This window comes from Lepidochelys kempii, chromosome 8 (assembly GCF_965140285.1).
Source record: "Lepidochelys kempii isolate rLepKem1 chromosome 8, rLepKem1.hap1, whole genome shotgun sequence".
NCBI lineage: Eukaryota > Metazoa > Chordata > Testudines > Cheloniidae > Lepidochelys > Lepidochelys kempii.
In genome coordinates this window covers 48,660,247-49,727,667 of record NC_136387.1, presented here as the reverse complement: position 1 = coordinate 49,727,667, position 1,067,421 = coordinate 48,660,247, and the positions used below count along the sequence as shown (strand labels likewise).

Genomic DNA, 1,067,421 nt, shown 5'->3' with positions numbered 1-1,067,421 from the left:
TCAAACTACCTCTTGCCTACTCTGAGTTGAACCTGGTTTTATTTCTCTGGCGCTTGGTGGAAATTCCCTTCTCTCCATCCTCCCACTTCCCTTGTAGCCGAGAGGCTCAGCAAGAGCTCCCACCTGGAGTAAGTTGCTGAGGAAGCTTTGCTTCTTCCTTCCTCTTCTTCACCATCTCAGCCACTCTACATGCTGTCTACCTGTGTAGATTCCCAGCGCTGGCCTTCATGCTAATCAGAGACCACCTTCCCTCAGGACCACTGCTGCTGCCCCCGCCCCCCATCACCCTCAGTCTCTGAGACTATTAGACCCCTCAAAGGAGAGGTGCCTATAAAGTTACATTTCTGGTGCCTTGGGGGTATCCTGGGAACACCGAGGCAACCAATCAACAATGAATATCTGGCAAAATCTGGCCATTTTCCTTCATGAAGACTTGCCCGTGAACAGGCTGCAATTAAAGGTTTAGCTAGTGGTTATGTGCAAACTGTGTTTGGCACTGGTGCTATGGGATTAGCCACCCGATTAAACATGGCCTCTTTTCTTGCTCCCTCATTGGATGACCTTTTATATAAACTACTTCTCTGGCCAAAACAAATGTGGTTTTCTCACCCAATTAGTTCTGCTTCGTAACTGAACTAATCTTGGCTTGAAAATACACATGAAACAAAACTTGGCTCCTACAAGCATTCATAAGAAACTAATACAAGAGGGAGCAAACTCAACTGAAGGTAAATTCTATACAGAAGTTGCTGAGATGGTCATGGCTTATTGTCTCCCTATTTATCCAGCTCTCGTCCTGAGGAGATCACTGAGCTCTAGGCTGGACCTCTCTCTAGGCCTGGTTCCCCCCGCACTGAAGTCAACAAAAAGACTCACTGATTTCAGTGAGCTCTGGCTCAAGCCTTTAACTCACAGAGAGCCAGAGGCCTCCATGAAGTCAAGAGGAGGTGTTCCACGCACAGGGCTTGCAAGATCAGACTCAGGATTTGATTTGAAATGAATTTGAAGTAATGGTCCAGACTGAGTGATGTGCAAAAGAAAAACTCTCAGCATCAGTAGTGAGAAGGGAATTTGGGGTTTGCCCTGGAAAGGGCTGAGCATGCCTTATGGCTATTGACTCGAATAGGAGCAGAAGTCCCTTGCGTGGCAGGATTTTAATATTTTTTCCCGAGGTGTGTCAAGGTTCCTCCCCCACTCTGAACGCTAGGGTACAGATGTGGGGACCTGCATGAAAACCTCCTAAGCTTATCTTTACCAGCTTAGGTCAAAACTTCCCCAAGGTACAAAATATTCTACCCTTTGTCCTTGGATTGGCCGCTACCACCACCAAACAAATACTGGTTACTGGGGAAGAGCTGTTTGGAAATGTCTTTCCCCCCAAATACTTCCCAAAACCTTGCACCCCACTTCCTGGACAAGGTTTGGTAAAAAGCCTCACCAATTTGCCTAGGTGACTACAGACCCAGACCCTTAGATCTTAAGAACAATGAACAATCCTCCCAACACTTGCACCCGCCCTTTCCTGGGAAATGTTGGATAAAAAGCCTCACCAATTTGCATAGGTGACCACAGACCCAAACCCTTGGATCTGAGAACAATGAAAAAGCATTCAGTTTTCTTACAAGAAGACTTTTAATAGAAATAGGAGTAAATAGAAGTAAAGAAATCCTCTCTGTAAAATCAGGATGGTAGACACCTTACAGGGTAATTAGATTCAAAACATAGAGAATCCCTCTAGGCAAAACCTTAAGTTACAAAAAAGATACACAGACAGAAATAGTTATTCTATTCAGCACAATTCTTTTCTCAGCCATTTAAAGAAATCATAATCTAACACATACCTAGCTAGATTACTTACTAAAAGTTCTAAGACTCCATTCCTGGTCTATCCCCGACAAAAACAGCATATAGACAGACAGAGACGCTTTGTTTCTCTCCCTTCTCCCAGCTTTTGAAAGTATTTTGTCTCCTCATTGGTTATTTTGGTCAGGTGCCAGCGAGGTTACCTTTAGCTTCTTAACCCTTTACAGGTGAGAGGAGTTTTCCTCTGGCCAGGAGGGATTTTAAAGGGGTTTACCCTTCCCTTTATATTTATGACAAGGTGCTATAAGTAAGATAGGGAGGAAATGTTCTTTGTATAACACGTTCCTTTAAGCCAGGGCACTAGAGTCCCTCCTGCCCTTGAGAAGAAGGCTAAACTCTCACTGAACTCTCTCATTGTGGAAGAGATGCCTGTACTTACAACAAAGTACCTGGCAGCTGTTAGACAATGAGCCCTGTTCAGTAGTGCTAGCAAGGATATGAGGAGAGAGCGGAAAGGCTTTCTGAGGGGATAGACTTCCTTTGCTCTGGCTGCTTTAGTGACTGAAGAAGTGGAAGTAGAGCTTAGCAGCTGTATCTTTTCTGGTAGCGGATGAACCTCCATAAGGACTGGGTTAGGTTTGGCTAAGAGTGCTTTGAAGGCCAGATGTTTCCCCAAACCACGAGCCAGCAAAAATCAAGCTGGAAATCTCTTGAGAACAGGCTGTCTTGGGGCATCCTGCTCCTAACCAGGCCAGAAATTATATTATTCCTATGTGCGTCATGCCTAAAGGCCACAACCATGATCGGGGCCCCAACGGTTCAAGAACTTGCCTGGGGGTATTTCAGCATTTCTGTTTCTGGTCCCATCTGCAACTGCAGAGAGGCCTGAATATTAAACATATGGGGCCGTGAGAGGACTTTTTCTTACAAAGGTTCTGTTTGGGTTTGGGTCAGCTTTAAGGGAAAGCTCAGCTCCATTCCTATTTCATCTCAGCCAGTTCACCCGCCCTCACTCTGTTATTCATTCTGCAGTGGTTTAAGAAGTGCCTGAAAAAATCAGGAGCTAGTGAAGGGAGAGCTGCCTTTCCTGGCTTTGCTAAAAGCACATAAACATGAGGAATCCGGTGATAAAACGAGGCCCAGTCCTCTCCCGCAGGCAAGAAAATATTCATAGGATGAGCTCTGATAGTTTGTCAGAGTTAATTGCTACCCAAGGAGTTTCAAGAAACCTTTGCCTTCGTGCCAGTTTACAACAGCAATACCCTGAGGGTCTCAAATCACATCACAAACATAAATGAACTAAGCCTTCTCCCTCCAGCATTATTTGTCCCCAATTCAGAGCAGAGAGAACTGAGTCCCAGGAGACAAGGGGTGGGTGGGGGATGAGGCGGCTGAAGTGACTTGCTGAAGGTCACACAAGGAGTCAGATCCTCACCTACTGGAAACTGGCACATCTCCAACTTCTCTGGAACTAGGCAGTGTAACAACAGCTGAGGGCATGGCCTAGCAGGTCTGGTTTGTACTGGCTTTATATCACCAGGTATTTATGTGATAAATCCGACCTTCACCAATCTGGGAAGTCCACGTCTAAAGAGGTCTTTTCCTCTGAAGGTGTCCACAGCCCTGCGTGGGTAAATGCCACACTACAGGGCAGCCTGTGGAACATACTGTACAGGTCAGAGGTCAAGATACCCCTCAATGCACATAGCCAAATGAGTGACGTCTATCAGTCCTTGGTTCCCTATGGATGGCTCAGATGTCACATCTTCACAACAGCAGTACCAGGACTGAAACGCTGGTTGCTAAGGTGTGCATCAGGTCCAGACGACTGGGAATTAAAATGTCAAGGAGCAGAAACTGCAACTGAGCTCACCGAAGGGTGAGGCCATCTTCTCGAGCTATCCGTGGAGACACACGAGGAAGGAATGTTTTTGTCATTTCCTTTGGCATCTCAGGTTCACTTCCTCTCACCCTGTCATGGAACAATTAGCAGTGACAAATACCAGCCAGAAAATAACAATGCCAACAAACCAGTTATATAGCCCCTGAGGCTAGAGAAACACAACTAGCTCAGGTGAGCAAAGCACAGAGTATGAGTGGCCCCTGTGGGGAGATAGGAGAAGTGCAATTTATTAAATCCCAGTGGGAGCTCTTGTCCTTCCCCTCTTGCCTCATCCTTCCTTCCTATAGGTCAGGTAAAGTCAAGGTTTGGTTCAGTCTTCACCCCCTCCCTCCTGACAATTTTCTAGCGCACTAAAGGTGCATGGGACAGCAGCAGGAGGATGGGGGCAGGTCTATTGGCCTCACTGCTTAATACATTTTCCTGGGCGTGTATTTACACTATACATGAAGATATACATATATACACATATTAATACAAGCAAACAAGCTCACCAGCCTAAGTGTAGTGCAATATGTCAGTAACTGACTCCAGACACTGCCAAAAAAGTGCTCATCTGTTCAGATCCCCTTCCCCGGTCCCCCTAGGAAATTTGCTCAGAGGCATTCATTCTCTGCAAGAGAGAGAGGATCACATTCCACACACCAGGATGGTCTCCTTTCCCAGCTGAAGGCAGCACCCCGGGAAATTCCCCCAGCTGCCCAGCATGATCTCTATGTTCCTACAAATAAGGCAGATGCCATGGGTCAGTACTGTAATAAACATTTCCCCCAGTTTATTATGGGCCTGCCTGACAGCGCTTACTTCTTGTCCTGCCTAGGAACTAGATAAGCGCTTGATGGAATTTTGGTACCCTTTAACTCCACATAATTTGCTACACCGTGCTATGGAATATGGCTATGGCACTGCTGTTTCAAAGAAAGGGGAGGGGCCAGCATCTTTCAGTGAGAATCCACAGGAACAGACCCTCCTCACTCTCCACCTGGGGAGACAAACTCTGAACCCTCCAGACTTCGGCCGCTGGCACTTTTTCAGGGGGTGGCAAAAAACAAACAAACAAAAAAAAAAAAACCCTGGCCCCCACCGCCTTTGTACATACATTACTCTGGAATTGTGTTTATTATTTAAAATAGGAAGAAAGGAGGCAGAAAGCTCCCGCACACGAACTGAACTAAATCTACACAACTGAAGCGGGGAGAGAAAACTTAACTGCCCTCCCAACGCTTGTTGGCCATTCTTAACTAGTATTTTTAGTCCTGACTGCTCTTAGCCTATGTATAGTTCCTTTTTTTAAATGCATTTTCTATTACATTAATAAAAGATTCCAAAGGAGCAATTTGTGTGTCTGGTCAGTGAATGAGGAGAATCGCGAGGACAGAGGCTGACAACTCCTTTCCATTCAGCCCTAACCCGAGCTCCTGATCTCTCCCCCTTTACCCTATCCTCTGGGTCTGGCAAAGAGATTTTCTGTTGTGCCTTCTCTCACTCTCCTTGATTCACCTCTCTTTCTGACACTTACTCCTTCTGTTTCCCAGGAGACACTCTTTCTGAGGCCCCGTCTCTGCGCACACGCGCACGCAGCTCCAATCTAACTATACTGGCTTGTTACCAAATTGACCTTAGCCGCCCAAACCCATTTAAGAAGCATCCACGCAAGGGACTTGCAGTGATTTAGCTCAATCGATTGAAAACCCTTTTTAGTACAGTCCGTACAACTTCTGTGCAGACCAGCCCTAAGTCGCTCCCTCTCTGCCCCAGATGAATGGCAGCTGGATCAAGCAGGCAGTGAGTAGGAGCCAAATGGATCCTGTATTTAACAAAATGAAACAGCTCCACCAATTGAATGTCCAGTCTTCTCCTGATTCCTAAACTCCCTCCAGTGTTCTCTAGAAAGAATTGCACTCACTCCTGGTCTGCTCAGCCGGCACTGGATGCAGCTTCCCCTTTCTCTCCCTGCTTTTTCTTCTCTCTGCTTTTTTGTCCCCACTCTCTGGCATCCTCTGTCTAACTTGCTCTTTCTTTCTTCCTTCATTTGCCTCCCTCTCACCATCTCATTCTGTGCCTTTAACTCCCTCCCCCTACCCCACCTTGTTTACACAGATGTGTTTTGTTTCAAAGTGTGCCCAATTCTCCCCTACCCCCACCCCCACCCCAGCCACGTGTGAAGCCCTTGGCACTGCTCAGTGCCAGACTTTGTTCCTGCAGACTGTGCAGCATGAATCACCACATCGGGCCCTCTGAGGCCAACTCCCAAACCAATGGCATCCTCAGCTAGCACAGGCCCCCATCCCAGTCTGCACCACTGCCCATGCTGTGCCTCACAAGGTGGGGGCACCCAGGTCTGAGCAGCTGCCAAACAAATGCAAAGCTGGCATAGGGGCAAGGGGAGGGGAAATATCAAGGAATCCAAGAGAGAGCGCACACATACAAAGCTCCATTGCAGTGCGTGTCAGAGCGCACCAACTTGAACGCAGCTGAGTGCGGGCTAAAAATCAGACAGCTGTTACCAGTCTCCAGGGCAGGGACGGAACAGGGCAGCTCTTCTGAACCAACTTGCAAAGGGAACAGACTCCCCGCAAGGCTGTTTGTTTGTTTGTTTAAAAAATCAGCACCACAGGTGAAATCCCATGGTTACCATGAAGAGATTTCTGCGAGAGGAGGACAGTATCTGGCCTGCTAAACAGCCACAGCGGCTTGATACTGCTTTGTAAATGATCTAGGAACGTTAGGCAGCGTATGGGCAGGTGTGCACAGCTCCACACAGCCCTCTGTGGCAAGGAGTGCACACACAATCCTCCCCCCAAACTGATCATCCGAGGATGGGGCACTCCCTATTGCTGGTGGCTCCCAAGCCTGGGGCAACGTGGCAGTGTGTCGTCTGATGGCGACACAATACACTGTGCTGATGAGACTGGGGACAAGAAAAGAAACATCACTCACAGGCGTCTACCAGTCCCCCAGCTGCTGCTGTCATGGGACTCTGGGGTTCCTGCCTCCCCACCTCAACACCCCAAGTCCTGGCCTGGCAGCTCCCTGGAAGCCTAGCTCCCAAACCACCTTCTGTGCCTGGATCGAGGCACTTTTCCCACCACCATGGCTGGCACCGTGACTGGCACCTGGTGCTCCTCTTGCCTCTTCCTTGCAGCACCAGTATTTAGCCTCAGCTGGGAAGGAGAATCCACACCAATGCAAAAACAGCAACAAAGGCTGAAGGTCTGGGGCCTCCCCGGAGGTGTCTGGAGTACCCCCCAAGCTTCCCTGAACTTTGGGAGACTTCAGAAGAGCTCATAAAATACTGTGCAAAAAAGTGAAACTGCTCCTAATGTTCCCCGGCACTCTGGGGCAGTGTTGTGCTAGGCACTGTACAGACACGCCAGGAACACTAGCCCTGCCCCAAGGAGCTGTATTTCACTGAAGCTTGACAGGCGAAGTCACATTCTATTACAATATCTGCCGATGTGCCCCAGGGCCACCAGGCCTGGAGTCCCACAAGAGCAGCCAGTGCTACTGTCCTTGACAGCAATTAAAGCAGTGTCTTCCCAGCACTCCTTGTGTCAGCCCCTTATAACCAGCCCCACCATTCAACCCCAGAGCATGATCTCCTGTCTCCTTACACAAAGGATACCGGGCTTCTAGGGGAGTCTCTTTTCTAAAGCCAACTCTCACAATAGCCTTCGTCCTATGCAGCCATGCCACCTTGTACAGAGACTGGACAGCCAAGGGAGTGCAGTACTGTAGCATCAAGCTTCCCTTGCTGTCTCTCCCAAGTTCTCTCTTCTTCCTTTCCCTGTGTCTCTCCAGGTTGTTCCCTTCCTTTCTGAATGCCTCTTCTCCCCTTTGTTTTTCAGTTTTCCCTGTAAATAAGCCCCACCTACATCTCTGCTCTTGCCTTCCTCCCTCCATTCTTCCTTACCCATCAGGCCCTGTCTCACCACCACTCCCCCATACCATGTGTGATATCTTCAGGGCAAGCAAACAGAGGAGTTAGATTAAAACATAGAATACTCCTTTTGGGAAGGCTGCAATGTAACACTATTTTATTTCTTAAAATCCAGGATCTTAACACACAAGAACTAAAAGCACAGAGACACAAAACAGGCTGCTCCCTAAGGCAGACACACAATTCACCCCAGCTTGCCATAGGCTGGCTCTTTGCAGACTGACTGCTGAAAGACCCAGACTGAATATATCCTACAGAGCGCCATAGCCTGCAAGCAGGAGCAGGAACTCCTGAGAATTTAAGTGATAAGTTTATCATTTTAAACACAGTTTTCAATATGCCACAGCCAGGAGGGAGGAAGGAGCTCATAGGGTCATTCTCTTGTCCCTGAGATCTTTCTCCACTGAGCTTTCTGGGTGGGTGTCTCACCATCTGTTCTCCCCTCTCCTCTACAGCTTCCTACCTCAGATTCCCCTTCTGGGAGAGTCTATGCATCACCAGCCAGAAGGGAGCCAGCAGGGAAGCCCTGGGGGAGCTGCAGCCTTCAAGCCAAGGCATGGGTCCTCTCCCTCTGCTTTTAGCTTTGCTCCCCTTGGCTTTAACACTGACAGTTAAATCAGCCACCTCTGGAGACTCAGTTAAAGTCTGTCACTGAGGTCGGGACTTTCCTGCCTCCTAGCTGGTCCCCTACAGCAAGCAATGCATAGGCACTTGCACCCTCAAGTCCCCATTGCACAGCTTACCTTTCTTCCCATGCTCCCCTCCACCACCCTCCCAGGCTGGAAGTCCGCCCCCTTCACCCTCCCTGCCCACTCCTGCTGTTCCACATTGTCACTCTTCTCCCACCTACTGTTCCACTGCCCTTTCATCCTCTCCCCATGCCACTGCCTCATACCCCATGCTCCTGCACCCCCTTCCCTTCTCCTCCTCCTCATGCTACTGCCCACCTCCAGTAAACGCGTTACTCATATGCACAGGTTCAGCCCAGGCAGAACCCGTGCAAGGTTCTCCCCACAGTACACCCCAGGTTTGACCTGTATAAGGAGATGATGGAACTGGACTGAGACCAACAATGACAATATCAACTCAATCACAATACTGTCTCATTGTTTCCTTGTCTTTCCCGTCTGTCTGTTTGCAACCAGCCATTGTCTCTTGTCTTATTCTTAGATTGGTAGCTCTTTGGGGCAGAGATCTTTGTTTTTACAGCGCCTAACACAATGGTGTTTCATGTACCAAGTGCTGAATAACCATGAGGACTCCACGTTTCACTACAACTTAGCTGGCTCTTTATTAAGTGAACTGTTAACACAGGTGCTCCAGCTGGAGCTGGCGTTCCAGCCACATGCACAAAGACTGACTTCCCAGTGCCACCTCCAAATTCTTCCCCCTGCAGCCTGTGCTCCACCCTCCAAGTCCCATGCAGGTTGCTACAAATGGGGTCCAGGTCCATGACTGGGGCCTAATACAAATAATAAAAAGGTAATCACTCATTTCCAGCCAGCGCAACCCAATACAGCTCTGCCCCACCTTTGCCCCTTCAGAACTACTATATAAATAACTTAAAACATAAATTACAGACTAAGCAGGGATGAACTCACCAAGTATAGTATGAAAGTAACCAAGCATAGCATCTCAACATGCACTTAGCACACTGCACACTACACAAACTATAACACCCTTCTACAGGCAGCGCCCCGTCCTTCCCCCTAACCCCAGCTTTCATTCATCTTCCCTTCTTATGTTGCTAGGTCTAATTTGATTGCTGATTTAAAGGGGCAGCACCTTGTGTTATTTACTTACACGTAAAGTGCCATGCCTGGGTGACATATGAATAGAAAAACTGGACAGAAATTTTCCATTGGAATGATTTCCCGGCAGAAAATGCCATTTCCACAAAATCAAAATTTTTATTTTGCTGAAAACTTGATTTTCTGTCAGAGTAAATTGAAATTAAGTATTTCATTTCAGGTCAGTTTGATCCACATGGGAATATTTTGGGGGTGTTTTTTTTAACTGATCTTAAATGTTTTGTTTTGAATCAGTTCAACAAAATATTAAAATGCATTTCTCTATCAGCTAACTGCTGGATGGGAGTTGTAATTCAAGCCCCCATTCTCTCCTGAGTTGATCTTCCTGGAGGACTACATCTCCCATAATGCAATGTGGATAGCCAAATGACTCAGCTGCATGGTGCATTATGAAAGATGTAGTCTGGCCAGGGCTCATAGGAGAAAATGTGGGGGAGGGGCATCAGACTCCTGAATGACAACTCCCATAAGGCAATGTGTTGCAGTGGGAAAATGCAGTTTAGCATTGAACTGACACAAAATTCTGTGTGTTGGATCAGTTGAATAAACCAGAAACATTTCAGTTTGGGGAACGTCAAAATGTTTGGTTTCTATCAGAGATGTTGAAATGAAATGTTCTGATACTTCCCCATGGAAACGTTTCAGAATTTCCATTCTGTGAAAAATTTCAAGTTTTTGCCCCACTTTGGAATGAAAAACGTTGAACATTTCAGAACATGTCTGATGGAAAAAACAAATCTCACTCAGCTCTGATAAACAGTAATTTCACATTGGCCATGCAGATGTCCCACGGCCTAGGTGGGAACAGTGACTGAAGGTGAAAGTCTCTACTCTCTGCCTAACGCCTAAGAGATCTAGCCCCACACTTGAGTAGAAAAAATAATCGATAAACAAACTCCCCTTCCCAGTGCCCACACAGCACATGCCGCACAATCAGCGATCAGGCTGTCCTTCTAGGCAAGACCTCACCACATCTCAATCAAAGCCAATCTCCTTTCCCTTCAAAGCCTGCTGGGCCAGTAAAAAGTCCTTTGCAGTTGAAGACAAAGTGCCCTGAGCCTGCAAGTAGCGTGTGGTTGAAACGTACGAATGCTGCAGCTGCTGCATTTCTGGTGTACAGGGCCTCACCCTTCACTTCCTGCCCAGCTACGAAGTGTTTAGTTTAGTTTAGTTTGTCTCAAAACCACATCTCCAAAGGGGACCTGAACAGTGATGACACATGGGGCACAGCCTGAGCTGTTTTAGTCCATTTATTACTAAACATGTCCTTGACAAGAGGGGCCTGCAGCTCAGGTTAACCACTCCCCAGGTGAACTTACTCTTTTAGTCCTCCTAGCAAAGAGAAGGGAGGGAGAAGTTGACAGTCCTGAAAACAACTATCTATGGAGAGGAAGGGTGTTGATAATTTATTTTGGCTTTCTAGTTCCCCTTGAAAAGAGCCCAGCCATGCAGAAACGGCTTGCAGCATCAGCCGCAAAGGAGAGAAAGAACTTAGCTTCTCCCAGAGGACCTTCCTCCTCCCACCAATGCACAGCCCCCCTCCTTCCCTCCCACAGGGGAGAAGAGGTCTGCTGCTCAGCTGTGCAGTGTCCACATTCCCAGAGGCAGTGGTTGCTCTCAGGAGATGATGGGGGTCAGAGCTGCAAGACATGAGCAGCCGGAGAGGTGGATTTCAGGGCAGGGTCTTTAAAGTGTTATGGGCTAGTTACCTCCCTGGGAACTGCCACCAGAACATTGAGCTTCTTCACCTAAGGGTCTAAGTGGCTTTTGTTTTCTCTCCCGGAAGGTTTTCCCACATCTATAATGCACCCCCAGACCTCGTGACCGAACAAGAAGTGGGATCCTTGACAGTCCCATATAAAGGGAAGGAAGTGGGCCCTAATGAGATTGGTATAGAGTGCAGAGGAGCTAAATTAAGCAGGAACACCACAAGATGATGTCACCTGTCTCCTCTGTGGCATATACAGAAACAGGAGGAGTATTCCCTCAGAAATACTCTCCCCCACCATGACTCATGCCATGCTGGAGCCTACAAAGTTATTTCTACTCCACATGGCACATGCTGCTGTTAGAGTCAACATCAGCATGGCCACTGAGTTCGCCAGCAGCGGGATCTAGCCTGTGGCACACAGTCACTGTGCACCTGCTCTGAACATGTCAGTAAAGCAGTGGGTAAAGCAGAGCTGGTTGGCATAATTATTTAAGACTTCCAAAAGGCCTTTGGTTCTGCACAAGAGGCTACGAAAAAAGCTCACAACCTCCTGTGCGAGAGGCTAAACATTCTCATGGACCCAAACTTGGCTAAGAGACAGGAAACAAAGAGTAGGAATGAATGGCTGATTTTCATCATGGAAAAAGGTTAATGGAGGGTGCCTCAAAGTTCCATACTTGGTCCCATGGTGTTTAACGTATTTATTCCTGATCTGCAGTGGGTGGGGGAGTTGAGAGGAAGCAAAATTTGCAGATGACAATTTAGGTTGATCAGGGCCAGAGAGAATTGTGAGGAACGAAAGAGACATCAACTGGTTAGATGAATGGGAAACATGATGGCAGATGAATTTCAGCGTGGATAAATGCAAAGTAGTTCAGATTGGCCCTTCCCTGGAGACTGCGCTGTGATGTGGTGGGAAGGCATGTGTGCACCAAGGGACCTGGGAGCTATACAACGGGCAGTTTTAATTCCTGGAAGGGCCACCCAAGCTAGACAGGTTGAAGGGAAGGGACCAGCTGAAAAGCACTCCAGGTTGCAGGTTCAGTGATTGACCAACAACCTTGTAAAAAACCTGAGTTCTAGAAACACAACAAGGTAGCCATTCCGGCAAACAGCGTGATAGACAGGGATGGCGGAGCCTTGTTCACACCTTAAACTATGTCAGGTAGGACAGTAAAGATTCAGAAAGCAGATTAGAGGGGGGGAAATTAAACTATTCATACACCTGACAGGGTTCTAAATTACTGTATCAGCTCAGAAAAGGGGATTGGGTGTCCCTGTAGACAGCTCAATGAAGACTGAGTTCAATGTGCAGCTGTGGTCAAAAAAGCACACAAGATGTTAGGAGGCATGAGGAATGCCTGGTGAATAATACAAAGCATATTATAAAGTCTTTTATATAAAAGCAATGGTGTGGCCTCATCTGGATACTATGTGCCATTCTGGCCAGCCCATCTCTAAAAGGATATTGCAGAACTAAAGGGGGGGTCAGCGAAGAAGGATGTTCAAGGACATGGAAAAACTCCCATGTGAACAGAAATGAAAAAGACGGGGACTGTTTACCTTGGCAAAGAAACAAATAAGAGAGGATGTCACGAAACTCTATAAAATAATAAATGGGCCAGAAAAGGGAGCTACCTTCTGTTCTCCGTGTCTCCTAACCCAAGAGCACAGGGACATTCAATGAAAGGAAAAGATGGAAAATTCAAAACTGACCAAAAGAAATGCCTTTTCACACCACTTGTTTTTATTCTTGCGCTAACCACAGACATTGCGGGTAGTGAAATTAGCCGTACAAGGCAGTGGCAGCCCCACCTTTCATGGCCGAGAGCTTCCAGATGGAAGATGACACCAGAACCAAACTCCCTTTCTGCCAGGTCAACCCAGGCCTCTCCTGTTCTGCTCAGAACTTTCCCCTCCCCCGCTCATTTGCAGGAGAACTAGGTGGAGATGTGATCTGGGTATATTGCCTTGTGCTCTGGGCCTCTCCCATAAATGAAGAGAGAACTTGGTATTTAGAGAAGTTAAAAAGTGAAGGGCCAGACTGTCCCTGTTGACATTTAACCCTTTCACACAAACAGTACAGCATCCTCCCAGCCACCACGCTAGCACTTTACAAGAATTCCTACTGGGAAAGGCTGGGACTATTGACATCAGACGCTTCCCTGCAGGGATAGACCAGGACTAGCTACCTCCCAGCTAGCACTCCTCCAGCATTTGCTATATTCCTTCCTGCTGGAAGAGGCTGAGTTGGAGAAGGGGACAGCACACTCTTTTCAGTCAGTGCTTCTCCAGCGTTTCATACAGTGCCTGCTACTGGGTTAGGTGGGGTGGGGCTTTCATAACCATGTACTTTGCCCACTGGTGAAATTTGTGTATAGCATCCTGAAATAGTAGTAGCAGGGGCACATGTCTCCCTAACCATCTACACCTAAATGCTGGGGCCAGGTATGGAAATGCCATGGTATGAGCCTGAACACCAACACCGCTAGACAATCCCTGCCAGTAATCCAGCAATGCCAAACTGGATCACGCACAGGCCATCTCACCCAATATCCTATCTCCAATAGTGCCCAGTACCGACTGCTTCACAGGAAGGTGCAAGAAACCCTGCAGTGGACAATTTTGGAAAAACCTTCCCAGCAGAATATTTCTTCTCCGGACCCTTCAGTTAGTGGCTGGTTTATGCCTTGAAGCATGAGAGTTTATAACACATCTATTTATTTCACTTTTATTCTTCTAGAACCATAAATGGTTTCATTACCCATATAAAAATCTCATCCTATTTTGAATTTACCAAGTTTTTGGTCCCATGGCAGTGAGCTCTTTAGCATAATTATGCATTGTGTGAATCTGTATTTCCATTTTGCTTTTAAGTTTCATCAAAGTAGCCCGTTGCTTATATTATGAGAATGGGTCAAAGGGAGTACCTGATTTCCCTTCTCTGTGCCATTCTTTACCTTACATAACTCTAGCATGTATCATTTTAGTCTTCCCCTCACTAAACCCAGAAGTCCTAGTCTTGTCAATTTCTCTCCAGACAGAGCTACAGTAACTCCTCACTTAAAGTCGTCCCGGTTAACGTTGTTATGTTGCTGATCAATTAGGGAACATGCTCATTTAAAGTTGTGCAATGCTCCCTTATAACGTTGTTTAGCAGCCACCTGCTTTGGCCACGGCTTGCAGGAAGAGCAGCCTGTTGCAGCTAGCTGGTGAGGGCTTGGAAACAGTGTGTACCTTCAGCCTCCTTATCAGCTCCCCACTCCCCTAAGTTCCCTCTGTTGCAGCCACCAAGCAGGCTATCAATTGCCAGCAGTTCAGCTGTCCCTCCCCCCACTGCCATGTGCTGCTCCTGCACTCTGCCTTGGAGCTGCTCCCGGAAGCCTCCTTCTTGCTGTGCAGGTGGGGAGAAGAGGGGGGCTAATATCAGGGTGTCCCCCCTTCCCCCTGCTCCTGCCCCTCGCTTACCCCATCTCCACAGAGCAGGGGGGGAATGGACACGACAGGGCTCAGGATGGAGGGAGCTTGCTGGCAGCAGCTGCTGTCTCAACTTGCTGATCTACTTAAAAAGGCAATGTACTTAAAGTGGGGTCAGTGTACTTAAAGGGACAATGCACATCTCTCTCTCACACTCACACACACACACAGTGTGTGTCTCTGTCTGCCATACTGTCTCCCCTCCCTCCATTTGTGCTGCCTTGCAGAGTGTGAGGCTACATTAACAACAATGGGTTAACCCTTGAGGGTTCAGCCGAGTGCTAGTTCATCATTTAGCAGTAAGGCATTCCCTGGGAAATATCCCACCCTCTTTCACCCTCTGACTTCACCACCTCAACCAAGCTTCACAATCATCATTGCTGTGTACAGTATTAAATTGTTTGTTTAAAGCTTATACTGTGTGTATATATATACACACACACACACGCATATATAATATAGTCTTTTGTCTGGTGAAAAACATTTCCCTGGAACCTAAACCCCCATTTACATTAATCTTATGGGGAAATTGGATTCACTTAACACCGTTTTGCTTAAAGTTGCATTTTTCAGGAACATAACTACAACGTTAAGCGAGGAGTTACTAAAAGAAAAGGAGTACTTGTGGCACCTTAGAGACTTAACAAATTTATTTGAGCATAAGCTTTCATGAGCTACAGCTCATTTCATAGGCTGCATTCAGTGGAAAATACAGTAGGGAGATTTATATACATAGAGAACATGAAACAATGGGTGTTACCTTAAGTGATCACTCTCATTACAGTGTGTATGGTGAGCTATTACCAGCAGGAGAGTGGGGGAGGGGGGGGAGAGAGGGAACCTTTTGTAGTGATAATCAAGGTGGGCCATTTCCAGCAGTTGACAAGAACGTGTGAGGATCATTGGGGGGTGGGTGGGGGAATAAACATGGGGAAATAGTTTTACTTTGTGTAATGACCCATCCACTCCCTGTCTCTATTCAAGCCTAAGTTAATTGTATCCAGTTTGCGTGTATTTTCATGCCTCTCATCATTTTCAGCACCTGTCTCTGGGACCCTTTTGCTATTTATTTTTGAGGTCGAGTGACCAGAACTGAACACAATGTTCCAGGTGAGTCCATCCCATTGATACATAGCATGGCATTCTAATAAACTCAGTATAATTTTCTATCCCATTCGTTACACACCTTCACATTGTAATTGATTTTTTGCTATCATCAAGCAGATGCTTTCATTAACCCACCCACAATGACACTCGGGGCTTTCTCCTCAGTGGTTACTCTTCATCGAATACTCAGCAATCGACTGCAGCAGTTATTCCTACCAACCAGAATTCAATTCCATAGGCCATCCTAGAATCATAGGACTTGAAGGGACCTTGAGAGGTCATCTACTCCAGTCCCCTGCACTCATGGCAGTACTACATATTTTCTAGACCATCCCTGACAGGTGTTTGTCTAACCTGCTCTTAAAAATCTCCAATGACAGAGATTCCACAACCTCCCTTGGCAATTTATTCCAGTGCTTAACCATCCTGACAGGAAGTTTTTCCTAATGTCCAACCTAAACCTCCCTTGCTGCAATTTAAGCGCCTTGCTTCTGGTCCTTTCCTCAGAGGTTAAGACAACAATTTACCTCCCAGCTCTTTATAAACAACCTTTTATGTACTTGTAAACAGTTATGTCCCCTCTCAGTCTTCTCTTCTCCAGACTAAACAAACCCAACTTTTTCAAACTTCCCTCATAGGTCATTTTCTAGACCTTTGATCATTTTTGTTGCTCTTCTCTGGACTTTCTCCAATTTGTCCACATCTTTTCTGAAATGTGGCGCCCATAACTGGACACAATACTCCAGTTGATGCCTAATCAGAGCGGAGTAAAGTCTGCTGCAGTTTCCACGATATGCATCTGATGAAGTGAGCTGTAGCTCACGAAAGCTTATGCTCTAATAAATTGGTTAGTCTCTAAGGTGCCACAAGTACTCCTTTTCTTTTTCCTAGAGCAGATGAATTACTTCTCGTGTCTTACTTACAACACTCCTGCTGATATATCCCAGAATGTTTGCTTTTTTTTTTTTTTTTTTTGCAAAAGTGTTACACTGTTCACTCATATTTCACTTGTGATCCACTATGACCCCAGACTCTCCTTTCCGTACTACTCCTTCCCAGGCATGTGTGTATGCAACAGATTGTTCCTTCCTAAATGGAGTACTTTGCATTTGTCCTTTTTGAATTTCATCCTATTTACTTCAGACCATTTCTCCATATCATTTTGAATTTTAATCCTATCCTCCAAAGCACTTGCAACCACTCCCAGCTTGGTATCGTCCGCAAATTTTATAAGTGTACTCTCTATGCCATTATCTAAATCGTTGATAAAGATATTGAACAGAACCAGAACTTATCCCTGAGGGACCCCACTCATTATGCCCTTCCAGCATGACTGTGAACCACTGATAACTACTCTCTGGGAACAGTTTTCCAACAGTTTTGCATCCACCTTACAGTAGCTCCATCTAGGTTGTATTTCCCTAGTTTGTTTATGAGGAGGTCTTGCAAGACAGTATCAGAAGCCTTATCAAGATATACCATGTCTACCACTTCCCCCGCAGCCACAAGGCTTGTTACCCTGTCACATCTCCCTGTAGCAGAGTTCACTTGGGGCCAGCAGGCCTTGTGAGCAGCTCAACAGTCTCCAAAGTCTTGGGGGCCTTGTCAAGCAATCTGGGGGCCTGGAGGCCAACTCACAGTCTGTTATTCTCCCCGTTCCCCTCCCTTCCCCCGGTTGGACTAAGGGCCGAGGGAAGAATAAGGCGACCCAACCCCACCTTGTCCACTGGGTCCTGACCCAGGGTTCAGGGGGGGGGGGGAGGATGGGATTGTTTTCATCCCCTCTAGCTGATACCCCAGACCATCCTCCCCTAGGCCACTTCCTACCTGACTACCCCTCAAGTGCTCTCTTCAGTTTGGGCATGGTCACAGCCCTCAGCTTCCCTCCTTGCAGAGGGTTGCTCTGCCTCAGTGATTCAGACAGTCCATCATGGCTTCCCAGCTCCCTTCACAGCATTCAGGGATTTCCCCCTTGTTAGGAAGAAGGGGAGAGAAAAAGGGGTCAGGACCCTGGCTTCCCAGCTGGACCTTACCCACAGTCCAGGGCCATTCCTGGAGTCCTCTGGTCCCAGAAGTTACTAACTGGCTTCCCTCCTATAGACAGCCCCGCCACCAGCTTGACTGCCAGAGCCCCATTCGAAGCAGGCTCAACAATTGCTGAGGGACGGGGCCGCCTTGGCTCCATCTCCCATTTTGTCTTAGTGAGGAGTCTGGAAGCCCCACCACACACCCATTTACCTAGCTCTTTATTATTCATTATTATCTGTATTGCAATAACACCCAGAAGCCCCAGTCATGGACCAGAACAAAAAGACAGTCCCTATCCCAAAGAGCTTACAAGCGAAATAAAAGAGCCAACGAGACAGACAGACAGGAGCACTAGGACACAACGAGGCAACATTGGACAGCACTATAGTCTCAGCACACCTGCTGCCCAACTACCTGTTGGCTAGTTTTGTGCCAAATACCAGGCCTAGGATAGAATCATGGGAGCACCCACTGTCACCCGTCAGCCACACTGGGAACTGAACACCTGTCAGTCTGTTTACTGTCTCTTGCTCGGTTGCTCATCCGTGATCCAACTCCACCTCTCACCCCCTGACTTCCTAGTTTCCTTAACAGCCTCTTGAGCGGGACCTTGGTCAACAGCTTTTTGAAAGTCCGAATGAAGTATACCAAGCAGTTCTCCTCCAGCGAGCTGACAGACCCACCACAAAAGACCCTTTCGCTTCCCCTCCCCTGAGTTCTGTGTTTCTTTCTTTCAACAGACTCAATTTGCGTTTCACTTTCCTTCCCACTGTGGGTGGGTTCCCCTGACAGCTGTAATGATTTGCAGAAGTGACTTTAGTGCAACACACCCTGCCTGAGCCTCGGAACCACAGCTGCATCCTCCCCAAGAGAATTTCGGGGGGGACCCGTTAACAAATGAGCTGGAGAGGAGGGAAGCTAAGCAGCGCATTTCACCTGTGAAGACCAAAGGTTAAACAGTCACTAGTACATGAGAAGCTTGGAGATCTCAGCCTGGTTCCTACTAGGAGACCCGCCACCAGAGTCTGCATCACCAACTCACTACCTAATATTGCCCTCGTTAGCAGCAACTGCTCTGGATGGCACCAGGACTGAGAGGGGGCAGCCTCACGCCAGGAGTCTGCTGCATTGGTCAAGGGGTAGAAGGATAAGATCCAGGGCTGGGGTAGCAGGGGGTGCAGCAGATCAGGACTGAGGTGCATTAGCAGAGCGACAGTACGTGAGGAAGTTTGATATTTTATTAGCAAAACTCCTCAATTTCACAAACCACCTCCTTTAAAAATACTATTCAGCATTCTCCCTCCAACTACTAGGCCAAAAGTGCAACACAAACTATCTGTGCAGTGCAGAACAAGACAAAAGCAGGGGCTCAGATGCATTCGCAACAGTTCACGTCTCCTTTCCCCAAACGCTCCATGCTCACCCCCAAGAATTAATAAAAACCAGTGTCAGAGAGAGTTAAAGGCTGAGCAAAAAGGGTGGGAGCCCAGCCAGAAGAGTTGTGGATCCTGGACAAAGAGTAACTCCTGTTTATACTGAAAAGCAGTGTCAAGAGCTCTCAGTGAGACTCTAATGCAGAAACCAGGTGTTCAGAGCAGCAAAAGGAAATAAACAAAACCTAATGCAGGGGAAGAGTGCATTAACCCCTAGGGAGCTGGAGCAAAGTGCATAGACTGAAGCCGGGGGATTGCAGAGCTGCTAGTAACCAGGGATGGAGTATGCCAGATCTGATAAAATGGCCTTTATGGACAAGTCCCCTACCACAAGCTCTCAAACCATTTCAGAGCACAGGCCAGCGGCCAGATCAGCCTCCCCTCTTAGCCATGTTCTGGCTTACAATCCCACCACTTCCCTCTAGCAGCTATGCAGACATGTCTTACACTGGCAGAGAACAATGGGGGTGAGGGACTCATCTCTGCAGAGAGCCACATCTCATTGTCCAGCTGCGCAGGGGTCTAAGGTTCAGCCCCACTAGAGTGGGTGCTGCAGTCTCTGAGCCTGCTTCTGGGGAGATGCCATCCTCATCACCTTCCTTCTCGTCCCTGGCCAGAGGCTGTGTCCGACCTTTACAGACTTATTGCAGATGTGCTGCCTCTCTTGCTGTGCAGCTGGGCTGCAGTGGGAGTGCCTTAGAGATGGGCTGCAGCAGAGGCATGAAGGTTGGATCATGCCATTTATTTCTCCATATTTGGAGGCTGGTTACAGTGTCACCACCGGTATGAATGTGAAACGATGGGCCGAGCAGTCTGCAACTTCATTTTAAGTTCACAGGCATGGCCAGTAATGTCTGCAAAACACACGGAGAGCCCCAGAGAGCAGGGGCTGTATACATGCAAATGTAAGCGGGGGAATAGTCCCGCTATTGTGGGGAACTTTCCTGGCTTCTGCACTACCCCGGTGAAGTGGGCTAGCGAAAGGATCCGAGTCCTCACTCCCACTTCCTTTACGCAGTGGCCTCCCTGCCCTTGAGGACTCCCCTTCCACTCTCCTGTCTGGCAGAGTCCTCGTAACCCCAACAAGGCTGGGCCCAGGATTCCTGGGGGCTCGACCCCCAACCCTGCTGTGGTCACCTAGGACAGGGGCGAGGGTGTCCCCACTCCGGGGTACTCTCTCTGCACTAGGCACTTCTCTGACCCACTGACCATTACATACAATTTAAAGCAAATGCAAGTTATTTAATCAACAATTAATTTTAAAAAGAATAAGGAAAAATGGGAACCGTTAAAGGAAACACATCAACCCGCTCTGTGGCAGGGAACATCACAAACAGTGTCTCTGGAATGTCAGGGCAGTTCACAGTCTGTTCCTTGTAAGTCCCAGGCCTTCTTCTCAGGCCCCGGCTGTGCTGCAGGGATGCTGTGGGTTGGACATTTGCCCTGGTAGTGGCCACATGCTCTGAGGCTCTAAGTGGTAGGACCCTTCTGTCCCAGTGTCGCCCCCGCCCTGTAGGGGTTACGATCCAAGCTTGGCCTGCAGAGCCTCTTGGCTGAGGCATCTCCCTGTGCTGGGCCTGCTGCCCAGGGTCCCCCTCGCTCTCCCCAGCTGCTCACCGCACCCAGCGCCGGACTGCTCCAGCCCCACCTCCACTACGCTGTCTCAGCACGGCTGCTGCTGCTCTGCCTCCAGCTCCCTGGGCTGCTTCTTTGGCCCCTCTGCCTCTGGTTGCTACAGCTCTGCTCCCAGAACAGGTCTGCTCTGCAGGCTGCTTCTGTGACTCTGCTCCCAGCACTGACCTGCTTCGTGGGCTGCTTTTCTGGCCCCTCTGGCTCTGGTTGCTGCAGCTCTGCTCCCAGGGCAAGTCTGCTCTCTCTGGGCTGTGCCTCTGGCTTTGGGGCTGCAGCTCTGCTCCCAGGACAGGGTCTGCTCTCTCTGGGCTGCTTTTCTGGTCCCTCTGGATCTGGCACAGCTCTGCTCCCCAGCTTAGCTTGGGCCCCTGCTTTCTCCTTAGCTCGGCCCCACTCTGTCTGACCCATGCAAATCCAGCTCACACGGGGGACAGGACCTCCCTGGCCTCCTAACTCCCTGATTAGCCTGCCCGCCCTGTCGTTCAGGCTGACCTAGAGCATTGGCCTCTCCCCATTGTTCCAGGGGTCTATCAGTCTCAGGGTCCTGATTTCCCATAGACCCTTCCCCTTTTAGTACTGGGAGCTAGCCAACCAAAACACCCCAACTGAATGTTAGTAAGGGGCCAACAGTCCCCTTACACAAAGTACTCATATTATCTGTCCCATCAGATATACTTCCACCCCCCTCTTATCATGGAGCGTGGGGGGAGAGAGAGAGAGAGAGATTGCTTTCTAACACCTTCACTGCTCCTGATACAAATGCCCATTCAAGTAAATGAAGCATCAGAACATGCTGCCCCCCCCCCACACACACACACACACACACACTCGGGTTCCACTGGGAAGTGGGTGCCCCAGCCATTAACCGAGCTGGTTTCATCCTTCAGCATTAATGAGGCTGATCGTTAGGCAATTCCTAAATTAAATACATGAAATCATCCTGCCTGGGCTTGCTCACCCCCTCAAGTTGCCACCCCTCTTTGCCCCACCTCTCTTGGCTTCTTCAGCCTGCCCCCTCAACCCCTCCCTCTGCTCCCACAGAGGGCTTTGCTCTTAGGATTTCCTCAGGAAGGAATTCCTGTTCATAGCCAAAAAAACAGCAAAATAAATGGGTCTGGTCAGAAAACAAACAAACAATCAACCACCACCATTGCCATCTTTCCAAGTGCTGCAGCACCCACAGCAGTGACTTGGAGACATTCCTAAGGACAGTTCTGTCCACTCCCAACCCTGGAGATTACAAGCCTCTGTTTCCCTAGATCCCTAAAGCATCAAATTTCTCTGACAGCACTAAAGAAGAACTGCTTTCTTTGGACCCTCAGGCTCTGGCCCTGAAACAGACCATGCTATCTAAGAATTTGCTACTGCATTTTAATGGAGCGTGTATCATCCAGCATAGGTATGGCCCCCATCTCCTTAGTATCTGAGCACCTCACAGTCTTTGAGGTATTTAGCCTCAAGACACCCCTGGGAGACAGGTCAGTGATATTATCCCATTGGACAGATGAGGAACAGAGGCACAGAGAGAGTAAAGACCAGATTTTTAAAAGGTATTTAGGTGCCTAGCAGAATTTTCAAAAGCATTTAAACATCTACCCCACATTGAAATCAATGGGTGCCTAGATCCCTTTAGGAATCTGACCCTAAGCAACTTGCCCCAGGTCAGGCAGGAAGTTGGAGGAAAGTTGAACCTGGATTCCCCAAACACCAGGCTAGAGTGCTAACCACCACATTCTAGCCCCCGCTCTGCCAGTGCCTTGCTGTATATCTATGGGAAAGTCACACGGCCCCTCTAACATGGGGAGATCGCTCGCCCCGCAAGGCTGTTGAGGCCTAGTACTGGCAATGTGCTCTGAGAATTTTGGCTGAATGGCAACTGGAGCCCTTTGAAAAACAGAGACTTTGTCTCAAACATTTTCCTGAAAAACGTGTCCGTGGCTTCCCTTGAAAAACGTGAAATCTGGGTGTTTTCCTACCAGCTCTAAAGATGATCTCTGCAGTGGGCTAGCCTCCTTCGCTCTGCACCTCGCGTCGTCACTCCCACCACCAACGCCACTCTGACACGGCAGCGTACGCACCCGCTGTGCGTTGGTGGCAGCGCCAAGAGAGAAGCAGGCCCAGTCAGTGCAAAGTATTGTTATTAACATAGGCAGAGCCCAAGAGCAGTGTAAAGAAGCCTAAAGTGACTGGAAATGCATATTAAGGTCCCTGTATACTGCCAGAACGATGCAAAAGGGCCTGAGCATAAATGAGAATTAGGCCCAGTATGTATCACTTGCTATTACCGTAGGGATAAATCCTGCATTGCCCTGGCAGGCACAGAAGGGCCAGGAGACAGGAGAACAGCTACCGTTCCATACAGAGGTGTGGATTTACAGCTACAGAGCTGCCTGGGGACAAGTTGCCTTCCCACCCGCCAACCCCAATACTCCGGCCAGTTGCAGGATTTGGCCTCTACATTTTGCCACTGTCAAGCATCTCAGCTAGTCCATATGCCTCTACAGCTCGCATATAAGCTAGAGCTCAGGAGAGACAGTTAGAGAAGCTGGCTTGGTTCAGGACAGGAAAAAAAAAACCCCAAGAGAAGACAGGAGGTAGAATGGCTGACTTGGAGCCTGTCAGTCCTGGGCTGCATGGATCTCAGCCAAGATAGAGCTCTCTGTTTATTCTTTCAGAGGCTGAACTGCTCTCCGAGGGGGTCATACATCCCACCCAGCTCCCAACTTTGGAGTTTTGCTCCAGAGCAGCAGCAGGAAAGGCCTTTGCTGATGCAATAAATAAATAACTGATAGGTCTATTTTTAGCTGGCCTACAGCTGGGTGAGTTTTATTTTTAGTGTTTAACATGAAGCCCTGGAGGTGAGGGGCAGAGAAGAAGAGAAGGAGGCAGCGCCCTGGAAAAACGAGAGGCATGCAGCTCCGGGAGCCAAATTTTCCATTGCTTACTTTAACCCCAGCCAGTATGTGCAAAGAGAACTCATAACTATCCAGACAGCCCACAGAGCTGCAGGCCAGGCAAACAAGGTATGTTCCTGCCTGGAGTTTAACCTGAGGTTGGGCCACATTTCCTCCACTCTGGCTTCTAGCCAGATGTTAAAATAAAAAGTGTATTATATTTGCCCATAGGTTTTTAACACTGTTTTATGTGCTGGAAGGATAAGGGGCAAAATTCTCAGCTGGTAGAAATGAAGGAAACTCCCCTGGATTAAATGGAGATGAATCTATTTATCCCAGCAGTGGCTTTGGCCCATGGACATTGTGACCCTATTTATGCTCTCATATTGGTGTAAATCAGGAGCAGCTCCCTCCCATGTAAAACTGGGGGAAGAGAGGGGATTCAGACCTTGTATAAGATACTAGGTGGTAAAAACGTTACTGTAGTGAGAGATGCAAGGAGTCCTGGAGAAGAGTCTGAAAAAAACCACAAAGTTTGGGCCTACATCTCAATATTCCCAATGGACGGGAAAGAGGGGCTGGATCTGGGATTTTGCATATCCCCATCCCAATAATGGGTCACTCACTTGTATATGAAACAGAACGCAAAGTCTGAGGATTTTCAGACCTGTGGTTCTGTGAGCAGATCCAGGGCTCATCTCTACTATTAACTAACTTCCTATACCTCACAATTAGAGCCACTGCAAACATTTTGTTCCAAAATCCCAAACCATGCCAAACGCAGACCAAAACCAAGACGTGTCAGCCTCTTGAGCGAACTTGGGCAGAGGGAAGACAGAAGAGCAGAAAAAACATCTTGAAATCCACTACAAAGATTTATCTGGGAAACATTTAGATATTACACTGATGGGTGCCACAGAAAACCCTAAAATGTAATATCTAAACGAAGATTAACACATTCTTGCTGGGAGGGGCAGATTAAAGGGGAGAATTGCAGCGGATGATGCAGTATAACAAAGTTATAACCTTCAGACCTGCCTGTCCCCACCCCTCATACTGTTTGGGACAGGGAGAGAGAGATTCTCTCTCTTCCCAAGAGCCAGACAACAGTTACGTAGAGGTCAGAATGCTCGTGTGAGGTACAAGGGCCCAACTCTTGCTCTTCCTTCAGGGTTATAAAGGAGTGACTTGGTGATGCTCCAGGGATTGGCTCACTCATTTGGCCCCTCTGTCTTTGCACAGCACCTTACTGCCTGCCCCCAGTCTGCACAGGATAACTCCTATTCCCTCGCCCTGAACTAGGCTTGCACAATAGTGAGAACACTCCAGCAGTACTCTGAACCCGGGGTGCACCCAGTATATATCACCTGCACTAGGCTTCCTGAGAGCCCCTCTGCTCAATAGTTTCCACTCAGCCCAAGGAAAATGGAGAGAACACTTTGCAGAAGAACTTGGGTCTAGAAAGGGAGTGGGGTTCTGACCCTCGGTCTGATAGGCCAAAAGGAAATGATGATGGCTATGGGTTATGAGGCTTCACCCCCTTCCGCACCCTGTCTGGCTAAGGTACTTACATGGCCCCCATTACTGTAGTGTCTGAGCGCCTCACAATCTTTAGCATATTTACCTCACAACACCTCTGCAAGGCAGGGCAGGGCTGTTATCCTCATTGTGCAGATGAGGAACTGAGGCACAGGGAGACCAGACTCGCCTGGTCACACTGAAAAGCTGGGGTGGATCAAGGAATGGAAGCCAGGCCCCAGGCTAGCACCTATCCTGCTCATAACCCCTCCTCCCACTCCCTTCATCTCCTGACTGCCAGGAACTGTTCGTTAGCGCCAGCTGCTCTGCATTCTGTACTGAGCATGGCCCCTCACCTGCCACAGCGGGGTGAGGTACTGAATGGCTTTCCTCTCCTAGGAGCTCCTACAAACCACTAACTAGGCCAGAACGACTTCCCTATCCAGAAAGGACCCTAGTTGACCTAGGAATAATTCCCTGCAACGGCTGAAGAGCAGACAGGGTGCACACCCACCCGAGGGGAATTCGGCTACATGACCTCAGAAGCGGACACCAGACAATGCCTCAGGGGGCACGAAGGGGCCACACAGAGTTGTGCTCCTCCCTAACCACCAGCTCATGCTTCAAAAGAGGAAAACCCTGGGTTTCATTCCCCCCCCCCTTGCCAATTTAAGGATTGACATTAACACCATAAGGCACAGTCAGGAGCAACGTTCCAAAAATAGAAAAGGAGTCCTTGTGGCACCTTAGAGACTAAGCAATTTATTTGAGCATGAGTTTTCGTGAGCTACAGCTCACTTCATCGGATGCATACTGTGGAAACTGCAGCAGACTTTATATATACACAGAGAATATGAAACAATACCTCCTCCCACCCCACTGTCCTGCTGGTAATAGCTTATCTAAAGTGATCATCAGGTGGGCCATTTCCAGCACAAATCCAGGTTTTCTCACCCTCCACCCCCCCACACACAAATTCACTCTCCTGCTGGTGATAGCCCATCCAAAGTGACAACTCCTTTACACAATGTGCATGACAATCAAGTTGGGCTATTTCCTGCACAAATCCAGGTTTTCTCACATCCCCCCCACCCCCATACACACACAAACTCACTCTCCTGCTGGTAACAGCTCATCCAAACTGACCACTCTCCAAGTTTAAATCCAAGTTAAACCAGAACATCTGGGGGGGGGTAGGAAAAAACAAGAGGAAAGAGGCTACCTTGCATAATGACTTAGCCACTCCCAGTCTCTATTTAAGCCTAAATTAATAGTATCCAATTTGCAAATGAATTCCAATTCAGCAGTTTCTCGCTGGAGTCTGGATTTGAAGTTTTTTTGTTTTAAGATAGCGACCTTCATGTCTGTGATTGCGTGACCAGAGAGATTGAAGTGTTCTCCGACTGGTTTATGAATGTTATAATTCTTGACATCTGATTTGTGTCCATTTATTCTTTTACGTAGAGACTGTCCAGTTTGACCAATGTACATGGCAGAGGGGCATTGCTGGCACATGATGGCATATATCACATTGGTGGATGTGCAGGTGAACGAGCCTCTGATAGTGTGGCTGATGTTATTAGGCCCTGTGATGGTGTCCCCTGAATAGATATGTGGGCACAATTGGCAACGGGCTTTGTTGCAAGGATAAGTTCCTGGGTTAGTGGTTCTGTTGTGTGGTATGTGGTTGTTGGTGAGTATTTGCTTCAGGTTGCGGGGCTGTCTGTAGGCAAGGACTGGCCTGTCTCCCAAGATTTGTGAGAGTGTTGGGTCATCCTTTAGGATAGGTTGTAGATCCTTAATAATGCGTTGGAGGGGTTTTAGTTGGGGGCTGAAGGTGACGGCTAGTGGCTTTCTGTTATTTTCTTTGTTAGGCCTGTCCTGTAGTAGGTAACTTCTGGGAACTCTTCTGGCTCTATCAATCTGTTTCTTTACTTCTGCAGGTGGGTATTGTAGTTGTAAGAAAGCTTGACAGAGATCTTGTAGGTGTTTGTCTCTGTCTGAGGGGTTGGAGCAAATGCGGTTGTATCGCAGAGCTTGGCTGGAGACGATGGATCGTGTGGTGTGGTCAGGGTGAAAGCTGGAGGCATGCAGGTAGGAATAGCGGTCAGTAGGTTTCCGGTATAGGGTGGTGTTTATGTGACCATTGTTTATTAGCACTGTAGTGTCCAGGAAGTGGATCTCTTGTGTGGACTGGACCAGGCTGAGTTTGGTGGTGGGATGGAAATTGTTGAAATCATGGTGGAATTCCTCAAGGGCTTCTTTTCCATGGGTCCAGATGATGAAGATGTCATCAATATAGCGCAAGTAGAGTAGGGGCTTTAGGGGACGAGAGCTGAGGAAGCGTTGTTCTAAATCAGCCATAAAAATGTTGGCATATTGTGGGGCCATGCGGGTACCCATAGCAGTGCCACTGCTATGACATCTGACATATAACCTCTGCTATGAAATCTGGACACAAATCAGATGTCAAGAATTATAACATTCATAAACCAGTCGGAGAACACTTCAATCTCTCTGGTCACGCAATCACAGACATGAAGGTCGCTATCTTAAAACAAAAAAACTTCAAATCCAGACTCCAGCGAGAAACTGCTGAATTGGAATTCATTTGCAAATTGGATACTATTAATTTAGGCTTAAATAGAGACTGGGAGTGGCTAAGTCATTATGCAAGGTAGCCTCTTTCCTCTTGTTTTTTCCTACCCCCCCCCAGATGTTCTGGTTTAACTTGGATTTAAACTTGGAGAGTGGTCAGTTTGGATGAGCTATTACCAGCAGGAGAATGAGTTTGTGTGTGTATGGGGTAGGGGGGGATGTGAGAAAACCTGGATTTGTGCAGGAAATAGCCCAACTTGATTATCATGCACATTGTGTAAAGAGTTGTCACTTTGGATGGGCTATCACCAGCAGGAGAGTGAATTTGTGTGTGGGGGGGTGGAGGGTGAGAAAACCTGGATTTGTGCTGGAAATGGCCCACCTGATGATCACTTTAGATAAGCTATTACCAGCAGGACAGTGGGGTGGGAGGAGGTATTGTTTCATATTCTCTGTGTATATATAAAGTCTGCTGCAGTTTCCACGGTATGCATCCGATGAAGTGAGCTGTAGCTCACGAAAGCTCATGCTCAAATAAATTGCTTAGTCTCTAAGGTGCCACAAGTACTCCTTTTCTTTTTGCGAATACAGACTAACACGGCTGTTACTCTGAGACCTGTTCCAAAAATAGCCATTTGTTTTCAGGTGCCCAAGTTGAGATGCCTTGGGCCTGATTTTCAGAAGGGCTGAGCACCCACAGCTCCTACTGAGTTCATCTGGTGTTCTGGGTGCTCGGCAATCAATCAGCATTTTACAGACAGGGAAACTGAGGCACAGAGAGTTTAAGGGACTTGCCCAAGGTCACACAGTGAGTCAGTGGGCAGAGGCAGGAAGGAGAGCCAGGTCTCCAGACTCCCAGTCTTGTGTTTAAATCGCAAGGTTACTCTGCTATCCCTTTAGTTTCGCCTTTATTCTACCTCCACCGCAGATATTCCACTGGATAGGCCCATACATCTGGCCAAGCAGAAGTGTGTGCAGCTTCCTCCAGAATCATGCAGTGCTGTGCCAGGCCCATCCAGAAGGGGGTGCTACACAGCAACATCAGGCGCTTTTTGCTTATTCCTAGGACCTATGCGTGCTCATTTCTCAGCATTCCCTGGCAGAGACTGCACTGCAATTTGCAGACCCAATTATTTTCGTCCCAGAGGACAAACAAAAATAGATGAGACATTTGTTCTCAGGCCTGAGATCAAAGCCCCACAATTCTGGGATGCGATTCAGATCGCTGCACTGCTTCTAGACTAGATCCAGAACTGTCCTAAAGTCCTTGTCCTAAAGTCTCAGACATGTGGGTTAGAGCAGATGCTATGGTTGGGGCCCATCTCCAATTTATAAAGCCTTAATATTTACCAAGTACAAGAATTCTAATGAGGACCTATGGTTCAAGGACATAAAATCCATGGTGGAGTTTGGTAACGTTACAAGTTGAAGGCTCAGTTCAGCGAAGGACTTAAGCAAGTGCTAATGTCCAACTGAAGACAGCAGACTTGAGTGCCTTATTGAATGGGGAGGGACTTACACTCATGCTTAAATGCTGTGCTGAACAGGGATCCAAGAGAGGCACTGCATACAATGGGAGCGTCGCAGGCCAGTTTCTCCTCCCTCGGAGAGACGTGAGCCAAGAACCTGAGACCCTGAAACATACACAGTTTACACAGAGAACAGAGCGCATGTCTGAATCCCTGTGAAGAGCCTGAACTGCGGAGCTGCCCTGCTTAACGCCTGCCATTAGTGGAGCAGCATAAACAGTTATGAAAAGGAGAACTGTGAGCCGGACGTTACCCCACCATAATAAACGAGAGGCAGGGAAACCGGCAGGCACCTTTATTGGCTGAAATCAATGGAAGCTTTGCCTGAGTAGAGCAGCATCAAACCCCACTGGACAGATTTTTAAAAGAGTTTAGCTCTGAGCTAAGCACCTAAATGAAGTGGCCCAAATCTACAGACATGAGCCATACCCAGCAACTCCCACTGAAAACAAAGGAGAATTCACCTGCTGTTGAGAATCAGGGGGGGATTCCACGAGGTGGCTAAATGGGAGCTGAGCTCTCTTGAAAATACCTGGCCCTAGCTATATTCTGGCTGCTTTCACTGGTGGTGAACAAGCCTCCATTTCTCACAGGCCACTGAACATCCCCTTGCCAACTTCCCCCTTGCTTCACATACAGCCACTTACCTGCTCAAGAATCTCTAAAGCTACCGATTTTAAGGTGATCATATTTTAGTCATTAAAAACTGGGCCACACCAACTAATAAGGGAGGGACCTAGAGACTGCCCAACCTTCCCCATTAGCTGCCAGGTTCCCATTAGCTCAGATGCCGGGAAAGATAATCAGAACAATTTTTCCCCTCTCACCTCTGATGCCCTGTAAGAAATTAAACTGTGGTTTCAAAAGTTATTCATTTTAAAGAGCTCTCAAGAGGAGCAAGTGGAGGAGGGAGAGGGGATTGGAGATTAAAGAGACAGACTACTTAGCATTGCTGGAAAGAAGCCAAGCTAGAAGAGCCAGGGCAGAGGTTCCTGATAGATGAGCTCAGTGGTATGCTCAGCTGGAGGCTTCTTCCCAGCCCTTCCATAACACCAAACCAACAGGAAACAAAATGGAATCAACAGGCAGCAAATTTAAAGTGGGTAAGAAGAAGAATTTATTTGTGGAGCATGTGAACTCCCTGCCACAGGATATTATTGAGACAATGAGATTGGGCTCTAATCTAGGGACTCTTTTTAGCTGTGTCTGGTGCAGCACCGAGCACAACACCAGGTCTTAGCAACTGATAACAGGTCAGCAGGATTCAAAAAAGAGACTAGTATGAATAAAAAAACAGCATCTGCTTGTGACATAGCTAGGATAGCAATGACTGAGGCTAACAGTCCACATGCTTCAGGGCATAAATGAGTCCCCAGCTGAGGGGTGAGGAAGATAATTCCTGACCCCACCACGATGGTATAAATTGCACACTTAGGTGTCTTATGGCCAGGTTACTCCTCCCACTAAAGCATCCTGCACTGACCATCACTGGGAGAAAACCCTAGATGGACCATTGGGTGTTTGCAACGTAGCATGGGCCATATTCCTAAATGCAGTACCAGCACAGACCCTCCCTTCACCCTTGAGTCCCCAGTGTTTTCTTTTATGCTTGTCTCGATTATCCTTGGCATAAGCTTTTGTGGATAAAACACCACTTCTTCAGACGCCTGGAGTGAAAATTGTTTTACCCACGAAAGCTTATGCCCAAATAAATCTGTTAGTCTTTAAGGTGCCACCAGACTCCTTGTTGTTTTTGTGAATACAGAATAACACGGCTACCCCGATACTTTATTATCCTTTTCCTTCCTTTGTCCTCATTCCCATGCTCCCACCTTATTGTCTGCTCCTCTGCCCGCCGCCTCTGGTTTTCATCTATTTTCTCCTTAACTGTGCTCCTAGTGCTGCCCTGGGATGTTCATGAGGCACATGTGCACTGGCTTCCCACCCTGACTCTGACAGTCACTCCTGTAACTGCAGCTCTGGTACAGAGCAGCACAAGGTGTCTCTGTAACCAGCACTGCGTGTGGTGTGCAGCTGCAAGGAGTGATCCAGCAGTGCAGGAGGTGGGGACAGGCAATGGGCACAGGTGCTTTTCTGAACCAGCAAGAAAGAGATGATTTACATTACTATAGCACCGGGAGGCCCCAGCCAAGATTGGAGCCCCACAGTGCTATGCACTGAACAGATACATGGTCTAAACGGACAAGACAGACAAAGGATGGGAGAAAGATTATCCCCATTTTGCAGATGGGCAACTGAAGCAACCGAGAGACCTGCCCAAAGCCATATAGGCGGTCTTGGCACTGGGAATTGAACCCAGATCTCCTCATTCCCAGACCAATGTCTCTTTCAAGGTATTCCCAGAAAAAATTAGCCATATGATCAACCTGGCCAGAGTCAATCATGCTCCATGTGTCCATCACCAGCAAAGGCATCGCTGATACTACATGGCAAGGGCCTCAAAGAGCACAATTCTTACAGAAGACAGACAATTCTCACACAATTTCAGCTGCCTCCAAACCCAAGCTGAATTCTCAGCAGACTGACAACTGGAGGGGTAGGCTCATACGTTCCCAGTCCAGAAAGAACTATTATAATTATTTGCATTGCAGTAGCACATAAGACCCCCAGTCCTGGACCAGGACCCCATTGTGCTAGGTGCTGTACAAACAGAACAAAGACGATAATTTAGTCTGACCTCCTGCATAACACAGGCCATAGAATTTCACCCAGTGATTTCTGCATCCAGTCCTATCACTTGCAGTTGAACTATAGCATCTCTTTTAAAGACACATTCAGTCTTTCAGGGATTCAAGTGGTGGGGGCATGAATGCACTCAGACTGTGACAGAGGTTACTTGACTTCTACCAAGTCACAAGATCTCCATTACCACACCGTGCTGTAGTGCTGCTCAGGCCTGACACCCATGGGGCTTAAAGCCTTTTGCAATGCTGCCATGAAATACGATCTCTACATGCAAGCAGTTGGGAGGATTTAACACTACAGGAGATCATTGAGACAAATAGCTTGGGAATTTTCAAAAGCTATAAATCAGGACAGTGTCTCCCAGCAGGGGCTCTCGGTATAAAGAGACAGAGCCACTCCTCTCCATAAGGGGCACCTCACCTTTGGAATTCACCTTCCTCCTCTCTCCCTGGCTCTCAAATAGGCCAAATCTGAATGTCAGGGCAAGCTGCTAGGCCCCTCTCTTATGGAGGGAGGGATGATCAGGGTGTGACTTTCCTTGGGTATTGTCCATTTCATATTTTGGGGGGTGGTCAATTGCTGGCTCAGGGAAGTGGCTATTTTTTTTTTTATGTTAAAGACACCTAGGGCCCAGGATAGAGGCTTTTTGCTGGTTATAAATCTAAAAACATCAGTCAATCTGCACTGGGACTCACTGGGGCAAAAAAGTCACAGCAGCTGTCAATCCTTTGGAGCGGAAGCCGAGCCAGAGGCACATCATTGGGCTGGAAGAAACACTCACACTAGCGCAGGATTGAAAAACTGGGTGCATTACATGGGAGGAGGGAACCTCTAGAATCGGCCACTGTCAGAGGCAGTGCACCAAGATGCACCATACATCTGTTCCAATGCGCCACTCCTGAAGTTCTGGTTACTACCCACAACCCAGTAGCTGCTATTAAACTTCATTTAGAGAGTTCGCTGATAACTGAACAGCTTCCTCATCAGTATAGACATCAGCATGATTCATTCCGCTTATTCCACAAGTATCTGGCACCTATTTTAAGAGTGGCATGACTGCACCCTAGAATAATATACATTTATGGGCTCTGAGCTAGCATCACACCATTTGGTCACAATCAATTCACACCCTCTGCAAACCAGCTGTAATAAAACTTTTATTCCAGGTGACCCACAGGGGCAAGCCACTGATTTCTCCGGCTGGAAGGCGGACCCACACTGCTTTTTCAGCAGCAGTTTCTTTCCTCTCACTCAAGGCTGGTTCAAGTTATCATGTCCGAGTCAGCAGCTAAGACATGCACATTCCAGCTCACAGGGCACTACACTCCCTCCAGCCAGAGACAGCAGCACCCATTGTAATGCGCCCCTAGCTTGCCAGATGCCTACATGGATTGGGTCAGGCATGTGATGACCAGATTCAGTGAATGAAGACTGAGTCCTCTGTCTCTCACCTAGATGTGTGGTTATCCTCCCTGGGATACACTATCCTACGTACTCTATAACTGTCTTTGTGTACCTCAGCTGGTGCTCAGTTTTCACCCTGTAGCCTATCGGTTGTGAGTCTTGGTCACTGTTATTAAATGGCCTCTGTATGTCATTCATCTGCTTGGGCAGGCAGAAGTTAAAGGTCCCAAGCCAGGTTCTCAAACACCAGCCTCCACATTAGGACCTGCAAACTCTGGATGTAAATAATTGCCAGTGCAATTTTGCACCAGCAATGACTTGCAGCCACAGTTCATGTCATTCAGACACTTCAGCCCCGACTGCACCCACAAACCAGTGGTGGACCTAAAGCTCTTAAACTGTGGGACAAAATTCCACCTGTGTTTATTAGTACCCACAATATTGCAGGTGCAAAAACAAAGTCTTGATAAAGGCCAGACTGAAAAATACAACCCCCGGGGTACTTTCCAGCCACCCTGATCTTCTGACCAGCGTTTCTCCTCTCTCTCAAACTAGCACCACTCTCAAGAGCCAGCGACAGGCGGGGGCTATTTGTACCTGCTGCCAAATTTCCTAACACACAGCCACTCTCATTGCTGGACAGTTTGAGCTCAAATGCTCTGAGAGTAGGCAAAGGAGGCCTGAACCACACAGGTCTCTCTGCCATGTGGTTTGAAATGCTTGCATAATATCCCTGAGCCAGCTGATAAGGCTGGCCACACACAGGTCAGTCCCATTCTTCCCTATCAGCGATCTGATTCCTTCGCCCCTACGGTGTTTTGTTACCGGGCTTGTTCTGTTAATAATACAGTACCTTAGTCAGGGAAGCAGCTACCAGATCTCTCTCCACGTTAGGGTGTGTGTATCTTTGTGAGGAGGGATCTGTATGTGTGCGCGCTGGTGTGTCTCTCTTCCTGTAGCATGTGTCTATGGATAGCACATTTGTGTATGTGTGCTGTGTATGCTGTGTGTATAGCGCATGGCTCTGCGTGTGATGGTGTGTCTCTCTGCCTGTAGCATGTATCTGTGTATGCGTGTTGTGTATGCTGTGTGTACAGTGCATGGATCGGTGTGCGGTGCGTGTCTCTGCTTGAAGCACGTGTGTCTGTGGCTAGTATGTCTGTGTATTATGTATGCCTGTGTGTATAGCATGTAGCTCTGTGCATGGTCGTGTGTCTCTCTGCCTGCAGCATGTGTGTGTTGTGTATACCTGTGTGTACAGCGCATGGCTCTGTGTGTAGGGCTGTGTATTTGTGTGTGTGACTCTGCATACCTGCGAGTGTGGGTTTCTGTCTTCCCGGTTGCATGTGCACCTGTGGCTAGGACCTGCCTGTTGCCTTGCGAGATAGCATGTGCCTGTGTGTTGTGGGGTGCGTCTGTGTGAGGCGGTGGGTTTTTTTATGTGCCTCTGTGCAGCTGGCCTCAGGTCTCTCTTCCCGCAGCATGTGCAGACAGGTCGCCCACGGGCCAGCGCCTGCACAGCGTGTCCCGTGGCGTGGGTGCGAGGGCGGCGAACGTGGCCGGAGGGCGAGGTGTCCCCCCAGTGGCCTGGGCCCTGCGTGGGTCAGAAGGGCCGGGGGCGGGTCACGCGTGGAAAGCCGCCGTGCCGCGGAGAGGGAGCCAGCGCGAGCAGAGCTGAGCGGGAAAGCTCAAACAGGCCAGGGCGTGAGCCCCGGGGCCGGCCTGAGCCGGCAGTCGCCCCAAGTACGGCGGGGAGAGCGGGCAGGGCGAGGGGCGGAGCGCTGGGAGGCCGCTGGCAGCAAACATCCCGAGCCGTCAGCTCACCACTTCCTCTGGCTGCTGCGAAACTTCTCAGGCGGCGGCGGCGGCGCGGGACCGTGGCCGGGGCAGCGCCCCGGGGAGCGGCAGGTAAATTGCTGGCGGCCGTGCCAGGGCGCGTGGACGTAGCCGCGGGGCGCCCTCCCCGGTCCCAGCGCGGGGTGCTCCCGGGAAGCGACTCCCCGTCGGAGCGCTGGGTCACCGCGCCCTGTGCACACAGACGGCGGGCTGGCGGAGCGAGCAGCCTGCTTAGCCCGGTTGCTCTGGGACCCCTATTATCCAAGGCGCGCTCCCGGGGCCGGGCGGACATCACCGGGAGCTAGCTAAAGTACTGTCCTCCGTTGGCTAAAGGGAAACTGAGGCACGGCAGCGGCGCTCAGGGGTTTCCCTGAGGTCCCCAGCGCCGGAACCCAGCATGTAGCCTGAGCGCCCTGTCTCGGATCTGTAAACAACACTGAACTTATGCCGCGGGCGCCAGCACTGTGGTCCAGCCCACAGGCCACTCGATTGGGAGGCAGGAGAGCTGGATCTGCCATTAGTCTTGGCGAGTGACCTTAGGCACATTACTTCCCCGCTCTGTGCCTCAGTTTCCCCATTCCATTTGCTGGTCCGCTCTATTCCACTATAAAATCTTTGGGCCAGGGATTGTGTAGGGTGCCCAGCATGATGGGGCCTGGAGCTTCATTAGAGCCTCTGGCTGCTACTGGAATCCAAGTAAATAATAAGCTGCTGCTGGTGCTGTGGATTCTGCGCTGTTATTTAGCTGTGAGTTTGGAGAGAGCCCAGCACAGGAGAGTCAGAAAGTGAGAGCTGCCTTTCCTGAGCACGGTAGTGGGAGGGTGGGGGGTAGGTTAGCTTCATTGTTAAAGTGGCACATGCTGAACCTCTCAGCACAATTGCCCTCGTGTATAATGAACAGCTCCGGGGTTCCTGACTTGGTATTGCTCTGGGGCTGTCTCCACTATGAGCAGTTCAGACAGCAGGGGATGCACCCTCTCCCCTCTGTGAGCTGGCCAAAGGGTCTCCTCCTAATTCCAGCAGGAGTGACACAGTATCCCCCATATCCGCCTGGGCCCTTCTCCCATTCCAGTAGCTGGAGCTGAGAGAGGTATGGAAACTGACATGAGCTGTGAAGTAGAGTTTCTTTCTAAATAAAATTTCTTGAGTTTTAAAAGGCAAGGGAGATCTCTCCCAGACCTCAGATGCCTTTGCTGGGACCTGAGCCTGGTGTAACAGGAATCTTTGACCCACAGTTGTTACAAATGTTCTTCTGCATTGGCTGTGCCAGTCAGAGGACCTATCTGGCCTAACCTATATAAAGGATACCAGCATGCTGTCCTGCAGGGATCCTAGTTCAACACTCAACTCATACTCAGGTTCTTTGATCTTATATCTTGACTTTGAGTAAGGCTTTTGATACTATCTTGCATGACCTTCTCATAAAACAAACTAGGGGAAATGCAACCTAGATGGAGCTACTATAAGCTGGGTGCGTAATTGATTGGAAAACAGAGAGTAGCTTTCAGTGGTTCACACTCAAGCTGGAAGGGCATATTGCAAGGCGTCTCACAGGGATCAGTTCTGCGTCCGGTTTTGTTCAATATCTTCATCAGTCATGTAGATAGTGGCATAGAGAGTACACTTATAAAGTTTATGGACGACACCAAGCTGGGAGGGGTTGCAAGTGCATTGGAGGATAGGATTAAAATTCAAAAATGATCTGGACAAACTGGAGAAATGGTCTGAAGTAAATAGGATGAACTTCAATAAGGACAAATGCAAAGTACTCCACCTAGGAAGGAACAATCTGTTGCACACATCCAAAATGGGAAATGACTGCCTGGGAAGGAGAACTGTGGAAAGGGATGGGGGGGGGGCGGGTTATAGTGGATCACAAGAGAAATATGAGTCAACAGTGTAACACTGTTGCAAAAAAAAAAAAAAAAAAGCAAACAAACATTCTGGGATGTATTAGCATGAATGTTGTAAGCCAGGGGTTCTCAACCAGGGCATATGTACCCCTGGGGGGCGGTACACAGAGGTCTTCCAGAAGGTACAATAACTCCTAGATATTTGCCTACTTTTACAGTAGGCTATATAAAAAGCACTACCAAAGTCAGTACAAACTAAAATTTCATACGACTTGTTTGCTCTATATACTGTACACTGAAATATAAATACAATATTTATATTCCAACTGATTTATTTTATAATTATATTGTAAAAAGGAGAAAGTAAGCAATTTTTCACTAATAGTGTGCTGTGACACTTTTGTATTTTTATGTCTGATTTTGTAAGCAAGTAGTTTAAGTGAGGTGAAACTTGGGTAGGCAAGACAAGTCAGACTCCTGAAAGGGGTACAGTAGTCTGGAAAGGTTGAGAGCCACTGTTGTAAGCAAGACACAAGCAGTAATTCTTCTGCTTTACTCTGTGCTGGTTAGGCCTCAACTGGAGTATTGTGTCCAGTTCTGGGCACCACATTTCAGGAAAAATGTGGACAAATTGAAGAAAGTCCAGAGAAGGGGTAACAAAAGTGATTTAAAGGTTTAGAAAACATGACCTGTGAAGGACGACTGAAAAAATTGGATTTGTTTAGTCTGGAGAAGAGAAGACTGCGGGGATGGGGGTTGTGGGGGGGAGAAGACATGATAACACTTTTCAAGTACATAAAAGGTTGTTTACAAGGAGGTGGGAGGTAAATTGTTGTCCTTAACCTCTGAGGATAGGACAAGAAGCAATGGGCTTAAATTGCAGCAAGGGAGGTTTAGGTTGGACATTAGGAAAAACTTCCTGTCAGGATGGTTAAGAACTGGAATAAATTGCCAAGGGACGTTGTGGAATCTCCGTCATTGGAGATTTTTAAGAGCAGGTTAGACAAACACCTGTCAAGGATGCTCTAAAAAATACTTAGTCCTGCCATGAGTGCCGGGGACTGGACTAGATGACCTCTCAAGGTCCCTCCCAGTCCTATGATTCTATGCTTCCTGGAATGATAGGGGCTGGTCACACTGTGAAGGCAACGTGTGTAGGCCCTGCCCAAGGGGGAAGAGGATGGGGATGGGGATGTCTGGCTTCCATTTCTGAGTCCCCCCGCACTACAAAATTTCATTCCCAGTTTGCAGCACTGGTGTTCAGGGCAGAGTTTTGTGACATAGTGCTGGACGTGCCAGAGCCCAGGCTGCACTGGTGCTTGCATTTATGGCTAACAGCAGTGCTGCAGAACAGATACAAAACATTGTGTTGACCAGGCCTCTGGGGCTGATCCGGGAGTAGCTTGGTGCACTGGAGAGGTGCAGCCATCTCTAAGCCAGGTCATTCATCAAGCAGAGGCAGGGCACCTCAGGCTCCCAAAAGGAGGCTGGAGAGAGACTCGAGAGTTGGGAATAGCAGGAGCAGGGCTGCCGAGCCTTCAGCCAATCTGAGTGGCTAAACACTCTTCAGTGCTTTAGGGTTTTGTTGATGAAAATCTGCCTTTTCCCCCAGGGTAGTGGAACATGGGTCAGAACAAGAGCTTTGCTGAGCATGAGGATTTCAGTTCACAGGGAGTCACAAGATCTAGAGATGGGGTTGAGCCATACATTTTAGCTCCAATGTTGGGGGTGGGTGCAAATCCCAAGGCTGCTGGTTCCAGCCAGTCTCTAGTTAGAACTTTTATTATCAGTTTCACACAGACAATTCTCAGTAAGGAGTGATGCCCCACAGCTCCAAGCAATATTCAGCCAAAGCCTCCAAGATTCACAGGGCTGCCACCTCAAATCTTCAAGCAGCCCAGGCTGCCTGGAGAATCTTCCCAAAGGGCTTGCAAGCTTTGGTAAAGAATACAGCAAGCCCAGTCTGAGTTTCAGATCAGTCAAAAAGAAAAATGTAAGCAGAGGAGTTGTGCCAGGTTGATTATACAGCTTTTACAGAGATCTAGCCAGAGCTCATGAGAGCCATCAATTAAATATAGCCTGTGTAGAAACATGGAACCTATTCAAATCACCAGAAAAGCTCTCAGACTATAGGAAGGAATCATCCCTGTACAGAGATCAGCTGGTATCAAATAGGATCATCAATGCTTATTAGGACCCCGCTCCTTCAATAAGCTCCATGCAGGTGAATCTCTGCTGGATTGGAGCCTCCAGGCTACGAACAGTAGATACTAGATACACATGGGGATGGTATTTTATAGCATATTGTGAAGGATAGACCATTTACTAAATCTCATTTTAGAAGTAGTTTTGGACAAAGTTCATTAATAACATTATGAGCATACAAAGTCAGATGGGAACAGTATCATTCTATTGTTGTTTGAATGATTATAAAAAGGGTCAAATTGATCAGTGTTCTTTAATTTTATTGCACTATCAGTATCTGCATACATAGATTTTGTCTGGGCCTGTGCATGCTTCTATGGTTAAATTTTCAAATAGTTTCACTTTTAATCTCATGTTTTTAAATATTCATAACTTGCCAAATCATTCACCTTTGGGGAGAAAATTATCTACGCTTGGCTTCTGTCTGATATTTTCAGAGGGGCAGGGAAGGGAAATTTGATCAAAATCCCTTGAGCCGTTTGTGAGCTCTGGAAGAGTGAAGGGAATATACTATTCACCATTTCAAAAACATCCTAACCAGGCTTTCTTAGGTAATGTTACAAGGAAACCAGCTGAATGTGAAACTTGCACTGACCATGAGTAATGAAACATTTCCTTAAGTCTGCAGGTATGCACTGAAAAATAGCCCCAGTACATAGGTGTGGCAAGTTAAGTCCATGTTGGTCCAATCAAAGAACTTGCAAGTGTAACATCGACAGACCCTGGTTGTTGTCGGGCAGGATCGAACCAGGGACATCTGGAGCTTAGTGCATGAGCCTCTACAGCATAAACTAAAAGCCAACTGGCTATTACTTAAGGCTGTAGAGCAGACTCATTTTCCCTCTCTCTCTTAAGTGGTCTTGGTGCCACTAGATGGGACAGAACACCACACCCAGAAGATGTGGGTGTTATCCAAGCTCTTCTGGTGAAGTCAGCAGAGCCATGTACCATGTTTAGTTATTTAGACCCCTGCAGAGGGGAAGGAAGGGAATACCACCAGCTCAGAATGCTAGCACTTTGCAGCAGTGTAACGGTGCATTGCAGGGCAATAGAGGTTAGGCCTTGTCTACGTTAAGAAAACGTGCGTCAGTGCAAGTGCACTGATCTGGCCTGGTCTATATAGAGACTTAGTAGGTGGCAAGCCAGGGTGTAAATCTACAGTGCTCTAGCCCACTACATACTAACTGACCACATGAAATCTGCTACCATGCCCCAAATGTTCTGTAGTGCGCTTTGACCTTTTAGTACACAGTAATAGGGCCCACATGGTCAATGCACAACAAGCTAGTTTATGTAGATTTACACCCTGGCTTGCCATGGACTAAGTCTCTGTGTAAACAAGCCCTTACACTGGTGCAAATTCCAAATGCAGGCAGGTTGTTCTAGCACAAAGTGGGACACATAGTGTAGCTTTTTGATAAATTACCCAATTAGAGTATGTAAGTCCCACTTTGGGGCAGTACAGCCCCCCACATCTCCATCGTGGGTTTGCAGTGGTGTTAACTACATCCATGCAGTTACACCAGGGCAAAATTTTTCTTAAATGTAGGCAGGCTCTTATATGTATATATTTCAGAGAGTCACAGATTCCAAGGCCAGAAGAGACCATTGTGAATATCTAGACTGGCCTCCTGTATACCACAGGCCAGAGAACTTCTCCTGCTCCCTCCCCCCCCACAATTATTTCTAGAGCAGAGCTTTTAGAAAAACAGCCCATCTTGATCTAAAAATTGTCAGTGATGGAGAAGAATTCATGATGACCCTTGGTGAATTGTTCCAGTGCAGGGCATGGAATTGCTCAAGCTATTACCCTCCAGATTTTAAGTTTTCTATTTTCTTCCAATTCCCCTCCCTTAAAAACAGCTACCCACCTCTAGGGCATTAAATATACAAAGTGTCAGCATTGTGAGAACAAGCACTCAAAAGTCACCATATTCCACAAGTTAAAGCCTCAGTTCTGCAAAGGAATCCAGACAAGTCTGCGAAGAGTCCTGGTGAAATGAGACATAAGAGCATGTCTGAATGGATCAATTTGTAGGATCAGAGCTTGAGGTTGCTGCAGTCCTATGAACTTGGCCACATTACACAGATGTAGTGCTTTCCAGTCCTTTTCCCATTGTTCAGTGTAAATCTTAAACTTTTTTTTTAAAATATTTGGTTACTACAAAATACACAGGATGTGACCAACTCATGTTGCCGGAACAACTCTTATAATTTTAAATTTCCTGACACTTTTAGTGCTTGACCTTGCAACCTTTGCATAGTATCAATGCTAATTATTTGGGTTTTGTAGGTCCAAGTTGTCAAATGAAGATCTCTAAAATTAGATGCCTAAATCCACATTGAAGTACCTAAATAAGTGACTTGATTTTCAAAGGTTCTGGGCACCTGTCGCTAACATTAACTTTAATAGGAGCTGCAAGTGCTCAGCACCTGGGGGGGGGGGGGAAAGAGTGTCACATCCTTTATTTAGGAGCATAACTTTAGACAACTAAGTTTGACAATTTATATACAAGAGACAAAAACACAAACATGTCCTATTGATACATCAAGTAGATGCCTAAAGCTCTGGTTGCAGCAAATTCTTCAAGTTACAACAAACTTTTCTCTGACTCATTCCTATTACATGCTTAGTGCCGGGAAAGGGTCATTATAATGTACTCATTTCTCTCTTCCATAACTGCTTTACAAGTGAACTAAGTGGCTCTCCTAAAATCAGGACTCTGATTGCATTTGCACAGTACCTGCTTGTACCATCCTCAGCTCTAATCAGTTCTGACACCCTCCCAAAAAAACTCTGACTATCCAAATGAATCAGTCCGTAGTGCCTCCTCCTAGTCCAGCCCTGAGCACTCAAGAGACAGCTCCTCAGTCCCAACTTGCAGCACCTTCTGCTCCTCCAGACGTGGGCCTGGAGCACCAGAAGAAAGTCAGTCACATCAAACTTCCCTGCTAGTTTGAAAGGTGCATACGCTGGGATCTGTGCAACAAACCCCTTCTGGCTGAATGGGGGTGTAGACTAGTGAGGCACACCCTTCAGCAGCCTTACTGACAAGGCTGTTTGTGATCTGAGTGTTGCCAGCTCTAAACTGAAATTTCATAGTTAGGGATGCCAAAAAATTTTCAGTGAGCCCCCCCCCAATTATTGCACTAACAATCTTCATCTACAGAGCAAAAGGCAACAGAGGCCCTAAATAATCATTTAAAGTTAGTTGTGTATCAGATTTAACTGAGGGTCAGATTGGGACCCTGGCAACAAGGCCTTACAGGTGTGGAAAGCCCCCCTACTGCCCTGGACCAACTACCTGTGTTCCTAATAGCTGTGTGAGGACAGAACTTCCGCCTCCACCTCCCACAATGCATCACTAGCACAACTGAGCAGGCACAGAGGGTGGAATTTATTTACACCTCACCAGATCCAGGTCTGATGCATGTTACTTCCCCTTCGAGTAAGAGTGAGAACCACAATGTGGCTTGTGGTCTGCTCCTCGGGCTGCACAGCTGTACACTGCCCCTTACTCAGGGCTTGAGGCAAGAAATTAGGGTCCATTTGGGCTAGACATTTTACACATACGTTAAGAGTCACGTTCAATTTATTCAGCTATGTTTTAAAGGGGAAAGACAGCCATGGCAACATTATAAACAGCTCTGCTTTTCTGTAACCAAGTAATTACAATTTAAAAAAGAAAATTGCAACCTCTGTGACAGGGTCAGGCCAGATAGCTACAGGAGAGTGATAGAAGGTAGATATTAGCCCCAGATTAAGCAGATCCCTTTTCCCTGAGTAAGATAATGGGCGGTTCCAGAACAATCCGGAAGTTGCTGGAACCAATTAAGGCAAGCTAATTAGGACATCTGGAGCCAATTAAGAAGCTACCAGAATCAATTAGGACAGGCAGGCTAATCAGGGCATCTGGTTTTAAAAAGGACCTCACTTCAGTTAGTGAGGTGTATGCGAGGAGCTAGGAGCTAGAGGTGCACAAGAAGCTGAGAGTGAGTAGGTGTGCTGCTGGAGGACTGTGAAGTACAAGCGTTATCAGACATCAGGATGAAGGTCCTCTTAGGGATGGCGGAGAACCCAGGCCTGCCATCTACTCTGGGTTCCAGCCCAGGGCCCTATGGATTGCTGCTGTCTATAGTGTCTCCTGTGACAGCTACAAAGCCCTGGGCTACTTCCATGTGGCCTCCTCCCAACACCTTCTTTGTCCTCACCGCCGGACCTTCCACCATCTGGCCTGACCCTGTCACACCCCCTTAAAACTTTCAAGACAGTAAATATAAAGCATCTTGCTGCAGGAATTAAAATATACATCCTGTTTTGTCTAAAATTACTTTTCTTGTGGAGTAGAGTATTATGGGAGTCTGACTTCCCGTTTATGGATAAATGGCACTATAGCTTCACACACACACAGAATATCCAGACAAAAACAAGATATTCTGTTTGTTTGATTACTATTTTTTTTTTCAGTTCCACAAGGATAAAGTCAATAGGGAAATACAATCAGTTCTAAAAATTATTTACAGGAGCCTCTGGGGGGTGGGAGAAGGGGATGAGTGTTGGGATTTTAATATTTTAAACAAGAGGCTCTCACATTTTCCCCCGTGATGCCCCTGTGCAGGAGGGTGGGAATCTAGGCACTCCAGGGAGACAGTGTTGTCTAATAGATAGGGCACTGGTCTAAGACTAAGGAGACATGGGTTCTATTCCCATCTCACCCACTGGTGTGCTGGATGACCTTGGACAAGTCATGTCACTTTTCCGTGCCTCAGTTTGCCTATCTGTAAAATGGGGATGTTGAGACGACTCCTTTGTGAAGCACTTTGAGATCCACGGACAAAAAGTGCTATATACGAGCTAGGTATCATCATTCATTTGTTTTCCTATTTAAATAAAAAAGGCTCTTTAACAATAATCAAGGAGAGAGGCACCAAAATTGACTGAAGCAACATTTTGCTGCAAGTGTTCATTCCCTATTGTAGCTTATTAATGTTATTTATTGTTTCCATTACAGTAGCCCTAGAGGTCCCAACTGAGATCACAGCCCCATTGTGTTCAGCCCTGTACAATCACAATGTACTGAGGGAGTCTCTTCCTCTAGATTTTGGCCCACTGAATTAAATCCAGCTCCAGCCATTTAGGCCTTCACCCTGAAGCAATGGGTCTCGGGTGCACACCTACAGTTAGGCCTGTAAAGGGTGCACCAGAATCCACAGATGTACCTTGGGTCTATGCCAGACAGGTACATAAATCCAGATCTGGTTTTTCCATCACTAGGGGCTACTCCCACCATCCATCCCCAGTAGCACAGAAATCTAGGGTGGGATCTTTGCCCAGTTCCAAGTGAGCAAACAGACAGAAGAAAGTTTTGTCTACAACTGCCAGAGGGAAATTCCAGGCTGGATATTTTTGCCCTCCCTTCCTCAACACCCCATATATGGTAGTTTTCCTCTATAGTCTCCTTCTTACCTTGGGCGAGGTGTGGGCTGTGATGGAGTGGGCTGTGTACACACATGTGCCAGTATGTATGGCACATGTGGGGCATAGTGTGCACATGTGTGAGGAGGCATGCAGTATGCAGGTTTTGGCCAGTTTAGTCCCCTCTATAGAACCTAGTAACTGGGGTTGCCCTGGTGTGATCCATCTGGCTTTTGCCAGTAACCCATAGGCGTTGGAAGGCAAGTGGGGACAGTGCATGCCCTGCAGGGACACATGGACAGATACAGGTGTCTAGCTCCTCTCAGTTAGCTTTGCCAGCCGTTCCAGTTGCGACACACTGCCTTGGTGCTAGAGGGAAACCCTCCCCCAAGCTCTTTGGGGCTGACGCAGCTCCACTTTACCACCACCCTGCATTGCCAGGCTGTGACACTTCCCTCCCGATGGGAGGGTCCCACAGTAAGACGCAAACATCAGGCATGAAAGTTTGTCCCAAAGGCTGCCCTCGGCCGGATCGTGTCACAGTAAAAGCTCCTCATGGCTGGAATTCAGGGAGGAGGAGGAGTGGTGGCTGGGATGGTGTAATCTGTCTGACTATAGCCTCCTTAGCAACAGTCACTCCACTTGGCAACCCTCGAGGCTGGAAACCGGGGGAGTAGTTGGACACCAGCCTGGTTTGCCTTCTTTTTTCAAATCCTGCTCTACCCATTGCATACTGTTTAACCCCTAGTTGATGTGCTGTGATGCTGTCCACACGCTATACACCGCTTCCTGCAGCGTAAAGGATCCAGCCCCACTGTGACAAGGGGCTATGGTCATTGTCTGTGGACAAATGAAGGCTATTTGTGTATTTGTCAGCTAGTCAGTCCACCCAGCCACAGGTGCCCACAGCCACTCTGTCTGCTTGGCTAGGGTACATGGGGTGACATGTTGATTTGGGAAATGCTGCTCCTGAAAGCTTCCAGAAGTGACATTGCTAAGTGAGCCAATCACATTGTGCAAGGCCGTGATGCACTTGCTCCTGGAGGCAATAATAGCTTTCTATGTGCCAAGGTGTAGCAGCAGGTCAGGTGGCCTCATACTTCTACAGAGCCTAAAGAGAGTGTTTTCAGTGTAGCCTGTCTTAAAACATTAAATGAATTAAGCCTCATGATCCCCTTGTGGGGTAAAGAAGTAGCACTATCCCCATGTTACAGGTTGGGGACTGAGGCACAGAGCAAGTAAGTGACTTGTCTAAGGTCACAGAGCACTCAGTGGCAGAGGTGGGGACAGAACCCAGATCTTATGGCTGCCAGATCATTCTCCCCAAAATCTTCTCCCCCCTAGTTTTCTGGCCTTTCTGCTTGCGACCCCAGCCACATCCAGGCATTGCAGAGTCACGTGCAAATAAAGATATGTAGTTCAAACATGAACATGCTTAGCAAAGTTATGATGTCCTTCACCACATGCAGATCGGGTTTGGGTTGGCATCACATAATACACCTGCTCTCAGGGACCACTCAAAATGCAAGCAATTAGGGTCAGGAGTGTGCAAACGCCCTTCCACCCATGCTGTCTTGTGCCACGGCATGGGTTTTCCTCCTGCTGCTGCCGCCTGTGAAATACACAGACAGAGGGCACCACCTCAGAGAGCCAACTCTGCACCAGAACAGTGACATGGGGCTTAGGGCCAGGATTCAGTGTCAATGATATTCAGCCAGGGCCAAAGCATCACAGAGCATTTGGGTTTGTATGCAGTTAAAGGGGGTAGCTTGCCTAAGTTGACATGGGTCATGAGAAGGCCAGAATCAAGGGACACTACCCAGAAGAATTAATGCCCATCACAGACTCTAGCCTTATACTGATATAAATTATAACCAACTGCTCCAGGTGAATGCTTCCTGTCCTTTTTAGAGCCTTAAGAGTTACACTGTTTGAGGGGGATAGGTCATCAAAAGAGCAGCCTGGTTGTCCACTGGGTGCTGAGTAGAGCTGGCTGCAGTTTTTCCATGCAGAATTTTACACACATCATTTTTAATGAAAAAAAAATAGTGTTTTGTCAAAGCAGAAATGTTTGCTGGAACTGTCCATTTCTGATTAAATGGGGGTGGGGGATGTTGAAATACTCAAACTGTTTCAGTTTTCAGGGTTTTTTTTTCTGTTTTCAGCAACCAGAACCTGAAGATTTCAGCCAAAATTGACATTTAAAAAAAAAAAAAATGGCTCCACACTTTCAAGTCATCAAAAACCAAAACTTTTTGAAATGCTTCTGTTTTGGCTGCTGAAAATGGATTTAAAAACACAACAATATGCCACCCAAAAAAATATGTAGAAAATTTAGATGAAAAGGGTAAAAAGTTTGTTTCATCATAATCTGTTTTCATTGTTTAAAAAAATCAAAACCATTTCTTATGCAGCTGTAATGCTGCAGTGTTCTGAAAATCCAGCTGCTCCCACTGGGATACTAACAGCTAAGTGCTGAGCACTTTGGCAAAATCTGTCCCTTGTTTTGGTGTTTAAATAAGACCTGAAAATCTAGCTTCCTCAGTGGGTGCTGAGCCCTTGAGAATTTGTCTCTTGGTTTTCTGTGATTCAGCAAAGAGACATGACCAGGAATGCATCATGGATCTGGATTCCAGACAGTGTTTAATTTCCCAGGGGCAGAATTTCTAATAGCAGACTTCTTCATTCTCTTTCAGGCCACGTAACGCACCATGCCTGCTGCGGTAGTGCAAAATGGCAGGTCTGACTTGGTGGAGAGTAGGATGTCACTGCGGGCGGAGGGTAGTAAAGGACTTACCAGGGTGCACACATGGCCCAAACTGCAGTGGACAGCCCTATTTTAGGCTGACAAAGATGCTCTGTGACAGATTAACACCTCCCGCAAGGGTGTCACATCCTCCCTGTGGCCAGACAGGTCAATGAAAGACTGGATCATACATCAAGAAGGGAGACCATACATGTTGAGTTACTGTTTAGAAAAACAACAGAGTCCAGGCTTTGCTGTTCATTAAAACAGAGGATGTGACTGCAAATCCAGAGCCCTGGGCAAGTAGCAGCATCCATCCACTAATGAGATGTACTGGCCCACTGGCCAGATGTACTAGCCAGCACCACAGACACGAGCGAGAGGGTAAAACCTTGGGTATCGTTGCTTGTGAGAGATACAGAAAGGGTCAGACAGCAATAAATGCCGCCCACAACAGGAAAACAGCAATACAAACATGGGTCCTTTAATAAACTAGGGTCCCTGGTGATTCCCAAAACAAACACCACAGCAGAGATCTCCCATAATTTAATAGTTGTAGAACACAAGTGGAGTTGAGATAACCAGGTTCTGTCTCTACCAGAGACAGTGTGTGAGCAAGGTCTGATTGTCAGAGGATTGCAAGTACAACCTCCACTGAAACCTGCCAAGTTAAGTGTGGGTGTGTTTAAGGCATCCATGGTTGAAAGATATGGACCTGCTCCTCTCTGCCTCTGTTTCCCCTCTCTATAAAACAGGTATTCCAATAACTCACCCTGCCTCCCAGAGAGGCTGTGGGACTTGAGTTGTTAACGCAGGCCAAGACCTTTAATAAATAACAATACTAAGCTTTCATATAGCGATTCTTCAGCCAAAGCTCTCAAAGCACTTTCTAACCCTTGAGTGGAAAACACTAGGTAAGCACAAGTTTCGATTTATTAGCCCCTAAGTCATCTGCCAGTTCTCCTAGCAGGTATCTGACCACAATCTCAGCATCATCCTTAACCTGGTCACGTCTGTGGGGAGTCAGAGCCTCCCAAAGTACCGCCCTTTCAGACAGCTCAAACCCATAAGGCAGGGGTTCTCAAACTTTTTTTGCTGGGACGCTCTTTAAAAAAATATTTAAAGCTGTGACAACCCACCCCCATCCCATGCTACCCTTACTTCTGCACTGCTGCTGCAACGGGGTGCCTCGCCTCCCCCCCACCCAATAGTCTTATGACCCCCTTTTGAGTCAGGACCCCACATTTGAGAAACACTCCCATAAGGGCACCACCTCATGCAGCCCCTCAAAGGGCTTTGTTAGGTCTCTGGGGAGGCCGAGTGTGAACCCAAGAGGCGGAGCCAGCCCTCTGACCTTGCCCCTAGAAAAGGTATGCTTTTTTGAGGGAACCTGCAGGTCAGCAGCACCTCGCACTCTCCCCCAGGGAAGGAAACCTTACACGAGGCCACAAAAATGCTGCTCCTTCCCCTCCACAACCCCACCCACTTCTTGCAACAATTGCAAGGTGAGTCACAGCAGCTGCATCATCTGTCAGGCTCTGCACTGGGTCAAAGAGATGTGCTCACCCCACCACATTTTCTGACACTCTTCTTCAAGTGACTTGAGCCTGAGTGAAAGGTGCCTCTCTGATACTCCTGGAGACTGAGATCCTCTGTTAATGTAGCCACAAGGGCGTGCTTCTCCCACCTACCTACCTCCAAGCATACTCCAACACCACTAAGGTCCATAGAAAGACTCCCACTGATTTCAGTGGGCATTAGATCAGGCCATGTGCACCTCAGGCCATGACCTGCTGGGATCATCTTGAGTTGGGAAGAGAATTGAGTCTACAGCTCATCTCCTGACCTCTCTGCTGAGCCTGCCCACCACAGCCTGCCCACCATATAGGGGCTGTGACCCAGACACTTAACCACCATGGCTAGGTAGATGTTACTACCCTCCCTCAGACAGCCAAACAGGCATCAGTCAGTATCAATGTTCAGTCACCACCAATCTAGACCTGAACCAGTGACCTGGTGATTAAAGGCTTTGTACCCCATCCAAGCCCACCAGGAGCCCAGGAGTCTGTCAGCTCTAATCTGAGCAGCCTTCCATAGAGCTGGCTACCTGCCAAGTTAGACCAAGTAGGACAGCACTAAACTAGCAGCAGGACAAGGGGGTAATAAAAAATAAAATAAACCCCACAATTCCCTAGGCATATTGGGGGATGGGACCATATTTACCCCTCCCTCCCCACACACACAAGCATTCACACATTCTGAGCAAATGCACCTCTGATTGAGAACCACTGGTCTATGTCCCCGTGGGGGTACACAGAGGTCTTCCAGGGGATACATCAACTCATCTAGATATTTGCCTAGTTTTACAACAAGCTACATAAAAAGCCATAGTGAAGTCAGTACAAGCTAAAGTTTCATACAATGACTTGTTTATACTGCTCTATATACTATACACTGAAATGTAAGTACACTTTATTCCATTTGATTTATTTTATAATTATATGGTAAAAATGAGAAAGTAAGCAATTTTTCAGCAATAGTTTGCTGTGACTTGATTAAGGACTGAGAACTGGTTAAAAGACAGGGAACAAAGGGTAGGAATAAATGGTAAATTTTCAGAATGGAGAGGGATAACTAGTGGTGTTCCCCAAGGGTCAGTCCTAGGACCAATCCTATTCAACTTATTCATAAATGATCTGGAGAAAGGGGTAAACAGTGAGGTGGCAAAGTTTGCAGATGCTACTAAACTGCTCAAGATTGTTAAGACCAAAGCAGACTGTGAAGAACTTCAAAAAGATCTCACAAAACTAAGTGATTGGGCAACAAAATGGCAAATGAAATTTAATGTGGATAAATGCAAAGTAATGCACGTTGGAAAAAAACCACCCCAACTATACATGCAATATGATGGGGGCTAATTTAGCTACAACTAATCAGGAGAAAGATCTTGGAGTCATCATAGATAGTTCTCTGAAGACGTCCATGCAGTGTGCAGCAGCAGTCAAAAAAGCAAACAGGATGTTAGGAATCATTAAAAAAGGGATAGAGAATAAGACAGAGAATATCTTATTGCCCTTATATAAATCCATGGTACGCCCACATCTTGAATACTGCGTACAGATGTGGTCCTCTCATCTCAAAAAAGATATGCTGGCATTAGAAAAGGTTCAGAAAAGGGCAACTAAAATGTTTAGGGGTTTGGAATGGGTCCCATATGAGGAGAGATTAAAGAGGCTAGGACTTTTCAGCTTGGAAAAGAGGAAACTAAGGAGGGATATGATAGAGGTATATAAAATCATGAGTGGTGTGGAGAAAGTGAATAAGAAAAAGTTATTTACTTGTTCCCATAATATAAGAACTAAGGGCCACCCAGTGAAATTAATGGGTAGCAGGTTTAAAAGGAAGTTCTTCTTCACTCAGCGCACAGTCAACCTGTGGAACTCCTTGCCTGAGGAGGTTGTGAAGGCTAGGACTAGAACAGGGTTTAAAAGAGAACTGGATAAATTCATGGAGGTTAAGTCCATTAATGGTTATTAGCCAAGATGTGTGAGGAATGGTGTCCCTAGCCTCAGTTTGTCAGAGGGTGAAGATGGATGGCAGGAGAGAGATCACTTGATCATTACCCGTTAGGTTCACTCCCTCTGGGGCACCTGGCATTGGCCAATGTCAATAGACAGGATACTGGGCTGGATCGACCATTGGTCTGACCCAGTATGGCCATTCTTATGTGACACTTTTCTATTTTTATGTCTAATTTTGTCAGCAAGTAGTTTTTAAACGAGGTGTAACTTGGGGGTACATAAGACAAATCAGACTCCAGGAAGGGATACAGTAGTCTGGAAAGGTTGAGAGACACTGAAATAGATGGTGATTTTCTGGTTTGGCCACCAAACCAAAAATCACACGCAAAAATTCAGTTCGTTTTGAACCAAACTTGACTTTTTTTTGTTTCTCTCACTGAAACAAAAACACATTTTGTTCGGATCAAATGAAACTATTAAAATGTTTATTCGAATTGACATTTTCGGAACAAAAATGTTGAAACACTTTTTTTTTTTAAATGAAAAGTTGAAACTAACTGTTTTAACATTTCCCGCAGAAAAAATTTCAGGTGTTTTTTCAGCCAAAGCTATTCACTTAATTCAACTCAAATTTGTTAAGCGTTCCCTGGAAAAATGCATTTTTCAGTGAATAGTAAATTCACCCCCAAAAAATAAGTCCAGCTTAACTGCTGGGACCTCGGGAACTAATCAGGGTGAAGACACAATCTCTGTGGAATCACTTGAAAGCAGGCCTTGTGGATTCCTTGACAACTTGGCCATCACCCATACAAAACATGATGGTAATGACTAAGAGGTAAGAGTTGGACCAGGAGAGGCAGGAGCAATGCAGCACATTGACAAGGGGGAAAGTGGTCTGGGCCGCTGCCAAGAATGCAGTGCTTTGCTGGTTACGTGCACAGCTAGGGGAATGCCATTGTTACGTCAGCCTCTGTTGAAACTTGTATAGTGGATAATGGTTCACCTCCCACAAGAAACCTCGACTGTGAGAAACACTTGGTTAAAAAAAACAAAATGGAGGGCTGCAGGTGGCTCGGGGAACAAGCAAGGGGCTACAGAGCCTTTAACTTCAGAGTCACAAGTTGAAATCTAGCGCTGGTCTGCATAGTCTGAGCAACGTTGCTATCTAAATGCTGTAGGTGTGTGCGCGTGTACACTACAATCTGATTGGTGATTGCAACTCAGGGAGGCAAACCTGGGCTAGGTTTACCCACACAAGAATGGCTAAAAAAATAGCAGTATGGATGCTGTGCAAGCCCGCTGGAACCCTGGGGGGCGTACTTACATTGCTAGCCTGTGTTACCACTTCCATGCTGCTGTTTTTAGCTGCCTTTCTACCTATCCTGCAATCACACCTTGGACTGCCGCACAAACGTACTGTGTGGTAGTTGGTATGCTGGAGGGGGCAGCCCACTTTCTGGTCCTCATTACGGAAGCCACCCTCACAGTCTCAGCCCAGAGGTGAACTGTCAAGTGCACTCTGTAGGCAGTACTCAAAGCTCACCACAAGCACCTGTCATGGCTAACCAGGGTTGAGGCATTGTGGGAAGACTAGAGACTCCCAGCTAAAGCCTCACCAACTTCTACCCCAAGTGCAAGGCACACTTCCTTGACCTGCCTTCTCCAGCCTCAAACACAGAGCTGCATGTACTTTAAAAAAAAAAAAAAAAAAAAACCAAACACACCTACCAAAACAAACACTGCACCAAACATACAGTTCTCTGCTGGGGAAAGGAGGAGAAAGAAAGAATGACCCACACACAACAAACAGGAGTCATGTCATGTCATGTAATGACTGACTGGAAGGTGCTCAGACACTACCGTGTTGAGGGCAGCATAGGAACCTGAACAGAATAGAACTAGCACCTTGCATTAAATTTCCTTTGCAAGAGATCATCGTAAAAGCAAGTGAAGAATCCTTTTGAAAGTGTCCCTCCACATCTGCATTATTTACCATCGCTCCACCATTTCAGTTTGTTTTTCCAGCCACGGACAAATGCTACCCCTTTTCTTAGGGGCAGTGGCCCATACAGACGTACAACCCAGTAGTCAAGGTAGGAATGAACAAGCCTCAAAAGGTTTCAAGAGTCAGTCCAGATAAAGCACTCACACATTTGGATAAGTTACAGAGTAGCAGCCGTGTTAGTCTGTATCCGCAAAAAGAAAAGGAGTACTTGTGGCACCTTAGAGACTAACAAATTTATTTGAGCATAAGCTTTCGTGAGCTACAGCTCACTTCATCGGCTGCATTCAGTGGAAAATACAGTGGGGAGATTTATATACACAGAGAACATGAAACAATGGGTGTTACCATACACACTGTAACAAGAGTGATCAGGTAAGGTGAGCTATTACCAGCAGGAGACGGGGGGGGGGACACGACCTTTTGTAGTGATAATCAAGGTGGGCCATTTCCAGCAGTTGACAAGAACATCTAAGGAACAGTGGGCGGGGGGAGGGGGGAATAAACATGGGGAAATAAATAGTTTTACTTTGTGTAATGACCCATTCACTTCCAGTCTTTATTCAAGCCTAAGTTAATTGTATCCAGTTTGCAAATTAATTCCAATTCAGCAGTCTCTTCTTGGAATCTGGTTTTGAAGTTTTTTTGTTGAAGAACTGCCACTTTTAGATCTGTAATCGAGTGACCAAAGAGATTGAAGTGTTCCCCGACTGGTTTTTGAATGTTATAATTCTTGACGTCCGATTTGTGTCCATTTATTCTTTTACGTAGAGACTGTCCAGTTTGGCCAATGTACATGGCAGAGGGGCGTTGCTGGCACATGATGGCATATATCACATTGATAGATGTGCAGGTGAACGAGCCTCTGATAGTGTGGCTGATGTGATTAGGCCCTATGATGGTGTCCCCTGAATAGATATGTGGGCACAGTTGGCAACAGGCTTTGTTGCAAGGATAGGTTCCTGGGTTAGTGGTTCTGTTGTGTGGTGTGTGGTTGCTGGTGAGTATTTGCTTCAGGTTGCGGGGCTGTCTGTAAGCAAAGACTGGCCTGTCTCCCAAGATCTGTGAGAGTGATGGGTTGTCCTTCAGAATAGGTTGTAGATCCTTGATGATGCGTTGGAGAGGTTTTAGTTGGGGGCTGAAGGTGATGGCTAGTGGCGTTCTGTTATTTTCTTTGTTGGGCCTGTCCTGTAGTATGTAACTTCTGGGTACTCTTCTGGCTCTGTCAATCTGTTTCTTCACTTCAGCAGGTGGGTATTGTAGTTGTAAGAATGCTTGATAGAGACCTTATAGGTGTTTGTCTCTGTCTGAGGGGTTGGAGCAAATGCGGTTGTATCGCAGAGCTTGGCTGGAGACGATGGATCGTGTGGTGTGGTCAGGGTGAAAGCTGGAGGCATGTAGGTAGGAATAGCGGTCAGTAGGTTTCCAGTATAGGGTGGTGTTTATGTGACCATCCCTTATTAGCACCATAGTGTCCAGGAAGTGGATCTCTTGTGTGGACTGGTCCAAGCTGAAGGTGGAATGGAAATTGTTGAAATCATGGTGGAATTCTTCAAGGGCTTCTTTTCCATGGGTCCAGATGATGAAGATGTCATCAATGTAGCGCAAGTAAAGTAGGGGCATTAGGGGACGAGAGCTGAGGAAGCGTTGTTCTTAGTCAGCCATAAAAATGTTGGCATACTGTGGGGCCATGCAGGTACCCATAGCAGTGCCACTGATTTGAAGGTATACATTGTCCCTAAATGTGAAAGTTATGGGTGGGGACAAAGTCACAAAGTTCAGCCACCAGGTTTGCTGTGACATTATCGGGGGTACTGTTCCTGAAGGCTTGTAGTCCATCTTTGTGTGGAATGTTGGTGTAGAGGGCTTCTATATCCATAGTGGCCAGGATGGTGTTTTCAGGAGGATTATCGATGGATTGTAGTTTCCTCAGGAAGTCAGTGGTGTCTCAAAGATAGCTGGGAGTGCTGGTGGTGTAGGGCCTGAGGAGGGACTCTACATAGCCAGACAATCCTGCTGTCAGTTATCCAAATGACATTCTATCTTAATCTTCTCCAAGAAGGAAACCTCATGAGACCAGCCTCTCACATGTATTTCACTGCTTCTGGTCTCCAGGGGAACCCAGAAGCACAGAGCTGTGTGACAAGGAAAACTGGAGTGAAAAATGTTATTTGAACTATTCTGAACTTATTAGATGTTCTAATTAATTCTTATTAGAGCTGAACCCATAACAAAAGCCCAGACCCAAACACTCCCCAAACTCTGGAAATGCCCATGTACAAATGTAGTGTCTCGAGTGCTTATTGTATTCAAAGCAGTACATCCACCTGTGGCTCGGATCCTATGCTCCCATGCCAGAGGTGGGAGTTTGATGCCGGACTCTGGTCCCATTTGCCCTGGCCCAGAAGGGGTCTGGGAATATGGTGCTTTCAGTCCATAGGAGGAGGAGGGGATCCATGGGCATTACTATGCAGAAGTCCTGTCATTCAGCAGAAGAGTGAGAATGGCCTAGGCAGTGTAAGCCAGCCCCCTCAGAACTCAAGCCCTTCGGGGAACTCGGTAGTTTTAGGAAGACAGCTAGTGTTGGGTTTACACCATTGCTGCAGCCAGTGAGGAATCCTTTGGGACCCTAGACACAGCAGGTTTGCTGGAGGCTCTTCAGCACTGCTGGGCAGAAGGTCTGCATGATTCAGCCCACAGACCAAGCGTCCCAAACCATTGCCCTTTCGGGAGCTGCAGACTCATCTCTGCAGCTGGCTGAGAGCTCACCAGGCTGGCAGGCCCCATGGGCAGCGTTCAAGCTTTGATGATCAAACGTGGATTTCAGGGCAGCCTCCTGATTTCCTGTTGTTTCCTCTGTCTTCACAGGCACTGTCCGGAGCTGCTGCTGGGTTCCATTTGCCTTCCCTCAGGGCTGAAAGCCCAGCAAGGGGACCGCACCAGCCACAGGTGGGGAGAACAGGTGCCCAGCCAGCCAACTGCAATGGAGCAGGTCAGCTCCTTCTTTGACTCACTCTGGAATCTCATTCACACCAAGCACCAGGAAGGCATCTTCAACACCGTCTGCCTGGCAGTGCTGTTGGGGCTGCCCGTCCTCGTCCTCCTCGTCCTCCTCGTCATCTGCTGTCACTGCTGCTTCTGTAGACAGCAGACCAAAGGCAGCATCAACAGCAGCAGCAGCAATGGGCAGGTCCCAGCAGAGAGGAACAAAAAGAGGAAAAAGAAGGGTGAAGAGGACCTGTGGATCTCGGCTCAGCCCAAGCTCCTCCTGCTGGACAAGACACCATCGCTGCCTGTCTAGTCGGAGGGACGGAGCCAAGACCCTCCTCCCTAGGGAGCCCTTCTGGCCACGTGCTGCAAGGAGATGTTGTGATGGCTCCGTCTCTTTTGATAATGACTTTAAAACCAGGACTTTCAGGACAAGCCAGAAACTAGTGAGAGCACGGAGACATCACTAGAAGGCACGCAGTCCAGCATATCTTTACATGCACACCCAGAGCTGGACTAGGCGGCGTGCTCCAGGACACACACATCCATGTGCACAAGGACGTGCATGCGCTCACATGTACAAGCATTCACGCAGCTATGAGCACATGGATATTCACCTTCATGTGCACAACATACCTGCACTCCCATGCAAATGGACCTAATGTCACGTGCACAAAGCCATGCGTGCCCAGGGATGTGCACCCCGACAGGCACATGAACTTACATGTACACAAGAACATACACGCATGCACTTGAAAACTAACCCACCCTGGCACTCCTCTGCACACGCACGGGCTCTTGCTCCTGCACAGATATGAACACATGGTTACAGCACAATGAAAAGGGTTTTCCTTCACACCCTGGCAAGCTATTGCTTCACAACTCCTGAAGACACAGGTATCCAGCCCACTGCTGGAGCTTCCCATGGGGCTTCCTAACCCAGCCCTGCCTTACAGGCCAAAAGACGCTCCCCCAAGGCAGCAAAGCAGCCACCCCTACTGCTGGCAGCCACCCCCATAACAGAGGATGGCAAGAACAGATCAAAAGTGGCACAGTAAGAGACTGAAACCTTTGCACTGGCACTATAAAGCCCGTCTAAGACTGGCCTTGGTACAGACTGGTCCTTTGGCAGCTTGTTCTGCTGCAGGGAAGGTGGCTTCATTTCTATACAGCAGCGAGAGAGAAGACTCCAGCTAATTCTGCACAGCAGCTTGGCTCCAGCATTAGAGTTATTTATTTAATGACTACTAGAAAGGGTTCATTCATGGAACCCATGTATACTAGTCGGGCCCCGGAACATTGACTCCATGCAATAACTTAGGCCATGCACCCCCCCGGCACGCTAGACACACACGCAGGCAGAGCCACACTCCCACAGACACACAGGCATGCCCATGTAGCACACCCAGACAGTGGTACACACAAATGGGCACACACAGGGAGTAGCTCCTGCCATCCAGCTGTGCCGCTGGTCCAGGGAGCACTGCAAGGGCAGCTGGCTCTGGACTACAGCACGAAGACGTAGAAGGGAGCCTGAAATCCAGATACACTTCGTACCTCCTGCCCACCAAACCTTCCCTCCTGCCCCATCCCGCCCTAAGAGACATTGTCCCAGACAGAACCCCCCACAGTCAGCAGGCCACAGTCATCTGTGCCCCCTGCTCCACCTCTGACCCCAACCATGCCCTCTTTGACTGCAGTCTATTTCCCAGAGGTCCTGCCTGACTCCTCCCCGTGCATGCACTATTATCATCAAGGTTTATTTAAGTCACATTTACATGGTTTGCAAATAAACAGAGTGGGTGGATGCCATCATCTTTCCAACAAGCCAGTGCAAGAGACAAATATTTTTGCTCTAAAGGCTCTGCTGGGAACATTCTGCTTTAGTTTATTTTTAGCCTCCAGAGCAGACTACCCAGACAGTTCAGGGAAGCACACAAACCCATCCGGATCAGCCCTGGCGGAGCATGCCAAATGGTACAGCCTCCAGCATGGCAGACTCCTGTGTGGTGACCTCATCTGCAGCAGGGTGTCTCACCAACCCTCCACTAGAAGAGCTCTCTGACTCTAGGATACCCTTCTGCTAGGGTAAGCAGGCAGCAGGGCGAGCTGGCTGGGGCTTACAGAATCAGCCACTTCAGCTGTGCCATCAAAGTGCAGCCCAATTTGTCCGACTTTGTGACATCACTTCATGGGGTTTGGCCCTCACTCAACTGTGTTGTTCGGAGCCTCAACCCCAGCCTCACCCATGCCTTTAAGTAGATGCCTTTCAGCTCCTTCATTCACTTCATCTCCATTAAAAAAAAAACCAAAAAACAGGGACCCCCCAATTTCAAGGCTGAGAGGCAACAAATAAGAGTCAGATTTTAGCTTAAACAGCCTTAAGGGAAGCCTGATCCTAGATACCAACTCTCCCTGAACATCTCTGGCTCCCCCACTGCCCCAGCTTCTGCTCTGGGATATTTGATTATAAAATTACATCATTTTGGAAACAGAGAGAGAAATAATCTCTCTCTCCCTCTCTCACACACAAAACTAGAGCTAGAGGAAAACATAACTGGGGGTACAAGCACTTACTGGCTGGCAGAGAGGAAAATATAGCTAGTTGTGACATGGCTACCTTTGGGCTACAGCTGTTTTGCTCTGCCATAGTTAAAAGACCCAGAAAGGCATCCCGGAAAAATGCTTCCTGTGGGGGCCCTCAACCCTGTAAGGACCAGAGAGTCAAAAGAAAGGGCCGTGTCTGCATATAGGAACTCTACCACGGGCCCAAACCATTAAATCCAAACATGCCCAAACTTTGGGGAAGTTCAACTTTATAGCCCTGAGCCATCTCTTTAATGGACTGAACCCACCAGCCCAGAACTCCAGCTCCTGAAGACTTGGCCCCATCTCTATCCACTACATACAGTCAAGAGAGCAAAGCTCAGGAAGCTACCTTGTAGGAGAGCCATCCTCTTGGCCAATACCAGGGATCGAACCAGCACTTCCAGAACTGAAAGTGAGAGCGTCTGTAGCTTGAGCTGCTGAATACCCCATCCTCTATGGGTCTGTGTGACACATGCTAACCAGTAGGTTCCATCTGCACAGCCAACAACGAAGCAGTGTCTGATGCACGTTCAGTACACCCTGATAAGGCCCACCTGGGCTCAGGTTCCTACAGCTAGCTCTGCCACTGTGGAGAATAGCCTCTGCCTTGCAGACAGTTCTTCATGTGCATGCATCTGGATTTCAGCATCGGCCTCTTCTGCACAGTTCATGCTCAAGAAAAATTTTTAAAATAAAACTTTTTTTTTTCCAAACTCCTGAGAGAGGTTTTGTCTCCAGATCTCAGCCATTTCTTTCTTTGGGAAAATATTTTTGCACCATCTCACTGGCCTTGGATGTGACCTTTGTTGACTTCAGTCGAGAGGAATGCTGAAGGGCACCTCTTTTCAGCCAGTCGCAGATACATTATACTTAAAAGGGCAGTTTCCAATTAGTAACGTTTAGTGCGTCTCCTCGTTAATGAGTGCAGGCCAACCTCTCTTGGCATGAAAAAAAAAAGTGGGAGGAAGAAGAGTTATGCTTCTGCTCTGTATGAGTTGGGATGCACACAATATTTTCCTTCGTGGGGTTCAGTCGATCTTAGTTCTAGGCTGGTTTAGGTCACAAATGAGGAAAGCTTAATGGCGCTCATCCAGTCCCTCGTAGCTGTTTGTATTGTACATATCACAAACACACAGATTGAAAAGCTGGGCCGAAGTGAAGATGCCAAAAGAGCTCAGCGTGTTGGCTGTATTTGAGGTGCTCAGCATTTTTCAAAATCTGATCTTATTTACATGCAACTTATTTAGGGGTCATTAGAGGAGGTTTTGGAACAAATATAAACAGTATACAAACAGTAATAGGTCACCAGGAACAGATAGGATTCACCCATGAGTTGTGAAGGAACTCAAATATGAAATTGCAGAACTGTGGTATGTAACCTATTGCTTAAGTCAGCCTCTGTACCAGATCTGTACTGGAGGATCATTAATGTGACATCAGGTTTTTTTAAAAGGCTCTAGAGGCGATTCTGGCAATTCCAGGCCAGTCAGCCTAACTTCAGTACCAGGCAAATTTGTAGAAACTACATTAAAGAACAAAATTATGAGACACACAGATGAACACAATTTGTTGGAGAAGAGGCAACACAGCTTTCGTAAAGGGAAATCATGCCTCACCAATCTATTAGAATTTTTTAAGGGGGTCAACAAGCCTGTGGATAAGAGCAATCCAGTGGATGTAGTGTGCTTGAACTTTCAGAAACCCTTTGACAAGGTCCCTCCCCAAAGACTCTTAAGCAAAGTAAGCAGTCATGGGATGAGAGGGAAGGTCCTCTCATGGGTCAGTAACAGGTTAAAAGACAGGAAACAAAGGGGACAAATAAATGGTCAGTTTTCACAGTGGAGAGAGATAAATAGCAGGGTCCCCCAAGGATCTGTACTGGGACAAGTACTGTTCAACATATTCATAAATGATCTGGGAAAGGGGCAAACAGTGAGGTGACAAAATTTGCAGATGATACAAAGCTACTCCAGATAGTTAAGTACAAAGCGACCGAGAAGAGTTACAAAGGGAACTCACTAAACTGGATGACTGAGCGACAAAATTGCAGATGAAATTCAAATGTTGATAAATACAATGTAGTGCACATTGGAAAACATAATCCCAACTATACATAGAAAATGATAGAGTCTAAGTTATCTATTACCACTCAGGAAAGAGATTTTGGAGTTATTGTGTATAGTTTTCTGAAAACATCTGCTCAATGTGCAGCAGCAGACAAAAAAAGCTAAGAATGTAAGGAACCGTCAGGAAAGGGATTGAGATAAAACAGAAAATATCATAATGCTACTACATAAATCCATGGTACACCCATACCTTGATAATGCATATAGTTCTTGTGGCCCGATCTCAAAAAATGATATATTAGAATTGGCAAAGGTGCAGAGAAAGGCACAAGATGGAACAGCTTCCATATGAGGAAGGATTAAAAAGACTGAGGCTGTTCAGCGTAGAAAAGAGACAGCTAAGGGGGGGATATGATCGATGTCTATAAAATCATGAATCGTGGAGAAAGTGATTAGGGAAGTGTTATTTACCCCTTCACCTAACACAAGAACCAGGGGTCACCCAGTAAATTAATAGGCAGCAGGTTTAAAACAAACATAAGGAAGTACTTCTTCACACATGCACCGTCAACTTTAGAGCTCTTTTCCATGGGATGTTGTGAAGGCCAAAGAGTATAACTGGGTTCAAAAGAGAACTAGATAAATTCATGGCAGATAGGTCCTTCAATGGCTATCAGCCAAGATGGTCAGGGATGCAACCCCATGGTCTGCCTTGTCCCTAAACCTCCAACTTGCAGAAGCTAGGACTGGACAACAGGGGATGGATCCCTCAATAATTGCACTATTCTGTTAATTCCCTCTGAAGTGTCTGGCTCAGGCCACAGTCGGAAGACCGCATACTGGACGAGATGGACCCAGTATGGCCATTCCCATGTTCTCATGCATTAATGGGTGCTGCGCTCCTGAAAATCTGTCCTGGTCAGGGATGCTGAGCATGTCTGAAAATAAGGCCCTGAGCTCTTTTGAAAAATCTAGTCCTTAACAAAGACCAAGGACTGATCAGGCCAGGCTTGGGGTGTATTGGGAGAGCTATGTGCCTGTCAGGACTGGAATGACAGAGGATGCTTCACATCAGGAGTGAGGGACATAGGCAGAGTTGGGTGGGAGCATGGAACTGAACGGCTGGGAGTGGCCATAAGTCAGGACCTAGATGTACAGGCAAAGCCAGCAAGAGGAGAGGACAGGAAGCTTTCATGGCACTTACTTATGCCAGCTCTGACTCTAAGCAAAACAACTAGTCCCTCCCTTTTATGAGCTGACTTCACTAACTCCCTGGCAACAGAGCAAAACATCTGCACTGTCTGGGCTAGGCAGTAGAGTGACATCAAAATTTCTGCATAGACAGGATTTAACACTGAAAGATCTTTTCATGGGGGTCAGATGTTTCATGGCCAGATTCCCCAAAATGAAGTGGACCTAGGGTTCCATCTTGTGGCCATTTGTGATTATTGCAGTGCCTTATTCCCATATCATATGGCTTTTCCAGGGGATTAAAACACATCCCATGTTGAGTGCCACTCCTGGTGAAAGATAGGAACCCAAAATAATCAGGCAAAAATAAACTTCCATCCAGAGCTACACATAAATATGTGGTTCTCATTTTTTGTGAAGGGCCCCATTTTGGAAAGAAGCCGAAACTGTCCGATGTCACATACAAATTCTCCTGTATTGACAGCCCTCTCTAAGGACTACTTTTGCCTCTGAGATTTGTTTAGAGAGCTGCTAGCAGCAGCTGAGCCTCCCGCTCTATGAGAACAGATACATGAATTTCTCTATCAGATTATCTAAATATAGTACAATGACATTGCGCACCTTTACAAGTCATTTTACCAACTCAGTATGTATATACTACCTTTGAATTTTTCTCTAGAGCCAGCAGTAGCTGAAATTATAGCCTCATTTGCCACACACAGTCCCTTACCCAGCCCCAATTGCACCTACTCGTATCTATACAGTTCCCTGAACTGGGTGAATTAGTGGAATAGCTCATCACAAACAGGCCAGCATGGGGTTATCACATCACCATAGTAAAGAATCACTTACCTGAGACCCTCTGACACACCCATATGCTCACCAAACATTCTCCTTCTTTCTTTGAGTATCTTTGATTCAGCAGCTGGGGAAACAGGCTGTAGTCTTCCAAACCTCTCCAGGTAACCGCAATAGCATCCTGCTAAGTCCCTAGCTGCTAGCCTCTGTTCACACAGCTGTAGCCTTAGAAACATCAGAGCAGTAATTGGGGAAGTGGTGAATAGAGGCCTAAGTCCCCAGCTGGTGGGAATCAGCATTAAAGCCAATGGAGCTATGCTGATTTACAGCAGCTGAAGAGCTGGTCAGAGTCTTTAGACCCTGGAAAGCGCCCATCTGTGGATTATCCCAGATCCACAATGAGCGTGTTATGTAGTTTATACAGTTTTGGCCCTCTGAGGACAGAGCAGGTTTGAAGATCTGCTCTAAACTTTTCTCATTGTGAGGAACTGCAGTAGTTCTGTGTGCTGTTTTCTCCTCTCCTTGGCCTGCCTTAGCTGAGAGGAGCAGTGGGGTGAAGGCGGGAAAGCTGTGAGCCAGGGAGGAGGAAGAAGGAGCCTTGTCTGCCTGCTCAGAAGCTCTGAGAGCAGCCAGCAGGGGCAACAAAGCTGGCACCATGGCTCATTGCTGCCTGCAGTTCTGTTTAGAAGTGACATTTCCACTGGGGTGGCTCAGAGTGACAGCAGGGGTGAATGTCTCTCCAGGTGACCCTTATTAGGCAGGAGGGAGGGGACAGTGGGAATCCTGGAGACCCCTTTTGCAGGAATAGCCGCTGGCAGGAGCTGCCTTTAACCAGCAGCCTCTCTAAGTGCCTCCCCCCAAAGTGTTGGAAGGAATTTCACTCAGAAAATGCCACCCCCACACACAAACTTGGGGCAGGTAATCCTTTCTGAGGCTGCACCTGTGTTAGGCCTGCTGCTGGGCAGGGGGTGGAACTGGCAATGCTCCCTGAAGCTACAGCAGCCCTGCCTTGCATGACAGATATTGGCCCATATGACTCACTCATGCTGACCTGTCCAGAAACTAAGGCCCTGAAGAGCTCTTAGGGTTACCCAGCTCAGCCTCTTCCCAACCCCACCCCCCAAAAGCTGCCTCTAGAAGCTCATTTGAAGGGATTATATCACCCTATGTGCTGTTCATTTCAAGCTCCAGCCTCGCACGCACTGAGAGCAGGGGCTGGGAAAGCTCACTTCATTTCTCTATACAGCTTTCCCCCCACCCCTTTTTTCCCCCTGACTTTCATACTGAACCCCAGTTTTGGAGTTAGCTGAAGCTTGTGGCTTTGGTGGGTTCCCCCAGCATGGGGCATGGTAATTACCACTCATCACTCCATACACACCTGAAAGGCAAACTATGTGTTTCCATGGCAACAAAACCTTATTTGTGTTGTAGGAGAGTGAGATTGAAATGTACAGAAAGTGGTTTTGAAAACGCTTAGTAAAGGCCTGGGGGAAAGCTGTCAGTGGTAGTACAGAAAGCAGTGGATCTGGAAATGCCCAGAAGCTAAAAGCAACAGCTGAGAAATGAGACTAGTGGGGTTTCTTATTTCCAGGGATCATCTCTACAGGCCAGGACCATTCACCTGGCTCCCATGGAGTCCTGGGGCCCCTAGAGAGCCCACTAAAGGCTGGTTAGGAGGGGGGATCTTCAGCATTAGCACTGAGGAAAGGGAATTTCCACCACAGTTACAATGTGTCACCATGTGGAAAACAATGCACCTGCCTCTGGCTAGCACTGGACAAAGTAGCCTGAGTGGGACAAGGGCACTTCGAAGAGAAACACGCCTTCCCCCGGCAATTGCACTTCCCTTCCACAAAGGGTAGATCCACAGTAGCCAGCGCTTCTGGGTGAACTGGAGCGCCTCGTTTAGAAAGACATCCAATCATGATTTAAAGACTCCAAGAGAATTTACCACATGACTTGGGAAGCTGTTCCAATGACCCTCAAATAAACCCTAAGGGTATGTCTACACTGTGACAAAAGACCCGTGGCTGGCCTGGGTCAGCTGACTCAGGCTTGCGGGGCTATAAAATTGCAGTCTAGACATTTTGGGCGCTCAAGAGCCGGGGCCTTTAGACTTGGGGTGGGGAGAGGTCTCAGAGCCTGGGCTCAAGCCAGAAGGTCTACACTGCAATTTTTAGCCCTGTGAGCTTGAATCAGCTGACGCAGGCCCTGAGAATCAGTGCCACGGGGTTTTTTGTCAAAGTGTAGACGTACCCTAATAGCCTTCAGACCTTAAGCCAGTGATTATCCAACACACGCTCCTCATCCCCTTCTGGGAGCAGACACCAGGGGCCCATGCCAACCGCAATGGTTTAAAAATCACGACTCAGACCCCCCCAAATTCTGTGTTTATTGTAATTATATTGTGGTTTTGGCATGGCTTTTGATATTTGAAACCGTCCCCCTGCCCATCCCCAGTGTGTGAGACAATTCATGTTGCCCACTCCCCCTGATTTATTGAGGTGAGTTGTCCCCTGCTGCAGGAGTTTTCACCCCCACATCTGCCCCTCCCCATGCCCAGCAGCTAATTCTTCCCCCCAATCCCCAAATGAATCCCATCTCCACATTAGTTATGCCCCCCCCCACAATTCTGCCCCCCAGCCTCACCTCTGTTCCTCCTGTAGACCCTGGGCTTCTTCACACCCACCCCATTCCAAACTGGGCACGGGGCTGCTGCAGGGTCCCCTCACCCCCTTCCCAGGCTGGGTGTTGTGGGGAGGGGCAGAACTATCCCCCCTTGCTTGGCAGGGGATGGGGGAGGAAAAAAAAGGGGCCCAAAAGTGGTGTGGATCAGGGCCCAAGCAGCATAAAGGTGCCTTAGTGTAAATGAGAATCATACCCCTTGTGGTCTCATTTACAGCAGAGCAAAGTAGGTGTGAAAGGCTCCTAGGAGGGCAAGATTTTTGTTTAGAAGTGTCTTTATTGGTAATGGCTAAGGGGCTCCATGTTGGTCTGTGAATGATTTATGATTCCTAGGCATTCTTTCTATTTAAGAACCATTTCCATTCAGCATTATGAACTAGAAAGAGACACTGATACACAGGATGCACATGTTCCAACGGGCACAGCTGATTAACCCTTTGGGGAGGTGATTGAATGTGACTGGCTCACACCAGTCTTGGTGAGCTGGTACTTTCCCCTGTTGGCTGCATTGTGTGCTCCAGGATCTCAGCTTTTCTTCACAAGCAAATGATGACTCACCCTTAAGACTATGAAGAAAATCTTCACCTTGTGAACTGGTTGTAAACCATGCAGTGCTGCCTATCTTAATCTGCTGGAAACAGCAGGTCAAAAAATAGTGTGAACTACCCTTGTTCATGTCAATGTGCTAATTCTGGGGCCTAATGATGACCATTTAAATGTCACCATTGTAATTATTTCTGCGCTGATGAAGAGGATACAAAGAAAGAGAGGGACAATAAGGCCAGGTCTACACTACAGACCTATATCGGTATAACTACGTCGCACAGAGGTGTGAAAAATCCACAGCCTTGAGCAGTACAGTTATACTGACTTAGCGCTGTCTACACAGGAGGTTTTGTCAGCAGGACAGTTTCTCTCATTGACATAGCTACCACCTCTCCGGAAGGTGGATTAACTACACCGATGGGAGAAGCTCTCTTGTCAGCCATAGGAATGTCTTCACTTAAGTGCTACAACGGCACAGCTGCACTAGTGCTGTATGTGAAGATAAGCCTCATACTGTGAAAATTCTTCACAGGCACCTGTGAGTGGCATCTTATTTTGGCATCATGAGCAGGCAGAGTTTAGGATAGTAAAACCACTTTTTTGTGCCCCTCCACCTCTTTATGAAGCCTGCCTAGGAGTCTGTGAACATGAATATACTGTACTCCCTCCTAGGCATTTGTTCTGGCTGGAAGACACCAGCTTTCTAAAAGTTACAATTAAATTATACAGAAGGATTTTAGTATGAAGAAACATGGAGCTGGAATTAGAGGACCCAAGACAACAGAGTTTAAACCAGGGTTGATTAACGTTACCAGCAGTTTAACAGAAAGCATTTCATGATGCTCAATGCCTGTAGTGATGGGACTGTACCTTTAAGAGTAGAGAATGTTCTGCATCTAGCTTTGAGAGGTGAAGGAAGAGGAGACAGGTACTGCATGGACCTAGGAGAGAGGGGGATGAGTGAAGAGATTTCTCTCCTGTGAAGTGTTATCTGTTGTATTCAAAATAATATTTAGTACTTAATTATCTTCAAAGCACTTTGCCAGCATTTACTAAGTAACACACAAAACACCCTTCTGAGGTAGGTTGGTGACTATTATTCTCCCCATCTTGCAGATCAGAACACTGAGGCAGAGGAATTAAATGAGTTGTCCAAGGTCACCAAGAGAATCCTATTCAGAGAACTCAGGTGCTCTCAGCTATTCCGATGTTGATGCCATCTGACAACAAATCCCCTATTGGTACATATTCCTCATTCCAGTCCCCATTTTCCTTTCCAAGCAACTAGAAGGAGAGCCATTCCTCTTGTCACAGCAGAGCCCATGTCAGTAGGGGGAGCATTACACAGAGCACCTGGAGTTGGCAATAAAATGGACAACCTGTAGCCAAAGAGAATTATGGAGCAGCTCAGGAGTGAGCTACAAATAAACCTGAACTGAGGTTTAATAACCAGGGGCTTTAAAATGACACTGTTAAGTTTCATTTAGATGGGAAATGTAGGTTTTTATAAAAAGAAGCTTATACAAAAACTTAAAACTAGGTGAAATTTTCCAGTGTTGTTTTTAAAATTCCAAAAGAAGCAGTGTTTGAAAACCAGATCTTTCCCCATAGTGTAGACACCCCAAAGATTGTGGCATTGTGCTAATGCATGAGGATCTGAAAGAGAAAGTGACTAGAGGCTGATTATTAATAAAAGTGAAGTGCAATGGCCTCTTTTCATCATCCAAGCTGGAAACCAGGAGAAGAAAAACACGGAGCAAAAATAGAAGCAAGTAAACTAGACTCTTAAAATTATCAACCCACGGGGTTATTTTCAACATAGATAAGGGTGCATTTTAACTGGATGCATTTTAACTTGACAAAATGATGCATTTTAACTTCACAATGCCCCCTTGAGGCCTGAGAAGTTACAGTAGTAGCTGGTAGCAATATCTAGTAGTGAAGGGCATTTGCAAATATGAGGGTCAGCAACTTGGGTTGTGGGAAGCCACAGCATGAGTTTAAAGCTTGCTTGTAAAGTTCATAATGATCAGGGAAAATAGATCATCTGTGTGCATTGGACCAGTCAGGTCCTTGTCGAGTTCAGCCAATCAGGATAGCTGTAAATGTTAATATTCCCCATCAGTCTCCTCCCACTCTGTGACCGGTGACTTTTGTCAATAGCCTCCAAATGCTTAAAGCAGGCTGAACCCAGAGAGCTCTGAGCAGGGGCTGCAGCAGGCTGGACATTTGTTACATAAGTATTGGAACAAGCTGTTCAAGTCCTTACATTTAGTTACAAAATAATGGAATTTCATTGTCAGGAATTGACAGGCTCGGCCCTGCTTGGAGGCCATTTTAGGCCCTGGTCGTCTTCCTCTTCCCTGCCTGAGACCTTTTTTTCCTCCCCAAGATTGGTTCATTGCTGGATGATTGAGGACGGATCTTCATTTCAGTGTAAGGGATGGAGAACAAATGGCCTTTCCATGGTGCCCAGTTGACCCCCTGGAAAGAGAACAAGGAATTCCCTTTAGTAAGCATGTAAACCCTGTGTGAGGCACTGGGATACAATAATACATAACTCAGATATTGGGAGGGTTGTTATTTATTTGGATCTCTACCATAATAAGAAGAGGGAGTCTCAGCCAGCCCTCTGGACACCCCTAACCCAAGTTAATAAACATACAGTTGGGCACGCACCAAGATTGAACCCCCTACACGCATAACACATTCAGAAACCTATGTAAATAGATGTATTTTGTGTCATGCCCTAACACCAACAGATCGGGACTATTTCAGACAGGTGTCTGAGGGAGAGCCCATTTCTGAGCTGAGGTTCCCCTTGTGGAGCGTATTATACTGCCAACCGTGTGCCCCCCCCCTTTTAAAATTAGGAAGTTCCAGTTCAAAAGTTCCTGCCCATTTGCAGCTGTAGAAGCAAGGCATAAAGAGAGAGGTGGTTTCTCAGGGTGTGTTTACACTGCAGCTGGGAGTTGTGATTCCCAGCCCCTAGGTAGACAAATTCACGATAGCTCTCCCTGAGCTAGCAAGCTAAAAATAGCAGTGGGGGCGTTGCAGCACTTGTAGAAGCTGAGGCTGGCGGCCAAAGTTCAAGCCCACCTGCCCCCAACTGGGTCCAATCTCAGGTGCCTAGTCCAAGCCACCGCCCATGTCGCAACACCCACACTGCCTCAGTGTAGACATACCCGCAAGTAGCAAGGTCCCATGCCATCTGCGGCTTTATAGGTTAAAAGCACCACTTTGAATTCCATCAGCAGCCAGCGCAGAACATGGGGCAGCAGTGACACATGTTGCCAACACCTAATGGGGTGGGCCCCTGCCCTGAGCATCATGTATACAGCGCTTTTCATTTGCAGAGCTACAGCGAATGACAAAGGAAGGCAGGTAGCAGGATCTCCACTTTACGGATGGGTCAGCAGAGGCACAGAGAGATGAAGCAACTTGTCTAAGATAATGCCCCGGCCTTTTACCTCTAGAGACAAGGGTTCAAATCCTGGCTTAGATCACAAGAGAGGTTCCACTACTCCTGCTGTCCTTGCTCTCTGTATAAACACAGGATTCCAGTTTCTCATGGCTGTCAATCCAGCACCTTTCAGCCCTACTAAATTCACTGTTCAGTACTGTGATCAGCTAGCTAGTGGCAGCGTGTCTGCAGCTATGTTTCAAAGGATGGAACTGGAAGCACTCAGTGTGCATGTGTGTCTGTCTCATAAACCCTATACCGATTACTATAAATGGATGCTCGTTTAGTTCAAGCAGTAGGCTCTGTGCTGTCTGGGCTGAATGCTGCGAGTTCCATCTCTGCAGTCACTCTGAAGTTACAGGTGGCCATGGTGGGTACCCTAGTAATGACTGTGAGGTTCCTAGGCTGCCACGGATTGATTACAATACACCCTTTTTAAAGGGAAGAAGTATGCCTGATCTATAACTATTGAATGAGTCTGGACAGCCCTTCCTGACTCAGGAACCATCTGAGCTGTCCAGTGTCACCCATGTCCCTGAAGTTGGTGAGAAGAAGCACACATGTAGCAGAACCCTGGCACTCACCTCACTGTGCTTGTTTTCTCCATATTTGCCATTGAGGTTAGCTAAGTGGCAGTTCTTGTACCACCAGGCACCCTGATGTGACCTCGCACAGTTGCTCAGAGCCACATCATTGTCCCTATCCCAGGTGGTGAATTTCCAGCCATTGTGGTAAGTCAGCGCATCCCCTAAAAGAAGGGAGAAGGAGATGTTAGGCACAGCAATCTCGGGGTGCCACTATCAAACTGCTAGGGGGGTGGAGGCTAGGAGGGTGCAGTTCCAAAGACTTGGCAATTCCCAGAGGGTGGGGGTTCAAAGGGATGGAGGCGTAGGTGGTAAATGGGGCAGGTGAGAGGATTGGAAGCCAAAGGCAGAGGCGTCATCAGGGCAGGGAATACCTGGAGTACAGATGGCAAAGGCCATTATATCATCAGGATGGGAAGTAATGCTGGGTGAACTCCCAAGGAGTCTGAATTCCAGTTCAGTTCAGGATCAGGTTGCCATTCCTCCCCACACAACCCTCCTTCTTCTCACCACCCCCCAATGTTGTCTTCCTTGATTGGGAATGCCTAACAGCCCCTCCAATGCCTTCACAGGCTCATCTGCTGGAACCACTCCCTTCTCTGGATTCTTCAGCAGGTGGGCTGCTGGGCCCGCTCCCCCCAATCCAGTCTGAGGACAGTTCCATGGGCCTCTTCCCTCTTCTCTGCCTCTTTATCCAGTGGCCGGTGAGCCACACCTAGTCCCTCCCTTCTCAGGAGATGGCTTGGCTGGCCCGCTCCCGAGGTCCAGCCAGAAATACCAATGTATATTTCTCTCCTTAGAGAAGCACCAGGAAACAACCTGGTTTATGGGACTTCCAGTCTATTCCAACCCACATTCTTATGGGGAAACAAGTGTCCCAGATTCCAGTGCCTGCTTCCATTATGTGAGACTGAAGCAGCAAGGATACAAAGCATTCCTTACCAGCAGTGCCCTGGTAATTCCCCACCGAGAGCCTGTACTTATCCTTGCTCGAAGCCACCTGGAAGAAGTCATAGACAGCATAGGCAGAGTCATTGGAGGTCTGCAGATCCACCCGGATCTCATATTGAATGGGTGTACTGCTAGTGAGATTGTGCAGCTTGTCAAGACCTGGGAGAAGAAACCAAAGTGATTATTCTATAGAGGGAAAACAGGTGTCAAGATTCATTCACTTTCTCTGTTCCAAGGTTTCTTCTTGCCACATTTGTGGTTAAATCAGTGGTTTGCTCCTTCTCCTCCCACCTTCTCCCCCGACTTGATCCCGAAGTTACATCATATGGATAAGGATGAGTTTGCACTATCGCACAGAATGACATCAGAAACACAGGAGTCTGATTTCACTTCTAGATCAAGGAGAATAATCCAGACTCCAAAGGAACATTCACTATCTCTAAGCAAATCTAAAGACCCCAACCACAGTCACATCTACATGCTGAATTTGCCAATCTAAGCACAGTCAGCTGAAACAGCCAGAAAGGAGATACAGAAAATGACTTGCCAAGTACAGTACTTTTTGTTCCTATTCTTCATGTTTCAGTGAATGCCATGTTCTCCTTTAAATCAGTGTGCTAATATCTTGTAACTCCTCTCCTGGTACAGGATCACAAAACTCCTGAACTGAACCGTTTCTGAGGTATGAAGAACATTGGTTCACTCTGAGTGAAAGCCAAATGAAGTTCAGTGGGCACTAGATTTGTTTCATTTGCCTATGCACTTCCAGGCAAGAGCAGAAGCAGCCAAGCCCAGGGATGTTCCGATGGTATTTCCAACCTGACTACAGACCTAAGAAGTTTGCATGTTTCAGATAAGTATCAAAATGCCAGCCAGCCTCTAAAAAGCCTGTCTTTAACTGTCCACCCTTCACCTGTCACATACAGATACAGTACCAAGCCAGAATTCCCCCAGAGGATCTCCAAAGCCTTCGACATAATTCCTCCAGCGCTTGTAGAAATCCAGCTGCCCTGTGTTCCGCCTCTGAAACACCTGCAAAACAAGCACTACTGCATGAGTCATGAACAATTGGGTAAATTATCCTCATTTTCTGTGTGTGGAATATTCACTAGAGATTGCAATTTCCTCCCATTTGTCCATGATTCCGACCTGCCCACGAAGAGGGGGCGTTAATGAGTGTTCAGAATTCAAGCTGTTGGAAAAATGGGATTGGCCAGGTGATTTCACATGCTTTTTTTTTAATGTTCTCTGATTGGATAAGCACACAAGCTCTTCCAATGCATACACTTGTGACTGGAAATTTAAAATTTGCTTTCCACTAGGGCAAATATTTGCCCTAGTATAACTCAAATCACACTCATGTTTGTGGATAGTGAGGCTAAAAGGAACCACAGACTTCCCAAATGTGGTATAAACACCTAAATAAAGAGGAACTAGATATACAACAGGACCAACCAGAACTTTTTTTTGATGTGTGAATGAATATTCATGGGAAATTGTTTGCATTATTCATTCTTCATTAAAATAAAAACATAAAAAAAAAGGAGAGGAACATAATCTTATTCTAGTGGAGAATGGGGTCCCAGAATCACACAGTTTTATGCTCCTGCCCTGTTGTACAATGCCCTTAGGTCATGGTTTCTATGCTGTGGCCAGCAATCTACTAGGAACTGGACTCAAGACTGCTCGTTCATTTCACATGAGCCACCATACAGTTATCAGGTGGTAAGAAAATTCAGTCACTAACACCATTGGCCTGACTGAAATAAGAGACCAACCAGTGAAATGCTTTGTATCTCAATGAACCTGACCCAGTCCCCAACCAACACACTGTGATTGGTGTTCACCCCACATCAGTCCCAAAAGGGTTAAGGAAGCTGAGAAAGGGCCCGATAGTGAGATAGGCCACATGAGGGGATTAGGCTGGGGTAGCAACTCCTGACTGGAAGATGGAGCTCAGCTGAGCAGGTGAGGGGCTGGGCTGGGCTAATACAAAGCCAGGAAGCTGGCAACAGTAATGGCTACAGTCAGGAAGTCTGCATCCATCCTCTGTGTATTAGAGAGGGAAGGAGGGAGGCCCTGGAAAGAGTGGGAACCTGGCCCTGAGGGAAGGACATATCTGGGAGAGAAAAGGGCAGAGAAGAAAGCCTGTTGGAGGCAGAGTAGGAAGCATCCCAGAGAGAAAGCAGCAAGGTTGAACACTTAGACTTTGGCTGCGTGTTGCAGGGGCCCTTGACTGGAACCTGAAGTAGTGGGCAGTCCCAGGTTCCCTATCTGCCACTGACAGAGTGGCACTGCCTGGACAGCAGGCCTAGTGAGACTCTATACCCCAGAAGGGAAAACCGCATAATGATCTGGCCAGAGGGCTAAGTCATGAAGACAAAGCTGCAGCTCCTGGAGTGAGAGGCGGGCTGCAGAGTGAGGGAGAGAACAATGGAGAGAGAGACCACAAAAAGAGGAGTTGGACCTGGAAGACAGCTAATCCCCAGAACAGCCAGGAGGAGGCGCCACTTGCAGTGAGTAGATCATGCCATGACACCAAAACTGGCATCCCCATTGGCAGTCTCAGCAGAGGCCAAGGACTGAACAGGCATACAGGCAACTATCCCCTTGCCCCTAAAGATGGTACTTCCCAGGCAAGAGTTGAGAAACACTGATGTGGAGCTGTAAAGTAAAAGGAGGGGATAATTCCAGTGCTGCTGCCCATGTCATGGCTGTGCTGGCCATAAACAGAAGATTTCAGTCTCCAGGGATGTCAGAGCAGCATTAGAGTCACTTGATTTTTTTAAAAAGTAAACAGATGTGCAAAGACCACAGCACCACTCACTATCCATCCGCCTCCATCGGTGGTCATGTCACAGTACACCTGCATGGGCCTGCCAGCATCACCATTCAGGTAGATAGTGTACATGCCACTGGTGGCATTCCCATTTTGCTGGGTCTGGCTGCAGTCAGCAGGATATGGGTAGAGGAAGGCAACTGTGGGAACAAGACAGGGAAAAACTCACATCAGCAAGTCTGAAAAGGAAGCTGGAGAGGCATTCCCAACTGAGTCTCCTAAAGAGGATGTGGTTTGAACAGGGGCACAGCCTTAGGATTATGGGATCATATAGAGTCCTGCACCATATGCACCCCCACAGGCACCCATCAGCTGGAGCACAAACCCGGATGCCCTGGGTCCTGCCATGCTCTGGTAAAGACTGCCCTCCACCTAAGCTGCAAATTAGCTTTATCTGCTGTCTACCTGGCCCAGGAATGGGGTCAGTGGAGACTGCAGGAGGCAGCCTGGTCCTCGAGAGGGTCTCAGGAAAGCTGGATTTGTGTGGGGATAGATATGTAGGGAAGTCATAGATGTGTAGAGAAGTACTGGTTCTAGATGGAGAGGGAGCTCACTAACCCCTCCCCACTTGCATCATTTGTCCACAATGGGCAATGCCTTTGTGACCTTCCCCAATAGGACAAACCCCTGCATCATATTGGCATGAAAGACACCTTAACAGGATGCCATTTTGATGCAAGTTTCCTGGACCCTGTTAGTTAATTTGGGCACGTCCTAAATGCCAAAAGCAGTGCTTGCAAGATACAAGTTGCCCCCATGCTACTGGGATGATGCAAGCACATCCAGAGTTGGTGATCGCCTTCCCTACCTCCAATCAGCTTTTCACAATCAGTCTATCTATTGTACTCAACTGGTAGGTTCTGCAAGCAACATCATCCAGATGGATCTGAATCTCCATATAAGCCATCCCACTGTCACCTCATGCTCTTCCCCAACTGCATCTCCAACCCACCATGCAGCCTGGCCCAGGGCACCAGACTGGGAGTCAGGAGATCTGTGTTCTATTCCCAATTTACCGACTTACTGGATGACCTTTGATGAGTCATTTAATCTCTCTGAGCCTCTGTAAAGTGGAACCATCACCACTAACCCTTAACTGCGAAGTGCTACAGATGAGATGTGCTAAGTATTATTAGTGCCAAGCCCTACCTGTCAAGAAGGTATTGGCTGCCTTTCTGCTCCAGCGGTCTCCCTTAAAGGCCACCACGTAGACTGTGTACCTCACTCCTTGTCCCAGGCCTTCCAGTATGAACCTTTGCTCATTAGGACCCAGTTGCACTTCCTGCCAAAAAAAGAAAAGATAGACTAAAGATCTGCTCAGCTCTATAGTCTGCGTCATCTATTCCCAGCCATGCTGCTTCCATTCTCTGCATGCTTTTAGAGGTGAGCAGGGCACAGGCAGAAGAATGCTGGTAGCAGGGTGTACCCTATAACTACAGGGCCATCTGCATATTAGTGGGTAGGTTGAGGATTCCCTGTCCCTGGAATGAGGATTTGGGGGAAAGAGTGAACTTGCACAGACCCTACAGACAACTGTATCCACAGGGAATAGGCTGTATGCACATTCATGAATGAGATACCTCACTTTCAAGGTGCCCTCTGACATGTATAAACACACCAGAAAAGCAAAGTTAAAACACATCCCTGCCCCCAGTGTCAAGGCCAGTTATGATGGAACTCTCCTATTGCGTGAAGGATCTGCCCAATCCACAACACCCAGCTGCAGTCACAGTGGTATGTGCCGTCCAGTAGGACACCAGCTCCTCCCAACAAGTGTAATTAAGATGGAATATTCCACTCCCCGAGGTACCTTCTCACTTCAATTCTAAGGTTGTGCATGTGTTCTTGATAATGGGATCTGATTGGCTAAACCCAACATCCCATGTGCACTTTAAACTGGGGCGGTTTGTAACAAGCAGGAATTGAAGAGCTCACAGTACCTTGCTGGTGCCATCTGGAGCCTGGTAGGTCAGAGTGTAGCCACTGATCTGTGCAACAGGCGGTGTCCAGGTAACTACACCACTGCTGTGTGTCACATCTGATACACGGAGGTTCTTGGGAGAGTCAATTTCTATTTCAAACAAAAAACAGAGAACAGAATCAAACACTCTGATTGTACAAGTACCTCTGAGAAGAAGCAACCCCTAGAGTGAATCTTCAGCATAGGGCATGGAAGTATAGAGCTTTTAGTTCCCAATATTGTTAACTGGGACTCTGCAACTACAGAAACTATATTTCATGGTTAACAAGGAGGAATGCGTGAGGTACGTTAGCAGAGTGTTGGGGCCCAGAACTGAGATAGTAAAGACTGCTGCAGATCAGGCTTCAGATACACTGGCATGGGAGCTGAAATTGAAATAGGATGGGGTGTTTTAGGTCAGATATGAGGTGGCACCCTGGACTGAAATAGCATAGGGTGCTACTGAGGGAAGACGGGATTACATTGGCAGAGCTGTGAGGGCATCCAGAGTTGGAATAGCTGATGATCTGAATTTGGGTTCACTGGCAGAACTACATGGGAGAAGCTCACACAGCATTTGCCTGCACCCTGAGCCAACACCAAGCTCATCTTCAGCCGGTGTTACCTGTCCCACATGTTTATGATCACCAAAATACACCCCTCTTTCCTTAAAAACAAGCTAACCAGCCTGAAAGTAAATATGTATTTCTCACTTCTAAAGACTGAGGAGTTAAGAGTCAGTGTAAGGGACTGGGCATAGGTGCTCTGGCCTAGCTATCATGGCTGGGCTGGTGGCCATTAGTCAGGGATGGCCATGAGGCAGCATCAGCAAGCAGGGATCAAAGTAATCACTAGAGCCAAGACTGATAAGGAAGGGTCAGGGTCAGAGTCAGCCCAGTGTCAGAGACCTGAGATCAGAGGTAACTACCAGGCTGGAATCAGGTTGCAAGAGTCAGGCTGGGGCTGGAGGCCCGAGCTCAGAGATTGTTACAAGCCTGGAATCAGCAGGCCAAAGTAAGGCTCAAAGTCAGGCTGCGGTCAGAGACTGGAGATCAGAAAGCGAGGTGAGGTCTGGAGTCACAGCAGGCCAGAGATCTGTGTGGTTGCCCAGACAACTTCCTGGGGTACCCTCTAGGATAAAATAGTGAACATGGGCCAATCAGAAGTCCACAGCGTGCTATCACTCTGGATCCTTTGGGTGGTACTTCCTGCAGTGCCTAATCTCCACAGTGCCCCTTGAATGTGGCTCTGTATGGCCACCTCCTGGCGATTTGGGAATGGGTTCCACGAACCCAGATTCTAGTCTCACGGATCCTTACAGTCATGGTGCAGGGACATGAATTAAGGTGGTCCTTCTCTTTCTCCAGAGGTAAACACTGCAACACACTTGGGGTTCTCTTCCCCAAACCCGGGGGCTTTGCATTAACGATCTATAACCACATAACCCATCCATGGCAAAGTGGCTCCCTTTGCAGGCACCAGAAACATTTTATTTTAATATGTTTGCTTACCCTAACAATTCACAAGTACAAAATAACCCACATCTCTATGGTTCTGATCTCTGGTATTTTGTGTGATTCAGACCGCCTCCACAAACAGCAAAGACTAAGCCATACATTCAAATATCTGTGTGGTTGTTTCCTGAGTGTGACAAGCAGGCTGGCTTTATTTTTAACCAATACTATTTCACTGTGATCATAAATAGCCTCTGATATTGTTTTATACTGGACATACAAGAATGAAGGGTACGAGGCATCCTTTGTGACCAGTGTGGTTTCTGACACTTGTTCCCTAGAATGATCCCCTCCTAGCTCCTGAGCAGAATTTTTCAAAAACAGAAGCGGAGGCAGCCGCTGAAGAATCCTTCCCAGTTTTCACACAATGCTTGGTGCATTCTGGGATAGGGTTCTTTGGAAACCTGTCGTTAATTTCACAAAGACCTCCATCCATACGGTCCCTCCCTGTTTCAATCTGAGGGTGTCGGGTGGGCAGCGCTGGTATTCAGGAAAAAGCACCAACTATTGACCTGGGAGCCTATGCACCCACCCACCCACCGACGTATGGCAGAATTATTGACACAGGAGCCTATGCACGTGCGCATACACACCCACCCACACACGTATGGCAGAGCATCATGGAGCTCACAGAAGCACTCAGCTCAATTCCCTGCTCCACAACAGGCTTCCTATGTGACCTGGGGCAAGTCACTTACTCTCTGTGCCTCAGTTCCCCATCTGTCAATGGGGCTGCCCTCCCGCACAGGGTGTTGTGAGGATAGATAAATCCATTAAAGACTGTGAAGCACTCAGATACCACAAAAAGGAAAGGAGGACTTGTGGCACCGTAGAGACTAACACATTTATTTGAGCCTAAGCTTTCGTGAGCTACAGCTCACTTCACTGTAGCTCACAAAAGCTCATGCTCAAATAAATGGGTTAGTCTCTACGGTGCCACAAGTCCTCCTGTTCTTTTTGCGAATACAGACTAACACGGCTGCTACTCTGAAACCTGTCAGATACTACAGTAATGGGGGCCATATAAGTACCTAAGTTAGACAGATGGAAAGAGTGGAGCAGCAGTGGCTTGAACACAGGGTTGGGAGGCAGGAGAACCTTATTTCTCTTATGTTTAGAGAGTTTTTGTTTCATAAAATAGAAACAGAGAGAAGATATCTACACAGACAAAGATCCCTTATCAGGTGCGAGAGGCAGGAACTGGTACATCAAAGCGCACATAAGGAGCTATTAACTGTGAATGAAACACCATATATTCAATGAGCTGTTATTCCCATCAATTAAAATAACTATTTACTGAACTTCCGAGATTAAGAAAAAAATCAATTTTTATTACGTATGGAAGCAGAAATCTTCTCAGGTTAGTACTGTGGAAGCTTGGACAGCAGAGGGAGATCTAGGGTATTGGAATCCATTGTCCTACTCCAGTGATACTCTTGTCAGCATTCCCTGTGCTCTCCCAACCAATTCACAGTGCTACTGTTAAGGGTCTGAGCTGCAGGGGGCTATTACAACTTGGACACCAAAAACAAACTGCCTCTTGGCCTAAAAACTTCCCATACAAGGTCTCTGCTACAAGCCTATTATTTTAATCATTGGGAATAACGTAGCTGTTGTCTTGAGTAAGATTTGAAAGATATTAGCAGAGCAGGTCGAGAATTTTCTGGCACTGAAAAATACCATTTTGTTGAAATCAACATGTTTTGTGAGAATGTATCAATTTTGACAACAGTTTATTTAGGAAAACATTCAAAATGTTTTGATTTTTCATTTTTAATCTTTTTAAACAAATGTGCAGCACTGGGGGAAAGCCGACAGTTACGGTGCAGCACGTGGTTCAGACAGAGACATCCCTTAGGAGAGGATCTATTAATGTAGATTCTCTATGTCCTAGTAAGGAGAAGAGGATGGAAGATGATAGAATACAGGAAGGATCGATGAGAAACAGTCAAATGAAAAAAGGCCCCATTCAATTACATCATGCAATGGACAGAAAACTAAAAAGTGACAAGTTTTTAAAGTGCTTATATACCAATGCCAGGAGTCTAAATAATAAGATGGGTGAACTAGAGTGCCTCGTATTAAATGAGGATACTGATATAACAGGCACCACAGAAACTTGGTGGAATGAGGATAATCAATGGGACACAGTAATACCAGGGTATGAAATATATAGGAAGGACAGAACAGGTCATGCTGGTGGGGGAGTGGCACTATATGTGAAAGAAAGTGTAAAATCAAATGAAGTAAAAATCTAAAATGAACCAAACTGTACCACAGAATCTCTATGGATACTAATTTCATGCTCTAATAAAAGAATCTAGCAGTAGGGATATATTACCAACCATCTGACCAGGATGGCAATGGTGACTGTGAAATGCTCAGAAAGATTAGAGAGGCTATTAAAATAAAAAACCTCAGTTATAATGGGGAATTTCAACTATCCCCATATTGACTGGGTATACCTCAGGACGGGATGTAGAGATAAAGTTTCTTGACACCTTAAATGATTGCTTCTTGGAGCAGCTAGTCCTGGAACCCACAAGAGGAGAGGCAATTCTTGATTTAGTCCTAAGTGGAGCACAAGATCTGGTCCAAGAGGTGAATATAGCTGGAACGCTTGGTAATAGTGACCATAATTTAATTAAATTTAACATCCCTTTGGTGGGGAAAACACCACAGCAGTCCAACACTGTAGCATTTAATTTCAGAAAGGGGAACTACACAAAAATGAGGAAGTTAGTTAAACAGAAATTAAAAGGTACAGTGCAAAAAGTGAAATCCCTGCCAGCTGCATGGAAACTTTTTAAAGACACCATAATAGAGGCTCAACTTAAATGTATACCCCAAATTAAAAAACATACTAAGAGAATCAAAAAATTGCCACCACGGCTAAACCACAAAGTAAAAGAAGCAGTGAGAGGCAAAAAGGCATCCTTTAAAAAGTGGAAGTTAAATCCTAGTGAGGAAAATAGAAAGGAGCATAAACTTTGGCAAATGAAGTGTAAAAATGTCATTAGGAAGGCCAAAAAAGAATTTGAAGAACAGCTAGCCAGAAACTCAAAAAGTAATAGCAAAAAAAAATGTAAGTACATCAGAAGTAGGAATTCTGTTAAACAACCAGTGAGGCCACGGGATGATTGAGATGCTAAAGGACCACTCAAGGCCGATAAGGCCATTGTGCAGAAACTAAATGAATTATTTGCATCAGTCTTCATGGCTGAGGATGTGAGGGAGATTCCCAAACCTGAGCTATTCTTTTTAGGTGACAAATCTGAGGAACTGTCCCCGATTGGGTGTCATTAGAGGAGGTTTTGGAACAAATTGATAAACTTAACAGTAATAAGTCACCAGGACTAGATGGTATTCACCCAAGAGTTCTGAAGGAACTCAGATGTGAAATTGCAGAACTACTAACAGTAGTCTGTAACCTATCATTTAAATCAGTTTCTGTACCAAATGACTGGAGGATAGCTAATGTGACGCCAATTTTTAAAAAGGGCTCTAGAGGTGATCCCAGCAATTACAGGCCAGTAAGCCAGACTTCAGTAAGAGGCAAACTGGTGGAAACTACAGTAAAGAACAAAATTGTCAGACAAATAGATGAACATAATTTGTTGGGAAAGAGTCAACATGGTCTTTGTAAAGGGAAATCATGCCTCACCAATCTACTAGAATTCTTTGAGGGGGTCAACAAGCACGTGGACAAGGCTGATCCATTGGATATAGTGTACTTAGATTTTCAGAAAGCCTTTGACAAGGTCCCTCACCAAAGGCTCTGAAGCAAAGCAAGCTCTCATGGGATAAAAAGAAAGTCCTCTCATGGATTGGTAACTGGTCAAAAGATAGGAAACAAGAGTAGGTGTGACGGGTTGGACTCCCCCTCCCCCATTTGGGATGCCACCTGGGATAAAACTCAAAGTTCCAAGCACCCATTGAAGCAGGCAGACTGTGGTGGGACAACACCCTGTTGTCTGGAGGCTGCCCAGTTTTATGGTGAGTTGTGGTTGTCCAGTGAGATACGATGATCTCTCCCACCATCAGAGACAGCCCCTGGTGCTCAATTCTACGCCAATCGAGTAAGAGCTTAGAACCAGTGACTGCTGCCTCCCGTGTTGTGTCGACGCTTGAGGCAAAGCTGGAGTACCTCTCCAGGGTGCAAGCCTGGGCAGATAATATGGAGGCCCTGAATTGCCCATGCATCAGTTCCCCCCTTCTCTCGGCATCACCGATAAAATCCAGAGGAGAGGAAGAATCAATACATCTGGTCCCCGATCCATTACAGGAGTTGCCGGAAAGATACTAAGATGTTAGTCTGACCACCTTTGGGGCTCCACTCCGGATTTTCTGTCTGAGTTTACTCTCATAAACTTTCATTCTCCTGACTTCACCCACAACGCAGTGGGGCTTTTCTGTCAGGGGTTGCTCCCTTAGCCTTATGCCCTCCTGGGCTACCCACAAGGCAGTGAGTTTAATGAGCCGCAGGTAGTACCATCTACTGTCATTATGATAGTAGGCATAGCCTGACCTGAGTAACTCTGATAAAATATAAGGGTCCTGGTTCTCCATTGCCCTGTGCAGTCATTTATACCGGTGCAAAGGGGGTGTAAAATGCTACCAAATTAAAAGAGTATCAGGATAAATTAGATGTCATTTGTAACAGAAATTGCAACCATATGCAATATCTTTGGGAACCATATTGTATTAAGTTTATGAATGTTTTATGTAGCATTATGGACCAGGGATCTTATGCAACTCCATGGTGGAAGGGTTACCACAGCTCCTCTAAGAACTAAAAAAGTGGGGGGAGATTACTGCCATCCCTGAGATTGCAAACAGCTCCAGAGAAGTATCACCTCCTTGGGTGGTTTGCATATACTCATTTAGGGCAGTACCAAAGGAGAGGCAAGAGAAAAAGGAAGAACTTGGGATTTAAAAGGCTGAGTTTACACAGACTCAGGGCATGTCTACACTACAGAGGCTACAGCACTGTAGCTATGCTAGCATAACCCCATAGTATAGGTACAACCTATAGCGATGGCAGGGGTTTTTCCACCACTGTGGGAACATCACCTTCCCAAGCAATTGCAGTTAAGATAATGGAAATATTCTTCCATTAACCCAGCTGTGTCTACACCGGGGCTTAGGTCAGCATAGCTACTGCACTCAGGGATGTGGATTTTTCACACTCCTGAGCAAAGTAGCTATATCAACCTAAATTTTAAGTGTAGACCAAGCCTTAGGGTCTTTCTTTGGATTCAGCAAACGGACAGGAGTTGTGGTCCTAAGGCGGCCCCAACCCTCGCTGAAGGGTTGGAAGGACTTAGGGCTACCAGGGCCCTATAGGACTGATGGGCTACTTCTGTTACATTTAGTGTGCATTTAGAGTCTGTTTTGTTTTACCTTTTTTCTGTGATGCTTTTGTCTTTGAATAAATGTGCTTACTTTGGATGAGTTTTGTGGTCACTGGTAAAACAGGGTTGTTATCCTTGGAAAGAAACGAAGGAGCAGGGGCTAGACATTTGTCAGGCCTGCCTAGGATAATCACAGTAAAGAGAAGGGGTGTGCAGCCTAAAACTCCAAGTTGGAAGGGAGTGGGACATGGGGCCCTGCCCAGAGAGAAGTGAAAGCTAGAGGCCTCAGACTTCAGGGCCATTGCTGGAGTGGACCAGAGAGGAGGTGGGTTAAAAGTGCAGTTACCCTTCAATCTGCAAGCTTTCAGGGTGCATATAGCTCTTGCCTCATCTAGTTCTGCTCTCTGTGCATTGCTAACAGCTCATAGTTATCCAGTTATCTTCATGATAGTTTAGCCACTGCAGAATTTCAAGTAGCTAATACCTGATTGGCAAAGTTACTTTATACACAGTGATACAAAAAGAGATCATGCAACACCAGATAAAAAAGGGATAGACATGTCTCTGTCTAACTTCCCTTCACTCCTGTCCCCCATTACCTGTCACAGCTTTCGTGTTTGCTCTCTTGCTCTGCTGGCCTCCCTTCTCAGCCCAGATATAGATGATGTACTCCATGCCTGGCATCAGATCCATTAGAGTGATGATGCTCTTCTCTTTCCCCACAGCTATCTCTCTGGTGTCCCCATCAGCTGAGGTGTAGCTCACCATGTATCTGTCTATGGGAGCCTGGACTCTGTTCCAGGAGATGGTGGCCGTGCCCTCTGTCACTCGGTCGGTCACCAAGTTAATTGGGCTGTCAATGTCTGAGTAAAAGTGTGGATTATTAGAACATTATTAACAGATTCTAAACTGTCTCCTTGAAGCTTGTTTCTTTTGGTCTCTAAACTTTATTTTCATACTCTTAGAACTTTAGTTAGGTAAAGTACAATATGTACATAGGTTTCAGTATTCATGTCTCAATGGCTAAGCATCACTCTTGCTTCTGGGGTTTTAGGACTGAAATATTGGGACAACTGAAGGTCAGAACTGAAGTTCATTGGAAGATGCCCCAGCAGTGGTATTGCAATTGATGCTGCAGGTAAAATGCAATGGCTCAACTCCCTAGGAAAGCCAGGAGTGGAATTTTTGGCTAGGGGCTCCAGCTCAAACCTGAACTGTGAAAGGACTTGGGACCGGAACAGCGAGGGTGCTGTAGGTCAGGAATGAGGCCCAACAAGAAGGGACAGAACTAAATTAGTAGGAGTCCTACAGACTGCAGTTGGGGTACACTGGCAGAGGTGTGAGGGAGAAGTGCACATAGCATTTACCCATGCTACATCTCACTTCTGCCAGTTCTGTTTCCTCTCACAGGAGAACCAGTTTCTGAGAGCTTTGAGATGCCTACAAGGGGCACACTCCTACAGCACATAGCTGTGTGGCAAAAAGTCCTATATTTTATATTGTGTGTAAAACTAGGGGGAGGACACATTCACAGCTAATCCAGTGTGAAGCCAGTCTGCTACTGTAAAAAGAAAAGGAGTACTTGTGGCACCTTAGAGACTAACCAATTTATTTGAGCATGAGCTTTCGTGAGCTACAGCTCGTGAGCTGTAGCTCACGAAAGCTCATGCTCAAATAAATTGGTTAGTCTCTAAGGTGCCACAAGTACTCCTTTTCTTTTTGCGAATACAGACTAACATGGCTGTTACTCTGAAATCTGCTACTGTAGTATCGCATTCCAGAAATTCCCCTGGTTACCTGTCACAGCTTTAGTGTTTGTCCTCTTGCTCTGCTGGCCTCCCTTCTCAGCCCAGATGTAGATGTTGTACTCTCTGCCTGGCTTCAGACCCGTCAGGGCGGTGGTGCTCTGGTCTTTCCCCACAGCTATCTCTCTGGTGTCCCCATCAGCTGAGGTATAGCTCACCATGTATCTGTCTATGGGAGCCTGGACCCTGTTCCAGGAAATGGTGGCTGTGTCCTCTGTCACTTGATTGGTGACCAGGTTAGTTGGGCTGTCAATTTCTGTGAGTAAAAACCTTGATTATTACAATGTTATTGACGGATTCTCAAATGATTCCCCTAGGGCACCATGTCTTCTAGACTCAAATCTTTCCATGCCCTTAGATATTGTGTGAGATGGAGGAAAACAGAAGGCTGCTTACTTGTCAGCCCTATCACTCACATCTCACTAGGTAAATACTGCTCTTTCTATCAGTGCTTCTGGACTCACGACTGGAGGACTCAGAACTTGGCAGAACTTTTAGGGGGCCCTAGCCTGGAGTAATAAGCTTGTTGTGAGTCAGGATTTAGATACATTGGCAGAGCTGTGCATACTCTAGGACTAAAATAGCAGGAGATGCCATAGGGGAAGATTGTGGTGCACTGGCAGAGCCCTGTGGGGGAAGTTTGCACAGAACCTATGTCAGGGGTGGGCAAACTATGTCCCGCGGGACACATCCGGCCCATCAGAACTTTTAATCTGGCCCTTGAGCTCCTGCCAGGGAGTAGGGTCGGGGGCTTTCCACATGGCTCCTGGAAGCAGCGGCATGTCCCCCCTCTGGCTCCGCTCTCTCCACATGCTGCCCCTACCCCAAGCGCCACCCTCCCTCAGCTCCCATTGCCTGGGAACCATGGCCAATGGGAGCTGCAGGGGCGGCACCTGCAGACGGGGCAGCAAGCGGAGCCACCTGGCCAGTGCCATGCCTCCACATAGGAGCTGGAGGGGGGCATGCTGCTGCTTCTGGGAGCTGCGGGGGCGGTGCCTGTGGATGGGGCAGCGCACAGACCCACCTGGCTGCACCCTCCACATAGGAGCCAGAGGGTGGCATGCTGCTGCTTCCAAGAGCCACTTGAGGTAAGCACCACCCAGAGCCTGAACCCCTGAGACACCACCCCCCTGTGTCCCAACCCCCTGCCTCAGCCCTGATCCCCCTCCCGCCCTCCAAACCCCTCAGTCCCAGCCTGGAGCACCCTCCTGCACTCCAAACCCCTCATCCCCAGCCCCACCCTAGAGCCTGCACCCCCAATTGGAGCCCTCAACCCCCCCTGCGCCCCAGCCCCCTGCCCCCTCCTGCCCTCTGAACCCCTCGGTCCCAGCCCAGAGCACCCTCCTGCACCTCAAATCCCTTATCCCCAGCCCCACCCCAGAGCCTGCTTTCCCAGCTGGAGCCCTCACCACCCCCCTGCACCCCAACCCCCAACTTTGTGAGCATTCATGGCCCACCATACAATTTCTATACCCAGATGTGGCCCTCAGGCCAAAACGTTTTCCCACCCCACCTATGTGCATTATGGAACCAGTCAAGCACCCCATTAAAGTCAATGACATTTTGCAATTGAGTAAATGGGAGTGGGGGTAAATCCTAAATCTCAATCTTGGAATGGCCTGCAGCATGTATGTACCTATGCCATGTTTGGCCCCATGACTAATTGTTCTATAATGTACACTGTGCAATAAGCTGGAAGAAAACAGAACAAAACACAGCTAATCTTCAGGGAGCAGTTTGTGGTATGCAGTTAGCTAGTATCACATCCCAGAGATTCCCCTGGTTACCTGTCACAGCTTTAGTGTTTGCCCTTTTGCTCTTCTGGCCTCCCTTCTCAGCCCAGATGTAGATGATGTACTCCAGGCCTGGCTTCAGACCTGTCAGGGTGATGGTGCTCTGGTCTTTCCCCACGGCTCTCTCTCTGGTGTTCCCATCAGCTGAGGTGTAGCTCACCATGTATCTGTCTATGGGAGCCTGCACCTCATTCCAGGAGATGGTGGCTGTGTCCTCTGTCACTCGGTCTGTCACCAGGTTTGTTGGGCTGTCAATTTCTTTTAGAGAAGGTTTAACAGTGAAGAGCTACAGTGAGGATTCTCCCCAACACTTCATTAGGAGAGACCCATCGGTCCTTCCCCACTTTTCATGGTCCTTCCCCCTTCCACAGCTGTGAAAATGATACTGTTTCTTAGGCCAACAGCAAAGCTCCTACATGAATCAGCACACAGGAAAAAGCGCTCTTAGGGACTGGCTGCTACCCTCCATCTACCCAGAGTGCAACTATATCGTTTCTATTAAAAAAAAAACCAACACATCCCACAAGCACCAGATGTGCTAAGCCCCAGCACAGTGAGCAGCCACTAAACCACAGGGAGAGCAACCCTTACACCAGTTATCCCTCAGTGTCCTACTCTCAGGGTAGTTCCTGGAAAGGTCAAAATGGTGACCTAGGGAAGGTTTCTGAGGTTGTTTATGGCATTCTGAAGGCAAGTCATTAATTCCATGTTCAGCCAACTAAGGGGCCTTGATGATGGCTATGTTTTACTAATATTAATATGTTTTACTGATATTAATGACTAGCATCTGTGAATAGGGATCCCTACCAGCACTTGTGATTAAAAGGCTCCATTTTCACAACTAAAAGCTAGTTCAGCCTACTAGTGAGAATTACAATTTACAGGATAGATTCTTGTCTCACTAATACCAGTGTAGATCAGAAGTAACTTCAGTGAAGTCAATGGAGTTGATAAACTGGTGTGAGGTCATGATCAAGCTCCACACTTCTTCCCCTGCCATTAGTTACCTGTCTCAGCTTTCGTGTTTGCTCTCTTGCTCTGCAAGCCTTCCTTCTCAGCCCAAATGTAGATCATGTACTCCATGCCTGGCTTCAGACCCATCAGGGTGGTGGTATTCTGGTCTTTCCTTACAGCTACCTCTCTGGTGTCCCCATCAGCTGAGGTGTGGCTCACCATGTATGTGTCTATGGGAGCCTGGACCCTGTGCCATGAGATGGTGGCTGTGTCCTCTGTCACTCGGTTGGTCTCCAGGTGAGTTGGGCTGTCTATTCCTTTAAGAGAGAGTTTGAAAGTGCAGAGTTAATAGACTCCCTGAGCAATATTCCACCTGATCACAACAGTCACATTCCTTGTCATGTGTAGCATGTCTGCATTTCTTTTACTCTACAGTGATCAGCAAACTCTTTCAAGAGTTTGAAAGTATTTTCCACAACCCAATTTTATTCTGTTCCTGACAGCGGAGAGACACACCTAGCTTTATTTGGTTTACTTTCTGGTCTGGTCAGCAGGAGGGCAGATAGCTTTGAGAATACTATTAGTGAGTTAAATCCTGGTGCAAAGCCAGAGAGTAGGGCTCAGAGTGTATTACTGGTGGGTCCTACAAATATGGTGGCTTTTAAAAACTTGAAATACATTATTTGTGGACGAAATGGCAGAATTATCTTTTAAATAGCTGTTTTGAATCCAGGAGGCACTCCTTCCTAGACTGATACCATTTCAAGAGAATGGAAATTTGGGGAGAATAATAATACTCAGTCCATTTCAATTTTCAAATTACTTTACCAGCAATAACTCATCCACCCTCACAATAGCACCCCAGAGGCAAGTATTGTTATCTGTGGATGAGGACAATGAGAGAGAAGGGCTAGATGACTGCCCAAAGACACAGCAGTCAATATCAGGAGTTCCTGGTTCCCAGCTTTATACTCAGAGGAATGGACTAGTCCATTTACTATGGGCCTGACACAGGGATCCTTTAAAGAAGAAATTAGTATTCTCCATTAAAGCATCCCAGTGGCGCCTTGGCTTCTTCACGCACTATCATGAGGAAGGGAGGAGAGAGAATGACCCAGAGATGGCAGGAGAATCATCTTACAGGAAAAATGGTAGTCTTGAATATTGAATAATTCATAGATGTTCAGGTCAAAAAGGACCATTGTGATTATCTAGTCTAGTTCAACCTCCTGAACCACCCAGGCCAAGGAACTTCACTCCAGTAATTTCTGGTTGACTTACAGCATCTCCTTTAGAAAAAGATATCTAGTTTTGATGCAAAAAGTTCGAATGATGGAGAATCCCCAAGATGAATTGCTCCAATGATTAGCCTCACTTAACATTTTGCACCTTAATTCCTGTCTCCATTTGTCTAACTTCAACTTCCAGCCACTGGAACTCATTATGTGATTTGTTAATGCTTTTGGAGACCTAGTTTAAGATCACTTTAATGTGTGAGATGTCCTTTATTGGGGAACTGTACCCATTGCTGGCAATGGAGGATGGTCTTCTCCACCCCTTCTCTGGTACTAACTCTGGAGTGTTGGGAGAGGCTATGCAAACAATTCATGTACCGTGCAGCATCTGTGCAGCCAACCAACCTGGGTGGGTCTCTCCCAAAGGAGCTCTTGTTCCACAAAACCATTACACAGCTGGCACTCCAGACAGCACACTTTATGCAGCTGTGTTGCAGTTATGTTCTACAAATTCCCTTAAACTTCTATGAATTGGCTGATCTGGTCACACTGAAGAGAACGAGGGGAAAATATTAGAGGAATTAATAAGTTCATGAAAAGCCTTGGGGCTGTGCAGCACTAGAATGGTCCTACGCAAAGCAGAGAGCATTCTAGTAATAGCCACTGAAAAGGAGATGGAATCTATATATTCACAATGTTCGAAAACACAGATGACAGATGGAGCCATCACGTTCCAAAGGCAGCAGTACTTCCTGACCACACTTCCTTCCAAGGGTAACTGGAATCAGATGTCAAGAGTAAACAAGAGCACCGATCAAAAGAAAAGTCCAGCAGACTCCGGCCAGGCAGTGGCCAACAAAAGAGACCTCGGCAGTGCCAAACCCACCCAGCAATCCCATTAACAGAGAAGAAATGTGGGAGGGATGGAATGACGATTCCATTTGGGGATCTGTAGGTTTCCAGTAGTGTGGGAATCCTGGATTCCCATCTCACAGATGAGAAACAGATGCAGTCAGAGTGAGAACAAGGCAGAATTGCCCTGCTGTTCGCATGCAGCATTTAATTACTGGCTGTTGGAGGACCTGGCCAGCTATCTGTCCTCTGTACAGTGTAGTGACCAGAGCAACATCCCCCCCCCCATATGCCTTCCTCACTCCTCTGAGAAGAGGACCCAGCCCTCTCTCCACCTTCCATGCATCCCAGTTGCTTCCCCTTGCTGCTGGTCCTACCTCCCATCTGTAACCCACACGCTCATCTGGACTGATGATGTTTTACGTAGTAAGTTACAATGCAGCGTTGCTGAGTCTCACGATATTTGGTGTTTGTCTTAAAGCCCTAGCTCCCACAGTCTGGTGATTACCTGAAAATTTCAGGTTGGGTTTTTTTGTTTTTGTTTTTTGTTTGTTTTTTAAGTTTCTAACCCTCATGATTGTGGAGAGAAGCTTGAAAACATGAATCAACTCAAAACAAGCATCACCACCTAGGGAGCTTTGATCCTCCTTGGGACTTCTGGATACGTACCAGTTCGGCCATTCACTATAGATGGTTTTCCTTCAATCTCATCCTTCACGGATATGACAATGATCTTGTACTCTGTGCCAGGCTTCAGGCCTATAAGAAAACAAAAGGAGCAGTCCCAACAATTAGGGAATAAAGTACATAAATGTTTTCTTAGAGAAATTGCATCTTCTTCTCTCTGATTTTACATTACAGCGGAGTTTGAGTTGTGGGACTGGGATTTGTACTTCTTGTTTGGAGAATATGTGGATATGATGTTTCGGTTTAGGCTCATCTCTACAGGCCATACTGGTCATAAATTGTGGGGATTTCCATTTTACCCATCCTTAGTGTTCCCAGGTCTGAAATGAGAGAGTAAATTTTATTTATATGAAAATAGAATTAAAGTTGAATGAACGTGCATTGACATTTACTAGCCATACCACATGGGGAGCTTTTCCATGTGATGTCCGGTATCACCCTTCAACCCACACACACAGAGAATATCCTCATGATGGCTACTTGTGAAGATGTGAACAAGTGCTGGACTTGGTGCAAAGAAGCAAGTAAAGCTGTAGATCCAGATTCACAGCTGGTGTAAATCACTGAATTCAATGGAGCTATGCCAGTATACACCAGCTGAGGATCTGCCCCATATGATTGGCAATATTGAAAGTAAGACTCCCAGCCAGACAAAAAGCAAATAATACCTTCTCTTTTGCTACAAGAGCAAGCTAAATAAAGTGCTCTGGTCATTCACATTCAGAATCTTTCATGATTTGAGATCAGATTGAATGGAAATGGGTCCTATCCTGGGGTTCTGCCAGTTAAATTCCAGCCCCGATCATCAGTGAACATATGTGCTGAAGGGAACTCAGTATAGTTTCAAACTAACTTGGCCAGTAGGTGCTACAGGTGGTTAACCTGGCAGACTTTCATCTATGTACTACAAGGTTCATGGATAAAGGCTCATGTGCGGGAGAGGGATGCATTGTAGGTGTCTCACAGCAGCAGCCTGGGCATGAAGTGAAAGAGTTCTGCTAACTGTCTGTGTCTGCTCCGAGCATCAGCCACACAGAAACAAAAGAGATGCTCTTCTCAGGTTATGGTTCAAGAGTCAACCTCTCTCTTGTGCCTGTCTCTCCCCATTTCTCCCTGGCTGTGACCCGTTTGGGCTCTGTCACTTACCACTTATCCAGTCACTTACCGCTGATGATGTATCTGCTCTTTGGTTCGCTGCTTTTAGGCACCACCACCTCCTTCTCCTGTCCTTGCGGTGAGCTGAACCTCAGTTTAAAATAGTCCGGCTCTGTTGGGGGGTTCTCCCACTCCACTTCCAGCGAGTCCTCCATCTCCTCTGTCACCCAGGCAGCGCTAACTGCAGATAGAGCTACAGAAGACAGAGTGGGGAGGGTGATGAGCGAGCACCACATTATCATTTCAGCAGCACCAAAGCCACCTCTTCTCCATGTGTGCACACAAGACAGGAAAGAGCCAAACTACCTCCACCAGGGGTCTCAGGCCTCAAAACCAGGTACAATTTCTCAGATGAACTGAAGGGTTGTTAACTAGACACAATGCAATTATTCTTTCAACAGGCCTGACTGTACTCACTGTAAAGCTCTATCCCAGCCATAGAGGACTCTGGCTCCTATGTCTTCTGTTACAAATAAATACATACTCCCCATAATCCAACCCTTTACTGGCTTTACCAAGGGCATTGAGATAGCACAGTGTGAAGATCTCATCACCTAAGTAAGGTCAGACTAATTCAGGTCTGGCCCAGAGATGCCTGAGGAAAACATAGCTACTGCAGGGAGTGGTGCTGACAATTCAAAACTGGCACTCTGCCGTCTGAGTCCATAATGCTACAACACCCCAGCATGATGTTAGGAAGTGCTGTGCACCTGGCATTGCCATATGTACAGATGAAGTCCTGACTACTTGTACTCTTTAAGGATCTTCATACCATGCTGTACAGCCTACGCAGTACCATAACCCTAGCCAAGTCCCACCTGGGTAATTACATTCTCCTTCTTTGAAACCCTTCTGTGTCCATTCAAATGGATGGTTCTCGGAGAGTAAGGAGCTCCAATTTCTTGGAGAGAGGATGGCACAAATTAAAAAACAAATTCCTCTACCTCCAACTGCAGAGAAGGAGCAGAGAGAAGGCTAAGATCTAAAGAGTGGAGTGAGGAAGTATATATGAGGCAAGATCGCTCAGGCAGAGATTGGTGGAGTGGAGAGAGCGGGCAGGGTTATAAGTCAATATAAGTTCTGAGGGGTCAGGTGAAAAGAGTCCATGGAGAATTCTGAAGGCCAGCAGGGCATTTGAGATTGACAGGAAGACAATGAAGGTGACCGAAGACTGGAGGGAGAGTGAGGGGGAGATGTGTCTGTGACAGTGGTAAACCAAGTGCCAGATCTGGCCAAGGTCATAAGTGTTAGTTAAGAGCTGACAAACTCATAGCTGGAAACCAGATCAGTTCATCTTACGTTCATTTTGTTAAAATAGGTTGCAGCCTTATAAGAATGTATTGAGTGTTTAGACTCTACAAAAAGCTTGTAAATTGCTGCATGCATTAATCATACTTGTAATATGCATCCGATGAAGTGAGCTGTAGCTCACGAAAGCTTATGCTCAAATAAATTGGTTAGTCTCTAAGATGCCACAAGTACTCCTTTTCTTTTTGCGAATACAGACTAACACGGCTGCTACTCTGAAACTTGTAATATCAGTATTCCATGCTATCAGGAAATACGTCTGTTTCACTTTATAACTTTGAAAATGTTTGCTCTGAACTTGTGAACCCAGGCACAGAAATCCTCAAGATTAAACCGGCCATTAATGAATATCACAATTCAAAGGATTGGTAAATGGCCCTATCACACCTTGGAAATGCCATGTGCAAGGGAGCTCGTCTCATGGACTATAAGGCGAAATGTAAAATATAAAACAGGGTCACAAGAAAATTGTTCCTTCTTTTCTGTTTGAACTTTCACAGGGCCAAAGACACTAAACTAAGGCAGAGATCCCCAGGGGTTACCCCTGGGTCTACCCTGAAAGACACATTGATTTGACAGATTACTACATCTCTGTCATCTTTAGGAACCATAGATAGTAACTCATTTGCGTGTATGTTTGCTTACTTTAACCTGTAAATAATTCTCTCATTTCTTTTTCCTAGTTAATAAAACTGGAGATAATTTATTACAGGATTAGCTACAGGCATTGTCTTTGACGTGAGATCTAAGATGCAAATTGATCTGGGATAAGAGACTGGTCTCTTGGGACTGGGAGCAAACTGAACATTCTGTGATTTTTGGTGTAAGTGACCATTTATCACCAAATCCGGATTTCCTGGGTGGCAAAATAGACTGGACAGTCTAAGGGGACTGTCTGTGACTCCTTTGTAAGACTGTTATAGTGATCCAGGAGTTCACGTTTGTTACTAGGTCAGTAAAATCTAATTATAGAACATACCACCAATTTGGGATGTCTGCCCTGAGGTAGGCACTCACAGTCGTGAGCCACTCCAGACAGCGTGACAGTGAAACATTCCTGCTTCCTGAAGTCAGAGAGTAAACTGGCCCTAGCATTGTGAACTCCCTTGAATTCAGAAGCAGAGAACAATGGCTGGGATTTTAGGGGGGAAGGGAAATTTTGGCATCTTTAAATGGGAGAAGAAAGGCTTAGAGAATGGGCCTTTCCAAAAGCTCAGACAGGAAGTCATGTGAAGTGCCATACACGCCCAAAGCCTAGCAGTTTGCTCCCCCTATAGTTTGAACCTGACTTTGAAGACCAGCGAATCCTTTGTTGGAGGAAAGGGACTTTCTAGTGCTCCCACCTGTCCTTGCTTGTAGGTGTTCTGGGTTACTGGAAATCCCCTTCTTCACATAACGAAGTGTGATCTGATACTTTGTGCTAGGATGAAGGCCCGGGATCTCATAGCTGAGCTGTCCTTTGGGCACTCTGACTTGTACTGCGGAGGCCTCATGCCCTATCGGATAATAGCTGAGGAGGTAATAATCCACATCGAGCACCTGATCCCAGCTGAAGGTCAAAGAATCTTCTGTGGTCGACAGCAGCTGCACATTCTGAGGAGCAATGACTACAGGAAAAAAAGGAGAAGAAATTATAAGACTGATATCTCATCTTGGGGCATGGTCCAAAGTCCACTGAAGTCCATGAGAGTTTTTCCATTGACTTCAATGGGGTTTGGATCAGGCCCATATTTTGCATTGGTACAATGAATGAACAGCTGGTGAACAGGACTACAAAGACAGCGCTGGAGGATGAAGTCCTCTGCTTATCCACAAAGAGGTATAGTTGCAGTGGACAATGGGAATTGAGAACACTCAACGTTGCAATAAATGGGATATACTTAGCGCCATGGACATGTCAAGCATCAAAAGAATGCCAAGATACAACTTCCTTAACACTCTCAGTGTCACCCATGGTACCAAGTGTGCCTAGGTGCCACAAGTACCTAGTACAAGTGCCTAGGTACCTAGGTGCCACAAGTTCTCCTTTTCTTTTTGCGAATACAGACTAACACAGCTGCTACTCTGAAACCTGTCAAGGAAAGAGGCTCCTCCTTGCTTGGCTGGATGAGTGCAGTTACCATTATATCATTCTTGTTCTGTGGCATTAAATAATTCTGCACTGACGTTACAAGATCCAGAATAAGTGCAGGACCCTCTAATTGCCTAGTCAAAGAGGCTTGTCAGACATATAGACCCAGGAAGATCAAGACTGTCCTGGAGATCTGGGGGCAGGAACAGAACTCTAGGAAGGGCAGCACATCTCAATGTTCTACACTGGAGATAGCTGGTAGCAGGTTATCCTCTAAAGCCAGTGCTCTGGTTTTGTAATTCGTGGCCTATATTTTCATTGGCACCCAAAGCAGTAACTCTGTAATAGTACTGCAAAGTTCAACTACAGCTGGGGAATGACTTCATCACAGAATTTGAGTGGCAGCAAAAATGGGCCTTAACGCTTCTCACAACATTCGGTCCTGAACCTCAGAAAGACTACCGAGCTATCGCAGCAGCTATACAACAGAACTCTCCTCACTCTACAATTGCTCAGACACTTACAAATGCCGAAACTGCAGTTCTGAAGGTAAGCCAGGCACTTTCAATGCACTGACTTTCACTGCTACTGCTGGAAGGAGGCCAAACACAGGGATGAGTTACAGCTGTCAGTCACACAGTGAAAGACAGTCACAGGCAGCTACTGCAGGAACTAACTGCATACTGGAAAAGTGATTTCAAGGTTGTAGAGATGTAAGCAGTGTCAGGATGAGCTCCACCCTGACATCTGGTGGTGAGGTGTGGCAAGTTGTGGAAAAGAACTTCAGGGGCCGATCTCATTTGCATAGGCACACCCACCACGCCTAGAATGAGACCATAGCTGCCCAAATGGTCACTTTGGCTGCTGTGGGATCCCCAGTGTCTCTGTTATTGGGGCAGGAAGAATAAATTGTTATTACCCTGATTATGGGAACTGTGCTTGGAACTGTACGTGGCCTTTTGTTACGATGGAGGGATTCACCATCATCTAAGTAGCACTCACTAGGCAAGGGTCATGGGTTCCAAAACTGTGTGAATGGAGAGAGGCTGGGGACAAGTATTAACACTTGGTGGCATGGGCCCCTTGGTGAGGGCCTTACATGCTGATTGCACTTCCTCCTCTCTCCACTGTGGAATATCAGAGCTAATTTTGATTTCATTAGAAGTCTAGTTATAGGCTGCTGAGCTCACTGTGGGCTGACAGTGCACCAGCACTGGGGCTCCCCTACTATAAGCTGAATTCACCTAAGCGCTGAAATCACTGAGTGTTGTGTTAAGTAGTGGGGGAGCCTGAAGATATATTGTGGAGCAGTTTGCGGGACGGCTGGTGAAGCAGTTCAACACAGAGCAGTGTGTGGATGGCAGGAGCTGCTTGTGGGCCGTGGAGCTGAGCGAAGGAGTTCGTGGGGCGGCTGGCGGAGCGGAGCGCAGCTGAGCGAAGGAGTTCGTGGGGCGGCTGGCGGAGCGGAGTGCAGCTGCGCGAAGGAGTTTTGTGGGGCGGCTGGCGGAGCGGAGCGGAGCACCGCTATGGAGCTATGGGGCGGTCAGCTTCAGATCACGTAAGGTGCCTCTTACCCCCGTCCCATTTCCACCCAGGTTGGGAGGTAAAGCTCCACCGATAAACTTTCGAACTCTGGGGCTGCCCTGACCAGGGACAGAGACTTTTGGGGCATTGGACTTTTGGGGTTGCTGGACTCAAGAACCAAAGGGAAAAGGGCCTGCCCCAATTTGCCTGGGGTGGGGTTGTTTTTGCTCATGGGTTGTGTTATGAATCCGGTTGGTGGTGTTTCCCCAACATAATGCCACATTGTTTCTCTCTGTTATTAAAAGACTTTTGCTACACTCAGACTATGTGCTTGCGAGAGGGGAAGTATTGCCTCTTGGAGGCGCCCAGTCGGGGTGGTATATATTTGTCCCAGGTCACTGGGTGGGGGCTCGAGCCGGTTTGCATTGTGTTATTGGAATGGAACCCCTAGATATTGAACCCGGCCCTTGTTGCTGCCAACTCTGACGGGCAGAAGGGTTACAGAGAGAAGTTCAGATGCGAGGGAGCATGAAAGAGGAAGTCCACGTATGAGAGAGAAAGAACAAGTGCACCAGACTACACGTATATATATAAATATATAAATGAGTATGTCAGAATGCATGTATGTGTAATATGCATGAAAGAAATAAAAATCCAGAATCTCTAGTTTGGTTGTTTCATGGAGTCAATATTTTTGGGCCTCCTGCTCCCCTTGCATCAATAACAATTCTCTATCCATTGGGCACAGACCCTGTGCCTTCAGTTTCTGCAGAAATCCTGCTCAATATTTGATGAACCTCCAATCAAAGAGAACGTTCTCAGAAACAGTTTGAGTTTGAGTTCTATCACATCTTGAGCTGAGTAAATCCCACACTTGCTCTTTGACAGTCAGTTTACACGATAAGGACACCCGATCCCACTAAATTTACAGAAAGTGATAAGTGATAGCAAATAATGGTGACAGATGCTCAACAGGCTCCAGCCTTAATTAACTCAAGTTTTGCACAGTATATTTTTATACCTTTCTGAAGGATTCAAAAAACTAACCATTCTCATGCTTTTCAGATAGTAAATTTATATAGACTCTTCTTTATAACTGTACATTCTATTTTACACAGTAGATATTAAGGGGATACTATCAGTTCCTTTCCAAGGAACGAGGAAGAAACCATCAGTTCAGATAAAATAAGGCTGGGATAAACTTTTCAGAAGAGCTTATGCTACTGAGGAGCCTAAGTTCCACTTTTAAGAATGACTTAGGCACTAAGTCAATTCAATAAGACTTAGGCTCCTAAGTCACTTAGGCACTTTTGACAATTTTACCCCAAACCTTTTTGAACCTTTCCCAAAACTTGAATCAAACACCCAATGATTTTTCTACTATCAAAAAAGCTGGATTAACTTTTTAATATATGTAGGGCTTTTTATTTTTACATTTCACGTCTTGGAACTCCCTGATTTTGTCCAGGAGTAAAAGCAGAAATACCTCCAGGGTATTTATTGGTGCTATTCCATATCACAGCAAAAAACCAGGAAATAGTGAACATCTGCTCAGATTTCCATAACACATAAGCTCAGATAAGCAACAGCTGAACTTTCAGCGACCGAACTGAACTTCGGAATCTGCTGCGGTTGGCCCATCACAAAACAAGATTGTCTCAGTTCCTATTCCTATGCTGGGAAACAAGTGTTACAGTTTATTCCAAAAGATTAGCGTGCTGGTTTTAAGGGTTTATTTTATTGTACTAAACCAACCTTTAGATCTTCACTGTTAAAGTTACTTTATTGTTAGTTTAAGATGCGTTACAGTCAGTCTGGTCTACATTGACCAAGCAAAAATTTGTTAAACACAGTTTAGACTAACCAGACTTGTGGTTCCCAATCATATGATCTTCTTGCCTCTCTCTCCCCGCCAAGTAGCTTATTGCTAACTGCCATAAATACTGCTTGCTGCATCTAATACAGTATTTTCCTGGCTTCTTCCCACTATCTTCTTAAGCTCACATTGGCACCAAAAAAAAAAAAAAAAGGTGTTACTTGATACACTTCTTATAGTGCCGTAATAATGTGTACAACTAGTTGATTCAATTGCTTATTATTTGGGGTTCAGGCCCTCTGGGGTATCTGGACCCTGATTGTCACACTATGGAAGTCAGTTTACATCTTCAGGAATGAAGAAGTCACGTGCACTAATTTCAGGGATTATTTGGGCCTTTGAAATAATTCAGGGATAAGGAGATAGTTTTCTTTCCTTCTGCAAAATCATCAGAACTCGCAGAAAGCTGGTGATATACTGGTCATTAATATCATTGTGTGATGTATGTATGGGTTGTGCACAAAGAATTACATGTGTGTGCTGGAAATATGTTCTTAAAATGTGTTTCAGAAGCAATGCATAAATCCAGCCTGCCCTAGACAAAGAAATGTGGATTTTCCTGGCTGACTGGCTTGATTACTGGCAGAGGAGCCATCACTTAAGGAATAAAGAACAGAAACCTCGGTGTCTGTAAAAAATGGATGCTCCTGGCTTGAAGGGCAGGAGCTGCTGGTAACTCAGAAGTGAGAAACCTATTTAGGCAAAGACTATAACTTGCTAGAATTAAGTTTAGTCACTAGAAAGCATGTATGGTTTGGTTTGTAACCAGACCTGTCTCTTTTTCTCTTGCTTAGTATCACTTAAACCTCTGTCCTTTTTATTAGTAAACTTATCCTTATTTTATTACAAAACCATCTCAGTGCTGCTATATTGAATTAAGTGTGAGTCCTCAATTAAACAGGCTGATGTGTGCTTTGTCTCTTTGGAGGCAGCAAACTTAATAATTTCTGTGAGTGCTCAGTGAGAGGGACTGGACACTGCAGAGATGTCTCTGGGGAATTCAGGAAATGAGGTTCACTGATTGTTACCTGCAAGGCAAGGTTAAGATTAGCAGAGTGTCAGGGAGTTTGCTGGTGAAACAGACAGGCAGGCATGGCAGGTAGCTGATACACAGTCTAAGTTCCAGCAAAGCTCTCTCTTACTGAGGCAGAGAGGTAACACAGTGGTTTACGGCTGTGCGTGCCCTGAGGAGAGCACCACAGTAGTGAAGAAAACTAAAGAAAGTTTGATCCCTGCAGAAAACAGATATTGACAAATCCAGTGTACACCCTAGCCCTTCTGATGGGAATAACATCTTACCCATTTGGTCAAAAGATACATTGCTTCAGCAATCATGAAGCCACTAAACATGATGGTAGTGTAATTTGTCCTACTGGGAAAGGCTCTCTCTTGAAACTAATTGTGCTTTTTTCCCAGCAATCTCTCCTCACTTCATCCACAGCTCTAGCCAAAGTCCATCCTTAGAGGTGCGTACACAGTTCCCATTGCCTTTAGTTGAAGCTATGTAACGCAAGGGCAGAATATGGCCCTTCATTGCCTTGGAACATACATGGGATTTGGGTTTACTTGGGGTAAAATAACCCCAAACACACAGGACAGATCTTGTTCTGTATGTAAGTGCAGTTTGGATGGAGCAGGCACTATCTGCACCCTTTAAAGTGAAGGGCCCAGCACAGAAAAACAAAGTTGTCTATTAGCCAATTGCATGGAATAGTGACCCAGGTGGCTGCAATATCAACAAACTGTCACTATTTCTTCTTCCTGGCTTTTCAGTTCTACATCATCAGCGGCATGTTTTGATGAGGTGTTGACACAGAGGTCACCTGCCATCTCATCCAGAAACAATACAAATTCTGAGATCAGCTAGAGCCATTCACCCAGGCAGATGTGACAAACCAAAGCCCTTCTGGGGCCTGATCAATAAATTGCAGTCATTTGTCCAGGGAAATGGCATGATGAAAACAAAGGTGAACAAGTGCTACATTTTGGACACTTAGAAACCACTGAAAATCCTCCTTCTTTCCTCCTCTTTGGTAACAAACAAACTTGCACTGTATGGCTCTAGACTGTTCTCAATGGTAGCAGATGACAGAACGAGGAGTAATGGTCTCAAGTTGCAGTGGGGGAGGTTTAGATTGGATATTAGGAAAAACTTTTTCACTAAGAGGGTGGTGAAACACTGGAATGCGTTACCTAGGGAGGTGGTAGAATCTCCTTCCTTAGAGGTTTTTAAGGTCAGGCTTGACAAAGCCCTGGCTGGGATGATTTAACTGGGAATTGGTCCTGCTTCGAGCAGGGGGTTGGACTAGATGACCTTCAGGGGTCCCTTCCAACCCTGATATTCTATGAAAGGATTCTTTGTATAAACAATACTAATTGCTGAGGGAAGTATGAGGACGGATGGGGTTTGGGTGACTAGATGCCAAGAGTCCATCTTGTGTTCTCATTACTATTATAAATCTTTCTCCATTAGCCAGTTGCTTCTCAGGAAATAGATTAAAGCCCTATGGCCTAAGCAAGCGGGAAACCAGGAACATGTTTCTAAATTCACTGCTGGGTTGAAAGCTCACATATCTGCCTGTTAGGAATCCTGGCCCCATTGGAGAGTCTCAGCTTCTCATACTTTAAAACCCCCTCCACTTTCCACCATTCCTATTGCTTCTGCTCCAACACAATGATTTTCAAGCAAAGGCAATAACTTGATAGAAAAATTTGGTTTTAATCAGGTGCCACGTTTATTTAAGGTATCTCAAAGTGCTCTATAGAGTGATGAGGTGATGTTCAAAAAGAGCACAAGTCAGTATCTGAGGTTTAATATCTAGTTCCCTCCATAGCTCCTTATGGATCATAAATGAATTGTAAAAATTAATGAGTGCAAATAATTCTGCACTTTAGGGAGTAGATACGTTCTAGTTGCTCAGATATGCCAGTAATAATGACAACAAATTATTAAATGTGTCTTGTTGTGTGCAAAGAGATGTAAACATCAGTGAAACTGTACCACCGCAGCAGTCGGTAGTAATCCTGCAGGATCCAGAAGTCTCTTTCTCAGAACATGAAAGCCAGTTTAATGACATTGGAAGAGGAGAGCTTGGCGGATGCTGCAGAAATATAAACTGTTTCACACAGGATTTAGGAAAAGTATTTTTCCTTTTTGTGACCTTGCTGATCTAGTCGTAAGTTACAATACAAAATGAATTGTATAATGTGTATTAATTTTATAACTTGTCCACCCTACTACTGGAGCAACAGCAGCAACAACAGCACGGGGAGGAAGAAGCCAGGTTGCACTCAGACCCTTCTCTTTGGGAGGCAGGGCCAGAACCCCCTTGGGAGACCAGAGACAATTCTGGCTGCCACCCTCACAGACCTGGCTGCCCCTCTGACAGCATGCACTCCTTGCTCATTTCTGTGGACAGAACAGAATGATCATAGACAGAGAGGCAAACAGAAAACCTGGAAAGAAAGACTGGGGGTTGACTCGGGTGAGGTGTTGGTTAAGAGCTTTGGTATAGGGGGAGAATTTTGTCTCTAGCACTTTTTCTAAACAAGGTGAACCAATGAGCAAATGTAGGTTTTGAGGAGCAAGTTCAGAGCTTTAATGATGATTCAGAGCACAGGGGATCTTGATTTATAAGGTACTTCACTTACAATAATCTGCCTGTACTCAATTCACCTGCCTCAGAAGGTTGAAGGGCTGAGTTGACATGGCTGGGATATGAACTTGCAGTTATAGGGATTTAAAAGACATTTCAAACTGGATGACTAGACCATTGAGCCATTTTTATGGGCATTAAGGCTTTTCAAGGATGGGAAGTAGTAATGGTAGCAAGCCCTCAGACTGGCAGCTGGGGTTGAGTTGGTTGTCCAGAACAGGATCCACTCACTATTTGACTAGGGCTCCTAGGGCACTTTTTATGCTAAAAGACCTTGAATGAGACTGAGGCTGAGATTTCAGAGGAGACCTATTGGAATGAGGTGCCCAACTCCTCCTGAAAGTCAATAGGATTGGGGCACATAACTCCCTTAGGCCCCTTTGAAAATCTCAGACTATAGATTCAACTTAATAGATACATGTGGAGAAACAACAGCAACATAAAACCTTCCCTAGTAGACACCCTCCAGCAAAGGCAGACCAGCACAAGGAAGGGGATTATGATCACGGTTTTCAGCTTTGTCATTCTGTGTAAAAGCAGACAAATGCAGGCTAAGGTTAATGACCCAAAGAGCAAGGCCATGCACTGAGTCTTAAGTACAGCTACACAAGGGCTTCAGCAGAAATCCTGCAGCAAGTAGCCTCACTGATAGTGTCTTTAAACTAAGGAGGTTCTGCTTCTGGCCCAGTCCAGTTGGAATCTCTGGAGAGAGAGCAGGGTCAGCTCACTCAGGTCTAATCAGTCAGCCCCCACTGCCTTGTGCAGATACAGGACAAGAAATAGCTTCTCAAAGGGGAGGTTCCAACAGCAGCAGTGGGAGCAAACAACCTAGCTAGATTTAAGATGGAGCTTGATCAGTTTATGAACAAGATTATATGATGACATTGCCTGAGACAGCAGGAGACTGGACTTTATGACCTACAAGGTGCCTTCTAATCCTAAATTCCCAACTGCCTCAGCCCAGAGTAGATTATTGAAGGTTTTCATGTACCATTGGTCACAGCTTGTACTGAATCCTCTGGCTTACTTACAACAACTGCAGACTGCAGCAGGCAGGCAGACCTGGCTGACCCCCTTGCCTTTATTCCCAGGACCGATCTATGGGCTTGGTTAGCATCCCTCTTTGGCTATAGGCCTCCATATCCAGCCTTTGGCTATGGGGTGGGGATAGCATCCTCTCCAGCTAATGGATGTTGGGTGGGGTTAGCTGCAGAAGGAACCAAACATATGCCACAGTGGGCAGGAAGGAAGGGGGATATAGGGGACACTCTGGGATAAAAGACAGAGAGAAGGAATAAAAGGAAGGTGATTCTTACCCTGGGAGCAGTCAAGCCCAATGAAACCATCGTGGCAGTAGCACTCGCCGCTGTCACAGAAACCGTTGCCGCTGCAGTCATTGGGGCATCTCTTCTCGCTGCAGTCATCTCGAATGAACTCCTCATAGCATTGGCACACACCATTGTTGCAGATCCCATTGCCACTGCAGTTCATAGGGCACAGCCGCTGACTGCAGTCTTCACCAACGTAGGGTTTGCTGCAGATGCATTTGCCATCAACACAGCGTCCATTGCCATTGCAATTGTTGGGGCAGCTGGGGCGGGAGCAATCGCTGCCCTCCCAGCCTTCATCACAGTCACATCCACAGATCTCTTGGATGAAAGTTCCATGGCCACTGCAATTCGAGACACCTGTCCAGTTAGGGACCCAGAGCCAACATCAGCAGGTAGCATGCAGGAGAGAAAGAGGCAGACAAAACAGCATTAGAAATAGAGCCGTAGACCGATATAGAGAAGATCTATTCAAAACCACTGGTAGGAAAGAGAAACTAAATGGACTGATTATAGCTGCACCCACTAGGGTCATATGAGACCATCACCTGGGCATTCTTCTTTGTTTTAGACAGTTACCTACCAAAGAAAAACAAACAAATTCAACATTTTCCTTTAAGATGAAAAATCCTGGGACTGGAAACAAAACAAAAAACCTAGGAATGCTACAATCACGCCTCCTGCTGATGTGGAATTCCAGAATGTCCCCTCTCACAAACTCAAGAACTCCATGCCCTGACTTCTCAGACACTCCAGAATTCCTCTCAAAGCTGAAAGACACATGTTAGCACATTTTGGGAACTTCAGCTTTCCCCGCCAAGCCCAGGAACCTGACCCCTACCCCACCTTGGAGATTCCAGAGTTTGACTCCCTCAAGATCAGGAAATCAAGGAGTCTAATCCAAGCCCAAACTCTTCCAGAAACCCCAGAATTCCACACCCCGCTGCTGAGTCTGAGCTTCTTGCCACTGTGAGGACACTTGAAATCACCCCTACCCCTGCCCATCACCACTGGGGAGCACAGCAAACCAAGCACTCCATCACCTCATAAACAGTAGAATTCCAGCCCAAGCTCTGGAACTTGAGCTCTCCCCAAAGCCCAGTGAAGTCAGTGGGAGTCTTTCCATTGGCTTCAATGGACTTCTGGAGTTCCTGACAGAGAGACTTCCAAATTCCCCACCTCATACTCCGGAAACTAATTGATCCCATTAATCCTGCTTTCCATATGCCTCAGACTTCCATACTCCAATGTAAGAAACCTGGGCTCCAGCCTACCCAGAACTTTTCCAGTAGGGAATAGCACAGCACAGAGAGGGACATACAATTAAAGTTACTGGAGTTAGAGAGAACACACTACAAAAAAATAAATCACAGTATGATGCACACCTTGAACTCCCCCACAGCACCTCTGTACACTGCAGGCCTCCTTGAGCACCATCATTTCTTTCTCCATCTTTTCCATCCTTTCCACCAGATCTTTCATGTGTCCCAAAGCTTCACAGTCACCTCTCGGTGTCTGAACTCGGATGTTGTGCCTGAATATGATATTCTGCTCCTCCTCCTCGTCCGCATCCCCAGCAGCAAGCAGCACATGACTGTCGTCTTTGAGCGGCAACGGGTCCGCCTCCACCTTGATCTGGGGTGATTTGGGTAGATCAATCTTGTATGAGTGGCTGAAGGAGATTTTCTGACCATTGCTGGTACAGTTGTGAGGTTCATGGGGGAGCTGAACAGCAGCTATTTGGAGAGCAAGGTACAGGAACATCCCCTGAGGGAAAGTAAGCCAACTCCAGACACTCATCTTGTAATTCGTCAGAGGGAAGGATCCTATAAAAACAGTGAAGATGGTTTCAAGGATGAAAAAAATTCTACCATAAAACCATAAAAGCATCGCAGCAGGCCGTGGTCTATCTGGTGCTGTGAGCTCACAAGTTCATCAGTGACAGGTTGGTCAGTATTTGGATAAGACATATACAAAGAATATCTGGGTGATACAGAAAATGGTAATTGTGTTGACTCAGTAGGCACCACTCTTCCTTATAAGTCAGCACTGAATTAGAGTCCTGACCCATCATTAGCAGGCACTGTGCTCTGCAAGATGATATCTTTCAGATGATACTTAAAACTTGATTATTAAAGTCCTGATTATTAACTATCCCGTTGCAATTTTAGTTCAAGTAAAAGTGTTGGCCCTACCTGACATTAGGTCTAACAATTCCCCTGCAGTTTAAATGGATATAGTATTTTTCCCTCACTTATTACATTAAGCTGCTGTACACTGTTGCAGTGTGCTGTTAAACATAGTTCACCCCAGAGATTGCTGCATTTCAGTGGTGGATGGAGTAAACGCTATACAGTGAAACATGCTTTAAGGCAGCCACTCAAGGGTGACAAAAATCAGCTCCTTAACAGAGGTGATTTTCCAATAAAGTCTGTAGCAGAATTGTTCTCGGAACATTCAGGATAATATCTTGTTGCAGCCTTTTATGAAAAGAGGTTGGCTAATACAGATTGTTAGGATATAGATATTCAGGCCTGCCTGTAAAGGCCTATACTTTAAGAATGTAGGTATATGTTTATCATTTAGCTAGTAATAGAAGTATGCAAGAAAGACTCTCTGTAAGGGCCTTCTCTCACTGTGACAGTCTGAGGCCCTGTTCTTAGGCCAATGCCTTTGGCTAAGCAGCAGAGGCAGCCATAAGCTGGGAAGCGTATGGTCACATCCTCACATTCCAAACTAGTCAATATGGGGCTGTTAGGAAGGTGATCCGATCTATCACCTCCAGAGAAAGGGAAGAGCCTAGAAGATGTAAAAGGAAATTTAGGTTGATAGATTTCTGTCTGTTAAGAACTCACTTATCAAAAGACACAGCTGGGAAACCCTTATGTCTTTATAGATGTAGTTGTGAAATCCTCACTTCTGTATTGTTTTGTCATTATAGTTCCCACTTTGCTATTGCTCATTTGCATGGTCTCTGTCTGGTTCTGTGATTGTTTCTGTCTGCTGTACAATTAATTTTGATGGGTGTAAACTAATTAAGGTGGTGGGATATAATCGGTTAGCCAGTCATGTTACAATATGTTAGGATTGGTTAGGTAAATTTCAGTAGAATGATTGGTTAAGGTATAGCTAAGAATATTACTATATAAAATTAGGGGCAAACAGGAAGTAAGTTGGGATTCAAAAATAAGGAAAAAGGAACTTGGATTTAAGCTTGCTGGAAGTTCACCCCAATAAACATCAAATTGTTTGCACCTTCGGACTTCGGGTATTGTTGCTCTCTGTTCATGCGAGAAGGACCAGGGAAGTGGGAGAGTGAAGGAATAAGCTCTCTAACACAGATGGTGTGTTGCATAGGTTTCACTGCATATAGTTTACATAGCTGTTTGTTAATTGGAAAATATCACAGGATCCTTTGGAAGGAACTGCACTGTACAAATGTACAATATTTTTATTTATCGTACAGTGAATTTAGTGCTGGTGTAAGGTACCAGGCTCACAATCAGGGAGGCTGAATAGTTCTCTCCATACAACAAGTTCAGTGCAGACAATGCTAGGGCAAGACTTTCACATACTGCTCTGTCTGTGTTCCTGCACCCTGACCTGGAAGTCCCTCTTCTAAGAGAGAGGAAGCTCAGCTTCCATGCTGGGCATGCAGGCAAGGGCACTAACTGTGATGAGGACACTTGTACATTATCAACTGGATTGAGACATCAGCTCATCTCATATGGGTCACTGAATGACAATGAACTGGTTATCATTAGCCTGGGTGATGTTTGAACCAATATCTAAACGTTCAAGGCCCTGTATTACCAATTCCTTCGTCATCCAGTCTACCACTCCAAAGACTCCTTTCCAGTCTAAATCATGTTACTGGCCCCTGTGAAATAAAGACTGGGACTCAATTTGTGCATGCCCTTGGAAAATTAATTCTGCTTCTTCTAAGGTGTTGCACATTTTGACCCTTGCATTGTCCTGAACCTGGGGAAGTCAAGGTGTTACCCCACATTCTATTTTAAACTACTGTATGATGACATGGTGCCATCCTGAGTTTTGAGGTCTCTCTAGGGATTTGAAGCGCTTGGTTTAACTGGATGTCAGATTTACTTTATAGTCACTGCAAAGGTAATCCAGGAGCCACACCAGATAACCTCATTGTTAGTTTGAGTGACAACAGGTCTGACAAACTAACTGATGCCAATGGGAAAGATAATTTCTGGCAGTTTTAATCATGGTGGCACTTGTAGTTAAGAGCGAAGATTGTTACACACACAGACACAGACGCAGACACACACACAGCAGGGGCAAACCTACTTTTCATGTCCCAAATTCTATCTTGGAAAATGGAGGAGATCTCCCCATGACATTACAGATCCTCACTTTGACTAGCCAGAGCCTGAAATCATGGCATATGGAGCTGTCCTTTAGAGCCTCCTTGGCAAGGTTCAGGAAGAGTACTCTACTTATTCAGAAACTTGAGGCTCTGGCTCCTAAAAAAAAAAAAAAAAAACCCCAAAACAATAACAAATGTATGTAGGGCCAAATGCTCAATACCTTTCTCAGCACATGCTCAGGCAGAACACTCACTGAAGTTAACAGGAGTTTTGCCAGGGGAAAGAGTGAGTGAAATAGCATAAGGACTTCAGGATTCAGTCCATGAGCCTTTATTATGTATAAAGAAAATTTTAAAAATGAGAAACAATCTGTAGCTTTTTCCTTCCAGCATTTGTCAAACTATATCTAACCTATTTTTCGTCTCTCAGCACATTATTCTGCTGATGCAGGACTTCTTCATCCTTGTTCTGAGGTTTTGCAACCACCTGTTAGCCAAGGAAGATGAGGCTTTTAATCCTCTCTCCGTCCCCCATCATCTGCTATTCCATTTACAAACTATTTCCAAACCTCCCCTTTCTTAGGCAAAGAGCCACAGAAATTAACTACCTTCAGCTCTCTTTAGCCCTCTGAAACATATCAAGTAATAAGGGTTGTCCTCATCTCAAGGCTTTGAGCCAACATAGTACTTGAGATCCACAGATTTTCACAATAGACCACAGACAGGGTGTCCAGAACCTTGTTTTACAGGGTTTATTTTCAAAGCCCTGGAAATGAAAAACCCACACACGCATACACACATGAAAAGCCCTTTTCTCATCTCTGGATATTGCATGCCATTCTGTGTTGTAACATGATGTCTCTACTAATTAGACTCTCTTGAGCACCGCAAATTGATCTCAGATTTTCCTGGGCAAGCAGATCACTCAAGAGAAAAAGTCCTGAACATAGCACTTCTGTCAAGTATAATGAAAGAGGATACCAGTACTTCTGGCTTCAACATCATGTAATAAAAGAGATTTTCCCCTGCTGTTTAAGAAAAAGAGGATGGATGTAACCAATCTTTCATTGAGAACATTATGGTCATATGTATAAGATCATGTAACTGGAAGTAATAGGGTGAAACTGAGTAAAGGAAAGGTTTAGATCGAATACCAGGAATTTTTTTTCCCTAACAGTCAGATATATTAGACTATGGAATAGTCTAAGGAAAGTGGTGGAAGATACATTGCTTGTGACACTTAAACCTCAACTTAGTAAAACACTAGATAATAAGACACTGTAGAGAACAGGCAGGATTCTCATGGGAAGGATAAGATGATCTAATCCTATAGGTCTTTTCCATTCCTAATGTCTATGCCTGTGTATTTTAGTGTACTGAATTTTGCAATTTGCTGTTCTGGACAACAGTATTTCTTCAAGCTAACTGGCCATTGTATATATTACTTGTACTGCAGTGTCACTTTATCACCCCAGCTCCTTTGTGCTAGGCACTGTACAAGCATAAAACAAAATAGGTCCTTGCCCCACAGAATTTACTATCTATGCAAACATTTAAAAGGTAACATAGTTTTAACATCTTCTATGAGTGCTTTCATAGGATTTAAACCCACAACCTCTTATGCAAGGCTGATGTACCTAAACCACAAAGCCACTTGATAGGCTGTTAATAAGGTAGCTGTACTTTCCTAACCATTTTAGATTGTAAGCTCTTCAGGGAAGGGACTAGAATTTACAATATGTTTGTACAGTGCCTATCACAATGGAGCCCAAATAGCTTCAGGTCTGTAGGTGCTAGCACAATACAAACATTAGATAAAAGTCACTGATCCAACTGGATGGTTCCTAGCATGGACTCAGATGTCTGCATCTTCTCTGAAGGTAGCAACCTCCTCGAACTAGAACATTTTTGGTTTTTAATTAATTAGTTAATTTAAAAAAAAATAATTTGACAACTTTCAGTGCCCTGAGAGCAAGAGTTTACTAATTGAACCAGATATAGGGTCAGTAGATGCTGGACAAACTGCCTCCCCACCTCCCATCATGCTCTGCCAACCCCAATGAAATGAAAGAATAATTTAAGTCTCATTTAACCAGTTCTTAAACCATACCCATAAGGATCAGTACTCCTGGGTTCTATTCTTATTTCTGTCACTGACTTGCTTTGTGACCTGGAAGGAAATGACATAACTTGTCTTGGAATAGTGCCTGACATACTAATTGTACCCCAAAACACTCCATAAATTAAATGCTAGATTTACAAAGTTAAAAAAAATAATTGCGGTGGAAGAGAGACATTTTCAGATGAAAATAGATGCACAGTCAGGTAAGTGGAGAGATGCACGAAGGTTATTCCAGATGGCAGGAGATGCAAAGGAGAAGAGTCTTGGACCAATAATGGTGAGATTGTAATATGAGGCAGGGAGGATGCTGACACTAGGCAAGTGGGATGAACAGAAAGGGGAAGGGAGAGACAAAGAGCCAGCTGCTTGGCTGGTGTAAATCGTCATGGCCTGATTATAGTTCCAGCGAAGTCAATGATCTACACCAGCGGAGGATCTGGCCCAAAGGCTATGCAGCAAATCTATGAAGGGTTTTAAAAACAAGGGGGTTAATTTTCAACCAGATGCTGAAGTGGAGGGAAAACATGGGTGTTGTTTGAAGATGTAGGGGATATGGTTACATGTCTTTTTATAGGCAAGAAGGTAGTGAGCAGATTTCTGTATATGCATGGGTTAGTTAAAGCATGGGAACACTGCAGGGATGGAAGCTACTATAATCAAGGCAAGGGATGATGAAACCACGGATGTCGATTTCAGCAGAGGTGGGACTGAGAGGAACATAAGGAGATTCACAGACAGACATAGGAAGCCTGGGAGAAGGAGAGTCCAGAGTGGAGGGTAACTCCAACATTGCAGACAGTGGAGTCAAATACAAGGTCTCCATTGAGGAGAGAAACCGAGGAAATGGAGTAATATTTGAGGATGGTTCTTTTCCCCAAAGGAAGCACATCAGTCTTTGAGATATTTAGCTAAAGGAAGTTGAGACACAGTAGTAAAGAAAGGCAGTGAGGCGGTGAATATGTGCATACTGTAAAAGTTAGCAGTGTGAGCTCAAATTAAAGGCAGAGGAAAAATGGCCATGAAATAGGAGAAAGAGCAGGGGGCTGAGAATTGAACCTTGTGGGATTCCATAGTGCTGTGCTATTCCCAAAGAAGAGCAGTTTCATTCTGGCCTTATCACAGAAAGTGCTAAGGATATTGTGGTTATTGGAAAGGTGGAAGAAGGCTGCTTCTAAACCCTTTTGCTGAGAAAGGGAAGGTCACAGACAGGTTTGAGCATCAAGGTCAAGGGACATTTCTTGAGGAAGGTGGTGGGGATTGGCTCCTTGAAGAGGCTCTTTTCTGGGCTAGCTAAGGGGAAGTGGCCAAACATTTTCCACATATGTTGCAACCAATATTGTGCAAAGTAATAATTCCATCCCTAGTTAACTGAACCTGGGAACGCTGGGGTTGGGTTCAGGAGACTTCAAATGCTATCGAGTATGAGTAGCCACCATTAGCTCAACCTTAATGTCCGTAACACAGACATTGGCTATAAAATTATTAGGGTCTTATTACAGCAAAGAGTTCAATAGCTCTGAAGCAGGGTGATGTGCAATAGCAGCTTGCAGATAGGAAAGGGGTGCATCCTCAGAGGTACGTGGCAAAATCCTGTTCCCAGTCACGCTGGAGTAGATCTGAAGTAATGCCATTGCAATCAGTTAAGTTGTCCTGATTTATCTTAGCGTGAATGAGAGCAGAATCTGGGCCATTTTATGTTGTTAATATTGCAACTTTGTACCAATGAAAAAGTGCTTAAATAGACACCAGCAACAGTGAAAAGCAGAACTCATTCATGAAGTTTTTCTATATACTTTGGCACCTCACAAAATACCCAATATCCACTGTGCCCAAGTTTCACAGAATCTATAAATGGAAAATATCTATTCAGTTCTCTAATATTCTAGTCCATCTCCCAGCCATTTGCTTCCTATTATGCATTTACTCATTTTATCCAGTCAAGAGGGGCACTCAGCCATGTGGATTGAAGAGACAAGTTACTTATTTTACAGAGTTTCCATAAACTTCATTTAGCGTAAATGACTGAATTTCTCATCTTGACTTTCTGCACTGAGGCTATGCTGCTATTTTCAACACCATTTCCTGTAGAAAGCGGCTCCTAACAATTTTATTTCCCTGTGTGGGATGATGTTTTGAATGTGATTTGTGCATGCGTGCACGTTCAAGTTTAATTCTGATTTTAATTCTGAAACACAAAAACACATCTTGGGCTCCAAAAGGAATGGGTTATTATAGTTATAATATGAGCTGACCATATTCTGCTTTGAGTACAACCGAATCCAACTTGGTTAGACTGTTTCTTTGCATGAGTCTATTGCCTTGTTCAAGGACATCACTCACCAACTGACTCTTTACCTAAGTCTACAAAAGTTTGGAATGATTTCAGTTATTAGAAAACAGAATGGAAACCAGTCAGATAAATCTTTTTCTTCTCATGCATTTTCTCTTCTACAAAGTCTACATTTTTGTATGTACCTGGTTTCCTAATTAGTTTGAATGATTTATGTCTGAATCCCTTAGACAGCTTTGAAAATCTCTGCATCTTTGCTTTTTAATTTTTTTTATTTTCTGACTTAGTTGTTTAATATAAGGTTTTTGTAGCAAGGGTGTAACACTAGCTATGAGGCTTCCTTTTATTATATATATTAGTTACCAATCAGATATTTACATTATTAATTCAGTATGTGGTTGGGGTTTTTACCTGTCATTAATTGTTATTTTATTAAAGGTTTCAGAGTAGCAGCCGTGTTAGTCTGTATTCGCAAAAAGAAAAGGAGTACTTGTGGCACCTTAGAGACTAACCAATTTATTTGAGCATAAGCTTTCGTGAGCTACAGCATCCGATGAAGTGAAAAAGCTTATGCTCAAATAAATTGGTTAGTCTCTAAGGTGCCACAAGTACTTCTTTTATTTTATTAAAGTAAGCCTCTCTCTTTAAGAGAAGAGAATTTTTTAAAATGCTATATAATTCACAATTTTTGTAATTATTATAACTGATCACGTCTGCCTATTTTCTTTAGTTTTGTTTTGCTAGTGGAATGTCATCTTTTTGACATAAACAGTATAATAAATAAAATACTTATTATGGAAAAGAATCAGTCTATTTAATTTGACCTGATGATAAAGAGCTTCAAATAATTTGGCCCTATGGAGTTTGTGAAGTGACGTGCACTGTAAGGCATGAAAGCGGCTGCTGAGCAGGTAGATAGTTTGTGTTGCAGTCGTAACATGTAAATATGAATAAACAACCTCAGTATGATCCCCTGGCAAGAGGAAGAGCATTTTAAAACAAATGAAAAACCATAGAAATTAGTGGCTGAAATAGAAAGTGTAAAGAACACAACAGAGCCTGAAATAACCAGTCTAGGAGTGAAATCCTGACTCCACTGAAGTCAATGACAACTCCCATCGACTTCAGTGGAGATAGCATTTCACTCTAAATGTTTGTTTCTTTGAAGGAAAACACTTTGAGCAAGTTTAAACCTTTTAACTTGGAACATATATATTAACTGGAACACCATTTTCTGTGAAATATGTATTCTAATAACGTTTACCTGCCACACAGGTGTGTTGTAAGGCTTATTTCATTAGAAGAACAGGAGTACTTGTAGCACCTTAGAGACTAACAAATTTATTAGAGCATAAGCTTTCGTGGGCTACAGCCCACTTCATCGGATGCATAGAATGGAACAAGAATGTTCCATTCTATGCATCCGATGAAGTGGGCTGTAGCCCACGAAAGCTTATGCTCTAATAAATTTGTTAGTCTCTAAGGTGCCACAAGTACTCCTGTTCTTTTTGCGGATACAGACTAACACAGCTGCTACTCTGAAACCTGTCATTATTTCATTAGATTTTGTAAAGTGCTTTGAGGTCTTCAGGTGAAAGATGCTATAAAAGGGAAAACAATGATTATTTATGCTTCATCAAGATCTAAGAGTATTCCCATTTCTTGTCCTAAAGGAAACTAGAAAAATGTTCCCCTTACCTCTAGGATATTCTTCAGCTGTCTGATAAGCAGTAGGGTCCTTCTGTTTCGCTGCTACCTGCAATGGGAAACTGGAGCAAGCTAAAGGTTAGCAACTGCTCTTCTCTTCCCAGCTCAGCTTCTGATGCCTCTTTTCCCCTCTGGGAGTTTAAATCTCCTTCAGAGGAGATGAAAGGAGCCAATAGAGACACTTGGGTGTTTCCCTTCTGAGCTTTTCATAAGGAATGAAGAAGGTTTGAGAGATGGTGAAAAATTCTTCACTGTGTCTCACTCTCTCATTCTATCAGACCCTATCACTTTATGTTTAGATTTTGACTAAAAACCAGGAGATGTTTATATTTTTGCAAAAACAGGAGCAGAGATCTCAGAATTGTTCTGAAGTCCCATATATGGAAAAGAACTTTTAAAGCATTATTTTGCTGAGGCCTGGGTGTATTCAACACAAAAAAAGGAAAAGTATAGTACACTTCAAAACCAGTTAAGATTAAATCACAACACTGGGGCTCAAAAGCGTGTCTCTTTCACAAACAGAAGCTGATCCAATAAAGATATTACCTCATCCACTTTATCTATCACATCATTAGCAAAACTCAAGTACTTAAAAGAAAGCAAATTAAAAGTTAAGGATACCACTTCTTTTATATCACCCACATAATAAAATTATATACCTACAACAAGGCAAATCTAGAGTGAATTGGCACAGTTCCATAGAATCTGAGCCATTATTCTTACAAAGGACTAGAGCTGACTGAAATATAAAAACCTATTTTCATGAACATTTTCAGAATATTGAAGCTCTTTTCATTTCAGAAGATTTGAAATGGACCTCTTAAAAATAGATTTAAAAAATGATATAAATAAAAAATTTCAAAAACCTGATTTTTGGTAAACTAAATATTTCTATTCCTATTTCAATGTTTTCTATAATTTTTAATGTTTCAAGAACAGACACATTTTTCACAGGAAAAGTCAACAATGTTGCCAATTTTTTGTAAAAATTTAATATCTTTTTAACAAAAATCTAACTTTGTATCGACATAATGATTGAAAATGTTATTGAAATGGTTCTCAAATGAAGCCTGCAGCCCACACAGATTTTGTAAGGGGCATAACCCAAGACTTTGCAATTTTCTTGGGTGTAGTCTGGCAACTGTTAGGCACTAGGGAAAACCCACATGCTAATGTTTCCACTGAATGCATCCAATGAAGTGAGCTGTAGCTCACAAAAGTTTATGCTCAAATAAATTTGTTAGTCTCTAAGGTGCCACAAGTACGCCTTTTCTCTTTCCACAAACTAATGACAAGCTTGATAATGGCAGAGATCTTTTGAATTTATGATACTACACCACTGAAGGAGTGGGGAGTTCATAAGGGGGAGCGAGGGAAAGGGGGCTCTAACACAAGCATGACAGAAGATTTCTGCTGTGTACATGGGGAGCCATTTTGGGGGGCCAGGGAAAGTTAAACCACCTTCCTTCCAGTACTCCAGATTGAACCCTATTGTAATCAGTGGCTGTCTTGGGTACTTTTATTTTTGAGGCTTGGAACTCTGGGTTTACTTCTTGCCTTCTTTATTCATTATCACTTGATCTTTTGCCTACAGGGAACTGATTCAGAGGAAGCAGCATGGTCCAATGGTCTAAGCATAGGACTCCGAGCCAGGAGTAGCTGCATTCTAGCCCCTTTTCGATTCTGACATACTGCATGGCCTTGTGCAAGTCAATTAATCTTTCTCAATATCAGTTTCTCAGTCTGTGACATGGTGACAATGGCCCAGATCTTCCAGTATTGTGCAGTACTTTATGTCTCCCCACTAGGGGAGCGAGGCCCAGCACAACTGGCCATGGCCAATTCTCCACTAGCCTAGTTTGTATGCCTCCATCTTTTCCTATTGCTGGCACAGGGGGCATATTCAGGAGAAAGGGGCCATGCCCAGGTTGTCTCTGGGGCCTGCTGATTCCCATCTACCACACAGGCTTCTTGGAACCAATGGCAGCTGGAGCAATTTAGAGTGCAGGCTGTCCCTAACTTACACTAGGGGACCACCCTGGCTCAGAATGGGCTCACAATCTAACCCAATCACACTTACCTGTCTCATGGGGATGTTGAGGATTCCAGCGTTCTGGAATGCAAGGCACCATGCAAATCTAAGTATCATAGACATGTATTGATCACTCCTTCTCTCGTCTGCTGGGATCTGTTATGAAGTATGGTGCACTTTATTGCACTGAGTGTATTTTTCCAAACACTCCCTATGAATGCAAGTCAAGGTGTCATGTCTGAGCTGTTGGAGTAAAGAATTCTCACCAACAATGGACTGCTAGAAGGGGAAAAAACAACGTTCAGGAAACTTTGTCAGCTAAGGCGAATTGAATTCAAAGTCTTACTTTTAAGAGATTCTGGACATTGTTTGAAATCACTTGAACATAACTGTTTATGCTAAAGGACATGCTGAAGACCCATATTAAAGAAACTATTGGCTCTCCTGGTTTAAAGGACTCCGATATGCCATATTCGTTTGCTTTTTCCAAATGGTTGCTGCAACAGGAGAGCAGAAAGGACTCCAAGAATAGTTCAGAAAAAGGCAAAACTATGCTTTCTGATAAGCATGGTTGATTTCAACTTGATCTGAGAACTCCAGCAGGCTCTGCCCACACAGGCAGAGACCATCAGAATCACAATCCATCAGACTGCTTCGAGAGCAGTATTTACCCAATGAGTACTTTCCCCTGAGCAGCTCCAGCTCTAGCATGGGGGAGGCTCTAAACTACACTAGCTGGTAATGGTCTCCAAGGAACCATCCCCAGCTAAGAATTGCTGGAGCACAGCAGTATGGCTCCAGACGTGCCCCGTCCTGTCCTGCCTTGGCCCAGTTGCATCTCGTGAGCGGTATAAAGGGGCTATACTGGGGAGGAGAATTTGGATCGCAGGTTTGTGAGAAGATAACCTGCTTTTTAATAAGAAATATTTTAAATCACTAATTTAGTAAAGCTAAAGGGTGAAACACAGTACTTGGGAATTATGGAACCTTCCCCACATTGTTACAGCCAACACCTCAGTAACATGTACAGGATAGCAAATATTCCGCAGGATTCCTACATGCCCTGCCAGTTGTGCAATCATCATTCTGTTCGTTCAGCAGCCTTCGCAGCGTGTGTGTATTAGAGTGTACACATCTGCACATTTACTGTTTCTGCACTGGATGGGTCAAACGGGACATTAAATTGTAGTGGGAGAGCTGGATTTTAAATTAGAGTGATAACAGAACTCAGAGCTGAGTTTGTCCTGTTGAATTGCTTTATATCTTTAATTGGGCATCAATCTCCTCATATATCCCCCTACCCAGGATTATACTCATCATACACAGCACCTCCCACAATCACCTCCACCCATTTTCCATCTGGACTCACTAGCGCCCCCTGCAGCTGATGAAGGACAAAAGCAGAGCAAATGCTGCAAAAAATAATGCACAATTATTATTTTGATTTTTTTTAAACAAAATCTCTTTGGCTGTGTCTGTGTCCCTTTTTGCATTTGCATTCCACAAATATTCTAGCAATGAGCTCACTGGCCAGCAGGTTTTCAGAAACAGAGAATTCAAGCAAATACTAGAGAATATCTATAAAAAGCAAGTATTTCATTCTTTCTGCAAGCACCAGAAACTTGATTTTAAGCATTCCATTCAGCCAGTCAGGGACCAGAAACACGTAACTTAGGTGTTCAGATGCACATAGCTTGAGTTTTTAGTATCAGATACTCACAACAAACTGCTCATAAATGTGCAGGAGGTCAGACTAGATGATCATAATGGTCCCTTCTGACCTAAATATCTATGAATCTATGAATCTATGAGTTGCAGACCATGAGCCTGGATATCCCATATTTCCAGAGCTTTGTGCTCCTCACGTGGTGGGGGATTCCCTCGGTGTAGGGGAATCTTCATTTGATGTAAGAACAGTTGTAGTGTCTCCTATACCAGACCTCAATTACCCTCTTAGGTCAGCTTTCTCACTGCTTTGCTCTGCAAGCAGTGCAAAGGGGCCAGCGCCTGGGCCAGGATTTAGCCCAGAGCCTTGCACCTCTTGGTTGCTGGTCCTGAGCCATATCGGGTGAGTAGTGACTGAAAATTGCTACCATATTATGGTACTTTGGTAGCCTGTGTGATGCGAGTTAGTTGTCTCAGTCCAGTGCCTAGAGGACAGATATCCGCTTGACAGAAACTATCCACCACAAGTAGCACCGAGGTTGGCAGGGAGATCAAGGATATAATAAGCTCTGCAGATTGAACTGTCCTCTCAACTATAAAATCAGTCTCATCAGGCCATGGACAAGGTTGATGTTCTTTGGCAGCAGTCAGGGTTCATTATGCTACTGATTCTGCTGTGCATAAATAGACTTCAATCCCCAGGACTCAAACCGCAAGGAACTGTGCTTCCATTAGAGACTAACCAATTTATTTGAGCATAAGCTCACGAAAGCTTATGCTCAAATAAAGTGGTTAGTCTGCCACAAGTCCTCCTTTTTTTTTTTGCGAATACAGACTAACAGGGCTGTTACTCTGAAACCTGCGCTTCCGTAGAAACACATTGGAACCCCTCTGCCTCTGCTCAGATGTCTCAACAGGAAACCTGTCACATGGACAAAAGGCAGCACGTCAGGCCTGTGAAAGGAGATAATTTCAAAGGCAAGACTTTTTGGATGCTCCAGCCAGTAGATATGAATTGTTAATTTCATCAAGAGGTTGAGTTCAAAGTGAAGAGCCCAACATACGTTCCACCTGAAGTCACAACTCTGCTTACTACAGCAAAAAGTTATTTTAACGCACCTCGATTGAGATTCCGCACAGTGCAAAAGGGCAGTTACTCTTTTGAGGCAATATAGTACAGGAAGAAACACACAGCACATGCAGAATTTCCCAGTCATTTTTCATTGGTGAGAGGGGTCATGATTGTTCTTTTGTCTGTAAACCACACATCCTTAATCAAAATTTGTGAGTTGAGGTGGTGTGAAATCTTGCCACTGTAAATTAGCTACTAAAAACCAAGAACAAGACCTATGAATAGCCAGGCAGATGAAGAAGACGTTTGAGAAACAGAAAGAGAGAAATGAGAAAAAGAGACTGAGCCATAAATCAAATGTGTAGTAATTATGGACATGCAGCACAGACATACTTAAATGGAAAGTGACCACATTGTGTGGTGTATTGCTGAATTGCATTGCATCATATTTTCCTGTTGGAACTCCATCCCAATCAGTTTTACAAGCTCACCCCTCCCAACATCAGATCCTTGTGGTCTGCACAAACGCTTAGCCTGAGGTTTTGCAAAGACTACTAGTTTAATCTAATGAGGGAGGTATTTATTCAGACTGACATCAGCACGGGGATGAAGTTTCTACACAGTGTAACCCTCAAAAAAGGTTTGGGTTCCCCCCGCTCCCCACACACAAAAGCACTTTAAAGTGGAGTTTCACTGTAAAAGGAAAGGCATACAGAGCAAAAGATCCACCCCTTTTACTCCGAGAGTGGTGGCAAGAGTTCTCATCAGCCCTGCAGTGGTAATGGGTTGCCAGCAGCCTCGGTAATGATGGACTCTGAAAGTACTATAGTATCTTCACTCTCATTGGGAAGCAGATATAGCAAGTCTAACCCAGCTCTTCTTTGGTCTCTGTGTATAGAAGCAGCTGCAACAAGATCAGGAACTAGGGATTCCTCTCCCTTCCCCAGCACAGTGCTGACTTTCCTCCTTATCTTTGGCCTTGTCTATGTTGGGAATTTGTCCCAATTCCAGATGCACACCCTTGTGTGCATCTTTATGTTCTCTACAGAAAGCAAAGGAACATCAGGCCATCCATGTCTAAAGAGTGTGTATGGTGTACATGGTGGCAATACTGCTGCCCATGGGTGTGGGGAAGTCTCAGCACATGGAGGAAGTAAAGCAGGAGTGACCCCATAATGCCACAGGTCTGAGCAGAGCATGGGGAAGCCTGACATGCTCTATAGCTAGACAGACTAGCCAGAGGAGCCCAGCTGCTTGCATAGGTCTAATGGTTAATTTGTCACAGACACCTCTGGGGCTCATCTCTTTAGTTGAGCCTGTTATGTGGGGCATCACCCACGGAACAGGGCCTGTGTCCCCCTTTGTTCATAACAGCACTGAGCACGCTGGCAGAGACTGACAAACTCGAAGGGTGCCATTCGGGGCTGTGAACTCCAGGCTTCACGGGGAGACGGGACAGGATCTCCCACTCCTGGCCAGGAGCTTTCACCTCCTGTGGATTTCACTCTGTCACATAGGTCAGCAGCTTGGTCCCCTGGGCCTGAAATAGGAGAAATGCCAGGGGCTGGGCTGCAGAAGGGAAATGAACAATGTGTCCTATTATCGAAAACCATGGCTCTGCCTGGTTCCACCAAACCTCTCCCTCCCCCCAAACTCCCTTAAATCCCCCTCCAAAGCCCCCCTCCCTACCCCAAACCTCCCTTCCTCCCCCACGCCTCCCAAACCACCCCTCCCCCATACTCCTCTTCCTCCCCCTCCCACAACGCCTCGCCTCCCCGCTCCCCTCCTTCCCTCCGCCCGACGGGTGGCTGGAGGCGCATGCGCCAGGCGGGGAAGATGGCGGCCTCCATGCTGGGCTGGGCGCTGCGGGCCGCTCGGCAGGTCAGGCCCGTCGGGCGGCAGCGCCTGGCTCGGGGACTCCCCGGGGCTCGCGCTGGGGCTGGTAACTTCCCTGTCCCGGGCCCCCGGTCACTGTCCCGCCACCGACTGGCCCCCTAGCCCAGCCTCTCTGCTTGCCCTTGCCCCTGCCCCCATCCGTGCTCCTCGGTGCCCCCCTGCCCCCGGTCCATCCCCATTGGTCCCCTTCAGTCCCTACCTAGTGCCCCCACTCCCTGCCCCCGGCAGCCTTTATACCCTTGCCCGGTGCCCTCTCTCTGCGGCGCTGCGTAGCGGCCCACGTCCCTCCCCTGGGTTGGTCTGTGTCTCATCTTCAGCTCTCCGTGCAGCGCACGGGCTGTCCCGCTGGGTTCGCCCCTGGGTGAAGTGCGGTCTTCCTGGCTTCAGGTCGGTTAATTTAGGCGGGAAGGATTGGTGGCGTGTCTGGAGAAGCATTTTGTGGCGTGTGCCACTTGGCTTTAGTGGCAGTGTTGTCTAGGACAGTGGCTCTCAACCTTTCCAGACTACTGCAGGTGAAGAACCAGCAGCAGGAAAAGAGAGTCAGCTACAGAAAAAATCCTGTTTTCACAGAAAGATGCCTAGTGATAAAAAAAACAAGGGAAGAGAGTTTAGCAGCTAGAAATAGAAAAGGCCCTTTAGGATATTTGATGTGTGTGTGTCTCACATGATATATCCTCTATTGAGACTGTATAGGCTATTAAACAGATATAACTTAGACTGTGCAGTAAAAATATTATCTAAGAGACACAGACAAGGTTTTCATCTCGAGGCCAAAAGACCAAAAACATCAAGACACTTGATCATGGTCTTTGATAGGCCAAGAGACTACTGATACTTGATCTTAGCCAAAAATACACTGGATCCCAGCACCAAAAAACAAACAAAAAAACACACCCCTGAAAAAACCTGGATTTTTTTCTACAGGTTCTAGGAGGTGCCAACAGCCCTTTTATTTATTATGATGATTTCTATTCCAGTCGTGCCTTAGCCAAGATCAAAGTCTCCTTGTGCTACATGCTAGTAGGGCATTTTATTATGACTATGGACTGTGTATTTAAATCTTGACAGTCTTAAAAGACTCCATTGTATGCTGTGTAAAACACACCTGTGCTAGGATGTATGATCCTGCAGGCCTTGTCTATGCTACAGAATTTTGTGTTTGAACATAGCTGTCAACAACCATGTTAACACTTGAAACTACATACAGTTTGTCCTGGTCCACACTGATTGTTAAACATGACAGATCACAGTTGTCAACAATTGTGTGCTTAGACATGATAGAATTTCATGACCTAGGCCAGGCCAACAACAGAGCTAGCTGGTGTGATTTGCTGAGCTACAGGATTAAATTCCCTGGATGCGTGAAGAGGGTGACTTGCCAGTATTGTCAGGCCTGAAGACCAGAGGAGTCAGTGAAGGCAGTGATTGAATCCAAATGAGGTAGATGCTAGAAAGAGTAAATTGGAATAAGCAATATTTGGAATTGGGTGAGTGATAAAATACTGGAAGCTGCAGATTTAACCGTTATATTTTCCCTTTTGTTAGATATTTCCTTTGCCCTGTAGAGGGCAAGTGCGGGGTTACTATGTAGACTGGAGAATGCTGCGTGATGTAAAGAGACGGAAGATGGCTTATGAATATGCAGATGAGAGGTTGCGGATCAACGCTCTCCGAAAAAATAACATCCTGCCTAAAGAACTGCAGGTAAAGTAAAGTCCATCTGTACTTTCTTGTGGGACCATTTAGGGAGATGGTATGCACACCCACATACTTTAGGGAGAAGGTATGCACACCCACACTGCTGCTGCTGCAGCAGCAGCATTCTCTGAGCATCACAAGCTACTTTGTATGAATCTAATTGTGCAGCCAGTGCCAGGCTTCAGATTCGGGGGGGGGGGGGGGGTGTCAGTCTAGAATACCTGCATCCATCTAGTTCACAAGCTCACTTCACATCATGTAGCCATCTACTTAGTATTGATACTCAGCTCCAGAGCCTTGTCCCTTTTGGGTCATTCTTAACAGGAATAAAATCTCTTGGGTGGAACTCCTTTGCCACTGCTAAAATCAGAAGTCATCAGAGGTTATTAGAACAGGAAGTGGTTATGTCCTGCAGGGGTACAGTGAACAGCCTCATTGTTCCTATGGATGTTCCTGGAGTCTTGTTTTTCCTTCTGTAACTGTCACTAATGGGTGTGTGAGGGCCATTTCCCCTTTAGGTATGGGAGGTTCACTGTCTAGTTCAGTGGTATACAAACTTTTCCAGTTGCATCCCCACTTACCATTTATGGAATCTGTCTGTGCCTCACCCTCCATTACTGCACAGCCAAGGCTTCCTCAGCTGCAGGCTGCTTCTACCTTGCAGACAGGCTGCACTGCTAGGGCAGGGCCAATACCTGCCCCCTCCCCTCTTGGGTTTTCAGCCTGGGGGTGGAGCCAGCACTCTGCACAGAGGATGCTGGGAGCAGAAATTGGCACGGCACACTGACCCATGGGCTAGGTGGCCCACTGAGGTGACTCGGGTGGAGGTGCTCCCTCCTTGCCCCCAAGGGGGCTGGCACAAGCTGTCTGGCATTGCCACTCAGCTCTGCACGTTCCTCTGTGCCCCCCTGGGGGGTGTGCCCCATAGTTTTGCTCACTACAGGTCTAGTTTACTAGGTCCTAAAGAAATGCTGTACATCCAGGCTGATTTCTGCTCCCGCACTACTTTAAAATCTTGGGACGTGATTCTGCAAAGACTTACATATTTGAGATTAAGCATATGGGTAAATAGTCTCATTGATTTCAAAGGGCTGTGTGCCCTATTAAAATTAGACTTTTACAAGTCTTTCCAGGATCAGGACCTTTAGATATAAATTTCTGGATTTTTATTGTCTAGTCACCACTACCTCAACCCACCCATCTGAAAACCCTAATAGAGCCTGCAGGCGTCACCAGGGCTATAGAAATTGCTAGAGTGGGGAAAAAGGGAGAAAGATAAGTGCTGCTGATCTAACTCTGTAGTTAAAACATCCTACTGGAGGTAGCTTTTTCCCCCCTAGCTAAGCCATCAGTTTCCTTATTTCCCAGTGCCAGCATTTACAACAGGAGATGCTGACTCAAACGAATGAGGCACTGAGAGAACAGGAAGCAAGACTTCTCCTCAGAATTCTGTCTTCAGCAGTTATTTGTCTGGAAGCTTTATTTATACTCTAAAATAAAGCTAGCAATCTTTATAGACTTACCAGGGAATAATGCACCCGAGCTGTTGCTGTGAGGGGTGATCGTGGGAATAAGTTAGGATTCTGCTCTGACTGGTTTGTTAAAGGGGTGCAGAAAGAGTTGATTTGTAGTAGGGAACCTTCTGACTTCTCTGGATGAGTGAGTGCTCTAGTATTTTCTGGGTGGTTGCTCATATAACTAGGATATAAACTCATTTCCTAATAGAAACTAATTCAGACCAAAGGAACAATTGATACCTCATGGGGAACATACTCATTGTGTCCTGGTTTCAGTCTGTCTTCCTTCTCTCTCTCTCCATTTTCTGTGGAGTTTCCTTCACAGAGATGGCTTTACCTACCCTTTTGAGTGAGATATACCATGCATTGTTCTCATTGCTATGAGCTGGTCTTTACATGGCATATTCACCTACCAGTATTGAGGTAGCACCAGCCTGCAGTGGACATTTTGTATAAAAACAAGGATTTCTATTGGTTTATCTGCTCATGCTATTCCCCAGGTAGTGGTGGTCATCTTTCAGAGTCACAGCTAGCTACTGTAGTAGTGAATGTGACTTAAGGTGGGGAATGAACTGTTCAGTATAAAATCTCCTTGTCATTCTAGTGCCCCTACTAGTCTTCAGAACTAGGGAAGAGGAGCATGGAAAATAAGATCCACGCTGTTGCTTTCCACAGCGTGATACTTGGGCTCTAAAGAAACACTTAAGCAACAGGCTCCAGATATATGCCTTTCAGAATCTGTTCCTCTTTGAGTAGCTTCAGAAAGGCACCAGTTAATTCTGAGCAACTCCACTGTACAAATCAGACTTGTCTATCTGTTGTAGCTGTAATGTGGAAAATATAAAATTAAATTAACAAATTAAATGTAAACTGCCATAAAAAGCTGATGCTACAAACTCCCTATTGAAAAATGGCAGTTTACATTTAATTTGCTAATTTAAAGGACACTATTTTCTAAAATCATTTTTTGCTATCTGTGACAAATTGTGGCTTGAAATGTATTTCCTTAAAGACTTGTTTCCCTAACTACCTACCTTCACTCCCCAATGTGGTTGCACTGGCTTGTTCTTGTAGGGTTGTTTGAAAGTATTAGGCTTTGTACATAAAGCTCTGAAGCATCTGGTTTGAAGGTAAAACATACAGTTACACTGACTTTGCAAAGGTAAGAAACAGAAGTAGGTCATCTGTGCCGTTTCTTGACCTTTTATCCCTTTGACATCACATGACCTTTTTAGGAGAAGGAAATTTTGCAAGGGTACTGCAAGCCTCAGGGAAACAGTAATTGAATGCAACACCATTTTACCTGATCCAGCATTAGACCCTGCCACTGCCTCAGTTTCCCTGTTTTGGGTTTCCCAATGTGACTGTATCCAGATTCTTCTGAATCAGACACCTCTTCTTGGAGTTTGGGATATAAAAACATTACAGTCCAAATGTCAACTTACTTCAAAACAAGCCTCTCCCTGATTACCAGATTCACAGCCCCTTGCTGGGCTCAACAGTTCTTTGTCAAAACCCAACTCCTGCTGGTTTTTTCAAGCCTCTTCTTCTTCTTACAGCTTCTACTCCTGCCCCTCCCTGCAGGCTGCTCCCACCAGGTCCTTCCTTCTGGCTGGAGTTGAGACACCTTCCCTAGTCTCTTCTGATACTGGGTCCCCTGCAAGAATTGTCCTGCTTATTGTAGGTCTTTCTCCCCAACTGAACAGACTCCTTTATCTGCCTGGAAGCCTCTCAGCTGGGGAGGTAACTAACATGAAACAGATGGGGCTGAGTCCAACTCCCTTAAAGGGCCAGCCCACCCTCTAACATAGACACTATTGACAATTGGTAATTGTCCAACTGGACTGTTCAGTGACTTGGGTGAAATACATGAGGACACTTTTCAGTTCCTAATGGAGCCGGGCCCTCATCCAGCAAGTGGAACCATTAAATCCCATGGGAAGTCTGAGGAGAGAGAACCTAGAAGAGCATGGAGAGCAAACTTCCCTCTCATTAGTTGAGAGGTAGTGGCTCCAGGGTAGGAAGGAGGCACATGCTGGTACCTCTGCTGTGGGTAAGGAAGCCTTCAGGCCTGTCCATCTATACCCCATTCACTAAACTGTCTTAAAAAAGATAACCCTGGGCAAAATACAGCATAGCAACTTCAGGGTGTGTGTGTGTAATTGCCCTTCCTTTGGCTCCAGGAAATAGCTGATAAAGAGATTGCTGCCCTGCCACGTGACAGCTGCCCTGTGAGGATCCGGAATAGATGTGTCCTGACATCCCGTCCACGAGGCGTGAAGCGGCGCTGGAGGCTTAGTCGAATTGTTTTCCGCCACCTGGCTGACCACAATCAGATGTCTGGGATACAGAGAGCTATGTGGTAAATCACCACTAGGACTTGTTTGCTCAGTCAAAAAGCGGAGACTGGGCCCAATTTATGCATTCCTGTAACTGAAAAAGCAAGACTGTCCTTTTGTTTAAAGTCCAGCATGAACATACCAGAAACAAGTAGGGGGAGGGGACAGAGAGGTTCTGTCACTGGGATACCACTGTGAGGGGACTATTGCAAATCTGATGGCAAAGAGATATGGGATAAGGGGCGAATAGGAATGCACCAAGCCAGGCTGTGCTAGAGGCAGTTTTATTTTGCCAGGAAGAGCTGCTACCCTGTTATAAAACCAAGCTGGGATTTGTAACTAAAAGGAACATCTAAATTAAAAACACATTACAGTACAAGACTTGTTCAGTGATTCCTGTTCGCTCTTTACATTCAGATTGCAATGACCTCTTTTGCACAGTTATCTGCTCAAAAGTATCACTAAAAACAAGGAATCACACAATGTAGCAGGGACGTATGCTGCAGTGAATATGAAGACAAGCTCCAACTACTCCGGCCAAGTAGCTGAAAGTGTGCTCACCCTCAGTTAAGGTATTTAAACACTACACCTGTTCAATTTATCTGTACGTTAGGGGCAGGCTAGGCTGACAGTGGACAAACACCCCATTGAGCTGAAGTGTACTGAAGTTCTTCTCCTTCGTGCAGTTAGGGAGCCTGGTGCCGTAGTCCAAGAGCAGGCCAGGGTAAATGACCTGGATCCTAGGCCTTGTTCTCTTATCAACCCCCTGAATCATTTCACTGAACTAACATCTCCGGGCCTTAGTTTTTCCTTCATCTGCAAAATAGGAACAAGAGCATCATATCCCTTCGGAGTTAGGTGAGCTAACATCAAATGCTACATCTGCTTTGGGGCACAGGGGAGGAAGAGCAGAGAGCTGCTGCCTCCTGCAATCAGAGCTATACTGCTGCAGTGTGTACTCAGCCTCCCTCTCCTGTTGCAGTAGACCGTGGGAAAGGAATGTGGCACTGGGAGTACTGCACTAGGGAGCTAGTCACGGCCTGTGGCTTCCCTCCCTTCACACTGCAAAGGAATACCCTGCTGTAGGCAGTGTATGCAGAGGCCATCCTCACTGCTGTGGTGAAGCAGCACGGGTAATGAATTTGGCAGTAGCCCTTGTTACCAGATTTTCCAATTACTTTGGGGAATGCTCATTTATTAGGGTTACTCTTTGGGGTGGGGGGGGGGGAAGGGGAGCACATTCTGTACTTCTTTCAATGTACTGCTTGTGTCCTCATATGGAGCTCTGCTCCCTGCTGCAAGTTCCCTGCTGCAAGTTCCCTGCCAGTGGAGTTATCCTGCAGGACCTAGGTTCCCCAGGGCTCGGTTCTTCCAGCCCCAGAATCAGACGAACACACACACACGTTAACAGAGTGCATCTGAGAGGACCGAGTTAATCAGCACTCCCAAGCTGACCTCTTATATGTCCCAAGCTGTCACCCTCATAGGCCCTTGGATTCAGCAGGCTGGGTCGAACAGCATCTCCAAGCTGTCACCCTCATATGCCATGGGCACCACACTGGAGTAGAGTATGCCTGAGCAGCACTTTCAATCTGCCACCCTTATTTGCTCCTGGACTCAGCAGACTGGGTTGAGCAGCACTTCCAAGCTGCCACCTTCATATGTCCCAGGTTCAGCATGTCCCTATCTTCACTTCCATGTTACAATTGTTCTGATAGTAACCCACTTGATAAGCAAACCCCACAGGATTTTTGGGTGCTGCAGGGATCTTTAGCTTAGGTACGAGGAGTGTTGCTGCAGGGAAAATGAGAAAGCCAAAAACCATCCACGGGGGGGGGGGGGGTGCTAGAGAGAGAGAGAAGCAACCAGCTGTCACGGAGTCACCGGGCAATGCTCTGGAACTACTCCATACAAAGCCAGTCAGGACTCTGGGGGATCCTCCTCTGTCTGAGCAGACTGTCTCCAGGGCAAGAAGCTTACACAGCTTCGACCTTCCTGGAGCTGACCTTGGAGCATTCAGCATCCCCTTCTCGCATGGTGCGCTTCCCACAGCGAGTCCGCACAGGCGGGGCTCCTGAGGAAGCCAGTGGGCCCGCACCCCAATTCCAGAGTCAGACGTGACTCTCAGCCAGCCAGTAAAACAGAAGGTTTATTAGCCGACAGGAACACGGTCTAAAAGAAGAGCTTGTAGGTACAGAGAACAGGACCCCTCAGTCAGGTCAGTCCATCTGGGCCTCCCTCCATTTCCCCAACCAGCTCCAAATGGAAACTCTCCTCCTCTCACCTTTGTCCCTTTCCCGGGTCAGGAGGCCACCTGATCTCTTTGTTCTCCAACCCCTTCAGTTGGCACCTTTGCAGAAGAGGGGCCCAGGCCATCAGTTGCCAGGAGACAGGGTGTTGGCGATTCTCTATGCAGACACCATCACACTGGCCCTCTAGGGCTCTAACAATCACATACCCTTATCCCACCACCTAGCTACTTAAGAAATGCCTAGGGGAAACTGAGGCACCAACACAGTATTCAGAGAAAACATTAAGACCATTCCCACTTTGTCACACCAGCTTAACCATGAAAGTTATTTACTGCCAGGTAATAACCATAGGGGAGCCAAAGAAACAAAACAGTTATACTATTAAATCTAACTTAAATTTGATTATAAAAGTCAGGTTTAGAAAACTGACTGATCACACAAGTCAGGGTCAGAAGGCTATACCTAGCGAGAGAGAGCTGGGTTCTCACCACTCCATGAAGCTTGAATCAATTGGAGGTTCCAGGTGGTGGTGGTGGTAGCTGAGGGTCTGGAGTGCTGGAGACAGGTAGAGCCCCCAGCACGTTCAGGAGAAGATTAAGTCCCAATAGAACTGATACAGATTTTGGATCCAGGCATCAGAACACTTACTTGAGCATGGGTAGGAGTTTTTGTAGAGAAACAACACACTAGATTTGTTTATGGGTGAACTGATGGCTCAAGGGAGTATACCAAAGTAGTTTTGTTCAGACTAGGCAAAACTGATCATTCCTGGCTCTGGGCAGTGTTCCTTGGAGGGAGCTCCCAATGCAATTAGAGAGCTTCACTATTTTGGATACCAATAAAGGATTATTACTAGAATTGGTCTGATAACTACTGAGCTGGGTGTATGCAGGCGTGGAGCACAGATTCCCCATCATGCAGTGCTTCCCTGCTTTTTTGGTCCCAGAGTTCTATGCAGTTCTTGCCTTGGAATCTCTGTTCTCCATTCTGGATGCTAATGGAGATGCCGCCCTGTCCCATCTTCGATGCAAATGAGGCTAGGGGAGTTTCCTTAATCCTGTCACCCTTTGTCCCAGTGTTTAGGTGTGTCTCCTATGGCCTTTTCATTGCTTTTTGTAAGTCTTTCTTCTGATTGTTTTTGCTTCAAGCAAAGACTGTGGGGGAGGGGGGAGGTCTTTTGTGAGTCAGACAGGCTAGGTACTGCACCCTGGTTCCCCAAGAATATAGAGCTGACAGGTAACACCCCCACATTCAAGGAGATGTTTTGGGGTGTACAAGATCCCTGCCCCCTTCCTGTTCTGTGATGCCTTCCCCATCCCTCACATTGCTGGGAGGAGCGTGTGTTTGATCCTACCTTTTACCCACATTCTACCAGTTGCGAGGCCTGCAGAGGCTCATGTTCTATCACAGCAATGGTTGAGCAGCTTCCTGCTGCTAATATGGGAAGCTACAATGAATTCCACACATTAACCAACATGGGGTCTAATACTTAATTCTGTTGACCTGTAGGCTCCTAAACAACTCAAAGTAGGGTGGGAGAAAGTCAACAGTTGTACTGTGCTCTGGTAGACAGCACCACCTTTTTTAAAGAAAGGGGGTCATGCTTATAGCAACTTATTAATTCATTAGTTTGGTACAGAACCTTCCTGTCAATGATCAAGAACTTTACAAAGGGTAGAGAATAGTTACGCTTCTGCCTTGTGCTAGTCCAGACATTGTTCTTGCATCTTTCCTTTTTATGGCTACTAACTGCACTGCTGTTACTCAGCTGTGTCTCCTGCATTTTGGGGAGGCGGTTGGAAAAATGGGTGGATTGCCTGCTGCAGGCAGATGCTGGATAAGCTGGTCACATTCACCTTCTCCTGGGTGCGCTTAAGCAAGTCTCTTGACTAGCAACAGGTATCTGCTCAGCATGCTTTCTACAGGATTCTTGCCATTGCTCTTCTGTAAAGAACGGTAGGTAAGAGCTACTTTTCAGCTCAATGAACCAATAACTAGTCAAAGATGCAGATTCCACTCTTATAATTAAGCTGTCTTCAGCTATTTAGACATGTCTGTCCTTTTGAGGTTTGTTTGACAGTTTCTCCTGCTTCCTGCATGTAGAAAGTCGCTTAAGCTGGGTTAATACATTAGGGCTAGGAACCAAATAGCCAAAGGCAGCCAAATGACATGGTGACTAACACACAAGGTAGCCATCCTGCAGCAAAAAAACTTCAGGACCAGGCTTCAAAAAGAAACTGCTGAGCTTCAGTTCATTTGCAAATTTGACACCATCAGCTCAGGATTAAACAAAGACGGTGAATGGCTAGCCAATGACAAAAGCAGTTTCTCCTCCCTTGGTGTTCACACCTCAACTGCTAAAAGAAGTTTAGCCTCATCCTCCCTGACTGAACTAACCTCGTTATCCCTAGCCTGATTCTTTCTTGCATATTTATACCTGCCTCTGGAAATTTCCACTACATGCATCCGACGAAGTGGGTATTCACCCATGAAAGCTTATGCTCCAATAGGTCTGTTAGTCTATAAGGTGCCACAGGACTCTTTGCCACTTTTACAGATCCAGACTAACACGGCTACCCCTCTGACACTTGACACAACAGTTTAAGTTTTTTTTTTGTTTACAATGTTTGCATAATTGTCAGTTTTCAGATGAGCAGACCAATGAAAAGCTCTTGGGGAGGGAAGCGATACAAATACTTTCTACTCTTCAGGGAAGAGGAGGAAACCACTTGACGGAAAGAAATGCTTTATAAGGGTATTTTATTTAAATATTTTCTCCAACCTGAAATGGAAAACAGGTAAGTGTCTTTGCTTGGAAGAAGGTTGTGTAAACAATGCACTTGTAGAACTGATCTCTGCAGCACAGCAAAAGTCTCATATGGAAGGTCTGTGTCAAGGCAGCCTTTGGAGTAGTCTCAAATATCTAATGGTATATCCCCTTTGCCTTGTTTCTCTCTGCTTTCAACCCAGGCCTTGTTAATGGTTCTTTTCATTTCATCATCTCCCTCCGCATACATCTTTTTGAGAAGGTTCATCAGCCCCTCACTAGGGTCTGAGGTGTCATAGGAGGCTTTCCTGTAAGACAGGTGGATATGCATGAAACAAGTTATCATTGTATTACTAATCATAATGCCTAGGAGCCTCAGTCATTTGTAACAATTCTCTGCCAAACTTTAAATGCTTTAACAATTCTTATGCAAAAAATTGGTATTATGTAGAATTTTGCCTTGGGTTTTGGGAAAGGGTGTTATGGAGTCTCAAGCTGAGTCCTCTGAGCTTGGCATCTTCAAAAAGAAAGAGAGGATGCTGTCTAGACCGGGGTGGGCAACCTTTCAGAAATGGTGTGCCAAGTCTTAATTTATTCACTATAATTTAAGGTTTCGTGTGGCAGTAATACATTTTACATTTACAGGGGCTGGCGGACGGAACCCCAGACTGGCAGCAGGCTTACCGGGGCCGCAGCTGGCGGGGTCCAGGGGACAGAACCCCAGACTGGCAGCGGGCTGAGCTGCTCAGGCTGCTGCCAGTCTGGGGTTCTGGCCACTGTCCCTTGCCAGCTGGGGTCCCCGCTGCCGGCCCTGCTCAGCCCGCTGCCGGCCCGGGGTTCCGTCCATATAGGCCGGCAGCGGGCTGAGCAGGGCCAGCGGCTGTGACCCCAGGCCAGCAACGAAGCCCCCGGGACTGGTGACCAGGACCAGGAGCCGGAACCCCAGGCCAGCAGCAGAGTGCCACTGTAAATCAGCTCACGTGCCTCCTTTGACACGTGTGCCATAGGTTGCTGACCCCTGGTCTAGACCAAGTGGAAAATAAAAACAAACAGACATTATGTTGGAGATGTCTCAGTAAGGGGGGTGGTGGTAGGAAGAACCTTGCAGAGGGCATTAGGGTTTGAAACAGGTGTAGATTAAGTTCATAGAGATGGTAACTAAATATAGCACTGGATCCAGGAAGTACCAAAAATCAATCTCTGCTGTTACCATGAAGTCGGTGCAAGAGCTTACTTCTTAAATCAGCCTCCTACCAAGGTGACAATCCTAAAGTATCCCCCGCCTATACTAGATCACATCTGTTAAACCACCAATGGACTGGCCCCTTAAGACATGTTTCACTGCTAAAGAAGCCAAATGATAAATGGAACCTACTTTGATTTATTTGGTACCCAATTTTACCACCTGCATATCACCACAAATATAAACCATAAGCACATACATTGCCCTTACTGGCTAGCATAGAGAAACCTGCCCCATAGCTTCTTCCCTCATCTTACCTTTGAAACTCCTTGTCTACTGTACTAATCAGCTGAACGGCTAACTAAAAAGTAAAGGGTTGAACCAAGCCCTGTTAGACCAGCAGGGGGAGCAAATTCCCCAGTTACAGGACTCTATGCGGAGAGCCAGTCTTCAAAAGTTGACCCCTAGAGCAGGGGTTCTCAACCTTTTTCTTTCGGAGGCCCCCCACAACATGCTATAAAAACTCCAGGGCTCAGCGAGGGTGGGGGAGGCTCTGGGCAAGGGAAGAAGTTCGGGCATAGGTGTAGTTTGACTTCTATTTTCGGTGGGCACGGGCCAGTGGGGCTGGAGCCAGGTCCACACAGGGAGGTCCAGGGAGGGAGTGTCACCTCCACCCCCTGAGTTACCTCAGAAAGCCACTCGCCTGTTTGGGTTGTGGGGGAGTGGGCACAACCAAAAATTATAACTCAAAAGTGGGGGGCTCAGCTCAAAAAGTTTGAAAACAGCTCAGGGTTCAGGGAGAGGGGCAGCTAGGGGTTGTGTGCAGGCAGAGAGGTAGCTCAGGGTGGTGCAGGGAGGGGGTAGCTCAGGGTGCAAGGAGCAGGGTAGCTCGGGGCTGTGTGCGGGCAGAGGGATAGTTCAGGGTGTAGGGAGAAGGGTAGCTGGGACTTTGTGTGGGCAGAGGGACAGCTGGGGCTTTGTGTGGGCAGGTGGATAGCTCAGGGTGCAGGGAGAGGGGTAGCTCGGGGCTGTGTGTGAGCAGGGGGATAGCTCAGGGTGCAGGGAGAGGGGTCGCTCGGGGCTGTTTGCCGGGAGGGGGTAGCTGAGGGTGCAGGGATGGGGTAGCTAGAGGTTGTGTGCCAGGAGGGCTCCCCTGCAGTTCCTATTCACCAAGGGCTCTGCCAGCCAGGGAGCCAGGTCTCCCTGCCCAGGCGGCTCTTACCAGCTGCGTGAGCAAAGGGGGCTAGGAGCTTCAGCTCCCTGCACAAGCAGGAGACAAGGGAATGCTGCAGCTGCCTGCTCCATGGCACTAGCCAGAGAGCAGCAGCTGTCCTACACTGCCCAGCTTTGGCTTCTCACCTCTGACCTGACCAGTGGGTGGCGAGAGGAGGTGGAGGGAGGGTGTGTGTGTGTGGAACTGCCCCGGGATTGCCCTGTTCTTGCTCTGTAGCTTTGGGCGGGGTAACATCCGTGTCCCTCCAACTCTGCCCATGGGCTCAGGGCTTCTGCCCCGTGGGGAGCACCAGGGCTTGGGAATTCAGCCCAGCTGCTCCCGGCTTCAACCCCACTGGGGCTCCAGGGATTGGGGCTCCAAGCCCACCGCTCCTGGATTCAGCCCCTCTGGAGTTGCTGGGGCTTTGGCTCTGGGTTTTAGCCAAGGGGCCCCGTGGCCCCCGTGAAAGGGTTCGTGGACCCCCTGTTGAGAACCGCTGCCCTAGAGTGTGACAGCAAGATTGTCCCAGCTGATCTACAAAATGGCTGGGTCCTGCAACTTTAAGGGATTTATATATTGTGACTAACCCCTTGAACAGGGAGTCAGTGCAGACCTTTGTAGGGCTGGCTTAGTGGTAAAGTACTGCATTGCAGGAGACATATGTTCAATGACCAGTACCCAGTCCTTTGTACAGCATGCACCAGAAGGAAGAAAGAAATTGCTCATGAATTATGAGATACGGATGCAGAAAGAATGTAGTTTTGATCTGAATCCAAATTTTGCAGCTAAGCCCAATCTCTACCAGTGAGCCCTCACAGGATTTGCTGGCAATGCTGACAGGCTCCTGTTTTATTCCTCCTTAGAAGGTTGCAGGTCCGAGCTACAAAGGAGGGACATAAAAGAGCCTCAGGCCATCAACAGAGATGTAGAAAACACTCCACTACCACCTGCAGGGAAAAAGCCTCTTAGAGCATTTAGTCCCAATTAGAGCAGCTCCTAATACAGCCTCCAAGATAGGAACATGTGGCTTAAAGAAGAGTTAACTTTCAGCCTCTCATTGCTGGTCTTCACCACCACGCTTCCTGTGCTGCACCATTCACCAATATCCTATTAAAACCACTTAAGGATGTACCAGGTGTATCCCACCTGGAGCATTCGAGCTGCAGAAGGCGGAATGATTTTAGCAAATCAGTGCAAATTCCTTCCCAGGGCACTAATCTTTAGTGCCAAAGGAATCCCCAGATCAGCTGATTACAAAGATCAGGGAAACAGCTATGAAATAATTCTCAGGCCATAAAACAGGTTAAATGCTAGGCCCTTGGACCATAATTCTCATTGTGTAGACTTAGAGATGTTAAAGTCGCAGTACACATCTGCTTTCTTTGAGGACACTAATGCAATATTGTTGGGGTGGAGTGAAGGGAGGGACACTTACTCTTTCTCCTTGCTCTCTTTTTCCACCTGAGTCAGGCAATCCCATTTTTCTTCCTGTTTCTTCCTACATAACACAAGGATCATGTCCGTCTTGATCTGTAAAGGGAGGCAAAGCAAAACAAATCTGATGGTAAGAGGTGAATTAAGGATACTTATTATAGGAGATACTCATTGCATCCACAATAATTAAAGTAGCAGAACAGTTTCTGGTATTATTCTATTGTTGGATGCTCAAAACTTTCTCAGAGAATTGCTGTCTGGGCTAGTTTTTTCTTATATGGGACATATTTTTAAATCAATATTAAGTATTTGGCTGTGGGGCACTAAGGGTTACTTTGTTTTGAATACTCTAAAAGGGACACAGTCATATCTAACAGCAGTCAGTATTAAACGGAGGTAGAAAATACTCTATGAATTCCAAAACACACCCCCACTGCAGGAGCAGCCTGGCCCACAATACTTAAGATCCTGACAACGTTGTGGTCTGTCTGGTCAACGGCTTTTTTACCTGGTCAGAGGGACTAGAGACCAATCAATGTTAAAGATCCAATACCTAGTTTCTGTCTGTGGTGATTCATAAATATTACACCCCAGTGGAAAACTGGGGAAAAAGGATTAGTATGAGCTTTTCTAAGGACTGTCTCAGAATTAATGATCAGATACAACCTTTTTGATCCCTGAAACTCAGGCACACCACCCACCCAACCCCCAGCACTACTTAGCACCACCTGGAATTAGAAGACGTTATCTGCTGTGGTCTGTGCTAGTAGCATCCCCAGTTTATGACTCCAGCCAGTCCACCTCTGCACATTTTACTCGAACACAAGGACTCAGCTTATATTTTCAAGAGTATGTGGATTTTGGTTTAAGGACTCAAAAAAAACACCTCAGTTTAGATTCTCAGCAGCCTCTGCTTTTCCACTTCAGACCCATAACCCACTTCTAATCTGATCTGCACCTCCCTCTACTATTCTATATTTTGTGATGAGGATAAATGGCTTAAGAGTCCAGTAACAACAACAACATTTAAATCAGGGGTAACTCTATTTGAACCCATATATCCAGGGATAAAAAGCTAGTATGAAGACACCACCAAGCCTCAGTGCAGCACCCCAGTGAATTACAAGCAAGATCCTGTGTATTAAGCTTGACCTTGTAACCTTGACCTAAATTCTATAATCAGATCCCTGCATTCTGCTTCAAATCAATTCAAACCTCACTCTTTTTTTAATTCAATACAATATGAAAAATGAATATCTCAAGAGTATCCCCTCATTATTTAAGCCGATGTTAAGTTCAATTTATTTTACACTGCCGTAAAGAATTGTGGACCACAACCCACATTTTTATGTTATATATGTTTAGAACAGTGTTCTCAACGTGCGGGCTGCTTGGGGCCCAATCAGCACAGAGCTGCGGCCCATGTGACATCTGTAGGGCCATAGAGATAGCATTGGATGCGGCCCACATAACACATCGTGGGCCACATATGCAGCCCACGATGGTAAATAGGTTGAGAACCACTGGTCTAGGATGACCAGGGACAATCCCGATATTTGGGGGTTTGTCTTATATAGGTGCCTATTACCTTCCAGCCCCTGTCCCAATTTTTCACACTTGCTATCTGGTCACCTTATATGTATCATTGGGGAAAGCTGCAAATGTTGGCAGTTAAGTATGGGGCATATGTGGCTTTTGGCACATAGGAATGTATGAGCGGTGATTTGGGTTTGCAGATAGGCACATTAGCTGGAAGTTAAGATAATCAATGCTGGAATAGTTAATGATGTTTTCTATCATTCAACTTCAAAGCCAACATCCCACTGAGACAAAGGGGGTAGCTCAGCTCTTATCTCAGGCTGTGTACAGATTCAGGCATCTAGTTACTTTCTGGGCTTGTCTACCCAAATATTTTGTTGGTGGCAAGGAAAGCTGGGACATGAATCTACTCTGCACTAGCCTGCGGTGCACTAGGTGTCCATTTGGACCCTGCTGAGGTGCACTAAGAGTTTGTTCAGGATATATCGAAGCATACTAACAAACACTTAGTGCACCTCAGCAGGGTCCACTTGGACAGGTAGTGCATAGCAGGCTAGCATTGGGTAAATTCACACTCCCGCTTGCCAAAAACTAAGTGTTTGTGTAGACAAGCCCTCTCTTCATGTTTGGAAAATTTTTCTTTGCAACCATAAGGGCTACACACAGAGATATTTAGGAGCCTAAAGATGCATACATACACTTAACAGGATTATCAAAAGCACCTAAGCAGGTTGGGTGCTTAACTCCTATTGATTTCAGTGAAAGTTAGGGCTCAGACCCTCTAATGTGTTTAGGCGCTTTTGAAAATCCCACTAAGCATCTATCTGCATCTTTAGGCACCTATATATCTATGAAAATCTGTCCCTTGATGTTTTAAAACAAAAGCATGGATTCTGGCACACAATTCTGCAGCAAGGATTCAATTTTTCAGCCACAGAATACGTGAAGTCATCATTACAATTTCCCTTTGGAGGCTGAAGAGAGCAAGAGAGAAGGTTTGAGGTTAGAGCAATCCTATACGGCTAAACTGGAGGATTCTATTGAATCAGGCTAAGATTACTCAGATGGTGAGGGGGGTCTATATAAGTACGTACAAAGATAAGACACACAGACCTTCCTTGAACTGCCTTCCACAGAGATGGGTTTCAGAAGGTTATTGAATGTCATGGAGTAATTCTTCCCATTCAGATTCTTCACTAGCAGATCAAATGACCTAGAATGGAGAAAGAAAGAGTATAATGAATGCACACACTTCACTTCCCTATCATACGTGCAATGCAAACTGACCCTTAACAAGAGGGGGATACAGCCTGACTCCTTGGGAAACTGAACCCCAAAACTTTTGTTGTTTATCCAGGACTTTCTGATTCCCTACTTATTGCAATATTGGAAGATTCCTTGAAAGGACTATTGTCTAAAGGTTACAAGAAACTACAAGTCAGAAGTCCTGCTCAGAGTTCTTTTTTATAGCTCCGCCACAGACTTGCTGTGGGACCTTGGGCAAATCACTTAACCTCACAGTGTTTCAGTTTTGTCACTCATAAAATGGGGCTAATAACACATCCCTTATGAGAGTGTTTTACGGCCTAATTAGCATTAGTAAAATGCTTTGAGTTCCTCTGAAGACAGCTACATATGCATGTGCCAAAGTATTGTTGAAGAATTTAAGATTTTAACCCAGAAGGACTCAATACAATAGGCCTTAATCTCAGGTATAGCTCTTCCAATATGTTCTTCCTGGTACAGCACAGCAACAGTCTGGACTCACCTTTCTGTAAAGTGGACCTGCACATTCTCAGCTGGAAGCTGCTGCACTCCATTTAAAGTGATGTAAATCTTCACAAACTTATCCGACTGATCCCAACCTGAAAGGGAGAAAATCAGATAGGGAGGCTGGAAAAAACCTCTTCCTGCTCATGAGTGGTGTTCCTCTGAAACAACCATAGCTCCCCCAGAAGAGAGCATGCCTTCCACCGTAGGCCATACATTACTGCAACTGCCTTCAGAGGGAAGCCATTAGCTGCTCAAAGAAGGGTGGAATGAAAGAGGGGAGGCCAGGTATACCCTTTGGGGCTCTGCTCTCCTGGTCCCCATAGTGCATCAAAGACCAACTCTACCACAGCAGGGAGAAGCAAGGCACCTCTGCCTGACTTAGCGGAAAGGGGTGGGCAGGATTAGAGCGGAGTGGAAGGTTTGGCTACATCTCTCCTGGCCTCCTCCTTTGATGCCCACTTTCACCCAGTACTCTCTTCAATTGTGGCAGGGTGCTGGACTATGGGCACTATCTCCACAGATCAGCATGTTGGACACTCCCTGCACCTTTTGCCTAGATTGTAACTGAAGAGCACCTGCGCTTTCCCTCACATCTGCCAACTATTGGGAGGGGGGAGGGTTGAGCAGGACAGAGACCAGTAATTTCCTCCCCATTAATGCTGGAGGATTTGGGACTGCTTAAACCTGCCACGCCACCCTCCCCTGGACAGTGCAGCTAAACCTGAAGAGACTCTGAATGTCCCGCAGTGGCAGCTGCTGGGCTACCTAGTCTGCCGGATCTCCTGCTGGTGCCAGGAAAGGGGCTCCTCCTCAGATAAGGCGGGGATAGAGGCTTATTTTTGCTTTGGAGCCAGAGCTCTTGGGATCCCTTAACCCCTCCCATCTTTAAAACACAATGCCCATATTGGGCAATTATCATCCCTGTAATTTAAACACACACACACACACACACACACACACTGAGTATGAGTGACAAACTGAGTTAACCAGTTAACCACCAGCTGGCACTAATGCTCGGTTCCATTTACATCATTAATCTTAGTGTGATGTTATATGATTAAAGTATGACCATGTGAATCGTTGTTGCTACCATTGTTCTATAATTGCAACAAATCCTGTACAAAGTATGTCATGTAAAGGGTATATGGAAAAGTTACGATTCGCTTAATATGATTATCCTATTTGTATGCATGCATCATTTTTATATCTAAAGTCATGAATATTGTCTTTATACCTGTATTTCAAATGTGTTTGCTTCTGGGTAATACCCACAAGGTATTTAGGCAGCACATTGTGAAGAGACTATTCAAGTTGAATGGCCCATCAAGGAACACTTAACTCACAATGACCATGGAAGACGCCTATCCACATCTAGGGTTGCCAACTTTCTGATCGCAGAAAACAGAACTTGTCCCACCCCCTGCTCTGCCCTTCTCCGAGGCCCCGCCCTTGCTCACTCCACCCGCCTCCTCCCTCATTCATTTTCACCAGGCTGGGGCAGGGGTTGGGTTGTGGGAGGGGGTACAGGCTCTGGGCTGGGGGTGTGGGCTAGAAATGAGGGGTTCAGAGTGCAGGAGGGGGCTCAGGCAGGGTATTGGGGAGTGGGATGGGGGGCGGCCAGGAGGCTCTGGGAGCTCCAATGGGAGTTGTAGAACCAGCTCTTGGGGCAGTGCCTGTGCCAAGGAGTCGGAGGGACATGCCAGCAGTTTCCAGGAGCTGCACAGTGCTGGCCGTTACAGCCAACTGGACTTTTAGTGGCCTGGTCAGCTGTGCTGACCAGAGTTGCCAGGGTCCCATTTTGACCAGGGATTCTGGTTGAAAACCGGATGCCTGGCAACCCTATCCACACCTGATGGACTTTCATGTGAACGTCCTAACTGGAGTATGGGTAATGGCCTCTGCTATAACTCAGCAAAGCATGCAAGGCCATGTGACTAAATCATGACCCTAAATTCCATCTTGTTACCTATATTTTTCCCCACAAACTGTGCAGAGGGCTTTGTTTGAAACAATGGGTTTCCCTCCACATGGCAGAAACTATTAAAGACCCTGGAAACATCTCCATTTTGCCTCTTTTCTACTCTGATTTCTGGACTATGGACTTATACTAAAGGGAACATTCTAACCAAGGGACTGAGGACCTTCCAATGATTTGGGAGCAACCAGAGACTTAACCAGTTAGCAGTTTATGCCATCACTGCTTCAAGCCTTAACCAAGAACTCTTTGCAACACTAAAACTCACCATCTCTACTATGACACTGATCTCAGAACTGTACTCATGTCTGTATGTATAATGATCTTTTAACCCATACTCTCTCTTTTTTCTTTTTTAATAAATTTTAGTTTAGTTAATAAGAATTGGCTGCAAGCATGAATTTGGGTAAGATCTGAAATATTCATTAACCTGAGAGGTAATATGTCCAATCCCTTGGGATTGGCAGAACTTTCATATTTGACTTGACAGTCTAGGAGGAAGCCCAAGGCTGGGTTGCTTTAGGGAACTGTGTTTTGTCTTCTGGGTAACTAGTAAGGTATTACAGAAACTGTTTTGTGGCAAGCTTGGTGGATTTAAGTATTGGAATGACCACCAGCTTTGGGGATTGTCTGCCCCATTCTGCAGTTTGCCCTAATTAAGTAACCTCAGTGTGGCCCAGTGGGACTCCAGTCACACTTAGCTCTGCAGGAAGTGGGGTTGGAAGAGCAATCCTACCATAACTGTTGATTTTCACTGTGTATCCCACAGCTGGTGGTTTCTCTTCCTCCGTAGTGTCTTCTTTTAGCTTGGGTGGTGGCTGGTTCTTGATTTCAATCTCTAGCTTGTACTTTTCTGCCATCAAGACATCATGAGTTCTTTTCCTTGTGGCTTTTTTCAGGAGCTCTTTCACCTCTTCCAAATCTTTCTCCAGCTGAGTTTAAGAACAGAAGACCATATATGTACATTAGACACATGCCTCTTTATCTGAGGTTTACTGCTGAGCCCATTCACTCATCTCAGTCACAGAAACTAGAGATGGATTAGATGACTGAACAGCTCTTGTCCATCCCAACCTCACACCCTGGGGCCAATGTAGGACTGCTACCTATATTGCTTTGTCCAGTCAAATATTAAATATTGCAGAACAACAAGAATATTGCCACTTCCCTATTCAATAGTCTGCAAATTTCTCCCAATGTTTAGCTTGCATTTTCCCTTTAAAAACTCCAAACAGATGTTTTAAGTTGTTTTTACTCGTGGGGGCAGAGACTTTTTCTTATGTGTTTGTATTAGCATAACAGGATCCTGGTCCAGGACCTGGGCTCCTAGGTGCTATGATACAAATAATAAAGAAGAAGAACATATGAGCTCCCACAGATATGAACCAATGGTTCATCAAGCCTACTACCCTGTCTCTGACAGTGGCCAATACCAGAGCATACAGAACAGGGCAATTTGGAGAGCTCCATCCCTGCTCTTCTCTTCCTGGCAGTCGAAGGTTTAGGGTCCCCCCAAGCATGGGATTACATCCCTGACCATCTTGGCTAATAGCCATAGATGGACCTATACTCCATGAACTTATCTAATTCTTTTTTGAACCCAGTTATACTTTTGGCCATCACACAATCCCATGGCAACCAGTTCCACAGGTTAATTGTGTGTTATATGAAGAAGTATTTCCTCTTGTTTGTATTAAACCTGCAGCCTATTAATTTAATCGGGTGACCCCTGGTTTCTGTATTGTGTGAAAGAGTAAATACTACTCCTCTATTCACTTTTCCACATCATTCATGATTTTATAGATCTCCATCATATCCCCACTTGTCTCTTTTCTAAGCTGAAGAGCCCTAATCCTCTTAGTCTGTCATTGTATGGAAGATGTTCCATATCCTTGATCATTTTTGTTGTCCTTCTCTGAACCCTTTCGAGTTCCATTATATCCTTTTTGAGATAGGGCGACCAGAACTGGACAAAGTATTCAAGATATGGGTGCACCATGGGTTTATATAGTGGCATTTTCTATCCCTTTCCTGATATCCTGTTAGCATTTTTAACTGCTGCTGGGCATTGGGCTGAAGTTTTCAGAGAAATATCCACAATGACTCCAAGATCTTTCTTGAGTAGCAACAGCCAGTTTAGAACTCATCATTTTGTATGTACAGTTGGGATTACTTTTTCCAATGTGCATTACTTTGCACTTATCAGTGCTGAATTTCATCTGCCATTTTGTTGCCTAGTCACTCAGTTTTGTGAGATTCCCCTGTAATTCTTTGCAGTCAGGTTTGGACTTTACTATCTTGAATCTCAATTTTTTATCATTTGCAAATTTTGCCATTTCACTGTTCACTCCATTTTCCATATCATTAACGAATATGTTGAACCGCACAGGTTCCAGAACAGATCTTTAGGGGGCCATGCTGTTAATCTTTCTTTATTATGAAAACTGACCATTTCTATGCTTTGTTTCCATCTTTTAACCAGTTACTGATCAATGAAAGTACCTCTTATCCCATGACTACTTACTTTACTTAAGAGTCTTTGGTGAAGGACCTTGTCAAAGGCTTTCTGAAAATCCCAGTATATTGATTAATCACCCTTATCCACATATTCTTTGTTGACACCCTCAAAGAATTCTAATAGACTGATTTAGTCATGACTTCCCTTTACAAAAGCCATGTTGACTCTTGCCCAACAAATCGCATTCAGCTATGTGACTGATAATTCTGATCTTTACTATAGTTTCTACCAATTTGCCCAGTACTGAAGTTAGGCTGACTGGCTTGTAATTGCCAGGATCACCTCTGGAGCCTTTTTTAAAGATTGGAGTTATATTAGCTACCTTCCAGTCATGTGGTACAGAGGCTTGTGTTAATCATCGGTTACATACGACAGTTAGTAGTTCTGCAATTTCATATTTGAGCTCATGCAGGACTCTTGGGAGAATACCAGGTGACTTGTTACTGTTTAATTTATCAATTTGTTCTAAAACCTCTTCCACTGGCACATCAATGTGGGACACTACTTCACATTTGTCACCCAAAAAGAACAGCTTTGATGTGGATATCTCCCCCACATCCTCTGCAGTGAAGACCCATACAAAGAATTACTTTAGCTTCTTTGCAGTGGAGTTGTCTTCTTTGTCATTTAGTGCCCCCACTGCCTAGTTGGCAGGCTTCCTTCCTCCAACATACGTAAAAAAATTCTTACTGTTAGTTTGTGTGTCTTTATTTCTTGGCCTCCCTTATTATATTTAACCTGCCAGAGTTTGTGCTCCTTCCTATTATCCTCAGTAGGTTTTGACTTCCAAATTTTAAAGGATGCCTTTTTGGTGCTGATTCTTTTGGTCCTTTTATTGTTTTCTCTGAATTGGGGTATACATTTAGGCTGAGTGTCTTTTATGGTGTTTTTAAAAATAGTCCCCTTGCTGCTTGCAGGCATTTATCTCTTGTGACAGCACCTTTTAATTTCCATCTAACAAGAGTTCTCATTTTTGTGTAGTTTCCCTTTTAGAAGTTAAATGTTACTATGGTGGTATTTTGGTATTATCCCCCTACAAGGATGTTAAAATGTAATTACATTATGGTCACTATTACCAATTGCTTTAACTATAATTACCTCTTGGACCAGATCCTGTACTTCATTTAGGACTAAATCTAGAATTGTCTCTCCCCCTGTGGGTTCCAGGAGTAGCTGCTCCTCTAGGCAGTCATTTATGGTGCCTAGAAATGTTATCTCGGTACCACCCCCAGAAGTGATATTTACCCAGTCAAATGAAGATAGCTGAAATCACCCACTGTTATTGGTTTCAGAGTGGTAGCCATGTTAGTCTGTATCAGCAAAAAGAACTAGGAGTACTTGTGAAACCTTAGAGGCTATCAAATTTATTTGAGCATAAGCTTTTGTGGGCTAAAACCCACTTCATCAGATCCATGCAATGGAGCTTTCTACTTGTGTTACATCTTCAACCATCCTTAGCATTTCACAGTCATAGTCAGCATCCTGGTCAGGTGGTAAGTAGTATAGTCCTACTGCTATACTCAAACATGGAATTTCTATCCACAGAGATTCTGTGGCACAGTTCGTTTCATTTAAGATTTTTACCTTATTTAACTACTTAATTTATTAAAGAAAAAAAATGAATACAGAGAGAGAGATCATGGTGATACCCACATGATAATTTCAGAAACATATGGTAACTATTTATCCTGCATTGCTGGCCATCTCACCTGCACTCTGCTAACTACATTTTTTTTGGGACACTTATTTTAACCACCTGAGCACTTTCAAACAGCAGCTGTAAAAAATCAACCTACTGGAGAAGTGGTTCCTCAGTTCTAACAATTTCTCAGATGTGAAATTCCCCTGCAAAAGTTACACTGCTTTAAGATACAAGACAGACAATATTCAATCTTGGACCAGCAACATGGTTAGTCCAATACCATACAACCTTTCCAAGGTAGAATTTGGAATTTTGTGCCACTAGAAGGGGGAAAACTGACAGCTTTTTCCAGTGGGACACACAGCAACTGTTCTATTACTGGTAGGTTCTGAAGGATCAGATCTTAAAATGCAGACAAGTAGTTTTTCCTCCATGACAACTAAGATTGCAACTAGTCACCCCAAAGCATATTCCAAAGTTTTAGCTTCCACTTAGAGCTAAAGACAATAGAAATCAATATGTCCATCCCAACATATGGGATGCTTGCCTGAGGACCATCAATTAAGCTGAAGTTGAAGTACACATTCCCCTGGAAAGGAGTCTTCCAGCTACTCAAAGCAGTGACTCCTACTTCTTTTGGTTGAGCTAAGGAGAGAGACAAGAATAACTTCCTCATGTCCTGTTCAAAGTGCTCTATCATCTCCTCTTATGTGTTAATCAAGAACCATAGATGAGTATAGAAACTATATAGGAGGTAAGCGGACTAGAAATAACTAGTTAGTTGACCCCAGTACAAACCAAAGATCAATTGTGACAAAATGCCTGTTATACCAAGAAATCCAAACCAACTAGCCTTCATCCCAAATTAAAAGTTGTATATTTGTCTGCTTTATGAATCAAAGGCACTCACTCTCTGTTTGAGGTTAACTTGTTCCTTCACAATGTTTCTTTTTCAACTGTAAGCCCTGAAAGATGTGAAATGAAAGGTATTAAATATAATCAAAGAACATATGACTATGTTCACTAAATTGAGAGAAACTTGATGGGGTATGTACCCCTCACAGGCTGTGAAAGAGTTAATGTAGGTCTGAGAAGCCAATTTATATACCAGCCTGCACCTGGAGAATGGGCTAGACTTAACTGAGGATGAAGCCCAGCTGGGGAGGAGCAATTATAAAGGCAGGAAGTTGAGAGAAGAAAGGAGTTGCTTGTAGAAAGTGAAGAACTCAGAGTAGAGAGGTTATGAAGGGAAAGCTGAGAGAGCGAGAGCACATACCCTGGGATCCCTTCCTATGTGGGGAAGTCTGGTAAGAGACCAGGTGAGGGACTAACTAAGCAGGGTTTGGGAGTGGAGCAGGCTCCAGTGGTAAGCCCTAATAAAAGGATAGGATTTGGACTACCAGGGGAGAGCCCAGGGAGGTCCTCTGTTGAGGAACAGAGCAGCAGGGATGAGAGGTCAAACTGAAGGAGGGCAGAAATTGGTTTTAATTTGTATATTTTTTATGGGGATTCCAAGGGAGAGACCCCTGAGAAAGAGAGAAACAGTGGAAAGCCTAGAGAGAAGAGTGAAAACCATGGGGCCCAGAAGTGGGGTAGATGATCCTTTTGTGAGGGTGTTAAGACTGTTTTCTGTTGGACTTTCTTTCCCTGGAAAGAGTGGACTAAATTGTGACCTGGCTGGAGGGCCAAGTCACAGAAAGAGACTGACCACTATTGCAGCTATCAGCAGAGGGTGCCAGATGCGGGGAGAGAGACTCACTCCACTAGTAGAGTAACAAAATTCCATAGAGTTTGTCACTCAAGTCAGGGGTGGGAAAACATTTTGGCCTGAGGACACATCAGGGTTGTGAAATGGTATGGAGGGTTGTGCCTCTGCAAACAGCCTGGTCCCTGCCTCCTCCCACTTCCTGCCCCCTGACTACCCCCCTCAGAACCCCCAATACATCCACCGCCTGCTCCTTGTCCCCTAACTGCCCCCCTGGGACTCCCCCTTGTCATCTCCCCTCTTGGAACTCCCCCACCCCCATCCAACCCCCCCGCTCCTTGTCTCCTGACCACCCCCTTTCCCCTTCCCATGCTGCTCAGAGCGGCAGGACAGGCTTATTGGAAAGTCCGGGAGGTGGGTGGGCGCAAGCCACGCTGCCGACGGGGCTGCGGGAGAGGGGGAAGAGCAGGGGAGGGGCTGGGGAATAGCCTCCCCGGCCTGGAGCTCAGGGACTGGGCAAGATGGTCCTGCTGGCCAGATGTGGGCCACAGTTTACCCACTTCTGCTCTAAGTGATAGTGACCCTATAGAAGGGATATGAATTGTATGGCACAAGAAGGAAAAGAATATTGAAAGATAAGCACCTGTATATAGCCTTGAAATATTAAAATAAATTACTTAAAGGGGAAAGTCTGGATAATACAGAAAATTACTGAAATATAGACCTTGAAATGAATGAAAGAAGCCTCCATTATGAAAAATATCAAAGAAATGTTATACACTGATGCCATCTACTGGATATCAATGGCAACTGCAGAGAAACTGAGAACTCAAATCCAAGAGCCTATCTGGTAAACTGACAACAGAAATAAGAATTGCATGTGCATGAGCCCCTCCTGGCCCCGATGAACCCTGAAACAGCATATACAGATTGAAGTCACCATGTGGGACCCTATAGTCTTGCTGAGTTCACAAAAGAAGCTGCAAAATTCAGAAGCACTACTGACGCTTGGACTAACCCCACGAAGAGACTCCCCTATCCAAGTTAACAAAACTGAGAAGTGGTAAGACTTGCTCCAGAGATAGTAGTTTTGCTTTGTTTTTAAAGTAAGTAACTGAAAGTTCTCATGTTGAGTCTACACTTTCTAGTGAAACCTCAAGTAACCATATTTTGGATTTTAACTAAGTAATGCTAGCTGCATGTTTCTCTTTTGTAAGTCCAAGCATACTGGCCTAAGAGAACCTCAAACAATAACTTTTAGCAATTCCTTTTGATGTTTTAAACTTGTCCAATTCAAACTAAACATTGGAAAGAACAGGAACCATATTCATAAGGACAGGTTTCAGAGTAACAGCCGTGTTAGTCTGTATTCGCAAAAAGAAAAGGAGTACTTGTGGCACCTTAGACTAACCAATTTATCTGAGCATAAGCTTTCATATTCATAAGAGCGCCTTAAGACAAGGCTATCCTTTTTGGAAAATTACTTAAAGCACAATGAAGCTCTCTCCTGGCGATAAAGAATGGCTACACTGCATACCTTACAATGGGATGGCTGTGGCAGCCCAGCCAAGCTGTTCGAAGGTGCGCCGTGTAGACATAGCCTAAGTATCGTGATCTGAAGAATCATAGAATATCAGGGTTGGAAGGGACCCCTGAAGGTCATCTAGTCCAACCCCCTGCTCGAAGCAGGACCAATTCCCAGTTAAATCATCCCAGCCAGGGCTTTATCAAGCCTGACCTTAAAAACCTCTAAGGAAGGAGATTCTACCACCTCCCTAGGTAACGCATTCCAGTGTTTCACCACCCTCTTAGTGAAAAAGTTTTTTCTAATATCCAATCTAAACCTCCCCCACTGCAACTTGAGACCATTACTCCTCGTTCTGTCATCTGCTACCATTGAGAACAGTCTAGAGCCATCCTCTTTGGAACCCCCTTTCAGGTAGTTGAAAGCGGCTATCAAATCCCCCCTCATTCTTCTCTTCTGCAGGCTAAACAATCCCAGCTCCCTCAGCCTCTCCTCATAAGTCATGTGTTCTAGACCCCTAATCATTTTTGTTGTCCTTCGCTGGACTCTCTCCAAATTATCCACATCCTTCTTGTAGTGTGGGGCCCAAAACTGGACACAGTACTCCAGATGAGGCCTCACCAATGTCGAATAGAGGGGAACGATCACGTCCCTTGATCTGCTCGCTATGCCCCTACTTATACATCCCAAAATGCCATTGGCCTTCTTGGCAACAAGGGCACACTGCTGACTCATATCCAGCTTCTCGTCCACTGTCACCCCTAGGTCCTTTTCTGCAGAACTGCTGCCTAGCCATTTGGTCCCTAGTCTGTAGCGGTGCATTGGATTCTTCCATCCTAAGTGCAGGACCCTGCACTTATCCTTATTGAACCTCATCAGATTTCTTTTGGCCCAATCCTCCAATTTGTCTAGGTCCTTCTGTATCCTATCCCTCCCCTCCAGCGTATCTACCACTCCTCCCAGTTTAGTATCATCCGCAAATTTGCTGAGAGTGCAATCCACACCATTCTCCAGATCATTTATGAAGATATTGAACAAAACCGGCCGCAGGACCGACCCTTGGGGCACTCCACTTGATACCGGCTGCCAACTAGACATGTAGCCATTGATCACTACCCGTTGAGCCCGACAATCTAGCCAGCTTTCTACCCACCTTATAGTGCATTCATCCAGCCCATACTTCCTTAACTTGCTGACAAGAATACTGTGGGAGACCGTGTCAAAAGCTTTGCTAAAGTCAAGAAACAATACATCCACTGCTTTCCCTTCATCCACAGAACCAGTAATCTCATCATAAAAGGCGATTAGATTAGTCAGGCATGACCTTCCCTTGGTGAATCCATGCTGGCTGTTCCTGATCACTTTCCTCTCATGCAGGTGCATCAGGATTGATTCTTTGAGGACCTGCTCCATGATTTTTCCAGGGACTGAGATGAGGCTGACTGGCCTGTAGTTCCCAGGATCCTCCTTCTTCCCTTTTTTAAAGATTGGCACTACATTAGCCTTTTTCCAGTCATCCGGGACTTCCCCGGTTCACCACGAGTTTTCAAAGATAATGGCCAATGGCTCTGCAATCACAGCCACCAATTCCTTCAGCACTCTCGGATGCAACTCATCTGGCCCCATGGACTTGTGCACGTCCAGCTTTTCTAAATAGTCCCTAACCACCTCTATCTCCACAGAGGGCTGGCCATCTCTTCCCCATTTTGTGATGCCCAGCGCAGCAGTCTGGGAGCTGACCTTGTTAGTGAAGACAGAGGCAAAAAAAGCATTGAGTACATTAGCTTTTTCCACATCCTCTGTCACTAGGTTGCCTCCTTCATTCAGTAAGGGGCCCACACTTTCCTTGGCTTTCTTCTTATTGCCCCCAGATCCCTAGTCATACTTATGTGGCTCTGGCTCATCAGCACATCATGACTATGACTGCTCCAGTTATCTTTCTCTGTGCCTTCTAGTCAGGTTATGTTCAGCCTTTTTTATTTCAGTGATCCCATGGCCTTTTAGCCACCACAGGCCCAGCAGTTCTAAAAGCAGGTGGATAAAAATCAATTATTTAATTTTTTTTTCAAAGTTGGATTTTTTTTATATAAAATGCTTTGAGGAAAAAACCTATATAAAGATAGATACATTATAGCTCAGACATCTCATCATGGAATAGGGATTATAAATTCTAATTCTATAGTATGAGATACTATATTAATGTAATGTTTAAGAAAAGTTTTGTAAATGAGTTCCAATAGGATTAGGGACCCAATCTTATGGGGCTCCAGGGGCTTCTGTATAGATTATTTAGGTTAATCTTTTTATCTACCCAATGGGACTTCAGTGATCAGTCTAGAAGATACCATCAGAAATGCTTAGTTTTACAGTTCTCAAATTGTGGATTTGTGTCTCCAGAGATAACATGCTTGTTAACAACAAAAACGTTTTTAAAATAAATCAATATACATAATATATAGAGGTGAGAAATAACAGACCTCAACCCTATTGTCCCTCTGCAAATTTGTGTACAGCGAGTCAATCCCTTACCTCTCTACAGAAGTGCAAAGTTTCAAAAAGTTCAATGAATAGAAGATTGTTGGGGCTGGAATAGATCTGGACAAGGAGTAGAAGTCTGGAGATAAATGTGAGAAGGGAGGGACAGGCAGTGGAAAACAAAAGTGAAACTGTTTGAGCAGGTTTCAGAGTAACAGCCCTGTTAGTCTGTATCCGCAAAAAGAAAAGGAGTACTTGTGGCACCTTAGAGACTAACCAATTTATTTGAGCATGAGCTTTCGTGAGCTACAGCTCACTTCATCGGATGCATACCATGGAAACTGCAGCAGACTTTATATACATACAGAGATCATAAAACAATACCTCCTCCCACCCCACTGTCCTGCTGGTAATAGCTTATCTAAAGTGATCATCAAGTTGGGCCATTTCCAGCACAAATCCAGGTTTTCTCACCCTACACCCCCCCACACACAAACTCACTCTCCTGCTGGTAATAGCCCATCCAAAGTGACAACTCTCTACACAATGTGCATGATAATCAAGGTGGGCCATTTCCTGCACAAATCCAGAAGTCTTGAGGTCTTTCTGAGTGTAGCCTTCATTGATTTGAGATCTACCATATCATTCTCTCACTGGAAGGGAAAACCTATAATGGCAGCAGGCCATAAGAGCCCCAGCTGGGGAATATTTTAATGAAGTTCCTCTACCTGTGGGTAAGACAGGCATGTGTGCAAAATGCAAACAGTGCAACCAAGAGAGGCAAGGCATGGTTGCCTGAATGAAACATCTTTGAAGATGATGAAAGGAATATCACTTTAAAAATGTATAATGTGTACCTTCTAAAAATGAAACCTACATCTCCCTCCGAGTTGTGAAGAATATGTATTAAGGTTATAACAACCAACAAGAATGCACTTTTATGTAGAAATCCATGATTAAACAGTCTTCCTGACTAGTGATTTAAACCATGATTTAAATCAAATCCACCCTGTCCAAAAGGATGCTGGGCCTTAAAGAATGTTGGTGCCATGGTCTGGTTCTTTATTTTGGGCACACGTAGAGGGCATCACACCCAGCTTCAGCGCAAGGTGTTTTGAGTTCAAACCCAAACTATGTGCTTTCTTTGAAACATATGCTAAGAGGATGAAGAATCTTGCCCCCGCCTGCTTAACTGGGTGGAAAGGGGAAAACCGGTGCAACAAAAAGATACTTACCATAGCTAAGCCACTGGACATTGTTTTGATATCAGTTCCTTACACAACCTTGTCATTAGGAGGACCATGTCTAAATGGCTGACTGCATTTCAGGTTGCTAAGCTCTAGGTTGGCCAGGCCATTGCAATCTCCAGGTTCATTCTGTCTGAGACAAGGAAAAGCAGGGCTACTGATTGCTTCAGGGATGTTTCTGTTGTAGACTTATGCAAAACAGCCTTTCGTGCCTGCTCTTCACTCCATACATTTACAAAGAACTATTGCCTGAACTCTGCCTCTAGGGAAGAATCCTGCTTTGGTCTCTGCCTGGCAGATCCTCCTTCCAAAGTTGGGGAGCTCAAGCGCTTTTGCCTTCTAGAGTCAACCCCATCCCATCCCATCATTCAGTTTTGGACCATCAACAGGGTAAGTATAACTAGACCAGGATAGGTTTCAGAGTAGCAGCCGTATTAGTCTGTATTTGCAAAAAGAAAAGGAGTACTTGTGGCACCTTAGAGACTAACAAATTTATTTGAGCATAAGCTTTCGTGAGTTACAGCTCACTTCATCGGATGCATCTGATGAAGTGAGCTGTAGCTCACGAAAGCTTATGTTCAAATAGATCAGGATAGTTATTCCGGTAAATTCCCCTGCGTAGACAGACTCCAAGTCCGGAACTTGATGGAAAGGTTTAAGTGCAATGGTTAAGCTCCATAGTAGTACAAGACCACACCTTCCTACCTGCTACAACCACCCCTGTGGGCCTAGAAAAAACATCTTTAGAGTAGGGAATTCCACTTGTTTGATGCCAGGGAGCAGAGACCAGAAGTGAGACCTGTGCAAGATAATACTTTCAGAGAAACTGAATTACAGATAAGTAATTACATCTTTTGTTCCTCCATTTTTTTTGGGGCACTCAGAGGAAAGGAGAATGGGAAAAGGACCCCTCCTATGGGGGTACTAGGCTGTTAAGTATCTAAGGGAAGCTGGATCGGAGGAGGGTTAAAGGGCAATGGGTTAATACTACTTAGTGAAGCACTAATACAATGCCTTTTGTCTTCAGAACAGTTACAACCATTACATTCCACTGTGTCCCACACTGGAAAAAGGTGTCAATTTCCCCCTTCTAATGGCACAAAGTTCCAGTTTCTAGCTTTGAAAAGTTGTAAGGTACTGGACTTACCTTAAGGGGTATAGAGTCAGCATAGCCAGTCCTACGCTTCTTTCTTCACACCCTGGTGCAAGTGCCATGAAGAAGTGGCTGGAATCATAGTGTACCCCAACTATCTCCAACTGGATATGTACCATGTGGACCACAGGCAGCTGGAACAAGCTAATGTGTACTGGGGCTGGGGCAGATTCAGGGAGCTTCTCCTCTATTTCCTCTGTGGGGGAGGAGAGCCATCCTTTCCAAGGCACTCCCCTTGGAGCCAGAGCTCCCAGCTGTTCTCTGTGGGGCTCCTGCAGGGAAGCAGGGGAGGCACTGGGAGAAATGGCAAGGGCAGCCAGAGGTACTTTCTTCTCTTTCTGGGATAGAGCAGGCAGCCTGAGTAGCTGCAGCAGGGAAGGACCAGCAGCTGCAGGGGCATTAAGTGGAGGGTGTGTGTGTGGTGGGGGGGGACACGACAGGACACTGACTCCCGTAGGGATAGGGCCAGACCCAAACCCTTCCATTTAAATGGCAGCTCAAGGGAGCACATGGTAATGCCTAATCACACAGGAAGTCGCTCAGCCAGGCAGCCTGCAGGGCCACCAATTCGAGGCTGGAGGGCCAGCAGGGCCGAGTGCCCAGTAGCTCAGAAGGCCGGCAGGGTACCACGCATTTGCCATATTTCTTGTGCTCGCAGGAGAGAACTATGGGGTGTGGCCCTTCCAGAGCCCGTGTTTGCGCGCCCGGCTGGGCACAAGGAACAGTGGCAGGGCATGCTGGGGCACGGGGGGGGGGGGGGGGGCACGGACATGCTTCCAGGAAGGGGTAACACAGCCCAGCCAGCTGGCCCGAGGGCAGGGGCAGCAGCAAGACCTGCCCCGACCAGCCCTCTACGGGGCTCCGTGCCCCCCATTCCCTGCAAGACTGCCCGCGCCGGGCTCTGTGCCCTCTGCCAGCCCCTCTGGGCACTGTGCCTCCCAACACCCTGCAAGACCCACTCCCCCGGACGCAGCGCCCCCCACACCCTGCAAGACCCGACCCCCGGGCACTACGCCCTCCGCCGGGCCCCGCCAAGGCCCACTTCCCGCGCGCCCCTCCCCTCACCTCCTCCCGCGCAGACGCCATATCGGGGATGCTGTGCCGCTGTGTCTGCTCCGTACGAGCTGCAGCCGATCTAGGGGGAGGGGCAGCCTGACACTCACACAGTCGCAGCGGCAGCAGCGCCAGCGCCTGCGCCTGCTCCCGCCCCGCCCCGCCCCTCTGGAACTTTCCGGAGCCCCCAGCCGCCACGCCCCATAGTAACGATCCCAGGCTTCCGCCTGAGAGCAGGAGCCCGGACCACGCCCCTTAGCGACTAGAGCCGCATAAACCACGCCCCTTCTCGTTCCCAGCAGGAAGAGGCATAGAGTTCGCGGAGGTTCGGGCGTCCTCGAAGGTCCTACTGCAGAGCTGGCGTAGACGCTCGGCGGCCATTTGATCGCCGTGCGCCCCGCGAGCGGGAACGGAGTGGGCGGGGCTATCAAAGGCGCGACGTTTCCAGGGAGACAGCCTAGCTGAGGCGCCGCCCGGGCCGCGTTAAGGGGTGTTCGCCGCGGGGAGGCGGGCGCCTCTGGTCAGGGGGCTCCGGCTCTACAGTTGCCGCCCGGGGAGCTGTGTCCCAGTTCCGCCCCCATCCCCCTTCAGCTGGTGGCTGTCACACCAGCCGTGGCGAGTCTCTCCTCTGCCCGGAGCACTGGGGGTCGCTCTTGGTTGGCCAATGGGCGCCCAGAGGGAAGGGGTGAGGAGCCCCGCTCTCGCCGCGGGGGACGGGGGAGCCGGCGCTGTGCGGCAGAGGGGCCGCGCTGTGCGAGGAGAGCCGCGGAGAACGGTGTTGTTCAGGTACCGGCCCGGCCGGCAGCGTCCTTAGACCCGGTTAGGATCCCGCGTCGCCGCGCTCGCTGCCCCCTTCCTTTGGGGTTCTTGCTCCGCCCTCAACAGCTGCCAGCTGGTTCGCCCCTGCTCAGTGGGCGCTGGTGACTGCAGCTGTCATGGACCAGTAGCCCGAGGAAGGTACGTGAGCATCTTTAGCCCTAGACAGTTTTTTGAAGTGCTTATATACCAGTTGGTTTCAGAGTAGCAGCCCTGTTAGTCTGTATCCGCAAAAAGAAAAGGAGGACTTGTGGCGCCTTAGACACTAACAAATTTATTTGAGCATAAGCTTTCTTGAACTACAGCTCACTTCAGCGGCTGCATTCAGTGGAAAATACAGTGGGGAGATTTATATACACAGAGAACATGAAACAATGGGTGTTATCATACACACTGTAAGGAGAGGTTTCAGGGTAACAGCTGTATTAGTCTGTATTCGCAAAAAGAAAAGGAGTACTTGTGGCACCTTAGAGACTAACCAATTTATTTGAGCATAAGCTTTCGTGAGCTACAGCTCACTTCATCGGATGCATATTGTGGAAACTGCAGCAGACTTTATATATACACAGAGAATATGAAACAATACCTCCTCCCACCCCACTGTCCTGCTGGTAATAGCTTATCTAAAGTGATCATCAGGTGGGCCATTTCCAGCACAAATCCAGGTTTTCTCACCCTCCACCCCCACCCCCCCCACAAACTCACTCTCCTGCTGGTGATAGCCCATCCAAAGTGACCACTCTTTACACAATATGCATGACAATCAAGTTGGGCTATTTCCTGCACAAATCCAGGTTTTCTCACATCCCCCCCACCCCCATACACACACAAACTCACTCTCCTGCTGGTAATAGCTCATCCAAACTGACCACTCTCCAAGTTTAAATCCAAGTTAAACCAGAACATCTGGGGGGGGGGGGGTAGGAAAAAACAAGAGGACACAGGCTACCTTGCATAATGACTTAGCCACTCCCAGTCTCTATTTAGAGTGATCAGGTAAGGTGAGCTGTTACCAGCAGGAGGTGGGGGGGGGAACCTTTTGTAGTGATAATCAAGGTGGGCCATTTCCAGCAGTTGACAAGAACTTCTGAGGAAAGGGTGGGGGGAATAAACATGGGGAAATAGTTTTACTTTGTGTAATGACCCATTCACTCCCAGTCTTTATTCAAGCCTAAGTTAATTGTATCCAGTTTGCAAATTAATTCCAATTCAGAAGTCTCTCCTTGGAGTCTGTTTTTGAATTTTTTTGGTTGAAGAATTGCCACTTTTAGGTCTGTAATCGAGTGACCAAAGAGATTGAAGTGTTCTCCGACTGGTTTTTGAATGTTACAATTCTTGACGTCTGATTTGTGTCCATTTATTCTTTTACGTAGAGACTGTCCAGTTTGGCCAATGTACATGGCAGAAGGACATTGCTGGCACATGATGGCATTTATCACATGTGCAGGTGAACGAGCCTCTGATAGTGTGGCTGATGTGATTAGGCCCTATGATGGTGTCCCCTGAATAGATATGTGGACACAGTTGGCAACGGGCTTTGTTGCAAGGATAGGTTCCTGGGTTAGTGTTTCTGTTGTGTGGTTGCTGGTGAGTATTTGCTTCAGGTTGAGGGGCTGTGTGTAAGCAAGGACTGGCCTGTCTCCCAAGATCTGTGAGAGGGATGGGTCGTCCTTCAGGATAGGTTGTAGATCCTTGATGATGTGTTGGAGAGGTTTTAGTTGGGGCTGAAGGTGATGGCTAATGGCATTAGCCAAGCTCTATGATACAACTGCATTTGCTCCAACCCCTCAGACAGAGACAAACACCTGCAAGATCTCTATCAAGCGTTCTTACAACTACAATACCCACCTGCTGAAGTGAAGAAACAGATTGACAGAGCCAGAAGAGTACCCAGAAGTTACCTACTACAGGACAGGCCCAACAAAGAAAATAACAGAACGCCACAAAAGGTTCCCCGTCCCGCCCACCCGCTCTCCTGCTGGTAATAGCTCATCTTACCTGATCACTCTCGTTATAGTGTGTATGGTAACACCCATTGTTTCATGTTCTCTGTGTATATAAATGTCCCCACTGTATTTTCCACTGAATGCAGCTGATGAAGTGAGCTGTAGGTCACGAAAGCTTATGCTCAAATAAATTGGTTAGTCTCTAAGGTGCCACAAGTCCTCCTTTTCTTTTTTATATAGCAATATTAGAAGCCTAAATAATAAGGTGGGTGAACTTGAGTGCCTGGTATTAAATGATATAATAGGCATCGCAGAAAGTTGGTGGAATGAGGATAAGCAATGGGACACAGGAATACCAGGGTACGAAATATATCGGACGGACAGAACAGGTCAGGCAGGCGGGAGGGTGGTGCTGTATGTGTAAAAAAGTGAAGAGTCAAATGAAGTGAAAATCTTAGCTGAACCAAACTGTGACATAGAATCTCTATGGATAGTAATTCCATGCTCGAATAATAAGAATATAGCAGTAGGGCTATATTACCAACTACCTGGCCAGGATGGTGATACTGACTGCAAAATGCTCAGAAATATTAGATTTCAGAGTAGCAGCCGTGCTAGTCTGTATCCGCAAAAAAAAAAAAGAGGAGTACTTGTGGCACCTTAGAGACTAACAAATTTATTTGAGCATAATGCATCCAATGAAGTGAGCTGTAGCTCAGAAAAGCTTATGCTCAAATAAATTTGTTAGTCTCTAAGGTGCCACAAGTACTCTTTTTTTTTTTTTTTTTAAAGAAAGATTAGAGAGGCTACAAAAATAATGGGGGAATTCAATTATCCCCATATTGATTGGGTACATGTCACCTCAGGATGAGATGCAGAGATACAGTTTCTTGACATCTTAAATGACTGCTTCTTGGAACAGCTAGTTCTGGAACCCACAAGAGGAGAGGCAATGCTTTAGTCCTAAATGGAGCACAGGATCTGGTGACTATAGCTGAACCATTTGGTAATAGTGACCATAATATAATTAAATTTAACATCCCTGTGGGGGTGACGACACCACAGCAGTCTGCCATGGTAGCATTTAATTTCAGAAAGGGGAACTACACAAAAATGAGGAAGTTAGGTAAACGGAAATTAAAAGATACATTGCCAAAAGTGAAATAACTGCAAGCTGCATGGAAACTTTTCGGAGACAGCATAACAGAGGCCCAGATGTGCCTACCTTTAAGATGCAATATAGGCACAGTGTGATACGCAATAGAAGCACACTATGATACTTGCTTTTTTTATTTTTTGGTTTCTGCTCCTGCCTGATTGGTTACTTCCAGTTTCACATGGTGTCCAGTTGACCAGTCAGTCCGTAACTCTGGCGTTCGTATCTTTGAGGTTCTACTATATTTAGATTTTTCAGAAAGCCTTTGATAAGGTCCTTCACCAAAGGCTCTTAAGCAAAGTAAGAAGTTTAGCGGGATAAGAAGGAAGGTCCTCTCATGGGTCAGTAACTGGTTAAAAGATAGGAAACGGTAGGAATAATGGCCAGTTTTTAGAACAGAGAGAGGTAAATATAGTGGTGTGCATCCCAGAGGTCTGTATTGGGACCAGTACTGTTCAACATATTCGTAAATGATCTGGAAAAAGGGATAAACAGTGAGGTGGCAAAATTTGCAGATGAAACAAAACTACTCAAGATAGTTAAGTCCAAAGCAGACTGTGAAAAGTTACAAAGGGATCTCATAAAACTGGGTGTCTGGGCAACAAAATGGCAGATGAAATTAAATGTTGCTAAATGCAAAGAAATGCACATTGGAAAACATAATCCCAACTGTACATATAAAATGATGGGGTCCAAATTAGCTGTTACCGTTCAAGAAAGAGATCTTGGAGTCATTGTGGATAGTTTTCTGAAAACATCCACTCAATGTGCAGTGGCAGTCAAAAAAGCAAACAGAATGTTGTGAATCATTAGGGATAGATAAGACAGAAAATATATTCCCTGTATATAAATCCATGGTATGCCCAAATCTTGACTACTATGTGCAGATGTGGTTGCCCCATCTCAAAAAAGATATATTGGAAGTGGAAGAGACACAGAAAAGGGCAACAAAAATTATTAGGGGTATGGAACAGCTTCCATATAAAGAGAGATTAATAGAACACACTTCTCACCTTGGAAAAGAGACTACAAAGGGGAGATATGATAGAGTTCTATGAAATTATGACTGGTGTGGAGAAAGTAAATAAGGAAGTGTTATTTACTCCTCATAACACAAGAACTAGGGGTCACCCAATGAAATTAATAGGCAGCAGGTTTAAAACAAACAAAAGGAAGTATTTCTTCACACAGTGCACAGTTAACCTGTGAAAAGAAAAGGAGTACTTGTGGCACCTTAGAGACTAACCAATTTATTTGAGTTAAAGAGTTAACCTGTGGAACTCTTTGCCAGAGGATGTTGTGAAAGTGAAGACAATAATGGGATTCAAAAAAGAACTTGATAAATTCATGGAGGATACATCAGTGGCTATTAGCCAGGATGGGCAGGGATAGTGTCCTTAGTCTCTGTTTGCCAGAAGCTGGGAATGGGTAACAGGGGATGGATCACTTGATGATTACCTGTTCTGTTTATTCCCTCTGAAGCACCGGGTATTGGCTACTGTTGGAAGACAGGATATTGGGCTAGATCAGTGGTTCCCAAACTGGGGTTCACGAAATGTTACAGGAGGTTCTTGGGGAAAAAATTCCCTAATGGCGGACAGAGCTGTCTCTAGGGACTCCGGGCAGCACGTGGCCAGCAGCCCAGAGCCCCTGGACTTCCAAGAGCTAAGCAGATCAAAGCAAGCATATCTATCACACTGAGGAGATTTAAACTTCAAGACTCATAAGAAATGGAAAGGGAGGTGGATATTTTTTGCTGTTTTTAAAATTAAATAGGCAGCTAATATTGTTTTTTAAATTATTATGAAGAACAAGTTTAAGCTTTGTTGCAACGTGCGTTGTTTGCCTGGACTGCTCAAGACCTGAGTGCTTGTGTAGGAAGAACTCTTTGAATTGGCTTCTTAAATACCTTCATGCTGTTTCACATCTGATGCTCCTTGATGAAACATAGGAGCCTTGTCTTATAACAGGCTTATTCAAAGTGATACAAGCTATGAAAGTGAGATCTTGGAAGTGTGTTGCCATTTTCATAATGTATTAATACTGTAATGATAATAATAGTGTATAATAAGCATGTCATAAAAACAAATTTTGTATTTCCAAGATCACTGCTTTTATAATTTATACTCAGGTAAAGAAGAAAATCCCTGGACATATTAATTTTTAGGAGGGGGTTCGTGAGACTTGACATTTTAGTGAAAGGGGTTCACAGGTTGTTAAAGTTTGGGAACCACTGGGCTAGATGGACTTGTGCTCTGACCCAGTATGGCCATTCTTTTGTTAGAAAAGGGTATTCCTTGCTTTTTTTTGCAAAAATGTAATCTTAGCCCTGGTCTACACTAGGACTTTAGGTCGAATTTAGCAGCGTTAAATCTATGTAAACCTGCACCCGTCCACACGATGAAGCCCTTTTTTTCGACTTAAAGGGCTCTTAAAATCGATTTCCTTACTCTACCCCTGACAAGTGGATTAGCGCTTAAATCGGCCTTGCCGGGTCAAATTTGGAGTACTGTGGCCACAATTCAACGGTATTGGCCTCCGGGAGCTATCCCAGAGTGCTCCATTGTGACTGCTCTGGACAGCACTCTCAACTCAGATGCACTGGCCAGGTAGACAGGAAAAGAACCGCAAACTTTTGAATCTCATTTCCGGAGACTGCGGGAACTGTGGGATAGCTACCCACAGTGCAACACTCCGGAAGTCGACGCTTGCGTTGGTATTGTGGAAGCACTCCGCCGAGTTAATGCACTTAGAGCATTTTCTGTGGGGCACACACACTCGAATATATAAAAACGATTTCTAAAAAACTGACTTCTATAAATTCGACCTAATTTTGTAGTGTAGACATACCCTTACTTTTATTCCGTGTCTTCCCTTCCCTCCTGCCCCCTCACGCTTCCCAGCTGTCTGGCCCTCTTTTTCTCTGCTCCTCTCCCCCAGCACAAGCTTCTGTCCCTTTTCTAGTCTGCTCCCCTGGCCTTACTGCACAGCCACCTTCTCCTTCTCTTCTTGGGTATAGTGCTTGCCTGCCCCATTGCCTGCTTCCACTGTGTATTCTGCTAGGGAGATATGCAAGACCCTGTAACCTCACTCCTTGTGTAGCATCAGCCTCTAGGAGTAGTGTATACTGTATATAGACAGACTGGCACCTTTACTTCCAGCAGCTTTCGTAAGCCTGCAGGGTCTGAAGACCCCAGGCATCTCTAGAAACAATTGGAAAAGAGGAGCCATGTGACGTATCAGTTCTCCACAGACTGCCAGCAATTGAGCTGTGGACCACAGATACAGGTGTGGTACTGCATTACCCCATCTAGGGGTAGTTAATTATTTTTTGTGAAGGTCCAAATTTCTTGGTCAATGTATAGTCAAGATCTAGACTCCAGAGAAAATAATGATGATCATGCTAAGTAAAAAAAGATTTTGGGGTCCACTGAAAAGTGTCTGGTGGTCTGAATTTGACCCACAAGTCTGCCTATTGACTACCCCTGCCCCAGGCCCTTGAAATTAGTTGCTTGCTATATAACATCCATTAGCGGACTTTCTACGTGTGAATTCAGTGATAGGTAAAGATACAATTTAGTCACAGAGGTCATGGATTCTGTGACATTTTAACAAACCTCTGTGACTTCTTTGGCTTCTGTCCCCCCCTGCTTGGGCTGTCAGTTCCTTCCCCTACTTCCCCCCAGGACTTGAGCTTCAGTCCCCTGTGGCGGTCAGTGCCCCTTCCCCCTCTTCCCCAGTTATTTTTAGTAAAAGTCAGGGGCAGGCTTCCATGAATTTTTGTTTATTGCCCGTGACCTGTCCCTGACTTTTACTAAAAATAACTGACAAAATCTTAACCTTAGTGATAGGACTTGATACACTAATGCTGCATGCCTGAGAATGACCAAACTGAGTTGCTGTAAGCATATCAAAAGTGCCAGTGTTAATAAGATTTATTATTGTAAATAGAGGTCAAACCATTTCTTGAGCAGACATTGAGGGTATCAGTAACGTAAGCAGTTTATGAAAACAAGCATCTCATTCCCATCTTGTTTGCATTTCTCTTTATTTTACAAGATATCATTCACACAATGAAAACAAGATACTGATCTAAACATGTCTAACAATTAAAAAAGTAAACGTTTCTTCTGATGATGTACATTAATTTACACTTTTAATAACAAGTGTTACCTTTACATTTTTATATGATACATGGATTGGTTATACAGCGACTGATTGGCAGTATAGAAATGTTCCCAAATCCTATGTCTAACACAACAAAGCTCCTGTAGCTCCCTAGTCCACTAGCAGTGTATTTCTTTTATAATTAGAGATGGACCCAAATCAAGACTGTGCAGCTGAATAACCCAACAGGTGGGGAACCTTCACGCTGGATCCAAGCTTTGCAGCTGGTCCCTATTTCAAGAGGCTGAATAAAACCCTTGGAATTGAACCCCCTTTAAATTTTGGAAAACTAGGGATCTGGATAGGGCCCATCTTTGCTTGCACTTGACATCATTGTATTTTCTGCTTAAACTATAAAAAAGATTCTCTCCAGAGTTGGGCTTTGTAAGAGCAGGTGATGGTTCTAAGTGAAATGGCTCCCAATACAATTCTTGAAAACATCATCCACATTCATTTCCTCTGGGGGTTTGTTGAAAGGAGGGAATCAGGAAAAGATGCCAATAACATTTTCTCTTGTTTCTATGAATTGGTAGTAGGCTCAATGTATTATGTAAAATACAAAAATAAGAGAAACTGAAAGGAAATTAGTACAGCCCAGGATTCTGGTGGTTATCAAATCACATGAATGAAATTTGTGACACTAGACTCTTCTGATGTATTTTATCTCCTAATTCAGTTTCCTATATATTATTCTATATATAATATATAGTTTCCAAAGATGCATATATGCTCCTTTACAGGTTAAATAAAAACAAGTCTCACTGAATAAGAAAATAAGGGAAGGAAGTAAAGTTCTTATTTCTGAGCCATATTTTTTCCAGGTAAAAATAGGCATGAAATACATTCAATAGCAAACCACTGGGAGTCTGGAAGAAATTAATGACAGCTCTGTATTCCTGAAGGGCAAACCTGTACAAAGTGAGTAATGGTCATTAAATGTTGTTTTGCAGGCCTCTGAACTAGGAAAGGTAGGGTTGTAATTAGTGCTTGTGTGTAGTGCCCTTATATGCTCCAGTTTTTAGTTCTCATTATGAATCTCTTTAAAACTGGATGCTTTCTATGTCTCATAGCCTAGTTTTAGAGGGTGCATTAGGGGGTGTTCAGAAGTCAACTTGCGACATTTTCTACACTGAATAGTTCAGAATGAAAGGGATGTAGTGTGTGAGCATTTAGCACTATTTGGATAGAAATGCTTTTTTTGTGGGACACCTCTCCATGGGATGGTTAGTATAATAACCAGACTATATTTTAAGAGGAAAATGTATGGTGCTGCTTTACATCTGTGGGCATATGTAGCGCCATATGTCCAGTAAAGACAGCTATTGAACAACTGACTACTTTACAAGGCATCATCCACTGATGGCTGCTATGGGTTCAAGAGAACTATCATTGAGCTCTTAGTTAAAACCACTGCCTAGATGTTCAAATGTAAAACATGTACTAAAGGCTTCTCTAGGAGATGAAAAATAACAAAGTTCACATGTTCAGTACAGGGATGTCAGAATTCAGCCATGCACACTTCCTACTGAGAGGTTGTGGCATCAGGAAAGCAAGATTTTTTCATACTTAATTTGTAAATCATGATACTGTAGCAGCCAGTATGGGCAGTTTTTCTACTCTGCTAAAGAACACTACCACCAAGGCTAGTCAGCATATCACAAACTCAACTCCACTGGTGAAATCCTGGACCCACTGAAGTCAATGGAAGTTTTGTCATTGTCTCACTGGGGCCAGGATTTCACCCCTGGTGTTTGCAACAAAACCTAATGCTGTAATGTATTTGTCTCTTCTCAGACTACAGGAGTCTGCTATGACGAATATACTCTGGTATTGAGGGATGAGTTTCTGCTCTGCCTGACTCTCCTTTCTTGTTCTAGTGAACCGAGATACCTCGCACCTGCTTTTTGCTTCAAACTAGCTTTTTAATGAAATAAGAGAATAAAACAAAATACGCCAGCATAAAACAGGAAATTCAATGGCTAAACAAAGTCCTGCCATACAACTTATAATACAAAAAGATTTTTTCTGTTTATCTAAAGATAACTTAGCTATAGCAAATGGGAAGATGTACAATCTAATGAGCAGGGCAGAGGCTGGGATGTGTGTGTCAGCTGGCTATATGATTCAGTGCTTTCCTTCTACTGAGGACTGAAGCATAAGAACCTTGAGCAATTTATCTGAATGAAGGTAAGTCATTAACTTTTCAATTTTTTTTTAAGTAATATGAAGTATGCACTACTATTTTACATAAATTCAACTTTGATCCACAAAGATATGATTAGTGAATCGATGTACCATATAATTAATCCAACTTTTTATTTATCCTGTTAGGTGTTTCACCCAAACTTGTGCATAAAGTGGAAAAATATACTTGTTCTTTCTGCATTGTGCACCTCAGTGAGGCCCTAGTATCCACAAGATTAATAACTGCACCAAAATATATATTTTACAGAGACTTGTTTCTTTGTGAAATTAAGGCCATATTTCAAAATTACTTGTTCTGAATAGAAGTAAAAATAAAAATCCCCAATAACGCTTGCTCCTTACATATGGACAGACGCAAATTAACTTTAGTATAACTGTTGGAACTGGGTATGCATTTTGATATTGATTAAAAAAAATAATTACTTCCACACTTTGAGTTATGTTTACTGTTTCAGTGCTGTTTGAACAGATACACATTCGCTTCAGTGAGACTTTCAATTCAGGAAGTCTCCCATTGAAAAAAATCTGTACAAACATCAGCCTTTACCACATACAGTATGTCAGCCAACCCTGAAGGTGCACATTTCCATCATATACCTAATTCTGTCTTTCACCACTGAGAGGGCCAACTAAAACCAATTTTTTTATCCTTATGACAATCGTAGGTTATTTGTATATACAGCCAGTGGGATTTTACCTCCTATCTTGTAACCCTAAAGTCTTGTTAGCTTTCCATGTTATTGAATATCACTGTCATTACAGTCAGGAAAGTGCTATTTTATTTGTTCTTTCACTGATTCCAACAAGATTTAGAGTTTTTAAAAGTCTAAAGGTTATTCATTCTTCTAATTAGAGGTGATAGACACTCAACCTGGGATTGGAGGGTTGGGGGCTGTTAGAAAAATCAAGCCTCTTGGATCATAATCAGGAGTGAAGATTCTGTCATCAGCACTGGACTGATAATTTTATTGCTATCACGTGAAGGTAAAATAGAATCCAGTTTCCTCTCCGATAACTGTAACAGCTCAGCATGGCTAACAAGTAGCAAACATTTTTATGACTGGAGACATGCCAGAAAGTGCCATTTTTAAATCACTTTTCTGTTTATACTGCATTGAAGACCTTGTTTGGAAAATATAAATCAACCTCTAAGCATGATTGAAATTAAAGGATTGGAATTTAAATGAGAAATTTGGACAGAACTGGTGGTTTGATACCAGTAATAAAGTTGGCTGTGAGCACAGTACTCCTAGTATTACAATATGGCAATTATCCTAATGTATAAAATTGTCACCTCCAGTTTATTACATAATTTAGTTCAAGTTTGTTAATTCACTTTCCAGTGACACCTCAATGCTGAAATTAATACTTAACTGAATAAAACACCAGCGTTCCTGTCCAGTGGAATTACTAATAGCAATAAGCTGATTATGGAAAGCATGCCAAAATATAGTTTCATTTGAAGAACCCTCTTATTTTTGGTTCCACTCTGTAACAACATCTAGACAAAACACTGTTCTTCCATGTAAGTTTATAAACCATTCTAAAGAGAGAAACTTAACTCTTTTCAGCTCTGTTCTTAGAAAAAAGAACCTACATCACCAAATTGCAGGACTTTTGCTGCCTACGGATAGTGACTACATTTTGATTTCTACTTCAAACAGCTGACTGCTCTTCAAAATGTCTCATTTGACATAGGGTAAATATTAAAACTTGTACTATATGTAAAAATCTTCTGAAAATATACTTGAAAATGAAGCAGGATGTGAGTATCATTAAACTTTATTGTACAGAGCTGATAAAATATTGCATTACTTAAAGTTTAAAATCAAAACAGGGCTAATGTCCCTGGAACATTTTATAACATGGGGAAACAATGCACAACTAACCTCTTGTCCAGCAACAATATTTATCTGCGAGACCTTCTTATAGACATGTTAAATATAATTAAAAAATATTTCCATCAGTTTAAGCAATAGTTTAATTTTTCATGAAATAAGTATTTCTATAAACATTTATGATAAAAAAAGACAACTGCTTTTGTACTTCAACTTAGATATAAAACAAGACAATCGTGTTTTCAGACAGACTCAAGAATAATCAGAAAAGTCTATTATCTTGCATTTTTAATATTTTGTCCTTTTAAAAAAAATACAGGAACTTAGGGTTCCCTAATAAAGTGTCAAAAGTAAATAAACTGTTCTATGGTGTTTGTTTCTCCTGTGCAAAGAGAGCATTTTGATTTGATGCTTCCAGTTTTGTGCCAAGTGCAAGCCTTAAACCTTGGCCCAGTGTTTCATGTGAAAATGTTTCCACCAACTTTACCCTGGGGGAAAAAAAACGCTTTTATTGCACAGGGGTAGTAGAATGTCAAAACTAAGCAAGGTTTCAAATCTACTTATTGGCCAAAAAAACCCCAAACAAACCTCACCCAAGGAATATATCCTTCCCTTTGTTCTGATGGAGGGAATCATTTCTCCAGTTCAGAAAATAAAACATAGAATAAGAAGGGAACTAGAAGATTTCACTTTAAATTCCAGTTCAGGTGTGACACACAAGAGTTAAACAGTGCTGCCACTCAGCGCCTGGAAGACCTGCGCTCCTTGAATTTGTGCAGGAAGCTAATTGCCAGAATCAAACACACACAATATTCGCAAGGAACATTATAAACACATGTGCTATGCCAGAGAGAGCACAAGACTATCTTGGTTGTGACTTAAGACTTATAATGAATGGGAAATGCTTCACTGCAGGATGCAATCACCATTGTAAACTTGAGATGATCCCATGGCATGAGTATGGAGCAGTATAGAGCCTGGCATTATACTGTGCTTTCTTTGACAAGATTTATGCTGCCCTCCTTCTTTCCCAAAAAGAAAACAGCTGTAGTTATAATTAGTTCACATACTAAACACTTAGTTCTGAATTATTTGATCCATCTTAACATCTAAGCATATAAAATAAAGTGTAAAAGGATGAAAGTTTTGGAACGTGGCTTTCAGGAAGGCAGGTGGGAAATAAGTATTCAACATAAAATTGGATTTTTTTAAATAACTTCCCTTTGGAAAGGGTCACACCAGAATGAGTAAAGACACTGAAGGATTTCACTTCAGTGCCTGCACTCCTGCCTTTTGTCCTTTTCCCAAGAGGAGAGACCCCTGGGAAAATCCTCCAGGGCTTCAGTTGCTTTATTCTTTGTGCTCTTGTGCCTGGAGTCTGGCTGGAACTATGTACTGCTCTCTTTGGGTGGCTGGGATGGTGGAGGCAGCTGGGGTGGCTGTGTGCTCGTGGCAGTTTTGATAGAGTTCAGGGTTTTGCTAAACCAAGAGTTTTTAGCAGCTTGGATTTCATTCATAAGGGTTCCTCTCTGGTGCTCCAGTTCCTAAGGAAGTAGAATAGTCAGAGTTGATCAGAAAATCATTGATTAGAGAGGCATCTTCAAAGTCACTCCCTTTAACCGAGTTCTTTCCTTCTACAGTCAGGGGATGGGGAGGGGAGAGGCAGTAGAACTACAGAAGATACTACTACAAATTAGAACTCTTTTTCTTTGAAGACCAGAGGGGAAGAGTGAAAAAACATCCCATTTTTCTGGGAATTCACAAAATCAGCTATGTCCAATTAGATTGGCATAAAGTAAACCCTCCAAGGTGATGTGTGGGTGTAGCAATGGTACAGATGAGCATATAGACACACTGTAGGCAAACAAGATTTAATCTATAGGAGGGTAAAAGACAAATGGTATGGTGCCTTGATGGCTTGGGAGCTGTGTGTAGAGATGTCTAGAAGTAGAACAATAGTATGAAAGGAAGGGCATATCTTGAGCTGCCACTGAACCAATAGAGGAATGGTAGTGTCTGAGGAGTGGAGGGGCTGCCTTGCTTGCAATGAAACTCCTTGCCATGGGTACTGACTGATGCCGCAAGGGATGATACTATGCATGATGGATGTTTTGACTTGTGGTGAGAGCGACTCCACAAGCTTAGCAGAAGAGGAGAGGGTACTTCAAGAACAAAAGGGTTGACAACAGACAATCATATGCCAGACAGGACTGGGGTAAGTTAGGGCCACAAATGAGCTATTTTTTGGACATAGCACTATGTTATTAAAAGGCTGGATTGTGTTTTATAGTCATTGCCATGGATTGGGAATAATGTACAGTTACATTTACCCCCAGCAGATCTACAGGAGGCATTGAGTTTCATACCCTTTCCAGAGCTCCCTACCATGTAAGTTAAATGTGGCCATTGTGCCACCCTTTAAGAGGGTGCAGTATGCATTCTTCTGCAGTGGTCTTAGCCCCCTTTGGCTTGGCTAGTCTTGTAGGGAGTGCAAGAATGACTCTATTCAACTTTGGTGCAGGAATGAAAGGAACAGGAGACTCCTTTCAATTTGGCTATGTCTACAGGGCTTACCTTACAGTGGCACAGCTGTGCCTCTACAGTTATACCTCTGTAAGATCTCCTGTATAGCCACTCTTTGCCAGCAGGACAGAGCTCTCCTGCTGGCAAAATAAAACCACCACCAACGAGCAGCGGTAGCTTTGTTGGCTGGAGAGTGTCTTCCCTGACCGACAAAAGTTTTACCAGTGGAAGTACCAGTGTAGACATAGCCCTTAGCGTCACTGCATAAAAGCAGCATTCTAGCATCATCTACACTACAGAGCAGAACCAAAGTCAAAGAGACAGTCACGTTGCAACTAAATTCCCCATAGAGTAGATCAGGCTTAATACAATCAGTCTTTTCTGCAGTAAGATACCTGTACATATACCTGAATTTTGCACTTTGCTTCCACAAGCTGCAGTTTGGTCTGTGCCAGTTCCAGCTCCATCTCCCTCAGCTGCTTCTTGAGGGCATCCTTCTCATCATCTCTTTCTGTTCCCCGGGTCTCTCTGCTTATAGCAGGCAGCTTCAATGCTCCTTCCTTACTGAAAATCTCACTGCAGTGTTTGCAAGCCATCAGTTTACCCTGGAACAGCCAGAGAATCCATTTTTAGCTATGTTACAGATGTCCTGTTTCCTGGAAGAGCCGCTCTTTTATGTTAGATTACCATCAAAAAGCAAATGAAGCCACTAAGTGTGTGAGATTGTCACATGTGGTGTTACCTCAAATGATTTTAGAAGTTCATGAACAACAGATATGGGCACATGCACCAGGATAAGAATTCCTAATACTTTCACCATTTTTTCAACACATCTAGACTTCAGAAGTCACATTTACCCTCTTGTTGTCAAGACTTGTGATATTTTTGCAGTACTGCATTAATGTTAGCATATTTGTTGACAAAGTAGATTGCAGGGTTTTTTCTCTGGCTCAAACTTGCTGCTTTAAAAAAAGAATACCTTTGATCAAATATTAAGGTTAATATGGCTTTTGGAAAAAAAAATATTACAGCCATGTGATATTGCTTAGAAACCCGCTCCCACCCAGGTTTTCCCTACTCGTCACAAGCGATCACTCTATGCTGGATGCAATGGCCACTACTTTGCTATTAATACTGGCATGTAATAGTGATATTATCTTACAGAATGCTCCTAGTGTCAAGAACACTTAACAGCAAGTTCCATACTGGGTTGGCTTGAAGAGGTGCTTACAAATTGACTAACAATTTGTTCCAGGAACTTTTCAGGTATCGAAGTTAAGCTGGCTGGTCTATAATTCCCCGAGTCCTTTTTGTTCCCCTAGTTTAAGATCCGTATTATGTTTGCCTTTCTCCATTCTTCTGGGGCCTCACCTGTCCTCCATAAGTTCTTGAAGATGGTTGCTTCAGCTATTTCCTTAACTACTCTAGAATTAATTTCATCAAGCCCTGAATACATCTAATTTATCTAAAATATTCTTTAAACTTTTCTTTCCCTATTTTGGCTTGCATTCCTTCCCTCTTGTTGTTAATATTGGGTTGAATATCTGGTCACCATTAACAATAGCAAGTGTCTGCTAATGTAATCCTGCTGACATGGCACTCAGACCACTTAGAGTAAACAAGTAAAAAAAATTTACTGAAATGCTTTAAGAAATTAGATGCATGTCAGTCTTTATTCTTCTAAAATTACAGTTTCACAACAGTAAGTAGAGTGGCTGGTATTGACATTTCTGAAATGTCTTTTTTGGTATGAGAGGGAAGATATGTATGTTGCTATACTGCCAACTACTTGTAAAGCATGTGTAAAACCCTTGGTTTAATGTATCATAAATAGTAGGCAGTAAAATATTTAACCCTAGTACAAGGCAGACATTTGCCACTGGATAGCAACAGTTATATACTTCAGAAAGTTTGAGAACTACAGAAACAGAGGGAGGGATTCCCTGTACGTTGCTGTGGCAGCATACAGGTGCTGTGAAGTCCCTTATTGGGGAAAATTCCGCTAGTGGGGAGACTATGTAGGACAACCAGAGACAGCTCTATGCAGATCTCACAAGGCCTTGGTGTTCAGGACAGAAGGGGGATGGTTATGGAAAGTCTAGGGCAGACCAGGCCAGCCCACCATAATTAAGAGCAGCTCCCTGGTCTGCCCAGAATCCATAAGTCCAAAGCAACCTTTGCTCTCTCTGTCTTGGGCTGTGCCTGTGTGCACTGTGCAAAATGGAGATGCACCTCAAAAGCTTCCCCAAAGGGCTCCCTTTCTCAGCTTATTAGAACGTATAAAGACTTATCCTTCCATGCTTCCTGCAAAATACATACATTTCTGCGGGGGAAAATACAAGCATTCTGTGCACTCTAGTTTGGAAACTCCAGCATACCCGATATCCACAACGGCATGGTGAAGGGACATGTACTCTACAATTGTTTCCATCCTGTGAAACATCTGAGAGGGTAGTTTAGACCATCTTCCTGGCTCTCAAGGCTGCTACTATATGGCTACAGTTCAGATTCCTTTCAGTATTTTACTGCCAGCATCTATGAATATTTGAGTTAGACACTTCACATACAGAGGCCTCATTCTCACCTTCACAACCTCCAGTTCCTCCTTACTTGCTGTCTGTTGTTTCTCCAGCCTGGTACTCAGCTGGGAACAAATCTGGAAGAGAGAAAACAATCCCTTTTATAAAGTTTATTAAAAAAATTTTTTTTTGTGGTACATTTCAGCAGTATTTTATTATAGCTTCACCGAAATCATACACCGTCATTTCCTCAGAATGAATTAATTAGTGGTAGCAAGGCTGATGAAAAAGGTCTAAATGGTAGTATTCAAGATGCAACCTTAACACTGAGATTGATTTGACTAATTTCATGGGGAGCTGGCCTACATCCTTAGCCAGGAGCAGGGCAAAAGAGGCAGTTGCACTGTAGTGGGTTGGGAATGGCTTGATAAGGAGGTATTCTTCTCTACAGAAAACGGCAGATTCCACTTGGACAACTCCAGAAAGAATATAACTGTCTACAATTCATGCTCTCAGAAAACCTGAAATGAGACATGCCCTGGTCAAAAGTACAAATACGAAAATGCTGAACAGTCAGCTTGCCTGAGATGGGGAGTAGAAAGACATTAAAAATGGTTTACAAATAATTATATGAAACAGGAATTTCTCGATAAATGTTACTTGTTTATATTCCGCAATAATGGCTGTGGTTTTCTTTATTTCAGATTCCGCCTTCTCTAGTTGTTTCCTGAAGATTTCCTTCAGCTGGAAAGTTCAAGGAGAGAAATCATATTAGTAGGTGTGCTTTGAGGAATTTTCCAACATGTGAGTGATGACTTCACTCTTGAACATACTCTGCATTTGTAACAACACTATAGCTCTTCATTACCAACTCCCACTACTTGATAAAGCCTGGTATTAAAAAAAGACTTGTTATAGCCTCTGTTTTAGTCAATGTGCAGTTATCTTTTAGTAGTATGATTGTATTCTCAGCAATATGAACAGCCATTTAAGAACAGGGACATTTACTGCATATCTTTGGTTGGGAAATTCTGCTCTAGAGTATGGGGAACATCTTTGATTATGACTGAGTATAAACGAGCCCACTAGACAGCCAATTGTTGTTTAGTGTTTGAGTTCCCCAGATCCATACTCAAATATAATTTTCTCCTGAGTGAAAAGGAAGGCAGAACATGCCAGGATCATCACAATGACCTCTCCAGCCCAAATGGCTCAGAATCGCAGTACTGACCACCTATATGGCAGTGCATTAAAATACCATTAAATCCCATCCTGCCATTCAGCACCATAAAGAACACAGAGACCTTTCAACAGAAGTGAAGGTCTCTCTTGCTAGAGGTAGTAAAGCTCTAGCGACAGATGGAGAGAGGATGGGACTCTCCAATTTAGAGAAACAGAACTATGAAATATTTTTTTTTGTGGGAGACTGATAACCTTTTGTTAATGCAATGATGCCAAATAAGTCTCATTGCTTCAGCTTCTGTTTACAGACAGTTATCAAAGAAATCCTCAAGCATGATGAGAGGGGTTTTTGCTATTAAAACACACTTATATGTAGGTCATTGTCCAGGACTTAATAGCTAAACATTTAAAAAAAAATATCTGTAAACCAGTATCAGGTGAGACCCAGTAGGGAAAAACATCATTTCCATTCTGTTCTTGGGCTTACAGCCTGGAAGCACTTAACAACTCATAGCTTTAACTTGTTGATTCAGCATGGCAAATTCTATGCAACAGCCATGCCTCCAGCTACGTTTGTAGGTTCTGAAGAGGGTCTGATTAGGCCTCCTTGGGTGTGGGTGTTTTACATAGTGGCAGTAAAAAGGATGTTGGGAAACCGGATTAAATGTTGGAAAAATGGGACCCTCAGAGCTCCAGTAGGAACACAAAAGATGCTCAGAAATAGAGAACTTTAATTTTTTCTCTTTATGTGCATTTTTTATTTTCACTCTGACTTAGAGAATGAATATTTTGAGGGGCACTAACAAACATTTGATACCATTGTTTAATACTGACCCTCAAATTCTTGTGGTGTGTGTGTGTGTGTGTGTGTGTGTTTGGTTAGGTGGGAACACTCAAACAAGTCTTACCTGGGCAGTTTCTTCTTCTTGCTTCCGCTTTTCTTCCTCAGTCTCCACTAGTTTCTGTTTAGTCAGGAGAAGCTCCTTGTTCAGAACATCTGCTTTATCTTCAGCCTGACAATCAGAAGGGATGAGCTAAAAAAAAACTTGATGCAACTCTGCCTCCTATGTTCTCCCACGCTCACTTTTTGCAGCAGAAACATGTTTTTTTCTAGTAACTGCTTGCTTGGTTATTGCATTGTTTCAGCTGCTGTGCAAATGCCACATGACTATTTGATACTCTAACAGAAAATGTGCTGGGCCATATTAAGAGCAATTAAGGATCCTGGATCACGTGTGAGACTCCTGGCTTATGTTAGGGTATGTGTGACTCTGATGTAAATAAAAGGAAGACTATGAATTAGAAGGGAGGCAGCATGGTATAGTGGGTTGGGTTCTCAACCAAGCTCCCATGTGACCTGGGCAAGCGGCTTGATCTTTCTGTGCTTTGGTTACCACAGCTGTAAAATGGGGAAGATATTACATCACAGGAGAGTTGAGAGTTTGTGTAGCACTTTACACTTTCAAGTATTGTTTGTATTACAATACTTAGAGTGCAGGCCAATATAAGACGCAGAAGAGCATTATCTACCATTGTAAAAACACTGCAAAAATATTTTCTGGAGAAGCCAGATAATGCATGTTGGTCAGGATGTGTGAATTTGATCCCTCATTTGAAGAGCTAGGCATGATGATGAGATATTCAAGAGTACCAGAAATGTCTTGATCTGGTGGGGGTACCTTGCTAGCTTAGCTGATTACAGTGAAAAAGAGGTTTTGCCAGTGTTAGGTACAGTCAGTGGCTAGGTAACTTCCCCATTTCATAGATTAATATTGTATCGCAGCACTCACTCTGTTTGATAAGCAAGTTGATGGAACAGGCAGTGGTTGTAGCCAGAAATACCTCACTGGCTGCAAAATCATGGGAAAAAGCACTGCAAAATGATTGATTACCTAATGCAGAAATTGTTTGTGTGACCTGCAACATGTTTTCCCACCATCACTGGCACTATAGCTTGCTTCTTTGCCATGCTGCCACTGGTTATTAATAGTAGTTAAATGCAGAGGATGGGTGAAATCCTGGCTCCACTGAAGTCAATGGGAGTTTTGCCAGTGACTTCAGTAGGGCCAGGATGTCACTCAAGGTGCTATGAGACAAGAAGAATGTCCCTACTGTTAGAAGCTTACATCTACAAGAATAACCAAGATGCAGTGGGGACACCCACAGGTTTCCTCCCCTCCCCCCAAACACAGTGAGAGGAGTTAGTGTTCGGGGAGGAGGGCAAAAGAGATGAAGCAAGTCTTTAGCAAGGATATGAATAAGAGGAAGGTGGGAGGATCGGTAGGTCATTCCACACAAAGTGGCAGTATGACAGAGGGCACAAACAAGAGAATAGTGAAAGGAAGGGGATAGTGATGCTAGCATCTGATGGTGCAAAGGAGGTAAGGGGATAGTAAAGGGGTCCTGCCAACTTTAAAAAGAAAAAACAAACTAACCTGTTTTAGACCCTAGACCAGCAACATAATACATGGTTCAACATAACCATTAAAAACACTTGAAAGAACTATCTGAATATCAGTTCCTTTTTCTGTTTGCTCAGTCCCAGGTTCTCATCTGCCTAGCACCATCATAAGTGTCATTAACTCTTGTGGGGAAGGAAGACAACAGTTGCACATAGAGAGACAAAGCTATTGCCACAGCAGGGGTGAACTACAGGTAAAAAAGCCACTTCAATCTCCTACGTAGAAGACAGCTAAAATATGAGAGCAGGAATGGGCAGAAAATAAGCAGCTGTGGAGCTAGCAAGTGTTACAATTTGGCATGTATTTCAACTGCTGCTGGGGAGGATACATCTCCTAGCATCCCACAAGGTTTTATCATCTACTCCTAGCCTCCAGAGACATTGCCCGTATCCTTTGCCTCTTGTGCATCTCCCCCATCAGTATGGCTCAGGCTCTTAGTCATAACTGAGCCCAAAACAGCAGACACTGACTTTTAAGAGGTAGAGTAACTGCAGGGTTGTAGCATGGACTGTATTTCTTTATGTAAGTTGGGAATTGTATACAGTCAAAGCACAGTCCAATTCAGATACCCTTACTCATACCACGGAGCACCTTACCCCACAACAGCGCCTACTGGCTTCAGTTTGAGTAAGATGCTACTCACTGAAGTAAGAGTGCAGAATCTGTCCTGTTTATTATTTAATACACTATTGATTACTAACAGTTCACCTCTAAAGAATGTAGCAGAATACATTCGGAAGCGCACTGCATTATTGCAAAGAGATAAGACAACACCCCAGTTGTGTATAACCTTCCCAAAGTCAACCTAATCATGTGAACAGCTCCCCCAGCACTTGTCCTCTGTGCCACAGGTTAGGTTTTGTAGGAAGCATTTTACTGATGGAAATACTACACATCTCAACTTTTGGTGCTAGCTCCACATAGCTTTCTTGGGAGTGCTGTCTGCTACCTTGGTAACTGGAGATGGGATTAGATGGTTTTGGAAGAGTAGAGGAATGTGTGAGGTGAGACATACTGAATGACATTGTAGCAATTTAAAATTCTGGAGAGCATGGCATAAATTTTTCAAGTTAGTAGCCATATTCTGATATTTGCATTAGAGATTAAGGTCTACATTTTCCAAAACAGACTGCAGTAGCACAGGTAATTTGGTGTCCACTGGTGCCAATATTTGTGCCTGCAACTGCATTCATTAGACACTTAGCTTCTTGACTGCAGTTACAGATCAGGTAGCTAGGCATCTCATGGGAGCAGATAAAGAAAGACACTAATAATAATGCCTTCAGTTTTGCACTCATTCAATTGTGAATGCAAAATACTGCCATTGTCCTCCCCACCACCTAACATTAGGAGTTCAGGCTCAGGCCTGGCTACAAATCAGTGCCTGTGTTACCTGGTCCAAGTCATTTCGGAGGGCTATTTTGCTTGTTACAAGTTCATGGGCAAGGTCATCATTCTCCTGTTCCAGCCGCATGCTCGCTTCCTGGAGCCTGCGGTTCTCCCTCTGCAGAAAGAGAGGAACAAATAGGAGAATAAGTTAATTCTTATCAATTTTAAAATGAAGGAACAAAGAGACAAGTGAATATTTTGTGGGTGGGTATGAGAGTGAGAAAAAGTGTAAAAACCAAGAAGGCATGAGTGCACAGTTAAGGCAGGATTGCTGCTGTGGGAAACATTGAATTAAGCCAGCAGATCCAGTACTCCATCTGACAGAGCCTGTTTAGAAAAACTGAAACAGTGCTATGGAAATGTATCTTGAAGGGCAGTGATTCCAATTCCGTCCCTGTGGTGCTCTTTACAAACGTATTTATTTATGTTCAGGCCCAAATGACACACTGATTGTAGGCTTCTCTGAGTGCAAAAGCACCCTTTTTACCAGAAAAATATTCTTCTACATGGTGATCGTTAAGGGAAATTGGTTAGATGATAAAATCCCACACAAAACACAGTGGTAATGAACAAGAGCCATTTTCAAGAGATGCTCTTAATAGTCTATTCAGGTCCAAAATAGAATCTGTCCTGTCCCATTTTACTAAATATTGATTTCAAATCTTCCATAGGAATATTATGTTCTGAAAATTATGTAGAATCAACTGTCCTTCCTCTGCTGGATCTCAAAACAGGGCAGCCTAGTAATGAACTTTTCTCTAGTTCTGTTGACTTGCTTTTCTCCAAAATCTGTGCCAGTGGATTCTAGTGTGTATTCAAATGACATCTGCCAAGAAAGAGTGCAAATGGGGAGAAGGCCTTTCTTTTTGAAATGTATACAGACTCCAGAACAGTGATGCAGATCAACTCAGAAATGAAAAAATATTCAATGTATAGACTGATTCTCCCCTGCCTTGCACCTTGTGTAGTCACCTATCCCTGTGCAAAGTGGTTGTAAAATACTACCAGACCAGTGTAAGTAAATTAGGGGAGAAGGGAGAGAGGAATAACGAATGCATTTTTTATCATTGGAATGATGTTTCTTGTCCAAGGGCTATAAGGCAGAAACATTTGTTAAAGATGTCTCAGGGTGAGCAGACAGACTGCCAAACATATTCTGAGAGTCCCCATCAAGCAGTTGGCTTGAGAAGAATGGGCTAAATATGGGGATCTTAAATGAATTTGCAAAGAGCAGCAGATTTGCTTGCCTTAGCCCTTGCTTAATGGCTTCTAGTCTTTCATACCAAAGAAGGGATTGGGGGGGGGGGGAGGGGGGAAATCTATGAGCTATGTAAAATAAAGACAAAATTTCAAGTTTTTATGAAGAACTTCCTTATGACTGAAGAATGGAATTCTCCACATGATAACATTTGACAAAGATCATCTTTTCACTTGAGGACAGATGTCAGTTTTTTCCTTTGAACAAAAATAAAATGAAATATATTACAGCCTCTAAGATAGCAAGATACTGCCTCTGTAATATACTTTCATGAGTTACTCAACCAAAACATTGCTTCAAAACAAAGAATTCTTGAACCCACTGCATAAACGTGCTACTCAGCTTTCTTAATTTTCCTCCTACTCCGCAACTATGTTCCTAACAATCCTAATGGAAGATATGGATAAGGCATTTCCTCTCTTTAAATCTCAATGGAGTAGGGTTGCTAACCCTCCAGGATTGCCCTGGAGTCTCCAGGAATTACAGATTAATCTTTAATTAGAGATTATGTCATGATGAAACCTACAGAAAAATCTCCAGCCAAAATTGGCAACCCTACAACAGAGATACAGTCCTGTTTTTGCTCCAACATCCTCCTGCCGCAAGAGTATTTCATATGCTTGCCAAAACAGAACTACTGCTCAAAAAGGATGTTTTAAAAAGAAAAAAACCCTCTCTTGTTGTTAAACAGCTTCCTCTGTGCCAGGAAATGGAGCCTTTGCAAATACTTACTCTTCACTGTGACCTTATTGTGCAACAGTGCCTGAAATATTGCACTGCACAGAAAGGTAGATTTGTTTCCTTTTGAAGACATCATACATTAAATGACTGCTACACGATTACTGAAGCCTTAAATGAAAGAACCTTATTATGATTTCACACAAGTCAAGTAAACATCTTTTAAAGACAAAAACCTGCTGAGTTTTTATTTAAATTACACTGTACTCTGCTATAAATATAAAATTGTTAAAACTAGTTCTTCAGGTAAGGGTAATATATACTTGGATGTAAAAACTAAATTACAATCTTCTATAGAAAGCTATCTAGGTGTCTTTAGTTCAATACTTTTGTTCACACTATCAAAGGATTGCCAATTTCATTAGCAAAGATAGCTGCCTGACAGCAGATGTAGCTGAAAAAGAGACCAAATTAACTTAAAATTTCTCACTAGACAGAAATTACTAACATAGCTGCTGTAATGCTGATTATAGGAACACTGTTGAAAGATAAGGAAGAAATCAGCTGGATTCCTTACAGACCTGTGTGAAATAACCCTGCAAGTTGGTTGGCTTTAACATTCTTTGCTATGCTTTTGCCAGAAGCGTCAGTGTCTGCAAAGCAAGCTGCAGAACGTGAGGTTTCAAACTCCTGCTCTGCACTCACAGACAAGTAGGAAAGCAAGCAATGTGGTTGGAAATGCACTATCCTCCTCTTAAATAGGAATCTGCATGCCAAGTTTTAAAATGTTAGATGTGTCCTATTCATTATACCAGCCAACAGCTATTTAGTCTCTGTGATTCTACATATATTTATTTTCTAGCTGAGGATAATTTATCAAATTGCCTTTCCTTTCCCCCAGAACAAGGATGCAAAGTATGATTAGCCATGAGTAGACTTCTCCAGCCCCTCCCCACACCCTACCAACAAAGAACTGCATGCTTCCTCAGGAGCAAGTTCTCAAATCTATTTAAATAGATATCACAAAACAATTATTAACAAAAAAAGAGGAAGATAGTAACTAAACTGCCTCTCACAAAAGGAAGTGAGCTACTTTTGCTGCCTGTCAAAAGTGTTTTGCAGAGTTTTACACAGCCTCATTTTCAGGGGGAGGATTCTTCAGATTAACTTTAAATGCAGTTTGTTAGCTACAAGCAGGCTAACATCAGAACCAGCATTTTGTAACCTCACATGAGCTCACTAGTCAGACCTGCTAGATGTTCTGCAGGTGTAAAGAGAGACTCGCTATCACTCCCTGCTTTGTCTCTAAATATACAGCATTTATAAAAGTTTACTGACAGTACGAATTATTCCCTTCTTGTTGGTATCACCATTTCCAAAAGCAGTAAAATAAAAGATGCAGCTTTCCAAATTAGTTTCCTTCCTTTTGTCACAGGAGACAGCTGGTTACATTTGGTTAGCGTCTGTAAAAGGAAGATACTGCATTTCCAATAGAGACAAACACTTACACTGCATACATACACACAAATAAACTTACCTCCTGCAAAGTCACAGACCAACTACTGCTTTCAATCATTGGTGTCAACACAGTCAAACAGGATATCCAGTGAATTTTAAATACCAAACAAAATAATTAGGAAATTAACAAACAAAAATTCCTGATTTGCTAATCCTACACTGGGATTTTCTCACTTTGTTTTTTAAAGGTATGGTCTACTCCAGCTTCCACTTATTAAAACAAACACTGATTTAAAGAAGAAAGCTGATTTGAAACTTGCAGGCAAGTCCCAACTCAGGAAGACTAAAAGGCTAATAAACTCCACCCTCTGCTATCAAGCTAGCATGAAGGATGAATATACATGATTACCAATGATGATGCAAATTGTTTTCACTGCTGCTACTAAGCTGGGTGTGACTTTGGTGTCACAAACCTTGCTGAAATCTTAATTTTCACATTTTGTTGTACCCAAAAGCAGATATTTAAACATAGAGAGTTTCTTATTGATGGAAATGAAAAGACTGATTGGAATTCACAGTCCTGGATGGCAGTAGGTTGCAGGCTTCATGAGTCAATCCAAAAGAGCAGTTAATTAGGTTAATTCCAAGATGGTAAAATTGAGAAATGTAGGATGGCTAAAAAGCCACAAAGCTTTAAAGGAACAATTATCCAGGACAAAAGCAGTTTTATGGAAGGCGTCACAAAGTTTTTCACTGCGCTCTCTGCTACGCTGATGAACTCTTGGCTCTGGTTTTAAAGAAACATTCCGTCAACTGTCATAGTGCAGAGTTTTGGTTTTTTTAAAAATTAAGAAGAAAACCACTCTAATAGTTACCAAATGTTTCTTCCCCTGCATTCAGGAATGCTAATGCAACAACTAGCACCAAAATAACAATTATTAGAAGATTAATTTTTACTTATTGACACTTCAGGCATACAAAAAGGCTAATACATCTGGATTATACATTAATACAGATAAAAAAATTGCTCCTGTATGGCAGTGGAGCCGCAGAGGTGTAACTGTCCCACTCCGATGAAGTGAGCTGTAGCTCACGAAAGCTTATGCTCTAATAAATTTGTTAGTCTCTAAGGTGCCACAAGTACTCCTTTTCTTTTTGTCCCACTCACAGATCTCATTACAGGATCAAGGCTATTGTGTGCAAAATTAGGACATCAAAGCAATTTTGGATGTGAACAACTTTAGTTAAGGGTCATATTTTAGCAGTAAAAACTAAAGTGAACATATTTACTGTATTGCAGCAAAGTCACACTGTAGGAGTAGGAAACATTTCTAATTTATTTCATTAAGATAAATAGAGCAGCGACATTTAACATTTTTGGTCATGAGCGCTGTGTGAGCACACTTTTGCGCACATAGAGCTCCCGCTAAAGTCAATGGGATTCTACCTGTAGGATTCTAGCTTTTGTTTGCACCACTGTACAAGACATTTTTTACAGGATCCAAGTTTTCATCACTGATACAGCCTATAAACCCATATTATAGGTGAGAAGTTCTCAGAGGCTGGAAAAATAACCCAGAATATGGGGAAAATATTTGTCTGAATTATTTTGGTACTTTTCTTGGACACGCAGCTCCCATTTTTTTACTGGCTACTACTTACAATTTGTGATATGTTTTCACTCAGAGTCAATTCATTTACTAAAGAATGGCAACTCAGGCTGTGTTTCTGTTTTAGTTTATGAAAATGTCAGACATTATATTTGTCTGAATGTAAAAACCCAACAGTAAAGTTATTCTGCTGCAGAAATGTGTCTGTATGTATTAAGTTTTCCTAAATGAAATATTTCTAAATTGAGAAGAAAGAAAATAAACCCAAAGTGAATTTCAGAGCACTATTTCTGATTTTTGTGTGTCCGCGTGCGTGTGTGGGGTGAATGAAATCTGTCACAATTGACTTGCAGAAAATAAGCATGCCCAATAACTAATTCTTGCATCATACTGTACATGTAGCATAGTGTACTACATTGCTTCCACTCAGTCTGTGTAGGATCTGGCTAGCTGATGATTAATCAGATGTTGTAAAATCCCAATTTTAAATGATATCAGAATTTACAGATGGTTTGGGGTTGGACAATTCTTAGAATGTAATAATCATAAATTTACAATCCTCCCCATACCTTAAGGGATATTGTCAGTCAGTTTGGACATACCTCTCTACCAGACCTGGTGAACAATATTAAAAAAAAGTCTACTGCAGCGAAATTAATCTCCACGTCCACGCTTGTTCCTCTGGAGATCTGCATTGGGGGAAGAAGGAGTGCTTCCTCAGCAGTCCTTTTCCCCTCACCAGAACACCCAGATGCCCCTCTGTACGTGTACTGCCCAGAAGAGACTTCACTGGGTGTTGAGCAGGGTGGGCAGGAGAAGGAGACTAGCCATGCTGTGCATCATCACCACTTGGTGTTCACTGGATTGGTGTGAAAGTGTGGCTAGGAGTTAATACAACTCAGTGCTGTATAGCTCTCCCAGATCCGCTCCATGACTCCCACTGAGTAGCCACTATGCCAACAGCAGTATGGTTTCGGCTAGAGCCACATTGCTAGCAACAGGAAGAGAAAGCCCACTGAACAGACAGTTCCTGGCTCTGTCAGTCTGAAAGGCCCTTTCCTGCGGATCCACATAATTTGTAAAGTTGGGAGGCTTCAACCCCTCCTCACTCCGCAGTCCCCCAAGCCCTGCCCCCCACATGGGATGAGAGGATAATTCACAGGACAGTTTAATTCTTAATTAAACCGTAATGGGTCTGAGCAAAGTGACATACAAGAAGGCTGTCACTGTATGTCTAAATGATCATCCCAAAGTTGCAGGTAGTGAAACAAACCAAAACACATGCTGAAAACAAGGGAGAGAATAAATGTGTTCTACATCTAAAAGATGAACATGCTGCACAGACCCCTGCTCCACAGAGCTCGGAAGAAATCATTAAAACAAAAGCCATCCCCACTACTGAATGGTGAACTGAAAATAATTTTTTTCTTCTAGGAAAACTGAGTCTTTAAGCCACAACCCACATGGAGAGCATCATCCCAATGGGAGCTCTTGGAGCATCATGCAAGGACATCCTGGGACCTTTGACAAGGTGCAGAGTGCTATCCCCCAGTTCTAGGGAGCCTCGTACTAGCAGTGGTGTGAATATAGTCCTTGCACTCCTGAACACAAGGGCTGCAATGATGTCTTTTAAGGGATGAGCAGGACTTTTTGCTTTCTTCCCCTTGTACATCCATGCAGGCCTCCAATCATAACTGACTGACCCCTATATGCATAGTCTTCAAATCTGATTCTCACCATTCTCATCAAGACATACTAATAAAATTAAACATACAAAACTGGAGTTAATACACTTATCATAACAGACTTGTTCTCCCATTAAGAGAGAGAACCTCTTTCCCATGTGTGAAACCTATCAGATAAAAAGCTTGAACTAAATGTGGCTCAGCTGGTTGTGAGGGATCTCTCCACTAATCAGTGCATCAACAAAAGGTTGACCTGATCCAATCCAGATAAAAGTTACACAAGGAGATGCACAACTGCAAGCCAGAATCCTGAATTCTAGTCCTGCCTCTTGACAGTGACTCACTGTGGGTGTGGCCAAGTAAGTCACTTCACCTGTTTCACGATCTGCTAAATGGGAATAATAACCCTTGCTCATCCATCTCCCATGAGTGCTGTAAGGTTTAATTAGCTAATAGGCTTGCACAGTGCTTTGAAGATGAACAGTACCCTACGTTTTCTAAGTATTATTGTAGTTCTATGTTAGTATGAATGAACTGAAGAAAGAAAACAATACCAGTTAACAAGCAGTAAATATGGTTATTTCTAAATAGGGAAATTAACTAGTATTCTGTTGGCCATGAAGGCAGTCCTAGTTCTGACAGAAAATTGGATCTATGCTGGATTAGAGTTATGTTAAAAAATGTTAATTTGCAGTTTAGCCTCAGAAATCAAGAAATGTCAGTTACACTTTCACACACAGTCTTAACTCTGCCTCTTCATGTGTATGCATTGTAACAGTCTTTCACTACATGGCTGTGTACCATTCCTCAGCATCATACATTGTTTTCTACAACCTTAGATACTGTACACAATTGTAGTATCTTACAGAACTGTTTACTACTCTGTGTATGCCAGATAGAATACATGAATGTAATTCATTTAAAAGTACATAGAAAATGGCACTTATATGTTATGTATAATATTGAGGAACAGTAAAAAAGTTGCTGGTATATACTGGCCACATAAGTTCACAGCTAAGTCACCCAGTAAGTAGTTCAGTGCCTCATCCCTGAAAAGTGCACCTAAGGAAAGCTGAGCTGCTGCTGGGGGAAAAAAAAAACGTGTAGTAAAAGGATCCTGAATTTTAAATCATATACAAATCTTAGAAAGAACTTACCCAATAAAAGTCTAAATCAATAGAATATATCATTATGATAATGATAATGAAATTCAAATATATTATAAAAAAAATTGAAAAATATTACAAGGTGCCTCATGTTTATTAGGGATTGTAGAAAAAAATTGACATATTACTATAATGTATTATCTGAGGAACAACATCTGGGCATGAAATCAAAGCTCAGAGGCTCTAGTCCAACTGACCTGTGCTAGGAGTAGGACCTGAGTGCAGAAAGGTGACTTTATGAGTACTGAGTTCATCTTCAGCAAAGTTTTACGATATCTGTTGTGTTCGCTTATCTGTGCATTATCTGCAACATTCTTGACAAATTTTCCCTCAGTATTGTTTCACAAATAATGGTCAACATTGGTAGATGCAAAATAATGCTTTTCTGAACCCCATTCTGTAAGAATGACAAGCTACCCTACATGTGCAATGATTTTCCAAGTTTTGCCATAAACAGGGCAATTACTCTTATAAAGTAAAAAGTACACCCCTTACCCCTCCCAGGGAAATGTCAATAGCTTGATCAAAGTGTGCTTTCTAGGCCAAGATCCTACACTGAGCTTTGCATGGGCAAACCCTCTTCATCTGCACAGAGCCCCACTGAAGCCAATGCGGCCCCATGCAGGTGCAGGGGTCTGCATACCTGGTTTTCAATGCAGGATCTTGGCCATAATTTTTGCCTTTTCCCCCTGTTCATAGCTGTGCATGAGTAGATCATGGAACTGTCAAATTTATTTATTATTTGAAATTATTCACAAATTGCTTCACTGAATGATTCCTGATCTGCCTGTGTATGCAGCATCAGAAAACAAACACAAGAAAGGATAACATCATGCATACTTATATTTTCTTATACATAACACAATACTGGCAAGATATTGGATAGTCACACTCAGGCTCCCATCCAGGAAGCTGCTGTGTGTGGCTGGAGCTATATGTACGTGGGGACCTGCCTGCAGAGAGCAGCTTTCAGCATCGGGGCCCAATTACCCTGGAAATCAGAAATTCAGATATACTGTTGAGCTAATCTTATTTTTGTGAGCCATCAACCTATCAGACTAACAACTTGACTCCTCCACAGTAACCAAGACATTTGACTTTGAATCTGTGGCCATATGTTGTTGATCCCATTAAGCTGTAATTGATATGCATTAAAATACATGTAATAACTACCAACATTATTCTGCTTCACACATCACTGGGGCTTTATTTTTCTCCTGTTCATTATTATGTCTATTGCAGTAGCACCAAGGGACCCCAAGCAGGAATCAGGGCCCCCTTGTACTAACAAAAATTATGAAACCTTGCAACAACAGAGATGGATGACAAGGACCATATGTCAGTCTTGGAAGAGTTCACCTTCCTAAAGTCTTTGTGGGTGTGACCATGCACAGTTTTTGCTAAACAGTAAGTATTATTTCCTCCTTTTTGTGTCAGTAGTTGAGAATCACCCTCAGTCTCTCAGCGTCTCATGCAGATTCCCAGTAAAAGCGCAACAGCAGGAGAGTTACCTACAAACATATAAACTGAAAGAAGAAAAATATTATATGTGGCTATTTGAGGGCTTCTCGAGTGTTCAATTTTTTTTTGACTGAAATACTCCTGGAAAATCAGAATGACTCCAAGTAGCCAAAGTGATCATTAAAGAAATTAGGTGAATTTGACCCACCACTTTAATTCCCAGTATAGTTTTCTGTACTGTATTGGCATATCCCAGTATGTGTGACATACTGACATAGGCACCTCTTGCTGACTAGTGAAATCTGATCACTAGTCCATGTAATTTAGCCAATGGAGTAGGTTTCCATATAGTGTCTCCTTTACCTTGTATCTGTCCATTGGGTCTTCCTGCTGCAGCTGACTCTCTCGCATTGTCTGATACTCTCTTTCATATTTCTTCAGCTTCTTTGTGGGCACCTGTGGAATACATTCAGAAAAACATGTTCTTAGAGAAGCACAGGAAAAGGCTGCCAGAAGTCTTTACTTGCAAACATGAAGTGGAGGAAGCTCCGGATATTCTGTACTGAATAATTAATTCCTCATCTCGCTGTCACCAGAAAGCTGCGGTGAAAGCTGGGGGAAAAGTAACATTTTTGCACTCTACTTTTGTTGACAGTAAAAAGAGGCACACCAAACAGTTATCAATACAGTACATGCAGAGAGGATCCTTAGTAAGCTTAATGGCATTTATTTTTAAATACTTCAAATTGAAACCAGAATCCTGAAGTAGAAACATTTTGAGAAAGAATTGGGAGGAGGAGAACAGGCATTAATATGGGGAATAAACGAAGAATGGCAAGAAGAACATGGTTCTTTTGGTCTCTTGGATCCACTGAAACTTTAACAGGAAGAGTTTGAGAGCAGTGATGACAAAGTGCTATGAAAATTGAATGATCAAAATGTCATGTGTCCAACGGGAGGATGTTGGGGAATGAATTAGGGGAGAATGAAGTGATTTTTTCCCTGCCAGTGAGAATCAGTTTTTCCATCAAACAGAAACAGCTCATACACTGCCCACATCACTTACATTACTTGTTGTTTAGATAGTGAGCTCAGACCTGTACTAGTCTCTGTGAAGTCTCATTGGAGACATGGTTGGTAATTTTGTGGTAGAACATTACCAGTGACTGAGGTGGCTCTGCTCTCATTCATCTGCCCACTCGCTGCCCACACCAAGTCTGTGCATCAGTGTCCCAGAGTTAAGTGATGCCCTGTGACACTGCTAAAGCTGCATTGTTCACTTCCAGCCACAGCAGGGAAACAGTGAGTCAGCTACACAGATGAAAATCACAGACAGATTTGGTAAACAACTGTGCAAACAGGACAAGTCACAGACAGCTGGATTTACACGAAAACATCCATCTGCTTTTTTTGCAAAAAAAATCAGTCAAGATATAGAGACAGCATCTGTATTTTTAGGTGTAGAATGGAGATACTCAGCTTTACATTTATTTTTTAATTGGCTATAATGTAGCTTTGTGTATACTCTCATTACTTGCTCCCTTGACAGACCTTTAACAACACTCTAATGTCCCCATACAACCCACAATAGGCATCAACAAAGTTGCTAGCTGTATGGCATACATTGGCATCAGGCAAGGACATCAGTGAAAGAGTATGTCACAGTGATTTATAAAAAGATACATGATTTGCCTTGATCTGTTCCTGTGATATTTCTGCCAGTCTTCTAACCCCCCCGCCCTTGTTATTAAGCAATTGACGAAAATCAGGAGGAAAATCATTACATGCTAATACAGAGCTTCATGTGACAGCAGCATTGCAGCTATTGGCAGGACAGCGCTGCACCACAACCACCCTGTCATGGTGGTTGTTGGGAAGAGAAGGCTATGTGGCCACTAGAGGATACTGCATGTGTGTGGGCGCGCATGCATGTGAGTGGGACTTAATATAGTTTCTCTCTTCAATTTTCCATTTGGGGATTTTCTTCCCCTGCCATAGGAAAGGGCCGAGGTGGTTCCCAAAGTCAGAGCAGAAAGGGTCGGGGGAGTTACAGCTGGGAGATGTGGAAGCCAATCCTGCTTTGCAAGGTGCAGTACACTGTCACAGGGAGTTTCTATGCTCGATGCAGGAAGGGCTAATACAGCACAATGAATCAGTTGCAGCCTATTGTTAAACATAAGCCTACAGCTCTAAAATAAAGACTTTGAAGAGAATAAGGAGAACAGGGAAGAATACAATCAATGCAATAATTCTGGATAAATGTTCATGAGAATTCTACTTGGATGCCTCTTAAATAAATATCTATGAAAAGTGCTAAGTGATAAGAGGGAGATAGTATTATTATTACCTGAAAACAAATTTGAATGAAAATAATTTAACAGGAGAAGCTCATTTATATGTCAATTGACTCCTACTAACTATATGAAAAGCAGGGCTTCCTGGGAAAGTACAAACCATTTCCTCTTTCCTACTATGCTATGGCTGTTAAGGCTACCTTAACATTCAGCGCTAAATGTACATTTCAAAGTAAGATTTTAAGGAAGTGAACCAATCCTACACAAAACCCAATCTATTCCCACCCTGCTGTGCTTCCATGATGTTTATTTTGATCTTGCTCAGAGAAATAGACACCAGAATGATGTGTCGCTAGGATACCTTCCAAGCTTATGTCTCTCTCTTGTGCTACTGTGTGATGCTTTGCATCTACCGGCTATTGGCACAAAGCAGGGAGAGAAAAAGAAGGGAATGACAGGTGGAGAAGCATGTACAGATATAAAAAGCAGGAGTATTTATGAAGCAAAAGGAGAATTAGACTAGAAATTGCTGCACCTTGAAGTGCTGTAGTGCAAGGTAAACAATTCTTTTGGACAATGTTGAAAATTTCAGATCTGTATTGGAAATTTCAGGACAAAGCCACCAGACCCCAGTGCAAAGAAAGGGGCACAGTGAGGGAGAAAATAGTAAATGAATTGTTGTACCAACCAACTTACCTGCTTCTCGATATCTTTAATTAATAGTGGATCAAATCCTTAAGGTGCACATGCAAAAGTGTGTGTGCTAAATCTCATTAGTATCACAAGGTCTGGGTTTGCATACATGCATATATCTACAGTCATTCACTTACATACCTCCATGATGGGCACACATTCTACATACATAGGGTGGATACAAATAAATTAGATTGGCTAGACAGGAAGATAGGCAGAAGAGGCCGGAGAAAGATTTCATGGTCACCTGTACTCCTTACTTTCAGGTATTTGTGAGTTTAAGTCAAACCTTAATGACATATGAATGTTTATTTCATATTTACTGATCAACAGAACTACCAATTAAGCAGATCCATTATCAATCATTTCTATATTATGCACACTTCTATTGCATCCACCACTGCAGTCCTCCTGGATGGTGAAAGGGACTTGCTGGAAGGTCGTGATGGTTAAAGCATGACCTCATGCAGACCTACTAGTTCCTCAGAGATCCAAACATCGAAAAAAGCTGAGGGAGTTTCTGCACATCTTACGAAGGAAGCATGAGGCACAAGTTCCTGCGTTTTATATCTTGATATCTAACTAGGTACGTATATGGCCTCCATCACTATAGCATCCAAGTGCCTCACAAACAATCACTTCTCCACCTCATAGGCATATAGGTTATTACTCCATGTTACAGATGGGTAACTGAAGCACGAAAAAGCCAAAGTTCACACAAGAAGTTTGTGACAGAGCTGAGAATTGAACCCAGGTCACCTGAATCCCAGTTCAATGCAAGACCAACCTTATTCTCTTCTTTGTAATACAAGATAGATAGGCAGAAGAAAGGCAGTATAAAGATATGGGCTGGGTAAGCAATAACCTATACTAGGAGGTTTGGAGGAGGGCTGAGAGACATTGCCATGAAACAACTACAAAGAGCACAGTATCGAGGATTTATGGCACCAGTTTAGTGTTCTATGAGGATGAGGACTAGTTCTCCTTATTGGAACTGTGTTAGGGCTTGGCTACACTTGCGAGTTACAGCGCAATAAAGGAGCCCCAGGCGCACTAACTCACTACCCGTCCACACTGGCAAGGCACGTAGAGCGCTCTGACTCCGCAGCTACAGCGCTGCTGGTACTCTGCCACGGCATCAGTATGGACACCCTGGTCTGTTATTGCACTGTGATCGGCCTCCAGAAGTATCCCACAATGCCTGTTCTAGCCACTCTGGTCATCACTTTGAACTCTACTGCCCTGCCCTCAGGTGACCAACAATCAGACCCGGCCCGTTAAATTCTCTGGGAATTTTGAAAATCCCCTTCCTGTTTGCTCAGCCAGGCGTGGAGTGCTCTCAGAGAATCTTTCCAGGTGACCCTGCCTCCACGCGCCAGGCAATGCCCAGAATGGAGCAATGGCGAGATGCTGGACCTCATCAGTGTTTTGGGGGGGAGGAAGCTATCCGGTCCCAGCTGTGTTCCAGCCGCAAGAATTATGATATCTTTGGGCAGATATCAAGGGCCATGATGGAAAGGGCCATGACTGGGACACACTGCAATGCAGGGTTAAAATACAGGAGCTGTGGAACGCCTACCACAAAGCCCAAAAGGCAAACAGCTGCTCCGGTGCTGCCCCCGCAACTTGCTGTTTTTACAAGGAGCTGGATGTGATACTTGGGGGTGACCCCACCTCCATGCTGAGTACCACCATGGACACCTCAGAGGCTAGTGCAACAAGGAGGGAGGAGGAGCAGCAAAGCGGGAGTGAGGGGACTGAGGCGGAGGAAAACACCCCGGAATCCCTAGATGCATGCAGCCAGGAGGAAGGTAGCCAGTCGCGGCGGCCGGTGCTTGGGGAAGGACAAACACCAGAGGAGGTTCCCGGTAAGTGGCTTTTATTTTGGGAAGGAAGTTATTCGGTGCGGGCTCTTGGGTGAGGAGGGTTAGGGCCGTATGCATGCATAGATGCGGAATAGGGCATTGATGTGCACTCTCACATTGCGGTAATCGGCCTCAGTGATCTCTTCAAAGGTCTCAGCCAAAACTTGGGAAATGCACTTGTGCAGGTTTCTCGGGAGAGCCACTGTGTTCCTTGTCCCAGTAAGGCTAACTTGTCCACACCACTGTGCCGCGTGGGGTGGGGGGACCATTGCTACACACAGGCAAGCTGCATATGGGCCAGGGTGGAAGCCACATTGCAGTAGAAGACCCTCCCTTGCTTTCCAGGTCACCCTCAGCAGAGATATCTTCCAGGACGAACTCCTGTGGGAAATGTGGGGACAGTGATCAGTATAAGGGCCCCCTGCCGCTATTGGCTCTCCCCAAGGCACAGAAACCCAGAGGACAGTACAGCCGTGAAAAAATCAGTCACGCTTGGCCCTGTGCTTACTCACCATTTTGGGGCTCCCGTGGGTTATGTGCGCTTGCTTTGGGACAGGCAAATTATGCTATTGTGTAGACTGTGCTTGCCCTGGAGTATGGGGGAATCATTGCTCTGTTTGGTGTGAACAATGCTGCCTCTGTTCAGTGTTGCATTTTGCCTTTACAGATGCAACCTCGAGATCTCAGCCGTCTGTGTTATCAACAGCTGAGAGGCTGCAAAGAATCAGGAAGAGGCCACGTAGAAGCAAAGAGGACATGCTGCATGAAGTCATGCAGCATTCAACTAATGAAAATAAAAAAAGTGCAGGAGTGGCAGGAGAGTGAAAGGAGGGTCCGCCAGCAGAATGCAGATCGCCGGCAGCAAAGCACAGAGCGACTGATAAGCATCATGGAGCACCAAGAGGACTCGATCCAGGCGCTCGTAGCCATGCAGGCGGAGCACTACCGTGCCCTCCCCCCCTGCAGTCCTTGTCCCATAACTCTTTCCCTTGTGCCACCATGTCACCTCCAAACCACTTTCCCCAACATCTGGGTTCTTACCACCACCCACTGCCTCCAACCCCTGTAGCTTCACCACCCAGCCCTGAAAACTACGACCCTTACCCACTGCACTCAACCCCCATCACCATGCAGTATAGTACAGTCATCCTGAAGTGCAGCACGCATTGCACAGCACTCCAGACAGGACATACGCAAATCTGTGATTGTACCATTCCCCACCCCACCCTACCCCCTTGCCCTTTGTGTTTCCCAAGCAGTTGTGTTGTGTTTCTTTTCAATACATTGATTTTTTGAATTTGAAAACATTCTTTATTATTGCATAACGTAAAAGAAACCTTAGCCTAGGAAATCAACAGGCACTGCAAGTCAGTGTATCATACATAGCAAACACAGATTCCTACTGCACTTCACTCCCGTGTAGGGCATCACACCAGACATTACTGTTTGCTTTCAGCCTCAAATTGCTCCCTCAAGGCATCCCTAATACTTGCAGCCCCATGCTGGGCCCCTGCTCTCTGGCTGTTCAAAGTCAGCCTCCAGGTGTTGAACCTCTGAGTTCCATGCCTGAGTGAATCTTTCATCCTTCCCTTCACATGGAGGGTACAGCACGCAGATATAACCGCGGGGATGCTGTTATCGGCGAGGTCCAGCTTCCCATACAGAGAGCGCCAGAGACCCTTTAAATGGCCAAAAGCACACTCCACAGTCATTCTGAACCAGCTCAGCCTGTTGTTGAACCACTCCTTGCTGCTATCAAGGCTCCCTGTGTAGGGTTTCATGAGCCATGGTATCAAAAGGTAAGCAGGGTCTCCAAGGATCACAGTGGGCATTTTGACTTCCCCTACAGTGATCTTCTGGTCTGGGAAAAAGGTCCAGGCTTGCTGCTTCCTGAACAGGCCAGTGTTACAAAAGATTTGTGCATCCTGCACCTTTCCGGGCCAGCCTGCGTTAATGTCAATGAAACACCCACAGTGATCCACAAGCACCTGGAGAACCATAGACCAATAGCCCTTCTGATTAACATACTCGGAGGCTAGGTGGGCTGGTGCCAGAATTGGAATATGAGTCCCATCTATCACCACTCTGCAGTTAGGGAAACCCATTTGTGCAAAGCCAGCCACAATGTCATGCACATTACCCGGAGTCACGGATCCTCTCAGCAGGATGCGATAAATGGCCCTGCAAACTTACATCAACACAATTCCAACTGTCGACTTTCCCACTCCAAACTGGTTAGCGACCGATCAGTAGCTGTCTGGAGTTGCCAGTTTCCAGATTGCAATAGCCACCTGCTTCTCCAACATCAGGGCAGCTGTCCTAGCGCCGCAGGCTGGGGGCGAGCTCCTCAGACAGTCCCATCAAAGTGGCTTTTCTCATCCAAAAGTTCTGCAGCCACTGCTCATCATCCCAGACTTGCATGACGATGTGATCCCACCACTCAGTGCTTGTTTCCCGATCCCAAAAGTGGCGTTCCACAGTGGTGAGCATGTCCGTGAATGCCACAAGCAAACTCGTGTCATTTGTGTTACTCGAGTCGATATTATCGTCGGAGTCCTCACTGTCACTTTGTATCTTAAGGAATAACTCGACTGCCAAACGTGACGTGTTGGCGAGACTCATAAGCATATTCCTCAGCAATTCGGGCTCCATTCCCACAGACCGAAAGGGAAGACAGAGCACACAGTACAAAAACCGTTGAAAGATGGTGCCAAATGTGGTTGGAAGGAAAGGAAATATGCTTGGATGCGAACCAATGCATCATAGGGCATTGGGACAGGAACCAGAATGCCCCGCACTCCCCACCCCCTTCCCGCAAGCCACAGCTCCAGAATGGGAAGAGGTGCTCTGTGGGATAACTGCCCACAATGCATCGCTCCCAATGCAGCTGCAAGTGCCGCAAATGTGACCACGCCAGTGCGCTTGCAGCTCTCAGTGTGGACAGACTGCAGCACTTTTCCTACTGCGCTGTACGAAGGCGGGTTTAGCTGACAGTGCTCTACATCTGCAAATGTAGCCATGCCCTTAGAGGCCATTAACAGGAACCTAAACACACTAGCCAGTAGTGTGCAGAACTCCTTGTTAAATTTTTAAAACATACTTGGCCACCTGCTGGGAGCAGCCTTACTTGTCTGGTTTAGGGTATTGTTGTGAGCTGGCTGAAACCTTGTTATGGGTTGCTAAAACCACATTGAGATTGAGAGGTGTGAACACACCCTTCAATTAACATGAGGATAAGACCCCATCTAGGACAAAAGTGAAGTACCCCTGAGCCAATGGTTCATCAGACTGACACGGTTAAGGCATGTCAGTTTCATAGTCAATGGTACACAAGGGAGCAGTGTGGCCAGCATCATGTCCCCCTGCCATAGTCTGCCCTAACCTGAAGGAGTAGGTACCATTTTGCAGCTGGGTAAACTGGAAGTCACCTTTCAGCATGAGATTGAGCAAGACTCAAACCCACAACCTTCAGTATTGTAGCTCAGTGCTTTAAGCACTGTGACGAAGTGGGACTGTTCTTAATGTTTCCTCTGAATACAGTAGGGGTGCCTCAGTTTCCCCTATGCATTTCTTAAGTCTCTAGATGGTGGGATAAGGGGGTGTAATTGTTGCAGAGCCCTAAAGGGCTGGTGTACATAAATGGCCGACACTCTGTCTCCTGGCAACTGATGGCCTGGGCCCTTCCCCCGCAAGGTGATAGCTAAAGGGTTGAAGAACAAAGGAATCAGGTGACCTCCTGGCCCGGGAAAGGGACAAAGCCCAGAGGAGGCTCTGGAGGGTGAGTCAGTTGAGGCTGGCTGGGGACATGGAGTGAAGTGCAGATGTGGCTGTCTGGCTCACTGCCCCCCAAAATGGACCCGGCTGAGGGGTCCTGTTCTCTATACCTACAAGCTCTGTTTTAGACCGTGTTCCTGTCATCTAATAAACCTCTGTTTTACGTCTGACTGTGAAGTGGGGGTGCAGGATCCTCTGGCTTCCCCAGGACCCTGCCTGGGCGGGCTCGCTGTGGGAAGCGCATGGAGGGGCAGACGATGCTGAATGCTCCGAGGTCAGACCCAGGAAGATGGAAGCTCTGTGAGCTTTTTGCCCTGCAGACAGGCGCTCACACAGAGGAGACTTCACCCGAATCCTGCCTGGCTTCGAAGGGAGCAGTTCCAGAGCATCGCCCAGGGACTCCGTGACAAGCACTCAAGTCACTGCACCTGTGAATCCACCCAGAAACTTTTGCTGAGTATTGTTTTAGGTAGGGGTGTGTGCAGAAAAACTGAACACAGGAACTGAGAACAGACAGAATAGAGAGGGAACCAAAAGCAAACAGCAAGGGAGTCAAGCAGTAACCTGTGGGGATAGTGTGACCCTGAGAAAAGCTAGAGAAATAAGCTTTCGGTTGGCTAGAGAGGCTTGGGGACTGTAAGTTAAGAAACCGCTCCTTTTTGTTCTTGGTTCCTCCGGCATTTGTAGAAGCAAGACTCCATACATTCCTTGTGTGACATACTGTACCTCAAAATAGCACCCTGTAACCCCCACATTCACCACTAGTATATGGTTATGATATTTGTACAAAGAATGCTTTCTAAGATATCCTATGAAAGTCATGATTTGCTGGAACTCATTCTGTCAAAATATGTATATCATCATTGTATACGGAGTTATGAGATTTTGCTACATGATTGTTATTGAAATATGTTATGAGTCAAGGAGATGCCCAAAGCTAGCTCTCCAGTAGCAACAAAATGGGTGACCCACATCCAGACAGGTGTTAAGTGACCATCACCAGCCATTGACCGGGGCGGAACTGTAAACAAGAGATTTACAATTCAGTAAAAGATAGTTGCTCAAGCTCTGTACAATAGGGGATTGCTTGACTCCATGACTCAGCCAAGTATGAGGACTCGTGATGATTGACTCCATGTTTGAGCCAGTATTTTTCCAGGCACATGAACCTGAGAGTATAAAATAAGGGACAGTGGCATCATAAGTCCACTTCTCTCCTCCCCCATCTACTCTGAAGTAGCAAGAATGCTTGGAAGAAAAGACTTTGAACTGTGGAAACTGGTCCCAGGCTGAGCAGGGAATTCAGCCTGTGTATTAAAAACGGTGAACTGCTTACAACGCCTAGTGTGGTGAGAAAAACTGCTTGATTCAAATCTCACTTAGTCTGATAAACTTTAGGATTTGACTGTGATTTTATTTTATTACTCTTTAATTTCTTACGTAACAAACTCTAACCACTATCCTAACATTTATAATCACTTAAAATCTATCTTTCTGTAGTTAATAAACTTATTTTAATGTTTTATCTTTACCAGTGAGTTTGTCCAAAGTGCTTGGGGAATCTGCTCAGATTACAAAGTGCATGCCTACTACCCTTTGGTGAAATGGCAAACTAATTAATGAGCTTACATTGCTCAAGGGAAGGTCTTGAGCAGTGTAAGATGGTACATTTCTGGAATCCAATGCTGGGGTTGGGGGGATTTGCTAGTGTCTCCCTGTGTACAGTTCATGAGAGGCTGTGAGAGCCTGCATGTATCTTCGGGTGTGCCCTCACATGCTAATGGCTGTGTGAGAGCAAAGCCTGAAGGGGCTGCTTGTCACTAGCAGAGCAGTGTGACAGGTACCCTGATCCAGAGAGTTAAAGAGGACACAGAGGTCCCACAGTCCAGGTTGTACCTCAAGGTCTGTCACACCTTGTAAATAAACAAGACAGCATCAAAAAAGTACCAGATGCTATCAATTTCTATTTCCACCTGGAACATCCCCAGTGCCCTGAACTTTGTCTAGCCACTTGGGTCAAAAGGCAACAACACTACTAGTTCTCCTTATCAGGATAGTGTGACAGACCATTACCAGGAGACTAAACACACTAGCCAGTAATATGCAGCTCTCCTTGTTAAATTTTTGAAATGTATTTGGCCACCTGGGAGCAGCCTTACTGATCTGGTTTCGGAGATCATTCTCTAGCTGGAGCAGAAGTGGAATTCTACTTGTGTGGATTCTACTTGGTGCTTTAACCACCCGTCCCAAAGGCAGCAGAAATCAATCCGAACCTGAATGGTAAACCACAAATGTTTATTGAAAACAAGTCAAACATAGGGAGTCCTAGAAACAAGAGTGTCTACTGCCTCTCTTAAAGCTGCTCTGTTTTGCTTTCTCACTTTTCCATTCCCTGAGAGTTCAGTGGTGAGTTCTTGATATTTTATAGGCTTCCATACAAACTGTTTGTACAATCTCTCCTCTGATTTCCTAATGGCAGGATCATGCCCTCATCCTATGTGTCTGTACAAGGGAAGACACCCCCTCCCCATCTGCTTAGGACCAAACCCAATTGCAGATGGAGTGTGGGAGAGAGAGCAAGGGCTGTGCACCTGGTACCCCATTCTGTGAGCAAATGTTATACTTTTATTCTCTTACTGGTGCTAAAGGTGAGTAATACAATCTCTCTAATGCTACTATTAGACAGGAATAGAATTACATTGGAAGATACAAGGGTAATGCAGTTAGAAGAGGTTTCAATGCTCAAAGAGACACATCTCCATTCGGACAAATATATCTCCACTTACACCACATTCCTATCATCACTGGAAAAGAATATCCAAATACAGCGAAATACTGTTCCAGCAATTTGAGAAAAAGCTTCCACTAGGAAAACATTCCACTCCAGAACAATAATCCCATATATTATAAACTTTACATATGCATAACAACTGGCGTGGCCTCTACTACTATCCAGTAGTAGTATTCTCCAAGGAGTCTGACATTATTATAGCTCTTTCTTTTCCTGGATCCATGCTGTTTTGCACTTTAACTCCTTGATACAGTTTGCCCAACTCATGATCTCAAACTGTGATCTATTAGTTTACAAACATCTGACATATCTCTGGGCCCTTTCATAAATAATTGCATTATGTTAGCCATGTTTCAATCTTCATGGATTGCGGCTGAACTGAGTATGCTCATAAAAGTGTCCATGAAAGCTTCTGCAATATTGATTTCTTCTTTCTTTAACACCTTGAGGCGTATGCTGGCTGGATTGTGTGGTATCAAATTTAGGATTTATAAACCTTGCTTAACCGTGTATCTCAATATCTTATATTCCATTCCCCTACATTTGATTTTTATTTTATTGTATTGTATTCTTCACAACCAGACACACACACACAGCCAGTCATGCAGTAATCTCAATAAAACACTCAAACACAAGGAACTGAACAAACAAAACTTCCCTCTGAAGAAGCACAAGACTCTCAATGGAGCAAAAACAATGCCATTATCAAGTGGAGTGAACATTCAAATGATCAGTACAATGAGCTGTCAGATGGCAGTTGAGGAAAAATAATACATTGCATTCTTTAGCTTGTTCTCCCAGTTCACAGGAACAAAAAGATCTACAACTGCTATAAGGTCACCCTCTTTGAGGAGGAGTCTGAGGCATGGCAGCACACTGCTCTCTACCAACCATGGGTGGCCAGGACAAGAAGGAATCAGTGTCCACTCAACTTCTGGAGAGTTTTCTTTCATCCAACAATATTTCAAGTAATTTATGGATAATCCACACCAATCCTGATGTATTAATGAAGTCCACATCTACATCCCCTTTTCTCCAAGGATCTCAGAATGTTTTACAAACAGTCACTAAGCCTCAGTTCCATGTGAATTTGTATTATCATGCTCATTTTATAGACAGGGAAATTGAGGCAAGTTATGTGACTTGCCATGGTTTCAAAGGGAGCCAGTGGCTGACCCAGAGCCAGAACAGTCAGCATGGATTCACCAAGGGCAAGTCATGCCTGACTAATCGAATTGCCTTCTATGACGAGATAACTGGCTCTGTGGATGAGGGGAAAGCCATGTTGTTCCTTGACTTTAGCAAAGCTTTTGACACGGTCTCCCACAGTATTCTTGCCGGCAAGTTAAAGAAGTATGAGCTGGATGAATGGACTATAAGGTGGATAGAAAGCTGGCTAGATTGTTGGGCTCAACGGGTAGTGATCAATGGCTCCATGTCTAGTTGGCAGCCGGTATCAAGTGGAGTGCCCCAAGGGTCGGTCCTTGGGCCGGTTTTGTTCAATATTTTCATTAATGATCTGGAGGATGGTGTGGATTGCACCCTCAGCAAGTTTGCAGATGACACTAAACTGGGAGGAGAGGTAGATACGCTGGAGGGTAGGGATAGGATACAGAGGGACCTAGACAAATTGGAGGATTGGGCTAAAAGAAATCTGATGAGGTTCAACAAGGACAAGTGCAGAGTCCTGCTCTTATGACGGAAGAATCCCATGCACCGCTACAGACTAGGGACCGAATGGCTAGGCAGCAGTTCTGCAGAAAAGGACCTAGGGGTTACAGTGAACGAGAAGCTGGATGAGAGTCAACAGTGTGCTGTTGTTGCCAAGAAGGCCAATGGCATTTTGGGATGTATAAGTAGGGGCACTGCCAGCAGATTGAGGGACGTGATCGTTCCCCTCTATTCGTCATTGGTGAGGCCTCATCTGGAGTACTGTGTCCAGTTTTGGGCCCCACACTACAAGAAGGATGTGGAAAAATTGGAAAACATCGAGCGGAGGGTAACAAAAATTATTAGGAGGCTGGAACATATGACTTATGAGGAGAGGCTGAGAGAACTGGAATTGTTTAGTCTGCAGAAGAGAAGAATGAGGGGAGATTTGATAGCTGCTTTCAACTACCTGAAAAGGGGTTCCAAAGGGGATGGATCTAGACTGTTCTCAGCGGTAGCAGATAACAGAATGAGGAGTAATGCTCTCAAGTTGCAGTGGCGGAGGTTTAGGTTGGATATTAGGAAAAACTTTTTCACTAGGAGGGTGGTGAAACACTGGAATGCGTTACCTAGGGAGGTGGTGAAATCTCCTTCCTTAGAAGTTTTTATGGTCAGGCTTGACAAATCCCTGGCTGGGATGATTTAGTTGGGGATTGGTCCTGCTTTGAGCAGGACTAGGTGGCCTCCTGAGGTCCCTTCCAACCCTGATATTCTATGATTCTATGAACTCCCAATTCCTAATCTGCAGCTCTAACTACTAGACCACATTAAGCAGAGTATTTTCATTCTTTACTTCTTATTTATTAGTGGTCTTCCTTTAACCATAGATCCACAGCTCCTCATAGCCTTCCTATATACTGCTTCATATACACTAATAACTGAATAGCCAACTGAATTTGCTAACTTTAATATTCCGTTAGATTTATTTCTGCAGTCTTCTACTGCTCTCTCTGGTTTCTATATATAAAACAAACAAACAAACCAAACATTTAATATTTTCCTCTCACTTTCTTTGAAGTAGGTGATTTAAGTTTTCGGCTCCACTTGTTTGCTTTCCTTGGTATTAGGGTTGCCAACTGTCTAATCACAGAAACCCAAATATCCTTGCTCCGCCCCTGCCTCGCCCCTTCCCTGAGGCCCCATCCCACTCACTTCATTCCCCCTCCCTCCGTTGCTTGCTATCCCCCATGCTCACTCACTTTCACCGGGCTGAGACAGGGCGTTGGGGTGCGGGAGGGGTTGCGGGCTGTAGGCCAAGGAGTTTGGAGTGTGGGAGGGGGCTGGGCCTGGGGCAGGAGGTTGGGGTGCGAGACAGGGTGAGGGATGCAAGCTCTGGGAGAGAATTTGCGTGCAGGAGGGGGCTCAGGGCTGGGGTAAGGGGTTGGGGTGCAGGAGGGGTGCAGGCTCTGGGAGGGAGTGTGGGTGCAGGAGGCGGCTCTGGGCTGGGGCAGGGGGCTGGGGTGCAGGAGGGGGTGCAGGATGCAGGCTCTGGGAGGGACTTTGGGTGTGGGAGGGGGCTCAGGGCTGGGAAAGGGGATTGGGGTGTGGGCTCCAGACAGGAGGGGCTTACCTCAGGTGGCTCTGTGGGGCAGCGGTACAGTGGGGCTAAGGCAGGCTCCCTGCCTGTCCTGCGCTGCTCCTGGAAGCAGCCAGCACGTCCCTGCGGCCCCTGGAGGGGAGCAGGCTCCATGTGCTGCCTGCGCCTGCAAGTGCAGCCCCCGCAGTTCCCATTGGCCACAGTTCCTGGCCAATGGGAGCTGCGGAGTCAGCACTCGGAGACCCCCTGCCCCTCCGCGCCCAGGGGCCTCAGGGACGTGCCATCTGCTTCGGGGAGTGGCACGGGGCCAGGGCAGGCAGGGAGCCTGCCTTAGCCCCCTGCACCGCCTGACTTTTAGCAGACTCAAATCTCCCGGTTTGACTTCAGTAGCCTCCAGGAGATAGAGACCGATTCCAGGAGACTCCCAGCGAAACTGGGAGGGTTGGCAACCCTACTTGGTATTTCAAGATTAGGGGGCGAAATTAAATTACTTCAAAGTCAAGATGCCACCACAATCTAATTATTTGTTATACCAATGAATGCTTAACTTTCTCCACACTTACAGTCTAAAAATACCTAAAATTAAAAGTAAGTCAATTTTATAATGATGTCTGGCTTATTGAAGTATGTCATCTGAGAACCAGAAGGTTTAGACTAAATTCTAAACCAATACTCAGAATACACAGTAGTGAAAACGAACTAAGATCATATGTAGTATCTTGGCTTGTATTTCAAGTAATTGTACCAGTTTCTTCCAGTTAATATCTTGTATTAAAAAGAATGTATTCAGCTAAACTAAGGTCAAGGAAGGATAATACAGCTCTATTCAAACAGCTGATTAAGCTTATTTAAGGCTTGAATGTAACAGTGAAACTTTCAGTGAAACTGTCTTAAAGCTTCACTGCATTGTGTAATCATTGATGCAGATCACTGAATTGTCCTTTCAATAACAATAAGATATCTGAGAGGGCTCAAGCAGTACCTTGAGATATTTGTCAGAGTGGATTAGATTCAAAAGAAGATAAGTATTCTGTCCACATTAAAAAAAAGAAAACAAAAGAAAAGAAAAAGAAAAGGAAGCCACAGTGGGGTTTTGGCAGAACACAGTAGACTCCATTCATCCTTCTTGTAATCTACAAGAAATCTAATCCAGAGGACTAATATACCAGACATGATACTATACAAGGCAATCCAAAGAATTTGATTCTTCAGAGAGATTCAATTTAATCACAGGCATAAAGTCCCCATGGGAGTAAAAAGGAAAATTTGAACTGGCAACATCTTATGTTTACTGGGTAAAGGTAAGGTTTATAGAGAAAAACTTCTGACTCCCTGTTAAAGAATAAATATGGAGATCATAACAAGTAGCCTGTGCACATGGAAAATTCACAGGTTGGAATAACTGGGACACAGGTAGAGAGATTCCTCATTTCTCCTTTTGTCACAGTCTTGAGAACAGCTCACTGGCGGCTCAGTGACCATGCTGCTTCATAGTAGTCTTGAGATCAAACTATAGACAATGCTTCCCTCTACCAAGCACCCTGAAACATGCATTCTAAAAAATACCCAACACTGGATGCCAACAATCTCACTAACTATTGGCTAGTCTCCTACCTCTCTTTCTCAGGCCAAGATTATCAAGAACCAGAGAGCAGTTTCCAACTGAACCTCACCTTCAGCAATATGCTTCAGTGTCTGGCTTCAGGCCAGGTCCTGGCACAGAAAAAAGTAAAAAGAAAAGGAGTACTTGTGGCACCTTAGAGACTAACTGTAGCTCACGAAAGCTTATGCTCAAATAAATGTGTTAGTCTCTAAGGTGCCACAAGCTCTGCCGAACCCAGCGTCGTCTCTAGCCTGCTAACTGATGGCATAATGAGCAGTAAACGTGTGAACAGAAGACCACGTTGCGGCTCTACAGATGTCCTGGAAAGGGATGTGCACCAGGAAGGCCACAGGAGACACCTGTGCTCTTGTTGAGTGGGCTCTGACAGGTGGCGGCAGAACCCCTGCCAGGTCCTGTATAAGGACCTGTAACAAGTCCTTATACACGAGGTAATCCAATTAGAAATCCTCTGTGAGGACACCGGGTGACCATTCATCCTATCCACTGTAGCGATGAAGAGTTGAGTCGATTTTCAGAAAGGCTTGGTACGTTCTAAGTAGAACGCCAAGGCTCTCCACGTGGAGGGAGACTGGTGCCGGCTTGTGGAGGGTGCTGGGGGAGCACTGAGCACGGAGGCTGTGGTGCTCAGTGCGGCGTCGGACTGCTGCTCTGGTGCCGGAGTGAGTGCTGACTCCATTGGGAGCGCTCTTTGATGGATATCGCACTCCTTCTTTGTCCTAGGTTTAAAGGACTTGCAGATACAGCACTTGTCACTTATGTGCCCTTCGCCAAAGCACTTTAGACAGCTGGTATGGGGATTGCTGATGGGCATAGGCTGTTTGCACCAATCACAGGGCTTAAAGCTTGGGGTCCAGGGCATGCCCCGACCCCCGGCTGGGTCCCGTTGGGGACTAACGGAGAGTTTGAGTACTACTACTAAGGGTAATTAAGAAAACTACTAACCACGTGTAACTATTTACAGGATTTCAAAGTTTGCAAGATCAGAGATGGAATCAAAGCGCACCGAAGCAGCAGATGTTCCAGCACCATCACTGGCGGCAAGAAGAAACTGAGGACAGGGGGAGCCGGCGGCATCCCTTATACCGCGCCATGTGGGCACCACTCCAGAGGACACCAGAGCCGGTCCCCTATGGATTCTGCCGAGGGAAAAACTTACAGCACTGGTGCATTGGCGAGCACACACACCTAATATGGAATGGACATGAGCAACCATTTGAAGAACAGTGCTTGTTGCTCTGTTTAACAATCTCCGCGTAGTGAAGGACAGAGGTGAATCAATGATGCTGATATTCTAATCTAGTTCTTGCATGGCATGTATTACTAAGAGATCTGAGTGCCTCATGCTATTCTACCTTCTACTCTATCAGCAGGGGGACATTCCGTTAAAGCTTCCTGGCGAGATAGGTTTTGCTGCATAAGCCCAACTGTTTGGTGCAAACCTACTTGAAAAGACTCCTTTACATGTAGCATGAATCTCCATTTAGAATTCCAGAAAGGAGGAGTTTACAGATTCTCCTTTTATTGCAACAAGGCAGCTTTCCCTTAGCAATCACATCTACCAATATTCTTTCATTTCAGTGAGAGAACTTTTTTTTTTTTAACAAATCACCTTATTTTCCATGTTGTACACATAGATTTCATGAATAAAGAATCTGCAGAAGAATAAGAATCCCATTTGAATCCTAACTCGAAGCCAAGGAAAACTGGTTGGGCTGAAGTTTGGGTCAGTTTTTATTTTATCCTAACAACAGGATCATCAATTCATTATCTAAATGCATAGGGTGCAATTAGACTAGAAAGAGGAACTCATGGAATTCTAGAGAAACATTTTGAAAATATTCTACTCTACGGTGATGAGTTATCCTGATTCCAGATGGCAGTCTCCAGAGCCAGTGACATGAGATGTTTTGGACACTTCTAAGGTTGGGGGTTAATCCTTCCAAAAGATCTCCATATACCTAAAGCCAGCTGTCAATGGCATGATATTTTGCATTTCTATAGCCCTTTCATCTAAGATTTTTATTAATTAGGCCTCAGAATGCCCATGTGAGATAGTTAAGTACCAGGCGAAAAGAATATTTTTATTATCTATCATTTAAGGAAGGCCCGGACCAACTTTCCAAACAAGATTCCTGCCTCCAAAATCTTATAATCTAAGTTTATCCTGGGGGACATGACGTGAGATCAGATAATTAGGGGAAATGTCACTTTGTTTAGGCACTGGGGACAGGATCCTGTTCACGATAACAAAGTTGTGGATAACTGCGGTTGAACCATCCATCAGGTTTGTTATTGGTTCATATCAATCCACTGCCACATTTTAATTTTTGTAAACGTCAAGTTTACATATATTTGGATTTGTTGCTGTTGCTCCTGTTTATCTTATGTGATTGTAGCATCACACTTCAGCTCAGTGTGAGGGATGTCTCTCACTTTTAAAGTTTAGACCATGTCTACACTAGCGAGCTTACAGCAGCATACCTGTACTGATGCAGCTTGTCTAGCCGCTCTATGCCGACGGGAGAGAGCTCTCCTGTCGACATAATTAAACCACTTCCAATGAGCAGCATTAGCTGTGTGGGCAGGAAGGGTCTCCTACCATCATAATGCTGCTGACACGGCGCTTCTGACTCAATTTCCCCCCAGGCCCAAGTCAGTGAAAAGTCTTAGGGAATGCTACATACGAGGTGCAATTGCTCCTTGGGCAAGTTCACAAGGCCCACAAAGGAGTGGAATTGCTGGGGTTCTGCTACACTCTGCATGGGGAGAAAAACCACAGAGACACTGCAGGGGGAGGCTGTCACACTGTATGCCACAGTGCTGTATGTAGCTCTACCCATGGTAATGCAGGGGTGGGTGAGGGGAGTTGTCAGTAGGTCCCACCAACACTGCAGGTCCACCGGCCAAATATCCAATACAAAAGGCATGTTACATTGTAGGCTGTGGCAACTACTCCAACGTGGAGACTGCCATAGTGGCCATGTCATGGTAATGCTACTACTCTGTACCCTGGCTCCAAGCTGGTTTATGCAGGCTCTGCACAGGACTCAGAATTTGGCTCTAAACTAAAGAAATGGGTCCCATTAAAAGGATCACTCAGGGCTAACTAGAGAACAGCACTGCTGGCTCTGCTGACTGACCTGTCAATTCTTCAGAAAGAAAATGAGGGCAATATATACTGTCCAAAGGAGCTGGGGCTTTCTTCTGCCAGCTTCCCCCATTCCACTCATCCTTCTGCTAGTCACTGCAATGAGAAGGAGGGCAGCTGGGGGGCTAGGAGAGGACGACAGAACAGTGTCAGAGTACACAGGGAGGAGAAGGCAGTGCTGTAACACGTGAGTTAAATATAGTGCTGAACTCAGGGAAAGGAGACAGTCCCAAAGACCTCTAACTTACAGCAGCTTCCCAAAGAATAGCCAGAGTTCTCCAGTCATCTCCTTTCCTCTCCAGACAGACAGACACACCCCATGCACAGGGCCAGCCCCACTCTGCACAGTAAACAACCCTGTGTTAGGTATTCCTAGGTAACCAGTTAAACTGGCTTTCCAACCCCATTTACAACAGCTCAGACTCCTTGAAGGGATTGCAGGGGAGTGTAAAACTGAGGCCAGTGGCTAATATATGGTGATAGGAGAATTGGATGACTCAGCAAATTCTGGATCCTATTCACTTTACCATGGTTGAGCTGGTTAACTTCTCACAGCCCCAGGGTGGAAGGACTGGTTGGAAAAGAAAAAGTTGATTTTGCAATTGGTAGCCAGAGCAAACACAGAAGAGAGCAAGAGTGCTAGAAAATTAGGAAAATACCCTCCACAATTTTCTGGAATCATGCTGGGAAGGGGAAAAAAAACCCCAAAGCCCAGAGACCACAAATAAACTGAGTGAGGGTTAACTTCTCAACCTCTTACTTCCAGTATGTGGAAACCAATGCAAATTAATTTTATCATCTTACAACTTGTGGGCACACAATGTGTAAGCAGCCCATCCTCTTAACAAGGGGCCCTTAACCAGGTTCAGTGACTTCTAGATTGCAAAAGCTGTAAACACTCCACATTAAGCACATTTAGCACAGCCAACAGCTTTCAGCTAACAAGCAATCAACTGAGTGCATCTTGTGAAACCTGCAATTAGACTGGTGAAAACCATCTGCCAAGCAAACTGGACAAGCAGATGACTTTGAATGATACAAGCCATAATGCATGGCTTGTTGTCTACAGATTGTACAGAAAAGGTTATTGAAAAACCATAGTTCTTGACATGAGAGAGATTTAGTGGTTACGGCATTAACCTAGGACTTGGGAAACCCAGGTTCAAGTCCCTGCTCCACCAGACTTCTTGTGTGACCTTGGGCAAGTCACTCAGTCTCTCTGTGCCTCAGTTCCCCCTCTGTAACATGGCAGTAATATCACTTCCCTGCCTCACAGTGGTGTTGTGAGCACACAAACCTTAAAGACCAGGAGGTGCTCAGATATTCCAGTAAAGGAGGCTATAAGCACCACAGACTGACAGACAATTTGTGAACCGAGTGCCATGAAGGAGAGCTGGGTTTGTGGATAGCAGGTGCCAGAGGAGAATTCACAGATGTTCTCTATGGAAGATACCAGCTGTATCCATTCCTGCATCTTCTGGGCTAGGGGAGTAGAGCAAATAGATACAGATTGGATCAATGGTGTGCAGTGAATGAGGCAGGAGAGCACAAATTGAAGAACAACAATTGAAAAAAAAACTGAAGCACTGTTCAACCTCTGTACTGATTATAAAACTTTTGCAATAAATGGGTTCAGAATGAGCGAAAACAGGATCATAAAACTGAGGGCTAAATGAGAGAGTTATTTGTAACTCAGATTTTCATCTAAATAGATGAGCATTTACATTTTGTTCCATCCACCAGTTAGGGAAAAGACAGGCTTCTATAAAGAGTTTCATTGCTTTTTCCACTGGAAACTGGTTTCAGATAAGCTTGTTTTTGTCATCCTAGCTAATTCACTTTCTTATGAAAATCCCTCCAAAGCGGGTGGTTTTTAGCTAACAAACAGAGAAGTGAAACTTTCATTTGTTATTGTCTTATTTATGCAAAATATACTCAGAGCTTACAGCAGTGAAGCATGTTTCATCTTCCAAGCACCCTGTAAAACATGGAAAGAAAAATGCTGCTGTTACAGGGGACTTCAGTTTGAGAGACATATGCTGGAGGTCTCATGGAGCCATCAGTAAAACATCATTAGAGCTTCTAAAAATTATGGATGATAATTTTCTGACATAAAAGGCATAGTACCCAACACAAGGTACTATTTTGGACTTGATTATGATACATAAGGATGAAGTCATCACTGGACTGGAAGTTGTTGGTTGTCTAGGAACCAGGGATCATGATCTGATTACATTGAATATGGGCAAACAGAGGACAGTCCCAACTAGTAATATATGTATATACACACACATTTGGGTACTTCAAAAGGGCTAATTTCCCAAAGCTGAGGAAAATTATTAGTGAAATTGAGTGGGAGGAAAAATGTAAACAGAAAAATGTGAATGAAAACTGGAAGTTCTTTACGAAGAGTTTATTAGATGGCCAAAAAGCCACAGATCAACAACCAAGGAAGAGGACAGCCTTGGCTAAAAGCCTCTCCTGGTTAGTGGTGAAGTAAAGGCAGCATTAAGAAATAAAAAAAAACAATATATAACAAAAGGAAAAAAAGGGGAAATAGATGGCCATCAATATAAATTGGAAGTTATTAAGTGTAGAAAATTGATAAGGGAAGCTAACGATATCAAGGAAAAATACAGGCTAGCAGAGCTAAGGACAATACGAAGGAGTTTTTAAAGTTTATTAGGAGCAGAAGATTTCTTAGCAAGGCCCAGTAATTGATGGAGATTGTAAAATTTTTATTAATGACATAGGAAAGGCAGAAATATTCAGTAAATATTTCTGTTCCATATTTGAAAATAAGTAGGATGATGTACTCATATCACAAGATAATGATGAAGTACTTTCCAGTCCACTACTAATGAAAGAGGATGTTAAACAATATCTACAAGGGATAAACATTTTTAAATCAGAAGGCCTGGATAATTTGAACCCAAGAGTTCTATAAGACTTGGCTGAGGAGATCTCTCTCACTGGTGTTCCTTTTTAATACATCTTGGACATTCCAGAAGACTAGAAGAGTACTAATCTTGTGCCAAGATTCATAAAGGGCAAGTGGGATGACCCAGGTAACTATAGGAAAGTTAGCCAGATATCAATCCTTGGCAAAATAATGCAAAAGCTGACATAGGATTCAACTGATAAAAAATTAAAGGACAGTAATATAATTAATGGCAGCCAATGCAGTATTATGGAAAATAGGTTTTGTCAAACAAACCTGATTTCATACCTTGAGGAGGTTACAAGTTTGGTTGATAAAGGTAACTGCTCAGATATAACTTAGATAATTTTTTCACTTCAAGGTCTAAGAGACACAGACAAGGTTTTCATCTCGAGGCCAAAAGACCAAAAACATCAAGACATTTGATCACGGCCTTAGATAGGCCAAGAGTACTTTGACTTTGTACATTTTGATTAAAAATTAACACTATACAATATTAATAAAGCATGAGATACACTGATTAAGAACTGGCTAGCTGACAAACCTAAAAAAGGAGTTGTTGATAGGGAGTCATCATCAGCGAGTTGGGATGTCTAGTGGGGTTCCGCCAGGATCGGTACTAGACCTGATGCTATTTAATACTTTCATCAATGACATGGGAGTAAATATAAAATCACTGCTGATAAAATTTGCAGATGACACAAAAATTGACGGAAAGGTAAATAACGATGAGGATAGGGCAGGCATACAGAGTGATCTGGACTACTTGGTAAGCTGGGCCCATTTAAACAAAATTTTAATGTAGCCAAATGCAAAGATATACTTCTGGGAACAAGGAATGCAGGCCGGCCACACTGACAGAGAGGGGGATTGTATTCTGGAAAGCAGTGACTCTGAAAGGGATTAGGGGTCATGGTGGACAAGAAACTCAACATGAGCTCCCAGTGTGATGCTGTGGCAAAAAGGGCTAATGCAATCCTTGGATGTATAAACAAGGGAGTAGGAAGATGAATTTACCTCCGTCTATAGCATCAATGAGAATGATACTGGAATACTGCATAAAGTTCTAATGTCTAAAATTTTTAAAGGATACTGAAAAATTTGAGAAGGTTCAGAAAAGAAGCATAAAAATTATTTGAGTGCTGGAGAAAATGCCTTTAGAGTGAGGGACTTGCAGAGCTCAGTCTGTTGAGCTTATGGAAAAGAAGACTGAGAGGTGGTTTATTAGCAGTGTATAAATACCCTCACAGGGCAAAAATACCAGGTATTAAAGGGTTCTTTACTCTAGTGGAGAAATGCATTACCAGACAACCAACGACTGGTAACTGAAGTCAGACGAATACAAATTAGAAATTGGGCATAAACATTTTAACAGTGACGGTGATTAACCACTTAAACAAACTAAGAAGGGAAGTGATGGAATCTCCATCTCTTGATGTCATCAAAACCAAGACTGGATGCCTTTTTGAAAGATATGACTTAACCAAATACAAATTACTGGGCTCAATACAGGTATAACAGGATGAAATTTAATGGCCTGTGATATTCAGGAGGTCAGACTACATGAGCTAATGGTCCCATCTGATGGCCTCAAACTCTATAAATCTATGAAGTGTGAATAACCCCACTCATCTAAATAAAATGTTGACTCTGAAAACTAATGGTGGATATTTCATTCTCAATGTTATTGGCTATTTCACTGCAGAGCATTTAATAGAAACATCAAAATCAGCAAGCTAATGTGCTTATCCATAGATACTGGAGGCAGTGGTATATATCAAGGCAGGAGGGAGGGGGGTAAGTTACTGCTGTGATGGGGAACGAGGAAGTCAAGTTCCTCCCTGTAATGTCAGGTTACTTCCAATGAGGAAGAGGGCAAAAGGAGATGCATTTCTACCCCACTGCCAAAAGGCTCAACTTCTTGGATGCCCAAAAGCTAAGTAGACGCCTGTGCCTTTCCAGGTACTAAAAGTCCCAACTGTCCTGTACCCAGCTGACAAAAGCAATTGCTTCACCACTGACAGCTTGTACAGTGTTTTAAGAATACATAACAGCAAAAATCTGCTTTAAACATTAAAAATTTTGGGCAGCGTAAAATAAATCAAATTTTATGTAAAAAAATAAAGACTGATATACTGATTATCCCCTTCCATATTTAATTCAGTAGGTTTTATTCATTTACTTAAATATGCCTCAGAATTTGCACCCTGCTACAGAATTCAGCCTCTCAGAGCCATAAAACATAGGGCCAGAGAGAATCTAGGTCCACTTTACCACAGAGATCACAGGTGAGTCAGTGGTGAAAGCAAAATATACACTGGCAACTATCATGATATTTACCACCTACATGTACGTGAGTATTATGGAAAACATATGCTTATTCACTATTTACCAGTTCCATGATTGGCATTAAATATACATGCATATGCAAACATTTCTGGAAGTTTTACTAGACAGATGTCTGCATCACAATTATTTCCTTGTTGTCAGTCCCAGGAGAGAGGTGAAGAACTGAATGGTTGCTGGAGAATGAACTCCCCCTCTGGCCCTTAGAAACCTTCACATCAGGGTTGAGGTACCGGCAGTGCACATGGGATGATCTGCACTGCCACTGGGTATGCTATACCAGTTTCTCTAGATAAATGGAAATCAGAAAAGAATCTAAATATGATTAATTTGAGAGGGGAAAGGAATTGTGTTTAGACTGTTTAATCCCCAAGGCTGTCAGTACAGTACCTTTCATGAGCAACAGTTACTCAATTGAAAAAATAAATAAAAGCTAAAGAAATCGTACTAGAAAATATTTTCACTTTCAGAGACTGAAATAAAAAGGTAAACTACTGAACAACTAAACTGAAGTCTGTCTATAGCATCCAGTGACTTTGGCCCCAATCCTTGTATTAGCTCCATATGGGCACACCCCTACACTCAGAGAACCCCACTGAAGTCAATGGGTTTGTGGGTGGTAGAATTCATTTTAGGCTTGAGGCCTCTGTACATAACAAAAGGATCTAAATTTCACAGGTCCTCTCTGTGCAGTTGACATTCTTTGTGATGCTGTTAAGGGAAAAGTGATGTGTCATCATGGTTACATGCTTAAGAACTCTGGCATCACAATGAAAGTAAAATGCTGTATGTAAATACAACATTAGCACCTTACCAGGCCTGACTGCATACCGCAAACCAAATAATCTAACCAGCCTGCAGTGGATAGATTAATTATTCCCCTGTAATCTATCCAACAAATAAATACAAGGACTCCATTGTCATAGGTGGATTCAGAGGGTGCAAGTAACCTGTGAATATATTTGTGAATGTTTAACATAATCTGTCAGCTGAAGTATCTATCTCACACATCACTGTGGCCTCTCCAGGAGTAGATAACTGAGAAAGAGAAAATAGAGAACAAAGAAAACATGAGACCTGTTTGCTTCTTTTAGGCTTTGTCTACACTGGAGTATTTAAGGCCAGGTCTACACAGTTTTTGGACCAGTGTAACTATTTCAGTCTTTTCGTACAGGATTTATACCAGTACTGTATAACTGTGTCCACACTAGGGGGACTATACCACTTTAAGTTAAAGGAGTGCAACTTTTGTGTGCAGACAAGGCCTTAAAATAAACAAAATCCCAGTATGAATTGTGAGAGCCCTAATGTACATCAATCAATCCTTAACTAACAGGGAAGCCACTGAAGCCTTGTCCACACAAGGCCTCATCCCCAAACAGGTGTCAGTACTAGTGGAATTACTAGGAAAATTCCAAAGTGTAGACACAGCCTATGTGGTTTGTTGGAGACCATCACAGGAGATGGTGACAGGGAAGTATTTGGTAGATGGAAAGGTCAGACTGGGTCGAGGAGTTTGGACTCTGGAGAAGAGTCTTGGCAGTTAAAGAAATTGGGTGAGGTTTGTCATAGGGTGTGTTTAAGAACCAGAGGAAGGGTGACTGGTGTGTGAAATCACAGAAGTCAGAAGATTAAATTCTGAGCGACTGGGCGACGTGGGGAGAGAGAAACAGAATGTTTTAAATTCTTTCTTTTTTTAAAAACACCAATTTAACACAAGCTCACGAAAAGCACGTAGGAGAAAAGCTCTCTAAAAATTTCAATAACCTTCCCCTTCAGACTGAGAACAAAGAACTACCACTCCATTTTTCTAGACCTCCTAGAAGGCCTCCAGAAAACAACCACCACCACCACAGGGGAGATAAAACTCTGGAAACTGCTAATATTTAAAAAAACGCCTGGGAAAAGCTCCTTTTTTTTTGGCAATGGGTAGGGTGACCAAGTGTGAAAAATCAGGATAGGGAGTAATAGGAGCCTATATAAGAAAAAGCCACCAACATCCTATAAAATCGGGATATCTGGTCACCCTAGTGATGGGTGGGACGAGAAGGAATGAAAGAAGATAAAAAGGGCACAGTCAATGTTTGTCCTTTGCAGGGCAACTTTACAAATGACCTAAGGCCCACAACACAACAGCTGTACGTATAGGAGGCAGGTCAACACAGATGACTAGATATTATGGGGCTTCACTAAATCCAGAATGAAAGTCCCAATTTCAACAAAACAGGTCTCAATACCAGGACAGCCATTTAACTGGGATGTATATTTACCCCATCTGTAACAGGCTAACACCTGAATTGGTGTGGCTGTGCTCAGAACTTGATTTGCAGTAGGTACCCCAAAATGTTGGCTATCACCTGATTAGTGTAAATTTTCGTTCTATGTGATTTATTCAGAAATCAGTTTTACTTAGGTTGCTGCACATACAAAATATACGGGCAGAAAAAGCTGAGTCCTATAATGCCACAGCAACACTATTCTTACACACACTGGGTAGAAAAAGCCCGAGAGTCAAAAAGAGCATTTGCAGCATGTATTTAAAAATAGCCTTTCACGCTGCATTGTTTGCTTGGAGATAGTGTCCATGAAAACCATTATGATGGTGCTGGCTAGTGGCTAACAACGAATGAGTTCTATGAAATGAATCCAAGTTCCCCCAAAAGAGGTGCAAAACAATAGAACAGGCAGTTAAATGAAAATACAACTAAACTTTCCAATGGAATTTACCTGAACTCTGGATTACATCGGATTATACCAGTTAAACCTCTTTGATACAAGTTTTCTGCAGCTAACCTGAGAATTAAAATTCCCTAGAGTAAAACCACTCAGTTCTGGTACAAACTGCACAGTGACCAACTTTGATTTGCTTCTGTCAAGTTCAGAATATTAAGTGCACGGTAGTTTCAAATAGTCATCTTTCCCCTTTAATGACACTGAATTAACAGGAAGAGATGCATTCTGGCCTTATGCTTACTGTTTGCTCAAAATATTTTGCTCTTTTCCTTGTATCTTTTTATTTAGCAATCTATGAAACTGATTCTCCATTGCCTTGCACCTTCCACAGGTATTTACACCAGTGCAAAACAGGTGTAACACACTACTACATCTTAACGATAGCATTTTACACCCACTTTGCACAAATGTGACTACACAGGTGGAAAATCATAAACCTCTTTTTAATTTACTACATGGTAATAATGTTAGCTATGTAACTGCAGTGTAGTAAATTATGTTATTTACAAAATATGATAAACTTTCAGCATGAAAAACATACAGAAGTATTGCTCTCATAATGATGGTTTTGGAATGTAATTTAAGACGACCTTATCTGAAATCTTCCACATATTTGGCACTTTGCTTATTCAATTATTTATTATTTGTATTGTGGGACTGCCCAAAGGACCCAATTAGGAGCTGGGCCCAGGGACGCTGGAACAATTTTTATAGTGGGGTTCCTGAGATCCATTGAACCAAACTTGTATATAACGGAAACCACTTCAAGCCAGGGGGTGCAGCAGCACCCCCAGCACCTCTGGTTCCAGAACCTATGGCTGGACCTCAGTGTGATAGGTGCTGTACAAACACGAAGTAAGACTTGCCAATGCCTTAGAGAGATTTCTTTATATGGTAAGTGCTGTGATCCCACTTAACTCACTTGTATTTTTCTGAGGCAAAAGAAAAGTTGCTCCATTTCCTGTGGAAACGGCAGCTGAAATGAGTGTGAGCTGGGAAACAGCTGAAACTGAAGGGTAGTGGGGGAAGTGGTTTCCCCTCTTGCTGAGGGCTCATGCAAGGTCTTTACTGTTACAGTGATTAGAACTCAACAGCACCATAAAGTTAAGTAAGACTGGCCTTAGACATAAGCAACAGCCTGTGGCCCTATAGTTTTATGCTAATTTGGCAACTCAAAGTCTAGGCTGATTCCCTCCTGTACATCTTGGCACTGGGACCGATAGCAAAAGTCTGTGTTTATTATATTTACTTAGCATTAACCTTTTGTGACCCTGACCCATGTCAGCTGACTGTCTTACTAGTACTCCTGTGTGTCACACACTTACAGTAGGACTTATTGGACGAGAGGAATTATGATGAAACTAGTTCTGCCAACCCCCCACATTAAAAAATCATGACTCAGGCCCCCAAAATCATGAGATTGTCTTAAAATAGCATGAGATTTTAAAAAATAATATATTTTGGAATCTTTTTATTTGCTTTCCAGTGCTGGAGCCTTTAGAGTTCATGTTTTCAAGCTTTTCTCTGCCAGTTTTCTCTGGGAGGGCTAGCAACTGCCTTTAAAAAAAAAAAAAGCTGAAATTCTCATGTAATTGCATGAATCCAGAAGCTGGAGCTTTAAGAAAATCACCAAGTATCACTAGTCTTGTGATAAAGTCATGCAAGATGCCAACACTAGAAACTCATACTCTGAGGTACTTTACCCCAATCCAAAAGTGAGACTGGAAAGGGAAAGGAAGTCACAGAACAAACCTTTGCTGGAAGCTTTGGGGTGCTGAAAATTGTGGGGCACTGGAGTTCAGATAAATCACATCAGGTTAAGACCAAAGCAGACTGTGAAGAACTTCAAAAAGATCTCACAAAACTAAGTGATTGGGCAACAAATGGCAAATGAAATTTAATGTGGATAAATGTAAAGTAATGCACATTGGAAAAAAATAACCCCAACTATACATACAATATGATGGGGGCTAATTTAGCTACAACTAATCAGGAGAAAGATCTTGGAGTCATCGTGGATAGTTCTCTGAAGAAATCCACGCAGCGTGCAGCGGCAGTCAAAAAAGCAAACGGGATGTTAGGAATCATTTAAAAAGGGATAGAGAATAAGACGGAGAATATCGTATTGCCCTTATATAAATCCATGGTACTCCCATATCTTGAATACTGCGTACAGATGTGGTCTCCTCAACTCAAAAAAAGATATACTGGCATTAGAAAAGGTTCAGAAAAGGGCAACTAAAATGATTAGGGGTTTGGAACGGGTCCCATATGAGGAGAGATTAAAAGAGGCTAGGACTTTTCAGCTTGAAAAAGAGAAATCTAAGGGGGATACAATAGAGGTATATAAAATCATGAGTGTGTGGAGAAGTGAATAAGGAAAAGTTATGTACTTGTTCCCATAATATAAGAACTTGGGGCCACCAAAAGAAATTAATGGGCAGCAGGTTTAAAACAAATAAAAGGAAGTTCTTCTTCACATAGCCCACAGTCAACCTGCGGAACTCCTTGCCCAAGGAGGTTGTGAAGGCTAGGACTATAACAGGGGGTTTAAAAGAGAACTGGATAAATTCATGGAGGTTAAGTCCATTAATGACTATTAGCCAGGATGGGTAAGGAATGGTGTCCCTAGCTTCTGTTTGTCAGAGGGTGGAGATGGATGGCAGGAGAGAGATCACTTGATCGTTACCTGTTAGGTTCACTCCCTCTGGGCTACCTGACATTGACCACTGTTGGTAGACAGGATACTGGGCTGGATGGACCTTTGGTCTGACCCAGTATGGCCGTTCTTATGTTAGTTTGTAACTTTGGGATTTCTCCCTCCATAGACCTTCCCCCTCCCAACATGGAATGAGGGATAAACCACCTTCACAGCAGCACTCTTCCTTTTCCTTGCAGAGAGCTCACGAGAAGTCCAGGGATCTGCACCTGGGGATAGGCTATGGGGGGGGGGGGTGGGCAAGCAGCAGTCTGAGCCAGAACACCTGGTCACTTCTGTGGAAAGGCAAAGCCTGGCATTAAAGAGGAAGAAGCAGAGGAAACTGTAAGGGGAACCTTATTCCCACGGAGGGGTACAATTAACTCCACAGGTAAATTGTTATGTCTGACAGTGGAAGAACTTAACATTGCTTCTAAACTAACTTACCATTTAAAAGAAAGCACACAAACCTGTAACCATTTCCAAAGTCAAATCCCTACAAACTACTTCTGCAGAATCTCATTCAATATAGCATACCCATCTCGTGGGGCTATCTGGTACAAGTGACCAAAGCAGACTCAACAGGATTTGCTATTTAATTTCATCCAAAAATCATATGCTGTTCAGTCCAGTATGAGACAGTTAAATGTATTTTAAGGCTGACTGAAATCACGATGGACTGTATCTGCCTTATAGTATCAAAATGGAGCCTGACATGACTAAAAATTAACCAACTTCAGAAGTGTCAAGTGTGTGCATTTTTCAGTCCCTCCACTAAAAGCTGTAGGTTTTCATCTTTGCTAAGGATTTGGCCAGTGTGCTGAAACACATGCAGCAACTTGTGCTTCAGAACCAAACCCTGTACGCCTTGATAAGCACATATATTCTGTGATGTTAAAATAAATAATATAGTGATAATAATACTTTGTCCTCCCACAGTGTATTTCATCCAAAGATCGCAATACACTGTGAGGTACTATTTCCATTTCACAGATGAGCAAAAAAAAAGTGACCACAATGTTATTTCATCACACAGAGAGAGAACGTGGTAGAATCAATTAAGGCTGTAACTGAGAATTTCTGACACCAATTCCTCCTTTAACCACTCAGCACTAGTGACTCACATCTGACCAGGGGAACAAATGTAGAAAATCCAGACTAAACTATGCACAACGTGTTGTTGTCTCTGCACTTCTCTGAATTCGTACAAACCATGGATGCAATTGCTAGATCCATGTAAGCAGAACTTCCCAAGTAATTAAACTGTAGGCTTAGGCTCAGATGCAGTGTTTCTTACCATGAAAATTTTATCCAAATGATCCGTGAGAAATAGCCTAGTAGCATGGAAGCAATTGAGCATGGGAGACACTCAGGACAATATTCTTGGTTCTGGGCTGGTGAAACTCAAGAGCATGACAGAGTTTGAGAACTCAACTATAGCTATGCGCATGATAACCAACTGCTCAAACAGTGCTTCTGCTAGCCAATTTACAGCAGTGCTAGCTGTCTTAGAGAAAGATCTTATTCTGTGTTCTTGGTCAGGAAGAAGTTGCTGTTATGGCAGTTGCCTAAGAGAGGGAAGAGGGCTTTGTCTAGACTAAGATTTAATGAAAAAAGAAAAGGAGTACTTGTGGCACCTTAGAGACTAACAAATTTATTTGAGCATAAGCTTTCGTGAGCTACAGCTCACCTCATTGGAATGCATCCGATGAAGTGAGCTGTAGCTCACGAAAGCTTATGCTCAAATAAATTGGTTAGTCTCTAAGGTGCCACAAGTACTCCTTTTCTTTTTGGGAATACAGACTAACACGGCTGCTACTCTGAAACCTAAGATTTAATGGTGTGCAGTTAGAACATGTTAGCTAACACATTGTAAAAGCTTGGTGTAGACAAGGCACACAGCCTGTAACATTTGCTAAGCTGGTCGCGTGAAAGCTCAGGAGGTGCTTTGGCTTTTACTCAACCAAGTTTAGCACATGTTAAAGAATGCACTGTCTTGTCGACAGTAGACTTTTCAAATATGTTAGCTAGGGCAGTGGTTCTCAACCAGGGGTACATGTACCCCTTGAGGTACACAGATGTCTTCCAGAAGGTACATCAGTTCATCTAGATATATATCTAGTTTTACAACAGGCTACATAAAAACCCCTCATGAAGTCCGTACAAACTAAAATTTCAGACAGACAATGACTAGTTTATACTCTCTATATGCTATACACCAAAATGTAAGTACACTATTTATATTCCAATTGATTTATTTTATAATCATATGGTAAAAATGAGAAAGTAAGCAATTTTTCAGTAATAGCGTGCTGTGACACTTTTGTATTTTTATGTCTGATTTTGTAAGCAAGTACTTTTTAACTGAGGTGAAACTTGGGGTACACAAGAGAACTCAGACTCCTGAAAGGGGTACAGTAGTCTGGAATGGTTGAGAGCCATTGAGCTAGGGTGACCAGACAGCAAGTGTGAAAAATCAGGACAGAGGGTGGGGGGTAATAGGTGCCTATATAAGACAAAGCCCTGAATATCTGAACTGTCCCTATAAAATCGGGTCATCTGGTCACCCTAATGTTAGCTAATATGTTTCAACATATCTTAAATCTTAGTCTAGACAAGACCTAAGTGCAAGGAAGAAAAATGGCACCAGAATGAATGTGATTGGACAAAATCAAAGGAAACTGGCTTAGCTCTGGAGTGCTAATCAGGTGTAATGAAGAGAGGTCAGGTGCACATAAACGGCAATTTCCACAGGTAATGAGGGGAAGGTAAAGTAGTCATGAATTTAATGTATTTTTAAAATACATGGATAGGGCATATTTTTCCTCTTGTGAAAATTATAGATCTGCCACATATGGAGGAATCCAAGCACTGTTACCTAAATAAATTCTTTCCTTCTGATATTTACACAGATAGTATACCCACAGAGACCAAAAATCGCAAACAGGGTGTCTAAACATAGGCTCCTAGATAAGAAATCTGATGTTTAGTGATGCTTAGCATCTGCATCTGTCAATAAAAAATTAAGCTCAACACCTCTGAAAAATCAGGCTTGTAATTTGCAAACCCTCAATCTCACCAATGACTCAGTCACGGCAGACCCTTGCATGAAGCCATTCACAGAATCTGATCCTAAAAAATGTGGAATTGGGAGCCCAACTTCAGGCACTCTTTGAAAATCCTAGACGAGACAAGGTGCAGGGAGCTTTTACTTTGACATAGCTAGGTGAGGTCAACCCTATACCTCCAATCAGCAGTTGAGTTCACCTAATTACAGCACAGTAAAAACTACCTGTACCTTGTCTGGATTAAGATTTTACAGCAGGATAGCTAATGGATGAGTTATCTCGCTTTTTTTTTTTTTGTATTGAAGACAAAGCTGTTAACTTCAGTGGTATCCCACATATTCACAGGGGTCTGCATTAACAGATCCCAATGCAGGATCATGACTATACGATGCGTATAATGTACATACACGTCTCTAAAATGCTTTAGAACAGTAATTTGGTGCTGTATTTTAACTAAAAGGTTTGCATAGATGCTTATGCTGATCTTAAAATAGGATATATAACAACTCCTATAAAATGAGTGTGAAGTCTATGAACCATCATGTGGGCCAAATTCACAGCTCAGATCCACAGGAACTACGTTGATTTACACTAGCTGAGAATCTGGCCTTGAGTCTTTAACTGACATGCTAAGCCCTTGAAGTATTGAGGTTATTTAGCACTTGCTCTGTTTTTAGGAGAAAAATACTCTGTAATTAGTTCCAGTCTCATTTTTACTTCTTTCAGAGAGCTCAAAACACTTGAGAACCATAAAAGTTCAAATCAAAATTACACAAAAAAATTATTATACACACCACAAAACTAGCTTTTTTACTGAGCAATTCCTCCTCTCTTCACCTCAGTCTCAAAGACATTAACTCAATATGAACAGTTTAAATTATTACTGCAAATTAAATTACTATCATCATTATTATTACTATATCTGCTATTTCTCAGTACATATAGACAAACTGTAGAGAGATTTATATAATTTTTTAGAAGAACTGTTATTGCTTTCAATGAAAGGGCTCCTCTCCTGTAGGAGTATAACCATCACATGTTACAGTCAAAGGATCAACAACCTGTGAACAACAGTTCACAATCACAACAGCAACACCTACCACAGATTTGGGTTTGCTGATTGCCACCAGACCGGCCAGAAAATCTTCATCATATAGCTGGCTAAAAATATGGGAATTGTAGGCCACCACTATGGAGATTTCTTCCATCATTTTGTCAGCAAGCTCCCAGCTGTTAGCAGCAGCAGGTTCACTATCCAACAATGAACCTTATCTGAGTTCTTTGTGGGTGATGGTCGCCCACACCCACCTGAAGAAGCTAGAGTGGGTGGAGTGTCACAAGAAAAACCCCAACCAACCAAAGCAGCTCCTGTATGTAGTTTGTCTCTTGAGGTGGGAAGGGGGAGTCTCTTATCTTTACAGGAAATTTGTATTATAAATGCCTGCTCACATTCTCAGAGAAAGTAGAAAAGTAATTTACTGAAGTTTTCACAAATCCTAGGAAACTATTTAATTCCCTCTGTTCATCCCAAAGTTCTTTGTAATGATTCACTCTTTAAATCCAATATTTATCCACAGGCAGATGATTCTTCTTGTTGGGGGAGTTTGGTTTTCTACTGAATTCTTGCTTTATGCTTATTCTGCAGATTCAAAGAAAAGGAGTGTATAAATGACCTCTCGTATTCCCTCCACTGAATTTTTCACAAGTTTATAAAGCTATCCTCAGAAATACTTGAAAAAGCAGTCACTTTCTTCTGCACAGTTTTAGGTTGTCATTTGTGTCACTTAGGGTTTTTTGGAAAACCTGTACGAAAATTAAAGCACAAGTAGGGTTGCTACAGCAACAATATCAAATTACAAGCAAGAGTCCCAGCTATGGTAGAGATTTAACAGATGTTAATTTCCTTTTGTAACCCAGAGAGTAAAACAGTCACCTCAAAAAGGGAAGAATATGATGAAAAAATCAATAATCTTTTATCTAAACTATCTATACTCTAAAAAGGAAATATTTCAGGCAAAAGAAAACCAATAGAAATCCACATTATTTTTCCCAGGCTTGATTGTCCTTAGCATGAAATATTCAGGACTTCTGTAACTTTTAATTACAAAAGTGACAGGGTCTCAGACAGACAGTGTACAGTAGCCCTGTTGGTTGCTTCCTGGAGAATCAGTCTTGTCAAATCGTTTGTTTAAACATCCATATGACAAAGAAAAACTGCCAAAACAGAAAAAATAATTTGGAAAATGATAAAAGAAATTGAAAGTTATCAAATTATAAATGAAAATATAGTTCTACAGAAAAGTATAAATTGATTTAAAGAAATAAACAAAACATACCCTCTGAGAAAAACGCCCTTACGCACAGTTTTACTAGGAAAAGTAATCATTGCCAAATGAACACAGAGTAAAATTATATTGTCTGTGCTTCTATTTAGCCCCATCTATTACATTTTTTACCCCCCCTGGTAGCATTTTGTTCCAGCGACGAAAACTCCAATCTGTGCAAGAAATATAAATGGATTCAGTTGGGTGTTTTTCCTCAAATCAGAGTGAATGCTGGACACTGCAAACCTTACAGAGATTTCCAGTCCAAATTACCAGTCGCATATTGTCACACGCTTGCTTTCCAGAATAAACAGGATAAGATCAACGTTGCTCTTCTCTTTTTCCTGTTTTTCCTGAAGTATCTTTCAAAGATTACATGCGTATTTAAATAGCACCACGTGTTATTTGCATTTGAATAGGAAACTTGAGCAACAGCTGTAGTGTTCAGGATTAAAAACCATCATCTCTTTTGCTTAAATAGAGGAGGAAAAAAATTACACGTTATTGCTAGGAAACAGAAGAGTGTTCTAATAGGCTTATGGCAAACAAAAATGAGGCACTTGAGGTGAAATCCTTGAGATTAAGACAGTTTCTGATCATCTTGAACCCTTGCAGGAGAAAGACAAATATTTTCACTTGAAATTTATCTGCAATGCAGCTTTTGTGCTATATATTTCTCCTTTGCTTAAAAGAGGTTGTCTTATAATATTTCTTTTACTTGTTTCCCTCAGGAGAGGTAATTCAGATTCAAAAATTAGAGTGATATCCAGTAAACAATTTGTTTATCAAGGAGTCCAGCAGATAGATCATACCTTGTATTCTAAAATCTTCTTATATTTTCAGAAGAGCTGTAACTTGTACTGGGAAGTTCTTCATGTATGTTCTCTTCTGCTTCATGGCTTCAGGTTTTTCTTGTAGCAACACTTGCTGGCACTGAAAGCAGTTCTTCCTGCATTCACATTTCTCTCAGTCATGGTGACTCAGTGTGTGCGGACAGTATCTGTATATGAGGTGTGCTAACAAAGACACCTGTTGTAGGAGGTGAAGAAAGAAACTTCCCATAATTCCACACTCCTTGCTGGCAGCTGTACAGAGGCTGCAAACAGGGACTGAAATTACATTTGAACAGTCATGTGTGTACCAAGGGAGCGAGCACACAGAACAACAAGCAGCATTCCTGCGACAGTGAGAGCACAACTTAATTCTACACCAAGGGTAGGGGGTAGAGAATGCAGATATGCAAAATAATACCCAGCTCAGATAATTAAATCCTTCTAGTCAACTTTTTGCTGGTCAGAGATTATGGGGCAGATTTTACTCTCATTTTACACCAGAACAGTTCACTGACTTAAAAGGGTATTTTTTCAATCATGTGAGCTTAGCTGAGTTAGCCTGATGTGACTGAAAAGTCCTGTTAGAATGCAGGCAAGTTGTGTTGCCTGACTGGGTTGTAGCCCAGAAAGAGCCTAAGCTGCAACATGGCCAGCACCTGCATCTTAACAGCGCTTTTCAGTACTGTTAAGATAACCCGATTGAGCTAACACAATTAAAAACACAACCCGTCTGCCTATCAAGACATGGCCCAGAGTATCATTTCACTGAAATTGGGAAGAGGGGATATGCCTTTTCTACAGAAACAGCTCACAATCTCTTCAAGTCTGCCCACGTGTTTTCTGAACTTGAATACTGAGCCCCTCAGCAACAAAGATTTTTAAGCACTCCTTTGATGAATAACATATCAGACACATGATATAAAATCTATGTGCAGACTAGAGCTGCCTCACGTTACTCCTCATCCTTTGTAACAAATGCTGCTGCTTTGCATAACACCACACAGGTACTGCAGCAGCAGTCATCAAGGAAGTGGTAAAGCAGTTTTCCTGTGTCATTTGTATTTCAACCAGTTGGTCATGGGGAGGCAGGAGGGCAATCTTAGCCAGCCAACAGATGGTTAGGACAGCAGCACAAGATTACACTAGCTAATATAACTGACCTGAATCACATATGCTGGGATTTTACACATTTGGATGAAAAGAAAATACGAATGGAATATTACTGAATTTTGCATAACATTTACCTTTATGCAGCAAAATTCTGCTTACTCACCGGAGAAGATTCCCTCCCACCCTACCTCCAGCAATGTCTTATTCCATATGACAAGGGACCTTTCGCCTGAACGACTGAAATGAGTAGGTGAGGTAACTTCTGTTGTTGGAACAGACGTGAAAGAGAGTGCAGCTAGAAAGCTTGTCTATTTCACCACCCACCTTGTCTCTCTAATATCCTAGGACCAACATGGCTCGACCCTCACTGAAAAGAGTTATATATGCTGAGTAAGGGCCCTCTCCAGATTCTGCCGCCACTCCTTTTATGAAGCAGAGTTTGGAGTTTCCTTCAGTTACTCCAAGTTGGATTCATTAACATAACAGACTTCAGACAATTACATTCAAACCTGTTTGTATAGCACTTGAGGTGCTACCTGGCAGCGTTTAAAGAGATTTTTGCATAGTTTTTCAACCAATACAGGATGAACAATGGTACTATCATACCCCTTTCATAACTTCCCCACCATGTAATGAGAGGTAAGATCTGTTTCAAATGCAGCCATTAAAGTGGAAAACAGCTGATTAGAACAGAAAGCTTGTTTATCCCACATTAAAGGTCTACCCTCCTCCTTACCCCAAGAGGATTACTGGCAATTAAGAAGCCAGAGGAGTGGACAAAAAAAAAAAAGAAAAAGAAAATTCTAGCTCTTAATTTGCATAGGGAGTAATATTACTCTCCCACAGAGCTAAATATCACAGAAAAACCCCTCAGGACTGTAAAATGGCTGATCAAACCTGGGCAATCCCAGAAAACACTGCTGCACTCCAGAAAGAGTTTAATCCCACCCTCTTCATTAGGCTGATTCCTAGGGTAAATCACACTTTTGTAGCCTGGGGAATGCCAGACCAGCCTTGATTTAGGTGTTACCTACCTCAAGATAAGCAATAATCAATACAGTCCTATGTAGATATACCTTTGAGAAGGAATATTAACCATTAAATAAGTAACTGGCTGGAAACAATCATAGTAAAGGCTCATATTCTAATTATGAACTAGTTCAAATTTTAAGAGAAACATAATTAATTAGGAAACCCTGTGGATTTTCTGACAGGTTTCAGAGTAGCAGCCGTGTTAGTCTGTATCTGCAAAAAGAAAAGGAGTACTTGTGGCACCTCAGAGATTTACAAATTTATTTGAGCATAAGCGTTCGTGAGCTACAGCTCACTTCATTGGATGCTCATGAAAGCTTATGCTCAAATATATTTGTTAGTCTCTAAGGTACCACAAGTACTCCTTTTCTTTTTGTGGATTTTCTGTTTTTACACAAATATTAAGTATAAAGTGATATTAATGGAGAGTGTCATGTAACTTCATAGCAGTGGTGTATGCTGAACCAGATGCCTATTGCTGGGCTAAAGCTTTTCATGGTTTTACTTTGTCAGATAACATGGCCTACATTTTAAAAAATGTGTGTGTGTGCACCTGGGTTGTGCCTGCAAAAATCCTGCCCACATGTGTACAAATCAGGGTTGTACATGCAATAAGATATGTATGCATGCAAATCCTTGACTTTTGCAAGTGTATTGCCTTCCTTGTAACTTGGGTGCAGGCAAAATTGTGCACTCAATCTTACAGATTTAAGCCAGCAAACCAATATACTTTAGAGAGTTACTGTTATTCTTCTGGTGGTAGCAGAGGTTAGCAGGACTGGAATTGCTGAGGTACAGCCTTTTCCAGCAAGCCGGTGACTCTGGAATTCTCTCCCCCTCAATATAAATCTGTAGCAAGTTTTAGAGAAAAGGTCAAAATTTTTGCTTCTTTTTTATTTTATGGCTGTGCTCTGGCTGTGTTTGAATTATTTACTGCATGCATGGGTGAAGGAAGGGGAGATGAGATTTGTTTCCCTTACTTTGTTCTACTCCTATTTTAAAGTTAAAAAAAAAAAAGCTTTAAAATTGTTCAGGCCTTCTCTATAGATTATAAGGAAGCAAATTTGCAAAACCTGAACTCCTCCTTTCCTTCCTCCATCCTTTGCAAATCATCTGTATGCCACACAGAAAGCTAACACTGACCCAGGTTCCCACTGTAGTTATTGATGAGTAAAGATCTGTCTGAGACCCACCTCCCAGATGCTCTTTCCTTGGCTGTGCACAACAGCAGACCTATTACCTCCCTCGGCATACACACCCCAAATGCAAAAGGGAAGGAGAGCAGGCCAGCTGTGGCTGCCCCAAGACACAAGCAATAAAGTGATTTTGAAGGCCACTCCTTTCTAAACAGGGTGTAAAAAGGTTCATCTCAACTTTATGTGGAATTTCAGGTTTTGCGTTTTGCTGAAGCTTCATGTAAACCTGCAGGACGTGAACCTGGCAAAACCAAATCCCCCCCATTTGATTTTTAAAACCTGTGTGGACTTTAAACAGGTGATAACGTCTGTAGCTGTGATTCTAACCCAGTGGTTCTCAACCTCTCTCAACTGTACTCCTTTCAGGAATCTGATTTGTCTTGCCTACTTCAAGTTTCACCTCACTTAAAAACTACTTGCTTACAAAACTGAGACATAAAAATACAAAAGTGTCACAGCACACTATTACTGACAAATTGCTGACTTTCTCATTTTTACCATATAATTATAAAATAAATTGATTGGAATATAAATATAGTACTTACATTTCAGTGTAATATGAGAGTCTGTTTTTCACTTGTGAGTCTTGTCTGAAGCCTGAGCCCCAGGTGGCAGGGCTGAAGCAGGTAACTTAGCTTTGCCAGGTCCCCTGTGGCATGGAACCCCTGGCAGCTGCCTTGCTTGCCACCCCCTAATGCTGGCGCTGCACTTGTGACCCCCCTAAACCTGTCCCGTGACCCTTCTGGGGGCTGCAACCCCCAGGTTGAGAAACACTGATCTTGATGAGTTGAGTACTCCCTGGAAGACCTCTTAGTACCCGCAGGGGTACACGTACCCCTGGTTGAGAACCACTGTTCTAAACTACATATTGACACCCAGCAACATTCAGCTCCATCCAGCCTTTTAAATTATGGCTCTCTCATTTCTTACTGAATTAAATCCAGATTTTAAAATTTAAATATTTTACATTTCTTTCCTATATTCCTTATTTCATTTTCTTTCTAAAGCTATGTCTACACTACCACCCATAGGCACCAACTCCATGGCTGCTCTGGGGCTGCAGCACCCAGGGGAAAAAGATGGTGGGTGCTGAGCACCCACTGGAAGCCCCCCATCAGAACCTCCTCCTTCCCCCAGCACCTCCCACCCACCTGCGGCCTCATGGATCAGCGCCTCCCCCTCCGTCCCAGCGCCTCCTGCCTGCCACAGATCAGCTGTTTCACGGCATCAGGAGGCAGTGGGAGAGAGGGGGGAGGAGCGAGGGTGCAGCGCACTCAGGGGAGGGACGGAACTGGGCGGGAAGAGGCAGGGTGGGGGCAGGAAGAGGCGGGGAAGAGGTAAGAAGAGCAGGGTGGGGTGGGGCATTGGGGGAAGGGGTGGAGTGGGGGCGAGGCCTGGGGGAAGCACCCCCCGCAGATTAGAAACTCGGTGCCTATACTACCGCTTGTGTTGGTATAATTTATGTCGCTCAGGGGTGCAAAAAACAACCCCGGGCGACATAAGTTACACCGACATAAGCACCAGTGAGGACAGCGCTAGGTCGGTGGGAGAGCTCGCTGGGGATGGTTTAATTATGTCAATGGGAAAGCTCTCTTGCGTCATTATAGAGCCACTACACAAGTGATCTTACAGCGGTGCAGCTGCATCAGTACAGCTATTCTGCTGTAAGGTCTCTAGTGTAGACATGGCCTAAGGCACTAGCAATTATTTCCTTACTTTCCTCTCCCCGCTTCAGCTTTCTCAAGAAATCAATGGTGAATTACTCACTTCATGTCCTTCTGTCTCTAGATAATGTATATAGAGATTTTTTTAAAAAAAAAAATCATCTATGCAAATCATTGTCCTGAACACTGTGTTTGTGTATAACAGTCCTTTCCCCCACCCTCCACCTACGTTTTGGGTGGGATTTTCAAAGGAGCCTAAGGCCTGGTCTATACTACAGAGTTAGGTCAAATTTAGCCATGTTAGGTAGATTTTAAAATGAATGCGTCCACACAACTAACCCCGTTCTGTCGACTTAAAGGACTCTTAAAATCAACTTCTGTACTCCTCCCTGGCGAGGGGAGTAGAACTAAAATCAACCTTGCTGGGTTGAATTTGAGGTCGTGCGGGTGCAAATCGACGGTATTGGCCTCTGGGAGCTATCCCACAGTGCTCCATTGTGACCGCTCTGGACAGCACTTTGAACTCCAATGCACTAGGCAGGTAGACAGGAAAAACCTCGGGAACTTTTGAATTTCATTTGCTGTTTGGTCAGCGTGGCAAACTCAGCAGCACAGGTGACCATGCAGTCCCTCCAGAATCGCAAACGAGCTCCTGCATGGACCGAAAGGGAGACACTGGATCTGACTGCTGTATGGGGAGAAACATCTGTGCAGGCAGAACTCTGATCAAAAAGAAGAAATACAAGTATATTTGCCAAAATCTCATAGGGCATGTTGGAGAGAGGCTACAACAGGGACATACGGCAGTGCCATGTGAAAGTTAAGGAGCTGAGGCAAGCCTACCAAAAGACAAAGGAGGCAAACAGTCGTTCCGGGTCAGAACCCCATACATGCCGCTGCTATGATCAGCTGCATGGCTTTCTAGGAGGGGACCCCACCACTGTCCATGGACACCTGCAAGGGGGGAGTCCCACGCAACACAGAGGAGGATTTTTTGGATGAGGAAGAGGAGGAGGAGGAGAATGCGCAGCAGGCAAGCTGTGAATCCGTTCTCCCCGGCAGCCAGGACTTTTTCATCACCCTGGAGCCAATACCCTCCGAAGGCGGGATCCCTGACCCTGACGCTGGAGATGGTACCTCTGGTAAGTGCGCATTTGTAACTACAGTACAGGGTTTAAAAGCAAGAGAGTGTTTAATGTTTGATTTGCCCTGAAGAATTGGGATGCATTCATGGCCAGTACAGCTACTGGAAAAGTCTGTTCACATGTCTGGGGATGAAGCAGGAATCCTCCAGGGACATCTCCGTGAAGCTCTCCAGGAGGTACTCTGAAAGTATTCTGGAATCATTGCAGCACAAAGCATGGCAACGAATGGTCCTGGGTTTTGGTCGCATACAAGCAACATTCAGTCTATATCCTTCATGCTGGGCTGTTTGAGCTTCGCTAAAAGGGATCATCCCAGAGAACAGCCACGCGGTGGGGTGGGGGGAGGGGTGTGCTGCACATCCACCCCAAAACCGCAGCCCCTCCTTTTAAATGTGAAACCCAATCCATTGCTTGCTATGAGAAAGGATGGCGCTGCAGTTTGAAACCATTCCCACATGTTATGCGTAAGAAGCCAACCCTGTATAGTCTTTGCCTTACTATGGCTGCGTGGAAACGGAATTCTGTTGCCCAGCCGTGTGTGATGTGTCACCATACCGGCAGGCGCTCAATATAAAAGGCAAAATGTGACCTTTTACCTAAAGCACGTGTGCTGTCTGCTGTGAATTGCTTGATTCACTGTGAAACATAAACATATATCTGTGTTGTTACCTTTGTCCTTGAATTACAATGACTGTCGTCATATACTGTATTTGAATAGCAAATGAGAACAGATATTAACATTAAACAACACATTATAAAGTGAGATTTGCAAATATGAAGAAACTTGAAGTTAGCAGGGCACCGTGGGCCAGGAGTCCTTCGTTCTAATCCAAAGTTTGCACCTGACTTGCTGTGTGGCCTTCTGCTAGTTGGACTGCTCTGATTCTGTTTTCTCATCCACAAAATGGAGGTTAGATTACCTGCCTATTTCATTGTGAAAATTAGTCAATATTTGCATTGAAAATACAAAATGCTAAGTATAATTATTTGGCGATTGCCTGTCAGGTTCTATCCAAATTACTGTCAAAACAACTTATTAACTGGCAGACTGCCACACTGTGCAGGGTGAATAGGACACAGAAGAAGAATACAATGAAATATTTATTTGGATGCTTCATATCACAACCGGTGGTGTGCCTCCTAGCATAAATGGTTTTAATTTTAATTTGATCATCTAGGGCATGTCTACAAAGCAGCTGGAAGGTGCAATTCACAGCGCGGTTAGATGTCCACATGCTAACTCTGCTTGAGCTAGCACCTAAAACAGTGCAGCCGCAGTGGCATGGGCACAGTCCCGCCTGATCCACTGCATACATGCTCGGGTGGCTAGCGGGAGCTGCCGCCCAAACCACTGGGGCCGCACTGCCACGTTTAGGGGCTATGTCGAGCAGAGCTAGCACGCACAAATCCACACACCCTGGGAATTACACCTCCGAGGTCCTGTGCAGGGTACTCTTATGGTCAGATCATACCGTACACAAGGGAAGGAGAGGGAGCAAAAGGGGAGACCTGGGGGACCAGGTGCACTCACTTTCACTCTTTCACTCACAGAGCTTGTTTTAACTGCAAGTTTGGTAGTGTAGACCTGACCTCTTACGTTGGCAAAAAAACACCCCCCGAGTGACATAAGTTTTGCCACATAAGTGGTAGTGTGCACGGCGCTATGTTGCTCATTGAGGTGGTTTTATGTCATCGATGGGAGAGCTCTCTCCTGTTGGCATAAAGCGGCTATGCAAGCGATCTGCATTGGCACAGCTGTACTGCTGTAAGATTGCTAGTGTAGACATAGCCTTAGATTGAGTTAGCACACTCCAGTTCTGCATTTGAGCTAGCCTAGCTTGAGTGAGAGTGACCACACTGCAAAACAACAAGTTACACCAAGTCACTGCATCAGCTGTTGCTGAGTTGGTGTAACCTGAGCTGTGCATCCCCACTGCATTACTAGCCCCAGCATCAGTAGCACTTGAGCTTCAACCCACCCCACTGACAGGCTAGCTAGCTTGAGCTTAAAGGCCACTGAACTCAAGCTAGAGATTTTTGTGTGCGGATGGGAGTTGGGTTAAGAGCAAAATTCAAGTTCTAACTTGAGCGAACTGTGTTGTGAGACATACCCACATATGTGGTCCATAGTGAAAGAGTTCTGCAATGCTTGCAAAGCTGCTGTCATTACATTACTCCCTCCACTCCAGCCAAAAGAGCTCACCAGTGCAGAGGAGAGGTGACAGCACCCTCAGCAATGGGGATGCAGTGGCTGTGATATCCCTGGAAATGCGAGAAGCACTGTGCCAACTCCAAGCAGAGCTGTGTCCATATATTCCACAATCGAGCCCTTAGTTTGATTATAATGATGTGAAGGCTAGAAAGTGAATGCTGAGAAACTTTCAAGGGGAAATTTTTATATTAAACTTACCTCCAAAAAAATTCACAAGATTTTTGAGAGGGGTTTTTTTGTTTAATTTTCAGTGACTATTTTATTCTAGTTTTAAACATTTTGCCTCGGAAACTATTTAGACTCTGTCATGTTGCATAAGATATTAAATTATATACACAATGACCAGCAACACCACACTTTAATCTAAGAGTCAAGTTATCCTTTGCCACTACGTCTCTGTTCATCATTGCACTCTATAGTGAAAGGAATATAGTTCACATTTGGAAGAAAAAAATATTTCAGAAGCAAGGACAATTTCTCCTCAAAGGTTTATTTTATCTGAGGTTCAGTATGCAAGTTGTTTCAGTCCTTAATTGTGTTGATCCAGTTTCCTAATGTGGAAACTACATCGACTACCTGATGGTTCAAAAAAATGTAATACAATTAGAAAAGCTATGATTTTTTTCAAGATACATTTTTCTTGATTTGATAGAACAGGCTTATCTTTGAACTTGGAGTGGTATGTGAGTGGGAAGGGAGCATCTTACACAGCTGAGTGAGGCAATTCTTTCCATGATAATGAAATATTTCTTTACTCAGACTCGATCAAAGAGACTCCAGGCATTTTCAAACATTTGTATGTCCTGTTGGCATCTCCTCAGCTTTTCACCTCTGGCTCCATTTTGCCTTTTATTCAAGTAAGATACGATCTGGTCCATGACACCAGTATTACCACTGCTATTAAGTCTATGTAGCTAATGGAAACGAGCCACTCTGTAAAGAAAGACAAAGGAATATACCCAGCCCAGTGCAGGCACCCACAGGAGAAGAGATGGGAGTGTAAGGAGTCTCTTCACCTTGCGTCCAGCAACAAAGACTGGAGAAAATCTACCACTTGGACTATTCAAGGCTAGTGCTTTTGCCATGTGATCGAGCTGGCCGGTAGCAGAAAAAAGAGAACACTGCACTTCCATCAATGGTGATGTAGTGGCTGTGCTCCCTCTTGCTCCCTGGAGGCTCAAAGACTCCTAGAGATCCTGCTGGTGTGGTGTCTCCCTACATCACCACAAACAGGGCTATGTCTTTGCCCTGGTCTGCACTACGAGTTTAGGTCGAATTTAGCAGCGTTAGATCAATTTAACCCTGCACCCATCCACACAATGAAGTCATTTTTTTCAACTTAAAGGGCTCTTAAAATCGATTTCTGTACTCCTCCCCCGATGAGGGGATTAGTGCCCTTGCGGGTCGAATTTGGGGTAGCTTGGTCACAATTCGACAGTATTGGCCTCTGGGAGCTATCCCGGAGTGTTCCATTGTGACCGCTCTGGACAGCACTCTCAACTCAGGTGCACTGGTCAGGTAGACAGGAAAAGGCCCGCGAACTTTTGAATCTCATTTCCTCTTTGGCCAGCATGGCAAGCTGCAGGTGAGTGCAGATCTTATCAGCAGAGGTGACCATGATGGAGTCCCAGAATCGCAAAAGAGCTCCAGCATGGACCAAACGGGAGGTACAGCATCTGATCACTGTATGGGGAGATGAATCTGTGCTATCAGAACTCCGTTCCAAAAGACGAAATGCCCAAACATCTGAAAAAATCTTTAAGGGCATGAAGGACAGAGGCTATAACAGGGACCTGCAGCAGTGCCATGTAAAACTTAAGGAGCTCAAGCAAGCCTACCAAAAAAACAGAGAGGCAAATGGCCGCTTGGGGTCAGAGCCCCAGACATGCCGCTTCTATGATGAGCTGCATGCCATTCTAGGGGGGGCAGCTACCACTACCCCACCCCTCTGCTTTGACTTCATCAGTGGATTATCACGCAACAGGGATGCACATTTTGGGGATGAGGAAGATGATGAGGAGGAGGAGGAGGTTGAAGATAGCGCACAGCAAGCAAGCGGAGAAACCGTTTTCCCCGAGAGCCAGGAACTGTTTCAAACCCTGGACCTGGAGCCAGTACCCCCCAAACCCACCCAAGGTGGGCTCCCGGACCCACCAAGCAGAGAAAGGACCTCTGGTAAATGTACCTTTGTAAATATAATACATGGTTTAAAAGCAAGCATGTTTAATGATTAATTTGCTCTGAAGACTTGGGATGCATTCATGGCCAGTACAGCTACTGGAAAAGTCTGTTAACATGTCTGGGGATGGAGATCGGAAATCCTCCAGGGACATCTCCATAAAGCTCTCCTGGATGGTCACGCCTCATGGTCACCTGGTTGAAATAGGGTAATTTTATTAAGGGGACATTCAGAGGTGGCCGTTCCTGCTAGGCTGTGTGCTTGTGGCTGAAAAGAAATATTCCCTGCTATTATCCACACAGTGGGGGAGGGGTGAAGCGATCACCTCAGAGAATTGGGTATATGTGTGTGTGTGTGTTGGGTTTGTGCTGCACGTTAACCTGAAAACTGCAGCCCCTCCTTTTCCATGGCCAACCCATTTTAAATGGCCAACCCAACGGCTGCTTGGTATGGGAAATGAGGGCGCTGCTGTTTGAAACCATTCCCACATGTTATGATGCTTAAAGCAGCCAAAAGACTGTGGCCTACCATGGCTGCCTGCAAGCCGAATTCTGTTGCCTGGCCCTGCGTGAGTGATCTCTCACACCAAACCGGCAGACCCTCAATATAAGAGGGAAAATGTGACCTTGTACTGAAAGCACATGTGCTATGTAATGTTAACAGCAAGGCTCTCTAAAATGTGTCTTTTTAACTACTACTCTCCCTTTTTTTTCCCTCCCGCAGCTGCAAATGTTTCAACACTCACATTATCATCTCCATCCCAGAGGCTAGCGAAGATTAGAAGGTGAAAAAAAACGCACTCGCGATGAAATGTTCTCTGAGCTCATGCAGTCCTCCCACACTGAAAGATCCCAGCAGAATGCATGGAGGTAAGCAATGTCAGAGTCCAAGAAAGCACAATATGAATGTGAGGACAGGTGGCGGGCTGAAGATGATAGGTGGCGGGTTGAAGATGATAGGTGGCGTCAGCTTGCTGACAGAAGGCAGTAGGCAATGCTGAAGCTACTGGAGGATCAAACTGATATGCTCCAGCCTATGGTTGAGCAGCAGGAAAGGCAGGAGCACAGACCGCCGCTACAGCCCCTGTGTAACCAAGTTCCACAGCTTCCTCACCCAGACGCCCAAGAATGCGGTGGGGGTGCCTCCGGGCACCCAATCACTCCATCCCAGAGGACTGCCCAAGCAACAGAAATCTGGCATTCAATAAGTTTTAAAGTGCAGTGTGGCCTTGTCCTTCCCTCCTCCCCCACCCCACCTGGTGCTTCCCTCCTCATCCACCCCTCCCGGGCTACCTTGGCAGTGATCCCCCTATTTGTGTGATGAATTAATAAAGAATGCATGAATTTGAAACAATAATGACTTTATTGCTTCTGCAAGCGGTGATCGAAGGGGGGAGGGGAGGGCGGTTGGCTTACAGGGAAGTAGAGTGAACCAAGGAGGCGGGTTTTCATCAAGGAGAAACAAACAGAACTTTCATACCATAGCCTGGCCAGTCATTAAACTGGTTTTCAAAGCTTCTCTGGTGCACACCGTGTCCTCCTGTACTCTTCTAACTGCCCTGGTGTCTGGCTGTGTGTAATCAGCGGCCAGGCGATTTGCCTCAACTTCCCCCTCCACCATAAACGTCTCCCCCTTACTCTCACAGATATTGTGGAGTGCACAGCAAGCAGTAATAACAATGGGAATATTGGTTTCGCTGAGGTCTAACCGAGTCAGTAAACTGCTCCAGCACACTTTTAAACAACCAAATGCACATTCTACCACCATTCTGCACTTGCTCACCCTATAGCTGAACTGCTCCTGACCTCTGTCCAGGCTGCCTGTGTATGGCTTCATAAGCCATGGCATTAAGGGGTAGGCTGGGTCCCCAAGGATAACTATAGGCATTTCAACATCTGCAGTGGTTATTTTCTGGTCTGGGAAGAAAGTCCCTTGCTGCAGCTGTTGAAACAGACCAGAGTTCCTGAAGATGCGAGCGTCATGTACCTTTCCCGGCCATCCCACGTTGATGTCGGTGAAACGTCCCTTGTGATCCACCAGTGCTTGCAGCACCATTGAGAAGTACCCCTTGCGGTTTATGTACTCACTGCCTTGGTGGTCCGGTGTCAAGATAGGGATATGGGTTCCGTCTATCGCCCCACCACAGTTAGGGAATCCCATCGCAGCAAAGCCATCCACTATGACCTGCACATTTCCCAGAGGCACTACCCTTGATAGCAGCAGCTCAGTGATTGCGTTGGCTACTTGGATCACAACAGCCCCCACAGTACATCTGCCCACTCCAAATTGATTCCCGACTGACCAGTAGCTGTCTGGCATTGCAAGCTTCCGGAGGGCTGTCACCACTCGCTTGTGAACTGTGAGGTCTGCTCTCATCTTGGTATTCTTGCGCTTCAGGGCAGGGGAAAGCAAGTCACAAAGTTCCATGAAAATGCCCTTATGCATGCGAAAGTTTCACAGCCACTGGGAATCGCCCCAGACCTGCAGCACTATGTGGTCCCACCAGAGTGTGTTTGTTTCCTGGGCCCAGAATCGGCGTTCCACGGCACGAACCTGCCCCATTACCACCATGATGTCCAAATTGCCGGGGCCCATACTTTGAGAGAAGTCTGTGTCCATGTCCTCATCACTCTCATCACTGCACTGTCCTCGCCTGCTTTTGTAGGTTCTGGTTCTGTATATACTGCTGGATAACGTGTGTGGTGTTTACAATACTCACAACTGCCGCGGTGATCTGAGTGGGCTCCATGCTTGCCGTGCTTTGGCGTCTGCACGAGAGCAGAGTGGCAGTGGAAGCAGCAGGTGGATGACGATGCTGACAGCAATATGGTGCCCACACGGATAAAGGCGTGAAACTATTGTCGGCCGTTGCTTTCACAGAGGGAGAGAGGAGGGAGCAAGGGGTAGGCTGGCAACAAATGGTGCAGTACGACTGTAGCCGTCATCATTTCCAGGCAGACTGAATCTCCATGAGACGAAACTTAAGAAGAGAATGACCTGGAGTCACTCCCATTTATGTCCAGGCGCCCCTGACCGACCTCACCGAGGTCGGCCAAGAGCACCCAGGAGACAACGACGACAACAGCTACCAGTCATACTGCACCGTCTGCTGCCACAAGGCAATGATCTGCTGCTGTGTAGCAATTCAGTACTGCGTCTGCCAGCACCCAGGACATGTACGGTGACGTGAGCTGAGCGGGCTCCATGCTTGCCGTGGTATGGCGTCTGCATGGGTAACCCAGGAACAAAGGCGCGAAACGATTGTCTGCCGTTGCTTTCACGGAGGGGTGGGGGCTGACGACATGTACCCAGAACCACCCGCAACAATGTTTTTGCCCCATCAGGCATTGGGATCTCAACCCAGAATTCTAATGGGCGGCGGAGACTGTGGGAACTGTGGGATAGATACCCACAGTGCAATGCTCAGGAAGTCGACGCTAGCCTCGGTACTGTGGACGCACTCCGCCGACTTAATGGTGTTAATGGTCTTAAATGGGGACACATACAATCGACAGTATAAAATCGATTTCTAAAAAATCGACTTCTATAAATTCGACCTGATTTCGTAATGTAGACATACCCTTAAAGGCACAATAGAGCTACAATATTTAATCCTACTTCGCATTTTCAGCATGCTTTCTACAAGCAGGAAAACTCTTCAGGTCTAATTCTTCGTGCACAGATTACAATGGGATTGTGAGATATAATGGAGGATTGATTCATATAGATACCCTCCCTTGATTTTTCAAGGGACACCATCAACCTAAGCATCATAGCTCTGCCTGTTACAAGTAATGCCTAGGATTACTGTAACTACATAGTAACACCTAGGATTACTCTAGCAGATGAGAGAAATAAATAAAAAAATTTCTATATATATGTGGAGTTGGTTTACTTTCTGAATTTGACAGCACTTTGTGTATGGTCAGTGTCACTATTTTCCCATCGCTTACTTGGTCTTTCACAAAACTTTAGAAAAAAGTTTTAAAAGAAGAAAATTTGGTTTGTAAAACCATAAAAATGTACAGGAGACTCTGAGGCAGGTGTGTACCTGACATGACTTTTAGCACATTTGCTTTAAAATTAGCTACATTTCAAGTTGACGGTGTTCCCTTTTACCCTGATTTGCTCTTTTGCTCCTACCAGTCAGCTTCTAGGCTGGGTAAGAACTGTAAGAATGTGGCAGCTCCCGTCTAACATCAATTTGTATGCAGAAGGTTCAGGTTTTATTAGATTCCAAGTCTGTATTCACCACTCAAATTAAAGAGGGAAAAATCAGTCTTTGTCTTCTATTGTTTACAAAAGGCTCTATTTGGGATCTCAAGAAAAAGCTCTGAGAATTCTGGCTCTACTCTATAACAGCACTGCTTTAAAGTAACACATGAAGTTGATCAGAAAATGGGTGCTTTCAAGCAAATGTTAAAATTAATGTGAAAAAAGAGACATTATTTTGTTTTCTCCCATGTGATTGACCATATATAATGTAAATCTAGTGCTGTGGATACCTATGGGGTTCTTAGAAAATTTTTTTTGGTAGCATCAGAGTGTGGCCACCAACCCTTGCTGGTGGCCGCTCTGACAATTTGTCCAAACCCAAGCCCCACCGCCCCGGGCTAAAGTCCAGAGCCAGAGCCCAGGTCCCAAAACCCGCTGAGCACTAACCCTGTATGTCTGCAGAGGTGCTGCCCAGAGCCCCCAGGAGGCTGTCTGGTGCAGACTACTGATCCCCTGCTGGTGGTGCCAGCAAACACCAATGCAGCCAGAAGCAACAGCTAGGCACTGCAGAGAGGGGCTGCTGCTTTGTGCCCCTCCTCATCTCCACCCAGGAGGCTGTTGTGGCCGAAGAAAAACCCCCTGGTGGCCACATGCGGCCACAGTGACTGCATTTGAGAAACACTGGCCTATAACATTTAGAAGGGTTACGAATGTCTGTCTTCTCAAGAATTGTTCCTGCGATGTTTGTGAAAGAATGACTCAATTTCTAATTATGCTGTGAAACAAGTGAGGGATTTGATCCACACTGCAAAACATGCCATTGCTACTTTAGGGGAATGCTACACGGCATTTCTTCTATTGAAGTAACTGTCCTGGAGTGAAGTGTCGTGCTGCAGCTCTTTGTAATAGTATGGAGGACTACAAATAGACTTGGCAACTCTACTGGCATTTGAGGGAGCCCCCTAAGGATGGGTGATTAATTCAGCAGATACATTAACTGGACTTTCCGCGGTGTTTGAGTATGAAAGTAGACTTTCACATTGGCAATTCTTTTGATGCAGCTTGTTCTATTTCATACATTGCATAATATTGTGATTATTGCTATGGCTGAATTCTCTACTGATCTGGTCATGAAAGAAAAACTACCTGTTTTTCTAACATGGGCGCTCTCCTTCCTTGTCCTCAGATGCCCCAGGAACCCCTCAGACTTAGTCTGTTGCGTGGCAACTTCGTGTGATTTATTTATTTTCCTATCACCAATACTAATACAATCCCATGCAGAGATATTATATATAAAGCTTCTCTACCTTTAGCCCTTTCCTACAGGACCAGAGGTCTCCCTTTTTTGAGATCTCTGCACACACTTGGCTCAGCTAGCCCTGGTTACTCCTTCTCTCCCCCGGTACTTCCTTCCTGTCTTTCTTACACCCCTCAGCTGACAGATGAATTGGCTCATCTAGCCTCTGAGCCTGATCAGCCAATTAGTTTGCACAACCCCAATCAGTCATCTCCAGGGGAGCCAATTGATGCCTAAGTGATCAGAGAGTTGGCTCACCTGATAGCTCCCAGCACTCTGTCACACACAGTTTAAAGTTGCAACACAGAGAAAGCACAGAAATTTCAGAGAGAAGTTCATATTCGTCCCTTCCCTCGTAACAATACCAAATAACAGCAGCAACAAAGAATCTTGGGGTGCGTTAAGGGCTGAGAGTCCTAACTGGGCATCTAAGTGCTTTTGGTCTTTTATTATTTATTTATTACTTGTAGGGCTGTCGATTAATCGCAGTTAACTCATGCGATTAACTAAAAAAAATTAATTGCAATTAATTACAGTTTTAATCGCACTGTTAAACCAGACAATCACTGCACTCTCGAATGAACTCACACAGAAAAACGGATAAAAGACGAAAACACATCACCTGGTGGTGAACACTTTTCACAAAACGATGACTCTGTATCTGACCTCTCATTCCTCATCCTCAAAGGAAACCAGCACAACACCTTGAAAAGACGAGCATGGGAACTTAAACTCATAATTTTGCTAGACATTAAAAATTATGGACTGAAGAGAGACACTGGATTTATGGCTTATTGCAACAATCTGTAACCCACTAAACCCATTTTTTTGTTCTATGGTCACAGAATTATAAAATATCAGGGTTGGAAGGGACCTCAGGAGGTCATCTAGTCCAACCCCCTGTTCAAAGCAGGACCAATCCCCAACTAAATCATCCCAGTCAGGGCTTTCTCAAGCCTGACCTTAAAAACCTCTAAGGAAGGAGATTCCACCACCTCCCTAGATAACACATTTCAGTTCTTCACCACCCTCCTAGTGAAAAAGTTTTTCCTAATATCCAACCTAAACCTCCCCCCACTGCAACTTGAGACCATTACTCCTCGATCTGTCATCTGGTACCACTGAGAACAGTCTAGATCCATCCCCTTTGGAACCTCCTTTCAGGTAGTTGAAAGCAGCTATCAAATCCCCCCTCATTCTTCTCTTCTGCAGACTAAATAATCCCAGTTCCCTGAGCCTCTCCTCAGAAGTCGTGTGCTCCAGCTCCCTAATCATTTTTGTTGCCCTCCGCTGGACTCTTTCCAATTTTTCCACATCTTTCTTGTATTGTGGGGCCCAAAACTGGACACAGTACTCCCGATGAGGCCTCACCAATGCTGAATAGAGGGGAATGATCACGTCCCTCAATCTGCTGGCAATGCGCCTACTTATACAGCCCAAAATGCCATTGGCCTTCTTGGCAACAAGGGCACACTGTTGACTCATATCCAGCTGTAACCATAATCCAGTCCACTGTAACCCCTAGGTACTTTTCTGCAGAACTGCTGCCTAGCCACTCGGTCCCTAGTCTGTAGCAGTGCATGGGATTCTTCCGTCCTAAGTGCAGGACTCAGCACTTGTTCTTGTTGAACCTCATCAGATTTCTTTTGGCCCAATCCTCTAATTTGTCTAGGGCCCTCTGTATTCTATCCCTACCCTCTAGCATATCTACCACTCCTCCTAGTTTAGTGTCATCTGCAAACTTGCTGAAGGTGCAATCCATGCTATCCTCCAGATCATTAATGAAGATATTGAACAAAACCAGCCCCAGGACTAACCCTTGGGGCACTCCACTTGATACCGGCTGCCAACTAGACATGGAGCCACTGATCACTACCTGTTGAGCCCGACAATCTAGCCAGCTTTCTATCCACCTTATAGTCCATTCCTCCAGCCCATACTTCTTTAACTTGCTGGCAAGAATACTGCGGGAGACCGTATCAAAAGCTTTGTTAAAGTTAAGGAATAACATGTCCACTGCTTTCTTCTCATCCACAGAGCCAGTTATCTCGTCATAAAAGGCAATTAGGTTAGTCAGGCATGACTTGCCCTTGGTGAATCCATGCTGACTGTTCCTGATCACTTTCCTCTCCTCTAAGTGCTTCAAAATGGATTCCTTGAGAACCTTCTCCATGATTTTTCCAGGGACTGAGGTGAGGCTGACTGGCCTGTAGTTCCCTGGATCCTCCTTCTTCCCTTTTTTAAAGATGGGCACTACATTAGCCTTTTTCCAGTGATCTGGGACCTCCCCCGATTGCCATGAGTTTTCAAAGATAATGGCCAATGGCTCTGCAATCACATCTGCCTACTCCTTTAGCACCCTTAGATGCAGCGCATCCGGCCCCATGGACTTGTGCTCGTCCAGCTTTTCTAAATAGTCCTGAACCACAGAGGTGACAATGGGCCACTTTATCTTGAATAGTCATTTAGAATGTGTGTTAACTACTTATGCTAAACAACCTGTTCCACCTCTTAAGTCTGGTCTACACCACAAATCTATGTCGGTATAACTATGTCACTCAGGGGGTGTGAAAAATCCACAACCCTGAGCAATGTGGTTATATTGACTGTAACGCCCCATGTTCACAGCGCTATGTCGACGTAGGGACGCCTCTCAGGGAGGTGGATTAACTACTGGCATAGGAATGTATTCACCTAAGAACTGCAGCTGCACCATTTTAAGTGTAGACCTGTCCTTATTTAGCTGTAACACTCTGAGTACCTTTCCCAGACCTGAAGAAGAGCTCGATGTAGCCTGAAAGCTTGTCTCTTTCACCAACAGAAGTTTATTCAATAAAAGATATTACCTCACCCACCTTACCTCTCTATAACACCACATTCTTAGTTACAGACCATCTCTCTTTAATGTAATTCCCCAGCACTTCAGCTCAAGGTTGTAAGGATGCAGTCTTTGCATTCACTCGAGGATTCCTCTCACTTTATGTCATTAAAGTAGCACAACCTCGGCCTCACAGGTCTGCCCCTTCCGCCCAAGTAATTCATAGAATCATAGAATATCAGGGTTGGAAGGGACCTCAGGAGGTCATCTAGTCCAACCCCCTGCTCAAAGCAGGACCAATCTCCCATTTTTGTCCCAGATCCCTAAATGGCCCCCTCAAGGATTGAACTCACAACCCTGGGTTTAGCAGGCCAAAGCTCAAACCACTGAGCTATCCCTCCCCCCTAATTCTTCTATACCACATTCTTTCCATGTTTGGAATTCTCTCTGGCCTTTCTGAGCATCAAAATAGCTATCTATCTATTGAGAAATCATTACACAGAGAATAGCTAGTATTATTGCCTGATATAAGTGAACAGCAAGAAGAGCAGCTTGTGTACATGTTTCCTAAAGGAATTAAAGAAGTATTTGAAAGAAAGATGGTTCTGAGAGTTCAACTATTAATTATGGCCAGGCTGTAGCAGTTAATAGCTGGCCAGAGTTATGAAGATGTCCTGTCCCAGCAGATCACTACAGGCAGCTCACTAACTAATGTAGAGCGGGTCAAGCCACAGGAGCAGAGAAAATGACAACTGTGGCTGGCCCCTGCGTGAAGTTCAAGGGAGAGGAAAGGCAATTTGCTCCCTTTGACACCCACAAAGAGTCAGTGATAATCTAGCCCATTATTATTATTAAGGTTCATTTACGTAGTGCCTTTAAATTCAGTGGCTCTCCACAAACAGAAAAACATGCATTCCTTGCCCCAAGAGCTTATTACTATAGGCCAAATCCTGCTCTTATGCACAGGAACAATCCCACTGACTTCCTTTACACTACTTGTATAAGTAAAGCCAACAACACTCAGCCCTGGGTCAGCGTTCCCTCTAATTTTTCCCACCTATGTGTGGAATGAATTTTGTTATGTGCACCAATATGTGTGACAGACACATCACCTTCATATTGGTGCACATTAAAAAATTCATGTGGTGGGGGTAGGGCCAAGGTGTTCTTGTGGGAGGGGGCTCAGGGCTGGGGCAGAGGGTTGGGGTGTGAGGGCTCCGGCTAGCGGTGTGGGCTCTGGGGAGGGGCTGGAGATGAGGGATTTGGAGTGCAGAAGGGCTCTGGGGCTACGGTGGGGAGAGAGGACTCCCCCCAGCACCCTCTCCTCCAGCAGCACCTGGGCTGGGGGGGAGAGGCGCCTGTCCCTCCCACAGGAGCTCTAGGGCTGGGGCTGCAGGATAGGCACCCCTCCCCCGGCTGTAGCAGGTCTAGGCTGGGGGAGGACTGCACCTGGGGTGGGCCTGGGCTGCGCCAGCCGTGCCTGGGGCCAACCCGTGCTACGCTGGCCGCACCTGGGTCTGTGCTGGTTCTAAATAGGCTGCTGCCTAGCTGTGCAGGTTACAGGGAATTTAGCCCTCAGGGAGTATGAGAGGGGTTGCACAAGCTGTTCAGGGCTCAATCAAGGAAATTTAGATGAGAGATTCCCAGCCCTATTTTATGCTCCAGAGCTATATCCCATCATCCCTTTAAAAGATGCTGAAAAGTACACAAGCCACCAGCAGCTGACCAGGCAGACAATTACTCATCCCAGAAAATTGGAACACTGATTTATTTGAATCCTTGTGATTGTAGGCAGGGTTTGTGGGTCCTTGAGAGATGAAGGCCTGAGGCCTGAATGGCATTACATTAGAACCTCAGAGTTACGAAAACCTCAGGAATGGAGGTTGTTCGTAACTCTGAAACATTTGTAACATTTGTAACAAAACGTTATGGTCGTTCTTTCAAAAGTTTACAATTGAACAGTGATGTAATACAGCTTTGAAACTGTACTATGCAGAAGAAAAACGCTGCTTTAAACCATTTTAATTTAAATGAAACAAGTACAGAAACAGTTTCCATACCTTGTAAATTTTCTTAAACTTTCCCTTTATTTTTCTAGTAGTTTACATTTAACACAGTACTGTATTTGCCTTTTGCGGGGGAGGGGTGGGGGTGTCTCTGTTGCTGCCTGACTGTGTATTTCCAGTTCCAAATGAGATGTGTGGTTGACTGGTCAGCTCGTAACTCTGTTTTTTATAACTCTGAGGTTCTACTGTATTTCACAGTTTGTCTGGAGCCTGATGGAAGGCAGTTGAGGCTTACTGGTGAGGTGGATAGTTAGGACAGATGGCATCCATTTCCTTAATGAGCCAATTAAGAGAACCTACCAAAGGGGTCTATCTGATCTCACAGGAAAGAAATAGAGATGGAGACTGCAAAATCTGTCCTGAGAGATTCCTAGGGCATAGAAGCCAAAGAAGTGAGTTATGCAATATAGTAGTTAATTGGTAGCAGTGTGGTCTTGCGGCTAAAGCAGCAGACTATGTCAAAATACCTGGGTTCTACTTGCAGCTGTGCCACTGACTGATCTACTGTGACTTTGAACAGGTCATTTCCTTTCTCTTCTTCAGATTCCCCCTCTGCAAGTTGGGGATAACAATATTTCATCTTCCAGAGGCGTTGTGAGGCTCAATTCTGTAATATTTGTAATGTATATTGTGATAGTTAAAATGTCTGGCAAAACTGCAAAATACTGTCGGCTCTATTTATTCAAACAATGTGAACGACTGAACAGAGACAATTTTCTTTTGAGTCACAAGAACTGGTGACAGAGTAGCAGCCGTGTTAGTCTGTATCTGCAAAAAGAAAAGGAGTACTTGTGGCACCTTAGAGACTAACACATTTATTTGAGCATAAGCTTTCGTGAGCTACAGCTCACTTCATCGGATGCATGCGATGAAGTGAGCTGTAGCTCATGAAAGCTTATGCTCAAATAAATGTGTTAGTCTGTAAGGTGCTACAAGTACTCCTTTTCTTTTCAGTCATTTTTGTTGCTCTTCTCTGGACTCTCTCCAATTTGTCCACATCCTTCCTGAAATGTGGTGCCCAGAACTGGATACAATACTCCAGTTGAGGCCTAATCAGAGTGGAGTAGAGCGGAAGAATTACTTCTTGTGTCTTGCTTACAATACTCCTAATATATCCCAGAAGGATGTTCGCTTTTTTTGCAACAGCGTTACACTGTTAACTCATATTTAGCTTGTGGTCCACTATAACCCCCAGATCCCTTTCCGCAGTACTCCTTCCTAGGCAGTCATTTCCCATTTTGTATGTGTGTATGTATGATTGTTCCTACCTAAATGAAGTACTTCACATTTGTCCTTATTGAATTATATCCTATTTACTTCAGACCATTTTTCCAATTTGTCCAGATCATTTTGAATTTTAATCCTCTCCTCCAAAGCACTTGCAACCCCTCCCAGCTTGGTATCATCCGCAAACTTTATAAGTGTACTCTCTATGCCATTATCTAAATCAGTGGTTCTTAACCTGGGGTGCACACATCCCCTGGGGGTGCAAGATGCCTTTTCTGGAGGTGTGAGACATGCCAGATTTTTTTAGAAGGTAAATCATTGAAAACACAAATTAAGCACAGGCACATAAGTACAACTACTTTGTTTCATGAAACCTATGTATTTATTAACATTATACATTTTTTAACGATTACTGTAACATACAAACAAAAATATATCTAGGTTTAAAGAACTGACCTACTTCAACGATTTTTGATAAGGGGTGCGAGAATATATTTTGATTTTTGATTAGGGGTGCGAGAACATATTTTGAGAACCAAAGTGGTGCAGGCTGCAGTAAAAGTTAAGGACCACTGATCTAAATCATTGATGAAGATATTGAACAGAACCAGACCCAGAACTCATCTCTGCGGGACCCCACTCGTTATGCCCTTCTAGCATGACTGTGAACCACTGATAATTACTCTCTGGGAATGGTTTTCCAACCTGTTTTGTACCCACCTTATAGTAGCTCCATTTAGGTTGCATTTTTCTAGTTTGTTTATGAGAAGGTCATGCGAGACACTATCAAAAGCTTTACTAAAGTCAAGATATACCACGTCTACGGCTTCCCTCCATCCACAAGGCTTGTTACCCTGTCAAAGAAAGCTATCTGATTGGTTTGAAACGATTTGTTTTTGACAAATCCATGCTGTTACTTATCACCTTATTATCTTCTAGGTGTTTGCAAATTGATTGTTTAATTATTTGCTCCATTATCTTTCCGGGTACAGAAGTTAAGTTGACTGGTCTGTAATTCCCTGGGTTGTCCTTATTTCCCTTTTTGTAGATGGGCACTATAATTTGCCTTTTTCCAGTCTTCTGGAATCTCTCCCGCCTTCCATGACTTTTCAAAGATAGTTGCTAATGGCTCAGATGTTTCCTCAGTCAGCTCCTTGAGTATTCCAGGATGCATTTCATCAGGCACTGGTGACTTGAAGACATCTAATTTGTCCAAGTAATTTTTAACTTGTTCTTTCTCTATTTTAGCCTCTTCTGATCCTACCTCATTTTCACTGGCATTCACTATGTTAGACACCTAATCACCACCAGCCTTCTTGGTGAAAACCGAAACAAAGAAGTCATTAAGCACCTCTGCCATTTCCACATTTTCTGTTATTGTTTTCTTCCCCGCCCCTGCACCATTGAGTAATGGGCCTACCCTGTCCTTGGTCTTCCTCTTGCTTCTAATGTATTTGTAGAATGTTTTCTTGTTACCCTTTATGCCTCTGGCTAGTTTGAACTCGTTTTGTGCCTTGGCCTTTCTAATTTTGTCCCTACATACTTGTGTTATTTGTTTATATTCAGCCTTTGTAATTTGACCGAGTTTCCACTTTTTGTAGGACCCTTTTTTGATTTTTAGATCTTTGAAGATCTGGTTAAGCCAGGGTGGTCTCTTGCCATACTTCCTATCTTTCCTAAGCAATCAAATAGTTTCCTCTTGTGCCCCTAATAATGTCTCTTTGAAAAACTACCAACAGTCTGCTATTGTTTTTCCCGTTAGACTTGCTTCCCATGGGATCTTACCTACCAACTCCCTGAGTTTGCTAAAGTCTGCCTTCTTGAAATCCGTTGTCTTTATTTTGCTGTTCTCTCTCCTACCATTCTTTAGAATCATGAACTCTATCATGATAAGCAACACGTGAAGAGTGAGAAGGAAACCATCAACGATATACAATTTTTATATTCATATTATACTGTTTGTGGCTGCCAGAGAGTGTGTCTGATCTATGGGCAATCACAAACCTCACTGAAGCTGATGGGTTTGCTAGCCACCTTTCATTCAGGCCAAGTGTAAGAAGCAATTAAGTGTCTTTATGAAGAAAGACACTGAAACAGTGAAAACTACTGCCCAAGGTAGTGTACTGAATAGGAAGGCCTGAGCAAGAACTAACTCAGGGAGAATAAGAAGGGTTTCCTTGGGACCAATTGCAGACTCAGGGGCGAGGATATTGATCAAGGGAGCTGTGTGTCTGTGCATGAAAGGAATCAGAAAGCCAGCAGACAGGGGGAGAAGCAGTGAGAGCATGGCTCTGGGAGGAAGTCAAGAGAAAGAGTTTTTTCTGGGCTGGCAGCAAAGGCAGGTTTTGAAATTGTGAGCCAGGAAACTGTCTGCTATTGTTTATTGCTATTGTGTTCAGTGAAACAGGATTTTGTGTACATTCTTTGTAAAGAAACAGCATTGCACCAAAGAAATACCTGACTCTATCATCATTTTCTCCTCCTAATGGAAACAACACACAAACACCCGAATATTGGCTAACAACTCAGGCCAAGGGATAAGAGATAGGTCTTGAAGAGATATGAAGGAGGTGAGGGTCACCTTACAGGATAGTCACCTTAAATGTAAGAGTGGTAGCCGTGTTAGTCTGTAACAGCAAAAAGAACAAGGAGTCCTTGTGGCACTTTAGAGACTAACAAATTTATTTGGGCAAAAGCTTTCATGGGACAGAACCTACTTCATCTGTGGGTTCTAGCCCACGAACAGAACCGGCTCTAGGCACCAGCAAAGCAAGCATGTGCTTGGGGTGGCACATTTCCAGGGGCGGCATTCCGGCCATCTTTTTGGGGGGGGGGGCAGTTGCACTCTCAGAGCTGCGCCACTTAGACGGGGCGAGGGCTCAGCGCCCCTGACTGCAGTGGGAAGGGGAAGCCCCAGCCCCGGGATGCTGAGCTGCCGCTACCTGGGGAGGAGAGGGTGAGTCTTGCCAGGGAGCCAGGACTGCGCCGCCTCCTCTGTGCACTGGCTGCTGTGCTGCCTTGTGCCACCCCTTATATGGGGGCTTCTCTGCGCGGTCGGGCAGGGGAGGGGGGAAAGCCCCTGCAGGCGCTGGGAGAAGGTGACATCACTCCCTCCACTTCCAGCACTGCCTGCGAGCCCCAGCCCCACCTGAGCCGGCTCTGCCCACGAAAGCTTATGCCCAAATAAATTTGTGAGTCTCTAAAGTGCCACAAGGACTCCTCATTGTTTTTACCTTACATTTAAGTTCAGGGAAGGTTTTCTATGCATAAGAGGTAACATGGAAGAAATCAGAAAGACATTTGTGGTCGGAATAGCCAAACTGGTGATTTTGGCTGTTACAACAGCCAGAGTGGAGGAGGCTGGGGAGGTGAGAAGATAGAAGAAAAGTGTGGATACTTCTGTATTCATGATTAAATCATTTAATGAATTGCCAAAGCCCCTAATGACTGCCCCTCCATGTTCCCCATCCCTCACCAATCTCCCACTCAGTCCCTCAGTTCTCCCAATCCCCAACTGCCTTCTCCACTAGAGGCTGCTGTGTCACTTTTGCATAGTGCTGCAGGCAGGCAGGCAGAGTAAGCTGCTTGCAGTGCATAGGCACAGCCCTGAAGCAGGTGCAATACAGTAGAGGTGGCCCTACCCTGTGAGCTTGGCAGCAGCAGTGTCATCCCCAACACAAGGGTTCTCAACTTTCTAATCGCACAAACCCGAACACCCTTGCCTTGCCTCCCACCATTTCCCTGACACCCTGTCCCTTATTTGAGGCCCCTCCCCACGCCCACTCCATCCCCCCTTCCTCCATCACTTGCTCTCCCCAACCCTCATTCACTTTCACTGGGATGCTGCAGGGGGTTGGGGTGAGGGCTCCAGGTGGGGCCAGAAATGAGGGGTTTAGGGTACAGGAGGGGGCTCTGGGCCGGGCCCGAGTGGTTCCAAGTGCAGGAGGGGGCTCAGGGCTGGGGCAGAGGGTGGAGTGTGGGAGGGAGTTCGGGGTGCGGGCTCTGGAAAGGAGTTTGGGTGCAGAAGGGGGCTCAGGGCTGGAGCCGGGGTTGGGGTACAGGAGGGGGCTCAGGGCTGGGGCAGAGGGTTGGAGTACAGAAGGGAGGTGAGGGGTACAGGCTCCGGCACTTACTTGGGCAGCTCCTGGAACTGACCGGCATGTCCCTCCAGCTTCTAGGCTCAGGGGTGGCCAGGTGGCTCCGAGCACTGTTCTGCCACAGGCACCGCCCCCGCAGCTCCCATTTGCCGGAGTTCCTGGCTGATGGAAGCTGTGAGAGTCAGCACTCTGGGCAGAGACCCCCTTGTCACTCCTGCACTGAGGAGCCAGACATGCCGGCCACTCCCGGGAGCCACATGGAGCCAGAGCAGGTAGGGAGCCTGCCTTAGCCCTGCTGTGCTGCCGACTGAACTTTTAGCAGCCTATTAAAATCTCCCAGATTGCTTTCAATAGTCACCGGGAGATCGATGCCGATTCTGGTAGACTCCTGGCCAATCTGGGACGGTTGGCAACCCTACTCACCACAATGGTGGAGTGGAAGTTTATGTGGTAGGAGCCCAGGGGAAGCCCCCCTCCTCTGCAGGCTGGAGACGGGGGCAATTGCTGGAGCCCACCAGGGAACTTGGGGGGAAGTGTACAGGAGCCTCTGGTGGGGAGCCAGGGGGTTTCTGAGCAGTGGATTGGAGCTGGGAGGCAGTCAAGGCAGGGGCACAGGAGAGCCAGGGCCTGAATCTGCACGTGTGCATGTTTAGGATCTTTGAGGTGCAAAAAAACCAGGACAACCTGGATGACCTTGAGCCAATAAAACTGGACTGCTGGCAGCATGCCCTGAGCAGCCTTACAGATTTCTCAGCACAAAAGGGCAGATCCTGGGAAAGCCTGGACAGGTGGTAACCTTAAGTCAGTGTGCACTGATTGTTGCATTTTCAACCTGTAATTGTCACACACACATTAGGATGGTCGGGGGGTGTTCAAAAACAGAAAATATACAAAAACATGATTTCTTCTTCATTCCCCCCCATCTCATTTTTAGGGCAATCTCATGATTTCTGAACTCTTGGGAGTGGACAATACTGATAAAATTACATGCATTATCAAATGTAATTGTATAAGTAACTGACTATATCAACAGTCACAAAAAGGAAAATCCAACCTTTTCCTATTGTATATCCTGTATAAATTATTTACATTTCTGTAGCAGCAGCCAACCTCTCTTCTTCCAATGTCAACAAACTGGTCTTTATGCTCTCAGACAGACTTTTGGAGCTTGAAGGATTTCGAAGTTTCAGATTTTAAGTCTCTATGTACTAGCATAAGGAACATTTAATTGTTTAGTACCCTTACTACAGGCATTTCTGAGCAGCTAGATGTTATCTACCTTTATTATTTCCAAAGCACATAATTATTTATAGTCTCACTAATCCTTTACTATTTGTTTTTGATCAGTAAGGGGCAATAGAGGGAAACCCAACATTAAAACCTGGATATATATTGTCTGACTCGTGCTCACCTTGTTCTGAACATCACCTCATCATTCTTGAAAGTTCTTTGGGAACCCTTAAATCAGTGGTCACCAACAGGCCGATTGCGATCGACTGGTCAGTCCAAGAGGATCTCCCAGTTGACTGCGATCTCCGGTGGTACAGCGGGGCTGCAGCTAAGGCAGGTTCCCTGCCTGCCCCGGCCCCACACCGCTCCTGGAAACATCAATGTGGGCCCAGGGGCAGGGGTCTCCCTCCACATGCAGCTCCTGCCTGCAATCACCACCCCCCGCAGCTCCCATTGGCCAGGAACGGGGAGCTGTGGCCATTGGGATCTGTGGGGGCGGTGCTTACAGAGAGGGGCATATGGCGGTGGTAGGCAGGGAGCCGCCAGAGGTAAGGGCTGCCCGGTGGAAGGCCACACCCCAACCCCGACCCCCCCTCCCAGAGCCAGCACTCCATACCCCATCCTGCACCCCAAACTCCCTCCTGCACCCCAAGCCCCAGCCCTGACCCACTCCTAGAGCCAGCACCCTGTACCCCCTTCTGCACCCCAATACTCTGCCCCAGCCCGGAGTCCTCTCCTGCACCCAAACTCCCTCCCAGAACTTGCACCCCTCAGCCCCTCCTGCACCCAACCCCCTGCCCCAGGCTCAGACCAGAGCCCCCTCCCACACTGCAAACCCCTCAGCCCCAGCCCAGAGCCCGCACCCCGTTCCAAACCCCTACCCCAGCCCGATGAAAGTGAATGGGGGGGGGGATGGAGTGAGCAGGGCTTTGGGGAAGGGGTGGGGCCTCAGGGAAGGGGCAGGGTAGATCCTGGGTTGCCCTTAAATTCAAAAAGTTATCTTGGATGTGAAAAGGTTGGAGACCACTGCCTTAAATAAATAAAACACCAGCTAAAAACCAAGTTATTCTATCAAATGTTGTTTGCTACATTCAGTTAATCCCCTTCAATGCAGTAATATTTTTACTAAAAATTCTATACTTTGAAATCATAACTCAGGATCAGATGCAATCGGAACCACTGGAATGTGGAGGGGGTTTTAAGGAGTGAAAAGATTCTCTCCATTGGAGCCAGGATTCCCAATCGGCAGATACATTAGCTTCCAATCCAGCAATAAATCTATAAAAATATGTTGCTTGTTTCCTGATTGCTTAGGCCATTAGGCCTTAATCTACTTCCTGAGGGGAAAAAATGGCTAATGGAGAGAGATTTATAATAGTAATCAGAACACAAGATGGACTCTTGGCATCTAGTCATCCAAACCCCATCCATCCTCATATTTCACCTCAGCAATTAATATTGTTTCTGTAAAGAATCCTTTCACTCCATACAGTGCAAGTTTGTTTGTTACCAAAAAGCAAGGAAAGGAGGAAGATTTTCAATGATTTCTAAGTGTCCAAAATGCAGCATCTTTCCTGTTTGCATCCTGTGATTTCCCTGGTCAGATGACTGCAAGAAATGAACTGAAGACGACCTCTGTGTAGCTCGAAAGTTCTCTCTTTCACCAACAGAAGTTGGTCCAATAAATTATGTTACCTCACACACCTTGCCTCTGCAACTTATTTATCAGGTGTTTCACATCTGTCTGAGTGGATGGTTCTGGGTAATCTCAGAATATGGCATAAAAAGTGAATTAAAAATATTGTTTCTGGACTACATGGCACCCGTCTCTGTGTCCACACATCATCAAAACATGCCAGTCTCTCAATGCAGAACTGAAAAGCCAGAAACGGGGAAATGACGACAGCCTGGCTGTTGTCTCCATCCCAGGCACTGAGCTAACAGAGAACTTTCTGTTCTGGGTCCTTCACTTTAAGGAGCACGGATACTGCCTGTTCCAAACTGCACTCATGCATGGGACAAATTCTATCCTGTGTATTTGCGGTTTTTACTACAAGTAAACCCAAATCTCACTTTATATTACAAGGCAATGAAGGGCCATATTCTGCCTTTGTGTGTACACAGCTTCCACTAAAGGCAATGGAAACTCTGTATATACATCTCAGGATGGAAATGGGCACAAGTGAAGTTGAAGGGAGAAGAGGAAAATTACCCTACTTCATGTAAAGGAAGAGCCCACCCCACCACCAGTACAAGTACTATATCAACATACCTATTGCCAAATGTGTATGATGTTATTACCATCAAAAGGACTATTGTGGACAATGAGTTTGCCAGGATCTAGTTTCTTTAGACACCAAACTTTATCTAATTTCCTTCAATACAAAAGTCTCTCTTCAAGTTCAGGAATGAGGAAGTCACAAGGAATCAGTGTAGGAACCATTTGGTATTTTAAAATAACTCAAGCAGTGATAAGAGGAGGCTTTTTTCCCCCCTCTGCCAATCAAGCCAGACTGGAAGGTCATCAGAGTTATAACTTGATAACACATCTTTCCTTATGGTGCCAATGTGGGTTTAAGACGATAGTGAGAAGAAGCCAGGAAACTACTGTATTAGATATTGCATGCCATGTTTGGCTGGTACCTAGGAACAAGTTACTTGGTAGAGAGAGAGAAGCAAATCTAAGGCCAGTTCTACACTATAAACTTCCATCAGTAGAACTATGTTGCTCAGGGGTGTGAAAATATCCACCACTGCCTCCCAGCCAGACGATGCACTTGTACCGACCTACACTCGGTGTAGACAGCACTATGTCGACAGCAGGGCTTCTCCCATCAATGTAGTTACCACCTCTCGCGGAGGTGGAATAACGGTACAGTTGTGCCGTTGCAGCATTTTGAGTATAGACCTGGCTTAAGAGACTGATCGTATGTCTGGGAATCAAATTTCTGACTAGTTTCAGTTTTCTGAAATTACAGCAGAGTGGCAGCTCTGCTATAGTTAATGTTGAGCTTTGCTTACTGTTTAAAGGGCAACGATTTAAGTGCTCAAAAATCTACATGCTTACTTCGATTGTCTTGAAATTTGATGTGCTTCATGGGGGTCAAGAGTAGGGTTATTAGTCCAAATTTGGAGTTATTTGTGAAAGGGGTTCCCAAGACACAGCACCTCCTAAAAACAGATTGTGTACAAAATCACCTAGTTCTTCTAACCTTTTTTGTGTCCATCTGAGGCTCAAACTATGGCTCTCCCCTTTGCCATACTGACCTCAACCACTCAATATTTATCTCAGTTAGTGCATGGCACCCACTCCCCCTTTGGGGAAACAATATTGAAAAAATTATGAAGGGTAAGATATAGAATCTAGGTCAGCATGAGATATACCGATGACCTAAAAGAGTGAAATGTGCATGTGCGGCAAGATCAGGGCTCTGCAGGCAGTCTGTTTTCACAGTAACTTGCTATGGTCATTGAACCTGAGCTGTACCTTGCACTGTGAAGTTAAGGTGCACCCTCTGGCAGCTTTCAGAGAATATATGTTGTGCATTTTGTTCTCTGCCTCCATTCTGCTGGGGCTCCCTCTGGATGTTCTGCCCAGAGACCAAAAGTTCTGGTTTAAGAGCTGTTTTAAAGTTCTTAAGTAAAATTTTAGAGAAGTACTGTCAAGGAAATTTGCACTAATAAAATAGAGGGAAGATGAAAGACTCTAGTATACAGTTAAAGTAACAGATTTCTTGAACAATGGATCGGACTGTAATCAAAGGAAAGCAAGTCACTGGGTCATTTGGTCAATGGATTTTTGCTATATAGCCCTCTAAATGAAAAGGAGTACTTGTGACACCTTAGAGACTAAACAATTTAAGGTGCCACAAGTACTCCTTTTCTTTTTGCAAATACAGACTAACACGGCTGCTACTCTGAGCCCTCTAAATGTGAGCTGCTCATACATTTTTACAGTTGTATAGATTTTGTTGTAGCACAGCTAGGGAATATGGGGGTTGGAGCAGGGGCAGGGAATGTGAGGGTTGTTGGAGCAGTGTGGGGGTGGAGAGAGTGCAGGATGACCACTCTGCATCTTCAACCACCTTCACCCCTTAGGGTTGTGTTCTGGCACAGTCACTGACAGGACAGCACGCCCTGAGATAATGTCCCTTTTGAGTATAAGGATTCATTTCAACACTGCTTTTGAAAATCTTGTCTGATGACTTTGACAAAGAACTGGATTTCCAAAAACTGGCCATTCCTCCTGGAAAAGCTGCAGGAGTGGATGTGAAGCAGACTTGGGGAGTCAGACAGATATTTCCTAGTATATTGTGGTCAGGAGTTGGCATCAAAGTTGATTCTCCCTGCCTAGGTGCTTAACATGCCTTACAGAAAATCAAACTATAGTAATAAATGCTAATAATGATAAGATAAATATTTTGGCTTTCAACAATGCTAGAACCCCAGACACCATTGAAAAGAGGGGGAAGAAGTGAAGTCCTACACAGGCCTCTCAATTGAAAGGAAACACCTCTGTAAAAGGTTTCTTATCTTACCATTGAATCAAATCAGAATACATTGGTTCATTTCACTTGTCCACACCATTGCACAGGCCTGGCCACTTTCCTCCTCTGCATTGGAATGTGAGACTAATTGTTCTTTTCCTGAGCTATTCTGTAGAATTAGTCATTGGTTCTGGTTACAGGACCATGTGTGTTTAGCAGGGTGGACTCGATTTAATCATGGATTTCTACATAAAAGTGCATTCTTGTTGGTTGTTATAACCTTAATACATATTCTTCACAACTCAGAGATAGATGTAGGTTTTATTTTTAGAAGGTACACACTATACATTTTTAAAGTGATTTATTTTGAAAACTTTTCAGATTAGTTTTACAACTATATCAGAAAATAAATGATTGTTTGTTTATTTCATTTACCAAAGCTAATTGAAGCAGATATTTCTGAAGTCATTGGGAGGTGAACTATCTCCAACTCAACAGGTTAGTCATTAATATTTGGAGGAATTTCTTGCCATGCTGTATTAGGAGGAGAACATCACCAGAAAGACATTTAAAGTGTTTTTTTTTAACTAAAACAACAACATTATGTAGTCTGGATTTGTTTCTTCAACAGCAAACATATAATATTTTAACAAAACAAGCATATTAATTTTTGAATTTAGTTAAACATTCAAAAACACTTCTTCAGATGCATGGATCTGAAGAAGTGGGTTTTTTTACCCACAAAAGTTTATGCCCAAATAAATCTGTTAGTCTTTAAGGTGCTACTGGACTCCTCGTTGTTTTTGTGGATACCGACTAACATGGCTACCCCTCTGATACTTAAACATTCAAGTTTTTTAAAATCAGGTTTGTTTTTGTTAAAATTGTTTTTAATTAAAATAGTTAAATGAAATATTTAAAAAAAAACAACAAAAATAAAATCGACTATGTCAGCCAGGTCAACATGAGAAACTTAAAATATTGGCTTCTGCACTAACTCAGTCGTCTTCACCTTCATTTTCCTGTTTGTTCATAATCTAGAAAAGAAAAACAAGCTTTCCTGCTTTTTCAGGTCCCAAACAATTTCTCAATATGGAATGAATTAGTCCAAAGGAAGAAAATATTCTTTCTACACCGGCAGAAGAAGCTACTGCTGTTAAAAGTGAGATTATCACTTCAACAGTCTCTGAATCGAAGTGACTTCCAGTTCACTGGTGTGACTTTCTTTAAAACGTTATCAGCAAACACATATTTCTTGAATGGTTCTTATTCCCAAACTGGGTCTCTTTTACGGCCTGCTGCCATGATAGGTTTTCCCTTCTAGTGAGAGAATGGTATGGTAGATCTCAAATCAATGAAGGCTACACTCAGAAAGACCTCAAGATTTCTGGAATATGCTGCTCAAACTGTTTCACTTTTGTTTCTACTGCCTGTCCCTCCCTTCTCACATTTATCTCCAGACTTCTTCTCCTTGTCCAGATCTATTCCGCCCCCAATAATCTTTCTGAACTTTTTGAAACTTTGCACTTTTAGAGAGAGGTGAGGGATTGCCTCTGTGTACACAAATTTGCAGAGGGACAATAGGGTTGAGGTCTGTTATTTCTAACCTCTATATATCAATTAATTAATTAATTTAAAAACATTTTTGCTGTTAACAAGCATGTTATCTCTGGAGACACAAATCCACAGTTTGAGAACTGCAAAACTAAGTGTCTCTGATGGTATCTTCCAGACTGAGCTCTGAGTCCCATTGGGTAGATAGAAAGATTAAGCTAAATAATCTATAGAGAAACCCCTGGAACCCCATAAAATTGGGTCCCTAATCCATAAACTACTGGAACTCATTTACAAAATTTTTCTTAAACATTACATGACTATGTTGTCTCATACTATAGAATAAGAATTTATAATCCCTATTCCATGATGAGATATCTGTGGAGCTATAATGTATCTTAATTAAAAGTATCTTTAGATAGGTTTTTTCCTCAAAAAGCATTTTATCAAAAAATCCAATTTAAATAAAAAAATCCAATTTAAATTTAAAAAAATCTATTTTTTTTTAAATCATTGATTTTTATCCACCCTGGTGTTTAGGGATCATGGCTGAAGCTGACAAGATGTTGGGCTTCAAGTGCTGTGAGGCCTACAGCAATAAAATATCGATTACAAATGAGGATTTGGAGTGCTTAAAACATGGATGAAGGACATTCACCAAAGGGCTGCTCAGTCTTTACAGAGCAGGAGACTTCACATTCTCATTCAAACTCAATCAGTTCTGGGCTCCACTCAATGCTGTGGTGAGTGGGAAGGGCCTGGATCAGATGAAGATCTCATGGAAACCTCTGTCAAGTCCTGTGAAGACTGAACTCCCACGATTGCCTATATGAGGGGGGAAGGAGCGGTGGATCTCACACTTTGAAGGGATGTGAGATTCCCTGAAGCAGTAGAGGCAGATCTTGTGCAGATCACTTACCAAGAAGACCAGAGGACAGGCAAGGCAAGGTTTGAAACCTGGGACTTTGGGCATAAGTAACCTGGTCATAGAGGAAATAAGGGGGCGCGAGGGACAGAAATCCTTGCTGTCCACTAACTATTATTATTAGAAAGCACTAACTAATAAAAAGAGTAAAATAACAAAACTTAAAACTATGTACAATATTTACAGATAATGGATCAAGTAGAAGTTAGAAGACTAATGGACACAGGAGGGTTCTGTCCCAGATGGCCAGTGATAAAAAGGAACTGGAGAGATGGTCAATCCACGCCACCATTTATACACTTGGATTGCAGCATATGAGATGCAGGGCATAGGTGTGGACCAATGAGAATTTCTGGTCCTGGGTGCATGAAGTGCATGCAGAGCCACAGCAAATACCCATACCCAAAAAGATGGGACTGCACAGATCAAAGAAATACCTAATATGTATGATAAATTCTGTGTTGCTAGACAAATATATTTGTTTATGCAGAAATAAATGTACTGCATCCTAACAACAAGGACCTATCTTTACTGAGTTAAGGGAAATGATGACTCTAGAGGCTTATGCAAAAAAAGTACTGTTCTTTTGTAGAGCTTCAATCTGACATTCAGAGGTGCCTGTTCATTGCACGATGCTATACCATGAATCAGAGATGTAGCCCAAGTAGAGAATAGAGTGCGCAGTAAAAAACACGACCCTCCTTATTGTGATGACAGGATTGCAGTTCTGCAAACTGGAGATAACAGCACGTGGATAATAAGTGGAATTGAAGATCAGCTTTTAATAAGAAATCCCACATGACACAGCAGCACTTTCTGTAGGCCTGAAAACAATTTTCTCCAGTTTGATTTGGCTTCTCCTTCAGAAATTGATAAACGAGCAATTTTTTTCTGTCCCTTATGTTGGAAAATTAATTTGATGCATCACTGGCAGAGCCAGGAGGGTGAACATCTCTTGCAACCTTGGAGCCTTTCTACAAGGATCTCCTTCACTTTTTGGCTGGGTTTTGGGTTGGCTTTTCCCCTCTCATAGCAAAAAAAAGATTTCTAGCCCTTCCCATTGCAAAGATAGATTCCCTTACACACAAATCAATGCATGGTTACTTGTTAATCCAGCCTGGCAGGAAACTGTTTCCAGGCCAAACAGCAGTTTCAATAAAGGTGTGAACATTATTACTCATTCACTTCAGAGAAAAGAAAAGGAGGACTTGTGGCACCTTAGAGACTAACAAATGTATTTGAGCATAAGCTTTCACGAGCTACAGCTAACTTCATAGGATGCATCATGAAAGTAGCTCACGAAAGCTTATGCTCAAATAAATTTGTTAGTATCTATGGTGCCACAAGTCCTCCTTTTCTTTTTGCGGATACAGACTAACACGGCTGCCACTCTGAAACCTCTCACCTCAGACAGGTGTTAGCTTCAAAGCCTAGTTGGAACTATTTAAATAGCAACATTATTAATGAATGTTGTTTTAAGCTATGAAAAGAACAATTTCCAGTTGAGACAAGTTTAGCATAGTCCCTACTAGCTTAGTTTGTTCTTTTTGACTCAACTAGTAAAACTATTAGCTAGGTACCACAAAGGTCTTGCCTCAAGGCAGAGCCAAGGTTATTCCCAGGATGCACAGATCACCTTGTTAACATGCACCTGTGACAAGAGTTTGGGTAACTGTTTCATATTGAAAAAGCCACAATTTTGTTGAACCTGTCAGCTGCTGTTCATGTAAGGTGATGAGAGCAGCGCTCTGTCCTCTTACACAACCAATCCAATGGGAGAAACCCTACTTGCTCTGAAGTGTGGATGGAAAAAACACAGTTACAAGGTTGGATGGGGCTGCTCTCATCAGGGCCTTAATGTGCGGCTATTATCAAGTCTTTCCTCCCACTGCGAAGAGGGTGAGGAGGGATTAGAAGAGAAGCCAGCTGCCATATGTGAGCTATGCCAAGGCAGAAGAGCAGCCATTAACCAATATGTTTAGACTGCAGGAAAGCAAGTTCATAGAGTTGAAGGCCAGAAGGGACAATTACATCATCTATTCTTGACCTCCTGTATTGAGCCCAATTACTTGTGTTTGATTGAAGTATAACTTGTGTTTTGGTTATAGCAAATCTTCCATTTAACTTGTTCTGCCTGGCAAATTCAGCTGTGAACAAGACTGTGCTTTGCCCTTAGATTCTGATCAGGTAACTTTACAGTGCCCAGGCCCGCTGACAGCAATTCTGGGCTCCAGGGCAGAATAGTCAATGTGCCCGCATGCATGTACAAGCTGTACCACGCGGACGCAGTCCACCTGACATTTGGGTAGTGCTGCACCTGCGCTGGCTGGTGCCCAGCAAGCTGCCAGCTGCATTACTGGGTGCGCTCTTCCGGCACAGCCAGGGCTTCCACACGCCTGTCCAGAAGGATTCCAACGGTCTAATCTCACAAACCCAAAAGACCCTTGCCCCGCCCCTTCCCTGAGGCTCCTCCCCTGCTCCCTCTATAGCTCGCTCTCCCGCTCCCTCACTCATTTTCACCAGGCTGGGGCAGGGGGTTGGGGTGCAGGCTCTGGGAGGGAGTTTGGGTGCGGGGTGTGGGCTCTAGGCTGGGGCAGGGCGTTGGGATTCAGGAGGGGATCAGAGGATCGGCGCTTACCTCAGGCGGCTCCTGAAAGTGACCGGCACACCCCTCTGGCAGCGGCTCCTAGGCAGGGGGCCCAAGGGGCCTCTGCACACTGCTGCCCGTAGGCACCGATCCCACAGCTCCCATTGGCTGCATTTTCTGGCCAATGGGAGCTGCGGAGTCAGCGCTCGGGGAGGGGGGAGTGCATGGAGACCCCCTCCCCAGGCTGCAGGGACGCACTATCGGCTGCTTCCGGGAGCGGCATGGAGTGAGGGTGGGCAGGAAGGGCAGCTGCCCTTAGTCCCGTTGCTCTGATGCCGCCCCCGGGCCCTTTTACATCACCCAGACCCCTGGGCAATTGCCCCCTTCCTTTCCCTCCACCCCTGTTGGCAGGACTGATAGTGCCTAGCCTCTTGAAGTTTGGGACAAAATAAATCACTCCTTAGATTCTGCAAATGTGGGGAAAATACAGCAGCCAAATTTGCTATTGGCTGTTGAAGATGTATGCCGACTTTGGAGTTACGTAACATGTATGAGTTGTGCTAGATGTAGAATTGTGTAAGAATTTCTACCAATCTAATAACAAAGTACAAGTTACCTCCAAGGTGTCCCCCAAATGCATGGAATACTATCCCACAATTACCTAAAAAACAGTAGTATTTCTTGCAAATTTCCACTGACCCTAATAATTAGTGAGCTCCTAACTAATAAACCATTCAAATCCAGAACCATCATACTTAGCACCGATCGATGTGTTCCAGACCGGGTGGTAAATCACTGCTAGGGACACACCCTAAATGAATGAGACAGCCTCCACCACACTTTACACACAGTCTTCAATGAACACAGCTTCTCTGTTTTCGCCAGACTGTCCTCAAGACACAGAGTGGTGCCAGTGCTTTCAGACTTGTTTTAAAGTTACAACTGTGTTTGGTTTCACTGTGTCTAGGGCCGCCCGTACTTTGAATCCCCGAATAAAGATTGGTCTCACTTTGGGAGACTCTACCAGTGTTGAGACAAATGGTAACTTACCATTTTCTTCCCAAGTGCATTAAACGAGTATTGACAACCCAGAGCATTCAAAAACCAGGAATCCGGCTTAAAGGGGGTCTTTAAAAAAAAGTGGGTTTCTTTTTATTTGTTTTCTGATTACTGAACCTTCAGGTTCATATTTTCAAGCTCTTCTGTGAAATCATGAGGGCTAGAAACTTACTTTCAGAAACAAACAATGAAAGCTGAGATTCTCATGTATTAACATGACTCCAGGAGCTGCAGTTTTAAGAAAAACATCCAATCATAGAATCATAGAATATCAGGGTTGGAAGGGACCTCAGGAGGTCATCTAGTCCAACCCTCTGCTCAAAGCAGGACCAATCCCCAACTAAATCCAGATGAGGCCTCACCAATGTCGAACAGAGTGGAACGATCACGTCCCTCGATCTGCTGGCAATGCCCCTACTTATACATCCCAAAATGCCATTGGCCTTCTTGGCAACAAGGGCACACTGTTGACTCATATCCAGCTTCTCGTCCACTGTAACCCCTAGGTCCTTTTCTGCAGAACTGCTGCCGAGTCATTCGGTCCCTAGTCTGCAGCGGTGCATGGGATTCTTCCGTCCTAAGTGCAGGACTCTGCACGTGTCCTTGTTGAACCTCATCAGATTTCTTTTGGCCCAATCCTCTAATTTGTCTAGGTCCCTTTGTATTCTATCCCCACCCTCCAGCGTATCTACCTCTCCTCCCAGTTTAGTGTCATCTGCAAACTTGCTGAGGGTGCAATCCACACCATCCTCCAGATCATTTATGAAGATATTGAACAAAACTGGCCCAAGGACCGACCCTTGGGGCACTCCACTTGATACCGGCTGCCAACTAGACATGGAGCCATTGATCACTACCCGTTGAGCCCAACAATCTAGCCAACTTTCTATCCACTTTATAGTCCAATATTGCAAACCTCCTGGTAAAATCATGACTTGGCACAGTTGTGGCCCTGCTTTCAGGTTTGTTATTCAGTCTCAGAATAACTGGAATGCAGGAGAAGCCCCAAATCCCAAGCAGCACATTAGACATAAAATAAATGGCAAAGATGAACAACATAGAGGGCTCAGCATTGAGGGAGACCTTGAATCTTTGTACTTGTCAGTGATTGCTGTAGCTATTTGAATTCTTCTCCAGGTAAGATCTTCCATCTATTTTAAGCATTTACCCAGTATCTGAATACTAGCTCCCACACCACAAGGCACCCAGATGATATTTCTATGTGACAATGTGGAAGAAAGATGAGGCCAAAACAAGGTAGCATGAAGTCATAGCCAAGTTTGACTGATGGGTTTCTGGCAGCCAGAGATTTGGTCAGTTCTGTAGCCATCTGATGGCTGTTGCTGAAACTTAGGCAACATGGCTTTTCTCCCTACAGAAAAAGACAGCAGAGCCTCTAAAATCCTCTTCAGAGGAGCTTCTGTTGTTCTGCAGAAGGTGACCTCAGCTGCTGTGCCCAGATTCCAGGGAGATGGTATTTCTCGTTAGCTGCCCTGGAGATAGTTACATTCACTTTTGGTTTTCTCAGGACAGTTTCTGAGTCATCTCTCAAAAACTAATGAAGGGGCCTTAGCAGCCTGTTATGCTACTTTGTAGCCATGATATTGTTGATAGAGGATAAGAGGGCCAAATGGAGAACTACTAGTTTGAAGATAAGATAATGGAAAGTATGCTTGTGCTATCCAGAAAGGGATGAATGATGAATTCACTGAAATGTTAAGTTATTTTCAGCAGTTATACATTTCTCACATTTGTGCTACTAGGATGAGAAAGCACTAAGAGCAGCACTGATTAAAAACAAGAACATTGGAAATAAAACTTTAAAAGGGCTTGAGTCATTAACAGCAACCTCACTTTTCACATATGTTTGGAACTGGACCATTTGGAACACTTCAAAATGTAAGACAATCAAAGAACAACAACTTTTTGCTAAAACTGGCTGTGTAAATGTAAGGTCCTAGTCATGCAATCTCAGTCCAAGTAATCTTCAGTATTGTTTTATACAACACATTTTTAAGATCAGGGAATAAAACAGCTTTGCTCAGGTTAGTTTCACAGGTCACTGTATTTTCCAATTATCCTTTTGGGTACAACTATAGAGGGCACTGGGTGTATTTAGAAACTGTCCTGTTAATCACTAGCTTAGCAATTTACAGAAAACACTCCATGGCACTTACACTCTGAGATTCATAAAGAGAACCATATATGTTTGATTTATTGTCATAACCACTTTCCAGTTTAGCATTAGTAAAACACACAGTCTCTCTCTCAGAGCAGATGTATGATGTTATTTAATAAAATAATAATAAAAAAAAAGTCAGTTTGCCACTTACACTCTGTGGATCCTGAAAGGGATTTCATGCTGGGGGAAAATGAACTCATTACTTTTAGTGGACATTCTGGGCAAGATTCTCCCACCTTGCCCCTTTACAATAACTTAGGCCTAGGCAAAGTGGCAGTAAAATGCAGAATGGCAGCATTTTATACCCATTTTTCACAGGTGCAAGAAGCAAGGGAGCAAAGAATCCTTTGTGTATATTTCCAAACACTCAGAAAATTGATGTTTTGGAACTAAAAGAAACCTGCAATAACAGGATTTTTTTGTGGTCTCTGCTGCTACCTGATTGTGTACTTCCAGTTCCAAATGAGGTGTGTGGTTGACCTGTCTGTTTGTAACTCTGAGGTTCTACTGTAAAACTTTCAGTGCTTACAGTGAATGATGACAGAGGAGCTAAAGAGCATTAACATACATACAAGACTCTTTTACTGCTTGTCCATATTTCAATTGTGAAATGCATGGCTCTCCCACATCCCCTAGTGCTTGCCCAACAAAAGCACAAAACAGGGATATATTTTGGGAATTTCAACAAAAGCGAACTTGCATCTCAAAGAAAATATCCAGAAACTGTTCTTTGCTACTATTGAAAACTAAATAAATTTGGTCATGACCATCTCATATACTTAAGTGAGAGTAACAGATTTGTCATGAGTTCTAACAAAGCATTTGTCCAGCAAAATATTTGTTGAATTAACTGCTTCCATTTTGGCACTGAGGCTGGCAACAACTGTAGCGCAATCTGAGGTGGGCTCTGGGTGTTAACGACGTACACAGCAGCAAATAAAGGGGCTGTGTTGGTAACAAAGGGGCAGCTAATATAGTATTCCTCATTTCAGAAATGTCATCACTATTGCCCACAATGTCATGTGTCACACTCACTAGCACGTTTCTCACGGTTGTAGCTCCAGGCAAGATGACAGGTTCTTAAAATATCAATGTGGTCTGAAAAACAACCATGCTTGCTCTTACTCGTCTGAAGCAACCAGCTACAAAGAAAGGAAATAATTGCTTTTAAATATCATGGTTAAATCTTCCAAATCAGGGGTTTCCAGTCTCATTTATACATTGTGGCATATGAAATCAAAACCATCTGGGTCTATCATACAATATCTCAGTGGATGGGTTATTTACCTCTCTCCTCAAAAGCTGAGAGAAACTTGTCCTAGCTGACATTTAACTTATTTGGCCAACAGCCCTAACACAATTATCAATGATTTCTGCTAGGAAAGGCTAAAATTGATATAAATGGGAGCTGCAAAGCATGTTGTGTCTCTAAACTATCCCCCTTTTTGCCCTTGATTGGCAGAAACTAAGGAAGAAGTAGCTCTGAAGTCCTCTGTATAGCAATAATCCTATGACCAGTGTTCATTAAGCGTCTCTCTTAAAAGGAAATGGAAGATGTTTCTGGCCACATCTGGGCAAAAAGACCATTCGTGGTGACTCAGACAATCTGCTCAGGTAGTCTGCTAGGCTGTTCTGTATGCCTGGCAGACAAGATACTTCTAGATTTATCAAATAGGCAATACAGAGCTCCCACAGTAGAGTGGCTTCCTGAAAGGGTGGAGAAGTGCAGGCTCTCCCCTGTTTGTTGAGGTAAAACATTGCCACTGTGTTATCTGTGAGGACAACAGGCTGATTCCCCTGATCTGCAATAGAAATACTTGGCACACCAGTCTCACAGCTTTCAGTTCTCTGACACTCATGTGAAAAGCTAAGTCCTCTAAGGATCACTGACCTTGTGTCGGCCCAGCAGAGAACCCAGGTTGGCTCCCCATCCCACAGCAGAAGCATCTGTCACTAGTGTGAGAGTCAGTGGTGGGTGGGCAAACAGAATGCCTATACATACATTGGCAGGGTTTGTCCACCAATCTATGTGAGGCCACGAGAGGACACTCTTATCACTAAGTCTAACTGAGGGCGGCTTGGCAAGTAGACTAATAACAGCCAGTCCTGCCGCGTTCTGCGGCACATTCTGGCATATTGAAACAGGTACAAGAGTGCATGTAGGTGCAACAGGCCATGTGACTTAGAAGCCTCCAACAGTTTTGTGCTGTTGTGACTGGGTGAACTGTCAAACATAACAATTGATCAGATGGCCTGGAGTCTGGAAGAAAGGCACTCACTTGAGATGAGTCCAGTACTGCCCCTCTGAACCGTATAGCCTCTGGTCCAGGGAGAGGAGAGATTTTTCTCTGTTGATTAACAGTCCCTAAACATTGAACATTGACTGAATCAGGGCAACACTTATGTATCTGAAGTCTGGACTGGCCCCTGACCAGCCAGTTGTCAGGGGTAAACCTGAACTTCCAACCTTTGGAGGAATGTAGCTACTATTGCCATTACTTTTGTAAAGACCCGGGGAGCTGCTCACAGGCTGAAAGGCAATACAGTGAACTGGTAATGCTTTTGACTTACCAGAAACTGGGGTACTTCTTTTGAGCTGGATTAAGTGGGTGTTTTACCCACAAAAGCTTATGTTCAAATATATTTGTTAGTCTTTAAGGTGCCACCGGATTCCTCATTGTTTTTGTGGATACAGACTAACACGGCTACCCCTCCGATACATGGAAGTAGGCATCTTTTAAGTTGACAGCGGCATACCAGTCCCCTGGATCCAGGGAAAGGATAGTAGAAGCTAGGGTGACCATGCGAGCCTTTATCTTTTTAAGAATCTGCTAGGTTGATGCAGGCCTATAATTGGTCTGAGATCCGCCCTCCCCCGCCTTCACTTTTGGGATTAGGAAATATCAGGAATAAAATCCCTTCCCTCTGAAACCATCTGGAACCTACTCTATGGCTCCTAAGCGAAGGACCGATTGTGCTTCCCGGATAAGGATTTTCTTGTTAAAGTGGACCCTGAAGAGGAATGGGGAGGGAGGAAATGCAGCAAACTGGAGAGTATATCCCACTTCCACAGTGCTTTAGATCCACTGGTCTGAAGTAACCGGGGACCAAGCACTGTGGAAGTGGACAGATGGCTTGTGAAGATGAGAGTGTTTGGATCTAGAGAGATGGAGACTCATGTTCACCTTGACTGCCCATCAAAAAGACCACTTTGCATTTCCTGGGTGTCTTGAAGGGGCTGGAGCTGGAGCTGGTGCAAAACAGCAGGACGGGGAGGCCTACACCCATCACCCTTGGACCTTTTTTTTGACAGGTCCTTGTTGAGGCGGAGGAGCAGAATATTGGTGCATCTGCTGAGGCTGAAAGTGCTTCCTGACAGGGCAGATGTTATTGACCTAAGAACTTCAAGTTGGCTTTAGTGTCCTTAAGTCCATGGAGCTTGCTGTCCGTGTGGTCCAGGAATTACAGAAGGCTCTCAAATGGCAAGTCCTGGATAGTATTCTGGACTGCACAGGGAAGGCCAGAAGACTGCAACCAGGATGATCTATATATGGCAGCTGCAGAAGCCAGGGTTCTAGCAGCTGAATCTGCTGCGTCCAGCCCTGCCTACAACGTAGTTCTCGCAGCTGATCTGCCCCCATTGACCAGAGAAGAGAATTCCTGCCTAGTGTTCTCTGAGAGAAGCTCCCTGAACTTTTCCATTGAGTCTCACAAATTAAAATCACACCACCCCAACAGAGCCTGTTGGTTAGCAATACACAGCTGCAAATTCTTGTTGAATAAATCTTTCTGCTGTATAAGTCCAACCTCATAGCATGTTTTGATTTGGGTGATGGCATCCTAATGCCCCGTCACTCTCATAGATTCATAGATATTTAAGTCAGAAGGGACCATTATGATCATCTAGTCTGACCTCCTGCACAACGCAGGCCACAGAATTTCACCCACCACTCCTGCAAAAAACCTCACACCTATATCTGTGCTATTGAAGTCCTCAAATCGTAGTTTAAAGACTTCAAGGAGCAGAGAATCCTCCAGCAAGTGACCCCATGCTACAGAGGAAGGCGAAAAACCTCCAGGGCCTCTTCCAATCTGCCCTGGAGGAAAATTCCTTCCTGACCCCAAATATGGCAATCAGCTAAACCCTGAGCATATGGGCAAGATTCATCAGCCAGACAATACAGAAAATTCTTTCCTGGGTAACTCGGATCCCACCCCATCTGATATCCCATCACAGGCCATTGGGCCTATTAACCATGAATATTTAATTACCAAAACCATGTTATCCCATCATACCATCTCCTCCATAAACTTATCGAGTTTAATCTTAAAGCCAGATAGATCTTTTGCCCCCACTGCTTCCCTTGAAAGGCTATTCCAAAACTTCACTCCTCTGATGGTTAGAAACCTTTGTCTAATTTCTAGTCTAAATTTCCCGGTGGCCAGTTTATATCCATTTGTTCTTGTGTCCACATTGGTACTGAACTTAAATAATTCCTCTCCCTCTCTGATATTTATCCCTCTGACATATTTATAGAGAGCAATCATGTCTCCCCTCAACCTTCTTTTAGTTAGGCTAAACAAGCCAAGCTCCTTGAGTCTCCTTTCATAAGACAAGTTTCCCATTCGTCGGATCATCCTAGTAGGCCTTCTCTGTACCTGTTCCAGTTTGAATTCATCCTTCTTAAACATGGGAGACCAGAACTGCACACGGTATTCCAGGTGAGGTCTCACCAGTGCCTTGTATAACGATACTAAAACCTCCTTATCCCTACTGGAAATACCTCTCCTGATGCATCCCAAGACCGCATTAGCCTTTTTCACAGCCATTTCACATTGGCGGCTCATAGTCATCCTATGATCAACCAATACTCCAAGGTCCCTTTCCTCCTCCGTTACTTCTAATTGATGCGTCCCTAGCTTATAACTAAAATTCTTGTTATTAATCCCTAAATGCATGACCTTACACTTCTCACTATTCAATTTCATCCTATTACTATTACTCCAGTTTACAAGGTCATCCAGATCCTCCTGTAGGATCTGGATGACCCTGTCCTTCTCTAAATTGGCAATACCTCCCAGCTTTGTATCATCCGCAAACTTTATTAGCACACTCCTACATTTTGTGCCGAGGTCAGTAATAAAAAGATTAAATAAGATTGGTCCCAAAACCGATCCTTGAGGAACTCCACTGGTAACCTCCCTCCAGCCTGACAGTTCACCTTTCAGTAGGACCCATTGTAGTCTTCTCTTTAACCAATTCCTTATCCACCTTTCAATTTTCCTATTGATCCCCATCTTATCCAATTTAACTAATAATTCCCCATGTGGCACGGTATCAAACGCCTTACTGAAATCTAGGTAAATTAGATCCACTGCGTTTCCTTTGTCTAAAAAATCTGTTACTTTCTCAAAGAAGGTTTCAGAGTAACAGCCGTGTTAGTCTGTATTCGCAAAAAGAAAAGGAGTACTTGTGGCACCTTAGAGACTAACCAATTTATTTGAGCATGAGCTTTCATGAGCTACAGCTCACTTCATCGGATGCATACCGTGGAAACTGCAGCAGACATTATATACACACACAGATCATGAAACAATACCTCCTCCCACCCCACTGTCCTGCTGGTAATAACTTATCTAAAGTGATCATCAAGTTGGGCCATTTCCAGCACAAATCCAGGTTTTTTCATCCTCCACCCCCCCCACACACAAACTCACTCTCCTGCTGGTAATAGCCCATCCTAAGTGACAACTCTCTTCACAATGTGCATGATAATCAAGGTGGGCCATTTCCTGCACAAATCCAGGTTCTCTCACCCCCCTCCAAAAACCACACACACAAACTCACTCTCCTGCTGGTAATAGCTCATCCAAAGTGACCACTCTCCCTACAATGTGCATGATAATCAAGGTGGGCCATGTCCAGCACAAATCCAGGTTTTCTCACCCCACCCACCCCATACACACACAAACTCACTCTCCTGCTGGTAATAGCTCATCCAAAGTGACCACTCTCCCTACAATGTGCATGGTAATCAAGGTGGGCCATGTCCAGCACAAATCCAGGTTTTCTCACCCCACCCACCCCCATACACACACAAACTCACTCTCCTGCTGGTAATAGCTCATCCAAAGTGACCACTCTCCCTACAATGTGCATGGTAATCAAGGTGGGCCATGTCCAGCACAAATCCAGGCTCTCTCACCCCCCCCCCCATTTTTCCTGGGGACACACACACAAACTCACTATCCTGCTGGCAATAGCTCATCCAAACTGACCACTCTCCAAGTTTAAATCCAAGTTTAACCAGAACGTCGGGGGGAGGGTAGGAAAAAACAAGGGGAAATAGGCTACCTTGCATAATGACTTAGCCACTCCCAGTCTCTATTTAAGCCTAAATTAATAGTATCCAATTTGCAAATGAATTCCAATTCAGCAGTTTCTCGCTGGAGTCTGGATTTGAAGTTTTTTTGTTTTAAGATAGCGACCTTCATGTCTGTGATTGCGTGACCAGAGAGATTGAAGTGTTCTCCGACTGGTTTATGAATGTTATAATTCTTGACATCTGATTTGTGTCCATTTATTCTTCTACGTAGAGACTGTCCAGTTTGACCAATGTAAATGGCAGAGGGGCATTGCTGGCACATGATGGCATATATCACATTGGTGGATGTGCAGGTGAACAAGCCTCTGATAGTGTGGCTGATGTTATTAGGCCCTGTGATGGTGTCCCCTGAATAGATATGTGGGCACAGTTGGCAACGGGCTTTGTTGCAAGGATAAGTTCCTGGGTTAGTGGTTCTGTTGTGTGGTATGTGGTTGTTGGTGAGTATTTGCTTCAGGTTGCGGGGCTGTCTGTAGGCAAGGACTGGCCTGTCTCCCAAGATTTGTGAGAGTGTTGGGTCATCCTTTAGGATAGGTTGTAGATCCTTAATAATGCATTGGAGGGGTTTTAGTTGGGGGCTGAAGGTGACGGCTAATGGCGTTGTTATTTTCTTTGTTGGGCCTGTCCTGTAGTAGGTGACTTCTGGGACCTTTTGTGGCTCTATCAATCTGTTTCTTCACTTCCGCAGGTGGGTATTGTAGTTGTAAGAAAGCTTGACAGAGATCTTGTAGGTGTTTGTCTCTGTCTGAGGGGTTGGAGCAAATGCGGTTGTATCGCAGAGCTTGGCTGTAGATGATGGATCGTGTGGTGTGGTCAGGGTGAAAGCTGGAGGCATGTAGGTAGGAATAGCAGTCAGTAGGTTTCCGGTATAGGGTGGTGTTTATGTGACCATTGTTTATTAGCACTGTAGTGTCCAGGAAGTGGATCTCTTGTGTGGACTGGACCAGGCTGAGGTTGATGGTGGGATGGAAATTGTTGAAATCATGGTGGAATTCCTCAAGGGCTTCTTTTCCATGGGTCCAGATGATGATGATGTCATCAATATAGCGCAAGTAGTGGAGGGTGAGAAAACCTGGATTTGTGCTGGAAATGGCCCAACTTGATGATCACTTTAGATAAGCTATTACCAGCAGGACAGTGGGGTGGGAGGAGGTATTGTTTCATGATCTGTGTGTGTATATAATGTCTGCTGCAGTTTCCACGGTATGCATCCGATGAAGTGAGCTGTAGCTCACGAAAGCTCATGCTCAAATAAATTGGTTAGTCTCTAAGGTGCCACAAGTACTCCTTTTCCTTTCTCAAAGAAGATCAGGTTGGTTTGGCACAATCTACCTTTTGTAAAACCATGTTGTATTTTGTCCCATTTACCATTGACTTCAATGTCCTTAACTACCTTCTCCTTCAAAATTTTTTCCAAGACCTCACATACTACAGATGTCAAACTAATAGGCCTATAATTACCTGCACCACTTTTTTCCTTTTCTTAAAAATAGGAACTATGTTAGCAATTCTCCAATCATACGGTACAACCCCTGAGTTTACAGATTCATTAAAAATTCTTGCTAATGGGCTTGCAATTTCATGTGCCAATTCCTTTAATATTCTTGGATGAAGATTATCTGGGCCCCTAGATTTAGTCCCATTAAGCTGTCGAGTTTCGCTTCTACCTCAAATATGGTAATGTCTACCTCCATATCCTCATTCCCATTTAACAGGCTACCATTATCCCTAAGATCCTCTTTTGTCTTATTAAAGACTGAGGCAAAGTATTTGTTTAGATATTGGGCCATGCCTAGATTATCCTTGACCTCCACTCCATCCTCAGTGTTTAGCGGTCCCACTTCTTCTTTCTTTGTTTTCTTCTCATTTTTATGGCTATAGAACCTTTTACTATTGGTTTTAATTCCCTTTGCAAGGTCCAACTCTATTTGACTTTTAACCTGTCTCACTTTATCCCTACATGTTCTGACCTCACTAGCTGCTGTGACAACTAATGAGCCCAGAGGTGGGTGAGTATAAAGGTACTCAAAACCTTGGGAGGATACATAGTACTTTCTTTCTTCCCTGGTAGTGGTGGGAGGCAAAGAGGATGGAGTCTGTCATAGGCTCTGGTATTGCCTCATTAATTGGCAGAGCTACCTTGGAGAGAGACCCATAGATGACAAAATGTCAGCCAGGCAAAGTGAGGAGACTCTAACCTCGTCAACCTGTACACCTCAGTCTGCAGCCACTCTCCTTAATAACTTGTGATAAACATTAAAATCATCAGGATGGGGTGGAGTTGCCCCGGATGAAACAGCCTCATCTGGAGTGGGCAAAGAGGAGGCGGTAGAATCTCTTCTACCAGCTTTTGCTCAGGTCCTGGAACCTCTTCTTGACGCTCAATACCTGCTTGGTACCAGACTCTTCAGTGAGCAGACTCTGCCCTCCTAGATGAAGGCACTGAGTATGCACAGTGTGGGAAAGATCTGGAAGCTGGAGGAACTCTTCAGGGTCCAAAACAGCCACTGATACAGGGCAGGGCCCCATTGTCCTGGCCACATTCCCACAGAAGATCCTATTGAAGAGTCACGGTGGTAGGTTGACAGAGGGGATCTTTGAGGAGAGCAGTGGGTCCTGCTTTTGGGTTGTGAGATGTAAGAGCCCACCTCAGAGTCCAATGACAAAGAGTCCCCCTCTTCTGACCATAGTGGGGCTGATCCAGTCAGGCTGGGGACCAGTGCTGAGAGCCTGGTGATAGGGGGAGCACTGCAATCCTTGTAGGCTTCCTCTTGGATGGTACCAAGGGCCCGTGTGTCCTGGAAGCAGGCAACTGTGAAACCAGAGGTTGAATCAATGGTGGATCGGGCGTCAGTGCCAAGGGATCAGACTCCTTAAGGAAGGAGATACCAGCACCAACAAGCAGAGCAGATTTCTTGCTGCCACAAATGCCTCCGAGCTAGTCAGCACCAAGAGGATCTCTTGTTGCAGTGCTCAAGAAGTTGATGGTGCTGCTTCCAGCACCAGGCTCGACAGTGCTCCTTGCAGTACCAGAGCTGACTGAGCCAACTTAGGTACTGATTTGGAGAAAGAATGCTTAGGTTTCAGGTGCACTGTACTCACCTCCTTAACAGACTTAGAGGGTGGAGACCTGGCCCTGGCTGGGGTCTCACTGGAAGGTTTGTATTTCTTCCTTGGTACAGGTGAGACAGAATGGTGCTGAGATTCTGCTAAAACTGGAGGCAAGTATCTCACTGAAGCTGCAGCACTTGGCATCGAGTCAAACCAGAACGGCTCCACAATGGCCTGAGTGCCATTTCCATCAGCAGGAATTTCAGCCTAGCCTCCCTTCCTCTTTCGTTGTAGGCTTGAACTCTGCAAATCTGACACCAGCCCCTTATGGTCACTAGCATCGGCCTCGAGCAAGAAGCGCAGGGCTTGAAGCCTGGTGACGAAACTCTGTTTTGTGAATAAGAAACCACCCAAAACGGGGAAAACAACAAATCTGAAACATTTTGTTTGTTTAAACACATCTAAAACTTACTAACTATCCTAACTATACTGAAGATTAGACCAACTATATATATATATATATATATATACACACACACACACACACACAATATTTACAAAGAGAGAGAGACAGAGCACAAGCGAGCGCTGTTCTGGCATTGAACAGAGTTCCAATAACTGTCATGGGTGCTAAAAAGGAACTGAGGGGGGTGGGGGTAGAGGCGGCTCTGCCCTTTATAACTGCAAACAGTGGTGCACGGCAGCAGGGGGGAGCTCAAGCTGCCCAACGGGTTCCGCTATGAGAAAACGTTTCTGATGGCCGTACGCTGGGCACACCAACCTCAAGAGTGGAATGCACATGTGCCATCTCTCAAAGAAGAAATTAATGATAAATCAAGTTCAGCTGAAATCTTTTCACCAGGCTTGGCTGCTCCTAGGCTTCCTATAACAGGACTGCTAGATCCCCTCCCACCTCTCTTATGTTTGAATAAGCTAATGAACCACTTGCTTCAGTGAGTCAGCAGAACCCACTTAACATTCCTTTGCAGGAATAATACCTTCTAACAGGGTGGTGTTTCTCTCTCTCTCTCTCTCACACACACACACAGCCAGCCTGTGACACTAAATCTAAACTGACATTTTTCTTTTAATTTAATTCCATTTCCCTCCACTGCCAATGAACTAGGCATCATTCTTAACCTTGAGTTGTCCTTCCCCTCCCTCCAACACTACCTATTTGGATGTGCATACCTCTGCAACATAACTTAAGTGGGACAGTGCCTTGATTCCACCTCTGCTGAACTCAGTTGTGCCTTTATCTCACCCTTCAAACTCCAGTATGTGCAGAATTCTACTTTCTGCCTTCTTATCCATATACACAACTGTGTCCACATCACACCCTCAAACAACTCAGCTGACTTCCAATTCATTTTGGGATTTAGTTCAGAATTCCCTTTCCTGTTTTAAAAAGACCTCATGCTCTTGCTAGAGTCAACCTCACAGACTTGGTTTCCTCCTCCCTTGCTAAACTAGTATTGGGCTCCATTTCTCCCCACAATATGGCTACCTTTCATGAAAGAACACTCCTTTCTGCAGCTCTTACTATCTGGAAGAGCGTTCCTCTGCATATCTGATTCATTTGATCTCCTTCCCCTTTTTACATGTGGTATCTGTTCTCCCTGGCTTATCCCTCCGAATACCTCTCTCCCTTTGTTATTGGCCCTTTGGCAGACTGCTTTCATCTATTCACCACACACCATTGTTTCTTGTAATGCATACCATAATATTATCTTGTATTAATTAATGTTGTGAATCATTTAAAGATACAGTTTGCTATCCAAACAGATATAAAAGATATTCTTATATAGAAAATAAAATTGTACTCTATTGAAATTTATTTTTAAAAACTAGGATTAACTATTCTAAGAATAATTAATTTGAAGACGTATTGCACTGAGCTGGTTTGGTAATTTCTACTAGTTTGGGGATTGCATTTATGTGTGATACAAAAGTTTGTAACAATTTTAAACTCAAAATAGTCTAATAGCTTTGGCTGAATACCAGCAAACAGGTACTCCACTAGAAAAGTTGCAGGAGGACAAAAACAATGAATGACAAAAGATTTTAATGCAAAATCCTTTAAAAGGATAATAAACTGACTGGAAGAAAAACTGAGACAGCATAAGTATTCTGAGAATTCCATACTCTGCACAGATTTAATTTACCAAATAGAGTGAAAGTCATTCTAAGTTTGGGGGGGGCGGGGGGAAGACTCTTATTAAGCATATGTAGCCAAAATCACAGTAGCCATCATATTAGGTGGTAATAACAAAACTGTATCTGACACAATAAGTTAATAACATCATCATTAATATACTACCTTTTACGTTGAATGATTCCAAAATAATTCACAAACTAGGTATATACATAAAATCACTGAAATACAACCAGCTGGCACACAATGAACTGCACAAGAGTAAGGTGAGGGAAATTTGGGCCTAAGAAAATGGGCAAACTCCTTTCTCTTACAAAAAGTGCCATACGACTCTCTATGATGCCAACACAGAGCTAAGGCACTTCTATCTTTAAGGTCTCCGAAAAATGCATACAAAGTAAACAGCATAGAAATCAATTTATTTAGCTCAGCAGAAACCAGGCCTGAAATTATTCGAACCAGGATTTGAACCGTGGTCTGACTGAATATAGGTATGTCAAACCTGAAGCTTAACCTTTTAAGCCCTTCCCTTCCATACTTTCATCTCTGAAGGGAAGGATTCAAGTCCTGGCGTAGGTGACAAGTAAAAGGGATTTTAGTCTCAACCTTATGTTCACTTTACAAACCTTGTCCTTGCACAATAAAAAATTGTCAACCAATGTGACACAGAAATGGTTACCTACCTTTCTGTAACTGTTGTTCTTCAAGATGCATTGTGCATGTCCATGCCCAGCACATGGTTGTTGAAGATTTTCTCTTCTATCTGTACCTGTTGGGGTAGTTCAAGCTTCCTCTGCTGCCATGTGCTACTGGATGCAGGTATAAAGGGCGGAGCTGCTCTTGACCCCCCTCAGTTCCTTTCTACTGCATAGACTCCGATAGAGAGGGGTGGGTCATGGAATAGACATGTGCAACATATCTCAAAGAACAGTTATGGAAAGGCATGAAACTGTTTCTTCTTCAAGTGATTGCACAGGTCCATTCCACTATAGGTGATTCATAAGCAGATTGACCTGGAGGTGGGCCTGGAGCCTATTTGAACAGTGATTGTAGAACAATGTGCCCAAATCTGGCATCGTTCCTGGATTGAAGGGCTCTAGTATAATGAGAAGCAAGCGAGAGCACTGATGACCATGTCCAGAGTAGGAATTGTGCCAGGAAAACCGCAGTTGTGCGTGTGCCCTCGTTGAATGGGCTAGCATGCTAGCCGGTGGAATGACATTAGCCAGTTGGCAACATAAACACATATACAAAGAAATCCAAGAGAAAATCCTCTGAGAGGATACCGAGCGATCTTTCATTCTGTCAACCGATGTGATGAACAATTGTGATGATGACCTAAATGATTTAGTCCAGTCTAGGTAAAAAGCTGAAGCTCTTCTGACATCTAAAGAGTGGAGCTTTTCTTCATCTCTGTGAGCATGAGGCTACCGGAAGAAAGTTGGCAAACAGATTGCTTGATAAATGTGAAAGTTGGAAACAACTTTTGTCAGGTACTTTGGGGGAGGGCAAAGGTAAATGTTGTTCTTAAAGACCTTACAGGAGGCTCTGATACCAGACCTCTCCACTCGCCCACTCTTCTAACTGAGGTAGTTGCAATAAAACACAACACTTTCACAGAGAGGTGGAATAGAGAACAAGTCTTGAATGGTTCAAAGGGTGGTCCCATTAACTTTGCTAATAGGAGGTTCAGATCCGATGAGGGGGGGGATAAGTTCTTGTACACGTCCAGCCCTTTCAAAAATTTGATAGCAATGGGATTGGAAAAAAGAGATCTATTGTTCATGGATGAGTGGAAAGCAGAGAGAGTTGCCAGATGAACTTTGACAGAGCTAACTGCTAGATCTTGATGTTTCAAGTACAGAAGATCATCTATCAAATGTTGGGCTGGGACTTGCTCCAGAGGAACAACTTTCTGATGGGTCTAGATGGAAAAATGCTTCCATTTAGCCAGGTAAGTACTCTTAGTTGAAGATTTTCTACTATTTAGAAGTACTTCTTCCATGTTCTTTGAGCAAGTCTTTTCTAACAGTTTTAGTCATGAAGTTTCCATGCTGTCATGTGGAGGGCCCGCAATTTGGGGTGGAAGAGGCAGCCGTGGTCCTGGGAAATTATGTCTGGATTCAGCAGGTGAGACAATGTAGGTCTGACTGACAAGGTTATCAGGGTCGGGAACCAGTGCTGCCGATGCCACACTAGTACTGTAAGTATGAGGCGAGCATGGTCTCGTTTGATCTTGGACAAGATTCTGGGCAGTAACAGGATCGAAGGGAAGGCATACAGCAGGGTGTTCTTCAAGGGCAACAGGAATGCATCCGTCAACAAACAGGGCTGTGATCTCCTTGGGAACAGAACTGATGGCACTTTCTTTTGGTCCTTGCTGCAACCAGGTCCATTTGGGGAGTGCCCCACCATCAGAAGATCGACCTGGCCATGTCTGGACAATGTGACCACTTGAAAAGGACTTGCTCAACTGATCTGCCAGCATATTCTTCACCCCTGGAAGGGAAGCAGCTCTGACATGAACAGAGTTGGCTATGCAGAACTCCAGACACAACCAAATGGAATGTGCTCCTCCTTGTCTGTTTACATAAAACATGATGGCTGTTCTGTCTGTTAACACTAGATTTTTCCCCTTAATATGCGGAAGGAAAGCCCAACACACAAGATGGACAGTTCACAATTCTCTGACATTTATCTGAGCCTTTAGATCTTGGGAAGACCACAGACCTTGAGTCTGCAGCGACCCCATACGTACTCTCCAACCCAGTGATAACCCATCTAAAGAGCATGCTAGTTGCAGGGGAACAGTGGGGACCCCCCACAGACTTTCAGAGGGTCTGTCCACCAGTCCAGAGATGACAAGATTAGCACTGGTACTTGAACCACCATGTCTAGATGATGATGGCTCAAGGAATACACTGAAGCTAGCTACCCTTGTAGCTTTCTAAGATGCAGTCTGGCATGCTTCACTCTGTGCATAAGTAAGAGTTGTTCTGGTCACCAGCTTGCCCTTGTCCACCATCGCATTTAAGTCCTGCCTTCAGCTGTCTCGTAACCTCTCCTTAAACTTCAACATGTTATTCCACAAGGTGAAATCATACCGACCTAGGAGTGCCTGTTGATATGCAATCCTAAACTGCAGACCCCCACAGTAGCAGTATCAAAATTTAAACTGACTAAAGACCTAAAACTGAAACTTACAACTAACTACTATTTCTAAGAAAATGGGTATAATTTACACTGGAATGAGGGAAGAACTTGCAGTAGCAAGATTGAATTCATTCCAACAATTGTCATGGGCAGTTAGAAGGAACTGAGAAGGGTTGGGGGTGGCTCCACCTTTTATACCTGCACACACTGGTGCACAGCAGCAGAGAGCACCTGAGCTGCCCCGACAGGTTCTGTTGGGTGAAAAAATCTCTGACAAACATTCACTAAGTGCACACTCACCTACAGTGGAATGGACATGTACAATCACTTTGAAGAATAACTGTCAATCTTCATTCAAATGTAGAAGTAAATTGGAGTTAGCAGTGGTGTTCCAAATGAAGGCTGAGGTGCATTGGCAGCATTATTTGGAAAAATTTGCACAGCATTTGCCTTCTATAGGCTGGACTCAACTTAGTGCTGAGAGTCTCTCACTTTCATGAGATAAGTGTTTTAATATTAATACATACAAAGTAGTAGCCTAATAAAGTATTAAACTAGAAAAACAGAAAGAAATTAGTTCTCAGTAGTGCACTGTGATTTAATAAAAGCTTCATTTTCTAATTTTTTCCCAGTGGGAAGATCATACTTTCTGGTGATACACTCTCAGCCCATTTTGCTGAGCATTACTTACACAATTCCAATTAATAGAAAAGCCTCAAGACTTGAGTTAAGAATACCCCTTTGTATTTAGGACCAAAATTTGCTACCAAATGGTTACGCTCTACTTTTATAATCATTCCAACAGAAAAATGCCAGATCGAAGAGGAGACCAACCAGCAACATCCCACCTCTACATCCTCTTGCATTTTATCAATTTAAAGTCATTATTTCCCCTAGCATAGACTTACGGAAGAACTGAGAGCGTTTCCCCAGATTAGCAATCCATCACTACAAAAACACGACCCTAGTACAGAGCTCCTAAGAAGCCCATTGTTTGCAGATAAGGCTCTGGCTAGGGTACCATTTGGACAGAGGACCATTGTCTCGGTAAGCGTAAACTGGAAAAGAGATTGTCTTCTACTCCAAAACATTTACATTATAAAACAATACCTGGCAGATGAATAGCCCCAAAGGCAAGACACCTGGTAGCCCAAATTAATAAATGGCTGTGTGAGCCTCAGACATACCATCCAGCTTTTTAGTCTTTTGATTATTTACAAATTAACTAAGTGACATCTCTACTTTTACTTTTCCAACTATAAATCAATTTCCTTATTCTACTTAGTTGCTTTATTCAAAGCAGAGTTTGAGGAAAAAATGCCCGATTCATTATTTTGTTTAAATATAAAGAGTAAGAATTTCACTTTTATTTCCATGTTCTGCTGCCTCTTTCCCTCTATACTCTTTGGTGGAATTAGAGATAGCGAAGAACACTCTTACCTTAATGTTGCAGGCCTGTTCCATCAGTCTTCTAGCGTTCTCTTCTGCTCTGTACCTCTTTGGCAGCTGAACTCTGAAGAATTTTAAAGCCCCTTCAAAATCAGCCTGTAAAAGGTCCTCCTTTGAGGTCTGCAATGAAATACAGATAAGAACTATTATACACACAGAGAACATCCATACCTACTCTATTATTGGATTTATCATCTGCTAAATTTATTCCAAACAGCCATCGTTCACATTAGCTCAAAAAAAAAAAAAAACAAAAAACCCCAAACCAAAAAACAAACAAACAAACAAAAACCCTCTAGGACAATGGTTCTCTAAACTATACCTTATAAGATGAAATAAAAAGTCAAGAGCACATCCAGAAAAATCCCAGGCAAAGCAGCATGATAAGAGGACTTTAACAAGCTGATGTACTTATCTTTCCATACCTGGAGGCTGAGAAAGTGCATCTGGCAAAGCCTGTCAAGATGGAACTCAGGGACAGAAAAAGCTAGGTGGAGAATTATGGTGTTTTTGAGATGGTTTGTGCTTCTTAGGTTGTTGCTGATTTCAGTAACTCCCTGCTAGAAAGACACTGTATATGGCTGCAGACATGATCAGCAGACGTAAAAGTGCTTCTGAGTTATAACATGTATCAGCAAATCATTAATGTGGAGGAGCCTGTGACACTAAATTCATATGTAGCACTGTGCCAGAAAAAGCATTACACCCCACCTCTGTATTTTTCAGTTTAATGCTTATCACAGTGGTATTGAGCCAAAACCATAGCCAGTACTGTACTTGGAAAAGCGAAGAGATGAAGATTCAACAGAAATCCAGTAGTGCTGCTGACAGGGTAATATGAACAGTTGCATAGAGATTAGTATTTGTTTCTGTTACTCACGCTTTACTAAAAATATATGTAAAATTTAGTATGATTAACTTCTGCATTTGAGAGAACACAAAAGACTACAGCTACATTTTTCAAGTGTGAATACTATGATGGGGCAAGGCCAGATGGCTACAGAAAAGTAGTGGGAGATAGATATATAAGCTCCAGGCTAAACAAATCCCTGGTACCAGGATAAGTTAAATGGCAGCTGCTCCAGGTCAATTAAGACACCTGGGGCCAATTAAGAACTTTCCAGGGAGAATGCTAGGTTGATTGGGACACCTGAAGCCATCAGGGACTGGCTGAAACTAGTTAAAAGCCTCCCAGTTAGTCAGGTTGGTGTGGCTGTCAGGAGCTGTGGGAGGAAGTTGTGCTGTTGGAGAGGCTGAGTAGTACACACCATATCAGGCACAAGGAAGGAGGCCCTGAGGTAAGGGTGAAGTGGAGCTTGAGGAAGTGGGGGCTACTGTGGTGAAGCAGCCCAGGGATTGTAGGTGTCATGTTTCTAAAGGTCAGCTGCCATAGCTGATACTGTTAGGGTCCCTGGGCTGGAGCCTGGAGTAGAGGGCGGGCCTGGGCTTCCTGCTTTGCCCTCCCCTGATTAATCCCTGAGACTAGGAGACAACAGAGATTGTGCAAGGGAGGATAGCTTCTCCTCACCTTCCTTGCTGGCTTATGATGAAAATGGCTCAGTAGACTGTAACCCTTGTCTCTAGAGAGAGAAGGGTTATGTGGAGGGTCACAGTGAGCCTCTGAGGCTACCGAAATCCGCCAGGAAACGTGGGACCCATGGAGACAAGGACAGAGCTTTGTCACAATACCCAACTTCCATGTGTACACTGCACTAGGTTTGCACACAGGTCAGGGTTGCACATATGCAATAGGTGTGTGTGCACAAATCCCCAAAGTGAACTACTCAGTTTCCCAAATGAAGCCTCACCAGTTCAAAATCTCGAAGTCGTCAAATGAAGATTGGATGACTTTCTGGAAGATATGCTTTAGTCATACACAAGTGATTGGGCTCAATACAGGAATAACTGGATCAAATTCTATGGCCTGTACTATGCAGGAGCTCAGACTAGATGTTCTAATGATCCCTTCTGGTCTTAAAATCTGTGAAAATCTAACTGGAGAAAATGATCCAGATGCTTTCAGTTATGAATCAATGCTACACACTTTGTGAACCTGGATATTCTTACTGCAGGATTGGCTCATTTACATATAAATAATTAAATCAACTATATAAACACTATTTTTTTTAAAAGAGCAAATATAATTTTTCCCAAATGCTTTAAATTATAATTATATTTCAGTAAAAAGCTGCAGGCTTTAAAGCATGTACCAAAAACAGTCAAGCATAGGAAGTGGCCCAGCTGGCCACAAACAGCTCTTTTGAAAATGCAGTAGCAGCTGGGCCCAGAAAAGATGGAAGGAGGGGCCTGAAAGGAACAATCTAGTTAAGCTTAATACAATTTTTAAATGGTACTCAAGATTGTGCAGGTGTTTACATTTTTGCTCCCATTTTTATTACAAAACATTTTTCATAGTGAGTATACAGTGCATACATCAGAAAAAAGGCTTTAAAATTCCTTCAGATTGTGTATCTAATTTGTTAAAGTGGTAGGAAGAGCCAGGGTGAATTTTCCTGATCACTAATCTCTTGAGTAGTTTAGTGCATGAGGATGGCACCTGAAGTATGCCACTTCAACACTGACAATGTTGCCAGTTATTGACCCATTTTTATACCCCTTTTTGGGAAACATCATGGAGAAGGTTATAGTAGGCGAACTCTGGCAGTTTTTGGAGCCTTTGGATTTCCTCAGTTGGGCTTAAGGCCCATGTATGGGGGACAGACTACACTGGATGTGTTGACTAATGACATCCACCTAATGACTAAAGAAGATCAAATGTCCATGCTGATTTTTTTTGGGTGTGTTGGTAATCTTTGCTACCACTGATCACAAGATATGGTTGATAGGTTCATGACCCCTCAAGGAGTAGCTTAAGTTGCTTGAGTAGCACTGTGTGCATGAGATTCCAGAAAGCAAGTGTTGTTCTACCCCAAAAATTCTAATGAAGGGTTCCACAGGGATTTTATGTAGAAGGAGCTCAGATACTATCCTGATGGAGTTCTAATAGATGGAAGGACTGCTGACAGAATGTTTTCCATCCAGGTTCTGGACTTCAAAAGTCAATGCCAGAGCCTTGATTTCTTAGCCTTCCAGCCACACTGCAAGTCCCATCTTTTTGCCAGGCTATGATAAGGAAGGGGATTGAGTGCTGGAATTACATTATCCTATTTTTATGACAGGTTTCAGAGTAGCATCCATGTTAGTCTGTATCCGCAAAAAGAAAAGGAGGACTTGTGGCACCTTCTCTAAGATGCCACAAGTCCTCCTTTTCTTTTTGCGGATACAGACTAACATGGATGCTACTCTAAAACCTGTCATTATGCAAGGCACTGAATTTAGCTGTATGGAGTGGATAAATGTGTTAGTCTCTAAGGTGCCACAAGTCCTCCTATTTTTATGTGACTTTTTAGTTTGAAATGGCCTGGATTAGTCTGTTCACTTGTGTTGTCTGTATTCTATTTGTATTTTTTAACTAATATATTGCACCAAGAGCTCCAGATAGGTGCCCTATAAATCAGTTAAATCAACTCAATTAAATACACACTACAATTTCTCCAGTATATCTTAATATGATATAGGGGTAGCAGAGAAGAGAAAGCGCTACTTGAAAACAGGCACCAAAGTATCAGTCTTCAAATACACTGTGAGACAATTTCCCCCCACCCAGCAATGGGACTTTTCAAATGTATTCCAAATGCATTTTTGGGGTCCAGGACATTGTCGGGACCATTCTGAATGCAGTTCTAGGCAGCTAGAAAGTCAAGCCCTTGCAACAGCAAAAGCACCACACTCCCAAAGCAGTAGTTCGTTATAAAAAACTCTCAAAGCATTGAACCAAACTTTGATGCAAGCAACTTGCTAAGAGAACCAAATTTTGTTTTGTATAATTTACATGTATTATTTTGTTCTCCCAAGCTATTCATTTTACTATTATTTACTACTCATGTAAATAAGAACTATTCATACGAGTAAGAGTTTACTGGATTGAGCCTATAGCCATTGAAAAGTACAAGTTATGAAGTTTTAGAGCAGGTACACAGTGTTTAGCTGAAGCCTTAATATTTGGACTTTTCTATTTCACAATGCATTTTTAATTTTAAAAAAACCAACCCTGTTAATTGAAACGTTAAAGTTTTGCAGTGAAAAATCACATGAAGTCAAAAAATTCCAAAGTAAAGATTCTAAGAATAATGTTCAGTGATTGCATTTGCGTATGTCTTATACTCTTAAGTTGTTCAACAAACAGAAATATTTAGCTACTTATTAGAACAGGAAAGAAAAAAGCAACAGAAAACAGTATATGCGTGTGTGATGGGGTGTCCACTGCACACAAGACTGGAAAGGGTTAAGGTGGGCCAATTAACTGCCCAGGTTGCACCTGGAACAGGAGCCAGGGAGCAGGGATTGATTAAATGGGGCTCAGCTGGGCAGGAACAGGAAGAGCCTGTCTGTATAAAAGTCCAGGAGCTGAGAACAGGAGGATGCTGCAGAGGAGTAGTCTACAATCGCCCTCTGGGAGGTGTGTTTGGGGCTACAGAGAGTAGCCTACAGTTATCCCCTGGTTGGAGGGAGTTTGGCTGGCACACCCAGAGAGGTGGGAGAGCCAGCAAGGTAGGAAAGGCACAGGCGAAAACAGCAAGGAATAGGAGTGCAGACCTTGACTGCTGATTAGAGGGCCCCAGGCAGGGGTTTCCCTACCAGCTAGTGAGGAAGTGGCACCAGCTCAGGCACTCTTCCCGCTCAGTACCCAGCCGGTGCTACTCCCTCAAGTCAGGGGACTACTTAGCCACCTGATTCCCCTCAGCTGTGGCCTTTTGGGTTAATTAGCCCCCTTCTCAATCTGCATTAACCCTTTCAGGGTAAGTGTGGGGTGAACACCCATCATAGTGGGTAATACAAATTATACTGGTGTTGACACTGTAAGCCTTCCATTTTTTGACTTTTTGTGATCCTTAATGATGGATCAAAGAAGAATTCTGGAGCCATTCAGCATACAAAGATCTGTAAACTTCTTGGCCTGCAGTCAATCCGCTTGTTTTAACAAAAAAACTTTGTAAGCTTGGTGAACCAACAAGTCCAGCTGTGTATGTGTACATGTACACATGTGTACATGTGTTGATCAGTTTTTGTGTATGTGGGGACTTAAGGACACTTTCTAGTACTCAATAAGCAGCTTTCAAATGGTTGTGTTTTTGTTAAATTGATTTTTCTTTCAAACCAAAGAAAAATAGTAGATCTCAAAGATGTCCATGGCCATATCAAGTTGAAGTTTCAAATTTCAGCCTGTTTCATCACAGCTGTGTCTTTAAAAGGGTGGGCAAAAATGTTTAGTTTTTTTTGAAATGGATAAAGTGTGTTTTTGTAGATGTGTAAAAAGCCCTTCAAGGGATTTTACTGAAACCAGAAAAAGCACTTTCCACTGAAAATGTGCAGTTTTGAATAACCCTAAGCATGAAACAGGAGAAGAGAATGCACACTGTTTTGAAATTATGGGCAGTATAACATACCCACCTTGATTACTTTTTTCAGTGAGTAGACAATGTCACAATGAAGCTCCCCAAAATAGTTAAGAACATGCAAAGTGGAAAATGTAACTCTGACTTGTTTGTTTTAATTTAATTACTCTGTCCTGCTTTGCAGAAATTTCCAGCCTGCTTCAGTAATATCAACATCAACTCTGACTCTAATTGTTACCTAAGAAGTGATGAGGTATATGAGATTCAGGGTCACCTACACTGTACACTCTGGACTTGATTCTTCACTGTCTTGTATCTTGTATAATCATTTACACCTACCTGTACAGAGTATAAAACACTACCACACCAAAATGGCAGCATTTTACACCCTCTTTGACCAAAGATCAATGTCTGCCCAGAGCGCAAGGCAGTGGAGAGTCGGATCCCGTTCTCTCTAATTCATTTCTAAGTTCCCTACCATTATATTTGTTTTCTATGTGAAATACTCTTATCCTATACAGTTTCCCATCTGTAGAATGGGGATAATGATATTTACCTCTTTTTGCAAGGTGCTTTAAGCTCTATGGATGAAAAGCGCATAGATAGGAGCTAGGTACTACTATTATTATTGATCTTGCACAATATAAAATCTACTCTTCCAAGACAAATAGGTCAAACTGTATGTCTCTTATTTAATCTCTTACATATTCTAAATCTGGTAATCTAAAATCAAGGATTATCTGCTAATTTTTTTTAAAGCTTTGCATCCATTCCTTTTACATTGATAGGAGAAAATCTGCAATGGTATATGTGACATGGTTCCCCATAATGCTGCCCTGTAAGTATTAGTCATGGATCCCACATCATTAGCCACTCCAATAAGATAAATTGAACTACTGTACTTTCTACCAGAGTAGTGAGAAAACTTTCTGAGAACCAAGGCCTTGTCTGTTAGAAAATGATCTCCCTTTAGCGTACATGCAGTTTATACCGGCAAAAGAGTGCATTTGCCAGTATAAAAATGTCGTGTAAAAAAAAAAAAAAGATCACAATGCTAACCAACAGTACCAGCACAAGTTTTCGTGTAGACCTGGCCTAAGCCTTATGCACAATGGATTGACATCCACAAGTGCACTGCTAATAACTCTGTGACTGAACATACACAATGTCTCTTGCCAATTCTCTCCAGTGCAGCTATGTCTACTCACAGACTTCCAAAAGGCACTGTAAATTAAGACTTGCAAAATAATCATGAAAATGTATCGGCCCAAACATAAATTCAAGGACTAGACACGCTCAGTCTAACCGTGATGATAATGAAGGGAAAAACCCAAATGAAATTACTGCTATTTCAGTTGCCTTTCAACAAGTATACTTGACTCAGGTGAGAATTTTACAGGCTGATGTAATTGCTATAGAGCATATTTTTCACATCACTCATTAATGGAATATATTCTGCATACAGCTCAGGATTTGGGCGCATTAGGAGTGCTACAGGGGGAAGCCTGGATAATGCTTACAGTTTGATTGATTCAAACCTGTTATTAGCCTCTTTTTATGATGAGAACTAAATCCATACCCACACCAAATGATGTTGTTCAAATTTGTCATCACTTTTCATTTCAAGTAACTGAAACTACTTGGTTTTTGATCTGATGTCTCACGATGCAGAAGGAAGGGAGTATTCTGGTGAACTTCCTATGCCTTAAACATCCTATAAGGAACAGAGTGTCACTTATCTGGGTCTACTGCAGAAAATGGACATCAAGAATAGGTTTCTAAAGTACTTGTAAAAAACCAAGCTTAGGTCACTCTAGGAATAGTACAGGATTAGTTAGAATATGGCAATAAAGAAAACCCCCTGTCCCTCTAGAAAACCAATTCCCCATTATAAAACTGTCTGGGTCCAGCTAAAGAACTCCCTCCTACACACAATAACCAGCTTAGTTGGAATATTTATGTTCATCTATGAAATACTGGATATTAGATAACAGAACTGCTTTGGACTAATTATACAACAGAACCACAGCCTGGTTTAGTTAGAGAACCATGGAAGAAAACTGGACAGGGCTGGCTAGTGATTTTCAGTCTTTTAGCTTAACTATTTTGTGTGTTTGGCTTTGTTCTTGTGCTACTGTACAAATGATAAGCAGGTCAGACATCTCTGTATCATAACAAGCCACACTAGCTTCAGGCCATTACACAGACACACAGCTCAGGTGCTCCAGCAGATAAGAGCATCTTTAACCATTTCCTTCCAGAGATAACTTAGACATTTTACACCTTGCCAGCTGGATTTTCACAGTCAAGCACAGAAATGTTAGAAGTAAGCAAATGTACAGCATCACTGCTTCAAATTATGGATGAAATTGCCTGCATGTCTGAAATTAATCATTGGCATCAGGAGTTAAGAATTCCGAATGCTAAGCACCGATGCATTCTGCATTAGTATTTGGGAATGAGTAGGACATACTGCACTAGCAATCACGATGAAATGGAGAACAAAAACATTCAAATCTCTCTCATGCAGCCCTAACTATGATCCTCACACCAGTTAAGGAGTGGCACTGATGGGCTCAGAAGGGAGTATCCATCCAGTCTTCCTTGGCTAGAAGGGCAGTGAGCAGAATTCAGTGCTTCTTAGGTGGGCTGTGTAAAGGAGGGGGGAAAAGTGGGGGAATCCTCATGTATCTAACAGCTGCAGAGGATCCTTGGAGGCAGAGGGAGGGGAAAGGAGGATGGCAGATAAGCTATGAATTAATTTCAAGAAAATGTGATCTCACCGCAAGCAGCCGAGGCACAAACAGGCGATGCCCCATCCCAAGAAGTTCCAGCACACGACATGCATACTCATTCACCAGCTTGCTCCTCTCGTCATGCATGTCCTGTGACTTTTTGATGGGTGGTGAAAGCTTGGCAGCTGGGGTTGTGCAAGGTACCCCCTCTTCCATGAGCAATAAGCAGTAAGTATCCAGAGTGAGAATCGCAGTCTCTTAGCCACAATCTGAAAAACTACAATATTATAGGAGCTAGCCTCAGGTCTCCCAAATAGGTTCACACTTCTGTCTAGAGTAAGGAATGCCAGCTAATGTCTTACAAAGAGCAAGGCATCTTGCTATGAATCAAAGAAGAATATGATCCACTGTAATGGCTTAGCAGGAGTCCAAAGTAGATTACAAAAAACAAACCAAAGAACACATGCATCTAAATATATCTGGAGAGCAGAAAAATGGCAGAGAATGAGAGCAGGAAAGCTCTGATGGGAGAAAGGCAAAGGATAGCTAGCAGGGCCCAGTGCATCTATGAATGTGTGTGTGAGCAGATAGGAGCAGCAGTAAGAGCAATAAAACCAGGGCAGTTATGAAGCTGCAAAGAGAAAAGGATGAGCTCATTGCACTCCCTGATTCGTGACAATCCTGGCAGCGGCTGCTGCTGCTGCCTCTTGCTGTGAATCAGTAATGAAGGGGTAGGAAAGGAGGGGGAGGGGAGAGAAGGAGGTAGGTGAATGAGCATGCAGTGTGTGTCTCGGGGGAGAATGCTGTAATAAGAAGCCAATAGTGAGCTGTTGAACCAATGAGCTCCCCCTCCCAGTCTACCTTAAATCAATGTTAGCCAGACAGTTTCTGCTGTTGAATCCTGAACTCACAGATATATGAACTACATCTTCTTACCATTGCTTAGAGAAAATCAAGAGACTGCCAACCAATATATATACCTTATTCATATCTGCTTTTGAAAAACACAGACAGATTCAATACTGTCCACATATATGTGGGTAAGGCAAGACACTACAGTCCCTCCTAGATTACTGCATGGAACAGTGAGAGATGCCAGGGTATACTGATGGACTACTGATAGAGAGAGCACAGCACCTGGATTCTAAGAAGCTGGAATGACATGGCCTATGTTTGTTTCAGGTAGTATGACTTCAGGAGCTGTTTCTGAATGTGGAGAAGATTTGCACTGATGGAACAGAAAGTATAAAATATGATAGAAAAGAAAGAACTGCAAATTTGTCGGGGGGGAATGCTGTGATGTCACACCTTCAATTGTCTTCCATTTCTCCCATGCATGGAACAGGCCAGATACCTCTGCCATATGGCTAGATATACTGTACCGGGTTCTACTTCATCTCTCACTGGGAGTGAGCTTGAGAAAGCATGCTTTTTATGATGCTCTGCCTTTAAATCATTCAGTTAGAAAATGGACTGTCTAACAGAGCATATCTTTGGAACAATTCATACACTAGACTGAAAACTAAAATAATATCCCTGCCTAAGCAGACAGATAATGGAATTCTACATATTTCTAATTTATAGAAAGATGGTAGATTTTGTAAAGCTCTAAAATGACAAAGATATGATCCTTGAAAATTGCACACATTTCTGCAAATACAGATTAATTTGCAAAAAGCATTTGACCCTGGACTTTCTATATCCAGGATAACCCCCTTTAGCAGAGCTACTAGCCAAAACATTATTTTGTAAGAAGTGAAATTCCACAATACAGGGTCACCACATTGAAATCACAATCAGAATGCTCCCATATGAGTAGTCTAAATGTGAAGAAGATTTGACTTAAGACATGTCTGGATAAACTCTGCAACAGTAGTGAAAAATACTAAATTGAAGTTGATACAATTCAGGCTAATGCATCATCTATATTGAACTCCATTAAAACATGAACACATTTTCTTGGACTGACAAAGAACTGTACGGGAAAGGTGTTAGCAAAAATAACTTCATCCTCATAGGTCATCTTGGTTTACTGTGACAGATGAAGTGCATGGGGAAATGGCTGGAGCAGTCGTGGAAGAAACTATGGGCTAGCAACAGCTGACTATGTCCAAGATTCCTTAAACTCTTATGCATGGCTGTGCAGGAGGCAAAAAAGAAATTCTTCATTTTACTCTCAGCACCTACATATTTGCTCTAGCAGTATATAGCCTATTTAATCCAAGCAATCTTCTCCTGGCAGTTGATTTGAGTACATCCTGCTGCAAGGAAATATCTTATTTTGCAGAGCATATCATTCTTGTTTGGACTGGGCTGTCTGGAGAACAGAATTTTGAAGGAGGGGAGGCTAGACCATCTCTGATTTAGTTAAGGTTAGTGATACCCACTGAGGCTTGGGATCTACAGGGAGTAAGTACTTTGATCCACACCCTGTACCTGGCTGTTGAAGGCTGGTAGGGAAGTAGTAGGTCCGTGATTGGTAGATTGTCCTAGCACTCTTAAGAGAAATTGTGTATGACCTTTGCACAAGAAATCTTTACTTGTAACAGACAATCTGACCAACTATAATCTTCCATTTTGGGTTAAGATTATGGAGAAAGCTCTGATATTCTAGAATCCTCAGATCTTTGATCCTTGCCAATCTGGCTTCAGACCAGTTATGGAATTCAGACTGCTCTGGGGAAGTACTGGTTGAAGACTAAAGATCAGGAGTCCATATTAATAGATTTATTAGTGGACTTCAGCACTGTTCATCATGAGGCGGTCCTGACTTGCTTAAGGCCCAAGCAGGAAGATAAAAGGTTGCCTTGTAACATGATTCCAATGAATGCTCTTGCGTAATTGTTTCAGTGCATGGAAGGTCTCACGTGGTTACGCAAGATTCTAAACAATGTATCACGTCTAAACAATGTATGGGTAGGTCCACTGTGGGGACTAGCGAGAAAAGGACGTGTTAACCGGGTTGAGAAAAAGCTGAGGAGTTCCACTCAGGAAAACAAAACAACATAGTGGGTTTTTTTCCAATTTTGTTTTTGTATTTTTGAAGTATTTACATGAATATAACATATGTTGGAGAGTTCGCAGGTACTAGAAATATTAGAATCAAGTTTCAATCTGTGAATAGATTCACAGATGCTAAGGCCAGAAGGGACCACTGTGATCCTTTACTCTGCCCTCCTGTATAACACAGGCCATAGGACTTTCCCAAAATAATTCTAGTTTGAACTAGAGAAGACGTTTTAGTAAAACATCCAATTTTGGCTTAAAAATTGCCCATGATGAAGAATCCAGCATGACCCTTAGTAAATTGCTCCAGGGGTTAATTCCCTTCACTTTTAAAAATATATGCCTAATTTCCAGTCTGAATTTTCAGTCTTGTTCGACCTTTGTTGGCTAGGTTGAGGAGTCCATGATCATAATCAAAGTTTCAAAATGAAAACTTTACTTTAAAACGTTAAAAAGGAAACAGTGCGACTATGAAGGTTCTTGTTATGCCTACTGGGAAACACAAAGGAACTTACAGAACTGTCTAGAAGCATAGAGGGTGGAATGACTGGTGAGAGAGGCAGGGCTAGTGGGTGGAATCAACAGGAGGCAGAACCGTTTCATTCAGCATTTGTCAATTTTTGAAAGACCTGCACTCTGATCAACAGACCTCAAGCCAATTTTAATAGACGGGGAGCCTCCGCTATTGTGTTCTTTTGTTTTACTTACAGAAATGCAGACTTTTCATTTTGGATAAGGTTTGTTTCTTTTTATGTATGAAGAATGAATATGCTTGTGAAGTGAATACAAAGATGTCTCTTTACTCTAGCAGGCAAAGAAATAATGAGATCCAATTGCTGGGGGCTGAAGCAAGACAATTTCAGATTGGAAAGAAGGTGCGATTTTTAGCAGTGAGGATAATTAACTACTGGAGTAGCTTCTCAAGTGATGTGGTGCATTCCTCATTCCTTTACATCTTTAAATCAAGATTGATGGTCTTGCTAAAAAAGAGCCATATTGTAACAGGTTTCAGAGTAACAGCCGTGTTAGTCTGTATTCGCAAAAAGAAAAGGAGTACTTGTGGCACCTTGGAGACTAACCAATTTATTTGAGCATAAGCTTTCGTGAGCTACAGCTCACTTCATCGGATGCTACCGATGAAGTGAGCTGTAGCTCACGAAAGCTTATGCTCAAATAAATGTGTTAGTCTCCAAGGTGCCACAAGTACTCCTTTTCTTTTTGCATATTGTAACACTAACTCAACTAAGAAGTTATAGGTTTGATGCAGGGGGTGCAATCTATGGCCTGAGTTGTGCGGGAGGTCAGAGCTGAATATCATAATGGTCTCTTTTGGCCTTAAAATGTGTGACTGACCGTATTTTTTTTGCGTTTCATTTTATAAAACCTTTAAGGGTTTTGTTTTGTTTTTCAAAACCCTTCCCCAGTTTTTTCCTTGGGAAAATAATCTTTTTTTTTTTTTTTTGAAGGGATGTGTGTTTTTCTAATAAGCCGATGATGATCTGGTGTCTCCATTGCATCCGAACCAGAGGGTACAGTGGAATGTTTCTCTCTATGGATGGAGTACAATATATGCAGCTTATTAGCAACCCCTCAGTGGACAGCCAAAAGTTGCCATTAACCAGCAGTTGTCAATAAGTGAAAGGCAGATTTGTAAGGCTGCAGCCAGGGAAGGAAGCGCTGGACCTGCCCGAGCTCTGGTCACAGGCAGGTTTATGGGGGCTTCAGCCAGGGAAGGAAGTGCTGGGACATCCCGAGCCCTGGATGCAGACAGATTTTGGGGGCTGAAGCCAAGGAAGGAAGCGCTGGGACATCCTGAGCCCTGGAAGCAGGCAGGTTTATGGGGGCTTCAGCCAGGGAAGGAAACACGGGGCTACAGGGTACCTCTCCCTGGACTCTCCAGGCTGCGTTCTGCCTTGGCACGGGGGGCCTGGGCTTGATACAGGTCAGCTCTTCCTTCCTTGGCTGCAGCCTCACAATCCTGCATGTAGCTGGGGCTTTCCATGGGGTGCAAGGGTGCTGGGATGTGTGGAGTCCAGGTCCTGGTGCCAGGGCAGGACACAACCTGGAGAATGCAGGGTGAGGTAACTGTGCCAGCCCATTGGCCCTCAGTGCCCTGATCCCTCTGCAAAGCCCTGGCATCTGGGTGTCCGCCTGCTGCCTATCCTGGGGTGTGGGCTCCACAGGTCCCAGCACTTCCATCCCTGGCTGCAGCCCCGCAAACCTGCCAGTGACTGGGGCTTTCCACAAAAAAGTTGTCAATAGCTGGCATGCCTGTTGCCAGTATCCAGACCAATTCACGTTGTAGCCCATTGTACGGTATCAGTTCCAGGCAGAATGGTTCTATTAACAAAAAGCGATTATTAACTAGGCCAGTATTAAGCAGAACCTCCTGCAATTGGCACACGAATGAGAGTGAACAGACTGAGTCTCAATCCGGACTGAGCTGCTATTAGTAGGCTGGAAGAAACAACAGGAAGATATGGCAACAATTACCTTAACCCCTCAGATTGAGAGTGGGTCTGCTGTTTGTCATTCAAATTTGCAATTTGGCAGTCTTGTTACACTCCCAGCTGCTGCAGTTTTATAGCACAAGTAAGCAGGACATCTTATTTCCATCTGTTTCTTGTCAGGAAGTTCCAGCACTCTCTCTCTGATGCAGACCTTACTGCCATTCATGCAACATTAGGCTATTGCAATGGGCTCTTCAAAAGGCCACTCCTTAAATCAACTCAGAAACTGAGGCTGTTGCAACTGGGAGCAAAGCGTGCAAGTTAAGCAGCTTGTCTTGCAGTCAGCACACAGCACTAGTACTCTGAATCTCCACGGGCTGCTCATTAGCTTCTCAGTGGACTTTAAGGTATTGGTTCTGACCTATATATCCCTAACTGGCCTAGGGCTTTCTTCTCCAAGAGACTCTTTCTGCCCATGCGACAATGCCACAGTTGAGCTCAGCAGAGATGCATGATGAGGAGCTCCCTGCTAGAGAAGTAGATGCTAGAGAAGTAGCTGCTGGCAGGGCATTCTCTGCAAGGGCTCCTCAACTTTGGAATTCACTCTCCAACTTGGTTTCAAAATAGCCCACATTTATTGACCTTAAGAGCATGGTTCAAAGCCATCTCTCTGATGTAGTTTTAATATATGATTGTGTTTGAAAATGCGTCAAGGAGCCCCTAAAATAAAGGATAGGTACTTTTACGGAACTAGTGTATAAATCAAAACAAAAACATATACATGGGAAGGAATCTGTGGACGGATGAAGTTCAGGAGATTCTAGGTGAGGTTGCGGATTTCTATCTGGGGGAGATTAGGTTCTGTGATAGTTAAGGAGGTAAATTTTAGTTTAGGACAAACTGGAGAAATGGCCTGAAGTAAATAGGATGTAATTCAATAAGGACAAATGCAAAGTACTCCATTTAGGAAGGAACAATCAGTTGTACACATACAAAATGGGAAATGACTGCGTAGGAAGGAGTAAAATGGAAAGGGATCTAGGGGTCATAGTGGACCACAAGCTAAATATGAGTCAACAGTGTAATGCTGTTGCAAAAAAAGGGAACATCATTCTGGGCTGTATTAGCAGGAGTGTTGTAAGAAAGACACGAGAAGTAATTCTTCCGCTCTACTCCATGCTGATTAGGCCTCAACTGGAATATTATGTCCAGTTCTGGGCAACACATTTCAGGAAGGATGTGGACAAATTGGAGAGAGTCTAGAGAAGAGTGATGAAAATCATTAAAGGTCCAGAAAACATGACCTATGAGGAAAGATTGAAAAAATTGGGTTTGTTTAGTCTGGAAAAGAGAAGACTGGGAGGGGACATGATAACAGTTTTCAAGTATACGCAAAAAGAAAAGGAATACTTGTGGCACCTTAGAGACTAACCAATTTATTTGAGCATGAGCTTTCGTGAGCTACAGCTCACTTCATCGGATGCATACCGTGGAAACTGCAGCAGACTTTATATACACACAGAGAATATGAAACAATACCTCCTCCCACCCCACTGTCCTGCTGGTAATAGCTTATCTAAAGTGATCATCAAGTTGGGCCATTTCCAGCACAAATCCAGGTTTTCTCACCCTCCACCCCCCCCACACAAATTCACTCTCCTGCTGGTGATAGCCCATCCAAAGTGACAACTCTCTACACAATGTGCATGATAATCAAGTTGGGCCATTTCCTGCACAAATCCAGGTTCTCTTACCCCCTCACCCTCCTCCCAAAAACCACACACAATCCTGCCACCAGTCCAGGGGACTGGACTAGACGATCTCTCTAGGTCCCTTCCAGTTCTATGATTCTATGGCATTCATAGAATCACAGAAGTGTATGATTGGAAGTGACCTCAAGAGGTCATCTAGTCCAGTCCCCTGCACTCAAGGCAGGACTAAGTATTATCTAGACTGTCCCTGACAGGTGTTCGTCTGACCTGCTTTGTAAAAACCTCCAGTGACGGAGATTCCAGAACATCCCTAGGCAATTTATTCCAGTGCTTAACAACCCTGACAGTTGGGAAGTTTTGCACAAAACAGTTGCTGGTTTGCTACTGCTGTTTTTAAGTATTTGTCAAGGGTGCTCAGAGCCTGGCGATATGGGGGTCTTATGTCTTAAATGATCATCCTGGGCTCACACTCAGATACTACGGTAATGGAAGCCATATGAGTACCCAAGTTAAATAGATAGGCACTGAAATAACAAAATAAGCATCACTAATAGTTCCTACATCATAAACTATTGCTTTTGTGTGACAGTTTCTGAGCTACAGAACTGTCCAAAGAAAGTGTCTTTGGATTACCATTAGTATTTTAGTATAAAAAAAAGACTGAGTCACTAAAAAGCTAATGAGAATCTAACATTGAAAAAACAGAGGTTCTCTTTAATGAAAATGCCTTCCTATGGAAAGATAAAACACAGGCTGCAATGAGAATAAATTTGAAAATACATGAAGACCATGTTTTTCTTACACTGGAAGATAAGAGACCAGAATGGTGGGCAGCAGTTTTCAGAGAATACTTTATCAAATAAGCCAGGGGCTTGGGGCCACTAAAGGGCTGAATTCTGGTGAATTTTGAGTTATTTTTCCTGCTTTCATTCTAGAACCCTTTTAAAGAAAAAAAAATAGCTTAAAATTCACATGAACATGTACATGACACTCTAGCATAGTGGTCCCTTGATCCTGAGCTTATTAGGACAAATTATCCATGGCAAACAGTTTCACATGGGAGTTGAAGGGTTCATCTACAGACTTGGTGTCTAAAGAGGTAATTTTCAATAAATATACTCAGTAGAGCTGGGCTTTGAAACCTGCAAAACCCACTGCTGTTGACCTCCCTAAGCTGGGAGAACTAGAAATGTAAAGGAGAATCTCAGCTTTGTTTTTTTAAAAGATAAATTTCTAGATCTCACCCTTGTGAAGACAGCCTTGAAAACACAGAACAATATCCACTGATCACTAATGCTGAATGGAATAATTAGCTGGAATCCACTTCTGCAGCAGGAGCCTTGGGAAAGAACCTAACAAACTCCTGTGCACCTGCTCCCCCTGCACACATTTTTGAGGTAAAATGAGTAAGTTTAAATTTGTTCTGCCTCTCAAATAACCGTCTCCCTAGCCATGCCGCAAATCCTTAGGCCAGCCTTGTGCACAGTAGCGTGATAATGGTGGACACGAAGCGGTTACACTTTGGATGTTGAGAGAGAAAACAAATTGTTGTCACTGTTTTTTTGCAGGGCTACCCAAAATGATATGGGGCTGGCTCTGCACTTAGACAGTTTTTGTAGTTTTGCTCAGAATTCAGAGGTATCTCTTGGACATGTCTAGAGACACAGCCAGCATTGGGCTAAGAAGCCCCAAAACCGCATCTTTGAAAAATCTACTTCTCATGTAGAAGTTTTTCTCAGGAAATCCTTGTCTCTCTCAGTTCCTGCCAAGCAAGTAACTGAGCCTGTATAGCTCACCAGAAAGAAAATCCAACATGACATCAACAGTGTCAACAAACAATCAAGAGAGGAGTGACTGTCAGACATCTTCAACAATGCTCAGAGAGAACCTGGAATAAACTTAAAAGTAAGGAAAGGACAAATAACCCCCACCTCCCAGAACACTCAGACTTCCTGGGGAAGTGGCTTGTGCCAGCCTAAGCCTCAGAAACACCCCATCCATTTGCAAGGGGTGAAATTAACTCCATCTCTCTCAGCCTAATGCTGGATGCCAGTCACGGTATGTCTGCAGTGCAGCTGGGAGCCTGAGTAGATAGACACATGCTAGCTCTGGTCAAGTTAGTGTGCTAAAAAGACGACGTTGTGGCATGCATTAGCCACCCATGTATGGACACAAGGGGTGGGGTAGGCTTCTACATGGGAGGCTAGCTTGTGTTGCCACCCACGCCATAATGGCCACAGTGCTATTTTTGGTGCGCTATCTCAAGCAGAGCTAGTGTGTGTCTGTCTACCCAGGCTGGGAGGCACACTCCTAGCTGCAAAGTACACTAAGAAGCCTATATGTAGAGCTTAAGTGGGATTTAAGTGAGAGAGACAAGCATTGTGCTGGCCTAGTGTTGACAAATTATACAATTTTATTGTGAGTCTCACAATATTTTTAAAGCACTTGGAGTCACATGATTGCATGAGAATCTTGGCTCTCATTTAAAAAAGGCTCTAGCCCTCTTGGTTGCAGAGAAATTGTGAAAATGTGGCATTCAGAAGTGGTGTGCCAAGTCTTCATTTATTCACTTTAAGGTTTCGCATGCCAGTAATACATTTTAACGTTTTTAGAAGGTCTCTTTCTATAAGTATATAATATATAACTGAACTATTGTTGTATGTAAAGTAACTAAGGTTTTTAAAATGTTTAAGAAGTTTCATTTAAAAATAAATTAAAATGCAGAGCCCCCCAGACTGGTGTCCAGGACCCGGGCAGTGTGAGTGCCACTGAAAATCCGCTCGCGTGCCACCTTTGGCACGCGTGCCATAGATTGCCTACCCCTGCTCTCAAGGCTCAGAATCCCAAGGCAAATAAAAAGAACACAGAACATATATTTTAAAATCTCAAGTTTTTCAGGGCTGACTCATGATTTTTAAATATTTGGAGGTGACAATATTGCAAATTTTATCCAGAGTGAGGAAAGAGATGCAGTGCCTTCTTGTCCCCTGCCTATCCTTCACTGACATACCTGTAGTCCTGCTGGTAGAATTCCAAGAAATCAATAAAAACAATGAGGAGCCCTTGTGGCACCTTAGAGACTAACAAATTTATTTGGGCATAAGCTTTCATGGGCTAAAACCCACTTCATCAGATGCATGGAGTGGAAAATACAGTAGCAGGTATATACACACAGTACATGAAAAGATGGGAGTTGCCTTACCAAGTGGGGAGTAAGCACTAACAAGACAATTCAATTAACAGTAGAATACCAAGGGAGGAAAAATCACTTTTGTGGTGGTAATGAAGGTGGCCTATTTCAAACAGTTGACAAGAAGGTGTGAGTAACAGTAGGGGGAGATTAGTATGGGGAAATTAGTTATTGTAATGACCCATCTACTCCCAGTCTTGAGTGACTAAAGCGAGGCTGTCTCAAATGCAGTAACTCGAGTGCACTACACTGAGCTGACGGTTGCAGTGAAGACAGGACTTGAGAGGCAGAGAACAAAATCTTATCCTTGATTTTTAAAGTCTTGGTACCGCCCAGAGCACAAGACCCAAAATTTGGGACTGGGTAGGTGTAAGCGTCCACCCAAAGGAGATGACAAAGTAGCATGAGAGCAGAATGAAAAGGGCTCCCTGCATTACTGGCAAGATGTTCACTATAGAGGAAATGTACTCCTATGCAGAGGGCCAGTGTAACCTTGATGCATCACTTGCCTCCCACATAAACCCTGGCTTTAAGAGGTACACCACTTGTGATGGCCCTCTGCATAGTGATAAATTTCACTGCATGAGAGCAAGTTGTCCTTAACAGGTTGGTTTGATGAGTGAAGGTAGCAAAGGATAGAGAAGGGAAAGGAGAGATACAGAAGAATAATGATATCAAATAATCCACCTTTTTCATTCTAGTTTTAATTTATTTTTGGAAATGGGGAGCCTCTGAGCCTGCCCACCCCCACCAGCGAGCTGTCTGAAGTACTCCCTATCACTAACTTTTAAGACACTCTAGATAGCATATGTTAAAAAGATTTCCAACCCCTGTACATTTGAACTTAGTATCTTTTTACAGACCAAAGGACAGGCCTTGATCTGTTCGCAACCAACCAATATTTTCTTAGTGGTTGCCTACATCAGTGCACTTGATCAACAGCCAGGGTTTGGGGATTTTTATGAACCGTGGACAAGATTTTTTGTTTTGTCCACAGCCTGTAAGTAGCTCATCTCTACAAAGAGAGTGCGCATGTCCAAGAAGTCACGGTGCCAAAGCACTGTCAACTCTGGAACTCCTTGCCAGAGGGTGTTGTGAAGGCCAATACTATAATGGGGTTCAAAAGGGAGCTAGATAGATTCATGGAAGATAGGTCCATCAGTGGCTATTAGCCAGGATGGGCAGGAATGGTGTCCCTAGCCTCTGTTTGCCAGTAACTGGGATCGGGTGACAGGGCATGGATCACTTGACGATAATCTGTTTTTCATTCCCTTTGGGGCACCTGCCATTGGCCACTGTCAAAGACAGGATAGTGAGCTTCTGTGAGTAAGATCTTTGGTTTGACCCAGTAGGGCCATTCTTATGTTATGTTTTGTTACACTTTTAGTTATTGCACACTATTTTCTTTGCGTTTCAGTTTCGTGTATTTTAATTTAAACTTTTACTTCTGTATGATTATGGATCTTTATATTGCCTCATTTTGCTAGCCCCAAACTGAATTGAAAAGCGTGCATTTAATTTTCCAGGTAACCGAGTAGGAAGATTAAAGTAAGGAAACAATACATAATGTGTAGAATTTAAAAATATGATTTAAAAAACTGATTTTCCTGAGCCTCCCTATGTTACTTTGATGGTTGCTTAACCATAAACAAGAGAACATTGGCTCAGAAGTCGCATTTTGTGATATAGCTACATAAGTTTGGATGCAATTAATCGAAAATGTAAATTCCACCGTAAACCTTGCTTTACACTTGCAGCTCACTCAATTAAGAACTTTTGAGTGGGAATAAAAAAGCTTGCAATGGCTAAAATTGCCTTCCATATTTGTCTAAAATGGGGTGTCAAATGACACTTTTTAATGGAACAGGTTTCCTAACAGATGCAAATATTTTAATGTTTACTTTGCAATCCACAACAAAGAAGCTGGCTGTCCAGGTGATAAAAGGCACTTGAATAGGTGCCATGCACTGGAATGGGAATTCATTTTCCTTTTCACCATTCTAAATCTATATTCTTAATGATTGTCCTTTTTATGAATATGTCAAGATAGTAAATTGCTTGTGAAAGTGCTCTAAACTGTCCTTCATTAACAGTGTATCTGCCATTTAAACGTGAATGTTCATTTTACGCTGCTGTGCCTTAGTCTGTCTCCCTCTTGGGAACTGGGAGGTGAGAGCAAAGAAAGTTGTTTACATCAATGAGCTCAACTTATTAACAATGCTTCAGTTACAATTACAATATTAAATATCTAAACAATAAGGAATTGTATAATACTGCCACCAACTGGACAAAATTATAATTGAGACTGCTTTGTGGATGCTATATGTCAGGGTGGCCAAACCACAGCTCGCAAGCCGCTTTACAGTTAAAGAGCAGCTTGCAGAGCCTCCTATGCCCTTCCCCCAGCCCATTCTCCACCTACCAGACTTGGCAGTGGGGAACTCTGGACTTCTGTCCTACAGCAGGGTGGTGGCTCTCAGTGCTTCTGCCCAGTGGGGACGAGGCTCTCAGGGCTTGAGTCCCATGGGGTGCAACTGCTGGTGTTTGGGGCTTGAGCCCCACTTTGCTGAAGCCCTGATCCCCAAGATAACCCTCCTCCCTGCCAGGCAGACATCCCAAGCCCCAGCAGGTGTGCCCGGCTCTCTAACTTCTAAAGATTATCAGATGCAGCTTGGAGGGTCAGTAAGTTTGGTCACCCCTGTTTTATATTCTACATCAATATCGAAAAGGTAGTAACTGTTGGAGGAAGATGTGATGAAATGGAACACTTAAACTTTCCCTACAGTGTCCAAGTTGTATTTCCTTCAACAGTCTATTTTCCATACTGAATCAGACTAATACTCCCAATCAGGTCTGGGAGTCTATGGCAGTGGCCAATGCCTGTTGTTCAGAGAAAAGCAACCAAAACAACACATGATGATTGTGCCTAATCAACTGTGCATTGCTGTGAATGTGCTAGATCATGGAGGTGGGGATGAGAGCAGGTTCCTCCCCGATTCCTGTGACTATCATTTTATTCTCTGAAGCAGGTTAGCATGCCCAGGTTATTGATCAGAGGAGCTTCACTGTCATTTTTTAACTCTAGCGAAAGCTCAGTTTTAATCTAGGCACCTGGTAGAGCAGTGACGCCAAATTTACTAGGCTAGTAGACAGGTCAGGACCAGAGTTATAATTCTGTTGGTAATTAGAGGACATTACTGAACATTACTCACAAATGCCAGGAAGAAATGACATTTACTGGATAAAGGCTCTTTAATAGCCTGTTGATTCCTAAAATTAGAAATCACCCAAAAGATTGTGGAGGAGAAAAAACGACTAAAGTTGCCATTAATTTAGGCCTGGGGTGAGGTCTACCTAGACCAAACCCCCAGAGCTGTTGGTCTACATGCAGTATCCAGCTCCAGCTCTGGTAAGGAACAAGCTCCTCAGAAGCACATGGTTTCATAAAGATGTTGTTCTGAAGCACTCAGATTTCACTGTTATCTGAAAGACAGATCAACTAAAAACATATGGTTTCTAAGCTATAAAAGTTGGAGACAAATACATTTAAGTGGCAAATATTTATTCCAGAACTCAGAGTACAAAAATCTTATCCCCTCAAACAGAAGAGCAATTCCTGCTGAAAGCAAGCCATGCTCTAATTTAGATCATCATTTCCATGTTGCTGCTGCTATGGAAATGGAGTCTTCTGTAACAAAGTGAAAGGTACATCCTTTTAAACTAATAAGTAGTTTCTAATTTAGAACCTGATCTTACCTGACTATATTCTCTTTGTGGTTATTTTATGCTTTCCAATAGGGAAATATTTTATCAAGATAACTTCTCTATTACTGTCTAGTGCCTATTACTGCCGCAACATAAGGATGGATGCAACATAATGTATTGTCTTAAGAGTTGCTAACCAGAGTAACAAACCAAAATGCAGACAGTTACAAGCTTATAAAGTGCTTATTATAAAGTGATTCCAGAATACCTTCTTAAAAATTTTCCCTTCTAATCATCTGGGGTAGTCAATTAAGAACTGACTCAGTGGGCAAGGGAGGTAGAATGTACAGATAATCATCAAGTAATTAGATTGAGTGCTTTATGTTACAAATAACCAGGGCTAATAATTTAAAACAAGAAGTCTCCTTAATCATAACAAGGCCTTTCTAAAGGCAGATGTTTAGGGGTTCAATCCTCTTCCTAACATAACACCAAGACCCTTGCCTACACTTGAAAATTTTTCTAGAAACATACTACTGTTGCTAACATCAGCTCAGCCGCACAAGTGTTAGCAACGTTGGAAGCACTACTGGAGACAGACGACTGAGCTGATGCAGATGTTTTAAAAACCGTATCACATAACCCTGTTCAGAGCAAGTCTAATCAACATGGTGTTAAAACACTACCAGCAGCCTACCTATATGTCTGTGATAGAAACGTCATGTAGGCATGCAGCTGAAACATCTTTGGGTGTAGCAGAGTACGTTCCAATACCCCAAATAGTGAAACATCCGCCAGGTCACAGCACGTGTGTACACGTAACCTAGTCCATTAGAGAGACTCTGTGCTGAGATAAACTGGCCCCTAGCTTTAGCCCTATGAGCTATGAGAAGTCTAAGGGCTTGTCTACACTACCGCACGGGGTTGATCTAAGATATGCAACTTCATTTACGTGAATAGTGTAGCTGAAGTCAACGTACTTAGATCTACGTAACACAGTGTCTTCACTGTGGTAAATCGACAGCAGATGCTCTCCCATCGACTCTGCTTGCGCGTCTCTTTCCGGTGGAGTACCGGAATTGATGGGAGAGCGCTCAGCAGTCAATTTATCGTGACCCCCACTGTGTCAATTGCTGCCTGCCATCCAGTGAGTAGTGTAGACAAGCCCTAAGAGTTTAATTAATTGGCTTTGTCTTGTCGAGGAGATAAGTAAAAGCTCTCAACATTTAAGGTGTGTAATCTAATGTCTCTCAGAATCAAATAGGGTTTAGGGAAGAAGACAGGTAAATTAATGAGCTGATTAAGACGGAAACAAAAGACGACTTTAGTAAAATAAATTTTGGGTGAGGATATAGGGACCAGCTATCAGGATTTGGAACTCACTAACTCTGGGAAATCCATATAGAAAAGCTAATCTATTTCAGCATAAACAGCTGTCTATGAGAAGGTTTTCTGCTTTCTGAAATGATCTCCTGAACTTCTGCAGAACAGTCAGAGCTGAAACCTCCTGACAGGCCAGTAGCAAACTTTTAAGACTGAGCAACTTCCATGTGAAGAACATAGCTGTGATCCTGAGAGAATACACCCAGGAGACTGAGAAGTGAGACTTCAAGGTCCAATTCTAGATCCAAGAACCAGAGCTGTTCGGTCCAGTTTTGAGCTATCAATAACACTTTGTCCCACTTGCTCTTTCTGATGACTCTGGGAAATAGAGATATTTGGGGAAAACATGTAAGAACTGTTGATTTCAATTGCAAAAACAAATCTCTTGAGTTTCCTGGGATTATTCTGCATGATTTTTATGTTTGAAATCTCAGGTTTCACATTTCTTGTCTTCCTTGTTTTTGCTGGAGGTCTCCCTTGGAAAACCCAAAGAAGTAGATTAGGTGCTCTCTTAGCCCTTCATTGCTATGATGGGGTGCTAAATCTTTGAAAAAGGGAGCTTGCCTGTTAATTGTTCATTAGGCAGAATACATTGTTAAGTGAGTGGTAACAAAAACAAAACAAAAAAGCATTCAACACTCTGGATAAAAATCACTTTCCCCCTTGCAGGGCTTGTCTTCACTGGAAAGCTGATTCATGTTATAGCTCAAGTAATCCTGTTAATTAGACTCCCATTCACACTCAAACTCCTCTCTTCTGTATTGCTGTACTAGTCACTCAAGTTGGCTGCTATGACTAAGGGCATAGGCAAAACCCCAGTGACCAACTCACAGCTGCTAACATGACCATTCTGTCTCATGGATGCAAGCTAGCACTACTCAATTGTTGCTAGTTCTCTAGTACTCTCCCACAATCCTGCTTGACCATGTGGGACTCCATTTTCACAAGGTATGTGTCATGTCAAACTACTAAATTCCCAGTCATCCCCAGAATCTTCCGCCACTTCCCGCAGCTCCCACTGGACAGGAGCTGCAAACCACGGCCACTGGGAGCTGTGAGGGGGCCGTGCCTGCGGACAGTCAACGTCAGCAAAATGTCTCGCGGTCCACAATCAGATTACCCTGATGGGCCGCATGCGGCCCGCAGGCTGTCCACCACTGCCCAAGAACAATAATAGAGCACAAACATTTTTTTCATCTTTTGCAGTCACTTTGAAAATTGAGAGTGGAAGCGAGTGGCGTTGCAGACTGACAGCTCTATTGAAATGTATGTGAAATGAATTTCCTTTTTCCAGGCTGTTCCTTGAAGATGTGTCAATATAACAAAGTAACCACACAATCTGGCACAAACTGGCTATCTGCTAAGGAAACTCCAGTTACCAAGGTCACATTTTCACTGCAAGGCTAATTTGCGTTGTCTTCGTTTGAGTTACATACCTCACATTAGCATAGCTCAAGTTACAATGGCCACACTGTGAAATAACCCTCACATTGGGTTGTCCACAAAGGTGCTGCACTCACTCATGTGTGATGCTATGATTTCTGGGTGTATATCCCACACTTCTTTGAGCTACAGTAAGGTGAGCTGCTCTATGAATTATTTCCCAGTAAATTGTGGGAGAATTTCTCTGTCCTTTCTGGACACATGGGAAATTGTGGGAAGACATTGGAGGACTAGTGACAATTGATTGGCACTAGCCTGCATCCCATTACAGAGTAGTTATGTTAACAACTGAGGAGCTGTGCTAATTTGAGTTGTAGTCTCTACCCCTTGAAGGGTCAGCCACTTTCAGTTAAAAGCACCAGGTTTTAAACAGCAGACTGTTGGACAATACAGTGGTTTTTTGACAGTAGCATGTTGGGAATACTGCAGAGCACTTGTCCAATTCAAGCACCACTTCCATTTCCAAACAAAAGCAAAGACGAAGTCCTGGCCCTGATGAAGTCAATGTGAGTTCTGCAATTTACATCAACTGTTGTTTTCTTCTGAGCAGGTACATCTATGAGGCATCTTAATCACGATATTACCTTTGTCACGAGGAACTTCACTGCATGATGAAGCAGTTTAATACAAACAACAAAGCTGAAGTTTTTAAGGACAACCCGCCCCCCCCCCTTTACAATATTTTCATTTTCCTCCATGATAACTCTGAGAGACCAACCATTATTGTCTGAGACTTTTCAATGTGGTTTTATTACAAGGTGTGGCATATTCAATTAAGCAATCCTTGAAGGTGAATATCTCATACTGCTTTATAATAAACAAAAGGGTTAAAATAAATAACTTACCTTTAAGAGTGCCAAGGCTACATGAAAGATTATGTTCAGACCCTGAAAAGGAGAAGAAAAAAAGAGAACTGAATCAGTCCCACTGTACCAGGTTTTAGTTCTCCATTAGTTCCCACCATTTATTACCAGGGAGATTTGCAAGATTTTTGTCAGAGTCCTGAGGTACCCCCAAATTTCCCACACTTAAGGCCCCATGAATCAGCTTCCAAACTTCTAGCTGAGGGGGACCGAGAGACTTTGGATTCCAGCGATTTTGCTCTCTTACTGGTCAGATAGGTGCTTTTGGGCAGCCCTCTGTCCTTTGGCTAAGTATCAGTCAAATCTGGTCTCTCGTGGACAGTACAGAATACTACCAGCAATAGACCATTGGGACAGCCTGTTTCTTCAAAGCCAACAGAACCAAATAATCTAGTCAATACAATTTTTGCCAATCCAAAGAAAGCAGCTTGTATCTAATTTTTTTTGTATTAAACACCCACAAAAATCCCAAGTCTTAAACACACAGGTTTTCTAATATCAACTCAAATGTAAGACAGTTCAGAGATCAGGCAGCTGTGTAAATCAGCCCTGTTGTGCTTGCCACTTTCACTACATTGCAAACATATGGTTCTACATACATGAATACATATAATAAAGGAAATAATGATAAAATAATGATGCTCCACTGATTTCTGATCCCCTGAGAGAACACAGTACTGGAATTGCTAGGCTAGTGGAGCTGAATTAAAGGTACCAGTGCTCCCTCCTAGCCTTTCTAACATACCTTCAACAGGACAGCTCTGCCTTCATCTGGTGCCATTCTGGGTCCAAAGATAAAGATCTAGAGCCTCTTTCTGACTACACATAAAAGTTGTACTGCTTAACTGGTATAGTTAAAGTGGTGCAATCACCTTCGTGTGGATGCAGCTATGTCGGTATAAAGATACTTATACCAGTAAAGGTATTCCTATATGACAAGGCACTGTTATACCAGTATAACTGCATCCACATGAGGGCTTGTCCCAGTATAACTATATCAGTAAAAATATCACACCCCTCACCTATACAGTTATGCCAGTACAACTTGCCAGTGTAGACCAGGCCAAAGGGTACAGTACAGCTGCATTGTGCAGGATCAAACATTCCCTATGTCAATAAAGCAGGCTCTACTATCTAGGACTACTTTGCCACACATAATTCCATTTAACTTTTTACAGGGCTTTGCAATACCTTGGGTATGGTAGATACCGTACTATATAAAACCCACATGTATTGTATTATTTTGACTTTCCTTTGTATTTATCACGATAACTTTACATTTTTTTAGCAAATGTAGATTGTTCAATTGCAGTGTACCTACTACACTGCCTTACTCAGATTTAACATATGAAAGAGTTCCAACAGACTTTCCCAGAAAGAATGTTGCCTTTATAATACACACAGTTATGGGATTATCGCAGGATTTCCTTAGTAATCTCCCCTTGTACAATAACAAGATTTCAATGAGTTCCTTGCTAATATCACTCTGTAATTCGTTTTAACAATATCATAATGGAGTTTCTGAGGTAATCTCACATATTTTTATTAATTAGGGTTGAGTGACTTGGTTTTTGCAAGGATAAGAGCCCTTAAACTTTTGCCAATCCCTTGAACCAAGCCTTCTTTAAGGTTCAGAAATATTGATTTAAATTCCCTCCATCACATTTCACCTCCAACAATTTGCTGTCAAGATCTATCCTGCTGTTTAACGCTTCCCTGTTAGCAACATATCAGATTGCCTAGCACTCCTGGGAAACTAGCTCACACGTTGTCAGGGGTTTCCAGGCACACTGTGTCATTTATAGGAGTGGGTTCTGTTAGGAAAACCCAGACACAAAATTGAAGAGGCAGCATGTAACCCCTAAGGTCCAATAGCATAGGGAGGGCTGTGGAGCCATCTGCTCTGCCCCTTAGAAAAATGCTGCTGGTAGCGGGAGGTAGAAGTAGCCTCCTCCTCGAGGAGCTTGCTGATTCTGCTGAGGAGAAGTCCTCCAAACTGCCCCCTAAACGTGACGCTCTATATCTTAAGTATAAATGCAAAACTGTGGAGTTTGTCGTGTCCTGCACAATCCAGACTTCATCAAAAGCTGAAGAACCTTTTAGAAAGAAGTTTTGTTCGAATGTAAGCTCTGTCAGGCAGGGTCTGTCATGTTTGTGCAGTGCTGAGCATAATGTGGTTGTGGTACACGACTGGGGTTCCGAGGTGCTACCACAATAACATAAAAAAAAATTGCATTAGCTAACAAGTTGTTTGGTAATTTTATATTTAATCACTATGGCAACAGATCACACATCCTCCACCAGAGGTCAGAATTGTAGCAGCACTGAAACCAGAGGAGCATTTATTGAACAATCCCTAGTTCCATGGGCGATAGCAGCAGTTTAAATATACACCAAAAACGATTTTGTTTATTTTTACTAGAAAAGTGTTAGATTGTCAACCATGCTAACTGAAATTCATGCAACAGGTAAAGCGCTGAAAGCCGACGCACCCAATATTGCCATTCCAGAATCTCTCAACCTGATCCTAGACAGAACATTTTAAGTGGTAAAAATGGTATTTCAAGCTCCATAGCCTTTCAATGCTTGCCTTCTCTGCTGTGACTGCCAACAAGAGTGCCAATCAGTATGGAATTTTCTGTCATTTGTGATATCAATCCTTTAAAAGTGTAACTGAAACCAACAATTCATTTCACATAGTCATCGGATGGTAACAACTTTTATCCACAACTGAACTGGACTAGGTTTGAGCACATGATTTGTAAATGAAAAGCTCTGTATCTCATAACCTGTGTCAAAGTCATAACTGCTGTCAGAATGAACAGTGATGTGCTCAAACAAGAACCTGTCAGGATCCCAGTATCAAAGCCAGGCTCACTAGGTCCATGAGCTGCATCCGGAGCTGCTGCACCACAGCAATGAACTGATGTACCACCTTGACCAACAGTCTTACTGCTAAAGGCCTACAGACCGACATCAGCCTACCTCAGGCCCCTGACTGGATGGACAGACAGCATTCTCACTGGGCACCTGGACTATATAAAGACCCCCAACAGGAAGAGGAAACTATCTGAGCAACAGACCATTGCCTGCTGGTTGCTGCCTAAACCACCTTGCCTTGTTGCTTTGTCTGACCGTACCTTGTTGCCTGCTGCCTCGCCTGACTTCACTCCCTAACCCACTGACCCAACCCCTTGGATTGGATCTTCCAGCTTCTGACCTCTGCAAGAACTCCGACCATTGCTCAGAATACCTCTGATACCAATCCATCTCCCGGCTACCTGACCACCCGCACACACCTGACTACTGCTCTGGACTACCACCTAGCCCACCTTGGCCAATGGGCATTACAAAACCCCACAATCAGCATGGATTGACTGCCGAAGCAGATTTTGTTATCATATGCCAACACACTGTCCTACTCCTGCAGAATTACTGATGATTACTGTCATGTGCAATTTCAGGCACGAAAAAAGTCCCATAAAAAAAATCAAGAGAGTGTTGGTCTGTCTTCCCAAGAACTCTTCTCTGTCACAGCTCTAAACATATAGTGTTTCCAGCTCCCCTCTACCATGTTCTTGTTATTGAGGTCACTGTAACAGATCTTATATCACCTCTCTTCCAATAGACAGCAAAAGGGACATGATGAGCACCTTCCTGTGCCCTGAAGATCCCCAGCTGCTTTAACAGCCCCTTGGGGTGACTGACAGCCAGTGTAATTGACAGCAGCCCTGACATTGCTCCAAGTTACATTGGGCAACCAGTCAAACCCATAGGCAGCCCAGGATCAGGAGGGCACAAAGTGAGTTAAAACTTCCTATACATACAGCCCTCCTGAGATATGTTCTATGCTCCTTGACTGCAGCCAGTCAACCATCTATGTCAAGAGCCCTGAAGCAGAGAGAGGGGGACCTGTTCCCCTAGGATCCATGCCTGGAACTAACCCTTTGTGCACTGACCTCCCACACTTCCTCCACAGAGACAGAGAAAGGTCAGCAGACTCCATAGCATCACATGCAACCCCTCCTTGGGGATGGCCATCTGCATAGCATGCCCCCCAGCAGCCAGCATGACAGTCTCTGGAAAGATCAACTTCTCTGCAAGCCCCTGAGTGCTGCAGAACAGCTGGAGAGCCTGTGCAGAGGCCTAGTGCCTTTAGCAGGTCTCGTGTGATCCATCGGTTTTGGGAAATGAACCTGTTCTAAAATGGGCAACTCTTGTTCCTCCTGCAATGGAAAAGTTTGGGTAAGACTCAGGGAAGGGGAAACACACGAGTTTACTTCTCCCCAAGGCCCTATCCCAGGGGCTTTTCCAAATGAGGAACTGATATACCCCTCCAGAATCTATCCTGAGTTTCCTGTAGGGCATCATATTCATACAAAGTACAACTTTAAGGCCATAGGGGTAGTGTGAGTAAACAGAAAAGAAAAGTTTTAGAAAAGAAAGCTCACTGACACTTTGTGCACAGCTGGAAAAAAGGAAATGAAACAGATGCGTGGAGGCTGCTGAACAGGTGTATGGGCTTGTTAGGAAGTGATGTTGATAAAATATATGCTAATGAATAGTATTCTCCAAACAAATGAAACATGAATTGTAAACAATATACCTGATGAAATACGGGGATTATTTTTCTAATATTTTTGGTTCTGTCGTAAAAGGCTGAGGTTCCGTTAAAAAAAAAAGAAAAAGAAAATGTTTCCCTCAACTTGATCAAAACCCAAGGTAATTGCCATCTGTGCAAGTTATTTCAAACAGAGGAGCTTGCTGACATGAGGGAGAGTCTGAAATTCCCGTTGTTGGCTGAACATAGTTGTTGACCACTTCATACTCCTGCTCAGTTCATTGGGTTCAATTTAAATATTTTCTTCTCACAAGTCAAACCAATTAATCCTCACAGAGGCTCTGGGGCAGAATTTAGGCTCAGATAATTCTAAAATAAGAAAACTCACAGCAGGGGCAAGAAGCTTGATCATATTCCCTTTGTGGAGATTCCTCTGAATTATTCTCTCAAAAGGCTGGAGGGGGACCCCTCTGGAACAGGCAGGGAGTTCAGTCCCCAAGTCTCTGGAATTCAGGGGCTTAGCTAAAAAAGCATAGGTGTCTTGGTGAAGGTCTTGTGTGGGGGCCCATGGCTTCAGTGGACCCATGATTCCACAGACTCTCTCACTGGCTACCATGCTTTGAATCTCCCTTTCCCTCCTCACCTCTCAGGTGGCTTCCACAGGGTTGCACACACAAGCCAGAGGGATGCAGTATTAGTACTGTAAAGCAATAATGGTGGGGTGATGATGCATGAAGAGAGTTCATCCCCTGTCCCTGCACTCTCCCCCGCTCCGATTCTAACGCCATGAAAGGACTACTGCAGTGCCCAGCTAGTACTCTATGCTACTCTGCATGTGAAGCCAAAAGACTGATTTCCCAGGGAATTTTGGGTTCTAACCAGCAAACCAGACACACCAAATTTCATCAAAATTGTAAAATATGTCAAGTTTCAGCTGAAAATAATGTGTGTGTGTGTGTATACACGCATGCGTGCTGAAGTTAAGACTGAAAATGAGTGTTTGAATGGAAATTTTTTTTTAACTTTACAGTTCTGTTCCCCTAAATGTGTGAGTGCCCTACAGAGGGACTGTGTCTTTTTGGGGGGGACCATAAGGGGTGGGGAGTTCAAGGGGAGTCAAGTTAAATTCACCTGCAGCCAAGATTTCCTCTGCACGGTAGTAACACTTAAAACTCAGCACAACACTAGGAGAATCCCAAAAGAGGATCAAGCAATCCTCAACAATCCTCAACTTTTAGGTCATGAACATGGTATTAATATCACTTAGTCCAGCATAAGTAAGTGCATCCTTTACTGAAACATAAACTACTTGTGTACATAAATTCTGAGACTATTTTCTCTATCCACGCCATAAACACCAAAACATACTCACTAAAGTGCATAAGTAAACTACAATGACATGTGATTAAAACCCTCTTTAAATACTCAGGAACTCAGGAATAATTAACCATTTCATTACAAGAGCAATCATGTTTTTTGGATTGATGAAGCTGACCTTCCAGTAGCAAAAATAACTGAATATTTTTTTCCCTAGGGCATAAAAGTAACCTAATAGTCACAGTTCATGGGACATCATGTATTTCTCTTTCAAATATAACGAGAGGGTAAGATTAAGTGAGTACTAGGGATATGTTGATTTTTTGTTATGGACTAAACTATTGTGGACTAAAAAAGTTTTAATGAAAAAAATTAATTTATCACAATTTACATGTCAACACTTAGGGTAATTATGAATTAGACAAATATACATTGCAATATGGTTGCTTAGTGCATTTTGGGGTTTGAGCCTTTTCACTCTAAAACTGGAAATGCAGAAGAAAGTGCAACTACCTCTATGGCAGAAGCAGATACGGGATTGAAAAGTGTTTGGCCTTGAATGCTGATACGCTTTCTTTTACAGAACCAATGATTTGGATCAAGTTACTCCTTTATGTATGTTTTATTTCATTGCTTAATTTAGTATTTGAATTCAAATTAACTTGTTATAAAGATCAACAGGCTGGTGCCAAGCTGCTGGCAACCTTCAATAACCCAGTGCGCAGCTGGCTTGTGCAGCTGGGAAGTGGGTGGGGCCACAATAATAGAATCATGGAAATGTAGGGCTGGAATGGATGTCAAGTGGTCAATTATTCCATCTCCCTGCACTGAGGCAGGACCAAGTAACCTAGAATACAGTGATGCAGCACATCTCCTGAAGAGCACGTGCCTGTGGGGCTTTTACGGAACCCATGTCCGATTTTCAATCTGTTCTCACATGGCAGAAGTCCCAAGGGAAGGTATTGTTGGTACTGGCACCTCCCTTCCCAAGGAGGCATCACCACTTTGACACAGATGCCTCTGTGGTCACAGAGCAATGTTCTTAACACGACCACCCACCACCTCAGAGGGTGAATCTGGCCGAACAGATTTAATGGAAATTCATTCAGTATATTCATCTCTGATTTGGGCTTGCACGGAGGTGAATACATGTGGTTTTACTCCTATATAAGGATGGCTTCTAGAAGGAAATAAAAAGGAGTTATTGACAAAACATTCTCTACAGCTTACATTCAGATAGGTCAGGTATGTGCTAGAGACATCTGAGTTGCTCCTAAATAATATTTGAAAAATCTCAGACCAAAATGGATAGTATCAAGAGAACCAGTCATTGTAACTCCGTTTCAAAATTCCGATATTTACATGTTTCTAATCTGGTTTTTAGAATTTAGCTATTCATCTGAAGCTAATTTGAAGCTGTTTTGTAATTGTGTGTTCAGCTGAACTTGTAAAGGGTAATTGGGGTTACAGATTCTAAAAAGAAATTACAATTCTATTTAAATTTTGGATTGGGTCCAGCTGAATGTTTGTTTGGTGGCTATGATTTGTGGGACCACATGAAGGGGCCTGAGGAATAAATTATGCTTCTTTGCTGACTTTAACTATATAGAGTAAAAGGTCTGTGGCACAGTCTTCAATTTGTAAGTCATGGAGGCCTCCTGAACATTTTGCAGGGATTGGTTTTGAATTAATTTAATAGATAATAATAATAATTTGCATTTACATACCACTTCTCATAGCTTGGTAAGCACATCTGTGCCTTTGTTGTCTCATCAGTAAAATATGGATACTGAGGTTAAATCCAGCTCTGAAAAGTGACTGTGTAAAAATGGATCTTCTTACTCACAAGATCTATCTGTTCCTTGTGTGTATTCAAAGTCATAGCTGCTTGCTTTACTGACTAAAATAAGCTGTTAGTATTGTTTATTGCTGTTAGTGAGAAGTCAGGGAGAGAAAGCTGGATTCTATTTTGGCTCATCTGTCATTAACAGAATTGCTAAATTTCAATTGCAAAATATTTGTTCCTGTTCTGACAGCCAGAAAGAAATCCTACTTGACTCTTACATTTCAGGGTGAGTTTCCAGGGCAGGCAGCTTGAAAAAAACATTTAACTTGTAATTCTGTAAGAGAGTAAGCCTTGGGCAGGCAACAGACACAGCTTTCTTAGTAACTAGTCCTCAGCTATGGAACTCACTTCTGAAAGAAATCAAACTGATCACAAACCCCAATGTCTTCAGAGTAGAAGGCATAACTTACTTCTTCAACCTAGCCTTTTTCAATAGCCCCACCAAAATCACCTAAAATAAAAACATAACAATAATAAAAAATGGAGTCCCTATAGTAAAGAGGAGGAGAAAGAAAAATACTGAAATCTTCATGTCTATTTTTTAATATACAGTAGAACCCTGTTCATCCAACCCTCCATTAGCCAGGTCATACAGGTCCAGAAGCAGAGATCTCCCCTATAGCCGCTAGATGGCACTGCAGACTTGCACTTTCCCATTCCTTGGCTTATCCAAATGTTTGATAATCTGATTTTGACCCAGTCCCCATTAGATTGGATAAACGGGGTTCTGGTGTATCGGTATTTCTTTCAGATACCATGGTGATGGAAATAGTATAAGAATCTAAATTAGATTCAATTGAATGGATTAAATAGACAAGTAAACTGGATAGCTTGATAGATAGATTATTAAGTATTAAGTATTAAGGGTGTCGTCATTTATTAAAAGTGCTCAGCCACCTAGCAGTCCGCATTATGGCATTTTTTGCCAAATTTTCAAAAAAAAAAAAGCTCAGCGCTTAACTCCTAGTTCTTTAGAAAACGTGGCCCGTTATTTTGGTGACTAACTAGGAATTGAGCTCATTTGAAAATCTTGTCCCAATTGTGAGTTCTTCCCAACATGTGACTTGCCTAAATATATATGAGACAGTTGCAAGGTAAGAAAAAGAACCCAGGATTCTGGTTTATGCCTAATCCACTAAACCACAGGCACCCAATACAGGTTTTCTTTCTTCCCTGTAAATGGAACATTACCCCAATTCATCATTCTGGGTTTTTCTTTAATGGGTCATACTGAGGGATACATGTACAGTGAGTTGAAGAGGTTTTGATGAATTCAGTCAGTGAATGAGTTTAACTTGCCTATATTTGATTTATATTCACTGCATGTGAAGGATCTTAGAGTGACAGTACAATGGATGCCATTAAAATGTGTATATTTCCCATTCCAAAAGTAATTGCCATGCCATAGTTTCTCTGTTTCAAAGTACAGGAAGATACTGTTGTGACTGTAAGCATGGTACATGGAACAGTTTATGTTGAGTTTTTAATTATACCAAATGCACTTGGCACACTCAAAGGACCTGCTCCTACCTCTTTAATTGAGTTTATATAGCTCTCATCATAGCCTCAAGGTGCATTTTACAATTACATTAAAAATACAATTATCAAATGGATTCCAAAGTTGAGAAAAGGTCTTCTGATCAGCTGCTTCCATGGCCTTTATATTATTGAGGGGCTGATATTACCAATGGTATTTTAAACCATAGTAACTTGTGCCTAAGGTTCGCATTCCCTAAAGGCTACATTATCAGAATCAGCAGGGTGAGTCCCACTATTAGAAATATCATTAGAGCAGGAGACTCCGGGAGCACATGAGTAATGATAGTAGGGACCACAACAGCATTCACAAGTTATTAATATTTCCTTTATTAAAAACTTTACTACACAGATAATTAATGCCACAGTTACAGACACCTAAGTGAAGTGTAGGAATACCATAAGATGTCGAGCATCAATATTTTCATACTCATATCCCCAAGGGTACCATAAGGATAGGAGAAATTTTCAACAAGTGGTCATCTGTGGAAGGTCTGCTGATGCATTCTTCCTCACTATTCAGTCCTTTTATTCTGTTACACTCACACCCATAACTCTTCTACATACGCTTAAGGGTTCCAACCCCTTTTCCCTTAATTGGACTTCCATACCTATAAAATTTGGGAGGCCCCACTTTTCAGAGGCTATCCTCTTAGTACCCCTTATTTTCATTAGCATTTACAAGTCCCCATGGTAAACTGTGATTGCTGCAGTATTTCCCAAGATGTTACAATCGCGCAACATGTGGTACATTGTGGCATATTTTCCCGATAACCATCTATTAGCACATAATTTACAGTAATCTTGTAACTTCACTGGCACAGGGTTACTCTTGGGTTAGCCACATTAGGCCATGAAAAGGTAAGTTAAAACCTTACAGGCCTCAGCCTGCAGGCCTTGCATTACAGCCTTACTTGCTTATATACTTAATCACTCATAAATGCTTGTCAGCCTTATACCCCTATAATACAATCCTACTTATTCCTATACCTCCAACTTAAATCTATTCATCACACATTGATTACATATGAATTAACCACAACAACAGATGACACAATTTAATGATTGTATAAGGTGATTACCTACAAATATGAGGGCTGAAACGTAAGCATCCCAGTAAATCTCAAGTGTCAAGGTTGTCATAGGACGTCATAAGCTAGGTGCCTACACTGGTATCTGAGAGGCTGGCCGTATTTCCCCATATTCAGAGTAAGAAATTTAGTACACGCTTCAATAGCATCATCCTTCCAAAAAAAAAAAAAAAAAAAAAAGCAGCTGATCTTGTTGGGCTGGTTAATATAACAGAGACAAAGTAGGTGAGGTAATATGTTTTATTAGACCAATTTCTGTTGGGGAGAGAGAAGTTTTCGAGCTTACACAGAGCTCTTCTTCAGGTCTGGGAAACTAACTCAAGGTATAACTCAGAGTTAGTTTCCCAGACCTGAAGAAGAGCTCTGTGTAAGCTTGAAAGCTTGTCTCTCACCAACAGAATTTGGTCCAGTAAAAGATATTACCTCACCCACCTTCTCTCTCTAATATCCAGGGACCGACAGGGCTACAACAGCAGCGCATACAACAATGGTTAATATAATGTCATTTCTCAATTTGTAATATTTACTTAAGTTCTTTTTGATATTGTGGTTTTGCTTTATGTACTTCCTGGAATGACTAAAATATGCTCCTATCCACAAGCAGCAGATGGCAGTACATGTTAGGTAGGAATCATGTTAGGTAGGAACCTAAAAAAATTATCCTTCGGGAGACTAGCTAGAAAGTGGCTCAAAAGCTCTTCAAGTAAAATGAGGGAGACAGAGTTCAAAAGCATGTTGTGATAATGCACTATGTGGTTCACAGCTGGTGCTGAAGAAAATAAAGGAAAGCCTGTACAGTGCTCTACAAAAATAAAGAGAAAATATCTACAGACTATATATATATTAGTAACAATAGACAATAAATGTTCTTCTGCTCTCAGGGTCTAATCTGGGTCTGACCACAGACTGATATATTTGAAAGGCACTGCATTTTTATAACGCTATCTCTGCCTCTCTAAAGGCCTGATTCTGGCAAATTAGGAATTGGTTTCAATGGAATCTGTATTAGATCCTTATTCCAATTATTACCAGCACTCCTACAGTACATAATTCAGTGGGAATTTAACAGGCATGCTCAGCAACTTAAAAAAGACATTCTCACCAACTGCTTTCTTGTATTTGGGAGTTATTTGACTTCTGAATAGTTCCTTTTTGCAGAAGAATACCTGTCCAATGAATATCAAATGATCAGAGAGCATGTAAGTTTAATACAGAGGAAACTAATAAAACTCACAGCCAGAGAAGGAAAGTTAAATAGGGTACTCACACCTCAATGACAACGTTTTTCTTAGGTCTGGGTTGGGCTACACTTAGCCCTGGTCTACACTATGAGTTTAGGTCAAATTTAGCAGCATTAGGTCGATCTAACCCTGTACCCAACCACACAACCAAACTTGTTTTGTTGACTTAAAGGACTCTTGAAATCGATTTTTGTACTCCTCTCCAGCAAGGGGTTTAGCACCAAAATCAACCCTTGCTGGGTTGAATTTGGGGTTGTGTGGATGCAATTGGACGGTATTGGCCTCCAGGAGCTATCCCAGAGTGCTCCATTGTGACCGCTCTAGACAGCACTCTCAAATCAGATTAACTGGACAGGTAGACAGGAAAAGACCTGGGAACTTTTGAATTTCACTTCCTGTTTGGCCAGTGTGGCGAGTTGATCAGCACAGGTGACCATGCAGAGCTCATCAGCACAGGTGACCATGGAGTCCCAGAATCGCAAAAGAGCTCCAGCATGGACCAAACGGGAGGTACTGGATCTGATCGCTCTATGAGGAGAAGAATCTGTGCAGGCAGAACTCCGTTCCAAAAGATGAAATGCCAATATATTTGCCAAAATCTCCAAGGGCATGATGGACAGAGAATACAACATAGACACACAGCAGTGCCGAGTGAAAGTTAAGGAGCTCAGGCAAGCCTACCAAAAAACGAAGGATGCAAAGGGTCGCCCCGGGTCAGAGCCCCAAAATTGCTGCTTTTCTCTGAGCTGCATGCAATTCGGGGGGGGGGGGGGAGCCTACCACTGCCCCACCACTGTCTGTGGACACCTGCCAGGGGGGAGTCTCACGCAACAGGGATGAGGATTTTGTGGATGAGGAAGAGTAGGAGGAAGAGGATAGCGCACAGCAGGCAAGCGGAGAATCTCTTCTCCCTGGCAGCCAGGAACTGTTCATCACCCTGGAGCTAATACCCTCCCAACCCTCCCAAGGCGGGCTCCCAGACCATGAAGCTGGAGAAGGCAGCTGTGGTGAGTGTACCTTCGTAAATACAATACAGGGTTTAAAAGCAAGTATGTTTAATTATTAATTTGCCCTGAAGACTTGGGATGCATTTGCGGCCAGTATAGCTACTGGATAAGTCTGTTAATGTGTCTGGGGATGGAGTGGAAATCCTCCAGGGACATCTCCATGAAGCTCCCCTGGAGGTACTCTAAAAGCTTTGCCACACAGTGCGGGGAGGCCCTTTCATGCTGAGCTGTTCGCGTTTGGCTGAGAGGGATCTTCTCTGATACTAACCATGCGGTGGGGGGGAGGGGGAGGTGGGGGTGTGAAGCACATGTGTTATGTAATGTGAATTGCTTGATTCAGTGTGAAATAGTCTTCCCTTTGTTCTCTAAAATGTATCTTTTTAAATACTACTCTCCGTTTTTTTTTCTTCCGCAGCTGCAAATGTTTCTACACTCCCCCTATCATCTCCATTCCAGAGGCTAGCACAGATTAGAAGGTGAAAAAAATGCACTTGCGATGATGTTCTCAGAGCTCATGCAGTCCTCTCAACAATGAAAGAGCTCAGCAGAATGCGTGGAGGCAAGCAATGGCAGAGTCCAGGAAAGCATTAAATGAATGCGATGAGAGGAGGGAGGAGCATGTTGAGAGCAGGCAGGATGCAATGCTGAGCCTAATGGGGGAGCAAACTGACATGCTCAGGCATCTGGTGGAGCTGCAGGAAAGGCACTACGGGCACCCAGTCACTCCACCCTAGAGGACTGCCCAAGCAACAGAAGGCTGGTATTCAATAAGTTTTGAACTGTAGTGTGGCCTTGTCCTTCCCTCCTCCCCTCATCCACCACCCCATCTGGTGCTTCCCTCCTCACCCCCCACCCCCCGGCTACCTCGCGAGTTTTCCCCGTGTGTGTGATGAATTAATAAAGAATGCATGATTTTGAAACAATAATGACTTTATTGCCTCTGAAAGCAGTGTTCGAAGGGGGGAGATCGGTTGGCTTACAAGGATGTAGAGTCAACCAAGGGGGCAGGTTTTCATCAAGGAGAAACAAACAGAACTGTCACCCCATTGCCTGGCCAGTCATGAAACTGGTTTTCAAAGCTTCTCTGGTGCACACTGCACCCTCCTGTACTCTTCTAACCGCCCTGGTGTCTGGCTGTGTATAATCAGCCACCAGGCGATTTGCCTCAACCTCCCACCCCGCCATAAACGTCTCTCCCTTACTCTCACAGATATTATGGAGCACACAGCAAGCAGCAATAACAATGGGAATATTGGTTTCACTGAGGGCTCACCTAGTAAGTAAACTGTGCCAGTGAGCTTTTAAACGTGCAAATGCACATTTTACCACTATTCTGCAACTTGCTCAGCCTATAGTTGACCTGCTCCTTACTACTGTCCAGATTGCCTGTGTATGGCTTCATGAGCCATGGCATTAAGGGGTAGGCTGGGTCCCCAAGGATAACTATAGGCATTTCAACGTCCCCAATAGTAATATTCTGGTCTGGGAAGTAAGTTACTTCCTGCAGCTGTTGAAACAGACTAGAGTTCCTGAAGATGCGAGCATCATGCACCTTTCCAGCCATCCCACGCTGATGTCGGTGAAACGTCCCTTGTGATCCACCAGTGCTTGCAGCACCATTGAAAAGTACTCCTTGCGGTTTACGTACTGGCAGCCAAGGTGGTCCGGTCCCAAGACAGGGATAAGCGTTCCGTCTATCACCCCACCACAGTTAGGGAATCCCCATTGCAGCAAAGCCATCCACTATGACCTGCACATTTCCCAGATTCACTACCCTTGATAGCAGCAGCTCAGTGATTGCGTTGGCTACTTGGATTACAGCAGCCCCCACAGTAGATTTGCCCACTCCAAATTGATTCCCGACTGACCGGTAGCTGTTTGGTGTTGCAAGCTTCCAGACGGCTATCGCCACTCGCTTCTCAACTGTGAGGGCTGCTCTCATCTTGGTATTCTTGCGCTTCAGGGCAGGGGACAGCAAGTCACAAAGTTCCATGAAAGTGCCCTTACGCATGCGAAAGTTTCACAGCAATCATCCCAGACCTGCAACACTATGCGGTCCACCAGTCTGTGCTTGTTTCCCAGGCCCAGAATCGGTGTTCCATGGCAGGAACCTGCCCCATTACCACCCTGACGTAAAAATTGCCAGAGCCCATGCTTTGAGAGACGTCTGTGTCCATGTCCTCATCACTATCGTGATGGCCTCCTCGCCTGCTTTTGCAGGTTCTGCACATACTGCAGGATAATGCACAAGGTGTTTACAATGCTCACAACAGCAGCGGTGAGCTGAGCAGGCTCCATGCTTGCTGTGGTATGGCATCTGCAGGAGAGTAGAGCTGCAGCAGAAGCGGTGGATGACAACAGATGCACCGAGAATAGATATTTATACAGAACGACGAGAGGACCTGAGAGGTGGATTCATGGCACCAGGAGGGCAGAGCTGCAGTGGAAGCGGTGGATGACGATGACGGTTAGCAGTCCTATCGCACTGTCTGCTGACAGCAGTATGGTGTCTGCATGGAAAAAAGGCGCGAAACAATTGTCTACCGTACTTTCACGGATGGAGGGGTGACTGATGACATGTACCCAAAACCGCCCGCAACAATGTTTTTGCCCCATCAGGCATTGGGAGCTCAACCCAGAATTCCAATGGGCAGCAGAGACTGTGGGAACTGTGGGATAGCTACCTACAGTGCAACGCTCCGAAAGTCGACACTAGCCACAGTACTGTGGACGCACTCCGCCGACTTAATGAACTTAGTGGGGACACACACAATTAACTGTATAAAATCGCTTCCTAAAAATCGACTTCTATAAATTCAACCTAATTTCGTAGCGTAGACATACCCTTAGAAGTTTTGCCAGAATACCTATCTCAGTTAGGAGAAGGGGGTGGGTGGGAAATCACTTCCCTAATCAACATAGATATGCCCAGCAAAAGACAAGTGTAGAAAAAATTATACCATCAAAAATATTTTTGCTTGTATAGCTTATTTTTTGAAGGGGAGAGTGGGGCGGGGGGGAGAATTGGTATAAAGCTAAACCAGCAAAAAGCTCTTTAATCTGTCTCCCCTGTAGAAGGCCTTGCTGGTATATCTATAATGGTATAGCTGTACTGACAAACACTTTATAGTGTAGACAAGGCCTTAAATTCTGGCCAAAGCAACAGTCTTAAACATTTAGAGGATGTTTATTAATAATGAACTACAAAACAAAGTTTAAAACTAAACTAAGATCAGAAATATGTGCTCAATGTCATTCAAGCTATGGGTTGCATTCATCACATTATAAAAAATGTATGTATACTCTTTATGTATGTTAGCAAGAGGTGGGTTGCCTGGGAGGTCCCTGAACGTGTTTTTCTGGAGCTTCACCAAATCAGGAAACTTTGCTGTCGCAATGACCAGACTCTTGAGAATTAACATAAACGTTTAATCTTTAGGTTTATCCTTAAAATAATAATTAAAAAGAAAAAGACAAAATGTAAAAATATGCTATGGGGGTGGGGGGGAAGGGAAATGTTCCCAATCTCCCATGAGACTGCTCAATGATACAGTAAAGATTTCCAGCAGGGTAGCACTGAAGCCATAAAACACATGAATTCTGGGACATCAGCAAAAAAATTAGATCCACCCAGTTGATTTAGAATCAAAGAATTTTTTAAAAGTTACTTTTTAAATTATGTGCTGGACATCTCTCTCCTGTCCACCATAATTCAGCATTCAGCACACAACATAGAAATTTGCTAAATTTTCAGCCACATTGTGATGGGGCATACTTACCCGGCATTGGTTCAGAAGTGGTTCACTCTGTGGGCTGAGGAAGCCACATCCCTCTTACCCCTGCTGGGCATGCTCCAGCTGGAACCAGAGTATAAAAGGGAGTACCTCAGCTCAGGCAGGGGACAGACAAGAGTAGACTTGTGTTGCAGGCTCCCACAGGGAGACTGCTGGAGCTCCAGGATCCAGAAGCCAGCCAGGCTAAGGCTCCAACAGACCCCCAGCCAACGACGACGGAGGAGAGACAACGGAGGCCACGAGGCTACCAGCCTTGGAAGGAAGGGAAGGAAGCGATCCAGGGAGCAGGACTGAGGCACTGGGTGACCAAGACTGATTGTGGAAGCACTGATTCTCTAGGGCCCTGGGTCGGGACCCGGTGGAGCAGAGTGGGTCCGGGCCTCCCTACCCTAGCTGCCCTGCCAGTGAGGCAGCCAGCACTCGGAGGGGTGAATGACGCAGCAGAAGGACTGCCCTACTGACCTAGGCCATTGGGCCATACTACTCTGATCTACAGAGCTGCTAGACTGACTTTGGCCATTGGGCCGCACTGCCCTGCACCAAATGGCAGCTGCATTGCATTGACTCTGGACATTGGGCCGCACACCCCTGCACTGAAAGGCGGCTGCATTGACTCTGGCCATTGGGCTGTGCTGTCTTGGGAGCCAGGGCAGCTCTGGCAATACTGGGGGCGAGGCCACTTGGCCCACTAAATCTCTGTTTTGATCCCCTCACAACCTGATGCCCCACACCTAACTCACGACACACATCTTCAAAAAGAGAAATATTTCTTTTGTAAAAACAAAAGCAGCCAAAGCAATTTACTCCCAACTCTTCTCCCCTTCATCTGCTCCCCCTCATAAAATCAACAAGACCAAGAAGGCAACTTCTGCTCACATAAGTTATCCTGAGTTACAGATTGGTCTAAGATAGTTCTCACTTTGCTCATATTTTGTCATCAGCTTTGTCCTAAAACTGCACATTAGTTTTGGGATAAATAAATTGCATCTATGAATGAAAGGTACCTAAATTACAGGTGCACATAGGACTAGTTGGATGGCAACAAAAGGGGTTTTGTTGAATCTTGGGTCGTCTTGTGGCCACCTCATGCCCTCCTGATGTCCTCCATGAAGTAGTCCTTTCTTAGACCCAAGCTTTGATTTTTTTGTTTCTATACAGCTTTAGAGGTGAGTAATTATGGTCTGTTTTCTGATGATCCAGTGGCAATGAAAGAGATTGGTACTGTGTGTGGCTGCAGTTTTATATTCATTCACTCAAGCAATTTAGTCTTCCTCTGTTTTTGTGAGCATTAGTTTGAAACTAATTTTAAGCCCTTTGTGATTCTAATCTAAACCATTTAAAACAAAAACTTTAAAGGTTCATTCAGCCATATACTACACCAATTGCTGAACTGTTTGCATTTATTTCTGTTCCAGTACTGGAAACCCTCTCCCCAACCCCTATAGTAACCATAAGATAAATTCAACTACAGTTATGTTTAAAATAGGTCTAAATGTCTGACATAAACCCATGAAAGCAAGAGAGTTCAGAGATAGCAAACTTGACTTAACTCCACTACCTTAATTTTGTGGGGGTGGGGTGGGGGGAGAGGAGGACATGGATGAAATCCACTGGCTGTATAATTCTAATCTCAAAATTGACAATATAAAAATCTATATATAAATATATGTACATAAACACACTCTTTTTTATGTATCAGGTATGTAGTCCTGATACAAAGTTCTACCATTTCAATATTTTAAAACACACTACACAGCTGTAAAAAGAAAAGGAGTACTTGTGGCACCTTAGAGACTAACCAATTTATTTGAGCATGAGCTTTCGTGAGCTACAGTTCACTTCAGTTCACAGCTGTAGTTACACTTTTTTTTAAAAAAGGAACTTGTAATCTTCAATGATCTTTTAACTCTGGGCAAAGATGATGGATTGACAACCTTTTAGATGAAAGCCCTCTATTAGCCACATTACAGACACCATGTCTATTCAATACTTTACCCTGTGAGACTGCAAAGAGCAGTGTCAATTAATGCCTGTGGTAATGGAAGGAATGTGATATGGAATCCTGTCAACTAACAAATGGACGAACAATTCATTTAACCCGTTCTGAGAGTGAAATAACTAATTCATTTACTCTTTTCTTTCAAACTACTACACAGTGGGTCTAGATTTCAGAGTAACAGCCGTGTTAGTCTGTATTCGCAAAAAGAAAAGGAGTACTTCTAGTGTACCATATTGGACATACAGGTTCAAATCCTACCCTTTAGTACCCTAAGCATGAGTGTTGCTGATAACCTACCCATCCCACCCTGCAATAAACTCTTAAGGACTAATGTTAATGGGCTCAGAAGAAAATACTACCCAGTTAACACTGGATGCTATGAGAGTGGTTGGTTGACATAAGAAAAGAAAACACCTCCACAGGATCTGAGAGAGATGTGGAAGAAGGGCTGTGGACTAAAGACGAAAAAAAAAGTGGCAAGGGCATTTAACCTAAACTTAAAGTCTGATCATCTATACCAGTGGCCCTCCAACCTTTTCTGTCATGCCCGCCCCTTACCCATAATGAAACCTGTCCATGTCCTCCCCCACACCCCCTTCCAGAAGCCATGGACAGGAGCAGGGCTGGAAGCAGAGCTGTGGCTGGGGCCGGGAGCCAAGGCCAGGGCCGTGGCTGCAGCTAGGAGCGGGGCTGAGGCTGGGGCCCGAGCTGTGGCTGGGGGCGGGGCCAGAGCAAGGTGGTGCCAGAGTGGGGCTGGGTGGTGCTCCCTCTCTGCCCCCCATGGGGATGGGCCCAGGCCCCACTGTGCTCCCTGAATTTTCCTCGGTGCAGCCCACAGTTTGGGGATCACTGATCTACACCCTTTTTATTTAAAGCAAATAAAGTTGTTTTTGACTTACAGGAGCGAAGGGAAACAGAACCTAACACACATCTGTGCAACTGTTGCAATGGTATATTTTCATGCTGAAACTTTCTGCACAGAATTTTGATCTAAAGCTAGTTTTTAAGTCTGAACTGTTACAACTCTAAAATAGGGTTTATTTTTAGAGAACCCTCTCTACCATTTAATAAGCTTTAGTAAAACATGCATAATGGAAATCCTGGCAGATGCTTAATTACAGGTTTGATAGACTATATAGCTAATTCTGAAAAGTTCCAGCATTTTTGTCAACAGAACCTTGGTAAGATAAAATATTGTAAACTATTTTTTTAAATTCACATTTTACCCCACTGTAGATCTGGGGAGGAAGTGGGTTTGTTCCAGATCCAATTCCTGAGGAAGTTTAACAGGTTAAATATTAATCTGTTCTTTTTCAACTTGGCTTTGTTGATAGAATCACAGCAGAGTTTGACAACAATAGATAAAAAATAACAGGCTATTATGACTTCTAGTACTAGAGTCAGAACTAATGTGCTGAGCAGACTAGTCTTATGGTCTGAGCTATACCATTCTGCTTAGTGTTTCCCAGCACCTACATGCCCAGCAAGACACTGCACTGGAAAAATCAAACCTTCCATGACAATGTGTATAATCCCTTTGCAACTTTAACTATTTCATTATGAAACCTAGCGCTCCTCAAGAATCATAGCTATACAATAGAGCTCCACAATTTAACTCTGAATTCATGCCCACTCACTAGATTTAAACAACATTTTCTATGATTTATTTACAATCAAATCTATCAGTCTATTATTTTATACAAATAATCTACCAAGGCTGATTCTGAACATTATTTTTACACAAATTCTGGGCTGAATATTTATGGAAGGAGAATGGTCCAGGGTTATAATATAGGACAAGGAGTCACGAGATCTGTTCTATTCCCAGCTCTACCATTATGTCGCTGTGTGACCTTAGGAAAGTTAGCTTCACCTCTTTGTGACTCAGATTTTCCAGTCTCTGAATACTATAATTATAATACACATAATTTACAAAAAATAGATTGAATTCTGCGTAACTCATTTCTACTCAGTCCTCAGAAATGTTGATCCCAAAATGGCAGCTCGATATCCAGACTATTCATTTTTGTGACAACTGTCTCTTTCTGGTATGACTGATACTACCAAACATGCACCAAGCCCCACCAGATGTGTGCTAATATTTAATGTATACCCTTTAGAAGGAGAGAAACGTAATCCTTATGCACCTCAACATCCTCAAAGTTTTGCACAAAAATGGCCTTCTGTAATCAAAAACTAAACATAAGATTTCAAGTTATTATTAAAGTTGTGACACAAACCAACAAGCACCAGGAAATTCAAAGTTAATAATGGAGTGACAGCTTTAGCATTGAACTTCCTGGCTTTTGACAATACTGCTTGTATCACGACTCCATGTATTGAACATTTTCCTTTAACAGAAAATTTCATGAAAGGTTATAAAAGGCATCTAATTTACCTGTCAGAATCTTTTTTTTTTTTTTTGCTTTCTAATAAATACGTAGTTAGACTTGTGTAAACACATTTTTTTAAAATGCATATTTATGAAAAAAAATGTAAAATGTTAACTCACTGAGATTCAGTACAATTATCTAAATATCTATTATACATACATACATGGACCAAGAATTCAGTGTTGTGAAAGAACTGAGTATGTGGCACAAGATACTAAGAAAGTTCACTCATAAGAAAGCAACTTGTCAAACAGAAAAAAAAGAGTAAGATAAGAGATCCTTGATCTATTAAATATGATCTTTAGTATTTCTAAACTAATTTATGTACATACAATAAGAAAGCCCTACATAGCAAATACAACCACATTTTTTAAAAAGGAAGAAGTACCATTTCTCCTGGGATCTCCACAATGATCAAGGAGGGATGGCAATTTTGACTTTAAAATGCAAACAATGGGGAAGAAAGTGGTGGGATAAGCCAATCTGAGTAAGTGTTTAAAGAAGGCAGGCGATGTTTAGCACAGTGAAGAATCAGGTTACTGGAGATAAAATGAGATTGAGGAATGTGAGTCTCAAGGATTACCGACAATAGAGGGTGAGCCTATTTTACCTACATTTATGAGAACTGAATTGAAAAAAGAGCACTTCTCATTTGGGGTTGAGGTGATCTACTCAAAAGTAAGCTATTCAAGAATGTTATATGGAAATCTATTAGATGGGTGAGACGTTTAGTTCTCCTAACACTCTGTTCCACTATGTAGAACTCCACACTCCTTAAATCTAGGTTTAATTCAACCTAGATTTAATTCTCTGCTGTTCACCTTCCAACTATCAATATCCTGCAGACTGGTCCAGAGAGCCCCAACTTGATGACGTTCTGGTTAAGCTTCAAAAACCATTTCCTTCACAGGGTTTGTGGGGAAGGGTTAGGATACGGATATGTTCCTTTATGCCTGAGTGTTATAGCCTGTTGTCCTTGTATGAGGATATGTTCCTGTTACTTTGTTACAGTTTTTGATTGTTTAATTCTACTGATGGGCTACATTTGCAACCCATATGTGATTTTTTTAATTCTGCTGTATGCTTGTAAGATCAATTATTCAGAGTGCCTAGAGCATTTTGTATGGCTTATTTCTTACTGTTGTTAAAATCTAAATAAATAAATAATCAACAACAGTGACAAGCATACCCCCAACCCTAATCCTCTCTAGCCATCAGCAGCAATAGCCTCTGCTCAAGTCCCTCAGCCATAAAATCCTCCCCATTCCAGACAGGGCATGGACACAGAGGTGACAACGAGGAATTCCTAGGAGGCATTAGTGCAGGGACATTGGAAATGTGGAGCACCCTAGGCCTACATCACATCTTCAACAGTTGGGAGACGGGTAGAGGGGAAGTTGATGACTGGAGGTCACAGGGAGGATGATGGTGGGATGGGGGGGAATGCTCACAAAAGGCAGTGGTTTGGATACACAGCTGAGCCTTTGAACGCACATTCAAACCTAACCATTTGATATTCTCCCAACATTCACTGTGACCTTGCATGGCAAGTTCCAGACTGCTATGAATTTTAACAAGGAAAATATTATCTCCATCCAACTATGTATACGGAAAAGATTAAAAGACCTTTGCTGTAGACGCACAAACACCACTATAATGCTAAAAAAAGAAATCCTGAACAGCAGTTCATTATCTATCACTATATTACTGGTTTGCCATTTAGTTTCTCCTCTTTCCTATCCTCCATCCCCCCAAATTCTTATTTTCCCCACCTATTAAGGTTCATTAGTGACCTCTTCCGTGAGACTTCCAGTGGAAAGCAGCATCCTTGCTCGTTATAAGATACTGCTGTCACCAAAAAATGCTTTTCCTTTCTGGAATGAGGATTTAAAATACCCCTTTGAATTATCAATGTTATTCCCTCTCCCAGCACAGATAAAATCAATATTGATAAACCCCACCTGAAATTATCCCTGTCTGGCACAAAGTGTTAATCCAGTAGAACCATAATTAGCATCACTTTCATGGGGACCAGAGAATCTCATTGCCAGTGACTAGCTCTGACCATCTATTCAGCGTTTGGTTCCCCATTTTTCTTTCTTCAGACTTTTTTTCCTGCATGAAAGAGTTACTGAGGATGTAAATATTTTGTCAACTACAGGCAGGATAGAGACATAGAGAAAGCACAGCCAGGAAGGAAGTTAAAAGCTATTCAAAATTCATCTGTATTTATGACAAAGACAAGTTAATGAAAAGGCTGGAAACCTATAAAAAAGCCACAACACAGCTCACTTCAAAGGTGTTTTTTTTTTTTTTTTTTTAAGGTGGACATTTTCCATTGTTAACTGCTGCACCCACTTTTTTTCCCTTCCAGTTGCTGGAATTACAGATATGCTGAGAAATAAAGGTAAGAGCTATTTAATGCAGGCAATGCTATGATGCATAGCTCTTCTTGGAGGCTGCCTGGAGACGTAGCTTTACAATATGACTGAAGTCCTAAATTAAAGACCCATTTCTTGTCTTTTTTTTCAAGCTCCATATGCCCTTAGGTTTTATTTTTCTTCTCTGTGGAGGGCCAGACACATTTTTGATTTAACCATAGGCCAACCCTAATACTATTTTTGACCATTATCTCCTCTAACAAATTCTCAGGAGCCCAAGTATTTTTAGGCTGGATTCTTTCTGGAAGTCAGAGTTATTTTCTGGCTGGTCTGTACCGTTGCTTCATTTTCTGTCTGAGACATTTTCTTGCTGGTGCTTGAGATTTCTACACATGACTTCCCACTAGCCCTCCATTTCTTTAATATTTCTGATTATTGTTTAGCCATCATAAATTAGGCCCCTTTAGCATTAAAGGGTTTTCCTCCCTCAAATGCTAGGTTTACTTTTTCTGGCAGATTCCAATTTTTCCTCTTACACAGCTTCACTTATACTCCCAAAAAGGAAAAAAAAAATTTTCATCTTTTTTTCTGTGTGTTTTCGCCAAACAAGATGAGACAGAGGCTACCAGATATGACATCTGTATTTCAATGTTTCTAGAGTTGAGTTGAGTTAAAAAAAAACAAAATAATCTACATTTTCTTCAGCATTTGTAGTTTCTTATCAGGGTTAATACAATAAAGGGTGAAGTGTGGTTTTATTGTCAGACGGGCAATCACTGCTGTGATAAGCTGTGGATTCTTGTCTGCACTGTCTCTTACAATGACAGTGGCTGAAAGAGACTGGAGTGAATAGACATAACTTTCTCTTCAAGAACCAGAGTGTAGGGATACATTAGATTGACAGAGACTGATTGCACCCGCAGACAGAGTATTCTTCCCAGCAAGTTAAAGAAGTATGGGCTGGATGAATGGACTATAAGGTGAATAGAAAGCTGGCTAGATCATTGGGCTCAATGGGTAGTGATCAATGGCTCCATGTCTAGTTGGCAGCCGGTATCAAGCAGAGTGCCCCAAGGGTCGGTCCTGGGGCCGGTTTTGTTCAATATCTTCATTAACGATCTGGAGGATGGCGTGGATTGCACCCTCAGCAAGTTTGCAGATGACACTAAACTAGGAGGAGCGGTAGATACGCTGGTAGGTAGGGATAGGATACAGCGGGACCTAGACAAATTGGAGGATTGGGCCAAAAGAAATCTGATGAGGTTCAACAAGGACAAATGCAGAGTCCTGCACTTAGGACAGAAGAATCCCATGCACCGCTACAGACTAGGGACTGAGTGGCTAGGCAGCAGTTCTGCAGAAAAGGACCTAGGGGTTACAGGGGACGAGAAGCTGGATATGAGTCAACAGTGTGCCCTTGTTGCCAAGAAGGCCAATGGCATTTTGGGATGTATAAGTAGGAGCACTGCCAGCAGGTCGAGGGACGTGATCATTCCCCTCTATTCGGCATTGGTGAGGCCTCATCTGGAGTACTGTGTCCAGTTTTGGGCCCCACACTACAAGAAAGATATGGAAAAATTGGAAAGAGTCCAGTGGAGGGCAACAAAAATGATTAGGGGGCTGGAACACATGATTTATGAGGAGAGGCTCAGGGAACTGGGATTATTTAGTCTGTAGAAGAGAAGAATGAGGGGGGATTTAAGAGCTGCTTTCAACTACCTGAAGGGGGGTTCCAAAGAGGATGGATCTAGGTTCTTCTCAGTGGTACCAGATGACAGAACAAGGAGTAATGGTCTCGAGTTGCAGTGGGGGAGGTTTAGGTTGGATATTAGGAAAAACTTTTTCACTAGGAGGGTGGTGAAGCACTGGAATGGGTTATCTAGGGAGGTGATGGAATCTCCTTCTGTCAAGGTTCCTCCCCCACTCTGAACTCTAGGGTACAGATGTGGGGACCTGCATGAAAACCTCCTAAGCTTACCTTTACCAGCTTAGGTTAAAACTTCCCCAAGGTACAAATTAATTTTATCCTTTGTCCTTGGAATAACCACTGCCACCACCAAACTATAACTGGGTTTACTGGGAAAAGTAGTTTGGACACGTCTTTCCCCCCAAAATCCTCCCAACCCTTGCACCTCACTTCCTGGGAAAGGTTTGGTAAAAATCCTCACCAATTTGCATAGGTGACCACAGACCCAAACCCTTGGATCTGAGAACAATGAAAAAGCATTCAGTTTTCTTACAAGAAGACTTTTAATAGAATTAGAAGTAAATAGGAGTAAAGGAATCACCCCTGTAAAATCAGGATGGTAGGTACCTTACAGGGTAATTAGATTCAAAACATAGAGAATCCCTCTAGGCAAAACCTTAAGTTACAAAAAAGACACACAGATAGAAATAGTCATTCTATTCAGCACAATTCTTTTCTCAGCCATTTAAAGAAAACATAATCTAACACATACCTAGCTAGATTACTTACTAAAAGTTCTAAGATTCCATTCCTGGTCTATCCCCAGCAGAAACCAGCATATAGACAGACACACAGACCCTTTGTTTCTCTCCCTCCTCCCAGCTTTTGAAAGTATCTTGTCTCCTCATTGGTCATTTTGGTCAGGTGCCAGCAAGGTTACCTTTAGCTTCTTAACCCTTTACAGGTGAGAGGATTTTTCCTCTGGCCAGGAGGGATTTTAAAGGGGTTTACCCTTCCCTTTATATTTATGGCACCTTCCTTAGAGGTTTTTAAGGTCAGGCTTGACAAAGCCCTGGCTGGGATGATTTAGTTGGAGATTGGTCCATTTGAGCAGGGGGTTGGACTAGATGACCTCCTGAGGTCCCTTCCAATCCTGATATTCTATGATTCTATGACACAATTCTGTTTTGAAAATAAACTTGCTAACTTAATTCCAAAGAGATCAAAATGCTGAACTCAGTGTATGATTTACTCCGTAAGGAATAGGATGCACGTAAGTGAAATGGGTGGCACTGATGTTCTGTTCTCCTCTGTTTGTTTTACTAACACAACTAAGAAATTGTTAGAGAAAGAAGACTAAATGGTTTGAGTCCAAACTGGAACACACTGTGCTGCCGAAAAGTAAATAAAATAATCTTTACCCCACCTCCGCTGGAATTGTGAAATTGACAAAAAATCCATCTCCCCAGCCAGGCTGCTGTCCAGTCTCTGCTCCAAGCCAGGCTGCCATCCTGCTCAGGCTGCTGCCCAGGCTCCCGGCTCCCCAACCAGGCTGCAGCCTGGACTCCCCACTCCTCTCTGGGAGCGCGGGACCTGACCAGACTCCGGGCGCAGATCTCCCCGCCAGGAGAATGGCTGGTTGGCTGCCATGCTCCCAGTGGTAAGCCAAAAGCCTGGTGGGGCAGCCAGGCTCCTGGAGGGGAGCCGAGAAGCCTCTTGCGACTGCCCCATTCCCATCGTGGACCTGAGAAGCCAGGCACATCTGCCCTAGTCCAGGTGGGATGGGGCTGTTGAGGTCCCAGCCGGTAGTGGACTACCAGTGGGGAGATGCGCGCAGTGCTGAGAGCCCTTGCTGTCAGCCCCCCACACTGCCCTTCTTAAGTCGGTGGAAGTGCACCTGGTGAGGATGTGTACCATCAACAGAAGAAGAGTAGTGTGGATATGAACCACCGCAGTAATTACTGCAGTGGCTGTAAGTTGATCTAAAGTAGGTTGACTTAAGTTTATAGTGCAGACATGCCCCAAGAAACTGCAACTCTGTTCTCTGGAGTAAGGCAGTGCTTGATTATTTTCTTTTGATTATTTTCTACTTGTCAGGCCTAAGAGTTTAATGTACCAGCACTGTTTGGTAATTCTCCACTATCTGTGAAATACCAGGCTATCAGAAACAACATGTAATATTCACACTGTCTTTGGATGTTCTGATCTGGGGAAACAATGTAAAGTTCTACCTCAGCAGTCTCATCTGAGCAATTGGATGGTTGCCAGAAAGCAGATTTATTAAACTTGGATGAACTATCCATTTTAAAAATTAAATGGCTAACTAACTGAACTTACACTTATTTACAAGTCCATCCTGAAAAAGTTAATCACTTCCAGCTAGTGCAAAACTACATTTATAAAGAGCAAGGTGCCTTGCTAGCGTCTTCAGTTTACCACATTCAGCATTCATTTAGAAATTAATCTGATAGAAACTGAGCAACAAATGACTAAATCTTCCAACAAAATGAGGTAAAAAAGGAAAATTAACAACATTTTTTGGACAAAAAGCATTTCTTCTGATTCAAGGACGGTGTCATTTTACCTCACAGAGTAGTAAATCAATGATGTGGAAGACCATGCAGAGTGGGAACTTGGCAGTAAAGAGGGTGAGAAACCACTGGGATGCATACATGTGAGCTTCCAGGTTCAAGTCTGAGAAATGGCTATATAAATCAGGTAGCTGCTCCTAGAGTAAGAAAAAAAAAAGGGGGGAGGGGAGAAATGCTTAAATGTCACCCAAGGATCCTCCAGTTTCAGAAACGCACTGCCAGCAAGGTTATTTGAGGTTTGAGAAAAGAGCAAAGTGAAATCCTGGCTCCATTAAAGCCAATGGGAGTTTTGCCACAGACTTCAGTGGGGACAGGATTTCACTCTCATTTTGTGGCAGCTTCTCTGTGTTACACACCACAGATTCTATCATGCTAGCTATTAAAAGCAAAATCAAATCAATAATCTACCATGGGATTAGAAAGAGAAATTATAGCACATTAAATATGGAAAGGTAGAGTAGTTGTGCCAAGTATAACATGTGCGTAACTATCGATTTAAAAAAATCGTTAATGCTTTTGTTATAAATGGTTTCTTCTGGGAAAACAATTAAATTATGGACATTGAAGCAGGGAGTTTAAATCAGCGTCAGGGATCATGAAAGATAAGCAAAAAATTAAAAAACATTAACAATCAGACAACGAGGCAAGTTCCACAGGCCAGGAATGCAGTAATCATCAACTACCAGGTATATAGTAATGTCAATTGTAGATCATTTAAATTGGTCATTAAAAATACACTTACTCGATAAAGTTCATTGTAGCTGTTTGGTACAAATATTGAAAAAAAACATACTGAGAACAAATTAATGTATTTTTTTTCCTATGTAGCACCACATAACAAGTATCAGTAAATTGTAAACATACACAAATTGTCATCCTGGAAAGCGAATTCAAAGGGGTTGTGTGCCCAAGATTGTATTTTAGTTTTTAAATCTCAGAAAGGGAAGTTTGCAGAACAGTTGTATTTTTACTCTGGTTAACTGATTCCAACAGCAAGCTTCAATTATTGTAACTGCACCACAGGTCAAATCTTAATGGACTGTTAATAATGGCTTATTAGTCAGGACAACAGCGTATAAAACTTGTAATGATTTAGTCAGAGTTAAATTGCTTTTAATATAAAAAATTAAAATGCGAAGAAAAACTAGATGCATATTGAGTCAAAATAAGATGACCCGTGACCTGCAAAATGACCTGTGTTGGACTTATTTTTCATATTCATAGAATTGTCCCAGCTTGTATATCTTAACTCATAATGCAAGTCATGCAAACAAAGACAATCCTATACCAAAATATTCTCATATTTTGTTAGAACTCAGAAGTTCTACTGTAGACACATCAATTTAACAAATAAAAAGAGAAGGGGAGAGAGAACCATAAATATTCTCTCTTTGAATCAAAAAAGTTAGCAAGAGTAAGTATATGGAAGCCAAAAGAAAACAGACACAGACCCAACCACAATGTTTAGCTTCAGATCTTAAATGTCCCTCACGTTGGGGCTCTTAGGACTCAAGAATTTGGTCCAATACACTTCTGAAGAAAGTTGTATTTTTCTAAAGCGGTAAGAGAAGAGTTTACCTCTTCTCCACCCAACGTTACCACGTATGACAGGACCAGAGTGCTTGATCCTGGTCCTACCTGCATTAGTTTCTCTAGTTGGTAAAATTTGCAGTGAAGATCTTCAAAGTTATTTTTGTAGAGGTCTCGCAAGCCATAGTCATACATGATCTTCACCAGCACACAAAAGGCCTGCTCCTCTGGCATCTGCAGGGAGAAACACACAAAGACACTCTGAATGACAATGCAAAGATTTGAAATACCATAGCTGTAAAATTTTAAAATTCCCTTTGCCCAAGTGATTGTAAGAGATTCTGAAAAAAATCTAAAGGTTTCAATTTTTTAAAATTCAAAATTACTTTTAATTTTCTGAAATTTTATTTTTTAAAGCATTAAAAACCTTGAAATAAAAACCAAATGTTTTGTTTTAGGTCAAATGAAATGTTTGGTTTGGTCTAAAACTAATTTTTTCCTCTTTTCAATTCATCACAATTTTTGAAAAAGTTTTGTTTTGAGTCAACCTGAAAAATTTTAAAAAAATATTTGAACTGCCAGCAAACCAGAAAAAAAAAAAAGAGTTATTCACACAGTTCTTTTAGGTACCAAAAAATCTGAGGGGAATAATTTATTCTCCTTGAGGAAAACATGAGTTAGGCCTTGTCTATACTGATTTGAAACAGTGTTAGGATCTTTCTTCAGAACCTTATTCAAACACAGTGTAAACAGTATTCTAGTCTTAGTTCAATGCTTGGGACTGTAAATGCACAACTGCCGTTAGCATTCCCACTACAAAGGTAAATGAGACTATTTAGCTTAGCTGGTACATAGTTCTTATCTAGAAAACCATGGTAAAAAACAAATTGTCATCAAAACAGTCTTTGTCAACTGGACATTAGAAAAACACTTCTCAAAAACTCCAGGCTATATCAGGCCCTCATGGGAAAAAATGCAGAAAGGGCACATTTACAGCCAACTTCCAGGTGCATCAAGCAGTCCTGGGTCAGGTTTTCCATGACTGAGGATGCAGCAATGAGCTTGGCCCTCCAAACGTGTGACCATTCTGAGACCTCTCCCAGCAACATGACTCCCTCAGAAGCCCTACTACACCATGGCCATACCTCCTCATCCAAATGATACCGAAAGCTTTAATCCCTGCTGGGGCTATACTCAAGACCAATTTAGGGGCTGCACTAAATCAGCCAACCTCACTTCTAGAGTTGTGCTGGCTGGCTGTATGCCCTATGGGAGGGGAGGCTGTGGGAAGTCTTGTGTCATCATAACCTCCCTTGACAGAATCCCTGACTTCAGGAGATGCCGTAACAGGGTATGTGTGAGCAGAAACTATTACAGACACAAATCAGGACCTTAATTACAAGAATGTCTTACTTCTGCAAATACCACATAAGTGCCAATGAGCAGAAACTACTTCTGAATATGTGAGTGACAACTCTTGACCTTTTACTATTTCCACTTGCACGCAGAATCTCTCTCCAGACAAATTCTAGAAAACTGAATAGAATAGCTGAATAGTTTTCTTCAAAGAGAATTTCAGTCCCTTTTTACTGACTTCTAAGGTTTCACTTTTTAGTGCCCAGACTAAGATCATGCCTTGCCTCTAGGCCTAAACTGGTGCTGAGTACTTTGTCTTTAGCCAGTATACATGAAAGTAGCTGTTGAACCTCAAGAACTGCCAGCCCAGCTGCCAGGTGTCTGTGCAGACTAAAATCAGACATAATAAGATGTTATGAGATCTCAGATCTCTTGCCACAATTTTATCTAAAAAAATGAATCCCTATGGAGGACAGATAAAGGCTGGAGACCAAGTTAAGAAGAGAAATTAATAGCTTTATCCTTCATAAAGAGTTTGGGAACTGGGTCTGTTCTTTCTAAAACATAAATGTAAACTTATTTTACTTGTTCATATACTAACAAGGAAATTATGTTCACACACACGTGCATGCACACACACATTCATCCCCATCCAACACATATGGTGTGTCTGCAGTGCAAAAAAAAAAAAAAAAAGATGAGTTCTTAACTCAGGTTAAAATAGCAGTGAAGACATAGTAACTCAGGTTTTAACTTGGGTTAGCAGGTGAAGTTTAAACCTATAAGGGAACCTGGGGTTGAACTCAAGCTGCCAAACTGCAGTGTCTTCACGAGTATTTTAACCCAAGTTAAGAATAGATCTTCTTTTGCAATGAAGACATACCTACAAGGAGTAAGAAGGGATTGTTAGTTTGTTGTGAGGCCAAGTCTTTTACAGGGAGAGGCCATGGAGACTTTACTATCAGGGAACAGGGATTTCCCCAGTATTACCAATCCCAAGAGTCCAAAATCATGAATCAATCCCCAAAATTTATGAGATTATTGTTAAGCCAATGAGATTTTAAAAAATAATAAATTTTGGTTTCTTTTAATTTGCTTTGGTTTTTGAGCCCCTTTTCCAAACATGATTGCTAAAAATTTACCAGTTTGTTAATAATGAGAGCTAAGATTCCCACAATTTCACATGAATGCAAGAGCTGGGCTTCAAGAAGCACACAAAATATTGTGAGTCCTGTGACAGCTGGAGACAAATGGTTCCCTGTGATTGTGAAATCTTGGCTCATATTTTGGTGGGTATTTCTCCAGCACAGGAAAACTATGAAGACTCAAGATGGAGGTTCAGGCTACCCATCCACCCCTAGAAGACAACTGCAGGAGAAGGAAAAAGCACCCCCTATCCCAGAAGAATAAATAGGGCCTGAAAATGATGGGACCATGTAGAGATTAATACGTCTTAGAGAGGTTCAGAACAGAGTTAGTAAGTATTCAGGACAATTAACTGGTTGGGCATGGACAATCTGGGGGAGCTAGGGGCTTGAAGGATGTGATCTTCTACCTCTCCCCCACCTGAGCTCCTAAGCTACATCAGCAAGAATTTGCTTCCTCCCCTTCTCTGATCATTTCAGTTTCATTTCTTATTATGAATGTACGTATTATAAAGGCATATTAAGATGGGTGTGATTGCCATTTGAAGGTTCCTAGAAATATCTTTCAAATTTCATCACAAACTCTAAAAACACTCAAAGGCAATTCTGCGTAGTAATGCCAGTGTAACATCATACATTTGGAGATAAAGGGAGCCAAACAAAAATTAATCATATTTGGAACTTGGCAGCTTATTCATTTTTGAACACCTGTGTCTCCACAAATAGCTCATCTTATCTGAACTAAACTTCAAAAAAAGTCTACTGTTGGGTAAGAAATGCCAAGTAAAATATCTCTGGAATGTTTGATTTTGGAATATATGGCGGGGGGAGGGGGAATGTGGTTCTAGTTTCAATTGTGTCTATAAAGAGACAATCGTCTCTCCACAATGCTCTTACTGGGTTATCAGCTCCTTAGATCTTCAAGATGTCATAGTTGCCTTTTAAGAAGATAATACTTATGCCTAAAACAGTCTGAATTTTTCTTTTAGACATTTTACTTAGTAACTTCTTTCCTCTTGGGCTGTCTGTGTTAGGGATAAATCTTTAGGGGTCTTGTAAAGAACCGTACTCTAAATGGCAATAAATTCTGATATTGATTAATGTGATGTTACCAACAAAAGCCTGGCACTGAAAACAAGCAACAGCCTGCATAACTGTTTTTTTAAAATGCTCTTCACAATATCCCATTTCTTAACTCCGTAGATGTATCAATACATTTGTTTAGCAGGTTGTAAATATCTCGTATTTTTCAACTGTTCTAGTATCTTGGAAATGAAAGATGACAATACAAATTAACAATCAAGTATGCCAAGTGTGTCTTTCAATGAATGGGTCAAATCCTTTATTCAGTTTTTGCTCATGAGGAGATTTCAAAAGTGCTCAAGTGACTTGGGAGCACAAGACCTATTGAAAGTCAATGGCACTTATGCTGCATTTGGGGGAGAATCCCACCCTCAGATAAGCTCCCACTAACTTCAATAAGAGTTTGCCTGGTGAGGACTAGGTTAAAAATGAAATGAAAATCCATTAAAAACTTCAGAATTTGGCACACAAATTATCCAAAAAAGTATCCTTAACCATCAAATAAAAACTGACCACGACAAAATACGTAACAGCTTCTATTATAACAAAACCTAATTATTCCTGCCTAATGGCTTCTTAAGAACATAAGAATGGCTATAATGGGTCAGACCAACGGTCCACCTATCTAGCCCAGTACCCTGTCTTCTGACAGTGGTTAATGCCAGAATCTTCAGAGGGAATGAACAGAACAGGGCAATTATCCTGTGTTCAATACCCTGTCATCCAGTCCCAGCTTCAGAGGCTAGGGACACTCGGAGCATAGGGTTGCATCCCTGACTATCTTGGCTAATAGCCATTGATGGACCTATCTAATTCTTTTTTGAACCCCCGGTCATACTTTTGGCCTTCACAACATCCCCTGGCAAAAAGTTCTACAGGTTGACTATATGTTGTGTGAAGAAGTACTTCTTTCTGTTTGTTTTAAACCTGCCGCTTGCTAATTTCATTAGATGAACCCAGTTTTGTATTATGTGAAGGGATAAATAAAACTTGCTTATTCTCTTTCACCACACCATTCATGATTTTACAGACCACTATCATATCCCCCCCCTTAATTGTTTCTCTCCTAAATTGAACAGTCCCAGTCTTTTTAATCTGTCCTCATATAGGAGCTGTTCCATACCCCTAATCATTTTTGTTGCCCTTTTCTGCACCTTTTTGAATTCTAATATCGTTTTTGAGATGGGATGACCTGAACTGCACAAAGTATTCAAGTGTGGATGTACCATGGATTTATATAGTGGTTTTATGATATTTTCTGTTTTATTGTCTATCCATTTCCGAATAGTTCCTAACATCCTGTTAGCCTTTTTGACTGCTGCTGCACATTTCAGAGAACTACTCAAGATCATTCTTGACTGGTAACAGCTAATATAGACCCCCCATCACTTTGTATGTATAGTTGGGATTATGTCTGGCAATGAGCATTATTGATTTATTAACATTGAATTTCATCTGCTATTTTGTTGCCTAGTCACTCGGCTTAGTGAGATCCTGTGATCTACCCATGTACCCTTTGTAACTCTTCACTGTCAGCTTTGGGCTTAATGATCTTGAGTAATTTAGTACTGCCTGCAAACTTTGCCACCTCACTTTTCACCCCTCTTTCCAAATCATTTATGAATAGGGTCCTACCAAATTCACTGCCATGAAAAAAGCATCACAGACTGTGCTTTCTGGTCTCCCTCCATGACATCTGGTCTTTTGTGTGCTTTTACCAATGCTATATAGATTTCACAGGGGAGACCAGCATTTCTCAAATTGGGGGTCCTGACCCAAAAGGGAGTTGCAAGGGGTCATAAAGTTATTTTAGGGAAGTTGCAGTATTGCCACCCTTACTTCTGCGCTGCCTTCAGAGCTGGGCGGCGGAAGAACGGCAGCTGTCGGCTGGGCGCCCAGCTCTGAGGGCAGTGCCCCACCAGCAGCAGTGCAGAAGTAAGGGTGGCAATGCCATAGCATGCCCCCATTACTTCTGCGCTGCTGCCTTCAGAGCTGGGCGGCCAGAGAGTAACAGCTGCTGACCAAGGACCCAGCTCTGAAGGTAGCTGCGCAGAAGTAACAGTAGCTGACCAAGGACCCAGCTCTGAAGGTAGCTGCGCAGAAGTAACAGTAGCAATACCATACCATGCTATCCTTACTTCTGTGCTGCTGCTGGCAGCAGCTGTGCCTTCAGAGCTGGGCTCCCGGCCAACAGCTGCTGCTCTCTGCCTGCCCAGCTCTGACAGCCGCACTGCTGCGAGCAACAGTTCAGAAGTAGGGGTAGCAGTACTGCAAAGCCCCCCTACAATAATCTTGAGACTGCCCCCCCACCCGGAACTCCTTTTTGAATCAGGACCCCTACAGTTCCAACACCATGACATTTCAAATTTAAATATCTGAAATCAAGAAATTTACGATTTTTAAAATCCTATGACTGTGAAATTAACCAGAATGGACTGTGAATTTGGTCGGGCCCTATTTATGAACACGTTGAACAGCACTGGTCCCAGTACAGATCCCTAGGGGACCCCACTGTTTAGTGCTTTCCATTGTGAAAACTGACCTATCTTTTAACCAGTTACTGAGCCATGAGAGGACCTTCCCTCTTATCCCATGACTGCTTACTTTGCTTCAGATCCTTTGGGAGGGATCTTGTGAAAGGCTTTCTGAAAGTTCAAGTACACTATATCCACTGGGTCACCCTTGTCCACATGCTTGTTGACACCATCAAAGAATTCTAACTGATTGGCAAGGCATGATTTCCCTCTACAAAAGCTGCGTTGACTCTTCCCCAATGTATCGTGTTCATCTGTGTGTCTGAAAAATTTGTTCTTTACTTTAGTTTCAACCAATTTGCCTGGTACTGAAGTTAGGCTTACTGGCCTGTAATTGCCGGGATCACCTCTGGAGCCTTTTTTAAAAATTGGAGTTACATTAGCTATCCCCCAATCATCTGGTACAGAGGCTGATTTAAGCAATAGGTTACCTACTACAGTTAGTAGCCCTGCAATTTCATAGTCGAGTAGTTCATATTCTTATTTGTAGATGAATCACACATTTGTAGAGGTATAAGCCACATGTACTCTCTCTTGGCATCAGGCTAAAAGGATTCCACAGGGAAGGAAAAAATGGACAGAAAAACTAGGATTGGTGAATATTTGACTGACACCAAGTTACAGTACTAAAATTTTTTAAACGGTTTCAGCTTCATCATGTCAGAGCTTTCACTTTGTAATTTACTCACATGCAGCAGCAACACCGCAGCAAGGAAGGACTGTCCCTGACAATAGCCAATTTCTTCATCATAAACAGAGTATGCCTAGAAAAAAATAAAGGCAAGTTTAATTTCTTTATTGAATATTTAAAATCCATGTATCTCTTGTCACATAATGCAGTTTAACTAATGCAGTATTCAGATCATATGATATTCTGGAGCTAGAGGCACTGAAGTGCATGGAATTCTAACCACTTTGGTGTAGGCTTAATGTGCATTAAATAAAACATGTATAGATCACTGTTTGTCCTTTACTGACACTGTATATTTGCCGAGGTGCTGAAAATGTTGGGCCTTATTCTCCTCCCACTTAAACCAGTGTGAATCAGCAGTAATACCACTGAAATCAATAGCGTTACATCAGTGTAAAATTGATATGAGAGGAGAATTAGAACAGTTACCTTTAAAAAAGCCAGACCAACTGTTACATGATAAAATTCTGGGCCCTGAGGGTGTTAAGAAGAAAACCACCAAGGGTAATTTGAAACGGAAATTTTCTCTATAAGACAGCTGTCTCTGCCTTATTAGCATACTGAAAAGGAATAATAATACTCAACTGCAGATAACAAGGTTGTAATTCCACGGAGGATTTCAGGTGACATCATAGGAATGAGGCTTAAGACAATGTTTTCCAAACATTTGAAAGCTTCCCTTCAGGAAATGAAACCAACTGCACCTCCTTTCAAGCCATCCTGGCATTGTTAAAAATCTACCAATATTTTAGAATTTTAATTAAAGGGCTTTAAAATACAATTTGATCTATGTCCTTATATTTTTATTTTGTAGATCTTAATAATGATACCTACTCTCCTTTCCTACATGCTTTGAAAAGCAGTGAAACAGTTACTGTAGACACAAAAAGAAAATATCATCAACATCTGAACTGGAACTCACTGAAATGAATGGCTCTGTTCAGATCTCAGAGCTTTCATTTCAAGCTCTCTGAAAGCTCAGACAGACATCACATCAGTTGCATTTCAGCTCAAGTTTTGAAAAGTTTCTTCACAACCATAACAACTAGAGACTACGAAAAAAAGCTGAAACTGGAGAAAAATTGCTTCACCTTATCCTCCACTGGTGTACGGTTCCTGAGAGATCGTATGCCAATCATGAGGTTAGCATTGCACCTTTGTAGCTCTAACTTGTGCTGAAGCTGGGCATTTCTGAATCAGGGAGCTGCAAACAGCTCCCTGCCTAGCCCTCACACTTCCTGTGAAGAATCAAGCTCTTCAGCCATAAATTCTACAGATATGTTATGAGCAATTGAGTACCATGAGTAACCTAGTGATATAATTCACATGGAAGTTTCATGTCGCCTGTATTCCTAAGGGTACAATTAATGACACGCAGCAATAGTTTTATTATAGCCCTATTCATCCAGGTCATCCAAATAACTAATGTCCCAAATGTTGCTTTGATTATGTTGTTGCATCTCCAAAACAAGTAAAACATGTATTGTAATTTTAAAACAAATCCACACCCACAAAACATTCATTAAACCATCAATGTAAGTGATGCATTGCCTTCTGTACACAAATGATCTGCTACAGAGATAAAGTACAGGATAAACACAAGACTAATAAAAAAGAAATTTTCAACATCTGTCTCTGATTCTCTGTTAAAATTTTGCGCTTTGCTTCAGCTGAAAGTGGGTTTTTAGGAAGTTTTTTCTTCTTTGGGAGATATTACATTTTGAACACCCAGAAACATGATAGTACCTCACAAAATAAAACCGACATAGTCCTACCCCAAATAATAAATTTAATTTTAATATGACACAAATAGCAAGAGCCATAGGGTATGTCTCCCCTGCCATCAGTGCGAATCACAAAACAGTCTCGACACCCTCCCGAACATCTGATCCTGTAAGATAATGGTTTCAATTGGGACCCTACATAAGTGTTTTGTTTCTAAGTCTCAGATGAGACAAGGTTGCAAATTCTACTTAGCTGGGGATAGACTGGATAGTGTGGGAATAGGATAGTGTAGGCAATATTCATGCGCAGCTTTTTGAAAGGCGTGGTAACACATGGAAGATAGAATTATACATTGTAGTCACATCTTGGATCAGATTTTTTTGGATAACCTTTCCCTTGCATTTGTATCAAAAAGGATATTACAGCATTGGGAGAATTACCAATATAACCCACAATGTTTTCACAGAAACCAAATTCTGTATTTTCTGTTCTTCTGGAGCCCCTCTGAAGTAAAAAGTGCAAAAGATGCTGTGTGTGAAGTTGCCATCAACAAGTGCAGTCAGTAGCAATGAACCCTTTTCTCAGTCCCGGGGAGGAAAGCCATTTCCAGTTTTGTTTCACGTTCTTTTGGCAGATTTTTATTGCAAGGCCCCCCATATAAAACTTTCATGTAGTGCATCTTCGTTGGGGTCTTGTTGCAGTGCTTACAGTGGATGATGGTGGAGGAGCTAAAGAGCATTAAAATACATATCAGATTCTTTTACTGCTGGTCCATATTTCAATTGTGAAATTCATGGCTCTCCCACAGCTCCTAGTGCTTGCCCAATAAAAGCACAAAACACTGAAATATTATGGGAATTTCAACAAAAGCGAACTTGCATCTCAAAGAAAATATCCAGAAACTGTTCTTTGCTACTGTTGAAAATTAAATAAATTTGATATTGACCATCTTCAGTGAGAGTAACAGATTTGTCATGAGTTCTAACAAAGCATTTGATCTGCAAAATATTTGTTGAATTAACTGCTTCCATTTTGGCACTGAGGCTGGCAACAACTGTAGCGCAATCTGAGGTGGGCTCTGGGTGTTAACGACGTACACAGCAGCAAATAAAGGGGCTGTGTTGGTAACAAAGGGGCAGCTAATATAGTATTCCTCATTTCAGAAATGTCATCACTATTGCCCACAATGTCATGTGTCACACTCACTAGCACGTTTCTCACGGTTGTAGCTCCAGGCAAGATGACAGGTTCTTAAAATATCAATGTGGTCTGAAAAACAACCATGCTTGCTCTTACTCATCTGAAGCAACCAGCTACAAGGAAAGGAAATAATTGCTTTTAAATATCATGATTAAATCTTCCAAATCAGGGGTTTCCAGTCTCATTTATACATTGTGGCATATGAAATCAAAACCATCTGGGTCTATCACACAGTATCTCAGTGGATGGGTTAGGGAGTCTCATGCACTCATATTTTCTTCTGCATTTATAGCTACCCTTGCTGGAAACTAGCTGTGGCACACAGATAATATCTTTTTATCTATATGGTTTACTAATCTTTTGGTTGTAACCAAGAGAGTAACCAGAACGGAGACCACAACAGCCCAGATCCATTCTTTTTATCATCTGCTCAAATGCACAGAGATTCACATCCTCAGTTAGATAAGGAAACAGATTTACTTAAACAACATAATACTAAAACTGAAACCTGATTACTAATTTTGACAAATTTAGCTGCTGAGGTTACAAGGTAGGAGAACTCCATAATGCTTAATAACTGTCAGGACCTGTCAGTCTAGTAAATGGATGCTAGTTTGGGTAAGTGTGTAATTAAAATTGGTCTCCTGGTCTACTAACCCCAAGCACTGGATCAATATAAAATGTTTTTTTGATTAAGAGTTAAAATGGAATGGATTCTGGACATGTCCTAACCAGTGCCAGGATTCGTTTAAAAAATAGAGTGTTAATTAAGAAAAAGCAATAAGGGAACATGTTTTTTTCATCTGAATTCCCACATGTCTACCAGTTTGTGGGTACTTAATCCCTTATTTATTTAGTACTTCCAAAAGTTGTTTCATATCTGCCTTTTAAAGGGCAGTGCCGTTCAGTAGCAAATACCCAAAGCAATAGTCAGTCATTTATTTTCAGCATTATAACAACATTCACTATTTTTTCACATTTTGAAGAAAAAATATTTCTATTTTTAATTTCTATTTCTATTTTAAACAGTAACACAAAACTAATAACAAGGGATAGACATTACAGAGGGTTCTATCTGTGGTCGGCAATAATTACGTAATAGTTAATTGGTTTAAAAATAGCAACAGCTAACTAGTTCAAAGAGATTTTAAAACAGGTATGTTCTACGTCAATTAAATTATTGTTAGCACATCCTGATACATAAAACAGGAAGTATTCGTGAGGTAAATGTTCCATTTTCATCATCAGATTTTCATTTCATGGCACAGAACTTGTAGATAGAAACATAAAACTGTGATAACAGATCAGACTAATGTTTCCTCTATTTCAGTATCCTACCAGATGCTTCAGAGGAAGGTGCAAAAAACCACAAAATGGATAATTATGGAGTAACATGCCCATCGGGGGAGTTTCTGCCTAACCTCAGGAAGTTAGAGGTTGGCTTATACTCTGAAGCATACGGATATACATCCCTTGTAATTTTTAAAATCTTCTCTTATGTAACTGTATGTTCTTACTGTTCACATAAATGTCTAACCCCTTTTAAATTCTTGATACACTCTTGGAACTCACTGCCACAAGATATCAAAACCACGAGTTCATGACACGTGTAAATAGTACGGAAAAGATTAAAAACTTTGGTAGTGACTAGTGATCAATTAAAGACATGACAGGCAGTCATATTTAGGCAGGATTAGGCAGCTGCTAGTTTGAGCATTAAGCCTTCTAGCCAGGGTAAAAGAGACTTGTGCTGCCAGGTCCCAAAGACACAATCATGAGGGCTTAGAGATTTTTTTCTTAAATGAAATATTTGATTCTGGAGAAATTAATACCATTTGCCCAGGAAAGTTTCATACTCATCCTAGGTGAGCGGATTTTTCAAGCTTCATATTTAGGATATTTCAAAATACAAGGTTTTGTTTTGGTTTTTTGTTGTTGTTCTTGTTCTTTTGTTTCAGTTGTTTTTTGTTCAGTAACTTGTAAAACTTTACATTGCAGAGCATCACAACAAGCTTTATTTCATCAATTTACCCTCAACAATAAGGGTGCTACCTACAGGGACCATCACAATATTATGCAACTAACAAGACCATCCACAGCAATTTTTCAAGGCAACATCCTTTTAGGAGCACCAAGGTTGTTTTTCCAGACCTCTTAAGACAAAATCATGCTCCCAGTGAAGTCAATGAGACTTTTATCATTTACTTGAATAGGAACAGGATTTGTCCTTTAATGACCTGGGACAATTTAGCAAACTTTTATGCTAGTATTCTGCTCTGACTGCTCTCAGAAATCTTTGCTTACTGTTGTAAGTGAAGAGTGAGATTCCTGCACCTTCCCCTCCCCCCCACAATGATATAGGAGTTTTTTAAATTAAAACAGACAGGCTGTAAGTCTCTACTGGGCAATCTTGTTCAACTCATTAATAACAAACAGAAACTGAGCCACCTCTACACGATCAATAAGCTTCTTTATAATGGCTATCAGTCTTCTAGAACTTGTAAGGGATTTTTCAAGTTATCACAACACCTATAGCACCTTTTGGGATCGACACAGCCTCCTAAAATAACACTTCTGATATGGAGTAGTCTGCTGATCCAAATAGAAGAATGCAGAAGTCTAGGGTCAACAGAAATGCTCTTTAAAAAAACTGTCATAGAAAATTGATTGAGATCCTAGCCCTTAACAGAATTAAGTAGACTTAAAAATTAGAAATATATTCATTTCAAAGGTGAACAGAAAGACTTCTGGCCTGAACTTAAACCCTCAGATTTCTGTGATTCTGCTGCTACTGTGGATGATGTCACTAACATGAAAGCAGGCTAAGGAATGCATCTCAAAGCTCCAAAGTGAGATGGACTTTGATCACTTTGCCTTCCCAATCAAGAAAATTGATTCAGACATGATAGCTCAGATCTCCCAAGGTTCCATTGTACTCAGAACCCATTAAACTTCAACATACTAACTAGGAAATGTGAAATTACAATCATATTGCCAATTTGCCTTAAACACAGCGAGTCAGTCACACTAAACTACAATAGATGACATTCAAATATCCTTCTATAGCTTCAGCTCTGGGAAGATCTGCATTTTTTCCAGAGCTCGCATTTACCCCCATCTTCACACCAGTATAGGCACACAACAGAACTACCCTCTTTCTGGCAAAAGTCATGGATGGAGCTTCCTTAGAATTGGGTAACAGCATCTTTCTCTCATCTGCCAGGGTCACTGGTGAACACCACAGCAGGCTCTCTCTCCCATGAGTAAGCACCAAGCACATTGAATGCAAAGGATACCCACAGACTGAGAGTCAACGGCAGGTTTGCAGGACTACTGCAATCCCAGCTAGCTTTTTATTATCTATTTTTGTGTCAGTTCCATATTTCTAAGGATGGTCTGAGGGATATGCCAACAATGTGTGATGAAGGAATTAAACCTTTATATTACCAAAGTTTTACTCTAACAGAACTGGCTTTAGATTATACTTGTATTAACAGAATTACACTGCACTTCAATGACACCGTACTTCCAGGGGCTGATTTTGAATTAAGTTTCTTTTTTCTGTGCAACAGTGGGTCTTATATAAGAATCTGAGCTCCTTGCCATTTCCTTATACACAGGCAGGCTCCCACCTAAAGCAGTGTCAAAGTGGGAGCAGTAGGGTTTTCACCTCTCTTTGCTTTGAACTGCCTTTTCTGACCCTCATATAATTCACCTCTCTTCTTCCTTCTGCTCTGCCCACAGCAAGAATCTGTATGTTGCTCTCATAATTGGGTTGCAGGAGAAAGCATATTGCACAGAAAAAGCAACACTGCTCTATCACCAACGGCTAGCGTATTCAAACAGACTGTGCACGCTGTAACATCGTCTGCTGGAGCCTTGGGAGCATCACCCCTGGAACTGTCTTCAGTCCCCAGGCAGCAGTGTGACTATCCCAAGGTTCCACCTGAGCTTGGAGCTGGGTCTCTCATTTAACAGCTTATAGCGCTGAGAGGTTAGGAAGTTATTTACTTCATGTTTGGTCTCTTAATAATTTTGGTTGTACAGTAATTTACAACTCTGCACCCAAATCAGTTGAACAGCTAATTGTATGTCCAGGTTGCAGAATAACAGTATTCCTACTATTTTATCTAACAAGCTGGGATATCTTGGCTACATCACATAATACACCCTCCCACACCACTGTGTTTACATAGAGCTATGATTATTGAATTATTTAATCCATTTATGAAGTACCCACTGCAAGGCATTTCAGTTTCACACAATAAGCCTCATGCAGAGCTGTAACTACAATCTGAGACCAGGAGAATGAAGAAATATTTCCAATCTCTTCAGGCAGGCCTCCTAGCACAATAAATCATTTATTTTCTTTCCAGCACTGTAGCTTCACAAACCTGACCTTTTAACAGGTGCAGTCTCAGCAGAAAATTCATATGTGAGAACAGCATTACTCTTTCCTAGCTGATGCACAGAGGGAGAGTCTTATTAATATGTATGTTGAAGAGGACAAGATAATATTACAAATTTGTTTTTGCTTGCAACAAGAAAATGTTTACACAATTGCTTTTCAATCCTAAAAAAACTAAAATTACATTTAAAAAAAAATCCTTAAACTGATACGGTGTGTGCTTTAAGCATCTCCACGGGCTGGCACAACAGGCTGCTGTAGGAGTCAGGCCTGCCCCCTGACTGGCAACAGAAATGAAGGCAGCAACTTTTCACACTGTAACTTATGGGGAACACTGGAGAGACCATTAAGAAAGTTGCAAGTGTGATGTTTTGGGATTCACCCAGGCCACTAAGGGATTGGGTCAGCCATGGCCAGCCTTAGGGATGGGCAAGGTGGGCGAACGCCCAGGGCACCATGTTCGGGGCGGGTGGGAACACGCCATCCAAGTGCTGCAAACTGGCAGGCCTGACCAGCCGTGCAGAGGGTGGGCGATGCCGTCTGGGGCTGCCAGCCTGGCAGGGAGGTGCAGGCACCAGGGTTTGACCTGCGGAGCCAGCAGGCCTCCCCCCTCTGGAGTCAGAGGGTCAACTTCTGGGTCCCCCCTTCCCATGGGCACAGTTGTCAGGGGGCATATGGCTGGGCTCATAAAAGCCTCCTTCTGCAGCCCTTCCTGCAGGCGATGGTGGGGGGAAGCCCTGGGAACCCATGGGGACCAGGAACTATGGGGGAGATGTGCCTGTGAGCACCAAGGATGGCAAAATAAAGTTCATCCAAGGCACCATTTTCCCTAAGGCCAGTCCTGCAGTCACCAACTGCCTTGTAGCCCAGGGTGTCTTGTGGCTGTGCAGCTTTGGTCCAGAGCTCTGACCCCAACCGCCTGCCAGCAGGACACAAGCCTCACGCTGGCTTTGCCCAACCTGGTTACTACTCCTGGCAGACAGACCTGAGTACCCTTCTAGCCCCAAATCACCCTACTGCAGGGACCAGCCCCTCTCACTGGACCCTCACCAAAAAAGTGTTAGGTTTGCTGCCTTTACAGACACAGTAAAACATTCCAACATGTTAGCTTTCTAGAAGCACACACTGTACAGATCTTACACACCACTGATGATTCATAATGAAAGCAAGAGCATTGATTAAATGATACCAAGTAAAAAGGATAAAGGTAGAGATGGTTACAAGCAAATAGTGAAAACATGCATTTAAAAGACTAAAACTGAATCTAGAATGATACAGTCTTTTTTCAAGATGGTTTCTCTAACTCAGTCTCCTTTCCAATTTTTACTGGCCAGGTCCTATCACAGAGTTCAAATCGCTTGGTTCCTTTGTCTCCTAAGGTGAAGGATAAAGATGGAGTCTCTCCCTTCTATCCCCAAAAGGATTGTCTTTGTCTAAAAAAATCAGGAAGGCCTCCTGGAGATTCAGTCTCCTTTGTCTCTCTGGGGTACAGGACCCATGGTAATTCTCCGTCTCTTGAATTCAGGATCAGGATAACCCGCACCAGTTTAGCTTGACAGCTTTGTTTATGGCTAATTTACAAATTGAGATAAACCCACATTCCTTTGTCTAGGACACACTTGTTTATCACCTTTACCTAGGCTAGGCTGTGTGGTCTTAGTAACATCAAAGAAAGGGAATTCATAACTTCATATATAGCATTAAACCATGCATTTTACAGTGATATTAATAACCAGCGTGTTATTAACTTTCACATGATACCTCCCAAGGCATATTTTGTCCAAACATTATTGCAGTAGTGTATAGGGTGTGAACACAGGGATGTCCAGCGTCACAGTAAGGATACGTGCTATGACAAAGTTCCTGCTCTACTTGGTGGGTCTTGCGCTTATTGGCGGATTTGCTTGCTTTGGAGCTTCACGGCAGCCCTCAACTTGGCCACTTTCTGAATTCACAGTCCAGGTCGATTCCTCCTGTGTCTGACCAGGAGTTGGGAGGATTTGGGGGGAACCCGGGCCTGCCCTCTACTCCGGGTTCCAGCCCAGGGCCCTGTGGAATGCAGCTGTCTAGAGTGCCTCCTCGAACAGCTGTGCGACAGCTACAACTCCCTGGGCTACTTCCCCATGGCCTCCTCTCAACACCTTCTTTATCCTCACCATAGGATCTTCCTCCAGGTGTCTGATAATGATGGTACACCTCAGTCCTCCAACAGTCCGCGTTCTCACTCTCAGCTCCTCGTGCTCCCAGCTCCTCTCACGCACACCACAGACTGAAGTGATCTCCTTTTTAAAACCCAGGTGCCCTGATTAGCCTGCCTTAATTGATTCTAGCAGCTTCTTAATTGGCTGCAGGTGTTCTAATCAGCCTGTCTTGTCTCCAAAAGGTTCCTAATTGTTCTGGAACCTTACCAGGGAAAAGGGACCTACTTAGCCTGGGGCTAATATGTCTGCCTTCTATTACTCTCCTATAGCCCTCTGGCCCGACCCTGTCACGGTGCATATAAAGAAGAAGAGAGCACTGAAGGAGAGGACACTGTATTGGAGTGAATCAGGAAAGAGGTTTGAAGGATAAACAAAGGAGAAACCAACTGGATAGCATTATGGAGCAGCTTTGCCACACTGAAGGGTGAGCCAAAGAGCAAACCGTCAAAATAGGCACATCATGCTATAAAAGTTACATGTCATGATAGCACGAATCAATACAGCGTTTCCACTACATTATCTCCTATAGCTAAGAGAGTCCAAAGGAAAGTACTTTGGGCATGAAGAGTACTAGCTGCGCCAGAAAAACAGCTTGTAATTCTCTCTTTGAGGCCCAAACACCCAAAGACATTGTCAATTGCTGCAATGGGATTGTTATTCCATTGTAAACCAACCAACTGCTGTGCTGAATAATTCATCCCCATTTCCACAAGCATAGTTAGGATTCAGAATAAACTATAAACTAGATGAGCAAAAAGAGAAAGCGTCAGCAATGAAAGGTGCCATGTCACAAATGACGTGGACCCTCCTCCAGTGCCTCAGTTTTTATTGGAAACATTGACACCCGCTTTGAGCCTGTGAAAAAGAGTTACCTTTTCCGTAACTGGTGTTCTTCGAGATGTGTTGCTCATGTCTATTCCACAATAAGTGTGCATGCTCACCACGTGCACCAGTGCCGGAAGTTTTTTTCCTAGCAGTACCCGTGGGGGGAAGCGACCCCTGGAGCGGCGCCTGCCTGGTGTTGTATAAGGGGAGCTACACGCTCAGTTCCTTCAGTTCCCCCCACCCTCAGTTCCTTCCTGCCGGACAACTCCGACAGAGTGGAAGGAGGGCAGGATGTGGAATAGATGTAAGCAACACATCTCAAAGAACACCAGTTACGGAAAAGGTAACCGTCTTTTCTTCTTCGAGTGATTGCTCATGTGTATTCCACAATAGGTGATTCTAAACTATATCTGTTGGAGGCGGGTAGGAGTTCACAAGTTCCCAGGATGGAGGACAGCCCTGCCGAACCCGGCGTCATCCCTGGTTTGGGGGACGATTGTATAGTGCGAGGTGAATGTGTGAACCGAAGACCACATGGCGGCCCTACAAATGTCCTGGATGGAAACGGGGGGGCACGAAGGCAGCCAACGAGGCCTGCGCCCAAGTCGAGTGTGCCCTCACAATGGGTGGCGGGGGGACACCAGCCAGCTCATAACAGGAATGGATGCACGAAAGGATTGGAAAGCTGCTGAGTGGAAATCGGCTGGCCCCTTGTGTGCTCAGCTGAGGTGACGAACAGTTGCGAGAACTTTCTGAACGGCTTGGTCCACTCGAGGTGGAAAGCCAGAGCCCGCCGCACATCGAGCTTGTGGAGACGGCACTCCTCACTGGACACGTGAGGCTTGGGGAAGAGAAGTGGTAGAAAAATGTCCTGACCCATGTGGTAGGCGGAGACCACCCTCGGGAGGAATGCGGAGTGTGGGCGGAGCTGGACTTGTCCTTATAGAACACCGTGTGCAGCAGCTCAGAAGTCAGGGCCCTGAGTTCCGAGACTCGCCTGGCCGACATGATTGCAACCAGGAAGGCTACCTTCCATGAGAGGTGAGAGCAGAAGCACATGGCCAGTGCTTCAAATGGGGACCCCGTGAGACGAGCCAACACCAGGTTTAGGTCCCACTGCGGGACCGGGGGTCTAGAATACGGAAAAAGACTGTCCAAACCCTTAAGGAACAGGCCAATCATAGCATGGGAAAATACCATGTGCCCTTGCACCGGTGGATGGAAGGCCAATATGGCTGCCAGGTGCACCTTTACTGACGAGGGCACCAGGCCCTGGGCCCTCAGGTGGAGGAGGTAATCAAGAATAAGCTGGATCGGGGCGGCCACAGGGGAGACACCCTGGTCCACCGCCCACCTAGAAAACCGGGACCACTTCGCCAAATAAGTGCAGCGAGTGGAGGGCCGTCTACTTTCGAGGAGGACATGCTGAACCTGTTCTGAGCATGTCCTTTCCTCTCCACCTAACCACTGAGCAGCCACGCCGTAGGGTAAAGAGCCGCTAGGCTGGGATGGAGGAGGCGGCCCTGGTCCTGAGAGAGCAGGTCTGGGCGGAGCGGCAACTGCCACAGCGGAGCTACCCCCAGGCCTGTGAGGGTCCCATACCAATGCTGCCTGGGCAATGCCGGGGCAATCAGGAGGACCCGGGCCTTGTCCGTCTTTATCTTCTCCAGGACCCTGCTGATTAGAGGGAACGGGGGAAAGGCGTAGAGAAGCCAGCCTAACCAGGACAGGATAAAGGCATCAGAGACAGCGCCCCTCCCCAAGCCCCCACTGGAGCAGAAGCGGGGGCATCACCAGTTCTGCTGAGTCGCAAATAGGTCCACCTGGGGAGTTCCCCACCTTCGGAAGAGCCGGTGGGCCACTCCAGGTGGAGGGACCTCCCATGTTGCGAGGAAAAGTCCCTGCTCAAGCAATCTGAACTCTCGTTCTGGGCTATCCCACAGCCTGAGGGCTTCGTGGCAGAGGATCAGGCCCCACATGGCCTGTTGATATAGGCCATGGAGGCCGTGTTGTCCATGAGGACCCTGACTACCTTGCCCTCCAGGTGCGAGCGGAAGGCCATAAATGCCAGCCGCACCGCCCTGAGCAACTTGACATTTATATGTAGGGTCAGGTCTTGAGCTGACCACAGGCCTTGGGTCTGAAATTTCCCCACATGGGCCCCCAACCCAGGTCCAACACATCGGACACTAGATCTGATGATGGGTCCCTGTCCCTGAACGGGACCCCTTGGAGCATGTTGTTTGGGGCGGACCACCACCGTAGGGAGGTGATCACAGAGTCTGGCACGGTGAGGACCTTGTCCATCCTGTTCATGGCCTGGGAGAACTTCGAGGCCAACCAGAGCTGGAGGGGCCTCATCCTGAGTCTGGCGTGACGGACCACATACGTGCACGCTGACATGTGACCCAAGAGCTGCAGGCAAACCCTGGCTGTTGTCACCGGGAACCTTGTGACCGAGTTGATGAGACCTTTCAGGGTCTCGAATCTGTCTGGCAGGAGAGAGGCCCTGGCCGACGCTGCATCCAGGGACGCCCCGATAAACTCCATGCGTTCGACTGGGACTAATGTGGACTTGGTGTTGTTTACCAACAGGCTCAAGGTGGTGCATGTGGACAGGAGGAGTGCCATGTGATCCCTCACCTGCAACCGGGAGGTGCCCTTGACAAGCCAATCGTCCAGATAGGGAAATATCTGGACCCCCCACTGTCTGAGGTAGGCCGCTACCACCAACATTCATTTTGTCAACACCCTGGGGGCAGTGGACAGACCAAACGGGAGGACCGTGAATTGGTAGTGATTCTGTCCCACCACGAAGGGAGGAGATGATGGAGGCCAGGGAAACCATGCGGAATTTGAGTTTCACCATGTACTGGTTCAGACCTCGCAGGTCCAGGATGGGCCTGAGCCCCTCTTTGGCCTTCGGGACAAGGAAATAACGGGAGTAATACCCCTTGCCCATGAACTCCTCAGGCACCGCTTGTATTGCTCCTACTCCTAGGAGCCGCCCCACCTCCTGCTCGAGCAGAGCTTCTTGCGAGGGGTCCCCCAAGAGGGATGGAGGCGGGTGGTAGTTGGGCAGGGAGGAAGTGAACTGGAGGGTGTAACCCCGGGGATGGTGTTGAGGACCCATCGGTCCGAGGTTAGCCGTGACCATTCTGGGAGGAAAGCACACAACCAGTTGGAGAAGGGGAGCTTTATTGGGGGTGGATCCCTGATGAGGACTGGCAGGGTGCCCCTGAGTGTCCTGTCAAAAGCACCTTTTCCCTGGCTGCTTGCCCTTGGAGGACCCAGGCTGGGGGGCACACTGAGACTGCCTCTGAGGGTATCTCTTAATAGTCCCGCTGCTTCTTATGGGCAGCCTCATACTTTGGGAGGGTGGCCTGGGCGGGAGTCTGCTGCGGCTTGAACTTAGGTTTTGCCGGAGCTGGGACATAGAGGCCCAGAGTCTGGAGGGTCGTGCGGAAGTCTTTCATACCATGCAGCCTTGTATCCGTTTCCGCCGCAAACAGAGCTTTCCCGTCAAACAGGAGATCCTGCATGGAAGACCATGCAACGCTGGACAGCCCAGAGAGCAGGAGCCATGACGCACGTCTCATGGACGCCACAGAGGCCATGAATTGTGTGGCCATGTCTGCAGCATCCGAGGCTGCCTGCAGGGACGCCCTAGCAGCTGCTGCCCTTTCCTCCACTAGTGCCCTGAACTCCTTTCTATCGTGCTCCAGGAGGGAGTCCTCAAACTTGGGCAGGGAGTCCCACAGATTGAATTCGTACCAGCCCAGGAGAGCCTGATGGTTTGCCACTTGTAACTGGAAGCTCAAAGATGAATAAATTTTCCTTCCGAAAGAGTCCAGTTTCCAAGAGTTCTTGTTCTTTGGGGTCGGAGCTGGCTGACTCTGCTGTTCCCTGTGGTTGACCGACTCGACCACCAGGGAGTTGGGCGCTGGGTGGGTATACAAGTACTCATGCCCCTTAGTGGGTACAAAATACTTGCGTTCCGCCTTCTTAGAGATGGGAGCCAACGAGGCCGGTATTTGCCACAGGGCATTTGAAATCTTAGCCACCTCTTCATGGAGGGGCAAGACTACCCTACCCGGTGCCGACAGGGACAGCACGTTAAACAGGGAATCGGAAGGCTCCTCCATCTCCTCTGCCTGGAGGTGGAGGCTTGCTGCCACCCTCTTTAAGAGTTCTTGATGGGCCCTGATGTCCTCCTGCGGGGTGGAGGAGGATGGGGCTGCAATCGCCTCCTCCAGGCAGGGCAAGGAGGCCGGTGCAGTGCTCTGGGTATCGGCTGGCACCGGAGGGTCCACCACCTGGTCGGACTCTGGGCACGGTGCCGAGGACATATGTCCCACCAACTCCTTTCTCGAGGGTCTGGAGAGGGAGGCCGACAGTGCTTCCGAAGCTCTGGCCACCGAGCGAGCTCCCATCGGGGGCTGCACCGGAGTCCATGGTGCCCACTGGTACCATTGGGCTGGCAACGATGCTCAGTGCCACTACACCTGCTGTGGTACCAGCGGAGCCGGCTGTTCGAGTTGGCTGGCCTGGCCCTTCGAAGGACGGCTACGAATGGAGGCCGGGCTGGCGTAATATCTACTGCTGTCTCTGGACCGGGAGGAGCGGCGGTGCCGGGATCTATATAGGCCACAGGACTGCAATCTTGAAGTGGAGAACTGGTACCGATGGTAACAGCTGCTCTGTGAACAGCCTCGATGGGCGGACCCACGACAGCGAGACGCCTGTGATCGACGCCCGGGGCCGTGATGTCTTGGTAGAGACTTGGAGCAGGAGTCAGAGCGGGAACAGCATCAACGACTGTGCCATGACCGACTGCAGTACCCCCTCTGAGACGAGGACTCTTGGTGACGCCTTCCGCAGTCCCATCAATATTCACTCCTTGAGGATGAGCGGTGCTGAGAGTCCCGGCCCGACGAAAACCAGCCAGACAGTCTGGTCGGCGTCGATCCCCTTGGACTCTGCCCCAAATGGTCGCTGGGCAGTGAACGGCATCGTGAAAGTTCCCTTGACCAAGACCGGTACCGAGCCAGAGGCGACTGCGGAGATGCTAGAGGTGGCTTGCCTCTGGAGCATGGGGCCGACATCGGCAGCGCTCTGGGCGCCAGCATGGACATAACATCCCAGGCTGGCTGGAGGGCTTCAGGCGTGGATGGCATCCAGAGAGGCCTGTTCCGAAGGGGCCGGGCTACTCCACTCAATGCGAGTCGGAGGCCCAGTGGGGACTGAGGACTGCCCGACATGGGCCTAGCCTCTGTTCCAGACTTTCCTCAGTGCCGCTGCGAAGAGGGAGTCTTTCTGGCCCTCTTGGCATGCCTCGTGGACGGGAAGCAGTGCCGACTGGTCGATGGCACCAGAAGGACGCCGTGTAGCGATGCCAGGTACCGGTTCGGAGCAGCGTGCCAGAGTTGGGGTCAGCGCCGACTCCATCAGGATAGCCCGGAGCCTAATGTCCCTTTCTCTTTTGGTCCAAGGCTTAAACGACTTGCAAATCTTGCACCTTTCGCTGATATGGGTTTCTCCCAAACACTGCAAACAGTCTGTGTGCGGGTCACTTCTTGGCATAGGACGCCTACAAGAGCTGCGCGACTTAAACCCCGGGGTACGGGGCATGCCCTGGCCCGGGCTCACCGACTAACTAAACAGCTAACTAACTACAGGTACTAATACCGAACGAACGAACAGCTCTGGGGACGAGCTACAGCAAAGCTGGAGCAGAGTACTTCCAACGCACCTTCACTGGTGGGAAGAAGGAACTGAGAGTGCAGCTCCCCTTATACCACGGCAGGCAGGCACCACTGCAGGGGTCGTGGGGGGCGCTCCCCGCTATGGGTACTGCTAGGGGAAAAACTTCCAGCACCGGTGCACATGACAAGCACGCACACTTATTGTAGAATACACATGAACAATCACTTGAAGAAGAATAAAACACAACCATGTTTGCAGAAACAGGTGAGTGCTGCATTTATTTTTGTTTGGTTCTTTGTACAATAAGGTTGTTAACCTAGACAAACTGGGATATTGATTTCTCTGCAACATATTTGATTCTTCCTATTAAAAAGTCACAGCAGTTGTTTCTACATCAAATAGGAGCTGTTTTAATCAGAAAATGAGAAAAAACAACATGCCTCAAATTAAATTGTGCAGTGCAGATACTCCAAACCAAAAAACTGAGAAGACTATTTCTGCCAATTGCTTTGTATCCCTATAGCGTAGTGCTTTAATTAGATGTGTAGGCATGGAAGTAGGTCACCAGCACTATTCCATTATACCCGGTGACACAGAGAATGAACTCTCCAAAAATAGCTCTAATTTTCATAACATTTACAAAAGTGCAAGAGTGCAAGAAATAAAAACTCTTTTTAGAAAACACTTGATCTATAAAAGACTAGCCAATCTGAAGCCCCCAAATGAGTCTTATATAGCCAGTAACTGCTGGTTCTTTTCTCATCACCATCTTCAGCCTTACAAGTTCATTTTTAGAGTCTTAATTTCATCACACAAATGTGCTGCAACAGAAAAATCTTCAAGTTTTCCTGATTTCCTTCTATTCTGAAGAGATTAAGAGAAGAAACAAGAACTGACAGTTCCATTAAAACATGGCAGTGAGCTTTTAAGACTTCCTTCTTATCTGACGGCTCTGATCATTTCTCATTTCACTGGGGCACAGAGAAACTCTCTCCTCTCCAGCTTTCGACTCTCCTATTGCAGAAAACAGAGACCCTTTCCTGGCGCTATTAAACAGCAGCATTCTTCAAATGTCTCCTGTTTTCACATTAAGAGAGCAGCAGGAGTGCACAGTATCTGTTAAAAGACTCTCTCTAATAAAAAGCTGCCAAGCCATTGCTTTCAGCACTGAAGGTTTTCATAAAATCATCTCTCTTATAAGCAAGTTCATTAACTTTTAAAAACAGTTCCTGTAAAACTTGACAAGGCTCTTGTACTGTGTAACCAACTCAGGACCAGATTAGATATAGGCACAATAGGCACATTCCCAGGGCCCTGGCTTGCAGAGACATGTGATGCTATCAGACTGAGTTCTGAGGTTTGTTTTTTTTAAATTATGTTTCTAGCCCTTATGGTACTGTCATCAGGTGGCTGTCTCCTAGGTGCCCCTTTGCGGCCTGAACAGCCCACAGCCTCGATTTCCCTCTTCCAGGCACCGATCGCCTGTCCATATTCTCCACCATATGTGATAAAGCGGTGTATGCCTGGCAGGTGTACCTGAAGCAGGCCAGCGCACTAGCCTCAGTTTCCTGTTTCTTCCAGAGTCCCCAGTAATTCCAAACAAGTTTTCCAAGTATAAATAGCTATTATCGGGGTTAATTTATTACAAAAGGTCCCACACCAACACAATTCAGATTTCCCCAGCACAGTCAGAACAGCACATTCATTCTTTCAAATCCCAACACACCACATACAGCTCTGAACATCTCTCACCACACCTCCCCCAGGTACGGCTCTGGTGTCTCACACGATGCCTTGCCCCAACCCCACTAGCTATGGTTCTTCTCTGCCCTGCTTCATTCTCAGGTCTGGCTCTAGATCTTACATGGAGACACCAGCAAGTTAATCATTCACCAGGATTCAGCCTGCTCTGGCCCTTCGGCTTCAGCTCTCTGGCTCAGAGAGCCAACAGGCATCTCCCTCCTCTGCTTGCAGCCTTCAGCCCTCTCCAGCCATCTCTGGGCATAGCTCTCTAACCTAGAGAAGTCTGTAGGTGACTCCCCCAATTTACTTCCTGCCTTCTGCTTTACCAGCCTGATTTGGCTCCACTGTTCACCAGTGAACTCTCCCTCCTTCAACGACATCCCCTTGCTAAAGCTCTCAACCTAGTCCTGCTCTTCTTATGAGCTTTTTCGCTGGACTCACTCCCTTTCTCAACTCTGGGTTCTGAGCTCTCGCTTGACTTTGGGCTGTCTCCCACTAGCGTGCACCTGGACTAGAACAGAATAATTGAGACCGATTTCATATAAAGGGCCAGTTATTCTGTTACAAGTGTGAATAAGAGCTTGAAAACATGACCCTGAGTGCAACTAATGCAATCATGTCTGCACAGAGCCTGAAGCAGAGGTAGGAGCAGCACTCACTGGGGCAGACCAAACTATTCTAGGAGGGCACTATGCCAATGTTTAAGGGGCACCCTTCCATTGCTCAGAGAGCCCTGCCAGTACTCTCAGCAAGGCTGGAGGGCCAGAGAGCAGCCAAAGTCAACAGTCCAGAGGAGAGGGAGCCTCCTGGTTCCTCCTTGAGGTAACAAGAGCAGCCTGGGGAAGAAGCAGGCTCCTGATGCAGGGGTCTGTATGAGCAAGAGCCCCAGTTACTGGGGGAGATGGAAAGGGTCATTGGTTCTGGCACTCAACAGGAGGTAGAAAGGGGGCCAAAGTCACTGTCACATCTCCCAGTGGTCTGAGGAAGGGAAGGTCCAGCATCTGCAGTCCTTAGCTGGCCTGGAGGAGCAGGGACCACTACTGTCTGCAATTTCCAGCTTTTGGGTCGGGGGGGGGTGGTATCCTCTACTTACTGCTCCTGAGAGAGGGGAGAGCCTGACATCTCTGGAGTTCCCAAGCTAGCTGGGTGGAAGCCTAGGGCTCCCCTCTCCCTTATTATTCCTTATTTTCGTCTAGGTGCCTACAAATTGCTTGTGTGATTATTTGCTCCATTATCTTTCCGGGTATCGAAGTTAAGCTGACTGGTCTACAATTCCCTGGGTTGTCCTTATTCCCTTTTTTATAGATCTAGACAAAGGCATTGGTTAGGTTGATGAATGCCATGAACAGTTCCTGGTGTTGCTCTCTGCACTTCTCCTGAATCAGTCAAGCCACAAAGATCATGTCAGTTGTGCCTTGGGATAGCCTGAAACCACATTGTGATTCAGGGAGGTGGAGGAGGTGGTTTAGTAGGATCCAGGCAAGGATCTTTCTTGCGATGGAGAGGAAGGCAATAGTTCCCACACAAAGATTTCTCCCCTTTTGTGAATACTGTAACAATGGGTAAGCCGCTTTTCCCTATCCGCAATGCCCTATGGAAGGTGCTGTGCAGGTTTGGCTGCCCACAGAAATTCATTTCCATCATATGACTACTCTATGATGGAGTGACTGCCACCATTCTGTGCAACAGCTCAGAGACAAAACCATTCATCATTCACACTGGTGTCAATCAGGGCTGTCATTGCTCCAACACTCTTCTCCATTGCCTTGCCGTGATCCGCAACCACCTTCCTGATGGAATCGGGATTGAGTATTGTAAGGATGGGCACCTCCTCAATCTCCAAATAAAATCTAAGATCACGAGAATTAGCATCACTGATCAGTATGCAGATGACTGCATCATTCTCGCACACACAGAGGCTGACCTACACCCTAAATCTTTTTGCAGATGCCTATCACAGCCTGGGTCTCCCTCTCAACATCAGGAAAACCAAGGTACTCTATCAGCCCTCATCTGCACAGACTACTCTTTGTACTCCACAAATCACCATCGGCAGAGAACTCCTGGAAAATGTGAACCATTTTCCATACCTTGGTAGCCACCTCTCCCAAACAGCCAGCACTGACCCAGAAATTGAATAAAGGATCTGCTGTGCCAGCACATCCTTCGGAAGACTACTAAAATGAGTCTTCAGCGATAGGGATCTGCTAACAGGCCCCAAGATCTTGGTTTACAAGGCAGTTGTCATCCCCACCTCTCTCTATGGGTGTGAGACCTGGGAAACCTACAGACGACATCTCAAGCAGCTGGAAAGGTTCCAGCACCACTGCCTCAGGAGGATTCTCAGGGTCAGCTGGGAAGACTGACACACCAACATCAGCGTGCTCTCTGCAGCCAACATCAGCAGTATAGAAGTGCAGGTCACAAAACATCAACTCTGTTGGGCTGTCCACTGTGTACGTATGTCTGACACTCTCCTCCCAAAGCAAGTAATCTTCTCTCAGTTAAGTCAAGGAAGAAGGCGCTCACAGAGGGCAGTGGAAGTGCTTCAAAGACATACTGAAAGTATATCTTAAAAAGGAAGGTATCAACCCAACAAACTCGGCGCAGAACAGAACACAGTGGCACCACACTATAGACCAAGCCACAGCTCATTTTGAGGAGAAGAGATGTGCTCATGAGACAGAGAAGTGACAAAGGAGGAAAGAAAGGGCACAACTGTCCAGTCAACAACTATGTCTCCTCCAAGATTACACCTGTCACTTCTGTGGGAAAATCTGCAGGGCATGTGTGACGAGTTGCCCCACTTCAGGGTGCCACCTGATGTGCTGAGATACCACTGAGCCCGCCTGTTCTGCTAGCATTGGCCCCTCTTGCTGAGCCAGGCTCTTAAACCTCTTGTAGCACGTACACAGGCAGGGCCACACCCACCTGCAGAAAAACACAGACACTCAGATTAGCTCTGGGAAGACTCAGTTTAAGGGACTTGCCTCAGCATTTAGGTGCCCACCTTCCTGAGAGTGCAGACCTAAAGGTATATTGTCTTGCACTGTATAAAACAATCTGCACAGTGCACGCTCATAAAAATTTGCCGTCTTCCTCAATATGAAGAGAGATATGAACCTTTTCGTGTCCCCTCCCCAGTTAAAAATTGCACAAACTGGGTTTAATAATAAACAAAACAAATTTATTAATTATAAAAGGCTGATTTTAAGTGGTTATAAGGGATAGCAAGCAGAATAAAGCAGATTATTAAGCAAATAAAACAAAACACAAAAACTAAGCTTGAGTCACTAAAGAAATTGACTACAAATAGTCATTTCTCACCTTAAATGTTGTTTCAGGCAGATTACAGAGATCCTTGAAAACGTGCTGCACTGGCCTGCAGCTTGTAACTTCAGGTATTATTACTCACAGGCTAGACACGCTTCCTGGGCTCAACTCCTCTCTCCCGGGTTCAGTTCTTGCTTCCAGGTGATTCCCAGTGTCTCTTTGAGCGGGGTGGCAGAGGAGAACCACAATGATGTCACTCCCCCGTCTTCTATAGTTTTTGTGTATGGTGACAACCCTTTGTCTTCCAGTGGAAAAACACTGACATTCCAAGGGCGGGGGGGGGGAGGGGGAAAGGAGGAAGAGAAGTCCCAGTACCAGGTGACTCAGACGCATGTCTCTGCAGGGTGATAGCTGCCATTACTCGCAAGCTGTCTGGAGCGTCCACAGGAAGACTAAGCTCTTTCACAGTTCATTGTCTTTACTAATGGGCCATCAGTGGATTATCACATTCAGTAAATCATAACCTTTCCAATGATATCGTAAATGAGCCATCTTGCATAAAGTATCTCTCAGTTATGCCATATCCATATCATAAGCACGTTTCCATACAGAATATGGAGTGTAATGTCACAGCATGAATTGGGCTCCTCAGCCACTTAGAAACTCAACAATGAACCCCCTTGGCAGACATCATCCTCGCATTGAGGGCTACCCGAAGAGTTTATATATAGGTATTATATTTGCCCTTTTTCAGTCCTCAGGTATCTCTCCCATCCTCCACAAGTTCTCAAAGGTAATTGCTAATGGCTCAGAGATCTCTTCAGTCAGTTCCTTAAGTGTTTGAGGACGTATTTCCTCAGGCCCTGTCGACTTGAAGACATCAAACTTGTCTAAGTAATTCTTAACTTGTTATTCTGCTGTTTTAGCCTTTGATCCTACTTCATTTACACTGTTGTTCTCTATGTTAGTCATTGATCAATGCTAACTTTTTTGGTGAAAACTGAAACAAAAAAGGCATTTAACTCTTCAGCCACTGCTGCGTTTTCTGTTATTGTCTTTTCCTCCTCATTTAGTAATGGGCGTACCCTATCTCTTGTCTTCCTCTTGCTTCCCATGTATTTGTAAAATGCTTTCTTGTTACCCTTTATATTCTAGCTAGTTTAATCTCATTTTGTGCCTTGGCCTTTCTAATTTTGTCTCTACATACTTGTTTTTTCAATACTCATTCTTTGTAATTTGACCGCGTTTTCACTTCTTGTATGAATCTTATTTGAGTTTCAGGTTACTGAAGATCTCTTGGTTAAGCCAGGGTAGCTGCTTACCATACTTCCTATCTTTCATATGCATAGGTATGGTTTGCTTTTGTGCCCTTAATAATATCTCTTTGGAAAACTGCCAACTGTCCTTAACTCTTTTTTCTCTTATACTTGCTTCCCACAGGATCTTACCTACCAATTCTCTGAGTTTTCTGAAATCTGCCTTCTTGAAGACCACTGTCTTTATTCTGCTGTTTTCCCTCCTCCTGTTGCTTAAAATCAAGAACTCAATCATTTCATGATCACTTTCACCCTAGCAGCCTTCCACTTCAGATTCTCAACTAGTTCCTCCTTGTTTGTCAGAATTAAATCTAGAGTAGCCCCTGCCCTAGTGGCTTTCTCCACTTTCTGTACAAGAAGTTGTCTCCAATGCATTACAATAACTTGTTGGATAATCTATATCCTGCTGCAGATGTCTGGACAGTGGAAGTCCCCCATCATCACCAAGTCCTGTATTTTGAATGATTTTGTTAGTTGTTTAAAAAAAGTCTCATACACGTCTTCTTCCTGGTTAGGAAGAAGGAAACCCCTACCATGATATCACCCTTGTTCTATACCACTTTTATCCTTATGCAGAGACTTTCAGTAGGTCTGCCTTACACTTCTGTCTCAACCTTGGTGGAAGTGAATACATCTTTAACATACAAGGCAACACCTCTTCCCTTTCTTCCCTAACTGTCCTTCCTGAACAAGCAGTATCAGTCTATACCAATATCGTCTACTCTGTCCTCCTGCACAGCACAGGCCATAGGACTTGCCTGAATTAACTCCTGTTTGAATCACAGTAGATCTTTTAGCAAAACGTCCAATTTTGATTTTAAAATGGCCGGTAATGGAGAATCCACCACAACCCTTGGTAAACTGTTTCAGTGATTAATTACCTTCCCTGTTAAAATGTATGCCTTATTTTCAGTCTAAATTTGTCTAGCTTCAACTTCCATACACTTGATCTTGTTATACCTTCACTACCTTGAAGAATCTTGTACTATCGCATTTCTGTTTCCCATGTAGGTACTTATAGACTGATCAAGTCACCCCTTAAACTTCTCTTTGATAAGTTAAATAAACTGAGCTCCTTGAGACTATTACTGGAAGGCATGTTTCTCATTCCTTTCATCATTCTTGTGACTCTTCTCTGAACCCTCTCCAATTTATCAACATCTTCCTTCAATTGTGGACACCAGAACTGGACACAGTATTCCAGTAGAGATAACACTGGTGCCAAATACAGATGTAATACATAACTTCTGTACTCCTACCCAATTTTCCAGATTATACATCTAAACATCACACTAGCCCTTTGACCACAGCATCACACTGGGAGCTTATGTTCAGCTGATTATCTACCAGGATCACCAAGTCTTTGTCAGAGTCTCTGCTTCCCAGGATAAAATACTGCATCCTGTAATTACGGTCTGCATTCTTTTTTCTTAGGATGTATGAATTTGGCCATACCAAAATGCATATTTGCATGCACCCAGCTTACCAAGCAATCCAGATCACTCTGAACCAGTGACCTGTCCTCTTTATTATTTACCAGTTATGACAAAGTTCCTCCTCTGCCTTGGTGGGTTCTGCGCTTTCTGGCAGATTTGCTTGCCTCAGAGGTTCACAGCAGCCCTCAGTTTGGCCACTTTTGCCACTGACACAAACCTGCCATTCACTCAGTTAATCTCATCACTGGCCAAGATGGGGGAAAGGGAGGAGAACAATCCCCACAGTCTGTGTTGTCCCACCTAGTGGGTCGGAGACAGGCCAGAGGCCTTCCCCTCTGATATGACTCTCAGTCCGGGTCAGCTTCTCTTATGTTAAATAAGGAGTTGGGAGAATAGGGGGAACCCTGGCCCGCACTCTACTCTGGGTTCCAGCCCAGGGCCCTGTGGATCACAGCTGTGTACAACGTCTCCTGTAACAGCAGTGTGACAACTACAACTCCCTGGGCCACTTCCCCATGACCTTCCCCCATCACCTTGTTTGTCCTCACTGCAGGACCTTCTTCCTGATGGTGTTTGTATTCCTCAGTCCTCCAGCAGCACGTCCTCTCACTCCCAGTTCCTTATGCACCTCTCCCTAACTGAAGGGAGGTCTTTCTTTTAACCAGGTGCCCTGATTAGCCTACCTGCCTTAATTGGTTCTAGTAGCTTCCTAATTGGCTCCAGGTGTCCTAAGTAGCCTGTTTGCCTTAATTGGTCCCAGCAGATTCCTGATTGTTCTGGAATAGTCCCTGTTATTTTACATGGGAAAAGGGACCTGCTTAATGTGGGGCTAATGTATCTACCTTTCACCACTCTCCTGTAGCCATCTGGCCTGACCCTGTCACACACTCCAATCTTTGTGTCATCTGAAAACTTAATAAATAATGATTTTATGTTTTCTTCCAGATCATTAATAAAAACTATATCGATTAATCGCAGTTAACTCACACAGTTAACTCAAAAAATTAATTGCAATTAAAAAAAATTATCACAATTAATCGCAGTTTTAATCGCACTGTTAAACAGTAGAATACCAATTTAAATTTATTAAAGATTTTGGATGTCTTTACATTTTCATATTATATATATATATAGTATTCTGTGTTATAATTGAAATCAAAATGTATATTATTTTATCACAAACATTTGCACTGTAAAAATGATAAAAGAAATAGTGCTTTTCAGTTCTCCTCCTACAAATATTGTAGCACAATCGCTGTTGTGTACATGCAATTTACAAATGTAGATTTTTTTGTTACATAACTGCACTCAAAAACAAAACAATGTAAAACTTCAGAGCCTACAAGTCCACTCAGTCCGACTTCTTGTTCAGCCAATCGCTCAGACAAACAAGTTTGTTTACATTTACAGGAGATAATGCTGCCTCCTCCTTATTTACAATGTCACCAGAAAGCGAGAACAGGCATTTGCATAGCATGTTTGTAGCCGGTATTGAAAGGTATTCATGTGCCAGGTATGCTAAACATTTGTATGCCCCTTCATGCTTCGGCCACCATTCCAGGGGACATGCTTCCATGCTGATGGCGCTCATCAGAAAAATAATGCGTTAATTAAATTTGTGACTGAACTCCTTGGTGGAGAATTGTATGTCCCCTGGTGTGTTTTACCCGCATTCTGCCATATATTTCATGTTATAGCAGTCTCGCATGATGACCCAGCACACGTTCATTTTAAGAACACTTTCACTGCAGATTTGACAAAACGCAAAGACGCTATAATTTGAGATTTCTAAAGATAGCTACAGCACTCGACCCTAGGTTTAAACATCTGAAGTGCCAAAATCTGAGAGGGACGAAATGTGGAGCATGCTTTTGGAAGTCTTAATAGAGCAACATTCTGATGCAGAAACTACAGAACCTGAACCATCAAAAAAGAAAATCAACCTTCTGCTGGTGGCATTTGACTCAGATAATGAAAATGAACATGCATCAGTCCACAATGCTTTGGATTGTTATCAATCAGAACCCATCATCAGCATGAACGCATGTGCCCTGGAATGGTGGTTGAAGCATGGAGGGACATATGAATCTTTAGCGCATCTGGTCTGTAAATATCTTGCGACGCCGGCTGCAACAGTGCCATGAGAACTCTTGTTCTCATTGTAAACAAGAAGTAGGCAGCATTATCTCCTGAAAATGTAAACAAATTTGTTTGTCTGAGCGATTGGCTGAACAAGAAGTAGGACTGAGTGGACTTGCAGGCTCTAAAATCTTCCATCGTTTTATTTTTGAATGCTTCTTTTTTTTTAACATAATTCTACATTTGTAAGTTCATCTTTCATGATAAAGAGATTGCACTACAGTACTTGTATTACATCAACTGAATATTACATCAACTATTTCTTTTGGTCTTTTTTACAGTGCAAATACTTGTAATCAAAAATAAATATAAAGTGAGCACTGTACACTTTATATTCTGTGCTGTAATTGAAATAAATAATTTGAAAATATAGAAAACATCCAAAACTATTTAAATAGATGGTATTCTATTATTGTTAAACAGTGCGATTAATCGTGATTACATTTTTTAAATCGCCTGACAGAGCTAATAAAAACATTAAATAGCCTTGGGCCAAGAACTGATCACTGCAGGACCCGGCTAGAAACACTGATGATGATTCCCCATTTATAATCACATGTTCAGACCTATCACTTAGCCATATTTAATCCATTTGAGATATGTTGGAGTTTTTTGGGCATTGTTCTAGTTTCTTCATTATAATGTTGTGTGGGACCAAGTCAAATACTATTCCCTTTTTATCAACCAACTTTATAATCTCATCCAAAAAAAGGTATCAAATTAGTTTGACAAGATCTATTTGCCACAAAACCATGCTGATTGACATTAATATGTTACTCTTCTTTAATTATTAATCGAGTCCTGTATCAGTAATTTCAACATTTTTCCCCAAGATTAATTTCAGGCTGACAGACATGTAATAACTCAGGTCATCCTGTTTATCCTTTTTAAATACTGGCACATTAGGTTTCTTCTAGTCCTTTGGAACTGTCCCAAGATGCATTCAAAAGCAATATTAACACTTCAGTGATCTCCTTGGCCAGCTCTTTTAAAACTCTTTAATGCAAATTATCTGGACCTGATCATTTTAAAATGTCTAAATTTAGTAGCTGATGTTTAACTTCTTACTAAATTACTGTTGGAATGGAAAGAATTTCACCATCATCATATAATTTGAATATATCATCCAGCTATTTCCCAAATACAGAACAGAAATATTAATTGAACACTTCTACCTTTCTGCATTATTATAGACAATTCTACCATTTCTGTCTAGTAATGAAATGGAGGATGAGACATGTAACGGGGAGAGGGAAGGGGAGTGCCAGAGGCAGTGCTCAGGCAGTTATTCATTCTGCACACCAAAAAAAATTAAAGGGAATACTGGATGCAACCCCCACGCCCTTGCAAAAGTGGTCCCTAGGAAAAGGTGCCAGCCCCGTCTTTGGGAGCATGGATCACTATGTCAGAGGTCCCCCATTGATGCCAACCCAGCAAAAGTCTTTGTGGGGGCACAGGTTGTCACTACTGCCCCCCACCCCATCCTTATAAAAGGAGGGAGACACGATTACCACACCTGTGGCTGCCTACTGGAGTAGGTATATATTGTTTAAAGCAGAAATTTAAGATCTCTTGGGGTGTAAAATATGAAGTGTGTGTGAAATCTGTCAGTTGCTCAGTGACTTATATAAATATTTGGGGGATGGAATCCTCCTCCCCAACCCACAGAACACCTGCACAGCCACTACATTTCTCATACACAGTGAAGTTTTGGCAAGCGGATCCATAACGTTTGTAAATCTACTGGTTATCCAGCCATCCCATCTAGACCCACATACAACTCCACTCTGACCTGTCCTGGAGATAACTGCCAAAGAATGCAGCACTCCCTGCATGGCCTCTCTTTGGCCTGTTCCCCATGCAGCAGAATCATAGCTCTCTTGCTGTGGTTTGGGCTTTGCAAACCTGTGAAAGGGGCAGACACGAGCCTCCTGTTTTTGGTAATTGGATAAAATCAAAGATTGTAAAGGAAAAGACCCTTGTACAGGTTACAATTGGTTACACTAAATCAGATCTCAGAAGGTTTTTTTTTTTTTTTTTTTTTCTGTGTATCACAGGGGTTGACAAACTATGACTCGTGGCCAGCCGTTTTAATCCGGCCCTCGAGCTCCTGCTGAGGAGTGGGGTCTGGGGCTTGCCCCGCGCCAGCCGGAGAGCAGGGTTGTGGGCCACGCCACGCAGCTCCCAGAAGTAGCGGCGTGGCCCCCCGCTCCAGCTCCTATGCTTAGTGGCAGTCAGGGGCCTCTGCTCTTCATGCTGCCGCCATCCCAAGCAGCACCCCTACAGCTTCCATTGGCCAGGAACTGCAGCCAATGGGAGCTGCAAGGGCTGTGCCTTCAGATGGGGCAGCGTGCAGAACCACCGGGCTGCGTGCAGAGCCACCTGGCTATGCCTCCACATAGGAGCCAGAGAAGGGACATGCCGCTGCTTCCGAGAGCCGCTTAAGATAAGCGCCGCTCACAGCCTGCACCCCTGAGCCTCTCCCTGCGCCCCAACCCCCTTTCCCCTCCCATCCTCTGAACCCGTCGATCCCAGCCCAGAGCACCCTGGAGCTGCACCCCCCAACCAGAGCCCTCACACCGTCCCGCATCTCAACCCCTATATTGTGAATATTCATGGCCTGCCATAATATTTCTATTTCCAAATGTGGCCCTCAGGCCAAAAAGTTTGTCCACCCCTAGTGTATCAGCTCAAATTGCACGTTGAAAGTCATAGGATAGCCAGTAACTGACTATTTTAGGGCAGACATGTCAGTTTGCAATAGGATACATAAACTTGCAAGAAGCCATTCGATGAGATATAACTCAACATAACTAATAATCCCACAGCTTCACTAAAATAATTCCTGCTGACAAAAAGAAAATCTAATCTAATCTTATTTCCCATCCCTGGCTGAAAATCACGATGGTGGGAGAACATAACTGATCTAGCCGTGATACCCCACTTCGCGCATCTCTCCACTGTGGCAGGTCTGTTTTTTGTGCCTGGGAACAAGTTACTTCACTTAGTGCCTAAGCTTCTTCATCTGTAAAATGGAGCTGATGATACCCTCCTCCATCAAGTGCTTTGAGATGTACGAGTGAAAGTGCTACATAAGAGTTAAGTGTTGTTTGTTATCTGAGTAGCTGCTTCAGGGAGGCTTTTTGCTATTGTCACTGCAGAACTGGCTGTGAAGGCTCATCCTGCCCTGGCAGCTCTCTACTTCAGACCAAGTGACAAAGCTCAGTTGCCTTGTGCCTCTACTGTGACAGACCTATGAGACTGCACTGCCCATCAGCAAAGCTGACTTGAGTTCATAATATTCCCACAGTCTCACTTGGGAAGATACAGAGTATGAAGTTACAAGATCTATTTTAGTAGGTCTAATCCTGAGGAACACTGAAATTACATCTGTAATTCAAAATAAGTTTTAAGATCTTACTGACCACTGATTTGAACCAGACCAAAGTTACAAGAAGGGAGTAAAATTACAGCAAAATCTCAAACATTTTTTTTTAACTGAAAAAACCTGACCATACCTTACATATCTTGTATAGCGATTCCTGCCCGTCTCCTCCTGTGTCTTTGAAATAGTCATGTGCTGGAAATGTTCGATGAATGTCTCGTGTAATGACGCTCTCCTGGGCAGAATCCTAATGAGAGAGAAAAAAATACTATTAGCACAGTTACAGTATAATTCAATATGCAGAATGTAAAATTATATCTGCAGTCAACATGGGTAAATGCCTTACTGACTCATCCCCCAAAAATGCACTTAAAAAAACCTCAATTCCAATAACCAGTTGACAGCTGCTTTAGTAAGAGCAACGTGGCAAGTTTTTCTTCCTCCAGGCTTAGGGTCCAAAAAGCTTAAACTCTGGTAGCACTTTAAGGAAATGGTTAGTCATTTAATTGTAGTTGCTTTTCCCCTGGAAATATTGCGTACTATATCCCTCTGAATATCAAGAAAACAGAGTCAGACTGCCTCGAGCAACCTTACAGATGCATTTCTTCAAAACGTATCAAGCCAACAGCAAAACTGTGCTAATTAGAAATTAAAACTAGTAGTTTGAACCTGGCTATCTGAAAATACTTAAAATTGACCATTTAATGCTCTCAAGAAAAAAAACCCAAAAAACAGAAAATGCTATTATACTAGTATCCATAATGGCCACACACAACTATTCATCTTGCCTCTCTCAGAACAGCAAAAGGAAGGAATAATTCAGACAAGTCCATACTTTCCCTTGCTACCAGTAACCTCTTTAATTCAGCTGAATTTTCATGCTGGCTAGTAATTAGATCTGTCTCTGTGTGCAAAAGGAAGCAGACTGCTTGGAAAGCTATGTGTCTGTCAAAAAACATCCAAATTATTGCAAATCAATCCTGGGAACTGGGAACAATCCTCTGTATAAATCCATGGTACACCCACATCTTGAATATTGCATGGATATGTGGTCACCCCATCTCAAAAAAGATATATTGGAATTGGAATCCTTACAACAGTAGTTTCACATCTTTGAAAAGGGAATTCCCAGATTTTCATTGGTGCTCATCACTTGTTTCCAGTTCTGAAGGTCCAGAGATATTGATCTTTGAAGTGGACACTTTTAGATATTAAAAGGCTACTTTAGGACACTTTCAGAAGGTTTTATGGCTCCCTCTGAGCCCCACAGAGTTGAGAAAGAGTAACTAAGGCATCTGGCTTTACAGGCTCAGGAATATGAAAAATAATCTCAACATATTTTGTTAAAATTCCCTAAAATATTTGTAAATGTGACACACACACAATATATAAAGATGTGGTGTAGTATAAAGGTTTTGTCAGCACTGGCTTGGAATGACAACATGTCTTTGCCACTTGTGAATATGGCTTTCCCAAACTCATGCCTCAATAAAACTTTACACCACACAATCCTGTACTCACATTCTCTCACTCCCTTTCCTCTCCACATTCTCCACATTTTTATATAAAAATATATAAAATTGACGCAGCATGTACATAATCCCACACAATTCCAGCTTCACAATCAACTATTTTAAAAATTCAATAGTCCTTTTCCTTTTAAAATATCTCACATTAGAATTTGTATGTCACATGTTGGAGTTTTGTGTATTGAGTGAAAGATTTTTTTTTGTGAAGTTCAGTTCAGCTTCTTTCCATAAATAGACCATCTCTTAATTATCATAATCTTTTATTCATCTGGGAGTATAAAATGCACCAATCTTAATTAAAAGAGAGACAGGAATTGAGAAAAAGCAGAAGGGGCTATTCCTGGGAGGCTTTTTAACAGAGTTAGATACTTGGATGAAGAGAATGGTTAGGTTAGCCCAATAAATACACTGGTCAATTTAGTTCTGTAGTATGCTACCTTAGTCTCAAACATATTAACTGCTGTCATAGCAAAAATAGCTTGTACTGGCATTAGAACATAATAGTCTTGCTAGATATGAGCCCAAACCAAAACCTTAGATCTGAACAGCCCTGAACTTCGGAGAATTCAAACCTGCCTATGAAGTGTGTGTCCTAGGCCCACCTCTGACCATTACAATACTGTGGGCTATTAATTCACCTTTTTTCAAGACGGTAAAAATCTTTATTTCATCCAACTGTCTCCCACTGTCCTCAGACTGTTTTCTGGCCAAGATTTTCAAAAACAACAAGTGATTTTGATTTATATGCACCCAAACTGAAACACTGTAAATGGATCAATTTTCAGAAAGTGATGAACACCTCTCCTCTGAAAATGTGGCTCCTTAAAAGACCCTCAGTTTGGGAACCCAAAATTACCAGTCATTTAAAAAATCTTGGCTTCTAGGTATTATAACAGCTTGCCGTTAAGGAGGTGGATCGTTTTCATATGGAAGTCTGGATTTGGATTGGTCCTGAGTAAAACTGACAAATTCAAATTAGATCCAATTTTTTTTTTTTTTTAAACAGCGAGGGTGATTAACCAATGGACAAACTACCAAGGAAAGTGGTTGATATCCATTTCTTGATGTCTTCAGATCAACAGCAGACGCCTTTCTGGAAAATATGTTTTCCTGCACCCCAACCCCCTGCCGCACCCCGCACCCTTCCTGTACCCCAACCCCCTGTCCTCAGCCCCCCCCGCACTCCAACCCCCTGCCCTGAGCCCCTGCTGCACTTCACACCCCTCCTGCACCACAACCTCCTGCCCTGAGCCCCCTGCTGCACCCACACCCCTCCCGCACCCCAACCCCCTGCCCTGAGGCCCCTCCTGCACCCCAACCCCTTGTCCTGAGCCCCCTCGTACATCCCACATCCCTCCTCTGCCCCAACCCCTTGCCCTGAGCCCCTTCCTGCACACCACACCCCCTCACCATACCCCGCACTCCCTCCTGCACCCCAGCCCGCTGCCCCAGCCCTACATTCATGGCCCTGCATGCAATTTCCCCACCCAGATGTGGCCCTTGAGCCAAAAAGTTTCCCCACCCCTGCTCTAGGCCTAGAGCTACTGTCAAGGCTCTTTCCCCACTCTGAACTCTAGGGTACAGATGTGGGGACCTGCATGAAAACCTCCTAAGCTTATTTTAACCATCTTAGGTTAAAACTTCCCCAAGGTACAAACTATTTTCCTTCTTCCCTTGGACTTTATTGCTGCCACCACCAAGTGTCTAACAGATATATAACTGGGAAAGAGCCCGCTTGTAAACGTCTTTACCCACAAACTCCTCCCCAAACCCTACACCCCCTTTCCTGCGGAAGGCTTGATAAAAATCCTCACCAATTTGCATAGGTGAACACAGACCCAAACCCTTGGATCTTAAGAACAAGGAAAAAGCAATCAGGTACTTAAAAGAAGAATTTTAATAGAAGAAAAAGTAAAAGAATCACCTCTGTAAAATCAGGATGGTAAATACCTTACAGGGTAATCAGATTCGAAACAAAGAGAACCCCTCTAGGCAAAACCTTAAGTTACAAAAAGACACAAAAACAGGAACATCCATTCCATTCAGCAGAGTATTTTATCAGCCATTTAAACAAAACAGAATCTAACGCATATCTAGCTAGATTACTTACTAAGTTCTAAGACTCCGTTCCTGTTCTGTTCCCGGCAAAAGCATCACACAGACAGAGAGAACTTTTGTTTCTCCCCTCGCCCGCTCCCACCCCCGCCCGCCCGCCCCCCCGCCTCCAGCTTTGAAAGTATCTTGTCTCCTCATTGGTCATCTTGGTCAGGTACCAGCGAGATTATCCTAGCTTCTTAACCCTTTACAGGTGAAAGGGTTTTTCCTCTGGCCAGGAGAGATTTTAAAGGTGTTTACCCTTCCCTTTATATTTATGACAGCTACTTATACTCAGATCCACCTACCATATTGTAACGTACATCGCCCACTGCACATCCATCTCTGAATTTGGCCCAATAGAGTCTAAACATAAGTGCAATTTAAGGAATTTAGGATGGTATACACTGAGGAGCTAGAAGAGGAGGAGGGGGTTGGAAAAGAAAACAACAGAGGATATAACAATCCATATGTGAAAGCAGACTGCACCTTACTTTAATTTACAATGTCTCACCACTGCTTCCTGCTACTCAGCGTGTACTTACACCAGCTCTTCCTTCGAGATTAGTAAACTGGTCTGAGAAAGTAACCTATACCACCCTTATACATCACATGTGAATTTCACAAGAATGCTGTGAAAGTAAACACTAGCATTGCAAAACATGTCCTCATCTGGAGTAATGTACAAGTACTGGTCACTCATTCGCAAAAAGGATATTGCAGGATTACAGAGGATTTAGAGAGGAGTGACAAGAATCATCAAGAGCATGTGAAAAAAAAGAAATTGTAAAGCTTAGGATTGTTTACCTTTGTGAACTACATAAAATAAGAAATGGCCTAGAGAAGATTCAATGAGAACCTCTGTTCTCCCTGTCTCATAACATAAGAACAAAGGGACATTTAACAAAATTCAAAGGTCAGAAATTCAAAACAGATAAATGAAAATATGTTTTCACACAATAAGAACGGCCATACTGGGTTAGACCAAAGATCCATCCAGCCCAGTATCCTGTCTATTGACAGTGGCCAATGCCAGGTGCCCTAGGGGCAGTGAAACTAACAGGTAATGATCAAGTGATCTCTCTCCTACCATCCATCTCCACCCACTGACAAACAGAGGCTAGGGACACCATTCCTTACCCATCCTGGCTAATAGCTATTAATGGACAACCTCCATGAATTTATCTAGTTCTCTTTTAAACCCTGTTATAGTCCTAGCCTTCACAACCTCTTCAGGCAAGGAGTTCCACAGGTTGACTGTGCGCTGTGTGAAGAAGAACTTCCTTTTATTTGTTGCTCCATGCATAATTAGGCAGTGGAATTCACTGCCACAGGAAGTCACTGGGGCAAGGAACTTAGCACAATTGAAAGACATTTGAATATTTATATGGAAATCAAGAAAAGAACTATAATTAGTAACAAACATTTTGGAAGGGATATTAAGACAATCTCTAACTATCAGAGCTCAGAATAGGACCTAATGTGGGACACAAATACCACCACATCTGCTTACAGTGGGCTTTCCTTAACTTTTCTCTGGCATATCTGGTGCTCACTTCTGGCAGAGACGGGATAGCAGACCAGATGGACTTTCGTTCTGATCCAGTCTGGCAATTCCTACATTCCAAAGAACTTTGCAAAATACAAAATTATAATACTAATAGTTTAAAAGAGCTAAATACATATGTAGATACTGTTCCATGCTTGTCCATTTTTCAGAACAAAAAAAGAAGGTAATATGCAGAGTTCAAAGGGGTCAGGTAACACCTGGTCAGACCCAGAGAAAAGTTACCATCCAGCTAAAAGATTAGGTGAATTTTAATTTTTTTCCTCTGTAAACATTCATTACACTATTAGAGCGGATACAATACAATCAATAATGCAACATTTCTTCAAAAAAACCCGACAACCCTTTACTCTGCCTGAGTTTTTCTTCATTCTTTCCTTTTTCTCTCTCTATTCTGCACACTCTCTTTTTTCTGCTACATACTGATACATTTAGTCTGTCTCAATCTGTTTGGTCTTTCAAAAAAAACAACAAACCCCACAGGTTCCATTTGCTTCACGGCATTGAGTGCCCGATGGTCAGCTTGTCCCATTGTGATGGAGTACTGTAAATTTAAAAAAAGAAAAGGAGTACTTGTGGCACCTTAGAGACTAACCAATTTATTTGAGCATGAGCTTTCGTGAGCTACAGCTCACTTCATCGGATGAAGTGAGCTGTAGCTCACGAAAGCTCATGCTCAAATAAATTGGTTAGTCTCTAAGGTGCCACAAGTACTCCTTTTCTTTTTGCGAATACAGACTAACACGGCTGTTACTCTGAAACCTGTAAATTTAAAGTGGTCATTAAAAGCTTATCAAGGAGTCTCTTGAAGTTGCATGCAGAAGACAAAGACACTGTATATCAGAGAGAGTTTCTGCCTGTGGCATAGGTAAGTTGGAGGTGTGGTTTGAAAAAAAAAGGTGGTTGTCTGTCCACTGGAAATTACCCAGACCATGATGTGCATACTCAGTGTCATTCAACATTTCTTACAGGCATAAAGGTGTAGCAGCCTCTAGTTCTTCTGGAAGGCTCTTTTCTACTTCTACTTTCCTTATTTTTACATGATTCTGTGGCAGTGAGATTCTGAATGGCTGCTATTGGGAACCATAAGAAATCTAATTATAAAAAATAAACAGATGACAATCCTGCACTACTTATTATTATTATTTATTTGTATTACTGTAGTGCTTCTTGCTAAATATTTTATATTTTGCTCTCATGCTGCTTCCATTAGCTGGGCGTTGGGATTGCTTCATTCCATTATAAGGTATTGATTTGATTCATTAAGCTGATGATTTTACTTAGTAAAGAATCAGCAAATATTACTAAAAAGTTCAAGTGACTACACTGGAGACAGAGTTAAGAAACTTTGGTTTAAGACTGCAAAAGGAAAACTGAGGGCATGGAGATAAATGATTGAGAGTTCCACTCTCACTCTTAATGAGAATACCATGGCTGTAAACCACTGAGAAAGTTAATTGAAGGCTACTCTTGCGGTTAAAGCACTGGTCTGAGTCAGAATACTCCTGACTGTGCCATTGACTCATTGTGCCACTCTGGGCAAGTCACTTCACATCCAATTAGCCACCTTAACTCACAATAAATAGTACCTTACTTCCCTGATATCAGATTACTGCAGAGTACCCATTTCTGATTAATTGCAAGAGTATGGCAAAGGTGATAGATTTGGGCTTTTACTTCCTATGCACGTCAGTTTCTTCATCTATATATTGGTAGTGTTGCAGGGCTTATCAAGTTTTATAAGGCTCTTTGAGAGCTCCACTGGAAGACATTATATAAGGGGAAAGTATTTTTATTGCTCCAGAAGACGACTTCAGTCAAATAAAAAGAGGTTAAGGTCATTAAAGTGAGGGTATTTTTTTAAACATGTTTATTCAACAGACTGAGGCTGTTCAACTGGCTGTTTATGTGTGTTCCGAAATTAAACCTAGTTTTGGAGATAAGACCACCAGTGTAAATGGTTAAGATTTCAAGGAACTGCTGCTCTCCAGAGTTGGCTTATTTTTCACTTGCAAGTTGAGCGACTCCAGCTCTGAGGAATGGCCCTAATAAAATTCAGTTTAATAGGCCTTCAAATGCATGGCAGCCACTAACATTTGTACTGCCTGCTGCTAGCAAAATATTAATATTTGATGTTACAGCATTTTCATTTTAGAAGTCTATTAAGCTCGTGTCTTCAGTGTTTCTGGATTTTGTCATGGAACTGCATTCTTTAAGGTTTACACAGACTGAAAGAGTTGCTGATAGACTGATTTTAAAATATGTTTTATCTGCACATAGTGATCCTTATCAAAAGGAGACACGAGCCTTTTTGTATTTTTTGTTTCTACCTTTCTAGGACAGCTTAGTTTCCCCAATAATCCAAGCAGAAACGCTACAGAACTATTTTCAGTCGACTGGGTATCTTATTTCAACCAATAAGGATACCCAGCTGATCTCCAGTGCTAGGCATACAGTACAGCAAGCATTCTGATACCCTGAATATATTCCTGTCAATATTTGCCATCACAACATTGCTTTTTCAGTCCCCTAATTTGGAAACAGACAAGTTATTCTGAAACATCTTCTACTCTCTTGAATCCACCCTTCTCTCAGAATGGTTAAGGATGAACAATCCCATTAAAGGTTAGAGTAAGCTCTGTACAATGACAAGAAGGTACACTGACAGGAGATCAGTTAGAAATTTTTTGGATAAAGGGAAGAATTATTTGGAGTCTATCATCTTTGCATTTTATAGAAGAAAATCCAGTATCAGTGGTGGCCTGGTGTTTATGTGTTGGATTGGCAGTTCTTTGCATTACTTGGCAGTGACATTGGCTTTGGAAGAAAAGTAAGACTCCAGCTCCTTAGGATGGTGGAATTTTGCTGCAATGTTCTTTCAACATCACTTGTCAGCCAATTCCAAAAACAGTTTTTACTCTCCTCTGTGGGAGAACATGCATCCCAAGAGATGAAAGGTGGTCTTGTGGTTAAGGAACAGAAATGGGAATCAGAGAATATGCCTTCTAGTCCTGGTTCTGACGCAACCTGTTAGACCTCTGCATAGGCTGACTGCTGCATATTAGCTTCTGTACATCAGTTCCCTCAATTCTAAAACTGGGGTGATAACACTCACAGGGAAAGTAATTCATGTGTTTAAATCATCTTGATACATTAGATGGAAGCCACTATAAAGGTGCAGAGAATTATTCTTAAACTACCAATACTCAGCATCTCTGTAATGCTAACTAACATTAGCCCTAGAAAGCAGTCATCTGTGACCCAGAGAATACACAGGAGTCATAATAATGACCAAATAGTGGCAAGGGAGGACTGGGGAAAACAGATACTCTTCCCTTAAGTTCCTTTCAAACTATATCTATCAGTTTGCTATTCAGGGTGGAATGATTTAAATCAAAGTGAATCAAAGTGATTTAAATCACCAATTTTAATCATGATCTAAAACAGCAATCAGGAAACCTTGTTTAAATCACCGACTTCAATCTTGTTTTGCATTTGTACTTTTTAGTTATCTTCCTGAAGAAATGTTATTTTGATTGGTTGGCATAATTTGGTACTTTTTGCTAACCAGGAGGATACACTGTAATTATACACGTGCTTAACAGGTTTTTATTCAGTTAGGATATGGTGAACGATGCATATCATATTTACTCATGTGGGGTGGGAAACTGTGGGGAAGAGATCTCAAGATTGATGCAAAAATGATATTAATAGAATTATTATAACAAAATATTTTTAAATAATTACAAACTTGTTTGCACCTTTACTGACGATTACGATAGAGCTACAAGAACATTATAGACATGCTGCTTGGAAATATAACACTGCATATGTTTAACTAGTTATGTTACAAAATGTTAAAGCTAATCAAAGAAATTCCAGAAGGTTTATGCCTCTATCTTCCAAGGACAACCACACTTCAAGACAACAGACCCTGTAAAACACAAACGTTTTAAACAGAGACCTAACTTTAAAAAGGAACGTGCAGTGTGTTATCAGAAAAGACGGTTACCTTTTCTGTAACTGGTGTTCTTCGAGATGTGTTGTTCATGTCCCTTCCATATTAGGTGTGTGTGCTTGCCACATGCACCAGTGCCGGAAGTTTTTTCTTCAGCAGTATCCATAAGGGACTGGCTCTGGCGCCCTCTGGAGTGGCGCCCGCATGTCACGGTATAAGGGGCGCTGTTGGCTCCCCCCACCTTCAGTTCCTTCTTGCCAGAAACTCCGACAGTGGGGAAGGAGGGCAAGTCATGAAATGGACATGAGCAACACATCTCAAAGAACACCAGTCACGGAAAAGGCAACTGTCTTTTCTTCTTCAACTGCTTGCTCATGTCCATTCTATATTAGGTGACTCCCAAGTAGTACCCCTGAAGGCGGGTAGGAGTTCAAGGATGTGTAGATTGAAACGCAGCTCTGCTGAACCGAGGGTCATCTCTGGCCTGCTGAATGATGGCATAATGCATCGTGAACGTGTGGACAAAGGACCACATCATGGCTCTACAGATGTGCCGGATAGGCATGTGAGCCAGGAAGGCCACCGAGGATGCCTGAGCTCTAGTCGAGTGGTCTCTGACAATCGGTGGCAGTGGGATCCCCACCAGATCATAACAGGTCTGTATACAAGACGTGATCCAGTTAGAAATCCTGTGTGAGGACACCGGAAGGCCCTTCATCCTATCCACTGTGGCGATGAAGAGATGAGTCAACTTATGGAAAGGCTTGGTATGCTCTAGGTAAAAAGCCAAGGCCCTTTGGAAGTCGAGGGTGTGCAGCCACCTCTCCCCACTGGTCTTGTGTGGCTTAGGACAGAACACAGGGAAGAAGGAAGATGTCCTGGTTCATATGGAAGGTAGATACCACCTTCGGCAGGAAGGCTGGGTGGGGCCTCAGCTGGACCTTGTCTTTGTAGAAGACATGTATCGTGGTTTTGAGGTCAAGGCTTTAATCTCAGAGACTCGCCTCGCTGATGTCATCACCACAAGGAAAGCGACCTTCCATGACAGGTGGGAAAGGGAGCAAGAGCCCAGCGGCTCAAAGGGTGGGCCCGTGAGCCTGCAGAGGACCCAGTTAATATCCCACTGTGGGACAGGGGTCCATACCTGTGGGAAGAGTCTCTTGTGGCCTCTCAAGAATCTGACCATCGTGTCATGAGAAAACGCCATCTGGCCCTGGATCAGTTGGTGAAAAACGGAGATGGCTGTGAGATGCACCCTAATAGAAGACTGTGTCAGGCCCCGGTTCCTCAGATGAAGCAGGTAGTCAAAGATAGAGTGTACGGAAGAGCATGAGGGAGAGATCAAGCCCGACTGGGCGGAGGCGGGTGGCTTATAGCCCTTGGCTCGCTTGTGGAGCTGGTCCTGCCGAGGCTGGTTCCCCTGGCCCTGAAGTTGCTGCAGTTTGAACCGCTTACACACTGGAGCTGGGACGTAGACACTCAGGGTCTTCAGGGTGATGTGGGAGTCCTTGAGGCCGTGCAACTTGTTGTCCGTTTGATACGTAAATAGGGCCCTGCTGTCAAAGGGCAGGTCCTGCAATGACTGCTGGGCCTCGGTGGACAACCCAGAGAGGAGCAGCCAAGAGACTTGCTGCATGGAGAGAGCGGAAGCCATAGTACGGGAAGCAGCAGCAGCATCCGACGCAGCCTGGAGGGCAGCGGTCGTGGCCTCATTGAGGATCGCTCAGAACTCCATCTTGAAAGTCTCAGGGAGCAACCCTTTGAACTTGGCCATGGCTTGCCACATATTAAAATCCTATTGGCCAAGGAGGGCTTGGTGGGTGGCCACACTCAGCTGAAGGCTAGAAGACAAATAAACCTTACATCCAAAGAGATCCAGGCTCCTTGAGTCTTTATTTTGGGGGATGGCCCCGGGTTGTCCTTGCCTCTCCTTATGGTTAGCCGCCTCAACCACAAGGGAATTAGGGGCTGGGTGGGAATATAAGTACTCGTGCCCTTTGGTCGGCAAGAAGTACTTGCATTTGTCCCTTTTAGAGATATGGGCCAGGGAAGAGGGGGTCTGCCACAGGGCATTAGTGATCTTAGTAACCCTTTCATGAAGGGGTAGAGCCACCCTGGCAGGAGCTGAGGAGCAGAGGACGTCAAACAGCATGTCCAAGGGCTCTTCCAATTCCTCTGCCTGAAGTCCCAGGTTAGAAGTGACATTCTTCAAAAGTTCCTGGTGCGCCTTGGCATCGTCTTGAGGAACTGGACGAGGGGGCCCTGTGATAGCCTCATCTGGCAACAACGAGGACAATGCCAGTGCCGTGGCAACCTCCACATCCATTGGTGGTCTAGGAACTTGCTCCCCTAGGTCCTGGACCTGAAGGGTCTTACCCCCCGAAGCCTCAAGTACTGGAGGGGAACAGGATATCGAGGCTGCTGGCTTCTCTGAGGCTCCCAATACTGATCAGGCAGACTGGGAAGGTTGCGTGAACCCTCAAGGGTTCCATGGCTACCATGGCATCGGCCGCTATGCTTGGGGCCATGGGACAGGTTTCGGTGCCAATAATGTAGATGTCAGGGCTTGTCCCACAGACAGGGAACCTCCTCCGAGTCAGAGCTACCAGCAGAGCAGTCAGTCCCAGGCAACCAAGATTGGGTTGAGCGGTGGCTCTTGTCCAAACGGTGCTGGTCGCTGCATCCAGAAGTCGACCAGTCCAAGCAAGACTATCTTGATCAGGCTCTCGGGAACCGACGGCATTTGGTGGATCTGTGGTGGATACCTGGTGATCCACGCCTCTCACTACTCGACCGGTACCAGGACATTGAACGGGATTGGGAGCTACTATGGGCTCGTTGCTGGGAGGATCATCCTGAGTAGGGCGACCTCCTTCTTGGAGACAGGCGATGATGGCCCAGTGATTGGTGGTCTCTGGTGTCCGATCGGTCTCGGGCTCTTGGAGTCAGTCAGGGCTGGTCCAGGAGTTCTTGCCGGGTGGCGCGTGTCTCAGAGGGCCTGCACCAATCTACCAGCGAGGTACGCCTCAAATCCCTTGATTGGTGACCCCAGCGTGGGGACTGAAGAGGACTCCGCTGAGCCTGCCTCTCCAGTCCTGAGGCGTGAAAGCTTTAGGTAGGGGAACGCTGGCAGTACGTCCCTCTCGAAGGGAATCGGAACCACTGAGGCGGGTACACAAGCAATGGCATTGGCCTGCAAAAAGCTGAATCATTCATACACATGTGACTTGCCCAGGTGTCTACAAATTCCATCTTATTGCTGTGACTTTGCGCAGAAGAACGAAGGGGTTTCCACCCACAAGAGAGAAAATATAAAAGGCCTTGCAAGCCTCTCCATTTTGTCTTCAGCTGGCTTAAGAGATGGCCGCTCCACCCAAAAGAGATGTCTGAAAGAAACTGGAATAAAAGGACAGTAACTACAGAGGTGTGAGTGATTGCTGGACCCAGACTAGGAAGGAGTCCAGTCTGTGAAAGAAGCTTATTGGAACATTTCTGGGGGTGAGATTTCATCTGTATTCAGTTTCCTACTGAATTAGGCTTAGACTTGTGAATTTTATTTTATTTTGCTTGGTAACTTACTTTGTTCTGTCTGTTATTACTTGGAACCACTTAAATCCTACTTTTTATACTTAATAAAATCACGTTTTGCTTATTAATTAACACAGAGTAGCTGTGCATAGCTCTCTGTCAGTGTTATAGAGGGTGGACAATTTATGAGTTTACCCTGCATGAGCTTTATACAGAGTAAAATGGATTTATTTGGGATTTGGATCCCATTGGGAACTGGGTATCTGGGTGCTAGAGACAGGAGCACTTCTTAAAGCTGTTTTCAGTTAAAGCCTGTAGCTTTGGGGGACGTGGTTCAGACCTGGGTCTGTGTTTGCTGCAGACTAGCATGTCTGGTTCAACAAGAGAGGGTACTGAAGTCCCATGCTGGCAGGGAAAATGGGCTCAGAGGTAGTCTCAGCACATCAGGTGGCAGTCCCAAGAGGGTTTCTGTGACCCAACCCATCACAGAGACTGCAAGGGTCATCGAGTCTAAACCCCTATTAAAAATGTAGGCCTTATTTCCAGCCTGAATTGGTCTAGCTTCACCTTCCAGCTATTAGAGCACGTTGTATTATTCCCTGCTAGATTGAAGAGCCCATTATTAAATATTTGGCCCCCATGTATGTAATTATAGACTGTGATTAAGTCACCTCTTAACCTTCACTTTGCTACGCAAAATAGATCGAGCTCTTTGAGTCTATTATTATAAGGCATGTTTTCCAATCCTTTAATCATTCTCGTGGCTATTCTCTGAATCCTCTCCAATTTATCATTAACATTCTTCTTGAATTGGGGAAACCAGACCTGGACAAAATATTCAAGCACCAATGCCAAATATAGAGGTAAAATAATCTCTCCACTCCTACTTCAGATTCCTATTTTTATGCGTCCAAGAATAAAATTTGGATTTGGCCACAGCATCGCACTGGGAGCTCATGTTCAACTGATTATTCACCGCGACCCTCAAATCTTTTTCTGCTTCCCAGGACAGAGTCCCCCATCCTATACATATTGGCTTCATTCTTTGTTCCTAGATGTATAAATTTGCATTTAGCCATATTAAAACACAGATTGTTTGCTTGCACCAAGCTTACTAAGCAATCCAAATGTATGTGAGTCAGTAACTTGCCCTCTTCATTATTTACCAGTCCCCCAACTGGGGTATCATCTGAAAACTTTCAGGGATAATTTTGTTTTCTTCCAGATCTTTAACAACAATGTTAAATAACGTAGGGCCAAGAACCAATCCCTTCAGAACCCTACAAGAAACACGCATACAATTATGATTCCCCATTTATAATAGGGTGACTAGATGTCCGGTTTTCGACCACGACATCCAGTCAAAAAGGGATCCTGGTGGCTCCAGACAGCACTGCTGACTGGGCCATTCACTGTCCAGTTGGAGGCGCCGCACCATGGGGCTGGCAGGCTCCCTGCTAGCTCCCGCATGGCTCCCGGAAAGCAGCTGGCATGTTCGGCTCCTAGGCTTAGGGGCAGCCAGGAGGGTCCACGTGTTGCCCTACTCCCCACCCGCAGGCGCATCTCCCATTGGCTGGGTCAGGGCAGGAGATGAACTAGCGCAACTCACGAGTGCTCAGCTGGAGGCTGTTGAGGGGTTGTGGTGTGCACCTCTCCCGCTGCTGCTAGCCCTCTTCTCCTCGTGCTCCTCCTGTGGCTGCTAGGCTTGAGCTGCGACAAGTGCCCTGCAGCGAACCACAGTCTGTCACCCCATCGCCAGCACCCAGGAGTTTGAGAGGTATGTGTATCTCCATCTCCGAGTGCTGGGAATGGGGCTGCACCCCCATCCCCCTGTCACTGCATCCCTCCCTGTCCCAATCCCCCTCACTGCATCCCTACCCGCCCCAACCCACCCCTGCATCCCATCCTACTCCCCTTACTGCATCCCTCCCCCATCCCATCCCAACCTGCCTGGCCACACCTACCCATCCCAGCCCTGTACCCCTTACAGCGCTCTCCCACCCATCCTCTCCACCTCCCAGAGCTGCCATGTCCCTCACCCCCCACAGCCCTGCACCCCATTCATCTCCATACGCTGCTGCACTCTCATTATGTCCCTATACACCTCTGTACCCCCCACAACCTCATGTACCTGTAGCCTTCTGCTTCCCCTGCATCCCCATCCACCCCACATACCCCCACTCTGCTCTCATCCTTGGTCTCTTTCCCGCCCCATCCTCTCTCCCCCACAATCTTTTCCCCTCCAGCCCACTCTCCTCCCTTCCCGGCTGGGTGATTTAGGCAGCCCCTAAATTGATGAGATAAAATATGTATGTATTCATTTCATAATACGTTTTTAAAAGAGAATGAAACTCTAAAAGAAATGTATTATTTCTTAAAAATTAAATGTTGTTGACTAGTACTTGCAGAAGAGCCAATGCATCATACATTTCTCCGGACCTTTGTCAAGCTACATTATAACTCTTTGTTGGAGACTCTCTCTTTTTATGTGTATGTCCAGCACCTACCACCCTGGAGCCCTGATCTTAGCTGGGGTCTCGAGGCACTAAACAACAATTGTAATAATAAATAATGTGGAAGTATATGTGTTAGTGCATGCTAGATGTGTACACATTAATACACGTGTGGGAGTCAGGTTCTACAGATTTATTTATATAGGTATCTGGACAGATGTGCATTTCTGGGGTTGTGCTCTATGGATTTGTATTTGGGCTTCAGGACTGGGCCTTTAATGGACCCACTGCAGCTGTGATAATGTGTGGTCCTAATTCCAAACATAAAACTACAATATAGGCATTTAGGAACTAAAAATTTATTAATTGATCTATCATTTCCACAACTGACTACCACTGACAAATGTGAACTGCAGTCCTTTTTCTCATAGACAGAACAGAATTGTTGCACCAATGTTGCATTATACAAAACCTTTATAAAGATAATGTGACATGAATAAATCCGGTTTTGTACTTGTCAAGAGCAATATCTGACAAGTAATTAAGAAAATAGACCTAAGGGTGGAGCAGAGTCTAACAAGCCTGAAAGAGGTGTGTTTTTCTAGAATTTCACAAAAATATGAAGAAGAAGAAGGGTATAAAAACTCAGAAGTGAGCAGCCCACACTTACACCTTCTGCTACCCAGCTCAAACACAGGTCTCCGCAAGCAAGCTTCCAAAAACAGATTTCAGAGAAAAGGAGTACTTGTGGCACCTTAGAGACTAACAAATTTATTTGAGCATAAGCTTTCGTGAGCTACAGCTCACTTCATCGGATGAAGACTTGAGAAGAAACCAACACAAGTAAAACCTTCCCAAGATTTCAACATGGATTGGTGAGAGGAAATTAACTAAAACACAGCTAAGGGATTATATTTAAAATGTTTTAAATGATTTCCTAGAATACTGAAATGCTGTTGTAACGTAAAAAAACTGCTACATTGATGACATCTTCATCATCTGGACCCATGGAAAAGAAGCCCTTGAGGGATTCCACCATGATTTCAACAATTTCCATCCCATCATCAACCTCAGCCTGGACCAGACCACACAAGAGATCCACTTCCTGGACACTACAGTGCTAATAAGTGATGGTCACATAAACAGCACCCTGTACCGGAAACCTACTGACTGCTATACTTACCTACATGCCTCCAGCTTTCATCCAGACCACACCACATGATCCATCGTCTACAGCCAAGCTCTGCGATACAACCGCATTTGCTCCAACCCCTCAGACAGAGACAAACACTTACAAGATCTCTATCAAGCGTTCTTACAACTACAATACCCACCTGCTGAAGTGAAGAAACAAATTGACAGAGCAAGAAGAGTACCCAGAAGTTACCTACTACAGGACAGGACAGGCCCAACAAAGAAAATAACAGAACCTTCAGCCCCCAACTAAAACCTCTCCAACGCATCATCAAGGATCTACAACCTATCCTGAAGGACGACCCACCACTCTCACAGATCTTGGGAGACAGGCCAGTCCTTGCTTACAGACAGCCCCCCAACCTGAAGCAAATACTCACCAGCGACCACACACCACACAACAGAACCACTAACCGAGGAACCTATCCTTGCAACAAAGCCCGTTGCCAACCATGTCCCCATATCTATTCAGGGGACACCATCATAGGGCCTAATCACATCAGCCACACTATCAGAGGTTTGTTCACGTGCACATCTACCAATGTGATACATGCCATCACGTGCCAGCAATGCCCCTCTGCCATGTACATTGGTCAAACTGGACAGTCTCTACGTAAAAGAATAAATGGACACAAATCAGACGTCAAGAATTATAACACTCATAAACCAGTCGGAGAACACTTCAATCTCTCTGGTCACTCGACTGCAGACCTAAAAGTCACAATATTACAACAAAAAAACTTCAGAAACAGACTCCAACAAGAGACTGCTGAATTGGAATTAATTTGCAAACTGGCTTGAATTAGGCTTGAATAAACACTGGGAGTGAATGTGTCATTACACAAAGTAAAACTATTTCCCCATGTTTATTTTGACCCCTACTGTTCCTCACACGTTCTTGTCAACTGCTGGAAATGGCCCACCTTGATTATCACCACAAAAGGTTTTTTTTTCTCTCCTGCTGGTAATAGCTCACCTTACCTGATCACTCTTGTTACAGTGTGTATGGTAACACCCATTGTTTCATGTTGTCTGTGTATATAAAATCTCCCTACTGGATTTTCCACTGCATACATCTGATGAAGTGAGCTATAGCTCACGAAAGCTTATGCTCAAATAAATCTGTTAGTCTCTACGGTGCCAGAAGTACTCCTTTTCTTTTTAAAAAACTAAGTTTCTTTTGTTAATCACCAACCAGTTAGACAATGTATTCCTGGAGAGGAGGCCGGGGCTAAACATCGGTAAACAGAAATAGTGAAATGTAACTGGATTTAAGATTCTTACTATTCGTAAATGGCCGATCTTAAGACAGCTCCTTAAATGGCTTCTTCTAAGTAACCACTAATTTAAATTTCTTCTTTGATTTAATAGGATTTAGTTAAAATTCCTTACTTTGCCCAGCTATAAACTGTTTAGATTATTAACAACTAGACAGACTTCACTTGCCCTGACATTATTTTGTCTATGCATAAACAGTTTTAAGTATCTAATAAGATACTAAAATTGAATTCCCAAGAATTTTGGAAAGTAATATATTTTGGTCTAAACTTATCAGGTGAAAAGTGTCCCAAAAGGCAGTTCACTCTCATGTACGTAAACTCTGTTAAAAGTTCCCCAGACAGACATTTGGAAGAGACTGTACCAAAAGGAACCAGTTTATTGTTTGAGTTCAGTCATTTGTGTGGTTTTGTCTAATTCCTTCTTCTTATTATTCTTTTTTTTTAAAAACAACAATCATGGTTAATAACTGTGATTGTTTTACTTGGACTCAATCATAGTATTCCCTAAGACATGTAAAAGAACGCCCGTGATTAAATAGTTAGAACCACGCTCCTGAGCTGGTGGTCAGAGAAACTATTAGTAGAGCCAGCCTACCATTTCTTGTTCTTCTAAACTAAATATTTTTAGTAATTTCAAAAATAAAATTGCCTGGCATCCAACAATTTAAAACTAACCCTTTTGACCCTACATTCATGATTTGTGTCAAGCTGTATTTGGATGGAAATTGGAATTCAATTAAAAATGCATAAAAAAGCATTTTAAATTATTAGTTTAAACATACCTACTTTAATTGTGCTGGATACAGCAGAAAAAAGTTTAGGAAAACATATAAAGATTGAAAATTAACTGATTTATAAAACAAAAGCAGCATTATCTGTAGATTGTGAAATGAATTGCTTGTTGCTGGTCACCATGTCTTTCAAGATTTTAGACGAGTAGATCAGATTCTGTCACACCCCATTGGTATTCACAGATCAGAGGATGAAAACAAGATTTCCTGTGTTTTCAGCACCCTATTGGTTTCTCAACTTTCAATTATCTAGTCATAGAACTGAACTGGTTCAATACACTGGGAAAAAAAATTCTCTCTGCTCCTGCAGAAGAGAGGATACTGCTGTCAAAAGCTGGTTTAGCGCTTCAACAAACTGGGGACCGAGGTTCTTAGCCAGTGACTTCCAACAGTTCAGAAGTCTGATTTTCTTTAAAACTTCAACAGTAAACAAGTATTAACTGAATAATGTTTTTTATTTAATTGAAATTATTTTAGTAGATTATAGTAAATTCATCAAGATTAGAGTCCAACCCAAGAAAAGTGCAAAAAGTCCAAAAAGAGTCCAACCCAAGAAAAGTGGCAGGGGTCATAAAGGAAAATGTTATGGGTTGTGATAGAGGATATGGCATTGAAGAGCACTTTGGAGGGAGCGGACTAGTACAGTGGACCCTATCTGAATGGACAAATATAAGGAAGAAGAGTAATTTTATGCCTTAGCATAGATTGTTATAATTAAAAATTTAATTTAAAATAACTTTAAAGTCGTATTTAATTTAAATTTAAAAAAATCTCGTTTTAATCACTGATTTTAATCCATCTACTTTTATAGCACCCATCATAATATCTAAGCACTTCCCACATAAACTACATGGGCACAACGAGATTTCTAATGGACTTCAGGAAGCCTTCTTCTCTTCTCCTTTCCTGGGTTGTAGGTACTTCTTTTCTCTTTTCTTCCCTGCTATTTCAATTTAACAACTTAATTTATTTGAATTGCTCTGGTTATGTGGGGAGGCTCTCTCACTAGACAGTACTGTCACTTCACAGTTCCCGCTCACTGGATGACATTTTCAAAATAATAATACATAGCACATAAACATACTCCTTGAATATATGAATGTTCTGCCATGACTAAAATAACCCAGAATCTGTTTAAATATGCAAACTTATAAATTAACTGACAATACCCTTTTTCTTAGTGCCTTTGAACATTCATGTCAGTCAGCAGCACAGATATAAAACTGCTGAACTCCTACCACAACAGAAGCAAAGAATAACCCTCAAACACATGAAAGCTTTCATTATCAGGAAATGCAGTGAACTACATTCAGTATGTGCCCTCAGGCATGGAGGAATAAACAAGTTATATTGTAAAATAAAAACAAACAAACAAAAAAGATCTAATCCCTTCACATAAAGGATATTGTTGGGAAAATATCAGAAGACAGGACCTGCTTTGAAAGTTATAGAATCACCTTTCATTAATTTAATAACATAATACTGCCCAGTCACACATTTTCCTGGATCACAGGTTAACAACTATTCAACATGTCAAATTAAGGCTACATTAATAAACAGATTAAAAACAGAGATCTGGAGTTAAACAAAGAGTTCATTTTCTTACAATATGTTTAAAGGGCTACCATCAATTAAAAACACTTTTGTCTAATTTATTTTTAACTTAAATTGTTACTAGAATACTATGACTGAAAGAATTTTTTTTCATGTTTTTATAAATTTAATTACTTTGTGCACTTGGTGTTTTTCCATAGTCAGTTTAACTATTTCCTCTAGGTAGATAGTTAGATCACTATTTCTGTGGGTCTTTCACATCACAGCAGGGAACAGCTTGTTTTGTTTTGTTTTTTCAACAGGAAAATATGGTTGTAGGTGTAGCATCTGAGACTCGTGTAACTGATTAGGTTTCAAGATGGTGTCCCTTTAAAATACAATTTATCATGAGAATTTCACTCCTTTCCAAACTAGTCAACATAAACCAAAACCAAAAAAAAACCCTTCTAGGAAGGAGCCCCCCCTTCCCTGCCTGTTCTGGCCAACCAGTTGTCAGATTACTTTTCTGCCTCAATGTCCTTTTTCACTCCAGGCATATAAAAGTGTTCAAAGATTTTGGGGGTGACACAATGCTAACCAGAAACAGGCTTTGTAATCATGTCTGACAAACCGAGAAGATAACCAGGCATATCATGCAGGGCTCAGTAGACCTAGCTGGGGAGAAGAAATGTTTGAGAATTCTGATGCTCTCACAAAACAGTCAATAGCAAAAATGACTTTTCATAAAGCAGAACCAATTAACCCATGTCTTACATGTAATGACATCCCTCAGCATTGTGGAACTGCAGCACGTACTGTGTTGTTTAACGAAGAGTCTAGGCATATGGTGACAGAGTTACAGTGATGTGGTATCATTGCCTTAACTTTTTGTTTTACTCCTATACTTTTATGGCTTTGTATCTGCAATATTTTACCATGTCAGTTTTGTTCCTTTATTATAAATATATATGCATTGCGTCTAAAAGATTCTAACCTGTGATTAGGCCTTGACCTTGAATACTTTATAAAAGTGATTATGACAGTCAAATCAGTGTTAACACAGGAAAGAAATTCTGCAAGATACTCAACAGAATATGGAATAGACAAAAAAAAGAACGCGAGAGGAAAAAGAGGGGAGAAGGAGAGAAAAGCTAAAGACAGAAGAGAAGGAAAGAGAAATAACATAAAAGGGATGGGAATGGATCAACAGGACATGGTGAGAAAGATGATAGAGGAAGGAAAACATACAGGGGAAATGGAACAAGATAAATGACAGAGACAAAAAAAAGACAGGAGATATCAGACTGATTTCAGACTGATTATATTTTGCTCTCATTCACTCACAAACGGAGGCTATAAATCAAGCATCCTACCTTCAGTTTGGACCAAGGTAAATCAGATTGCAAGACAACTAAGATCATTTGTACTCTGTTACTCTGACCAGGCTATAAAGATCTATAAGAGCCACACATAGTTATGAAATGGAAGAATGGCTTTTTCCTTTCTGAACCCTCTAGAATCTATCACTAAATCTGTTATACAATTCTACTGCTTCCAAAATCCTAAAATCTAAATGGTTAGATGCTGATGTGCTTAAAATTTCAGCTCCCCCCCCCGCCCAGAGTTGCTTTAGGCAGATGGATGCTCCTGCCTGGATACTAGTGCTCACTACTTGTATTTAATTGCTATGAGTGAGTGGAAAATTAGATAGTGAGCAATATGGCTCATACTAGTGACATGTTTCCTTTTTGAATCTTGTGTATTTACTTTTATTGAAGGAAGATGGATCCAGATTACAAGTGCTTTGGCTCATTTTCTATCTCTTTGTCTTTCTGACAAGTGTTACTTGTGTCCGACATTTTTATATGAGCATTGCACTTCTAAATAGCTTTTAATTGCTTTGGTCTGATTATTTTTGGGCTTCCTAATGCTCATGTTGTATTTATCATACAGTATTTTTATAATCATGTTTGACACCTTTGCCTCTAGGTGCTATGGCTTAACTTGTAAAATCAAAAGAATAAAATACCGAACAACATTTCTATTTTTTAAAAACTTATAAAGATATCAAAGAATGTTGCAAATCAAAGAAATTAGTTTTTGCCACTGTGGACTCTACGCTCTCCAGCATTTATATTTGTATGTTGAGATTATTTGACTCACATAACACTTGTATTTTTTTGTTTTTTAGGATATTTAAGAACTCTCCTAGGTCGGCTTGCCTGAGCCTTTATAACCTAGGTTAGTTCAGATGATATCTGTCCAAGTTTGGGATCTTTCAATTCGAGAAATTTACACTGGAAAGGTCAAAAGGTTTATTAGGATTCCTATTATTTACAGATGCTTAGTTCTGTTTTGAAACACAAATACTGTATAAATTATTCAGAATAGGATTTTGTGCATCAACGTAACTGTGTCAGAGATGCACAGAATATGGTCTAAAGGCCAAATGAGGCCCACATAGTCACAAATTGCTACCACAAGGTACACTCTTCCTGCAACTACAGGTCAGGGCAAAACTAGTTTACTGATGCTATTTTTATTGCTGAAAAACATAAGCAATTCATCTATCAAGGAAGAACTGAAATACTATGGTTGTGTGCAAAAACTATAGCTATGTGATTTTTTTCTTAAAAATTTGAAATGCATATAAATACATAAGGGAGCAACCCCACCCATCACAGCAAGTTACCAGTGCAGCCCTCAGTATCACAAAGTTTGAGCTTACCTGACTTACATAAAACTTTGCCACCCCTTGTTAATCTTATATGTACCTTCCCCTCACATCCGGTAAAGCTTTCAAAGCAGTTGCTTGACACTGTGGAGCTCATCACCTTTCAAGATTCTCAACTGGATAATTGAAAACTGTATTTGTTGCTATTTTAGTTGTTCTTTGTATCCTGCCTTATTAGATATATGCATAAGAGAAATCAGTAATGGAAAGACAACATTCAGTTTGGGATAAGTAATCATTTATATATTTTACTTCCTAAGAACATTGTTTAACACAAATATCCTATTACAATATTATTGTATTAAAAAGATTTAGTGTTACTGTATGAGATGCATGCAACCAGCATTTTAAGTCAAAATACTTATTTCTGGGAAACAGAGCTGTGATTCAGCAAGGGTAAGGGTAAGTGCCAGGGTAAGAGACTTTGTCCATAGTTCTAAAAGCCAATTGACATCTCTGTTCCCAGTATGCAGACCAGTACCTACATAAAAGACAACACTAATATACAGAAGGCATTGAAATATATCACTCTGAAAAGTACTGAGAGGTTTTTAAAAGTGACAACTGATTTTCTAGTGGCAGCCAAACCTACAGTAACAATTTTTTCGTCTACCCAGGCTGATCTCCTGCTAGAATTAATGGGACAACCTGCAGGCCAAATAGATGGCTTCTTATAGGTTTCTGTATAGCTAATATCAGTCTAAGTGGAAAATCAGTCATACTCAGTGATCATTGCTTTGTTACACAGAAGGCATTAGTAAATGTTAATACCCGTTATAAATTTAAAACAATAGAATTAAAGGGCAGTAGCATTGAAATAGTTTTGTTTTCTTGTATCACTGTTGTGCTCTGAAAGTATGATTTTCCAGAGGACCACACTGATGAGTGTGTATGGGGGAGGTGCAATGGCTCAAGCCTCGAGGGAATGTATCACATGAAAGCTCTCAAATATCAGGTCCGTTTGGACCAAATACTGGCTAGGAAGCAACTGAAACCTCCACATGGTAAAGATGGTTAGGAAGGATAGACCTACTGTTTTCAGAACGATACTTTCAGATAAGGACTCATCCTTGGAGATTGTATAACTAGAATGATACCTATTCCAGGCGAAGGTGCAGTAAATAGACAACATATGTTTCCCTTAACAATCCATAATCTCCACCGCCAAAATTTACTAAGAGAAAAATCCTGCCTCCTTCACCATGGATGGGTGAATGCTCTAGCAGTGTAACTGATGCCGTTCTACTGCACACCATGGATGTGAAGGATTAAAGGGGGAGTGGGTGGAGACTATATAGGAAATACATGGCTCTTGAGTGGAATGGAGTCCTACTGTGCAAGAGCTCTCACACAGCATCAGGGAGGACACAGATGGAATCTGGGGCCAGAAGATCTGCACCTGTGCTGATCCTCTGGTGATCACTCCCACAGGAGAGGGGCCATGTACTAGGGGCCACAGGGCACCATTGGTCTGAAATGGCCTCTGCAGCCTGGGAAGAGGATTTCTTCTCATTACCCCATTACACACATGCCCATTGACCAGGCCAGCTGCTAGGGCTGGGAATGCTGTTGAGATTTTGGCCTTGGGTGACCTATGCCTTCAAAGGGGACACAAGTATATACAAATAGTGCAAAAGATATTGTCAAGACAAGAACAAATTCTACCTCTATTCAGGAAAATCTTACATTATGAAAACAAAGTTTTAAAAATTTCTCCATTTATGTCCTTAATTTCGCTTTCTTGTCAGATTGAGCAATAAAACTATGTCAGCCAGTATCACTTTTTCCAGTTCTCAAGTATGGTGCTGTCAGGCTTGGATTCCAAACAATGCAGGAGAATTTGTTACACACAATTTTGTGTAACCATTTCTATTTATATTGGATTTTGTAAACCTCTTTTCTTACAAAATCTAAACTTCGGGTCAAAACTACTTGACAGTATTTCTTTAAAAAGGAAGTGGGAAAAGGTGAATTCTCTAGAAGAAATTGAAAGAATTAAACTTGTGACAACAGGAGCACGGCATAACTCTTTCAAAATAAGGAATGAAAATGACCTGATTTGAAATAACTCCGCTCCTTCACTGATAAATAAAGGATGGAAAGATTTTACCCAGAAATTTATCAACATGGTGAACGTGACTATGTCCAAATCACAATACACACTGAAATAAATATAATCACAGCTACATGAAAGCTTGGCACTGTTCTCTAGGGATTTTGTTTGATCAAAAAAGCAGCGTTTAAAGTTTTCTAATGCATGAATTATACATTTTTAAATTACAAAATTATAGACATAAAACGTTGCATACAGATTAAGCCCTGCTCAGCACAGGCTAACACCATAGTTTTCTAATGAAGTAAATGCTTAAAAAGTGACCCAAAGAAAGAAATTAAACTCAGACTACAGTAGTTCATTAGATTACAGACAGAAAATTTATACCTACAAAGGGTAGGTATAAATAGTCAGTTTTCAGAATGGAGACAGGTAAATAGTGGTGTCCCCCAGGGGTCTGTTCTGGGACCAGTCCTATTCAACATATTCATAAATGATCTGGAAAAAGGGGTAAACAGTGAGGTGGCAAAATTTGAAGATGATACAAAATTACTAAAGTTAGTTAAGACCCAGGCAGACTGTGAAGAGCTACAAAAGGATCTCTCAAAACTGGGTGACTGGGCAACAAAATGGCAGATGAAATTGAATGTTGATAAATGCAAAGTAATGCACATTGGAGAACGTAATCCCAACTATATGTATACAGTGATGGGGTCTAAATTAGCTGTTACCACTCAAGAAAGATCTTGGAGTCATTGTGGATAATTCTCTGAAATCATCCACTAAATGTGCAGCAGCAGTCAAAAAAGCGAACAGAATGTTGGGAATCATCAAGAAAGGGATAGATAATAAGACAGAAAATATCATGTTGCCTCTGTATAAATCCATCTTGAATACTGTGTGCAGATGTGGTTGCCCCATCTCAAAAAAAGACATATTGGAATCGGAAAAGGTTCAGAAAAGGGCAACAAAAATGATTAGGGGTATGGAACAGCTTCCATGTGAAGAGAGATTAATAAGACTGGGACTTTTCAGCTTGGAAAAGAGACGGCTAAGGGGAACTATGATTGAGGTCTATAAAATCATGACTGGTGTAGAGAAAGTAGATAAGGAAATGTTGTTTACTACTTCTCATAACACAAGAACTAGGGGTCACCAAATGAAATTAATAGGCAGCAGATTTAAAACAAACAAAAGGAAGTATTTCTTCACACAACACACAGTCAACCTGTGGAACTCCTTGCCAAAGGATGTTGTGAAGGCCAAGACCATAACAGGATTCAAAAAGGAACTAGATATATTCATGGAGGATAGGTCCATCAATGGCTATTACCCAGGATGGGCAGGAATGGTGTGTCCCTACCCTCTGTTTGCCAGAAGCTGGGAATGAGCGACAGGGGATGGATCACTTGATGATTACCTGTTCTGTTCATTCCCTCTGGGGCACCTGGAACTGGCCACTGTCAGAAGACAGGATACTGGGCTAGATGGGCCTTTGGTCTGACCCAGTAGGGCCATTCTTATGTTAAAATATTTGACCAAATCTGTGGCATTTTAAAGTACCATATACAATTCAAGACCTACTCTACTGAAAGGCAGCAAAAATTATTTGAAATGAATGGCCTGTGATTGTCTCATGAATTATGATTTGGAGACTATAAATCAGCCAGTTCCAGCTATGAGTAACAGCTTTATAAAGAAAGTTTTCTACAGTAACACAAGCTCCAATGTAGAAACATTCAATTACTACTAAATACCCTTGTGTGCCCTCTCTCCACAACCTTTCTTTTTATAATATACATTACAAAAATACTGTGTTATAGGCAACACTACCAGTTCCACCAATAGTTAACCTGCCTGACACATCACACTATAACACCCTGGTTTCAGTTGCTTATAACTTTGCCAGACTTAGCTGCTCAGGCTGAAATTTCCAATACCACGTACCTGACTGCCTCGAGCTGAATTTTTATTTGGAAAGTTTAGGCAAAACTGGTTCAGTTATTTTGAGAATAAAATTAAGAAAAATAAATTGGCTTGCTCATGTTAAAAAAAATCCTTACAACCTTTTCTTTAAGAAGCTATAGCCAGATATGTGCCTTTTTCTGCTCCTGTAAAAACATGCCCAAATTTGGCCACTCTCTCACTTGTTCAGGACCATTTGGCAGCTAGATACTCTCAAGTGTCCATCCGTGCTAGGGATGCTCAAACCTGGGGCTGAACAACTGGAACTGGAACAAGTGGCACTGCAGACTGAGAGAAAAGAGACAGTCCTTCCTCTGCTCTTAATGCTTCCCTGGCTGAAATCCAGTAGTGTGGAGGAGGAAACAGCCTGACTTGAATGAATAAGGATAAGACCCAGATGAAAGGGCGATAGTAAATAGGAGCCAGGGAGGTGGAACTGTGCTCCACATCCCATGCAGGAGAGCAACACTGGTTCCACTGCCATATACTGTAGGCCTGGCAGGATCTGCCCTGGGAACCCGAGTTTCAAGGTCATTCAAGTCTTCCATTGAAATTTTTATTCCTTAAGCAAAAAGTTGTGAGTTTTCCTCCCCCACTCCCATTTTGGTGTGTGCAAAATTCTGTGATTTCACTATGTCTTGCCAACTTTATTTTTGAAAAGTCTTAGAAATATCCCATTCAACAGTAACCAGACTGCAAGTTACCTCACCCACAGCACATTCTGGCCCCAAAATACTAAGACATTTGACAACCATTGTTCGGATTCCTAAAACTGTTTGGAAAGCTGGCCTTCTGCGTTATCAGCATTAAACAGTTTTGCCTTAAGCAAATAAATATGATTGTAGAGACAGTATTTGAGCTAGAGATGCAAGAGTCCCCAGGAACTGAAACAACTCATTTAGCATTTTTCCCACATTCAACAATTTGTACTTGTCGCACATGCCATGATTTCAAAATATCTTCTTGAACTGTTAAAATAGACTGTCATTATTTAGATTTTTAAAGTCTTGAAGAAGTATACTAAAATACAATATTATCACGTTGTCTTTTGTTTATATGCTGCTGGGTACATTTCAGCGTGGAAGTTAGCAACAAGGCAAGTAATTCCCAAAATTAACCATTCTTGTGCTGAAAATGTAACCCTAAACTCAAAGCTCAGCGATGGAACATCTACATATTTAAAACAAAGCACTTAAGTCATTACGTTGGAATAAATAAGTAGAATGTAACCTTTGTTATTATAACATAGTTAATGGTAGTTTGTAATTTTAATTGTTTTATAACAAATAAGGTATTTCTCAATAGACCTGTACATTTATAGCAGCCCTATCAACTTCATTAGGCCCAAAATCTGTCCCCTCTAAAAACTTTTGAAAGGATTGGACTGGAGTGAGACACACCTATCTTTACATTATTGTGTTAAAATTCCCCCATGTTAATTATACCAGTCTCGTCTGATCCCAAAGGATCACACCCATATCACAAAAATCCTGAGATCAATGGAACTGCACTCACTTGTGCCAGGACTGAATTTGATATTTAACACATTTTCTACTGAGTATTCGGGGCGCCTCTGGGGGGTAGGAAGTAAAATGGGGCCACCCAGGAACATACCTTCCCCCTAGAACCTCTAAGACTCAGACTGAGGCCTGGTCTACACTATGGGGTTAGGTCGATTTTAAAATGAATGCGTCCACACAACCAACCCCATTCCGTCACCTCCTCTCTGCCAAGAGTAGCAGCACTAAAATTGACCTTGCTGGGTCGAATTTGGGGTAGTGTGGACGCAAATCGACGGTACTGGCCTCTGGGAGCTATCCCACAGTGCTCCATTGTGACTGCTCTGGACAGCACTTTGAACTCCAATGCACTAGCCAGGTACACAGGAAAAGCCCCGGGAACTTTTGAATTTCATTTCCTGTTTGGTCAGCGTGGGAAACTCAGCAGCACAGGTGATCATGCAGTTCCCCCAGAATCACAAATGAGCTCCAGTATGGACCGAAAGGGAGACACTGGATCTGACTGCTGTATGGGGAGAAGTATCTGTGCAGGCAGAACTCCGATCAAAAACAAGAAATACAAGTATATTTGCCAAAATCTCACAGGGCATGTTGGAGAGAGGCTACAACAGGGACACACAGCAGTGCCACATGAAAGTTAAGGAGCTGAGGCAAGCCTACCAAAAGACAAAGGAGGCAAACGGTGGCTCCGGGTCAGAGCCCCATACATGCCGCTGCTATGATCAGCTGCATGGCATTCTAGGAGGGGACCCTACCACTACCCCACCACTGTCCGTGGACACCTGTAAAGGGGGAGTCTCACACAACACAGAGGAGGATTTTGAGGATGAGGAAGAGGAGGAGGAGGAGAATGCGCAGCAGGCAAGCAGTGAATCCGTTCTCCCCAGTAGCCAGGACCTTTTCACCACCCTGGAGCCAATACCCTCTGAAGGCAGGATCCCTGACCCTGAAGCTGGAGAAGGCACCTCTGGTAAGTGCGCATTTGTAACTACAGTACAGGGTTTAAAAGCAAGAGAGTGTTTAATGTTTGATTTGCCATGAATAATTGGGATGCATTTGCGGCCAGTACAGCTACTGGAAAAGTCTGTTCATATGTCTGGGGATGGAGCGGGAATCCTCCAGGAACATCTCCACGAAGCTCTCCTGGAGGTACTCTGAAAGTATTCTGGAATCATTGCAGCACAAAGCATGGCAGCGAATGGTCCTGGGTTTTGGTCGCATTCAAGCAGCATTCGGTCTATATCTTTCTGTGTTAGCCTCAGGACAGTGAAATCATTCGTGGTCACCTGGTTGAAATAGGGGAATTTTTGTAAGGGAACAGTAAAAGGACCCCGTTCATGCTGGGCTGTTTGCGCTTCGCTAAAATGGATCATCCCGGAGAATAGCCACACGGTGGGGTGGGGGGAGGGGTGTGCTGCACATCCACCCCAAAACCACAGCCCCTCCTTTTACATGTGAAACCCAACCCATCGCTTGCTATGGGAAAGGATGGCGCTGCAGTTTGAACCATTCCCACATGTTATGCGTAAGAAGCCATCCCCATGTACCCTTTGCCTTACCATGGCTGCATGGAAACCGAATTCTGTTGCCCAGCCACGTGTGATGTGTCACCATACCAGCAGGCGCTCAATATAAAAGGCAAAATGCAACCTTGTACCTAAAGCACCTGTGCTGTCTGCTGTGAATTGCTTCATTCACTGTGGAAGTCTCCCTTTTGTTCTCAGAAATATATTTCCTTAAATTTTACTCTTCCTTTTTATCTCCCCCCAGATGCAAATGTTCTCAGGTTCCCCCATCATCTCTGTCCCTGAGGTTATCACAGATTAGCAGATTAAAAAAATGCACTCGCGATAACATGTTTTCCGAGCTCATGCAGTCCTCCTGCACTGATAGGGCACAGCTGAATGCATGGAGGCATTCAGTGTTAGAGGCTAAGAAAGCATTAAGTGAGCGCAAAGAGCAGATGCAGGAAGCGATGCTCAGGCTAATGGGGGAGCAAAAGGACATGATGAAGAGTCTGGTGCAGCTGCAGGAAAGCCAACAAGAGCACAGACCCCCACTGCATCCATTGTACAACCCCCTGACCTCCTCCCCAAGTTCCATATCCTCCTCACCCAGACACCCAAGAACATGGGGGGGAAGGCTCCGGACACCCAGCCACTCCACTCCAGAGGATGGCCCAAGCTGTCATTCAAACAATTTGATTTGAAGGATTCTAGGTGGACTCCTCCTGAAGGTGGAAACAACAGACTGGACTTCTACATAGAGTGCTTCCACCGACATGCACAGGCTGAAATTGGGGAAAAGCAGCATCACTTGCCCCATAACCTCAGCTGTGCAGAACACAATGCCATCCACAGCCTCAGAAACAACTCTGACATCATAATCAAAAAGGCTGACAAAGGAGGTGCTGTCGTCATCATGAATAGGTTGGAATATGAACAAGAGGCTGCTAGGCAGCTCTCCAACACCACTTTCTACAAGCCATTACCCTCTGATCCCACTGAGGGTTACCAAAAGAAACTACAGCATTTGCTCACGAAACTCCCTGAAAAACCACAAGAACAAATCCGCACAGACACCTCTGGAACCCCGACCTGGGGCATTCTATCTGCTACCCAAGATCCATAAACCTGGAAATCCTGGACGCCCCATCATCTCAGGCATTAGCACCCTGACAGCAGGATTGTCTGGCTATGTAGACTCCCTCCTCAGGCCCTATGCTACCAGCACTCCCAGCTATCTTCGAGACACCACTGACTTCCTGAGGAAACCACAATCCATTGGTGATCTTCCTGAAAACACCATCCTGGCCACTATGGATGTAGAAGCCCTCTATGCCAACATTCCACACAAAGATGGACTACAAGCCATCAGGAACAGTATCCCCGATAATGTCATGGCAAACCTGGAGGCTGAACTTTGTGACTTTGTCCTCACCCATAACTATTTCACATTTGGGGACAATGTATACCTTCAAATCAGCAGCACTGCTATGGGTACCCGAATGGCCCCAGTGTATGCCAACATTTTTATGGCTGACTTAGAAAAACGCTTCCTCAGCTCTCGTCCCCTAATGCCCCTACTTTACTTGCGCTACATTGATGACATCTTCATCATCTGGACCCATGGAAAAGAAGCCCTTGAGGAATTCCACCATGATTTCAACAATTTCCATCCCACCATCAACCTCAGCCTGGACCAGACCACACAAGAGATCCACTTCCTGGACACTACGGTGCTAATAAGCGATGGTCACATAAACACCACCCTATACCGGAAACCTATTGACAGCAATTCCTACCTACATGACTCCAGCTTTCACCCAGACCACACCACACGATCCATCGTCTACAGCCAAGCCCTACGATACAACCGCATTTGCGCCAACCCCTCAGACAGAGACAAACACCTACAAGATCTCTATCAAGCGTTCTATCCACCTGCTGAAGTGAAGAAACAAATTGACAGAGCAAGAAGAGTACCCAGAAGTCACCTACTACAGGACAGGCCCAACAAAGACAATAACAGAACGCCAGTAGCCATCACCTTCAGCCCCCAACTAAAACCTCTCCAACACATCATCAGGGATCTACAACCTATCCTGAAGGACGACCCATCACTCTCACAAATCTTGGTAGACAGGCCAGTCCTTGCTTACAGACAGTCCCCCAACCTGGAGCAAATACTCACCAGCAACCACACACCACACAACAGAACCACTAACCCAGGAACCTATCCTTGCAACAAAGCCCGTTGCCAACTGTGTCCACATATCTATTCAGGGGACACCATCATAGGGCCTAATCACATCAGCCACACTATCAGAGGCTCGTTCACCTGCACATCTACCAATGTGATATATGCCATCATGTGCCAGCAATGCCCCTCTGCCATGTACATTGGTCAAACTGGACGGTCTCTACGTAAAAGAATAAATGGACACAAATCAGATGTCAAGAATTAACACATTCATAAACCAGTCGGAGAACACTTCAATCTCTCTGGTCACTCGATCTCAGACCTAAAGGTCGCAATATTAAAACAAAAAGACTTCAAAAACAGACTCCAACGAGAGACTTCTGAATTGGAATTAATTTGCGAACTGGATACAATTAACTTAGGCTTGAATAAACACTGGGAGTGGATGTGTCATTACACAAAGTAAAACTATTTCCCCATGTTTATTTCCCCCACCCCTCACTGCTCCTCGGACGTTCCTGTTAACTGCTGGAAATGGCCCACCTTGATTATCACTACAAAAAGTTTTCTCCCCCCCGACTCTCCTGCTGGTAATAGCTCATCTTAAGTGATCACTCTCCTTACAGTGTGTATGATAACACCCATTTTTTCATGTTCTGTGTGTATATAAATCTCCACACTGTATTTTCCACTGAATGCATCCGATGAAGTGAGCTGTAGCTCACGAAAGCTTATGCTCAGATAAATTGGTTAGTCTCTAAGGTGCCACTAGTACTCCTTTTCTTTTTGATTTGTAGTGTGGCTACAATAAGCAATGTGGCCTTGTCCTTCCCTCCTCCCCTACCACACCCCACCCGGGCTACCTTGTCAGTTATCTACCTTTTTTTTTGTTAATTAATAAAGAAAGTATGCATGGTTTCAAAACAATAGTTACTTTATTTTGAAGGGGGGAGGGTGGTTGGTTTACAGGGAATTAAAATCAAAAAAGGGGGCGGGTTTGCATCAAGGAGAAATACACAGAACTCTCACACTGAAGCCTGGCCAGTCACGAAACTGGTTTTAAAAGCCTCTCTGATGTGCAGCACACCTTGCTGTGCTCTTCTAATCGACCTAGTGTCTGGCTGCTCAAAATCAGACTTCAGGCGATTTGCCTCAACCTCCCATGCCACTATAAACGTCTCCCTCTTACTCTCACAGGTATTACGGAGCACAAAGCAAGCAGCAATAACAATGGGAATATTGGTTGCACTGAGGTCTGACCTAGTCAGCAAACAGCACCAGTGAGCTTTTAAACGTCCAAAGGCACATTCTACCACCATTCTGCACTTGCTCAGCCTATAGTTGAACTCCTCCTTACTGTTGTCCAGGCTGCCTGTGTACAGCTTCATGAGCCATGGGAGCAAGGGGTAGGCTGGGTCCCCAAGGATAACTATAGGCATTTCAACATCCCCAATGGTAATTTTCTGGTCTGGGAAGTAAATCCCTTCTTGCAGCTGCTCAAACAGCCCCGGAGTTCCTAAAGATGCGAGCGTCCTGCACCTTTCCCGGCCATGCCACATTGATGTCGGTGAAACGTCCCTTGTGATCCACCAGTGCTTGCAGCACCACTGAGAAGTACCCCTTGCAGTTTACGTACTGGCTGCCAAGGTGGGCAGATGCCAAGATAGGGATATGCTTTCCATCTATCGCCCCACCACAGTTAGGAAAACCCATTGCAGCAAAGCCATCCACTATTACCTGCACATTTCCCAGATTCACTACCCTTGATAGCAGCAGCTCAGTGATTGCGTTGGCTACTTGGATCACAGCAGCCCCCACAATAGATTTGCCCACTCTGAATTGATCCCCGACTGACCGGTAGCAGTCAGGCATAGCAAACTTCCACTAAGCTATTGCCACTCACTTCTCAACGGTCAGGGCAGTTCTCATCTTGGTATTCCTGAGCTTCAGGGTGGGGGAAAGCAACTCACAGAGTTCCAGGAAAGTGGCCTTACGCATGCGAAAGTTTCGCAGCCACTGGGAATCATCCTGTACCTGCAACACTATGCGGTCCCACCAGTCTGTGCCTGTTCGCCGAGCCCAGAATTGGTGTTCCACTGTATCAACCAGCCCCACTGCCACCAGGATGTCCCAATTGCCACAGCCCGTGCTTTCAAGAACATCTGTGTCCGTGTTCTCATCAAAATCATTCTCGTGCTGCTGTCTCTTAGCCCGGTTCTGCATGTACTGCAGGATAATGCGCGAGGTATTTACAATGCTCACAACAGCAGAGGTGAGCTGAGCCGGGCTCCATGCTTGTAATGGTATGGCGTCTGCAGGAGAGCAGAGTTGCATAGGAAGTGGTGGATGACGACGGATGCCACGAGAATAGATATTTATACAGAACGACGAGAGGACCTGCGAGGTGGATTCATGGCACCAGGAGAGCAGAGATGCAGCAGAAGCGGTGGATGATGACAACATGGAGAAATTTGCTATTGAGACTGAGCTCATTTACAAGAGCAGAAGAGCAGAGTTGCAGCGGAAGCGGTGGATGACGACCGTTAGCAGTCGTACTGCACTGTCTGCTGACAGCAGCACCCAGGACACAACAGCAGTGCTGATGGTGAGCTGAGCTGAACAGGCTCCATGCTTGCTGTGGTATGGCGTCTGCATGGAAAAAAGGCGCGAAACGATTGTCTGCCGTTGCTTTCACGGAGGGAGGGGCAACTGACGATGTACCCAAAACCACCCGCGACAACGTGTTTGCCCCATCAGGCATTGAGAGCTTAACCCAGAATTCCAATGGGGGGGTGGAAGCTGCAGGAACTGTGGGATAACCACTCCGTAAGTGGATGCTAGCCACTGTAGTGAGGACGCACTCCGCCGACTTAATGTGCTTAATGTGGACATACGCAATCAACCGTATAAAATCAATTTCTAAAAATCAACGTCTATAAAATCGATCTAATTTTGTAGTGTAGACATACCCTTATACAGGGAAACCCCTTCCTGAGGGCATTAGGACCCACATACCTCCCCCCTCTCCACATCAAAGTGGTCTTGGGGAAAAAGGAACAGCCAGACAGAGACACAAGCTAGGAGGAGTAGCTGAAGCAGCAGCTTAAGTAGGGATGTTTTGGATACTGACGATGACAGTATTTTCTGTGGTTTTGACTGCACTTTCTCAGCCCAGTGATGATTGTCTGTTTGCTCCAACCTCCACCTATTGTCTCCCAAACAGCCTGTAGTAAGGCGGTGTAGCCGCCCTGCAAGCCAGAGGGGAAGGAGCCACCCTCCTTGCCCAAGTGGGCAGAGCCAAGTCTGTCTTGCCCCTCCCACCAGATGTATGTCACTGGAACAGGAAGTATAAAGGGTGGGGCCTCCCACTCAGTTGGAGCTGAGACACCGAGGGAGGCAGAGGGCTCCTGCTTACTCCCGGCCATGGACCCTGCTGCTGAGCCCAGCAACGCCCTACCCGCCAGGGAACTTGCTTCTGCCATGGACCTGCTGGGACTGCTGTGGGCCACCTACTCAGAAAAGCCAGAAACTGCCCCACTGACCCAAGTACACCCCGAGGGGAGGCAAGGAAGTGGCCCAGGGATAGCTGACCTTAGTCTGGCTACAGCGCTGCCTGAGGTACAGTCAGTGTGTTGCGGTTGGGATTCCTGCTGACCCCGTGGCAGACCACACTGCCACGGCTAGGGTCCTGGGTCGGGGACCAGTGGAGTAGGGTGGGCTTGAACCCCACCTGCCACCCCAATCCTGAGGTGGCAGCCTCCCCTCACCAGGTCCAGTGGCCTGCGTTTGTCGGGTCGTCCATCAGAGCTAGGATACCCAATCCCTGGGTTTGCTCAGTGTCTGCAACCAGAGGCCAGAGCTGACTGAGTACTGGTTTTGCCCTGTCTCTGAATCAAGAGACTAGGGCTAATTGACTGCTGGATTTGCCCTGTCTCTGTATCAAGAGACCAGGGCTAATTGTCTCCTGGGTGTGCTCTGTCTCTGAATCAAGAGACCAGGGCTAATTGTCTCCCGGGTGTGCTCTCTCTCTGAACCAAGAGACCAGAGCTAATTGACAACTGGGTGTGCTGTGTCTGTGCATCAGGAGACCAGGGCCAATTGATGTTGGTGTTTGCACAGTCGCTGTTTAAAAAGCCTTAAGGCTATAGACTCTTGACTGTTCAGCCCCCGCCTCGGGGCAAAGGCATATGGGCTCCTGGGAGAACCTGTTTCTACCTACGGGCTGAAGCTAATTGCCTATCTGGGAATTCAACCCCATTAGGCCAGTCGGGATACTAACGCCTAAATGCTAATTCCCCCCAAATACTAGGCCAAGGTCCCAATGGCATAGTGAGGCAGCATGGCCTCCCTCCGACCCAGAGTGGGAGGGACAACCACCACCAGACTACACAGCCTCTTCACCTGGCCTAACTTTATCTGCCCTTACCATCCTCTTTCCTCCCCTGCTTTGTCACCCCACCTCCTCCCTTTAACGTTCCCTCTCCCTTTCCTTGTCTTTCCATTTAGCTAACCCTCTCCCAGCTAAACCCAAACAACAACAACAACAAGAAACTAACATGATGTTTGCTGCAATCATATTGTTCAATCTGCTTGTGTGTTATACCCCTTCGCCCGTCATCTGTCTCATCCACTTAAACTGTAAGTTATTTGAAGCAGGGACTATCTTTTATTTTGAGATTGTACAGTGCCGAGCATGATAGAGTCCTGATGTTCACTGGTCCCTAGGCAGTACCACAGCAAACACAGATTAATAATAAATGATAATTTAAATAAAGATACCACAAAGCAGTCGTTGTCAGTTAAATCCTAGAATCATTTAGCTAAAATCTGAAGATAGTATATGATCTTATCTACATAGCCAACTTCTTACAACAAATGATTGGCCTGCAGAAGGCATTCGTTCAGCAAGCAATAACTAGTAATCTGCACTTTCACAGTCCAAGCACATGAACTCTGAGATACACTTGAGCTCTGACAACCTGGGATCCAAACCTCTGAACCAGGTTTCCCCACTCTGAAGTGCATTGATGCTCTCATGCAACTACCACCCTGGCCCAGAATAAAGGTTTGACAAACAATTTAAAGTGTCTTTCCTAACACGGTCTGTGCTAAAACAGAGTTTATATAATCTGAGCAAAGATGTTTAAGAAACTAAATGCTAGATGGTACTGAATGAAGTGCAGAGACATCAAGGTTGGTATAAAAAGACATGTTGCCATAGAGACCATCTTTGAGCTACTAGTTGCAATTACAATTGTGCTGTGTGACTCGATATATCATCCCAAGGCCAAACTAAATTTAACCTTACTTAACAAAAAGCAAAACAAATGGATTACTTCCCTAGCACAACACAATAGAACTATAATGAAACATTCTGTGCTAGGTTACATACTAATGCTGAAAATATATATCTATATTTCAAGGAATTATTTCATGCCCCAACTAGAGCTCAGTATTAATCTTACTCCCAGAATTTACTGAAGGTCACCTCACACAGTATGAGAAACAAAGGTCCCTTACCAGTAATTGTATTTTTTTTTCAGCAGATTGTGAATATAGTTCCACAAGAACTCTGAGCATTGATGTGATGAGCCCTTCAGAGCCTTTTCTTCCAATTCTACCAACAGTTTGAGAGAGGGTGGGGATTACACTCCTCTAATGGAGTCACTCTGTCTCTGGATACTGCTAAATTTTCCTTCCATAGATATCTCTCAGTGGATCCATAATAAGGTACAATAATTCTGAAGAGCAACCAGGGTACACCTCTTACTGATGCATTTAGAAAAACTATGATACCTAGGGCTCCCTTACAACCACTAGTTTCAAACAGCAAAGTTTTACCCTGTGCTTCGATAGATTCAATATGTTCTTTCAGGAACAAAACAAATAGTATCGGCAAATTTCAATGACATACTTGTTTGGTGACCTGGGTTATAATTATAATTTTGGTGTTTACATGGAAGATTCACCAACCCTCAACTCCCTCTCTCTGCAAGTATTAGAATTTCTGGGAGCTAGATACAGAAACAGAAATCTCTGCTGTCACAACTTTACTTGCTGGCAAAACTGCCCCAGCACATGCATCCTCAGGTTCCTGCTATAAAACATGTGGTGAATCTCCTGGTTTCTTTTTAAATTTTAATGGCAATTAGATCTAGAGCTGGTAGAACTTACTTAGTGGTACTCTTCCAAGCCCTGTTTCCAAGCTCTCTCCCCCCTCCTCCCACAAACTGATCCCTGCATAAAGGCCTCCTGCCTTCCTGTCTAAATATGGTGGCATAGATAGATGACTTCTGGTGAGGAGAATAAGCAAAGAAGCAGATGAACATTTTGCACATAAATGTCCTTCAAGATGCAAAATAAAGGAAGGAAAACATTGAAAATAGAATGTAGAACAAAGTTTTCCATGAAGTATCAGCAGTTCTATCTGGGAAGAATCAGTAAATATAAACATGGATTGCTATTTATAGGCAACACAAAAAATGTACGTCAGAAAAACACCTGGGATCTCTCATTCTCAGATTCTGTGTCCTTCACCTCTACATGACAAATATCAGAAGGGGGAAAAATACTTTCAAATTAAATACATTCACCGCTCTTCTACTTGGAATTGTGATAAATCTATTTTTTTTTAAACTGACTTTTGTGTATCCAAGAGAACTTTATAAACCACCATTTCATAATGAATACTACTAGTAGTTGTAGTTAATAGTAGGCCCCTTTATGCTACCTTCCACCCAAGGATCTCAAAGAGCTTCATAAATAGCGATTAAACCTAACAATACCCCTGCAAGATAGGTATGCTAAATATTATCTTCATTTTACAGGTGCGGAAACTCAGGCATACAGCATTTAAGTGACTTACCCAAGGCCACAAAGTGGGTCAGCAGAAAAGATAGGAATAAAACATAGAAGAGTGCTCCTGACTCACTGCTATACTCTAACTACAAGACCACATTGCTTTCTTAAAGTAGGGTTGCCTCTTTTTTTTTTTTTTCCAATAAATTCCCTTAATCATACTCTTATGACACCTTCTTTATCCTCCCCACATTGCTGCCATTTTTCAAATGCTACCCCAGGATGCAAGATGTCTAATGTCACGTTATAGTCAATATAAATGGTATTTGAAGAACAAATTAGTCAGTATTTTCCTTTCTAAGTGGTCAAGAATATTACAACCTACACAGGGTGAAAGAGTATTCTCTCCTAGACCTGATCCTGGATTCCTGCAGAGCACTACAGAATATTATCAAAACACCACGTCTTCCAGGGTTATCGCTTTCTTAACGACACTTATTAAAAAAAAGTAAATGAGACCAAAAAATCCAACAATACATACATCATATTCCAAGACAGGGAGCTGGTTACTTTGGGAAGATTTTACTTAATTTATCAAATCCTGTTAAGTGACCATGTAGTTTGGTTTTCTTAAAAATATGCACTGTGACAGCAGCTCATTCAGCAGTCATCCACATTTAGGTTTAAGATCTATTTTTAGTTCACTTTTGCTTTTTATCATAGAAAAACAGACAGACCATAAAAGCTCAGCTTGAAGGAAGGGTTTAAAATTACCTTCATGGTTTTCCTGGGACAAAATTCATAGCTTCAAAGCAAGCAACAACAAAGTGAGATGAAAGCATTGGCCAATCTAAGGAGCAGTGCCAACTATGGGAAAAGAAATGGGAAATTTAAAATGGTTGGCCATTTACTTTAAGAAAAAATGCTCCTAGGTTGAAATTCCAGATAGCACTAGAAATATCAAATATGGTACAAAATGCACTTAAATTTTAAATTATTTCAGAGTAATGCATACATGCTGCTGTTTCTTCAATTGATTCACAAGTGGAGCAGTGAAAAAAAAACCACACCTCTAGCATCAGTGATTTGTTCCCCAAGGGTGATTCATCCCCAGGAGAGGGCAAGTGTTGTTTGCATTAACTACCCTCAGGAGGGCAAAAGAGATGGTAATAAAACCAAAGAAGGCAGTTGTTAGTTGTGGCTGACATTCCATACATGCACACAAAATTAGAGGTGGACAATGTCTGGGAGACATGTTAATTCAGTACATTGCCCAGCTGTCCTAGCCACATCCCTTCCCAAACCAAGGACTGCTCTTTTTTTGAGCTGGGCTCTCAAGAGCAGAAGCAGAATTCAGCACCACACAGTCATGATTTGAGCCCCCTATCTGTAAAGAAAAGATAGGTAATTGGATAATCTAGTCCCTAATCCCAGGCCTGCCATATAATTAATCAGTGTTCCAGGTTTTAATTAAATTCTCAAGGGGACAACAATGCCCTTTGCACTGAAAGTAAATAAGCAAATATTCATTTAAAAGGCAGAGAAGCCATGCTGTCATAAAAATTTGTTTCTGTTTACCTGATTTTCAGAAAAGTATCATTTCTGGAAGACTTTTTTTACCCCTAGCCAAACACTCATTTTATATTCTTCTTGCTTCATCCTCTGCTACACATATAACATTGCTTGTTTGAATGAAAAACAATAAGAAAGTGAAAGAAATAAAGTGCCTGAGTGACAAAGGGACAATCTATTTGGGAATCACACAACTACTTTTCATTCTTAGTCATCATATGTATAGGTCATGCATTACATTTTCATAGAAGAAATATACAGTACACATTACATTTCAAACAAAAAAATTGCTTCTGCTTTGGAATTTTTCATTCCCAACTCAGCACTCTAAGAAAACGCAATATAAAATATTACAAAATGACAATTCATTAAATTTGCAGAGTGGTTTTTTTCTGCCTTTGGAATTGTTCATTATGAACAAATGGTCCAAGTGCAGACCTCATCAATAATTGATAAACTGATAGGAGACTTGCAACAGAAAAAAATAAACAGTAGTTGAAAGGTCTGGAGTGAAATAAGGACACAAAATGCTTACAGAAACTACAGGACTACCGTTCAAGCTAATATTCCTGGATGTTATTAGTACTTCAGGTTTCAGAGTAGCAGCCGTGTTAGTCTGTATTCGCAAAAAGAAAAGGAGTACTTGTGGTAGTCTCTAAGGTGCCACAAGTACTCCTTTTCTTTTTATTAGTACTTCAGTGGTCACATGGTAAAGCTGTGAACCAGATGTATCCTTTCTGGGTCATAAATAATTCTATGTTCATGAAACTATACAAAGTCTGATAACTGATTTTAAAAAAAAAAAGCACATGCTACACCCTGAGTTCAGTGAAAAAATGTTGACACTCAACATGTTGAAAGAATCGAAAGGTACTGACAAATTAAAGTGATTTAAACAAGATTGTCACTATATTTTTAATCATTTTAAGATCTATTTTTTCACATTGCTTTGTTATTATAGGATTTCTTCCAACTGCTGGGCTTGTAGCGTGGATTTATATTTTAAATAGACAATTAATTTTGGAAAAAAATAAAAATGACTGGTTCTTTGCAAACAAGAGTCCCAAATATTGAGCATTGTTAGCCTTCCCACAGCTAATACTTTAAGAATGACATTTCTTTAACCCTCTACATTATGCTTACATGTTATATTACAGCTGGCCCCAGCATAGTTGCATGAGGGGAAAGGGACACCCCACGCGCACACACACACACCACAGCAAACCACAGTTGCAGTTCTTGCACTTCTGAGACTGTTTAGCTTGAATGTTTAGAATTGCTGAGTACCCATAATCCCAACTGAAGTTAATGGCAGCTGCAGGTGCTCAGGACCTCTGAAGGTCAGCCGAAGGTGTACCAAAGTTGAGCACCAAAAAACAGAGGCACCCAAAGTCATCAGTCACTTCTGAAAATTTGGCTGCATAACTATACATAAAGATCACATTTTACATCAGACTTCAGAGTGGTAGCTGTGTTAGTCTGTATCAGCAAAAAGAATGAGGAGTATTTGTGGCACCTTAGAGACTAACAAATTTATCTGAGCATAAGCTTTCATGGGCTAAAACCCACTTCATCGGATGCATGCAGTGGAAAATACAATAGGAAGATATATATACACACACACAGAACATGAAAAAACGGGTGTTGCCACACACACTATAACGAGAGTGATCAATTAAGGTGAGCTATTATCAGCAGAAGAAAAAATCTTTTGTAGTGATAATCAGGATGCCCATTTCCAACAGTTGACAAGAAGGTGTGAGTAACGGGGGGGGGGGGGGGGGGGAGGGGAGAATAAGCATGGGGAAAAGACTGGGATTGGATGGGCCATTACACAAAGTAAAACTATTTCTCCATGCTTATTCCCGCCCCCCGCTGGCGCTTACTGTCAACTGTTGTAAATTGACAAGCTTTCTATTTTTTAAATTGAAAAAAAACTTCCCTTTGTCTGTATTGTGGTTCTCCGGGAAAGAGGGGAACAGGGAGCAGTTATGCTGTGAGAAGCTGAAGGCCAGATAAGAAAATCAGATCAGAACATAGCTAGAACTACTTATTTAACAACCCAAATATGTAAGTAAATCAGGAATGTTTAGAAAGACGTGATTAGGTTTATTTCTGTTTATTTCTTATTGGCTTGTGAGTTATTCTTGATGTTTAAATTTTGTAAGTGGGTTTTTTAAATCTAGCAAAAGCTTAAGTTCCAGATGTATTTTCTTCCTTTTTGTTTTTAATAAAATTTACCTTTTTTAAGAACAGGATTGGATTTTTGGTGTCCTAAGTGGTTTGTGCATATGTTGTTTAATTAGCTGGGGGCAACAGCTAATTTCCTTTATTTTCTTTCTCAGCTCTTCCCTGGAGGGGGATGAAAGGGCTTGAGGGTATCCCACAGGAAGGAATTCCCAAGTACACCTTCCTGGGTCCCAATGGGTTTTTTTTCCCCTTGGGTGGTGGCAGCATCTACCCATCCAAGGTCAGAGAGAAGCTGTGACCTTGGGAGTTTAACACCAGCCTGGAGTGGCCAGTATTAATGTTTAGAATTCTTGCGGGCTCCCAACTTCTGCATTCTAAGTGCCAGAGTGGGGAATCAGCCTTGACACTACCACTTATGCCAGTGAAACTTATGTCGCTCAGGGGAATGTTTTTTTCGCACCCCAGTGACATAAGTTTTGCTGACGTAAGTGGTAGTGTAGACATGGCCTAAGATTGTCACAGCTAAAGACAAAACTGAATAGATAGTTTAGCATAAGTAGTTAGCAGATATTCTGAGGGACCATTCAAGGTAAAGTGTCCCATTAACAGCCCTGCAGTCATAGGACAAAAACAGGGGTTAGTGGGTTATAGATTGTTGTAACAAGCCATAAATCCAGTGTCTTCATTAAGACCAGGATTTTGAGTGTTTAGCAAAATTATGAATTTAATCTCCCAGGCTCATCTTTTGAAAGTGTTGTGCAGGTTTCCTTTGAGGATGGGGACTGAGCAGTCAGATAAGGAGTGATTGTTTTGTTAAAAGTGTTCATCCACAGATAATGTGGTGTTTTTGTCTTTTATCATTTTCCTGTGAGTGTTCATTCGAGAGTGCAGTGATTGTCTGGTTTCACTCACATAGTTGTTATTCGGGCATTTAGTGCACTGGATGAGATATGTCACACTTTGTGATAGGCATATGTAGGACTATGGATAGTGCAAGGTGTGTTGTGACAGGTGTTGATCATTGTAGCAGTGGAGATATGTCTGTAGGTTTTGCATCTGTTGTCTGAAAGGTCTGGTGCTGCTTTGAGTTGGTGTATTCTGGTCTGTGGAGACCTAGCTTCTGATGATCAATTAGGCTGGGGGTTTGTTCGAAGGCCAGAAGAGGGGGTTCAGGAAACATTTATTTCAGGATGGGGTCCCCATCAATTATGAGTTATAATTGTTTGATGATACTCCATATGGGATCCAGTGTGGGGTGGTAGGTGACAACTAGGGGTGTGAGGTTGAAGGGGGTTTTATTTCTGTATTGAAGCAGATTCTCTTGGGGTATTTGGCTGGCTCATTCCATGATGCGATATACTTCTCTGGTGGAGTGTCCTTGTTTGTTGAAGGAGGCTTTGAGTGTGTTATGGTGTATATTCCCTGGACTTTCTCCTCAGATCATATTCTGTGGCATCTGAGTGCCTGGCTGTAGATAACAGATTTCTTGATGCGTTTGGGGTGGTTACTGGATCTATATCTGGAGTAGATGTAAAGTGGAGAGCTACAGACATAAATGAACCCCAAGTAACTTCTCAAAAGCAGGTAGGCAAAGAGACTCATAGTCTCTAAGGTCAGAAGGGACCACCATGATAATCTAGTCTGACTTCCTGCATATTGCAGGCCACAGAACCTCACCCACCCACTCCTGAGACAATAACCAAGGATTGTATAAAAGCAGAAGATTGTCCCACTTGTTATCCTCTGTGAGGGAAGATGGAGGTTTCGCCAATAGTGGATCCCAGCTTTAAGGGTTGGACAAGCTCTGGAAGAACTAACCATAGGGTGAGAAATGCTTTATTAGTCAGGAAAGTAACTTGCTAATAAGTATAGACTATAGATTGCATTTTGTGTTTTCTTTTACCCGTAACCTCATGTTTTCAAATTCTTTTACTTTCCTTTATTTTGACTCCTTATCTCAAGCTCTGTTAAATAAACTTTCATTTTGTTTTACTATAAACTTAAGTGCCTTGTGCTAAGGAGAGTGTTTAACTGATTCGTAACCAGTGAACTGTGGTGCCGGACCAGTATACACTGCAGGTGTCCAGAAGATAGAGAAGTGAGCACTTGAGCGTAACACAGTGGGGTGTGTAAATTGCTAGCCTGCAGAGACTGGAGTAGAGCACCTGTATTGCAAAGCAGCCAGTGGCTGGGAACTGTTTCCCCTGGTGGGCACAGACAGAACTCCCTCCTGCTGTGAGCAGATGTCAAGGCTGATTCCCCAGTCTGGCACTTTGAGTGCAGAAGGTGGGGGCCCGCAAGGATTCTAAACATGAATACTCGCTACTTCAGGTTTGTGTTAAACTCCCAAGGTTACAGCTTCTCTCTGACCTTGGATGGGTAGATGCTGTCACCACCCAAATGCAAAAAAATCCCTTTGAACCATGGAAGATGCATTTGGGAATTCCTCTCTCTGGGGTCCCCTCAAGCCCTTTCACACCCCCTCTGGGGAAGAACTGAGAAAGAAAACAAAGGAAATCAGTTGTTGCCACCAGCTAATTAAACAACATATATACAAACCTCTTAGGACACAAAAACCCAATCCTGTTCTTAAAAAAGGTAAATTTTATTAAAAACAAAAAGAAAGAAAATACATCTGGAACTTAGGCTATTGGTAGATTTAAAAAGAGCAAATATAATAATTAAGCATCAAGAATGGTTTTCTTGAGGTCCAGCTTAATGGTTACAAGCAAAACAAAAGCATTTGGGGGTTAGCACAGAGGAGTCCACAAGCCATAAAGAAATAAAAGAAATAAACCTAATCGTGTCATTCTAGACATTTCCTGATCTACTTACGTATCTGGGTTTTCAAATAAGTAGTTTCTAGGTATGATTTTATGGTTTTTCATACCTCGCTTAAAGCTTCTTACAGCATAGTCCATCCCTGTCTCTGCTCTCCGGGAGAGCAATCACAGACAGACAAAGGGAAAGTTTTTTTTTCCCAATTTTAAAAAGTTCTAGCCCTCCCATTGGCTCGTATGGTCAGGTGCTCACTCCCTTCCTTTTACCTATGGGCTTTTTAAACCCTTTTACAGGTAAAGCAAGCAGAGAACAGCTACTAACAGGGATTTTGTAGCTAATTGGCTGGCTGTCCGTCCATAAAAGGGAGTCCCCTCCCCCCACCCCCTTCATTTATCACAGCAGATGTCAGTGATTCACCCCGGACACCCTTGGTAACCTCCAAAAGTATCACAGCCACTACATCTTTAATGATCATATCACCACACATTGAAATCTTATTCAAAAGATTTCAGCCTCCAGCAGCACAGTTCTCCCTTAAACCATGCAGGGGCCTTAGTGTAGCAGTAACTTTGCCCACAGTATAAATAATATTCAACAACTTTCTGCAGTATCTAGATTCTCCTTTAACATTGCTGTTTACAATCATCATTTGGTTATGTCACTTTTCAGTGTCTGTCAGAGTGTTCGTATCCAAGCTACAGGCCCATCTGAACATATTTTATGTAGGATTTTGTGAGTCTGTATTAAATGTTTTATTGAAGTCCAGATATATTATATCCCTTCATCCACTAGTTTTATCATTCAGATTGTACTGTAAATGTCAACGACTTTCTGCCTCTGAAGCACCATGTCAATGGATGGCATTCTATAAATAATAAATAGGCCAGGTTTGTCTGGCATGAATTATAAAGTCACACAATTTATCATCATTTGTAGGTCCACTACTTAGATTTTTGTATACCTCTTTTAAACATTTTTTCCTCTCAATATTTTTTCTACTATTTTACTTAGTATTGAGGTTAGACTAATTGCTATATACCAGAAAATCAATACTACATTTGATGTTTTCCAAACCTCTTGTAGCTCTCCAGTTCTCCATGATTTCTAATAATAATTGTCAGTGGTTCACTACATTTATTAGCTAATTTATTTAGCAACTCTTGGCTCATGATCTAAACCAGATGGTTTCTATGCTATTTTTTTTCCCAAATAGATTCTCATACAGTAGCTGCTATTTAAAATCAGTAAATATTTTTATGTTTTCAGCTCTTTCTAATAATCTGTACTTCATTTTTTGCTTCACTATTCACTAAGAAAATATTGTTTAAAAAGCCATGTCAGAATTATTTTAATCTCCACAGGGTATTGCTGTGTTCCTCAAACCAACTCTGTATTATGTTGCATCCAACAAGCCTGAGGTACTTATTTAAAAGGAAGAAAAAATGTAAATTGTTAGCACTTACACACAAGGTCAGAATCTGCCACAAAGACTGTATTACAAATTAACTGAAACCAAAAATAAACTCAGAAATTGACTTAATCCAACTGAGTTAATTTTGTGCTAAACCACACAAAATAAAGGTCACTATATCAGGAGACTATTGCAGCTGATTTCAAATCTAGCATCTTTTATATAAGAGACGTACAGTACAGATGGCACAAACTCAGCCCTAATCAAAACTAATGAAATTGAACTTGACAACTGTAATGAACAGAATGAATTCTTGCTTTCCTACCAGTTTGAAAAATATCAGAGTCTTGCAAATCATTAGTCTAGCAAACTAAATGTATGATGGTAATAGATGCACTATCCTTAAAACACCTGAGGGATACAGTCATGACAGAATAATGAACTACATTAATTTTTTAAAATTACATTAGAGATGGCTTTTCCTGCTTAATAATGAAGTCATGAAGAGGCATTTACAAAGCATTAACACTTAAGAGGAGCAGATTAAAAAAAATAAAAGAAATGACAATTTTGCAAGTTAACATACTTTCAAAATAAAGAACAACAAAGAATTAAACTAAAAGCTAGTACCATGGTCACCATTCTAGCTAATTTATCTAATTTACATATATCGCCTTCAATAATAAAGTTTTTTTATTCTTTTAAAATACAAATACAATACAGCAAAACAATACTAACGACTAACAAGACAGAATTAAGGGTTACAGGCACAAGAAAAAACTGTTTCCTACCTTTCTCTAACTGTTGTTCAAGAGGTGTTGCACATGTCCATTCCACTGTAGATGTGTGTGCGCCTCGTGCACAGGTGTCAGACATTTTTCTCTCAGCAGTTCCCACTGGCACCTTGCGCCACTGCACGCAGGTATAAGGGGATACACTGCCTCAACTCCCCCTCAGTTCCTTTCTACTGGAAAGACTCCTATAGGGAGTGGAGGGAGGGCGGGATGTCGTAGAATGGACATGTGCAATGCATCTCAAAGAACAACAGTTACAGAACCATAGGTAACCATTTTTTCTTTGGGTGATTGCACATGTCCATTCCACTGTAGGCGATTCACAAGCAGTTTGAACTGGAGGTGGGCTCGGAGTCTACTTGAACAAGGATTGTAGGACCATTCATCCACATCTGGCATTGTCTCTAGAGTGATGACAGATGGCAAAGTGAGAGGGAAATGACAACCCTACAAATGTCCAATATGGGTACAAGAGCCAGAAAGGCTACATAAGCTACCTGTGACTTGGTTGAGTGAGTCACCACTTTACTTGGAGATGCAATGTCAGCCAATCGGTAGCATAAACCAATAAAACTGGAAATCCAGGAAGAGATCCTCTGAGTCAGGGGTTTTCAAACTGGTGGTCGAGACCCCTCAGGGGGTCACAAGGTTATTACATGGGGGGGTTGGGAGCTATCAGTCTCCACCCCAAACTCTGCTTTTCCTCCAGCATTTATAATGGTGTTAAATATATTAAAATGTGTTTTTAATTTATGGGGGGCGGGTCGCACTCAGAGGCTTGCTATGTGAAAGGGGTCACCAGTACAAAAGTTTGAGAACCACTGTTCTGGGTGGATAGTGGGTGGCCCTTTACTCTGTCTGAAAGCACAATGAAGAGCTGAGATGAAATTCTGAAAGGCCTACTCTGATTTAGGTAAAAAAAACTGAAGTTCTTCTAACATTTAGAATATGGAGTTTTTCTTAAGAATGGCCATACTGGGTCAGACCAAAGGTCCATCCAGCCCAGTATCCTGTCTACCAACTGTGGCCAATGCCAGGTGCCCCAGAGGGAGCGAACCTAACAGATAATGATCTAGTGCTCTCTCTCCTGCCATCCATCTCTCTCTGACAAACAGAGGCTAGGGACACCAATCCTTACCCATCCTGGCTAATAGCCATTAATGGACTTAACCTTCATGAATTTATCCAGTTCTCTTTTAAACCCTGTTATAGTCCTAGCCTTCACAACCTCCTCAGGCAAGGAGTTCCACAGGTTCATTGTGTGCTGAGTGAAGAACTTCCTTTTATTTGTTTTAAACCTGCTGCCCATTAATTTCACTTGGTGGCCCCTAGTTCTTATATTATGGGAACAAGTACATAACTTTTCCTTATTCACTTCTCCACACCACTCATGATTTTATATACCTCTATCATATCCCCCCTTAGTCTCCTCTTTTCCACGCTGAAAAGTCCTAGCCTCTTTAATCTCTCCTCATATGGGACCCGTTCCAAACCCCTAATCATTTTAGTTGCCCTTTTCTGAACCTTTTCTAATGCCAGTATATCTTTTTTGAGATGAGGGGACCACATCTGTACACAGTATTCAAGATGTGGGCATACCATGGATTTATATAAGGGCAATACGATATTCTCCGTCTTATTCTCTATCCCTTTTTTAATGATTCCTAACATCCCGTGTGCTTTTTTGACTGCTGCTGCACACTGCGTGAACGTCTTCAGAGAACTATCCACAGTGACTCCAAGATCTTTCTCCTGATTAGATGTAGGTAAATTAGCCCCCATCACATTGTATGTATAATTGGGGTTATTTTTTTCCAATGTGCATTACTTTACATTTATCCACATTAAATTTCATTTGCCATTTTGTTGCCCAATCACTTAGTTTTGTGAGATCTTTTTGAAGTTCTTCACAGTCTGCTTTGGTCTTAACGATCTTGAGCAGTTTAGTAGCATCTGCAAACTTTTCCACCTCGCTGTTTATGCCTTTCTCCAGATCATTTATGAATAGGTTGAACAGGATTGATCCTAGGACTGACCCTTGGGGAACACCACTAGTTACCCCTCTCCATTCTGAAAAGTTACCATTTATTCCTATGCTTTGTTCCCTGTCTTTTAACCAGTTCTCAATCCATGAAAGGATCTTCCCCCTTATCCCATGACAACTTAATTTATGTAAGAGCCTTTGGTCAGGGACCTTGTCAAAGGCTTTCTGGAAATCTAAGTACACTATGTCCACTGGATCCCTCTTGTCCACATGTTTGTTGACCCCCTCAAAGAACTCGAATAGATTAGTAAGACATGATCTCCCTTTACAGAAACCATGTTGACTTTTGCACAACAATTTACGGTCTTCTATTTGTCTGACAATTTTATTCTTTACGATTGTTTCAACTAATTTGCCCAATACTGACGTTAGACTTACCGGTCTGTAATTGCCAGGATCACCTCTAGACCCCTTTTTAAATATTGGCATTACATTAGTTATCTTCCAGTCACTGGGAACAGTAGCTGATTTAAAGGACAGATTACAAACCATAGTTAATAGTTCCGCAATTTCACATTTGAGTTCTTTCAGAACTCTTGGGTGAATGCCATCTGGTCCCGGTGACTTGTTACTGCTAAATTTCTCAATTAATTCCAAAACCTCCTCTAGGGTCACTTCAATCTGTGACAATTCCTCAGATTTCTCACCTACAAAAGATGGCTCAGGTTTGGGAATCTCCCTAACACCTTCAGCCATAAGGCTAAAGCAAATAATTCATTTAGTTTCTTCGCCATGATTTTATCTTCTTTAAGTGCTCCTTTTGTATCTTGATCATCCAGGGGCCCCACTGGTTGTTTAGCAGGCTTCCTGCTTCTGATATACTTAAAAAACATTTTGTTATTAACTTTTAAGTTTTTGGCTAGCTGTTCTTCAAACTCCTTTTTGGCTTTTATTACATTTTTACATTTAATTTGGCAGTGTTTATGTTCCTTTCTATTTACCTCACTAGGATTTGACTTCCACTTTTTAAAAGATGCCTTTTTATCTCTCACTGCTTCTTTTACATGGTTGTTAAGCCACGGTGGCTCTTTTTTACTTCTTCTCCTGTGTTTTTTAATTTGGGGTATACATTTAAGTTGAGCCTCTATTATGGTGTCTTTGAAAAGTGTCCATGCAGCTTGCAAGGATTTCATGCTAGTCACTGTACCTTTTAATTTCTGTTTAACTAACCTCCTCTTTTTCGCATAGTTCCCCTTTCTGAAATTAAATGCCACAGTGTCGGGCTCTTGAGGTGTTCTTCCCACCACAGGAATGTTAAATGTTATTATATTATGATTGCTATTTCCTAGCAGTCCTGTTATAGTTACCTCTTGGACCAGAACTTGCGCTCCACTCAGGACTAGATCGAGAGTTGCCTCTCCCTTTGTGGGTTCCTGTGCCAGCTGCTCCAAGAAGCAGTCATTTAAAGCATCAAGAAATTTTGTCTCTGCATTTCGTCCTGAGGTGACATGTACCCAGTCAATATGAGGATAATTGAAATCCCCCACTATTATTGAGTTTTTTATTTTGATAGCCTCTCTAATCTCCCTTAGCATTTCATTGTCACTATCACTGTCCTTGACTTGAATGAGGCTTTGGAAAGAAAGTCAATAAACTGCTTGATAAATGTAAAAATCAGAAACTGCTTTAGACAGGAATTTTGGGTGAGGTCAAAGGAAAATATTGTTCCTAAAGAAAATTGTACAGGGAGGCTCTGATACTAAAGCTCACAGATTCCCTACTGGCTGATGTTATAGCAACCAAGAAAGCCACCTTCATAGACGGTTGTTATAGAGAACAAGTGACTAGAGGCTCAAAGGGGGAACCCATCAACTTTGCTAGAACTAATTCCACTGTGGAATTGGGCTGTGAAGGGTATAATCTGAGCAAACCCTTTAGACACATGATGGACACAGGATTTGAAAAAATTGACTCGTTATCCACAGGAGGGTGGAAAGCTGAGACAGGTGCCAAATGGACTCCGATGGAACTAGGAGCTAACCCTTGTTGTTTCAGAAACAAAAGATAGTCCAAGATACGGCAAATTGGAGCCTGAGCTCAGAGGACACCTCTTTTTATGGACCAAATGGAGACTCTTTTCCATGTAGCAAGGTAAGTAGAACTGGTTGAAGGCTTCCTACTATTTAGCAGAAATTCCTGCATTCCCTAAGAGCAAACTCGTTCTGAGGTTGTCAGCCATGAAGCATTCACATGGTCAGATGGAGGGCCTGAACGTTGGGATGAACCTGAAGGCTGGGTCCTGAGAGAACACATCCACCTCTCTTGGGAGCAGCAGTGGAGGTCTGGGCTAGTAGAGTTGAAAACCAACATTGACAGGGCCACACTGGAGCTATTAGAATAAGGGGAGAAGAATCTTGCTTGACTTTGGATAAGAATTTGGGCAGGAGTGAAACTGGTGGGAAGGCATACAGCAGGCCTTTTGATCAGGGTAGAAAGAAAGTATCTATCAGTGAACCTGGGCTGTGACTTGCTTGGGAACAAAAAAAATTACATTTTTTATCTGCTCTTTTTGCAAATAAGTCCACATGGGGAATCCCCCACCACTGGAAAATAGACCTGGACACATCTGGGCAGAGACCACTAGGGGTGACCTGCAAACAACTTGCTCAGGCAGTTTGCTGGAGCCTTCGGAGCTCCCAGAAGATGAGCAGCTCAAAGGTTGATGAAACTGGTAATGCAGAAATTCCAAAGGAGGATTGCCGCCTAGCATAACTTTGACGAATGGGCCCTTTCTTGTTTGTTTACATTGAACATGGCTGTTGTGTTGTCTGTAAGTACCAACCAATTCCGCCCCATAATAGGCAGAAGGAACACCACACAAGCTAAAGGGATGGCCTGGAGCTCCCTGATATTTATATGGAGACTTGAATCCTGAAGGTTGGGATGAAAGAGGACGCTGGGTCCTGGGAGATCACATTCACCTCTCTTGGGAGCAGCAGTGGAGGTCTGGGCTCGGAGAGTTGAAAACCAATGTTGACAGGGCCACACTGGGGCTATTAGAATAAGGGGAGCAGAATCTCCAGTCAGACCCCAAGTCTGAAGCAGACCTAAGGGAGCTTCCCAACCTAGATTCGATGCATCTGTGACTTGAACAAGTGACTGTCATGGATGGGGAAAGGGAACTCCCTTGAAAACATTGACAGTTTCTACCCACCAGTCCCGCAAGGACAAGACCTGAGACTTGAAACACCATGTCCATATGATGACAGGCCAATGCTGCACTACCTTAGTTCTCCGAAGTGTAGCCTGGATTGCTGCACCACACAAGTGCACACTGCCATGTGTCCTAGAGTAACTATCCGGAATTTTGTTTTCTTTAGGAACTTGTTTAGATGCCTTAGCTCTAAAATAGGCCTGAGACCCGCTATGCCTTTGGGATTAGGAAGTGACAGGAATAAAGTCCCTTCCCCGTGAACATGGGAACTTCCTGTATGGCCCCCACAAAGAGGAGAGATTGGATCTCCTGAAGTAGCACACTCTCATGAGAGTGGTACTTGAAGAGGAGGGCCTGGGAAGGCGGTGAAAAGGGGGGATAGAAATAAATTCAAGATCGTATCCCACTTCCATCATACTTAAAACTCACTGATCCTTGGTGATGATGTGGGTCCAAGCACTTAGGAAGTGGGATAAGCAGTCAGCAAAAACTGGGATGGAGAAAGATGGTTGTGTGCTCTCAACTACCAGGTCAAAATGATTGTTTAGAGCAGTGGTTCTCAAACTGTGGGTTGGGACCCCATTTTAATGGGGTCACCAGGGCTGGTGTTAGACTTGCTGGAGCCCTACCACCCAGGATTGAAGGCAAAGTCTGAGGGCTTCCGCCCTGGGTGGCGGGGCTCAGATTACAGGCTCCCAGCCCGGGGCTGAAGCCATTTGTCTTTCTTCCCCCCACCCACACACACACTCAGGGCAGCGGGGCTTGGGTGGGCTCTGGTTTCTATATGACCCTCCTGGGGTCATAAAGTAACTTTTGTTGTCAGAAGGCTGTTGCAGTGCAATGAAGTTTTGAGAACCCCTGGTTTAGAGGACCCAGTTTGCTTAGAAGAACTGGCAGCTGCGGGGGGGGGGGGGGGCGCGGAAGGAGGCAGAATGCCTTTGGTAACTTCTGCTCCTCTCTTTGGACATGTCCTGGGTATGCAGCAAGAAGGGCTGAAACCGTTAGGACTGCTGTGGGTGGAACAGCTTTCTTTTTGCTGCAGATGTATAATTCTCCAGAGACTTACAGGTCACCCCTGAATCCTTAAGACTATGAAGCCTCTCATCTGTCTTATTGAAAAAGAGGAAAGAGTCTTCAGATGGGAGGTCCTGAATGGTTTGTTGCACCTCCAAGGGAAGACTTTATGACTGCAGCCAAGATGAACGCCGCATAGTGATGGTGGAAGCCATAGCTCAAGCCACAGAGTCCGCCGCATCCAGGCTCTCATGCAATGATGTTTTGGCAACTAATTTTCCTTCCTCCACCCTAGCAGTGAACTCCTTCTTTGCCTCAGCAGGAAGCTTGTCTTTAAATTTCAGGGTATCATCCCACAGACTGCTGGTTCATGATGCTAAGCTGTAAACCTCCTATGGAATAAAGTTTCCTGCTAAACAGGTCGAGCTTTTTTGCTTCTTTTCCTTTAGAGGTAGAGGCAAAGTACCCCTGTCTCTCTTTTTCATTACCAGAGAGCTTGGAGGAGAGTGATTATAGAAGAGCTCAAATCCCTGTGAAGGGACATAATATCTCCTCTCCACTCTTTTAGCACTGGGAGACAGGGAAGATGGGGTTTGCCATAAAACATTGACAGGTTTCAGCATAATCTCATTAATAGGGAGAGCAGCCCTAGAGAGTCCTGCAGAGACTAAAATGTCCACAACCTTGTGTGACCTTTCTTGCACCTCTTCTGGTTGGATATCCAGAGCTGCAGCCACCTTCCTCAACAAGTCTTGCTGAGCCATGAAATCATCAGGAGGGGGAGAAGTAGACTCAGTCACTACCACCTCATTTGGTGACAAAGAAGAGGCTAAGGGTTGTTGAGGAGGTGCCTCCTCCAACTCCTCCACAGGACAGTCCTGAGTATGCGGTTCCCCCTGCACAGTATCGGTTCCAGTTCCAAAGGAGGGAAGAAGATGACCTTGCTGAAGATGCTCCTGGTGCATAGCTCATTTAGAAGGGCAGGAAGGGAGTGGAGAGGCTATAGAATGTGGAGGGAAGGCACAAGGGGTCCAAAAGAGGCATTGATGTGGGGGCGGGACCAGCCATGTGAAGGCCATTGGTCCTTAGAGTGCCGAGACTGCAGCTGATACCACAATGGGCAGGCATTCCACTGGGGCTCCTGGGCATGCTCAGGTCGAGACACCTCCGAGTCTGATGAGGAGTCTGCTTCCTCAGACCACGATGGAGCTGACCCCGTTGGTACCAGGGAGACCAGCTCTGAGTCTGGAGATGGGGGTATCAGTGAGATCATTGCTGGCTTCACTCCAGATGGAACTTTACAGAAAAGGACCACAACTATAGAAACCACTGGTACTAAACGGTGCTCTGGTGCTGGAGCCAGGACTATGCCCTTCCAATCCTGGTACTGGGCGACATTCATGAACTGCAGGGGAAGTCGGCACCGACAGGTTAAGCAATTCTTTGGCTACCTCAAAAGCCTTGGGCGTAGACAACAGCAGAAAGGGCTCCTGAGTCTGCGATCCTGAAAGGTGTACCAGTCCTTCAGGGACCGGTCTTGACAGGCTCTGGACTCAGCAACTCAGCCCTTCTTGGGCTCTGGACTCAGCAATTCCTCCTGAATTATGGTCTGTGTCTGGAGGTACCTTTTCTTTAAGCACACTTCCGAGTTCTTGCCTCCACTTGGTGGCTCACCATAAACTTCAAAGGCTTCGGTACAACGTCTATGGAGACTTATGTTGTCTCTTCTTAGGTACCACCACCAAGGGTCTACTGCTGGACTCAGTCAGAACAGGGAGAGCACTCCTCACCAACTCAGATGTGCTCTGTACCCATTCCAAGTAGGAAGGTTCCAACGACAGGCGAAATGCAGACTGCATAAGCAGGGACTTCGGACTGGCAGCCCTGTCCTTTTTTGATTGGGGTTTTAACCCTCGATAAATGTGACATTTGTCAGTCTCGTGTGAATATCCCAGATGCTTAAGGCAGCTGTAGTCTGGGTCGCTCACTGGCATAGACTTGTTACTTGAGAGACAGGCCTTGAAGCTGGGAGAATGAAGCATTAGTCTGGTACTGAGCATGGTACCCAACTGGGAACTGATAACCCCACTCTAGAAAATTACTACCCTAAACTTATTCTTATATCTAAATATAGATTAAAAACTAACTCTGTAGGCACAATATACACTAAAATAGGGAAGACTTGCAGATACAAAAGATCAGAGCTCCAACAACCATTACTAGCAGTGGAAAAGATCTGATGGAGGTCAGGGGAGCGCAGCCATTTATACTTGTGTGCATACGCTGGCATACACTGCCCTGAAGGGGAATGCTAAGGGGAAAATCTATGACAACCGTGTACGAGGTAGGCACACAACTACAGTGGCATCGACATATACAATCACTCCAAGAAGAAAAGGAAATTTTTTAAAAGATATTTACCAGTTTTCAACTGCCAAATTAGATATGAGCAAATCAGTTGATGCAAGGGCTTAGGTTAGTCTACAGGCCCTAGATTACATATAGTATAACGTGCCACCATTCTGAGCAATTTACAGAAAACACCGTTTGTCTGATTCTGTTTCATCCTACCAAAACATGGCACAATGTACTGATGACAGGGATGGGGCAAGAAGATACTGGGAGTCTTTTCTACATAGCATACCGCACAGAAGCGGATCAGAAAATGGACTGAATACTAGATGGGAAGCCTGGCAATGCACCCAGGATTGCTTCATGGTTTCACTGGGGAATGGTTGAACAGCTTAGGGAAGTGGACAGATGACTGGCCCCCTCTCATAGGATACTGTTGACAGCAGGTACTAAGGGGGAACATGCAGACATCTTTTCCAGAGCAGTAAGAAGTGCTGGTGAATGAGTTGTGCTTTCTTCCCGCTCCTCCCCAAGACATTCTCCCAGGTGCCCACATACAAAGACCCTCTATTGTAGACCATCTATTTAGACATTACTGCTCCATTTCCTTCCCTAGGTAAATTTACAAGCAAAAGCAGACTTTTGTCCATAGTTCCATAGGAATCTGTACTTTCAATGAGACAAATGTTTATATGAAACAAAAATATGAGGAAAAAAATTGAAGGTAATGTATATTTGCTCTTATAATACCTAGATAATTAAAATTAATGCTATCAATTCCTCTTTTTCACAATACTTAATGGCCCCAATTTTCAGAAATGCATGCATCTGACAGCACACACAATGCCAGATGTGAGTACGCAACCAATGATTTACTGAGGGTGGGTCACCTGCGCAGTGCTAATTAGCCTTGAGACAGAGCACCAGGATGGGAGAGCACATGTGCAGACTGAACAAACACTGCTATCGAAGATCTCTGATCAGAAGCACAGGGACGTGCATATACCTGCAGTGGAGCACCCATAGGGACACTACTCAAAGACGACCCTCAACTCGTACATAAAAGCCAGAATTTGCACACTAAGAAGAGTGTGTTCCAGATGTACATGGGTTTGAAAATCTGGGCCTATGTTTTTATACGAAAACGATGTTTAGGAAGGTAGACATGTGGATGATTCCCCACAATAGAACAATTAAAGCTAGGAATGAAAAAAAGTTGTCCCTCCATTCTACCAAAACTAACAGAAGTGAAAGTCCCAAGTAGGGAAGAGAACTATACTAGTAGCACCACTGAAATCATCCCCAATACTAATTTTTTATTAGTTATTCTCATAAAGTTACATAGTGCCTTGCAATTAAAATGCAGTGTGCCTAAGTTGCTATGGCAGCCGTACTTCCAGAGAACAATAAATTCCTCAAGCTCAGTCATGAATAGTGCTACAAAGCTGAAATGAAGTCTGCATTTGAAAGGTTTGTGGGGGATTGGCAGGCGGAGGAAGCAAGAGGAAAAAATTTGATTCTTCCAGTTATGAAATAGGTAATCAGTACTTTGAATTACTTTCCCATCTCCAGCAAAGCTCCTGAGGTCCAGGATCTCTGGATTTTTGTCTGGTTTTCTTTTTCCTTATCCCTTTAAGAGCTGAAAATATTCCTGATAACCATTTCAGCATCATTAACCTCAGGCAGATTGGCTCAAGCTATAAATAGCACATTCTGCCATCTGCCTTTCTATTCTTGTGCTGAATGCAGTGCTGGCATTCTGTTCACACTTCAGTGATGCCAGGCCTGATGCTGTATAGCCAGCAGCAATAGAAAATAATAGTGCAAGACAGAGATAATGAGGTGAGGAACAGAAATGATACTACTATAATTAACTCTGTTTTGATATTCACTACTGTAAAGAATTCACACTGGTGCTAAGACAGTGATTCCCAAACTTGTTCCGCCGCTTATGCAGGGAAAGCCCCTGGCGGGTTGGGCCGGTTTGTTTCCCTGCCACGTGTGCAGGTTCGGCCGATCGCAGCTCCCAGTGGCCACGGTTCACTGCTCCAGGCCAATGGGAGCTGCTGGAAGCAGTGGCCCTAACCTGCGCAAGCGGCAGGGAAACAAACCAGCCCAGCCCACCAGGGGCTTTCCCTGCACAAGCGGCAGAACAAGTTTGGGAACCACTGCGCTAAGAGAATCTTAAAAGCATATTTAGTAATATTGTGTATATCCTGTCAGTAAGACAGACTGCAGAATTATTCTTTAGTGTAACGGTATTCACTCAAACACTTTTGCTTTAATTATCACATAATCAGTAACAAGTACAATAACGCACCTCAATCCTGACTTGTGGCCGCCCCCAATACTCCAGTCAGGGGAACAAATCTAACCTTGGTGCTGCCCTTTTGAAACAAGAGCCAGACTTATCATTTTTGGGTGGGTTTACAAGGTTTTGCCTCCCCCCGCCCCAAGTATCCACCATTATACACAGGGCCAACCTAAGGATTTTAAGAAGGGTTCGATGAGATGATTTTCAAATCCCCAAATTTATACGGATACATTTTACATAAAGAACAATATTGCTATGTTTGACTGAACTGAGCAAGACACAGGACCTGAGAAACGGGGTGGGATGGGGGGAGGTGCTCCTTGACACTTTTTGGCTCCCATGACCTAGAGGCCAACCTCGCCCCCAGTGTAACTTAGAGCAGCAGTTGGTTAAAGTTGTCCCCTGCTGGCTGTTCAGGGTTTGCCAGTGTAGTGTGCCCCAGACCCACCCCATTCCATCCCCTCATGCCCCCGGCCTGCTTTGGCATTCTCTTTCTCTCTATCTGGGGAGGGAGAGGAGTGCAGTGGAATGCAGGTGGTGTAGAGGAAATTATGCTGGCCTTTGGTCACCCATGTGTTCCCCTATGTCAAGAGAATCCCCAGCTGCCTTGTTCAGGCAGCTTTCCACTATTTTTGCACCACTCCTGCCAGTGACTAGGATCTGGCCTAAAAATTGTGTCCAGGAACATAAGGGAAGGAGTTTTCTTTAGGTCTCCCCACACTACATCTAGAAAGTGGAATTCAGCTGCTCTTTCCTTTCAGCCTTAGAGATCCATTTACAACAATCTATATTTATGCTTTCAAGGCCATCTTTGCAAGGAAAAGGGTTAGAAATTTAAGCCCTGACTCAGCAAGGCACTAAAGCATGTGCCTGACCTCAAGGTGACTACTCACGTGCATAAAGTTAGACATCTACCTAAGTACTTGCTGAATTGGGGCCTTTGTTTTGCTTTGTTTTTTAATGAAATCTGAGAATTTTCTTTATCTTTCCAATTCCTTCAAATCAACAGCAGCATATTTTACAGGGCCAACTGCTGGCTCGCTCAATTGACTTCAAGATTTGATCTCCAAACAGAGACAGATTTCAGCAATTTTATTTTCACATGTAGAGAAATGTCAGCTAAGAAAGATAGGTTGAGATAACCAAACTCGTTCTCATTTCTACATAATCCAGATGGTAACACAGGACTTCAGAGGTTAAAGTTTAGTGTATTAATTCACTACAGAACTTACTATCCTCCACCCCAAGAACTTTAATAATCACTGGTGTTTACAAACAATTAAGCAATACATTTCACATGGAACTATCTTCATGCATAAAGTAACATTACTACAAACCCACAGCTGTTAAACAAGAGACCCAGTTATAAAGTTAATAATAATGTAAATTGCAATGGAATTATCGCAATTGGGTCTGGGTCTCTTCTTCAGTTGGTTTGGCTTTTAATCACTGTAACCTATACTTACTTTAGTGGGGCTAAGTGGAAAAGAAATGTCTTATTTTGAGAAGTGCTTGGGACTTTATCCTCTCTTCATTCTGATTAATGGCAAAACTCTCAGCGACTTCAACAGAAGTAGGATAAGGCCACTAGCTAAGCAAGCTATCCCCTGAGACCGCTTCTGAAATTGCGTATGGTTTATTAAATGTATTTTTTCCATTTTTAAATGTGTATGTAAAGTTTTTACGAATGCATATAATTGGATATATGTTGCCTTGATTTGCTTTTTTAAATATACTACTGCTTTTCTTTGAGTCAATGTGTCATATTTCACATATTCCCCTTCACACTTTGAGTACCTTCAAAGCACAATAGCCTTCTGGTTGGTTGCCACCTATCTAAATTAAACTAAATTTTCATTTTATGTATATGAATGCTAAGAATCTTTCTTAAATAGTAACTAATTTTCCATATTTTATATCAGTTAACTGATATCAAATGTATTTATATTATTTAAACAGTTCTGTTTTGTTCCATTGCTACTTTCTGATTTTATCCAGAAAAATTATTTCACTGTTTTAGAACCTTTATCATACAAATTGTTTTACTCCCAAAACATGACTGCCTTAAGCCAGTTCATTTGATATGGAAACCATGACATTACTGTATTTTCTTTACCATGATAGCAAGATCTTTGAAGAATGAGAAACAGTTTTAAAGACCTACCTTTTATAAATCATGTTGGCTGTATCTACTGAAACTATATGTTTCAAAGTCGCTAATTCATTAAATCAAGCAAACCTGTTCTTAATATTTTCCTAACAAGTGACGTTAAAATTACTGTTCTACAAGGTGTATTGCAACTTGGATCTCCTTAAATTAATTGACTTAAACTGGGATCTTTTCAGTCCTCTGGAATCTGAACAGTTAAAAAAAAAAAAAAAATCTATTGCCTTTTCCATTAAAATCCCAGATAAATACAGCATGTTGTCAGAAATTAGTCCTAACTCCAGCACTTTACTTAACCTATACAATCCTGGAATCTTAAATTTTCACCTACCCAACATGTGGTAATCCCCTGAAAACTTTCAACCCCCGTAAAAGACGGACACTCCCTTTATGCAGAAAAGACAGAATATTACAACTCCATCATTTTTATGAAAGAAATATTTCCCCCAGTTGTACGTTCAGACTAGCATGTTATTACATCTTCTCAGTGAGAAGGTAATATATTATCTCTAAAATGATCACCTGGACTGTCTGAATATAAGTAAGAGGGTATGCCTACACAGCAGTAAAACACTGTGGCTAGGTCATGTCAGCTGACTTGGGCTCCAGCCTGAGTCCAAACATCTACGCTGCAGTTTTATAGCCCTGCAAGCCCACATCAGCTGACACAGGACAGGTGCAGCTGTTTTACTGCATTGCAGACACACCCTTAGAGCTCTCTTTTTCACAACATTTGAAGCAGAGCACAGAGTATACTAAATCCATAAGATAGGAATAAAACCACAGAATATTCCATGTATACTCAATAGAACTATAAAATGTTTTGTTCAAAAGAAAAACAATACCACCAGTTAGGTGCAATGCTGGACCTAATATGACCAAAAGTGAGTTACAAATATTTTAAGCAGCTAAATTCTGACATTAGTATTTTACAGAAGTCCCAGAAGGCTCCCAAATAGGGACACACTGCACTAGTCAGCGTCCAGACATGAAGTAAAAAGACAGACCCTGCCACAAAGAACAATTCTAGTTGCTGACAAGATGCAGCAGGTGGACAAAACAAACACCAGACGAGGTAAAAGGGAAGGATGAGAAAAGACTGAAATGGGGCTACTTTTTCCATGGTAAGTAGTAATCACAATTTGCCATATGCCTAGTCATGGTCAGCCATCGGGTTTTGTAGGCATCACAAAAGAACAAAAACTGGAACACGTGTGTCAATGGCAGTAATAATTAAGTTGTAGTGCAATCATTAATAGAAAAAATTACATGGCAATGACAGAAGGTTAAAAGCAATTAAACGTTTCATATACCTTGGTCATGATGATATGATGTTATGTTTGTGTCATACACTGTCACGGAAATAATTTAAAATGAATTTTTAGAAGACTTGGTTCTCTAATTTTGGCCATGTTTTCTACTGAGGCGAATGTCATCCAACTTTACATAAAGAGGTTAGTCCTCTATCAGAAGTATTAGTCATACTAGTATAATTATTAACCTATAGCTCCTCACAGAGAGATACATGTACAAAGAAGCATTAGGCCCAACTCTTTATATGCTTAACTCTAGTTGAACACAATGGAAATTGTGTGAAAACAGACTGTGGGATCATGCCCATAGAGTATATATTACATTATGGTTTATGGGCTTGGATTTCTTTTTTTATAGCATGAGTAATTACAACTGGTGTTTGTTTTATAGCAGGAGTAATTCCAACTGAGTTATACTAATGTCTCACACCCGTGTTACAGGACAATCAGGTCCTCCATGAGATGCACAGCAAAGTGAGCAACCCAATTAGCACTAACAGATGTTATACACATCAGTCCCAGTTCTGCAAGTAACTGTGAAGACTGACTACTGCACCTGGGTGGAACCACACTGGTTTCAATGGGACTCTGTATCAAGGCAGGGGTTGTCCTCATTAAGTCACTTGTAGGAGTGGGGCTTTAATACTCTATGTTTGGCACAGTAAATTTACCATCAAGTCTGCCTTCTGCACAATTTTCACAAAGCAAATGGAATACCAGCAAGTGTTTTGAGCTTGTTTCTTCTCTGATTAAATTACCTGACTCTCCCAGTCCTCTGGGTAATCTCTCTCTCAAGTGGTCCAATAAACAGCATTGTACTTTTTCTCACGTCTAATAATAAGGTAATGATAATGTGTCCAGATTTTTCTCGTGCACAATAAGTTAGCCTTAAATAGAATGTGAGAGGAAAAACAAAGACCAATTTTTAAAAAACCAAATCATATAGAAATTTATCTCAAGAGCACTTTTGTGGAAACACAGAATTTGTCATATCAGATCATTTATCCACCTAGACCAGCACTGTACCTGTAGCAGTGAACACCAAAGGCAACACTCAACCCAGCATACAGCCCCCAAACCCACAATATAATGCACCTATACAATTGCAACGTGTTTTATTCATCTGGAGGGAAAAACAATTACTTAAGACATTCTTAAACATGATGTTCAATCACCCTTCTAATTCTTTTAGTTTGAATAGCTAGAAATGTTAACAGTCATTAAATTACCTTTGGGTTTTTTGTTTATTGTTCAGTGTTTTTCTTAAGTGCAGTCACTATTTGTCTTGACCTCCTGGAGCTTTCAGTGCTACAGGTTGACTATATGCTACCTAAAAAAGCATTTCCTTTTACTGATTCTAAAGGCACTGCACTTTAATTTCACTTTTCTCAGTAAGCAACAGGGAAAAAAGCCACATCCTGATCCTGCAAACACTTGTGCATTTTAATAACTTTACTCAAATCAGCAATCCCACTGAAGTCAATGTGAGTATTCATATGATGACACTTAAGCAAGGTCATAAATATTTGCAGGGTCACAGCCTTTTTGATTACTTCTCACTTTACCATTCATCACTTTGAAAACCTCAGCCAAGCCTCTTAAATCCTTTATGTCCTAACATTATGCTCTTAGTCTTTTGCAATATCCCTGTATGCCAAAGCTCTAAGTATTTTTACCACCTCTCCTTGGGACTTCTTAATCTCTGCTGCATCTTTCTTGAGAGCGAGTTACATGCAGGTACTGAGAGAAGACAGCCTCCCTGTAGACATTTCACTAAGACAAAACCACTGCGTTTATCCAGATTCTTGTAATGACATGTCATTTGCTTCATCACACAAATGGATAACTGTTTTTTGGTAACTATTCCTGGAAATCATGTCAACTTTTTATCTGGTGACCCCAGTAGAGTGTCCTTCCTACCTAGCCTCAACAGAAAATGTCTGCCTGTTTTGAAGAATTACATATATTTCTATTTATAACTAGGTTTAAAGGATGGCAGGCTCAGGACTCTGCACAGGGAGGCAGGATTTCTCTGTTGAGTCATCCTGATTGTCAGGCATTTGAACCCTACATATGAACAGCAAGTATAATTACTGCTGACTCACATTACAGACAGACTTAACTCCAGCCAGGATGTCACAGGTCCTGTAAGGAAAATTCTACAGCCAAGTTTGGGGAGAAAGATTATGCTTACGTTAGATTATTATCTGAATGACCAATAAAGCAAAATTCCAGGGAGGGACAATGTTGGGACTATAAGCAGCACGTATATTATATATTCTGTTCACAGCAGAATTGGAATTACATTTGCATACAATAAGATTTATGGACATTCATGGCAATAGCTACTAAACACTGATGCTTTCGCAAGAAAGCAACCATCCAGAAATGTATTTATGTAACCAGTACCATAGTCTTGTTAAGTATATTAGCAAACAAAAGAAAAGCTATGAAGACATGTAAGAAAAGAATAAGAAGACATTTTAAAAAATATTTGAAGATGGCACTTTCTTTTTCACAAGGAATAAAATAATATGGACATCAATGCCTAGCATTATTATTAATACTTTTTGTGGAGGTATATTTCATTAAGATATGTTAGATGTGATATATCAGATAAATTTATACCAATCTTTTTCCCTTTTTGAAACAAGTTAGTTAGTTTCCATCAGAGTGACGCTTCCGGGGCTTGAAGCTAGTTTTCATTGTAAAACACTATGCCTGAAGCAGTAAAGTAGAGCAGCAAAGCAAGAAGGTACATATCATTACTCTTTATGCTTTAATTAACTTTCTCAACCACCTGAGACTGGCTATTTTTAAAAGATTGCTTCTCACCAGTGATGCTGTAATTACCTTCCTCTTGAAATAGATTAGTTCAACCCTACCTATAGAGCTATCTGCATATTTAAAAATTACAAATTCATTTCTGTAGAGAGCTCGTTATGATATTTATCCCACCTAATTTAATTCAAAACACCAATTTGTATGTTTTCTTAATTTCAGAAGCCATGCTGGGAGATGGTTAGGCTCTCAGAATAACAGACACACAAAAAAAAGTAAAAAAGGAAATATATGTTAGTAAAATGATTTAGCATTACAGCACAGTTTAATAGTAGGTGATTTTTGTTTATAAAGTGTACTTAGGATCTTTAAAGAGATATGGTCAAGTTAAAAATCTTATTTTAAAATAACATTACATAGGACAGAAATAAAACTTGATATTAAAATTAAATGTCATTAAAATTAATGTACAACTATTTCTGCTGCTTGGTTTTACTTTTGTTTACAGTCAGTTTCTAGTCCATTTCACTTCAGACTAAACTTTCAGTTGCAGAAAATCTTATGAGGCAATAACTGCAAGTCTGGAAATATTTATTGAGAAAACTGTTTTCCACTGGAATTTTTTCTTTAAAAAAACTAACATTTTTATGAAACATAGATTTTTTTTATTTGTTTTTAAAAAGGTGGGTTGCATTTTTGTTTATTTTTAACAAAATCTAAATTTTGAAACAGATTTAATCTGGAATAGATTATATCATTTCATACCAACATAACAGAAATGCGTCCCACATTTCAGTCAAGTTCACTGGTGAGATGTTAGATGAATTTATACTTGTAGTGTACCTAAAAAAGGAAAATAGTTTTCTATCTGTGAGGAACTATAGGTTAATAATTATACTAGTATGACTAATATTTCTGATAGAAGACTAATCACTTTATGTAAAGTTGGATGTCATTCACCTCAGTAGAAAACATGGCCAAATATAAGACCATTTATTGGACAGGTTACACAATTGCAGATAATGTGCTAATTCATAATGTGTCATCAGATTTTAACCAATTTATCCTTGTCTGTAGGTCCCTTTAATTGAAGTGGTCAAAAGCATCAAGAAAAGTAGCAGGAAGAAGTGATGAAGGCTATTTTACAAGATGAAAAACTAACCAATTAGATGGAACAAAGTAATTGGCTAATTAGACGGAAGAGTGGAAATAGGATGCCAGAAAAACACAGGACAGGTAAGTAAATTCTACAAAGACAGAGTAAATACCCAACTGACAGGCAAGCAGAGAGACCACTCTGCATAGAAGATGAAAACTAAGGGCAGCAAAAACTGACCAGGACTGTTTTAATTTACATCAAATAGTTTGCTGAATTAGATCATAATAGGCTGGGTAACTACACTTTGTGCCTTGTTCTGCCTAAACATGCACAACCCCTACTCACTTCAGTGGGAGCTGAATATTTGTAAATGAGAGCAAGAAGGATGATTCAGTGGTTAGCCTGTATTGGGCACAGTCCTATTTAACATATTCATAAATGATCTGTAAAAACATGTAACCAGTGAGGTGGCAAAATTTGCAGATGATACAGAACTACTCAAGATAGTTAAGTCCCAGGCAGACTGTGAAGAGCTACAAAAGGATCTCACAAGACTGGGTGACTGGGCAACAAAACAGCAGATGAAATTTAATGTTGATAAATGCAAAGTAATGCACATTGGAAAACACAATCCTAACTATATATATATAACGATGGGGTCTAAATTAGCTGTTAACACTCAAGAAAGATATTTTGGAATCATTGTGGATAGTTCTCTGAAATCATCCACTCAATGTGCAGCAGCAGTCAAAAAAGCGAACAAAATGTTGGGAATCATCAAGAAAGGGATAGATAATAAGACAGAAAATAACATATTGCTGGTATATGAATCCATGGTACGCCCATACCTTGAATACTGCATGCAGATGTGGTCACCCCATCTCAGAAAAGATATACCGGAATTGGAAAAGGTTCAAAAAAGGGCAACAAAAATGATTAGGGTATAGAACGGCTTCCACAGGAGGAGAGATTAATAAGACTGGGACTTTTTAGCTTAGAAAAGAGGCGACTAAGGAGGGATATGATAGAGGTCTATAAAATCATGAGTGGTATAGAGAAAGTAAATAAGGAAGTGTTATTTACTCCTTCTCATAATACAAGAACAAGGGGCCACCAAATGAAATTAATAGATAGCAGGTTTAAAACAAACACAAGGAAGTATTTTTTCACGCATCTCACTGTCAACCTCTGGAACTCCTTGCCAGAGGGTGTTGTGAAGGCCAATACTATAACGAGATTCAAAAAGGAGCTAGATAGATTCATGGAAGATAGGTCCAACAATGGCCATTAGCCAGGATGAGCAGGAATGGTGTCCCGAGCCTCTGTTTGCCAGAAGCAAGGATTGGAAGACAGGGCATGGATCACTTGATGATAACCTGTCTGTTCATTCCCTTTGGGGCACCTACCATTGGCCACTGTCAGAGGACAGGATACTGGGCTTGATGGACCTTTGGTCTGACCCAGAATGGCCATTCTTATGTTCCGCTAATTTACAATGTCACCAGAAAGTGACATTTACATAACACTGTTGTAGCTGGCACTGCAAGGTATTTACATGCCAGATATGCTACACATTTGTATGCCCCTTCATGCTTCGGCCACCTTCCATGCTGACGATGCTCACTAAAAAAATAATGCATTCATTAAATTTGTGACTGAACTCCTTGGGGGGAGAATTGTATGTCCCCTGCTGTGTTTTACCCACATTCTGCCATATATTTCATGTTATAGCAGTCTCGCATGATGACACAGCACTTGTCATTCATTTTAAGAACACTTTCACTGCAAATTTCACAAAATGCAAAGAAGGTACCAATGTGAGATTTCTAAAGATAGCTACAGCACTCGACCCAAGGTTTAAGAATCTGAAGTGCCTTCCAAAATCTGAGATAGACGAGATGTGGAGCATGCTTTCAGAAGTCTTAAAAGAGCAACACTGATGTGGAAACGACAGAACCCAAACCATCAAAAAAGAAAATCAACCTTCTGCTGGTGGCATCTGACTCAGATAATGAAAACTAACATGCGTCGGTCTGCACTGCTTTGGCTTGTTATCAAGCAGAACCCGTCATCAGCATGGATGTATGTCCCCTGGAACGGTGGTTGAAGCATGAAGGGAAATCTGAATCTTTAGCACATTTGGCACGTAAATATCTTGTGACGCTGGCTACAACAGTACCATGCGAACGCCTGTTCTCACTTCCAGGTGACATTGTAAACAAAAAGCGGGCAGCATTGTCACTTGCAAATGTAAACAAACTTGTTTTTGTCTGAGCGATTGGCTGAACAAGAAGTAGGACTGAGTGGACTTGCAGGCTCTAAAGTTTTACATTGTTTTATTTTTGAATGCAGATTTTTTTGTACATAGATCTAAATTTGTATGTTTAACTTGAATGATAAAGAGATTACAGTACTTTTATTAGGTGAACTGAAAAATACTATGTCTTGTTTTTTTACAGTGCAAATACTTGTAATCAAAAATAAATATAAAGTGAGCACTGTACACTTTATATTCTGTGTTGTAATTGAAATCAATATATTTGAAAATGTAGAAAAAATCCAAAAATATTTAAATAAATGGTATTCTATTATTGTTTAACAGTGTGGTTAATCGCAATTACTTTTTTTAATCGTTTGACAGCCCTAGTTTCAAGCATTCAAAAGTTAGCAAATGCCAGAATTAAGGTGGCCTGCACAACTCTAATTTGGCCCCCTTGTGCTCATGCATTGTAACACAGTCTTTAATTACATACTGTTCCTCCCCCCCCCACCCCACCCCCGACAGTGGGCACAGGAGAGACAGGTTCCCTGCTCTCAGTTCCAGTGACCAGCCCCACCCTGGCCTGAATCAGCCATCCCCAGGAAAGTCCAGCTTCACGCCTCTAGCCCTGGGCTGGAGAAGCATGCAGTCACTCTGTGGGGATGGAGTATGCACAATCTGATGAGCTTGAGGCAGACACTTGTCATGGAAAATTTTAGCCTAACAGTTAAATTTGGCAAAATTAAAGCTTACTTAAAACAGGGTCTTACAATGGGAAGTGTTGGTCAACCTTAATAATAGGCAGTGCTACAAGCCCCACCCATCAGTTTGCATTTTAGAAATATGAACACCACCCTTCTAAAAAGAGATTACACATAGTTGTTCATTTTGCTGTGCCCCAGACTGACCTACACACCCTTTAGAAAGACTGTCACATTTCAACACTAAAAGCCTGATCCTACAAGGGTTTAAGAGCCATCAACTTTCTTTACAATTCAAAGGGGTTGGGAACACTTAGCACCTTGTACTTCAGGTCCAAAGTTAAGATAAATATAAATCAATATCTCCAAATCCAATTAATAAAACCTAATAAAAAACTAAATGAAGATATCTAATCTGCAAATAACATATGTAGATTTAATGGAAAGAAATGAAATAAAAAATAACTCTAATGAGGTTGGGTCCATGAAACTAACACGATCTAGGATCAAATTAAGTCTGTAAGGCAATGAGTTTGCAGACCTTTTGTCTTCCCTTCTGGGAGAGAGACTGCTGTAATTACTGTATTGCCATGGTCTTGAAGATGGGTATAAGAAAGAATGGAATTAACTTCTAAGTAATCAATGTCAGAGTTGCTAATACCACAACATACATCTCCCAGACATTAACAGAGACTCACAGCCACAAATAAAGTGGAGGCAGTTGATAAGCAGCATAAATTTTTAGTCAGCATCTCTAGTGAAGAATGTAGTTTGTGAAACAGGAGGATTGCTGGGATCTTTATTCTGGGTGCAATCCTTCTGAAGTTTTTCAACAATTACTTTTAAAATGTGAACACTGAAAATAAAAACAAAACAGACAACAGCGTCTGATTATTTCTCTGGTGAAAATAAGGATAATATCTGTCCTTGTAAGCAAGGATATCCATAGTTAAGCATCAAATCCCATTTATGCCATACACATATCGGTAAAGCAGTCAAATAACTGTCCACTTTTGAATTCCAGTAATGTGGATTTTATGAAGGCCTTGTAAATCAAAGAATTCCAAAGGCTGATCACATCCTGGGAGTGAAAGCCCTAGGCTATTTAATCTCAATTTTATTTTTTAAATTTCCAGGGCTGGCCTTCATGTACCTGTAGCAGATTAGTTAGATTTACATAGCTATCTAAGTTAATTTACCCCCTTTTCTAGTGAGATAGTTCCAATCACTTTCCAGAAGCTATCACCTACTTGTACATCATCGGCAGAGATAGCGTCAGCAACAGCACCAGAGGCAGCCGAAGCTCTGACAAAAGCAGTCTCTGGCTGCTGTTGTGGCTCTCTAAGAAAGCAGCATGAAAGAAGGAACACCTCCAACAAAGGAGGGCTCCTTGTAGTGAACTGGGGTGGGGGAGAAGAAAATCAATCTCATCCACAACCTGCACAAAATAGGGAATAGGTGAGAAGGGCAAGAGAAGCTCTCTTGAGAGAAGGAAGCTAGAGTGAACTGTATTGGAAGAAGCAGAGAGAGTGAGTAGGATACAAAGGGATACTAGATGGACAGAGCAGCAGGCAGTGAAGTTGGACCAGTCATTTAGCTTTACCCCACACCCTTGTAAATCCAGCTACAGAGCCATTACCACCCACTCTAATCCTCACCAGGTGATCTTTTAATCTGGTGTTGGGAGAAAACCTGGACCTTGTTTCTCTCCCCCTGTGGAGTTCTGAATCCCCCCGCTCTGAGACAGGACACAAGGGAAAAGACAGGACAGAGGGTCCTGTCAAGAGATCAAAGGTCTATCAGGTGGGAATAAGAGGTGGATGGACTTGGCTCAATTCTGCAACGAGCAGAACCATGAGAGCTCAGTGACCCTGCTAATCTCATTGCTTGCTGAACTCCCAAAATCAATACTCTGAGCATCCTCTCTAACGCAGCTTCCCACCACTGCCCCCTTACTGCAGAGCTGTTCTCTATACAGCTCCCATCTATTGTAGGGGCAATGGTACTTTTTTCTATACCCCCAGAATGGGAAGTGTTCCCTGTACAAATGTCTTTCTTGGAGCAAGAGCAGACGCTTGAGCTGTCCGTGATGCTGCTGGTCCTAACCCAAGATAACAGCTATCAGCAAATCCCAGCAAGAAGCGTGGTTTCTCTCTAGAAATGGGGCACTGACCTTCAGGGCACCACATGTGGGTTAAATGAATTATTAAAGCTTGGCCTGTTTCTTCTCCACAAACTTCACTTTTCTAAAGTGTGAAAACAGCCAAACCATCAGCCTTTCATTACTATTAAGTCCATGAAATCTTAAATTGATCAAAGTTATTCTTTTCAAGTAATTAATATTACCACAGTATTCTCAATATTCCCTGTTAATATCGCTGATATATTAATTAGGAAAAAAGGCAAAATTATAAAGATTTGAGTGATGAGCACTATCAGCTCTTCCCTGGACTTCCCTAGAATTTATACCTCCTTTTGGAGTTACGGATTTAAAAAAAATGGACACAGCAGCAGCAGGGATTTCACCATTTCCTTGTACAATGACATATTTCCCTGCCCTTGCTCATCTTTTTCATTTTGATGCAGCTCAGAATCCTGTAGGCCTTATTTGCAGCAACTGAATACTTTATGTTTCCATTATCACGTTTCTTCTAATACAAATCCCGATATACTTTTAGTTACTTTTCAATATGTGTATGTTTTTAATAAAAGTAATAGCAACAAAAATACTTTTCGTTGTCTTTTAAGACTGCCCAATGGAAAAAATTGGTTCTCAGAGTCCTAGAGACAAACATCTCTCTCTTATAAACCCCTTTTTTCTAATCTGGTGAGGTAGTTTAGCAGCTTTAAACTTCTAAAACGTAAGAAATTCCTACCTGTTTTTCCTGCCAGCAAGTAACAATGTAAGAAATGGTAAACAGCAAATGGAAGGGCTGGTAAAGATGTTCAATAATTACTATTTATTAATCACTAGCAACAATCCAGCCTTGAATCCTTGAGGCCTGCAGGGTGAACAGTAAATGTATAACCACGCCCCAGAGTCTGTCTAAACAATAACTCCTGAGTACCTATTTCAATTAAACTTTCATTAAAAAAAAAAACAAAATGGTTGAGATTGAATGACAAACATCAGGACTTGAAACCTAATGCTGTGGCCCCCATGATGGGGATTGTAACTGAGCAGATTAATAAACAATGAAACGTTGTCTTACATGTAGTATTCTGACAAAAGTGTCCAAAAATGTTCCTTTTGGAGGAGAAAATACAATTATTACTGTGTCTGCCATTAACATAAAAATACATAGTACATTGAATTTGTGTGAAAGCCCATGACATCCTTTACCTCAAACAGGAACAAAAGAGCACTTCCTTAAAAAACCCAAACTACAATACATCATCTGATACCGTTTTGTGGTTATTTACACAGTTAAGAAAACCCAACCTTTTAGATCAATGGAGCATTCAATAAAACTTGTTCTGCTAAGAAGCATTCACTGATATGTATATTAAATGGGCATTTTGGGGCTTCTGCTTTGTGTGTTGGTGAAAAGTGACACCTCCTATGATAGTAACTATAAGGGTTCAGTGTCAGCATGTGCCAACTAGTTCCTATACTGTCTAATTACACACACACACACACACGTCATTAAATGAACATTATTAAGGTTGCAAAGTCAAGCACTCAATGGTTAGGAAATCTCCTTGTGTGTATGCATTATGATACAGTCTTTGATCTGTGGCAAATTGCCGGTACGATTATGATGGGTCCCGCACTTCCTCTTCTTGGGGGCGGTTCAGGGCGCAGATTCTTGCCCCTGAACTAGGGTATTTACTGTCCCACTAGTAAATACCCACCAGAGAAGGGTAGTGGAGAGGGAGGGACCCAGGCCCGCCCTCAACTCCGGGTCCCAGCCAGGGGCCCTAGGGATAATGGGAAACCACTTGAACTAGTGCTTCCTTCCCCTGGGCTACTTCCCTCTCCTGCTCTTCAGCTTGTGGGGCTTCCTGCACTCTCTCTCTGCACAAGCTGGGTGTCTCTCTATCTAGGGTCTTGGTCTTCTAGCCAGCCACAGCACTTCTCCAAACTGCTCTCTGCTCCAACTCCTTTCCCTGACTGACTGAAGCAGGGGTTTTTTTTATCAGGTGACTAGCTTCAGGTGCTCTAATTGGCTTCAGGTGCTTTTAATTAATCTATAGAAACCTTTCTTCCCTCTACAGAGAATAAGGCTCCTCCTCATCCTGGGACTTACATATCTCTCCTATATCACTCGCCTGCTGCCTTCTAGTCATGCTGTATCACATATCCTCCCCCCCTGCTCAACACCATGGGGTTGGGCTACTTGGGACGAGAGGCAATGCTTTCGTGACAAGCCATCTGCATTGCCGTGTTGGCTTCCAGCCCTATGTTGTACTCGGAAATGAAAGTGTTGCAGAGATAGGAATCATCTAGTCACTTTTGCATTCTTCTCCTTCTTTCTGTGCATCCACTGGAGCAGGGTGTGGTCTGTCACCAGGGTAAATCGCCGCCCCAGTAGGTAGTAGCGGAGAGTTTCCATGGCCCATTTTATCGCCAGACATTCCTTTTCAACAATGGCATACTTTTGTTCCCTGGGGAGGAGCTTCCGGCTGAGGTACAGGATCGGGTGTTCCTCCTCCCCTACCATCTCCGAAAGGACGGCTCCTAGCCCTACCTCCAAGGCATCTGTTTGTAGGACAAATTCTTTCTTGAAGTCTGGGGCTATGAGTACTGGATGGCAGCAAACGGCTGTCCTTAAACCTGCGAATGCTCCTTCTGCTACATCAGACCATTTTACTATCTCGGGGCCCCGAGCCTTTATCAGGTCCGTCAATGGCCCTGCTCTTGTGGTGAAATGGGGATGAATCTCCGATAGTACCCTAGTATCCCCAGAAATGCTCTGACCTGCTTTTTACGGACTGACCGAGGCCAATCTTGTATTGTCTCCACTTTGTTCTATTGGGGTTTTACCAAGCCTCTCCCTACCACATACCCGAGGTATCTCGCCTCAGCTAGTCCTATCACGCACTTGAGAGAGTTGGCAGTGAGGCCAGCCTTCCGCAGGGCATCTAGTACCGCTTCTACTTTCCCTAGGTGTGTTTCCCATTCAGGGCTATCGTCTAAATAGGCGGCGGCATACCTGGCATGGGGTCGCAGCAATTTATCCATAAGTCATTGGAATGTTGCAGGGGACCCACGGAGTCCGAAAGGGAGGACTGTGTATTGGAACAGGCCATCGGGTGTAGAGAAAGCAGTCTTCTTCTTGGTGTTCTTGGCCAAGGGAATTTGCCAATACCCTTTGGTCAGGTCCAGAGTGGTGAGGTATCAGGCCTTGCCTAACTCATCAACTAGCTTGTCGACACGTGGTATCGGAAAGGTATCGAATTGGGATACTTCATTCAACTTCCGGAAGTCGTTGCAAAACCTCAAGGTGCCGTCAGGCTTGGGGACTAGGACGATAGGGTTGGACCACTGGCTGTGGAATTCTTCAATAACCCCGAGTTCCAACATCATCTTCACTTCTGTCCTAATTTCCTCTCTTTTAACTTCCGATATCAGGTATGGTCTTATCGTCACCCTTATTCCAGGCCTGGTGACGATATGACGTTGAACCAGTGTCGTACGGCCCGGCTGTGTACAGAACACATCTTGGTTCTGTTGGATCATGTCAATGACCTCTGTTCGTTGTTCTGGGGCTAACTCGGGGGATATCCTCACCTGCTCCTGTGTGTCGTCCGCCTGAGGTGGAGCTCTCCGAATGACCAGGCATGTCTCTCGGTCACGCCAGGGCTTCAGTAAGTTTACATGGTAGATCTGCTCTTGTCTTCGGCAGTCTGACCTTATAGTCCACTTCCCCAATGGCTTCCACTATCTCATATGGCCCATGCCAGCTGGCCAGGAGTTTGCTTTCCACTGTCGGCACTAGCACCATCACCCATTCTCCCGGCCGAAATTTCCCGTACTTTCGCCTGGCGGTTATAATATGTCTGCTGGGTCTCTTGTGCTTTTTTAAAGTGTTCTCGTACTATAGTGCTTACTCGAGCTATTTGCTCTCTCATCTGTGTCACATGATCAGTGACATTCTTTCCTGGGTTGGGTTGTTCTTCCCAGTCCTCCTTGGCGATATCTAATATTCCACATAGGTGGCGTCCATATAGTAGCTCAAAGGGAGGGAAACCAGTGGATACCTGGGGGACTTCCCGTATTGCAAACATTAAGTAAGGTAGAAGGGTATCCCAGTCTTTTCCATCCTGTGCTACCACCTTCCGGATCATACCTTTAAGGGTGCGGTTAAACTGCTCTACCAGTCCATCGGTTTGTGGATGGTAGACTGAGGTCTGTATGGCATGGATGCGGAGCAGGGTAGATAAGTCCTTTATTAATTTTGACCTGAAAGGGGTTCCTTGGTCAGTCAGGATCTCCTTAGGGATGCTCACTCTGGCAAAAACCTGAAGTAGTTCTTTTGCTATTGCCTGGGATGTGGGGTTTCTTAAAGGAATGGCTTCTGGATACCGTGTGGCATAGTCAAGGATGATTAATACGTTTTGGTGGCCCGTGCCGATCTTTCCCACGGGCCCACTAGGTCCATGGCTATCCTTTTGAAAGGAACTTCAATAATAGGCAAAGGTACTAATGAGGCCCGCAAGTAAGGTTGGGGGCTATGCAACTGGCATTGTGGGCAGGAGGTACAGTAGCGTTGGACCTCCGCGTGTATTCCTGGCCAATAAAATCTTCTTAAGACTCTATCAAGTGTCTTCTCTACTCCTAGATGTCCCCCAAATAAATGACTGTGAGCTAACTCTAGTACTGCCCTTGTGTGTTTCCACGGGACTAAGAGCTGCTCTACTTCTTCCCCTCGAATTTGCACTATTCAGTACAACAGATCACATTTGATCATATAATACGGCCTTGGGCCTTTGGTCTTTCCTTCCACAGGTATGCCATTTACTTCCACTACCTCCTCCCTCACATTCGCATATAGCTGGTCATTGGCTTGGTCCTGCCCGAAATTCTCAAGTGCGGTACCGATTTGACCTAACTCCATGGGACCTATTTCTTCTCCGTCCCTTGGGTTGCCCCTACTTGGGCTAGGAACCGCCTCTGAATCCTCACTGGCCTCAATTGTGTCCTGAACGGGCTTGCTTACCAACAAGGGAGGCTTTCTGGTTCTCTGCTAGAATCCTGGTCCCTAGCCTTTTATCTGTCCTCTTTTCCCGCCTAGACTTTTGGGGTTTCCCAGGGGATGAAAATAGCTCTGGGGCAAATTTGGCAAAAATTGGGGTGAGGCTATCTGTAGGTGCCTCTATCTCAGCCCTGGGGTTGCTACCCTCTCCTGGCTCTACTGTGGGGAGTAAGTTCTCAAACCCGGGGAAGTCCCTACCAATTAAGACCGGGTAGGGGAGCCTAGGGACCACTCCTGCAGTTACCCTGGTAGTGTTTCCCTTAATCTCAATCCATACTGGGATTGTGGGGTAGAAATTTACTGTGCCATGAACGCACGTTACCCCTGTGGTTTTGGCACAGGTCAGTTGGTCTTGCCACACCAAATTCCCCAAGACCAGTGTAACAGCACTCCCGGAATCTACTAATGCTATGGTTGCAATAGCGTTCATCTTTACTGACCTTGTATACCCAAGTGAGGTCATCGCGACCCCTACCAGGCCGATTAGGCCACATTATTCCCAAGGATCCCCCAGATTGCACTGCATAGGCTCTTCCCTGTTGGGGCACTGGGATGCTATATGTCCCAATTCCCCACACTCGTAACACCGACCCCTTATCCCAGTTGCTGCCCTCTGCCTGGAGCTATTTGGTCGCGCCTCCTCCCCCAGCCCTCTCTTCCCAAACCCCCAGGTTCCTTCTTGGCCTCGGGCCATTCCTCAGTGTCTTTCCTCCCAGTTATGGTTCTTCTGTAGTTCTCGACAATCCGGGGCCTTGGGTTTGGGGCTGTCTTCCTGGTTTGCAGTGTCTCACCCTCTAGGGTCTGGAACAGTTCACGGGCTGCCAGCTGTCTTTCCACGAGGGAGACCAAGTCATCGTAGGTAAAGGGGTCATTCTGGCCAACCGAAGCTCTGGTGGCAGCCCCCTCATATACCGGTCCAATACCAGGAGCTCCATCATTTTTTCAGAGCTGAGGGCCTCAGAGCACAGCCATTTCCAGGTCAGGTGGATCAGGTCAAACAATTGCGATCGGGGTGTCTTGTCCTCTGTATACTGCCATTCATGAAACCTCTGGGCTCGCAAGGCAATGGTTACTCTGGATTTGGCCAGGATCTCTGCCTTCAGCTGGGGGTAATCCTCCTCAGCCATATCATAGTAGACCTTCTGGGCCTCCCCACACAGGAATGGGGCGAGGATACCAGACCACTGATCTCGGGGCCAGGCCTCCTGCAGGGCTGTTCTCTCAAATGCCAGGATGTACGCCTCTACATCATCCTCCCGTGTCATTTTCTGTAGGAAGTGGCTGGCCCGTATAGTCCAGGTTCCGTCGCAATTGTGGTTCTGCTCCATAAGGGCCTTCACCTGGTTTGCCAGCTCCTGTAGCAGAGCTCGGACCTGGGCAGCCTGATTCATCAACAGCCGATTAGTCTCCTGCTGCACCCAAGTCGCCTCCTGTTGGGCGGTTGCTTGGATTTGGATAGCCTCCTGATGGGCCGCAGTGGCTTGTATTAGAGCCTTGACCACGTCGTCCATCTTGGGGACGGGATGGTTTTGGTTAACCCTGGTTTAAGTCCCCAGCGCGGAGATCGCACCCCTCACACCACATGTGGCGAACTGCCGGTACGATTATGATGGGTCCCGCGCTTCCTCTTCCAGAGAAGGGTGGTGGAGAGGGAGGGACCCGGGCCTGCCCTCTACTCCAGGTCCCAGCCCAGGGGCCCTAGGGATAGCAGTAAACCATTTGAACTAGTGCTTCCTTCCCCTGCTCTTCAGCTTGTGAGGCTTCCTGCCCTCTCTCTCTGCACAAGCCGGGTGTCTCTTTACCTAGGGCCCCTGGGCTGGGACCCAGAGTAGAGGGCGGGCCCGGGTCCCTCCCTCTCCACTACCCTTCTCTGGGTTAGTGGTGAGACAGTAAATACCCTAGTTAAGGGGCAGGAAACTGCACCCTGAACCACCCCCCAAGAAGAGGAAGCGCGGGACCCATCATAATCGTACCAGCAATTTGCCACAGATCATATGATATTTTTCGACAGGACTCCTGCTGCATTCAACACACAGGATGGAGCTGCTGTAAGGATGAATCAGGTGTTTGTAGTGATGGAAGGTGTTGTCCAGTCCACAAGCAAAACAACAGAGTTTTCCCTAGCCTTGTTCTTGGAAACAGCTGAACCTTTTTTGCTGAAGTATTGCAAAGACGTCAGCCTGTGGCAGACACATGGGATGAAAAATTTCAGCCCAAACAGTTAAAATTTGACAAAGTTATAAGCCACTGAAAACAGGATCTTATAATGGGAACTGTCAGCAGCCTTAATAAAGCCTTGACAAGGAGGGAGGGCTAACTCAGGGAAGCCAGCTCCTAAGCACAAGAAGGAGCAGCAAACAGGGAAATTGTACGAAGGAGTTCTCCAGGTGAAGGAGGAAGGACTACGTGATCCTTCGGGTGAGTTTGTTTATTATTTACTTACTTGCTTGCTGATTCTAGGAGCAGCAAACAGGAATTTTGCAAGGGAGTTTAGAGAGGGCATGTGAGAGGCAGATTACATAAAAACATACGCCAGTAACATTCCCCCCAACACACAAAAAACCACACTAAGAATAAAATCAATGCAAGCAGTAGAGTGGGGGCTATCAAGTTAATTGCACTGAGTGCAGCATGTATACTATCTGCCTTGTGGGCAGGTGTTGTATGTAAGCATCTCAAGGCCCTCAGAGAGACCGTGGGTAGCTCCTGAGGCCAGAGTGGCTGAACTGGAGGAGCTAAAGGAGACAGAGAGGTAGGTACATACATAAGACTTTCCGGGACACAGTAGAATGGTCCCACCCCTGATCTGATAGCTTCTGTGCTGTTAAGGAGGATGAAAGTCTTGGAGAAAGAAAGGGAAACAATCCCATAGTTGGGATCCTCCTTCCAGATGATGTCATGCTAGATTCTTACCATGACTCTACCCCTCTGGGGGAGGGAGCCCCAGTCACTAGGGAGAGCCAAGGAATAGTAATATGTATTCAATTATTACAAATAGAGATAGCTGGGTTTGTGATGACTGGGAGAACCACATGGTGAATTGCCTACTGGGTGCAAAGGCTGCAGATCTCACAAGACATCTAGACAGACTTATCCGCAGTGCTGGGGAGGAGCTGGTAGTCATGGTACATGTAGGTAGCAATGACATACAGAAAGGTAGAAAAGAGGCCCTGGAGGCCAAATTTATGCTGCTTGAAGTCCAGGACCGCCATTCTCTGAAATGCTTCCCGTTCCACACGTAGAGCCAGAAAGACAGGTAGAATTTAAAGCATGGATGAGACAATGGTGTAGGGAAGAGGGGTTTAGGTTTATTAGGAACTGGGGAACCTTTTGGGAAAGGAGGCAGCTATAGAGGAAGGATGGGCTCCACCTAAACCAAAATGGAATTAGACTGCTGCCATATAAATAAAAAATCCTCTACAATATTTTTAGTAAGAGCTGGGAGAAACCCAACAAGTGTGGAAGAGCACACGGTTCAGGTGGAGACATTCGTTAGGGATTAATTTATTAAAGGGGGAACTCTATATCTTAAGTAAAGAGGATAGGAAACAAGTTAGTAAAGTACAGGTAGTGAGAAATAGTCAAATGTCCAAATGTCTCATTTAAATATAGCACATGAAGGCACATGAGCATGAAGGAAATGTACAAATGCTTATATACAAATGCTTGAAGTCTAAATAGTAAGATTAGTGAACTAGAGTGCCAAGCATTAAATGAGGATAATGATATAACAGGCACCATGGAAACTTGGTGGAATGAGGATAATCAATGGAACATGGTAATATCAGTGTACAAAACAAATAGGAATGACAGAGTAGTTCGCACATGTGGGGGAATGGCACTATATGTGAAAACAAGTATAGTCTTAATGAAATAAACTTTTGTACCATAAAATCTTTATGTATAGAAATTCCATGCTTGCACAATCAGAGTATAGCAGTTGGAATATACTATTGACCACCTGACCAGGATGTTGATGGTGATTGTGAAATACTCAAGGAGATTACTGAGGGTGTCAACAAACATGTGGACAAGGGTGATCTGGTCAACCTAGTGTACTTGAACTTTCAGAAAGCCTTTGACAAATTCCCTCACTAAAGGCTCTTAAGCAAAGTAGAAAGTCATGGTAGAAGAGGGAAGGTCCTCTCCTGGATGAGTACCTGGTTAAAAGATAGGAAACAATGTGTAGGAATAAATGGTCAGTTTTCACTATGGAGAGAGGTAAAGAGCAGATCCTCCAAAGAACTGTACTGAGACCTGTGTTGTTCAACATATTCATAAGTGAAGTGACAAAATTTGTAGATGATACAAAATTACTCGTTAAGTCCAAAACTGACTGCAAAGAGTTACAAAGGGATCTCACTTGACTGGGTGGCAAAATGGTGGATGAAGTTCCATGTGGATAAATCCAAAGTCATGCATATTGGAAAAAATAATCCCAACTATAAAACATATATATGATGGGGGTCGAAATTAGCTGTTTCCTCTCAGGAAACATCTTGGAGTCATTGTGGATAGTTCTTTGAAAACATCTGTTCAATGGGCAGCTGCAGTAAAAAAAGCTAACAGAATGTTAGGCACCATTAGGAAAGAAATAGATAAAAAGACAGAAAATATCATAATGCCTCTATTTAAATCCACAGTGCACCCACACCTTGAATACTACATGCAGTTCTGGTCGCTCAATCTCAAAAAAAGGTATATTAGAATTGAAAAAGGCACAGAGAATGGCAAGGAAAATGTTTAGGGGTATGGAAAAGCTTCTGAATGAGAAAAGATTAAGACGACTGGGAATGTTCATCTTAGAAAAGAGATGACTAAGGGGAAATATGACAGCGGTCTGTAAAATCATAAATGGTGTGGAGAAAGTGAATAAGTAAGTATTATTTACTCCTTCATGTAACACAAGAACTAGGAGTCACCAAATGAAATTAATAGGCAGCAGGTTTAAAACAAGCAAAAGGAAGTACTTCTTCACACAATGCACAGTCAACCTGTGGAACTCATTGCCAGGGGATGTTGTGAAGGCCAAAACTATAACAGGGCTCAAAGAACTACTAGATAAGTTCATGGAGGATAGATCCATCAATGGTTGTTAGCCAAGATGGTCAGGGATGCAATCCCACGTTCCAGGTATCTCTAAACCTCCAACTACCAGAAGCTGGGACTGGATGACAGTGGCTAGATCACTTGATAATTGCCCTGCTCTGTTCATTCCCTCTCAAGCACCTGGCATTGGCCACTGTCAGATACAGGATACTGGACTAGATGGATCTTTGGTCTGGCCCCATATGGCTGTTCTTATGCTAAACGTATGCACAAACAGTTGTGTGAATAAATTAGTCTACAGGCCTCCATCTAAATATTATAGTTGATTGTGAAAATATTAGTTCCAAAAAAGCTCACTTATTCAGATACTATATTTTAATATAATAATTAAAATGGCTGAGCAAAGTCATTATGGTTGGCAAGAAGAAGCACTTTTGAATTTTCCCTTGGTCCAAGGGAGATGGGCACCCATATCCCACTGAAATTCAACAGAAGCTGGACGCCAAGTCCCCTTTTGCTCCTTTGAAAATCCCAGCCTTTATTACTAAATTCCATGGACAGTGGGAATGCAGCATTTGCACTGCAGTACTTAAACACAGTTAAATCCTCAAACCAAACATCATTTTCCTAAAGCGTACTGTGGGTTTCTTTTTAACATACTAACTACTATAATATACCACTGTATGCCCTCAACCATGCCTAACCTTGCATTACTAGAAGGCCAAGAGAGACTCCATTCTTCTTTGACTCAACTCTGGTTAGAAAAAGCTCAGTTACTATTCTGGGGTATTACAATGCAGCTTGTAAGCAGGAGGAAGAGACAGGACAGGCAAGGGTGCTGAGAAGTGAGGGAATTGGTCCTATGTGAGAAATGCAGCTTCACACCTACAGGAAAATAAGAATGGCCATACTGGATCAAACCAAAGGTCCATCTAGCCCAGTATCTTGTCTTCCAACAAAAGTGGCCAGTGCCAGGTGCCCCAGAGGGAATGAACAGAACAGGTAATCATCAAGTGATCCACACCTTGTCACCCATTCCCAGCTTTTGGCAAAGAAGCTAGAGACACCATCCCTGCCCCCAAAGCTTAGGAGGGGTAAATACATATGGAGTTTGTGAAAGTCCCAATATCAGTGACACTGTGAACAACCTTAACAGCTTACCTATGCATTTTGGAAACTCCTTCGATGTTTTCATAGAAACCAAACTGCAGTGTTATAGCAAATGCAATTCTCTGTTAAGGAGATAAATATCAGCACTTCACCTGTCTCTCTTTCTCCTCAGGATACCATCAGAACTAGTGACAGAAGAGGCAAGCAATTATGGTAGCACAGAATGCTCTGGTAGCATCAGTGGGAGCAGCAACTTACAGTGTCTGCATTAAACCATCAGCGTTTATCAACAGTTACAACATCTTATTCCCTTATCAAATTACAGGAAACATTGCAGTTTCATAATGGTTAATAAATCATGCCTTTTTAATAGTAACCATTGTGCTAGTGGAGATAATAGCTGGCAGAGGACTGACAGGAGTAGCAGTGACTAAACTGCTACCCTATTTTTATATATATATATGAAGTAGTAAAGCAGATCAGATGGCAAGGAAGGTAGGTGTGAGAGAAACCAATTTATTTCTTTTTCTATCGCATCTTTCATCCATGTAGTATCCACAAATGGTTCCCAGCCTGTTGATGTGTCTAGAAATCAAAATAATGAGACTGCATCCTATATTACCACCTATGAAATTGAATCAGTAAATCTGACCACAACATAGCTAGGCACGCAGCAGATGTAGAGTAAAGAGAACCATGTAACATGCAAATAGATAATAATAATGCAAAGGAGGTTTGAAAAAGTTTATAAAGAGATTAAAAAGAAACTGCAAATATAAAAGATTTGATTATGATACTAAAATAAATTTGTACAGCATAAAAATAATAAAACACTTAGAAATGAAATGCCATTCATCCTGTTAGAGCAGAATGACTTTTTGGTTGTAATTATAGCAATTTACTTCAATTTATACTACACATTAGATAATGTATTCAGAATATTAGAAAGTGTTATAGGATTTTCAGCATTTAAAATGAATAATCCTTCTTAATAGCAGATCAATGTCATTTCCAGTTGACTACTACTAATTCTCTCTTTGAAACAAACATTAATGATGATAGATGTTCCTTAGAGCATTCTTTAAAAAAAAAAAAAAAGGGAGCTGCAGCTGTAGGCAAGTAACTTTCTCTATTCCATTCTTATCTGCTAGAGATCTGCACTACTGAACACAGTTACAGAAATGTCTCTGCAACACAACAGCATGTCAGGGAAGATGCACTTATTCCTGTAATAGAACAAAATACATTACTAAAACAGCAGTGAGCACAAGAGGAATTTGTGAACCAACTACTGGTGACCTTTGAAAAATAAACTGCAAACAGTCCCTATTGTAAACTGAAGGTATTTAAAGAGTCTGAATGTGGACCCTTGAAATTAAGTCACAGATATTCTATTTCCTTCCCCTCTCTTCCTCCCGAGGGACACAAAGAGGTGCCCACAAAAATTCTATGGAAAAAAAATTAAGTTTGAATGAAATTCAACAAATATTGTAAAAACCGAAGAAAATATGTGTAACTTTATGTATTCAAGATGGCAGTTGCCATACAGCTCAAGCGCTCATATGAACTAAATATCAGCATAACCTACGGGGGAAAATTCAATCCTGCTGTAAACTGGTACAACTCCACTGATTAGAAGAGAGCTGCACGCACATTAGGGCTTAATTTGACTCACTGAATTTCAAACAAAAGCCTCAGAAGGTAACAAGTGACAAAGTAGGGCATGGGGAGGATTGACCAGGGGATGTTGTGTGGGAGTTTTGCTGATACTGTCTGCATTGGTGATGGGATATATGTGACTTCACTTGAGGGATGATACCTGAGCATGTAACCTGAGCCCAGGAGGGGGATGGGGCCAAGTGACACCTTCTGCCCAGGAAACTGGACAAAGGCTGGAGGAGGAGCCGGGGTGTGTGGCTGGAGGAGACTGCTGGAGGGGGTTTCAGTTTGGAGCTGGCTGGGGAAATGGAGGGAGACCCGGGGCCAGGGTCCAAGCTCCCTGCCCCCACAATATGGACCTGACTGAGGGGTCCTGTTGTCTGTACCTGCAAGCTCTGTTTCGGACTGTGTTCCTGTCGTCTAATAAACCTTCTGTTTTACTGGCTGGCTGAGAGTCACGGTGAACTGCAGGAAGTGGGATAGTGCAGGGCCTTGTCTCCCACACACTTCGTGACACAGCATATATAAAGTAAAGGAACATTTTTAAAGGAAATAATAAAAATACCTTATGTAGACTGGAGTTTAAGCTTGTAGGGCAAAGCTACCGTCCCTAGGGTAAAGAAAGTGACCACTAGTAGGGAATAATGACCTGAGCTGGTGGCTTTACTCTCACCCAGCAGGTGTACATTTTTATTATAAATGTTACCTCCAGTCTATATATTATATCTTTACTTCCATTCTGATATTTTTATTCTTTTTATTTTCCTAAGTATTATTTTCTTGAATCAGATTATAGCAAAATGTTGCCTGAATATTTTAGAAATATATTTCATTTCTATAATTTTAATATTCCTTGCTAAGTTTTAGCTCTGGTGACATTCATATATTACCTTTTCAATCAAAAAAGATATCGTTCTGTATATACTGACCACATTTTTCATTATTTTAAATCTTCATCACCATTTTAAATTGCAGCAAGAGAGATTTAGTTTAGATATTAGGAAAAACTTCCTAATGTAAGGGTTGTTAAGGACTGGTACAAATTACCTAGGGAGGCTGCAGAATCTCCATCATAAAAGGTTTTTAAGAACAGGTTAGACAAACACCTATCAGGGACTGTCTAGACAATACTTGGTCCTGCCTCACTTAAGGGGATAGGACTAGAAGACCTATCAAGGTCCCTTCCGTCCTACATTTCTATGATTTTCAGAACTAAACTATCTATCTTGCCGTTTGTATGGTGTTTGTTATGTTCACTGCTTCAACAAGTAAATTTTCCCTTGCTTACAGTTCCCAGTTGTAGGAACAATGTTATTTTGTACATGTATGCAGCCTTGCACAGGCAAACTTTAAATTTACATTCATCTTTATTAAAGCACTGATTTATATTTTATTAGCATTTGAACATTTAAAGGAAAATTATGGCTGAAGCTGAGGCAATGCCATGTTACGTGGCATTAGAATTCCTATGTCACTCCAGATTTTCATCAAGCTGCTGATGTGAACTCATCTTTTATACTGAGACTAGCCAGAAAGTCATTTTATATAAAATGCTTGTGATTAAATATGTACAATAGTAAAAAGATTGCAGGAGCATTTGTCCCATAAGAGGATACATTTCATCTGTGTCTTTTCAACAACCATACTGAGAGCGAGTATGCCAGTTAGTTCATTCGTTCTTGGTACTTTGTATTCTGATATGCTTTATTTTCAGACAGACAGGTTTGGGACCATTACTACAAAAACAGAAAAAAATCTGCTAGTGAGTATAGTACTGATATTATTATTAAATCTGTTTTTTCTGGTCTCTCCAATTACCCTTCAACAATAAAAATAACAAATGTATTAATTTGTTTTATTGCTGACTAAGAATTTCTTATTTTCTAATGCCCAACAATGTCTTTCTAATGTCTAACAATGATGTCTGTTAGGTACTACCTCCTCATTCCTTAACGTCTAAATCCTGAGTAATGAAGTTTTAAGGGGTGCAGTAGGGGAGGAAGAACATGTTCTGTTTTTGTTTTTCTCTTTTACTTCCTAATCCATTAACTCCTCATAAGGCTCTGTCTCAGTGTGTTTCAGTATGTTTGCCAAAATGTTCTTTATCCTCATAAAGTAAGAGGTAATCATACAGGTCTTGTATGAAAATTATGTGAACCTGGACAAATTGTCCTTCCACCTGATTCTTTATGCAGTTCATTTCTCAATAAAGTACAATCTTCTCTAAAAACCAGTCTAGACTGTCTAATATTGGGACTCTCAAATGCTTCCAAAGGGTGGTCCACAACTTAGGCCTTGTCTACACTTTCAGTGTGTAAAATACATGTAGCTACACATGGCAATAAAAGGCTCTGGCAGATGGGAAATGTTCCAGCAAACAAGAACTGCTGGAACCTTTCCCTGCTGTCTACCCCTGCCAGAATCTTTCTCCACTGCTGGAGCCTTTCACTGCGGTGGGGAAAGGCTCCGGCAGCAGTGAGGCAGTGGGACACTACACTGCTAAAAACAGCAGTGTGGATGTGAGAGGCTCTGCTTTGTTGTATAGAGAGCCATGTATGTTATAGACCAACCTAAGGTTCTAGCATTTCTATATTCTACTTGCCTAAGCAGTACCTCACTGTCTACACTGCTACTTATGTCTGTGCTAGCTGGGCATGCAGTGTCTGTACTCTAAAACACCACAAGTGCAGACCTAACCTACAAGGAGAACTTTTCTCATGCACATTTCCTCCCCGATTGGCACTTTCTCCTCCCTTTCTAGGGCCACATGCCCTTCAAATAGTTATCATAACACATCCCTGTGGCAATTCGTTTAATTTTAGAAAAACATTTATTGCTTTTTGAAGCTATGACCAGCCAGCTCTACTCAAGATCACCAGCAAATTCCCTGCAGAGCAGTCAGAGAAAAGCCACTCTAGTACATGCTACTAGGGGCCACAGCAATGGTTCCCTCAACCCACCTAGCAATATTGTTAACCTATCCAACTATACTCTCAGCCCAGCAGAAGCAGCTGTTCTATCTCGGGGCCTCTCCTTCTGCCCCTCCACCCCCACGAACATGATACAGTTCTGCGGTGACCTAGAATCCTATTTTCGACGTCTCCGACTCAAGGAATATTTCCAAAATACCTCTGAACAGCATACTAATCCACAGAGGTCTCCCTACCAACACTACAGAAAGAGGGATTATAGGTGGACTCCTCCTGAAGGTCGAAACAGCAGACTGGACTTCTACATAGAGTGCTTCCGCCGACGTGCACGGGCTGAAATTGTGGAAAAGCAGCATCACTTGCCCCATAACCTCAGCCATGCGGAACGCAATGCCATCCACAGCCTCTGAAACAACTCTGACATCATAATCAAAAAGACTGACAAAGGAGGTGCTGTCGTCATCATGAATAGGTCGGAATATGAACAAGAGGCTGGTAGGCAGCTCTCCAACACGAGTTTCTACAAGCCATTACCCTATGATCCCACTGAGAGTTACCAAAAGCAACTACAGCATTTGCTCAAGAAACTTCCCGAAAAAGCACAAGATCAAATCCGCACAGACACACCCCTGGAACCCCGACCTGGGATATTCTATCTACTACCCAAGATCCATAAACCTGGAAATCCTGGGCACCCCATCATCTCAGGCATTGGCACCCTGACAGCAGGATTGTCTGGCTATGTAGACTCCCTCCTCAGGCCCTACGCTACCAGCACTCCCAGCTACCTTCGAGACACCACTGACTTCCTGAGGAAACTTCAATCCATCGGTGATCTTCCTGATAACACCATCCTGGCCACTATGGATGTAGAAGCCCTCTACACCAACATTCCACACAAAGATGGACTACAAGCCGTCAAGAACACTATCCCCGATAATGTCACGGCTAACCTGGTGGCTGAACTTTGTGACTTTGTCCTTACACATAACTATTTCACATTTGGGGACAATGTATACCTTCAGATCAGTGGCACTGCTATGGGTACCCGCATGGCCCCACAGTATGCCAACATTTTTATGGCTGATTTAGAACAACGCTTCCTCAGCTCTCGTCCCCTAAAGCCCCTACTCTACTTGCGCTATATTGATGACATCATCATCATCTGGACCCATGGAAAAGAAGCCCTTGAGGAATTCCACCATGATTTCAACAATTTCCATCCCACCACCAACCTCAGCCTGGTCCAGTCCACACAAGAGATCCACTTCCTGGACACTACAGTGCTAATAAACAATGGTCACATAAACACCACCCTATACCGGAAACCTACTGACCGCTATTCCTACTTGCATGCCTCCAGCTTTCACCCTGACCACACCACACGATCCATCGTCTACAGCCAAGCTCTGCGATACAACCGCATTTGCTCCAACCCCTCAGACAGAGACAAACACCTACAAGATCTCTGTCAAGCTTTCTTACAACTACAATACCCACCTGCAGAAGTAAAGAAACAGATTGATAGAGCCAGAAGAGTTCCCAGAAGTTACCTACTACAGGACAGGCCTAACAAAGAAAATAACAGAACGCCACTAGCCGTCACCTTCAGCCCCCAATTAAAACCCCTCCAACGCATTATTAAGGATCTACAACCTATCCTAAAGGATGACCCAGCACTCTCACAAATCTTGAGAGACAGGCCAGTCCTTGCCTACAGACAGCCCCGCAACCTGAAGCAAATACTCACCAACAACCACATACCACACAACAGAACCACTAACCCAGGAACTTATCCTTGCAACAAAGCCCGTTGCCAACTGTGTCCACATATCTATTCAGGGGACACCATCACAGGGCCTAATAACATCAGCCACACTATCAGAGGCTCGTTCACCTGCACATCCACCAATGTGATATATGCCATCATGTGCCAGCAATGCCCCTCTGCCATGTACATTGGTCAAACTGGACAGTCTCTACGTAAAAGAATAAATGGACACAAATCAGATATCAAGAATTATAACATTCATAAACCAGTCAGAGAACACTTCAATCTCTCTGGTCACGCAATCACAGACATGAAGGTCGCTATCTTAAAACAAAAAAACTTCAAATCCAGACTCCAACGAGAAACTGCTGAATTGGAATTCATTTGCAAATTGGATACTATTAATTTAGGCTTAAATAGAGACTGGGAGTGGCTAAGTCATTATGCAAGGTAGCCTGTTTCCTCTTGTTTTTTCCTACCCCCCCCCCCCAGATGTTCTGGTTTAACTTGGATTTAAACTTGGAGAGTGGTCAGTTTGGATGAGCTATTACCAGCAGGAGAGTGAGTTTGTGTGTGTATGGGGGTGGGGGGGATGTGAGAAAACCTGGATTTGTCATGCACATTGTGTAAAGAGTTGTCACTTTGGATGGGTTATCACCAGCAGGAGAGTGAATTTGTGTTGGGGGGTGGAGGGTGAGAAAACCTGGATTTTTGCTGGAAATGGCCCACCTGATGATCACTTTAGATAAGCTATTACCAGCAGGACAGTGGGGTGGGAGGAGGTATTGTTTCATATTCTCTGTGTATATATAAAGTCTGCTGCAGTTTCCACGGTATGCATCCGATGAAGTGAGCTGTAGCTCACGAAAGCTCATGCTCAAATAAATTGGTTAGTCTCTAAGGTGCCACAAGTACTCCTTTTCTTTTTACCTAGTCACAGTAATAGTATTTACCTTTCTTTCTGGGTAAAATCTACACAGAAAACTTTTGTGAGCTCCCTACAGCCTGAATGAGAGTAAGATCATTAAGGAAAGTACAAACCAGATCATTTAGAGCTATTCTTATTCAGGCTTAATTAAAGCAACATCTACAACCAATCTGTCCATCAGAATGCAGGGAAATAACTGCAAGTACAGAAAATCAGGACAATGAATTTTCAGATCTCCCACACATTCCTATAACTTATGTTTAGGGCCCTACCAAATTAATGGTACACTTTGGTCAATTTCATGGTCATAGGATTTTTAAAATAGAAAATTTCATGATTTCAGCTATTTAAATATGAAATTTCAGTGTTGTACTCATAGGGGTCCTGACCCAAAAAGGAGTTAGGGGGGGTCACAAGGTTACTGTAGGGGGGGTTGTGGTACTGCTACCCTTACTTCTGCAGTGCTGCTGGCGGCAGTGCTGGCTTCAGGGCTGGGCAGCTGGAGAGCGGTGGCTGCAGGCTGTGAGCCCATCTCTGAAAGCAGAGCCGCCGCCAGCAACAGCGCAGAAGTAAGGATGGCACGGTATGGTATTGCCACCTTTACATCTGTGCTGCTGCCTGCAGAGCTGGGCCCTCAGTCAGTAGCCGCCACTGTCCAGCCGCGCAGCTCTGGAGGCAGCAGCACAGAAGTAAGATGGCATGGGGTATGGTACTGCCACCCTTACTTCTGCGCTGCTGCTGGCCGCCCAGCAGCCGCCCCCCTCCAGTCACCCAGCTATGAAGGCAGTGCAGAAGTAAGGGTGGCAATACCGTGATCCCCCCTAAAATACCCTTGCAAATTCCCACTCCCACAACTCCCTTTTGGGTCAGGACCCCCAATTTGAGAAAGGTTGGTCTCCCCGGTGAAGTCTATATAGTATAGGGTAAAAGCACACAAAAGACCAGATTTCAGGGTCCATGATGCATTTTTCATAGCTGTGAATTTTCATGGTAGGGCCCTACTTATGTTACAGCACTTCTATTTTGCTGTCCTAAGACTCCTGATCACCAAACACCAAAGTCACAACTTTAACCCATATTCAAAAGTTATTTCACTTCTCTGCTAGTCTCCAATCCCTGCCCATTCTAATCTAGGTGGCAGAAATTTTTTTAATTGCGATCATCAAAGATGAAAACTCATCTTAATTTTGGTTTCACAATTTATATGCTGGCATGCTGTGACACAGACAGATACAATTTTATTAGTCAGTCAGGATCTGATGATAAGGTGTTGGAAGTGATCCAAGAGGTCCAGCTACTCTGACACCCCCCAATTTCACATTTTCTCTTCTACTCCATACAGCAAACTGTCAAGCCAAGACACTACAGTTCAGCGTGCACCTAAAAGAGTAGGACCAGCAGATTGGCAGATAACAGACATACCAATTAGCAGAGCTTGTATGATTAGTGAGCAAAGACTGACCATAGTATCTCAGAAATTGAGGGGGGGGGGATGAGAGACACAGAAAAGGAGAGAAAAGCAAAGTAGGAAGAATTCAGAAAATGTGAAAAGGATAGGAGGAAGGTGGGGGGGAAGGTGCGAAACAAGGAAGAAAACAGGAAAGGTAGAGACAAGAACAGAAATCCATCCTGCCAAAAACAGAACCTCTTACAAATCAAAGACAGAAAAGCACTGGCTTAAGAAAAAACATTTCAAGCATCAGGAAGTAGCAACGAGCTGTATTAAAAGCTCAAGTAACCTGACTTAGGTATAAAATAATTTACAACATAAGATGAAAGGCTAGAAGAAAACTCTCACATTACTATGCCATCAAACTGTTTATGAATTGCATTTCCCCCCAAATATATACCAGGGTGAATCCTCAGTCACTGAGTGCCTACACCTCCCTCGACTTCAATGGGAAATTGGGTTGCTCAGCAACACTGAAAAATCAGGCCACCTCTACCTAGATGCCTAAATATAGACTTACTATGTTAACTTTAGGTACCCAGGTTTGAAAATTTTGTCCTAGCTCTTTCTGCTGTGGTGACTGGCTTCAAAATGTAACAGTACACCAGTTACGACACTGAAAATCTTTTGATGTAGTTTTTTCCCTAAAAATCCCTGGTTATAAACCACGCAGCAATGACCTTTAATTCCCAGGAGGCCAGTGGCTTTCTCTCTCCTACACCCAGTACATTTTTTGGGGGGTGGGAAAGGAAACTGACCAATTTGCAGCTGAAGGGAAGAAGCGTTATGGGTTCTGTGAGTGAGCTCCCATTGCTGACTGGCTGCTTGCAAGCGAGCAAGCTTCTCCTGTGAATGTGAGCACAGCCTCTGGACTTAAAGGGCCAACTCAATTGAGGCTCTGGCTCAGGGAAGAGCTAAAGGGACAAAACTAAGGTTTCAGATGGGTAGCCATGTTAGTCTGTATCAGCAAAAACAAAGAATCCTAGGTGCCACAAGGATTCCTCATTGTTAAAACTAAGGTTGGAAGCTATCTATTTCCTCCCCTCTAAAACTGTATTGGTTAAGTTCTTGATGTGATCTGAATAATAAAAATAGCAATATTTCACAAAGTATACAATATCTTCATAGCACAGTAAAAACAATAAATATTGACATACAACCTATACCTGTCTGTCTGTTTAGGTAGTATGGACAGAATAGAATTAAAAGAATGCAAAATAAAGAGAGACTGATGACAAAATCTTAGTCAAAATAGAAGTCAGAACACATGAACATAAGCCCCATAAAGATTTCTTGGAAAGAAAAAAAAAAGGGGTAATTATATCAATTGTCATTTTAAAGCCATGGAAGATACTAATAAGAAAGTAATTCTCGCTCTTGTGAGTACCTTTCAGTTAACAGAGCCAAGAGAATGATTTTTTTCTAAAAATCAAAGTATTGAGAGATTAGAGCAGAGGTGGGCAAACTACTGCCTGTGGGCCTCATCCAGCCCACAGAACCCTCCTGCCTGGCCCCTGAGCTCCTGGCCTGGGAGGCTAGTCCTCGGCCCCTCCCCTGCTGTTCCCCCTTCCCCCGCAGCCTCAGCGCGCTGGGTGGCCGGGCAGCACAGTTGCAGAGCCACGGCCTGACCCGGTGCTCTTGGCAGCACGGCTGTAGCGCCGCCAGCCACTGGTGCGCCCGGCAGCATGGTAAGGGAGCAAGGGGGTTGGATAGAGGGCAGGGGAGTTCGGAGGCTGTGGTCAAGGGTGTGGATAGGAGTCGGGACGGTCAGAGGGCGGGGAACAGGGGGGTTGGATTGGGCAGGGGTCCCGGGGGGCAGTCAGGAATGGGGGAGGGGCTGAATGGGGCAGCAGGGGGCAGTCAGGGGTGGGAGGTCCAGTGGTGGTCAGGGGACAGGGAGCAGGGGCTGGTGGATGGGGCAGGAGTCCCCGGGGAGCCATCAGGGGACAAGAAGCAGGGGGTCGGATAGAATGCAGTGGGCAGGCCACGCCCGGCTGTTTGGGAGGAGATAGCTTCTCCTAACTGGCCCTCCATACAATTTTGGAAACTCGATTTGGCTCTTAGGCCAAAAAGTTTGCCCGCCCCTATATTAGAGGATGGGGAGAGAGAGGAAATGCAGGGATGGTTGTGTAAATCACTCCCCTGTTCCACGTTGAGTCCTGCTGAGTGAAATCAATTAATCAGCCAAAAGCACAAAAAGAGCAATGCTGCAAGAGAACAGCTGACAACTCCAAAAGACATGTTCTCAAAAATAAAACTCAAGCTTTTTACTAACATGCTACTTAGATAAAATAACTGAAACCTCCCCAAAAAACAATCCACAACTAAGAGCACTGAAATTTAGTCTGAGAACTTAATGCTTTATGACATCATAAATGGTGGACATGGAAAAGAATCATTAGGTCATCTAGTACGTCTTTCTGCCAGTGAAGGATTTCCTAAGGTACATTTCCTTGTAATTTGTCCTGCCTGCTTCAAGGATTTGTTATGTTTACTAGATTAGTACCAAAATCCCATCTGCAGCACATCCTGGCTATCCCAGAAGGTATCTCTGTGTTTGGGAGAGTGGAGAGGAAAGATGCTCCCCCTTCCAGCGGTGGAGGTGCTGCAGGCATCAGCCTGGTCCTGCCATGACAGGAATATGAGGCCAGGAGGATCAACAGTGGAGTGGGGCCAGACGATCCACTCTTAACTGCCCCTCATGTCAGCGAACAGGCACCTCAGCAGTGCTGAACTGACACCCGCATGGAAAAAAACCCCACTCAAAACTGGTGCACGCGCTCTGCACGTTCCGCCCACACATAATGCAGCACCATGATAAAACTTGGTAAGCAACAGAAATTGTACACATTAATGTTATTAATGTATGTACTGAAATAGGGTACATATGCCACGTAAGATTTAAGTACTGCAATGAAAAACATAACAAGCTGAAATAACCTGTAAGAAAAGCAGAAGAGGTGCTGATGAGAGATGTTTGGATCTGATATAATACCAGGCAGAATAATACCAGTTTTCATTATAGACTAATTTTAAACCTCCATGGTCAAATGGTTAAATTTTTGTCACCAACACAAAGAAGGGAGCATGTGTTCTCCATATACCTTTCTTCCTCATACTTAGATAAAAGAAAATGTTACAGCCAATATTTTCCAACTTGGGTGAGGAAAAAAGAACTAATGTTTGGGAAGCGTTAACATTCTCTGGTGATGGTAATAAGTACTTACATAGATCTGCTGCTAGAGGAGTCTCTAAATCTACATGGAAGCAAGATTTGCTCCTTAATACAAAAGTGTTGTATTTCAGACTGCAAGCAATATAAAAAGTCCCCAAAATTATGCCTTGTTCTACTTAATACATAACCATAACTGAATTAAAATGTTTTCAGATCAACTCCCAAGACACAGAAAGCCGAATAAACCCCAAGGAAAATACAGCTCATGCAAAACAAGAATTTCAGATCATTACCAGTCCCAGAGCACTAACAAAAACATCTGCTTTGAATGTAACACATATATTCAGCTTCTGCCTAATAAGTAGTTCAGCTGGGATTAACTGTGTACGCTCTTGAATCACTCTCATACAGATATTGTACAAAGAGATCTAACTTCTTTAAAGATGGGATGACAAGGACATGGTTTGGGTTTAGTTTTGTAAACCTCAGGTAGAATTTGGGTTTGCAAGATCAAAACCAGGGCAATTTGCATCTGAGTTCAATGTTTACTAAACCAAAGTTCAGGAGGATGAGGCTAAAAGGCTCCAGTTTTGGCCCATCTCTATTTCCAAGGATCACTTTACATTCTGCAAGCAGTCTATGAATAATACAAACTTCTTTTTGTCTATTGCACAATCCTATAACCGCATGTAATAGTCTAGTCCTACAACTTTTAATTCATCTTCCACAAAAATAAGTAGAACCATCTCTGGTAACCAAAAGGCCATGTTAACTCATCCATATATGTGACAAAAAAAGTTTCTAAATAATATTCACTATTAAGTAACAACTAAAAATTCTTTGCATATTTATAGCCTCTCGTACACAAACGAGCATGCACCTTCCTGAAATGAGGTATTCTTCTTACAAGATTGCATTAGAGATTTCATTTAAACTTTTAAGTATTCAGTATTATGTCGTACAAATTATGACTTAATATGAGAGCAATTAACACAAAAATTTCAAACTGAAAAGAATATAAATGAAACTGCTCAGTGAGCCAACAAGCCAAAGTGAATGTACAATCTTTCTCCGTGACAAATCTGAAGATTCCAGCTAACAATAAAGGGCTTTTATGAATTCCTAGACCTTTCATCCAGAAGCTACAGCTGAACATATCATTACAACAACTCAGTGATGCAGACAGGTTAAAGCAGGTGGGGATATACCTCCTCATCTCCTGTTAACAGCTATGGGGTGGCCCCCTCCTTTCTCTGGCGTGGGTAAGCAGCAATCCCAGCAGTTCCCCTTCCTAGTTCAACCTATTTGCCCACTACAGAGATCTTTATGAACACTTGCAACACAAACTGTCTAACAATGCTGGTGACCTCCAAAAATTCCACAAAAGATCTGTCCAGTTTATTTGAAAAAGATCTTGCTAATGAAATAATGGAGGATTGAGAGGTTATAAGGAATGTTTCCAGCTGGTTCACTACCATTTCATAACTTAGTATATGTGGGAAAAATATGATCACACTTCTTTGAAGAGACATATCATTTTGAGGGAAATATATCTTCTAAGTCTTCACATGCTATTTTTGGAAGAGAGCACACTGCCCTCTTAAACCAATATACTTTATGTATTAATAAAGGTATGCAGACAGCTTGGTTAAGAAGGCTGAACCAGAGTCTCAAGATTACAAGACTGCAAGGTTTGAAGGCTCAGATGTGATGTAATCAAAGTCATTGCCATTCAGGGGCTGTTGTGTATTCTATTGCTTTGTAAAATGAGTTGGTATTCTCAGTTCAGTTACGAGAGGCAAAATCACCCACCATGATTATCATCTAATAATGATAATCACAGCAGAAATGCCAAGGACTGAATGGACCATGGAAATTGATGCTGTGGATAAACAGAGGGCTTCTTTATCCTGTCAACATCCTACCACTTGCAAGGAAAGCACCCCTGGTGGGTCATCTCTAATCCATTCTCATCCCATGGCATGAGAGCAGGGATACATGGCTGATGTGGTTCATGGTTGCTTCTGATGCCTGACCCTTCTGCAGAGCGAGGGAGACCCTGCATACATCCACCTGCAGTGTGTCAGGAAGCAGCCCCACTTCTGGCTCCTCCAAAACCACCTGCTTAAGTTCTGACTGCACTTCTCCCCACATTCCTCCCAGGATACACTTCCCATCCATGTCCCACCAAACTCAGAGACCTGTGGCAAATTGCCGGCACTACTATGACGGGTCTCGCGCTTTCTCTTCTTGGGGAGAGGGGGGGTTCAGGGCACCGTTTCTTGCCCCTGAACTGGGGTATTAACTGCCCCAGTAGTGTACTAGAGGAGGGGAGTGGAGAGGGAGGGGTAATGATAGCGGTAAACCACTAGAACTAGCGGTTCCTTCCCCTGGGCTACTTCCCTCTCCTGCACTTCAACTTGTGGGGCTTTCTGCCCTCCCTCTGCACAAACTAGGTGTCCCTTTACCTAGGGTCTTGGTCGTCTTAGCCCACCACAACTTCTAAACTCTCCTCTGCTTCCCTCCAAACTGCTCTCTGCTCCAACACCAATCCACTCTGCTTCAACTCCTCCAAACTTGTCTGATTGAAGCAGGGGTTTTTTATCATGTGACTGGCTTCAGGTGCTTTAATTAATTTATAGCAAACTTTCTTCCCTCTACAGAGAATAAGGCTCCCTTCTAACACTCTCCTGCTGCCCTTTGGCCATGCTGTATCACATATTCCCGCCCCCCACCTTTGCTCAACACCATGGGGTTGGGCTACTTGGGATGAGAGGCAGTGTTTCCTCAGCATTGCCATATTGGCTTCCAGTCCTATGCTGTACCCAGAAATGGAAGGGCTGCAGGGATAGGAACCACCTAGTCACTCTTGCATTCTTCTCCTTGTTTCTGTGCATCCACTGGAGTGGGGCGTGGTCTGTCACCAGGGTAAACCGCCGCCCCAGTAGGTAGTAGTGGAGAGTCTCCATAGCCCATTTTACCGCCAGACATTCCTTTTCAACGACGGCGTACTTTTGTTCCCTGGGGAGGAGTTTCTGGCTGAGGTACAAGATCAAGTGTTCCTCCTCCCCTACCATCTGCAAAAGGACGGCTCCTAGCCCTACCTCCGAGGCATCTGTTTGTACGATGAATTCCTTCTCGAAGTCTGGGGCCATGAGTACTGGATGGCAGCAAAGGGCTGTCCTTAAATCTGCAAATGCTCCTTCTGCTGCATCAGTCCACTTTACTATCTCGGGGCCCCGAGCCTTTATTAAATCCGTCAATGGCCCTGCTCTTGTGGCAAAAAGAGGGATTAATCTCCAGTAGTATCCTACTATCCCCAGAAATGCTCTGACCTGCTTTTTACGGACTGGCCGAGGCCAACCTTGTATTGCCTCCACTTCATTCCATTGGGGTTTCACCAAACCTCTCCCTACTACATACCCGAGGTATCTCACCTCAGCTAGTCCTATCACGCACTTGAGATGGTTGGAAGTGAGGCTGACCTTCCGCAGGGCGTCTACCACCGCTTCTACTTTTCCTAGGTGCGTTTCCCAGTCAGGGGTATCGTCTAAATAGGCGGCGGCATACCTGGTATTGGGTCGCAGCAATTTATCCATAAGTCATTGGAATGTTGCAGGGGACCCATGGAGTCCGAAAGGGAGGACAGTGTATTGTCCAACAGGCCATCGGGTGTAGAGAAAGCAGTCTTCTCCTTGGCATTCTTGGCCAGGGGAATTTGCCAATATCCTTTGGTCTGGTCCAGAGTGGTTACGTATCGGGCCTTGCCTAACTGATCAACTAGCTCGTCAATGCGTGGTATTGGATAGGCATCTAATTGGGATACTTCATTCAACTTCCGGAAGTTGTTGCAAAACCTCAGGGTGCCGTCAGGCTTGGGGACTAGGACAATAGGGCTGGACCACTGGCTGTGGGATTCTTCAATAACCCCGAGTTCCAGTATCTTCTTCACTTCTGTCCTAATTTCTTCCCTTTTAGATTCCGGTATCCGGTACGGTCTTATCGTCACCCTTACTCCGGACCTGGTGACAATATGATGTTGGACCAGTGTCGTATGGCCCGGCTGTGTACAGAACACGTCCTGGTTCCGTTGGATCATATCAATGACCTCTGTTCATTGTTCTGGAGCTAACTCAGGAGATATTTTCACCTGCCCCTGTGGGTCGTCTGTCTGGGGTGGAGCTCCCCAAATGACCAAGCACATCTCTCAGTCACGCCAGGGCTTCAGTAAGTTGATGTGGTAGATTTGCTCTGGCCTTCAGAGGTCTGGTTGTTTGACCTTATAATCCACCTCCCCAATGGCTTCCGCTATCTCACATGGTCCATGCCAGCTGGCTAGGAGTTTGCTTTCTGCTGTCAGCACTAGCACCATAACCCGTTCCCCCGGCTGAAATCTCCGTACTTTCACCTGACGGTTGTAATATATCCACTGGGCCTCTTGTGCTTTTTCCAAATGTTCTCGTTCTATAGGGGTTACTCGAGTTATTCGCTCTCTCATCATAGGTGAAGGGGTCATTCTGGCCAAGCCAAGCCGGGAGGTCTGGTAGTAGCCCCCTCATATACTGGTCCTGTACCAGGAGCTTCATCATCTTCTCAGAGCTGAGGGCCTCAGGGCACAGCCATTTCCGGGTCAGGTGGATCAGGTCAAACAACTGTGATCGGGGTGTCTTGTCCTCTGCATACTGCCACTCATGGAACCTCTGGGCTCGCAACACTGTCATTACTCCGGCTCTTGCCAGGATCTCTGCCTTCAGCTGGGGGTAATCTGCTGCAGTCTCCGTGGACATATCGTAGTAGACCTTCTGGGTCTCCCCACACAGGAACGGGGCGAGGATACCAGACCACTGATCTTGGGGCCAGGCCTCCCGCAGGGCTGCTCTTTCAAAAGCCAGGAGGTATGCCTCCACATCATTTTCCCATGTCATTTTCTGTTGGCAGTGGCTGGCCCATATGGTCCGGGTCCCGTCACAGTTGAGCTCCATAAGGGCCTTCTTCTGGTTCACCAGCTCTTGCAGCAGGGCTCGGTCCTGGGCAGCCGGACTCATCAACAGACGATTAGTCTCCTGCTGCATCCATGTTGCCTCCTGTTGGGCAGTTGCTTGGACCCGGGTAGCCTCCTGCTGGGCTGGGTGGCTTGTATTAGGGCCTTGACCACGTCGTCCATCTTAGGGACGGGAGGGTTTTGGCTAACCCTGGTTTAAGTCCCCAGCATGTAGATCCCACTACTATGATGGATCTCGCGCTTTCTCTTCTTCGGGGGGGGGGGGGGGGGAGGAGGGAGTTTCAGGGCACCGTTTCTTGCCCCTGAACTGGGGTATTAACTGCCCCACTAGTGTCCTAGAAGAGGAGAATGGAGAGGGAGGGATAGCGGTAAACCACTAGAACTAGCGGTTCCTTCCCCTGGGCTACTTCCCTCTCCTGCTCTTCAGCTTGTGGGGCTTCCTGCCCTCCCTCTGCACAAACTAGGTGTCCCTTTACCTAGGGTCTTGGTCGTCTTAGCCCACCGCAGCACTTCTCCCAACTCTCCTCTGCTTCCCTCCAAACTGCTCTCTGCTCCAACACCAGTCCACTCTGCTTCAATGCCTCCAAACTTGTCTGATTGAAGCAGGGGGGTTTTATCATGTGACTGGCTTCAGGAGCTTTAATTGGCTTCAGGTGCTTTAATTAATTTATAGCAAACTTTCTTCCCTCTACAGGGAATAAGGCTCCCTTCTTACACTCTCCTGCTGCCCTCTGGCCATGCTGTATCACAGACCTAATCAACCTCCTGGCACTGGCCAAAATGGCCATTCACCAATCCAGAAGGAGAAAGCTTGAGAGGAAAATTCTCTGAGTGTATGGGGCCTTGTTCACTCCCTAATTGTCTCAGGTATCTGGGCCAAATTCCTCTGGGTAACGTCCACCAATTCCTTGGACTACTTCAAAAAGCTGTGGGTCCAGTCCAGAGTTCTCTGCTCATCAGTTCTTTCACCTTCACTTTGGTTCCTCTTTTGTTGCCCACGCAATTAACTGATTTCTAGCCCTATGGCCCCTCCCTCATCCGAGGAGGCAGGCCTTCTGTTCCTGGTGGACCTATTTTTCTAATTCAAATAAGCTGGCCCCTTTCACTCTGGGGTTCTCTGTTTGGTGTCCTCCATTGTTACACCTCTGACCTCATCCTGTGCACTCCATTTTTCAATTTGTCCCATGTACTTAGCTGGCTTATCTTTCTTTGTGGCCTCCTACCTTCTCCTGAAAGGGAGGTCATTTTCCATGGAGAGGCCTGTCCAGGGTCTGCATCACTCCTACAGAAGTAGGCTTCTTTTCCATCTCTCTGAGGGAAAGACGGCTCCTTTCCTATCACTGTGAGGGGTTCCCTGCTCAATGCCCACCCCCCCAGGCCCCAATAGTTTTCTCCTCTCACACACTTTACTTTTTTCATGATCACACTCCATTGGCCTCACCTGACCAACTCCCTTTGATCCCTCCCATCTAACTGAGTGGGGAGTTTGTTGCCCCAAAGCAGGCCTCTTCCAAGAGCTTTGTCTGTTTCCCCATACGTGATTACATTACACTGGCCCCTTTCACCAGCACAAAGTTCTCATTACCTTAAAGAAAGGGGGTACATAAATGTCTGAACCTAAAATAAAATCACCACGCCTAAAGAGCCCCAGTTTACATTGTGAACTGATACCATCGACTGGATTCCATAGGAACAAAATCCTCCCAGCAGAGAAATATGAAAATCCTAGCTACTCAACTGTCAAATATAGTTATAAGAAAACCTTTTTTTCTCAGATATATTTATTAACTGTGCAGTTTTATAGCTCTAAGTCATTTGAGTAATAAAAACAAAACATAATGATTAATGTTATTAATAAATTGCTTGTAAAATAATTTAATACCATGATTAATTTAATACCATACCATTCCCACAGTATTCTTGTCAGCAAGTTAAAGAAGTATGGGCTGGATGAATGCACTATAAGGTGGGTAGAAAGTTGGCTAGATTGTCGGGCTCAACGGGTAGTGATCAATGGCTCCATGTCTAGTTGGCAGCTGGTGTCAAGTGGAGTGCCCCAGGGGTCGGTCCTGGGGCCAGTTTTGTTCAATATCTTCATAAATGATCTGGAGGATGGTGTGGATTGCACTCTCAGCAAATTTGCGGATGATACTAAACTGGGAGGAGTGGTAGATACGCTGGAGGGGAGGGATAGGATACAGAGGGACCTAGACAAATTGGAGGATTGGGCCAAAAGAAATCTGATGAGCTTCAACAAGGATAAGTGCAGGGTCCTGCACTTAGGACGGAAGAACCCAATGCACAGCTACAGACTAGGGACCGAATGGCTAGGCAGCAGTTCTGCAGAAAAGGACCTAGGGGTGACAGTGGACGAGAAGCTGGATATGAGTCAGCAATGTGCCCTTGTTGCCAAGAAGGCCAATAGCATTTTGGGATGTATAAGTAGGGGCATAGCGAGCAGATCGAGGGACGTGATCGTCTCCCTCTATTCGACATTGGTGAGGCCTCATCTGGAGTACTGTGTCCAGTTTTGGGCCCCACACTACAAGAAGGATGTGGATAAATTGGAGAGAGTCCAGCGAAGGGCAACAAAAATGATTAGGGGTCTGGAACACATGACTTATGAGGAGAGGCTGAAGGAACTGGGATTATTTAGTCTGCAGAAGAGAAAAATGAGTGGGGATTTGATCGCTGCTTTCAACTACCTGAGAGGTGGTTCCAGAGAGGATGGTTCTAGACTATTCTCAGTGGTGGAAGAGGACACGACAAGGAGTAATGATCTCAAGTTGCAGTGGGGGAGGTTTAGGTTGGATATTAGGAAAAACTTTTTCACTAGGAGGGTGGTGAAACACTGGAATGCGTTGCCTAGGGAGGTGGTGGAATCTCCTTCCTTAGAGGTTTTTAAGGTCAGGCTTGACAAAGCCCTGGCTGGGATGATTTAATTGGGGATGGGTCCTGTTTTTGAGCAGGGGGGTTGGACTAGATGACCTCCTGAGGTCCCTTCCAATCCTGATATTCTATGATTCTATGAGCTTCTTTAAATGCGGTCATATTACACTTCCAAAAAATGAAATTCAGACTGTTCAATATACTGTTTAATTACAAATGAGAGCAGTATACTACAGTATTAATCATTGGACTATCTCTACATAATCACAAATACAAAAGATTGTAATTACATTGATAAATTAGTGTGCTCTGTGTGTCACAGAAATACATCACCTCTAGAACAATGTCCTATTAGAAGAGTTATGCTCTTTTTACTATACTATCCAGTAAATATATATTAAGGACTTTGGTAGTCCAGTAAAGCAGCATAATTTTGTTACAAGTCTCATCTCTTCTTTGAGGAGCTCAGATTTATAACAAGAAAAAATAATCAAGTTATCCTAAATGTAAAGCCTCATGTAATTAATCTGCTTGTCATGAAAATGCAAAGTTTTAGATATGATGTGGCAAACTGGAGCTACAGGATACTCTCAATTTTTTCTTTAACGTACTGTGGATTTTAATAGTTTCAATAAAGAATGAAGTAGGGATTAGACATAAAATTTTGTTGAACATGTTATACATCCTCTTCAGCCCAAGCATGCAAACATTTAAGCAGATGCATAATTATACTTGTGATAATCCTATACAAATAGTAGAGTTATTAAAGCTTCTGTGCATTCCTCTTACTTATGAGTAGTCACATTATAATTAAGTTATGCATCAGACTAAGTATTTGAAGGATTGGAGCTTTAGATATTACTCTAAATAAAATCCACAACGAGACACTGGACATGCAAAACCACCAAGCTAAGATTCCCTGCCAATCTAAGACTCCCACTAAAGTTAATGGAGATTTGATGTGTAAAGAAAGCATCATTTTGTAAGTAATAAATATCTATGTTAAGAAAAAGCCACATTCAAATAATCTAAGTGATTGAAAATGGTGCAGTTATATTGCCTTCTTAACTGAAATCTCTTGAATGAATATACACATTGCAATAAAGAAGCAAATTTTTGCTGGTGCATACATCTTCAACACTTGAAAACTGGAAGAAACATCTTGCAGAGGAAAAAAGAGACAATATACAGAATATTTTACCAGGGAAAACAGTGTCAATGAAGAAAAAGTTGTGGGAGATCAACTCCTTTTGATGTCAAACCATGTAGTCATTTCTCTAGTTTACTTGATACTTACTGCTGCAATTCTTCACGTGATCAAGTATCCACATCTTTTGCAACTGCCCTGTAAAAATACCTTTAGAATTGGATAATATACAGATAGATACAGGAGGTCAGCTTCCCAGTGAAATCTCTCATTTGCTGCTCTTAAATCCATACTGTAGTAGATTAATATTTACACATATAACATGAGCAAATGGCTACAGTGAGGTAAAGGCTTACCACTGAAATCAGAAGTGCTTTAAAGCACCCTATGCTTATGTTCACTATGCAAGCGTGTGGGTATGTGGTGTCTGCATACAACAATGAATGGTACCTCTATATAAAAATCTGTAATACATACTTGATTCTGATTCACAGATCAACAACAGTATAAATCAGGAGTAGTTTACTTTCACCTTTGCACATATTTTTACAAATTTTAGGGGGCAGAGTTAAGGTTGGGTGGATGGCATACATCAGACAGGATGATCATGTGAGATAAAGGGTGATATGACGTGTAGTCTAGTGGAGAAATAACTGGACCGGGAGCTAGGAGATCAGGATTCTAGTCCCTACTTGGCCACTGTCCTACAATGTGAACTTAGGCAAGACTCGTCTACCCTCTGTTTCCCTTTGTCTTGTCTATTTAGAATGCAAGCTCTTTGAGACAGGGCTCACACTATGTGCTTGTAAATGGGGTCCTGATCTCAGAGGCCTTGAGATACTACAGTAATGCCAAATTCCGAGATCCTTTAACTATTCATTCCCAAACTTCGTAAGGTTTTGACTGTTTGCAATTGTAGGATTTCTGTAAGAAATGTGTAGTATTGGGTTTTGGATATATACAGTTTTAAAACCTTTTGCTCAAGATTTTGTTTAGGAATTTCCCTGTTTTTGAATAAATGCAAAAAAAATTGAGTTGACATATGTCGATAGGAAGAGAATTGGCATTTCTCATGTATCCCTCTAAAGCACTACGCTTCCCTGCTCTCTGTCTTGCCCCATATACACTCCCCTCAAAAATTAAAATGCAATTTTCCACAAATCAAACAAAACTGAAAAAAAAAAGAAGTTTTCAAGCCAGGCCATCGTAGAGAGATGATGAGCCAAAACAGTTAGGAAAATCTTGAAAAAGTGAAGACCAGATACATTTTCAAGAAATCATAGGCCTGATTTCAAACTTCAACCATTTGTGCAGTAGCTACATGCAGAACGTGTGGCTAGAATGAAATTCCAAGCATGGAAAGCTGCAGCCCAAAAGGAATTTTCAGAAAGTTATGAGCATCTGAAAAGAGTTAGTGGAAACCATTTTGCAACCTTAAATATAGATGTTCAAAAAATGTACAAAGTGGCGAGTTTAAGATCTTTAAAAGGCTCCTGTGGCATGTGGCCACAGAAATAAAGGATTGGGGCTAGCAATGAAATTGCTAACAACTACAGTTTAAACAACCTGATGAAGAACTCAGTGTGGTTCAAAAACTTGTCTCTCTCACCAACAAAAGTTGTTCCAATAAGAGGTATTACCTCACTCACCTTTTCTCTCTAATATCCTGGGACAACCTGGCTACAATTACACTGCATACATGTGTATTTCCAGTCATTTTACCCTTAATATATTTTAATCCACCATTGCGTAAGTCAACAAAAGCATGGCAAGGACATTTTTCTTTCGGATACTTCGATAGATTTCTTCTTCTTCTTTTTTTTTTTAAATAAGGATCCCGGGAAGACAGTCAGATGAAGAGACATTATTGAAGTATACACCTGAAACTTTAAGATTCCCTTTGCAAGAATATATTTTGTCTAATACAGAATATGCTCCTTTTGGTCTCAAAAGAATTCATTTTAGGAAGGAGAATAAAAAATAGTTTTACAAGTTCCCAGGGTGTTGCTGGTATCTGTCTAGTCACTTGCATCCTTCTACAAGAACATGAACAGGATGTTTTAAGTCATGAAATAATTTAAACATGGAAGCTTCACTGTTTTAAGCTGTGATTTCTTTTGACATTTTCCCATTCTTTCAACATTCATTCTTGAATTCATAAACAAGAGAAAGATGATGACAGGCTAGCCTGAAGGTCCAATGGCACTCTGAACTGCAACACAGGAAACCAGAATACTGAACAGAACTAGAGCTTCATGATTTAACCATTCCGGGACTGGACACTGAGAAGGTCAGACAATCTAGAGAAGGAAGGACTAAAATGTGTGTCTTTTAAACACTCCATCCTATCAGCAGATAAACTGCAAACCGAAAAAGACTGATATAAAGACACAAGTCCCCTCCCTCCACTACAAATGTCTAGCCACGGCTCTATTGTTGTGAAGGTATACATACACAGCATATTAAACTCTATTTTCAGCTACACAGACCTCAATACCAACGACATGGAGGATAGGTTCCAGTCAGTGTTGTGGCCTTCTATTTGAACAGAGAGTGCAATGGTTAAGGATTTGAAAGATCCTCTGCTGTTTCTAAAATGTGGTGGCCACTGTGATGATTGAAATATGAACATGTATATAATTGATATTGCCACTGTTAGACAATTGCAACAAAAGCGGTACAAAGTATATCATGTAAGTGTCAGGGTTCCTTCCCCACTCTGAACTCTAGGGTACAGATGTGGGGACCCGCATGAAAGATCCCCTAAGCTTATTCTTACCAGCTCAGGTTAAAAACTTCCCCAAGGTACAAACTTTGCCTTGTCCTTGAACAGTATGCTGCCACCACCAAGCATTTTAAACAAACAACAAGGAAAGAGACCACTTGGAGATGTCTTTCCCCAAAAATATCCCCCCAAGCCCTACACATACCCTTTCCTGGGGAGGCTTGAGAATAATATCCTAACCAATCGGTTACAAAAATCATCAAAGACCCAAAACCCTGGATTTTGGAACAATGGAAAAATCAGTCAGGTTCTTAAAAGAAGGATTTTATTAAAAAAAAAGAAAGGTAAAACTCATCTTTGTAAAATCAGGATGGAAAATACTTTACAGGGTATTCAGATTCAAAACACAGAGGATCCCCCATTGGGCAAAACCTTAAAGTTACAGAAAACAGGAATAAACCTCCCTCTTAACACAGGGAAAATTCACATAAAACAAAAGAAACTAATCCGCCTTGCCTGACTTATCTATACTGGTTACAATATTGGAGACTTGGATTAGGATGGGTTGGAGAAGATGGATTTCTCTCTGGCCTCTCTCAGTTCCAAGAGAACAACCATGTAAACAAAGAGCACAAAACAAAAGTCCCCTCCCTCCCTCCCTCCCCCCCGCCAAAGATTTGAAAGTATCTTATCCCCTTATTGGTCCTTTGGGTCAGGTGCCAGCCAGGTTAACTGAGCTTCTTAACCCTTTATAGGTAACAGGATTTTGCCTCTGGCCAGGAGGGATTTTATAGCACTGTACACAGAAAGGTGGTTACCCTTCCGTTTATATTTATGACATACGGTGTCATGGAAAAGTTATGCTATACACTAAAGATTATTATCCTGTTTAAATCCATGTATCTTCACTGTATCCGAAGTTATGAATATTGGTTATGTATCTGTATGTTAAATATGTTGTTCCTGGGGTAACCCATAAGGTAATTTACAGCCTGTCTAGCCAGAACATTGTGAATGGACTATTCAAGTTTGATGGCCCATTATTGAATGCAGTTTAGGAAAGAACAATAGCAGACACAAATTGATTCAAGCGAAACTGGGAAACCACCTTAGATAAAAACTAAGGGTGCAGCTGCAGGATTACTTTGTCTTTGGAAAAAGGCAGGTAAGGAGTTCTCCACCATCAAAGCCTGCAACTTGCACACTCTCCTTGCAGATGTTATTGCCATAAGGAAGGCAGTTTTCTGACACAGAAGGGAGTAAGAAGAAGTTGTTGGCAGAGGCTCAAACAAAGATCCCATGAGAGCTGCTAAAACAATATTAAGGTCTCACAAGGGAACCAGTTCTTTAACTGATAGGTGGAGATGAAAGACTCCTTTCAAGAACCTCACTGCCATGGGGTTTGAACACACTGACTTCCCATGGATTGAAATCACCATCAGGTGCACTCTCAGTGACATAAATACAAGACCAAAAGACTGAAGGTGTAACAATTACTCCAAGTAAGATGTCCTGGATACAAGCCAGCATTGGTTTAACTTCCCAGGCTAATGATCATAATGAGAACCACTTCCACATGGCTGAATAGGCAGCCTTGGTGGAGGGCTTTCTACTAGTAAGCAAGACCTGACAGACCACCTCTGAACATCCTTCCTCCTTATTTAACTATGTAGCAGCCACGCTGTGAATGCAGGCAGCCAAGCACTGGATGCAAAACCTGACCATGATGCTGAGTTACAAGGTCTGGATGAAGAAGAAGGGACAGGGGGCTGACCAATAATGCGACGAGGTCTCAGACACACTGAAGCAGTGAGAATAAGCTCGGCAGGATCCAATTTCAGCTTGATAATCATTGAATCATAGAATATCAGGGTTGGAAGGGACCTCAGGAGGTAATCTAGTCCAACCCCCTACTCAAAGCAGGACCAATCCCAAATTTTTGCCCCAGATCCCTAAATGGCCCCCTCAAGGATTGATCTCACAACCCTGGGTTTAGCAGGCCAATGCTCAAACCACTGAGCTATCCCTCTCCCCAGGGGAAAGACCTGCGGGATGACTGGAATTGGAAAAAAGGCAAACGGGAGTGCTGATTCCCAGCGCAAGTGAAAAGCATCTGTCAGGGAGCCCGGACTGAGACATCCCTGGGAGCAAAACAGCCAGTATTCCTTGTTTGCCATGAGAGGCAACAGATCAATTGTCGGGATACCACAAACTGCAAAGATGAACCAACTGCAGGACACTGGCTTCACAGACTACTTGAGATTCAGATAGAAATTCCTGCTGAGGTGATCCATCAGGTGACTGGATTCCAGACAAGTGATTGGCCATGGGCATAATGTTTCCCCCAATGCAAAACTGCCAGAACCTGACTGTTTCCTGACAAAGCAGGTTGGAGTGTGCTTCCTGTTCACATAATATATTGTGGTGGCAATGTCCGTGGGTATGAGAACCACTGAGCCCCAATGTGACCCTGAAAGGCACTGTAGATGACATGAAGCTCCATGACATTGATCTGCAGAGAAACTTCTTGTTCTGACAACATCCTGGAACTTTCAGCAAGTCCAGATGTACTCCCCAACCTATTAAGGAGCCATCAGCAACTATAGTCCTAGTCAGTGGACGCCAAGTTAAAGGAAAACCCTGACACTCATTGTCCTGAATAGTCCACCACTGTAAGGAGACCGGTATCAGTGGAGGTAGTCAGACCAGCTTGTCCAAGAGACAGATCAATTTTAGTCACATCTGAATAGGATGCAGGCCCAGCCTGGCATATAAAACTACCTGCGTGCATGTGGCCAAGCAACCACAGCCCACATATACTTGAGCTGTGGGTGGGTATGAGACCACAGTTCCGACATAGGTAGTAGATTGCCTGGAATCGCTTGGTCGGTAGAAACAATCTTGAACTTTTTGATATATAAAAAGGGCCACAATGAACTCCATTCACTGAGCTGGAATGACTGTTGCCTTCCCAGGTTCAGGATGAGTCCTAGATGATCGAGTTGAAGTAGCGTGATGTGAACATAAGAGAGGACTTCCTCTCTGGGCTTGCCCCTCAATAACCAATCCTCTAGATACAGGAACATATGAATTCCCTTTACCAAGAGGTGCTGTGGTGACAATGGGGGAGCCAGCCCCGATGAGGCAAACCACCAGTCTGAAGCCCAATAAGGTGGCGAATTTGGTGCCAAAGATGAGTGGGGAATCAGCACCAGCAGCATCAAATGAGACACTCCCACTTGGTACCAGGAGAGCCATCAGTACCAAGGCCGATACCAAACTCGATGATGGGATCTGCTGCCAAGACAATGGCAGTGCCGAAGGATCCACCAGCATCAAGGGGCTTTTGGTCCTGAGCCTGGCCTCAACTTTCTAGTCTGCAGCCCAGATGGTAGGTAGATGGACAGACGCAGCGGCTTTGTGACATGGCCGAAAGGTGACACTTAATTTGTGTTTGGAATTCATTTGATTGAAACAGGGAAGAGAACCAAAACAAAAATATGGTATCCTCAACTGTATTAACATAAACTAAGAATTTGTACAATTTTCCTGCCCCTGAGGGTTTACCCACGGGAAGCCACAATTTGGCCCAACACCATTACTCCAATGAATTCTTTCAAATATAAAAATTGTTTGCTGCAATAAAGTCATGTGAGAGATTAAGAGCAGCTCAGTTGTAGACTTCTTAATTTTTTTGCCTTAATACACAAATCCTATTATTTATTCTCCTATAATAAAATAGCTAACAAGAAAATGAACAATTTAATTGGTTAATAAATATTCCAAGCCCTGTGGGTACCCTACATGCCTTTCATGGGTCAGGACAAATTTGCCTAATCACTGAAAATATCATTTGTCCATTTACAATTCTAAACTTAGAAGTCAAACAAGGAGAACTGCCAGAAGCAAAGTCTGGGGAAAGAACAAATTAAATATAAACACACAAATTGGATAATACGTAAAAAGGTTGCATACTCATAATAAAAAACAACTCCTATAACTGGGTGCAGGTATCTGAATAGGTTCACATCTGAGGTGTATGTGAATTCAACATAGTTGCAGGTCCATGCCTTTTTTCATGCAATTACCAACATATGGAACACCCTACCCTACTTTTTATTTAAATATCTCTTGAAAACTGACCTCTTCCATGATGCTCACAATAATTCATTATTTATTTATTCAATTTCAGTAATATTCACTCATCTCTATCTTCCTTTTCAAATTAAATATTTATAGAAGGAAACAAGAACAAAGGGGAGCAAAGAAAAATAACAATACGATCAAAATGTGGGCATGCCTTAAGTAACCATATATATCTGTATGCCTCAGAATGTGTCACATTCTTTCTCAAGTGGATGGGGCTTGGCAGAGGGGATCTGATAAAAATCACACTGTCCTGAGATCTGATAAAAATCACACTGATCTCATGGAATCCATAGAGGACTGGGGCATTCTTTGACCCACCTTCCCCCTACCTCCTAAGTCAGCCTGACTGAAAAGGCTGCATTGTCCTTGCATCCCACCTGTGCTCCAAATTACCCCTTGAGGGAACTCTGAAGTTCTACACCAGGAGTCCACATGAATTAACTGTGAAATGGTGAGCATTAATTCTTGCCTGCATTTTCCCATGGGTTTGCTGGAGAACAAAGCTGTGTTGTGTACAGTGCTTTTCTCCCTTCTCCCAGACTCTGCTCCCTCAACACCCAAAAATTCCGGGAGCTTTGATCACAATTTACAGAAGGATTTCCACAGTGTTAGAGGAAAGGAAGGGAGGATGTGATGTTACTTAAACAGCAACTCCCTTCTAGCTCTCAGGCCTTGTCTACACTACAAAATTAGGTCAAATTTATTGTAGTCGGTTTTGTAGAAAGTGTTTTTATCCAATCGATTTTATGTCCCCCTCACACAAATGCTCTAAGTGCATGTAGTCGGCGGAGTGCGTCCACAGTACTGAGGCAACCGTCAACTTCCGAAGCGTTGCACTGTGGGTGGCTATCTCACAGTTCCCGCAGTCTCCGCTGCCCATTTGAATTCTGGATAGAAAGCCCATTGCCTGATGGGGCTAAAACATTGTCGCGGGTGGTTCTGGGTACATATCGTCAGGCCCCCCTTCCCTCCCTCCGTCCCTCTGTGAAAACAATGGCAGACAATCGTTTCGCGCCTTTTTTCCTGGGTTACCTGTGCAGACGTCATACCACAGCAAGCATGGAGCCCGGCAAGCTAACCGTCACCGTACGTCTCCTGGGTGCTGGTAAACGCAGTACTGCATTGCTACACAGCAGCAGCTCATTGCCTTTTGGCAGCAGACAGTGCAGTATGACTGATAGCCATCATCGACGTAATCCAGGGTGCTCTTTTAACCGACCTCGATGAGGTCAGGGGGGCCTGGGCAAACATGGGAGTGACTCAGCCAGGTCATTTCCCTTTTAAGTTTCATCTCATAGCGATTCAGTCCTGCTGGCAGTCCTACTGCACTGTCTTTTAATGAGCAGCCAGGAGACTATGATGGCCAGCAGTCATACTGCACCATCTTCTGCTGAGCACCCATGAGATGACAATGGCTAGCAGTTGTACTGCACAGTCTGCTGCCAGCAAGATCTATAAAGATAGATAAAGTGGATCAAAACAAGAAATAGACCAGATTTGTTTTGTATTCATTTTCTCCTCCCTTCCTCCGTGAAATCAATGCTAAACCCAGTTTTGAGTTCTATCCTTGAGGGAGCCATTCTGTTTCTCGCAAAGCCACCCCCTTTGTTGATTTTAATTCCCTGTAAGCCAACCCTGTAAGCCATGTTGTCGGTCGCCCCTCCTTCCATCAGAGCAATGGCAAACAATCATTTCCCGCCCTTTTCCCTGGATTGCCTGAGCAGGAGCAGACGCCATAGCACAGCAAGCATGGAGCCCATTCAGCTCACTGCAGCAGTTATGACCATTGTAAACACCTCACGCATTATCATGCAGTTTATGCAGAATCAGCACCTGAAAAACCAAGCAAGGAGGCGACGGAAACACAGTGATGAGGACATGAACACACTTTTCTCTAAAACCACGTTCCCCCGCAATTTGGCTATCCTGGTGGCAATGGGGCATCCTGTGGAACACCGATTCTGGGCTTAGGAAACAAGCACACTCTGGTGAGACCACATAGCGTTGCAGGTCTGGGATGATTCCCAGTGGCTCTGAAACTTTCGCATGCGTAAGGGCACTTCCATGGAACTTTGTGACGCTTTCCCCCGCCCTGAAGCGCAAGAATACCAAGATGAGAGCAGCCCTCTCAGTTCACAAGCGAGTGGCAATAGCCCTGTGGAAGTTTGCTACGCCAGACAGCTACCGGTCAGTCCATAATCAATTTGGAGTGGGCAAATCTACTGTGGGGGTTGCTGTGATGCAAGTAGCCAACGCAATCATTGAGCTGCTGCTATCAAAAGTAGCGACTCTGGGAAATGTGCAGGTCATACTAGATGGCTTTGCAGCAATGGGATTCCCTAACTGTGGTGGGGCGACAGACAGAACGCATATTCCTATCTTGGGACCGGACCACCAGGGCAGCCAGTACATAAACGGCAAAGGTTACTTTTCAAAGGTGCTGCAAGCACTGGTGGATCACAAGGGACATTTCACCAACATCAACATGAGATGGCCAGGAAAGGTTTGTGATGCTCGCATCTTCAGGAACTCTGGTCTGTTTAAACAGCTGCAGGAAGGGATTTACTTTCCAGACCAGAAAATAACTGTTGGGGATGTTGAAATGCCTATATGTATCCTTGGGGACGCAGCCTACCCCTTAGTTCCCTGGCTCATGAAGCCGTACACAGGCAGCCTGGACAGTAGTCAGGAGCTGTTCAATTATAGGCTGAGCAAGTGAAGAATGGTGGTGGAGTGTACATTTGGATGTTTAAAGGGTCGCTGGCAGTTTACTGACTCGCTCAGACCTCAGCGAAACCAATATTCCCACTGTTATTGCTGCTTGCTCCACAATCTCTGTGAGAGTAAGGGGGAGACGTTTATGGCGGGGTGGGAGGTTGATGCAAATCGCCTGGCCGCTCAATACGCACAGCCAGACACCAGGGCGGTTAGAAGAGCACAGCAGGAAGCGCTGCGCATCAGAGAAGCTTTGAAAACCAGTTTCATGACTGGCCAGGGTACCGTGTGACACTTCTGTTTGTCTCGCCTTGATGAAAACCGACCCCCTTGGTTGCCTCTAAATTCCCTGTAAGCCACCCACCCTCCCCTCTTTGATCACAGCTTGCTTGCAAAGGAAATAAAGTCACTATCATTTAAAAAACATGTATTCTTTATTAATTGATTATAAAAATAGTGAGATAACTCACAAGATAGCCCGGGTGGGGTGTGGGAGGAGGGAAGGAAAAGGCCACTTTAAAACTTGTTGAACAACAGCCTTCTGTTGCTTGGGCTGTCCACTGGGGTGGAGTGGTTGGGTGCCCGGAGCCTCCCGCCCCGCGTTCTTGGGCGTCTGGGGGAGGAGGCTATGGAACTTGGACAGGAGGGAGGGCGGTTAAGCAGGGGCTGAAATGGCAGTCTATGATCCTGCTGCTGTTCATGAACCTACGCCAGACCATGTCCATTTGATCCCGCAGTACCCCCAGCGTCGTCTCATGACTCCTTTGATCTTCCTGCCGCCACCTCTCCTCATGTTCATCGGCCACTATCCTGTACTCTGCTATTGTGTCCCTCCACACAGCTCTGTCAGTGCCGGACGACTGCATAAACTCAGAGAACGTGTCATCACACGTGCGGTTTTTTTCACAGCCTTATCTGAGATAGCCTTTGGGACGGAGGAGGGAGGCTTGAAACATTTGCAGCTGCTGGAGGAAAAAAGGGAGTCAAGTATTTAGAAAGATACATTTTACAGAACAATGGCTATACTCTTTCACGGTGAACAACACTATTCACATTACATAGCACATTTGATTTTGGTACAAGGTCGCCTTTTACATCTTATATTGAGTGCCTGCGGCTTTGGTGTTAGAGATCACACACGCAGTGCTGGGCAACAGAATTCGGCTTGCAGGCGGCCATGGAAAGGCATAGTCTTTCGGCTTCTGCAACCTTCATAACAGTAGCGCCCTCCTTTCCCATACCAAGCAAAGCCCATTGAGTTGGCCATTTAGTGCTACAGTTTTCCTGTTAATGTGCAGCAGCAGAAACCAAACTAACCCCCTCCCCTCATCCAATTCTCTGGGATGATAGCTTTACTCCCTCCCCGCACTGCTTGGCTGGTATCAGGGAAGATCTCTGCTAGCCAAACGCGAACAGCTCAGCACCAATGCTCCTCCCCCCCGCACCGCATGGCTAACTGTGGGGAGGATTTCTTTTCAGCCACAGGCCAACAGCCCAGTAGGAACGGCCACCTCTGAATGTCCCCTTAATTAAATTCCCCTATTTCAACCAGGTTACCATGAACGATATCACTCTCCTGAGAATAACACAGAGCGATAAAGAATGGATGTTGCTTGAATGCCAGCAAACACCGGGACCATACACTGCCAGGCTTTGCCATGCAATGATACCAGATTACTTGCTACTAGCATGGCATGGTAAAGTGTCCTACCATGGAGGACTGAATAAGGCTGCTCTCCCCAGAAACCTTCTGCAAAGGCTTTTAGAGTACCTACAGGAGAGCTTCATGGAGATGTCACTGGAGGATTTCCGCTCCATCCCCAGACACTTTAACAGACTTTTCCAGTAGCAGTACTGGCCACGAATGCATCCCAAGTCCTCAGAGCTACTTAATCATTAAAAAACGCTTGTTTTTATAACATGTATTATATTTTAAAAGGTACACTCACCAGAGGTCCCTTCTCCGGCTTCGTTGGGTTGGGAGGGTATTTCAGTCAGGGTGATAAAAAGATCCTGGCTGTCGGGGAGAACGGTGTGCTGTGTGCTCTCCCCAAGCTCCTCCTTCTCCTCATCTTCCCCATCTGCAAAATCCTCAGGCATTGTGGAGAGTACCCCATCATCGGAGTCCATGAACGGGGTGGGGTAGTGGTGACGGCTCCCCGTAGAATTGCATGCAGCTCAGCGTAGAAGCGGCATGTCTGGGGCTCTGTCCCAGAGCGTCCGTTTGATGCTTTGGTTTTCTGGTACGCTTGTCTGAGCTCCTTAAGTTTCACACAGCACTGTGTTGCATCCCTGATGTAGCCTCTGTCCCTCATGGCCCCTGAGATTTTTTGAAATGTTTTGGCATTTTGTCTTTTGGAACGTAGTTCTGATAGCACGGATTCCTCTCCCCATACAGTGATCAGATCCAGTACCTCCCATTCGTTCCATGCTGGAGCTCTTTTTTGATTCTGGGACTGCATGGTTACCTGTGCTGATGAGCGCTGCATGGTCACCTGTGCTGATGAGCTCGCCTGACCAAACAGGAAATGAGATTCAAAAGTTCCCGGGGCTTTTCCTGTACACCGGGCCAGTGCATCCAAGTTCATAGTGCTGTCCAGAGCGGTCACCATGGTGCACTGTGGGATAGCTCCCGGAGGCCAATACCTACCTTAGCGTCCACACTAACCCTAATTCGAAACGGCAATGTCGATTTCAGCGCTAATCCCCTCGTTAGGAAGGAGTACAGAAATCAGTTTTAAGAGCCCTTTATGGCGAAAAAATGGCTTTGTTGTGTGGATGGGTGCAGGGTGCAGGATTAGACCAGGCCTCAGACTCACTAGCGATTTGAGAGAATCTTCCACTCTTTTCTCCCCTCTGAGGCTCAAATCTGAGTGCATGAACTGACCCTTAATCATCAAAATGATGTTAATAGCTGGATAGTCCATAGAATTTACAAAGTAAATAAAAAACTGAATCAAAACATTTTTCATTTAAGGAACCTTTTTGTCAACATAAAAAGTGAAATAAAAACATGCTACCTGTACTTTGGCTGCACACAGTTTATGATTTATGCGCCCATTAATAAATGAAATGCCATCTTTAAGCAATACTTCTGGAAATACTGCCCCATCTCCCAAGGATAAGAAAACAAACTTCATATATCTTCAGAAGGCCCTGGCCATCTTCATGGAAGTTGTGTCTCCACAACATCTTTGGCCCCATGTGCCACTAGCACTTCTCCTTGGCAGATCAACTCCAATGGAGTCACATTGCCAGGCATTCTGCAACAGCTATAGGACCATGGACAGACATTCCAACTGTGGATGGGGGCATGGATCCTGTGGTATGGCAAGGCCCTCAGAAACTTACTAGCATAATAAAAAACTCACCATACACTTTTATTTGCTTGTCTACAACTTTATGAAAGGAAATGAAGATATAGTAATTTCATGGTGATAAAAGTACTCTGAGGTACTATAATATCTGAAATGTTGCCAGGCCATCTTCATGTGCTGTTGCAATAACTATAACTTCTGATTATATTTAAACTGTATTTGTCGTACACATGATAATGGACTAGAGCAATATCTAACCATCGTAATGATGTATTTCCCTCTGTAGCCACTTAGTGATACTATGCAGTTTGACAGGTGAACTACTTTTAAAATATATTCTAATTAGATTTTGCTGAGAGTAAAATCTAAAAATGATCAACGATATTCAATAGGGAAATACCAATGGACATTAAAAATATTTGAGGAAACAGAATAGCAAATACAATTTTAAGATCATCTTTAATAGATCCTGTACAGCCAAAAATCAAAAGTATTAGATCCACAAGGGGAAAAAAACCACCTTGTTTTGGGGGTGGGGATGGGGAGAGCATAGACTTAGTACAAAAACTATAGCACAGTAGCCATTAGGCATACAACACAGCAGGTCATTCTTCCCACAGTTCTGCCACATAATGGTATTTGAGCTTTTTCGGCAAACATGGAAGATCTTCAAATAAGAAAGCACATTTAAATGTGGCATTGTGTTTCACTGCTTATGATTTTCTCTGGAGAGACACCCTAGAAAGAGATTAAATTTGCCAATTCAAGAAAATGAAGAAGAACATTCCTCTGGAAAAAAAGTCACTGCATGGATAATACTTTTACCATCAGAAAATGGCTAATATTTTTTTTTCCATTACCCAAGTATTCAGTCCTTTTCACCCTTGAAAGCATCAATTGCACCTAAGTAGAAGTCAATCTTCCCACATCCTCTTTCATACTAAATGTAAAATCAGATTCAAAGTACCAATACAAATACTCAGGAGAAACAGAATAGCAAATGCCACGGCACAATATATGCAATCCATACACATTTGCACAAGGGGAATCTCATACATAAATGTAAGCAATTTTGCTTTGCTTAACCTGCAGTACAGGACGTGTCCTCATTTCAACCTTTACATTCTAATTTTTTGCTTAGCAGCTAATTTTTTATTATTGTGGGCCATTTCCTAAAATGTTTCAGAGAACTCCAGCATTCTGATGGCACAGGGAGGGGTTTTAATGTTCATTTTATTAACCATGTTGATTTCACGACTTGGTTGGACATGTTGATTTATTTGGTTAATATTTGGACTGTTATTTCCTACATTTTATTTTTATTTCAAAAGGTCTGTAGGTACATGGAAGTGAGGAGTATTCCATTAACAAAACATTTATGTGACTTACAGTTAACAAAGAAATAAAAATTGTAACCACGGAATAAACTGAAGAAGAAAATAAATCAGAGCTTTCTCCTTAATCTGGTTTTCACATGCAAGAATGTGAGATCATCATACTGGGAGACTTTGTGGAAAATCAGGACGTGATGCAAATTGGGCAGTTGCCTGACTGACATAAGAAGAAATATCTACTGTACTTCCTTTTGTCCATCAAAAGGAGTTAAGCCTCATGTGGAATCCTCCAATGCATGCTAAGGAAAAGAAAAACCTTTATGCAAACCTCACAGAGAATTCCTTTATTAAAGAAGCCCTTCTTCAGAGGAGCAAACTGAAAAATAAATAAAAAGTATAGGTAGCCATGCTTGCTTTACAGGCCAGATTTTGACCAATATTCTGGCACATAGCAGTAAGGGACATACAGTACTGGTTGTAAACTCACGAGTTAAAAATTTCAGCAATCAGTCTGACAGATTCCAAGAGATGGTGGGTGAGGTAATATCTCCACAGCAGCCCCATCTCCGGAACCTACATAAGCAAATGAATGCCCTACTCCCATCCAGCATTCAGAATATCCACCCCTCCTGACTCCACTCCAACACAGAGGTTCCTGCAGCCTAAGGCTGCAGTAAACTCATGTAACTGTTACAAGAAAGAGAAAGCAGGGACCAGAAAGGAGGAAACAAAGTGATCTCCCATTGAGCGGGGACATGGGTGTATTCAGAAGGTGTTCTGACTTACCCCTCCAGCAAATGGCCTTTGGAGAATCTTTCCCACAGCTGATATCTCCAAAGGCTGAGAAGAGGGATGGGGAGGTAAGTATAACAGATTCTGCCTGTTGGACAAGGAGCAAAGGCAAACCACCTGATATACACTCTGCTGTAGCATCTCTAGGGTGGAGCACCATCTCAGAATTCTAACTGCCAGGTAACAGAGTTCCAGCCAGCTCTCCAAACAGAAGTTCAGTATGGCCAGGTTTTGCGTCCCTATATGACGGAAGACTAGCTTCATATGCAAAACAACTTTCCTCTCCACTGTTATTTGCACAAAGGTAGCTTGCAGCGAGGACACTGCTAGTAGAAGTGAATTAGTCCCTAGGTCTATAAACCATCATGCACATCTGTGGTACTATAGTAAAAATTTATTAAACTAAAATTTTTGAAAAGTAAAAGATTTGTTCAACTTTAAGACATTTCTGTAACTTGCTAAACAACTGTTAACTCTTATTACCTTATTTAAAAAAAATACCCACAGTTAGTCATCAGTATGTACAGGGTCAATTAAAAACCTTTTACCAGTTAATATGTATGCAGTATGTAATTTGGTTTTCCCCACCTTGTCACTGCTGCAGTGGAATTCCAACTGCATAACTGGAAACTGTCCTTCCAGAAAACAAGCAAACCTTCAATATGTTTTCTCTTCTATAAAGATTTCATTCTAATCTCAAGAAAACAATAGCACATATAGATCATGTGGCCCTGTTTAGAAGAGACATTATGCAGCTTTCTGGATTCCATAAACTTCAGTCGGTGACATATAGGGGTTGTTGACTGGGTTGACCAGGAAGGTCAGAGAAGAGTAAGAAGGGGAAGAGTATCCAGTTGAAGAGCATGGAGTTATGAAGCTGCTTTGGGTGACATAGGTGGGACAAGCCAGGAAACATAGTTAAATTAGCTTTTTCATTTATTTCTTGGCTGCCATATCCTGCATATCTGGGGTATGCTGACCAGGTTCAGGGCACCTTTACTTTTATATAGAATACTTAGGCTGGGAGGAATCCAAGTCTGCTTCTGAGAATGGAGTAGGATTAGGCAGCTATAAAAAGATGAAATCAGCTAGAGGAAATTCTCTGGAATAAAAGCAGCTTTATTGTAGCTGTGATACCCTAGAGGCTCACAGAGCATATGTAGGCTACTCACCCATGGAAATAATTATAAAGGGCTGGATAAGCATCATAATCAAAAACCCAAAGCCTCAAAAGCAAGAGTCACATTGCTAGCACACATTTTTGCATACTCAAATGATAGTAAATGGTAGGCAAACTAGTTAAAGTAGTAGTAAATCTGAAGAAAAACCTTTTTTTAATACCAGTCCTGCAAGCCCTTATATAGTTGTCCCATGGATCAGGCACTTTTTCAGTTACAACAACTCATAAAAAATAGATTTAGAGAAAATCAAAAAGATGTTAAAAATAATAGAAAGTATTTTGAGCCAAAGCAGTGATTTAAGAGGTTTGTTAAAGTTGCTTAATATCACCACACACAATTACAGGTAACCTACGAAGGAAAAGAGGTTAGTCTGTGATTTTATTACCGAATTTTTTTCCTATTTATTTATATGATAATTCAGGTTTCGTCTATCATGTTTCACTTAACAGATTTTGCAGATGACTCAAGATATACCTTGTTTATCATGTCACAAATACCAAACAAGTAACATCTATTCAGTTCAGGGGGAGTGATTTTTATTCAAACTGAATTCTTGTTTGTTTTTCTTAGCAGCTATTGAACTCAAACACCAAACAAAGAATTGGAAGAAAAGCTCTTTTGCTACACATTCACCCTTTCCTTTCAAGTGGGTGCTGTAAAATCTCCCTAACCACATCTTTGGGTCCCCTAAGGAAGGTTGATATTTGAAAGGTTAAAACCCCCCCAAAACATTCATTTATTTTAGAAATCAAATCCTTTTGTGCTATCTTAATACTACACTGTCAGTAAATGAGAAGGAAGAGGCAAAGCCCCTTTTCAAGTCACCTTTAAGACTTGAACCACTGTGGTGCATACCAAAACTAGTAACCTGAGACTTTGGTGGCAGGTTTTTAGTTTTCCCCCTCTTCACCTTAAAAAATTAGCTTATTTCATTAGAGACTGGCATACTGCTACTTCACCCTCCCATAGGCAGCCTTAACTACAAGTTAAATTATGAGTATGTGGGCACAGACTGGTCTTAGGCCAATAAACAGGTTACACTTCCCCAAAAAGGTGGAAGAATCACCATGTAGAGTTTAGCAAAACTAGCTGCAGCGTGAAGACCAAAGCTTGATTCCATGAACTACAGAACAGTTGGAGATATCTATGAAGTATCCACTGGGTAAACTTTTCAGAAGGATCTTAATCCCATTTTCAAAAATGATTCAGGCATTTACAAGGTGGATTGATTTAAATCACCAATTTTAATAATTATTTACATCAGCAAGAAATAATTTATTTAACCCTGTTTTGCATTTATACTTTAGCCATTTTCCTAAAGAAAGGTTTGTTCTCATTGGTTGGTACAACCATTAAAACATATTGATTTGCAAGTAAATATAACCTTTACACTAAACGTGTAACTAACACGTTTTTGCTAACATGAGAATACCCTGTATTTATAAACACTTAAACAATTGTATAGTTTAACGTACATTTATTCATATTCTTAATTATTCCCTTTTTATTGTTAGAAAATGGTTAACGATACATTTTTTATCCACTAGATCATTAATTTTTTATTCCAGATTTATATGGAGTTACATTTGGATGGCAATTGGAATTAATTTAAAAATGCACAAGAAAAACATTTAAAAATTGTTTATCAATAAAATAAAGCTACCTTAAATGTGCTGAATACATAAGTTACTAGTTTTGCATTTAGGACTAACGGATTTATTGAACAAAGGAAGTATAAATTGTAGTTAGTGAATTGTCAGATTGTAAATCTGGCCTATGGTGACCAGGAAATAAAAAAGGTATGTGGGGGGCCAACAGTGCTGATAGGTTAGGTACTTTTCAAAATCCCAGTAGGAGCCTATCTGCATATTTAGGCACCTAAATACCTTTGAAAATCTGGCCCCTTGTCCTTCAACTTTTAGACTTTATAGATTTAATTCTCTCTCACACCTGGTTTTTATTCAGAGATTGGATGAAAACATGCTTTCCTGTTTTTTCAGCTCCCGGTTGGTTTCTCCATTTTGAATCAATTAGTCCAAATGAAGAAATATTTTCTCTTCATCTGCTGGCTTAACTGAAAACAAAAGTAATTAAGACAAAAGCTTTTCTGCTCAGCAGAACTGAAAGTAAATGTAAATACTAGCATTCACTCAATTGCAAAGATTAAAAATAATATAGATACTGAATGCGGTATTGTGACATTTATAAAGCTTAACTGACTGCAAAATTTAAAGATGTTTTCCCCCTGATTCTCTGTATCATAAAAAAAGCTGAACCCATTAACTCATTAAAATTTGAGGAGGGCTCATTAAAGCAGCATTTTTCTTTTATGTATTTAAATTATTTTAATAGATTATAATAAATTTAGGCCTTAACATTGGCCATTTTAAAAAGGTTTGTTTTTAAAAAGAAAAATTAATTTAAACAAACTCTTATTTTGATTTATTTTTAAATAATTTTTTACCCACCCTGGACACTTAGGAGCCTAAATCTCTCTCTCTCTCTTTCAATGACACATAGGCACCAAAATGCCTAAAACTCATTAAAAATCACACTAAACCACTTAAGCACTTACAAAAATTTCACCCATTATCTTCAGAAGGGAAGGAATAGGTTCATCTGTCTAGAAAGGAACAACTATGAGATATATGGGGTAAAGACAAAGGTACCAAGGAATTCCTCTCAAATTTTATCTGGAGTATTAATCTGGGGTAATTATCAACACCAAATAAGCTTAGCTAGACTAGAGGAAAGTTCCAACTGGCACTTAAACCTGGCTCACCAATACACAATATTAGAAACAATGACACAGACGCACGATGTAGGGAAAGCAAAAAACCCAAAAATTAAAGTTGTTTTTTTTTCTTTTTTTATTCTAATTCCTTAGTTGTCTCCCATTTGGACTTTCAGAGAACACAGAATAACATCAGGGAACTAAAGCCAAGTACGGTTTTGATATATATAATACTACTTTATTCTTTTTATTTTTTCTTACCTTTCTTACAGTTTTAAAAATGTACAGGGGTTCAGAACCACCTCAATAAAACAATGCGTACTTTTTTTTTTTTTTTTTTTTTTTAAAGAGACTACTGTAGTCAAACCATTGGTGTGCAAAAAAGGTTGACTTCCGTTATGAAAAGTCACAGGCACAATTTCATTATATGCATTTTGGTAAAATAAGAAACTACTTCGCAGCTGTTAAGAGTAGCAATAGTTAGGCCTTTTTAAAAAACAAATCTCCATCTGAGAAAATGGCACCTTGGGTTAAAACTAATATTTAAAATATGTCACTACCTGCCATACTATATCTGAACCCTAGGCAATTTATTACACATGTAGTGCCCTTGCAAAGTATTTTATTTAAGCAGTGAACCTGAAAGGCAGTTCATTACAAAAGGCAATACTGAGGCTCTTATCTGTATTTTATACTAAATTGTCTCTCCACCTCCTCCTCTAATAAATATCTATTTAATAACTGCATAAAAGTATTTCTCTTAGAGCAAGTAATTCTTTTTTAAAATCCTGTAGACTTAAAATTGACCTACTCCATATGCTATGAAAACATTAGGCACAGATCACATACTTTACATTTTCTTTTTTAAAAAAATACAATATGTGCAAGCTAGGTTCACACAAAGGATTGGCAGCTAAACAGTCAGCTATTCAGACCCCACAGAAAAGTTATTTTCCATTAAAATTTTTTTTAAATGCACTGAGCAGTGATTTACACTGCTGTTTGTGGTTATCATATTTGCATTAGGATTATCTGTGTAACTGCTAAAGGAAAAGCTTTAGTACATCCTAAAGGACACCACATCAGTACTGTGTGCTAATTTAGCAGGATCCAGAGAACAAATTTTGTAAAAGTCATTAGAATATGGTGAATGCAAACATCCAGCTAGTAAAAATAGCAGAATTTTCTGAAAGAAGAAGTTATTTGAAATTAAGTTTATCTGACAGGCTCCTTCATTAACTAAGTCACTTCTGAATAATGGAACCCAGGGTGCAGGGCATGAAAAAATGGAAATGGGGGGCGGCGGGGGGTGAGGAGAAGAAGCAGGCTTTGTGGAAGCTGCACAAGAAATGCAAAAAACAAAACTTTAATTTTATCCAAAAAGTGTACCCATCAGTTTCTTTAATTTGTATGGGGTTTGGGGGGAGGTGGGAAAGGTTTAGCGGATATTTGTACAACTGAAAATAGTACAAGACACAAGCAAAGACTATATGCAGCTGATTGTTAAATTGCAACATTTATTATGCATCCTCTGTCGATATCATTTATGGAGAGCCATTCACCGTGTTTAAAAAAGTATATTTTAATGCTTGAGGCTACTGTATATCCTGCCACATATATAATACTGTATATGACAATTTATCTAAAAGGAAAAAAATTAATAGGTCACTAATTTATCTCAAGGGGGAGCCTGCTTTGAAGTGCCAGTTATTTCATGCCCTGCAGAAGATATGAGATATTGATTTCTTTCATCTTCTGTTAAATTTCCGTCATACCACCACACAATTTCACAAGACCCATATTCATTATAATTTGTGTACCCTTTCAGTGCCCTTTAATAACAACCTTTTCCTTTATTACGAATCACTTGCAAACCCCATCTCATGTCCTAGGAACTATTCAAGTAAATATTTCTGTTGTGGCAAATTTCCAGATGTAACAAATGCTATCCAAACCCAATGTCAGATTGCATTTCATTAGTTGTCCCAGTTTTCTTTAAATGGAGCAGGAATTAGCCCGTTTTCTAGGTTTGGGGTCCCGTACATCCTTGTCTTTTAAACACATACAAGATGAACATATTGTCTCTGACAGTCTCCGGAGTCCCAGCCTGAAAACACTGTTGGAGAGGCTATATATCACACAGTTGCAGAAACTATTGCTTATAGCAAGCCATGTTGTTAAGAAGGAAAGTGCTGGATTTTCCAGCACCCTAGAGCTCTCCAGCAGAAAGTATATGATATAGGGGAGCCAAAGCATGTAAAACACACTGGTTATCCGAAATAAAACCATGGCATAGCGGCGGTCAGGGCTGTGCCCAGTCTCTCCCGCAGCATCCACTTCATGGCTAGGAAAGCGAGCTCTCCTGTCATTTATCTCTTTGGTGTGCTGCCGGCAAATTTTGAAGATGTGGAAATATGTGAAGCATATTACCAAAGCAGCTGGAGCATACAGTAAGCACACAATAAAGCCAGTAAAATAGGCATTGGTGAGCCAGGAGGTAGCACACCATTCAAAAATATCACCATGGTAACCAGGTTTTCCCCAACCAAAAAAGGAAGGTAAGAAGATCAGACAAGAGTATATCCAGATCAAAATGATACAGATTCTCAAGCGACAAGGCGTGACCAGTTGATTATAGGAGAGAGGTTTTGTAATAGCAAGATAGCGGTCGACACTGATGCAAGCAAGACATGCCATGGAGACACTCTTCAGCACAGAGATGATATATCCAAAAACCTGACAAGTCAAGGACTCATGGACACCTGTAGAATAGTGAAGCAATGATAATGTAGGAACCAGGCAGCTAACTCCAACAAAAAGATCAGCATAGGCCATAGTCTGAATAAAACAGCTGGTGGTATAATGATGTAAGAGCGGAGCACAGTGAAAGACAAATATTACAGTTAAATTACCAGCAATAATTAAAAATGTTAGCAAAACAATAATAACCGTCTCAAGGATGCAGATGTCGACTGCATTGTAGTGGCCAAATCCTAGCGGACAGGAGAGATGCTCAGACACGTTCACAATGATACTGCTCATGTTCAGAGTCCTCCATTCAGTCCATCTGGAGTGGTTCATGGTTTGGGATTAGGGAACACTGCAATCAGAGCTACAGTGAGCAGGTGACCTGCCCAACATCAGCTAAACTCTGTTTCAGAGTCTCATCATCTCTCTTTGTAGACACTGCCAGTGCTTCTATCAGGGAGGTTACAGTCTCATAGCTGTTGATGCCCCTTTAGCATCAATGCAACGCTCTGACACACCTTAGCTTTGAGGAAAGAAAAAAAAAAAGCCAAAAAGGCCACTGACGAGTTTCCTCCAGTGCTCTCCATCTTTACCAAAAAAAAAAAAAAAAAAGGCACTTCTAAAGAAAACAGGTTCTTTTTACTGTATTTGTGGAAGATGAAAATAAAAACAAAAAAAAAAAGGAAGGGGGGGGAGACAGGAAAAAGTCAACTGCCTCAAAAAAAATTCTGTGATTGTTTTTTTCCTGAGAAAGGCAGTTTCTTTGGAATTAGCTAAAAAAATACAAATAAAAAAAAGAGAAATGTCTCAATACAACACAGGTTTCCTGAATTAGCAATCTTTAGAAATGAATTAATGCTTTATGTTCATTTAAATAATTAAATCACAGAATGTCTGGAAAACCAAGGAAAAGTTCACCGTATCGTGCTGTGTCTTTTGGCTCCGTTCAGGAGATCTTTGCTTCATCTATCCTATTCATTAGAGAGGAAAGGAAAACATTTCTGTCCAGGTTAATTCCAATAGACTCACCACAGTTTGTGTATGAATAATGAATTTTATTTGGAGTGAGAAGGGTATGGGGAAAGCTAGGTTTGTCCTCTGACTTCCAGGAAGGAAAACATAAATCTACCTGTACAATGAGGAAGATCATGTGTACTCACTTAAAAATCAGAAAAATGTAAGAATAAATTTTGGAGCTTTAAGTCAGTATTCAAAGCTCTTTTAAACAGTTACGGTCCACTCCAACTATCAATGTCAGCAGCATAATCCAAGGTCCTCACAGACAAAACAAATCCTTCTTGCATTTCATTTCAGCAGTGATAATCAAAAATAATTTTCTTCAGAAATAATGCCATATCTGCTACAGTGGATCAGTACAGTGAAGTTCATAGGTATATCCATGGTATTTCTCACCTTTGTAGCAACACCTGAATCCTTTCACAAGCTCCATACAACAAGAACAGAAACTTCCATCTGCATTCTGCTGTGAAGCTAATGAAATGCTGATCAGACTAGAAAAGCTGCCATTGCTTACTCCAATATTCTGTCATTCAGCTTCAGCTTCTAGGCTGCCACAGACTTTCGGTTTTTATTAGATGATTAGCATGATAAATCACTGCTTTAAAAACCAGATCTTCTAATAGCTGGACATTACCTGTTAATTGTATTTGCAGTTATGGAGCAGCCATATGTTAAAGAAAGCCTCTTCTGTATTCATTTTTGAGTAACTGCTTGATTAGTGCAAGGACCATTAGCTAGGTTACTAAATGTACACAGTCTTGCTTTTAAAAAAACCCAGAAATACTAAAAATATCTTTAATCCTAGAATTCCTGAGATAATGAAGAGGCAGACAAGAATGAATCAATCCAAATAAAAAGATTTGTCAAGGTCATTTAGATATTATTTTAGTATTTGTTTAACGTCCCTTTAAAAGTACTGACATCTCACTGGTGCTTTTGATAGTCTTCGCTGCTCCTTCTGAAGGAATTTCATTCACTAGAAAAGAAGCATTTTCTCCACTTCTGATGCAGTAGTTTGATAGAAAGCATTCTTTTGAAGTTAATTTTCCAAGATGTACCACCATGCTGTACAGAAGGGTCTTTTTGATTTTATAACATCCCCAAAACACTTGCCAGTTGTTCATTCTCTGTCTATAAGTAACTTAATCTGTTACAAAATCACTACTTTTTAAAAAAAATTCTCTTGCTACATCAATAAACCGATGTTTCTCACCTACGTTCATTCTTATCAGCTGCTACGGTGAACTGCTTGATACAGAAGTCCTATTTACTGTGAGGCAGTTACAAGGATGCTGTCACTATTTCTCACATTCTCTCTCAAAATTATTGCTTGCACCTGAGCCTGCTGCTCCTCTTTATCCTTAGCTGATGCAGAAGAACTCACTATCAGAAAGGTGACTCGGTCCTTCTGCCCCAATCAACAGCACAGCCAATGGCTAAAGCAGCTGAAATTGTCACTAGGTAACAGTTGCCAGGCACAATGCAGGCTTACACAGCAAGAGGCAAATAAGAATGACAAATTAAGACAATGGAACTGACCATTTCCCTATAATATATTAATGGCATTTGGAAACTTCTGAAAGAGGCTTCCCTTCTAGTACTTCCACAGGGTTATATCCTGCAGATTAGCAAAAAACCGTTGCATACCACATAGAAACTACCATAATATTACTATAACAATCACCAGTTAAAGCAAGTCAGCAGTAATTAATTCTTATTGGCAGGAAAGACCTATTAATTATTAAACAAATAAGTGCTAACCTTCATAAAGTCAAATTGATTGTTTTAAAATAAAAAAATATGCTTCTTTTTTGATCTGTAAAAGTTTAAAATCAGCTTCTACCCTCTTATCAATTCAAATTGCTGAACTATTTATACAAGACAAATGTAGTTAACGTAACTACAGAATAATAAAAAATACATTTAAGCAACGTTTAAGATCCAAAATAAATACCCAAATGCAAAGACATTTAAAATTAAGGCTGAAACTACCTAATTAATTCGCTCTATTATGTCTAGATATGAAGAGGTCTCAGCACAGTATATTTATGGAGTATACAACATTATCTACTGCAATACCTAAATACAATGCTGAGAAAGTTATTCTCACAGTATTTGTTAGGAATGAAACTAACATCCATTGCTTCTAAACGTTTAAGTGATTTAACATTAACCAATTATTTGTTTTAGCTTAATGTAAAAAAAAGGGGGGGGCATTACCAATGGATTTTAAAGGGGTAACTTAAAATATGTCCCTAAAATAATTCAAGATGTCTAATTGTATACTTAGTAAGTTATTAAAAAAAGATTTTGGGTCAGAATAATTTTCTTTCAGTAGGCGAGTCTGAGACAATGTAACAGACCGTTGTACTGTTAAAGTCCACAGATTTTTTAAACTCAATTAACTGATTTATGTAATACCAATACATATTCATGATATTATTCCTCTTCTGGTTATGGATCCATTAAATATATGTGTTTAGTCATTCCATGATACAAAATGAGCATAAAGTAAAATTATTACATTCACACTAGACACATTTTTAACACAAAATTGAAACATTCAGTATATTCAGAAAATACCCAATCATACACCAATATAGCACAGCACAATTTAGTTAAGGGCCAGCAAAATACATTTGTCACAGGTTTGGTTTTAGAGAGTGAATAAAATAGAATAAAGTATCTAATTACTAATTCTTGTAATTCTGCTACATCAAACCACAGACCAAATCTGGCAAAAGTTGCTCCTGGGTTAACACCTTGTATTTCAAATTCAGCCTGAAGCAAATTTGCAAGGCTGAATGACAAATCTCTAGAAATTGGAACTGCATACTGAACTGAAGCAACGTAACTACGAAATACACTGGTACAGCAGTGATACTGTATTCCTCCAGTCGAGGGATTTAAGAGAAATATAAAGCAGTACTTTAGTGCAATATAAAAGATATTCCAATCACTTGCTATTGTAAATTGCTGCAACAAAATGTGTTAGAACTAAATTGAGCCTTTAGGCTCAGCTCTGAGTAACACCTAGCTGCACCACAAGAGGAGCAAAGGAAAGGAATTTTGACTCCTCTCCTTTCCCACTTGCTTGCAGCCGGTGATGGGGTGAGGAGAAGGCTTGGGAGAGGAAAAGTGGATGAGACATCCCTCCTCCTCCCTTCCTTCTGCTGGACTCTACACATGATCCAGGCTAAAAGTGAAGGGCTCTTCTACACTTTTTAAAACACTGAAAATCAGACACTTCAAATTTAGCAGCAGTTAAACGTAGCATTAAGGGAATCATAAAAAGGTAAATGTAAAAATATAAAGTTTACATGACAATAGTTTTGAAACTTTCTGATTTCTAAATAATAACAGCGACTGAGTGAGACCACAGGTCCATCTAGCTCAATATTCTGACAGTGGCCGGTTGCCAGATGCTTCAAAGGGAATGAACAGAACAGGGCAATTATTAAGGATACAATTTAGTCATGGAGGTCACGGAAGTCACAGATTCTGTAACTTTATCAGACCTCCGTGATTTCTTTGGCTTCAGCTGTCAGTGGCTGCAGCTGGGGCCAGAGCCATATGCTCCCCTACCAGCCCCCCACAGCTAGGCGAGAGCTGGGGCTGTGTGCACCCCCGCCCCACTCCCGTGACTTCAGCTAGGCTTTACACCTCACTGTGGTGGTGGGGCTCAGGCTGTCAGTCCCTCCCCCCCCCCCCCCGCATAGGGCTCCAGTTGTCATTCCTTCCTTTTCCCCCATTTGCCCTCCTCCCAGTTATTTTTAGTAAAAGTCACAGACAGGTCACTGGCTCCCTCAAATTTTTGTTTATTGCCTGAGACCTGTCTATGACTTTTACTAAAAATAAGTGAGACAAAATCTTAACCTTAGCAATTATCAAGTGATCCACCCCCTGTTGTCCAGTCCCAGCTTCTGGTAGTTAGATGTTTAGGAACACTCAGAGCATAGGACTGCAGGCCTGACAACAGTGGTTAATAGCCGTTGATGAACCTGTCCTTCATGAACTTATCTAATTGTTTTATTAACCCAGTTATACTTTTGGCCCTCACAACATCGCCTGGCAACAAGTTCCACAGGTTGACTGTGAGTTCTGTGAAGAAGTATGTTTTCTTGTTTGTTTTCAACCTGCTGCCTATTAATTTCATTGGGTGACCCCTAGTTCCTGTGTTAAAAGGCGGGGTAAATAACACTTACCTATTCATTTTCTCCACACCACTCATGATTTTATAGACCTCTCTCATATCCTCCCCCACCCTCCTTAGTCGTCTCTTTTCCATATCGTATGTATAGTTGGATTATTTTTCAATGTGCATTACTTTACACTTAACACTGAATTTCATCTACTATTCCGTCACCCACTCACCCAGTTTAGTGAGATCCCTTATAACTCTTCACAGTCAGCTTTGGATTTAACTATCTGAGTAATTTTGTATAGTCTGCCAACTTTGACACCTCAGCATTCACCCCTTTTTTCAGATCATTTATGAATATGTTGAACAGTACTGGTCCTAGTACAGATCCTTGGGGGCACCACTCTTTACTTCTCTCCATAGTGAAACTGATAATTTATTCTTATCCTTTGTTTTCTGTCTTTTAATTCATGAGAGGACCTTCCCTCTTATCCCATAATTGCTTAGTTTGCTTAAGAGCCTTTGGTCAGGGACTCTGTCAAAGGCTTTCTGAAAGTCCAAGTACACTATATGCACTCGATCATCCTTTTCTACATGCTTGTTGACACCCTCAATGAATTCTAATTGATTGGCGAGGCATGATTTCCCTTTGCAAAAGCCATGTTGACTTTTCTCTCCCCAACATATTATATTTATCTGTGAGAGAGATAATTTTCTTTTTTTACTACAGTTTCAACTAATTTGCCTGGTACTGAACTTAGGCTTAAAAGCCTGTAATTGCCAAGATCGCCTCTGGAGTCTTTTTTTTTCCTTTTTTCAAATCAGCATTACACAAGCTATCCTCCAGTTGTCTGGTACAGAGGTTGATTTAAGTGATAGTTTATTTCAGAACTCTTGGGCAAATACCATCTGGTCCTGATGACTTATTACTGTTTAATTGATCAGTTTGTTCCAAAATCTCCTCTGCTGACACCTCAACCTGGTGTATTCACTTTGTATTTACCTGTGACATTCTGAGTACATTTCCCAGACCTGAAGAGTTCTGTGTAGCTTGAAAGCGTGTCTCTCTCACCAACAGAAGTTGGTCCAATAAAAAATATTACCTCATCCAGCTTGCACCTCAGTCTTGGATGGATCCACATAATAATTTTGAATGTCGAAGCTCATACTTCCAAGCCCTAATGTACATAATCAAACTAGGCTTCCTGCAGAGATGCATCACTAAATAGAAGTTGACAACTGAGAACCAACTCACTCACTAGATCTGGTCCAGCATATTTTTGAATCATCAGGTCTTTTTACTGGGGTCAGAAAGAGTCCTACAAATATTTGTAAGCAGCAACCCTGCCCTCATATTTTGGAAGTTGTAAAAGGAGTCCAGGAGGATACTAACTAGCCAGTGTGTAACAGTGTGGAAACAATGTCAATATATGTTGAATCTTTTTCAGTGTAAAATGATACCGTTTCATGAATTATAACAAAAGTGATAAAGTAACTAGATTAATTAAAAGTGCCCCTTCTTCCTTGTGTGAGAATTACTATACAAAAGTAGGGGAGTTTGAGTTCTTCCATTCAGGAAGTGAAGTCAGACAAGAAGCCAAGTGGCAAGCTGCCAGTGGCTCCCCAGACCTCAGCTGCTCCAAGAGCCCAACTCCCCAGACCTCAGCTGCTCCAAGAGCCCAACTCATTATGGATTTTCTCAAACAGCTGAAAGGGAAATAGTGCAAGTTACAAACTGTCTACATTAATTTATATTGTCTTTTGTTGAGGGATGGGGGTGCAAATTAAGCAGAAACTAGCCAATCCTGACAAAATCCATGGAGTTTGCAGGGTATGGAGAAACTGATGTTATGCCTTGGAGACAGCACTGCCCCATTTCCGCATGGGCAGGAGGAAAGCCACACACAACAAAGGCCTCCACATGTAGATCATTAGGAGACAAAATAGCTCAAAATTATTTTTTTAAACAAAATTTGTCCTCATTTTTTGTTCTGTTTCATTACTTCCCCTTTATATACAGTGGTATGCTGGAAGGTATTAATGGCTACCATCAAGCAGTTGTTTAATCTACAGAAAATTGCAGACCTGGTTCAAATTATGGAGTGTGCTAAATACCCTTCTTTCACGCTCTAATTGACGGAACAATTAAATGCCCCTTATATAGTGAAACAGCTGGAAACAACAGAAGCTACCACCCACAGCAAGAGACCACATGACAAGGTCTGAGCAAAACCATTTCAGGGAGATTAACAGGGGTTTCCCCACACACAGCTTCTTGGACACAAAAATCACTGGAGAAGTAGATTTGGAAATTGTGATCAACGAAACTCCCTGCTGTTGTTTCTTCTTACTGAGCCCTGGGAAATAGGAGTGTGTGTACATTCACTGTAAATAAACAGGATTGCACCAAAGAAATATCTGACTCACATCATCAATTTCTCCTCCTAATGGAAACAACTGTGCAAGGCCCAGAATAGTGGATACTTGCTCAGGCCAAAGAGGAAAAAATATTCCTTTTTTTTTTTAATAGTTAATTTCTTTATAGTTTACTTCATTTCTATCGAATTGCAGCCTTTTCTTTATTTTCTATTCTAGATTTTTTCCTCCCCTGCGTTGGTTTACCTTGGTTCCCTTTTCATCCCAGGGATCTATTTATTTCAGTTTCAGCTCTAAATATTTTTTCCTGTACATTTATTTTCATGTTTTTATTTCACATTTCCAAGCTCACTGTTCTCCATCCTGTCCATTGTTGCTGTTCCCCAATCCCTTAACATCTTTCCCTTCTGCTCTCCTCAATTCTGCCTCTTCCCTGCAATCTTTCCTGTTCTCAGCTGCAAAAGAAGCCCTGCTGACTCCTTAGTTTTCCTCCACCTCTATATTTAAGGTAAATACAAATGGTTTGTCCACCTTCCGCCTCGTAGTCTCAAATTCAGCCCCTAGTCTCTTCCCTTCTTCCAGGTTGCACCCAAGTCACCTCACCTGTCAGCTGCTAGCAGGAATTCTCTTCTCCATGTCAAATACTTCCCTTCCCACTGCTTTCCATCCTGTATTTACTCCACCTGCTGGCACTAAAAAAAGTTGTCGTCATTAAGAAAGTTATGTCCACCATGGCTGTTACCATGGTGGAAGTAATCAGACCTGCAAGGAACTATGCAGAATTGGTCACCCAGGGAAAGACATGAGACTGAATCACTGAGGCAGACAGAGCTAACCAATTGCTGGATTCTCGTATCTGTGCCTGGGCAGCTCTTGAGAACTTGGGAACTGACGAGAAAACAAAAGGAAAAAGTTTTGCAGAATTGGATCAGCGAAGGAAACTGGCCATGAATATGTTAAAGTTCTCTGTCTGGTCCTTTTATGTCCCTGTGTATTACGCAACCACCTTTCATAATGATTAAAAACTTGGTATTAATGACCAAAATAGAGACTCCATCCATATATTCCAAAATAGAGACTCCATCCATATATATATATACTCCATCCAATATTTGTATACATTAAGCTAAGTTCTTAGAACTGATCACTGCAGCTTTCCTTTAAAAAAATGTTTGGAACCTCAAGGATTAAGTGGCTACACTTTTGAAACTACAAACTCAATTCAGAGCTGTACATTCATCTGACTACCAAATTGTGGACATACATGGAATATTTTCACTCCTCTAGTCAATGAAAATTAAAAGCCCTGTGGAAAACTGGCTGGAGGAGGATTTACATGAGGAGGGTGCTGTGGAGAAGTGTAAAGGATACTGCTCTCTTGCATCACTTAGTAAGTGGTTGTAATATCTCGCAGCAAAAGTAGCACTACAGCATCAAGCTCGATAATCACACATTGTTTGAGCATCTATTGAGTGGAAAGAGAACAAAAAAATAGGTGACCTAGCATGAAGGAGACAACCGACCAGGACTCACTTTAGTTGGGTACCTATCTCAAGGCATTGCTCTAGGAAGGGGAAAACAGTAACAATCATGTATAGGCCCTCAGCCATGATCATGTGGCTACAGACACTGCCATTAAAACTAACAGGCCGGTCTTACTACTAACGGTAAGAGGCAGGCAAAAATAATAAATTGTAAAAATATACAAAGCAGCATTAACTACCCCTGCCCAGGCACCATGATCAAGGGCACTGTTATTTGCATTGTCTTTTCCTTTAACCTCTCCTTCTGGTTATGTGACTAATGTGTATTTAATGGCTTGTGAAAGTATATTTAAGGTCTAAAAACCATGCATTTTTTTTAAAACTGCCATTTTTGCATTCCAAATATCACATCATACCCATCCACTGTACAGTTAGCTTAATGTTAATACATAGCCCCTGCGCATGGAAATTACACTGCAGTCACAGATTATCATAGAATATCAGGGTTGGAAGGGACCTCAGGAGGTAATCTAGTCCAACCCCCTGCTCAAATCAGGACCAATCCCCAATTTTTGCCCCAGATCCCTAAATGGCCCCCTCAAGGACTGAACTCACAACCCTGGTCATCTGAAATAAATTAGCTATTAAATACACTATACAGTACTGTCAAGTAAGTGCCAAATAAAAGTTTGGACTGCTAAATACATTACTCAACAAATGACTAGCAATTAAAAGCTCCCAAAGTACTTAGCACCCTGCTAAATACCCTTTTCACCACCTGCACGTCATATACTTTTCGCACTTGTAGACAAGCACCAAGCAGAACTGCAGCACATGAAAGATAATGGTAACATTTGGGAGGGGGAAGGGCTTACGGATTGGAGCTCACGCTCTGTGAGCGTATACGAGAAAAATGACGATATTCAACTGCACAAATTTTAGGCTCTCAAATATATGAGATGTGGGGAGTTTTAATTGTCAAACTTTGAAGAGGCAAAGTATGGGTATGTGGATCCCAGATTTTCTCTGCGTTGGATTACCAATCCGGTTATTGGCAAAGATCTGTGGCTTGCAGTTATTGACTTTCAGCATGCTATCTCAGAAGTACAGCTATCAATGGTTCCCTTTTGGCTTAGTCTCTGCTCCTGGGATATTTCAGAGAGTGGTCTCTCAGTTCTTTCATGATATCCAGGGAACATATTGCTATTTGGATGATATTCTCCTCTTCGCTAAAACCATTCCTGAGCATAATACTATTCTGGACCAGGTGCTAGCCCAACTGCAACAAGCTGACAAAGTTAAATGCAGCCACGTGCAGTTTTGCAAAAGATGCTGTAGAGTTTCTAGTGTAGTATCTGTCAGCCAATTGAGCGTAGCCAATGCTGCAAACTGGAGCTTCACTACCATTACCCTGACTACCAGTGTAGTCTGGTCATAGCAGTTGACATTCGTTCAGTGGCCGACCTCAATACATAGGTGGTCATGCTCTCACCCTGATGGAAGCAAAGCATTTCCAGATTGAACTAGAGTTCTTGCTATTGTATGCTTCAAGGTCTACTTAGTGGAAAGACATTTCACTTTAGAAACCAATTATTTGCCTGTTTTGGCCTTTATCATAACACCATTGACCTGCTGACTGTGAAGTTGCAGTGGTGTATTATTCAGTTGTAGCAGTATGACTTCGATTTGGTACATACCAAAGGAAGACAATTTATTTGCCAATGACCTTTTGAGAAAGTCTTCTGAGTTGGCACCCGCATAGGCAGAAACAGCAGAGTACACTATGCTTTTTACTGAAACATATGTGGTGGACTGCTGATGCGACTCTTCAAGATATTGAGCTTGAAAGGTGATATGTGCTGTAGAAGTGGTTTGGATGGATCCACTCCTTAAGAAAATGTTGTGTACACTCTACAAAATTCGTTCCAAGATCACAGTGAAGACATGTTTCAGAGGAACAGCCGTGTTAGTCTGTATTCGCAAAAAGAAAAGGAGTACTTGTGGCACCTTAGAGACTAACCAATTTATTTGAGCATGAGCTTTCGTGAGCTACAGCTCACTTCATCTTATGAAGAAGAGCCTGTGTGGTCATCCCAGCAGTGTTGCAATATGCAGTCCTGGATGTGTAACATTTAGGAGTTACAAAGGAACTTCTGCATAGTTATGCTTGGTGGCCAGGGCTACACTCAGACACTGAGCATCAGGAGAAGGCATGCTCAGCCCACACAATGCGTACAACTACTGTTCCTCTGGATCCTTTGAAACTGGTAGTCATAGACAGACCATAGCAGAGAACTGCAGTAGATATCTCTGGCCTCTCAACTGCACTGCATGGCTACACACTGTTAATTGTTATAGACTATTACTCATGTTATCTTTCCGCATTCATAATTTCACAAGGCACCTCAAAGGAGTTCATTTCTTGCTTAACCACTGAATTTGTTATTTTTGGCCTTCTAGAGTGCCTTGTTTTAGATAATGGGATATCTTTTTTATCCAGAGAATTTGAAGGTTTTCTGATGAGTAGTGGTACAGAACAATAAAAATCTACTACGTACCATCCCCAAGGAAATGGAATAGCAGAGAGACTGCATGGAACTCTGAACAAACATATAGTTTGCATACTGGTGCAACACTGAGATACACCCTTCCCCTTATTGCATGAAGTCATGCTTTAAAAGATATTCAGAGGACACCTCATGAAAATACTGCTGAAATCCTGTTTTATCAGCTCTTCAGCCAACCTATGAGAACCAAGTTGTCTATGTTGACAGAAAAGGTTCATCCCAGCAATCGCCGTCCTAGAAACCAACTGATGTGATGAGGAAATATATGAGTTTCAACAAGCACTCCCATGTAAGACTCCATGGGTAGGTCTACACAACAATTAGACATCTGCAGCTGGCTTGTATCAGCTGACTCAGACTTGCGGGGCTTGGGCTGTGGGGCTGTACAATTATAACGTAAAAGTTCAGGCTCAGGCTGGAGCCCATGCTCTGGGACTGGCAAGTAGGGAGGGTCACAAAGCCCAGGCTCCAACTTGAGTCTGAATGTGTACACTGCAATTTTACAGCTCCATAGCCCAAACCAGCTGACACAGGCCAGCCACAAGTGTGTAATTACTGTGTAGACATACCTCAAGTCTTCAATCCTGGACAAGGAGTGTAAATTAGGCAAGGGCTGGAAGCATTTTCAATATTTGTGGTATGATTTTGTGGGCTGCAGGGTATGGAACGTTGGTGAGTGCATTTACCACAGGAAGAATGCATTGTTAACAGACAAGTTATACTGCCTGAAAGCTGAACAGATAGGGAAGAGGACGTTCTTTCTGAACGTGCTGTCATGTGACCAACTGGGGAAGTTGCACCACTGCAACAGCATTCATCCCCAGAACTGAATCAGAGGTATAACCTGTGGCCCCAGGATCACCTGATGCCTCCATCAGGTACCACCAAACTTCTGGGGGAGAAGGGAAGGAAATTATGACGACTGGTGTGTGGGTGTGTGTGACACCTCCCAGTTCCTGGCTCAGTTCCTGGTTCCTACTCCCTGAACTCAGTGTTCCTGTGCCTGTTTCTTTGCAGGGGAGGGGGGAGGGGGAAGAACCATGTGCAGAGTGCTGGATGAGTGCAGTTACTCAAGGCTTGCCACTACACATCTTCTGTTTGGACAGTTATAATGTTTTGTGAGACTTGCTGACCTAACCAGCTCAAGGTTATTATATGTTTTGATTGACAACCTACCCAAATGTCTTGCTTCTTTGTGTTTTGCAATTGATGTTCTGGGGTACATCTTTTTAAATGATATTCACTTTTGATTTAAAAAATTCAAGTGATTGAGAATCCACCACAACCCTAAGTACAAAGCCACAGCACAAAGGCAGCTAGTAAGTGGCCAACACAGGTATCAAACCCACAACCTTGGTGTTATTAGCATCTCATTTTAACCAAATGAGCTAGACACAGCAACCAACGATCACGTAGTATAGCTGTCAAGGTTCCTTCCCCACTCTGAACTCTAGGGTACAGATGTGGGGACCTGCATGAAAACCCCCTAAGCTTATTTTTACCAGCTTAGGTTAAAACTTCCCCCAAGTACAAACTATTTTACCTTTTGCCCTTGGACTTTGTTAGATGCTTGGTGGTGGCAGCAATAAATATATAACCGGGAAAGAGCCCGCTTGGAAACGTCTTTCCCCCCAAAATCCTCCCAAACCCTACACCCCCTTTCCTGGGGAAGGCTTGATAAAAATCCTCACCAATTTGCATAAGTGAACACAGACCCAAACCCTTGGACCTTAAGAACAAGGAAAAAGCAATCAGGTTCTTAAAAGAAGAATTTTAATTGAAGAAAAAAAGTAAAAGAATCACCTCTGTAAAATCAGGATGGTAAATAGCTTACATGGTAATCTGATTCAAAACATAGAGAATCCCTCTACGCAAAACCTTTAGTTACAAAAAGACACAAAAACAGGAATATACATTCCATTCAGCACAGCTTGTTTTATCAGCCATTTAAACAAAACAGAATCTAACACATATCTAGCTAGATTACTTACTAAATTCTAAGACTCCATTCCTTTTCTGTTCCCAGCAAAAGCATCACACAGACAGAGAGACCCTTTGTTTCCGCACCCCTCCGCTTTGAAAGTATCTTGTCTCCTCATTAGTCATTTTGGTCAGGTGCCAGCAAGGTTATCCTAGTTTCTTAACCCTTTACAGGTGAAAGGGTTTTTCCTCTGGCCAAGAGGGATTTTAAAGGTGTTTACCCTTCCCTTTACATTTATGACAATAGCCAAACACAAGTGTTCAAAAAGCATGAGTCAGAGTCTAAAAATCATAATATGGACTGAAAACTCATGAGATTGTAAATAATGAATTTGAGGTTCTTTGTATGCCTTCCATTTTTGAGCTGTTAGGGTTCACACGTTTAAGTTTTTTTCCTGCAGCCATGAGGGGTAAAAACTTACTTTTTTAAAAATGAAGGGTGAGTGTGTCACAAATCACACAACTCCAGGAACTGAGCTTTAAGAAAACACCAAATATCACAAGACTCATAATAAAAATCACACACAAGTTGGCAACATTGAAGCAGCCTTCCCAGACATGCAAAGAATTATGATGACTGCAAGTATTTATAAGAAATTTTACAAGATTCACTGACAAAAAACTTGGTTAAATGTAGAGCTAAGATTCCCCAGTGACATCTTGTGCCCTTCCAGCAAAACTCACATCTAAAAACCAGGAAATACAGAAATAAAGTACACATCAACCCAAATTCCACTGTGCATCCTGGAACTGTCAGTAATTAGTGGGAACTTTTTGGATGCACTGCTGCTCCATTCACTGTTAGGTGTAGCTGTATTGAATGGAGGAGGAATTAGCTGGAGAAACTTGGAAGAGCCATAATTGTGGTATGAGGCAATCTGGGGTCCCTGAGCACTTCTTCCGCCCCTTAACCTATGTGTGTGATGAAAGGAAACAGGTGTATGTACTCCCTAAGGAATGCAGTTTGACTCATTTCAGCAGCAAGATGTGTAGTGAGCGTTAGCAGCGGTGCCCAGGAGCCTTCTTTCCCTGGGGCTCATCATCAACAAGGTGGAATAGGAGAGTGGTGTGTGGATGTTATAAGTAAAAGTGTGGTGTTAGATGAAGGGGTTGATAAAGTGTAAAGGTGAAGGGCTTGTAAAATGTAGTAGGTGTAGGATTGTATCTGTGACATAGGCTCATTGTGTGAGTGTACAGTAGGTCCAGGTAGCTTCAGTTCAGTGCATCTCACCCAAAATACAAGTTTTGACTTAGCAAAAAAAATTAGACTCTGTCCTACAGTGGTCCTGGGCCCTATTCCTTGAGTGTTCTACAATACCTGCAAAGGTTGACTGCAAGTATGTTGGTATGGGTATAATGATACATCACTCAAAAAGGGGTGAGTTACAGATGGGTTCCTGTGTATTTTAACTTTGTATTTCTTGGTTTTCAGAGATTTGAGTTTTGCTGAATTCCACGTTGTGGAAGGGCATAAGATACCATCAGGCAACCTTAACACAGCATTAACAAAGGTTTTTAACAGAGGTTTTTTGTAGGAGTCAGTTGTAATTTGAGCAGTTTTAATTGTCATGTAGGTTTGCAGCTGAGGTGCTAATGTGCACAGCTACTATGTGATTCCTACCTGGTCCTGACCCCTCTTGTACACTTTGCTGAAGTGGAATGGGGATAATGGTCATGGTTTGAAGTGTTTGTAGCGGGGAGTTGCTGACAGCACAGGGAATGAAATCAAAGATATGGTAATCTTGAGGGTTTTCCCTTGCTGGTTACAGTAACGTGAAGCACATGAGAGAAGTCAGAGGTCTCTATCCTCAGCCGTTGCCTGCAACATATAACCTCACTGCCAAATTTCTGGTGTAAAAAGTTGCTCCTTGCTGTCTGGTGCCTTCTGCTGCTGTGTACACATCACAGGCAGTGGCTTACTAGAAGGTCGCATACCTGCTTGGTTATATAGACAGAGTTCCACATAGAATTAGGCCCCATGTCCTCATCATGCAACCCCACTATGCATCCTCCAGCTGGGCCACCCCATCCCTACTCCAGCCAGGCCTCATACCCCTGGCCCACCTAGTCCCCGCCTCCACAAGCCAGCCCCCACTTACCCATCATGTACAAGTGGTGTGTACCTTAACTTTCTATGTCCTGGTTTTCAAAGTTTACATTTCTGCATTGTCTACATTCTAAAAGGCCACTAGATACCACTGCACAACCTTAACTCTCCATTAATGAAGTTTTGGTGCATTTAATTTCCTTAGTTCTTTTAAAAAAATTATCAGCACCCCTATTTACCACAGCACAGTTCTCTGCTCCACTGCCCCTGGCTCCTTGGCAATGATTACCCCAACCACAGAATGCACTGGCTGCACGTTGGTCCCTTCAGTGTCTCTGCATCATCTCCATTCCCTCTGACTGGTTCCCCTTTCCCAACCATTCCTCCCTGCCCCCATGAAGAGGCAGATATCAGCACAGGACAGGAAAACTAAGAATCTGGGAGAGAGGTCAGGAACAGTTCAGTGACTAGTATGGAGTCTGTGGGGGCATTTTTGAAGGGGGCGGGGCTAGACATGGGGGGCATGAGGGGAAAGATGGTCCAGCGGTTAGGACCTGGGAGACTTGGATTCAATTCCACGCTCCATGACAGACATGCTGGGTGACTTTGGACAAGTCACAGTCTCTGTGCCTCAGTTCCCCCATCTGTAATGAGGATGGATACATTAAAGATGGTAAGGAACTCAGATACTATGGTGAGGGGAACCATATAAGTTACCTATCACTGACTGACTGCAATGGAGATTTTGGAGGAACAGAGCTGAAGCCCCAAACACTCCCCTCTGACCTGACCCCCTCTTTTATTATCCCATTCTTCCCTACGCTGGTCCAACACTTCCCCTCACAGCCCTGACCACCAGACTCCCTCCCACAAAATGCCCAGATTCCCCTACCAGTTCTGCAGCTCCTCCAACACACTCAGTGCTCAGAGCCCCCCACCCCACACACACACACACACACACAGGCCAACTGAAGAAGATGGAATTTTAGAGAAGATGGGGCATAAAGATGTTCAAACTATCAAGCTGAAGTGTGCCACAAGGTCAGCTGGTTACCTGTGCCTGCTTTGCCTCCCAAAAGTAAAGGTGAGACAGGCCTGGTGGGATATACAAGAGGTACCTGTTCCCAAGCACAGGAATGAGCTACCTGGAGCACCAATAAGCTGGGTATGACCAGGGTCTTGGGGACGGACCAACAGTAGTTTACTGTTGAAAAGAAGCTAAGGGGAGATTTAGGGAAGGACAACAGATCTCCGAGGAGATTTCAGTGGTGGTTCTCAGTGGAGAGGGAGCCGTGGAATGAGCCTAGGTGTACCTCACCAGATGACCCTTCAAGCAAAGTGCTTCTAATTTTCTCCCAAGAATCAAAATGGAACATTAAGTTAAAATGCATAAAGCTCAACTGTAACACTCTACAACTCTTTTGATTGTTTTTATAGATTTTTTAACATTTGCTTTTTAATAAATTACATTTTTTTTGTCTCAACATTAGTATGACCTTATTGCTTAATGAGGAAAATTCACCCTTTATAGAAATAAAGTGGTATGTGTTATAAATCTCGTGTGGGCTGGAGAACAAGTCTTAGATTTTTATTTGGTTTGAGGAAACTGCCACTTTTCCCACAAAGATTCTCCCACCATTCCAGGAAAAAAAATTAAATTAAATATAAGTATTTTGTTGGCGCACAGAACATCAGGTTAAAAATCTGCTTACTAAAAATAAATTTCCTTAACACTTTTACTCACACAAACATAGTTAATTAAAGCAGAATTGTAAGAATTTACTTTACAGTATTTATGCTCTTTGCTTACAGATTTCATTGGTCTCTGCTGGACAAGAGAATCTGAATACTGAGTTTCCCTTTTGCATATAGTATATTTCACTTTTGAAATCTTACATACTGGCACAAGGTAGAGGTGCAAATCCTGCTGGGGGATTTCACTGAAATTTTTATTTTCAGGTTTTGTAGAACATTTTACCAAACCTTAATTTTCAGGTCAGGGTTAATCAGATAATGCTTTTAAAGAAACAAATGAGAAGACAAGATTTGCTGCAAATTTTGAAGAATATTTTGTGATTAATTTCGGTAAACAAAACACCAAGAACTTATTTAAGCACTTAATTTTTGTTCAGTGGTGAGCTTACTCGTGTCCAATGGGACAAGCTGAGAGTTCTCTAAACTTCTAAAGCTCACATTCAGACATGCCAAGTATCATGCATCTCACACAACACTCACTTAAGAGGGCAATTTTTTTCATGCATTCCTGCATCTCTGGCAATTTATCACATTTTTGGAGAAGAGCATGTCTCCCCACAAAACACCCTGTAGCCTAAGAAAACAGACACTGAGCTGCAAATCTGGAAACCATGAGTTCAAGCCAGATGCCTTTCATCAGAAATAAAACCACATACTTTTTTTAAAAACTGAATTTATGGTTATAAGCATATTATTCACAAATAAGTAAATTACTTGTCTAAAACGTCTCACAGAGGATAACAAAACTTGGCAGCTACTCATATTGCGTTATATTATGGCCCCTCCACCATGTCTGGGAAGGCACAGGGAGTCCTTACCCCAATGCACTCATACACATGGACATATGAAATAGAGAGAATTAAACTGAATGCCTGAGGAATTCCGGGCATGGCAGCTTGGGGAGGAGCATCAGCAGAATAATGGAAGCACTGTCTCCTTGTTACATCGTTGTAAGTAAACCCCACTGGCCTCATTATAGGTTCCACACCATAGGACCTAAGTTAATTTGCCTTACACAAGCCAAGTAATTCCACGCACTGCTGGAATAATTTCAGTGCCCTTTATTCTCCCCAACATGCCTCCACTTCACATTTTAAGTGTAAACAGAACGCAGAATTTTCTACCATCCTTGTAATGAGAACAAAATGGCCAGCTGTTTTGGAAATACTGTAAATTTAAATGACTTAAGTTGTTTAAATGGATAATCCCCAACTCCATCAAAATTTCCTCCTTCGGACACCTACTAGCAACCCAAAATTAAATTAATGGATTGGTTTTAATATGGACCAACATGGTGTCAAAAAGTAGTGTTCTTTCTGTGCGCATGTTATTTATAACCTATAGTTAAAAATATATATATATGAATGTTAAATGTCAGGTCTATTCAGTCAACAACAAAAAATTGAAAGACAAGTCTCTGAGGCAACCTTTAGAGAATTAAAAATGCAAATGATAACATCAGAAGAAAAGAGAGATGGGCTTTCAACAGAAAAAAAGAAAAAAATCAGGGTTCTTTCTGCAGAAGAGATCGGTTGCTCCTTACAAATAACCAGTCACTACAGATAAACATGATGGGGAAGGCAAGATTTTGTTTGTTTGAATCGAGAAGAATTAAACAAAATGTACTGAACATGAAACAAAATTCCAGCACTAATTAATTTTCTACCCGACCAAAGGTTCCATACAGGTATCTCCACTGATTTTCAAATTCATGGAAATACAGGATCAGCCTTCAAAGACCTCATGTGAAAACCCATTAAAATTATATGAAAACATTTACTTTGGCAACAATCATAATCTAACCAAAGTGTTCATATTATAGGGGAAATTTTGCTATGCATTTAAACATTTTCCCCCAGAAAAAGTTTCTCTGTAAAACAAAAAGGACAAAAAAAAAGAGAAAAAAAGAGTACATTCAAAAAGCTGTATTTTATTGTTATGGCAACTGATGTGCTAAAAATAAAGAAATATCAAAGTTGTTATGGCAACTGGAAATTTAAAAGCAGTCAAGAGTAGAATAATCAAACCTTCAGCTGCCTTAAATGTAACATCTATGACTCAATTTTCAGATGAGCTTTCAGATACAAGTTCTTTTGCTTTTGTGAATCTCCTTTAGAGACCAGAATTACAGTATAACTTTTTAAAAACTCTTCAGGGTAATAGAACGTGAGAAAAATAAAAGTGAATGGAAAACAAATTGGTCATTCAGACTTCTCATACTCAGCTTGGTGTCCTTGCAGCTTTATCTAGGCCAGCAATTACCTTAGTTTATTGTAAGTCAGGGATAAACAACATTTATGGCATTCGTTGTAATGGTGGGAACAAATGACATTTTAAAAGTTGCATTAAGATACTATTAAAAACTATGCAGTCAAGTCAGGCCTTCCCAAAGTTAACTCTTTGTGTGTATGCATTAGAAAGCAGACAAATTAATGGATCACAATTTTTCTCAAATACCACAATACGTTTAAATTTCTAATATACATAATACAATTTTAGGGATCTAGCTAGAGGTGCACATTTGCTATGAAGCTAAATTGCTGTGCAAGTCAGCTTAGCACAGCATGCTTTTTTCCCCCAAGTACTAGCAGATGATTGTTAAGTTACCACTTTTGTTAAAAATTTAACATATGCTCAATGTGCACTTTCAAAGCCTCACAACTCAGCCAAATCCTAACCAATCTTTGACCAAAATACTCAAAAAGTCTCTTCTTAGTAAGACCTAATTTTTTTTTAAAAGATTTCAATTTTCTAATTAGTTTGGCTGTATTTCTGTTTTGAAAAAGATGGAAAGGTTTTTTATTTTGTATTTAAAAGGGGGAACCATTTTTCCTTAAACTAAAAACCCACCTTCAAGCAGAATCAAGGAACAGAAAATTTCAGCTACATGGATGAAATGCTGTAAAGTTATGAGTAACTGAAAATAATTTATAAATGGAAATACTTTGGCAACCTGAACTGTTTACTGTAGCTGTTGCTAGCACTCCAACAATATTGAGGGTCACAACTGAAGACAGCATGTGTCTTAGGGTACGCTGGCAAGCGTTTCCCCTAACCCACTCCCATCCGTACACAAAATCCTCTTACCCAGGTTTAGTGGTGCTTTCAACCTGGGCTAGCTGGCATTGCTGGGGATACAGATTACAGCAGTATTTCCCAAACGCAGCCACCGTGGCTGCATGCGGCCACCAAAATGTGTGTCCTGAGAACCCCTGGGTTAGAGACTAGGTTTCACTTTCACTCAGGCCGGCATCCCGCCCACTTAACCAGCATCCATATGGCAAACCCACTCCGAGCTAGTCCTTTGATTTTTTTTGTTGTTGTTGTTGGGGGGGAGGGGTGAGATTTTAGAATTCTGTCAGCCCTGTTGCTTAGAACATGTGGTAAGAATTTTACCTTGAACCAAGTCTAGTTAAATTTTAGCTACTAGACAGTTTAGCTACTTATTTTTCTTTTAACCATTTCAGATTTTAATACCTTGTACTTGCACTCACTTGAAATCTCCTCTTTGTAGTTAAATAAACTTGTTTTATCCTTTAATCAAAACTTATCCAGTGTTGTGTTTGAAGTGAACTGTCCAGGTAACTCCAGTTAAAACACAAAATGTTGAACATTGACCCTTTACAAAGACAACAGATCTCTAATATCTGAACTCTCCAGGAGAGGTCTGGACAGTACATTATACACACTGTTGGGAAAATTTGGGACTGGGACTGGGTTGGGGGTCACCCTGCAAGTGGTAACCGAGGCTGGTGGAAGCCAGAGCGTGCATGGAGTGTTGCTGGCAGGCTGCAACTATACACAGACACTCAGGGTGTGACCTGCAATCTGTTTGACTATTTGTGAACAGCCCAAGTTGGGAGCTACAGCAACAAAGCATTGTGAAGCACCTACAGAAGGAAACATCCCACACTGGTCTGGATTACATCCCCAGAATGTGATACCCACTGGATCGAAGGCAGATACCCCAAACTGGCAAGGAAAAGGAAACTTAAAATAAGTCAAAGGGTGAATAGTTATTGCAGCCAGTAGACTGGCAGACTCCGCTTTAAATAAAAATTTAAAAGAAAAATGTAAAGGGGGGGGCTATACATCCCTTGCTTCATTTCTTTATTCAGCTTGTGACAAAAGGCCATTATGCCTTTATCCAAGAAGAGAAAGATAGACAAAGAGTGTGCACATTTCAAGAGAAAAAGAAAATTTTGTATTTCTTTGTGGACATGAATGGAAAGTCCACATGCTTGGATTTGTACAATTTTAGTCGTCACTGGTCATTTGTTCACCTGGTCACAGAGGTATCAACACTTTTTTGCACAGCACCAAAATTCTTTGAGAAAAGAAATGAAATGGAAAGTACACAGGTTCACATATTTATTTCACTCAGTTTTTGATAAATAGTTTTGTAGTCTTCTTGTTTTAGTGTTTAAAAATCTGTATACTTAACTGCCACCATGATAGATATTATTATATAGAAACTAGAAATAAATAGTATAGGTTTTTTTTTAAAGGAACGGCTTTAGCATTAGAGACAAATTGATCTTACCTTGTGTATAACATATGGCATCTGAGATACAAATGGATCTTAACTTGTATGTAACACTTACATCAAAAAATATTATCTATTTTAAAAGCTGACTTTTATACAGTGCAGGAGACTGTCAGGTAAGCGTTCAAAAAGTAAAGAGAACCCAATTTTTCAACAGTCAGTCTAATTTTGCATACAATCACTGTATTTGGGCACGCAAATCTGCACTGACACAAGCAAATGTAGTAATTCAGCATTTAACCACCTGATCTACATTGCCAAATATGACAGGTTTCAGAGTAGCAGCTGTGTTAGTCTGTATCCGCAAAAAGAAAAGGAAGACTTGTGGCACCTTAGAGACTAACAAATTTATTTGAGTATAAGCTTTCATGAGCTACAGCTCACTTCATCGGATGCATTGCCAAATATGTTTGCAGTTTTAGAAGCCAAGTTCAGGTTGGCTGAAATTTGCCCTAATGAATAAGGTTTACATTTCCTTTACAATCAGTGCGTTAAGGGAAGAAGTGAATTAGCCCTAAAACCAGAAGTAAATGTTAAATCATAATTCTGTGAATTTCAATGATGCCAGACATTCGATTTCCAGAATGGAAAACTACCAAAATACACTATATGGGACACTGTCTCTACTTCCCCTAAAGGCACAAGTCCCCTAGTAGTTGTTCCACACTCAGTAATATAGAAAGGTTAATGCTAGATCTCTCTCACACCTTCGAACAAATCTCATCCTTTAGTAATGCAGTGTCCTGAATGGCAATTATGCAACCCTTTGTTTGAAGATGGTAGACAGTTAGGAAGAAGTCAGCATGCAATCAATTTGAAATGAGATTGTAATGTTCACAGGAGGTTCATTTTTTTATTTTATTTTCTCAGAAATTACAGTGATCTGTTAATAGTCTACATATGCAATAATTCTTTACATTTTAGAGAGTTCCTTTGGCTCTGGCAGCTAGGTGCTTATCTACAAACTGAACACAAATTACATACAACAGTCCACAATGGGGGAGTACTTAAGAACAATTATTCTTGCCTTCAGAAACATTAGCAGATACTTTTACAATATGCAAAAAGAAAAGGAGTACTTGTGGCACCTAATATGTCTTCTGCAGTTTCCACAGTATGCATCCGATGAAGTGAGCTGTAGCTCACGAAAGCTTATGCTCAGATAAATTGGTTAGTCTCTAAGGTGCCATAAGTATTCCTTTTCTTTTTGCGAATACAGACTAACACGGCTGTTACTCTGAAACCTTTTACAATATGGTACACAAAACACCTACTTTTAATATTTTCACTCTGCTTGCTCTATGAACAGCTATGTGTTCACGCTCAGGACGGAAAACATACCACTAAATATCTAGGGTAAGGAAGAAACCAATATGTATTATGACAGGTTTCAGAGTAACAGCTGTGTTAGTCTGTATTCGCAAAAGAAAAGGAGTACTTGTGGCACCTTAGAGACTAACCAATTTATTTAATCTCTAAGGTGCCACAAGTACTCCTTTTCTTTTTGCGAATATGTATTATATTACTCTTCTTGCTAATTGTCCCAGTTTGGCCTGGACTACCCTACCGGTTTTTAAATCGACCTGCCTAGTGTCAAGCATCTGACAGAACTATCATTCAAAAATGTGTATGCGAAGAGGAAGGAGAGACAGGGACCCTGACCCTCCACTACAAAATGCCCTGATGCCTAGGGGAATGTGTACAAAACTGCAACCAAGAGACCATAAATTCTAATCTGTTCCAATGACTGCTGTTAATACATCTGCACATTTCATAGCCCTTAATAGTCAAGACTTCATCACCCTACTTCAGGGGAGAGGCAATTATCAATCACCTAGAGATAGGAATACAATCTAGGTCTCTGATATTACAGACCCAAATCTCATTCACTAACATTCAGAAGAAATGTGTCAAATTATGTACTTGGATATGCTGTCTCTAGCTAGTAGGCCACACACTGCTCCCAGAGCCAGGAACTGCATCCTAATAACCAACAATACAGTGCTGTCTTGAGTTACAAATGAAAGCGCTAAATATATCGAACTACTTCTTATATTAGTGAGTATCCTAGAATAACTGTAGTTGTTGACACGATTTTATATTGCTAAATATTGTACTTAAAATGAATCTGGATGATTGTTAATATTTGTTTTATTGCTCTATTATTATTGTTTGTATTTTGGTCAATGGGAGCTGTTCCTTTAAGAACAGCTTTAATAGTAGAATATGTTTGAAGATGACAGAGCAGTGTGGGGAAAATTTTGCCTCTGTATCCACACAGAGAGCAGAGGCAAAGTGTCAGCTCCCAAAATGTCGGAACTTGATTTATTACACTTATTTTCCCAGAAAGTTTACCTAACATTTATTGAGGGACTGGATGCTTCAGGGAATTATTAAAAGCTACAGGACCTTGGATCTATAGGTCACTAGCCTGAACCCAGCCTGTATCAGTAAAGATTAAAAGCTGTTCCCATTTAAAAGATGTTTGCTCGCCCCAATAGGAGATGAGTTCGGTGGGTCTCAGTTCTAGATCCTACATCACAAATTCATCACCAGAGTTTGCATTAATTGGTAGACTCAGCAAAGAGCCCCAAAAACTGAATGGGTCATGGAGGCTGAACTATCCATTCCCTCAAGAGGAAACTTCCTGTGCCCCTATGTCAAAGCTGATGTATATTGGATAAACAGAGCCAACACCCTTCACCAGCACTAGAGCCACACCGTTGTTTTAAGTTGAAGTTTGTGACTATTTGCAATTGTTTTCATTAAATAATTTGCCTGTCACGCATGGAGCTGCACAAAACTTGACAGATCTGTTTAAATGTTTTCCTGGGCACTTTCAATCCAAGCCAAAATCCCAGGCCACACACTGGCTCCATTTTCTAAAAGAAATTTGGTGCCTAGTCAGTAGGTCACAACAGGAAACTATACCCTCTCCCCGAGCCTGCAAGAGGTAGATGCTGAGCAGCAGAGGCTAGTAGAGGTCAGAAAGGGACCACTGCCAACCCGCTAGCCTGGTCCCTTAATGATGGTGAGACAGCACAGTCCTTTCATATGTAGTCTTTTCGATCCCACTCAGACTCCCACCTTAGGGCTGAAAGAGAAAGAAATGGGGAAAAGGCTGACAGGAGACATGCAGGAAGCTTTAAATACCATCCCACTACCAAAAGACTGTAAATTAGGGAGATCACCTGAGGTTCCCTAAGATGAGATTCAATGAAGGGAGAAGCCCTATGGTCCCCCATTTCCCAGAGTGGTGGGAAGAGGGAAAAAAACACCAGAAACGGGTGTGTAGGGAAAACTGTTCTCCATTAGGAATATCCGAGGTATGCAGCTAGCCTGCTCACGTCCACACATCCCCAAGACAATTGCAGACAGAGGGTGCCTGTTGCAAGAAGGGGCTTATATTGGGATGGAGGAATATGGAGTTTAGTTTGGGTCCCCACTGATGTGAATAAGCATCTAAACCTTGGTATGTTATTTGATCCCCAAACTTTTAAAAGTTAAATAAAATTAAAAGCTCACCAAAATATACACATAACTCTCCAAAGTTGCGTGTTTTTGATCCCAGATCCCTCGGCTATTTTAAAAAATTGCACCTAGAAAAATGCTTCTATTATTGGCAACTACATCTACTGCACAATTTTTCACTATGGAGAAATTTTCCTGTGAAGGTCTGGTACTGGCCGCTCATGCAGGATAATACACTGGATAGACCATAAGTCTGATCCAGAATTGCAGTTCCTACATCTCTTACACAGCTGCTAGTGGGAGAAACAGATGGGCGTTTGTAACAGAGAGCATTGTTTTTGGCCACACCTTGCTTAATCTTACTTTAAAGCATAATATCATTAAGTATCCATATTTCTGTATGTAGTGTTAAAATATAGATTTCCAAGTGATATATTTATCACCAGTGTGCCATTAGCTTTCAGAAAAGACCTCACTCCACACATTTTATAAAACAGTAATATTTATACAGTTGGTTGATTCAATTGCTTATCACTTGAGGTTCAGCCCCCCTGTCTTTACAGAGCAGTAAATCTTTGCAAATGTTCTTTGAAAAGTAAAACCTAGACTAAGCCTCTCTCTCCTGAGGGTGCAGAGACGCCAGGCTGTCTCTTCCCCTACTTGTTGGTTTGATATCTCTCTTTACCCAATATGTAAAAATGGGCCTTCATTGTCTTTTCCTCATGACCAGGCTGGTCGGAGAATAAAATACACGTTCTTTGGCTAAGATAGACAGTGCTTATGCATTGCTTGCCAAACACATTTTAAGAATATAATTCTAGTGTGGATTCATAACTTTTTGTACACATCCTACAAGAATACAAACCATCATGCCATAAGTTTCCTACTGCTTAACTGGTCGGCATTATTCTCATATTTGGGGCCAGAAACAATGAAAATTCAATCTACCCTTTGTTCTATACTGTGCTACACTGAGCAAAGCAGAGTTGTTTGTTTCTTTTGTGCCTTATTAGGACTTTCCTAACATGGAAAAATTGAGGATGCCCTACCAATAAATGACCTGAAAGAACAATGTTGGATATACTTTCAGAAAGACAAACGATCTTCAAAGTAATGTGCGCAAGGCCAGGGGAGGAAGGAATACTTCAAACACATAAGTGACAACTAGTTACTTCAGTTTATTATGTAGTATTATAACTACCCTTTAAATACGTAAGTGGGAAAGCTGTGCATTAAGACCCTGAAATCTGACAGTTTTCTAAGCACTTCCCTGCTCACAGATAAATCAAGAATTATGGGCCAGATTCTCAGCTGGTGCAAATCATTGAACCTGGCCTGTTATTTGTAGTTATAAGTTTCTTCTATTGTTTTCATACAAAATATGCCTCACAGGTAAGTCTGTCCAATACTTGAGACCTAACAAACAGCAATGATTGGGTTGGAGGTAGGGCAACCAGATAGCAAGTGTGAAAAACTGGGACAGTTGGTGGGGGAAGGTGCCTATATAAGACAAAGCCCCAAATATCAGGACTGTCCTTATAAAATCAGGACATCTGCTCACCTTAGTTGGAGGAAAGACGAGAGACTAATGCTTCATCAAATTTTATCACCTAGGTTTGCTGCTGATTTGTCAGAATTTTTCTGCAACTGTCTATGTTCAAGTAGGTGAAACAAAAGACAGCAGCATAAAAACAGTTACGATTACTAAGCAAAAAAAGTAAGCATATGAAAAACTCCATAAATAGTTAAGTACCTGATCTTGCAATATACTGCATCTCTTCTCCAAGGTGCCAAGCATCTTTAATTCTCAGTGAAGTCAATGGAAGTTGAGGTCAAAAACAAGCCACATGATCAAGCTCTAAGCGTTAAGAAAGTCTTTAAAGCTGAATAAAACTAATTTCTATTAACAGTGTATTTTAGGCAAAGTGTTTTAACAAATACACATCACTGATTTTAAATAAGATCTTTTGTCATAACTCCTGTTCATTATTTTCATTAGATAATTTCATTCAAATCTGATATCGAACTACCTCAATGTATTTAACAATTGTATTCCTTAATTGGATATTCATTTATTGCACAATGGTACTGAAGAAGCAGTGTACAATAAACTATTATTGTTTATTTGTTTAGCACTAATGAGTTTGGCACTGTGCACTATGCAAATACCATCTCAACAGGTTTAACAGATTAGAGAACACATTTTCAAACAGGTATATGTGCATTTTTTGTGCATGCCATATAAGCTGAAATTGTGGGCACTAATCAGAGCTTCCCACACCAGCTCAAATATGCACCAAAATGTGTACACAATTCATTGAAAATCTGGGTTTAAATACTTTATTAAAACATTATTAAAAATATATTTCTTTATGAGTCACTTCATTCCAACAACAAAGGTTACACTGAGGAAAACAGGAATGGGTTGGCTTTCCAAGTGAAATAATATGCCTCAACTTCTACTAATTATTTCTAATAAATATTCTCAGTTCAAATGGCATAATAGCTCAAAATCTTCAAAGCTGCAAAAATGCAGCACTCCCGAAATAAATCAAAAAGCTACTAGAAATGTTTGTAAAGCATGAGACCTTTCTATCTCCTAACTTTCAGCATTATAAAACTCAGATTATTATTAATTTACACCAGAAAATGACATGCTGTCCTGTCAGTCTGAGCGGACACTTGAAATAACCTTCCTTCACGAAGAGCAAAATGTATGATACTTAGAAAGATTGGCGATTCACAAAACATGGCATGAACAATCTAAGAGTGTGGAGAGAACCACCTTATACTTTGTCTCCTAGGAAAAATAGATAAAATTAAGGCAGCAGAATCTGCTACGGCTATTGAACAAACTGAAATGAAACAAAAATAAAATTGGGCAACAAGCTCATAGACAGCACACAATGATACTAATACCTGAAGGTATGCTCTCACAAGAATTATTTCACCTAATATCCAAGCAAATCATTAAGAAACTGATATACAACACAGAACAAGTGTGATATGATTAATAAGAATTACTTATATGCCATTTTCACCTTTTAATGAGAAGATCTTAACTGCTTTTATAATGTTTAAATCATTGGATATTTTTCTCTTTTTTCTTAGCAAACTGCAGAAAAATACCTTATACATTATCAATTACAGAAGATTTATATGAGCCTGCAGTCACACCACCCTGTGTGGCAATCTTATCTCTAAGCAGGTAAGGAGGTCATGCCTACTCAATATGTAAATAGCACACAGCCAAGGAACAAGCCAGAGGCTGGAAGAAAAATTCAGTAGGTGAGAGCTTTCCACAGAGTTAGTATTGAGCAAATTTCCCACTCTAAAACAGCGTCATGAAACCATGTGCAGCCAGAAGTGCTTTTTTTCCTAAGCAGGTTTGAAACCATAGTTTGGACAAGTTGTGGTCTCCAAAGATCCCAAGACAAATTTTCACAAAAGTAAAGTTGTTAACCTACATCCCCTAGCCATAAATCAGTTTGTAAAGGTCTTTGCGGTAAATACTTGTCTTATTAGAAGAAGAGAAAGTAGTCTATTTAGAAATAATAATAGCACTTCACTGCAAAAACTCATTATCGAGAAGTTGCTGGACTTGAAAATGAACAAAATCTTGCCTCCTACTGGTGCTCTCATACAGGTTAATATTAGAAGTAGACCACTAATCAGCAAGTTTAATGTCAAGTGATGCTTCCCAGGTCACTCAACAGGAGGAATAGAAGGTGCTCTACTCTAAATGGAAGCATAAACTCACCCACCCTCAGTTAGGACAAACAGATGAAATGTCCTGTACAGGAGAAATTTGCCAGAAAGTTGCTACGCAAATATTCTTTTCTAGTTTCCTTCTTTAAAACAGCCTGCACAGGCAGCTGGTATGCAATCCCCTTTTTAATTAGAGTCCTTTATTGTTTAATTAGTCCCAGAACATTTAACAATGTAAGCCTGCATTGTGCATTGGGATAAAAGATGCTTCTCCCTCTTGGTTCTCACTTAATATCCTCTGTTGCTGCTAGAAATAACAAGCTTGATCTATTTTCTATCCAAATCAATGGCGTCTTTCCATGTTAGAAATAATCCTCAAATCTACAATAAACATTTTAAGGCTACTTTTGCAGTCAGAAATTAACATGGGGGCTTCCTAATAGAAACAGAAATTATAAAGCTTTCAAAGGACTTCAAGGTATACTGGATTTACTCACATTTAAATAAGCTTTGGCTCACTTCCAATTTCCTTCATCTTCTATCTTCCAGCTGCATTAGTTAACTTAGAAAAATGAAGATTAACTAGGTGTATTAAAAGCAAAGTATATTAAATATGTAGCAAAGTTTTTCCCACTGTACAAATATAGTTATTAGAATTTCAAATGTTGAAAAAATAAATGCTTGCACATGTTCTTAACAGGTTTACATGGGTTATTTGAAGGTTGATCTTTTACTTCAAGCTTTTCTACTCAACTTGTGCACAGAATTAACAGGAAAATGCATAGAAATAGCTGTATTAAAACTCTGTTAGCATAAAATTTAGTTCAGCTCTGTGGAAGAATGTGCTCCTCTAGAAGAGGAGCTCAAACTAAGTACTTTTTAAAACCCCAGGGTTGACCAGAATAGAAGAAAATAAGACATAATGGGAAAATTCTTACCCTGATTCTTACCTAAACCCTGGGTGGTTTGGAATGCAAAATCTACTTATTAGTTCAATTTGTTCTTTAATTTTGGACCAGAGACTACTGGTAAAGGGACCCAGCCCCGAGCCCCGCCCCCACACACAAACTCCATCCTGAAGCCCGCACCCCAAACCCTCTCCCACACCCCAACCCACTGAGCCCCCTCCTGCACCCCAACCCCGCATCCCCTGCCCCAGCCCTGAGCCTGCTCCTATACCCCAAGCCCCTCAGCCCCATCTCAGAGTCTGTACCCCTAGCGGGAGCCCTCACCCCCCTCCTACACCCTAACCCCCTGTCCCAGCCAGGAACCCCCTCCTACACCCTGAACCCTCATTTCTGGCCTCACCCCAGAGCCCACACCCACAGCTGAAGCCCTCACCCCCTCTCACGTCACAACCCCCTGCCCCAGCCAAGTGAAAGTGAGTGAGGGTGGAGGAGAGCGAGCGACGGAGGGAGAGGAGCTGGAGGGAGTGGGGCCTCCGAGAAGGGACGGGGCCTTGGGGAAGGGGCAGGGGAAGGGTGTTCGGTTTTGTGCAATTAGAAAGTTGGCAACCCTATTTTGCTGCAAGCAATTTTTTTTCAGAGGACATACTTGCAAGTTTAATTTTACATTAGAGACCATAAAACCTCCTTATTTAAAGGATCTATAAAGACCTGAAGCCTTAACTCTGGGTCTTTTCTTTTCCCATTTAAACTGAGATAGTATGAAAAAAATTAGGAAACTTGTATCTGATATCACAATAATATGACAACAGCTGGAAACAGAATGAATATATTACCTAGTTTATTCTTTTTAATCAATGAGATTCTATCCAGCCAAGAAATAGTATATTTATTCCACGTTTCCATAACTCCCCTGATCTGTCTCAACACTGGCATTTATAGTGCCTTCATTCAACTGGCCCCTCACTGGATGGCAATTGCTTCCCTGTATCCATTTCAATTTGTTTTTTGAAGAGATTTGTTCTCCTGATTTTGTAATTTAACCCCAGAATCAAACTTCCCATATTTTGAAACCCAGAAGAATCTCCGGAAAGGTTGTTCTCCAACTGAATGGCCTGCAATTACCTTCTTGGCCCAGATACATGCATTACACAGTGAGCAAACAGAGCTAATTTTGGCTGATTTTTTCCCACTTCCATTCATTTAATTAGTTGATTATATCTAATTTTCTGGGCAAATGCTTCTATTTCCATAGCCAATAATAATGACAAGCATGGACAGACTTGTCTGGTTCCCCTATACAAGTCAGTTCTTACAGAAATACAGCCGTTAACTCTTGCCTGAGGTTCTTCATACAAATCTCAGTCCATTTAAGGAAATTTGTATTGCATTCACATCCAAATTTATCACCCCATATAACCCCAAACACATCTTACAATGACAATTTTGTTCTTGTTCTCAGCATACTAAATAAATCACTTTCAATTCTCTTTTAATATTGTCTGCTAATTGCCTGTCCTTGATCGTTTGTTCCTGTGTATGCAGTTAAGAAACATACTTAATATTTTATCTAGCACCTTACCAAACAGAGAAATGTGATTTTAAACTGACAGCATCCCATTAAGTAATCACAGAGAACTTGAAAGAACAATAATTCTCGAGCTGATTCAATTCTGGCAACACTAATAATAGTTTGCCTTGTTCTATTATAAGTTTGTTTTTTTCTTAAGAATCAAGCCACAAAATTTAAGGAAACATGAAACATTAATGAGATGCATCTAGGATAGGAAAGATTTTATTCGTTTTCAAGTTCGGCAAGTCCTCTGCAGTGAGGTGCCTTTATTATTTCTAAGTGATAGGCCATTTTTGCCTCTTTAAATAATAATTCACATTTATATTGAGTCTTTCATTTAAAAGATTTGCAAATTGATTTATGGATAGGATGTTGTGGGTAGGAAACAGGGCTTATGAACTGTAAACAAAACCTGATAAACTTTATAATGTGATTGATACCTATGTGTCAAGTGTTGTCTTTGGTGAGAGATCTAAGATACAATTGACCTGGGGTGTACGTGACTGGTCCTTTCAGACTGGGAGTAACCTGAATATTGTTGCACCTTAGAGACTAACAAATTTATTTGAGCATAAGCTTTCGTGAGCTACATCCGATGAGGTGAGCTGTAGCTCATGAAAGCTTATGCTCAAATAAATTTGTTAGTCTCTGAGGTGCCACAAGTACTCCTTTTCTTTTTGCGAATACAGACTAACACAGCTGCTACTCTGAAACCTGAATATTATTGTGATTTTTGGTGTAAGGGATCATCTATCACAAAGGCAGGCTTGCCTGGGTGGCAAGATAGACTGGAATACCCAAGGGGGCTGTTCATGACTCCATGTTGAGGCTTACAGTGCTTGAAGAGTACAATGCTTACAGTGCTTGAAGAGTTCATACTTGGTGGGTGAAATCTAATTATGGAACACACTAGTTTGGGGTTTGTGCCCTGGTTTGTAACAGTCTGCCCTAAGTTGGCACTCACATTTGTGAGCCACTGCAGACAGCCTGACACTACCACCCATTCCTTTTCTCTCTCATCAGAAATGCTTTCCTGCTTCAGTTTCCCTACCTTACATGCCATTTGTCCATCATAGCAGGTGGCTTCATTTAGCTTGCCTGCTTCTGCAAGTTGCTTCTCTCAATGTTGTGTCGAGAACAACGGACATGGCTCTTGGAGGACAAGGTATGTCATAAATCATCTTTCTAATAAGGGGAGAAATCTTTCTTTCCTGTGCTGAGTTTAAAAAACCCCAACCCCACACAAAACACAGACTCTAACATTCACAAAAGGGAAAACAAAATGTATTTAAAATGCTATTTTGATGTGCTTGCATCGTTAAAAATTAAAATTAAATATCCATTTTATGTTGTCACTGAACTGTACGCTGAAATGTGGAAACATTAATTATGAAGTTACTTGACAGTACATGAGTTAGACAATTAGAAGTATTTTTTGCATTACTGTTTGTCAAATCATGACGTTTTCAAGAAGTTTGTACATTATTAAAATTCCAAATTAGAATTACATTTATTTTTAGTATCTACCACAATTTAATTCATCTTATGGTCCACATATGATGTATTTCCTGCTGCCTGCCTACAAGCAGTAATTTTCCATGAAGTCAAGCAGCTAGATCCTCACTGTGGGTTATGTCAGGTCAGTGCTGGAGTATTTTCAAAGCCTCCAGACACTAACATTACTCTCTTCGCTACTTGAGATAGTCATAAGCAATGATGACTAGATATTATACATTCAGTATTAGAGACCCTAAGTGTCATTTCCTCATTCCTGCTTAGGGACTAAAGCCAAAGTTGTCCTACTTTGTGCCTCAAGTTAGGTCCCTAAATCCATATTTGCAAACATTTAATTAAAGATAATTTATTTACTCGTTTGCATCCAAGTCTTCTACTGTAAAGATTCGTACTTTTAGAGACTATGCTACCAAGAGGGCAAGAAACCCAACAAGACATCGAGTTTCCAGAAATGAACCTAAGCATTGAATACTTATACAGGGTTCGCAAATATCCACAAATAGGAAAGGTCAAGTGAAGAGCAATGAAAATCAGAGAATGTAGAGACCTCCCATCAATGAAAGGCTAAAAAGAGGGTGACTAGTTCAGAAAGGAAACAAGTAAGAGAAGAGGCAATAGAGGCATTCACGGGTACAGAAAAAAATAAGGTGTGCATTCCTATTTACCTTCTTTTCATAATACAAGGGCAAAAGAACACAATGAAATTAAGACAGGAAATTTAAATTTTGAAACCGAACAATCTATGGAATTTATTATCACAAAAATTTATTGCAGCAAAGACCTTAGTAAGATTCAGAAGAGGAGCAGACATTTATATGGATAAAATACTGAGTTTTATTATCCAAGATTAAATTAACATTTTTTTTAAATACCAAAGAAAATTCTTCAAAATATAAACCAACCCTGAATTGACAGGGTTTAGGGAAAAACTTTCCCTATTGGCAGATTATTCCATAATTGTCCATTAAGAGGATATCTGGTAACAGCCATCACAAGAGACAAGACATCAGAACAGATGGACCTTTTATCTGGTTCACTATAGCAATTCCTATGTTCCTAGGTTTTGTAACAGCTTAAAGAGATTTTCATAGAAAACAGAAAAAGTATTATATGAGCAATAACTACATGCAGAGAAACAACAAACTATATACAATATTAGAAGAAGGTATACATAAGGCAAAATGATCTTAACATACAAAGTGAAATGACATTCAACCCAGCAATTTAAAAATACGCTGTGGTGAACAGAAGAGTTGAACCTGGATTTATTGTACAACACTGCCCAAGCTAGCCGGCCATCAGATATTTATTTCAATTTGTAATAAAAGTCCAAAGTTCTTCACGCACATAAAGATTTAAAAAAACAAAACAATCATTGACAATAAAGAACCCCTTCAAAGTCCAGTAAAGTAAAGGCAAACATCCCTCAATGCAAACTACAAACACTCAACCCCAAGAAAAGCATGAGAAAACAGGTAATCTTTACAATCTGCCATTAAGATAAAGATCCAAACCTTATGAAACTAAAGGGCGTGGGCCAAGATCTATTGTTGTGGGTCCCTAACTGGAAACACCATGCCACCAGCCCACTTCCATTTAAACGTGAAGGCTGTTAGCTCAACTACCACAGCTGACCTTAAGTGTTGCAGTATCATGCAAGCAAAGAAGCGGTCTACACAGCAGCCAGCATTCAGCAGGTCACGCCCAGAAACAAAATGCAAGCTTCTTGATACACAGTGGCATGTGCAAAGGCTGTTCCATTCTGCAGGTATATAGAAAGGCTACTTCCATGCACCCCACCCCTTTCCACCCATTTAAAAGCTAGTCACAATGTGGCAGACTGCACAGTAGCAATCCAATCTGGAAGTTACAAAGGCATGCAGTAGTATCGCACAGTCTACATTCAAAATGAAAAAGTCACAACCTTCTAACAAAGTACAGCTAGAAAAAAGTACTCTCTGTGAGTGAATTGCAGAAGTTGTGCTGAGCTTCTTGGGTGGTATGAAATGTGCTTTTTTCCCCCTCTTGGTCTGCCAGCATTACAGGCGTGTATCAGATTTCTATCACGCATATTTGTTCTTAGAGTGGGTCTGTGATGTATTGCAATGCCGTGTGCTGGCCAAAACCATTGGAATAGTGGAAGGCACTTACACTTAACAGCTGGTGCACCTGCATTCATTTTGTGTGTAGCTCTTATTGAACCAGTGGCTTTGAGCCTGGACCAGCATCCAAGGTGCCAACATCCTGTATTTTACTTATGTTGCACCAGTCCGGTCTGGACCTTCTTGGATTGCCTGTGTTGGGGGAGGTGTGTAATTCTGGACTTTGTCCCCTTATAATTCAATGTCCGTCTTCCTTCTTTTACTCCCACAATTCTTTCCTTCGATTCAGGGAAATCTGGCAGTCACTGTTACAAAATACCGATATGTGCACACAGTGTTTTGAGTGCTCTCTTGTGGTATTTCTAATTACAATACTACTTAATACAAGCAATTTCCTGTTGGACTACATTATCTAGAATCATTCACAGGAAGTTGAATGTTTCTGTGTCTAGAAAGTGGAGAAACAATAAAGCATGGTGTATACTTAAGATAGGATAGATTTGACGTTTCTATCCTCTTCTGTAGATAAGCTTGAGAAGTTTATTGAGGGGATAGTATGATGGGATTGCCTACAAAGGCATGTGGCCCATCTGTCACTGCTATTACCAAACAATTTAAATGGCCAGAGATGGGACACTATACAGGGAGGGCTCTGAGTTACTACAGTGAATTCTTGCCCAGGTGTCTGGCTGGTGAGTCTCCCCCACGTGTTCAGGGTCTAACTGATTGCCATATCTGGAGTTGGAAGGAATTTTCCCCTGGGTCAGATTGTCAGAGACCCTGAGGGGTTTTCACCTTCCCCTGCAGCATGGAGCACAAGTCACTTGCTGGTTCGAACTAGAGTAAATGGTGGATTCTCAGTAACTTGAAGTCTTTAAACCATGATTTGAGGAGCTCAGTAACCCAGCCAGAGGTTAGGGGTCTATAATAGGAGTGGTTGGGTGAGGTTCTGTGGCCTGTGATGTGCAGGTGGTCAGACTAGATGATCACGATGGTCCCTTCTGGCCTTAAAGTCTGTGAGTCACCACTCTTATCTGCAAATCCAGCACACAAGAAACCAAGAGGAACCCACACTGTGAACTGTAGCAACAAAAAGGCAAACCAATTCCTTCATTCAAAGAACTTCATGCCACCTTTGTTTTCCCTCTCACTGTTCTTCCCTGTCTGTCAACATTACTTCTGTCTTCCCTAAATTGAGCCTCTGCCAAGTAGCTCTCATTAAAGCCTCTATCTTGACCAGAGACTGGAAAAGCTGATAGACTGTGCAGTCTGGATCTGATATAGGAAGACCTTAGTGCTAGGTATCATATGTACACTAAAGGCACTCTAACTCATACCACTTAACTATCTCCCTTAACAGCCTCAGATACATGTTGAGCAGGAGGCATGACAGAACAGAATCCTGGAGTACTGCACGTGAGAGTGTCCACTATGATAAATGAAGGGGCGGGAGGGCAGTTCCCTTTTATGGACACACAGCCAGCAGTTATAAAATCCCTCTTAGTAGCTGTTCTCTAATTGCTCTCACTGCTATGCATAGGTAAAAGGAAGTGAGTGGGCACCTGGCCAAAAGAGCCAATGGAAGGATAGAACTTTTTAAAATTAAAACAAGACTCCCCTTTTGTCTGTCTGTCTGTTGCTCTCCTGGGGAGAGGCGGACAGGACAGCAGTTATGCTGTAAGAAGCTTGGGCCAGGTACGAAAAAATCATCAGTATTATACCTAGAAACTACTCATTTAAAACCCCAGATATGTAAATAGATCAGGAAATGTCTAGGAAGACGTGATTAGGTTTATCCCTTTTATTTCGTTACAGCTTGTGGATTCCTCTGTGCTAAGCCCAGGTGCTTTTGTTTTGCTTGTAACCTTTAAGCTGGACCTCAGGAAAGCTATTCTTGATGCTTAATCCTTGCAGTTGCTCTTTTAAGATCTAGCAATAGCCTGAGTTCCCAGATGTATTTTTTCCTTTTTTTTTTATTAATAACATTTACTTTTTTTTAGAATAGAATTGGATTTTTGTGTCTTAAGAGATTTGTGCACATGTTGTTTAATTAGCTGGTGACAACAACTGATTTCCTTTTCTTCCCCACCCCCCTCCTCTTTCTCAACTCTTCCCTGGATGGGGGGTGAAAGGGCTTGAGGGTACCTCACGGGAAGGAATTTCCAAGTGCACCTTCCTGGGCTCTCAAAGGGGTTCTGCACTTGGGTGGTGGCAGCATATACCAATCCAAGGTCAGAAATGGGAGTTTAATACAAGCCTGGAGCGGCCAGTATTAATTTTTAGGAGCCTTGCGGGCCCCCACCTTCTGTACTCAAAAGTGCCAGAGTAGGGAATTAGCCTTGACATCCACAGATAAGCAATTGCCAAAATGTTTTTAAACTGTCAGAGAAAAAAGAATGGGGCTGGTTCAACTATCCATGCTAGGGTCCACAAATGTCCATGTTAACAGTATCTTGTGATCAAAGACTGAAGATGGATCCAACAGAATGAGCATGTACCCTTAATCTTCAGTCACCAAAAGATGATCGTCCTACAATTCAACCTCCCTACCATAACAAGGCCTAAAATAAAGATCCCCAGATGTCTTGACACTCTCGATATTATCTGAGCTGCTTTGCCACAGCCTACTCAATAAACCTCCCTTAAAAAGAGAGGTTGTAGACATTGCTCTAATTAAGATTCTCTGTATCAAGAGTTTAACAACTGCTTCTTTAAAAGATGCTAAAAAGGCATCACTGACAATTCCTACTAACAGCTGAATTGCTCTCCATTCACCTTTGCTAGCCAAGATAATCAGGGGTACAACTTCTCAGGTTGCGACCCAGCACGTTGAGAATGGAAGCAACACTAATGGGAAAGTCTTTATATTTTTCTCTCCCCCTCCCATTCATCTACCCCACGCACAGTTACACCACATAGGACGAACAAAAAGCATGCTACAGCCAATTTTAAACGTAAGCCTTTGAATGACAAGCCCCTCTCAGAACAATTTGAAACACAGGATGTTAAAACAACACAAATTGTATAGACTTTGTTAATACCTGCTAGATCTCATAAGGTCTTTAGGTTCTCACTTACAGAATAAGACCTCACTAGGACCGGCATGAGGGCCAGTGAAAGATGTAAGCAGAATGCAGAACATTTAAAGTGAAAATAACATCTTCACTGGGGGAAAAAAAAAAAACACTTCATCTCATTTCACTAACCATTTTATCCATCATATGCCAAATTATATAAATCACCAGCTTTTGTATATTTGTAGTTGATGGGGCAAAGTTCATGCCTTCAGAGAAAAAGATTTCCATTCAGCAAAACTGAGTTTTCAAAAATTTCATATGGAACGTTAGATGCAATTGTCCCTTAATAATCTTGAAAAATATAAGCCACCTAGAAATCCTTATCTTCTTTTAGTTCACGAAAACCACAAATTGCAACTACATATTTCTGTAAGGCAACAGTTTGAAGATCAGAGTCATATAAAAAAGTAATCAACTTTTTTAGCCCGCAATAAACAGCTTCCCCAATGTTAGAATGGAGGGGAGGAATAACGGTGAATGGATTTGATGCGGCACACAACAAAATGGTGGTCTCCAAATGGCGGTCTCCAAATGGCTCCCAGAGAAAACTGTGTCCAAATCACAAAAAACAGTATCAACTGACACTCCTGCTGGCAAGGCTAAATAGGCCATGAAGATCAAACTCTTCTCTCAATTCCAGGAGCAACTTTCTCACCTTAAAACCCCATCTGACTGGTCAGATTAAAAGGTACAAGCAACAACAGGATAAGATAGAGTTCCATCTCTCTAAAGACTTGTGAGGGCACCAGACACTAAAATGATGGCACCCTACGCATGCTACTAATTACTACTAGTATAGTAGTCAGGACTGAGTCATACTGGGAGGACATTGTGAGAAGTTTGCATTGCCATTGCCCATGCTGTATGTTTTCTGTGGACAGAAAATTTCAGTCTCTGGGGCTATAAATCCAGTACATTTTACAACCACAACGTAAAACTGGAGTCATTACTTGCTTCCATCACACTCATCTTTGTGGCTATTGTTTTAAATCAGATAAAACGACAGTAATATGTGTTTTAGAAACATAAGATAGATAAATCTTATAAAACAGGATGACTAGTCTGAAAATGCACAGAAGCTTTGTAACTTTATGCTAATGATTCTCAAACTCTGGTCCATGGGCATCAGTAGTCTGGGAAGCCTTTCCTGATGATCTGCAAAAACTATTAGGACACCCAAGCACCAGAGGCATTGCGATGTGGTGACAAGAGGTGATCCAAGAGAGGATATTCCACTCACAGAGTGGTCCACAGAATGGAAAGTTTGCAGAACCACTGCTCCAGATTACTAATGATGCTATGCACTGGAAACCAGGTGATGAGAAGAGGAGCCAAGTCTCTTCATACTTAAATATACTTTTTAATATTCTTATATAAAAAAGCCTTTGCCAAGATCATATTCTTTCAATAAAGAGCAAAAATTAAAATAGCATCAGCCTCCAATTGCTGTGTAACAAACAATAAATCTTAAATAAGACCCAACATTTTAAAAATAAGACTATGCAGTGGTTGTTATCAAGGCAAGCAGAAAGTTAAATGTCAAACATTACTATGGATATAGGTCACTGGATTCTATTGTTAATTAATGCCATCCAGCAGCTACCCACAGCAGGGGGTAAAGTGTGTTCATCACCATTCAAATTACTTTTTTTTTTTTAAAACAATTCTGCACACTTGTCACTTTTCAGCTACACAAAACTGAGGTTCTACATAGTTTATTCTAGAAAACAAAAGCATAAATAATTTTTACCTTTGTGATGAGAATTCTGTATTTGTCCAACATGGCCTGGTTGTCATGGCATCCTGCTAGCAACTGCCAAACCTCTGCCCTTAGTGCCTCTGGAACGCCACTCTTCACCAGTGTAGACAGTCCTTTTGGTCGCACAGCAAGGTTATTGTGCCTGAGAAAACAAATTAAGTGTTTACCTCTCCTATATGAGGAGACAAAAACATTCAGTATGAGAAATACACGGAAAGTTTTCTGAGTATGTGTGTTTTTCTCAAAAGTACAGTCATGACTAATTCAAACCATAAATATTTGTTTCATTGCTCATATTTGCAACTACTTCTCAGGTTACTAACAAAACTGCCACAAGAACTCATATCAGGATTGGTGACAAAATTTGCTGAATTCCCAAAATCAAAATTTGCTCATTACCCGAAAGGTCAACATTAGAGAGGTTTAATCAAGACTAGAAAAGTGAAGAACTGAAAAGGGAGCCAAGCTAGTCAATGGAGAACACATTGATAAATTAAATTCATTGTCAGCAAGTGCAACAATCTGTAGTGCACAGAACAGTTTCTCTATTCATACACATAGGTGAGCTCAAAATTAACTAACTATTAAGGAAAAAGGCATAGCCATATGGAAGTTCATTTAAAGCATCTGCTCAATGTACAGTTACAGTTTAAAAAAGCAAATAAAATACATTGGGTATCATACAAAGAGGCACTGATAATATTTTAATATTATTGTTATAGAGGCACTAGTTACAGCTCCATAGTTAAAGCTGAGTTGAGTTTTGCTTGTAAAGCAGGGATTCAACCTCTTTGTTACTTATGAAGAGTATACAGTGTTTCCACCAAATTAAATTTGTTAGTCTCTAAGGTGCCACAAGTACTCCTTTTCTTTTTGCAAATACAGACTAACATGGCTGCTACTCTGAAACCCACCAAATTACAGCACTTCCTTTGAGTACTGAATTAATTTTCCTAAGGATTTACAAGTAAATCTATTAATGAGTGAAAATTAATTAAAAAGTATTTTTAAAAATAATTTAGCACTTCTCTATTAGACTTCTTGTCCACTGCTTCTCAACCTAGTCCCAACTCCCTGCGTAGAAGATGGAAAAGATTCATGCATGGCTGGGACATATGTTTTTAAAAAATTAAGACATAATTCACCTGTGGAATTCACTTCAAAAATTGAGAGAAAGGGCCTAGTAGAATTTAAAAAGGATTACATAATGATAACAGCATCACTGCTATCACGTGCAATTACATTAGATGGGTTAATCATGTACGACACATCAACCATCACATTTCGCAGAATAAAATCCCACCCACTAATCACCTAATGAAAGGGTGAAGTTTCTCCCATAAGTATATTTTGTAATTTTCAATTATAGAGATTTCAGAACTTCTTCTAAAAACATCAGATACTGTCCACTGTCAAAGACAAGACACTGAACTAGATGGACCATTGCTTTGATCTATCACGGCAATTTCCAAAAATGCAGCAGAAGGTCAGTGTTTGAACTGATTCTTTGGTCTCAAACACAAGTTACACACACAGTGAGCATGAACTAGTTAGCGAGGTATCTATACCCACGAGAAAGTAGTTTAAGATGTGTTTGGTAATTATTTATATAGTGCCATTGCTATGAACAGACAAGTAAGAAAACCAAGTCCCTACCCCGCCCCGCCCGCCGACTTTATAATTTAATTTAAACTGAAAGTGAAACAACCACCAACCAGGCAACTGGTAAGAAGGGAAGAAAAGAAAAAAGAATGGAATACTATTGTGATAAAACCAAACAAATAACTATGCCCCCAAAATACACCAAAGTTTAAACAGTCTGAAATGGGGTGATGAAGTTCATCAATTCTGAAGCAATAATTCCATAAGATACATGCTGTACTTTCGAGTGAGCTTCCCACACCTGCACATTTAACTACAATTTCTTTTTATTTGTTAGGTAATTTACAGAAACCAAAGCAAAAAAATTTTCTTTGTAAGTAAACATAAAGGCCTACTTAATTCTGAGCCTTTTAACGTGTAGATAAATCCAACAAAGAGATAAGATTGTAAACTTTCACATGCACATGAAAGACAATAAGCAATTCTTCACTACCAGCAGCAAGAGCACACAGATAATAATATACAGTGATAGTCAAGAGAGCAGAATACTGTACTCCATTACCATCATATATTTCCAACTTCCAAGCATGTTCGAGCACTGCATGCACAGGATCATAACTGATTTGTTACATAAATACTCAAGTACATTAATTTTACTGCACAGATAGCACTTCTCGATAGTTCAGTTTATATTATAAAATAACCATGCAGTCAAGCAAAACTCTGTACCTTTACAATTAGCAACTCTTCAGGTATCTGAGTGTCTATCTGGGAAATAGTTTAAACTATTAATATTCCTTTTTGTCCATTTTACTGTAGAAAATAAATATGTATGCTTTTTATTTTCTCTATTGCCAGATGACCCTCTGCCATCTGTTTGGCTGTAGAAATGGCTTTAAAAAAAAACAAAACCACAAAGCTTTGCTTATCCGCTTATTTTTATCATATACACCGTTTGGCATTTGGAAAGGACTAGGTTTCTCATGGCTACTGGTGGATTTACATCTTTAATTTCTTACAAAGTGCATTTATTATCTTGGCTACACTTCAGCAGCTGTTATTTAATAGGTCAAAGAACAAATACAGGATATTATCAGAGATGCCAAGACCTTATGATTATGGCCTGGGAAGACATAACAAAAACAATAAAAAATTAGAGTTGCTATAAATATTTCTGGTTAAAGACTACTAAGTATGGCCATTATCTATGTACACATCAGAAGCTATTATCCACATCTTTTTGAGAATTCAGCTGGTTATGACAGAAGTTCAGCTCAGAAAAATAAACCTCATTCTAAGGATGCCCTACAAACTGTGACTTATTAAATAAATGAGAAGATAGTCCCCTATCTTCCATTTGTTTGTTTGTTTTCTGCTTATCTTGTTATGACTTCTTTTAGGAAAAATCTCCTACAGACTACATCTATGCAATTTTTCTGTCATATCAGTCCACCCGTTTACAGTAACATTAAATGACAGGTAGCAATTAACAAGCAAGAAGTTTTTATCTCCAAAACAATCAGTGCACCAATTCTCAAGACGGAAATGTTAATTTCTTGCAAACGCATGTATCCTCTTTCAGCATATGCTGTAGTGTTTGGCACGTTGGAGGAGCTTATTTTATTTCATCTATTTTTAATTTTCAAACTGTTACTTTTCTGATCAGCTGTTTAATGCTATACTTTTCAAAAAATCCTGGAAAGACTAAACAATTCCTCAAAAGTTCAAATACTGAACAGGCGAAATTCATCTCTGACATAACATCAGTGGAGTTACACTAAAGCTGAATTTGGGCAAGCGTGTTTTAGATTTAATCCATTTCCTCCTACCTCTCATTAATGCAAGCCTGGATTAAGGCAATCTGGGACTTCAGGCACATCTCCAAATCCCCTCCCAATCTGAGGTGGTGGTAGTAGCGAAGACCATCCACACAAGAATCATCTCCTAGGGCAGTGGACAGCCTACCTGTTCTCTCTTTGGGAGAACTTATACAGTATACCCAATTTATACTTATACAGTATGCCCAAACCTATCTCTACATCTGAACATGCTGGGGTCAGCACATGACCAGCAATGCCCCAGCCCCACCTAACCGCACAGAGGTCTCAAGGTGGAAGCATCCCTTCTACCACAACAGCAGAAGGCCCTGTAGAGCAGTGGTTCTCAACCAGGGGTACACATACCCCTGGTGGTATGCAGAGGTCTTGCAAGGGGTACTCAACACATCTAGATCAGTTTCTCAACCTGTGGGTTGTGAATTTCAGGGGGGTTGCAGGACAGGTTTAAAGGGGTCGTAAGTGTGGGGCTGATGTTAGGGGCTGGAAGCAGGACAATTTCCCAGGGCCCCGTACTACGGGGGCCCCACGAAGCTAAGATACGTGCTTCAGCCTTGAGCATCAGGGCTTTGGCTTCAGCTCTGCCACCCAAGGCTCTGGCTTCAGACAAGGCTCACAAATGAAAAAACAGGCACAAGTATCACACTGAAATGTAAGTACAATATTTATATTCCCTTATTTGATAATTATATGGTAAAAATATGAAAGTAAGCAATTTTTCAGTAATAGGGTGCTGTGACACTTTTGTATTTTTATGTCTGATTTTGTCAGCAAGTAGTTTTTAAGTGAGGTGAAACTTGAGACTTGACAAATCAGATTCCTGAAAGGGGTACAGTAGTCTGGAAAGGTTGAGCACCACTGCTGTAGAGGATGGCTCCTGGTGCCACCACCTAGACAGTGGACTCTGCTGGGTTAATAGTAGCAGAAGGTCCCCACAAAGAAAGTCCTCAGATAAACTAGCAGGCAGGGGCCTGCAGCAGCTGTTCTTCAAGCTGGTTGAGGTCCTTCCCCTCTGGCTCACTACTCATACCCTGGGTGTTTTTCAGGAGAATTTGCATATGAAAACTAAGGATGGAAAAGCGCTTTGCATTCCAACCTAATCTTATTTAAAGACTGAGTGAGTGTTGAAGCTAAATCCCACAGCAGATCCATTCCATCCCATTCCTTCAATTACATTTTTCTAAAATTTTAAATTCTTAAATGAAAGTCGGGTATAACTCTGCAGTGGCACAATTTAGCAGAAACAACCAGAATCTTATTATTGTAACCCTATCACCATATTAGCACCCAAAGAGTGCTAGGTACTTTACAGAAAAATAAAATACCCACAGCACCTAATGATCCTACATTTTAATAGCAGACTTGATTCAACGGGTGAAAGCAACAAAACAGAGGCAAGATAAAGAATAGAGTCACAAATAATAAGGGAATAAGGATCATCTGGTTTGATGTATGCATATTTTGCTAGTTCCATAACACACACACACAGTTTTTGTTCTAATCTATTTCCCACTTAGCTCTGAAATCCCAAAAATAACATTCCATCCTTACTGGCACTATACATGTAGCTACTTCATTCCATGAACGTGTTTCTTTTCACAAGCCTAGGCAGTACCCACTATAGTTATTTGCAAAACAGTTTCTATTACAACCTTCAATTTGCAGATGCTCATACCTTTCAACCTCCACATTGTGGCCTAAAATTTTCTATGCTCGGTCTGCATCTCAACAGCATTTTATTTTAATTTGGGTAAAACTCTTCTGGACATTTCTGAGTTGTGAAAAGGTGAAACGAATATGTTTTTATCAGTCTGAAAAAAGTTGCAACCTGTTTTCTAGGTATTTGAAAATTTCTAAGATATTTCATCAAATTGTAACTTTTCACCAGGCCTTTCATGTATCCTGGATTGCCTTCTTTTGAAAGATGTAAACATGCACTTGTTCACCTGGGAAGACTAAGTTTTCCTCAAACATGTAAGCCCTCAATTTTAATTTTTCTAACCTTGTGTCAATATGCATTTGAATGTTAACTTGAAATTGAGAATTTTGCCAAAAAATACATTTGATCAAATTTAATTTGGTCTAACCAAGGCAATTTGAAGTCTGTTACATGATTTAAAAACCTCTTCCTGGCATCTGAGAAAACAGATCAGTGTTCCCTTGGGATTCTATCACATATAGGACCAACAGAAAGAATCAATACCAATGAAACCATAATACACAACATGTAACATCATAAGGAGGAAAGATTTGGGAACAGACAAATTAGTACAAATTAATAAATCAGGTTATAAAGATAAGCATTTAAACAGGATGGGGAGGAGGGAGCATGAAATGAACCATGTTTAACACCAAGATTGAGTACAATAATTAGTCAAATAAACCTCGGAAAATGCAGTAACACAGGGACCAGGGCTTTCATGGAAGCACTGGGAGAGAGATCCCCAGAATAACCACCAATTAAAAACACAAGTGCTAATCCTTTATGCTCTGGGTTTAAATACATGTTTTCATATGGAGCATCTCTACTTTATAATCATAACTAAAACGTTTGGGGGTTTTCTAAATGGAAAAAGAAAATTACAATTTAAGCCAAGGGAATTTTAGGCCTTGTATTGTTTTATGAGCCTTTATCTGCTCTTCAGAAGGGTGAAAAGGTTCAGTATTTAAAAATCTAAATGAGAAAGTTAATATTTACCATCTCCCCAGTAATTCTCCCCAGGAATACAAGACCTTCTCAGGACAATCCTTAGACACATCACCAGTACCACTTGAGAGTTCATTATCGCTTTCTGCAAAGAAACAAAAACATGCACACATTTACCAAAGTGCTAACAGATTTATAGAATAACAATTTTTTCTGAAAAAACAAAACAGTTATAGGAGACAACACAAAAAAAGGCAGAAAATACAAAGGAATATGGAAAGCTTGAGGATTTGTGCAGACAAGTGAGGGATGAAATGTAAGATGCAGAAGTTTAAAATTAACACATTTAGGAAAGAATGCACAACAGACATAGATTAGGGAACTAGTATCTAGAAAGGCATTATGTGAAGAGACTTGGTGGCAATCAGTGACGCATTAAATAAGAGTACTCAGTACTATACTACTGCCAAATACAAGCCAATTCCATTTCCAGGTTTTATATACAGAGAAATTTCTCATCAAGTAGAGCAGATTATATTAGTCCCTTACATTGCACCACACCTAGGACACCATGCACAGTTCTTGCCTCAGAAACTCTGATCACACTCCACAGTGATGAAACAGTATCTTACTGAAAAAGATCCACAGAAGAGCAGCAAAAGTGATATCGTGACTTGGAAGCTGAAATTATATGGGAAGTTAGAAGTGAAGAGGCAATAATCTCAGGAGTGTTAAGGATAAGTGGCTTTAATGGAGAGTTAGATACAGAGGTAAAATGGATGGGATGAGCCTGTGAATCAGAAATTATGTTGAAGATATGGGTGACAGGGAACATTTTCTAAACAGTTTAAGTGAGTTAGGAGTCTAAATCCCATTTTCAAAAGTCACCGGGGAAACTGACCAGCACAGCTATTTTGGTATAATTTAGCTATAACAGAGTAACTCCCCCATATGGACACTATTCTGGAATTACATCAATTATGTTCTGGAATACATCATCGATGCAGGGAGCTATTCCAAAACAGCTATTGCAAAACAGTTATTCCAGAATTGCTATTTCCCTGTGGAGACAAGCCCCAAATCTCATTGAGTTCAGGTTCCTAAATCACTTCTGAAAATGGGACTTCACTATTGAAAAGTGTACTCTAAACAGTTATATGCTTTGCTAGCTAAGATATATATCTACAGCCCAGGGGTTGTTTCTGAAGCTTTACCACCCACATTCAAACCTCAAGTTTCACAGACAGAAATTTAATGAAGTAGAGAGAGAACTCTTTCCAGAAAGGTTTCAGAGTAACAGCCGTGTTAGTCTGTATTCGCAAAAAGAAAAGGAGTACTTGTGGTACCTTAGAGACTAACCAACTTATTTGAGCACAAGCTTTCATGAGCTACAGCTCACTTTATCGGATGCATACCGTGAAAAATACAGAAGATGTTTTTATACACACAAACCATGAAAAAATGGGTGTTTATCACTACAAAATGTTTTTTCTCCCCCCACTCTCCTGCTGGTAATAGCTTATCTAAAGTGATCACTCTCCTTACAATGTGTATGATAATCAAGGTGGGCCATTTCCAGCACAAATCCAGGGTTTAACAAGAACGTCTGAGGAACAGTGTGTGTGTGTGGGGGGGAATAAACAAGGGGAAATAGGTTACTTTTTATAGTGACTTAGCCACTCCCAGTCTCTATTCAAGCCTAAATTAATTGTATCCAATTTGCAAATGAATTCCAATTCAGCAGTCTCTCGCTGGAGTCTGGTTTCGAAGTTTTTCTGTTGTAATATCGCAACTTTCATGTCTGTAATCGCGTGACCAGAGAGATTGAAGTGTTCTCCGACTGGTTTATGAAAGTTATAATTCTTGACATCTGATTTGCATCCATTTATTCTTTTACGTAGAGACTGTCCAGTTTGAGAGTGATCGCTTTAGATAAGCTATTACCAGCAGGAGGGTGGGGTGGGGGGAGAGAAAACCTTTTGTAGTGATAAACACCCATTTTTCATGGTTTGTGTGTATAAAAACATCTTCGGTATTTTCCACAGTATGCATCCGATGAAGTGAGCTGTAGCTCACGAAAGCTCATGCTCAAATAAATTGGTTAGTCTCTAAGGTGCCACAAGTACTGCTTTTCTTTCTAGAAAGGCTCATGATTAAAGACTAGATTAATCTCATAGGGTATTGGCTGGCACAACTGAAAAGGAAATGGGCTTGATGTCACAAAGTGTTCCCTCTCAGGTGCAAGACTTAGTGGGGTTACATGTGTTTTGTGTACTGGGAAACAATGTGACCACAACCATTATATGGAAAGACAGTAACTCATTTAGTTGGGTTGACCTAATCCTCCATTCAATCAGAATAATTTGAGGAGTCTATGAGATAATCTTGGAGGTTTTTTTTGAGGCACATGAACTTGGAGAAGATTCTTCTTAAGCTGTGGAAGGACTGGCCCAAGAGCTTTTGGAGCAACATACCTACCACAAGATGTTTACAGTCAGAGTGGAAGAAAGGAAATATCCCCATTTTGCAGATGAAGAACAGACGTATAGAGAGTTTAAGTGACATGCCCGAGGTCTCACACCGTGTCAGAGCTGGGAACTGAACTCGGATCTTTGAGAGTCTCAGTCCACTACCTTAACTACAGGAAAATCCCCTCCGGTCTCACACTGAAACATTTCACATTGCATATTAGATGGCATCAGATGAGAGCAGAGTGGTACTGACGAATTTATGGCCAAGGTGGGGCCAAATTAGACTGCCAAAAGAAATTATGAGATCTTTGTATTTCACATATATCAGAGGACCGACCATCACCAAAAATAAACACAGATACAAAGGAGGACCTGTTACCATCTATACAAACTTTTTCCTGGTTCCAACCACTGAAACCACAGATTTCTCATTATATGTTTACTAGTAATTTTAGGTCTTTAAACACAATCTTAAAAGCAAAATAAAAACCCAATACTGTTAAATATTCAAAACTAGTATGGTTTAGAAGATAACTGGTACTGTGATCAGGCCCAATCACAGCTCTTTTGTACCACTCTGGCAGCACAAAAGAGTCGCTGCGATGTTCCCATTATCCTTGGAGTCCCAAAGCAGCTAAGTATAGTTCAGAGCAGGCCTGAGTATGCTTTAAACTTTGCCCGGGGGCAAACTATCCCAAGAATCCAGAGAGCACAAAAGGTGGCTTAAAGCAACTTTTGCTCCACAAGAGAGTGTGACAGAGCTCAGCCACACTCTTGAGTCTCTGCCAACATCTTTAATTTTCCAAGAATTTTCAACATTTCATATTAGAAACAAGTTGATATATTGAACTACTGATGCCAACATGTAGAGGAGGATCTGTCCAACATACTGGCATGATTTCTCTCCTAACTAAATCTTCATCGCTGTCACTCTGACTCCAAGTACAGGTTCCTAATTAATAATCTCAGCAGTTGCCAAGTACAAGTCATTAATAAAAACATACTGGTCCTTGAATTTGACAGCCAACAATGAGGACAAAGATAGCTCATGTCTTGCACCTCAAAAACACTCAAAGCAATGTGAACAGAAATACTGGTTTGGAAAAACAGAGTTCTACAATCTCTTCCATTTCAAACCAAAACACAATTCATGAAATTCTTTGTGTCAGAATCAGTTTGCATGGTTTCATAGGTCCTGAAATAAAGACGATGAAGGTTTCAGTGAATCCTGTTGCCCCATTTTTTTAATCTCCATGCAGTCCTACAGGCAAAATTTTTATTTGATGAGTTCATATCCTTTTGTGCAGGTTCACTGGAACCAAAAGTAGAAACACTGAGCTCAGAAAAATCAATTTTCCCTTATAAAGCAAGGATATAATAATAATGAAGTTTATTAAAATATAGGATAGTAAAATGAGACCGCTTCCGATAACCTGAAGAACTCATTATGGCCCATGGAAATGTACTGTATTTTGAAACCCAGATCTGCAAAGCATATTATTAAATTCTAAAGCAAGTAACGGAAAATATTGTGGACTCATTCTCCTTATCCTTACAACCTGAACAATAATTAAAATTTAAAAACAGTAATTTTTAAAAGAAATTTAATAGCATAAATGAAATTTTAAAAATTCTCCCGTCCTGATTTTCCCAGCTAGATCAGATACAATTCTTCCCTCTTCTCTCCCTCAGACACTAAGTAGAAATGGATTGTGCTGAGCAGATCCATTATTGGTTACATGGGGTAATTCAGCCAATCACAATAAAAATAGGACATGTCCCACTGATCTACCTGGCCCAAACCTGAAGCTCATTACAAATAGAAACTTCTAAATCCAGAGCAGAACAAAAGCAAAAATAATCAGAAAAATTTCCAAGGTTAAAGCTTAATAAATAAATAAATAAATAAATAAAATCTTGAGAACCTGAGTGGTAATGTATGTTCACAGGTAAAATGGTTCTACTAAACCACTGCTGAAAATAAATGCACAAGAAATATTCTTGCAGTTTGAGAAACATATGATTAAGCTCCACAAGATATATTCCAGCCTGGCCAGCAACACCAGAAATGAAGGTTACTTAGCCTACAACTGAGGTTCTTGGAGATGGACTCTGCATATTCACACTCTTGAGACATGTGCCAACCAGTGCCACTGAACAGTGCAACCTTTTAGTAGCAGTGCCAATATGACCACTCACATGGCCCCTCGGTGCTCCTCTCCTCAACATCTGAGCATGTTCTGATGGCAGGGTTGTAAAAGCGGGCACTGCAGTGGTTGCCACCTCAGTTCCTTCCACCGCTAATGCAGAGCCCCAAATAGTTAGGACTTTGCAGAAGAGGGAGGAAAAGGTACAGAGAATGAATATGCAAAGTCTATCTCAAAGAACCTCGGCTACAGGTAAAGAACCTTCTTTCCTTCATGATGTAAATCAAATCCACCCTAAAATATAGTAAAGCTTTGAGAAACTTCTATATTAGAAATATAGATTTTCCATCTAGTGGTGTGTGAAACACTGCAATTGCAGTTAAATGTACCCTAAGTGACAACAGATAAACCCTCGTTCTTTAGAAACAATACTTCAAATATGGATTGAATAAGGGCTACCCAAAGTGAAAATTTTTTCCATTTCAAATCATAACATTTTCTGGTTGATTGGCTTCTAGCATTTAGTAACACATGCTGTACATCTAGAGAGAAACAGTACTCTAATTCTGTCAGAGATTGTCAAATTTAACAAAAGTGGATACAGAGGATACCTTTGCTGCTATGACAGAAAGTCCTATGACAGTGGTAATACCCTGAAGTTTCCTTTGAAAGGAGGAGCTAGTTCACGTACCATTGCTGTCTTGGCCATTCTGGAGCGACAAGTATCGTCCTGGTTGATCATGATCAGAGCCTTCAATATTAAAGGGAATAGTGGGAAAGCATACATCAGATCTGTATCCAAACTGAGGAAGAAAGCATCTGTTAGATGCCCCTGCCTTGAACAAAAACAAACAGCATTTGGTGGTGTACCTTGTGGCAACTAGGTTTATATATGGAGTACCCCACAGGGCAAAAATTCTCCTGATCACAGTGTCTTTCATGGACCATTCTTATATCTGTGGATCTGCTTAGCTGGTCCACTAGGTGGCTGAAGGCTACCATATAAATCTCATGAAGAATACCCCTCTCCCAAGGCTTTAGTGGCTCCTCCCCAATTCTTAATATAATATACTGCTGTTATAACTGTCCATGGCCACTTGAACCACATATCCTTTCACCTGAGGGAGGAAAGATCTGAGTGCCAGACAGCTCGCTCTTAACTCCAGAGCACTGATCGGGGAGGTGACACTCTTGCTGATTCCAGAGCTCTCTTGTTACACGGTTGTTGACATGGGCACCCCAGCCTGTTTTCAAGGCACCTGTTGTAATTGTCATGATGGGGAAGAAGGGCTGAACCTCAGCTCCCTGCATTATATGATCCTTGTCCGTCCACCACAAGAGTTTTCTAGATCTTGTTTGTAATAGTAATTACGAGGTTCCCGTAGTCTATTGCAGGTTTGAAGTTTCTTGCCAACCAGTGGCATGAGGTATCATCTTTAGTCTCACATAAGGTTGATGTCATAAGACCTAGTAGGGAGAGGAAGAACTTCACCTTCTGAGATGGATTCTGAAGCAGATACTGAATGGGCATATGACATCTTTAGGAATTTGTCCTCCAGAAGCCCTCGCTATCGTGGAGTTTACAATTACTCCTGTGAAAGGGGCACTTTGTAAAGGCATTTATAGATATTTCTTTTTGTTAATCCAAATACTCAACCTCTGGAACAGAGACCACGTGAATCAAGTGTCTATTTCCAGCTTATGTTTGGAAGCTGCTTTTAAGAGCCAATCATCTAAATACAGGAATCAGGAAAATCCTGTCTTCTCAGAAAAGCTGCCGCTATGGATATGCACTTCATAAAGACTCTGGGTGCCCTGGAGAGCCCTAAGGGAAGGACCCTGTATTGGAGATGGTCCTGTCCTGTGCAAAATGAAGGTACTTCCTGTGTGATGGTCTTATTGAAATATGCAGTTAACTGTCTTTCAGGTCAAGAGCAGCAAACCAATTGAGATAGGAAATCGATAATGAAACCCACTATTAACACTTTGAAGCAAAACCTTCAAATGTACCTGTTTAGTTTCCTCAGATCCAGAACTGGGCAAAAACCTCCACCATTCTTTGGTATTAGAACACATGAGGAATAGAAACACCAATTTCTGAAATTTACCATAACCTCTTCTACTGCTCCCTCCCTTAGTACAGAGTTGTTTTTTTCTCTTAACACCATCTTGCCAGAGGGCTTCCTGAATAGGGAAGGAGAAGGTTCGTTGGGAAGGAAGATTTTGAACTGGATGGTATAAACAGTCTTTTATAGTGTGGAAAACCCACTTTCTGTGGTGATCTTTTGTGAATTACTGGGAAATTGGCTTAAATGGTCTCCAAAGAAAAAGGAACAAAAATCAAAGTTGGGATTTGCTGTTCTCAAACCTTATGTCAAACCTAAGGTCGAACTGCTGGTAAAGAAGTGGAGGACAAATTCTTTTGTCTCAGCGTGGACTTAAAGGGACATCTTCCATACCAGTGTTGAGAAAAAGATGATTGCTGTTGGTGGTAGTGTTGTTGAAATAGGAAGAAGAAGAAAGTGGATAATACGGTCTTCGATATCTGAAGGCCGGTGTAGGAATTCATCTCTTAAAAGGCTGTAAGAGACTCAGGGATTTACACACATCTCACAAACCAGAGGCAGATGGGCTGAAGGCAGCTGAGGCAATTATTTGGATCTGTTTTGATCCAATATATTTTAGACTATTTTTTATCTGGATAAGAATATCTTTGATAGAATAGTACAGTGATAGAATTTATATAATGGAGCATTTAAAGTATTTTCAAGTGGTTTTAGAATAAACTTACCATACCTGTAAACTGCCTGATCATTAAAACAAAGAATCTGCAGAGGAGGGTTTTTTGGTTGTTTTGTAAAACATTTTTAAAAGGAAAACATACACAGACCACACAATTATGGATTTTATGACTTCCCCACAGCTGAGTCTGAAGCACTGGAACTTTCAGGGGCATCTCAAATTGTTTTAAAGTTTTCTTGCTGCAGAGTGGCAGGGAAACTTTAGAGCAGTGCATTAGGACAGCTGAAAATATTACTGCCAAACAGATGTTAACAGTAGACTTCCTTCAAGAGAGCAGTCCCCTTTTTATAAAGCTAATGGGTGGCTCCTCCTCTTGGACATTCCAGTCCCACACAAGTAAAGAAAGCTATAAAAACACAGTTGAGAGTCCAAGAGATCCAATATGCACACTCATTTGGTGTACTCTAACATTAGAGTGAAAGGCTTCTGCTGTATCTCCCCAAAGAAACTGTATCTCCCGAAACTGCTGAGAGTGTGACTAAAACAAGGAGAAAAGGAGTACTTGTGGCACCTTAGAGACTAACCAATTTATTTGAGCATGAGCTTTCGTGAGCTACAGCTCACTTCATCGGATGCATGCCGTGGAAACTTTTTGCGAATACAGACTAACACGACTGTTACTCTAAAACAAGGAGGTAACTCCAAAACTTGACCTAAGATTAAAACAACGAGGAGTCCTTGTAGCACTTTAGAGACTAACAAATGTATCTGGGCATAAGTTTACCCACTTCATCAGATGCATGCATGCATCTGATGCAGTGGCTTTTAGTCCACAAAAGCTTATGCCCAAATACATTTGTTAGTCTCTAAGGTGCCACAAGGACTCCTAGTTATTTTTGCTGATACAGACTAACACAGCTACCACTGTGAAACCTGATCTAAGATTAGTGCTTCCTAAACTAGATTAAATCAGTGGACTCTTATGTCAAGATTTATTTGACTGTAGCCAGATGTAGTTCTTATAGATTTAATGTTGCTGACTACTGGATGTTCTTATGCTCCGTGGGCATCTTTACACCAAGTACAGCATGCAGTATCTTGCACCAGATATTCATATTTCCTTTAATTTATTTATGATACCTACTATAGTTCATCCAGTATAGAGATTAATCATTCACAGTACTTCAGCACCGGGAGATGGGGAGGAAACCATTTTGGAGTTACAAAAGCTACAATACAATCCTAAATCAATGAACTGCTTAAAAAAACTGATTAGCTATCTTTAGTAGCCACTTTTTCTTAAAACTGGTACAAGACTATTGTCAAGCTGAAACTTTTACAGCATGCCAAATTTCAGTTATAGATAGTACCAGCCCTTTAAATAGAGTTTAATCATTAGAATTAGATGAACAGTTTCTGAACTGCTTTTAAGAATCCTAACGAGAACAGAACAGGAGCAGGATTTAGGGGCAGTATTTTGAGACCCTACTGGTAAAGAACACCGTGTATTGCTCTTGCATGCCCTCTCCCCAGCACTCACAGATGCACTGACAGCCGCTGAAGGGGGAAAATCACAATGTTCTCCAAGAGGGTAACACATGGAGAACCCCAGAAAACCCATCCTCCCAACAGTGACAAGCTACCTAGCAGGCTATTGCAACACCCTAATAACAAATTCATGATATTTTGATTTTCTGCTTGAGCCTTTGTTCCCTTGATCAGCCTCAATCAGCCTTGTGATCACCCTCCCCGTGTGTGATTAACGAGGGGGTAGGGCTGACCCAGGATGGAAGGCCTTAAAAGCCAGAGGCTAAGCAACCAAGGGGAGCTAGCGAACAGGGGACTGCAAACAGGGGAATTTGTGGGAGGGAGACGTAATAAAAGCGCTATGGTTAGGAAGGGCCATATTGCCAGTGCCAACACTGCTCCTGTCTCCTCCACCTGCGCCTGTATCCAGACAGGTTTCAGAGTAACAGCCGTGTTAGTCTGTATTCGCAAAAAGAAAAGGCGTACTTGTGGCACCTTAGAGACTAACCAATTTATTTGAGCATAAGCTTTCGTGAGCTACAGCTCACTTCATCGGATGCATACTGTGGAAACGGCAGAAGACATTATATACACAGAGACCATGAAACAATACCTCCTCCCACCCCACTCTCCTGCTGGTAATAGCTTATCTAAAGTGATGATCAAGTTGGGCCATTTCCAGCACAAATCCAGGTTTTCTCACCCTCCGCCCCCCCCCCCCCACACACACACACACAAACTCACTCTCCTGCTGGTAATAGCCCATCCAAAGTGACCACTCTCTTTAAAATGTGCATGATAATCAAGGTGGGCCATTTCCAGCACAAATCCAGGTTTTCTCACCCCCTCCAAAAACCCCACACACAAACTCACTCTCCTGCTGGTAATAGCTCATCCAAAGCGACCACTCTCCCTACAATGTGCATGATAATCAAGGTGGGCCATTTCCAGCACAAATCCAGGTTTTCTCACCCCCCTCCCCCCCCCCCCCACCACACACACACAAACTCACTCTCCTGCTGGCAATAGCTCATCCAAACTGACCACTCTCCTTACAATGTGCATGATAATCAAGGTGGGCCATTTCCAGCATAAATCCAAGTTTAACCAGAACATCGGGGGGGAGGGGTGTAGAAAAAAACATTGTATCCAGACAGAGCCTAACAATGGATGTCTCTACCCAGATCCTGGTGTGGATTTGCAGAGACTGTGGCCTACATTTCCCACTCACAGAAAGCCAGGCTGGGGGGACCATCCAGTGTGAGAGGTGCCTGCTGGTGGAATCTCTCAGGAAGCAGGTGAGAGAGCTACAGGAGGCGGTGGCTAGGCTGAGGAGCATCCGTGCGCACAAGGAATTCCTTGACAGTGTTCATATGGAGACTTCCAAGGCTGAGGACGCTATCAGCTAGAGAGGACTGCTGTCATGCCACCAGGTGAGGAGAATATGGCTCTGGTACAGGGAGGACACTGGCTGCTGGTTACTTCTGGCAGCAAGCAGTGCTCCACCCCACTATGGTGATGGAGAACCATTATGCTGCCCTGGCAACAAGTAATGAGGAATCACCTCCAAAGGTTGAAGAGGAGAAGCCAAATACCCCCAAGGGTAGGAGGATCACAGCCTCCACTCCCAGGAGGAAACGTAGGGTAGTGGTGGCTGGAGACTCTCTTCTGAGGGGGACAGAGGCACCTATCTGTCGCCCTGACATGGCATCCTGGGAGGTATGCTGACTGCCAGGGGCCTGTATTCAAGATGTTACAGAGGGATTGTCGAGGATCATCTAGCCCTATGACTACTACCCCATGCTACTCATCCATGTGGGCATTAATGATACTGCAAGGTATGTCCCTCAGCAGATCAGAAGTGACTACAGGGCTCTGGGAGTAAGGGTGAAGGAGTTGGGGCACAGGTGGTGTTCTCTTCAGTCCTTCCAGTCAAGGGTAGGGACTTCAGTAGAGACAGATGCATCTTGGAGGTGAATGCCTGGCTGCGAGGATGGTGTCACCAGGAGGGCTTCAGCTTCCTTGACCATGGGATGCTGTTCCAAGAAGAAGGACTGCTAAACAGATATGGGGCCCACCTATTGAGGAAGGGGAAGAGCATATTTGGCTACAGATTGGCTAACCTAATGAGGACTTTAAACTAGGTTCGACGGCGGCAGGTGACCAAAGCCCACAGGAAAGTCAAAAACATGGAGACCTGGGAGAAGGGTCAGAATATGGGGGGAGCGTGGGCTGTTATAGCAGAAATAAGGGAGAAACAAGACAGAACTGCAGGGGCGGGAATCATATCAGTATCATAGATATCTGTATACTAATGCGAGAAGTATGGGGAATATGCAGGAAGAACTTGAAATGCTAGCATATAAACACAACAATGATGTAGTTGACATCACGGAGACTTGGTGGGATATTGGTATAGAAGGGTACACCTTGCTCAGGAAGGACAGGCAGAGAAAAATGGGAGGAGGTGTTGCCTTATATATTAAAAATGTATACGCTTGGACTGAGGTTGAGATAGAAAAAAAGAGACAGCCTTGTTGAAAGTCTCCGGGTAAGGAAAAAAGGGGTAAAAAACAAGGGTGATGTCAAGGTAGGGGTCTATTACAGACCACCAAACCAGGAAGAAGAGGTGGAGGAGGCTTTTTTTAAACAACTAACAAAGTCATCCAAAGCACAGGACTTGGTGGTGATGGGGGACTTCAACTACCCAGACATCCGTTGGGAAAATAACACAGCAGAGCACAGATTATCCAACTACTTCTTGGAATGTACTGGAAACAATTTTTTATTTCAGAAGATGGAGAAAGCTACTAGGGGTGAAGCTGTTATAGATTTGATTTTGACAAATAGGGAGGAACGAGTTGAGAATTTGAAAGCGGAAGGCAACTTGGGTGAAAGTGATCATGAAATGGTAGAGTTCATGATTCTAAGGAATGGTAGGAGAACAGCACAATAAAGACAACGGATTTCAAGAAGGCAGACTTCAGCAAACTCAGGGAGTTGATAGGTAAAATATCATGGGAAGCAAGTCTAAGGGGAAAAACAACTGAAGACATTTGGCAGTTTTTCAGAGAGACACTATTAAGGGCACAAGAGCAAACTATCCCACTGCATAGGAAAAACAGGAAGTATGGCAAGAGACCACCCAGGCTTAACCAGGAGATCTTCAATGATCTAAAACTGAGAAGAAGAAAAAAGTCCTACAAAAAGTGGAAACTTGGTCAAATTACAAAGGATGAATATGAACAAACACCACAAGTATGTAGGGACAAAATTAGAAAGGCCAAAGCACAAAATGAGATCAAACTAGCTAGGGACACAAAGGGTAAAAAGAAAACATTCAACAAGTACATTGGAAGCAAGAGGAAGACCAAGGACAGAGTAGACCCGTTATACAATGAGGGGGGAAAGACAATAACAAAATGTGGAAATGGCAGAGGTGCTTAATGACTTCTTTGTTTTGGTTTTCACCAAGAAGGTTGGTGGGCGATTGGATGTCTAACGTAGTGAACGCCAGTGAAAATGAGGTAGGATCAGAGTCTAAAATAGGGAAAGAACAAGTCAAAAATTACCTAGACAAGTTAGATGTCTTCAAATCACCAGGGCCTGATGAAATGCATCCTAGAATACTCAAGGAGCTGACTGAGGAGATATCTGAGCCATTAGTAATTATCTCTGAAAAGTCATGGAAGACAGGAAACATTCCAGAAGACTGGAAAAGGGCAAATATAGTGGCCATCCATAAAAGTGGAAATAAGGACAACCTGGGGAATTACAGACGAGTCAGCTTAGCTTTTTTACCCAGAACGATAATGGAGCAAATAATTAAGAAATCAAGTTGCAAACACTTAGAAGATAATGAGGTGATAAGTAACAGTCAGCATGGATTTGTCAAGAACAAATCGTGTCAAACCAACCTGATAGCTTTCTTTGACAGGGTAACAAGCCTTGTGGATAGGGGGTAAGCGGTAGATGTGGTATATCTTGACTTTAGTAAGGCTTTTGATACTGTCCCGCATGACCCTCTCACAAACAAACTAGGGAAATGCAACCTAAATGGAGCTACTATAAGGTGGGTGCATAACTGGTTGGAAAATTGTTCCCAGAGAGTAGTTATCAGTGGTTCACAGTCATGCTGGAAGGGCATAACGAGTGGGGTCCCACAGGGATCAGTTCTGGGTCTGGTTCTGTTCAATATCTTCATCAACGATTTAGGTAATGGCATAGAGAGTGCACTTATAAAGTTTGCGAATGATACCAAGCTAGGAGAGGTTGCAAGTGCTTTGGAGGATAGGATTAAAATTCAAATGATCTGGACAAACTGGAGAAATGGTTTGAAGTAAATAGGATGAAATTCAATAAGGACAAATGCAAAAAACTCCACTTAGGAAGGAACAATCACTTGCACACATACAAAATGGGAAATGACTGCAGAGCACTACGGAAAGAGATCTGGGGGTCATAGTGGATCACAAGCTAAATATGAGTCAATGGTGTAACGCTGTTGCAAAAAAAAAAAAAAAAAAGCAAACATCGTTCTGGGATGTATTAGCAGGAGTATTGTAAGCAAGATACGAGAAGTAATTCTTCTGCTCTACTCCACTCTGATTAGGTCTCAACTGGAGTACTGTGCTCAGTTCTGGGTGCCACATTTCAGGAAAGATGTGGACAAATTGGAGAAAGTCCAAAGAAGAGCAACAAAAATGATTAAAGGTCTAGAAAACATTACCTATGAAGGAAGATTAAAAAAAAACCCTATTTTTTCAATCTGGAGAAGAGAAGACGGAGATGGGACATGATAACAGTTTTCAAGTACGTAAAAGGTTGTTACAAGGAAGAGGAGAAAAATTGTTGTTCTTAACCTCTTAGGATAGGACAAAAAGCAATGGGCTTAAATTGCAGCAAGGGAAGTTTAGGTTGGACATTAGGAAAAACTTCCTGTCAGAATGGTTAAGCACTGGAATAAATTGCCTAGGGAGGTTGTGGAATCTCCATCATTGGAGATTTTTAAGAGCACGTTGGACAAACACCTGTCAGGGATGGTATAGATAATACTTAGTCCTGCCTTGAGTGCAGGGGACTGAACTAGATGACCTCTCTAGGTCCCTTCCAGTTCTATGATGAAACAGATTCTGGTTCAGAATTGTTATCCTAACAAATGGATGTATTTCAGATGTTTTATCTGTGGTATTCATAATGAAAAAACTAATGGCTCCATTTTGTGTGGGCCTTTTGTTGAATTCTATTTAACAAACATTCATTTAATAGACTTATTACTCTCCCACTAGTATTTAAAACCAATTACATATATAGAGTACTTAGCACTACCTTTTCAATAACTGCAGCTGTCTTTAAAAAGCCAGGCACAGTAGATCCGATTCAGTGAGTTTGATATTATTAACTTATATAGTAACTTAGAAGTAATTAGTCTAAGTGCCTTCTATAGCACATGCAAATAAACACATCCTTGCCCCCCGAAGAACTTACAGATTTGCTTGGCTAAGCAGGTGGATTTTTGGTAGTGATCTGAAGGAGCAGAAAAGGTTCATGAGGAGTTTTAACTGAGAACCTGTTACAAACAAAAGAAACTGTGCAGTGGGTAAGGGTGACAAGAAAGTAGTCAGGAGAGAAGCTTGAGCAGAGCACAGGGAGTGGAAAGGAATGTACAGAAGGAAATTAGGTTAGATGTAGGTGGTAATGTCAATAAAAGTGAAGTTTAAACTAAATGTAGGAGAATAGGGGAAGTCAATAGAAAGATTGACAGTGACAAGGTATGGTCAGAGTAACAATAGGAAGATGCTACTGACAGCAGCATTTTGAACATATTAAATAAAACAGAGAGATAACAGTGAGGAAGACCAGAGAGAAGCAGGTTTCAGTAGGTAAGCGGAGATAAGAAGCACCAGAGCATGGACCAGAGCGTGTTTTGGCAATAATGATGGAGAAAAGGGGATAAATTATCAGAACTAGTCAGGAAATGTATGTCATTTCCCACAAAAACTTGACAAAAATGAAAAAAATTAATTTGTGTAAAAAAAAAAAAAAAGATTCTCAATGACCATATGATTTTTTGTTTCAATATAAATGCAAAAGAGGAAAAATAACCTCTCACACAAATTTCTATTTTATTGAAACAGCATTTTTTGTTTAAAAAAATCAGCCAGTTCTATAAATAAGACAAACTTATTTCTCTGGACTGCCAGAATCAATGTAACACTAAATTAGAAGTACATTACATTTACATTAAGGTAAAATAGTTCATAGGGAGATAAGATCAGTTCTTAGGAAGCAGCAATGACTTTGTAGATGCAGCTAAAAATTTGGACATGAATGTGAACAAAGCTAGCCATGTTGGCTCCTGCTCATTGAGAAAAAAGGCTGGATATTTTTAAGTTACATATTGAACTCGTATGGGAAAAAAATATTTCCCAATAGCTATTTGAAAGATCACCTAAACACAGAGCGCAAAAAAAAAAGGGGGGGGCCTTTAAAAAGCTACATAATAGTGTGTTTCTAGCTCTGTGAACAGCTGTAGCAAACAAGTGTTTCCATTCAGTATCACCCTTATTTCTTGTTCATGGTTTGAACAGACTTCAATTTTTACAGAACTTGTTTGCTATTCAAAATTCTTCAAGTACCATTTCATGCTGACAAATTCCAACATGTTGATTATTTGCAGATTATTTGCTGAGTGTCTGCTATTTTTATTACCACTATGTGATTAGTCACCATCACATGGTATTGCTTCTTTTTCCTCTTTGGAAGAGCAATTAAAACAGTGGCTGGGGGAGGACTGAATCAGATTATTATAATAGAGGCTGAGAGCAGATACAGAATTATCTCATCACATCAATATGAACTAATTGGGAAGGGCATGTGTGGTCCCCTCTCCATCCATGAAAGGTTGGGTCATATTCTGGCTTAGTTTATATAAAAAAAAAAACAACATATTTTGAAACAGTTAAGGTTGTGTCAGGATGCATCCCACACTCTCAACACCTTAAAACGTGGAAATAAATTAAGAGAAAAGTCTCCTGCATTCTTTGCTACTTTCACATTACCTATAACACAGTCGATAACACTCTCCCATCAGGCTTTCAATTTTCTCTCCAACTGATACCAAAAAGCAATGCATAGCTCAGCTTCAAATTCATGCTGTTGCACAAAGCCTTAATGGTGACCTCATGTGCCCATATCATTTATATGAGCAGAGTGGCATATCTGACTATCACACAAACCATTCATATGGGAAGTTAATCTGCCTCTACAATGCTAAAGTCATCAAGGTTTTGCATGAAAACTCTGGGACAAAGCTCTTGGGTTAGGACACACAGACAGACTGACTCAGCCCCCTCACAGTAGTATGAGCAAAGGACCATTACATTGTGGCTATGTACATGGACCCCACTTTTTAAAATATCAGATGTATTTTACATGTGTTTCTCCCTTTCCTTCCTGAGGGGGCAACAGGCAAAGAACTGGTAGCAAAGACTAACAGACTGGCAACATGCATTCAGCAAGGACCTGATCCAAACATCAGGGAGCATCATGCTGCTCAGAGGAGTGCAACAGAAACAACAGCAGCAGCATGACAGAGGCAATTCAGAGGTGAAAAGATCCCTGTGAAGCAACTTGGAGAACTTCAGACTGGTCAACATTTTCCCCACGCGCCCAGTAGATTCAGCTGAAGCCAGGGCTGCACAGATGGCCACAGACTTTATTAATATTTATATCATGCTCATTGTGTCTCTCCCCTTCATTCCCCAACACAGGTAGGATATATGCAAGGTCCCATTGTTGTACTGCCCATACAGACCCTTAGTTGTACTGGCATAGTGAAAGGGATCTGCAACTGGACTTTCACCTGTGCAGTTTCATCCTCCCTTCCCCCCCAAACTTACTTGGAGTGACTTTTTAGAAAGGTAGGTAATACACAGGTAATGTGAAGAAAATTACTTTAATCAAAACAAACATCCTCTTCCATACTAAAAAAAATACTTATCTAGTAGCAGCAGGGAAGAACAGAAAATGGAGTTGGATGTGAATGAGGACAACATTCAAGGACTATGTGCTCCTTGGTGAAAATCTGCAAATGACTGTCTGATCTTCAAAGAGAACATATACTGCCTTTTTTTGCAGATCATTTGGCTTCAGTTATATAATATTGTATAGGAGTGGGCTAGGGCCTGCAAGACAAAGCTAGAGCAACCACCGAAATACTATCTTCGGTACTCAAGGACTAGCATTCAGCATCAATGACAACCTAGTGCTAGTGCAAGTCAATACATCAAAAAACTTTCAGTCGGACCATGTTTTTATTGTTTCATTTGATTACACTATGTTTGCATTCATCTGCCTCTTTGTACTCATATGAAATCTAAAAATTTGTAGTAGGCAACGGCCACATCTTCCTACTTATGTCTATTCGTAGTTTAGCATTATTGTAGATTTGTATGACCTGTAAAGACAAACTGTTGTGTATTCTCTTGAACATCTGCTATCTGTTGCGGAAAAAGGCAGTATATTGGCCTAGCTTAACAGGCTAGGCTACACTAACAGTACTGCTAAAGTAAAGTCTGCTCATGAAACCTGGGGGATGAAAGACTGTTACATCTAAAGAGGGTGTTACTACTGCTAGTCTTCTGCAATTTAATTTTTAAGCTTGTTTAAAACAATTTTTCTATTCTATTAATATCAGCACATTATGTTTGTGTGATACTTTCAGAATTTTGCAAGGTCTGTCAGGAAACCAACTGGAGAAATATAACAAATGGTCCAACTATGAGATTTAATGTTCAAATAATTTGCTGTGCAGTGAAATGTTTTAGCACTCCAAACACTCAAAAATTAGAAATGCTCACCTCAAGTCACCCATGAATTAATTTAACAGTAAAACAGTTCCCCCATCCTAACATATTTGTTTCAAAATATTTTAGAATAATTTTAGCAAACATTAAGCTACAACTATTGAAGCAAAAACTTAAAATATGGGGAGTGTGAATGAAAGGTTAACACAGTAAACACACACTCCCACCTTCCCCAGACACAATTCTCCTGCTCAGATTGAATGGGAAGCTAGAGATGGATGGCATAAATAGGGTAAGGACATACATTGCCTGTAGAGGAAAAGGAGGTACACTGATAGAAGGAGGACATAAATCCAGAGGGGAGACACTTCACCTCTCATTCAAGTAAATATTTGTTCACCCCACTATCCAGGGCATGGCTTTGATGTGGCTGGGAACAATGGCAACAACTTCTGGCATCTCAACTAGCAACAGCGGAAGCAGCGTTCCATGTACCTTTGCTCTTGCAATGCTGGTTTAGTTCATCATGTTGGGGCTGCTTCTTTCTCCGCTCCCTCCCTCCTTCCTCATACTGCATTGGGTGGGGGAGTGAGAGGATAACATGCTGCATCTGGGCCTGACCATCCACTGCCCCTGCCACTGGCTGATGTGAGTGGTGCTGGGCCAGGTGGAGCATGAGGGAGGGTTGATGCAGTTTTCTGCCTGGACAGAGTAACCCTTGTGGGCTCCCAGTTTCAGCCCTGCCCATCTCAATCTAGTTGCTTGGTCTGCAGTGATGATGGGAGCTAGGCTAATCCACAGTTTTGGCATCTGGAAACGATTTTTCTCATAAGGCAAAACTGGCAAATTGCTGTGTGGGTTTTTTTTACCTTCCACCTGACACTCAAGAGGTCTGGCTTTGGCGTTTAATTATTTCAACTTTGGCAGATTCCAGTGCAGTTGGCAGGTTAGAAAGGGTCCTACTGAGAGCGCTGTAATCTAGTGGCATACTTGGGCATTGACCCTGGTCACAGCACAGCATGGCGAGGGGTCATGCCGATGTGTCTCATGCTGCTTGCAACTCCGCATCTTCTCTCTCCTTCTCCACATTGGAGGCAGGAGACTTGGGCTTTCAGTCAGAGTACCTTAGCAGAGCTGAGGGTGGAGAGGGTGCATGACCTTCACAATTACACACAAGTTTATAGTACATCAGGGTATACCACATAAGAGAGCTGCAGTGGAACAACCTTACTGGATAGTTTGAGGTGGTTACCCCAGTTAGGTAATATTTTAAATAAAGTTGTGGCCTCTGCATTTAAACAATATTATGGTGGGTGTCACGCTGCTTCCATGTCCATAGCAAATAGTTTTCACAACGAGCCAGTTCTCTCCTTCCCTCCTCTTCCCCCTTTCCAATCTACTGCTTGGTGGAATTGTGGCACAGACCCTAAAAAAGAACCAGCAATCCCAATTCACAGATGAGGGATTCTCTGGATGAATCTTTGCCAGATCTCCCCCATGCTGCTGCTCCTCTTCATGGGGTGATGTGATGGTAGATTTGAGCAATATTATTCTGCGCACATTGGCTCACCTGACTTGCAGACAGCAATAGTCCCTCTCCCTGCAGCCTCTGAAGCAAACATGGTCCAGTGGACCTTTCCAGCCCTCTCTGCCTTAATCCCTAGCTTCTTCCTCATTTTCAGATAAAATCCTATAGGGGCCCTGCCCTACTTTTACTCAAAACAAGTTTTGTTTACTCATTTGTTTGCTCAGCTATAGAGCAAAAATTTGTTTGTAAAAACATTTGTACAAAAAGAGAAGACTCCACTCATGTATATTCATAAATAGCAAATACAAAAGGGTGCTAACCATGGAAAATTAGAAGTTGGTATATACTTCACTTAAATCTTAATAGATAATTTTCCCCCACTCTTCATTCAGCATAATTCTCTTTACAGTTCACTAGTTTTACACCCACAGTGATGACAAAGCCAATTAAATGCAGCACAATAGATAAGTGCTCCTAAAAATGTAAATTCCTTCAAAATGTACTGTACCATCTGAGTTTGACATCTCTATGAAAAGGCAAAAAAGAGAAGGTTATTTTTTTTAATTTTATTTTAAAGCGTGGAACGAGAGATACTTGGATATCTAGTGGGAGCAATTCATAACCCCTAGGGACCACAACAGTAAGAGTTCAAGTCAATCAACCTAAGGTACAAAGGTGAAAACCTATAATGTAATTTGCATCAGAACCCAGACACACCAGAAAAAAGGTCACAGAGGTTATCGAGGGCATAGGTAACTTCACAGACACCCCGCCCCCCGGAGACTTGATAAACCAATAAGGAGACCTTTAAAAAAAATCAATATGCCATTTTATAAGTAACTAAGGTAAAGAATGCAGGGCAGGTGTAATGTAATCACAGTGGTTCAATCTCAAGAGTGGCTCATTTCTGCACTCTGCACAAGCTACACCCGATTACTGTCATTTATTATTTAAAAGGTAAAATGTCAGTTTTACAGAGCATAAATTGAAGTGACTATATTTTAGCATTTGATTAGATTAGCAGATAAAATGGTTATCAAAATCACATTTTTAAGCATTCCAGAAAGCCAATTGAATTGAACCAGAGTTGATAGACCAGATTTTTGAAAGTGTCAATGCAGATTCCACGATGATTTTTTTAATATGTATAAGCGTTAGCACACCCATGCGTATACTCCATTTGTCCTCAGTTTGCACTATTGGGTGCATGAATGAGGTCCACAATGTAAATTTCATGATTTGCACACACTGTGCGAAAGTGTACAAAACGTTTGCCCACACAAAACTGAATGTGCAATGATTAGGATTTTACAAATTTAGCCTAAAACAAAATTGAAGTTCCTAAAAAGAACCTTACGGCCCCAAGATATCCTATGTGGTCTGTTTCCATACAGGGGACTGGAAAATCCTCAAATTTTTGCTAGCTGTTTCTACTCATCATTCTGTTGGAGGAGTGGGGCTTGCCCCAAAGCAATAGTAGTGAGGGGAACTGGCCCAAAGAAATAGAGGTTACTTACCTGTATCTGGAGGTACTTCAAGATGTGTGGTCCCTATCTGTAAGCATGCACATGATTTGCTTGAGTCCAGAAATTTTTAGTAAGCAGCGTCTGTTGGTCCACATATCGCAATTGTTCTACTTGTGCTCCAAAGAAGAAAGTATTAAGGGCAGTGTGAACAGACACCTCTCCAATTCGTTTTCTTACCAGGGAGAGGGGTAACTAGGGGCTGAGTGCCAGGATGGCCCCCCCTTTGTGGTCGCTGCTCCCCAAGGGCTCTGCTGGCTCTGGAGCTAGGGAGGTTCTTACTGGTTGCCTGAGCAGTCAAAGGGGGCAATAAGCTGAGGAGCTGTCGCAACCCTGGGCACCAACTGCAGGAGACGGGGGACCTCCACAGCTGCTTGCTGCATGGCACCAGCCGCCCTGCAATGCCCGGCTCCAGCTTCCCGCCTCCAACCTGGCCAGGAACGGAGGGTGTGGAGTTGCCCCTGAGGCTGCCTCTCTGTGGGTAAAGCACTGCAATTTGGGGGAGGAGCAACACCCCCACACCCCCTAACTCTGCCCATGGGCTCAGCACTTCAGCCCCACAGGGGGTGCCGGGGCTCAGGGTTTCAGTCACAGAGCCCCATGGCCCAGTTGAAATGACTTGTAGCCCCGCCAGGGGGCCAGGGACCCCCAGTTGAGAACAGCTGTTTTAAAGTGTATAAGACTCATTGGTCTTCTCACTAAAGAGGTTATACTCATCGAAGGGAAAGTTCTCAATGTTATTCTGGTCCTCCCTGAGGTATCCCTGGGATTTATAGGGAATTATAGACCAGTCAGCTTAATTTTGGTACCTGAAAAGATAACGAAGCAAATAGTCAAACAATCAGTTTGTAAGAACCTAGAAGATAAGGTGATATGTAACAGTCAAGCTGGAAGGGGATATCGAGTGAGGTCCCACCGGGATCTGTCCTGAGCCAGTTCTATTCAGGATCTTCATAAATGATTTGGATAATGGCACAGAGTACACATATAAAGTTTGCGGACAAGCTGGAAGGGGTGTGAGCGCTTTGAAGGACAGGATTAGAATTCAAAATGATCTTTACAGACTGGAGAAATGGTCTGAATTAAACAGGATGAAATTCAAAAAGGACAAACGCAAAGTACTATACTCAGGACGGAATAATCAGTGGCAAAAATACAAAATGGGAAATGACTGCCTAGGAAGAAGTACTGCAGAAAGGGATCTGGGGATGATGGTGGGTCACAAACTAAATATGATTGAGTCACAGTGTAATACTGTTCTAAAAAAAGCCAACATCATTCTGGGATGTGTTAGCAGAAGTGTTGCAAGCAAGACAAGTAGTAATTCTTCTACTCTACTCAGCACTGATAAGGACTCAATTGGAGAACTGTGTCCAGTTCTGGAAAGATGTGGACAGAGGAAGAGCAACAAAAATGATGAAACATCTGGAAAACATGACCTACGAGGAAACATTGAAAAACTGGGTTTGTTTAGCTGGAGAAGACTAAGTGTGGGGGCTTGATGAGAACAGTCTAATTATGTAAAGGTTGTTATAAAGAAAAATGTGATAAATTGTTCTCCTTATCCACTGAGGACAGGACAAGAAAGTAATGGGCTTAAATTGCAGCAAGGGAGATTTAGGTTAGACATTACAAAAAACTTCCTAACTATATGGATAGTTAAGCTTCAAAACAAATTAACTAGGGAGGCTGTGGATTCTCCATCTTTAGAGGTCTGTAAGAACCAGTTAGACAAACACCTGGGAAGGATGGTCTAGAGATAATCCTTAGTCCTAGCCTGAGCGCAGGGGGCTGGATTAGATAACCACTTGAAGTCCCTTCCAGTCCTACATTTCTATGATTCTATTGTATAATTACAATCATAACTCATGTCTCATGACTACAGCTGTGACAATGGCTCTAGAGGCAGTATCTACTGTCACTTGAAGTGACATCTTGGCCACCAGCCTGCTTCCATCAGTAAGGGCTTGGAACTGGGCCCTAGCTTCCCAGGGAAGTCTGTTTTTAAAGTCAGCAAATTTGGCATAATTCAGGAAATCGTATTTTGCTAACAATGCCTCATAGTTAGCAGCTCTGAATTGGAGACTAGCAGATGACACTTTCCGACCCAAAAGGTCGTTTTGCACCTTTGTCAGTTGGGGTAGTCTTTGAGAACTCTGGGTCTTTGTGTAGCAACTTGAACCACTAAGAAGTTGGGAACTTAATGAGCGGAAGAAACCTCTGACACTTTCTCTGGCAAAAAATATACATTTTCTCACTCTCTCTGGGGTAGGGACACACCAATCTAGTGGGTTTCAAAATGGCTTGATTAACTGCAAGGGCCACCTTCAAAGGGCCAGAGGCTTGGAGGATGTCCAATAGGCGCTGTTGTGTGTCCTGGTCTTCTTCAAAGAGATATCTGGAGCTCCGTTGTCACACACTGCAATAACTCCTGTTCTGCTTTTGGTCATCAGATAGAGAGGGAGATGATGGAGCAACCACCTCTTTCAATGAGAATGATATACCCACCAGAACAACTGGATCCAGCTTGACTTCCTCCTAAATTCTGACAGAGCCAACTGGAATGGCTAGGAGAGGACAGTTGGTGTGATTCCTGCACAGATCCACGATGCCTACAATATGGATCCCACAGGCCCCAGTAAGACCAGTACGGATTGACCAGAGGGGAAGGAGTGTAAGGCATCTGAGACCAGTGGTTGGAAGGAGGTAGACAGTTCCAGTACCTTCTTTGGTCTCGTTTCCCTTGTAGGAGAAGGGGGGAGAGGGAGCCTCATCTGGAATGTCAGTCACTTGATAAAATTATAGGCTCCTGTTCTACCAGCAGTGCCAATGATACTAAGGGAAGGATCTTCGAAATTGTGGACATAGTAGGGGAGGATACTCTTCCTCACAAGGTGGTCTCTCCGCATGTAGGTATGTTTCTAAAGGGGCCGAGCATGAGTGCAAGGGAGCTTGTGGGCAGGACAGAGTGAAGACATCCTCCAGCGAGGTAAAGGCTTCAGTCCTCAGTGTTTCAAGGGCTTCTGAGGAGTAGATCAGTGGATCCAGGTCATGCAAATGTCTTGTGTTTGAGAAATCTGGCATGGAGAACCAGAGGTGGATTAAGGTTTCGTGAGGCCCTGGACCAGAGCATACCCTCTGCCTGCAGCCTCACCCCCATTCCACCCACAGCCCCAAACAGCCCTGCCCATCCCATCCCCCAATATGGCCCCCATTGGCTCCCTTCTGCCCCACCCCTCGCTATGGCCCCAAGACCAGAAAGCTCTGTTCCCCCCTTACCTGGGCCCTGAGGCTGCAGCAGGAAGCCAGATCTCCTCCAGTCCCAGGATTGCAGCAGTGGTTGGGGCTTCCCCCACTGCCCCGCATTTCTGCGGAGCCTGAGCAGGGAGCAGGCTGCTGCCCCTTCCCAGCCAGGCTCTCTCCCAAGTAGCTCTGCAGGCAGTGTTCCAGCGTAGCTGGAGAAGCTCTAGCCCCGTCCCTTCCTCTCCGGCTCTGAGTCTGACCCTGGCCCTTCCTCTCTCTGCCTGGGCAGCTGCTGGGGAGCACTGGACCCTCCCAGTCATTGAGCAGGGTTGGGGCATAGGGGCTTCCCCTGCCCACCCGCCCACCCGGCACTGCGGCCAAGGAGTGGGGTCAGGGGAGTGCAAAGACTTCCCTTGCCCCGCCCAGTGCTTGTCTGCTGTGGGCGGGATGCCCATTTTTCCAGGGTCTCTCAATTGGCTGGGGACCTTGGGCACGGGTCCTGTGGGCCCAGTTGATAATACGCCACTGCGAGAACATCGGAGCCATCGGATGGGATCCCCATCATTGAACTCCTACACGGAACCATTGGGTACCACTCATTAGGTTTGCAGGATGGAGCGGGACCCAGTACGATTGGATCCTTCTTCCTTCATGCCTGTCCTTCTAGGACAGAAGGGTTATACAGACCTAACTCTTTAGAACCCTCACATGAGGGCTCACTTGACTTTGACAGGATGGGGAGGAATCCTCTCTCTTAGAAGCAGATTTGGACAGAGATCTGTCCTTATGCCTATGTTCATGTCCCCTTCTCCTGTGAGAGGATTTCTTAGACTTAAGAGCTTTTGCCTCTACTCTGGAAGTCATGCTCGGAGGTCTGCTGCTCATAGTCTGAGGCCGTTGTATGGGGAAGGTCTCTCCAGCCTGAATCTGAATGAGATTTCACGTCCTGCTCCATGAGGTGCTTCTGCAGAGAAAGCTCTCGTCCCTTATGAGTTTGGGGAGGGGAAAGAGCAGCAGATGTGGCACTTGATGGCAATAAGAGTCTCCCCAAGGCAATAAAGGCAGTGCTAGTGGTAGCTGCTGATGGAAAAGGTGCAGGAGAGACAATTCTTGAACACCGGAACTCTTGGCATAGTCCCTCTTCAGAAGGAGAAGCTCCCTGGGGTGAGAAGAACTAAACGAATTATGCTAACTATAAAAATACTAAAAAAAAACTAAACTATTTGCAACTATTTATAAATTATATTTACAGGTTCACAGTAAAGAAAGATCAAAGTGGACAAGGAGGATTCTGACTCCGTCCATGTGGTGGTATGAAGGAACTGGAGAGGTGTCGGTTCACACTACCCTTTATAGTCTGTTTGGAGTACGAGGAGAGTAACTTCACATCCCAGACCAAAGAACACTGTGTACTAAAAATTTCTGAACCCAGGCACATGGTACACATGCATACCCAAATGAGGAATACATATAGAGACCAATCGAAGAAGAACCCATAGAATCCTATCAAATACTCATGAATATCAAGGATATCCACAGAGGGCCATGGTCATTCACAGAAAAGCCCTATGCTGCGAAGATTATCATACAGAACTTGCTGCAGATGGAAATTATCACTTAGCCCTCAAGGGGAGTGGGTTTGACAGAGAGAAGGGAGAATATACTCATATAATGCTTACCCAGTCCACCACAACTTGCACGTATGTGTCCTGTGGATTTGGCAGAAGGAAGAATATGATGCTGTCCAGAGCACCCATCATCCCTGTCCTATCCATTCCTGACCTAATCACAAATGAGTTCCCACAGACAAATTTTCATGGGGTTGGGGAGATTTGGGTACAGGAGAGAGAAGTAAGGATGTCATGCAGCTAGGACCCTAACTACAAACTATTGCCCCCTAGCAACTTTTGTTATAAAACAATTCTTGAAGAGAAGCAGCCATAAAATTCCAAATTTCAACATTTGGCATGAAAAATTCACGTCATACAACTCTAGGTAGGTTTGCATCCCATGGAAATGTTTTGCATTTAAATATTTATTTTTTTAAAACTGAGAATTCACACTTGAATCACTCACTTTACAATATGAACATAAATCAAACTAAACTATCAAGTGCGTGTTACATTGAGCGAGAAAAAAAAATATACAGCAATATACTGTACTAAATTTTTCACCACTTAAAGGGATTAGAAACTACCCAACAGCACAATAATATTGCTGCAGGAGTTGATTCAATGTATTTTTAATAACTGAAAGGTTAACTTGCAATGCAGTAAGAATAGTCTAATGTTAGAGAACTGCATGTACAACCTGTAAAAATGAGAGATTGACTCATCTCAGGTGTAATTTTTTTATTTATTTTTTTTTTTTAAGTGAGACACTATGGATTTGCACACGCATTAGAAGCTGTTGTATAAAAAGGTTAAATCTTGTGGGACTGCAACCAAGGTTTCTGTCTGATAGAAGGTCATCTTGTCCTATGTTCAAACAGACTGTCCTCACAAACTGAACAGGTTTTAGTTTTTAGTTTTTATGACTACCGTGGGAATTAAAAGCCAATGCACATTTAAAGTTGTTTGGTTGAGGGAGGACCCAACAGCAGCAGCCTGTTTTTGGGTTCTGACACAGTTCTTATGAATTAAACGAAATATCAGCTATTTTTAGTTTGTATAAAAAATGCAGAATGGACTACTCCCCCAAACGGTTCTTATGTAATTTATTTGTTCTTATGTAATTTCCACAAAATAGGAATTCATTCTGAGATACTACTCTCCTCCACTAACTCTGCTTCTGTAACTCCTTGATTCTCTCATCCTCTTTTCTCCTGCCCCAGAGACCATGGTGATGCCACTGCGATTCTTTCCTCTTGCTAAAAGAACAGGAGGAGTTGTGGCACCTTAGAGACTAACTAATTTATTTGAGCATAAGCTTTCGTGAGCTACAGTTCACTTCATCGGATGCTGTTTCCTGTCCCTCCCCACTCCACAACTTTTCTTCTTTCAAAGTCAACTTCATAAAACTTTGCAGTGTTGTTGTAGCCATATTGGTCCCAGAGTATGAGACACACAAGGTGGGTGAGATAATACATTTTATTGGACCAACTTTTGTTGTTGGAAAGTACAAGCTTTCGAGCTACCCAGAGCTCTTCAAGTCTGGGGAAGGAAATCAGAATGCCTGCACTAAATACCAGTTGGGACAGACTAAATGAAGTGGGCAATTGGGGCATAGACCATTATGCATGCAGGGTTTGAAGTGGGCAATTAAGGACAGTGTGGTGTATTACAAAATGTTAGACTGAGCCACAAAACCATGTCCCCGTTAAGTTCATGGCTTTTGTTGTTTATCCGAGTTTGAATTTAAGTTAAGAGGCTTGCCTTTTGAAGAAGTTGTGCAGGTTTCCTTTGAGGACAAATATTGAAAAATTAGAGATGGAGTGATCGCTTTATGAAAACTGTTCATGCACAGGTGATATGGTGTTTTTGTCTTTCTACATTTTTTGTCTTTTACCATACTCTGAGATGATCAGATCATTTTACATTGCTCACTCTGTCCTTACCAACTCTCTCTCTCTGGGTCCTCCAATACATAACTCTCTCAGATTTCTCTGCAGCTTTCAGACCCCTCCATCACTTGGATCTCCCTCTCATCTTCGAATTTCATGATGTCTATACGCAACACCAACCTCTCCTCCACGTCGCAATCCTCACATGCTATTACTTTGTTCTTATTTCTGGAGAGTGAAGCCATCTCAGAAGAGTCCAAGGACCAGGGGACTTCAGGAGGGAAGAACAAATGTGTAGCAGAAGTTCTACCTCTACCCCCCAACTTGTTAACAAAAAAATTCAACTTCACCTCCCTAGTAAGATTCACGTATGTTTAATCACATTCCAACATGGCTCCGATAGCACAGTCCCTTCCTTCTGCACCAGCATCAGTGCAGAGACTCATTCTTTCATATCTGGAGGACGCCCAATTCAATTCCTGGTGTGTCAGGCCTAATCATCTTTAAGAAATCTGTTGCTATACCAAAAGGCTGACCGTTCCTTAGTTTTCCTTTCAGCACTGCATTTCAGGAAATCATGCGAATGTTCTATAAGATGACTGACCTTTGGGCAGATGCTTCTTAATTATCAAGCTACTCTCTCCAGAAGTGTCACCTGACTAATACAGTGTTACTTATTTCTTTTCTTTTTTTTTTTTAAAAAGGAGGAATCACTTTTTGAAGACTATTCTTTGCCAATTTACAAAAATATAAAAGTTTACGAAGGAAAATAATGCCATTAAAACTATCTTACAGTTGGCTATACATTAAATAAATTCAACTTTTTGTATAATTTTGGCACATTTGTAAAGAAAGCATTTTATTTATCATCTATTTCCTACTTCTGAACTACTTTCTGAAAGCACTGAATATTAAGTATGACTTTATGTGGGCAACAGCAGGGAGGCCTAGTTTTTAAAATCATACAAAACTATATCAAGAGAACTCAAAAGCCGTCATTGCAATAACAGTTTAATGACTGTGGGAGATACAAAGAAGACAAGTTAATTCATGAAATTATTTACACCTAGTTGCTGTATATCAACTTCATATCAAAAGAGCACTGAGCTGGTGGACTGACGTGGACAACAGAAACAAAAAATCAGACCGAGTCATCAAGGATGGTCTTCTAAGGGTAACCAGTATCATTAGAAATCAAAACATTAACTCAAAAATAATACCTTTCTCCTTCCCCCAATCAATCCAGTCTTAGGACCTCAAATGTGGAACCCTGCCTTTCCATGAGCAATCTCCTAAGCAACCAGTTTACACTCTTTCCCCCAAGTATGTGTGTGGAAGAGGAGGAAACTGAGGTTAACACCTTTCACAATTTCGTGACCTTATACCAGGACCAATTCTGGCAGGCTATAGAATCCCCCAGTGGAAGGAAAAACAGGGAGAATCAGTTCAGCTGCAACCACTGGAACAGTAATGAACAACAGTTTCATTTGTTTGCCATAGTTTAGTGCCTACTTATTCTTCATTCCTCCATCACACACTATAAGGAGTGAATTTGAGAAACCCTGTGCTGTACTTCATATGCCTGAAAACTGCTTCCCTCCCCAGCCACCTCCCAGCCCTCCAAAAAGAAGATCTGTTCTGTTCTGAGAAGCAGTTCTCAGGAAGCTTGGCCAGGCATGTGAGGAAACAGCAGCATGAGGGGGATACTTGAACTTCAAGTTTGGGTCTTAGATGACCAGGAGAGGTGAGGGAGCACTGTCTTTTCCTCACTAGTTAGCAGCTGCCTAACTTCATTTCATGTTGCCCCTCATGGGGGTCTTTTAAGTCTCCACCCTCCTAGCTATTTCATATTGCCCTTTTTCTATAGGATGCCTCCAGACCCCCACTTTCAGGTGCTTCATGCTGCCCCCATCTAGGGGTTCTTTCCTGGCCACTGATGGCTCTTTGTCTGGGGACTTCTGTCAGGGCAAATTTAAATGGGGGAGGAAATGAAAAAATTATTACAAAAGAAGCCCCTATGAGCGTGCTTGAACCAGCCATGCCTTGCACCTTGTCAAAATTCAAAATTACACATTAATAATTCACTCTCCCACTACTTTACCATGCTTTATGAACATGAGCACAGATACCCTAATACATTTCACTTGAGACCTCTTCCAACAACATATAAGGGAAAGTTTAGTCAATATATATCTGGATCTCTTTTAGTTAAATTATAGTTTGAATTAAGCAACCTTGTTAGCAAGGTAAGGCAATTTAGTGTGGAGGTTCAATGCATTCTTCTGCTTTGACAAGCAAGCTGTTAATATTAATTAAATAAGACTATAGTGATCCCCTAAGCAGGGGAACATTTCTGAGCCGCCCCCAGCTCTCAGGTTTGATGACTGAGCTGACAGAAATATGAGCTGCAATGCTAGTGATAAAATGTAATGGAAATGTATGTTAGGCTGATATGAAAAATTCCTAAATGGCCACTGTATGATTTTGCAGAGATCTTTAAAAAAGACAAACTGGAAGTTACTGTCATGAAACCAAAGCACCAGTAAGAACAAAGATATGCTTTATTTATTAGAAAAACACAATCCCGATTTTCTATAAGTTCTTGCTCTTATGACACAATTAAATGTATTTCCCATTCACATGAAAATGCTAATGACCTTAAAACCACCATGGGAAGAAAATCCACATGTCCGCCAATAAAACAGCAGCATAAAAGTCCTTCTGAACCACTCTCTTCATATATGGACTGAAAGATTATTCTGTCCTATTTCTTAAAGTGACATTTCCACTCCTAATCATGGCATGCGTCAGCTAGCTCACAAAGGACCACGGAATGCTTAGTCCTGGGGTTGGCAGAAATTGAGATAGCTGCAAAGGGTAAGTAAGCAAGAAGAGGATGCAAATAAGGCATCATACACTTTTATGGCATTATGTAAATAAATAATATTGCAAGCTTCAAATGTCATACAATGAATCATGAGGAAAATGATGGAGCGAATAGAGTGGGGAACAGCACTTCATAAAGAATAAAGAACAACCCCGCAAAACCCATACATGGATGAACTAACTGGTAACCTATGAGATGGGAAAGTCCCTACAATACAGAATATATGCCATAGTCAGGACCAGGTAAAAAGGGAGGCGAGAGGGAATATGGAGCCGGTATTTATGGTCCCTGATCCTAAACAGAAATTAAACAAATAAATAAATCTTAGTCAAGATCTAAAATACAAATGAAAAAAACTTTGGAATTTTTAACTTATTATATTTTTCCATAATAATAATTAATAATCTGCAAAAGAAGGTACATAAGAATGGAAATATATGTAGAACAACTGGTAGTGACTCATTTAATCAGCACATCTAGCAGGATGGATAACTTCTAGGCAAGTAATCTAAATGCAGTTTCCATGAGAACAGTGTTACATCGTAATGACATTTTTAAAAGAGGATTATTTCCTTTGCAAGTATTTTGAATTTAACATATGGAAACTAACATTAGGTTTAACTTACCATTTTATTTTTCCTGCTGTGCACACCTCTGTACTCTTATTTACCCTATTTTTAAATAAAACTGTTTTACACAACATCAAGAGGGCAAGCTCTAGAGAATATTTATTCTCTAATAGCACAGTGTTCATTACATTCTGGAATAATCACTTGTTATTCTCAATAATAATCACTGGGAAAAAAGGAATTAATTGTGCAATAGTAATTGACGCCTGCTCCATCAAACAAGCTGCTGAAAGGACACTTACTACAAATTTAAAATATATTCAGGATAGATTGCCAGCATGAAGGAAAACATCCACAAATAATTTTTAAGTTATATAAAAATGATCCACAGGCACCAGGGATTGAGTCAGAAATCATTACTACTATAAACAGCTAAGAGCTTCCTGGCATCACTGTTAATTATGAGAGCTCTTTCTAGAGAATAATGGACTCTGATTGGAAGAAAAACCCTTTAACAGAAGCTTGCTATCTTGTTAGCCTAACGGGTGAGGAGGAATGGCAAGTTTTGGTGCAGAGTGCTGTATGGATGCACCCTGTTTGCTGCTGCATCTGGATAAAACAGTCTAGATAGGACAGTCTAAAAGTGTTGGGCACTGCTGCTGGTAGTGAAGATGCACTAGTTGTGAATGACAGATGATTTTTTTTTTTTTTGCTATTATAATACATCCCTGATGGGCACAAATAGGAAGAAATCTATATGGGAATAAAAGGCAGAAAAACTATGAAAAAAGCAGCATATACGGGAATTTTACATGTTCATTTTACTCTTACCTTCTTCTGCCTCATCCTCCTGTGGCGATAGCGGACCCCCTCCACTTGTTGGACTGACTGATTCATCATCTCTCTCAGACTCCCGCTGCAGACTTACAACTTCATAAATTGCATCTCCAGCATTTGTGTGGCTTTTCCCTGCAGACTAAAAATAAGGACATAAAATGAGTTTTAATGTTAGGTTCTTGCTATTCACCAATTCCATGTTTCTGCTGGTTTGTTCAAAATAGGCTTAAACCAAGGACTGATATAGTAGTTTGGGGGCAAGACTGTCCAATTTCAATGGAAGTTGCACATGTGGATTGAGATTAGTATAAGACATTGCTGAATGTAATTTGAGGAAGAAGAAAAACAGCAATGAAAACAGGCAGAACAGTTATTGTTCAAGCTCCTCCTGCAACAACCTTTATGTATTTGAGGAATTATAACAAAAACTTTACAATTTAAATGTAACAAACTGAGACAGAGAGGAGACTGCTTCAATAAAAAATCGCAAAGAACAGACAGGAAAAATATCGTGATAAAAAAAAAAGTACCAAGCATTTTTGAGAAACCAAGTTTCTTAGGCATTTTGTAGAATGTTGAGAGTTAGCAGTAGGTAGCATGTTGCGTATCAGAAAGATTACAATACGCACTGCATGGGCAACGTGCTATGAAAGGATCCTTAGAAGTAGGTTGTGTACAGTGCACACATTCACCTGTGCTCCAGGGACCACAATATCTTCCATTTAATCCCAGGAGCCCTTTAGGATTTGTATCCAGTGTATTTATGTTTTACCAGTAGCTGAAATTAGCTGGGATGCCTGAGCTCAATATCCCTAGTTATAACAATTTGGGGAATAAGGCACTCTCACTGGAGGGCACTTGACACTCAAAAGTAGCTTCATACCTGACTGTGCCTAAGTTTGATAACTTTCAAGGCACACTGAAAGGAATACATTTTCTGACATTCTTTATTTAGCATGAATCAAGTGTGATAAAAGATCCATTAAAGACCCATCAAAATTTTTTGTTGATTAAAACAACTTGTACTTCATATTTTTAAAAATTTAATTACTTAAATCTTGAAGATTGGATCAATGAATTTGATAAGTCTAAAAGAAAAAAAATCAGTAAAATAACTCTTTAGTGTGTCCACATTAAATCTTGAAAGAGAAAAGAACCAGACACCAAGACTGTTCCTAGATGTCTCCTCTCTAACATGTGCCCCAGCTGCTTCACTTCCCAGAAATCAGAGAACAGTATATACAACTCTCCTTACTCCCCACCCCCATGTAAAAAAGTTTCTTCTCTAATGTACTCAATATTATTATTCAAAAAGCATCGTGATTCATGTGTTTTCATATGGTTGTCCAATAATAAAGCCAAATAGCTGTTAAGTGAACTGGAGATAAAGTAAAGGAGTTTAAGCCTCCTTAATTCTTTGCAAACCTTACATAATCACAGTTAAAATAAAGTCATTTTTCAAACAGGCTAATAATGTAAAGTCAGCCTCAAAAATCAAATGAAAGCAGTCTTACAGAGGTGGTGTTAAAATTGTCTCAGAAGCATGGTGTTAACCACATGAGAAAAAAGGAATATCCAATAAAGGATAAGTGAAAGAAAAAAAATTACCAAGTATTAGAATAAGATATTACTGTTTCCTCTGTCAGCAAAAAGTAAGAGTAACATATGAGAACCTGCTGTGTAAAACCAAGGCACTGACCACTTATCACTTAAGAGCCCCTGGCACCTTTCATTCAAAAAAGGAGCACTAACTCCAGCTTGCTCGCCAATTTCCACCCGCAGTAATTATCATCTTCCACTCTAAATACCTCCTCTAGTTTCAATTCCAGTTGGTGGAACTGTTCCATGGGCTAGTCTAAATCTGGACTGCCTGTAGTTGGACAAAATCAAGCATTCCCCCCCTACTCTGATCAGTCCATCACATCTGTTTCTATTATAACCAAAAAAACAGGGCGTGGGTCCTCTTCTCTCTCTCGGAGTATCAGACAGTTTTCCATACAGTTCTGGAAGTGCAGGATGAAATCTGGGCGACAGTTTAAAATGTAGAGCCATTACGCTTGTGATTAGTAAAATATAGCATTGGGTCCATTATCAATGCATACACGTTTCATCTCCCAGGATGTCAGTATCAGGTAATTGCAAGGCCCTTGGTCAAGCAATTATGTCGACACTGATAATCTCATCATTTATCAAAATCTCGGACATTCCTTTTGGAGGGATAGAGAGGGGTGTTATTGAGAACACTACAGTTATACAGCTTTAGCGTTATTCTGAGGACTTGGGATAGTATTCAAAAATCTGTTTAAATGTCATTTTTTAAAAAATATATTTGTCTGAAATGAAGGCACATATAAACAAACATTTTAAAAATACATTAAGAAGTTCAGATTAGCCCACTGCCAACATTTAGGACTCTTCTAACCACCAAAAATGCCCCCTCAATCTACTTTCCACTGATACCCTTAAAATCCCTTCAAAAAAAGGTGAAGTATTCCTTGAAACATGCTCTGCTGACTCAAGTTTACTTGGACCAAGAAAGAAACTGTATTTTATTACGAGTATCAAATAAAAAGGATTATAGTGTACGATCTTTAAAACTGGAAAGGGCAGCAGTCTTCCACATTTTCACATACTTGTGTTTTTTATAAATTCTACTGTATTTCACTTATCTCTATTGTAAAACTGAAGAGCTGGAGTGCCAAAGAAAACAGCTTGCATGAGACTGATTTAGTCAGGTGGGCATTCAGTGTAGTCTGTGCCTTTACTGTACAGTAAAAACATCACTATCTGTTCAGCACTAACTGTTTTATCCCTTAGTAAGGCGACAATTGTCATGCTAGTTTAGGATCAGCAAAATTAAGTCAGTCCTATTCATTTAAGTCAGCCACAGGGGTTGTGATTCCACTGCAATACAACACAAATTAGAAGATCAGACTCCACTCTTCAGATCTTGAGCCAATATCAGTTAGATGTGTAAATCTCTAGAGAAAATGGATCAATGTTTATTGCAGGAGTATGAAACCCTACATAATTCCAAAATGAACTGAATAATAATGGGAAGCTTCAAGTAATGGGGATCAAGCAGGACAGAAAAACTATGGGGAGGACCTTTGGATTCTACTCTACTGAACATTATTCAGTAAAGCTTACACATACTAAGAAGCATATGCACCCTTCCACTGCATGGCAAGGACGGATGCAAAATCATGTAAATCACACACTCACAGTCGTGGGAAAGCCACACAGAGGGAATATGCAGTATGCTGTATCTTGAGTCCACCTCCCCTAGGTTGAACTACACAGCCCCTCATACAAATAATGACAGACAGAGCTGGGGGGGTGTGCTAATGAAGTAAAATATTCTGGAGGAAATCTAACTTGCACAATAATCTGTTGTGTGTTATTCTGAGGAAGGTACATGTTTTAATCGATATTATTAAAGCATTATATAACATTACAATCATCTATATAGTGATTGTCATTAATAATGATCATTTAATGGTGCAATTTATAACATTCATTCCCTCACTGCTCCTTCCACACACTGGGGGGCAGTGTAGATGACATCACATGAAATATCACAAGAAGGCAGACAATTAAATATTGTGCTTGTATACATATGCTGTAAGTCTAATTACTAAAATGGTTGAACCTGAGTGCCTGGGATTGAATAAGGATATTGAAATAAGAGGCATTACAGAAACTTGGTGAAACAATGATAATCCACGTGACACTAATACGGGGCACAAAATATGTAAGAATTCCAGTAGAGTGCACTGGTGGGTGGGTGTCACTACCTGTGAGAGAAAGCAAAGTCAAATATAGTAAAAAACTTAAATAAATCAAACTTTACTATCGAATCTCTATGGATATAAATTTCATACATGAATAATAAGAATATAGTAACAGGAATATACTAAATCACCTGACCACGGTGGTGACAGTGATTATGAAATACTCAGGGAGTTTACAGAGACTACAAAAACAGATCACCCAACAATAACGAGGGATTTCAACTATTCCAGTACTGACTGGGTATATGTCACCTCAAGACAGGGATGCAGACAGAAAAATTTCTGGATACCATAAATGACTGCTGTGACATTGTGTACCCTGGGGGAAACACCCTGTAATCCACCATATTCCTCATTTGTATATAATTGTGATATTATATATAAAGCATCCCTTGTAAGGTATCAGGGGAAAGGTTATGATCTGCTGAAAGTCATTTCTCTATCCAAATATGTATATCATTAATGCATATGAAGTAGGGCTGTCAAGTGAGTAAAAAAATTAAACTCGCTGTTAAACAATAATTAGAATACCATTTATTTTAAATATTTTGGATGTTTACTACATTTATAAATATATTAATTTCAATTACAATACTAAATACAAAGTGTACAGTGCTCACTTTATATTTATTTTATTACAAATATTTGCACTGTAAAAAAAATACATTTTTAATTCACCTCATACAAGAACTGTAGTGCAATCTCTTTATCATGGAAGTTGAACTTACAAATGTAGAATTATTTACAAAAAAACTGCATTCAAAAAATAAAACAGTAAAACTTTAGAGCCTACAAGTCCTCTCAGTTCTACTCCTTGGTCAGCCAATCACTCAAGACAAACAAGGTTGGTTACAATTTGCAGGAGATAGTGCTGCCTGCTTCTTGTTTACAATGTCACCAGAAAGCAAGAACAGGTGTTCGCATGGCACTGTTGTAGCTGGTGTTGCAAGATATTTACATGCCAGATGTGCTAAAGATTCATATGTCCTTTCATGCTTCAACCACCATTCTAGAGGACAGGCTTCCATGCTGATAAGGGGTTCTACGTGATAACTATCAAAAGCAGTGCGGACAGACATGTTCATTTTCATCATCTGAGTCAGACACCACCGGCAGAAGGTTGATTTTCTTTTTTTGGTGGTTTGGGTTCTGTAGTTTCTGCATTGGCATGTTGCTCTTTTAAGACTTCTGAAAGCATGCTCCACACCTCGTCCCTCTCAGTTTTTGGACAGCACTTCAGATTCTTAAACCTTGGGTCAAATTCTGAAGCTATTTCTAGAAATTTCACATTGGTACCTTCTTTGCATTTTGTCAGATCTGCTGTGAAAGTGTTCTTAAAACGAACATGAGCTGGCTCATCATCCAAGACTGTCATAACATGAAATATATGCAGAATGCGGGTAAACCAGAGCAGGAGACATACAATTCCCCCCCCAAGGGGTACAGTTACAAATTTAATTGACGCATTATTTTTTTTAATGAGCATCATCCACATGGAAGCATGTCCTCTGGAATGGTGGCCAAAGCATGAAAGGGGCTTACGAATGTTTAGCATATCTGGCATGTAACTACCTTGCAACACTGACTACAAAAGTGCCATGCAAACGCCTGTTCTCACTTTCAGGAGACGTAAATAAGAAGCAGACAGCAGTATCTCCCATCAATGTAAACTAACTTGTTTATCTTAAATAATGAGGAGTCTGGTGGCACCTTAAATACTAACACATTTATTTGGGTATAAGCTTTCATGGGTGAAAAACCACTTCTTTAGATGCATGGAGTGAAAATTATAGATACAAGCATAAATATACTGGCACATGCAGAGAAGGGAGTTACCCTAATGGCTACTGCTCTGATACTTGTTTATCTTAGTAATTGGCAGAATAAGAAGTAGGAGTGAGTGGACTTGTAGGCTCTAAAGTTTTACACTGTTTTGTTTTTGAGTGCAGTTATATAACCAAAAAAATCTACATTTGTAAGTTACACTTTCATTATAAAGAGATTGCATTTCAGTACCTGTATGAGGTGAACTGAAAAATACTATTTCTTCTGTTTATCATTTTTACAGTTCACATATTAGTAATCCAAAATAATAATATAAAGTGAGCACTGTGCACTCTGTATTCTGTGTTGTAATTGAAATCAGTATTGAAAAGGTAGAAAAACATCCAAAGATATTTAATGAATTCAATTGGTATTCTATTGTTATAAGTGCAATTAATCGCAATTAATGGCGATTAATTTTTTTGAGTTAATCATATGAGTTAAATGTGATTGACAGCCCTAATATGAAGTTATGAGAATTGTGTTGTAGGGTTGTCACTAAAACATGCTGTAATTTGGGGGATCAACCAGATATTAGCTCCCCAGAGGCAACAGCAAGGAAAGTGACCAACACCTGGGTGGGATGTCAATCAACGCAGCCAAAACCATTGTCCAGCAAGGGAGCTACAATGCAATGACTCACCTGCATGAGGCCACAGCAAGGGAATTGTTCAACCTTGCCTGGAGACTCAGCAATGCCCACCCAGACATGCCTGGACTTGTGTTTTCCAAGCACATGGACTGAGGATATAAAACCAAACACAGGGGGCCCATGCTGGACTTTTCTCCTTCACCCACCTATGCTGCAAGCAACAAGGACACTCTGAAGACTCCAACTGAGGGGACTGGCCCAGATTTCAAAGGTGAAATCTGTATATTAAGGACTGCAATATCCAGTGGGGTGAGAAAAACTGCTTAGTCTAGTTGTTGCCCAGTCTAATCGGGTTGAGAGTTTAGACTGCGTGTTTATATTTTATTTCTTTTGAAATAAAAATTTTATTTTCTTTTGAAAAGGCTGGTGTATATCCACTTCCATTGATGAAAGATGAACCAATTAATAAAAACCAAATTGATGAAAGATGAACCAATCTTGAGCAGTGCAAGATGGTATATTTCTGGGGTACAGTGCTGGGAACTGGGCGGATTTGGCTCAGGTGCCTTTCCATGTGTGATTCATGAGTGGCTCTGGGAGCATTCATTCAATCTAGCTGGATGTGGGGTCTCCACATGTGGTTGTGCTGAGTGATAACAGCACCTAGAGGGGTTTGCTGCTGGTCACTAGCAAGGCATTGTGAGAGAGACAACCCAGGATGGAGAGAGTTCAGAGGGCACAGCGGTCCCACAGTCTCAGGCTGTACCCCGGGGATCCCATCACAACTGCCTATTGAAGCTGTTTCCCTGGAACCCACAAGGGGAGCATCAGTTCTTGATTTAGTCTTCAGTGGAGCACAGGGTCTGGTCCAAGAGATGAATATAACTGAACCACTTAATAATAGTGACCATAAAAAAATTGAAACTAACATCCTTACAGAAGAGAAAATACCAAACTAACCCACCACAGTCACATTTACTTTCAAAAAGGAAAATACCACCAGAACAAGGAATCTAGTTAAAAGGAAACTAAACGGAACAGTGTGACCGAGTGGACTAGGATCTGAGGCCCCTTGCTGGAAGCCACAAGGTCCTGACACACTCGTCCCAGGAAAGAGCAATAGAGAGATTCTCCAAGCGGGCGAGAGTGGCTCCAGGGGAAGCAGCCAATCAGAGACCAGGAGAGCCCAATAAAAAAGAGCTGGGGGGGGGGGCAGTTCCTTGCTGGAGCTAGAAGAGTGCAGATAGTACTCCTGGCTGCCCAAAGGGAAATGCAGCACAACAGACAACTCAGTGCTAGTAAGGACTGGGGGAGCGAGGAAGGACTCCTGGCTGGCTGCTGGGCCTGAACTTTGAAGGGCCCTGAGCTAAGAGTAAGGTGTCAGGGAAGGCTGGGGCTGTGGGGAAGCATCCCAGGAAACTGAATACAGTTTTACTGAACGGACACAGTGGAGCGTGGCTGCTATTCTTAGGGTTCCTGGAATGAGACTCAGAGTAGTTGGTGGACCTGGGTTCCACCATAGGCCACTGGGGAAGGGCCTACAATTGGACAGTTTTAAACCCCCAGAAGGGGACTGAAGTGTCAGGAGATCCAGCTGGAGAACTGGGGGGCAGAACAGACTAAAAGGGCAAAACCATTGCCTTCAGGGAGGAAGCCCTGGGGGTACGGCCCAATACCAAGACTGGTACTGGCTTAAAGACCACAGACACACCCAAACAGAAGCAGGAGCTCGCAAGAGGTGGGTGCCACACAGTGAAGTGCCTGCAAGGTGCATGGAAACTTTTTGAAAACACCATAGTAAAGGCTCAAATTAAACGTATACTGCCCCCCCAAAAAATATAAAAAACAGTAAGAGCAGCACAAAAATGCCACCATGGCTAGACAGCAGAGTAAAAGACACAGTTAGAGGTAGAAATGCATCCTTTAAAAATTGGAAGTCAGATCATAGAATCATAGAGTATCAGGGTTGGAAGGGACCTCAGGACGTCATCTAGTCCAACCCCCTGCTCAAAGCAGGACCAATCCCCAGCTAAATCATCCCAGCCAGGGATTTGTCAAGCCTGACCTTAAAAACTTCTAAGGAAGGAGATTCCACCACATCCCTAGACAACGCATTCCAGTGCTTTACCACCCTCCTAGTGAAAAAGTTTTTCCTAATATCCAACCTAAACCTCCCCCACTGCAACTTGAGACCATTACTCCTCGTTCCATCATCAGCTACCACTGAGAGCAGTCTAGATCCATCCTCTTTGGAACCCCCTTTCAGGTAGTTGAAAGCAGCTATCAAATCCCCCCTCACTCTTCTCTTCCACAGACTAAACAATCCCAGTTCCCTCAGCCTCTCCTCATAAGTCATGTGTCCCAGTCCCCTAATCATTTTTGTTGCCCTCCGCTGGACTCTTTCCAATTTTTCCACATCCTTCTTGTAGTGTGGGGCCCAAAACTGGACACAGTACTTCAGGTGAGGCTTCACCAATGTCGAAAAGAGGGGAACGATCACGTCCCTCGATCTGCTGGCAATGCGCCTACTTATACAGCCCAAAATGCCATTGGCCTTCTTGGCAACAACAGCACACTGTTGACTCATATCCAGCTTCTCGTCCACTGTAACCCCTAGGTCCTTTTCTGCAGAACCGCTGCCGGACCATTCAGTCCCTAGTCTGTAGTGGTGCATGGGATTCTTCCGTCCTAAGTGCAGGACTCTGCACTTGTCCTTGTTGAAGCTCATCAGATTTCGTTTGGCCCAATCCTCTAATTTGTCTAGGGCCCTCTGTATCCTATCCCTACCCTCCAGCATATCCACTTCTCCTCCCAGTTTAGGGTCATCTGCAAACTTGCTGAGAGTGCAATCCACACCATCCTCCAGATCATTTATGAAGATATTAAACAAAACCGGCCCAAGCACCGACCCTTGGGGCACTCCACTTGATACCGGCTGCCAACTAGACATGGAGCCATTGATCACTACCCGTTGAGCCCGACAATCTAGCCAGCTTTCTATCCACCTTATAATCCATTCCTCCAGCCCATACTTCTTTAACTTACTGGCAAGAATACTGTGGGAGACCGTGTCAAAAGCTTTGCTAAAGTCAAGGAACAACACGTCCACTGCTTTCCCTTCATCCACAGAGCCAGTTATCTCGTCATAGAAGGCAATTAGATTAGTCAGGCATGACTTGCCCTTGGTGAATCCATGCTGACTGTTCCTGATCACTTTCCTCTCATGTAAGTGCTTCAGAATTGATTCTTTGAGGACCTGCTCCATGATTTTTCGAGGGACTGAGGTGAGGCTGACTAGCCTGTAGTTCCCAGGATCCTCCTTCTTCCCTTTTTTAAAGATGGGCACTACATTAGCCTTTTTCCAGTCGTCCGGGACCTCCCCCGATTGCCATGAGTTTTCAAAGATAATGGCCAATGGCTCTTCAATCACATCCGCCAACTCCTTTAGCACTCTTGGATGCAGCGCATCCAGCCCCATGGACTTGTGCTCATCCAGCTTTTCTAAATAGTCCCGAACCACTTTCTTTCTCCACAGAGGGCTGGTCACCTCCTCCCCATGCTGTGCTGCCCAGTGAAGTAGTCTGGGAGCTGACCTTGTTCGTGAAGACAAGAGGCAAAAAAAGCATTCAGTACATTAGCTTTTTCCACATCCTCTCCCACTAGGTTGCCTCCCTCATTCAGTAACAGGCCCACACTTTCCTTGACTTTCTTCTTGTTGCTAACATACCTGAAGGAACCCTTCTTGTTACTCTTAACATCTCTTGCTAGCTGCAACTCCAGGTGTGATTTGGCCTTCCTGATTTCACTCCTGCATGCCCGAGCAATATTTTTATACTCTTCCCTGGTCATTTGTCCAATCTTCCACTTCTTGTAAGCCTCTTTTTTGTCTTTAAGATCAGCGAGGATTTCGCTGTTAAGCCAAGCTGGTCACCTGCCATATTTACTATTCTTTCGACACATCGGGATGGTTGGTCCCCGTAACCTCAATAAGGATTCTTTAAAATACAGCCAGCTTTCCTGGACTCCTTTCCCCCTCATGTTATTCTCCTATGTTATTCTGCCCATCAGTTCCCGGAGGGAGTCAAAGTCTGCTTTTCTGAAGTCCAGGGTCAGTATTCTGCTGCTCTCCTTTCTTCCCTGTGTCAGGATCCTGAACTCGACTATCTCATGGTCACTGCCTCCCAGGCTCCCATCCACTTTTGCTTCCCCTACTAATTCTTCCCAGTTTGTGAGCAGCAGGTCAAGAAGAGCTCTGCCTCTAGTTGGTTCCTCCAGCACTTGCACCAGGAAATTGTCCCCTACACTTTCCAAAAACTTCCTGGATTGTCTGTGCACTGCTGTATTGCTCTCCCAGCAGATATCAGGGTGACTGAAGTCTCCCATGAGAACCAGGGCCTGCGATCTAGTAACTTCCGTGAGTTGCCGGAAGAAAGCCTCGTCCACCTCATCCCCCTGGTCCAGTGGTCTATAGCAGACTCCCACCACAACACCACCTTTGTTGCTTCCACTTCTAAACTTAATCCAGAGACTTTCAGGTTTTTCTGCAGTTTCATACTTGAGCTCTGAGCAGTCATACTGCTCCCTTACATACAATGCAATTCCCCCACCTTTTCTGCCCTGCCTGTCCTTCCTGAACATTTTATATCCATCCATGACAGTACTCCAGTCATGTGAGTTATCCCACTAAGTCTCTGTTATTCCAATCACATCATAATTCCTTGACTGTGCCAGGACTTCCAGTTCTCCCTGGAACCACAAACTCTGGTAAATCAAGTATAAAAGTATAATTAGGCAGACCAAAAAAGAATTCGAAGATTAATTAGCAAAAGACAAACTTAAAAAAAATTAAGCGCATCAGAAGCAGGAAGACTATCAAACAATCCATAAGTCCACTGGACGACCCATGTGCTGAATCAGCACTCAAGGAAAACAAGGCCATTGCAGAGAAGCTAAATTAATTGTTTGCATCAGTCTTCACTGAAGAGGATGTGAGGGAGATTCCCACACCCAAGCCATTCTTGTTAGGTGACAAATATGAGGCACTGTCCCAGATAGAGGTGTCAATAGAGGAAGTTTTGGAACAACATGATCAGTTAAATGGTAATAACTCAGCAGGACCAGATGGTATTCACCCAAGAGTTCTGAAGGAATTCAAATATGAAATTGCAGAACTACTAAGAGTGGTATGTAACCTAGCATTTAAATTAGCCTCCATACCAGATGACAGGGGAATGGCTAACATAATAATTTTTTTAAAAGGCTCCAGAGTAGATCATAGCAACTATGGGCCAGGACACCGAACTTCAATACCAGGCACATTGATAATTTTGTTTTTTACTATAGTTTCAAACAAACACATTGATGAACACAATATGTTGGGGAAGAGTCAACATGGCTTTTGTAAAGGGAAATCATTACTCACCAATCTATTAGAATTCTCTGAGGGTGTGAGCAAACACTTGGACAAGCGAGATCCAGTGGATATAGTGTATTTGGACTTTCAGAAAGCCTTTTACAAGGTCCCTCACCAAAAGCTCTAAAGCAAATTAAGTAGTCCTGGGATAAGAGGGAAGGTACTTTTATGGATCAATAATTGGTTACAAGATGAATAAATGGTCAGTTTTCATTATGAAGCAAGATAAATAGTGGGGTTCCCAAGGATCTGTACTGAGACCTGTGCTGTTCAACATATTCATCATAAATGATCTGGAAAAAGGGGTAAAGAGTGAGACGGCAAGGTCTGCAGATAACACAAAATTATTTAAGATAATTAAGTCCAAAGCTGACTGCAGAGTTACAAAAAGATCACTGAACTGGGTGATGGGACAACAAAATGGCAGATAAAACTCAATGTTGGTAAGTGCAAAGTAAGGTACATTGGAAAAAATAATCCCAAATATACACACAAAATGATGGGATCAGTTATCACTCAAGAAAGATTGTGGAAACACTGCAGATAGTTTTATGAAAACATCCACTCTATGTGCAGTGGCAGTCAAAAAACCTAACAGAATTTTAGAACCATTAAGAAAGGGATAGATAATAAAACAGTGAATATCATAGTGCCACTACATAAATCCATGGAACGCCCTTGAATACTGCACGCAGTTCTGGTGGTGCGATCTCAAAGGAATATATTAGAATTGGAAGTAGTACAGAGAAGGGAAATGAAAATGATTTGGGATATGAAGCAGCTTCCATATAAGGAGAGATTAAAAAGCCTAGGCCCATTCAATTTAGAAAAGATATGACTATAAAAACATGAATGGTGTGGAGAAAGTGAATATGTGAAGGGATAAATAACTTTCCTAACTCAAGAACTAGGGGTCACCCAGTGAAACTAATATGAAAAATGTTTAAAAACAAACATAAGGAAATACCATTTCACCTAACACCCATTCAACTTGTGGAACTCATTGCCAGGGGACTGGGTTCAAAAAGAATTAGATAAATTCACCACTGCTGCCCAGGAGTCCAGCTCTGAAGGCAGAGCTGCCGCCAGCAGCAGCGCAGAAGTAAGGATGGCACGGTATGGTATTGCCACCCTTACATCTGCGCTGCTGCCTTCAGAGCTGGACCCTTGGTCAGCAGCTGCCACTCTCTGGCCGACCAGCTCTGAAGGCAGCAGCGCAGAACTACTGAAGGCATGGTATGGCACTGCCACCCTTACTTCTGCACTGCTGCTGGTGGGATACTGCCTCCAGAGCTGGGCGCCCAGCCGACACGCTCCGGCTGCCCAGCTCTGAAGGCACCGCTGTCGCCAGCAACAGCACAGAAGTAAGGGTAGCAGTACCACAACCCTCCCCACAATAACCTTGCGACCCCCACCCCCAACTCCTTTTTTGGTCAAGACCCCTAGAGTTGACAATACTGTGAAATTAACCAACATGGACTGTCAATTTGGTAGGGCCCTGATGATGCTGTAATGAACTACAGTAGTAGAGTGAGCTGTTGATATTTAAATATATAAAGATGCCTGGGTTGCTTTAATGTTAGAGCTACATTATTATAAATATCCGTAGAACTTTACCACTGCAACAGTAGGCAATTTAGAACTAGATAGGAAGGTTCCAATTTAAGCATTTATAAAATGTGTAATGTCAGGGAATACAAACTCAAATGCCTAGAGATGAATAATGGCCCTTTCATTAACTAGCATGAAAAGGAATATTTGAGATTAGGCAAAGTGCATTTGTAACCAACTTGCACCTGTGAACTCCAACACATTTTACCGAAACAAATTAATTACTTTTATTTATTGTGTGTGTGTGTGTGTATTAGATAAATTATAAATCAGACAAATTATAACATGATAAAATTAAAAAACTTTCAAAGGATTGACTTTTCTTCATTTTTAATTGTTATTCTCTATCACCATTACAGAGGTGGTGCTAGCCCACTGGGGATCCTAAGCAGGAATATTGTTCTCCCCTCCCTCATCTCAACAATACAAAATGTGAATGGGGGCCCCTTTGAGCTGCTTGGGGCCCTAAGCAATTGCTTAGTCTGTTAGAGCTAGAGCCGGCTCTGCGCCACTATCAGGGGCCTTGGAAACATCTACAGAAACAAATCATTAGAAAAGGTTGACTAATGCTCAGAAAGTCAATTTTTTCTAAAGAAAGTCAATTTTATTCTTATTAGAAAACACTGCTGTACCTGTTTTAGCTTCATGTAGAAATTTTCTGTGAAGGTCTTTCTGCTGAAATACCAGAAACGCTCATTAGCTGGATACACACGAACTACAGTCTCCAGCAAAAAGCGGACTGGCTCTACCACTTCAGTGACCACCATATCCACTGCCACAGTCATGTACACACGTTTATCTGGAACGCAAAAATAAATTCACATTCACAAAAGCAGTCAGTCTCAAAAAGATTCAATTTCTCAAGGTACTGATTAGTATAAAAAAACCCCACAGAAAGATGGCTATTTAGGTCCAAATCCCTTCCTATTAAATCCATCTATTGATTCTGCAGCACATATTTCATTTCTGTTTTAGATCTTGTATATCCACATAGGGTATGTCTACACTACGAAATTAGGACGAATTTATAGAAGTCGGTTTTTTAGAAATCGGTTTTATATATTCGAGTGTGTGTGTCCCCACAGAAAATGCTCTAAGTGCATTAAGTGCATTAACTCAGCGGAGCGCTTCCACAGTACCGAGGCAAGCGTCGACTTCCGGAGCATTGCACTGTGCGTAGCTATCCCACAGTTCCCGCAGTCTCCGCTGCCCATTGGAATTCTGGGTTGAGATCCCAATGCCTGATGGGGCTAAAACATTGTCGCGGATGGTTCTGGGTACATATCGTCAGGCCCCCGTTCCCTCCCTCCCCCCGTGAAAGCAAGGGCAGACAATCATTTCGCGCCTTTTTTCCTGAGTTACCTGTGCAGACGCCATGGCACGGCAAGCATGGAGCCCGCTCAGGTAACCGTCACCCTATGTCTCCTGGGTGCTGGCAGACGCGGTACGGCATTGCTACACAGTAGCAGCAACCCCTTGCCTTGTGGCAGCAGACGGTACAGTACGACTGGTAGCCGTCATCGTCATGTCTGAGGTGCTCCTGGTCGCCTCTGTGAGGTCGATCAGGAGCGCCTGGGCAGACATGGGCGCAGGGACTAAATTTGGAGTGACTTGACCAGGTCATTCTCTTTAGTCCTGCAGTCAGTCCTATTGAACCGTCTTAGGGTGAGTGGGCAGGCGATAGGGACTGCTAGCAGTCGTACTGTACCATCTTCTGCCGGGCAGCCATGAGATGTGGATGGCATGCAGTCCTTCTGCACCGTCTGCTGCCAGCCAAAGATGTAAAAGATAGATGGAGTGGATCAAAACAAGAAATAGACCAGATTTGTTTTGTACTCATTTGCTTCCCCCCCTTCCCTGTCTAGGGGACTCATTCTTCTAGATCACACTGCAATCACTTACAGAGAAGGTGCAGCGAGGTAAATCTAGCCATGTATCAATCAGAGGCCAGGCTAACCTTCTTGTTCCAATAAGGACAATAACGTAGGTGCACCATTTCTTATTGGAACCCTCCGTGAAGTCCTGCCTGAAATACTCCTTGATGTAAAGCCACCCCCTTTGTTGATTTTAGCTCCCTGAAGCCAACCCTGTAAGCGCCCCTCCCAGCGTCAGAGCAATGGCAAACAATCGGGCATCTGAGAGTGCTGTCCAGAGCACTCACAATGGAGCACTCTGATGGGGCTAAAACATTGTCGCGGGTGGTTCTGGGTACGTGTCGTCAGGCCCCCGCTCCCTCCCTCCCTCCGTGAAAGCAAGGGCAGACAATCATTTCGCGCCTTTTTTCATGAGTTACCTGTGCAGACGCCATACCACGGCAAGCATGGAGCCCGCTCAGGTAACCGTCACCCTATGTCTCCTGGGTGCTGGCAGACGCGGTACGGCTTTGCTGAACAGTAGCAGCAACCCATTGCCTTCTGGCAGCAGACGGTGCAATACGATTGGTAGTCGTCCTCGTCGTGTCCGAGGTGCTCCTGGCCACGTCGGCTGGGAGCGCCTGGGCAGACATGGGCGCAGGGACTAAATTTGGAGTGACTTGACCAGGTCATTCTCTTTAGTCCTGCAGTCCTATTGAACCGTCTTATGGTGAGCAGGCAGGCGATACGGACTGCTAGCAGTCGTACTGTACCTTCTTATGCCAGGCAGGCAAGAGATGAAGATGGCTAGCAGTCGTACTGTACCATCTTCTGCCGAGCAGCCATGAGATGTGGACGGCATGCAGTCCTTCTGCACCGTCTGCTGCCAGCCAAAGATGTAAAAGATAGATGGAGTGGGTCAGAACAAGAAATAGACCAGATTTGTTTTGTACTCATTTGCCTCCTCCCCTGTGTAGATCACACTGCAGTCACTCACAGAGAAGGTGCAGCGAGGTAAATCTAGCCATGTATCAATCAGAGGCCAGGCTAACCTCCTTGTTCCAATAAGAACGATAACTTACGTGCACCATTTCTTATTGGAACCCTCCGTGCAGTCCTGCCTGAAATACTCCTTGATGTACAGGCACACCCTTTGTTGATTTTAGCTCCCTGAAGCCAACCCTGTAAGCCGTGTCGTCAGTCGCCCCTCCCTCCGTCAGAGCAACGGCAGACAATCGTTCCGCGCCTTTTTTCTGTGCGGACGCCATACCAAGGCAAGCATGGAGGCCGCTCAGCTCATTTTGGCAATTAGGAGCACATTAACCACCACACGCATTATCCAGCAGTATATGCAGCACCAGAACATGGCAACGCGATACCGGGCGAGGAGGCGACGTCAGCGCGGTCCCGTGAGTGATCAGGACATGGACACAGATTTCTCTGAAAGCATGGGCCATGACAATGCATGCATCATGGTGCTAATGGGGCAGGTTCATGCTGTGGAACGCCGATTCTGGGCTCGGGAAACAAGCACAGACTGGTGGGACCGCATAGTGTTGCAGGTCTGGGACGATTCCCAGTGGCTGCGAAACTTTCGCATGCGTAGGGGCACTTTCATGGAACTTTGTGACTTGCTTTCCCCTGCCCTGAAGCGCATGAATACCAGGATGAGAGCAGCCCTCACAGTTGAGAAGCGAGTGGCGATAGCCCTGTGGAAGCTTGCAACACCAGACAGCTACCGGTCAGATGGGAATCAATTTGGAGTGGGCAAATCTACTGTGGGGGCTGCTGTGATGCAAGTAGCTCACGCAATCAAAGATCTGCTGATATCAAGGGTAGTGACCCTGGGAAATGTGCAGGTCATAGTGGATGGCTTTGCTGCAATGGGATTCCCTAACTGTGGTGGGGCTATAGATGGAACCCATATCCCTATCTTGGCACCGGAGCACCAAGCCGCCGAGTACATAAACCGCAAGGGGTACTTTTCGATAGTGCTGCAAGCTCTGGTGGATCACAAGGGACGTTTCACCAACATCAACGTGGGATGGCCGGGAAAGGTGCATGATGCTCGCATCTTCAGGAACTCTGGTCTGTTTCAAAAGCTGCAGGAAGGGACTTTCTTCCCAGACCAGAAAATAACTGTTGGGGATGTTGAAATGCCTATATGTATCCTTGGGGACCCAGCCTACCCCTTAATGCCATGGCTCATGAAGCCGTACACAGGCAGCCTGGACAGTAGTCAGGAGCTGTTCAACTACAGGCTGAGCAAGTGCAGAATGGTGGTAGAATGTGCATTTGGACGTTTAAAGGCGCGCTGGCGCAGTTTACTGACTCGCTTAGACCTCAGCGAAACCAATATTCCCACTGTTATTACTGCTTGCTGTGTGCTCCACAATATCTGTGAGAGTAAGGGGGAGACGTTTATGGCGGGGTGGGAGGTTGAGGCAAATCGCCTAGCTGCTGGTTACGCGCAGCCAGACACCAGGGCGGTTAGAAGAGCACAGGAGGGCGCGGTACGCATCAGAGAAGCTTTGAAAACCAGTTTCATGACTGGCCAGACTACGGTGTGAAAGTTCTGTTTGTTTCTCCTTGATGAAACCCCCCGCCCCTTGGTTCACTCTACTTCCCTGTAAGCTAACCACCCTCCCCTCCTCCCTTTAATCATTGCTTGCAGAGGCAATAAAGTCATTGCTGCTTCACAGTCATGCATTCATTATTCATTCATCACACAAATAGGGAGATGACTACCAAGGTATCCCAGGAGGGGTGGTGGAGGAGGGAAGGAAAATGCCACACAGCACTTTAAGCACAGCACTTTAAAAGTTTACAACTTTAAAATTTATTGAATGACAGCCTTCTTTTTTTTGGGCAATCCTCTGTGGTGGAGTGGCTGGTTGGCCGGAGGCCCCCCCCCCACGTTCTTGGGCGTCTGGGTGTGGAGGCTATGGAACTTGGGGAGGAGGGCGGTTGGTTACAGAGGGGCAGCAGTGGCAGTCTGTGCTCCAGCTGCCTTTGCTGCAGCTCAACCATACACTGGAGCATACTGGTTTGGTCCTGCAGCAGCCTCAGCATTGAATCCTGCCTCCTCATCACGCTGCCGCCACATTTGAGCTTCAGCCCTGTCTTCAGCCCGCCACTTACTCTCTTCAGCCCGCCACTTACTCTCTTCAGCCCGCCACCTCTCCTCCCGGTCATTTTGTGCTTTCCTGCACTCTGACATTATTTGCCTCCACGCATTTGTCTGTGCTCTGTCAGTGTGGGAGGACAGCATGAGCTCGGAGAACATTTCATCGCGAGTGCGTTTTTTTTTCTTTCTAAGCTTCACTAGCCTCTGGGAAGGAGAAGATCCTGTGATCATTGAAACACATGCAGCTGGTGGAGAAAAAAAAAGGGACAGCGGTATTTAAAAAGACACATTTTATAGAACAGTCACTACACTCTTTCAGGGTAAACCTTGCTGTTAACATTACATACATAGCACATGTGCTTTCGTTACAAGGTCGCATTTTGCCTCCTCCCACTGCGTGACTACCCCCTCAACCTTCCCCCCTCCCTGTGGCTAACAGCGGGGAACATTTCTGTTTAGCCACAGGCAAACAGCCCTGCAGGAATGGGCTCCTCTGAGTGTCCCCTGAAGAAAAGCACTCTATTTCAACCAGGTGACCATGAATTATATCTCACTCTCCTGAGGATAACACAGAGAGATAAAGAACGGATTTTGGTTGAATGCCAGCAAACATACACTGCAATGCTTTGTTCTACAGTGATTCCCGAGTACGTGTTACTGGCCTGGAGTGGTAAAGTGTCCTACCATGAAGGACGAAATAAGGCTGCCCTCCCCAGAAACCTTTTACAAAGGCTTTAGGACTACATCTAGGAGAACCGCAAATGCCAGGGCAAAGTAATCCTTTCACATGCTTGCTTTTAAACCATGTATAGCATTTTAAAAGGTACACTCACCAGAGGTCCCTTCTCTGCCTGCTGGGTCCAGGAGGCAGCCTTGGGTGGGTTCGGGGGGTACTGGCTCCAGGTCTAGGGTGAGAAACAGTTCCTGGCTGTCGGGAAAACCGGTTTCTCCGCTTGCTTGCTGTGAGCTATCTACAACCTCCTCCTCCTCCTCATCTTCTTCGTCCCCAAAACCTACTTCCGTATTGCCTCCATCTCCATTGAAGGAGTCAAACAACACGGCTGGGGTAGTGGTGGCTGAACCCCCTAAAATGGCATGCAGCTCATCATAGAAGTGGCATGTTTGGGGCTCTGACCCAGAGCGGCTGTTCGCCTCTCTGGTTTTCTGGTAGGCTTGCCTCAGCTCCTTCAGTTTCACGCGGCACTGCTTCGGGTCCCTGTTATGGCCTCTGTCCTTCATGCCCTGGGAGATTTTCACAAAGGTTTTGGCATTTCGAAAACTGGAACGGAGTTCTGATAGCACGGATTCCTCTCCCCAAACAGCGATCAGATCCCGTACCTCCCGTTCGGTCCATGCTGGAGCTCTTTTGCGATTCTGGGACTCCATCATGGTCACCTGTGCTGATGAGCTCTGCATGGTCACCTGCAGCTTGCCACGCTGGCCAAACAGGAAATGAGATTCAAAAGTTCACGGTTCTTTTCCTGTCTACCTGGCCAGTGCATCTGAGTTGAGAGTGCTGTCCAGAGCGGTCAGAATGGAGCACTCTGGGATAGCTCCCGGAGGCCAATACCATCGAATTGTGTCCACAGTACCCCAAATTCGAGCCGGCAACGTCGATTTAAGCGCTAATCCACTTGTCAGGGGTGGAGTAAGGAAATCGATTTTAAGAGCCCTTTAAGTTGAAATAAAGGGCTTCATTGTGTGGACGGGTGCAGGTTTAAATTGATTTAACGCTGCTAAATTCGACCTAAAGTCCTAGTGTAGACCAGGGCATAGAATGAAATGCACATTAGCCAATGGGATAGTCTCCTTTAATAGCAAATAATTCTGGTAGTTCTCTAACACAAGTAAGCATTTGCAAGAATGGAGGCATAACGTCCCATATGGGGTGAGGAGGGGGAAGGAAAGAAGAAACTGCGGACCAGAACCATGGTCTGAGGTCAAATGACTGGAAAATTACACTGGGTCAGGTCACAAATCTGAAGTTATCATCTAATGCTGAAGGAGTGAGCTGTCTTAGAAGCCAGATACTCGGTGTCAAAGCATCCCCCACATCATCCTGCATTTGTCCCAAGCCCCATTGGCACTCAGATACAAAATGGATGAATGATGCCTAGGCCTTGTAAGTTACAAATAAGACCCCTTAAGTACGTGATTTTACTGTTGCAGGAAACACAGCTTTTAAAATAAGTGTTCGTTTTTAGTCATCAGGGATATGAAACAGAGCCTCAGGCAATAACAAATGCACTCACCTGGGATAGTTATGTGATCAGACCACAAATGGACAATGGAAAGAACACAATCAAGTCATGAATTGGAAATAGGGTCAAGCTGCACAGCAAGAGCCAAGTCTACACTACGCTAGAAGTAACAAACTACTGTATATAACATTTTAAAAGACACTAAAAAGAAATCCAAGAATAAGGAAAAGTATGCTGTGCTCGGAGTCAATATTACTTTACGGCTAAAATCAAGGTTAAAAAAAAAAAGATAGGAGTTCCAGATTCAACCAAGCAGTAAAACAGGAACTAGGCGCAGTGAGGAAATGGCTGCTAAGTACCCCTGGGATTGAAAATTCTGATCCCCAGGGGAACATGCCTGTGACCTCACACACAGCTCTTCTACAGGATTCTGACCTGGCAGCAAGAGCACATGCCAGTATGAGCAATTCTTTATGTTATATGTGTTTATACAGTTCATCGCACAGTCAGGTTGTGATACTGACCGAGGCCGTTGGGGTTACCATGATGTTAACGTTAAACTGAAGTACACAGCATGCTCTCAAAGAGACAAAGGCAGAAAACATTATTAAAACAGGTTAAGTATTCTTTACCATATTAAGTAATTACTAAGCAAGCAAAACAGCATTGTTAAAAAAATCATTTACCTTTAGGTGTTTCCTCATTAAGTACTAGAAAAGTAGGTGCATTGGGATTCCACATTCCAGTAATAACATACGCTCTCCCATCACAGCTCTTTCCCATGGACTCCTAAGAATAAACACATGTATTATATGCATTATAGTGGCACCTACATACAACCAATATCGGGGGCCCGCCCAGTTGTGCTAGGAATTGTACAGTGAGATAAGCCCCTGCTTCAAAGAGCTTCAAATCTAAACCATGAAGATAGACAAGGTTGAAAAGGGATAGAACATACAAGCAAAGTGAACAACATGATAGCTTGCAAACATTTCATTTATTTTCATTTAGTTGAATTATTTTTGTTAGTATTTTATTTTGCGGGAGCGTGTTTCTGGCTTTATGTTATACTGTTTTGGAGTGTGGGAAAAGACAAACAAATGAAGGGAGAAGAGACAAGGAAGGGAGTGATGAGGGGAAGGCAGGGAAACAGACATGGAGGACAGTGTCAGGAAAACTGACTGTATAGGAATAAAAAAGCCAATCAGCACAGGGGAGAAAGCATTCAGAGTGAAAACTAGGGAAACTCTCTGAGGAACTCATCAACATCCAAACTTCCAGGAGAAAGGGGAGGAAGAAATCTCTCACGGTGCAGCTGTACCCATTGCACCTGCTTTGGTGTTTGCTGCTGGCTGGTAGATTTGTATGTGCCACCATTGAAGTAGATTTCTTTGAGAATTAAACCTTAACTTTAGCGGGAAATGTCAGAACAACATGCAGATGCATCCAGAACAGCCCCCTCCCACCACCACCACCCCTGACGTACATGCATGCACTAAAATCTCTGTTAATGTCTCCATGTTTGCACTAAAAGATAATTCCATGCAGTGTCTCCCATTTCTAAAAAAATTCATAATCTTGGGAGAAATAAGTCCCAACACAGAGTTACATGTAGAGGCTATTGCCAAGTCTGTAGTCGTATACGCACGCACACCAGACTCTTGAAGCCCTCTCCCTATTTTAGAACATCCCTTCATTGCTCAGATCAAGGAGGGCCTTGCAGAATGGCCTCTCCACGGATCTTGAGGAGAGAGGTATCTTCCATCCTACCTCAGATTTGTCAGGGTGCTGGGTAATTAATCTGAGGTGCTCAATAAAGCTGAGTGAATAATTTATTCACTGAAGAGAAGAAAAACAACACTTCACTTTCAGGCAACCGGAAACTATCTGCAAAGTCACTTTGAGTCTGCCGAATAGTTTCAACCAAACAGAACGTTTCCAAAACATTCTGATTTTTTCCAATCAAAATGGTTTGGTTTGACATTGTCAAAACCTTTCAATTTGTCAAGCTGATGGTGGTGCCCTTTTTATAAGCCACTGGGGCAGAGTCTCCTGGAATGTAGAAAACCTAGGTTCAATTTCACCCTTTGTGGAGCAGGGATTTGAACTTGGGCCTCCCACATCCTAGGTGCATGCCCTAAAAAGCTGGCTATAGAGTCACTCTCACATACTTTCTCTGGCCCAATGATTATTCATTGCAATCATGGATGACTAAAAATTGCCACTATGCACAACAATGGAGAGAGCGAGAGACTCACATGAAAATATTCCACGGCCCCATGGCTAGGGCACTCTCCTGCAATGTGGGAGACTCAAGTTGAAATTCCCTCTCCCACTTCAGAGGCAGGGGGAATTGAACCCTGGTCTGCTACATCCCCAGAAGACTATCCTAACCACTGGACTAAAAGTTATAAGGAAGAAATGAGCACACCCTCATCCCTACCGATTTTGTGAATCTAGTCTTCCTCTGTTTGTGTTAAAGTATCAGAACTGAAATGAAAGACATTGAGTTGGGTTGAACAAAATGTTTGACTTGATCCAGCTCAAATTTTTTTCTGATTTTTTAATTCACTGCAATTTTTTTTTTTAAATTGTTTTCACTTCCACCTGAATCAAAACATCTTTTTTTGGAATTGTCAGAGAATTGGAAAATCCACGATTCACCCAGTTGTACTGCTGAATTCTCCAAATAAACAGAAAAAGGACTTTTCAGAATATTTGTTATACTTAAGCAAATAAACTAAGATTATGTGATGCAGTAGTTTAATGCAATGGGTTTTATTTCTGGAGACCTGGATTCAAATCCTTGCTAAGATGACATATTAAAATACGTTTTTTGGACCTGTTTCAGTAGACATTTGTCTACATTACAAAGCAACCACAAAGTTTATTACAATTTGTTGTTCCATTTCCTAATCAAAGGATACAACTGGAAAAGCAGATCTGTTCATGTCAATACTGAGATGCACTAGCAGAGATATGTCTGGAGAAGGCTGAGGGGGGACACTATAAGTAATCAAATATGTGAAAGGTTTTTATAACAAAGGATGGTGATAAGTTGGGGATAGTTTAGGTATACATAATTGTGCCTCAGCACAGGGCAATGGACTGGATGTCCTCTTGAGGTCCCTTCCAGCCTTACACATTTCTGTGATTCTGCAAGTGTGCCCATTATTTGCACACTCTGTGTTTGGCTCAAGCTAGTATCATTTAGTCCCTTGCTGTCATCAGAATGACTTTTTTTAAAAAGTGGGGAAAAAATGGTTGTAGCAGGAATCTCGTTAGGAAAAAAAACATGCTGCAGCAGGACAGGAAGAAGAATTCTTTAAAGTGACTGAGGGTTTTGGATGTCAGTGAAGACAACAGGTGGTAGAGATCACATCAGGGTGCATTATTCTGATCTTCACAGGGAGTAAAATATATCCTCAACATCTGAGCCACAGCCAAACCCCTGAGATGTGCCAACATTCTGAAGTGTCTTTCACTGCACTGACATGTCTTTTTAACTTGCTGATATGAGACAACATAGAACGCTTTGACATCTTCAAAGCACCACTGGAAATTTTCAACTTGAGTCAAATCTCATTTGAGGAAGATTACTTTTCCCATAAAAAAGAAAAGGCATGTCCTCCTCACTCCTAAAAATTAATTTACCATGAAGTCTTCAGGAATTATCTTTCATGCTGACAACTCACACTTTGGAAAAAGAGGGGTATTTAGTCAGGATCGAGGATTCTTGTGTCTTGACTGCTAGAAGGACATCCTTAAACAATTTAATGCCACCAACATTTATTGCTTGCTATGAAACACACCAGGATCAACTTGTCCTGATCAACCATTTTCTCACCTTACACAGGAAACCAGAGGGACATAAAAGGACTGGAAGTAAATCAAGATTATTGTACTGATGCGCAACTCCTAACCAGCTCAAGTTAAGCACTTCTAGAATATGTTGAGATTTCAATATTGTAGAATACTAATCAAAAATCAAAAAATTAAATTACATAAACTATTAACTTGTATTTAACTTACAAACAACTTGCTATAGAGTGTACAACAGAAAAGTTAAAAATTGAAAAAGGTCAACTAGTAGTTAAGAGCAATGGCCAAAATTTTAAGTTGTAATGAAGCAAATGAGGGGCTGAATGTTTCTAAGCATCTAGAAAGTCAGGTCACTTATTTAGATGTCCAAGTATGAATGTAGGTACCTGATTTTAATTACCCATATTTGAAAATTTTGGCTTGTATGCCTACTTCTAACAATAAGTGTCAGCTCACCAAGCAAACTCCTCCACCGTTAAAAGCAACTGATGGCTACAGGTTGTGACGTCCTAATACAGTGAAACCTGCACAAAAAGACAACCTTCAATGGGCAACTCTTTGTCTTAAGCAACTACTTTAGACAATCTACACATGGTTTTAGTACCTTCTTCCTCAATGGTTTAGTTAAAATCCAAGGGCAAAATTTAGCCCTTCTTATAAATGGGTATGATTCCACTGACTTCAGTGGACTGGGTCTGCTTACGGCAGGACTGATTTTGGCTTCTCCTCTGCTCAGTGAATATTTTTTAGTGCTCATTTTGGCCATCAATTAAGTTAAAATATAACTAGATGTCATGCTGTTGCTTGGGCAGCCTATACAGAAGCCACCGAATGAGTTATATACCTCCATGATATTCTGTCCTAAACCAAATCTGATATATTACAAGACAGTGTGACAGACATGGCAATTGCCTATGATTTCTTTGGGAGAGCTTACTGTATTAAGTTTATGTATCATTGTGGGCCAGCAACTGTATGGGGGAGGGTAATCAGAGCCATCCATGAAATAAGAACAGTGTGGGGTTATCAGGCAAATTCAATCAAGTTGTAACACCTCCAGAGATACACCACCCCCTGGGGAGGCTCACCTACATTAGTTCAAACTGGATTTTTTAGAGGCCAAACAACAAAAAGGATTTTTGGATAAACAGCCTAAGTTTAAACTGAGTCGAGACCTTTCTAATCCAGAAAACAGACAGGATCTTCTATCCAAAGGCAGGGCCTCAATCTTTAGGGAATGACTGGAAGGACTGACACCGATCAGAGCTCTTGTGGAGATAGGGGAAAGTGATCTCTGGTAAGCTTATTAGCATGTTTGTATGGTTCTTTTTTTTTTTTTTTTTTAATGTTTTCTTGATAATTTTTTATCTTAAGAATAAATGTGCTTGCTTAGAAAAAGCTGTTTGGCAACTTAAACCATGGGCAATTATGCTGTTTATAGCCTCTGAGGAGAAAAGCAAAGTATATGGGCCTGTCAGTCATTCTGCCTTGCTGGGGGAACTCTGCAGCCTGAGAGAACCCCAGCCAGGAGGAAGAGAGAGAGGCAGGTCTCCACTCAAGACAGCTGATGGGGAGCCAGAAGCCTGAGGGTGGGTGCCCTTGCTGGACCACAAAGAGGAAATACAGGTGCAGTTGCCCTGAAATGGGACACTTAGAACGACTTTAAGGGACAGGTGTCTGTTGACACCATCCAGCCATCGTGTTTTAGGTTTCCGGGTGGTTTTTTCCATTCTCCTTTTACTGAGTCAAAAGTCAAAGATGACTCCCACAGGGAAGTTGGTAGGCATTCAAACAAAATGTCTATGCTACCTTAGAACACACTGGGCAACCATTTGAGAGAGCAGAACCTGTTTAGTTAGAAGACTGATCTCTTCATTTGTCCTGAATTTCAACCATTGGATGTTTTCCAATCATTCAGAGATATTTTATCTGAATGACGTCCAATTTCTATTCCATCTGGACAATGAGGGGCCATGTTTCAGTCCCGCAGGTCAAGATACTGACCACTGTATATCCTCAGCTCAATCTCTCTCCTTATCATGGAGTTTGGCTTTCAAAAGACATTTTTGATTAAGCAGCACCCCATTACTGACGACGCTTTTGCACTGCAGGCTTCAAGTTCTTCTTTGATGCCACCCATGTTATCCACAATGTAGTTGACGTAGATGGTCGCCCAACGCAGCCATATCGACTAGGTGGTTGCCCACTAAGATGCTAGTGCCCACACCACATACAAAGTCACCAGCTGGAAGAATTTTGGTTTTACTTCAGTTAATTTTCAGGCCAGCTTCTGCCGCTGAGCTTTCCAGCCTTTACATGCCACAATAAACTTTTCCACTGATTTGGCAATTAGGGATGTGACAAAGTGGGAATTTTCTGTAGTATTTTTATGAGTCCTATGTGTACCTCAGTTTCCCCTCTATGGTGCACTACTACCCAGCTAGGAGAAAAGGATTAAATTTGCTCTCCAGTCAGACTAAGACACAGGTGTGTGTGTTACCTCCCTGTATAGGTGGAATGAAGAGTCTTAAAGGAATTGGTTGAAATCAGCCCAGATCAACAAGAGGGCTGGAGACACAATGCAAGCTCCAATGACTCAGATTTCCGGCTTCTCAGCAGAGAAGCTAAGCAAAGATCCAAGCTGAAGAACAAAAGACAGAGAATGGTGTTGAGGGGGTATAAGGGTTGGTTTCCAGAGGTAGCTGGAAGCTCTCTCACTTGGGAACTGACTAATGAACGAAGAGAGAGAGAGAGAGAGAACCCACACGTGTGCAAGCACAAGTTAGATAATGGAGTTTGCTACAGCTTGGCTGGGGCTCTGGGTTGACCAGAATGGACTATGCTTTAACCTTAATTTCTCTATGCTAACCTAAGGACTTCTTATGCTGTGGTCCACTTGACTACAATACCACTGTTTTGATGCCACTACGAATCCTGGGTGAGGTGCATTAGTCCCTGAAGAGTGTACAAGTCTCTCCCAGGAATTTATCTCAGTTGGACTCACTGAACAGAGCTCACAGTGTGAAGCAGCAGTGCTTCAGCCCCAGAGGTTTAGTTTCAGGAGGTAGTGAGGTATCCACGGCCTACCCTGAAGGAAAAGAGACCCCTTAGGGTGAGGCACATCAAAGGATTTCCTTCAAGAGATTGTTCCGAAGTTGGGGGCGTAGCGCCAATCCTGTAGGTCTGTGACAGTTGTGGGCCTGTGGGGATCCAAAAGTGCTATGCCATTGGCAAAACTGATGTCAGTAAGGTTATCATCATCCAGGTATATCCCTAAAATATATTTACTTAGTGTTTGTTCAAGCACATATTCTGATGACATTAAGAGCTCTGGAGCGGCAAGATATCCTTGCTGAACATCTGACCTAATTCAGAGGAAGGCAATTTGCTTCTCATTTACAAGAATGCAGCTTGAAGAGCCATCATATCAGAGATGAAACACTACACAGAACTTGTCAGAGATTAACATTTGATTTACTAAATATACAATCTGAATACACAATATATGTTGCTTTTAATATGGGTTTCTAGAAATTTGAGGCATATTCACTGGATATACTCTAAGAACAAATAATTTGAAAATAAGAAGGATCAGAGGAGGGACTCTTTAAACAGCAGTGTCAGTCACATATGATAGATTAATGTCATGCTTTAAATAAGTGACAACAAAACTCTTGCAGATGCAAATTATCAGACCTTTGCTAGATTTAGGTAATCAGGTCAGACAAACGTAGAAAGCTCTACTTTATTTGCTTATTTGAGGGACCATTTTCGTTAAGGATAGATTTATTTATTTTTCCCCATAAAGGGACACTGTCAAGGTTGGCATTTGAATAATTTTTTTTTCTTATCTTTGTATGTAAAGTCCACTTAATTCTTTTAGATATGCTTTCTTCCCCAGGATAACAATGTTTCAAATGTTTTTATTTAATAAAACAAAATTCAAGAACAGCTCTACAATAGTAAACTAATATTTGCACATAATGGAGGAAACCTTTTGGTAAAGGACCAAATTTCACCTTCAAGTTTCAAAGCTGGGATTTTAAAAGACTGAATTACAATGGGCACCCTGACAGTGTCCTTTTTCAAAAAAGGAACAGAAAACTGCACCCCATAGCCTCTAATTTGTTAGACAAGATGATTATTACCATATCAAGTAAATGCATGTCACTGTTCTTCACATTTCGACCTGGGCTTAACAGCATCCCAAAGCATCTGCAAAAGGTTTTTAAAAATTAAAGACATTAGAAAGTCATTAAAAACTACAGCAATATCTTCTTGAGTGTGCACATGACAAAGATCACCCACTATTTTCCCTTTAAGTAGAACCATTTTTACAGTAAATTGCTGTTGGTGCTTTTATCTCTCACATTCAGAAAACGCCACCACATATACTAGACATGGCCAAGAAATCGTCTACTGAAAAGATAAAGGCAAAATCAAGTATTAATTTCTGTTACGAACTTTCTTGAATAAGTACAAAGCTTAAAGTATACAGTTTAAATGTTAAAATAGTTCTGACACATAGGAAGTATTTGAAAGCAAGATATTCAATATTTCACCACATCAAGGAATATATATCAAAAATGTAATCTACTTGTGTACAGACGGACTAAATACTATTTCCAATGTTCCTTTCTACCATTTACAACACAGTATCAGCATTCTTTAAAAATGAAAATGCTTTTCTGTTCATTCTCTATTTTAGTGTCATGTCCATTGCTAACGTTACATTTGAATTGTAAAGGAGAAAAAAACACTGAGGTTGCTTTCTTTTTCTGTAATTCTTTATGGATACATCAAATGAGCTGAAGGGTTTTGTTCAAATTTGAAAAGAGAAAAGGAGCTGTAGCTCACGAAAGCTCATGCTCAAATAAATTGGTTAGTCTCTAAGGTGCCACAAGTACTCCTTTTCTTTTTGCGAATACAGACTAACACGGCTGTTACTCTGAAACCGTTCAAATTTGAGCAACTGATATAGGAAAGGATTATAAAATATATAAAGCCCTAAACAGAAAACATACATGCACACCCACCCCGCTGACCATTTGGAAGAAATTATACCCTTCTTCAATGTTCAGTACTCCAGCCCCTTCAATTAAGGTACAGGAGCTTACAAAACACATTATACTAGCCTGCAGAGGCTCCAACTGAGATCAGGACCCCATTGTGTTAATTGTTTATATCAGGGGTCAGCAACCTTTCAGAAGTGGTGTGCCGAGTCTTCATTTATTCACTCTAATTTAATACATTTTACCATTTTTAGAAGGTCTCTTTCTGTAACTCTAACATATAACTAAACTATTTTTGTATGTAAAGTAAATAAGGTTTTTAAAATGTTTAAGAAGCTTCATTTAAAATTAAACTAAATTGCAGAGCTCCCCAGACCAGTGGCCAGGACCCGGGCAGCGTGAGTGCCACTGAAAATAAGCTTGCGTGCTGCCTTTGGCACATGTGCCATAGGCTGCCTAACCCTGGTTTATATAGACAGCACCTCATTGTAGAATCACAGAATATTATGGTTGGAAGAGACATCAGAAGGTCATCTAGTCCAATCCCCTGCTCAAAGCAGGACCAACACCAACTAAATCATCCCAGCCAAGGCTTTGTCAAGCCAGGCCTTAAAAACCTCAAAGGATGGAGATTCCACCACCTCCTTAGGTAACCCATTCCAGTGCTTCACCATCCTCCAAGTGAAATAGGAGGATATAGTGTTTCCTAATATCCAATCTAGACCACCGCCACTGCAACTTAAGATCATCGCTCCTTGTTCTGTCATCAGCCACCACTGGGAACAGTCTAGTTCCATCCTCATTGGAAGCCCCCTTCAGGTAACTGAAGGCTGCTATCAAGTCCCGATTCACTCTTCTCTTCTGCAGACTAAATAACCCCAGTTCCCTCAGCCTCTCCTCATAAGTCATGTGCCCCATCTCCCTAATCATTTTCGTTGCCCTCTGCTAGACTCTCTCCAATTTGACCTAGAGACCCTGAAATCTAAACAGACAAGACAAAACAAAGGAAGTATTTACCATCCCCATTTTACAGTTGGGAAACTGAGGTACTGGGGCTATGTCTACACTGCACACTAAGCCCAGTCTCTGACTCAGGTTTCAGCCCAACCTCCACTTCTGTCCACACTGACGGGTTGGGTCACAGAGACCCCCTTGGAACTGCCACCTGATGTGCTGAGACTACCTCGGAGCCCGTTTTCCCTGACAGCGTGGAACTTCAGTACACCGTCTTGCTGAGCCAGACACACGAGCCTGCTACAAACAGAGACCCAGGTCTGAACCACGTCCCCCACAAGCTGCAGTTTTAACGGAAAACAACTCAAGAAGTGCTCCTGCCTCTAGCACCCAGATACTCAGTTCCCAATGGGTTTCAAACCCCAAATAAATCCATTTTACTCTGTATAAAGCTTATACAGGGTAAACTCAAATTGTTCACCCTCTAACACTGATAGAGAGATATGCACAGCTATTTTCTCCCCCAGGCATTAATACTTGCTCTGGGTTAATTAATAAGCAAAAAGTGATTTTATTAAATATAAAATGTAGGATTTAAGTGGTTCCAAGTAATAACAGACAGAACAAAGTAAGTTACCAAGCAAAATAAAACAAAAACACACAACTTTAGGCCTAATACAGTAAGAAACTGATTACAGATGAAACCTCACTCTCAGAGATGTTCCAATAAGCTTCTTTCACAGACTAGAATCCTTTCTAGTCTGGGCCCAATCCTTTCCCCAGTGCAGTCCTCGTTCCAGCTCAGGTGGTAGCTAGGAGATTTCTCATGATTGGAACCCACTTCGTTCCACTACCTTATAAACCTTTGGTACAAGGCAGGAATCTTTTGTCTTTTTGGGTCCCCACCCCTCCTTCTAAATGGAAAAGCACCAGGTTTAAGATGGCTTCCAGTACCAGGTGACATGGTCACATGTCCTGTGAGACCCCAAGCCTTCATTCTTCCTGGCCTGACTCATAGGAAGGCTTGCAAGTAAACAGAGCCATCTACAGTCAGTTGTCCCAGTTGATGGGAGCCCTCAATATTCTAAACCACCATTAATGGCCCACACTTTGCATAATTACAATAGGACCTCAGAGTTATATTTTATATTCCAAGTTGCAGATACAAGAATAATACATTCATATAAATAGGATGACCACACTCAGTAGATTATAAGCTTTGTAATGATACCTTACAAGAGACCTTTTGCATGAAGCATATTCCAGTTACATTATACTCACACTTATTAGCATATTTTCATAAAATCATATGGAGCACAATGTCACACACACAAATCAATCTGACTCAGGTTAGCAAGCACTCAGGACCCAGGTCCTAAGACCCGCCTTGGAGATGGGTCAAAGTTTGAGTCCCACTGTAACTCAGGTCCAAGCCCTGTCATTTTGCAGTGTGGATGCAAGTCAAGCAGCAGACCCAAGTCAGAAGGTCTGTGTAGTGCAGTATGGATGTGTTAGCACAGCTGTGAGACCCAGGTCCTGTAACTGTAAACCCAAGTTAACAATGCAATGTGGATTCTCAAGTGTAGGGTTGGAAACACCAAGTTCACAGATTCTGGCTTAGTGTGCAGTGTAGACATACCATGAGAGATTAAGTAACTTGCCCAAGATCAGAAAGGAGTCTGCACTGAAACCCAATCTGGTGCTTGAGCCATAAGGCTATCTTTCTACGAAAGAATAAATTTAAAAAAAAACAAAAAAAAACAAAACCCTCTTCCTCTAAGATACCAAAGACATCTCCAGCGAGAGCTGGAAAAAACAGACTTAATATGCCTCATATTTTTTTAAAAAATAGAACACTTCTTAAAACAATCTCTTCAGGCTTCCTTTATACAGGATAAGGAAACAAAGGCACAAAGCCAGTTTTTAAAAAATCCTTGGTAAGTTCCTCTCTTCCTCTTGGTATCTGTTACATCACAAATAGAGTGGTTAGCTGATGCATATTTATAATGGACAAATGTTACGCAATATTACACAGAATATTTTTTGAGAAACGAGATCTGACAATCAAGAAAGCATCTGAGCAGCATTATTAGTAACAGGCTGAATTATAAAAAGCACAGACAATATTTTAGTCTTTTTTGACAGTTTTCTTTTGCACAATAGCCCAATTTTCTCTAATGGAAGAAAGGTTTGACTGTTTCATAATGAATATTTAGGTTTTACAATAAACAGGGATTGTAAGGAATAGACAGTTTAGACATTTAGTATTCAAAGGATACCACAAAAGCAGTTTCATAGCTTTCAAATGACTGACAGCTAACTAATTAATATTGTGGTGAGCATGGAGTGTTATGAGTAGAGATGTAATAAACAATGCAATTACATTAGCAGAATGAATATCATTATATTAAAAACTGTTACAAACAGGTTTTTCCACATAAGTGATTACTACCCTATTAGCCAGGTTTGTTCCTGTTCATTTTATGCATGTGATATTCTTTCTCTGCTTCGTTATAGAAATCAGACATGGTAGTAATTTATATACAAAATTATGTTTTTTCTCTCTTCATATTTTATTATAGAGCGTAAAAAAGATCAATGGCAGCTACACAGGCTTCAAAAGGCAAAAGAGCAGAGTAACTCCTCACTTAAAGACGCCCTGGTTAATGTTGTTTCGTTATGTTGCTGATCAATTAGAGAACATGCTCATTTAAAGTTGCACAATGCTCCCTTATAATGTCCTTTGGCAGCCGCCTGCTTTGTCCACTGCTTCCAGGAAGAGCAGCCCGTTGCGGCTAGCTGTTGGGGGCTTGGAATCAGGGTGGACCCACAGCCCCCCCATCAGCTCCCTGCTCCCCTAAGTTCCCTGTGCGGCAGCCACCCAGCAGGCTACCAATTGCAGGCAGTTCAGCTGTCCCTCCCCCCTGTCAGTGTGCTGCTCCTGCCCTCTGCCTTGGATCTGCTCCCCAAGCCTCCTGCTTGCTGTGCAGGGGGGGGGAGGAGAAGGGGGGGGGGAGGCTAATGTCAGGGCATCCCCCTCCCCTCTGCTCCTGCACCCCGCTTACCCCATCTTCCATAGAGCAGGGGGGACACACGACAGGGCTCAGGATGGAGGGAGCTTCCTGGCAGCAGCTGTGGTCTCAGCTTGCTGATCTACTTAACAAGGCAGTGTACTTAAGAGTAGGGTCAGCGTACTTAAAGGGGATATGCGCATCTCTCTCTCTCTCTCACACACACACACACAGTGTGTGTGTCTGCCATGCTGTCTCCCCTCCCTCCATTCGTGCTGCCTTGTAGAGCGTGAGGTTACATTAACAACAAGCTAACCCTTGAGGGCTCAGCCAACTGCTAGTTCATCATTTAGCAGTAAGGCATTCCCTGGGAAATATCCCACCCTCTGACTTCACCACCTCAACCAAGCTTCACAATCATCATCACTGTGTACCAGGATTACATTGTTTGTTTTGTGTGAGTGTGAGTGTGAGTGTGAGTGTGAGTGTGAGTGTGAGTGTGAGTGTGAGTGTGAGTGTGAGTGTGAGTGTGAGTGTGAGTGTGAGTGTGAGTGTGAGTGTGTGAGAGTGAGAGTGAGAGTGAGAGTGAGAGTGAGAGTGAGAGTGAGAGTGAGAGTGAGAGTGTGTGAGTGTGAGTGTGAGAGTGTGAGAGTGTGAGAGTGTGAGAGTGTGAGTGTGTGAGAGTGTGAGTGTGTGAGTGTGTGAGTGTGTGAGAGTGTGAGAGAGAGAGAGAGTGTGTGTGTGTGTGTGTGTGTGTATATATATATATAAGTAAAATATAGTCTTTTGTCTCATGAAAAAAATTTCCCTGGAAACTAACACCCCGTATTTACATTAATTCTTATGGGGAAATTGGATTCGCTTAACATCGTTTGGCTTAAACTCGTATTTTTCAGGAATATAACTACAACGTTAAGTGAGGAGTTACTGCATACAAAAGCAATAAGGTTACCAGGGAAGAGGAAAGTGAAACTGAAAGACAGGCACACAACTCAGAACTGCTGGTTACATCTTTAGGCCACAATCCCACAACTTGTTGCATGTGGCACATCATCTATGTCTGCACAAAGCTCCACAGAAGAGAATGGGGCTAAAGGGAAGTGCGCCACTCTGCCTGCATGCAACAAGTAGTAGCACCAGGACCACCCTGAAAATAAACCGGGATCATTTTCAAATTAATACAGATTTCCATTTATACAACAAGCCTTATCCATGGGTAAGCCCAATGGATTTAACATAATATGCACAAAATCAGAGTTAGGGTTAAGACTGAGTCCTTCAATCATGGGCACCCAGCTGACGTTCTGCAACTATGATCTAATGATACTGGTCAAGATTCTAACCTCAGTTACACTGGTGTGAATCAGTCTCTCTGAAGAAGTGAGTGGAATTACTCTACATCTGTAACTGAGGTCAAGTCAAGCCCACTGCCTCTAGAAATGAAAGAGTATTTCAATCTTCATACAAATTCTCTGGTTAGCCTCTCTGCTAAGAGTGTTAAAATATTTGATGTGGATACGACAGAGAAAATCAACAACTCATTTCACCAAACAATAACCAGTCACTCTCCTCCAGAGCAAGACTGAAGCCAGTGGCCCCAAATATGACAAACTATATCACATTAACAAGATATTGTAGCATCCAGCTCCTTCTTACCATCCAAATTCTAGAATTTAAATTTCTCCAAATCTATCAACAATCTTTTGTACAGTGTAGACACCAAAACTGGACATAGCATTCCAGTAAAGTTCTCATTAATGCCATATACAGGGGTATTAACACTTCCCCATGTCTAAATCCAAGGATTACATTTGCTCTTCTAGCCACAGCATTGCACTGCAAACTTATGTTCAGTTGGTTATCCACCATGACAATCAGGCCCCTTTCTGAATCACTGCTTTCCAAAATATAATCCCCCGTCCTAAAAATGTGACCCATATTCTAGATACCTAGATGCACAGTCTTGCATTTAGCTGTATTAACATACATGATGTTCACTGTGCAATGCAGATCGCTGTACAGAACTAACTTATCTTCATTATATACCACTGTGCCAATCTGTCACCTGTAAATTTTACCAGCAATAATATATTTTCTTCTAGACCATTGATAAAGATAATAAATACCACAGGGCCAAGAACAGATCCCACTGAGACCTGACTAGAAACTCCGCTTTTGTATTATAAGTCCCCATTTACAATTACTTTGAGATCAGTTAGCCAGTTTTTAATTCATTTAATGTGTGCTGCACTGATTTTGCAGTTATTTTTAATCAGCTTATGCAGTACTAAGTCACATGACTTACAGAAGTCTAAGCATCTTTTATCAACAGTTACCTTTGTCAACCAAACTTGTAATCTCAAAACACAGTATCCATGAGGTCAACTAGAATTACTTCAAGTAAGTCACTTGGTGCTAGAAAATCTGTAATTTTTTAGGAACTTCAAGTAATTTTTACTAGTGGCAGCATGAGACCTTCAGCATATATCCCCAGATTGAAATTTCCCACAATAGTGCAATTTTTCTTTCTACATATTATGAATGGATACTCAAAGGAGCTCTTTATCCTGTTCTCTAGCCTGATCTGGTGGTCCATAACAGATTCCCATCAGTATCCAATCTTGTAATCGGTCAGTTAGAACATTGATCCATATGCATACCAGGTACTGCACTTCTGAATTGTCAATTACTCTAAAGCAGGTGAACCTTTTCATAACATAAGTTTCTTACTGCACTTGCTGAAAGTAATTAACAAGATACTCTTATGAAATCATCATTTAAGATTAACCAAGATCAAATGTTGTACAAATCTTGAAGTTTGCATGAAACTACAAAAAAATTCAACAAATGCTTTGATGCCCCATAGCCTCCACCTACAAAGAAATTAGAAATTAATTCTGTAGCCTCTCTAACTATCAAAACTTGGAAAACCATCTGAATGACATTAAAAAGTGTGAACCTTTATAGGCAGATCTTCAATTAATGTTTTTGAAGTACAGAATGAAACAAGTAATTCCTAGTGTTTCCCCAAGAATATGCATTTGCACTGTTTGAAGAAAAAAGAAATCAGTTAGAGGCAATTTAATTTTTGTAAAAACTAAATAATTAGGCACTAATGCAACAACTATTCCTAAATTGTCACTGGTTGCTAGGAGCTGCAAGGAGTCTGAGGATCACATATGAACCAGTCATTAATTAACCCAAAATCACTTTCATCCACTACCCAAGAGGACACTATTAACACATGAGCTTCATCAAATTAGAATACAGAAAGACAAAAATACACACAATCATCTTGTTGTAAAGAGACTTAGGTCTTCGCTGATCAGGATAGTCTGCTATAGGAGAATTTGCTGTATGAATTTCCACAATATATTATCTGCAGGTACCTTCACCAGGAGTATAAATTCTCATCTTTGCAAAAAGCTGAGTTTCCATCTCAGAAAGACAAGATGGAACACTAATTACTTGCTTTCCAAAACATACTGCCGAAATTCAGTCAAGTGAAGAACTCACCAGCTAGGGTCAACTATGTATCTGCAAGGCCTCATACACAACACAAGGAGCATAATTCCTGTCTAACAAAACCTTTGTGTTGTGCTCCAGACTCTAACTCTAGAGCTGAAATTCTCCATAGCTTGCTTCAAATCAAAAAGAGTATTTTTTTTAAGTTTAAGCAAAATCTGTTAACCATTTTTGAGTTATGTGGTTATAAACAAAATCTTGTTTAAATACTAAAATTAGAAATTAGCTTTACTATTTCACAATTTAGTATTTTTACACACACATATGTATATTCCATACAAAAACTAAGTTCTTTAGGGTTGCAAATTCAAACACTCAAAAGGTGGGGAATGCCAGATTTACAGTTGCCCATAAAACCTTAATTCTACCCTCTTGTATCCCTCCTCCACCCAGTCTGCATAATGAATAAGGCAGGGGTCCTTTGGAAAAATTAGCGTATGATTATGTAATTATAGACTATCATAATGCCCCCACTCCCACAGCAAAGAAAGGGTTGTATAATCTCCATCCATCTATTTTAAGGCTATATTTGACATACCACTTACTCGGTACAGAAATGAAGTTGTATCATGACAGCAAGAGTGGATTTACAGGTGAAGAGGGGGAGGGATAGCTCAGTGGTTTGAGCATTGGCCTGCTAAACCCAGGGTTGTGAATTCAATCCTTGAGGGGACCATTTAGGGATCTGGGGCAAAAATTGGGGATTGGTCCTGCTTTGAGCAGGGGGTTGGACTAGATGACCTCCTGAGGTCCCTTCCAACCCTAATATTCTATGATTCTATGAAATTATTCTATGTCCTGTTTTCAATCCTATTTTTAGTTATTTTTTTGAAAAGCTCCCAAAGAGTAGGAATGGAGTTTCAGGATACAGAAAATCACACAATTGTGTTTAAAGGTAATATTTTTTATTATATTTTAACTGTCTAAAGTGTTAAATTTCCATTTTATGACAAAACTGGAAGTGAAAGAGAAAGATACATGTCTTTTTCAAGTTCTTTTTAATTATTTTTTTCTGGTGAGTATCTCGATCATTTCGAGGTACTTTCTCCTACTAATCACTGATTAGAATATAATACTTTCCTCAACTTTTTCACTATAGGAGAGACTTGAAAGTGTATCTGAATTCTTTTGGTAAGACTGCCACCTGGTGGATTTTTTATGTTAATATTTTTAATGCTACTATTCAGAAGGAACTTCCCCATTATACCATAACAACCACCCCCATCACCACTGTAGTTAAGGACAGTTAGTATTTTATATTATGAAAGAACAGTTACTTACCTTACAGTAACTGGTTCTTTCAGATGTATTACCCATATTCATTCCACTCTTGGTGCATATTCCAGCATGAAATGAAACTGGAATCTTTTGGCCAACAGAGCCCATTCCTGTGCCCTAGATGGTCTCACCCCCCCCCCCCATTCCAAGGATATCAAGGGCATAGCAGGTCCAACCACCCTTCTGTTCCCCCACCAGTGCAGAATCCCAAAGGAGTAGGACTCCATAGTAGCAGAGAAGGAGGGTGGGTCATGGAGTCCATGCGGACAACACATCTTGAAAACTGACTTCCATGTGGATTTCATTCTTGTTTACTAACAAGCAGTATCTGTGTGCTAGGAGGTAGATAATAGCTATTCTATTTAAACAATGACTGCAGGACAGACCTACCAAAAATGAGCATCTAATCTGGAAGTTTCTACCAAAGTACGGTGTCTTGCAAATATGTGGACTAAGTTCCATGTAGCTGCTCCACAAATTTCAGAAAGAAGGACATTCTTCTAACAGGCAGCAGAGGCTCTAAAGCCTGTGCTCTAGGTGGCTGTAACTTGGTTTGCTCCCAATATGTTCTTATACACTTGGAGACTCATTTTTATCATCTCTGTGAAGATTAAGAACAGGCAATATTCTATCAGCAAAGGCTACCAGCAGTTTAGGTGTGTTCATAAATGATTCTGACCTTAAGGTATAATGGCAATCCCCTGCAGTTGAGTAATGCTTGGGGAAGAAAACTGGGAGATGAATTAATTAGGTCATAGGCAAGTGTTTGGCCCATGCTGAGGCCATCGTGATCATTGATCCAGCATCTTGCCTCAGTTTCCTCTAGACCCTCTGCATCATTGAGATGGTTGGGAGAAGGTATACATGGGTCCCAGTGTCCAGGGGACAAGAAAGCCATCTGACAGAGAGCCCGGACCGGAGCAAATGATCTAATTATGGCTATCCTCATTTGCAGAAGACACTCCGAAACACTATGTCCTTGACTGACCACCTATGGTTGTCCGAGAACTGTCTGCTGAAGTAATCTACTAGCAAGTTCTCAATCCTTGGAAGATGTGGGGACCAGGCATGACAGGGTGATCAACATACAAAATCAAGAGCCAAATGGCTTCCCGACAGAGTCGAGAGGACCAGAATCCTCCATGTCTACTGACATAATCCATAGGCAGGATGTTGTCTGTCAGCACCTGACCTGTGAATCCCTGGAGTAAAGGTAGAAACCGCCACACGTGCCAGGCAGATGACGGAGTTCCAGGATGTTTACATGCAGACAAACTTCTTGAGGGGACCATAAGCTTCGAGTTTTAAGGTGATTTAGATGACTACCCATCCCTGAGTGAAGGTATCAGTCACCAGTCTCTCTCTAAGTAAAGGTGAAGAAGAGCGTATTCTGTTGCATATCTGAAGGTCTTTGCATCAACGTAATGAGGAGAGAACTTTTTATGGGACTGCGAAGATCGTGTCCATGTGGTGTCTGCTGGGTAGATACACTGACGTCAACTGCTCTTGTAAGGAGTGTAGAAGTCTGGCAAGATTAGGGTTGCCAACTTTCTAAACTCACAAAACTGAACACCCTACCCCGTCCCTTCCCCGAGGCCCTGCCCCACCCCTTCCCCACTCACTACATTCCCCCTCCCTCAGTGGCTCACTTTCCCTGACCCTCGCTCACTTTCTCTGGGCTGGAAGGGTTGGGGGTGCGGGCTCCAGGGTGGGGCCAGAAATGAGGGGTTCAGGGTGTGGGAGGGGGCTCCGGGGTGGGGCAGAGAGTTGGGGTGTAGGAGGGGGTGAGGGCTCCAGCTGGGGGTGTGGGCTCTGGGGTCGAGCTGGGGATGAGGGGTTTGGGGGTATAGGAAGGGGCTCCAGGTTGCAGGGTGGGGCCGAGGGATTCAGAGTGTGGGAAGGGGCTGCGGGTTGAGACAGGGAGTTGGGGTGCAGGAGGGGGTACAGGCTCTATGCTGAGGTGCAGGAGGGGGCTCTAAGCTGGGGGATGAAGCCGAGGGATTCGGAGTGCAGGAGGGGACTGAGGGTTGAGGCAGGAGGTTGGGGTGCAGGAGGGGCTTTGTGCTCTGGATGAGGGTTTGGGGTGCAGGAGGGGGCTCTGGCTTTAGGGAGGGCTCAGGGGTGGGGCAGGGGGTTGGGGCATGGGCTTACCTCAGGCGGCTCCCGGTCAGCAGTGCAGTGGGGCTAAGGCAGGCTCCCTGCCTGTCCTGGCACCACGCTACGCCCCGGAAGCGGCCAGCAGCAGGTCCAGCTCCTAGGTAGGGAGGCCAGGAGGCTCTGCATACTGCTCTTGCCCGCAGACACCGTCCCTCCAGCTCCCATTGGCCATGGTTCTGACCAGAGCTGACGCATTCTGGTCGAAAACTGGACACCTGGCAACCCTAGGCAAGATGCATCACATAGGTCCAGGAGACCATGGGTCCCTGAAGTCTGAGGCATGCTCTCACTGATGTTTTTGGGTGCTTGAAATTAGTTGAGAAGGTCCACCTTTGTTTGTAAACTTGTGTAAGGTAAGCTTTAGCTGACTTGGAACTTAACACAGCTCCTACAAACTGTATGCTTTGAGTAGGTGAAAGTGTAGCTTTTTCTCTGCCGACTTTGAGGCCCAGTATGATAACAGTTGTAAGGGTCACCTAAATCGAGTTGGTGTTGGGGTGATCTTCCTCAGATCAGTCAGTCAGTCGAGCTATGGGTAGAACTGGATTACCTGTTTGATTAGATGAGATGCCAGGACTGCCAAGCATTCTGAATGCTCCCAGTCCTGTGGAAAGACCAAAGGGCAGGACAGTGATGAAAGTGTACCAGTCATGAGATCTTCCTACTAGGAACTGGAGAAATTTCATGAGGGCCAGAAGCATTAACATGTGAAAATGGGCATCTTGAAAGTTGAGAGATGTGAGCCAGTCTTGAAAATCTAACAAGAGAATTATGGAGGCCAGAATCACCATCCTGAACCTGAAATGCCAGATGAACCTGTTGAGATGCTGAAAGTCCAGATATGGGATGCCATACTACTTTCCTTCTTTGGAATGAGAAAGTAATGGGAATTAAATGCCCTTCCTCTGCACTGCTGCAAGCAGTAGATGGAGTCCAACTCTTGTTTCAACAGTGTCATGTGAAAGGGTGCCCCTGAAGGAGGGTGAGAGGTAGAGAAGGATTGGAATTGAAAGCAGTACCTTTTGCTGACAATGTCTAGGACAAACTGGTCTGAGGTGATCCCATTCCAAGCTTCCAAAAAAGAGATAGTTGCCAAAAGGGGAAGGAGAAGATTTGTAGGAGGTTCTGATAGACTCTCAATGGTGTTGGCAAATTTGTTGGTGGGAGGAAGACATCTAGTGTGCAGTGTTGAGAAAGAGCTCTCCTCCTTCTGCTGCAATAACTGACCTGGCTGGAAAGTTCTATGCTGTCTTTTGAGAGAAGGGTGATCTAGACCTAGAAAGAGGGACAATTAGCTAATGGTTTTCTGGGATAGGCTACCCAGTAGGCAATGGTTGATAGGTATATGAATGCTGGACTAGAGGACAAGAGGATACCAGGGAGCCTGTTCTCTGAGATGCACCCCTTTTCCTACTGAAAGAGCAGTCCCTGGAGCCTATCCCGAAATTCCACTCTGATCCCCATAGAGGGGAGGAGGGAGAATGGGAAATGAGCCCATAATGTGAACCAGTGGGTAGGATGAAAAGCAGTAAGACTCCTACAAAGGTGGGGTTGCCTTTTCAGTAGTTACAAGGATGCTCTCACGTCCCCTCATTTCAAGTAGGGGACTGAAGCAATGCCATCAATACTTTGTTTGTCTGCAATATTAAGGTCTCAGTGACAAGTGGTCTTGCCAGCACCATCACCGACCTATGCAGTGAAGGTGATCTTGAATCAGGCCCACAGCTAAATCATTTGGGGTCCATATATGCTCTAGAGACAGCACCAATGGGTGAAGTTCTAAGGCAGGGGTGGCCAACGTGCCGCTCCGGAGCCACATGTGGCTCTTCAGAAGTTAATATGCGGCTCCTTGTATAGGCACCAACTCCAGGGCTGGAGCTACAGGCGCTAACTTTCCAATGTGACGGGGGTGCTCACTGCTCAACCCCTGGCTCTGCTACAGGCCCTGCCCCGACTCCACTCCTTCCCATCCCCTCCCCTGAGCCTGCTATGACCTCACTCCTCCCCCTCTGAGCCTCCTGCACACCACAAAACAGCTGATTGGGAAGTGCAAGGAGGGAGGAGGCGGCACTGATCGGCAGGGCTGCCGGTGGGCGGGAGGCGCGGGGAGAACTGATTGGGGCCTGCTGACGTATTACTGTGGCTCTTTGGCAACATACATTGATAAATTCTGGCTTCTTCTCAGGCTCAGGTTGGCCACCCCTCTTCTAAGGTGACTGTGCCACAGCAAGCTCAATCCATGGGTTTCATGGGGTAGATCAGGCTAACTCAAAATATGTTGAAATGCATGTCAGGAGCAGGAGTCACACTAGCTAAAGTTATGTTACGTTGTTAGCATGAGTGAATAGTGATATTAATAGAAGCGACAAGGCATAACCTTGGGTCATGTAGTAAATATGTTTTTGTTTTAACTGGGTTTAGCAAGTGTTGTAGGGGAATTTTTGGATGTTTTGGAATATTGGTAACCACAGAATTTGCAATGATGCAAATAGTAATTAGAATGATGTTTGATATTAATAACTAATAATGAAGTAGAAGGTATTTGAGTTTTCGGGTATGAAAGGTTTAATGTGGTAGCCGAAATACAGATATGGTACAAGGTAGGCTTAATAGGAGGGGTGTTGTTATAATTTATTATAAAAAGGTATTATTCTAATTTTAGATTTGCATGCTCGTCCACCATCAAGGTGCTGTTAAAAAAATAAAAAAGAGAGACTAAACACCAGTTCTTCTCATCCAGGGACTGATCATCCCAGAATGCACCATTTATTCTTGGAATGTGAATATAAACGGAGCATATAGTTATACTGTAATTCCTGTTTGCTTTATGTAATTTTTTAAATTAAATAATGCCTTTAATTCGATCACTCATTGTGTCAGTCACAGTCCTCCACTAAATTAAATTATCTGTAACTACCCTGGAGGCTCAACCCTTAAAGAGTTCAGTATGGTTTTATTCCTTATGTTTAAACTGTTAATTGGAAACACATCAAACAAGGTTACAGTTGTCACATCAAACAAGGTCACTTTTGTCAGGCAGTTGGCTGCCCTTTGATTGTTGAGCCAGAGACAAATCAGACACTGGTGCCTAGCAAGTTGAGATGTAAGAATCAGCAGCAGAGGGTGACTTGCACCTTAGTTCGTATCTGGAGCGGTGCTCCTTCCGACCCTTCTCTGAGGTCATAGACACCAAAATGGAGGCAGAGAACGGGACCCTCTTAGTCACTGTAACACTGGAGCTCAAGTGGAATCTCAACTCACTGTGGCACTCATGAGGAGGAACTGACAGGAGGACTAATGTCAAGCTACATCCTTTCTTTTCAGGAGAGTGAGTTTGTGTGTGTGGCTTTTGGAGGGGGGTGAGGGAGTGAGAGAACCTGGATTTGTGCAGAAAATGGCCCACCTTGATTATCATACACATTGTGAAGAGAGTGGTCACTTTGGATGGGCTATTACCAGCAGGAGAGTGAGTTTGGGGGGGGGGGGGTGGAGGGTGAGAAAACCTGGATTTGTGCTGGAAATGGCCCAACTTGATGATCACTTTAGATAAGCTATTACCAGCAGGACAGTGGGGCGGGAGGAGGTATTGTTTCATGGTCTCTGTGTGTATATAATGTCTTCTGCAGTTTCCATGGTATGCATCTGATGAAGTGAGCTGTAGCTCACGAAAGCTCATGCTCAAATAGATTGGTTAGTCTCTAAGGTGCCACAAGTACGCCTTTTCTTTTTGTGAATACAGACTAACACGGCTGTTACTCTGAATCCTTTCTTTTAGCGTCCACAGTTGCTTGTACATAGCACTCCAGGAGCAGCAATTTTAGGTGGGACTCTAGCTTTTTGAGTCCATTTAGAGAAGGAGAAATATATTGAACAATCACTTACGAATGTGTCCCTCTCCTAAACAAAAGAGGAACAGGTACATCTACACTGCAAAATAAATAAATAAAAACCCTGCAGCAGCAAGTCTCAAAGCCTGAGTCTAACTGACTCAGGTTTGCAAGGCTCTCACTTTAGGGCTAAAAATAGCAGTTTAGACATTCCCTCTCAGGCTGGAGCTCAGGCTCTGAAACCCAGCAAGGAGGGTGGGTGTCAGAGTCTGTGTGGGAATATCTACACTGCTACTTTTAGCCATGTAGCACAAGCCTCACAAGCCAGAGTCAGTTGACAGAGGCTCTGAGACTTGCTGCCGTGTGTGGGAGGGGGAGATTTTGTGTTTTGCAGCACACATGCACCTACTGAAGCTTCACACAAAGAGGACAGGTTTTGAACTCCAGGGATTTTGCTTTTATCATATTGTCAGAGACCCTGTATATGGTGGTCCTCCCTATAAACTAAATGTCTGACTAAAAGGTTGGTGCTTGTGGCAACTGATAAAAAGACTAACACTAGTAACTAATTAACAAATACTAGTACCTACTAACACTAGTGCACAGGGAAGCAAGCAGATAGTGTAAGGATTCTGTCTCATTGCCACAGGTGGTAAGATGGAATGGAAGGACTATTGGACCACTCTACTCTTTATGCCTTCAGGTGAAGAAAGAGGAGTGCAAGAAAACATAGCATGCAGGCACACCAAAACCAGACACTGGTGGCCAAAAGAATCTAATCTCGCACACATGGGGCATAAGCACACCAAATGTGGACCAATCACACAAAAACTTTCAGTTTCCAAGGAAGAGAGCTTTTGCACCTAAGAGTCCTGTCAAATATTTTTATACAATACTTATGCTTACTTCTACATATTACTAATTATTAGGCCTGTCAATTAATCGCAGTTAACTCACGTGCTTAACTCAAAAAAATTAATTGTGATTAATTGCAGTTTTAATCACAGTGTTAAACAGTAGAATACCAATTGAAATAGATTAAATATTTTGGATGTTTTTCGACATTTTCATACATATTGTATTCTATGTTGCAATTGAAATCAAAGTGTATATTATTTTTTATTACTAATATTTGCACTGTAAAAATGATAAACAAAAGAAATAGTATTTTTCTATTCACCTCATTCAAGTACTGTAGTGCAATATCTTTGCCGTGAAAGTGCAACTTAAAATTTTTTTTAAAAATCTACATTTGTAACACAACTGCACTCAAAAACACAAACTTCAGAGTCTACAATCACCATTCCAATGGACATGCTTCCACGCTGATGACGCTCATTAAAAAAATAATGCATTAAATTTGTGACTGAACTCCTTGGGGGAGAACTGTATGTCCCCGGCTATGTTTTACCCGCATTCTGCCATATATTTCATGTTATTGCAGTCTCGCATGATGACAGAGCACATGTCGTTCATTTTAAGAACACTTTCACTGCAGATTTCACAAAATATAAAGAAGGTACCAATGTGAGATTTCTGAAGATAGCTACAGCACTCGACCCAAAACTTAAGAATCTGAAGTACTGTCCAAAATCTGAGAGGGACAAGGTGTGGAATATGCTTTCAGGAGTCTTAAAAAAAAGTAACACGCCGATGCAGAAACGACAGAACCTGAACCACCCAAAAAAAAAAAAAAAATCAACCTTCTCCTGGTGGCAACTGTGATAAATGAAAGGGGGGGGAGGGGGCAGGGAGTACCTCCCTTTTATGGACACCCAGCCAGCCAGTAGCTATGAAATCCCTCTTAGTAGCTGTTCTCTAATTGCTCTACCTGTAAAGGGTTAAAAAGTCTCACTGCTATGCATAGGTAAAAGGAAGTGAGTGGGCACCTGGCCAAAAGAGACAATGGGAAGGCTAGAACTTTCAAAACTTGAAAAACGACTCCCCTTTTTGTCGGTCTCTTGTTCTCCTGGGGAGAGGCAGACAGAGCAGAGCTATGCTGTAAAAAGCTTGGGGCAGGTATGAAAAATCATCAGTATCATACCTAGAAACTACTCCTTTAAAGACCCAGTTATGTAAGTAGATCAGGAAATGTCTAGGAAGATGCGATTAGGTTTATCCCTTTTATTTCTTTATGGCTTGTGGATTCCTCTGTGCTAACCCCAAGTGCTTTTGTTTTGCTTGTAACCTTTAAACTGGACCTCAAGGAAGCTATTTTTGGTGCTTAATCCCTGTAATTGCTCTTTTAAAATCTAGCAATAGCCTGAGTTCCCAGATGTATTCTCTCCCTCCCCCCCCCTTTTTTTTTTTAAATAAAATTTACCTTTTTTAAGAACAGAATTAGATTTGTGTGTCTTAAGAGGTTGTGCACATGTTGTTTAATTAGCTCGTGGCAACAGCTGATTTCCCTTTTTTCCCCCCTCCTTTCTCCACTCTTCCCCAAAAGGGGAGGGGGAGGTGAAACGGTTTGAGGGTACTCCACAGGAAGGAATTCCCAAGTATGCCTTCTTGGGTTCTCAAAGGGGTTCTGCACTTGCGTGGTGGCAGCATCTACCAATCCAAGGTCAGAGAAAAGCTGTAATCTTGGGAGTTTAATACAAGCCTGGAGTGGCCAGTATTAATTTTTAGAATCCTTGTGGGCCCCCACCTTCGGCACTCAAAGTGCCAGAGTGGGGAATTAGCCTTGACATCCACAGATAAGCAATTATCAAATGTTTTCGTCCTGTCAGAGATAAAAGAATGGGGCTGATTCAACTATCCATGCCAGGGTGGGGAATTAGCCTTGACAGCATCTGACTCAGATAATGAAAATGAACATGTGTCAGTCTGCACTGCTTCAGATTGTTATCGAGCAGAAGCCATCATCCACATGGACGCATGTCCTCTGGTATGGTGGTTGAAGCATGATGGGATATATGAATCTTTAGCACATCTGGCACATAAATATCTTGCAATGCCTGCAACAACAGTACATGCAAATGCCTATTCTCACTTTCATTGTAAATAAGAAGTGGCAGAATTATCTCCTGCAAATATAAACAAACTTGTTTGTCTGAGTGATTAGCTGAACAAGAAGTAGGACTGAGTGGACTTGCAGGCTGTAAAATTTCACATTGATTTATTTTTGCATGCAGTTATTTTTTGAATATAATTCTACATTTGTAAGTCTAATGGTCACGATAAAGAGATTGCACTAAAAGTACTTGTATTAAGTGAATTGAAAAATACTCTTCCTTTTGTTTTTTTAAAGTGCAAATACTTGCAATCAAAAATAATATAAAGCGAGCACTGTACACTTTGTATTCTGTGTTCTAATGAAATTAATATAGTTGAAAATGTAGAAAACATCCAAAAATATTTAAATAAATTGTGTTCTATTGTTTAACAGTGAAATTAATCACGATTAATTTTTTTCATCGCTTGACAGCTCTACTAATTATACCATTACTTGAAAACATTCAGTGCATATTATTTCCTAAATAATTTTATTAAACATTCGCTAAAAGTTATAAAATTAGAAGATAAGTTACAAATCCAAGAATCTAAACTTTGTATGAACGGAGGAGGATCATAGGACTTTGCACAGACATTATAGTCCAGACAAAACTGGAGGAAGATGGGCCTAGCCATCCAGCAGGAGACATGTTCTTGTAAAACTTAAAGCTGAAAAGAATAAAAACTTTCTAAGACTAATTTAGAATCAAACCACAAATTGGCAGTCTTCACACCTGTTACAGTTGCATAGAAACAGGAATCAGAAGAAATGGAACAGAAAACTAAAAAGTTGATCAGGAATCTGGATTTCTTTAAGTCAAAAAAGCAGCACCAGCATTCAAACACCAATACATACTTTGTGCAGTAATGAAACCTTTAATCAAGAACAAAGCAAAACAATCCTTGGGAACAGAAAGAATGAAACAGAAGCTTTAAGAAACTTTGGCCAGATCTGAACAGAAGGAGACCTCCACGGAAAAAAACAAAATGGAAAACCTACAGATTCAAGAATTTAAATTAATGGGCATCAGGGCATTAATGCCAACTCAGAGTTTGCTGGATCTGAAATTAAGGTATTGAAAACAGATTCATGTCCCACTAGCAATCCAGTGAGACACTAACTCTCCACTGTTTCTATTTTTAAGATGTTAGTATAGCAAATGTGGCTTTAGCAGATATGGCTGCCAGCATTTCAACAGGAACATACTAGACACAAAAGGCTACAATGGATGTACTACATTTTGTCCCACATATTTGACACATTAAGCAACATCAAAAGCAGTTAAAGTGCATAAACAACAAGAATTGTAGGCAAACCCAAAAATGCGACCAAGAAGTGAAGCAGAACGAAAAACCCTGAGTATTATGAGAGAGATTTTCAGAAAATATCTGCCCCCTTCCCTTAGGTACCAAAGTAAGTGGCCAAATCTTCAGCCAACATGCAGATTTAAAGAATAAAATAAAATGGGCCTCAAATCAACTGTAGCTCCAAGTATTTGATCCTGTGCTGAGACAACACTGGTTGGATTCACCTCATAGTAGTAGTGAACACTGGTCTTAACACTGAAATAATTCCAGAAGTGATAGATGAGCTATAAGGTGTTTGGACACTAGTAACCAATTAACCTATATTTTTCTATTCCTTTGGATATTTAAGAAGAAACACTTGGTAATATACACAAGTTAGCTCATTAGAGCTCCAAGTCTGAATTTAATATGTATGTATTATTAGCGCACAATGTATTCAGTTCCACTGAATCACAGGTATTTTGTGAGGACGATGATAAGCACATTAGAGAACATTTTCTTACACTTAACCTGTTTTACTTTATATCATGCTTACCTTTCAATGGCCAATTCTTTGTTTGACAGTTGCTGGACTGTGATCACAACTTTCTTCTCAATTCCCTGTTTCAGTTTGAAATAAAATCTCTCTCTGTCCTTTGGTACAGGGCTAAAAAGAAAGAATTAGTTCCTTTAGCACACATATAGCACAATATAGGTGAATAACTATTAGAAATATGATGTGGTGATAGCTAGAGACTCATAAAATTATTTTCCTTTTATTTTTAGGGCATTTCATTTTATTTTATTTTATTGTGGGAGGCCCAGGGGGAAGGGTGTCTGGGCCTGCCCCGCAAGGGAGTGGGAGGCTCTGGGAGGGGTGTTGCAGAGTGAGGTCACCCTGCATTCACCCCACAGTGGTGCCATCTGCCCCATGGAGCTGGGCATGGCTCCCCACTCCAACAGTTATGACCTGGTACACAGGGTTGCAGAGCTGCTGGGGTTTGGCCTGGCTAACCCATGGGACATGAGCAGCAGGAGCCACCAACATGGGGTAGATTTTTTGTTTTATTTCATTTTATGTTGTGTTATTTCACATTTGTGAAAAACCACAGAGCTCTAGCGATAGCCACCCACTTAGTTCCACCAGTGCCACCCATGTCTGCAATCATTCAATATCTCCTCTTCCCCTTTATTCGTCTATCATCAGCAAATTAATAGCTTGGTACTGAACAAGAGGAATCTTTGCCCCACCCGCAGGGGCCTAAATTTCTGTATGTTTCATTTTCATGTTTGCAGCTATTATGTGGTGCATATTTATCTACTATAGTTTAAGACTGCTTCTCAATCAGTAGCTATCTTAAGTTACAGTATGAGAATATTAGGTGCCCATAGTTGGGCACCATGCAAAATATAAAAGCAGAAACAAGTGTTATACAAAACAAAAATTCCCATTGCTACCCCTTTCTATCCAAAATTCTCACGTATCTGTATGTCATAAATCATACCCAAAGAACACTGTGTGTTAAGAGAAGGGTGCTCATGCTTATTGAAATGTGCTTCCTTTCCCACCTCCACAATGCTTCAAGACATTTTTCCAAGATTTTCTCCTGTACCCTCACCACACTGATTCAAATTTATTGGCTTATGAAAACTCAATTAAAAGAGTGAATTTACTCTACTGAAAGAAACCCCAGAAAACACTGGTACAAATTTTCAGCAAGCTAGGCCTCAATTATCTTTCCAAGTTCCATAGGCACACTTGAGTATGTACACCAAGAACTAGAATTTAAAAGTTACAAAACTTGATTAATATTGTTTTTCTATACTGCTTTTTATTTTTGAATCAGGTTAGGCTTCTACAAAAAAATGTATTTAAGACAAACAAAGCAAAAACCTCAAACAAACAAAATAGCATACAGCAAAAAGTAAACCAAAACTAGTTTCTTCACTAAATGCTGGTTAGCCACACATCCCTCAAAACAGCTGCACATGTCTTATGGAGACTTCTAATTTTTCTCCGTTTTTCAAATTACCTAAAATTTCCTTTACCATCATCTTCTTTGACCTCTAAGGAGACACTGAAAGTGAACACATCACTATCTGGGGTAGGAAGAACAGTGTCTTTAACATGGTCTGAAGCTTGTTTGGAAGACCGTCTGAATGCTGTTGAGAAACTATATAAAATTCTGCTGACCTGAAAAAGGGAGGGGGAAAAAAAAGAGTAAGAGCACCGACGCCATCCGTTCATCTGCCTGTGGAGAACATACACAGTTGTGATGTATTCCCTCAAGGAATCATTTCTCAGCAAGCATATTTTTGAAATTCTTAAAAAAATAATTTTGCCCTTCTTCTCTCTTTCTCCCCCGCTCAATTCAAGTGTTTAATAAGAATACGTGTTGAGATACCATAGTTTTAGTGTTACAGAAGTGTGTTCATCTCTGATGCAATATCTCAAAAATTATTATTAAGTCAGCAAGTTTCACCTAGACAAGTGATTTTCAACTTGTGGTCCGCAGACAATGTCTAAGGGGTCCATGAAAGGTGACTATGAAAATAAAGTTTCAGATCCCAGAAAAGTCATTCCATTTTTCTGATCAAAAGTATGTGATTCCCCCACCTACACGTCAAACCCCGAAGTGTTGTCATTACCATAAAAAACAAAAGTTTAGCACCCTTTCTCCTGCTGCGTCAAATGACCTGCTGAGCACGTGAGACATTTATGGTTGAGTTCTATTCAGTCTGTTTTCAGCTTAAGACTACTATGGTACGGATCTGTGGACCGCAGGTTGAATTTCCAAAGGGATCCACACCTTTATTCAAAAATTAGAAGTCCACAAATAAAAAAGGTTGAAAAACCACTGGTCTACGCAGTTCATGAATGTAATTTTGTTGCTAAATGACCTGCAGATTTTGTTATTGTAATTAATTTTACATTTAAAAATCTGTCCCGTTTATTGTTTGTACCTGCCAGGTCCTAAACTTCACATTCGCTTTACTTTTTTCTTTTTACCATCTCCACCCTCAAGACCCAATACTGTGCTGATCATCATTAACTCAAGGAAAGCAGAAGTCTGCTCTTTCAAATGTCCCAATGCTCTTCTTTAACCATCAAGAGGAATCCCTACTGAGGGATTTAAGACGTTCCGTTATAACTCCAAGGCCCAAGCACACTATCTCATTGGTAATCTCAACCCAGATTTCAAGCAGGAGCGAAGGATTATCTCCCAAATCTCCCCATTACATCATAGTGCAATAAATTGTAAACTAGGACTATGTTTGGGCAAGACCCACTGCAAGATAAACACTTTGGTAAAAGGCATTAAAGTAACTTCCTAAAATATTTTAATATTCAAGAACACATAGCTGCACATCTTGTGAAATCTACTGCACACATGCCAAAATACTGAGGTTTATTTTACATGATACTATGTGACAGCAGATATTTAAAGACTGGGAACAATCATAGAAAATACCTTTATTACGCTCGGTAACAAGTCATGTGGTAGTATTTTATACTTACTGCCTCTTTAATCTCACAGGAGAAAACATGAATCTGGAACTCCTCTGTTCCACAGTAGCTTTCAGTAAATGCAAAGCAGTCACTCTCTGCAGTTCCATTTTGTCCACGTGCACAGAACAATATCTTATAGATTGGGAAAGAGGCTATCTCCATATTCCTGGTTTGGTCTATTATTCTGCAGGGGGGAAGTGACAAATGTGAAGTCAGTCAAATAAACTGGAACCAAATAAAGATATCCACCAGCTTCTTTCTGTAACTGAATGAGCTATTATGCAAAGTATCACTACTATTCAATGCAAGCACCCAACATTATAATACAATTAGAATCATAGAATATCAGGGTTGGAAGGGACCTCAGGACGTCATCTAGTCCAACCCCCTGCTCAAAAGCAGGACCCATCCCCAATTAAATCATCCCAGCCAAGGCTTTGTCAAGCCTGACCTTAAAAACTTCTAAGGAAGAAGATTCCACCACCTCCCTAGGCAACGCATTCCAGTGTTTCACCACCCTCCTAGTGAAAAAGTTTTTCCTAATATCCAACCTAAACCTCCCCCACTGCAATTTGAGACCATTACTCCTTGTCCTGTCCTCTTCCACCACTGAGAATAGTCTAGAACCATCCTCTCTGGAACTACCTCTCAGGTAGTTGAAAGCAGCTATCAAATCCCCCCTCATTCTTCTCTTCTGCAGACTAAACATCCCCAGTTCCCTCAGCCTCTCCTCATAACTCATGTGTTCCAGACCCCTAATCATTTTTGTTGCCCTTCGCTGGACTCTCTCCAATTTATCCACATCCTTCTTGTAGTGTGGGGCCCAAAACTGGACACAGTACTCCAGATGAGGCCTCACCAATGTCGAATAGAGGGGGACGATCACGTCCCTCGATCTGCTCGCTATGCCCCTACTTATACATCCCAAAATGCCATTGGCCTTCTTGGCAACAAGGGCACACTGCTGACTCAATGTAAGAAATGTAAGCAATAAAAATGTTCAGTTTCAACTACATTTGTTTCAATACAATTTATATCAAAATAAAATAGGAAGCATATAATACTCTAAATTATATCGGAGCAGTATTCCTCATAAAAATCACTGCTCTGCAGTTAATCACCAGAATCAAAGGGTCTGGTTAACTAGGAACCACAGATATTGTGAAAATGCACTTTGTATACATACATGCCCAGAAACTCAGCAAAGGGAGATTCTGTAAACTCCCTGTCTGAGAAGTTATTAGTAGTCTGAAATGTACACTGTTATGCTGTATACTGCTAAAACGTCAAATAATGGTGAAAACTGACCTTAATATCTTGTCTAAAAATATCAATAAAAGGCACACGACCCCCATTTGAGGTCAACTTCTCATCAAGATTTCCTTTACCCTGTCCTGCAAGCTATTTTAAGGGCCCGATATTTTATTTTTGGATAAAATCGGGGCATACTACCTCCTGACAACCATCAATAGGAAAAAATCCAGCCAAAAGTAATAAGCCTCAAGGCAACTCCAGCTCCTGCATTTCATAAAGAAAAAGAAGATATACCAACTGTCTCTGCCCAAGGAAGGTCTTGGAAGTGCCCTGAAGAAACTGGAGATACTTCCCCCTGTCATATCATGCCCAAGCATCAGCTCCTTCCTAAAAGTAAATCAAGGGCTAGTAGAAAGTACCCATATTCAAAGGTGTTCGGAATAAAATCACTTGAAATTAACTTTAGCTGGAATATGTGAAAGGCTTCCTTTCTAAAATTTGGCAAAAGTTACCAACACTGCAGGTATGCTACTCCAAATGATTTCTATATATCTTATAAATTGAATTTCTCCAAACACTAGGCCAGGGGTGGCCAACCTGTGGCTCCAGAGCCACATGCAGCTCTTCAGAAATTAATATGCGGCTCCTTGTCTAGGCACCAACTCCAGGGCTGGAGTTACAGGCACCAACTTTCCAATGTGCTGGGGGGTGCTCACTGCTCAACCCCCAGCTCTGCCAGAGACTCTGCCCCCACTCCACTCCTTCCCACTTCCTCCCGAGCCTGCCGTGCCCTCGTTCCTTCCCCCCACCCTGAGCCTCCTGCATGCCACAAAACAGCTGATCGGGAGGACTGCCAGGGGGTGGGAGGTGCTGGGAGCAGGGGGAAGAAGAGCTGATGGGGGGCTGCTGATGTATTACTGTGGCTCTTTGGCAATGTATATTGGTAAATTCTGGCTCCTTCTCAGGCTCAGGTTGGCCACCCCTGCACTAGGCTATGCTAATGCCTCAAACCTTCCTAACATAATTTTCTATCTCAATGTGTATTTAAACTAATACTTTATTCCCTAACTCAGAAAAGTCACCTTTTACATAATCTGCAACAATATGCATTGCATTAATACACCATTTTTATTTAAACAGAAAAATAGGTATCTAAGTTTTTCATGAAGTGGGTCAAAGCATTCACAGATCCACAAAATACACACGTACCAATGATGTGTATATTTTTTCTGTTAGAAGTGAACCCTCTTTCTCTCCATTTCCCTTGATTTCTCTCTTGCATGACACCTGCAAGTCTGATGCTTTAGCAAAGTCACATCATTTCCAATTATATATTAGCCTGGAAGCATTTCCAAGGCGCCACCTTGTGGTTTCCACCAAGAATCCTAACAATAAATATTTTATTGTGCAGGAAAACCAGATTACCAAAAAAGACTATGCTCATTCGGAACCTATTTAATGAAGGTAATTTTATTTGTTTTTGCTTTAAGAAACGGGTGCCAGGGAAACTAACTACACTGACGATGAAAAGCAGAGTCAGTAAGGGAAAACTAACAAAAAGGTGGGTCTTTTCCAAAGGAGGCAAACTTGTCTAATGCATAGAATTTCATTATGGAAAAAACATCAAGGATCTTCATTTTATGAAACAGGACCTACAACATAAACTAATATATATATACTGTATTTACAGAATTAAGCTCAAGCACAACATCTATAAAAGCAATATAAAGTAGATAAAATGATCATTTAAATCAATGGGAGCTGTGCCTACGTACTTCAGTTCTAAATTTGGGACACAGTACCAAGATCTCACTGTAACTGTATGAATACCCTCTTAAAAGGTTATTGGCATAGATTGAAATTACAACCTGAAAGAATGGCACTACTTACAGCCCTTCACAATGGTCAGCAATAGAATCTTCACAGCTGTCTTTTTGCAAGCACACATTACTTTTTGTGTCTTCAAAAATACTCCATTTAGTGAGCATATAGGACTTTTGGGGAATATTACTGTAAAGCTAACTGCTTGCAAGACCTTTATAGAGTCTACAATTACAAACCCTGTATATAGGAAAATGCTAATAATGTGAGCATGGTTTTGGTTATAGAAATAAAGCATGCTCAAGAACTTCTCAAATGTGATCTTCACTGATTTCAGCATTAGATATGTTTATTCTGTAAGGACAGGCTGAATATTTCTCATTATACAGTGTGATCTGTTAAACACAATCTAGAATATTTCAAATTCCAATGCAAATTAACAGAAGGTAGAGATTTTGTCTCATACAATACATCAGGGAGATTGAATTTATGTGATTGAGTCCTACCATCATCATACAATAAAACTAGTTTAATATTAAAGGGTTCAAGATTCTAAGTTCAACTTGTGCATTTTTCTCACTGGATGTTTTACTTATTCGTTTAAATATCCTTGATTTTTATTCATTTTATCATTTCCTCAGCAAACAGAGTTTGTGATAAATTATGCTTTTGGACAGACCTACGCAGTTCAACTTCACTGGAAGCCCAGTGTTTGCAACCCAGGTCAGAATCTGAACTCTTTGGGTATGTCCATACTACCCACTGGATCGGCTGGCAGCGATCGATCCGACGGGAGTCAATTTATCACGTCTAGTCTAGACGCAATAAATCAAACCCCTCTCCCGCCCCCCGCGAGTGCTCTCCCGTCGACTCCTGTACTCCACCGCCATGAGAGGCACAGGCAGAGTCAACTGGGGAGCCGCAGTAGTCGACTCACCACGGTGAAGACACCGCAGCGAGTAGGTCTAAGTAAGTCGACTTCAGCTACATTATTCACATAGCTGAAGTTGTGTAACTTAGATCGATCCTTCCCTCCGCCCCAGTGTAGACCAGGCCTGTGTGTCTGCGTAAGTAATGAAGTACCATTGTAGTTCACCTTACAGAGCCTTCTGGGACATTCGGAACATAGAGAGTCACAGGAAAAGAGGACTGACATGAGGACCTCAAAGCCTCCATAGCACGTAGAGCTTCTGACTCATTACGAGGAGCAGAAATCTTCATAGAACCTAGATACATCAGTTTGTTAAATAATACACTGTCCTCTTCTGGGAGTTCATTAGGGGAAGAGGGTCTAGGTGCCGAGATTTCTGAAAATGAAGAAAATAAATGTTAACAATAAAACTCTCAGCCATTGCATTAAATTAGTGCAAGTTAAAAGCTGCAAGCCTACATTTGTAAACCTAAAAGAAACTATCACTGTATCTGAACAAGCTCCCTGAAGCATTACCCTAGACAATGATCACATAGACCTGGAAGGGCAGTTATTCTGAATTATGGCCATTTCATATTTGTGAAGCTTTTCCAGTAATAAATGTAGTCAGGTTACCAAAAAGACATTTTAAGAACATCTCCATATTTAGTGTCAATCTCTCCCTACTGATTACAGGTATTGCTTGCTGAATGAGTGTGAGTAGCCTAAGGTTGATTCATCAATCTGAGCATTCTGCAAGCATCCCCACATGGGCCATATTGAGGAGATAACTGGTTAATGACTGGATATTGAGCAATTAGCAAGGTAATGCAGCTAGTCAGTTGAGGACAGTTAAAAGACAGACAGCAGTAAGAGAGGAAGGCTTGAGGGAGGCCAGAGAAGCCCAGAATCTCAGAAACATTCTCCCCCAGTTTCCCCTCCCCCAGTCTGGGGATTCTTGGGACTAGTATCAGACCTCTGCACAGTCAGACTCACCTCAATTTTTCCTTTGCTCAGTTTCATCCCATAACTTCAGTACATACCCAAAATATCTTAACCAGTACCTGTATTGGAAGGGTCCAGAATTAGATGTAAAGAAGGTTGCTTTGTCTGACTGGCTGACACATCTTCAGCCGACCGTCTGCAAGCATCATTGGAGTCTTTACAGTCAGTAGTATAACTTATTTGGCCTTTTTCAGAATCTCTCAGTATCTCTTCCATGGCTTCCTCCAGCTGTTCATCTCCATTTGAAAATATCTATACAAAGGACAAGACACAGAAGACTTACAAATTGTCTGCTACTTTTACCTTAAGAGTTATTACACAAATATTTGAAAAATATTTTCAAATTTGTTTTACTTTTTTAAAGAAGACATTTTGCCAAACACTTCTTCAGCTAATTATACCAGATATCCATGTTACTCATGTGGCTAAAGCCATGAATGCACCCAAGGCTCATCTGTGTTCATTAAACCAACAAATAAAATGTGTACAATGGAAGAATATATCCGACTACCAAAGGTTCCAACATCCAGTATTACAATGCAGCATCCAGTATAACTGCTCAGGTAATGACAATTTATATATCCTCAAATCTTTGACTATATGCAGTACAGATTTCACCTCTCCAAGTACTTTGTATTGTATTAAAATGGCATCCATGAGTCATGAATGTGTGCTATATTCAGATAGTATATTAAAAGGCACACACAAAAATAAAAGTGTAATTAGGTATATCCTTCTCCCCACATTTTTAATATACATCTGTAATGAATGGCAAAATTAATTTGGAGGTTTTGTTTCTTATTCTATTTTCATTTACCTTTATTTTTTAAAATGTAACTGAGAATTAGAAACAGAGCTCTCTCCAGGTGTTCAGACAATAGTAAAAACATTGTTCAATTCAGTTTCTGTATACAGAAAAAAGGGAAACTACCTAATCATAACAAAACACATCTAGTCAGTTGAGACAACTACCTGGGAGAGACATTTTCATATCTGCCATCTCCTCAGCACAGTTCAACTTTGAGCCACACTGAAAGATAATTTAAAATTAATTTCCTCACCATAATTTTCTCTTCTTTGAATGGGAGCACAGTGCTCTGTCAGTCAAGTATTGACAAGTTTTCTATCTTGTCACAGATTTTGGATGAAGAGAATAATATTCCTAATGAGCTTCCCCACCCCGCCCGCATCTGTCAGTTACTTGCCTGCTAAAGTGAAGAATAATTCACATTCAAATAAGCTCTTATAAGGGAGTGGTTTCTGACAATGCACTAGAAGCTTAAAGCTGATAAAATTACAGTAAGGTAAAAGTAGAACTTTTACGTTTCTCCCATATAAACAGCTGCTGCCCCCATGAGACAAGTACTTATAGGAAACGGCAAACAGTAAAAAGACATCCATCAAATCGAAGGGAAAGAAAAACTTAAGTCTTTCAGTATCTGATAGCTGCATTGGATGAGTTTTTATCTTCTAAGGCCTAGTACAGCAGTTCTCAAACTTGGGTTGGGACACCAAGGTGGGTCACATCCCCATGTTAATGAGGTCTCCAGGTCTGGCTTACACCTGCTGGGGCCCAAGGCTGAAGCCCAAGGGCGGCAGGGCTCAGGTTGCAGGTCCCCTGCCTGGAGCTGAAGCCCTTGAGCTTTGGCTTTGTCCCCGCCCCCACCCACCTGGGGTGGTGGAGCTCAGGCTTTGGCCCACTCACCCAGGGTGACAGGGCTTGGGCAGGCTCAGGCTTCGGTCCCCACTCCTGAGGTCAGGCTGTAATTTTTGTCATCAGAAGGAGGTCATGGTGCAGTGAAGTTTGAGAACCCCTGGCCTAGTAAACAGAGCACTGAAAACCGAGTGCACTGAAACCCAACACATCTCCTCAAAGGTTCTCTGTGTTGCTGAGCCCATGAAGCAGTCATGCACCTGCTAGCGTGTGCACTCACTCAAACAGAAGGAGACTTCTTGTATAACCGATCGCCTACAAGTTACAGGACTATCTTGCAATAGTAGACTTAACTATTCACTTTTTTAGATCCTCCATATAAAGACAAATTTGCATCAGTCTTTCCCCAGGGCTTTGTTTTATGCAAGTAAAACTTCACATCCTTGACCACATCCAACACATTTCAGTGCTTCTCATGGTCTGAGCTGGCTTGGGGTAGAAAGAGGGCAAGGGAACACTGACTCAAATGGAAGGTTGTGTTTTTCCCAGGAAACAAATTCTAAATCTCATCTAAGAGGTACCTTAAAATAAATATAAATGTTTTTTTAAATTTAAATTAAATTTTAATGAATTTTTAAAAACCTACACCCAACCACCCAGCAAACCACTGTTTAATGGATTTGGTGAGTACTTGCAAAACTAGATGCCAAGACCTTAGAACAAGGGGCTCTCCTGGCTGTGCGTGGTTTCTTAAAAGCAGTGTTTCAGTTTTGTTCAAGAGACAGCTGCAGGTGCACCAGTTCCTGTGGCTGAAATTAAGGAGTTCTTCTGGTACGTGCCTGGACCGTCCTGATGGTATGATCTTCAATCAGCTGCCTGCCACACATCTTCAAATACTATGAGGCCACTATTTCCTTAGATATTGTGGAATTAGCAAGGCAGTTTTGCCCTCTCCCCATCATTTTATCTTAAGGACGGTTTTGAGTTGGGTGGCCAGGTTTGCAATATTTAAGGTGCAGTAAATATGATCCAGCAGCTCAACTTCATCCTGCAGAGCAGACAACCTAAATCATTGGATTGGGACTTGGCTAATGCAGAGCATCAGAAAACTGGTGAAAATCTTGAAATACATAAGTGACTGGACTGAAATCTTCATTAGACAAACAGATTTGCTCACTCAGGTCCGTTCATTTTGCAAATATATACAGCAAGAACAAAAGTAAAGGATTTTAAGAATCTGCACAAACACCAAAGTCAATTAAATAAATTGTAATATAAATCACAATCTTTTGGCGCAAGAGATTCTTACTACGCATTTAAGAAAAAAAAAAAGTGTACTTTTAGTTGAGGTTTCTCATCTTTTGCACAGGGATCCTCAGGTTGCTGATGAACCAAGACAAATTCTTCACTGTTTAATGTGGACACAGATTCAGATGATTGACTAAATTTATCAAATGAGGACCGGACTTCCATTTCAGAACTGCAATCCCCTCCTGCTGCACCAACCTAATAAAAAAAAATGTACAAACACTGAGTCAGCTCTGAAACTGTACGCAGCTATCCTTTTCTAATTGATAAATATATTTAATAGCAGTTGCAGAAGAAAAATAGTGCCTAACGAAAAGAACAGAATATTTTAAATTATATAAACATAATGGTTAATGGGAACTCAAAAAGAGTTTTTATTTTTGGCCTTCCAAACCATGATTTTAGATAGCAAGACCCTACAAGAGACATTCATTTTCCTTCCCTTCCTGACCATTTAAAGGGAAGGTGAAAAACAATCTAAAAATATACTAATTAAAAAGGAGAAGGGATTAAAACACTCCATTCTGAATTGTCATTTTCATTATTTCAAAGTCCCAACCACAAAATAAAATTGTTTGGCATGCTCTATGGTAGCTCTAGAGCAGGGGTTCTCAAACTTTTGTACTGGTGACCCCTTTCACATAGCAAGCCTATGAGCGTGACCACCCCTTTTATAAATTAAAAACAATTTTTAATATATTTAACACCATTATAAATGTAAAGTGGGGTTTGGGGTGGAGGCTGACAGCTTGCGACGTAATAACCTCACAAACCTGAGTGGTCCCAACCCCCAGTTTGAGAACCCCTGCTCTAGAGCCAAAACAAGTCTTTGGCTCTTCCCTAAAGAATGGTGGCTTCATTGTGCCCATATCGACACATGTAACTCCAGCAAAGTTCAAGAACATAAATATGACCTTGAAAATTTGACCTCCTCTAGGCTTGCAGACGTCATAAACAGAAATCTTGGAATCACTGCAGAACTCCATTCTATCCAGGGACTGATTTATACAGATTTTATACAGTATACTCTTGTCAGAAGGCTGTGCTTCCAGCAAAGCCACTGTCCTGTGGTTGCAACTACTGTGGTAGAGATTACCAGCTGGGGTTAAAGTTTTAACTGTACCTGTGCTCTTTCAGACATCATCTCACCATTTCAAAAACACTCACATATTTAAGAAATATTTTCAGACGAATGATGTAATGTGAGCTCCACCCAAGCCTAGTTGAGAGATTCAGTGTTGCAATAAACTTTGTTCCAGAGTTTAAAAATCTCTGTAAAAATGTTCTCTCACTTAATGGCCAAGTAATAATCCCTTCCAGCACCACATTGGAAATGCATGAGAATAAAGACACAGGGAAGAAAGTGCAATGATGTGATTATTACAAAAACTACAACAATTAATGTCTGTACAATGCTTTGAAAATTTAACATGCTATATAAGTGCTTGGAGCTCACTTACTATATTACTCTATTATAGAGAAATTCCTGTTATAATGAAGTGGGGTGAAAGTGCTTCAACGCACTTCAGGGGATTTGAACTGCTCTGATTTTCACTGAAGATTCACTTTAGAATAAAATTTCATTGCCCTCTTCTTGGAATGCAGCAATTAGTCACCATGACAAATATGCTCAAACCCTGTCTACATTAGAACTCCTACTGTTGCTAGCACCCATAGTTGCACCATTGCTACAAGACAAAATATTTTAATGTAGACAAGGCTTGGCTGAAACCTGGGAGGAGAAATTGCCACAACCCCCAGTATGGTGAGGAACCATAAGTATGCCTCTCAATATTATTGATGCTGCTCCCTTAAGGAGGAGATTGAGCTTTTGTAAAGGGCCCTATGCAAACACTGCTGATAAAGGCCCCAAAGCTATAGGGAATAAGAAGAGGCCCTACCACTACTCCAAACATATTTGGTGGGCAGGCGGGAGGATATTTTTCCAAGTAGGCCTCATTTCATTATAGTGAAACTCCACTGAGTGAATTTTTGCATACGCTTGGTGAAGGGAAATGCTGGGGGGGGGGGGGGAGATAACAGGACTATACTATAAGAGGATTATTTTACCGATTATTAAGTAATATGAATTCTACCAGCAAATCAAGTCTTTCTTGAACAAAAATGTCCAGTAAAAACAACCTGTCTCCTCAAGAAATAGTGTTATTCTGCAAGACTGTTTTCCTAGACAGCCTTTCTATTTGATTAACTTCAATGTTATTTGTTATTTGTATTCAGGTACAATGTAGGAGCCCCAGTCCTGCTGTACCAGGTGCTGTACAAAACAACAAAACAAAGAGACACTCCTTCCCCACAGAACTTGCAATCTAAGTAGAAGAGACAACAGGTCGAAAAAGGGCAGAGGAGCACAAGAAATGAGGTAATACTGATCAACAGGGATCCTAGAAATCCATTTGCCACAGGAAAACATGGAATTTACATTTTTGCACAGAATCTTTAGTTTTTACCTTTGTGAAAAAATAAAAGCATATATTAACTGTTAACTAAATTTTACTGAAAATACCAGTGTCACTTACTCAATGTGCACAACTTCCACCTCTTGTAGTTGATTTTTGAAGGCACTTTAAAATTTACATAGCTAAACATACTCCAATAAACTGCTTCTTGGGTATAGAGGTTTTTTCAACAGTATACAGGGATTCCTGTTTTAATGCATTTCCAATTTCACTTCAGCCTCCAGACGTGAGAAATTAAAGTTATGAGAAGATGCCAAAAAATCACCCCTAAAACCATGTCACTGAGTTTGGCAAGGACAACATTTCATGGTAATGTGCAGTTCTGTACTGTATGCACCACAGCTGTAGATTACATTCGAAGGCAGACAAATACAAACTGCAATTATATTAATTTTATTATAATGATTAATTGCACTGGTAGGCTTCAAACTTGCTTTAAAATGTTAAATATATCAATAAAACACTGTGTTCAACTGACAGGGTGACTAAAAGGCAGTGATTTTTCAAAAAACAAATTTAAAAAAATCAGATTTTTTTTATTTAAACTGGATTTTTTTGATAAAATGCTTTTTGAGGAAAAAACTAATCTAAAGATAAAGATACATTATAACTCAAAGGTATCCCATCATGGAATAGGGATTATAAATTCTAATTCTATAGTATGGGACAATGTGTTCATGTAATGTTTAAGAACAGTTTTGTAAATGAGTTCCAATAGATCATGGATTAGGGAAGCAATGGTATGGGGTCTCAGGGGCTTCTGTATAGATTATTTAGGTTAATCTTTCTATCTATCCAATGAGACTCAGGGCTAAGTCCAGAAGACACCATCGGAGATGCTTAGTTTTGCACTTCTCAAACTGTGGATTTGTGTCTCCAGAGATAAAATCCTTGTTAACAGCAAAAATGTAACTAACTACCTACAACCCTATTGTCTCTCTGCAAATTTCTCTACACTGAGTCAATCCCTTACCTCTCTCTAAAAGTGCAAAGTTTCAAAAAGTTCAACGATTTAGGGAAGATTAGATCTGGACAAGGAGAAGTAGTCTGGAGATAAATATGAGAAGGGAGGGTCAGGCAGTGGAAACAAAAGTGAAACTGTTTAAGCAGCATATTCCAGAAGGGGTAGCCTTCATTGATTTGAGATCAACTATACCATTCTCTCACTAGAGGCAGCAGGCCATAAAAGAGACCCAGTTTGGAAATGTTTTAATGAAGTTCCTCTATGTGTGGGTAAGACAGGCATGCGTGCAAAATGCAAACAGTGCAACAAAGAAATGCAAGGACTGGTTGCCCGAATGAAACAACATCATGAGAAGTGTTCCTTCTCAGGAGGAAGCTGCGTTGAAGATAATGAAAGGAACATGTCTGAACATACAGGATCTTCAGGTTGGTAAACTTTTTTATTTCATCCTTCTTTCTTAAGGACTGCCTGTCTTGCTTCTGGATTATTCTTGAATTCTCATGTTTGAGCAAAAAATATAGTTGTTGCTCTATGGTACTATCATTTTAAATACAGTTGTGATCAAAAATAAATAGCTGAAATAGGCAGATCTTCCTTTTACAATTTCACCTTTAAAGTAGTACTGTCAGTCAATGCAATGAGTAATACTAAATGAGCAGTATGGTGGTAATAATGAAATAACTGCACTAACTTATTTTGTTTAGGAGAATCCATCCTCAACATACTGGATTCTGAAGACTATCCACCTTCAAGATCACCATCATTTTCTATAGTTTCAGAGTTATCTGCCAATGATAGGTTTCAGAGTAACAGCCGTGTTAGTCTGTATTCGCAAAAAGAAAAGGAGTACTTGTGGCACCTTAGAGACTAACCAATTTATTTGAGCATGAGCTTTCGTGAGCTACAGCTCACTTGATCCGATGAAGTGAGCTGTAACTCACGAAACCTCATGCTCAAATAAATTGGTTAGTCTCTAAGGTGCCACAAGTCTGCCAATGATAGTGTTTCAGTCACATCATGTATGTCACATAGCCACAGTATATCACCTGTAGCAAAAAGAAAAACAACTCCATCATCCAGAAACAACCATAGATAAGTTTGTGGTAAGAACCAGCAGATTACAAAAAGAGGTAATTGATGAAAAAATTGCCCCGTTTGTTTATGCAACAAACTCTCCTTTCCGTATGATTGAGAACTCACATTTCATAAACATGGTTCAGTCATTAAGACCAGGATACAGTCCACCCAACAGAGCAGATGTCGCAGGCAAATTGCTGGATAAAGTGTATGAAACAGAAATTGAGCAGTGTGCAAAAGGTCTAGAGGGTAAAATTGTTAACCTCAGTCTTGATGGGTGGAGCAGTGTCCACGATGATCCTGTGGTACGTGCTTGTGTGACAACAGAAGAAGGGAATGTCTTCCTTACAGAAACAATTGATACATCAGGAAACACACACACAGCAGAATACTTACAAGTAGCAGCAGTAAAAGCTAAAAAAACTCAAATGTCTACTGCACAGCTTGGTCACAGACAATGCTGCAAATGTATCCAAGATTAGAAGAAATTATTTAGAAGAGAGTCCCAAGCTAATAACATACGGTTGCAGTGCTCATTTGATGCACCTCCTAATCAAAGACTTCAGTGTTCCAGAAATAAAGGCTAATGTGGTTGAAATTGCAAAAATACTTCCGTAACAACCATTTTACAGCAGCTGTTCTGAAAAAAGTGGAAGGAACCAAGCTAACTCCCACAAGACATGCGATGGAACTCGGTAGTGGACTGTTTTGAGCACTGTATCAAGAACTGGCCTAATCTGATGACAGTTTGTGAACAAATAGATGGCACTGTCACAGCCAAAGTTCTCAACACTGGGCTTAAGACAAATGTTGAACGCATTCCGAGTACCCTGAAACCTATTTCCGTAGCCTTGAACAAAACACTGGGAAATAGCTGTTTTATTGCTGACGCTGTTGAAATTTGGAAGGAAACGAGTGAGATCTTTAAGAGAGAAACATGCAATGACAGAGTTAAGTTACAAGCATTAAAAAAATGAATGGGACAAGCACTATCTCCAGCTCATTTTCTTGCAACTATTCTCAATTCATGGTACCAGGGTCAAACCTTAACTGCTGAAGAAGAGGAGCTGGCTATGACATGGACATCTAGCAATCATCCTGTGACGTTGCACTCCATATGACTTTATTCATACTCATTAGCATATTTTCATATAATGTAACTGGAATATGCTTCTTGCAAAAGGTCTCTTGTAAGATATCATTACAAAGCTTATAATCTACTGAGTGTGGTCATCCTATGTGTGTGAAGTATCATTCTTGTATCTGAAGCTAGAAATATGAAATATAACTCTGCGGTCCTATTGTAATTATGCAAAGTGTAGGCCATAAATGGTGGTTTGGAATCTTGCTGGCTCCCATCAACTAGAACAATTGGTTGTAAATTGCTCTGTTTACTTGCAAGCCTTCCTGTGAGTCAGGCCAAGAAGAATGTAGGCTTGGGGTCTCACAGGACATGTGACCATGTCACCTAGGACTGGAATCCATCTTAAACCTGGTGCTTTTCCATTTAGGAGGAAGGGTGGGGACCCAGAGAGACAAGATTCCTGCTTTTTGCCAAAGCTATATAAGGGGGTGGAACAGAACAAAGTGGGTTCCAGTCATGAGAAATCCCCTAGTTACCACCTGAGCTGGAGCTAACAAGAACTGTACTGGGGAAAGGATTGGGCCCAGACTAGGAAAACTCATTGGAACATCTCTGAGGGTGAGATTTTATCATTTTTTTTAATGTATTAGGCTTTTTGGTTTATTTTCCTTGGTAACTTACTTTGTTCTGTCTGTTATTACTTGGAACCACTTAAATACAACTTTTTATATTTAATAAAATCACTTTTTCTTATTAATTAATCCAGAGCAAGTATTAATACCTGGGGGAGGAAACAGCTGTGCATCTCTCTCTATCAGTGTTATACAGGGCGGACAATTTATGAGTTTACCCTGTATAAGCTTTATACAGAGTAAAACGGATTCATTTGGGGTTTTGATCCCATTGGGAGCTGGATGCCTGGGTGCTGGAGACAGGAGCACTTATTAAGCTGTTTTTGGTAAAGTCTGCAGCGTTGGGGCGCATGGGTCAGACCCTGGGTCTGTGCTGGAGCAGACTGGCATGTCTGGCTCAACAAGGCAGGGTTCCGGAGGCCCAAACTGGCAGAGAAAACAGGCTCAGAGGTAGTCTCAGCACATCAGGTGACAATCCCAAGGGGGTCTCTGTCACCCAATCCATCACACATCCCTCCACAGTGCCAACTATAATAAACTTCAGAGCTAAGGGTGAACCATTCAAGAAACATGTTTGCTGATGATGTTTTTAAGAAAATCACACCAGTGAACTGGTGGAAGTCACTTAAGCACTTGGAATCAGAGACACTTAACAGCATTAGCTTCTTCTGACGGTGTAGAAAGAATATTTTCTTCCTTTGGACTAATTCATTCCAAATTGAGAAATCGTTTGGGACCTGAAAAAGCAGGAAAGCTTGTTTTTCTTTTCCAGATTATGAACAAACAGGAAAATGAAGGTGAGGACGAATGAGTTAGCTGCAGAAGACAATACTTTTAAGTTTCTCACATTGACCTGGCTGACAGTCGATTTAATTTTTGTTTTTTTAAATATTTCATTTAACTATTTTAGTTAACAATTTTAACAAAAACAAACCTGATTTTAAAAAACTTGAATGTTTAACTAAATTCAAAAATTGATGTGCTTGTTTTGTTAAAATATTGTATGTTTGCTGTTGAAGAAAAAAATCCAGAATACAGACCTCCTAATACAGCATGGCAAGAAAATCCTCCAAATATTAATGAATAACCTGTTGAATTGGAGATATTTATGAAGTCATTGGGAGGTGAACTATCTGCTTCAATTACCTTTGGTAAATGAAATAACCAAACAATCGTTCATTTTCTGATATAGCTGTAAAATTAATCTGAAAAGTTTTCAGAGTAAATCACTTTAAAAATGTATAGTGTGTACCTTCTGTGACGAAGCGGGACTGTTCTTAATGTTTCCTCTGAATACTGTAGGGGTGCCTCAGTTTCCCCTATGCATTTCTTAAGTCTCTAGGTGGTGGGATAAGGGAGTGTAATTGTTACAGAGCAAAGGGCCAGGGTACATAAATAGCCGGCACTCTGTCTCTTTGCAACTGATGGCCTGGGCCCTTCCCCCCTGCAAGGTGATAGCTAAAGGCTTGGAGAACAAAGGAATCAGGTGACCTCCTGGCCCAGGAAAGGGACGAAGGCGAGAGGAGGAGGGGCTGGAGGGTGAGTCAGTTTGGGGCTGGCTGGGGACAAGGAGTGAAGTGCAGATGTGGTTGTCTGGCTCACAGCCCCCCAAAATGGACCCGGCTAAGGGGTCCTGCTCTCTGTACCTACAAGCTCTGTTTTAGACCGCGTTCCTTCATCTAATAAACCTCTGTTTTACTGGCTGGCTAAGAGCCAAGTCTGACTGCGAAGTTGGGGTGCTGGACCCTCTGGCTTCCCCAGGACCCAGCCTGGGCGGACTCGCTGTAGGAAGCGCACGGAGGGGCAGAGGATGCTGAATTCTCCGAGGTCAGACCCAGGAAGATGGAAGCTGTGTGAGCTTTTGACCTGAAGACAGTCTGCTCACAGAGAGGAGACTTCACCAGAGTCCTGCCTGGCTTTGTAGGGAGCAGTTCCAGAGCATCGCCCAGGGACTGCATGACACCTCCTAAAAATGAAACCTACATCTATCTCTGTGGTGTAAAGAATATGTATTAGGTTTATAACAACCAACAAGAATGCACTTTTATGTAGAAATCCATGATTAAATCACTAGTCTTCCTGACTAGTGATTTAAATCAAATCCACCCTATCAACTAATACCTATATATCGTGGCTAGGGAAACTAAAGTTCAGCATTTCATTTTAATCGTGGAAAAACACAGATTTTTATGTATTTTTTTAGTCCGAGCATTTTGGGTTTTTATCATGGAAAACTAGGATCCTGCTGATCAATATGGCAGGCAATGGTCTCAACACACTTGCTGTCTAGCCATTGTTGTTGTTGTTGAAGACATCCTGGCAAAGGACAGTTTTAACAAAGTACATTTGCAAATGTTTACAGAAAGCTCCTCCCAAGCAAGAGGGGCAGTATGGTTTAGAGCACAAAAGTGCTTGTCTGAAAATTTTACCAGTGGGCAACAAACACTGGCTTCATTGGCAGGAGATGGGAGTCAATGTCTCACTAGCGAAAGAGAATAAGCAGTGTGGCGTTAGGCTGCAAAAGGTCTTAAAAGTGAAAACAAGAAGTTTATGTTTCATGTAATGGAGAAAGAAGAGCCAGTGGATGCAAAGAGAAGGATGACATGGAAATGAACTTTGTGACTTTTTTTTTTTTAAACAAACATGAGTGGTGCAAAATTGCATTTACCGAGTCCAGAGAACACATTGCAGTAATTGAGATGCAAGATGACAGCATGAACAAGCATTTTGGAAATGTGGATAGATAGATAAGAAAAGGTCATATCCAGGGCCACCCCAAGGCATATGCGGAATACGCAGCTGTGTAGGACACCATGAAATTTGGTGCCCCAAATTTCATAGTCCCCTAAGCAGCCACATGCTGCATACGTGGCAGCACCAACTCCAGCGGCCAGCCCTATCCCCCCGCAGGCCCCCACGCGGGCTGTGCCCCCTGCAAGGGGCAGGGCCATCCCAGGGGGTGCCAACTCCCTCCACCCCGGCTCTTAGTCTCCGCCCCCAGCCCAACCCCCATTCCATTTCTTCCCCCAGCGATGGATGCAACCCAGAGGATTAGCAGGGGGCCTGCGCCAGCAGCAGTGGTCGGGCCCAACCCCGCGCTCACCGGCAAGAAGCAGAGCAACCCATCCCCAGCCTGCTCCACTGTGGCAGCTCCCAGCCACATTGCTCCGCTTCCCGCTGCCGGTGAGTGCAGGGGGTCTACCCCCAAGCAACAGGGCTGGGGCCTGGGCAGGGGAAGCGGAGAGGGCTGGGTTGCTGCACTTCCTGCTACCGGTGAGTGCCGGGGGGTGGTGCTTTCCCCAACACAAACATCCTGACGCAAGCGACACGGCTGGGCCCGGGGAAGCAGAGCGGGCTGGGGCCGGGTCGCTCCACTTCCTGCAGCCGGCACCAGGCCCCCTCCCGCTAATCCCTCGGGCCGCTCTGGGCCTGTGGGGGCCCCCCCAAAGCAGCTCCCCACAGTTCCTGCTTCTTGAGCGGAGCCCATCCCCCCCGCAGGGAGGGTAAGACAGGTGCTTGGGCTGCTTAGGGCACCATAATTGGCAGGGATGGCCCTGGTCATATCTTAGCTATGTTATGCAAAAAGACTCAGATTTTGACACAGCCTGAATGGGAGGGTAATTTCAGATAAAAATCTAGGCCTGGTGTCTTTTCAAGATACCCTCTTTTAGATACTAAAGAAGTTTGATATATTGTCATATGGCAAACAGCAACTTTACAGCAGCATTTGTATTCTAATATAGAATTTCTGCTCTATCACAAGAGTAACTTCTCATCTCAGAGACAGTTGACAGTCATTCAGCTCCTTTTAGCACCACAATATAGAACAGAAATGGGTGTCAGTACTTTTGTCTCGTGCTGTGAGGATAGTTGGGACTGAGGTACAAAAGTAAAAATGGCTTCCCCAGAGTACAAGTGGAAGATTGAACATGCTACTCAGTACCTTTTTGACGCTGAAATGCATGAATGAACCACAGAAGTGATTGATTTCTCATCTCCCTTAGCCCATTCTAGTCATGTGCTATTTTGATAGCAAAGCCTTTGTACACAAAAGTTAGTATGACACCATCCATGAGCCAAAGTAGCTTCCCATACCATGTACAAATTAGCCACCAAGTACTAAGAATTATCAACTTGAGTCACATTCCAGAGCATATAGCATAAGTATTAGAATGACTGCCTAAAGACATGATATACACTCCCAAAATGCACACCAAATTTAAAAGTTACCCCTAATTTCTTTTTTTAATGAGCTGCCTATAAAAAAATATTCACATATACCACATAATAAACATTTGGATGTTGATACATCATACAGCTGAACACTTACCAAGTGACATAGTAATAATCTAGTAAAGCCTGTTAAGTGATCCATACAGATTAAAACATCTTTATGAAGCAACTGACTATCTTGTGGGGCAGGGGAAGGCGCCGCACACAGACAGTAATTGATGATGTAACATGCTCTTTTATTACCGAAAGAAAACAGAGGCAGTTCTTTACTGATTTTCTGATTACTTCTAGACAACAGGAGGTTATGAGGACTCTCTTTGGTAGCTAGTTTTACTCTTGTATATTAGCACCTTCCCCATCTCTCTCACTACCAACGGTTTTGAATTTAAATTCTTCCCTTCCTAAATCATAGCAATTTAAAATGTCAGAAATGTTAATGGGTTTGGTTTCAAGGAACAAGACTGAAGTTATGATGTAGCAGGCAGGCAGACAGGTTTATATATTCTAAACTAAATCTACATATCACACATTCAAGTTTGGCAGGTTATAACCCACAATACGATCACAAGGCTACTCTAGAAGCTCTCTTCCCTGGAATATATATGGCTGCAGTGAAGACGGGGAATCAGCTTCCTCGAAGAGAGGCACTCCTAGAGCCCAGGAAATGACAGATATTTACCTCTCGTAATTATTCTTCGAGATGTGCTGTTCATGTCCATTACAATTAGGTGTGCGGGCCTCGCACACATGGACGTCAGAAACTTTTCCCTCAGCAGCTCCCATTGGGATGGCAGAGGAGCCCTGGCGCCCTTATGGTGCTGTATATAGTATCCAGCCAGCCCGACCCCCCTTTGGTTCCTTCTTGCTGTAGACTCCAACAGAGAGGAAGATGAGGGAGGATATTGTAATGGACGTGAACAACACATCTCAAAGAACAACAGTTACGAGTGGTAAGTAACCATCTTTTCTTCTGCAAGTGCTTGTTGACGTCCATTCCAATTAGGTGACTTCCAAGCTGACCATCAGAGGTGGGTAAGAGCCAAAGAATGACTGACTGGAGGACAGCCCTGCAGACCGCTGTATCATCTCTGGCCTGTTTGTTGATGGCATAGTGAGATGTAAACGTATGCAATGAGGACCAGGTAGCTGCTTTGCAGATTTCGTGCATGGGTACAGGCACCAGAAAGACAGTCAAAAATGCTTGCACTCTCGTTGAATGGGCTGTGATTGCTGGAGCTGGGACCTTAGTCAGCTCATGGCCAGTGCGAATGCAGTCTGTGATCCAGGACAAAATGCGCTGAGAAGATAGAATGAAGGCCCTTCATTCATATCAAGTGGAGTGCCCCAAGGGTCGGTCCTGGGGCCGGTTTTATTCAATATCTTCATAAATGATCTGGAGGATGGTGTGGATTGCACTCTCAGCAAATTTGCGGATGATACTAAACTGGGAGGAGTGGTAGATACGCTGGAGGGGAGGGATAGGATACAGAAGGACCTAGACCAATTGGAAGATTGGGCCAAAAGGAATCTGATGAGGTTCAATAAGGATAAGTGCAGGGTCCTGCACTTAGGACGGAAGAACCCAATGCACAGCTACAGACTAGGGACCGAATGGCTAGGCAGCAGTTCTGCGGAAAAGGACCTAGGGGTGACAGTGGACGAGAAGCTGGATATGAGTCAGCAGTGTGCCCTTGTTGCCAAGAAGGCCAATGGCATTTTGGGATGTATAAGTAGGGGCATAGCGAGCAGATCGAGGGACGTGATCGTTCCCCTCTATTCGACATTGGTGAGGCCTCATCTGGAGTACCGTGTCCAGTTTTGGGCCCCACACTTCAAGAAGGATGTGGATAAATTGGAGAGAGTCCAGCGAAGGGCAACAAAAATGATTAGGGGTCTGGAACACATGAGTTATGAGGAGAGGCTGAGGGAGCTGGGATTGTTTAGCCTGCAGAAGAGAAGAATGAGGGGGGATTTGATAGCTGCTTTCAACTACCTGAAAGGGGGTTCCAAAGAGGATGGCTCTAGACTGTTCTCAATGGTAGCAGATGACAGAACGAGGAGTAATGGTCTCAAGTTGCAGTGGGGGAGGTTTAGATTGGATATTAGGAAAAACTTTTTCACTAAGAGGGTGGTGAAACACTGGAATGCGTTACCTAGGGAGGTGGTAGAATCTCCTTCCTTAGAGGTTTTTAAGGTCAGGCTTGACAAAGCCCTGGCTGGGATGATTTAACTGGGAATTGGTCCTGCTTTGAGCAGGGGGTTGGACTAGATGACCTTCTGGGGTCCCTTCCAACCCTGATATTCTATGACTCTATGATTCTATTGGCTATGGCCATGAACAGTTGGGTTGATTTGCAAAAAGGCCTCGTGCGTGCTATGTAGAATGCTCGGGCTCTTTGAACATCTAGCATATGCAAGCTCTGCTGCTGCGGGCTCGTCTGAGGCTTTGGAAAAAACACAGGCAGACAAATGTCCTGTCCCATGTGGAACTGGGAGACCACCTTGGGGAGGAATCTAGGGTGCGGTCTAAGTTGCACCTTGTCCTTATGAAACACCTTATAAGGGGGTTCGGAGGTGAGAGCCTTTAGTTCAGACACTCTCCTCGCCAATGTAATGACCACCAAGAACAATACCTTCCATGAAAGGTAAAGGAGGGAACAAATAGCCAGGGGCTCGAACAGCGGGCTCATTAGCTTGGAGAGGACCAGGTTCAGATTCCAGGTTGGTACTGGCGGTCAAGAGTAAGGGTATACCCTCTCCAATCCCTTGAGGATATGCACCACCATGGGATTTGAGAACATCGAGCACCCGGACTACCCTGGATGGAAAGCTGAGATACCTGCCTGGTGTACTCTGATGGATGAAAGTGAGACAGTGGTGAGCTGGAGCTGGTTAGCGTGAACCGGTTAAATTTTGAAGCTGATTTAGAACTGGTTGTTAAAGGGGTGGGCAAACTCCAACCCGCGAGCCACATCCAGCCCATGGGACCGTCCTTTCCGGCCCGCCTGAGCTCTCAGCTGGGGAGGCTCCCCTGAGAATTCCTTTTTAATTTTTACTCACCCAGCGGCGCTCCGGGTCTTCAGCAGCACTTCGGCGGCGGGTCCTTCACTCGCTCCGGGTCTTCAGCGGCACTTCAGTGGCACATCCTTCAGTGCCGCCAAAGACCCCGAGTGACTGAAGGACCTGACGCTGAAGACCCGGAGCGACTGAAGGAACCGGTTCTTCAGCTTTTGGCAGCTCATCACTGGTGATGGGCCTTGTTGCTTGAGGTGAAGCAGGTAGTCCAGAATAACTGGGATAGATACCTGGAGCGGTAACAGACGTCTGGGTTCACACCAGCAGGAGAACCTTTTCCACTTGGCCAAGTAAGTTGACCTAGTGGAAGGTTTCCTGCTGCCAAAAAGTATTTGTCTTGCTGGCTGACAGCACTGGCTCTCAATCAAGTTTAGCTTGAGCTTCCAAGTCATGAGGTACAGGGACTGTAGGTTCGGGTGGAGAAGGGGCCCATGGTCCTGAGTGATCAAGTCCAGATACAGGGGTAGGGCTACTGGGGCATCTGCTGATAATTCGAGGAGTGTTGTATACCAATGCTGACGTGGCCAGGACAGGGCAAGCAGGATCACCATTGCTCTGTCCTTGCTTATCTTGAGCAAGACCCGGTGGATCAGCAGGATTGGAGGGAAGGCATACTTCAGGCCCTCTCCCCCACCGCATTAAGAATGCATTAGAGATAGAGCCCGGGCTGTGGTTTTGAAATGAGCAGAACCGAGGGCACTGTCTGTTGTCCTTGGTAGCCAATAGATCGACTTGGGGATAACCCCACTTTTGGAAAACTGACTACAGGACATCTGATCGGACTGACCACTCGCGAGCTTGGTAGGACCTGCTGAGGTGATCTGCCAGCTCATTCCTCACCCTAGGGAAGTAGGATGCTTCCAGCTGTATGGACCAGGCTATACAGAAGCCCCAGAAGAGCCGAGCCTCACGGCAGAGGGGCGAGGAGAGAGCTCTGCCCTGTTTATGTAAAACATAGCAGTGGTGTTGTCTGTCAGGACGGTCACGCTGTGACCTTGCAAAGTGGCGTGAAAGGTTTGATAGGCCAGACGAACCACTCTGAGCTCCTTCCGGTTGATATGAAGGAGTATCTCATCCTGCGTCCACAGACCTTGCGTTCTCAGTTCCACTAGATGTGCACCCTAACCCAGATCAGACTCATCTGTTACTAACATCAGTGAAGGCTGGGTTGTGGCGAAGGGGACTCCCGCATAGACGACTGGTTGGTCCAGCCACCACACAGAGACTCTTGGACTTGGCCGGGTAGTTACTATCATGTCCAGGCTGTCTCAGGCCAGGTGGTACCATGATGTGAGTCACACTTGTAGGGGTCTGAGTCTCAGTCTGGCATGCTTGACTATGTAAGTACAGGCTGCCATATGGCCTATTAACTTCAGGCAACCCCTCACGGTTGTGGTGGGGTATTGTAATATCGTCTTGACAATTTGTTCTATGGCCTGAAACCTGGGTTCTGGGAAACTTGCTTTTCCCTGTACTGAGTCCAGGACCGCCCCTATGAATTCTGTCCTTTGGGTCGATATGAGTGACGACTTGCTTATGCTGAGAAGGAGCCCCAGTCTGTGAAGGGTGTCCCTGACCAGTGTAACATGGGACTGCTCTTTGGAGTGCCCTGTCAGCAGCCAATCGTCAAAGTATGGGTACACTCGAACCTGTCTTTTGCGCAGAAAAGCTGCTACCACCGCCATGCACGTGGAAGGCTGTGGAAAGGCCGAACGGGAGCACCGTGAACTGGTAATGCTCACAGTTTACCACAAAACATGGGAAGCATCTGTGTGCCAGACGGATGGCAATGTGGAAATAAGAGTCCTTCATGTCAAGGGCAGCGTACAAATCTCCCAGATCCAGTGACAGGATGATAATAGTGCTTAGGGAGACCGTGCGGAACCAGAGTTTGACCATAAATGTCTTGAGTCCGCGAAGGTCTAGAATGGGTCGTACACCCCCCCTTTACCTTGGTTATTAAGAAATAACGGGAGCAAAATCCCTTTCCCCTTAGCTCCTGGGGAACCTCCTCCACCGCCCCTACATCAATGAGTGATCGCACCTCCTGCATAAGGAGTTGCTCATGAGAGGGGTCCCTGAAGAGGGATGGGGAAAGGGGGTAGGTGGGAGGGAGGGAAGGAGGAGAACTGGAGGGAGTATCCCACCTGTACTGTGCGTAGTACCCAGCGGTCTGATGTTATACGGGATCACGCACTGTAGAAGTGGGATAGCCAGTTTAAAAACTGTGGGGAGGGATCCTGGGGTTGGATTGGTACGCTGTCCTCATGCATGCCTTCAAAACCCTTGCTTGTTGCCTCGCTGGGGCTTATTTGGGCCTTGGTTAGACACATTGTTCGACGGTCTGCGTCCATTATTCCTGCCTCACCTGCAATAAGCGTCTTGTCTGGGGTAAGGTGGGTACTGCTTCTGCTGTGGAGGTTGAGGCCTGAAGGGCTTCCTCTGGGTTGCTTCTGTATGCATTCCCAAGGATTTCATTGTAGTCCTGGAATCCTTGAGGCTATGCAGCCTGGAGTCCATTTGCGCTGAAAAGAGGCCAGAGCCTTCAAAAGGGACGTCTTGCAATGTGTTTTGGACCTCGGGAAGGAGGCCTGACACCTGTAACCATGCTGAATGCCACATAACCACTCCTGATGATATGGTTCTGGCCGCAGTCAGCTGAATCAATGGAGGTTTGCAGAGATGTCTTGGCTACGACTTTTCCTTCCTCAATTAGCGCAGAAAACTGCATGCGAATCCTGCAGCAGGCGATCCTTAAACTTGGACATAGAGTTCCAAGAGTTGAGGTTGTGTCTGTTAAGGATGGCCTGTTGGTTTGCAATCCTGACTTGCTGGCCTCCCAATGAATAGACCTTCCTGCCAAAGAGATCCAATCATCTGGCCTCTTTCGACCTCAGTGCCAAGGCCTGCAGACCCTGGCGTTCTTTTTCATTCACAGCTGACATGACCAGTCAGCAGGATGGAGGGTGGGAGAACAAGAATTCATAGCCCTGAGATGGGGCGAAGTATTTTCTCTCCACTCCCCTGGCCGTCGGGGTAATAGAAGCTGGGGTTTCCAGATTGCTTATAATTACTCTGGATAGTCTTGATCAGTGGCAATGCTACCCTTGAGGGTCCTTCCAGAACCAGGATATCAACCATTGGATCCTCAGGCTCAACAGCCTCTTCCGCCTGAAGGCCCATATTAAGAGCAATTAGGTGGACAAGTTCTTGCTGGGCCCTATGGTCGATAGGTGGGGGTCCTGATACAGATGTTCCTGCCAATTTCATCTGGGGTGGACAAGGATGTGTGCTGAGGCAGGTTGCCACCATCCTGACCCTCCTGTAATGCCCTGTAGTTCTGGACCATGTTGGGGCCTGTCAAGGCTGTTGCCTCTTCAGAGGCAGACTGTGCCTCCTGCGGTCTTGGGGTGTGCTTCTCAGTAGTGGTGCAGGCAATGGACCTGCCTCTGTTGGCTGCTCTGGGGGTCCGAGGTCGGTCTAGAGAGAGTGGCCTCTCTTGCCCTCAAGGTGCATTTATATGGCGACCTTGAGCGGTGTCGCATTGAGTGCGCCGACCTGGAGGCTCTAGAAAATGTGCCCTGTAGGTGATAGGCCCATGGGGTCCAAAAGGGCCACTGCCCCAGAGGTGGCCACTGCGGCTGCCAGGCTGTGTGGGACACTCTGCTGGTCTTGGTCTGGTGCCTGCTATAACTCGAGCGGCCTGAGTCAGCTTCGGAGGCTGATGGGGAGGACCAAGGCAGTGCAGATGATCGTTGTGCAACCGTGGAGTGCCGAGAGGTGTGGGCCAGGGACCAGTGCCGAGATGATCGTGATAGTGAGCGTTACCGGCTATCCCGAGACCTGGACCACCTTAGAGCATATGGTGCTGGGGAAGTGGCTGGTACTGTGTTTCAGTGCCAAGTAACGAGGACGACATGGAGCAGTGCTGGGTCCTCGTTGAGGGCACTTCTTCATCTGGTGCCGTAACCTCATGTGGGGTTGTCAGTGCCAGGGAGTGGCGCTGTGGCGAGCTCAAACGGGAGAGGTGCCGTGAGCGGTGCACCATTGCCAGTTTCCCTCTGGACAGCACCCGTCTGGGTGGTGCCAGAAGCTTCTCCCTGCATGGGATGGGAATGGGCACCAACAGTTCGATGAGGTCCTTTGCAGCCTCAAATGTGTCAGGCATGGAGGGGGGTTCCAAGACCACCTCTAGACACTGGTCTGCGCTGAAGTCGCTGCGCGCCCGACTCAACAGTGCCTGCAGCGCCGGAGTCAATGGTGCCGGTTCCTGATAGGAAACAGAGTCCTGTCTCTGAGTTGTAGGAGCCTCTCTGAGTGTCTTGGTCGCTCTTTGAGGGGAGTGTCCTCTTTCCCCTTTCTTATGGCACTTGGCCAGTGCCGGGGAGCTTGAGTGCTGCCGGGGCTGGTCGGCTCGTCTCAATGCTGGGGATTTACGGAGCTGGGAATCTCTAGAGCCCGGTGCCGACTCGCGCACCAATGCCAGGGCACTTCGCACGAAGGAACTTGGGCCCGGTACCAGGCATTCTGGGGCCGCTGGTTGTAACGCAGACTCCATGAGAAGCTGCTTAAGATGAAAGTCTCTTTCTTTCTCAGTGCGGGGCTTAAAGACCTTGCAAATTTTGCAGCCCTCAGCCTGGTGTGCCTCCCCCAGACACCTAAGGCAGCAGTTGTGGGGGTCGCTGTTGGGCATAGACTTGGGGCAGTTAGCGCAAGCTTTAAACCCCTGGTCTTGCTGCATGCCCCGCAGCCCAAGGCTGGTAGCTGAAACTAATTCCCAGTCACCTCTAGCTAAATTGTACCTAACTAACTTATTAACTATCTAACAACAAACTGTCTAACTGGTAAAACGAGATTGCTAAGGGATCACTCGCAAGTGAGAGAGCATATTCCAATGCCGCCACGGGCAGTAAGAAGTAACCAAAGCGGGGTCGGTCCTGCAGGGTACTATATACAGCATCATAAGGGCACCACTAGGGGGCTCCTCCAGAGAAAAAATTTCCGACCTCCGTGCACGTGACGTGTGCACACCTAATTGGAATGGATGTGAACAAGCACTCAAAGAAGTAAAATTTGAGCCCAGTGCGGAAACCAATACAAGAAGAATTCTCTATTATTCTATGCCTCCCCCAACCTCCATTTTGTAGGTCCACTTTCCATATGAATAACCCAAATTACACCTGTGGATGAGGACAATTCTTGTTGATTGACATCCCCCTTACTAAATTCTGAATAAGAGCACTTACGCTGACCACAGTCTTGTTAAATTCACTGGTGGTGCTATCTAAGTAACTAACAGCAGCAGAGGCACTGGAGCAGTCTGACTGCAGACTCAGAAAGACAACAGTATGCCTCTTGACATTTGGAAAGTTCTCTCAACACCTGTACAGATTAGAGCTTTATATTTACAGTAAAAATTTAAATTCTACATAAAATGGCTCGGGCAGCCACACTCACTCCCATAGGCAAATTTATTTTATCAAGCCTTGATCAGCAATACAGTACACATGCTGGTGCAGACAAAACCCCTAGAAAAAACACAACATGCATTTTTTGTTTAAACTATTGAGCATTACATAAACTAGTAATTTACCTCCTAGGAATGCAGAAAACATTGCCCAAATGGATTTTTTTTGCCAAATAGGTCACATTTTCAACTCCAAACTGAGTCCTGTTTTTAAATTTGAAGAGGATTACATATTTTGGACTTCACAAAAATTAAACATGTCCCATTTTATCTAGTTTTAAAATAGAAAGACCACATGCAACAATCTACGTTGAGAAAGTCTTAAGAATTGTGCTGACACTGTAGAAGACAGGATGGTTAAGGCAATGGACAGGACTCAGGAGATTTGAATTAAATTGCTGCCTGCCTCCTCCTACACAGATTTCCTGTGCCATTTTGGGCCAGTCATTTAATCTTTTGGGGCCTCAGTTTCCAATTCTTGCTCATATGCGGCTTCCAATTATCCAATCCTTCTTTTGTGTTGTGTACTTAGAGCATAAGCTCTTTGGGAAAGGGACTGTCTCTTAATATGCATTTGTACAGAGCCTAGCACAATTGGGCCCTGATGTTGATTGTATTACAGAAGTGCCTTATAGATCCAAACAGCTTTTCATGTTTAGTGCTATGAACTAAAAAGAAAACCACAGCAGAATGAGATTAAATTAACCTCACTGCTACTTTCTTGAAATAGAAATGATTCAATATAAAACACTAACAGTTTCTAACAGGAAGTAAGTTGCCTGTGCTCTCAGAGCAACCAAAAGCAAGTTTCTAATGTGCACGTTTCTCATCTAAGATAACAAGAGCAGGACAGGCAAACTCTTGCTTAGTAAAGCTGACCTATTTTGTCTTTAAGTAGATGATGTAAACTCAATAGTTTTGCCAACTGATCACAAAATGAAATTGTGATAAAAAGAAAACAAAAAAGAAAAATTACTTACCAGTACCTGATTCTTGAATAGTTGCTTTGTACTTATATGTACTCTGGGAAAGATGCCACCCCTGGAATCTGAATTCCTGGAACTTTCTGAAAAGCTATGTCCGTTGGGGCTACATGAGCTGCATTTTACGCTACTGAGCAATCAGCACCCGAGATCATAAGGGAAGTGCAGTCCTTAATTGCTTCAGTTTCTTCACCTAAACCTCAGAGTCCAAGGTATATAGGAATTCAGAGGCAGAGGGGAGGATGGGTAGACAGTGAGAATATACAGCAGCAACTCCCAAGGAACCACAGTTACCAGTAACCTCTTACTTCTTCAAGGGCCTCTGAGCACTTCCACTCAAAAAGGAGATTAATGAGCAGAACTGGCCAGACAGAAGGTGGGCTGAGGAGTTCTTAGTTAAACCAGAAAGAAACATTGCTCCCCTCATTCCAGCATCAGAGCAGGATGTTAAGTCCAGAGGCTAATGTACAGTAAATGCACTTACTGACCACCACACAGCTATTCTGCATATTTCTATAACAGGATATGTTTAACTCAAGCCATGAAAGCAACTGTTAACTCTAGTTAAGTGAGCCCTAAGACCTGCAGATATGGGCATTTTAGCTATGTCCTAAGTTTTAATTCAGGATCTTATCCACTAAATCCCTCTTGCACTTTTCCCCAGTAACTGCAATAAAGTGAGAGAAGATGGAGAAGACTAATGCAGAATCAGGTAACAGGCCCTTCTCACAAGCTCATATCAAAAAAATCTCTTCCATTCTGAGTAACAATTCTAAGTTGAAAACGTCTTAGATTGTAGCAGAGGACAGCTTGAACTTGAACATGTTGTATCTGTGAAAGTCAACATCCTATGACTCATGTTGCCTGGTATAGAGACTCTGGATTGTGAGGAAAAACTAGACCGTCCCTTTGGGATACAAGATGCTAATAAAACAGCTCTAGAATACCAGTATATCTTTGCTACTTTGGCCAATGAGAGCAAGCCTCTGTCTTGATTCACCTTTTGAATTACCAATTACCCTCATTTCTATGTTTTTTTTAATATATTGTTTTTGCAGCTAGTTTATAGTTCAACCACCCACCTTTCCTGAAATCACTTTATGTCCTCTGTAAATAATTTTCCCATACAACAAGGTGTTGTTTTCACCTGCATTTATGCCATGGGAGAATACAGTGGGGAAGAAAACTATTAGAGCCTCCCCTGGGATAGTGCTTGGGATGTGCTATAGACCGCCGGGATCTAATTTGGATATGGATATGGATAGAGCCCTTTTTAAATGTTTTTAATAAAGTAAATACTAATGGAAACTGTGATCATGGGAGACTTTAACTTCCCAGATATAGACTGGAGGACTAGTGCTAGTAATAATAATAGGGCTCAGATTTTCCTAGGTGCGATTGCTGATGGATTCCTTCAGCAAGTAGTTGCTGAACCGACTAGAGGGGATGCCATTTTAGATTTGGTTTTGGTGAGTAATGAGGACCTCATAGAAGAAATGGTTGTAGGGGATAGTCTTGGCTCAAGTGATCATGAGCTAATTCAGTTCAAACTGAACGGAAAGATTAACAAAAATAAATCTGCAACTAGGGTTTTTGATTTCAAAAAGGGCTGACTTTCAAAAATTAAGGAAATTAGTTAGGGAAGTGGATTGGACGGAAGAATTTTCGATCTAAAAGGTAGAGGAGGCCTGGGATTATTTTAAATCAAAGCTGCAGAAGCTATCGGAAGCCTGCATCTCAAGAAAGGGGAAAAAATTAATAGGCAAGAGTTGTAGACCAAGCTGGATGAGCAAGTATCTCAGAGAGGTGATTAAGAAAAAGCAGAAAGCATACAGGGAGTGGAAGAAGGGAGGGATCAGCAAGGAAAGCTACCTTATTGAGGTCAGAACATGTAGGGATAAAGTGAGACAGGCTAAAAGTCAAATAGAGTTGGACCTTGCAAAGGGAATTAAAACCAATAGTAAAAGGTTCTATAGCCTTATAAATAAGAAGAAAACAAAGAAAGAAGAAGTGGGACCGCCAAACACTGAGGATGGAGTGGAGGTCAAGGATAATGTGGGCATGGCCCAATATCTAAACAAATACTTTGCCTCAGTCTTTAATAAGACAAAAGAGGATCTTAGGGATAATGGTAGCCTGACAAATGGGAATGAGGATATGGAGGTAGACATTACCATATTTGAGGTAGAAGCGAAACTCGACAGCTTAATGGGACTAAATCGGGGGGCCCAGATAATCTTCATCCAAGAATATTAAAGGAATTGGCACATGAAATTGCAAGCCCATTAGCAAGAATTTTTAATGAATCTGTAAACTCAGGGGTTGTACCGTATGATTGGAGAATTGCTAACATAGTTCCTATTTTTAAGAAAGGGAAAAAAAGTGATCCGGGTAATTATAGGCCTGTTAGTTTGACATCTGTAGTATGCAAGGTCTTGAAAAAAATTTGGAAGGAGAAAGTACTTAAGGACATTGAAGTCAATGGTAAATGGGACAAAACACAACATGGTTTTACAAAAGGTAGATCGTGCCGAACCAACCTGATCTCCTTCTTTGAGAAAGTAATAGATTTTTTTAGACAAAGGAAACGCAGTGGATCTAATTTACCTAGATTTCAGTAAGGCATTTGATACCGTGCCACATGAGGAATTATTAGTTAAATAGGATAAGAAGGGGATCAATAGGAAAATTGAAAGGTGGATAAGGAATTGGTTAAAGGGGAGACTACAACGGGTCCTACTGAAAGGTGAATTGTCAGGCTGGAGGGAGGTTACCAGTGGAGTTTCTCAAGGATCGGTTTTGGGACCAATCTTATTTAATCTTTTTATTACTGACCTCGGCACAAAAAGTGGGAGTGTGCTAATAAAGTTTGCGGATGATACAAAGCTGGGAGGTATTGCCAATTTAGAGAAGGACAGGGATATCCTACAGGAGGATCTGGATGACCTTGTAAACTGGAGTAATAGTAATAGGATGAAACTGAATAGTGAGAAGTGTAAGGTCATGCATTTAGGGATTAATAACAAGAATTTTAGTTATAAGCTAGGGACGCATCAATTAGAAGTAACGGAGGAGGAAAGGGACCTTGGAGTATTGGTTGATCATAGGATGACTATGAGCCGCCAATGTGATGTGGCCGTGAAAAAAGCTAATGTGGTCTTGAGATGCACCAGAAGAGGTATTTCCAGAAGGAATAAGGAGGTTTTGGTACCTTTATACAAGGCACTGGTGAGACCTCACCTGGAATACCGTGTGCAGTTCTGGTCTCCCATGTTTAAGAAGGATGAATTCAAACTGGAACAGGTACAGAGAAGGCCTACTAGGATGATCCGACGAATGGAAAACTTGTCTTATGAAAGGAGACTCAAGGAGCTTGGCTTGTTTAGCCTAACTAAAAGAAGGTTGAGGGGAGACATGATTGCTCTCTATAAATATATCAGAGGGATAAATACCAGAGAGGGAGAGGAATTATTTAAGTTCAGTACCAATGTGGACACAAGAACAAATGGATATAAACTGGCCACCGGGAAATTTAGACTAGAAATTAGACAAAGGTTTCTAACCATCAGAGGAGTGAAGTTTTGGAATAGCCTTCCAAGGGAAGCAGTGGGGGCAAAAGATCTATCTGGCTTTAAGATTAAACTCGATAAGTTTATGGAGGAGATGGTATGATGGGATAACATGGTTTTGGTAATTAAATATTCATGGTTAATAGGCCCAATGGCCTGTGATGGGATATCAGATGGGGTGGGATCCGAGTTACCCAGGAAAGAATTTTCTGTACTGTCTGGCTGATGAATCTTGCCCATATGCTCAGGGTTTAGCTGATTGCCATATTTGGGGTCGGGAAGGAATTTTCCTCCAGGGCAGACTGGAAGAGGCCCTGGAGGTTTTTTGCCTTCCTCTGTAGCATGGGGCACGGGTCACTTGCTGGAGGATTCTCTGCTCCTTGAACTCTTTAAACTACGATTTGAGCACTTCAATAGCACAGATATAGGTGTGAGGTTTTTTGCAGGAGTGGTGGGTGAAATTCTGTGGCCTGCGTTGTGCAGGAGGTCAGACTAGATGATCATAATGGTCCCTTGTGACTTAAATATCTATGAATCTATGAATACTTGACCAGGAGTGTCAATTTCTTTAAACATCCCTCTCCTCTGGAGGATGGAACAACAATAGATCTATAAAGCACACAACAGATAAAAAAAAGTTTTAACCTTTTCTAAAAATTAGGGCTGTCGATTAATCACAGTTAACTCACGCGATTAACTCAAAAAGATTTATCACAATTAACCGCAGTTTTAATTGCGCTGTAAAACAATAGAATACCAATTGAAATTTATTAAATACTTAGGATTTTTTCTACATTTTCATATATATTGATTCTGTGTTGCAATTGAAATCAAAGTGTATATTATTTTTATTACAAATATTTGCACTGTAAAAATGATAAATTTTATTTTTCAATTCACCTCATATAAGCACTGTAATGCAATCTCTTTGGCGTGAAAGTGCAACTTACAAATGTAGATTTTTTTTTTGCATAACTGCACTCAAAACCAAAATATAAATCTTCAGAGCCTCAATCACCATTCCAAAGGACATGCTTCCAAGCTCATGACACGTGAAAAAAATAATGCGTTAATTAAATTTGTGACAACTCCCTGGGAGAGAATTGTATGTCCCTTGCTCTGTTTTACCCGCATTCTGCCACATATTTCATGCTATAGCAGTTTCGGATGATGACCCCAGCATATGTTGTTCATTTTAAGAAAACTTACACTGCTGATTTCACAAAACACAAATAAGGTACCAATGTGAGATTTCTAAAGATAGCTACAGCATTCGACACAAAGTTTAAGAATCTGAAGTGCCGTCCAAAATCTGAGAGGGACGAGGTGTGGAGCATGCTTTCAGAAGTCTTAAAAGAGCAACACTCCTTTGCAGAAACTACAGAACCTGAACCACCAAAAAAGAAAATCAACCTTCTGCAGTGGCATCTGACTCAGATAATGAAAATGAATGTGCATCGGTCCACACTGCTTTGGATTGTTATCAAGCAGAACCCATCAAATGCATGCACGCATGTCCCCTGGAATGGTGGTTGAAGCACGAAGGGACATACGAATCTTTAGCACATCTGGCAGGTAAATATCTTGCAATGCTGGCTACAATAGTGCCATTAAATGCCTATTCTCACTTTCAGGTGACACTGTAACCAAGAAGTGGGTAGCATTATCTCCTGCAAATGTAAACAAATTTATTTGTCTGAGCTATTGGCTTCACAAGAAGTAGGACTGAGTGGACTTACAGGCTGTAAAATTTTACATTGAAAAATGAAACAATGTAGTTATTTTTGTGCATAATTCTACATTTTTAAATCCAACTGTCATGATAAAGAGATTGCATTGAAGTACTTGTATTAGGTGAATTGAAAAATAAGTCTTTTTTTTTTTACAGTGCAAATACTTGCAATCAAAAATACATATAAAGTGAGCACTGTACACTTTGTATTCTAAGTTTTAACTGAAATCAATATATTTGAAAAAGTAGAAAACATCCAAAAATATTTAAATAAATTGTATTCTTTTATTGTTTAACAGTGCAATTAATCTTGCGATTAATTTTGTAATCACTTGACAGCCCTACTAAAAATATGTATTTTCTAACAGAGGGAAAGGAGAGAAATGATTATTAAATGGTAGTAGCAGATACTGGTTTCCATTGTTACTTGACTTGGCTAAATATCATCCTTTTTCTCTTCCCCCTATTTAGTTCAGATCTCTGGATATCCTAGATGCTGTCATATCCTGCTCTTCCTTTCCCCTCCAATCCTCTAGCAGCCTGTTACAGCTAAAGCTCAGCTTTCAAGAACTATATTAAAAAGAGCAAATATTGTCTATGGCAGCAGTTCACAACCAGGGTGCCATGAACAAGTTTTACTGGGGGGAGGAGAGGTGTCGCCAAGCAGGGTCAGCATCAGATTTGCTGGAGTGTGGGGCTGGAGCCTCGCTTCCCTGCCACTGGGGCTGAAGCCAAAGACAAAGTCTGAGCAACTGAGATTTGTGGGGCCCTCTATGGCATGGGGACTAACAGTGGAACTGGTTTTTACAGGCAGAAAAGAGTTATGGCACAGGTGGGCCATGGAGTTTTTATAATATGTTGGGGGGAGAGGAGGGGGACTTGGAAACAAAAAGATTGAGAACCCTTGGTCTTTGGGATGTAAGTTTAAGGCTACGTTAATAAACACCACGTGTGTGTGTGTATATTATATATACGTATTTTTTTTAAATTTTATCTTAATAGGTTTTAAAACAAAAAATGCCACTATATAAAACCTTTACTGTGTCCTTATTTAGCCCTTTTAAATGGGACCTGCAAAGGGGGAAAGGAAGAGTCCCCTCCTCATAATATATAATGGCAATCTAAAAGATCATTTTCATATCCCTAAACTCTTTTTCTGCTTCTTGATTTTTTATGGTTGAAATGCAAGTGTTGTTTTCACAGAGATATCCAAGATAAACAATTAAATAAATAGGAATGTTTATTTTTACTCACTCAGTTTAAAATTCTGTTTTTGTTAACACCTATTTAAAGCAAACACCTGAAATCTCCCAACAAATTTGACAATTACCCTCAAAGTCCTCCAACAAAACCAGAAGCTGAAGTCAAACACTCTAGTATTTCTAAAAAAGTTTAAAACAAAAAAGCTGAGAGAAAATAAAGTCCACACAAAACACTCACATGACATTCCACACGACACACAGTAAAGTACCAAAATAGGGTATAACCCTTTAAAAATCCTTTGTAGGTTGTTTAATAATAAAATAAGCCAGGAGATTCTAGAGAAGCACAAGAAGCACTGTATGGCTCTGGAGTATTTTTAAGAGTGACTGGTCCTCTCTCCTTGCCCCTGAAACAAGTAATATTTTCCTAGTGACCTTTTAAAGCTATAAATAGACACAAATACTTTTGCATCTCAAGCTTGTAATTATGTCGTACAATAAAAGAATACCATTTTTTCCACCATATTTTTTCCACCATCCCCCCACATACCCACATTCAACCTACATAAACAGCACAACAGATACCATTTATGAAAAAAGATTCTATGTTATGGAAGAATTAAACTGACCAACAAAAAGGCTCAGCCAGCCAATTTGACTCTAGCTTTTGGCAAGCTATATCCAAAACCATACCACTTCTCTGTTTAACACAAAGAAAAGTAATGTGCTGGATAATGAAACAGAAAAGGTGACAAAAAAACAAAAAACAAAACATACTTTTCGCTATGACTAAGGTGACCCTTTTAATGTGGTTTGATCTTTTGAGTCACCCTGCTGTATTTATGCGTGCAGTGTTATTCAAATTTCTAGTTTGCTAAGGTGATGTGTGCCACATGCTAATTTGCTGCTGTGAAGCTACATATTGTCAACTTACTGTTCAGTGTTAATATAGTATGCCTGAGGCCATGTCTACATATTGGCATTATAGTTGCATAACTACATCATTGCAACTATGCCAATGTATCACCATAAAGCAGAAGTAAAGACCATAAAATAAAAATCAGAGGCAAAAAAGGGCATCCTTTAATAAACTGAAAGTTAAGAAGAAAATAAAAGGGAACAAACTCTGGCAAGTCAAGTGTAGAAGTATAATTAGGCAGGCCAAAAAAGAATATGAAGAGCAACTCGCCAAAAACACAAAAACACAAATTTTAAGTACATCAGAAGCAGGAAGTGGGGTCACTGCATGATGGTGCTAAAGGAACACAAGGCTGTTGAGGAGAAACTGGACTAATTCTTTACATCAGTCTTCACTGAAGAGGATGTAAGGGAGATTCCCACACCTGAGCCCTTCTTTTTAGATGACAAATCTGAGGAACTGTCTTAGATTGAGGTGTCAATAGAGGAGGTTTTGGAACAAAGTGATAGACTAAACAGTAATTTAAAGTCACCAGGACTATACAGTATTCACCCAAGAGTTCTGAAGCAACTCAAATATGAAATTGCAGAACTACTAATTGTGGTATGTAACCTATTATTTAAATCAGCTTCTATACCAGATGACTAGAGGATAGCTAATATAACACCAATTTTTTTAAAAAGGCTCCAAAGACGATCCTGGCAATTACAGGCTGGTAAGCTTAACTTCAGTATCAAGCAAATTGGAAGAAACTATAGTAAAGAACAGAATTATTAGACACATAGATGAACATGATATGTTGGGGAACAGTCCACAAGGCCTTTGTAAAGGGAAATCATGTCTCACCAATCTATTAGAATTCTCTGAGGGTGTCAATACATGTGTTAGCAATGGTGATCCAGTGGATAGAGTACTTGGATTATAAGAAAGCATTTGACAAGCTCCCTCACCAAAGGCTCTTAAGCAAAGTAGGCATAGGTAAAGAGACAAGGTCCTCTTCGGTACTGGATTAAGCCATAAGGTAACTAAACTACAGCTCAGGGCCTCCCAATATGAGGGGCCTGTAAAAAAGAAAAAACTGACTCCATTTCAAATTTTATGAAAATCAGTTGATAAAGGAGATATGGAAAAAAGAGGATTCTCTCTAAATATAGACTTTTCATTCAAATATGACAAAAATATACACGTGGCTACACAAATACCCTTACCCTACCCTTATACTTCAATCATTGTTCATTATTGACAGGTGAGAGGCCAGTGCTAAGAAGAAAAAACAAAAACCTATAATTGCACTTCTAAAATTAGTATTTCTACTAGTAAGTCTACTGTCAGTCTCCTAAGGCAGCATTTTGTTAGCCAGCTGCTACTGGTAAAATTCTGACCATGCCTTTCTAATTTATTTAAATAAATAATCTCACCGCTGATAGAATTGGGAAAAATGTAAAGACTGAAACTGCAGTATCGTGAAGCAATCCTGCCAAGCTCATACTCGTATGGGACTCGTCCTAGGAGTGACGTCATGTATAGTGGCCCCCTTGGCTGGTAATAGCCGGAAGGCCATCTTTTGTTTATGATCCAGCACGCTCAGTCGCATCGTGCCTTTGTTCCCATTTTGTTTCATTTTCTGAAGTGTTAGTGTGTTTTCTTCTTTTGATCTGTACATACGTACAATTGTGTATTTTAGTGCGCATGCTGCTTTCTGCGGTCCATACTTCATATGATTGAGTTTGCAGGTGAACTTCTTATGGACTTGGATTGAGTGGATCTTGAGGAGGACAAATTTGTGTTGGCTTCCCTCCGTCAGTTTCAGAAACCTTCACAGTAAATATCAGAGAGCGCTGACAAAAGGATAAATTGAGGGTTTTGAGAGAAGTATTCTGAGTACTTGGTGAGCAAGTTATTTCAAACTATGTGCATATATGATTTATAAGGTATTAAAGCCTATAATATTCATTATATTTGCTTGACTACAGGCAAGTTTTTCTCACTTTCTCAATGCTTGTCGAGAGATTACCAGTCTTTTTTTCTGGTAAATTCTCTCTCTTTCACACATACAGCTTGTTGTCACTCTGTGTCTCCGAGGTGTTTACTCAAGATTAATTAGTGGTCCTGGGGAAGACAGAGGATAGTGAAGTGAATGCGAAGAGAGATGGCTGCCTAGAAAAAAGATTGGGATTTTCTGCTAGGCGGGTTTGGTGCACATAAGGTAATATTTTATTATAGATAGTATGCTATGTAAAAATTCTTATATAGACTTATAAATCACATATCATATGCATAATGCATTGTATTTTTATAGTATGGCAAACGAAAAATACCAACAATTCATTGTTTTGTAGTGAAAATTAAATCTGAACAAACATCTGTAAGTAGATTTTATATATACTGTGAATAAAATTTGTATTTTTCTAACAAAATAATCAAACGGTTTTTCATTTATTCATATGAAAAGAAGGATAATTTTCCTTATTCAAGATATAAAAAAATTATATATCCTCTCCTTTTCCTCCGAGGACAGACAAAATAGCACTAACTTTTAACAGAAACATCCTGGTATAACAACACTATATAAAATTAATATTTTACTGGTTTCAATTAAAACTTTCTAGTACTAATTTTAGTAACAATATTTAGTAATTCAGCATAACCTTCTATAAAAAACAAACCAAATAAATTTACTGGAAAAATACAACCCACATAGAATTTTCTGATGATCTGGTGTAATTCATATCAATATAATTAATAGTTGAGCTTTAAACTTGTGGGTTATCTGCATCATATATCTTCTATTGCCTTTTTTATCCTCTATTGCCATCTCTAGTTTTTGCCATTCTCTAAGAGTCTCATTGCATATTCTGACAAGGAATTCCACTATTTAGATGCCCCAACAGAGAAGAAACATTTCCTGAGAACTCTTCTAGCAAATGGTCTGCTTTACTGTATTGTATTTTGGATTTTTTTATACTGTATTGTTTACAATGTTCTTTCTGTGAAAATAATAAATTCTTTTTTTTTTTTCTTTTTTTTACGGTATGGGGCCTCTTACACTAGAAGTAGTTTAGGGGCTCAAAATGTCAATCCATCCCTAGTCCTCTCATGGATCAGTAACTGGTTAAATGACAGCAAACAAAGGGTAGGAATAAATGGTCAGTTTTCAGACTCGAGAGAAGTAAATCGTAATGTCCCCCAAGAGTCTGTCCTGGGACCAGTGCTGTTCAACATATTCACAAATGATCTGGAAATGGGGGTAAACAGTGAGGTGGCAAAATTTACAGACAATACAAACATCATTCAGATGGTTAAGTCGAAAGCGGACTGTGGAGAGATACAAATGGATCTCACAAAACTGGGTGACTGGGTAAGAAAATGGCAGATGAAATTCAATGCTGATAAATGCAACGTAACACACATTGGAAAACATAATCCCAACTATACATACAAAATGATGGGGTCTAAACTAGCTGTTACCACTTAAGAAGGAGATCTTGGATTCATTGTGGATAGTTCTCTGAAAACAGCCGCTCAGTGTGCATCAGGATAAAAAAAGATAACAGAACGTTAAGAACCATTAGCAAAGGTACAGGTAAGATGACAGAAAATACGATGCCTCTATATGAATCCATGGTTCACCCACACCTTGAGTACTGTGTGCAATTTTGGTCCCATCCCATCCCCATCTCAAAAAAGATCTAGTAGAATTGAAAAGGGCAACAAAAATTATTAGGTGTATGGAACAGCTCCCGTACGAGCCAAGATTAAAAACACTGGGACTTTTCAGCTTGGAAAAGAGATGACTAAGAGGGGATGATAGAGGTCTATTAAATCTTGACTGGTGTGGAGAAAGTGAATAAGGAAGTGTTATTTTCTCTTTCACATAACACAAGAACCAGGAGTCACCTGCTGAAATTAATAGGCAACAGGTTTAAAACCAACAAAAGGAAGTACTTCTCCATACAATGCAGAGTCAACCTGTAGAACTCATTGTCAGGGGATGTTGTAAAGGCCAAGACTATAACAGGTTCAAAGAAGAACCAGGTAAGTTCATGGAGGATAGATCCACCAATGACTATTAGCCAAGATGGTCAGGGATGGAACCCCATGCTCTGAGTGTCCCTAGCCTCTGTTTGCCAGAAGCTGGGAGTGTATGACAGAGGATGGATCACTCAATGACTGCCTGTTCTGTTCATTCCCTCTGAAGCACCTGGCACTGACCACTATCAAAAGACAGGATACTGGGCTAGGTGTGACCCAATACGGCTGTACTTATGTAGAGACAGCCTTCAGCAATGGAAAGGGTTTTTCTGTCACTGTAGGTACACCATCTCCCTAAGCAACGGTAGCTAGATCGACAGAAACATTCTTCCATTGCCCTACCTGCATCTACATTGGGAGTTAGATCTGCAGAGGTACAGCACTAAGGGGTGTGGATTTTTCATACCCTGAGCACCATAGCTATGCCAAGCTAAATTTTGTATGCAGATTAGACCTATTCCTTAAAAGTGCTAATGTTTTCAGGCCAAACATTTGAACCTAGTTTTTTGCTCATGAACATGTCAAACAGCTTAAAATGTATAAGAGATATATGCATATGGTGTACATCCACCACTAAACACACGTTATATTTTTAGTACATATCTGCATCTTAATTTTTAAATGCCTCTGGTAGGTTCATGTGTGTTTAAGTAACATAGCTGATAGTCTATATGGAAGGCAGACAGCACACTAATAGGGCTAAATCCTGGACCTTCTGAAGTCAATGAGATTGTTCCCACTACTTCAACAGAGCCAGGATGTCACCCCTAGCCTTCGTCTTCTCACTTCTGTGGAAACTTTTGCTATCAAGATACAGAACAAAATTACATCTGCTCGCTATTAGTTGATTAAGCCTCCCCAGTGCCTTAAATCCAGCAGTACTAGAAAGTGTTAAACATCTCTGAGAAACCAGTAAACTATCAGTATTTTCTTGATTTGCTAATACTGTTGTATGGGATAGAATAAAAACTTTTCATGAACAGAGAGGAGACAGATGTATATTATCAATATACTTCTACAATCATGAAATCTTTTTTCATAGCTTCCAAGAAAGCAGTGTTGAGGATGAAGTCCTTAAAAAAAAACAAACCCCTACCACACAAATGAGTCACTTGACTTATTTTGGAAAAATGGACATTTCTGTGAAAGTAAAACTACCCTCCATGGCAAGAGCACAGTTACTGGTCTGTTCATGGAGAACAAAGAATGATTGTTTCTGGTTAAGTTGTTGTATTGGATACCTAAATAAAAAAGTGATGGCCACATTACAGATGCCATAGACCAGCAGTTCTCTACCAAGGGTCTGAGGCCCTCTGGGGGGCTGCCAGCAGATTTCAGGGCATCCGCCAAGCAGGGTCAGCATTAGACTCACCGGGGCCCAAGGCAGAAAGCTGAGGCCCCACCATCTGGGGCTGAAGCTTGAACAACTTCACTGGGCCCAGTGTGTCATGGGGCCCCAGGCAACTGCCCTGCTCGTTACCTCCTAATGCTGGACCTGGCTTTTATATGCAGAAAAACAGTTGTTGTAGCACCAGTGGGCAGTGGAATTTTTACAACATGTTGTGTGGGGGCCTCAGAAAGAAAAAGGTTGAGAACCCCTGCCACAAACAAACTTTAAAGTCCCTGCAACTTATAACCCAGGATCAACCACCTAAGGAAAATGGTATCAATACAAAGTCACATCAGCCAAGATTTATTCCCCTCTGCAAGATTTTGCAACCAGTGCTTTGCACTAGATCGTATTATGAATACTAATGTATTTATAAGAAAGAGAAAAAATGTTTTGCTTACTCAGGCTTTGTGTATGCGCTGAGTCCCTGAACCACTTGGTAACACGAGAATTCAGTCTAGAGTCATTCAGGGAAAAATACTGTCCTGACTAGCCTTAACCAACTAAGCTGGGGAAAGAAGGTCCCAGAACAGTGCCAGCCATGTGGTTGGCACAGAGTCAACTTGCCAGCTCAGTGCAGCATGGCTCAAGACGACAAGGAGCACACACACATGCACAACCACACAAAGGAGCAACACATCCCCAGCCTCCTTTCTGCACACAGTCCATTGCAGAAGAGGAAGAGGAAGTACTATAGTTAAGAAGCCCTAAACACAGAGCCAATGTGCCAACCAGGACAACTAACTGAAACACTAGCCTAGGTTTTTCAAATGAAATCAATTCATAAGTAAATCCTCCCCCACCCCACTCCCACCCCACCCCTTTTTTTTTTCTTCTTTTAAAACATTCAGAAAGTCAAGCTGGGTCCTTTCCTTTTCACACATCCTCAATAATAAACATTAGGCAGGCCAAACTATGCCCTCTGCATTACCTGTGCAACCCCACTGCCTTCAACAGGGTGCACAGGTGTTGTGACAGGTTTGTAACTAGAATTTAGTAGACAATTCTACTGATCCTGGGCAAGTTATAGAATCCCAACTCTCACTCAGCTGTGTGTGCAGTGCTAGGCATTAAAAACAGAGTAAAAAAATAAATGTTTACTTTTAACAACAGGTAGAGGACTGCATCTATTTAGAACTGATTTAGTGTTTGTCTGTACGGTGACACTCAAGAGAATTAATCCTAAGTATGAAAAAGTCTGAATTTAAAGTGGATTAGTTAAAACCATATTAAATCCATGTATGGATGCTCTCATTCAGAATTAAAATGACCTTCATCTTGTTTAGTTTCATTCACTTTAAAAATTTATTAAACTAAACACATTGAAAGCCAATTTAATTCTAAATACAAGGATCCTCACAGGGATTTTACTAACCCACTTTATATTTACACCTTTAGTTAATTCAGATTAATTTGCCTGAGGTTTCCATGTGTAAATAAGCCAATAGCTACACTGGTGCAGACCTGTGTGTGGACACACATCAGATTACAACTGATTATATTACTTAGGATTAAGTTGATTGAAGCATGTTCACCCATAGTTTTCCCACCAGTTTACATCATTTTTTTTAATTACATATTTTACTAAACCAGGACTAGTAGCAGAACTGTCCTCATCTCCAGGAAGTTATGACTAATTATGCAGATCTTAGTGCTAATAAAAACTCAAGGAAGAAAAGGTATAATACATTTGTATGTTAAGTATCAGAAAAGTAATACTGAAAGTATTTACTATGCATGTATGCTATTCAGACTCCTGAGATCCAGTTTTTGTTGAGTAAGCAATTCTGAGTCAAGGGTACCGCAGTGCAAGTGCTACAAATTAAAGTAGTTCTGTAATATTCTTTCAAGCTGCTTCCTTGTCACTAAGCACACTCTTTAAAGTTGAGTAATTTAGGGAAAATGTGGCTATCCAACAGTTCGGTTTTGACTTTGGAAAGTATGAGGTAGTGCTGAAAACAGAACGGATGATGCTACTTGAGTCAAGTTCTGATAGGCAAAAAAAAAACCCACCATATCACTGTTCCCAACTACTTGCGGTTTTCAAGCTCTTGGTCAAGCTCAATCCTGGTGGGACAAGCAGGTTACTAAACGTTATGGCCACACAGTTTAGAGTGATGGACTGTATTCCAGAGTGGAAAGCAACAGCGTAAGAGGCTCATTTTTTTTAATAATTTATTTAATATATTTTACTACATCAGAAAATAGTGCGAACAGTGGTGATGTGTTAATTTAGCCACTGAAACAAGCTCACAGTTAAATATATTGAGTGTTCCTGCCAACTACCATCTCTGCGGGCTATTATTTCTAATAACGTGAGACTGTGTGAGAAACTTGTCTGAGATAATATAATAGTAATATTTTATAATAGCACAGCTCTATTCTTCCTGAAGTGCTTTATAAACAGGAGTCACTTCAACCACCACTGAAATGCATCCACCTCTGATAAACAGTTGCTGGGCAAATAATCATCACACCACACAGTCAGCAGAGATAATTTGGGCAAGGGATCAGAGAAGTGTCTACTTTCACAAATTGACAGGTTTCAGAGTAACAGCCGTGTTAGTCTGTATTCGCAAAAAGAAAAGGAGTACTTGTGGCACCTTAGAGACTAACCAATTTATTTGAGCATGAGCTTTCGTGAGCTACAGCTCACTTCATCGGATGCATATCGTGGAAACTGCAGCAGACTTTATATACACACAGAGAATATGAAACAATTCCTCCTCCGACCCCACTGGGAGGAGGTATTGTTTCATATTCTCTGTGTGTATATAAAGTCTGCTGCAGTTTCCATGATATGCATCCGATGAAGTGAGCTGTAGCTCACAAAAGCTCATGCTCAAATAAATTGGTTAGTCGCTAAGGTGCCACAAGTACTCCTTTTCTTTTTACTTTCACAAAAACTCCAGAGGAACTTTGCTCTCCACACTGAGCAAACGTAACCTCAGTTTAAGGTCTCCTTTGTCTCTGTTCCATGGCCTATCAGCGGAACCAAGCTCCCTCCCACAGCTCTCCTAGGCCTTCATAGAGATCACCTGACCCCTTTCCAGCTGGGTTTGATAATTGAACAGGGCTGGTTGGCCCCAGGCTCTTAAAGAGGCAGACCACTTGTTACAGACTGTCCACAGCAAACCCCATGGAAAAAAAAGAGAGAGAGAACTATATTTTTATTATATAAAAATAAACAAGCCATCCACTGGTGTTCCAGATTTTGAAAATCAAATAAAGATTTTTAGGAGTACCAAAAATCTTTACTCAGTCTTGACTAACACCTTTACACTGAACTCCCAAATCCATCTTTTTTACTCCTAACCAACCCCTTTCAATTCAATTCTATGCTCAGTCATTACCTGGATATGTCAATGTCAATTTAAAGTCAACATAACCAAAAGTCAACTCCTGATCTTCCCTCCCAACTCTCTTATTTTTAAATCACTGTAGACATAGCCTTCAATGCCCAAGACACCCTTCCATCTCTTCAAAGCTGTCATTGAGAGCATATTCCTCACCCATTGAGCTCATCACTCCACCAGCTACCTCTTCTCTTCCGCCCCAAACTTTCAGAAGCTTATTTTAACTTTCAAGATCCTCCATCAACTTTGCCTCGTCTAACATACAGAGCTACCTTTTTGCAGACACTCTTCTTGTCCCCCCAGACCCTACCCAATGATACCAGTCTTGACACCCCATACATCTACTTCCACAAACATCTCTACATTCTTTTAACACCTCAACAAATGGATTTCTTACTAGCCTAATTCATAAAGCCCTTCCCTTTTCACTGAAGACTACTTCTGCCATGAAACCTACATATTAGTCAACTAACCATCCCACATGGTAAAATAAAATAAAACAAGCTACTCTTTATACTACACCATGGCATGCACTTACCCCTACTGAATAAGCACATGGGCTTATTGCTGTTACTCATCTCATTTCCTACTGTTCCTTCTCCTCCTAATTACCACATTAGTTTAGTTTGCAAGCTGCTTGGGACAGGGAATCATATCTGTCTGCTTTAGGCAAAGCCAAATACAAACTGTGAGCAATATATCACATCCACCACTTTCCCCATGTCCACAGAGCCAGTTATCCCATCGTAGAAGGCAATCAGGTTGGTCAGGCATGATTTGCCCTTGGTTAATCCAGCTTGACTGTTCCTGATCACCTTCCTCTCCCTCCAAGTGCTTCAAAATGGATTCCTGATTTTTCCCAGAGACTGAGATGAGGCTGACCAGTCTGTAGTTCCCTGGATTCTCCTTCTCCCCCCCCCCTTTTTTTTTTTAAAAGATGGGCACTTTATTTGCCTTTTTCCAATCATCTGGGACCACCCCCGATCACCACGAGTTTTCAAAGATAATGGCCAATGCCTCTGCAAATCACATCAGCCAACTCCCTCAGAACCCTCAGATGCATTGCACTGATCCCCATGGACTTCTGCTCGTCCAGCTTTTCTAAATAGTCCTTAACCTGTTCTTTCACCACTGAGGGCTGCTCACATCCTCCTCATTCTGTGCTGCCCAGTGCAGCAGTCTGGGTGCTGTCTTTGTCTGTGAAGACCGAGACAAAAAGAGCATTGAGTACTTCAGCTTTTTCCACATCATCTATCACTAGGTTGCCTGCCCCATTCAGTAAGGGTGCCACATTTTCTCTGACCTTCTTGTTGCTAACATACTTGTAGAAACCCTTCTTGTTACCCTTCACATCCCTTGCTAGCTGCAACTCCAATTGTGCGTTGGCCTTCCTGATTACACCCCTACATGCTCAAGCAATATTTTTTATTCTCCTTTGACCAAGTTTCCACTTCTTGTAAGCTTCCTTTTTGTGTTTAAGCTCACCAAAGATTTCTTTGTTAAGACAAGCTGGTCACCTGGCATATTTGCTATTCTTTCTGCACATTACGATGATTTATCCCTGCACCCTCAAGAAGGCTTCTTTGAAATACAGCCAGTTCTCCTGGACTCCTTTCTCCCTCATATTGGCCTCCAGGAGATCCTGCCAATCAGTTCCCTGAGGGAGTCAAAGTCTGCTTTTCTGAAGTCCAGGATCCATATTCTGCTGCTCTCCTTTCTTCCTTTTATCAGGATCCTGAACTTGAACATCTCATGGTTACTGCTGCTCAGGTTGCTACCCACTTCTACTTCCCCTACAAATTCTTCCCTGTTGTGAACAGCAGGCCAAGAGGAGCATGGCCCCTCGTTGGTTCCTCCAACACTTGCACCAGGAAGGTGGCCACAACACACTCCAAAAACTTCCTGGGATTGTCCGTGCACTACTGTATTGCTCTCCCAGCAGATATTAGGGCGATTGAAGTCCCCCATGAGAACCAGGGCCTGTGATCTCGAAACTTCTGTTTGTTGTCTGAAGAAAGCCTTGTCTACCTCATCCTCCTGGTCTGGTGGTCTATAGCAGATGCTCACCACGACATCACCCTTGTTGCTCTCGCCTCTAAACTTAACCCAAAAAGACTCTCAACAGGCTTTTCTCCAGTTTCATACTGGAGCTCTGAGCAATCACACTGTTCTCTTACATACAGTACAACTCCTCCACCTTTTGTCCCATGCCTGTCCTTCCTGAACAGTTTATACCCATCCACAACAGTTCTTCAGTCATGTGAGTTATCCTACCAAATCTCTGTTATTCCAATCACATCATAGTTCCTTGACTATGCCAGGACTTCCAATTCTTCCTGCTTGTTTCCCAGGCTTCTCGTGTTCATGTACATGTGTGACCGGGGTTCCGGGGGGGAGCCTGCTGAGGTCACTCAATTAGGGTGAACTGCAAAGAATGGGGCAGACAAACCCATTGGGTTTCTGCAAAGAATGGGGCAGACAAACCCAAATCCATATGGTGGATATTTCAATACTCAGATTTACCAAGCCAACACTAAGCAGCTTCTGTTGACACTTAAGCAGATCTGAGATAAAAAGGATCTTTTATACAATTTCAAGCCTTCTTTGACAGGTCGGAGTCCCTTGATTTACAATAGATAATCAGGGTGACTGAAGTAGGTCCATCACCGGTACTTAGCTACATGAATTAACTTAAGGCAACTGCCCGTTTTCACCATTCGCAGATGATCGGCTACGCATTTCAAAGAGAGATGCAGTGATATCCCAGGTTTACAGTTCATTTAAATGTTAGAATATTCTTTTGATCTCTGAATTAACAGAATACAGCATAGACAGGGACTGTTGATAACACTGTTGATCATTACCCATATATATGTAAATACACAAAAACAAACATTATCTCCCTGCATGTCTTTACGGATTGAATTTGAATTGGATTGAAATTTGTCTTTACGGATTGAATCCTGCAGGACGCTTAACCCTTTCTGGCACGTAAGATGACTAAGGGCTTGTCTACCCTTACCCGCTAGATCGATGGGCAGCGATCGATCCAGCAGGGGTTGATTTATCGTGTCTAGTCTAGACATAATAAACGGACCGCGAAACGCTCTCCCATCGACAAGAAGCAGAATCGGAGTGGATGGGGGAGCATCAGCCGTCGACCTACCACAGTGAAGACACCATGATAAGTAGATCTAAGTACGTTGACTTCAGCTACATTATTATTATTAATGTAGCTATTAATGTAGCTATCACTGCGTAACTTAGATCGATCCCTCCTGTAGTGTAGACCAGGCCTAAGGCACATAAGGTTTCAGATTGGTAGCCGTGCTCTGTTATGTTATGAATCCTGCACTGCTTGACCCTCAAAAGATATAGTTCTGCTGACCACAAATGGACACCATAGCTCTGAAAAAAAAAAAAAAAAAAAGACACTCGTGACCAGTCATGGGAATGCAAGGGCATTGCATTTGACGAGCCCATATACATGCACAGGCAAAAAGAGTTGCAACAGCCTTCTTCAGAAATATTCCCACCATTGTTGAAGGACGGATGTACAGACGTCAAACATTCCTTGAATAATAATAAATTAATAAATTATAGCCTTTTCCCGGCTTACATAATCAGGAAACTATAACCCTGTTGTCCCCTTTCGATTACTAGAATCCTGGTTATCATCACCTTTTTCAGACATTTGTTCCTTCTAAAGGAACTAGAAACAATGGTTGACATATCTCAAAGTTAGAGATACTGACTAAAGAGTCTTCCAAATATTGTAGGTCCCTCAAGCTGCAGACTCCCATAATTAACTTGAGGATGAAACTTCCATCTTCCTTGTGGCTAAAAAGAATCCTTAGCAAGTGACCAACAAAATATGGTTACATACCTGTTCAGTAACCACTGTTGTTTAAGATATGTTGCACATGTTCTTTCCACTTTTGGTGCGTATGTGCCGGTGCATCAAAGTCAGAGAACTTTTCGTACAGCAGTATCCACTGGGGAAGTGGCTGCGCCTTCCACACTCTCATGCTGCAAGCCAAGGGCATACCGAGGCAGAGCAGCCCCAAGCACCCTCATTTCCTTTATACCTGAAGTCGCCATTTGCTGTGACCCTGACATACAGGGGAAGGAGCAGGAGTCGTGAAATAGATATGTGGAACACATTTCAAACAACAGTTACAGAACAGGTATGTAACCATTTGCTTCCACATGTCGATTCTGTTTTAGTGACTCACTCAAGCAGTTCCAAATGGAGAAGGGTATTGGAGTTTATCTAAATATCAGCCCCACAATTCTATCATCACTCGTAAGGCCTGGAGAGAGCATAACGAGCAACGAAGGTATTAACAGATGAAGCTGCAGCCCTACAAACATCACTGATGGAAACTCGACCTAAGAATGCAGCCGTCAAGGCTTGTTAAAACTCTGAGGTAGTGGAACCTTAGCAAAGCCACAGTACAGACTAATACATGAGGATATCCAGGAAGAAATCCTCTGCAAAAGTGGCAAATGGTCCCTTCATTCTGTCAGCAAAGGAGACAAATAATTGCAGAGATATCTTTAAGTCTGTAGACTTAATGAGACTAATGCCCTACAAACATCCAAAGTATGGAGTTTTTCCATCATCGTGAATGAGGTTTTGGGGAAAAGGCTGCTAAGTACATAGGCTAATTTAGTTTAAAGTCATTTAGTGAGAAATTTTGGGTGTGAATTCAAACTAACTTTAGTATTCTAAAACCCTGTATAAAGGAGGGTCAGTCATCAAAGCCTGAAATTCTGCTAGCCTCACAGCCAAAGTAATAGCCATCAGGAATACTACCTTCTTTGAGAGATGAGAAAAAAGATGTAGTCATTGGTTTAAAAGCTGGTCCCTATTAAAACCAAAAGCAGCAAATTCAGATCCCAGGATGATGAGGGGTCCCTGTAACAGGGTGACACCTCTCACAAGCTCCCCTCTTGGCAGAGTGCATATGCTGCACTCTCTTTCTGCCTTGGGGTGAGTCTTCAGCAACTCAGCCCTCCGGCCGGCCAAGTCACACACAGTCTGTATGTGAAATGAAAAGGAAATCCCTTCCAGGTTACAAGTCTAACAGTGGCCTCTCTGTGCCCTCTGTAACGTCTATCTACAGCCCTGCCCCTGGATTCGCTCCTCAATCAGTCCAGCAAGGCCTATCGCAGTACTCTGGTTTGAACAGTCTCTCAGCCTCTTCTGGGCTCTCTCAAATTGTCCCTGCTCTGGTACAGATCAGTGCTCCTCGGCTCCCTCCCCGGAATCAATGTCTTCACCCTCTCAAGGCCTTTCTGTCCCCAGCTCTCCTTCTGGGCAACAAAAAGAGTTCAGTTCCCTCTTCTGGGGTACATCAAAAGTCCAGGCCACCTCCCCAGTGGCTAATTGAGGGGATGAGGGGCCAGACCCACCCACTACTTTAGATCTCAGCCCAGGGACCCTATTGATAACAGCTATGTCCCTTTAAATAAACTGGATTCCTTTAAGTAAACTGCGTCGCTGCTACAATTCCCTGAGCCACAATTCTTCACCCTTACCTCAGGGCCTTGCCCTGGTTGAGTCCCAGCAGCCAGCCCAGAGCGCCTTCTTGCTCCCCTCAAGTCTCTGCCAGCATTGCTCTGTCCAAGGTCCTCTGGCTTCCTCAGTTACCCCGGCACACCATCCATACTTCTCCCACTCCAGCTAAGAATTGCACTCTGGCCCTGCAGCTCTTTTTATATTAGCCTGCTGGGCCCCGATTGGCTTCTCCCTTCAGCCCCTTCTGATTGGCTGCATCCAACACAGCCATTCTTGGCAGTTTGGAGGACCCTCTCCACTGCCTTTTTCTGGGGTGGGATGTGACAGGGCTGTGAGGCCACCAGCAGGGAACCTCAGGGCCTAGTCCACTCCATCACAGTCCGTACCTGGGAAGAACTTCTTCCAACCTTTCAAGAATCTAATATTGATAGGGTTGGTGGGGAGGGAGGGAATAGATCTTCCCTTCTAAAAGAGGATGGAATGCTGAGAGAACTGTCAGATGAACTCTCAAGAAACTGACAGTAAGTCCTTCATCCTTTAGGTGAAGCTGGTAATCCTGGATAAACTTAAGAGGAGCCCATGATGGAGGAGTATCTTTCTGCTGGGATCAGAGAGAACCTCTTCCATTCCTTAAGGTAAGTATATCTGGTGGAAGGTTTCCTGCTATTTAAAACATCTCTCCAGGAAGCTGCCTGTTCCAAGAGTTACCCAGGGAGCATCCAAGCAGCCAGTTGCAGGCTGAGAGAGCTGCAATGCAGAGTCTGGCCATGGTCCTGCAAAACTACATCTGAGACCAGAAGAATAGATACTGGATCTCAAATCAAAAGGCTCAACAGGTCCAAGAGCCAATGCTGATCAGACCAGGCTGGCACTATCAAAATTAGCAGAGGGATCCTGTCTGGGTTTGCACAAAACTTTTGGCACCACAGGAACGGAGGGGAAACATGCAGAGACATTTTCCCCCTCCAGGACACTAGAAAGGTGTCTGACAAAGATCCAGTACTTGACCTGCCCTTGAACAGAACTCGTAACACTTCCTATTCTGTTGGGTGGGAAATAGGTCTATTTTTGGCATTCACCAAATCCAAAAAATAGGTTTTGCAACATAGGGATCAGAGATCACAAATGGTCCCCTCAGACAATGACCTGCAGAGATGATCCACTACACAAGTGATTCTCAACTCGTGACCCATGGGCCACTTGCGACCCAATCAGCACACAACTGTGGCCCATGTGACATCCTCAGAGCCATAGAGGTAGCATATGTATTGTGTAGATGAGGCCCACATAACACAGAGAGTTGCATATGCAAGCCACAATGGTAAATAGGTTGAAAACCACTACACTAGACAGTTTTGAAACCCAAGGGAGGTGAGATGCTTTGAGCACAACTCCATTCTTTCTGCAGACAGTCTAGAGGTTGTGACAAAGTTCCTCCTCTACCTTGGTGGGTCTTGCGCTTATTGACGGATTTGCTCGCCTTGGAGCTTCATGGAAGCCCTCAGTTTGGCCGTTTTCATGAACCCACAGTCTAGGTCAACTCCTCCTGTGTCTGACCAGAAGTTGGGAGGTTTGGGGGGAACCCAGGCCCACCCTCTACTCCGGGTTCCAGCTCAGGGCCCTGTGGAATGCAGCTGTCTAGAGTGCCTCCTGGAACAGCTGTGCGACAGCTACAACTCCCTGGGCTACTTCTCCATGGCCTCCTCCCAACACCTTCTTTATCCTCACCATAGGACCTTTCTCCTGATGTCTGAATGTTTTTACTCCTCAGGCCTCCAACAGTATGCGTTCTCACTCTTAGCTCCTAGCACCTCTTGCTCCCAGCTCCTTACACACGCATCACAAACTGAAATGAGCTCCTTTTTAAACCCAGGTGCCCTGATTAGCCTGCCTTAATTGATCCTAGCAGCTTCTTGATTGGCTGCAGGTGTTCTAATCAGCCTGTCTGTCTTAATAGTCTCCAGAAGGTTCCTGATGGTTTTGGAACCTTCCCTGTTGCCTTACCCAGGGAAAAGGGACCTACTTAACCTGGGACTAATATATCTGCCTTCTATTACCCTCCTGTAGCCATCCGGCCTGACCCTGCCACAAGGTATATTGCTTCTTGGCCAAAGGGATTCGACCCTAGCACCTCCATACTTCTTTAGGAAGAACACTGCACCATTGTTGTCCAAGAGCACGTCTCAGAACCACTTTTGACATGGGGAAGAAACACTTGGCAGGCCAGGCAGATAGCTCGAAGTTCTCAAACACTGAGGTAGAGAGAGAGAGAGAGAAAGAGATCCTGATCTGACCAGAGACCTAAGTCTGAAAATTACCGAAAAGAATTCCGCAACCAAAAGATGAAGCATGACTAAGATCATGGAGGGCAGGGTTAAGGCAAAAGGAACCCCACCGTACACATTAGCAGGGTTTATCCAACAAAACACTTTGAAGTATGTGAGTCAGCATGTCCAGTAGATAAGAAATGGTACACTTCAACCACTTCTGCATGACTGATGATATTTGGCATGAGGATTCACATATGTGCAAGCTGCAACATTGGCCTAGAGTTCCAGGAAATTCCTCACTGTCGTTTAAGGGTAAACCTAGAAGTCTTTGCACAGGTGCAATATTGCCTGAAACCCGGCCTGAGGTTAATACACTCATTATGGTCAAGAACCACTCCTACGGATTAAGATTCTCTCTAAAGGGAGAAGAATTGAGTTGTCCTTGTTGATCAACAGGCCAGCAAATGGAAGAGGGGCTGAATCTTTTTGATGGCCACTACTACTTGCTGTCTGGATTGATCTCGAACTAACCAATCATCCAGATACGGGTATACCAGGACCCCTGCCTTCCTGAGATGTGCCATAACGAATGCCAGGCACTTTGTGAAGATTTGAGGGGCTGACAACAGGCTGAAGTGAAGGACCATAAACATTTGCTGCAATGGATCTTAAGAACCTTCTGTACCTCTAGTGAATGGCTACATGGAAGTAGGCATCCTTTAAGATGAGGGCAGCAAATCAGTCATTGGGTGTAGGGATAGGATAACAAATGCAATGGTAACCATATGAAGCTATCTTTTTAACAGTGTTGAGGTTTTCATAGGTCTAAAATAGATTTGATGTCTCCCTGGGACTTTGGAATTGGAAAATGAAAACAAAATCACATACCATGAGGGTGAGGTGATACTTCTTCTGGGGCCCCTAACTGTAACAGGCTGAACTTCCAGAATTAGTAGAGTTTCATAAGAATGATCCCTGAAAAGAGAGGGGGGATACAAATGCATTGCAGGGTATAGCACAGTTCTACTGTGCTTTGAACTCATCCATCTGGTGTAACGTGGGTCCAAGCACTTAGAAAGTGAAAAAACTTGCTGACAAAGCAGGGGAAATAATAGTCATGGGCCAGCCAATCAATCAGTAAAAAGTCAAATAGACTGCTTAGATGCTACAGACTGTTTAGCAGTAACAGAAGGTTGAGGAGGTGTTTCTTTGCATCCTATGTCACATGCTCAACAGGGTAAAACAGATACCTCTGCTGGACCTATTAGACAGCTGGACCAAAGGGCTGAACTGCCTTCTCTTAGGGCCTGGAGCATAAATGCCCAAACACTTTAGGGCTGCCCAGGAATTTTTTAGATAACGCAGAATTTCATCTGTCTTCTCTGAGAATAGATCTGAGTTTTCAAAAGGCAAATCCTCAACTGTATGCTGGAATGCCCAATGACTTCAGGCAAGATGTATGATGTATAGTGACTCCCATCACCATCACTCAAGCCACTGAATCAGCTCTGTCCAACAGAGCCTGCAAAGATGATATTTCCACTTGGTGGCCCTCACAGATAAATAATTTCCTCCCTACTCTAATCTGGCAATTTATCCACAAATTGAAGCATTGAGTCCCAAATAATCACAACAGGCTAAGACAGCCTGTTCATTCGCAATTCTGAACCGAAATCCTGACGACGATTAATCCTTGCTTCCAAAGAAATCCAATTTCTTTGCACCTTTGTCTTCGGGAGTGGATTTAGACCACCATTGCATTGCCTTTCCATTCACAGCCATCATCAAACAGCACAGATCCTCGAATACTCATGTCCTTGGGAAGGAACTTAGTACTTTCCTCCATTCTTTTGGACATTGGGCATGAGAGAGAATGGAATTTGTCAAAGGATTTCTATAGGTGCCACAATGACATCAATAGGTAAAATATCCACTAGCTTTTGTGGATTGGGCTAGACTAGTTCTATCTGAACACCCTGGGAGGCAGCTACCCTTTTCAAAAGTTCCTTGTATGTTGTAATCATAAGGAACCAGGGAGGATGATTCTAAGACAATGGCCTCATTCAAGGATGAGGAGAAAGTACAGAGAGTGCACGGTAACATCCCTCTTTTCCGCTGTGTCTGTACTGGAAGGGTCAGGCACTGGATGATTGGTACCAACCTCAATATTGGATAAAGTACAGTGCCTTGATGGAGATTTATTGGTATGCCGACAAGGCGATGAGGACCATGTAGGATAAATATGAAATTAAAGAATTAGAGTTATCTTAAATTTGGTTAAGAAAAATGTGTTGTAAAGCAAGGCCCTGATTAGGAAGTAGAAGAAAGGCCTTGAAAATAATGAGTTATAAGGCCAGAAGGAATGAAGTAGAAAGGATGCATGGTTCAAAGAATAACTAATGAGATTAAGGGAAGTTTCTAAAAAGAAGACCTCTGGCCCAGTAAGGAAGACTGCAGATGGTTTTCAATAAAACAAAGATAATCTGTTTTAAAATAAGCCAACATGGCCCTTTCCCACCCCATATACCAGTGTTAAAGCATATGTGAACCCAGGTGTAATGGAAAAATTCTCAGGAAGGGAGGAAAGGCCATGAGAAGAAAGTAGGTGGTAAATTTTATCTAGATTAAGATAAAATAAGGTGGAACTGTCTCAAATTGTTTTTTTAGCTAAAGTCAGTAATTGGCAATGACATCACTTGTTTATTAAAGGGTATAAAAATTTGTCAACTCTTAAAGGGTTTATTGCTAATACCTGCCTGACCACGTTGGAGCCAACCAATATGGGTCTAAGCACCTCTGGGTGTAGCCCACTTATAAGAAGCTTGATCAAATGCTTATAAATGTTGTTTATTTTTAAACACTGTTTGGATGTAGTAAATTGCATATGACTTAGGCTTTTTAGGCATGTTCAGAGCAATTGTATAAGTACTATTTGGTTAAATTAGTATTTGGTAGTTTCCCATATCAATATTAATAATTTTAATTATTAATAATTCTAACAGACCTGAAGTCTGGAGGGACACCTCCCTCCCCAAAGATTTCAAAAAGGCCACACTCTTCCCCAAGCACCTGTTACTCAGTTGCCCTGGGAGAGGTCTAAGGAGCCAAGGCAGTGGGTAGTAAGGCTAGAAGCTCAGCCTCCCTAAATCTGAGCCACCATGCTGTGATCCAGGGAACTCTTGATGCCAAATGGCAGACGATGAGGGGTGCACAACAGGGAACCCCTGCGTTGGACATCTGTATCAGACTTCACCAAAGGGTGTCATGTGAGGTCTCAACCAAGAACCAGTAGCCCACCTGTCATCATAATAATTGAAAAATATATGTATGGATAACATTTAAGGAGTTATGTATCCATATTCAAAATTATGCTCAAAGGACTTGGAGTTAAGACAAGTTATCAGAAGATGACATACCTTCGAGGTGTTCCCTTCAGGCAGGAGGTAATTGACACCTATCTCCCACTAATGAAGCTCTCAATTCCCCCATTTTACAAAATGGCATCCTCTGCACAGCATGACCTCACACACAAGGCCACGCCACATGGAGGATACTATTTTTCTCTACACATTTGTGCCTCCATGCAGCGTGACCTCGCAAACACCGTGCATGTGCAAGGGCACTCTGTGTGGAGGATACCATTTCAGAAAGCAAAATGGCATCCTCCATGTAGCATGACCTTGCACGTACAGTCGCACTGCAGGGTGGGTGTCATTTATAGAGTTACCCACAATCCCAGATAGTATATCTGAAAATGGGGTCATACAGGGGAAAATATTTAAGTACTGCTAGTCTACCCTCTTTCTAGCGAGACATCAAGTAACCTCATATATTTTGAATTTTAAGTAATAGTATATGCATGTTCTCCTTTCTAAGTTCAAGCAAATCGTCCTGAGAGAACCTCAAACAATACCTTTAAGCAATTGCTCGATATTTTCAATTAGTTCCCCCCCTTTCAGACTGAACTGAAATAGAAGGACAATATTCCTAAAAGTGCTTTAAAACAAGGGCAGCCTTATTTCTTGGACAACTACTGGAAACATGAAAATGAATTAGGGGTACTAAAGGTCTGTAACTGATATGTAAATATAATAAGAGAGCTTAGGTGGTTTGTGTTGTTCCCTGGTAGAGCTGCTGGTTACCAACACTGGTCTATACTAATTGCTTACAAAACTGAATTTGATATTGTATTCTATGTGTGCCTAGAACATTTGTTGGATCTACACTTGATCAACGAACTGTGATTGGTTGCTTATGTGGTTCTGGGTGAATTAATTGTTGGTTGGTTAAGAATAACCAAGTGTCCAGATCTGAGGAATACTGTCCCAGACATGTAAAAGACGACTTGGAAAGAATCTAGTACTAATGTTAATAAGCTAAGACTCCTTGGACTCAATAAAGAGTTAAACCCAATTAAATTCCATTCCAATATTGACTAACGTTTACAAAGATTACAAATGTGGTTTGCTAGATTTTAAAACTGAGGTCTGTCACCTCAGAAAATTGACCCCCCGCCCCATTCACACTCAAATCAAAAAGCCATACGCTTCCACAGATGGCAGCAATGAGAGAACTAGTGTACACAGGGCACAGGCATTTTCACTCTTGCATCATTTAACCCTTTGCTTAAAGCAGGGCTAGATGACATAACAGTAAAGACACCTGCACTCTGACACTAGCACATCCACCGCTGTTGCCCCCAACAAAGCTGCACCAGTTGTAGCAAACGGTGGGAAATTTCCTACAAAAAACTAGTTTGAATAAACCAAAAGGAGTCTTTATGGTCTAATACAGTGGATCTGTAATGAATTCAAATTGTTCTATAGGATATGAGTTAAATCAAGGAGAATGGAATCACTGGAAAATAGATTCCTTGATGGATCCTGGGGGGAGAGATAGCTCAGTGGTTTGAGCATTGGCCTGCTAAACCCAGGGTTGTGAGTTCAATCCTTGAGGGGGCCATTTAGGGATCTGGGGCAAAAATTGGGGATTGGTCCTGCTTTGAGCAGGGGGTTGGACTCCTGAGGTCCCTTCCAACCCTGAGATTCTATGATTGTAGTCTTGGAGGGGTCAAATGCCTATCCAAAAAAAATTGAAAGCGCTGTTCAGTTTTCATCTTAGTGGCCTGGAATACAAATAGACCCCACCATGTGAAAATATGGCAGGGTCAATTGGGTAAATAAGTCCAAATTGGAAGGCAGCGGGAATGTGGCTGAGCAAAGGTGAAAACCAATTACCTCATGGAAGTGTGCAATCACCAAGGGCAAGAGGGGAAGGTTAGAACTTATTTCTGACTCAGGTATGATAAGTAAAGCTTTCAGTTCCTGCTTAGAATACAATCACCTGGGTGAAGCTTAACTTTTGTATAATTTAATGTATTTTGTTTTTCATGTTCCCAAAACAAAACAACTTTAAACCTGGACTTTCTCCTGGAAGGTTTGCTTGGTTGGCTCATATAAAGCTAGATTTCTGCCATAGGGCCTAACTTTCCCAAAAGAGCAACTTGTTAATTTTGTTTTCAGATTTGGTAAAAAGTCAACTTGTTTTACCTTAAGTATAGTTGCCCACACACAAGTGTAGCTCTCCCCCTCGGATTTTACTACTTTCCAAGAAAGTTAATTGTATACACTATTTTCATACAGCAGCAGTCACTGGTAACAAAGAACAGCAGCTGAAAATTTTACTTTGATAATGTGTTTCGTTGGGTACTGCATACACCCAATTAAGAATACTAACCTGTTCATTTATCTACTCTGTATACATGTAACTTCCATTATACTTAAGGAGACAATATATATTTATCAAAGAGAAAACAGGTTTCCTGGATTTTGCCTGGACTGTCCATCTAAAGATGATAAATAGGCGTTTCCCCAAAAACATGAAATCTGTGTTAACATAATTCAAAAGTAGGGCTGTCAAGTGACTAAAAAAATTAACCGTGTGATTAATCACACTGTTAAACAATAGCATACCATTTATTTACATATTTTTGGATGTTTTCTACATTTCAAATATATTGATTTCAATTACAGCACAGAATACAAAGTGTATTTATATTTATTTTTATTACTGGTGTTTGCACTGTAAAAACAAAAGAAATAGTATTTTTCAATTCACCTAACACAAGTACTACAATGCAATCTCTATCATGAAAGTTGAACTTACAAATATAGAATTATGTACAAAAATACTGCACTCAAAAACAAAATGTAAAATTTTAGAGCTTGCAAGTCCACTCAGTCCTACTTCTTGTTCACCCAATTGCTCAAAAAAGTTGGTTTACATTTGCAGGAGATAATGCTGCCCGCTTCTTGTTTACAATGTCACCTGAAAGTGAGAACAGGCATTCTCATGGCACTGTTGTAGTCGGTGTCACAGGATATTTACATGCCAGATGCACACACTTCAACCACCATACCAGGGACATGCAACCATGTTGATGATGGGTTCTTCTTGAAAACCATCCAAAGCAGTACGGACCAACACATGTTCATTTTCATTACTTGAGTCAGATGCCACCAGCAGAAGGGTGATTGTCTTTTTTGGTGATTCGGGTTCTGTAGTTTCCACATCAGAGTCCTGCTCTTTTAAGACTTCTGAAAACACACTCCGTACCTCGTCCCACTCAGATTTTGGAAGGCACTTCAGATTCTTAAATCTGAGTTGAGTGCTGTAGCTATCTTTATAACTTTCACATTGGTACCTTCTTTGCATTGTGTCAAATCTGCATGAAAGCGTTCTTAAAACAACCAACCATATGTGACGGGTCATCATCCGAGACTGCCATAACATGAAATATATGGCAGAATGCGGGTAAAACAGCGCAGGGGATGTAAAATTCTCCCCCAAGGAGTTCAGCTACAAATTTAATTAACATGTTATTTTTTTAAACGAACCTCATAAGCATGGAAGCCTGTCCTCTGGAATTGTGACTGAAGCATGAAGGGGCAAGTGCATGTTTAGCATACCTGGCACATAAATACCTTGCAATGCTGGCTACAAAAGTGCCATGAAATGCCTGTTCTCACTTTCTGGTGACACTGTAAATAAGAAGCGGGCAGCATTATCTCCTGCAAATGTAAACCAACTTGTTTGTCTGAGCGATTGGCTGAACAAGAAGTAGGACGGAGTGGACTTGTAGCCTTTGAAATTTTACACTGTTTTGTTTTTGAGTGCGGTTATGCAGGGCTGGCCCACAACATTTTGGCACCTGAGGCGGGGAGCTCAAATGACGCCCCCATACCCCCTAGCTTGGGCCAAAACTTTGAAATGTCTCAATTCTGCCTTCTTCCTGTTCTACTCCTCTCATAGTACTGCTCTGCTACCTACCCCAATAAAGGAGAACTAACAACTTAAAATGCCTTCTTCAAAAATTTTAAGTAACACTTAACTTTCAAAACACCTGAACAGCAAATGTAACTTTTCTTGTCTGCGGAGTAAACAGTGGCATTTTTATCTGTTTGAATAATCTAATTGGTGCTTTCCGTGCCTTCTTAGTTGCAAAGATCTGAACTGCTTCCTGAAGGTCCACAGTCTGGGCCAGCTCATGCTCTATTGAGATGGTTGTAAGGCCGACCAGCCTCTCCTGTGTCATTGTGGAGCATAGATGTGTTTTTATTAACTTCAGCTTGGAGAAGTTGCGTTCTCCACCGGCAACTGTTACCAGAAGTGTTAGAAGCATGCACAGAGCAACAAAAGCATTTGGAAAGAGGGTGGTCATCTTATTTGTGCACATATATTCCAGAACAGCCTTTGGAGTTGATCCTGCTGAAAAGTATCTTGAAAGGGCTTTCAGTTCATCACCTAAATAACTCGCATCAATATCACGCATGTCATCATGTGTCAACACTGTCTCTAGTGCCCTGCTTTGCTGGTGTAGGTCTTCTTCAGGTATAGTAAGGAGTTTGGGAATATCATACAACATCCCAAATATACTGCTGTGTTCCTTGAGCTGCATGAAACATTCTTCAACTGACTGTATTGCACAATCTAGCACCTGGTTAAAGAAATCAACTTTGAATTGTTGTTTGGGGTCTCTTATGGGATTATCCCGTGTCTCAATCAAAATGTCGTCATCTTCGGTGATTCTTGTATTCTTGAATGGGTGGGAAAATAGCTTCAATGTGAAGTTCCTCTGCCAACTTCTGTGCTCTCTTCAGAACGTTTTGAAATCTCTCATCTTACCGGTAAGACTGTAGGTATGACTTTGCTTTGTCCCGTTGTTCCATTGCTCCAGATATATCAAGGTCAACACCTTGGAGTCTCTTGCTTACAACATTTATTTCAAACAGTATGTCATGCCACAACACTAAGCCAAACAGAAATTTGAAGTTATGTATGTTACTGGTGATTCCATTTCCCTCTGCCACTGTTCTCTCATGAACAGTTCCTGCAATAGCATTATTCTCCATATTGGCAACTATGGCATCATTTATCTTCCCAATTTGGTGTTTGATAGGCTTTATCACCTTCCACTCGACTTTCCCATCGTGTGGCACTCAGTCGTTTCAGTGTCAGAGAGGATGTTCCCAGAAGTTGCTTCAAAATTTGCCATCTATGAGTTGATACAGAGAAAAATACATAGATGCTTTGAATTACATTAAAATATTCAGCAGCCTCACTAGAAGCTGATGCTGCATCACTGATCACCAAGTTCAATGAATGGGAACTGCAAGGGACAAAAAAAGCTTGGCGGTTTAGCTCTCGGATCCGTGTCTTCACTCCTCTGTTCCTTCCTCTCATGTTGGCACAATTATTGTAGCCCTGACCTCTCATGTCAGCTATCGCAATTCCCGTATCTTCCAGCCTTTTAAGGAGCACATTTGTCATACCAGCTCCTGTAGTATCATCAATGTCAATAAATTCTAGAAAATTCTCTCTGACAGTCACCATTGCAGGAATATTTTCCCCAAGTTCTGTTGTTGTTACAAAACGCACTATTGAAGTCATTTGTTCCGTATGGCTGATGTCAGATGTGCAGTCCAAAATAACAGAGTAATGTCTTGCTGACTTCAGACCTGGCACAATCTTCTGCTTGACTTTTGTTGCCAGTAACTGTATGATCTCATTTTGAATTGTTTTTTCAAGGTAGTGGTGTGTGTACATTTCTTGGGTGGTGACTCTTCTTAGATACTAGGTTTTGGCTGGCAAGCATTCTCACAATGACAATGAGCCTTTTCAGAACCTTTTGCCAGTAAAGAAACTCTGATGCAATCATCTATGGTGGCCTTTAACCTTAGTCTCATCTCAAGCTCTTTCCACCTATGGAATGCTCTCTGGTGATTTGCTGCTTTCTCATGACATGCCAGATTTCTAGCCAGAGTTTTCCAGTCCTTTCTTCCTGTAGAACCTAATGTAGCTGGAACATCAGACTGGAAGAGTTTGCAACAAAAACAGTATGCAGCTTTCTGGGGTTGAGTACATAAGCTATGGCTTTTCCACTTTGTCACCATTAGGTATTTCACGCCAGTAATATGTTGGATGGCAACTTCTGTTTTCATTGTCTTTGGGAAACATGAAGTTTTTCACTTGCTGTGCCCATGCAGTTTAAGGAAGTCCCTCAGGCTACAAGTGGGTCCACAGTCCTGGATCATCTAGACTTAAGGAACAAAACTCAGCAGCAGCTGTTTCTTGTGCCTCCACCACACTCTTCTCTGATCTACACTTTTCTTCAGGAACTTGCACGGTTATATCCATTTGAGATGGAGATATGGATGTTGCAGTAGCTGCCAGGTCACCTGCACTCTGACTAACTGGAAGATCAGGCATCTCCTCACCACTCACATCGTCACTGAGGCCGGAAGGCTCACCGTGAACATTTGTGTCTATGTATCTCAGGAGAGCTCCTTCCTGATTAGATAGAAAAACTTCCTTTGCTTTCTTTCTTTTTCTGAATGCTGCCCCAGAGGGGCGTTTTCGTCTTTCACTCATGACTGCTGTTCTGTGCCAGCTACAGTGGCTCTCAACACTCAATTGAAGGGGACAAATAAGCAGGCTGATAGCAGGGCCTGAGTGAGGGAAGATATCAGCGTCTTAAGGGGCGAACTGGCTCCTACTACTTCAGTTGACTGTCTGTTCTCCTCAAGTGGGTTCAGGGAAGCAGCAGGAAACAGGAAGCATCCTGAGAAGCTGGTGTTAATCAGTCCAGGCTCCTGGGGGTGCTAGAGAGGTACATCAGAGGCGGCTCCTCCTCCTCTCTCTCCCTGCAGCTCCTGCAGCTTTCTGTTATTCCCTCTCACCTTCTCTCCTGCCTGCCTGTTATGTCTCTTGTGCCCTCCTTCCTCCAGCACAGCACTCCACCCTCTCTGTGCATCTAGAGCAGACAGAATACATATGCACCACAAGCAGACAATTTTTTACACTCTGGGTCCCAGTGGCACCCCCACACACAGTTGGCACCTGAGATGGCCACCTCAGTTTGCCTCATGGTAAGGCCAGCCCTGAAGTTATGTAACAAAAACATCTACATTTGTAAGTTGCACTTTCAGGACAAAGATCGCTATGGTACTTGTACCAGGTGAACTGAAAAATAATATTTCTTCTGTTTATCATTTTTACAGTGCAAATATTTGTAATCAAAATATACACTTTGATTTCAATTACAACACAGAATACAAGTTATATATGAAATGTAGAAAAACATCCAAAATATTGAATAAATTTCAGTTGGTAGTCTCTTGTTTAACAGTGCAATTAAAACTGAGATTAATCGACAGCCCTACTCAAAATACTAAATTCCTCCAAGGAGCTTGTACATGTGTATACTAAAATGTTTAAGACACAGACACTAAGAAATAAGCCAAATGGAATTTTTCAGAAAAATTTATGACTTTGTTTTAGTAGAACTAGGTCATATCCTAAGTCTTCAAGCCCATTTATTCCTTGATATTTTTGGTTGTGTCTCACCTTCGTATGCAAGGTATCTCAAAATAAATTTTACAATTCAAGATAGAATTACTATTAAAATTAGTGTTTCCCAGCTCCAGGACCAAAGTTATTTGCCCACCCTGCGGTAATGAAAGGATTAAGAATATTTTACCCCATATCAGAAAATCAACTTCCACTGAAGGAGGAGAATTTTGTAAAGCTATACAATGCCAGGGTGAATACAAACCAATGATTTAAAAAAAAATTGGACTTCTTTTATTTAAATTGGATTTTTTGGATAAAATGTTTTTTGAGGAAAACACCTATCTAAAGACTACATTATAGCTCCAAATGTATCCCATCATGGAATAGGGATTATAAATTCTATAGTGTGAGACAATATATTCATGTAATGTGTAAGAAAAGTTTTGTAAATGAGTTCCAATAGTTCATGGATTAGGGAACAAATTTTATGAGGTTCCAGGGGCTTCTTTATAGCTTATTTAGGTTAATACTTCTATCTACCCAATGGGACTCAGTGCTCAGTCCAGAAGATACCATCAGAGATCCTTAGTTTTGCAGTTCTCAAACTGAGGATTTGTGACTCCAGAGATAACAGCAAAAATGTTTTAAAATAAATAAGTGATCTGGGGAAGATTAGATCTGGACAATGAGAAGAAGTCTGGAGATAAATGTGAGAAGGGAGCGACAGGCTGTAGAAACAAAAGTGAAACTGTTTGAGCAACATATTCCAGAAGTCTTGAGGTCTTTCTGAGGGTAGCCTTCATTGATTTGAGATCTACCATACCACTCTCTAAATAGAAGGGGAAACCTATCATAGCAGCAGGCCATGAAAGAGACCCAGTTCGGGAATATTTTAATGAAGTTCCTCTACCTGTGGGTAAGACAGGCATGCATGCAAAAAGCAAAACAGTGCAACAAAGAAATGCAAGGCCTGGTTGCCCGAATGAAACATCATGAGAAGTGTTCCCTCTCAGGAGGAAGTTGCGTTGAAGATGATGAAAGGAACATGTCTGAACATGCAGAATCTTCAGGTTGGTAAACTTTTTTATTTCATACTTCTTTCTTAAGGACTGCCTGTCTTCCTTTTGGACTATTCTTGAATTCTCATGTTTGAGCAAAAAAATATAGTTGTTACTCTATGGTACTATCATTTTAGATGGAGTTGTGATCAAAAATAAATAGCTGAAATTGGTAGATCTTCCTTTTACAATTTCATCTTTAACAGTAGTACTGTCAGTCAATACAATGAGTAATACTAAATGAGCAGTATGGTGGTAATAATGAAATAACTGCATTGACTTATTTGTTTAGGAGAATCCATCCTCAACATACAGGATTCTGAAGACTATCCACCTTCAAGATCACCATCATTTTCTATAGTTTCAGAATTATCTGCCAATGATAGTATTTCAGTCACATCATGTATATCACATAGCCACAGTACATCACCTGTAGCAAAAAAGAAAAGAAAAATCTCCATCATCCAGAAACAACCATAGAGAAGTATGTGATAAGAACCAGCAGATTACAAAAAGAGATGATTGATGGAAAAACTGCCCAGTTTGTTTATGCAACAAACTCTCCTTTCCGTATGATTGAGAACCCACACTTCATTAACATGGTTCAGTCATTAAGACCAGGATACAGTCCACCCAACAGAGCAGATGTCGCAGGCAAGTGGCTGGATAAAGTGTATGAAAAAGAAACTGAGCAGTGTGCAAAAGGTCTAGAGGGTGAAATTGTTAACCTGAGTCTTGATGGGTGGAGCAGTGTCCACAATGATCCTGTTGCATGTGCTTGTGTGACAACAGCAGGAGGGAATGTCTTCCTTACAGAAACAATTGATACATCAGGAAACACACACACAGCAGAATACTAACAAGAAGTAGCAGTAAAAGCTTTAAGAATCTGAAGAAAATTTCAAATGTCTAGTACGCAGCTTGGTTACAGACAATGCTGCAAATGTATCCAAGATTAGAAGAAATTATTTAGAAGAGAGAGTCCCAAGCTAATAACATACGGTTGCAGTGCTCATTTGATGCACCTCCTATGTTCCAGAAATAAAGGCTAATGTTGTTGAAATTGCAAAATACTTCCGTAACAACCACTTTGCAGCAGCTGCTCTGAAAAAAGTGAGAGGAACCAAGCTAACTCTCCCACAAAAAGTGCGATGGAACTCAGTAGTGGACTGTTTTGACCTCTATATCAAGAACTGGCCTAATCTGATGACACTTTGGGAACAAAATTGTGAACAAATAGATGGCACTGTCACAGCCAAAGTTCTCAACATTGGAGACATTGTTGACATTAAGACAAATGTTGAACGCATGCTGAGTACCCTGAAACCTATTTCTGTAGCCTTGAACAAAATGCTGGGAAATAGCTGTTTTATTGCTGACGCTGTTGAAATTTGGAAGAAACCGAGTGAGATCTCCAAAAGAGAAATATGCAATAATAGAGTTAAATTACAAGCATTAAAAAAATGAATGGGACAAGCACTATCTCTAGCTCATTTTCTTGCAAATGTTCTCAATACTCGGTACCACGGTCAAACCTTAACTGCTGAAGAAGAGGAACTGACTATGACATGGACATCCAGCAATCATCCCTCTATAATGCCAACTATAATAAACTTCAGAGCTAAGGGTGAACCATTCAAGCAATATGTGTTTGCTGATGATGTTTTAAAGAAAGTCACACCAGTGAACTGGTGGAAGTCACTTAAGCTCTTGGATTCAGAGACTGTTGAAGTGATAATCTCACTTTTAACAGCAGTAGCTTCTTCTGCCAGTGTAGAAAGAATATATTCTTCCTTTGGACTAATTCATTCCAAACTGAGAAATCGTTTGGGACTTGAAAAAGCAAGAAAGGTTGTTTTTCTTTTCCAGATTATGAACAAACAGGAAAATGAAGGTGAAGACGAATGAGTTAGCTGCAGAAGACAATACTTTAAGTTTCTCATGTTGACCTGGCTGACATAGTCAATTTAATTTGTGGGCTTTTTTAAATATTTCATTTAAAATTGTTTTTAACTAAAATAGTTAACAAAAACAAACCTGATTTTAAAGAACTTGAATGTTTAATTAAATGCAAAAATTCATATGCTTGTTTTGTTACACCTTTGTTAAAATATTGTATGTTTGCTGTTGAAGAAACAAATCCAGAATACATAACTTTGTTGTTTTAGTTCAATAAAACAATTTAAAAATCTGTCTGGTGATGTTCTCCTCCTAATACAGCATGGCAAGAAAATCCTCCAAATATTAATGATTAACCTGTTGAATTGGAGATAGTTCACCTCCCAATGACTTCATAAATATCTGCTTCAATTACCTTTGGTATATGAAATAACCAATCATTTTCTGATATAGCTGTAAAACGAATCTGAAAAATTTTCAGAATATATCACTTTAAAATATGTAGTATGTACCTTATAACAATGAAACCTATATCTATCTTTGAGTTGTGAAGAATATGTATTAAGGTTACAACAAACAAGAAAAATGCACTTTTATGTAGAAATCCATGATTAAATTGAGTCTTCCTGACTAGTGATTTAAATCAATTTGATTTAAATCAAATCCACCATGAATTTAAGTATTAAAAGTGTTTTCTTGCAAATTACCGCTGTGGCACTATGCCCTCATATTCTTCATAGAAATATTGTTATATGATATGATTATGGCATAACTATGATGCATTTTATGCAAGGTAGGGAATGTGAGATATCACTGGAAAGGGTTATAATGTAACCTATTGAATATGATTATCCTATTTATATGCATGTGTCATTTTTGTATCTGAAGTCAGGAATATTGTGTATGCATCTATTACAAATGTGTTTACACCTGAGGAATGCCCACTGGACAGAACGCAATCAATCTAGATGGCCAGTTGGGAAGGGACATTAGGGAAAACTATAGGTCTCTGAAATGCTAACCTCCCACCAGGAAGCCTTACGCTGCAAACAGTCTCTGAGTTATATGAGAGAGACTCTGAGTTATATGAGGCTACAGGGACATGTGACCAAGTCACCTGGTATTGGACTTTATGATAATACTAGTGTTTTTCCACTGACAGGAGGTGGTGGGGGCTTGGGGGAATCAAACTGGGAGACAAACAATTCCTGCCATATGCAAAGATATTTAAGGTAGGGGAGTGACATCTTTTGCCAAATCCAGAAAGGCAATTAGGTTGGAAATTCCCTTTACATTTAAAGTTTCTCTTGGGTTCCCTGGCCTATTGCTGTGACCACTTCATTCCCCTCTTTGAATCCCTTCACTTGTTCTTCTGCACGATATAAAATGTAAAATTCTTGCCCTAGCCTTCAAGGTCCTCTACGCCCTCAACTTGTCTGCCCTTGTCCTTATTATGTTGATGCGCAGCATCATACTTGGGGGGGGGGGGCAGAAGGACGGGGGGAGAGGAAGTCGTGGCATTCTTCTATACTTCACCAACAAACCAAGTTTTGATTACTTGGGGAGACTCCATTCTCAGTAGACTGTGCAATGTGCTAAATACAGTGTTGTTCTGCTAGGATCCATTGGACTCCTCCAGCTTGGCTCCGGTGCCAAGATAGGGATATGGGTTCCGTATATGGCCCCACTACAGTTAGGGAATCCCATTGCAGCAAAGCCATCCACTATGACCTGCACATTTCCCAGAGTCACTACCCTTGATATCAGCAGATCTTTGATTGCGTGGGCTACTTGCATCACAGCAGCCCCCACAGTAGTTTGCCCACTCCAAATTGATTCCCAACTGACAGGTAGCTGTCTGGCGTTGCAAGCTTCCACAGGGCTATCGCCACTCGCTTCTCAACTGTGAGGGCTGCTCTCATCTTGGTATTCATGCGCTTCAGGGCAGGGGAAAGCAAGTCACAAAGTTCCATGAAAGTGCCCTTACACATGCGAAAGTTTCGCAGCCACTGGGAATCGTCCCAGACCTGCAACACTATGCGGTCCCACCAGTCTGTGCTTGTTTCCTGAGCCCAGAATCGGCATTCCACAGCATGAACCTGCCCCATTAGCACCATGATGCATGCACTGGCAGGGCCCATGCTTTCAGAGAAATCTGTGTCCATGTCCTGATCACTCACGTAACTGCGCTGACGTCGCCTCCTCGCCTGGTATCGCTCTGCCAGGTTCTGGTGCTGCATATACTGCTAGATAATGCGTGTGGTGTTTAATGCCTAATTGCCAAAGTGAGCTGAGTGGCCTCCATGCTTGCTTTGGTATGGCGTCCGCACAGAAAAAAGGTGCGGAACGATTGTCTGCCATTGCTCTGATGGAGGGAGGGGCGACTGATGACAGGGATTACAGGGTTGGCTTCAGGGAGCTAAAAATCAACAAAGGGGGTGTCTTTGCATCAAAGAGTATTTCAGGCAGGACTTCACGGAGGGTTCCAATAAGAAATGGTGCACCTAAGTTATTGTTCTTATTAGAACAAGGAGATTAGCCTGGCCTCTGACTGACACATGGCTGGATTTACCTCGCTGCACCTTCTCTGTGAGTGACTGCAGTGTGGCCTAGAGGAATGAGTCCCCTAGACAGGGGAGGGGGGGAAGCAAATGAGTACAAAACAAATCTGGTCTATTTCTTGTTTTGATCCACTCCATCTATCTTTTACATCTTTGGCTGGCAGCAGACGGTGCAGAAGGACTGCATGCCATCCACATCTCATGGCTGCCCGGCAGAAGATGATGCAATAGGACTGCTAGCAATCCATATCGCCTGCCTGCTCACCATAAGACGGTTCAATAGGACTGACTGCAGGACTAAAGAGAATGACCTGGTCAAGTCACTCCAAATTTAGTCCCTGCGCCCATGTCTGCCCAGGCGCTCCTGGCCGACGTGGTTAGGAGCACCTTGGACATGACGATGACGGCTACCAGTCGTACTGTACCGTCTGCTGCCAGAAGGCAAGGGGTTGATGCTGCTGTGTAGCAATGCAGTACCACGTCTGCCAGCACCCAGGAGACATAGGGTGACGGTTACCTGAGTGGGCTCCATGCTTGCCGTGGTATGGCGTCTGCACAGGTAACTCAGGAAAAAAGGTGCGAAACGATTGTCTGCCCTTGTTTTCACAGAGGGAGGGAGGGAACGGGGGCCTGACGATATGTACCCAGAACCACCCGCGACAATGTTTTAGCCCCATCAGAGTGCTCCATTGTGACTGCTCTGGACAGCACTCTCAGATGCCAGATTGTTTGCCATTGCTCTGACGCAGGAAGGGGCAACTGAGGACACAGCTTACAGGGTTGGTTTCAGGGAGCTAAAATCAACAAAGGAGGTGGCTTTACATCAAGGAATATTTCAGGCAGGACTTCACAGAGGGTTCCAATAAGAAATGGTGCACCTAAGTTATTGTTCTTATTGGAACAAGGAGGTTAGTCTGGCCTCTGATTGATACATGGCTAGATTTACCTCGCTGCACCTTCTCTGTGAGTGACTGCAGTGTGACCTAGAGGAATGAGTCCCCTAGACAGGGGAGGGGGGGGAAAGCAAATGAGTACAAAACAAATCTGGTCTATTTTTTGTTTTGATCCACTCCATCTATCTTTTACATCTTTGGCTGGTAGCAGACGGTGCAGAAGGACTGCATGCCATCCACATCTCATGGCTGCTCGGCAGAAGATGGTGCAATACGACTGCTAGCAATCCATATCGTCTGCCTGCTCACCATAAGACAGTTCAATAGGACTGACTGCAGGACTAAAGAGAATGACCTGGTCAAGTCACTCCAAGTTTAGTCCCTGCGCCCATGTCTGCCCAGGCGCTCCCAGCCGATGTGGCCAGGAGCACCTTGGACATGACGATGATGGCTACCAGTCGTATTGCACCGTCTGCTGCCAAAAAGCAATGGGTTGCTGCTACTGTGTAGCAATGCAGTACCGCGTCTGCCAGCACCCGGGAGACATACGGTGACGGTTACCTGAGCAGGCTCCATGCTTGCCGTGGTATGGCGTCTGCATGGGTAACTCAGGAAAAAAGGCACGAAACAATTGTCTGCCCTTGCTTTCACGGAGGGGGGGAGGGAACGGGGGCCTGACGATACGTATCCAGAACCACCGGCGACAATGTTTTAGCCCCATCAGGCATTGGGTTCTCAACCCAGAATTCCAATGGGCAGCGGAGACTGCGGGAACTGTGGGATAGCTACCTACAGTGCAACACTCGCCTCGGTACTGTGGAAGCACTCCGCCGAGTTAATGCGCTTAGAGCATTTTCTGTGGGGACACACACACTCGAATATATAAAACTGATTTCTAAAAAAAACTACTTCTATAAATTCGACCTAATTCCGTAGTGTAGACATACCCTTAACAATATAAAGCCTAATGATAACACTTTATATTTCATAGACTGATTCATAAAGACAGGAAACTTGAAGCAAAAATACTATAGGGAAGGAGAGGAACAAGGGGCAGAACTACAGGTGACCATAAATGCAAGTAAATTTTCCCACCCTGTAAGGCTGAAAGCAAAAATAAGGAACTAATAGTGATGGTAAGTAAAAGTTTGGTAACAAAATGAAAAACATACTGTACCCTTGATCTTTATGCAAGCCTCTTATTGACATCATTGGAGGCTTCAGTGCAGACATGGGTTGTATGTGGCCCACACCTTAGCACATGAACCAAAATTTAAAGTTGAATTCAGCCCTCTAAACAAAATGAGGCTCAGTATTCCACCATATCTCTATGAAAATTACAGTTAAATACTTCCATCAGTTCTTCAGATTTAGCTTCACCTTTTAGAAACACTATTCAGACCGTTCTGTGCTAACAAGTCAGTCAGTATTCCAGGCCCAATCAAGTTCAAACTGCACATTTACCTCATACCAGTATCATTTGATGTTTAATTATGTCAGATGTACCATACAATCCAAATGTGCTGCACAAACAATGTTGGCCCCAGTCCTGCAGAGATTTATACATGTGCTTAACTTTTGAAGACTACTCACAATGTATCACGGTGAGTACATGTACACGGGAAGCCTGCAGAATTGGGGCATTAACCTTAAAATCACCAATTCCAAAACTTCAATATGTGCAGATGTCTTTAAAAAGGCAAAAAGTTATATTTTGAAAATCCGGTTTCAGAGTAACAGCCATGTTAGTCTGTATTCGCAAAAAGAAAAGGAGTACTTGTGGCACCTTAGAGACTAACCAATTTATTTGAGCATAAGCTTTTGTGAGCTACAGCTCACTTCATCGGATGCTTATGCTCAAATAAATTGGTTAGTCTCTAAGGTGCCACAAGTACTCATTTTCTTTTTGAAAATCCATTTGTACACGGCCGCTTTGTTACACTTTGTTGATGGCTTTACATACAGGATAAAGTGAATTTTAAGTCCCCAAAACATGCAAGCACGTTGACATACAGAACTTGGGAGTTTCCTTAAGTCAAGTGAACACTTCAGTGTGGTAACATGGGTTTGCGGAGAACAGAATTTGTTGCTTTCTATCCTAACAGGCAGGAAGTTTGTGAAAGAGGTAGGGGGTGCAGCTGCTCTTTACCAAAGTGGGATTTGGCATCATGTTATCAATATCAACATGAAGCTGGCTAAAGCTTGAAAATGAAAACATGAGAAATGTTTCTACACAGGCTTCTTTTAAACAGAAGTTTTTTTTTCTCGTTGTTGGTTTTATTTTTTTAAAGCGGCTGGTACTTTATAGCTCAAAACAGAAAAACATTCAAAATCCCTTGCTAAGAAAAATTATGAGATGTAATTAACATACAACAAAATCAAATGCGAACAGCCCAGCCCTGAACCCTTGACAGTGAGATTAAAGTAATTGCCACACTTTAGAAACACACAGTAGAGCAGACGTGCAAAGTCTCACTCCTTCAGAGAGCGACTCCCTCGTTTGGGATTACGTTTTAAGGAGTTTTTAAAGTGTCTCCATGTGCATGAAGGGTTTTGCTGTGTGTATCAATTAAGTGTTTGTGCTCCTCAGACACACAGACAGATGCAGACTGCTGCTTTGCTAGTTTTAGACTTGGGAAGTGACTTCGCTTTTCCTATGAGGAGAAGAGAGGAACTCTTCCACCGAATCCCCCCTTCCCAGCTCAAGAGGCGAGCAACTTTACCATTACACGCCAGCTTCATAACACATACACACACACCCCCGCAAAGCTGCACTAACCCAAGGACCGCTGGAGTGCAGGGAAGCACACACACACACACACGAAATACCTGGACACGGAGCAGGACGACACAGCAACTCCCGCACCAAAACACACACACACACCTCGCGTCTCCTCCTCCTCCTCCTCCTTTCGGGGCAGGGGAGGCGCAGCCGGCGACTCTGAGAGGACCGGGGGGGGGGGGGGGCAAACACCGAGGCAGCAGCAATGTCGGCAGGTCACAGCTAGTGCCGCCCCCTGGCAGGAGAAGCCACCCGAGGTCACGAGGACCTGTCACAGGCTCAGGCCGCCCACCCAGGGCAGGGCAAAGCGAGACTAAACACTCGCGGACCTGAAAGAAAGCAGCTCCCTCCCCTTTCCGGGCACCAGCGGACCCAAAAGAGAACCGCTCGCGCCCCCCCGCCCCGCCCGGTGAAGAGGGGCGAGGTACCGCCTCCTCCCGTCCGCACACAGGGGGCAGCCCAGGCACAGCGCAGGAGCGGGACCTCGAGACGTTGTTCCCCTTCCCCTCGCTCACCAGATGCAGAACTCTGCGTGCTCCAGCCCGGCCCGTTCCGGCTTCACTCCAACACCGGCGCTCCGAGAAGTGGGGGGGAGGGAGCGAGCAGGAGGGGAGGAGCGGGGGGAGGGCCGGGAGTCGCGCAGCCGCGCTGAGGTTCGAGAGGACGGCGAACATTCCAACAGCGGAGCGCGCGCGCGGGTCCAAGAGACGCAGGCCAAGCGGCCGTCGAGGGCGGTCTTTGGAAAAGGCGGTGTGAGGGCGCCCCCAGCGGCTATTGTTGCCTCCTGCTCGTTGGTGCGCGCGCGGCGATCTACGGCCTTCTGACTGAGGGGCCTGCCGCGCGTGCCCCGTCAGTCATTGGCGGTTCAGGGCAGCCGCGTGCCCTGCTGCGCGGACTGCTCGCGCGTACGAAGGGGGCGCTGTGGGTTGCTCATCAGGGAGAGCCGCTGAAGCCCCGGATTTTCCAGGGTGGCGGTTAGGCACCTAAAATAACTGGTCTGAGCTGAGCTTTGCAAGGGGGGTAGCCGCACGTCTCCTGAGGAGCGGCTCTGCCAGCTCAGCCCCTTGCCCCCAGGCGCCTGGGGGTGGCTAGCTAGCTGCCTTAGTGTGGCTAATTATGTTGGTGCCTAGCTTCAGGAAATTGAAAACGTTGCCGTTTGTGGCTGCTTGCTGACACGCGTTGGTGCGTGGCAGGAGTAACTACCAACCACAGAGGTCAGAAAATCCAGAGTCAGCCCCTCTCCTCCGAAAAAAACACCCCATTAAGTGAGATTGGCGTGCAAGTCATGAGGCTCTTTGAAACAAGTCTGGTGTGGTTTTCTGTCTGTCACCCGATATTTAATATGTGCCACGGCTGAGCTCTGGCACTTCTAGACTTGGCTGTTTATAGCCCTAGCATCTCTGGAGTTGCTGCATCAGTTATGAATGAAAAAAAGTGTTTTAGCCCTGGCACCTCTCATTACAAATTAAGCATTGCTGTCAGCTGATTTGCAAACTCCCGATGCAAGTCCTCAGGGTGGGTGTCAATCACAGTACTTCCAGCTCTTGCAAATTAAAGTGCTTCCTGCTACAGCTGCTGTGAAAATAATGAGAACACTTGCTTTCATGCAATTATGGTGCAGGTGTCTGTAAGTCTCATAACCTTCCTTTCTAGCCCTGGCAGCCACCTGTTCCCATAGCTGCCAAAGCTTGTGCAGCTCCACCTGTAACATTTCTGACAAGTGAGAAAGTCATTAATGTATGTATCCTAATCCTATATAGTTTCCCATTATTACTTGCTGTGGGGGACAGGGATCCATGGCAGGGACATTGGAGAATGTCAAATATGGAGAGGCATAAAACCTTCACTTCTTTCCAAAAAAGTCAATTGCTACTGATTATCCCATTCTCCCATGCCCCAAGTAAATTAGTGCCTTTCTACTTTTGTGCTTGACCTTCAACTGCCTCTGGGCCTGCTGGATCAAGTACATAATGGCTCAACATAGGGGGGGATTATATTGCCCTATAATTCCAGCAGATGATACCAATTTGTTTCTGATTATTGACCCATCAACAGTTATATATCCATTTATGTAACTGGAGAGTGTTCTGTTGGTTTCCTTTCTCTATTTCTTTCACTCTTATTCTCCTTTTATGCTGAAACAAGCTATAAAAAATAAATTGTAATTAAAATTAAATATACATATTATAGAGCTTGTCAGGGCTGCTTCTGCCTCAAAGACAGATCAAGGGTGGTTGCCTAGAACAGCAATGTGTTAAGAAGCTAAGGTGACCAGATAAGAGGTGAGGGGTAATAAGAGTCTATATAAGAAAAAGACCCAAAAATCAGCACTGTCCCTTTAAAATCAGGACATCTGATCACCCTATAAGAAGCATCACTCCAGAATGCTTAATAATGACTATTTATTGTGTGAATGACTGTGGGCTGGATGGGGCAGATTTTTCCAATTAACATAAGGCAGCAAATTTGTAGAGGTGGCACATGATTTATATAATTAGGTAGGATTTAGAAAAGATGGTGCAGGGATATCTTATTTATGCAATGTTCTACACTAGTTTCTCTCCACAGAAGCTAGTTCTACACTGATTTTCCATGCAAGGAACCTGGGTATACTGATGGGGATCTTGGACAGGGGATTAGCAACTATGGCGATCCTATGGCCAAAATTCTATGCTTTTGGATAGTTCAACAGGTCTAGACAACCCTAATAAACATACAAGAGACTGCCAGTATGTTCTGGGGGTGGAAATTTTAAGGGAAAAAGCTAGTGCAGACAAGACCTTAGGAGTTACTGTAACAATAATAGATACAGCATTTACACATGGAAATGTGATTTTTTTCAAGATCCTGATGTTGTTTAAACTTATTTAGTGTGACTAGAAAAAATTGACACATCCAAACATTCCATTCAGATGAATGATTATTCATATACTGTAAGAAAAGGACAGCAAGTTTTGAATATACAGTCATAGACCCAGGTTCTATAGTGAGGAAGGGCTGCTTTGCACTGCACTGGCATCATAAATTGGCACTAAAGCTGGCCGTTCATAGGGAAAAGGTCATGGCCAGAGGAAAGGAAGTATGACTGATACCTCTCTCAAACGATGCTGATTACCAGCTGTCTTTTTGACCTATGGTGGCTATTTTCAGTTGGCATAAGTTAGAGCAGTCTTCAGGCTGTTCCAACCTGGCCTGTGGTTAGACACAGACATGTGGCAATATCAGGAGAGTACAAAGTTAAATTTCATGTCCTGTTTGCATATCCCTGATTTGCACAGCATCCAGGATCTGGCACTTAGAGTACATTGAGTTCCCTTTTAATGATTTGGTTTATTGAGGTGCTTGCTACAGCCTTTTGTAGGATTATTTATTTAATAATCTTGTTTGATCTTTACATTTTAATATAATTGCAACCTTCATATTGGCTTCACTAAGAAGAAACAGATATTTTCCCTACCGTTGCAAAGACTACAGAAATATAGCAGAATATTTATTTTATCATCTATAAAACTTCTGAGATTTTCCTTTTGGTGTTTTAATGCATGTAATCAATAGTTAATGACAGTAATCATTCACTGATAATGGTGCCAAAGAATACTGTCAATTGCTATTAAATTAAATTGCAATTCATATAATCAATTATAAATTAAATTTATTCATAATCATCTAATTTGTATTGCATAGCATCTATTAATGCAGTTGACTGTGGATTGGTTATTTTGTAATTCAAACACCATTCATTAACATTAATATGAAATACATATCACATTTTAATATCATTTATTCTCTATTAGTTATTTTGTAGTGCATACCAATAGCGAAGGATATGATTAAATAATAGTTAATTTGCAATGAAAATACAGTAACACATGCCTTAAATTCCTTGTTGTTATTTTGTAGTGCACCTCAGTTTACCTTTCTAATGCAATAGCCATACTTAGCTTTGTGTGTTCAATTTATTTTGTCTTTAAAATGCTACTATCTTTTCCTGAAAATACTTTTTTTCTAATTAAAGTGTAGCAGTGCTTCCCAGCCATTGGTATTCATCACTAGAGCTGATGCATTAGTGTGTAGGGCCCAATCCAAAATCCAATTAAGTCAATGGAAAGACTGGTTTCAGAGTAACAGCCGTGTTAGTCTGTATTCGCAAAAAGAAAAGGAGTACTTGTGGCACCTTAGAGACTAACCAATTTATTAGAGCATAAGCTTTCGTGAGCTACAGCTCACTTCCTCAGAAAGACTCTCATTTAGGTCAAGGATCTGGAGATTGATATTCTAGCCTTCACCTTCCTGCCTTCTTCATTAGCCTCTGTTTAGTCCCTCCCTGTGCACTTCCATATCCCGCATTTAAATTGTGTACTCTAATGGAGCAGCAATATAAGACCTGGATTTGGAGCAGTTCATGTTCCATTAGATAGTGTATATTTAAGGGCTGGTCCAGTGCCTGTTTAAATCAATAGGAGTCTTTAAATTGATATCAATGGGCATTGGACTAGGCCTTTTTTGGGAGACATCAGGGACTGTCTGGTACAGTCAAGATCTTGCAGGATCAGGCTTTTAATCTAGTAATGCGGTACAGTTTCTCAAAAAAAATTCAGCCAGAAAAGATGCTTCGGAATTTCCTGATCCACAGCACCTCCAGTAAAAGAAAAGGGATTTAATTAACTTTGTTATTTGGGGCTACTAATCATTTTTTTCTAAACAAAAGCCTTTACTGACTTTCCTGTGTTTCCTTTTGTTGTAATGGAGCCCACTTGGTTTGCAATTTTCTCTGAAAGCATTCACCAAGCTCTTCCGAAAATAAGGCAACAGGAGTCAGCCTACATCTTTCATGTTTGTAAGAGATCAACAGCATCATTTGTACATGGTCTCCACCGCCATTGAGAATAGATTTCCTGCGGTTACTTGCTTCTAAATTGCTTGACACAGCAGACCACAGTATCCCCCAATAGCCCAGGTGTTTCATAGATTTGTATGAAATATTTTTTCTACTTTTGGCATTCATCACATTTGGATACCACTGTGGTCTTTATCTCATGTGTGGGCACAGAATTTTACATAATATAAGAAGGAGAGACTGTATGTTTCAATATTAAAACTGAATATATCCCAAACTATTAAGCATTGACATTCTCACCATATGACAGTGGAAAAATAATTTTTCCTAGCTATGGAAAGTCTCAAACTTAGACTATTACTTTCATGTCATAGTAAGATGTCTCTTCTTAATATATCCAGATCCTCAAGCAGATAACTTCATTGATAGTTCAAATAAGCTTATTGTGAGATAAAAAATCCAGTAACATCAGTGAGATGTGTTTCTAGAGGCTTTTTTTTTAATATAGAAAAGGACAACATTCCTAATTAAATTTCTTCTGTTATTCGTTGGAATTATTTGTATTCTTTGTTTTCCAAGTGAGCACTACAAATATCAGGTGACAAAAAGATAGACTATTCCACACTAAGGCAATTTTTCCAAAGTTTAATCAAATTAGATCCTTTTTTGTTTAAAATGTATCTACCAAAGCTACAATGCGAGTATCTTCCTATCAGAAAAGGACAGGTTTCAGAGTAACAGCCGTGTTAGTCTGTATTCTCAAAAAGAAAAGGAGTACTTGTGGCACCTTAGAGACTAACAAATGTATTTGAGCATAAGCTTTCGTGAGCTACAGCTCACTTCATCAGATGCATTCAGTGGAAAATACAGTGGGGAAATTTATATACATAAAGAACATGAAAGAATGGGTGTTACCATACACACTGTAATGAGAGGGATCAGGTAAGGTGAGCTATTACCAGCAGGAGAGTGCGGGGGGAGGGGGGAGCGGACCTTTTACAGTGATAATCAAGATGGGCCATTTCCAGCAGTTGACAAGAATGTCTGAGGAACAGTGGGGGTGGCAGGGTGGGGATAAACATGGGGAAATAGTTTTACTTTGTGTAATGACCCACCCACTCCCAGTCTCTATTCAAGCCTAAGTTAATTGTATCCAGTTTACAAATTAATTCCAATTCAGCAGTCTCTCCTTGGAGTCTGTTTTTGAAGTTTTTTTGTTGAAGTATTGCCACTTTTAGGTCTGTAATCAAGTGACCAGAGAGATTGAAGTGTTCTCCAACTGGCTTTTGAATGTTATAATTCTTGACATCTGATTTGTGTCCATTTATTCTTTTTCGTAGAGACTGTCCAGTTTGACCAACGTACATGGCAGAGGGGCATTGCTGGCACATGATGGCATATATCACATTGGTAGATATGCAGGTGAACGAGCCTCTGATATTGTGGCTGATGTGATTAGGCCCTATGATGGTGTCCCCTGAATAGATATGTGGACACAGTTGGCAACGGGCTTTGTTGCAAGGATAGGTTCCTGGGTTAGTGGTTCTCTTGTGTGGTTGCTGGTGAGTATTTGCTTCAGGTTGGGGGACTGTCTGTAAGCAAGGACTGGCCTGTCTCCCAAGATCTGTGAGAGTGATGGGTCGTCCTTCAGGATAGGTTGTAGATCCTTGATGATGCGTTGGAGAGGTTTTAGTTGGGGGCTGAAAGTGATGGCTAGTGGCGTTCTGTTATTTTCTTTGTTGGGCCTGTCCTGTTGTAGGTGACTTCTGGGTACTCTTCTTGCTCTGTCAATCTGTTTCTTCACTTCAGTCGGTGGGTATTGTAGTTGTAAGAATGCTTGATAGAGATCTTGTAAGTGTTTGTCTCTGTCTGAGGGGTTGGAGCAAATGCGGTTGTATCATAGAGCTTGGCTGTAGACAATGGATCGTGTGGTGTGGTCTGGATGAAAGCAGGAGACATGTAGGTAGGAACAGCGGTCAGTAGGTTTCCGGTATAGGCTGGAAATGGTTTCCGGCCAATGGCTGACGGCAGGATTGTCTGGCTATGTAGACTCCCTCCTCAGGCCCTATGCTACCAGCACTCCCAGCTATCTTCAAGACACCACTGACTTCCTGAGGAAACTACAATCCATCAGTGATCTTCCTGAGAACACCATCCTGGCCACTATGGATGTAGAAGCCCTCCACACCAACATTCCACACAAAGATGGACACAAGCCATCAGGAACAGTATCCCCGATAATGTCACAGCAAACTTGGTGGCTGAACTTTGTGACTTTGTCCTCACCCATAACTATTTCACATTTGGGGACAATGTATACCTTCAAATCAGCGGCACTGCTATGAGTGCCTGCGTGGCCCCACAGTATGCCATCATTTTTGTGGCTGACTTAGAACTACGCTTCCTCAGCTCTCGTCTCCTAATGCCCCTACTCTACTTGCGCTACGTTGATGACATCTTCATCATCTCCACCCATGGAAAAGAAGCCCTTGAGGAATTCCACCATGATTTCAACAATTTCTGTCCCACCATCAACCTCAGCCTGGACCAGTCCACACAAGAGATCCACTTCTTGGACACTACGGTGCTAATAAGCGATGGTCACATAAACACCACCCTATACCGGAAACCTACTGACTGATATTCCTACGTACATGTCTCCAGCTTTCATCCACGCCACACCACACGATCCATCATCTACAGCCAAGCTCTACGATACAACCGCATTTGCTCCAACCCCTCAGACAGAGACAAACACCTACAAGATCTATATCAAGCATTCTTACAATTAGAATACCCACCGGCTGAAATGAAGAAACAGATTGACAGAGCAAGAAGAGTACCCAGAAGTTACCTACTACAGGACAGGCCCAACAAAGAAAATAACAGAACGCCACTAGCCGTCACCTTCAGCCACCAACTAAAACTTCTCCAACGCATCATCAAGGATTTACAACCTATCCTGAAGGACGACCCATCACTCTCACAGATCTTGGGAGACAGGCCAGTCCTTGCTTACAGACAGTCCCCCAACCTGGAGCAAATACTCACCAGCAACCACACAAGAGAACCACTAACCCAGGAACCTATCCTTGCAACAAAGCCCGTTGCCAACTGTGTCCACATATCTATTCAGGGGACACCATCATAGGGCTTAATCACATCAGCCACACTATCAGAGGCTCGTTCACCTGCACATCTACCAATATGATATACGCCATCATGTGCCAGCAATGCCCCTCTGCCATGTACATTGGTCAAACTGGACAGTCTCTACGAAAAAGAATAAATGGACACAAATCAGATGTCAAGAATTATAACCTACATAAACCAGTTGGAGAACACTTCAATCTCTCTGGTCACTCGATTACAGACCTAAAAGTGGCAATACGTCAACAAAAAAACTTCAAAAACAGACTCCAACGAGAGACCTGCTGAATTGGAATTAATTTGTAAACTGGATACAATTAACTTAGGCTTGAATAGAGACTGGGAGTGGGTGGGTCATTACACAAAGTAAAACTATCTCCCCATGTTTATCCCCACCCTGCCACCCCCACTGTTCCTCAGACATTCTTGTCAACTGCTGGAAATGGCCCATCTTGATTATCACTACAAAAGGTCCCCCCTCTGCCCACCGCACTCTCCTGCTGGTAATAGCTCACCTTAAGTGATCACTCTCTTGTTACAGTGTGTATGGTAACACCCATTGTTTCATGTTCTCTATGTATATAAATTTCCCCACTGTATCTTCCACTGAATGCATCCGATGAAGTGAGCTGTAGCTCACGAAAGCTTATGCTCAAATAAATTGGTTAGTCTCTAAGGTGCCACAAGTACTCCTTTTCTTTTTGCGAATACAGACTAACACGGCTGCTACTCTGAAACCTATCTTCCTATTGTATCCACTAGGGGGAACCATAGGGTAACATGTTACCAGGTAGATTATGCTCTAAAAATACATTTGTTAGCCCTGGTCTACACTAGGACTTTAGGTCGAATTTAGCAGCGTTAAATCGATGTAAACCTGCACCCGTCCACACAATGAAGCCCTTTATTTCGACTTAAAGGGCTCTTAAAATCGATTTCCTTACTCCACCCATGACAAGTGGATTAGCGCTTAAATCGACGTTGCCGGCTTGAATTTGGGGTACTGTGGTCACAATTCGATGGTATTGGCCTCCGGGAGCTATCCCAGAGTGCTCCATTGTGACCGCTCTGGACAGCACTCTCAACTCAGATGCTCTGGCCAGGTAGACAGGAAAAGAACCGCGAACTTTTGAATCTCATTTCCTGTTCAGCCAGCGTGGCAAGCTGCAGGTGACCATGATGGAGTCCCAGAATCGCAAAACAGCTCCAGCATGGACCGAACGGGAGGTACGGGATCTGATCGCTGTTTGGGGAGAGGAATCCGTGCTATCAGAACTCCATTCCAGTTTTCGAAATGCCAAAACCTTTGTGAAAATCTCCCAGGGCATGAAGGACAGAGGCCATAACAGGGACCCAAAGCAGTGTCGCGTGAAACTGAAGGAGCTGAGGCAAGCCTACCAGAAAACCAGAGAGGCGAACAGCCACTCTGGGTCAGAGCCCCAAACATGCCGCTTCTATGATGAGCTGCATGCCATTTTAGGGGGTTCAGCCACCACTACCCCAGCCGTGTTGTTTGACTCCTTCAATGGAGATGGAGGCAATACGGAAGCAGGTTTTGGGGACGAAGAAGATGATAGCTCACAGCAAGCAAGCGGAGAAACCGGTTTTCCCGACAGCCAGGAACTGTTTCTCACCCTAGACCTGGAGCCAGTACCCCCCGAACCCACCCAAGGCTGCCTCCTGGACCCAGCAGGCGGAGAAGGGACCTCTGGTGAGTGTACCTTTTAAAATACTATACATGGTTTAAAAGCAAGCATGTGAAAGGATTACTTTGCCCTGGCATTTGCGGTTCTCCTAGATGTAGTCCTAAAGCCTTTGCAAAAGGTTTCTGGGGAGGGCAGCCTTATTGCGTCCTTCATGGTAGGACACTTTACCACTCCAGGCCAGTAACACGTACTCGGGAACCATTGTAGAACAAAGCATTGCAGTGTATGTTTGCTGGCATTCAAACAACATCCGTTCTTTATCTCTCTGTGTTATCCTCAGGAGAGTGAGATATAATTCATGGTCACCTGGTTGAAATAGAGTGCTTTTCTTCAGGGGACACTCAGAGGAGCCCATTCCTGCTGGGCTGTTTGCCTGTGGCTAAACAGAAATGTTCCCCGCTGTTAGCCACAGGGAGGGGGGAAGGTTGAGGGGGTAGTCACGCGGTGGGAGGAGGCAAAATGCGACCTTGTAACGAAAGCACATGTGCTATGTATGTAATTTTAACAGCAAGGTTTACCCTGAAAGAGTGTAGCCACTGTTGTATAAAATGTGTCTTTTTAAATACCGCTGTCCCTTTTTTTTTCTCCACCAGCTGCATGTGTTTCAATGATCACAGGATCTTCTCCTTCCCAGAGGCTAGTGAAGCTTAGAAAGAAAAAAAAACGCACTCGCGATGAAATGTTCTCCGAGCTCATGCTGTCCTCCCACACTGACAGAGCACAGACGAATGCGTGGAGGCAAATAATGTCAGAATGCAGGAAAGCACAAAATGACCGGGAGGAGAGGTGGCGGGCTGAAGAGAGTAAGTGGCGGGCTGAAGAGAGTAAGTGGCGGGCTGAAGACAGGGCTGAAGCTCAAATGTGGCGGCAGCAGGATTCAATGCTGAGGCTGCTGCAGGACCAAACCAGTATGCTCCAGTGTATGGTTGAGCTGCAGCAAAGGCAGCTGGTGCACAGACTGCCACTGCAGCCCCTCTGTAACGAACCGCCCTCCTCCCCAAGTTCCATCGCCTCCACACCCAGATGCCCAAGAACGCGGTGGGGGGGCCTCCGGCCAACCAGCCACTCCACCACATAGGATTGCCCAAAAAAAAGAAGGCTGTCATTCAATAAATTTTAAAGTTGTAAACTTTTAAAGTGCTGTGCTTAAAGTGCTGTGTGGCATTTTCCTTCCCTCCTCCACCACCCCTCCTGGGCTACCTTGGTAGTCATCCCTCTATTTGTGTGATGAATGAATAAAGAATGCATGAATGTGAAGCAACAATGACTTTACTGCCTCTGCAAGCAGTGATTGAAGGGAGGAGGGGCGGGTGGTTAGCTTGCAGGAAAGTAGAGTGAACCAAGGGGCGGGGGGTTTCATCAAGGAGAAACAAACAGAACTTTTACACCGTAGCCTGGCCAGTCATGAAACTGGTTTTCAAAGCTTCTCTGATGTGTACCGCGCCCTCCTGTGCTCTTCTAACCGCCCTGGTGTCTGGCTGCGCGTAACCAGCAGCCAGGCGATTTGCCTCAACCTCCCACCCCGCCATAAACATCTCCCCCTTACTCTCACAGATATTGTGGAGCACACAGCAAGCAGTAATAACAGTGGGAATATTGGTTTCGCTGAGGTCTAAGCGAGTCAGTAAACTGCGCCAGCGTGCCTTTAAACGTCCAAATGCACGTTCTACCACCATTCTGCACTTGCTCAGCCTGTAGTTGAACAGCTCCTGACTACTGTCCAGGCTGCCTGTGTACGGCTTCATGAGCCATGGCATTAAGGGGTAGGCTGGGTCCCCAAGGATACATATAGGCATTTCAACATCCCCAACAGTTATTTTCTGGTCTGGGAATGAAGTCCCTTCCTGCAGCTTTTGAAACAGACCAGAGTTCCTGAAGATGCGAGCATCATGCACCTTTCCCGGCCATCCCACATTGATGTTGGTGAAACGTCCCTTGTGATCCACCGGAGCTTGCAGCACTATCGAAAAGTACCCCTTGCGGTTTATGTACTCGGCGGCTTGGTGCTCCGGTTCCAAGATAGGGATATGGGTTCCGTCGATAGCCCCACCACAGTTAGGGAATCCCATTACAGCAAAGCCATCCACTATGATCTGCACATTTCCCAGGGTCACTACCCTTGATATCAGCAGATCTTTGATTGCGTGGGCTACTTGCATCACAGCAGCCCCCACAGTAGATTTGCCCACTCCAAATTGATTCCCAAGTGACCAGTAGCTGTCTGGCGTTGCAAGCTTCCACAGGGCTATCGCCACTCGCTTATCAACTGTGAGGGCTGCTCTCATCTTGGTATTCATGCGCCTCAGGGCAGGGGAAAGCAAGTCACAAAGTTCCATGAAAGTGCCCTTACGCATGTGAAAGTTTCGCAGCCACTGGGAATCGTCCCAGACCTGCAACACTATGCGGTCCCACCAGTCTGTGCTTGTTTCCCGAGCCCAGAATCAGCGTTCCACAGCATGAACCTGCCCCATTAGCACCATGATGCATGCATTGGCAGGGCCCATGCTTTCAGAGAAATCTGTGTCCATGTCCTGATCACTCACGTGACCGCGCTGACGTCGCCTCCTCACCCGGTATCGCTTTGCCAGGTTCTGGTGCTGCATATACTGCTAGATAATGCGTGTGGTGTTTAATGTGCTCCTAATTGCCAAAGTGAGCTGAGCAGCCTCCATGCTTGCCTTGGTATGGCGTCCGCACAGAAAAAAGGCGCGGAACGATTGTCTGCCGTTGCTCTGACGGAGGGAGGGGCGACTGACGACACGGCTTACAGGGTTGGCTTCAGGGAGCTAAAATCAACAAAGGGGGTGTCTTTACATCAAGGAGTATTTCAGGCAGGACTTCACGGAGGGTTCCAATAAGAAATGGTACACCTAAGTTATCGTTCTTATTGGAATAAGGAGGTTAGCCTGTCCTCTGATTGATACATGGCTAGATTTACCTCGCTGCACCTTCTCTGTGAGTGACTGCAGTGTGACCTAGAGGAATGAGTCCCCTAGCCAGGGGAGGAGGCAAATGAGTACAAAACAAATCTGGTCTATTTCTTGTTTTGACCCACTCCATCTATCTTTTACATCTTTGGCTGGCAGCAGACGGTGCAGAAGGACTGCATGCCATCCACATCTCATGGCTGCTCAGCAGAAGATGGTACAGTACGACTGCTAGCCATCCTCATCTCTTGCCTGCCTGGCAGAAGATGGTACAATACAACTACTAGCAATCCTCATCTCTTGCCTGCCTGGCAGAAGATGGTACAATACGACTACTAGCAATCCTCATCTCTTGCCTGCCTAGCAGAAGATGGTACATTACGGCTGCTAGCAGTCCGTATCGCCTGCCCGCTCACCATAAGACGGTTCAATAGGACTGACTGCAGGACTAAAGAGAATGACCTGGTCAAGTCACTCCAAATTTAGTCCCTGCGCCCATGTCTGCCCAGGCGCTCCCAGCCGACGTGGCCAGGAGCACCTCGGACACAACGAGGACGACTACCAGTCGTATTGCACCGTCTGCTGCCAGAAGGCAATGGGTTGCTGCTTCTGTGTAGCAAAGCCGTACCGCGTCTGCCAGCACCCAGGAGACATAGGGTGACGGTTACCTGAGCGGGCTCCATGCTTGCCGTGGTATGGCGTCTGCACAGGTAACTCAGGAAAAAAGGCGCGAAAGGATTGTCTGCCCTTGCTTTCACGGAGGGAGGGAGGGAACTGGGACCTGACGATACATACCCAGAACCACCCGTGACAATATTTTAGCCCCATCAGAGTGCTCCATTGTGACTGCTCTGGACAGCACTCTCAGATGCCCGATTGTTTGCCGTTGCTCTGACGCCGGGAGGGGCGACTGAGGACACGGCTTACAGGGTTGGCTTCAGGGAGCTAAAATCAACAAAGGGGGTGTCTTTACATCAAGGAGTATTTCAGGCAGGACTTCACGGAGGGTTCCAATAAGAATTGGTGCACCTAAGTTATCGTTCTTATTGGAACAAGAAGGTTAGCCTGGCCTCTGATTGATACATGGCTAGATTTACCTCGCTGCACCTTCTCTGTGAGTGACTGCAGTGTGACCTAGAAGAATAAGTCCCCTAGACAGGGGAGGGGGGGAAGCAAATGAGTACAAAACAAATCTGGTCTATTCCTTGTTTTGATCCACTCCATCTATCTTTTACATCTTTGGCTGGCAGCAGACGGTGCAGAAGGACTGCATGCCATCCACATCTCATGGCTGCTCGGCAGAAGATGGTACAGTACGACTGCTAGCAGTCCGTATCGCCTGCCCGCTCACCATAAGACGGTTCAATAGGACTGACTGCAGGACTAAAGAGAATGACCTGGTCAAGTCACTCCAAATTTAGTCCCTGCGCCCATGTCTGCCCAGGCGCTCCCGGCCGACGTGGCCAGGAGCACCTCGGACATGACGATGACGGCTACCAGTCATACTGTACCGTCTGCTACCACAAGGCAAGGGGTTGCTGCTACTGTATAGCAAAGCCGTACCGCGTCTGCCAGCACCCAGGAGACATAGGGTGACGGTTACCTGAGCGGGCTCCATGCTTGTCATGGTATGGCGTCTGCATAGGTAACTCAGGAAAAAAGGCGCGAAAGGATTGTCTGCCCTTGCTTTCACGGAGGGAGGGAGGGAACGGGGGCCTGACGATATGTACCCAGAACCAGCCGCGACAATGTTTTAGCCCCATCAGGCATTGGGATCTCAACCCAGAATTCCAATGGGCAGCGGAGACTGCGGGAACTGTGGGATAGCTACCCACAGTGCAACGCTCCGGAAGTCGACTCTAGCCTCGGTACTGTGGAAGCGCTCCGCCGAGTTAATGCACTTAATGCACTTAGAGCATTTTCTGTGGGGACACACACACTCGAATATAAAACCGATTTCTAAAAAACCGACTTCTATAAATTCGACCTTATTCCGTAGTGTAGACATACCCTTAGTCTCTAAGGTGCCACAAGTACTCCTGTTCTTTTTGTGTGAAGGAGTTAGGCTGCTTAGTTAATTAAGAGAAAGTGTATGGTGCAATGACCTATTCATTCCCCTACTCTGGCCTTATGTGATGGTGCTCAGAAGTAGAACTTTCTCTCTGTAAGTGTAAATGGATCAGAGCAATTGCTCTCTGTTGGAAGGACTGTGATGGGAAGTACAGGTATTTCTGCACCTGCAGGAAGGACCCCATAGTCCACTTACACAGCAGCCCTGAGTGCAGGCCCCACTGAGTCAAAAAGCAATGCATTTTTCTGGGTTCATTGCAAGAAAGGTTTCTGAATTCAAAGAGGCACTCCCACCTAGGAGTTATTTATGTGAGCTGGTTAGGCTCAGTACTTTAAAGAAGGGCTGGGTTAAAGAGGATGGAATTATGGACCGATATCTGGGGCAGATATGGGAAAACATGATGCTTGGGTATTGGTTTTGGCATATAGTAACTGTGAATTTGTCTGGAAGGAATGCACCCAAAAACTTCTAGCAAGTTTGCATCATTTTGGTTAACCCAGAACTCTTGTAATAAATCTGAAAACCTAGCAAGTTTAAACCTGGTGTTTAAATCTTATTCCACGGTGAACTTTGTCTCTAGCTAATTAGAGACTGGCTTTATCCCAGGGACCTTGCCTTCGGGTGTATGAACACACTAGTCTAATTTATTAATTTTAGTATGACTGGAGTCAGCTTTAAAAACAAGCAAAGCAAGTAGTGTCTTTGCCCCACAACCCATGCAAAACATACAACTTGAAGATGAGGAGTCTGATTTTCTGTTGGGCTGCACCTTGTGGTAGTTATGTATACCTGCGGAAAGTGGGTGTAACATGGTTCCATAGTGTTTTAGTAGCATGTTACAACCACTTTATACTAGAATAAGTGATCACACAAGGTGCAGGGCAATCAAGAATTGGGCTCAATAGAAACACAAAGCATAGAGCCAGACCTCTTTTAACAGGACTGGGAGTGGTGTGGGGACAACTCATGGTATGGTATTATCTTTCCACAAAAAGAAAAGGAGTACTTACGGCACCTTAGAGACTCACAAATTTATTTGAACATAAGCTTTCGTGAGCTACAGCTCACTTCATCGGATGCTGTAGCCCACGAAAGCTTATACTCAAATAATTTTGTTAGTCTCAAAGGTGCCACAAGTCCTCCTTTTCTTTTTGCGGATACAGACAAACACAGCTGCTACTATGAAACCTATTATCTTTCCAGAAACTCAGAACCTAGCAAATCTTAAGGCTGGTGCTGAACATGGGATATATGAAGTACTGTATTCAGTTAGCAAATTCCCCTTGACCAACTGTGAACTAGTCTTTATGTTTTCTTGGGGACGTATATCGCATCTCAAATCTTTAGGAGTTTTTTAAAGCATAAAAATAACTGTGATAGGCACTTCAGCTGAACATAGTAATGCCCCAGAACATATAAAACCTACTTTGCTCTTGCCTCTGTAATCAGCACAAAATCATATTATCAAATGGTTCTGCAGTTCTGAATTTACAAGGCTGTAGCAGTTAAAACACCATGTAATTCTGTGTACATGGTCAAGAACAAACTATATTTTATCCATTTTTAAATGTTGTAACTGGGTACCCAAATTGGTAATTCTGTAGCACAACAGGACCATAGAAGTTAGTTCTAAAAGAAAAAAATCCATACTGATCCATTTTCACCATGTCAGTGTTATGCAAAACTGAATCAGTAGCTTGCTTTAATTGGTAATTAAAATTAGACGGAAAACATGCATTGACTATTGTTGTTGCTAGCATAATTTAATCTACATTATGGACCTAGTGTATGCATTGTCTATTGGTTATAGCAGCAGATTGCGGATCAGGACTCATGAGAACAAAACCCAGCTCTGTTAGTGATTCAGTGGGTGAGTTTGGGCAAATAAATATTTCTGTGCCTCAATTTTAGCAGTCTGTAAAATGAGGCTAATACTCTGAAGTCTAATTAACTGCTGTGAAATACTTTGAGATGTTGGGTTGGAGGTGTTAAAAAAGTACAAAGCAACATAATATAATTTAATTTTAATTTTGAAATGCAAGACTTCACTCTCTGTTGAGATTCTAAAAGTGTAGCAAAGGACAGAAATTTCCTTCTCTGTAGATCAAATAATTATTTGCCATTGTAATGTATTAATGCTAAATTTTTATGGGATTTTGGGGGTTGTTTCATATTGCAGCTTTATCCATTTCAGGGCTTCATTCCTTTCTCTTTAACTTGGAGTATTACTTGTGTGTAATTCCTTTTGGAATTTGATTACTTTTTTGATTTTTAGTTAGAGCTTTGAAGTTCAGCTCTCATATTAGTTTTGAAATTAAAGATAAATATGATGAATAAAGGCTTCTTGAATTGGACTATATATCAAAATTGTCACCAGTCTGCTTCTCTAGTCATAATGAGAGGGAATGGGAGGGAAGGAGACCACGATGAAAAGTAGTTTGATTGTTAAGTGTGGTGTTCCAACTTTGTGAATTACACACAACTCACTGTTTGAAAACTCAGTTCCAAAGAATTCTTGTGGTTGTGGGTCTAGCTCTTTCAACAGCATTTGCCTAGTCAGGTACAAACTTTCCTGAGATGTGATTTGCAGGTTGCAAGTGGTAGTTGAAGACAGCCATGTGATACCATGAACATACCAAGTTGCAACAGGATAAGAGGGAAGGTTCTCTCATGGACTGGTAACTGGCTAAAAGATAGGAAACAAAGGGTAGGTATAAATGGTCAGTTTTCAGAATGGAGAGAGGTAAATAGTGGTGTCCCCCAGGGATCTGTTCTGGGACCAGTCCTATTCAACATATTCATAAATGATCGGTAAACAGTGAGGTGGTAAAATTTGGAGATGATACAAAATTACTAAAGATAGTTAAGACCCAGGCAGACTGCAAAGAGCTACAAAAGGGATCTCTCAAAACTGGGTGACTGGGCAATAAAATGGCAGATGAAATTTAATGTTGATAAATGCAAAGCAATGCACTTTGGAAAGCATAATCCCAACTATACATATAAAATGATGGGGTCTAAATTAGCTGTTACCACTCAAGAAAGCTATCCTGATGTCATTGTGGATAGTTCTCTGAAAACATCCACTCAATGTGCAGCGGCACTCAAAAAAAGCTAACAGAATGCTGGGAATAATTAAGAAAGGGATAGATAATAGGACAGAAAATATCATGTTGCTTCTATATAAATCTATGGTATGCCCACAACTTAAATACTGTATGCAGATGTGGTTGCCCCATCTCAAAAAAGATATATTGGAATTGGAAAAGGTTCAAAAAAGGGCAACAAAAATTATTAGGAGTCTGGAATGGCTTCTGTATGAGGAGAGATTAATAAGACTGGGACTTTTCGGCTTGGAAAAGAGACAACTAAGGGAGATATGATTGAGGTCTGTAAAATAATGACTGGTGTAGGGAAAGTAGATAAGGAAGTGTTGTTTACTACTTCTCATAACACAAGAACTAGGGGTCACCAAATGAAATTAATAGGCAGCAGGTTTAAAACAAATAAAAGGAAGTATTTCTTCACACAACGCACAGTCAACCTGTGGAACTCCTTTCCAGAGGATGTTGTGAAGGCCAAGACCATTGATACCAGTCAGCTCTGTGTTTTTGCGGAACCAGGGCGCAGTATCTAGCCTGTCTGACTCATGAAAGACACTCCCCCTCCCCTGGTCTCTGCTTGAACCAAAACTGATCAGAGAAAAGGCTTGCAGGGAGCAGTGAAGAGTGTTGGGAGACACATCTAGACCCCTCCTGACAAGGGTGACAAGATTAAGACATCTCCATTTTGCATGCAGAATGAAGAACTCCCCTAGCCTCATCTGCATGAAAGATGGGACAGGGAGACATCACTATTTGCATACAGAATGGAGAACAGAGAACCACGCTGAACTCTGGGACAAGAAAAGCAGGGAAGCACTGCATCATGGGGGATCTCTGCTCCAGATGTTAATGAACCTACACCTGCACACACCCAACTCATCAGATATCAGACCAATTCTAGTAATGAATCCTTGATTGATATCCAAAAGACTGAAGCAGCCTAGTTGCATTGTGAGCTCCCTGGAAGAAAACACCACCCACAGCCAAGAGTGATCAGCTCCTATTGTCTAGCCTAAAGAAAACCCTTGAGTCATCAGTTTACCCATAAACAAATCTAGTGTTCTCCCTTGAACCATTGTATTTTCTCTACAAGAACCCCCTACCTATACCCAAGTAAGTGTTCTGATGCATGGACCCAAACTCTGCATCAGTTCCACTGGGACTCCATCTCCTGACTGATCATCTCTGCCTGTCTTCAGCACTCAGGACGCTGAGCTACCAACATCACCTGGGAACCCTGACCAGTTCAAGCCTCGTGGAGTGGGTGAGATCCCCCGCCACTCTGTTTTCTTTTCTACCTCAGGTATTAACCTTTAATAATGTAACTGTTATGTTTGTTTAGCCCTCCTTGTGTAGTTATCACTATTATTCAATAAATAACTTTTATGGTTAAGCTGCTTGTGTCTCTATCTCTCTCTGAACTTTACTCTTTTGTGTTTTATGTAATTTACTCTGCAGCAACGCTTCTTTTACCTAAGCTAAAGATCCCTGTAGCACCCAAAAATACTATGGGGTTTGTTCATCAAGTGGGTTACTACCAGTATAACTGTCACATGAAAGTGGGGATAGGGACGTGCTGAACCTGTGGCGTATAAGGGTGATAGCTGAAAGTGCTGCTTGGCCCAGCCTACTGAGACCAGGGGCATGTAAGGGGGTCAGTTTGAAAGTGCTGATTGATCCAACCCATTGAGCACAGGGACATACAAGGGGGTCAGCTTGAGAGTGCTGATTTACCCAGTCCATTCAGACTTCCTCTGTTAGTGTCCATGCGTGTGTATGTTCATCTGATTCTGGGGCTGGAGGAACCCAGTCCTGGGGAACCTAGGTCCTGCAGGATAGCTCCATTGGGAGGGGACTTGCAGAAGGGAGAAGTAGAGCTCCATATGAACACACAAGTGACACAAGCAGTACATTAATAGAATTACAGAACACGCCCCCGTCCCAAGTCCCCAGAAGAGTAACCCTAATAAATTAGCATATCCCAAAGTAATGGGCACATCTGGTAACGCCATAACAAGGTTCAAAAAAGAGCTAGATATACTCATGGAGGATAGGTCCATCAATGGCTATTAGCCAGGATGGGCAAGGATGGTGTCCCTAGCCTCTGTTTGCCAGAAGCTGGAAATGTGCGACAGGGGATGGATCACTTGATGATTACCTGTTCTGTTCATTCCCTCTGGGGCATCTGGCACTGGCCACTGTCAGAAGACAGGATACTCGGCTAGATGGACCTTTGGTCTGACCCAGTAGGGCCATTCTTATGTTCTTATGTATACTTGTGCTAGCCAACATGATTTGTGACTGTCCAGTGGGAAAGAAAAACTCTGGTCCAGAGCCTTGCAGCAGGACTGGGATCCCCCTGCTGCCCTAATAGCGGGAGCGGATAAAATGTACTTTGTTGCGGGTGGGATTGGGTGTGCAAAAAACCCCAGATTGCAGTTGTGACGGGTTCCTCCCCTCCCCAGGGTGCCACTTGGAACTGGCGTACTACTGAGCTCGCCTGACCCACCAGGCAGGGTTCCCTTTACACTGTACTGTTATGCAGTCTGTCAAGCCCTTCCCCAGGCTTCCGACTGCACTTTACCAGCACACATACAGGTAGGGACACACCCAGCTGAAGCTACACACACAGATGCTGAGATCAGCTAAGGAACAGTCCAGTTACTGAAATGCACACCTCCCTCTGAAGTGTAAACCCAAAATTATACCATCTTGTGCTGCACAGAGAACTGTACAGTGTAAACTCATGAAATTCACCCCCTCCCCCAACGTGAAGAGGACTATACACAGCTTTCTGCCCCAAGTTATGATTTCCACACACACTGGTTTTAAACAAAACAAAAGCAAGTTTATTAACTTTTAAGTGATTGTAAGGGATAGCAAACAGATCGAAGCAGATTACCTAGCAAATAAAACAAACATGCAATCTAAGATTAATATAAAGAAATTGGTTATAAGTAAAAAATTCTCACCCTAAATGTTGTTTTGGGCAGATCTCAGACATTCTTGAAGGCAAGCTGCGCTTGCTTGCAGATTAAAACTCTAGATATTCCTTACACAGGCCAGACAACCCTCTGGCCTGGACTCAGCCCTTCTCCTCAGTCCATCCTTTTTGTTCTCACGTGTTTCCAGCAGTCCTCTTTCTTGGGAAGGGAGTCAATGAAGAATGAACTCTGAAGATGTCACTCCCCTGCCTTAAATATCTTTGCATATGGCAGGAATCGTTTGTCTCCCAGTTTGGTTCCCACCCTCACCCCCCATCAGTGGAAGAAAACTAGTATTATCATAAAGTCCAGTACCAGGTGACTTGGTCAAATGTCCCTGCAGCCATAATTCAGAGACTGTTTGCAGTGTAAGGCATCCTGATGGGAGATTAGCATTTCAGAGACCGATAGTTCTCCCTAATGACTCTTCCCAACTGGCCATCTAGACTGATTGCATTCTGTCTAGTGGGCATTCCTCAGGTGTAAACACATTTGTAATAGATGCATACACAATATTCCTGACTTCAGATACAAAAATGATACCTGCATATAAATAGGATAACCATATTCAATAAATTATAACCTTTCCAATGATATCTCACGTGCCCTATCTTGCATAAAATACATCATAGTTATGCCATAATCATATCATAACAATATTTCTATGAAGAATATGGGAACATAGTGCCACAGCGGTAATTTGCAAGAAAATACTTTAAAACTTTTAATACTTAAATTCATGGTGGATTTGATTTAAATCAAACTGATTTAAATCACTAGTCAGGAAGACTCAGTTTGATCATGGATTTCTACATAAAAGTGCATTCTTGTTGGTTGTTGTATCCTTAATACATATTCTTCACAACTCAGAGATAGATGTAGGTTTCATTCTTAGAAGCTACACACTATACATTTTAACGTAATTTATTTTGAAAACTTTTCAGATTAGTTTTACAGCTATATCAGAAAAGGAATGATTGGTTATTTCATTTACCAAAGGTAATTGAAGCAGATATTTATGAAGTCATTGGGAGGTGAACTATCTCCAATTCAACAGGTTAATCGTTACTATTTGGAGGATTTTCTTGCCATGCTGTATTAGGAGGAGAACATCACCAGACAGATTTTTAAATTGTTTTATTGAACTAAAACAACAAAGTTATGTATTCTGGATTTGTTTCTTCAACAGCAAACATATAACATCTTAACAAAACAAGCATATGAATTTTTGCATGTAATTAAACGTTCAAGTTCTTTAAAATCAGGTTTGTTTTTGTTAAAATTGTTTTTAACTAAAATAGTGAAATGAAATATTTTTTAAAAAAAATTAAATCAACTATGTCAGCCAGGTCAACATGAGAAACTTAAAATACTGGCTTCTGCAGCTAACTCATTCATCCTCACCTTCATTTTCCTGTTTGTTCATAATCTGGAAAAGAAAAACAAGCTTTCCTGCTTTTTCAGGTCCCAAACGATTTCTCAGTTTGGAATGAATTAGTCCAAAGGAAGAAAATATTCTTTCTACACTGGCAGAAGAAGCTACTGCTGTTAAAAGTGAGATTATCACTTCAACAATCTCTGAATCCAAGAGCTTAAGTGACTTCCACCAGTTCACTGGTGTGACTTTCTTTAAAACACCATCAGCAAACATATATTCCTTGAATGGTTCACCCTTAGCTCTGAAGTTTATTATAGTTGGCATTATAGAGGGATGATTGCTGGATGTCCATGTCATAGCCAATTCCTCTTCTTCAGCAGTTAAGGTTTGACCCTGGTACCGAGTACTGACAATATTTGCAAGAAAATGAGCTGGAGATAGTGCTTGTCCCGTTCGTTTTTTAATGCTTGTAATTTAACTCTGTCATTGCATATTTCTCTTTTTAAGATCTCACTCGGTTCCTTCCAAATTTCAACAGCGTCAGCAATAAAACAGCTATTTCCCAGCATTTTGTTCAAGGCTACAGAAATAGGTTTCAGGGTACTCGGCATGTGTTCAACGTTTGTCTTAAACCCAATGATGAGAACTTTGGCTGTGACAGTGCCATCTATTTGTTCACAATTTTGTTCATACACTGTCATCAGATTAGGCCAGTTCTTGATATAGTGCTCAAAACAGTCCACTACCAAGTTCCATTGCATGTCTTGTGGGAGAGTTAGCTTGGTTCCTCCCACTTTTTTCAGAGCAGCTGCTGCGAAGTGGTTGTTACGAAAGTATTTTGCAATTTCAACAACATTAGCCTTTATTTCTGGAGCACTGAAGTCTTTGGCTAGGAGGTGCATCAAATGAGCACTGCAACCGTATGTTATTAGCTTGGGACTCTCTTCTAAATAATTTCTTCTAATCTTGGATACATTTGCAGAATTGTCTGTGACCAAACTGCATACTAGACATTTGAATTTTTTCCCACAGTTTGTTATAGCTTTTATTGCTACTTCTTGTTAGTATTCTGCTGCGTGTGCATTTCCTGATGTATCAATTGTTTCTTCTGTTGTCACACAAGCACGTACCACAGGATCATCATGGACATTGCTCCATCCATCAAGACTCAGGTTAACAATTTTACCCTCTAAACCTTTTGCACACTGCTCAATTTCTGTTTCATACACTTTATCCAGCAATTTGCCTGCGACATCTGCTCTGTTGGGTGGACTGTATCCTGGTCCGAATGACTGAACATTGTTAATGAAGTGTGGGTTCTCAATCATACAGAAAGCTGAGTTTGTTGCATAAACAAACTAGGCAGTTTTCCCATCAATCATCTCTTTTTGTAATCTACTGGTTCTTATCACATACTTATCTATGGTTGTTTCTGGATGATGGAGTTTTTTTTCTTTTTACCAGAGGTGATATACTGTGGCTATGTGACATACATGATGTGACTGAAACACTATCATTGGCAGATAACTCTGGAACTATAAAAAATGATGGTGATCTTGAAGGTGGATAGTCTTCAGAATCCTGTATGTTGAGGATGGATTCTCCTAAACAAAATAAGTCAATGCAGTTATTTCATTATTACCACCATACTGCTCATTTAGTATTACTCATTGCATTGACTGACACTTAGTACCACTTTAAAGATGAAATTGTAAAAGGAAGATCTGCCTATTTCAGCTATTTATTTTTGATCACAACTGTATCTAAAATGATAGTACCATAGAGTAACTACTATATTTTTTGCTCAAACATGAGAATTCAAGAATAGTCCAGAAGGAAGACAGGGAGTCCTTGAGAAAGAAGTATGAAATAAAAAAGTTTACCAACCTGAAGATTCTGCGTATTCAGACATGTTCCTTTCATTATCTTCAACGCAGCTTCCTCCTGAGAAGTAACAGTTCTCATGATATTGTTTCATTCGGGAAACCAGGCCATGCATTTCTTTGTTGCACTGTTTGCATTTTGCATGCATGCCTGTCTCACCCACAGGTAGAGGATCTTCATTAAAATATTCCCAAACTGGGTCTCTTTTATGGCCTGCTGCCTCTAGTGAGAGAATGGTATAGTTGATCTCAAATCAATGAAGGCTACCCTCAGAAAGACCTCAAGACTTCTGGAATATGCTGCTCAAACAGTTTCACTTTTGTTTCTACTGCCTGTCCCTACCTTCTCACATTTATCTCCAGACTTCTCCTTGTCCAGATCTATTCCGCGCCAAACACTTTGCACTTTTAGAGAGAGGTAAGGGATTGACTCTGTGTACACAAATTTGCAGAAGGACAATAGGGTTTAGGTCTGTTATTTCTCACCTCTATATATTATTTATTTATTTAAAAATTTTTTGCTGTTAACAAGCATTTTATCTCCGGAGACACAAATCCACAGTTTCAGAACTGCAAAACTAAGCATCTCTGATGGTATCTTCTAGACTGAGCACTGAGTCCCATTGGGTAGATAGAAAGATTAACCTAAATAATCTATACAGAAGCCCCTGGAATCCCATGAGATTGGGTCCCTAATTCATGAACTATTGGAACTCATTTACAAAACTTTTCTTAAACATTACATTAATATATTGTCTCATATTATAGAATTAGAATTTATAATCCCTGTTCCATGATGGGATACCTTTGAGCTATAATGTATCTTAATTAAAACTATCTTTAGATGAGTTTTTTCCTCAAAAAGCATTTTATCAAAAAAATCCGATTTAAATTTAAAAAGTTCAATTTTTTTTATTTTTTAAAAAAAATCATTGATTTTTATCCACCCTGCTTAAATTCAAGTGAGGGATAGAAAGAGATTTGATGTCTATTGTAACAGGAGTTAAAGTATATTTTACATGATTTAAGTAAGATTTGTTTTATTTTTTTCATGGTAAAAATTGTGTCTGAATTCTGTTATAAACCAACTTTTTGTTGTTGTTGTTGTTTTGGGGTTGTTTTTTTGGGGAGCATGGGAAAATATGTCTCTCTTGTGGGATCTAATTTTTTTGCAGGCGGGAGTGGGATAAAAATACAAGAAACAGTGTGGGAGTGAGTGAGAGTGGGTATTGCAGGACTGGACAGGAGCAGGATTTAAAAAATAATCCCACACAGGGCTCTACTCTGGTCTTCCTCTTTGGTCGAATAGGGCACTTCTCTTAGCCTTTAGTTTCTTTATCTGAGAAGAATTCCCTTCTATTTTTAAGCCTCTCATCACAAAATGAAATCTGAATTAAAGCACCAGTTCATGATACCCCTCTGCCAACACTTTGACTGTAGTTGATTATATTGCCCTTCATTATATACCACTATCTATGTGTAGATAATAGAAAATTATCTCATCACGTATATGTTATAAAGATGTTATCAGCGTGACTTTTGAATGGTTGCTTTCTTCACAAGGTAAATGTTAGTTATACAGATAATCCCAACGTGAGTCAGTAGACTTTAATACCACACCATCATGTCGTCTGTATATGCTATGTATATTACAGAACTACTTTAGGAATGTTTCCGAGTTCTAAAACTTTCTATTAGGACTATTTCTTATATTTTTGGGTCTGTAAATCCAGGGGTGTTCATTTCCGCAAGTTCAAATATGTAGGGCTTGGGAGAAATAAAAACCTTTATATATAAAACACCTCCAAAATTACCTAAAATATCATGTTTCTAGTCCTAAATATATCACTGACTTACTTGGGTATCTTTGTTCCTTCCCGGTCAAGCAGCAGTTGGCAGGCTTCATGGGGAGCCTCTCTACAAAGGCACAGAGGTAAGTTGCCATTACATGAAGCTCAACACAGGAAAGAGAGCCCTCGGTGTTATAGCCATTTGGGCCCTACTCAACAGCTGGATCAGCTGAGTATCTGCTTCAAGGCTAATGAGCCGCTGAACTTCAAAGTACCATTTCCCCTACAAAACAGACAGCAAGCAAGAGGGGAAAAGTGGCAAACAATTCTGAAGAAAGTAGCCCTCAGAGTGAGCTTCTGAGAGAACCCTGTTCCTCAGCACAGACTCAGAAGACTGGGCAGCAACGTTGGTGCTGCTATTCATGAGGGGCGAAGGATGCTGAAAGGCAGACTGTCATGTGACTTGAAAAGGAAACCTTTTGCCAGCGTCTGAGACTTGAAAAAGGAAGAACAACACAGCAGATCCAGTCTAACAGAGCAGCAGATTCTTGCAATAGATGACTTGCAAAAAGGCTGGAGAGACAATGTTCTGAAATAGATAATAGAAAAAGAGAGTCCTGTTCGGTCATCTGGCCCAGCCATAAGGGCTGGTGCAGGACCGTTCCCTTTAATAAAATTTCTAATTCACTGGTGCATGATTGACCTTTAGTATAGATCATAACTCAGTGCTGATGTAGTGTGGACTGAGATGCTTGCAGGTCCTAGACTTCCAGTTTCTATAACTAGGGGTTTGAACCCCAGCAAAGTCAACTCAGTTCTTGAAACAGATAAAAATTTCATGTTGAGTACTGAGACAAGGGTGTTTGGCTGAAACCTCAGAAACTGAGGTTCTGGGTAAACATTGAAGATTCTGTGGTATTTTTAATAAGGGTTTGGTCAAGTTTCTTAAGAGGCCATGTCCATTCCCCCACATTATTGTCTCCCTATTTATTTGCTACTATGGCCCACAAACAAAGTTTGGGTGCCTTGGGCATCTTTGATGTGTTATAGTTAGTAATTGCACAATTTTCATTTTGTGGTGTTTACCTTAGGGTGACCAGATGTCCCGATTTTATACGGACAATCCCAATATTCAGGGCTTTTTCTTATATAGGTGCCTATTATCCCCCACACTCTGTCCCGATTTTTCATACTTGCTATCTGGGCACCCTAGTTTACCTAGTTCTTCTGTTGCTGGTTTCACTAAGGTGAAACAGTTGAAAGTATCATTTGATATAGCCTATGTTGTCTCAGTCTTAAGTGGAAGAGTATGGTAGTTTCCTTAAATGTGCAAAGGAAAAAAATGGTCTTGTGTCCTATTTAGTCTTCTTGATGCTTAAAGAATCTGTTATTTTAATTCTGTTCATTTTATGTCTTTTTTTTTTAAACAAACATTACAAATTCAATTCTTGTCTACTTGGATAGATTGTGTGGCTGGTTGGAGAATTAACAGAAGTAGGACATCACAAGGGCCAAGGAAGTGAGGCCTGATTGGCTAAGGAAAAGTGACTTTTTTAATTCAGACTGTTTTAAACTTTATTTGATTATTCCCTATTTAACTAAAGTAGCTGAGTGAAAAATGCCCTTCAATTTCTCCATCCATTCAATAAAGATGGAAGAAAGCTAATCCCATACACACTTCTGAGTCATTCAGGAAGTCTTCAGCTCAAAAAGAGAAGGTGAGACTTGCCATTCCTGATATTTATAAGGAAATAGGAAGGTAGGGGTAAACAAAAATGTTGAGGCTGCTTTTTGCATTACAAAGAAAGAAAGGAAAACTTACAGTTTTAAGGTCTTTATTCAGCACCCAAGTACTGCAACTGTCTTGTCTAGAGGGAGCTTCAGACAGCTTGCTCTTCAGATTCCCATCTTGGCAAGCCACTTGGGGAGCACAGACACTGTACTACCATTCAGGTCTGATGAGAGTAAGATCTGGAGCTGTGTCTTCTGTGCACTGATGACACTGCAGCTCAGAACTTGAATTAGCATTTGCTTAATTTGGCATGTATCTTCTGTTTTTGCTTGGTCTTGTTGTGTAACATCTAGCTTCCAACAGTGGTGACAGTGATTATGTTACCATTGGGGTAGATTTTTAGGCTCTGATAGTGCAGTCTTTGCATTCACAGAACTCTAATTGAGCCTAGTCACCCTGGTGAGTTTTGGGAGCACAAGAAATGCAGGATCTAAGATTAATATATCTTAATCTCTGCATTTTTGCATTTAAATACTATGGTTGTAACTCTGAAAAATTAGTGAATGAATACATTTGAAGCATCTCTTTTAATGTTTTGTAAAGTCGATACATTTGGTTTGTTTAGTTTCTTGGTGGCTTTTGTTTTGATTTGTGTGTACTTAAAATAAACATTCCATTTTGTTTAAGCACTTAATACAAAAGGAGAATTGGGGAAGAGGCCTTTGACGTGTGGGAATTAAACCATTCCTTGTTTGTTGTCTTTTGCAGAAGCTGTGCGCAGCAATGAAAACACTGACAAGAGGAACAGCTGTCTTGGAGAAGCAGTGATAAGCAACCGTATAAATAGCTTACAGATGTGACATTTTAAAATTCTACTTCTAAAATTGATGCTGTCTTGTTAATGAGCTGGAAGACCGATTGAGAGACTAGTGAGGAACGGGTAAATCATGTATCCAGCTCCTGATTTCTTGCCTCTGATAGATACGCTGACACATGCTACCTGCAAGTCATTGGAATAACAAAACCATTGGGGCCAAATAATCTAGAGATACTAAGGACTTGTATATGCAGGAAGGCTTTTTTGGTGTAATCTAAGGTGTGGATTTAAACTGATATAACCCTGTCAAGGCTAATTCCCCATTCTGGCACTTCAAGTACAGAAGGTGGGGGCCCACAAGGATTTTAAAAATTAATACTGGCCACTCCAGGCTTGTATTAAACTCCCAAGATTATAGTTTTTCTCTGACCTTGGATTGGTAGATGCTGCCACCACCCAAGTGCAGAACCCCTTTGAGAGCCGAGGAAGGCGCACTTGGGAATTCCTTCCTGTGGGGTACCCTTAAACCTTTTCACACACACCCCTCTGGGGAAGAACCGCGAAAGAAAACAAAGGAAATTAGCTGTTGCCACCAGCTAATTAAACATGTGCACAAACCTCTTAGGACACAAAAATTGAATTCTGTTCTTAAAAAAGGTAAATTTTATTAATAAAAAAAAGAAAGAAAATACATCTGGGAACTCAGGCTATTGCTAGGTTTAAAAAAAAACAACTACAAGGATTAAGCACCAAGAATAGCTTTTCTGAGGTCCAGCTTAAAGGTTACAAGCAAAACAAAAGCACCTGGGTTTAGCACAGAGGAATTCACAAGCCTTAAAGAAATAAAAGAAATAAACCTAATCACGTCTTCCTAGACATTTCCTGATCTACTTACATATCTGGGGTTTGAAATGAGTAGTTTTTAGGTATGATACTGATGATTTTTCATACCTGGCCCAAACTTCTTACAGCATAGCTCTGTCCTGTCCCCTCTCTCCAGGAAAACAACCACAGACAGACAAAACGGGAGTCGTTTTTCAAATTGAAAAAGTTCTAGCCTTCCCATTGGTTTTTTTGGCCAGGGGCCCACTCACTTCCTTTTACCTGTGCACAGCAGAGAGACTTTTTAACCCTTTTCAGGTAGAGCAATTAGAGAACAGCTACTAAGAGGGATTTTATAGCTACTGGTTGGCTGGGTATCCATAAAAAAGGGAGCTCCCCTTCCCCTTCATTATTCACAAACCCTGTTATAACTTTTCCATGTACATAAGCCTTTCGGCAGAACTGGAGTGTATGTGAGAACAGAATGGCTGCCCTTGTTTCGTGTGCTTATCAGTGGCCAAATTCTGTCTGAACATGGTGACAATGCAATTGTGTGTAATAGGAAGATGATGGAATAGGGAGTGTAATGAGAGTTTCAGTGGAAGAAGAAGAGAGAACCACATACCAGGAAGGATAGCAATAGAAGAGGGTAGCATTCACCCTGCGACCCGTTCTTCGTCTAAAAAAATGTAAGTCCAGTACTGCACTTCAGGCAGGCTTACGCAAGGAGAACAATGACTGTATCAAGTTGTTGTTTACAGTGCTTGTCCTTGAAATGGTTCATTACATCAATGTAGCAACACTGAGCCCTGGTCTACACTAGGACTTTAGGTCGAATTTAGCAACGTTAAATCGATTTAAACCTGCACCCGTCCACACAGTGAAGCCCTTTATTTCGACTTAAAGGGCTCTTAAAATCGATTTCCTTACTCCACCCCTGACAAGTGGATTAGCGCTTAAATCGACGTTCCCAGCTCGAATTTGGGGTACTGTGGACACAATTCGATGGTATTGGCCTCCGGGAGCTATCCCAGAGTGCTCCATTGTGACCGCTCTGGACAGCACTCTCAACTCAGATGCACTGGCCAGGTAGACAGGAAAAGAACCGCGAACTTTTGAATCTCATTTCCTGTTCGGCCAGCGTGGCAAGCTGCAGGTGACCATGCAGAGCTCATCAGCACAGGTGACCATGATGGAGTCCCAGAATCGCAAAAGAGCTCCAGCATGGACCGAACGGGAGGTACGGGATCTGATCGCTGTTTGGGGAGAGGAATCCGTGCTATCAGAACTCCGTTCCAGTTTTCGAAATGCCAAAACCTTTGTGAAAATCTCCCAGGGCATGAAGGACAGAGGCCATAACAGGGACCCGAAGCAGTGCCGCGTGAAACTGAAGGAGCTGAGGCAAGCCTACCAGAAAACCAGAGAGGCGAACAGCCGCTCTGGGTCAGAGCCCCAAACATGCCGCTTCTATGATGAGCTGCATGCCATTTTAGGGGGTTCAGCCACCACTACCCCAGCCGTGTTGTTTGACTCCTTCAATGGAGATGGAGGCAATACGGAAGCAGGTTTTGGGGACGAAGAAGATGATGAGGAGGAGGAGGTTGTAGATAGCTCACAGCAAGCAAGCGGAGAAACCGGTTTTCCCGACAGCCAGGAACTGTTTCTCACCCTAGACCTGGAGCCAGTACCCCCCGAACCCACCCAAGGCTGCCTCCTGGACCCAGCAGGCGGAGAAGGGACCTCTGGTGAGTGTACCTTTTAAAATGCTATACATGGTTTAAAAGCAAGCATGTGAAAGGATTACTTTGCCCTGGCATTTGCGGTTCTCCTAGATGTAGTCCTAAAGCCTTTGCAAAAGGTTTCTGGGGAGGGCAGCCTTATTTCGTCCTTCATGGTAGGACACTTTATCACTCCAGGCCAGTAACACATACTCGGGAATCACTGTAGAACAAAGCATTGCAGTGTATGTTTGCTGGCATTCAACCAAAATCCGTTCTTTCTCTCTCTGTGTTATCCTCAGGAGAGTGAGATATAATTCATGGTCACCTGGTTGAAATAGGGTGCTTTTCTTCAGGGACACTCAGTATAGCCCATTCCTACTGGGCTGTTTGCCTGTGGCTAAACAGAAATGTTCCCCGCTGTTAGCCACAGGGAGGGGGGAAGGTTGAGGGGGTAGTCACGCGGTGGGAGGAGGCAAAATGCGACCTTGTAACGAAAGCACATGTGCTATGTATGTAATGTTAACAGCAAGGTTTACCCTGAAAGAGTGTAGCGACTGTTTTATACAATGTGTCTTTTTAAATACCGCTGTCCCTTTTTTTTTCTCCACCAGCTGCATGTGTTTCAATGATCACAGGATCTTCTCCTTCCCAGAGGCTAGTGAAGCTTAGAAAGAAAAAAAAACGCACTCGCGATGAAATGTTCTCCGAGCTCATGCTGTCCTCCCACACTGACAGAGCACAGACGAATGCGTGGAGGCAAATAATGTCAGAGTGCAGGAAAGCACAAAATGACCGGGAGGAGAGGTGGCGGGCTGAAGAGAGTAAGTGGCGGGCTGAAGACAGGGCTGAAGCTCAAATGTGGCGGCAGCGTGATGAGAGGAGGCAGGATTCAATGCTGAGGCTGCTGCAGGACCAAACCAGAATGCTCCAGTGTATGGTTGAGCTGCAGCAAAGGCAGCTGGAGCACAGACTGCCACTGCTGCCCCTCTGTAACCAACCGCCCTCCTCCCCAAGTTCCATAGCCTCCACACCCAGACGCCCAAGAACGCGGTGGGGGGGCCTCCGGCCAACCAGCCACTCCACAACAGAGGATTGCCCAAAAAAAAGAAGGCTGTCATTCAATAAATTTTAAAGTTGTAAACTTTTAAAGTGCTGTGCTTAAAGTGCTGTGTGGCATTTTCCTTCCCTCCTCCACCACCCCTCCTGGGATACCTTGGTAGTCATCTCCCTATTTGTGTGATGAATGAATAACGAATGCATGACTGTGAAGCAGCAATGACTTTATTGCCTCTGCAAGCGGTGATTAAAGGGAGGAGGGGAGGGTGGTTAGCTTACAGGGAAGTAGAGTGAACCAAGGGGCGGGGGGTTTCATCAAGGAGAAACAAACAGAACTTTCACAGCGTAGCCTGGCCAGTCATGAAACTGGTTTTCAAAGCTTCTCTGATGCATACCGCGCCCTCCTGAGCTCTTCTAACCGCCCTGGTGTCTGGCTGCGCGTAACCAGCAGCTAGGCGATTTGCCTCAGCCTCCCACCCCGCCATAAACGTCTCCCCCTTACTCTCACAGATATTGTGGAGCACACAGCAAGCAGTAATAACAGTGGGAATATTGGTTTCACTGAGGTCTAAGCGAGTCAGTAAACTGCGCCAGCGCGCCTTTAAACGTCCAAATGCACATTCTACCACCATTCTGCACTTGCTCAGCCTGTAGTTGAACAGCTCCTGACCACTGTCCAGGCTGCCTGTGTACGGCTTCATGAGCCATGGCATTAAGGGGTAGGCTGGGTCCCCAAGGATACATATAGGCATTTCAACATCCCCAACAGTTATTTTCTGGTCTGGGAAGAAAGTCCCTTCCTGCAGCTTTTGAAACAGACCAGAGTTCCTGAAGATGCGAGCATCATGCACCTTTCCCGGCCATCCCACGTTGATGTTGGTGAAACGTCCCTTGTGATCCACCAGAGCTTGCAGCACTATCGAAAAGTACCCCTTGCCGTTTATGTACTCGCCGGCTTGGTGCTCTGGTGCCAAGATAGGGATATGGGTTCCGTCTATGGCCGCACCACAGTTAGGGAATCCCATTGCAGCAAAGCCATCCACTATGACCTGCACATTTCCCAGGGTCACTACCCTTGATATCAGCAGATCTTTGATTGCGTGAGCTACTCGCATCACAGCAGCCCCCACAGTAGATTTGCCCACTCCAAATTGATTCCCAAGTGACCGGTAGCTGTCTGGCGTTGCAAGCTTCCACAGGGCTATCGCCACTCGCTTCTCAACTGTGAGGGCTGCTCTCATCCTGGTATTCATGCGCTTCAGGGCAGGGGAAAGCAAGTCACAAAGTTCCATGAAAGTGCCCTTACGCATGCGAAAGTTTCGCAGCCACTGGGAATCGTCCCAGACCTGCAACACTATGCGGTCCCACCAGTCTGTGCTTGTTTCCCGAGCCCAGAATCGGCGTTCCACAGCATGAACCTGCCCCATTAGCACCATGATGCATGCATTGGCAGGGCCCATGCTTTCAGAGAAATCTGTGTCCATGTCCTGATCACTCACGGGACCGCGCTGACGTCGCCTCCTCGCCCGGTATCGCGTTGCCATGTTCTGGTGCTGCATATACTGCTGGATAATGCGTGTGGTGGTTGATGTGCTCCTAATTGCCAAAATGAGCTCAGCGGCCTCCATGCTTGCCTTGGTATGGCGTCCGCACAGAAAAAAGGCGCGGAACGATTGTCTGCCGTTGCTCTGACGGAGGGAGGGGCGACTGACGACACGGCTTACAGGGTTGGCTTCAGGGAGCTAAAATCAACAAAGGGTGTGCCTGTACATCAAGGAGTATTTCAGGCAGGACTGCACGGAGGGTTCCAATAAGAAATGGTGCACCAAAGTTATCGTTGTTATTGGAACAAGGAGGTTAGCCTGGCCTCTGATTGATACATGGCTAGATTAACCTCGCTGCGCCTTCTCTGTGACTGACTGCAGTGTGATCTAGACAGGGGAGGAGGAAAATGAGTACAAAACAAATCTGGTCTATTTCGTGTTCTGACCCACTCCATCTATCCTTTACATCTTTGGCTGGCAGCAGACAAAAAAGGCGCGAAATGATTGTCTGCCCTTGCTTTCACGGGGGGAGGGAGGGTGGGAACGGGGTCCTGACGATATGTACCCAGAACCACCCGCGACAATGTTTTAGCCCCATCAGGCATTGGGATATCAACCCAGAATTCCAATGGGCAGCGGAGACTGCGGGAACTGTGGGATAGCTACCCACAGTGCAACGCTCCGGATGTCGACGCTTGCCTCGGTACTGTGGAAGCGCTCCGCTGAGTTAATGCACTTAATGCACTTAGAGCATTTTCTGTGGGGACACACACACTCGAATATATAAAACCGATTTCAAAAAAACCGACTTCTATAAATTCGACCTAATTTCGTAGTGTAGACATACCCTGACTTTGTGAAGAAGCCAAAATGGTCTTGCCCACACAGCTGGTCTTATGTGTGTGATTATACTAGTGTATTCTGGGACACCTGAAGCAACTGTATCCTAGTGTGTAGTACTGTAGCTCTGGGCTCGTGTCTTTTAAATAATTGCCAAAATGGCTACTGACCTACTGCACTATTCTGAAAGCAGAGGACTATTTGAAAATTTTGTACAACTATCCTAGAATATTCCAGGCCTGGTCAGCATCTCCACATTCTGGGGTGCAATCTAGACTAGTGAAGAGTTGTGTCAGTACTGAGTGTCTCCTGTGTTAAGCAGCTCTGACTCTCCAATTCTGATTCCAGTAGCCTGCTTGTTACACCCTAGCCATACTCTGGTTTCACCTGGCAAGTGACCCTGCCGTCCCCCTGTCCTGAATTTTCCCAAAAACATGTGCTCTGCAATGTCCAATCCTCTACTGGCCCATTCAGAGAGATATTAATGTTTGTTTGTTCCTTTACAGATACAATAACCAGCAGCTTGCCACACTCACTTTAAATCAAAGACAGCACTGGGTTTAGATTAAAATAAGTTTATTAACAAAAGGAGATAGCATTTGAAGTGAGTTCAAGTATAAGGACAGAGCTAAAACTGGTTACAAACAAATAAAAATTAAATACACTTTCTAGATGCTCAGACTTAAAAAAACAAACAGCACGGTAGTTTCCCTCCAGAAAAATGGCTGACCATGTCTATAGTTAGCATCTCCCACAAAGTACAAAAAGCTCAGTTCCTTTTTCTCCCTAAGTAAAAGATCACTTGGGGTTCTCTGCCCTTCTTGCTCCAGTCCAGTGAACCTTAGGAATGGATTCTTTTGAAGGTTACCCCCCAAAGTAAAGTAAATTCAAACTGTGAGGAAGGTGACATGAAGTCTCCTGGTGAAGGAAGTTTCATGCTGTTTTTCCCCCCCGCGGTGTTTGCAAAACTGGAAGTGGATCTGTTTCCTGCAACACCCTCCCCCTGCTGTCTTGATGGTCCTGTTCACTGTCTATGTAATTTGCATTGACATTGTCTCTTAATGTACCTAAGAAATATTTTCCAAGGAACCACATTCCTTTGTCTAAGATGGGGTAACTTTAGCTTTGCCTGAGAGACGCACGTTGATAACATAATCCCCAATGTGTTTGTAATTTTGAATTTGTCCTCTGTACAAACACCATGCACTAATATTAATGATCAGTATGAAATTAGTTTTCTATTGATATCTTACATGACATCTTCTAGATACAGGTTATGACATTAGTGAGTTGAGGTACATTCAACTGGTCAGACCAGCTGAAACTCACTACCAGATACCACTGAGCCCCTTACCCTCTTGCACTGGGATGCTGTTCGGGTCATAGCAGTCTCACATTAATGTCTTCCTTACCGCTTTGTTAGCATAAGCCTTACCAAAGTGGAGTGCTATTTCTGGACCAGCGTCCTGTGCTGGGACCCTGCAACAAGTTAAGATTTATTGGGCCAAAATAATTTCCAACTGCTCTTACTTTTCAGATGTTCCCTTTTCTTCTGACTTAATCCCTCGACCAGGCCACCAGCCTGGGCCCTGAGCCCCACTAATGAAATATATCTATAAATGAGGAAGGACACATATGATCTCTGTGCAGAGCTTGACCTGACATTACAGCACGAGTCCACACAGGTGTATATGTATTTCTGCTAGATAAAAAATGCAGATGCTTGGACTAGCAGATACAATTAGTGTCCATTTTAGCACTGAGCTAGAGTTTTTTAATTGGCATATTAATTTATTATGCACCAGTGAGTATGGAAAAAATCCAATAAAAGTGACATATTACCCCTCAGATTAAATTTGGGAATTAAACCATTCAAGTGCCTTTAACTATATTTATACTGTGGACCACATCTCCTCCACTCCCATTTGCAGTGATGCAGCCTACCTTCCCATCCATTCTGTGCAATTAAGGGATGTTGCATAATCTTCCCACTCCCTTCTGCTCTGTTCCTTTCTCTCTTCCTGTGTGCATGTTTCTCTACTACCTGGCCATTTCTTCCCTGTATGTGGTAGAACCAAAGAGGAGCAGCAGCCAGCAAATGTGGAATCTCTTCTTGAACTACTATCAAATGAGTCACAACCTACCATACTAACTCTTTGCTTATGGAAAAATACCATGTTCTATAATTAGTATAATCAGTTAAATTTTACTGAAATACATTATTTCAATTATCTTAAAAAATGAAGAGGGGTTACTCAGCAACTGAAATCTTATAAATAAAGATTATAGATTAAGATTAGAAATACAGATTTTATTTGGTTATAACAGGCTGTTATTTTTTATTTTATTAATTAATAGATCCATTCTTTTATAACATAAATCTTATAAAACATGTTTTACAACTGAAAGACAAACATACACAAATGTATAATTCTGAACTGGCCTATGTAAGTCCCTAAAGCTGTGTGCACAAGGCCTACTACCAGTCTTTTTCTTCAACTTTTTGGTCTTGATCACATATTTGTGGTTCATGATATTCTACTCTTCATCTTCCTCTTTTGTCTTGTCAGTTGATCGTGTTGGTTAAAGTCTTTCATTATCTCATGTTTAGGCCCAAACTTCTGTTTTTGGTACATGTAGGTGCACAACCTGTTTACTGGTTGTCCTATAAGAACACTACACAATATTAATATCTCAAATGTAGAAGGGTTTTTGATCCTGTCTCTCATGACATTTTCAAACAAACTAGGGAAATACGGTCTAGATGAATTAACTATAAGGTGGGTGCACAGCTGGTTGGAAAACTGTACTGTACAGTAGTTATCAACGGTTCACAGTCAAGCTGGAAGGGCATACTGGGTGGGTTCCCACAGGGATCTGTCCTGGCTGTGGTTCTATTCATTATCTTCATAAATGATTGGGATAATGGCATACAGCAGTAGTTTTCAACCTGTTTTCATTTGAGGACCCATAAAAAATTTCAAATGGAGGTGTCGACCCCTTTGGAAATCTTAGACATAGTCTGCGGACCACAGGTTGAAAACCATTGGCACAGAGAGTACACTTATAAAGTTTGCAGATTATACTAAGCTGGGTGGCCTTGCAAGAGCTTTGGAGGGCAGGCTTAGAATTCAAAATGATCTTGATCAATAGTCTGAAATGAATAGGATTAAATTCAATAAGGACAAACGCACAGTACTACACTTAGGAAGGAAAACTCAATTGCAGAAATACAAAATGTAAATAACTGCGTCGGAAGAAGTACTGCAGAGAAGGATTTGGGGGTTATAGTGGATCAAAAACTAAATATGAGTCAACAATATAATACTGTTGCAAAAAAACCAAACATCATTCTGGGATGCATTAGCAGGAGTGTTGTAAGCAAGACATGAGAAGTAGTTCTTCCACTCTATTCAGCAGGGATAAGGCCTCAATAGGAGTACTGTGTCCAGTTCTGACCTCTACACTTCAGGAAATATGTGGACAAATTAGAGAAAGTTCAGAGGAGAGAAACAAAAATGACTGAAGGTCTAGAAAACAATACTTATGGTGAAAGACTGAAAAAATTGGGTTTGTTCAGTCTGGAGAAGAGAAGACTGTGAGGGAAACAGTCTTCAAGAACATAAAAGGTTATAAAGAGGAGTGTGATAAATTGTTCTCCTTAAACGCTGAGGACAGGACAAGAAGTAATTAGCATAAATTGCAGCAAGGGAGATTTAGGTTAGATATTTGGTAAAGCTTCCTACCTGTAAAGGTAGTTAAACACTGAAACAAATTAGCTGGGGAAGTTATGCAATCTCCAACAATTTGAGGTTTTTAAGAATAGGTTAGGCAAACACCTGTCAGGAATGGTCTAGATAATACTTAATCCTGCCTCAGTGCAAGGGACTGGAGAAGGTGACCTATCAAGGTCCCTTCCAATCCTATAATTCTATGATTAAGCTTTTCTCCTTTTTCTTCCTATTTTCCTTATTTTAATATCTTAATTTTGAGTTAAATTTTGACAATTGTTGAAGGGGTTTCCCCCTAACCTAGTATTCAGAAAAAGTTCTCAAACTATAGGTTTCATGGCAGATGATCCTCTACCACCAAACTCCAAAAAGTTTCACCACATTTCTAAGGCCTGGTATACACTTAACAGTTAGGTCAACATAGTTGCACTGCTCAGAGATGTGGAAAAACACAAAAATGAAAATACACACCACTGACCAACGTAGTTGTGCCAACCTAGCCCCCAGCATAGGTATAGCTATATCGATGGAAGAATGTGTCCGTTGATGTAGCTACAGTCATCAGGAGAGGTGGTGTTCCTACACCTAAAGAAAAATCTCTTTAGCATAGGCTGCCTCTACACTACAGGGCCATGCCGGCATAGCTATGGAGATGTAGCTATTCCGATATAGTCTGCATAGTGAAGACATAGCCTCAGTAGTTACCATTTTTTCCTTCTCTACTGTAGAACTTGACTTGAATTATGTTTTTTAATACCAGAATTTCCCAAATATTTTTATACCAGTCTATAGTTTTAGGGGAGTCATTCCTCTTCCACCACCTTGGTATAATAATTCTAGCACCAACTAGGAAATGAGTAATCAGTTTTTTATAAGATGCTTAGTTTCTAGGACAATTTAATAAAAATACTAAGGAGTTATCTGACTAGCTGACACAGTTATCTCCCTTATGGACTCTCCAATGGCTTTGCAAAGTGTCTTAATTTTTGGGCATATCCACCAATTATGGAGAAATCCTCCCATTTAAATACATTCTCTCCATTCTTTGCCCATCCCTGTACCATATACTCACTTTAAAGGGATTAGATACCGATGATAAAGAACTGTAACAATTTTCTTGTGTTAATGTCTTTACTGAGGTGTGGGCATCATTGTCCCATATATTCTTCCATTCCTTAATTTTCATGTCTATGGCTACATCAACTTTTCACAATTTAAATTATTTCCTCTACGTAAATTCGAAATTACTTTGTATAAAGTGAAAAAAGTTTCATGGATGTACTGAGTAGTTTTTCAGATTCCATCAATTTTCTGCATAGGTTTCCCTTTTTGTGAAAAATGTCTGAATCATAGGTATTGTTATACTGGAATTTTGGTGTCTTTTGCAAGTTCTTGTCTTTTATCAACTGATCTAAATGTATTCTCTCTAAACAGCTGGCCAAATTTTGATATACCTATACATTCCCAAATGTCAAAAATTCCCAGGCATTTATTGGGGTCACATTCTATAGTATCTAGTATAGGTTTTAGAAGCGAGGGATATAGGCTTAACTTTTCTAAGCAAATTATCCCAAGTTTCTATTGTTGCTTTCGTGGAAGGGTGGTTATATACTGATTTTGACATCTAGGTTCTTCTTCAAATGATGTTTCTGTGGGTGCTCCATTTCAGGTGTCGGTGCCTCCCGGTGCCATTGATCAGAGATTTTCAGTAGCAGGGTTGATCTGGGTCACATGTACACAGTGGTCATCTTGAGGCACCATTGGTGCCTCATCTAGTGCGCATGTGACCTGATGACCTCAGTTCCTTCTCAACTGTCCTCGGCCTGAGACGAAGCTCTGTAGCAGTTTCGATGATGAAATTACAAATAGCTAGCATTATTTAGAAATAGTTAAGTTTCAGTTAGTAGTTAGCTAGACAGTTTACCCTTTTTCTCCTAAAAACCAACCAACCAAACCACCCTTTGGTTTTTTGTTAAAAGTTACGTCAGCGAGGGACCAAAACAACATGTCTGGTTTGCCAGGCTTTAAAAGATGCAAGTCATGTACAGACACTATGCCTATTTCAGATGGGCATTCACTTTGCGTCCACTGCCTTGGTGAGTCGCACATACCACAAAAATGCACTCACTGCAGCAATCTAAAAGCCAGAGCCAGGCGAGGTAGACATCTCCACCTGAAACTTATCCTTATGGAAAAGTCTCTCTGGCCAGCCTCTGACCCCGGACAACAGAACTGCTTGACCAGGGACTCTCCAGGCACCTCCTCGTCAATAGGGCCCTGTCAAATTTACAGTCCGTTTTGGTCAATTTTATGATCATAGGATTTAAAAAATCATAAATTTCATGATTTCTGCTATTTAAATCTGAAACTTCACCGTGTTGTAATTGTAGGGGTCTTGATCCAAAAAGAAGTTGTGGGTAGATTGCAATGTTATTGTAGAAAGGATTGCGGTACTGCTATCCTTGCTTCTGTGCTGCTGCTGGCAGTGGTGCTGCCTTCAGAGCTGGGCAGGCAGAGAGCAGCAGCATGGCGTAGGATGGCATTGCCACCCTTACTTCTGCGCTGCTGCCTTCAGAGCTGGGCCCTCAGTCAGCAGCTGCCACTCTCCGGCCGCCCAGCTCTACAGGAAGCAGTGCAGAACTAAGGGGGGGCATTGCCACCCTTATTTCTGCACTGCTGCTGGTGGGGCACTGCCTTCAGAGCTGGGCGCCCGGCCCACAGCCGCTGCTCTCCAGCCACCCAGCTCTGAAAGCAGCACAGAAGTGACAGTGGCAATACCACAACCTCCCTAAAATAACCTTGTGAGACCCTCCTCACCCCCCACAACTCCCTTTTGGGCCAGGACCCCCAATTTGAGAAACACTGTTCTCCGTCATGAAATCTTTATAGTATAGGGTAAAAGCACACAAAAAAACAGATTTCACAGTTGGAGACCAGATTTCACAGTCTGTGCCACGTTTTTCATGGCCGTGAATTTGGTCGGGCCCTACTCATAGGACATGGCAAAAACCTATTCCTCCAAGAAAAAGAGGAAATGAGCCATGTCCTCCCCACAGAGAGAACCACTGAAAAGAAAAAGGACTCCTGCAAGGCCGCTGTCCTTGGTGCCAACCACATTGACAGTGAGCACCTTTGAGATGCTGGAAACCTCCAGCACCATCCACATCAGGGCCTCTGCCACCAAGGTTAAGGAGCTGAGAAGCAAACACAAGCCAAACTTCTCCTCCCCGGCACTTACAACACCAGTGAAAGTGATGGCGCCACAGCCATCTCGCCAATGGCGATGCCTCTGCCACCAGTGCCACCAACAATATTGGCACTGACGGAGAGATCTAAGACGTCACCACTGGCACCAGTCAAACTGCTGCATGCTCAACATCAAAATCATCAGCACTGATGGACTCAGCACCGAAATTCTCGCATTTCGACGTTTCACACAACATGCTGACATGATGGTGTCTTTCACTACGGGCTCTCCATTATTCAGCACTGATGGCTCCCCAGTGCAGATGGCACTGGGGCAACCAGATTCCCCCATCGCCCCACCTTTTTCCAGCAATGAGGATGATGACCAGGAGGAGGGCGTCTTTTAATTACACCATTCCTCACCGACAGAGTCATCTCTGGCACCCGTGAGATCCAGGGACCAGCACGCCTGAGACATGCAGCTCTGGTACGGACATCCACAGATGTACCTACCCATGGCCTTCCTAATACAATGGCCACAGTGGGACCCATGGGTGACCTATAGGGGACATAGTCACAGACCTCCTACCCCTCAGAAATGACATGTATGCTCCACAACAACCTCCTTACAAGAGCCTTTGTAGTCTCTGAGAAAACAGAAGAGGATGAAGACACAGAGCAGGATATGTCTCCTGTCCACAATTTGTCTTCATCACCGGACCCGCCCTGACTGCAGCAGACAATTTTAAATGATTTCAGGAGTTATTCCAATGGGTAGCATAAAGCCAGAACATCTCTCTTGAGGAGGTGACAGAAAACCAGCACAAACTCCTTGAAATTTTACACACTTCCTTCACATCAAAGATATCTCTGCCTATCAACGATGCACTGATGGAACCATCAGACATAGTCTGACAAATGCCAGCAACCATTCCTGCGACGTGTAAGAGAGCTGACCGAAAATACTGTGTACCCACTAAGGAGATGAACTTCCTTTTTTCGCACCCCTAGCCCAACTCCCAAGTGGTGGATGCAGCAAATCAATGACGGAAACAGTTCCAGTACAGGTCTACACCTATAGATAAAGACGGAAGAGACTAGACCTATTCGGCTGCAAGGTCTATTCTTCAGCGACCTTACAGTTCCTCACAGCCAACTATGCTGCCCTCCTTGTGAGATGTAATTATGATAATTACAACAAATTGAATGAATTCCTCCATGACATCCCCAAGGAAAAATGGGAACAATTGTAGGCTATCGTTAGTGAGGGACAACTCATGGCCACAACAGCATTACAAGCATCCCTCAACGTGGTGGACACGCACGGGTGTCTGGTGGAGCCCCTCTTCGGGGAGGCTAGCTCAGCCTCCGCTCCTTCCACCCGCTCCTCTTGTGACCAGAGGAGCCCCGAGACCTCCTCCCCTCATCAGCCGGAGCCCCGAGACCCCCCTCCCAATCCCTGTGGCCGGTGTAGTACAAGAAACTGCTATCTGTAGGAATCTGCTACATCAGATAGCAGTTTCTTACCATCCCTTACATATGAGTAACTGTTACAGATAGCAAATTCCTACAGGTAGCAGTTTCTCACACTATACCAGAACTTCAAGGCCCCCCCCACACCTGGAGAAGCCCCGAGCCCCTCCCCTCGGCGGGAGGAGCCCTGGGCCAGCGGGAGCCACACCTCCCCTCCCCAGACCCCAAGCCACCCAGAGAGAAGCATCTTTCCAACTCTCCTCCAAAGTGGCTTTTGATATGCCCCATACAGGTTCCGGGGTGGCTGAGGAGGTGGTATTTTCTACTCAGCTTCCTGGGTTCATCAGCAATCTCCCTGGAGTCTGGAGATTACTGATGAACCATGGAAGCTGAATACCATATACTGCCTCTTTCAGCTGCCCCAGAACCTGCATGAGGCATAATAAATCAAAAACTTCCCCCAAAAACCCTGTAACCGGGGGCCGCAGCAGTACCAAGGAAGGCTGAGCTTCCTCTGGCCTATTATACCCGCCACCCATGTGGACATGGCTGCACAAACAACAGCATGGCCATAGTTATGCACAGAGCGCCATGGCTCCAGTCATCCGGGATCCTGAAGGACCTCCAAACAAAGGTAGAGGACCTACAAGAAAAACTGTTCTCTGCCAAAATAGATGAAGTTCTTTATTCCATGAAGGAGTCACAGGTGACTCTCCGCCCTCTAGACATTTACATGCCCACAACAAAGCGGAGAAGATACCAATTGTATCAATGTGGTAGAGACAACACCTTCCCACAGCAGCAAAGGTCATGTGACTCTTGAGACAGAGACAACGACCCCAGAGACAGTGAATACTGCAGTCACAGTCTTCAACATCTCAAACAATGTCGGCCAAGCTGCACTTTTGAAACATTGGTCGAGGGTCTGAAAGACCTCCCATGACAAACAGTGCCATCCACAGATACTACCCAAGCCTTTGGCCACTGCCTATGCCCTTTTTATTACACCTGGATATCCATCACCACAGACCAATGGGTACTAGAGATAATAAGGTTGGGTTACTCCATCCCATTCACTTCCATCCTACCCACCCACTCCCCTTCCCCGTCCCTCTTCAGGGATCCTTCTCACGAGCACCTTCTATGACAAGAAGTAATCCATCTTCTACAATTAGGGGCTGTGGAACAAGTTCCACCACAACACAGGGTGAAGGGTTTCTAGTCCCACTACTTCTTAACCCAAAACAAAAATGGAGGACTGAGGCACATCTTAGATCTCAGAAAACTCAACAAGTTCGTACAAACCCAAAGCTTCAAGATGGTCACACTGTCGCTCAAAAGGGGGGACTAGTTCTCAGCCCTCGACCTACAAAATGCCTACTTCCCCATCACCATATATCCCACACATAGGCAGTTCCTATGGTTCATAGTGGGAAATGACCACTTCCAATACAGAGTACTACCATTCAGACTTTTGACTGCTCTGAGTCATCTCCAAAACCCTTGTGGTAGTAGTAGTGGTACATCTTTGTAGACAAGGGATAATGATATTCCCATACCTAGACAATTGTTTACTGAAGGGTGCCACCCAATCAGAAACAACAGATATCACTCAAAGGACTATCACCCTTTTTCAGACCCTAGGGTTACAAATAAACAAACAAAAATCAACCTTAGTCCCCGTACAATTGGACTTCTTCAGGGCCCATCTGGACTCAATAGAGGCCAGGGCATCTCTTCCAATGCCCAGATTCCTGAAACTGAACAACCTTATCTCAGTAGTCACAAACAGCCCACAGGTATCAGCACGCACCTGCCTACAACTACTAGGTCACATGGCAGCCATCACTTTTGTAGTAAGGCACACACTCAACCATAGGTGCTGAGCTTTCTTTTTCCCTGGGGATGCTCCACCCCCACTCCAACCTCTCCCCATGCCTGCCCTGCTCCAACCACTCCCTTGAGGCCCCGCCCATTGCTCTCCACCCTCCCCCAAGTGCCTCCCCCAGCTCCCGAACAGCTGCAGCTGGGGAGGTGCTGAGTACCCTTAAGTACCCCAGCCCCAGAGCACCCACGGAGTCAAAGCCTATGTGGTTGACTATATATGCATTTCTTACAAGGCTGGCTAAGTTTGGTATACATATTAGACAAGCACAGCCAGAACAAAAGTCTAACAGTGATACCAAATGTCCAGCAATTACTACAGTGGTGGACACAGCTGGAGAACGTGTGCATAGGGGTTCCCTTTCAACAAGGCCTGCCAACTATACTGATCACAACAGATGCCTTGCTGATTGGCTGGGATGCTCATGCAAACCAGCATACAATCCAAGGGTGGTGGTCTCCCCGGAGACACAGTTGCACATCAACCTCCTCGAACTACGCACAGTTTGCAATGCGTGTGTTCACTTCCTCCCAGTGATAAAGAACAAAACAATACAAGTAATGACTGACAATATTGCATACATGTTCTACATAAATTGACAAGGAGGAGCCCGCTCCTTATGCGTCAAGACCATAAAGTTATGGAACTGGCATATAACCCCACATCATCAGCATCACCGCTTCCTATCTACCCAGTCACCAAAACACAACGGCGGACACATTAAGCAGACAATTTTCTCAGACCACAAAGGGGAACTGCGCAGCAGCATCTTACAACCCATATTGCAATTATGGGGATTCCCCCTCATCGACCTATTAATGACATCATAAAACCACAAATGCCCACACTTTTGCTCACAAGCAAGACTGGAACCCCAATCTCTAGAGGATGCCTTCCTAATCAGATGAGACACACCTCTTCTTTACGCATTCCCACCGATACCAATACTCTCACGGGTGATACACAAGATATGTGCCGACAAAGCCAAGGTCATATTAGTAGCCCCAATGTGGCCAGACAGACCTGGTATCCTTACTTGATACTAATGGTGACCTGCAAACCATGAACTCTCCCACTCAGGCCAGACCTGCTCTCACAGGACAATGGTCAGATTCTCCACCCAAATCTGGAAAAACTTCACTTGAAGGGGTAGCTCACCCATGGCTCCATCATGATGAGTTTGCCCTTTTGGAACAGGTTAAACACGTATTATTAAACAGCAGGAGATTAACCACGCATGCTACTTACCTCCAATAATGGAAAAGGTTCTACTTATGGCATCAGAACAAACAAATAACCACATTTATAGCGCCACTTCTGTTGGTGTTAGACTATATACTAGAATTTAAAAATTCAGGACTTTCAGTAAGCTCACTGCCATTACCACCTTCCATCACCAGATCGACGGAGAGTCAATATTTGTGCACCCAATTACTAAATGCTTTCTCACAGGGATGAAGAATGTTTATCCAGAAATATGTAACCCTACACCGGCATGGGACTTAAATCTGGTTCTCAGAAGCCTCATCAGACCTCTGTTCGAACCATTAGATACCTGCTCCCTAATTCACCTACGTATGAAGGTAGCGTTCTTGGTCGCAATCATGTCCATGTGACGAGTAAGCAAAATAGCAGCTCTCACAGCATACCCTCCATACACCATATTTTTCAGGCACAAGATCACTTTGAGACCACACCCCAAATTCATACCCAAAATATCATCTTCCTTTCCTCTCAACCAACCAATCCATCTGCCTACATTCTATCCCAAACCTCATGGAAACACACAGGAGGCTATCCTACATACCCTGGACATCAGACATGCAATTGCATTCTACCTGGAGAGAACTAAGCCTTTCCAAAAGTCTCCAAGGTGTTTTGTTTCCATGACAGAGCATTCCAAAGTCTCTGCCATAGCCACACAGAGACTATCAAAATGGATCTCCACTTGCATCCATTTCTGTTATCAACAAAACAAAACAGATTCCCCCATCAGGGATCAGAACTCATTTGACGAGATCAATGGCTACCTCAATACCCTTTCTGAACAACGTACCGATCATAGAAATATGTAGAACCACCACCTGGGCCTCAAAACATACTTTCGTGAATCACTATGCGATAACTCAGTGCTCAGACTCAGATGCAATGCTAGGAGTAACAGTAGTAACTTCAAAAAGAAAAGGAGGACTTGTGGCACCTTAGAGACTAACAAATTTATTTGAGCGTAACTTCATCTCTACATACAACTCTGTCGACACTTCCATCCACAGGGGGGCACTGCTTTACAATCACCTGAAGTGGAGCACCCACAGGGACATCACTCTAAGAAGAAGAGGTGGTTACTCACCCTGTGCAGTAACAGAGATTCTTCAACAGGTGTGTGTCCCTGTGGGTGCTCCACTACTCCTTCCCTCTCCCCTCTAGTTTGGAGTTCGCAGTATGGAGTCTGCAGAAGAGAAAGAAATGATGGGGTCAGGTTGTGTGCGCTAGCTGAGGCACCAACAGCACCGCAAGATGACCATTGCGCACATGTGACCCAGACGGACTCTGCTACTGAAAATCCCTGATCAACAGCCCCGGGAAGCACCAACACCTGAAGTGGAGCACACACAGGGACACATATCTCAAAGAACCTCAGTTACTGCAGAGGGTGAGTAACTTTCTCTTCTCTTTATCCAGATGACATAGAGTTTGATTGCACAACAGTAAGCCTGAATCTATTCCCAGTGCTTTTTAAGGTTTGGCGTTATCCACTACATCAAGTTTCTAATCTGACTGGCTTGGTAATAGATCTTAACGTTTGGTAAAGAGAATACTCCCTTTTTACATGGCCTTTGTTAAGTAGATGCATAACTGTGGGTTTCTTATTTCCCCAGCTGAATTTGTTTATCAGGGATTGCTATTGATTTAAGACTTCCCAAGACTAAAACCAGAAGTGTCTGGAAAAGGAAGTTAATTATAAGATTAATAAGATTAATAAATAAAATTATTTATTTTTTTATAATATTTATATATATTTTATATATATTTATATATATTTATATATATTTTTAAATAAAAATAAGATTAATTTTAAATGCCACAGTTTTGCCTCACCATGAAATGTCATACTTCAACCAGTTTTCTAGATCTGTTTTGATTTTCTTAATCAGAAGAGTATAATTATTATGGAAGTCTTGCCATCTTTTAGAAATGGTGTATTCCCAGCTATCCTACCGTAGTTACCCATTTGTATTTATCTTTTATATTTTTCTGTAGATCAGAACCCACACTTATGTCCCGTAAATCTGACTTATCGTAGTTTACTTGAATTCTGACACTTTGCCACATTATAAGATCTTTTCTTATAATTCTAGTAGTATGTGAGCTGGATTTGTAACAAATGCCATGACATTGTGCACATGAAAGCTAGTTTGTGTTGTTTCCAATTTATATTAGTATTGTTTCTGATTGACTGGACAAATGACTCCATTACCATGGCAAAAAGATGATGAAAATGGGCATTCTTGGCATGTGCTTATAAAAAGGGGGACTTTTTCTGATAGATATCCATTAACTTTTATGGTAACATATGGGCTGGAATACAAGATGGAAATGCAATTTTGAAATTTAGGGCCTAAACCAAATGTATCTACAGTATCTTTTAAGAACTGCCAATTCAGTCAGGCAAAAGCTTTATCTTCATCCCGTGGTAAAAAATGATGGATCTCATTAGTAGAGTCTGAAGAAGATCAGGCATAAAACTCTGAATGTTGTCAGATAGCTCTCTGTTTAATACAAACCCTGTCTGATCTTTTAATATACCTAGGTAACAATTTTCGGTCTATTTGCTAGGACTGAAGCATAAATTTTTGCATCTTGATTTAATAGGGATATGGGCCTGTAAGACACAAAGTTGGATTCTCCTTAGCACGTTTTGCGATAACTACAATTTGTGCATCTCACCCAGTATACAAGATATTTATTTCCTTTTGATATTTAATTGAAGACATCTATTAATTGTCATATTAATTGTGCCCTAAAAAAATTAGAGAATTCTGGAGGAAATCCATTAGGGCCAATGGCTTGATCATTTTTAAGGGACTTAATAACTTATAGGACTTCCTCTGGTTTAATATCTTTCTCCATGGTGTCTAGGTGTTCTAGTTTTGGTACATTAGCTTTAACCAATTATTTCTTTATTAGCTTATCGTCAGCTGACTCTAAGGAGCAAAGCCTCCTATAGAAGTCTGCAAAAGCTCACCCATTTTGGGCCAGTTGCCAATTCATTTGGAGCCTTGCAGACTGGAGATATGATTTTACTTTTTTTTAAAATGTTCGCAAAAAGAAAAGGAGTACTTGTGGCACCTTAGAGACTAACCAATTTATTTGAGCATGAGCTTTCGTGAGCTCATTGGTTAAAGCTCATGCTCAAATAAATTGGTTAGTCTCTAAGGTGCCACAAGTACTCCTCTTCTTTTTGCGAATACAGACTAACACGGCTGTTACTCTGAAACCTTTTAAAATGTTGTTAGCATATTAGCTAATTATTTATCACATTCATTACCCTTTTTCATAGTATAGCTTTGTGTATCTGATTACCTGGTCATTTTTTTCTGTTTCAAGTAAATCTAACTTACTTCTAGCTTCTTCATTTTTAATATATTTTCTGTGATTGATTTGTGTGGTGTAAATTTAAATTGTTCAACCTCCTTGAGCAATGTTTGCACTTCTTTTTTGAGATAGGATTATTTTTAAACTGCCCCTAGTCACTACTTGGAAGGCATCCTATAGTGGACTTCTTAAAATCTGCTCTGCATTGTTTTCTTTAAATTATTGCTTAGTTTCCTGTCTGATATCTTGAATTCTTTTCTGGTCATACAGAAGTGGGATATTTTATCCCCATCTTTTCATTGTAGGTTTGTCTTCCCAGTTTCTAATAAAAAGCCAAACTGGAATGTGATCTAACCAGGAGACGCAGCCTTGCTGTGCTGATGTTCCTGTATTAAGTAAAGATCTAAAGATTAGAGTCATATCAATTCTTGTATATATTCTGTTAGGTACTGAAAAGGAGTAGCTGCTTACCTTTAGAAGACGATGGCTCCAGGAGTCACACAACTCATGCTTATGAGAGACATCTCCAATCTTCTCTGTCAGCTCTCTCTTTCTAGCACTTTAATTCTGTTCTGTCTCAAATCTCTCCTCTTTTCCTGTTTCCAGACCACTCTCTCTAACCTCAGTTTGCTGATATCAGGCTTAAATTCATCCAGTTTGATATTTAGGAGGGATTTTGGAGATCTAAACTCAGAAATTAGCTCACAAAAATCATTTTTAGTGATAGGGATCCCTGTTAGGGTGGCCACTCATGCGTCCCCAGAATACTGAATATTCCAGTACTTCCAGGAACCCCATCCCCACTGGAGTGACCTCGCCTGCAAGGTCACAGGGCAGAGCAGCATGCTCTTCAAAAATGGCATACACCATCCAATACTGGATAAAACTACAGTGGTTTTACCAGATAGGGACAAACCACCCAAAAAAGAGGACTGTTTGATTTAAAATTGGATGAATGGCCTGCCTATCCCCTCAGAAGAAAGTGAGAAGGAAACAGGATTTGTTCCTGGCAGCTGCAATCTTGGATTTTTCCAGCTCAGCTGTTCTGCAGTCTCACTGCCTTGTAGTTCCTTTTCTGGAATACTGTTCTCTTTACATGAAGTACCCATCTAAGAATTAGGAGAGGCTTCCTGTGAAGTCATGGGGGCTGGGGAGCAGCAATGTCCACTAATTGTGCCAGTTTCAGCATGGAGCTAAATGCTGAAGAAGCCATTCAGCTCCAGTGATGTCATTTCCCTGGTTCTCTTCAATTTAAAACAGAAAAGTAAATAATGTTACATGTAAAAGTCAGAGCTTGCCAAAGATAAGTGAATGTATGCTGCAGGAACAAATGGGGATAGTCAATTATAATTAAGAAATTTCTGCATTCAGAACTGAAATTAAACCTTTGTGATGTAACATGGCAGCTTTTTAACTGCACAATAACTAAAGACAGTAAGTGAAGAATAATATTGTGTCAGTTGTAACTTAAGGGGGAAATCTTAGGCAAGCAGAAAGCTTTTTATCCATGTTGGAATCTGGCCAGGACACTGGGACTGGTAAGCAGAATCTGATAAAATAAGTAAGGAATTCACCCTACAGCTGTAACCTCCAAAAAAGTCTTCTAAAAAACCATATAAAGAAATTTTTGACAAAACATACTTCAGCCAAAGAGGATCTTCTCATGAACAGCTTACCAAACACAAACTGCAGCTATAACTTTATTTTGTTTCTTTTCTGTTTATAGTTTCAAAACTCTTCAAAAATGAGGGTTGTCTCTCTCTCCAATGAGCTAAACAGACACACATTCTAAAAAATGAGTTCTCCTGGAGTGAGACCTGAATAAAAGGTTAGTTCCTGTGGATTCCTCTCTTAACTAACTGTGCTCTTTACAGTCACAGACTTTAGGATACTGTTCTATTTTTGTACATTTCAACATGTATTTCTCTACTTCAGTAAATATAAAGTAACATGCCTGCAATGCGTATTTCTATATGGGGACAAATTCGCCCCATTCTAACTCTGCAGAAGACAATAGAATTTCACCAGGGATTAATTTGACCCTTTATCTTTATTTTCTTAAGGGAACTGAAGAATATGTTTCCTAGAAGATGTTTTTATGGGGTTTCCTGTCTGATGCTATCACAAACTAAGCTACAGCTGCATGGAACTAAGAATTCACTGATGGTAACATCAACCAAGAAAAACATGTGATAAGCAACTTGTCATAGCAACATTTTTACTACTGGTGTAAAAATATATGACTGCATATAGTTAAGACAGAGAGACGCTTTTATTTGTTATCAGTAGAGCTCCGGGTGTGCCATGGAGGTCGCGGAAGTCACGGATTCCATGACTTCCTGTGACCTCTGTGACTTCTGCAGTGGCCAGTGTAGCTGACCCCAAGGCTGCCCAAGCAGACGGCCTTGGGGCCAACTGCTCAGGCGACCCTGGGGACAGCCACACCAGCCACTGCTGGAGCGGCTCCACAGCCAGCCACACCCACTGCTGCTTCAGCGGCCCCAGGCAGCTGGCCCCAGAGACCGCCTGAGCAGTGGTCCTGGGAGTGGCGGGAGCAACTGCGGCTCCCAGCTGGAGCAGCATCTGGCCCCTGGGCTCTCTCTCCCACCAGCAGCTGGTGCCGCAGGCTCCTCCCGCACTAAGATTCAATCATGGGTATTTTTAATAAAAGTCATAGACAGGTCACGGGCCGTGATTTTTTGTTTCTTGCCCATGACCTGTCCATGACTTTTACTAAAAATACCAGTGATTAAATCATAGCCTTAGTTATCAGCGTACTCTGCATAGCATAGAAGGTGAAGACAAATTCCACTGGGAACATTATTTAGGGAGCATTTATACTGGTGTTATAATTGCTCTCAAGTACATGTTTGGACGATGCAGTGGGTCTAGTGGTTAGAACAGGAGACTGAGGTTGGGAGTTCTAGCTTTCATTCCTCATTTTGCCAGTACTTGCTGTATGAACTTGAGCAATTCACTTATCCTCACATTATAGTTGAGAATACTGAGACACAGAGAGGTAAACACCTGTCTCACATGGGGAAAGGGTGTGTGATAATTACATAATGTTAAACTCAATGCTTGACAGAAAATTTCAAAAAATAAATAAAAGATAAACTTTTTAAAATCTGCATTTCTAATAGTTTGTTTAAATTATAAGTATCTAGATCTCAAATTGCCTCTTACATGGCAGTTATTTCTCCCTAAGAGAGTCCTATGATATGCGGATTTGAGAGAATTAGTAGTTTTAAATTGGAGATTATATTTTATAATTTGTATTACAGTGGCACCTAATAGGCCCTAACTTAGATCAAGGTCCCCTTTGGCTAGGCACTGTGCAAACAAAGTAAAGATAGCCCATGCCCCAGAGAGCTTGCAATATAAATAGACAAGACAAACAAATGGTGGGAGAGAAAACAGGCAGAATGGGGAAGTGATTTGCCCAAGGTCACACAAGAGGTAAGTGTGAAAGCTTGGAATAGAACCTGGGTTTCGTGACACCCCAGTTCTGTACTCTTTCTCCTAGACTAGTGGTTCTCAAACTTTTTTTTAACCGCAGACCACTTGAAAACTGCTGAGGGTCTTGGCAGACGACTTAATGATCTTTCCAAATGTTGTTTATACCGTTAGCTAACTATTGTAAAGAACTCTGGATAAAAGTGCTATATAAAATAAAATAATTATTATTATTATAAAAATATAATTATTAACTTTTTTGGTTCTACAAATAAAAGCACACAACTCATATTTTAATATCAGTAGTCTTACCTTTCTAATGCAATGGATGTGCCCTCTCTCCCAAGCTGGGCCTGGGAAGAAGGGAGGTCTCTCCCCTGCCACAGAGCTGAGGCTGGGAAGGAGGGCCGTCTCTCCCCAGCAGCCACAGCTCTGGAGCTGGGGAAAGTCGTCTCTTTCTCTGGCTACCGCAGCCCTGCATATCCCAAATTCCCCTCACCCTTCTTCTCACCCCACTGACCCCTCCCACGTATCCCCTCCTCCCCCGAAGGCCACCACCTCACCATACATGTGCGTCTTCTCCAGGGTCCAGGCATCTAATTAATTGAGCCACCCCTGCACAGCTCCACTAATTAGGTGGGTGGCCCTTCATTCTCTCATGTGCAGCCACCCAGCTGCACAACTTAGAGGGAACTATCTGCAGACCACCTGAATGGAGCTCGCAGACCACAGTTTGAGAACCTCTGTCCTAGACTTTACTGTCTCATGAGTACAATGAGAAATCTGCTATAGAGGATCCTCTTTGAAGAATGTAACTTCTGTTAATAAAATAATAATGGATTGTTAAATTATATTTAGGCTTAGTATCATGTGTACGTGCAGAGCAGCTGCAATTAATCCTTAAAGTTAAGACTGTCATAATCCTTTATAGTCACCATCCAATGATCCTTGTCTTGAGCTAAAGGAAATGGTGTTAATGCAAAGCACGAAGAAATAATTTTACAAGAGAGGAAAACAGAACAGACTGTAATATAAGCACTACTGGGTGAAGGGAAAGAAAAATAAAGGGTGCATACTTCATGCTAGTAGCATATGGAGAAAAGGAAATGTTTCATAATAAATCAGGGAACCATAGTGCAAGTGCTAGCAGTTTGCAACATGAAGAGGCAGCAGCATGTAGCACTTGGCGTATGCATTCAGAATCATTGGCCAATATGCTGTAGTTACTTCAGCAAAAGGCACCAGGAGAACAATTGAGTGTGTTAAGTCAACTACAAGTTACTGCTATGGCCACCTAATATTAAACAAAACTTGGATATTCTCGGTGTTGCAGCCCTTCATTCTTTTGCGCTATGACTTCTTGGGTGGTTTTTTTGTTTATTTTGTGTGTTTTTTGTCTGTTATGACTGCAGGGGAGTTTTCACTGCTGAGTGACACAGGATACACCTTCATGGACCAAGAGTGCTGCAGAACAAGTTAGATCAGGAATTAAAACAGTGCACATCACTAACGTCTCGGCAACCAGACAGGAAGGACCCAGCTTTAGATTTTGTGGGACTTACTAAGAAGGCAGATATGTGGGATCTCTGGAAGATGACAATGCATAACATCCGAGGTGATAGGGTGTGGCTGTTAAATGGGTTGTGTTGCTTCTAATTAAGAGGTGTAGGAGGGTTTTAGCAACTGAGGGTATGGTGTATGACTGTACACTTGAGACAGTCCTAGGGCCAACCTGGAAGGGTGGTCTAAATCAGAATTTAATAACTATACTAATACTTCATACATCTAACACCTTCCATCTCAGAATTACAAAATACATCACACATTTTAATCAATACAAAATATTGATTTTACAGATAGTAAATAAGTGATATATATTCTAGGCCTCACAGTAATTTACACAAAAGCCCCTTTATACTGCCTGAATGGTGAAAAGGGGCTTTAGTGTAAATGAGAAACAAACCCTGTATCTGGAGAGAGATTGATAAGCTAGGAAGAGGAAAAACTAGATTGGAATATTGTAACAAGGGGGACTCACCACTGAAGTATCTCCTTGGGACTGGGTATGGCGTAGTGACTTGCTCCACATCTGGGATCCCCTGCTGATGGCCGCTCTGGTGTTCTGCAATCCACCCCTTCCCATAACTTGGTCCTCCATGCATGCCATGATTTAAGTCCACCCGTTCTGGGGTAACAAAGGCCAACAAACCAATGTCCAATACCTTGTATCAAGTCTTTAGACCCAAACCTGCTCCCTGTGGTCCTTATTCCCTTTTGTCAGAGGTCTCTGTCACTCTTCTTTCCTTCTGCAGCCTCACGCCACCATATCAGTGGCTTGTAGGGGGAACGTAGGCCTTCTCCTTACACCAGGGTTCCAGTCCATGGACCCTATAACCAGAAGCCAAGTTGTTCAAGAGTTGTTTCATCCAACTTTGCTGTTGCACTCCTGGACTTCTTCCTATGCAGTCTCTCTCAAACCTTCTTCCCCACAACCTCTCTAGGTTCACCCTTCTCTCAGGCCTTCCCCTCAAATCCCCTAACACAGTGATTTTCAACCTGTGGTCCATGGATAATCTCTCTCCTAGTCTCCTACCAGACTTCTCTAGTCAGGAGAGGATCCCTGGGCTTATTCTCCTTCTTGGGCTTCCTTTTTGGTCTCTCTCTCTCATTCCATTCACTATGGACTCTCTCCCAGCAGCCCCCTTTCTTTATCTTTGTTTACTTTTAGCACAACAGTGTCATTGTAGGAGTGACAACAGTGTCATTGTAGGTTACAACCACCATTTTCTTCATTCATCTTGAGCCCCTTTTTAAAACGAAAATCCTTTTACTCATTCTAGTATCCTTAAGAAAACACAGCAAGGCTTTTTTTAGCACTATTCCATTTTCCTGACATTCTCATTCGTCCCCTTAGGGGAAAAATCTTTGATTCTAAGCCAATGCATTTTTTTTTTTATAAAGCAACTTTCTTACCATAGAACAATGCCATAGAACATGATCAACAGTTTCTTCGGGTTTGTGCACATTACTCAGCCCATCCTTTTGTCTTTTTAATAAGTTTAACTTTTCATTTAAGGTACAATGACTGGCTAATACTCTAAAATTGACTACTTCACTTTTTCAATCATAACTAAGGAATTCATCATCAGTGATTTTTGAGCTTATATCATAAAACCTTCATCCTTTTGTTTCCTTAGTCTATAGTTCTCACTATTCCTTTGCAAGTTCCTTCATGACCACACTTTGAAATTCTTGTCTGTTAAAGATATACCTCTTTCTGCTTTGACCTTCCTCTGTTTATAGTCCTCTGCGAGCCCCTCCCAAGCTGGGCTTCTCCCTTAGTTAAGCCTGGCTTTCCCTGCAGGTGCAGCCTGGTATGTTAATTGGCCTCTCTGGAACAATAACTCTTTTGACACCCCATCACATATATAAAGATATATACAAATCAACAGTCACCCCAAAGTGCAGAGCATTATTGCTGTCATCCTTTCCTTTTTTTAAATTGCTACAAAATATAAAGTATGCCAGTCACTTTAGAAATGATTTCTCCTTTCTTAAATTATATCATGGTTGTATGGTATTAACATACTTTCAGATGGATGTTGACTACTCTCATTATGATGTCACTGTGTGTAAACATGCTTCACTCCTCTACTTTTATCAGCTTTATTTTCTGAAAAGTGCAGTTACTTAGGCCCTGATTCTGAAAACATTTACAAACATGCTTAAAGTAAAACACATGCATAACTGTTAGCAGGACTGGGGTCTTATTTTGTTGTCTTTGATAACATGATTTGGTTTAGAATATTGACTGTGCTAAATATTTGGGATTTTTCAACACTCAGCCAACTGGAACAGAGGACAGTTGATCCTTGCCTTTCATTCTGATGTAATTCTAGAACATCTTTCAGTTCTAAACCTGTTATCAGCACTGCAGGTCATTTGGAGCATTGAGATGCCTGGCTAAAATTTCTTTTGGAGCTGAAATCTCTCTTAAGTTTTAAAAATCTGTATGCTTGTTTTTATTGAGGCCATTTACAACCAAAACGGAAGCATTTTGTGTTATGGTCAAAAAGTTATGTAGCTAAAATGCTCTAGTTTAGCTCCTGCAAAAACATTATAAAAAACTTCAACATATTCTCCATATGTCAGACATGTTTGTGCAGGATCAGTTTCAAAAGCAGAGACTGAAGAACACTGCTAGTTGGCCCAAATAAATGAAACACTGGAAGTGTAACTGCATCAGGTTTTCTGTTTTCAAAGAAATAAAGAAAATAAAGGAATGGAAAAGTGAGACATCACGTTGTGGGACCAAATATCAAAATTTACTCTGGGTCCTTGAAGACCCTGTACCTCATGGCAGAATCATAAGAGGTTTTGGGGTAATAAATTATCACAAATTAAAAATTACCTTGCAGTGAGATATGGCAACGGCAATAGCCAAAAGCAAATGCTATTTTGAGTTGTGTATGCAAACACATCATGTCACAGGGGAGGGAGTGGATGCTTCATTTGATAATGCTCTGGAACTGGAACTCATTGCACTGAGTTTTGAATACCTCAGTCCCAGAAAGATATGGAAAATTGGAGAAAATATAAAAAAGGCAGTAAAAATGATAGGAGGTTAGAGGATTGATTTGTGATGAAGAGGAGATGAGATATCCTACAAATATCTGAACATTTAAAATCCAGAAGGAAGAGGAATTATTTAGAGCATGGGTTCACAATCTAGGGTGTCCCGAAAAAGGGTAAAGGGATCATAACTACTCTGCCCTTCCTATACTGGTGAATATGAGGTGGGGCTTCAACTACATCTCACCTCAATGGGAAGAGGGTCCTGGGTGGTCCTTGTATAGAAAAGAGGGTTGTTGTATGGAAAAGTTTGAGAACCACTGATTACAGGAGAAATTAAAAAAGAAAATGTAGGTTGCGTAACAGGAAAATCTTACTAACAATAAAATTTATTATGTTGTGCTTAGAATATTTAAAACCAGACTCAACTAAACACTAGAGTGTGCACTATAGGGAACCATCTTGCATTGGCAGGGAGATGGCCTGGATATCCTCATGGGTCTTTTCCATCTCCTACTTCTATAATTCTAAATTAAGACTAATGGGGTGGGGTGTGCTGAAATTCAGGACACATGTCATGATGAGATCTATTACTTAGTGTAATAATATTCCAAGAAATGAGATATGTTGGAAATCTTCTGTTAATTGTTTAAAACTATATAATGTTGGAAACAATCATGCATTAACTGAAAATCTAAAAGATTACTCTTGAGGGCAGGGACTATCTTTTTGTTATGTGAGTCTACAATACTTAGCCCCAAGGCACTACCACAATACAAATAATAAACTACTTGATAAAAGATCATTTAATAATAAATTGATCAAATAAAATTATCTGTGATGTCTGAGTCTGAAATATTTTGATATTTTTTATAAAATTATCTGTGCAAACATTATATTCAGTTGTGTCAAGATGGCACACCAGATTCTGAAATCAGGAACCGTAGTTAACATAGGAAGATCCTACTGTATATAACGTAGAATTCAGAACCCCATTTGTTAAAGCCCGCTGTTGTCTCTGTTTGTTTGTAAGCCCTACTGTTCAAATTTTACCCGTATGTGTCAATTAAATTTTCCAGTTAATGATACTACTGTAACCAACCCTACTGCAGGATGTGTCGGAGTGTGTTGGCTACACCAACCCCTAAGTATGTGATAGCATGCTGAGTGTACCACAGATTTGGAGGCAAGTGCTGTCTGTGCTCCAAATACTTGGCTCTTCAGGCTCTAGTCCTTGGTGGGTTCTCAGAAACAGTTGCACACTTTGTGTGCCAGGGCAGATTCCTCTGCAAGAGTTGCCAAAATAAAAAGTGCAGTTACCCTAGGTACAATTGCTTAAGTCACAACACAAAGATCAAAAGAACAATTCCCAATCCAGCCCATAAGGGCAGTCCAGTACTGGGATATGAAAGTAAGGGCATATCTAGACAACAGTGGCACAGTTATTGTACCACTGTAGTGTAGATGCTTCCTATGTCAATGAAAGGGGTTTTTCCTCAGTGTAGTTAATCCAACTCTCCAAGAGGTGGTAGTTGGTTGGCAGCCACATCTACACCAGGGTTTAGGTCGACCTAACTACAGTGTCCATGGCACAACATTTTTCACAGCCCTGAGTGACATAGCTAGGTTGACCTAATTTTTAAGTGTCTAGCAGACCTGTGAGTCCCAGTGTAACCCTTTCCCAGTATCCTTCTGCCTGCAGACCACAGCCGTGTATGCTCCTACTGCAGATACTAATAGCCCTGTGCCTACAACCATCTGACTTGACCCAACGCTAAGACTACCTGCTCTCCAGTCTTCTCTCTTTGACCAGCTCTCAGGCTGCTGTCTCCAGCCTTCTTCTGTTTACATGAAGCATTATACTTCCACATGAGCCAGGTCACCACTTCTGACCTCAGGTAGCCCTTCTCTTTCCTGTACTCAGGAGGTTCTGGAGTCCTGTGCTGGCTAGATATTGAACTGGGGATGAATACAGTCCCCCGTAATGAGTGAACAGGTTCATTACACATTCATAGTTAATTAAGCTGTACACAACAACAACTTTTTCAGGCCCCCTAACAGCACAGACTACCACAGGGATAACACTTTAGAATCATTCAGCTCAGGGAAACTGAATGTCCCGTGAGGACTGCCCCTTTAAGAGGGAGCAGGGTCCAGTGCCCCTCAACAGATTATCTGTTGCTCAGTTGGGCTTAAGAAAAGGCACTTAGGCCTTATAAAGAATAAAATCACTGTATGTGGGTGTCAGCATATGCATGGGAAATAAGAAAGCACCTACAAGGCCCTGAGTCAGCAGGGGGAAACCACTACTGGGGGAAAGTCCTGTGAAGAAGGCCAAATCCTCTCTTCCCTCGCTGTATCTTTCCCTACTAATTCAGGTCCCTGCAGGGGCATTCTTCCTCCCTGAAGGCAACTGCCAACACTCACCTGTAGCTATCTACCCCTTATAAGGTCCAGGTGTCTTTCCCTAAGTTAGGCAGCAGGTGATCAGTCCAGGTCCATGGGACTCTTCTCTCTCAAAGAGGGCAATCATGCCTAACACGGACCAAAAAAAAAAAAAAATTGTACTGTTAGTAGGATTGGCAAAATTCATTTTTTTAAATAACAGTTTATTTGTAAGCATTTTTTATTTTTATTTAAATGTTCACAGTTGCACAAAATTGTGGGGTTTTTTTTAGAATTGTATCAATTTAAATTTTCATAGTTATGGGAAATAATAGGGGGATCATATAATTATTTAATGACAGTAAACAGTGAGGTTAAAGCTTTATAACCATTAAAAAGCAAATTGTCAACATCTCATGTCAAAATATATAAATTATCCTCAAGAGAAACTCTAAATTCTCAAGCAACATTTTCCTTACTTTACCTATTTGTAGATTCTGAATGTTACTGATAGAAATATTTATCTGTCAGTGTGTGTGAAAATGCTATTTACTAATTAAAGAATCTAATTCTGCCAAGCCTAATTATTAGCACCTGTTGAACTGTATCCATCTGTTGCCTCTTGTCTTATACTTAGATTGTAAGCTGTTTGGGGCAAAGAGCGGCTTTTTGTTTTGTTTATACAGTGCCTAGTGCAATGGGGTCCTGGTCCATGAGTGGTATAATAATAGCTCTGAAGCACCTCTGTAAGAAAGCAATTTGTAGAAGGGGAGGAATAAAGATGTGTTTTAAACCCACTTTTAAAATACACTGTGATTCAATTAACTTTCTGAAAGGACAGAGTGAAATGAAATAGTACAAGGCCCTGATCCTGCAAATGGGTCTGAATACCCTATTGAAGTCAACAGGACTCCATGTGAGCACTGCGGTCTGATCACACAGAGTCAGTTGCAGAACTGAAGTCCAGATTTTTTTAGTATTTATAGCACACAACTGGGCAGTAAGGACTGTTGGTTTGTATTGTCAGTATGTCCTTGAACAAGTCACAACCTCTATGTCTCAGTTTATGCATCTGTAAAACAGAGGTGTGGTTAATAATATTTAGCTCTCACAAAGCAGTTTAAATCTTCTAAACTTTGGACATTTACTATCTAATTAATGCAGTGAGGCGTCGTTAATTTTTGGAAAGTACTTTAAAATCCCCAAATAGCCAGGCTTGCCCTGCAAGGTATTATGTGACAAAGGAATCCTTCGGGGGGACCCTGAAATATCTTACCTTTGTTCTAAATTATTTTAACAGCAGTATAACAAGGTGTGTCAGCGTAGCCCTTCTCCTAAGGAAACCAAGGACTGGCCTCTCCCAGCCTAGGATACTTGGCATCCATAGGCCTAACACCACCAACAGCTGAAGCCGCCACTTACGGAAGGTTCCCTTAGAGTACAAGAGGTGGGAGCTATTAATCTTTCTCCACCCTCTGCCCAAAAGCGTGGGTGACGTTTGGGCAAGGAGGAAGAAAGAAAGCGTTTGGGGGAAGGGCACCGGTTAATCTTCCTCCCGCTTCGGAAATACGTGTGTGTATGTGGGGGGAGAGGGGGTGGTGTTGCTAGAGGAGGAGGGGAGTAGCCAGGCGGTTTCACCTGCGTGTCTCCTTCCCAGAAAGGGCAGGGGCCTGGTTGTCGTCGTGGGAACAGCCAGAGTGGAAGCGAAAGGCTGCAGCAAAGGGGTTTCAGCCTTCAAGGGCTTTGTTTGGCAGTTTGCTCCAGAAGGGGTGGCTGAGTGAGGGGCGAAGCCAAGCAGCCAGGGCGTTGTTCGCAGCATTCGTCCCTAGCCGGGGAGCGGTGTAGCCCCCGCCAGGGACTCCGCTTCTCTCCTCTCCCCTGGCGCTGCGCGGCAGGAAGGGGAGGCGGAAGAAAGGGGAAGAAGCTCCGGGCAGGCCGCGGGAGGGAGGAGCAGTCTCGGGGGGAGGCGGCAGACGCACAAGATGGCCCCTGCTGCAGAGGCAGCAGTAGCAGCCGGCCGTGGGGCGGAGGTGGCGGCGGCCAGGCGGCCTCTGCTGCTGTTGCCGGTGCTGGAGGCGGTGGGCGCTGTGGCCAGCCCCGTCTCCCAGAGCTGAGAGGAGCCGCTGCTGGGAGTCCAGCCGTGCGGTGAGTGCGGGTCCTGGGCTTCGGTGCGGGGAACAATGGGGCGGAGGTGGCTTCTCTCGGGCCTGGCCCAGTGGAGGTCGGGGGCTGGCCCTGCCTTAGTTAAGGCTTTCAGTGACAGGGGGTCATTGCAGGGGGCTCTAGCCTGTGTTCCTGCCTCCATCTCTAGGCCTTAGGCTTCGGCCGGTCTCCATTTCCGAGTTGCTGTGTCTTGGAGGAGACCAAGGAGGCTAGTTCTATGAAACTGGGGGCCGGAAGAAAGAGGTTTCCTTTGCCCTTGGAGGAGGAGTGGAGGTGGTAGTTCCAGGGGCTCTTGGTTTAGGGGAGTTGGGGCTGGCCTCGTGTCACTCTGGGGTGGGGACAGAGGACACTTTTTTTAGTTGCAGGGAGAGTCTGAAGTATGAGAGAGAATACATTCTGCAGCCCCAGTTATAAAGGTATGTAGCTTTTTACAACACAGATGGGAAGCTGGTTTCTGCCCTCAAAGGGTTTAGCTCCCACTGTGGATTTGCAAAGCTGACGTGACACACACATTGGATGCTTTGTTTAAAATATATCCACAAATATCTGTGTGTCTCTCGTCTCCCTCTCTCCCCCCCCCCCCCCTTAGTCAGCCTGCTGCTGTTTTGGGTGCCTATCAAAGTTGTAGGGAACATTCAGAGTAAGTTGGCCAGTGATTTCTGTGAGTGTCTGGAAACTGAGAACCTGGCATTTGTTTGGGAAATGTAAATCTAAAAAGATCCAACTAACTTGACATTGTTTTTCTTTCTGGTATTATGTTAGACACAGAGTTAAAAGATGGGGCACGGATTTCCTGCCAGGAAACAGAGCACCCAGTAGCTACCCTTATATCTTTGGGGGGGAGGGGGAAAAGAAGAATGCCCAGAAATGATGTTTTGTCTTCAGAGGCCATATTGAGTGAGATCTGTGCCATTTTAAGAGTCCACGAGTAGGGAAACTGATATTTCTTCTAGAAACTGGTATTTCATTAAATTCTTTCCACACACGCTGCTTTCTCCTGAACAGTTGTTTTAAAACTTGTTTTGTTTCAGTCAGTTACAGAAAAAAATGCATTGGTGACATTTTATCAGTTAGTAAGGAGCGTCCATTATTTTAATGTAATTTTGATGGCCAAATGGTTAAATTGCAAAAATGAGTTCATGTTAAAACAGCCAGTTCACTTCTATCAGTAGCAATGCTGCTTTTTCACCACTGACTCTTTTAGTGACATATTATCCTTTGATCACTCTGTTGTAAGATGACAACTGGACTATTTCTACATTTATACTATACTACAGTGATGCCTAGTTTCAGTGACATATGGAAGTGTGCTACCTTTTCCACTAAAGTTTTTTTTCCATCTTCAGGGATATATAAATCTTGTTTTAAGCCCTCCTGCCAATTCTTGAGCATATGGGTAACTACTTTTGTGTGGTCTCATTGACTTCATTGAATAAAGTTATGCACATGCTTGAGTGCTGGCAGGACTGGGGTCCACATCTTTATCAGTTAAATTAGCATAGAAATTATCCATCCATAAATGCAGTGTTTCATTTCTACCATTGATGTGAAGCTATAGTTTCCATTAAAGTTAATAAGATCTAGGTGCATCAAAGGGAGATGATCTCCCCCTCCCTGCCTTTCCTGAAATTTTCAGCCTATTATTCCTGCCCTAGAAAAGGCTCCTCCAGAGCAGATGATTAGCAGGTTATTTTGAGGGACCTTTGCACTGATAGTACATGCGTTCTGTTCGTTTGTTTGGACTCCGATTTCCATGCTGTCAGTAAAACATCTTTGATCAGCATTAAAATTCATGGGGATGAGGAGGAAATTGCTTGTTCTTTGTACCAAAACCAACATCATTTAAACCAAAATGTACTAGATTGTTGGTTTGAAGTTGGTCTGGGCTGGTAGTGACTACAAGGTCTGACCGAATGTCTGTCTGTGGTTCATGAAACTAAGGGCAGATCTACATGTAAAATGTTGCATTGATGCAGCTGCGCTGGTGTAGTGTAGTTAATCCACCTCCCAGAGAGAGGATAGCTATGTAGATGAGAGAAGCTCTCTAGTCAACATGTCTACGGGGGGCGGCTAGGTCTGTATAACTCCGTTGCTCAGAGCTGTGCATTTTTCACACTCCTGAGCTATGTAGTTATACTCAGATAGGTCTGTAGTGTACACTTGGCCTGAATGATGGCTTCAGCCCACTTCTCAAAGTGTAAGTGTCTGCATGACACAGACCAGCACCAGTTTTGCTAAGGGCGTGGCTACACTGGAAACTTCAAAGCGCTGTCGTGGGAGTGCTCCCATGGCAGTGTTTTGAAGTGCGAGTGAGGTCACATGTGAGCACTGGGAGAGAGCTCTCCCAGCGTTCGGAGCCTGTTTACGCTAGCGCTTTAAAGCGTTCTGACTTGCTGCACTCCGGAGGTGATTTTTCACACCCCTGAGCCAGCAGGTTAGAGCCCTGTAAAATGTAAGTGTAGCCAAGTCCTAACTGAAAGGTTTAACAGAGTTAAGTGCTGAAGACCTAAATTATTTAAAGATGGCCCTCCAAAGCAGGTTTGAACTAACGTTGATGGGACAGTTTGCAGAAACTTGAAATCCTGTTGCCTATGACCTACCAGCTATCTGGATGGAGATCTTCTATCGCAAATGCTGTCAATCTGGTACTCTTCAGTAGTGGTGAATTCAGAAAATATATATACCCAAGATTTTGAATGAATTGGTTTATTTTCTTGTATGTCTGAATATTTGGAAAGAATCTGAAAAGGGTGGCAAGGATTGAAAATTTCACCGGTCTGAGACTTGCTATATACACAGGCTTGGCAGAATTTGATTTGATTTTTTTTTAGATTTAATGTTTAATATTTTTAATCATTTAATTTTCACGGTTGCAAGACATTAAAGGGGGTTAGTGTTAGAGTAGTGCTGACAGCAGGGCTTCAGGGGGCTCCCTGCATGGCCAATGGGCCTGACACCTGGCTATAGCATTCAGGGGAGGCTGTGCTCCAGACTCCATGAGGAGGAGGGTGAGCTCCCAGTCCTAGAGGAGGCCACCCTCTGAAGAATGACTTTTGCATGGGCATGGCCCCTGTAAATCTGGCTGTGAATGAGCGAGCGGGGAGGTGACAGTGGGGCTGCAGAGTGCTCCCTGCATGGTCACCAGGCTGGTGACACCAGATCCGTGCAGGTGTTAGCTGTGGGGGAAGCTGCACTTACCGACTGTTACAGATATTTTTTGTTGATTTCTCTGTCAGGTAAAACTGTTGTTTCACAATAACTAATGATTTAAATCAAATCCTGCCAATCCGACGTATATGATACTGGACAAGTGCTCCAGAGAAGTACTGCTAGATTAACAGATGTCACTTTGGATGGGCTATCACCAGCAGGAGAGTGAATTTGTGTGGGGGGGTAGAAGGTGAGAAAACCTGGATTTGTGCTGGAAATGGCCCACCTGATGATCACTTTAGATAAGCTATTACCAGTAGGACAGTGGGGTGGGAGGAGGTATTGTTTCATATTCTCTGTGTATATATAAAGTCTGCCGCAGTTTCCACGATATGCATCCGATGAAGTGAGCTGTAGCTCACGAAAGCTTATGCTCAAATAAATTGGTTAGTCTCTAAGGTGCCACAAGTACTCCTTTTCTTTTTGCGAATACAGACTAACACGGCTGTTACTCTGAAACCAGATTGATAGTGTTAAAGTTTATTATCTCATGACTCATCATTGCGAAAAAGGTGTGCTGTATGCCATTCAAAAACAGGAATTAGTTTTTTGTTTGTTAGCTATGCATGTTGTGATTACCATATTTCTTTTTCCATGTGAATTCCAACATGATTTTACTGTCTAATATCTAGAAAACAAATGACTGCAAAATAATGCTTTAAATGCCTTAACTGTAAAATAGGGATAATGATGCTTGCTACTTTTGTAAAGCTGTTTAAAGCACTTTCCATCAGTAGATAGTATAAGACCTGGGTATTTTTATTTATTTATTTATTTATTTATTTATTTACATTCTCCCTGAAAAGCTTAGAAATCCCAGCTTTCAAATGGTATGAAGAATAACACTGAAATTTTAAAAAATGAGTGTCTAAAGTTAGGATCCCAAATATGTGGCCTAACTTTCCAAAACTGATGATCACCCGAGAAGCTCCCATACGTGGTACAACCAAACTTCCTTCTAAATCTTGACCTGTCTCTCACCATCACTGAAATCAATTGCAACATGATTTTAAGTAGCTGCAAAGTAGAAGAGGAACAAATAAGAACATAATCAGTGTGGTTTTTCCCCTAGTCCCCCAGGGCCTGGTATACTGCAGCCTGCTTGAGTTTTTGATGGACTAGTGTTTAGAACCAGAAAATTTTCCCCAGTATTGCCATTGAACCATTGATTACACAAACATGTTCAAATCCTGAGTGGAGATGCATACATCTGGGGGGAAAAAACATTTAATTTTTCATTTTACAAAAAATCTTTTGTGACAGTTAGGTATGTGTAAAATAACTACACCATATACCGAAACTCAGGAAGTGAACCAATGTCAATGAACAGTAACCTTTCTATAAAAATTCTTTTGGTCTTCCACCCTTTCAAACCACTTTCAAGAAAAGCCTGAGAAAATAGATAGGCCTTGCAACCTTCCCCTCTCAATGGAGATAGATGAGGAGGGAAGCAAATTCCATTTGTGGATGGAACTCCATAGAAAACTGTCTCTATATGTACAAAGCAAGTGGTTGTTGGTCTTTTAACAGCTGAGATCAACTGGATACTTGAGCCATTTCTCTTTTTGTGTTTTAACCTAAGATACACAGGATCAGGACCATAAAGTAACTTGTATATCAGAGCCAGTATTTTGGAGATGCGCCTGACAATGAACTCGGAGCTAGTTTTGTCAAGGGAGCACAAACATGTGTTTTATGTGTGAAATGGCAGTAAGTAAGCAGGCAGCTGCGTTCTGCACTTTTTGCAGTATCAGTGTGACCTTTAAGGTTAGTTGTATGGAGGGCACATTGTCTGGAGATAGTTGTGTAACTGTCATGACATTCACAAATAGCTACTGATCATGCGTAATTTTGTTACTGTACAAAAATATTAATAACACGTTCACTTGTAAGATACGTTCTCCTTTTGAGTTGATCCACGTGTAGCTCCTGTTAGCGCCACTGTGGTCATGAGCATGTCTTGAGAAATATGGTAGGGCAAACTATCTCTTGCACACAATCCCATTGTTTTAATTGGTGGCGTGTGTAGTAGAACTTGAAGTGACAGAATACTACAGCAGTTTCAAAGGAATTAATGACTTATGTCCCCTATACTTCTGAAATGACATAACGAGGAGAAGTCTTAATGTCTTTAAAACTGTATGGGCACTAACCTGTTTCAGTGTGGTATTACAAATGCATAGGTGTTCTCTGCTCCCCTCTCCCCCCCCCATACTGGGAAGTCAGTTACAGTGCTTCAGGAAATAATGTCTCTGTTGGAGCACAGCAGTTACTCATATATCAGCTGTGAGAGGTACTTGTTCTGACCTTTGATTAGGTGACGATTCTGGATAATCATTCGTTCATTGCAGTTTCATGCTGTTGTTAGAGTGGCACTGATTGTGTCTTCCTATAGTTGAAATTACAGAACAGCATCCATAAAACCTCCCTCTTGGTAGTTTCTCCTTCAAGCTGAAATTTTCCATGCTTCATATTTGACCAAAAATGATTTTTTTTTAAACATTCAGCTCTTTGAGTGAGAGAAAATGAAGTAGATCAAAAATACAAAATGAGCAATTATTAGAGAAGATAAATGTTTTTTATAAGTTTTGTCTGCCCTCTACTACATTGAAATGGAAAGCAATGTGCTGGAGAGAAAAAACATTCCTCTCTCTCCTAAGTTTACTTCCTTCCACAGAACATATGGTAGGGGTGTGTATGGAAATGGGTGTTGCGGGAGGTGAGTGTGTTGCATATAACTTTTTGAGAGAGAGAGAACCTGTTCTCTATATATTAATACAATTTTCAGCCTTCAGTGGCAGGGATGGCTTGTTGATTGAAACATGTTTGAAATGCTTATTGTCCTGGAGCCATCCATTCAAATTTAGGCAATGTTGATTTCCCTACTACTTACTGATTGGGATTTTCAGAAGCAGTGCAGTTTTGTAGCGTAAACAAGATCTGCTGTGGTTGGAAGTTTCTTTTAAAGTGGTCATCAGTGAAATAGTTAGATGTTGACTTCAAATTACTATAAGTCAATAACATTATGCTTGTTACTGCCACATTGTAGACAAGGCCTGAGAGCCCCAGAGCTGCTTCTGGACTTGTAGATCCCATGCAAGATTTCAGAACTACTGCTAGCCTACCATGATGGCTAGTATACCATCTGTAATTCCTCTTATTTAAACTTTGCTGTATATAAGGCGGGGCCAGGATTCAAATATAGATCTTGCTTTAAATGAACTTTAAAAAACATTTACAATCTTAATAAGTGGAGTTTCAGACAACGTGATGGTGAGGTGATGTCTGAGATTGAAGGGTTAGAGGTTCAGCAAGGTTCAGATGGTGCATATCCATGACTTCCTAAGTGTGAAGTAGCTGAACTTCTAGCAAAAACATGCAAGTTCATTAAAACAGCTACTATATAGGAGCATTGGAGGGTAATAAATTTGTAACCAGGGGTGATCCAGGGAATTAAAAACAGTAAAACTTATTGTGTACCTAGTAAATTTGTTGAAATGATCATTAAAAATAGAACAATAAAACCTCGTGGAAGATCATCATATGATATTATACTATGTAATCTGCATGGTTCTGCAATGGACAGTTGTCTCACTAAACTCTTATAAAGCTTTGAAAGTGTCAGCAAAGTAGTGGATACAGCAGAACTGGTTGTCCTAATTTATTTCGATTTTTGAAAGGGCTTTTGGGGTGTTGTGGAAGCTAAGTTTAGTTAGCATTCAGAGGGAGATTAGATGCTTATATGGACAAGAATATTCCCACTGATGCATTCAGAGTTTTGGAAGGGGTTAAAAAAACCCCTCATGCTTCATGTTTTAAACTAGTCTCTAACTATCAGGGATGAGGATGAGAGCTTCATTTGGATAAATTGTATTTTATCTGCCTACTGTGATTCTTGCACCTTCCTGTTAAGTACCTGGTACTGCCATTGTTGGAGAGGAAACAGGATTAGGTGGACCACAGAGTCTGGTGCAGTATGACAATTCCTATGTTTTCTATATGGAATACAAATTGTGATAGGATAAAATGAAAGCCAGAAAAGGAAAAGCACACTTCTCTTGTCCCCAAAATATTCTCCTCAGTAGTAATGAATTATGCCAACTTTGGAATAGTATCAGAGGGGTAACTGTGTTAGTCTGTACCTACCAAAACAACGAGGAGTCCGGTGGCACCTTAAAACTAACAGATTTATTTGGGCATAAACTTTTGTGAGTTAAAAAAAACACTTGTTCAGTTGCATCTGAAGTGTATTTTTTTTTTACCCACGAAAGCTTATGCCCAAATAAATCTGTTAGTCTTTAACTTTTGGAATAGTTCCTTTGAAGAAAGGGGAGGGTGGAGGAAGAGAGGGAAGACAGAAATTCATTAAATGTTAATAGGAAAGTACAATTCTCTGTTAAACATTCACATGCAAGTATTGTATTTATATTAGCTCTTGTACTCATCTTATACGAGCTCTTACTTTTTCGTGGTGTTTATCTTTACACTTAATAGCATGATGTGAGCAGTCATTTCCACAGCCAGCATAATGTGTGATCAAAGCTATCCTTTTCCTGGGGTTTCGTTTTGTCATTGTACTATTAATGAAGTTCACCTCAGGCCTTCCCTCCATATTTAGCTGCTCTTAGAGATGGTCACAGGACTTTTGCACCTGTCTACTAAATCCTCTCTTCTGCAGATCCAACCTTGAGAGCCATTCCCGTGTAACTTATATCAGTGGTGGAATTTAGTGAACTTCATTGGTACTAGTGAATCTAGCAGCAGAATCAACAATAACTGCAATTGGGCTGGGTTCACAGAACTGTCAGCCTGTTACACATGCTAATACAAAAAGATGGAGAGTTACATGTTCCTGTTGCAAGAACAAGCTGTTCTCCTTCAAGGGGTCCAGCACGAATTTTTTTTTCATCCCTGGCATGTGCAACATTCCATGGTTGTTGTATTTTCCACTCACCCATCAGGTGCTGGCTACGGCCAAAATGTGAGGGACTACTGGTCTGATATAGTGTGGCAAATCCTGCAATATTTGCTTTTAAGATGTGTTGAACAGTAGTTTAATTTGTGAAGTGGTTACCTTGATGTGTGGAGATTCATTGTCCAGGCTACCATTTCCAACAGTGTTGGGGGCATAATTTAGGATGCAGAAAGGGTATTTGGAGTTTAGAAACATCAACAGAGGTACTACATGTACTCACATGAGCTAGTTCTGCAAGACCAGGCAATTCCTGTGGAGCTGGAGACTACTTCTCGTTGGGATTTTGCATGCAGAGTACATTGTCAGGAGAAATTAATTGCAATGGTTTGGAATTTGGGGGTGACTATGAGTCATTTGAACTCTTTCCAGTCACCAGTGGGGTCAAGCAGGACTGTGTGTTGGCCTCAGGTCTCTTCAGTATGATGTTCTTTGCCATGCTTACAGACACCTTATGTGACTGTCACACTAAGATAGATCATCAGATATCAGACTGATGGCAAGCTCTTCAATTTGAGGAGACTACAGGTGATGACAAAGGTACAGGAAGTGACTGTTTATGATCTTGGGTTTCCTGCCTGATGACTGTTTCCTGAATACCAAATGTGAGTCTGACATGCAGCAGAGTATGAGCTATTGTTCTTCTGTTTGTGACAACTTTGGTCTCTCAACATCAAGAAGACAGAAGTGATGTACCAGTCTGCACCAGGAAAGTCTGACGTACAACCTACTATCACAGTGAATAGCCAAATCCTTCAGGCAGTGGACAGGTTCACCTACCTTGGAAATACACTGTCACATTTGCATGGGTGATGAAACCAATGCCAGAATTGCAAAAGCGAGTGTGGCCTTTGGCAGGTTATGTACAGATGTGTGGGAGCATAGAAGCATTAGTCAAAAAAACTGAAGGACTACCAAGCCATAATGTTGCTACCTCTGATGTCTACATGTGAAACCTGGACGGTGTACAGATGCCATGCTATGAAACTGAATCACTTCCCCATGCGCTGTCTAAGGAAACTGATCAGGATAAGATGGCAAGAAAAGGTTCCAGATACTTAGGTTCTCATACGACCAGGCATTCCAAGCATCCATATTCTGATCTCACATATGAGATGGGCCGGCCATGTCAACAGAAGGTCAGATAATCGATTGCCAAAGAAGATCTTTTACAGCAAGCTGAAGGAAGGAAAGCACTCTGAGGGGCTGAAAGAAATGTTTCAAGGACTCCCTCAAGTTACCCCTGGGGTGTTCCAACATTGACTTTTGGGAAGATCTCACACATGATTGTTCTACCTGGTGAAGTCTCTCATCCATACTGGAGCTACAGGCTATGAGCAGATGAGAATTGCTGAGGCAGAACAGAAGTGCCAGCAGCATAAGGACATGTCTACACTTCCACTTACGTTGGTAAAATTTATGTTGCCCTTGGGGGGTGGGGTGAAACCCTTTCCCCCGAGCAGGGCCGGATTAACACAGGGGCTTTAGGGGCTGTGGCCCTGGGCTGAGGAGGGCACTGGCACAGCAGGGCTCAGGCAGGCTGCCTGCATGCCATGGCCCCATGCCGCTCCCGGAAGCGGCCGGCTGCTCGCACGTCTCTGCGGCACCTGGCGAGGCTGAATACCTTGCTCTGTATTTCTTGGTTTTCACAAGTTGGAGTTTTGCTGAAATCAGTGTTCTGGAAAGGCACCAGCTGTCACTGGGCTACCATAAATCTGTATATAAATCAGAGCAGTGCTTCTCAAGCTATCTGATGTGGGGGACCAGCAATTTTTTTTTCCAACGTGTGTGCAGACCGGCAGCTGATGGCTCGTGGACCTGCACCGGTCCACAGACCACCACTTTGAGTAGCACTGATTTAGAGGATGCATGGAGGGACAAACAGAAAGTAGATGTGCACCAATATAAATCAAGAATCAGTAAATTAAAGGGTCTTATGGCAGCTGAAACTTTAACTTGATCCCAGTGTTTTCCAGTACCTCAAAATATCGAGAAGAATATGTTCCTTGCTCATTTAGATTCATTATACTTTTTCTGTGATATTGACTGAATAATAATTTGAACAAGAGTAGCATTGTGCCTTTTCCCCTTCCCCAACAATAACAAGTAATACAGGGTATATATAAAGGAAAGAGTTAAAGAATTTTCCAACTTACTAAAGGCTGAATTCTGGATACCCTTATAAAACTTAAGTAGAAGTGCTTGCTCAGGAGAAAATGTGGATGTTGAGGAATAGGAAATGGAATCCTCTTTCCATTGCCTTACCTGGGGGTAAAGTGTAGAGTAGTTGGTGAAGAGATGCATTTAAAGCTGGTTTATTTTGTTGTAAAACTTACTTCTCTGATTTGCAAAGTGTTGCGTCTTGTTAAGGGATTGCATGTGGTGTTGATTTTTAAGCAGCTGTTCTCTATGCTGTTTATAGCAAGAAGGAATGTCTCCTTTCTAAAAACGAGGGATAGTTTCAGGACTCGACAAAATTATATAATGCAAATACTATTGCTTTGGGAAATCAGTATTTAGAAACCCCTGAATTCTTGTTTCTTAAATAGGCACACAATCAATATTTCCACATGCAGCCTGGAGAACAGCAGTTGGTCTTTGTAGAAGAGTAGGCCTCTTAATCAGGCATTCGAAGTGATAAATTTTATGAGGTTGAATGCATCACTGCATAAGTGTTAATGGGGCCCCTCTACTTTGAATGGTCTCTTAAAATATGTGCAAACTACTTGTACTAAACTATCTGCTCTGCCTTGCCTTGTTCAGAATACCTTTCCCAAACCTGAAGAAGAGCACCGAGTGGCTCAAAAGCTTGTCTCTCACCAGCAGCAGAAGTTGGTCCAATAAAAGATATTACCTCACCCACCTTATGTCCCTACATTTTTTGGGTGCAATTTTGTGTGTTTAACCTAAATTGGTTGTTTTTCTAGAATAACTTTAGAGTCTGTTTTGCAAGTCAATACTTGTGATTGTTTTTAGACTTTTGTATGGAAAGTGCAGATGTTTACAGAGTGTTAAGTTGTTTCAAGCTGACAAATTGTCTTGTAACGGTTAACAAAATTGTGGTTTTAGTTGGGTTATTCCATGTTGTACACATGAAATTTGTGGTATATTTACAAATACTGGCCTGTTAGAATGTCAATTCCTTTGATCTGTCTAGTGAAGTTTACTAACCAGTATCTAATTTATTTGAGCATAAGCTTTCCTGAGCTACAGCTCACTTCATCGGATGGGGCATCGGATGAAGTGAGCTGTAGCTCACGAAAGCTCATGCTCAAATAAATTGGTTAGTCTCTAAGGTGCCACAAGTACTCCTTTTCTTTTTGCGAATACAGACTAACACAGCTGTTACTCTGGAACTAGTATCTGGTACTGGCCACTTCTGGAAATTTTAAGCATAAAACTCCCACAATTTGAGTAATCCTCTAGCATAGGAAGAGTTTCTTTGACACTAGAAGTTGGCTACCTTTTTATATACTTATGGTTTTTATTCTAAATTTGTCAGCATCAGAAATTGATGAGTGGGTCTCACACAAGTTTTCCTTAGTTTAGATGATTAAACTCTGACCATCTCTCCTGCCTTTTTCCAATGCCTGAATTGACACTTCTGTAGATAGTGCTTTTTGTTTGTCTGACAACAGGCACTAGTTCTAATGGGATAACTTTTCTAACTCCATTGATCACTACCTCTATTGCAGTGTTTCAGAGGAGCAGCCGTGTTAGTCTATATCCGCAAAAAGAAAAGGAGTACTTGTGGCACCTTAGAGACTAACCAATTTATTTTGAGCATAAGCTTTATTTGAGCATAAGCTCTCTAGGGGCACAGAGGATTGTCCAGGGGAGCGCAGTGGGCCGGGGCCAGCACCCTGGGAGGTGGGGAGGGAGAGTCACCCAGCCCCACTCCTTCACCAGTTCCGCTCTGGCCCCAGTCCCAGCTGCCCAGATATTAAGAGGCTACCTGGGGTAACTGCCTCTACCACTAGGGGTTGGGAAGAGCTGCTGCTGCTGGAACCTGGAGGAGCACTCGGGGACAGTACTGGTGGCTCCCCTCACCTGCCCCAAGTGCGGCAGCTCCTGCCCCACTCAGCACCCTGCCCTGGCTCCTGGGGGCCACGGATTGGGTAAAGGGGGGAGCAATTTGAAAAAGTTTGGGGACCACTACTCTATTGCTCTGTTCCTGCTCCTCTTTCTTATCTCTTCTTTCTCCTGCTGTTGACCAGTCTCTTCCTACCTGATGCTCCCTCTGCTACTTTTCTGCTAAGTTTAGCCAGTAATAGATTCTAATATCTAATGCAGGCAACAGAGATGGCATGTTGCCTATTAATCGCATCACACTGGCAGTTTAAAATTACTTCAGATTGGTCTTCCACAATGTATTTCAGCTCTATTATTAGAAAAAAGCAATGTGGTCTGATGAGCAACTGTGGGACACTGTACTCTGGCTGTTGTGGCCTCTAGATTGTCTTGGCTTCCTCTCTGGAGAGGGCGAGAAGTTAGCAAGTATTGTTCATGGCATACTCCCTGGTTGCTGCTTTGGCCGTAGCTGTTAATCTGAAAGGTGAAAGACAAAATTAGACTAGGTTGAACTGGTTTCACCAAATGGATTGGAGGGTTAAACCAGAGACCGCTAGTCTGGCTGTGCTTCCTGTGTAGGGGCGATAGATGGCACACATATTCCAATTCTGGCACCAGACCACCTAGCCACAGAGTACATTGATTGCAAGGGGTATTTCTCAGTGGTTCTCCAGGTGCTTGTGCATCACTGCGGGCATTTCACAGATATTAACACAGGATGGTCTGGAAAGGTGTATGGCACACGCATCTTTCGGAACACTAGCCTGTTCAGGAAGTTGCAAGCAGGGACTTCTTTCCCAGACCAGATCACCATAGGGGAAGTCAAAATGGCCATTCTGATCCTGGGAGACCCTGCCTACCCCTTAATGCCATGGCTTATGAAGTCATACACTGGGCAACTTGACAGCAGCAAGGAGCAGTTCAACAACAGGCTGAGCAAGTGCAGAATGACTGTGGAGTGTCCTTTTGGCTGTTTAAAAGCCTACTGGCATGGTCTTGATGAGAAGCTGGACCTGGCCGATGACAATATTCCTATACTTTATTGCTCAATAGTTCTCAAACTTTTGTACTGGTGACCCCTTCCATATAGCAAGCCTGAGTGCGACCCCTCCCTTATAAATTAAAACACTTTCTTATACATTTAACACCATTATAAATGCTGGCTGCAAAGCGGGCTTTGGGGTGGAGGCTGACAGCTCACAACCCCCTCCCCCCCGTAAAACTTCGTGACCCCCTTAGGGGTCACGACCCCCAGTTTGAGAACCCTTGTTATAGCCTCATACTGTATGCTCCATAATATTTGTGAAGGGAAGGGTGAAAGCTTCACTCAGGGTTGGACGGAAGAGGCTTAGCACCTGGAGGCTGAGTTTGAACAGCCAGAGACTAGGGCTATTAGAGGGGCACAGCTCAGGGCCATAAGGATCAGGGATGCCTTGAGGCAGCAATTTGAAGCTGAAAGCCACTAATATTTGTTGCTATGCTCGGGATTGTAGTGCTTGTAATGCTAGGAGGTGATTGGTGCACACGATGCAATAAGGGGGTTAACATATTTCTATGTTGCTTTGTAGTGCTCTTTTTTGCTTTCAATTAACAGAACAAAGATTGCTTTCAAACCAACTAAATTCTTTTATTAAAAGATAAGAACTGGAGGGGAGAGTCAAACCAACAACAACAACAAAAAACAGCAGGGAGGGGGATAGGAGAAGGGAAGGTCCCAGGAAGGCTAAATATTTGTGTATGTCCAGAGATCATATACAAACTTCTCCTTTGGAGTACAGTGCAGTGGGTACTGTACTTGAGCAGGGGCAAACTGCAGAGGGATGGGTGTTGAGTGCAGTGGGTAGTGGGAGTCCACAATGCAGGACCATGAGGGGGGAGGAGTGCAATGCTGTGGATATAGACTGGAGAGAGGAGGTCGATAAGAGTGTGTTGGTGGTGTCTGGGGGGTGCATGGAAAAGAGTTTTGTGACAATGGCTGCAGGAGAGGACAGGTGGGTACAGAGCTGCTCGGTTTGAAGAGCTACTATTGCCTGTGGTGTGTCCGCTTGGTGCTCCATAACTTTTAAGAGCCGCTCTGTGGCTTCATTCTGGCGTGCTGCATTCTCCTTTCGGTCCTTCTTCTTGCTGTCCCACCACTCCTTCAATTCCTGTTTCTAGGCAGCAAAGTGCATCATAGCATCACGCAGAAAGTCCCCCTTAGTTCTTCTTGGACGCTTTCTAATTCTGTGCAGCCGTTCAGCCACCGATAACAAAGACGGAGGTTGGGCTCCCAAGGTCCTCTCTGTGAAGTTTAAACGCAACATTTCACAGAAGCAGTATTGTTTGCGACACAGACAACACTAATTCAGTGCCTTAAAGCACAGCCAGTACTCTCATGCTTGTCACTAAATGGCAGACCCCAGGCAAGCACACATGAGCCGCAAGACCCCCAAAATGGTGAGTAGCCCCATGTACAGCAGGGTAAATCACTCTTCCAGGACCCTGCTGTACATGGGGCATGTGGCTCTTGGGGAGAGCCACCACTGTAGGGGGGGCCCTGATAATCATTCCTGTCCCTACACTTTTCATGGGAAGTGATCATTATGGAAGATATCTCGCTGCTGAGGGTGAGCGGGGAATCAAGGGAGGGTCTTCTCAAGCCTGTGGCTTCTGCCCTGGCCCCTATGCAGCTCACCTGTGTGCAGCAATGGTGTTGTTCCTCTCTCCCCCCCCCCCATGATGGCACAACGGTGCGGGAAAGTTACCATTAATAGGACAAGAAACAAAGCAACTCTGCTGAAGAACCTGCTGCAGGAGATTGCCCAGGATCTCCATGAGTTTCCTGGAGATCTCTGAGGGAGATTGATTCCCTCACTTCATGGCAGTCAAGCCTGTTCCACTCCTCAGACTGGGCATGTGGTGGGAGACAAGCCTACTTTCTGCAACCTTCCTGCCCCCAACAGCTCACTTCAGCGATTTCCCCAAATCAGATCCACTTACCAGGGGCCTCCTCTCCTGTTTAACACTTCACCAATCTCCGACAGCTGTGACTGGGTAGCCGCCTCTGGGATAAAAAAGAGCTGGCTGCATGCCTCCTACTCATCCACTGCCTCTGGATCCCTCTCCCCATCCTCATCCAAGATTTCCTCCTCCTCCTGGCTTGGTCCACTGTCAACTGACATGCGAGCCACCGAAGTATCCACTGTAGTCTTCGCAGTGGAGTTGGGTTCGCTGCCGAGTATCACGTCCAGATCTTTGTAGAACCGGCAGCTCGTGGGTGCAGCACTGGAATGGTGGTTTGCCTCTCGCACCTTGTGGTAGGCGTTCCACAGCTCCTTCACTTTGACCCTGCACGGCAATGTGTCCTGGTCATGGCCCCTTGCTATCATCCCTTGTGAAACCTGTCCATGGATGGTATAATTCCTGCAGCTGGAGCGCAGCTGGGACTGGACAGCCTCCTCTCCCCAAATGCTGATGAGGTCCAGCAGCTTGGCATTGCTCCAAGCGGGGGATCGTCTGGTGCATGGAGGAGGCATGGTCACCTGGAAAGATGTGCTGAGGCCACTGCACGCATCACTGAGCAAACAGGAAGGGGACTTTCAAATTTCCAAAGGAATTTATGGGGTGGGGATGACAGTTGGTCATGCCGAGGGCAGGGCAGTAGAGTTCAAACTGATGACCAGAGAGGAGAGAACAGGCATTGTGGGACACCTTCCGAAGGCTAGTCGCAGCGCTGTAATCAACCAGGGTGTCTACACTGGCACCACAGTGCTGTAGCCCTGACACAGAAAACTGTACGCCTCTCATTGGGGTGGTGGTTGTTTTTTTTTTTTTTTTTTTAACGCACTACAACTGCACTCTTTCTGCGCACTAAGTGGCTTGGCAGTGTGTACACCTTGGGACTTACAGCGCAGAAAGCTGCTTTACTGCACAGAAACTTGCCACTGTAGACAGCCTCAGAGAGGAGGCTTTCTTGTCAGTGGAAAACTTTCATGTTGACCTCGCTTGCTAAACACTCAAGCTTTAGGGTTTGGAATTTGGGCACCATGTCTTCAGAACAGATTGTAGAATAAGGGTTTTTGGTGTTTTTTAAAGCTGCATTCAATGAAGTGCATTATTTGAACCAGCCAGTTAAAGCTTAGAAAACTATTGTGATCAGTCTACTGTGCTTTAATTTCTACCCCACCACACCTTGTTGACAATCCTCAGTAGTTCTCACCATTTCCACTGTACAACAGGGTTCATTAGGAATGTGACTGCCAAACTTGGCTAGATGCAAAAAGATTAACACAAAAAACTTGGTTAGAGCAGATGTCATTTGTTTTACCTCTTAAACCATGTAATCCATGTAATCAAAGTCTCGTGGACAAGACAGGAGTTTAACTTTATTTTTTTTTGCACTCATATAGTCATATAGCACTTCCTAGCTGAGGGGATATTAAGGCATTATCCTGACTTTTTTTGTTTTTCAAGTAACTTTACTATTGTATAAGACGCCATATTGACACCTCCTGTTGACAGATTCAGCATCACTTCTGGCTTTCATGCATCATTCAACCAGTGCCTCAAATTTTGTTTGAGAACCCTTGTGTAGACATGACAAGAAAGTGGTTTTTTTTTGTTTGTTTGTTTTTTTTCCCCCCACTGAGTTGTTGCAGCCTTTTCTGAAACTCCTATTACAGGCATCAGTTTTGACAGCATATTTCTACTAGAAACTGAAGGGAGGTGAACTATTTGGTTCACATAGGTCATTGAACAGCCTTCTGCTCGCTAATGGCATAGTCTGAGTTTGAACCATTGAACAAGAGCGGAAAGGGTTCATAGTTCACCGGGAATCTTTCAGAACCATCTGGACTTCTGAATTCTTCTCTTCTAAATAGTGTGAGACTGCTTGATGTAGTGGTGGTAGTATCCCAGGAACTGGAAGTCAGGACTCATAAGTGATTTCTCTCCCCCCGGCTCCCCCCAGTATATTGTGACTGTGGGCGAGGAACATAGCCTCTTTCACCTCCATTTCCCCTTTAATAAAATGGTGATACTGGCCCATGTTGTGTAAATAGGTTTGAGAGCAGGGATGAAAGGAACTGTTCGGATACCAAGTATTAATGTTCTTATAAAAGTAATAAGGTTGTAGGTTAAGCACTATTGAAAGCTGCACTGTTGCTGGGAGAGCAATTCAGAGCCTGAAGGCACAGTAGTTCCAGTTGGTTATGGAATCCTGCTGGATTAGTGTTTACATGAATCAGTGGTTACTCTTGGATACTGTATTCAATTTTTAGCTTACGCAAAGCAAGCATATTAGCTTTTAGAGAGTAATCCACTTCTTATCTTCTGTATCAGTTTAGTGAACAGCCTCTTCAAGGTCTGAGAATGGTAAAGTACAAACTCCTGCTGGTTAAGCATTCCCCAGGTGGTTGGATGGTGACCCAGCAACCTTGTGACTGTGAAGCGAAGTAAATTCCATAATGTAATGTACTCATAATTTATAAAAACCTATATCTTGTACAATGAAAGAAGTGGACAAACACTCTGTCCTCCTTTCTCAATGTAAGGTAGCTTTTTGCAGAGTAAGGGAAGTTCCTGTGAAAATAACATTTTATGTCATTTACATGATCTTTCTCCTCATTGTAACTGTTGTAAAAGAAAATAACTAAAAATAGGATTGTTTGAATTACGCAAGTGTTGTGCATAAATCAATCTTTGAAAGCAATTTTTAGTAAACTTTAGATTTCTTATTTTTGGTACACCTGATTTGAACCATATGTGTTTATAGTAGGAGTTTATTTGCTTCTTCCTTAACTTTTCAAGCCTTAATAAGGTTTTTACACAATTAAGGCAAGTACTGATTTACAGCCCAGTTCTTCTGGTCACTCCTCTTGCATTGGAATATTTCAGGGCTGGTTTATTCTGGGAATTTACATGGGCATAACTGCATCTCAGGGTGTGAAAAATCCACATTCTTGAGAGAGAGAGAGAGAGAGCTATGCCGACCTAACCCCTGGTATAGATAGTGGTAGGTCGATGGAAGAATTTTTCTGTTGACCTAGCTACTGCCTCTCAGGGAGAAGATGACCTACACTGATGGGAGAAGCGCTCCCATTGACATAGGTAGTATTTACTACACTGAAGTGCTACAGCAGTGTTGCTGCAGCAGTTTAAGTGTAGACGTACCTTCAGTATAATATTTGTAACCAAACTAAATATGGAGGTGGAATGGGAATCTGAGTATGTGTTTCTGGAGAGGATTGCAGCCACTTTTTTATGTGGATAGTTAAATAGTATCACTGGACTAGTTTCAACTCGCATAATTTAATCTGTATGTGCAGATGGAATTCAGGTGTGGTAAAATGTTTCAAGACACAGGCAGAAAAGATTACATAGGAATGGAAGCTGTTCGTGAGAAGTAAACAAACGCCTGAGGAGGTAATAGTGTTGAGGATTCATGAGCAAGGGGGTGTGATGGCTGTCTTACACTCAAGCATTAGAATGATCATCTGCTGCGTTTCTCAGAAACTTCTCTCATGCAGAATCTGAAGAGTTTTGATTCCATTGTTTTTTTCTGTGAGCAGTGGGTGAAGTCACGCATGAAGTAGAAATGCTGTTGCTCTCTGGGAGAGCAAAAATGTTGGATGGTTTATCTAGCCACTCAGGTGGCAATCATAGAATCCTAGAAATGTAGCACTGGGACCTTGATAGGTCAACTAGTCCAGTCCTCTTCAGTGAGGCAGGACTAACTATTATCTAGAGCATCCCTACCATAATAGTAAATGGAGCCTGTGATTCATCAGGAGAGGGTCACCAGCAGACCTCTTGAGCGCATCTGACAGATTTTGAAACTACATTGTATGAATCACTGTAATATTTAAAAGTGGGAGTATAGTCATAGTCATGCTAGTGTGATATGCTGTCACCTGAGCTCTCAATTCTGATGAAAGTTGGCAGTTAGCCTGTTATGGGACAGCGTTTGCAATGTTCCACAAAATGTCCTTCAAGAACTTTGCTACTAACCTGTCTCCGACATCAGACAAATTTCATCCCGGTTGAACTTTACAGGCTTCAGTGGAGTTACGCTAAGGATGAAATTCATTCACATTTTGAAAAGGTCCCTCTTCAGACAGATTGCTTTGTTTAGTTTCTCTTTCTGTCACTGCTTTTGCTGTGACAGTAGTTAGTAGCTGAATATAGGAGTGTGTGAAGGGACACTGATATTGGCTGGTGTGGGCGGAATGGTGGCTTGAGTACCTAGATTTTCCCCCCTTATGCCATTGTCTGTCTAAACTGCTGTTTAAAATGGGGATTTGCGCAATGCAAGACAGATGGGGAATTTAACTGCTGTATTCATGCAAATACTAAGACTGAAAGTTATTTATAACCTGTTCAATCTGCAGTGATGGAAATGCATTTGCAGTTTTACACACACACACCCTTCCACTTCATTTTCAAAATTTCCATCTTTTAAGATTTGAAGGCTCGGTAGTTAATATACTACGTAGGTTTCAGAGTAGCAGTCGTGTTAGTCTGTTTCTGCAAAAAGAAAAGGAGTACTTGTGGCACCTTAGAGACTAACAAATTTATTTGAGCATAAGCTTTCGTGAGCTACAGCTCACTTCATCGAATGCAACCGATGAAGTGAGCTGTAACTCACGAAAGCTTATGCTCAAATAAATTTGTTAGTCTCTAAGGTGCCACAAGTACTCCTTTTCTTTTTGTGAATATATCGTGTAGTTCTGTTATGGAGCAACAGTACAATATTATACTGTTCAGCTTCTGAAATGGATGCCATACTATCATGCATTTCTTCATTTAGATGCCTATAACACAAAAGCCCACATCAAAAAGCTTTGCGGAGATTTTTAAAGGTAAAAATGGAATTAAGTACCCAAATCCTAACTCCCACTGACTCCTTTGAAGACTACAACCTAAAAATTTATACAAAATTGTATGATAGAATAAAACACGCTGGTCAGCCATACCTATCGCAACATCCACCTGGAATTTTAAAAACTGAGCAAGTTAATGACCCATGCATTCTCAGACCATCATGCCCTCATCCTTCCCAGAAATCAGATGGGCTTTGCAGCATGCCCTTAAAATCAGTGCATTAGGTCTGGTTCAGATGGAGAGAGAATTCCGTAGTTGAGGAGTCCTCACAGAGAATTCCTGCCAGCAGCCACTTCTCTAGTCTTGTGTACATTGTGTATTTTTTTTGTTTTGCACTTCTGTAGTGAACACTAACAAATTCCTAGTGTAGGTGTTCAGCACAGATGTGGTTTTCCTCTCTTTCAAATAAAGATAAATTACTTTTGGGGTACAAGTTATGGTTTAGGAGTTTCCTAATGCCACCAACATCAGAGGAAACACTATCCAAAAATCAAGCAGAAAAGAATGTGCATGTATTCCTTCAAGATAGTGCCCTTTTATCACACAGATAGGGATAGTTCTGCCTGAGGCTATGTCTACGCTAGGGTAATTGCAGAGTTTTTGCACTGTAAGTTTCACCAGCGAAAGAAAATCGCTGGTTTTTGTACTCACTTCCTCAGGCGTCAGTGTGTTTAGAGTGGAAGCAGCACTTCCATCACTGATGAGAGTAGGGCGACTGGATAGTAAGTATGAAAAACTAGGACAGGGGTTGTGGGGTAATAGGAGCCTATACAAGACAAAGCCCCAGATATCAGGACTGCCCCTATAAAATCGGGACACCTGGTCACCCTAGATGAGATCAGCGCTCTAGGGCTGCTATTCCACAGTGCAGCTCTCTCCATTTTGATGATGGATCTTGTGAAAAGGGCGGGTGGTGATCATGGGTATTCTCAGCATCGCTCCCAGCAGGGAATCGTTTCCTCCATGGAGCAGCCATTGTCACCTGGCCAGATAAGTGAGTACTTGCCAAGAAAACAGGAAAGGGAGTTTCAAAGTTTCCGGGGCTTTACAAGGGGTGGGGTGGATGTCTGTTTACCTGGCACCAGAGCAGCAGAGCTGCTGGCCAGAGTGGTCACCTTGGCACTGTGGGATATCCTCAGGAGGCTAAAAGCTCTGTAAACAGGAAGAATGTGTCTTCACTTGCACATCACCACTAAAGCATCAGCAGTAAGAGCTGTACGCCTGTCGTGAAGGTGGTTTTCTTTTTGTGGTGAAACTTCTGAGTTTCACCGCAAAAAGTCATTGACAAGTGTAGATGCTCCCACAGATTTTGTGCAAAACAGGGACTTTCTGCTTTAAATGGCAAATGTAGACATTCCATTACAAGCTTACAGCGGCACACCTCTGAGTGACAAAAGTTTTGCCAACATAAGTACTAGGGTAGAGATGGCCATAACCTGAGCAACTTCTCCCACAAAGTACCTAGAGATTTTCCTCACAATGGGAGAGACTTGAATTGGCAGCAAAGCGATTTTCTGAGCAATATTTTTCAAATCTAGTAGTGAAGACAAAAACTCCTGTTTTTTTTTCCCGAATAGCTATGGCATAAACCTTTTTAAAAAAGTAAATGGGAGAAAACCAAACTCTTGATGCAGTCTGACTCTTTAATTCACCGTGAATCTGAATCATTAGGCCAAATTTTTATTATAAATTAAACATCAAAATTCCTTTGTTTAAAAGGGATGCTTTAATTCTGCATGCTTGGTAGATCACAGCCACAAACACAATTCTGCTGTACAACAAATGCCTTCTCCTGTTTCTTTTCTTAGGCCTTGTCTACACTGCCACTTTACAGCGCTGAAACTTCCTTCGCTCAAGGGTGTGAAAAAACACACCCCAGAGCAATGCAAGTTTCAGCGCTGTAAAGTGGCGTTGCAGATAGTGCTACAATGCTGGGAGCCATTCCCCTCGCAGGGGTGGCTTCATTACAACACTGAGAGAGCTCTCTCCCAGCTCTGGACCCGCAACTACACAGCCAAGTTAAAGTGCTGCTGCGCCGGTGCTTTAACATTGGCTGTGTAGACATATTCTCAATGTTTTCCAGTCTTCACTTTCAGAAGGCTGTTGTGAATAAGGTTATATTGACTTAAATATACCTTACCATCTGCTTAAAAGATGTTGATATCACTGCAGCATGGCTTGCAAAATCTTGCACTTTTTATTAATAGATCTTTGTTGGTGCTCAGTGTGAAATCCACACAACTCTTCTGAGTTCATCACTTCTTTTTCCCCACTTTATGGTACTCAATTTGCAGTACCAACTTTCTTTTGGCAAAACTTGTACTGGCTTACACCAAAAGTTGTTGTGGTAAGTGTTAAGGGGAGTTTAGTGTTTAGCTAAGAACCAAAAAACAGGAGCCTTGGAAAGCTAATCCGCTTCCAACAATTTTGTGTTGAGAGAACAGTATAAACCTGCTGAGTGTTTTTCCCAAACCACAAAATCTGTCATTAATGAAACTCTCTTTTAAAATAATTTAAGAATGACAAGCAAAATATTTAAATTTAATATGTTGCCAATTTATTTTTAATAGATTATGATCACCCGTTTGGCTGGGTTGTTTTCAGGGTCTGTAATTTGAAGCCAAATAGGACAATGTATAGCTTGGACACTCAGCAGAAGTTTTTTCATTCCCCTTCTTCATTCTTTTAAATCTAATTAAAAGGCCTGCATTTGGAAACAAGTAATTTCGGTCTTACTCCAAAGTACAGGTCTCAGTCTACTGTTTGAATCTGATGGATCTTCTTGTACCTGTGCTAACTGATGTTTTCCCTTTAGAACAGATAGTAATCTCATTTTGTTTTGCATTGAAAAAACTGAGGCAGCATTTTTTTTCTTTTGTGGTTAGGTTCTAAAATGCCTGTTGTCAGATATCAATAGATGGGTGAGTGGAAACCCTGAAACAAAAGCCTTTTGTTTCCATTTATGAAAACCGCATGAACAGTTGTATGTAATGTTTTATAAACCCCTGTGAGAGAAAGGAGATAGATGAAAAAAAAAATCTGAAGGGTAAATGGGACTAATGCCAAAGTGGCACTCCTTTTAAATATATATTTTGTAAGGTTAAATGAAAAAAATCACTCTGCATTAGTGCCTTGCCCCAAGGTTAGTTCTGGTCTCTGGATCTGCGCAATCTAGCATTGCTACAAATTAAATCACCAGGTGCCAGTAGTATTTTAAGCTAATGAAGCTCAGTTACACAGTCAGAAGTGCTGAATTAACCTGCTTTTCAGCAAGTGTTTTGTGACCTCTCCCTCCCACTGAATGACTGAAGAGTTAAGCCGTGCCTGTGTGGGAATGTAACACTGCTTAAGAGTGACAAGCAAGTTTATCCACACTGTTCACTGTTCCAGTTTTACTGCAAATCCATGTTAAAGGGCATGGGGACATCCTTGAGCACAATACTGGGTAACTTATGTTACCTTTATGCTACAATTACAGCATAGTCAGGAGAGCTGGTTATGGCATTGTTCTAGTCATTCATGTCGATGGTACTGTAATTACGTACCCTGACTGCAAAAGCCTTGGACACGTGCAAAGCTTTAACCCGGTTATGGGACACAGTTACTTGTACTATAAGTCCAAAGACATTTTGTGTGATGTTAGTCAGTCTAGAGGGAATTATGTGCCCCCCAAAAATATTATGCGCACAATATTTTAAAACTCTGTAAATTATGTATTTGTCAATAAATAAATGTGGCTTCAGCATGGCAGCTGGGAGCACAGGCCACTGGCTGCACTAAGGTGAAAGATCACTTTGAAGCCCCCACCTCCCCCGGTACAGGGACTCGACAGTGAGGCTGCACCTGACCCTGAGACAGTGCAAGGGCTGAGCCTGCCACAGAAACACCCCGAGGTGGTCAGGCTCAACCCAACAGGATCTTAGTGTGGGGGGATCCAGGTGTGGGGTGAGAGATTTGTGTGGGGCAATCTGGGTGCAGGTGGCTCAGTGGGAGATCTGGATGCACTTTCATTGTGGTATTCTGGGTGCAGGGGCAATGGGACTGTGCAGAGGATCCAGGTGAAGGTGGTTGGGGCTCGGAGGGGGGGGGGGATCTGGGTGTTGGGCTTGGCGGGAGGGTCTGGGTGCTGGGGGAGTGGGGCTTGATGGTGTGGGGGTCCATATTCAGCTGGTTGGGGGTCTGGATGTGGGAGGGCTAATGGAGGGGGTCCAGGTGTAGGGGGGTAGGGCTTATCAGGATATGGGGTTGATGGGCCTGCTTAACTGGGGAGTCCTAGCTGCTGCCAAGGGGATGCTACATGCTGGGCTCCCACTTCCTCCATCTCCCCCTCCCCGCCCCCCGATTTCTGTCACCTTTTCTTCCCCACCCTCTATCTTCCTCCGTTCACTCCCACGTTCCCCTCCCTCTCCCCTATTCCACCCTTTCCTTCCCTCCTGCCTCTTCCCCCCCATCCCTCCTTCCTTCATTCCTCCCTCCTCTCCTCCTCCTATCCAGCCCCACCATGGGCATTCACTGTTGCACAGAAAACAGGAAGGCTCCAGCACACAGTAGGGGACCACAACTTACACTTGGACCCAGGAGGCAGCATTGAGCTGCAAAGTCAGCAGATCCAAGACACAGCCTCCTTCAGATGGGCAGCTCTGTGCTTGCAGAAATGAGGGGGATGGGGGACAGTGACATGTAACCCTATTGTGCCCCCCATGTCTCGCCTCAGTTTGAGGGAGGGACAATCCCCCCCCCCCCCAACTGCACCCATGGTTGTCCTCATTGCCCCTACGCAGCTTCCCTTTGCTTCCCTGCCATTTTCTTCAGGGAAGCACAGAAATTTGGGGGGTGGGTTCTGCTGGCGCACAGTACCTCAGAATTCCCCCAGGAGTAGATCATCTTCTAAACAGGTCACCTAACAAGGTTGTTCTTTCATGGTAGATAGGAGTGTTGCAAAAATAATTGCGGTAAACATTTGTGAAAATTCTATTTTTTTTTTTCCTCTAACAGTCTCACTGGTATAGTTACACTGTAAAGTAGCCTTGGTAGAAGTTATAGCTTAGACTGGCCCCTGGCATTTTAACCATTGTTGTGTAACCCACAGTCAGATCTGGTCTTAGACAATAGTGATTAAAATTCTGTAAGCTCCCTGTGTCGTCTCTGTTCTAGCACTCCCACCATTGCTACTGCCTTTGGAGCGACACCAGTGATGGTAAATGGGAAATTTTGAAGGCAAGGCCATGATGAATTGCGAGACCATAATTTCCTTTTTTGCCACCATAGACAGAAGACTGTGCTGTAACCATGTTAGGCTAAAATACTGTTTCACAATACAGTTATAGAATTGTCTTCTGTGCACTCCGGCAAGAAAGAGGCATACCTCATGGTTGGGTTTACTTTACAAAAAATTAAGTAGGTTTAATTAACACATGCAGGGAAAAGAGAATCTTTCTTCTGAACTAATGCTCCCACCTGAGCTCCTAACAGTTCAGTGGGATTTTTTTTGTAAAATTCTCTAGTATAGACATAGCCTTTGTCTGTGCTCCATCGTGGGGTTTGCCTTTACTATCATTTAAAGGTGTTGTTAGACAGTATAGATTTTAAGTCCTTCACTAGGGGGGAAAAGGTATATTTTAACTTGATAATTAACCTGTGTTAAAATCCTAGTGAAGACCAGGCAGTTTTAGTTTCAACTAATTTTAGCTGGGGAGATAACTACTGGGTTAGTTATCTTGCTGTAAAATTCTAGTGGTGAGAAGTCTTTCAGTGCTCTAGTTAAGAGAGGTCACCCATAAACGGTAAGTATAGTGTTGACCTTGTCTACATATGTCAGAGTAAAAATTACTTTTGCCTTATCTTAACTAAGACTTTACAGCAAGATAGCTAATGCATGTTAGTTATCTCACCAGCTAAAATGTATTAAAACTATAACTGCTTCATCTTCACTAGGATTGTAACACAGATAAGATGAAGTAACATGGGTTAAAAATACTCTTTTACCTAATGCAGACATAGCCTAAACCCCGGTGATGATGGTTGAGTGGAAGCCCTTGTCTGTAGTAGAGTTTTAGCATATGTTAGCTACCATTAACTAACAATACTCTTTTTTTTTTTAAAGCCGAGACAAACTCAGCAAGGACTTCACTGAAGGATAAACCTTGAGCTGCCTTCCACACTGGAGACCCAAACTCTGCTAGCTGGACAGCTTGAAAATGGCTTTTGAATCATATTCTGTTGCACTAAGTAGAATGGTGCTTTACAACAATATATGAAAACAGATGTCACTGGGACAGTTTGGTGCTCCAGTGTAGATAGAGCTATACATTTCATTACCTACTGGAAATCCTATTACGTTGTTAGCAAGGGACAAGGGCGTGGGGTGAGAAGCCTAGACTAGTAAACTAATTTTAAAAGTGGTTTTTAGTTAACACAGTTCACAAGCATGAGGGGTTATTTACCCAGTATTGTGCATAGGATTATATCGCGTATATCAGGGGTCTCAAACTCCCGGCCCACAGGCCATCTGCAGCCTGCAAACCTCCCTAGTGTGGCCCGCGGGGTCCAGCAGTTCTGGGGCTGGGTCTCTCCCTTGGCCCCACCTGCTGCTCCAGGGGTCCTAGCAGCATAGTGGAGCTCAGTGGCGTCTGCCTGCTTGCTCCGGTGGCTGCCGACCCCTCCCTGCGGCCCTGGGGCGGGCTGTGCCTCTGTGTGTTGCCCCCGCCCCGAGCGCCCCTGCGGCCAATGGGAAGCTGCAGGGGCGGTCCCTGGGGGCAGCAGTGCATGGAGGCCCCTTGGCCTGCCCCACCTTGGAGCCCCAGGTAAGCGCCGCACTCCCTCTCAGAGCCTGCACCCCCCCACTGCACCCCTATCCCCTGCCCAAGCCTTAGGTAGGTGCGGGGTGGAGTTTTGGGGGGTGGGTCCTGGGTGGCATGAGTGACATTATTGGCCCACTGGGAGGATTTGAGGACTGGCACTGGCCCTAAGGTAAATTGAGTTTGAGACCCCAGGCGTGTATAGAATTGTGGTCTGTCTCAGAAAAGCACAATTTGTTGTGGCATAAGTTGAAGCTTTTGTTTGTGGTATAACTCCTGCCATGATGAAATATATGTATATCAAGCAACGATGTCCCAGTGCATCTTTAAATAGCACAATGGGAACCTGGAGGTTATTCCCTGTACTACACTTCCCCCCCCCCCCCAAAAAAAAAAAAAAAAGAGAAATTGGAGCCCAGAGGGAGGTGTGTGATACCCACCTATGAACACAACACTTAGACTCCCATCTGTGGTGTGGGTTTTTTTTTTAATTAAAATTACTTTGGTAGTTAGGAAATTAATCAAGTGTCTTCATTGCTTGTGATGGCTAACTCTTGTGCTATGTCACGGACAAAGAATCCTAAGTTCAGTGCTCAAAAGCACTCTCTTCCAAAATAAATTGATGCAAAATGGAGATTTAATTTTGTTAAAATAACTTCTTTTTATAGCAATTGTCTGTGATGGGCATATATTTGGTTTTGACTTTTTTTTTACGAGTGTGTTTTCTAAAAGCATGGTTTAGTTTTCAAGCCAAAGTTTTCACACTGTAGAACATTTAAAACCTATTGGAAATAAAATGTTTTATGGTTTGCCTTGTTCCTCTATTCCTTCTGTAGAACTGCACACCAACAAAGAGTTATTGAGCTCTTGGAGTATGTCTACGCTTCAATTAAAAACCCACAGCTCGCCCAGGACAGCTGACTTAGGCTCGCAGGGCTAAGGTTGAAGGACTGTTTAACTGCAGTTGTAGAGGGTTCCCTCTAAGCTATGCTCCTGTGCAGCCACACAGCACTCCAAGTGCCACACACTTGATAATTACAGTCATGCAGGTGTGCACATCCTCAGCAACCGTGGGAGGGCAGTGCCCAGGGGCAGGGCTGGAAAACAGCAGCTGGCAGGGGGAGAAAATCCAGGGCCCGGCAGCTGGAGGGGAACCGGGCAGCAGGGAGCTCTGGCCACCCCAGCTCATGGGAAGGGAGCAGTAGTGGGGTATCTCAGCACCAGGCGGGCCCACATCCCTGCCCCAGGACTCGCAGGGCTGCTGCACAGCACCCTCCATTCTGATTTTTGCGAAACACCCCCCCCCCCCCCCCATCTTCCACCCCTGGGTCATGCTGTGTTGTAAGAATGGGGATGATCGTCTCTCCTGGGCACCTCCCACCCCTCAAGAGCAGAGGCTTGTGAATGGCTGCAAAGTGGCCAGGAGTTCAGGGCGAAAACAAACAGACTGGGAGACAAGCAGCTGAGCTACCTGGGCCATGCTTGGCGCAGCTGCAACCCCAAGTGAGTAGCACCAGCAACTTCTGGGTCTGCTACAAAGCACTTGGCAGGCATGTGATTGGTGCACACAAGGGAACCCAAATTGGGAAACCTGGGCTCAGGGGTATTGGGTCTGGGGAGAGAGTGGGCACTTTTCCGCGCACAAAGAAATGGCTCTGATTCTGGGCTACTGATGCTATTTGCACTCTGTAGAAGTGGAGGGGGGCACTGAAAGAGCTCGGGGTTACTTATTTTGCTTTTAAAAAAAAAATGTAATTGCACTTCCTTCTACTCCAGGGTGGGCAAACTTTTTAGCCCGAGGGCCACATCTGGGTACAGAAATTGTATGGCGGGCCATGAATGCTCATGAAATTGGGGTTGGGCTGCAAGAGGGGGTGAGGGCTCTGGCTGGGGCTGCAGACTCTGGGGTGGGCCCAGAAATGAGGCTGGGGGGGGCAGGTGAGGGCTCTGTCTGAGGGTGCAGGCTCTGGGGTGGGGCTGGGGGTATTGAGGGGTTTTGGGGTGGGCCCAGAAATGAGGCTGGGGGGGGGCAGGTGAGGGCTCTGTCTGAGGGTGCAGGCTCTGGGGTGGGGCTGGGGGTATTGAGGGGTTTGGGGTACAGAAGGGTGCTCCCGGCTAGGATCGAGGGGTTTGGAGGGCAGAAGGTTGGGGTGCGGGAGGGGCTTGGGTGCAGGCTTCAGGCGGCGCTCACTTCAAGCAGCTCCTGTAACCGGAGGCATGGCCAGGCAGCTCTGTGTGCTGCCCTGCCCCAAGCGCTGCCCCTGCAGCACGCGTTGGCTGCAGTTCCGGGTCAATGGGAGCTGCGGGGGCGGCACTTGGGGCCTTGGCAGTGCCTGGAGCCCTCTGGCTGCCTCTAAACATAAGAGCGGCAGGGGGACATGCTGCTGCTTCCGGGAGCTGTGTGAAGCGGCCCCCAATCCCGCTTCCCAGCTGGAGGGCTGGAGTGGAGCAAGCTCCAGAGCCGGGTTAAATTGGTTGGTGGACTGGATGTGGCTCACACCTGCTCTACTTTTTTTTTTTTCTTTTTTTTTTTCAAAGCTCATGCAATTCCTTAGAGAGTCATCCTAGTTATCAAGTACTTTTAAAGGTATTATGTTGTTCAATCAGTCCTGTTCAATCAATCACACTCAAACAGGAGTTCAGCTGCAACATAGTCTAAGAAAGAAATGATTGATCAGCTTACTGTTTGTTCTCCAAAAAGCAGCAGTTATTTTCCGTGTAGATTTTAGTGGCACTGGTCTGTGCTTCTTTTAATCATGTAAATTTTTTAAATGAAGAATGAAAAGAAAAAAAAGTAACTGAAGATGCCCGTTGCTTTCTAGTTGCAAGTTTTCACTTGGAAACTAACTAAGGGCTACTTGTAGATAATGTTCAAGAATCTAGATAAACAACTTGCACATCCCAAGGAAGTGATTTCTTATGAATTTTTTCAGGGAAAGCCTGATCTTTATGATTATGTATGTATGTTTGATTTTGAATCTTTAAATTTTGTTCAAACACTTCCTAAATAAAAGGGTTTGGTATTAATCTATTTGGGTCCTTCACTGTATACTAACTCCTGCTCCTGTTTCAAAAACTCCCATGAACTTTGTGCTGAACAAGTTGGCTAACGTTGACCATCAATTCAATATGTAGAAATAGCAACCCACCGAGATAATGTAACAATCAATACTGCATTGTTACAAGCGCCATGTGGCTTCACAATTGACTGTGTTAAAAGCAGGTAATTTTCTCCTTTTGAATATAAATATACTGTGTCTTTTTTTTAAAAAGAGGAGAGCAACTTTAATGGTATATGTACTGCTGTTGGCATTCAAGTAATTTCCTTTCAAAGGTACGCTATGTGTGTGTAACTCACTTTAAAGAAGACTAAGAGGGATTCAAATTTTCAGATTGCATGCATTGCTCACAGGTCTCATCTATGAAGCTTGTACTTAAAGATTTGGATTTTGTTTGCAGATTTCACGTTAATAGAATACTATGTACAAATACTTCACTGCACAATTATACTCCAGATGTTTTGTTTTCAAACTAACAGATTGAACATTTGATGTTGTCAGGCGGCAGATGGACTGAATTTTTAAATTTGTTGAATTTGAAGGTGACAATCCAGGTTTAAATATGCTGCTGATTGTAGGTTCTTTTTTTTTTTTTGCAAGTATTCACCTCTAGGGCCAAATTCTGCCAGCGTTAGTTAAGCAAAACTCCCATGGGCTTTTTAAGTGAGGAGCACAGACTTTGGCCCTTTGGTATAAATTGTTGCCTTACCCTGGATGTAAAATAAATGGTTGGGTTAAACTATACTGTGATGGGTTTGGGCCCTTTGGGGGTGTCACTTTGTGTGCTGGGATGCTGCTGAACCAGCCTATTCTGCCAGCCTGGGTCCCCTTTACCTGTCCTTGCTGGGTTAGGCTCACAAGTCGCTTCCAGCCAAGCGCACAGACAGGGCCACACCAAGCTGCACAGAAAGACAGAGATCCGCTCTGGAAAGATTCAGTCTTAAGGGCTGGCTCCAACACTCTGGCCACTCCTTTTTAAGAGCTACAAACCCAAAGGTTTTATGAAAGTCGCCCCCTCCCTCAATGTGGGGGCAGATGTGCACAACTTCTTCCCCAACCCTCCCCCTCGTTAGAAATTTACATAAACTGGGTTATATTATAAACAAGAATTAAGTTTTATTAACTACAAAAGGTGAATTTTAAGTGAATATAAGAGAGAAGAGACCGAACAAAGCCGATTACTGACCAAATACAGCAAAATACACAAGCTAAGCTCAATGTACTTAAGAAACAAGTTACAAAATATAATTTCTTACCCTAAATGTTGTTTTAGGCAGGTTGCAAAGTTTCTCTGGTTCAGAGTTCCAGTTATATTCCTTTTCCTATTCCTGTTTCAGTCTGGACTCTCTTCCTGCCTTCCCTTCAGGTGGCTTTAGCAGTCCTTCTTGGACAGACAGATCATGGAGAGGAGGAGTCCCATTTGCCTTCCTCCCCACCCTTAAATAGGATTTACATAAGGCAGGAATCCTTTGTTTGTTTCCCAAATTTGACACCCCCTCCCCCCTTTCCCTTCCAGTGGAAAGTTACAAGAACTCCCAGGTAATGTTTAGTATCAGGTGATAAGACCACCTGACTCTGTATCAATGAGTCAGTGACAGTAAGAAGAGTCAGCAGGGCTGCCAAGCCTTTCAGTCCTTGTCCTCGCTGATGGGCCATCAGCCCTGTCTGGCTTTTCCATTGTTGTACCTGAAGTGTTAGCAGTGGGCGTCACCCAAAGTAGCACAGTTGAAATACAGATATAGTCCATAATCCTAACTCAGATACAAAAATGATACAGGCATACAAATTGGATAATCTCATTCAGTAAATTATAACCTTTCCAATGATATTTTACAAGACCCATCTTGCATAAAGTACATCTCCTATCCTAAGCATATTTTTATAAAGAATATGGAGTGAAATGTCACATACTATATATATATATATATATCTAGGTATTGTGTGCCACCAGTAGAAACAAATCTGCACATTACCTTGATATTGGTGCACATAACAAAATTCATCCTGCACATGGATGGAAAAAATTAGAGGGAAGTTGAACAGCCCCTTAGCCTGAGCCCCATGAGCCTGAGTCAGCCGTTGTGGATCAGCTGTAAGTTTTTAATTGCAGTGTAGATGTTTCCTTAGAGTCCAAGTTTTAGTGTCAGACTGGGAATTGGAAGATTTGGGTTCCTGACTGATAGTAAATTGTGTGTATAATGTTGGGTAAATCACATAATTCCTCTGTCTGTTTCCACATGTATAATAAGAAAAAAACTACCGTTTGTGGAGTTCTTTTGGGATCCTTGTTTGAAAGTCTGCTGCAGTTTCCACGATATGCATCTGATGAAGTGAGCTGTAGCTCACGAAAGCTTATGCTCTAATAAATTGGTTAGTCTCTAAGGTGCCACAAGTACTCCTTTTCTTTTTGCGAATACAGACTAACACGGCTGTTACTCTGAAACCTGTTTGAAAGTTGGCAGTGTAGCTTATAAAACTTTTTTCATGCTGTAAATGCTGCTTAACTTTTTTGAGGACAAACCACATACAAGTAAAAGTATTAACTGTGGAATTACCTGATTAGATTTAAAACAATTGTCCTAGTATATGCAATTCTGGAGGGGTGTGCTAGCTTAGCCAAAGTTTTTCAGTCAGTATCACTACAGGTACATATGAAGACCCAGGCAGAGTAAAAGAGAATACCTTTTGAATGGTCTCGTGTGTGTGGCTGGAGAAGCAGAGTTTAAAGGCCAGTGAAGATATTTCTAAAACATTATTACTTAATGTGCAGGAGGATGTCACTACTTGGTTGTTTACAACTGGGTGACCTCTTAATATGGAAAGCTCATCTTTTATATGGTGTACAGGAAAAGTCATGTTCATAGTTTGTAATACTTCTGCAATACATTTCAGCACTTTATCCATTTGCGACAGCATTATCTAAAATATTTGAATAAAAAGATTTAGTGTGTCTTCCATTAGAGATATGGTTGCCTTAGGATTAATGAGAAGAGGTAGGTAAAGTGACCATCTGTGAAATCCATGGCTTGCAGTGGAAAACAAGCATCTCATCCACATTTCTCCATTCATCAGAAAAACGAAGTTCTGAATCAAAATCCCACTCATAGCAAATCCTGTTCATGGGTCCATTGTTCTGAATTTACTTAATTACTTATGCTGGTGGAATGCTTACATGACAAGTCTCTTAATAAGGAACACTTTTTTCCCCCCACAGGGTAGCATTCATTCAGATTATTTTTATTTGTATTACCATAGTGCCTACGAGCCTTAGTCAAGGATCAGAACCCCATCATGCTGGGTGCTGTAGAAAGACAGAACAAAAAGATGGTGCCTTATCCAGAGAACTTAAGACAAATAATAGCTCTCGTGAGACAGACTGGGGAGTACAAGGGAACACGTATTGGTTTGTGCAATAGACAGTGTTTCTTGACCATTTTCACCTTTTTTTTTTTTTTTTTTTTTTTATAGGGATCTATGGCAAAGGAGAGTTTTAGGGAGAGCATCACTGATCTGTAGGATCAGTGCTGTGCCATGATTTTTAAACCATCCCTTGGAGATGCCAAGGCAAGGATTCAAAGAGAGGAGTGATATGGTCGAAGTAATGGGCTAGCAAAATGATCTTAGCAGTAGCACTTCAAATGAATGGTACAAGATTGCATTTGCTAAACTTAAAGAAAAGGATATTCCAGCAATTGAGATGTGAGGTGATGATTCTATACAAGAGTTTTAGCTGCCGGATAGGGAAGGCTGTATCTTAGGGCTTGTCTACATTTACAGCGCTGCAGTGCTTAGTGAAGACACTACCTATGCCAATAGGAGAGCTTCTCCCATCAGTGTAGGTACTCTGCCTCCCCGGGAGGTGGTAGTTACATTGACAGGAAAAGCCCTCGTGTACACCAGGAGTTAGGAAGTTAGAACTGCGGGCTTATCTACACTGGCAATTTACAGCGCTGCAACTTTCTCGCTCAGGGGAGTGAAAAAACACCCTCCTGAGTGCAGCAAGTTTCAGCGCTGTAAAGTGCCAGCATAGACAGTGCCCCAGTGCTGGGAGCTACACCTCTCGTGGACGTGGGGTTTTTTTGTTCGTGTTTTGTTTTGTTTTGTTAAGAGCGCTGGGAGAGCTCTCTCCCAGCACTCTGCCGTGACTTCACAAGCCACGTTAAAGCTCTGCCGTGGCAGCACTTCAGCGTTGCAAGTGTAGACTAGCCCAGTGTCTGAATGATGTCGTTATACTGGCATTAGTTTGTAGTGTAGACCAGGGTTTAGAGAGATTCTACAGAAAGAATCTGCAAGATGTAGAAATAGGTTGGATGTGGAGATGTAAAGAGAAGTCTGATTTGAAGATTGCACCCAGGTTACATGCAGAATGATGTTGTCCACAGTGATAAAGAAGGTGAGTGGGAAGAGGTGAGGGTGTGGGAGGAAATCGGAGCTCTGATTTAGCCATGTTGACTTTGAGCTGAGAGCCAGACATCCACAAGAAAATGTCAGTGAGAGAGGCACAGATTTTAATTTGGAGAGAAGGGAGACAGATCTGGTGTAGAAATGTACATCTGAGAGTCATCAGCATAAAGATGGTAGCTTAATGTGTTTTGTAAATGAGATTATCAAAAGTTAAGGTATAGAGGGGAAAAGAGAGGGAGCTCTGTGGAACTCCCAGAGAAAGCTGGAGGGAGCATGAGGCAGATCCTCTTAGGGAGCAATTGGAGATTATAGCATGGCCTTATTTGTTTACAAATGTAGCTGTTAGTTTATCTTTTTAAAAAGGCAATTTTTTGATGTTGATATTTTCAGTCGAACTCCTGAAATGACTATAAAGAGAATTGGGGGCAGGGGAAAACTGCAATACTTCACACACATATATAGGCCTCTTGAATTTGATGTAGTCATTGTGTAAGAAACAACAGTCAAGATTGTTATTGTTGACTGGTTCTAGCAGTTTGTTAGCAAAATATTTATTAGGAAAACATTTCACCATAGATTTCAAGACCTCTAGATTGAAATAATAATTGAATGTGGCTGTTTCTGGGGTGTCTGTTGTGTTTTCTGGAAAAAGGCTGAAAAGGTGGAGTTGGTGAAAAGCACCATGCTCCATCATGATCTAGCTCAGGTATTGCTTTGCGGAAAGCCACTAGAGGATGGTAACTTAGGTTACAGGCCCAAGAGTAACCACGTGTAAATCTTGTGCTCTTGAGTACAAAGAAGTTGCCGATTAATTCTGGGGTTCTCTGCATTTCCACAAATCGATAACTGATCTCTTTTTAAAAGAAAGAATAGGATTAAAAATGTACAATGCTTCACAAATTTGTTTTATGCTTTATGGGGGCTATGCTAATCTTCTGTTTATGTCCCATCTGAAGAATATATGCTGCCAAAGCAAGCATTAAGAGGTATTGGTTGGGGGTTTTGCAACTTTCACAGACATCTCCATTCCGCCGCTGTCTCATTATCTATCCTGTTGTGGTCTTGTAATGATGAGATTATGATAGTGTTGTGATATCTGTGGTATCCCTGTGATGTCACAGATAAGATTATGACTTTACTGCAGAATGAGGCTGATGGGGGAACTCACTGAAAAATATAAAGTTCAAAAATAAATGGGAATTCAAAAAGTTACTGGCATATTAAGTTGTCTTGTGTCGATAAGACTCTTGCAGTTGTTGCAGTCTGAAACATGGAGAAGACATTACTGTGGAAACAGGTTTCAGAGTAGTAACCGTGTTAGTCTATATCCACAAAAAGAAAAGGAGTACTTGTGGCACCTTAGAGACTAACAAATTTATTTGAGCATAAGCTTTTGTGAGCTACAGCTCATTTCATCGGATGCATCACGAAAGTAGCTCACGAAAGCTTATGCTCAAATAAATTTGTTAGTCTCTAAGGTGCCACAAGTCCTCCTTTTTCTTTTTGTAGGATATTTTTTAGGATTTCTTAAATTCAAATCTTAATTGGTTGCTGTGGCAATGTTTGTCAGAAATGGATGATTAGATTCTAGTATCAAACTGGTGGTGGTAATTTTTTAAATTCTGCAGAAAAAGGGGCTCTTAATACCTTTCTTTTTGTTGTTTTTATTACTCCTTTAATATGAAATAGTATTATTTCTAGAGAGTAAGGTGCAGGCTCTAGAAGTTTGGTCTCTGGGAATAACTACAATATTTAATAATAATAATTTACACACAGTGCTTTTTATCCATAGGTCCAAAGCAGTTTTGAAAGGGCAAGAATCTCATTATCCCTATTCGCAAAAAGAAAAGGAGTACTTGTGGCACCTTAGAGACTAACCAGTTTATTTGAGCATGAGCTTTCGTGAGCTCTCACGAAAGCTCATGCTCAAATAAATTGGTTAGTCTCTAAGGTGCCACAAGTACTCCTTTTCTTTTTGCGAATACAGACTAACACGGCTGTTACTCTGAAACCTGTCATTATCCCTATTTTACAGCTGCTTTTTTAACTTACTTTTTAAATTGTGAATCTGCTGAAGGAAGTTAAAAGTTGAAGACATGTAAATTGGATGAGCTTGTCTGTCTCTCCATAATTACCATCATTTCCCGGGTAATCAAATAGCAAATTACACTGGCTGAACTGTAAAAATCTTCCCTATCGTGGATTAGCTGCATGTGGTCCAGGGCAGACCTTACCAGTGATAAGTGCACATGCACACACACAACTTTAGTTGAGCAAATTATTCCTACCCTACTGGGATGGAGGAGAGAGTCCTTCCCCCCCACCCCTTTTTTTTTTTTAAATACCTGGGAGCCACCAGGATGTTCTGATGATGGAAACCATATAAGTATCTAGCTGAATAAGTATGTATAAAATCAGTTTTAAATTGTTGAGGTGTCAGCATTTACATTTCAGACCTGCATTTTCCCCCATTGGAATTCAAATTTGGTTATTTGTATGTTTAGACAACACCTCTTCAAACCTCAACATCTACTTTTGGGGAGGACAGATGTTTTATTTACTGTGACTTCTGCTTTGGAAGGTTAATGGATGGAGTTCTTCTGACTGTTGACCCATAGATCTAATATCTTTTCTCTGAAAAGGTGACTTTTTCTTTTGTTCCTCTTGAGCTAAGTTGGCTCCTCCCCATCCTCTTCCCCAGCTTCAGCCCGAGCGCATAATTGCTAGTTAGCGGCCCATATACCTAAATTGCAGTTGCTTGGTAGGAAAATGTGTGCACAACAAGGTCTGCTGCTTTAGAGGTTTGTGAAGAACCTCTAGTTGCAATGAAGGGATGTAGTTCTAGACATCCCCCTCTTTTTTCCTTAACCTCTCCTAAACCTTGTGCACTTAAGCTGGTGACATGTAGAATTTTTTTCTGGCTAATGACCTCAGAGTCTACTGATTTGTTAAGGATTGCCCCTTTCTTTTAAATAAATTGTAGAGATACAGGTTTCAGAGTAGCAGCCGTGTTAGTCTGTGTCCGCAAAAAGAAAAGGAGGACTTGTGGCACCTTAGAGACTAACCAATTTATTTATGCTCAGATAAATTTGTTAGTCTGTAAGGTGCCACAAGTCCTCCTTTTCTTTTCATAGAGATACAGAGTCTCTACCGTAAAATGTGAGGCTGTTATGGCCTGCTAAATTAACTCTTGTATACTTCATGGAAAATTTACTGACTGTTGGCTTTTAAAAATTACAGTTTTTATATCCTATAAAGAGAGCTGTAGCTATTCTATATTAAAATGTACACAACTTTTCAAATATACAGCACAACAGATGTATGAAGGATGTAAATGTTCTTCAGTTTTTTAACCTTGGTGGCAAGGAATAGTATTGTGGCTGAAGCACAGGTCTTGTAGGTTGGGAGGGGGAACTGAGTTCTGGTCCCAGCTCTTTCCCAAGGTGTCTCAGTTAATGTCATTTAACCTGTCTAATCCTCAGGCTTCCCCACTTGTAAAAATAAATTGATTCTTGCCTCTCAGGATGTTGTGAAGCTTAATTCATTAATGACAAGAAGGTGCTCTGAGATCCTCTGATAGGAGGTGCTATGGTAGTATAAGCGTTTTTTATGTTCTTAAAAACTGGGAAGTTTCAAGTGAAGGCTAGTCTTGTCCTTAACAGGTCCTTGTTTTTGCTAAAATATTTTATTGGCTATCAAACCAATGACTTTTACATAATGCAGAGGTATGTGTTGAGAAGGGGATCTTTTTGACTTTCCCATTCGTGCTCATGGGAGTTAGTCTAGAGAGGGGAGGAAGCCCTTCTTTGTATACTGCAGCCTTGATATGTAATTGAAGGTAAAGCAACTTCAGCCCTAATTTTGATTGGATTGTGTGAGTAGGAGGTAGCATTCTGGTTTTGTACATAGTTTTATGGTTTCTTTTTTAGCGTAAAAATGAAATCTAAGTGTGCACAAACAACTCTACATTGAATGAGAGTTTATCTAATAGTCTGAAAATTGTATTTCATGTGATATACTGTGCAGTATCCTTTTAAGGGTCGGGGAGAGTATTTTTTAGGCATAAACCACCTAAGTTTTGCTGCTTTTCCAGGACTTGCTTTTGTCACAGGACTCTGCTATCTTTTAGGTGGATGGCTGTTTGTGGGGGTGGGTGGGTGGGTGTGTATATATAAAGAATGAGGAAGTGAAGCACTCAGAAAGTGCAGTCATTTGGCTAACACTGTGTATGACTAGTCCAGAGAGCTTTTTCCTCCCTTTCATTGATCTTAAAATACAGTAACCACACAGTAATATCCCAAGCATATTTGTGATGGTTATGGAATTCCACAAACGAAGGTAAGAATCTCTTTTCTTGGCATCTCCTCTTCGTACTCTTCTCCCACCTCCCCCACATCCAAAAGTTGTTTGTGATCAGAAGTAAGCTTTCATTTTCAGATGCTATTCTGCAGAGCTGGGTGTGGAAACATTGTGTAACATGATTTTCCCTTTTCATGCATGCTGCAGTTGGCTGCTCTGTCTGTTCTTAAAGACAGAAAAAGATGCACAGTTTTGAACTGTATCTAAATAACCATTTTCTTCTGGCTGGTAAAGGAGTTGGGTAAAATAGTTATAATTTCACTTTACCTTTTAAAATGTAAGGTTTTTATAAGATTTTTTTTTAAATGATCATAAGGGGAAGTGAAAGAAAATATTATAGTGCATTCATAATGCTTTTTGCTAGATAGGCCAAACTCAAAACAGTTCTGTTAACAGATAACTTATTTTAATGTGAAGTGCTGGTGAAAAGTGAGTCATTGACGGGCTTGGAGAATGAATTCCTCTCACCTTGGGTCCTACATGACAGTGGCAGTGTGAGCTCCCCCATATTGTTCTCCTACTGGGTTGCAGCCTTGTTTTGAAGGGTCCAAAGAAGATTGTTTATCCTGTAAGCTCCTTAAACCCTTGTTCTCTGTGTGCTTGCAAGGTTTTCAGATATGGTCGATCTCTCTCTCTCTCTCTGATGTTAACTCTTCGCCATTGGGAACTTGCCGGAGACAAGCAATTCATTTTGCTTGGGCCACCAACTTGTATTTATTTTTAATAATCCTGAGTGTAGGAGGAATATAATTGATTAATCCAGAGGATCTGCTCCACCAACTGAGGGGAAGGTGCAGCAAAATGCATGGATCTTCCATCGGGTAGATTTAACAGAAGTTCCCACAATATGGGATGAATAAAGGCAACAGGAAACATACCTGGAAAATTATTCTTCTCGTGAATAGAAAATATATTTTGACTACTTCACCGTCTTCCCTTTCCTATGCTACTGTTGAGGAACAGCAGTTTTAAAGTTAATGCTATGTTAACAACTACTTGCAAAATATTAAATTAGAGTCGCCAGGAGCTGTCTCCATATAAACAGATGAAATGGTAATTAGGATTTTTGTGGGGTACAGAATTGGAGTTTGAACTGGAAGTGAATAAGTTTATTTCTCTCTGGGGTTGATTTGCAGGATCCCAGTTGAGTTTGGGGATTGAGCCTTATAGATAGAACCCCTATATTTCTCAAATGTGAAATAAAGTATAAAATGGAAGTGTTTTTTTAAACACGGCTTATGTTTGGCTCAGCCACCCCTCTGTCATGAGGAGAGTGACCGGTTAAATTTGAGGGAGTGGCATTGTGACTTGGCACACAGGGTCTCTGTGCCCTTCAGGTTTGGCTGGCCACTTCTCCGTCATGATGGAGAGGCAGCAGGGCCAGACTTGAGTGTTGCTGCAACTTTGTGTATCAGATTGCAATGCCCAGGGCGAGGAACCAAGCTGAGTCTCCTCAGACTGGAGATACAGCTGTAGGGTGAGTGCAGGGTGGGTTTGCTCGCCAGCCTCCTTGCCCCTGGCCTCCACTCCTCACCAGGCTGGGGCAGGACCAATCCCTTCTCCCCCTTCAGGGTAACCTTGCCCCTCCCCCCAAACCACACACAACTATTAAAAAAAAAAAAAAATTCCATGAGCTCTATTTATAGAACTCCAGTCTCACCTCATTCCTATTGTTGGAGTGGGGAATCAAGCCATGAATTGTTGGGGCATTCCAGGGCCTCTAGCATCTGCTTATGTTTAAGGCACGCCCTGAGCTATAATGAATAAATAGGTGGCAAAATTTGTTGGTGACATGATTATTTTTGTTAGTAGTGACTAGGAAGAATTATGATAAACTCTGGTAAAAACTGGTGGTTGGACAACAAGACAGTTGGTGAACTTCATGATAGACAGGAGGCAAATCACTGTGTACCAGGAATAATTTGAAACAATCCAGTTGGCTTATGAATCTGTTGTAACCTCTTGGAAGGGGGAAAAAGAGCTAAAAGTCATCTTGGATGTTCTGCTAAGCATGTCTGCTCAGTGGCTAAAGCTAAATAATTGTGATATTTGGTTGTACTAAGGATTAGACAAAAGTATTAAACTGTTTATAGTTGCACTACGTACACTGGACAGGTAGTCTCACACCCTGAATACTTCATTAAGTTTTATTTGCTTCATTTTAAGAGACCTAGCAAAAATGGAAAAGATTTAGGAGAGAGCAACAAAAATTATTGTAGAGACCATGGAGAATCTCTATAAAAGATCAACATGATTATTAAGACTGAGGAAGATTATTTAGCTTGAAAAGGAAAAGATTATCAAGATGTTGGACACGGTATATAAAGATTAAGCTCTTTGTAGCTGCAGATCATGGAAAAAGTGAGTAGTAATACCTGGAGGCACAGCCAGGGAGCTCAGGAGGCTTGCTGTAAACTCCATTTAACTTTCACTAACGCTCTGAGTTAGTGATCTGAGTATAGAATAGTGTGGTTTGAGTGGAGGTACTGAATGGAAGTACTGAAATATTCAACGATCTCTTCATTCTGGGCTGCTGTCATCCTTTTTGTTTGAGTCCAGTATCCCTAAATAAATGTAGTTGTGGGGGTCAAAGGAGTCTCCTGTCCTTCCATCCACCCACTTCCTCCTCTTATGAGGATTGCGCCTGTTCTACTCTTCAATGCAATTTTACTTTTTAAACTTTGGTGGAGAAGCATGAAACTGATGAGAATTTCCTTCTATTCTGAGTTGGTTCTGCTTTTTCTGGTGCTGTAAGGCAAGAGCTTTGGGCAAGAACATTAGCACAAATATGATTCTATTCAGGAGCCAGAGATGCAAAAAAGAAAGATGGTTTGAGGTGAGTCAATGAAGGAGGGACAGACACACACAAGGGTGGGACCATGCTCATAGAATCATAGACTTTAAGGACAGAAGGGACCATTATGATCGTCTAGTCTGACCTCCTGCATAACGCAGGCCACAGAATCTCATCCACCCACTCTTATAACAAACCCCTAACCTATGTCTGAGCTATTGAAGTCCTCCAATTGTGGTTTAAAGACTTCAAGGTGCAGAGAATCCTCCAGTAAGTGACCTGTGCTGCAGAGGAAGGCAAAAACCCCCCAGGGCCTCTGCCAATCTGCCCTGGAGGAAAATTCCTTCCTGACCCCAAATATGGCGATCAGCTAAACCCTGAGCATGTGGACAAGACTCACCAGCCGGACACCCAGGAAACAATTCTCTGTATTAACTCCCATTCTGTGTAGTAACTCAGATCATCAACTCATCAATAAAGTGACATTGCATCTGAGTTCATGAGCAAGTTTGGGGACTGGTGGGGAAAAGGACAGTAAAGCTCACTGATGTAACTTGCTAGGAATCACCATGCCCCAAATGAAAGACCAGACAGCAGCAGATTGCCAAGTAAACTACCTCTAGCTCTTCTCAGCTACTAAGAGGGTCACGGTTGTGTGACCTTTCAGGTAGAGTAAAGTGAGTAGTCCTGGAAACCACATGATGGTAAGAATAACTCCATGCAGCCCCCAGTAGCTCTCTCCAGCTCTTGTATTTGGTGGAACTTGAATTTCAGTCTCAAATCCATTTTGTAGTTTCTGATATGCAATGCTTAAAGTCCTTATCTCCTGCTATCACTATTCTGATTACTTTTGGTAAAGAAGGGAGACCAAAACAGAGCCTGAAGAGAATTTGGCAGAAATAAGATGTTGAGGATGTGGGTGGTGGGTGAAGAGAGTGCATAAAATCCATATAGTGGGAAGACTGAGAAAGAAGCGACTATACTGATTTTTAGCAGGAAGTTTGTACTGCAACTCCTCGCTTAATGTTTTATTTATGTTCCTGAAAAATACGACTTTAAGAGAAATGATGTTAAGCAAATCCAATTTCCTCATAAGAATTAATGTAAAATTTTTTGCCAGACAAGACACACACACACACACACACAGAGTATAAGTTTTAAACAAACAATTTAATACTGTTCACAGCAATGATGATTGTGAAGCTTGGTTGAGGTGATTAAGTCAGAGGGTGGGATATTTCCCAGAGAATGCCTTACTGCTAAAAGATGAACTAGCACTTGGCTGAGGCCTCAAGGGTTAACACCTTGGAATGGAGGGAGCGGAGACAGACACACACCGTGTGTGTGTGAGAGAGAGAAAGAGATAGAGACATGCATTGCCCCTTTAAGTACAATGTTCCTGATCGAAGTACAGTGCCTTTGTAAGTAGATCAGCAAGTTGAGACAGCAGCTGTTGCCAGCAAGCTCCCTCCATTCTGAGCCCTGTCATGTTCCCTCCCCCATCCCCCCCCCGCTCTGTTGAAAAAGGTACAGTACAGGGGGAGGGGGACACCCTGAGATGAGCCCCCCTCTTCTTCCCCCCCTGCACAGCAAGCAGGAGGCTCCGGGGAGCAGCTCCAAGGCACAGGGCAGGAGCAGCACATGGCAGTGAGGGGGAGGGACAGCTGGGTTGTCTGGCAATTGATGCATGGGGAGCGGGGAGCTGATACGGGGGCTGCTGTTCCACCCTGGTTCCAAGCCCCCAGCAGCTAGCTCCAACAGGCTGTTCTTTCTGCAAGCAGTGGACAAAGCAGGCTGCAAAACAATGTTATAAGGAAGCATTGCGCAACTTTTAAAAAAGCATGTTCTAGTTGATCAGCAACGTAACGACATTAACCAGGATGACTTTAAGTGAGGAGTTACTGTATATGAATATTCATCAAGGGCTTCTGTGCATTTCCAGTTATAAGATTTTGTTGCCTCTGACATAGAGCTGCACAATTATGTAGAAAAGCAATATCCTTGGTGGGTGAAAGTGCTGTGCTGATATAGTTGGCTCAGTAGAAGGGAGTGCGCCCCCAATCACCTTAACTCCTTTGCCACAGAGAGCTTACAGAACTGCCTGGTATTCATGAGCTAGTTTATAGTGTTGTTTGTTGAATTATACTGTATTGTAAAGGGGCCTTTCACCTCAGGTTAATTCTGAGGCTGTGGTAAGTCCCAGCTTCCACATAGCGTTAAGATGGGCATCTGGCTGAGCTATATATTCCAAGATAGATACCCACATTAGCTGTTGTGTGCCTGGGAGAAACCAACATCATATCCCAGTGCATGATCTGCTGTACCTTTACTCCCTGACAAGGAAGAATAGACATGCCCTTGGTTTCCTTAAGCCTTCAACCTGCTGTTTCCATCACTCCTTCAGGAGTAAGAAGGCCTGTCTTTTTGCTGAGGTTTTCTGAAAAGAGACCTGAGACATGCCCTGTTGCCCCAGTCTTGGTGCTGCCCTTGATGATATTGGGCCCAAGAAGTCTCTCTGCAAGACAACAGTTGGCTGGGATCTAGCTTCCCCTCTGTCCCCATCCAGTGTTACAAGCTCCATCCCCCCCAAAAATCTCCCATATTGCACCATCGGCATAAAAGGTTGTTTCATGTCATTAGAGTTGACAATGGTCTGTGCCACAAGTGAGATGCAAGGCTCCTGAGTTCCTGTTGAACCAATTAGGCAGGGTATATTGATTTAAATCAAAGCAATTTAAATCACCAATTTTAATAATGGTTTAAATCAGCAAGCAGAAAAATTTGATTTAAAGCATCAATTTTAATCTTATTTTGCATTTGTACTTTAGTTCTTTAATTCTCACTGGTTGTGAACCATTAAAACATGTGGATTTGCAACTAAGTATAGCCTTTACGCTAAACTTGGTGCTTTTTGCTATCTGGGAGGGTATGCTATATATGTACACATTTAAGCAATTATATAGCTTAACTTATATTTATTCAGATTCTTAATTTTTTTACAATATTATGTTGGAAATTGGTGAATGATGTACATGTATCTGTTTGCTAGATAGAATTTTTATTTATGATTTGTGTTAAGCTTTATGGAAATGCAAATTCCACTAAATGCACAAAAATGTCATTTTCAAATAGTTTTAGTTTAAAAAAAAAACCAAGAAAACATTTTACATGTGCTGGATAGATAAGAAAAAAATGTTATCAAAATGCTTTTCCAGATAAAAACAATTATTAAACCAATTTTTTTGTGTAGTTAGTAAATGAAACTGCTTGTTTCTAGGTCACCATGTCTGTCAAAATTTTTGAATTAGATCTCATCCTTACTTTGTTTTTTTTCATAATGTGGAAGGGGACAAGCTTTTCTGCCTTTTTTTCACCTCCTAATTGGTTTCTTAACTTTGAATGAACTAGTCACTGAACTGAAGTAGTTGAATAAACTGAAATGAAAATCACTTTTCTCCACCTGCAGAAGAGACTACTGCTGTCAAAAGCTGATTGAGCACTTCAGACTCTGGGTCTAGGTGCTTTGCCAGTGACTTCAACCAGTTCAGTGGTTTCACTTTCTTTAAAACTTGCCCGCACACATGCACTGTTTATTTTTTAATTAATGTAAATTATTTTAATAGATTATAATTTTAGATCTTAGAATAGGTTGCCATAATTAAAAATTGGTTATTTTAAAAAAAAATCATGTTTTAAACAGAAAAAAATCCAATTTAAGTTAACTTTAAAAAGATCAGATTTAAAGATTTTTACCTACCCTGGTATTTGGGGTAAGAGGAAAGAAAGAGAACATTCAGATCCTTAGAAGGATTCTAAGGCGAGAGAAAAGGATTGTTTTCCTTTACTACCACTGATGCATGTTGCCTTTGGTGGTTCCTTTCTAGTCTTGACATATCATTTGATTGGTACCCCTTCTCAGCTCAAGGCTTTGGTGCTAATTAATTTAGATACTTTACCAGTGCATATACCACCAACTTCATTGCCATCACCTTTCTTGACCAAGGGACCTGTTCTGAGCTTTTTGGCTACATATCTGTTGCTTGACTCTGCACAGCAACATTTTTCACAGGTCTTAATCTGAAATACCCTCAAGAAAGAGGGGAGTTTCAGCTGAACTTTGTAAGTGGTTTTGTAGCAGCCTTCCAAAACTAGTATGGAAATGTACCAGCAGAGGCACAAAGTCCTCTTGCCCACCCTTTACCATGATGATGAAAAACAAGTATACTTTTACCGTCCTGTTGTTCTAGACAAGTGGAAGTTGCGGGGATTGCAGCTTTGCTTCCAGGGCTGTGGTTAGACAACTTTATCTGTATTTTATATTTCCTCTTTTGCCTACTGGCATACATCAAGTCAGCACTTTGCGAGTGGGCAATCTACCAATTCAGTGTCTTTTTGCTTAGGCTAATTAGGAGCCACCCAAGTGTGTTCCTTTACTTGCATATGGGTTTTTTTTTTTTCTTCTTTCTAACTCTGCAGTCTGGCCACAGAGATGGATGATTCCATGGCTTTATTCTTAGTGTGGAAAACTAAAAGTTTTATATAAGAACTTTGTCAGGACAATGGATAAATATTACAATAGATACATAAAGTTACTCCAGTTGTCTTGGCATAGCCAGGACTTGTTTTTTTTTTTTGTTTGTTTTTTAAGTACAGGAGTCTGTAAATATGAAAAAAAAGTAGAATCCAGGATAGGAATATGAATTCAAAATGTCCTTTTGTTTCAAATGTGAATTTTAATACTGTTTGGATTGCATTATGGAACGGAGCTGTGGTTAAATCCCTTGGTAGAGAAGCCATTTTTAAAGTAGTATTACCCCTTCCATTATAAGTCTTTTTTTAAAAACTTTCTCCCTATCTAGGGAACAACTCCTTTGAGCCTGAAATTTCTCATGTTGAGTTTAAGGCCATGAATTTTTTTTTAAGAAGCTATAAAATAACTTGCCCATACTGTTTTTGAATTATATACATTATTTTGGGAAAAGAATTCTGGCTTTTTAAATTTCACCTTTTTGATGGAAAGGAACTTCAAACAGCTGGCACTTAAACATTCAAACTTCTTCATACTACTTTATGGGAAATAATGCATATATTAGATTTTACTTACTTTTTGTCTTGCTTCCTGCGTCTGCCGGAATCTTAAGAAAGCATAGTGATAACCAAACCAGCTTTTGTAGGGTAACTGAGAGTGACTCTGCTTCAAGTGTTTGAGATGGACGTACAAACAAATGATAGGAAGCAAATTCCCTGTGATGTTTATAGTTGGTTCGTATGGTTCATATGAATCAATGATTATTTTTCCTAGTTTTGTTTAATGATATGATAATCCTGTAAGAAGTAGAACAATTTGTTTTGCATGTCTGTGTTACTAGCAGGCTTGTTTTTCAATGATGGATGAAATAGAAATATGTTCATTCTGGGGTATGGAGGTTGTTCTAAAAACAAGTTTCCAAATTCTCACTCCATAGGTTGGTAAAGTTGAGGAGTTGGGCATAGGAAAAGCCTCCAGCTAGTGCCTTGTGGTGGTCAATAACAGCCTCATTAACAGACTGAGTTGTATTGATTCCTATTCACTCCTCCTTGGCCACACTTTAAGGCTTCAAGTGTGGAGAAAAATGAGACACTTCTGGGATGTACACAGTTGTTAAACCTCTTTTTTGTCTGAGTGCTTGCAGTGGTATGATACTATTGACTGAACCAGTCTTGGTCATATGTGATACTGTTAGTCTTGGCCTTGGTTTAACTGGCAACTTTCTTTGATCAGGTAGGATAGTTGTGAACAAGTTACACTAAACTCTGGGACACAAAGTTAACCAGGTTTTTCAGACAAAATATTTTGATTAGTTGTGCATGGTTTTTAGAGTACCTCTGATTAAATGCATCCGATGAAGTGAGCTGTAGCTCACAAAAGCTTATGCTCAAATAAATTGTTTAGTCTCTAAGGTGCCACAAGTACTCCTTTTCTTTTTGCGAATACAGACTAACGCGGCTGTTACTCTGAAACCTCTGATTAAAACAGGTTCTAATTTGGAGGCCGTTAGTCCCATTTAAAACTGTACTTTTAAGTAAAAGTGTCCAACCTACTAACTTTTGACAAATGGCTACTACCCAGCATGCATAGTAACGTTCTATTTAAAAATATTATAGCAAACAAGTATGCTCCTTCCTGATTGAAGGGAAAATCAGTGCAGTGAGGAAATGATTTTCAAGGTTCCAAGGAGTAATTGTAAAGCGGGAGAGGAAGGGGGAAAATACTTTCACAAAAGTACTAGAGTTGTGTATAATAGAAATAAGTTCTTATTGAAAATCCTATTTAGAATGAAACTAAATCCATGCAGCCCCACTGGCTTTTGGTAACTTTTGGTAGAAGATAAATTTCAGACTGAAGATATTTGTAATATCTCATTAACAGTGCTTTTTCCATGATAAAGATATTACTCTAATAATTTGTTCTTATTCATGTTTAGTCTGTTACCTTGTTTCTCATAGCAGTTTTGTTTTGTTTTTCTTCTGTTGAATTTTTTTCACAGCAAGGGGATGTTTTATCTTGTACTTCCTTACATTTATCAGCATTCATTTCCTCTTTTGACATTCAGATCATGAATGCCAAAGACTTCCCAGGTTATAATTCTCTTGAAATATTCAGTGAAATCTGTAAGAGCAGTAGGAAGTATCTCTGCTACATTTCTTAAAATATAGAAAGGCCCCGTGTTGTGGCAATGGTTCTTTCAACGAAGAAGGGTTGGATGTGTGTCTCTTGGAACCAGTCACTGTCGCTCATTGTGGTCCAGAGTTGACTTCCTGAAGAATCCTCTTCTCACTGCCTCTCAGGGTTTTAGTTGATTTAGTTCCCAATGCCACAGACACACAATGAAGATTCCCTTACTTGCAGCACACTGTCTCCATCAATACGTAGAACACTGGTCACCAGCCCATTGATTGTGAATGACTGGTCGACCCTGGAGCCTCTGCCAGTTGATCATGATCTCCGGGCCACTAAAAGTCCAGCAGTGCAGCAGGCTCAGGCAGGATGCCTGCTTGCTGTGGCCACACGCAGCTCCTCGAAGTGGCTGGCTGCTGGCATGTCTCTGCCACTCCTGTGGGGGAAGAGGGGGCGGTTCCGTGGGCCACCCCCAGCACTGTCCCCGCAGCTCCCATTGACTGGTTCCTGGCCAATGGGAGCTGTGGGGGCGGTGCTTGTGGATGCGGGCAGTGCACGGAGACTTGCTGCCTCCCCCCAGAGGCCGCAGAGACGTGCCAACTGCTTCCAGGAGCAGCGTGGGGCCATGGCAGGCACGCAGCCTGCCTGAGCCCCACTGCACCGCCAGTTGGGAGCCACCTGTGATAAGTGCCTCCTGGCTGGAGCTTGCACCTTGCACCCCCTCCTAAGCCCCGTCCTGGAGTTCCCTTCTGTACCCAAACTCCCTCACAGAGCCCGCACCCATCACCCTCTCCTGCCCCAGCTTCAGCCTGGAGCACCCTCCCACACTCCGAATCCCTCAGCTGCAGCCCAGAGCCTGTACCCCCTACCCCCGCCCGCAGCCCAGTAAAAGTGAGTGAGGGTGGGGGAGAGCGAGTGACAGAGGGAAGGGGGAATGGAGTCAGTGGGGCAGGGCCTCAAGGAAGGGGCAGGATAGACCCTGGGTTGATCTTACATTCAAAAAGTGATCTTGTCCTTAAAAAGGTTGCGGACAACTGCTGTAGAATGATGATGATGAAGTATCTTCCAGACCAAGGCTTTTTCTCCAAATGCATGCAGCAAGGTATCGCATATGTGTTAAATGACCAAATTAGGCAGCATTGTTCCCCTTTTCTTGTCTGCAGTACTTTTTACCGAGAGCAAAATGCATTGTTGGAATTGGAAGTATTTCAGAGTTTAAGGATGATCTTTCAGCAAAAATAAAAATGAGTTAAGCATCGATTTCTGTCCTGGGATCCCTGCTAACAAGGCTATGGATGACTAGTGGATTGATGGGCATGCAACATGGACATGCATTTTGACTTGCCTCTTAAAATTCTTTTTGTTCTGTGGAATCTTCTTGATTTCCTGAGTCGCTGAGGCTATCTCAAGTGACATCTCATGTACATGAAGTCAAACTTTACAAATACTACAGATTGAAGTAGTTTGCAATGTCACTAAACTCTACGTTCTAGGCTATCTTCAGTGAATCAGGAAGCATCAAGATGACTTGATGTTGGGAAGGGGGAAATTGTTATTTTTTTAATTTCTGGGCTGAATGCTGCTTGGAAACCTATGTGGTTTTAACTTGGTTTTCTGCTTTTGCTTTGTAGTTCACCTTTTAAAGGAAAATTCTTTTTGAAAACAAGATTCATATCAATCTGTGCATATCTGATATTTGGGTCATGTCATTAGTGCAGGCTATGTTCTCATTTCTTAGACTGTTGAATTAGTTTGATGCTACTAGTCCTGTTTTCCAGGTACGCATGTTACATAGAAATTTTTTGCACCTTCATTTTTTGCCTGATCCCAAGCCAGTTGAACTCAATGAGAACATTTCCATTGACTTTGAAGGGATTTGGATCAAGCCTTGTCTGAACAACTTTGTGTCAGTTTAACTGAAGGTGTGTTTTTAAATCCAGTGGGAAACCTGATGTTGACATTTATTTGATTAAAACCTGATTTATATTATTTTGCTCAATTTGTTTTTCATGACCTTCTTCTCCTTCTTTGCAAATATCAATTTATCCAGCTTTATTCATAAGGTAGATAATTGTTCCCATTTTTACAATTATGTAAAAACTGAGAGGTTTGTGACTCGGCCAAGGTAAGGGCAAAGCTGTCAGTAGAACAGAGGTCATGACTCAAAGTATCCTGTTCTAAATACTGAATTGCGCTCCCAATTCAATTAGGCCAGTCCATGTTCAACAATTAGATTAATAACATTAAGGACTTAAAATGCCTCTTGCAATACAGAGGGCTAACTTCATTTTTCCCTTTTCTTCCAGGTTATGTTTCACACTCTCTGCTGGCTGTCTGTACTTACAGAAGATATTTAAAAACAAACATTTTTGTCAAAGATTTTGATTCCAGTGGAATCTATGCTTTAGATTTTGTCTTGTGAATTAACTTCTGAAACCATGCCTGTACAAGCTCCACAATGGACGGATTTTCTCTCCTGCCCAATTTGCACACAGACTTTTGACGAAACGATCCGGAAGCCCATCAGCTTGGGCTGTGGCCACACTGTCTGCAAGATGTGCCTCAACAAGCTCCACCGTAAGGCATGCCCCTTCGACCAGACCACTATCAATACAGATATTGATCTCCTCCCTGTGAACTCAGCCTTGTTGCAGCTAGTGGGTGCTCAGGTAACAACACACTTCTTTCTTTTTTTTGTTCTTTCTTCTGTTACTTAGTTTTTCTTTACTTTATTTTTTTTAAGGCAAGAACAAGTGAATGAAACTTGTGGGACTAATAATGGTGGCTAGATGGGTGTAGAGCAGACAAACCCCAGTGTGACTTTACCAATTGCAGGTTTTGGGCCTGCAATGTGCTGAGGCAGTGTTGCTTCTTACAGTAGTTCTTAACCTTATTCTAACTGGGGCTTAAATCATTCCTGATTTCTTTCTGTGTCCAACACAAGCCCATGGTACTTTGTGGTCATAAAGGATCGTAGGATTGGGGTCATCCAAAAACTGTCTGGCTTCTGAGTGGTGAGCCAGGGTGGGGGGAAGGAAGGGCCTGGGTGGGTGTTGCAGGGAGAGAATGCTGAGGATGGGCAGGGGATTCTTCCTTTTCACCTCTCCAATCCACCCATTTCTTATTTCTGTTTAGGAAGCAGAAGAAAATTGCTCCTGACATGCCCTTTCCCGCTAAGGAAAGATGGGAGGAGTTGCAGTTGTTGATAGTAGAGTGATTTGTGTGTGTGTTTGCACACTGATGAGCTGCTTTGCAGCTGCATAGAAGTTGGAAGGGGTGCAGCTACAGAAGGAGGGTGAAGGGAGCAGGTTGCTCCTTTTCACTGGCTCCTGCCATGTACTAGAGTCTGTGGGATTTTGCTGCATTTTTCTTTTTGGTTTCTCAGCTGGTGTACCCATTTATGGGTTTCCTATTAGTATCTGTTAATTACATGAGAAGACTAAAAATCAAGTTTTCTGAACCATTGGCAGAGTCAGGAAATCTGGGATGCTGGACAAGTTGCTTACTCTGTTGCTGGCTCTGTTTCCCTTTGTGTAACATGTATGCTGCTCCTTCAGAAAAGCTGTTGTTAGGCTTCATTAATGTTTGCAAAGCACATTGAAATCCTTTAATACTTTTTAGTTGTATGGGAACTAGGGCTGTCAAGCGATTAAAAAAAAGTAATTGCGATTAATCGTGTTGATAAACAATAATAGAATACCATTTATTTAAATATTTTTGGATTTTTTACTTTTTCAAATATTTTGATTTCAATGACAAAACAGTACAAAGTGTGTACAGTGCTCACTTTATATTTTTGATTACAAGTATTTGCACTGTAAAAGAACAAAAGAAATAGTATTTTTCAGTTCACCTAATAAAGTACTGTAGTGCAATCTCTTTATCATTAAAGTTGAACTTACAAATGTAGAATTATGTTTAAAAAAAAAAAAAACCACTTCATTCAAAAATAAAACACTGTAAAACTTTGGAGCCTGCAAGTCCACTCAGGCCTACTTCTTGTTCAGCCAATCGCTCAGACAAACAAGTTTGTTTACGTTTGCAGGAGATAATTCTGCCCGCTTCTGGTTTGCAATGTCACCTGAAAGTGAGAACAGGGGTTCTCCTGGCTCTCTGTAGCCAGTGTTGTAAGATATTTACCTGCCAGATGTGCTAAAGATTCATATGTCCCTTCGTGTTTCAGCCACCATTCCAGGGGACATGTGTCCATGCTCGATAACCCATCCAAAGCACTGTGGGCCGACCCATGTTCATTTTCATTATCTGAGTCAAATGCTACCAGCAGAAGGTTGATTTTCTTTTTTGGTGGTTCGGGTTCTGTAGTTTCCACATTGAAGTGTTGCTCTTTTAGGACTTCTGAAAGCATTCTCCAGACCATGTCCCTCTCAAATTTTTGGAAGGCACTTCAGATTCCTAAACCTTGGGTCGAGTGCTGTAGCTATCTTTAGAAATCTCACATTGGTACCTTCTTTGCCTTTTGTCAGATCTGCAGTGAAAGTGTTCTTAAAATGTACAATGTGTGATGGGTCATCATCAGAGACTGCTAAAACATGAAATATATTGCAGAATGCGGGTAAAACAGAGCAGGGGACATAAAATTTTCCCCCAAGGAGTTCAGTCAAAAATTTAATTAACGCATTATTTTTTCACAAGCATCATCAGCATGGAAGCATATCCCCTAGAATGGTGGCCGAAGCATGAAGGGGCACATGAATTTTTAGCATATCTGGCACGCAAATACCTTGCAATGCCAGCTACAAAAGTGCCAATCAAATGCCTCTTCTCACTTTCAGGTGATCTTGTAAATAAGAAGAGGGCAGAATTCTCCTGTAAATGTAAACAAACTTGTTTGACTTAACGGTTGGCTGAACAAGAAGTAGGACTGAGTGGACTTGCAGGCTCTAAAGTTTTACATTGGTTTTTTTTTTAGTGCAGTTATGTAACAAACAAAAAATCTACATTTGTAAGTTGCACTTTCATTATAAAGAGATTACACTACAGTACTTGTATGAGGTAAATTGAAAAATGCTATTTCTTTTATCATTTTATAATGAAAATATTTGTAGTCAAAAATAATATACACTTTGATTTCAATAACACAGAATACAATATATATGAAAATGTAGAACATGAAAAATATTGAATAAATTTCAATTGATATTCTGTTATTTAACAGTGCTGTTAAAACTGCGATTAATCATGATTAATTTTTTTGAGTTAATCACATGAGTTAACTGCTGTTAATTGAAAGCCCTAATAGAAACATTAATTTAATAATTGTGAATTTTCCAGGCCTGGGCATTTCCTGAAAAGGATGTATCAGTTGTGGCCAAATACCTGGATTTACAATGGTGATCCTTGCCAGGAATGCTGTTGTGCAAATCAAGGCCATGGGTACAAGAGTGGAAAATATAGTAAATGCTACTTTCAAGTTTTCATCTTTCCATTGGTCTAGAAAATTAACATTTGATGATGAGGTTGACCTTCCAAGGTAGATTTTTAACATGACTGCTGTTACTGGGTATTGCAGAGTGTGTTGGGAGGCTTTCAGATGAATTGATCAGAAAGTAAAGGGATAGGTAGTGGTATGTTTGTTTGTTTTAAGAGGAAACTTTACAATGACTTTTCCTTGTGCTTTATTTTATTTTATTTTAAAACCTTCCCAAAAATAAAATCCTTTTTGATGAGATGGAAAATAGCAGTGTCCTGACCGGTTAGTTAGTAAAGATTCCATGGTGATCTTTGCTAGATTTAAGGATGTTAAAGGAATTCTAGCTACATTCTAATTGTTTACTGCTGTATAGTTTCAGTTGGATGAGGTGTTTAGAAAGGAAAGATGGTCTTATGATTAAGGCACTGGCTTGGGTTTCAGGAAATTGGGGTTAAATTTCTGGCTCTGTCAGACTTTGACTTTCAGCAGTTGGCTTAATTTCTCTGAGCCCTGTACCATACTTGTAAAAGAAGATGTTTTCTTTCTCTCCATCTCTTTTTAGATTGTGAGCTCTTCAGGGCAAGGACTGTCTGTCTCCATGCATATTTACAGTGCCTGGCACTATGAGGTTGTGATATTTGGTGGGGCTTCTAACCATTGCTGTAATACAATAACTGTTCTTAACTTTTGTCCTGAACATAAAGAAGGTTACCACTTTGTCCTAGTCTTTTTCAAACACAGGGCACATTGACTATTTAACAAAAAGGCATTTGAGAGAGGCTACAACCACTTGGAGCTCTTTCATACTGAAAGGGTGTGTTCTCTTTGGCACATCTCCACCAAACTGAGCTGGGATCAACAAAACATGATTACGACGTATACGTCACTCAGGAGTATTCTTGCCAGCCTTCATAGTCTAATACTGCTCTGTTCTGGCTTCCACTTCCCAGTTAACACCAGAGGGGTATCAGAGTAGCAGCCATGTTAGTCTGTAGTCGCAAAAAGAAAAGGAGGACTTGTGGCACCTTAGAGACTAACCAATTTATTTGAGCATAAGCTTTCGTGAGCTACAGCTCACTTCATCGGATGCATAAAGTGGAAAATACAGTGAGGAGAATTATATACATATAGACCAAGCAAAAATGGATGTTTACCATACACATTGTAAGGGGAGTGATCACTTAAGATGAGCTATTACCAGCAGGAGAGCGGGGTGGGGGGAGAGAAAACCTTTTGAAGTGATAATCAAGGTGGGCCATTTCCAGGTTAACAAGAACCTCTGAGGAACAGTGGCGGAGTGGGGGAGAGGAATAAACAAGGGGAAATAGTTTTACTTTGTATAATGACTAAACCACTCCCAGTCTCTATTCAAGCCTAAGTTAATTGTATGCAATTTGCAAATTAATTCCAATTCAGCAGTCTCTCGTTGGAGTCTGTTTTTGAAGTTTTTTTGTTGAAGAATAGTCACCTTTAGGTCAGAAATCGAGTGACTAGAGAGATTGAAGTGTTCTCCGACTGGTTTATGAATGTTATAATTCTTGACGTCTGATTTGTGTCCATTTATTCTTTTACGTAAAGACTGTCCAGTTTGATCAGTGTACGTGGCAGAGGGGCATTGCTGGCACATGATGGCATATACCACATTGGTAGATGTGCAGGTGAACGAGCCTCTGATAGTGTGGCTGATGTGATTAGGCCCTGTGATAGTGTCCTCTGAATAGATATGTGCTGGAAATGGCCCACCTTGATTATCATTTCAAAAGGTTTTCTCTCCCCCCACCCCACTCTCCTGCTGGTAATAGCTCATCTTAAGTGATCACTCTCCTTATGATGTGTATGGTAAACATCCATTTTTGCATGGTCTGTGTGTATATAAATCTCCTCACTATATTTTCCACTGAATGCATCCGATGAAGTGAGCTGTAGCCCACGAAAGCTTATACTCAAATAAATTGGTTAGTCTCTAAGGTGCCACAAGTCCTCCTTTTCTTTTTACTAGAGGGGTACACTCTTTGCTTGACCCTCCCTCCACCTCTTGTAAATCTTCTGAGTTTCAGTGCTTGTACATCTAATGGCTCTAATGTCTTAAAAAGAGAAGCATGAAATCCAGAAAGCTGAAGTTTAATTGTAGAAGGAAATGATGCAGGAAACACTTAAAACTTCCATATGGGGAAAAGGAGCCCCTTCTTTCAGTTCAGTACTTTTGTAAGGGATTACTAATTTATAGCTTTGTTTTTCTTGGGTTCATGTTTTCTTTAAAAGAATAATAATAATTTTAAGAAGCAAAACTATTCTACGGGGAGTAGAAGTAATGACAGAATTCACTTAAAACAAATGGAATGAGGAGTACTTGTGGCACCTTAGAGACTAATGAATTTATTTGAGCATAAGCTTTTGTGGGCTAAAACCCACTTCATCGGATTCATGCAGTGGAAAATACAATAGGAAGATACACGCGCACACACACACACGTGTTGCCATACACACTATAACGAGAGTGATCAATTAAGGTGAGCTATTAGCAGCAGGAGAAAAAAACCTTTTGGATTGTCCTTGCCTACAGACAGCCTCCCATCCTGAAGCAAATACTCACCAGCAACCACACAAGAGAACCACTAACCGGGGAACCTATCCTTGCAACAAAGCCCGTTGCCAACTGTGTTCACATATCTATTCAGGGGACACCATCATAGGGCCTAATCACATCAGCCACACTATCAGAGGCTCGTTCACCTGCACATCTACCAATGTGATATATGCCATCATGTGCCAGCAATGCCCCTCTGCCATGTACGTTGGCCAAATGGGGCAGTCTCTACGTAAAAGAATAAATGGACACAAATCAGACGTCAAGAATTATAACATTCAAAAACCAGTCGGAGAACACTTCAATCTCTTTGGTCACTCGCTCTCTGACCTAAAAGTCGCAATATTACAACAAAAAGACTTCAAAAACAGACTCCAACGAGAGACTGCTGAATTGGAATTAATTTGCAAACTGGATACAATTAACTTAGGCTTGAATAGAGACTGGGAGTGGATGTGTCATTACACAAAGTAAAACTATTTCCCCATGCTTATTTTGCCCCTTTACTGTTACACTCTCTCTCTCTCTCTCTTCTCAACTGTTGGAAATGGGCCATCCTGATTATCACTGCAAAAGATTTTTTTCTCCTGCTGATAATAGCTCACCTTAATTGATCACTCTCATTATAGTGTGTCTGGCAACACCCATTTTTTCATGTTCTCTGTGTGTGTGTGTGTGTGTGTGTGTGTGTGTATATATATAAAATATAATCTTTCTATTGTATTTTCCACTGCATGCATCCAGTGAAGTGGGTTTTAGCCCACAAAAGCTGGTGCTCAAATAAATTTGTTCTTCTCTAAGGTGCCACAAGGACTCCTCGTTCTTTTTGCTGATTCAGACTAACGCGGCTACCACTCTGAACACTTTATATCCGCGGACCATGTTTGCAGATCGGATGTGGATACAAATTTTGTATCCACGCAGGGCTGTAGATAAACAATTCCTTAGAGGTGTCATAGGATAGGATGTCAGGCATGGGGGGCAGAGGAAGAGAAGGAAGATAGCCATTATCAGATGGGAAGAATACTGTACATTTTATCTAACCATACAGACTAACACGGCTACCACTCTGAAACCTTAAAAGAAATGGGTCACATTGGCCTGTTTATGTACCAGCATCATTGGTGAAGTAAGCAGAATGGTATGTGTTACTGGGAATAATGTGCTAACTGCTACAGATACAGCACAGGCATTAAAAGAACACTCTTTTTTTGTTACAGTTATTATGCTTTTGTGGTGGTAGAGAGTATAGATTTTAGTTTTAAAAACTTAAAATAGAGAAGAAATTCTTAAATAAACCACTTTGACCACCTTAAATATCCCTTCAGTGCTTACTCTGATTAGCCATTTTAAATATCTACCAAAAAGGTCTTCTGAGGTTGAATAGTCACTGCTTCGACATCCAGTCTCTCTGCCCTCCTGGCTTTTTCTGTGACACATGAAACTGCAATGTGCACATTCCAAACAGGTGACATCAAATGGCCAAAGTAAACTAGAATCTACATGTCAAGCTTTAGTTTCTTAAGTCCAGTTCCTGATGAGCTAAGTATAGTTCCATGCACTAGATGTAGCAGAAATGTATGTGACAACATAGCAGGTGGGGATTAATGCCCTTTTTCTCCAGAGGTGGATTTTTTTTTAAGTGTCTGTCATAGTTAAATTGGTGGTACAGCAGGCCATGTCAGAAAAATGAACTGCTGTATGTGAATGTGACACTTCGTTTTCACAAGCCCTGTGGAAGATAATAAATGGGTAGAGTTCTACCCTCTGTGTTCAGAATGAAGCATTATAAGAGCTTTACTGCATGCAGTTCTTTCAGTGTTTTGTGTTTAAAAGAACACGTGCAAAATTGAAGTATAGAAATGTTTAAAGAGGGGAAGATGTGCAACTAGAGAGCTCATACCATCATATTTGGAGGTGTTGCATTGAAATTAATCATTAAGTTGAGCTCCTTTAAGAGGGAATTCTGTGCTGAGGAAAACCGCCTAGCTCATTTCAGGAACTTAAAGCTTTGAGCAGTGTTGCTTGACATGAAACAAAATGTGCATCTGCTGAAAGGGTGGAGGAGTTAGGAGGAGAGAAAGGGAGGCTGACAGTTGGAATTGGACAAAACGGGCTATGCCTTTGCTTAGTATATCTTTATTCTGTGCAATTAAACTCTTATTTTAATATGACTGTTACTGTCAAGTAAACGTCCCCAAACTGTGGGGCATCCCCCCCCAGGGGGGTACAGAGAAACATTTTGGGGGGTGCAATGCGGCCTGAGCCATCCCCCACAGAAGATGGGGAGGGCGTGCTGCCCAGCTACCTGACCTGTCTCTGGGAGGGGGAGACCTGGATGGGGGTAAGCGGAGTTGAGGCTGGGGCCAGCAGCCGGGGGGGCTGCAGCACCCCCCACACCCGTAGTACCTGTGCCTATGTCCAGATCCCACCCCAGGAACTGGAACCCCAGCTCCTGGTGATGGGGGGACTGGGAGAAGCTGGATGTGGTAAGTCAGGACATGACCCTGAAAAGTATGGGGACCACTGCTGTAAAGGATGAGGCTGATACCTCTCCCCCAAAACAAATTTTTTAAATTATCAATTCAGAATCTTGCAGTTGCTCTCAGCCTGCTATGAAATGTATCCTTAGCATTCTTTTTCAGCCCTGACCCCATATATTTCATCATAGCCAGCTTCTGCCCACAACTGCAGTTGCTTATGCTTATGGACTACATTCCAGTGTCATTCTCTGTATTATTCATTGTAGGGGAAGATGCATGGAAAATAAAGGCACATTTAAAGCACCAAAATATCCTTGATATTTTGCCTGCCTTTCCTTACACTAACTGGCTCTCTTGTAGGACTAGAGTATTACACAAGATTAGTTTGCACTGTGAGCCCTGGTGGGTTTGGGGAGGGGATGGGGTAAAGAGGTGATGAAGATGACAATAAATTAATGCTTCAGTACTATCTATTTTGAGGATCTCCTAAGTGCTTTGCAAGCACTAACGAATATAAGGTGTCAGTCATTTTGTGAATAAAGTGGTGAATTGCTAATTTTGCAGATAGAGAACTCAAGGCACTCTGAATGTAAGTGCCTTATTCAAGGTCACACAGCAAGTCTCTGGCAGAGCCAAGAATAAAACCCAAATCTGTCATGTGCTAGTGAACCACAAGACCATCCTTTCTCTCTAAAGGTTGTTCTTTACCCTTTTAAAGTACAATAATTAAAAAACAAACAAACCTGGAATTTAACATCATATTGCCAGTGAAAGGCTAAATTATTTGTAAAATCTGCTGGCAAATGTCATGCTTTATCTTTCTCTTTTCAAGTGAAACAATTACATATGTACCTTCTCTTCTCCTGAAGAGAAGATAGGCCTGATGCCACAAGATAAATGTCTGTAATACTTTAGCCATGCACTATGCCTACTCAGGCCTAACTTGAGATACTTAGCTGGTCCACACTAAAAACTTACATTGGCATAGCTTTATCTCTCAAGAGTGTAAAAAATCCATATCCCTTGAGAGAGATAGCTATGCCAACCTAACCCACAGTGTAAGGCTTGTCTACACTGGCACTTTACAGCGCTGCAACTTCCTCGCTCAGGGGTGTGAAAAAACACACTCCTGAGTGCTGCAAGTTTCAGCGCTGTAAAGTGCCAGTGTAAACAGTGCACCAGTGCTGGGAGCTGCGCTTCCAGCTCTGGTAGCTATTCCCCTCGTGGAAGTAGGTTGGTTTTTTTTAAGAGCGCTGGGAGACCTATCCCCCAGCGCTATGCCGGGACTACACAAGCCGTATAAAGCGCTGCTGTGGCAGTGTTTTAACATTGCCAGTGAAGACGTGCCCTTAGACAGTGCTAGGTGGACAGAAGAATTCTTCCGTTGATCTAGCTACTACCTCTTAGTGAGGTAGTTTAACTACAGCGTTGGGAGAAACCCTCCCATTGCTGTAGTGAATGTCTACGCTGAAGCATTACAGCTCTGCTGCTGTAGTGTTGTAAGTGTAGACTTGCTCTAACCCAAGTTTCCCTCAGTATGGGGCATTACACTGTCTATCAAACTGCCAGGTCATCTCACAGACATGTAGCAATTACTTTGCAAAAAGTTAAATTAAAAGAGACTCTACATTTCAAGCTGAGCTTTCCTGTGGGAAGGGGAGAAACCAAGATTGAACGTCTTAAAATATCTTGGATTTAGAATTGTTCATTGTGTAGTTTTACTTGCCTTTAAGTAGCTTTATTTATGTTGGTTTTTTGTTGTTGTTTATTTTTGTACTATTTGTGTCTGGGGAAAACTTTCTTGTTGGTTGCCTAGGCAGTCTTGGTCTCTCACTAGACCAGTTCTGCTGTGTATAGCATTCCTAACGAACGCTGTGAATACATGCTAAATCTACCCTGATTCGCAATATAAATCCATTGCTGACCGCTGTGTTCCTGTCTCACGCCTATTCGAAGCCATCTTTCTGCTAAATGTAATAATGTTGTTGTATTTTATGTTGTCCCATAGTCCCTAGATTGAGTGAAGCAGAGTTAAATGGAAACATGCACACAGTAATCTTACAGCAGGGATTCTGAACAGTGCTCGCCTCAGCACAAACATAGATAGATGCACATGGTTAGACCGAGACATGTTCTGTCTGGGTACTTTCCCAGACAGAAGCAGATTTTTACAATGATAGAGGCTTTGTAAGGAAAACATAGTAGTATTAGAATGATGGTTAATATTAACTGTGTTGGTTAAACTAGTGTCTAGAGATTTGGGAGAAAAGCCATCTGGGGTAGCTCTTATTGTAGCATTTTATGGTAGTGACCAGTGACTGAAGTGGTAAAACATTTAATCCTAAAGCCCTCTTTCACTCAGATATGAAGGAAATTGTATGAGAAAGTTATGACTAAGATTCTTGCTGGGAGGGAGGAAGTAGATTGCAGTTCCGGTATAGTAGTAATACTCTGAGGAAGCCTGGAGGCCACCCTTGATCTCCTGCCAGGATTGAACTTGTTTTTAAGATTTAACTTGTCTTGTAAAATGTGTGTGCACGCGCATTGTAGTGGTGGGGAAATATGAATCTTAACCTTTTATGGAGGAGATGACGCTCTTCTGTGTAAACTAGGTTCGGATAATCGAAGTTCAGCTCTTCTAGTTGGTGGAGCTTGTAAATTGCATAAAACTGCTTAATTTTTTTTTTATTTTAACCAACAAAAAAAATTTAATGCATTGTAAATGTTGTGTCGCTAAATACTTTTTTGAATGCAAATGCAAAATTTAAGTTGAAAGTGTACACGTCATATTGTCGGAAATATTTGTGGACATCAGTATGATTATACACTAAAATCTCATTCAGGTAAAGCTCCTCCCCAATCAAGAAACCATATCAAAGCTAGGCAAAAATTTCAGTGTCCCTTGGATGGTTTTGATTTCTGATGAATTAGCTGAAAACAGAAATCATAGAATATCAGGGTTGGAAGGGACCTCAGGAGGTCATCTAGTCCAACCCCTTGCTCAAAGCAGGACTGATACTCAACTAAATCATCCAAGCCAGGGCTTTGTCAAGCCTGATCTTAAAAACCTAAAAGGATGGAGATTCCACCACCTTCCTAGGTAACCCATTCCACTGCTTTACCACCCTCCTAGTGAAGAAGTTTTTCCTAATATACAACCTAAACCATCCCCTCTGTAAATTGAGACCATTACTCCTTGTTCTGTCATCTGGTATCACTGAGAACAGTCTAGATCCATCCTCTTTGGAACCCCCTTTCAGGTAGTTGAAAGCAGCTATCAAATCCCGCCTCCTTCTTCTCTTTTGCAGACTAAATAATCCCAGTTCCCTCAGCCTCTCCTCATAAGTCATGTGTTCCAGCCCCCTAATCATTTTTGTTGCCCTCCGCTGGACTCTTTCCAATTTTTCCACATCCTTTTAGTGTGGGGCCCAAAACTGGACACAGTACTCCAGATGATGCCGAATAGAGGGGAATGATCACATCCTTCCATCTGCTGGCAGTGCTCCCATTTATACAGCCCAAAATGTCATTAGCCTTCTTGGCAACAAGGGCACACTGTTGATTCATATCTAGCTTCTCGTCCACTGTAACCCCTAAGTCCTTTTCTGCAGAACTGCTGCCTAGCCGCTCAGTCCCTAGTCTGCAGTGGTGCAAGGGATTCTTTCGTCCTAAGTGCAGCTGTGCACTTATCTTTGTTGAACTGCATCAGATTTCTTTTGGCCCAATCCTCTAATTTGTCTAGGTCCTTCTGTGTCCTATCCCTACCCTCCAGCGTGTCTACCTCTCCTCCCAGTTTAGTGTCCTCTGCAAACTTGCTGAGGGTGCAATCCACGCCATCCTCCAGATCATTAATGAAGATAGTGAACAAAACTGACCGTTGGGGCACTCTGCTTTATACCGGCTGCCAGCTAGACATGGAGCCATTGATCACTACCACTTGAACCCAATGATCTAGTCAGCTTTCTGTCCACCTTATAGTCCATTCATCCAGGCCATACTTCTTTAACTTGCTGGCAAGAATACTGTGGGAGACCATATCAAAAGCTTTGCTAAAGTCAAGGAATAACACATCCACTGCTTTTCCCCTCATCCACAGAGCCAGTTATTTCATCATAGAAGGCAATTAGGTTAGTCAGGCATGACTTGCCCTTGGAGAATCCATGCTGACTGTTCCTGAACACTCTCCTCTCCTCCAAATGAATACCTCCTCTTAATGCTTTAAAAAACAAACAAACAAAAACCAGCTAACGTATTGTGGTATTAGAGTCTTAGACTAATAACTTTATGCTCCATAGTGTGTGTGTACACCTAGCACAAAGTCACTAGTTGTTAATGGGTTTACAGTCTCGCCCTTTTTGCAAGTGTAGCCTGATACATGTGCTGTTATCATTGTCTCCCTAAACTAAAAATGACAGTAGCCCTAAGTCAGTGGTTCTCAACCAGGGGTACACGAACCCTTTGGGGTACACAGAGGTTTTCCAGGGGGTACATCAGCTCATCTAGATATTTGCCTAGTTTTACAACAGGCTACATAAAAATCAACAGAGAAGTCAGTACAAACTAAAATTTCATACAATGACCTGTTTATACTGCTCTATATACTATACACCAAAATGTAAGTACAATATTTATATTTATATTCCAATTGATTTATTTTATAATTATATGGTAAAATGAGAAAGTGAGCAAGTTTTCAGTAAGTGTGCTGTTAACCTGTATTTTTATATTTGATTTTGTAAGCAAGTAGTTTTTAATTGAGGTGGAACTTAAGGTTGAGAGCCACTGCCTTAAGTGATTCAAGTTCAGGGAGGAAATAAAGCAATTACATGCATCGGTTTGTGTGCTTCATCTTAGACACAAGTCTAATGTGCAGTGCAGCAGTTTGACTATTTGCCTTTCTATAGAAAATTTTAGAGCAGCCAAGTCCTCAGTGTAGATCTGCACATACCTGCAAACCAAACCAGCTGGTAAGTCTAATTTTAGGCCTACTAGCTTTGAGTGTCTTTCTAAATATCTTGCTTTAGCATCAAAGACTGATCACCAGTACATATGAAACTACTGGTGTGTTGCTTTAATATCTGATATACTGGAGTGTGTTCCAGTAAATTATAAGTGTTCTGCTTTTATCATTTCAACCACTACATCAAAATGGTTGTGTTGCCACAAATTCCAAGTAAACTTGAAATCATTGCAAGCTTCAGCATTTCTTTTAAACTTCATTCTAAGGCATACATTGATATGTGCCACAAGCTTACTAAAGTGCCTTTGTGCTGCCATATAATACAACTAGCTATGTAAAGAGAAACTGTTAGACGTTTTAGCATCATCACACAATATGTTTAATATCAAACAATTTTTAAAAGCTTCAGGTTGAAAAAGCTTTTCAAGTGTTAAGAATACCATGGATGAAGTGAAATGTCAAGGGTTCTAAAGCTGGAGCACGTTCCCAAGTTAATGTTGTGGAAAGGTTGGGTAGTTGGGCGTGAGAGAATATTTGACATTAAAGAGCTTGGTATGGTGTGTTTGTGTGTCTGTGCATACTGTGGTGTGTAAGTTTACCTTCATCTGTTTTCAGGTTCCTGAGCAGCAGCCAATTACTTTGTGCAGTGGAGTAGAAGACACCAAACATTATGAGGAGGCCAAGAAATGTGTGGAAGAACTAGCGTTGTACCTCAAACCACTCAGCAGTGCGAGAGGTAAGTCCTGCACTGCCCTACTTCCTTGGAAGGGAGAACTGGTAACAGGTAATAGTTCATCACTTCTTTTAAAAAGACCTTACACCATCAAAATAATTCTAGTTAAATCCACTTGAAAAAAGGTCAAGTCCTATTAAAGAAATGGGTTTTCTAAGCACTAAAGCTATTTCTTTAATACCGTGGTCCCCAACCTTTCTGTGGGAATAGCATATCCCTATTCCCAGAAGACTCTGGCGGGTGCCAGACACCCCCGCCACCAAAATGCCGCTGAAAAGCCGGCAGCGGCAAGAAGTGTTGCTGCCAAAATGCCGCCGAGAAACGGCAACGCTTCTCGGCAGCATTTCGGCAGGCGGTTCTTCAGTGGTGGCATTTCGGCAGAGTGGTGTCCTGTGGGAGCACAGAACTGCCCCGGTGGATGCTGTTTGGTGACCTCTGCTTTGCAGGGGGGAAGGGGAGATATATCTTACTCTAAAATCATAGTGATACAAGTCTCTGATAGGTTTTACGTTGTTGTAGCTAGTCAAGGCCATCCCTATACTCTTGACCTCCACTAGCTACATTGAGGTAAGTCACCTGTTACTTGTCTTACCTATCTCACCGTAAAAACTCCATTTTGTAGTGAAGATATAATCTGAAACAGGTAAAGTAAAATTTTGTTTGATGTCCCATGAGTCAATCCAGGAAAGTTTCACTTGTATTGTTCAGCTAGCAGATGGGAACAGGAAGTCGAACAACTTCAATGTCATGCTATAACGGGGTGGCTTGACTCTTAGACTGGAGGGCTGGGGCTAGCCAACGCTGATTGCACATGTCCTTATATAGGTACTGGATCTGTCTGAGTAATCCTGTTTGAACAATTGTAATAACAATAGAACTCTTTTATTTAAATATCTGTGTGCTGGTCTAGGTGATTGTAAATGTCTATACGTGAGACACCTGCTAGCCAGAGATAGCTAGAAAGGATGAGAGAGACCGAGATGAGGCCCCATCAGTGAGTCTGGGGTATAATCGGTACTAGTAATACTTGGGTTTTTCTTAAAAGCAAACAAACTTTTTGCCTTTTACTAAAGATTTCTACTAGGCTATTCTCTCTAGACCTGCTCAAGGGTTTCATCTTTCATATCTGCCTATGGTTAAAAGGTTTTTGACAAATTTATCTTCACCCCATTCTGAGTCTCCTGGCAAAGCTATGAGCAGCTGAAGCACTAAAGCTGTCTAGTGAGCAGTTTGTTTGTTTTTTCCCTTCAAGCACTGCCTGAAATGAACCTTTCAAAGTTCACAGTGCATTTTTGACAGGTTTGGATGTAGTGTTCAATGTACTAAAATAAAGTGCAGCAGGAGCTCGTTAGAGGATGTTTAAATTGCAAAACACAGAAGTTGAAAGTTGGCTTGGCTAGAAGAATGTGATACCTGTAATGCTTTTAGATAATCCTGTAGAAGGAGAAATTTGGCTCATTGTCTTTGTATGCTTTTTTTCTGAAGGTGTGGGTCTGAACAGTACCACTCAGAGTGTGCTAAGTCGCCCCATGCAGAGAAAGCTTGTGACGCTAGTTCACTGCCAGCTAGTAGAGGAAGAAGGGCGGATCAGGGCCATGCGTGCAGCACGGTCACTTGGTGAAAGAACAGTCACAGAGCTCATTCTTCAACATCAAAACCCCCAGCAACTCTCTTCTAACCTCTGGGCTGCAGTGAGGGCCAGGGGCTGTCAGTTCCTTGGGCCAGGTATGTATCCATGAGATCACTAGTTCTTCTGCAGTATCAGGATTCAGGGATTGGAGAAAAAAAGATGGCTGGAAACTGCCTTGGCAGTGTTATTCGGTGGGGGTTTCTCTTCAGATATTTTGCAGTAGGTCTTCTGACTTAATGGTAACTTTGAACTATTTGTATTGTCTTTCAAATATTTTTAGGGTTTATTCTGTCGTTTTTGCAAAGCTCAAAAAAATCTGATGTCTTTAGTTGTTGACATGAACAGAGAAGACTGAGTAGTTTGCCTCAAGGTGGAGAGGTTTAAATCCATGATTTTTAAAATTACTAACTTTAATCATGGGTTAAATCAGCGAGCAGGAAACCTTCATTTAAATGATTAATTTGCATTTGTACTTTAGGAAAGAGAAAAGACAGGTTGATAATCATTAAAACATATTGATTTGCAACTAAATAAAGCTTCTACACTAAATTTAGTGGTACTTTTCACTCGCCAGGAGAGTACACAATACCTATACATTGCTATAAAAGCAATTATAACTAAGGTTAAGGTTTTGTCATGGTTATTTTTAGTAAAAGTCAGGGATAGGCTGTGGGCAATAAACAAAAATTCACAGAAGCCCATGACCTGTCTGACTTGTATGAAAAATAATGGGCCTTGGGAGGGGGCTGACAGGGAATGACTGAAGCTGGGGAGGACAGGGAGTGGGGGCAGCACATTGCTGCTCCTGGCGGTCTCCTGCCCCCCAAGAACTCAGGTGGAAAATGTCACACAGGTCTCTGGAAGTCATGGAATCCATGACCTCTGTGGCATAACCTTATCCTTAATTGTAGTTTAAGGTACATATTCTTAATTTTTATGTTTTTACTATGTTAGAAAATGGTGAATGGTGCATTTTTTTAATTTACTAAATAATTTTAATTTCCATCCAAATGCAGGTGTACACAAACAATAAGTAAAAATTAAATTAAGTGCATAATTAAAAAAAATTATTTTAGTTAAATATAACTACCTTAATGTGTTTGTATACATCAGAGAAAAGGATTATCAAAACATGTTTTGCATTTATAACTGATTTATTAAACAAAGGAAATATCTGTAGCTAGTGACTTGAACTGATTCTTTCTAGTGATCACATCCTTCAAGATTTTAGGACTGGTAGATTTCATCCTCTTGTACCTCGTTTTTATTCGTATATTGGAAAAGGAAAAAAAGCTTTCCTGCTTTTACATCTCCCAGTTTATTTCTCAACTTTGAATGAATTAGTCAATGAACTGAACTAGTTGAAATAAACTGAATTAAAATACTCTGTACATGCAGACAAGGCTCTTGCTGTCAAAAGCTGGTCTAGCACTTCAACAAACTTCTGCGAGTTCAGTGATTTGACGTTCTTTAAAACTTTGGCAGCAAGCATGTAGTGGTTGAATTATTTTAATTTAGTTTAAATAATTGTAATAGATTAGAATAAGTTTAGGCCTAAATATAGGCTCTCATAATTAAAAATTTATTTTAAATAAGTTTATTTTTAAAAGGAAACATTTATTTAAGTTTAAAAATCTATTTTTTGTCCACCCTGGTTTGCCTCTTCCATTTGTTCTCGTTTTGGAAGAACATAGCCCTAGTGAGGAGAGCACAATATTAGGGATGAGTGGATATGAATTTTTTTTCTTTTTGCTCTGCCCCTGACTTGTGTGCCTAGCCCTCCCCTGAAAAAGGGGGGATTCCTTTTTCCTCCTAAGCTCATAAAAAGAGAGGGCTGGACACACTCCATCTGCTGCTCCATAACGTGGGACCAACAAGCTGGGGGGCTCTGACTGCAGCGGGATGGGAGGTAGTTGAGAAGTTTGGTGCTTAGGCGGCTGGTTTGCTGTTTCCTATCCCTGCACCCTCCTTCCATTATTAATGCAAGGGTGTTGAAAGTGTCTTCCACATGCCCTACTGCTTTCTGGGAGCTTTGGAGTGACTTTGCTTGCCCCTTTCGGTTACCTACTGCACCCATTTGTAGGGAAAGCATGTTATTAATGCAAGATCATTCTTGGTTTGTTTCCTTTTTTTTTCTTTTGTTGCTTTGTATTTTCCAGCAATGCAAGAGGAAGCACTGAAGCTGGTTCTGCTGGCTCTGGAAGATGGATCTGCTTTGTCACGAAAGGTCTTGGTTCTCTTTGTAGTGCAGAGATTGGAGCCACGATTTCCTCAAGCTTCTAAAACCAGCATTGGGCATGTTGTCCAGCTTCTTTACAGAGCCTCCTGCTTCAAGGTATGAAGTAAACCCTGCGTGGAGGTTCCACAATGCAAGGAAGATTTACTTGTTATATCCCAGAAAATGCTAAAAGACTTCATTAAATTTGGAACCACACTCCAATCTGTCTGCAAATAAAGAAGGCTTTTATTTGCTTGCATCTTTTGAATTTATAGTTATGCTATAAATTAGTTATCAGTGGTTATTCATTATCAGTTGTTCAATCAAGCTGGGCGGGCATATAGAGTGGGGTCCCACAGGGATCATTTCTGGATCCGGTTCTGTTCATTATATTCATAAATGTAGATAATGGCAGAATGAGTACACTAATAAAGTGTGCAGATAATACCAAGCTGGGAGGGGTTGCAAATGCTTTGCATTAAAATTCAAAATGATCCGGAGAAACTGGAGAAATGGTCTGAAGTAAAAAGGATGAAATTCAATAAGGACAAATGCAGAGTACTCCACTGAGGCAGGAACAGTCAATTTCCCACATACAAAATGGGAAATGACTGCCTGGGAAGGAGTACAGTAGAAAGAGATCTAGGGGTTATAGTGGATCACAAGCTAAATATGAGTCAACAATATTGCGGGCACTCACAGCAAAAAAAAAAATCAAACATCGTTCTGGGATGTGTTAGCTGGAGTGTTGTAAGCAAGACACTGGAAGTAATTCTTCCCTTCTACTCTGCACTGATAAGGCCTCAGTTGGAGTATTGTGTTCAGTTCTGGGTGCCACATTTTAGGAAGGATGTGGACAAATTGGAGAAGATCCAGAGGAGAGCAGCAAAAACAATAAAAGATCTAGAAAACATGACCTATGAGGGGAGATTTAAAAAAAAACAAAAAAAAAAAACATTTTTTTCAGTCTGGAGAAGAGAAGAGTGAGGTGGGACGTAAGTTTTCAAGTACATAGAAGGTTGTTACAAGAGGAGGGTGAAAAATTGTTCTCCTTTAACTTCTGAGGATAAGACAAAAAGCAGTTGGCTTAAATTGCAGCAAAGGTGATTTCAATTGGATTTAGGGAAAAACTTCCTAACTGTCAGGATGGTTAACCATGGGAGCAAATTGCCTAGGTAGGTTGGGAAATCTGTCATTGGAGATTTTTAAGAACAGGTTAGACAAAATCTTATTAGGAATTATCTAGTTAAATATAGTCCTGCCTTGAGTGCAGGGGACTGGACAGGAGAACCTACTGAGGTCCATTTCAGTTCCACGCTTCTATGATTCTATGATTAAATGTATGACACTTGTATTTTCAGAATGGGTCTCATTTGTGAAGTCCCGAATGTTCAGAGAGTTCACGGAGGGGGACTTTGGCTGTAATTTGGTTTTAAGTTGCAAGTGAAATGCAAGTTTGGGCTCAGAGTAGGTCATAGTGGATGAACAGTATCAAAACCACCAAACAAATTAGCTTATGTTCTGTCTGCTTAGGAGAGACTTGCTGGTAGAATACCCTAGGATATGTTGAATGAGTTGTATGTATGGTGGTTAGGATTGAACTAGTGTGGGGTGTGCTGCACATCAAAGGTGAGATTCACTGGTAGAGCTGCATAAGGGAAGCCTACGCTGTTGCTGACACCATGTTTTTATAGTATGTCCATTCTTTGCACAAAAATTCACCAAAATGAAGTTACAGTGAAAAGAGACTAAACTGAAATTGTATTGCGTTGTTGCTGCTGGTGAAAGATTTCCATGATGAAGTGAAGGAACTCAGGCACCATGGTGATGGGTACCAGTGTAAAAATCTAGAATGCAATGCTTCTCTCTCTAACATCTGGAATCAGGCTTCAAGTCACTGATCTATACATCTGAGTTAATGTATTCCATAGCATTTCAATATATGAATATAGGAAAGCTTATCCCTTATTAGTCAGGAGAAACCATTCTCATTTGTTGGTGTTTACTGTGTAGCATTGTGATATTAATACTATTTTGGGAGGAGGAAACTTGGTACTCATCTAAGAATGTATTTGCTCTGAGCTTGGCACTGCCATCTGATTTATCCCTGGCTCATTGTAATGGGCAACTTTTTCCCCTTCAGGTGACGAAACGTGATGAGGACTCCTCCCTGATGCAGTTGAAGGAGGAGTTCCGTACCTATGAAGCTCTGCGAAGGGAACATGATTCCCAGATTGTGCAGATTGCCATGGAAGCAGGTTTACGCATTGCACCGGATCAGTGGTCCTCGCTGCTATATGGAGACCAGTCCCACAAATCCCACATGCAGTCCATCATTGACAAGGTAAAGCCACCTCAAATCAGCCCAACCATCTGTTCTCTTCCCCAGCTGTTTTGTAACCTAATACCTCGTCGTGAGTCGATGAAGGGCTATTCTACATTTGAAATGTTACAGTGGTACAGCTGGAGCACTTCAGTGTATCTACTCACTACAGTGATGGAAGTTCTCCCATCATCATAGTTAATCCACTTCCAATAGAGGTGGTAGCTAGAAAGAATTCTTATTACTGTTACCTTGTCATCCATCCCCCACCTTCCTTTCTTTTCTTTATTACACTTAAGTTAAATTAGATTGCAAACTTCTTGGTCTGGAGGCCAAAGAAAGCTTTGGGCCTTTAGGAGAGGTCTAGCACAATGGAGCTCCAATTCTTGTTGCTGTCACTGGATGCTACTGGAATATAAATGGCTTAGAACATCCAGGGAGAACCAAAGCCTCTGGTGTATCTTTGGTTGAGGTATAGTCTTTCGTATTGAAGAAAGGGGAGCACATGGTGAAGAAATCATCTTGGGTGAAAATGAAATGAAACAATTGGAAAGTGACTCTGTGACCTAGTGGAGTAGCCTGCAGAAGCAGTGAGGGCTGCCTTGCCTGTAGAAAGTTAATTGTTACAATTTTTTAAGTTGCAGACCCCAGCCTCATTTGCACAGAGTGTTCAAGAACTAACCATTGCTCTCCAGAGGACTGGAGACCCAGCCAACCTGAACAGGCTTCGACCTCACCTAGAGCTCTTGGCAAATATTGACCCTAGTCCAGGTAAACCTGTTAGCATCTTGCAAGGTCATAGTAGTGTCTGCTTTAACGGAATGGCCTTACTGTATTAGCTGTTTAATCAAAAACTCTGTGTCTTGAATTTTTCCCGAGAGGTTTGTTTTCGTCTTGAATATTCTCTACAGTGGTAGGTTCTCAGAATTTTGGACTACACACTCTTTTTTTATTGTTTTTTTAAATCAGAAGGCATTTTCCATGGAAGAATTATTGAGGAATCTTAATCCTAATACTTTGGAACTACACAGAGGAGGAAAAGGTCAGGCTAGATAGACAAGCAGTTTGTTTATTGTGGGAAGTGTCATGCCATTTTGCTGGCTACTCAGAAATTTTGAATGGCTGAAGTCCTCCAAGATCACAGAGTGGAAGAGGGAACCCTTCAGGGGAAAGGAAGTGGGGAGAAAGAAAGTAGGGACTGGGAAGGGGAATCCAAGTTGTGGGGAAGGCAGAAGAAAATGCAGATTGGAGAGGGAACTTGAGGGGAAGGGAAGTGGATTGGAGAGGAGAGGAGAAAATAAATGGTAGAGCTAAGGTGGGTACCTGTGAGGCGAACCTAGGCTCATGTGGCTGAAGACTGCTCTACCCACCTGTACAATAAAATGTATAGCCTTAAATCTACTCACTAGTGGTGAGTGGGAAGCTTTCCCCAGTGAGTGTGGAGGCCTAAGCTATCTATTACTACAGGAACTGATAAGGGGTTTTGGTTGTTTGTAAAGTTGACTCTTATGGTTGCAAACAGAACCTTCAAAATATGGACCAGTCAGTGCTTAGTAACCAAAAATGCAGTGCTTTCTTCCTGAATCTACCAAAGAGCTCTTCTACTGCTGTTTACACCTGTGGGAAAGAAGAATAGAGTGAATTTGACAGCATTGCTGCTATTTAATCCCTGGCAACACTGGAACTATCAAGTACCATGGCAGTGTTCTGGGCAGTGGCAGCTGCTGCTACTTGAGAAAACTAAGACACAGAAGAGAATTGAGGAGAGAATAACAAAATAACATAAGGTGACTGCAGGAGTATTGGTCATGGAAGTCCTCCCCTTTAAAGCACCCAGGTAGGGTGCGGGGAAGAATATCAGATCTTCCCCCTGCCTGCTTCCTACTCTGGGGCAGGGAGAAAGGACAGAAATGTGTTTTTCACTTTCTGGAACTATAGGAGGGCAGAACTTCAAATGTATCAGATACCTACTAGACAGAGGCTGATTATAGGAGATGGAGTCATCAGTGCCCCTCCTTTTACCCAGCAGATGAGTCTTCAATGGATCTAGACTTACCTTGATGATGTTCCTGGACCCAACTTACATTTTTCATAAATATATGAGCTAGAGGGTGTCTGATAAATTAAAGATTTGATGGGTGTAATAGATTTTGAGACTCAGTGTATGTAGAGCACTTTGAGATCCACTGATTCAAGGCGCTGTGTGCGCGCGCTTGCACCCAGTGGTATTATCTTCTGCTGGATTAGGTTAAATAGCTGGAAGAGTAATCAACCAGATAAAAGAATAAATATCTATTCTGGCCGATGGCCCATAGTTACTGATTCTGTCATGTATTAAATAGTGGTTGATTTGTGGAGTTGTATTGTTTCGCATCTGGGGGAGAGAGAGAGTGAGTAACTTGTGGTGTTTTACAATGAGTGCCTCTCTAGATGATCTAGGACAGGGGTTCCCAAACTGTGGTAAGTGTATCCCGGGGGGGGGGGGTGTTCGTGAGACATCTTGGGTGGGGGAGGGGGGATAATGCAGGAAAAACTATGTAATGGTGGGTTTTAATTTATTTATTGCATTTTCATAATAGGCTACTCAGATTAAGCTTTAAAATTGTGGGAATTTTATATAAAATACAATACAGTAGAACCTCGGTTATGAACACTGGAAATGGAGGTTGTTAGTGTCTCTGAAATGTTCATAACTTGGAACAAAAAGTTGTTCTTTCAAAAGTTTGTAACCGAACATTGACTTAATACAGCTTTGAAACTACTATGCAGAAGAAAAATGCTGCTTTTAACCATCTCAGTTTGTTACACAAGCACAAAAAGTTTCCTTACCTTGTCCAATCTTTTTTAAACTTTCCCTTTATTTTTAGTAGTTTACTTTTAACTTGGTACTGTACCATATTTGCTTCTTTTTTTTTTTTTTTTTTTGGTCTCTGCTGCAGTCTGATTGCGTACTTTTAATTCCAAATGACGTGTGTGTTGACTGGTCAGTTCATAATTCTGGTGTTCATAACTCTGAGGTTCTACTGTAATTTACTTCAGGAGAACGCAGATACAGAGATGCTGATGTACAGAGCTCTCGCCTCCATTCACCGTACAGCACGGGCTCAGTTGCCCAGCAACTGTCCAGTCTAACTGAAATCAGAACTTAATCAGGGTTTGGGTGTTTTTTCTGATTGTATACGTTGCACTATAACTATTGTGACCAAGTTCTTGCTCTACCTTGGTGGGTCTTGCGCTTATTGGTGGATTTGCTCGCCTTGGAGCTTCACGGCAGCCCTCAGCTTGGCCGTTTTTTAGAATTCACAGTGCAGGTCGACTCCTCCTGTGTCTGACCAGGAGTTAGGAGGATTTGGGGGGAACCCGGGCCCGCCCTCTACTCCGGGTTCCAGCCCAGGGCCCTGTGGAATGCAGCTGTGCCCCCTGGAACAGCTGTGTGACAGCTACAACTCCCGGGGCTCCTTCCCCATGGCCGCCTCCCAACACCTTCTTTATATTCACCATAGGACCTTCCTCCTTGTGTCTGATAATGCTTGTACACCTCAGTCCTCCAACAGTCCGCGTTCTCACTCTCAGCTCCTAGTGCCTCTTGCTCCCAACTCCTCACACGCACACCACAAACTGAAGTGAGCTCCTTTTTAAAATTCAGGTGCCCTGATTAGCCTGCCTTAATTGATCCTAGCAGCTTCTTGATTGGCTGCAAGTGTTCTAATCAGCCTGTCTTAATAGTCTCCAGAAGGTTCCTGATTGTTCTGGAACCTTCCCTGTTACCTTACCCAGGGAAAAGGGACCTACTTAGCCTGGGGCTAATATATCTGCCTTCTATTACTCTCCTATAGCCATCTGGCCTGACCCTGTCGCACTATATTTGTACGTAACAGTGAAATATGGACAAATGGCTAAAGAGCAGTAGTGTTAAGAAGAATACAAAATATCAGTGATGAGAAGGGTAGGAGTATGCAGGCAGCTGGTAGATCTAGAAGGGTGTACTCAATAAGAAGTTTGGGAACCTGTGATCTAGGGTAATGTTGGCTTTTGTAGATAATATTGCCTAAAATAATGTCTGTGTGATATAGGGCCTTGCGGAGGTATCATGCATCTGGAGGACAGGCCTTGTCCTGCAGAAAAGACCCTGCTTCCAAAAACAATCCACTTCCAATGCACCAAACACTAACGTACGTCGGAGATGTTCCGTCACAGTTAGATATATTAAACCAATATGTTTTGGTGCAGCATTTTTAAAATGAGTTGCACAAAAGAGTGGTGTGAAAACAAAGACTTTGATCAAGTATTTTCTGTGCAAAAGACTTGTGTGCTTGTCAAGTTTCTATAGTACTGTCAAAATCAAAATATGTGCAGTGATTTTACTTGTCAGTCTGTCAAAGCTGAACTAGGAACTAAAGCACCAGTGTTTCCTGAATTTTTTTTTCTAACATGCCAGATACTGGCTTGCTGATTTTATGTAACTTGTTGTGCAGCTCAGTTCTCTGACATTGTAATTTTCGTTCTTTAAATTATCAATACAGAGACTCCGAGCGTTTTTTTTGTTGATTCCTGGTAAAGCGCTCCTTGAGGTTTGCTACTTAAATTTTTGTGTATTTTGGGTTTTTTAACGTTGAAATATTCTTGATAACTAGTTGTGGAAACACCTTAATTTTAATTGTAAGAAATGTTCTGTTTCTTGTGAATGCTGCAGATGCCCCACCCCCAACATGGGAACAACTAGAAAATGGATTAGTTGCTGTGAGGACAGTGGTACATGGACTAGTTGATTACATTCAGAATCACAGCAAGAAAGGAACAGATCAGCAGCAGGTAAAGACTGGAACATTAGGAATCTGGGAAACTATTAGCCTCTAAACTTTGGTTGGAGCAAATGGCACAGATTTATTTGTATGTGACCTGGCTTCAAATATACTTCAATAAAACTAGTTTGGGAGTCTCATTGTAGTGCCTCGTGAGTATTGTCCTCAGCAGGCAATCATCTCACACATCTTTGCACAGTAGATCAGGATGAAGAAAAGAAAATCTAATCCATCTGAAGCTACAGGGAAATCAATAGCAAACCCCTTTCCCAAAAAAAAAAAAAAAATCTTTGTGCCAATGTTGCTTTTTTTAAAAACTGGCATATTTCACACATGAGGTGGCACCTTTTGAGGGACGCAATACCAGTATTACTTGCTTGTAATGGTTCTGTAAAGCTTAACACTTGGAACTCGAGGGAAGTGCTATTATACATCCCCAAACTGAAAACCTTTGTTTCAAGAACTAACTGAGGTAGCTAAACAGTGTTGTTACCTATCACATAATTTACCAAACCTCAGTCTTTAAAGCAAGGAGCTGCAAGGGGGATCAAAATTAGCATTAGAATGGGATTGTAACTACAGCCTTTGTGTGGATGCCATCAGCTAGCCATAGTTTTCATGCACAGCTGGGACAAGAAACCAAATCCTCCTACCTCCCAAAAAGCATGTGTGCCCCACATAGCTAGCAGAGCTCTGTTGCTCATGTCTGATGGACATTTCCTTCCATTTTTTCTTACGTACAATTAGCCAGTAGAGGGCAACATGCTCACATACCCCATGCACTATTCAGTTCCCTTTGAAGTAAATAGTGGTGATGGGGAACTTCAAAATCCCACTGACCTCCATGGGACCAAGATTGGCTCCCAAAATGTTCACCCAAAAATAATTTAATTTTTATTTATCAACTACTATGTTGTTCAGATACAGCCAGCACAGGAATTTTCAGTGAGAGGTAACTAATATGTGAAGTTCAAAGGGGGTAGTAATGGGCCATTTTGAGATCGAGGGAGACTCAAGTAAAGTGTTAAACTGGTAAAATTTCAAGTATGGGATAACTTGTTAATCTGTAACGCAAAAACAGCTTGTTGAATTTTCTGCAGGCTTTGAAGAACCCTTTCCCTTTGCCTGCTAAGTAAAAATGGCCATTTTAAGATAACTAAGATTAATGGAGATTAACATTAAAATCAGTTAGGTATTTGGGTATGGGTGTTAATTTAGCAAGTTTTCTGCCCTCATTGTGAAATTCTGGCTTGCTTCAATGATGGTAGCTTCCACGGTACTTGATGGTGTTTTAGCCCCAACACTCAATCTGTGATTACTAAGTGTTTTTTTAATAATGTGAAAAGAGACACCGAGCTCAGAACTGCCAGTAATGTTTTGTCCACACTTGCTTGTTATCTGAACCCACAGGCTGTTCCAATCCAGCCTCAGTAAATAGTTTTGCTTATGTAATCACTGATATGGATGAGTCCTTTAAATCTGGCACTGGATCTGCTGACATAGTACCTAATCCTGAGTACAGTGTACAGTCGTATCAAATTATCATACACACAAGTCCTTCAATTGCTTATCTCACCCTGCAGTCATCTCTGAATAAATTTTGTCAATAATTATTCACTTTGAACATCCTATTTTGTTGAGAGCATGGTAGTCTAAAGTACCCTCTTGGTTAATTCCGTGCATTAATTTATACTCAAGTGCCTTATTTTGTTGTCTTTACTCTTCATAGCCTCCTCAACACAGCAAGTATAAGACGTATATGTGCCGAGACATGAAGCAGAGAGGAGGGTGTCCCCGTGGAGCCAGCTGCACCTTCGCACATTCGCAGGAAGAATTAGAAAAGTAAGAGTGCCTTGTATAGTGAAAACCTTTCCTTGTCTTTTTTCCCCTGCCATTATCAATGGAAGCCATTTATCAGAATTGTGAGAATGAGGAAGGGGGGTGGGTGGGTGTGTTTTACCAGTTAAGAAGTTTTTCTGGTGCTTTCTTAAACTCGCTTTGCCTTGTTTGGCAGCTATGAACAGTTAAAAATCCTGTAACAAGCATACTTAGTGCATTAAGAAAAGGAGTACTTGTGGCACCTTAGAGACTAACAAATTTGTTAATCTCTAAGGTGCCACAAGTACTCCTTTTCTTTTTGCTGATACAGACTAACACAACTGCTACTCTGAAACTTAGTGCATTGTTTTTCTTCCTGATTTTAAACATACTTCCAAAGTGCGCTGCTTTGACTGTTCCCAAGTGTTTTGCTCGTTACCTCAATTTTATAATCAGGTGAGAGAGGAAGGTTGGAGCTGATAATCCTTCAAATCTTCAGCTCTTTCTTGGTCTTGTACCTCAAGCTTTTACGCTACCTTGAAGAGCTTGAAACTGAGGGTTAACCTTGCTCAGAGCTCTCTTCTTGCAACAGTAACTCTGTTGAACTTGTCATTTACACAGTGGCTTATAAACTAGGAAAGCTAATGTTAACAATATAATGAAATGCCATCTGTGCAAGTGAATCCTGGGATAAATAAATTATAGAAGCTGTAGTTTTAGAGAGAGCCGAATATTTGAAAGAGCAGAATTGTGTTGGTCTAAATGTCTCAGGTTGGGTTTTTTTTGGACTTTTTAAAAGCTAAGCAGTGATGATGCTTTTATAGATTAGAATTTCATTCTATAGTTCAAAATTTATATTTTATATGGCTTATTTCTCAAAACTTTTGCATTTTGGGCTGAAATTACTCATGAGTGTTCTCAGCCCAAAGGTTACCTTTTTTAACTTTGAGAAATACCAGTTCGGATATTCAGAAATGTTACTTCATGGTCATGTTTTAATTTTCTCTTTAAAAATAAAAAAGAGAGGGGAAAAAATGCCACATTTTGATTGTATAAAATTAATGAACCACAGTTGTGCCCTCTTATACATTAGAATAAGATCTCTTTGGGAGGGAATGCTTTACAGCTTGATAGAACACTGTACTCATAGTTTGGAACCTAATTATCTTCAACTGTGTGTTCTTCTCTACTCCTAACCATGGCTCTACCTGTCATCCTCACAGGTTGTCATGGTATATAGATGAACTTTGATAGGTGAAACAGGGAAGAAGCTAACATACCAGATGTGGATATCTCATGTAGTTTGATCAGCTATGACACATAATTAGTAAAAGTCCTATGCCGTCATTGTGATGGAAACAGTTTTCTTTTCCTTCACTGTGGTGTCCGTAAAGTACTGATTGGAAAAGCTGTTCTAGACCGTTGGTATTCTGGTGAATCCAAATTACCTCAGCTCTGAAACAGTTGAGTATATGTGCTGTTATTTCCAGGTGTTTTGAAGGTGGCATCTATTGTATCCAGACTCAATTGGCAGCTTCAGTGGCAGTAGTTCTGTTTTGGGAGGGGGAAAATGTCATCTCATCTTGAGTTTCAAATTGTGTGCTCACTGAAGTTCTAAAGGTGGCTGGATAACTTTGAGCTGTGTTTCTGATCTGTGCCTTTCCCTTCTGCTGAACTCCAGTGAAGAGCTATTTGATTCATTATTAGAATTAGAGGGTCAGTGCTTTCCTAAAAGAGAGAAGCAAGGTGTCAGCATATCTTAAATGAACTCTTGCTAGAGACCTGCTCAAGAAACTAACTGCCTCTTGCTGATTGTCTCCTGTGTAGCCTTTCTTTTTAGAGGAAAGTTGTAGTGAAGCAGCTCTGGTAATGCCTGGAGTCCTCAGGCTTCTGTGGGCCCATTCCAAACTTGGTTTCACAACGGCTTATGAGATAGTCAGCACCCTGGTTTCATTAGTGGATTATCCTCTCTGGCAGTAGGCAAAGACCAAGTGTCCATGTTTCAAGTATATTAGCTGCCTTTGAGACTTGGTATATTTGCAGACTACAACAGGGATTCATGGGACTGCCTGAATGGCTTTTTCCTCTGAGCAAAAAAAATACCACCAGAGGGTGGTATTGTGCAACTGCTATTCTTCTTCTTGAAGGCTTTCTCATGTGATGTGCCACAAGGATCCATTCTGTCACATTTTGCTGAATATGCGTGAGACTGTTGGGAACATGAGGTGTTCCAGCCTGCAGTGCTTTGTGTGCTAATGAGACTGTTCTACAGCTCCTTTTCATCATATCCAAATGATGTACACTCTACATTCCCTGTCTAGATGAAATTGGGGCTGTCTGGCTGAAGTTTAACCCAGATGAGACCTTCGTGATGCTGGCTGGCAGAGGGTTGAGTTCCAGCCAGAGGAGATGGAAAAGTTGATGTCTGTTCCCTTGATTAGAAGGGTTTGGGCCTGCCTTCTGTTAGTGAGCTGTGCGTTCTTTCGGTCCTGATGGAGCCTCACCTGCTTTTGAATGGATTAGTAGTAACAACAAACGGTGCTTTTTTTTTTTTTTTTTAAATCTAAGCTTGGCAAAACTACAACTGTTCCTCTCAATGCAAACTTCAGCAGCGTTACCTGTGCCCTTATCACCTCTAGATTGGATTACTATTGTGCTGTGCTTGCACCTACATCTGAAGACCTCTGAGAAAACTTCCTAGGGCAGAATGCAGCTGTCCACTTTTTTCAGTGGCATTTCTTGCAATCTTGGCTGCAGTGTTGAGTCTGCATTAGCTTCTGATTTTGCTTTTGGGTGCCATTCAAGGTGCTGGTTTTGATTTATAAAATCCTTTTAAGTTTTTGAGTCTGCCTTTGTAGGAAATTCTTATTGTTCAGTCCAAATAGTAGAGACCAGTTGTTGTGTTTAAGCTAACACACCTCCAGATTTTAATAAATGAGCTGATGCCAGGATATCTTTAGTAAAGGGCATTCACCTGGAATTCGCTCTGGGCTGGTCCAACAGAGTTCTAGTCTGCTGTTTTTCAGGGCACACATATAAAGCTCATATTTGCTCAGGCTTTTTTCCAGAGGAAGTGGAGTTAGATTTATTTGAGGGTGGGGAGATTGGGATTTTTATCTTTGAATCTTAAGAAATCACTCAGTTTATTTTGCAGTGCAAATTGTGTGTTGAATATTGTGCATGCACTTTGGGGTCTCGGCATATTTTGCAAATGTTCTAAAATAAAATGTGATCACACAACACTGAGAGAAGTGACCTATTATGCAAATAGTAGGATAGAAGAAAGTGGTTCTTTTCCCCTGTATTTTTTCATTCAGTAATGCTGTGTAAATAAATTAGATTGTATATTGTCTATTGTGACCCTTTTCCTAAAACCCTAACTGCACAGATGTTGTATTTTGAACACCTGAATGTATGTTGTTCCCATGTAAACGAAGACCCTATTCTTGTAATGTATATGTGCAAAGAGAGAACCAAGTTCCGTTTACTGTGGAAATCTTAACTCTGAAATCCCTGGAACACTTTGTCATTTAAAAAAACCTATCCTTAATATTGCATTACAACTTTTTTTGCGTCTTAATATAGGCACATAATCTTTGCTGAATATGTAGTATACATACTCATTCTTCTGAAAGAAAACATTTTGCTAACATTTTGTTCAAATAGCACCAAGAAACTCCAGTCCACCAGATATTAGCAATAAATTTCTGGCAAAGCTTCAGGAAGCTTGAATTAAAAATTGAAGCTCTTTCTGTAGCACCTATGTGAAAAATCTTGAAACCCAACTCCTTCTAGTTTCTTGTTTCATTTTTTGGTGTGTGATTTCTTTTTCTGAAGATTTCGTAAAATGAACAAACGCCTGGTTCCCAGAAGACCCCTGAGTGCCTCCTTGGGCCAGCTAAATGAGGTGGGCCTGCCTTCAGCAGCTATCCTCTCGGATGAAGGGGCAGTGGACTTGCCCAGTAGAAAATCCTCTGCCTTGCCGAATGGGATTGTGTCTACAGGCAGCACAGTGACGCAGCTTATCTCCCGAGGGACCGACTCCGGCTATGATTCTGCTCTGAAGCCAGGGAAGATCGACCACCTGAGCAGCAGTGCTCCTGGATCCCCTCCTGACTTGTACGGATCTTCCTAACTATTGTTCGAAGTGTCGTTTGTGTAAATGTGTGATGGAGGAAATATAAGGGACAGTAAATCCATTCTAGAAATGAAACAACAATTTTCCTGCCTTGCACCTTTTAGTGATTAAAAATGGCCTAGGAAAAAAAAGATGCTTTACTTCCTGCTTTTTATAAGGAAAAGTGGTGAGAGCCATCAAAAGATGGAGCTTTGAAATCATACAGTGTTTAGTCATGTTCAGTATTGAAAGCACATCAAGCTGTATGATGTGGCCTAATCATGACTGATGTCTTCCTTCTACTTTAGGCTGGAGTCTGTCCCCAAGAGCTCTATTTCTGCCTTACCAGTGAACCCCCACCCTGTGCCCCAGAGAGGACCAACAGACCTGCCTCCAATGTCTTTTTCCAAGCAACCCCAAATGGTATCACGAGGATCACAGTTGTATCCTGCTCAACAAGCAGATGTGTTTTATCAGGATCCTAGAGGAGCTGCCCCACCATTTGAGCCGTCACCTTATCCACAAGGTAAGAGTGTTGGGATCAGTCTTTTTTTCCCTCTCCTCTCTTTTCTCCCCCACCTCCTTTCCCACCTCCCCATATTGGTTCTTTGCCTGTGCTCCCCCACTCACCAGTGATTTAACCTCTTCAATTTTGGGTTTTCCTGTGGGAGCATGAAGGATAAATGCTTAATGTGCTAACAGCATAGTAAAATGGAAGTCCAGCATGGAGAAAAGGTGCACTTTAGTGGTAGAAATTTTTTTCAGCCGAAATAATAAATTTCTTATGCGATAGCATTCAGCCAGTCACATCCAGAGGGGATTTTGTGCCCTTAAATGAGAACTCACTCTTCTGGTTTTTGTTAAGTTTACGCTCATCCAGCATCATAAAGTCTCTTTTGCCACATTAAAAAAGTGGATGAGATGAAGTGAAGATCACAAGGCATTGTGGAAAATGGGAACAGTACCTACCCAGTTAGGGTGTTTATAAAACTTCATTCATGTTAAAATATTTTGAGGTACTCAGATGAAAGGTTCATGGCTTCTGCAGAAATATTTGCACCAGAGTGATGAATGTGGACAAGGAGTGGAAGCCATAGGAATAGTTTTGAAAAGAGAACAGAAGGGCAGTTCTGGGGGAGGAAGAGACTGATGGAGATGGTAAGGATAAGAGAAGGAAGTACTTCTTTGAAGAGCGGATTCTCATGATTGAACATGAGTCAGGCTGAGGAGAAGTAGAAATAAGGAAGGGAAAATTAGTGTGAGGGGGAAAGAGATGGAAGGAGTGCAATATGGTTTTAAAAAGGAAAGAGAAGGAAGAATAAAAGCAAGATACCCAAACCAACAAATTAAAATGTATAATATTTTACTTCATGTGCAAGTGGGAAACCTGAGCAATCCACAAAATTTGATCATGACCCCTTTGTTTATATATGGGACACTGCTCTGTAAAGTCCAGGGTTTTTTCCCCCCATGCCAGTTTCAGTGCTAAGAGGCTTCACCCTCCATTTTAGCCCCAGATATTCCAGCCCTTCCAGCATTGTCAGTTAACAGAAAAAGGGGGAATTAACCCACACAATTATCCCATGATTGTGGAAAGGCTCTCTCCTGCTGGGATGCTCTTGTTGAGTAATGGACCCTCAACTGAGTTCAAAGACACATACAGCAGGATAATCCCCACAAAAGGGCAGTCTGCCTCGGGCCTGCCCTCCCTTCCTTCCTTCAGGGCGAGGCTACTGAGCAGCAGCTGTCTGAGGAGCTCCTGCCTTCAGTCAGCCCTTTCTCCAGCGGCTGGGGACCGGAGGTCTGTTCTCCCCGATCAGCCACCAACTGTGCTGCATTTCCCCATTTTTAAGCTCTTCCTGCTAGGGCTTCTTGAAAAATGTTGCTCAGGCTACTTGTGCCCAGAACAGTGCTAGTCACTGACTGGCAAGATCACTCATGTGAACTTGGAGGGACACCTGATAAGTTTCTTCTGAAAAGTTGTGGGAATTATAGTCTTTGGGCCCAGTTGTGGTCTAGGCTCAAGAGAGCAGGGTGCACCTTCTCACCTGTGCTGGACTCAATCTCCAGCTGCTGTGGCTTGTCTCCAGCCATACTGGCTGGTTTGGTTAATTTAAACTTCGCTCTCTGGACTCTAGATCAACCTTTACATTCTCAAATGTCTTGTGGCTGATTTAGAATAGATTTTCATATAGGAAAAAGTCCTTATTTATAGCACTAAGATGACAGATGTGATCAAGAAATGACTTGCGGATGCCAATTTTCAACACTGTTGTAGACTGGAATTTCTAAGAATAAATTGTGGTGAACAATTGATATGTCTAATCATGTACTGACTTTTTGTATTGTTACATAAATTCAGGTGTGTACTATCCTACTCAGTCCTCACAGTGCATGTCTCGTTTTGTCCGACCTCCATCATCTGCTCCTGAACCTGGTGGTCCTTACCTAGACCATTACCCACCCTACGTTCAGGATCGTATGGTGAATTCGCAGTATGGCACACAGCCGCAGCAGTATCCTCCCATGGGACAGCCTATGTACCAACACTATGAGAGCCGTCGTGTGTACCCCTCTGCCCAGCCATACCAGCGGGAAGAGATTGTCCGAGGAAGCCCCGTGCCCATTGATGTTCCACATGGAGCTGCACCTCCCTACGTACCTGAATCCAGAGACAGATACCAGCAAGTGGAGGGTTATTATCCAGTGGGTCCACATCTCAGTCAGATCAGATCTTCATACCACAGAGTACGGTTTTCTATATACTTCTTTAGTTTGGTCAGAGAAAGAACGTCAAGGGACCGTTAACTTTGGGGAACTGGGCACTTTCTGAAGGAGGGGGGTGAAGTACTTTTTTAGGAGAATTAAATGCCAAACTCAAGGTTTAGTTAGTGGCTCAGGAGTCTGCTATTCCCTCCACACACTTTGTGCCAAATTTTAAAATTTGGCACGATGGCAACTGATGAAAACTGAGCATTGGTGGTGGTCACTCCTGAAAGAATGTAGTGCCATATAAATCATTTCAAGTAGAGAAATGTCATATATTCATATGAAACCCTCGATGACCCTGACTTTTATGGCAAAATAAAATTTGAAAATAGTGTCTTAAATCTTTTCATTTCCAGTGTAGTGGCATGATTGTGACATGACTGGAAACTGACATCCTCTCTTTATACACAGTGCAGATACAGCATGGGCACATGGTAATGTGAGAGATTCCATGCACTGACCACTCTTGACCTGGAGAGACTACCTCCGGAATGGGCCAGGAATTCCACTTTCATGACCATTCTATATTTAGCCCTTTGACTGGGATTGCCAACTGGAGTATCCATGTGTTATGGTTTTGTGTGGACATCAGTCCAGTGGAAACTAGAAAGAGACAGAACTTGCTGCCCATAAGCCACTTGATGAAAATAGTCACTCATGACATAGCTAGATTCAAATGAGTGATGTGGAGATTGAGGGCTCTGTATCCCATTATCTGGTCCATGAATGAACTTAAACTTTTCAATTTACCAAGTGTGTAGCTTCATCAAGTCAGGTATCTGATAAATCTGTTCAAGTGGTATAATTCTGTTATAAAATATATAATATCCCCAGATATCCTAAGTAACTGAGGTAAGATTATAACCTGCAGAGTTGTACAGCTACTGTACCCCAGGATGAATGACAGCTTTGGATTTCTCCACCTTGGAGTGCACAGTAACTTGAAAGCTAACTGCTGCACACCACCCACAAAGGAGTGGTTTGCAAGACAAGTATTTGGTCCTTTTGTGGGTTGAGGATCAAAAGAGCTAGGACCCGCTTCACTAATGGGGATCTAATCAGTTTTGGCAGCTTGTGTATGTTCCTTATTTCTAGGAAAGCTTGCACTATCACCCATGTGAACTTTTTCTGTGAATAAGATGCTGCAGTCTCCAGGACAACTTTAATGAGCACTAAATTGAGGCAAAAGTTTAGAGAAGGATCTTGCAAATAGAATTGTTGAGTTTTTTCCTTCTTACAATGTGAACTGTGTTCTGGTGTTGGATTTTTTTTTTCCCCACCGCATTTTTCCTCTTGTAGGGTGATGTTGCTCTACTTTGTGTTACATAAGTTACTCAACAAGTTGTTTATATTAAAACTTTAGGAGCCTTATAACCGACTTCCACCTCCATCTCAAACCCATCCCAGCCTGGATGAGCTTCATCGACGAAGGAAGGAAATCATGGCCCAGTTAGAAGAGAGGAAGGTGATCTCCCCACCTCCCTTTGCACCGTCACCAACTTTGACTCACCCCTTCCACCCAGAGGAGGTAAGCATATTTTTAACCAAGCTTTTGGGTTGCTGATATGGTCCTAAATTAGTTTAGGGGTGTGACAGGGTGCCACCTGGAACTTGGGTACCAGTGAGCCCACCTGACTCACCAGCGTAGGCTCTCTTTACACTGTACTGCTGCGACAGGCCCTCAAGCCCCCTCTAGTACACATACAGGTAGGGTCACACGCAGCTGCAGCTACACACATGCTGAGATCAGCTCAGCTAAGGCTCCTCCTAGTTCCCAAGGCACACGCCGCCGCCTCTTCGGAGTGTAAACCCAAAATTATACCATCTTGCGCGGCAGAGGGACCTATACAGCGTAAGCTCATTAAATTTGCTCCCTCAATGTTGAGGAAGATATGCAACAGCTTTCTGCTCGCACTTACGATTTCCACGTACTGGTTTTAGACAAAACAAAAACAAGTTTATTAACTAAAAAAAGATAGATTTTAAGTGTTTTATAAGGCATAGCAAACAGATCAAAGCAGATTGTGTTTTTGTTTATTTGCTAGGTAATCTAAGCTTAATATATTAAAGAGATTGGATATGAGCAACAAATTGTCACCCTAATTGTTATTTTAGGCAGTTTGCAGAGATTCTTGAGGGCAAGCTGCACTTGCTTGCAGTTTAAAACCCCAGGTATTCCTTTCACAGGCTAGAAGTTCCTCTAGCCTGCGTTCAGCCCTTCTCCCCTTGTCCAGTCTTTGTTCCTCAGGTGTTTCCAGCAATCTTTTTGGGCAGAGAGGCAGTGAAGAAACATGATGATGCCTTAAATATCTTTTGCATATGGCGGGAACCCTTTGTCTCCCCTTTTGGTTCCCACGCCTGGTCAGTGGAAAAACACTGGAATTCCAAGATAGAGTCCAGTACCAGGTGACCTGGTCTCATGCCCCTGTAGGGACACAGCAGCTGTGACTTGAAGGCTGTGTGTAGCATCCTCAGGAAGGCTCCCGGTGGGAGATTAGCCTTTTCTAAAACCTGTTGTTCTCCCTAAGGGCCCTTCCCAGCCAGACATCTAGACTGAGTGCATTCTGCCTACTGGGCGTTCCCCAGGTGTACACACATTTGTAATAGATGCATAGACAATATTCCTAACTTCAGATACCAATATGGTACATGCATACAAGTAGGATAATGATATTCAGTAAATCATAACCTTTTCAGTGATCTCATATGACCCATCTTGCATAAAATACATCAGATATGCCATAATCACATCTTAATAATATTACTATGAAGAATATGGGGCGTAATGCCACAAGGGGTATGTAGTGTTAAGAAGTGAGTTTCTTTCACTGATCCTGACCTTCTGAAAGGCTGAGATGAGCCTATAGGATAAGAAAGGGTAGACTAATAATTTAGCACAGTACTGAACAATAATAAATCTCCTAGGATCTTATATTAAACGTTTTAGGGAGAATTTTGTGCTCCAGTTATGGAGGTCCATATGGTGACATCTGAGGAAGACTGTTCTTGGTTCTCCATTAGACCTCTGATCTATCCTATCAATGGTCCTTAGTTACCTATTTATGCAGCCATGAGAGCAACCTTTCTGCTTTAATGTGTGGCGGCACTATTAGATTGTTTTGAATGTCTCTGTTAATGACCGGAATACCATTGCTAGACTTGGCTTTATTTACACCTGATATGGATAGAATTAAGTAATAAGGCAAGTCTTCAACCAGACCAAGGTCAAAATGTCACACCTTGCTGTGCACTGAACATTTAATACTGGGAGCCCAGCCATGTGTTTTGAATTTCACAAATAATATGAAATATAAGTTTGCAACTTCGTATATATAGTACATCCGGTTGAAGTCCTGCCAGTATCTTGCTTGAAGTGAACTGTCACAGGAGTTAACAATGTCTGTGATACGCCTCCTGCCTTTTACTTACAGAACCAGCTTTTTGTTTTTGTACAGTACTTGGATGAAGACTTGAAGGTAGCTGGGAAATACAAAGGAAATGATTATAGCCAGTACTCTCCTTGGTCGTGTGACACCATTGGCTCCTACATTGGAACCAAAGATGCAAAACCCAAAGATGTTGTGGCAGCAGGGAGTGTAGAGATGGCGGTAAGTTGGGATGCAAGAATGCAAAAAAAGTTAAATTGCGAGGGACCTCCTTTATATATTAGTTAGACTGACTGCAACATGTGCCTTTTTTTCAGACCAAATGTATCTGACAGTCAAGGATATAGTTTTACAGTTGCAACAAAATGCTCTGTTTTCAAAATGAGAAATCCAAAAGCCACAATATCATTTCTATTTATCTGTTTGTTCTCTCAGTTCTGGGTATAAATATAAACTAATAGCTCCTACCCGACTTGAAGCCACTTAGTGAGAGAGATACTATGATGTTATGTCATCAGTTTCTCAACACTAATTTGGAGTCCAAAAATATTTGTAATGAGTCCTAATTAGTTGGAGCAGCTCACCTTTTGTTTCCTTCACTGAGATGGAAGAAGACCTGGGATTTTAAAAACATTTTGGGTGCTTTCATGGTCATGGTTCAAGTTAACATTGTTTAGTTAGTTTTTTGTTTTTGTGGGGCTGACTCAGTGACCATCTTTTTTGGGATCCATGACCAAGAGAACTCACCAAATATTTCTCAGAAGTGCTGCAAATGTAACATGATACTGCAGTCTGGTATTGTCCTGAGTGCCTTTCAGCATTTTTCTGATTCCTCTCTTACACACACAATCCAAAGCTATTATTGCCTGGAATTGCTCTGCTTTAAAGAATATGGGAGTTCTTAATTTAATTAAAAGCACAGTAGTGGTGCAGTGGAACAGGGATTAACTGGCCCAAACAGGCATGCCTTAGTGGTGCTGTATTTCTGCAGGACAGATTTTGCCAGGAAGATGCCTACTGGGGTATCACATTTATTGGGAGCCAGTGATTGCAAGGGAAGAATAAGGCATGGATCTTGCATTAACACCACATTTCCACATGACCCCTAGTTAGAAAAACATTCAAAAAGTGCTGAAATTTGTCCTTAGTAAACTTGAAGCAGTCACACACAACCTTAACATTTTTGCTTTTTTGAAAAATGTATGTGTAACTCATCTCTATTGTGACTGTAAATGAAGCAGAAGCCAGTTCTCTTTTTTGAGAGGGTGTCAGGGAGGAGGAATGTTCTTTATGAAGAATTCCCCTGTTTCCTCCCCTTCGTTGTATTCACCACCTAATTTCTTCACTGTTCTACGTCATGGTGACCTGTCTTAGGACAAAGACAACTGGATGAGACTACTTTTCAGAACTCCTCATTCTGTGATATGCTGCTACCAGTGTGAACGAGTTCTCATCTGTCATCTGGCTACCGCCTGTCTGACTGACAGGATTTTCTGCCCAGCTCCTCCTGCTCTTCCTCTGCATGCAGGCAAGTTTCCCCAGTTCTTCTGCCTTACTGGAAGCAGCTGCACCTGGTGCTTCACAGCTGAGTTGCCCTCCATCTTCTGACCTCAGTGGAGCTATGTGGATCAGGGGAAGGCAAAATTGGTTTACTCCCAGAAAAAGAAGGGCAAGAAGCATCTTTGGGCAGCTGGTCCATTTTGTTTGTCCTGCATTCTCACTCCTGCACATTCTCACCATGCAGAATTGCCACAGCTAGGTCTGGGAAGTGGCAGGAGGTATTCTAAATGAAGCAGTTGCTTTCTACTTCAACAGCCCTGTGGACTTGGGAGCTGTCCTGCAGTTCCTCCTAAGTTTCTCACCTGCTTCCCTCCACCACCCAGAAAGACCAGGTCACAGATGGGGGCTGACAAGATATCCTCCACCTTCAGTGTGTCATCCAGTTTCATTGGTGGGAGGAGGGGAATTACTTTTCATCACCACAAAGGAAATTCCTCCACCTGAGCCATATACTGAATAAATAAATAGGGCCTTTGCTGCCTCACTGCTTTCACCCTTCCACTGAAAAAGCTTGGCACGAAACTCACCATTGGGTTCAGGTGACCTCCTGAGCCCCCTTTTCTGTTGTCCATTGAAAAGACTTCTTTCCTAGGGGCAGGAAAAGCCTCATCTTCTCTTCTCTCATAGTCTCTCAGAGAGTGAGCTAGAATCAGATCTGAACCATCTTGCTGTACTGGATCCTTTCTCCTTCCTGGAAAACCATAGTAGGGTCATGCCAGAGGAGTGGGGTTACTTGGTCACTCACGTAATGAAATCCTTTATCTCTTCAGAACAGAAATCCCCTAATGAGGAGGGGCTCACATTTCCCCCCCAAGGGCAGCCTTGACTTCCAGGACTTGTAGCTACTCCACCCAAAGGTGAACTTACGATTTCTGATTCCGAGTCCTGAGACCTGCCTGAGGATACAGTGTGTCGTGTTTTGGCACCTGGATAGAAAGGTGAAAAGGGCTGTTTTAGAGTGGGTGCTACTCAAATTACAACTCGAGTCTGTGCCTCATAAACCTCAAGGGAAGCCATCCAGTGGCTCCCAAAGATACCAGGGGACAAAGCAGTTGGCTCCAAACATCCCTCCTTGATAGGCAGGACATCTCTAAGTAACTTCTTGTTAATTCTCTGAATGGCATGATTAAAGATTCTGTGCATTTAGGGGAGAGCATCCTGGCTACTCCCTCCTTGGATTGGTTCTGAAGGCAGCTTACCTTTGTTTCCTTGCCACCACTTCAATGGAATTTGGAGAGGCCATTAATTGATGGGGGCTTCAGCTGCCAAGTTCCAGAAGGGCTGACTTTGAGATTTGGAAGGAGGGCCACTCGCTCCAGTAGGCTGTGCCTTCTCTCCTCCTCACTCTTGTCCCCCACGATTCTCCCTTTTTGTCATAGTAGTCATCCTCCATCTTAGTTTCTTTGTAGATCTTCCTTATCTAGGTGTGGTCGTTGCTTGTCAGAGCATTGATTCATGGAGGTGGCAGACACACAGGTTCAGTCAATTCAGGTGATAGTACAACTCCAACTGTGGAAGTTCTGAACTGGAAAAACAGGAAGCCTGTCTGGATGCTGAGAGGAAGAGGAAGGAACCAGGTGCAAAAATCCCATAATGGATAAGCCACCTGACAGACACCCTGAGCAAGACTTGTCCATACTAATGTTGGCACATTCTGGAAGACAAGCAGCAAGGAAAGAGACACTTCATATATTCTGTTACTGCTGTGATCAACTTTATTTTTCTTTACCTCTTGTCCAGAACATAGACAGTAAAGGCATACGTGACCAGCGGTTGGACCTACAGAGAAGGGCAGCAGAAGCTGGGGATGATGACCTCATCCCATTTGGAGACCGGCCAACTGTATCAAGGTTTGGGGCCATCTCACGTACTTCCAAAACGATGTACCAGAGTTCTGGCCCCATGCAGGCCATGGCGGTACAGGGAGCTTCCACCAAATCTATCAACATTTCAGGTATAACTGGTACACATGGTTATTTTTCTTTTAGCATAGTTTTGTTTTTAGTGTGGTAGTATAGTGCAGGTAAAAAATGTCTTAGGAAATGTTTTGTCAGAATCTTAAATGGTACCTGATGCCACCAGGTTCTGATTAATAAATTATAGATATTAAAGATGGAAAAGACCTGTTGTCTTCCTGTCAGTGCAGGGTTGTTCTGTAAAGTTCATGTTTTAGTGTTTTACCTGGTATTAAGTCCCATGCAACGGGGCTCCCACCACTTCTGTTGAGAGAGACTGCCAAAGCCAAATAGATCTCACTGTCAGGAAACTCTTTCCTGGTATTCTTCCTTAAATATACCCTTTCTCAGTTTCATCTCATGTACACCAGTAAATTTTTCTTCCTCTTTGATGTTTACACCCTTCAGATATTTATAGATTAGCTTTTTGTGTGGTGTGTGTTGGGAAGTGGATAATAAACTCCCCTTTCCCCTTTAGGGCTTGCCTACACTTAAGTTATTTTGGATTAAAGTAGGATGTGAATTTAAAATGTAATAGCTATTCTGAAGTAGTTCCTCTTGTGGACAATTTCAGATTTTATTTTGAGACTTCCTTTCCTAAGAAGTTGGAAGTGTAACACAACTGAAAGTACTGCACTTATATTCAGGTTATAATTATCATTGCAAGCTTAAAGAAAGCTTTATTTTGTGTAATGCTCAGCAAAGCCAGTGACATAGAACCATGTTCCATTTCTTATTGTATCCGCACCATTGATTTGATAAAATTTTCACTCTAGGAAATTCTTTATTTTAGATATAGTAAACAAAACAACTGGAGAATTGGCCTAATTACAGTTTTACAATTCCCTAAATCTATCTTCCTGGATTGTGAAGAAATTAATTGTTGAAAACTAAAAACCTTGTTTATAGCAGATTTGCATATCATATTTCTAGAGTTGCAGATCTTTAAATACCTTAGAGTTCTCTAAGAGCTCATTTTTCAAACTGGGGTTGATTACTGGATTTGTCAATGAATCAGCTGATGTCTTCAGGGGCTAATATAATACGGGTAATAAATAGTAAATTAATACTGAGTGAGATTTACCCTCTTTGGGGACTTGAAAGTCCAGAATCTTTCACAGAATATTGAGTGGAAGATGGAAATGCTAGTTGGCCTTGTGTTTCCGTGAGGAAGCTGCCTCCACCTGTTTTTCCTTCAAGGGTTACTGTACTTACAGGGAGCTGGGGAATGATGATTTTTTTACCATCTGAAAGTATGAGAGAGTTCAGGCATAGCATTCCTATGGAAAAAGCATTTTGGTGGTTAAACTAATCTTCCTTCCCAGCTATTATGGATATTCTCTTCAACCTATATACCAGTCTATTGGATTATATATGGAATAGTTCTGTAACTCAAAGCATTGTAACCTAGCATGTGTTATCTGGGTAACTCCTTTTGTTCTTTTGCAGATTACAGTCCATATGGAACTCATGGCGGCTGGGGAGCTTCTCCATATTCACCCCACCAAAACATACCTTCTCAGGGACGCTTCAGTGACAGGTGGAAATGTCTCTGTTTCTCATGCACATGCTCACTCTTCTTGTTTGTACTTTTTCTGTTTATAGTAGTTTCTTCTTTACCAAACTTAGTAAAGCTATTTTCTTTCCAACCCCTTTCTTGCCCCTCAAAGGGAGAGATTGTCCATGTCAGATGTGGCCAGTCATGGGAAACCCTTACCTTCAGCTGACAGGGAGCAGCAACTCAGGCTGGAACTGCAGCAACTAAACCATCAGATCAGCCAGCAGACACAGTTACGAGGACTGGAGGTTGGTACCTGTGCCTTGGAAGGGGCATGAGAGAGCCAGGAGAGAGATGGAGTTGGCAGATTTGCTTATTATAAGCCAGAGATTCTTCTATCATATTGAACGTAGTACAAAACTTTCAATCCATGATACCTGACATCAGGACTTGCCGGCGCTTCAGACAAAAGAAAAACCCTTGACTATTTAGCAGCAGGAACTGAGGACTTGCTCGCTCTTAATTTATTGATTTGATTTGATTTATAGCCTAAAGAGAGCATACCGTGTGTGTGTGTGTTCATGTCTGCTTGCTTTTTCTCTCTCGTGGTCTTTTCTGGGCCCACTAATCTGTAAGTAAATAAAGCTCTTGGCTTTTCAGATTTTGAGTTAATCAGACTCTACCTGTAGAAAGTTAAACCATTTTGTGTGGTGTTTGGCTTTGTGCTATAGCCCTTTTCTTCTTAAACAGCACAAGCCACAAAACTGAACAAAATAGATGTTAAAGTTTTTTAACTTTAAAAATAAAAGCTCAACTTTGAAGTCTACTTAAAATAAGTGTAATTTCTGCACAGAGGAATGGTATGGAAAGTTTATATTTATAAAAGGAACAATGAGCAGTATGTATAGCTTTACTTCATTTTATGGGACCTTGTGGTAGGAGGGAGTTGTAAAACAAAATTAAGCAATTCTTGCTGTCGGAAAGCTTAGTTACTTAGTTATTGACCTTTTCTGGAAGGAAAAGCCTTATCTTCCTACAGAAAGCAATAGAGAACTACTCTAAGGCACCACCCCTCTAGTCAGATTGAGGTTTCTCTCTGCAAGAATCATTGTTCGGTAAGAAGTCTTTGTTCTAGTAAGAGCTTGGTTCCTAAAGCAGGAGTTCTCATTGTGCATTTATTAGGTGTTCATGGCACTCACAATGTCTGAGTGGCAATGACAATTTCAAGAAGCACGCACTTCCCAGTTACTTGAAAAGTGACTTGTTTCCGTTCTTGGGCTCTTATTCAGGAACAAGAGGGAAATTGTATTTAAATTGTGCATGCTTGCTTTTGCTGATACTTTAATGGAGGAGTATTGGGAAGTTTCAAAACCTTTACCTGGCCGCCTTCCCCCACATACCACTATGACTGATCTTGATTGTCTTGCATCCTAAATGGTTAGATGTTGAACATTAACTATAAGTTTAAAACCTTGAGAGTAAAGCTGCTGTTCAGGTCACAGGAGCTTTAGCTGTCATGTTTGTTTCTAGACACAACTAGCTATTTATAATCCAGGAGGCATTTCCCAGTTAAGTACTAGAGGGGTAGGTCAAAGCTTTGGGTATAAACCAACCTTGGCCATATACATTTCACTGTAATGGATAAGTATCTATGCTAACTGTAGACCAGTAATCTGTGATTACTATAAGGAAGGATGGCCTTGCAATTAAAGTACAGAACTGGGACTCAGTCTTGTGCTCTGCTTTTTGGGTTTCCCATTTAATCCCTGTCTGACCTTGAACAAGTCACTTGATCTTTCTGAGCTTCATCTTTCTTCCACACTTCCTCACATGGGTTGGGGAAGAACCATTCATTGCCTGTACTTACATAGCACCTCCCATCCCAGGATCTTCAAACAATTTTATAAAAGTAGCAATATTGTAACTACATTTAGTTATATTGTAGGGATTTGGTGGTCTCTATTGTAGCAAACCCCTTTGCTTCTTATTCCAAGGACATGGGTTTGCTTAGCCTTCAGGAATTTTTGTTAAGCAAAAAGAACATTTATGCATGGGAATGTATTGTGGCTTCATTTGCAAATGAAAAATAAAAATCAGGGCACAACAACCCTTACTAGGATTAATGATTTGTCACAATATTAAAATAAGTGCACGTTAAATACTGACATCTTTTTTAAAAAATGCAAAAAAAGACGTTTAACTGGATGTAAGTGAGACAACTTGAAATATTGTTGGAAGTGCTTTCAAAGTCATGACATTATAACCCATGTAAGGGAGGGAAGGCTTTGGGTTTTGCAACTAGGCAACACTCCTGAGTTACAGCCTGGTCCAAAGCTGCGCATGGTTGTTGTGTGCTCAGTTGTGTATGTGCTTGGCTTTATGCATTTAGGCTGTTAATAACAGGCTGCTGTTACAGAGGGAGGCGACCACCCTGGCAGGCCAGCCACAGCCACCACCTCATAAATGGCCTGCAATGATCTCAAGTGAACAGCTGAGTATGGAACTGCACCAGGTGGAGAGGGAAATCGGGAAGAGAACCCGTGAGCTGAGCATGGTGAGTGCTGTGGGTGTGGGATGTGGCAAGATGGAATGTAGAGCTGCTTGGTTGGCTGCAGCACTTTAACACTTGCCAGTAAGCCCTCTGCTGGGTGACTGCTACCAGTGTTAGTCATTTCCCTGTCACCATTTTATTAGTTAAAACCTCTAGGTTAGTAGTATTGCGTGTCCAGGATTTGAATTCTAATGTGTTTAAAGGCATTCAACTTCATTTTTGTAGCCTTTTGAAAACAAAAGTAGGACTGATTTTTTTTATAATTGGGCAGCTAACTGCAAACTCTTAATATCAAATTGCTGTCCAAGTCTTTCTTTGGTTATAAATGTAGCCTTTCAGCTGACTACAACACATACTGTGTTGTAACATGCATAAGAATTTTGCAGTTCCATCCAGGAGACGGCCAGTGTTCAGTACTTAGCCTGTGGTGTTCAAGTCCTTGGTCTTTGCTTCGCAGTGTACAAATCATTCCTAGCTTTTGGGAAATTCTGTATCCTGCAAGGATGGACAGATCCTTCTGAATCTGTGGTTTCTTAGCTTTTGTGCGGTGCTTTGTGCAAGATTTACAGGCATTCTCTTCTTTTCCCATGGAATGAAGCCACAGAATTTGTACAGTGTGAAACAATATTTTCTGTCCTCCTCTTTTAAAGGAGACCCAGTCTTCACTGGACATGAAAAGCAACCTTGGCACCAATAAACAGACAGAAAATGGGCAAGTTGAACCACAAAACAAGGTTCCAGCTGAGGACCTCACACTGACGTTCAGGTAACAGGAGTTTCCTTTGGTCCTTAGAGGATAAGTTAGTCAGGGCTGTCTCTTTGGAAGACAAAGAGCATCTGATACCTGTTGCTTTTGTATCATTTTTATATTGAGTATACATTAGTGAAGAATGGAACTACTCAATTTATAGTTTTACCATGAATTTGGGGTGATTTCAGGCAAGTGGAGGAGTTAAATGAAGGGGGGGGGTGTGAATTGTTAACTCGTCCCACATAAAACAAATTATTCTGGTTTTAGTAGCAGAAATATTTCCGACGCATTAGCTGTGAAATGGGGATGTTTATGAAGATACTGAAAATCAGGGCAAAATTCTGCTTTTGCACCTGCACGAAGCTTCCAATGGTGATTGATCTCTGTGAGTCTTGAACTGGGACTGCATCTACACTATATACAAAAAGCATTACAATATGCTGTTGGCTGGAATGTTAGAAGTCCCCACATCAGCCATCTCAGGAGTTTTTACAAGCAACCGTTACAACAGTAGTAAGGGCATTACTTCCGATGTACTTGAACTAGGAAAGACTACAGTGGCTTCTCTCCACTATGAACAGAAGGGCACGAGCTTTGCAGTTGTCAGTTAGACTAGTCTGTATAATTGCCGTTAGGTAATTTAAATATTGATATTAGCTCGGTGGTTGGACATCAGTGAAGATTTTTAGTTAGCTGGTGTTTAACTTGACCACCAAGCTGTTACAGATTCCTGAATTTTTTTGCATATCAGGTAAGCAGAGGGACAGCGCTGAACCTGTGATGTGATGGTGCTATATTCACACTTAATTTTGTCTTTCCAGTGTAATTTAGAAGTTATTCTAATCTCTACACCTAACTGCAAAAAATAATAAATCCCTAAAACTATTTCCCCATGTTTATTCCCCTCTTCCACCCCCCACTGTTCCTCAGACATCCTTAAAAAGAAAAGGAGTTCTTGTGGCACCTTAGAGACTAACCAATTTATTTGAGCATGAGCTTTCGTGAGCTACAGCTTACGTCATCAGATGCGAATACAGACTAACACGGCTGCATCCGATGACGTGAGCTGTAGCTCACGAAAGCTTATGCTCAAATAAATTGGTTAGTCTCTAAGATGCCACAAGTACTCCTTTTCTTTTTGCGAATACAGACTAACATGGCTGCTTCTCTGAAACCTAAAATATTAATATTTTTTGCATCCTAACACTGACTCAAATGTCAAGACAGCAGGGTCCTAAATTGCTGATAATAGCATGACTTTGTTGGAGTCTAATGGAGGGAACATAGAGATTATTTAGCTGTCCAGAGAAATTAGAGACCTTCAGAGTAGTTGAGGTCCCATAAATTAAATTCAATGATTAATTTAAAAGTAGCCAAACCTCTTGTAATTTAGCCAGTTAAAATATAAAATGAAGATTTCTTCACAATTTTTTTTTTAGTAGAGTCCTCACTTAACCCTTTGTCAGACCTGCACAATCTGCCCTCTTCTACGTCATGAAACGGAAGCCACTAGAGGGAAGTATTAGTACAATGGCCATTTCCATCTGCGCTATGGAAATAATGAAACAGCGACAAGTATCTTGAAAAACTGTTCTGGAAGTTATTTTGGGCGGGGGGCTACATTAAATACTCTGTTTATGCAATGTATAATTTGAGTGGTAGTTAATTTTATATGTATTTCATAAAATGGATACTATCGAGTGCTGTTATAGAAACTGTACAGTTTTTCCTTTATAGTGTTGTTTGTTTTCCACTATCCTTAATGTATATTTTTTTTCTGATCTGGTGAGTATTCATGGAAAGTAAATAGATTCGTTGTACAAGGCAAGCTTGTGCCTATCTCATGAAATAGTCACAGATAGTCATTATGACACCGCAGCAATGATAGTCAGGGCCTTGTTGTACAGTTTGGTTTTTTTAATCAGTTTATCCTCCTTTTCTCCTTCCGCATCCTTCCTTCCACAGTGATGTTCCAAATGGATCAGTCTTGTCGCAAGAGAACATCAGCCTCCTATCAAACAAGACCACATCTCTGAGCCTGTCAGAGGATCCAGAAGGGGGAGGAGACCACCAGGACTCCCAGAGAACAGGAGTTGCACCCACCTCTTCTCCATGAAGTGAGGAAAGCATCCCCCAAGAGTTTCTATTGAGGAGGAGGAGTTGGTAGCTTCCATCACACTTCCCTCTAAAGGTGGTCAGAGAAACGCAGGAGCAGCAGCAGCAGGAGGTCCGGAGGCAATGTGCACGAACACCACTACTAGAAACAAACCCTGCACATAGTTCACATTAATGCGTTTTTTAATTAAAAAAAAATTAGCAGTATCTGCAAGCGATTCAGATTAAATTTGTTTTTGTTCTGTGAATGAACTTTATTTTAATAACTTCGGACGCCTTGGATCCCAGGGCTTTAAAAAAAAGATATTATATATATATACTCTGTTTGATTAATTGTATGATCTTAATGAAGTAGGTTTTTTCTTTTACTTTGGTATTATTACATACCCAGTGTATAATTCCTTACCACCTCTGCTCCCTTTCACCTCCGAACAATGTTGGCTGCCTCCTTATATGAATTTAAAGGTGAATGAGGGACATAGGATGGAGGGAGGTGATGAATTGCAGTGTCAGAAAACATGCAGCAAACATGAGTAGGTTTTTTTAAAATTAATTTCTTGTAACTAGGTGTTCTCCAACGCTTACAATACCTTTCTACTTATAACCATTGGCTTTTAGCCACAGTTGATGCAATCGTCTCAACTCAGTGAAAGCATTCCATAATATCCATCCCACTGCAGCATGTATCCCCAAGGCTATTATTTAAGCAGTAGCAAAAGGAATCCAGTGTATGCACATTACATTTATTTAACTAGGAACTGATCATGACATTGTATTTTGTGGTTGGGATTAGAGTTCAGTAAAGGACAGAGGGCCTCAACTAGTTGAGACCTGTATGTTTCAGAGAGAGATTGAAGAAATTAGTTGTCCAGCTCCTGAGCCTGAGCTGCTTGGCCAACAAGCAGTTGTCACTGAGCAACATGACAGAGGTACCAAAAAGTTTCCATCCCTTGCAATAGGAAGATAAAAAGAGCGAGAACAGATTTTAAGGAAGCAAAATAACTGAAAACTAGCTTGCAAAGACCTTTTTAAATCAGCCACTATTTAGAAGGATGGAAGTTTCCTTTGTTAGGGCACGGGAAGATAGTCTTTTATAAATGGTCTTTTTTTGTAGCCCAGCCTCTTGCAATCATGATAGTATCCAGGGTTGCTTCAGAAAGAGCATGGACTACCTGTTACGGACCCGATCCACAGCCCACTGAGGTCAGTCAGTGAAGAAACTTCCATTGACTTCTATGAGCTTTGGAACAGGTTTTCCATTTGCCTGTTTTAAACACTATTTCAATTATAGCTTTTTTTCCCCCTTACCGCTAATTACTGAGCGGCTTGTATATAAATAGAAGTCTTCTGATTTTATAATCTGCCACTTTTGGCCTGAAATTTGTTTGTGGTATCAGTGAAGGCTTCTCATGGGAAGAGGAAGAGAACCTTGGTTCACCTGCACAAAACTTGGCAATTAGCAAAAGTAGAGGAGGGCAAGTGTAGAAGTAGTTGTAAATGCTTGTTAAGACCCATGGATACCAGAATTAGACAGCAATGTCTGGAAGTCCAGTTGCTGCTCTTGAGCTTTGCCTGTCACTGCTGCATGGAATCCTTTCAGAAGCGAGCATTTCTTCTCTGTGGGAGAAAAGTTGCATCCAGAAATGCCACTTCAGGTCCAACAGTAATCCTGCCAGAAGCATTTGGAATACTTCAAAGCCAGGAATTTTTTGTGACCTATGTCATTTGCTCAGTCTCCCATTGGAGGTGGGTAGGTGGAGTTGACACCTGAATGGAAAAGGTTTTAAGAAGTCACAGGCCTTTCAGTTCTGTGTGGTATCATTCCACTGAAAAGTTCCTCTTAACAGGCACAAAAATCAGTGAGGGTTTGCTCTTGCTGCATGTATTTTGACTCTTTTTGCCTGCACTGAACTGAGTCCTTCTGAATAGAAAACTCAGTGGAGAAGAGTCTGTTCAGTGTTCCTCCCTCCATGCCCCCGTGGCCTACTTTTTGTTTTTCTTTCTGGATTAACTACTAAATCAGAAAGCACTGGTTATGTAATAAATTTATTGCATTGCTTTGGTTGGGTAAAAGCAAGAGTTAATACTTTTCTTGTTTAGTTGTTTCTTAACCCTTAACTCCTGCTGAGGTCATAGGAACCTTGGACTAAGCTTTGCGTCCATTATACTATTAATTTAAACAAAATGGGGGAGGGGGAAGATACAGTCCCACTATATTGCCTACCAGTAGAGTGTCCAAACAGAAGACTCTTTTGAGTAGCGATTATTTAATTTGCCCAGTCAAGGCACCGCATTTATATACTATTTCACATTGAATTTGATTATGCCCTACAGACCTGGCTGGTCAAGGATTTGATACACATATTGGCTTGGGATTCGAGCTTTCTTTTTTATTTAAATAAAAATTTATATATATAAATATATATATATACATATATACATAGTTATATCTGTATATATATTGGGTATGTTTTAAGAATTTTTTCACATGAGCGCAGCTGTTCTGATCAAATGTCTGATAGGGAGGTAGAAGCACTGAATGAAGATAAAGCATTTTTGGCACACAGCCACACTCTTCGTGCATTCGTGCACATTTATTTCACTCTTAGCTGAACTTTGGCCTCAGAATTGCCAAGGAAAGCAGTTTTGAGGCTTGTTTATTTTTTCCCTTGATTTGTGGGGAGGACTCTTCTCTGCCCTGGATTCTCACCAGCTGCACTATTTCTCCCACTCACACATGTTTACACCCTACCCCTTCCTTGATCATGGTCTCCATCCTTCCGGTTTAGGAGGACTGGACTGGCTTCGCTGAGAGATTATTTCTGTTCCATTCTTCTCCCTGTTAGGGTTGGCTCAGTGCGCTGTCTTGACAGCATGCTGGTGAGTGAGCTGATTCAGGGACCCATGCTGTGGTCTCTACTCCTGAAGTGAAGGTCACCAACACCAGGTCAGCTTTGACTGTGTTATTTTTAAGAACCTTTTTTTTTTTTGCTGTGTAAATATAAACATACGCTCATTTTAGTCAAGATAATTTAGTGCAGTATTCTAATCTAGGAGGGCAAGTGCAGAATGCCAGATTTTCTACTTTTGACTAGAAAACTCTTCTTTACATAAAGTAATTAAAATTATCAAAATAAAAATTGCATGCTACGGCACATTCTCCTCCGCCGTAGGAAGAAAATCTGGAGGGGGCAAACAATTATGGCCCATTATCTGTTGTGCCAACTAGTTTAATTTCCAGTTCAAAAGTGACCCTCTTCTCTCTAAGCCAGGGAAAGAAAAATTCTACAGTAAGAACTACTCAGATCACTACATGTAGGTCAGCAAGGGTAAATGCTCCTAAACCTATGGATTAGAAAGAGTACCTTTATGTTGTTTTTCCACCCGTTTGTGCTGTACTTTTTGTGCATAGTGTCCTTGTTTTGATCAGTCTCTCCGGGTGAATGCCCTGTTTGCTCAACATTGTCGTTTGGCTTGTTAACTAGTCTGTTTAATATGTGCAAATCTTATTGATTTTGGCTTTGTTTCCTTTTTCTCCTGCTCTTGCTCTTTCCCTGTGTTTCTTTGGAGAAGTTTAGGTGATAAAACTAGTGGAAATAGGGAACCAGAAAAAGGCTTTAAATTTTCATGAAGATAGTATCTGAAATCCACTTTCTGTGGAAAAATCCTGCCAGCAGAGCTGAGAGAACCCATTACTCTTCAGGTGCAAGGACTGATTGTTAAAGCAGATAACCTACATTCCCATAGACAAGCTATGTTTACTGCCTCACTCATTTCTGTGTCCTGTTCCTGTCCCTGTTACACCAGGACACTGTCCAGTTCAGTTAAATGAAACTGCTACAGCCTGGCTTGGTCCCATCTACTCCAGCAAGAACAGTGTTGGAATACTGTTGGGACACTATCATGTTGTATGGCAAGTAGGGTAAATTTGCTGGTGTAGATCGAACCTTTGACTGCTTGTTGCTAGCAGAGTTTCAACCATAATATACACGGAGCCCTGAAAATGAGACACTTCAAATAGTACGCTAGTCTTCACAATGTCAGACACAAATAGTTGACCCACTAGGAGTATAACCAATTTCATTTTTCCTGGAGTATCATGGGTTCTTTCCTTCTTACATGTGCCCCAGTTCCCCAATCTTAATTGTCGAAATCTATATCCTTATCTTCTGGCTGTTTGTAGGCTGCCCTGCACCATTTCAAAATAGAAATCCTGTGGATCTAAGCACCTTTCATACATGTAGTCCTGTTACCACTTTAACCTCAAATTCTTCAGCTCTCTAGGTTCTACTGACCCTTGTTATCTCCCTCTAGTCCACCCCTCTGGCTTGCCCATCATCCTCCCTGATTGTGCAACAGTGACAGCTTGCTGCCTCAAAACAGAGCATTCAAATGAATTCGCGTAGCCAATAACTTCTGTGAAGTTGCCTTTTCTAATGGTGTTATTACTCAGTGATGCACAAATGTGATATTGCCCCTACTGGTAGGCAAACGGGGGGTCTGTATAAACGTGGTAAACTGCTGTTTTTATTTAAAGGAGAGCCAAAGACTTGTGCTTTACTTTTTTCACCTTTTTTCCCCCCAGGATAGCCATTTTGATAGTCAAATATTTGTAGAATTTTGTGAGTTGACTGTATTCTCCTGGTAGCAGTTTGCACAGTTAATGATTGTCAAGCCTTAAACATATGTTAAAAGGTGGCTTCAGTTCATCTAGTTACACAATTTGAAAATGGTGTGTTTAAGCACCTAATATATTTTGGAGTCTAACTTTCATACTTGTTCTTTCATCCACTCCCATGCACACTCTCAGCTAATTTACAGGTAGCAGAGAAGGCACTTAGAAGTTTACATAGTTTAAAAAGCCATGTTTATGAAAATTATTCCTTGATTAACATGTTGGATTTTGCGGATTTAAAATTAAAATTTCTAAAAACTAGTTTGCTGCAAACGTGAATCTTTGCTGACTTCTAAGGAAGTCCAGTGAGACTGACATGACTCCTGTCGAGCTGTACCGTTGCTTTAAATCAAATACAGTACAAATACTTCATGCAAGGACATGGTTGCCTACTGAGAACAAGCATTTAATATCTGTGACAAACTCACTGAACTGCAAAGAAGTAGATTGGGGTTTTGAGTTTGATATACAGTAAAGCTGTTTTTGTTTGTTTGTTTGTTTTTACTACTTTCAGTGGGCTCACTGAAATCTCTTGCCAGTTTATGCTTTTGAAATTCAGAGGGGAATATCTAAACAGTAAAAGTAATCAGAAAACCCTCAGCTTCTTGCTGTTCCCATTCACAAAAGTGTGGAGCTTTTAAAAATATTCTGACAGCCACAGGTCAGTGATAAGTACCAACCCTCAGGGCAGCTTTTTGAAGAGGGAGCACTTTGTCAAGAAGCTGTCTTCAGTCAAAAATTGACTTAAACTTCAAGAAAAAAGCCCAAGAAATTCAGTGCTAAAAATGAGAGCATTGAGTAGCAGTGCTGCCCGCTAGCATCCTCTGTTTAACAAAGGGAAAACAAATCCGTGCAAAAGCTGTTTGAATGTGAAGTAGTACATAGAGTAGTTTAAATGAGCAGGCAGAATAACTGGCATGACTTCACCTACATAACCATCCATTATACTGATTCCCTTCTCCTCCCCTTGTCTCTAAAACATGTACACTTTCTGCCCCACCTCCGAATATTGGCAGTATTGACAGTGATTGATACTACTGTCCACAAGATTATACATCCCTTTAACATACTAAAATGCTTTCCCTGTCTTGTTCAGCATAGTGATTCAGACATTGACCTGGTGAAAGGCCGGTCATGCTAAATATAATCTCAATTTATATTAAAAATCAATCAGCACTTCTGAGCCACCTTCTAAAGACAGCCTTGGTGCTGAGAAGTGACATTTGTGTCCTTTGCAGTATGTGAGTACATGGCCAAGATTGTTCATATGACATTGAAACTGATTTTGTCTCACCGTAACTTTAATATGAAATATAAAAATTAAATACTGATGCCATCAACTACTTGCTTTCTGACAAAATGGCAGATACTGGGAAGAGGCTTAAGTGCCAGTTGAGTTACATGTCAAGTCAACTGGTCTGGGGGACCTTATTCCAACAGAGTCTCCTGACACAGGTTCTACTTCATAGTAAAAAAACAGGTGTTAACTGTGTCTTTGATCACGCCTCATCCTTGGAAGCAGTTGATTGTTGTGATGTAGATGGGACCCTAATTGGAGGGGAAAGGAGCATTTAATGTCGTTTAAAATGATTGAATAAGTGGTGAGAGCTGTTTCATGCCATGGGAACTCTGAACACGGTAAGCAGAGAGAGTGGAGCTTTCTTTGAAATCTTCTAATGAAGAAGTGCATGAAGAACTTGGTTCTTCCTCCGTGTACACTGGGCTTCCTTCTCAACAGCCTCCCAGTGCAGGTGGAACTTCCTAACACTGTGGCCAAAATGTCCCAACTTGGATGTTGACAGTTCAGCCACCTGAGTAAGTGGTCTGAGCTTCAGTGCTAGTGAGCCCCTGCAGCTTCCACAGAATTAACCTCTAAGTCCATTAGGAGCTGCAGATGCTCAGCCCCTCTGAAAATCAGACCTCTTCCATTCAGGTGTTGAGCTCCAGCCACCAGATTCTGGACGCTTTTACCCAATAGATCTGGAGTTACGTAAGTTTCACCAGTTCCTCCTGGTTCTGAAAGTTTTTTGGCCAAAAGGAAAACACAGCAGTATCAACTTTAAAAATAGAAAAAAAGTTTTGTCTTGGGGAAAGTACAACCAAAGGGAGATGCAGTCCATGAAAAGAAAAAGTATTAGATATACTGAAATATGTATATGTATCTGTAACTAAAAAACAAAATCCTGTGATGTATTTGATGTTTATGGTATAAACTAAAAATCATTTGCTTCTCTGTAACATTAAAGTTGTTGTTAATTTGTGGCAGATAGTACTCACAAGTCTTTGGCATCCAAACCAGATTGTGTACTGGATAGATCCCACAACTGGACCTATGCAGTGAGCTCTTTTCTAGTTTTTATTAGAGGTAGCAGAAACTTTCTCTGCATGCAGAAAACAGCCTGAGTCAGGAGAGGAGAAATAACCCCCCACGTAACATAGCCGATCCATTAATAATTTTTATGCCATTCCTTTGCAGCTTCTCCTAAGTGGGCAGTTGCAATGTGGACAAAATAGCCAGTAACATGAGACTTTTAGCTTTTCTAGTGTAAGGAATTTCTGCCTTCCCTGTGGCTTCTGCTTGCCAGGTAAGCAGCCTCTGTGCTAAGAGGAGCTTTCCTTGAAGGTCAGCTTATCAGCTACACTGTAGCTTGGTTTATTTTATTTTTTTCTGCTTTTGATAACCGGTGATAGTAATGTGAAGAGCTCTGTTCCCATTTTGTTCCACTCTATGGGGAAGTGGGTATTAGGTGTTGGGGGGGAGGGGAGGAGGATTATGACAGTTAAGGGACCGAACACACACAACCACATGCATTCCCACTTCAGAAGCCACCTAACTGTTTCCAGTTGTGGGATTTCTCTACAGAAATACTTTTATTTGTAAGCCTAGTTTTCTTTGGTTTCTTAGGCTCATACCGGTCTCCCCGAGACATTCTGCAGTCATTATCACCTTTTTGGGTGGAATTTATTTTATTTTTTTGTTTTGGTTTTTTAAAAATAACTTTTTAACATTGGTGCATATATGCTTGGGATAGAGCTTGTGTAATTTACCAATCGTATTGATTGTATGTGATTGTGCCCTGCAGAGGTATATTTAACAAAAAAAAATTAAAATAAAATTAAACAAAAATAGGATAATAAAGGAGACCGTGAGATTTGAGTCGAGTCATGAATGACTTCTTGAACTTATTTAGTACTTTGGATAAGTAAGGATGCCTGTATGCCATTCCTATAGGTCAGCGTTGAACAAAATGTCTGTCTTTCTTTCTTTTGTTTGAAGTGGCCTCTTGTTGCTTTTCCCCTTTTTTCCTCCCTGTCAAGAAAAAAAATGTCCTGAGACTTAAAGGGACAGCACATTCCACACTTGCTGATTATTATAAATACTGTTTGTACAGCTCAAAACACTCTTTTTAAAGAGTAGAGATTAAATAGAACATGTGGGTAGAATTCCAAAATTGTGAATTCTGCGTGCACACAGGGAAACTGAAATCTGGTACATGGAGGTTTGGCTTGGGGGAGTTATTGAAAGGCATGTATGGTAGTTAGGTGTCTTTCAGTGTGAGTTCGGTATCTACATGCCATTTTGGGGAGACAGCACAATTTGCCTTTTCTTCCTTCCCCTGTGTTTTAATTCTCACAGTATTCTGAAATTGAAATTTAAAAGTAAAAGCCTTCTGCATATTATGTTGACGGGAAGAAGGGGGTTGACCGATACTAAAACCAGGAGGGTGTCTGGTTGGAAAGTTAATATTTTCCCTCGCGATTTTAATTGGCTTGCTTTGCATTTCTGATTTCACTTTTGTATTAAAAAACAAACCTATTGTGTGTGTATGGTGGTTCTATAAAAAATGCAACATGATGAAATGCTGTTTCCTTCCTCCCTTTTGAAACTGACTCAGACTCATGTTGCTCCAGCATAGTTTTTAAGGCTCCTAAAGGAGGATTTATTTGAACAAGTAGAAAGGGGGTGATTCATTTTGGGGTTTGTAAACAGATGGAAGTGTCAATAAGGTCTTATCGGCTTTTCTGTCAGCATTTGTATTAAATGATAAACTAATGGAGAACACATTTGAAATATCTCTCATTTTCTCTCGGGATTGAAGTGTGTGGTCACCTAAGTTTGTGTGATGTGATCCTGTTAATCATGAAGCTCTTTCTCCAGTACAGCCTTTAGAATCCTGCAGGGTAGGGAGCTGCCCAGTATCTGAGCAGAGAAGCCTGTGCCCCTTTTTGAAGACTTCTTCCTTTTCCTCTCTGGTCAGGGAGTCCTGGCAGGCTCAGGCACAGTGGTAACTCACCTCGAATCCTCTGCTTTGCGCAGAGTGATTTTTGTTCATTGTGTGTCCTCCAGACATGCACAAAAACGGATATTTGAGACAATCCTTTATTGTTTAAAGAGCCTGTGTTCTAGAAGTGCAGGGCTGGCAGTCTTAGGTTTGTAATGCAGTTGACCTCATTGAAATACGTATTTTAGTTCATTTGCTTCAGAATGAGAGTAAGCTTGGCCCCCAACCTGTGGTGGTTATGCACTCTCTTCTTCACACCCTGCCCCCTGCTGCTTGTTGGCTTTAGCAAACCTACAATAGGCGCAGATTTTAGACCTCTTGAGGGCGGGGGACATCAAGTGTGTGGAGCAAGTTCTTTCTTCAGTGAAAATTCTGTCTTGTCCTACCTGACCCCATTCAGCACAAACCAAGGGCAGCCCCTGTAACTGGCAACTCACTCAGATATTTGTGTATGCTACGTTCATCTTTAACGTTGCACCCCAGTCGTCATTCATCCCATGTCGTGCGCATTTTGTTGTGCGACTGGTAGTGGCTGTGACTGCATTTAAGGTCCCGTCGTAAATCCATTTGTTCTCAGCCTGTTGTTGTAATGCTCAGATTGCATAAACTCCTGTGGAGTGACTAATGCTCGGAGTGCACTGTGCTGAAAGGTGTGCTGCTCATCCCAAATAGTCTGGGTCCCAGGATGCTGGGGAGACCACCCTAAGTGGAAAAACAACTTGGGATCTTCTCTTTAGAACTACAGTAAGTGATTCATCTGTTTGATCCCTTAGGAAGGCATCTGTGGTTGCCCTGAGGATTAGCAGTTTCCATGTTCAAAGTGCTTTACGGACCCTAATTAACCCCTACCTTATTCCTTCGAGAGAGAGCATTTATTCTCCCCATTTATGGATGAGATAACTGAGGCAGAGGTCATGTTTATCCAAAAGCAACCGAGGGAATCTGTTGCAGTGGGCTGGAGCATGGGGCTGCTTGAATCCCAGTTCTCTGCTCTAAATGCTGGATTCCTCTGATGTTCCTGGAGTCTCCCTGTCTATGGCTCCCTGCAAGAACCTGGCAATGTGCTGCTGTGCTAGAAAGCATGGCCACTGTTCCTACAGCCTCCTCAAATATCCTTCAATACCTCTTTCTTTTCTCCTCCCGTGAGGAGTGACTGTGAAAGCCTTACTACTGTGCTCCGAAACAGCCCGCCCCATTTGTCGTCTTACCCATAAGCCACCCAAAATAGGTTCTTTATGGCTCTGCCAAGCGTAAAACAACTTTCAGATGGGGAAACTGAGGCGCACGCACACACCCCACTACCTCATGTGCAACACCCTCCTCGATGTCACTGGGGCCAACATGGTGCTCTGTGCATTGTTCAAAAGTGTGGCCACATCCAAAGGTTTGTAATATTTCAAAAGGCAGTCTGCCAAGGAGAGTGACACACACTGGAGGCCTGTCTGCTCTTCCCAGTTGTAGTGGGGTAGACCTGCAAAGCCTCTTATTTTCTCTGTTGTGAATGGTGACTTTTCTCCTGAGAGTTGAAGGTGGGAGACCTTTACAGCAGTATGGCTGATGCTTCTGAATCTTTGCCATCAGGTGAGAGTGTGAGTGGGTCACCAGTTTCATCTCTCACTTGAGGAACCTGAGATGCCAACACCTGCCCAGTGCAACAGAGCATGTCATCAGGACAAAAACTGCCTGCTCCATAGAACCAGACAAAAAGCAAACAATATTTGATTTAATGCATTTACTGTGTCAGACACAGGAATAGTGCCTATGCAGTCTTGACATATGTCTTCTGTGTTTTGGGCCTCCCCCAGCTGCAGTGACTCTGTGATCCAACAAAGCACTGTAAGAGCCTAGAGAGAGAAGGTGACTGAAGAGCTCTGTGTAACTCGAAAGCTTCTCACCAACAGAAGTTGGTCCACTGAAAGAGAGCTCCTGACCCGTTTTGTGTCTCTAATATCCTGGGACCAACATGGCTACAACAACCCTGCATGCTGTCAGTTTTAAAAATCAAATCACTTTTGGAGCAGAGAGAGGCTTGTATCCTGGCTAGATGGCCCCGAATCTGCACTATAGTCTACCTTCTGCCAATGTACGCTGCCCTATGTACGTGGATATTTTTTTATCACAATTCTGCCGCAGCCTTAACTTTCTAATTGGTGTCATTCCAACACCCACTATAGTGGGAATCTTTGTGACTTTCAGGGTGCATTGGGCCAGGCTCTTAGCCCTTTGCTACAGGACAGGTTGATAATTTCTTGGTAATACAAATGTACTTTTCTTGTCCTGGTAGGAAATACACATTCCCAATGAATTAAGGGGAAGTGGCCATGACCAGTCCTTCCTTTGGCTATGTTGAAAGTTATTCTCAGTTAAAAGGCCAACAAATGATATCTGGTGAATGTAAACCAATTACCTGATGTTTCTTCCTTCTTCCGTCTGTGTGTTTTATCAGCCAGAATTGGGGAGCCCTGTAGTGTATGTGGAGAAGGTGACCAAACTTTCCCTCCTCAGACTGAACTTTAAAACCTTTTTCAGATCAAACATTGCTTTGTTCAACTCTTTGCTTAACCTTCCACAGTTGGTCATCAACCTTTGACCTCAACATCCCACCTCTCCCCTCCCTCTCTCCCCTGACTTGACTGAGCACTGGTGGACTGGCAGAAATTCAGTGCAGAAGCTACTATTGACTAGCTTTGTGTCTGATTTTTTTTCCCCCTGCTCTAAAGCAAGCGTGCCTGTCACTGTACGTTGCAGATCACGTCCAGTAGGCGAGGAATCTGAGACACCACAAGGTAAGAGGAATTGGTTCCACAGTCCTGCTTGCTTCCAATGAGATTTTCATGTTCATTAACATAGTTTCTTATGGACTCATCCTACTTTGTAGAAACTTAAAAACTCCAGCCACTGCTGGATTGCTTGTCTGTCAGGGATCCCTGACTGTAGTGCTGAGGGGCTGCTTTTGTAGAGTTCCATCTAGGTTTCCTAAAGATCCTGGTTACGCCATGTGCTGCTCACTAGAATGCCTGCAAACCCTTCACTTCTTAAACTGTAAAGTGGGGCAAAATTGTTTCAGGGAGGCTTGGAAAGTCCTGGCTTTCTCTCACTTGTCTCTCTAATAGGCTATGTGCCTCAGAGGGGCACCTCCTTTTCCTGGGAATTTCACAAGAGAAAAGCTCTGGTGGGAGCAATTCCACAAAGGCTTACACTCTTTAATATTTGTTAAGCTTTCAAGCACTCGGAGCCAATAACAGTGACTGATATCTTAGTGCATGTTGTGGAGGGAGCATGTTTGTTAGAGAGTTAGCCATACATTTTTAACACTAATGAACGCTGCCCTTGTCAGAAGACAACATTGTTGAGCAAAGGTACTGGAGTGGAAAATTACTGGGATTGTAGACCCTGATTCTGGTGGGGGAGGAGGAGGTTGTTTCTAAAGTGCGTTCTGGGTGTTGACTCCTGAACTTCCCATGAACAATGAAAAGACTGCTTGGAGCCTGGCAGTTTTGAGCTGATTAAGCAATTCTCTACCTGACCCTCCCACACCAGCATTAGGATAGAAGGGCGCAAAAAAAAAAAAAAAAATCTTACCTGTGGGGGTTTTGCCACTGACTGCAGTCAGACTAGAATTCCACCATCTGTGTTTAAAACATGACCACTTTCAGTTCTCTCGTGGTGTAAGGCAGGACCAGCCAATCTTCTCTGCTCTATTTGGGTTTGCATGCATGCCATTTGCAATGATATCTGAGCACCTTTCAGTAAAGTTTGTATTGCCAGGGGTGGCCCCATGACTGTGGAATTCACTCATAAGAACATAAGGCCATAGTGGGTCAGACAAAAGGTCCATCTAGCCCAGTGTCCTGTCTTCTGATAGTGGCCAGTTCCAGGTGCCCCAGAGGGAATGAACAGAACAGGTAATCCTCAAGTGATCCATCAGCTGTCACTCATTCCCAGCTTCTGGCCAACAGAGGCTAGGGACACCATTCCTGCCCATCCTGGCTAATAGCCATTGATGGACCTATCCTCCATGAATGTATCTAGTTCTTTTTTGAATCCTGTTATGGTCTTGGCCTTCGCAACATCCTCTGGCAAGGAGTTCCACAAGTTGACTGTGTGTTGTGTGAATAAATACTTCCTTTTGTTTGTTTTAAATCTGCTGCCTATTAATTTCATTTGGTGACCCCCAGATTTTGTGTTGTGAGAAGGAGTAAATAACACTTCCTTATTTACTTTTTCCAAACCCGTCATGATTTTATAGATCTCTATCCTATTCCCCCCGCCCCCTTAGGTCATCTCTTTTCCAAGCTGAATAGTCCCAGTTTTATTAATCTTTCCTCATACGGAAGCTGTTCCATACCCCTATTCATTTTTGTTGCCCTTTTCTGAACCATTTCCAATTCCAATATATCTTTTTTGAGATGGGCCAAACACATCTGTACGCAGTATTCAAGATATGGGTGTACCATGAATTTATATAGAGGCAATATAATATTTTGTGTCCTATTATCTATCCCTTTCTTAATGATTCCCAACATTCTGTTAGCTTTTTTGACTCTTGAAGAATGCATCTGAGCTATAGCCTGGTTATGGAAAAAGCAATGCCTAGACACTATGATGATAGGCACTAAGGCATGTGTCTTTACAAGGGCTTTTAGCTTTGAAAATTTGGACATTAGGCTGTCAGAGACAGCATATCTGTGCCTGTAAATAACCCTGTCCTTGCAGCTGACTGAGAGCTGAGTTGGGACCTTCAGCATGCTGCTGCTCCTCCTAACTTCCTGAAATGGGAGATATGATGCAAAATCAGTCACTGATACAATATTGGAGGAGCAGTTATAATACTCAGAAAAACCTTCTCCAGTGAAGATGGTAGGCTAAAAGTGAGGAAAGCAACAGCAGGTCTGGCTGTCCATGTACACAGCAGAGACCCTTGGGTGCAGATCTCAATTTTGCCTTGACCCCTTACTCATTGCTCCCACTGGGAATGAAACGTTCAGAACCTAGCACTGTGGGTAGCTTTCCTGGCTATTCGCCTGCCGCTCTTCATTCTGTTTCTAGGTCTCTCTGTAGCACTTGTCACCATTGCATTGTTTATTATTATGTAAATAATAAAAACGGCTACCACCCTCAAGCAAGATCATTGTGCTAGCCGTTCTGCAGACACCTAACAAGGTCATTTCTGCCCTGGAGAACTTGCAGTCGAAAGAGACAAGACTGCAAAGGATCGGAGAAAGGATTATTAGCTCCCTTCTAGATGAGGAAGTGATTTTTGCACAAGGTCACACACAGTGTTTGTGACAGAGCGAGGAATAGAACCCAGATCTCCTGTGTCATAGGCCACCATGTTAACCACAAAGCCACGCTTCCTTCCCAATACCATTTTATCTAAATGCCTTTGAGTAAAAATTGTACTGCCAGAGGCTGCACTTTCCTGGTAGTGGAACCATATCTATGGAATCACCCTAGATAAATGCACCTAGCCATAAAGTATGCCATGCTGGGTTACTGTGGTAATGGGCACTGTGGGAAAACCTAAGAGAGATCCATCTTTTTGCAAAGGCTCTCCACGGAGTATTGAGTCCTGGGCAAGTAGCCAAGTCTCCATTCCTTGTCTTTCAAGCTAGACAGGAGCGTGGTCTGTATGCTGCAGTGCATAGGATATCTGATCAGACCCAATGTTAAGCCATGCAAAAATGCATGTAGAAACCATAGTGATGGAAGCCTTACAAACAGGTGTACCCAATACTGTGCATTCCACTGTGCTTACGCTAGGCTGGGCTGCTATGCTACTGCTGATCAGAGCAACATAAAGAAGTGGTGGGATTTATAATCCTTGCACGAGCAGAGGTGTGACCATCAGTTAGTAATAGTTATTTGGCTAACCTGTGCCTTGAGTATGACATTCTGATAGCCCCTTTTCTGCTTGGCCTGATCTTCCGATCAGTAATACTGACATAACTTGCAGGGGCACAGTGAGTGTTAATGAATGTAAAGTGCATTGAGCTCCTCAAACAGCAATTGGCACTGGGTGGGCACCTCTGTTTAACACCTTGTAGGACTGCCTAAAAGATCATTTTACTGTCCCCTCACTCTGCTGACTTGGTATTTCCCATGTTAGTAACTTTCAATAACATAAAGTTGAGCTGGGACTGAGCATGGAGCTCATCTCCCGCTAAGGACTAGGAAAATGTTTAGAGTAGAGCTGTCAAGCGATTAAAAGAATTAATTGTGATGAATTGCGTGGTTAATAATAGAAAACCATTTATTTAAATATTTTTGGATGTTTTCTACATTTTCTAATATTTTGATTTCAATTACAACACCGAATATGAAGTGTACAGTGCTCACTTTATATATATTTTTAACTACAAATATTTGCATTGTAAAAAACAAAAGAAATAGTATGTTTCAATTCACTTAATACAAGTACTGTAATGCAATCTCTTTATCATTAAAGTTGAACTTACTTTTTGTACAGAATTCTACATTTGTAACCTCATTCAAAAACAAAAGACTGTAAAATTTTAGAGCCTAGAAAGTCCACACAATCCTACTCTTTGTTCAGCCAATTGCTTGGACAAACAATTTGTTTACATTTGCAGGAGATAATGCTGCCCGCTTCTTATTTACAATGTCACCTGAAAGTGAGAATGGGCATTCGTATAGCACTGTTGTAGCTGGTGTCGCAAGATATTTATGTACCAGATATGCTAAAGATTCATTTGTCCCTTCATGCTTCCAGAGGACAGCGTCCAAATTAGTGAGGACCAATGCATGTTCACTTTCATCATCTGGGTCAATGCCACCAGCAGAAGGTTGATTTTCCTTTTTGGTGGTTCGGGTTCTGTAGTTTCTACATCAGTGTGTTGTGCTTTTAAGACTTCAGAAAGCATGCTTCACACGTCGTCCCTCTCAGATTTTGGAAGGTGCTTCAGATTCTTAAACCTTGGGTTGAGTGCTGTAGCTATCTTTAAAAACTTCACATTGGTGCCTTCTTTGCATTTTGTCAAATCAGCAGTGAATGTGTTCTTAAAATGAACAACATATGCTGGGTCGTCATCTGAGACTGATATAACATGAAATGTATTGCAGAACACGTGTAAAACAGCAGGAAACATGCAATTCTCCCCCAAGGAGTTAAGTCATAAACTTAATAATGCATTATTTTTTAAACAAGCATGGTCAGCATGGAAGTATGTCCTCTGGAATGGTGCCCAAAGCATGAAGAGGCGCATGAATATTTAGAATATCTGGCATGTAAATACCTTGCAATACCAGCTACAAAAGTACCATGTAAATGCCTATTCTCACTTTCAGGTGACATTGTAAATAAGGAGGGGACAGCATTATCTCCCATAAATGTAAACAAACTTGTTTGTCTTAGCAGTTGGCTGAACAAGAAGTCGGACTGAGTGGACTTGTAGGCTCTAAAGTTTTACATTGTTTTTGTTTTTGAATGTAGTTATGTAACCAAAAAAATCTACATTTGTAAGTTGCACATTCACAATAGAGATTGCACTACAGTACTTGTATGAGGTGAATTGAACAATACTGTTTCTTTGGTTTATCATTTTTACAGTGCAAATATTTGTATTCAAAAATAATAATATAAAGTGAGCACTGTATACTTTGTATTCTGTGTTGTAATTTTTGAAATCAATATATTTGAAAATGTAGAAAAACATCCACAAATATTTAATACATTTCAATTGATATTCTATTGTTTAACAGTGCAATGAAAACAGCAATTAATTTTTTTAATCACAATTAATTGTTTTGAGTTAATTGTGTGAATTAACTGCGATTAATTGACAGCCCTGAGGAATGGAATGATTTCCATATGAAGATTGCAGTCGGACTAGTGAGTTTGGAGAGGAGACTGATGCAATGGCTGTTATGTCCATGAGTCCATTTGGAGTCCATTGTAACTTCTCTTTCTGGTTTCAGGAGGATGCATATGTTCCTGTGGTTGATCATCACCCTCTGGGGTGCAGTAACTCCTCAGTACCACCCTGTGGAAGATATCTGCACTGCAAAGCCAAGGGACATCCCAGTGAATCCCATGTGCATTTACCGTAACCCTGAGAAGGTGAGCGAGGGGCTAGGGTCGGAGCAAATGAAGGAGAAGATCCCAGAATCTACTAATCCTCGTGTCTGGGAGTTATCGAAGGCCAACACCCGCTTCGCCACGGAATTCTACAAATACCTGGCAGACTCCAAGAATGACAATGAAAACATCTTCATGTCACCCCTCAGCATCTCCACAGCCTTTGCAATGACCAAACTCGGTGCTTGCGGTAACACCCTCCAGCAGCTCATGGAGGTGAGTGGCACCACCTCAGCCTCTTCTAGTTGCTATCCTAGCAACTGAAGTTAGGGCAAGGTTACTAAAGGCTGGCTGCCAGCTGTTTGTTGGTGATAAAGCTCTCTCTAGGGCTCCTTCACTCAGGACATTTCCCTGCTTAGAGAGAAAGACCTCTTGGCTAAACAAGCCCCTTGTCAGGACACCTGTCCTCGTGGAGAGCACTGCAGGAAGCTCCAGGCTGGCTTTCCTCTGGTCTGTTGGGAATCCCAACTCCTGTAGCTCCAATTGTTGAAGTAAATTCTTCAGTTGCACTCTAGGTTCGGGCCTGTTGGCTCCATATGGAGGAGCGGGAAACTCTTCAAGGGGCACCAAGGAGAAGGCAAATACTTGGCTCCTAGTGGACCTGACAATGTGTAGATAGGCAATGTTAACATGCAGGGATAGATCATCCTTGTGCTGAAAACTGAGGGAAACCTAATGAAACTTGGGCATGGGGTTAGTGTTAGTTCCTCCCCCTTCCTACAGCAGTTCCTCCCCCTTCCTACAGCAGCTCAAACTCAGGATGCCCCTATCCGGATAAGGGAAAAGAACTCTCCTATTGCTCCATGGAAATGCTGCCGGACAAAGGCTGCCTCCTGGAATGAATAAGATGGGTGGAGACCACAGACTAAATTCTGAGTTCAGACATCATAAATTCACAGCATCACCCAATATCCAGGAAGCTGAGTCCTTACTGATCTCAAGGCACTTAGAAGATCCTCAGTGCAGTTATCACAGTCTGTGCCTGCCCTAGGGAAATCTCTGGTGCTAACCACGGAGTGGTCCCACCAGTGTGCTTCTAATGAACCTCAGGGTGATCCAGCTCCCATTGAAGTCAATGGCATAAGCCCCACTGATGCTAACGTGGCTGGATTCAGCCCCTTGTGAGCTCACATGTGCAGGCTAAGCTAGCACCATTTGCAGTAGACTAGCAAGATAGGCTCAGTGTCTTCACTTTGCTAGGAAACCCATTAGCAAAAATATGAATCAATGAAAAGGTGCCTGAGGCATCTCCCGGGAGCCAGCTCAAGGGCATTCTCCAGATCCACACCCAGTTGTTGCCGGGTGGTGACTCTTGGGTGGCCTGAGTGAAATGAGCTTCTATCAGCATGAGAGTCTCTTTGGAAAGTCTGACAATAAAGCTGACACAGGGCAGTCGAAGTGAGGAGCAGGTTTTCTGGTTCTCACAGTAGCCAGAAAAGGGCACTTTTAGGCATGTGTCACTAGGCTGTAAATCTTGTGACTTTCAGGGTCTCTAGTTCCCTACTGGGGCCATGGCAGTGTTAGTTTTCAGAGGGCTCCTCCATAGCGTGTATGAAAGCTCCATGGGATAGAAAACAATGGAGGGGAGTGCAGCTGAGAATATAAATGGCTTGTGCCCATTTTTATTTGGCAATAGATCTCTAAGCAGAAGTTACTGCAGCAAGGTAAGGGCTCCTGCCTCATGAGTAAATGATTGCATGGGCTGTAACAAAGCAGCAGTTCCAGAAACAAGATCCACCCATTACCCGAATGGCAGATTGTTTGAGCCCCCAATTATAATTGGGATTCTAGCTTGTTCATTTTGCTTGTACTGCTCCGCTTTGACTAACCAAGTGAGAGATGTGCTCTGGGCACAGGACTGTGAGCCAGATGTGCTAGTCCTTCGGCTGACACCAGTTTCCTCTGTAGCAGAGTCATATGTCTAAAGTACCTAGATGCACCCCCATTACTGTCATATCTGAGCACCTCACAATCTTTAATATATTTATCCTTCCAACACGCCTGTGAGGTAGGGAAGTGCCGTTCTCCCTTTTCAGAAGGGGCACCGAGACCCAGGGAGGTTAGGGCTTTGCCTGGGAAAGTTATACTGGTGTAAACAAGGAGATGTGAATTTAAACCACTATCGTTACACTGGTTTAACACCCCAGGTGGACTCTTATGTCTGAATAAGCATGTCCACATGGATAATTACACTGGTAAAAAGAAAAGGAGGACTTGTGGCACCTTAGAGACTAACCAATTTATTTAAGCATAAGCTTTCGTGAGCTACAGCTCACTTCATCGGATGCATTCAGTGGAAAATACAGTGAGGAGATTTATATACACAGAGAACATGAAAAAATGGGTGTTATCATACACACTGTAAGGAGAGTGATCGCTTAAGATGAGCTATTACCAGCAGGAGAGCGGGGCGGAGGGGGGCGGAGAAAACCTTTTGTAGTGATAATCAAGGTGGGCCATTTCCAGCAGTTAACAAGAACGTCTGAGGAACGGTGGGGTGGGGAATAAACATGGGGAAATAGTTTTACTTTGTGTAATGACCCATCCACTCCCAGTCTCTCTATTCAAACCTGAGTTAATTGTATCCCGTTTGCAAATTAATTCCAATTCAGCAGTCTCTCGTTGGAGTCTGTTTTTGAAGTCTTTTTGTTGTAATATTGCGACCTTTAGGTCAGAGAGCGAGTGACCAGAGAGATTGAAGTGTTCTCCGACTGGTTTATGTGTGTTATAATTCTTGACGTCTGATTTGTGTCCATTTATTCTTTTACGTGAAGACTGTCCAGTTTGACCAGTGTACATGGCAGAGGGGCATTGCTGGCACATGATGGCATATATCACATTGGTAGATGTGCAGGTGAATGAGCCTCTGACAGAACGCCACTAGCTGTCACCTTCAGCCCCCAACTAAAACTTCTCCAATGCATCATCAAGGATTTACAACCTATCCTGAAGGACGACCCATCACTCTCACAAATCTTGGGAGACAGGCCAGTCCTTGCCTACAGATAGCCCCCCAACCTGAAGCAAATACTCACCAGCAACCACACAACAGAACCACTAACCCAGGAACCTATCCTTGCAACAAAGCCCGTTGCCAACTGTGTCCACATATCTATTCAGGGGACACCATCATAGGGCCTAATCACATCAGCCACACTATCAGAGGCTCGTTCACCTGCACATCTACCAATGTGATATATGCCATCATGTGCCAGCAGTGCCCCTCTGCCATGTACACTGATCAAACTGGGCAGTCTTTACGTAAAAGAATAAATGGACACAAATCAGACGTCAAGAATTATAACATTCAAAAACCAGTCGGAGAACACTTCAATCTCTCTGGTCACTCGCTCTCTGACCTAAAAGTCGCAATATTACAACAAAAAGACTTCAAAAACAGACTCCAACGAGAGACTGCTGAATTGGAATTAATTTGCAAACTGGATACAATTAACTTAGGCTTGAATAAAGACTGGGAGTGGATGGGTCATTACACAAAGTAAAACTATTTCCCCATGTTTTTTCCCTCCCCCCCGCCCCCCCACTGTTCCTCAGATGTTCTTGTTAACTGCTGGAAATGGCCCACCTTGATTATCACTACAAAAGGTTTTCTCCTGCTCCCCTCCCACCCCCCGCCCCGCTCTCCTGCTGCTAATAGCTCATCTTAAGTGATCACTCTCCTTACAGTGTGTATGATAACACCCATTTTTTCACATTGTGTGTGTATATAAATCTCCTCACTGTATTTTCCACTGAATGCATCTGATGAAGTGAGCTGTAGCTCACGAAAGCTTATGCTCAAATAAATTGGTTAGTCTCTAAGGTGCCACAAGTACTCCTTTTCTTTTTGTGAATACAGACTAACACAGCTGCTACTCTGAAACGGTAATTACACTGGTATGATTACAGTGGTGTGACTATACTGGTGGTATAACTAGAAACATTTCCTGGGTAGACAAACCCTTAGTGGCTTGCCCAAAGTCATGCAGGAATCCTGCAGCAGAGCTGGGAACTGAAACTGGGTCTCCCAGTTTCCCAGGCTAATGTCCAGGGTTTAAAAGAATCCAGGTCTCCTGATTCCATGTGCAGCAGCCATAAGGGCTCCATTCACTTCCTGAAAGGAGAGAGGGAGGATGGTTGGTGAACGAGAATTGTGAGGCTGTTCTTAGTGTAAGGTAGAGGCTTAAGAGGGTAGAGAGAAGGTATCAGGCAAAAGAGACAATTGGGGAGGAGGCTGGGTAGGGTATAGTCTGAGCATGGGAGGGGAGACATCTGTGCTTTGAAGGGGAGGAGGAGAAAGAGGAGCAGCCGTATGATTTTTATATAGACATTTTTCTTTGTTAAATGGTGTTTGTATTCTGGACATTTCAAAGTCTTGTTTCTGCACAACTGCACCCAGCTTTCATGGAGAGAGAGAGGGGGGCTCAGCTGCAAAGTTTGTGGATGTGTCTAAACTCCACAGATCTAAAATCTCCAGACCCTATCCAGGGGGTTGGATCAGGCCTATCTCTGCTTCCATGTGAATAAAACCAAACAAACCAAGAGCTCTCATCAACTCCAGAGTGAGTGGTCCTGTGTCTGTGGAGTTAATGAGCGGTCATCAGCCTGTCGCTACAGGAAATGGGGAGCCAGGTCTGGGATTCCTTCTCACTCCTTTGGTTCCCTAGGTTTTCCGGTTTGACACTATTTCAGAGAAGACATCTGATCAGATCCACTTCTTCTTCGCCAAGCTGAATTGCCGGCTTTATAAGAAGGCCAACAAATCCTCAGAGCTGGTGTCGGCCAATCGTCTCTTTGGGGAGAAATCTCTGACCTTCAATGAGACCTACCAGAACATCAGTGAGGTGGTTTACGGAGCCAAACTCTGGCCCTTGAACTTCAAAGTGAGTCCGAAGGACTTTAGTTTCTATCCCTTTCCAATTCCTTGTGCTGTTGATAAACTCTCTCCCTCACCTCGCTGGAGCGGCCTAATGGGTGCTGTGAACCAGGGGCACGGGGCTGCATGTGACTGAGTGTGCTTGAATGCAGCACAGGTTTGCTAGTGACCAAACCTGCGTTAAGCTCAGATTCTGGTTTATCCATTTACAAGCTTCTGACTTCTGAGTACTGCAGCACAGTGCTCGGAACACATGGTCTGCACTGGGAACATGTCCCGCCAATTATTGGTGGCTGCCTCCTACAGAGAGAGACAATGGGGTGTTGAAAATCCCCCATATAATTTATTGTTTTGGGTCTCTTCCTCCAGGAAAAGCCGGAGCAGTCCAGGACTCTAATTAATGAGTGGATCGCTAATAAAACTGAGAAGCGAATTACTGATGTGATCCCTGAGGGAGGCATTGATGACCTCACTGTCCTGGTGCTGGTCAACAGCATTTACTTTAAGGTACAGGAAACAACCCTAGGGAAATCTGCTCCCCTAGGGAGAGAGGGGGTCTACAGCCAGGCTTTGGGTGAGGTGATGAGAAGTCAGTAGATCATTCTCTTAACTCAGACACACTGAAGCTTTAAGAAATGAAGATGCTGGTTCAGACCTGTCAGCTGTGATGACTCGTATGAGAGTCAAACAGGGAACAGCAGTGAAAACCCAAACACACCAACATTGGGACAGAGGACTGAAAAGTGAAGTTCACTATAAGGTAGAGAGGGATGCAAACCAAACCAAAAACCTGGACCTTCCCATCCCTGATCTGTGTGTGTTGTGGGGAGAGGTCTGGAATCCAGATCAGAATTCTTTGGCTGGCCTTTATTTGGGTTGTGCCAAAATCCCAAAGATATGGAAAGGGTCTGAAATTTGAATCTAGCTCCAAATTCTGCAGCCCAGAATGTACATATGACTGGTCTGATTTCATTGCCCGAGCTGGGCTGAGATGCACAGTCAACAATCATCACAACTGGGGACAAGCCAGTGAGTTCTGTACGTTAATTCTGTTTCGGGGAGGTAGTGGGGGGGAGGGCTGAAGAGCATCCTTCTGGGATAGGGGAGTTGTCCGTTCCCTAACCAGCTCTGCCACTGAGCTGCTATATGGTGTCACCTAAGTCACTTAGCCTCTCTGTGTCTGTTTTCCTATCCATAGCCCCCTCCCCACCGTGGGTTGGGAGGAGGTAGTGAGGCTAACCTCATTGTTCACCACAGAAATCCAAAGCACTATTCATCACAACAGTGGGGAGCCAGCTCCTTCTCTCACAAAACTTTGGGGAATTCAGGTTGATTGGGACCTTGATCTCAGTTTGCTCATGAAAAATGGAAGTTTTATTGAACTTGAACCTTATTGAAGTTTTGCAACAGCCAAAACTGCCCCTCGTCCTGCCCATCTCTAGCATGAAAAACAGGAGGTACTGCTCGTAACAAATGGGAAGCCAATGATGATCCAGAGAGTGCCCCTTTCCGAAGAGGGGAGAGAACTGCACTGGTTCCCCACGGCTCAGCATGCGCTGGGCCGTGGGGCTCGGATTCTCTCATCTGTGGCTGATGACTGTCTGTCTTTACCATGGTCCCCTAGGGGCACTGGAAATCGCAGTTCCTTGCTCAGAACACAAAAAGGGACAAGTTCTATAGGAGCGATGGCCAGATCTGTACCACCCCCATGATGTACCAGGAGAAAAAGTTCCGTCACGTCACCGTCCCCAGCGACCATGTGCAGGTGGTGGAGCTCCCGTACAAAGGGGATGACATCACCATGGTTCTCATCCTGCCCACCATGGGCAGTTCTCTGGGAGAAGTGGAGCGGAACCTGACCCCAGAGCAGCTGCAGAGCTGGCTGGGCTCTATGAAGGAGATCTCGCTCTCTGTTTACCTCCCCCGCTTCCGCATTGAAGACAACTTCAGCCTGAAGGAGAAGCTGCAGCACATGGGGCTGGTGGATCTCTTCAGCCCTGAAAGTGCCAAGCTGCCAGGTCAGTCCTGTCAGGTTCCCACACTGAGAGCAGGGGCAGGGAACTGAAATGAAGCAGCACCCTGTGGAGAGGGGCCAAGTATTTTAAAGCAGTGCTAGAATTGTAGTGGCTTCTCCACTGAGCTGCGCACAAGTGTCCTGATCACAAAATCCAGTGTCACCACTGGGGCAAAGTCCCCGCTGATCCTAGGGGTGGCCTGTTTGGGTCAGGGTTGAATCTACAGAGAAATTGTCAGACTGGCATCTTCCACCAGCACTAAATTTGCCTGCAAAATATTCAGTGCTAAGGGCCCAAATCTACCCTTATATACGAACACTTAGGATTTCCACTGAAGTCACTGTGGGCCCAGTGCAATGGCAGCAGGGCAGAATTTGGATCTTTAGCTTGACCCTTGTCCTCATTTCATTTGCCCTTTCCCCATTAGTGTCATCATCTGCCTCAAACTCCCTCTGGTGTGAGAGCAAAATGTTTTGGTGCTCGGGGTATTGTCTTCTCAAAAAGCTGTTCTTGAAGTTCCCTGTCTGTTTATGGCTTGTTGGTTTGTTTGTTTTTTTAGGCATAGTTGCAGAGGGCCGTACAGACCTGTATGTGTCTGATGCTTTCCACAAAGCCTTCCTTGAGGTAAGCCTTGCTTTCCAGTACTCTCCTGTGGTTTGTTTCTTTTAATGTAACTTTTTGTTTAGTCTTTTTAACAGCAGCAAAAACCTTTTCCTTCCCTTCTCTCCCTTCTGATAAACTTAAAATTGTGTCACTAATTTCCAATCTAAGCCTGTGACTCTTCTGGGTTCCAGTCTGTGGCAGGTGAAGATAAGGCACCAAAACCACCACCAATTGAATTCCAAAGCCCAACAGCACAAAGTAGAATGTGTGGTTTGGAGTCTGTAAAGAACCTAGGACCTGAGCCAAAGCTTGCTGAAGTCAAGTCTTCCCATTGACTTCAGAGGGCTTTGGATCAGACCCCTACAGCATTGTTGGGCCTATACAAGAAATACCCTGTAAGGCTGGCTGCCAAAGAAAGGGGGTGGGGCAGAGAATCCACGGTTTTGGCAGGGCAACGAATTCAATGTCATCATTTTAGTTAGACGGTTTTGACCTGCTGCTTTAATATTAAAGTTGTTTGTCCTGGGAAGTTATGAGACAACAAATATCCTTTTACTTAACAATAAAACTTGCTTAAAAAATTTCAGTAGCCAGTGATCGTGATGCTGGTCTTGCTTCCACAGCTAATGTTGCAGATTTAGAACTTAGGAGAATCTAGAGACAGAGAAGGATGCATCTAAGTCAGCTAGGCTCAGATCCTTAAAAGTACCTGGGCGCTGAACTCCCACCAAAACCAGTAGGAGTTGAGTGCCCAAGAACCTTTGAGAGTCTGGGCACTAGTCTCTCATCCCCCTGTTGTTGCAGGATTGTCCGTGTATTGACGAGAATAGCACAGGTGGTTTGTGGGCCTGTTTTTCAGGCATGCATAGGCCCTTGCGATTTGCACAGGACCATACTTACCCATGTGCTGGAAATCATGGGGTTACACATACGCATCAGAGTTTGGAAGCAGATGAGTTTGAAAATCTGGCCTCTTAGGTCCGGATGCATGGAGTGTTAACCAGGTGTAAAGGACTGTCTCAAGACTTTCACATAAAATGATGCTTGGGTATTCTTCTGTGTGCTTCAGATCCATAAAAAAATGGGGGAACCCTTTTAAAACAGCTCCTTGAAAATCCTCTGTTAACTGTAGCAGAGGGGGCGGGTGCTCTGTGGTACCATGTGGAGAAGCCTGGTGTATCCCCTGCAGCCAGCAGGGCATGGGAGCTCTGCACCCAACGTGCCGCTCCTCTCACAAGTGGGAGTGAGCGTTTCACAGCCAGGTGACTGACTTTTCTCTCATTCACTCCCAGCCAACCTGGAAGTAAGGGGGTGCTGCAACATGCACATCTGCCCTGTGTACGTGAGGACTATATGTTAATCCCATCTTCTGTCTGATCGGCAGGTGAATGAGGAAGGCAGTGAGGCAGCAGCTTCTACCGTAGTCATGATCTCGGGGCGTTCATTTCCCATGAACAAAATGGTCTTCAATGCTAACAGGCCCTTTCTGCTCCTCATCCGGGAAGTTGCCATCAACACCATCATCTTCATGGGCCGAATATCCAATCCCTGCCCTTAAGGAGTCGTGGCCAAGTCCCAGCCTCTCTGTCCCCATTGGTATCCAGTCAATAAAATATCCTCTCCCCATGTCTGTCTCTTACGCAGCATTTTCTGCAGTATTGCTAGTCAGCAGTTTGGAAGGCCCAGCTTTACTCAGGGCAGCTGTCCTGTTGTTTGACAGAACCCTTACTTAGGGACTGTAACCTGTTAAACTGTTTACCCCCTTGCTGTCACAGTAGGGCGAGGGAGGGTGATGCATCTAAGGTGATGTTCTCTCAGCACCAGAGGAAGTCCCATCCTGCATTCTCCCTGTTAAAAGGAGGTTGGATTCTCCCAGTATTTTGCACCAATATTTGTTGTGTATCGCTGTCCTCATTCAGGCCTCAACTGTAACTCTGATCACAGCTTCCATTAAAAAACAATCCAGCAAACTAAAATATGAATGGCCAGTTTCTTCCTTGTTATAAACTTTTCAGTACGTGAGAGAGGAGCAGGCTGGGCCCGGAGAGCCCTCAATCTTTAATAAATGGGTGGTTCTCCCCATCCCACTCTTATCCTAGTGGACGGGCATGTCAAACTTCCTGCTGGGGTGTGGCAAATCTTCCCACTCACTCATGGGGCCATAATGCCACTCCTTGAAATGTGGCCTGCCTCACCCCTCTGTTATGACTGGGGAGGCTGGGCCATATTTGAATGAGTGGTGTTACAATGCTCACTAAAACGCTGAGGCTCAAATTGAGAAATACTGCCCTGAAAGCTTTGGATATTAAGGTACACCTCTACCCCGATAGAACGCTGTCCTCGGGAGCCAAAAAATCTTACCACGTTATAGGTGAAACTGCGTTGTATCAAACTTGCTTTGATCCACTGGAGCACGCAGCGCCCACCCCCCTCCTACCCCCCCGGAGCGCTGCTTTACTGCGTTATATCAGAATTCGTGTTGTATCGGAGTAGAGGTGTAGTGCTTTTAAAAGGTTTCCTAAGATATGCAAAAATAGACTGCTGGATCAAAAGACTGATTTACTTAAAGTAGAATAAGTTTATTGGAATCAATGTATTGATGGTCCCAATTCCATCTAGATTACATTGGAAAGTCCCATTTTGTAAGGGGGATGGCTCGAAATTAAATAAATAAATTTTGCATTAGAACAATGCTAAATTAAGGCCTAACTCTGCTCTTTGGAAGTCAATGGCAAAATTGTCAGGGTATATCTATATTGCAATATTGTAAGACCAGGGTTCAAACTTAGGCTCAAGCCTAACGCCCACTTCCATCTGCACACACATCATGCTAACCCAAGGCTCGGAGTGAGGATCCTAGGACTTCACAAGGGTGGAGGGTTCAAACCAGGACCTGAATTCTACTAACCCTGGTTTTACAATGCAATGTAGAGAGCAGTTGCCCCTGACATCCCACTGTTGGCCTTCAGGAAGTTCTAGTCTCTAGGCAGGACCCCAATACACATGAACAAATTTCAGTAATTTAACTGGGAAATTTTGGCCTAGTAGCTGTGGCAGAAACATCTCTGGGTGATGGTACATGAAGCACCTGACAGATAGAAGAGTTGCATGACCCCACTATACTGCTTTGAAATGGTATTGACTTGTCAGACTGAAATCTGTTTGTTCACCAGTAAAAGGACCTGCCAGTCAAAGTTGTAAATACCTGTCAGTTCCTAAAAGGGTTTTCCCCATAAGCAAATGGGTTTGTTTGTTTTTTTTCATCAGCTCTGCAAATAAGTCCTGAAAGCTCCATGTTAGTTACACTTCATTCAGAATTATGGAAATCCACAATGAAGGTAACCCCAACAGCCATCACTCTTCCTCTAGCCCCTGCTAATCAGCCACCCATATTAAAGGCTTAAAGAATTCCTTTATCTACTTCATTTGCACAATGACAGGTTTCAGAGTAGCAGCTGTTAGTCTGGATCTACAAAAAGAAAAGGAGTACTTGTGGCACCTTAGAGACTAACATTTATTTGAGCATAAGCTTTCGTGAGCTACAGCTCACTGAATGCATCTGATGAAGTGAGCTGTAGCTCACGAAAGCTTATGCTCAAATAAATTTGTTAGTCTCTCTAAAGTGCCACAAGTCCTCCTTTTCATTTGCACAGTTACTTTGTGGAGTTGAGAAACTGGTGTGGCTTTGGTTTTGTGCATCTGTCTCCTGTATAAGTGTGGTCTCTGATCCTTAACTTTTGCTCCACTACTGAATAGGTTTGTAGCTAGATGTCTCTGCTATACTTCACAGTGCTCTTATCCTGTCAGTACCACCACAGCCAGAAGCAATTTACTTGCATGAGTATCTTTGGCTCAGTCTATTCACAGACTTGCCAATAGGTAGAGTCCAGAATCCCTGCAGTTTGCCACCTAGGCTCATAGGAAGTTACAGGAGTAAGTCAGAGGGATACTTTTTGCCAGAATCATGGAAAAGACAACAGGTGGAGGATGGAGGGTTATATAATGGGTATGTAGGTGTTTGCATAGTAGCTCTCCTTCTCTTTAATCATCTATTCTCCACCTTCTATCTCTTCTATGACTGTGTCAAACCATTCGGCTCCCTCACTTCCATAACCTGGTCCCTGGCTTGACTTGCCCTCTAAGGGCAGGTAACAAGTGGTGAAATCCACCAAGTGACTTATAATGCTGTTTTGCTAGCCATACCACTATGGTGAGGATCTTAAAGCACTTAAGAATCAGCTTCCTATGAGACACATGCATACCCATTTTACAGCAGGGAAGGCTCGAGACTACATTCAACATTTTCACACTGGCCACTGATTTTTGGGTTACAGCCTGAGAATGTTGTAGGCCTGATTTTTAGAAGTGCTGGGCGCTCAAACGCCAGCGTGAGGTGAGGATGCGCAGCTCCTTTGAAAATCAGCCCCAATCGCAAGTTGAGCACCTAAAATCAGTGGCCACTGTTCAAAGCGTTGTCTGTAACTTATCCAACGGCAGTGGCTGAGCTGGAATTAGAAGCCAGATCTCCTGAGGCCCATTCCTAGGCCTTATCCCTTCACTGGTTAAGGAGGGTACAAGAACAAGCAAGTACTAGATCCAGTTTTCAGGGCAGGGCTTCTATATCACTTGCACGTGCGAACAGTGGAGCTTTAGGGGCAGCAACTAGGTTCCTGGAGTTCAAATAGATGCAGATGGAGGCCCTAGTTTTGGAGGGGTGGCCTTTGGGTGAGGGTGTGGAGGAGTTGACTTCCATCTCACTTGTGGGCTGCGAAGAAGAATTGGTTAATCCAGCCTAGGAGTGTGGGTGCCAGATGAGGGGGCTGTATGTTAGGAAAAATTCCTCAGGTGCTGGCCAAAGGCTATTTTCCCTCTGATTCAGTGTTTTCTGGGAGGCTCTCTGCAACTGAGCACTTTCCCACTTGCTGTGGGAGAGTGGGCTATGCTGCCCTAACACTCCAGCCTGCAGCAAGATATTTGCTGCTGCTCCCCCTAGCTGTGGGAGGGGAAAATGCAGCCCCAGCAAGACTGCTGTGTTCTCTGCAGAGGCTGTCCGGCTGCAAAAGGAACAGAGGAATCCTGGTTCAGAATGGCCTTTTCAGGCTTGATACCTATAAGAAGGGACTCAAAATGGCCATCAAAAGGTCACCTCTCCTGACTCTGAATCTCTAGGAGGGAGAAATCAAACGGGGGAATTTGGGGAGACTGAAGATGTTACAATCTGAATAGGTTTCAGACTGGTAGCCGTGTTAGTCTGTATCAGCAGAAAGAACAAGGAGTACTTGTGGCACCTTAGAGACTAACAAATTTATTTGAGCATAAGCTTTCATGGGCTAAAGCCCACTTCATCAGATGCAAATAGATTGGTCTCATTATGGCAACCCCCATTTTTTTCATGTTCTCTGTGTGTGTGTGTGTGTCTCTCCCTCCCTCCTGTATTTTCCACTACATGCATCTGATGGAGTGACTGTAGCCCACGAAAGCTTATGCTCAAATAAATGTTAGTCTCTAAGATGCCACAAGTACTCCTCATTCTTTCTGCGATCTGAGTAGTTGTCAGTCTGCTGTGTGACTGAGGGTGGCAGGGAGAAACCAAGTGGGTCTTGAACTTAGATGCGGGGGGGAGGACTGACCAATGAAAGACTAGGGACAAGGTGGCCCAGGGCCTGCTCCAGCCACAGGAGAGCTTGTTTGAATGGCATGTTACTAGTTTGTGTAAAGAACAGATTGAATGAACGGTAGCACTGTAACAGACTAGTCAGCTCTAAAAAAAACCAGTGAGTATTAAACCATTTAATTTTCAAACCACTCACATGCATAATGTTCTTTTACAGTGTTAAAAGAAAGAAGAAAATGCAATTTGTTTTTAATACAAACAGAATTTCAAGTATACATTTATAGAATTTTCAAAGATTCCTAACCAAGTTGCTACGTTTTCATTCACATTGTTCTTAAAGCTGTATGCTGAGAGCTTTTTCTAAACTGATTTAAATGTTTTGTACAATTGTTTATCTTCCCCCTTATGCCTCAAACCCTGGTCCTCTTGCTTCCCTTCCCTGTCAGCACCATCAACAATCAGTGTAGGCTACCAGCCAGCCCTCACTAAGTGCTGGTGTGTGCCTGGATCACTGAGAGGAAAGGAAGGTGAGAGGACCAGCTTGGGAGAAGCTTGTAAAATCATTTAAGACCAGTTCTGATCTTACCAAATTACACATAGCAGGGCCCCACTTCAACCTACTGCAGACTCAGTGTGAACGTCACCTTTTTAAAATAAGGACTCTAACAATGCCCCACGCCAAAAAAAAAAAAAAAAATTAAAGAAGTTAGTACACCACGAAACTTCTTACCTGTGAAAAAAGTCTCAAGGGTTAGGACAGGTGTCATACACCAACTTTAGCTTCATAGGTCAGCATTTTAAAGAGATGTCCCAATTATTATATTTTTGGTTACTCTAAACATGAGGCAAAAGCAGGGTCCATGTGAGACATGAATAACATTTGGACTTTAAAACCACAGAACTGACTAGGGCCCCATCTATACTAAAACCCCAGTAACAGCTCTGTCGTGGCTCAGTCCTATTATAACAGAGTTAAGCCTGGGGCATGTTGATGGTCCATCTGCTGTACGATAACTGGTGTAACTTCTGACCTATTATAAATGGGTGTTAAAACACACTCTACAGCTGAGGGCAATTTTTTTTAGGCTCACTTATAAAAGCATTCACACAGATCAATTTGTGCCCATTCAGAGAATGCTACTGCCGTGCGGAGCTACAACCACTGTTGCTGTGGTGGGTAATCTCCTGGGTTTTTTAGTGTAGCCGGGGCCACAGTCTTGCACGAGGAGGGGATGCTGAGGTAGGAGGTAGAGCTGCATTTGCTTATGAGGCTGCAGCAGGCAATGGCAGCAGCCAAAGGTTTAGCAACATCACTCCCTCCAAAACACTCTTGCTAAAACAATCCAGCTGCATGTACAAGTGGCTACAAAGCCAGCAACAGCCACACTCATTTTAAGATTTAAAGTGCATTTTTTCAGGCATGGGGTTTTTCTTCCTTAATGTAACCTAGGTAAAGTGCTGTTCTCATTTGAAAAGGGACTTTGTAAAAATGGCACCTTTTTACTTAGCGGGTCTGTTTCTCCCCTGTCTATTCAGAGTCAGATCTGCTGCCTAGTGACTAGAATAAGGTATTTATTGCTTTTCGCATCTGTCAGCTCTGCACCAACAACTCTTCAGGAGAGGGAGGGAGCTGGAGTCTTCCCCTACTGTAATAGGATTGTTAACTTCCTGGAGCTGGAACTGAGTTAAGTCCAGTCTTACAGGTTTAACACGGGCCTTTGGCCTTCATTATTAGAGCATGAACAAGCCAGAAAGCACCCAGCTTTACTTTCAGAACTGAAAGGTAGTTTGTAGGGATGGCTGTCAGAAAAAAGATCAGGCTCGTAACCCAAAGCTGGAGTCGGTTAGAATGAACACCCAACCCCAGATGCCATTTTCACAGAGTCACTTAACAGAGCAGACCTGCATTTTAAAAACACAGGTGGGGCAAAATTAAATCTGTGTTCTACATCTGTGGTTCTCAACCTATGGTCTGTGGCCCCCTGAGGGGGCCACAGACTATGTCTAAGGGGTCTACATAAGACTTTGAACAGCATAAAACTACATGTACAGATAATAGATTCCCAAAGGGGTCCATTATCTCCATTTGGAATTTTTTAGGGGTCTGCAAATGAAAAAAGTTTGAGAACCACTGTTCTACATAAAAGCTTTGTAAATAGCAACATGTGTAGCATGGCAACCTCAGCACTCAGACAGAGGGAGGTAGTTACTGTCCTGTACATCTTCTGCAGCGTGATGCAACTCAGTGGATGGAGTGATTGCTTCAGAAAACAACCACCACAAAAACTGTTTTCTCTGTTGTTTTTCTAAGGACAAAGTTACCCCAGTTCTTTTCTATTGAAAACATATTCAATCCTCCCCATCTAAGGGGTTTCTGTATTTTAGAAATTGATTGTCAGTTTAGTATATTATGAATCAAATTTGATTAGCAAATTGCAATAAAAAGCCACTTATAGTAAGTTTAAATTACTTTAGTAACTAAATGCTCCATTCTCCTTGGGAACGCACCCATTCATCACTCTGCATGGGTCGAGATTGCTCAGTCAGAGCTATTCTTCCTCAGTGTTACCATGCGACTGCATAGGACAACATTTGATGCAAGACGCAAGGTTACCGGACACATTTACAAAGGAAAAAAAAAAAAAAGCCAGTAGCCCCATAGCCTGAGGCTGAGGCTCACATTCACAGCCTTGTGTAGAAAAGAGGGGGGTGAGGTTGGGAAATGGGAGATTTGGTCAAGAGAAAGTGGGGGAAGAGAGCCCTCCATGGGGACAATTCCAGATTGAATACAGGCTGAGATGCCAAAGCGGGGGGGGGGGGGGGGGGGGAACCTGGGCCTTGTTTTCACTCTTCCCCCACAAAGCGCTGTTTAGAATAGCTTGCTTTCAATTTCAATAAAAATCGCTCCTACCTTGTTTCCTTCTCTTGTCACTCATCTTACGCACAGCCCAAGGTGAGGAATCACAGTACAATTGGAACACTCAGGGACAGAACCAACACATCCTACTCTTGCCAACTCATGTTTTAAAAAAGGCTGTGGGCAAGTCCATACGTCCCCGTTTTCCTCCAAGAGAAAGGTTGATTCTCATATTGTGTTGCCCAGTCTAAAAATCAATCAGCAACTTTACACACACAAGCATAAAAGCAACAAATTATAATTGAGAGGAGAAAACACTTCCCCGTTCAATTTAAAAACACTTCCCTGATTCAGTTGTCCTGCTGAAGCTGTAGCCCCAGAATCCTTTGCAAGTCATGTGGTGCCAAGGGAGGTGACTCAAAGCCAAAGGGAATGCTTCTTCGGTAAGTGGCATTGTACGATTATTGCATAACTCCGCTCTCTATGCCACTCAGCTGATTTTCAGCTCAGACATACTGCTTTCCCTACAGGCAGAGAACCCCCACATGGATGTTCCTAATGCTTAGGAAGAACAGAAGTGCATCACACCAAAAATCTAGCTCCACTGTGGCAGATACGAGACAAATTGTGCCCTAAGCCTGTATTTTGAGTGTAACCAGACAGCACATTATGTTAACTGAATCCTACCACTGCATTTTAACAGAGTAAGCCTGTGATGTAAGTCACCATGAACTTTAGGGTGCTTCAAATTTATATTGCAGCAGACTTGAAAGGGTTCTGGGGGGAGAGGAGAGGATTCCTCAGCAGAAAGAGAGAGTACTGGAATGTTTCAAACCTTTTTGTGAACTCTTTGTGAAAGCTCAATGAGCATTTCCTTGTCAACACTTTGTTAATGTGAAGCTCACATAATATCTGGCTTCAAATACAAACTGGACTTGGCTCTTGCCAATCACTCCCACCCCATTAAGTGTGGTAGGTGTGTTCACATACTGATTTGCAGGATATAAAACTATTAAATAAAAGCTTCACAGTAACCCAGAGAGCTCCCGTATACGTGAAAACCCTAAGGGGTATAGCATCATGGGAGGCACAAAGTCCCATTTGTACTGAATGCCCTAGACATCTAAATAAAAACAGGCTCCCCATCCCCACCCCTCTGCTGGCTTTATGCACCTCACAATGTACAATTTTTACTAAGCAGAACAAAAACTTAGGAAGTGCTGCAGTGACATGATCAGATTAAAAAAAAAAATCACTATCAAAAACGGTCTTTGTCCAAGGTAGGTTTTTAAACTTTTTCAGATTTAATAATTTAAAATTTACCTTTCCCCATTTATACCATTATTTTCTGTATTTCACTACGATTGCCTGAAACTAGACTGGCCCGTTTCACTTTTTTTAAATCCATTTCACAGTTTCTCGTGCTCTGTTCAATGGTGGTGTATGAAATCCAAACCCAACAGGGAAGGTTTAAATAAATACATTTCCCTACAATACAAAAATAATGAAAATACGTATTCATGGGGGAGGGGGGGTCTGAGTTTTTCAAGAAGGGTTTATACAAAGCAAGCTAAATCAGGGGCTTAATAAACCTGACAGTGCCCATGGAAAAATAATGCAGAGGTTTGTTTTTTTATTCCTGCCTTAGATGACTATTCATGAAATCAGAATATGTAAAATTGAACAAGGAAGTTGCACAGCAGTGTTTAAAGATACCTGAATATGTTTCAAAAGTGTTACTGATATGAATAGGACAGCTTCTTGGGAGAGGTCAACACAGCCTGGTTTATTTGTAAACCAGGGAAAATTAGAGCCGCAATCTGACACAGGAAGCAGCAGATTTCTATGGCACGTTTTAGGTAAGAAATGTAATTTCATGGACATACACATCCATCACTGATTATTCAAAAGATAGAGAGCTCAGGCAAGACTTTCAAAGGCACATTCGCCACTTGCCCCGAGGGAATTAGTCACATTTTAAAGTGGTGCATGGGCCTGGAAACTCCTTGATATTCCACTACACTTCACTTTGTCTTCACTTCAGTGCTGACGCAATCCTTTCAGTTATTCTCCCATTTAAACTCAGATTATCAATTTCTTATAGAGGCTGTAGTATTTAAATTTCAGAGAAAGGGATTTTTAGTAATTTAGGGGAATCTGGATGCTTAACTGCCATTAATGATAATGCCTCAGGCACCACTGACAATTTCAGCCAGTGATTGAAACACCTCTAAGGACAAAGCCTGCTGCACCTGATTCAGCCACACAGCACAAATTTTAAAACGCTTGCCATCACTTCCTGACCTTGACTAGAAAAATTAAGTGAAGTACTACAGCAACTCCCGCAGCTGCACTGGTGGGAGCAATGGTATCAGCACTGGTATAGCCAGGGTTCAGGCACCTTGCCCATCATGCATGACACAGTGGTCAAGAGGTCAGAAATGCCTCTGCCAGTGGCTTAACATTGCTGCAGCTGCAGATTGCTGGTTGTTGCTGAAAAACAGTACATGTATTATTAGGGTAGAGACACTGTTGGGTGCTGCTAAATGAACCTAGGCTTTTAATTTGCTCCCCCCCTTTGCACAACATCTGAAACATGCTAGAGACAAACAGTTCTTTCCCATCAAGCTTTGCAGGTGCATTTCATTCCCATTCTCTCCAATGCTTCTTGCTAGCTACTGCCAGAAACAGGCAAAGCAACACTTACACTGAAACACCACCAGAAACAACTGTGGAACTAACTCCTTGTCTTGGCCCAGCCGGCTCCTCTCCCCAAGTTTTGTCATTATCATGCCACCAAACCAACCTTACTTTCCACTTTATTTCTGTTTACACTTTGCAGACATCCTCTTACTGCTTACCCAGTGGCCCTGGTTCAGAAGAATTCCGGTACGAGAGCCAGGTGGACACGTCAGTCAGACAGATCCATCACTTTTGCAGCAAAGTGCTGCCTCCAATCAGCTTGTGTAAATGCTCAGCGTTTTTAAACACTATACACATGGGTCTGCAACACGCTCCTCCCAGTGCCAAAACAGGCTCTGCATGCTATGCAGAGAGATGCAGGAAGCACAGCTCTTAACATGATCCTGTTTTTCCCTTTGAAGGCCATAAGAGTACACATCCCAATTACCCATCCACCAACTACATAAAGCACAAAGCTTTAAAACTGGGACTCAAACACGGCCTGCTCACGTTAATAACAGCACAACGGTGTTTGGGATCCGTCAACAGTGAAAGGACATTTCCCATTTGCACAAGGCAACAGGCCTTTGCCAGGTGGGAATTTGCACCTGCCTGTAGGATTTGTGACTGCTTAGCAACAGAGACATACTGCAAGAGAAAAAGCGGGCTCATGAGCACCAGCAGCAAACTGAGCCATGCACTGCATACACTAAACGAATCAGTTTGTTATCAGACGGAGTGAAGGCATTGTTTGCTAATGCTGCTCTAGCCACACATTCTTCTCTCCCTTGCAAGGCTTGGACTAGCTTGGCAAAGCCTGACATTTCAGTAGGGGATGCTGGTCTGAGTCCAATAACTTCTCTTCCCTCTCATCTCTGTCCCCACCCCTGGCTTGACTTGCTATTTCACCATCACCTAACACACCCTCTAGTGGACGCTGGGAAGCTATGGTTTGCAATACAGTCAAGCGGCCTCTACCCTGTTTAGTGTATTATTGCTTTATAAATGCAGGAGTAGGTGCCTATTCCAAATGCTGGGCTCCCTGGCCTTATTTAATTTCATAACAAAGTTTAAAGGCTCCTTTTCCCAATGCCAAATAATTGCTTACCAGTGGATAAAACACAACAAACCACAAAACAGCTCCAGCCTGAACTCCCCCACAGCTGGAGTTGTGGGTGGAGGGGAGGGGGAGAGGCGGGTCTTGTACTATGCCCTGAAGGTTAACAGAACTGGACTCTGGCAGGCTGGGAGGAGCATGAATTTCAAATTTGACCTCCTCCCAGAGAACACCATGCTAGCAAGTCCCTGCCCATCTAGCACAGGGGTTCTCAAACTTTTGTACTAATGACCCCTCTCACATGGCAAGCCTCTGAGTGCAAACCCCCCTTACAAATTAAGAACACTTTTTAATATATTTAACACCATTATAAATGCTGGAGGCAAAACGGGGTTTTGGGTGGAGGCTGACAGCTCGTGACCCCCCATGTAATAACCTCAGCTTGAGGAAGTCCCTACCCACAGTTTGAGAACCCCCTGATCTAGAGGAAGGGGGTTTGGCTCACTGCACTCTCAGCTGTGGCCCTATGGCATAAAAAGAGAGGTGGTCTCTCAGATAGGACTTCACTGTGCCATATCCACAATTTAGGCTGGGACAATCAGCCTTAGTGAACGGAACAGTTGTGCACGGAGCTTTTTACGAGAGTCACCAATGCCAGAAGCTCCGCATTAATGACTTTCCTGGTCTGGGGGTGGGTGAGTTCAATATTTATTACTGCTTCAGCTGCCTTGAAAGGGGACATACATGAACTGTGATACGTTGATTCAAGGACGGTACCTAGATTCTTGGTTACTGTAGGGGCTGCCATAAGTGCTTGTAGTGCATTGTCCCCTGAAATGCTATTGTATCATTTCCTACATATCTGATTCGCTGTGAATATCACCACAAATATCCATAGGCATCTGATACCAAAGAGGACCTAGGGAGAAATTATTGTTAGTCTCTCCTTAGTGGCAGAAACATACAAATTGCTGAGCTACAACAGGGCTTTAGCCCTCTCTACAGAGAGACCAATAGGCCCTGCACTGAAAGTGCATACATAGGGCTATATTTTCACACACACAAAAGGCTCTAAAGTTACACCAACAAAATGTGTGTGGACGTGCAAATAGGTAAAGGCTCAGGCAAACAAACATAAAATGGGTAACTGTGCAGTTACTTGTGTGTGCAAAAGCGTATTTTACTGGCATACCATAAGGGCTTTTTAGAAACGTTTAGACTTAAAAATTGATTTAGACACTTGAAATGGAAGCCCTGGAACAATGAGACACCGGGCCCATTAAGGATTTGTAAATGGAACTCTCCAGCCATCTTCTCCTTCACAGATGTCTAAATGGTAGTATGTAGAGCAGCCCATTTCACCATGTGGAAACTGAACCAGTTGACTATATAGAATATAGTGACTGGCATTTGGGGCCGACCCTGAATGACTACCGTCTTGCTAACAGTGGATTTTGGTCATCATTTGCAATGATCACTGTAAAAGACAAAGGAAAATGTCTTTTTCTGGGGTTGAGTTCTGTGATGACTGCTCTGGTCCCTCTAGTAATTCCATTCTCACAGCATCTCTGCTCAGTTTTTAGGCAGTCGCCTCCTGATTAAACTGAACACGTACAGTGGCTTTAATTTCAACCACTGCACTGGAGCCATTAACCCTCTTGACCACACTGTAGCAATGGAAACCCTCATGCAAAAAGAGTTTCACAGGGATTTAATAATTAGAAGACAGGGTTTAGTATCTGCCCATGGTGAGAAGTGCTTGTCTACTCTGAAGCTTTCAAATAACTGGGCTGGGTCTGGTTCTCTTTGAAAAATAGAATTTTCTGATCAGTCTGGGACTCTGTGGCAGAGAAACCAACACAGGGGGCTTCACCAGGCTCCAAGAAATCCATGCTGGTGGCCAGACAATTCATCCAACAGGCTGGGCTGCAGAACCAACCAACCAATACATGTTTGCTCCTGACATCAAAGGTAGCAGAATCTGTAGTCAGCCATCTACACTGGAGAGACACACTACAGCCAAAGTACTCATGCAACAGGTGGCCAGTCACAATGAAAACTTTTGAGGAAAAGCTAATTGCCATGTTAAATGTTAGGCCATAGTCAGCAAGCTTCACTATTTGATGTCCCCACTCCGTCTCTGGTATATGCTGACTCTCCTCACACAGCTGCAGTCCCTTAACCTCTCTCCCCACATTTTAGAACATGCCCCTTACTTGTAACACTGATATCAGCCTGCCGTAGAGACCCACTTAGAGAAGGGTACTAAATGATATTAACTATAAACAGAAAGTGCAAAAACGTCATTGTACTGGAAAAAAGTCTGGTTTTTGCACCCAAATTTCCAGGACAAGCATTAAAGCTGTAAATCAACGTGGCACATTCACAGTAAATGCTTTTATGCAATCAAGATGGTCACAGCTGACGTGGACGCAGTGCCATAAATATTAATTTACAAAAATTTAATCTCCAGACCACCCACCAAAACCTTTGCCTGGAGTATCTTTACTAACTCACTGTGCAGTCAGGGTGGGGGTTTATAGCTGATTTAGATTAGTGTAATTTTAAATTTATTCTGCCCATTTCCAAGAGGAAAAAAAAGGGCTATTTTCTTGTTAATAAAAATGACATGATTTAAAACTATTTTAGCACCAATACAAATAGAAGTACCATGTACACCCTATTTGTCCATTTGTTCAACAATTCTTTTCTGCCCCACTGGGATATTTGTTCTTAGGTGCGTGTCCTCCCAGGATCCTATATTCCTTCCCTTTAACTGGTGTATTACAGTGGCTCCTGCTAAAGACAACTGCACTTAGGAGTTCACTAGTGCAGTGGTTCTCAACCTGTGGTCCGTGGACTATGTCGAAGGACTCTGCAAAAGACTTGGCCTGAAATCTGGCTGAACAGAATTCAACATACGTTCATACAATAGATTTCCAAAGGCATCTGTACCCCCATTTGAAATTTTTTAGGGGTCTGCAAATGAAAAAAGGCCGAGAACCACTGCACTAGTATGTCCATTATAACCTCAGAAGGGATGCAGGCTGACTGCAAGCTGAGGTTTACCATGGGAAGCCTTGGCCTAAAGGAATTTTTTCCCTCACAAAACTGACGTATGACAAAGCTCCTTGGGCAGGGACTATGTCTTCCTATGTGTTTGTACAGTGTCTAGCACAATGCAACAACCAGTAATTGCAGAACAGTACCCAGCAGTCACAGTCAGAAACTGGTTAACTTAAATCTTTTTGTATTTGCCAGATATGAACAGGAGAGCCTTCCCATACTCTTCACTGTCTATAGGAGTCTCTGGAATCAGTAAATGCAAACTGGACTGGACTGGACTAGCTGGCAGAGATTGCCTGAAACACCCCATCTTGCTAACAGGCATTGATTATATTGGGGAATGGACAGTGAGTTCTGCTAACTTATAGAAGTAGGTGGCTCATTACCCCACTGGATACAAGGGAAGAGAGAGAAGCTTTCTAGAAGGAGGCAATCTAGGGTGTGGGCTGAGTAATGCAGTGGGAGGAACACTATGAGCAGCCAAGCCCAGAGAGAAGCTATGTATGTTATAGTTAATTTCTGTGGTAATAAAACAGAACCCTGTGAGGGGAGTGAGTTTGGACTCTATACCGTGTGTGGACTGTGTTTGTGAGTAAACTGGGAAAGACACCTGCTCACATAGAGCAAACACCATTCTGTATTCATTCCCCCTGTGCCCCACTTCTGCTGAAGTCGTACAAGTATAGTGAGATCAGAGGGCTCTCTCTCCAGTGAGTGACACAATAACGATCAGCTGGAAGCCTGAATTCCCAGTCCTACCAAGTAAAAACACGTCTAAATTACAGTGACGAATGACCTACTATTGTAAAAAGAGTATACGTTTCAGAATATGCTCCGAAATTATCTGAATGCAACAAAACCTTAGCGCTAACAGAAGCCATGCCAGCACCATGCAGTTTCTTGGATCAATGTATTCTTAACAAGTAACCCTCTGATTCACCAGCTAGGGCTTTGTCTACACACTGCTGCCATGTGCATTAGAGGGGTGTGAATTCTAAAGCACACCAAAGGTGTTGTATGCTAACTGGCCCGCATGGGCCCTGCTGGCATGCACTCAAAGTACCCTCGTCCACCTTAACATAGTACTGCTTGTAATTATAAATAATTATTCCCTTCCATGGTGGTGCATTTTAGAATTCACTCTCCTCTACTGTACATGGCCGCACCATGTAAACCAGCCCTTAGTTTTAGCAAGGAACTGGACACAAATGCTGCAATACTTCTTGTAGGACCCATCTGCATTACAGATGAAATAGTCAGGAGAATAGTCACATTATAGTGCAGACAATGCTTTACCTCTGTTCCATACCAGGCTAAAGCCCTGACTCAGCTATACTGGTGGCATAGGTGATCTCTTAAGGAGTGTTACAGGCTGAGAATGCACATGTATGCGACTGCTGTTTTATACTCAAGGTAGGTTAATAACCACTTCTCTGCAATCTAACAGCCATTTCATTACTGGCCAATCACAGCGGCAGTAACTAATGTTCTACTGTGGCTACAAGAGAGTCAAAATGTATGGACAGATGCAATTTGCTTTGCTAATGTCATTGCTTGTCACTCTCCCTTTCCCACCATGCCGAACAGGGATTTGTCAATAGCCAGTAGACCTAAAGGGTGCTGCTGTCAGATGCAAAAGAAAAGCAGCTCATTCCAATGCACAGAAGACCTACCAAATAGGCGAAGCCATAATACTGAGAGCCATCAGTCCCGATGCCACCTCTCTGATCTCATCGTGAGAGCTTTCTGGTTAGCCACCACAGTAAGACACGTGCCTCTTCTGAAGCGGCTGTGAAACCCTCTTTAGGGACTGGTAGCTGCCAGGGGTGTGGATTGTAATGGGGTAATCTGTCCCATCTAATTAGACACTAACCATACAAGCCACACTTTGAAAAACTCTGACACTAGGGAAGATACCAGAGAAACCAGTAAGAGATTCAAAAGGAGAAAGCTTGTTTCTCCAAAAATATAAACTACTTTGGAAGAGAAAAAAACAATTTAGAAATTTCTTTTTTAATCCATTCCCTTCACCACCCAGTCTCAAAGGTTTCAAGGTTAAAATTCCTAAGAGATTCACCAACACTGGGTCTCAAGTCAGAAATATGGATGTAAATAAGACATCTAAGAACTGCTCAGAATCATCCCCTACAAGTGCCCTTCTGCTGCCAAGATGTGTCATCTAGCAATCTGTAGTTCGTGACCAGATTAAAATTAAAATTTGATTAGAATATTGCAGCCCATCTTAATATTGAAAGGCTTATACACCCCTAATGATAGCTGTAGTAAGAAAAATTCTGCTTTCTTCACCCAAGGCTTCTTTTCTCCCCACCATAATATATATCATCCATTCCTGGGGCATACAAGATACCAAAGTGCTGGATGGTGACATTGATGATACAGCTGAATCACAGACTGACTGACTTTTATGAACAAGAACAAAATAAATTAAAGGAAACAGTAGTAACTTCTTCACAGTTTGGAGGTGGAGAACACAGCAAGACACCTGAAACCTTAGACTCCCCAGGAATAGGAAGTAAAATAAAGCAATGAAGATTCTGGCTAGGAATATTTTGAGTTTACATCAGGAGTTAAGACTGAAGATTCGTGCCAGAAGCAGAGATCTTACCTGCCATGGAGAAGTGGTACAAACCACATCAGACCCTTTGCTGTCAATGGGGCAAATTCTGGTCCCATCAAAGTCAATGGCAAGATTTCCAGTGACGTCAATGGGACCAGATTCAGCACAATGACACTAAAACAATAGGTCCCAGCCATTCTCCCTCAGTAATATTCAGGGATAAGAAGATTCTTGTGAAGCTAACTCAACCCTTGGTATGGAAGACGTACATTCCCAGTCAGACTCCCACTCAACCATGCAAATTTCACTGCCTAGTTCTCTAGATCAGAGGTTGCCAAACATTTTTGCTGAGCCCCCCTTTGTAGATTCATGTCCCATGCTCACCCCTCCATAACTGTGGAGAGGGGGAGGATCAGGGAAGGGGTGGGGGCTCAGCAGTCACAGGGGAACTGGGTTGGCTGGCTGGCTCCCATTGGTGCTGGGGCAGAGCAGGGTATCATTATTGCCAGGGTGCAGCCTTTTGCTCCCTGCTCACAGAATCCCTGCTGGCCTCCCCAGCAGAGGAGGATAACTGCTGGCTGCTGCAATCGAGGAGCAAGATGAGCAGGGAGCCTGGTCTTGGCTGCACAGAGCCCCAAATGCTTCCCCTGCTGAACACCCCCCCCTTGACCCTGGCTTTTGAGCATGGCCCCATCATGTCTTCGCGCCCCATTAACCTTATGGTGCCCCTCCCCGGGGGACATGCCCCACAGTTTGGAAACCTTTGCTCTAGACCTTCTGTCCTTTTCTAGCTAGCATCCGTAACACTTCAGATCCACCTTCCCAAACTCCAGGCTCTGTATCTCCCGTTATGCTTGTAAAAAAGCTACATTTTCAAAGACAGCCTTTTTAGTATGCACTTCGTTGGTCATTCACGTGCAACAATGCGCCCACGTAACTAGAGATGGGAGGACTCTTTTGGCCAAAATCTATCACCCACTTGAAATGGGTTGTTTCCCGCGCCCCCTAGATTTACAACAGTTTGAGGTTCCAGTTCCCCTGGCTGTGACACAACATGAGCTCTGGACTGCTGCCTTTTTAAAAACCAACCTATTCTATTCCCCAAACAGCCCTAAAAGGCCTGACACTGATTGCGGTCAAACAACAGCCTGTAGTGTTTGCATAGTACTAGCTTCCATTTGGTCACAAATAAATATAGTTTTATATAAAAATTTCCCTTGAATCACAATGGCTTAAATAATAAACATTTTTTGCTAGCTCTAGAGCCTTTCCTTGAGGATCTTAAAGCGCTTTACAACCATCAATGAGTTATGCCTCACGACATGTATTCCACCCCAATGAGTATCATTATCTCCATTTCAATGAAGGGAAACTCAGGTATAGAGACTTGCCCAATGACACATAGCCCATCAGTAGCACAGCTGTTCAAAGAGCCCAGATTTTCTGACTTCAGACCCCAAGCTTTAGCCACTACAGAACATCCTCTCATGAAAGAGAGAATTAAGGGAAATATTTTTCTCTGACAAACCTGAATTACACAAAACCCCAAACTAAAAGCTCAAACAATTTGAGGCTCCACAAAGCAGCATTCCTTTGGCTTCTCCTATCCCCAAAACATTTCTCCAAAAGCAAAGCAAAGCAGCCTGAGAATGGAAATCGTCTGCATGCTCTAATCGTACCTCTAAATTAGTCAGGCACCACTGTGTGCAAAACAGCAGATTTTTATAAAGTTTTAACTAATAGGTTTTCTGGGTGCTAATTTTTGCTGTTAATTAAAATGCATGACTCAAAGTATCCATTTTATGGGCTAATTTGCACTGTAAACTGCATCTTCCAGATAATTTTTCATCTGCTTCTGCAGTAGCACATAAAAGTTAAGGCCCAAATCCTCCAAATGGATCTGTATGGACAGATCCCCATTAAAGTCAAAGGGGTTCCACACAAGTGCAAGGGTCTGTTCTCTTAGTTCATTTGCAGGATTGAGGCCACATTTTTAAGTAAATTTATTACTGGTGAAAGTTGAGGCACTGACAGCACTGGAAAGTGAGGTCATTTGGGTGTCACAGGATAGATACAGAACAAGCGGTAGGAGAGCTTTTCCCAGTCAATTTGTTTCAACCCTGGTCTGGAAGGACCATGTGTGGGATTACACATGTCCTGGCTCTATGCTCATTAAATCCACGATCATCGCTTCGCTAAGACTTTCAGAAAGACTGCCAATTAGTTCCAAACGTATTTCCTGCACTGAATAACTGTCAGATGGTAACAAAGTTTAGTCACTACCTGTCTCCCTGGGATTTAAACCAGTGATCTAGAAGTGAAATTATCCATATTCCATTTCTAGTTCATCATCCAGGCCTTTGAAAACTGAATTCTACAAAAGGTGGCTTGAAAAATTTACTAACAACCTGCCTAGACAGAGGACTAAACATACTGACCAGGGTATGGAAAATGATCAGTGGGTGCAATAACCTGATGATAGGCCCAGAGACTCATACGAAAGATAAGTAGGGGCTTCCCCCCCTAGCTCAACTGCTTGGATTCTTATCAGGTTGCTATCCCTGGATCCTGGTAGGAGGCTCTATGTTTTGTATCAGCCTCTGGCTAGAGATACAAATAAATGTTGTACAGCCATCCACCCTTCTCTAGCGGTCTGTGGGGAAAGAGAAGCCGCTCTCTTTTCCCTTCCTGCAGCCCCAGAGCCTCATGGCTGCTGCAAGAGTGTGGGGAAGAGTTTGCCCTTCCCCAGCCTTCTGGCAAGGAGGATCAAAAGGAGGAGTTTAGCTTTCCTAAAAAGCAGCAGCACAATATTGACACGATTCTTGGTTTTTCCACAGCTATTCACAGAAAACCCAGTGGCAGCAGCGAAACTGCCCAGAGTGGCATTAATTTCACGCTGCTCCTACTTGGCAAAGCTATGGCCAGCAGTGAGGGGACCAGAGCTTTCTGCAGACTCAGGGAAACGCCTGCATCAGTTCACATTTGGAAGGTTATCTTTGCAACCATCAAGAACTAGAAATTTCCGCCCCCCCCCCATTACAGAAAAACAATATTCTCCAGAAATTGATGATCCATGTTCCTCTCTTGGCAGGGGCACATAGGCAAGTGGGATTTTAAGCCCTGGTTCTGAAGCTCTAACAGACATATTAATTACAGAAGTATTAATATATGACAGAGCTCTTCTCTACACATGCCCCTTCAAATCACGGTTGAAATCACAGTTTAGCAAAGGTGAAAAGTTGCAGTTACACACTGAAATGCAAAGCCAGATCCCCAGCCAATCCGGGATATGTCTATACTAGAAAAATATGTCCCTTTCCCCGCCCCCCCAACATCAGTGGAGCTGCAACAAAGGTATAATCGCCAATGTACACCGGCCTAAGGTTTTTATCACTATGTCATGAAAAACTGCTCAAAGCAGCTGCACCCTTGCTGAAAAATGAGTAGTATTTTTTCTATCGTAGGCAAGACACCAGTCATTTCTTTTCTCCCATCTTGGCCTCATTTTCACTAGAAAACTGAACCATTAGTGATGATAATTTCAGAAACAGCCCCATCTGACCTGGTTCTCAAATTGCTAGCATAGATAGCTTTCAGCATTGTTAGAGAAAGCACTAGAGACACCAGGATCTCCACACACACAAATATACACACATACACATTCAGTAAATGTACAAAAAGAGTATTAATGATCCCCACTCCCATACTTTACACTTACCCTAGCTACAAGCTATAAACTTTACCTCAACAAGGCCTAGGCAAGAATATTGGCTCTTTCACATGCAATCAGAAATGGTTGTTTGTACAACCGCAAGTGCTGCACAACACAAAAAATTCTTTCACAAGCTTTATTATTGTTTATTTTTTAGACTAGCCTAGGCTAATAGTAAAAAACAATTTCACGGCTCTTGCCAGGCCAATTAAGAGGAGTGAATCAGCGAGCAAGGAGGTGCTGACATTATCCAAGATTACTAGGATCTCCTCTGTTCACAGTATCAATACAGTAAAAACCTGTTCAAGAAACTCATAGCCATGTCATACGGACAAGGCATTCAGTATTTCATTTCAGCCCTTCATCACTTAATGAATTTGTTGCCATCGGCTTCGGAGAAATTTTGCTTGTATAGCAGTTACTGCACCTTCACCCTTCTCTTCCCAGCAAGCTCAGTAGGGAAACTTTCCTACTATATATATATACATACACATGTATATAAATAATTTTATGTTTTACAGTTGGTAGTATTTTAAAAGTTAAATTTTAAACACTTAAAATTTTGTAGGTAACTAAAAGTATTTTCTGATGCTCTCTAGTGCGAACAGGATAGTTTGGGGGGTTTTTTTGGTAAGTTCAACAGCTATGACTAACGCAGCATATTCTGTGCATCCCATTTCCCCTCTGGCCTTGATTCTGGAGAAATCCACACTAACAACCACCTCTCTCCTTTCTTCTGTGGCCGCTTTCAAATACTCTTAAGGTTTCCGGTCCTATTTTGTTTGACCTTCACTAGATTGCTGACTTTTGATGGTCCTGGGGGTGACTCATTAGAACAGCTTTCACTGTCTTATTCTGCCACTTGACAGGTGGTACGGCATCAATGTCTATGTTTTAAATACAGTAGAACCTCAGAGTTATGAACACCTCGGGAATGGAGGCTCTTAGTAACTCTGAAACGTTCGTAACTCTGAATAAAACATTATGGTGGTTCTTTCAAAAGTTTACAACTGAACATTGACTTAATACAGCTTTGAAACTTTACTAGGCAGAAAAAAAAATGCTGCTTTCCCTTTATTATTTTAGTAGTTTACTTTTAACACAGTATTGTAGTTGCTTTTTCTTTTGTCTTTGCTGCTGCTTGATTGCGTACTTCTGGTTCCCAATGTGGTGTGTGGTTGACTGATCAGTTTGTAACTCTGGAGTTCATAACTCTGAGGTTCTACTGTAATCAACAGAACTGTACTTTGCAACTATCCTACCTCAGAACATCCCCAAAGCTTCCCTCTGAGAGAGCATCCTCATTGCATTCTATCATGGCACCACCAGATTCAAACTGTCTATTCCAATTCCCCTCCTTTACATTGCACGCAAAGAACCACACTACCATGGCCTTCGCTAGCTGGGAAAGAGGTGGAGGAGGCAGTGTGACCCTTATGTTACACAGGAGAGTGGATAATAATACTTTGCCCTTCTAGAGATTCTTCCATCCAAGCATGCTGTGAGGTAGGGAAGTAGTATTACCCCCATTTTACAGATAGGGAAACTGGCACAGGAAGGTTTGGTTTGCCCAGGGTTACACTGTAAGGTACATCTACACAGCAAAACACAAAATTCTGTAGCAACAAGTCTCAGAGCCTGCACAAAATTCTGTAGCAACAAGTCTCAGAGCCTGGGTCACCTGACTCGGACTTGCGTTGTGGGGGTAAAAACAGCAGTGTAGACATTTGGGTTCGGGCTAGAGCCTGGGCTCCAAGACCCTCCCTCTCTGCCAGGTTTCAGAGCCCAGGCTCCAGCCTGAGCCCAAATGTCTACACTGCTATTTTTTAGCTCTGCAGCATGAGCCCTGCTAGCCTGAGTCAACTGACCAGGCTCTGAGACTCACTGCCACAGGTCTTTTTTTGCTATGGAGAAGTACCCCAAATCACTAGGAGGGAAAGGTATAAAAACTGAGGTCTCCTGTCCGCCAATTCTGTGCTAATGTTTACACTGTTTTTCAAACGCCTCCTTGCTCCTCCCACTAGCCTGATGTTCATCCTCCCCCATCACACACTATGTTCCCTCGGACCACAGGCTTCCTTCAGACACGCAGCCTCTCCTAATTCCAAGCTCCAAAAGCAGTAGGACCAGCAGTTCATTCCTATTTGCACTTACATACAACCCAGCATCAAAGTCAAAGCCAACTCTTCAACTATTGCATATTTTTAAAGACTTTTTAAAAGGACATCAAGACATTTGCTCTTTTGAACTTGCACCGATGTACCTATACTATTTTTTAATTTATAAACACATTTGCATGTGCAAACATGTCTGAGACGTGATGAAGGCATATCGCTCTGGGTTTGGTACACTTACCCTTCACCTCAGAGCTACCTGGAATATAATATGTGCAAGGGACAGAGTTACGATTACTGTAGGAGCAGCAACTTTGAATTTCCTGAACCATTATGAGGAGTTAATGTCAGGTTTTTTTTGCATTTGATTTATATAAACTTATCAAACTAGTACACGGAGACATAGTTAAAAACAACCCATGATAATTTCACTGGGATTGGACTGTTTCAATATACAGTATTGCTGTTATGTAAAACCAAGTGCAAGGAAAGCCAAAGATGACTTAGGTAGCCAGCCTCTCACTTGTCAATTCATCCAAACAAGAAACCTCTTCCTAACTCTTGGCAACATGTGAAGCACTGCAGTGTGCAGAAACTGGTCAGGAAGTTGAAATGCTCTGTGCTATTAATACTAGCACCAATAAGCGCACCCTGTCCCAAATCCCCTCCCCAAAAAATGTAGACGAGTCTAATGCAAACCTCACAGCTGCTAATTTCACTTTCAGTAGCCTACGCGCTTCAGATTTTGCTGACCTCTAGAATACTGCTCAAAGGTTGCTGCCCGCTTTTAACAAGTGGGCAGAATGCCATATGCCTGGAAAGGGCAAGCAGAAAGCCCTAAAATAATGGTTTAATTAAAATTTTAAAAGAGACACACCAAAATAAGACAGGATAAATACACTCAGGTAGGGCAAGATCCACCAGGAGAGTGATATTTCTTTAACATGACAACTACCTGGGAAAAGGGGAGGGTAAGTGTTCCTTGCCCCTGCTACCCCATGTGATGGACCAGCAGCTGTTGCGAAGACAGACACCTGTGCACTGCACTCACTGAACTGGGGCCATTACAGCCAACCACCACCACAGAGACCGAGGTGCTGAGCCAAAATGCTGTCAAGAAATAAAATGACTGCTTCTCCTGGATCGCTACTGAATATATTAAAAACATTAAAAAATCCTGTCGATCCCTGAATCAGAAGTCGATTGACCCAGTTTTGTTTTTTCCCAAGGAGATGAGGAAAAGGGGAAAAGCTTTTAGCACTTTGTTTTTGTTAATCTTCTGTTTTGGCAACATCCCGTCCGGTGGTGGCATTGCACTGATTACAGTACCAGCCCGCCGTCTCGGTGCTGACTGCTTACAGCCAAACGGGAAGAGGGTCCTCCCCCACAACCCATTTCAATCTGGCCCGGTGGTGGACACAGATCCCTGTGCCGTCTCCCCTGCTACAACAGCTTCCTCCTGCGGGGGAGACTCTTCCTCGGCCTGCCCCCTGGAGGTGACGGTGGTCTCGGGAGAAATGCTGTGCGGCCCCTCCAGAGGCACACAGCCAGGGTGGTTTTTGCGAAAGTGTTGGTTGAGGATGGCCTGGAAGGGGAAGCTCTTGCCGCAAACATGGCAATGAAAGGGCTTGTTGCCTGTGTGCTTGCGGATGTGATACTCCAGCTGATCCTTGCGGGTGTACTTTTTACCGCACATGCGGCAAACGAAGGGCGTGATGCCCATGTGAAGACGCATGTGCCGGTCCAGACTGCCTTTCTGGTTGAAGGATTTGGCACAGTAGATGCAGGTGAGCCGTGGGTTGTACCGGAACCACCGCTCAGACACTTCCTGTTCACGGAGATACTCAACATAACCGCTCACTCCAATCATGGCAGACTCCTCCACCTGGGCCAGACACATTGAAGACAGAAAAAGGAAGACAGTCAGCTAGAAAGAAACAGTATCTTTTTATTCCTCTCTTGAGCACCGATCCAGTCAAACACTTAAGTAAATGCCAAACCTTGAAGTCAATAGGACTACTCACATGCTCAGTCTTAAATTCACACTTAAGTGCTTAGCTCAATGGGGCTTTTGCTCTGAGGACTAATAGATTACCTAACTTGTTCCCTGGGATCTGGGAAGATAAATATGGCTATCATCAGTATGGCACTTAGCTGAATCGAGTTTTGGATCAAACGTACCAATGCTGTGTTCACTACCCAAACCAGTGCCCTTTTATTAAAATATTGGTGTTTCCTTTTTTGATATTACTTGTAAAAAGAAAAGTAAGTGAATGGACAGAGATTTAGTATGATGAAGGCAAAATAAGTATGAAAATTACATCTGAAGAGCTCTAGGTACTTCACAGGCAATGAATTATATCTCACCAATGGGACGTGAAGTCAGTATTACCCCACTTTACAGAAGGGAACCTCAGGGCAGAGAGGGTTTAAATGACTCGCTCAAGGTCACAAAGCAAGGAACAGCATGCGGATGTCCTGATTTTCTGTAGTATCTGGCTGGTGAATCTTGCCCATATGCTCAGGGTTTAGCTGATCGCCATATTTGGGGTCGGGAAGGAATTTTCCTCCAGGGCAGATTGGAAGAGGCCCTGGAGGTTTTTCACCTTCCTCTGTAGCATGGTGCACGGGTCACTTGCTGGAGGATTCTCTGCTCCTTGAAGTCTTTAAACCATGATTTGAGGACTTCAATAGCTCAGACATAGGTGAGAGGTTTTTCGCAGGAGTGGGTGGGTGAGATTCTGTGGCCTGCGCTGTGCAGGAGGTCAGACTAGATGATCATAATGATCCCTTCTGACCTTAGTATCTATGAATCTATTATCTTATTAAACTAGAAAGAAGGGTAGCCAAGCGTGGCTCTTTAACCCCAACTTGGAAGCTAGGACAACCATTCACATTGCTATTCCTGGCCAGCTACCACACTCATACTGAACTGACACAAATACATGGTCCCCTGGATACCTGCACTCTTGCCTGCAGGTTGGGAGGACACAGCACTTGCATTTGAAGTGTTACGCCAGTTTCATAAAATGCCATATCCCCAGACAGGTAGCCCATGTAACCCCGGAAGGGCCGTCCCTTCAGCGGGGAAACATGGAGCATGTGGCAGCAGGAGCATTCCAGTGCCAGGTGCCTCACCATTCGATCATGCTTAGAGTAGAAAGCTTGGATGAAATGAAAGGAACAAAACCACAGCACCTTATATGAAAGTGCTGCCCACAGGTACTCTATTTACACCCGCCATACAAAGCCAAGGGGAGCAGGGTGATGTAACGCTTGACCATTGGTGTGGCTAGAAGTGCACAATTCCAACCAGCCTTTTCAACTGGAGTTTAAGGCCATTTCTGTATGGAGAAGCAGTAGCCTTTTCATACTTAGGGTAGCAACTACTGTCCTGCCCTGCCCTATATGTTTAGCTTGATCTGAACATTTCTGGATTTCTTCTGAAGGCACAATAGGATGTTTTTGCAAAGTATGATGAAAATCCAAGGTATTTTTATCTTATGGCACATTACAAACCTACTGTCATAACCATACAGCTAAGGGTAGCCTAGAATTCCTCCTTACCTGTAAGGGGTTAAGAAGCTCATATAACCTGGTTGGCACCTGACCAAAAGGACCAATGGGGAAAGAAGATACTTTCAAATCTTGCAGGGTCGGGGAGGCTTTGTTTTGTGGTTCTCTTGGGAAGCAGAGAAGCATCAGATCAGAAAACTCCTCCTATAGACCATCCTATAAGTCTCTCATATTACAAAAATTGTAAGTAAAAGCCAGGCAAGGTGTGTTAGATTATCTTTTGTTCTGCTTGTGAATTTTTTACAATGTGGTAGGCGTGTCGGGAAAATGGCACGTCCAGTTTCCACTTTAGGGCTCTGAACTGCCGACGGGAATGCTCAAGTGTTAGCCCCATTCTGATTCTGGCCTGTTTTTTAAAAAGTTCATAACTGTTCATGTGTTCCTTAGGTATTTCAGCCGCCACCTCTGCTAAGGGTCCACTGAGCTGCGGCCTGAGCTCTATCATGTATTGGTCTGCAGAGATGCTGTACTCAAGGCAGGCCCTTTCGAAATTTTCTAAGGCGGCCTCGGTATCATCGCCTGCCTTGTAGATGGGGAACTTTCTGGGATGGGAAGCGGTACCTGGAGAAGGATTACTAGGGTTGTCTGGTATATTCTGCCCTTGCCATCTCTAACTCCAGTTCATGCTTTCTCTCTCTTTCCCTCTCCTCCTGAGCATGCTTCTGGGCCTCCCACTGGGCCTCCCTAGCTCTCTCATGGGCAGCTTTTTCTGCCTCCATCAGTCTATCATGTTCTTTTGGTCTCTCATCAGCTTCCAATCTGGCTAATTCTAATTTCTTTTTGACGTCACTGTCAGTCATCCTAGCCTTTCTGTGTTTCATCTAGCCCAGAGGTCTCAAACTCAAATGACCAGGAGGGCCACATGAGGACTAGTACATTGGCCGGAGGGCCGCATTACTGACACCTCCCCCCTGCCCCCAGCCCTGCCCCCACTCCACCCCTTTCATGAGGCCTCGCCCCTGCCCCACCTCTTCCCACCCCTCCCCTGCCCCATTCCAACCTCTTCCCTGAAATCCCCACCCCAACTCCACCCCCTCCTCCACCACCTGCAGGAGGGGTGTGGCGGGAGCTCAGGGCAGGGAGTTGGGGTGTGGGGTGCAGGAGGGGTGTGGGGTGCGGCAGGGGTCAGGGTGCGACAGGGGGCTCAGGGCAGAGGGTTGGGCTGCAGAGTGCGGCAGGGGGCTCAGGGCAGGGGGTCAGGGTGCAGGAAGGGTGCAGGGTGCAGCAGGGGGCGCAGGGCAGGGGGTCGGGGTCTGGTAGGGGGCGCAGGACAGGGGTGCAGGGTCCGGCAGAGGGCGCAGGACAGGGGGTTCGGCTGCAGGAAGGGTTCGGGGGGCAGGCTCTGGCCCCGGTGTGCACCGGGGGCAGGGCAGGGAGGCCCCCGCACTGCTCCGGGAAGCGGCCGGGACCTGGGGGAGGGGGGCACAGGGGTCTGTGTGTTGCTGTTGCTGGGAGGGCCAATGGGAGCTGCTGGGGACGGTGCCTGGAAGCAACAGCAACACACAGACCCCTGTACCCCCTCTCCCCCAGGTCCCGGCCACTTCCCGGAGCAGCGCAGGGGCAGGACAGGCAGGCAGGGAGCCTGCCCTGCCCCCGGTGCACGCTGGGCCGGAGCCACTCTAGGTAAATGCTGTGAGGGGGACCGTGGGGAGCTGGTGGGCTGCAGGAAATAGCCCCACGGGCCGCGTGTTTGAGACCCCTGATCTAGCCTAACCCGAGAGCTAGAAAGAAAACAAAACAAAACAAAAAAAACACACTTGTGAATTCCCCTGCAGGAGGTTAACTACCCTGCTCTCAGACAGAGAACAAAACCTCCAGGTGCTCCCAGCTTTAAAAAAAAAAAAAACCTCCCTGCTTTCCAAGCAGCCAAAAGGAAAAAAAAACTGTCCTTTTAAAATCCTACTGTGCTTTTGATTCAAAATGATCCCACCGTGCTGCCACCAAGTCAGGGTTCCTTCCCCACTCTGAACTCTAGGGTACAGATGTGGGGACCCATATGAAAGACCCCCTAAGCTTATTTCTACCAGCTTAGGTTAAAACTTCCCCAAGGCACAAATTCTTTGCCCTTGGATGGTACGCTGCCACCACCAAGTGATTGAACAAAGAATCAGGGAAAGGACCACTTGGAGTTCCTATTCCCCCAAAATATCCCCCCCAAACCCTTACACCCCCTTTCCTGGGGAGTTTGTGAATAATATCCTAACCAATTGGATACAGAGTGATCACAGACCCAAACCCCTGGGTCTTAGGACAATAGAAAAATCAGTCAGGTTCTTAAAAGAAAGATTTTATTTAAAAAAAAAAAAAAAAGGTAAAAATCACCTCTTGTAAAATCGGGATGGAAAATAGCTTTACAGGGTAACAAAAGATTCAGAAACACAGCAGAACTTCCTCTAGGTTTCGTTTCAAAGTTACACAAAACAGGAATAAACCTCCCTCCAGCAGAGGAAAAATTCACAAGCAGAACAAAAGATAATCTAACATGCCTTGCCTGGCTTTTACTTACAATTTTTGTAATATGAGAGACGTTTAGGATGGTTTATAGGAGAACTTGTTTTCTGACCTGATGCTTCTCTGCTTCCCAAGAGAACACACAAAACAAAGCCTTCCCCCGCCCCAAGATTTGAAAGTATCTTCTTTCCCCATTGGTCCTTTTGGACAGGTGCCAACCAGGTTATTTGAGCTTCTTAACCCCTTACAGGTAAGGAGGAATTCTAGGATACCCTTAGCTGTATGGTTATGACACCTACCAATCTGAATTTCTGACTTTTGTCTAACTTTCCTTGGTCTCTCCTCCAGCTTACAACAGCCTGTTACTAACCTTCAAACTTCCCATAAAGTTAAGTCTCCTTGAAAACTCAGGCACCTGCTCCATGTGGAAAAAACAGTTTGTCATAAAGCTATTAACAATGGACAGTCAGGGGCCCAATCCTGCTTCCATTGACAGTTATGGATCCAATCCAGCACCATTAATGTCAAAGGGTATTTTCTATCATTGACCTCAATGGGATCAGGAGCAGTCACTTTGGGCCTGGATTTCAGAGATACGGAGCGCCCATAGCTGGACTTCAACTGGAGTCCTGGGTCCTATGCCTGAGAGAGAGAAAGAGAGAAGTGGCTGCCAACTCTATTGGCCAACTCCAGCTTAGTAAGAACACAAGAGTCCTTCTCCAGATGACTCTTATAGAGCTATTCCTTTGGCTCAAGCAGTAGATGCAAATTTTTTTAAAGCTGTAGTCCTGGCTCTGTAGCTGTGCATGGTTTCATCTGGAGAGGTGGTAGCCTCCCACTGTTCAGGTTGATTTTAGTTCCCCATTATAACAACAAAATCCTCATGCTTTCCGGGTTTATGAACCAGTGACTGACAAACTGTGGGTGCTTAACATTTACTTCACTGAGTACGTACATTCAGAGAGTAAAAGCCTTTAATATGTCTGCTTTTTGACATCTTTGCAAAATGTCTTTTTCCTTGTATTCCTCTATCCCTCAAAGACATGTTTTTAAATGACCGTAGGTGCACTTTTATCACCCCATCAAGGACATCAGTGAAGACGGACCCCAGAACCATCAGCACAAGCTCCTAACACCTGAACTATTCAAGTTAGCTGGAAACCAATAGACAGCTTTTATCTTCTATGACTCTAGCTATCTGAGGGCATTTTTAGCGGGAAAAAATCCCTCCAGAACTACTATCAACACAGCTGCACCCATGGCAGCATCAGCAGGAGTTTGTGTAAACATGGTTTGGTGGTCTTCTTGTTCTTTTAATCCAAGTGTGAGTTACCTCTTATGTCATTTATGAAACCCAAGCACTTAAAAAGCAAGGGAATAAATAGCAAAGGTCATCCTAAGTTTTACATTGCCACAGACACATACAGCATTTCTATCAAGTATAACATGCATATGTGGTCACAATACAGTAACTGTAACTTTCCAACACCATCATTCACTGGTTATCCAAACCCCTGAGCTAGGTTGTGTACCTGGGAATTGGGCTGCTTAGGCTCATCCATCCGCCCGGGAGACTCACTTTTCGATCTGTACCGCTCAGTTACAGTAACCATGCTGCCAGAAGGACTAAATCTGTGGGGGTGAAGAGTGTAAATAAAGTTTTTAATGGCTATCGGTGCAGTATGGTCAGTACATGTACTGGGGGGCAAGGGAAGCACCTGCAGAGAATCTCTTCTTCCCCATCAGGAGACAGAATATGGAGCAGTGCAAATGTAAAAAACACCAGGACAGACTGGTCTGTTCTTCCAGTGTTAATATCTGAAATATGAAACTGGGTCAACCAACTTGATTCAGGAATAGGCAGATTTTTGATTGCTACTAAAATAAAAAGGGAAATGGGATAGCGCACTGACTCAGGCAGCACTGCAAGAGAAGAAACCTCTGCTCAAAAGGCACCTCCAGTCTTCCAACTCCCTGGGCAAGTATAGATGAGGGATGTCCCACAGATGATGCAGATGGCTTCAGGGAAGGAGTGGTGGAAGTTGTGTGTGGTGAAAAATGATGGATACCCAAGTGTCTAAGGCCAGCTGATCTAAGGAGAGGAATGAATCACAGAAATTAGAAATGAGACCTGCCCAGAGCTAGTTTGTTCCCTTGAAGGCCATCCCAGGATCGTTACCTCCAGTATAGTTTTCAGAGCTTTTATAGTTTTAAATGATGGGGTATCCACCATTTCCAGGAAGCTGCTCTCCCAGAGGACTGGAGGGTTTGGGATGGGAGAGAAGAAAAGGAAGGGTGAGGAAAAGCACCACAAATACAGCTGGGACCTTTTGCTTTAATCAGAACAAATGAGGCAGTGGGATAGGGAGTTGACAACACAAATATAATCACTTCCTATAAATGAAGGCCTTCTGCTCTTACCAGAGAAACTGTCACATCAGGAAAGAACAGTGGTTCATCCAATCCCATGTTCTCTTTCTCAAAGTGGCCAGATGACAGCTGCTTCAGAGGAATATTTAACACCCTCCACAACACACTGAATTCTGCAATCCTGTACCACGAAGAGGCAGATTTCCTCCTGACTTACTGGGGGTGACCAGCTTGTTTCTGAAGGAGGATGGTTGATACCCTTATGATTTTACCCTATCTAGCCTGTAACTGGAGAAGCTGTTCTTATTCACCACACAGCAAATACTTGAGGACTAGTAACAGATATACTTTTAAAGAAAATCTGTCAGCACATAAGCCTAAGAATAGTGTGTGAAATAAACAGCGATAAATGATCAGGGAAGACACACGGTCAAGCGAGATACAAATATTGTGGAGTATGCTCTTCCAACCACACTCAGTAAACGGGTTAAAGGAACCTCACCTGTCAATCTCACTGCTGGTTGGCCTAACCACTTTGGCTCCTGATGACCCTAATGTGTAAGTCTCCTGGCCCATCGATCCGTGGCCTGTTGTGTCAATTACCATGGTCGTGACCTCCTCAGCGCTGCTCCCATCTTCTCCTGATGGCTGATTCTCCGTTCCCAGCCACTCCTCCAGGTTCTCTGTTTTAATGTGCACTCCTCCAAGCACCCTAACATCATCGTCGTTCCGTCCCCCACGGTCAGCCACTCCTGTCTCAACGTACCACTGTCCTGCTCTGTTAATCCGCAGTATGGGCTCCCTGCTCTCCACATCTGAACTCTGCTCAATTATCTGAGGACTGGTGGACTCCTCAGGGGGGCTCAGCTCCCGAATGTCCAGCACAGTGCTGACCTGGCCTAGACGACTCCCTTTTGGAGTGTTGTGACGTGGGCTCAGAGAGCGGTTTAGATTTGGGGTAACCCGGTGAGACTCTGGGGGTCTCTCCTGATGCTTTGTCCTAGTCTGACTAGGTTCAGCTTCAACCTCTGCCACATTAATTTTGAAGTGAATTCCCTCGAGGATCTGCGTGCATTTGTCTATAATGTGCTGCATCTGCAGGAAGCTGGCTGCCGTTAGGTAACTGATGATGTCAGCCAACTGCAGGCATATCCGCCCGGTATAACAAAAGGAAAGGAGCTGCTCAAAAACAGTGGGGTTCTTGATGACTGAAATGGAGACTGTGCTCATCTCGTTCAATGACATATGGTCACGGAAGTAGGGTGAGCTAGCAGCCAGCACCACTTTGTGAGCACGGAAAGCCTGTCCTTGCACATTGACCACTATGTCACACAGGCGGCCCTGCATGCGCAGCTGGTTTAGGTGGCTCAGGACAGAGTTGCTGAAGTCCGGGATCTCCAGCTGAATGTTTCCACTTTTCTCCATGGCTGCCCCAGTTGTAGGTGTACAACCCAGCTGGAAAGAAAAACAGAATTAATAGGACTAGTGATAATTTGTACTTGGAGCACCCTTCACCCATGCATCTTGGGGGTGACTTGATTACAATGTATAAATACCTACATGGGGAACAAATATTTAATAATAGGCTCTTCAACCTACCAAAGAAACATATAACATGATCCATCGGCTGGAAGTTGAAGACAGACAAATTCAGATTGAAAACAAGGTGTACATTTTTAACAGTGAGGGTAATTAACCATTTACCATGGGCCATAGTGGATTCTCCGTTACTGCCAATTTTTAAATCAAGATTGGATGCTTTTGTAAAAGCTCTGCTCTAGGAATTATGTTGGGTAAAATTCTCTGGCTGGGGTTATGCAGGAGGTCAGACTAGACAATCAACGGTTCTGAAACTGTGGACCCCAAAGTGGGTCGGGATCCCTTTTTAATGGGGTCTCCAGGGCTCGCATTAGACTTGCTGGGGCCTGGGGCTGAAGCCTGAGCCCTGCCACCCAGGGCCAAAGCTGAAGCCTGAGAGCTTCAGCTCTGGGTGGCGGGGCTCAGGTTACTGGCTCCCTGCCTGGGGCTGAAGCCCTTGGGCTTTGGCTCCCACTCCAGAGTGGCAGGGCTAGGGCGGGCTCAGGCTTCAGTCCCCCCTCCTGGGGTCATGTAGTAATTTTTGTTGTCAGAAGGGGGTCGTGGTGCAATCAAGTTTGAAAACCCCTGGACTAGATGATCACAACAGTCCCTTCTGGCCTTGTAATCTATGAATCTTGAAGCACTTTGATTTTCCCAGAGGTATTGTGAAGCTTGATTTACTAATGCTTGCACGGGGTCTCAGCTTTTGCATTCTGTGGATCACTTTATAAGATAATTAATCTTCTAATGGACCCACCTCCACAACTCCTGCTGCTTAGCTCTCAAAATTTCACTCTGTGGGCCTCCAAAATGAGCTCAGTAGAATTGATTTTCCCCAGCATGGAAAACATTAAAAATGGTTGAGACACTAACATATGTAATTGATTGCCTAATGGATGATAATAATACTTAGCACTTATACATCATTTTAATCTATAGATATCAAAGGACTTTACAAAGAAGAGCAAGTATCTTTATACCCATGTTTTACAGAAGGGGAAACAAAGGTGGAAAGTTGAGGCCTAAATTTCCATATGTCCACTAACTTTGGTTGCCAAGCTTCCAAGAATTTTTCAGAGGGCTCAACCCATATAACTTAGGTGCCCTAGGTGTTTCAGGTAGGGCACTCAAAATGGAGGCTCTCAATATTAGTAGACACTTCTGAAACTTGCCAAAAAAAAAAAAAAATCACACAATAAGTCAATGACAGAGGCTAGAAGAGAATCCAGTTCTCAACTGCAAGTCCTGTGCTCTATAAACTGGCCAAGCTCCCGCTGTGAAAATGAAAAATACAGTAGCTAACATTTTTATTTCTTTGGGCAAAGAGATGAATACAGCAAAATATTAATTGTGAATGATGATGGTCAATGACAACAAGTTAATTAGTTTTCCTTCCTTCATTTTTCTATGATCCTCGTGTATCTTGTTGGCAAAGTCTGAAAATGAGCCTTCGCCATATATGGTAAAAATTCCAAATGACCAAATGTAGATGTAATTACAAATAAGAATGATACAAAACTAAAACTATAGATGCAGACCAAGTAAATAGCACTCAATAAAAACCACTTGTGACATAAACAGGTTCCAACTTGGATGGCATTTGAAATGCTGATTAGGCAGACTACAGCAGGCATCAAAACAATTTTGGGGAATCCAGGGATATCCTGCCTTAGACTGTATCTACTCTGAGAAATCATGAAGTCAATGGGACTAGTCATATGCATAAAGTTAAGCATGTGTGTCTTTCCAGGATCAGGGACTAAGGCTTAAAAGGCACTTTGTGGGGGGTTTGTCCATGCACAGCAAAATACAATACTAAGCTTGAAGCTACATAACTGTCTGTCATACCACAAAGATGTGCAAAACATTGCAAAACTGTACAATGCCGCAGGTAGAAAATTTTGTGTACCTACAGGGTGGTTAAGATTAAAACCCATAAGTTGCACAAAGCAATTGTGCAACTTCACAGTGCCATATCTAAATGTTCTTCCTTTTTGTCCTGTCTTTTAAAAAACAAACAAGAAAATGGAGTGCAAAGGTCTAAGTTCATGCAATACTAAGGTTAGAATTTTAAACATGAGGAAATATAAAAGCCAGGGTCTTGACTGTACTCTTAACAGTGATGTACAAAGGAAAGTAAATTGGATGGGTATTCTTTTGTTTTTTCTGGTGTAGTAGGAAAGCCAAAAGGTGGGTTGTTTTTTTTGTTTTTTTTTTAAAAAGCATTTTATTCTGTTTTTTTGTATTCCTTCGCAGTATCTGGAATCTCAAGTCTTGTCTTCCCTGGTTTGTTGGAGGTGTCAGATGTTCATTATGAGCTCTCTCACTCCTTAACTGAAGGGACAACAATGCTGAATCTTTAACAAGCGGATCCAACTGTTTGTAGGGTGTTTGAGTAAATTGGTGGTAACAAAAAAAAGTTTCACTTCCCTTCTTAATTAATCTGGTGTCACTTGTCTAATATCTATAGCCCTCATCCTGCAAACATTTAAACACGTGCATAACTTCACTCATGTGAGTGGTCCCATTAACATCAAGTTATGCACATGTTCAAATGTCTTCAGGATCAGAGGCCTGAAATCACATAATCCTACTATGTCCTCCACTTGCACATTTCTAATGTAAAAATAAATGGTATTTTTTCTCTTGTTAAATCATTCAGGTCTTCTTTCTGATCATAAACACAGAACGGCATTGCATCAGGGTATACTACACATCTGGGTCTGGAAGCCCTAGGGTTCAAGGCAGGACTACGATGGGAAGCAAGGGTTAATGGATAAGGTTCAGAAGCAGCTGGAGCCTATTAGCCTCCCAGGAAACCAGCCTGAGATATATGAAGGAATTTAGAGTAGCAGCCCTGTTAGTCTGTATTCGCAAAAAGAAAAGGAGTACTTGTAGCACCTTAGAGACTAACAAATTTATCTGAGCATAAGCTTTCATGAGCTACAGCTCACTTCATCGGATGCATTCAGTGGAAAAAAAAGAGAAGGAAGACTCAGTTAGGTGTTGGCTATTGGCAGTCCAATTCTACATGCATGGTAAGGGAAGGTAGCTGTTTTTGGTAGAGCCTCTTAAAAACAATCTGTGAGTTTGTTTGCCTTAACCCTTGAAGGCAGAGAAAAATCAGAACCTGCATTTGTTTTCCCCTAAGCAGGGTGGATTTGATTTAAATCACTAGTCAGGAAGACTCTTTATTGATTCATGGATTTCTACATAAAAGTACATTCTTGTTGGTTGTTATAACCTTAATACATATTCTTCACAACTCAGAGACAGATGTACGTTTCATTTTTAGAAGGTACACACTATACATTTTTAAAGTGATTTATTTTGAAAAATTTTCAGATTAGTTTTACAGCGATATCAGAAAATGAATGATTGTTTATTTCATTTACCCAAGGTAATTGAAGCAGATATTTATGAAGTCATTGGGAGGTAAACTATCGCCAATTCAACATCTTAATTGTTAATATTTGGAGGATTTTCTTGCCATGCTGTATTAGGAGGAGAACATCACCAGACAGACATTTAAATTGTTTTATTTAACTATTTCTCACCTCTATATATTATTTATTTAAAAGCATTTTTGCTGTTAACAAGCATGTTACCTCTGGAGACACACATCCATAGTTTGAGAACTGCAAAACAAAGCCCCTCTGATGGTATCTTCTAGACTGAGCACTGAGTCCCATTGGGTAGATAGAAAGATTAACCTAAATAATCTATACAGAAGCCCCTGGAACCCCATAAGATTGGGTCCCTAATCCATGAACTATTGGAACTCATTTACAAAACTTTTCTTAAATATTACATGAATATATTGTCTCATACTATAGAATTAGAATTTATAATTCCTATTCCATGTAGAGATATCTTTGAGCTATAATGTATTTAATTAAAACTATCTTTAGATAGGTTTTTTCTTCAAAAAGCATGTTATCAAAAAAAATCTGATTTAAATTTAAAAAATCCAATTTTTTAAAAATAATTCATTTGTATCCACCCTGCCCCAAAGGCAAGGGGATTTAAAGACCTTTGTTTACATTGACTCTGAAGAGATGACACTTTAGGACTTGGGTAAGCCTAAGTGAGAACTTTTTGTTCTAGTTTGTCCACAGACAAGTTCCCCCCTTTCCCTTTGAAAATCACCTTTAACTTGCCCCCACTGTTTAGAAGGTAAATTCCAAGCAATAAAACATAACAAACATACACTGTATGAGTCAACGTTGCTGCGAGACCTCAATTTTTGCATTTTCTGGTATTAGTTCCTAACCTTAGTTTTGCAAAAAACCTGGGTAATGCAACTTAGAATCACAGAACTGTAAGACTGGAAGGGACCTCAAAAGGTCTTCTAGACCAGTTCCCTGCACCCAAGGCAGGACTAAGCTCTAGATCATCCTTGACAGGTGTTTGTCTAACTGGCTCTTAAAAATCTCCGGTGACTGAGATTCCACAACCTCCTTATGCAATTTAGTCCAGTGCTTAACCACCCTGACATGGGAAGTTGTTCCTGATGTCCAATCTAAACTGTCCTTGCTACAATTTAAGCCCATTGCTTCTTGTCCTATCCTCATAGATTAAGGAGAACAATTTTTCTCCCTCCTCCTTGTAACAATCTTTTTTGTAACTGAAAACTCATTTTATGTAATAGAAAAAACTGAGTTTGTTTAGACTGGAGAAGAGAAGAATGAGGGGAGACCATTACATAAAAGGTTTTCCATCTTCCCTCATAGGTCATGTTTTCTAGACCTTTAACAACTTATGTTGCTCTTCTCTGGACTTTTTCCAATTTGTCCACATCTTTCCTGAAATGCGGTAACCTGGACACAATACTCCAGTTGAGGCCTCATCAGCACAGAGCAGAGCAGAAGAATTACTTCTCGTGTCTTGCTTACAACATTCCTGCTAATGTATCCCAGAATGATGTTTGCTTCTTCGTAACAGTGTTACACTGTTGACTCATATTAGCTTGTGATCCACTATGACCCCCAGATCCCTTTCCACAGTATTCCTTCCTCGGCAGTCATTTCCCATTTTGGATGTGTGCAGCTGTTTGTTCGTTCCGAAGTGGAGTACTTTGCATTTGTCCTTATTGAATTTAATTATATTTACTTCAGGACATTTCTCCAGTTTGTCCTGATCATTTTGAATTTTAATCCTATCCTCCAAAACAATTGCAACCCCTCCCAGCTTGTGTATCATCCACAAACTTTATAAGTGTACTCTTTGTGCCATTATCCAAATAACTCAGAATACTGAACAGACCCAGAACTGATCCCTGGGGGACCCCACTCATTATTCCCTTCCAGCCTGACTGTGACCCACATGTGCACTCCCTCCAGGTCTTCACTTGAAGAGCCTTTGGAAGCATCAGCTGGGCAGTACTACTTGCAGGAGCATATTACATTTGTGCTCCAGATGCTGCAAAGGCTTCTGATGTATTTTAAAATACAATTTAAGGTATTGGCCTTATAACACTTGTTTTCTGCTTATATTAGAAAATGCCTCACTCTGAGGTGCCATAGCAGTTGAGGCCACCAATCTTTGCCTAAAGTTTGGGGGACAGGTTTTCAGTGATGGATCCTCAACTTGAACTTATCCCTTGTAGCACAGATACACTCTTAGTCATAAGAGAGCAGGCTTGATGACTTGCAGGGAAAGCTGCAAACCCTGTGTTGGAGGGGCTGAGTTGAACAGGAGAGGCTTAGTACTTGTGGACTGACAGTATTAATTGTTGGCACTGGCCAACTTGAATAGCTTTTGAACTGTAAAATGTAATTTGGACCAAGAACTTGTCAATTATGAACTAAAATGGGGGATCTTGTCACTCTAAATCACCAACTTTTTCCATCAACAGACAAAGCTTGCCAGCTCTTGTTTTTTAGCATGAGTATATTTGGTGTCTCAAAGCCTCAGCTCCTGGAGTTGGGTGATAAATGCAGGGGGCTTTTGGTTGTTTTTTTTTTAAAAGCTTCTAGCTCTCATGGTTGCAAAGAAGCTCGAAATCATGAACTTTAAAGGCTCAAACAAGGCAAATAAAACCTCCAAGTTTATTCAGTTAAAATCTCATGGGGGGGTGGGCTAACCATGACTTCTGAATGCTCAGAGTTAGCAATAGTAGGGCTCTCATCTTAGGTTTTATCAATACATCATGCAGAGTCTGACATTATCTGGAGACTAAAGAACACTTCATTCCTGATTCTCTTCAGAAACTCCTGCACAGGAGTAGGTGACGAACAGAAAGTTTCTGGTAGCAACTGCCGCTAGGCTAGCACGTGTGTAGAATGTACTGGGGGCAGTGGAGTGTCTCCAAACCACTGCCACCAATAGCCAGAGCACCAGATGGTGGGGAGCGCACAAGCCCAACATAACCAGCAGGAGTCACCTGAAACAGCACAAAATAGCATTTAATTCCCAAAACAGCTCCAGAACTAGTGCTTGAGCCAAACTTCTGGAAACAGCCTCTTAAAGACTTCAGCTCTGCTGGATTCACACTGATGCCAGCAGTCTGAGCATACTTCAAGTCACTGTTCTCTGCTTTCTTGATGCTACTTTTTTTTTTCTCCTTCCCTCACCTCGGTCCCAGGGAAGCCACACACTTCTGCTCCAAGTCCAGCTCTCTAAGGGAGGGAGATTTGCACAAGAGATACTTCACACAACTGGGCTACAAAAGCTGCTGCTGTACTGTAACACCACGCTGCTTCTACCAGCTCTTCCAAAACTGGAGCCCCAAGGAACCACCTTCAGGGCTTTTCACTACAAACTAATTTCACCACTGCCTTCCATCACTTTCTCTGGAAGCCTGAATTCAGTCACCAACTAGTTAACTTTGGTGTCACAGCCCTGTGTACTATTCTCATGTGTATTACCTGCATCTATCTCTTTGACCCCTGCCACTCTTTATCCTTCCCTATTGCACATCTTTGCCCACTACCACTTTCCTCCCCTGTGTCTTCCTAACAACCTGTGGTGCTTGCACTCTATCCAGCCTCCTTTACTCCAATCGCTCCAGTTCCATCAGAATAACACAACTCAAAGTAAAAGCTTTCACTGTTAAAGAAAAGTTAAAATGCAGAACCATCGTGGCCTGCGTCTATAACAAACAGAAGCAACCACATGATCTTATCACTGTAATCTTTTTCTTGGCTTCTACCTCCCGATAAATATTGTTATCCTTGCACTTTAATAGTAAGTTCCTCAAGGAAGGGACTGCTTCTTATGTTTGCAACTGCAACTGCATGCTTGTTGTGCTGTATAAATAAACATTTGCAGGGGGTGTTCCCCAAGGTGAAGTAGGTAGGGTCTTGCCCTTCATATGGAAGTGGAGTAGGGTAGAGGGTGAGAGGACTTGTGCGTCAGGGTAGGGGTGAGAGGGTCTGCCTCTCACAGCTTGCATGGACATTGCACTGCCACCCATGCAGGCAATTGTCGTGTGGGGGTTTAGTCAGGGCATGTCTTGCCATCTAATCCTACTCAGAGCAGGTCTAGAGGACACAGTGACTAAAAACACGGGTGGCAGTCCATGCCTTATATACACAAGCAGTCACATGATCACTGGCCCTGCCTGGTGGCTGTGCACTTAAGGGAGAATTCCCCCAGAAGTCTAGTGTACACAAGACCACAGAGTAGAGTTACTGCTAAGGACGATTTCAAGGCTGGCGGGTGGCTAAAGAGTTTGCGGGATGGGGATGTCCTGCCTTTTGCTAGGAAAAGAGCAGACGTGCTTCTCCTGGTGGGATAGAGGGACAGCATCTCATTGGGATGCGGCTGTGGGTTCAGGGACAGCCCTGGGGTGGGGGAGAAGTACGATGGGTAGGAGAGTGCTGGGGTGGGGGGAATGAGGGGAGCTTGCTCTTGGTGGGCTGGGGTAGCCACTCACAGAGGGGCTAAGGAGTAGTTGTCCTTGGTGGGTCGGGGGTGGGGGTGGAGCGGCCCTAGGGATAGGGGGGAGCTGACCCTCATGGGACAGGGCTGGGAGTGGTGGGGGTGGGACAGCTCCTGGGAGGGGATGTGGCGGGGAGCTGCTCCCCATGGGACGGGGCTGGGGCAGCCCGAAGGTGGTGTTGAGATAAGGGGGAGGCAGCCCCCGGGGGGTGCCCCGCCGATAGGGCGCTGCTCCGTGCGGGGAGGGTGTCCCTGGGAGCACTGCGCTGCCCCGGCAGGGGTCTCTGGGCCAGGGAGGGGGCCTCCTGCGCCGACCCCACGGGGGTGAGAGTGACAGCGCCCTGGGAGCTGGGCGGTTCCAGGCCTCGCCTCGTCCCACCCCGGGGGGGCTGCCGGACCCCGAATACAGCAAGTACCTACCTCCCGGGGGTGGGAACGGGCCGGAACACCGTCCCGGAAGCGAAACCCCCCGAGCGGGCCGCACCCCGGAAGAAAATTCCTCCCCCCTCTCCTAGTTCGTATCCCCCCGCCCCCCCGGTGCCCCGGTAAGGAGCGGCCGCGCGTCATGTGACCACGCCCATTGCAATGCGGCCGCCATGGCTCTTTGGGGGTGGAGCCTGGCTTCCGTCATCGCACTGCTCTGTGGGTAGCTCCTATGAGAATAGAGTTCCGGGTCCATGATTGCCGCTGCACTGTCACGTGACAGCGTGTCGAGGCGGACATATATACCGCTGGCACCGCCTCCCTCCTTCCTTTTGCGGAGCGGCCCCGGCGGGGAGGTGGCGGCGCGGCTGGGTGAGTATCACGCGCCTTTACGCCGCTCTGGCAGCTCGATGCTGATCAGTGCCGACGCCATCGCGGTCCATGGGCGGTGTGGCCCCTCTATTGGAGGGGCTTTGCCGCCGATGGAAGCGGGCTGAGGAGGATGGAGGTGGATTGTTCCCACCCCCCCCCCCGCCCCGCCTTGTGTGAGCTCCTGCTCCTCGGGGGGCGCGACGCTTAGGTGGCTTCATTGCTGTTAATTGGGGGCCCGTGAGGTCTGGGCAGGCTGGCGCACCAACCTCCCCCCCCGGGTCAGCCTAGCGGCTTCGCTGAAGGAGGAGCGTTGTGCGCTGCGGGTTGTAGTGAGTGCCCTTGCGCTTTGCTAAACTGGCGTAGGGATGGCTTTGGCGGACTCCGACTACGAGGCCATCAGAGGCGCACTGCATTGTAGGGTCTTGGATTGGACTATGGGGCTGCACGTGGTGCAGTGCCAAGAGAGCTGGACTTTGCCCTTAGCATCCCCAGGCTGGGAGGGTCTTCAGTAGAGCCTCAAGTGACTCTAGAGCAGTGGTTTTCAACGTATGGTTTGTAGGTGGTGCCTAAGATTTCCAGATTTCAAAATGTTTTCTGTTGCTGCAAATGAAAAACGCCTGCTTTAGAGAAATGCCTGCTACTAGACTGGCAAAAGCAAGTCTTTTGTGTGTGGGACAGTCCTTGGTTCTCAAAGTAGCCCATTGCTTTTCCTAAAGCTGTTCAGACACAGGATTTTTAGGCCTGAGCTCTACGAACGAGCAACTTGTAGGAATAGATCAAAAATAGTGTTGTGGCCCTGTTCCTCTATTTTATAGTCATGTGTAGGCTCATAGTAGATCACTAGAGCTTGCTGTAGCTTGGGTGCCCATTGCTAGCTCCTCATAGGAAGTAGCTTGGGGAGTGATGGGCCTTCTTTCCAGCCCATGTGGTAAAGGTTGAGATGGAACTGGAAAGATGTAGCATCAGTGTAGTTGGAAGGTCGAACGCCCTTAGAGTAAGTTGGAAAGAATACCTGAACATTGCATGAGAATACCTAGTGGAAAGTGTTGAATCTCTCCTACTGTATGTAGGAGTAGGAGAGCAAGCAAGTCTGTACAAGCATGGTTGTTCCTTAATAGTTACCAGGCCCAGATTTCCTTTTTTTTTAATGGGATAGTGTCCTGTCTCAGTGCAACTTGCCCTCATGTACATGCACATGATGAAAACCATGTTGGTAGGGACATCTGAGAGTATGATGAATACCAACATCTCTGAGCTGGACATGGGGTGACTTCATCGCTGGGCAATGACATAAATAGTTTGGAGGTAGTATGTTCTAGTCCTGTTTAGACAGGCAAAATCAAATTGTATTAGTGATTACCTGAGTGTAACTAGGTGCTGTATAAAGTTGTAATTGCATTGGAGAAGGAATGGTGGGTAATCATTAATGCCGGGGGGGTGGATTTTGTTGCCAAAAAAAAATCTAGTTGGCATTAACTGGCCCTTTTAATAGTCTGAGACCTAACAGTAGTGCCTCAGACTATTAAAAGGGCCAGTTAAGCAGAACAGGTTTAAGTGAATTTGTCGTGCAGTGTGCTGTAGCTGTTCTGGAATACTTGCTTTGGAGTCCTATTAGTCTTGCACCTTTTGTCAACCTGACATAATGTTTTCAGACTATCTAGGTAGGCTTTTTTCTGAGACTGAGGAAATTATGTAACATACATTATATCTTTCTGTTTTTAGCCATGATACATCAAGCAACTTCTTCCTTCACTGGTAACTATAAAACTGGTAGGAACCGCTTTTCAAATGTAGGGTTTAACTGGGGAACAAATACTACACCTGTACTCTGATATAACACGAATCCAGATATTACGCGGTAAAGCAGTGCTTTGGGGGGTGGGGCTACGCGCTCCAGTGGATCTATGCAAGTTCGATATAACACGGTTCCACCTATGTGGTGAGAGTTATAAGCACCTGGCTCCCGAGGACAGCGTTATATCAGGGTAGAGGTGTATCTGGCCTAATACAGGTCCATTTGAAGATGTCTGGCTTGACTATTCTTAAGAAATCTGGAGTGCCTGCTGATCTCTGGAGATGCAGGGCCAGTGGTGTTCCATGAATCTTCCAATTGCTGTTTATATAGCAAGTTGCTCTTAATTGGCCCTCTTCTGTGGTTGTATGGGCAGTCCCTCACCCTGCTGTGGGTGAAGAACACCATTCTTTCTCTAGGCTTTAATATCTCCCTTCAATCAGTCTAAAGAGATACTCCATTCTGCAGTTGTTCTTCCCTCCACTAGTAACACTTCTGCATCCTTGGAGGTCATCTGAAGGGGCTAAACAATGGCTTGATTTTTGGGACAGGACACTGGCTCACATTCTGACTTTTAGGACAGTCACTTCAGATGCGTTTTCCTCATATAGGCCTATAACAAAAGGTGTTGAGTGAAAGATTGCTATTAAACTGAACAGCCAATGATGCTTTAAAGATAAGAGTAGTGGACAGAAGTGATTTCTGAGAACTCTGTTCTGAGGCTTTATTCAGTGCCTGTTATCTTTGATCTCAGACTTTGTTTTACCAATGCCTGATTTGGTTTCTTTGTTTCTTTTGTTAGCAGACCTGATGCCACTTGCTAAGGTAAAATCCTGTTTAATTTTTTGCATCATAAATGAGGAACAAGGTTACTTAAAGATAACTAAATGTAAATTACAGTCTAGATGCCTTATTTTTTTAATCCAATCAGTACGCTAACTAAACATTTCCAGCAGCCAAATACCAGACTTTCTTCTTGTGCCACAATGATGACACTTATTTGCTACTCTTGACCAAGAGAATGATGAGCGCTCAACCACCTGTATTTCAAACTGAGGCACAACGCTGTTGGGAACAGTTTCATCTACTGATGTCTGAACCTGCTTCAAAACTCTCCTCTCTTTTTTTCTCAGGATTTAATGGAGGAAGTTGGAAGCCCCAGAGAAGGAAGGTTCTCTGGTAAGAAACAGAATAACTCCTCTTGGAAAAACATCTGTATGGCCCATTCATGGGTTTCTCCTTCCTTTATGGAGCTGAGGCAGTGCAATAGCAAGGGTGGTTATGGAACATGTTTGGAGTTCTGTGTCTGCTTAATACAGTAGAATAAGTCTAACTCTTGCTATTACTCTGAGACTCTTGGATTGTCTTCTCTGAGTAGCTTTCTCTAGAGCATCTTTTCATTCAGAGCCACTCCCACCTATTGGTAGATCACACTAACTAAATCAAACTCCTTATTAGAAAAATAGCTTAGAACCAGTCTCACCAAAGCCGATACAGTGATGACAACATAGTTCAGCAGAATGCACAGTGACGAACACAAGCTTTGTCTTTCGCTCCTATCTGATGTATCTGGCTATCATGTGATCCTCCCCAGTACATATTAGAAATGCTAAAATGGTAATGGTGCCTAATTTTTCCTTTTCATATAGGCCTGAAAGGTGAATCCTGATGATGAAAGGTAAGTCATTAATCCTGACCTGGGCAGGTTGTTCCTCTGGCAAAAACTGCTGATTAAAAGTGATATTTGACTAGTAAATAGTGTCTGGGGAAGAAATCAACTCTAAAGAACTGGCTTATTTTTGGGATGCCCAAGTCTTTCATGCACCTCAGACAAGGAAGTAACTTGACTTGCTTTGTATTTTCAACTGCCATTCATTTTATCTCCAGTGGAGGCTGTATATGATGATAACATAGTTCAGCAGATGGTCTATGAAGAACATGCTGTACTGTCTTTCGCTCCTATCTGAAGCATCCTCCAGTTGCTTGTGATTTACTCTGGTAGCCGGTTCACATGGAAAGCAGGGGTCATAAATGTGCTCTCCCCTTGTCTACCAAAAACTGCTCTGAAGAGTGGCTTAGGCAAAAAAATTTTTGCTAGTCTTCTCTAGTAACTGGATTAGAGAGAAACTCTCAAGGGGTGGGGTGGGGGAGAGAGTCAGTTCCCACAAATGAATCTAGAAAAGGTGAAGCACAGATTATATTAGGAATAACTTGGTGCAGAAGTAATTTTTGTGCTTGGATACTATTGGGTGTCCTAAAATGCATTAGATCAAATAGCTTGGTTTAATACACTTCTGAAGTTGATGGATGTGCAGCTAGCTATACAGGAAATGCTATGTAAAGCCACTTCGCAACTCTATTTTGACCATTAAACTAGAACAGTTAGCATAGTAACACTACAAATCTATCTAAGCACTTAAATATAAGACACTTAAGTGTGTCTACACAACAGCGTAAGAAAAAACTTCTGTCTGTAGATACTCACTTCAGAGGTCATGGTTAAGTTGACTATCTTTTTTTAATCCATCTAGCTGCATCTGCGCTGGGAGTTAGGTCAAGTGCTCCAGTAATACTCATATCTCTAGTTAGTTATTGTATGGTAAATGTCTCTTTGTTTAACACAGCCTGTAAAAGGATTGGCTTTGGATGACCACCTGCCTAATTTGTGGAGATGATGATTCAGCTTGAACACAGTTCCATATTGTTTGCAGGGAGAGTAGAGCACAGGACACTTCACACAAAAGGTAACTTTGAAGGACGCACTTTCTAGTGTAAATACTACATATTCCACACTGTCCTGCAGTCATCTATTGAATCTGCTTTAATCTTGCTTTGCTTCTGTCCTGTTGGTTTCCTACTGCCAACATTCAAATAATCTTGAGCTTTAAAGTGGAGTGAAGCCAGGAAGGGGAAAATATATGGAACAAACAAGAAATGTAGTATATGAGGTTGATCTAATAGCATCTGATCCTATTAGACAATTTTCACTAGGACTCCTCAAATGTTTACAACGAATATTCTTATAGTATTAAACCTGCTGTACAGGGGGGCAGAAATCCTAAAACTGAACCAAAACTTGGAGTACTAGGTTTAATTCTTGACTCTGCCATACGCTCCTTCAGTATTGGGTAACTTGCTTCATCTCTCGATGCCTTGTTTCTCCATTTTTATGGATAGAGAATAACTTTTGCTTGTTGAAAATGTAAGCAGTTCAGAACAGGGACTGTCTATGGTGCCTAAACACTCCCTGGTAGGTTAATGTTTTTAGCAAGCTGATTTGCATTGTACAGTCATATGGTGTACAACTCTCCTTTAAAATGCAGCAGGCGTAGCTTTAGGGGAAATGGCCACATCAGTATTTTAATCTGGCAACTAGGTTTAATTAGGGTAAGTGCAGAGTACTTCTTTCCCAAGCCCTAGCCATTTTATCCTGCTGTAACATTTGAAGTTAACTTACTATTGACTAATTGTGGGAACTGTCTGTTTTTAAAATCTTTGTCCATAAGACTAAGAGGCAGCTCTAACAGAGACAAGAGTTGCAGAGGAAGACTCTGACAGATGCAAGAAGCTGTTAAGTTAGGGTTTGCTCCAGAGGGAGCCCTGTCCATCTTTATTTGGGTGGTGGGCTGATGTAATCTAGACCTCCAGGCTTGTTGTCTTCACTGCAGAGTTAATTTAGGGGCCACACCTGAGTAAGACGCTTCCTGTTCACATACAGCCCTGTGGTCTGAGTGGTACTTTACACTCAAGCTAGCTGGCCTGTCCTGTCCGAGGGTATACCCTAATGCCCTGAGTGCTGCTTATCTCCTTGCTTTGCAGTCAAGATTTGGCTAAACCAGCTGAGTGCTGATAACCATCCAGTGCCTTCCCATAACTTCCACCCTAAGTGCTCAGGACAGACAAGTTCTCCAACAACTCACTGTGAACAAATCATAGCCATGGGGATATGCACCCAAAAGTCCTAGCAACACACAAATGCAGCACCAGTGTGAACCAGTAACTCAAGATACAGCTTTGTAGTTTGGCTGCTTGCACCTAGTTTAAGCCAACATAGGAGATCAGCAGTTGGGTCTAGCACCTGAGTTAACCTCATCAATGAGGAGACCTATCCAGGAAGGGGGCAGTAAAATAGTTCCTTGAGGGTCTCCTAGGATTGGTGCAGGATTCTTAGGCGAGTACCCATCTCCTACATTAGAGAGGATGTCATGTGTAATGGAAAACAGGCTGTCTCTGTACTGTAGATGATGATGAATCAGGTCTCTGATCCTAATGAGGATAAAATTGACTAAACTCTGATACAGTTGTATAATTAAATACTATATAAACTTATTATGAGCCCCAGCTAATACCAGCTTTCTCTTGCAGGCTTCCAAGGGGTGCTTGGGTATCCTGTAAGTACTATATTTTTAACTTCATGGGAATAACAGAGTAACTAGAGATGGGAAAGGGATGGGTCTAGAGTATGCCTCTAAAATAATGAGGTTCTAGCTATAAAATCTGTTGAAGTAGCTAGAAATATCAATGCTGGGTGTTAGTTGCACATCACATCCTAAAATAGAAGGATGGGAGGAGAGCTGGCAAAGAGCCCGACACTAACAACTTAGCCCACGTAGCAAACATGTACAGCTCCCATTGGCATGAGAACTGTTTCTCATCTGCTACTCCACCATGGCCTATCCTCACCACACAGATTTTAGTTAAAAACCGATTGTTGCCCAGTCCATGCAAGCAGCCTGTATGATGAGGTGCAAATAGACTGACGCAATCATGAAGGTCTGTAATTAGCTCTATCTGACTTCGGGCATCTGGCTTGGATTTTCCTGTTTCGTGGTTGATTGTCTCTGGGTTGTCCTGACACTCTGCTTCATTCCAGGACTGGGATGACTTGGATGTACGGAGTGCTGCTATTAGCAGTGGTAAGTAATCAGTCTGCTTAGTTTTGCTTTGGTTTTAACTTGGCTATTGACCTAATGTAATAAATTGTTCGGTTTCCTGCTACAGTCTGGTGACCAGATGCTGGCATCTAAGGGTCTCATGCAGTATGGTGGAAGTCATACTAAAGTTCTTAAAGTAGAATTCCTGTGAGGTTTCCTGGTTTGTCCTTTTCCTTTTTCTGCCACGAGATTTCAGGTACTGCTAGCCTGCAGGGCTCACTTAAGGATAAACCAAGAGTGCTTCACCAGAGACTTAATGCTTTGTTTGATACCTGTGGATAAACCGCTACAGTGGATTTTGAAGACTTTTGTGTTCTAGGGAATCGTGGAATGTTGTAGGCTAATCCACATAGCAGCTGTCTCCTACAGGGTTTATAATGATGTTGAGAAATGTCTGACCTGAAAACAGTATGTGGACTACTTTATTACTGAAAGACCCTGTAAATGAAATAATACAGAACTAAAGACACTATTTTACTTTATGCAGAATTGCTTCCTTTTTACTCATGGAGAGCTGTCAAAAAGAAACTAATGCTCTCGCTTCTGCTTGTTAGGTCCTGGCCCTGTCTTGAATAAACTTGGTGAGTATGTATTTTTGTTTGGACCAATCAGTTGTTAACTTGCAGCTAGTAGGAGCATTGTTGTAACCAGTGATGAAATTAGATTCTGCCAAATGAATGTCCGTGATATTACTCCTTTCCGTTCCATTTATTCTGAGGTTACATTCTTGCTCTGTCAAAGTTAGAAATGGGAAAGGGAGTGTCCTGTAAACTTAGACTGGCCCACTGAAGCTTGGAGTTGAGGGGATTTTAAAAATGTATGGAATACATGGAGTGTGTTGTGGCTTCTCAACTGTTAGAATTCTTTAACTTTTGCTCTAAAGGTTACCCATTTCAATGACACTTATGTCTGGATGAACATCTCTCAGATGACAGGGTCTGAAACCTCTACTGCTTAGGATGGGCCAAGGAATGATCTATTCACACCCTTAAATGATTAAATTAACCAAGCTTTTAAAAAGCTGGTTCATACTTCACTTGGTCACTTCTGCTAGTCTTCCACACTGTAGATCGAGAGGAAATTTATAGTCTACCTAGTTTGGGTTACTAACTCATGTTATAGTACACTTTAAACAACTTTCTTCCCCCCCATAGGCATTAATATTAGAAGATGACAGATGATCAGGACAGCATTTCAAGTGAGAGGTTTGTGTCTTACTCTGTTCCTTTGTGGGTTATATGTGAAAAAACCAGCTGGGTTTTAATCCTGTCAAAGTAACAGCATTGTATGATGGAACCAACCTTTCATTGTTATGCTTGTATGAAGCTCAGTGGCTTCACTTAAATACTGTAGGACCAGAGTTTAAAACTAGAAACAGACATGTACTGTTGTCAAACTCTACCACTATCAAGCATGTAGAGATTTGTGGTAGGTGTGCCTCTAAACAATTAAGGAGCAAGCCCTTGTTCCAAGATACTAGGGCTTTCAAAAACACTCAATTTTAGCCCAGCACTGTTCCCACTATAGTCAGTGGGGGAAAAACTCCCATTAACTTAAATGAGAGCAGAGGGGGGCCAACACAGAGCACTCACAAAAGATGTTAATAGGCTTGTATGGTGGGACTTACCCATCTTGAGATGCTCCTAAACATTCTTCTGTTTTGAATACACCTCCTGCACCCCCTTTAACACTTGTACCATAGAAGCAACATGGGAGTAGCTTTCAAAAAGCTTAAATTCCTACAATAGCACTTTGGGCCACTCTGTGCAAAATGGTGATGGCAACTCTTGCAATAGGGTATTTCATGGGGTGAATGTTTACACACTTTCAGGGATGAAATGACTAAAACTGCATAGTACACATCTGTGCAGAACCTTGGGCTCCTGGGCCCTAGCCACTGGACCACAGTGATGTGACTCCTTCAGACTGAGTCGAAGCACAGCACTTGGAATCCAGATTAAAATCTACTAGGATGCCTCCCCTGAAGCTGTATGATATAGGTTCCCTTCCCTCTTGCTTTCCTTTACAACTGAACAAACAGTGACGCTTGGCTTGGGGCTAGAATTGAAGCCTGTGATGACTTAGATTATAAGAGTAGTGGACAGAACAGGTTTCTGAAAACTTCACTCTGAGGCTTTGAAACTAGTAGTATGTCTGCAGGTGGAGCAAAGAATGACATGTAACATAATGAATTTCCCCCCCCCTCCAGAACTGGAGCGCACACCTGGAAAAAGGATCACTTTGCTGAGGTAACTCTTCACTTGAACTTGGAGTAGATTCTTAGCTCTAGATCTCTGGCTGCCAGTGGAAGCACACACTATGCTAGATATGTGCATTGACTGAACTGTTTGCAGGCATTATGAGCTGCTCTGCTTTAGAGTTGGGTTCTGGCAACTGTCCAGAGCTGGGAATGGGTGGCAGCCAATGGATCACTTGATTATCTGTTCTGTTCATTCCCTCTGAAGCACCTGCCATTGGCCACTGTCAGAAAACCAGATATTGGGCTAGATCAGTGGTTCTCTAACTTTTGAATTGGTGACCCCTTTCACACACAGCCTCTGAGTGCGATCCCCCCTTACAAGTTGAAAACACATGTTAAAATATTTAACATGATTATAAAAGCTGGAGGCAAAGCAGGGTTTGGGGGTGGAGGCTGACAGCTCACAACCTCTCATGTAATAACCTCATGATCCCACCCTATTTGAAAACCCTGAGGTTAGATGGACCTTTAGTCTGACCCAGTATGGCTGTTATGTAAATGCTAAAGCCACGCAGCTCTCTGCACAGACCCAAAGCCATAGTGGACTGTAGATGTTTCTGAGAATGTAGGGCTGAGGCTTTGCTGCTTATGGACGTCTGTAATGTAAAAGTATAAAGAGGTGAAACTTCCTTCTAGTCTCATGACTAAAAATGACCACACAAGAATTACCAGACATGACTTGATATGGTAAGTTGGCTGTTGCATTTATCTGACATGTCAATTATGAAAATGATATTCTAAGACTCCTCTTCCACTTCAGTTTTATGAAACCTCCACTCTTACAATTGACCAACCTCACTGCTAGTTCATCACCAATTGTAAAAAGCAGAGACATCCCTGAATAAGTCACACCCAACCCAACATCATTTCTCCATCTCTGCTATATGGTTTGACCTAAAATTTGTTTTTATATGCTAGCTGTCTCAGTGGCAGGTTGGTGCTGCAGTGTGACTTTCAGCCCTCTGTACTGAGGGTGAGAGTGTATTGTTTAGCTCCAGCGGCATTGAAGAAAACTGTTCCTCTGCTGACTATAAAGTATATTGGTGAAATGCTGACGTGTGTGTGTGTACTGTTAATGATGATTTTGTTGTAAACAATGGGAATCTCTCTGAAAGAGAATGAGGAGGAGTCTTATGCTGAAACAGTACAGAACTTCAAGCTGTCTCTACTAAAAATCAGATTCTACCAACCAGAACCTGTTGGTAAAAACTGAATTATTATGTTACAGAGTAAAGCTGGTCAAACATTTTATGAAGCAATCGGCCCACTGCCTGCCTGAGAGGTAAGGATAAAGCAGAGTACTGGGAGCTTATTTTAAAGATCAAGGTGACTCAGGCTTAGATTTTTGGAATCTCTTCTTGAGGGTCCATTGGACTGTCTGACTCCAATGCAGTTTAGTGAGGAGTTACTGAAACCTAGTGCTGAGACAGATCTGCTTGGCATATATTTGACCATATCTGCCAGCTCCCATGACACTCTTCCTTGTGTTAATCCTGCAGTTCCTGTTCACCAGTGGGGATGTCAGGAGAATTCTGACTCTCACACCAGCAGAAATGGTCAATTAGTTCTTTATGCAGAATCATTATTAGAAAACAGCTCGACTTCCATGGCTGACCTTAGAAGGACAGTATCTGTCTTGCTTCCATTAAAGCTAATGGGAGCAGGATTGGGCCTCTTCTGCTGGTGACAGTAATGCAGTCTGGTCACTGCAGTCAGACAAAGCTTAGAAGCCCATTTTAGTCACATTCTACCTTGGAGTAACTCTGAATCAAAGCACTGCTTTAAAGCAAGCACATCTTAGTCTGTCACTAACTTCATGCTCCCACTTTTTGGGAGATATAACAGTAGAGGGATAACAGCCTGAAACTAAACACCCCAGTGAATGAAAGTGCTATTAAGCTGATACAATGATAACATAGTTCAGCAGAATACACAGTGATTAAACACAGCTTTGTCTCTATCTGATGTATCTGGCTACACCTGAATCCTGACATTAAAGGGCTCTTGTGGTCTTCAGTGGCTACATGAAAACAGCACTTCTTGTTCCATGTTACCTGCTCCTCGGGGGCAATTAGTATGTCCACCTGAAGCATAACTTGCCCATGGGTTGAAGGCAGAATTCTATAATCAGGGGCAATGGCTTGGCCTGCAGAACCTCTGTGGGGTGAACCTTTTATAAAGGACCTATCCTGGTGTTGAGCCTTGTAGGTCCAGTCAAATGCTGTGAAATGATATAAAAATACATCTGGCTTTGCTCAGGAAGGTTCCTTTGCAAAACTAAGATCCAGTTGTCTGCTAGCAGTTAAGGTCATCAGACTGTTGCACTTGCATTTTTACAGTGCAGGTTCTAAAATGCAGATGGGAAAGGGCACTTGTAACCACTGATTAAATTTGATTCTGCCAAATGAGTTCCAGTGGTGTAAACTATTTCTATTCCACTCTTGCTGAGGTGGTGCTACTGATGGGAGAATTTTTAATTAATGTCCATTTTCCTTCCCTCTCTTTAGGGAGCAAGATCGATTTGAATGGACAGTTGAGGAACCAGAAAGGTGGGTATCACTTTACTTGCATTGCTTCAACACTTAACAGTGAAATGCTGCTTTGATCCCTTTGCTGGAATGGAGAGATGATGATTACAGCCTTAGCTTGAACTCTCTCTCTGATGAGTGATGGAAAATCTAAGGTCTGATCTGTTCCTGTCAATAAATCTCTTGTGCTTTAGAGTTCGGTGCTTCACCCTATAACAGTTTTTTGTCTCTCCTTGCAGCATAAGGAGTCTCTGGATACACATTCTGATGTCTTAAGTTTTGCCCCCAGAAGATAGTGCCCTTGCTTCTGAGGTGCTTGGGCATAGCCATGGAGGGGCCGGAGTCAATCCTGCAGCAGTGGGTGTGTCAAGCTGAAGGGAAGCAGTCTCTCTGCCACCCCATTTAGACTAAAAGTTTGGCCTGGAGACCTTGTGCCACAGTCCTGCCTGCACTCGGAGCCTACCAGGACCATTTAAGGGGCTTGCAAGCATGTTGAAAGGGTGGATGCAGCAGTGCCAGGATCCTTGCTGTGTTCTACCCTTGCCACAATAGGTGACATCTTCTGGATGAAGAGTCCTCTACAAATTTGTGCAGAAAAGATTTAAGTTCAGAATGTCTCGCAGAAGGATGTTACAAGTAGGGCAACATTGACACACACACTTGAGTCTCTTCTTAAATATCCAATTAAGAAACTAGACCTGCTCTGAACCTGAACTTTTTTGCCATATGTGGTTTTTAACCAGCACTAAGTAGACTTTAGCAGTAAAATAACAGCTGTCTAAAAAATGTGCTAAAATAAACTCATCAGAAATGACTAGTCTGGAGTAGTTCAGTGTATTATGTATGAGTTCAAAGCCTCAATGCAGGTTTTCTTTAAAATAGAATGCACCCTGAACTTAAAACTGTTTTAGGTCTAACCCTGTAGACTCCCTGCTATCAGTCTGGAACTGATGTGAATGTAAACAACCTATACCAGTTAGTACAGCACTTTCAGTACAGAAGGAGGAAAAAATCTGAAAAGGAAATGAGCTTAAAAATAAGATGGGCTTGACTCACTTCAGTAGTATGTGCTATTTGGGTAACTTGAGTTACATTCCACATCCAGCTGCTTCCACCTCTTTGCTGCAATTGGCAAATGTGCGTGCTGCTAGTGTCCTCTCACTAGCGCTGCTACTACAGGGAGGGGGATAGCCATGAACAAGAGGTGATTTGTTCACAGCCCTCCCTTAGTGATAGCCTGATTTGGATCTACTGCTTAAGAGTGCCTGTGGCCTAAAACAAAACTTGAACTGATTATACTTAGTGTGAACAAACTGACTGGGTTGATGCACTCCTTGGCACAGACCTGTGTACAGTATCTAGCACCATAGAGCCCTGTTCTAGGAACTCTAGCTGCTACTATAATATTGATCCGGTCTCTAGCCAAGGCCCCTGGCTGCTGCAAATTGACAGGCCAGGGTGAAGCTCTACAAGCAGCTCCGAAAGAGATGCAGCAGATCTTCAACAGAGCTTTGTGAGGCATAGGTGCTGCCACAGCTCCCGACTTGAAGTCGTTTCCATCACATAGGGTTTACTATTTGGTTCAATGTGTCTCGCCACCCCCACTATAAAAATTGTTCCAGTGGTTTGACACCATGTGTCAAACCACATATAAAACAGCACAGGAGCAGAAGACATTTATTTTTTGCTCCTAAATATCATTGCACAGGATAAGTCACTCTACAAAAGCCATTCTCCCTGTTAAAGTACAGCAGTTAACAACAGAGGTACACATAGTATTTTATAAAGAGAAAAGGTCATTAGGAGACTAGGGTGTAAATGAAAGATTTGGCACTTGCAAATCTCAGTAGTTCCTCATCTAGAGTGATTAATACCATACTCAGTGTAAATGAAAAACACCTGTTGTGCAAATGGTTAATATCTTCCACCTGAAGACAAACAGGTGGCACAAACTGGTATATTTAATGCTAGCACCAGTAGCTTCCTCCAGTGTGTATCCACCTGCCTGGGTCATTGCTCTGAAAATAGCAATTGTTAAACCCTGTTATCAGACAGTTCCAAAAACGGGTGTCCCACTGCTGAGGACAGGATAAAACAAGCATCCACAACAGTGACTACACTTGGACACAAGTGTCATGAAACCTAATTGACAAGGCAGTAGCCTTTGTCCTCCACCATAGCATCACCTTCAGACACAGTAGCAGTTGGAGCAGCAGCAGTCATCTTTAGGGGATTTTTCTACCTTTTTGTTTTGGGTACAATTTTTCAGAAGCTCCTAAATCACTGTCACAAATTGTACACTTCACATCACAGCTATTCCCTATGTTCAATGGATTTGGGGAGACACCTGCTACCTCTGAGAGAGCAGCAGGTCTGAACAGACTAACATTTCAAAACAAAAGCAGCCTTCTGCATAAGGAGCACACAAATTTGAGGTTTTTGAAGCCAGTGTCTGGTCTATAGTCCTAGGTAAAATGGAATGGGGAGGTCTCTTTACAGTGGTTAGCACATACACAAATCTATGACTAAAGAGTCTCTTCAGTACATACAAAATCATGGAAGCAAAAGGCACAAGTAAGGTCTGGCTTCATCCAATACTCCAGTATTACTTCTTGAAATACCACACTTCATTGTGCCTATTGAAGAGCTTGAAGGGACTGTCATAGCCAGCAGTGTAATAGAAGTCTTCATGGAATGGCTGACCTGCATTCTTTAGGATTCTTGCCAGTGCCTGGGCTTCCTCAGCATATTTCTCTGGAGAGGCAAACCCACCAAAGGACCTGGGGGAGGACAGTGGAGAGAGGGGCTCTGGTTTGTAACACTGTGTTGGAGTTTTAACAATGCAAACCTTGTAGTTAGAGATGAGCCCAAACCAAACCCCCCAATCCAAATACTCCAAGCTTTAGCAGGGGAGGATCCGAATTCTGAAATGTTCAGCTGGCTCCTAGTAGCTCAAACCAGAACTCCAGAGCCACAGCAAGGGCAGATCCAAAACCAGACCTGGAGCTGAATTTCATGGAGGGGCTTCATCTTTAAAATAAGCTGAATCAGCAGCCTGAATCCAGACACTCCCAAACCGTGAGGTGTTTGAGATCTGGCTTCATGTGCTGTAGCTAAGGGTCATGTGTAACTACGGTCAGGGGGATTCATCCAGCGTGTGATGGTGTGACCAGGCACATCTATGTGTATATATAACGGCCCCAGCTGGCATGTTGCAGAGAGTTGCCTGGACATACAGTGCTAGCTGTTTATTTTCACCACTTCTGTTGGTGAAAGAGACAGCTTTTGAGCTTCACAAATGAAGGGAGTGAGGAACGGGGTGCTCTCTGGAGGGTTTCTCTTTCCCAGACATGGTATTGAACAGCAAAGGGTGAAACTGCAGGCACCAGCGCCCTGTTTATGCTTTAATCAGTCTCCTCTCCCAAAGAAGAGACAGGAGAATGCTACCTGACAAAGATGGCCTCTCCCTTCCGCTCCTCAATGAAGACGTCTGGGGCTGTGGGGGGGGACTCTTGGTGCTCGAATGGCACAAAGAATGAGACCTTGAAGTCTGTGCAACCAGATTTCACCAGGCACGTCACCGGCACAGTCATCTCAATCTTCATCTCTGGAAGAATGAGGATAAGAAAGGTCCTGTCTTGCACCAGCCGCAAGCAGAGGCAGAGGGTGAATGCTACCTTGGGACCTGCAGCCACTGGGGACAATGTCAAAGAGGGGCTTCAATACTCGGGGCAGAGGCAGCAGTGTTCCTGCAGCACCATCTCCCCAGTGCAGCAGGGACTACTCCTGCCACAAGCCCTTTCACCAGGTTTGGCTCAGGGATTCATACTGCTGCCCATTCCCATGGTATGCAAGTACCCATCATGATGCTCTCAGCCATCAATGCTTCTCCCTATTGCCTGTGAATACTTCCCTAGTAAGCATCTCCATTTCCTCCACGCAGCCCCTGATCTTCCCCACCTCCCATCCCACACACCCCTGGAGGAACAGAGACACTCTGTCTCTTCCATCTCTTCTCCCCCATTCTGAGGTTCCCCTTCCTCCCCCACCAGGCATAGGGCAGCTCACCCTGGATGAGGGGAAACAGCCCCAAAGGACACCCCTTTGCAGGCAAGAAAAATACGGATGCATTAACTCACCCACACCAAGAAAGCATCGCTGACATTTCTAGTGTACTTCCTATCCCCCAAAGCTACCCGAACCTTTGCTGTTCCCAGCTCAGTCTCCTTTGTGCCCTGCCCACAATTAGACAGCTGGGTCCAGGGGTTTCCCAATGACTGTTCCAAATCTGGGTGACTTCATACCTTTCTCATTCTTCCCCTGAATGTAGTAGAAGAGTTTCCAGAAGCCCTGGCACAATGCCTCCTTCTGCATCTTTCCTTTAATTACTGTGCTAGCCCATTTGGCCGTCTCATAGTGACGCAGCTCGTAATCTTGCACCTGAGACAGAATAAGGTTACAAGGCTTAGTGAAGGTGTGGCTTTTATTTCCAGGTCAGTGAAATGTCCCAATCAGCCCCCATCTTCCTGCAAAATCACCTCCCTGGGAGTGTGCCCCTCGCAGGCCCATCTCAGCAGCCACACACTCCCACACCCTTTCCCCCAACAAGTCACATGCCCCTAACAAGGCACCCCCCAGTTGCCAAACCATCACAGCGCTCCCCCCCCCACCCCCCGGCATTGGCTTCAGCCCAATCCCCCCCTCCTCACCCAGTTACAGGAACAAAAGCTGCACTGGCAAAAGCACTCTCTTGTCTATGTGAGCTGCGTTTACACTGGAGGATTTGCAAGGACAGCTGCACCCATGAACCTTTTCTAGTGTAGGTCGAAGATATATGGCTACTGTCCTATAGCTCCAGATGTTCATTGCAGTTTCCTTCTTGCATGGCTTCTTCGCTGACAGCACTAATTAGTTTATTTCTGCAAGATCTACCCATCAAAAACAATACCCCTCAGCTTCTGATATAGAGATCTCCCCAGCAACTAGCATTTACCGTGATCTCTGCTGAGCTCCACCTGGGTGACTGCAGCTCCAGCGACAAAAATCTCTGTTTGAAGGACTTGATCATCTCTCCTGAGCTGAAAGAAAACAGTTAATTGGCACTGAGTAACCCCCAGTGCAAGGGATCAAGATTTCTTGCCTAATCTCAGGCTTCTAGAGTTAGTTTTCTCAGGCCTGCACAAAATCTCTAGCCTTTTAGCACTGCCACTAGAGTGAGCACTTCCACCAAGAGTGGAGGAGGAACAGAGAGATCATAGAAGATTAGAGTTGGAAGAGACCTCAGGAGGTCATCTAGTCCAATCCCCTGCTCAAAGCAGGACCAACCCCAATTAAATTATCCCAGTCAGGGTTTTGCCAAGCCAGGCCTTAAAAACCTCTAAGGATGGAGATTCCACCACCTCCTTAGGTAACCCATTCCAGTGCTTCAGCACCCTCCTGGTTAAGTATTTTTTCCTAATATCCAGTCTAGACCTCCCCCACTGCAACTTGAGACCATTGCTTCTTCTTCTGTCATCTGCCACCACTGAGCTCCATCCTAGCTCCATCCTCTTTGGAACTCCCCTTTAAGTAGTTGAAGGCTGCTATCAAATCCCCCCTCACTCTTCTCTTCTGCAGACTAAATAAGCCCAGTTCCCGCAGCCTGTCTTCGTAAGTTATGTGCCCCAGTCCCCTAATCATTTTTGTTGTCCTCCGCTGGACTCTCTCCAATTTGTCCACATCCTTTCTGTGTGGGGGTGGGGAGTGGGGGGAGAACTGGATGCAATACTCCAGATGTGGCCTCACAAGTGCAGAATGAGTGGAATAATCACTCCCCTCAATCTGCTGGCAATGCTCCTACTAATGAAGCCCAATATATTGTTAGCCTTCTTGGCAACAAGGACACACTGTTGACTCATATCCAGCTTCTCGTCCACTGTAATCCCCAAGTCCTTTTCTGCAGAACTGCCGCTTACCCAGTCAGTTCCCAGCCTGTAGCGGTGCATAGGATTCTTCCATCCTGAGTGCAGGACTCTGCACTTGTTCTTGTTGAACCTCATCAGATTTCTTTTGGCCCAATCCTCCAATTTGTCTGGGTCAATCTGGACCCTATCCCTACCCTCCAGTGTATCTACCTCTCCCCCAGCTTAGTGTCATCCATGAACTTGCTGAGGGTGAAATCCATCCCATCATCCAGATCATTAATGAAGATGTTGAACAAAACCAGCCCCAGGACCGACCCTTGGGGCACTCCACTTGATATCGGCTGCCAACTAGACACTGAGCCCTTGATCACTACCTGTTGAGCCCGACTATCTAGCCCGCTTTCTATCCACCTTACAGTCCATTCATCCAATCCATACTTCTTTAACTTGCTGGCAAGAATATTGTGGGAGACCGTATCAAAAGCTTTGCTAAAGTCGAAGTATATCACCATCCACCGCTTTCCCCATATCCACAGAGCCAGTTATCTCATCATAGAAAGCAATCAGGTTGATCAGGCATTACTTGCCCTTGGTGAATCCATGTTGACTGTTCCTGATCACCTCCAGGTGCTTCAAAATGGATTCCTTGAGGACCTGCTCCATGATTTTTCCAGGGACTGAGGTGAGGCTGACCCGGTCTGTAGTTCCCTGGATTCTCCTTCTTCCCTTTTTTAAAGATGGGTACTACATTAGCCTTTTTCCAGTTATCCAGGACCTCCCCTGACCGCCTTGAGTATTCAGAGATAATGGCCAATGGCTTTGCAATCACATCAGCCAACTCCCTCAGAACCCTCAGACGCATGGAATCTGGCCCCATGGACTTGTGCATGTCCAGCTTTTCTAAATAGTCCTTAACCTGTTCTTTCACCACTGAGGGCTGCTCATCTCCTCCCCATACTGAGCTGCCCAGTGCAGCAGTCTGGGAGCTGACCTTGTCTGTGAAGACCAAGGCAAAAAAAACCAACAACGAGTACTTCAGCTTTTTCCACATCATTCAGTGAGGCTCCCACACTTTCCCTGACCACCTTCTTGCTGCTAACATACCAGTAGAAACCCTTCTTGTTACCCTTCACATCCCTTGCTAGCTGCAACTCCAATTGTGCTTTGGCCTTCCTGATTACAGCCCGGCATGCCTGAGCAATATTTTTAACTGCTCCCTAGTCATCTGTCCATGTTTCCACTACTTGTAAGCTTCTTGTGTTTAAGCTCACCGAAGATTTCTGTTAAGCCAAGCTGGTCGCCTGCCATATTTGCTATTCTTTCTACACATCAGGATGGTTTGTTCCTGCGTCCTCAATAAGGCTTCTTTAAAATACAGCCAGCTCTCCTGGACTCCTTTCCCTCTCATATTAGCCTCCTAGGGGATTCTGCCCATCAGTTTCCTGAGGGAGTCAAAGTCTGCTTTTCTGAAGTCCAGCATCCGTATTCTACTAATCTCCTTTCTTCCTTCTGTCAGGATCCTGAACTTGACCATCTCATGATCACTGCTGCCCAAGTTGCTACCCACTTCTACTTCCCCTACCAATTCTTTCCTGTTTGTGAGCAGCAGGTCAAGAGGAGCACGGCCCCTAGTTAGTTCCTCCAGCACTTGCACCAGGAAGTTGTCCCCAACACTCTCCAAAAACTTTCTGGATTGTCTGTGCACTGCTGTATTGCTCTCCCAGATGACATCAGGATGATTGACATCCCCCATGAAAACCAAGGCCTGTGATCTGGAAACTTCTGTTAGTTGTCTGAAAAAGCCTCGTCTACCTCATCCTCCTGGTCTGGTGGTCTATAGCAGATGACATCATGACATCATCCTTGTTGCTCTCACCTCTAAACTTAACCCAAAGACTCTCAACAGGCTTTTCTCCAGTTTTGTACTGGAGCTCTGAGCAATCATACTGCTCTCTTACATACATTGAAACTCCTCCACCTTTTCTCCCTCGCCTGATGGGTGCTGTCCATTTAGGCCACAAAATAGGATGACTTTCCCTGAAATCTGGGAGTGTCCCTGTTTTTTACAGCTAGCCGGTTGGGTTACCCCACTGTGTTTTGTCCATGTCTTTGAAATCCTCTCAGCCCAGAAGGAACTATTGGGCAGATGAACCTGCGACTCTGACACCAGGCTGGGTAGCTGCACTGGTGCCTCAGGGATTACCCCATGCTCATCGCTTTCCCCATCGGTGAAACTAAGGTGGCTGCCTACTGGAAAGCCACATATTGAAGGAGATCCACGTGGAGCCAGAAATTCTGGCACGAGGCAAATCTCCAAGCAACTCAGGTACTCATCATCATGATGGCAAATCCCTCAGGGACATGGCCCCCTTGCAAACTGAGCACCACCCAAATTGATCTCTGGCAAGGTGTTTAAGGTGGTCTAGCTGTATATTTAGTGTCTATGAATCACTGGCAATCTTATTGTGCCACCAAAGATTTGGCTCCCATGTGATTACCTGCTGTGTCGCATCGTTCCTCAGTAAACATGCTTTAGAATGAATTGATTTACCATTCTAATAATACCTCTGTACCAAGAAATATCCCAAACCAAACTCATGCTGGTGGAGGCAGTGGCTGCATTCAGCTTAGAATATCCTCATTTCTGATCTTGTCCTGCTACTTGATACGAAGCAGTTGATGGAACCGTCAAGAATGAAAATCATCATTCTGGAGTTCTTCAGCCTTCCTCAGTGCCCACGTTTCTCTTCCGTACAGCAGAGTTGGCATAAGCGTGGTTCTATAGAATGGCAGCTGCATAGCAAGTGTGACATCAAGACATCCCCAGGGAGGCTGCTGAAGAGTGTGAAACATGGCATTTCAAGCATTCCCAACACTGTTGATAATGTTACCCAAATATTTGACAATCGCCACCTGCTTGATGTCTGGTCCGGATAGGTTAATGGTTGTACTCTGGAGCTGGAGGCTGCTCGATGGTAATGGCCAGGGATTTAGTTTTATCTGGATTAATAACCACACCAATGCACACTGCCTCTGGCCTGACCAGATCGACCATCAGTTGCCATGACTCATCGAACTTAGCCAGCAAGACAAGGTCAACGGTGTACTACATCAGTTCAGCTACTGCATGCTGGCGAATGCTGACTCGGCTTGGGAAATATAAGGAAGGAATGTGCAGCCTTCTTGACCTCTCTCCACATTGCTGCCAGCTATCAAAACCTGCCCATGTATGATCCACACCCATTGAGGAGTGGGGTGCTACACAGGAATACCTCCATGACACGCCACCCCCCCAAATTCTCTTTTCCTATTCGACCCACCCAAACCAGCCCTTCTTTGGGCACGTGTTCCAGATGTCCATTCACTGTGAAAGCCCAAAGGGGAGAGCTCCCACGTTCCATCATCATACTGGTTCATTAAAAGTAAGGTATTTTCCTCCCAGCTGATTTGTAATATTAAAAAGATGATGTCTGTCAAGAGGAAACCTCTGCCTTTTCAACCTCTCATTGAAGATGAGGTCTGGAGACAAAACATTAGACCTCCACCTGGGAGTGAGGTTTATGTTCTAGATCACAAGAAATCAAGAGGAGTAAAGTCCACACGATAGTGTTGCGAACTCTTGTGTTTTTCTTAAAGCTCCGGCTCCTGGAGTCATGTGAGAATCTCAACAATATTTTAACGGGAGTTTCTAGCCCTAGGCAGAGAAAATCTTGAAAACATGAACTCTGGAAGTCTCAAAAAACAGAAAAAGTCAGAGTTGAAGGCTAGAAGGGACCATCAGATCATGTAGTCTGACCTCTTGTTTATCACAGGCCACCATCACCACTCAGCACCCACACACCAAACCCAACAACTGGAATGAGACCGAAGTATTACAGCCCACAGGAGACTAGAATGATATGTGCCACAGGTGGAGAACAGGAGGGACCGAGATGCACCAGTACCCATGGCAGAGAAATGATTAACTGAGCTACACCCAGATAATCCTGGCAAGTGACCCACACCCACACACTGCAGTGTAAGGCAAAACTCTCCACCCTCCCTGACCAGATCACTGCCAATTTGACCTGAGGGAAAATTTCTTCCCCACTCCACATATGCCTAGACCCTGAGCATGTGAGCAAGAAGTAGCCAGTCAAGCACCGGAGAGAGAATGCTCAGTGCTACCTCAGAGCCCTGGCCTCCCCATCCAGTGTCCCATTTCCAGTCAGGGCAGTCTCTGATGCTTCAGAAGAAGGAGACCAAAACAAAAACCTAGAATGCTTTGGGGTGGAGGTAGTGGAATCCCATCCTGACCCCTGCTGGTGGCCATCTGAAGCCCTGAAACATGAACAAAGAACAAAGAAAAACAATGCTTTTTAAAAAAAGATCTCATGATTTTTAAGGGGCTTGCTCATAATTTGAATGCTTAGCATTGGCAATACCACACGACACCATATTCTACAGAGCTCTGCCCTCTGATAGAGTAAATTCCCCAAAAAGGAACACATTGGTGGAGACTAAGACAAATAATGTGCCAATTAGGCAATCATCTTGATTCTCAGAGGCTCAAACCAATACAGTAGAACCTCAGAGTCACGAACACCAGAGTTACGAACTGACTGGTCAACCATACAACTCATTTGGAAGCAGAAGTATTCAATCAGGTAGCAGCACAGACCAAAAAAAAAAAAAAGATAAATATGGTAAATTACTATGTTAAACATAAGCTACTAAACAAAATAAAGGGAAAGTTTAAAAAAGGAAGATTTTACAAAGTAAGGAAATTTTCTGTGCTTGTTTCATTAAGATGGTTAAAAGCAGCATTTTTTTTCTGCATAGTAAAGTTTCAAAGTCAATGTTCAGCTGTTCTTTCAAAAATTTACAGCCATAATGCTTTATTCAGAGTTACGAACAACCTCCATTCCCAAGGTGTTCGTAACTCTGAGGTTCGACTGTATATTGTGCTGCTGACTGACAGTCGTATATTTCAGATGAGACAAAGTACTGCGGACCTGGATCATTCGTAGTCAGTAAAGAACCCATAAGTAGTTATTTATTAGAAATCTTTTGTATCATGCCTTATAGCAGGGTAAGCAACCTATGGCACAGGCGGCACTCACACTGCCCGGGTCCTGGCCACCGTTCCTGGGGGCTCCGCTGCTGGCCTGGGGTTCTGTCTGCCAGCCCCGCTCAGCCTGCTGCCAGCCCTGGGTCCTGGCCGGTCTGGGGTCTCTGCTGCTGGCCTGGGCGACTGGCCGCTGGCCCCCTGCCATCTGGGGTTCCGGCCGCTGGCCCTGCTCAGCCCACTGCTGGCTCCGGGTCCCCGCCAACCGTGCGGAGGGCTCTGCTGCCAACCTGGGGTCCTGGCCGCTGGCCCAGGGCTCTGTAGCCACTCCCAGCTGTAGCCCTCTGGCCCTAGCCTGGGGCACTGAGGGGTGCAGACGGCCAAGGTGGGGGCAGCTCAGCATGGATCACATGGATTATTATTACTGGCACATGAAACCTTAAATTAGAGTGAATAAATGAAGACTCGACACACCACTTCTGAAAGGTTGCTGACCCCTGCCTTATAGTATTTTACGTAGTATATTATACTCGTTTACATGGCACTTTGCAAATATAAATAAGATCAGTTTATTGTCTCAAAGATCATGGGCACTTTTGCAAGAATTGGAACTCTAACCCCTTTGACCTAGTCAATTTCTCTCTTGATTAATTTTCCATCCCTAAATTTCCCCTCTAGCTTTAAACAGAGATGGCATTTATTTATACTTCCTGTCCTAAATTGTTCTGTAGCATTGCTGTGTGCTGATAATCAGCTGCTATGTTCCACCTCAGAGGTGGCTGCACTGAGCCCACATAATTTGTATATTAGTTTGTAAAGCCCTCTGGGAGCCTTCAGGGTGAAAGATGCTGTAGAAAAGGAAATTATTCATATTGATTTCACATATTACCCTTCAAATAAGCAGTATACAGAGCACTCAAACATTTAAAAGCTTCTACTAAATTAAGAGCAGCTGCTTTAAGCAGTCACAACAGAGGAGGGAACTAGCATGCAAGCATCAGAGAGCCACACCGCAAGACACTGATGCCCGTAAACCTCAAGATGCATCTGTAAACTCCTGTGACTTAGCTGCAGGGAATGCCAGGCACGATATCTACGCCCTGCCCGTAAACAGATGCAGTGGGATCATCTCAGTTCTGCAGGCAGGCTGCTTATCAAAGGGGCCATTCAAGAAGATCCAACTGTAATACACACACACTTCTATAGCACAATAAATGATACAGGTTACCAAGGCATAAGAAAAGAGTGACAGACTCCAAAGATGTGTCAGAAGCAGATACAATCAGCCCAGGGTCAGACCTGACAGTGTATTTGGGGGTTTAACCCCTGTCTATTCCTGATTCAGTGGCAGTGACGCTGTATCTCTGCCATCTCTCCCAGGTTTCAGCACTGCTTTTCTCACTGCTCTTTGATGAAAAGCACTTAGTCATTTCTGATTATTTAAGGAATTCTCTCTCATGCTCCCACTTCTCTTGGACACTGGAGTAGAAAGCGTCTCTCCCCCTAGCACTGACTTCACCATCCCTCCTGCCCCCAAAACTCATCACATGGTCTAACATTCTGGCCAATGCTGTTAATTCCTGAATATAAGTGGAACCTTTGTGTACTACTTACAGCAAACATTGCTTATGAAATGCAAAGAACAGAGCATGACTAAGCATAATGAGACAGTGGACCACAGGACAAAAGAGTATGTTCCAACATGCAATAGTCCTGGCATTTACAGACAGTTCTCCAAATGGGAACAATAGCACCAGCATTTATAGTTAGTTGCAGCTCTACAGTTAGATCTACAGTAAACTTTAGCTGGGTTTCCCTCTGTTATTGATTTATATGACTTTCCCTTTGCCCATTAGATTGGAGATTAGGAACTTTTTTCTTCCCCTGAGGATTCCACTTCTTCTCCAGCTTTAAGGCACGTCTGCCCCATCTACATACGCCATCCCGCTGCTGCTATCTCACATGGGCTGGCTGTTCTCTCACAGCACTCACTATGGGGTCAGGGAGAGAAGAAAAACACTGGGGACTGTCACAGAGGGTTTCCTATAGCAACAGTGGGGAGGGAGAGCAGCCTGGCCATGCCATTCAATGGGCACCTGCTGTTAGAAAGTGGATGCAAAACTGGACAAGACACTTACATTTTGAAGTCTACGCCCTATTGTCCTTCTTCCCCTCCAGCTGTTATGTTCCTGTTCCTTTCTCCAAGCTGTGTACACTCTCCCAGTGCTGTGTTTCAGCGTTTATTTCTGTGCTTTATCAGCAAACTCCACCTCACTCCTATTGGGGGGAACTACTGTTATGAAAAACATAACAATTCTAGTCATGCTCTCCCCTACTGCTCTCATTGGTTGTCTCCAACACCCACCCCAAAATAACCCCACCTCTTGCTCACATGTTGCATGGGACCTGGCTCATTAGTTTCAAGGTCGTAGGTCAAATCCAATCCTTGTGTAACTTCCATTGACTTGGCTGTGCCCACTGATGTGAATTTGGCTCTAAGTTCTCCTGACAAAGACAGAATTATATACAAATAACTCCCCCCGTAACGGATTTGACTAAAGGAGGTTGGTGCTAGAGTGCGATAGTAAGATAGATAGACTCTAGCTGTGTATACTGCAGTGCATTTTGAAACACTTCCTGTCCATCTTTCATGGATGTGTCAGCTGAATTTAGAGACACAAAGTGGGAGAAGTAGGATCTTTTATTGGATCAACTTCTGCTGGTGAGAGAGACAAGCTTTTGATCTTACACAGGGCATGGCTACACTTGCAGATGTAGACGGCTGGAAGTTAAACCTGCCTTCGGAGAACGCAGTAGGGAAAGTGCTGCAGTGTGTCCACGCTGACAGGAACAAGCGCACTGGCTTGACCACATTTGCAGCACTTGCAGCGGTGTTGGGAGTGGTGCATTATGGGCAGCTATCCCACAGAGCACCTCTTCCCATTCTGGCACTGTGGCTTGTGGAAACGGGGCAGGGGGGGCAGGGCATTCTGGGTCCTGTCCCAATGCCCCATGATGCATCGCTTCACATCCCAGCAATCCCTGTGCTTCCGACCACATTTGGCGCCATCTTTCAACATTTTTTGTACTGCACACTCTGTCTTCCCTTTCGGTCTGCGGGAATGGAGCCCGAACTGCTGAGGAGTATGCTGATGAGTCTCACCAACACGTCACGTTTGGCAGTTGAGTTACTCCTTAAGCTACAAACTGACAGTGAGGAGTCCAACGATGATGTTGACTCGCGTAACGCATATGACATGAGATTGCTTGTGGCATTCACGGACATGCTCACCACCGTGGAACGCCGCTTTTGGGCTTGGGAAACAAGCACTGAGTGGTGGGTTCACATTGTCATGCAAGTCTGGGATGACGAGCAGTGGCTGTAGAACTTTCAGATGAGGATAAGCCACTTCCATGGGACTGTGTGCTGAGCTCACCCCCAACCTGTGGCGCAAGGACATGAGATTGAGAGCTGCCCTGCTGGTGGAGAAGCACCTATTGCAATCTGGAAGCTGGCAACTCCAGACAGCTACCGATCAGTCGCTAACGAGTTTGGAGTGGGAAAGTCGACCGTTGGAATCGTGTTGATGCAAGTTTGCAGGGCCATTAATCACATACTGCTCAGAAGAACCGTGACTCTGGGTAACGTGCATGACATTGTGGCTGGCTTTGCACAATGGGTTTCCCTAACTGTGGAGGGGCGATAGATGGGATGCATATTCCAATTATGGCACCACCCCATCTAGCCTCTGAGTACGTTAATCGGAAGGGGTATTTCTCCATGGTTCTCCAGACGCTTGTGGATCACCGTGGGCGCTTCATTGACATTAGCGCAGGCTGGCCTGGAAAGGTGCATGATGCACGCATCTTTTGGAACACTGGCCTGTTCAGGAAACTGCAAGCCGGGACTTTTTTCCCAGACCAGAAGATCACCGTAGGGGAACTCAAAATGCCCATTGTGATCGTTGGAGACCCCGCTTACCCTTTAATGCTGTGTCTCATGAAACCCTACACAGCAAGGAGCAGTTCAACAACAGGCTGAGTCAGTGCAGAATAACTAGGGTGGAGTGTGCTTTTGGCTGTTTAAAGGGCCACTGGCGCTGTCTGTATGGGAAGCTGGACCTGACTGATGACAACATCCCCACAGTTATATCCGCATGCTGTACCCCCCATAACATTTGTGAAGGGAACAGTGAAAGATTCATTCAGGCATGGAACTTGGAGGTTCAAAAGAACCTAGGGGTGACAGTGGACGAGAAGCTGGATATGAGTCATCAGTGTGCCCTTGTTGCCAAGAAGGCCAATGGCATTTTGGGATGTATAAGTAGGGGCATAGCGAGCAGATCGAGGGACGTGATCGTTCCCCTCTATTCGACATTGGTGAGGCCTCATCTGGAGTACTGTGTCCAGTTTTGGGCCCCACACTACAAGAAGGATGTGGATAAATTGGAGAGAGTCCAGCGAAGGGCAACAAAAATTATTAGGGGTCTAGAACACATGACTTATGAGGAGAGGCTGAGGGAGCTGGGATTGTTTAGCCTGCAGAACTGAAGAATGAGGGGGGATTTGATAGCTGCTTTCAACTACCTGAAAGGGGGTTCCAAAGAGGATGGCTCTAGACTGTTCTCAATGGTAGCAGATGACAGAACGAGAAGTAATGGTCTCAAGTTGCAGTGGGGGAGGTTTAGATTGGATATTAGGAAAAACTTTTTCAGTAAGAGGGTGGTGAAACACTGGAATGCGTTACCTAGGGAGGTGGTAGAATCTCCTTCCTTAGAGGTTTTTAAAGTCAGGCTTGACAAAGCCCTGGCTGGGATGATTTAACTGGGAATTGGTCCTGCTTCGAGCAGGGGGTTGGACTAGATGACCTTCTGGGGTCCCTTCCAACCCTGATATTCTATGATTCTATGAACACCTGGAGGCTGAATTTGAATAGCAAGAGAGAGGGCTATTAGAGGGGCCCAGTGTGGGGCTGCAAGGATTAGGGATGTCTTAAGGGAGCAATCTGAGGCTGAAAGCCAACAGTAATGTTTGGTGCCCTGCACAGGAGTGAAGAGCGGTGGTTCCAATGTTAGTAGGAATCTGTGTTTGCTACACTGACTTGCAGTGCCTGTTGCTTTCCTGGGCTAAGATATCTTTTACTTAATGCAATAATAAAGAATGTTTTCAAAGCCAAAAAATCCATTTATTTAAAAGAAAATTAATTTATTGAAAGAAACACAACTGCTTGGGAACAGAAAGGGCAAGGGGGTGGTGTGGTGAATGGCTCAATCACAGATTTGCATATGTCCTGTTATCATACTCAGCCTTCCTGTCTGGAGTGCTGTACAATGAGTGCTGCACTTCAGGCTGGCTAAAATGCATGGTGATTGGAGTTGAGCGCAGTGGGTAAAGGTCATAGTTTGCAGGGCTGGGTGGTGAAGCTACAGGTGTTGGAGGCAGCTGGTGGTGATAAGAACCCGGATGTGGGGGAAAGTGGGTTGGAGGTGACATGGTGGCACAAGGGAAAGAGTTTTGGGACAAGGGCTGCAGGGAGAGGTGGGCGCGGTAGTGCTCCACCTGCATGGCTATAAGCGCATGCATCAAGTCCGCTTGGCGCTCCATAATGCTTAGCAGCCGCTCCATGCTTTGGTGCCGGTGATCCGCATTCTGCTGGCGGACCCTCCTTTCACTCTCCCGCCACTCTTGCGCTTTTTGATTTTCATTAAGGGACTGCTGCATTACTTCATGCAGCATGTCCTCTTTGCTTCTACGGGGCCTCTTCCTAATTCTTTGGAGTCTTTTGGCCGGTGATAACACAGACGGCTGAGATCTCAAGGTTGCATCTGTAAAGGCAAAATGCAACACTTAACAGAGAAAGCATTCTTCACACCAGACAGAGCAATGATTCGCCCGTACTTAAAGACGAGCACAGTCTACACAATAGCAGAATTTTCCCATCCCAAAGTGAGCACACACAACCCACAGGAGCCCCAAAATGGTGAGTAAGCACAGGGGCAAGGGGGACTGATTGTTTCACGGATGTACTGTCCTCTGGGATTCTGTGCCTTGGGGAGAACTAATAGCTGCAGGGGGCCCCTATACTGAACACTGTCCCCACATTTTCAAAAGGAGTTTGTCCTGGAAGATATCTCGCTGCTGAGGGTGACCTGGGATGCAAGGGAGGGTCTTCTACTGCAATGTGGCTTCCGCAGCTTGCCTGTGTGCAGCAATGGTCCCCCCGCCCCTCATGGCACAGTGGTGCGGATATGTTAGCCTGACTGGGACAAGGAACACAGTAGCTCTCCCAAGGAACCTGTGCAAGCGCATTGCCCAGCTTCTGCATGAGACCTTTGAAGAGACCACTGAGGCCGATTACCGTGATGTGAGAGCACATCAATGCCCTATTCTGCATCTAGGCATGCATGCAGCCCTAACCCTTCTCGCCCCAAGAGCCCGCACTGAACAACTTCCTTCCCAAAATAAAAGCCACTTACCAGGCACCTCCTCTGGTGTTTGTCCTTTCCCAAGCACCAGCTGCTGTGACTGGCTACCTTCCTCCTGGCTTGAGAACAGCTCCTGGCTGCATGCATCTAGGGATGCCGTGGTGTCTCCCTCCTCCTCAGCACCGTTGCTGATGCTTTCCTCCTCCTCCCCCTGCCTTGTTGAACTGGGCTGTGAAGTATCCATGGTGATCCTCGGAGTGGAGGTGGGGTCACCCCCAAATACTGCATCCAGCTCTTTGTAGAAATGGCAGGTTGCACCGGAGAGGCTGTTTGCCTCGCGGGCTTTACGGTAGGCATTTTGCAGCTCCTTCACTTTAACCCTGCACTGCTGTGCATTCTGGTCATAGCCCTTTCCATCATGTCCCTTGATATCTACCCGAAGGTATCGTAATTTCTACAGCTGGAGCGCAGGTGGGACCGGACAGCTTCCTCCCACCAAACACTGATGAGGTCCAGAACCTAGCCATTGCTCCATACTGGGGATTGTCTGGCACGTGGAGGCATGGTGACCTGAAAATATTCACTGAGCACTCCACGCCTTGCTGAGCAAACAGGAAGGGGATTTTCAAAATTCCCACAGAATTTAAAAGGGGGGTCTGATGGTTGGTCACCTGAGGGTAGGGTAGTAGAATTCAAAGTGATGACCAGAATGGCGAGAATAGGTACTGTGGGACACTTCTGGAGGCCGATCAGAGTGCATTAACAGTCCAGGGCATCCACACTGGTGCCAGGGCGCAGCAAGCGTTATGTCTCTCGTCAAGGTGAATTTTGCAAAGAACTCCTATCTTTGTAGTGATCTAAACAAAACCCCTAGAGCCTGAACATGCCTGAGTTTTGTGGTGTTGAAATCCAAACCCGGATCTGATTTTTACAGCTCTACTGTTTTCCAGCCACCTTTGGAAGCTCTGGCAAAAGCGTCTGTTGCCTGCTGAGAATTCTGTGAAATTCAGGGACAAACTCCCACATTGGAAGGAGTGGGACATCAGATTGAGATGGCACATTTCTCCCTACTATGACAATCCTGGGGCAGGGTTTCTTTTTATAAACTCCTGATTATGGAGGTTTATTAATAAGCCTATTAAAACGTGCTAAGGACTGAAATTTGGGGCCAAGTTTCTCTCTAGGTATAATGCCATTATTTCAATTACATCAGCAGAGAATTTGGACCTTGGTGTGTGATGCGGATAGGAACTGAGGTGGAGAGCAGGAAAAGGAAAAATAATTAGAGATAAATGTGGCTTTGAGAAAAAAATAAATAAATAAAAAGGTGATGGCCAACAGCCAGGTTCCTAAAGGGCAAGCATTTGGAGCCTAAACTCCCACCCAACCACACATTCCTCATCACAAGTGTTCTCTCTGGCTGGCAGCTTCAGTAGAAAAAACTAATGACTGACTGGGCCTGGAGAATGAACTCCCTTCTCAGCTTTAGGACCGTCCTCCAGATCAAGTCTGAAGCACATCCGCAGGGCATTTGGGGAAGCTGCTCGAGCTGCTGCACACACTTTGCCTGTTCTGTTAAATAGAGCACTTGGAAATAGAAAACAGAGGGCTGTCGGCCTTTCGAGGGGGTAAAAGCAGCATCAAGTACTGAAAAGCATCAAAAGTACTGAAAGCTGTTCCACAAATAATACTAAGTCCTTGTAACTAGCTTCTGGGTTGCGTAAGGATGGTGGAGGCAGGTGCATCATGCAATCTGCACCGCTTGCCTCAGTGCCTCTCTCTCCAGAGTTACTACTGCGACATCCTCCACTGAAGCCAGCTTGCTGCTGCTTCACCAATGCTGGATCAGGGGCCTCTCTTTGCTGAACCAGGAGCCAGAGCAGAGCATTCACTCTGGCCCCATGTTGAGAGGACTAGGAAACGGTGCTAGCACCCTTAGATTTATGGAACTCTTCCCCAGGGAATTATGGGAGTTTGAAAGTAATCAGATTATCAAAGTTTGGGGGTGGGGTGGAGGGAAGAGAAGAGCCCATATGTCACACCTACTCCCTGGGGAACCTGTTCCCTGCATTCACCCCATCTCACCCCTGGGCCCCATGCTCACTGGAAGTGTTGTTGCCCTCAGGGACCGTGGAGAATGGTTTCCCAGAGCACTCCCTCTAGGGAGGAGGAGCCGCCGAGCATACAGTATGGGCCAGTTTTAAGGCTCCAAATTTGCAAGACAGCTGAAAAACAAGATTAGCTGCAAAAAGAATAGGACATCTGGTCACTTCACCCCTCTCCCACAATTCCAGTGGGCTCCCTGAAGGCCAGTCTGAATTCCTCCACAAGCCACTGCCAAGAACTGTGGGACAGTTAGCCAGAGGGCAGTGCACCTGTCATGATGATACAATGTTAGTATGGATGTGGGGCAAAGCTACAAGCAACCTTCACTGAAACTGGCATGGCTAATACATGCCCACAGTACTTACACCACTGCTATTCCACTAGATTGGCTACTGTTCTATTCTACAGCGGTTCTTAGATCACTTTATCACTGCAGTTTCTGTATGCAGTATGTACCAGGGTTCAATTCTCTAGTGCAAATAAAACCCATGAAAGAATTAAAGCAACCTTCCACTGGTCAGCCTCAATAGTGGCCAGTGGTAGTAGTTGGTATAAATCTAGTGTCACAACTAGCACAGACAGGCGTTGCCTTTAAAAGGGAGTGGGAAATTCTAGGAGAAATGCAAACCAGTCGTGAATTCCCATCCTGTCTAAAGCAAAGAAACACAAAACAAATCCCCACCCATGACATGCTCAGCTGGTATTTCTATTCCCAACAAAGAGCAACTGTGCTTAACGTAGGGGCCATGGCATGGACAACCACCACTGTTCTCCAGAGACGTTGTTTTCTCATCGTTTTGTTTTTCACATGCATGGAAAGGACATGGCAGCAGCTGGGTGGAAGTGAGAAGGGGTGTAGCAAGTGTCTGTAAAATCTTTAAAAACAACAAGGAGTCTGGTGGCACCTTAAAGACTAACAGATTTATTTGAGCATAAACTTTCGAATGCATCTGAAGAAGTGGGTTTTTTTTACCCACGAAAGCTTATGCTCAAATAAATCTGTTAGTCTTTAAGGTGCCACCGGACTCCTTGTTGTTTTTGTGGATACAGACTAACACAGCTACCTCTCTGATACTTTGTGAAATCTTTAGACACTCAGATTATTGTCTTATAAATCTATTTGATAATATATAAATTATATACACATACACAGAACACCTTTTGGTTTCCAGTTTAAATTGTCATGTGCAGACTAAGTGGTATTTTCAAAAAGCAAGAGATGCTGACCAAAAAATGGTTATTAACCTTCCATAACTGTTGTTCTTTGAGATGTGTTGCTCACGTCCATTCCAATGTAGGTTTGTGTGCTTGCCCCGAGCACCACCGCCAGAAAGTTTTCACTAGGTGGTATCCATCTGGTTGGCTCTGGTGCCCTCTGGAGTCACACCCTCATAGAGTTGGTATAATGGTATAAAGGGCCCTGCCGACTTCTCAGTTCCTTCTTGCTGACTGACTCCGACAGAGAGGCAGGCAGGGTGGGTTTTGGAATGCACATGAGCAACACATCTCAAAGAACAACAGTTATGGAAGGTTAGTAATCGCTTTTAATTCTTCGAGTGCTTGCTCATGTCCATTCCAATGTAGGTGACTCCCAAGCAGTTCCGCAGGTGGAGGGTTCGGAGTTCATTGGCATGCTGACTGTAACATTGTTTGGCTGAAACCCACATAGTCCCTAGCTTGCTGGGTGATGGCGGTTGGACACAAAAGTGTGGACTGATGACCACGCTGCCCCTCTACAAATGTCCTGAATCAGAACTTGAACCAGGGCTGCTGCCGCTGATGCTTGAGCCCTTGTAGAATGGGCTGTCAGTGGAGGAGCCGGGACCTTCACTAGGTCACAGCATGTGTGGATACAGGAAGTGATCCATGATAAAATTCTCTGGGTTGAGACAGGAAGGCCTTTAATTCTGTCTACAATGGCTACAAAAAGCTGAGTGCATTTCTGAAAGGGTTTAGTCCTTTCTATGTAAAAGGCTAGTGCACGCCTAAAATCCAGCCAGTGAAGTGTCTGGTTCCTCACTGTTAGCATGTGGTTTTTGGATAGAAGACTGGTAGGGAGACTGTCATAAATGTAAAGGGAAGGGTAAACCCCTTTAAAATCCCCCGTTAGATTATGATTTCTTTAAATGGCTGAGAAAAGAATTGTGCTGAATAGAATGACTATTTCTGTCTGTGTGTCTTTTTTGTAACTTAAGGTTTTGCCTAGAGGGATTCTCTATGTTTTGAATCTAATTACCCTGTAAGGTACCTACCATCCTGATTTTACAGGGGTGATTCCTTTACTCCTATTTACTTATATTTCTATTAAAAGTCTTCTTGTAAGAAAACTGAATGCTTTTTCATTGTTCTCAGATCCAAGGGTTTGGGTCTGTGGTCACCTATGCAAATTGGTGAGGATTTTTACCAAACCTTTCCCAGGAAGTGAGGTGCAAGGGTTGGGAGGATTTTGGGGGGAAAGACGTGTCCAAACTACGTTTCCCAGTAAACCCAGTTAGAGTTTGGTGGTGGCAGTGGTTATTCCAAGGACAAAGGATAAAATTAATTTGTACCTTGGGGAAGTTTTAACCTAAGCTGGTAAAGGTAAGCTTAGGAGGTTTTCATGTAGGTCCCCACATCTGTACCCTAGAGTTCAGAGTGGGGGAGGAACCTTGACAGAGACATACTGGTTACTATGGAACTGCGAAACCACCTTTGGTAGGAAGGTCGGGTGCAGTTGTACCTGAAACCTTCCAGTATAGATGACTTGTGCCTCCCCATACTAGGAGGGGCACAATCTAAAGGGGAGGACATGATCACCCCACATCTCCTCTGCCCACTGACCACCCCCTGCCTTGTGGCCAGCCTGGAGCCACCGCGCTCTCTCCACCCCACGTTACCTGCGTGGGGGGGGGGGGGAGGCTCTGTCCTCCTCTCCCTATGCCTCCCCCCACAGCATGTTTGGCTGCTCTCCCTGGCAGCTGGGTGGAGAGCAGGACAGAGCTGCTTCTGCCTGAGAGACCCTGGTCAGAAGAGCTATGTGTAAGCTCAAAAACTTGTCTTGCTCTCCAACAGAAGTTGGTCCAATAAAAGATATTACCTCACCCACATTGTCTCTCTAATATCCTGGGACCAACACGGCTACAGTAACACTGCCTAAAACAAAGGAAGATATCTTGCTGACATGGCAATATAGCAACTGCCAATCAGCAAGCTGATTTCGCTAAAAGGGCACACATGCACTCAAGCAAATTAGGAGAAAGACAGCTAGGAATGATTGCAGCTGGTCAGGATCTCAGCTACATCTCAACTGAAAGAAGGTATCTCCAACCTCAAGGCATTGGTTCAGATGGAAGAACACTACTCACTGAATCTCCAGTTTAGCTTGGAAATTCCCAGCTTCCTTCTGGACTCAGACTTTAAGGCCAGAAGGGACTATCATGATTTTCTAGTCTGACCTCCTGCTCATCGCAGGCTACAGAACTTCACCTACCTACTCCTTTAATAGACCCATAAGCTCTGGCTGAGTTACTGAAGTCCTCAAACCATGATTTAAAGACTTCAAATGACAGAGAATCCACCATTTACTCTAGTTCAAACTAGCAAGTGACCCGTGCCCCACACTGCAGAGGGAGGCAAAACACCTTCAAGGTCTCTGCCAAATCTGAGCTGGGGGAAAATTCCTTACTGACCCCATATATGGTGATTAGTTAGACCCTGAGCACATCAGGGAGACCTGTCCGTCACACATCTGGGAAAGTCTCCCTCCACTCGCATGGAAGTTCCCACCTGCCATGTCCTGCTACACCAAATCATGGCACAGTTGCTCCGTTCTCTCTTGTTGGTCCACTTTTCTAGCTTTTTCAGCCATTCTTCTCCTTATCTTTTTGCTGTCCCTTTTCCATTCACTTGAGCCTACATGCTCCACAGAGAGCGGATGTCTACTGGAGGTTCCTTTGGCAGGGCCTGCTGCGCTCTTACAGCTGAGAAGTGTGGAAGCAGAGCAGAGAGGTTTGGGTGGGCAGGCTGCCGTCTGAGTTTGCACTCCTGTATGATAATCACAGGAACTTCTCCTGTGATTGGCTGCATTAGTGGCAGTGGGAGCCACAATGCATGTCTGACAGCTTTCAAGGAGCCACATGCAGCTTTATCACAACTAGAGCAGAATCTTTGTAGAGGGAGGTGGTATGAATCTGGAGCTGTCAAACTTTCTCGATGATCAGAGCTTTTCTTTCCTGGCCCCCTAGTACTCTGGACTCATCTGTAAGTAAATTCCACTGTAAGTGTTCCTTTTGATCAGTTTCTTGACGTTAAAGAGAAAAGCACTTTAAAGCAATGTTTAAAGCAATGTTCCGTTAAAGACTATTCTTGTTTCCTGGACTGAACTTTATTTACAAACATAAAAGTTTAGAAAGATAAATATAAAAGCACCAGGACCACAGGCCCCAACACAGATCTACTTTCCATTTGGGGTTATTACAAGGACAACCAAAACTGCAAGCCCCAAGAGCGTTTGTAACTTGCCAAGTTCCCAAGGGTTGCAGATACTCACAGGCATACATGATTTTTAAAAAGATAAATGTACAATCTTATGTGCTTCTCAATAAGTGAGCAGATACTGGTCATTGTTGAGTTCACCAGCAGTAAGCTGTAGTTGATCTGTTTTATCCTCATCCTGCAGATACATGTTTAGGGCTCTCCATAGGCTATATGTGGCTCTCAGCCCAGGGCAGCTCTGTTCTAACAGGAAAGTCTAGTCCTCAGCTAACCATGATTTCATGATTCTCATGATACAGGTAATCTGAAAAAGAAGCTAACATGTGATCTTTTCCAGGTGATCTTTCCCATTCTCCATTAGGTACATTTCAAAATAAAAAGAAATGCCAAACCCGCCACCACACCCCATGCCAGTGGTCCCAACCTTCCCCTCTGTACTACATTAGAGAGAGAGAAAAGCAACCTGTTTTTTTTCCTTTGCTCTTCAATTCATCCTTCCCTCCCTCCCAAAGGGAAGTAGTCACTATTATCTTCTGGAAGTTCAGTGGTATGACCCATAGTATACGCCCTACATCAGCTGATGTTTTCTGCCCTTGGAAAGCAGAGTGGGAACAATGCTGACAGTAGGATCAGGTACAATCACTTGCTTTGAGTCAGTTCTTGTTTGCCTCTGCTTCTGCCGCAGGCCATGCAACCTGGATGTGGTATGGCTCTAGCTCCTCAGTGGTGATGTAATCTGGAGCATTGCTCATAAGGTCATGTCCCTTGAAGGATTTGGGGAATGCAATGACATCTCGAATACTTGGAGCTCCAGCCACGAGACAGATCAGTCTGTCAAGTCCTAGAAGCAGACACCAAATTAGTTAAAATACTTGTGTTACAGCCCCACATTACTTCCCTCTGAATCTATAAAACTTTATGCAAGGCAGGAAACAACATTACTGGAAACCAGGAGAAGGTAGCACATCTGGGGAAAAATAATCAGAAACTGGGACTGAATGGACAGGAGAACATGATAAGCTGGCCTAGGGCTGACAGTGAATAGCAAATTAAATAAGAGTGTGCAGTGTAGTGTTGCTAAGAAAAGCCCTATGCAATTGTGCTGAAAAGGCAAAGACATCACACCACAGACCAGGAAGGTGGCAGTCGCTCACTAGGGCTTGGCTGAGACTACACCTAGAACAAGGGGTCAGGTCTCAGCACCTTAACAGATGTAGATAAACAAGGGTGGAGGTGTCAGGGAAGAACAAGGGCAAGCAGATAATTGGAGGGGATTGAGCTATACGGGAAGACTAAAGGTGAAAGCAAATCTTAGTTTAAAAGCTATAGCCCAAACCCGCAAAATTCTAAGAGGAAAACACTACATGGCCATTGCTGTAAAGCTGTGTAAATAGCACTGGAGACTGACCACTTCTGAGATGGATTACCACATCCTTAAGGCCATGAGCAATCTCAGATGCAGGCATCCTGGTTTTTCTGCCAGAATGAGTGATATCACAAGCACCCCCGAGAGAGCAGGAAGCAAGCAGCTCAGATTTCCAAGTAGCTTTCTTACATCATAGTACTTGTATTAACACATCAACTACACTCTCCTTGCCTTGTTTGGAGATTTAAAACCTGCTTTTTTAAGTTTTAGAAAAGCTTCTCACAATGCACTTGAAGAGTGAAATATGCACTAGCAGGGTTCAGCGACAATCAAGTAGGAGCTACGACTGGGGAAAGGCATCTACAGATCTTTGAAGGGTGGAAATACCAAGGAGGAAGAGGAATTATTTAAGGTGACACGAAGGACCGATGGGATGAAATTAAGAAAAGGGCTGATGGGTTAAAGTTCTGTAATGGTGAGCTCTTTCAGGCTGTAGAATAGTTTCCTTTAGGAAGGGGTAGGTGTTGCTTGGGACATTTAGGACTAGGTTGGATATAAACACTAGGACATGCACTGAAGGGAAACAATCCTGCAGTGGCCAAGTGACAAGACTAAAGGACTTAATTTCTATGAGGGTGCTATCTCTAGGGCTGCAGACAAGGACTGTTCTCAGGACCCAGATGCCTGCAACCAAGTCTGCATGTAAGAACTGAAAACACAACACTATGAGAACCTGTCTCCTCCCTCACACTCACTGCAGTCCTATGAGCACAGTGCGTGCCCCTTTGGTGTTGCCAGTGGGATCCATGTTCCTCTCTGAATGCTCTAGGCAGAATGAAGAGTGACAGTAATGCAGGATCAGAAGTGGAGAGACAAGGTGAGCATGAACAGTGATGCCACCACTGCAGTCCTGATCAGGAGGGGAAAGGGTTTTTGATAACTGGCACAAGCCCCCTTTCTTGATATTTAGTTTGTTGCTATGATTTGAGTCCTGATATGCCAGTGAAAAGTCACCAGCACAGTTGTGTCTTGAGGAAGCATCTCCCACTGGGAGAGATGCAGTGCACCTACCTAAAGCAATTCCTCCATGAGGGGGCGCTCCACACTTCAAAGCCTCAAGCAGGTGGGAAAGCAGCTCAGGATCCTCCTGAAACATTACACACAAAATGTCATCTTGAGCAACAAACGCTTGTATTGGATATGGAAGGGAGGCTGAGTCATCCACTACTTGGGACTGAGAGTCACATTTCATTACCTGTATTACCATGGTGGTGGTCACTTGACATCCTTCCCTGCTCCCCACTACCATCACTGTCATAATAGATAACAAAGAAGCTCTACCACCTAAAGTAACTTGTCCGAAGCAAACAAGCTATCATTCAGTAATATATGTGAAACTATTTCAGAAGGCAACGCTAGTTATAAGTTATGTTTTGTATCAAAAGCCAGTAACTAGTTGCTTGATGTTTTATACACAATAAATGCTTCTTTGACAAGCTCCCAACTTCCTTAGTGAGACACCAGGAATTAGATGAACTCCAGGGTTCAGCAACCCAGTAGCACAGGGTTTTTTAATTGAAACTATAAGTCATTGTATACTGGTACTATAGGCACACATGATTCTTCACCTCTTGTGTGAGTTATGGTCGTTTCCTCACACTTCATGGAAGACAGAACTGGTATTCCACCTCCAGTCCTATATAGATTTGGGAGACAGTGTTGCCTATTGGATAGCACACTGGACTGAGACTTGGGAAACCTACGTTCTATTCCCAGCTTTGCTGGTGACCTTGGACAAGTGACTTCATAGCTCTGTGCCTCAGTTTCCCCATCTGTAAAGTACTTTAAGATCTAAAGATGAAAAACAGTATATAAAAGATAGATATCATGAGCATCACCATTCTCAGGGAGCTAGGAGGGAAGAAATTTACATGCATGACTCCCAAAATCATGAGAGGAGTGAGAGATATCAATCTCAACAGAGGAATAAGCCAGTGTATCGTATCAATGGGACCACTCACGTAAGTAAACAGGTGCATAAATGTTTGCGAGATTGGGTGTTATAATTTTTTACTTTACAGAGTCCCTTTAGTGTCTTCACAAATAGGGCATCTGTGTGTCAATGAGATGCTCCAATTGGCACAACATTGTTGTTAGTAAACCTAATTCCTCTGGATTTCTATAACCAATAATTGCACCATTTGCAAACTAGTTTGAGGTTTTTAAATGTGTCTATTTTAATTTAAAAATTCCGAGAGGGCATAGGAAACTTTTGCAGGCTGTTACCTTCAGCACTGTCTCAAGAACAAAACGTTGCTGCTCTGCATTATGGATTCGGATGGAACCACCTCCAATCTCACTGCCATTCAGCACAAGATCATAGTGCTGGCTACGGACCTGGAGGATGGGAGACAGACAAGTGCATTAGCATGCCCGGGGTGCAGTTCACTGTGCTCAGATTATTCGTAGCTCAGATTGCCAACAGTCTGATGAAAAAAAAGACACATTACAATTTTGCTTTATCAACGATATCTCAGACATTTGGAGGGGTCCAACAGGATGTTTAAACCACTACCAGGAGGAATCTTTCCAACTAATTCCATTGTGGGTCTCAAATTTCATGCTTTGATAAGTGAAGAATGCTTATCCTGGACCTGATCCAAAGCCCACTGAAGCCAAGAGAAAGATGCATTTCTGTGGGCTTTGGATCAGCATTGCACAATGCCAGGCAGAGTGCAAGTAGTTGCTGTGCAAGCCTCCCTTCTCCCCCCCTCACAGCTCTCCCAGTGCCTCATTTGTGATATTGCTCTCTCCCTCTTGCTGATGCAGTTCCAGGAACCACACACAGCCATGGCACCACCAACTGGCGCACCACCAATCCTGATCTGCGACACACTCAGGAAGCCAAATGCAGGGCTTCTCCCTCAGAAAGTCCTTCATAGATTGAACAAACTCCCACTAAGACTTGGTTGCGGCCACTGTTCTCATTGCAACTGGATTCTTAGGAAAGTTGTAAAACAAAACAAAACCCCCAAAACCCTTTCTGCAGATGTTGCTGTTATTCCCCCAAATCTCCTGGGACTGGCAGTACTGACAATTAATCAAATCCCTCTCTTACTGCCCCTGGGTAGTGAAGCCCTTAGGTTGCTCCTGTTAAATGACCCCTTACATCTGAGCTCAAGATCAAGACTGTACTACTGAAGCAGAAACACATCAGATAGTAACTGCCTAATCCTTACAGCTCTACAGACGAATGTAACACCCATCTTCAGAGACTTGTAGGGAAGAGTTCTGACCCAGTTTTGCCTTCCAGTGAAACTCCTCTATATCAATTGTTTCCCATAAGTCTTCAGGAAGTAAGCCAGTTAACTGGTGACACACACTTAGGTATTTGCCAGTTCTGGGTAACCTGGGATCCACCTTTCCTCAGCAGATATGTAGAATGCATATTTTATTTCCATTAATTAATGTCCCTTAATACAGCAGCTAAAGTTGCACCTTGCACACTTTTTCAAGGAAAGTCAATTTGAAAAAATTAAGCCAGAGTGAAAGGCATGATGGTCATAGTCACCTTTGCAGGCTCAGAGTACAGGAGCCCGGTGTCTGACGGGTGAGGGGCCGTGAAGGGGTGATGAGCAGATTCCAGTTTTGCAGGGTTTTCTTCCTTGGGAAGGAATAGCGGGAAATCCACCACCCACAGGAAGTGAAAAGCAGTGGGATCACGGAGCACCAGGCCTCTCGACTCCAGAAAGTTCGCACACTCCAAGCGCATATTTCCTAACACCAAGCACTGAAAATGGGGGGGGGGGGGGGGAGGAGGGAAAGGAAATAGAGAGAGACTGATGAAGTCCAGTTTAATGTCATGAGCAGAGAGCTCTAGGGAGGGTCTCATCGTATCCTCTGGTGGGGGTGTGTGTGTGTGTGTGTTAATTTTCTACAGAGACAGGATCACACACACACACACACACACACACACACACGCCATCATGTCAGTTTCACTGCATTTTTTGCATTAGCTGCATCATCTTTAGAAGGCATCACCCTTTTGCTGAGACAGCATCATAACAGGGGAGGCATTTGTGTAGCTACTGCCAGTCCTCAGCATTCTAGATTCTGCAAAGTAAGGCTGAACAGGAGCTGGAAAGTTCATCTTTCCCAAATGCTCCAGTCTCATTGGGACAACGCCTGGCCAACCACAGTGATTCACAGGATAAAAAGACACTCTGCCCCTCTATTGCATCTTTTGTGCATGGATCTCAAAGCACTTCACAAACATTATTTACTTCTCACAACACTTTAGTGAGTTAAGACAGCAATAATATCCCCATTTTACATATCAGGAAATGGAGGCACAGAGAGGCAGGGCAACCTCACACAAGGTCCAGAATACGTTAATGGCAAAGCCAGGAATAGACTCCAAGACTAAGTCACAGCTTCCTGGCTCTAACAACTAGATACAACTTTGCTTCCCTAATCAACAACAGCAAGAATTGCAAGCACAGTTTTCAGAGATAATACTTAATCGGGAGTATCCTGACATCCACATCAGGGTCAGATCCTCTGCTGATGTAAGCCAGTCTATCTTCATTATATCGATTTGCATGAGCTGAGGATCTGGCTCCAGGACCAGAACTGATTTTTAAACATGAAATAGTGTGGTTTTCACCACCTTGACTGGTATGTTTTCTATTTTAAAACCTTTCTTACAGCTGACTAACACAAGCATTAAGATCCTAGTTGCGAGCTGTACTTACTTTGTATTCCCATGTTAGGATCAGAGGAAATTCAGACTGTTTAACTATAATCCCTATATCAGAGCTGTAGCTGAGACCATTAGTCTCTATCGAGAGTTGGACACTCATTTAAAGTCATATTTCCATAAGAGATACTATCCCCGCTTTGAGGAAAGGACTTCCTAAGCAGAGAGGAGGGCTCTCTTTAGCCACAGTACCCTGAATTCACAAAGTGAGCTAGAGAGAAAAATGGTCACTCTATTTGGGCTTGTGCCTCACAACTCTGGATAGTGGAAGCACTTTGCATGACCACACACCTTGTCACCTGCTCCTGCTGCTTGGAAGAGAACACATTTACATTTGTCCAGGTTCTCTTCCCAGTTCTGCTCTTGATGTGTGATTTGGGCAAGTCACTTCATCTCTCAGTGCCTCCCTCTCCCCATCTATGAAAAGGAATTCATAGCACCTCTCTCACAGGGGGTTGTGGGACTTCGTTCATTAATCTTTGCAGCGTGCTCGGAGATCCTCAGGTGGAAGGAATTACAAATATGCTAGGTATTAATATTAACAGACAGTGATGTTCAGTCCTCACAGCCAGCCAGGGATTTCCCTACCACTTTTTCATGCTCTCCAGCTGCCAGCAGGACCACATCATCTGCCTGGACCTTCAGTGCTTGGATGAGTTCCGACTGCTGCTCCTCACTGAGAAACTTGCTGAACGGAGATTTCAAGCTCTCATCAGGCTTCAGGATCAAGTGTAAAACTTCCTATTGCAAAAGAGAGGCAAAGATGTGAAGCATGTTCAGTTCCTGCAGTACATCCACACATCTGATCAGGTTGCTCCTTGTCTTTGTGTTGCTGAGAGACTGTCTCTTTCTCTCTCAGCAGAGGATGTATTATTAAAAACCTCCTACATCCTGAAGTTCTTATATCCTATAAAACCACCTAACATAATTTACCATCTCATTTACTAGAATACTCAAGGGCACTTTAGGAATACACAGAACCATTATGCAGTGCACAATGAATACATACAGCTGCCTGGCTATTTACCTTCAACAGACAAGAAGTTGCCATCACCTATATTAATTGGTCTCAAAACAAGATGATTTTATGTACACAAAGTGGAAAACTTAACTTACTTTTCTATCTAGTATCTGATGCAGATTCCAAGCAACACTTTATGCATTTTACCTGCCCCTTTCAGATGAACTCTTTACAGTGTAGAAGGTTTGTGCCTCACCTGATTAAACTGGGATTTTGCAGATTCCTTTAAAGACTCAAAATCTTTATTTTGAAGATGTCTCTGGAAAAAAGGGGAAAAAATAGAGACATTAAACAGTTATAACTGCTGTAAGTCAAGTCAGAAACTGAATCCAGTGGCTCAGCTCACTTTCCTACATGAAGCACTCGATTTCAGAATTACTTTTTTGGGAGACATGACGAACATTCCATTTTTGCTTTTTTAAATACACACCACATCACCACCTAATGGGATGCCTCAGACTTGCGCCTTTCATTGCCAAACTAACAATAACTAGTGAGAAACTGCGGTTGGAGAGCTCTAGCCTGTGCAGCAAGAGTGCAAGGAGATAAATCAGAATCTACCACCCTCTGTACCCAACATACATTTTATCACATGATACACTTATTTGATACTGTCCTCCTTTGTAAAATGCTTTGAGATCTAATGAAAAGTGCTATATAGGAGCTAGGTATGGTTGTATGTTTGTAAGAGGAATAACCCTACTACTACTTTGCAAACCCCTTGCAATCTTTCACTTTTCTTGCACCACTGTTGTTCAAGCCCATGTGTTACAAAACGGAGTCAGCTATAATTTGGAGAGTCACAGTGCATCAACTGTTAGATACAAACTCCTCCTAGATTATTAGGAGTTGAAAGTCATGCCCATATATTACTCCTGGGAGAATTCTGCACCAAACATTTAAAAATTCTGTGCACAGTATTTTAAAATTCTGTGTATTTGTCAAATAACATAATATAATCACACCTATTTCAATTATTTTTGGTCATTTATTTCAAAATACTGGTCAGCAAGTATGTCGGTAACAATACAGACAACAAAAAAGATTCAGGAAACGTTTCTGACAAATAGATTCCTTAGTAGGCATATTAATACAGAACTCTGAGTAATAATTCATTTAAACTACAATACAGAAACATATATCCCACACCCCTCAGAAGCAATGTGAAGGCTTGGGGGAGTCAGGGGTAATGGAGGAGCTGAGGGAGAGGGAAGCAAATTGCAGGGAAGGAGCCTGGGTGTGAACTTGGAGGGTTGTTGGATATGGGTGGGGAAAAGTATGGAACAGGTTTGTTTGTTTTTTGGGGGGGGGGGGGGGAGGGATTGTTAGGGAGCTTCCCCCATGGAGACCCTGGCTGACCCCAAGCCCTTCCCATTCAGTCAGGCACCTCTGCCCCATCCCCATGTGTCCCTGCATCCCTATGTGTCCCTCCACCCCCACTCAGAAACCCACTCCCTCCATCCCCATGTGGCCCTGCACCCGCTTTCCCTATGTGGCTCTGTACCCCCACCCAGCCACTCTCCTGTCCCTATGTGTCCTTGTACCCCCTCCCCCATGTGTCTCTGTGCCCCCACTCAGCCCACTCTGTCCCTATGTAGCTCTGCACCTCCTCCCCCATCACCATGTGGCCCTGAACCTCCCTCCCACCTGTGGCCCTGTGCTTCCACTCCCATTCAGCCCCTGCCCCAGTCTGTCCTCCTCCATTAGCTCTTATGAGCCTGTCTGACCTCCCCAGCACCCCACACCATCTGTCTCCCTATAGCCCCGGTCCCACTACAGCCCCTGAGCTCGCCTGACAGGTGCTGCGAAGAAGGCAGGCTCTTTCTCTTCCCTAGCTGGCTGGGAGCTGCTGCTGTGTTCTATCACCACAACGCCCTCTGAAGGACAAAAGACAGAACGGCAGCAACATTTTGGCAGCTTTTTTCTGCGCAAAAAATTAAAAAATATGCGAAGCTCATTAATTATGCATGTGTGCCGTATTCCTCCAGTAGTAATATATTACTGAGGTACACTGGACTGCATAGGCGCCAACTTCCCCTCTTTTCCGTGGGTGCTCGACCCCACCCTGCCCCAAGCCCTGCCCCCACTCCACCCCTTCCATGAGCCCCCATGCCAACCCCTTTCTCAAAGTCCCCACCCCAACTCCACCCCCTCCCTGCTCCTATTCCAACTCCTTCTGCAAATCCCTGCCCCAGCCCTGCCTCTTTCCTGCATCCTCCCCTGAGCTCACCATATTCCCAGTCTTCCCCCCACCCTCCCAGAGTGTGCAAACAGTTGTTTGGCGGTGGCTGGGGGGGGGAAACGATGGGAGGTAGGCAGAGGAGCGGGCATGCAGTGCGCTCAAGGGGGGAGGAGGAGGAGGTGGGGTGCCTATGCTGGACTGTATCTATATCAACCTATGGAGTCGGTGCCTATGCTGGACTGTATCTTGACCTTTAAGGAATACCTTACCAAGATGTCACTCAAAACAAGGAACAACCTGATCAGCAAACTAGTTGGGTTTACCTGGGGAACCAATGAGCAGACACTTAGCACAAGGCAAGCCAAGAGTGTCTTTTCTGCAGCAGGGTATTGCTCAGCTCCTCTCACACAAGACTAGTAGATACTCAGCTGAATGAAACCATGCATATAACAATAGGTACCATGAGACCGACCGAGCAGGCTTGGCTGCCAATCCTATCCAACATTGCCTCTTCTGACATCAGACAACAAGTCACCTTGCAGAATCTGCTCCTTAAAGTGCAAGACATGACACAGCTACCGCTGTTTAAAGAGTTGTTGAATCCACTTGGCTACCATCTCAGCTCAAACCATCCTATTTGGACAATGCCCTTAAGGAACTTTGATATCACCGCCAGGTGACAAGAACAAGCTTCAAACATAGCCAATGCCTATCTCATGACAGATCCAGCAGTCCAGCCCCCTGGTTTTGATTTTCTATGCCATCTTTGGGTAAAACTCAATTGCTTCAGATGTGCTGCTAATGACTATATGTGGGGCCTTCGTGACTTTGCCTTTGTGGTCCGTTAGAAAATGTAGATAATATACCTGCAGGTTGCAACCACTGGCAAAGGCTACCAGGTTCCCTTATGGACTTGTACAACGCCCTTCCCATAGCTTCTGAATCGTTAAGACACTTCAGCTAACTCGCTTACTTGACTGTTTATGTAGATGCAATTGCAATATATATAAGGCATGTCAAGTGATTAAAAACATTAATAGCGTCATTAATTGCACTGTTAAACAATAATAGAATACCATTTATTTAAATATTTTTGGATATTTTCTACATTTTCAAATATATCGATTTCAATTACAACACAGAATTGAAAGTGTACAGTGCTCACTTTATATTTATTTTTAATGACAAATATTTGCACTGTAAAAAACAAAAGAAATAGCATTTTTCAATTCACCTCATACAGGTACTGTAGTGCAATCTCTTTATCATGAAAGTTGAACCTACAAATGTAGAATTATGTAAAAAAAAACAAAACCCACAACAAAACCTGCATTCAAAAACAAAACAATGTAAAACTTTAGAGCATACAAGCCCACTCAGTCCTACTTCTTCTTTAACCACTTGCTGAGACAAACAAGTTTGTTTACATTTGCAGGAGATTTGCTGCCCTCTTCTTATTTACAATGTCACCTGAAAGTGAGAACAGGCATTCGCATGGCTCTGTTGTAGCTGGTGTCGCAAGATATTTACATGCCAGATGCGTTAAAGATTCATATGTCTCTTCATGCTTCAACCACCATTCCAGAGGACATGCATCCATATTGATGATGGATTCTGCTTGATAACGATCCAAAGCAGTGCGGACTGACACATGTTCATTTACGTCATCTGAGTCAGATGCCATCTGCAAAAGGTTGATTTTCTTTTTTGGTGGTTCGGGTTCTGTAGTTTCTGCATTGGAGTATGGCTCTTTTATTTTGAAAGCATGCTCCACACCTCATCCCTCTCAGATTTTGGAAGGCACTGCAGATTCTTAAACCTTGGTTCAAGTGCTGTAGCTATCATTAAAATCTCACATTGATACATTCTTTGCGTTTTGTCAAATCTACAGTGAAAATGTTCTTAAAACAAACAACATGTGCTGGGTCATCATCTGAGACTGCTATAACATGAAATGATGACAGAATGCAGGTAAAACAGCGCAGGAGACATTCAATTCTCCCCCAAGGAGTTCAGTCATTAAGTAATTCAAGCATTATTTTTTTAACGAGCATCATCGGCATGGAAGCATGAAGGGGCATATGAATGTTTAGCATATCTGGCATGTAAATATCTCGCGACGCCAGCTACAACAGAGCAGGCAGCAAATCTCCTGCAAATGTAAACAAACTTGTTTGTCTCAGCAAGTGGCTAAAGAAGAAGTAGGACTGAGTGGCTCTAAAGTTTTACATTGTTTTGTTTTTGAGTTCAGTTATGTAACAAAAAAAAAAATAATCTACATTTGTAAATTGCACCTTCACGATAAAAAGATCGCACTACAGTATTGTATGAGATGAACTGAAAAATACTATTTTTTCATCATTTTTTAACAGTGCAAATATTTGTAATAAAAAATAATAATATAAAGCGAGCACAGTGCACTTTGTATTCTGTGTTGCAATTGAAATCAAAATATTAAAAAAAGGTAGAAAAACATCCAAAAATATTTAATAAATTTCAATTGGTATTCTATCGTTTAACAGTGCGATTAAAACTGTGATTAATCACAATTACTTTTTTTATATATAAATATATACATAAAATAGAAAGTAACAATTACTTCTGGATTTACAGTCAAGCTTGGATTTGATCTTTGACCTTAGTGTTATGAGTTACTGTAGTAATGATCTCCACACAGGTAACAAACGCCCACATGGGAGGGAGCTGTTATCTGCGGGTCTGTATCACCAGTCCAGGAAGGAGTGATGCCTTGCTCAAGTCTGTTTCAGACCCTTGCTTCTGGGCACAATTTGTTATTCAAGCCCAAAACAAAACTGCTCCTCTAACCAAAGCAGGCTGCAGTCCCCCCAGAGGCTTTTCCCCTTGGCCTCTCTCAGCTCCGTCTGGGTTCTTGCCCTAACCAAGGGACACTGCGGTTTCTCTAGCTCAGCTGAGTTCTTGCCGGCCTTTATAAGGACCAGATGCTCTTCACACTATTACCTGATGACCTAACACCACAACCTCAACTGAGAGGCAACTAATTGGTCAGAGGTGGGACTAGGTCAATGTCCCCAGAAAGGGGCCAGTCACACTGTGACAAAGGGATTGTTATTAAATCAATACAACTTATTAATTTTTAAAATTTACTTTCTTTATACTGTGCTTTGCCACTAACAATACAGAACTACACCACTCACCACTCCCTGAGGAATGCAAATGGCTTTGACAGAGCCTTGGGGCTTGTTGACAGCATTCTGCACAAATCCGATTTCCGTCCTCCTAAACACGTCACTGACATCAGTTATCTGAGAAAGAGCACATAAAAGAAAAGAGATGTCAGGAACATGCAGTGGGGAACTGTTCCTGTGTCCTCCATTTGCAGCAGGATCTCCCGAGACAGCAAACCATGCTTCAAGGAACCACAGAGCATTTATAAAGAAACAAATGGAGCAGTCGTTTAGAAGTCACAGACTTCAGGAAGAGAAAGTCTAAATACGAGACTGAGTGAGAGACTGGATGGCTTAAGGGATTGCTAATGGAATCCAAAGACTTTCACGTCGAGGTGACCAGTCTGAACGTGGCTCTAGTCAGCAGTGGCCAAAGGGTGTCAGCAGATAGTATCGATGAGAGCTCCTATAAGACATGAGTTTGGTGATCTCAGCCCAAGTTCCCCAGAACACATACCCACAGTGGGATAACATCAGTTCAAATCAGCCATGATGCAGCCCTTTCAAATCTTCAAATAGCAGCAAGTATAAAATATTGTGTAACGTTTTTCAGTACTGCTTCCCCCATTACATTTATGAACAGTTATTTTCTGCACAATAATAATTATTGAAGAAAGAACCAAAATCACAACTGGTAAGAGTCTCAGAGGGACCAAGGACTGAACTGGACTGGGGAGACTAAACTAGCCTCTCTCTTGAGCAGGTCCTGCCAGGTCAGGAGCGAGACACATTGGTGAGCAATCCAGACAATTTTGCGGTTTCTATGGAAGATTCGAGGACTTCAGTTCCCAGCACTGTCAATCCTTCCTGCCCTACATGGCGTGTCCTTAGTGTTAATGTATCCTTGTTAGGATATAAATGAGAAAGACAGGACACCCCTCCCAAAAGAACAAGTTGGTTGGAAGATCCCAAATCCATCTTGCATCACCTGCCTTAATATCCCATTAGTACAGCTTCCAGTGACATAAGGGGCCAGCTACAATTGCAGGGCTTTCAGAACCTGTAGATGTTGTGACACCAAGACACACACACTTCCATTCATGTGGAGAAGTGGAGTATAAACAGAGATGATCAGGAAACACTAAAAAGGAGAAGGAGAAAGGATAGATGTTTCCAATGGGAGACAGCGCACCTTCATACCAAAGCGAGTGTCTGGCTTATCGGTCCCATACTCAGCCAATGCCTCAGCGTAGCTCATGGAAGGGAAAGGGGTGGTAATAGGGCTGCTCTCATTAGGCCAGGAATACTGGAGCAGGCCCTCAATCAGTCTCCGGATCCCAGCTTGGTCTACAAACGACATCTCAATATCGATCTTAAAGACATAACAAGAGGATCATTACACATTAGCTACAGGCACCAGGAAAGCTGCATTCTATTCCCCCCTAATAGCTCTTCTTGGGTCCCAAAGGCTTTGTATATAAAGTGATCATAAAGATGATTAGATTCAATATACTATATATACCACAACTGCCTTACACAAAGGGCATGTGGCTAACCTCACATAGTTAGATACATCATCACAGAGAATCCTGCCCAGGGTATCAGCAATAACCCCCTGTTCAGAAGCCTAATGACCATTTGTGAATTCAGGGCACAAGGAAAAGACTTGGAATGAGCTGGGCCAACCGGTCCTGTTCAGGAGCCAAAAGCCGTGAAGCACACTGCCCTGGGAGCTCCGGTGGAAGAGGAGCAGGCCAGCCCTGGAGAGCAGCACACGTTTCACCACCAAGGTGAACCAAACTAGCTGACACTGGTACCTGTAGCAGTTGAAACCATCCTTCATCCCAGACCTCAGTGAATACCCACTAGGACACGTGAAATACATGTCCCCAAACACAAGGCCCAATAATGTTTCTAAGGTGAACAGCGATGAACAAGTCTGATACCAAATGGATGGACTGTACCAGTGGTTCTTAACCAGGGGTTGTGTACCCCTGGGGGTACTCGGAGGTCTTCCAGCAGGTACTCAACTAATGTAGATCAATGTTTCTCAACCTGGGGCTTGCAGCCCTGTGGGCAGTCATGGGATGGGTTTGGGGGGGGTCGCAAATGCTGGGCTGGCATTAGGAGGTGGCAAGCAGGGCAACTGCCCAGGGCCCCATGCCATAGGGGCCTCCGGCAAAGTGATTGTATGCTTCAGCGCCAGGCTGCAGGGCTTTGGCTCCAGCCTTGAGAGGCAGGGCTTGGGCTTCAGGCAAGGCTCACATGTGAAAAATAGGCTCAATATCACACTGAAATGTATGTACAATACTTCTATTCCAATCAATTTATTTTATAATTATATGGTACAAATGAGAATGTTAGTGATTGTTCAGTAATAGGGGGCTGTGACACTTCTGTATTTTCATGTCTGATTTTGTAAGCAAGTAGTTTTTAAGTGAGATGAAACTGGGGGTACTCAAGACAAATCAGACACCTGATAGGGGTGCAGTCATCTGGAAGGTTGAGAACCACTGGGCTATACCAATAATACTTACAACTAACAATGCTGTTTGAAATCTAAGTGGCCTGAGACCTTGCCAGAGTTAAGCAGCTAAAGAGTCTGTTTGGGGATACGTTACCTGAGTGAACTCAGGCTGCCTATCTGGCTTTGAACCTTCATCTCGATAGCAACGGGCAACCTGAAAGTACCTGCAATTGAAATTAAAGGCACCCTAAATTAAATTGTGGCTACAGGATTGCACCCTCAGCAAGTTCATGGACGACACTAAGCTGGAGGGAGAGGTAAATACACTGGAGGGTAGGGGTAGGGTCCAGAGTGACCTAGTCAAATTGGACGATTGGGCCAAAAGAAATCTGATGAGGTTCAACAAGGACAAGTGCAGAGTCCTGCACTTAGGGCGGAATTCCATTCACTACTACAGGCTGGGGACTGACTGGCTAAGCAGCAGCTCTGCAGAAAAGTACTTGGGGATTACAGTGGAGGAGAAACTGGATATGAGTCAACAGTGTGTCCTTGTTGCCAAGAAGCTTAACGGCATATTGGGCTGCATTAGTAGGAGCACTGCCAGCAGACCGAGAGAAGTGATTATTCCCCTCTATTTGGCACTGGCGAGGCCACATCTGGAGTATTGCGTCCAGTTTTGGGGCCCCCACTATAGAAAGGATGTGGACAAATTGGAGAGAGTCCAGCAGAGGGCAACGAAAATGATTAGGGGGCTGGGGCACATGACTTACGAGAAGAGGCTGAGGGCACTGGGCTTATTTAGTTTACAGAAGAGAAGAGTGAGGGGGGATTTGATAGCAGCCTTCAACTACCAGAAGGAGGGTTTCAAAGAGGATGGAGCTAGGCTGTTCTCAGTGGTGGCAGATGACAGAACAAGGAGTAATGGTCTCAAGTTGCAGTGGGGGAGGTTTAGATTGGATAGGAAAAACTATTTCATCAGGAGGGTGGTGAAGCACTGGAAGGGGTTACCTAGGGAGGTGGTGGAATCTCCATCCTTAGAGATTTTTAAGGCCAGGCTTGACAAAGCCCGGCTGGGGGTTGGTCCTGCTTTGAGCAGGGGATTGGACTAGATGACATCCTGAGGTCTCTTCCAACCCTAATTTTCTATGATTCTAAGGTTCATTATGTAGTTCTGCCATGAGTGCAGGGGACTGGATTAGATCTCCTCTCAAGGTCCCTTCCAGTACTATGATTTCTCCTGATGATTCGTGCTGTAGATACCAACCAGGATAAGCCACCTTCCAGCAGTGACCTCTTGGAGGAGGCCAACATCTCAGTGGCGCTCCACCAGTGCCATCTAGGACTCTAGGCAAAACCCCCCAACCAAACCTCCTCTTCTTCTATGTTATACTGGGCTATGAAAGCACATCAATGGCATATGAAGAATTCTTATGGGGCTGTCCTCGCAACTGGTCGGATGCTGCTAGGAACAGAGGTTCCTCTAGAATGTTTCCCTACCACTCTCTGGCATTTCCTGCTTTTATTTCACGAAGCAGGCATGTTAAAAGGTATTGCACTCCTGTGCTGAGACTGTGCGTCTTTTCCCAACTCTCAATCACACACAACAGTCTAGTTTTATCTCAGTGGGAGTTGGTTATATTGGTCAATCCCAGGTGAGGGCTGCACCATGCTTTCATTTTCAGCTTTCAAGCATTCCCTTCCTTGAAAAGCCTCCTCCCAAGTTTTAGTTCAGAATGAGACTAAAATGGAAAATTTCACACCTGCAACTATGTGATTTAGCCACACCCCTCCCATTCATTTCAATGGGAGTCATGTGGCTAAATCATTACTTGGCTTTGAGAGTCACAATGTATGCTTTACAATATCTAAGCTTCTCCCACATTAGGTCATTTACCTCATCCATTTAAGGCCATCCTACCCCCACAAAAACAGCTCTAGGGCCCAGATCCTCAAAGGTTAATTTAGTTGCCTACCCCCCCCCCCTCCCCCCCCCCCCCCTCCACTACTCTGACTGAAATCAGTTCGTGGGGGAATTTTTAACTTCTCCCAAGTCAAAGAGAATGGACCCCATAACATTAATATTTCAGAGAAAAGAAGGCAAAGGAATGCTCACCTGTCCAGACCTCCAACCATCAGGAGCTGCTTAAATTGCTGAGGACTCTGTGGCAGACAGTAAAACCTTCCAGGCTCTCTGGAAGGTACCACAAATTCCTTTGCACCCTGGTACGGAAGAGGGGAGAGAGACTTTTTAATGGGTGCACAACTGCCATCTTGAACCCTGCCATAGCATCTTATTGATGCAAATAGTGTAGTAAGTTTCAAAAGAGAACTAAACAATTATGAACCTGACCAAAAGCCAGCTGAAGTCAATGGCAGACTTTCCACGGACTTCAAAGAGCTTTTTGTCAAGCCCCCTATGAATAAGAACAGCACCTGTGGTTTTATGCTAATTAGGATCAAATTACAAAAGTTGGTGCTAATGGGGCATAAGATCCTCACCAGCTGGATGGAGTGAGGAGGATATCTCCTCGCAGGGTACAGAACTGAAGAATTAGGTACACTAGGCAACAGCAGGGTGTGGGGGGACAGGACAGGATGGTCTACCTCTCTGGTTCTCCCCCCCAACCCCGCCCCTTAGCTATTTTTCCTGTACCAGGTTCTCTGCGTGGTATGGGCGGATGGGATATGAATGCAGAGTGAAAGGGGTTGCGCTCTTTGTTTTCTTTCTTCTTTTTGTTAATAGCAGCAGCGTTTTTTTTTCTCTTTTATCCTCCCACAGAAAACTAGGAAAAGGAGAAATAGGCAAATGCAGCTGCCCATGTATAAGCGACTCTTGGTGGCTGCCAATGACCAAAAAGCCAGATTAGCCAAATCTTGCTGGAAAGATAGGAACCTGAGGCACACCAAATGGGTTAAAAGTTATAAGCCTCAGGAGATGGTGGCCAGCCAGGGAAGCTCTGGTTCAGAGTTTGTGGGTGAACTTCATGTTACGTTTCTAACCATCAGAGGAATGAGGTTCTGGAACAGCCTTTCAATCAGTATAGTGGAGGCAAACCATCTAACTAGCTTTAAAATGAAGCTTGATAAATTTATGAATTGGATTGATTGTATGACAGCATTGTCTGTGATAGTAAGGGACTGGACTTGATGGTCCAGGAGGTCTTTTCCAGTCCTATATTCCCATGTTACTTTGGGCTAAGATCCTTATGTTGTATTTCACAGTGACCTTTGTTGTATTGGGGGGTTTTGGTGCCATTTTCCAAGGCGCAGGGAAGGATTAATACATTCTATTTTCTTTACCCTCTCTGCACCTGTTTTCTTTATAAATCCATCCCATCTACTTGGCCTCTCTGTTAGAGGCTGACCCTTCCACTGAGACATCTGGCATTAGTAACTATTGTGGAGAGGAAACTGGACCAGAGGGGACACTGATCTCATGCTCTCTCTCCATATTACACACCCACCCCTATTGTTTCAAAATAGTCTGCACCACGGTTACTAGCTAGAAATCCCTTCCATTAAAACTGCCTGAAGCTTCAGGTCTCTGAACTTTCCTGACAGGTGAATATATTTTGAGATGACGATCGACCATACTCAGAGGTGATGCACATGATGGCGTAGGTTTCACTTTAATTTGGTGCAAGTTAGGCAATGGAGGGGGAGGTTGTGGCAGAAACAACCACCAATAGGAGGGGATGAGATAAAACAACTGCCCACCCCACGTACCTTACAGCTCCTTACACCCTCCTGTTGCTTGTTGTTCTGCTGCAACTTTGGCTTTCTGTCCTCTCAGCAGGTCAGTTACAACAACTTACCAACAGGAAACTCATACACCACCATGCAAATTCCCTCTGACTCTGGCCCAGCATCCAGGCTCTGAGAGGGGAATGTTGGGCGCGTCACTATCTTGTCCTCAATTCTACGTCATCAGGACGAATACCCGTCCCTGCATACTGGGGGAGCTGACAAGCTGGTTCTTTTTTCGGCTCCTGGCAGGTTGCCTGTCTCTCAAGACAGAGCTAAGTGGAAACTCCAGCCACTGTTTTCTCAGGTGACCAAACCTCAGATGCAGGAACAGGCTACAAACAGTAGCTAGAAATGGGAGAGCTGAGGTCTTTTGCAAAACTAAGAAAAATACTATTCTAATCATCACTACTGAAATCTGGGGCCAGCCCTCGTGGCTAGGCACTTAGGACTTTGAACTGGCACGTGTACAATGTGGGTGTGAATCCCAGTTCTGGTGTCATATTCCAAGGGTCACCAGGGATTGGCAGCCACAGTTTGGTCAGCCTCAAAGGGAGGAAATGCCTGGTGTCACTTAAGGAGTTGCATCAGGGGGCTTGCTGTCCTCTGGCAGAAGGCTAGTGACTGGGGTTCAGCTTTGATTGGCAGGTTAACAATGGATTAAAATGGGAGGAACTGAGAACTGGGCTCTAAAAATACAAAGGAACCCCTCAAAGAAAAGAGAAAAATATTTACAAACCCATTATATTCATTCATTTTCTAATTCAATAGTTAATCACTCCTATCTCTTTCATGGGATTCACTGACATGGCCTGCCTAGGCAAGAAGTTAATAAGCTGAAATAGTCAATGCAGCATTGACCCTAGTATGGCTACTCAGGAGAGGTTAGCACATTGGTTAAGGATGAGATGTACAAAGGAAAATGAGCATAACAGAACTTCAGGCTGTACTCAGAATTCTCTAGTCATTGTGGTAAATCATTCCCCTGTAAGGGCCTAATCCAAAGCCCACTCATGTCAACGGGAGTCTTTCTGTTGCATTCAATGGGCTTTGGACAGACCCTCGCTATCTTTGCTCCTGCTACAGTCTGACTTCTATGCCAGCACGTAAAAGGCAGCTCTGTGTTGAGCTCAGTGCGACCAGAGCTAGATCCAGGACCAACAACCTGGCTTCTGCCTTGCAGAAAAAAATGACGCAAGCTCTGACAAACTTACTCCTGAAGGACTCACACAGTCTGGCCTAGGTTTATATGGTGCAGAAACTGGGTGGACTTTTGTTAATGCTTGTGGTGTGGGTTTCCACAAATGGCTAAAATCTGTTGTGTGAGGCTAGACTGAACATTTACAAATGTGTACATAAATTAGAACTTAAAAACCAGTACCCCTAGAAGTTTGAGAAGAAAATGTCCTGTGTACAGCTTGTTGAATCTACTCAGCCAGGACTGGATGGTTCCCTTCCGTATATTTGATAAAACTTTCTCCTATTTAGTCTTAACCATCCCAAAGAATTGTCTTCATCACTTCTACAATAACATGCTATCCAATTATATGCATTTAAGAAGGCCATCTAACCCATGTTTTGACTCAGAATCTTTTAATATCATTAAAGAACAAAGCTACTTTCTTGCAGTGCAATGCATTTGTTGACTATGAATTCTGTTTTTCGAGGATCATATTCCAGAAAACACCCATCCTCCAAGCACTGCATTCTATTGGCATGTATCTCTTGTGTAAGTCACTATAGTAGTACACCTATACCCCGATATAACGCGGTTCTAGAGAGCCAAAAAATCTTACTGCATTATAGGTGAAACTGCGTTATATCGAACATGCTTTGAGCTCGAGCATTTCCATTATTAATATAGTATTTGACAAGAAGTTTTATTCTTGGTGTTGTTTTAGAAAGGGCGCATCTGATGTCGTCCTTCACATCAAGCCTGGGGACGTGAACTGGGGTTGGGGCTTGCAGCCCAGCACCGGGGCCGAGGCTAACAGCCCAGTGCAGAGGTCAGGGTCAGGACTCACAGCCGCGCGCTGGGGTCGGGGCTCGTAGCCCCACAGCTCAACACAAGGGTCGGGGCTCGCAGCTATGCGTCGCGGTCGGGGCTCACAGCCCGGCGCTGGGGTCAGGGCTTGCGACCCCCCACATAACCAGGTCGCGACCCCCAGTTTGAGAACCAATGTTGCAAATGAGACAGAAAACCATTTTTTGCTTTACTGCGTTGTATCCAAATTCGTGTTATATCGGATCGCGTTATATCGGGGTAGAGGTGTATTCCCATTTAAGGCTATTTAATTTCCAATTTTATATTCTGGATTTTTATTTTGTTAAATAATAATGTGATGGTAGAGACTGCTAGCTGAGTAATGAATGGTGTAAGGATCTATGCTCTGTCCTCTAACTGACCTAAATTATAGTTCTCACTTTGTCCTATCCACCCCCTCATGCCTCAAAAGGACCCATTTGACATATTAGTAACTGGCAGCAGAAGCAACATTTGCTGAGGGGCAAGGGAGGCAGTTCCCCCTCAACACGTTGGTTTGCCACCCCCCGACTTCACAGTATACAATATAATCACATATAATGTTCTATATGCTGACATGACTGTGCCTGCCTCCCACACCTGGAATTTTCTGAAATGATGCCCCTGACTGGCAGGTAAACAGTTAAGTAGTAACACATGACAGAAATAAAGGCAGAGGGGCAGACAGGGACACATGAGCAAATAAGTAGTCTATATTATTGCAGGAGGCCCAGATGAATGACTATACATACCCCTGGAGTTCTCTTAAATAGTGTTGGAGTTTCTACGTCCACAAACCCTAAAAACAAGCATAAGCTTCAGACATTGAATATGCTGAGAATGTTGGTTTCAGAGAAGTTGGTTGGAGATTGTGGTTAATCAGCTTGAGGTAGTCTGGCAGAGCATGGTTAATCAGCTTGAGGTAGTCTGGCAGAGCATGCAGTTCCTCAGTCATATACAGACTCATTTGATTTTTTTTCTCAGGATGACTAAGGATTACTTATGCAGGCACAGCCTGATCCTGAAGGGTGCTGAGCACCCACCATTCCTATCACGACTAGTTCTCAGCCCTCCCTGCCACAGTTGCTTATATTTCCATTGGCTACTCTGAACAATTAGGCTAAAATTTTGCAAAAGTGACCAGTAAGTTTAAGATGAGCACCTGCCTCTGAAAATTAGGCCCTTATAAAGGCATATAAAGAAAGACACCCAAAAACTGAGATGCCCAAATATCACTGATCACTTTTTAAAATCTTAGCCTTAACATTTATTGTATAGATACTGCTCATTCAAAAATGATCATCTGTGGCATGATAAGGGACTTAGAGCCGCTGTGCTCTTTAGACATCCCAGTATCCCACCCCATGGTATGTTCCTGGGATATAGAGCCATGTCAGGGCAGCACTTTGCCCAGCACCTCTCCCCTAGCATGTCAGGCAGTAGTAGAGCAGATAGCAAGAACAAGAAAAAAAGAAAAAGATGATAAAGTGCTAAGAACTAGATGCATTTCTCTTACCATGGAGATTACAGAGGTACTCCCGCATTTTCATAACCATCTGCGATCTCAGCCGCAGGTTATGTTGCATCTGGAAGCTGCGCAAGTCCAAATAGCGATACTGCATGCGCAAGGCCTCAGATTTCTAAAGAGAAAAGGATTGTGATTAAAGAGCAAAAGCCAAACCAGATGCCCATAAAAGTTTCTTCAAAGACCACAATGGAAAGGTGGAAGCAAACATAGGACCCTGCATTACTGCCAGTAACTCATCACATATGTGGAAGAGCATTAGTTATCTAGGTCACACTTTGACTCTAACTGTGACAGGAGCTGCATGCTGTAAGCTCTAGATTCCAGAATGCTCACTTTTCACTTGGCAGCAACAGATCATAATAATCCTACTTGGGACTTGTAGGATGTTTTCAATCATAGGTCTCAAAGCATTTTGCAAAGGTGAGCAAGCATTACTAAACTAATTTTACAGATGGAGAAAACTGAGATACAAGACATTGTGTGAGTTGCCCAGAGTCACATAGTGAACCAGTGGCACAGAGGATATAGAGCCCTGTTCTCTTGAATGCTGGTCCCAACCCCTATCCACTGGTCCACATTTCATAGGGAAGAGAAAGGACACAATAATCAGTGATATACGATATACCTAACCATCAGTCTGATTGATCTTACTGTCCTGGACGGATATAGTCTCTTGCTAGCTGGCTGTATGCCTGGGTGAGGCTATATACCTTAACTTTTAAACACACTAGTCCTCCTGTTTCACAATCACAAAAGATGGACATGAGCCCAGATTTTCCTTGTTCCCATAATACCACCAATTCTTACCGTCATTATATTTTTAAACCCAAAGCACAGAGCAGATTTAGGCATTACATTCTACTTAGCTATTACAGTATTACAATTTCACTGTCAGAGCTCACTCTAGGCATGTTCCATTGTGAACAACTCTTTCCCCAGAGCACAGAAGGTGGGAGTAAGAAGAGAATGCCCTACAACAGTGCAATGACACTGCTCTGCAATTCAGCATGGCAAATCCTAACTCTTCTGAAGAGCCAGTGCTTAATGCCAAAGGCAGGCAGCCACCTTGATAAAGTCTTTAATTTCAAAGGGCAGCTTCTTGCAGGAATTCAGGACCTCAGCTGTCTTCACATTCACTTCAATGTCGCCTGTCGGCATTCTCTGAAACAGAGAAAAATAGATTTGAACACCGGGCAAAATACTTGGACAAGTTTCTTTCTAGGTGTCAAGGTTCCTTCCCCACTCTGAACTCTAGGGTACAGATGTGGGGACCCGCATGAAAGACCCCATAAGCTTATTCTTACCAGCTTAGGTTAAAAACTTCCCCAAGGTACAAACTTTGCCTTGTCCTTGAACAGTATGCTGCCACCACCAAGTGTTTTAAACAAAGAACAGGGAAAAAGACCACTTGGAGACATCTTCCCTCAAAATATCCCCGCAAGCCCTACACCCCCTTTCCTGGGCAAGGCTTGATAATAATCCTCACCAATTGGTACAGGTGAACGCAGACCCAAACCCTTGGATCTTAAGAACAATGAAAAATCAATCAGGCTCTTAAAAGAAGAATTTTAATTAAAGAAAAGGTAAAAGAATCACCTCTGTAAAATCAGGATGGTAAATACCTTACAGGGTAATCAGATTCAAAACATAGAGAATCCCTCTAGGCAAAACTTTAAGTTACAAAAAGACACAAAAACAGGAATATACATTCCCTCCAGCACAGCTTATTTTACCAGCCATTAAACAAAAGAAAATCTAACGCATTTTCTAGCTAGATTACTTACTAACTTAACAGGAGTTGGAAGGCTTGCATTTCTGAACTGTTTCCGGCAAAAGCATCACACAGACAGAGAGAACCCTTTGTTCCCCCCGCACCAGATCTGAAAGTATCTTGTCCCCTCATTGGTCATTTTGGGTCAGGTGCCAGCAAGGTTACCTTCGCTTCTTAACCCTTGACAGGTGAAAGGGTTTTGCCTCTGGCCAGGAGGGATTTTATAGCATTGTATAAAGAAAGGTGGTTACCCTTCCCTTTATATTTATGACACTAGGTTAATGGATTTTCAGGCTAGAAAGAATGCTTATGATTATCCAGTCTGACCCCTTACAGCATAGGGCAGAGAATGTCTCTTAATGATCAGTTTCTCCAAATCTTCCTCAATATTCATTGGCAGGTTAAGGCCAATCAGTTCCTATTTAAGACACACTGGGTCTCACTCTCCTTCAGTAGCGTATCCATCCCTATTAGAAGTGAACCTGCTTTCTTGCCCATAACCTGCTCTCCCCCATGACATGTACGAACTACAAGACAAGAGTTAGGGCTTGATCCTGCCAACACTCATGCCCATGCTTAACTTTATGCACAAGAGTAATCTCTTCAGGTTCACTGATGTATAAACAGGGGAATTGCATACAAGAGTAGGAAGGCATTTGACACTGGTGCGACCACTGCTGGAAACCTGTGTAAAAAATTCAAGAAGGATGTTGATAAATTGGAGAATGTTTAGAGAAGAGCCACAAGAATGATTAAACAATTGAAAAAACATACTTTATAGTGATAAACTCAAGGAGCTCAATCTATATAATTTAACAAAAAGAAGGTTAAGTGGTGACTTGATCATGATCTGTAAGTACCTACACATGGGGAACAGAAATTTAATATGGAAGGTCTAGCAGACAAAGGTATAACAAGATCCAATGGCTAGAAGTTGAAGCCAGAAAAGTTCAAACTAGAAATTCGATGCACACTTTTAACAGTGAGGGTAACTACCCACTGGAACAACTTACAAAGGGTAGTGGAGGATTCTCCATCACTGGCAATTTTAAAATCAAGATGGGATGTTTTTCTAAAAGATATGCTCTTGTTCAAACCAGCATTAATTCAGGAAAATTCTATGGCCTGTGTTATACAGAAGGTCAGACTAGATGATCAGTGTCCCATTTGGATTAATAAGCTATGAATCGATAAATGCTGGCAGTATCAGGCCCTTAACCTTTAATGTGGAGGAGAGCTATGGTTCAGCTCATTGGTAAATGAATTGCCCCCCATGATACCCAGGGACCATAAAGGTTACACTAGTTTCCATAAGTAGAGTTCCCACTTGAATTCTAAGGTAGACTTGAGTTTTTCTCCCATCTATCATTGCGGCCACAATAAAGACCACTAAACTCTGTTATCCATTCCTTCCCATCTTGCAGGACAGAGTGGAACACCTTCTACTAACCAGAGAAGAACACATTCAAGTTTCCAATACGTGTCTTAAAAAAAAAAGATAACTGTGGAGCTCAGAGCTGGCATACTTTGTGGTAGCATCTAGTGGTTAGAGAAGTGGACTGGGCATTCGAACTCCTGGGTTCTGTACTCAGTCCTGCCAATGACTGGTGGTGTATGGTCTTGGAAGAGTCACTTAAAGCTTCTGACAAAGAGAGCTGTGGGTATGGAACACCTCTGAACCATCAGGTCATTAACCTCCAGGCTTCAGCTTCTTGATCTATAAAAAGGAGCTAATTAAACTTACCTACAGCAGGCATGAGTAAAAATGGTCAAAAATTACTGCAGAAGCACTACAGCATTTCTTAAATTTAGACTAGAAAACCAAAAGCATGGATGGTAAAGTCTAGCCTTTTTTAATGGTGACCAGTAGTTGTCAAAGGAGTATTGTTTGACTTCATTCATTAGTGTTTGTGAAGTGCTTTGAAGTTCCTGGAAGGTGCATGCCATAGCAGTTATTTTTATTTCACTGTATTCACAATTCTTTCACATCACTCCATGATGGGTTATCATACCTTGGAGAAAACAAGCTTGCTAATGGCAAAGCAATGACACAACGTGTGCAGCATGAATCCACCTGCCAAATCTCTGTGCTAAATTCAGTGCACTTTACCAGAGTGCCAAACTCTAGAAAATCCCAGGAAGATTTCAAAGCACTAACCGGGTTCTTCTGCCCTGGGGGCCGAGAGATGACCGTCCCAGTTACCCTCACAACAGATTCCAGAGGGGCATCATACAAGACCTTCTTAACATGGGAATGTGCCTGCAGGAAGAAAATACTGAGATGTCATGGAAACTGAAGTCACATTGCAGACTGTGCCATGCTTGGATGCTTTTCTGTTTTCTTTATGGCCCCCTCTCAGACAAAATGTAAAGATCATTCTTTATAAACGAGTTGCATGACATTATTACTACTTGTATTGCAGTAGCATCTGGGAACCCCAGTCATGGACCAGAACCTCACTATGCTAAGTGCTGTATACAGACAGAACAAAAAGATGCCCCTTTTCCAAAGATCTTACAATCTAAGAAATCTTACATTCTGAGCACAGCTCACTCCAAGTTAGGTCTCTAGCTCAGCTAAAAGCTTTAGTAATCACAGTTCTTTTGCTTTACTTCAGGAGTGCTCACTTTTTGCCCAACCCGGGGCTACGCTAGCAATCTGTCAGGAGACTGAGGGCCACAGATGATGTACATAAATCAGAGCAGACTGCAATATGTAATATAAATTCAGTTTCTTCATTCTGCCCTTGACACCATGGGGGACAACAAGCCTTTAAAGCAAAAAATCTAGAGACTCATACCTTGGCAGCCCTTACCTCATCCTGTGGAATAATGATTTGTGTCAGCCCCTGGAAGTCCCTCAGAACCAGGAACAGGCCCTGTCTGAACATGATGAAAACAAAATGGAAAGAGTTGTTTCTCCCAGGGTTCAATCTTTTTGCTTTCTAAGCCAAAGCCTATGTTAATATCTTGTATTTCTGGGGATATTGTGGCTTTCATCTCAAAGCATTTTAGAAACAACATGAATCTAGGAATCACCTTACTCACTTTGGAAATCAGGGATGAAACAAATCTTTAATTTGGATTAGATTCAAGTAGCAAACCAGACTATAAAAAACAGTCACAGCAGTGCTTGAATGTGAGCACTCGCCCATGAAGAATAAGAGTTTTGAACACACAACGTAACATTTACAGCCCCTTGGTACTGAACATGCTCGGTTCTACTACTAGAAAGATCTCCTATAGCACTTTTCACCTGTAGATCTCAGAGAACTTTACAAAGGAGGAAAGTATCATTCTCTCCACTTTACAAGAGGGAGCTAGTAGGAGGGAATCCCCTCTGACTGATTAAACAGGGTGCTGCTCTCAATATGGTAGGAAAAACAACTGAAGCTCCTCAGCCTCCCCCACAGAGAGCTTCACTGGATACGGTGAAAGCCAATGGACATAAGGAAGCCTGTCCATAGCTTCCAGTCCCACCTCCCTTCTGGGTCCTTGCAAGTTTTAAATACTAATCTGACATGAATCTCATTGTTCAATACCAACACTTCAGACGGGGCAGAGCTAGGAGGAATGTGCGCGCGCAAAGGTGACTTTAAACCCCTCTTCTGGGACCATGAGGGGGCCTGCCTGACCACTGCATAAGATAAAGCAGCCTTAGAGCTACTCTAATTTACACTGTGCTTTCTGCAGCTCCTCAGTAGGCCCAGGAAGCAGAGAACAGCCATAGTGCATGCACTTCGGCCAGACCCTGACCTGTCCCTCCACCCACGTCTGGGCACAGGGCACTTAGAACTGTTTCTCTACACTGGCCAAGAAGCCACCCTACACAGAGGATATTCTCAGGAAGGGGTTTCCTCCCATTTTTAAGCCCCTTTATGCTGCCAGGGTGGTATAAAGGGCCGTTAACATAACCAAGAATCAGGTCCTAGGAGCTGCCTTGGCTCCAGCAATGTAACCTCTCCTCCATCCATGTGGGCTGCATTTACCTTTGGTACTGAATCCATCCACACAAGGTGACCTCTTGGCCCACATGAGCAGAACGCAACTCTCCGCAAGTGTTGGTCCGAGCCACAAAGCTATTGAAATCTTGAGACAAAGCCACAGAAAAACAGTTTCAATGGGAGCATGAATGCTAATGTAGGTATACAATAATAAGTGCTATCTTATTCAAAGATCACTGTACAAACACACAACAAAAAGGACAGTCCCTGCCCCCAGAGTTTTTGGTTTGTACAGTGCTTAGGACAATGGAGTACTGGTCCAGGATTAGAACTCCTAGGCATTATGGTGATACAAATAAATAAAAATAATAATCTGAGTGTGTTTTATGGCCATATATAAGCAGATCATTTCTTCTACCACCAAAGTGACTTCTTGGGTGGAAGCCAGCAGCCTTTAAGGATAGCAGAGAAATACTATTTCCTTGCCTAAAATGGTTTGTAAAGAATACTGTATATCCAAAGAAAACAACAGAGACAACTTTAGGGAGGCACAATTGAAACATGGACATATGTGAACATAATCAGCTTTCTTAGAATCATAACAGTGATGTTTGCCATACCTTGTGTCAAACAACCTGTATATACCAATTCTGGCAGCCTAGGTTGATGATCTGCTTATGCAAAGTGTAACAACAGGTTTGCTGATCTCTCATCCTAATTCCAGGACGGCGCTCTTTGAGATTAACACGACATTTAAGCATAATCCACCACATTTGCCAATTTCTTCTCAAAAAAGACCCAGGACAAAAATAGCAAAGGATGCTGCAGGTATTTATTGAGTCACGTTGGCCGAGCTGTGTTGGGGGTTGAGGAACAGAGCAGCACTAGATCAAGGTCTAAATGTATTGACAAAACCACATAAGGGAAAATTGAAAAAGTCTCTGCCTGCTTTATACAAGGCTAGCAAAGGCCTGATCCAAAGCCCATTGAAGTTAATGGGAGTCTTCCTATTGATTTCAATTGGCTTTGCACCAGGGCCTTAGACAATAAAACCAGACTGGTCAGTTTCACGCTCTGGTTGTTAAACATTCACGCAGTGCTCTTGGGTTTTAAAGTTTATAGTATTTTAGAAGGTTAAAGGGAGACTGTCAACTTAGGCACATTCCTGCCTGAAAACATTTCACCTATTATTGTTACAGACCCTTAAAATTACTAGAGGGGAAAAAAATTTCCCTCACTTTTATGTCAGGCACAGTCACTTTTCTCTGTTTGTCCAAGTCCCTCACACTACAGTTAGGAGAAAGGGAAAAACCGGTTTTCAGACAGGAAAATGTGATTTGAAAGCCACAAAAATTGGCTTTGGATCATGCCCCATGTGGGAGTAATGTGCAAAAAGTAAGGAGCATAAATGGGTTAAGGTCTTTTTTAAAATATAAATTTAAAAAATATCTAGGGGGAAGTGCTAATACATGTCTCATGTTAGTGATCGTTTAACTTTCTGTCTGGATTACCATAAGAGGCTCTGTCACCCAGAATAAGAGCAAAGCTGAAGATAAGACAAATAAGATACAAAACCTATTTTTGTAAATTCAGTATGTGAATATAAAATATTGTATTCAGGAGACTTCTCCCCACCCCTGCTCACCTGATGCTCTTTTCTCTGAGCTAAGTGCCAAACTGTTGGAAACGTATCTGCACCAAGGTCTGTTTAGTTCTCTAGAGAACAGACACGGCTGACTGTACAGCAGTCGCAGCCCGTGGCGGAATGACATCTTACAGGCCACAACAGCGGGATCAGAAACAGAAGGGCAGTCCTGGATCTTCCACACTCTGGACAGTTTTAGGAAAAAACAACATGGAAAGTAATTTCACTTTGCAACCCTCAGATTCTATTCTTCAATCAGTACTTGTGTCAAATTCTCCCTTGACTGACCAGCTGCCCTTATTTCCCCGAAGGGTCCACATGGTCTAGTGCAGAGGCGGACAAACTTTTTGACCTGAGAGCCGCATTGGGGTTCCAAAACTGTATGGAGGGCCGGGTAGGGAAGGTTGTGCCTCCCCAAACAGCCTGGCCCCTGCCCCCCTAAAGCCCCCCACCCATCCAACCCCCCTGCTCCTCCCCCCCCCAGGGCCCCACCCCCATCCAACCCCCCCATTCCCTGTCCCCTGACTGCCCTGCCCCTATCCACACTCCCGCCCCTTAACAGGCCCCCCGGGACTCCCACACCTATCCAACCCCCCCATTCCCCATCCCCTGACTGTCCCCCTCCCAGAACCTCTGCCCCATCCAGCTGCCCCCTGCTCCCTGTCCCTTAACTGCCCCGCGGGACCCCCCGCCCCTTACCTCACAATCTACTTGTAGAGTGATTAGCACAATGGGGCATCAATAGTGTAATATAAATAATAATCACATGTACAAACTCCACCTTTATTCCCCATCTGTCATTCATACTAGTTCCTGTCTCCCTCAGGCCTGCATAATATTAATATTTTGTATGTGTATGGCATCTTCCATCATCAAGGAAGATCTCAAAAGGAGGTCTATAAACCACTTGCTGGTGATGTCTGGAAAGAAGGCAGGTCAGGTCACATGGCAGCGGCTCCACTTTCTTGCTTCCAACCCCATATAATTCAATCAGTACAAAAACTGTCTACTCTAGACATGCCCTAGAGATGATCAGACTCTTCATGGCAAAAAGTCACCCCTTACCTACATACAAAATAGTCCCAAACTAAAGGTGTGTGTGTGTAAACTTATTGAGTCCAGTGCACGTTGGTTTACAGACACTCTTATTTCAGTTAAAGGGTCTCCTATTTTTATATAACTTATTTTTTTTTACATTATATCAAAATAGGACACTCAATCTGAAATAAGAGCACCTACCCACAAACTTATCAATAAATAATTAAAGGTGGGATTTAAAACAGACTTAGGCTGATGTACATTTTAAAATGTTACCAGCATAACTATATCAATAATCAGAGTGGTAGCAGTGTTAGTCTGTATCAGCAAAAACAACGAGGAGTCCTTGTGGCACTTTAGAGACTAACACATTTATTTGGGCATAAGCTTTTGTGGGCTAGAACCCACTTCATCAGATGCATGAGTGAAAAATACAGTAGTAAGTATATTTATATATAGTACATGAAAAGATAGGAGTTGCCTTACCAGGTTGTGGGGGGGTCAGTCTAACGAGACAATTCAATTAAGAGTAGAACACCAAGGGAGGAAAAATCACTTTTGTAGTGGTCGTGAGGGTGGCAAAGAGTTGACAAGAAGGTGTGAGTAACAGTAGGGGGAAATTAGTATGGTAAAATTAGGTTTTGTAATGACTCATCCACTCCCAGCCCTTTTCAGGGGCTCGTTCACCTGCACATCTACAATGTGATATATGCCATTATGTGCCAGCAATGCCCCTCTGCAATGTACATTGGCCAAACCAGACAGTCTCTATGCAAAAGAATAAAGGGACACAAATCTGACATCAGGAATTACAACATTCAAAAACCAGTAGGAGAACACTTCAACCTCCCTGGTCACTCAATAACAGACTTAAAAGTGGCAATTCTTGAATAAAAAAAATTCAAAAACAGACTCCAACGTGAAACTGCAGAACTGCAATTAATTTGCAATCTGGACACCATCAAATTAGGCCTGAATAAAGACTGGATAAAGCCTAAATATACCTGCTACTGTATTTTCCACTGCATGCACCTGATGAAGTGGGTTCTAACCCACGTAAACTTATGCCCAAATAAATTTGTTAGTCTCTAAGGTGCCACAAGGACTCCTCATTGTTTTTTTAATATCAGTAATGGGTGTGATTTTTTTTTACCAATATAGTTATGCTGATAAAAGCCCTAATGTAGATGCAGTTATACTTGTATAGGACACTCTATACTAATATAGCATATTTTACTTTGGTAATCTGGAATAAGCTATACCAGTATAAGAGTTCCTACAGCTGTGTCTACAACGGGGAAGGGCCTTGCCACTTTTTTCCTCGATTCAAGCCCAGAAGGCACCATTGTGATCATGTAGTCTGTGCATAACACAGACCAGATAACGTCTGAAAAATAATTCCTAGAGCAGATCTTTTAGCAAAACATCCAATCTTGATTTAAAAATAGCCAGCAATGCAGACTGCACGAGGCCCGCTGGGGACTTTAACGCTCATAGTGGCAAAACTTTGGAGGGCAGAGGAGTGAGGTGGCTCCAGCCCTGGCCGCCCTTACGGCATTACAAAGAGTGGGGTTGGCCAGGCCAAAGCAGGCCCGGTGCCATCTGCGCACCCGGGAACGCCGCCACCCCCCCCCCCCCCGCGTAGCTGGGGCAACTCTAGGCACGGCTCAGCCCCAGGCCCCCCCCGGGGACTGCCCCGTTTCCAGCCCAGCGTGCGAGGCCGGGAATGCCCCGGCCGGGCTGCAGGGCCGACACGCCAGTGCCAGCAAGCGCCGGGGCGGGGGCAGTAACTTGCCCGGAAGCACAGCCCGCCCGCCGGCCCAAGCTGCGGCCCCTCAGGCCGCTGCTCGCGCTCCCAGCAGGGGCCTTGTCCCGATTTTACGGAGACAGGCGGCCCCCTTTTGTTTGCAAACTGCTGCGGGGGAGCGGGGAGGACAGTGCCCGCGAACCTGCGGCTCTCCGAGAGTAGCCAGCCGGGAGAGAACCCAGGCGTCCGGGCTCCCGAGCCCGGCACAGACCCCGCCCCGCACTGGAGTGTTCGCTCCGTCGGGCGGCCCTCAGCCCCAGCCTCTTCCTGCTGCTGGCGGCGGGGGCTTGGCTTCGAGTCCCCACCCCAGACAGCCGCTCGGTCCTACCTTACGGATCGGGACAGCGCGAATCTCGCCAACTGTCCCTAACCGGCCACCGTCGCACCCAGTCATCACGTTTGATGAGGCACCTCCCCGCCCGCACTAAACATGGCGACGGAGCAGTTGTGCATCACGTGACGGGATTCCTGGCTCAGGCTCACGCGCGTGGGTGTCCCTGCCGCAGGGGCTGCCGGGAAGCGGATTCAAATGATCTTGGCGGAGCGCGCGAGAGCCGAGTCCGCAATGAGGCGATCGGGGCGGCCTAGTCTCCGGCGGCGGCAGGTGAGATCCCGCCGCCCTGCGCCTAACGTGCGGAGAGTGACGTTTTCGCCACTGTCCGGTAGCGGGAGCCGGGGCGCTGGCGGCGGGCTGCTCGTGCAGCTGAGCTGGCTGGCTGGCGTGGGGGGCCGATCTCCTATCGGGGGTCGGGGGAGCTGCCCGGGGCACTACCCCCCTAGCGGCCGCCTCTGCCCGCCCCGTGCGGCATGACAGGGCCCCATCAGCCGCTGTCCGGCTGGGCCAGGTGCGACGTAGGGACCTGGGAGAGGGAGCTGTTCGTGTCGTTACACCGGCCCCGCGCTGGGGAGGCACCAGGCTCCCCGCCCCACCCATCCTAAGGCAGCCAGCTGCGAACCGGCCGCGAACGCGTGCAGCGGCTGGAGCATCTGCCCACCCTGGATGTGCTGCTGTGTAAAATCTTCCCCTTGCAGCGTGCTGGGGCCTGTAACAGACACGGAGGGGACAGAGCGACCCCCCCCCCCCCCAGCTTACAACCCAGGGCAGACTGGAAGGAGGGCATAGTTCACAAGATCTTTCACAGGCATTAACGTTAAGCTGACTTCAGTACATTGGAAAAGGAGGTGGGGGGAGTTATGTAGGAAACTTTTCGTTGCTAGGGTGGTTGAAGGTGTGACAGTTTGGGGACATGTTGGGTTTGGGAACATTTCCACCTCCCCTCTGAATGTAACTTTCAGAGTGGCTTTGAGCATTTGTTGTTGTAGCAGGTACTTGACACCAACACCCTGGTCTGCATCTAAAACTGAGGTTGATCTAGCGATTTCACTTAAGGGTGAGAACATGCACACTCCAAAGAGATTTAAGCCGACCTAAGCGCCACTGTAGGTACTGCTAGGCCAATGGATTTGCTGCAGTGATGGGGAAAATGCCTTCCTCACTCTAGTAAGTGTCTGAATTACGGTGGCGTAGCTAGGAATGCATCCGATGAAGTGAGCTGTAGCTCACGAAAGCTCATGCTCAGATAAATTTGTTAGTCTCTAAGGTGCCACAAGTCCTCCTTTTCTTGTAGCTAGAACTGTGGTGCTTGTAGTGTAGTAGTCATACCCCAGGTGAAGAATTTATGGCCAGGTCTACATAAATACAGACTGATGTAAGTGTAACTACATTGTTCAGGGGTGTGTGAATGATGTAGTTATATCAGGGGTTCTCACAACAAATTTTTGTGTGGCCTCAGAGTGCGGCCACCAACTCTTGCTGGTGGCCACTCTAGCAATTTTTCCTAAAATACTTAATTAATTTTAGGAAAAGCAAATAAATATGCATTTATACATGTCCAAATCATTATAATTTATTTGTGTAGGGGGCTGGTTTTTTTTGCAGACTCAATTAAAAATACTGTACAATTGTCTCTATTCTTTACTGGACCTAAACAGAATAGAAACATAAATAAGGTGCTTTGCATGTTTTGCTTTTTTGGTTGCTTTTTTTTTTTTTTTTTTTTTAAAGACTTGCTAGCTTGTAAGTCTGCTACTGTGAAAAGTGATATTTGTATATTAATGTAATTTTTCACAGCAGACTTGCTAGCTAGCTGGGAGGCTATGAAAAGCGATGTTAGCAATATCACTTTTCACAGCAGACTTGTACTCAGCACTGGCAAGCTGGGGAACAAATTAAGGCCTGGATGGGGAGGTGGGTAGGGGGCCCAGGGGTGATGGGAGTCAGTGAGAGCCAGGAGGATGGGGGTGGGAGGGAAGACAAGGGCGGAAGTCTAAAGCCCTGTGCCTGAGGGATGGAGCCTGCTGCCACATGGCCAGAGACTGCCACCCAAGGACTGAGGCCCAAGCCCCACCGCCCCCAGGAAGGTGGGGAACCCATGCTGGCTGCCTGCTTCTACAGTGTTTGTGTCTCTTGTAGGGGATAGAGACCAGCCCCTGCTGGTGGCCCCAAGGGAGGGGCTGCTGCATTACTTCCCCCCACCCCCCCATCACTGCCCAGGAGGCTGTGGCTGCAAGAAAAGGTGCATTTGAGAAACTCTTGAGTTATACCAACCTTAACACCCCCATGTAGACACTGCTTTGTCAATGGGATAGCTTCTTCCATCCACATAGCTACCACCTCTCGGGGGGGGTGGATTAATTACACCTAAGGGAGAGTTCCCTCCCGTCAGCATAGGAGCATCTTCACTTTAGTGCTACACTGATGCAGCGTTTTAAGTGTAGACCTGCCCTATGTTTGGGAAGCTGTAGCAGAGTAGCCAAGGGCCATCAGTGTGGAACTGTTCTACTCCGGTAGAAGAATGAGTCTGATACCAGCAGTGCCATTGATTCTGATCCACTGTTAGACTAGAAGCCCAGGGGGTAAGAGGTTTGTTGCCTGGAAATTCTCCAGCAGAAGATTCCATCCCCACAGAACAGACCAGTGTCGTCCAACACTGGGAGTCTGGGACAGGACCGGCTCGTGACAGAAGGCATTTAGGCTGTGGCTTTGTTCCTTATGTTGTATTTGATCTGTGAGAGTATTGTCATACAATTGCGTGCCTTAGTATATTTTATGAAGGTAAATATTGTTGAGGTGGTGGTTCCTACTTGCTGTTTGTGGGGAAAGCAAGGATTTCTATGTTGAAACAGCTTTTACAATTTATTAACTGTGTCTAGTACTTTGATCCTCGGAAATGCTCTTACATTAAAATAAACTTTCAATCTCTACTTTAGCCAAGGTGAATAAAAACATGGTTTTTAACTTTTAAATGGTTATTTTTGAAAACAGATCAATTTATTGAATTTAAATCAAATATTTGTATGTGCATATTGCTAGTTCTTCCATCCCATTTTGTAGTCAAATTGCAAAGGTGAATATTTTGTATTTGTTTTGTTAGTTTCCTAATTCTTAGTAGACTTTATGTAGATTTCTTTCTACTAAAAAGTTTCTCTCATTTAAAATGTTCCTTTATGCTGAACAAAGCCCAGGGACTTGTAACAACCTTGATAAGCAACTAGCCAATGTTATATTTACAGCCAGCACCACCTTCCCATGTGAACATACATAAGAGCATAAGAATGGCCATACTGGGTCAGACCAAAGGTCCATCCAGCCCAGTATCCTGTCTACCGACAGTGGCTAATGCCAGGTGCCCCAGAGGGAGTGAACCTAACAGGTAATGATCAAGTGATCTCTTTCCTGCCATCCATCTCCACCCTCTGACAGAGGCTAGGGACACCATTCCTTACCCATCCTGGCTAATAGCCATTAATGGACTTAACCTCCATGAATTTATCCACCTCTCTTTTAAACCCTGTTACAGTCCTAGCCTTCACAACTTCCTCAGACAAGAAGTTCCGCAGGTTGACTGTGTGCTGAGTGAAGAACTTCCTTTTATTTGTTTTAAACCTGCTGCCCATTAATTTCATTTGGTGACCCCTACTTCTTATATTATGGGAACAAGAAAATAACTTTTCCTTATTCACTTTCTCCACACCATTCATGATTTTATATACCACTATCATATCCCCCCCTTAGTCTCCTCTTTTCCAAGCTGAAAAGTCCTAGCCTCTTTAATTTCTCCTCAGATGGGACCGTTCCAACCCCCTAATCATTTTAGTTGCCCTTCTCTGAACTTTTTCTAATGCCAGTATATCTTTTTTGAGATGAGGGGACCACATCTGTATGCAGTATTCAAGATGTGGGTGTAAAATGGATTTATATAAGGGCAATAAGATATTCAACTTATTCTCTATCTCCTTTTTAATGATTCCTACCATCCCGTTTGCTTTTTTGACTGCCGCTGCACACTGCGTGGACGTCTTCAGAGAACTATCCACGATGACTCCAAGATCTCTCTCCTGATTAGTTGTAGCTAAATTAGCCCCCATCATATTTTTTCCAATGTACATTACTTTACATTTATCCATGTTAAATTTCAGTTGCTATTTTGTTGCCCAATCACTTAGTTTTGTGAGATCTTTTTGAAGTTCTTCACAGTCTGCTTTGGTCTTAACTATCTTGAGCAGTTTAGTGTCATCTGCAAAAATCATATGCTGAACTTTGACTCAAGAAAGCTGAATGCTTCAACCAGGCTATATTCCTCCATCAGGGTTTGCAGATTGAAGTCGATGGGATTTGTGGTTCTAAATTACTTGGGTGCTTCTGAAAATTTCACCATGAAGCATGGGCTTAGAAGCTTAATTTTCTAGGCTCCCATTTTTGAACATTTTGGCCTGTTTATAAAACAATTTGTAATAACTCTGTTCATCAATTGCAAGTCTAAACTTTTTATTGTATGCAGTCTCTCTAATAAACTTTTTATTGTCAATTCAAAACAAAATTGCTTCAGTGTTTGATTTCATGCTATTAATATCTTTTTAAATAAAACTGTAACTTAAGCATGTGCATAAGCGTCTGAGCTAAACTTTAAGTACATTAGTTCCTTTCATGTGAGTAAAGTTATGCATTTGCTCAAGAGTCTGCAGGAACACCACCTTAATTTTCATATTTATTAATAAATATTAAATATTTGTCTCTTGTCTATAGCAGTTCTGTAAAATTCAAATAAGAGACTCTACCGTAGTGGGCATTTGAATTAGAAAGAAACCATTTATAATTTAGTTTATCAATTTGAATTAGTTTTACAAAGGCTCAGTGTGATCAGACTCAATGATTTGCAGATACTTAATTGACTTAAATTAATCATTTAAATCACTCCACCCGACTATAGCAAGTTTTCAGTCTTTGGGCTCTTTTCATGTATAGGATGTGGATACTCCTGATTCTGGGGGCATGACCCGTTTAGGAAGAAAAACTGCAGAGACTGGAATCAACTTTACAAATACTACTCGTTTCTCAAGAGGTTTGACGTTCACCAGGACACACACCCTGTGTGGTCAGAGCCCAACTAGGAGAATAATTCCACAAACATCTTTACTGCAGGTGAGCTTTTTGTAGTTTAATATAACTAAAGAAAATGTGTCTATTCATATCTTAAATCAGCTGTCACATCTTATATAAATAAGAATAAAAACTGATTAGCCTGATTGATGCAGTGTACACGTGTTTCTTCAGTTTCATTACAGGAATTGTGGGCAGGCCTAGAAAACTGAATATTGTTCTCTTGATTCTAGGAAAATGCCGATCCTCAGAAGATAGCATTCCTTCTACGCAAACAATGGACCTTGTATAGCGTGACCCCCATGTACAAATTCTCTTATGGTAATCTGAAGGAGTATTCTAGACTTCTGAGTGCCTTTGTTGCCACTGAAAAGCAGAAAGGACTTGCTGTAGAAGTGGGCAATGATCTTGGTATCAAAGTGATTTTGTCCACCCTTTTAGGACTGAGAGGTACGGATCAGGACCAGGCTGCAATCCTTGTCCAGGTAAGGGCTGCAGCTAGCACTGTTGATAGCAATGATGTCTTAACACTTCTGAATTGCCTTACTGTAACGTTAAAATATTTATGGCTGTTACTATGGTAATTTTCATGTATCCTGTGGTTCAAACTTTTTTTGCATCTCTTTGCTTTTAACACCCTCTTCATAAACTTCATAAAAATTCTTCATAAACTGCTGATCCGTTCAAACATAGACTTGGGAACAAATCTTTGTTATAGTTAGAGGACAGAAGTAGGAGTTGACACTCTTCAGTTCTCCTCTGTCATCAACTTGATGTGGGATCTTGCATGGGTCATTTAATTTCATTGGTAAAATAGATGTAATGCTACTTCCCTGCCATAGTTAAGGCCTATTAACACTCTGAGGTCCTTAGAGGAAAGATGCTATTGAAGTGCAACATTTTGTATTGCAATTATTGTAGGAAAATTAATGCACAATACAAATGCTGCATTAAGCAGCACTAATGTAGACTTACGGGTTGCTTCTATTCCCATTGAAGTAAATAGCAACACTTCCACTCCCTTCAGTGGGAGGAGCCAGGCCCTCTATAGGCATAATAGATGAATTGCAAAAACTGTCTTTAAACAGTCAAGATATCTAAAGTGGTATAATGGCATAGAAACTAGTGCAATGCAGTGTCAAAACTTAGGGTTCTGGCTGGGCCAAAATCTTTAAATTGGGCACCAAAACCCATATAGCACCTCTGAAAATCAAGCCACTGATCTGGAGCTGATTCCTTCTGATCTCTTGCTATTAAAATAGTATATCAGGGGAAAATTCTTGTGCTTTAGCAATTCTTATTAGAATCCATTTCGCTCTGGCTAAGAACTGTCAAATGCACTCTAGAACTTGGAGATGTAATGCAGACATTTTTTTCTTTTAGATTGCATTAAGATCTCAGCTCCCATTTGAAAATGCAGAAGACAAAGTGGTGTGGTCAGGCTGGTTCTGCTGTATATCTGGAGATGATCTTTCGGAGAGTGTACCAGAAGATTTTACCTGTTTATCTTTGTTCCTTGCAAATGGGGCAGAGAGCTACACAGCCATAGTTGGTAGTTGGTTTCAGAAGACCTTTGACTGTTATTTCAGTCGTTTAACCATCAGCCCACTCAACCTTGCCTGGATGGCTGCTATGTGGACTGGGTGCAAAGTGGACAGTTATATGGCTGCAACAGAACTTGTTTTCTCTGTGCCCTGCATTCCCCAGTCTCTGGACATTTCATATGCCATACACCCTGAGGATGCAAAAGCCTTATGGGACACAGTGCAAAAAACTCCTGGGGAGGTTACTCAAGAAGAAGTGAATTTATTTATGGACTGCCTTTACTCTCACTTCTATAGACACTTTAAGATCCACTTGTCAGCCACAAGACTTGTGAAAGTCTCTACATCTATAGCATCAGCACACTGCGATGGGAATATAAAGGTACTAAATTGAATTCCAACTACGAGGTTTTGATTAATGCTGTTCTAGCCAGTATAATTAAAATAGTGCTACCTGGCCAGAAAGAGCTGTCCCTAAAGTTGGAGGCTACTTGATTCTCGTAACTGATCCTCCCCCCCCCCCCCCCAAACAATTTAAAAATTTCAGCCTCTACCAGACATAACTAGTTTCCAGTGGGTTCCACAGCACATCTGGTAGTTGTGCAGTCATCTTTTGTATTGTGGTAGACCTCCCAGGCATTGTGTTGACTGCTGTACAAGCACAGAACAAAGACAGCCCTTGACTCATTTTGGCTAAAATTTGGATTTAAAAATCCCAAACTTATACAAAACCTACAGCCACTGGAAACTACAATTGACTTTTTTGATATTAAAACTTTTTTTTTTTAAAAGAAAATCCCCATGTATTTATGTGTAAGGCTATGATTTTTTCACGGAGGTCGCAGAAGTCACGGAATCCGTGACTTTCAGCGACCTACATGACTTCAGCCCCGGGGCAGGGACCTGCAGGGTCCCCCCCCCGGATGATGGGGGTACCCTGCAGCTCCTGGGTAGCAGGGGTCCCCAGAGCTCAGCATGGGCCCCTGCAGCTGCAGGTGGTGTGGGGACCCCGCAGCTGAGCTGCCCATTTTGTCATGGATATTTTTAGTAAGTCATGGACAGGTCATGGGCTTCCTTGAATTTTTCTTTATTGGCCGTGACCTGTCCATGACTTTTACTAAAAATATCCATGACAAAAATCTCAGCCTTACATTTAGGTGCTAGCACAATGTTGGGATTGAGACATAACATGGTAATGGCTAGTGTATTTTCACTGTCCATGCTGGAAAATGAAAAGTTAAAAGAAAACCATACTAAAAATTGATTCATTTATAATGATCTGAAGTGCTAGCAACATAGCTAAAGAAATAGGTTTTAAAGTTGGAAGCTGCCAAATGGGTGCTGCCAATCTTAAGAGGTATCTTTCTCATTTCATGGCTGCTTGGCGTATTTAACAATTGACTATAGGAGCCCTGCCTCATTTAGTGGGTAGGAAAATGCACAGGAGACCTTTTTAGACTTTTTAGAATGTGAACTCTAAGGATGTGGATAAATTGGAGAGAGTCCAGTGAAGGGCAACAAAAATGATTAGGGGTCTAGAACACATGACTTATGAGGAGAGGCTGAGGGAGCTGGGATTGTTTAGTCTGCAGAAGAGAAGAATGAGGGGGGATTTGATAGCTGCTTTCAACTACCTGAGAGGTGGTTCCAAAGAGGATGGTTCTAGACTATTCTCAGTGGTAGAAGAGGACAGGACAAGGAGTAATGGTCTCAAGTTGCAGTGGGGGAGGCTTAGGTTGGATATTAGGAAAAACTTTCTCACTAGGAGGGTGGTGAAACACTGGAATGAGTTACCTAGGGAGGTGATAGAATCTCCTTCCTTAGAAGTTTTTAAGGTCAGGCTTGACAAAGCTCTGGCTGGGATGATTTAATTGGGGATTGGTCCTGCTTTGGGCAGAGGGTTGGACTAGATGACCTCCTGAGATCCTTCCAACCCTGATATTCTATGATATTAACTCTTTAGGGCAGGTAATACTAATTTGTACAGTACTCAACACAATGTGACCCAACCTGGTTATGATCCTTAGGCACTACAGCAATATAAATGTTCAATAATAACTTGTCAGACATGGCCTGAATAACAGAGTTCTGTGGGATCATCAGATATCACTGCTAAAGTGAGTTGGCAGGAGGGTGGAAGAGCAGAGTGGCCAATTGTTGGTGCTTCTTCCAAGGAGAAGTGAGGGGACACTTTTAAAGAGGAGGCAGGAGCAGTGTGTCCCTTGAGCTGCTGATCTTTTCCCAGGTTGGGAGTGAAGATCAGAAGGGCCCATGTAGAGGAGGAGGAGGAGATAGGACGCTAGGCCTTGTGTACACTCAACAGGAGGAGTCCTGCAAAGAAACAGGGAAAGTAGCATGGTGATGAGATTAACCCATAGTGCAAATCCTTCACTCCCCTCAGCAGTTGTCAGTGTGTGTTCTACACATTTAAATAGCAATCAGTGATTTAAATAGCTTATTGTATTTCTGTTCTGACTACAACTAATGGTTTTCTTGCAGATCCTACATAGCAAGCACCTAATAGGAGTGTTGACGCTGCTGACAGAGCTGGCAATCTCACAGATACAATGAAACCTTGTACTCTATACCTGCTGTCCTAAGAAACTTATTACAGATGCTCTGCTTGGATCACATTAAGTCTATCTGCAGTAGATTCATGTTTGAGAGACACTGACTACAGAAAGCTGGCTTTCCTGCAGATTTTTTTAGCCTCACAAAACTCCAGTCCATGAAGTGAAAGCATATTAGTTTCATTTGACCTCATTGGTTCCTGGACTGAAATCCACAACTAGTAATGAAGCAAAGAGGGCCATAGGAGGAAAATTATAGATGCACATTTTGCTATAATAAAAGTCACATCAATAAAGTAACATTTTGTAATGGGTTTTTTAAGTATTATTTAAAGGATCAGGCATGAGCTGGAACACTGCTCCTGCTGCATAGCTTAGATCAGTGGTTCTCAATCAGCACAGAGCTGTGACCCATGTGACATCCTCAGGGCCATACAGGTAGTATATATATTGTGTGGATGTGACTCACAACGCATAAGCAGCCCACAATGGTAAATAGGTTGAGAACCCCTGGCCTAGATGGTAACACAGTAGTGCAGGATGGTGGTGCATGTAATATAGGGCAGAAAAGTCTGTCTGTCAGGATTAATTTCTGCAAGGTTCAAAAGCACTCCCCTGTGTTTGTTGAGTGAACAGCGAGATATTCAGAAGAATCAGTATGGCTTTGGTATCAGTGCACTTGAAGGAAAAGCCTCCTGCTTCCAGCTCTGCTATTAGTGACCTAAAGCAAATCCCTTAACCTCAATGCCTCTGTTTCCTGAACTACACAATGGGATACTGGCTACATTTAATACAGCTGTTTGAGTTGTACAAATGAAAGTGTTGTAAGGTAAAATGAGATTTCCCTGCCCACCCCCACCCCCCCACTGTGAGTACATAGAGAGGGTTTTTCTCTCCTTCTTTGTTAGTGAAGCTAAAGTCAAGTAAGAGTGTCAACCTCTTTCACTCTTACTTGATTTTGCTGTTGAATGTACTGGCTCCAAATCAATGTGAAACCAGACTTCTGCTCAAGCTGCATTTTACCTGCCGCAATCTGTGCTAGTTCAGTTAAATAATCTTATTACCTGTTGATTGGTACATAATAGCACTGATGCTGCTGACGTAGGCACTAATACTGCCTTGCCTACTCTTGAATTGGTCTATATTTAAGTACTTTGTGGTACAGACCATCTTTTTGTTGTTTGTACAGCGCATGGCACACTGGCTATGACTAGGCTCCTAGGTGCTTCTATAATACAATTAGCAGGCAGGTGCTTATGTGGTGTGACTTTCAAAAGTGCTGAGTACTCACCAGGTCCCACTGATCCATGGCTGCTGTTGGATGACGGGTACCTAAATATTGTTGTTTTTTCCTTCAGAGCATAGTTCCATAGTCCCATTTTTTAAAATCTTGGCTTAATTTTTCATTTTAAAAAAAGTACATTCTAGGCCTTGTGTTTGGCAAGAGACTGAAAACTGATACAAAGATTGGCAGCTTGAAGCAGTTCCTGTTTATATTGAGGGGTTTTATTCTGAAATCCAATGACTTAACTTGTACTGCTGATCGGATCTTTCTTCTAAACTAACTACTACATTTATCCCAGAATTTTAAGTCTCACCTTCTCCGATACAAAAATCCCTCCCGTTTGCATGGTCATTACAAGATCTGAAATTAATATTTGATTTTAATACAAAAATTTAACACTAGCCCACATTCTCTCCAGCTTTGACAAAGGAACACTGAAAGAAAGATCAATACAGTGTACGTGTGATATGAGATGTTCTACATCAATGAGTGTTTCCCTTGTATGATCTACAGCCACCTTCCACTTTTGAAAATGGTATTTAATCTACAACCAGCCTGCTAAATAACATATGTTTAGTGTTACATAACTGTAGTTCTAGGAAAGTGTGCTAAAGTAAATGCCTGTCTGCAAATCAGTGGAATTACACTAGGGCTGGATTTGGCTTATGTTACCAGGGTCACCTTTCCCTCCAGACAAATAGCTGTGTCCTGAACAATCCACTTCTAGGCTAAAGGATGCATGTGCCATTTCCCCCACCAACCAGACCCTCAACCAGCAGAGCTACACATCAGTTTTCCTTAGGAACTGCTTCAGCCAGCCATCTGTTCAGTCCAATATGTCGTCTTTACTGGGCTGATGCCCAATGCTTCAGGAAGGTATCAAACCCCTATTGAAAAATACTATATCCTGTGTAGTAGGGGGAGAGTAGTTCTGCCTGACTCCCATCTGCAGATCAGTTTATGCCCTAAAGTTGGAGCAGCGATGAGCCTCTATAACTTAACTGGAGAGTGGTAACAGCTTATGAGAATTTCTTGCATCCCCTGCTCTTGTTAGAGATGTTGAAATGGGCCTGTTCTTGTTTCTCTTGAAGTCAGAGGAAGCAAATCAGCATAAAAATTAAACCATAAGTTGTTATTCCTGCTGCTGCTTTAGACAAAAAGAACAAGCAATAAATAACAGCATAAAAGAAATTTATTAAGGTAACACTACTATTTATACAAGTTACTCATGCTAGAAAAGCATAAATGATACATGTAAACAATTGTTTACAGAATACTTGTTTTTCCTTGTAAAGGTGCAAATGATCATCAAATGTAAACACAAGAATGCCAACCTTTGAGGAGCTTGTTTTTTGTTAAAAAAAGTCTTGTTTAATGACCCATTTTTGTTACATAGTGTTATTTTTCTACATTCTCAAGCACATTAAAGTGCTGAGTTATAGGAATCAAACCGTACTGAGATGTTAGCACCACTCTTAATATCAAGGATGTACATTCCTCTCACCCTTTCAAATCTCTAATTTAGTAGGTATGTCACAAAGTTACCTCGGTTGCATCATGACATTCTCTCATTCTGGAACTTAACAATACAGCAAACTTGTCTTGTTTGCTCAAACTGGATGGCAGAGTGCCCCAACGCTTTTTGCACTCACTAAAACATACCCCATTACTCACAATGCAATTGCACACCACCTCCTCCAGAAGTCTATTAAGCAGGCCTCATACCTTTTCCAGCTCTAAAGCCAACATAAGGAAGTGCATACAAATTCACTAAGGGGAGGTACCATCTGATCCTTATCCTAATGTTCCCCAGTATGAATTATAAAGGAACAGCAGAGACAAGGGTAGGGAGCTAAGCTGATTCTGACCAGAGCATTTTTCAGCAGAAGCTATTTCAAGTCTGCAATAGGGGCAAGTGCCAGGAAATTGCAACAATATCTTTCTAGATTGTCCAAAAATAACAAGTGGTTCCCATGTGAGCAGACACAAGAATTGATAATGGCAATAAGTGCTCTCACAAGGTTCACATACAGGAAAGACATAGATCCTGAACCTTTGTACCACACACTGGGAAAAATGCATAAATTTGGAGTCTAGCTATTTTTCACCTTTCAACCCCAACCTCCTTCTTGAGTATCAATAATTCAGCAAAGAGATGGGTGTTCCAGTTCTGCTTCTCATTTCCCAAAAAACTGACCAGACACTCAGGGCACTAATCTTCACAGCTCCTATGCTCTGAGAGGCCCAAGTGGCGTGGCACAGCAGCATCCAGAAGTCTCACAGGATGTAGCCCTGCCCCAACCATCAGCCTGTCAGAACCCAATCTCAAAAAATTAAAAGAGATGGAATCTTTCATGGAGAGTGATACAAAGAAAATACATGATACAAATTAAATGAAAAAATAAATATATCTGCACTCAGAAAAGCTTCTGTGCAAAGGTGGCACCCTTCTGGTCAAGAACTTTTTTATTTTTTTTTTTTAAATGAAGCTTTCTGTAAATAAGGCAAAAGCATTATTTTCAGTATCACATTCCTCTTTCATCCACTGCATGGATGCCACTTCCACTGCTGGAGGAGGAGAGCCCCTCCTCTTTGCCAGACTCCTGGCACAGCTTGCAGTCCCAGGTCATTGTTTATGTTAGAGTAACTTTTACAGTTCAGTTTATTCAAAAACTGAGAGACTGTTTAGAAAAAAATAAGGACATAAGCAAAGCTTCTAGTTGTAGTCGGTGGTTCCCTGGAGTCTGACAAGTTGGTCTCCCATTGGGCGTGCACTCAGAAAAGTCATTTTATTTATAATTCCATAGAAAGAGGCACCAGCAAAGAATTAAGATGGATCTATATTTTACTAGAGCCGCATAGAGCTCCAGAGTCAGTAAGTCTCTTCAGTTTGTATAGGATAGAGAACGAAGGGCTTTTTCTGCATTAGATGCTTACCATATATGGGATTCACAATGTGTCATTTTGATAACGCCTACACCGCCTCCCAGCCGACGATAGTTCATTCCGCCGTACAACCTGCAAAGAAAAGTTGTCGTTGGTCATAGTGATTAGGCTCTTAATGCACGCTCTTCTCTGGTAAAAGCATGAAACAGCCTCCGCAGGCAGCACGTATAGTTCAGCATAACTGTTGGTCTCCATTTAAGGTGATGACTGTGATTAAGCTGTCTGATGAGTAAGGCAGGGGTCCCCAATCTATACAAACACACATCTAAAGTAAATAGCCATATTTGCTCATATATGTATCTCCCTTGATGCGGACAGCAAATTGTTTTGCTTCGAGTCTTCCAGCAACAGAAAACTGCACTGAATTTCCTTTCTGCTCCTGTGTAGTTACAGGAACAGAGGGCAGCAACTCTATGGGTTGAATTAGGCCCTCTGGCTATGCTTTGGGCAACCCTGGAGCAAGGGGTAAATCTTCTACATGGTGCATAGCTAATTTCAGACTCGTATCTGCTTTATGCTACACACAGCTGAACAGACCAATGTATTATGCATTTCAAACATCATTTGTTCTCTCCACGCTATGATACTGAAACAATATCCAGATTTCACATGGAAATCTGATGCCTATCAGCTCCCATTTCCTACTTCAGCTGCATATTCCTCTATGTGCTGAAGCAGTTACAGTCTGCTGGAAGAAATAGGACAGTTGAGTTCTTTCAGTAACTCTCACCAATGCCACCCATTAACCCCAGATTGCATATCAAGGATTTCCCAGTGGTGCTCCTCACACAGGAAAAACTTCACACAGCAAGAAGTCCCCCAGCCAATAAAGAGAGGGAAGATGATAGTAGACACCACCAGCTTTATTCAGTTCAGTGCTGGTAACAAACAAGCTAGTATCCTCAATAGCTACCTGTGTTAGCTACAAAAACATGCTTTTGCTAGTTCTCCATATTATATGTCCTACCACTTCTGCCAGGGAAAGTGGCTGTCACCATCCAGTTAAAAGGCAGAATTAAGTTACTCCTGGGGGAATTGTGCACCACTGCACAGGCACAGAATTCGTGTCCCCCACAGATTTCTTTGCTTCCTTACAAAAAAAGGACTTCCTGAAGGGGAAGCAAATGGAAACCGCAAGAGTGGTCACGTGCCCCACCCCAGCAATGCGGGCACATTGTTTTGGGCATCTGGAGCAGATGGCAGAGAGGTAAATCACTGCATGGAAGGCGGGGCTGGGGATGCCTGGGCCGGTGGCTCCTACCCTCAGCTGCTAGTGCCAGCATCACCACAGAAGAGTGCTTAACTGAGAGAAGTGCCTCCCACGCCACATAGGAAAATCTCAACATGAAAGGGTTAATGTACTAGTTCAGGCTAGCTCAGTAGGACAAGGACATTAATTTCTTCCTATTCCCTGCACCCTGACAGATTTCTAAAATATCAAATCCCTTTCAAGAATATAAATAAGAGCCTGAAACTCTACGCTGATTAGATTAATGCACAAACTGTTGTTTTCAAGTGCAGTTATCGTCAGAAAAGTGATTCTGGAAAAACAGCCTGTCTCTATTCAGTACATATTTCCCACCAGTGGTTTCATATCAGACCTGGTTAGTTTACAAGTCAAAACAAGATTTTTCTAACTGCTTGCCCTGCAGATTTAACAGAACTCCATTGACTCAAACTGCTCCGCTTCATACAATATATCCCCATCTAGAGAAATTCTGGAATCAGAGCATAGCACTGTGAAGTCTAGATAGCCCCAAAGGAGCATACTGAATTCTGTTCTGCTTTCTGTATCTTTAAGCTACCACAGCTAAGGTAGATGTTTATTTTTGTTGGTAAACTGAGCAGACACGGCTCAATGCATGTGTACGTACACACACAGATCTCCAGATTAGCTTACAAAAAATGTTCCAAAGCACAGCACTTGAGATTAGGAGGTCTAGGTTCTAATACAGTGTGTGCCCATGGCTCACCATGTAACTGACTAAGTCACTTGCCTTCTCTGGACCTCAGTTTCCCCAGCTGTATGATGGCAAATCAACACTTCCCTACTTCCTAATGGTATTGTGAGGCTTAATTCACTAAAGTGAGCAAAGGTCTTTGGGGTTCTTGCGTTCAAGGCACTGTAGTAGAATCATGTCTATTATATTCAAAATGAAGATGGTAGAGGGGACTTAAAGCACAGCTACTCCAGTTTTGAAAAAGGAAGCTGCAGGCCCTCGCCACAGGGAGCTATTTCAAAAATGGCTGTTACTCCTCTGGTCCGACGCATGGAGGAGCAATGGACAAGACACATATTGCAACACAGCAGCACTATAGACCATTCAGATATGGATTGTTTGGTGAAAGCCCAACACTTATGTAGAGGTTTGCTACCTCTCTTTAGGAAATGGCTGCGTAGGGAGACTTCACTGCTACTGATGCAGTCTGTCAGCACTAAAGTGACAGCATTATGAGTGGTAAATGTCCCCATTTCCTTTCTGTTCTGAAACAGATTCCAAGCGCATATGGGTGGCAGAAAAACACAGTTTCTCCACCTCTGAGTTATTCAGAAAGGGATTCTCTCTCTGGAAATGGGAGGTTAGTCATGTGACACACTGGATCACATTGCCTGCTCCCTTTGTTGGTTTCTCTTTTAAACAAACCAGCCAAGTCACATAAAGGGTTACAGTGGCCACCTCCATCAACCCAACTTCCAGTAAGATGAGGCACAACACATCTCCACTCTGCTGGGAAGACTACTCATAGGCATAATTTAAGCAGGTGTGCCTAAGGTTTGCAATTTCACTGTTTCATGAATTTAAAGGTTACCTCCATGTGTTAGCATCAGGATCAAACACTTCAATGGTCTTCAAGTACGTTGTGCCATCAAAGCCTCCCACTGCCATTAGCTGTCCATTCACTACTGCAAGGCCAACCTGGAAAACAACCGCCACAGACATTATTCATGCTTCATTGCAGGTCTTGAAGGCTTGTCTCACAAGAGAAACACTTCAATAAAAAGCCATTCATTAATCAGCAGAGTCAAGCCTTGGGAAGATGTCAGTACACAGCACACGTTCCTGGAGGCAGTAGGGGTACAGAAGGGACAACTGTATTTTAGTATTTCTGTTAAAATACAGATTCATAAAACCTAGCATAAAATGGTATTCAACTAGAACATTTCAGTACAGATTCCCCTAAAACACATGGCTACTTCTCTGGGATGCTGAGTAGAGTTAACCGAAAAAAAAAAAAAATTAGAGCTTTCCCACTGTGTCAGAGAAGACAAAAAAATGTGTTTTGCTGTTTGTGCATTGGCAACTGTGTTGGACTCTCATTAGCAGTACATTGGTTTTACAAGTGATTTAAATGTCATTGCTCTCAAGACTGGTTCAGCTCATCAGATAGCACAAATGATACACTCAAGTTCATGCCCCAGGGACTGGGAGAGTAAAAACAGCAAGGGTTAGAATGAATAAGACCTTCATCACACAATAAGCAATAGGAGTTGTACTACACTGATCCCAAAGCGAACAGTAAGATCCTCCAGCCCCAGGCTCTGAGGACCTCATTGTGATGTTGGCAGGCCAGATGCCAGCTCTTGCCTAGGCTGCAGGCATTAGCTAAGAACTGACAACCTCGTAGCTGGAGACCAGAGCAGGTCACCTGTATGTTAGTTTTGCTCAAAATAGGTATTATTCTTGTAAGAATGTATTTAGTGTTCAGATTCTATGAAATGCTTGTAAGTTGCTGCATACATCAATCACACTTACAATGTCTGTATCCCATGCTATTAGAAAATATGTACATTTTGCTTTATAACTTTGAAAATGTTTGCTCTGAATTTATGAACTTAGCTATGGGAATCGTTCTCCCTGTCCATCCAGAAGGACTACCAAAATCAGAAAGGCCATCAAGGATCATTGCAATATGAAGGATTGGTTAATGGCTCCATCATACCTAGAAAATGCTATATGCAAGAAAGCTCATCCTGTGGCCTTGAAAGCTGAATGAAGGAAATAAAACAAAGCTATGGGAAAATTTTCCAATGTTCTGGCTATTTGAACTCTGAAGGGCCAGAGACTCTAAACTGAAGCCAGGGGCTGCCTCCTGGGTCTGCCCTGAAAAACACTAAGGTAGTGGTCTGTCAATTCAATCACTCTTTGGATTTAGATGGTAACTCATTTGTGTGTATATGTTTGCTTGCTTTAACCTGTAAATAACTCTTCTTCCTTTTTCATAATTAATAAACCTTTAGATAGTTTATTACAGGAATGGCTATAGGCATTGTCTTTGGTTTAAGATCTAGGGTAACTGATTTGAGGTAAGTGACTGGTTTCTTGGGACTGGAAGCAACCTGAATGTGGTGTGATTTTTGGTGTAAGTGACCATTTATCACTAAGTCCAGTTTGTCTGGGTGGCAAGATAGACTGGAGATCTATCATGTTCGTTTGCTAATTCCTCCAAAGTGCACAATAGGACAGGGCCTGTGTGTTTAATAGCATGTTCTTTCCTCTAATGGCTTCTGATGTTATTGGGAGGGCAGGGTGGGAGGTTATCACTATTTACTGAAGTAGCACACTCAAGAATTCCCTGCTTCAGAATTAAGTGCTCGTGACTCAGTGCCAGTAGTCAAAACTCCTATGGAAAAAACCGGCCTAAAAACAATTCCCGCTTCTCGGTTGTATTAAAAAGTTGTCATCATCACCCATTCACCCCTTGCAGCACAGGAAGCTACTATTGCTACACCTAGTACTTCCTTTTGGGCTATGTGCTTTGCCTTTTTAAAAACATTTCCCTCTTAGAAGGGGGTAAGATGCAGGAAAAGTGAAAGAAGCAAGAAAAGAGCAGAGCCCTCCCTATGCTCCAGCTAAGTAGCTACGCACAGCACAAGCTGGCAAATGAAGCAGAACTCACGCCGCTCCGCCGTGATGTCATGGCCACCACAGGAGACCACTGGTTGGTTCTGGGGTTGTATCTCTCGGCACTGCTGAGCTCTGTGGTATCATCTCGGCCTCCCACAGCATAGATCATGTCCTGGTATACTGCACAGCCCAGGTGCTTCCGTCTAGTCCCCATGGGAGCTATTGTGTGCCAGCGGTTCTCTTGGGGATTGTAGCGCTCCACTGTGGAGAAAGTCATATTACAAATCTTTGGACACCATCTAATGCCCTTCTATTAGTGGCTCTGTGCTTGTAGCCATAACATGGATCAGACTGTGAAGAGACAACATTTCCTCCCCACACCAGAAACACATTGTGTCAGTTTGTCACCATCCACACTGCTTCTCCCTGCTTTCTCTAGAAGACTTGCTATTCCTCCTCCTCTCCCCAACCCCAGTCTAACAAAGACAGGAATGCCAGATGTTCAGTCATTTAATGCACCTGAGCTGAAGAATGAAATTCTGGTGAAGCTACAACTGGTCTGTACTGCCATCTACACTTGTGACAGAGTGAGCTCCAGTAAGTATGCTGTTGCCCAAGCCAGCAAAGACCAGAGATATCACAGAGATGATGTACTGGCTCTTTGTAGGCAAGTGCTAAGAAAATGCACAAAGTAACTGCGTATTGCAACTTCCTAGTAAGAAGCAGACACACAAACATATAACCAGCTAGCAGTGGTTTAGGAGGATGGGGACAGTACTAATGTATAGCAAAATTAACTTCAGGTGAGGAACCCACTCAGAAAACTGACCACACAAATATTTACCAGCTTTCTGGGGAAGGAGTATGGGTAAAAGAACAGGACCATGGAAGATACTGGTTGCAGTGCAGTATGGAGAAGTGACATACCTGTATTGAGAGGTGACGTCCCATCGGAGCCTCCCACAGCATAGAGAAAGCCCCCTAACACAGCCACTGCCACTCCCAAGCGCCTGGTGCTCATGGAAGCCACCCGAGTCCATTTGTTTTCTTTTGGATCATACCTGCCACAAGAAAAAGCAGAGACCAGTTGAGCTTCCAAGTATACACATCAGGCCCTGTTTCCCTTGGGAGCTACAGCAAGCAACCAAAGGAATCTGTGGGGAGCAGTATTTCTGACAGTTCCACATTCAGGTGGGGTAATACTAACACGTCTGTTCTGGTTTTAGCCTCTAAAAGAGGTTCAGTATATACACATCATGGCAGCTAGGCAGACAGTTGCTGTTTGCTGGAATTCAGGTTAAACTAAAAACATCCACCTTCAAATACAATCACTAACAAACCCACTCAGCATTTGTTGCCTTCTTTCAAACTCACATGCACCAACTGCATCTTCTTATAAGATCTTTCCTTCTCCTTCCCTCCCACTTCCTTATTTTTAATACCTTTCCACAATGTTGAGACAAGAGACACCATCCTGGCCACCAACAGCATAGAGGTATCCCCCGAGAACTGCCACTCCAACACTGGTCCTGCAGGTGCTGGTGGGAGCCACATCACTGCTCCACTGATTAGTCTTCGGGTCGTATCTAAAAAGTGTGTCAAATAATTCAAGTCTGCACTGCTTATCTACAGAAATCTCTGACTCCCCTGTGGCTTGTGATTAGTGGTACAGTGGAACTTGCTTATCCTGATTTCAGAGGAAAACCATGAAGAAGGATGAAAGTCCTGAATTGTTCCAATACACTATGCAGTAAAACCTCATCTTAGCATGAAGTCGTTCTTGGAAAAGTTACTGACCTCACTAAAAGCTGGTTCCACTGTATTTTACTTTAAATCACTGAAGGTTTCAAAGGCCCAAATCTGACCTCCATTCCTCCTCCCTTGTATATATTTCCAACGTCCACATAATTCTCTATTCACCAACCCAGAAAAGAATGTCTGGATAGTTTTCCCCTCCTTACAAGTACATATATGCCTGCAGTCTCACCTTCATGAGCAACACTAATAAAACAAGCCAGTGGGAATGTATATGTAAGGAAGTTAGCAAAAGCCATGCCCATCATAAACTACAGCCAGGCCCACTCTTACACTTCATTTCCCTACTCCTTCACATGCCAAAGGCTATGCCTCAGAGAGCTCAGAGCAGAGGTCAGACTAAGATTACCATTAAGTTAGGGATATAAGGCTACATCCTGGTATGTCTGATGTTTCAGTTTAGTATAAAATTGATACAGATGCCAAAAAAGCTAGTAACAAGGGTGGATAAAAATAAATGATTTAAAAAAAAAAATCAAAAAAATTGGATTTTTTCATTTAAATTGGCTTTTTTGATAAAATGCTTTTTGAGGAAAAAAGCAATTTAAAGATAGTTTTAATTAAGATATCTTTGAGCTATAATGTATCTCATCATGGAACAGGGATTATAAATTCTAATTCTACAATATGAGACAATATATTCATGTAATGTTTAAGAAAAGTTTTGTGAATGAGTTCCAATAGTTCATGGATTAGGGAATATTTTAATGAAGTTCCTCTACCTGTGGGTAAGACAGGCATTCATGCAAAAAGCAAAACAGTGCAACAAAGAAATGCAAGGCCTGGTTGCCCGAATGAAACAACATCATGAGAAGTGTTCCTTCTCAGGAGGAAGCTGTGTTGAAGATGATGAAAGGAACATGTCTGAAAATGCAGGATCTTCAAGCTGGTAAACTTTTTTATTTCATACTTCTTTCTTAAGGACTGCCCGTCTTCCTTCTGGACTATTCTTGAATTCTCATGTTTGAGCAAAAAATATAGTTGTTGCTCTATGGTACTATCATTTTAGATGCAGTTGTGATCAAAAATAAATAGCTGAAATCGGCAGATCTTCCTTTTACAATTTCACCTTTAAAGTAGTACTGAGTGTCAGTCAATTCAATGAGTAATACTAAATGAGCAGTATGGTGGTAATAATGAAATAACTGCATTGACTTATTTTGTTTAGGAGAATCCATCCTCAACATACAGGATTCTGAAGACTATCCACCTTCAAGATCACCATCATTTTCTATAGTTTCAGAATTATCTGCCAATGATAGTGTTTCAGTCATATCATGTATGTCACATAGCCACAGTACATCACCTGTAGCAAAAAAGAAAAGAAAAACCTCTATCATCCAGAAACAACCATAGAGAAGTATGTGATAAGAACCAGCAGATTACAAAAAGAGATGATTGATGGAAAAACTGCCCAGTTTGTTTATGCAACAAACTCTCCTTTCCGTATGATTGAGAACCCACACTTCATTAACATGGTTCAGTCGTTAAGACCAGGATACAGTCCACCCAACAGAGCAGATGTCGCAGGCAAATTGCTGGATAAAGTGTATGAAAAAGAAATTGAGCAGTGTGCAAAAGGTCTAGACGGTGAAATTGTTAACTTGAGTCTTGATGGGTGGAGCAGTGTCCACAATGATCCTGTTGCATGTGCTTGTGTGACAACAGCAGGAGTGAATGTCTTCCTTACAGAAACAATTGATACATCAGGAAATGCACACACAGCAGAATACTTACAAGAAGTAGCAGTAAAAGCTATAAGAATCCGTGAAGAAAATTTCAAATGTCTAGTACGCAGCTTGGTTACAGACAATGCTGCAAATGTATCCAAGATTAGAAGAAATTATTTAGAAGAGAGTCCCAAGCTAACAACATACGGTTGCAGTGCTCATTTGATGCACCTCCAATGTTCCAGAAATAAAGGCTAATGTTGTTGAAATTGCAAAATACTTCCGTAACAACCACTTTGCAGCAGCTGCTCTGAAAAAAGTGAGAGGAACCAAGCTAACTCTCCCACAAAAAGTGCGATGGAACTCAGTAGTGGACTGTTTTGACCTCTATATCAAGAACTGGCCTAACCTGATGACAGTTTGTGAACAAAATCGTGAACAAATAGATGACACTGTCACAGCCAAAGTTCTCAACATTGGGCTTAAGAGAAATGTTGAACACATGCTGAGTACCCTGAAGCCTATTTTCTGTAGCCTTGAACAAAATGCAGGGAAATAGCTGTTTTATTGCTGATGCTGTTGATATTTGGAAGGAACTGAGTGAGATCTTAAAAAGAGAAATATGCAATGACAGAGTTAAATTACAAGCATTAAAAAAAACAAATGGGACAAGCACTATCTCTAGCTCATTTTCTTGCAAATATTCTCAGTAGTTGGTACCAGGGTCAAACCTTCAAAACTGCTAAAGAAGAGGAGTTGGCTGTGACATGACATCCAGCAATCATCCCTCCATAATGCCAACGATAATAAACTTCAGAGCTCAGGGTGAACCATTCAAGAAATATGTTTGCGGATGATGTTTTAAAGAAAGTCACACCAGTGAACTGGTTGAAGTCACTTAAGCACTTGGATTCAGAGACTGTTGAAGTGATAATCTCACTTTTAACAGCAGTAGCTTCTTCTGCTGGTATAGAAAGAATATTTTCTTCCTTTGTATGAATTCATTCCAAATTGAGAAATTGTTTAGGACTTGAAAAAGCAGGAAAGCTTGTTTTTCTTTTCCAGATTATGAACTAACAGGAAAATGAAGGTGAGGATGACTGAGTTAGGTGCAGAAGCCAATATTTTAAGTTTCTCATGTTGACCTGGCTGACATAGTCGATTTAATTTTTTTTTTTAAATATTTCATTTATCTATTTTAGTTAAAAACAATTTTAACAAAAACAAATCTGATTTTAAAAAACTTGAATATTTAACTAAATTCAAAAATTCATATGCTTGTTTTGTTAAAATATTATATGTTTGCTGTTGAAGAAAAAAATCCAGAATGCATAACGTTGTTTTAGTTAAATAAAACAATTTAAAATGTCTGTCTGGTGATGTTCTCCTCCTAATACAGCCTGGCAAGAAAATCCTCCAAATATTAACAATTAACCTGTTGAATTGGAGATATTTATGAAGTCATTGGGAGGTGAAATATCTGCTTCAATTACCTTTGGTAAATGAAATAACCAAACAATCATTCATTTTCTGATATAACTGTAAAATTATTTTGAAAAATTTTCAGATTAGATCACTTAAAAAATGTATATTGTGTACCTTCTAAAAATGAAACCTACATCTGTCTCTGAGTTGTGAAGAATATGTATTAAGGTTATAACAACCTACAAAAACGCACTTTTATGTAAGAAATCCATGATTAAATCGAGTCTTCCTGACTAGTGATTTAAATCAAATCCACCCTGCTAGTAACCACTGCCACATATTAGCTTATGTACTGAAGCAGGAAATGTAGATAGTATAGATGTAGTATTTCAGCCGTTCAGCATATAAGCAACACAGACAGCAAAATGGACGCCTTTATCACATGGCACCATGTTTTGATGTCTCTGCTGGAGACCTACCTTTCTACACTGTTAAGGTAAGAAGAACCATCATGGCCTCCCACAGCATACAGGAGGTCATCCAGAACACTGACCCCAACTCCACAGCGCCTTTTGCTCATGGAAGCCACCATCCGCCACTCATTGGTTTGAGGGTCATAGCGCTCCACGCTGGAAATTGCGTCCCCACTACACCAGCCTCCCACTGCAGGAATCAACACAAGAAACAGTGTCAGGGTAGTACATCAAACCCACACACTGTGCACTGTCTACAACAAATAATCTTTCTTACACACTATCCCAAGAAGACAGTCTATCAGAATTATTCACTCAGAGGACTGTGAATAAGAAAACAGGATGGAATTTTCAAAAGTGCCTACGTGAGTTTAGGAGCACAAGTCCCATTGAAAGTCAAGTGTTTCAGCATGTATTATTATGAGCGCTACCACCGTGCCTGGGAGCACTAATCATAGACCAGAAACCCATTTTGCAAGACAAAGGCCTTGTCTACACTCCAGGGAAAATTTGATCTAAACTACACAATTTGAGTTACGTGAATAGCGTAACTCAAATCGATATAGTTTAGATCTACTTACCACGGGGTCCACACTATGCAATGTCGATGGGAGACGCTCGCCCATCGACTCCCCCTAGTCTTCTCTATCTGGTGGAGTACAGGAGTCGACAGGAGAGCAATCTGCGGTTAATTTAGTGGGTCTTCACTAGACCTGCTAAATCAACCGCTGATGTATCGATCGCCGCACATCGATCCCCCAGTAAGTGCAGACAAGCCCAAAGACAATGCAAGACAAGAAGAAAGTGTAGGTTAACTCAAACTGTGGGATGGGTAACATAAAATGTCACTTCTGAAGGTCTGATAGTTAGGGTTGGCCGTATGGATTAACTTTGAAACAAAGAGCATTTAAACTTGGATCTCACAGCCAAAGTTGCAGGCACTATACGCACCTGCAAAGAGCACTTCTCCACAGCGGATAGGTTTGCGTGGTCGAGTTCTTGGTCCCTGCATCAGTGGCCGTTCTTGGGGCAACAGCAGGTAGTTCTTAGCTTCATCCACCAGGTCCCTGTGCAAGAGAAAACTTTTATTCTAAATGTCTGGGTGACAGTGGCATTTTTCAGGAAGTACTATTTGGGACATGCCATCCCTAAAAATAGCAGCCATCACCAATCATGTTCCAGTTATTGCCATACTAAAAAGAATATGCATGACTTTATGTATAATATATATATGACCTCTCTTAGGTATTCAAAAGACATCTATTGCTTTGCTAACCAAAGGCCTAATCCAAAGCCCATTGAAGTCAATGGAAAGACTGCTATTCATCTCAATGAACGTTGGAACATGCCCTCGTTGGAAATATTAGATTGGCACTAACATTTGATCAGTGTCAACATTAGATATTACTACGAATGGTACATGCAAAATACTATGGTTAACATAAAGACCCTACTATTTTAACCATGCCCAAAATAAGTAATTAAAAAAACAATGCGCTGTAAGATAAAACTTGACAAGCAATTATTTTGTTTAGGATCAAAATATCAGTGGTTAAAACCTCACACACAATACCAATAGATGGATGAGGTATCCAGATGATAAAAATTTTATCATTCAGCTTTAAGTAGCTCACCCACCCTCTTACCCACTTATATATCACCCTGCAAATAATTCTAACACTCCAAATCCCTGAGCAACTTCAATTGGCTTTTTTACTTTATTTTAAATAACCTGCCACAAAAAAGCTTCCACCTTTTCCACACAAAAACTGAACTCCTTCAGCACCAAAGTATTACACATGCCCAAAGACCAGGAAGCGAAAAATTTAGTCCTACACGAGTGACAATTTTCTGTATATAAAAACACCAGAGCTTCAAAGTCTGATATCTCATGAGCCTGCAGCATTAGAAAGGGGAGCTTTACGCCTCTGTAAAGGGGAGCTGCAGCTTCCCCATAGTCCTAGCTTTCTCTTCTAGTTCCAGGTGGGTTGGTATAGTCAGGAGTTCCGAAACTGTGGGCTAGGGCCCAAAGGTGGGCCACGACAGTCTCGGGTGGTCTGCCAGCACAACTGCATTCTCCAGCCAATCTCTTAGTAAATATTTAACTTCACGTGACTCATGTAATCTAAGTAATAGCTATATAAATGTAATGTTTTGAGCTGTGTATGTTGAACAAAACATAGAAAAAACTATTTATTTATTTTAAAAACAAGCTGCAATATGTCAAGTTTAATTTTTGTGAGTACAATGGTGCATTTCACTGCAAGGTAACCTAGTAACGTATGCACAGTCCGCCATTTACAACTGTAAAAAACGTCAAGCACTATTTCAATTTGACAAGGATAGATTTATTTTTTAGAAAAAGAGAAGAATGCTCTGATGGAGAAGATACTGAAAATCCCAGACTATTTACAGCTACACAAAATGAGCCAGCCAAAAAAATAAAGGAAGTAGTAAGAAAATATGACGACACATATTTGACGTTTGGATTTTCCTTTACCAGGTCAGATAAATACCTGTTGCCTCAGTGTGTTACAATATAATTGTCATTTTATGTTTTTATTTACAATATTTTATTCTTTTCTAGTTAGTAGAAAGCAAGGTTGGGTCTTTACTGACACAGCACAGAAATTCAGATTTTACACTAAAAAAATTGAAAACACAATATAGTGTTCAAAATTGGACAACTATTTTGTTTTAAAATCAACAAATAGCACATTTTTTAAAAAAAGAAAAGGAGGACTTGTGGCACCTTAGAGACTAACCAATTTATTAGAGCATAAGCTTTCGTGAGCTACAGCTCACTTCTTCAGATGCATATCGTGGAAACTGCAGCAGGCTATGCATCTGAAGAAGTGAGCTGTAGCTCACGAAAGCTTATGCTCTAATAAATTGGTTAGTCTCTAAGGTGCCACAAGTCCTCCTTTTCTTTTTGCGAATACAGACTAACACGGCTGTTACTCTGAAACCTGACATTTTTTAAACAATTTTGTTAACATTGTGTGACTTATTGTTCAGTTTTATACATTGCACATTCACACATTGCGTTTCCCCTTTCTGAATAAAAAAATGTGGAGAGCAAAATTTGGCAAAGTGAAGTGTAGTTTTACTAAAGCTGTTTGGTTTCAAAGATCTTGAAGCATTTCTTTGAGTGCATATTGCTCGGGATTTCTATCGTTTACATTAAAATGAAAAGGAACATGCACATTGTGTATAGTGTTATAGTTTATATGTATGTAATAATTAATATTTATAATTTTCCCCAATAAGTATTAATAGTGGGTCACAGTGCCTATTGCAACTGGACGGGTGGACTTCAGGGAAAAAAAGTTTGGGAACCCCTGGCTAACCTGGTAATAAAAGTCATGACATTTTCAGATACAGAAAAGCTATTTTAGGTTGTTTAGAATATGGCTTCCTCTGAGCAGTGCTCAGTGGGATTCATGGTAACTAAGGCACCTGGCTTTACAGCCAAAGTGATAGGAAAAAGAGGCCATTTTGTGAAGGGTGATTTATCAGAAAGGTAAATTGCTTACCCAAAGCTTTCTCTCCCACCAAAATATTGATTAAAAAAGCTCCTTTGAGGGTACACTGCAACTTCTACACAAATAAAAACATACTTGCAATGCAGTGCTTTCTTCTATCTCCCCTCTGCCCAATCCCAGAAAAGGAAACTGGTAAGTATCACCTTAGTTTTACCACTGACAAATCACAATATTCTTGGACAGCAAACACAGATAAGGCATGAAGTGAAATTCATAGAACTGCACTGTTCAGTTTCACTCTTTCCAGCGGGAGTTACCTGCATTCTTCATCACTTTTAATGAGTGGATCTGAGCCGACTGTACCCACCAGGAACTTGGGACTGAGTAGTGGCAGACGGACATGTTGCAGCACCTATGAGACACAACAGAACACAATTAAAGGCAACGCACTTGTCACCTTACAGATGGAAGGAGCAGTCAAATAGAGAGCAACATTAGCTAATTTGCTTCCACATGCTTTGTGATCCAATTAAGTTATAATGCAGTCACAAGGACAGAAAGATTAGCAATAGGGAGTGTACTAACAATCCCAGTAGTAATTCAGACCATGATACTCTGGCTCAATGCAACTTTTTGTCTATAGCACCTTTGCAATTTCAATAAGCCAGTGTCCTTATCCAGCAGGACAACATCAGATTTTAAAAGAGCTGACCCAATGAGACTGCTCATGAATGAAACCCAACAACCTGACTGAAAACCTTAAGAGGACTGCAGATGTCTATACATATTGTCCTAAGCACTTGTTTGGCTGACAGTTTTATTATCTATTTACCCTTTTAAGTGTACACTGCAGTGTACAGTAAATGAACTACATCAAACATGCCACAAACAGCTTACACTTTAAATGCACAAGCAGGTATAATAGAATACAGAATTAAACAAAGAAGAACATATGGTCCTACAAGGGACCAAAGAGTTGTAAGGGGTATAAACTAGAGCTGACAGGAGGATGACAATTCTGTTTCACAACTTTTGAAAGTTTTCATGAAATGCAATTGTGCTGAAATGTCCATTTTTGGAGCAAAAAGGGCAAAGCAGGGCAGTAAGAGTCTCTTTCTTCCTCATTATTTCTGACCAGAGAATCCCGGAACTCTGGAACCTTCTCCTCAAAAACTTTGTCAAAACAGATAATGCTGCCGCAAAATTTCAGCTTTGACAAAAGAACATATTTAATCAAGAATGTTCTGACCAGCTGTAGTATAAACCCTCAGAATTCAAGGCATAAATCAACTGCCTGGGGTTAAGAAGAAACTTCCCTTAGGGGAAGGTTATTCCATAATTGCATTAGGGGTTCATTCACAATCCTCTGAAGCATCTGGGACCGGCTCCTGTTGAAGATAGGATCGACTAGATGAACCCAGGGTCCGATCCAGTATGGCAAATCTTAATGTTTCTATCAGTAAGCATTTTTAAAGGGCCCGTTACTAACATACCTGGGCACTGGACTTTTAGGCCTAGATGACTGGAAAATGTGAGTGTTCTAACACACCTGGAAAGTCAGGAGGGGAATTATTTCCACTACTTACACCAACAAAATCTCTCTCTCCTTGTACAAAGCAGATGCATGTGAACCACGCTCAAGGTTACCTGGGGTAGCTGGGGTCGCCTCTCCTGAATGCTGTACTTTACCCAGGCCATCACTGCATTGAACACCTGCTCCTCACTGCGAACATTCAACTCATCACTGGATATGATATCTATGAGCTGATTGGCTGGAAGAAGCATGAACTCCTCACTCTCCATCACCTGTTCAAAGAGATGATGATAAAGACACTGTTTCAAAGCACTCACTGCTTCTGGACTCTGCCTCAAAGTTAAAGGAGAAATCCTTCCCTTTAGATAGGATCCAATTGGTCCAATCCAGTAAGGTGCTGAGCACCTTCCAATTCCGTTGACATCAGGGAAGTGGAGGATCCACAGCGCTTCACAAAACTGGGCCCCAACAGTGCAGTTCAGATAACTTTTACATGGCAATGAAAATGAATGGGGAAAATAAAAGTTCTGTAAAGTGGTAAGTCACAGAATGCACTAATCTATTTCAAAATTCGGGAATAGCAAAGCCCTTGTTTAAAGCCAGCCTCCTCATTTGCCATGTGGAATACATAAAACAGAAAGAAAAATGTTCTGCAGCTGATAAATATTTGAGAGGAAAGTGGCACCAAAATAAAGACATTTTATTTGTAATGTAGTAACAAATCCAAATCAGAATCGAAGGTAAAAGTCTCAAAAACAAATTACCAGAGACATTGTAGATATGTAGGAAAAATCTTCCTGACGTTGATTTGTAGCAGAATGGAAAGTGTCTCAGGACAGCAGATGGACTCATATGATCCTACCTCTGTTTCTTTCACTCTCTCTAAATATATACACAGAGTGAGAGAGTGCAAATGCACTTAAGAGGGAATCAGAGCCTCTGAAAAACCCCAAGGACTGATCTCCTATGAAACATAAGCCACTGGCAACTTGCAAACATGTTAATAAATTCTTCTGTACCCAAGATAAGAAGCAAGTTTCTCAGAAGACTTTAGCCACCATTAGAAGACCTAGGAGATTCTTCTCCTTCCTATGCTCAGACCAAATGATAGCACAGTGATAATGCACTACACAGCCATACTGCAGACCGTCCTGGGTGGCTATGGACCTAAGACACACTGAATATCATGCTCAGGCACTCAGATACCAGGACAATGGTAGAGGTATAACAACCTAAATAAAACAGACCTATGGAAATGGTACAATTGCTGACAGCCAACCCATATTCCGCACAAGGCTGCCCAGTTTCTACCATGGCACCTGAGAAAGAGGTTCAGCAACATGAAGTGCTTGAACGTTGGCATTCCACAGTAAGTAACAATGCGCATGCAAGAGCTCAGCTTCCTGGCTGCAAGATTTTAAGCATAATAAAAATAAATTCTCTTGGCAAAGATTTCCACTCTTCTAGCGATCATCTGTATGGTTCATTTAGTTACTTGAAGAACCAATTCAAAATACTGTGTGTGCATTAGAAAATATCCAAGATGCTCACAACAGCACATGTTGCTAAAAGGGACATAGCAGGCAGCGTAGGTCACAGTTATCCGACTAGCTTCCAATGGTCATAGGAGAAGCTGAGATAAAGTTGATCAACAAACTACCTCGCCCCTGCAGTCCCACCGCTGGGGAAGGAGGAAGAAACTGGGCTACCAGCATGTCTGTTGAGCCTGCCTTCAAACCCTACAAAGGGTAGCTTGTGCCTAAGGCTGGCCCTGACAGTTGCAAAGCATCAGTCTGGACAGTAGCAGAGCACTGCAGGGAGCAAAATCCTGTAACTCTCCAATTTATTTCATAATGGGAGGTCTCTTAAGACACTGAAAATAACGCTAGCGCTTCTGCCAACTGAGTTGCTATCTCCGTGTGACTTGCTAGTATACATAATTTAACAATTGCATCATTTAAAAATGTCTAAACATCACCTTTGTCCCAATTTGCCAGATAATTATCTGGCTAAAATTAATAGACCATTTGACTGCTTCCTTCCTGAAAACTTATAGCCCTACACAAGATCTTCAATGGGCTACACTACTGTTTTCATGCTGATTGTAATCAGGAGTATTTATCTTACAATATTGATTGTGATCATTTGATTTATATACCAGACAACATGGTTCGTCATCACAGAACAAATGTCTGAAAATAGAATATATGGCAAGAGCTTCGCCTACTGACACAAAGGCATGAGCTGTCCATCCTACAATCGATTCCCCCCCGCTCCCTTTGCACAGATGTCAGAAACAGAACATGGCCCCACAGTATGCCAACATTTTTATGGCTGACTTAGAACAGCGCTTCCTCAGCTCTCATCCCCTAACACCCCTACTCTACTTGCACTATATTGATGACATCTTCATCATCTGGACCCATGGAAAAGAAGCCCTTGAGGAATTCCACCATGATTTCAACAATTTCCATCCCACCATCAACCTCAGCCTGGTCCAGTCCACACAAGAAATCCACTTCCTGGACACTACAGTGCTAATAAACAATGGTCACATAAACACCACCCTATACCAGAAACCTACTGACCGCTATTCCTACCTACATGCCTCCAGCTTTCACCCTGACCACACCACATGATCCATTGTCTACAGCCAAGTTCTGCGATACAACTGCATTTGCTCCAACCCCTCAGACAGAGACAAACACCTACAAGATCTCTATCAAGCATTCTTACAACTACAATACCCACCTGCGGAAGTGAAGAAACAGATTGATAGAGCCAGAAGAGTTCCCAGAAGTCACCTACTACAGGACAGGCCTAACAAAGAAAATAACAGAACGCCACTAGCCGTCACCTTCAACCCCCAACTAAAACCCCTCCAACGCATTATTAAGGATCTACAACCTATCCTGAAGGATGACCCAACACTCTCACAAATCTTGGGAGACAGGCCAGTCCTTGCCTACAGACAGCCCCCCAACTTGAAGCGAATACTCACCAACAACCACATACCACACAACAGAACCACTAACCCAGGAACCTATCCTTGCAACAAAGCCCGTTGCCAACTGTGCCCACATATCTATTCAGGGGACACCATCACAGGGTCTAATAACATCAGCCACACTATCAGAGGCTCGTTCACCTGCACATCTACCAATGTGATACATGCCATCATGGTGCCAGCAATGCTCCTCTGCCATGTACATTGGTCAAACTGGACAGTCTCTATGTAAAAGAATAAATGGACACAAATCAGATGTCAAGAATTATAACATTCATAAACCAGTCGGAGAACACTTCAATCTCTCTGGTCACGCGATTACAAACATGAAAGTTGCGATATTACAACAGAAAAACTTCAAAACTAGATTCCAGCGAGAGACTGTTGAATTGGAATTCATTTGCAAATTGGATACAATTAACTTAGGCTTAAATAGAGACTGGGAGTGGCTAAGTCATTATGCAAGGTAACCTATTTCCCCTTGTTTTTGCTTATGCTCAAATAAATTGGTTAGTCTCTAAGGTGCCACAAGTACTCCTTTTCTTTTAACAAAAAAATTATGCAGGAACAAACCTTCACAGACTAAAGTTGTTAATAGATTTATTTCACATTATATGCATGAGATTCACAAGGGCAGATTAAACTAAGGGGAATGGAAAACTTGGAGAAATACTTTACTAAGGAATTAATGATGTATTGCAGCAACATACATAAAAATAAACAGAACCAGAAGGTTAGCACAGTAGAGTATATGGACTAATTCAAAGACTGTGTGCAAAGTAACTGACTGGCTTTGCCCAGTTGCCTAGTGCCTAATTGAACCGCAAACATTGCCAGGCAGGAGATTCCATCTTTTGTTTCATTTTGTCAGGTTGACAGAAGTATGTACACGCAATCCCTGTGGAGGAAGGAATGCCTTGCATTACTTATTAGTCTCCATTTTGGCTTATTAAATAGCCAGGTAACTGGGTTCCACACAGGATTCTGATCCATTCTTCAGGTGAAAAGAAGATGGCTGCAAGGATGGTGGCCTCAATAAGATGGGGAAAGAGAGGATGAAAAAATAGGGAATTCTTTAGGGCTCTGATAAGGACATGGATATAGAGGCATAAAAACAATAGCATCTGCCCCTTCCAAGTTTATATGAACTGTTTGAGTAAAGAAAAAAAATACTGTCGTAATCACGGCAGCAGCTTTCTAATGGCCACACTTCAGTTTAGTAATTTATACACTAATATATTTGATGGGAAAGGCTTCCCCCCCCAGCCAAAGCTTTTGTGCGGCACGTAATCTGATGTGGGTAGAGAGAAAGAAGACTATGAAGACTGGGAGCTGGCTGTAGTGGGAACATAAAGAAGAAAGGTCCCAATCATAAGGAGTTCATAACACTTTCAGATTCCAGCTGCATGTATCAATGCTTGAATATTTCAATACAAAAATACTGGATTGTAAAAAGTTATTTGGAGGCTTGTAGTCATGCCCTACTCACGTAACAGTGGAAAAAACACAGCTCTAATACCTGAAAACAGCAAGCATTGAAAATAAACAACTGGCTGATTACTGTCCCTCCCCAAGAAAACAGCAGAATTAACGCAGTACAGAGAAAATGTGGAGTGGAATTGCCAGCTGGAAGCTTGGTCCTGAAAAATTCACTCACCTATGGCAAATCAAGTTCTATGGAATTTAGACTCATTTTTTAAAAAACTCAGTTTCTAGCCCTTATGTCTGAGAAGCCTTCCAAATACATTTGAGCATTAATTGATGCAGTGTGTCTTCAGTTAACTATGGAGCAGTCTTCAACGTATGTGAAGACAGTCAAGCTCAAATCTGTCTGCCCCTGCTTATAACTTACTAAGTGGCACCAGACTGAAATGAACACAACTCTGGATAATTTCACACAGGCTCTTCAGAAAACCCTGTGGGTCACAACCAATCTGTCAATTACACATTGCTGCGGTTTGGGAAAGCTATAAGTAGAAGGGAAGGCATAGAAGTTATTCACAAGGGAAGGGGATCCAAAAACTGGTAGTGGGGAAATAGGTAGAGTAGGAGTAACTCCTTTCAAGCCTCCTGGCTGCTGTGAGGGGTAAAGTGGTACAGGTTCTGGAGGAAGTAGGAGAGATATAATGCTCCTTCTCCCACCAAGGGAGTATAACTTCAAGTTCAGAAAAACCTTTGTTCCAGAGGCTGACACAAAATATATAGCCCCTACACCACCAAGCAGTGACCAGGAAAAGCATTCTGATAGAAAACACAGCCCTATTACTCCCAAAAGAGAATGTGAGGTGGGGCTATGCTTCTCACCAGAGCTCTGCCCACAGGATTCCTTGGTGGGACTCCCTCCTCTTCTATTATATCTATTTCTGGCAAGTACGACTAGTCCTTCACTGAGCTGATGTCTGGTAAGTCTTTCAAATCTGCTAGAAATAACTGAGAAAGTAAAAAACCTGGCTTTGGTTTAAAACGGTCACCTCTGCAGATACACATGTGAATTACTTTCAAACTGTTGCTGAATGACAGATGTGAAACACAGTTTCTGATTAGGGAAGGGAGTTGAGGGCTCCTCTGAGGCCTCTGCAATTTTCCCCACACCTTCCCCAGTTCTCTCCAATCCCTTTATTAAAACTCTATATTTAGTTTCTGAAGTGTGTGTGTGTGAGTGTGTGTTTTAAAAAGAGAGTGGAATGTCACAAACTATTGTTCAGGAACAGTGTCAGATGCAATCCATACACACTGCCACTTACCAATTAGCTTTCAGCATTCACTGTTTATAAGATGTGCATTATTCACATCAGAACATTAAGTTGAGAAATAACTAGTATATGATACAGAAGTTATCATGCATCTTAGTACTAGTGCTGCAGGTACATCCTCTCCCTCTTACTAAGCTAGTCAATACTTACCAGGAACAAGAGACATTGCAGGTAGAAGGGCAGGATCTGTAAGGAGGTACTAAACAAGAAATGCCCAGAACCCACACCCTGCAGCTTACCTCCTGAAAGTTATGTTGTGTGAACTTGTCGGCTATCCTCAGCAGCTCACGGCAGGAGTGAGTGTCAGCAAAAGCCCGTATACCCAGGCAGTTGGAAGGGTCCAATTGTCTTTTTAGGAACTCACAGCAGGCTTCCTGGATCTCAGCCAGCTGGAGTAGACAAGCAGCTGGCAGTAAGGTCTGGACGTTGCCCTCTTCCACTGTGATCTGGGAAGTGTATGCAAAGTCAATCAGTAGCTCCATGGCCCTTTCATCAATGTCTCGAATCACTACCTCTGTCTGCCGACTTTCTGCCAGTTCCCCAGTGAACATGGCTCGGAAATAAGGACTGCAGGCTGAAAGTATCACCCGGTGGGCATAGATCTTTTTGGCACCCACGACTAGTACCACATCACACAACTCCCGGTGCTTCCGCAGAAGATTGATAACCTCCAAGGTTTGTCGAGGGTGCTTGTCTGAGATGTAGGGCATGCGAGCAGGTTGTGGTACCCCCTCTGGTAGTTTGTTGGGATCTCCAAGGGTGCAACGGCTTGTCACATCCATTCCGGTCTCTCCTGGTCGAGTACTGGTACACCTGCAAAGGAGCAAGCCATGAAACAGGATTATCACTGACTCATCTCTCACCAAATGTCATTGGTGGCTCTGTGTCCATCACTATCTGATCTGAGCTGGACATAGAAATAGCACCACTTCCAGCTTCCTTGGCCACCTAGGGAAACAAGCACTTCTGATCAAATAGCTACAGAAAAAAAATTAGTCTAAATCAAAGCATCCCAGTGAGTTAACAAAAGCCAGTTTGCAATAGGCTCACGTTTTCATCTATTTTATAGACTTTTCTGTACTCATCACTGTAGTATCTGAGCATGTCTTACACATTTAATTGAACCTCATAATAGCCCTGTGAGGTAGGGATGTAATATCCCCATTTTACAGGCAGTGAATTAAGGAATATGAGAGTGACTTGTCCAAAGTCACACAAGAAGTCTGACACAGAGCTGGAACTAAATCCCAGATCTCCAGAGTCCCAGTCAAACTCCTTAATACAAGACCAACCTTCTTCTCTTCTTCAGGCTTCCTCTATGTAGATTTTTATATCATCCATCACTGTGGTATTTGAGCACGTGACATCCCTGTAGACTTTCAAAAAGTAAGATGGTTGGCTACTATCTTGGTTATGTGCCTGCTTCCTGGTGCATCCACTAATTTATTTGTTCTCTGATTTTTGTACCTGGACTCTTCAGACACAATACACACCCTGGTGTTTCAGGTGGGTTCCAAGAGGTTGTTAATTTCTCCAAGAAATGGCATACTAAGGACTGCAATTAGTGTGATTGGATCCTAAACAGTCAAAACATTTTCAACAATACTTAAAAAAAAAATAAAAAAAAAATCAACTCTCTTTCCCCAAAAGGAAGAAAATAAAGTCAAGATGGAAACCTTAGAAATTAGAAGCCATTCAGCAAGATATATAAACAATAACATTTTGTACAGAGATTGGGGGAGGGGCGGGGGGCTGCCGCAGTATTTCACCAACGTCACTGTCATTAGCTAAGGTGTAAAAAGTTTTCAGCCGCTGCTGCAATTATTTAGTTCTTTGTTGTCCTCCACTAGGTTTTTAGGCCACAACTACCTTTCCCATATGCCCTCTTGCCCCTGGACGGGTATCAGCCACAGGGTATCTTAAGAGTTGAGAGCAAGTGCTTTATACTATCACCACCAGCCACACAAGCCCTCCAAAAAAGGGGTAAGAACTGCACTGTACTCCACCCGCACTGGCTATAAATAGGGAGAACACAGTTGCAAAAAAGGGCCAATGTAATTCTGTGGGTATTAATGTGTGTTGTATGTCAGACTTGGGCAGTAATTGTCCTGCTCTACGCGGCAGTGATGAGGTGTCAGCTGGAGTACTATCTCCAGTTCTGGGCACCACACTGTGGGGTACATTTTGCTGCATGCTTGAAGGAAGAATTAAAAATAGATCACATCTTTTTCTCTCATTATGATCTCAAGTGCACCTTCTAACCACAAGGAAATCGTGCTATTCATGACATTTCAAATAATTCAGTTGCATCTTAGACTGTTTTCCCACCAGCATAAAGCAGCTACATGAGAGATTTTACAGCGGCTCAGCTGCATTGGTACAGCTACGCCGCTGTAAGGTCTCTAGTGTAGACACAAGTTACCAACACAGTTGATTTTGAGAGCTGGGAAGAGAACCAGGCGAAAACTATGAGTGTCTGCTAGAAGAGGGTCTCCAAAGCAGGGTGCGCAAGACCATTCCTGGGGGTGCATGGCAGGAGGAGTGCCGCCGGCATGGCGGCAGCAGCACTCCCAGACCTTTGATTCTTCGGCAGCACACCGGCTCTCCCGGCTCCATCTTCGGCGGCACACCGGCTCTCCCGGCTCCATCTTCGGCGGCACACCGGCGGCAGCTCTTTTTTTTTGGATCCCTAGAGCTGGCCCTGGGGGTGCGCGATCCACAAAGTTTGGAGACCACTGCTCTAGAACAGTGGTTTTCAAACTTTTTTTCTTGTGATCCAGTTGAAGAAAATTGTTCATCCCCAGCTCTGTTGGGTCGCGGGCATCAGGGGTTTGGGATGTGGGAGGGGGCTCAGGGCTGGGACAGAGCGTTGGGGTGTGGGGGTGAGGGCTGCGGCTGGGAAGGAGGGGTTCAGAGTGAGGGAGGGGGCTCTGGGCTGGGGTGCAGGAGGGAGTCAGGGATCTGGGCTGGGGGTGCAGGCTCTGGGGTGCAGGAAGGGGCTCCAGGTTTGCGGGGGTGGGGGGGGTCAGGGCTGGGGAAGGGTATTGGGGCACGGGCTTACCGCCGGCAGCTCCCAGTCAGCAGCGCAGCTAGGGTGCAAAGGCAGGCTTCCTGCCTGTCCTGGCACTGCAGACTGTGCTGCACCCCAGAAGCGGCCAGCAGGTCTGGCTCCTAGGCAGAGGCGCGCAAGTGGCTCCACATGGCTCTCACCCACAGGCACCCTCCCCCAAACTACCATTTTCTGGATACCGGCCAATGGGAATGTGGAGCCAGTGCTCAGGGTGGGGGCAACGTGGAGCCCCGTGACCCCCCGCCTATGAGACCTGCTGCTGGCTGCTTCCAGGTAGGAACTACTAGTTTTGCTACTAGTTTTACTGGCTGGCTGCCAGGGTCCCTGGGTGCTGAGCAAGGCGACCCAGTGTCTTGCATACAGGGCCGGCTCGACATTTGTTGCCGCCCCAAGCAGCAAAAAACAAAAACAAAACAAAAAAAAACACCCAACCAACCAAACAAAAAAACCTGCCGAATACGCCGCCACCAGAGAGAACAGGAACATCGGAGGGAGCTACCGCTGAATTGCCACCGACGGCGAGACCTGAGTCAGAAGAGTCGCTGCCGAACTGCCGCCGTGGGAAACAACGGAGTGGGGCTTCTGCCGAATCGCCGCCGGGGCTGCTGCTGGACTGCGGCCCCAAGAACAGCCGGAGTGCCGCCCCATCAGCAGCGCTGCCCCAGGCACCAGTTTGCTTAGCTGGTGCCGAGAGCCAGTCCTGCTTGCATGCCGTGACCCAGTACTGGGTTGTGACCCGAACTTTGAAAACCCACTGCTCTAGACTGAGTAAAGCTCCCTATGAAATCTTAGGCTGTTGAGCTTTTTATCCCGCTCGAGCTATATTTTAAGTCAGTTGAATTTGTGTGGTGAAAAACCTGAGCCCCTTGCCTCCAGTTGGGGAGAATGAAATCTCCTCCCTTCCACTAGACCAGAGGTGGGCAAACTCTAGCCCGCCCTTGAGTTCCCTCCCCGGCCCCGCCCCTGCAGTCTCCCCTCCCCCACAGGTATGCCGCCACATGGGCAGCGCGGCTTGCGCCCGCCCACCTCCCAGGCTTTCCAATAAGCCAGCCTTGCCGCTCTGAGTGGCATGGTAAGGGGGTGGGGGTTAGATAAGGGATGGGAGGTCCCGGGGGATGGGGAGCGGTTTCATAGGCGTGGGAGTCCCAGGAGGCAGTCAGGGGACAGGGAGTGGTTGGATGGGGTGGAGGGGGAACAGGGGGGTTGGACAGGCTTGGGAGCCCCGGGGGGCCTGGTGTGGGGGTGTGTATGTGGATAGGGGGCAGGGCAGTCAGGAGACAGGGCGGCTGGTTAGGGGTGGGGGTCCCAGGAGGGGTGGTGGTCAGGGGACAAGGAGCTGGGGGGGTTGTATGGGTCAGGGGTTCTGAGGGGGGCAGTCAGGAGGCAGGTAGGGGCAGGGGGCCAGGCTCTTTGGGGAGGCACAGCCTTCTCTACCCGGCCCTCCATACAGTTTTGGAACCCCGATGTGGCCCTCGGGCCAAAAAGTTTGCCCACCCCTGCACTAGACTGAAGTCAGTTTGAAACTGAATAGCTGAAAATGTGGCTTGTTAATAAGAATTCCATTCTATGCAGGTTCTTACACCATGCCCATGATTATGGTATTCTAGTACCTCCAAGGTATCTGGTATATTTCCTAAAGGAAAGAGTGTTACTAAGGGTATGTCTACACTGGAAAATTCAAAGTGCTGCCACGGGAACACTCCCACAGCAGCGCTTTGAAGTGCGAGTGTGGTCGCACGCGAGCGCTGGGAGAGAGCTCTCCTAGCGCTCCTGGTAATCCACCTCCACGAGCGCAGCTCCCAGCACTTGGAGCCTGTCTACACTAGCACTTTAAAGCACTCAGACTTGCTGCACTCCCCTGAGCCAGCAAGTTAGAGCGCTATAAAATGTAAGTGTAGACATACCCTTAATAATTAAAGCAAACTGAACAGATGCAAGGAAATTCAAAGTCAACACTCAATTCATCCATAACTTATCTCTGGATAGTGCTGGAGATAAGTGGACTTGGGAATTTTCACATTGGATCAGACCAGATGCTTGATGTTATGTACTGTGGGCTGCTGCTACTTAGAGGCACAGAAGAGTGAATTAAAAAGACCCAGCTGATGGCATCTGTCTGAACAGGATAATAATTTAACTGTATTATGTGTGCATTATGCATAAATATGTGCAGGGAATGAAATGATAACTCAGTGGCTTAGAGGTGTGAAAGACAGAAGGCAGCACTTGATTCTCACATACTAGGCTGGCTGCCTTCCCCCACACAAAGGGCTGAGAGATGCTCCTGAATACTCAGGGTTGATTAAAAGACAGAGTGGGAGACTGAAGAGGAAATGTGTATGCAAGGATCAAAGATTCACACTCAGCTATGCAGATATTCAGAGATTAGCTTCCATCAGTGTGCAAGCTGGGGAAATCAGCAAATACAATGGGATTAAGGAAGCGCTGACAAGATCACTTTGTAGCATACAATGCTGAAAAGTACAAATAGGAACACAGCCAGCCTGCAAGTCAGCTAAATAAATGGGCTGTTTTATCTCCTCACTGTATTTGGCTACGCTGGCTCCCAGAGCTTTATTCATTGTCACAAGCATTTATTAGGCTAATGTCTACACTTGCAGAGTTTTTGCACTGTCAGTTTCACCTGCGATAGGGAACTGGTGAAAGCGCTGGTTTGTGTACTCACTTGCTTCCACAGGCATCAGATAGTGTTTAGATTTGCAGCATTTCCATCACTGATGAGAGGGCAGCTATCCCACAGTGCAGCTCTCTCCATTTTGAGGATAGGTCTTGGGGGAATGGAGGGGGGGGGGGCAGGGTGAGCTCAGGGTCCAAGGTGGGGATCCTTTGCTCTGTAGAGCAGCTATGGTCATTTGGCCAGATCAGCACTTGCAAACAAAACAGGAAAGGGAGTTTCAAAGTTCCCGGGGCTTTACAGGAGGAGGGGTGGACATCTGTTTACCTAGCAGCAGAGCAGCAGAGCTGCTGGCCAGAGTGGTCACCGTAGGCACCATGGGATATCCTCTAGAGGCTAAAAGCTGTTTACACAGGAAGAAGTGTCTCCACTTGCACTTCACCGCAAAAGGATTAGCGGTAAGAACTATACACCTCTCATGGAGGTGGTTTTCTGTTTGCAGTGAAACTTCAGAGTTTCACCGCAAGAAATCATTGGCATGTGTAGACACTCCCGTGGGTTTTGTGGAAAAAAGGGACTTTTTGCGCTTTAAATGGCAAGTGTAGACATGCCCTTAGGCATCCATCCCTGCAGGATACAAGTAAAGCCTACAAGGTTCCAAACATCTATGGCTCTGTTTCTGAGTGAAATTTACACTGACACTTCAGTAATAATTTACTTTTAAGCACCTTTTGACTCTCAGCCTCCCCCCCCACCCACTCACTCACACACACCCTAGGGTGGAAAGCAGCCAGCTGCTTAACAGCACTCTGCAACATTCATTAGGAAAAGAAGCGAAGATCATAGTATCCAATTAAAGCTGCAAGGGGACTGCATTTCAGTTTGAAGAATATAAATATCAGAGTTGGAATTTGGTGTGTACACCAGGCTACCAATTCCTAGATCTGTCATGGGATTTTCAGAACACAAGGAATTTGATTTTATGTCTCAGCCAGAATAAGTTACCTCCAACAGCACAGCGCCCACGCACAACATGCTGGGACATTAGTTCAGTATCGACCGTGAATACCATCTATTAAATCTTCAACACTATGCACTGGATCAACTAGATGTTCAGTGGAGGCTTCTGGGAGCAGAGTACTAACTCTAGTCATCAACAGTGGAAACAAAACAGTGTCCCTGCCCTTCACAAATGTTGGGGTTTAAAGGCTGTCACAGAGTCCCCAGATGAGGCTCTGGAACTGCGCCCTATGAAGCCAGTCAGGACTCAGGTGAAGTCTCCTCTCTGTGAGCAGAGTGTCTTCAGGGCAAAAAGCTCACAGAGCTTCCACCTTCCTGGGTCTGACCTCAGAGCATTCAGCATCCTCTGCCCCTCCATGCACTTCCCACAGCGAGCCAGCCCAGGCGGGGTCCTGGGGAAGCCAGAGGGTCCTGCCCTCCAACTTCGCAGTCAGACATGACTCTTAGCCAGCTAGTAAAACAGGTTTATTAGATGACAGGAACATGGTCTAAAACAGAGCTTGTAGGTACAGAGAACAGGACCCCTCATCCGGGTCCATTTTGGGGGGCAGTGACCCAGACAACCATGTCTGCACTTCATTCTACGTCCCCAGCCAGCCCAAACCGACTCATCCTCCAGCCTCTCCTCCTCTGGGCTTTGTCCCTTTCCCAGGCCAGGAGGTCACCTGATTCCTTTGTTCTCCAACCCTTTAGCTATCACCTTGCAGGGGGGAAAAGGCCCAGGCCATCAGTTGCCAGGAAACAGAGTATCAGCCATTTACATACACTGGCCCTTTGTTCTGCAACAATTACACTCCCTTATTCCACCACCTAGAGACTTAAGAAATGCATAGGGGAAACTGAGGCACCCCTACAGCGTTCAGAGAAAACATTAAGAACAGTCCCACTTCGTCACAGTGGGACATTATCAGTTTACAGTTATGTGTTGTGAACAAGCACTTTTCAAAAACCTGATACTAATACCCTAGATTATTAAAAATTAAATAATTGTAATAATCCAGTTTATCTGTCATGATTTACACCGCTTACTATGACAATTCTCTTATCTTAGTTAATTAAAATCAATTAAGTCAGTTTCACTACTATGAGATTATCTATAAGCAGAAAGAAAAAAGCCAATGAGGCTCTGCAGCCTGAGTCTTTTAATAAGGTTTCTATGTCTTCTGCAGCTAATTTTACTCAGATGAGATCCCAGTCCATGCAGCTGGCTGACTTCCCCAGTGAGAAGCAACAGCCTTCCTCAAACTACAATTTAATCTTTAATTAACTTCATCTCATTCCTCCAGTGTAATCACTGCAGTGAAAACCCATACCTGAGATTCTTTCTTTGCTCAAGGATGACAGTTTTAACCAGTTCCCTCTAAAGCAGAGGCGGGGAAGCCTTTTGGCCTGAGGGCAGCATCGGGTTTCTGAAATTGTATGGAGGGTTAGGGGAGGCTGTGCCTCCCTAAATAGCCAGGCATGGGCCAGCCCCCCCCATAGCCGACTCCCCCTGCTTCTCGCCCCCTGACGGCCCCCCCAGGAGTCCTGCCCCATCCAACCCCCCCTGTTCCCTGACAGCCCCCCGGGGACCCCACCCATCCACCCCCCCAGCTCTCGGTCCCCTGACTGCCGCCAGAACCCCAGCCCCTAACTGCCCCATCCAACCCCTCCTCTCCTTCTTGACTGCCACCCCTGCCCCCATTCAACCCCCCTGTTCCCCGCCCTCTGACCGCCCTGACCCCTATCCACACTCCCGGCCCCTGACCACCCCCCAAACTCCCCTGCCCTCTATCCAACCTGCCCCCTTACCACGCTGCCTGGAGCACTGGTGGCTGGCGGCGCGGCTGCACCAGGACAGGCAGCCGCACAGCACAGAGCACTGGGTCAGGCTGGGCTCTGCAGCCATGCAGCCCAGAGCATTGCACCAGTGGCGCAGTGAGGTGAGGCTGCGGGGGAGGGGGAATAGCAAGGGAGGGGCTGGGGGCTAGCCTCCTGGGCCAGGAGCTCAGGGCCGGGCAGGACGGTCCCGTGGGCCACAGTTGGCCCACCTCTGCTCTAAAGGCTGGATACTTTCTATACAGGCCTACCAAAATCATCTATTGAAGTAATGACACAGCCCAACGCCACTTTGCTTGTGAGCTCTTACAAGACCATCACACAAGGTGCTACTATGTCTGCAGGACATTGATTAAGTATAAAAGTAAATGCTTCCCCAATAGATTGATTTCATAGCAAGATTTATTTGAAATACATTTTGGAAGCAAATAAGCAATAGGATAACAAACAAAACAGGAACCTAATGGCCCACACAGAGCTCCCTGAGATATGCAAAAGATCAGGAGGCCCCTGTCCCCAAAAGATCCATGCCAGTGTCAGCTTCTGGTTGGACTACAGCAATACAATATACTTGGACATGAAGCTGTCAGGTCTTAGGAAACTCCAGTTAGTACACAGCACAACACCTCAACAACACAAGTTAGCATTAGCACATAACTGTCATCTGTTCTCTCTACTAGCTTCCTATAGAACACTGAGTCAAACTCAAGATCTCTGTCCTTCTCTTCAAGGTGCAAGAGGTCTGGACCCAGTATATCTAAAAAAATTTGCCTAATGTTCCAGGATTAGGACCGTGATAGACAATTCTGCTGCTCAGGCACAATGGAACTGTCCATTGCCAGGGTAAACTTGTCTGTGTAGGAGACGGAGCTAAGGCTGAGAAATGAACTTCCACAGAATCTAAAAACAACTTCAAACCTCAACACTTCCCATTCCTTGTCACACAGCACAGCAGCCAAAATAAATGCAGAATCAATTAAAAAACCTCACATATTTTTTCCCCTTGCACAAAAAAAAAAAAGGGAGGGGGGAAGAGAACCACACATAGCAAATGCTTATCACACTGCTTTATACACTTAGGGAAAGCATTCAGGTATTACAGTGTTGAGGGCAGTACAAGAACCTGAATAGAATAGATGTGTCCTTATGGTTGCTAAAAACTGTTTAAACAGCCCCCACTGCAGAAGATAGAAATATCTGGTAGATTATTCAGTCCATCCTCTGAGGAAAAAAAAACACCTCACAGCAGACACCCAACTGTGTCCCTTCATAGCCTAAATCAGTCTCCTTGTCTCAGCAAAATGATACATGGCTACAATGACACTTGTGTCACGTCCCAGGATGCATTTATTAGCTTAACTGAACCAGTAGCCTAGATAATCTTTTTCTGCTTATTGAGGGGTTCATTTAACTCAATAAGGGTTTGTAGAATGACATTACTGAGCTATTACACAATGCAATTCCTACCACCCTGTTACACAACCAAGTTTAGGTTAGTACTTGTTTCTGCAAACGCAGTAATTAATATCCCTTTTTTAATTAATATCCCTTTTTTTATTAATATTTGTATTAATAATACAAAGTGGCTTATGCTAAAATCCCACCTCTTTTCCTACTGTAATGTTTATGTGATTATCAGCATGCATCTAATAAGTTTTCCCCACTTCCAACAGATATTTTGACCTAATGGACTCAACCAGCATATCAGGCTAGGTGACATTCATGAGTGTTGGTTGTCCAATACCTTTGAAAAGTGATTCTCAACCACGCAAAACACAGATAGGCTTTTTGTAGGCAGTCTGTTTAAAGATACAGAAACATATCTGCTATAAAGCATAACTATGGCACACTCAGTATTAAAATAATCAAAATGGGCAGATATAATTCATGTCAAACAGGCTGGTCAATGTCTCTTTTTAACAAACACAATTCTTCTTTCCTTTGCAGGACAGAGTATGTTTCTGACATAGCTGATGTCAGCATTACACAAGAAGAGATTGCAGATGTGTCCACAGCCCATTACAGTAGATGCAATTAGTATCCACAAATAAGAGACAAATCCCCTCAGCCTGTAGAGAACTGGAGTCTACAGTAAAGGTCACACTAATGCACATCAGGAGCACGATTAGGTTTAAGAAATACTGCTAGATGGTTCATGAGGAAATATTGGTATAATCACACCATAAAATACATGGTCCAAAGTACATTTTTTCAGCAACATAGTGAACTATTCTAAAATGGATGATTATGGCAACACATCTTCTATACTTTCCTTTCTCAAACAGCATATTCATGTTAACAGATGTTTAGTTTTGCCAATTAAAATAAATATTCTTAGTTCTAGAATACACACCTCAAATAAACATGTTATGGGCTAGCTACTTACAAAATCAACTCAATACCAATTGTCAGATTTTGATCAGAGAAGAATCATTTCTTGTTCTGCACCTTACCTGCGCATTGGCTTTCCGTCCATGCACCGTGAAGAGAAGCCTGCACCATACACTTCAAGACCTGACCTAAGGAAAAAGAAAGAATGACAAAAGTGAAAGTATGTCCTATTTTAGCTCTTCACCATGATACAAAGAATAACTAACCATACCCAAATAGTATGACTTCAAGCCCTTATCCAGCTTCAAAATTTACAATCTTGCTAAGAAATGGTTGGGTTGCAGAGAATAAGACAGAAGAAAAGTTAAGCACCTTACAAATAATGAGTTTAATACATTTAGCACAGTGATGGTGTAGGCAAATGTGATACCCATCATGCATTCAGTAAACTGCATACTACACTGGACACCCTAAACAATTTTATCAAGGAAGGAAAGGTTATCTAGGACACCAGGGGGTGGGGAATGGGATATCTCTCTCTCTACACTTCCAAAAAAGTGCCAGGAGATATTTATACTTCACACACTTATGAGAAAAAGATGGCACTCATTAAACAGTACAGCACTGACGTATATGATCAGGTTTAGGTCTGGACAACTGTATGTCCCAGAGGTAAGAGGAATGCTAACAAAGCCATATATCCACAGAATAAATAGATGAAGTTGCATAATACTGTAACTCACTTTCACTTCTATTAAATGTATATTTACTTTTTCATAGAAGCAATAGTTACATACTTTGTACTCGTCAGACTTCCAATTCTAATGCTGAATACAGCCTCTTTTTACAGGAACATTTGTCAACTAGATTATTTTTAAAAATGACTAATATAATGAAACTCCGGTTTCTGATACAGCATCCTTTAAACGACATGTGAAGCTTCTTTATATTACTCTCTCCCCCCCACCCCTGTTCCCCTTTTAATAATCATTAAGGTCTTTTCAGCAAGCAAGAAGCTGACTGATAGGGGAGACCATAACACTGACTAAGAAAAAGCACAGTCAAATATGCAAATGAAAAAAAAATCTATTAAAATGCTCTCTAACTTTTCAATCTTAGTAGGTAAAAAATCTATAGTAGGTACAAAAAAGAAGTGCAATGTTCATGTTTCTTTTAAAATAGGAACATCAAGCCAATATATAAACTAAACTTTACGGAAACAGTATTTTCTGTACTGTGGTGTTTCATAATAGCCTTTAACATTTGAACTCAAGAAGCGAGAGCAGTATAACAATACTTTCTAATTCTATATCACCTAAGAATCAAACAAAAACAATTTAAGATGCACAACACTGCCAGGAGACTGGAAAGCAGTAAATTATACCACCTACAAGAGCAGATATCCTCAGCATATGAAAAAAGCTTCAAAAGGATGGTCTTGTGGTTAAGGCACCAGACAGGAACTCAGGAGATTTGGACTCAATTCTCTGCTCTGTCACAGATTTCCTTTATGACCAATCTCTGTGCTTCAGCTTTTTATTGTACAATGGGCATAATAATAATAATTCCCTAACTCCTGTATATATTAAAGGTTTAGCTTTACATATTGTTTTTGCAGCCTAATTTATAAAAATCTTATATGGTAAGATCAAGAAACAATCATATGTATAGTCCATCAACATGATATATTATGAACGCATAGGGAAAATTTAATATTTTGCCCTAGTGAGGTTGTTGATTAATCAAGATGATGTTTAGATTTGCTATTTTTAGTTTTGCAGGCTTCTCAAATTATCAGTACCTATTTATTATTTGCTAATAAATGTGACTAATAAATCATTTGGAACCTATTCCTGAGGGGTGTAGAGAGCACATAACTCCGATGCCACGCATGAAACACTTTTCACATGCAGGAAGGGACTTCAGGGAATTATAAAGATCATTCCACTACAAGGTTAACAGTATCGGATGTCACGAATCACCTGTATACATTTAGATAAACAGGCATGTCCATACCTAACCCGTTTACAGCAATGTGAATAGAAGATGTTCACAGCATGCTGCAGGCATTTTGTAAAGGGACTAAGGCTAGGTTCTTCACAGTCCTTTTGTGTTTGTGTCAGAATTAATCTCCTCAAAATATATAAAAAAAGAAATTTCTGTACAATTTTGCTACAATGTCCCTGATTTAATGTCCTCACTGGGATAGTAACACGAGGTAATACTTTGTCCCGTTTGTTGTTTCATTCAATTAATAGTGTTCTTTACTCTCCCATAATGGCCCCAGCTCCAGGATATACACAGATATAGCTATATAGCAGAAATATGTTGCTGTTTTCGTGGATAAGCATAGCTGGTTTTCTATCACCTCCTGATATGACGCCTTCCTTTTGCATCATGTCATGCATAAGACGCGACATGAAACGAAAAGAAGTCGGCAAGAGAACTAGGAAATAATGTTGCTGAAATATAGAAAAGCAACTTAAACAACATTATTCCCTGTATCCCCCGACCTCCAAAAAAATACTGGATCAGGCCCCTAGGTGCATCATCACTCCTCATACCATATCAATAAGAAGGTTTAAATCTCTATGCCTCTGTTTCCCCATCTGTAACACTGGGGGAGGGGAGGGAATGTCAAAGGCACAAACAGCAGTTAAGAACTTAAATGTATTGACTTCCAATATGAATGGGCCCCCAACTGCCATCTGTGCCTCTGAGACTCTCCCCAAAATAAGGTATTCATCTCACCGTGATGCTGGATAATTTGTTCACATTTGCAAGGCAGTATGGTGTGCCCAGGATGGGAGGGGCACTCCGACACCATCAGTACCCTAGAGACACATACAAGGCTCCAGCGTGACCCACTGTCTATTCCCAACCAGTCGGGGGGGTGGGGGTGGGGCAAACGGATGCATTGGGAATTTTAAGGTATTACAGTGGAAAATGGAAAGCCCCTCCCCCCCAACCCCGATCCTGCTCCCCAGCTCCTCTCAGAGACCCGACCCTGCACCCCAGGTCCCCTGCTCCTCCTCCCATCTCCTTCCCCCTGCTCCGAGCCTGTACCCAGCTCCTCCCCCCGCCAGCCTGCACCGCGCTCCGCCCCTGCTCCTCCTTCCCCCAGCCCCGACCCTGCACCCCAGGTCCCCTGCTCCTCCCCCAGCCCCGCACCCCTGGAACCTCTCCCCCATCATCGCCCTACTCTCCCCGCTACTACTCCCCCCAGCCCCGACCCTGCACCTCCCCCATCATCCCCCTGCACCTCGCCCCCCCAAGTCCCAGCCCCCCGGCCCGGGCCCCCGGCTCCCCGCCATCCCTTGAGGAGGCCTGACCCCTCGCTCGAACAGGGGAGGGGAGTCTGCCCCTGAAGGAGGAGCCGCCGCCGCCTGGGAGAGTGTAGCCGGCGGAAGAGGGACCCGGACCCCCGCCCCGTCACTCACGGGCGCGGGGTCTGGGTCTGGGCCTGCCGGCGCTGGGGCTGCGGCTGGTGCTGCGGGTCCCGGAACAGCGAGTAACCAGCCCCTTCAGCCCGTCGGCTCAGCCAAGAGGACTCGGTCCGTTCTCCCCAGCCTTCCCCCCGGAACCGCAGCCGCAGACACCACTGTTCCGGCCTCAAACCGGCCCTCCCGCTTTCCTCCGCCGGGGATTGGGGCTCAGGGGGCCCAATGGCGGGACGAGGCTGAAGGTGGACGCCTGACCGTCATGGCAGCAGACTGCGCTGGTATCGCCCTGAGTTGTCACGGCTGAGTCCCCACATGTAAAGCCCCTTGGCAGTGGGTCACCGCCAACTAAGGTGGCCGCCAGTCCCTTATTACAAGGATGTCCTTTATTTTTTCATCTCTGAACAAGATCGGGAGTTTTTGAGTGCTGCAAAAAGCAGCAAGAAATACCCCATGCGAATGTAGGTGAGTACTGCTTATTACTGATGATGATTGATTAATAATAATGATGATGATGATGATAATGGCGGGAGGAGGAGTGGGGCAGGAGTGCTAAGAAAACAGTCCCTTTTTTTTTTGAAATGTTGGCAACCCTACTGTCAAGTGTCGCTGTGTCACGGCAACGATCACCACCAAGTGTCACGGCAAAGTGTCATGGTAGCAGGTCACCACTAAGTGTCACTGTGTCATGGCAAAGCATCATGGCAGCAGCTACCACCAAGTGGTGTGGTAACGGATCACTGCCAAGAGTCACTGTGTCATGGCAACTGTCCACCACTAAGTGTCATGGTAACAGGTCACTGTCAAGAGTCACTGTGTCATGGCAAAGCATCATGGCAACAGTTACCACCACGTGGAATGGTAATGGGTCACTGTCATGTGTCACTGTGTCATGGCAATGGGTCACCACCAAGTATCATAGTGTCCTGGAGAAGCATTCACCTCACAGCAATGCATCCCTCCATCATGGCAGTGTGTCATGGAGAAATGTCACACCAAAGGGTCATAATGCCATAACAGAGCATCACCAGGCCACAGGAAAGCATCATAGCAAAGTGGCACCACATCACAGTGAAGTGTCACTGTGTCACGATAAAGAGTCACAACGAACTGTTGTGGAGAAACATCCCAATGAACCATCACCATGTTGGGGTAAAGCATAGCCATATCACGGTAAGTGCCACCAAACCACAGTGCAAAAATGTCACCAAATGTGGCTTAATGACTCAGCACTCCTGATGACAAGAATTCAGAATACTAAAATGCAGGGTCACACATTTTTTTAAACATTCCAAATTTGTAGGTGTGTTCAGGATACATTAGGATCCATAATTAAGGAGCTTGGCACATTTTCACTTATTTAAAGTGGAATGTTTAAAAAATTTTGGGGACAGGTGGGATTTGGAAATTTTGGGGACAGGTGGGATTTCTTATTGTTTGCTAGGTAGGGATTATTATCCCTATTCTACAGATGAGGAAATGGAGGCATGGACAATTTACATGACTGGCCCATGATCACACAGTGAGTTAGTGACAGAGCCAGGTACGGAACTCGGGCATTAGTCCAACATTCCAGCACAATCCAGCAGCCTAAGTAAACCTGAACTAATAATATTTTACATTTCTGGAGCACCATTCCTCCCAAAGAATGTTAAAGTACCCTACAAATTGCAACCTCTGCAACAAGTGTGTTGTGTTTTTTATTCTTTGCCTATCAGAATAACTTAAGATGCTCAGAATGACTCAAGACAATTCTCATCTCCACACCAAGCAATAACACTGGTGAGAGAACAGCAGATTTGTGTTGGGTCAAAAATGAAAGACGAGCAGTTGCAAGGCCTCATCTCAGGGTACTTCAATTGGACTCTGATTCTACAAAGACTTATGCCCCTTCTTAAGCATGACAACCCATTTCAAAACAAATGTGGGGCAGATCAGTCAGCCCTTATCAGCTCAATGACTGATTATCAATTATTATATCAGTTTCACTAGGCTCTGGGAATTCAATGTGCATTGATGTGAATAAACAGAAGTATTTCCTGATGATTAGAGCAGGAAACTGGGAGTCAGGATTCCTGGATTCTGTTCCTGGTTCAGAGCCCCGACTTGCTGTATGGTCGTGGGCAAGTCATTAAATTGCTTTGTGCCTTGGTTTCCCCAGCCTGTAAAATGGAGATAGTATAACATCTATCTCACAGGAAAGACTGTCACCTCATTATTGTCAGGATTATATAGCTTTTCACAAGGCGTCCTGCAATTACAGCTGCCTATGGGTCCTGCATTCACTTTTGGGATCTGTGAAACATTATTCCTTTGAATCTCCAGGTGCTAAGGTAGCATTACAATCTTATGACTCATCCCCAGCCTAGCAATTTTGTCTTGAAAGTGGGATGGTTGTGAGGTTTAATCAATGATTGCATAGTGCTTTGTGATCCCTTGATGAGGCAACCTAAGAATGCAAAGTGCTATCTTGTTAAAATTGCATCGCAAACTCAGCATCTCCTTAATTTGTTAAATAAATGGAGTGGATTCAACTCCCTTCCTTTTTGATGAGTTACACTCACTTGGGGAGGTTCGATTGTGAAGTTTATATATCACTCTGCCTAGGGTGAGTTCTGCTCCACCACAGAAGTTGCTCCGGAAGCCCGCAGTGTGCAGATGCTGCACCATCCTGAGGAAACTGGTGTGGTGTGTGCCCTTTTTTGTGATCAGCCAACGCTACTCCCGTCTCCTCCTCCTCCTCATTGCTTTTAGCATGTCTTGCATATCAAGTGGGCAGTGGGAGGGAGCAGTCTGTGTGCTGTAGGGATTGTGACTGCACCCCGACACGGTGGGAATGGGCAGAAGGAGAGAAGCTTCATGTGTCTTACAACCCTCTTGCTCACCTGGGTCCTGATCCAAAGTCCACTAAAGTCAACTTCATTTCAATTCAAGGAGACTTTATTGCCATGAAAAGCTATGCAAATAGTGTCAAAGTGTTTAAAAAAAAAAAGACAGACCCCCTCAGGTATCTATTATGGCAGGTACAACCCACCCACGAATGGGGCCACACTGTGTTTGGGGCTGGATCCCTTGCATCTATTGGTCATTACTGTCCATTCCCAATGAGGTGGCAGGTTGCTATGTGGTGTGCTGCCATTCCTTTTCTTGGGACAAGGTGTGTGAGGTAGTATCTTTTACTGGACCAACTTCTATTCTCAACCAGAGAACAGAAATTGATCCAATAAAAGATATTACCTCACCCACCTTGTCTCTCCAATATCTTGGGGCTGACTCGGCTACAACAACACTGCATATCCCTTTTCTTGTTCTTGGGTCAGACACAGTAGCAAGACTCCCATTCACTTGCAGTCAGGCCCCTGCTTAGTGGCTATGCACAGTCTAGTCCAAAATCTTGTGTGACTCCCAGAGACATCACTGACCTGAGAGGAATTTTAAAGAAAGCTCACTGACATGATACCAAGGGTTTGGAAATGGCTTTTAAATCCCTTCCCTAAAGATTAGTGTCAGGAGATGCAGGCTGGCATCATAAGGCTTTGATGATTCCTCCAGCCATATTCACCAGTGATTTCCCTCTAACTTCCAGCCTCAGTGGCATTGTGCACCCTGGAACCCTTGGCAGCAGGCCTGGTCCCTCAGCTGGCTGGGCAGAGCCATTCCGTGATGTCAGCCTTCCCTGGAATCCGGAGGAGAGTGAAGGTGGCACACAGAGAACTGTTGCTGTGGCAACAGCAAGAAGCTGTCTGCATCGGTGGGGCCAGGCAGGGCCGGGAATAGCTTTCTTGGGAGGTGAGGACATTCCCGCCGTGCGCAGGTTTGTGTGAGCCCTAGAGGGGCCCTAATTGTGTCTTGTTCAGTGTGGTCATTTAGGGCGTGATCCTGAGAATCTGCACGAGGGAGCTGTGGGACGTGCCAAGTGTGGTGCTTGTTGTCCCACAGCAGCCTGGGTCCAGTCGGGAGCCACTGAGAAGCATTTGAGCAGAGAACAATGAAGCTGCATGCACAAATCCAGTGTAGCAGGCCCCCATCTTGTGAGCTTCAATGCCACTGTGCAGGGGGCTTCCTCTTGGCAGCTGGCCCTTTGTCCTATGTTTTTCAACACAGTTACCCTGAAAACTGTGTGAGCATAGTACCTGCAGTTTCCACTGGGATCAGTGAGTCTGGGACACTCAGCCCCAGTCAGGATCAGGTCCTTCTATGACCTATCCTCCTCTAACATGGCTTTTCTTCTTAAATGTTTGTGCAAATGGCATTTTCCCATGGGCTGGAGAGAGAAGTAGCCTCACAGTAAGAATGTATTTGCCCTCTCATGAAAAAACAGAAACAAAATGGTTCCTGTCAGCTTACGTGACTTAAGTTGGGCCTGATGCAATTTCCAGGTGTGGTCCCTTCCTCTTGTGCAGCCCCACTGACTTCACTGGGACGCCACATAATCCTCTGTCCTCAATTAACTGAGTTAGACCTGGATCCTGGGAAAATACATGCAAACTGTGCCTAGAAAGTCCCTCTCTTATGGAGTACATAGATATTAAAGTCCCCGGTGTTTTTGTTCCTTAATCTCTAAGTGTTTGTGTATTTTAAATCTGTGGATAAGTGCTTTTGTGACAAAATGAAAATAAACAATGGCTATATAGATATAGATAGATAGATATTACAGCTGTCAAATGATTAAAAAATAATTGCAATTAATCATGAGAAAAATAGTTGAAATTAATCACAATTTTAATCACACTTAATAATAGAATACCAATTTAAATATATTATAAATATTTTGGATGTTTTTCTACATTTTCAAACATTGATTTCAGTTACAACCTAGAATACAAAGTGTACAGTGCTCATTTTATCTTATTTTATTACAAATATTCGCCATATAAAAAGATAAAAGAAAGTATTTTTCAATTCACTTCATACAAGTATTGTAGTGCAGTCTCTTTATCATGAAAATGCAGCTTACAAATGTAGATTTTTTTTTTACATAACTGCACTTAAAAACAAAAGAATGTAAAACTTTAGAGCCTACAAGTCCACTCAGTCCTACTTCTTGTTCAGCCAATTAGTAAGACAAACAAGTTTGTTTACATTTGCAGGGGATAATGCTGCCTGCTTCTTATTTACAATGTCACCTGAAAGTGAGAAAGTGTTGTAGCCAGCATTGCAAGGTATTTCTGTGCCAGATATGCCAAACATTTGTATGCCCAGGGCCAGTGCAACCATTAGGCAAACTCGGCGATCGCCTAGGGCGCCAAGATTTGGGGTCACCAAAAAGCGGTGCCCCAAATTTTTTTTACATTTTAACTTGTCTTCTCTCCGACGAGCACGGGTGCTGTCTGGCTGCCGCGCAGCGCATGGAGCCGGGGGACAGATTGGCAGGGCGGGGCCTGGCCTGGGCGCAGCTTTCACTGCGGCAGGCAGGGCAGCACCGCAGGCAGTAGCAGATTTACCATGGCGCCAGCTATGGTGCCAGGCCCACACTCCGAAGGGACCCCAGCGGCCGCTCTTCTCCATCCCCCTCTCTCCCCTGCGGGGCAGAAGCTTGGTACTGCGGCTCCTGGGGCTCTGTCCTGCTCCAACAGGGCAGGCTGTGCTGGCAGCCAAGCTCCCCCCTCCCACACCTCTTCCCCCAGCTGTGCTGGGTTCCCGCCTCCCCCTCTCACTTCCTCTCCCTCCCTGCCACCAATCAGCTGTTGCCCTCCAGAGGGAGCGGGAGAAAGCGGAGAAGAGGTAGGGGCGGGGCCTTGGGGAAAGGGGTGGAATTGGGACATATCCCCTCCAGCCCCCTGCCATCAGCCGCTCAGGGCAGGGGGCTGGGAGCATCCCCATGACCCTAGCCCACACCCCCAGCCCTCTGCCCTGACTCTCCACCCCCCAGGCCTCTGCCCTGATTCCTGCACCCCCCTCACACCTCCCCAGCCCTCACCCCTGCACCCCCGCACATGACCCCAGCCCTGACTCCTGCACCCTCCTCACACACACCCAGCCCTGACTCCTGCATCCCCTTTGCACCCTCCCATCCCTCTTCCCTGACTCCTGCACCCCACTCACACACCCCCAGCCCTCTGCCCTGACTCCTGCACCCTCCCAGAACCCCATCCCTGACTCCTGCACCCCCCACAAATACCCAGCTGCCCCACACCCTATGCCCTGACTCCTGAACCCCCTCACACACACCCAGCCCCCAGTCCTGACTCCTGGACCCCTACATATATCCAGCCCCCCCCACCTCATGCCCTGACTCCTGCACATCGCCACCCCCATCCTGAGCACCAAACAGGAGCTCCTGCACACCCTGCTGCAGATATCCACCTGCACCCCTTGCACCGAATGGGAGCTGCCCCAGGTAAGCTCTCCACACCCAAACCTCCTGCCCCAACCCTGAGCCCCCTCCCTCATTCTAGCTCCTGGCCAGACCTTGCACCCCAACCCCCAGCCTGCTCCTACATCCTAACTCCCTCCCAGACCCTGCACTCCCACTCTCAGCTCCGTGCAGAGAGAGACGAAGAGAATGGGCTAGAACTGGGGAGAAGGTAGGTACCTGCTCTATGTGGGCAGGGGTGAGGGGGGGATCCTGTTTACCCCCTCCCCAGTCCTGCTGCGCTTGCAGTTTACTCCCGGCCCCTCCCTTACTCCAAGGACCAACCCTAGCTCCCGCCCCGCTGTGCTTTTGTCCCCAGCCCCTGCCTTGCTCCAGTCAGCAGGGACTGATCCTCCCCCCATGACCCAATGTGCTCATCTTGCCCCTGGCCCCTGCCTTGCTCCAGCTGGGGACCAATCCTTCCCCCGGACTATGCCCAGCTGTCAGGGTGGATAAAAATCAATGACTTTTTAAAAAAAATAAAAAAATTGGATTTTTTAAATTTAAATCGGATTTTTGAGGGAAAAAACTATCTAAAATAGTTTTAATTAAGATACATTATATCATGGAATAGGGATTATAAATTCTAATTCTACAGTATGAGACAATATATTCATGTAATGTTTAAGAAAAGTTTTGTAAATGAGTTCTAATAGTTCATGGATTAGGGACCCAATCTTATGGGGTTCCAAAGGCTCCTGTATAGATTATATAGGTTAATTTTTCTATCTACCCCATGGGAGTCAGTGCTCAGTCTAGAGGATACCATCAGAGATGCTTAGTTTTGCAGTTCTCAAACTGTGGATTTGCGTCTCCAGAGGTAACATGCTTGTTAACAGCAAAAATGTTTTTAAATAAAATAAATAATATATAGGGGTGAGAAATAACAGACCTCAACTCTATTGTCCCTCTGTAAATTTGTGTACACAAGGTCAATCCCTTACCTCTCTTTAAAAGTGAAAAGTTTCAAAAAGTTCAATGAATAGAAGATTGTTGGGGGCAAAATAGATCTGGACAAGGAGAAGAAGTCTGGAGATAAATGTGAGAAGTGAGGGACAAATGCTTTTTTGTTAAAATATTATGTTTGCAGTTGAAGAAAAAAATCCAGAATACTTAACTTTGTTGTTTTAGTTAAGTAAAACAATTTAAATGTCCGTCTGGTGGTGTTCTCCTCCTAATACAGCCTGGTAAGAAAATCCTCCAAATATTAATGATTAACCTCTTGAATTGGAGATAGTTCACCTCCCAATGACTTCATAAATATCTGCTTCAATTATCTTTGTTAAATGAAATAACCAATCAGAAAATGAATGATTGATATAGCTGTAATACTCATCTGAAAAGTTTTCAAAATAAATCATGGTTTAAAAATGTATAGTGTGTACCTTCTAAAAATGAAACCTACATCTCTCTGTGTTGTGAAGAATATGTATTAAGGTTATAACAACCAACAAGAATGCACTTTTATGTAGAAACCCAAGATTAAATCAAGTCTTCCTAACTAGTGATTTAAGTCATGATTTAAATCAAATCCACCCTGCCTGCTGTGCTCTTGCCTCTAGCCTCTTCATTCCCCGGGGGGGCCACAAATATGTTTGGTGCCGGGCCCACAAAAAGTTAATCCAGCCCATGGGGAGCGCAGGGCCCAGCCTGCTCTGGGGCAGAGCACAGCCCCCGCGGGCCAGCGAGGTGGGCCAGGTTCGTCCCTCTAAGGCGGGACCCTTTGCGGAGCAGGGCCGTGGCAAGACCAGATGGGAGCTGCAGGTGGGCACTAGGGGGATGGAGCGGGACTCCTTGCCCAAAGCCTGAGGGTACCTGGGTACCTGCCGCTGCCTCCCCGTGTGCCCCCTGCAGCCTTCCCGCTGGTGCCCCAGCTCTCCATAGCAAGCAGCCTTGGAGACCCCTGCCTGCCCCCCTTATTCTACATTTGGTCCAGGACATTTTAAAATTTCTTGGGGCAGTTTACCCATCTCAGGATTTCTATGGGAAGTGCTCACCTGGAGCCACAGCTGGTCAATGCAGAGACAAGCGGGCACCATGAGGCATTATAGTTACCAAACATGGAAACCTCCCCCTCTGGGTACCCAGAACGTGTGTGTGTGATGTAATTTTTCTCGTCATGCACAGCCATTACCCGTTCTGACAGGCTGTTTATAATGCTAAGTTCACTAGTTTTCGGAGGTTGTCAACTGAGGCTAACTATTTTTGTTGAGTTGTTTCAGATTTAAGACTCTGGCAAGTGCTGCTGCATCATTTCGCTAATACTTTGTGTCAATTGTGTGTGTATGTTAAGTATTTGAGTGTATATGTTTATGTGCGAATATGCGTGTGTAGGTTGTTGAAATTAGTCATATTGATATTGTCATTGCCACTTTGTACCGTAGTGAAGCAGTACGAGGGAAGGGGGAAGGGGGGGGGCGCGCAAGGTGGAAGTTTCGCCTAGGGCGCAAAATATCCTTGCACCGGCCCTGTGTATGACCCTTCATGCTTGGACCTCCGTACCAGAGGACATGCTTTCATGCTGATGATTAAAAAAAATGTGTTAATTTCTGTTGGTGGCATCTGACTCAGATGATGCAAATGAAGGTGCATTAGTCTGCACTGCTTTGGATCCTTTTTATTTTACTGTGCAAATACTTGTAATAAAAAATAATATAAAGTGAGCACTGTATATTTTGTATTTCGTGTTGTAATTGAAATCAAAATATTTGAAAATGTAGACAAACATCCAAAATATTTATAATGCATTTAAATAGGTATTCCATTATTAACAGTGTGATTAAAACTGTGATTAAAACTGTGATTAATCATAACTATTTTTTAATTTAATTTGTTTTGTGTTAATCGCTTGTGTTAACTGCAATTAATTGACAGTCCATATATATACACAAAAAACAGTGTGTGCCCAGTTTCATGGGATTAAAAAGTATGTCCCTGTCCCCCAATCAATATCACTGTTGCTAGCTTCCTAGGGCTGTAATTAATAGCCTCACAACAACCTTGCAAGTTTACATTATTATCCCCAATTTACCAGTGGTGAAACCAACACATGGAGAAGTTATGTGACTTTTTCTGAGGTCACACAAGGCCTCATACAACGTCTACTGATATCAATGGGAGTTTTTCCACTGATTTCAGTGGGTGATGGAGCAAGCCCATTGCTAATAAGTGACAAAGCAAGGTCTAGAACCCAGCAATCCCAACTTTCACTGGTCCATTCTAATAATTAGTCTGTGCAGACTCCCCAGCAGCTGCAAGAGAATAGGAGCCCATGATTTTCAATACCAAAATATGAAATGGAGTACTTGTGGCATCTTAGAGACTAACAAATTTATTTGAGCATAAGCTTTTGTGAGCTACAGCTCACTTCATTGGGTGCATGCAGGTATGCATCCGATGAAGTGAGCTGTAGCTCACGAAAGCTTATGCTCAAATAAATTTGTTAGTCTCTAAAGTGCCACAAGTACTCCTTTTCTTTTTGCGGATAGAGACTAACACGGCTGCTACTCTGAATACCAAAATAATTATCCTTCTCCAGCAGCCCAGTTAGTAAAAGGTAAAACCATGAATTGCTATTTTTTCATTTTAACCAGCAGGGGGAGCCAGTAATGGGATGAATATACAGTAATGGAAATAAATTGACACTGGGCAGAAAAAATTACATTTGAATACTTTATGTAAGGGCTACTAAGTTCAAAGAAAGTTCATTGTCTTGCTCATACCAAGCTCTGCCTGATGTATAAACTCATGGAAATCTGTCTTAATTTATCACAATGATCTGCACTTAATTGGTTGCTAGTTAATTTGATCTACTCTGCCTGAGTTAGGTGGCAAGCTCTTTTAAACACTACATTCTGCAAAACTGGCATGTGCATTGGTAACACTGTATCGCCAACCCCAAAGTTCAAAACTCATGAGCCTGACACACACACATCACAAACCTGGCTTTAAAATCATGAGATTAAAAAAGAAAAAAAAGTAAACGTTAGGTTCTTGGTATTTGCCCCTCTGGGGTTTAAGCCATTAGGGTTGACATTTTCCAGCTGTACTCTGCAGCCATGAGGGACGAAGTGTACTTTGTTTTTTAAATGAAAGCTGAGATTCTCATGTAATATCATGGTTCCAACAGCTGGGGCTTTAAGAAAAATCACAAGACCAATGATAAAATAATGAAAGCTGGCCACACTGTAAATAAAAATAATACATTCATATCAGGGAGCGTCATTGGTGAATATTGGATGTGCCCCATTCTATTTTGGAAAAGACCCAGGTTACAATCCTGGTGAATATATATATGGGCAAACCACAAAACCAATCAGCTGCTTTAAAGGATTCCATACTGTTTCTCCTTTTTTGGCAGACACTGCTCTAGAGACAATGGAGCTAGGAGAAGCAACACAGCCAGCAGATACAGGGGAGCCTAAGGAGCCAGAGTATTCTAACCCTCTCCTGAGGCCTGCTCTCACTGGAGATGTGGAGGGTGTGCAGCAGATTTTTGCTGACCCAGAAGACCCTGATGGTGAAAAGGCCATGCAACTTCTCATGGAAAAGGACATCATAGGGAGAGACCTACTGTATGCAACCAGCATGGCTGGACAGAGTGCAGTCATCAGAGCACTGGCAAAATACGGAGTGGTCATGAAGGATAAAACAGCCAGAGGTATGCTGCTGACAGCAGCGGGCAACGGATTAGGCCCCATACCTGCTCACTCCGGCCCTGACCCAGTCCCCATCCAAGCCAATGCATTGACTTCATTGGTGCAGGATCAGCCCTTCTGCTCCTTCAAGCTTAGCCTGACTTCTCTGAATTCACATTCACTTACTCCTTCCACCCTCCACTCTGCCTCTGTGAAGCTTGATCCAAGCATCACTGAGGTAATGGTATCCTTTCCATTGACTTCACTAGGCTTTGGATCTGACCCGAGATCCCCACGTGGCTTTATACTCACCTCCTCTCCAAGTTCACTCACCCCCCCCCATCCTGACCTCTCCTCTGTTCCCTTCCTGTAACACTCCACTGTTAGAAATTGATCTTCCTGTTCTGTTGTCCCAGCTGCTTGGTCATCTCTCACTTCCTGCAACCTAAATTCTCTAACCCTCTTGCCGCAAAACTTCCCTTTCCTCTGTCGTACCACTGATTCCAGACTTCACGTGCCTTTCCCCTCCCCTCCATGGCTGGCTCCTTCCCTGTACATTTTGTCTGAGGATTGCCCTTGGCCACAGTTTTCTCCCCCCCTACCGCCCCCGACTCTGCTGTGCAGCACTGGTTAGTTGCTGACCTCCCCTCCAGTGGCAGCTGCATTACAGGGGGGTTTCACGTGTACTTAGCACTTTGGGAAGAAAGTAGCTCTGAAAATGCAAAGTATTATTAGCTGGTATTTGACCCCCAGCAAGATACCTCTCCCTTTGGTTCTGATGACTTCTCTATCATGCCACAGGTTACACACTCCTCCACTGTGCTGCGGCCTGGGGCCAGCTGGAGACTTTGAAAACTCTGGTAGAACTGGAAGCTGATATTCTAGCAATGACCTTCCGGGGTGAAAAGGCCCGAGATATAGCCGACCGTTATGGACAGACAGACTGCGTCGAATTCCTGGACTGGGCAGGTGAGACTGGTAACGCCCAACTACACAGGGGAGGTTGTGATCACCATGGGTTAGAGCCTCAGCTGGTGAAAGTCCATCAGAGCTCCACTGGAGTGAATGAAGCTATGCTGATTTATACCAGCTGAAGATTTGACCCCCATGTCTGTAGGTCAAGTGAATTTTAAATACTACTCTAGGCTTGACCTGTAAGGTGATTGATCCAACAACAAATGCAGCTCCTATGGTGAGATCTGCACCAGTAACTCTGTAGGTGGACCCTTGGTAGCTGCCCATGCCCTAAAGAAAGTCCTGGATAGCAGAAACATAAAGCATCAGGCTGAGGTTCTCTGATCCTGCCAAGTGATGCTCAGTGCAGGACCAGAGGAAAAGGGACAAAGCTGGTTTACCCTGTCCATGCAGCTCCCTGACACGCAGAGTGGTCAGGGAGCAGTTTGGCCCCTGGTGTGACCCAGCAGCTGCAGTTCTAAGGGGCCATTCTAGCAGCCAGGGGTAGCTGGACACAGTGGCTCTCCAGTCATGCCCCCTGTTCCTTGGCCATGCCCACTGTGCTGGAGGAGATGGTGTACAGTGCTTATTCTGGTTCCATGCCATATGGGGATTCATCTTTGGCTAGAGGAGTCCCCAACTAGCTGGAATAAGGCAGCTTTCCAGCTGCCTTGCATTGAGGGAGTGGCTCAAAGCAGCTGGATCACAGGAGAGAACTGGGGCTTCTTTCTGCCCAGTACAATGTTATTTTACTGACGTTCCAAATTCAAACCGCTGTCACCATGCTTCTGAAAGACTTTTTTTAATAGTCCCTCTTTCTCCCCTCCTGCTTCCCCACCTTGTCCATGGGAACATCGACAGTGTTCAACTCTCAAACTGTCATCATTAGATAAACATTCAAACAAACAGCCATCGACTTCAGATTGGCTCAGTCCTTGACCTCCCCACTCTCCTGCCTTTGCAATATCTTAGCAAAGAATATGTATACACAATTATTAGAGCACGAAAATATGATTGTTGTCTGAGGAGGAGTCCTTTCGCTTATACTTCCTGCATCACAGTATCCATGCTGGAGCTGTGGCTGTACGGACAAATAGGGAAGATCTCTTCATCCTTAATTTCTTCTTCCTTCCTCTTCTTACTTAACTTCCGGTGCCTGGCTTCTTTCCTATGATGGTGGCATACGTACTTCAGGTATTTCATCATGATAGACGTGTTTGCTACCAGCCTGCAGAGCATTTTGTCGACGTTGCAGGTGCACTCAGCATGAAATTCTGTCGTGACAGAAACGGAAGAGGTCTCCACGGACACCTGGAAAGACAGAGCAGATGACATTGTGACAGTAATTCTTTTCATCGAGAGCCAAAAGCCATCAGCCTGGCTTTATTTCTTACTTACTAATTCAAGAGACCGCAGGCCAGATCTTCAGCTGGTGTAAGTCACCTCCACCGACGTCAGTGGAGTGACGCTGATTTACATCAGCCTGGGGATCTGGCCCATAGAATTGAGCAGAACTGTTCTTCGTTACCCGAGCAGGGGATCTGATCCATGGACTTCAATGGAGGTATGCTGGTTTACAGCAGCCTGGGGATCTGATCCAGTCTGTTGTTCTCCAGAGATTTACTCTCTGCAAGTCGTTATAAGAAAACTTCAGACTTATCCTCCCATCCACCTGCTAAGGCTCCCACTGGGTTCTACCCTAGCTGTTACAGTACTTTCAAATGTCTCCATTGCCCATTCTAGGGCTTAAATCAATCTCTAACTCTTAGGGGTCTAGGATGAGACCTTCCTGGGGGCAGATCACCTCCACATCTGCCTACAGGAGGTTTCTTGCACCTTCCTCGCAAGTGTCTGGTTTAGCCAGAAACAGGAAGTCTGAGTCAGTCTGGCTGTTCCTATGTTATGTTCATGGTGCATGAGAGAAATTCTTGAGTGAACCCATGCTACGGAGTCCTTTGCCATTAGATTCAGTCTTCAGAATAGCAATTCAGTTTAAAATGATGAGGCCCAGTTGACCTGTCCCTTTAAAATCAGCCCTTTCCTCTTTGATGGTTCATGGAGAGGTTTCAAGCTTCTTGGAACGGTGCTGAAGAGGGAGCCAGAGCATTTTAAATGATCAACAAGTCAAGTTTCTTAAGCATCTTCTAGAGACTGCTGACGAAGGGTCTAATCCTGGGCCTGCTGAAGTCAATGGCAAAACTCTTCATCGGTTTGAGCAGGTGAGCTGTAAGGGCCACTTCCTGATGCACTTACACTGAGCTGCACCTTGCTTTGTGAATAGTCCCAATGACATACAGCGCTCTGCCCCAAAAGCACCAGGGTCCAGGTCCTCAAAGGTATCTAGGTTCCTAATTTCTATTGATTTCAGTGGAAGTTGGGAGCCAAAATACTTGGAGGACCTGCCCCAAGATCTGACTCCAACTGAAAGTCCATGTGCAAGTATGTTGCCTCACTGAGGGCACTGCGTGGTTTGAGTACAGGCGGCAGCCCTGCCATGCGGGCAAGCCGGAGGAAATCCTTGTACTTGGATTAATTAAGTGTTTGCAGCAGCAAGGCCCCAGGCATTGACTGTTTGGTGATCACCAACCATTTGGAGTGTTACCCATATCATCTCTTCTCTGTTCCTTTCCTTACCTCTTCGGATTCAGAGAGCACCATTCAGTAACCCTAATCCAGTGGTTCTCAACCAGGGGTCCCCTGGGGATGGGCAGGTTTCAAGATGTGGGGGGCAGAAAGCCAAACCCCCACCATGCAGGACTGCAGCCTGGGGCCCTGAGCCCTACCACCCGGGGCTGAAGCCAAAGCCTGAGCAACTTAGCTTCATGGTGCCCCCTGTGGCGTAGGGCCCCGGGCAGTTGTCCTTCTTGTTACCCCTTAACGCTGGCCTTGGCTTTTATATGCAGAAAAACAGTTGTTGTGGCACAGGTGGGCTGTGGAATTTTTATAGCATTTTGGGAGGCCTCAGAAAGAGAAAGGTTGAGAACCTCTTCACTAACCAACACGGTAAACTCTCTGGGGCAGGGAAGTAAGAACATAAGAACAGCCATACTTGGTCAGACCAAAGGTCCATCCAGCCCAGTATCCTGTCTACTGACAGTGGCCAATGCCAGGTGCCCCAGAGGGAGTGAACCTAACAGGTAATGATCAAGTGATCTCTCTCCTGCCATCCATCTCACCCTCTGACAAACAGAGGCTAGCAACACCATTCCTTACCCATCCTGGCTAATAGCCATTAATGGACTTAACCTCCATGAATTTATCCACCTCTCTTTTAAACCCTGTTATAGTCCTTGCCTTCACAACCTCCTCAGGCAAGGAGTTCCACAGGTTGACTGTGTGCTGTGTGAAGAAGAACTTCCTTTTATTTGTTTTAAACCTACTGCCCATGAATTTCATTTGGTGGCCCCTAGTTCTTATATTATGGGAACAAGTAAATAACTTTTCCTTATTCACTTTCTCTACACCACTCATGATTTTGTATACCTCTATCATATCCGCCCTTAGTCTCCTCTTTTCCAAGCTGAAAAGTCCTAGCCTCTTTAATCTCTTCTCATATGGGGCCCATTCCAAACCCCTAATGATTTTAGTTCCCTTTTTCTGAACCTTTTCTAATGCCAGTATATCTTTTTTGAGATGAGGGGACCACATCTGTATGCAGTATTCAAGATGTGGGCATACCATGGATTTATATAAGGGCAATAAGATATTCTCCATCTTATTCTCTATCCCTTTTTTTAATGATTCCTAACATCTTGTTTGCTTTTTTGACTGCCGCTGCACACTGCATGGACGTCTTCAGAGAAGTATCCATGATGACTCCAAGATCTTTCTCCTGATTAGTTATAGGTAAATTAGCCGCCATCATATTGTATGTAAAGTTGGGGTTATTTTTTCCAGTGTGTATTACTTTACATTTATCCACATTAAACTATTTTTGTTTTACTACTGTCTGTACAGCACCTAGCACCCTGGGACCCTGATCCTTTACTGGTGTCCATAAGTGCTACTCTAATACAAATAATAGTGATAGCATAAGGGTGGGCTTTCCCTAGACCTCTGGCCATATCCAGAGGACTCCCACCTCCCCCAGGAAATGGGACACAAGGCTCAGGGATGATCCAAGCCAAAGTGGTGGGTGCTATCCTAGGCTGGTTGCTATTTCCCACATTTAAGTGCTTTGACTCTAGCTGTTCATAGCCTCTAGTTGTATCATGGCACAAAACTCGACAGCTGACAACCGTCCCTGGCCCTCTGGCCAACACAGGATATTTCAACACCTAAATAAGTGGTCTGACTTCCCAAAGTGCCAAGCACACAGCAGAGCCCCTGGAGAGATGGGTACCATCAATGGGAGATCTTGAGTGCTTGGTATTTTTGACAATCAGGCCACTTTCAGAGTGTCCAAACATGGACTTAGCTTTAGGCTTCTATTTCTGAACCTCTTGGCCTTGGTGTCTTCAATGGCGCCTCAAAATGGAGGCACCCAAAATTAGCAGACACATTTGAAAAGTTAGGCTTAAGTGACTTGCTCAAGGCCACCCAGTGAGTCAGTAGCAGAGTTAGTCAATTTCCAGTCCCATGCTCTAATCTAACCAGCATCATTCCTACCTTGCTCATTTACATCACTCACCTTCTTCTGCGGTCTTCTCAATTTGCTCCAAAGACAGTGTACACATAAGCCCCCTAGGAGGAAAAGTATAACTTTGCAGCTGGCACACAGAACCTCCAAGCATCCTTTGGCTATTTCCAGGTGAGTAAAGCAGTGAGATAGTTGGTCCAGAGGGTAGGGCAGGCAGTTAGATTGAAGCGAAGTTCCAAGCTGCAGTTGCTCCAGATCCTCTGGAAGAATTTCCCATCCAACTCTGACCCAGCTTGGGCGATCACAAAGGCAGAGGCTGTCTTGGAACAAGACGACAATCCAGACAGGAAAGACTAGGGAGGCGCCTCGGACGAACATGGTCTTTTTTTAAGAGGAAAGGTCTCCAGTGACTTGATTGTCAGCATGTACCAACTGCAGCCAGAGATCCAGCAGCAAATAGTCTTTAAAGTTCATACTGTAGTGCCTTGGATGGATTTTAAGCAAATGAAATCCTCCACCCTGGCGTTTCGTGGCTTGGGACCAAGCTCCAGTCCTGAGTGCCAGAGAAGTTGTCGGCTGGTGACATCATCAGCCAGTGGCGTTTGCTTTCAAGAAAGGTATTGTGATGTCATAAAGATCTCAAAGCTTTTCTCAGGGGGCACCGTACGGAGTTAAAGATATAAGCAGCCTAACATGGTCTAGCAGCGAGAGTGGGGAAGGGGGAGTTAGAAAGACTGACTTCTAATCCCAGCTCTGCAACTGATTTAGCCGCTCTGTGACTCAGTTCCCCGTTTGTAAAATGGAGATAATATTGACCCGTTTTGTACAGTGCTTTGAAATCCCTCAGGTGAAAGGAGCTATGAAGTGCAAACTATTATTAATACAGATGTTTGACTTGCCAAGGATGCTGTGCTAGTCCAGCCAGTTATAACTATGGAATTAGGTAACATGAGAACCCATGTGCACACAACAAGTCTTACTGGAGTCACAGCTCCTTGTGTGAGTAACTGCTCTGTTATGAGTCAGGGGTTCACCGTCTGGCCCCCCAACGACTTGGTCAGGGCAGTGCTCGGCGTTGTGCTCTTTCGAAGATGCGCAGGTTTGCCAGTGACTGACCCCTCAGGTTTACACCCTTAATGTAGGTGTGACCCTGTGGGAGGCTGAGCTCTTGGGACTTCCCCTGAAGTCCAGGAGAGCTAGGGGCACCCACCACCTCACAGGAACAGGCCCATCATTTCTAGATCCTTAGCTGGCATAAATTGGCATTGAAGGCAGTGATTTACACCAGCTGAGGATCTGTCCTGTTGTGCCTTGTTTCCCAATCTGTAAAATGGGACAATAGACTTATCTACCTCCCGGGAGTGTGGTGAGGCTCCATTCGTTAATATTTATAAACCCCAAGGGCTTCCAAGGAAGGGCAAATAATTAGTACCTAAATAGCCTTAAAGCAGTCTGGATCAACATGGGACACAAGGCTGGTTCCTTTTGTGTAGCAGTCTGTCTCTCTATAAGCCCCTGCCTCGTTCTGTGAGTACTTCCCCATGACTAACCTCACGTGTGTCCTGTTTCGCAGAAGCTAAGCAGGCTCTGCGGACGTTCATCGCCCACATCCAGGCAACGATTGCAGACCCAGAAAAGGTGCAGGGAAGGCTGAACAAGGAAGACAAGGTACAATGCAGAGCTCTTATCAGGAGAATCGACCTATTTGCAGTAAACTTTAGAACTGCCTTCTTGATTCCATGTGGGGATATGTTTTCTGCTCACACCGCCCTTTGCAGAAAGGCTTCCCCAGCCAAAGGGGTGGAGACTACACTCAGCAGTGCTTGCAATGGGGAGCAGATCAGCGTATGAATGGTAGTACTTTGTTATCCTGCTGGAGAAGGTGCTGGATAAACACAAAGGCTCAGATCCCAAAGGTATTTGGGTGTCTAACTCCCATGGATTTCAATGGGAGTTGGACACCTAAATCCCTTTGAGGATCTGAGCCCAAATGCTTTGCACTTATGAATGAAGCCTTATAGGTCCTGCGTGAGGTGAGCGTTATCCCCATTTACAGATGGGGAAAGCGACCCGTGGAGAGGTGAAGTGGTTATTCCAAGGTTACACAGGGAGACGGGAGACTGTGCTCCTCCCTCCTGCTCTAGCCCTTTCACTGCACTCTTAGTGCTGGATCGCTTGGCACCTCGTGTTGCTTTGCAGCATCTCCTGTAGCCCAACAGTGTTTATGGGCTCTGAAGAGAGTTGCGCTCAGTTCTCCTGAGCCCAGAGGCACAGCAAGAGTGACCGTCCGGTTCTGGATGATATCTTGGGAGCTCCTGGCTCCCAGTCCTGTGACCTGATCACTACACCATACCTCTCTCTTCAATTAACTGATACAAACTTAATCAATGTGCCTTATTTGTAACTCCTAACAGGAGAGACCAGATTTAATTCAAGGCCAATGTTGCATCCTCTCTTTTGTGGCTGGCAGAGGCAGGCATGTAAGAAATCGCACAGGCAGTTTGACCCTGGGTTGCTACCTGGCCTTCTGATTGGTTGAGAGGGGCCACTCGTAACATAATCTAAAATGAAGTACCATATATATTCGTTCATAAGCCGAATATTTTTGGTAAAGAAAAGTGACGCATCAAAAAGCTGGGGTCGGCTTATAAACAGGTCTACACCAAAATTTGATGATTTTAAACTCTATGAAATCATTGAATTGAATATCTAATACATTGTAGTTTTGTTTACCTGGAGTGTCTGCAGGCATGGAGACCCTCAGTTCCCTGTGGCCGCAGTTCACCGCCATTGGCTGGGAACGGTGAACCACGGCCACAGGGAGCTGAGCGGCTCCATACCTGTGAACACTCCAGGTAAACAAAACGTCCCGATCCACCAGTGGGTTACCCTGATGGGCCAGGAGCCAAACCCTGAAATATAGGGTCGGCTTATGAAAGAGTAATACAGATTTTACTATTTTTACCTATCCATCTTGGGGGTCGGCTTACAAACGAACTGGCTAATGAACAAGTATATACTGTAATTGATTTCCGGAGTTCACCTTCTAAAGGTTAATGTCCCTTGTCTCTTCTACAGAACATGTCTCTCAGCGCCTGTCGTGTAAAATCTGACTGGCTTGAGAACACCAAGGAGCCCACCAGACAAGACTTTCTGGATCAGAAGCAGCAGCTGGAAGATATCATGCTTCCCATCTTCACAAAGCTGGCCACGCCCCGTGAGTATTGGGGCTACAGAGCCCATAGCCTTATGGGCAGGATGAATCTGTTATATGATTTTCAATATCTATATGTAATAATGATAAATACATAATAATAATAATAATTAATGGACATTAGTAAATTACTGAAAAAGAAATTCAAATAGTCATAGCCACTGAATACAGGGTGGGCTCTTGAGTGACCATATCAATTAAAATGGTATACATGTGTTGCCCTACACAACATAGTATATGATATTTCTAGGACAAGACTACCTGAGGGAGTGCGGTGGCGGAAAGATTATGGGCCCCATTCTCTGGTCCTTTAGGGTAGCTTTGTGCTGGTCTCCACCCCTGCTGACTGGAGGGCAGGGAGGGAGGGATGAACACCTCCATCCTTGTATGTACAGAAGGTGCATAGACTCCAGGCAGACAGGTGCCATAAGGGAATGCGGGTGGAGAGATGGAAACCTGAGACGGGGAGGAATGGATCTGAAGAGTTATTCACTGTTGAGTTAGGAATGTGAGAAGGACACGCCAGAGGCCAGGGAACCTCCTAAGGATGCAGGGGGCTCTTTTCCTCCCACTGCCGGGAAATCCTGGATTTCCTTGCTCAAACGTATCCCATCCCTGATTATCCCTGGCTCAGACGCCCTCCCACTCCCCGCCAGCTTCCCACAGTCACCCAGCCTTTTGACCCCTGCCACCCAAATCCTGATCTTGGAGCCACATAAAACCCTAGGGCCAGCACCTCCAAACTCATCACTGCCTCCGACCAGAGCCCTCCCTAAGTGCTCCCACTCCCCCCTTCTCTCCTCTATCCAAACCCCTGCTCTCCAGCCCAGGCCACAGGCTCTGCTTTCCTCAATATCTGAATCCCTGGACTGCCCTAATCTTCCCACTCAGTCCCCGCTTCCTGGCTAGTCTTTTCCCAGCCATCTGCTGTCATGAGAATGAAGCCAGAGAGGACTGTAAAGCTGAAGGGGCAAGGAAGCAAGTGATGGGGAAGAGACCCTGCAAGCTCTAAGGCAGTCGCTCTGCATGTGCCAGCTGTGCTGGACCTCCCCTTAGACACCAAAGGAAATTCCCAGACAAAGACTTTGTTAGCTGGAGTTAAGACGGAGAGCATGTCAGAGACTTCAGACTAAAACCCCTCCCAGGGACTAAAAGCACTGAGATTCAATAGCTCTGATGAGGAAGGGACACACGGCAAGGGGACGGTCATTCAGCTTTGCTGTCAAAAGGGACAAGAGCACATAGCCCTGTCTCTAGGTCTGGTGATGATGTTGACAGTTTCCTCAGCTCTCTCAGCTGCAATGCATTGTATTTGCTGTATCCATTAGTCTGTAACTGCACTAGAAGAGGCAGTATTAGAACGCAATGAAGCATCACTTGGAAATCTGCTGTCTTGCAGGTCCTCTGACAGCGAAGAGCACCAGGTCGGCGCTGAACTGCAGCAAAATCTGAAGCTTCATTTCCACAGCTCCTGCCTGTCTTGGGGTCTTATATTTTTTTAAGCCTCACACATATATAGTCATTAATCTGAACATACAGCCCGAGAGCCAAACTTTGGTATTTCCAGGACAAGATTACCTGAGGGTGTGCGATGGCAGAAGGATTATGGGAGAGGCTGGATCCACATGCAGACGCAGCAGCATGGACCCATCTGTGATTAGTTTCTGAATGCCAAGATAGCAAGGTTGTTTTGCGGTTCGTGGAAGGTCAGATGAGGTGCTGGCTACCCTACATTACCGGAGTCTGTGGCACTTTAAATTGAATTCAACGAGACTTTATTGGCATGACAAGCTTCACAAGTGTTGCCAAAGCATAAAAAAGGGACAGACTCCTCAGGACTCTGTCAGAGGCAGGGATGACCCACTCGTGATGAGATTAGACACTGTCTTTGGGGTTAGATGTCCTGTAGCTAGGTGTCATAGCTGGCCCTTTCTGATCCAGAGGCTGGTTGTTTCAGCACCTCAGTAATTTAGAGGCTGATCTTGACGTGCTGAGCACCTGCAACTCCCAGTGACTCCAATAGGGGCAGCCCTTCTCAGGGGCAGGGTTTTCATTATAGTGGTTTTTTTCCACCACAAGTCTACTAATTGCAGACCTGCCTGAGATCCCCAGCGCCTGCTCACCCTGAACTTTCCACTTTAAAAAAATCAGCCTGACCTTGCAGTTCCTCTTTGATGCTTTCCCAGGTGTAGCTGTTGTCCCAGATGGCAGAAAACCTTCTGACGATCATGCCTCCTGACACAGGAAGGACAAAGCACAGCTGGACTGTCAGGCTCCCTCTCCCACTTCAGTTATTACTATAGGGCCCTAGTCATGTGAGGTGCTTTGCAAACATAGACGGCAAAGGCCCTGTCCTGGAGAGTTTGCAATCTAAAAATAGCAAAGTCTCTCACTTGTCCCTCCCTCGAATCAACGGGTGTAGTTTAAAATCCTGCAGCCGAGCACGTGCTGGAGGCTGTGCTCTGGCTACCCTGGCTGTCCTTTGCAGAGCTTCTGGGTTTTTTTTTCCATGCTGGTTTAAACCTCAGTCTCATTCTTGTTCAGGTCAAGGCCGTTCTGTGACAGGAATGAGGGCTCGGCCTACATGTGCTCATTGTGTTCTGGACCAAACGTGGGTGGTCCCCAAGGGTTATGCTGGGGCACCTTTCCCTGGCTGGAATCGCCTGGGTGCCAGAGCCTCAGTGATTTGCCTCCCATTCTGTAGTGCTACATGCTTTCCACAAGCACAGTGCTCACAAGAGGCTTTCAGCCAGGATCCCTCAGAATGAATTCCATCTGTTCAGCTGGCTAGTGGAGCCAGCACATGGCTGCTCAGACAATCTCCTTGATGATGCAAAAAATTAATCAAATAGCATAAAAGCTCCTCGGCCATCCAGCATGACTCACTGTCATGGCAGCAGGCAGAAAGCCAGCTTGCACCAAACATGCTGTAAAATGGGTCAAATCCACTGCAGTAGGAGCCGCTGCTTTTGATTACTTAGCTGTCCTGTGCATGCACCCTTCATTTGAGCTCTGCCTGGGTTCCTAAGGCAAGCTGGTGGGTAAGTCAGGGAACAGCTATGTTTGGCCCCTCTGTTGCCACAGGCACCTTATAAAATGCCCTCTTTAAAAAGTGTACCTGTCCGTTCACTCCAGGTGCAGTTCAGCCTATGTGGATAGCCACTGCAAAGCTCATGCCTCACTTAAACCTGACTTAGAAGGTTTAAGTGGAGCATAGGCCTTGCGCTGGCTCGCTGCATGAGGGGAGGAGAATGTCACAAAGAGCTGACACATTGCTAAGCAAGAGGACGTGACCCTCAAGTGTCAGTGTAAAGGACTTGCTGAAGGGGGCCCTGTGAATGACTACCTTAGATGCACCTGTATATGTGGCTCTGAGTCTGCTCCGAGCGTCCCATCCTGGAGCTGTGTGACTCCTCAGAAACTATTCCAGCAGCTACAGCTGCTAGATCTCTTTGTAGCTGCCAGTTAACAAGCTGAACTCACTTGGAGGTAATAAAACCTGTTCTGCTCTCGGTTAAAGTGCAGTTATGGTCAGAAAAGGGTCTGTAAAAATAGCCAATTGATTTGCAGAGCACCTTTGAGTTCCAACTGACCTCAGTGCTTTTGGCCCGTCCCTATGTTAAGTCTTGTTTATTGTCAAACCAGTACACAGCCCTTTCACAGCAGATGGGAAAGTTGTTGCAACCTGCATAAGGGTCCTTCCTCCACTTTCTTCCCATCTGCAGACTTCACTCATGGTGCATACATGGCTTATGTTGGGCACAATGTAAATAGCATGACCTTTTTTCTCAGCACCTCTCGTTTCACTAAGGTCCATTTCTCACCTGAGCCCCTTGCTGGGTTTTTCCCCTCTTGTAACTGCTAAATTTACCCTTTTCCACAGGAAGTGCAAATGAGTGTGCAAACATTCACTCTTGCCTTGCTGCATTTGACTCTCCCTCCTGTGTATTTGTACCTCTCCCGTTTTTGATCATGAGTAACTTTAAAACAAAGAAACACTCAGTAAAGACAGAGATGGAGCAGTGCTGCAGGCTGCCATAGCATTCTTAGCTGTTTTTAGGAGGTCAGGAAAGCCTCTGGAAGCTCAGAGACCTGGCCTAGGCAACCACTAGGAGGCAGCATGGTCAGATAGATAGGGTTTGGATTGGGAGGCAGGAGACAGAGCATCTACTCCTGGCTCCGGCACTGACCTATGTGGGACCTTGGGCAAATCACTTACCCCATCTGTGCCTGATTCCCCTCTCAGCCTTTGTCTTGTGTATTTAGATTGCAAGCTCTTGAGGGAAAAGATGACATTTTGCTGCCCTAGCCCAGCAAGTCGGATTTCCCTTGGGACCCCTTGGCGTTACCTTCATATAAACAGTCGCCTTGCTGCTGAATACGGCACTGATACTGTCTTTGTGAAAGGAGCAGCTTCACAGCCCACAGGACAGGAAACCCTGGCCTATCACCCTCTCAAAATAGGCATGAGGTGTTCATTCCTGGCACAGAGGTGATGCTAAGAGACTGGCTGAGGGCTCTGTGCCTCAAGGCCTTGGAGCTCCTGGAAAAGGCTCTGCCCCTTGGCTATAACCATCTCCCGCTGTGACATTAGAAAAGGGAATGGTGGGGTGTTACCAGTGAAGTGCTGTGACCAATAGCAACATGAGCCAGAGGAAGCAGCAGAAAATAGAAACGAGGCCAAGGATCCACAGCACGTGGCCAGGCAGTGACGTAGGTTTCAGGCAGAGGTGAAGAGTATTGGTATAATCCCCTGTATCAGAACTGACACCAACCTCGTTGCCTGCCTCTGAAGAGCACCAGCGCTTACAATGTTCCTCCTCCTCCTCCTCAAGAACAAGGAACCACATCAAATCTGGTGCAACTCCAATGAAAACTACACCTGCTTCCAGCTGGTCCGCATGTGAGCCATGGGCTGCAATTCTGCAGTCAGGCACAGCTTCCACTGGGAGCTGAGTCCCTCTAATGAAGGGTAAAGCTGGGCCCAAGAGCTTTGAGCAAAGGGGGGATATAATAGAGGTCTATAAAATCATAAATGGTGTGGAGAAAATGAATAGGGAAGTGTTAATGCCTTTGCATGACACAAGAACCAGGGGTCATCTGATAAAATTAATAGGCAGCCAGTTTAAAACAGACAAGAGGAAATACTTCACACAATGGACAGTCAACCCCTGTGGAACTTGATGCCGGGGATGTTGTGAAAGCCAAAAGTATAACTGGGTTAAAAAAAAAAGATTTGGACCTATCCTCTAGAAAGTTATCTATCAATGGCTATTAGCAAGATGGTCAGGGATGCAACTTCATGCTTTGGGTGTTCCTAAACCTCTGGCTGCCGGAAACTGGGACTGGACAACAGGGGATGGCTCACTTGATAACAGCCCTGTTAATTCTTTCTGAAGTGCCTGGCATTGGCCTCTGTCAGATGCAGGATACTGGGCTAGATGGAGCATTGGCCTGACCCAGTCTGACTGTTCTAATGTACACTCTCCTTGGCAGCATTGTTGGGCTCACTAGCAGAGATTCCAATCTGTGGGCGGAAGAAGTGATCTGAAAGAAACCTCATCTCAGGCTATGCATATGTTAGTACCCCACACAGCTATGCAGGAGGCTGTGATTGCGTTTCCAGTCACATACTCACTAGGCCTCAGCGCTGCAGCAGGCTTTGGGGAGCAGACAAATTAATTAAAACTGTGTTGTTCCAGAGGGAGAATCTTAATGGCTTGGACAGCACGATGAATCATGCTGTGGTATTCCTCAATATTAACCTATTCCTCATGAATAGCGCAGTACGTTTACAAAGAACAGCCTAGTCCCTCCATTACCTCACGCAAGAAACCTTTCATCTAGCAAGCTAAAGCTTCGTTAGGGCTGCTGGCTTTGTAGTACTTCTGTGCCTGTGTTAATACTTCTGTAGCAACAGTCGCACGACCCTGAGCTAAACCTCACCACTCCTAAGCAGGTAAGTATTATCCCAGTTTTACAGAAGGGGATCTTAAGGCAACTAGAAGCTAAGTGACTTGCTCAGAGTCACATAAGGAATTTGTGGCAGAACAGGGGACAGAACCAGATACCTTGAGCTAGCCTGATAGAAAAAGTCTGAACTCCAGAACTTAGAAGTGAAGCAGAAGAAGAGCCACACCTGGGTCTAACTTTTACCTTCATAGGCTATTTCTAACTTTCACATGCCCCTCATCAGGTTTTTATTAACATGGTGTTGATCCTCCAGCTGCAGCTGATTCTGCTGGTGTGTGAATGGGCAGGGCATGTATGGTAGCAGAGCCTGCCAGAGAAGTGTATGGTGGTATGCTTAGGGCTGCCAGTGGTGGTGGAAGCAGAGTTTGATGTAGTTCCTTAAACCAACTTTACTAATTCCTTTCCCTGAGCCCTGGTCTACACTAGGACTTTAGGTCGAATTTAGCAGCATTAAATCGATGTAAACCTGCACCCGTCCACACGATGAAGCCCTTTATTTCGACTTAAAGGGCTCTTAAAATCGATTTCCTTACTCCACTCCTGACAAGTGGATTAGCACTTAAATCGGCCTTGCCGGCTCGAATTTGGGGTACTGTGGACACAATTAGACGGTATTGGCCTCCGGGAGCTATCCCAGAGTGCTCCATTGTGACCGCTCTGGACAGTGCTCTCAACTCAGATGCACTGGCCAGGTAGACAGGAAAAGAACCACGAACTTTTGAATCTCATTTCCTGTTTGGCCAGCGTGGCAAGCTGCAGGTGACCATGCAGAGCTCATCAGCAGAGGTGACCATGATGGAGTCCCAGAATCGCAAAAGAGCTCCTGTATGGACTGAATGGGAGGTATGGGATCTGATTGCTGTATGGGGAGAGGAATCTGTGCTATCAGAACTCCGTTCCAGTTTTCGAAATGCCAAAACCTTTGTCAAAATCTCCCAGGGCATGAAGGACAGAGGCCATAACAGGGACCCGAAGCAGTGCCGCGTGAAATTGAAGGAGCTGAGGCAAGCCTACCAGAAAACCAGAGAGGCAAACGGCCGCTCCGGGTCAGAGCCCCAAACATGCCGCTTCTATGATGAGCTGCATGCCATTTTAGGGGGTTCAGCCACCACTACCCCAGCCGTGTTGTTTGACTCCTTCAATGGAGATGGAGACAATACAGAAGCAGGTTTTGGGGACGAAGAAGATGATGATGATGAGGTTGTAGATAGCTCACAGCAAGCAAGTGAAGAAACCGGTTTTCCCGACAGCCAGGAACTGTTTCTCACCCTGGACCTGGAGCCAGTACCCCCCGAACTCACCCAAGGCTGCCTCCTGGACCCAGCAGGCGGAGAAGGGACCTCCGGTGAGTGTACCTTTTAAAATACTATACATGGTTTAACAACAAGCATGTGAAAGGATTACTTTGCCCTGGCATTCGCGGCTCTCCTGGATGTACTCCCAAAGCCTTTGCAAAAGGTTTCTGGGGAGGGCAGCCTTATTGCATCCTTCATGGTAGGACACTTTACCACTCCAGGCCAGTAACATGTACTCGGGAATCATTGTACAAGAAAGCATTGCAGTGTATGTTTGCTGGCGTTCAAACAACATCCGTTCTTTATCTCTCTGTGTTATCCTCAGGAGAGTGAGATATAATTCATGGTCACCTGGTTGAAATAGAGTGCTTTTCTTCAGGGGACACTCAGAGGAGCCCATTCCTGCTGGGCTGTTTGCCTGTGGCTAAACAGAAATGTTCCCCACTGTTAGCCACAGGGATGGGAGAGGGTTGAAGGGGTAGCCACACGGTGGGGGGAGGCAAAATGCGACCTTGTAACGAAAGCACATGTGCTATGTATGTAATGTTAACAGCAAGGTTTACCCTGAAAGAGTGTAGCCACTGTTTTATAAAATGTGTCTTTTTAAATACCGCTGTCCCTTTTTTTTTTTCTCTCCACCAGCTGCATGTGTTTCAATGATCATAGGATCTTCTCCTTCCCAGAGGCTAGTGAAGCTTAGAAAGAAAAAAAATGCACTCGAGATGAAATGTTCTCTGAGCTCATGCTGTCCTCCCGCACTGATAGAGCACAGACGAATGCGTGGAGGCAAATAATGGCAGAGTGCAGGAAAGCACAAAATGACCGGGAGGCGAGGTGGCAGGCTGAAGAGAGGGCTGAAGCTCAAATGTGGCGGCAGCGTGATGAGAGGAGGCAGGATTCAATGCAGAGGCTGCTGGAGGACCAAACCAGTATGCTCCAGTGTATGGTTGAGCTGCAGCAAAGGCAGCTGGAGCACAGACTGTCGCTACAGCCCCTGTGTAACCAACCGCCCTCCTCCCCAAGTTCCAAAGCCTCCACACCCAGACGCCCAAGAACGCGGTGGGGGGGCCACCGGCCAACCAGCCACTCCACCACAGAGGATTGCCCAAACAAAAGAAGGCTGGCATTCAATAAATTTTAAAGTTGTAAACTTTTAAAGTGCTGCGTGGCATTTTCCTTCCCTCCTCCACCACCCCTCCTGGGCTACCTTGGTAGTCATCCCCCTATTTGTGTGATGAATTAATAAAGAATGCATGAACGTGAAGCAACAATGACTTTATTGCCTCTGCAAGCGGTGATCGAAGGGAGGAGGGGAGGGTGGTTAGCTTACAGGGAAGTAGAGTGAACCAAGGGGCGGGGGGTTTCATCAAGGAGAAACAAACAGAACTTTCACACCGTAGCCTGGCCAGTCATGAAACTGGTTTTCAAAGCTTCTCTGATGCGTACCGCGCCCTCCTGTGCTCTTCTAACCGCCCTGGTGTCTGGCTGCATGTAACCAGCAGCCAGGCGATTTGCCTCAACCTCCCACCCCGCCATAAACGTCTCCCCCTTACTCTCACAGATATTGTGGAGTGCACAGCAAGCAGTAATAACAGTGGGAATATTGGTTTCGCTGAGGTCTAAGTGAGTCAGTAAACTGCGCCAGCACGCCTTTAAACGTCCAAATGCACATTCTACCACCATTCTGCACTTGCTCAGCCTGTAGTTGAACAGCTCCTGACTACTGTGCAGGCTGCCTGCGTATGACTTCATGAGCCATGGCATTAAGGGGTAGGCTGGGTCCCCAAGGATACATATAGGCATTTCAACATCCCCAACAGTTATTTTCTGGTCTGGGAATAAAGTCCCTTCCTGCAGCTTTTGAAACAGACCAGAGTTCCTGAAGATGCAAGCGTCATGTACCTTTCCCGGCCATCCCACGTTGATGTTGGTGAAACGTCCCTTGTGATCCACCAGAGCTTGCAGCACTATTGAAAAGTACCCCTTGCGGTTTATGTACTCGGTGGCTTGGTGCTCCACTGCCAAGATAGGGATATGGGTTCCGTCTATGGCCCCACCACAGTTAGGGAATCCCATTGCAGCAAAGCCATC

The 1,067,421-nt window shown here is 43.3% G+C and overlaps 16 protein-coding genes, 3 long non-coding RNA genes and 9 other non-coding genes across 77 annotated transcripts; 17 read left to right on the top strand and 11 right to left on the bottom strand.

Annotated features, from left to right (window-relative positions):
* The first annotated feature begins 35,184 nt into the window (after positions 1 to 35,184).
* KIAA0040 (KIAA0040 ortholog) lies at positions 35,185 to 59,610 on the top strand. Its single transcript, XM_073356468.2, has 2 exons — positions 35,185 to 35,399; positions 55,939 to 59,610. Exon 2 carries the CDS (start codon positions 56,054 to 56,056, stop codon positions 56,369 to 56,371), a length of 318 nt encoding a protein of 105 aa, XP_073212569.1. The 5' UTR covers positions 35,185 to 35,399; positions 55,939 to 56,053; the 3' UTR covers positions 56,372 to 59,610.
* Positions 59,611 to 68,270: 8,660 nt separating this feature from the next.
* Positions 68,271 to 104,642, bottom strand: TNN (tenascin N). The gene is made up of 16 exons (XM_073358209.1): positions 104,228 to 104,642; positions 102,831 to 103,202; positions 93,731 to 93,994; positions 91,090 to 91,272; positions 89,907 to 89,996; positions 87,204 to 87,467; positions 86,191 to 86,454; positions 84,396 to 84,659; positions 83,198 to 83,461; positions 75,711 to 75,841; positions 74,920 to 75,052; positions 73,759 to 73,910; positions 71,867 to 71,963; positions 70,923 to 71,090; positions 69,981 to 70,144; positions 68,271 to 68,417 (listed from the first exon to the last, which is right to left on the bottom strand). The coding sequence occupies exons 1-16, from the start codon at positions 104,640 to 104,642 to the stop codon at positions 68,271 to 68,273; spliced, it is 3,372 nt and encodes a 1,123-aa protein (XP_073214310.1).
* A 15,217-nt stretch (positions 104,643 to 119,859) lies between these two features.
* On the top strand, positions 119,860 to 125,892 carry MRPS14 (mitochondrial ribosomal protein S14). The gene is made up of 3 exons (XM_073356458.1): positions 119,860 to 119,944; positions 121,505 to 121,663; positions 125,358 to 125,892. Exons 1-3 carry the CDS (start codon positions 119,882 to 119,884, stop codon positions 125,538 to 125,540), a joined length of 405 nt encoding a protein of 134 aa, XP_073212559.1. The 5' UTR covers positions 119,860 to 119,881; the 3' UTR covers positions 125,541 to 125,892.
* A 4,616-nt stretch (positions 125,893 to 130,508) lies between these two features.
* On the bottom strand, positions 130,509 to 153,127 carry CACYBP (calcyclin binding protein). Its single transcript, XM_073356454.2, is given in 8 exon segments — positions 130,509 to 130,840; positions 134,364 to 134,458; positions 137,015 to 137,114; positions 137,670 to 137,766; positions 140,386 to 140,581; positions 144,720 to 144,774; positions 151,909 to 152,186; positions 152,980 to 153,127. Coding segments are annotated over 8 exon segments (1,002 nt in total). The 5' UTR covers positions 153,001 to 153,127; the 3' UTR covers positions 130,509 to 130,680.
* Positions 153,128 to 153,252: 125 nt separating this feature from the next.
* Positions 153,253 to 194,786, top strand: LOC140915887 (uncharacterized). 8 transcript variants are annotated; one of them, XR_012160307.2, is made up of 10 exons: positions 153,253 to 153,924; positions 161,874 to 161,970; positions 162,847 to 163,239; positions 164,829 to 164,956; positions 168,783 to 168,884; positions 170,842 to 170,941; positions 181,609 to 181,705; positions 184,268 to 184,432; positions 184,928 to 189,341; positions 190,006 to 194,781. It is a non-coding gene; the product is annotated as an uncharacterized LOC140915887 (long non-coding RNA). The 8 variants fall into 8 exon arrangements; XR_012160304.2 differs by lacking the exon at positions 168,783 to 168,884 and adding an exon at positions 155,575 to 155,764 and having other exon boundaries at positions 190,006 to 194,780; XR_012160305.2 differs by lacking the exon at positions 168,783 to 168,884 and having other exon boundaries at positions 187,807 to 189,341; positions 190,006 to 194,786.
* On the bottom strand, positions 165,024 to 695,413 carry RABGAP1L (RAB GTPase activating protein 1 like). Of its 13 annotated transcripts, none has more exons than XM_073356440.2 (26): positions 695,258 to 695,410; positions 630,743 to 630,910; positions 627,810 to 628,002; positions 626,932 to 627,142; positions 622,770 to 622,944; positions 621,283 to 621,443; positions 619,806 to 619,916; positions 599,353 to 599,419; positions 592,069 to 592,171; positions 584,834 to 585,000; positions 570,962 to 571,106; positions 539,236 to 539,329; positions 533,092 to 533,242; positions 368,558 to 368,671; positions 339,066 to 339,140; positions 332,367 to 332,492; positions 330,722 to 330,865; positions 303,267 to 303,308; positions 277,333 to 277,461; positions 184,850 to 184,942; positions 175,175 to 175,285; positions 172,228 to 172,332; positions 170,798 to 170,881; positions 170,203 to 170,274; positions 168,026 to 168,223; positions 165,024 to 166,639 (listed from the first exon to the last, which is right to left on the bottom strand). In XM_073356440.2, the coding sequence occupies exons 2-26, from the start codon at positions 630,875 to 630,877 to the stop codon at positions 166,484 to 166,486; spliced, it is 3,162 nt and encodes a 1,053-aa protein (XP_073212541.1). In that variant the 5' UTR covers positions 630,878 to 630,910; positions 695,258 to 695,410; the 3' UTR covers positions 165,024 to 166,483. The 13 variants fall into 13 exon arrangements, with proteins under 13 accessions (XP_073212541.1, XP_073212542.1, XP_073212544.1 ...); XM_073356441.2 differs by lacking the exon at positions 695,258 to 695,410 and adding an exon at positions 694,790 to 695,042; XM_073356443.2 differs by lacking the exon at positions 695,258 to 695,410 and adding an exon at positions 694,845 to 695,042.
* GPR52 (G protein-coupled receptor 52) lies at positions 486,545 to 497,251 on the bottom strand. The gene has a single exon (XM_073356439.1). It carries the CDS (start codon positions 493,405 to 493,407, stop codon positions 492,322 to 492,324), a length of 1,086 nt encoding a protein of 361 aa, XP_073212540.1. The 5' UTR covers positions 493,408 to 497,251; the 3' UTR covers positions 486,545 to 492,321.
* Positions 695,414 to 711,961: 16,548 nt separating the features above from the next.
* Positions 711,962 to 756,321, bottom strand: LOC140915881 (uncharacterized). 5 transcript variants are annotated; one of them, XR_012160300.2, is made up of 5 exons: positions 756,027 to 756,321; positions 754,431 to 754,538; positions 749,470 to 749,819; positions 741,730 to 741,828; positions 711,962 to 712,119 (listed from the first exon to the last, which is right to left on the bottom strand). It is a non-coding gene; the product is annotated as an uncharacterized LOC140915881 (long non-coding RNA). The 5 variants fall into 5 exon arrangements; XR_012160299.2 differs by lacking the exons at positions 711,962 to 712,119; positions 741,730 to 741,828 and adding exons at positions 715,419 to 718,503; positions 718,787 to 719,005; XR_012160301.2 differs by lacking the exon at positions 711,962 to 712,119 and adding an exon at positions 729,567 to 731,769.
* RC3H1 (ring finger and CCCH-type domains 1) lies at positions 755,990 to 855,254 on the top strand. Of its 10 annotated transcripts, none has more exons than XM_073356422.2 (20): positions 755,990 to 756,533; positions 807,042 to 807,404; positions 820,812 to 820,932; positions 822,415 to 822,654; positions 824,719 to 824,894; positions 826,921 to 827,121; positions 827,745 to 827,871; positions 831,794 to 831,912; positions 833,632 to 833,744; positions 837,558 to 837,839; positions 838,146 to 838,363; positions 840,200 to 840,585; positions 841,970 to 842,134; positions 844,038 to 844,214; positions 847,293 to 847,506; positions 848,957 to 849,047; positions 849,178 to 849,313; positions 851,395 to 851,559; positions 852,207 to 852,322; positions 854,273 to 855,254. In XM_073356422.2, exons 2-20 carry the CDS (start codon positions 807,174 to 807,176, stop codon positions 854,421 to 854,423), a joined length of 3,429 nt encoding a protein of 1,142 aa, XP_073212523.1. In that variant the 5' UTR covers positions 755,990 to 756,533; positions 807,042 to 807,173; the 3' UTR covers positions 854,424 to 855,254. The 10 variants fall into 10 exon arrangements, with proteins under 10 accessions (XP_073212523.1, XP_073212522.1, XP_073212519.1 ...); XM_073356421.1 differs by having other exon boundaries at positions 827,739 to 827,871; positions 844,044 to 844,214; XM_073356418.1 differs by having other exon boundaries at positions 827,739 to 827,871.
* A 2,026-nt stretch (positions 855,255 to 857,280) lies between these two features.
* On the top strand, positions 857,281 to 880,948 carry SERPINC1 (serpin family C member 1). 3 transcript variants are annotated; one of them, XM_073356429.2, is made up of 7 exons: positions 857,281 to 857,369; positions 871,319 to 871,694; positions 876,146 to 876,361; positions 876,724 to 876,861; positions 877,979 to 878,372; positions 878,929 to 878,993; positions 880,357 to 880,948. In XM_073356429.2, exons 2-7 carry the CDS (start codon positions 871,323 to 871,325, stop codon positions 880,528 to 880,530), a joined length of 1,359 nt encoding a protein of 452 aa, XP_073212530.1. In that variant the 5' UTR covers positions 857,281 to 857,369; positions 871,319 to 871,322; the 3' UTR covers positions 880,531 to 880,948. The 3 variants fall into 3 exon arrangements, with proteins under 3 accessions (XP_073212530.1, XP_078710180.1, XP_073212531.1); XM_073356430.2 differs by lacking the exon at positions 857,281 to 857,369 and adding an exon at positions 865,975 to 866,166; XM_078854054.1 differs by lacking the exons at positions 857,281 to 857,369; positions 876,146 to 876,361 and adding an exon at positions 865,964 to 866,166.
* Positions 880,949 to 893,349: 12,401 nt separating this feature from the next.
* ZBTB37 (zinc finger and BTB domain containing 37) lies at positions 893,350 to 921,037 on the bottom strand. Its single transcript, XM_073356416.2, has 4 exons — positions 920,932 to 921,037; positions 911,552 to 912,504; positions 910,212 to 910,311; positions 893,350 to 904,537 (listed from the first exon to the last, which is right to left on the bottom strand). The coding sequence occupies exons 2-4, from the start codon at positions 912,472 to 912,474 to the stop codon at positions 904,049 to 904,051; spliced, it is 1,512 nt and encodes a 503-aa protein (XP_073212517.1). The 5' UTR covers positions 912,475 to 912,504; positions 920,932 to 921,037; the 3' UTR covers positions 893,350 to 904,048.
* Positions 921,038 to 921,163: 126 nt separating this feature from the next.
* LOC144930788 (uncharacterized) lies at positions 921,164 to 933,634 on the top strand. 4 transcript variants are annotated; one of them, XR_013636168.1, is made up of 14 exons: positions 921,164 to 921,306; positions 923,029 to 923,061; positions 923,904 to 923,923; positions 924,232 to 924,277; positions 924,748 to 924,776; positions 925,723 to 925,842; positions 927,464 to 927,489; positions 927,972 to 928,014; positions 928,587 to 928,613; positions 929,187 to 929,237; positions 930,242 to 930,281; positions 931,521 to 931,574; positions 932,800 to 932,841; positions 933,060 to 933,634. It is a non-coding gene; the product is annotated as an uncharacterized LOC144930788 (long non-coding RNA). The 4 variants fall into 4 exon arrangements; XR_013636167.1 differs by having other exon boundaries at positions 923,901 to 923,923; XR_013636166.1 differs by having other exon boundaries at positions 923,029 to 923,076.
* Positions 922,491 to 922,568, top strand: LOC140916696 (small nucleolar RNA SNORD74). The gene has a single exon (XR_012160609.1). It is a non-coding gene; the product is annotated as a small nucleolar RNA SNORD74 (small nucleolar RNA).
* On the top strand, positions 923,756 to 923,822 carry LOC140916651 (small nucleolar RNA SNORD75). The gene has a single exon (XR_012160569.1). It is a non-coding gene; the product is annotated as a small nucleolar RNA SNORD75 (small nucleolar RNA).
* LOC140916698 (small nucleolar RNA snR60/Z15/Z230/Z193/J17) lies at positions 924,587 to 924,670 on the top strand. The gene has a single exon (XR_012160611.1). It is a non-coding gene; the product is annotated as a small nucleolar RNA snR60/Z15/Z230/Z193/J17 (small nucleolar RNA).
* On the top strand, positions 924,986 to 925,073 carry LOC140916699 (small nucleolar RNA snR60/Z15/Z230/Z193/J17). Its single transcript, XR_012160612.1, has one exon. It is a non-coding gene; the product is annotated as a small nucleolar RNA snR60/Z15/Z230/Z193/J17 (small nucleolar RNA).
* LOC140916697 (small nucleolar RNA SNORD44) lies at positions 927,831 to 927,895 on the top strand. Its single transcript, XR_012160610.1, has one exon. It is a non-coding gene; the product is annotated as a small nucleolar RNA SNORD44 (small nucleolar RNA).
* Positions 928,405 to 928,468, top strand: LOC140916649 (small nucleolar RNA SNORD78). Its single transcript, XR_012160567.2, has one exon. It is a non-coding gene; the product is annotated as a small nucleolar RNA SNORD78 (small nucleolar RNA).
* On the top strand, positions 928,678 to 928,753 carry LOC140916695 (small nucleolar RNA SNORD47). Its single transcript, XR_012160608.1, has one exon. It is a non-coding gene; the product is annotated as a small nucleolar RNA SNORD47 (small nucleolar RNA).
* On the top strand, positions 930,101 to 930,168 carry LOC140916652 (small nucleolar RNA SNORD75). The gene has a single exon (XR_012160570.1). It is a non-coding gene; the product is annotated as a small nucleolar RNA SNORD75 (small nucleolar RNA).
* On the bottom strand, positions 930,972 to 946,153 carry LOC140915876 (heme-binding protein 2). 3 transcript variants are annotated; one of them, XM_073356412.2, is made up of 6 exons: positions 945,909 to 946,153; positions 942,891 to 943,043; positions 937,814 to 937,898; positions 937,125 to 937,260; positions 936,268 to 936,427; positions 930,972 to 935,600 (listed from the first exon to the last, which is right to left on the bottom strand). In XM_073356412.2, coding segments are annotated over exons 1-6 (711 nt in total). In that variant the 5' UTR covers positions 945,911 to 946,153; the 3' UTR covers positions 930,972 to 935,425. The 3 variants fall into 3 exon arrangements, with proteins under 3 accessions (XP_073212513.1, XP_073212514.1, XP_073212515.1); XM_073356413.2 differs by lacking the exon at positions 942,891 to 943,043 and having other exon boundaries at positions 945,909 to 946,143; XM_073356414.2 differs by lacking the exons at positions 942,891 to 943,043; positions 945,909 to 946,153 and adding an exon at positions 943,826 to 945,880.
* On the top strand, positions 931,360 to 931,439 carry LOC140916684 (small nucleolar RNA SNORD79). The gene has a single exon (XR_012160598.1). It is a non-coding gene; the product is annotated as a small nucleolar RNA SNORD79 (small nucleolar RNA).
* A 2,838-nt stretch (positions 946,154 to 948,991) lies between the features above and the next one.
* On the bottom strand, positions 948,992 to 953,191 carry LOC140915875 (uncharacterized). Its single transcript, XM_073356411.2, has 2 exons — positions 950,247 to 953,191; positions 948,992 to 949,595 (listed from the first exon to the last, which is right to left on the bottom strand). The coding sequence occupies exons 1-2, from the start codon at positions 950,437 to 950,439 to the stop codon at positions 949,042 to 949,044; spliced, it is 747 nt and encodes a 248-aa protein (XP_073212512.1). The 5' UTR covers positions 950,440 to 953,191; the 3' UTR covers positions 948,992 to 949,041.
* A 2,983-nt stretch (positions 953,192 to 956,174) lies between these two features.
* Positions 956,175 to 989,647, bottom strand: DARS2 (aspartyl-tRNA synthetase 2, mitochondrial). 7 transcript variants are annotated; one of them, XR_013636163.1, is made up of 19 exons: positions 989,544 to 989,647; positions 987,152 to 987,290; positions 986,371 to 986,555; positions 984,771 to 984,870; positions 983,598 to 983,664; positions 982,940 to 983,041; positions 980,076 to 980,171; positions 978,999 to 979,122; positions 978,235 to 978,281; positions 973,829 to 973,935; positions 971,870 to 971,939; positions 970,441 to 970,620; positions 969,279 to 969,386; positions 964,117 to 964,179; positions 963,488 to 963,640; positions 961,712 to 961,930; positions 960,427 to 960,537; positions 959,212 to 959,991; positions 957,592 to 957,615 (listed from the first exon to the last, which is right to left on the bottom strand). XR_013636163.1 is itself a non-coding variant. In XM_073356400.2 (18 exons), exons 2-18 carry the CDS (start codon positions 986,495 to 986,497, stop codon positions 957,428 to 957,430), a joined length of 1,938 nt encoding a protein of 645 aa, XP_073212501.1. In that variant the 5' UTR covers positions 986,498 to 986,555; positions 989,544 to 989,647; the 3' UTR covers positions 956,175 to 957,427. The 7 variants fall into 7 exon arrangements, 3 of the variants coding, with proteins under 3 accessions (XP_073212501.1, XP_073212505.1, XP_073212506.1); XM_073356400.2 differs by lacking the exon at positions 987,152 to 987,290 and having other exon boundaries at positions 956,175 to 957,615; positions 959,212 to 959,287; XR_013636161.1 differs by lacking the exon at positions 987,152 to 987,290.
* Positions 989,648 to 989,752: 105 nt separating this feature from the next.
* On the top strand, positions 989,753 to 999,054 carry CENPL (centromere protein L). The gene is made up of 5 exons (XM_073356399.1): positions 989,753 to 989,819; positions 994,521 to 994,697; positions 994,889 to 995,140; positions 996,039 to 996,581; positions 998,699 to 999,054. Exons 1-5 carry the CDS (start codon positions 989,781 to 989,783, stop codon positions 998,768 to 998,770), a joined length of 1,083 nt encoding a protein of 360 aa, XP_073212500.1. The 5' UTR covers positions 989,753 to 989,780; the 3' UTR covers positions 998,771 to 999,054.
* Positions 999,055 to 1,001,228: 2,174 nt separating this feature from the next.
* KLHL20 (kelch like family member 20) lies at positions 1,001,229 to 1,038,468 on the bottom strand. Of its 2 annotated transcripts, XM_073356392.2 has the most exons (13): positions 1,038,324 to 1,038,455; positions 1,037,635 to 1,037,717; positions 1,035,006 to 1,035,071; positions 1,024,249 to 1,024,822; positions 1,018,363 to 1,018,521; positions 1,017,033 to 1,017,127; positions 1,014,182 to 1,014,297; positions 1,013,237 to 1,013,420; positions 1,009,290 to 1,009,433; positions 1,008,775 to 1,008,908; positions 1,007,900 to 1,008,108; positions 1,005,812 to 1,005,918; positions 1,001,229 to 1,003,072 (listed from the first exon to the last, which is right to left on the bottom strand). In XM_073356392.2, the coding sequence occupies exons 3-13, from the start codon at positions 1,035,026 to 1,035,028 to the stop codon at positions 1,002,988 to 1,002,990; spliced, it is 1,830 nt and encodes a 609-aa protein (XP_073212493.1). In that variant the 5' UTR covers positions 1,035,029 to 1,035,071; positions 1,037,635 to 1,037,717; positions 1,038,324 to 1,038,455; the 3' UTR covers positions 1,001,229 to 1,002,987. The 2 variants fall into 2 exon arrangements, with proteins under 2 accessions (XP_073212493.1, XP_073212492.1); XM_073356391.1 differs by lacking the exon at positions 1,037,635 to 1,037,717 and having other exon boundaries at positions 1,038,324 to 1,038,468.
* Positions 1,038,179 to 1,066,488, top strand: ANKRD45 (ankyrin repeat domain 45). Of its 4 annotated transcripts, XM_073356395.2 has the most exons (9): positions 1,038,186 to 1,038,784; positions 1,041,910 to 1,042,112; positions 1,049,039 to 1,049,338; positions 1,050,117 to 1,050,284; positions 1,056,422 to 1,056,516; positions 1,057,927 to 1,058,065; positions 1,059,462 to 1,064,021; positions 1,064,975 to 1,065,380; positions 1,065,973 to 1,066,488. In XM_073356395.2, exons 1-7 carry the CDS (start codon positions 1,038,777 to 1,038,779, stop codon positions 1,059,512 to 1,059,514), a joined length of 966 nt encoding a protein of 321 aa, XP_073212496.2. In that variant the 5' UTR covers positions 1,038,186 to 1,038,776; the 3' UTR covers positions 1,059,515 to 1,064,021; positions 1,064,975 to 1,065,380; positions 1,065,973 to 1,066,488. The 4 variants fall into 4 exon arrangements, with proteins under 4 accessions (XP_078710176.1, XP_073212496.2, XP_073212495.2 ...); XM_073356394.2 differs by having other exon boundaries at positions 1,059,462 to 1,065,380; XM_078854050.1 differs by lacking the exons at positions 1,059,462 to 1,064,021; positions 1,064,975 to 1,065,380; positions 1,065,973 to 1,066,488 and having other exon boundaries at positions 1,038,179 to 1,038,784; positions 1,057,927 to 1,058,160.
* Positions 1,051,029 to 1,055,226, bottom strand: TEX50 (testis expressed 50). Its single transcript, XM_073356398.2, has 2 exons — positions 1,054,900 to 1,055,226; positions 1,051,029 to 1,051,580 (listed from the first exon to the last, which is right to left on the bottom strand). Exons 1-2 carry the CDS (start codon positions 1,055,224 to 1,055,226, stop codon positions 1,051,311 to 1,051,313), a joined length of 597 nt encoding a protein of 198 aa, XP_073212499.1. The 3' UTR covers positions 1,051,029 to 1,051,310.
* Positions 1,066,489 to 1,067,421: the final 933 nt, after the last annotated feature.

Excerpts from the sequence above, each read along its gene's own strand:
- KIAA0040 (XM_073356468.2), top strand. The coding sequence starts at position 56,054 with ATGGAGCAGGTCAGCTCCTTCTTTGACTCACTCTGGAATCTCATTCAC.
- TNN (XM_073358209.1), bottom strand. The coding sequence starts at position 104,642 with ATGAGTGTCTGGAGTTGGCTTACTTTCCCTCAGGGGATGTTCCTGTAC. Across the intron at positions 83,462-84,395 it reads AAACACTAAAGCTGTGACAG|ACATTGACAGCCCAATTAAC; the intron begins GTAACCAGGGGA and ends ACTTTTACTCAG. Across the intron at positions 70,145-70,922 it reads GAATTACCAGGGCACTGCTG|GGGATGCGCTGACTTACCAC; the intron begins GTAAGGAATGCT and ends CCCTTCTTTTAG.
- MRPS14 (XM_073356458.1), top strand. The coding sequence starts at position 119,882 with ATGCGCCAGGCGGGGAAGATGGCGGCCTCCATGCTGGGCTGGGCGCTG. Across the intron at positions 119,945-121,504 it reads CGCTGCGGGCCGCTCGGCAG|ATATTTCCTTTGCCCTGTAG; the intron begins GTCAGGCCCGTC and ends CCCTTTTGTTAG. Across the intron at positions 121,664-125,357 it reads TCCTGCCTAAAGAACTGCAG|GAAATAGCTGATAAAGAGAT; the intron begins GTAAAGTAAAGT and ends CTTTGGCTCCAG.
- GPR52 (XM_073356439.1), bottom strand. The coding sequence starts at position 493,407 with ATGAACCACTCCAGATGGACTGAATGGAGGACTCTGAACATGAGCAGT.
- RABGAP1L (XM_073356440.2), bottom strand. The coding sequence starts at position 630,877 with ATGGAAGTCCGGTCCTCATTTGATAAATTTAGTCAATCATCTGAATCT. Across the intron at positions 170,275-170,797 it reads TTATTGCGGAATATAAACAA|ATTTGTTCCCAGCTGAGTAC; the intron begins GTAACATTTATC and ends TCTCTCTTCCAG. Across the intron at positions 166,640-168,025 it reads AAGCAAAGTGCAAAATTCAG|GAACTGGAGCACCAGAGAGG; the intron begins GTATATGTACAG and ends CTACTTCCTTAG.
- RC3H1 (XM_073356418.1), top strand. The coding sequence starts at position 807,174 with ATGCCTGTACAAGCTCCACAATGGACGGATTTTCTCTCCTGCCCAATT. Across the intron at positions 837,840-838,145 it reads CCTGGATCCCCTCCTGACTT|GCTGGAGTCTGTCCCCAAGA; the intron begins GTACGGATCTTC and ends CTTCTACTTTAG. Across the intron at positions 838,364-840,199 it reads GCCGTCACCTTATCCACAAG|GTGTGTACTATCCTACTCAG; the intron begins GTAAGAGTGTTG and ends ACATAAATTCAG.
- SERPINC1 (XM_073356429.2), top strand. The coding sequence starts at position 871,323 with ATGCATATGTTCCTGTGGTTGATCATCACCCTCTGGGGTGCAGTAACT. Across the intron at positions 871,695-876,145 it reads CCCTCCAGCAGCTCATGGAG|GTTTTCCGGTTTGACACTAT; the intron begins GTGAGTGGCACC and ends TTGGTTCCCTAG. Across the intron at positions 876,362-876,723 it reads TCTGGCCCTTGAACTTCAAA|GAAAAGCCGGAGCAGTCCAG; the intron begins GTGAGTCCGAAG and ends CTCTTCCTCCAG.
- ZBTB37 (XM_073356416.2), bottom strand. The coding sequence starts at position 912,474 with ATGGAGAAAAGTGGAAACATTCAGCTGGAGATCCCGGACTTCAGCAAC. Across the intron at positions 910,312-911,551 it reads ACCAGCAGTGAGATTGACAG|ATTTAGTCCTTCTGGCAGCA; the intron begins GTGAGGTTCCTT and ends TCACCCCCACAG. Across the intron at positions 904,538-910,211 it reads CTAAGCAGCCCAATTCCCAG|GTGGAGGAGTCTGCCATGAT; the intron begins GTACACAACCTA and ends TGTCTGGCCCAG.
- LOC140915876 (XM_073356412.2), bottom strand. Across the intron at positions 937,261-937,813 it reads GGAGCTCAGCAGAGATCACG|GTGCAAGATTACGAGCTGCG; the intron begins GTAAATGCTAGT and ends ATTCTGTCTCAG. Across the intron at positions 936,428-937,124 it reads TCAGGGGAAGAATGAGAAAG|AGATGAAGATTGAGATGACT; the intron begins GTATGAAGTCAC and ends TCATTCTTCCAG.
- LOC140915875 (XM_073356411.2), bottom strand. The coding sequence starts at position 950,439 with ATGGATACTTCACAGCCCAGTTCAACAAGGCAGGGGGAGGAGGAGGAA. Across the intron at positions 949,596-950,246 it reads AACACCAGAGGAGGTGCCTG|ATGCAACCTTGAGATCTCAG; the intron begins GTAAGTGGCTTT and ends TTGCCTTTACAG.
- DARS2 (XM_073356400.2), bottom strand. The coding sequence starts at position 986,497 with ATGTCATTCCGCCACGGGCTGCGACTGCTGTACAGTCAGCCGTGTCTG. Across the intron at positions 971,940-973,828 it reads ATGGTTGGAGGTCTGGACAG|GTACTTTCAGGTTGCCCGTT; the intron begins GTGAGCATTCCT and ends TTTCAATTGCAG. Across the intron at positions 970,621-971,869 it reads GGCAGCCTGAGTTCACTCAG|ATCGATATTGAGATGTCGTT; the intron begins GTAACGTATCCC and ends TATGTCTTTAAG.
- CENPL (XM_073356399.1), top strand. The coding sequence starts at position 989,781 with ATGAGGCGATCGGGGCGGCCTAGTCTCCGGCGGCGGCAG. Across the intron at positions 989,820-994,520 it reads CTAGTCTCCGGCGGCGGCAG|GATGTGGATACTCCTGATTC; the intron begins GTGAGATCCCGC and ends TTTCATGTATAG. Across the intron at positions 994,698-994,888 it reads CACAAACATCTTTACTGCAG|GAAAATGCCGATCCTCAGAA; the intron begins GTGAGCTTTTTG and ends TCTTGATTCTAG.
- KLHL20 (XM_073356391.1), bottom strand. The coding sequence starts at position 1,035,028 with ATGGACGGAAAGCCAATGCGCAG. Across the intron at positions 1,024,823-1,035,005 it reads GACGGAAAGCCAATGCGCAG|GTGTACCAGTACTCGACCAG; the intron begins GTAAGGTGCAGA and ends GCTCCTTTGCAG. Across the intron at positions 1,018,522-1,024,248 it reads CACAACATAACTTTCAGGAG|GTGATGGAGAGTGAGGAGTT; the intron begins GTAAGCTGCAGG and ends CTCTTTGAACAG.
- ANKRD45 (XM_078854050.1), top strand. Across the intron at positions 1,049,339-1,050,116 it reads GAAGGATAAAACAGCCAGAG|GTTACACACTCCTCCACTGT; the intron begins GTATGCTGCTGA and ends ATCATGCCACAG. Across the intron at positions 1,050,285-1,056,421 it reads CGAATTCCTGGACTGGGCAG|AAGCTAAGCAGGCTCTGCGG; the intron begins GTGAGACTGGTA and ends CCTGTTTCGCAG.
- TEX50 (XM_073356398.2), bottom strand. The coding sequence starts at position 1,055,226 with ATGTTCGTCCGAGGCGCCTCCCTAGTCTTTCCTGTCTGGATTGTCGTC. Across the intron at positions 1,051,581-1,054,899 it reads TGAGAAGACCGCAGAAGAAG|GTGTCCGTGGAGACCTCTTC; the intron begins GTGAGTGATGTA and ends CTGTCTTTCCAG.